At 40.6% G+C, this 1153433-nt stretch overlaps 1 protein-coding gene, 3 long non-coding RNA genes, 1 other non-coding gene and 1 pseudogene across 5 annotated transcripts; 3 read left to right on the plus strand and 3 right to left on the minus strand.

Annotated features, from left to right (window-relative positions):
* Positions 1–964: 964 nt before the first annotated feature.
* Positions 965–25880, plus strand: LOC141984675 (uncharacterized). Its single transcript, XR_012638779.1, has 3 exons — positions 965–1019; positions 3240–3337; positions 25484–25880. It is a non-coding gene; the product is annotated as an uncharacterized LOC141984675 (long non-coding RNA).
* Positions 25881–41157: 15277 nt separating this feature from the next.
* Positions 41158–102855, minus strand: LOC141984674 (uncharacterized). Its single transcript, XR_012638778.1, has 3 exons — positions 102745–102855; positions 100551–100696; positions 41158–41309 (listed from the first exon to the last, which is right to left on the minus strand). It is a non-coding gene; the product is annotated as an uncharacterized LOC141984674 (long non-coding RNA).
* A 52833-nt stretch (positions 102856–155688) lies between these two features.
* LOC141984481 (protein eyes shut homolog) lies at positions 155689–941054 on the minus strand. Its single transcript, XM_074947561.1, has 22 exons — positions 940930–941054; positions 749696–750569; positions 748466–748579; positions 648742–648935; positions 637569–637696; positions 632490–632604; positions 604429–604588; positions 571130–571234; positions 570666–570805; positions 561356–561522; positions 539129–539382; positions 520774–520878; positions 357518–357631; positions 345736–345858; positions 276123–276245; positions 260301–260414; positions 258917–259030; positions 258378–258491; positions 229847–230044; positions 225129–225250; positions 156433–156554; positions 155689–155743 (listed from the first exon to the last, which is right to left on the minus strand). Exons 2-22 carry the CDS (start codon positions 750447–750449, stop codon positions 155689–155691), a joined length of 3435 nt encoding a protein of 1144 aa, XP_074803662.1. The 5' UTR covers positions 750450–750569; positions 940930–941054.
* Positions 267756–269961, plus strand: LOC141984673 (uncharacterized). Its single transcript, XR_012638777.1, has 3 exons — positions 267756–267814; positions 268357–268458; positions 269672–269961. It is a non-coding gene; the product is annotated as an uncharacterized LOC141984673 (long non-coding RNA).
* Positions 312757–312829, minus strand: TRNAV-GAC (transfer RNA valine (anticodon GAC)). Its single transcript has one exon. It is a non-coding gene; the product is annotated as a tRNA-Val (tRNA).
* LOC141985615 (U6 spliceosomal RNA) lies at positions 898675–898739 on the plus strand (annotated as a pseudogene).
* Positions 941055–1153433: the final 212379 nt, after the last annotated feature.

Below are 1153433 nucleotides of genomic sequence, written 5' to 3' on the forward strand. Positions count from 1 at the left end.
ATCAAAAGGGGGCAACAATATCAATGTAAAAACCCACTTTGGGGGCATAGATTTTCTTGTATTTTTTTTCCTCAGAAGCACTAATGAAAGCTGCAATTCTATCAGATATGTTGAAGGCACTACAATTTGTCTCATTACAGATATCATTTGATTGTCCCGGACCTCAGCCAGATCCTGCTGGCATTGATCTAATATTAAAGTACAGACATGGGGGTAACCTCTCTAAAATGTTTTTTTCTGATGTTGTCTATTTCAAGTTGCCTTTTCTAGTTATAACAATACCCAAGCAAGTGAGGAACCATGTGAAATTGATCCAGTTTGAATGAACAAGGATAGCATAGGTACAAATTAGTAAAAGCTATTAAGAAATAGCACAAGTAAGGAAACTCTTACCCCCATCTACCCTAGTGTTTTTTGTTTTGTTTTTTAAAAACAACCGCCCCCCCTCCACAAGTGGTCTAGAACTTCTCCAGCTATAAAGAACAATTACTTCTCTACAATAACAGTGGTTCTTTGAGATGTCATCAGTGTGGATCCCTCTGTAGGTGCAGATGCACATCATGTGTGAGAGTTTGAACACTTTTCAAGAGCAGCATATGTGCATGCTCCTTGTGCCTCCTTATAGCACAGGAGCATAAAGGGCAGAGCAGCCACCACCCTCCCTTCATTCCCTCACAGTCTGGAGCCTGTGGTAGCTGACGATTCTGAAAGCAAGATGGGCTGTGGGAGCTACACTGACTACAATATCTCAAAGAACCACAGTTACTGTAAAGTAAATAATTCTTTTTTTGAGTCTGTGCCAGTGTGGATTCCATTGCAGATGAATGGCAAGCCGTATCTCTTCATAATTGTGGGTAGGAGGAGTATCAGCAGCATCAGTCACACATGAGTGGATTGCTCCACATGACAGCCTTGCAGATTTCAGAAACTGGCACATTTCAGAAACAGATGAAGGATGTAGCTTGGATTCTAATGGAATGAGCTTTAACTGTCAGTGGGAGAGGTACACCAACCAGCTGGTAAGCAGTCAGAAACAATGTGTTATTTTTTGAAAGTCTTTGCAATGCAATAGCCTGACCTTTGGAGCAGCCACCTATAGCCACAAAGATAAGATAGGTGATGGGTGGCTAGGGCTAGAGGGGGCTCAACCCTTCCTCAATCTCTTTTCTGAGTCACCCCACCACCTATGTGGCTGAACAGGTCAGCAGGTGGAGCTCCACCTCTGACAGTGACAGGGCTAGGATGGGAACAGGGTAGGTGTCCCAGGGGAGAGCCATACCTGTGTCCTTGATTCCTGCCAGGTGGAGCTTGATTCCTCAGTCTGGCAGGGGGACTAGCTTCTGGCTCCTAAGTGGTGGTTCCTGGGAAGGTTCACTGTGATGGGACAAGTGTCCTGGGGGAATGGGGAGATCCTGAGGCAAATGGGGGAAGGAGAGAAATGGGGAGTCCTGGGAGAAGGCAGGATCTGGAGGTGATGGGGAAGTTAAGTGGAGTCCCAGGAGAAGGTGGGATCCTAAGGCGATTGTGGAGGGAGAAGCGTCCTGAGGAAAGGGGGAGATCCTGAGGTCCCATGCCCTGTGGTGCCGGGCTAGGAAGGGGGAGTATCACGGGGAAGGGCACTACTTGTGCTTGGATATGTGCATCAAGTGATGCTGTGGTGGACTCCCCCAGATCTGTGAGCAGTGAGAGCCAATGGGCCAGAGCAGGGAGCCGGGCCCAGCCCTGACAGACAGCAATAGATAAGACAGAATAGATAGAGGGCCCAATTTACCACATTTCAGGTCACTAGGAAGTTCTCCTATACTTCAAGATAGTCATCACTTTCTCTGATCTCTTGTTCTGGTCCTTCATTCCCATTCCTTCAGTTTCTGGTCCAGTGTTTCTCCAATTTGGGCCATGTTCACTTGGATTCTCATGCATGTTCCCATTCCGTATGACTTACTTTTCTCCAATCAGCTTTTAACACATCACACATATGTCTTTTTATGTAACCCTTATATTATGCACACACAAACTTCAATTTACCCAGCATTCCCCCTCCCTTTATTTTTTTGCTGTTTATGTAGTTTTTATGTCATGTTGCTTTGTGGGATTCCCATAAAATGTTCCTAAAGGTTCCCATAAAATGATAAAATGCTTCTTGTTGTTACAGGTTGTTACAGGTTTGTGATTTTTTACCTCAAATCTTCCAGCATAACATGTTACCTTTGTTCTTTCAGCAATAACATAATTTTAGGCAGATCAGCTATTCTATGTAAAAGAAGAATTGGCCAAACCACATTAATGCCAGCAAGGCCTTGACCTAAATGTTATCTCATGTAAACTCATTCACTATCCATAATTGCAAATCACTAAAGTACAGCTATCAAAACTTTTAATTTTACCGTTAACAAGTCTTTATTTTATATTTTAACATCATATTCAGTGTGCTTATATCATCATACCACCTTCATCTATTTGAGGGAAAGGGACTTATGCATGAAAACTAGAGATGTGGTATGGAAGTGGTTTCAAATACTGAAGAATATCGGAATTAAGATATGTTTTGATATTTCAGTTCAAGGCCAAACTGTTACTGTGATTGTTGTTTGGATTAGATTGTACCTAATCTAGGTGAACTGTCTTTGTGAGATTTTACCCAAATTTAAAATAGTGGAACTCTTACCAGATCGATTACTTTTGTAAGATTTCCAACGTCTTCTGTCAAAATGTCATGCAAACATCTGTTCTTACAGGATTTCAAGTATATCCAAATTGGAAAAGTCCCATGCAGGTTTTGAAAAACTAAAGTGTAATAGAGAAGTTGATCTCCAGACTCCAAACTATGTATTCTTTGAAAGGATTTCAGATGTGAAAACACAGATTTGACTCATCTGTAACAATATCATTATATTATTTGTGATCATTGCATGGAAATTAAGATTATGGTGTTTATTATTATTTATTACAGTGGGTCTAGAGGACCCAGCCAAGGTCATGGCCCTGCTGTGCTAGGGACTGTACAGATGCATAATAAGAGAGAGTCCTGCCCCAAAGAGATTACAATCTAAATACACAAGGCAGACAAACATTGGCAGGGGTAACAGGGCATAGAGAGGTGAAGCAACTTGCCAAGGTTACACAGCAAGTTAGTGGCAGTTCTAGGATTAGCACCCAGGTCTTTCTGACTTCCAGTCTAATACCCCAGTCACTTGACCACATTGCCTCCTATGCTTATAACTACTTTTTGCACTTTCCAGTCTATGTGGATGTGTGGCTAAAGCACTGAAGTTGGAGACTTTTACCAGCAGTACTAGCAGGCAACATATGTCCCCTCGGTATCCTTGTCAACAGAGATGTGAGTATAAAGGGGAATGGTCACTGCATCCCTCCTTCATACCACCATCTAATGAATATCTGAAATACCAGGGAAGGTGGGAGGGTTGTGGAAGGTATATGTACACAACACACTTCGAAGAACAACAGCTGTTTTTTCTCCTTCAAGTGATTGAGCACACATATATTCCATTGTAGGGGACTCATCAGCACTTTCCTGGCATGTGGTGAGAATCATAGAATCATAGAATCATAGAATATCAGGGTTGGAAGGGACCCCAGAAGGTCATCTAGTCCAACCCCCTGCTCGAAGCAGGACCAATTCCCAGTTAAATCATCCCAGCCAGGGCTTTGTCAAGCCTGACCTTAAAAACCTCTAAGGAAGGAGATTCTACCACCTCCCTAGGTAACGCATTCCAGTGTTTCACCACCCTCTTAGTGAAAAAGTTTTTCCTAATATCCAATCTAAACCTCCCCCATTGCAACTTGAGACCATTACTCCTCGTTCTGTCATCTGCTACCATTGAGAACAGTCTAGAGCCATCCTCTTTGGAACCCCCTTTCAGGTAGTTGAAAGCAGCTATCAAATCCCCCCTCATTCTTCTCTTCTGCAGACTAAACAATCCCAGCTCCCTCAGCCTCTCTTCATAAGTCATGTGCTCTAGACCCCTAATCATTTTTGTTGCCCTTCGCTGGACTCTCTCCAATTTATCCACATCCTTCTTGTAGTGTGGGGCCCAAAACTGGACACAGTACTCCAGATGAGGCCTCACCAGTGTCGAATAGAGGGGAACGATCACATCCCTCGATCTGCTCGCTATGCCCCTACTTATACATCCCAAAATGCCATTGGCCTTCTTGGCAACAAGGGCACACTGTTGACTCATATCCAGCTTCTCGTCCACTGTCACCCCTAGGTCCTTTTCCGCAGAACTGCTGCCTAGCCATTCGGTCCCTAGTCTGTAGCGGTGCATTGGATTCTTCCATCCTAAGTGCAGGACCCTGCACTTATCCTTATTGAACCTCATCAGATTTCTTTTGGCCCAATCCTCCAATTTGTCTAGGTCCTTCTGTATCCTATCCCTCCCCTCCAGCGTATCTACCACTCCTCCCAGTTTAGTATCGTCTGCAAATTTGCTGAGAGTGCAATCCACACCATCCTCCAGATCATTTATGAAGATATTGAACAAAACCAGCCCCAGGACCGACCCCTGGGGCACTCCACTTGACACCGGCTGCCAACTAGACATGGAGCCATTTATCACTACCCGTTGAGCCCGACAATCTAGCCAGCTTTCTACCCACCTTATAGTGCATTCATCTAGCCCATACTTCCTTAACTTGCTGACAAGAATACTGTGGGAGACCGTGTCAAAAGCTTTGCTAAAGTCAAGAAACAATACATCCACTGCTTTCCCTTCATCCACAGAACCAGTAATCTCATCATAAAAGGCGATTAGATTAGTCAGGCATGACCTTCCCTTGGTGAATCCATGCTGACTGTTCCTGATCACTTTCCTCTCATGTAAGTGCTTCAGGATTGATTCTTTGAGGACCTGCTTCATGATTTTTCCAGGGACTGAGGTGAGGCTGACTGGCCTGTAGTTCCCAGGATCCTCCTTCTTCCCTTTTTTAAAGATTGGCACTACATTAGCCTTTTTCCAGTCATCCGGGACTTCCCCCGTTCGCCACGAGTTTTCAAAGATAATGGCCAAGGGCTCTGCAATCACAGCCGCCAATTCCTTCAGCACTCTCGGATGTAACTCGTCCAGCCCCATGGACTTGTGCACGTCCAGCTTTTCTAAATAGTCCCTAACCACCTCTATCTCCACAGAGGGCTGGCCATCTCTTCCCCATTCTGTGATGCCCAGCGCAGCAGTCTGGGAGCTGACCTTGTTAGTGAAAACAGAGGCAAAAAAAGCATTGAGTACATTAGCTTTTTCCACATCCTCTGTCACTAGGTTGCCTCCCTCATTCAGTAAGGGGCCCACACTTTCCTTGGCTTTCTTCTTGTTGCCAACATACCTGAAGAAACCCTTCTTCCTTTGACTTTGGGATTACTTAAAGAGAGATGGCAGCACTGATTTGTTGAAGCTCACATCTGCTTGGGAAGCTTGAGTAACTGTACAGTGTCTGGAGAAAGTATGTGCAGATGACTATGTTGCAGTTTTACAAATGTCCACTATAGAGGACTGATCGAAAAGGCTGATGAGCCTTGTGGAATGAGCCCTATTGGAATGGGCTGTTATCCTCGGAGGAGGAAAGACATTAGTCAGAAATGCAGCTGAACATTTGCTGAGCTGAAATAGGTTGCTCTTTAATCCTTTCAGCCCATGCTATAAAAGTCTAGAAGATGATCTGAAAGACTTAGTGTAATCCAGGTAACCTGGATTTGTGCTGGAAATGGCCCACCTTGATCATCATACACATTGTAAGGAGAGTGATCACTTTACATAAGCTATTACCAGCAGGAGAGTGGGGTGGGGGGAGAGAAAACCTTTTGTAGTGATAAACACCCATTTTTTTCATGATTTGTGTGTATAAAAACAAACATCTTCTGTATTTTCCACAGTATGCATCCGATGAAGTGAGCTGTAGCTCACGAAAGCTTATGCTCAAATAAATTGGTTAGTCTCTAAGGTGCCACAAGTACTCCTTTTCTTTTTGAGAATACAGACTAACACGGCTGCTACTCTGAAACCTAAAATTCTATAGTGTGTTTGAGACTTGAACTGTTTTCTCTTTGCTACTGGAGTGTAAACTCCCAAAGAACAGAGAATTTCACAAGAATCTTTTAAGGTGCACATGGCACTATCAATTTTTTGAGAAAACAGTTTGAAACCTTCAAAGGGGAGATTTTTTATTGTTTTTTTATGCTTTCTTGGGATGCCTGAGGCATGTAACCATGAAAAGCATCTCAACAAAATGGCTGTAGCCATAAAGCCTGAAATGGCTACTGTGTTCTGCAATAGCTGTGAAGTTGAGACACGTTTGATTTATAGTTCTAAATAATTTTGGTTCCTGAATACTTCAGACACTGCCTCTTTCCCTGCATGTCATAACAGAAGATCAGTTGAAGAGAAGTTCTCAGGATAATAGGCTTAAGTAGGAGGGAACTAGAAGGAGGGCATTTTTGGTGGGGGATCTTCAACTCTGGAACTTGCTTCTCTCATAAGCCTACCAACAGAGCCTGAATTTGCAGATCTTCAATTATTCTCTCAGGCTTTTTCTAAGAATTAGGGCCAAGTAGATGGTAGGAGAGCTCCAGTTTGAGTGGGTTTGGTAGCATTTTAAATTTGTGTGTGTGTATAATTTGTGTATATATATACATTGACTGCACATTGTACATGTGCCTAAGGCTCTGGATAGGAGCATTTCTAAATGAAACAAAACACACAATTAAATTTATTTAAATTAAAATGTTGTTCAAGAAAAACCTAATTTTCCCATTAGGAAGCAGCACTCAAGTGCTAGAGAGGGTACTTCCAGTACCCACAGATGTGACCCGGGGGTAGAATGGGTATATGGGGAAAAATTCCCTTCAGGCTTTTATAGGGATGTGAAGGGCCTCAGGGGTAGAAAAACAGAAACACTCCCGTAGTTTACAAGCTTCTTGTTAGCTTCCTTTTTATTAGCCCAATTATGCTTAACATGATACAATGCACCACTTATCCTAAAAGAATGAGGAGTACTTGTGGCACCTTAGATACTAACAAATTTATTTGAGCATAAGCTTTTGTGGGCTAAAGCCCACTTCATCAGATGCATGAAGTGGAAAATACAATAGGAAGATACATACGTACAGAGAACATGAAAAATTGATGTTGCCATACCAACTCTAATGAGACTCATCAATTAAGGTGGGCTATTATCAGCAGGAAAAAAAAAAAACTTTTGTAGTGATAATCAGGATGGCCCATTTCAAACAGTTGACAAGAAGGTGTGAGTAACAGTAGGGGGGAAATTAGCATGGCGAAATCGTTTTTAGTTTGTGTAATGACTCATCCACTCCCAGTCTTTATTCAAGCCTACTTTCAATGATGTCCAGTTTGCAAATTAATTCCAGTTCTGCACTTTCTCGTTGGAGTCTGTTTTTGAATTTTTTTTTGTTGAATAATTGTGACTTTTAGGTCTGTAATTGAGTGTCCAGATAGGATGAAGTGTTCTCCAACTGGTTTATGAATGTTATCATCTGATTTGTGTCCATTTATTCTTTTGCGTAGAGACTGTCTGGTTTGGCCAATGGCAGAGGGGCATTGCTGGCACATGATGGCATATATCACATTGGTAGATGTGCAGGTGAACGAGCCTCTGATAGTGTGGCTGATGTGATTAGGCCCTATGATGGTGTCCCTTGAATAGATATGTGGACAGAGTTGGCAATGGGCTTTGTTGCAAGGATTGGTTCCTGGGTTAGTGTTTTTGTTGTGTGGTGTGTGGTTGCTGGTGAGTATTTGCTTCAGGTTGGGGGGCTGTCTGTAGGCAAGGAATGGCCTGTCTCCTAAGATCTGTGAGAGTAAGGGATCGTCCTTCAGGATAGGTGGTAGATCCTTGATGATGCGCTGGAGAGGTTTTAGTTGGGGGCTGAAGGTGACAGCTAGTGGCATTCTGTTATTTTCTTTGTTGGGCCTGTCCTGCAGTAGGTGACTTCTGGGTACTCTTCTGGCTCTGTCAATTTGTTTCTTCACCACACAACAAAAACACTAACCCAGGAATTGCGGGACCATCCTGCCCGGCCCCGGAGCTCCAGCCGGGGAGGCTAGTCCCAGGCCCATCCTCGGCTGTCCCCTCTCCCCCGCAGCCTGAGCGCGCCATGCCACCAGCGCTTTGGCCCGCGGCTCTTGCCAGGCAGTGCGGCAGGCTCCGGCATGGTAAGGGGGCAGGGAGCAGGGGGTGGGTTGGATGGGTTGGGGGTTCGGGGGGGGGCAGTCAGGGAGCTGGGGGGGGAGTTGGATGGATCTGGGATTCTGGGGTGGGCCGTCAGGGGACGGGGAGCAGGGGGCAGTTGGATGGGATGGAGGTTTTCGGGGGGACGGTCAGGGGACAGGGAGCAGGGGGGGTTGGACAGGGCGTGGGAGTCCAGGAGGCCTGTCGGGGGTCAGGGGTTTGGATAGGGGTTGGGGAAGTCAGGGGACAGGGAGAAGGTGAGGTTGGATAGGGGGTGGGGTTCCGGGGGGCAGTTAGGGGCGGGGGTCCCAGGAGGGGTCAGTCAGGGGACAAGGAGCGGGGGGGTTGTATGGGTCAGGGATTCTGAGGGGGGCAATCAGGGTGCAAGAAGTGGGAGGGGGCAGATAAGGGGCGGATGCCAGGCCAGGCACAGCCTTCCCTACCCGTCCCTCCATACAGTTTTGAAACCCCGATGTGACCCTCAGGCCAAAAAGTTTCCCCACCCTGTGTGTCAAGTGACAGAAACATTCTAGTGCCTCCATGCTTTGGATCAGGCACTTAAAATTTGGCAGGAGGTTTTCTTTGGTGTCAGAGAAGTGCCTTTCACTGTTTTGTGAAAAACTACTCAAATTTGGCCAAGTTATGGACTCTTCAAAAATCTCAGTTGCATATGATCAGTAGAGACTTGTGGGAGTTAAATTCTCCTAAAATTGTCTGCACTGAGCATGCTCCATCTCCTCACAACTTCTATATGTCAGACTAGATTGCGTTCACACTATCATCAAAAAGCGACTGAGCATGCTCCAACCTCTGGTTGCAGGAACTGAGTAGGACTTTCCTGGCATTTGTTCCTCCCAGCTGCCAGAGACTGCTGTGGTCCTGGGCACAGGAACTGACAGCAGGAAACTTTCTCTCCTGTGCTCTCTATATTAGTGCCCAGGCAGCAGAGAGGAGAAGGAGCAAACACCTAATCTAAATGCAGAGTGTTAGAAATGGGAGGTGAGAGGGGGATCAGGAGCCAGAGAGTGGGAAAATGGCATGGGAAAGGGAAGGAGCAAGGTGAGAGGGGACTGGATAGGAATAGGTGGGGTCAGGAGCTGGAGTGAGAGTGATGATGATTTCTGCCTCATTCAGTGCACACAATAAATCATGTTTTAGGAATGACTCAGGGCTGTGTAATGAAAGGCCTCTAGGCTCCTGCCTTATTTGTTGCAGAAGTTGGAAATTCTGTAATGAATGAGGTAGAGGATTGCGGGAAGAGAAAGGATTGTTTCATGGTTGAGACAAGTGAATGTTGCCTTGAAGAAAAGGATTACATCCCTGCCTCTGCCATAGAGTTCCTGTGTGATGCTAGGCAAGTCAGTGAAACAAAACTTTTCATAGATGGCCACTAATTGTGTGCTCCGCATTGTCCAAGACACACAGAGAGAAAGACAAGATGCAAGAAATGTGGTTTAATTAGTCCTACAAACAAGCCAAATCAGGACTGTAGGCTAATTTCACAGCTGGGTGGGAGTCAGTCCAAGGGACTGTGGCGTCAGGAGTCAGCTGCATGGCTGGAGCAGGACAGGAACAGGACTGGAGCATGGTTGGAGTAGGGCTGGGCAAGGCTGAAGTGGGCTGGAACAAGGCTTGGGCAGGGCTGGAGCAGGAACAGGAACAGGATCAAGTGCAATCTGGAAGCCTACGGAGTCTGTAACACTGTGAGGTAGCAGGAGGGTTCCTGGTCAAGTAGTGCTGAGTCACTGCAGGCTCTGCTTACAGGATGAGTCACTGCAGGCTGTGTTGGAGGGGTGGGTCAGGGCAGCTATTGAGAGTCTGAGGATAGGCATATGCAAGCCCTTCCACATATAAAGGCCCCTCCCCCAGCCTAAGGGGAGGAGCTACTGGACCCAGGTCTCAAGTAAATACAGGGGACAACAAATGAAAAACAGGGATGGGAGTGAGGGTCACAGGGCAAAAGTGGGGAGCCTAAATGGAACTCCAAGCAGAGAACCCCACACAGTGCCCACTGCTTCTCAAAGGCATCCAGGGAGCCAGTGGATGCAACCCAGAAAAACTCTGCCTGGAGATATGACTTCAGCGAGGAGCGGAAATAGGCCCCATAGTCACAGAACACCTCCCTGTCCAGCTTTCCCCTCCTGATAGGGTGGATGGCCACCTTGGCCAGCACCAGGAGGAGGTTGACAAGGAGGTCTCATAACTTTGTGGGGTCACAGGTGAGATGTGCATATATCTAGAGGTGCAGGGACAATTATAGCCAAAACCTAAGGCGTAGGTTCTGGAGGAGCTGGAAAAGGGGCTGCAATCTGCACTCAATGTAAATGTGCGCCAGGGTCTCCCTCTCACCGCAAATGGGGCAGGTGTCAGGAGAAAGGATTAACCACACCATGCTCATGGTTCTGTGAAGGAGTCACCAACTAATATCCCCAGCGGGCCAGGGGATCAGAGTGGAAAGCAGACTGGCCCACCTGGGCTCCTCACCCTCTTGGTGTCAGAGCGGGACACGAGGGTGAGGAAGTGAAGGGTGTGGAGCCTATGTACCGCTGTTTCCTAGGTGTGGTTCAGAGACAGACTGACTTCAGATTATGCAGGTGACTCAGGTAGTGCGGAGGGGGTGCCTGGGGAAGCTCGCAAGGCAGGGGCCCGATGGTGAGGTCCCGAAGGCCTGGGGTGAGGGATGAGTGGGGAGCACTCTCCCACAAGACCCACTGGAGTAAAACCTGAGAGGTTGGTGGTAAGGCTGCCCTCCCTTCCTGGTGTATACACTGGGGGACACAAGGGGTGGAGAGCCCCAAGCACTGGCTGAGTTCCAGGCGATCCCCACAGTCCCTCCAGTTGTAGGGGTGAGTCATGGCTGCTGAGTGAGCAGACTGGGTCTGGCTGTTTGTTTACCTCACAACCAGAACCCTTATGGAATGAATACTCCCATGGGACCAGTGCCATGCCCACAGCAGACCAAACCCCTTCAGCTCTCTCCCCCGCCCCCAGATAAAACTCAGATACTATGCTAATTCCAGGGGTGGGAGTGGAAGCTAATTTCCTGCTGCTTTTCGCCACCAATCCAGACAAAGCTGACTTACTCCCTGGGTTCCCTGGGTGCCCAATGTGAGAAACCGGAGACAGTTGTGCAGAAGGCCTGAGCTCTGACAACTGAAGTTGTCTGGAGCTGTGCTTTGAACATACAAAGTGCATTAAAAATGCAGTATTCTGAAAAATCAGCCCCTAGGTGTCATTCCCAGCTATAAAATGGGGATAATGATGTCACCTAATCTCATGGGGATGGGAGAGGGGCTGTGAAGATTGCTTCATAAATATTAATGAATTTTTCAGACACTATGGCAGGAGCACCACAGAAATGCCAATGAGGAATTAATATTTTTGTATTCAGCAGGGGATTTGGATGGTGTGTTGGTTAAGGACCGGGACCACACATTAAATGAGAAAGATAAAAAGAAATACTGAATAATTGCTCCATCACTGAGTGAGGCTAGAGTCTTGTGGAAAAAATAGTATGTAAAGACTAACATAACACATCATTTTCAAAGGGGCTGAATTAAGGTCATTTGGATAACATTAATTCTGGCATTTCTTAACTTCTAAGCGCTTGACCTTGCACTCTTAGCATTCTTTTACTGTAGTTTTTTGGATGTTTATTCATGATGTGTGAGATAACTAGCCCTACAAGCAAGCTTTGTGACAGATTTATATTATAGCAGATAGAATGAAAAATTAAAGTGTTTGCCTTTTTTTCAACTTAAATGTAAGCTGTAAGCACAACAGACTCAGGAGATGTTCTAAATCTATGCACAAAACTGCCTATTTAGCTTGCCAGATGCTTCTACTTAATTCCCCCCCCCCCCAATCTTTCAAGGTTCTGTTACACCACCTGCTTACTCGCAATGATTAGGTGCTCCAGACACAGAATCTATACAGGCTGGTGATTAAGCTACATGAAATATAGAACAGAAAAACAAGGGTATTCACATAAATCACAAACAAAACATGTAACACTATTGTATAATTCCACATAGTGCATTTACTGCAAATATCATCCAAAACATCACCAACATGTTTCACTTATTTCTCCTTTTCTTTGCAGCCTCTGGGAAGCAGGGCTACCAGTTTGCTTACTTTAAATAGAAAGAACTCCTTAATGTCCATGGGCCTGGTTCACCACTGTATTATTCCAGTATTATGCAGGTTAAACTCCATTACTTTCAGTGTAGGGACACAGTGCTAAATCAAGCTGTGTCTTGGGAAGAATTTGAAAATATTTAGGTATGTGTTCGTTATTGAAAGAGTTTGTGGAAGTTCCTATTCACTTTAAGGTTCTCATTCTTGAGGTGATAATATTAATGAGTAACAAATGAAAGCTTTCATTCTCTATAAATATCAGGTATTGTGATATCAAGAAGTATGTATACATTCAAAGATAAATGTCTTACCATTCCTAGAGAAATATAACACTATAGAACTGAATGTGGTCTCTGCATTTATGAAGGAATCCTCTGAGTGGGTCACACATAGAATAGATATGTATTGTCAATACAACATTTGGTAAAAATATTTATTCTCAACATTGAAAAGGTATTTAAAATGTTATAAAATGAGAAATATTTAATAAATGTGGTAAATACCTGGAATATACTAAAATATATATCACAAAATCATAGAATTTATGTCCTGATCTAGCAAACCACTTAAGCACATAAGAGGAGTAAAATAACTATTGTATTTGATCATCCACTCTATTGCTCTCTGCATTCACTCCTCTAGATTTTTCTGCTGTAGGGCTAGCTTGACATACATAACCTGCCTCATTTCTTCATGGGTATGATTGGGAAGGTTAAGCTGTAGTCAGGGTGGCTAGCTAAGATCAGCAGGAACATCCTGATATTAATAAACAAGACTAAATGTAAAATAAAGTAGAGGTCAGATTATGCATGAATAGTGCATGGATAGAGAATGCTGTACAGGGATTGGTTCTTGCAATGTAGCCAAGCCAATCCCAAAATGTGTGATGCAATGTGTAGTAAATGCAATGTGATGCATACATGTATATAAATGAAGAGGTTTTCTGTGTAACTTTGGATGTGTGATACACCCTATACTTACCCCTTATGCTTGAATCTGATCAACTCACCATAACTTTGCTGTATGCCAAATAAAGATACCTGAGTGACAAAATCTGGAGTCGAACTGAGTTTTTGGGAAGCAGAATTAAAAGAAGTCTCAAGGGAATCTTTAAATCTGCCAAACTGTCCCAAGTGGCAAGTGCTTTCCTATTGCTAGCAGTGTCTGAGGCTGCCATTTACTGCAGCTCTCAGCTGGAAAATGCCAACTTTTTATTACAGCTCCATGTACCCCAAAAACACTCATAGAAACAATTATAATATTTATACCCCTTGCAACATTTTAAGAATGTCCCTTTGGCAGGATTAAGTCATCATACTATTTGTAAAGTGCTTTGTGATCTTTGAATGGAAGGTGCAACACAGAAGTGCTAAGTAGTTTTAATTGTAAAGCCTCTCTTTCATTACGCAATTTTTTTTTACTTCATACTATGTAGCTTTCTTAGGAAAAGTGCCTGATTCTCCTGTCTTACTAACATTGGTGTAAACCAGGAGTAAATTCATTAAGAAGTTGGAGTTTCACATAAGAAGTAAATGGTATAAACTGAGAGAAGAATCAGTTCTAGATAGCTCTCCTGACCCACCGCTGTGCAAAATGCCAGTGCTGGTGCAAGTCTCCTCAATTTCTATAGCAAACGGTGTTATCAGAGACACAGTCTGAAATACTACCTTTCCCTGCCTACATGCTGTTTTGGAAGGAAAATGGAACAGATTCACAGTCCTGTGTTAGGGACCAGAGATAACTCATATCTTACACAAATTTGACTGCTATAATGTTACTCAGGATGAAATTTTACATATTTGCATTGATGCAATAGGTAATCCAACTGTACAGATACAGTAATCTAACTGACAATAAGAACCATGATGTTCTTTCTCCTCCTTTTTGCACTGCCTGACTCCTTTTACAATGAGGCATGATGAGGCTGGAATGTAAAATGTTGTATAAATCTTTTATGCCATCCCATCAGGTAAAGCACAGATCAAATACTGCCCCTTGTCCTTCTGTGTTTCTGAACTGACTGAAAATTTCTGAATTCTGCTTCTCGACAATATGATGAAGCAAAAAATGCTCAAGCAGCCAAGAAAAGAATCTCATTATATGGATTTCCATCTATTTTGTGTGTGTGCTTGCTAGAAGCAGAATGCTGAGGAAGTTACATGCCGTGCTTTGGAGAGAATACAGCATTGATCAATTAAAGGCTACATTTTGCAGCAGAAGCACATTTAAGTATCATTCTTTTTCTCCTATATTACATTGCATTTCAATTCCTGCATGATGCTAAGGTGTTATATATTATATGCATTAATAACATATGACCAGGGAAGAGTATAAAAATATTGCTCGGGCATGTAGGAAAGATATCAGGAGGGCCAAATCGCACCTGGAGCTGCAGCTAGCAAGAGATGTCAAGAGTAACAAGAAGGGTTTCTTCAGGTATGTTGGCAACAAGAAGAAAGCCAAGGAAAGTGTGGGCCCCTTACTGAATGAGGGAGGCAACCTAGTGACAGAGGATGTGGAAAAAGCTAATGTACTCAATGCTTTTTTTGCCTCTGTTTTCACTAACAAGGTCAGCTCCCAGACTGCTGCGCTGGGCATCACAAAATGGGGAAGAGATGGCCAGCCCTCTGTGGAGATAGAGGTGCTTAGGGACTATTTAGAAAAGCTGGACGTGCACAAGTCCATGGGGCCGGACGAGTTGCATCCGAGAGTGCTGAAGGAATTGGCAGCTGTGATTGCAGAGCCCTTGGCCATTATCTTTGAAAACTCGTGGCGAACGGGGGAAGTCCCGGATGACTGGAAAAAGGCTAATGTAGTGCCAATCTTTAAAAAAGGGAAGAAGGAGGATCCTGGTACCTACAGGCCAGTCAGCCTCACCTCAGTCCCTGGAAAAATCATGGAGCAGGTCCTCAAAGAATCAATCCTGAAGCACTTACATGAGAGGAAAGTGATCAGGAACAGTCAGCATGGATTCACCAAGGGAAGGTCATGCCTGACTAATCTAATCGCCTTTTATGATAAGATTACTGGTTCTGTGGATGAAGGGAAAGCAGTGGATGTATTGTTTCTTGACTTTAGCAAAGCTTTTGACACGGTCTCCCACAGTATTCTTGTCAGCAAGTTAAGGAAGTATGGGCTGGATGAATGCACTATAAGGTGGGTAGAAAGCTGGCTAGATTGTCGGGCTCAACGGGTAGTGATCAATGGCTCCATGTCTAGATGGCAGCCGGTAGCAAGTGGAGTGCCCCAGGGGTTGGTCCTGGGGCCGGTTTTGTTCAATATCTTCATAAATGATCTGGAGGATGGTGTGGATTGCACTCTCAGCAAATTTGCGGATGATACTAAACTGGGAGGAGTGGTAGATACGCTGGAGGGGAGGGATAGGATACAGAAGGACCTAGACAAATTGGAGGATTGGGCCAAAAGAAATCTGATGAGGTTCAATAAGGATAAGTGCAGGGTCCTACACTTAGGATGGAAGAATCCAATGCACCGCTACAGACTAGGGACCGAATGGCTAGGCAGCAGTTCTGCGGAAAAGGACCTAGGGGTGACAGTGGACGAGAAGCTGGATATGAGTCAGCAGTGTGCCCTTGTTGCCAAGAAGGCCAATGGCATTTTGGGATGTATAAGTAGGGGCATAGCGAGCAGATTGAGGGACGTGATCGTTCCCCTCTATTCGACACTGGTGAGGCCTCATCTGGAGTACTGTGTCCAGTTTTGGGCCCCACACTACAAGAAGGATGTGGATAAATTGGAGAGAGTCCAGCGAAGGGCAACAAAAATGATTAGGGGTCTAGAGCACATGACTTATGAGGAGAGGCTGAGGGAGCTGGGATTGTTTCGTCTGCAGAAGAGAAGAATGAGGGGGGATTTGATAGCTGCTTTCAACTACCTGAAAGGGGGTTCCAAAGAGGATGGCTCTAGACTGTTCTCAATGGTAGCAGATGACAGAACGAGGAGTAATGGTCTCAAGTTGCAATGGGGGAGGTTTAGATTGGATATTAGGAAAAACTTTTTCACTAAGAAGGTGGTGAAACACTGGAATGCGTTACCTAGGGAGGTGGTAGAATCTCCTTCCTTAGAGGTTTTTAAGGTCAGGCTTGACAAAGCCCTGGCTGGGATGATTTAACTGGGAATTGGTCCTGCTTTGAGCTAGATGACCTTCTGGGGTCCCTTCCAACCCTAATATTCTATGATTCTATGATTCTATGATTCTTTCTAACTACCATTTAGTTCCTCCTCCCAGCACAGTAGACAGCTCAAGTAACTAATACAAAATCAATATTACATATAAAGATAATTGTTGCTCAATTTAGTAACAGCTCACTCTTTAGGGCTAATTAGTCAAATGCCTATCTTTTCCATCTGCTTCCATAATTATATGGGAACCTGATTCTATGGAACTCTATGGGATGTAATGGGTAGAATTCTACCTTCTTTCCCTCAGACCCTACTGACGGCCCTTTGCCAGAAGTGTGTGAAGTTGGTGAATCAGAGAATTTTGGGTGTAGGAAGGCAGGTAGCAGGGGACCAGATGCTTTCTGCAGCCTTATACCTCATTGATTCTGCAGTTTTCCATTTGGAAATCCAATGGAGAGTGATGCTTGAAAGAACATTAACTCACAACAGATCCCTTCCAGGGCTATGACTGCTAAGCTTCAGGAAAACTTGGGACCAGAAGGGCAACATTTAACATGAATCTAAGTTAGATATTTTTATTTTCTAACAAAAACAATCTTTAGAAATGTGTCTTAACTATCCCCAAATCCCCAGGCTAGTGAGGGCATCCATCTGAAGTATAATGTACTCAGTATTTTGGGTTCACAGGAGTTTCCAGTACACCCTTCCCTCCTGGGTTCACATGAATTCAAATCCTCTGAGGTCTGAGTTAAAATGAAGCCAACATCACAGATTCCACCATGTGAACTTACACCAGGTTGACAAAAAAATCCATAACACATGACATACCATCCCTATAATTTTATAAAGGAATCATTTTGAGCCGTTCGGATTCCTCGGATTACTATACTTTCTATCTACTGTCCTTCTGCAATATTAAATCAGTGCAATAGCAGTAACTATTGCCACTTTAGTTTGGACAGATGTTTGTTTTCATCCTGAACAGCTGAATTTAAATTTTGTTTTAAGTACACAATAAACAAACAAACAAATAAATGTTTAGCTTAGCTATGGAGTCTTTAACAATGCTTCCATGATAAAGGCAAGAAAATTGAAATTTGCAGCACTGTTTAATAAAAAAAATCACCCTTATTTATCATATAAAGCAAACAAACATAATGTAGTATATTAAAACAACACTACAATGTTATCAAACCTTGTATTCACAAGATGTGACCAATTACCACCTTGACTATTTTGCTTATATGTTGTACCCTGTTCCCCTTGTCTTAGAAGTGCCAAAATACTGTTGTTCTCATCGTACTTCTGCCCTGATGGAAAGGTGAGCTAACTGGAAACATCACAGGAGAGGATATTCTGCCAAGATTCCAAGCCCACCATTGTACACATGAGAGTTCTGAAGGCATAGCTGAACCAAACCTCTGAACATTTTGAGGCTCATCAAACACTAATAAAAATTGCTTACCTAAATAAAAAGACACCCACAACCACAGAACAAAAGAAAAAAAAAACAGATTGTAAACACAAAACAGCTAATTTAAAGTTAAATTAAACTCTTAAATAACACCAAAATACAAACAAACATAAAGGTTGAAACCCCTCTTTACTTCCAATTGTGTCAAAATTCATATTACAGGATTTCCAGTCATCTGAATCATACTGAGTTCAATTTTACTTTCAAACACTTGAATGCAACTTCCACTCTCTTTGTATATGTGCTAAAATATATGGAAATCACAGCGTTAATTAGATGATAAACTTCAACCTTAACTCTGAGTTTCAATGCCTTTGTGAGTTTAAGACAAACACTTAATGTTACTTTAACATAGTTTGTTATGGTTTAATTCAATGTAAATACATTATAAAGACAATAATTTGTTACACATGGTTAATAATCTCCTCAAAAGTGGCTATTGTTATTATTAACAAAAGTATTAATAGCATTAAGCTTTGCTTCAGCCATAAACCGAATACCAGATGTTGAACATCTTTAGATGTATGCCTTAGTATGGTTTTAGTGCTTCATTGCCACATAGGTTTATAATAATTTTTATCAGTCTTTTCTAAATTTCAATTAGTGTAATAGTCAAATCGGGCCTAGACTGTAAATAAAAGTCACTATATATACTAATTTTACTAGAGGAAATTTTAAAATATGTAAGATAAACAGCACAAACTGTGTGAAAGCATCTGTAGACAACTATAACCAGCAAATAGAATATAATTATTTAAGATGCCTCCCTTCCCCAGTTCAGGCTCTGATACTCATAAATATTTTTGAGCACATGAGTTTGCAGTTTGTTCATGTTATGAAAAATCTTCCACGCACCAATCACAGAAACATATTAAGGATTATTTTCTAGGTAAAGACATCATTTTAAATGGAAGCAATTTAAGAACAACAGTCCCTTGAGGATCTGTTTGTTTATTTTATGCTAAAATTTATTCTTAGAACGTCAATATATTTCACTACTTTCAGTTTCAATATTTTGAAATAATGTTTTCTTCTTGTGTTAAATATATTTCTAAAAGTTTTAGACATATGGTCTTACCAGCAAAACTAGTTCCATAATTTAAAACATTTGCATTCCAATATAGTCGTTAAAAATGTAATAAATCCAATATAGTTCATATAACACATGTAGTAAAATATCCCCAAATTCAAAACTTAACAAATGAATGTACAATAACTGCTGCAGTTATAAGTAAACATACTTACTGACCTGCAATGAAAAGTTCTTCCAGGGCCGTCAACACATATGCCACCATTGAAACAAAGGGTTGAGTTCAGTGCAGGTTCATTGCAAACGTCAATATCTACTTCACAAAATTCACCAGTGTATCCACTCATGCAAATGCACACAAATGCACTGACCAAATCTTGACAAGAACCTCCATTAATGCATGGAGCAGACTTGCATTCCTAAAGGAGATAAATGATAATACATTGATAATGGAACTTTAAAAGTACATCATGTATATCCACAGCAATTAAAACAAGAAAGGGGGTTTTGTTTAGTTGCTTATGGGCAGAACAATTAGATTTTGGTCAATTTGATTTTTATAGAGCTCTTGTAACCATATGTTTTCAACACACAGATATTAAAATAGATATGGTTCTATCAATCAATATAGGATGAATACAGCTTCATTTTATAGGTTTTCTAGACAGCCAGAAATGTGTGCTTCCTTTATTAAAATCTCAAAACATGCAGCTGCACCATAGATTTTGTAGTGCTTTCTCTCTCTTTATCTCAGTTCTTATATTAGTAATCATCACTTTAGCATCTGAAATTTCAGAATAAAAGATAAGCTAGATAGATAGATTAGATGAAATAAGGTAGGGTTTGCCCAGACACACATCATATTTCTGTGTTAAACCTGGGCTGAACATTGTCCAGACCATCTATGCTATAATTCCTATTATTAAACACTGCCTGAGAATAAGTGATAACTTCCAGAATTGCCATTAATTGTAAACCTTTACAAATTCAATGTGCAGTGAATTTTTAAAGAGTTCCAATAACAAATTCTTCTGACAAAGCTAATGTAAAATCCATCAAATTCATACCAGTGACAAATTAATATTTTGTCAAAATTATAGGAGAGTTGAATTAGTGTAATTGCCAATATAAAAGAGAATTTTGCCCTTGACCTCAGAAACCCAGTTCATGCCTACATCCAATATAGTTTGTTTTGTTGCTACCATCCAAGTAGTCTAGATAAAAGTATGCTTTTAAAAGTGAATTTATTTTCATATTAGTTTTAACTTCTCCAGAGGGTGAACAACTTAAGGATAACCAAGGGCACTTAGTACATTTCCTGCAGGTACTGCCATTACTTTTACAGAATGTAAACGCATATATCCACAGGGAGTTCTATGAAAACTACATGTTTTTCCATCAGCTCTCTAGCTGGTATATATAGAATGATGTATTAGAAAGCATTACATAAACTAATTGAATTATATATCCCGTAGGAAGATGGGGATAGTTTGTAGACTACCAAAAATTATGCATACAGAGTTTAGAAAGACTATTTTTAAAGCATCTCAGTGATAAATGAAAAATATGTTTCTCTTTTTGTTTTCTTTGTCTTCCCCTGGATCTTGCTAGTGCTTCTCACTATTTTTGTAGCTTTGATCATAATTCCTATAAAATTAATGAAGAAAAAACTCTACCTCAAATAATAAATAAAAAAAGAAAGCATAAAAAAATTTACCACAATAGATCAAAATTATAAATGCAACTAGGGATACGCAAGCCTCAAACAGGTGTACAGTGCTTAGGCTGACTATGAAGTTAATAGTCATGCCAAATTTCAAATAATGTTAAAACCTGTTTGTTTCATTAGGTATACTAAGAGTGCCCATAAAGGTGTACAGTACAATGGAAGACTTGTTCAGACCTGAGTCCAGGACTTGGCTATAGAGTGATAGAAAGAATGTTGGGGGCAAATGGAAAGTTCTGTGGAAGAAAGACTGCCATGTCAGATACTATATTTTTAAAATAAAATATTGAGTATATTTGGTGCTGGGCAACATCTCCTGCTGACATAACTACCCCCTGCTTATTGGGGGTGGTTGAATTATGCCAGCGGGAGAGCTGTCTCCCACTGACATAGAGCAGCTACACAGGAGACCTTACAGTGGTGCAACTACAGTGGTACAGCTGTGCTGCTGTAAGGTCTGTAATGCAGACATAGCCTTAGTCTCACAAGCAATCACAATTAAGTTAATAGGAGCACTTGTCTAAGTAAGGCGAGCAGAATTTATCACCATTGCTGAAACCAATAAGACTACTTGTCTGAGTAAAGTGAACAGGATTAGAATCGCTAAAATTTACAGTATTTTGTGTGCCTACACATAGAAGAAATCCCATTTTAAAATATTGACTCATAACCCATACTGCTTGATTCAATTTTTTTGCTGCCTGTAGACAAATGAGTGACTAAACACTACATAGAGTGGTTGCCATTAAAGTCCATGTTTATCAGCAGTGGAACATGGGGCTGTTCTCCTGTGCCTTGCACCTTCTGTTGTCACTTATAGGTTGCGCTAATGCAGACCATTTGTGGGAGAAGGGACTCTCCTGCACCAATGCTTTGGAACTAGGCATATCTAGCCTTATGAAAACATATGTTCATTGTGTAATAACCAAGTACACACATACCTTTCTCTGTTTAAATGTGGACACAATCTATTTTGTTGTTGGGTTTGGGTGGGGGGAGGGGTTGTCCCACACCCAGCTATACCATTTTACAAAGCCCTTTAAAGAGTTCTCCTTAGCCTGTGTTTATTTTTCTTTTAAGAAAGTAGCAGTCAATTTTTAAATTGAATTTGGATTTTACTGGGACTCCACATTCACTTTCTGATTTAAAACTGAGTTTGGGATACACTAAGCAATGATGATGTAGGGATCAAGAGGGAAACAGCCACAACAGCTATGCAGAAACAATTGTTGGTGCCAAAGTCCCAGATAATATGCAGGCATCCTCCTCTTGAGAAGAGAATCTGCCTTATTTCCACATTCCAAGAATCCAGAAAGAAGGGGCTCCCTCCATCCCCAGCTGCTAGAGAAGAACTATCATTGTCCAGCAGGAACACAAAGAATCAGCAGTTGCTGGCAGCCTGCCAGCTCTTATACTGAGGATATCTTAAAGAGAAGATTGCCATCTACCTCCAGCACACACAAAAAGGGTGTGGAGGACAGAGAAGGGGAAGAAAGTAAAAAAAAAATTGGAGTTACGTGGGGGTGGGGGAGTCAGTGCATGCATGAGTCGGCTCATCAGAGAGAAGTATCAGCAAGCACAGTGGTAGTGGTGAAAACTGGGGGGTTTACTACAGAGAAAGTTAGGTGAAGTCTTTGAGCTGCTTCTGAGGAGCTACTGCTATTAGCAGAGGTAATGGCTCTTCCATGTTCCTCTCCTTAACCTAGTATTAGCAGCAAATGTCTCAGAGTCCTACATCATTTGTGTTTGATGGGAGGAGAAGAAAGGGTGCAGGTGGAAGGGAGAAAAGTTACTGTTGCTGGTACACGCACACACACACCATGCTTATAACATCTTTACATCTAAAGCCCTGTTGGTTGATTTACAGAACAATTAGAGATATAGAATTTTCAAAAGCAAGGGGCAAAGGTCTCATTGAAATGCTTAGAATCTAGTTCTAGCTGTCATGTAACTAGAAAAGGTAGGAGGTTTGGGGTGAGGAAGGACATGGGTTACAGCAGTGAAGTCATGTGGTTACTCACTTGAGGCATGAACACATCTTGATTGCTCAATTTAAAGAGTTTTTTAAACTTTTTCTTTTAGTAGTAATTATAAAGGTAAATGACAGCAAGAACAGCTCCTTGGAGAAATATGTCCATTGTTAGTAGTGATACCACCTTAGTTTTGAATAAATAAACTCATTGGGTAATAATGAGAAAAAAATAACCAAGATGCAAGTCTGTATCTAAGTTACAAATGTTCCAGCAGACACAAATGAACTTGGCAAAGTAAACTGAAATCAATATTTTCCTCTGGAAAATGTACGATTTGCAAGATGACAGAATGTATTGGCACTTTGCAGGAACAGTGGCTCCTTTCTCTTTATTATTACAAGTCCCGTTTCCTTGACTACAGTAGAAGCAAACAATAGGAGTCAGTTCCTTTTTCAGAAATTGAAGCCTGCCCTCTCAGTGCACTCTGCCCAAAAGAAACACTGTCTCTTGGCTTCCTTCCAGGGTTTCAGTCACACAGCTTCTCCTGCTGTCTGCTCACTTTCTCACTTTTTTCTGGTTCTTTTCACATAACTGACACACACAGCTACAATCAAATCAATGCCCCAGTCCTTGCATTTGCAGCAGGGACATGACCTCCTCAATCAGTGGGGGCGCAGAATTCCTCTGGTGTCTATAATTAGAGTTGCCCATCTCTTTCCATTGTAAGACTTTGTTTTCAGTTCTTTAGATGACAAACGGAAACAGCTTAGGCTGAAATTTTCAATATGGAGTAAGAAAAGGAGTACTAGTGGCACCTTAGAGACTAACCAATTTATTTGAGCATAAGCTTTCGTGAGCTACAGCTCACTTCATCGGATGCATTTTCGTGAGCTACAGCTCACTTCATCGGATGCATCGAATGCATCCGATGAAGTGAGCTGTAGCTTACGAAAGCTTATGCTCAAATAAATTGGTTAGTCTCTAAGGTGCCATTAGTACTCCTTTTCTTTTTGCAAATACAGACTAACACGGCTGCTACTCCGAAACCTGTCAATATGGAGTGTTTCCTTAAGTTGATTTTTTTTTTTGAAAGTTTCAGCTAAAACATCAAGGTCTCTGCCATGTTTTGCCACGTTAAAAAAATATTAGAACCATTTTTGAGTTACCTTAGAGACTAACAAATTTATTAGAAGATAAGCTTTTGTGGGCTACAGCTCACTTCATCGGATGCATAGAATGGAACATATAGTAAGAAGATATATATATATATATATACACACACACACACATACAGAGAAGGTGGAAGTTGCCATACAAACTGTAAGAGGCTAATTAATTAAGATGAGCTATTATCAGCAGGAGAAAAAAAAACTTTTGTAGTGATAATCAAGATGGCCCATTTAGACAGTTGACAAGAAGGTGTGAGGATACTTAACATGGGGAAATAGATTCAATATGTGTAATGACCCAGCCACTCCCCAGGAGTTCTACTGCTATGAGTTACTCAATTACCTCAAATGGCAGAAGACTGTGTTGCAGATCTAAAGATCAGAATCCTGCTGAAGACCTATGTGTGGAGTCAGTATGGTTCTGCCTGATGGTTCTCCCTGCTCCCCCCCCCCCAAATAAATTGCAGGGAAAAAACAGTTAAAGAATTATAAGACTGCAAAGTCAAGCATTCATAAGTTAGGAAATAAATACCTAAAGTTGCTCATGGAACTTTAATTCAACCCCCTTGTAGCATTATGCTACAATCTTTAATGATCCCATACTATTCTTTCCACAGAATGCCTACATGAGTAATTCAGTATTTGTTTTTATCTTCCCAATTTAATCTGTAGCTCCAGGCCTTATTTACCTAAGTACACCAGCCAAACCCTACACTGAACACAAAATTATTAATGTTCAGACCAGATATCTCATTGACCTCAGCTGCAGTTGTGGGCACTCAGCACTTGTGCAAATCAGAGCTCGCAGGCACTCAGAAAATGAAAAACTCACAGTGTTAATGACCAATGGGAATTTTGTTTTAAGCACTTGTCCAGCATCCCTTAGGAACTCTGTGGCAGAAGCAAAGATAGAATCCAGTTCTCCAGGATGACATTCAACAACTGTGTTAAACATGAGACCCTGCTTTTGCTTCCTCCAAATTTATGCAACAAACTCTTTCCAATTTATGCAACAAACAAGGAAAGGGTGCCAGAGGCAACAGCCTCCTTCACTATACAGCCCTGATTAATTCCCAGAACACCATCCATTGTGCGCGCTGAATGAAGCAGTGATGCAGTGGAAAAAATAGCATGTGACTATATAACTCAAGACCATATCATGTACATGCACAAGTGGCAGGAATTAAGTTTGCACAAATAACCTTACCCAGACTTTTCTTAAATTTTGAGTGTTTGACTTTGTAGCCATTATGTCCTAAATCCTGCCTGTAGGTGATAAACAGGGTTGAGTTTAATTGTTCCTAAAACCAGTCCAAATTATTGAATCATATATACATATAGACTAAAAAAACTGATGACATTCCAGGAAATAGTTGAAATAAAAGGCTTCATAGCTTAATTACTTAAATATTTAGTGGCTTAATGCTGTAAAATGACTATTAAGACAAGTGAAAATTTAAAAAAAAACTGTGGTAGGCTGTGGGTGGCTGAAACATTTTTTTTAATGTTCTACAAACTACTTACATTATGGTGCTGTTTCTTTGAAATAGTATATCTGTTGAAAAGACCTAGCATTTGGTCAGTGTTTCTGCCAAATAAGTCTCTGGCTGTTGGTTGATTTCTTTGTAGGCATCTCAGCAAAAGTGAATTTTGAAGAGGGACTTGATGGAGAAGAGGGTAATGGACTTGCAGATCAATTCAGAGAATGGAAGAAAGCGTGCGGATATTTGTGGGAAAGGTGGGCAAGTGGTAGTCAATGTGGGCATCATCGATTTGCGGACGGAAGGATAGCAATGTGAAGAGCCTTGAATCTTGAACTTGATGGCATGGAAAAAGGAGAGCCAATGGAGGAATTCAAAGAAATGGTCAGTGCAACAGAAAAGGATGATGCTTTTAGTAACTCATTTTCAATGGTCTTGGGGTGGAGGCAATGTGGATGCCGGGAGGTCAGAGAGGAAGAGAATGGGTGGGGTTGAGAACTGGAAGAGAGTTTAACCATATGAAGAGAGAGAAGAGGTGATGTTTTACAATGTTACGGAAGAAAATATAGCAAGGCTTGGACACCCAATTTATGGGACGAGGTGACAGGGAGGGTGAGTTTGATTTAATTGGATATATAAATAAATACTTTGAAACTAATCAATTGGCTAATGTGTGTACACAGTGCTCTGAACATGTGAAACACTGTATAATTGCTAAGTAATATTATTTCATATTAACACCTTTTTTTATGTATGCTGAATTTAGTTTTCCAAGGTATCACATTTCACAGTACTACTTTGTAGGCACCAAAAAACGTAATGTTTTAATAGCACTTTTTAAAGGTTACATAAAGCAGCTACAGCTTGATGCATTAATAAGGGACATATTGTATGTTCTTTTTAATGCCTTGGAAAATACTGTACCATGGTTTAATTTCTCACAAGTGCAATAATCTGATGGAATGCTGAATGCTATTAAGAGACCAAAAGGCACAAGATTCCTTGCTAAGATTAAAAAAGGCACTTAGTTTAAACTATTTGATCCACTAAGTTATGAAGTTTTCAGCTCACAAGAGAATTTAAAGTGCACTTGTCATTTGGAATAAATCTCTGTAGCACAGCTGTCTTATATCAAACTAAAATACACATTAAGAGCATATAGAAATATACTGTTTTAAAAAATGAATGTTCCAGATGCCAATTTATATTTTATTTTTAAACAACTAAAATGGGAATTTATTTTTAATTTTCACTTGGTCCTGTCAGATTGTATAGCTAGTGGGGAAGGTAGAAACAGGTAAAAGTTTTGTGTAAAACCTTTCACAAACATTTTCACACATTAATTTTGTGTGGCTTTCAACATCTCAAAATGTTATTTTCTTCTAGGGGTGCAGAGATTTCTGAAATATTTTGCAGAATGGATTGTGAAATTTATTTCCATCTCAAAATTCAGTGATTTTTCCAATGTCACACCATTTTAAAGGCATCCCAAAATTACTACAGTAGACAACTTGTCAAATTTGGATTGTGGATTGAAGACAGGGAGGGAGAGAGCAATATAAAAAAGTCACTTACATACTTGTATAGTATAGACACTTGAATTGAGTGATTGTCTGACTGATCCACTCAATTAACATTCCATTAAATTAGACACCTTACATTTGATAAAATCATTCATTATGAACTTCTGAGCAAAACTAAAAACAAATTGGAACTTTGACTGTTGATCTTTCCCTCAGATATCCCAGATGTCATCATATTCTATGAGATTTTAAGCATTCAAATGCCCTTTTAAGGAACATTTCTCAAATCTGTTGCATGGATTCACCGGCCCTCCCTTAGACCACCTCATTTACTGCTTATACAGTGGAGAAGGAAGGTCCCATATTAAATGAGGAGCTGCCTGTGAAAGACTAGTGGCCTGTTAACTCCTCCAATGCTTTTTGTAGATGAACAGCTTTTTCTAGTGTTTTCAATGGTTGCCAAATGAGAACTACTTCCCCCCCTAAAATCTTGGATTATAACATGGCTGCCAGTTGTCATGCTTCTTGTGTGACACAAGGGCATCTGGCAACCCTGTAACAGCCCAGCTGAATACCCATGCATATATCTGGACTGCAGGGATAACTTGCTGTGACTCCATGTGGACACTACAGTCGCTGTCTCCCCTCCCGCTGTTCTCTAACTGAGTCTGAACAGGAAAGGAGCAGCTGGGAAGACAAGGTGGCAACAGCAGCAGCAAACAGAGACAGCCATCAGTTCTAGTAGGTGACAGTCTCTAGCTGCTCTCACCAAGCAAACTTCTATAAACAGTCCCCCAAACAACATCACTATGTCCCCACACACCCACCCCAGACATCCTCGCACTTGGGCACCTTTTAGTGCATATTCACCTCCTCAACCCCCTAGTGCCCACCCATCAACCCCAGAAACACGAGCATCTGCTAAATAATATAGTGCCCACCCCGCAGAGCTCTCAGACACCATCTAACATCCAGTTTCCCCATATTCAAATGCTTGGAGTAGTGTGTGTGTGTGATGGAAATCAATGACTCTATCCTCTGTGAGGAACATCATACATGGAGCTGCACAAAACTTGAGCAGCTATTCATTTATTTGTATTATGGTAGACCCAAAGGCCCAATCAGGACTGAGACCTCATTGTTCTAAGTGTGGTCAAACAGTGAGATGCATTCCCTGTCCCAGAGACCTTACCGTCTAATTTAAAGCAACAAAAAGGTGGATGTAAATACATATATTTCACAGCACATGGGGAAAGCAATGCCAATAAGTGGCCCTACTACTCACACTGCAGCAGAGATCTCGTTGCCATGGCTAGGTTATTTTCTGAGTGGGTCAGAAAGCACATAAAATATAGGTCACCTCCTCTGAGAAAAAAGAACGAGGAGTACTTGTGGCACCTTAGAGACTAACAAATTTATTTGAGCATAAGCTTTCATGGGCTATAGCCTACTTCATCAGATGCATGCACTGGAAAATACAGTAGGAAGATATATATATATATATATATATATATATATATATATATATATATATATATATATATATATATATATATAAGAGAACATAAAAAAATGGGGGTTGTCATACCAACTCTAACGAGAGTAATCGATTAAGGTGGGCTATTATCAGCAGGAGAAAAAAAAACTTTTGTAGTGATAATCAGGATGGACCATTTCAAACAGTTGACAAGAAAGTGTGAGTAACAGTAGGGGAAAAATTAGCATGGGGAAATAGTTTTTAATTTGTCTAATGACTCATCCACTCCTAGTCTTTATTCAAGCCTAATTTAATGATGTCCAGTTTGCAAATTAATTCCAGTTCTGCCATTTGCTCACTCTCCTGACTACATGACATAGGCTCAGCTAAGAAGGGACATGTGGTATACTGAAACCTGTACTGAAAGTGTAAGCTGACATTTTAAATGCTCAGATGGGTTTCCTAGTCCTTTAGAGGGCTGTGTGTGAGCTCTGGGCCAAGCAACAGTCAAATTTACAAACAGCCAGTTAAAAAAATGTATAGGTGGGATGAGTTGTGCCGCTCTGTTTTTAGTTCTTGTGTTAAGGTTCTGGATTTTAAGAAATAAAGTATTGTTACACCACAACCTTCCAGAATTTTTTGTGTATTTTACGTTTGTTTGTTTTTAAATCTAATTTCTTTGTGTATATGCCATGAACATAACAGGAGATAGAACCAATACCATATGACTTGTGACCAATCACAGCAAAAAGACTGAGCTTGAAATATGAAAATATGACTACATTTGTCACAAAATTCTCCATTCATCCAAATAACAAGAAATGTTTTATCATGAAATGTCCCAGGAAATTTTCTATTTTTATTAACACTGCTTCAATTTAGCAAATTCAAAAACAGGACATTTTCAACAGTGAGCTTCTGTTTTACTCTCATTTAAATAAAGGCAAGTCCAATATTGAAATTCTTATACATTTAATACACTAGAAGCAACAAAATATTTAGATTTCATATTGGATCTGTAGAGTTACAGTCTACTTATACTTGTGTATTTATAATGTGTTCCTAAAACTTTTTATACAAGCATTAGATAAGCCAAGTAGTTCTTTACAAACTGCACTTCAAGCATTAGCAGAGGATTTTATAATTCCAGACTATCAAGTCTAGAGTGTCTCCTGGAAGATGCCAGGAATAAATAAAATTATTATCATGGATCAGCTTAGTTGAATCTATTGTCTCCTAAATGTTTTATCTTCATTCTTGAAAACCTTTTTGTTCTTTAGAAAATTTTCCTCAGTGTTCCTAGTCTAAGAAAAAAATATACTGAGATATATGTGTTCACATTTTCTTTATTTAAACCATTTTCTGGATGAATCACTGTCACTGACTTTTCAGAGTAGAGAAGCTGGTTCTCCCTCCATACTTTTTTTGGCTTGTTTAAAGGAAAAAAAAATAAAACTGCTGCAGCTAATTTAGAGGAAGACAGACATATAGACCTGGTCTTGCAAATTAATCAATGTGGGCAGACTCCTACATCTGCCTGGAGGGAGCCCCACAGATTTTAATAGGGTTTTGTGCAGGCACTGTGGTCTTCCTGTATGGAACGACTTGCAGATTTAGGGCCTAATTCTTTAAAAAGAATCTAATAAGCACAGTGCTTGCAAACAGCATTAATAGCACTAATGAAGCCATGTCTTTGACAGACTTCTCTGTTAAAAAAAAATATATATATATATATATATATATTCAAAAGATAACCAATTCCATATTGATGTTATATATATATATTCTCTTCCTAATCTCTGCATTTTCATCCATATCAATATGGAATCTGGTTGTCTTTTGAATATGATTTTCATACAGTTGTCTACAGGTCATATAATCTCTCATTCTTCAAAATAGAAGGAAATCACTGACACCAGATGAGGTAAAATATTACCCAGGGGTCTTATGTATTAGCATTGGAAACAGCTGATAATCATATAGTTTTGCAATATAATGTCAAAAGCTGCACTTTGAGTTGAGTTGCAAAATAATTGGTTGCTCACTAAAGCTTTTTGCTCTTAAGGAAAGTTGGCTGGTAATTTTCCACCTAAATTTACAGCTTGTGTGAGACCAATTGTCATGCATTTTCAATATCAAGGTTGTACAACATATATCTTTTGTGTAATGTAAGAAATTGTTATTCACCCATCTAAGACTTTTGGCTGTACATCAAAATTCATGACTATTTTCTATGTGTATACGCATGTCAAAAAACTTTAAATAAATTCCAGAATTTAGGATGCTTATCTGATTTGAACTAAACCTTCAACTGTTTTGAGACTCAGACATCACTAAGCAGAAGCACAATATTAGGAGTCAAATAGCCTGGAATGGGGCAGATTTTCCATACTTTCTCATGACTCTAGTTTTAATCAATGGACCAAATCCTGGGATCCAACATAACTATGCTTAGTACAAGGCCTGGAATGGGGTGCAGAAAAGCAATTTTTCTGCTCCCCTAATCTCAGGGATGACTGCCTAAGAGATGTTCTAAATTATGCCACCTATATTCATCTCCTAGAAGTTGCTTCATCAATTAGAGATCACTGAGGCACAAAGGGATACCACTACATTCCCTTCTACCATCAGCCATGCCCCAGAATTATCCAGGAATACCCTGAACCCATGGGAAGATGCAACTACAATATTTTATGCCCCGACATTTTAATGGAAACTTCAACTGCCTTTTTAGATTAGTTCTGGCAAGAGATGTTAAGAGTAACAAGAAGGATTTCTTCAGGTATGTTAGCAACGAGAAAAAAGTCAAGGAAAGTGTGGGCCCCTTACTGAATGAGGGAGGCAACCTAGTGACAGAGGATGTGGAAAAAGCTAATGTACTCAATGCTTTTTTTGCCTCTGTTTTCACGAACAAGGTCAGCTCCCAGACTACTGCACTGGGCAGCACAGCATGGGGAGGAGGTGACCAGCCCTCTGTGGAGAAAGAAGTGGTTCGGGACCATTTAGAAAAGCTGGACGAGCACAAGTCCATGGGGCCGGATGCGTTGCATCCGAGAGTGCTAAAAGAGTTGGCGGATGTGATTGCAGAGCCATTGGCCATTATCTTTGAAAACTCATGGCGATCCGGGGAAGTCCTAGACGACTGGAAAAAGGCTAATGTAGTCTTTTAAAAAGGGAAGAAGGAGGATCCTGGGAGCTACAGGCCAGTCAGCCTCACCTCAGTCCCTGGAAAAATCATGGAGCAGGTCCTCAAGGAATCAATTCTGAAGCACTTAGAGGAGAGGAAAGTGATCAGGAACAGTCAGCATGGATTCGCCAAGGGGAAGTCATGCCTGACTAATCTAATGCCTTCTATGACGAGATAACTGGCTCTGTGGAAGAGGGGAAAGTGGTGGGCATGTTGTTCCTTGACTTTAGCAAAGCTTTTGACACGGTCTCCTACAGTATTCTTGTCAGCAAGTTAAAGAAGTATGGGCTGGAAGAATGGACGATAAGGTGGATAGAAAGTTGGCTAGATTGTTGGGCTCAACGGGTAGTGATCAATGGCTCCATGTCTAGTTGGCAGCCGGTATCAAGTGGAGTGCCCCAAGGGTCGATCCTGGGGCCGGTTTTGTTCAATATCTTCATAAATGATCTGGAGGATGGTGTGGATTGCACCCTCAGCAAGTTTGCAGATGACACTAAACTGGGAGGAGAGATAGATACGCTGGAGGGTAGGGATAGGATACAGAGGGCCCTAGACAAATTAGAGGATTGGGCCAAAAGAAATCTGATGAGGTTCAACAAGGACAAGTGCAGAGTCCTGCACTTAGGACAGAAGAATCCCATGCACCACTACAGACTAGGGACCGAATGGCTAGGCAGCAGTTCTGCAGAGAAGGACCTAGGTGTTACAGTGGAGGAGAAGCTGGATATGAGTCAACAGTGTGCCCTTGTTGCCAAGAAGGCCAATGGCATTTTGGGATGTGTATGTAGGGGCATTGCCAGCAGATCGAGGGACGTGATCGTTCCCCTCTATTCGACATTGGTGAGGCCTCATCTGGAGTACTGTGTCCAGTTTTGGGCCCCACACTACAAGAAGGATGTGGAAAAATTGGAAAGAGTCCAGCGGAGGGCAACAAAAATGATTAGGGGACTGGAACACATGACTTATGAGGAGAGGCTGAGGGAACTGAGGGATTGTTTAGTCTGAGGAAGAGAAGAATGAGGGGGGATTTGATAGCTGCTTTCAACTACCTGAAAGGGGGCTCCAAAGAGGATGGATCTAGACTGTTCTCAGTGGTAGCTGATGACAGATCAAGGAGTAATGGTCTCAAGTTGTAGTGAGGGAGGTTTAGGTTGGATATTAGGAAAAACTTTTTCATGAGGAGGGTGGTGAAACACTGGAATGCGTTACCTAGGGAGGTAGTGGAATCTCCTTCCTTAGATATTTTTAAGGTCAGGCTTGACAAAGCCCTGGCTGGGATGATTTAGTTGGGGATTGGTCCTGCTTTGAGCAGGGGGTTGGACTAGATGACCTCCTGAGGTCCCTTCCAACCCTGATATTCTATGATTCTATGATTCTTCATCCCTTTATGCCATTGGCCCAAAAGAGCAGGGAGCTAGGATCTGACCCTGTATGATGCACAATACCCTACTCGACAAATCAAAAGTGAAAGACCCAAACACAGAACAGCAATTGTTGCCCGAGAACTCTCAAGGTACAACATCAACATCATTGCTCTAAGCTAAACAAGATGTGCAGATGAAAGCCACTTGAGTGAAGAGGGCAGCGGTTACACTTTCTTCTAGAAAGTAAAACCAGCAAGTGACAGGTGAATACACAGTATTAGCTTTGGAATCAAGAATCTTCTAATCAACCGCATGACCGAGCTACCCATTAGTATTAACAAGCACCTTACGACCCTCCGCATCCAACTGGTTAATAAGTCATTTGCCACTATCATCAGTGCATATGCACCAACACCTGACGCTGAAGAAGAACAGAAATAATCCTTGTACACTGACCTTGATAAAATTTTGTCATCCATTCCAAAAACAGATATGACAATCTTCTCAGGGGACTTTAACTCAACAGTTGGTTGAGATTCTAAAGTATGGAGTAGCACCACTGGGAAGGAAGGAGTGGGCAAGACCAATTCCAATGGCATCCTTCTACTCAGCAAATGTGCAAAGCATGACCTTGTGATCACAAACACAATCTTCAGAGAAAGCAACAAGTACAATACAAATTGGCAACACCCTTGCTCAAAACAGTGGCATCTCCTAGACTATGTCATTGTAAGAACACAGGATCTAAGAGATGTCCAAATTTCCCATGTCATGAGAGGAGCTGACGATTGCTGGACTGACCACCGCCTGATGAGGTCAGTCATGTCCATCAGGATTGCACTGAAACATAGAAAGCAATCCAAATCACACAGATGGCAATACAACAGCCAAAGACTTCAATCCTTAGTGCACCAAGAGAACTTCCAACCACTCCTCAGTGAAAAACCGACCATATGCACACCTGAAAATGACAACACAAGTGTTGAAGAAGACTGGGAAGCCCTAAAAGAGACCATCCATGAGGCCTGAGAGGAATCCATTGCTTTGCTACCTGCCGCCATCAAGACTGGTTTGACAACAACAACATTGAGACTACAGCCAGTGGTGAGCTGGAGCCGGTTCGCACTGGTTCGCTAGAACCGGTTGTTAAATTTAGAAGCCCTTTTAGAACCAGTTGTTCCGCAAGAGACAACCTGTTCTAAAAGGGCTTCTAAATTTAACCGGCCAAAAGTGGTGCCTTAGGCACCAACTCCATGGGTGCTCCAGCCCTGGAGCACCCAAGGGGAAAATTTGGTGGGTGAAGAGCACCCACCAGCAGCTCCCTGCCCCAACCCCGGCCCCAGCTCACCTCTACTCCGCCTCCTCCCCTGAACGCACCACCCCGCTCTGCTTCTCCGCCCCCCCAGCTTCCCACGAATCAGGCCGCGGCTTCCAGGTCAGACCCAGGGAGGCGGAGGTGAGCTGGGGCGGGGGAGGGCGTGAGGAGGGCTGCCCGTGCCGCAGCAGGTAACTCGGGCCGCGGGGGGTGCAGCGGAACCGCTCCCCAGCTCACCTCCACCACCCTCGGCCTGAGCAGGAAGCTGCTGCCTACTTCTCAGCCCTCTTCGGCTTCCCGCACGAACAGCTGATTCACTGGAAGCCGGGGGATGGGGTAGAGAAGCAGAGCAGGGCGGTGCATTCAGGGGAGGAGGCGGAGTAGAGGTGAGGTGAGCTGGGGCCGGGCGCGGGGCCGCTCCAGCCCTGGAGCACCCAGGGAGTCGGCGCCTAAGGCGTCATCGAATCATAGAATATCAGGGTTGGAAGGGACCTCACGAGGTCATCTAGTCCCACCCCCTGCTCAAAGCAGGACCAATCCCCAACTGAATCATCCCAGCCAGGACTTTGTCAAACCTGACCTTAAAAACTTCTAAGGAAGGAGATTCCACCACTTCCCTAGGTAACACATTCCAGTGTTTCACCACCCTCCTAGTGAAAAAGTTTTTCCTAATATCCAACCTAAACCTCCCTCACTACAACTTGAGACCATTACTCCTCGTTCTGTCATCTGCTACCACTGAGAACAGTCTAGATCCATCCTCTTTGGAACCCCCTTTCAGGTAGTTGAAAGCAGCTATCAAATCCCCCCTCATTCTTCTCTTCCGCAGACTAAACAAACCCAGTTCCCTCAGCCTCTCCTCATAAGTCATGTGTTCCAGTCCCCTAATCATTTTTGTTGCCCTCCACTGGACATTTTCCAATTTTTGCACATCCTTCTTGTAGTGTGGGGCCCAAAACTGGACACAGTACTCCAGATGAGGCCTCACCAATGTTGAATAGAGGGGAATGATCACGTCCCTTAATCAGCTGGCAATGCCCCTACTTATACATCCCAAAATGCCATTGGCCTTCTTGGCAACAAGGGCACAGTGTTGACTTATATCCAGCTTCTCATCCACTGTAACCCCTAAGTCCTTTTCTGCAGAACTGCTGCCTAGCCATTCGGTCCCTAGTCTGTAGCGGTGCGTGGGATTCTTCCATCCTTAGTGCAGGACTCTGCACTTGTCCTTGATGTGCACTTTTGATGTGATCAGTGGGGGAGCAGCTGTTCCCCTTGCTCCCCCCCAGCTACTCTCCCCCATCCCTAGTAGCCAAAGGGACCTGCTGGATGCTTTCTGGGAGCTGCCCCAGGTAAGCATCTCCGGGACTCCCCACCTCACCCCCTGGCAGGTGCCTCTGGCTCTTAGGGGTGGGGTGGGCACCCACTACGGTGGCCCACGAGACCCTCCTGCCAGGCTCTGGGGGCAGTCAGGTGACAGGGGAGGGGGGTGGATGGGGCAAGGGTCCTGGGGGGGGGCATCAAGGAACACGGGGGGGGGGTTAGATGGGGCAGGAGTCCCGGGGAGTGGGGGTGGGCAACGACCCCCTCATGGGGTGAGGAGGGAACCCACTGTTAAGATTTTGTCAGTTGATCACTGATTACAGCCCTTGTGGACCAGAAGAAAAAAGCTTTCTGTGACTGGCAAAATCAACCAAAAGCAGAGCTCTTTCCATCAGCTCAAAGCTGAAGTTCAAAGGAGAATATCAGAAAACAGAAACAAATTGTGGGAGGTCAAAGCAAAAGAAATCCAAACATTCTCTGACAGACATGATATGCGGAGCTTTTTTTGTGAGACAAAGACCCTGTATGGACCAAGCTTATGTGGCCTCATACTGCTGAGATCCGAAGATGGTAGTACCATTCTTAAAGATAACGAATCCATCAAAAAGCTTTGAAGGAACACTACCAAAAGTTTCTAAATTGAGAATTGACTGTGACTGATGACACCATCAACTCCATCCTTCATTACCCAATCTGGGAAACTGTTGCCAACCCACCAACAGCTGAGGAGGTCTGCAAATCAATTAAACAAATGAAGAACAATAAAGCACCAGGTCCTGATGGCATACCAGCTGACGTACTGAAAGTCGGGGAGAAAAACTGACTAACAAGCTTCATTTGCTTCTCCTCAAAATCTGGCGCACCGAAGAAATCCCTGCTATCTTACATAATGCTAACATAATCACCATTTTCAAAAAGGGAGACAGGGCTGACTGTGGCAACTATCAAGGCATTGCTCTACTCTCCGTCACTGAGAAGTTTCTTACTAGAATCTTATTGATCCGGCTCCTCCCTCTTGCAGAGGAAGTACTTCCAGAGTCCCAGTGTGTCTTCAGATCATCATGAGGCACCACCAACATGATTTTTGCAGCCAGGCAGATCCAGGAAAAGAGTCAACAACAACACCAGGAGCTGTATATGTCCTTTATTGATCTGACCAAAGCCTTCGACTCTGTCAACCATGAGGCTCTGTGGAAAATAATGTAAAGTTTGGCTGCCCAGGCAAGTTTATTACCACTGTAAGACTCCTCCACAACCAGATGACTGCCTCCATCCTGGGAAGTGGCTCTAACTCTTAGCCCTTTGTCATCTGAACTGGCATAAAACAAGGCTGTGTACTGGCACTCAAACTTTTCTCCATTTTCTTAGCAGCTACGAAAACATTAACCCAAGACCGTCTACCACAGGGCATTGGTATCCAATAATGGACTGATGGCAACCTTTTCAACCTTTCTCATCTCCATGCCAGATCTAAAAAAATATTGGCAGCAATAATTGAACTCCAGTACACAGATGATTGTTCTGTAATTGCACACTGAAAGGAGCCCTTAATTGCCCTTAATTGCTCTGATGCTTACAAAATCCTAGGGCTAACTCTGAACATCGTCAAAACAAAAGTTCTCCCCCAGCCAGTTCCCGGTCAATCATCAGACCCAGCAAGGAAGATCTACATTGACAAAGAAGAACTGGAAAACGTAGAATACTTTGCTATCTTGGCAGCCATCTCTCACAGAGGGCAGACATAGATGTTGAGATTCAGCACAGAATCTGCTGCACCAGCCTTGCCTTTGGCAGACTGTCTCTCCGGGTATTCAACAATCACAACATAAAGCAGTGGTAATCCAAACTCTCCTCAACATTCCTGTGAGACTTGGGTGACCTATAGAAAACACCTGAAAAACCTGGAATGCAATGACCAGCATTTTCTTTCGAAGATCCTCAACATAAAGTGTAAGGATCATCTCTCTAATGTCAGTGTCCTCACAAAGGCCATCATCTTCAGTGCTGAGGCCCTGATTATCCACTACCAAGTGAGGTGGAGTGGGTACTGTGTGCGCATGCCTGATATATGCTTACAAAAACAACTGCTGTATGCCCAGCTACCAAAGGAGAAAGGAAATGGGGAGGCCAAGAGAAACACTTTAAAGACACCCTCAAGATAAACGTCAAGAGATATGGCATTGACACCACACTCTGGGATACAGCAGCCCAGGATAGGGATAACTGGCAAAGACTTGTCAGAGAGGGAACGTCCGCTTTTGAGGAAAATTGTCTTGCCCTGGTAACAGAAAACCACCAGAAAAGAAAGGAAACTGTTATGCAGCAATTGTGGCCCAATCCTGTCTTCCAACACCACCTGCAACGTCTGCCAATGAGCCTGTGGCTCAATGATCGGTCTCCTCAGTCACCAAAGGACCCATGAAAAACAAAACCCGTGAAAGAAATCATCCTCAACACCGAGAGATCGCCGATGATGATGATGATGATGAGTCAAAGAAGAATTACTATGCCTTTATAGAAAACAGCATTTAATGGTTGGTTGCTCTCTTCCTAGATGAAAGCATGTGTGTCTATATTTTAGATGTAATTGTAGCTATACATTGAGCAGATAGTACATCCTCTCTCTAACTTTGAAAGATACACAATATAATATTACGTAGGTAGGTAGGTAGGTAGGTAGGTAGGTAGGTAGATAGATAGATAGATAGATAGATAGATAGATAGATAGATAGATAGATAGATAGATAGATAGATAGATAGATAGATAGAATACAAAGTGTTATTGTTGCTGTGTTGATCCCAATCATCACAAAACCAGTGATATACCTGAGATGCATAAATGATATTTTCATCCTCTGGGGGGATGACCTAATCTTTCTCATAGATTTCCAACAACTTCAACAACCACCATCAACCCATTAAACTTTCTCTAGTACATTCCCACACTTGCATCCTCTTCCTGGATACTGCAATGAGCTTCAACAATGGAACCATACAGACATCTATATACAGGAAACCTGCAGAACACCACAACTACTTTTACATATCCAGTAACCACCCCAAACACACCAAGAAATCAGTTATCTACAGTCCGGCACTCAGATTACACAGAATATGCTCTGAGGAGAAACCCTGGTGTATAAACCTTAACACACTTAAAAGCTACTTCACCAAATTAAGACACTCCCCCAGAGAGGTTGATCGCATCATGGAATGGGCCACCCAAATACCCCAAGAGAACTTTTTTCAATGTGGCAATAAACACTCCTCCAAACACACACCTCTAATTGTCACCTTCCTCCCCAAACTGGAACCCATACTGTATATCATTAAACAATTACAACCCATAATTGATGGGGACCACATCCTGAACGAAATCTTTCCTGAACCCCCTCTTTTGGCCTTCAAACAACCTCTCTGCCTCTCCAAGCTCATCATCAGAAACAAGTTCCCCACAGACCAGGACAAACCAACTTGAAGTGACATCAGACCCTGCCAGAACAATAGATGCGAAACCTGTAGACATATCTTCACTGCTACAATGATCAATACACTCCACAACACATCTTTCAAGACCCATGCTTCGTACAAATACCCATGTGGTTTACCTCATTCAGTGCACTGAATGCCCCAGTCACAACTATGTGGGTGAAACCAGACAATCACTATGCTTTCAAATGAACTCACATAGAAAAATGATAAAAGACAAAAGCAGCATATCACCTGTGGGTGAACACTTTTCAAAGAACAATCACTCTATATCTGACCTCTCAGTTCTTGTTCTCAAAGGAAATCTGTACAACACTTTGAAAGATTTCAGAGTAACAGCCGTGTTAGTCTGTATTCGTAAAAAGAAAAAAGAAAAGGAGTACTTGTGGCACCTTAGAGACTAACCAGTTTATTTGAGCATGAGCTTTCGTGAGCTACAGCTCACTTCATCGGATGCATATGCATCCGATGAAGTGAGCTGTAGCTCACGAAAGCTCATGCTCAAATAAACTGGTTAGTCTCTAAGGTGCCACAAGTACTCCTTTTCTTTTTACTTTGAAAGATGAGTCTCGGAACTTAAATTCATAACTTTGCTAGACACTAAAAAACATGGACTGAATAGAAACACTGGCTTATTACAACAATGTATAACCCAGTAACCACTGCTCCACGTCCCCAGTTTCCTTTTTTCCCTCTCCCTTCCTTTTTCATCTATTACTGGAAGGGTAATAACTGGCCATTTCACCTTGAATGGTCCCTTGAAATATGTGTTAAATACTTATGCTAAACAATCTGTTCTGCTTTGTATTTAGCTGTGACACTCTGAGTATGTTTTGCAGACCTGAAGAACTCTGTGTAAACATGAAAGCTTTTTTGTCTCATCAACAGAAGTTGGTCCAGTGAAAAATATTACCTCACCCACCTTGATTCTAGTATACAAAGAAGTCAGGCAAGTTTGTTAGTGTAAGAGCAATAGGATGTAAATTTATAACCCAACTTTTATACCATAGATTTATAAAACTTCTTGGAAATTGCCATTTTAAATTTCTGGACTGTGCCTATCTTTAGCATAAGGAATTTAGGATATACTTCTTGTCCATAGGAGTCATATGTAATACAAAAATATTGCATTCCACTGTTCACAATTCAAAATGTAGTTATGTTTCAGTAAACCATGTCAGCTATCTCAGAGATTTAATCAGCAAATGCTATGCCAAACAGATGCATAACAGATTTTCAGGAAATTTAGATTTCATTCTTCTTTGGCCTTTCATATTTATCATAAACACTCCACTGCAAAAACCTTAATGCATTTTCTCAATACTATTTCTAATACAGTTTCATATTAGTAACAAGAAATAAACTTTTCAAAAATGGATTAAAACAATTCAATTTCTGTCTTGTGTTTTCAATAAGCAGAAATGTTTAAAAGTTACTGAAGTCAAATTGAGTTTCAAATAGTATGTTACCCTCTCCCCGCGTAATTAAAATTAAAGACTTACATTAACATTGATCTCACATTTTGAGCCAGTCCATCCTGTTTCACAGGAGCATTGATAACCAGCAACAAAGTCTATACATCTGAAACACAAAATACAATTGTAAAGATCATCATTCATAGTTCTAACTACAGCACCAACCATAACATTTTATTGTAGCCACATATTTACTAATCATGTGGGGATCTGCTCCAACTCCTACTGAATCAATAGGATTTTTTCTATTAACCTTAATGGGCTTTGGATGAGGTATATTATGCAGGCTGAAGGGATTTTTAAAGGGCAGACATGCTGCTAATAAAAGAAAGACTTTTCGTTTTAACCTGTTGGTATGTTACAATTGAAGAGTTGCTTTTAAGTGTATTAAAGTCTAATTAATCCACATTTATTGAAAATCGCTTATGCTAATGAACACAAATGGAAGAAGAACTGAGATAATATACCAGTATATTATATTATCTTAAACAGGCAACATTTGTCATCCTTAACTGTGCTTGTACTCCTACTTTATGGAAAGAACATAATTAAAAGTATCTTTATCAACCTTCCCTTGTCAGTAAATCTTAAATATTGCAAGTTAAGTACATTTTCTTGGAGATAATAATAGTAAAATAAAAATAGGCACCTTCCATGAAGACAAGGCTCTGGCAAACATTCGTTAACATCTGTCTCACAGTTTATTCCAATAAAGCCTCTCTTACAGTGACATTTATAGAAGTTTATATCATCAATGCAACTTCCATCATTGAGACAGGGTGCTGATATACATTCGTCTACATTTACTTCACATCTGTTGCCTGAGTAAAAACAGAACAGTGATGACTTTAACTTTCAACTGTAAACAACAACAACACTCCAAACCCAATCAAAATAATTAAGGTTTACTTGTTTATATTAGACATTCCAAATGTTATATTGTACATTTTCCAATGTTGTTCATGTACTACCTTATTGTATTCACATGTAGATTATTCCAATATGATATTCTTTATTGACGTGCAAGAAGAAGAAGTAGATTACAATATACTCCACAGGTAGCATCTGTAGTTTTGTTATGGCATAAAGTGACTTGGCTAGAAGGATAAATTGCAGACAGAGTGAATATGTTTAGAGGCACTGGGATGATCATGAGGACAATTTTATGGTTTATTGGGAAGAAGAATTGAATGTACCTGTTTGTATTTTTGGTGTCACTGGGCTGAATGGTAAAAGCAGTAGGTGCTGCAGGTTAACACAGGTGTGCTTGTGATATGAGGAGATCGAGGGATTAGTTGAGGAGAGTAAAAGAACTGTAATTGTAATATGAGATGTGGGTGATATGAGATCCCAATGTGAGTTATCAAAGCAAAGAGGTGCATATGTACCTTGAAGTTCCAGCTTGCATCATTTCAATACAGAATTGTGTAAGTTGTGTAAGTAGCAGGGCTCACACACCAGCAGGGGTCAAGGATCTACCAAATCCCAGATAACGTGTGGAGAAGGGAAAGGGTCTTAGACCACCCCAGAAGGGCAAGCCCCCCTTAGACCGTAGATCACATGAGCAGGAGCAGGAATGCGGGAGTTACATTCCCATAGATCCTGGCACACACACAGGAGAGGAATGTGGGGCTGATAGGAGCCCCTGTACCAAGCATTTTGAATGGTGCTGCTCCCACCAGGAGAACTAAAGTCATTGATTAATAACACTGTAATCTGATATTCCCCAAAGGACTAGGGGATGGCATGCACTCTGTTGGTGTAACTCTCGAGCATCTGAGACCAGGATGTGACGATCTCAGCCTTGGTTTGATCTCTATTGTGAGCAAAAAAATGTTGCCAGAACATGTGAACTTTAAAAATAGTTGTTTTTCTGTGGGGGCTCTATCTCATAAACCCCTTGTTCAAATGTCATAGAATCATAGAATATCAGGGTTAGAAGGGACCACAGGAGGTTATCTAATTCAACCCCTGCTCAAAGCAGGACCAAGCCCCATTTTTTTCCCCCGGATCCCTAAATGGCCCCCTCAAGGATTGAACTCACAACCCTGGGTTTAGCAGACCAATGTTCAAACCACTGAGCTGTCCCTCCCTCTGCCAGATGCTGGGCGGGGGGGTGGGGGTGGGAAAGAAGCCAGAAGAGTACCAGAAGTCATCTACTACAGGACAGGTCCAACAAAGAAAATAACAGAACGCCACTAGCCATCACCTTCAGCCCCCAACTAAAACCTCTCCAGTGCATCATCAACAATCTACAACCTATCCTGAAAAATGATCCCTCACTCTCACAGATCTTGGGAGACAGACCAGTCCTCGCTTACAGACAGCCCCACAACCTGAAGCAAATAATCTCCAGCAACCACACAACACAACAACAAAATCACTAACCCAGGAACCTATCCTTGCAACAAAGCCTGATGCCAACTCTGTCCACATATTTATTCAAAAAGTGACACCATCATAGGACCTAATCACATTAGCCATGCCATCAGGCGCTTGTTCACCTGCACATCTGGGGGGAGGGATAGTTCAGTGGTTTGAGCATTGGCCTGCTACACCTAGGGTTGTGAGTTCAATCCTTGAGGGGGCCATTTAGGGATCTGGGGCAAAAATTGGGGATTGGTCCTGCTTTGAGCAGGGGGCTGGACTAGATGATCTCCTGAGGTCCCTTCCAATCCTGATATTCTATGATTCTGTGATCTACCAATGTGATATGTGCCAGCAATGCCCTTCTGCCATGTACACTGGCCAAACCAGACAGTCTCTATGCAAAAGAATAAATGGACACAAATCTGACATCAAGAATCATAACTTCAAAAACCAGTAGGAGAACACTTTAACTTCTTTGGCCACTCCGTAAAAGACTTAAGGGTGGCAATTTTGTGACAGAAAAATTTCAAAAACAGACTCCAACGAGAAACCGCTGAGCTTGAATTAATATGCAAACTAGATACCATTAACTTGGGTTTGAATAGAGACTGGGAGTGGCTGGGTCATTACACATATTGAATCTATTTCCCCATGTTAAGTATCCTCACACCTTCTTGTCAACTGTCTAAATGGGCCATCTTGATTATCACTACAAAAGTTTTTTTCTCCTGCTGATAATAGCTCATCTTAATTAATTAGCCTCTTACAGTTTGTATGGCGACTTCCACCTTTTCTGTATGTGTGTGTGTGTGTGTGTATATATATATATCTTCTTACTATACGTTCCATTCTATGCATCCGATGAAGTGGGCTGTAGTCCACAAAAGCTTATGCTCTAATAAATTTGTTAGTCTCTAAGGTGCCACAAGTACTCCTGTTCTTTTTGCGGATACAGACTAACATGGCTGCTACTCTGAAACTTTTCTTTTTGCAGTTTTCTTGCAAATAAATCCTACTCATCTTCTAACAACTATCTCAACATACTTAATGAAATATTGATTAATTCAGCACCAGAATATACCTGGAGGTAGACAGTATTATCCCCATTTTACAGAATGTGGAAAATGAGGTGCAGAAAGAATTAGTAACTTACAAAAGGGACATAGAGGAAGACCACACCAGAAGTAAAAACCAAGACCTCTTGATTCTCAGTTTTGCGCTTTAGCCATAAGAACATTGTTCTCTTCTATGATGATGCCTCCACCCAAGTATCTCAATCAGATTATTGGATTTAAAATATTAATGACTGGCATATGTGCACAGGTGCTTGTGGATGAGAAGTTTCTAAATTAAAATCTTGTTTCCCATTGCAACACATACAAAATATTTGGGGCTGTGTGAAATGTTGGAACTGCCAGCAGAGAGGCCAAAGTACTTGTGCCAAGCACATTTGTGATTCCATGCAATCAGAGAATGGAAACAATACCCTGTGATTTATCTATTCAGATGATCCTATCTTCACTCTGCTCACTTTGCGTGTATGTGTCAGCTCTCTCCCCTAGGCTTTGTCTGTCTATGTACATTGCACCACCTTTAGGACAGGGATTCTCTTCCTCTATATTTGCAAAGCACCTAGCACATTTTGGATGCTGCTCAACATAACTAATAAATGATTGATATCTTCACCAGAAATAATATTAATAATCACAACTAAATAACATAGCTTGAAGACTGATGAATTGAACACTCACAAATAACTACACATGATCAACCCAGAGTTTAAAATATCCACATGATTAGAAATACTGAATAATTACTAATAATGGATACATTTGAGGATATTATTCTCTCAGCTTTCTGATTCAGACATAGGACATGGTCAATGCCTGAAGGAGCTTGCTATATAGTAAACAACATACTGTAAATGCTAAGCTGGACTTATGTAGGCTTATGTAAATGTGTTTGTATATATAAAAATCATACATAAAAGCTTCCACATCCAGGGCTGTAGGTGCCTTTGGCACATATTGCAAATTCAAACACTGATGCAAAGAAGAGTAAAATTAATTTCCCAAAGCCAGGAAAGAAATCAAGAATACAAAATCTCAGCCCTCAAGCCTGAAGCTTCAGCACACAAATCCCAGCACTCGATGCAATCCTGTCCTTCCTCCCTCAAACCTGGGAAAAACATAAGTTTTACAGTGTGACCTGAAGCTCACCAGATTTAAGATATTTCAGATCAAGGGGGAGGGGGGAAAAGTCCAAGTACAGGTCCAGTAACTGCCCACCTTGTATACAAGAAAGTACCAATTCAAGTGCAGCACTAATTGCAGCTGTGTCAATATCACGTAGCAAAAGAGGCAGTCTGCCAACTAGGTATGTCCCATGCTATTTAGGGCTTTATAGGTCAAAAAAGCATTAACTGCATTTTGAAACCAACAGCCATGGAAATCCTGGAACATTGGTGTCATCATCATAGATTGTTTCTCCAAAACCTCATGCAAGACCTGGTGTTGTCACATATGACATAGAATCATAGAATCATAGGACTAGAAGGGACATTGAGAGGTCTTCTAGTCCAGTTTCCTCCACTCAAGGCAGGACTAGACCATCCCTGGCAGGTATTTGTCCAACCTGCTCTACAATGACAGAGATTCCACAACCTCCTTAGGAAATTTATTCCACTGCTTAATCTCCCTGAGAGTTAGAAAGTTTTTCCTAATGTCCAACCTAAACTGCCCTTGCTGAAATTTAAGCTCATTGCTTCTTGTCGTACCCTCAGAGGTTAAAGAGATCAATTTTTCTCCCTCCACCTTACAATAACCTTTTATGTACTTGAAAACTGTTATCACTTGTCTCCACACGAAACAAACCCAATTTATCTCAATCTTCCCTCATAGGTCATGTTTTCTAGACCTTTAATCATTTCTGCTGCTCTTCTCTGTACATTCTCCAATTTGTCCACATCTTTCATACATTCATAGATATTAAGGTCAGAAGGGACCGTTATGATCACCTAGTCTGACCTCCTGCACAATGCAGGCCACAGAATCTCACCCACCCACTCCTGCGATAAACCTCTCACCTATGTCTGAGCTATTGAAGTCCTCAAATCGTGGTTTAAAGACTTCAAGGAGCAGAGAATCCTCCAGCAAATGACCCATGCCCCATGCTACAGAGGAAGGCGAAAAACCTCCAGGGCCTCTTCCAATCTGCCCGGGAGGAAAATTACTTCCTGACCCCAAATATGGTGATCAGCTGAACCCTGAGCATATGGGTAAGATTCACCAGCCAGATACCCAGGAAAGAATTCTCTGTAGTAACTCAGATCCCACACCATCTAACATCCCATCACAGGCCATTCCTGCAATATGGCACCAGAATTGGACACAATATTCCATTTGAGGCTTAATAAGTGTGGAGTAGAGTGGAACAATTACTCTGTGTCTTCCTTACAACACTCCTGCTAATACATCCCAGAATGCTGTTTGCTTTTTTTGCAACAGTGTTACACTGTTGATTCATATTTAGTTTGTGATATATTGTGACCCCCATATCCCTATCTTCATACTGCTTCCTAGGCAGTCATTTCTCATTTTGTATGTGCGCAACTGATTGTTCCTTCCTATGTGAAGTACTTTGCATTTGTCCTTACTGAATTTCATCCTATTTATCTCAGACCATTTCTCCAATTTGTCCAGACCATTTTGAATTTTAATCCTATCATCCAAAGCACGTGCAACTCCTGCTGGCTTGGTATTGTCTGCAAACTTTATAAGCGTACTCTCAATGCCATTATCTAAATCATTGATGAAGATACTGAACAGAAGCAGACCCAGAACTAATCCCTATGTTACCCCATTCCATATGCCCTTCCAGCCTGACTGTGAACCACTGATAACTACTCTCTGGGAACAGTTTTCCAACCACTTATACATCCACCTTATAATAGCTTTATTTAGGTTTGATTTCCCTAATTTGTTTATGAGAAGGTCATGTGGGAGAGTATCAAAAGCCTTACCAAAGTCAAGATATACCACATCTACCACTTCCCCCCATCCACAAGGCTTGTTACTTTAGGATGTCTAATAGTTCCTCCAAAGTACAGGATGTTGACTGGGGGCATTGTATCAGGCAATATGTTGAAGGGTTTGCCTAAGCTCTCCACATTCACATTTGGAGTCATGCATCAGCTTCCAGTTGTTCATATTGTCACTGCAGCTCAATTTAGAATATATCAGTATTTTTGTTTGAGGTCAGTGCCTGGAAGTAATTGTCTTGAAGAAACTGGGTTCTCCCAAATCATCAGCATTCCCTGAAACTTTTTACCTTGTAGCCTTCCACAGCGGTGTTTTGGGGTGAGAAATGTTCAGAGGCAAAGCTCTTTCTGGACCTCTGCCTCTTGATGGTGAAATGTGTCCATGCATAGAATCATAGAATCATAGAATATCAGGGTTGGAAGGGACCTCAGGAGGTCATCTAGTCCAACCCCCTGCTCAAAGCAGGACCAATCCCCAATTAAATCATCCCAGCCAGGGCTTTGTCAAGCCTGACCTTAAAAACTTCTAAGGAAGGAGATTCTACCACCTCCCTAGGTAACGCATTCCAGTGTTTCACCACCCTCCTAGTGAAAAAGTTTTTCCTAATATCCAACCTAAACCTCCCCCACTGCAACTTGAGACCATTACTCCTTGTCCTGTCATCTTCTACCACTGAGAATAGTCTAGAACCATCCTCTTTGGAACCACCTCTCAGGTAGTTGAAAGCAGCTATCAAATCCCCCCTCATTCTTCTCTTCTGCAGACTAAACAATCCCAGTTCCCTCAGCCTCTCCTCATAAGTCATGTGTTCCAGACCCCTAATCATTTTTGTTGCCCTTCGCTGGACTCTCTCCAATTTATCCACATCCTTCTTGTAGTGTGGGGCCCAAAACTGGACACAGTACTCCAGATGAGGCCTCACCAATGTCGAATAGAGGGGAACGATCACGTCCCTCGATCTGCTCGCTATGCCCCTACTTATACATCCCAAAATGCCATTGGCCTTCTTGGCAACAAGGGCACACTGCTGACTCATATCCAGCTTCTCGTCCACTGTAACCCCTAGGTCCTTTTCCGCAGAACTGCTGCCTTGCCATTCGGTCCCTAGTCTGTAGCTGTGCATTGGGTTCTTCCGTCCTAAGTGCAGGACCCTGCACTTATCCTTATTGAACCTCATCAGGTTTCTTTTGGCCCAATCCTCCAATTTGTCTAGGTCCCTCTGTATCCTATCTCTGCCCTCCAATGTATCTACCACTCCTCCCAGTTTAGTATCATCCGCAAATTTACTAAGAGTGCAATCCACACCATCCTCCAGATCATTTATGAAGATATTGAACAAAACCGGCCCCAGGACCGACCCCTGGGGCACTCCACTTGACACCGGCTGCCAACTAGACATGGAGCCATTGCAGTGGATGTCTTGTCTCTCCTTTTTTACTGAAGGCATCTTGCCTCACTGATGATGGTACAATCTCCCTAAGGCAGTATAGCAACAGTGTGGGAATTGGTTTCAAAGTCCCTTGATAATTCTAAAGGATTGATTGAGTTCAATATCAATTTTAATAGCCAGCAAGTTTAAAGCAAACAAAAGGAAGTATTTCTTCACACAACACACTGTCAACCTGTGGAACTCTTTGCCACAGGATGTTCTAAATGCCAAGATATAACAGGGTTAAAAAAGAACTAGATAAATACATATTGGCATTGGCTACTGTTGGAAGACAGGATACTGGACTATATGGACCTTTGGTCAGACCCAGTATGGACATTCTTATGTTCTTATGTTGTGTGTATGGCTTGAACATGACCATACTCAGGCACAATACTCCACAGTTGGGTAACACAGGGAGAAACTGTTTGCTCTAAAGGTTTTGGGGTCAGCTCCCCATTTTGAGTTGGCCAGTTGCTGGAGTACACAGTTACTGGAGTTCACGTTCTTTTTTCAGCTTCTTGATGTGCTTTTTGAATGTCAGTGTTCAACCTACCATGACCCAAAGGTACACTGGATGTTCATACTGCTCAAGTACTGTACCCTCCCACGATATCTGGAGTTTTCATTTGAAAGGTGCACACTTTTGTCTTGCTAGGATTGGCATTCAGGAACCATGTATAATAGTATTTTCTAAGTATGATCAGGGAGCCGGCTAGAGCTCAATGGTCACAACTAATTTCAGTTGGGTGGCAATACAAAGGTAATCTGCATAAATGAATCTTTGCATGTTGGGGAATTCTGATTGGTTATTTGTGTAGATATTAAACAGCCAGGGTGCTAACACTGAAGCTTGGGATAATCCAATCTGTTGAGTATGCCACTGATTTTCCTGACCATCGATCTCAACAAAGAAACATTGGTTCTGGAGCAGGGAAGAGATGACCTGGACCATCTTGCTCTTTCTCAGAATTCTTGCCAGTTTCAGGAGAAGTGCATGCTGATTTACAGTGTCATAAGCAGCCAACAGACCAACAAATACAGCCTCTGTAATTTTACATGTTTCAAAGGCATCTTTCATGCATTGAGATAGGTCTTCAATTTGGCCATAGTATAAACATCCTGGATGGAAATAATCTTGGTAATCAATTGGCTACCCTTCCACTACTGGTGCTATTATACCCATTATTGTTTGCTTACATAGCTTGTAGATTGAACAGAGTAAGGATTTTGGGTGGTAACTCTTGGTTGTCATGTTCCCATTGAAAAGCTCTGAGTAAATTTAATTTAAGGTGTATCCCCATGTAGACTCATGGTAATGAAGCCAATTTTTCTTCTAATATTTACTTCCAATCCCTTTTATTATTGTTTTATCATTCTAATCCTGCTGTTGGTAAAAATAATGGTGCTTGTAGAAAACCTATTTTTTGGTATTTGAATACTCAGTGAAGAATAGAACCAAACACTACATTTTCCTGATGTTCTCATCCCTCTGTACTACAAACTCTTCAACTCTGTGGAACTGAGATGTTTTAACTGATGTCATCATGCAAGAATAACTGAAACAATAACATAAATAGATATTTCATGAATACACTGTTAAACCAAAACTGAACAGAGGCACTGTTCTGCTACAGAGTACCTAAGTATCACAGAAACATTTTTCCTTACAAATCAAAAAGAAAATATATACAGTGCTTCAACATGAGGCTTTCATCTGCTGTTATTAAGAGTTGTTTCAAGGGCACTGACAAAGCAGGAGCACTGCACAGTGCTATACCTCAAGCCTGTACTTAGCTTGCATAAACTCCAAAGCCTCTCTCTTAATTCATTCTCTTTCTCATATCAAAATGGTGAAAATGTTTCTATAAGACCAAGTTTCTACTGGAGAGAACTTCAGAAGAAACGTTTTTGACTATCCCAGTACATGTAAATCAAGATTATGTAATTCTAAGCAAGTTTTGGTGAGTATATAATATTGTTCTCCCTTTACATAATTAGATGTAATGTAATTTGCCATGTTTGCATTCCTGATCTCTTCAGCACTGATGATAACCATTAGTACAAGCTCCCTCTTCAAGCCAATAAGCCTGTTCCCGCAAGAACTCTCATTAAAGTTTAAATGAAGTGTCTTAATTACGGGAAGTTTTAATGTACTGAATTGCATTCATGTACCCTTTACTGTTACATGAGGGTCTTGCTAAAATAACAGATATTGTGTTTTGTTTGGTTGGTTTTGCTTTGGGTTGCTTTTTTTCCTAGTCTTAGCTGAGGTAATGGAGTCTTTATGTGTAGGTCTGTGTTCTGAGGGTTTTGATTCAAATCTATTCATTTACTCTTACTAATGAAATATGCACATAAGCACTAATCATTATCATAAGCCAGTCCTGGCCTGCATTATCCTGCTATTTTAATACTCAAATATTTTGGAGAAGAAATGTTTAGTCATGGAAAATTCTCTGGTACTTTTTGTTACCTGAGCAACAAAACATCTGTTAGGAAATATTAAATTTCATTTAATTTATAATTGTATTAATTATTATTTAATTTATAAATACATAACGAAATTCATTTTTGCTTGTTGCCTGAATTTCAGATGTACTAAATACCCAAGGAACCTTCTGGAAATCTGAAAAATTGTCCCTTAGAACTTTAACTATATTCCAACTCACTACTGTGAGACTTGCTCCTAAACCAAGGTATTTTACAGACACATCCAGAGACAACCTGGTGATAGTGGGAGGAAGCACAATTTAAAAGTTCAGCTGCCCCCAGAACAGCTCGAGTCACACCCCTTCCCCAGGCAACCTCCCACCCCCACCTTAGTCTCCCCTCCCAGAAAGCAGCAGTTCGTCCCTGAAGCTCCCAGCTGTTGCTCCTGCCTCTCCCTGCAAGGCACAGCTCACCAGATCCGGCAGCGGCTTCACAGAAATGGGCCCAGCTGCACTATGTCACGAAGCTGGGCTGGCAAACAGTGGCAGAAATCGGGGGTGGGGGGAGGGGGGGCACATGACCCTGTGTGCCCCACTCGTGCATCACCTCTGCACATCTGTGTCAGTTTAAGGGAAATTGTGTGTGTAAGTGTGCAAATTATGTCTTCGGTATTTGAAAATGGCTGTGGTTTTTATTTTATTTTATTAATTAAAATGTTTAGTTTTATCAGACTCAAGTAATCTTAATACCATGCATTCCTGCTTCTATGGTTCATTTCTGCTGCTATCATCTCTCCAGATCACAATCCATCCACTTGATGAAACAGTGTTGACATTGGAGTACCTAGTGCTGCTTTCCTAATTTCTTCTTCGCCTAATAACAACACTTTCAAATTTTAGGTTAACAACCTACTATTTGCTGATTCCAATATTACATGCTGTAATTTCTTTTACCCTCAGCAATCCCTAAGGAGATATTGCTGACTTGCTGAATGGCTGTAAGAAGGCAGATTCAGAAGAACGTTTGAAGGGCAGATTAAGGGTTAAAGTGGTCTCTAAAAACTATTCCACATTCACATCTTTTACATTATTGTATACGCTTTCAAAAAGCAAAAGTTGTAGTTCTTCCTGATGATTAACATCTTGTAATTAAAAAGATTCTTCTATACTTTTCTGATCCACCCTTATGTCTGTTGCATCAATCCACTACTACAAAGATACAGAATTAATTTTTGCTTGAACAGCTCAGTACAAATGCAATGAAAATCCATTATTTTATTGTGGGAAAAGAGATTGTTTGATAAATTTATTATGCCATTAAATAATTACAAAAAATGTATTTTCTGAAGATCAAACCTATTGTGAAAAAGCATATTTCATATCTCTGCTTTCATCATCCTCCAGTTAAACCTAAAATAAAAAAGCTCACAACAATATACTAACACATAAATTTCTATAATGCAGAAATCACTGAAAAGTCTCCATTTAAACTATACTGATTGAGAAATAAATATGTATTCAGAGCCCCCGAATAGGAGAGAAATACTAAGAATATACATAGTGGAAAGGAACATTTTTTCATTTGGTCTGAATGAATTTGACCCACTATATTTAATATCCTCAACTGAGGAGAAAATTCCATTAGCACATTATAAAATAGTATCAATGAATGAATGAAAGAAAACTCTGTTGTAAATCTAATACAACATTTATGGAAAGGAAGGGAAGATATTTATATTTCTTACACTAAACTATAGAATAAAGTTGTTTTTGTTGACTAAGGAAAACAAAACTTCAGTAAAAGATATTTCCTCACCCACTTCATCTCTCTAGGGAAAACAAAATAAAATTGAATGTAGAAATTGAAATGCTAATTCAAGTCCCATATTAAGTCTATTTTAGTAGATATCTGTCTATTCTTATGCTAAGAAGTGTCTCTGTTTTTCTCAGTATTCCATCTTGCTCTCTGTCGTTTCTGAGAATATCCTTCTTTTGCAGAGGAACGAAAACAGAGGCAGAACTTTACTTTCTCTTGGACAACAAACAGGATTAAATATAGGGAGGAATTTAGATGGAAAAGATGAAAAATAGATCCCCAGAATATTTAAGATGAAGAAAAAGAATGTGTCACATCTGTTCTTAAAATCCAAGGTATTGGGTGTTTATATAATGTGGGAAAAAATCAAGTTATTTTTATACATATGGAAGCTTAAACCTTCTAGTACTTAAAACTCATATTGCCAGGGTGCGCCACAGAGGTTTAACAATAATGGTGATTGAAGATTATTTCATGACCAGCAGGCTGCAGATAATGCTGTCACATCATCTAACATATCCTGCAAATGCAATTGCCCCTGTAACTGATTAGGTCCCTTACTTAGGCACTTCTAAGCCTATAGTTACCAAATGAGATTATAACAACCACATTTTGTTTTAGATATTACAGATTTTCAGGAATCTACAGGTGAAATAAAGAGGGTGTCATACAAGTCCTTGAACAGCAGACCTTTCAACGTATCACTGAAGACAGGAACTCCTGGACTGACAGAGCAGAGTATGGTCTAGGCAGCTTGAACTGATTCTTTTCAAATTCTGTCACATCCTTCCCCTTTCTTTGATAACTGCTATTTCATTAGAGAGATTGAATGTTGCTAGAGCAAGTGTCCAAAGAGCCTGCTGTAGCTATCTGCACCTACCTTGATACATCACCTACCCTGAGGGCAGACATTACTTGTTTTGTAATTACTATTAATAGAAAAGGAGGTACGAAGTGCTAAGTGAACTGGACCATATTTTAATTAGTACATAAATAAAAGTCTCTACTGAAAACAAAACAAAACAGAAATAACCCTCCAACCTCCAAAACATTTAATTTGATATTAGGTGTTGCACTTCCCTAGCTAGTTGCCTCTTCAATTCATTGTTTCCTGGCACTTATGCTCTAGGGCAAGCATCCAATCAACTTGTGAACAGGCAATGAATGCTCCATCTAAACAGATGGGTAGAAAAGTAGAAAGGCAGGAACTGATGATCAGGGTACTGAGGATATGATTACTAGCTAAAAATGTCAAAACAGAATTCCCTGCTGAATTTCTACATTTATGTGCACCAAGTTTACAACTCTACAGTAATGCAGCTCTGAGCTAGGGTACCTTTTAAAAGTAAAAATAGGCCATCACAACCTTATGAATACAGATTTGGACCCTGCCAAACCATTGATTGAGCGATAGGTGAAGGTCAGAGAATAGCCTTACAGTAAAATCTCCATATTCTGCCTCTACACGGAAAGCCTTAGAAGTAGGAATTTGAAAATCAGGTTGTTGTATTCCTGCCACTCCTCCCAAGACAAAGATCCATGGGGAGAATAAGCCCAGTTTGAGATTTCTGTCCTGAGAAGAATTTGCTTGGTGTGAATTACTTGGTGTGAATACAGACGGTACTAATTATAATAATGACTATTACAAATAGGTAGGAAGGTGACAATGAATGTACATTACATATTCAAAAAAATGAAAGTAGAAAGAAAATTCTTTATACTGCCCTGCCTTGTGCAGAAAGTAACTTGTTAAATAGTAGGAGGTAGTTAAAATGTTTACCCATTAAAAGGACACTTATTTTCACATTTTTGACTAAAATAATTTAAATGTACATTTTTAAAATATCTGTATACATTTAATATACATATGCAAACAATATCTCGGGAATAACCTTTGGCTTCAGTGGATAAATCTGGTCCATTATAAATAAACCTTTTCGTTTAAATTATGTCCACAAACCAAGTGCACTAAATTTTCAATATGTCAGGTTTCAGCCATAAAAAGGTTGGTAAGCATTTATGATTGTAAAATATACAGTCTGTCATCCTCTGTCAATATACTTGTCAAATCATTTGAAACCTATCTTCTTTTGAATCCTTGTGAGTACCAATGTGGAAGTCTGTGACCTTTTAGTGAAAAATCAACTTGCTATATCATGAAAACCATAAGATGTCAATGTTTTGCAATTCTGTCTATCTAAGGGAGGCAGTGTGGTACCATGGATAGGGTATTTGATTGAAAGTATGCAGATCTGAGGCCACATACATAAAAGTACTTAGGTGTGCTAAAGCCTAGGTACCCTGCCACCTAGTGGAATCCTCATCCCAGAGTTAAGCACCCAGGCTTCCCATATAGTGCAATGGGAGAATTAGGCACCTAATGAAGGAATCTTCATAAGCTAGCAAGCTGAGTGGGGAGACTCCTAAGTCAGCCAGAAGCAAAATGCAAAGGAAAAGGATGGGGCTCACACCCAAATCCTCAAATGTTTTTAGGCCCCTAACTCCCATGGATCTGGGCTTTAATTGTCTGACAGAATTCTTTCATGAGATGAGAAAGAAAGTGTCCAATAGTCTGGTGGGTTGGGCACTTAGCTGGGATGTGGAAGACCCAAATTTAACTTCCTGCTGTGCCTGATTTGGAATAAGAACTTGATTCCACATCATAGGTGAGGGCCCTAGCCACCAGGCGATTGGATGGCCTGGGATGGGTTGCTCTCCGTTTCTCCTCTTGGAGCTGTAATATATATATATATATTTAAATTGTCATTGGATCAGGGACTTGAATCTGGTCTCCCACATCCCAGGTGAGTGCCCTACCCACTGGGCTGTAGAGTCAGCATCTCTTCAGACCCATGCAGAGAACATAGGAGTAATCAAATCCTGAATTGATAAAGGCATGGATCATGGGAGCATAGTATGTCTTCATTCAAAAGGAATCATCTACCCAAGCATAACTGGTAAAATTGTACTTGATACTTCTGGCATATAAACACCCAACAGCTTTTGAAGAGGTAATATAATCAGATTGCACACACAAGTCAGAAATGGTGGGCACACACCCTCAAATAAAGGTGAAGATACCATCCTTGCCATATCTTCTGGTTACTTTCCCCAACCTACCAGCATCATTTAATTCTTTCCCGGATTGAATGTCCACCAACAAACTCATCCACGACCCAGTTTCCCACAAACACTTGCTTTTGTGTCCTACAGCAGGGACAATAAGTGGAAAAGGGAGAGTAAAAATATGGAGTAGCAAGGATGCGAAGAGGATAAGGAGACAGTTAGTGGGAGGCATCCTTCTTCCCAATCCATTGAGTTAGAGACAGAATCTCTCCCCTCGAATCTAATTATTGGGAGGGGAAAACAGAAGAGACCTTCCCCCAGATGTCTTTCTCTTTAACCAACCACCACAACTGTGGATACCTCATTCATCCCTCTTTCCAGGGACATTTTGGCCTAACTCTCCTCCTCCAAAACCAAATTAGAGCTTGTCCCATCTTTCCCTCTCTCCTGCCCCCTGAGAAACTTCTTCTCAAGTCTCCCCGAAATGGGGATTACTTTATCCCTCTCTGCCTCCAAGGTTCTGTCTCTTCAACTCTCCCCTGCAAACTGGAGAATGCCCTATCTCTCCTCCCAACTCTCCCCAAGCCTTCTCACCAGTACAGAGCTTCTCATCTTTTGCCTTCCTTTCCCCAAGGCACACTTCTCATCTTTCATCTTGGCGAGGTTGTCAAATAATCAAGACAGCCCCTTACCAGAACTGAATTATATGTTCTCTCCAAGCGAATTAACTTCTACCCCACCAATTCTGCCACAAAGAATTCTTTCACAATGACACCACCCACAACTACCACATCCCCTCCAACATTCATAAAAAAGAATCATCTGACTGCACATCCCTCAGTGGATGAAGCTACACACTTGATTGTACTAGGGACTTCTGTGGCTGGGCAGCCTAGTGGCTAGATCATTGGTCTTACAGACTGTATGGCCAAAGAGGTGGTTGGGGGGACTCAGGCCCTCCCTCTCCACTGGGTCCCAGCCCAGAGTCCTGTGTAGATCAACTTCTAACTAGGGGAGATGGGCCTCCCTCCTGGGGGCAAAGGGTGTGTCAAGACTTGCTTCCCTGTCTCTTTAGTTTGGGGCATGGCCCCACTCATCCAATTGCTCTGTGGCTGGGGCTTATTTGCAGGTTCCCCTTTTCAGTGGGGCCCTTAATTGCCTCAAGCAGCTGCATTGGCTGGCAGTTTGCTGATCCGTCCCTTTGGGCAGGTGGACAGAGAGCTCCTGCTCCTCGCCAATGAGCCTCCAACTGAGCCAGGCTCCCTTCTTTTCTCCCCACTCCAGGCCTGGCATTGGCTGCAGGTATAATGGGGCGGAGCTAGCTGAACACAAAGGTTTTCTTTAACCCCTGCTGTGATGGAGAGCTGTTTCTCTGCTCCCTCAAACTGATCATTACATTGATTGTTTCAGAAAAAAAATGACTGTGAAATCCTTAACAAATATCACATCTGCCACAATCTCTCCATCACTAAGAAGACAGCAATACAATCCCTGAATTCCAGCTGCCAGACAGTGATCAAACTAGCAGACAAAGGGGATGCCATTGTAGTTTTCAGCCATGATGCCTATGTTAACAAGGCCAACAGACCACTCTCCGACACCACTACTATAAAGAACTCAAAGAAGATCCTACACTAATTCATATAGGAATTTAAAGATATCATCAAATCCTTCCCTATACAACTCCAAGAGAAATTCCACAACCTTATCCCCCATGAACCCACCTCAGGGACATTTACATGTTTCCCAAGATTCACAAACAAGGGAACCCAGGCAGACCAACCCATATTTGGCCATAGCACTCTTACAAAAGTTATAACAGGACTTATTGAAACCATTTTCAAACCATATAAAAGGCCAGCTTCCTCAAGCACAAAATTGATTTCCTCCAGAAACTCTGCAACATTAACAACCTCACTCAGAACAACATCCTTGCCACCATGATTGTCACTTCCCTTACACCAACAACCACAGCAATGGCAGCATCACTGTCTACCTCAAATATCTAGAAGGCAATGGACAACACTCAGATATCCACCCAAAACACAATGGCAAGCTCATCCATTTCATCTTCACCCATAACAATTTTACATTCAATATCACATTGTCCAACCATTGGGTAATAGGCTCCCCAATATGCCAACCTCTTCATGTAGATGTTTAGGCTTGGGCTGCAGCCTGAACTCTGGGACTCTCCATCATTCCAGGGGTCCCAGAGTTTGGGCTCCATCCCGAGCCCGAATGCCTATACAATGACTTTTCAGCCCTGTAGCCCAAGCCCTGCTAACCTGACCTGGGCTAGCCATAGGGTTTTTATCCCTGTGTAGATGTAGCCTCTCAGTACCTGTCCCACATCTGAAGAAGTGCTCTGTGTAAGCATGAACGCTTGTCTCTTTCACCAACAGAAGTTGGTCCATTAAAAGATATTGACACATTGGCTTTCTAATATCCTGGACCAATGCAACTACAACACTGCAAACATCAGATAATATTGTCGTACATCACTATATTATGGAGGTGGATTTCTTGTGTGTTTGTTTTTTTTTAACTTATGCATTTGTTTCAGTTTATAAAGTTTCAGTTAAAAAGTTAAAGCTTGACAGGTTTTCTTTTGACTTGGCATGACTCTTACTTTGTTATCACATTAACCACACTTTACTATCATTTTTATATTTTGAAGGTTTTTTTGTTTTGTTTCGCTGGTAGAATTTTCCTTGATAATCTTTGGTTTCTCCCTCTTCGTACTTATTTTTGGCATTTTAACGACATTTGTTACTCAGCTATTTCTGTGGCTATCTGTCATAGTGCTGAAGGTAAAGGTATTTTGATTTTCTAAACCTGAGCACATATTTTCTTTCTTTCTTTATACTGGACTTAATGCAATGTACTGAGTGGAAAATGATTTTTATTGTTAAGGCTCAAAACTGAGGAGGATGCTATTTTGTAGGCATTTTTAGTCAGTTGTGTTGTCAAGGGTTGGAAAAGAGATTTAGTGTGATGGGTTGGAGTCTTCAAAGATATTGGCAAATACAAGTGATTCACTGATGACAAATTGCTACTTTTTTTAGATTCAGAAAGAACACCAGAAGAGCCACAAGGTAGTTGTGGAATAATCACACCAGGGACACAATAATAGAAAAAAACCACCCTAAATTATATTTAAAGCAGTGACTTGGTTATGGTAAACAGAAGTAGTGGAGGGGAAAGAAAATAAATATAGTATATGAATTGTCATATGGTACTAAATCAGAATACTGGTACATTTAAGGCAACTGAAGATCCTATCTCTAGCAGAAAAGGACCAAGACTGGGTAGAAATTTTGCAAAGCACTCAGCATTAGTCTAACTCTGTTGCAACTGAAATCAATGGAAGATTTATGGCAGACATAAAGGGACACAAAGTTAGGACAGTAGTGAGCGCTTTTCAAAAATCTCATCATATAGAAGTCATTTGGCTAACACAGAAGAGTGTCTGGAAATAAAATAATTCCTTTATTATACGCATAGCCCTCCCATCTAATGAGGTAATTAGCTTATTGGTGGAGATAGCCAAGGACATTCAAGGCATTTAGAGAAAGTAAACTGATTTGACTGGTAAGAGGTTCATATCGTCTCTAATCTCACCTTGAAGGCATATCAAGAAGGTGTAGTCACTGAACATTCAGCAACATATGGTAACCACAAACATTGTGGAGTTCTTAAAATCAGGTTTCAGACTAGAACACTGCGTGGACACAACTTGGACAAATATGAAACCTCAGTACTTACATGGCTCAGTGATTCTATAGCATTTGAGACACCTAACAAAAGTGATGCTGATCAATTTATGACACTTGGCTAGAGTCGACCATGCAGAATTAATATTAGTGCAAATATTCCTCTCAAACAGAATAATACCACTAACATATGGAGCCCCAGAGTGAAGCTCTTGAAGGAAGAAGATAAGGTGACCACCATCCAGGGAACCCCCTACCAGATATAATAACATTTAGCCTGACAACACTCCAAGAATCAGTTTTTTGCAGAAGTCTTATTTTAGTAACTGATCACAAGAAATTACAACTAAGCAACAAAAATCCAAAACAAAGTATCCAAAAACCACAAGCAGCAAAGGCTGCTGACCTAGGAAGAGGCAAAGAGCAGACTCTGTTATTAAGTCCATTATGGAGAAATCTCAATTACTGTAGAGCTCAGTAACCATGCTAATGGGTATCATAGGAATGTCTAAAAAAGATTAGATTATATACAATGCTGATCTGAAAAATAACTTACAAAAGATAAGGAAAATACACATTTTAAGGAGTGTGCAAGATTACTTTTTAAAGCAGTTTGTTCAGTAACCCATGTGGAGTGAAGCCATTCTTAACCTAATTCTGGAAAAGGAGCCAAATCTGATCTTTCATTTCTTGTTACTGGGTTTTAGATTGGGGAGGACATAGTTTACAGTGATTATTAGAAATCTAATGATTCTCTAATTATTACGATGAAAGCTAGAAGAAACAATACAACAGTCTTTGGCATCAGGGAAGATGGGTAGACAAGATTGAGAAATGCTCCAAACAAACACTAAATATGGAATTATTTAGTATATCTGAAAATTTCTGCAAAAAAAGTGGTAAATATTTAAGAACAAAGAACAATGGAAAACACAATGGAAATCCATTCAGGTCTAAACAGAAAAGGGAAACATAGGGAAATATGAAGGGAAGTATGAAATAAAAGCCAATATAATTGCAAAGGAAGAGATTGAGAACTATAAATATAAGCAAGTACAAGTAAATATATAAATTCTGATAAACTAAAAGCATGATAATGTGAGAAGGAATATTGTAAGAAATATTGCAGAAACTATTTCACCTACAGGAAAAATATTAATATTTCTTAAATAGATTTACAAGAGGAAAAGGCAGAGGTTGAAATCTGACCCTTCTGAAATAAGGGATAACTTCCATTGATTTTCAGCGGGACAAATATTTCACTCAGAGAGACAAAAAGTATGGATTTTAATGGGACTAAAGTAGTTTGGGCAGGTAAAAATGTTAGGAGTATATATACATTTATTTTTCTGTTTAAGTTAAAGAAGAGGATGGAGAACTACCAAAATAATACATTACATTTTGTAAAATTTTAAAGGAATGTTTTGGGAAGCTTACAAAAATGGTTGTGAAAAAATACGAGCATTTGTAGCTAAAGTTTCAGGTCCAGGCAACATACTAATGTAGGCTTTAAAGGAAATGAAGTGGAAATTGGTGAAGTTTTCGCTGCAATTTTTATTAGCAGTTGTCTGATGGCAGTCCGTTTGATGACAAATGTTATTTAGTGATAAAGCTCCAACTGCAAGCAATTGTAGACCAGTTAACAGGATCTATAGAAAAAATATTACAATATGGCACTTAGTACTATGCCACTTTTTACCTTGAAAAGGTTAATTTGAATAGAGATAGGAAAGTTTGATTTATGATAAAGTAATCAGCTTTAGCTGACTTAAATGTTATATTACCAGAGCACAGAAAGAGAAATAATGAAATGGTTGAAATTATTAATATAATTTGTTACATGCTGACAGTAGGCTCAGCATAGTACAGAACAAAAAAGTCATAAATCACTCCCACATATATAATTTAAGCACATGCAATCTAAAGACATGTGGATAATGTAATAAGTTTCCATACCTAAAAGGCAAACAGACTGAATGGATAATGCAAGAAATTTAGGTATTTTCTCAACAACTAGAAAGGCAGTAGGATATTAGAGACATTGTGGAGCTGATCGTCAGCTCTTGTAAATTGAGATCAGTGGAGCTATGACAATTCACACAATTTAAAAGGATGGAGATTAGACAATTTCTACCTCCTTGATAAGTCTGAGCCCTTATAAGAATACAGAGGGCCAAATTCTGCTTTCATTAGCACTGTGACAGATCCATTGACTCCGGTGTTACTCAGTGAAGGCAACTGAGGAGATTTACCTTTCAAAAACTTGAATTCCATTCTTTGGTCATTCTCTCCTGCTAATAATCTGTTAAATTGGCATTGACAAGACTGCATTGATAGCAGAATTTGGCTGATAACATGGAACAATGCAACACAAAAAATTGATAAAAGAACATTTATTCTTGTGTCTAATGTCAAAATATTTGATGTCTTAAACATGATCATATATCTAGACTTCTTGTCAATATTTCTTACCGACCTTATCCTCCTGATAAATGTTTGAAAGTAGGGCAAATGATGTTTCTGAAAATTCTTTTTCTTGTCATCTTGAAATAAGGATTATCCATGTCTGTCATGTGTAACTTTGTCCATAGTAAAGTTAGAAAGACACATTGGATATAAAATTATAGAGGAATATAATGATATCACCCACTGGATATTAATGGTATTGTGAATATTAGGTGTGTATATAGCGGTCATATTTGTAGTTATTAGAAGCTACATTTACAAAGTCCTCATTTTTATTATCTAAGGCCTATATAAGAGAACTGAAGAGTAGAAGACAATGTACCGTTTTCTAAACTTAAATCTCCATACTCATCTACAGTGGGGGCCATTAAACTCTTGACATTTAATGTATGCTTTAGTCTAAGATAACACAACACATACTCTAAGTATAAGAAACACCATAAATAAATATTAAAGGGCAGTAAACATCAAGGGAGAAATCATGGCCTTACTTAAATCAGAGACAAAACTCCCACTGATTTCTTGTGGGGCCAGGATTTCATTCCAACATTTTAGTAATGGTACCCACTGTATTAGCTGAAAGAGGCTGTTTTGTGTTCTGCATTTTAGACAACCTAAAACTGGGGAAGTAGTGAACTTTGAGAAAGCTACATGACAACCCCTATAGGATGTAATTAAAAAAAACCACAGCCTTTTAATATGACCCCACTATAGAATTTAACAGAAATTCATCCCTGCTATAGAACAGATAAGATGATAAAAATACAGAAAACATGTGTATCTTAAATTCCATAGGTTTTTAGGGTAATTTTGCCAGAATCATTAAATTCTATGACATAATACATCTTGGTCATCACATACTAAAACTATTTGTTACAAATCTAAAATGATGTTGCCTCTATAAAAGTGGCTAAAATTAGTAACTGTCTGCAAAGAAATCATAGCCACATTCATTATGTGTATAGCACAACTTTTTTTTACCATAATTTTTAGTATTGCCTCACTGTGCATGATACAAGTAAATTAGCTGTAAAAAGAGGGTTTTTTACGCGTTGCATAAGGAACCAGGAATAATGAAGTTATTGAGCCTAATTTGCTATTGATTTCAACTCAGAAAGATTTATTATAGATTAATAACTAATACCAAAGATTTAGAATTTGTATGTCAGGGCATTCATAGATTTATTGAAAGGAATTATTTCACCTTTGTTACATACAATCAAATTAACCAGCTGCCAATCTTTCTGCTGACATTTGAACTGCTGGGATCTATTTTGAGGTAAATATATTTGTCTTGATTTATCACAAAACAGGTTCAGAGTTTTCAAATTTGAATGGAAACCTGAAGAAATAGTGATTGCTTTTCTAGACAAGATTGGACTGTGGAAACCTAGTAGTTATAATAAATACAGTTTAATTTGCTTGGGCTGAAAACTTTGAAGACATTAGCGATCAATGTCAAATTCTGCTCTTGGATATGCACACATGGCTTTCAAAGGCCACCTTTGCCCTTTAATCTGAACATGTCTGCATGAACCATGTGGCTAAAAAATTGTAAATTGTATTTTCTTTAGATGGTTGAACTCCAGGTCCGAGCATGATGGAATGAACCGTTAAGTACAAACAATGTTGCACCAAGGAACTGTTTCTTCACTTACTGATTATGATGATGATGCATATTGACGTAGCCCTGGAGACCCCAATAAATAATCTGGAATTATGATAGGTACTGTAAAAATGAGTGGAACAAAGTAAATCACTGTCCTAGAGACCGCACAGTCTAGGGTTATGAGGCAACATTTGGATCAACAGAGAAATGGAGTGTGGGAAGCGAAAAGGTAGCTGCAAAGCCAGAAACATTTGTATAAATAAGTTCTCTCAGTGGTTACAGTAGTTAATTCTGCTAAGGGGAGATTTACTGTAGGGAGGTAGCCACATAAATATCAATGGTACACGTATAATAGTAAACAATAAACAAATTGACTCAACTTTTATTTCAAGCACATAACCTTTAATATCAACTAGGGCTAGAGGTTTAACAACATTCCCAAAATATTGAAATAACTCTCAGAGACCTCATTTCTTTCCTGTTACAAAACTGAAATACCTCTTCCTCTATAAATCAATAACGTACAGTATAAGGAATGAAATGTATGCTAAGTCTAACTGAAAGATTACTACTTTTAACTTTTTCCCTGCTAGTTATTCCACAGAGGTGCTGATTACTATGTAATTAACATTTTTACGTTAACATTTTAACATTTTATTGTAAAACTAAATGCAAAAATAAAGTGAAAAAATAATAAAAATTAGGAAAAATATATAATACTAAGGTGAATGTATTCAAAGACTGAGGATCCTTTTTGATTAGTCTAAATATATATATTTGTTTTTTTTAAAATATTCATATTCTTTATGTACTTATATGACTTTACCATTGCCATACATGAGTCCCTCCATGGTATACTAATATTATGATTATTATTTCTTTTGTCTTCTTTAGTAGATATATTGTTGTTGGGCTTCAGTATTTATATTTAGATCTCTAGTATATGGTATTATTTGTACAGGAGAGATGTTAAAAAAGTTAACTTTTACCTGTAATTAACATATTATATCATTGAAGCCACAGTCTCTCTATACTTAGAATAGTAATGATCACATTTGTTAACAATATTATTCATTGTTTATATTACAGTATTCTACAGGCCCAATAATGGATCAGGTCCCCATTTTATTAAATGTTGTAGAAACATATAGTTGTTGCCCTAGAGTGGTTATCATTTAGGTTAATGGCAAAATGCAATGGGTGTATGAAACAAATGGGTGAAGGTAAAGGAAAGGGAGAAGATAACAAAAATATGAGCACATTTTTATACAAAACTACTTGGGAACACAACTTGCCTAATCATTATCAAAGCTTTTATGCTACTTGAAAAATCCACTGCATAAAACCCAAGCAAACAAACAAACAAAAAACTCAGTGCTTCCTGCTGATAGAACTGATGTGGTCACCAATATAAACTGGCAACTCAAATATAGCGGCCAATTTTAGTTTGGTCTTATGAAAACTATTTCCCCTCCTAATTTTGGCTCCATACTGAAATTGTGTGGTCTTCCAATACCACTTCCTACAGTAACCATGTTCTCAGGTTGCAGACATGAAAGTGGACAGGACAAACAGTTAAAAGTAATTGTTATGAGTGATGACCAAGCATATCCATTGGCAGGCAAGTATGTCTGTGGATTGGAATTTAGGTTTGGGGTCTTTGACGCTTTTAAACATTGTAACATAGCAGTTTCAGCATCAAATATGTAGCCACCAGAGTTTAGAACTGTAAAAACTGTGGCCACTGTAATTTAGAACAACCTTAAGCAGCCCCACGGTCGGGGAGTGAAAAGGTGGTGCTTCTGCTGAGAGCAGCTAAGCCAGACCAAGCCATTGTTCTCATACAAGTTGTCAAACTGTTTATGAAGTTGCTGAGCAAGGTTATTACCAAGATACAACATTTATAATAAAGATGTCAGCTCAGTCTATTCCTGTTTTAGTTAAAATATTGGTTGAAGAAATCATCTGGCTCAGTGAATCCTATTGATCATCGAGGACAGAAACTGTTTGCTGAGATGGCTTTAGCCACCCTACAAATGTCTCCAAGATGCCCCCATTGGCATGATGCCACAGATGTCATGCTTGACAGCAATGACATGAAAAACCACTTTCCAGTAATTGTTCCAACATTTAAAAAAAAAAAAAGTTGTAAAACAACCCAAGAGTTCAAACCTGTCCAAGTTGTATTCCAGTGAGCAAAAGCCTCCTGTGTAAAATGATGTTGTGGAACATTTTTCTCAAACAATACCTCCGGATAGTCATTGGTTTTGACTGACGATGAAAGAGATTTTTTATCCCTCACCAATTATATTAGTGAAGTGTGTATGTTGGCATCCAATGAGCTAATCATCAGATTCACTGTGTGCATAGCAACAGCTATTGTCAAAATGCTCATTAAGAATTGTTTTAATTGTATTTTGTGCATTATCTGTTAGGAAAAAAACACTGCATTATGTAACTTGGTATCAGAGCGCCAGATATCAAGTGTATTTATACCCAGCAGAATTTTGGAGAAATATCATAGAATCACAGAAGAATCACATTAGAATGTTATTATGACATTATATTGTATTGGTGCAATGTGCTCTAGCAATAAGGATGCTTAAACAAAGCTGCCTTGTCCACAGAATGTACAGCAGAGCTAATATAGTCTAACAGAGATTTCAGTCCCCTGTACCTTAGTAACTAGTGCAGCACAGAAATTCTTTTAAACGCATGTAATGGCACAAGAGGGTGCATTTGAAGACCTTTCAAAAGCTTCAACTGGTAGAAGCTATGGCTGCTCCCCGGTTAGCAGAACTAGTCATATGGTACATAAGACCTGTTCTCCGACAGTTGTGTTGGCTCCCTATAACATTTGCCTCCAGATACAAATCAAGGTGCTGACTGTGATCAACAAAGCCCTAAATAATTTGGATCCTCACTTCCTGAAGACTGGTTTCAGAGTAGCAGCCATGTTAGTCTGTATTCGCAAAAAGAAAAGGAGGACTTGTGGCATATTAGAGACTAACACATTTATTTGAGCATAAGCTTTCGTGAGCTACAGCTTCTGCTCACATAAATTTGTTAGTCTCTAAGGTGCCACAAGTCCTCCTTTTCTTTTATCTAAAGACTGCCTCTCATCTCATAGACTACTCCTGAAGTTGAGTTAATAGAGCCTAGATTTAAACATTTGATTGCCAGTTCCCAGATGTTCTCAGTGCCGTACCCTCACCTCTTGAATATGATTTCCAGCTGATCCAATAGAGCTAGAGTTTTTTAATCTGTAGGACCTCATTTTCTCCCAGCATGGATCTGAAAGGTTAGGTTTGTGGGGGAATAAGGTAGGATGTTGTCTGTTGAGTCTGTTTAGCTTGGGGACTGTCTTTTTTTTACTTTTGGTAATTATAGCTACTTTAATAAATATTGTATATGTGCCCAGGGACAGGTTTTGTAACTGGGCACACTTCAGAAATAAAATAAGTAACTGAAATCACAACACTTCACAATAACATTTCCGTGAGTAGCAGAATCAGAATAAAACTCCTCTCCTGTAGTGCGACTTAGTAGAAAAAACCTGTGGTGATAGTATTTTATACTTTGGTGGCAATACCGTTGGTGCCAACAAGGATAGACGTTGTCAGAGTGGTGGCAGCCTGGCGCTGCCGATGTCAGCAGCAGTTATAAAAGACAGGTTTAACACTGTAATCAAGCAGATCTGCTTAGTACAGGAGATCTGAGTTCTATTCTAGACTCTGCCAACAACTTTCTTTGAGACCTTGGGAAAAATCACTAATCCTTTCTGTGCCTTAGTTCCTCCCTTAACAAATAAACAGGGTACACACTCCATATCCATCTTTCCAAAGCATTTGGGCATCCACAGTGAAAGGCACTATATGCAACCTATTATGTGTAAAAGTATTTTTATGATAAGCAGTGTGAAACTTTGTTATGGGTTGAGTTCAAACCTTGTTGAGATTGATGGTATAAACTCACCCCTCAGTTAACATAATCTTAAAGATAAATTAATCATAGGTCCCTACCTAAGACAAAAGGTTTAAGTGAACCCATCCAGGAATTTTGGACTGTGTGGGTGGGAAGGGCTGTGCTGATTATTATTCTGGGTGAGAGAGTGTGTGTGTGTTTGTGTGAGTGTGTGTGTGTGTGTGTAAATAAGCAGAACACAGAGGACAAGAGAGTGACAAAGACTGTCTGAAGAAGCTGCTAAAAGCATGTAGTATGACCCTGGAAGACACCTAGGTAGAAGTTTTGGGGTAAGGGGTGCAGGCTGAAAAGAGCTGTAAGCAAAATAAGCTGTTTCCTGCTATTTGATTCTTTCTGTGTTCAGGGACTCTGTGCACTCTTTGTAAATAAACAAAAGTGCATCTAGAAAATACCTGCCTGTCCCCAATTTCTCCTCCTAACTTGAACAACCTACTAGACCTCTAATTTTGACTAGGTGCTCAGATAAAAAGGGGCAACAGTATTGTTATTAATTGTTGTTATAAAAAGGCAGTCCTACAGTTTATTGTTATTCTTAAATAGCACTTATCCATCGCCCTTCAGCAGATAGTCACTGCTGGTTCTGCTTCTTTCTTAGTGGTTATTATAAATTTTAAAAGCTCCAAATAGAAGTTGGTTGTGTTGTACTTTTGAAGTTAAATAGTAACAAACCAAAGAGAACATAGGTAAGCCACCTTAGAATAGATATACTAAAACACACATTCCAATTGTACAGTAATTTATGTGCAGAACAAACACTTGACATTTAGCTATTTCCCAAGTGTTTTGGCCCCTAAAGGCACACGCCTGTCACCGAAACCTAAATTATATTTGAGACAACAAAGGGTGTATGTCATCATCACGTTCCAAATCACTAATTCAATTTGTATACATAGCAACAGCCACTGTTCTAAAAGACTCATTATGAGCAGGCCTTACTACAATACATTTTGAGCAGTATCTCTACAAAAAATCATGCCAGTTATTAACTGTATCTCCCTGGTGGTTCTAGCCATTTGCATCTTGCAGTTAGCAAGGGATGTGAGTTCTACAAGTTTGCATCTTGCAGCTAGCAAGGTATGTAAGCATCTAGCAAGGGATGTGAAGGATAAGAAGAAGGATTTCTACAGGTATGTTAGCAACAAGAAGGTGGTCAGGGAAAGTGTGGGACCCTTACTGAATGGGGGAGGCAACCTAGTGACAGATGATGTGAAAAAGCTGAAGTACTTAATGTTTTTTTTTTGCCTCGGTCTTCACAGAAAAGGTCAGCTCCCAGACTGCTGCACTGGGCAGCAGAGTATGGGGAAGAGGTGAGCAGCCTTCAGTGGGGAAAGAACAGGTTAAGGACTATTTAGAAAAGATCGATATGCACAAGTCCATGGGCCCAGAGGCAACACGTCCGAGGGTGCTGAGGGAGTTGGCTGATATGATTGCAGAGCCATTGGCCATTATCTCTGAAAACTCGTGGTGATCAGGGGAGGTCCCAGATGATTGGAAAAAGGCAAATACAGTGCCAATCTTTAAGAAAGGGAAGAAAGTCCAGGGAACTACAGACTGGTCAGCCTCACCTCAGTCCCTGGAAAAATCATGGAGCAGGTCCTCAAGGAATCCATTTTGAAGCATGTGCAAGAGAGGAAGGTGATCAGGAACAGTCCACATGGATTGATCAAGGGCAAGTCATGCCTGATCACCCTGATTGCTTTCTTTGATGAGATACCTGGCTCTTTGGATATGGGGAAAGCGGTGGAAGTGATATACCTTGACTTTAGCAAAGCTTTTGTTACGGTCTCCCACAGTATTCTTGCCAGCAAGTTAAAAATGTATGGATTGCATGAATGACCATCAGGTGGATAGAAAGTTGGCTAGATTGTTGGGCTTTATGGGTAGTGATCAACGGCCCAATGATCAACAGCCAGTATCCAGCAGAGTTCCCCAGGGGTCTGTCCTGGGGGTGGGTTTTGTTGAACATCTTCATTAATGATCTGGATGATGGGATGGATTGCACCCTCAGCAAGTTTGGGGATGACACTAAGCTGTGAGGAGAGGTTAATACACTGGAGGGTAGGTATAGGGTCCAGAGTGACCTAGACTAATTGGAGGATTGGGCTAAAAGAATTCTGATGAGGTTCAACAAGGACAACTTAGGAAGGAAGAATCCCAGGCACCGCTACAGGCTGGGGACCTAAGTGTCAGTTAAAAAGGAAAAGGACCCAGGGATTACAATGGACGAGAAGCTGGATATGAGTCAACAGTGTGCCCTTATTGCCAAGAAGGTTAATGGCATACTGGGTTGCATTAGTAGGAGCATTGCCAGCAGATGGAGAGAAGTGATTATTCTCCTCAGCACTGGTGAGGCCACATCTGGAGTATTGCATCCAGTTTTGGGGCCCCCACTACAGAAAGGATGTGGACAAATTGGAGATAGTCCTGTGGTGGGCAACAAAAATGACTAGGTGACTGGGGCACATGACTTATGAGGAGAGGCTGAGGGAACTGGGCTTCTGTAGTCTGCAGAAGAGTGAGGGGGGATTCGATAGAAGCCTTCAACTACCTGAAGGGGAGTTCCAAAGAGGATGGAGCTAAGCTGTTCTCAGTGGTGGCAGATGACCGAACAAGGAGCAATGGTCTCAAGTTGCAGTGGAGGAGGTCTAGGTTGGATATTAGGAAACACTATTTCATTAGGAGGGTTTTAAAGCACTGGAATGGGTTATCTAGGGAAGTGGTATAATCTCCATCTTTAGATGTTTTTAAGGCCTGGCTTGACAAAGCCCTGGCTGGGATGATTGAGTTGGGGTTGGTCCTGCTTTGAACTGGGGGGGTTGGACTAGATGACCTCCTGAGGTCTCTTCCAAGCCTAATCTTCTATGAGTCTATGATCTACAAATGCTTCTCTGCAGACTTCAGATCATTCCAAATGGTCACTGCCTTTATGGGATACTTCAAAGCAAAAATTATCATGTGCTAAACCATCTTTTCCTGTTCCTGCAGCCATGGATATAATGCAAAATTTGGGCCAAAATTTTCAAAGTACCTAAATGACTTAGGCTCCTAAATTCCCATTTTCAAAAATGACTTAGGCATCTAAATATTAATTAGAACTGGGATTCCAAGATAGCTCTCCCTACATCCCAGGTGAATGTGTGAGCCACTGGGCTATACAGTCAATCTCTTTGGAACTAATGAATATTTAATTATTGTTACTAAATGGAAGAGCTTCAACAGGAGAGATTAAGAGATACTCACCTAATAGCCTGTAGATTTGCGTACTTGCATAGGAGATAGATGACCTAGTTTCAAGTCCCTGCTCAAAATCAGAGAGTGGGGATTTGAAAACAGATATCCCACATCCCAAGTGATTTTCTTGAGAAAAGAAAGAGAAGGATGGCCATGCAGTGTTCAGATTTCATAGGAATCTAAACGGTGCTCATGTTTTGGCTGAAAGTATATGCCTACTTTGTCTGCAAATAAATGAATCATTTTTTTCTGTTGGTCTCAGAATTTTCCTATTTCACATGGAATAACTAAGAGTTATCCAAAAAACTTCTCCGGTCATAAAACTTGTCTCCCTGATACATCCATCATCCCACTGCCCTTACATGGTGAGCCAGGCAATTATTTTTTATACTATATATAAAATAAATTTTGCATGAACATGAAAACTATTTCACATGAGGCATGTCCAAGACATTTGAACTCTATTTTACTAGACAAAGATTGTTCAGACAGTAAAACTTAGAATGGAGAAATGATTAACACTGGAATCAAGGAACAGACCTACGGGGAAAGTGTTCATCATCATACATTTTACTAATTACATATTCCTCTTAATATGTTATAATATGCAGTTGAAGAGAAAATAATATTAATGGTTTAATTTACATTTTATTTAATATCACACTCCCTGGGTTATCTATATATGGATTTTTTCCTGTCTTATACTTTTTTATAATAAATGGTGCATGTTCAGAATATGACATCACATTAATTGATTTGTTGTAATTGAGATGATGCTGTTCCATTATTTTTGTTTTTTATTTTCACTTTCATTTCAAATCATTGAATATATTTCATTAGTTCCAGTTCAGAGGAGCAAAATTATGTTACAATTAAATGGCAAAAAAACTTTGTTAATGCAGAAATAAGGTTGTCCAGAGATAGCTTATGCCCTTCTGGAACGTCAAGTTCAGCAAAAGTCAAACTTCAGAAAAACAGGAAATGCAGAGTTAAGGCAAATGAACATACAGTCTTAACTCTACCCACCCAAAGATCTGCCTGCACTGCAGCTGCGTGCATTGCATTAGGTGTAGCTGTATTGAATAGCAGAGGAATAAATTGGAGCATCATGGAAGAATTGTGATTGTGATATAAGCAGATATGGGTCTGAGTCATCCCATGTGTATTATCAAAGGAAACAGGTCCATATGTAACTTGAGTTCCAGTCCACATCATTTCAGTACAGAATTGTGTCAGCAGGAAGACACAAGGGTTTTCGTGCCATGGGTATTGTCAGTAATGAGGTGGGATATGAAAGCAATCTGTGGATTTAGTGATGGGTAGGGGAAAGTTTAGGTGGTATCCTGTGTGCAACTGTGAAGCGTTTATACAATTATATGAAGTGTTATACCAATAAAATAAAAACCAGCAGGATCTTATTAAAGGGAAAAAGGCAAAATATCACATTTACTGTGAATACAGAAAGAATCATAGTAAGCAGTTAGTTATAGCTATAACATTCCATTCAATTTCATATTTATTCACACATTCATTTATACACACACACACACACACACACAGAGGTTCTGCAAGGTTGTTATCATAGTTACCAGCCTTAGAGTTGCTCATGCCAAGCCACTGGCCAGGTGGCCTGGACATGAGGAGGGAGCAGGGCCTTATCAGATGCTCATCTGATGCTCCTGGAAGTTGGTTTGCAGAATCAGACCCCCCAAATTTCTCACTTTCTGGAGTCTATTTTTATAGGAATTTATTCCTAAGCCAGTCTGTGGGAATTGCTTCATCATGCTGTTGCTAAATCAATCTGTAGATAGCACTTTCCTGATGGCTCCGTGCTGCTAGATGTTATCTTGTTCTTTGGTTCTCCCATCCTTGAGGCTGTTGGGTGGATTCCAGTCTGCCCTCCGGGGGGTCCTCTGGTTATTTCCACTTGACGCCTTCTTCAGACGATGGACACTGGATTCTTAGGCTGGCACCTCCCTGATCATTCAGTTATTATCCACACCAAGCATCCATCCACATACATCCTCTATCTCTATTTTAATCACAATTGTTAATACAACAAAAGGGCGGGGAGTCTCTGGGTGCTGTTTCTGTTGTTAGAGTATTGCTTTGAGTCTCTCTCTCTCTGTGAATTGCTCTGAGAACAGACTCTGTCTTAGAATGTACTAACACAATTAGCAGCTTGCAAGTTTCACACAGAGAGGGAGAGAAACAGTATCAAAAACCAAGAGACCTCTTAATTAGTAATACCCTGGAATTTAAACTATGGGGAATCAAACTCATTTGTGATTTTAATACAGAACTTCTTTAATATGATCCAACAGAAGCGGTTGTTAAATTTTACAAGTGTGGTACCCTGTTGGGGGAGTAAGCTCAGTGTTTGAGAATAGACCAAGTGCAAGTAGTGTCCGTTCATTACAGTGAAACAGCAGTGTGCAATTAGCTGTATTATGGGTGTGGTGGGGCATCACTTGAAGAGTGCAGAGTTAGGGCTGTATATTTTACCCTGTATTTCCTAGTTTTCAGAAGTTTGAGTTGGGCTGAACTCAACATTCTGGGAGGGCAAGAGCTATAAACAGGTAACCTGAACTCTCTGTTAATGAAGTTTTCTGCCATTTAATTTCCCCAATTTTTAAATAAGAGGAGAAATGTTTGCAGGTAGTTGTTAGTGGTCATTTAAGCAGTTGTTTTCACCCAGGTTTGCAGCTGATATGATACTTTGGCTAAGTAATAATCAAAAGATCCAGCTTTTATACAGTGCTTTTCATCAGTAGATCTCAACGAGCTTTATATCATTATGTCCATTTTATAGATGACAAACTAAGAAGTGATGTGACTTGCACAAGGTTACCCCACAGGTCAATGGCAGAGCTAGGAATAATCTCAGTTCAGTGGTCTCTCCACTAGATTACACAGCTGCTACATGATTCAAGGGTGATGTATATTAAACTGAAAGAAAAGGAGTACTTGTGGCACCTTAGAGACTAATCAATTTATTTGAGCATAAGCTTTTGTGAGCTACAGCTCACTTCATCAGATGCATACTGTGGAAAGTGTAGAAGATCTTTTTATACACACAAAGCATGAAAAAATACCTCTCCCCACCACACTCTCCTGCTGGTAATAGCTTATCTAAAGTGATCACTCTCCTTACAATGTGTATGATAATCAAGTTGGGCCATTTCCAGCACAAATCCAGGTTTTCTCACCCCCCCCACACACACACAAACCCACTCTCCTGCTGATAATAGCTTATCTAAAGTGACCACTCTCCTTACAATGTGTATGATAATCAAGGTGGGCCATTTCCAGCACAAATCCAGGGTTTAACAAGAACGTCTGGGGGGGGGGTAGGAAAAAACAAGGGGAAATAGGTTACCTTGCATAATGACTTAGCCACTCCCAGTCTCTATTCAAGCCTAAGTTAATTGTATCCAATTTGCAAATGAATTCCAATTCAACAGTTTCTTGCTGGATTCTGGATTTGAAGTTTTTTTGCTGTAATATCGCAACTTTCATGTCTGTAATCGCGTGACCAGAGAGATTGAAGTGTTCTCCGACTGGTTTATGAATGTTATAATTCTTGACATCTGATTTGTGTCCATTTATTCTTTTATGTAGAGACTGTCCAGTTTGACCAATGTACATGGCAGAGGGGCATTGCTGGCACATGATGGCATATATCACATTGGTGGATGTGCAGGTGAACGAGCCTCTGATAGTGTGGCTGATGTTATTAGGCCCTGTGATGGTGTCCCCTGAAAAGATATGTGGGCACAGTTGGCAACGGGCTTTGTTGCAAGGATAGGTTCCTGGGTTAGTGGTTCTGTTGAGTGGTATGTGGTTGCTGGTGAGTATTTGCTTCAGGTTGGGGGGCTGTCTGTAGGCAAGGACTGGCCTGTCTCCCAAGATTTGTGAGAGTGTTGGGTCATCCTTCAGGATAGGTTGTAGATCCTTAATAATGCGTTGGAGGGGTTTTAGTTGGGAGCTTACCCATAACTATTTTACATTTGGGGACAATGTATACTGTAGGATTCATGCAGGGTTCATGCGCTTGGCAACATTCAGGGCACACCCGGAGTGTTGTGTAGGAGCTGTGCACACACAGCTCCTCTCAAGGGCATGAACCTTGGAATCTCGCCCAGATGACATGAACCGTGGGAAGCCTCCCAGGACTGGACTCAAGGCCCGAGAGGAAGGAATGCAGTAGACAGAAATTGGTAAATAAGAATGTTAAACAAAGCCAGTGTATTCCTTTTATCTGTTGGAGAATGTAATGCGCGGGGGGAGAGAAAGAATAAACGGGAAGGTGGAAAGCTGACAGGCAGAAGTCCGTTGGCAGACCAGCTCGCTTGCTTGCTTAAAGCTCTGTGCTGTCTTGTATTTGAACCGCCACAACTGGCGCCCAAACGTGGGGCCCTCGGCACTCACCTCGCCCGGCAAGGGTTTCAGACGTGTCACTCATCCACTTCGCGGATCCCGGTGAGTATTTTTCATTGTGGTAATTATGGAAAGCTCCCTCTCTGCTTTGCAAGTGCAACACCGTAATGAGCTACAGTATTTGCTGCATAAGGCTCAGCATGATTGCCCCACTCGAGAACTCACTCTCCTGCTACAGGAGGTGAGTGCCCAATGCCCGTGGTACCCTGAAGCCAGAACCCTTAAGCTGGCGGACTGGGAGCGATTGGGCCAGACATTGCACAAAGAGCCTCGGGCGCCCGTGCAGGCTTTACATGCCTGGCACCTCTGCCGCGACGCGATACAGCGTGTCACCTCGGACAGGCCCTCCCTTGCGGGGCTGGTGCTCTCACCGCTCCCGTCCGCTCCTGCAGCCATCCCCCCTCCTAGCGATGCGACACAGTGTGTCGCCTCGGAAAGGCTCTCTCCCGTGCCAACAGAGGGGCTGCCGATCCCGCCACCCCCGTCCGCTCCTGCAGCCATCCCTCCCCCTGCTTTGCCCCCAGTGCCTCTATTACCACCGCCTCCCTTGCCTTCCCCACCGGAGCCGTTGTATGATCACCATCCCCCCGTGGGGCCCCATGCTCCGGGGCCTCCCGGGGGGTCGTCCGCGTCTGCTCAGGGGCTTTCGCTGGTGCAACAAATGGTTCACGCAGCGAAGACTCGCTCAGATATTACAGCAGAGGAGCTGTCTGATCTGGTCTGTTTGTCCGGTGACCTGGCAGGATGATGGCCAGGGCAACCAGGTTGCAAACTGGGTCAGTTTGCCTTACTTGGTGATCCGGGAGGTAAAGAAAGCGATTTGCGAGTTCGGCCTGACTAGCACGTATGTACGTGGTCTCATTGAAGGGCTAGGTACTGGGTACACCCTGATCCCTGAAGACTGGAAGGCGCTGTTGCGCATGATGCTGACGCCCAGTCAGTATGTTAATTGGCTTAGTGAGTATAGGCAGATGGCGGAACGCCAAGCCCAGGTGTATAGAGAGCAAGGTATCATTTATGAGCAATTGGCAGGGGAGGGCCAGTTTGCTACCGTTCAGATGCAGTCTCAACTCCCTCAGGCCGTCTTCCCCATTATTTCCACCTGCGCCCAGCATGCTTTCCGGAAGGTCCCGGATTCGGGCAGGCCTACTAAAAGCTTTGCCAGTATCCATCAGGGTGCATCAGAGTCCTTTATGGATTTTACCAACAGATTGCAGGAGGCTATCCTCCGACAGGTGGATAGCCCTGCAGCAGCTCAGGAGATCCTGTTAAAAATGGCGGTTGAAAATGAGAACGAGGATTGCCACCGTGCTCTCCAGGCTGCACAAGCCTCTGGAATTCTAGAGCTGTCGGACATGCTGCGGGCGTGCCAAAACATCGGAACCCAAGCACATAAAGCTGGAGTTCTGGCTGCCACCCTGCGAAAAAGCGGAAAGGAGGAGAAGCGTTGTTACCGCTGTGGTAAGGAGGGTCACTTTCAGCGGGAGTGCCGCTCCTCGACGACGCCCGCTCGCCCCTCAAAGAAGTGCCCCAAGTGTCGGAAGGGCTATCACTGGGCTAATCAGTGTCGTAGCGGGTCGGGAAACCGCACGACGGGTCTCCCCCGAACCCAGGGCCAAACGGGGGTGTTTCCCACTCAGACAACTGTTCCTCTGCCTTAAAATCCATAGATTCCATGAGGGTGGCGACTGCTGGAAGTGCAGGGCTTGATTTGATTATGCAGGAGGACGCTGATTTTCAGTTGCCGGGGGAGGTTTGCGCCATACCTACACAGGTGACGGGACCTCTCCCTGACGGATTTGTGGGTCTGGTTCTCCCTCGCTCACACGCTGGGAAACAGGTTTTTTTTTTGTCATCCCAGGGGTCATTGACGCCGATTACAATGGCGTTATTAAGGTTCAGGTATGACCCATCTTCCGCAGTCGCTCCCGCGTGGACGGTCAATTGCGCAATTGATTTTAGTCCCCTATCAGGTGCCAGCCACAGAGGATCGAGCCCGGGGCGGATGCGGCTTTGGATCAACGCTGTCTTAGTTGCCGTCTCACAACACGTCCTCTCCACTTGTTGCTCTAACAATGTCGCTCCGCCCCTGGAAACCTCAGTTAACACTTCTCTTAAATAATGTTCCTTTTACAGGGCTGGTGGACACTGGAGCTGACGTTACGGTGATTCGTGATCCGGAGTGGCTGGTCAGTTGGCCAACAGTTCCTTCTAAAGAGTTGTGGGGGATCAGGGGTAGTAAACCCGGGCGCCAAAGTTTGTCTTGGGTCACGGTCTCTAAACCAGGAGGCCGTGCCCTTGCTACGATCCATCCTTTTGTGCTCCCTGTCCACCTCAATATTTGGGGCCGTGACTTACTTGTAAAGCTGGACACCACCCTTGATATTAATATATAATGGCCCAAAATCCTCCCTCACCCACCTTGCCATCCGCATTACCATTGGTATGGCAATCCTTAGAGCCCGTATGGATTGACCAGTGGCCCCTCCCCCTAGAAAAGCTGAAAGCGCTTCATTCATTTGTACAACAAAATTTGCATGCACAGCACTTGGAGAGCTTCACTAGTCCTTGGAACTAGCTGCTGTTATTTTGGCCTTTCAACTTTTTGCTGATTGTCCCTTTAATTTTATTGTGGACACGCATTATGTTTATCAGGTAATTGATCATTTACCCCTTGCCCTCATTACCCCTCAGGTCGATGCGGACCTTCTTCGCCTGTTTTTGTCCTTAAAGTATCTCATCACCACTTGTAATTTCCCTTATTTTGTTGCTCATATTTGCAGTCATACCCCTCTGCCTGGGCTACTCACTGAAGGCAATGCGCGCGCTGATCGCGCGTTACGTAGTCAGGTACATTCCCTCTTTTCTGACCCCATTGAAAGCCATTCCTTTTTTCATCAGTCTGCCTCTGTTTTGGCAGACAGTTTTACATTCCTGCTGATCATGCACGTTCTATTGTTTGTTCCTGCCCCCACTGCGCCACTGCTGTCCCTACCTTTTCTTATGCCGTTAACCCTAGAGGTACCGCAGCGAATCAGCTGTGGCAAATGGATGTCATTCACGTACCACAATTCCGCCCCTATTCGTTTTTACATGTTTCCATTTATACCTATTCGGGATTCCTCTGGGCGACCCCACAGCGTGGGGAAGCCACTCCCAAAGTTATTCACCATTGCTAGCCTGTTTTGCTGTTATGGGTCACCCGAGCTAGATAAAAACGGATAATGCCCCGGCCTATTGCTCCACAGCCCTCTCCACCTTTTGTGCCCAATGGGACGTCCGTCTCAAACATGGGATCCCTTATAATTCCACAGGCCAAGCTATTGTTGAACGTGCAAATCGCACGCTAAAAACCTTGCTTGACAAACAATTAAAACAAGGGGAGCTGTGTCTCCGAACCTTAGGAGACATTCAGCAACAATTGCATATCCTTTTGTTTACTTTAAATAATTTAACGCTGAACGCAGATCAGGGGCTGTCGAACCCCATACCGGAGTTTCAGCTGACCTTGAAGGAGAATGCAGTGCCTCCCGGGTCGCAATGGTGGGACGGAGACGGAGGAGACGTAGCGTCCCAAGCTAGCCCGTGACATGGGGAGCAGTAAAAGCATTGGTCGCCGTGGCTCAACGAAGACTGGCAGCAAACCAGCAGCCAGAGACTCCTGAGACTTTGTTTGTTTGTGGCAATTCTCGCCCAAATTACTGCTAATTCTGTATTGATTGTATGCCTTTTGTGCCTGCTATTTCCTGTAGGGGTTGGCTCGGGAGCGCTTCCTCCGTTACGAGCCCGAATGACATATAACCTATGGGAAAGATTGGCTTCAATAGCAAATGTTACCCACTTTTGTTTATTTGATTTTGTAGCAGCTGAAGAATTGTTAGGTATGTGCCTTATTCCAGTATGTCATCACCCTGAGGAAATTGGGAATGAGATGATGCTCGCTGCTTATGCGAACCTCTCTTCCCAGTACTCTAGCATGGCTAATTGGGGCCCGGCCAATTACACTTTACCTTTTTAAGCTTATTTTCTGCTGTTGCTGTGTGCAATGTATTTCCTTTTTGTTAAGGCTTTGTCGAGAACCGCCCTGGCAGGCTCCACGAGTTATGACCTTGTCTGTCCGGGAGTTAATTGGCTTGCAAAAGCAAATTGATGGCTACCATGAGATGGCCGAGCACAAATAAACAAAAAAGGAGGGGATGTAGGATTCATAGAGGGTTCATGCGCTTGGCAACATTCAGGGTACACCCGGAGTGTTGTGTAGGAGCTGTGCCCTGAATGTTGGAATCTCGCCCAGATGACATGAACCGTAGGAAGCCTCCCAGGACTGGGCTCAAGGCCCAAGAGCAAGGAATGCAGTAGATAGAAATTGATAAATAAGAATGTTAAACAAAACCAGTGTATTCCTTTTATCTGTTGGAGAATGTAATGCGCGGGGGGAGAGAAAGAATAAAGGGGAAGGTGGAAAGCTGACAGGCAGAAGTCTGTTGGCATACCAGCTCGCTTGCTTGCTTAAAGCTCTGTGCTGTCTTGTATTTGAACCGCCACAGTATACCTTCAGATCAGCGGCACTGCTATGGGTACCCGCATGGCCCCACAGTATGCCAACATTTTTATGGCTGACTTAGAACAACGCTTCCTCAGCTCTCGTCCCCTAACGTCCCTACTCTACTTGCGCTATATTGATGACATCTTCATCATCTGGACCCATGGAAAACAAGCCCTTGAGGAATTCCACCATGATTTCAACAATTTCCATCCCACCATCAACCTAGGCCTGGTCCAGTCCACACAAGAGATCCACTTCCTGGACACGACAGTGCTAATAAACGATGGTCACATAAACACCACCCTATACCGGAAACCTACTGACCGCTATTCCTACCTACATGCCTCCAGCTTTCACCCTGACCACACAACACGATCCATCGTCTACAGCCAAGCTCTGCGATACAACCGCATTTGCTCCAACCCCTCAGACAGAGACAAACACCTACAAGATCTCTATCAAGCATTCTTACAACTACAATACCTACCTGCGGAAGTGAAGAAACAGATTGATAGAGCCAGAAGAGTTTCCAGAAGTCACCTACTACAGGACAGGCCTAACAAAGAAAATAACAGAACGCCACTAGCTGTCACCTTCAGCCCCCAACTAAAACCCCTCCAATGCATTATTAAGGATCCACAACCTATCCTGAAGGATGACCCAACACTCTCACAAATCTTGGGAGAAAGGCCAGTCCTTGCCTACAGACAGCCCCCCAACCTGAAGCAAATACTCACCAGCAACCACATACCACACAACAGAACCACTAACCCAGGAACCTATCCTTGCAACAAAGCCCGTTGCCAACTGTGCCCACATATCTATTCAGGGGACACCATCACAGGGCCTAATAACATCAGCCACACTATCAGAGGCTCGTTCACCTGCACATCCACCAATGTGATATATGCCATCATGTGCCAGCAATGCCCCTCTGCCATGTACATTGGTCAGACTGGACAGTCTCTACGTAAAAGAATAAATGGACACAAATCAGATGTCAAGAATTATAACATTCATAAACCAGTCGGAGAACACTTCAATCTCTCTGGTCACGCGATTACAGACATGAAAGTTGCGATATTACAGCAAAAAAACTTCAAATCCAGACTCCAGCGAGAAACTGTTGAATTGGAATTCATTTGCAAATTGGATACAATTAACTTAGGCTTGAATAGAGACTGGGAGTGGCTAAGTCATTATGCAAGGTAACCTATTTCCCCTTGTTTTTTCCTACCTCCCCCCCCCAAGACGTTCTTGTTAAACCCTGGATTTGTGCTGGAAATGGCCCACCTTGATTATCATACACATTGTAAGGAGAGTGGTCACTTTAGATAAGCTATTACCAGCAGGAGAGTGGGTTTGTGTGTGTGTGGGGGGGGTGAGAAAACCTGGATTTGTGCTGGAAATGGCCCAACTTGATTATCATACACATTGTAAGGAGAGTGATCACTTTAGATAAGCTATTACCAGCAGGAGAGTGTGGTGGGGAGAGGTATTTTTTCATGCTTTGTGTGTATAAAAAGATCTTCTACACTTTCCACAGTATGCATCTGATGAAGTGAGCTGTAGCTCACAAAAGCTTATGCTCAAATAAATTGGTTAGTCTCTAAGGTGCCACAAGTACTCCTTTTCTTTTTGCGAATACAGACTAACATGGCTGTTACTCTGAAACGTATCTTAAACTATTCATGTTCTGGATTTCAGATGTTTCAATTTGTGTTACCTTAATTTCCACCACCCAGCTCAAATGAAGGGGCAAGGAAAGGAGCTCAGATATTTCAAGAAGAGTAGGATCTCCCAGAACACACAGAAGGCAGGGAGAGAGTCTCAGACCACAGCAGAAGAGTAGGTCTCTCAGCACACTCTGAAAAGGGGAGAATTCACAGCTGACAGCTCCCCAAGCCTATCCCTCAAACTTCCTTGATATCCCTCACATTTTCCAGCCACTCCCATCTTCTCCCTTCCTACTTATCCTTTTCATTGTGAACAGGAGACTGGCTGCTGGCCAGCTTGGAAAGTAAACAGTAAACTGCCAAACAGGTCCCCTGCTAGTTGTCAGGGACCCCTTCTGAAACAGGTGGAGGTATCCATCTGCCAAACCCATATGATGTCCCAAGAGGCAGCTGCCTGCTTGAAGCCTTTATCCAAATTGTTACAGAAAGGTTGCAGAGGCTCATCAATCCCTCTGACCATTATCCTATGCTACTCATTCATGTGGGAACTAATGAAACTGTCAGGTATTAAACTGAGCAGATCAGCAGTGAGTACAGGGCTCTCAGAACAAGGGTAAAGGAGTCAGAGGTTCTCATCATATTCCAAGCTAAGAGCAAGGGCCCAGACAGGGACACATGCATCCTGAAGATGAATGCCTAGCTGCACAGCTGGTATTGATGGGAGGGCTTTGGCTTCCTTGACCATGGGAGAAGGTGTTGCATTACACATCAAAAATATATATGCTTGTTCTGAGGTCCAAAAGACAGTGAGAGAGGTAGACCAGTTTAAAGTCTCTGGGAAAAGATTAAAGGGGAAAAATAGAGGTGACATCATGGCAAGGGTCTTCTACAGACCACTAAATCAGGAAGAGGAGGAGGAGAAGGTTGGTGAGGCTTTTCTAGAACAAATAAAAGAAATATCTAACATACAAGATGTGGTAGTTATGAGCAACTTTTAAGCACCCAGATGGTTGTTGGAAAAGTAATATGGCAAAACACAATACATCCTCAGAATGTATCAGGAACAACTTTTTGTTTCAGAAAGTGAGGAAGTAACCAGGGGGACAGCCATTTAAGACTTCATTCTGACCACCAGGGAGGAATGGGTTGTGAATCCGCAGGTAGAAGGCAATTTAGGTGAAAGTGATCATGAAATGATAGATTTCATGATTCTGAGGAAAGGAAGGAGCTGCAGAATAAGGACAATGGACTTCAAAAAATTAGACTTGAAGAAACTTAGAGAAACAGCTGGATCTCCTGAGCTTATACACACACTGGGAAAGGGAGCAGAACCCAGACACTACCAAATGGCTGGGAACTTCAGATCCCAGCTCACATTGGGGGAGAGTAAAGAGCGGTGCTTGGACCCCTCCAGATAGGAAAGCCCCTTCCAGAACCTGGCTAACATGAAGGGGTGGGGTGGGGAGAGAGGGTAAGGTCACATGCCTGATTGCACACACAGAAAAAGGAATATGGGTCTGACAGGCACCTCTGTCCCCATTATCCCCCAGTCAATTCCCGCCTACTCTTCCACCCCAATCATCTTCCCTTCCTAGAAAACATTTGCCTGTGTAGTTTATTTCCTTTGCAAAAAATAGTTTCTGCTGTACTCAGATTACATTTCCCTAAAATAAAAATCTCCCTTTGATAGAGGCAGATTGGAAAAATGCGCCTGCTTTTTTTTTTTTTTTTTAAACTACAGATTTATGCTATCGGCTGGATTTGAACCAATTCCCTGTGGAGGGGCTTAGATTCAGTGACTGCCATATAGCCCCAGAGAAATGGCCCTAAATCTGGACTACTAACAGAACCTCAGGGCCGCATGGGACATACCAAATTTCAAAGCAATCTGATCAACTGAATGGATTTTAGAGCACTTAGAATAGTTGATCTTTGAACAGAAAGCTGGTTTTATGATATACAATAGCTCTGCTACAGTTAAGGAGAAGAGCTCTAATTGGCTAGACTATGAAGTGGGATTAAATAATTTATTTAATATTCTACAGTAAGTGCTTGCTAGCAACAATACCACATCACACAATGGGCATTTAAGAATACAAACAAGAAATATGTTAAAAGAAAAAAAAACTGTTTGACAGAGACTGTGTACCTGTTCCAAACCACCCATCTTTCATTTTGGATTTCTTCTCAGAATAGCTGAAGTCACAAGAAAAAGGTCTGTGTGGGAATCAACATTTTCATCACAATAAATTCAAGAGACAGCTAAAGTAATTTGTGCTGTTTAAAGAGAATTAGAGGCTAAAATTAGAATTAGTGGTGAAAAAAACCAACACCACAAAGGTAAACTTGAAGTGCAGTTATTTTCTGTCTTATGGTTTTCTATAACGCTCATCATCATATTATCTAAGCACATTTCTTCTCTGAAAAGTGACTTGAAAAATGTTCTCTAGGGGTTCCATGTTTAATTCATCTCACTGAACTCAAATAAAATGTGCCCATTTTTCAAGAATGGATTATGTTTGATTGATGTTTGCTGGTTTGTTAACTACCTGCTCTGCAGCTTGGGATCTGTAGCTCAGGTCTGGCCTACGCACAGAAGATGCATCAGTTTAATTTAGTTTGGATTTTAAACAAATCTGGTGCAAAATCCTATATAGACACTCTTATTTTGGTTGATATTAAAACTGTGCCAAATTAACTTAAGGTAAATTGACATAAACCAAGATAATATAAGGCCTGTGTCTACACATATTTTTGTTCCAGTATAAATATTATAGCAAGGGTGAGATTTTTACCATAATAGTTACAATGGGACAAACCCTAAAGTGGATGCAGTTATACCAATATAAAGGTATGCTATACAATTATAGTGCACTGCCCTTTCTTTACAGGAGTGAGGTAGACTGGTATGAGCACTTTCATACTGGTACATCTGTGTACACTGTCTGGGGAGGTGCCACTTTTCCTATGCCATTGTAGTTAAAGCGGTACAACTGGTGTATATAGATTACAATGACCACACAGCCTTTTGCACTGTTTAATTATTTAACAAAATAATTTTAACTCTCACCATTAAACCTGTGCCTCTAGACAAGTTCTCAGGCTTAGTTTTCTCCTTCTCCTGCTTCATCACATCAGTAGTAATGACGTGGCAGGCCAAATATTGCTCTTATTTACACATGTTCAACCCATTGTCACAATTTATTATTATTTTATTATTACAGAATTCATTACTTGTATTGACATAGTGCTTAGGAGACCTAGTCATTGACCAGGAACACATTGCGTTAGGCACTGTACAAACACAGAACAAAAAGATGCTCCATGTCCCCAGGATCTTACAATAAAAATATAACAAAGAGACAACAGATGAATGTAGATGGACAGACAGGGAAGTACAAGTGAACAATGATATAATACTGGTCAGCATGAGAGACAGCGGTGTCAGCACACCAGCTGCCTAACCATGGTCAAGGGTTTGTAGGCATTGCAGCAAAGGAGAGTTTTAGGGAGGAATTTGAAGGAGAATAGTAAACTCACTTTCTGCATGTTTATGGAGTGTTCCCCCCCCCACACACACACACCAACATACACCCCATGTGAGGGGCAGCATGGGAGAAGGCACAAAGGTATACTTTTTTGAAAAGTATGAACTCACATTGGTCCAAGTCCACTAAACTACTTTTCTAGTGTAGACCTGACATGTCAGATCCCCGATTAGGTATACAGAGCTGGCAGTTAGAAGAAAAAAACACACCCTTCCTTGTAAATGGAGCATATTAGATATTGAACCAGTAAAATAATAAACATAGGGCAACACTGTCATTTTTAGAGACTCTTTTCAGAGAAAAAACACAAAGAAATTCTGAAAGGGCAGGTATGTCAGGTTTAAGTGTGTTGTCTTTTTGTTAAAATTCCTTCTTCTCTTTTATTGGTATTGCAATGTGAAAAACACTGTTCTCTTCTGCTAATAAACCCGAAAACAGACAAAGGCCTATCTTTAAGCTGTCCCCAGGAAGCCAAAGAGTTCACACTCTTATGAATATCTCTGAAGAGGCAGCTGGTGAAGTTTATCTATTGGTATTATATTATAATATTCAGAATGGTTAAAGGCAATTGTGATGGGGTATGTAAACCCCACACCAGCAGGGAAAGGGTCAAGGAGCTGCTTTGGGCTGGAGTAGCCCTATCCCACCCTGCTGTGCCTGCAAGTCATGCCAGGAATGGAGAAGATGTTTAAAAGGAGGAAGCTCCACTCAGTAATGGACAGCTCTGGGGAGGCAACCTAGTGACCGATGATGTGGAAAAAGCTGAAGTACTCAATGATTTCTTTGCTTCAGTCTTCACAGACAAAGTCAGCTGCCAGGCTGGGCAACACAGTCTGGGGAGGAGGTGAGCAGCCCTCAGTGAAGAAAGAACAGGTTAAGGACTATTTAGAAAAGCTGGACATGTACAAGTCCATGGGCTCAAAAGCAATGCATCCGAGGGTGCTGAGGCAGTTGGCTGATGTGATTGCAAAGCCATTGGCCATTATCTTTGAAAACTCGTAGCGATCGGGGAAGTCCTGGACGACTGGAAAAAGGCAAATATAGTGCCCATCTTTTTTTTAAAAAAAGGAGGAGATTCCGAGAAACTACAGACTGGTCAGCTTCATCTCAGTCTCTGGAAAAATCATGGAGCAGGTCTTCAAGGAATCCATTCTGAAGCACAGTATTCTTACCAGCAAGTTAAAAAAGTATGGATTGGATGAACGGACTACAAGGTGGATAGGAATCTGGCTAGTTCATTGGGATGAACTGGTAGTGATCAAAGGTTCGATGTCTAGTTGGCAGCCGGTATCAAGTGGCGTGGCCCAGGGGTAGTCCTGGGGCCGGTTTTGTTCAACGTCTTCATTAATAATCTGGATGATGGGATAGATTGCACCCTTAGCAAGTTTGCGGATGACACTAAACTGGGGGGAGAGGCAGATACACAGGAGGGTAGGGATAGGGTTCAGAGTGACCTAATTGGAGGATTGGGCCAAAAGAAATCTGGTGAGATTCAACAAGGACAAATGCAGAGTTCGGCACTTCGGACAGCAGAATATCATGCACCGCTACAGGCTGGGGACCGACTGGCTAAGTGGCACTTCTGCAGAAAAGGACCTGGGGATTACAGTGGACGAGAAGCTGGATATGAGTCAACACTGTGCCCTTGTTGCCAAGAAGGCTAGCGGCATATTGCATTAGTAGGAGCATTGCCAGCAGATGGAGGGAAGTGATTATTCCCCTCTGTTAGGCACTGGTGAGGCCACATCTGGAGTATTGTGTCCAGTTTTGGGTCCCTCACTACTGAAAGGATGTGGACAAATTGGAGAGAGTCCAGCAGAGGGTATTGAAAATGATTAGGGGGCTGGGGCACATGACTTATGAGGAGAGGCTGAGGGAACTGGGCTTCTTTAGTTTGCAGAAAATAAGAGTGAGGGGGGATTTGATAGCAGCCTTCAACTACCTGAAGGGGAGTTCCAAAGAGGATGGAGCTAAGCTGTTCTCAGTGGTGGCAGATGACCGAACAAGGAGCAATGGTCTCAAGTTGTAGTGGGGAGGTCTAGGTTGGATATTAGGAAAAAAACTATTTCACTAGGAGGGTGGTGAAGCACTTGAATGGGTTACCTAGGGAGATTGCTTTTTTTTTTCTTTGGCCGCTTTGTTTAATCTCTTTTGATTGTTTCACTGGGAACTCCAAAAAGGGGAGAAATAGTCAGAAGGCCAATACCAGAGGATTGACTGCATCACAGAATATAAGGGTTGGAAGAGACCTCAGGAGGTCATCTAGTCCAACCCCCTACTCAAAGCAGGACCAATCCCCAATTTTTGCCCCAGATTCCTAAATGGCCCCCTCAAGGATTGAGCTCACAACCCTGGGTTTAGCAGGCCAATGCTCAAACCACTGAGCTATCCCTCCCCCCCAAATGCTCCTGCTAGAAGGACTGGACTTGTGTGAGTTCACTATCCATGTAGTGTCCAAAGGGGGTGCTCCAATGGGAACAGATCTCTGGCAGTAACAATAACAGGAGCTACAATCCAGAAACTAGGAAAGAATCTAGAGGGACTTGGTGCATTCCCCACAGTTCTTATGCAAGTTGTTTTTTTTTTTTCTAGAGTGAAGATGTATTAAATTTACGAGTTGACTCATATCCATTATTTACCAGTTGTAATAGAATACAGGATTGCCAATCTGTTGCCCAATTACTTGCACCTATCTTCTGAATGCTTATCTAATATGAGACATATCATTATGGATAAGTTTCAAAAAAACTGAAAAGTCTTGTAATTCAGGCATAAATGTCTGTTACTGTACTTATAGGCCTTCACTTATTCATTTCAGTGAAAATGTCACACACAATAAATTAGGAAGACCAAAAACTGGTAACACTATAAGAAAGGCATAATGTTACTGTTAGCAAACCAAGCTCAAAACATCATGACAGCTGGCAATGTATAAAGGTTACAGGTTATCAAGAGTTATGTCTAATTGGGAACTAAAAAAATCCATCTTTTTTCATTTTAGTTACAAATGTATAACCTTGCCTACACTTCTGGAAACTTAATTGACCTGGAAACAATGAATCCACAATGTCAAAAATAACAGTCCAACCCCCCAAAATATTTCGTACGATTACAAATTAAGAAGACATTACATTGCCTATAGTCAAACAGGGATACAGCCATATTACACTTTTTCAAAATTACTACCTTTATATTGCCATTATTTTAGTGGAAATATTTCACTTGAATCTGTGGTCTATCAGAATCTGTATGTGGCAGGACAGCAAAACTAGCCTCCTAGATTATTATGATCATTATTAATTTTTTTAGCACCTAGAAATAGCAATCAAGGATGAGGGCTCCATTTTATTAAGCACTGCACAGTCATGTAACAAAAAGACAGCCCCAAAATGAATTCAGTTTTAAGTGGAGCTCTACTTTGAAAAGTGACTATGTAAGCATGGCACCTTCTTACTTAACAGATATTATCCTGGTGTGCATTCAGAGGTATATCTGCTTAGTTTAGTGGACATAATAAGTTTTACTGGTTTGTTTTGTTTGGGTTTTTTTGTTTGTTTGTTTCATTTTTATTTTTGTTTCTGTAGCATGTCAGGGACAAAACAGCTAAGAGAGAACGTGCTGCATTCCATTTCTCATTGTGTTTCATCAGCAGAACTCTTTCACAGTTTCTATGTGTTCCTCACATCCCAAATACATCATAATGTTTTAAAATCTTAAACCGATCTAAAAACTGCCAGGGCCTTTGGGCCCCAGGATAAACTTTTCTGAGAAGCATGATCTCCATTGCACAGGACAATTAAATAGATTAGCACATGCCCTGACTATCTTAACTGATCCTGCATTCCTGGATGATTTAGTTGGGGCTGGTCCTGCTTTGAGCAGGGGGTTGGACGAGAGGACCTCCTGAGGTCTCTTCCAAGTCTGATCTTCTGTGGTTCCTCATACACTCCAATCTCCTATACAGTTCAATGGGAACTTGAGAACGTAAGCTCATATTCTTGGTAAGAATGGTAAGAATTGGTAAGAATTCTTGGTAAGAATGGAATCTACAACCAAGGTGTTTTTGAACTCATGGCCAAATACTCATCTTGCTGACATCAGTGGGAGTTTGGTCACTGAGGTCAATGGGATCAGGATCCATCACTAAGTGACTACATATCTCATTTCTCTCGGGCTGATTAAACAGAAGACTAAAACTAGGGTGAGGGGGACACAATAGTAGAGTTACATACATTTGACTAAATTCCACACTCATTACAAAACCCTGGGTTTTGTCTGACCAGTGACTACACATTTTGGCTCACATAAGGCCTAACAAAGGAATTAAGCAAATAAAATATACATTTTTGTATAAATATTCCAGCTACTGCATCTTCTGTTGAGTCTTTTCAAAATCCAAAATCTTATCTATCTAGCTATCTATTTTCCATGTCTATAGTAAGAGAAAAGTGTTTAATAGCCCCTTGCTCAACACAAAAGATTTTCAGTGTGTATTTTTCCTTTTAAAAGTAGTTTTGCTTAAAACAAAACAACAACAACAACAAAAAACATCCTGAGCTAAATTGTGGACTGCCTTGCATTTGATCCCACATATGCTCAAAATACTGCTGTAAAAGCAGGATTATGTTATACTCAGATTGTGATCAGCCCAGTAGTCCCTGCTCAGTCATTATTGGGAAAGTTGAATACAATCAGGGATATGTACTAAAACATGCCTGTTCCATGCCCTGGAATGTTCCTCAGCAGTTCTTGTCTCACTAATACCAGTTTTACACTGGTGCAACTCCACTGACTTCTATGGAGTTCCTTCCGATTACCAGTGTAAGGAAGGTCAGAATTAGACCCCTGATGAGCCAAAAGCAGGGCAGAACATTTTCATCCCACGCTTCTTCTCTTGACTATCTCTTTTATCCCATGCATGTGGATGAAGGAAAGTCAAGAATTTGTTCCCATGACACTAGCAATGTCACAATTCTAAAAATGACAATATTTAACTGCCCCATCCCCCTTTCTAATAGCTGGGGTTCCCTTCTTTCATGCATCCATAAGTGATGGATGAATTCTAAAGTTGTGTGCGCAACTTTCCATTTGTGACTGCGCCAACACAGAATGGCAGTGCTAACTTCACTGGTATATGTTGGCCAGAAACAAACCTAATCCCCCTCACACTTTTCAGTATTTCTAACTTTTAAATTCTATTTCATTTTCTATGTTTTTCCCTCTCTGTTCACTGGCAAATTATTGAGAGCAGTCATCAAGGCTGAAGTTTTCGAAGTTGCGGCATGGATCTGGATGTCTAAATCCCATTATAATTAATGGGGTGTGCAAATTGCATAGAGAATTTTGAAAGTCTCAGCCCAAAAGTATACATGAATTTCCCATAGGCAGTGTACACCACCTAGTAAGTAACTCCAGTCCTTCCATTATAAAAAAAATAATACTGCTTTAAATGTATCATTATTTTTTGTCTTTTTTTTTTTTAAAGTAGAGAATGCTTTAAACTGTGCTTGAAACCTACATTCTTTCTTTTTCTGTCTATTTTCTCTCTCCAGTGATAGGCTGTCTTGTAACAGAAATAAGAAAAGCCTATTTAGCTGAATTTTAACATATGTTCTATTCCGTAAGTGTCAAGGTCAAATAGTGCTCTCATATCTGAACACATAATTCCCACTGTTTTCAGTGAGAATTACATGCAAATATCTGAGTGGATAATTTGACCTTGAATGTTCTTTGAGTTTGTTGCCTGGCTGTAATTAAGCCTTGGAGTATTTCTTCTGCTTCTAGATGACGTCTGGGATTATTTACCAGCAAGATTGCTATTCTATTTTTTAAAATTGAAATATATAAAGCATAGTATTCCTGCGCGTATTGCTTATACTGTGGTCAGTGACACTGAGCGAAGATACAGAAATGTTAGAGAACTATGCTGCAGTAGAAAACCTTTCTTTGGCAACCTGACGGCTGGAAAAGAGTCCAGATACTGGACACATAATCCACTTTAGTGGTATATCTGTTGATGGCTCAGATATCTTAAGTGAATGGACGCTAACATATGGATGTGAATAAAGCTTTGCAACATTTGCAAGGAGTTTTTGTGTGTGCCTTGCAGTTTCAACAATTTAAAGGAATTTGATTTGGTGTCAGCCCCTGTGACAGCTTAGTCAAATGCCAAAGCAAGTGTTGAAAGTCATCTAAAATTCAGAGATCATGGAAGAATAATAAGCAAAAAGGATCACTTATGGATGCATGTAATGGGAAAATAAAGACTGCAGTTTAGTCACTTGTTCAGTGATAGACACAAATTACATCAAGTGTGATCCAAGACAGGGAATAAAAATTACTGTGTTCTATGAAATGAAAAATATTACATTGCAGGGGTAATTAATAACAGAAAAGATATCACGGTTCTTTGATACATGATACACACTGCAGAGGTGGACCCAGGGATGATGAACCTGAATAGCAGATGCACATCAAACCAACTATCCAGTGCATTAAGTGATATCTTTTTTTTTTTTTTAAAGCCAGCATCTGCTCTACACAATAGCAAAGAAATGCAAGATGAAATATGTGAAGATTTCCTTTAAATTAGTTAAAGTATTCTGGATACATTAGGGAAAGATCTTGAAGAACTTTACTTACTGACATTTATATTTTTTCCTAGACTAAAAGATCTTGTTAATTTCCTGTGAAACAATAGATAGATATTACAATTCTGATGATCAAATGTAAGGCTTCTTTTATATGACCATGTTAAATAACACTATGGGATTTCTTCAATTCCAGTCCCCCAAGTTGGCTGTAAACTCAGGTGAAATTCAACTAACCCATTCCTGACTAGTTTTATTAACTTGATTATGAAACTAACAGCAACAATGAAGTGTCCATTTTGAGTACACACATTGTTAAATTCTTATACTCCTATGTGTATTTGGTTTTGAATCTCCTGATTCCCGCATATCTATTAACATATTATAGAAGACTAGAAAATTATTTTGAGAAAAAGTATGTCTGGAAAACCTTTACCAAACAGCACAATATTAACATATTACAGATTTAGAGAGGTGAATCCTATAGCACCTAATGGATGTACTGATGACGAGCCAGAAGGAAAATGTTTATCAGTTCCAGCTGCTGGTAACACAAGATGGATGAATCAGACAGACTCCTCTTAGAGACCAGAACAGAAATGAATGCAGTAGTTGTCACAAAATTACTTTGACAATAATACAAAATGATTTTGCATTCAATCACACAATCACATTGTTGCCTGTTTAGTGAGTAAGGGGCATATTTTTTACTTTATTTTTTTCACCAGATCCTTTCTTTATATTAATAACCGGTCAATGCTGACTTAATGCAGAGAGCAGATAAGTAGCCTTGTTGTGCAAAGATTGTAAACAATAAGAAAAAAGGTGAGAGCAGTTAATTAAACACAACTGCAGTATTCCAGCTTCACTGATTCTTATTCAAAGTGTACATTAACTTGACCACCAACATTTAAAATAGAATCAGCAATCAAATATAGCTGCCTCAGAAGCAGACCTGGGCATGCATCACAGGTAAAGCAACAAGCTAGCATCAGCCGAATAGCATCACTGCAACAGGTGTACTTTTAGTTCTTCATCTTCCCCTAGACTTCCGGTGTATACTGCTTCCCAAAAAGGAGAGTGCAAGCCAAAAATTCAAAGTCCGAATTTTTTTTTAAATAAAAAAATGTAATGCCAAAAAGGGAAGAAGCTGCAGAATGCTGTCTATTGCCCGTGAGGTGAGAAAAAGGTGGATGAGCAGTAGAATAGGGCACAGGGAAGCTAAACGAAGTGATCCAAAATGAGAGTTTATCATAGGTTGTCTAATCTACAACTCTACCTAATCTGCAAAAGAGGAGAAGTTACCTATTTTTTGCAGCTGTCTCCATCAGTTACCAAAATTCATAGCACTTAACAAGATCAGTTAGTATGTCAATTCACAACCAGTTTTAGTTTACCTACAGTGAATAAAAGTTTCTTGCACTTACCTAATCACTTATCTTTAAAGAAACTTGCCTCTGACATCAATCATCTGTCTTGATTATCTGTGATAATTAGGCAGGACCCACCAATTACTTTTGGGTTTAATTAACTTCTTCAATTTGCCTACAGAAGAGTGCCTACAGGAAGAAGGGCTCACTCTTACAGAATGCATGAAGTTCTCCATTGCAGAGATTCAATGTAGGTATTGTAACTGAAGTAATACACTTTTTTGTTACCTTCTTTTGTTTATTTTCAATGTAGAATAAATTATTAATTTTTAATAACTTTGAGCTTTCTTAACTGACTATGTCCTGGTGTCCCCCAGGGCATGGAAGAGAACATTTTTGTAAAGCATGGAGTTATATCCCTGAACTAAATAACAAGAAACAGTTATTAATAATTCAGCTCTTTTGGTCTGTTTTCTCCAGTCCAAAATGTTGGTATTTTTTTTAAAACAACAACAACACATGACTTGATGTTTAAGAATATATATTCACCCCTTTCTCACCCATGCTTTTTTCTAATCATCCCAGAAAGATCTTCATTTTACTGAAAAGACTTGGAATTAAATTTATAAAAGTATATTGGAAATGTAGTTTGCACAGGGATGGCCAAGTTCACCAAAAGATACCTGAGATCTGGAGGTAATATAATTTATTTGTGGATTTGGTTCAGTGTTAACGCTTTCTCCTATGCAAATGACTATAACCTTTAGCTTCCAATATTGAGCATTGCTTAATTAATGTGAAGCATGATATGTGCTGCAAATCAGTGTTAGAGAGATCAGAATCATAGGTGGTGCAGAAACATAGCAAAGATCAACATAAAAAGAAAATAAATCAACTCAACATGACACTATTCCTGACACTGAAATTGCTACAGGACGAGGACTGAAAAACTTTGATCCAGGTTAGTAAAGAACTGCCATTTTGGTTTCTTCATAATCCTTTATCTCCTTCTGCTACTTATGAAGGATATTGTCTCAACATTCATGCTTTTTCTAAAGTACTTCTCATTGTTATAAAACAGTTTCTGTCCTGAAATAAAATGACTTGTAATAAACTTGAGGAAAGTGTTAACACTTAGCCACTGTGAAATCATTATAATGTGACTGATAAGAAAAACACACTATAATTCACATTTGAAAACATTATGTGTCTGTCTTAAACTTGAAAAGTATGGAAATACACAGATAAGAATTATACTTTTGCTATCTAAGCACAACAGGATAATATGAAGGATTATGGTTAATATGGTTAATATGAAGGATGGCACCTCACTGTGACTTGATAGTGGAGGCTCAATCTTTAACAATAGATGTTGGGGATTTTTTTGTGTAGTTAAGCTAGATAATCATTTCAAAAAGTATTTTATTATTTTTCACGGGTAATCAACATTAAACTAAACAATGCTCAGACATTAATACAGTAGCAAGGGAGTAGCACTTCAGTAGCACTTCATCTGGGTTTTAGCCCACGAAAGCTTATGCCCAAATAAATCTGTTAGTCTCTAAGGTTCCACAAGTACTCCTTGGGTTTTTTTTGCTGATACAGACTAACACGGCTGCCTCTCTGAAACCTGTCATCCAGTGACTTGTATCTCTCCCACACATCTGGCTGATGTAATCACCAGGAGAAAGGACAATTTCATGAAGAAATAGGAAATGGACTTGTTGCCAGAGGATCAAACGGGGCTTCCATGAACATGGAGAGGACCACACTTAGGCCCCATGCTGTGGCAGGATCCTTAACTGGAGGAAAGCGTCTAGAGATACATTCAGGAACCTCTTCACCATTGGATGCAAAAAGAGAGGAGTGGTCAATCAATGAATGTGTGGCCAATATGGCTGCTAGGTGCTTCCATGGGAAGTATTAGGAGAGCATCATGCCTGGTTCTATTGGTACAGGTAACCTGGAATATCCTGGATGCTTGCCCAACCCAGGGAAAGGTGGCACCTGCTGGCCCCACTGGAGAATTTCATTTATTTTGAGAGGTAAGTGGCCTTTGTCAGTTCCTTCCTGATATTTATCAGAATCTTCTGCACCATCTTCAAGCATGATGTATTCAAGTCACTGGGGCTTGATGAACTACGTCATGGAATACTCAAGGAGCTGACTGAGAAGATATCTGAGCCACTAGTGACTATCTTCGAAAAGTCATTGAAGATGGGAGAGATTCCAGAAGACTGGAAAAGGACAAATATATTGCCAATATATACAAAGGGAAATAAGGACAACTCAAGAAATTACAGACTAATCATCTTAACTTCAGTACCCTGAAAGAGAATGGAACAAATTATTAAGAAATCAATTTGCAAACAGCTAGAGGATAAGGTGATAAGTAACAGTCAGCATGGATTTGTCAAAAACATATCATGTCAAATCAACCTAATATCTTTCTATGACAGGGTAATAAGCCTTAAGGATAGGGGAGAAGTGGCAGATTGGTATATCTTGACTTTAATAAGGCTTTTGATACTGTTTCACATGACCCTCTCATAGATACAGCCTAGATGGAGCTACCATAAAGTGGGTGCATAACTGGTTGGAAAATCATTCCCAGAGAGTAATCATCAGTGGTTCACAGTCAAGGTGGAAGGCCATATTGAGTGGGATCCCACAAGGTTCAGTTCTCGGTCTGGTTCTGTTCAATATCTTCATCAACAATTTGGATCATGGCATAGAGAGTACAGTTATAAAGTTTGCAGATGATACCAAGCTGGCAGGAGTTGAAAGTGCTTTGGAGGGTAGGATTAAAATTCAAAATGATCTGAAATTGAGAAATGGTCTGAACTAAATAGGATGAAATTCAGTAAGGACAAATACAAAGTACTCCAATTAGGAAAGAACAATCAGTTGGGTACATACAAAATTGGAAATGCCTGTCTAGGAAGGAGTAATGCAGAAAGGGATCTGGGGATCACAAGCTAAATATGAGTCAACAGTGTAACACTGTTGCAAATAAAGCAAACATCATTCTGAGATGTATTAGCAGGAGTGTTGTAAGCAAGACACGAAAAGTAATTCTTCCACTCTAGTCCACACTGATTAGACCTCAGCTGGAGTATTGTATCCAGTTCTGGGCACCACATTTCAGGAAACATGTGGACAAATTGGAGAAAGTCGAGAGAAGAGCAACAAAAATGAGTAAAGGTCTAGAAAACATGACCTATGAGAGAAGATTGGAAAAAAAAATTGGGTTTGTTCAGTCTGGAGAAGAGAAGCCTGAGGGGGGGCATGATGACAGCTTTCAAGTACATAAAAGATTGTTACAAGGAGGAGGGAGAAAAAATATTCTCCTTAACCTCTGAGGATAGGATAAGAAGCAATGGACTTAAACTGCAGCAAAGGTGATTTAGGTTGGACATTAGGAAAAATTTCTTGTCAGGGTGGTTACATACTGGAATAAATTGAGTAGTGACATTGTGGAATCTTCAGTATTGGAGATTTTTAAGAGCAGGTTAGACAAACAGCTTTCAGGGATGGTCTAGATAATTCTTAGTCTTGCCTTGAGCGCAGGGGACCGGACTAGAAGACCTCTCGAGGTCCTTCAAGTACTGCAATTCTCTGATTCTCTGTGCCTTGAGTACACCAGGGAGGCGGAGTACATGGAAAACTGAAGCATCCATGGAGCCTGCATACTCCATAGGTTAAAGTCCTATGGTACCAGAGGCCACAGAGGCTGGTACCAGTAGTCACAGTACCTATACAGGTCAGCATCAGAATCATTTGAGGCTGGGTTCTCTTCCCCCCACAGGGGTGAGTGGTGATCCTGGGATCTGGCTGCAGATATATGCAGGCTCTCCTCTGAGTCTGAGGATTACAGGTAGCACTCCTCAAGGAGTGGAGAACCCTCCCAGGTGTTGATAGAATTGAAGGTTTCAATCCTCGGGGTACTGAGATCTTTCTGTGGGTGACACTGGAGCCAGGAGTCTGCATGATGGCATTGGAGATGATGCTGGTACTTCCCTGGTTGCTTTCCTGGGTATGAGAGGGGAAGACTATAACCCCCAGGCCACTGAGGCTGGCTGACCCTGCATTCTTGTTTACTCTGTTGTCACCATTTCTTGAAGTGAAGCTGGTCCTGGTAGTGGTGAGTGCTTAGCTGATCTTAATCCGATTATGTCACTATGGCTGAAATGGTGTAAGGTGAGACTTGCGGCATGTCTGGGTCATCTTAGCTAGTCATGGCCCTGGTAGCTTTTGTTCCTCTTTGAAGCACTTTTGATATTGGATAGCCTCATAGTCTTATGAAGCTTAGGGACCAAGCCTTGGGAAGGCATTCTATTCATCTTCTCTCCTAAAGACTTCCACTTGGTTCCCAACTGGCCCCAGTGTTTTCTTGGGTCTGAGACAGACTTAGGGAGCACCTTGGACCACTTTTAAAGATATCTTTGATGCAGAGTTCGATGACCTCTGGTCTTCGAAAGACCTTGAGATCTGGATCCTGGAGTACAAGTCCAGAAACATGGACTGCTTTAAAAGGAAGGTCCTCAAGTAAGATTCCCTTGAATGTTGAGTCCGCTTTGAGAAGGATCAGCAGATCTTGCACCAGTCAGAATGTGTCCCTGGCCAAGGCAGAATTGACACCTCATGTGGCCATCATTGAAAGGCATGACGGACTTGCAAAAGGGGCAGTGACTTGTGATCTGCCATGTAAAACCAATCCCACTGGTGAATGGCAGTCCCAGACAGCCCCAGTGGAAGACTAAACCTAGCTAACATTGCCAACTAACTAACTAGAGAGGTAGGTTTCTCCATGCCATGGAGGGTAGAGGGGTATCTTCTCGCAATGCATACCCACTAGATGTACTATCACTCACCGTGGAATATGGTACAGACTATCACTCAAAGAACAATACTATTTTATCTGATAGTGTTTTACACTTACAATGCAGGCATTTTTAATAGGCCCAAACCTTCCCAAAACCCATTTATATGTATATTATCAGTCTCTGAAGAGGCTAATGGAAATGTATTTGATTTTTAATCAGCTAAATATATTTCCTATTTGTACTGTTATAGATTCAGGGCCTTTAAAATGCTGACATGTTGACTTTTTAAAGTGTCTTTTTCATTATCCAGAACTGTGAAGGTTGATGCTCTCACAAATAATATGTTTTCCTTTTTTATGAATTAGGTGACATAAAACCAATAAAAGTAGTGAAAGTAGGTATGCATCATCATATTTATATTATAGTTGCTAAAAATGGAAGTTTTAAAGATCTCAAACTGTCAATAAATTGCTTCCAATTCTGAACATTAGCCTACTGCATGGTGGAAAATGTGCTTTTCCCTCTGCTCATTGCCTGATAATAAATGTCTTTCTTGCAATATCAGTTTCTTCAGACAAATGAATGAGAACATTTTGTATTCACTCAATTGGTGAAGTGTTGCCCATAAAGTGTCACAAGCAATATGAAGTAGAAGTCAGTAACAACATCAACTCACATTAGAAATTAAAGTTTTCACTGGGAAACAACATAAATGTATCCATTAGGAAGGAACAATATGATGAACGTGCTGAAATGTAAATATTACTTTCTGCATGAAATAAATGCAATTAATATGAATAAAAGTAAGTGTGTGTTTGAAACTCCATGCTTGTGCTCAGCTGAAGGAAGAATGTGTGATACTATATATTTAGAAATTAGACTGCTCTATTTCCAATTTTGTCTGCAGTTATTTTTGAGCACCATACAGTGCAGGCAATAAAGATACGTCCTCTGGTTTGGTTTTCTCCAGAGGGAAATTTCTATTCTCAGCTGAGTTTGCAGGAATAATGTAAAACAATACATTGAATGATACAAATATGAAGCTGTCTCGCTTGGAGCTGGGTCAGAGATGTTGGCTTTTAGACTTTAAAAGACTTTTAGACTTTTGCCATCTCCAAAGGCAATGATGTTTTTTTTAGATGCCCTCTCTTCTAAAACTATTAAAAGTGAATTGATAATATGATACAAGACAGATCCACTAACAGACTGAGATAATTCTATACGGAAAGTTCATCACATTTTAGCCACTGTGAAAACTTGATTTTATATGTGAAGAACAAAAATTAATATCACAATATTGCACTTCAACACCCAGATCATCCTCTCAATCTTATGTATACTGGAAGCTACATATTATATAAGTCTATATTACACACAAATAATATATATATATATATATATAATTCAGTATATTTGGAAATAGTTTGCTTAATTTAAAAAAATACTACTATAAAATAGGTAATTAAAATGACCAGTGTGGTACTCTAAATATCCAAACTCCAGTATTATTTTATTGACTCAAATGCACAAAAAGCAATGTGTTTACAATAACTACAAACACCTGTTTTCTGACTATGCTTGTTCTTTTAAACAGCTCAGCAACTCTACCATTCAGGAACTGCTCAATTCCTAATTACACATACATATCGAAGATTAAAATAAAAGGCAGTATTTGTCAGGTCAAAAACTCATTTTTGTTCTCAGATCCTTTCACCCAAGTCAATATTCTACATCTTTTTTATATCTCAGGAAATGGGTTTCTTCTAGGAGAAAATTCTGATGAAAACCTTTTTTTTTTTTAATCAAACATTTTACGTGGAAAATTTTGACACAGGTGAACTATGGAAAACTGAAATATTTCAGTTTTGGGGTTTGGGGTTTTTTTGAAATATCAAATATCTATTTCTATAGAAATTAGAAAAGTTTCATGAATAATTTTGTTTTGCCAAAACCCAATTTTCTATCGAAAACCAGATTCAGCAACAACCTTTCAACCAGCCCTAACACAAATTGTACCTGTTCTTGGTGCTGGGGAAGGGTAACTCTCCACCAGCTATGTTATGTGGTGTCCATCTTAGCTTGGGTGGGGAAGAACCCTACCCATAATGTGAAACATATGCAGAAAATGGAGTAATTTAAAACAGCCAAAATATTAAGTTATACACACACAAATATACACATTTCTCCATGTTAAATGATACCAAAATAGTAAGCATCCACGCCGTTTCTGATGCTACATGCAGAACATGTGACTACCACAATGATTTTAGACATATTTCATTACAGCTCTACTTGTTAAATAATTGATCATTACTTCTATATAAATTCCAAATATCAATCCAAGATCAATAACTGAGGCAGTAATGCCAGCTATACAGGTCAGGGAAGTCAAAATCTCAATACTTTGACACTGTATATCCAAAGGAGAAATTCACTTTGTAGCATTTGAACATAAATCTTGATAATCGAAAATAAATCAGGATTTACTACTGAAAAAACCAGAGTCAAACTCTGATAAAAGTGACACTTTTTAATAAAACCGTATCTGAATCTACCTACAAAACTTACTCTGTATTTACGAGTGATTTCTCTTGGCTGAATTCACAAAATATTGATTTTCTTTTGCACTATATAACCTTCTTTCTAATGTGTTTCAGCTAAATATCTGGACTACTAAAGAACCCATACATCAAAATAATGTAAATAAAGACTTGAGGTACTTAGCAAGACTTGGATCAAAGGCCCTTTTGAGTTAACATTGATTTCTCCTCCAATACTCAGGTAATTTTCTGCACTCCTCCTTGACATAGTTGAGGCCATTGCTTATGCAATAGTTTTAAAATGCAGAACTCAGGGGGTAACATGTTTCTATGTGGCAGCAATTGATATTCAGGGGAGGGACTATACCTGTGAATCCAGGGGGACAGATACATTGGTAGCCTCCAGGCTTGTTGAAGCAGCTGCCTCCATGCAGACAAGGCAAAGTTTCACACTCATTTACATCCAATTCACAGAGAGGCCCATAGTACCAAGGTGCACAATTACAGAGGAACCTTGGGGAAAGGGGAAAAAATAAAAGATAAATCAATACAAACAAACAATATGATCTGTTAAAAAATTGTGAATCTTTCCAGATGTTTAGGGGCCGAGTTGTGATCCCTTCTCGCTGACCATGTAAAATAATTAACAGACTTCTCTCATTTCCATATCTCTGAAGTAAACAGAACAATTTACAGTTTTTAAATTAGTAGGGAAATTGTGTGCAATAAATGTAGCTGAAGCTAAGAGGAACAACATAATGGCTAGGTTTATTTTGTTGTGTGTCTTTTAATCATGCAGTGTCTTGGATCCAAACACCACATAAAGTTTGTTTCTTCTTTCTCATTTAAATGTTATTTTTACTGAAGGTTTATACCAGAAAAGTTCATTGTGTGAAGTCAGAGAATGCAGAGATATCACTGTAACAGTAGCTAAACATAAAATCATTGTACCTGACTGATATTTGTAATTTTACTCTACAGTAAATACAAATAAAGAAAAAGAAAAAGGACAAGTTGCACCAAAGCCAATTTCTCCTTCTCCCCCATGGCCCAGAAGTTACAAAAAAGTTGATTTAATGGATTATGCTTACACCCTCTTAACACAGGACCCTTGCTGTATGTTCCAGGAGAAGAATATCCACTCAAACTTTATCACCACCAGCTAAGCTCCCTGACAATATGACACATGTGAAAGATTTCTTCACAAACCCAAATATAGAAATCTTCAGTCCCTATACCCATTCCCTGCAATAGGCCCTAGTGTTGCAAAAAGAGTGAAGGAGAAAGGGAAGATTCCAGACACCAATACAAGGCCAAGTAAAATCTTGCCTAAATGTTACTAATTAAATGAGCTAACCAAATTAATCACTATCAATAATTTATTTGATAAATACGTTCACTTAGCCCATATCTGTTTGAAAATTATCTACACACAGCTTGTGATTTTTACCAATCTGTTCCATATCCACATTCATTCCATGAAGTAGTTTTTGTGAACAAACCTTAGGCTATTAATTTTGTGGGAATTGGTTGCTATGAGTATTCACTGTCTGTGATTTGGTATCTGGAGGATGGTGTGGACTGCAACCTCAGCAAGTTTGCTGATGACACTAAACTGGGAGGAGTGGTAGATATGCTGGAGGGTAGGGATAGGATAGAGAGGGCCTTAGACAAATTAGAGGATTGGGCCAAAAGAAATCTGATGAGGTTCAACAAGGACAAGTGCAGAGTCCTGCACTTAGGACGGAAGAATCCCATGCACTGCTATAGACTACGGACCAAACGGCTAGGCAGCAGTTCTGCAGAAAAGGACCTAGGGGTTACAGTGGATGAGAAGCTGGATATGAGTCAACAGTGTGCCCTTGTTGCCAAGAAGGCTGATAACATTTTGGGCTGTATAAGTAGGAGCATTTCCAGCAGATCGAGGGATGTGATCTTTCCCCTCTATTCAACACTGGTGAGGCCTCATCTGGAGTACTGTGTCCAGTTCTGGGCCCCACACTACAAGATGGATGTGGAAAAATTGGAAAGCGTCCAGAGGAGGGCAACAAAAATGATTAGGGGACTGGAGCACATGACTTATGAGGAGAGGCTGAGGGAAGTGGTATTGTTTAGTCTGCGGAAGAGAAGAATGAGGGGGGATTCGATAGCTGCTTTCAACTACCTGAAAGGGGGTTTCAAAGAGAATGGATCTAGACTGTTCTCAGTGGTAGCAGATGACAGAACAAGGAGTAATGGTCTCAAGTTGCAGTGGGGGAGGTTTAGGTTGGATATTAGGAAAAACTTGTTCATTAGGAGGGTGGTGAAGCATTGGAATGTGTTACCTAGGGGGGTGGTGGAATCTCCTTCCTTTGAGGTTTTTAAGATCAGGCTTGACAAAGCCCTGGCTGGGATGATTTAGTTGGCGATTGGTCCTGCTTTGAGCATGGGGTTGGACTAGATGACCTCCTGAGGTCCCTTCCAACCCTGATATTCTATGATTCTATGATTCTAAAGTCAACGGCTAGAGTTTACTTATAAGAAAGTTTGTGAATACTTTTCACTTAGCTCTAGTTACTAACCTGTTTATAAGATCAATGCAGGTTCCATTGTTTTTGCAGGGTCTCGATAAACATTCATTAATCTCCACTTCACATTGTGTCCCAGAAAAACCAGGTCTGCAGGAGCACCTGGCAAATAAGATGTCCACAGAATGCACAGAATGTTTCACTTTAATGTAAATATAAAATAAATAATGATGAAAAATATGATTTTTTTTTTCAATATGATGTTTGGATCACTATGATCATCAGAAAAAGAACTTTGTTATAATCTGGAGATAGTATAATGTTTATACAAACTGACTATAAAATGACAAACCAGATAATTAAAATATTAGAACAACAATACACATACAAAATACCAAAAGAATGGCAAATTGAATGATAACTTGGCCCTGCATTATAACTGATGGCTTTGTAGTTTGAACAGTTATCCTCACCTGTAACTGTTAACCTCATCTACACAGCGACCTTGGTTCTGACATGGATGGGAGATACACTCATTGCTGTCAATTTCACAGTAAGCACCTTCAAATCCTGAAATATAAATGATATGGGTATGGATCAGCAATCTCCACTACACAGTGTGAATGTCAGGATCAGTGATAACAAAGACCCAGGTGAAAGCCATCTTAATGGAACTTGTAACCCCCTAGCATTTCTTATCCCTCAGCTTTAACAGGCAGTGTTTCCCACAGAGAATACAACAAGTCTAATCATACTTTAACGCACAAGATAGACAGATTTAGATGCAAGAAATGAGTACCTTGCTAAATCTTTTGGGGAAATTAAGCCTGTTTTAAGGCTTTGAAAATGCTTTATCAGAAAGTGTGGGAATATCTCAAAAAGAAAAAAAAAACAGTTCTCTAATGCACACATTCTAATGTGCAAATGAATTTGCAGAGATCACATTTATTTAAAGCAGTCAACAGATGAGAAAAAAATGTTTAATTGGTTTCAACATTCAAATGCATCAAAGAAAGCAGGTTTCAGAGTAGCAGCCGTGTTAGTCTGTATCAGCAAAAAGAACAGGAGTACTTGTGGCACCTTAGAGACTAACAAATATATTAGAGCATAAGCTTTCGTGGGCTACAGCCCACTTCATCGGAGGCAGAGAATGGAACATATATATATATATATATATATATATATACAGATAAGTTGGAAGTTACCATACAAACGGTGAGAGGCTAATTAGTTAACATGAGCTATTATCAGCAGGAGAAAAAAACTTTTGAAGTGATAATCAAGATGGCCCATTTAGACCGTTGACAAGAAGGTGTGAGGATACTTAAGGAAATAGATTCAATATGTGTAATGACCCAGCCACTCCCAGTCTCTATTCAAACCCAAATTAATGGTACCTAGTTTGCATATTAATTCAAGCTAGCAGTTTCTCATTGGAGTCTGTTTTCTGTTGCAAAATTGCCACCCTTAAATCTTTTACTGAATGGCCAGAGCGGTTGAAGTGTTCTCCTACAGGTTTTTGAATGTTATGATTCCTGATGTCAGATTTGTGTCCATTTAATCTTTTGTGTAGAGACTGTCCGGTTTGGCCAATGTACATGGCAGAGGGGCATTGCTGGCCCATGATGGCATATATCACATTGGTAGATGTACAGGTCAACGAGCCCCTGATGGCGTGGCTAATGTGATTAGGTCCTATGATGGTGTCATTTGAATAAATATGTGGACAGAGTTGGCATCAGGCTTTGTTGCAAGGATAGGTTCTAGTGTTTTTGTTGTGTGGTTTCTGGAGAGTATTTGCTTCAGGCTGGGGGGCTGTCTGTAGGCAAGGACTGGCCTGTCTCCCAAGATCTGTGAGAGTGAGGGATCATTTTTCAGGACAGGTTGTAAATCTTTGATGATGCGCTGGAGAGATTTTAGTTGGGGGCTGAAGGTGATGGCTAGTGGCGTTCTGTTATTGTCTTTGTCAGGCCTGTCCTGAGGTAGATGATTTCTGGGTACTCTTCTGGCTCTGTCAATCTGTTTTTTCAATTCAGCAGGTGGGTATTGTAGTTTAAGAATGCTTGATAGAGATCTTGTAGGTGTTTGTCTCTGTCTGAGGGATTGGAGCAAATGCCAATGTGGTATATGTCATCATGTTCAAACCCTCCCACCCCCACTCCTGCTGGTAATAACTCATCTTAAGTGATCACTCTCCTTACAGTGTTCATGATAAACACCCATTTTTTCATGTTCTGTGTGTATACAAATCTCCTCACTGTATTTTCCACTGAATGCATCCGATGAAGTGAGCTGTAGCTCATGAAAGCTTATGCTCAAATAAATTGGTTAGTCTCTAAGGTGCCACAAGTACTCCTTTTCTTTTAGCCTCTTACAGTTTGTATGGCAACTTCCACCTTCTCTGTATGTATATATATCTTCTTACTATATGTTCCATTCTATGCATCCGATGAAGTGGGCTGCAGCCCACGAAAGCTTATGCTCTAATATATTTGTTAATCTCTCAGGTGCCACAAGTACTCCTGTTCTTTTTTCAAAGAAAGCAGTTCATTATGATTCTCATCTGCATAATAAGTCACCCATGTAAACACGTCATAATACATGACAATTCTTTTTCAAACTAATGAAAGAGGGGGAAAGGAAATATATACAGAATGATTCACCAGAAAGTTCAATTTACTGTAACATATACTACATCTTAAATTGTAGCATAAAATTACAATTTTGTTCAACACAAAACTGTGTTAAAATGATACAGATGGAGATATAAACTCATAAAGGCAGTCTTGATAATGACTAATGCTGAAGTGTTGCATCTATCGTAGCCATAATAGAACTTTCTGCAATTAGGGCCTGATCCAAAGCCCAAAGAAGCCAATGACACTCTTTCCATACTTAGTGGGGTTTTGGATCGGATTATTATGTAGCACCTCTCACACAAACAACTCAACACACTTCACAAATATTAACATTTTGCCCCTCTGACGAAGATATAGTAAGTTGCAGATTGTTAACTTGAGGCATAATGGATTAATTGACTTGACTAAGGGCACAGATTGAGTGAGTAGTGAAAGTATGAACCAAACTCAGTAGCCCTGACTAAAAGTCATCTGCTTTCACTTCTAGACAACAATTCAACTCTCAGGGGGTGTCATAACATCTACACTTCTGGACACTTTGCCTATCTTTAAACAGCAGGTACTCCATGGTTCAGGATGTGTCCCAGCTGGGCCTCATTTTACACACATCCCTCAGTACAGGAGTCCTTGCTTTGGCTGCTTCTTCAACTTCTCCCCACCAGCTGCAGTTTATTATAGAGATTCATACGCTGTATGTTACAAAACCTAGGCACAATGGATCTTTGTAATTCTCACTACAACTAAGACCCTGATAAAGCCTGCAGTCTGTCAACAGATATAAAGAAATCCTGTTTATAATATTGAATGGTTTTCTACAGGTTATCATGGTGCACAGAAATAACAAGTGGAAGTTAAGGATCTACAGTAGGCAACAGATGAAATAAAATAAAGTTAAGTTATGTATATGCTGATATATTCCTTTCATTTTGTATTTGGCATGCCCAGCACCTACAACAAAACTGACAAAATTTAAAAAAATATATTTAGCATACTATCTTTAACATAGAATCCTCGTTTGTGAGATTTCATCTCATAACCCTAAAATAATGTAGTAGTTTGTGTTTAATTAGCTTTAAATTTATTTTAGCATAAAACAGGTTTCAAGCAGCAGGAACCAACAAAAGTGAGTTGCTGACTAGAAATGGCCTTGTAATAAGATGGAGCAGAACTGTATTGAACAGATTTAGAAATAATTTGGGCCAATCAAGACAAGTGTGTGCCTGATAAAGATTGTCCTTTGTGCAGGTTTAATTGTATAACCACATATTTAATATTTGCTTTCTCCCCACAACCTCACGCTGTCATAGTGATAAGATTTTATTAACATGTTGCTCCCACACTAACATCATTGACATGTCGCTATGATATGAGATTCACATAACAACGGTGCTCCCATTTAATTAAATTTGTAATAGCTGCATCATTATACTGTTAATGCAGCTACATGTTGTGAGACTTGCACATGTGGAACACTTCAGTTGATATTGTAATGACTCCATTACGATGCTCAAACTATGCCATTATAGCGAAAGATTCACATCGTAACAGCACTGCCACACACATGACCACTGGCATTAGAATGACTCCAGAGCTGTTATGGTGTCTATAAAAATGCATTAGAGCACCATTATGATATCAGAAATGGAATTATAATAATTAAGAAAATAACCACTGACAACTCAGAGGTCTGTTGTTTTCAGAAACATGATGAAAGCTTTGTCTGAGACTATATTATATTTCAATATCAGTGTAAAAGTGAATATCTGTGATTTAAAAAAAAATAATTTAATGATAGAGGATTTCAAAGGACTTCCTAAAGATGACTAGGCAGTATTATCTGCCTTTTATAGGTGGAGAAACTCAAGTACTGAAAAGTTAAAGCCCTTGACCAAGGTCACATAAGTGAGCTAGTGACAGAGTCTGAATGGACTCCAGGTCAGCTGACTGTAGTTCCATGATCTAACCAGAAAAAAGAAAAGGAGTACTTGTGGCACCTTAGAGACTAACCAGTTTATTTGAGCATGAGCTTTCGTGAGCTACAGCTCACTTCATCGGATGCATAGCCCATTTTTGAGAGCTCATTCTTAATCTTTCCCTGTTTGCTGTAGAGGATGTTGATCAGGTGATTCCGCAGTTTCTTTGAGAGCGTGTGGCACAAGCTGTCAGCATAGTCTGTGTGGTATGTAGATTGTAATGGATTGCTATGCATCCGATGAAGTGAGCTGTAGCTCACGAAAGCTCATGCTCAAATAAACTGGTTAGTCTCTAAGGTGCCACAAGTACTCCTTTTCTTTTTTCTATTTACGAATACAGACTAACACGGCTGTTACTCTGAAACATGATCTAACCACTAGCTCACACTGCAGCCATTGTGGATTTCCTATTTGGTACAGTGTGACCTACTTTCCTCATCATAATTTTATGCCGTGCTACTTCTTGCAGCAGAAGACAGGTGTTTCTCTTTGTTTGTAACAGCGTTCTTTTGTTAATCCAACCTCTTGGCAGGTCTTAGACACTTCATAAAGCTGCTAATATCCTGTTGACTCCTTGTGGCAAAAGCAGTTCTGAATATAAAGAAGTTGGGAGAGGCTCTCTAGAGAGAGGAAACTAAAGAGCTATGAGGACAGCTCTAGGGCCATCAAAGATCAGAGAGGAAATTTATACTCAGAAATATTGGTTCTGAGTTTCAAATAAAGCCAGACGCCAGGAAGAGGAGTAATTTCAGAGATTAACTCAAATCTGCATGTTGTGTTAAGGATGGAGTAAGGATTTACCCATCCACAGTCTCTTTCAGGCCACAATAACTTTCTCATTCTCAGGAATTCTAAGGAGGCAGGGAAAAATGGAGAAGAGTGAAACACTCGCAATGTTCTTTTCCACTCCTCGCCTCAACCTTTTGATCATGACCACTCAGATCCTATCTGTACATGTATACTAGACCTTTAAATTACATGTTTATAGCAGGTGTCTTCCATCCTAAATGGTACTGAAATTAGTAATGAAGTTCATGAAAATGACATATTTATGAATTATTATATAAATAAGACTTGCTACTGATTTCACTAACTATGCAGTCTGCACCACCAATACTGAGTGGGTAGGCGAAGCAATATATTACCTGATGTATTTCACAATTCAAGGTTATAGAAAATGCATGGGGTTACTTCTTGTCATTTTTTTTCCAGAAGTCTGTGACACAGACTTCTCTTTAATAAAGGTAATATAGAAACAAATCTCTTAGTGTTTATTTCCTGCTTCTTCTGGTGAATGAACATTTGGTCTTGATCTAACTTTAGCTATCTAGGTACTTACATGAAATATGTGCTTAAGGATTTTGCTGAATTGCGGGCTAAGTGACTTTCTTAAGGTCACATAGGAAGAGCAATGACAGAGTTGGAAAATTAACCCATTTAAAAATCTCCTGTGTCCAAGTTCAATGCCTTAACCTCGAAGCCATCCATGCTCTTTTGACTTTATCCTATCAGACTATGAGCACTATCAGATTCCCTACATGATGCTGAAGGAGCTGTTGCCTGGAATGTTAGGGGGGTTTAGTACATACCAACTACTTCATTCACATGTGTGTGACATGTGCCATCAAAACTGCTTAAAGGAGTTGTGCTGCCAGAGCACAGGGACTAAAATCCCCATAACAATGCATTGCTTTTACACAAGTCCTATATAACAAACAACTTCACTAAAGTAGCATCAGAAATACTGAGAGTTATACAGATTTTTGGAATGATCTGGAACTGGCCCCAGATCCAAATACTCTTGAATTCTGGGGTGAAAGAAACCTGGATGAAGATCTGAATATTGTAGTTTGCACCCTTTTCTATTATTTCCCTGTAGTTTGCTAGTGAAAAAAGAAAGGTGAAAAGACTGAAAAGTGTGGCTTGCCTTCACAGTTCAATATTATTGTTCAATAGTGTGATTGGTTATATCAGGTAGCCAGCAGACACTGACAGTATGTCGTTCTTCAGGAGTTTTTCTTTTGATACATGATACCCCAATGACATTGAACAGCAACAGAAGAGGTGGCAGCTTGTCTTTTTATCTCAGGTTTGGTTGATGAATTGGAAGAACATGCAGAGCCTGTGAGACTGGGACCCATAGGACTGTCTGTGGCCAACTTTTTCTTTTGTGATTTTCCTTTATTCATTATGTTTGACATTTGTGAGACTGAGTTCTGTTACAGACTAGCAGCCTATGTCAATGGGCTAGGGAAATTAGACTGTGCTGAAAAGTAGTACATAGAAAAAGAAAGTACAAATGTATAACACTTGAAATAACTAAAAGATGTTACCACAACATGCTGAGGTAGATTGTATTTTTGGGATGCAGTCAAATATAAAGTATGTGGAATGCAACCAAAGTGAATTTTCTAAAATCAGTAAAATTATTTTATGTAATGGTTTCACTTGAATTTATGGTATTTCTACAGGTATCCTTTTTAGTTTGTGAGGATAGCTGGTATTTTAAACACTGGATTCAGCTGTAAAGGATATACATAAACAATGAAAATGGAGTGAGTTATCCAAACCTTGCTCCCTTCAGCCTTCCCCACCTGATGAAGATGTTCTGCAATCATTTCTATGCTAATTGAGGTTGAGAGTTGTACATATAACACTGCATTTAGGCTCAAATTCCACCACAACAATAGTCATCATAAAAGCAAATCAATGTAGAGTGCATACTGCACATACATTACTTTATTAATTATTCTACACAACATAGAAACACATAGGTTTCATTACAAAATGTCAGTGGGGCCACTGTATGATGAAATCCCAAGATGTCACTCAGCTGTTGAGTTCTCTCTCTGGAGTAAATAAATTCAGCCTTTAAACATCGGGGGAGAAGGTGATAAGATAAAAGACAATTTGGGGGGGTTTAACCTTATATATTATTTGACAGATATATATAAAATGAGAGAGAGAGAAACAAAGTCAACTTTGTTCCTGCTCTATTTTTTTAAGTACTTTAGCTGATTTCATAAATATCTATCTCCAGACTGGCAAATTTTATTGTAAATTTCAGATACCGTTTTAACTCAAGTCTAAAAAGTGGTGTTTACATTTAAAAGTAGAAGTTGAAAGTTACAGGCAGCTCTATTTTATTTTATTCCAGGTGTAATTTCCATGCATCTGTGCTACAATATATGTATAATTTATGAAGTCAGCACCGTACAAGTCTGAATCAGAGCTCATGATAATAAGACTTTTTTATTCACTCAAGACAAATGTTCTCTGAGAAAATTATGAAAATAGAGCAGCACAACATTATGCCCACACTTCTCTTATAATCAGGAGAGTTCAAATCCCATACTGCTTTCTCTTTAAAATACATCAGAACGTTATAATTAAAATACTGTATGTAAACTATTTCTCCTACGAGGAACATTAGATAGACACCAACAGCACTACCTGTGACCAAAACAATGCTTAATTTTATTGGAATATGCGCAAATAGGACATAGAAAGGAAATCACTGAATCTCAAAGGTAAAGGATACCCAGTTAATTTGCTTGCATGGTTCTTTTTTTGCTATTTTATGGTACCTTGAGTTCTTGTGTCTCATATACTACCATATTTGTGAGCATTTACTTTGAAGGATAATGTAATCCATTTGAATACTTTGTACAAATGTTTCAATACTCCAAACTAACAATTACAATCACAAATAACTATGGTCCTATGGGACATTTAAATTAGAACAAAGTATGGATACAGTGTTTTATCTCTAGTACCCTAGAAAATTTAAAAATTATTTAATAATTTTCTAAAGGAATGGGGAAAGGAATGGACACAACCTATCTGTTGTTTAAACTGAATTAACATATTTAAATATTAACATTATTATAAATTAATGTTATCAGTTGCAAAGGAATTTGCATTCTCTAAATAAGAATTTGTCCAATACATGTTACAAAATATATTATACTGCTAAACCTAATTTGTCTCTTGTGTTGTGAATATAATTCAGTCATTTAAATTACAAAACAGAATCATTTTTATTTTAGGCAAGCTACTTTGTAAAGTGGTACCAAGCCTGGAAGTATGCATCTTGCTGTAATGTATTGTTACCATAATGGTCTTTAGTGCTGCCTCTGGTGGTGCAAATCAGTGAAGCCTGGGATCCAAATTGTAAATCAACAGCACATGTAAATGATCAGATGCAGCTCTTCAGTACAATGCTTTAAAAAGTTTCTTTTCCACATTTCAAAGATGTGAGACATTACTTAGAGGTGACTTAAAATACACACACACACACACACACACACACACACCCACCCCTTGCTGTCTTTTATGAGGACAAACTGAACTATCCTTCTGAACTTAAACCAACCTTCTCAATTTCCAAATAAAAATATTTATCTGATCAATAGCAAAGAGCAAATGGCACGTGCTGTTACCCTTGTTGCAACAAGGGATGGCAGTCAGAACCCTGTTCAGAATATCCAGATCTGGTCTTCTCAGGAAATTATCATTGAAGAGGTGACTAACTATAGGAGACCCTTTCCTTTTGGATTTGACCAGATTTCTGATACAAAGATCAAACAAATGATATAACACACTTTAAGAAATCAATGGGTTTTCTTTATCAGTCCATGTTTTACGCAACTTTTGATATCTCATTAGGCAAAAAAGTGGCCTGTGAATAGAGCCCCTTAGCTACTATGCTATTATGACTAGATGATCATTTTTAACAAAATAATTTCATGCATATTTTTCCACTTTTGCCAAAAGCACAGAGAAGAGCATTTTTAAAATATGATTTTGTTTGCAACCTGGGGCTTCAAAACCTAAACTGGTCTTTGAGGGGAAAAAATAAACTCAGAAAAATGATCAGTTTGCTACTAGCACACTGCAACTTCAAACTTCAAAATTTGGTGGGAAAGAAGGGGCGTAAAAGATGGAGAACTACACGATATCATACTGATTCTTTTATTATATACCTAAGATGTTTTACAGAGCAGACAGTGAGGATGTAGCTTTAAAACATGATGAATAAGTTGATTATGAAATACTAATGCTCTTAGCAGAAACAAATAGAGTATTACAAATATATAAGGCAACATTTCTAATTCCCCTGGAGCTGTGGTCCCCAAATGTGGGGCGCGGCCCCCTAGGGGACATGGAGGAATATTTGAGGGGCACGCAGCAGGGCCTACCACCCAGCCCTGCTCTGGAGGGGGGCACAGACAGATTCCATTACTGGAAAGTGGGGATGTGACAGGAAAAGTTTGAGCACCACTGTCCAAGAGAGAGTTTCTGCTAAATTACCTCAGTTATGTAGTTTTATATATCATATTCAGCAGACTAAGTACTGCATTAGAGCTACCAGGTCTGGTAATATGTTCTGAATTGCTTGCAATTTGTATACACACAGACTGAAATATTTCTTCCTATTCACAGGATGGCTCAATCCTACTTCCTCTGGTAGTAGTTTTATCATTAATTTTAATGGTCCTGTTCCCATAATGTGCCAAACCAGATGTTACACACACATATACACATGGTTAACCCTGTTCCTACATCTGCTGATGCAAAATAGTGGATGCAGCCTCTCTAAACTTTATTTGGGCCATATCGATTTACACAGCAGAGGAATCCACTGGCTACACATCTGTTTGTGGAGAACATAGCCACTTTCCCTTCCGCGTTCCATTGCAGAGACCCATGGAGCTAACTTCCAGGAGACCCAGCAGAGCAGTGGATTTCTTCCTGTTTGGGGTCTCCACTGTTTTGCACATCAATGAAGAATTATTGAGCACCTCCACTGTTTGCAAGCACTTTGCTGAGTCCACTATGAGCCCTAATGTGGTAGGTGCACTTCCTAGAGAGATAGCAGAAGTATGATAAATGAAAGACCTGATGAAAAGCCAAAAGAGCTGTTGTCCTCAGGGAATTACATGTGTACACAGTAGCATACATGGAACTTTCTGTGAACAGTTTGGGGGAACCTGTCTATGTATAACTTACACATTTTCTTTGATATTATAACCTCTATGTATAACTCTAACTCTTAATTTGTAGTCCATCAGCAATGGACTGACAAGGACCCTGGCCATGTTTCACAGACCCTGTCTGGAAGAAGCTACAGAACAAACAGAAGTCATTAACATTTAATGACTGTACTCTGGCAAGACAATGGGCATGCTAAGGAGGGTTCCTGAGCAGAGACAGGAGTTGGAAGAGAGGAAAATCCCCAAAATGGGAACAAGAATCCAGGTGTTAGGAGTGACTTTTACAATCAAAGGTACTGAGAGCATGAAAACACACAAAGGGACATGCTTTCTGAGCAAGGGGAAACATTTTGATAGTCACACCAGCTGAAGCTGTAGTAACCTGTAGGAGTCAGAGAGGGGACCCCATGATCTGGAGACCTTGAATGGACACTGACAAATACCAGAGCAAGAGTGGTGAGGAAACTGAAGTAGGGAATGATATACAGGTGTTTCTTATTTTCCACCCATCTGTTTACATCTTGTGTTATCTAAAGTAAAGAGTTGTTAGTTTCAAAATCCTCCTGCAAAGTCTGTGTCTTATTTGTTGCAACTATCATGAGTCCCTGGAAGATTAAAGTAACAACTAGAGAACTAAGAAGGGTGGAACTCTGAGAAGGGTGTGGTTAAGCTACTGGGTTCTTTTGGAAGGTTCAGTTGTAGACTTGGGACCTGGACAGCTAGACTGCAGGGTCCCACTTCTGAAAAGGGTGCAGACAGAGACCATATGCCCAGGGAATATGCCTAGAAGCCTAAGTGCTTAGAGCCTACACAGACCAAAATTGAGCTAAAACTACATGGATGCAATATTGAGATCCAAACACAGCAGCCTGGTGAGTGTTCATCATGGGGGGGGGAAGCTTCATCAGGACTGTGACACTTGCCTATACCCCAGCAGTAATTTTATTGTCTTTCTGTTTGTTTGTTTTTTAGGCTGGGCAGAGTGACTCTCTCCTGCAAATCCTGCTTATGTGTGGCAACTGTCATGCCCAAGGCAAAGAGCAGACTCTCACTCTTGGATGTGTAAACGGGGATATTTGTTAGGATTAGAGAGGCTAGATTACCTCTGTATTTGGCACTGGTGCAACCATTACTGGAATACTGTGTCCAGTTCTTACGCTCACAATTCAAGAAGGAGGGTTATAAATTGGAGAGGGTTCAGAGAAGAGCCATGAGAATTATTAAAGGATTGGAAACCATGCCTTATAGTGATAGACTCAATGAGCTCTATCTTTTAGCTTAACCAAGAGATGCTTAAGGGGCGACTTGTATATATGTACCTACTTGGCGAACAAAACTGACAACGGGCTCTTCGGTCTCTGAGACAAAGGCATAACAAGATCCAATGGATGGAAATTGAAGCTAGACAAATTCAGGCAGGATATAAGGATATACATTTTTAACAGTGAGGGTTATTACACATTGGAACAACTTGTCAGGGGTTGTGGTGGAATCTCCATAACTGGCAATTTTTAAATCAAGGATGGATGTTTTATTTTCTATGAAATATGCTCTAGTTTAAGCAGGAATCAATTCAGGAAAGTCCTATGACCTGTGTTATAAAAGAAGGAAATCTACATAATCATAATGGTGCCTTCTGGCCTTATAATCACTAAGTCTTATACCAGGCTTTTGTTTCTGTGTCAGGTACTCAAACTGTAAAGTTCCATATCCACCATGCTTTCCATCCAAAAAATATACCCTTTGGGTTCCTGTGTGGAAAAATCATTGTTCCCTGGGGGTGGGCCAGTAGTTGAAAGTCCAGAACCATCTCAGTGATGGGCCCTCAGCAAGATGTGTCAGATGTCTTTCCTTGGCAGGGAAGCTCTCTGTAATGCAGTATAACAGACTGCCCTTGGGCAAATCTAAACTTATATGGCCACCTTACCAATATTTCAGGCCAAGTACAAATGAGACTCCACAATTTGATAGAGTCATATCCCACTCTATCAAATTCCATTTGAAAGCAATTTAATATTAGAAGAGCAGAAAATATTTCCAGCTGTGTATCTTTAATACTGGATTTTATGGTGCTTGTTAAAGCATACTTAAGGAATTATTATATTAATTTAAGCTGTGCCTTTTTGACAAAAATATTCCATTTCTTTTCCCCAAGCCTATGGTCCCGAAACCGACATAGGGATGCACATGAAATATTTTTTAGTGTGAAATTAATAACAGTTTCACATCCCATAGTTTGAGTATTTAATAAGATCACATATATATATATATATATATAAAAATAAATAAATAGTTTTTCATAAACAAAAATATACTTCATTCATATATGAATGTTAAGAAAAATATAATCAGTTCATTTTATAGATACAGCTATATATGTGTGTGTGTCTGCACACATCTATTTTATTCTAAGGGACATTTTTACTAACTTTAATAGAAGTTATATGCTTAAAATTAATGCAAGATGTTCCAACCACAAGACTTTTCTCAGCTATAAACATTAAGAAAAGATATAGAACTTTAATATCCATTATTCTTTATGAATCATTCCTGAAAGAAAAGCCTCAAGGTCAAAAACTTGTATCAAGCCATTTTCTACTGTCAGTGTGACATTCAATGTTAACCTTTCATTAAATGAGCAACTCACATACTTGCACAATTAATGAACCTCTTTTTGTTCAGCAGTCTATGGTAAGCCTTACCAGATGAGTAAAATATATATTAATACTTCTGAGCACTATATACACCCTTTGAACCTCAGAGATTCAATGCACATATTCACAATAAAGAGGATAATATTACTGTCACTGTGACATTGAAACCAAGGTATTTGGCATTTATATAAGTAGAGGCATTGACTTCAAAGTCCTGGGTAAATTCCAACTAAAGTAATTACATTCTGCATAGTTAAATTTCTACTGCAGTTTTAAGCATGCAGTGTATACCTCAATCCCTATACTAAACTATGCAGACACGTTTTGCACTGTTAAATTGATGCTATGTTCCATCCTACAGAATCTTATATTTCAGGACCTAGATTATGACTTTTAAGCCACATCCCAGAACATGAAAACATAAGAATGGCCATACAGGGTTAGAACAAAGGTTCATCCAGCCCAGTATCCTGTCTTCCGACAGTGGCTAATGCCAGGTGTCCCAGAGGGAATGAACAGAACAGGTAATCAAACGATCTATCCCCTGTCACCTGTTCCCAGCTTCTGGCAAAAAACCCATCAGAGCTGCTGATTGTGTATGAGGATTGGGGCTCAGTCTGCTCGATCCATTAGATTACTCTCCTGAGGTACCAGCCCTTTTCACACACTGGTGTAGAGGGAGACCAAGGCTATGTTCGGGACTCTTCCCAGTTCTCTCCACCCTCTTTCGAGCTGTAGTCCTTGGCATGGGAAGAAGCAAATGTAAGCAGCTCCTGTATGCCACAGACTTCCGATGGGGGCAGTTCTCTTGTGTGTTGGTAGGCAGGGACCACAAACAGACTGGCCCCAACTTTTGTACAATTAAAAATTTTCAGTCATGCTGCTTTGTTTATTTATGTTTATCTGCCTTGTCTATTTAGGCTGTCAGTTCTTCACAGCAAGGACCATGTCTACATCTATGTTTGTACAACACCAAACATAATATGCCTGGAATCCTGAGTGGAGACTCTAAGCATTAATGTGGTACAAATAACACATTTATTGTGTGGCAAGATGGCTGATTTTAGTCTGGTGGGTCCTGCGCTTTTCTTGGCGGGGAGCTAAGATATCACCCTTTGCTCCTTGCTCTGAGTCCCAGACCCTCTCAACCACTGTGGGTTTCTTACCCACATCCCCCTTAGGTGGGGTTACCCTCGGTCCTTAGATGCTGGAGGGAAGGGAGTCTCCCTGTCCTGCTGGGCAGGGTCTCCCTTAGTTCAATTCTCAGGTCTTCCAAATCTCTCAACACACATCCAAGCTCCAGTCCTTCCTCCTCCACCCCTGTCTGCCTGACGCAGGGGGTTTTATTAGGTTCCTAACAGGGCCTTAATTGACTGCAGGTGCTCCAATTAACCTGCAGCCATCATCCCTAGTCTACCACACCTTACTTAGCCTTGAGCTTATATATTTCCCCTCTAGCACTCTCCCACTACTCCCTGGCCCTCCTGTATCACAATTGTAATAAAGTAATAGTAGTCAAAATGACCACTTTACGATAAATCACAACCTACTTCACAGAAATGTTATGAGGCATAATTTGTTAAAGCTTTAAAAGTGCTTTACAATCTTTGGCTGGAAGGGTCTATATATTGCTGTTTTGCAAAATATGTATTTAAATTTACCATACAGTTGCCATTTGCTTTGTGATTCAACAGGATGCCTAATATCCGCTACTGACAATTAGAAATTATTTGTAAACCATCTCAAATCTTACCTTTTTCACAAATACACAATGGATTCTGATCAACTTGTGCTAAGCAGGTTGAGTTGTTTATACATGGATTGTAGGGTCGGTCACAGGGATTGTAGCGCTGCTGGCAAAAGTCACCAGTATAAAATGGTGGACAAATACATATAAACTGCCCCTGGATAGCAGACTCCTGACAGGTGGCTCCATTTAAGCATGGGTTAGAATCACATTCATTTATATCTTCAGTGCATTGTGGCCCTGCCCAGCCTGCTGTACATGTACATCTGGAAAAGAGGGGTTTGGGTTGGGGTAGAAATAGTGGTTAAGCTTATTCAGAACAATTAGTAACCCCAGTAGTAATGGCAAAACAAACTGAAGATAATAAAAAAAAATGTTTTATGGTTACAAAGAAGCGTATCTAAAGAACAACTAACATATAACCCAGTCCCCAATTCTCTCTGTCTCTACAATGAGAGAGAGAGAGAGAGAGAGAGAGAGAGAGAGAGAGAATGTGGATGAGGTAATATATGTTATTAGACCAATTTCTCTTGTGAAAAAAGACAAGCTTTCAAGCTACACAGAGCTCTCCTTTAGAGAGAGGAGCTATGCGTAGCGGAAGCTTGTCTCTTTACCAACAGAAGCTGGTCCAGTAAAAGATATAACCTCACCCTCCTTGTCTCTCTAATATCCTAGGACCAACATTAAAACAACACTGCAAACATCTCTCATCGTAGTCATTCTGTTTATGCTGCGGAAAAAAGTAAGTCAACCATTGGTCATGGAGATTTCTTGTATAAACTATTCCCCTTCAATCAAAATTAGTAAATAGCTGTTTGCTAAAACTTATGGAAGTGAAAAAAAAAGGAACATTTATTTACATTTAGCATTTGTTCCCCACATCTTGTCCACTAAGTATAACCTATAACAGATTCATATCCCCAGGATCCCTGGGACTTTAGATTTTTAGGACTTCCATGAAAGTTTCCAATTTAATAATTTTAATCATTATCCTTACAGTGTACCATCTGTGAGAGGTTAGCTATCTGCCAATCCACTGAAAGCCATTCCATAAAGGTGGGAGTTTTCAGTTGTTCTGGTGTATGTGTTACAAATATCCTTCCAATTGTCAGCAGAGCAGCCAATAGTTCATCATGTCCAGGGACACTGAAGAGATGTGAAAGGGCACCATGAACAGAATGCTTCAGCTCAAGCAGGATTAACTTTTAGTATCTGTTCAATAAAAGCATACATTTATTTCTGGTAATCCTGAAATTTCTCATGGGTCCATAAGGTGTAGAATAATGTACCTATATGTCAGCTCTCTCCCTCCAGCAAATATCTAATATTGGGAACACAGAGATTTGAGATGGAATGGAGTAAAATAGTTGAGTATTAAAATGTATACTGAACTTCCACTAGGGAGAGAAGAGAATTTTAATTTAATTTATTTACAATGAAGCATATTTTGACCCCAATCACCATATATGAATTATGTTTCTACTCTATTTTACCACTATGCAATGAATTTTAGTTTAACATGGAAGATAATATTCTTAATGGAGTGATAAATGCCCTATTATATGTGATACTGTGAAATAGTCAATAAAATGGCCCTGATTCTCAAGCGTCTTTACTTTTGTGTAGTAATTTACACCTGTGCTAAATACTAGCAAATCAGAACAGGAGTTTTATTCCTATGAAAAGTAGGTGTAACAGGAAAAAGGTTCATTAACATAAATGTAATTACACTGTAGAACTGATGTGATCAGAATTAGGCCCTGAGTCTGTAAGGTGCAATGCCCATTGAAGTTCATGTGAGTCTTTCTCCTGATTTCAGTAGGCACTGGATTGGACCCTCAGTGTTCTAGAGATTTTGGAGTGAAAATGAATTCTCCCTCTGACAGATTAAATTGGAAATCAATGAATAGCCTTTTTATGATCCATTGTATGGCAGATATTCTCTGGGACTTTGATCGGTTCTCGCACACCCTCTTCTCATGGAGAATTGATATACTTTTGCTTTGCTACAGTATGATAATGGCTTGGCTTCTTCTGTAAGTAAATTAGTGAGCAGTGGTGGATTTAACTTCTTTTTCTATGTGATCTTTAGAGATTTAAATATTGGGAAAGTCTGCTTTTAATAGAAAACCAAAAAATTTGAAACATGCATGACTTGTACAATCAAATACTGTGAAGCTTTTCAGAGCATGAAGAGTCCATCTCAAAGTTCTACATTAAGTATTACAGAATGGCCACAGCATTTTTTCCCATTTGTGCCTGTTTGGAGAAACAACACAATGAAGCAAAAACAACGAGGAGTCCTTTGTGGCATCTTAGAGACTAACAAATTTATTTGGGCATAAGCTTTCATGGGCTAGAACCCACTTCATCAGATGCATGGAGTGGAAAATACAAGAGCAGGTATAAATACATGAAAAGATGGAAGTTGCCTTACCAAGTGTGAGGTAAGTCTAACGAGACAATTCAATTAACAGTAGCATACCCAGGGAGGAAAAATAACTTTTATACCTGCTCCTGTATTTTCTACTCCATGCATCTGATGAAGTGGGTTCTAGCCCATGAAAGCTTATGCCCAAATAAATTTGTTGGTCTCTAAGGTGCTACAAGGACCCCTCGTTGTTTTTGCTGATACAGACTAACACGGCTACCACTCTGAAACCTAACACAATGAAGGAGAACTTGTTGATGACCCACAGCAAGTATAGTCTTTCATTTATTTGAAAGGCTATTTAAGTCTCAGACTCAAAACAGCCCCTATGTTTTGTTTTATATAGATTGCTGAACTTCATGCATAGACATGCCTTAACTATTTTTAAAATTACATACCCTTAATTATTAATAACAGAAAAAAAAATAAATCAGTTCTCAGTGAAACTGTCTTCCACCACCAAAATAAATAAAATAAAATAAAAATAAATTTACTTTATATTCCAAGCTTTTACGAAAATCATATGAATGGATTCCATTATTTCCCCACGCATTGTACCTGGAAGCACATTAACTCTTAATAGCAAAACACACCCCAATTTAATAAATAAATAAATAAATAAAATAAAATTATAAAAGTGCAAAAATAAAGCTATTTCATATCAAAACAGCTGACATAAATTAGACTGCCATTTTTATTCATAACATTTTAAGGACTACTTAAAACATACAGGTGAAAAGAGCTTTGCAATAATCACTTTTTGCAATCAAAAAATAGGTAAGGCTTCCTAGGAGATAGTGTACATGGTGTACTTTGTAGTGAAGGTTTGTTAAATAAGGCATAAAGAAAGAGACTGTCTATTGTATAAAGGGGTGCATGTAACTATTAATTCTGAATGTGATTTTGAGAATCTTGCTGTTATTGTTAGCAAATGAACATGTGGTACAATAAAAATGGGAAAAAAATCAACATGCAAAATATAAAGTAGGAGGATATAACAAACGTATAAGTAAAAAAATACAAAAGTGTCAGACTCAGAAAGGCTCATGTAGACATCACATACGTTTTAGCCACTCAAGTGCCCTCAGGGTCAGCAGTACGGAGTCTGGAAAGTCCTTCTGATAGACCAGCATGAGAAGACCAGCCATTCAGGTAGGGATGTGAGGTTCTCCACCATACCTCAACTACACAGAGGGCTGTTCCCAGGTCCACAAGTATGGTTATTTGTTTCACATGTCACCACCCCACATCTGAAATGGTTGAGATTGCACCACAGATAGCATGGCAGCTCAAAGCCAGGCAATCTTTCATTAAGCTGAATGACGCAGAAGGAGTTTCTTACAGAAGGAGCAGCTCATTCCCATTCTGCTTGCTACAACATGACAGCATCTTCTGTGGAGAAGGTCGGTAACATAGTCCAGATTGGTCTTCTGCTGGTGAGTCGGTGGCGAGGCACCTCCTATCTATCTTTGAAAACTGGCAAATCCCCTGAATTTTGACAAGGAGATTCTTTGTTGTAATATAATGCCTGAGGTTAGCAGGCAGGATATTACAAAGAACTGAGAGCCACTCAGTTTTTGTTGGTCTCATAGTCCCTGTTATTATTCTCATCATCTGAGTCAATTGCATATCAACTAGCTTTGCATGGGGAGAGTTTAATCACACAGAAGCACAGTATTCTCAAACTGATTAGCAGAGAACGAGCCCAAGCTGTGCAGTGTTTGTTCATTAGCTCCCCAAGCTCAGCCCACAGACTTATTTAAGAGGTAATTGCTACTCCTAATCTTCTGAGCTACCTTGGAGAGATGGTCCTTATAGGTAAGTGTGCAAACTATAGTACTTCTAGATATACTGGTTTGGGGCATGTGCCAGTAATTCTCCATTCAAGAAAATGTTAAGTTCTCATGAAGCATTAGCATGATTGAGATGAACGCATGACAATGTTGACTGATTCCCTGGGCTTAAGTCTCCACTTCTTGCAATAGCCACTGATGGCTGCCATATTTTGGTTCAGGTTGTCCTCAATCTTTCTGAAATCTCTGCCTCTTGACTCTAGACAGATGTCCTCTACATACTTGAATGGACTTGAGATTGTTGGAGGCAGATCATTAGTAAATATGTTGGGGGGAAAAAGTAGGGCAAGAACAGATCCCTAAGGGAGTCCATTTGCCTGGATCCTCAGTTATGCTCAGTTAATTTCTTAGCATTGCTTGGAATTGTCTGTTTCAAAGCATCATTTCTGTAGCCATAACAAACTATAGAGGTAACATCTTTGACATCTTGACCAGGAGGCCAGTGTGCCAGACAGTATCATATGCTGTTGCAATGTCAACAAACACAGCCCCAGTCTTTTTGTTCCATTGAGAACCATTTTCTATACGGGGGTAAGAGCAAGAACTTTGTCACAAGTACTCCTATTAGGCCTGAAACCTGACTGGTCATCAGTCAAGAGACTGTCTTACTAAGGGCACATATCTTTGCAGAATTAATTGCTTCAAAAGTTTGTCAGAGCAGCTCGCAAGTGATATCAGATGGTAGGTAGATAGAAGGGAATGATCTTTTCCTGGGTTTGGTATAGCTATCATCCTTATTCTTAGGGATCTTATTCTCTTGGATGATATACAAAAGGAAAATTGAGAGCCACTTCATGCTCTTCTTACCAAGATATAAACACATAGAATCATAGAATATCAGGGTTGGAAGGAACCTCAGGAGGTCATCTAGTCCAACCCCATGCTTGAAGCAGGACCAATCGCCAACTAAATCATCCCAGCCAGGGCTTTGTCAAGCCTGACCTTAAAAACCTCAAAGGAAGGAGATTCCACCACCTCCCTAGGTAACACATTCCAATGCTTCACCACCCTCCTAATGAAAAAGTTTTTCCTAATATCCAACCTAAACCTCCCCCACTGCAACTTGAGACCGTTACTCCTTGTTCTGACATCTGCTACCACTGAGAACAGTCTAGATCCATCCTCTTTGGAACCCCCATTCAGGTAGTTGAAAGCAGTTATCAAATCCCCCCTCATTCTTCTCTTCCGCAGACTAAACAATCCCACTTCCCTCAGCCTCTCCTCATAAGTCATGTGTTCCAGTCCCCTAATCATTTGTTGCCCTCTGCTGGACACTTTCCAATTTTTCCACATCCTTCTTCTAGTGTGGGGCCCAAAACTGGACACAGTACTCCAGATGAGGCCTCACCAGTGTTGAATAGAGGGGAAAGATCACGTCCCTCGATCTGCTGGAAATACTCCTACTTCTACAGCCCAAAATGTTATTAGCCTTCTTGGCAACAAGGGCACACTGTTGACTCATATCCAGCTTCTCCTCCACTGTAACCCCCAGGACCTTTTCTGCAGAACTGCTGCCGAGCCATTCGGTCCCTAGTCTGTAGCGGTGCATGGGATTCTTCCGTCCTAAGCGCAGGACTCTGCACTTGTTCTTGTTGAACCTCATCAGATTTCTTTTGGCCCAATCCTCTAATTTGTCTAGGGCCCTCTCTATCCTATCCCTACCCTCCAGCATATCTACCACTCCTCCCAGTTTAGTGTCATCTGCAAACTTGCTGAGGGTGCAATCCACAACATCCTCCAGAACACTAATGAAGATATTGAACAAAACCGGCCCGAGGACAGACCCTTGGGCCACTCTGCTTGATACCGGCTGCCAACCAGACATGGAGTCATTGATCACTACCCGTTGAGCCTGACGATCTAGCCAGCTTTCTATCCACCTTATAGTCCATTCATCCAGCCCATACTCCTTTAACTTGCTGGCAAGAATACCTTGGGAGACCATGTCAAAAGCTTTGCTAAAGTCAAGGAATAACACGTCCACTGCTTTCCCGTCATCCACAGTGCCAGTTATCTCATCATAGAAGGCATTAGATTAGTCAGGCATGACTTGCCCTTGGTGAATCCATGCTGACTGTTCCTGATCACTTTCCTCTCCTCTAAGTGCTTCAAAATTGATTCCTTGAGGATCGGCTCCATGATTTTTCCAGGAATTGAGGTGAGGCTAACTGGCCTGTAGTTCCCAGGATCCTCCTCCTTCCCTTTTTTAAAGATGGGCACTACATTAGCCTTTTTCCAGTCATCCGGGACCTCCCCGATCACCATGAGTTTTCAAAAATAATGGCCAATGGCTCTGCAATCACATCCTCCAACTCCTTTAGCACTCTCAGATGCAGCACATCCAGCCCCATGGACTTGTGCTCGTCCAGCATTTCTAAATAGTCCCAAACCACTTCTTTCTCCACAGAGGGCTGGTCTCCTCCTCCCCATGCTGTGCTGCCCAGTGCATTAGTCTGGGAGCTGAACTTGTTTGTGAAGACAGAGGCAAAAAAAATCATTGCATACGTTAGCTTTTCTCACATCCTCTGTCACTAGGTTGCCTCCCTCATTCAGTAAGGGGCCCACACTTTCCTTGACTTTCTTCTTCACATATTGGTAAAATCTTGTCAGAGCCATATACTTTTCCAGTTTTCTTGCAGCTCAGTGCTGTGTCCACTTCCTCAGTGAAGAAAGGCTGGAAGATATGTTTCTCACTCAGAGATAGGACCAGTCTGTATCAGCACATTACTTCTTTACTGACTTCTCAAAGGACCCAACCCTGTTGACTTTTGCTATATTAGTTAGTTTTGTGATGATGATGTTCAGGGACACTTCACACTGACATATAGGTGATGCTTTCTGTGCTGCTTGAAGCTTCCTTACGAGCTACCAGGTTTTCCTGCTAGACCTTGTCATGTGCATATTTGGTGACCCAGAGGGAGCAAACCACTTCATTGACAGCCACAATGCTCATTGCAAGGAACATTGGGAAGAAGTTTCATCAGACTCTTCACCTTGCTTACAAAGTTCTTCACATTCCTCATCTAAGAAGAGTATGTAAATATTTTGGTAGCCATGTGGGATAGATTTAGTGACTCTTTTTTGAAAGGTGATTTTGAGAAGTGACAGGTTTCAGAGTAACAGCCGTGTTAGTCTGTATTCGCAAAAAGAAAAGGAGTACTTGTGGCACCTTAGAGACTAACCAATTTATTTGAGCATAAGCTTTCGTGAGCTACAGCTCACTTCATCGGATGCATACTGTGGAAACTGCAGAAGACATAATATACACAGAGACCATGAAACAATACCTCCTCCCACCCCACTCTCCTGCTGGTAATAGCTTATCTAAAGTGATCACTCTCCTTACAATGTGTATGATAATCAAGTTGGGCCATTTCCAGCACAAATCCAGGTTTTCTTACCCTCCGCCCCCCCACACACCAGCAGGAGAGTGAGTTTGTTTGTGCAGATTTCTCTGCACCCCCTGAGGTATGGTGTCCACTGAAACCCACAGCATAGATGGTTGGATGTTGAAGTGTTGCTAGAGGTGGAACATCCCAGGCTTCATTTATAAACATTCACAACTTTAAACTTACTGGCTCTTTTGTTGTAACAGTGAGGTGAAATACTTGGTAGGGCACTTGCATCATCAATAACAGATTTTACACAAATGGCTCTGTTAGTACAATCTTCATGGATAATATGGCAATGTCAGTCAATTGGCAAAGAAAAAAATCTACATGTGTTTCTTGGAGACAGATAAGCTCCTTGTTGTAGTTAATATTGACAGGAGTGGCATAATAAGAAGACAGTTGGTCAACAACAATGTTCAACTTCTATTGAATGCAAGCTTCTCCTTGCTTTAGACCAGTCAGCCACTCCAAAAAATATTCCAGGCATTATTAGGATGCAAAAATTCACCATCACATATTTGGAATTACTGTGTGAGAGAGAAAGAGAGACAGAAAGTGTGTATTGCGGAGGAGATGAACTAGGTGACATTTCAGAATACTTTAAGACAAAGTAAGCGGTGAATGATAGAGTAAATGTTCCCTGACTCCTTCCTTCCTCCACCATCTTTATGTATGCTTTCATGTTGAGTTGACATTGACTGGTGGAAGAGGACAATATTGTGGACCAGCATTTACCTTCCTGCAGCAGGGGCATGACTACCATACCCCCACCTCTCCCATGAGAGACCTCTCCCACTACTGTGAGCTGATCTTGCGTGTACTTAATTTAGAAGTCTCCCAATCCCTCCACCAATACATATTGGTGCATGCATTGCTTTCCAGCTTCCTGGCCCCTTCTCTGAGCAGACATACCTTAACTTCTCCCCCATGGGAGAATTCCTCTGGTCAGGCTCTCCTTGACTTTTCTCATTTGCCTTCTCTCTCTCTCTCTCCCCCTTTCCTTCTCAAGTGCTTCCTTCCTGTGCTCTTTTTAAACCACTTGCCTGTTAATGGGCTAATTGGCTCATTAACTTTCTAACACTTGGTCTGGCCTAGTCATGCCTGATCATTAGGCCTTCTCTGAGGGAACTTAATTGGTGCTAATAGAGACCACAGTGTTGGCTCAAGCTCTATCTCTTGGCATTCTGTAACATACTCCCCTCCTTTCTAATGGAAGGGTGTTTCCTCCCTCTTACTCTCTCTTATTTACTGGAGGTTGTATTAGGGCAATGCCTCTGCTCACCCTCAGGGTGGTCATCTTGGGTGCTCCTATAGGGTCTGTCCATTCTTCACTCATAAAAATCACATCCTGTGGGTGGAGGTCACGCCCATAGTTCTGTCTTTTCCCACAGATCCTCACACCAAGGGCAGCCTGTTGAGTTATTCTGTGTCTGCTCTCTTTGTTTGGTGTTGGGATTTGCTCTTGCCCTTTTGCCTTCTGAATATCCTGCATCTCTGTTTTGCCCAGCCCTCCAAAGCATTCCAGGGATGTCTCCTCCTGACATTCTAGAGGTAAGGGCTCAACTAACATTTCAACCTCCAGGGATTAGCTTGTGTTACTTCCACCCCTTGATCCTGTATCTTTCTCTTCCTCCTCCTTGCTCTTGGTACCTTGGGGACTTCTCTGTCATCTCTTTCTCTATGGCTTGTAATTTCATATCTAGTTTTCTCCAGCCCCTCTGCAGCCTTTCTTTCCTAATGGAAAGGGCTAACAATCCATGCCCAGTACAAGGGGGTGGGGCAATCCCTCCACTATTCCTATGCATTTCCACATAAACTTCCCCTTGACTTCCAGGGGACCTCTGCCACAGTGCAGAATTTCTTGTTCCCATGTACACTTTCAGTTTGACCATAGTTCCAGGAAGTATCCAGTGGGGCTTCACTAGCTCCCACCTGATTAACAAATAGGCTGAATCAGTGTCCATTCGATCCCTCTGGTACATCCTCCCTACAACTAACGAGATGGTAAGAGCTTTCTTCCTTTTTCTTTTTTGACTGGAAGTCCCGACCCAGCCATGCTATTCCTGCATGGGCAATCTCTATTTATGTGTCCTTCGTGGACAGATTGAAAACCATGCTATGGCTCAAGTCCACTTCCCCACCCCAGTTCCTTCGGGCTCCTCCATCTTCCTCTCAATGCCCTTTCCATTTGGAGAGTCCCTGATCCCCCAGATCTAGTCCCTTAAACTGTCTGGCTGTAGCCAATGTGTCAGTTTCTGATCAAATACATGGGGATCTCGCAGTTCTAAATTTCTGGTGGTACTTCCCAAGGACAGGCTCACGCAGTCAAGGCTGGCTGTGTTAACCACATCAGTCTCTCACCTGCTCATCGAGATCCATATGCACAGCCTGTGCTTCCTTGGTTAAATACAGTGCCAGACAAAGGGCCCATATTGTTTTTGTCCCAAACAGCTCCTGCTGCCTCTCTCTTTAAGGTGATAAAAATGGATCAGGGTCATCTGCAGGTTCCATCTTACTGTCTATCCCATGTACTTCTATCCCCTGTACCTGATTTCCACCACAGGATTCACCAAACTGCAGCAGTTGATGTTGTTGTACCTGGGCTTTCTCCCTTATAAATTCCAGCAGGCTCTTTTGCTGCTCTGCCCACCAAACAAGCAAGGACTGTTTCTCTGCATGGTGGGATTATTCTGTATTTCTTCTTGTTGCTCCATCAGCCATTGCAGTGTTTCCTCCATTGCCTGGACTACCAACTATCTATACTAATTACTCAATCAGGTTCTCCATTTACATGGAGGCAGACAAGATCACAGATGTGATGGGGTGCTGCTAATGTACTCCCATTACTCCCACAAACACAGACTGCTCAGAGACCTTCTTGATTGCAAACATGGTGTGTGCTTTATTTACAGTGTGTCAATCCCTCCACCAATACATATCAGTGTATCCACACCTTTCCAGTGTTTTCCAGCTTTCCAGCCCCTTCTCCCATGGGGATGGGGTGTGTGTGAGATGTCTCTCCTAAGAGAGCTTCCCTTGTCAGGTTATCCTTGCCTTCTCTCATTTGCCTTTTTTCTGTCTGCCCCTTCATAGAATCATGGAATATCAGGGTTGGAAGGGACCTCAGAAGGTCATCTAGTTCAACCGCCTGCTCAAAGTAGCACCAATCCCCAACTAAATCCCCTTCCTTCTCAAGCATTTCCCTTCCTGTGCTCTTTATAAACCATGCACCTGTTAATGTACTAATTAGTTCATTAACTTCCTATCCCCAGTTTTGCCTAGTAATCAGGTGAACCCCTGAGCATTGTGCAATTCAGGGGGAACCTAATTTGTGCTAACAGTGACTAGAGTGTTGGCTCAAGCTACGTCACTCAGCACTGTCACACATCCATATGACCCTCGTGCCTCCATTTTCATGATGTAAACACTTTACAATGTGCGGATAGGAGCAGAGTGTCTTGGAGATTTAAACAAGGATTACAATTGGGGCCAGGGGTGGGGGGGCAATTCTATTTCCACTGTACCAATGGAACCACTTCCTTCAATGGGAGTAGCATTTTTCCACATTTTGCCTGCCTCAAAACTATCCAGTGGACTGGATAGTGCCTGGATATTTGAGTACTTCTCCAAGCTGTGACACTGACTCAGAGTTATTCAATCAGGGAAATGAAATTTGCACAGAGTACAGCAGATAAAATATGGACAGTGTTGCATGACTCAGTAAAATAATTAATAAAGCTTTGCTTGATTCACAGACTATACTTGTCACACAACTACTTTCCAGCATAATTTGTTTTATTCAGCCTTTCAGTTATGTTTTTCAGCCAAATATACTTAATTTTCTAGAAGAAAATAAAATACTTTACCCAGATTCAGTAGATTAATGTGTTGTGGTGTCCTTATTGATTTGAAAACTGTTGATGATCCCAACTACATAAATCATGCAAGGATAGCCTGACAAGACATTTCTAATCTGAAGATTTTTTTTTTAACTAACAAATACCGCATCAAATAGAATGAACAATAAAACTGGATAATGTTGTATAGGCCACAGATGTAGTTTACAAGTGGTCTGATGTAACAGTGTTAATACATTCTCATTTGGAATTTTGAGAAATTATCTGATTTTGAATTCTAACTCCATTTGCTATGTGTCTGTTTTTCCATGAAATCTGAATTCATATGGGTTCCATTAAAGGGCCTTGAGAAATCCTGATGACCACCCATCCATAACTAAAACACCCTCGAAATAAGAGTCTTTTTTGCTTTCTTAGGTTTTATTAAGAGATTGGGCCTAAATCCTCAGCTGTGGCCATTCCGTATTGGGTGCAGCTGAGGTGAGAAGGGACTGAGGCACAAAAAGGCACTGCATCTGCCTGGTCTCTGGTGACTTTTAAAGATGCCTTAGGGTTGCTGTAAACTATGTTGGCTCGCTCTGGCCCTAAGGGTACATTATGTCAGATGGGAATCAATGAAGTACAGCAACTGCCAGGCCTAGAGAAGAATAATGTAGGAACTGGTTCTATGTCAACCAGCAACTCTTTCACACCAGAAAAACAAGCTTGTTTTTTCATCTCCTTTGCACTGCCAGAAGTGTACAAAGGAGCAACATTGTAGGAGAGCATCTTCTCTAGATGCTCAAGTCTGCATTTTATATTATAAATAGCTGCAACAGTCATATCCAACAGCCATTCACTGGTTCGGTGTGGCAGAGTTTTTGTAACAACATCATCTTTCCATCTGTCACTACTGTCTGTTCATAATTCTAGAATGTTTCAGTGACTTTTTTTCAACTGGAAAAGCCTTAACAGTGAGTGCATCCCAAGTCAACTCAGCTAGTAGCAGTGGGAAAAGTTCTACCCAGGAAGGAGAATGCCAAGTCTTGACAAATACTGAAATGAAGCCAATTAGGACTGACCAAACCGAGCATTTCTGAATAAGCAATTTTGCTTTCAGTTTGTTTGACAGTAGATAAACAGAAGAAGTGGGACTGCTTAGCCTCGTGAATTCTGTGCCAAGTTTGCACAAACCAATCAATCAATCAACGTATTTGTCTTTGCCATAGTTACAGGTGTTTCTACAGAACAAAATGTTAAATGCAGAAGCATAAAAAGCCAGTGTCAAGTCTGTTTCTTGCTCGACATGCAAATGGAAAGAACTGAATATCTGAATTAAACTCTTAGCTATCTTATGCCCATCAATCACCTGCTTCTTTGTTTGGTAGGATCTTGATGGAAAATGGCATGACATTCAGTGAAGATTAAGTCAGCCTATTAGATTCACTGCGCACATAACAAACAAGGGTTTGTATTCTCCAGTGCACTCAACAAAGCCAAACAGCAGGTTGTAGCGCTGTAGAGTTATTAATTTTCCCCCTCTGCAAGTTAGAGCTGCTGCACTGTCTTAAGATAGACAAGAGAAGGTTTCTTTCCAGTGTATGCACATTTTCTGTGTACTTTAAATGCAGTTTGAAACATTAATGAGAATGGGATTGTTTGCATTTTTTGTAAATGGGAACCCCTTTCACAGGTATTAATTATTCAGGGACCCTCCCCATCACACACTAATAGAAACCACAAGACTCCAGAAAGTAAATTTCCATATCTCTCTCAGTCACACCCCTCTCAATCATCATATACTCCCTCTTTTCCTCCCTTAACCCCTGAATTCTCTATTCCCTAAAAGTCTGTCATCCATCTCTCCTCATGTGTCCCTCTGCCCTCTCCCCAGGTTCCTAGAAACTTTCACCCATAACAGTCCCCCTCATACCATTCCTCCCCACTAAGATCCTACATATCTCTGACATTGCCTCTGGGCCTCTCAAGCACCCAATCCTCCTTTGCCTCTCCCAGCTCACCCCTCAAGTGCCTCCAGTGTCTGCCTCTCCAGCTCCCTGCCTAGTGCCCCTCCACAAGTCCCCTTACTCTGTTTCCCCCTCTCAGTGTTGCACCCAAGACCCTCGTCTACCTGTTTTTCCTTTCCCTGGCCTGACACGAAGTATTATGCTGCAGTCTATGGGGAAAAAAAGTAGTAATGAGCATCTGGCCATTGCACATTGTGGAGATAAATAAGGAGTGCTCCCAGAGCTCTCCCTAGGTGAGAATGGCTGTACTCTGTCTCCAGTGCAGACCACGAATATAAAAGGTAACTTAAATTAAAGATGTAAGAAGAACATTTGAAACAGGAATTGATGATGTATTGGATAAAGAGAAGACTGGAGAGAAGAGTCCCGACAAGTGCTCAACAATTCCTAAGAACTGGAATATTTGGAACAGTCTGTGACAGAACACAGTCCAGGAAAGTAATGAATAATAGCTGTGTCCATCTAATGGCAAACATGAAATTACTTGATGATCTCAGTCCATTTAACAATAATACTTAGCCTTCATTTAGCACATTACATGGTCACAGTATTGTACATACATTAAAAAAATGAGTCTTCCCAGGACTCCTATATGGTAGTTAAGTATTATCCTCATGTTTATGAATGGTGAACATAAAGCAGCAGTGTAAGGTGACTTATGCAAGATCACAAAACAAGGTAGTGCAGAGCCGGGATCAGAATTAAAAGTGTTTTTCAACCATACTGTAGTTAGCGGCAGGACCTATAAAACCCCTACAAATAAACCTTTCATGACTACAGTTGTCCCTAATTTGCACCATTGTTTGTAATCTCAGGAAAGAAGTTAAAGATAATATAAACAAGGACACTGAACTATCCTCGCCTCTCCTCCAGATCAAGGTTGAGTCAGATTTGCAGGGAGTGTAAAAAAATGGTGTTAAAATGACCAATTATGTGACAAGCTAGTGAATAGTGAGAAAACGTCTGTCAATCTGACAGTTTCATGACCACAGAATTCACTTAGCCTAGATTTGAAAAGAAATGCCCAAGATCTGAAGGAAAAAAGAAATAATGAAGGCAAATGGTTAAAAAATTCATCCATAAGAAATGGTTTCCCAGTGGTTCTGATGATTCAACAGATTCTCTTATGCTTATAGATCAGTCATGAAGACTTTCCTGATCCTGTGTCTGACTGACCTAGACAGCTCACTTTGCAAACTGTGCTAAAGGGTATTGCAAGAAATTGTCAGTAAGTCTCTATAGCCACAGTTCATTCATGGCCTAAAGGCAAGAAGAAATGTTGACTGTGTTTTATAGCATAAGTTGATAAGTAAGGTAAGGACAGTTTTAGAACTAAAGTACCAAAGAAAAAGAATAGAACTAGAGATGTCATCAGCCATTATCAGCTATTAGCAGAAGGGTGGACAATTAGGGAAATTAGGAAAAATGAAACTGTTAGAAGTATTGATTTAAACAAATATACAGCCACAATTTGCAAATGCATAAAAACATAAGAACAGCCATAACGGGTCAGACCAAAGTTCCATCTAGTCCATTATCCTGTCTTCCAACAGTGGCCAGTGCCAGGTACTTCAGAGGGAATGAACAGAACAGGTAATCTAGTGATCCATCTCCAGTCACCCATTCCCAGCTCGTGGCAAACAGAGACTAAGGACACCATCCTTGCCCATCCTGGCTAATAGCCATTGATGGACCTATCCTCTATGAATTTATCTCATTCTTTTTTTTAAACCCTGTTATTGTCTTGGCCTTCACAACAGCCTCTTGCAAAGAGTTCCAACTACAATACCCACCTGCGGAAGTGAAGAAACAGATTGATAGAGCCAGAAGAGTTCCCAGAAGTCACCTACTACAGGACAGGCCTAACAAAGAAAATAACAGAACACCACTAGCCGTCACCTTCAGCCCCCAACTAAAACCCCTCCAACGCATTATTAAGGATCCACAACCTATCCCGAAGGATGACCCAACACTCTCACAAATCTTGGGAGACAGGCCAGTCCTTGCCTACAGACAGCCACCAATCCTGAAGCAAATACTCACCAGCAACCACATACCACACAACCCAACCACTAACCCAGGAACCTATCCTTGCAACAAAGCCCGTTGCCAACTGTGCCCACATATCTATTCAGGGGACACCATCACAGGGCCTAATAACATCAGCCACACTATCAGAGGCTCGTTCACCTGCACATCCACCAATGTGATATATGCCATCATGTGCCAGCAATGCCCCTCTGCCATGTACATTGGTCAAACTGGACAGTCTCTACATAAAAGAATAAATGGACACAAATCAGATGTCAAGAATTATAACATTCATAAACCAGTCGGAGAACACTTCAATCTCTCTGGTCACGCGATTACAGACATGAAAGTTGCGATATTACAACAAAAAATCTCCAAATCCAGACTCCAGCGAGAAACTGTTGAATTGGAATTCATTTGCAAATTGGATACAATTAACTTAGGATTGAATAGAGACTAGGAGTGGCTTAGTCATTATGCAAGGTAGCCTATTTCCCCTTGTTTTTTCCTACCCCCCCCCCAGACGTTCTTGTTAAACCCTGGATTTGTGCTGGAAATGGCCCACCTTGATTATCATACACATTGTAAGGAGAGTGGTCACTTTAGATAAGCTATTACCAGCAGGAGAGTGGGGTGGGAGGAGGTATTTTTTCATGCTCTTTGTGTGTATATAATAAGATCTTCTATACTTTCCACAGTATGCATCCGATGAAGTGAGCTGTAGCTCATGAAAGCATATGCTCAAATAAATTGGTTAGTCTCTAAGGTGCCACAAGTACTCCTTTTCTTTTTGCGAATACAGACTAACACGGCCGTTACTCTGAAACAGGTTGACTGTGTGTTGTGTGAAGAAATACTTCCTTTTTTTTGTTTTAAATGTGTTGCCTATTAATTTCATTTGGTGACTCCTAATTCTTGTATTATGAAAAGGAATAAATAGCACTTCCTTATTTTCTCCACACCAGTCAGGATTTTGTAGACCTTTATTATATTGCCCCTTAGTCGCCATTTTTCAAAGCTGAAAAATCCCAGTGTTATTAATCTCTCCTCAAATGGAAGCTATTCCAGACCCCCTAATAATAGGTTTTGCCCTTTTCTAAACCTTTTCCAATTCCAATATATCTTTTTTGAGAAGGCTGACCACATCTGTGTACGGTATTCAAGATGTGGGCATACCATGGATTTATATAGAGGCAACATGATATTTTCCGTCTTATTATCTATCCCTTTCTTAATGATTCCCAATATTCTGTTTGCTTTTTTGACAGCTGCTGCACACTGAGTGGATGTTTTCAGAAAACTATCCACAATGACTCCAAGATCTCCTTCTTGAGTGATAACAGCTAATTTAGACCCCATCATTTTATATGTATAAGTTGGGATTATGTTTTCCGTGTGCATTACTTTGGATTTATCAACATTGAATTTCATCTGCCATTTTGTTGCCCAGTCACCCAATTTTGTAATATTATTGATGTAGTTTGTTAGATTAGTGGTGCTATTGGTCCAGATGGGTGAAGTATAGTATCTACCATCCTTAGGTGCCTAAATATATTTTTGAAAATATGGCCCTGAAGCACTTTTGAAAATGTTACTGTATTTGAGGCTATGTTAAATAGCTCAGAACCTTTGAGGTATGGGAGTTCCCCCTGATACTAGAAGCATGGACTTGGGAAGTAAAATTTCCCAGGATAGATATCATTGGAGGAAAAGACCATTTCATTTGAATGAAAGGCAGTCAAGACTCTGGATTAAATTGCTAGACAATGGTAGTAACAGAAGTGTTATTTGAACTGCTGCTTATCCCAAGTGTAGTTTGGAAAATCTTCCCTTTGTGGACATACACAATCTGGGAACTATTAGATATTTCTTCAAGGCTGTAAAAGTCCTAAACAGCTGAGGAAGGACAGAAAAAAAATCTACAAAATCATGTTCCTATGTATTATTCAGTAGTTCCACTTCTCCTGTGGTAAAATCCCTTGGAACAGAACTGATTTAGGACTCAAACTTCATGTGTGTCATACTGATTTGAAGCTGATTAGGCCCCAGTATTGAATCTTTTCTTTGGACAGTCTTTTTCACAGTGGTTTTAGTCATCACCTGTCTGCTTGATCCTGCGCTTGAAGGAACTGGCTTGTCAACTAGTAGGATTCTGTTTCCTGAGGGTCTGATAGTACCTTTACAGATTGTTCCAAAGAGTGGAGTTTCAGCCTCACATTTCACGACATGTGTGTCTTCATGGAGAAGAATAAGCATACCAAGTATCTGCTTAAGCAGAAAATATGCCTACTGTGCTCATTCTCCAGGGGGAGTAGATCACCATAAGATGGAGTGAGCTTGAATCCCACACATTTTAAGTCTGTCATTTTGAGGAACCCTGTACAGGGATCCGTCAGATCTGACAAGTAAAATTTTATCCAGATGGTTGAAATCGGGTTGCAATGGTGGAAACAGAAGATCAATATTGGTTCTGAAGATTTTGAAGATTTCAAAGAAGTATAGAAAAAGCTAAGTAGCAGCAGGTTGGGTACACACCAGGCTCTGTCTTTCTGCTCTGGGTAGAAAGAGGGAATTGTGGGAGGGTTGTAAATTGCCCTGTACTTTATGCCCTTGTATGGAGCTCGAGGTGGCACAGGGCTTATGAGTGACCCTGAAGGACACTGCTAGTCAGAAAACCTCCAGTCTCACATGACTAAGTGAATGTACACCTATAGTGAGATACACACTGACATATATGTGAAATATCAGCAAATTCATGCAAATGTCTGTTTGTGGATAATTTGCAAATAGAAAAAAAGTGGGGGGGGCGCTAAATGTATTGGGTAAATTTTTCACTGGAGGTAGTTCACCCAAGTCTCAGTAAGACAACAAATCTAACCTACTAATTTCAGGGATTCATAGTATATGGATGTCAAGGTGACTTAGGCACTTAGGAGCCTTGATTACATTAACTTTCAATGGTAACTTTTTCAAAAAGTAACTTACATATGAAGGAGCCTAAGAGTCTTGTGCAGAAAACCTTGGCATCTTCTTAAATTTCATATACTATGACACTCTGAAATCTGAATATTGGCTTTGTTGTTAAGCCCTGTGTGTACTAACTAAAGTGAACAATTCAATGACAAAAAAACCTGACACTGATGCAGAGTTAAAGTTGCTTGCTGGTATGTTCATCCCCTTGGAAAATATTGAATGGAGCAAAACTCAAACTTCTGAAAAACCAGGAAATACAAGTTAAGGTTTCCCATGTAACCTTAACCCAGCTCTTTCAGCAATGCCATGATATGCCCCATACATACATATCTTTACTCTGCCAACCTCACAGTTGCTGAAATGTGCAAGCTCTTTGTCTCCTTTTACAACCTATTCACTCTCACCCACAGAATTCCACCTATTAAAAGTCAAAATGGAAAAAAGCTGGAGCTGCAGCGTGGTTGGGGTGCTGAGAGGTTGGAGTTCACTGGCAATGTTGGAAGTTGCAGGGGTGGCGTGCAGGGGGTTAGGTTATACTGGTGCAGCGGGGGGTGCAAAAGAATTAGAGTGAGCAGTCAGAGCTGGGGAGTATGGAGAGGTTCGGGTACACAGGCAGAACTGTGGGGTGCACAGGCTAGAGATACAGCAGCTTAGGGTGCACTGGCAGAGCCGGAGGAGGTGCTGTGCATGGAGCTCCCAACTTCTCTCACCTCCCTTAGCATCCATTCCCATTTACCCCCTTCCATTAACCTCTTCCCCTTGCTGCACCCTGAGCTCCTCTCTCTTCTATTACCCTATTCCTCTGCCCCCTAATATCTCTTTCCCCTCTCAGAAAGCATTCACATGTGTCAAGGTTCCACTCTGAACTCTAGGGTACAGATGTGGGGACCTGCATGAAAACCTCCTAAGCTTACTTTTACCAGCTTAGGTTAAAACTTCCCCAAGGTACAAATTAATTTTATCCTTTGTCCTTGGAATATCCACTGCCACAACCAAACTCTAACTGGGTTTACTGGGAAACGTAGTTTGGACACATCTCTTCCCCAAAATCCTCCCAACCCTTGCACCCCACTTCCTGGGAAAGGTTTCGTAAAAATCCTCACCAATTTGCATAGGTGACCACAGACCCAAACCCTTGGATCTGAGAACAATGAAAAAGCATTCAGTTTTCTTACAAGAAGACTTTTAATAGAAGTAGAAGTAAATAGAAATAAAGGAATCACCTCTGTAAAATCAGGACGGTAGATACCTTACAGGGTAATTAGATTCAAAACATAGAGAATCCCTCTAGGCAAAACCTTAAGTTACAAAAAAGACACACAGACAGGAATAGTCATTCTATTCAGCACAATTCTTTTCTCAGCCATTTAAAGAAATCATAATATAACACATACCTAGCTAGATTACTTACTAAAGTTCTAAGACTCCATTCCTGATCATTCCCCAGCAAAAGCAGCATATCGACAGACACAGACCCTTTGTTTCTCTCCTTCCTCCCAGCTTTTGAAAGTATCTTGTCTCCTCATTGGTCATTTTGGTCAGGTGCCAGCGAGGTCACCTTTAGCTTCTTAACCCTTTACAGGTGAGAGGATTTTTCCTCTGGCCAGGAGGGATTTTAAAGGGGTTTACCCTTCCCTTTATATTTATGACAACATGTCTTTTTTTCCTCACAAATACTTTGATTACATCGCCCCCAATATGAAATTATCATCCATGACTCGCAAATTGCACAACCTCCTGACACTCAGTTCAAAACTCCTTTTGTCTTAGGTGGGGGCTTGTCAACAACTTATCTTTAGTTAGGCTAATTGAAGGGTGAGTTCACAGCCATCAAGAGGTCTGTGATTCATCCTGTCATTAGTTCCTCTCCATTCAACAGTACAAGGCAGCAGGAGGACACCATTTTGGGAGGGCCTCTAACTCCAGAACCCCTTAGTCAAATGATACCAAGTTTGGATCAGTAATATTACCATACAGCATCATGAGGCACACAAAATTTTAAAGCAACCTGAATAACTCTTTGGTTTTAAGAGCACTTGCAAAATTAGAATTAAAAAAATATGAAATGTCAGGAATGGAAACCCTTTAGCCATTTCTCTATATTGGCACATGCACAGTGTAAAAAAAAATGTACATTTTTCTTAATAATTGTTCTCAGTTTGTATCCCCTCAAAGATTTAGTGGTGCCATCCAATACTTTGGGTAAACTCAACAGATTGAGAACATTTTGACCTGCATCACGTCAATAGTTTGATCTCTAGTTCAGGGTGGGGGGAGGGGAACTAAGGCAAAAACAAAAAACACTTTGTAGATTTTGTTTTTTTTAAAAAGGCTATTTTTTTCTAGGCTCATCTCTCTGGAACCTTGTGCTCAAATGACTCCAGGTTTGGGGCCCTAAATCTTCCCTGCATACTCCTGAGGTACACCAAGTTTTTAAGTATTCCAACTAAGTATGTTGATTTTAGAGAACTGAGAAAGATCCATATTTAAACAGATGTCCAGAGGCAACCTTAACTACAATGGAACTGGACAGCCTTCTCCAAGTTGATGGGAATAACTATTCTTAACTATAGATAAGAATCATTTAATGTCTGTGGGCCTAGGAAAAATGGTTTCATGTAAATAAGCACACCTGCTTATTCCTTCTAGCTTCAGGTATGTTCCAGAGTAGTATTATAACAAAAGTATAGGTTTCCTGAACATGCATAAAAATGAAACGTGCAAAATAATAAACAAATCTATAAGAGTATACCCTTGCATATTTCCAACTCTACTATTTTACGGAGGCATCTGTTTACAATTGCTTGATTTTTTTTTTCTCTGTTTGTTCTGATATCCTTTTGGTGTAATTTAAGCTGTACATTTAAAATGGATGCCTGCCATATGCTCAAGTTACAATAGCAATTTGTATTTTCTCATTCTGAGCAGATAGTTCTGAGCCACCCATTATCTATTTTCCAAGTTTCCTGAATTAGAAGTCAGAATAATCAACCCTTTTCACATTCTACGCTAATAATACAAGAGCCACATTAAAAAACAAACAAACAAAAAGAAAACTCTGTAAACACAAGTATACCCAACCTATGCGTTTTTTCCTCAAAACTGGAGATAAAAAAGATATTGGCCCCATGTGAGGGAAAAGGGATTTGATAGGTACCTAACTGGAGAGAAAGATAAAGAGACAGTATTCATGCTATTATAACAGTGTATAAATGCACCTCTTGCTTGCTTGATTTTATACAGAAATCTTCAGAGGGCTCATGTAATTTTCATTCCCTTCAAGTTTAATTGGTTCAAACCTTTCTGCATTGGCGCTTTCCTCGTTTTCTAGGATTTATTTTCTGTTCTCTATACAGTTCTGCTCCCATAATCCCCCACTCATTCATTCTACAATAGCAACAACCAAAAGACACAATTCTGTATACTCAATTATATGATACAGGGGGAAAAATGTTTTAGAAGCACAAATAGATAATATGATATTTGCTTGTTCTACTGTATATTTCTTCCTTCATCCTCCCCTTGAGGCATTGAGTTCAGGCAATCACATATTCAGTAAGACAGCAAGCTATATGTCAGCTTTAACTTTTAGCTCCAGTTCGGCTGCAATGCACACATTACTGTTTTAGGGGAGGAAACATATTTTTATGCTCTGAAAAGCTGCTTTTTGGTTTTAAGCATATTGGCAGAAATGTCATATGAACAAATTATTCAAACTCTTAAGGTGCATCAAAAGTTTGGGAGAGAAATCCAAAACTTAAAATGTATAAGACTGTGAAAGACTTTATGGCTCAGTGAAGTGATAATGTGATACAGAGCCTAGATCATTAATCTAAATGCAATTTAATCCTGATCTTGAGGCATGATCCTGAGAGAGACGTTGACTTATCTGCTTGTGTAAAACATTCAGGATTTGGCCCCAACCTGCTAGCGACTAAAAATCATTCATTTGATGGCTGGTGACTGATCTATTTGAAATGAACTAGTTGTCTCCTTCTAACTGGTAAGAATCTACATCACTAAAAGGAAACACCATTGTAAATGGCAGAAAGAATCAAGATTGAATGGGCACAGACACTGAACTATGCTAACCTAGCAACTGTCTCTTCAGATAAAGGATGAGGCACAACTGTGACAGAGGAATTGAGCTTTGTCACCCTGACACAGATCATATGACTGAGGTGAGGAAATACTGTGTGACTCCTCCATCTCCCCCTCATAGTAATCTTATTTTAGATACTAAGCGGAGTCTATAAATATACTAGAAATTATGAAAATAAATGGAAGATCATTTAAAACAAATCCTTCTGGGTGCTTCTTGTACTTGTTGTGTGCAATGTTACCTGTTATAAAGACTATTAGGAACAATATCTTAATGTGTTCAATGTTTTCTTTTCAATAGAATCTTAAAAATAATAAAAAAATCCCAAACCATCATTTTAGAAAAAGAACACAAGTACCATAAACATGAACAGGCCACAACTGTGCATTTTTATTACAAAATGCTGCTTACCAGCGATTCAAAGTCTATTGAACAAGTCCCTTGAGGGCACACTTTATTAAAAAAAACACAAAAAAACCCAAGACTATGTCTGTGTTTGCTTTTTGAGCCTGTTTTATACTTAGAGAAATAAGATAAAAAGACATTTATACATATTATAATTTCCAGGGTTGTGATTTTCTGTGATGGGTTCATTGGACCAATAAAAAAATGAAAAATTCCAAGCCTTGCACTTATTCATTGAAGTGGAAAGTTATTAGTGTAATAAAGGTGTCACTCTGAAGCGCTGGTAACAGATTGGACTTTATTTCCTGCCCCAGAGACTTAACCTGGGTCATGCTTTCAAAAGTCAATATTCAATTCATGTGAATGGATCAGTATCCAGAGACTGCACAGTTGAATGTTACATGACAGAAAAAGAGATTAGGAAGCCATGACTGAACTGGAAATTATACATACTGACATATATTGAATATACCCAAAAGAAGAATGAGATGTGCAGGTGAAGAAACAAAGCTTCTGGAAAAAATATGGACATAAAGAAAATTTAGGGAGAAAAACTTCCATTTGGTAATAACTGTCCAAGCCTACTTAGCTGATTTTGAATATTGATAATCCAAATATGGGACTTGGTAGAGAACATAGCATGTCATCAGGATATAATATGATTAGGTGATTCTAATAATTTTTATATAATAGATACTTATTTCTAGAGCATTATTCAAGCATTTGTTTTGACAATGGTTGGTGGCTTAATGTACACAACAAATCTTAACTGCGGGATCAGTCAAGATATGGACAAGTATCTCAGCTGTAGTTTTGAATTCTAGGATTTTCAACAAGAAAAGGAGTACTTGTGGCACCTTAGAGGCTAACAAATTTATTTGAGCATAAGCTTTCATGAGCTACAGCTCACTTCATCGGATGCATAAAGTGAGCTATAGCTCATGAAAGCTTATGCTCAAATAAATTTGTTAGTCTCTAAGGTGCCACAAGTACTCCTTTTTTTTTTTTTTTTTTTTTTTTTTGTTGCTGATACAGACTAACACGGCTGCTACTCTGAAACCAGGATTTTCAAAGGAGCCCAAAGGATTTACGTACCCAATCTCTTTAAAGGATAATGGGAGTTGGTCTTCTAACTCCTGAAGGTACCTTTGAAAATGCAAAGCTGAGGAAATAACTCACAAAACTCTTCAGAAAGAAAGGTAGAAGTTTTTCTCCTTCTCACATTCATACATAATATATAAGCCAGGGGTTCTCAAACTGGGGGTCAGGACCTTCAGGGGTTCATGAGGTTATTACTTGGGGGGTCACAAGCTGTCAGCCTCCACCCCAACCCCGCTTTGCCTCCAACATTTATAATGGTGTTAAATATATTTAAAAGTGTTTTTAATTTATAAGGGGGGGGAGGTCACATTCAAAGACTTGCAATGTGAAAAGGATCACCAGTAAAAAAGTTTGAGAACCACTGATATAAGCAGACTTTTGCACAAGCTGATCACTGATTCGGATCCACCTTTAATGAGGTTTACAAACCTTCAGCGTTAACTGAGTTTTTTAGGGCCTGAGGAAATTTTTCAAGTTTTATACAGGCAGGAAAGGGGAGTTAAAGCAGAAGAATGAGATATTTGACAGAAAAGTGCCACAACTATAGGTCATATAAACAGAAGGTAAAGAGCAACAGTAAGTACTTATAACACCAATTAACATCAGTATTTTACAATGTGCAACAAGATGTCTAACAAGCTATACAAATGTTAGAACCACAAGATGAAGCAGATTTCCCTGTTATAGTTCTCTTACAAACTACAATTCATCAAGCCACTCTGTGATAACCAACATTTTCAAAAATAGCTTTCTCCTCACAACTTGATATTTCAGTTAAAAACTAATTAACTAACTAAATAATAAAAAAAAAATCATTGGTATCCAAGAGTCAGTTATGTCTTCATCTGTCTTTGTTATCTACTAGATAGACAAGGTGGGTGAGGGAATATCTTTTAATGGACCAGCTTCTGTTAGTGACAGAGACAAGTTCTGAGGTGACACAGAGCTTCTCTTCAGGTCAGCTATGTGTCAGATTGAAAGCTTGTTTCTTTCACCAAAAAGATGTTGACCAATAAAAGATATCACCATATCCACCTTATCTCTTTAATATCCTGGGACCAACATGGCTACATCAAAACTTTGATACCTACTGTAATACAATCATACTTTCTACTCAGGCTGTCTTACTGAATTATTTCAATAAGCACACCTATGAAGATTTTATGACTGCCTGTTCTGGATATGGAAGGAGCAAACCTAATGGACATACATGAAAATACAAAAAGTGGTATTTAGAATCATAAAATATTAGGGTTGGAAGAGACCTCAGGAGGTCATCTAATCCAATCCCCTGCTAACACCAACTAAATCATCCCAGCCAGGGTTTTGTCAAGCCAGACCTTAAAAACCTCAAAGGAAGGAGATTCCACCACCTCGCTAGGTAATGCATTCCAGTGCTTCACCACCCTCCTAGTGAAATAGTGTTTCCTAATATTCAGCCTAGACCTCCCCCACTGCAACTTGAGACCATTGCTTCTTGGTCTGTCATCTGCCACCACTGAGAACAGCTTGGCTCCATCCTCTTTGGAACCCCCCTTCAGGTAGTTGAAGGCTGATATCAAATCCCCCCTCATTCTTCTCTTCTGCAGACTAAATAACCCCAGTTCCCTCAGCCTCTCCTCGTAAGTCATGTGCCCCAGCCCCCTAATCATTTTTGTTGGCCTCCACTGGACTCTCTCCAATTTGTCCACATCCCTTCTGTAGCGGGGGGACCAAAACTGGACACAGTATTCCAGGTGTGGCCTCACCAGTGCCGAATAGAGGGGAATAATCACTTCCCTTGATCTGCTGGCAATGCTCCTACTAATACAGCCCAATATGCTGTTGGTCTTCTTGGCAACAAGGGCACACTGCTGACTCATATCCAGCTTCTTGTCCACTGTAATCCCCAGGTCCTTTTCTGCAGAACTGTTGCTTAGCCAGTCGGTCCCCAGCCTGTAGCGGTGCATGGTTTTCTTCCTTCCTAAATGCAGGACTCTGCACTTGTCCTTGTTGAACTTCATCAGATTTCTTTTGGGCCAATCCTCCAATTTGTCTAGTTCACTCTGGATCCTACCCCTACCCTCCAGCATATCTACCTTTCCCCCCATTTTAGTGTCATCTGAGAACTTGCTGAGGGGGAATTAATCCCATCATCCAGATCATTAATAAAGATGTTGAACAAAACTGGCCCCAGGAACAATCCCTGAGGCACTCCGCTTGATACCGGCTGCCAGCTAGACATCGAGCTGTTGATCACTACCCGTTGACCCTGACAATCTAGCCAGCTTTCTATCCACCTTATAGTGGAAGAAAATATGATAATTTCAGATTTTGTACTTGCCTGTTTTCATACTCATGGGGGAAAAGCATTGTTTTACAGAGATCTCTAGTAGTTCATTATTTGGAATAGCAGATCAACTTTTCTATAATAGTTTTATTGATCTAACAAAATAGAACAATTTTAATCTCAGCTGAAAACAAGAAAACTATAAACTAAATTTCAATTAACTAGTAGTGAAGAAGATTGTTGATTTTTTAATCATGTACATTGATTTCACATTTATATATTCCAGAGAAACAATTTCTGAAGTACAGTAATATATGCAACTCCCATGTGTATATTTTTGAAAAGCACAGTTATGCTCTTCTATTTTTTTTTTCCAATTTTAGACTTTAACTGGAAAATCAAAAGTCCAATACTGGTACAATATGCCTCACAAAAAATATGTTCATTTTTTTCTTTATCACTTTTTTATAAAAAGCCTTTTTTCCACATCAGTATAAAGACAACCCTTCCTTATGCTAATAGTCTTGTGGAATTCTATTCTATATAGTTTTATATTCTGCCTTCATCTCCTTTGTATCTGAACGTCTTCTGCTAGTACATCAATTAATGAGAGAAAAATCTTGTCACATGGGTTAATTTTCTCTCTCATTCTCTACCCATGGAGGAAATTTGTTCTTTAGTATAATGTTTCATCTTGGTACTATTTTTCTTTAAGTAGGTGCATACTACGATGTGTTTATGTTAAAGAAGGCAAGGACAAAAAAAGTGTACCTTGCACTTGAAAAAGAAGTTGAAAAGGCTTGAGAGAGTCTTTAAATATTGTAGGAGTTCATTCCAAAGTTTCAGACAATCCATGGAGTAGAGTTGTCCATCAGACAATCCATGGAGTAGAGTTGTTTCATCCTAGGGTTTTATATGATCTTTTAAATATCCTGGGTGCAGACCATTGGATACCTGCAATATAAAAATCAGAGACCTTGAACTTGATTCTGTGGAAAGCCTGTGTACAAAGTGGAGGGCAGGTTTGATGTGATCACTGTAGCCCATAGTGCTAATAAGATTCCTAAGGGCTGAGGGCTTCAAGCCCAAATATTGCATTCCCTCAGGGTATTATAGCCCAGTCAGAATGTGAGAAAGGCATCTATCACTGAGGAGAGGTTGAGACAAAGACTGCTAGGCAACTGGAGATGGTCAAAAGCATTACTCCAGATGTGTCACGTGAGAGCTTAATGTCAGCATGGATTTCAGGAGGACTCCAAAACTATGGACTAAATTGACATACCGTGGATATGTAGCTTAAATCAAACCAACAGATGACACTGTGGCTCCAAACTCCTTAATTCATTTTTCTTTTCCCACCAGAATCATCTTCCTCTTGCTTAGGTTGAGCTTCAATCAGGTATTCTTCATCTGTGAGCTGATCTTATCCAAGGACCGAGACATCTTGAAGATAATAGTGTAGTCGTACATGGCAAAGGATAAGTGCAGCTGGATGTCATCTGCATACTACTGGAACATGACCATCAGTTCTCTCAGAGGTTTCATGTAGATGTGGAATAGGACCAGAAATAGAACTGATATTTGTGGAACTATTCAGGTGAGAGGTTTGTTGGTGGAGGGACATGTCCAAAGAGTAATGGCAAACTTCTCCTCCGCCACCAGACTGCTCACCTGTGGACTTTTCCCTGTAGTCCTCCCTGCAGACATCTATCACCAATCTCAAGTGGAACTGCAGTATCTCACAGTCAGCAGCATTAAATGTTGCAGAGAAGTCCAGAGAATAGATGTCTGTCCTCTATCAACAGAAAGAGATCATCCATCAGTGCCACTAAATCTGTTTCTGTCCCATATCCTGGCTTGAAAACAGATTGCAATGTTATACAATGGGACTACTTGAAAAATAAAGCAATAGTGTGAAGTAAGGGTAACAGAATCTGGCCGTAAGGAGAAGTGGTATATGATATAATGGTCTCTATCTGTCCACCCCATTTTAAGCTTATGGGTGCTAGGAATTGTCAGAAACATCAATAATAATGTGAAGATTTTGTTTATTTCTGTTGTAAATGTTTCATTTTTTTCTTTCATCTGATTGAGCAATAACTTCTTTGTCAGTAATTTAAGCAAAATAGGCTAGAATCTTTTTTAAGCTCAAAAAGGTATTTTGCTATAAATTAACTGAGATATCAGATTTCACTGTCATTCAAATTAACACAGTTCATTTGATATATGTAGAATAGCTAAAAGTTGCTTGGTTAAAGATGCATGCAACTTCTGAAACTGATTAAGTCTGTGCTGTTTTAAAAATGTAACATCTGCATTTTTATTAATAACCTTTTGTGAAAGGAAAAACAATATGTATTTTACAGTGAAGAGAACGGTGATCTACATCCTGTCCCTTTATGTGGAACTTCTTATTACCCATTCTCCATGGTTCAATAGGATATACTGTTAGTAGAAATTCCCATAATTCTATTCTAAATTTTGCTTCTTTGTGCATATCCTAGGCATTGTCCAAGCATGAAACATCTAATCTGTGGCAAACAATGATGGATGGTTTTCCATTAATTTATAATGAGCCATTTTTAAAGTGCCTGTTCTGTTTTTTGTTTTTTATTCTTTTCTCTCTCTCTCTCTCTCTCTCTCTCTCTCTCTTTTTATTGGGGGAGTTGTTTGTTTAAACTTCATGTTTTACTAGGATTTTCTGGAAAAAAGTCAATGTTCTTTAAGAAAAAAACTGTTAAATGAAGGGCAAAAGAACAAACAAAATTGATTCTATGATGATTCATCTGCAACAGACATGTATTATAAAAGGATTTGGATTAGAAATAAATAGATCACAAAGTCTCTCTTGCATACTTTTTCTACCATCCTCCCTTTTTTCACCCACCTTATTTCTCTGTCTATTCTAGTTTTAAATTTTAACCCATAGGAGGTCTAACTGAGACCAACAGGTCCAAATACTACTCAAAATTGCAACTGTGAAGAAGGGGCGGGGGACAGTACTTGATTTCAGCACAATTCAGATGCAATATCATCAAGAAATGCCCACTGAAATTCTAGCAGGTAGGAAATATACCTGATTACTTGTTTCAAATTGTTGTTCTTACTTTTAGATGCACATGTCAAAACAGGGAAGTGGTGACAATGAAAAGGGCATGTCCAACCAAAAGAAATCCTAGCCACATGTCTTCACTGACATAGGAGAGATGAGCTCTTTCCTCTGGCTCTTCTCTTCATCCACTCCCATAACCTACCATCTCATCATCAACTTCCAGATATTCTGCTCCCTTGCACATCTTCATCTGCTCTCTTTCTTCCGATACCTTTCCTTCTAACCTGCCTCTTGAAACATGATATCATATCTCCAACCTTGGGGGGAAAAAAACCTTTGTTGACCTAATCTGTTTCTCCAAACACCAATCCCAGACTCCCTTCATTCAATCACCTCAGTTCCTTGGGTAAGTAGTAAGGTAGTTGAGTCTAAGCTCTCATTTTCCTTTCTTATAGTTTTCTCTGACATATTGCAGTCCAGATTTTGTCCAGCAAGAGTCAACAACTCTTCTTTCCAACGTAAATCTATTTTATTCCCATTCTTTTAAATTATTCCTCTGGCTTTCATACAGCATATTCCTTCTTCTCCTCCCTGAGTTTCCATGACTCTGGATCTTTCCTATTCTTTTACACCTCAGATCGCTCAGTGCTTCTTTTTGATGATTAAATTTTTGACCCCTTGACCTTCTGTCTCTGTCCCAAAGTCCTCTCCTTTTCTCAGACTAAGATCTCTCTAGCTTGTGTCACCAGTTACAACTACTGCTTCAATGCTGATGGCTGACAGATCTCTCCTTTCATCCCAGCCTCCAAACCACTTTCCATTCACAAATCTTTACTTGTCTCCATCATTCCCACCTATATATTGCAACATGACCTTCAAATCACTGGGTCAGATGCTTGGCCCAGAGAAAGTAAGAGACACAAAGGGGGCATAAAACAAGTATAAAAGGGTATCTGGGGATTCACGTATAGTAGCAAAGCTTCAACTCACTCAATCAACTCCTCTCCCTGTAGGGAGCAGAATGGGATTGGGGTGACATTGCTATATGTTTCAGCAATCCTGGTTTGGAAGAACAGTGTCTAACGGATTGTTCCAGACCATGTAATTTAGAGCAGACTGGGATTATTCTAGCATACTTATGCTGATGCTCTCCGCTATCCAAGCTCTTAGGATCAGGAGAGATGAAAGGAGAGCTCATAACTAATTTTACTTCCTGTCCCCAACTCAGCTTTGCCAAGAGAAATTAAGATAATTATATTTATATTTATAATTATATTTAAGATTATACTTATCTTCTCATGGTGGCTGGAAATAATTTCTGAGGGAAGATTATACATTCGCATAGATACACCTCAAACCAAAAAGAAAAGGATCTATGATTCTATGATAATTGAAATAACGGTAATGTAAAGAACCAATAAGGAAGTGGCAGAAATCTGATTAGGTTAATTGTTAGTATTAATGTTAATTAGTGTTAGAATACATTATAAAAGGAGGTTTCAGAGTAGCAGCAGTGTTAGTGTGTATTCGCAAAAAGAAAAGGAGTACTTGTGGCACCTTAGAGACTAAGAAATTTATTTGAGCATAAGCTTTCGTGAGCTGTATGAAAGCTTATGCTCAAATAAATTGGTTAGTCTCTAAGGTGCCACAAGTACTCCTTTTCTTTTTGCAGATACAGACTAACATGGCTGCTACTCTGAAACCTCAAATCAAGTTGCTCTCAGAAGTTATCCCTATCAACCATGTATGTTGGCCATGTAAAAGAAAACTTTTCCAGTGTGAATAAGGTACCTTGACTTGCAAAAATGTCCACACCATGTCTTGTTTGTTTAATTGTTGTGTTTTACTAAATAACTATGTTTGTGTAAAGACGTCACAGTGCTTTCAGACAACTGTTGAGTGAATGACAAAATGTGCTCTAGAATCATCAAAATGTTAGTGACTGTTTAGTACACATCATTGAGATGGGAAGGGGAGATGCACTTCGCCTAGAGGAGCTGGTGGTACATACTGAAATATGACAGGTAGCAGAGCATGTATTTCCAGTGATATGCAAGAGGATGTGAAGTACTGCAAAATAAAAACAAAACAATGCTTCTTGTAGCCATGGTCTACACTGGGGGAGGGGGAAATCGATCTAAGTTATGCAACTTCAGCTACGTGAATAACGTAGCTGAAATCGACGTACTTAGATCAACTCACCGTGGTGTCTTCTCTGTGGTAAGTCGACTGCTGCCACTCTCCCATTGACTCTGCCTGCACCTCTCATGGTGCTGGAGTACAGGAGTTGACAGGAGAGCACTTGGGGATCGATTTATTGCGTCTAGACTACATGAGATAAATCGATCCCCGCTGGATCGATCGCTGCCCACCAATCTGGCGGATAGTGAAGACATACCCTTAGTGTAACTTTGGAAATCTCCTTCCCAACCACATAAGTGTTTTAAGACAGACCAAGAACAAAACTTGCACAGGACTGTGTACTAATATAAAAACAGGCAAACTTCACTAAATAAGCAGCAAATCAAAAGTAAAGGCCAGTCAGAGGCACAACAGCCAAATCATAAAATGGTCCCGGTGACAGCTCTGCAGCAGCCAGAGGAAGAGCTGGCCAAGGAGCACAAAAGAAGTGCCAGCAAAAAAGCCAGATGCTGTTGGCAAAAAAAGTGTTCCAGAGTTTGATTTCTGGGACCAGTAAGTGCCCTATAGATGCCTTTCTACAGCTAAAGCTGTGGACTGCTTGTGGGGAAGACAAAATGGGTAGAAGAAAGGCAAAAGTATAAAGCAATGCCAGTAGCAACAGAAGGCAGTCTGAACTCAGCATTCAAATTACATCCATACCCCAATTTATTTTTAAATACCATGATGCTATGAAAAATCCAGTTGTTTGAAAATAAGCATATCTTAGGCATGCAACTTATGACCATAAATATGTACTCTTAGAATAAGAGAAATGTATGGTGAATCTTTATAAAACACCCACCCACACCCATGTCATATATATAAAAAAATATAAGGAGGCAGCTAAGCATATGTTTAGCGAAGGAAATGATCTGAACAGTTCTTCCAGAAGAGGAGGAAAACCATTGTTTGCAAGCTTGTTGTGAAAACATTACAATTAAGGCCATAATAACATGACAGGACAAGAAGGTCTTACAGATTTTGTGAACTCTTATTTACTATCTCATCAGAAGAGAAGCTTCTGTTGATTTGAAATCATTGTCTATTAGTCTCAGGTTGTTTGTGAAAAAACTACAGGAGTTCAATATGGAAAGGGCAGAAAACTTTGTTTGACAGAGCTGTGACTGAAATGATGATGTGTTCATACTTTGAGAGGGAAAGTTCCTCCTATGTGGGTTCCAGGTACGGTTAGATTAATTAATAATTTCTCTTTCATGGTCCTGGTGAGTCAATTAATGATTTTATTGATCTTAGTTGTCTTTGATGTCTTACGCTTCGTTGGATCAGGCTGATATCTTTCAATAGTGTTGTAAGAGTGCCAACATATAATAAGGTTTTAAGCTATTCATGGTGCAACCTAGCAGTTGTAATAGTTGTAGTAATTATGTGTAGGGAGGAAGAAAAATGAAATTGTGAATATAATTGTATGTATAAGTGCCATGCACTCATGTTATTTTAACAGTTTCTCAACATTGATTAGAATTGGGAATGAAAAGTAGTAGTAACAATGCTAGTTTATTTGGATGATTATTTTTGTAATCCTAAGAATAAAGGGCATGATTCAACAAGGTACCTAAGCATGAGTGTGCCTTTAACCACATGAGGTGTCCAACTGAAGTAATGCATGTGCTTAAACAATATGTTGAATCAAGACTTTAAGAACTTGTAGGCAATTATTCCACCATTTTCTCCAAGGAAGTTTACAGATTTGGGGCCTAATTAGAAAGAAAACAGAGCCCAACAATTCTAATATTTTGCTAGGAGAACAATTATAGATCCTTAAATAAAATTTGTAAGGCTGTCAGCCATGTTTAAGAAAATTATATGAATAAATAACACTTAGCATGTATATAGCAAAACAGATTTAGTTTAGGCAGTATGCCTTTAGCAGATCTAGGGTAAAATTTTCAGAGAACCTATGGACCCTAAGACCCACTTTGAAAGGTGATTTAGGCACTTAGGTACCTAAATCACATTGAAAGTCAATGAGGCTCCTAATTCACTGAGGTAATTTCGAAAAATGTACCTGTAATGTATTAATGAAGATACATGTATACCTCTGCTCTCTGCTGCACAGAATGTCTGACCTGGCCAAGTGTGTATCATGAGCCCTAATGCTGCTGCAAACAAAGGGCTTCTGTAGACTAACCCACCAGATCGGTGGGCAGCGATCGATCCAGCGGGGGTCAATTTATCATGTCTAGTATAAATGTGATAAATCGACGGCTGAGCACTCTCCTGTTGACTCTGGTACTCCACCAGAATGAGAAGCGCAAGCGGAGTCGACAGGAGAGTGTCAACTGTTGACTTACCGCAGTGAAGACACGGTGGTAAGTAGATCTAAGTACGTCGACTTCAGCTATGCTATTCACGTAGCTGAAGTTGAGTATCTAAGATTGACCCCACACAGTAGTGTAGAGAAGCCCAAAGGATTTCATAATTTAGCCCAAGAGATAGGGACCAGTGATTTTGGCTACAGTTCCATTCCAGTTTACAACCATGAAGTTTGGGAAGGACTGCAGTACATTGAGGACCATGAAGTATGTATCTGTCACAAATTGGTACATGACTAATGGATTCAAACTCTGACGAAGGGCAAGTATTGTCCAACTTAAGATTAAATATCGACTGTGTACACGTACTACTTCCCTCTACTGGGCCCAGCACCAAAAATTGTTAAACTGTATTGGCCAGTGACCTGAGGGTGGCATAACAATATACACTTGAAAAGATGTAACAGTCCACAGAGCAGAGATCAGCTGAACACCTAAAGAGATGGCCAGTGTGTTGCATGTTCCTGGGAAATCCAGATTAGCTGGGTATTTGGATGGCAATTTACCAGTATTCACAGAAAATATTAGATGTCGTATTTTCACTCACATGGTTCCCTCTACTAAGCAGCATTAAGGGGAGCACATGGGGATTTGTCAGAAAAGGGACTGAGAGGGTGTCTGGAGGGAATAAATGACTATGTAGTACCATAGCTAACAATCCCACTACCGGAAGAGCAAACAACATCATGATATGGGAGTGCTTGGAACAGAAGAGAGGAACGGAGAGCTGTGAATATCCCTTTTATTGGGCAATCTCAAGGTTTCAGCTGTTGTTCTTTTGAAGCCCAGTCCCATGCCACTCCTTCCACACAGCTAGGTGAACCACCTCACCTAGGAGATGGAGCAGTACATTATTTTGCAACAACAGATGAAGACATTTGTCACACTAAGCACCCCTATATTTACACCCTACACACTATTGTAATAATCTTTGTACAAAATATGCCTTGTGGAGAACCATTTGAAAGCTAATAACTCATTGATCTTTAGTATTCTTGAATGATGTATGTATGTGATTGATATTAACAGTTATGAATATATACTGGAATTAATCATTAAAATGTGTCCAAGCCAGACATCTCAGGAGGAGCTGTTGAACAAGTCTATTCTAAACAAGGAAAAATGTGTTTTCCTCAATTTACATATAAGCAGTAAACAGACCCCTCAAGCTAACAAGGGGTGGAAGCAAACCCCACACTAACAAGTGGAAGAGAAGACAACATGGCATCTACACCCAGCAGGAGAGAGAAGCTTGGTCTGGGTTTTACTTTTCAAAGAAGAATCCATTTCAAAGGTTTATTGATCTATAAATACAGGGGCAAGGGGGTGTCCTCAACCTCAAGAGATAAGCAATTGATTCAACTGATTGTACACAATATTACTGTATTATGAGAGTGTACAGAGTGAGGACTTTTCAGAAAGCTAATGACATACTGGTGATTAATATAATTGTGAAACATATGTATGTACACTATGTAAGGAATTATGGATACTCATTGATATTAGGCTGTACAGTCTGCCCAGACAGGAGAGAATGTCACAGTTATCTGCCTGTCTACTATGTAAATTAAGCCTGGTAGAATCAGAAACAATGGAAGCTCCATTAACACAGAAATCACAGAGGGGGATGGGAAGTCCAAAGGAAGGGAAGAAGAAAATTAGGTAATCCTGCATCTGGAAACAAGTTCATTGAACTTTGGAAGATATAAGCAGGATAGAAGTCATTTTTGCATCCATCACTAGAAAGACACAAGAGGCCAGAGCTCTTGCAAGTTGAGAAAGATGGTTTCTTCAACCAAGGGAAGTCTCTGGAATTGAATATGGGTGAGAAACTTGCTTAGGTTGCAATCTTTCACCTAAGATGACAAGGGAAGCTATCACTCTGTTCTTTTGTGGAAGGACCTGATTGATAGAAAAATCAGTCAAGGTTGTGAAGAATGACTGGTGAGAGAAACCATCTGGACCAAAGCTTGTATCTTGGTAGATTAAGTTTTAGACTTCTAGAAACACACTTTTTTTTTTACTCTTAACTCTTTCTATCTTCATTTCTTATACTTGAATACTTGTATATTTTGTTAATAAAATGTATTTAACTTTTACCATAAATCAACTCAGCTCTGTGTTTAAAAACAAGGGTATATTTACCTCAAATTAAGTTAATAAACTGTGATGTGTTTGTGTGTCTTTTGAGGAACAAATCAACCATATTATTTCTCTGAACTGCCCAGGAGAGAGATGGGCATTGCAGAGCACATGGTTTTGGGAAAATTCAGGACTAGGCATGTGTTGAGATCACCCTGCAAATAGTAACCAAGGCTGGTGGAAGCCAGAGTGGGGCTGTAGACAGACTGTTGCAGTCTGAGCTGCTGACCCAGGGATGTCCAGCACAAAGACATTCATGTTGTGACCTGCATGCTGGTAGGTGGGTTGTGAGAGTCCCAGATTGGAAGCTACAACAGCAAAGCATCATGAGGCACCCAAGGTTACAGGACAGGCAGTGACAGAACTCCTGACTGGCCTGAATTGCACCCCAGAATGTGACAACATTTTCACTTTATTTTTCCCTATTAGAAAGTTTTTTTGTGGCCAGAGGAACCCAAAGGCCTTTATTAGGATATGATGTTATTTGGGTAGAATACTGTGAGGTATTCCAGAAAAGATGGTACAGTTGGAATCAGTGACAAATAGTATTTGCAATTTTCAAGGATCCATCTGGCTGTAAAAGCCTGGAAGCATAATTTAGAGTTTATGATCTACTGAGGATTAGAATGAAGGACTTAGTAGTAGAAACAACAAATAAATGTCAGGCTTTTTGAAATTATCCTTTGTCATCTACTGAAATTAGGGTGGGATGGAGTAAAAAACAAACAAACATTTTCCTTGGTCCATAAACTGAACAGCTTTTTTTGTATAGGAAATTAAAAATAACCCCAGAGGATTCAAGTTTATTAATTTAGTAAACTTCCTTATTTTAAAATGCTCAACTATTAATATGTATTTTATAAAAGTGTATGTGCTCGGGGAATTTGTAATCAAGTAGCTGATGAACTTTTGCACTGTCAGCAGCAATGACATGTCAATAGCAATGGAATCAGAAAAATGAGAGGCTTCACTCCAAGAATATTTGTGGATCATTTCATATTTACAGTGAAAGGCTTGGTACAAATCTTAATTATCCTAAGTATATAGAAAGATTATCAGAGAGGTTTTTAACAAAAGTGCAACCTTTCTTGGTGATGGTTTGAACTGCCGCCTCTCAGGTGAGTGCCCTACCCACTGAGCTATGAGAGATTCTAATGCAGGAAGTTCCTCAATCTCTCCTGCTGAACCTGATGCATTGTGGACACATAAAGAGTCATTGGTGCCAGCGAGAGAGCAAGAGAGGACACAGGCAAGAAAATGATGCTATAGCTTAGTGGTTAGAGCAGTCACGCAGGATCTAGTCCCCCTGCTCCAATGACTCTAATTATTTATCATCCTTCTACACACACACACACACACACACACACACACACACGGTGGTTTTCTGTGACCTCACCCGAGGGGTTAGATCCAGCAGACTTGTTCAGATGGTGCCTACAGGATGAGGCCCTGCATGCAATTTAGGCAGCCAAACACCCATCTTCCCCTGATTTATGAATCTCTCTGGCATTTAGGTGGGAGATAGATATCCAGATAACTAGAGGCATGCTCAGAGGCAAAAATATAGGTGGCTAGGAGACTTTTACTGCAATAACTTAGGCGGTGAGTTTAAGTGCCTACAGTTTTCAGCAGGAGTTTGTGCATTGTAGTGGTCCAACACTGGGATTTAGTTGCCTAATGCAGTGACTTAGGTGCCTATATCCTTTTGTACACCCACACCTATGTGTGTGAACTGTGATGTTTGTTTAATATTTTAAACTCCTTCTGTCTATCTTTCTATTTTATACTTATCTATTTTATGCAATGTGCCATGCACATTGTCAGTGTACAACAAATAATAAAATTGTACATCACAATTCTCTTATGTTGTATACTTTCCAGCATCCAAGGCTATATCTGTTTGAATTAACATCCAACTTTAGAAAGACCATGTTAGTATTGATATAATGAAAAATGAAGCCAACACTGGCTTTAGCAGTGAGTAACAAATACTGATCGCAAGTGACAACGGTTTAACAGTGCCAAGTGATGGATTTTACAAATGAAAGATATATTGGATTAGATTGAAATAAAGATTTGAAGCTGATTCATATTTTTTCTGTTAAAAAACAGTACGGTTCTCTTCATCAGATCCTGACCCTCTCTCTTATTTTGGCTGTAACTAATGGTCAGGCTAAAATATTACTTTGTCAACTTCATCCACAAGGTAGTAGCAGTGTTATAACCTCAGAGACCTGTCCATGTTACTTAGGATAAACGTGCCCCACCCCCACTGCCTCTATCCCCAAAACTTCTGCCACTAAGGGGCACATACGGTAGAAAGAGATTCCATATTTTCTTTGATGAGCTGCAGTTCCAGACTGGATTACCTGCTAAGGGTTTTCAATTGATTCATTTGTTTCACTTGCCATCTGCAATTAATTACTGCTGCTGATTTCAAATGAATACATCAGTACTTGTAGCACTGTATCCATAACAGAAGTTGTTGTTCATCTCTGTGCAGTAATTTGAAATTCACCAAGTACAGGTGTAAATGAATAACTGGGAGCATTAGTGTGTCATTGCAGAAAGTTAATCATTTAGGAAGGAAGATGGAGATGCTTACCTGTAGCTATTGAACAGATCTGTACAGGTGCCATTGTTTTTGCATGGCTCTGAGTTACATTCATTGGATTCATATTCACAAAATGTTCCTTCCCATCCAGGCAGGCAGATACACTGGTAGCTCTGTAATGGATTATAAAAATAAATAATCTCAATGTCAATTTTCATCTAGTTGAGTACATTTGTGATAGGAGTAATTGATGGCTGTTGTGCCTCCTTGGTCTTTGAACCAGTGCATTAGTCTGTTTCCTAGTTTTAAAGCTTCAGAGCATCAAAAACATAATGATGCTTTTGGCCCGATAGTAAGCTGAAAAAAGGATTACATAAAATATGTAAGCTATACTATTTAATAAATATATGTTGCTGTATCAGTCAGTATTACATTCTAAAACATATAAACATATGTAAGCAGGTGTGAGGAATGTAGATCTGTCAGACAGGCTCAACACCTTAAATGGTACATTAGCAATGTAATTGTGCAGCATGAGGAAAACAGTCAAAGTATATAGCCCAGACACTGGGTAATGACTAAAGAATGTATAAAGAAATTGACTAAAATGACTAAAGAAAATATAAGCCTTGCCAGCATTTTCATGTCCATATTAAAAATAATAATTAACATGAGGTATGAATACAGAATCTGTCACTGGTTGAACTGCATAAAATATTTAATCATTGTGCATATTCATCTCTAAATGATAGATGTCACAGGGCAGTTTCATTCACCTGCAAGGCAATTATACCGAAGCATAAACCACCCCACATTTCTGGTCATCATTTCAGTTATTTATTAATTGGAATCTGTATGCAAGGGGAAAGGTCCCATAAAAGTGAAAATCAAAATAAAGTATGTTTTTGTTGCCTACATTGTATATAAAGAAAAAAGCTTGAGAACATCTGTTGAATTGAATATTAATTTGAGATGGGCTGCAATGCAAGCACTTCTCTTCTCCAGTGTCTCAGCTCACTTGTTTTGTCAAGGTGATTGCTATCTTGCAAAATTTCCCTTCTTTCTACCAAAAGTTAGGAAACCCCTTCCAGGACAAAGATGGCTAGTGTGAATTATTTCAGTGCTTGCTAAACTGTGAGTTGGGTCTTGAGATGTATGAGATTAACTTTTGTATTTATAGTAAAAGGTTGTGTAATCTGCTCCTCCAGTTATAAAAATCTAAACTGAGCAATCACAAAGTGAAAACATTGGGTCAAAACTCTCAAAAATATGGGTTGGGCAACATTAATTTTTCATCTTCAAAGGATTGCCTGTTTCGTTGAAGCCATAAACACAAATCACAGATTGACAAAGAGGAGAGGGGAAACGGCTTAGAAGTAATAAAGTTTCTAACAACAAATCCATCAGAAAATAGTGACAGTTATTGGGTCGAATTCATACCTGCTGTAACTGCACTTAAAACATCACCAGGCATGAGCATGGCAATTGTCTTTTCATCAACTAAAACTTCAAATATTATCGTGTATATATTCTACTGCTATTAAGCAAGGCCAACCATAGATTTTGAGAAACACTTAGTGAAGTATTGTCTGCAGGGCCCATCCAACTCCCTCATGCACAGACCTTGAACAAGATGGGGCAGCAGACACATAACTGCAGAACAGCAGATTGAGAACTATGAAAGACGCTATGGCTGGTGAGTCCTGTGTATATGGTGAGGAGCCTTAAAATGTGGACCATAAGCCAAAGAGGTTGCATGGGACTAAGGCAACCATTGCTGTTATTAGTGTAGTAGCACAAGGAGTTTATTACAGATCCTAAGGAGAGGAGAGAAAACAAAAGAGATATATTCCCCCATATACTTTGTCCTTTGGCCTGTATCCATCTCCTGAATGTGTTGGGAAAGTTCTATTCCTGGTGGATAATCAGTAGTTATGAAAAATTAAGTTCCAGATTTTTTTAAAAAAAATGTATCTGATATTCAGGTTACTACGATTGTCCTCCTGAACTCTGTATTGATAATCAGATGTGAACCTGAATCCCTAAGAAGAGAGAGCAGACTTGGCAGAAATAGTGGATGTGAAGGCAGCATCAGCAAACAGATATAAATATAGAGAGACAAAAAGTTTGAGATGTTCTTTTTTTTTGTTTGGTTGGTTGGTTGGTTTTATTTTGTTTTGTTTACGGTAGGAAAAGATTGATGGGTCAAGAGAACTCTGTAGAGGAAGACAATTTTCAGGGGATTTTGCCACAGCAAAGGAAGAAGAAAATCTTTTTGGACAGCCTGCACTTTTATTTATCACATGTGTTAATGTTTTCCATTATGTATGTTCCCACATCCCACTGGCCATTTAAATATTTTAATGTTTTGGAGGTTGCTTTAGATTCCTTCCCATCTCTACATATTTATAAGTGCCATAATAACTGTTATGACTCAGAGAAAGATACTATGTTTTGAAAACACAAACTCAAAGGATGAAAAAATATTAGTCAAAAACACACCAAGAAATCTGTGCAAGGCTTTGGAACAGTTATTCTCAGTTCAGGTTTGCACATTCTCCAGGCATTAAAGACAGCAATATATTAACTTTGCAACCGACTCATCTAGGACAGGTTAAACAGATTGTCAGAAATAATATGTGGGAGCCAGCAACTGAGTTTAAGAATCAGTGGTTTATCTTTAAACATTACCAAAAACATATGTATCATTAATATCTATCAGCTGTTGGAAATTTCTCATTTGACATTTCACTTTTGACCATGGTAGGGTTGTAATGCAAAACACAAGAGAAAAATGTTTTTACCATAATATGACAACTCCTGCAAAAAACAGTTGACACTTTTGACAATTTTGGCTAATCTCTCTTTGCCTCAGTACCACATCTGAGGCACAGAGAAGTTACTGCCAATATTGCCCAGTGTTTCAACTAATTGTCTTGGCTTGATTTTTTAGAGTACTTCTCATTTTAACAGCACTTTTTTATGTACAAATAACACCTCCAATTTGACTTTTGTCACAGCAGGGTGTGCACAGCATGTCTACAAATTAGCCCTCAGGTGTGTCACATTAGGCATCTGTGAAAAAGTAACTTACCAGCCTTGTGGCAAGGAGTGACATTGAAGGGTTTCACTCTGTAGGCCTTGTCTGCTAGGGTCCCCTTTTGCCTGGTTACTTGACCCTCCAGTAGGTCAGCTTTGACCTCACCACTTTTGAGGTAAACCAGGGTTTTCACCCAGTAGTACCAGGCCCTCATGTAAGAGCTAAATTTTATAATTGTACCACAAGAATTGATGTAAACTCTGATTTCATTCTGCCAGCCACCCTTTTTGAATAACAGAAAGTAATAACCATCTGAGACTGGGATCCTGTTTCCCATATTCATTACAATTAGGACGTGTTATAAAGTTTAGTTAATCAGAGACATGATTTTCTAGTTTGTCTATGTTAATTAGATTGAAGGAATGTTGAAGGCCTGAGCCACAGTGTAAACTATTTTTGACTACAAGATTTAGTGAAGTTTAATTTGTGCCTTCTCTGTGAGAGACTGTGTGAATGAGGAATGCATGCATCATGTGTAGATAAGGTGTGAAGGCCAATGTTAACCAGATGGTCAAGAAAGGAGGGGCGAAGACGCCTAAGGAGACTTATCTACACCAGAGAACCATCAATGTGCATCCATGACTGAGGGAAGGCAAATTGATGACCCTGAGGTAAAGGCTGGCACCCCTAAAGACAAGTGATTAAATACAGGATGACCCTCTCGGAGGTGTTTTGGAATGTTTACATCAAAAGATACACCGATTAAGGAATAATCTGTCACAAACTGACACAGCAAATCTATAGACTTCAACAGAGAAAAAGAACTATAAGAACAGGGAGCTTTGCCATGGGATTTTGGGTTCGTCTTGCCACTACTCCAGGAACACCGGATCACAACCGACAAAGCCCGGCTCCCCTCTGCGACCAATCTGGCTGGCCACTAGATTGATCCAGACTCTGGACTGGTAACTATAAACATCGACTGGTGGGACTGTGTGTATGTGTGTGTGACTGAAAAGCATATGCTAACTGTTGTGTTTTCAATAAATGAGGCATATTTGCCTTCACTCCTATAAAAGATCCCATGTGCTTTGTATATCATAACACCCACATCTGCTTGATGGTCCTGGTCCAAGCCCAGTAGTCCTTCTGGCCTCAAGTCTCTGAAGAGTCACTGCAATGTAGGCCAAACAGCATCATTCAGAACTGGTACAGCCCAAAGGCAGTAGAATTTCTCTATTATCCTAAGACCCAGGGGTTTGGGTCTGTGATCACTTTGTAACCAATTGGTTAGGATATTATTCTCAAGCCTCCCCAGGAAAGGGGAGGAAGGGGTTGGGGGGGATATTTTAGGGAAACAGGAACTCCAAGTGGTCTTTTTCCTGAATCTTTGTCTAACTCACTTGGTGGTGGCAGTAGTACCCATCAAAGGACAAGGAAGGATTTGTGCCTTGGGGAAGTTTTTAACCTATGCTGGTAGAAATAAGCTTGGGGGTCTTTCCTGCGGGTTCCTACATCTGTACCCTAGAGTTCAGAGTGGGGAGGGAACCCTTACAATATCAATGCAGCAAAGTGACAGGATAAACTAAACAGAATTCTTCTACTTGCTCTTAAAAACAGAAAAAGCTAGCCTAGTGCCCTAGTGGTAGTGCTTTATACCACCAGGAAGGAGATTTGGGTTTGATTCCTGACACTGACAGAGGCTGGTAGTTCTTCCCTTGGAAAAGGAAATGAAAAGGCTGATGTTTTGATCAACATGAAACAACTGATTAAGGAATCTGTTGATATACTTCAAAGGAAAATCTTCTCTTGCTCAAGTAGAAGAATGGTGGCTGCAACCTAGCACTTCGATAGTTGAGTGGGTAGCTACAGTGTGAAAGAGAGAGACTTCAGGAAGGAATTCTACATGCTGGAGACCTTCCATTACCTTGCACCTTGTGTGGTCATTATACTTATGCAAAGTGAGTAAACTCCTACCATTCTTATTTGATAGTGATTTTTTGCCAGCTTTGCACAGGTAAATGACTGCACAAGATGCAGTGCAGGAGAGAATTAGGTCCATAATATAAAAATACTGTTAGTCATAGCCTTCTGGGACCTGGAGCTTCTCAGTTATTAATGGAAACATTGCCCCAAATTTCCAAACCTGAGTGCCTAATGATATGCAGACAAATCCTTATTTAGGCACTTAAGTAAGTGGCATGGCTCTCAGAGATGCTATATGCCTGCAGCTCGAATTGACTTTAATGGACTTCGAGAGCGCTTAGCATTTCTGAAAATCAGGCCACATATTTAAGTTCTTGGATATGTATTTAGAGGCTTATATTTTGTCATTCAGGTTTGAACATAGTCAAGAACATCTAACCTGAAACCAGAAGAAAGAGAGCCTTTCCCAAAATAGCACTTTAGGGGTAAAATTCTGGCTCTGAGGGGCCAGGATTTCACCCTAGGAACCTAACCAGAGTACACAGTATTGCCTAAAATAACAAAATTGGGTATTTACAACATGTGATAAATAAAGTGGTGGGGTACCTCCCTTTGATGGACACCCAGCCAGACAGTTAGCAGTAAAATCCCTCTTGGTAGCTGTTCTCTGCTTGCTTTACCTGTAAAGAGTTAACTAGCCCACAGGTAAAAGAAAAGGAGTGGACCCCTGACCAAAAGAGCCAATGGGAAGGCTAGAACTTTTTAAAATGGGAAGGAAACTTTCTCTTTGTCTGTTGACGGGGCAGCAATGCTATAAGCAGGGATGCTGTGTAAGGCTTGAACCAGGTATAAAATTTCATCTTCCATACCTAGAAGAAATTATTGGACAGGGCATGTTTAAAAAGACACCATTAGGTGTGTAGTGAATGAGGCACAAGACTTCAGAAAGAGAAATAATGGTTTTGTATCCATTTCTATATTTCTACCTCCTTTTATTTTTGAAGCTATATGCACAAAATAAATATAATGCACACTGCACCATGGTTAAGTTAAATGGAGTGATAACTGTGTATCTGCAAATCAGCACTTTTTAATGGTCTCAAAGGAACAAGATAATTGTCCTCTGCAGCAGGTGAAAAATAGCAAAATTATTTCACAGAGAGTATAGCCTTTAGTGTACAATATGCATAGCACAGTAGTTTTGCATTGCAATTATGAGAACAACAGCTTTGCTTAATGTAGGCAAATGACAATCTAATGTAGCAAGGATCAAACATTGACACCAGTTCTATCTCCCATATACATACCTAAAACCTCACGTGCACACTTGTGTATCTTCATCCAATTAACTATGTAGCTGGTAAGAACGTTTAATTTCTTACTATTAGCATATTTTTCCTCTTTGACAACATTAAAAAAAGAGTAATTCTTCATTTACAAACCTGTGTTACTGGAAAATGGCAGCTGAACATCTGGCAAACAGAAACTACAACACAAAAGATTCATCACGCACAACAAGAATCCGAATTATGAATACATTAAATCTTCACACCTATGCTTCTGAAGAGAGAGTTTAAAAACAACTCAATTACCATAATAATATGGATTCAAGTTCTGACTTCAGTTACACGTGTAGGCTCACTGATGTCAGTGGGTGTAAGTAAAGGCAAAATTTGACCCTATGATTAGAACCTAATATGTGCTGGTCAGAATATAGGTTTGATCCTTCCCCCACCCCCACAGACACAGACCGAAAATTTCAACGACACACTATATTTTTTGTTTGCTACAACAATTTACATAGAAAATTTTGACTTTTTGACAAAATATCAAAAAATGAAATATTTTGCCTGAAAACAGAAATATTTAAGCCAAAACCTGAAATATTTCAGTTGATAATCCTATATTCATGCCACAGATGCCTTATGCTCCCATTTTTCTCTATGGTTCAGGCTCCTGAGCCAGACTAGGTCTCTCATGAAGCACGCTCTTGGGGAAAGGAGAGGGCGTGCCCTAGGAGTCTCTGGATGTGGTACATACTGGGAGAGCCCAACCCTTAGAGTGGGAGAAGGTATCCAAACTACAACTTCAATGAGGCACCATTTTGAATTTAAATATTTTGATTTTTTTTTATGAGATAGAGACATTTTATGCAGAAATCACACGCTTTTTGTGGAAAAAAATCATTTTGTCAAAAACACAATTTTCCATTGAAAAATTTTTGATGGAACATTTTCAATCAGCACTAATAGCCATAATCTTATCCTGTGTATCTGAATATCTGTTGATAAGTCAGGGCTTCTGTCCAGCTGCCAAATGACTCATTGCTCCAGCCACAGTCTCTTTGAGCATTTTTATTATCCAACTTAAACAAAACAGGTCCACAGCTCACCCTTCACATCTCGGGCTCTCCCTGCTTCCCCTCTGGCAGTCTTGCTACTCCTGCTTCTTGCTACTGACTCACTCTCCCTCTACCATTTCCTTGTCACTGCTAATCCTCTTAGAATCATAGAATCATAGAATCATAGAATATCAGGGTTGGAAGGGACCTCAGGAGGTCATCTAGTCCAACCCCCTGCTCAAAGCAGGACCAATCCCCAATTAAATCATCCCAGCCAGGGCTTTGTCAAGCCTGACCTTAAAAACTTCTAAGGAAGGAGATTCTACCACCTCCCTAGGTAACGCATTCCAGTGTTTCACCACCCTCCTAGTGAAAAAGTTTTTCCTAATATCCAACCGAAATCTCCCCAACTGCAACTTGAGACCATTACTCCTTGTCCTGTCATCTTCTACCACTGAGAATAGTCTAGAACCATCCTCTTTGGAACCACCTCTCAGGTAGTTGAAAGCAGCTATCAAATCCCCCCTCATTCTTCTCTTCCGCAGACTAAACAATCCCAGTTCCCTCAGCCTCTCCTCATAAGTCATGTGTTCCAGACCCCTAATCATTTTTGTTGCCCTTCGCTGGACTCTCTCCAATTTATCCACATCCTTCTTGTAGTGTGGGGCCCAAAACTGGACACAGTACTCCAGATGAGGCCTCACCAATGTCGAATAGAGGGGAACGATCACGTCCCTCGATCTGCTCGCTATGCCCCTACTTATACATCCCAAAATGCCATTGGCCTTCTTGGCAACAAGGGCACACTGCTGGCTCATATCCAGCTTCTCGTCCACTGTAACCCCTAGGTCCTTTTCCGCAGAACTGCTGCCTAGCCATTCGGTCCCTAGTCTGTAGCTGTGCATTGGGTTCTTCCGTCCTAAGTGCAGGACCCTGCATTTATCCTTATTGAACCTCATCAGGTTTCTTTTGGCCCAATTCTCCAATTTGTCCAGGTCCCTCTGTATCCTATCTCTGCTCTCCAACGTATCTACCACTCCTCCCAGTTTAGTATCATCCGCAAATTTGCTAAGAGTGCAATCCACACCATCCTCCAGATCATTTATGAAGATATTGAACAAAACCAGCCCCAGGACCGACCCCTGGGGCACTCCACTTGACACCGGCTGCCAACTAGACATGGAGCCATTGATCACTACCCGTTGAGCCCGACAATCTAGCCAACTTTCTACCCACCTTATAGTACATTCATCCAGCCCATACTTCTTTAACTTGCTGACAAGAATACTGTGGGAGACTGTGTCAAAAGCTTTGCTAAAGTCAAGAAACAATACATCCACTGCTTTCCCTTCATCCACAGAATCAGTAATCTCATCATAGAAGGCGATTAGATTAGTCAGGCATGACCTTCCCTTGGTGAATCCATGCTGACTGTTCCTGATCACTTTACTCTCGTCTAAGTGCTTCAGGATTGATTCCTTGAGGACCTGCTCCATGATTTTTCCGGGGACTGAGGTGAGGCTGACCGGCCTGTAGTTCCCAGGATCCTCCTTCTTCCCTTTTTTAAAGATTGGCACTACATTAGCCTTTTTCCAGTCATCTGGGACTTCCCCTGTTCGCCACGAGTTTTCAAAGATAATGGCCAATGGCTCTGCAATCACATCCGCCAATTCCTTTAGCACTCTCGGATGCAACTCGTCCGGCCCCATGGACTTGTGCACATCCAGCTTTTCTAAATAGTCCCTAACCACCTCTTTCTCCACAGAGGGCTGGTCATCTACTCCCCATGTTGCGATGCCCAGCGCAGCAGTCTGGGAGCTGTCCTTGTTCGTGAAGACAGAGGCAAAAAAAGCATTGAGTACATTAGCTTTTTCCACATCCTCTGTCACTAGATTGCCTCCCTCATTCAGTAAGGGGCCCACACTTTCCTTGGCTTTCTTCTTGTTGCCAACATACCTGAAGAAACCCTTCTTGTTACTCTTGACATCTCTTGCTAGCTGCAGCTCCAGGTGCGATTTGGCCCTCCTGATTTCATTCCTACATGCCCGAGCAATATTTTTATACTCTTCCCTGGTCATATGTCCAACCTTCCACTTCTTGTAAGCTTCTTTTTTATGTTTAAGATCCGCTAGGATTTCACCATTAAGCCAAGCTGGTCGCCTGCCATATTTACTATTCTTTCGACTCATCGGGATGGTTTGTCCCTGTAACCTCAACAGGGATTCCTTGAAATACAGCCAGCTCTCCTGGACTCCTTTCCCCTTCATGTTAGTCCCCCAGGGGATCTTACCCATCTGCTCCCTGAGGGAGTCAAAGTCTGCTTTCCTGAAGTCCAGGGTCCGTATCCTGCTGCTTACCTTTCTTCCCTGTGTCAGGATCCTGAACTCGACCATCTCATGGTCACTGCCTCCCAGATTCCCATCCACTTTTGCTTCCCCCACTAATTCTTCCCTTCCAGCTTGTCCTCACTGAAACTCCCTCTGTCTCATGATAGCCAAGATGCAGTCCCATGCTCTCCATTAGTCCAACTGGGTGCACCTGGTCTGCCACAGAGTACCTGGACTTACTTCAGTTACATACTGGCATACTTCCTCCCACCCATTTTCAGAAAAGCCTGCCCCTTTCACAGGCCTTACCTGAGAGAGATCCATCCTTATTCTGGGACTACAGTCCAAACTGGACCCCTGTACACATCACCCAAACGTCTTCCATACCAAACCAAAATATTCCCACAGCATGTTATACAAGAACACACCATAAAAATTCACATGCATTAGAGAGGGTTCCCCAAGTTGCCCACAGTCTCTAAAGCCAGCCTTATGATCCATACCCTCAGTTGGGCACTACCCACATCACCTCGTTATCTTCTCTGACATTTACCAATGAGTTTTTCAGTCTGTAGCTGCTCCAGATCTCCTTGCAGTTGGCTCATCTCATAGAGCAGCTCACTCATCTCTTGGAGCTCTTTTTGTATGCTCTTGATCTGTGTTTCAAAACCTACTCTCTCATCCTCCAGGAGCTCAATCTTGCTGGCCTTTGACCCCTGACCTAAACTTGGAAGATTTATGCTTATGTTTAAACTATAGTCCGTGTTCTTAAAAAGATGCCATTATTAAAGCTGTTCTGCAATTAGGGAGGAACAAATGTACGGAAATAGTCTCAAACAGATTTGAAGCCCAATGAAGCTAAGCAATTAGAATAAGTGCTTGACTGAGGGTCAGACATTTTAGCAATATGTATATTGTAATATACACGTATCCTGAACATGAACACACTCAGCTTGCAATAACAGAATTTAGGGTGGGGTTGGTCTGTATAACTATGGAGGAAAACCTCATTTATGTATCAAAACCATTGTGAAACATATTGATGCAAATAGCTCATGACAACACTTGGAACCCTGATTATGATCCCCTGGAATAACAAACATGGGCAAGAGGCCAAGACCAAATCAAATATAGTTCTGGATATGTGGGGGTAGAAGGACAAAATGTTATAAAAGATGATGAGACCAACCTCTAGTTGAGTACACAAGGACGACAAGATGTGGAAAATTGAACACCATGCCCACTTACAGGATTGATCCACTTGCTGTTCCTAATGTCATCTCTTCTAATTCTGGGGATGTCAATAATGTTGACTATGCACAAGATAGTGGGGATTGTCTTAGTACACGTATCTGTCTTTTCTGCAGGTACTTTTATACTTGTATTCATTTGAAAAAGTCTTCATGTCTCTATGTGACTTACCAGTCTCACTTCTATCATTAATTTTATGTAAACAGCTCAAGTAAAGAACTTGTGATTAGTACTTGTGCATTTTGCACCCAAATTGATCAAAAGGCTACAGTCTGGAACTCTTGCTTTTCTTTTAGTCACTCTTTATGTTTCTGAATCAGCTGTCTGTCCTCTTCTCCTGCAGCATTCTCACCCTGCTATCTGTCTACTAAAGAGATTAGGCCCTTCACATCCACACACACTGATTCACATGGTAAACATTGATGGCCAGAACAGCACCATCCATTTTTTTCCTGCAGCCTCCATGCTTGTGCCCTTTTCATAGACACTGTTCCTCTGAGGCCCTGTCTGGATCATTGCTGCAAACTGATCAGCCTGAGGCCTTCCCGGTGTCCCTGCTATCTAGTATTTTGCCCCTATCAAGAGCTTCCAGGCTCTTACCCACCCCCCACCCCCCAGCAAGGTCCGTGGACCTAAGCCCAGAAGCATTCCTGACCTGAGTCAGACTGATTTCTGTGTGGATGGAAGCAGGCCTCAGACTTACATCTGAGTGAGAGTCCAGGTTTAGTGTAAGGTGTAGACATACCCTAAGAGGCTAGAACATGGGTGGGCAACCTGAGCCTGAGAAGGAGCCAGAATCTACCAATGTGCATTGCCAAAGAGCCACAGTAATACATCAGCAGCGCCCCCCCACCCGCCCATCAGCTCCCCACCCCCGCTTCCAGCACCTCCCACTCACCGGCAGGTCTGCCGATCAGTGCTTCCCCCTCCCCCCTTGCATCTCCTAATCAGCTGTTTTGTGGCATGCAGGAGGCTCTGGCAGGGGAGGAGGGAGGGCATGGCAGGCTCAAGGGAGGGGGTGGGAAGAGGTGAAGTGGGGGCAGGGTCTGTGGCAGAGCTGGGGTTGAGCAGTGAGCACCCCCCAGCACATTGGAAAGTTGGCACCTGTAGCTCCAGCCCCAAAGTCGGTGCCTATACAAGGAGCCACATATTAACTTCTGAAGAGCCGTACGTGGCTCCGGAGCCACAGGTTGGTCATCCCTGGGCAAGAACATGGACAAGGCTGAAAGGTAACTGCTAAGCCACAGGCAATGCTGACCCCAGATTGCCTTAGAGGGCTATCCAGCCTGTGACAGTACCATAGAAATGAGAGTCCAAGACAATATATTGTATATATTAAACAGTTGTCAATCTCACTGAGTTTCTAACATCAATTGTGTCACATTTTGTTCTTTCTGATGGCATTTTCTGTGGATCAAAACTTTAAAGATCTTCTTTTAAATGGGAATTGCTTTTAGCAGTGATCTAGATGAAAAAAAAAACTGATTCCATGAATGAAAAGGCCAGATTAAAATGCCAATTTTTCATTACTATGACAAGGTGAAGTCAGGTTTTAATAACACCACAGATAAATTTAGCAGCTTGTAAAAAGCATCAGGAAGCTTCTTCATCTTCAGCTATCCTAAAATCTTAATGTAAAGTTTTCTTCAGAAATCATGCTGTCAGGAAGAGCTGCATAGAAAGATGTTCTAGAAAACAGGATGAATAGCACTCTTACAGTATTAAATTATTTACCTATTCTCTGCTTTGATATAAAAACAATGGACTGGATTGTATTCTTGCTTGATACTTCATTTACTCTTAGGAAACGGTCTTTTCTTCAGTTGAGAACTGGCTAATTTCCAAAGATTTTTCAAGGGACCAAGAGGCCTCGGTGCCAGGGAGGAGGGAAGATTTCTTAAGTGAAGGATGGAGGAAATCCCAAATTAACCGGTCTCCTCCTCCATATCTTGGTCTGCATTCCTTCTGTGCCTCCCTCCCCTCAAATTCCTGAATCCTCATCTTTAGTTTGGCAATCAGACATAGGAACACACATCATGCCAGATGGTCTGGCTGGTAGAAAAGGAACACTTTTTGAAAGAACTGACATGGATCTGAGAACATGGATATTATAGCACTCAAATTAGTTAGAGAGGTATGAGAGTTTCTTTTAGATGAGAAATACATAGGAAGCAATAGTGGAAGATGTGGGACTCCAAAGGGTGAGGGATAGAGTAGGTACTGGATACTGAAGATGAGTTTAGCAGTGCAGAAAAGTCAAGATAAAGTCTAAATGAAAGAATTAAACTGTTCATTTCAAAATCACTTCTTTAAAATTCTTCAATTTTATCACTAAAATGTGTTGCTAAAATTTACGGTTGGAATGATTAGCTGCAAATATTCACGTCGCCCTAAAATTTAAAGTATCTTGTGGTTTTTCTTATTTGTGCTGCTCCAGTATGGGTCACAGAGCCTATGTATTTGGTGCACATCAAATAGAAGACACTAAGAATTCCACACAATTTTAGAAGTAAAATGACCTTTGTTCATCTCAATACCCATTTACAGAAGCCCAGATAATATTATGGATGTTCAAACACTCGTTTAATCCCAGTTCTTATTTATACATCTTTCCTCCAGCCAAGGTACATTGAAAATTCTAATGGTATGTTCCTTTCTCTTCTTCTAAATCTAGTATATATTTATGCACCAAAAATAATTATACATTCATTACATATTATATGTTAATTAATCATCAGAAATAAACTTTCATTTATTCAAACCTTCAGAAAGGTTGATAGGTGAAGCAGCGAACATTTTTAATAAGCCGATCTCTCCAGCCTCTAGATCATTTACTAGCTAAATTAGGAAGAAGCAGCACATTTAAAATCAGCTAATATAGCCAAAATTTGATCAATTTTAATTAGTTTAGTTTTGTTTTGCATGGGAACCTTTAGCTTCATCTGCATATATTAATTATGATTATTAAGCATATGCATAGGGCTCAATGATTTTTCTATTGCCCTTCCTCCCTCAAAACAAAACAAGATTTACATTTTCAAAAGCATCCACTTTGTGTGTGTGTCCAATCTAAAACACCTTGGATTTCAAATTCAGAGGTGTTGCATACCCACAACTCTAATTACAGTATATTTTGAGTTCTTGATACAATAATTTAAAGAATAATATTTTATTCGTATTATAATCATACCCAGAGATGTCAATCAAGACTGGGGACCCATTTAAGAACATGTTAGTACAGGGAAACCAATAATTAAATAAATACCCAATAGCCCCCTGAAATGGTTCACACTTAACATGATTGAGACATGTCAACCATGCAACATGACTACTAATACTATATGAATTCTGTGAAAAGAGCACTTCAGTTTTCTGGGTTCTCAGTGTAGAACATTTCATAAGCACTAAATCTGTTGAAAGAAAAAAATCTACAGAGGCAGCAATTTACGGCTCTTCGGACCGCAGTAGGTTTTTTTCTGGCACTGTTTGAGTGCGTTTTATTTAGAGAGATGTTGACAGTTGAAGGGGTGAAGTTTCTATTTGAAAATTCAAAATGGGATAATGTGCGTTATTCAGGAAATAATTTAGAGGAACATTTATTTCTCTAGAAAGTTGAGTATGCAAGACTTTATGGTATTTGATAAGATGAAAAAACAGTAATTAAAGGGAAATATAGCTTCAAAGTAATGACATTCAAAAGTCATAACAGTTTTACAACAATAAAGATCTTTAAGCTTGTGCTAAATAAGGGCATTAAAAAGACAACAGGAAACAGTTAAGAACAACCATAAAACACAGCTATGGAAGAAATGAAAATGTTTAAAACTTGCTATTCAAGTTTAGGAATGACATTTCTTTTGAAGCGCCACACTTTCTGGAATGAGCAGAATTTGGTTGGTGGATTTTGTTTAATCAGGAATACAATTCTGAATAAAATATTCAGACAAGTTTAACACAGATACATTGCTGATACAGACTAACACGGCTACCACTCTGAAACAGATACATTAGGTTTACTTTTATGTCCTATTAATCAACATTGCAGTTTGAAATCTGACATTCTAATTAATGATTGATTACTGTTGAGTTTTTGTCTCTGTTTCTTGAGCTTTAACATTTATTCTATTTATGCTCTTCTCCCCTTTTTTCTCCTAGATGGCTAGCCAGGAAACATGTCAACGATGTCAGCTTCAAGGTGACAGGTACTGAATAGCAAAGGAAAACTAAATGAAAAATAATGGCCTTAAGCTATGTGTGCAAAATAAACCAAATAACTAGTTGAAATACAAAGGACATTTTGAATATCAGCCTTTGATCAGTATATCTGGTTTGACCTTTAGCTCAGTTGTTCAATGAATAGTTAAAGGTCATAAACAAGTTTCAGTTAAGCAGGAATACACCCAAGAATTCAGTGCTCCCAGAAGCATGACTCAAGCTTTCAGTTTGTTCCCAGATCTCAGACAAGAGCTCTGTGATAATCTGGAAGAACATTCTAGGTACTGAAGTATCAAGCTTAGAACATCACTTCAAAATTCTTATGTCTGGCATTGCCACAATCAGATGTTTAACATGATGCAGGAAGAAGTAGCAAAAGTATTGTACATGTGACCCATTTCTCATACAACAGGAGGTAGCTTTGTACCTTCAACTAAGGCCTTGTCTACACTATGGGCTCTACAGCAGCAGAGGCTGAGTGCTGTAGCCAGGCCACTGTAATGCCTTAAGCTATGTGGGAAAAATAAACCAAATAACTAGTTGAAATACAAAGGACATTTTGCATATCAGCCTTTGATCATTGTAATGCTGCAACATAGATGCTTCCCCCAGCAACAGAAGGGTGTTTTTTTTCTCCCCAATCTATGTAGGTAATCCACCTCCCCAAATTATGGTAGTTGGGTTGACATATGCCTACACCAGGTCAGTTTAACAAATTGTTCCTGCCCCTGAGTTCCGTAACTACATCAGCCTAACTTAAGTGGAGATCAGACCTAAGACCTGAACCAAATCCAGCTTATGAGCTGTTCCTAATGCCATGTCTCTGCACTTCATCAATCAGTCTCCAAATAGAAACACTGCAAAAAATGTTGTTCTTGCCATATTACAGGCTCAGAGGAAGTATCAGGGATCTTATTAGACATCCAGTTCTGATGAGATTTTAGCCCAAAACAATCCTGAGAAGCATAAAAACTTTTCATATGTCAAAATAATATATGGCCTGTAAAACACCTATCACACACTTAATGTACTGAGGCCAATATTTTCAAACCGTGCCACCCAAAGTTAGGCACCTAATTTCATATTGAGGTACCTACATGAATGATATTCAAAGACAATAGAAATAGGGGTTGGGAGTGTTAAATATTAATACAGATACTAACCTTAGGCACTTAGGTTTGAAAATGTAACCAGTATATACTCAAGCTGAAGCAACTGCTTCCCATTTAGCTAAGTAGCTCAACTTTAAAAAATGGCTATACATTCATGATGACCACCATTATGCATGTCTTTAGAATAAGGTTTCATTTTATATCCCTACTTCCAACTTACGGCCCTTTCTGATGGCCTTTTTTGAACAGCAGCAGATGTACAGGGCCTTGCAAATCACTTTCCAGTGGAGGAAAAATCAGTAAGCAATCTGGGTAGATTCTAAGGGTAATTTATTTGATTTACATATATGAGCCCAGTCCTAGAACTGTGCTTTTTCAGGAATCTCAGCCCAGCTCCTATGACTGGTTCCCAAGGAACAATTGTACCTCAAGAATTGGTTCGAATCAGAGATTAAGGCAAACAAATTCTCTTGCTGCTCACACAGCTCTGAGTTACTACAGAGAATTCTTTCCCAGGTGTCTGGTTGGTGGGTCTTGCCCACATATTCAGAGTCTAACTGATCACCATATTTGGAGTCAAAAGGAATTTCCCCCAGGTCAGATAGGCAAAAAATCCGCATGGTCTCTGCCTTTCTTTTCAGCTTGCGTCACTTGCTGGTTTGAACTAGAGTAAACTAGAGTGTGTTAGTCTTTAAATCAAGAATTGAAGAATTTAGCCAGAGGTTATGGGCCTATTGCTGGAGCGGGTGGGTGAGTTTTTGTGGTCTGTGATGTGCAGGAGGTCAGACTAGATGATCATGATAATCCCCTCTGGACTTAAAGTTTATGAGTCTACAAACTCCTTCTACCCAGAACCTTGCATAACCAAAATTAACAACTTGCAGCATGTCTTCAAGATTTAACATTTGCTTCTCATACTAAGGAAAGGAATTTGGAAGACTATACGTAACAGTGCCACCTGGTGACATCTGACATTACAAGGTGATAAAATCTCATATTGGTTTTCTGAATGTAAAATGATTTTCATGGAGGCAAGAAGGAATTCACAACCACTGTGTATGGCATAACAATTGGCATTTTTGGCTGGGTCTGTTAAAAAGTGACAGAACCCTAATTCAGTCTTCTAAATAAAATTATTAATGAAAGTTGGCAAAAGTTGGAGACAAATACACTGGTACAAACTGGATTGTCTAACTCAAATTAACTGTGCTAAAAGGTCTTGAAGGCTCTGGGTAAAGTCACTAGTTAATGTGACAACAAGGTGAACAATTCTAGAAATATGAGGAACTGTTTATAGCTGAAATCACGAAAATGCATTTTGATTGGTTCATGTTAATAGGATGAGGCTGCCACCTCTTCTTGCACGTGGTTTATCTCGGGGGTCACTAAATGGGTACAGGAGAACACATGGGCACTAGAAGGAGCCAGCTTGACCATGATGGCATCCACCCTCACCATCTCTACAACCTCCAGGGTCCACCAAGACATTACTGGGTCTTCATCATCCAGATTGGATGTGAGAAAGGGAACGGATGACATTGTCACTCCAATTATGAATGACTAAATTCTGAGTCACACCCATGGGACACTAGGGTTCCTGCTGTCATCAGTTTCCTCATGTGTTAATTTCCTTCTCCACCTTATTCTCTCTCTTCTTTTCTTCTTAACCGAGAATAGAAGTTTGGTGGAGCTGGACAGACATCTTCAACTTTTTTAACACTGCTGTGAGTCTGTAACCAAAAAGGTAGCTAAAAGTAATCCCTTAAGCAGCCTGACATTGGTAGAAGCTTGCCAAGTCTCAGAATGGCTGATAAAACTATGTGTAATGCCCATGTTTCTCAAGCAGCAAGGCTGCAAGCAAACATCAGCATCAGAGACAGAAGCAGCAAATTCTACCTTTGCAGTTCTTTTCTCTCGCCATTTGTATGTGTTTGTCTCATTTTGTCAAAAAGGAACTAGGACTGAACTCCAGTAACACAAGCAAAAACAGCTTCAGACCATTAACTTTTTTCTCTCCCCACCCCCAGAAGGATAATTAATGTCTTAAAACACAACTAAGCAGGGGCTCCCCTAAAAAAATTCTGTGCAGCTAAAGTGAAAGAGAATATGAAATACTTCACAATAAAAGCTTTCTTTAATATTTGTTTCTAGTTTTGTTGTAAACATGTTGGCAAAAAAGAGGGGTTAGTAAATTACAGATTATTGTATTAAGCTATAAATCCAGCATCTTTATTAAGATCATGATTTTTAGTGTCTAGCAAAGTTATGAATTTAAGCTCCCATGCGTGGCTTTTGAAAGGGTTGTGCAAGTTTCCTTTAAGGATGAGGACTGAGAGGTCAGATATGGAGTGGTTGTGTTGTGAAAAGAGTTCACCCATAAGTGATATGGTGTTTTTCTCTTTTATCAATTTTCTGTGAAAGTTCATTCAAGGGCATAGTAGTGACTGTCTAGTTTCACACACAAGGTTGTTATTGGGCCGTTTATTAGGGTATCATCCCCAAAGGACAATCATCTATAACCTTCTGACCACTACATACAATTCTAAATATGCTGAACAACTCTGCAGAAGGTTTTCAGAAAAACTGAGGAACCATCTCTTGCACCTTAATACTCCAGAAGGGGGCCCTCTCAAACAAGAAATTATCATTAGTCCCACACACTGTATGGAAAAAAATAAATAAATCAGGAAACCTACCTACAGATCATACAATAAACCCAACACAACTATCAAACACCTGATGATAACCATCCAACACAAAAACAAAAAGTGGAACCAACTACAACAACTCCACGACCCACCAACACCACCTCCAGGAGAAATCATGTCACCAGGACTCACCACATGAACACTACACTATACCCCAATACCATTACTTTATCAAAATTACCCCTCAAAGGAGCTGAATTATCTGAACTAAGGAACTAAACTTCTTCCCCACCACAGAACCTGATAGCACATTAGCATGTAGAGGACCAGGATAATTCTTTCACTGACACTACCTCAAAGAATTGTCTGACAGCAATGGCAACATCACCACCAACTACCACATCTCCACCAACAGTCACAAGAAAACAAGAACCATCTGACTGGATGCACCACAGTGGACAAAGGCGTGCACTTAATCGTTACATTGATTGGTTCAGGAAAAAAATGTACTGTGAAATCCTTAAGCATCACATCCACCACAATCTCTCATCTCAGAAAGGACAACTATGCAGTCCCTGAAATCCAACTGCTTGAAAGTAAACAAACCTGAAGACAAAAGGGGGTGCCATTGTAGTTCTCACCCATGACGACTATGTTAACAAGGCCAACCAACAATTCTCTGACACCACCTACTATAAAGAACTCAAAGAGCACCCCAAACCACAGTTCACCCAGGAATTTAAGGATATCATCAAATATTTCCCCAAACAACTCTAGGAAAAACTCTGTGACCTCATTCCCCACAAACCCAACCCAGAGACCTTCTACATGTTTCCCACGATACACAAACAAAGGAACCTAGGTAGACATGATATCTGCCCATATCAGGACTCATAGAAGCCATTGTCAAACCACTCACCACTCAAAGGGCCAGCTTCCTCAAGGACACAATTGATTCCTCCACAAACTTTGCAATATTAATTCCCCCCACCTCAGAACACCACCTATGCCACCATTGATGTCACCTCCTTGTACACCAACATCCCACAAAATGACATAATTGCTGCCTGTCTCAAATATCTACAAGACATTGGACAGTTCTCGGATGTCCACTCCAAACACATCGCCAAACTCATCCATTTAATGGATAACCCATACCAATTTTACTTTCAACAACAAACACTTTGTCTGAGCCACGAGAACAGCCACAGGTACTAAGATGGCTCCCTAATATGCCAACCTCTTCAAGGACAACCTTGTGGAAGAATTTTTGGACAAATGCACCATAAAACGAATGATATACCTGAGATTTATAAATGGTATTTTCATTCTCTGAATGGACATTTTAAATTCCCTCATAGTTTTCCACCACAACTTCAACAGCCATCACCCATCCATCAAACTCTCTCTAGAAAACTCCCACACCAGCATCAACTTCCTGCACAGCATGATCAGACTCAACAATGAAACCCTACAAATAACTATATTCAAGAAATTCACAGATCACCACATTTACATTCACAGATCTAGTAAGTACCACAAAAAAACACTAAGAAATCTGTTATCTACAGCCAGGTACACATATACCACAGAATATGCTCCAAGGAGAAAGTCTGGGGTACACACCGTAACACACTTAAAACTGCCTTCACCAAAGAGAACCTGCTTCAGTATGGGGATGGGAACTCTTCTGACTGCATACTCCTAGTTGTCACCTAGCAACCCACAGTGACACCCATATGGGGTATCATTAAGCAATTACAACCCATACTAAATTTGGACCACATTCTGAAAGAAATATCTCCTGAACCACATCTTCTGTCCTTCAAACAATCCCCAACTTCACCAACTCCTCAGCAGAAACAAGCTCCGCAGAGACCAGGACACACCAGCAGAAAGTGGCTCCAAATCCTGCCATAACAAAAGATGCAAAATATGAAGACATCTCTCTACTGTTATGATAATCAGTACTCCCGCGCGCACACACACACACACACACACACACACACACACACACACACCTTTAAAGATCCATGGGTCCTACACATAACATGTGGTGTACCTCATCCAGTGCACTCAATGCCCCCAAAACAATATCTGGTTTTAGCCACATTAATCACTATACTCAAATTCATTCTCACAGAAAAATGATAAAAGACAAAAACACCACCTCACCTCTGGGTGAACACTATTCACAAAATGTACCACTCCATATATGACCTTTCAGTCCTTGTCTTCAAAGGAAACCTGCACAACACCTTCAAAAAGATAAGCCTGGGAGTTTAATTTCATAAGTTTGATAGACGCTAAAAATCATGGTCCTAATAAAGACCATGATTTATGGTTTATTACAATAATCTGTAGCCTACCAACTCCCATTTTTTGTCTTATGACTGGGAGGCATTAACGGGCCACTTCCCCTTGAATGGTGTTTTAGAATATGTGTTCACTACTTATGGTAAACAAACAATCTGTTCCAATTTGTATTTAGTTATGACATTCTGAGTACCTTTCCCAGAACATAAGAGTGTCTCTGTGCAGCTCAAAAGCTTGTTTCTTTCAACAAGATAAGTTGGTCCAATAAAAGATATTACCTCACCCAACTTGTCTTTTATTTAATACTTCACATTTCAAATACTTTAACTATTTTTCCTTCTTTGTATAGGTCTTTAATAAAAAGTTAGATTATTTTTAATGGCGGTTCATACAATGAAACCAGCAAAAACTTGACACGAAACCCTGGACCAATGCAGGATCAGTGCCTACGAAACTAATTCCCAAACTAATGGCTCAGATGAACTTTAAAAAAAAAATGTACTGAGTTATTTACTATTTGATTTTTCTCAAAGTATTTGTTTAAGTTTAAATACTAAACTAAAACACATTTCTCTCTTTAAAAAGCTGTTGTCTTTTTAAAAATAAATTTAGAATTCAGCTGTTATATGCCTGACATTGTTGCTACTTTCTGACTGGGGATTAGTCAGTGTGGTCGTTTGTTTTTAAGAAATATAAAATGCACTTGCCGATACTAGAGTACATGCAGAAATAATCTTTTTAATTAAAGCAAAGTTCAGCTTGAGGTGGTAAAAATGGTTATGTCCCAGTCTACCTACTTCTGAGCACTTTTTATTTATTTCTCTAGTGTAAAAGTATATCTTTAAAGTGGCCTGGAAAGTTTTTTGCTAAAACTCTTCCCAGGCTTCTTACATACTCAGGGCCGGATTAAGACCTTTAGAGGCCCTAAGCACTGAAAAGATTATGGTCCCCCACCTCCCCCCCATGTAATTCAAAATAAAAACCAGTACTATACCGTAAAATAAAATTTTATTTTTTGAAATGACACAAAATTTACATGCATGCTGAAATTAAAATAGCTTCTTTCTAGATTTTCTGATTGCAAAATTCTGGATTAGTTCATCAAAGCTGATTCGACGAAGCATGTCCACTTCCATACACAATAGGGAAAATGAATCAAGTCTGTCCTGACACATTGTTGTTCTCTGAGGGTTTTTTATTCTTTTCAGCTGAGAAAAAGAGGGTGCTGCAGAGCAGTAAGTAATCATTAGTGTTAGGAAAATATGTAGTGCGATCTCTACATTTGGAAATACACATTGTAATCTGTCTTTCAATATTGTGTCATGAAAATCAATGTGACTGAATTTCATTTTTCCTGTTTCATTCAACTTTGTGCGCATAACAGTGGGACTGCCGTACTTCTCCACAGATTCATGTTCAGGTCAACAGGGTATGAGTCAACTAGCTTTTGGGAACCTTGTGAATATTGCTCGTCAGATAAGTCTATATAGTTTAGAAAAGAAAATCTACTTGATACTTCTTTGCATACTTCACCTCTCCTCTTCATATGAGCTTCAAGTGTATCAATAATAGCGTAGTAAGTAGATACACAGAATTTGTCTCTAGGGTTCAATGCTGTTTCTGTTGCACTGCTATCATTTGCTTGTTTTTTTCCTGATTCGCTTGCGGGACTAGGCTTCTTTGTAGTTAGTATCAGGCAAGATATCTTTTGATATGTCTTCAAATCTTTCAAAATCATTCCTCAAAGTGTGTAGGTGGTCTGCTAATGATTGACAGAGGTCTGCATGTTTTCAAATCCAGTCAGAGAAAATTGTCTTTCTATAAATCATAGAATCATAGAACATAGAATCATAGAATATCAAGGTTGGAAAGGACCTCAGGAGGTCATCTAGTCCAACCCCCAGCTCAAAGTAGGACCAATGCGCAAATAAATCATCCCAGCCAGGGCTTTGTCAAGCCTGACCTTAAAAACCTCAAAGGAAGGAGATTCCACCACCTCCATAGGTAACCCAGTCCAGTGCTTCACTACCCTCCTAGGGAAAAAGTTTTTCCTAATATCCAACCTAAACCTCCCCCACCGCAACTTGAGACCATTACTTGAGACCAATCCCTGTTATGAAAATGACATGTTGAGTATGCTGCAAATTAGATTCTATTCTTCTATTGAGGTGTGCTCCTGATACTTATATACTAAGTCTCAATAACTTTTATTAACCATTTAGACTGAGTTTAGCCTTAGTACTGTAGAATAGGAGCTCTGTAGTTCTGCTGCCTCAGGAGGAGAGGAGAGTAACAATTCATTCTCTGCTCCCACCTTGCACCAGAGAAAAACAATTTACCACAACTTTGAAAAGGGTATAGTTTACTTCCCCACTCATCCAGCTCAGACAGTGGGTGCGTGTGGAGGAGGGATGTGCTGCTCAAGGTGGAATCAAGAAGAGATGGATGCTACTGTCAAAATTTAATTTTAAGAATTAGTGTGAGGGGGAGAAGAATTAAGTGTCAAGGTTGTACCACAAGACAAAGTTTGCCAGTTTCTATGAAGAAAAACAACCAAAATTTGAAGAAAAAAAGAAGTAACTGAAGGCAATTGGAGAATAGCTTAGGATACAGCTATAAATAGATTTTTTCTCTTATTAAATGATTGCTGATGAATTTTGCATGTGTAGCTAGAAAATGTCTCTACTTATGCATGCTGAAAGATGTAAAAGCATTTTTAAATGTAAGAATGGTTTCAAGTACTGTACCTGCTCTTGGCTTCATTTGAATAATGTGTGTATAATCCTATAAATGCTAATACAACTGAAAGAAACAAAGCACAGCTCTTCAGCATTCCATACACCGAGAAATCAGGAGATAATGGAGTGCACCAGAGCATCTTGCTGTTTTGATATTTTATTAAACATGCATATCATTAACAAGAATAAAGACTATTTGTTTACAGATGAATCCAAAAAAGCCAAAGTAAGCACTGTTCTGGATTATCTGCAGTCACTGTATTTGATGATAAACAAGAAGGCCTCAATTTTTTCAAAAGTGAATAGCATGGTGGTTGTATTTTTGAACATGAAAACCAGATTCAAGTTCAATAATCTGCTCATTTAAACAAAAAATAAAGATGGTAATATTTATCTAAACCGTCTCAAAATCGGAAACTTTCAGAATGAAAAAAGAAACATTACTGATAAACTACCATGAGAACTGTTAGTATGTTAATGAAATAACGTCAATAAATCATTTTGCCCTATACGTGTATCATGCATAATATTATCTACATACTTTAATGTTGAAACAAAGGAGGGAGGGAGGGGTATCTGCCATCTAAATGGTTGGAAAGCCAATAGTGGTGAGTTTCTAGCAATCCCAGTCATATACATTTGTATACAGAGAAAAACTGAGCAACTAGAAACTAAAATGTGAACTCCAAATATTCACCTCTACAGAGTGATCTTATAAAACAGTGGTGTACATTCAATTATAACCCTAATATTCTGCACTAACTGTAAGATCCTAAGAAACATTAACTGAAAATTTATCATTTAAAAAGCAAGGAAACAAACAACAAAATGGGCCTAAAATGATTGTGTATAGTTTTTCCTTAAAATAAATAAATAAATAAATCAGTCTATCTACCTAAAAAAAAAAAAATCAAATGTGTCCTCACCCTGGTATCTGAACAACAACAGATGCATCTTGTAGTCCTCCCATTCAAAAAGTTCCAACTGATTTCAACAGTTCTGAAAGAATTCCTTGTTTCTAACTTATAAAACTTAAGGCCAAGTTTAGAACAATGTACAACAACTCCTTGAAGCTAATGAAGTTTGTTTTCATTTGGTTTCTTTTCATAGGCCACAGAGAGTCTATGGATGAAGTGTGGTTTGTTTGTTTTTTTAAGTGGTAATACCATGCTAGCAATTTTATCTGGCTGATGGTCTCCTTCAAAATATCCTTATCTAGCTGGTCCCCTTCAAGCTACCCCTTCTCCAACTGCACAAGAGCAGCAGGGGCCCCATGAGTGGAGAGAAGATTCTGTTCTACCTATACAGGAGGGTCTTAAACTTAGACCACACACAGCTGGAGCCCACCCCAGAGTGGTGCTGATTAACTTACTGGTAAAGATAAAAAGACAAATGATGAAGATGAGAAACTCAGGGGGAGGGGAGGATGGACAGGAAAGGCAATGAGAGCTATGGGGATGGAGAGCAGGAGATCAACTCAGGGCAGGGGAAAGCCCCTTAGTGAGGGAGAAAGCTGACGGGGGACCAACCCGATGGAAAACATGCCTTTCAGTGATAAATACAAGGAGCTCAATCTATTCAACAAAGAGAAAGTTAAGGGGTGACAATTACAGTCTATAACTACCTACATGGGGAACAAATATTTAATAATAGACACTTCAATCTATCAAAGATAGGTATAACATAATCCAATTGGTTAATGTTGAAGCTACACATAAAAAATGTAAACCTCATTTCCAGTCTAACAGTGAGAGTAATTAACCATTGGAACCACTTACCTGCGGCATAGCAGATCCTCCATCTCTGACCATTTTTAAATCAAATTTGGATTTTTTTTTCTAAAAGCTATGCTCTATGAATTATTTTGTGGAAGTTCTATGGCCTGTGTTATACATGAGGTTAGGTTAGATGATCACAGAGGTTCCTTCTGTCCATGAAATCTATGAATCTATTAATAGTAATGTAGAAAGGCCAGCTGAGGGGATCAGTGAAGGTGGCAAGAGCAATGTTAAAGGGAAAAGTTTGGGAATAGAGTCCAGGTGATATGAAAAATGGGACAAAATGCATTAAAACTGATAAAGAAACATGCAAGAAAGAAATAATTCCTTCACTTTCAATTTATACAATTGGAAAGTGTAAATCTAAAGAAAGGAGGAAATCCTACAGTAGCGGGGAAGGGGTTCCTGCATGACTGTGACTAGAAAGAGAGGAGTAAAAACGTGTGTTGTTACTCCTGACAGGTGGTGGTTGTCAGCTGGTCACATGATTTCACTTTCCCTGATTCCACACCAATCCAAGGATTGGAATGGAGAAAACAAATGGTATACCTAGTCTATCCCCCACAAAACTGCATGTGATATGGCTATTCAGAAAAGTACGGTGAGCTATGTATTCGGATTCCATATGCATATATATGGGGTGGTGGTGGTGGTGGAAAGATGAGATTTTTATCAGTAAATGTAAGTTAGCATTGATTTCACCATACACACACCAACTAATGAAAACTTATTTCCATCAATAATATCAAAATTTACAGACAGCCAAAGTAAGAATAATGGTGCTTGAGAACTTAGGCACTGTTAAATAAGTATTGTCTGACACCCAATAATTTCCTACAACTGTGAAAATTTAAATTGATAAACATAAAATGCTTAAAGCACATGTTGTGCAACTGTGAAAATCTAAATTGATAAAAATTGAAAAACATGCTTTAAATATTGATAACAGCCAAAATTATAATAAAAATGAATTCTGCCAAGCCTATATATACACAAGTCTTGCCTTAGCCTATTTTCATTTGCTTATGTGGTAGTTCCACAAGTGCAAAATTTGCTGCTCAATACACTCCTTGCCACAGATTTGTGCTCATGAATTCAGTTTCCATTAAAGAAATAAATTTTAAAAAAATCCCAGTCCACATATTTACGAAGAAAACCTGGAAACATGATCAAGTGTAAAACAATTCTGTTTTGTCTTCCTAAGTCTAAATACACAGCATGAAACAGTAACTCAGAGAAAATTGCCTCATTCGTTTCCACAGATCTATTGGGGGGTGGGTAGGGATGAGTTGTGTCTGGATCATTGTGGCTAGGCAGATGCACAATTAGCATTCTATATCCAGAAGTTTCTGGAACTGGGTGTGGTAGTTTGGGTCATGTTCAATAGGTTCCCTGTTGCTGGACTCAGACTCCAGGAGGACAAGCAGTCAAGGCAGCTGCTTGGCAAAAGGCCACGTGCACTATGTGGGTTGGGAGAAACTGAGCCCAGAAGCAGAAAGCAGGATGTTTTCCGGAACTCTGAAACATTTTGCAGCAGATTAGTGATATTATCTGGGAGGCCCAGGCAGTGTTAATTATAGAAAGGGAAAATTGGGAGGGAAAAGTATTTTTTTAAAATTGTATACTTTAAATGTTTATTATAGCCAAACTGTTTTAGTTAAATTGTCTCAACTAGTATATGATTTACCAACTTTTATTTTATTTAAATGTGATAATGGGGAAAGAGACATTTATATTTTGATATTCTCAGTTTTGTATTTTCTTGTAACATGTTTTCTTCTGTTTAAATCTATACACTAACTGAATGGTTGGTTAATTAGTTAGCTGACTAGTTTACAGTGATTTCAGCAGAAGAGGAGGAAGAGTCTGCATGGATTCCAACTGAAGATTTCTACACGTAAGTGGAGGAAAGATATTGCTTTTGACTCAGCAGACTGTATAGATTTAGTGATCAAAGACTAACTAAGACTCAAGTGAACTCAACCTAAGCCTTTTGGGACCTCTGAGTTTCCTCTCACTGTGTTTCTATGGGGACTGACCTGTTTAGATTTAATTTGTTTTCTTTATTTATTTTTATGTAAATACAAATATGTATGTGGCTTATCAAGTAGCCATATCATGTTGTAAAAATAAGTTATTATTTATATTTCTTTATCATAAGATTTTATAAAGTTGGTACTTAAGGATTAAGTTTATTCATTTTGTTAATTTGGGACTTGAATGTGGGGAAATTGACTCTGTGCAATTGATGCTGAAAATTGTTAAAGACTGAATTCTGGGTCTCCAGGTATTTTTCTATGGGAGTTGGGCTTTTAGGCAGTGGACAAGGGCAATGAAGTAAACGCTAGCCCATCCAAAGGTTACATACACATAGTAATTGAGGCCTTGACTCAGTAAAGCACAAAAAAGAAGCCAATGAGACTATTCCCATGCTTGTAGTTAAGCACAAGCTTAAGTGTTTTTCTGAATCAAGAGCTTTAATGGTTAACACTGCTCATCATTTTAGCAGAAACATCCCACTAATCTATTTATACAAATTCCAAACTTCCTCCCATAATAATATGAAAAACAAACTTCCTCCCATAATAATATGAAAAGCAACTCACTTCTGCCTTGTCACTTCTGAGAATTGAGATAATATTGTCACCTTCTGCCAAGCAGCAGCAGATGCCAGAGATTTGCAGGTCTCTTTCCCAATGAAGGAGAAATCAGTGATGCAGATCCTGGTATTTTCTTATTAAAACTTATTTATAAATATACATCATGATTTGAATGGAAGTGGTCATAAACAGCATACAGACAATACCCTCTTTCGGGGATCTCAGTCCAAACATAAATGACAGATTCTCAGGAAGCAATTCTGTCTCATACATTGACTCTAGTTAGAGAGATTAATGCAGAAAGCAAAATCCCACGCCACAGCCCTGCACAGCTAGCCCACAAAATTAACAAGACAGTATTTCTTAAAAAAAAAAAAAATTCTGTTCACACACTAAGAAAAATAAACTTACAAGCGGAGATGGGCAAAATTTTTTGGACAAATAGTTCATTTGCCAAAAAAGTTTCATAGCAATCAAAACTATTCACAAATTGGACACAAATTTGCTGAATAGTTTTGACCAGGAAAAAAAAAGTGGACCAGGATCACCAAACTGGGGGCCAGAAGGAGGTGGTAGTACCTGTCCTTATAAATTCTAACTCAGTGGTTAGGGTACTCAGCTGTAGGGTGACCAGACAGAAAACGTGAAAAATTGGGACAGGGGGTGGGGGGGTAATAGGAGCCTGTATAAGAAAAAGACCCCCAGATTGGAACTGTCCCTTTAAAATCAGGATATCTGGTCACCCTACTCAGCTGGGATGAGGGAAGTTCACCCCCCACCCGTTCTGGAGCATGAATTTGAATGTAGGTCTTTCTCCTCCAAGGGACTGCCCTAACCACCAGACTATGGTTTATTCCAGGGTGGGGGGCTTTCAGTCTCTCCTGCTGAAGCCATTCAACTGTGTATAAAATACTTAAATAGTCACTGGACTGCAGAGAGAGAGAGAGACACACACACACTAACACCCGGTGCTTAGGGCATTCACCTGACAGGTGGGAGACCAAACTCTGTGAATGTGCTAATAAAATTTGCCCGTGACACAAAGCTGGGTGATATTGCCAATACGGAAGAGGATCGGGATATCATACAAGAATTGGATGACCTCAAAAACTGGAATAATAGAAATGTGATGAAATTTGATAAGTGCAAAGTTATGCACTTCGGGACTAACATCAAGAATTTTTGCTATAAGCTGGAGATGTATCAATTGGAAGCGACAGAGGAGGAGAAAGACCTGGGTATACTGGTTGATAAATGGATGACTATGAACTGCCAGTGTGATGTGTCTGTGAAAAAGGCTAATGCAGTCCTGTGATGCATCAGCTGAGGTGTTTCCAGTAAAAGAGGGAAAGTGTGAGTACCATTATAGAAGACGCTAGTGAGACTTCATCTGGAATACTGTGTGCACTTCTGGTTTCCTATGTTTAAGAAAGATTAATTCAAATTTGAACAGGTACCGAGAAGGGCTACTAGGATGATCAGAGGAATGGAGTTTTACATGGCACTCCATATGTTTATGGCAGTGGTTGCCAAACTTGTTCTGCTGCTTGTGAAGGGAAAGCCCCTGGCAGCCGGGCCGGTTTGTTTACCTGCCGCATCTGCAGATTCGGCCGATCGCGACTCCCAGTGGCTGCGGTTTGCTGCTCCAGGCCAATGGGAGCTCCTGGAAGCAGCGTGAGCTGAGGGATGTACTGGCCACCACTTCCACCAGCTCCCGTTGGCCTGGAGCAGCGAACTGTGGCTACTGGGAGCCGTGATCGGCCAAACCTGTGGACACGGCAGGTAAACAAACCGGCCCAGCCTGCCTGGGGCTTTCCCTGCATAAGTGGAGGAACAAGTTTGGGAACCACTGGTTTACGGAAATATGCTTATGAGTGTAAATATAATGTAACTGGAATATGCTTTATTCAAAAGTTCTCTTGTAAGGTATTATTATAAAGCTTATAATCTACTGAGTATTCATCCTATTTGTATAAATGTATCATTCTTGTATCTGAAGCTAGAAATATGAAGTATTAATCTGAGTCCTAACTATGCAAAGCATGGGCCACTAATGGTGGCTTGGAATCTTGATGGCTCCCATTAACCAGGACAATTGGTTGTAAATGGCTATGTTTACTTGTAAGCCTTCCTGTATATGCGTGTGTGTGTGTGTGTGTGTGTGTGCGCGCGCGCGCCAGCAGGTGGGTAATTGTGACAGATTTCTGTTACCAATCTGCCTGAGCATCAGGTGATCAGGCTGAGGCCACAGGATCGTTAAGGAAGGAGAAGACGGAGCACATCAAGTAACTGAGTTTTAAAGCTTTATTAATAAAATAATAAAATAACAGCGGAGAGCACTGGGGATTCCATTCCCCATGTCACCCAAAGGAAGGAAGAAAGTGTTAGTGCCCCAAGCCCTAACCCACTTTCATACTCACACCCTGTCAAGGTCCCCTCCCCACTCTGAACTCTAGGGTACAGATGTGGGGACCTGCATGAAAGACCCCCTAAGCTTATACTTACCAGCTTAGGTTAAACGCTGCCACCATCAAAGTGTTACACAAAGAACAGGGGAAGTGCCCACTTGGAAACGTATCCCCCCAAAAAATATCTCCCCAAGCACTACACCCCCTTTCCTGGGAAAGGCTTGATAAAAATCCTCACCAATTTGCATAGGTGTACACAAACCCAAACCCTTGGATCTTAAGAACAATGAAAAAAGCAATCCGGTTCTTAAAAGAAGAATTTTAAATAAAGAAAAAGTAAAAGAATCACCTCTGTAAAATCAGGATGGTAAATACCTTACAGGGTAATCAGATTCAAAACATAGAGAATCCCTCTAGGCAAAACCTTAAGTTACAAAAAGACACAGAAACAGGAATATACATTCCATTCAGCACAACATATTTTATCAGCCATTTAAACAAAACAGAATCTAACGCATATCTAACTAGATTGCTCACTGATTTTTTACAGGAGTTCTGACCTGCATTCCTTCTCTGGTCCCGGCAAGAACACCACAGAGACAGAGAGAACCTTTGTTTCTCCACCCCTCCAGCTTTGAAAGTATCTTGTCTCCTCATTGGTCATTTTGGTCAGGTGCCAGTGAGGTTATCTTAGCTTCTTAACCCTTTACAGGTGAAAGGGTTTTTCCTCTGGCCAGGAGGGATTTAAAGGTGTTTATCCTTCCCTATATATTTATGACACACCCACACTACCCGAGGTTGGCCAAGCCTGAGTGTAACGTAAGAAGAAGAGGCGGAGGGGTGGACGGGAGTTCTTGTCCCATGCATGCGTTGTCCAGGGTCCGCTGTTGATCTCCAATTTGCCTCAGCTCCCAAGAGGGTTTTTAAGTTCCTTGGGTCTCTTGGAGGCATCTCCCTCCTGGACCTTTTTTCCCCAAGCTCCGTATACCAATTCAATCGTATACCAAAGCCATCCATGGCTTTCTCAGCTTTCCCAAAACATACCAGCTTCAGGGCTGTGAGACGCTTATTTTTCTGTCGCTGACCTTGTCGTCTCACTCCCTTTCGCAGCCCCTGAAATTTTGTTCAGCAACTCTCCTTTCTCATGGCTGGTCGGAGGTGATGGCGGGGGGGGGGTGGACTCCTCCCCTTCTGTCTTGGCAGGTATCAGAGTGTGTGCAATGGCCTTGGGCTGGAGTCAGCGCCTTATCTTCAGGTTTAGCTGGAACATCAAGTTGACTCGTTCCTTTCTCCTTTCCTCACCCTTTCGCAGCCTGTAAAGAAACCTTTCATACCGTTAACCCATCCCAACATTCTTTCCAATACATACAACAGCATTAGCAATATATGAGGCTGGTGTTTACCCAGGGAATCTCCAGGGGGGAGAGGGGGAGCCATCTTGTGACATAATGAAGTCTCACAGAACATGTGAACATGTCACATTATACTGGAATCCATCTTAAACATGGTGCTTTTCCATTTAGAAGGAAGGGTGGGAACCCAGAGAGAGATAAAGAATTCCAGCCTTTGCCAAAGATATAAAAGGGGGTGGAATAGAACAAAGGGGGCTGCAGTCATGAGAAAACCTCTAGTTACCACCTGAGTTGGAACTAACAAGAACTGTACCGGGGAAAGGATTGGGCCCAGACTAAGAAGGCGTCTAGTCTGTGAAAGAAGCTTATTGGAACATCTCTGAGGGTGAGATTTACCTGTATTCAGTTTCTTAAATGCATTAGACTTAGATTTGCATGTTTTGTTTTATTTTGCTTGGTAACTTACTTTGTTCTGTCTGTTATTACTTGAAACCACTTAAATCCTACTTTTTATATTTAATAAAATCACTTTTGTTTATTAGTAAACCCAGAGTAAGTGATTAATACCTTGGGGAGCAAACAGCTGTGCATCTCTCTCTATTGGTGTTATAGAGGGCAGACAATTTATGAGTTTGCCCTGTGTAACCTTTATACAGAGTAAAATAGATTTATTTGGGTTTGGATTCCATTGGGAACTGGGTGTTCGGGTGCTGGAGATAAGTGACTTGCTGAAGCAATTTTTGGTTAAAGTCTGTAGCTTTGTGGGCATGGACCAGACCTGGGTCTGTGTTGCAGCAGACTAGTGTGTCTGGCTCAACAAGGCAGGGTCTGGAGTCCCAAGCTGGCAGAGGAAAACAGGCTCAGAAGTAATTCCAGCACATCAGGTGACAGTCCCAAGGGGGTCTCTGTGACCGAACCCATCACATGGAGAATCTATCATTCAAGAGGAGATGTAAGCAGCTTGGCTTGTCTAGTTTAACCAAATGAAAGCTTAGGGGAGATATGATTGTTCTTTATCAATACATCAGAAAGAGAGAGCAGTTATTTAAATTAAGAGCTAATGCTGGTGCAAGAACAAATGGATATAAACTGTCTCTCAATAACTTTAGGCTAGAAATTAAACAAAGGTTTCTAACCATCAAAGGAGTGAGGTCCTGGAACAACTTTTAAAGGGGAGCAGTGGGGTCAAAACACTCATTTGTTTCAAGACTGAACTTGATAAGTTTATGGAGGGGATGGTATAATGAGGTTGTCTACAATGGCATATGGCCCATTTCTGACTGCTTTTAGCTCCAATAAATATTTATACGAAGTGGAATCGCTTTACTGGGAGAGACTGAGAAACCTCTGCTTCAGAATACCCAATAGCCTGGTGATTAGGACACTCATCTGGGAAGATGATGACCTGTGTTCAAGCCCTTGCTCCTGAGCAGAGATTGAAAATTGGGTCTCCCCAGTGAGTGCTTTAACCCCAATGCTAAATGTTATAAAAGAGGTACGGCTTCCTCCTCCTCTTTTTTGGCAGTTGTGTGAAATCCAGCTATTTAAGGTCCAGAAAAAAAAAAACGTTTCAGGTCAAACATCATGTTTTGTTCAACCGGAAACAGACTTTTTCCATTCAGTTCACCACAAACAGCGCCCCCACCCCACCCCACCCCCAAATGGTGAGGAACAGCTAGTGAACCAACCCTGCCCCTCCAACAAAATAATTAATACCCCCCCAAAACAATTATTCAACCTTTTCTGCTTGTAACACTGTTTATATTACCTCCAGCAGGTTCACCCCTATTATAACTATATAGAGAGAAACAAAATTAATTTAATGGAATAATCAAGATGGATACATTCCTAACTGATCATTTTTCTGTAACCCTGTTCCACCTTTTCCCCTCTGTCTTTTGTGTGTTATGACTGAAGGTGCACTATAAACTTTTCAATGCAGAGACCATTGGACAGATTCTCTCCCGCACTGAAGCCTCTTTGTGCTATTCAAAGGAGCCAAAAAGTACATAAAGGGTCAGCTGAGAATTCTCCTGATGGGGGTAGCTCTCAGAAGGTGCAGAGCTGGTGTCCTCTCCCTCAACCAGCTCTAGGGGAGTGAACATCTTGGCTGAAGACAGGGAAGAAGAGGGGATGTGTCCACGGTGTGATGGGTTCTGGAAATAGTTGGTATAAGTTCCCTTGAGGACTACTGGCAACTGAACAGCTCACTTCATTGGATGCATTCACTGGATGAAGTGAGCTGTAGCTCACGAAAGCTTATGCTCAAATAAATTTGTTAGTCTCTAAGGTGCCACAAGTACCCCTTTTCTATTTTCAAAAGTGACTTTCAGGCAGACTTGGGCTCCAATGGTTTTTCCTTTCTTTCTCTCTCTCTCTCTCTCTCTTTTTAATGCCAAACACTGTGTTTAAGGATCTAAATTCAGTAAATTGTATTCTGCCTAAAACTTCAAGTATTGATGCTGATTTTACAGGGCCAAATCCAGAATGCTCTACTCAGTTTTCAGTCAGCTTTTACTCAGGCAAACAGAATGGGAATATAGTGAATGTAGAAAAGGGGCGTGATCAGCTGAGATAGAAGAGGGAGTGAGGGAGTATTTATTCTTGTCTTATTTACCTTTTCCTTTACTTACTGATGCATTGTGTGGATCTGTCGCTAGCTATGGGTGGGCCCATCATTGGCTCTATGCTTCTAGCAAGGAATCAATACCCTGTCATATATTACTCAGATGTTCTCTAAAAACTGGTGGGATTATCTCATAGGATCTAGGCTGAACAGTCTTCAAGGTGGGACTGTAGAAGCAGCCCACCTGGGGGAGAACAGCTTGGGATGGAATTATGAGTTTATTTGTAAGTAAAGCAAACCCCTATGACATGGGGTGAGTTTGACCCCAAATAGCAAATGCATGCTGTGTTTTGGAGCATGGTGGGAAAACCACCTTCTTATGCACCCAAAGTAAATAAATATTCTTAATTGCATTAATGAATGTAAAAACACTTTTGAATGATTCAAAAATGTAGGAAAATAAGAGCTCAGTGACATAACTTAAATTTGCTTTGCACAAATGTTATACATGAGGGGGCTGATTCAGCACTGCCTTGTACTCACTTATATCTGTTCAAAGTTGCCACAAAATGCTTCCATTTCAGAATCAAATAGGAATACAGCCACTTTACATAGATGTAAATGACTACACAAAGCACAAGAAGAATCAGGCCCCTCTGGTCCAATCTTGCAATTAAGAGGTTTATGGGAGTTTTAACATTAAACTTGTGTGGATAGAGGATCAGGTCCTAGCTTACAAATGGTGCAGGCAGATAGTTTTAGACTTTATGTCCATACTCTGCTTAGTTACTAAAACAGAAAATTGTTCAATGAATGGAACCTTTTAAAGTCAATTAGGTGCACTGTAGTGAGGCGGTACGGTGCCCCATCACCCTGCTGAGGGAAGAACATCCCCAGACACCAAAGTAGGTGGAGCCAGTGGATCCTGTGCCTGCCCCCCAGAGGTCAAGGTGCAGGACAGGAAGTAGAAAAGGCCAACCCCGGAGCTCAGTTGAGCGACAGCAGCTGAAGAGGCCAAACACCCGTGGCCTGGCTCCGGCTTGGGAGACCCCGGCAAGCCACGGCCGACCTGAGGACTGGCCAGACCGGTCAATGCCTGACGCTGACCAATGCCCAGAGGAGCTGCTGAGCCTACCGCTTGCCAGCTACTCAGAGGAGTGGCCAAATCCACCCCTCGCCAGTGACCCAGAGGAGCCCATGGCGCTGGAACCTTCAGAAGACACCACCCTGACCCAGGTACCCTACAAGGGGGAGTCCGGAAGTAGCCCAGGGGCAGCAGAGCCCTGTCTGGCTGCAGCAGTGCCAGAGCCAATGTCAGTGTGTTGCGGCCAGGATCCCCACTGACACAGCAGCGGGTCTTCGACTGCTGCTAGGGCCCCAGGCTGGGACGCAGTGTAGCGGGCGGGCCTGGGCTTATATCGAACTGCTTGCGGGACCCAGCCTGAAGGTCTGGGCCATAGACTGGGTATTCCCCAACCCAGCCGAGAGCGTAGTGAGGCGGTGTGCCCCACCACCCCGCTGAGGGATGAGCCCCGGCTGAGTTCCCTTACATGCATGCTTACAAAGGGCCCAATTTTTCTGAGTAGCACTTAGTCATGGGAGCAGTCACTTTGACATCTTTGAGATTTCTCCTGTAATTAAGTGGCACTCAGAATAACCCCTGCAGAACTGGGTCCAAAGAGAATAAAAAGGAGATCCGTTATTCTGCCTTGCTTTATTCATGCTTCCTAACATACCTGACAGGAACAGTGACCCAAGAGACAACTAAAGGTTAGTAGGTTTTGTTTGTTTGTTTAAGTGACCTTGGGCCAAGAATTCAGGACAGCTCATCTGAAACACCAGTTTGTGATCTCAGTATAGAAAGCAACTTGGATTTTTCTGACTGTCTCTTGTAAATCAGTCTGGATATTCAGATTATCTGATGGTGTGTGAATTCCCTAGATTTTTCTCCATATGTTCAGCTGGTTTTGTGCCCACTGACAAAAAGCATCGGCCCATTTAACTGAGTCAGATAGAAAATGCAAAATGACCAAACTTGCTTAACCGTCAACAACAGGGTATCAAATGCCCTTTCATACGAAAGAAACACACAATAAATGAGACATGTGCACGTACATTCTTCAGACAAATACCAATGATTGTGCTAAGCATAAAAGGAGGAGAGCACAGAAGGTAAATCAGATGGCTCTTATATACAATCTGTTTATGGAAGGAAGTAGATTTACAGAGCGGGGTGTAACCATAAGACACCAGATTCTGGAGATAACTGCTCGTGCTGCAATGGCAGACATCAAAGAGAGAGGGGTGTGTGAGAGAGATTCTTTAAGGATGACTGGTTACAGGGGTGCTGTCATGTAGTTTCACTGTGCGTCAAGCCTAACTTATATATCAGTGTCACTGTTGTTTCAATGCATATGCGGTTCAGTCAGTGATACAAAAGAGAGGCATAGTCAGGAATTGTTGCCAGTGCCCAGATTCTGAGTTCTGCAGGTACACACACACTTTTGGTTCTTAAACAGTAACCTGTCTTTATAGCAAGAACCTTGCTGTGCCAGCCTATGTTGTGTGTACACTTGTTTTTCTAAAATACATTTCTTGAACTATAAAATGGTGAAAAACAAGGACATCTAATTCAAGACCTGGTTGGGTTTCTAACAGGTTATCAATTAATGTATTATTTGACATTCAAACTAAAACAAAATCACAAATATACAAAAGAAAAAACACAAGTGTCAAGATACCAACATGCCTAAACTGATTAATATCAGGATGCTGTTACTGTAACCCATTTGTTCCCCTTTTTGGTGTGTACACTCACTTGCTGTATTATGGCAATGTCTACAAGCCCCTGTGGTTCATACTACAGGAGTGTGAATTGCAGGACACGCTAGCATGCTACACTGTCACTCCCTGTGTGGATGCTGCTAGCATGAATTTAAAAGTTACCTTGTTTACATTAACATAGCCCTTTTTAAATTGGACTAGGTACCTTTTAGTTCGCACCTGCAGCATCAACATGGGGGAGTTGCAGTGTAGCACGCTTGTGCGTGCTACAATTCACACCTTTGTGATCAGAACTGCAGGGCTATGGAGACAAGCCCTATGTCTAAAATTCAGATTGTAAGCTTTTGGGGCTAAGGGTCTTTCTTTTATGTGTTGTATAGAGGAGCTAATGCATTTTCAGGATCCGCAAAAATAAAATTATAATGATATAATATATATCATGCATAAACAAAGTGGATACATTGTTGACAGCTTTTCTTGTGTTAAAAATGGATAAATCAAACAATATTTCTAAATATTATTAGAGAAATATAAAGCAGAAAACTGGTTAAAATATTATAATTGTGGAAATTTTCTTAGGTTTTTTTAAACTTAATTTGTTTCAAAAGTTTATTTCAAAACCAGACCTGATTCTGTGCAAATATACAATCTAAAATTTGCACCCATGTTTCAAATACAGTTTATTTTTTGATCTAGTGTTATGTTTTATCAAACAAAGTACATTTTCTGTTTTACTCTCTTTCCACTTGTTGGTGGCTAGCCAGCTGGGATCATTGTCATTAGTAATGAATGAGTCCAAACCTGCATGTGAATTCTCATTGTAATGTATAGGAGCTACGTGTACAGAGTGCTTCCAACACTCCGTGCTGTAAATTCTGCATGTGTGCTGTCATAAATATAAAGGGAAGGGTAACCACCTTTCTGTATACAGTGCTATAAAATCCCTCCTGGCCAGAGGCAAAATCCTTTCACCTGTAAAGGGTTAAGAAGCGAAGATAATCTTGCTGGCACCTGACCCAAAATGACCAATGAGGGGACAAGATACTTTCAAATGTGGAGGGGGGGGGGAGGGTTCGTCTGTCTGTGTGATACCTTTGCCGGGAACAGATCAAGGATGCAAGCTCTCCAACTCTTGTAAAGTTAGCAAGTAATCTAGCTAGAAAATGCATTAGGTTTTCTTTGTTTTTTGGCTTGTAAATTCTCTGTGCTGGAGGAAATGTGTATTCCTGTTTTTGTGTCTTTTTGTAACTTAAGGTTTTGCCTAGAGGGATTCTCTATGTTTTGAATCTGACTGCTGTAAGATTATCTTCCATTCTGATCTTACAGAGTTGTTCTCTTATCTTTTTTGTTCTTCTAATAAAGTTCTGATTTTTAAGAATCTGGTTTTTTGGGGGGTCTTAAAAATCCAAGGGGGTTGTGCTCATCTTGTTTATTCTCAAGCCTCCCCAGGAAAGGGGGTGTAAGGGCTTGGGGGATCTTTTGGGGAAATAGGAACCCCAAGTGGTCCTTTCCCTGTTCTTTGTCTAAAACACTTGGTGGTGGCAGCGTTTTACCTAATCCAAAGGCAAAGACTTTGTGTCTTGGAGAAGTGTTAACCTACGCTGGTAGAAATAAGCTTGGGGATCTTTTATGCGGGTCCCCACATCTGTACCCTAGAGTTCAGAGTGGGGAAGAAACCTTGACATGTGCACATACAAAAGAGAGAGACAGAGAGAGAAAGAGAGAAGGCACAAAGAGTCTGGCTCTCTTGCTTTTCAGAAACAGAAGTGATGTCACCTAGGCAACATTCCCAGTTTCTGATTGCTGTGGACATATGTTCCTTAGTCATGCTTTAATACTTATTTCTACGCTATTAGGCAATGGGCTATATCTTGTCACCTGTTTGTTCCAGATTTTAAATCATGGTGTTAATTTTATTAGCTGTATTATTTATTAATAGTATTTAAAATAGGACTTACTAATATTATTGTCCTACAACAAAAATATTAGATAGATCTCCATCTCTTGTGTGGGAGCCTCAGTCTTGTACCTATACTTTCTGACTTCAGCTTTTCTAGCACACCACCATTCCTGTTGTGTTTTGGCAGCTTTCCCAGATGTCTGGGGCTTCCCACTTCCTAAACGGACAGCTTTCCCTAATTAAATTAATCCCCAATAGAATACCCCAATAATTTATAACCTTCTTCCTAGAATATCCCATGACTAAAAATCCCACAAAAAGCTTGGCTAATTTCTTATTGGAAATCTCTCTCTCTTTCCACCCCCTCCCCACCCCAGCCTGGCTTTCTGCATTCAAATTCCTGATGGCTCTGCTCCCAATGGACATACTTAACCATACAGGTTCTATCACCAGTTTCATCTCATTGCCAATCCCAAATTTAAGTGTCCAACAACTTTATCAGTGTTTCTACTCTCTACTTCACACTACCATCATCCCAAATATCCCTATTTTGGCCACTCATCCATTCCAGCTTCTCTCAGTGTTACCCTGAGTCAGTCAAACTAGAACTCCAAAATGACTCTGTCATGCAGGAATAACAAAAGGAAACTTTACACTGGTTGTTTCTTGTAACTCACTAAGTAGGATGTAACTTGGAGTAATATTACAGAGATAACATCTGATCCTGCAACCTCATTAAATTAAATTTGAGATGGTAACAAAATAGGAAGACACTGCCAAGGAAGATGGAAAAGAATTGTATTGGTTTCGTGAGCGTGCCTTTCTGCTCCTACACCTCATGTAGTCAGTATTTCTATTTCTTGTATAATTTGGGGTAGCTGACACAAACACAGAGGTCTTGTTTCTACAAGTGAAATATATAGTACCTGTTAATGATGACTCCAGCCAAACTCTTCAGTTCAAGGAAGGTCTTCTTTAAACTTTATATTTGAGAGAGAGCTTCAAAAGACACACAATCATTATGGAAACTGGGAAATAATTTTTGCTGATGTGGAGAACTATTGTGGCCCCTTTGTGACCTGAGCTGTTAGTCAAGCTTCGGGGCCCGGGGGATCTTCCAACTGGAAGTAGAAATTTATTGAGTCTAGTATTTTCTTTCATGCAACCTTGTTTCTTTACAAGCTGTGGACAAAAGTCCTGCTCCTCCTTCCACAGGAGGAACCACAAACAACAAGCACCGTTTCTCAGTTTACAGCCCCATGCTTCTTTATTTAACGGATCCAAAGGTATCTTTCTGGCTTTTTCCAGAGTCACACCACACTCACAGGCTAGTGGTTGGCTTTCTTGCTTTTTGCCTCTGCCTCTCCCTCTGTGTTCTTGTCTGTTCTCAGTTTGCGTGTGTTCTCTTACACATCCGCACACATTCACATCTGGTCACAATATTCAGCGGAACTCCCCTGCCCACCTGATGCTAATTTCTGGACAGATACTATTAGACTTTTCAGTGTGGTCACTTAAGTTTTTCTTACAACTATCATAAGTGAAGGGCACATTCACATACCAGTTTAAATGAGGTTTTAACTCAACCCATAACAAGGACATTTTGCCATTTTTTTTTGTATTGTAAAAGTACTTTTTGGTTTGGGTGTTTACATAAATCAATTTACTCAAAGGTTTTCCTTTCCTTGGGTCAGTTGCCGCAGAAGGTCCCTAAAAGTGGGGGGCCACTGACACCCGAACCATGGCCCTGCCCCCCTCTCCAAGGCCCCACTCCTATGATGTCCTTTCCCCTGAGGCACCGTTCCTGCACTGCCCCTTCCCCACAAGTGCCTGCCACTTGCTTGCTCCTCTCCATCCCTGCCCTCCCCCCGTTCCAGCATCCCTGCTTGTGGTAATAAATTATAAATCTAAAAAACAATACCAGAGCAGTCACACTCAAAACATTTCCTCTTAAATTAGCAGAATGTTTAAATTAAGAGAGATCCCAAATAGTACAAATTGTAACGGGTAATCACTGTACTTTTTACATCCTGGCTTAACTGTAATGTGGCCTAGGCAAACTTTGTCCAACCCCAGGTACTACAGACTCAGGAAAGACTTTGGCATTTGGGCTAGGTAAAGGTAGTGCACAATCTTCTCACCAAAATTGATAAAACAATCCTGAATCATTTCTCTGTGTAAAAGTGTTTGGAAAAACATGGTGTGCCTCTATGATTTGAATTAGATAAATGTCAGTAACATCATTGCCAACAAACACCAGCTGAATAGCTATTTCGAGTTATTTTATGCTATCCCCTGTCTTGGTAATACTGGCAGATGCAGAAAAGAGAAATAAGATCAGCATGAAGAGACAGCAGCAGCACGTATCAGGAGAGAAAATGAAGACTTCATTCTGAGCACACTGGGCAGCAAACACCGAGGACTTGATTTTTGATCTCCCACCAGTTTTAAATGTCAATGCAAACATTCCTAATTTAAACTGGTGTAACTGTGAGCAGAATCAGGACCAAACTCCAACAAACTCATGCCCATCCTCTCATATATTCTCTCTCCTTTCCCTGAATATCCTAACTCTGCCTTTCCCTCTCTCTTTTCTCATCTTTTTTTTGAGCTCATAGACCTCTCCTTCAGGTCTGGGAAAGGTACTCAAAACATCACAGCTAAGTACAAGTTGGAACAGATTGTTTAGTGTACGAGTTAACAGATATTTCAAGGGATCACTCAAGATGAAGTGGCCCATTAACCCAGCTCCAGGCATAGGGTGGGAAGGAAAAAAGGAAACCTGCACAACACCTTCAAAAGATGAGCCTGGGAGCTTAAATTAATAACTTTGCTAGACACTAAAGATCACTGGAGACACTGGATTATGGCTCATTACAACAATCTGTAACCCATTATAAAATATGCCCTCCCCCCCTTCCATCCTTTGCCCTTCTGTGACTGGAGAGGTGTTACTTTACCTTGAATGTCCCTTGAAATATCTGTTAACTCATATGCTATATGCAGTGTTGTTGTAGTCATGTTGGTCCCAGGATATTAGAGAGATATTATGCAAAACATTCTGTTCCACTTTGAATTTAGCTGTTTCATTCTCAGTACATTTCCCAGACCTGAAGAAGAGCTCTGTGTAATTCAAAAGCTTGTTTCTCTAACCAATAGATAATAGTCCAATAAAATATATTACCTCACCCTCCTTGTCATTCCAGTTACAGACTCCAAGCAGTTTTTTTTCTAATGTTAGTATACAAGAGATAAAGGATTCAGAGCTATTACTCACTACTTTCGAGTGTTCAATAGCATGCAAAGTGCCTCTCAAGTAAAACAAATAATTACACAATCCTTGCCCCAAAACAGATTTCCTCCTAAGGCCAGGTGCCTTTAATTGACTGCGCATGCAGGTGCATTCCTATACCCATGCACATTCAACTGCAGGAGATTGACTTAATAAGATATGACTAAATGAATGAGATATAATGTAAAAGGAGAAGCATAAGGTAACAATAATAGGAACCCAGTTACTCAGAAAGGTAACTTACTCAGGTGCAGATTCTGATATCCTTACCTATCCTGGGACTCAGGGACTGATGTGCATTTATTGTTAACTTGCAAGACAAAGTCAGGGCTGGCATAACCCAGAGCTGAGTGCTTGGGTGGCTGGCAGGCTGGTAGTGTTAGCTATCTGACATCTAGTCACCACATGCAACCCTTATGCTGCAGGCAATGGGTGACAAGGTGACTCACAGTCCTGGGTACCCCAAGAAGTGTCACAGCCACCCGGGAGATAGAAGCATAAATATGATCAATGAATGCACTGTTGTTAACAAAGTCCTTGACATAGGAAAAATAATATATAAAATGAATGGACTATCATATTTTTTAGAAGAAACTTAATGTCAACATGTAAATATGGCAAATACCTGTATCCACGGGAGACAGTAGTTTTGGGCTTTCATCAACATCAGATCTACCAACTATAATAAAATATCATGGCTGAATCTCTGCTGTGTAAAGTTAAAAGAGATGAACAGATTGAGGGACAAATTAAAATGGATGAGAAATTACACTGTACCCCAGGTTACTGTTTAAAATATATTACTCTGGTCATATTATGTTCTTCTCTTTATATTAGAACCAGAATAACTTTTAGGATGAGTTTGGGAATGGTACTAGTTAATCAGTTTTCACAGTGATTCCAAGGCTAGAAATACAGAACAGAAAGAGCAGGCGTTTTCCCTATTATTTATGAGTAATTTGATGTATATGATAATGCAATCCCACCAGAGGGTGGGGCTTTTAGGGTCCCATGTGATTTTTCTGTTATTTCCTCTGTTATTCTGTCATCTGGGAGATTTCCATGTGCATTTTATGCCATTTCTTTTTCCATTTATCCCACAGCTTGCTATAAAATAAAATATCATCACTGAAACTAATAAATCAGAAAAACACTATTTTGGATGTCAAAGAAAATATGTTCCAATGTTAGTCTTAAAAGCCCATGGAATCTTTTTCTTCAGTTTAGATGAGAGAAATAAATCCAGAGTACTGAGTGAGATAAAGGCACCTCTAGGTATTACTATTCAGCAACTCAGCACCACCATCTTCAGAACCAGACCTTAATAGAAATGAACGACATGAGATAAATTTCAAAAAGCTGTGAAATTTTTCAATAGTGTGTAGGAGTCACATGGCTAAAACTCTGAGCATTACTTCAAAAATCTAAGGGTGCATATGATGTAAGCAAGCTGTACAGAGTGGAAATCTATCATAAGGTTTGGCTTGTACTGCAGCAAGGCAAATCATACCAACTGCAAACCAATGAATTGGCATGGAGAATTCAGTCCCCTTTTCCTTAGCTACAACACCAAACAATTCTTTAGGAGTGAATTAAAAAGCAGAAATCATACACACCACATTATTGTATATTAAAGCTGTACTACATTTGCACAAGATTAAGTTACTGTGACATGATATGAAATCAGTGCTTTTTAAAAATATTTTTCCTCCTCTACTAGGAACATGAAATATACCCTCAACCATCTCTAAAAACCCTATCAGACTTTTGTGGGATGCCCAGAAAATCACCAAAGTCAGGCTCTTTCAGACCAAGGTGGGTAGCAAGTTCCAGTGCTCTCAAAAAGAATATCTTCCAAGCTGCCTCCCTTGCTTTTATAATCGGAGGGGATCCAGCTGAGGTGCTGGATCTGCTGACAAACTATTGCAGTATAGCACAGGAATATACTCTCCATCTCTCCAATAAATTCCAAACCCATCAAGGACTTTATAGATTATACTCTACACAGGCAGCCTTTGCAGTTCTCAGAGATGCCCTTCTCAATGAATGAACCTCAATACAAACAGTACATAATGTGGTGGTTTACCAGTCTTCTTGGTCAAATTTATTTCCATTTGTGTTCGTTCTTGTGATTTTTTTTTCTGAACCTAGTGAATGTGTTTCTTGGCCAAATTGTACCTCACAAGACCCTTTTTACACAGCTTCTGTAAAGGGAAACCATGCCTCACTGGTCTTGATCGTCGGCAAGGCAGAACCACGATTGAGACTTTCACAGATCTCTTCACAACCAATTCACAAGAACCTATTAAGGAAACTACGCAGTCATGGGATGAGGGGTAAAAACTATCATGGAACAGACATTGGTTAAAATAGAGAATGGGAAAAGGTTAAACAGTTTAATACATTTATTAGATGATTTGAAAAGGATGGTAAGAACGGTGAGGTGGCAAAATTTGCAGATGACATGTAGGCTAGTAAAATCTAGAGAAGATTGTGAGGGGCTTAAAGTTGGGCAAATGGGCAGCACCATGGAAAACAAAGGTCAATGTTGACAAATGCAAAGTGATACACATTTAAAGAAATACTTGTAACTTATTACTTACATAAATGAGATTTTTCTTCCCCCAAAAAATCCACCATGGTGACCAGGATGTAGGAGAGAAAGAGAACCTGGAGCACTGGGCCTCGTGCAAGACCTGAGGCCTGAACCATAGTCAGCAAAGTCAGGCCATGCCGTGAACCAAGGTCAGACCATGTATTAAAGCAGATACTTACAAGTTCGCTGTCTGATACATGAACTTGGCAAGGGTACTGCTAGTGTTGCTCAAACACAGACACTCCTAAGAAGCAACATATCCTGGGTATGTGTGTGAACACACTTCAAAAGTGGAAGTGGCCAAAACTGTGGCCACACCTAATCAGATGCCAGCAGGCCCTGACAAAAGGGCTAAGGGAGGAGCTGGGTCAGTCTCTCTCCAGCCTTGGAGTAGGAAGGGCCTAGCTGCCTGGGAACAGAGGGTACCTGATGCAGAGTGGTGCTGGGGAAAGGCAAGAAGATCTGGGGAGCTCCAGCCTGGCAACTCCCCAGTCTGAGGCCTTGTTTAAGGCCTAAAGAGGTACCGGGGCTGAAGAGGTATAGGCTGGGGCAGCTGGTCCTACTCCCTTGCCAGTGATGAGTAGCTATTACAGACTGCAGTCTGCCCCAGAGGACGGGGCCAGACAATGACTGGCAGTAGCCACTGAGGCAAGGTGGGTATAGAGGGTTGGGGGTTCCCCTGGGAGGGGAGACCCAGAGTGTAGGGGTACTGCTGGGGCAGAACCCAAGATAAGAGGGTACTGGGGTCCAGGAGGGACATGGGGGCCTGAGGCAGGAGAGACAATCTGAGTGCTGGAATTGAGCTAATTCCTGGATGACCAGCAGGAGGCTCTGTGGCAGTGAGTCCATGAAATGCTACAGGGAGGTAACAAGAAGATGTAATGAAACACATAAGATGGTACGTAAGTTGTTTGTCTCAGTCGATAAATGTTAGGGAACCTCCCCTTAATCCTTTGTGTGGCTGGGGGGACAGCAGAAATTCCCGCTGTTGAGCTGTTCCTTGCCACTGGGCACTCATATATTAGGGTATCTGTAGCTCCTATGGAATGCTAGTACTGTCCCTTGAGGGCAATTAACCTGGTCAAATACCTGTGTCACTGAAACATGCCTATGGTCTTTATGAGTAACATCAATGACTACTGAATTAGCAGGCTGCTCTCTCTACTAGTGCTGACAACAGTGGAGCTCCAAGCACAGAAGCACTGAGCAGCTGGAACAGCTCAAGCTGCCTGGAAGGCATTATGAAGGAAACGACATTCCAGCATTCAATACTTAACATGGGGATCTAGTGGAAATTATGACATCACACAGTTGCAGAGTAGATAATGGATTTTTAGTCAACTTCTCAAATTCTGATTTGCTAGCATTTAACTCCAGGGCTAATTAACATTTGGGAATGTTCAAGATTAAGCAACTTCATATTTTCAGATACAAGGTTTGATCTCACATCTCCTGAAACACCTGTCCTCAACCCAAACAAAAATAGACCATACTTAATTCCTGATATTTCTTTGGAGGTGGAGAAAACAGAGAAGACCAAGAGTTAAAAAAATATATATGCCTAATTATATATCATAAAACAGGAAAAAGGTAACTGCCAAGTTTCCTAAACATATATATATTAATCACCATTAAGGAAATTGTTTTAAGACTGAAAAAAAAAGTTAATCAGAAAAACAACAAATGCTTACAGTTGTACTTTCAATCACCAAATGATTTTCCTGGTCTTCAAATTTCAGCTAATTTAGAGATGTTAGTTTATGGAGCGTTTTGACAGATGTTTTTGCACATTTATAAAAATACCTCTAAAGTTATATGAACAAAGGTAAGGGGGAGGGATAGCTCAGTGGTTTGAACATTGGTCTGCTAAACCCAGGGTTGTGAGTTCAATCCTTGAGAGGTCAATTTAGGGATCGGGGCAAAAATTGGGGATTGGTCCTGCTTTGAGCAGGGGGTTGGACCAGATGACCTCCTGAGGTCCCTTCAAAGCCTGATATTCTATGTTTAAGTTCTCACATTTCCTCTAATGTTACAATTTTTCACTCATGGAAAAGGTCTCAAAGAGGAAAATCCTTTGATCAGATTTACAAAGGCCCTGAACATTCACAGCTTTCTACTGAACTCATTTGGAGTTGAGGATGATTTCTGAAGGGGAAAAAAAAGTCTGAAACTGTACCTCTGGGGAAAAAATCAGGTTGCTGTTTTTTATGCACCAGATTGCGTCTCATTATTGACCATAACTAAGAAACTTGCTCCATATGAACTCCTACTGAAGTTAATGGGGCTATTTGCGGAGTAAGGTACAACCAAATGTGAGTACAGTTATCACAGTCTAGCCCCCAGTTTGTAAATTTATTTCCCTCAAACACTTCTGCATGTTTTAAAGGCTGCATAATTTTTTGATGTTTTCTTGCTTTGTATTACTTTTCATCCTTTAGTACTGAACTCTATTTTAATTTGCTCTAAAGATAGCTTAGTTCCAGCAGCATAACCAGAACTGAAATCCTATTAAAAATGAAAAATAACTTGCTTATGTACAGTCATTTTTGTATTTTTCATCAACCCACCTCCTAAAGTATCTGCCTTCTAAATTAAAGTCAAACTTTTTCTTTATTTTAGTTACATTCCCAAGATTGGTGCAGCCCTGTACTGACAATGAGCAATAGATCTCAAGACATCATTTTTATTAAAAAAAAAAAAGACAGAACATATGAAAGGCACATCAAACAATTTAAGAAGGGGACAAAAGGTATTGATCAGGCTAATAGGGTTCTTAAACTTCAGAAAGAGAATAGTCAACTGCTTGCTTTCTTCCTTCAGGGTGCCATAACAGAAAACTCCCTGCTGGTCACAGTCCAGTTATTGGCACAGCTTGGGGGATGAGATCTGTGATTCATATTGTGAGAGAAGGATTATCAGAAGATTTGTTTTTGTTTGATGTTTGATTATTTTGTTAGTGTATAGCAGGGCCCCTAAAGTAAAAGGGAAAGCATCTAACCCTTAATGGGGTTCCTTGAAGGGTTTATAACATAGACATTCAGGATTGCTTAGAGATTAAAAAATGGCATCCAAGATCTCACACTATAGGAAAAATTCCATCTTTCACAAAATTGACTTCCACTTGGTTTGCCTCTTAAAAACAAAAATAAAAAACAATTTTGAGGGGAGATTTCAGAGTAGTAGCTGTGTTAGTCTGTATCCGCAAAAAGAAAAGGAGTACTTGTGGCACCTTAGAGACTAACAAATGTAATTGAGCATAAGCTTTCGTGAGCTACAGCTCACTTCATCGGATGCATGCAGTGGAAAATACAGTGGGGAGATTTATATACATAGAGAACATGAAACAATGGGTGTTACCCTACACACTGTAGCGAGAGTGATCAACACCCATTGTTTCATGTTCTCTATGTATATAAGGTGCCACAAGTCCTCCTTTTCTTTTTGAGGGGAGAGTTATGGAAGGAGAGAAGAGACTCAAGGATCAAGATTTTATAAAGAAGTATCGATATTTTGTACAAAAGGTGAAAAAGTTGGTACTCCATTGATAAGGATAATGGGGATAATGCTGGCACTGAGAACCATTGAAAAATCCATTATAAACATTTGTGAAATGTACTATTCTACAATATAGGAAAAGGACTAGCTGATTGGACCACAACAATGCATGATTTGGGAACAGTAGAACTATATATTACTTAAACACACACAATGTTAAAATAACATTATTAAAGGTGCAAAGTCAAGCACTCAAGTTAGGAATTTCCAGAATTATGGGGTCCTATATGTATTCTGATTCAGTGTTGCCCTCTAGAGCTGGTGCACTTAGAACAGTGGTTCTCAAACTAGGGCCGCTGCTTGTTCAGGGAAAGCCCCTGGCGGGCCAGGCCGGTCTGTTTATCTTCCGCATCCACAGGTTTGGCCGATCGCGGCTCCCACTGGCTGCGGTTTGCTGCTCCAGGCCAATAGGGCCTGCAGGAAGGGTGGCCAGCACACCTCTCGGCCCGTGCTGCTTTCCAGGGCCCCCGTTGGCCTAGAGTGGCAAACCGCGGCCAGTGGGAGCTGCGATCGGCCAAACCTGTGGATGCGGAAGGTAAACAGACCGGCCTGGCCCGCCATGAGCTTTCCCTGAACAAGCAGCGGCCCTAGTTTGAGAACCACTGTTCTAAGTGCACCAGCTCTAGAGGGCAACACTCTTTCAGAAGGTTTCACGAATATTTGCTGACAGCAGAGGAACAGGAAGACTCCAGAACCTTGGTTTCATTCCAGGTGTTGGAGGGGATTGTGCTCTAATGGACACAGACTTTTCCATTTGTTCCTCCCACTAGTGTCTTCCCCTTTTGCCCTATCCCCTCCAATCTGTCCCTGTCCCAGCCCTGATTCTTCACTCCAGTCCCATTATCCTTGCCTCACCAGCCCTCGTCTCCTCTTCAAGCTCCTCATCCCAGTTTCCTTAGCAAGGAATCCCAAAGGTTCATTGTCTTACTCCAATTCCTGCAGGGCTGCCAAGCTTTCCTTGTTTTGTTTCTTGCTTCTTTTCCATTCTGTTCCCTTAAGCAAACTTCCTGCTCCTGTAAGTCTGCTAATATACACTATCTTGTTATACCCTCCTCCTATGTTGCTACTGAAGCCTCTTCTCTTTGCCCCCAAGCGTCAACTCTCTATATTCCAATGTATAACAAATATTACTGCCTGCCTTACCACACCCTGATAGGGCCATTCACCTCACATGAGTGCGCGGCTGGCCGTGTCTGTACCTGTACTCTCTCAGCTTTCCTCTGCTTGTAGTGACCCCTGTTGATAAACTTCTCGAGGAGGTTTTCAGTGACTCAGCCCTCTGGATACAGTCTTCTGCCCTGCTTCAGCAGGGTCTTCTCTATCCCAGCCCTCTCTGTCTGGAGAGCTGTAAGTAGTCTCTTTGCCCTATTCTATCAGGGTCCTTTTCTTAGGCCTCTCTGCCTTGAGAGCCTGTAGCAGCCCTTACTTCCTCTTTTGTCAGGGCTCTCTTTTCCAGACCTCTGTCTGGAGAGCTTCTCTCTAGTTTTTGCCCTGATCTTCCTAGGTCTACTCCCCCAGGCCTCTCTTACCTGGAGAACTGCTTAGCAGTCCTTTCACCTCACCTTCTTCTCCTGGAGGATGGGGTCTCTTCATGCCAAGGCTTGTTCCTCCTTGCATGGAGAGCCTCTGCTTCGGTCTCAAGATCATAAACCATATGGAGTAAGTACTGTTTCTCCTCCTTGGTGAACTGGAGATCCACTACCAACTATTCTTTCTGGAACTTGAGATCATCCAATTCATTCTCTGCTGACTCCAGCCCCTCTGTCAATTTGTCATCCCTTAGGACAGGGCCATAAAACAGGCCTGCACTAAGTCTTTCCTGGTCCTCAGGTCCTGAGTCCCCCATGCTAACTCGTTCAGTGGATATTCCAGCCTGGGCTCCCACAGTAACCTGCTGAACTTGGAAGTCTGTCCAGGCTCCCATTGTACCCTGCTGAGCCCAGAACTCTGTCTGGGTCTCCACAGTACCCCACTGAGATCTTTCCCTCTTGACCTGGGCCAATTCCTCCTGCAGAGCCAAGCATTGTTTCCTCTGTCCCTCAGCTTCCCCTAAACCCAGGCCAAATCTTGTTCTACCCTGACTAGCTGGCTAATGATTTTCCCCTGAGACACGTTTACATCGTACAACTCCTGTTGGTACTTCCTAAACTGGTCCCCCAAGCCCTGGGTACAATCATGTTCTCTTGTCCTGGCTCCCAGTCCCTTTATCTTCTTGCTTAATCAGTCCTGGACCCTCCTGGTCCTGGGCCCCTGTCCTGGCCTCTCCTGCACAAAGTCTAAGAGACCCATCCAGTCTCTCCTTTAATTACCACAGGCTTACCTAAATCGGCGGCCTCCTTCCTTTGTCTTGTTTCTCTAAGAGGGCAATGCCTCTTAGAATGTCTGACCACACTGCCAGCATAACATATCGCACCTGCCCTTGCTTTCCCCATGGGCCAAGTATCTCTCGTGGGGGAGGGGAGGACTGCAGTTATTCTGGGCAACAGATTAGCAGAGTCACTCTTGCCTAGGTCCCCTTGTGACATGTCCATGTGCCCTGACACCTCATCAAGATTTGCCTTGGTGACTCCAGTAATTCCTTACCACACTCCTTCACTCTTCACCGGATGGGTCTGCTGAGTAATGCTACTGTTCACTGTTTCCAGTGTCTGTTCTGATGCTCCTACCCTCATAGGCATTTACACCATTAGACACTCTCCTTATCTTGCCCATTTTGGGGGCTCCTGCAATTATTTTGGCAGAGAGCCCATCTCCTGAAGGGACAGAATCTTTTTATGTGGCCCACCTCTCCGCAATAAAAGAAATTAAGGCTTGCCACTCTCTTGGGCGCTCACGGGACTTCTATGGCTCTTATTACCATTTATCCCACTGGTTCTGTCCTTTTCCCCCCTAGTTCACCAAGGGCAAGCCTTTCTTAAATGCCCCAACTGTCCCCCTCATAACATCTCCTTGGCTGGGACCCAGGCCTCCAGGCCACTAAACCCCACTGCATTATCAGATGTGGTGTCGCTCAACCATTTCTGTTTCCACTCCTGCTTTCTGGAGTTGATCTCTTGCCACTGCTGTTGTGGTGCAAACTGAGCCTCCTGCTGTTTCTGCTGGTTTTCCATGAGCTGCATCAGCAGGGCCTGGGTCTGCTGCTGCTGCTTCTGATGCTGTCCTGCCACCAACAGGCAAATCACCACCTCCATTGTCCCCTTCTTTTCAGGGGTCAGTCCGAAAAGATCCCACTTCTCATATCACTTGTAATGGGGCCACTCACCTCCTGTGAGCACCTCTGCCAGTCTGTTTCTGCACCTGCACATGCGCGCGCACACACACCCTACCTTTGCTCTGCTTGCAGTGACCCCTATTTATTGTTAAACCTCTTGAGCAGGTTTTCAGTGACTCCACCCTCTGGCTGAGTCTCCCACAGTCTGTAGGTATAAAAACAAAACAGGCCCCTTCCAGGGTACAAGTCCAACAGGGCCTCTCATGGTGCCCTCTGTAATGTCTCAGTCTGTATCGCTGTCTCCCAGCTCAAATCAGTCAGTCTAAAAGGGCCTATTACAGTATCCTGATTAGCTTCAGCTCCTCCTGGGCTAGCTTCTAAACTGTCCCTCAACCTCTCCTGGGCTAGCTTCCAGTGGTACCTGTTCTGTTACGGAGCAGTGCCCAAGGGGCCCTCCCTAGTGACTCATCATGTCTGTAGGGAGCCTTCCTAACTCAAGCTGAGTCACTAGTTCCCCCTTCTGGTGATTAACACAGTTCAATTAAACGCTGACCCTCTTTGGGGTGTTCTGCCTCCTTCTCTGGGCATGGTTAAGCTCCATTCTCTGGGCTTAGGCCACTCTGCCTGTGTGGGAGGGGAGTCTAGGCTCATCCAGTACTCCAGGTCCCAACCCATGGACCAGGTAAGTAGCAGCTTCCCCTTAACATCTTGCTGCTGAATTTCCCTGGGCCACTTCCCCTCTTAGACCCAGCACTTTCAGCTTCACCCTTACTTCAGGGCTGAAGTTTTGCTTCAGTCCTAGTCATCAGCCAGGAGCACCATGTTTAATCCCCTGGCTCCAGCCAGCAACTGATCTGCTCTGTGCAGCATCTCCTTTTATGAGTCTGCTAGGCTTTGATTGTCTGCTTCCCCACAGCCTCTCTAGGCAGTCTGGAGGATCCACCTCTACAGCTCCCTTGCTTGGGGTGGGGATCCAACAAGGGGCTTGATACATCATGTCATACATACACACACACACACACACTTCTATAGAAGTGCAAGCATATAATTTTATCCTCAGATAAATCCTGACATGAATGTGGAACCAATAGAGTTAAAACTCTCCATTAAAAGGTCAGAGTTCCAGCCCATTCCTCCAGCAACCTCTATTTCTCTGCCAGATCACTTTGCTCCTTTTTTCTCCCTTCACACAGTCTCCTTATTGTTTGTGCAAGAGCTATAGATCCTGCTTTCTGGAACTGCCGTTTTGAATCTCTCACATTGACCTGCCACCTGTTTGCAAGTCTGATTGGAAAGCATTTTATTGGCTTGTACATACATAACTTAATTTCTCTCCCTCTGTTTTAACTTTGTAGAAGTTTTATTTAACTCTGAAGTGTGTTGTGATTCAGTTTGTGATAGACAATATTTAGTTTTACAGGTTGTATTGTATTTAAAGATCACATGGGCTAAGGCCATGACATTTTAATTTATATCCAAATACTCTTCCTAGAATCGTATTAAAACAGATAACAAACACCAAACTTATTCCTTTTCTTCCATTCACATCTCTCAGCTCCAGCACTCACCGTCTTCTACATAGTGACTTCATGGTTCTTTCAGTTAGATGACTAAAGCATAGGAGTAATCATAAGCTAAACACTAATCAGATATACACACCTACACACACACACTATATATCGCACCTATTGACAATTAAGGTTATTTTATGTAATATTGCATATATACAATTTTGTACATTCAAATGTTGTCTTAACATGACTCATTAGAACAAATATAAAAAACGCATAACAGCTCAATTGTCAATAGGTGCAAAACTGAGCCCTGCATTTCTAAGGCAGTAGAAATGTCCTCTCTATGTACCTTTATTTTAGCTTTTATGGGGGGTGACATTTCTTGCCTCAGCTAGGTTTTCTTTGGGGGTTGGGGGGATGGAATATAGATCAGAGGTGGCAGCAGATGACAATTTTAGGGGAGCACTGTAATTTGTCCTTTCTGTGCAAAGTGACCAGTTACAATGATTATTAAAGTCTTCAGTGAATTCCAGCTTCTTTTTAGCATCCTTCTGAAATGTATACATGGCACTAAGCACCCAGTGCAGCAAGTTACTTAAGCACATACATAAATTTAAGCACATGACTAGCCCCCCCCTGAAGTCAGTGGTACAGCGCACATGCTTAAAGTTATATGTGTGCTTCAGTTCCTTGCTGAATTAGTACCTATATGATCTGCGACACTACATGGAGCCACTATTTTGCTATGGATCCTTCTTCTGGAAGAGATATTCAGTAATACTACCAAGAGAATTCTCACAGGTTAGCCGTATGCGCGACACCATCTTTGGCATGAATATTTCTAATATCCAGGTTTCTACGACTGGATGTCAGACCATCAACTCATTCATTTGAATTGAGGTGCCATTTCACACCTGATTAAAGTCATCAATGCCTAGATTAGAGTAGCACAGAATTCTGTCGTTCCTTCATTGGGACTTTGGCTTCCTAGAGCCCCATACAACTAATGGGGGTTTCTGGTAAGCTTTTAGTATGCCTGTAGGGTCTTTTTTTTTTTTTATGTTTTCTCTGTAATGCTTTTACCCTAAGACAAAAAAATGTATTTTGCTCTGAAGTTTGAATGCTAAATGGTATAAAACTGTTGCCCCTACAGAAAGGTTAACCACAAGTGCTGACCAGGGGCAGACAAACTTTTTGGCCTGAGGGCCACATCGGGTTTCCAAAATTGTATGGAGGGCCACTTAGGGGAGGCTGTTCCTCCCCAAACAGCCAGGCGTGACCCAGCCTCCTGCCCCCTCCCCCCAGGCCTCCTGCCCCATCCACCCCTCCTTGTCCCCTGACTACCCCCTCCACCCCATCCAACCCCTCCTCTCATTCCTGACTGCCCCCCCCAGGACCCCTGCCCACATTCAACCCCCCTGTTCCCCACCCATTGACCGCCCCGCCCCCCTCCACATTCCAGCCCCCTGACCACCACCCCAAATTCCCCTGCCCTCTATCCAACCCCTTCTGCCCCCTTACTGCGCTGCCGGAAGCACTGGTGGTTGGCAGTACTACAGCTGTGCCGTTCAGAGCACCAGGACAGGCAGCCACGCTGCCCGGCTGGAGCCAGCCACACTACTGCACAGCACAGAGCACTGGGTCACGCCGCGGCTCTGCAGCTGTGCTGCCCGGCAAGAGCCCTGCTGCCCAGAGCATTGCGCCAGCAGTGCAGTGAGCTGAGGCTGCGGGGGAAGGGGAACAGCAGGGGAGGGCCCGGGGGCTAGCTTACCAGGCCAGGAGCTAGGCAGGAGGGTCCCTTGGGCCATAGTTTACCCACCTCTGTGCTAGACCCTGGTCACACCTGCTGGGGAAAATGACAATGAGGTGGAGAGAGTGTGCAGGCCTAAACCCTTCCTGTGGAGGCAGAGAGAAGCAGGTCTCAGTGCAAGAGAGGTGATTGCCAGGTTAACCCTGAAACTATGGCAACTGTGAAGGGCAACAAAAGGCCTAGAACACAGCTAAAACCAAAGGCAAGAAATCTTTCTTGTCATTGCAAGGAATTGGCCAAGTGAGCTCTCATAACTAGTGCAGAGTCAGATTACTCAACTGTCTTATCCCATTACTGGGTCCTGAAAAGTTTATCAGCGTAATGAGATTGCACCATTATTTTGTCCGTCTATTTAGATTACAAGAGCTGCTAGCTCCTGTTGAGCTATCCTCCACTGAATGTACTTAATCTAGATTATTAAAACTAGTGGCTTCTAAAAGGCATTTTATTTCCGCCTTCCCCCAAAAACACACCTTGTTTTAAGAATGACCACATTTGACCTCCTGTTTATTGCCTTCCTTTTGAATCCTTTTCTTCCCTCTGCCCTTTTAAAAACTAAAAAAATGTGAACCCTTTCTCTCTCTCTCTGGTATTTTATTTATCGTATTTGAGTATTCAGTTGGAAGAAGAAGGGAACTCCTACTTAAATCAAAATGGTGATAATGAATAGGTGTGAATAGAGCATAAAATTGGAACGAAGGCACACTTAACATTTATTTTACTATTTGATTTTTCTGTATGGGACAGTACACAAACAGCTTCTAGAGACAGATTCTTCTTTATATCATTGTAAGTCTTAAAGGAATGGAAAGATGTGATGTAAATCCTATCTTACTGTACAAGTGACCAAAAATGAAATCAGAGCTTTTGTGAAGCAACTATTTAATTCTTAACCAACTCTTTATGCAAATATCCAGAAGAGTGGGGTGATATTTGCCCTATGTACTGCATTACTAGGCATAGTGAAGTGAATTAAGGATTTTGTCAGCCTTAGACAATGTTTTTAATTATCTTAATCAGTTTAAACCATAATTATTTTATCAAGGTTTTACTTAGGGATTAGCAAACCAATCATCTTTAATTGGAGCCCTAACCCTAAATAAATTGATTTTTCAAATAATGTAGTACACCCTATTGGAGCCCAAGCATCCTTGTTGTCTTTCTCTCTTTGAGGTTCCTAGATTACCTCCCAGTCTACTCCCACTTTATACCTTCTAATCCAGGGGTGGCCAACCTTTGGCTCCGGAGCCACATGCGGCTCTTCAGAAAATAATATGCAGTTCCTGCTAGGAGATGACTCTGGGGGTAAAAAATGGTGGGTGCTCAGCACCACCACCAGCCCCCCAAATCAGCACCACCTCCTCCTCCCTCCCCCATGCCTCCTGCCTACTGTGATCAGCTGTTTCGCAGTGTTCAGGAGGCTCTGATGGGGAAGGGTGAAGGAACGAGGATGCCATGTGCAGCCTCACCTCTCCCTCCCTGTGCCGTCCGCCCTCCACAATCAGCTGTTTTGCGACATGCAGGAGGCTTGGGGGTGGAGTGAGGACACAGCTTACTTGGGGGAGGGAAGAGGTGGGGCGGAGGTGGGGATGGGGAGTTGGGGAAAGGGGTTGAATGGGCTTGGGACAGAGCCAGGGTCCAGCACCCCCTGGCTGGCACCAGTGTCTCCTTGAATAAAAAACATGGGGACTAGCTGGTGTGGAAATTTTTAATCTTTTTCTTACGCTAACAATGGAAGGCAAGTGCAAACAGAAAAGAAAATTACACAGATGAAAATCCAGGCTTCCAACAGGAGTGGGAGAATAAGTACTTTGTTGAACGTAATGGTAAGGCCATGTGTCTTCTTTGCCAGACTTGTATCTCCCAGTTCAAACCTTCAAACTTGCAGTGTCATTTAGCTTCTAGCCATGCACATATGGATCAAGAGTTCCCACAAGTTTCTGAACTCTGCACTTTAAAACTGAAAACTTTGAACAAACAAACAGATGTAGAAGTGCAGTTCTTCACCAGATTTGCCAACCCATCACAGACTAACGTTAGCCTCCTATATGTGGCCTGGCACATAGCCCATGAGGAAAAAGCCCTACTTTGAAGGAGAGTTTATAAGAACATGCCTCACTGATATTTCAATCCTGTCACCAGAGAACGAGAATCTAAAGAAGAAAATTTCTTACCTGCAGCTTTCATGCCACACAATAGAATGCAGAATCTCTGACCTGAACAGTGACATCAAATGACAACTGCACTCACAACTTCAGCAGTGTGAGTATTTGACCATCGCTTTGGATGAGTCATGCCATGCCAGGATAAACCTTATCGGTATTTGTCCACACTGTATCTGACGACCGTCTTGTAAGGGAAGAACTCCTCATCCATGAGTTCTGTCCTTTAGTGATATGATATCGAGATCTAAAGGAGGCGTTGATGTTGGTAGTTGCAAAAAGGCACTTGCCTTTACAGAAGCTCACTACCATTGCAATGGACAAGGCTCTCTCCATGTGGGGATCTGCAAAGGGATTAGTAGGGCTTTGTAAGTCTGACGAGAGCTTTCCTGAATTTTGGACATTTCACTGTGGTGTTCATTGAGAGTAACCAGTATCTAAAAAATCTCAAATTTGATCACGTCATGAAACTTGTCTTGCACATTGTGAAATTAATTATCTCAAATGCACTCAATCACAGACAATTTCAAAATCTAATTGAAGAACTGGATGAAGACTACTCCCTTGCTGATTTGCCATTTCACTGTGCAGTTCAATAGCTCTCGAGAGGTAAAGTTATTTCCCATTTTTTTCGAGCTCCTTGAACCAGTAAAATTGTTTATGGAGGAGATGCACAAAATACACCCTGAGCTTACAGATCCTGGATGGTTCTAGACTTGGCACTTCTTGCAGACATGCTGCTGCATTTGGATAAACTAAATATGGATTTACAAGGAAAATTCCGGTTGCTGTCTGATCTAGTGCAATGCATATTTGTGTTCATGAACAAACTGCAGTTGTTTCACAGACAAATGCTTGAGGGAGAGCTGACACACTTTCTCTCAATGTCCTACTTCAAGCCAGATCAAAAGATGATGCAGCAGAACCCCTAAAACGGAGCACAATTAGGTATGCGAGCGAGATTAAAGATCTTAAGGGCAGCTTTGAGGAAAGATTCCAAGATTTGCAGAGAAAAGAACTCAAATCAGATTTCTGATTGACCCTTTTAGCGCTGAAGCAGATTGTCTGAAGCCCTTTTAGTCACTGACGAAGCAATGTCTCAGACGCAAATAATAGAACTTTTGGAGGATGACAGATTTGAAATCTGTTCAGAAGACAGAAGGGACCCTTAATTTCTGGAAACATGTACCAAAGGATAAATATCCCAACATCAGAGGTGCAGCCCTCAAATTAATCTCAATGTTTGCCTTGACCTAGCTCTATGCATCTGTTTTTTCTGGATACTCAGACGTGAAATCCAAGCACCAATCCGTTTTGACAGACGGACACGGAAGAGAACAGCTGCATGTGAGCACAACTGAACACAAACCAAACTTCAAGGGAATTGTTGAAAGCAAAGATTGCCAGAAGTCCCACTAAGTAAAAGGTTAAGTTGTTATTGTTAACTATACATTATCAACTTATATAATTGTGTGCGTGCACACACACACCCCTACACGTATATAATCGTTACATATTACTGTGTCAATGTACATTGGTAAATTCTGGCTCCTTCTCAGGCTCAGGTTGGCCACCTTTGTTCTAATCTGACCGACTTTAGCCCTCACACCCACTACATCCCAGGGCTGGGAATATTTTATCTAATTGTTCTCCTGGAAGGTACTGATGGCTTGAAGTTTATTATTAAAAGGCCTGGGGTGAACTAATTTTAAACTAGATCAGTGGTTCTCCAGCTTTTCCATTCTGTGGATTACTTCATAAAACAGTTTGTCATACACTCACATCTCCTTTCAACCTACAGTTTCTCCACTGCTTATTTCTGGGAGCTGACTCATAGGATATGAACCATAGTTTGGACTAGAAAACATTGACAACTGGAGAGAGAGGCTTTAAGCCTTATAACACAGGCCAATTTCCACCTTCTGCAAATTATTTTAGCTATTTGGCTATCACTTATTACTTTTGTAGTTACAGCTTTTAGCTGTACTTATGTTTATTATTCTATGTTGTTGCATATTAATAGATACCCAACCCAGAATGAAAAGGAGTACTTGTGGCACCTTAGAGACTGTACTCCTTTTCTTTTTGCGAATACAGACTAACACGGCTGCTACTCTGAAACCAACCCAGAATGTTTTTTCTAATGCTATGTCTCCCTTGTGATATACTAAATTTCTGTAGCGACACCTCTCTTTATTTCCCCAACAGGATCACACTCCTTCATATTTTAGATTAGTCTATTACCTTAAACTACTACAACTGAACTGTACAACACATTTGCACAGCCATTGAAAAACATTCATCTAATACTTTGTAAAACAAAGTCACACTATATATATAATTCCTAATCTTGCACAATTTGTACTAATTCTCCAATATCCCCTTTTTAGGAAACGTAACTGAGAATCTGGTGACAGACCAACTTCAGAAGCCTCTATCTTCCTCCAATATCCTAGATCCCTTATGGTCAAGCTTCAGAACTAGATGAAGCATGGCAAGTACAGCCATGATTATGGTGATAGGTGAGATCAGCCATCAAGTTAGAGATCATGCTAATACTGTTAGATCTACTGACAGTCTGATACTTATTTTGCATATGGGATTATGATAAATGAAGGGGGGGGCGTAGCTCCCTTTTATGGACAACCAGCCAGCCAGTTAGCTATAAAATCCTGTTAGTAGCTGTTCTCTACTTGCTTTACCTCTAAAGGGTTAACAGGTCCACAGGTAAAAGGAAGGAGTGGTCACCTGACCAAAAGAGCCAATGGGAAGACTAGAATTTAACATTGGGGAACAATTTTTTCCCTTTGTCTGTTCTGTTGTTCTCAGGAGAGGGGACAGAACAGGGACTGGCTGGGGCTATGCTGCAAGAGCTTTGAGCCAGGTATGGAAAACCATCAGGTCATACCTAGAACTAATCATCTGAACCCAAAATATGTAAGTAAATCAGGGAATGTCTAGGAAGATGCAATTAGGGTTATTTCTTTTATTTCTTATTGGCTTATGGACTCCTCTGTGCTAACCCCAGGTGCATTTGTTTTGCTTGTAACCTTTAAGGTGGACCTCAAGAAAAGCATTCTTGATGCTTAATTATTATATTTGCTCTTTTTTAAAATGTATTTTTGTTTGTTCGTTTTTAATAAAATTTACCTTTTTAAAGAACACTACTGGATTTGTGTGTCCTAAGAGGTTTGTGCACATGTTTAATTAGCTGGTGGCAACAGCTGATATCCTTTGTTTTATTAGAAATGTCTCCCACCCCACGCCCTGCATCCTGGGCTGGCCAAAAAATGTTATCTCAATAATATTATTTCATATGTGTTACAGCAGCACTTGGAGGTCTCAGTCCCTGCCACAAAGAGTTTTGGAACACAAGTATCCATGTTTTTGTCACCAAAAGATGAGATTCCAACTTGCTCTACTGTACGTGGAGCTGACCCTGACCACCACCTACAAACTTCAGCTGGCTCACAAAGAATGGCCTATGTCCTAATTCAGGGCAGACCAACATGAATGTACTATGAGAATATTCCACATTCAGTATTGACTGCCAATCTAATTCTGGGTTCAATTCAAGGTCCTGGTCATTCAGACCCTAAACGGGCTAGAATAAGCTAAACTGGGGATTAATTGTTTCAGTAGTCAGCTGAAACAATTTAGTTTATTAGGCATGCTTTAGCTGTTAGTTCTGAGGATGGACAATCTGTTGTTCATTCCTTGGGGACAAAGCTTTCTGAGTAGAAGGCAATATATTATGGAAATTACTTTTAGAGATCAATTCGATCCCAAACATTAAATCAACCAGACCTGACGGGGAAACTTTTGGGAGGTTTTCTGCTAACATTAAGGAACCATCCCCCAGATGGCTATTAACCTAGATTTGTTCGTTCTGGTACTCTGATTGCAGAAAGGAAGGCGAGAGTGTGGTTCCGTTTATGATAATTTAGTGTTTCAGTAGTTTATGTCCATCACTGCACTATACTGTGTCCTTATCATAACATGTATAAAATAGCTTCAGTGGGAGTAAAGAAGAAATTGGCAACTTGTAGGAGATGCTTTCTACCTCACATTGAGTTCAATAAGAATAAAGTTTAATGAACTTGTAGGCTCCATAATATCATATTTTTTCAAAGTATGCTAGCCATTTGTATCCCTTTCTGGACTATCAAATGAATGCTTATAATACATCTGAAACTTAAATGAAGTCAGTATAAATAAAGATTAAAGGAGAACAGAGAAAAGGCAGATCTAAGTATAGCATATGATAATCCAAAGTATTTCATAGCACCTTAAGGAACAAACAGTAAGGGCTAGATTAACAAAGAAATTTCAGTATGGTGATGCTTAGTGTCACCACACTTAACTTTTGAACCCCTAAAAAAAAAATCACTGGGAATCAGAAAGCCTGAGTACAGCATCTAGCTCCCTATTCAATGAATGGGGACAGACAGACACCACAGAGTAGGATTCACAGAAGCCAGCATGCTAGGAGGTTCCTCAGCTAACACAGCCAATGGGAGATGCCAAGCTCAAGTTGGCTGATATGTGGTAACTCCTGACACTCTCAGAGATAGACACCTAAATCCAGGCTGCAGGGAGGCATCTCCTGCTTAGGATTCTCAACTGCAAATCCTCTTGGTGTTATGTGCCTATGCCATTTCACCAAGAAGCAGTACCAACAGCAGGACCTCCCTCATAATTTTTAGCTCAGTGGTGAGGGTACTCACCTGGGATGTGGGAGATCCCCAGTGCAACTCTCCAGTCCATCTGGGGGCGGGGCGGGGGGGGGGAAGGATTTGAACTGAGCTCTGCCACCTCTCAAGTGAGTGCCCTAGCCACTGGGCAATGGGTTATTCTGATGTGTGGCTCCCTCCATCTTCTCCTGTTGAAGCTGTTCCAGTGTGGATAAATAATTTTTTTAAAAAAGTAATTGGAGCAGAGGTACTAGATCCTGGATCTCCCATGAGTGCTTTAAGCATCAAGCTAAAGAGCCTGGGGTCATGCATCGCACTGGGGCTTACATGTCTGGGCACTTTCCATGAGACTGCAGTGTGCAAGGTCAGAGGTCGAAACAGAGGTTCTTAGAGAACGTATACTACTAAAATTTAGGCAGTAAATGAGTTTAGGCATCTAGAGGTTACAGGGGCAGCTGGGAGAGGGCTTTGTGAATCCCAGTGGGGCCTCATTTGGGATTTAGGCACCTGAATCCTAATGTGCTGATTTTTTTTTTTGTCTTATCAGAGCCCACAACTGTAATTCTGCACTGAATTTATGCCCTCCATTTTTAGAAATCCTTATTGTGGAAAGCAAAGATGACAAACCTCAGATTTCTTATGTAAAATTATTCACATCCCTTATATCTAAACATCAACGGTGTCACAATATTCATTATTTAAACAAGTCGTTAGACATTTAGAAAAAAAGTTTCAGATTTATGGTTTTATCAAGTAAAAATAATACCTTGCCATTAAATTTATATTGTTTGTTTGTTTTCTTTAGTTAGGGAAGTGGTGGAGGGTTTTTTGTTTTGTTTTGTTTCTTTAATGTCAGGCTTCCTGAGAAATGATGAGCCTGCAGGGATTTTATTGATTTGCTAACTGTGTCACAGTCCATTTAAAACAAAATGACATGCGTTTGTGATAGAGGAGATGACAAATGTGTATGTATTGTAGGAGGAAAGCAAACTCAAGTGAGTGATGAAAACAAAAAAAAAAAACACAGAAGGCATGTGAAGAAAGCCAGTCTAAAATACAGCGTTATAAATGACAGTGAGTTACTATTTCTTTCTTAGTGGTTTTAGTTGTAAATGGGGGTCTCTAACAGGGCCAACAATATTTTCAGAGATTCCACAAAGGCAAAAGTTTCTTTGCTCATTAGGGGAAAGCTAGAACAGTGACTTAAGCTGTTCCCAGCAATTAAAAGACTCAGTCCTGAAAACAGCTACATCAATTCTCGTCAGAATTGATGCTCATTATTCTCGTCAAAGTGGCAGTAGCGTGGGAGGGGATTGTTTGGTACTTTGTGTGGTAGTGTTTGGTACATTTATTTATAAACAGACTGTTATTCAGTCCATTTATGATGAGACCCAATGTTATCTCATTTCTCAAAGGGTAATTGAAACTCTCCCATTTCAACTCCTGCTTTAATTTAAAAAAAAAAAATGAACATTCATATTTGATAGTCCCATACTAAAAAGCACACACATGTTTAGAAACAATGCATGCCACATCTACATCCACCACATGATATACTCACTAGTTTTGTACCGTTGTGGTGAATTTGAGGTTTGACTATGAAATAATGTTCTCTATTCTGGTCGCCTATGGAGTGATTTTAAGATGTCTTTGCTAAACTTTAATGCTCCTACCACAATGATAAGTGCCTCCTACAAGAGCCTTGTCACTCTGACACCACATGTCTTTCAGAGCGATTCATCATCATGCCTGCCATTATGGCTGAACAGAGTTGTCAAAAATAAAATACAATACAATAAAAAAGGCCAAAAGTGGATTTTATCTTTAAAAAAATTTTAAAAAATTGAACCCTTATGTTGCCCTGAAACCTTTAAAATACATTAGTGGCTGTAAAAGCAAATAAATTAGCAGAGATATTAGTATCCACAGACAGGTTTAAAAAAAAAAAAGAGAGAGAGAGGACGGGCTTAATTAGCAATTTGATTGAACTGAGTTAGCATGTTTGTGTGTTTTATTTATAAAATTGCAAGCAATCCATTTTGTCCATGGTGTCTATTTATGTTTGAGAACTGAATATGCTTATGAAGGATGTTGCATAGTAATCATTTTCTGTTTAATTTGGTAAAACTGCTATGGTTTTGTCTTAGAGTTTTATTTTCTGTTTGTGGGGGTGAGGGTGGGAGAGGACTACCTTCTTTTCCCCTTTCTTCTCACTAGGGATTTTAAGCAAAGAATTTTGGAGTGAGAGGAAAGTCAAAATACCAGGACATCTTATCATTTTCATGTTTGTGAAAAAATATAATGTTTTATGCTTATGAAACTTTGAAATACTTCCAGCCACAGGCACCAGCTTCCTCATTTCCCTGGGGGGGGGCTTGACCCCCACTCCACCCCTCTCCCCCAAGACCCCACCTCTATCCCGAGCACACCCTTGCCCTCGCTCTGCCCCTTCCCCACCAGCGCTTCCTGCATGTCGCTGAACAGCTGATCGCAGTGAGAAGAAGTTGCTGGAGGGGAGGAAAAGGAGCTGACTGGCGGAGTTCACTGGCAGGTGGTGCTGGGGAAAAGGAGGAGGAACTGATCCGCAGGGCTGCCAGTGGGTGCTGAGCACCCACTATTATTTTTCATGGGTGCTCCAGCCCCAGAGCACCCACGGAGACGGCACATATGCTTTCAGCTTTACCTGCATGTAGCGTTGCCAGTTTTGGTTGGATGGATTCCTGGAGGTTTCATCACATGGCATAACATTTAATTAAAGATTAATCTTTAATTCCTGTAGAGTCCAGGGCAATCCTGGAGGATTGGCAACCCGACTCACATGTGACAAAAAAATAGGAGGATTTACAAATCTGTTGAGGAGTTCCAGTTCAATCTTTACTTCAGTGGAAGCAGCAACATACAAGCTACAATAATTCTTTGCATTAATAGTCTTTAGAGACCTGTTCATCCAAGGATCTCAAAGCACTTTACAAATAAGTTATCTGGCACGCTCAAAACTTCTGTGTCAGACTGCTAAAAGGATATCAGTGTTACAGATGAGGGAACTGAGGCTTAGGAAGTTTAAGGTCCTGATGCTGCTTCTATTTAAGTAAACGGTAAAATTTCCATGGACTTCAGTGTCATCAAGATCAGGATCAGGCCCTATATGACTTGCCCAATGCCACACAGGAAATCTGTGGAAGATCCAAGAACAGAAGCCAAGATATCCATATGATCATTCTTACCTACAGAAAGAACTTCCTTCCTTCTGGTTTTTGGCTTTAACTTATATGGGCATCCATAGTGGCTGAGACCAATAGTCCATCTAGCCCAGTATCCCGTTTCTGACAGTGGCTAATTCCAGATGCTTACAGGGAATGAACAAAACAGGGAAATTTTGAGTGATCTATCCATTGTCATCCATTCCCAGCTTCTGGCAGTTGGAGGTATAGCAACATCCAGTGCATGGGGATGCATTCCTGACCATCCTGGTTAATAGCTATTGATGGACCTATACTCTGTGAACTTATCTAATTCTTTTCTGAACCCAGTTATACCTTTGGCCTTCAAAAATTCCTATGGCAATGAATTTTATAGGTGGACTGTGTGTTGCGTGAAGAAATACTTCATTTTGTTTTAAACATGCTGCCTATTAATTTCATTGGGTGACCTCTAGTTCTTGCATTGTGTGAAGGGATAAACAACACATCCCAATTCACAACATTCATGTTATTATAGACCTTTGTCATATCCCCCTTAATTGTCTCTTTTCTAAGCTGAACGGTCCCAGTCTTTTTAATCTCTCCTCAGATGGAACCTGTTCCATACTCTCTTAATAATTTTTGTTGCCCTTCTTTGTACATTTTCCAATATACTTTTTTTGAAATGGGGTGACCAGAACTGCATGCAGTATTCAAGATGTGGGAATAATATGGATTTATATAGTAGCATTTGAGACAGTCTGTACCCTCATGTTCATCCTTTTTACAAAACTATAATAGATCTTGTACAAGTATGACTTGTGAGGTAGCATTTGAAAAATCAGTTTGCTGATCATTACTATCTGGTAAAATGAGTGTAGCAACAGTGCATGTAAAGTTATAGGATTCTAAACTTGGAGCGTGTCTCAGCAATGTCATACACTAGAAAAGCAGGCACAGACCAGTTTCTCAAAGACAAAAAGGCAAACAAACACCTCAGCCAAATGTCAACAAAATAAAATGAACTATCACCTAGTTAAATGGTCATTCTTTGGAAAGAAGAAGAGTGTGAGCAAGAAATGTACATCTTGGCAATGGAACAGCTGGCAGTTCCCAAGTAAACAGACAGGCTGGCTGAACCCCATCTGGAGCGGATTCTCAAAGAGGAGGAAAAGATATAAAAATGAGAAACAGAAGCCCCAAATCACCTCACCTCTCTCCCCTCATCTCTACGCACGGCATCAACAATTCCCGTCGTTAATAAAATTGTTTTATTGTTTTATCTAAGCCAGTGTGTTTGGGCTGAAGTGTTTGGGAAACTTCATTTGGGATAACAGGGTTTGCACATATGATTTTCTATTAATGAAGTGACAGACTTTCTATGAGCTTGTATTGTCCACGAGGTTACTGGACAGTACAAGACATTTCTGGGGACAAGTCCGGGGCTGGGAATTTGCTGGTGTCGCTCTACAGAGTAATTCATGGGTGGCAGGCTGAAACACTCTTGCAGTATACCTGGGAGGTAATTTACATGCTGAAGGCTGTGTGAGCCAGCGAGGAGTGGTTGCTCTCACAGCAAAGAAGTGTAAAAGGCACCCCAGTTTGGAGAACTGAGGGGACACAGCTGTCCAACAATCCAGATTGTACCCTGGGTAATGTCACAACATTATGACATCCGTTTTATCATGTATCCCTTTTCTAATGGTTCCTAACATTCTTGTTAAATTTTGTGACTGTGGGTTCATATTGAGCAGATATTTTCAGAGAAGTATCTTCAACTCTCTCTTTCTTGAAGGGTAACACCTAATTTAGAACCCATCATTTTGTATGCATAGCTGGGATTATTTTTCCCCAACATATATTAATTTGTACTTATAGACACTGAATTCCATCTGTTCTTTTGTTGCCCAGTCACTGAGTTTAGCGAGATGCCTTTGTAACTCTTCACAGTCAGCTTTGGATTTAGCTATTTCCTTATTCATCTTCTTTTCTAGATTATTTATTAATATGTTGAACAGCACAGGTCCCAGTGCAGATACTTGATAGATGCCACTGCTCACCTCTCTCCATTGTGAAACAGACCATTTATTCCTACCATTTGTTTTAACCAGTTATTGAGCCATGAGACAACCTTCCCTCTTATCCCATGACTGTCAACTTTGCTCAAGAGGGTTTGGTGAGGGACCATGTTAAAGATTTATTAAAAGTTTAAGTACATTATATCCCCTTGTCCACATGCTTGCTGACACACTAAAGAATTCTAATAGAGTGGTGAGGCATGATTTCCCTTTCCAAAAGTCATGTTGACTAATGCCCAACATATTGTGTTCATCTGTGTGTCTGATGATTGTTCTTTAGTATAGTTTCAACCAATTTTCCTCTTACACTCAAAGTCAGGGTATGTCTACACTGTGGCTGCAGGTGAAATTTCCAGCTCCGGGAGACATGCATGCTATCACATTGATCAAGCTAATGAGCAAAAAGTAGCAGTGTAGCTGCAGGCAGTGACACAGGTTAGTCACCCTCCACCTGAGCACATGCTGAAACCCTAGTTAAGTACTCAAGCAGCTAGCTCATACTACCATCCACCCTGCTGTGGCTATACAGCTACTTTTAGTCAGCTAGCTCAATCAAAGCTGGACTGTGCAGGTCTTCCCAAACTGTAAATTCCCTCCAACTGCAGAGTAGACACACCTTCAGACTAAAGAAAAAAATTATATCCTTGGGTCACCACCAGAACTCTTAACTGACACCCACAATTTTCTGGAATGTGTTGTTTTTTAAACAAATAAAAACAAATCAAACAAAAATCTAGACACTTTGATAGCTTTCCCTCAAACACACTGGGGAAGACTTGAAGGAAGCTGATTGTTAATCTACTATCCAATTCTCCTCCCAGACACTTCTTTTAGTCAATGTGTTTATTGAGTGTTTTCTAAGAAATCAATTCACAAAAGCATTCTTGTATTCCTGAGAAGTGACCAGTTATTGTGAAATAAATGTTTTAAGACTCACAAATTGAGACAACTGATGGATCTGGTTAAATCAACACAAACAAACAACAAAATAACACCCCTCCAAATGCCACCAAACACTAAAAAGCTTGCTGAGTGAATATTATGACAATGAATATTTTTTTTAAAAAAAGGTATCTAAATTAAAAAGCAATAACGTAAGTTGAAAAAATTCCCATCACTTTGAACTGAACAACAAACCACCATGTTTGCTCAATAATTATTTTTAAATGAGGAAAAACACCTTTCTTCCCTGTCAATAACATCAAATAAAAACTGGAGACTAGAAAGCATAATTATAAAACCATTTTCCAGGTGCATGGATTAAATGAGGATTCATGTGCGCCATAGCAGAACTTCACGTTTTGATTTAAGATACATGAGCAAACATATCAATTATCATATACTGTATACTTACCAGATGCAGGTCCATGCATGTAGAATTGTGGTCACAAGCATTGATAATACAGTCATCAACGTCCTGGTCACATTTCAGTCCTGCATATCCAGGGTTGCACAAACAATAGAAGCCGTCAACAACTGCAAGGACAACAAAGAGTATTGTGATGCTAATTTAGAATTAAAGTGAAACATCATTGTAAAATTACTTAAGTAATGTTAAAACAGGGCTGAATAACGTTAGGGAGATACTTTTGACTGGCTTTACTCTGAATTGTACAGTATTAAATCACTTATGTCAAATCTTAAAACTTATCGCTGAAATATCTTGAAATAGTTTTTTATTCACACAGAAATCAGCTGACCTGTACCCTACAGTACTTTGCTTAAACAATTATTTATTTATTATTTCAAATGATTTATCTATGAACCATTGTCAGTTTGTGCAAAGGCTGTAAACACACCCAATTTACCGCTGAGAAATTTTCCACTGGAAACTTGTGGGTGAAGTACATAGGGTATTTTTGTTTCAATAATGGTTTTTAATAAATATGTGGACAGCAAACATCACTTTTGCAGTGATGTCTGCCTCATATTACACCATTATTTTCAAGGGAAACTTGCTCAAGATTCAGAGTAACAGCCGTGTTAGTTTGTATTCTCAAAAAAAAAAAAAAAAGGAGTACTTGTGGCACCTTAGAGACTAACCAATTTTTTAAATTTTTAAAATCAAGATTTTAAATTTGGCAGCTTAAGCTGGTTTCACTCATGATGTATTTCCATGTTTCATTGTAATCCTCACAAGCTAATGATCAGAATCCTTCCTTTTTCGTCATGAATGATATAAAGAGAGAAGTATCATCGGAGCATTACAGCTATTCAAGGGACCAGTGACAGCAGTAATTGCAGTTCTTACAGGGGTGGATTTATTACAACTTCACATAGGTCCCTGGATTCTTCATTATCCCTAAGATTTACCATGTAATCTATGCTGTCACTCTGTCTCTGTACATGTAACTTCCATTACTCTCATTAAATGCTTTGGGTCTTCCATGGCAACAGCATTTTTCATCTGTCAGGAGATGCTTAGCTTTCTCTGACTCCTAGATTTCTGCAGTCATGATTCTGTACATAGTGCAGTGGAACTGAGACCTCTGAGGAGTACAAGTCAAACCCACAGGCATCACAGACAGACAAGATTTCCACAAAAGAATTGGCAGTTGGTAGCATGGGATACTTTACTTCCATACCATTTCTCATCCTATTTATAAATATACAGTAAGTAAAACACAAATGCAAACATGCTCGGAGATAATATTTTATCTGTCACACTAACTTAAGTCAATTAGCTCATTCCCACATATAAATAAATGAGATCCATAAAACTTGTTAAAATTTATCATTGTTTTGTAAACTAAAAGAAGTGTTTTATGTGCTTAGACATTTGGGGCCAGATCCTCAGCAGGTATAAATTGCTCTGTTAAAGTACATGGAATTAAGTTGTTTTCTGCTAGTTGTGTATTTGTTTTAAAATGTCCACATTACAAAGGTTTAATTAAAATTTAGCATAAATGTGAACATTGCTCAGGTTCATGGTTACTTAAGCAGGACGCAAATTTTATATCTACACTATATAATCAAGAAAACGGAAATTTTACATAAATCTATGTTTGGATGTTAGAAATGTTGTCCAGTAAGAGGTTGTTACAGAAGGTGTATAAACTCAAGCTGTTATACTTCAGTATTGAAATATATCATGTTATTTATATCATGGTAGTAATCCCAATGAGCTAGGCACTACTCACAGGCAGAGGAGCAAACAGCATAGCTCAGAAATAGAGCAGGGTTTGTGCTCCCTCACTCTTGGTCCAATTCTCTGATATAACTGATTCTCTTGAATCTGGGTAGGCTGGATCGAGAACCAGAATCAAGGGAAGATGCAGGACAAAGCAGCTGTATGTAGCCACAGATCTGCATTCGTGTTTGTAGCAACAGGGCAAAATATGTACAATTTTATTAAATGTTCTAATTAAATACATATACAGGAATTACACCCAACAGCCCTTAACCGAGCACATTGCTTGTAGGCATTAAATCTGTCTTTGGGAGGGATTTGAAGGATGAGTGGAAGTGTCAAGGTGTCTCATATGATAGAGGCTAGCATGGAAACAGCGTGCTATTACTAATATTTAGAGTCTTTATTCATCTACAGGATAATTCCTTAGCTTGTAGAAAATCTTCATGCAGGAATCATGTCTCTGACACATCCACTTCTGAAACTACAAGTAGGCCATGTGGTTGTAATGCAGCCCATTGGGTCAACCTATGGGATGGAATAGCAGCTATAGACTCTCTACTAGGTTTTGCACCACTGGATCCCCGCTCCCGCAGCCACCCCTCAATGGCATGGTCTGTTCAGCACCAGCACAGAAAATCTCTCTTGGGTGTAGAGGATCCAAAGGTCCCAATAAATAGCAACTCACTAAGCACCACTTCTGAATACTTGAATGGTGCAGAGAGCTTTGTATAGGCCCTCTGCAACTGAGTGATTTTCATCCCAAAGGAGCAATCCTGTGAAATAAATGTAAAACCTCCCATTGACTTTAGTGGGAGAAGGACTGGGCCCGTATCAGTTTAGACAGGTTCAGGGCAATGGTGTAGAACACATGCACGCACTACTTTCTTCACTTGACAGATTCCAAATGACTCAACTGTAGGTTGAGTCTCTCTTGACAGAAACACTCTCCATTAACCTGGAGGCCTGTGCTTGGATAGAAGTGCTAAACGCCCCTGAAATGCTGCATACTCTCCAGTGGAAATGGGTTTGTTACAGTACTGCACATTTCTGTTTCTCATGGGAAAATGTTATTACTTTTTACCTCCTCCTAGTTTTTGTTTTTTAAATTTTGAAACAGTTACAAGCAATATTTTTCCCAGTCACCAGATCCAAGCAGGCCATGTCTCTCTCCCTAATGGAAGACTGCCCCTTTTCTCTGGCTTGGTTTTAACTCAGTTTCTTTCTTTTGTTTGTGCTTAATGGAGCGAACATACGATTTAGAGAACTCTCATTCACAATGTCTTCATCTCTTTCTGGAGAGAACTGGGAAGCTTAACAGTCCCTCTCGAAGCCACATAGCTTTTCTAACTCTGTGGTGGCAGATGACAGAATAAGGAACAATGGTCTCAAGTTGCAGTGTGGGCTGTCTAGACTAGATATTAGGAAACACTATTTCACTAGGAGGGTGGTGAAGCACTGGAATGGGTTACCTAGGGAGGTGGTGGAATCTCCATCCTTAGAGGTTTTTAAGGCCCAGCTTGACAAAGCCCTGGCTGGGATGATTTAATTGCTGTTGGTCCTGCTTTGAGCACGGGGTTGGACTAGATGGCCTCCTGAGTTCTCTTCCAATCCTAATCTTCTATGATTCTACTGCTTGCATTTCCTGTGCTTTACATTTTCCCTTTCTGTCTCTAAGCAGTTTCCAGACTGTGTGCCATTTAAAGAGATAGTAACTTCCCCAGAGCCAAGGCTTAGCCTGCTTATTCTTACAGCAATTAATGAAACATTAAAAACACTTTTAATAGTTTGTATTTATTTGTCCAGGGCATTACATAATCTTAGAACATGTCTTGATGAGGCAACATGGACGATAATTTGTTAATGCTACAGAACAGAGAGCTGTGGAACAAGCTTCTGGATTAAATCAGTTACATTCATTGCTGGAAAGTAGCAGCTGCTAACCCACTGAGGGCAGGGGGTTGATTTTAATTTCCATAGGCATTGCAGAGAGAGCTATAGTAAATTCAAGTTATGGGTAATAAGCTAAAGTATATATAAAAAAAGGGAATTTGAATCTGCATCTAGTGATTTCATGACAATATGTGGTTTAGTGAAACCTGAAGGAGGCAGTTTTTGTAATTCAGAATAGACCTAACATTATTATACATGTAGGCTAAGAATTGCAAAGCTGCCTAGAGGATTCAGATGAAGAGTTTACACTGAAATTGATGGTATCTGTACATGTAAATCTCTAAGGTAGATTCAAAAATTTCAACCTTAGCATAGTTCAGAAATGTACAAGGCAAAGTCACTTTTTTTTCCTTGCCTGTCAGTCCTGAAGGCAAAAGTGCAGTAATGCTCACCTAGAACCTTATAACAAGTAATGCAGAAGCATCAGATGCTAGTGCACTTAATCTGACAATGTAGACAGAGCACAAAACAGGACAGTAATTCATCAGCTTGCCTCCAATGACTAATGAAGAAATATAAAATATAGCTATCCAGAAGAGTGAGAGAGAGAGATTCTAGAAGGCTGTTACTGGTGAAGAGACACTACATTTTATATCAGTGTGATCATATTAAAATGAAGTATTCACAGATTTGTTAAAATTATTACACATGAAGTCTCATTGCTTTGTGTTCTTTTCAGAAATTTGAAAATTATCACTGTCAAATGCACTACACGAGATCCATTTGGCTAATTTAAACATTAGAAAAGACAACTCAAATCTCATTAAAATTTCTCATTAGCTGCAATTGTGACGCATGGAAACATAAACGTCTGTGCCAGGAGTTGAGGTATTTTGGCAAAAATAATCCTCCTGGCACACGCTCTGGAGCTCCAGACAGGCTAAATTTCAATAAATTATCTGCTGTTCTCTCCAGAGCCACTCAGTTGCTGCATCAGATTCAACAGTAGGAGTACTCCACATTAAAGTGTGTAACCAGGGTGAACTTACTGTCATAGCAATATCCGTGGAGGCAAGGGCTGGAGCTGCACTCATTGACATTGATCTCACAGCGTGGACCTGCAAAGCCCTTCATACACTGGCACTGGAATCCAAGGGGAAAAATGTCCAAATCCATCTCTTGTATGCACACAGCTCCATTCTCACAGGGATTGCTAACCTCACAAGGCCTAAACTCACAGTTAGAACCTGTGAAAGGAAAGAGGCAAAGCTGTCAGTGTCTAACTAATGAACCAATTCTAGCAGCTGCTGCCTATTGTGTGCTATATTTTCTTTAGATCCCTGGTTAATCTCCTTCACTTGGAGACTCTCAACTATACTTTCTATTTTTTTTTCTTTTAAATAATACATAATACATTTCTTTGCTTTACAATTTTACAACAGAAAAATAGATCTCATTTCCGATGTGTGTTTTATCTATACATTGACTATAACATTTTAAAGTCTAAGACTTTTTGGATTATATTTTATGATTCTTTTGTCTTTACCAGTGTCCCCTAAAATGCATTTCATAAAATGTACTGGTTTAATAGATATTTTATTAATGCATTTGATGCTTCCCTGCCTTTATTCCTGCTATTTTGTTGTCACAATCACCCGATGATTTTTTGTGGATTCATTCCAAATCTTCAGCATGAAAGAAATGCAAATAATTGTTTTGTTTTTAATTTGGAATAAATGGCGCATTTTAATTATGATACACAAAATACATATTTCTGAAATTAAATATTTTCATAATTAGCTTCAGTGGTTTATAGATCATGGCTTTATTGAGAATTAATGTTGACAATAGGGAGAAAAGTTAATACGGAAGTAGCTGAATCAGATATATACTTTCTAAATCTGAAAAGTTCAGACTATTTTTTTGTGTATGTGAATCCATTTTGCATACTCTTTTCCTTTTGTGATGAATGTAGTCTCTAAATGAATATTACAGTTGGTCAATTGCAGCTCATTATTCAGCTGCTTCTCACTTAATTGGTTTTACACAGGACCTGCAAGGGTTTCCTGAACTGGCTAGCTGGCAATATGGGAAAATCCATAAAGAATAATGGAGGAGTCAACCAGAGAGGTAGAATGGCACAATGGTTAGGGCACTAGCCTGGAATTCAAAGGACTGTGTTGAATTCCCTGCTCTGAACCTCTTTCCCTTACTTCTTACATGACCTCTAGCAACTCACTTAAGGCTAGGTTCACAGAGGAACTTTGGCTCCTAAATATGACTTTAGACTCTTAGATTTTAAGGTCAGAAGGGACCATCATAATCATCTAGAGTGACCTCCTGCACATTGTAGGCCACAGAACCTCACCCACCCCTGTAACAGACCCCTAATTTCTGGCTGAGTTACTCAAGTCCTCAAACAATGATTTAAAGACTTGGCATTACAGAAAATCCACCATTTATGCTAGTTTAAACTTGCAAGTGACCCATGCCCCATGATGCATAGGCAGGTGAAAATCAATGCCAACCTGACCTGGAGGGAAACTTCCTTCCCAGCCCTAAATATGGCCTCAATTAGGTGCCTAAATTTCAGATTAGGAGCCTCTGATGGCCACAACACTCCTGAGCAACTGCTATCTTATGCTATAGCTGCCTAAACTCACTTGCTACCTAAGCTTTTTCTTTTGCCTAGTGTTTATGTTTCTACCACACAGCATGCACACTGCTGCCTCACTCCAGGCATCCAGATGCCTAAGACCAAGTGCAATTCAAAATTGGGGGAAGACATGCATTCCTCCGCCTAACGTTCCTGCAAGGCCTAATGGGGTAGGCACAATCAGAGGCCACCTAGCTCTATATGAAGCAGATGAAGTGGAACCTAGATCTCCCACATCTGTGTACTACTCACAAGGCTTTAAAGTCATTCTCACTCTTTCTCTAGCCCCAAAACTATTTATTTATGCAACCAGATTGGAACAGCATGAACAGGAGAGATTGAGGAAGACCCACATCAGAATATCCCATAACCCAGTGGTTAGGAAACTCACCTGAGATGGGGCAGATCACTGTTCAAATCTTCTCCTCATCAAGCAGATGAGGGACTTGAACGAGCACTTTCCACATCCTGGGTGAGTACCCTAACCTCTGAGATAAAAGTTATGAAAAAGCCTTTGCACACCTGTGAATCCCAAGCAGACAGTGGCACCTAATTCTCTGAGAGGGGCGGAGTTTAGCACACACCCCTCTCCTCAGCATCTCTCATTGGTTAGCGTAGGCCGCTCTCCGCTCACCATACTGACTTTTGTGGAAATCATTCTGAAGCACCTATCTCTCTCCCCATTCACTATATGGAGAGATTAAATGCTGAACCCAGCCAGGCTTTGTGAATCCCACTCATTTTCTAGGCACATAACATTTAGGCATCATGATGCTGAGTGTCACAAAGCCTAAGTCCCTTTGTGCATTTAGCTTTTACTCTGTCTCTGTGCCTCAGTTCCTCATTGAAATTGGGGATGATGACAGGACTTCTTACCTCACATGGGTGCTGTGAGAATAAATATGTTAAAAAGATTTTGAGACACTGAGATATTATGGCATGCAGACCATACAAGTACCTACAACAGATAAAGTGGGAGACCTTGGATGGGCTGCCCACTTTGCTCCTTGCTGTTGTCTCTTCTGTAGTTACTACTGTATACCCCAATGAGCCACACACATACTATTTGTATAAGACATTTTTCTTCTCAAGCATCATGTGGGTAGTTCTGTAGCTTGCTTTGCACTAGCATTAGTATAACTTATAGTACTGGGAAAGCCAGGTTTGAGAGGTGGATAATTGTATTGTGAATTTTCTACTTCATTGGCAGACTCACAATTTCAGATAATTAGTAACAGAGCCTGCTAAAGAACCTATGAATATGCCATAAGTGATCTGGCACATGACAGGTTTAGGGACGGTAGAACTATCAGCAGTTTATAGCACTGGCCATTCATGCAGGGATTTTTTCATAGTTTTAATTTATTTCAATTTCCAGAAAACTGCAGGTCAGTTAAATGCTTGGCCCATTCTGGAAGAACACATTGAACATTTCATACTGCCCATATCCCTGTTGCTTCAGACCTGGCTCCAATGTCATTCTATTCCCAGACGGAGCTTGTTAGCGGCACCTGTGTATGTCCTTCATAGTTTTTACAAAGGGACTGCTCAGTGAAACAAAAATAACACTTTATTCACAGGACAGCAGGTTAAGGAACTTCCTGATTCATTCAACAGCAACATAAACTGAGTGGGGAAGAAACTCCCACTGACAAACAGGAGAGAAAAGGGTGAGCAAGGTTTTATACCCCAATACTCTCTGGATATCCCAGTTAACCCTAAGATGACCATTTTATTATAGTAGGCTTAAAAATTATGAAAGGTTGGAAACAATTCAGTGTAACCTCAGTAGCAAAGTGGGCATGGTTACACTTTCTGAGTCAAAGTGAATTCCAAGCTTTCAGACCTGATTCAAGCTTTTTGTGAGTAGAATTACTCTGGCTCTTGGTGGAAGAAGGCAATTCAATACACATTTATGACCCATGCTGCATATCAGCCCCAATCAACTGAAGCTCCACCTTTGATTTTATTGTCACACTGTGGTAATGCCCAACTATATTTGCATGCCCAGTCACAGTATTGGATATCTCTTAAATTGCTTTCAAAGACTGCTTTCTCAGTCTTCCATGGGACTTGGAAATCACAATTCTGAACTTTATTTAAAACAAACAAACACAAAAATTCTGACCACATTAGGTCTTTTCTACAGTGTTTTGGCACACATTATATCTGCACTTCCCCAATCCTTGGCTGACTATGTGTAGGTCTGGGTCCCCTAGTATAAATTAGCACAGCCTGGGTAAGTTATGCTAGCTGCCAGCAGCCCCAATCACCAAAATAGCAGCTGAGAATCACTGGAATACAGAGAAGCGCTGACCTAGATAGTTGTGCTAGCAGAAGGGAAAGATGATTGCACAGGAGACACTCTGCTACCTCTTTTGCACCACAGGACCTCCTACATTGGGTGATCTTCCCATGGCTAGTTACACTCCAATGCTAAATTCCATTGAGGTACCATGAGAAGCTAATCCAAAGATCTCACTAAACCACAAGAGTTTTCCACTTTTGGAAATAGATTGTAACATTGACTCCATGCACCATTTACACCCACACAGAATATAGCTAATATTAGGTATGTGGATGTTGCAATGAGCAAGGCTGTAAATGCGTCCTGATTGTTCTTCTGTGTAGCTGGAACAGCTACCGATGTCTACATAAACAGACTTGTCAGTCTTCCTACTGCCATCACTCTCTGTGTGTGGACATATACAGGAACACAGTAAAGGTCATACTAGAGTAGAGCTGTAGCCTATAAACTCCTATTATCTTTTTTTCAAGGACAGTCCTCATAGCAAACAATTATGGAATAACAAGCAAAATTTCTTCCTAACCCTGAGATATAAGTAGTTGATTTATGCCCTGAAGCATACTGATTTATATCCCTGATAAATATTTATCATATGTAATGTGATTGTGACTGTTCACTTTCGCTCTATGAATTTCTAATACATTTTAACATTCTTGTTCTCAATATCTTGTTGCAGTGAGTTCCACAGGCTAATTGTATGTTGTTTAAGAAAAGTATTCTCTTTCCTGATTTAAATTTGTTTCCTTTCAATTTGAGTTGATTTACTCTTATGACACAAGTAAAAGGTAAATCAGATGCTCTTACTTTATCTGTATATATCAATCACTATTTGCCTAGTTCTAACATGTCCTAACTTATTTGAATCCTCTCTAAATGAAACTATCCTAATCTTCCCATTCTCTCCTCAAAATGAATTTCTCTCTATACCTCTCATCATTTTCATTGCCTTTCTCATAACCATTTCCATATCTGTTCCATCTTCTCTGAAATAGGGGTGACCAAAATGAATGCAGAATTTATACCGAGTGTGTATCATCAATTTATATACTGGGCATGATATTTCAGTGTTATTTTCTATCTTATTCTTTATAAAGTCTAACATCTTCCTTGAAATTTTATCCACTGCTGCACAGGGAACAGATATTGTGATTGAGCTGCCAAGTTCTCCCTCATATTAAGAAATTATTAGACTAACCTAAGTTCAATTAACTTGTTAAATTCTTTCTAAGGAAATAACTTAGAAGAATCACAATGGGACATGAAGTTTGAAGATTTTTTTCAATTCCCCTGTGTTTTTCCTTTTTCAACCTTGTAAACTAGAAGAATCGCTGTCTCTGTGACATCTAAATTGCAGGAAACAATCAGATTTCTCTTTTATTTGGAAAACACAAAGCAATTAAAAAATGCAAGAATTGAAGCATTCCTGGTGGATCAAACCCTGGTTAAAAAGAAGCTGATGTACTCCCTCCTGAATGCTCTTTGTTAATTATTAACATAATTTTAATAGAAAAAATCCCCAAAACTCTGGGGACTATAGACTATAAAGATAGTGCTATTTTTATCCTATTTTTCTTCAGTGTTATGACATTTTGAGATGCAATCCAGACCAGAGAGGGGCTGTGAAACCATCTTCACTGCAACATGGGGTGTCTCACAAAGCTTTGCTACTGTGGCTTCCAACCTGGGCTCCTTACAAACAGCCAAACAGTATACAGGGAACATCCTCAGTGTCTGAGTATAGCCACAGGCCTGGTCCAGCAATTCTGACCCCAGCATCTTGTCAGCAAAGACAAGCAGCCTTTATTACTACATGTAGGGTGACCCCAACACACTCCTGGTCCTGGATTTTTCCCCAAAAACGTGTGGTCTGCACTGCTCAGTCCTCTCCTGGACAGATATTAAGTCCGTAGCTCCCCTAAGGAGATTAAGATCCAACAGCTTGCCACCTTAAATGGTGTTACCCAGCCAGTTCACATCACTGGATTAGTTTTGATTAAAAAATAAAACTGATGTATTTAACTACAAGACAGGTTTTCAGTGAGTACAAGTAATGACTCATTTAAGTCAGAAATGGTTACAACAAAAATAAAGATAAAACACTTCTTAAACTAGACTTGGTTCAAGATGAAGTCCCTTACCACACGTTCCAGTAACATTGCTAACCAAACTCTCAGGCCAGGATTTGCTCTCAAGGTCCAATGGCTGTTTTCTTTTGTTCTCTTAGGTTAAAGAGAGAGATGGAAAGGGAGAGAACTTGGCTTGTTATTGCCCCTCACTTCTATAGTCCAGTCACCCTTCGAAAAACAATTTTCCTGAGCATGATCCCCAGTGAAAGTTCTTTCCAGCTGAGATCAAGGACACATAGACTTCGGTGGAGGAAGGAGGCCTCATGCTGTTTCTCTTCACCTGTGAATGCTGAAATGCAAATTCTTTATCTTCTTTCTCCTCCTCTCACTGTCTAAGGACTCTGGTTACAACTTGCATGCAAATTGAGGCGCACATAACCCTCAGGTCTGCTTGACCAGTTCTACCTAATCGTGGCTACATGAGTTATGAACATGTTCCTTTATCATCATATGGGGCGGATTTCATAACTTTACATATAATGTTGCTACATACATTTCACCATGATATTATTGACCTATGAGTTATTAGTTTTCAAATGATATCTCACAAGGCATATTTTGCACTAACATTATAAAAATGGTGTGTAGGGTGTGACTGCAGGAGTGCATTTAGTCACAAGTGCATTTTGCCTTTGCCTTTTCTTTCTATACTATCAGTGTACTACAATTGTTTAAGGTTTATATGAAACAGAGGCTGAAAAACTTTGGTCTAGTTTCAACAGTGATCTTCAAAGGCCTGTGAATAAGAAAATACTTTGCCTACTCAAAATATCAGTTTATTTTACCTCATCGTCTGAAGAAGTCTCGCATATTCCCAAACAGAATTTTGGAGAATATTTCTAGGCATATTTTTAAGAGGAGTTAATGAATATCAACAAGTTCATGAAGTAAGGTATTGGCAGATATACTTGGGTACTACATTTTCAATTCCTTGTCTTCTCTTCACGTATATAAATATTCATAATACATGCAGACAGATCTATAATCTTTGTTTCACACGGTAGTGATAGCCAATGTGAATGAAAGCATGGATCCTTCAGTCAGAGTGGAATTGTCCTTGTTCTTGGCATCATATGTTCACTGGCATCAGGATCTCATGTAACTAATGAACTAGCTTTACAATGTGGCAGAAGAGTGGTTAAGCGAAAAGCTCTAGAGAGCAAAGCCTATTGTGAATGAAAAAGGGGGAAAAAAGACTAGATAATCTTGATAAATTGTTGCTTTAGTTATCAAATGAATACCCCCCCACCAACACACACTTTCTCATGTCTCCCCCCATTCCAGCTAGTTTCTGTGGTCTCAGGGATAATCATCATGCTGATTACAAGCACAGTTAGGTACCATGTGCAGTATATCAACCTGAACAGAACAGCACTGAACAGGAAGTAGCTGTGAAGGTCCCTTGTGGTTACAGACAGACTGGGCTGTAGGTAGCTGGAGAAAGGCCAGTAGATCAGGACAGAAATCCTCTCTTTCTCGCCTCTCAGCCACCCCTACCTGGGGTGAGTGTTAAGACAGAGGGCTGAAGCAGGGTCCATGTGAAAGGACAGGAGGCATGTTGTCATGAAAAACTGGCATGCAGGGGAGGGGAAAGCAATATAGTAGCCTTCTTTGCCCTGCCTAAGTCTATATCTTAATTATATCCCCCATTAGCTCTACTCACTGCCTTCACAGCTTCTTCTAAGTTGATGGAGGCCGAAAGGAAAAAAAAAAAAAAAAAAAAGGTATGACCAGCAGGCTTGTAGTACATATTTTTCTACTTGCAGCAAACATTCCTCAGAACAACAGTATGGTAAGTCAATAGTTACAACAGGATCCCTATCATCTGCATGACTTCTAGTTTTTGAAAACAGGTGGATGTTCAGAATTTAAATGTCTTCTTTAGACTCTTGTTCAGTGCTGCTACCCTGAAGAGTAAGAATAGACATCCAGAGAGGACGGGACTGACTATAGATTAGATAGATATACACTCACCTGCATAATATCTGGAGTCCAACAAAATTTCCATCTTTTTTCTTTTATCTCATTAAGCAGAGAAATAAGGGGCCTGATTCTCCACTGTTACACTAGTTTTGTGCCTATTCGAAACTTTTCTTGAGCCAGTGTACTCACATCATCCTAAAACTGGAGAATTAACCCAAAGATATAGAACTGCAGCTAACCTCTAAAGTTCTCTCACTCACCTTTTGTAGTATCTGAAATATTCAGTTGCTAATAGATTCCTAACTAAACACATCTTCAGCAAGTGTCTATCATTTCCCACTCTTCAATCATATACTTTCAGAAGTGCAACTTTTTCCCTGCAGTTTTCTGACTAGTGATTTTGAAACGTTTCTTGGCTAATCCTCAATCTTATTTTAACTTTGAAATTCTTGAATCTTTTAAAATGACCAATTGGGGACTGTATGGATCAGAAGAAGATTTGCATATGGTAAATGATGTTCCTCTTCAGAAAGAGATCAGCTGTTTCCCTATGTGATAGGATGGCAAGCAATAGGAGGCCTGTTAATGCTGGAAAATTGAAAATATTTCCTAGAAGTGGAAAAAAACTTGTATAAAACTAATATTGTACCTGTGGCTATGCATTCCATTATTATACCTCATCTGGATTCTAGTTACTCCCTGCTTTACTTTGGTGTTTGTACTGTATTGCATACAAATGAGAGGTTATCCAAAGGCCAAGCAACCATTAACTGAACATGCATGTGAAGAAAGGAGACATTTTGACATTACCACTATACTTCAGAATGTTAGTTAAATACTCAAAGTCCATTACCTAATGTTCTTTTGCTACTGAAATGCTAATGATTTTATTCATGTTCAAACTGGAGGGTTGGGAAAGCAATGAGACAGGAAAAAATTATATCCTCTCCCTTACATCCTACCCTTTCCTTTTCAACCAGCAAAGACGAGAATTAGGGTTATAGTCACTTATTGTTCCTGTCCCTCATTCCCTGGAATACAAGAAATCTATATTAAATGTAATGAAGGTCTAGAAAATAATGATTAATATAAAAATGAAGAGTTCCTGATTTTTTATTTTTTTCAATAAATATTAATATGCAAAGAATACTCTAGTTAAATAGGATTCGTAACGCTGTAGCCAGATTACAAATACAACTCTAGAAATATTTAAAAGAAAAAAGGAAAAAATAGCTGCAAAATGTGTAACGGTGAAGGAGTTAAGTTTTCTATAAGTCATGACTTAAAGTGGAATGTGTATAAAATCATGAAAATCAAAAGGAAAAAAAATATAAAATCCCATCTGTCAGTGTCTCAACAGGCAGTTGAAGTTACTGGTCACAGTTTCATAAAATGATTTCACTGCCACTACTGGTCTCTTTTAGTTGCATTTTTAATTTAATTTAAACAGATGTAGGTTAATAAAACAACACTACTTGGAGGTTGGCCACTAGCTTCTCTATTAAAATGTGTATTAAATGAAGAACACAGAATTAGTATGGCTGCTGCCCTCCCATACTTTTTTAAAGCTAGACACTTATGATGGACTATTTCTATGTTAAGCCAAACAGAATACTAATATATGCAAGGCACAAATGTAGTTGATTCATTTGAATTAATCTAATTACAAAAAAGCAGGAATATTCCTTAGATGTTTGGAATATCTATTGCGTTTCTAATTTATTAGATCTGGGGTTCCCAAACTTGGTTCATGGCTTGTTCAGGGTAAGCCCCTGGTGGGCCACAAGATGCTTTGTTTACCTGAGTGTCCGCAGGTATGGCCGCTCACAACTCCCGGTGGCTGCGGTTCACCATTCCTAGCCAATGGGAGCTGCAGGAAGCAGCGTGGGCCGGGCCACCGCTTCCCGCAGCTCCCATTGGCTGGTAACGGCAAACTGTGACCGCTGGGAGCAGCCGTACCTGTGGACACTCATGTAAACAAAGCGTCTCGTGGCCCACCAGGGGCTTACCCTGAACAAGCCATGAACCAAGTTTGGGAACCCCTGTATTAGATCCATGGTTACTGAAAGAGCAGGGTGACATGATAAGGCTTTAGCTGGAGTATTATGTCCACTTCTGGGCACCACATTTCAGGAAAGATGTGGAAAAATTGGAGAAAGTCCAGAGAGGAGCATCAAAAAGGATTAAAGGTCTAGAAAACATGACCTATGGGCAAAGATTGAAACATTTGGGTTTGTTTAGTCTGGAAAAGAGAAGACTGAGACATGACATAACAGTTTTCAAATACATAAAAGGTTGTACAAGGAGAAGGGTGACAAATTGTTCTTGTTAACCTCTGAGGATAGGACAAGAAGCAATGGGCTTAAATTGCAGCAAGGGAGGTTTAGGCTGGACATTAGGAAAAACTTCCTAACTGTCAGGGTGGTTAAGCACTGGAATAAATTACCTAGGGAGGTTGTGGAATCTCCATCATTGGAGATTTTTAAGAGCAGGTTCAACAAACACTTGTCAGGAATGGTCTAGATAATACTTATTCCTGCCATGAGTGCAGGGGACTGGACCAGATGACCTCTCGCGATCCTTTCCAGTCCTATGAATCTATGATTCTATGATAATTGAAATAACAGTAATGTAAAGAACCAATAAGGAAGTGGCAGAAATTTGATTAGGTTAATTGTTAGTATTAATGTTAATTAGTGTTAGAATACATTATAAAAGAAGGTTTCAGAGTAGCAGCTGTGTTAGTCTGTATTCGCAAAAAGAAAAGGAGTACTTGTGGCACCTTAGAAACTAACCAATTTATTTGAGCATAAGCTTTCGTGAGCTACAGCTCACTTCATCGGATGCATTGAGCTGTAGCTCACGAAAGCTTAGCTCAAATAAATTGGTTAGTCTCTAAGGTGCCACAAGTACTCCTTTTCTTATTATAAAAGGAGTAGTTTTGTTAAAACTGAGGACCTGATTTTTAATTAATTAGTAATGATTAATATCTAAAGGGTACTGTTAGCTTCCAGGATTATAAGTCTGTACTTCACCCTGTTGTCAGTGATACACTATTTTATCTTTGAGTGTAAGTATAGTTGTAGTATTGTGTAAGTAGTAATTGCATGCATGTTTGCTTAACTAATCATTTTTCTTTTGACTCAAATTTGTTTTTAATCATAGTGACACCTAGTGATCCTCTACTAAATAAATTTTCTTTACCTACCTGGAGGCTCGAACCTGAAAATTAAGGGCAAGTCTACACTACAAAATTAAATTATGTTGACGTACAGCCACCACAATAATTAAATTGTTTTTGCATGTCCACACTATTCCTTGTGTCAGCAGTGTGTGTCCTCACCAGGAACGCTTGCACCAATTTAACTGTTAGTGTGGGTCACTGTCCCAGCAACTGTCGATGAAAGCAACACAGTGTCTACACTGACTCTGCGTCGACCTAACTACTTCAACCTAAGCGCTATACCTCTTACAGACATGTAGTTATTAAGTCAGGGTAGTGGGTGAGTTACACCAGTGGGAGCTACATTTTAGTGTAGATGCTTACAGAGTTAGGTCGATGTAAACTGCTTTACATCACTGTAGTGTAAATCAGGCTTGAGTTGTGTTTTACTGAACCCTTATTTTTTATCAACTTAGTATTAATTGGGACTGTTTCAACATTAAGGTTACAAAAGGTCTGGATTCACGGTGTATAACTGGGATATCAAAGGGTAGGTAGATAATATTTATTAAAGGCCGTAACTTGACATAGGAGTAAAGGAAAGAACGGCAGTAAATCAAGATGGAAAGTGGAACAGACCCATGGTTAATTAATGCTAAACTATTTTAACTTCTTCTCTTCATTACCTCTTTGTATGTGGTTATTTTTTGTTGATGGAATGGATTGCGTGTATTCACTAAGGCTTTTTTTTAACCCAATGAGTAAGGCTACATTTTAGTCACGGGTATTTTTAGTAAAAGTCATGGACAGGTCACGGGCCATAAACAAAAAATCACGGTCCATGATTTGTCCATGACTTTTACTATATACCCTAAACTAACAACTTGGGTGGGGGGCAGGTGCTCGCAGGGGGAGGGGAGACAGTCTGGCGGTGCTGGGGGGCGGGTGGTTGGATGGGCTGGCAGGGGGTCCCTACCCAGCTCTGTGTGTCCCTGCCACTCCAAGGTGGCAGAGAGGACAGGGGGCTCCGTGCACGGCTCCTGCCACAAGCACTGGCTCTGCAGCTCCCATTGGCCGGGAACTGTCACCAATTGGAGCTGCAGTGGCAGGGCCTGAGGGTGTGGGCAGTATTCAGAGACCCCTGGCCCCTCTGTCTAGAAGGTGCTGCAGGGCCATGCCAGTGGGAGCCAATGAGCCTCCCACCCTTAGGTAAGCGCCCCCACATTCCCCCCAAGCCCATACTCCTAGCCATAAGCCCCCTCCCACACACCCAAATTGCTGCTGCTGGCCACTGCAGAAGTCACAGAGGTCATGGAAAGTCACGGAATCCATGACCTCCGGGACAGACTCACAGCCTTACTAATGAGAACTTTATAAATATCTAATAACGTATATAAAATAATGAAAAGACAAATCACATATTTCATTAGAGGAATTACTTTTTTGTGACAGCATATACCGTGCATGTAAATGATATGTCTTTCTACTAAGCAACACAAACATATATACATGAATAATGAACAACTTGTTTCAGGATTCTTAAATGTATCTTTCTTAGTTTAAGAATGACACACGTATTGCATATTAGTAATGCCATTTCACTAACAATCATACTATTTTACTCTTTCATACAATTTTTCTTATAATATCTTTGCAAGTACAATTCAATAAATGCCATGATCTAGTACCAGAAATAGGTAATTTCCTGTTGTGGAATCCTTTGATTTTCTAAGCCATTGCTAATTGACAGAAGTGTCAATTTTCAAACAGTGATATACAAAATAAATTATCTAAGATAAGGTGGGTTATTTATTTATTTATTTATTTTCACCTCCAGAGAATGCTGACATTGTTTTCATTATTTTTTCTCACTGGAAAGAAGTGACCTAGTTTTTCCTCCTTGTTTGAGAAATTTCAGTACAAACAAAAACAACAGCTTTCTGATGGCAACTAACGAAAAAATCAATTTAATTTATGAAAATGTTACCAGATAATTTGAAAACAGTATTCAAAGTCAACATTTCCCCAGTGGAACTGTGAATCAGGCACACAAATATATTTGAATTAAAACTTTCAATCTAATCATGACAATATGGTGGGGAAGTTGCAATAAGCTGCTTTTATTAACTGCTCTTGCCCAGCTCCAGGACAAAATGAAAATGCTCAGTTAAAATGAAAATTTTCCAAACAAATACTAAACATTCTTCTTTAAAAATAATGATAAAAAGGTACAGAGATCGTTACTACTTTTTGAGTGCACACACAACACATATATGCAGTATACATTCATCACTAATGCACTGTTTCTCTGCAGGCCATTTTGATTTCCTTGTGGGCTGGGAATGTGTTTTTGAAAATAAATATAATAATTATATAAACAATTTTCACATGTGGTGAACATCCATCAGTAGCCACTGATTGCAGATACATACTGCATTCCATTATTTTTTCTTGAAGTGAAACTGGAAGTTGTTTCTCCTGATAAATAAATAAATAAATAATATCACCACCTCTTGCTGCTCCTCCAAAACAGCCCTCCTTGACCTGGTACAGATTTTCTAAGTTCACAATAAGTCAGAAACCATGTTGACTTCAGCTGCTGGGTCTTCAGCAGTCTGCAAAATTAAGAAACTTATTTAGGTGTCTAAATATGGACTTTCAGGCTAGGCCCACAAAGGGACTTAGGTATCATAGCATTGCAATAGCTAACATTTAGGTGCTTTGCTACCCAATGCAATCCCCAAAACCAGACTTAGGCATCCAGGCTCCCTATGCAATTCATGGGAATAATTAGGCACATACGAAAGCAATTCACAGAAACCAGCAAGCTGACCAGAGAGCCACCTAAGCTAGCCGGTAGGAAATGCTGAAGGAAAGGGGGAGCCATATGTGCCACCCCCCAAAGGTAGTTAGCTGCCTGACTTCTGGGCTGTTAACCCTCTTCTGGAATTAGGCTCCTAATCCAGGTCAGCAATTTCTAATGAAAAAAAACAGCAGTATAATTAATAACCCAGTAGTTAGGACTACTTATATGGAATATGAAAGACCTGTTTTCAAATTACTGCTCTGCCTGATTTGGAGGAGCAACTGGAATTAGCTCCCCGGTGAGGGCCTTAACTACTGGACTACAGAATTACCCTCTTGCTTTCCCTCTCTGGCCCAATTAAAATTTAATTTTTAAATAATGTGGAACTATTTCAACAGGGGATATTGGGAGACACTCCCTCAATCGTAGAATATGGTATAGCCTGAGGGTTAGGGTGCTAGAAACCTCATACAAAGTCCCTGCTTCAGATCAGGCAGAGTGGGGATTCAAATCTGGCTTTCTCACATCCCAGGTGAGTGCTGTAACCACTGGGGATAACCTGGAACACAGATGCACCCCAGCCAGCCTCCAAAATTCTTGATCTGGTCCCCCCCACCGCCAGCTGTTTTTTGTGGAGGTTAGCCTTGCTTTGAGCAGGCCAAACAAATTGGCCGCCACAGGCTAGATAGGCAGGTTAACACCAAGACTGAGAATTTCATCAGGACTTAAGCATGAGCTAAGGTGAAGAGCTGTTTGGCAGCATCAGCACTTAGGCAATTTTGCATATGCCCACCAGCAGAAACGTAGGCGCTATGGGGCCTTCCCTGGCATCGGCACCTAGGAAGTTTATGTGCCAACAAAGCTGGGTGGCAGTTGAGCAGGGGTTTTGAAGATCTCAGTGGCACCTAAATATTGGACTGAGGCACCTAAAATGGCAGTTTAGCTTAGGTAACTGACATTAGCCTCTTATGCCCAAATCCACAAAGGTGCCGACTTAGGTGCCGAAATCTGGGGCTTAATCACCTAAATCCCAAATTTAGGCATTACTGCAATCCACAAAACCCCCACTCAAGATGCCACCTAACATTTAGGTTCCTAAATTCACACGCCACCTGAATTTTTACCTAAAATTTCTATAGGTGCCTAAATTTCTGTCTCAAGATATGCACCCTGCTGCCTCAGGCAGGAGCCCAGATACCTACCTCACATCTAAGCCTCAACACAATCCTCAAACCAGATAAAAGAGAAGGTGCCCCACCTAACTTGTCTGCAGGGCCCAATCCAGAGGGCATCACTCTCCATGCAAAATGGCCTGCAAGGAAGAGATATCTAAGGCTTTCCCTTTAGCCCAGTGCTAAGGAACTGAACTAGGAGGTAAGGGACCCTGGTTCAATTTCCCCCCTCTGCCAGATGAGCAGAAGGGATTTGAATGGGAGTCTTTAACATCCTGGGTGAGTTCCCTAATCATTGGCTAAAGGTTACGAGGCCAACTCCTCCTTTGGCCATTTTCTGTGGACGTAGATGGGTGCTTAAGCTATTCTTACGAAGTGTGGCATAGGCCGATTCCACTCCAGGAGAGATGGGCAGCTGATTCAGTGAGGAGGAAGAGCTTAGGATACACCACTCTGATAGCCATCTGCTATTGGCTTTCTTAGGCAGCTTCCCATCCAGCATACTAGCTCTTGTGGATCTCTCTCTCTCTCTCTCTCTCCCTATGCATTGTATAGAGTGCCTAACCTAGGGCTGGTGGATTCCAGTGATTTTCAAGGTGCCTGCAAGTGAGACATTACAACATTGAGAATACTGAGCATGGTAATACCTAAGTCCTGTTGTGTCTCCAGATCTTGCCCTATTATATTCCTTCACTTACTGTCAATATAGCATTTTCCTAAGTTCAGGTTGTACATCCTGATACTACGACTGTGTCTTTCTCTATGGTGAGAATGCAATTTGGATGCAATTAGAATATTAGAAGGGCTACTTCAAAAGAAATATAAATCTCTATAATCAAGATAGGGAAGAATGGTTCAGGAACTATTTCATAAGAAAAGTGGCAAACTTCAAACGGTCATTGATTTTTTTTTAAATCCTCCTCTTCCTTCCACATTTTGCCTTTGATATATATATACACACATCCAGTTTCAGTTCAAACAAAAATAATGAACTACAGTATGACTGTAAGAATGGCTTCTCACTTCTTATGAGATTAACAAAACTGTACTTCGGAGAGAATAGGGAGATGAGTTATCTTTATTTTTCAGAAGAAATGCAAATTATGCAGATTTTGTTGCACAAATGTATGAAATTGTCACAACTTTATAAACTGTCATAACACAACACCCTTACCTTGTTACTACGCATTACTGCCAGATAAATGTTCTTTCAGGTTTACTTTGAAATAACTGTCACCCCAGTACTGTTTTGGTTTGTATTCCCTTTGGTGAGTCTCAGGGCACAGATAGACTTTCTTTATTATCAATAAATGGCACTGTACTGAGATTATGTATAGTGACTAATCAGTAACTTTTGCATATTGTCAGTGTTAACTATTTTCCTCCTAAATGTTTTCTGTGTTAGTAGTTTATGATAATTTATTGCATTTTTTGTGATACAGTATTAGACATCTCTCTCTGTTCCTGTCGCTGTACTTCTAATAGTGCTAAAGGGCATCCACAAAGTTACAGTGAATCACCACAGTATTTTCCTGAATAAATGTAATCAAATGGAATTTGTGCAGAATGTTTCATTTCACAATGCCACTCAATAGAGAAATGTTAAATCTCTCGAGAGGTAGCCTCATAAACAGCTGAGAAATTTTAGCCACCTGAAGAAAAAATGCATCTATATTCCCCAAGGAGAGTTTCTTTTAGCTTCTTGAAACTAAATGACTGAAATTATTTTAATTTGACCATCTAAAAGAAATCTACATTGTCTTCTAATCAACATCTATGCAGTCCAATAGCCCTAAATAATAGGTTTTCATGAACACACCACGAGTGTCAAATTCTAGAACAGCACGTAAGCAGCATTCAATATTTAAGCTATGATTTAAAAAAAAAAAAACCACCAACCAACCAAACAAACAAAAAAACCCGTCTAAATATTAAAGCCCTAGGAATTATCTTTCATCACCTTTGTTAAATTTTCCAAAATGTCATTTTTCATGACCTTGAAAAAGGTTCGGTGCACCTCTAAGCTTTTCATCACTTCTATCAGCTAGATGATTAGTTCCATCTATTTCATGGCATAAATCCACAACTGGGGTGATTAAAGGCTAGTACATGTAAGTTAAAGCCTGAAGAACTGTAGAACTGGATTGAAGAAATAAATATCTGTAGATGCATGCATAAATTGGTTTCACTGGAAAACAAGTATTGCTCTCCCAATTTAAAAATATAACAAGGTCTTTCAGCCCATATTTACAGCCGATTAATGAGCAAGTGAAAAATTTTTGCAGAATGTGTGTTCTCATTTAAATTTCCATGGAAGAGTCAGTTTTGTAATTTTTCATAGACAATGCTATATAGTATGTATAGTACTTAAAAAAAAACACATCTAAGAGTACATTTGAGAAGCAGTACTTAGCATTTTTAAAACAGGAAATGTATTATAAATCAGTAAGGAAAACAAGACCATGCAACCATGCCAAATCTAATCATGAAAAAGTCACACATCACACACTTACAATGAGAAACAAAATAAAACAAAACAGAAGTCCAAATATTACCATTACATACCTGCATACATTTCTGAAAAAACAGAGATAAAACACAAGTTGAATCTATTACTTATGTGAAACAGTTTCTAAAAATAAAATTAAGTAACCAAGCCATACAAATAAGTTAACAATTATTGAGTAATGGAGATCTGTATCTACCTCTATGTTCCCACGTTTTGTATTGTCAACTCTAAAGCACAATTTATTGTAAAAATTGAAGAGTTTTATTACTCTCTCTCAAAGTTAGGGAAGAACATTTCTAAGGAAAACAAATAAGCTTTTCAGAAAGTTACCTGATTTTTATGTTTCTATTGAAATTAAAGAAAAAGGTTTCTTTTCCTGCTCTGGTTTTAATACAAAATCTTTGCTTATTACAAAAGCTTTGTTTATTACACCAGGGTTCAGCAAAAATGACATTCAAGTATATTAGAAAGACAAGGTGGGTGAGGTAGTATCTTTTATTGCACCAACTTTTGTTGCTGAGAGAGACAAGTTTTCAAGGCACACAAGAAAAGCTCTACATGGCTCAAAAGCTTGTCTCTCTCACCACAGATGTTGGTCCAATAAAAGATATTAGTTCTCCCATGTTGTCTCGCTAATATCCTGGGACCAACAGGGTTACAACTACACTACATTTAAATATATGAAAAATGAAGGTGATGGGCAGAGAGGGGGAAAGTCAGACTGATATGCCCAAGTGCTCATTTATATCATAGGCAGGCTGGCGGAGCAGCCTATTATTAAGGTTGCCTGACACCTCCCATTATTACACTCAGTTTTCAGTTGTTTATAATTTTGCCAAACTTTAACCATTTGGGCTGAAATGTCAGACATGCTGGGTGTCTGCTTACTTAAAGTTTCAGCCAAAAGGGTTGAACCATTTCCAAGAATAAGGTTAGGGAAAATGATGTTGTTTTACCATTTAATATAACAAATCTGGTGTCCCTTCCTTTGAACAGAACTAACATGCTTAGGAGGAGGGATTTGATATTTGTTAAGGGAATGGGCAGTGTATCAAGGATGGACCTTTTGCCATCCACATGAAAATCTTCACAAAGTTAGCCAGGGTACAAGCTTTTGAGAAAAATCACACTTTCAACATGCTCAGTACGTATCTTTGAGTTAGCAGCTAACTTCCCCAAAGAGTCCATCCTCATTTGACATACTTATCCCCTAATATATCCCACACAAGACCAGATAGTGCGTGTGCATTCACACTGAGCAGGCTCTAACCCCTCAGAGTTCCTAAGTGTGACAGGACTGTGTATGCACCATAGCTAAGAGTGACTGAGAAAGGTCCTTCTAGCCTAGGGCTATGAAGGTTCAGAAGAATTTCCCCAGTAATGGCTGGGGTGGGGTCAGGCATGGGAATTGAGTAGAGAACCTGTATGATCCTGGGCTCTCAATGACTCCATACTGTCAACCAGGTAGCATGGAGTTTGAAGTCATCTGATGTGAATGTAGAGGGGACAACAACTGGACAAAGGGGAGGAAAAGAGTAGATTTGGACCAGGAGTCTGGTAAGACTGGGAATGGAGATGGAGAGACAAACTGGGATGGCCTGGGCTAGGAGACTGGGACTGGGAGCTGGTGGGGGAATGGAGGATGTGTGTGGGGAGGTGGAAACCAGTTGTTTCAGGTGCAGGGAGAAAACTGGGACTGGCTGGTCAAAAAAGGAATGGGGACAAGGAGCCAAGGGGTGAAGAGACTGGGTCATGGAACAGGAGACAGGGCAGAGGATGGCTGAGACTGGATGAGGAGCTAAGAGAGGGAGACTAGGACTGAGAATCAGTGGAAGAGAGGGGATAGACAAATCAGACAAGGCTCTGGGTGGGGGTAATTGGAACAGACTGGACTAGTACACTGAGACTGGGTATGGGAAGGGGCAGAGATTTGGAAAGGGTAGGGAAATTGGGGCTCAGAGTATGATGGGGAGACTGACTGGCTGGGCAAAGAGACAGATCCAAATCTTAAGGAATGGAGAGTGGGATTGGGTAGACAAGGAAAATCAGACAGGGAGAAGGGAGTCGGGGTGGGGAAGAGACAAGGCTGGGGTCAGGTTTGAGGGCAGAAAGGGTAAAGCCTGGGGGAGGAAGAAGAATGGGCAGAAGAGTCTGTGCCACCAGAGCACACTCCTCTCCAGAGCCTGAAATGGAGTCCAAGATTCCTGAGTAAACAAATTAAAGTTATTTCAGATCAACTTGGGGAGTAGGTTCCAAAATTTAGGGCCTCTCTTAGAAACCATTTTGTAGTCAGCCCCCCTACCTTTTGTAATATGTTCACCAGCCAGAAAGGCATGGATCCACATTAACTTGAGCCAGGTACCTTTTAGAGTGCACCATCAGGGTCTACATGGGGCAGTGAGAGTACAAATGTTACAGCACATTATACCTCTGATGTGCTTTGCCATGCTGTATAGAAAAAAAAAAAACCCTTAAATGTAGCCTGTGAATGCTGAAAAACTAATTGGTCTATTATCTGTACTTAGTCTTCTGCCTTCATGAGCACTTATGAATTTTACATATCTATTTTCTAATTACTATTTCTCATACTAGAGTGTCCTATACTGAAAACTCCATTATTATTCTAGCTTTTCAACCAATGTAAGCTTTTTATTTTTTGCTGAGTTCTCTTTCTCATTTGTTTACTTTCTTGTGCAACATGTTTAATGGCCAATTACAATTTTTGGTTTAATCTTAATTGCAGCACATTTGGGGACATGTGTCATTAAGATGGTAACGAATAAACAGACATTTCCTCAGAATTGTATTTCAATTTCTCGCCACAATTATATATTTGATTAAAAGGGCATTCTTATTAGCAGTATATAGACCAAATAAAATACAGTGTATCTTTTTAATGAGTCACACAGTAAATCGGAACAAAGGACAATTTTTGCTCTAATACTGGAAAGCAAGAAAAAATAACTTTTGAAAAATAAATATTTTCTCTACAATTACCATAGACGTACTGAATAATGACATAGACAAATCTTGGCCAAATAGGAAAATACTGTACTTCCTTCCTCTGTTCTAAACTATATGGGATAAGGATGAGGAGGGGGAAATGATCAATCACTGGAGAGCCTTCCAACAGTTTGTTTGGGTCTCCATCCTCAGCCATGCCCACCATATTTTGGGTACAGGTGAGACTTCAGTCCATATATTCTTACTGATGCATCACTTTGCAAGGCAACCCCCAGTGCAGGGGTGGCCAACCTGAGCCTGAGAAGGAGACAGCATTTACCAAAGAGCCACAGTAATATGTCAGCAGCCCCGCATCAGCTCCCCGGCCCCCGCTCCTCCCACCCACCAGCAGCCCCGCCAATCAGTGCTTCCCCCTCCCTCCCCGCACCTACTGATCAGCTATTTCATGGCGTGCAGGAGGCTCTGGTGGGGAGGGGGAGGATCGAGGGCATGGCAGGCTCACGGGAGGGGGTGGAGTGGGGGCAGGGCCTGTGGCAGAGCCAGGGGTTGAGCAGTGAGCACCCCCCAGCACATTGGAAAGTTGGTGCCTGTAGCTCCAGCCCCGGAGTCGCTGCCTATACAAGGAGCTGCATATTAACTTCTGAGGAGCCGCACGTGGCTCCAGAGCCACAGGCTGGCCACTCCTGCCCCCGTACAAACATTGGATGCACATGCAGTCCTTTTATCCACCCCTTGTTAGCTACCCCAAATGAAGAAAAGTTGAAGTAAAGTCACGACTCCTCCTTTATCCTCTACACTGGCCAACTGAGCTGACTGGTTTCACAGAGATGAGTGATGGATGCCCTTAAAGCTGTAGCAGTGGGCATGCTCCCTCTGCATCCTGGGATACTCTGGGGGCATCAAAAATCACATTATAGGGGTGCAACATTGGAACATCTTGCAATAGTATGACTATTTCCCTTGTTTCATTGATACACCATGTCCAAATTAGATTATTAAATCCCCCAGGCAGGAACAAGTAAAGTTGCATTTATTTCTACAGAACTGTAGAAATAAGTGTTTTGGTGACATCAAGAGCCTCTCAGGGCTTCCTCAGAATATACAGAAAGTAATTATGATGGAGAAGGGTAATGGTCGAGGAGTTGCAGTGCCCCAGTGGCCGTACTTGGAGGCATTATGCCTTTGGGAGGGTGTGCATGGGAAGCACACCCCATACATAGCTGGGTAGATTTTTTTGGTCTATGCATGTGTGTGTATTTGCCAGTGGGATGCCTGGCTTCCACTTCCTTTTGGGGTGACTAATGTCCCATGGGATGGTAGCAGGCTGTTTTGATTGAAAGGACTGCAAATGTGGCTGGTCCGCGTCTTCCCCATCAACACTGGTGCACAGACCCAGACACAATCTGACTATCACAGATGGGCCTGCTCTTGTAGAACTAAGCTTGATACTGCAGGCACTCATTGCCTTAATTCCCATTTTAAAAAGGGGGAGCTGATTGCACTTGTAGTTGTGATCCTATAAGCCCCTCAATGCCCAGTGGCAGAGGGCCCACTATTCTGTAACTCATACCAGACTTGACACAGTCTCCACCTCAAATACACTGTTGCCATAATATGTATCCAAAAGGTGTCTTGTAAGGTATCATATGTAAACTCATAACACTCTAGTCCTGTCATTGTGTGATGTATGCACAGGATGTGTATAAGGCCTTATAATGTGTGCTGGAAATATATCCTTAAAGCATGTTTTGGAAGCAGTGTATAAATCAAGCATGCCCTAAACAAAGGAATGTAGATTTATCTGTCTGACTGGCTTGATTGCAGGCAGAGGACAATGAAAGTACTTTTATATAAACAAAGCAATCAAGCTAGCAAGTGGGGAACCAAAGAACTTAGTGAGCACACGGGGGGGGGGGGGGGGGGGGGGGGATGGGACGGGACAGAGTCTGCACTGGGATCCTTCCTGGCTTTTGAGGCAGAGACAATACACTCTGATAAAGACAAAGGGGCAAAAAGATATTCTTTAGGGGAAATAGAGAAAAATCTGATACCTGAACCTGATACTGTTGGCCTGAAGGGCAGGAGATGCTGCTCTTTTGCTACACGTGAAAAATGGTTTTAGGTAAAGATATAGCTTGCTAGAATTAAGTTGTAGTCATTTTTGTTTTACTTGTAATGATTCTCTGTTTCTGTTATCTTTGCTTAGTATCATTTACATTTCTATTCTTTGTTAATAAACTTATTTTTAGTTTTACTATAAACCAGGGATTGGCAACCTTTGGCACGTGGCCCATCAGGGAAATTCGCTGGTGGGCCAGGACAGTTTGTTTACCTGCAGCGTCCGCAGGTTCAGCCGATCGTAACTCCCACTGGCCATGGTTTGCCATGCCAGGCTAATGGGGGCTGCGGGAAGTGGTGCAGGCTGAGGCTGGAGACCCAAGCAGAGCTCCCGCTGACTGGGAGCAGCCTGAGCTAAGTGCCACAGGGCTGGAGCCCACACCCCAAACTGTCTGCCCCAGATCAGAACTTCCTCCCACACGCTAACTCCCTCTCACACCCCCTCCGCCCTCCCCCCACCTCTCTCTCCCCCTCCCCAACCCAACCCAACCCCGGGCTCCAGGTCAGAATCCCTTCCTTCACCCTAATGCCCTCCCAGAGCCCACACCCCAAGCCCCAGCCCTGATCCCCATCCCAGAGCCTGCACCCCATCCTGCACCCAACCTCCTTCCCCAGCCTGAGCCCCCTCCTGCACCCCAAGCCCCTCATCTCTGGGCCCACCCCAAAGCTCAGACCCGCAGGTGGAGGCTCCCCTCACACACCCCAACCTCCTGCCCCAGCCCAGTGAAAGTGAGTGAGGGTGAGGGAGAGTGAGCAACAGAGGGAGGGGGGATGGAGTGAGTGGGGGTTGGGGCCTCGGAGAAAGGACGGGGCAGAGGCCTAAAAGAAGGGGCGGGGCAAGGGTGTTCAGTTTTGTGTGATTAGAAAGTTGGCAACGCTAAGTGGAACAGCTTCAACAGAAGAGATTGAAGGTAACCAAGCTTGGTGGTTAGGCTGCTTAGCTCAGAGATCTGAGTTCAAGTACCTGCTCTAGAGTGGGGATTTGAAGCTGGGTCTCCCCCCATCCTACACAAATATCCTAATCACTGTGATAAACATTTGTAAGTAGGTGTTGAAACCAGGTTTTGTGCAGCAAGCCCTGAAAAAAAAAATCACAGCTTAAACTTGCTGAATCAAATAGTAAATAGGTTTGGGATGACCAAAATGAATTTTTTCTGTGAATAAACTATTTCTCTGAAAAATTTCACTGAGCTTTACATGCTACTACTATATTCAGGAACTACAGTTCCCATTTCTTGAAGAAGAATTTTGCATTTAATGAAATTTTAAACTACTATTTGTGAACTGAATTGAACTTTCTGAAAATTACCACTGCAAACTTAAACTGGCACGTGTTTGGCTTTTTGCCACTTTAGCTTTGTATGTAAGATTTCTGGATTGCCAGCAAGACTTTATTCAATAGTGACAAATTGCATGACTGAAAACTGATGTTTCTGAGGGCAAAGCCACTCATCTAATCCCACAGAGAATATAGGAGGCCAGGTAGTTGTGCCTTGCTTATCATTGAATTAGATTGTCTAGTCACCACCTGAAACAATGCCATAAGATTTATGATTTATCATACAGTAGTGTTTATCCCCAATTGAAAGAATGTGCATCCCTGAGGCACAATGCCTCATGATGCTCAAACAAGGACAATGCAGCTCTGACATCTGCATGACAACTATTTCTTCATGATGAGCAGAGCTGCAAGGTAGGAGAGAGGGAAATTAGGAAAGGGTGGTTTGGAAGAACGTCAGTGGATGCAGATGCACCTTTTAGTTAGAAGACACTTTGAAAGAGTTAATTCTAAGAAATTCAAGGGTGCTATCACACCTGCTACATAGGTTCTATGGGGTATTGAAGTAAGTGCCCACCAACATAATGTAGCCCCTACTGCACATTCAGAAAAAGACAATGTCTGATTGTGTGAAAGGTTTTATTTTATTACTTGGATCTTCAAATAAACCTGAAATGGTATATGCTGAAAAATCATTTTTTTGCTAAATGAGACATTTTTAGCCTGGGCCAACAAAGATCTACAGTGCATCAAATGTGGTAAGCTGAAGTTTGCAAAGGTATGTTGAGAAGCCACTGAGCATAAACAAATGAGTTGCTTTCCCTTTCCCCCCACCTCTCCCGTTGAAAATTAAAAGAGATGACACTTTTATAACAGAATAATGGTTAAGGTCACCTTATTTCTCTCTGTAAAGAGGATACACTCAATTGTGCATTTAAAACTCTTCTGCAGGAAAGGAACAGTGTGGTAACTACAAGACAAAATGTGACAAAGGGGACTCTAAAATTTACTAACTGTGACATTCCTAGTTCATGAGTGAATTTTTAGTTCAATTTAATAACACACGTCAGTGTTTCTCTACAACTTTGTCTTCACTGAAATGGTTAATATCCACAAGTGAGATGTGGCCGCAGAATGCGTCTCCCACCGGCTGTTCTCTTCTGAAACATTTAATACCAATTCTATAATAACAGTGATTCTATTACAGAAGTGCTACAATTGTAGAATCAATACCATAATAGAAGAGTTTATTATAATAACTCCTCTGTTAGGATATTGTAATGGAATCAACCTCATCTCCTCACTGATAGGCCTATTTATATATTTCAATAGATACACAAAAACATTCCTGTGCCTGGGTCCTTTCTTTCAGAAAAGTTCTCAGTAAATGGCATGCCATTGCCAATATCTGAATCACATTGACAAAGACAGTAGAATGGAATTGGTTCCCAGCAAAATGTTGCTATTAACTGGAAGTTGTTAATATCAAGGTTGCACCCACTCTGTTAGTCATTTTTTTCTCCTTCTACGGTCTGCACAATTGAACACATATTACTCAATTCATCTCTGTGGTGGAGCTGTGCTCTACATAGGGTCAAGCATGGGTTAAAGGTGGCCAGTTTAGTCCCAAAGATCCCAAGAGACCATTCCAGTATCTGGAATAGCCAAAACACAGTTCCGCATCAGATCGGGAGACCATCTTGGAGTATTCCCCTGGATATGAATCCACTGCTTTCTGGGTCCTTTTATGCTGGAGTTATTAGTGCAAAGGGGCTGCCAAGCATTGGTGAAGTAGGCCCATGTTAATTAAGGCACTTGGCTTTAAAGACAAAAGGATTCAAAAACAGTCCTATTACTGTTTTTATAAACTCTCTAAATTAAGACATGTGGAATACATTAAAAATACGTGAGGATGTAAAGGCACTAATTTGGGATTTCACAAATTTCCTGGTTTAAAGAAACTAGAAGCAGATATGCTTAAACACATACAAGAGGAAGGGAAAATGGAAAGAAGGAAGGTAAAGGTGGAGACAAAACATGTACTCTTTCCACTTTGCCTGCTTTCAAACCAGAAAGAAAAGCAAGGGATAAGTGGGAGAAAGAGAAACAAAACCTTTACTCTTTGGAATTCTCCTGGACAAGCTCATATCACAGGGAAACTGACAATAGGCAGAAGGGCATTAAGGAGAAAAGCCTGGATAAATAGGAATCTTATCCAAATTAATCAGATATGAATAAGCACGTGGCTTCATTTGGCTAGATACAGTTTGCATTGCAGCCATTTGACTGTGACATAATCATGTACTTAATTTGCTTTTACATTCCATCCAGTGGAAGGCTGTAGTTCTGTGCACATATAAACTAGCCAATACATGATAATATGTTTGTGTGTAATGTGCTTGGTGCATATCTTTAAAGTCAGATACTTTGCTTGCAGGATCAAGCCATTAGTATGCAACAAGGATTTATTCCAAACACTCTTGGGCAAATGACATCATTCATAACAGCATAATCTTGAGATACGTTTTGAATTGAATTTGAGAGGGGGAAAAAAAAGAAATCACATGTCAATTTAAAACTATTTAATAGATTAAAAATTTCAGCTTGCTATTGTTTCCTCTAATTATTTTGATTTAGTTTCTCTACTTTAAAAATATTTTTGCAAGGTGAATTACTTATATGTAAGCAGGGTCTGAATGAGCTCTCCCCTGACAGCAAGTAATGAGCTGGGGAGGGGAAAAGGCTTCAGGACCAGACTGTATTTGCATGAACATATCCACTCTGCCTAGGTGTCCAGCAGACAGATTTGTGTTGCCAAAGTGACCAATTTTGCTTGCTATTGGGTTACAAATCACTATAGAGATGCTAATAACTAAACTGTATATATTTAAGTTTATTAATCTAAATTTGAAAATAAGAACATAAGTACATAAGAATGGCCATACTGGGTCAGACCAAAGGTCCATTCAGCCCAGTATCCTGTCTACTGACAGTGGCCAATGCCAGGTGCCCCAGAGGGAGTGAACCTAACAGGTAATGATCTAGTGATCTCTCTCCTGCCATCCATCTCCACCGTCTAACAAACAGAGGCTAGGGACACCATTCCTTACCCATCCTGGCTAATAGCCATTAATGGACTTAACCTCCATGAATTTATCCAGTTCTCTTTTAAACCCTGGTATAGTCCTAGCCTTCACAACCTCCTCAGGCAAGGAGTTCCACAGGTTGATTGTGCACTGAGTGAAGAACTTCCTTTTATTTGTTTTAAACCTGCTACCCATTAATTTCATTTGGTGGCCCTTAGTTCTGATATTATGGGAACAAGTAAACAACTTTTCCTTATTCACTTTCTCCATACCACCCATGATTTTATATACCTCTATCATATCCCTCCTCAGTCTCCTCTTTTCCAAGATGGGAAATTTGGGTTATTTATGTGTTGTTTTACTTTCAAATCAACCTTTGCAATTTTGGATAATTTAAGCAGTATATCCATATAAAATCTGATCCACAGTGCGGTAATGATGTGTACTGCCAGCAAGCACCTGGATTGCCCACGCTGTGCTGGAAAAACTCTTCATCCTTCTAATCAGAACCAATTCTGAAATTATGGTGGACACAGATCATCAACCTCTATTCGTTTATCAGACTGAATCAAGTAGCATTATAAATTAAGATTGAATTCATAAATTAAAACTAAAAAGTGATAGCCTATATGCAGAGTTTTGACCATTAACTAAAATAATAAAACAAACCTTGAGGCTTGATTGTTTCTTATGAATTATTAATTTACTGCAGCCATCTTCCCCAAAGGGGGAAAAAACCCCACCAGCTTAACTAACAAAAGAAAATGGTCTTTTAATGATTATTCTAGAGACCTTAACAATGAGCCATTACATTAAACTGTAGAAGGAAAGAAACTTTAGATTTAATTCATAAATCATTGATAGTATATTTTAATTGATATTATTATTTAAATTAGATTTGTTCAGGAATAATGTACAATCTGCCATTACAATTTTTATCAATGAAAAATTAAAATTAAAAACACCAAGCAATTCTTCTGAAAAAGATCACCCCATTACAGTCTGAACATTAAATACATTTTCCTTAAAATTATCAACAGAAATAATCAAACAATTTGTGGATACCAAAATAACTATAAATTGCCATTCTGAATGTGCAAAAATAATTAGAAAATTACATGGGTAATCAAATTAGAGAAAAAAAAAATCAAATAGTGAAAACCAACTGAAGTTTTCCAAAACTACTCAATTGCCATTTACCCCTCATTTCCTCTCTGCACAGAATCTTAAAGTGATTTTATAGTATCCCTTCTGATTAATAACAAAATTATTTTAGTAGATGCGTAAACAATATTTATTTCACATTAGTTGCAGCCTAAGGGATAATTGGTTGGTCTCTTTAAAAGTTCTGTTTGAGAAAATGAAGGACTAATAACACTGTTAGAAGAGTGAAATGAGTTCAGACAAGTGACAGAAGTGCTTTCTAAAGTTAATTATGTTTGCTTTCCCCTCTCCCTCAGTATTCATTACCTTTAAATGGAGCCACACATTGGCAGAAGTAATTACCAGGTTGGTCAATGCAGGTGGCTCCATTCTTGCAGGGAAATGAGGCACACTCATCTAGATCTGTTTCACATCTTGCACCTTTGAAAAGATTTTGAGATTAGTAAGACAAACAGGTGTCAATTTATAGTTCTTCAATTTATACTTCAAAAATCTCAAATGACTTGTGATGAGAAGCAAGTCTAAATCAGGCAAATAAGGATTCCACATATATTAGTGTCACAGTCCATTTATTTTACCTCACCACAAGCCACAACAACTTCTTTCTGAATTACTAAACACTGACTAATCTTCCCTAGGTGTGGAAGCATTCAAGGCTTGTTTAGATGTGATCTAATTTATCTTGTACTGTTTAGTTTACAGATGAAGTCAGTGTTCCAGTTTGTTGGAATGCAAATGAAACATTAGGCTAGGGTAGATAAAAAGAAATGAGAAGGAAGCACCAGGAAATTAGTCAATAATATCTCAGGGGCTAGAAAGCTAGATACTTTATTGATGCCACTCACCAGCAAAGCCAGGTAGACAGATACATTCATATCCACTGATAAGGTTTTCACAGGTTGCATTGTGGAGACAGGGTGATGAGTGACATTCGTTTATGTTGATTTCACAGGTTGTGCCTATAGATGGATGGGAAAGTGTAGGGGAAGAGGAAATTTTATAGCATCAACATATTTCAATATAAATATGTATTCTATTGTATTTAAAATAGTTCACCTATTGAGAATTTTCTGTCAGAAATATTATACCTTGAGTCTAGGCCTCTAAAGCAATATTCTGATATTTTATTGTTTGAGTTATTTATTGATTTTTCCAATAAAGACCTAAAAACATAGTCTTCACTGTCACTGAATTGATTCTTATGACTTAAGGCAGGCAATTTCCTTACCAATTTATATCAATATATATAAAAAAATAGAAAGCAAATGGCATTGAAATATAATAGAATGCATTTGCTTTGACATGGAGGGAAATCTTCATTTCTGTTCTTGATAAGGCAGTAAGTAAAATCTCACAAAATGAAAGAAGAAATGTTATGTAGACAAAAAAAAAAGGTTATATCACAGTCTAGAATATAACTACTTAACTACCACATCACCGTAAGTAACTAAGGGGAACAGATATTGTGTGACTAATATTTGTGAAAGAAATTCATTTCTTGTAATTTAAGACACAATAACTGAAAAATGACAACTTGAAAAGCTTTGAAAGTTTAAAACTGTTCTAACAAATAACAGTACAAACTATACTTGTTTTGAAAACAAAACAAAAATCCCCCAAACCACTATCAATCAAAAAGTAAGATTTTGCCCTATATTTGAAATGTCTGTTACACTGGTATTTCAGAAAATCTAAACACCTGCGTCATTTCAAGAAGAATGAACCAAGAAAATGTATGCATTTTAAATTCCTAATGTGAAGTGAAAGAGCAGAATAACAGCAGATACTAATAAATATACTTGATTAATCAGTCTAAGTCCGTACACCACCATACTGCTGAAATCAATTGCATGTATGCACTGAAAATAAAGCTTTCTGTCCCAACAAAAGTGTATAGTATTAACCAGTTACATCCAGCCTGCCAGCAAATTCAAACATTGAAAGAAAACAATGCATATTGCATGGTAAATGTCATTGCTCCCAGCTGGTACATTTATAACAGCTAAGCTTCCAGCCAGAAGTAAGCACTCATTCATAGGATGCTAAGAAGGTACAGCACGGTAATGGTATTCAAGATGTATTCATGCAGAATTAAATATATTTAAAAATTCAGATGAAGCTAAAATGAATATGTAAAACTTATCACCTGAGTATTAACTTCTAAAAATGGTGTAATACCAACCCCTATTAACCTTCAAAAATCATAGTGTTCTACAAATTCTTTGTTACCTTGAAATCCATCACAACACAGGCAGCTGAAGGCATTGAGATGATCAACACAAGTGGCACCATTGTGACAGGGGTCACTTAGACACTCATCCACCTCAATCTCACAGTTATTACCTGGAAATAAGCAAAGGATTCACTTCATTAGAAATATGTCACTGTTGAGTCACCGGTGCAACCAGAAACAACAAAATCTAATAACCAAGGTTATGTACAGAGATGTTTTACCAATGAGTCTCCAATTGCTGGCAGGGAATTTCACTTTTTGCTTAAAGGCAGGAACCAGATATTTCTATGACACTGTCTAATAAGCAAATGATGACTTTGTTGGGGTTGTTAAAAGGATATATTGACTGAAGAAGATGATTTTTTTTTAGGGGTTTCAAATCTTTGGTTTCCCTGAAACAAACAACAAAAAAGATACTCTATATTTTGTTATATGCACTCAGAAGGTTTTCATTGGAATTTCTTAGGAAGTTCTCCATTATGGCCAAGAATGGTGTAGCATTTTTTTCCCTTATGAACTGATATTCAAGGGAGGTGTTAGATGTCCAGGAAAAAAATACCTCTATTGATACACTAGAATAGATGTGCATGTTTTATGTTCTTGTGTAAGCTCTGAAAGCACTCCTTTGCATATATATGAGGGATCAGATTGGTTAACATGGTTCCAAACCTCAGTCTTACTGAGCTCTAAGAGGTGAATATAAACTTTGCGACTCTTTATAAGAGGTTTCTTATTTTTTCCCAGACAATTATGAACCAGGATTGTTGTAGGTAAAACGGGGCAAAAGCAGTACAAGTATTTCCACAAAAATAGTGCAAACAGAAGAGACGACTCTGACTTTATGTTAGTGAAAGTTTAAAATAGTTGGATAAAATAAAACTTCAGCAGTAATTTAGAACTTGTCAACGTGGGGAAAAAGCCCACAGAAGCTGTTGCTACTGGCCACTCTACACTAACTCCCCACGCAGACACTCCTGCTGTGCGCGCATTAGCATAATACACTTTGGAAGTGTACTAAGCTAACACTGTCATAAATAGAAAGGGAAGGGTAAACCCCTTAAAAATCCCTCCTGGCCAGAGGAAATCTCCTCTCACCTGTAAAGGGTTAAGAAGCTAAAGGTAACCTCGCTGGCACCTGACCAAAATGACCAATGAGGAGACAAGATACTTTCAAAAGCTGGTAGGAGGGAGAGAAACAAAGGGTTTGTGTGTCTGTCTACATTTTGTCTTTGCCGGGGATAGACCAGGAATGAAGCCTTAGAACTTTTAGTAAGTAATCTAGCTAGGTATGTGTTAGATTATGATTTCTTTAAATGGCTGAGAAAAGAATTGTGCTGAATAGAATAACTATTTCTGTCTTTTTTGTATATCTTTTTTGTAACTTAAGGTTTTTGCCTAGAGGGGTTCTCTATGTTTTGAATCTAATTACCCTGTAAGGTATTTACCATCCTGATTTTACAGGGGGGATTTCTTATTTCTAATTCTATTTTTATTAAAAGTCTTCTTGTAAGAAAACTGAATGCTTTTTCATTGTTCTCAGATCCAGGGGTTTGGGTCTGTGGTCACCTATGCAAATTGGTGGGGCTTTTTATCCAACATTTCCCAGGAAAGGGAGGGTGCAAGTGTTGGGAGGATTGTTCATTGTTCTTAAGATCCAAGGGTCTGGGTCTGTAGTCACCTAGGCAAATTGGTGAGGCTTTTTACCAAACCTTGTCCAGGAAGTAGGGTGCAAGGTTTTTGGGAAGTATTTTGGGGGGAAAGACATGTCCAAACAGCTCTTCCCCAGTAACCAGTATTTGTTTGGTGGTGGTAGCGGCCAATCCAAGGACAAAAGGGTGGAATATTTTGTACCTTGGGGAAGTTTTGACCTAAGCTGGTAAAGATAAGCTTAGGAGGTTTTTCATTCAGGTCCCCACATCTGTACCCTAGAGTTCAGAGTGGGGGAGGAACCTTGACATGGTGGCAGAGTGGTGGGATTAACCTGAAATCATTTTGAGATCCAGTTGAGATTTTTTTGAACTAGAAATACAGATTTTAAAAAAAAAGGAAGTCCAGAAGCAGCTGAAACTGAAAGCAGCTTGTTTTTCTCTGCTTTGTGGCCAAGCAGAGACAAAAGGGGATTATCTTTGTGAATTGCAGGTTTTCTTTGCCTGGAGGCAGGGTACTTAACTCCTGCAGGGAAATTCACAGTCTTCCAACCCAGAGTTTTTTGTTTCCCTAAAAGTAAATAGAAGGAGGGGTGTTCTACCCATTTGCCTGGAGACAAAAGTGGCAGGGGTTTTTTTTTTTGATTTTGATTTTTTACAAGGAGCACAAGTTTAACAAGGAAACTTGTTTTTTCTTTGGGCTGGGTAAACAGGTTTCCAAGTAGTTGGAAGTTTTTGCTTTGATTTGGGCCCAGAGCAGAGACAAGGGAATTGTCTTTTTCTGTAGGCTGACAATCACTATCAGAGAATAGGTATTCTATTCCAGCACAGCAAAATTTTACAGCCAAGTTTTGTTGGTTTATTTCTAAACCTCGGGTGTAAAGTTAGTTAAAAACAGAGAGGTTAGAATGACAAAATCTGCGGCTAGACTACAGCTGGAATTAGCCAAATTTCAGGCTGAGGAAAAACAAAGGGAACATGAAAGACAGATAGAACTCATGCGGCTGGAGAAGGAGGTACAGGAGGCTGCCCACAAGAGGGAAATGGAGGCAAGGAAGCATGTGGAGGAGGAGAAGGAAAAAGAGAGGAAGCATGTGGAGGAGGTAGAGAAGATAAAGGCTCAGCAGAATATACCAACAAACCCTAGCAATCCTTCTCCAGGTACCACTTCTCATCCCAGAAAGTTCCCCACCTACAAGGCAGGTGATGATACTGAGGCCTTCTTAGAAAACTTCGAAAGGGCCTGCCTTGGGTACAGCATCTCTACCGACCAATACATGGTAGAGCTGAGGCCTCAGCTCAGTGGACCCTTAGCTGAGGTGGCGGCTGAAATGCCTAGAGAACACATGAATGAGTATGAACTGTTTAAATCCAAGGCGAGAGTCAGAATGGGGATAACACCCGAGCATTCTCGTCAGAGGTTCAGAGCCCTAAGGTGGAAACCAGACGTGTCATTTACCCGACATGCCTACCACATTGTGAAACATTGGGATGCCTGGATATCAGGAGCAAGTGTTGAATCTCCAATAGATGTGCCCTTCCTAATGCAAATGGAACAGTTCTTAGAGGGTGTTCCTGAGGAAATAGAAAGATACATCCTAGATGGGAAGCCCAAAACTGTAATCAAGGCAGGAGAGATTGGAGCCAGATGGGTGGAGGTGGCAGAGAAGAAAAAAACTGGTCACAGTTGGAGCGGAGACCAGAAGGGACAACCCCAGACCACACCCTATTACCGGGGGCCGCCCAAAGCCCCACCTACCTCCCAAAGAACCCTCCAGACCCCTTATCGTCCCACCACCCCGTTCTCCAGCAACCCTCCTCGCCCCAGTGACCCATCAGCTGGACGATGTTTTAAATGTAACGAGCTGGGGCATGTAAAGGCCAACTGCCCCAAGAACCCCAACAGATTACAGTTCATTGCACCGGAATCACACCAGAGGTCCACAGGCCCAGATACCTCCCAGATACTCTTGGAGCAGAGGGAAACTGTGAGTGTGGGCGGGAAGAAGGTCACCGCGCGGAGGGACACCGGAGCACAAGTGTCAGCTATCCATGCTTCCTTAGTGGACCCCAATTTAATCAACCCAGAGATCCAAGTGACGATTCAACCCTTCAAGTCCAACTCTTTCGATTTGCCTACAGCCAAGTTGCCTGTCCAGTACAAGGGCTGGTCCGGAACGTGGACTTTTGCAGTCTATGATGATTATCCCATCCCCATGCTGTTGGGGGAAGACTTGGCCAATCATGTGAAGCAGGCCAAGAGGGTGGGAACGGTCACCCGCAGCCAGGCTAAACAAGCCGTGAGGCCTAGCTCTGTTCCGAAAACTTCTATCAGGACCCGGTCAGAGGTGATGGACCCGGACCCCAGACCAATGTCTGCAAGAGCAGTAGTGGATCCAGTCCCAGAGACCCAGACGGAACCAGTCCCAGAACCGGAACCAGCCGAACAACCAACACCAGACCCATTGCCAGCACTGAATCCAGTACTTGCAACCTCAACACCAGAGGGCCCCACCGACCCTGAACTGGCAGCAGCCGATAACCCGACACAAGAGGCTCAGCCGGAGCCTGAACCCCAACATAGTGCACCAGCGGAGAGTGGTTCACAGTCAACAGAAACAGCTCCATCCCCTATATCGCTTCCAGAGGGACCAAGCCTAGGTCCACAATCCAATGAGGAACTGATGTCTCCAGCATCAAGGGAACAGTTCCAGACCGAACAGGAAGCAGATGAAAGCCTCCAGAGAGCTTGGACGGCGGCACGGAGCAACCCACCGCCTCTCAGCTCTTCTAATCGATCCAGGTTTGTTGTAGAAAGAGGACTTTTATACAAGGAAACTCTTTCTGGTGGACACCAGGAAGACTGGCATCCTCAGAGACAGTTGGTAGTTCCAACTAAATACCGGGCCAAGCTCTTGAGCTTAGCCCATGATCACCCTAGTGGCCATGCTGGGGTGAACAGGACCAAAGACCGTTTGGGGGGGTCATTCCACTGGGAGGGAATGGGCAAGGATGTTTCTACCTATGTCCAGTCTTGTGAGGTGTGCCAAAGAGTGGGAAAGCCCCAAGACCAGGTCAAAGACCCTCTCCAGCCACTCCCCATCATTGAAGTTCCATTTCAGTGAGCAGCTGTGGATATTCTGGGTCCTTTTCCGAAAAAGACACCCAGAGGAAAGCAGTACATACTGACTTTCATGGATTTTGCCACCCGATGGCCGGAAGCAGTAGCTCTAAGCAACACCAGGGCTAACAGTGTGTGCCAGGCACTAGCAGACATTTTTGCCAGGGTAGGTTGGCCCTCCGACATCCTCACAGATGCAGGGACTAATTTCCTGGCAGGAACTATGAAAAACCTTTGGGAAGCTCATGGGGTAAATCACTTGGTTGCCACTCCTTACCACCATCAAACAAATGGCATGGTGGAGAAGTTTAATGGAACTTTGGGGACCATGATACGTAAATTGGTAAATGAGCACTCCAATGATTGGGACCTAGTGTTGCAGCAGTTGCTCTTTGCCTACAGAGCTGTACCACACCCCAGTTTAGGGTTTTCCCCATTTGAACTTGTATATGGCCGTGAGGTTAAGGGGCCATTGCAGTTGGTGAAGCAGCAATGGGAGGGATTTACACCTTCACCAGGAACTAACATTCTGGACTTTGTAACCAACCTACAAAACACCCTCCGAACCTCTTTAGCCCTTGCTAAAGAAAACTTACAGGATGCTCAAAAAGAGCAAAAAGCCTGGTATGATAAACATGCCAGAGAGCGTTCCTTCAAAGTAGGGGACCAGGTCATGGTCTTAAAGGCGCTCCAGGCCCATAAAATGGAAGCATCGTGGGAAGGGCCGTTCACGGTCCAGGAGCACCTGGGAGCTGTTAATTATCTCATAGCATTCCCCACCTCCAACCGAAAGCCTAAGGTGTACCATATTAATTCTCTAAAGCCCTTTTATTCCAGAGATTTAAAGGTTTGTCAGTTTACAGCCCAGGGAGGAGACGACGCTGAGTGGCCTGAAGGTGTCTACTACGAAGGGAAATGTGCTGGTGGTGTGGAAGAGGTGAACCTCTCCATGACCCTTGGGCGTATGCAGCGACAGCAGATCCAGGAGCTGTGCACTAGCTACACGCCAACGTTCTCAGCCACCCCAGGACTGACTGAACGGGCATATCACTCCATTGACACAGGTAATGCTCGCCCAATTAGAGTCCAACCTTACCGGGTGTCTCCTCAAGCTAGAACTGCTATAGAACGGGAGATCCGGGGTATGTTACAGATGGGTGTAATCCGCCCCTCTGAAAGTGCATGGGCATCTCCAGTGGTTCTAGTTCCCAAACCAGATGGGGAAATACGTTTTTGCGTGGACTACCGTAAGCTAAATGCTGTAACTCGCCCAGACAACTATCCAATGCCACGCACAGATGAACTATTGGAGAAACTGGGACGGACCCAGTTCATCTCTACCTTGGACTTAACCAAGGGGTACTGGCAGGTACCGCTAGATGAATCTGCCAAGGAAAGGTCAGCCTTCACCACACATCTCGGGCTGTATGAATTTAATGTACTCCCTTTCGGGCTGCGAAATGCACCCGCCACCTTCCAAAGACTTGTAGATGGTCTCCTAGCGGGATTAGGAGAATATGCAGTCGCCTACCTTGACGATGTGGCCATATTTTCGGATTCCTGGGCAGACCACCTGGAACCTCTACAAAAAGTCCTTGAGCGCATAAGGGAGGCAGGACTAACTGTTAAGGCTAAGAAGTGTCAAATAGGCCTAAACAGAGTGACTTACCTTGGACACCAGGTGGGTCAAGGAACTATCAGCCCCCTACAGGCCAAAGTGGATGCTATCCAAAGGTGGCCTGTCCCAAAGTCAAAGAAACAGGTTCAATCCTTCTTAGGCTTGGCCGGTTATTACAGACGATTTGTACCGCACTACAGCCAAATCGCCGCCCCACTGACAGACCTAACCAAAAGAAACAGCCAAATGCTGTTCAGTGGACCGAAAAGTGTCAGAAGGCCTTTAACAAGCTAAAAGCGACCCTCATGTCTGACCCTGTACTAAGGGCCCCAGACTTTGACAAACCGTTCCTACTAACCACAGATGCGTCCGAGCGTGGTGTGGGAGCAGTTTTAATGCAGAAAGGACCTGATCAAGAATTCCACCCTGTAGTGTTCCTCAGCAAAAAACTGTCTGAGAGGGAAAGCAACTGGTCAATCACTGAAAAAGAATGTTACGCCATTGTCTACGCTCTGGAAAAGCTACGCCCATATGTTTGGGGACGGCGTTTCCACCTGCAAACCGACCATGCTGCACTGAAGTGGCTTCACACCGTCAAAGAAAATAACAAAAAACTTCTTCGGTGGAGTTTAGCTCTCCAAGATTTTGATTTCGACATCCAACACATCTCAGGAGCTTCTAACAAAGTGGCTGATGCACTCTCACGTGAAAGTTTCCCAGACTCAACTGGTTAAAATCGTCCTTGAGATGTGGAAAATATTGTTAGTCTTTATGTACTTGGTAGCATATTTAGAGATGCATGTGTCTTATTAACTCTGTTTTCCTAGAGCTCCAGGAAGAAATCCCAGCCAGTGTTTCACCCTAGCTGAGATTTGGGGGGCGTGTCATAAATAGAAAGGGAAGGGTAAACCCCTTTAAAATCCCTCCTGGCCAGAGGAAAAATCCTCTCACCTGTAAAGGGTTAAGAAGCTAAAGGTAACCTCACTGGCACCTGACCAAAATGACCAATGAGGAGACAAGATACTTTCAAAAGCTGGTAGGAGGGAGAGAAACAAAGGGTGTGTGTGTCTGTCTACATTTTGTCTTTGCCGGGGATAGACCAGGAATGAAGCCTTAGAACTTTTAGTAAGTAATCTAGCTAGGTATGTGTTAGATTATAATTTCTTTAAATGGCTGAGAAAAGAATTGTGCTGAATAGAATAACTATTTCTGTCTGTGTATCTTTTTTGTAACTTAAGGTTTTTGCCTAGAGGGGTTCTCTATGTTTTGAATCTAATTACCCTGTAAGGTATTTACCATCCTGATTTTACAGGGGGGATTTTAAAGGGGTTTACCCTTCCCTTTCTATTTATGACAACCACCTCAGGGCACTCTTATGCTATGTCTACACTAAGGGCAAGGCGTTATTCCCAGCTTGCATACACATAGTCACAGTAGCCTGATGAGGACTAGTGCGAGCATGTGTACATGAGCTGGAAATCACACCCCTAGCTCATAGTGTGGATGTAGCCTTAATATGCAGTAAGCGTGTCGAAGTGTGGGAGGTCATGCTGCGTAACTAGAGTGCACTACCAGCATGCAGTACCTACTCTAGGTTTCTTCTGCCATGCAGACGAGCCCTTAGTCCACAATAATATTAAATGGCTTTGGTATTTTACTTCAAATAGGGGTTTTAAAAGCCAGCTCCTAAGCAACCGGAGGAGCTAGCAAACAGGAGTTTTGCGAGGGAGTTCTCCAGGTGAAGGAGGAGCAACTATGTGACCCTTGGGGTGAGTTCGTTGTCTGTCTGTTTGTGTGCTTGCTGCTTGCAGTGTGCCTGCTTGATTGAAGTGTATAGATTGGTCTTTTTGGAGGGCCAAGTGCTGAGCCTAGCGGACTGCTAGGCAACGCTGAGAGCTTCCTAATAGGGCTCTGGCCTGCCATTCTTTGATCTCTAAACTTTTAACAAGGAGGCAGAGTTACTCAGGGAGAACAGTGTTTTAAAAAATAAACTCCTAAACGACCAGAGGAGCTAGTGAACAGGAGCAGCAAATGGGAGTTTTGAAAGAAAGTTTAAAGAGAGAGCCTGAGATCCAAATACATTCTTTACATTTAGGTCAAAGAAAACACACACACACACACACACACACACACACAACCAAAAAGCTTCAGAAGTAAACATGATGCAGGCAGATGTCCAGCAGCAGAGTTGGGGCTATACAGTTTATTGCACGGAATGCAGCATGTATGATTACCTGCCTTGGGGGCGTATGAGTGCAATCGGTGCAAGCAACTCATGGCCCTCAGAGACTGAATACGGGCTCTTGAGACCAGCATGGCTTAACTGGTAGAGCTAAGGGAGACAGAGAGGTTGTGACACTGTGTACCTGAGAGCAGCACCCCGGAACCCTCATATTAACCATGGTTAAGCCTAAGATTTTGTCACAGATTTTTTTAGTAAAAGTCACTGACAGATCATGGGCAATAATAAAAAATTAATTGAAGCCGTGACCTGTCCCTGACTTTTACTAAAAATATCCATGACAAAATGGGGAGCCTCGGCAGCTGCGGGTGCGGGGGAGAGGGGAGGGAGGGAGGGGACTGGGAGCTCCAGGGGCTCCCACATCCCTGTGGGCTTGGAGCTCCAGAGTCCCCCTCTGCTGGTGGCTCTGAGCTGCAGGGGTTCTCCCTGCCTCCTGCAGTAGCTGGGAGCTGTAGGGGTTACCCCTGCTGCCCATGGCGGCTGGGAGCTGTGAGGGTCTCCCCTGCCCCTGGTGGCATCTGGGAGCAACAGGGGTTTCCCCTGATGTTCGCTGTGGCCGGGAGCCACAGGGGTCTCCCCTGCCACCCACAGCACCCAGGAGTGGGGGAGATCCCTCGTGCCACCCCTGGTGGCGGGGAGCTGTTGTCACGCCCCGATGGCCCTCTCCCTCAAAGCATTGCAGGGTATTTTGGAAAGGGTCAAAGGTGTGAGTGAGTGTAGAATGGAGGATTTCTTTGCAGGTCACAAGAGGTCAGGGCGGAGGAAGACGGAAGACAGCAGAGAACGGGTTAACTCCATGCTCCTGCTACGCCTGAAGATAAGACGCTGACTCCAGCCAGCTCAAGGCCACAGCACACATCTGACTCTCGGCTGCCTGCCAAGAAAGAGGGGGGCCCAGAATCCACCGATCAGCCATAAGAAAGGGAGATTCATTTGAGCAGACCTGCAGAGCCAGCCCATACCAAGCGAGGGCAGCAAAGAAGAAAACAAGGTCTAAGACTGCAGAGATTGAAAACACCAGTGAGACGGCAAGAAGGGGAGACAAGCCTTGCATCCCTGGAGTCGGGGTGTTTTGAGAAAGCTGAAGACACCATGGAAAGCCGGTTTGGACTGGCACAGAGGGCGCCAGGAGAAGAGGTCCCCGAACGAAGCACCTCCACAAGGAGCCTGGGACTTTAAACCCTCCTGAGAGCTGGAGCAACTTGGAGATCACAGCGGATCCTTGGACGACCTGGGCCCAGGACAGCACTCCCATCCACCCTTCCCCCCTCTTCTTTTTACATTACACCCAGCTTGGCCAGCTTTGGGTTGGGCATATGTGAGTATGAAAGTGGGTTAGGGCTTGGGGCACTAATGCTTTCTTCCTTCCTTTGAGTGATATGGAAGCATTTCCACCACTCTCCGCTGTTATTTTATTATTTTATCAATAAAGCTTTAAAATTTAGACCGTTGGTGTGTTCCGTTATCTCCTCCCTTAATGATCCTGTGGCCTCAGACTGATCACCTGACGCTTCAGGCAGATTGGTAACAGAAATCTGTCACACTGTGGGTTGTCCACCTGCTGCCAGTGGGGGCCTGGAGCTGTGGGAGGCTCCTGCCATCGCCCCATGGTACCACACAAGGTTCTCCCTGGCTCCTTGCCTCCACAGGCGGCAGGGGACCCTGCAGCTCCTAACCAGCACTGGCTGAAGTCACGGAGGTCTTTGGAAGTCACGGATTCCAGAGTAGAGAGAGGTAAATAAGCAGGGTCCGCCAGGGATCTCTAGTGGGACCAGTCCTGTTCAACTTAGTCATAAATGATATGGAAACAGAGATAAACAATGATGTGGCCAAATTTGCAGATGATACAAAATTACTCAAGATAGTTAAGTCCAAAGCAGACTGCCAAGAGTTTCAAAGGGGTCTTAGAAAACTTGGTGACTGGGCAAGAACATTGCAGATGAAATTGAATGTTGATAAATGCAAAGTAATTCATTGTGGAAAACATAATCCCAAGTATACAGACAAAATGGTGGAGTCTGATACTATGTGTACACTGCACTTTCATTGGTAAAACTTTTGTCAGTTGGGATATAAAAAAACCACCTCCCTGACCGACAAAAGGTTTACCGACGAAAAGTTCCGATGTGGACAGCCCTTTGTAGGCAGTAGATGCTCTCTCGCCGATAAAGCTACCACCACTCATTGGGGGGGGGGGGGTTCATTTTGTCGCCAGGGAGCGCTCTCCTGTCGACAAAGAACTGCTACGCTGTGAACCTTACAGCAGCAGTACTGTAGCGGCACAGCTGTGCCACTGTAACTTACCACTGTAACTCTAATCTCACCACTCAAGAAAGATCTTGGAGTCATTCTGACAGTACCCACGCAATGTGCAGCAACAGCAGTCCAAAAAGCTAACAGAATATTAGGATCCATTAGGAAAGGGATAGATAATAAGACAGTAAATATCATAATGCCGCTGTATAAATCCACGGTATGCCCACAACTTGAATACTGCATGCAGTTCTGGTCACTCCACGTGATGCTGGCAAACCAGGTGCCAGCTCAGGTCAAAACTCCAAGCCAAATCATGTATGTGCTCGGATAGATCAAGCTGTTAAATGTATAAGTGTGTATCAGATGTTTAAACCTCAAGAAAATTAGTGGAATGTTGTATTATTTTCACTTATCTGTCCTGTGATGCAGCAGGAGAGTGATTGAGGGGAGGTATATAAACCCCAGGATGATCAGGCCCTTATTCTCTGTGGACTGAAGAAAGGTTACTACAGGTTAATTAGAGCACCTGTAGCCAATTATGTAGCTCATTACCCCCCCCCACTGAATGGGGGAGAAGGGAATGGAGAGCTGACTGTAGTTTGGGGGAGTACTGTTATTGACCAGAGGATCAGAGTAACAGAGGAAGGGAAACCCTGCCCAAGGAGATCAGAAGGACTTCCCTGGCACAGAAGATAGAGACACCCCTCCACTCTCCCTGCCAAAGGGAAAGAGGGTAAGAAGGGACTGGGACCCGGAGTAGGGGGCAGACCAGGTCCCTTCCCTACACCCCTTGTGTCCCCCACCAGGGCGCTGGCGGAGCTGTCAATGCTCAAGGATAGCGGCAAGGGGTGTCACTCTGACCCATCACACAAAGGAAAAGTACGGGACCTACCATAATAGCACTGACCATTTGCCACAGTCCCTGTTATAATGTAACGGCAAACATTTACATGGTGTATACCCATGTGATTAAATAACCCATCAAAGAAATCTTTTGAAATGCTAATGAAGGACTTACAGACTAACAGAAAATACTAACTTCAAAGCAAGAAGCCATTATCTGATGGTCAGAGGTCAAAAGGCCAAGTGTATTCCTCACTCATTGTCATCAAAGGAAAAGCTCACGTGGGTAAACACTGTCACCTTGTTTTCTGTATGAAGATACTATAAATATGGAATTCAAAGAAAAATCCTTTATGCTTGGACTGTTTGGATTCTGACAGGGTAGAATAACATAAGAATGGCCATAGTGGGTCAGACCAAAGGTCCATCTAGCCCAGTATCATGTCTTCCGACAGTGGCCAATGCCAGGTGCCCCAGAGGGAATGAACAGAACAGGTAATCATCAAATCATCATCCCCTGTCGCCCATTCCTAAGTTCTGGCAATGAGAAGATGGAGATCCCCAGAGTTATTCTGGGTAGCCCTGAGAGACTTTTGGGAAACTGGATGAATACTACATCTCTGTTACCATTTGGAATTACAGACTGACTCACCTGTACATATATTTTACCTGCTTTAACCTCTTAATAACTCTCATTTTGTCCAGTTTGTCTGAGTGGCAAGATAGGCTGGAGAGTCTAAAGGGCCTGTCTGTGACTCCATGGTAAGACTGATATAGTGATCCATGAGTTAACATTTTTTACTGACTTGGTGAAATCTAATTATATTACACACCACTAGTTTGCAGTGTCTGCCCTTATTTTCTGCCAATGTGACCTGAAGCAAGCACTCAAAGTTGTGAGCCACTCCAGACAGCATGAACCCCTTTTTTAAAAAAAGATATATATTAGAATTGGAAAAGGTACAGAGGAGAGCAACAAAAATGATTAGGGGCATGGAACAGCTTCCATGTGAGGAGAGATTAAAAAGACTGGGACTGTTCATCTTGGAAAAGAGATGACTATGTGGGGATATGTTAGTGGTCTATAAAATCATGATTGATGTGGAGAAAGTGAATAGGGAAGTGTTATTTACCCCTTTACAGAACACATTAACAAGGAATCACCCAATGAAATTAATAGGGAGCAGTTTTAAAACAAAGAAAAGGAAGTTTTTCTCCACACAATATACAGTCATCCTGGGGAACTTGTTGCCAAGGGATATTGCGAGGGCCAACATTATAACTAGGTTAAAATAAGTATTAGGCATGTTCATGGAGAATAGGTCCACCATTGGCTATTAGCCAATGTGGTCAGGGATGCAACTCCATGCTCTGGGTGTTCCTCAGCCTTTGACTACTAGATGCTTGGACAGGACAACAGAGGATGGATCATTTGATAATTGCCCTGTTCTGTTCATTCTCGGTGAAGCATCTAGCATTAGCCACGGTCAGAAGACACTGGGCTAGATGGACCACTGGTCTGACCCAGCATGGCTGTTCTCATGTTCTTATATATTATGAAAATAATAAACAAACCAGCTGTAATACTGAGGTTTGATGTTTGACTGCTGTACTAGAATAGTAATTTAAAAAAACAACAAACAAAAAATAAACAATGTATCAGTTATTAAAAGAACAGTTAGTCACCTACAGCAGCTGTGATTTTTCAAGATGTTCTGCACATGTGGCTTCCACTCTTGGTGTGCGTGTGCCCCACTCATACGAGAGAAGTTTCTCTAACCAGCTTAATCCACTGGGATAGCGCATGTGCCCTGCCTGCCTTGCTGCCCCCGCTCCTGAGAGCATAAAGAATGGAACCACCTCAGCTACTACTCAGTTCCTTCACTGCCCTGAATCTGAATCCAAGATTCTGAGCTGTGGAGAAGGAGGTTGGGTCACGGGATCCACATATACAGAACATCTTGAAGAGTCACAGTCACAGTGAGGTAAGTAACATGATTTCTTTCCATGTTTGCTGAGGGTAAGACAAAAAGAAATCAGTTTAGCATGCAGCAAAGGAGATTTAGGTTAGATATTAAGAAAAAACTTTCTAGCTATAAAGGTACATAAGTATTGGGACTGGCTACCTAGGAATGGTTTGCAATCCTCATCACTAAAGATTTTTAAGAACAGTCCATAAGAACTGATCACATATTTCAAGGCACAATTCAAGGTGATGTGGCCCGTTAACACCCCTCAAGTCACTGGAGTGGGGGGGGGAGGAAGAGGTGGGGGAATGCTATTGGGTTATATAGATTGTTGTTATAAGCCATAAATCCACTGGCTCTAATCAGTCCATGATTTTTAGTGTCTAGCAAAGTTATCAATTTAAGCTCCCAGGCTCATCTTTTAAAGTGTTGGGCAGGTGCCTTTGAGGATGCGGACTGATAGGTCAGATATAGAATGATCACATTCTAAGACAGGTATCTCTCCCCTTTCATTGTATAGGGAGCTGGGCAGCTAACTTGGCTTTGTGGACTTCAGTGTTGTTCCTATAATTCTCTAGCCACCAAAAAGTTCGGCACTGTGACGGTCCTAACAGTTGCAACACCTAAGTCCCTTCGTGGATCCCATCCATAATACCTAAACTGGTATTAAACATCAGTTATTGCAGTGGAATACTCTCTTGCAGTCTGTAGACTCTACAACTGGGTAGGCTTGCGTGCAAGTAAGCAGAGGCTGCTTTCACCTTTTTTTTACCCCTTTCAGAATGGAGAGGGGTAACTAGTGGTGTTCCCCAAGGGTCAGTCCTAGGACCAATCCCATTCGATTTATTCATAAATGATCTGGAGAAAGGGGTAAACAGTGAGGTGGCAAAGTTTGCAAATGACACTAAACTGCTCAAGATAGTTAAGACCAAAGCAGACTGTGAAGAACTTCAAAAAGATCTCACAAAACTAAGTGATTGGGCGACAAAATGGCAAATTAAATTTAATGTGGATGAAAGTAAAGTTCTGCACATTGGAAAAAATAACCCCAACTATACATACAATATGATGGGGTCTAATTTAGCTACAACTAATCAGGAGAAAGATCTTGGACTCATCGTGGATAGTTTTCTGAAGACGTCCATGCAGTGTGCAGCAGCAGTCAAACAAGCAAACGGGATGTTAGGAATCATTAAAAAAGGGATAGAGAATAAGACGGAGAATATCTTATTGCCCTTATATAAATCCATGGTATGCCCACATCTTGAATACTGCATACAGATGTGGTCCCCACTTCTCAAAAAAGATATACTGGCATTTTAGAAAAGGTTCAGAAAAGGGCAACTAAAATGATTAGGGGTCTGGACCAGGTCCCATATGAGGAGAAATTAAAGAGGCTAGGACTTTTCAGCTTGGAAAAGAGGAGACTAAAAAGGGATATGATAGAGGTATATAAAATCATGGGTGGTATGGAGAAAGTGAATAAGGAAAAGTTATTTACCTGTTCCCATAATATCAGAACTAGGGGCCACCAAATGAAATTAATGGGTAGCAGGTTTAAAACAAATAAAAGGAAGTTCTTCTTCACTCAGTGCACAGTCAACCTGTGGAACTCCTTGCCTGAGGAGGTCATGAAGGCTAGGACTATACCAGGGTTTAAAAGAGAACTGGATAAATTCATGAAGGTTAAGGTCATTAATGGCTATTAGCCAGGATGGGTAAGGGATGGTGTCCCTAGCCTCTGTTTGTCAGAGGGTGGAGATGGATGGCAGGAGAGAGATCACTAGATCATTACCTGTTAGGTTCACTCCCTCTGGGGCACCTGGCATTGGCCACTGTCGGTAGACAGGATACTGGGCTGGATGGATCTTTGGTCTGACCCAGTATGGCCATTCTTATGTTCACCTAATCAGACTCACACTGCTAAATTGTATGTTACTAGTCCTGAATTACCTTATTTTCTGTGGTTTAGGACTACTTAGTCTCTGCTCAAGAACAGATGGTAAGCCATGCACTCCAGCCAAGTCTTTGATGTACGGCTTCGAGGAGAAGTCATTTACTACTGTATATCAGTTTTCTTTCATATTAATGATTAGTTTTCAATTACTGTCAGGGCTGAACCTACCTATAAAACCAGGTGCACAGAAACAAAGATAGCCATCCAATTTATCTTTGCAAATGCTGAGCACTCCACAAGGTTGTGACAGGCAATCATCAATGTTTACTTCACAAAACTGACCAGTAAACCCTGTCAAAATAAAAAAGTGAACAAAAATTAAATTTAGAGCAAAATACAAGTAAAATTATTATCATTTTTTATCCAAGAAGACAAACATAAATGAGATATGGACCTGTTCCTGACATTTTGTTTTACGTGGCTTTCTAGTCATTACTTATGTCCTTTCAAATTCTATCTATGGTACGATAAAATACTTTGCCCTTTCAGCACTTCTCAGGCAAATTAATCCCAGGTACTTTTCAAATGTGTATAATGTAAAGCAGCATGCAAAAGCATGGCTACTTTTAATAATCACATAACTTCCACATATGCTAGGTGCTTTCAGTATCTTGTTAGCAAAGAGTGTTTGGAATCTCAGCTTCTCCAAGGGATTTTATAAAGATATTTGTTGGCGTACTGTGAAGGACAGGACTGATCCCTGCAGGACTCTGGACATAAAGGTTCTGGGGATAAGAAGCTGTCCATCACCTTTTTCTGTGTTTTGGGATTAATATAGATTTTTTTTTTAATGAAATGCCTTTGATTTTAAAAATCAGATAAATCTGGTGTTATTCATAAAACAGAGATTACAAGCTCTGCCAGTTTTGGCAGCGGATCTTTATTAGTGTCTTGAGCCAATCTATGCACACTTAGCCAGGGGCCCACATTATGAGGTGCCAAATGCCCTTAGCTCCTATTGGAGTCTCTGTGCAGAACTGGGTCCTAGCTGTACATGCCTGAACAATACATGTTTAATATGCATGTCTGCAAATTAAAAGATACTTTCTACTGGGTATGCTCAGAACACCATTTCCTTTGTTATGCCAAAATAAATTATTTTCAAACCAAGTCAAGATTTTACTTTAACAAATATATGATTATTAAAAAAAAATCAGCTGCAGATCATGTGTGTACAGCTGGGTTCATAAGCACATAAGAATGGCCCTACTGGGTCAGGCCAAAGGCCCATCTAGCCCAGTATCCTGTCTTCCAACAGTGGCCAGTGCCAGGTGCCCCAGAGGGAGTGAATCTAACAGGCAATCATCGAGTGATCCATCCCCTGTCGCTCTTTCCCAGCTTCTGGCAAACCTGTCAGATGCTAGATATCTATATCAAATTTCCAAATTCAGATATTTTCAGTATAGCTGTAAGGATAGGGAGTTATAGGCAGCAGATTTAAAACAAACAAAAGGAAGTATTTCTTCACACAATGCACAGTCTACTTGTGGAACTCCTTGCCAGAGGATGTTCTGAAGTCCAAGATGCAAACAGGGTTAAAAAAAAACAAAAACGAGTTAAGTTCATGAGGATAGGTCCATTAATGGTTATTAGCCAGGATGGGCAGAGATGGTGTCCCTAGCCTTTATTTGCCAGAAGCTGGGAATGAGCGACAGGGAATGGATCACTTGATGATTACCTGTTCTGTTCATTCCCGCTGAAGCACCTGCCATTGGCTACAGTCAGAAGACAGATACTGGGCTACATGGACCATTGGGCTGACCCAGTGTGGCCATTCTTATGTTCTTATAATACAAAGACTAGAACTCAGGCCTGCAGAGTCTGGAGCAGCCAATGGACTCACAGTGACACTGGGAGCCCATACGCAGCTACACCAAGGGAGCACTGTGAAGGATAGGCATCAAAGAAGTACTGTCCAAGGGATCCAGAGTGACAGTAGCCTGGCCAATCAGAGGGCTGCAACCACCTTATTTAACCCTGGAGGGTGCCTCAGACAATTGTCTGGACATCATCATCAACTTTGGGCCTGCTGTGACTCCAGACCTCTCCTGATCTCTGATCCCAACCTAATGCTGACTCTTGCCTTCTGACTCTAGCATGATACCACCTCTGATCTCCGGCCTCCAGCTCTGGCCTGACTCTGACCCAGATTCCCGCCTCCCGATTCTAGCCTGGTACTACCTCTGATTTCCCATCTGTGACCCTAGCCTGACTTTGACCACGACTCTTGCTTATTTTACTTAGTTCTACTGATTCCTCTGACCTCTGCTCACCATCTATCATCGCTGACTTGTGGACCCCAGCCCCACTGTGACCATTAGGCAAGACCGCCTACACCCCAACCCCTTACATGTTTAAAGAAGGGCAGCAAAATACACTTTACAGTGGGAACAATTTATGTATTTTCACTTCTCAGTGACTCAAAAAGGACTAAAAAGACTTTCACAAATTCTCCCCACATCCACACAATCACCTTCCACCAGAGACCTGAACAGCTGGATTTATAGTTATTTAACAATTATATCACAAGAGCAACTAAAGATCTTAAGCCAGGTCGGGCCCCATTGCCCTAGGTACTGTTGACTCATTCTCCTAACCTCAGTAAAAGCTTGGATCAAGATCTGAACTACACATCTTGAGTTTTTTTCAATTGTTAGAATAGAAACTGCTTTGCAGATTTTTACTAGACCATACATTACAGAAGACCATTAGAATGCGTCACTGAAATCCATCCACCTCCTACATGGAGATCACCAACGTGGTTCACAGCAGCAGGAAACAGAAGGGAAATTTTGGACATTCAAACAAACCTCACCTCTTATGAAGTGCCATGTGATGTTTCATGTCTAGACAGAGCACACAGGAGTTTATGCAATGCATTGGACATCAAAGAAGCACCCTGTAATCCCCATATTAATAATTTGTATATAGTTGTGATATTTCATGCAAAGCATGCCATGTAAGATATGATATGAAAGGTTATGATCTGCTGAAACTCATTTTTCTGTCAAAATATGTGTATTGTTATTGTGTATGCAGTTATGAGATTTTGCTACATGGTTGTTATTGAAATATGTTGTGAGTTTGGGGGATGCCCACTGCTAGCTCTCCAGTGACTAAAAGGATGGTGACCCATACCCAGGTGGGCATTAAATGACAATTGATCAACAGGGGAATTGTAAACAAGAGAGTTATAATTCTGAAAAAGACAATGGAGCAAGCACCACACAAAGAGGATTGATCAACTCTACGTCTCAGCAAGGCCCATCAGGACATGTCTGGGCCAGTAACTTCCCTGGGACATCAATTGAGGGTATAAAATAAGGACAGTGGCATCATGAGAACACCTTTCTCCTCCCCCACCTATGCTGAAGACAAGAACTCTGGGAAGACAAAAACTTTGAATTGAGGAGCTTGGTCCCAGGCTGAGAAGGAAATTCAACCTGTGTATTAAGAACTGTAACCTGCCAGTGACATATACTGGAGTAGAAAAGCTATTTGAATCAAATCTTGCTTAGTCTGATAAAGTTTAGAATTTAGACTGTAATTTTACTTTTAATTCCTTTGTAACCATCTTTGTCCCATATGCCGACAACTTACAATCACATAATCTATCTTTCTGTAGTGAATAAACTTATTTTTAGGGCTGTTAATTAATTGCAATAAACTAATGTGATTAAATAAAAAATAATTGTGATTAATCACAGTTTTAATCGCACTGTTAAACAATAGAATACCAATTGAAATTTATTAAATACTTTTGGATGTTTTTCTCCATTTTCAAATATATTGATTTCAAATACAACATAGAATACAAAGTGTACACTGCTCACTTTATATTATTTCATTACAAATATTTGCACTGTAAAAATGATAAAATAAATAGTATTTTTCAGTTCCTCATACAAGTACTGTAGTGCAATCTCTTTATCATGAAAAATGCAATTTACAAATGTAGATTTGTTTGTTACATAATTACACTCAAAAACAAATCAATGTAAAACTTTAGAGCCTACAAGTCCACTCAGTCCTACTTCTTGTTCAGCCAATCGCTAAGACAAACACTTGTTTTTACATTTACGGGAGATAATGTTGCCCACTTATTTACAATGTTATCGGAAAGTGGGAACAGGCATTAACATGGCACTTTTGTAGCCAACATTGCAAGGTATTTACGTGCCAGATATGCTAAACATTTGTATGCCCCTTCATTCTTCAGCCTCTATTCCAGAGGACATGCTTCCATGCTGATGACACTCGTTAAAAAAATAATGCGTTAATTAAATTTGTGACTGAACTCCTTTGGGGAGAGTTGTATGTCTTCTGCTCTGTTTTACCTGCATTCTGCCATATATTTCATGTTATAGTAGTCTCAGATGGTGACTCAGCACGTTGTTCATTTTAAGAACACTTTCACTGCAGATTTGACAAAATGCAAAGAAGGTACCAATGTGAGATTTCTAAAGGTATTTATAGCACTCGACCCAAGGTTTAAAAAACTGAAGTGCCTTCCAAAATCTAAGAGGGATGAGGTGTGGAGCATGCTTTCAGAAGTCTTAAAAGACCAACACTCTAATGCAGAAACTACAGAACCTGAACCACCAAAAAAGAAAATCAACTTTCTTCTGATGGCATCTGACTCAGATTATGAAAATGAACATGCGTCAGTTCGCACTGCTTTGGATTGTTATTGAGCAGAACCTGTCATCAGCCTGGACACATGTTCCCCGGAATGGTGAATGAAGCATAAAGAGAGAGATGAATCTTTAGCGCATCTGCCATGTAAATATCTTGTGATGCCAGCTGCAGCAGTACCATGTGAACACCTGTTTTCACTTTCAGGTGACATTGTGAACAAGAAGCAGGCAGCATTATCTCCTTCAAATGTAAAGAAACTTCTTTGTCTGAGTGATTGGCTGAACAAGAAATAGGACTGCGTGGACTTGTAGGCTCTAAAGTTTTACATTGTTTTATTTTTGAATGCAGTTATTTTTTGTACATAATTCTACATTTGTAAGATCAACTTTCATGATAAAGAAATTGCAGTACAGTACTTGTATTAGGTGAATTGAAAAATACTATTTCTTTTGGTTTTTACAGTGCAAATATTTGTAACAAAAATAAATATAAAGTGAGCACTGTACACTTTGTATTCTGTGTCGTAATTGAAATCAATGTATCTGAAAATGTAGAAAACATCCAAAATATTTAAATAAATGGTATTCTATTATAGTTTAACACTGCGATTAATTGTGCAATAATTGCTGTTAATTTTTTTAATTGCACGATTAATTGCAATTTTTTTTTAATTGTTTGACAACCCTACCTATTTTAATGTTTTATCTTAACCAAGTGAGTTTGTCTAAAGTGCTTGGGGAATCTTTTCAGATTACAAAGGGTGGTGCATGTCCACTATCCTTTGATGAAGAGATGCATGTCCACTATCCTTTGATGAAGAGACAAACTAATTAATGAGCTTGCAGTGTTCAAGAAAAGGTCTTGAGTACAGTAAGATGGTACATTTCCAGGGGGCAATGTTGGGGGCTGAGGGGATTTGCTGGTATTTCCCGCCATGTAGTTCATTAATGGCTTGGAGAGCATTCATGCATCTTAGCTGGGTGTGTCTCTGCATGCTGCTGGCTGAGGGGTAACAGCTCCTGAAGGACTTTGCTGCTTGGCACTATCAAAGCATTGAGAGAGGCACCCCAGGCTGGAGAGTTAAGGGTGCAAGGGTGCAAGTGGTCCCACAGTTCCAGGTTGTACCCTGTGGAACCCACACCTTAATTTTAAGGCCAACTCTTACTGAATATTATGTGCCAAATTTATATAAAAATAAACATTTGGGGCCAGATCTTATCCTAAGTTAACAGCATTTTGTGCCTTAAACAACCTTAAAGCTGGCCTAAAGATGCAACTGAGATTATCCTGGTCTGAGAGAATCCTCAGTTGGTACAAATATGGCATAGCTGACTTTATGTCAATAACTCCCAGCCCCAGAAGATAGGGTGCTTTTTGGGTTAATGGCTAAAGCATTTTGCAATTTAGGAATCCTCACTTGTATAACAGTCTCTAGAGGGGCAATTATAAGCAAGCTCACTAAACTGCACTAACTTACACTGGCAGCCATTTTGGTTTCTGGATCAGGGGACAGAAAGATATCTTAGGACTTAGGGCTACATTTACTTTCCCTCTGACCTGACACAGCTGGAAATTGCATCCTTAGTGATTACTAGGAGAATTTCATACTGAACATTAAACTGTTTGCTTCTGTAAGTAGATGTTACCATGATTGTTGAAGTATTCCCTAACATTCACATAAACAAAATTAATATGAGGATGGAATATCATAGTAACATTAATCAATAGAAAATATTTTATTGGTGATGACTGTATGTATTAATGACGATTTAAAAAAATCAGCTTATTATCTCAAAATCTTAAAATGCAGAGATCTTTGTTTAGCTAGTATAAAACTGAGACCTAAATACTTAAAAGAAAATACTGCCACATTTACACTACATGAAAAAACAGAGTAGAGTTTGGGACCACAAAACAAATGTCACACAGATAGATATTTGCAAAAAGTTTGTCAGCAAAACAGAATCAGCAGGAATGCTTAAGATTATATAAAGATGGTATAAAAATTCAATTAACAGCCACTTATATAATTCCCCCTATAACCCATCAATACATACTTGACCTTATAATTTATTTATTTTCCAGAGGTGTCCCATTTAAATTCTTCAGGTATTTTTTTTTTTGACAAGCCCAAATGCTTCATGGCAAAAGTGATTCTTATCCACCAGACTATGATACTTAAACTCCCCAGAGAGATCCTCACATTGTAATTCATTCTGACATGGTCCATCTACACAATGACTTACGGGAATTTCACAACACTGTCCCTTATATCCTAGCTTCAGAAGTATCTGACATCTATGTATTAGAGCTTCACAGTAAAGGCTATTGTCTGGGTCACAAGGATTAGACGTACATTCATTCGCTGCTACTAAACAGCTATCACCAATAAAAACTTAAAATAATGTTAAATAGTCACTATCAAAATTAGGACTAGAAAAACCTAAATAAAACTGAAGGTTCTGATAAATCCACAAGTTGGGGCTTGATCCAAACACTAATGAATTCCTCAGAACAAATCTGTATTATCACTGAAATCCTTGTACTTTAACTGGTGGCCATGTTCTTCCCAAGTGCTAAATCTACTCCCCTAAAAAAATAAAAACAATCCTGAAAGAGATTAAATATTTTTACAACCAAGGAGTATGGATCCCAGACCTGAATGCCCCAAAAATTCAGGTGCATTTGGATTTGGGGATGTCTATGATACCTTGGCAGTTGGTTAGCTGTTAACTTCTATATAAAACCACATAAATCACTATTGTAGCAATGTGTAGATACAAAAACAACAACAATGACCATCACCACCACCACCAGCCAAAACCATGTGAGCAGCAGCCTGCCTCAAATGAAGGGGAACTTAAGGGCAATTTTTCGGAGCAAGCGCATCCTTTCAGGAGACAGGCCACAAATGCCAATAGCACCACATGCATACTGTCAGGTGTCTGCAAGATTCTGCAACCCAGCTGACTCTTGCTGAGTGCATTGAGAAAGGCCAAAAATACTAACAGGAGCTATCTATTTAGGTTTTTACAATTTGCCCCTCAGTGTAGAATCCTAGATCATCGCTCAGTCCCTGTTATACAATGCTGCCTGTGGAAAGATGTTGGTGTTTGATCTTATTTAAATCTCCAACATAGAAGTCAAGGATTCCAAAGCTGGTGGTTGCTCTTGCTCCATCATGGCAACGGCTAAGATTCCTCCCCCCGCCCCCAGAACTGTTTTGCCAGAGTTTTTCAGAATAGTGAGGGAGACAGTATAGCATCCCTTGTGAGCACAAAGACTGGGGACATATACCTGAATTCTGAAATAGAGACCTGTGGTCAAACGACTGATTATATATCCATTAACTGATTACATATCCATTAACAGATTTTGGATCAGCCTTCACAGTTGCATCATTCTCCAGCAAACCACATTGCCCATATGTGGACTGGGTAAGCAACACGCTGCCAGGGATATTATAGGTGGCACAGTTAGCAACACCTATAGTTAAGTTGGGCAGACACTTTCTAAGACCCTATTTTCAGTTGCTTATAACTTTGCCAAACTTTGACCACTCAGACTGAAATCTCCAATGTTGGGTATCTGCCGCAGGCACAATTTTTTGGAAAGTTTGATCTAAAATGTTTCAGTGATTTCTGAGAATGAGATAAGGGGAAAATACATTGTTTTGGCTACGTTAAAAAAAAATCTTATAACCACTTCATTCAGAACTCCAGCACATCTATGCTTTGGAAAAGAGACTTGAAAAATGCATGATGCAAATGCAGGGGACCAAATTAAGTTCTTTATATCATTTCTTAACTTTTGAGTGCTTGAATTTGTAAACTTAATATTCTTATACCTTTTTTATGTAATATTAAATAAACTGCATGCTGTCACAGAAGAGTAGTTAAAGAACTTTTCTTTTCCATTGGGTTCATGTTCTCCCATAACAAGAAGAAGACAAGCATGAGGCCATTTACCTCAAGCACTCTCCTTCCTGGACATCCCAATTTGGTACAGAAAAAACATTCTCAATCAGGCCTGAAAGTCTGTGTCCATTTTATTTGGTTTTATGTTGCACAAAGAATTCCCCCAGGGTTTCAGTTAAAGCACAGATTTTGCTGCCACCAGATGAAGCAGGAGGTTGTGATGTAGTGGAAATCCACACTTCATCCAATAGGCCCATTCTACAGGCAGTAGCCACCCAGTTTTTCTATATGCACACACTACAAAACCCCAGCATGTATTTTGTACCATAATTCTGGTCACTAGTGGGTACTGTCTGTGTGACATTATGATAGCCTTGTATAATGGAAAAATGACTCATCTCACACAGCAGAGCATTTCTGGTGGAAATATTACTAGGGTAATTTCCTTCACTACAAATATTTCCTCGATTCCTTCAGTCTGGCTTCTGGCCCTTGCACTTCATTAAAATTGTTCTCATGAGTGTCTAAGGACCTCTTCCTAGCCAAAGATTAGAATCAGTACTCCATTCTCATCCATCATAATCTGCTGGCCGACATTGACACAGTTGACCATACTTGTCTTTTTGAAATCTAATCCTCCCCTGGATTTCATGAATTTGTCCTTTCCTGGTTCTCCTCCAACTTCTCTAACCACTCCTTCAATGTTTTGTTTGAAGAATATTTCTCATCCCCCCTGTAGCTTTCTGTGGGAGCTCAATCCTTGACCGTTCCTTTTTCTCCGTCTAGCTTGTCTCTGGGCAATCTCATTCTCAAATACAATCTCATCTGTCATCTCTGTGCTGATGACTCACAGGTCGACCTTTCTGTTTTGTACCTATCTCTTTCTGCCCAAGTTAAAATCTCCGTCTGACATCTCATCATAGATATTCAGCTGTTAATTTAAGTTCAACATGACCAAACTAAACTCTTAATCTTTTCCAGCCAAGCTCTTCCCATTCTCAGTCACCATGAACACCACCACCATACTCTCTGTCACTCAGACCCACAACTTGGGTGTATCTGTGACTCAGCCTTTCCAGAGATCTTCCAGATCATGTCTAAATCCTGCTGTTTATTCCTGTATCACATCTATATACCCATCCTTTCCTCACTGTCTATCAGATAAATCTCTTGTTCAGACCCTCAAAATCTCATATCTGAACAACTGTGTGTTTCTGCCTCTCTAGACTTGACAAACAATCTTATCCCACTTATGCCCATTCAAAATTCTGTCACAAAGATCATTTTCCAGGCTAGTCATTCACGCTTCTTACCTTTCTCTTTGCATTCTGACCACCGTCTCCACCTTCTCCACCACATTAAACATAAAACTAGCCTTTGTTTCCAAGGCACCTTCATGGTCTATACCCACAATATCTATCATGATCAATATGCCATTAACACATTAATTACCCATGTATGCTCCGCCAATGTCATCAGCTCTCACCGCTCATTTCTTACATTTTCAAACAAACACCCTTTACACCTTTTCCCCTGCCACAAACTCCTGCATCAGAGGAGCTTCCTGTAAAGATCTACAATGCCAGCTCATTGACTCCCTTTATCTCTCTCCATAAAACTCTCTACTGCCAACAATAAAAAAACCCATTATATTAAAAGAGGTTAGTCACACCCCCAAAACATTTTTTTCCCAGTGCTGTGACCACTAGTTATCATATTAACCAGTTTTGTCTCATTGTTACCTTGCAGTTTTTGTTTCCCACATACACCTATCTCTGGTTTTATACTTAGATTTTAAGCTTTTGGGGGAAGGTGCAATCTTTTTTGTAGTGTGTTTGTACAGTGCCTATCACAACGGGACCCCACACAGAGCTGGGGTCCCAAGGTGTTACCATGTTTCAAATAATAATAATTAATAGTAAGTGGGAATAAAGCTGATATTAAGAAGATCATTCTAATGATTTGTTCCTTGGGGAAGTTCAACAAAACATTCAACTTTATTTCTCACTCTTGCCACATTACCTTAGGGAATTTATAGTTCAATCCACTGCTCTCTCCATGGGCTAAGCTCCCATGAGGATTATATTTCTCATAATTTCCCTCTGACTGAGCTGTGTGGTTCATTAAAGGGAGATGTAATCTGGCTAGGAAGCCTATAGATCAGCCTATAGTGGAGAATGGAAGCATAAGGCTCCTGAATTACAACTCCCATAAGATAATGCATTACTATGGGGAAATTAAATTTAATATTGAACTGATGCAAAGCAGTTTAGGTCAGTTCAACAAACAGCAGGGAAACATTTTAATTTTGGAAATGTTTCGTTTCAACATTTGCGATCAACACAGAATGTTTTGACAAGTCTGGATGAAAACTTTTTTGAATTTCCAATTGATGAAAAATTTCCAAATATTAATTTTTAATCCCAATTTGGAAAGAAAACAAATGTTGAAATATCAGAATGAAACACCAGGTTGGAAATCCAAATTTTGCTCAGCTCTTAGCAACTAGATATGATAAATAGTAATTCCTACTCCACTCACATATTTTTGGTGTCAATAAATAAATTTAAGTTAAAAAAAATTGTTCACTCAGACCCCTAAAACTTTTTTTCTCCAGATGATGGTAGGTAATTTAGCTCCATATGTGATTTTCTTCAGCTGTACTGCCACATAGGAGAATTAAAGGGCAGCATGGTTCCAATTCATGCACCCATCCTGTCACAGGATCATACTCAAAGTACAGGTGGCTATGTGCTCTGTGAACTTGGATGTAAGTTAGGTAAGGTGTCTGACACCTTACAAACTATCAAGATAATGTAATTCAGCTGTCTCAACATAAGAATTATTTCCAAACAGATTTGAACTTGGTCACTATTCACTGCAAACTGTCAAGTCAATATCCTTGTGATCTCGTTCTCTTATTTCAACACCAAACTATATATGATAGCAAAATATAATTCCTGTTTTTTAGTTTTGTAGTCAAAACTACTAAATATTCTTTATTTTTCCGTAGAGTACAAAATATTCTCGTGTGTTAGAGAGACATATAAAAAGGGGGAAGAAAAAACCCTGCCCCATTTGCTCTAAGATTGGATGTAATCCAATGAGAAAGTGACAAATAAAAGGATATTTTGAAAGTATATAAGGATAAGGTAGGCAGTACAATGATGACAATAATATAAAGTTCACATGATGACTCAGTCTGGGCATGTATACATCTTGGTAAGTTTTAGTTTTTTAATCAATTAACTTGCTGTTTGTTGGCAAAATTGCAGAGAAAACTTTTAAGGAGGGATTTAAAAGAAGAGAGGACAGTAGATTGGTGATTGGGTTGGGGGCGGCAGTATAGCAACAGTTACCTCTTTAGTCAGGTGTGACAAAGTGGGGATTTCCCCTTGTTATGTTATGTGTGTCCTGCTGTTTTGCATGGATGCTGTGTGTGACTTTTGTGAAGGCTGCTCCAGCTCCCTGTATGGATGCTATGGCCGCCCCTTCGTAACCTGAGACCCAGGAGAGGAATGCGACCAGGTGACTCTGGGCTCCACTCCCACCAAGATGGACTTGGCTGAAAGTCACTGATTTCTGTGCTAACAAGTTCTGCCCTACGCTGTGTTCCTGTTGACTAATAAACCTTCTGTTTTACCAGCTGGCTGAGAGTCACTGCTGACTGTGGCATTGGGGTGCAGGGCCTTCTGGCTTCCCCATGAGTTCCACCCGGGCGGACTCTTTGCGGGAAGCACAAGGTGTGGAAGGGGATGCTGAGTGCTCTGAGGTCAGACCCAGGAAGGTTGAAGCTGTGTAAGCTTCTTGCCCTGGAGACAGTGTGCTCAGAGAGAGGAGGCATGATCCCCCAGAGTCCTGACTGGCTTCGTAGGGAGTACTTCCAGTTCATTGACCTGGTGACTCAGTGACATCAGGATAAACAATAGTTGTGCCAACAACATTTCTCCAAGAAGGCAAAATCCAGGACTTGTTTAATTTAGAAAACAGCCTAAAATTATGGAGTATATTTTTATGGGACAATAATTATAGTATCTAGATATGAGATTTAGGTACTATTGTTATGGACTTCCTAGAAATGCACAGAGAGATAGATGAGGTATGTGGAAAGAATGAAAGAGATTAAATAGTGTGCGACTTTTAACATTAGATATTATCAGCATTCTTTTTTAATTTTAAACCAATTATAACACCCCACCATTTGATGATTGATTGCAAGATAATGATTGCAAGATAATGATCAAAGCAAAAATGGCATTTTATAATAAATACATTCAATTAAAAAACATAATGGTTCTTTTTCAAAGCTGTGACCTGGACCGAGTGTATAAATTCTGCTTCTCTTGTTCTCCAGAATGTATCTTCATAACTGTGCCCTTGTGTCACTTTCTCTCTTCTTTTTTCCTACCTCCCATGCAGTGGTGCTTCGCTTCTACCCAGTGGGATCTAAGGACCCACACTGCTGTCTTCTCTGCCATTTCCTAACAACCTGACATGAATGACTGTTTCAATTGCCTTGGAATTTTTTGGACCTCAAGCAACAGTACTCAATCAGCAGATTTAATGCAACCATCCTTCTAAAAAGGTTTTCCTTTGACCGTTTTTCAAACCCAGTAGAAGGGACACAGGGCCTGATCCAGTATTGATGGAAGAAAGCAGTCTTTTCATCAGTTTCAGTGCGAAACAGATTGGGGCAAGAAAGAGAAAGAAGCAAGGAGGCTCTGTGCTATTTACCCCCTGAAAATGCAAACTCTAAGGGTCCACTCTAAGGGGGCACCAAAATAAGTTTTTATTCTGAATGTGTATGCTGACTTGCAGTGTGTCAAGTCATATCTTATCAGTTTATGATGTGATGCAGGAGAACAAGATCTACCACTTTGCAACACCTATGAAATTGCGCAGTCAAAAAAACCCTTGTGAAATAATAGCAGCTATCTATTTTAATCTTATCAGAAAGACTGTAAGGATGTCACTGTTTCTGGCTTCTTTCAGAAGGTCATGATGCAGAGGGAAGCATCACAACATAAGCCTAGTTTTGTACAATCAACAAGTAATTTTTTTCCTCCTTCTAGCTGTTATCTCCTTCACTAATTCATACACAGTAATTAAAAAAAAATACCTATATACAGAATATATAAATTAACAGCAGATACTATAAACTGTTTTTGATTGTTTCACCATATCCTTTTATGTTGCATCATATCAGAGCTCAGAGCAATATAACAATGAAACGTGTTGAGGATCTGAAAACTGGCAAAAAATTTCAGCTGATGAGAAAGCTGCATTGCGAAAAACACAGTTTTTCCCTGTAAAGGAGCAGTCTGTCTATGCTACTTTGATACTTTATAAAAGCAACAAGAGCAATAAATATTTGAGATGTTCTTGTCCAACTCCCCTCCCATGCAGAAAATTCCAGAAAAGGCATTAAATGCTAATGGTGATGTCTGATTTTTCGCGATTGTTGATCTTTACAATTAGTTTTATGGAAAAGAACCATATTTCTATGTCTTTGCTTAAAGATTAGAAATCAGGTAGAATCAGATTTAAAAAACAGTATTGCTAGTAGGTGTAAATGAAACAGCTGGCTTTAGCTGTTTGGTCAGGGGTAACTCCCAAATATGTGCAGGGGAGGGTGAGAAATCACAGGAATATATTAGTCACCTGGAAGGAAAAAAAGATATCTTATACTTCAAATGCTTCCACTATAGAGAGAAAACAAAACAATTCACATCTCAGCATCACCTAGGTCTGATTCTCTTGTAATTTGCATCTAAACAAGTCAGGGTAACTATTTAAAACAATGGAATTATACCAATATAAAAACAGAGGGAGATCAGAATCTGGGCCACACTTCTTCTAAAAGAAAGAGAAATCAGAAAATAGAAGTGGTTTTTCTCCTTCTTTTTCTTGACAGCTTTCCTTAAATTGATCAGTTGCTAAAAGTATGTTTACATTAAGATAGCAGGCCAGTTCATGCTTTGACTTACATATTTCAAAACATATAGCTGCATATGAAGAGTATATAACCTGTTTCATTTTTTTTTCTTGTTTGCAATGCTGATGCTGGCTATTTTAATGTTTTTAACAGATATAGGGAATTAGTAACATTTCTGAGTCTTGTCCATTTGATAGTTTTCTTTGTTGCTACATATATCAGAATTGCCTCATCTCTGCCTGTTTGAATCACATAATTACAGAGTTGTGTTTTCTGTACACAGAATTGCATTCACTATATGAAGCCCTTTTTCTGAAGAAAAAACACTTTCACAAACTCTTTCTTTTGTGCCCACTGAAAGTTTGTTTTCTCTAGGCAAGATTACTAAAGACAATCTAATAAAGGGAAAGAGCTCTTAGCTCATTTCGTTGGAAAAACAACAACTCCCTTTTCAACTAACACTCTCAAATAACACTATTTGAGAATAAAGAATACAATATACTTTTTTTTTGCGCATTACACAGGGTTACATTTATTTGGTTTACTACACATTAATTTCCAAATTCTTAATATTCTTTAGAATTAAAAGCTCTTGAGTTTCAAATTAACATTGATCACACATTGGGTATTGTTATTGATTTTGAGTAATAAATAAATAATAATAATGATACTTAATACTTACTATAGATATTGCTTTACATCTTCAAAGTATTACACAAACATTGATTAACTGTAGAATCTCTGAAGAACAATTGGCAGTCTCTCCCCATTTCATAGAGAAGATTTAGTGGCAAAAAGACAATGCTGAAGTTTGGCCTAGATACATTAAGACTTCATTATTTTTTACAAAATACGTGGCAGTACATAAAAACAGCCATACTGGATCAGCCCAGCAACCTGTCTTCTGACAGTGGCCAATACCAGGTGCCCCAAAGGGAATGAACAGAGCAGGAAATCATCAAGCGATCCATCCCGTCATCCATTTCCAGTTTCTGGCAAACAGAGACTAGGGACACCATCCATGCCCATTCTGGCTATTGGCCTTTGATGGACCTATCCTCCAGGAGTTTATCTAGTCTTTTTATTTTTTTTATAGGGTTTACATATAAATTATGAAATGTTATAATGTCTAAATACAATATTTCTTTAGGGGAGGGCAAGGTAGGTCTTATTTCATTTGGCTGTTTTTTAATGTAGTACAGATTGGGGATTTTGGACTAGAGAAAATCAGGCTTTTTTTTTCTCCCCCTGGGAAGGAGCCTAATTTGATGCACCCCACCCTACTTTAATGCAGCACTCACTTCTTCATGGGCTTATCAGGATTTTTCAGTGAAAGACATTCCTTGTAATCCTTTCATGTCTCAAAAATACTTGCAGCCTTTTAATGTTCCAGCTACAAGGTGAGAGAGCAGAACAGGATCTTACAGCTTGACACCCCATTATATAAAGATTCCACCATGTGATTCCCTCTTTCAGGAATGTATGTTAGTCTTACTGCAACATCAGATCACAAAGTTCATCTGTGATGAACTGGAGCTATGTCTGTACAATTTAAGAATTCTAACTGCAAGTTGTATTACGAAAACAGCTGTATCACGAATGCCTACCAATATGTAGACACACCATTACTGACAGGCCATCTATCAGGAATACACCAGGCAGATATAACAGAAGGTGCTTAAGACTCCACAACTCTATTCAGGTGCAAATATCTGGAACAGTGGGTGAACTGCATCCTTGGAAACCAGTTTAGATGCTCCTTGGATCCTTCCGAACAAACTGGGGCAGGTAGCAGCAGCTGAAATTTCCCACAAGTAGAACAAAAGAAGCAAATTGTCCAGGAGGGTCTTAAATAAAGAAACACACAGGAACACTGGACAGAGAGGAAAAGAAAGTATGGGGTGGGAGAGAGCAAGATCACAGAAGCTGCATAAGATGCTCCATGAGAAGAGAGACCAGCTAGCATGCAATAGCCTTCATGATGAGGGGACATTCTCCTTTTTTTCTGGATTCAGATGGCTCCCCAAGGACTCACAATGAAGGATGAGATAGAAATTAAGGGATTTTGTAGTTTCAGATTTTTATTGTTTTGTATGATCTGTACTATTCTGTGACTTATATGATTAAGTATAAAAGAACATAAATGTATTAGACTGTGCAAAGTATATGTGAGAAAGTGCACGCGTGCACGGGAGAGAGACTGCTTTGTTGCAAATGCTTGCCCCAAGAGAGTTATACAATAACCAGAAGCTTCACATCTTTCGGATGGAGCTCTGAAAGAAGGATGTGTGTTTAAGTAACTGGGTTATCTCAGGGGTTAGTGCTGGTCCTCAGGCAGGTGGTCTGAGGAACCCTATTTTCAAGAAGAGTTAACAGAGTCAGTGCCCAGGAAATGTGCCAGAGAGTCAAGGGAGGAAGCAGGGCCGCAACCTCCTGAGATGAAGGGGAGTTTGAAACACCCTGGGAATCCAGAGCAGCAGCAGCTTGGATTCCTCTTAGCAGTCCCAGTGGGTGGCTGGCAGGGAGCACTCACTAGGATTGATGACACCATCTAAAACAACCTTTTAAAACCACAGTATATAGGGGACTATAGGTGACAAATCCAATCTGTAGGCTTGACCAACAATGCCCATCACCATTCAGAATAAATTCCAAATTACCATGGGACGGCAATGGAATCCTAAGACATTTTTTCCCTCCACTGACTAGTAGAATGTTTGTTTAAATATATAAGAAAACTCAGGTTATTGGATTAAAATACAGAGAAGATTGCTAATGGTTGAGAGGAGCTTTACTGAGGCTTCTTGCACTGAACAGCAATAAGGGAATCTTCAGTACTTCTAGTTCTTTTGCTTTAAAAATATATAACCTCTAGATGAATAAAAAGCATTCAAGTAATAAACTCAGCACTCCTTACTAGGAAGTGGAATCTAACTTTTCTTCTTTCAGATTATGCTGATAAACAACTTCCTCTACAAGAGAGTTTATAATTTACCGATATATGTTTTCCTTCTTCTGAACTACATTAGGGAACCCATAATTGGGATGATGTGCTCATTACTTGTTTAATTGTTCCTTACCAGTTCCTTACCTTGCATAGAGGTGTTTATGACTTTTCCCAGCAGTACACAAGGTTGTGAGGTATCTCACTACCACCTGCTCTTAGTGTGAGAAAGCCTTTTCTGTGCCTACAAGGGGTCAAGCTCCCTAACTCCACCAGCCACAGGAACAAAAACACTGCCCTGTCAGCTCAGACTTTTCTGTCCCTCTTCAGGTAAGCAATAGGCACACTAAAAAACCTCAAGCACTCTGAGTGTCCCATGCTTGTTCCACTGGACACTCACGGAATCCACAGAGCCACTACTCCTAAAAGAATGCTACACACCAGCCAACTAGTTATACCTCAGGATCACCACTCCACTCAGCTCACAGAATCTAAATTTGTTTATAGTGAAAACAAGTAAAAAAATATTTAACAAAGAACAGAGATTTCAGAAGAAGCAAGTAGAATTAATGGAAATAAATGAAAAGAACGAGGAGTACTTGTGGCACCTTAGAGACTAACAAATTTATCTGAGCATAAGCTTTTGCTCAAAGGGCTAAAACCCAAGTGAAAGCTTATGCTCAAATAAATTTGTTAGTCTCTAAGGTGCCACAAGTACTCCTCGTTCTTTTTGCTGATACAGACTAACACGGCTACCACTCTGAAACCTGGAAATTATATATATATATATATATATATATATATAAAGTAAAATCATTACACACATTCTAGAACCTAAATTTAACAAGACATTCTCCTGTTTCATAAAGGATAACTTACCCAAAGTTTTTCTCCCACCATTAAACATTCAGACCTGCTGTGATTCCCCCATTCATGAGACAAGCCAGCTGACAGCTTCTTCCCTAGGTGAAGGATACCTGGCTCTACCTCTGCAGCCCCAGATATAGTTCAAATCATCTATTGTCTTCACTAGTAAACAGGGTAACCTCTTCTGCATGTTTCACCTGTATAGACTCTCTCTTGGAGACATTGCAATCTCTTGATTAGCATTTTCCTCAGACTGCAAATAGGCATTCATTGTGAATTACACATTACTCAATTTACATGTAGCTAGACATGCACATATTACTTAGTCCTGCCTTGAGTGCAGGGGACCTAAACTTGATGACCTATTGAGGTCCCTTCCAGTCCTACACTTCTGTGATTCTACAAGCATCCTCTGCCTGTAAGAACTTTATCAACTTCAGTGACCCATCCCAACTCACAGACCTAAAGAGCATAATTTTCAGTATACCCACACACACACCCCTCCTTACATACCATCCACACATATATTTCACAAGGATTCTGGTGATTAATGTGACAGGCTTTCAGTTGAGACCTTACATGACACCCTTTGATGAACTAGAAGACCAGACCCAGAAGACCTCTGTAACCCTGTGCACTCTTCTGCCAGTTGGCACTAAGAGGTACCTGTGCCACAGTGTTCTAGAGCCATACTGCTCCAGAGGGGGATCTGGGAGGGATTGTGCCTGAGGTGTTACTGGAAAAATCACTTCAGAATCCTTGAGCATGCCTTCATGGTTCTTGGCCAGCTCTGTATGCCAGGGCAGAAGAGAAGTAGAGACCTAGTCATGACCCCTCTATACTGCTCTGTCTTTGAGGTGGTTTGTGCTTCTGGAGTTATGGAGTAGAGACTGCAACTGTGTCTAGTCCCTCTGAAGAAATGAGGAAAGATTCCTTGCACTCTCCTAACTTCTTGTGTGTCCTTAAAATTATTCCTAAATGAAGAGGCAGGGTGCGCTAGTTAATTACTCATGAAATTAAGCAATTCTGAATTCTGATCCCAGCTCAGTCACTTATTTGCTGACTGCTGTTGGGCAAATCTCCTAATTTTTATCTGTCTCCATTTTTCTATCTGTTAAATCATGAAAATATATAACTACTTGACAGGAGGTTATGAAGATTAGCAGATTACTGTAAATGCTTTGAAGATATAAAGTGCTACAGAATGTAAATGACAACTGTATTATACTTCATTTAAAAATAATATTCTTGGACACTATTTATGTGATTAATCCAGTCATTGTTTGTTCTCTCTCTGCAGAGTCTTAGAATTAGATTGGAGTTGGTATACAAATTAATATAGTAAAATAACAATAAAAACAAATATGGACCTATATGTTTCTTGCCTTCCTGTCTTATTCCTATCCTTATTTTTGGTACTTGGGCTCTACTACAGGATTTTTGTAGCACCCAACACTATCTAAGTACTTCCAAAGTAAATGAACACTGCATGGTGAAGTCTATAGGAAACATAATAAATATAATATAATATAAAATATAATATAATATAATATTCCTGATCTGGTATGGAAGGCTTGCCATGTGTCCCCCCACTCATCTTATTTTCTTCTCCACTTACTCCATTGATCTGGTTATGGGAGGAAATCTTTATAAGAGGAGAGTTTTGCACTGTCCACTGAAAATGGTCAGACCACAGGTGAGGCTGGCCACTTCCAATTAGTTTGTTCCAACGTCAAATCCCTTCAACTCGGAACAATTTTCTCTGGCTCTATCCAGAACGTGGTGATTCATCCTTGGATTTGTGAGTTGCCAGTTCCAGATGTAGTGAAGCTATATTGGTGGTCGTATGGCTGCCCTTATCACCAAATCTAGAAGCAACACAGAATCTGTGTTCAGCCAAAACTCTATTGGCTATCATCAGTAGCACATTAAAAACCTTGGCAGTTTCTGTTTGCAACCCTTACGATAACTGCTCAGCATCAAATGCCAGAATCAAGTGTCCAACACAGTAGTCTTGGAAAAATCTGGTGTGAGGTATCGAAGCTCATTTGATTTGTGCCCATCTGAGATGGACGAGCCATCTAATTGTATGCTTGAGACCAGTCTATCAAAACAAATTCTATACTTCCAGTTAAGCTCTGGCAGACATAAGCATGGAGGGTAGTTGAAATGCTTCAAAGATTAACAACATCTGCACACGAGGAATATTTCTGACTCATTTTTCAAGCAACTGGCAACTCACCACATTGTATTGTGCAGAGCCTCAAGGGTGGGTGCCCATGACTTTGAGAAGAACGGTGTTGCACAGCTGGTAGCACAGCACCAGCTATGACAACAGCATGCAGCTCAATCAACACAACCAGGCAAAGGGCTCTGTCATCAGTGTGATAAATGTTATTCTTCCCAAATTGCTCTATGGAGCCATGTGAGCGCCCATTAGTAAAAACTGCGGTTTCTGATACCATCCTCAACATTGGGGTGACTCGTCATTGCAGTAGCAGTAGTAGTAGTATCATCTGAGTCCTGACCCATGGCTGGCCTTGAAGATCAGAACTGAAGCCTGGAAATGGCAAAGGAAGCAGAGCGGGAGCTACAGAGGGACTGAACCTTAGGAGTGAAGTGTTCATAGTAGAAATCCTGATGACACATTTTGCAAGAGTTAGACATCCACATTGCTTCCATCTGCAGCCCTGGAGATAGGAGTTACAGTAGTTCAGTTTGGTGGTGATGAATGCATGGACCATTGTGACCAAATCCTCATTTGCGATGAAGGAGTAACATTTCCTAGCAAGCTTGGTGTGCAAGAAAGCATTTTTCATCTCTTATAAGACAAGTTTTCTGGACTAATTGCCAAGAGAAAAAGGACCCTGAAACTTCACATTGTTTTTGTCAACGAAGGAGACACTTTGATGGAAAGAAAGATCAGCCACCCAGACAGTTCTTTAGTGTTTCCCATTTCCAAATAACATCATTTATGTCTTGCCAAGGCTGAGTCTGAGGTAGCTGTTCTTTATCTAGGTGTTTATCGCATCTGGGTACACAGACTACAATGTGTTGTGGTAATATCTATAGGAAAGAATATATACAGCTGTGTCTGTGGCATCTTACCACACTTCCAAGAGACCTTAGTTAGATGCTTAAGAGTATGGAAGATATGATAGATTGCTGTTGGACTCCAGCAGCAAGAATTTTGGAGTAAAAGCACCAGTTGCCCATTAACACTCTTTGGGTCTTGCTATAGAGGAGTGAATAGAGCTATTGTGGTACTTTGCCGTCTATTCCAACTATGTCTTGTAAATAGGTCAGAAGATCTTTTTTTCCTTTAGCATGTATGCAGGGTGTCAAAGTCTTTACTCTACTAAGAATCCTAGCTTCCTTTCATCCTTCGTCTGAGAGACCATATCAATAAATTCAAACGTTTTAGGGTAGAGAGGACTGAGACTGCTACACTACCTCTTCTTTTCTTCATTGTTTGTCTTTTTCTGAGATACTTTTTATTCTATCTTTGATTGATTAGTTTGTACTAATTGGCTTAACTAAAATAGGGTTGTTGTTGGTATTAAATCATGGATTTGGTGATGCAGGCAAGATTGGGTGTTTTGTCCAAATCAGAAAGGATAAGAAGTCACTCACCTCTACCATATACTCCACAAAGTGCTAGAACACTCTTGCATACTCCAGATTATAGTTCTCCAATCTGTATAAGATTGCATCTAGAGTTTTATGGTGTTCACTTACATTCTTGCCACTTATTAAAATGTCATCTATGCAGCAACGTACTCCTTGCAACCCACTAAAATAATCTGTTAGCCAAATCAAGAAGAGAGCTCTTTACTAGCAAAAAATTGATATTGTTTTGTGTTAGATTTACTGTCACTTTGAAATCTCCAAAAATGATTATGGTTCAATCATGCAGAATGCTAGAAAGATATGTAACAGAAATCAAATCACTTTTACACAGTTTCAAGATTCTATCATCTTAACATTTATTTTCACACACAAAATGTACCCTATCTGACATTTTTAAACTGATGTCCATATGAATAAGGAGACCTTCATTTTGTTTTAGGTGAGGTCAAATGTTATCAGTTGCTTATTTCTTAACATGCTAATTTCATCATATCTTCTTTACTAAGTGGTAACATGGGATGAATCCTAGATATTTAAATATGGCAGTGCACTATAGAGTTAATGGATCATGCAACTGGAAAATACAGAGCTGCCAAATGTAAGAATGAGCCAATGAGCAATTTGTGAGTGTTTGGGGGAATGAACTCCTCTAGGGGAAAGTATAAATCCACTGAATTGTGAAATATATCTATAAAGCTTTTAACAAGTCTTTAAAATAATAGGCTGATATTTAACAGGCTGAGGAGCCATTTCCACTGCATTCACTTACTGCCCCAACAATACTTCATATGCTGAGAGATAAATCAGTTCAAGATTGCTGGCCTCAGAATACAGAATGAAGACCACCTGTTTACTATTTAAAAAGAAAAAAAAAAGATTGAGATACCTAATCTTTCCAAAGTATATTACAAATAAAAAGTGAGTCCAAGATAGAAATGTAATTCATAGATTCATAGATATTTAGGTCAGAAGGGACCATTATAATCATCTAGTCTGACCTCCTGCACAACGCAGGCCACGGAATTTCACCCACCACGCCTACAAAAAAAACCTCACACCTATATCTGTGCTATTGAAGTCGTCAAATCATAGTTTAAAGACTTCAAGGAGCAGAGAATCCTCCAGCAAGTGACCCATGCCCCATGCTACAGAGGAAGGCGAAAAACCTCCAGGGCCTCTTCCAATCTGCCCTGGAGGAAAATTCCTTCCCGACCCCAAATATGGCGATCAGCTAAACCCTGAGCATATGGGCAAGACTGATCAGCCAGATACTACAGAAAATTCTTTCCTGGGTAACTCGGATCTCACCCCATCTAATAGCCCATCACAGGCCATTGGGCCTATTTATGAATATTTAATCACCAAAACCATGTTATCCCATCATACCATCTCCTCCATAAACTTATCGAGTTTAATCTTAAAGCCAGATAGATCTTTTGCCCCCACTGCTTCCCTTGGAAGGCTATTCCAAAACTTTATAGATCCAAAATCTAGGATATGTGATAGAGATGCTTACTGGTCCTGGGAATTTTTTATGGGACATCACAATGTTCTTCAACACTATTTTGAACCCTGCCCATGCTAACAGTAACTGAAGGTTGTAATTATTTGACTACTCTTTGAAATAAATGGTGATCTCAGGGTAGTTGCTAATAGAAAAATATCCATTTCACAAAAAAAATCTCACTGGACATTGGAGGACTGAACTGTCATTAAGAATGAACAACTGTTAATTCATGGAGGTGCCTTTACAAGTAAATGGCAAAGCACACTGTTGAAACAAAGTAGGAACCTAATACTTGTCTCTTTTGCTGTGACTAGAAGACTATTTTCCAGTGATGTGAATCACTCATCTTTCATAGCCACTACAAAGCTAAAGATATAAACACTGGAGGAAGTCCAAATAATAAACAAGAAAATAACTTAGTAAGGCTTTGATATCAAGCCTGGATTACACAGACAGCATTAGTGCCTGCTTCCTTAACCACTGGCTTCCTTTCTCCTACTGCATCTCTAGTAGCTGAAAGCCTCTGCTGTAACATGGGTGTAAATCGTAAAGTCACATGTGTAAAAAACAAAACAAAAAACAGGACAGGTCGCCACCTGCTGGGAGCAGCCAAAGGTGAGCGCCCCCCGAATCCGGCACCCCGAGCCCCCTTCCATACTCCAACCCCCTCCCCCAAGCCACCTCCAGCACCCAAACTCCCTCCCAAACTCTGCACTTTCTCCCACTCCCCAACCCCCAGCCCCAAACTCCCTCCCGCCACCCAAACTCTCTCCCTCTTAGTTAACTGGCATATTTCACTTACCAGCACCACCCGCATTCCCCCAACATGCTGGATAAAACAGCTTTTACTGTATGTGAAAAATGTGACAAGCTATATCTGTTTTTGTTTAAATTGGTCTTAGTGTAAATTCCTGCTTTCAATCAAGTAAGGGAACACCTGTTGCTGTGTTTGAGTCAGGATCCACTGACTATATCCCTATTAATGGAAGAATAAAAAACTTCATACAATGACACATCAGTGTGAAGTAGTGTAACAGATCCCAGTTGTCAGTGGGCAGAATCGAACCTAGAACCTATGGAGTTAAATGCATGAGCCCTCTACTGCATGAGCTGAAAACCATGTGACCCTTTGCTAAAGCTGTAGCAGACTCGCATATCTCTAGCAGGGCTCATAGCCACTAGACAGGGGACAGGGTGCCACACCAAGAAGGCATGGTTACAGTAGTATTCATACTATTTTGTTAGCATCAGAGTTCTATGTCCAGTTTTTAGTAGGACAGATTACAATTTTACAATTACAGCTCACTTTAAGTATGTAAAGAGCATATTCAAGCAGAAAGTATGGTTTGTGAAATATTATATCCAATCTATTTCTAATGTATTTGTGACGGGGTGGATCATCCCCGCACTGATATGGAGGGGGTTAATCCTTCCCTCCTAGCAGAGGAAGCCCCACCCCTGAGACTCTGCTGGGCATGCTCCACCTGGAAGTCAGGTATAAGCCTGCAGAGCTGTTCAGTCAGGGCTGACTGCTGAGGAGGAAGGACACTTGGCAGGGGCTCCAGCCTAGGAGCTGTTACATCCCTTACCTGTGAGAGCTGAAGAGTCAGAAACCTGGACCAGAGGCCTGCCGCTACCAGAACCCCAGGAAGTATCTGGTGCTAAGGAGCCTGGAGACCCTGATACCAAATGGACTACTGCTGCAGGAGAGCCAGTAGGAAGTGACCCGGTGAGGGTGAGAGTGTGGTACCTTCCACCCTTATGAGGTCAGTGTGTTTTGGTAGGATTCCTCACTGATCCCTTAGTGGGCTGCTCTGCTGCGGTCAGGGTCCTGGGTTGGGGCCTGGTGGAGTTGGGTGGGCCTGGGCCCCCCTACCAAGGGCTGCTACCCCCTTGTTATGGCCCCCAGTCACTAGGCCCCCTGTTTTGCCTTCAAAGGTGGCTGTATTGACTCTGGCTATTAGGCCATGCTATCCCAGTAGAGGAGGAGAATTAGGCAGACTCTGGCCATTGGGCCACACTGCCCTAGAGGCACATTGAATGAACTCTGGCAGCTAGACTGCATTACCCCACTTGGGAAGAGACAATAGACTGACCCTGGCCATTGGGCCACACTGTGCTGACTACTGGGGGGGGGGGTAGAAAATGGATGTAGGCATAGAGAGGTGGGGTTACCTCCGCCACCCTGACTTAAGGGGTCAACAAGGTACAAAGCCTGCCATAATATCCTAATTATGTCTAAAGGATGATACCTGCCCACTGGAGAACTAATCAGTTTATTTTATATGTCAAACGATATTGAGTGTTTACATGTAAAGGTAAAAGCGTGCATCATCTTATGAATGAATAGATACAAGTTATGCTTTGTGGAGTAAATTTCAAAAAAACATTTTAATGTTATTATAGGCTTATTGCTGTAGTTAAAAAAACTCTCAAGAGATACAGGAGACAATCACACAGATTCTCAAACTCAGTCTGTGATCAAAATGACTGGTTTAATATAGAACTCCCCTTTTTATATATATTTTAAAGACTGAAGCAGAGGACTGTAACATTATAATCCCCCCCAAATATAGTGCTTAAATTAAAAAGAAAGCACAATCACTCAATTATGGTTCTCTTTTTTTGTTGTTGTTTTGACATTTCCAGCTTTCATTTTTGTAAGCAGGAAATTCAGTGTAATTCCATATTGCCTGGATGACTGAAATAAGTATGTGAATAAAAGAACTTCATACACTTGGGGAGAATTATCTTAATACAGAATGAGAGAGAGTGTTCAAAAAGATAAATATAGACTACACAAAAACACAGAGTTTATTCAGACCATCCATCTCTCTATTATCAAATTTACCCTCATTCCCCTGATCCTAGACTATTACTATTTTAAACTGCCTTTATAGAGCTTTATGAATTTTAAAGTGTGCCATGAATTAGATTTATGAACCATACAGTACTATGCAGCTATAATAAATGCTGGGAGAACCTACTTTAACAGATGAACATTCCTGAAAGCAAACATTATGAAATTCTGTTAAAAAGAGGTTATCAGGAATAAACGAGTTGAAATATCTAGTTTTCCAAAGTAATGGAAAATTACTAATGGCACTTTGTAGAACTAAAACTTTAAATACATTGAGGTTAGTGTGCACATAGAGTACATAAATGTACTGTACAGATTAAAGAAAAAACAAATAGAAAAACATAATGAATACTATTAATATATTAGAGGGTTTATTTTTCCTCTCAAATACAGCTGTAATGAACATGTTTGTCAAGAATATCTGTTGCTTTGCAAATCAGTCTAGTAAAATTGGGTACTTTAAAAGAGCCAATTTCACAAAGCAGAAAACAATTATGAGCCAAATCAGCTGGGAGAAAGAATTTAAAGAGAATAATGTGAATGAAAATTGGGAACTGTTTAAAAACAATTTACTATCTGCTCAAAAAGCAACAATTCCACAATTGAGTAAAAAGGCTACACTGGTTAAAAAAAAACAACAACCTGGCTTGGAGGATGGATTGATGGATAGATATATAAAGCAAATGAAAAAAATGTGCAGTAGATTGAAATGAATATAAATTAGAAGCTAGGATTTGTAGAAATTAGTAAGGGAGTAAAATAACACAAGGAAAAATACATGGCCTAAAGAATTAAGGTCAATAAGAAGTACCTTTTAAAGTATATTAGGATCAGAAGCAATCCAAATTGTTGATCCATTACTAGACTGAAATGATAGAACTGTCAATAATAATGTGGAGCAGTCAGAAATATTGAATGAATATTTCTGTTCTGTATTTGGGAAAAAGCCAGATCTTCTCAGAGGATGGCGATGAAATTCTTTCCATTCCAATCATAACTCAGGAGGATACTAAACAGCTAATAAAGTTAGACATTTTTAAATCAGCAGGTTGTGATATTTAGCATTCAAACATTTTTAAAAAGCTGGCCAAGGAGCTTGCTAGACCGTTCATGTTGATTTTCAATAACTCTTGGAACAATAGGAGACTAGAAGAAAGCTAAATGTTTTTTTCAGTATTTGTAAAAGGTTAACAAGATGACTTGGGTAATTATATAGGCCTGCTATCCTGACATGGATCCCTGTCAATACGAGCTGATATGACGTAATATAGTTAATGCCAGTTGACATGGTTTTATAGATGACTTTTTTACAAGATTGTAAGTTTTGGTAGGTAAAGATAATAGCACTGATGTAATGCTAATATGGGGGGACAAGGAGTCCAGGAGAGTTGGCTGTATTTTAAAGAAACCTTATTGAGGACGCAGGAACAAACCATCCTGAAGTGCAGAAAGAATAGCAAATATGGCAGGCGACCTGCTTGGCTTAACAGTGAAATTTTCAGTGAGCTTAAACTCAAAAAGGAAGCTTACAAGAAGTGGAAATTTCTACAGTATAAAAATACTGCTACAGCATGCAGGGGTATAATCAGGAAGGCTAAGGCACAACTGGAGTTGCAGCTAGCAAGGGATGTGAAGAGTAACAAAAAGGATTTCTACAGGTATGTTAGCAACAAGAAGGTGGTCAAGGAAAGTGTGGGACCCTTACTGCATGGGGGAGGCAACATAGTGTCAGATGTGGAAAAAGCTGAAGTACTCAATGCTTTCTTGCCTCGGCCTTCACAGACAAGGGCAGCTCCCAGACTGCTGCACTGGGCAACCACAGCATGGGGAGTAGGTGAACAGCCCTCGGTGGTGAAAGAACAGATTAAGAACTATTTAGAAAAGCTGGACATGCACAAGTCCATCGGTCCACATCTAATGCATCAAAGGGTGCTGAGGGAGTTGGCTGATGTGATTGCAGAGCCATTGGCCATTATCTTTGAAAACTCATGGCAATTGGGTGAGGTCCCGGACGACTGGAAAAAGGCAAATATAGTGCCCACATTTAAAAAAGGGGGGGAAAAAAGAGAACGACAGGGAACTACAGACTGATCAGCTTCACTTCAGTCCCTGGCAAAATCATGGAACTTTAGCAAAGCTTCAGATACGGTCTCCCACAGTATTCTTGCCACCAAGTTAAAAAATTAGATTAGATTAGAGGAATGGACTATAAAGTGGACAGAAAGCTGGCTATATCGTTGTGCTCAATGGGTAGTTATCAACTCAGCTCGATGTCTAGTTGGCAGCCGGTATCAAGCAAAGTGCCCCAGGGGTTGGTCCTGGGGCTGGTTTTCTTCAACATCCTTATTAATGATCTGGATGACGGGATTAATTGCACCCTCAGCAGGTTCGCAGCTGACACTAAGCTGGGGGGAGAGGTAAATACGATGGAGGGTAGGGATAGGGTCCAGAGAGACCTAGACAAATCGGAGGATTGGGCCAAAAGAAATCTGATGAGGTTCAACAAGGACAAGTGCAAGGACAAGTGCAGAGTCCTGCACTTAGGAAGGAAGAATCCAATGCACTGCTATGGGGTGGGGACCGACTGGCTAAGCAGCAGTTCTGCAGAAAAGGACCTAGGGGTTACAGTGGACGAGAAGCTGGATATGAGTCAACAGTGTGCCTTTGTTGCCAATAAGGCCAATGGTATTTTGGGAGGTATAAGTAGGGGCATTGCCAGCAGATCGAGGGACGTGATCGTTCCCCTCTATTCAACATTGGTGAGGCCTCATCTGGAGTACTGTGTCCAGTTTTGGGCCCCACACTACAAGAAGGATGTGGAAAAATTGGAAAGAGTCCAGCGGAGGGCAACAAAAATGATTAGGGGACTGGAACACATGACTTATGAGGAGAGGCTGAGGGAACTGGGGATGTTTAGTCTTCAGAAGAAAAGAATGAGGGGGGATTTGATAGCTGCTTTCAACTACTGAAAGGGGGTTCCAAAGAGGATGGCTCTAGACTGTTCTCAGTGGTAGCAGATGACAGAACAAGGAGTAATGGTCTCAAGTTGCAGTGGGGGGAGATTTAGGTTGGATATTAGGAAAAACTTTTTCACTATGAGGGTGGTGAAACACTGGAATGCGTTACCTAGGGAAGTGGTAGAATCTCCTTCCTTAGAAGTTTTTAAGGTCAGGCTTGACAAAGCCCTGGCTGGGATGATTTAGTTGGGGATCGGTCCTGCTTTGAGCAGGGGGTTGGACTAGATGACCTCCTGAGGTCCCTTCCAACCCTGATATTCTATAATTCTATGATATTTATCAATCATCTGGAAGGAAAAAAAATGTTACTGATAAGTTTGAACATGATGCAAATATTGGGAGACTGGTAAATAATGAAGATGATATATCACTGATACAGAACAATCTGTATTCCTTGGTAAACTGTACAAAAGCCAGCACTGTGTGTTTCAGTATGGCCAAATGTAATGTTATGTCTAGGAACAAAGAATGCAGCCCATACTTATTATAACACTAACCTGGGAAGCAGTGACTCTGAAAAAGACTTGGGGGTCATGAGAATGGGGTAAACAACCACTGGAATGATTTACAAGGATTCTCCATCACATGACACTTTAAAATCCAGATTAGATTTTTTTTTCTAAAAGATATGCTAGTTCAAGCAAGAATGAATCCACAGAAGTCCTACACCCTGTGTTATACAGGCAGTCAGACTATATGATCACAATGGCCTTTTGTCACTGTGCCTCAGTGTGTTGCAGCTGAGAATACCAGATTCAGGACAAACTGGTGAGAAATAGGGCAGACTTACCCTGAAACTAGTGGTTATTCTATCGTAAGATACACCAACCCTATAACAGAAGTAAACTTCTGTCTCACCACCCTGGCTAACAAGAAGTCAACAATGCAGTTTCCTTAGGCATTCCAGGACTTATTTCACCACTCAGACACTAGACTTAATGATGAGGGTTTATTGAAAACCAATTTCATCAAAGTGTTCTTCTGATCTCAAAAGATTAGGCACATACCAAGGTCAATATATAACTCAGATTTTACCCAATAATCAATCAAAACTGTTGCCAATATTTTAGTAAGAGAAAAGAAACAATCATTGCAAAGTTTTTGGATCATGTTTGGAGCAGTGATGTTAGACTGCTAGATTGTACAGTCTCTGGTCACTTCCAAAAGATTGGAAAGTCCTCAGTTCATAGGCAATAAGCTCTGTTTAGTGTAAATCCATACTCCAGAGATTAGAGCAGGAAAGAGGCAAAATGGAGATGCTTCCAGGGTCCTTTATATTTCTCCCATGTATATGGGATGCTCTGTTATAGTTTGTGGAAAATTACAGGCACAAGATGGAGTCCAGGGTCACATGAGCAAATCACATGCCCTTACTTGCTTTGATTCACAAGAGTAGCCATTACCCATATTCTGGGTAATGCATCCACAAGAAGGCTCACCAGGTGGGGACAAGCTTCTTCTATGGCCCATTGAGAGAGTTAAGAGTTTAATGGGCCACCAACTTGAATGGAGGAAGTCGCCAAGGATTCTGAAAAGGCCATTGCTGCATTTGATAAGGTACTGGAGCTCAGGCCCACAGCAACCTGTTTCAATCGGCTACAGTAAGGATCATGGCACCGAGATCTTGTTCTGCACACTGAGGAATGGGAAGCTTGCAACCTTCTTACAATACTCTTTATAGTTTGTCAGCTCCTAGAATGCTGAAATGAGCCTCTTGGACCTCACAGATTGTCTGCAATAACAATGGACCCAGAGCCTCCAGACACCATTTTTCAGCCGTCTTAGAGTTCAGAGAAGGGACAGAATAAACTGGAAACACCTACAAACACCATTAGGGAGGCTTTTGATGGGATGATTTATACAGACAGTTAGCTTAGCCAATGGAGAGTCAAGGCTGCTCAGCACAAAGGGACAGCCTGACTCAAAGGCTAATGGACTAGTTTTAATTTCACTTTTGAGTTGTTTGAGTCTGGAGCGGAGGGAGAAGCAGAATAGCTTATGGAATCTCTGCTTATCTCCTAGTTCCCACAAAAGGAGACTCTGAACTGCTGTGGAATCTAGTGTGGTGTTCAAATACTTTCAGCCCTGCAGAGGCCAGCAACCAGGGAGGCAGAGAACCATCCCAGTGGTGGCTATCAAAAGCCAGCTGAGACTCCCAATATGACTCCACACCAAGGAGCCAGAAGTGAACCATGCCCCACCCAGGGTGGAGATTCGGTAAGGTGACCCTTTCCTTTTTTGTTCTAATGTGCCAATGTTCACAGCACTGTAAGAGTCATCTCAGGACTCATCCCCAAAATACCACCAGATTGGGAAAATGCCAGGTAGTAGCTGGGTGTTGGGAAAATTGTAATAGTTGGGAGGTGGAGAGCCACTGTCTCTTCCTTCATTAGCAGAGAGTCCAATAGAGACACAGACAGAAGGTCTCTGGTGTTGGCGCATGACTCTGGTTTTGATGAAGTGACATGCATCACCGAGGAAGTCAGTGCTGCCAAAGGTTCAATTAATAGAGTTGGTCTGAGGACTAACACATGAGGTGACAATCAACCGCTCATCATTGCTTGAAAGCAGTACCAGTCAGTGCTGCACTATAGCTGCTCTGATTGCTACCCAGCTTCCTTCTGTGAGAGTCTAATGCATAGGTGCTGACTCTGTGGGTACTCCAGGACTGAACCACCCACTGAAAACAGCTGCTGCATCCACTCCTCTATCAGCACCTCCCACTTCTCCCCAGCATCTCCTGCCCACCAGCAGCCCTGCTGATCAGTAGCTACCGTTTGCCCCCCAATGTTTCCCACCCACCACAGATCAGCTGTTCTGCTGAGTGTAGGTGGCACTGGAGGAGAGGGCGGCAGCGAGGGTGGGGTACACTGGGGGGAGGGGGTGGAATGGGGCTGGAAGAGGCAGAACGGGGGTGGAGTGGGAGCAGGAAGAGGTGGGGTGGGGTCTTGGGGGAAGGGGTGGTGTGGGGCAGGGCCTGAGGCAGGCCCCGAGCACATTAGAAAGTTGGCGCCTATGGTTTAATGTTGATTTAAGCTGTCAAAGAGGAAGACTGCTTTTCATCAGGTGTTAGATTTTTTTCTGGTGCTTACGTGATACCAAAGACGGAGAATGACCCTTCCTAAGTACTTTAAACAGTTGGAGTGGAGATTGCTTATGGGCATGGACGTATTACAGCCACAACAATGTTTGAAACCCAGGGACTTCAGCACTGCTGATTTTATAGACCTTTATAAAACCCTTAATTCACTTTTCCAAGCTGAAAAGCCCCAATTTTTTTTAATCTCTCCTCATATGGAACCCGTTCCTTAATCATTTTTGTTGCTCTTCTCTGTACTTTTTCCAATTCTAATATCTTTTCTGAGATTTGGTGAACAAAACTAACTGTACACTGTATTCAAGGGATGGGCATACCATGGATTTTTATGGTGGCATTATGATATTTTCCATCTTCTTATCTATCCCTTTCCTAATGGTTTCCTAACATTGTTAGCTTTTTTAACTGCCTGTGCACATTCAGCAGATGAGTTCAGAAATATTTACTACTCCAAAATCTTTCTTGAGTAGTAACAGCTAATTTAGATCCCATCATGTTGAATATATATAGTTGGGATAATGTTTTCCAAAGTGCATTACTTTGCATCAGCTTTTACAAAAGGGAACATGGCCTAGATAAAACACTAAACCAGCACTCAGAAGACCTGGGTTTTATTCCTGGCTCTGCCACTAGCCTGCAGGGTGACCTTGGGCAAGCACTTCACTACTCTGTGCCTCAATTTCCCCATCAGTAAAATGGTAATAATGATACTGACTTCCTTTGTGAAGCCCTTTGAGATCTACTGATGAAACAAGCTATATAAGGATTAGGTATTATTAATATGAGTTTTAGGTAAAATCTCAAAAGAATTTAATAATTTTATATATATAATCAGATGGCCTGTGATACAATTGCTCTAATTATGGTTCATAGATTTTAAAGATCACAAGGAACTGTTATGAATATTGAGTATGACTTGATTAACCCAGGCCCTAAAATTTCACACAAGGATTATTGCATCTAGTCCAATAACTTGTATTTTCACTATCATATTTTTCAATAGGACATCCAAATCTTGTTTTAAAGACTCGAAACAATTGATTTACCATGTTACTTGGTAATTCACTTTTGTGGTTAAATACCCTCATTGTTAAAATTGTCTTAAATTATTTTATTCTCCATGTAGGTACTTAAACATAGTAATCAAGTCATCTCTAGTCTTCTCTTTAATAATTAAATAGATTGAGATCCTTTAGTCTCTCATTGCAAGTCATGTTTTGTGGACTACAAATCATCCTTGTAGTTCTTCTTTCCATTATAGCACTTGTGGTGATTTCTTTACACTTTTTGAAACCATCAATGAAATTTTCCATGCTTTATTTCAGTACAAAAAGTAAGATTTTTATTGAAATTAAAAAGGAAAAACATGTAGCTATTTTAAAGCAGAAGGATAAATTAAGTTTTCGCCTTTTGAAAAAAAGCTTTGGCAAGCTTTTTATTTTAGTAGCTTCACAGTAGAAGAGCTGGTGGGAGAAAGCTATTATTTGAAATAGTCCTCAGCAAGGAGATGTGCCTTTGAATGTTCAGGAGAATTTTGGTTTTGAGTTATGGACTTTTGGAAGTCCATATCTGGACAGTCTGGACCATATTTGGAAGTCCATATCTGAACAGTCTATTTTTTTTTTACAGGGATTTTCCACTAAGCTTCTAAACTAACGAACTGACTTCTGCAAACTAATGGAAAGACTGCTGTTGATATCAGTGGGCTTTGGATCAGGCCCAAAGGGAATAATTAAATAAAGTTGTGCTGTGTACACATGCTTGTCAAATTTGCTTCAAAGTATAAAAAATTCCAAAGATGGGAGAAAAATGAGGCAAGGGCTCCGTATTTCAATCCCTATTGTTCATAAATCATTTTACATTAGCACCTAGAGTCCTTTTATTTAAGAATGCTTCTGCTTTATTTCAAAACCAGGCATGACTGATTATCTAACTTGAGAGATCACATCCTGCATATACAATTTATTTTCTCCCTTTATTTTGAGAATATGCTGCTACTTTATTGGAACCACACCTAAGAAACCATTAAAATGTATTTGTGTGAAATTTACATATTGTGTGTATTTGTTTTTCCTCCAAACTGCTGCTTTAAATTATTATCCTTTCATGCACATGACCTTAGTGTTTCGGACTGTTAAATCAGGCAGATTTTTTTGTACTCATAGCTGTATTTTGTGAGTGAACACAACAAAAATACTGTATAGCAAAATGAGGCATGACATTTTTGTTTATCCACCGTGAAAAACGTAATAAAATATAGCCATAAGCATTGCAATTTACAAGGTAAAATCAACCTGAAATGTCAAAATATAACAATTCAATCTTAATGGAGTGTCCACAGTGACACAAAAGCTGCTGACAAAATTGTGACATTCTAAATCCTGAAAAGCTAAAAGGCACTAGTACCAGGTTAAAAAAAAATATATAGTATACAGAAATACCTATACTGAAAAAAATGCACCACCAGCAATACTGAAATATCAATACAGCTAAAATGTCATAAAACAATGCATTTCAACTTTTTTTTTTCCATTTTCAAACCCCTAAAGTTTTGAAACCTAGTGCAGACCACTTTGGAAATCTTAGACATGGACTGCAGACCCCTCTGGATCCATGAACCAGAGGCTGAAAACCACTGTCATAAGAGCACTGGTCCATAGGAGAAACAATTTCTCTTTCTCACCATGGAGGTGGTCAGACACACAAGGATGAGCACTCAGACTTCAGTGGGATCTGGATTAGGATTACAGTCCCATTCCCCACTGTTTACCCACAGAAGAACCAGACACAAATGCAACTTTTTTTTAAAAAAAAGGTAAAGTTACTTACTAATTCCTTGAGTTATAAATTGCTCTATAGATACTTCATGCATTATAGAAACATAGGACTGAAAGGGACCTTGAGAGGTCATCTAGTCCAGTCCCCTGCCCTCATGACAGGACTAAGTATTATCTAGACCATTCCTGACAGCTCTTTGGAGATTAAGAGCAGATTAGACAATGATGGTGATTCCACAACCTTTCTCGCAATTTATTCCAGTGCTTAACTACCCTGACAGTTAGGATTTTTTTCCTAATGTCCAACCTAAGCTGCCCTTGCTGCAAGTTAAGTCCATTGCTTCTTGTCTTCTCCTCAGACGTTAAGGAGAACAATTTTTCTCTCTACTCCTTGTAACAACCTTTTTTGTATTTGAAAACTTATGTCCCCTCAGTCTTCTCTTCTTCAGACTAAACAAACCCAATTTTTTTCAATTTTCCCTCAGAGGTCATGTTTTCTAGACTTTTAATGATTTTTTTTTGTTCTCTGGATTTTCTCCAATTTGTCCATATATTTCCTAAAATGTGGCACGCAGAACTGGACACCGTACTCTATTTGAAGCTTAATCAGCGTGGAGTAGAGCAGAAAAATTACTTTTCATGTCTTGCTTACAACACTCCTGCTAATACATACCAGAATGATGTTTGCTTTTTTGCCACAGTGTTGTACTGTTGACTTATATTTAGCTTGTGATCCTTTTCACAGTACTTCAGATCCTTTTCACAGGACTCCTTCCTAGGCAGTCATTTCCCATTTTGTATGTGTGCAACTGATTGTTCCTTCTTTGCATTTGTCCTTATTGAATTTCATCCTATTTACTTCAGACCATTTCTCTAGTTTGTCGAGTTCATTTTGAATTTAATCCTAACCTCCAAAGCACTTGCAACTCCTCCCAGCTTAGTATCATCCACAGATTTTATAAGTGTACTCTCTATGCCATTATTGAAATAACTGATGAAGATATTGAACAGAACCAGACCCAGAACTGATCCCTGTGGGACCCCACTTGTTATGCCCTTACAGCTTGACTGAACTACTCATAGCTACTCTCTGGGAATGGTTTTCCAACCAGTTATGCACCCATGGTATAGTAGCTCCATCTAGGTTGTACTTCCCTAGTTTGTTTATGAGCAGGTCATGTGAGCCAGTATCAAAAGCCCTACTAATGTCAAGATATATCACATCTTCCATTTCCCCTGTAGTAGGGTGGGCACCAGCTCTTGCCCTGAAGGGCTGAAAAGCCGCGCTGGGGGCTAGAAGCTGGGCTGAGTGGGGAAGTAGCCACAGCTGGGCCATGCCCCAATCAGGGCCCAGCTGGCCCTTATAAAGGCTGGGAGCTCGATGCTCAGGGAGACTCTCTCTGGCTGGAGAGAGAATCATAGACTATCAGGGTTGGAAGGCACCTCAGGAGGTCATCTAGTCCAACCCCCTTGCTCAAAGCAGGACCAATCTCCAATTTTTACCCCAGATCACTAAATGGCCCCCTCAAGGATTGAACTCACACCCCTGGGTTTAGCAGGCCAATGCTCAAACTGCTGAGCTATCCCTCCCCTCCGAAAGGAGGTGAGATGCATGTTTCTGCCTGGTTACGAACCAGGGCCCTTCCGCGTGTCAGGCAAACGTGATAACCACTACACTACAGAAACCCAGGCCTGGCTGTGGGGGAACTCACCCGGGGGACCTAGAGTGAGGCAAGGCTGGGGAAAGGCCTCAGGAGCTGGAAAGCCCTAGGCCAGCAACTCCCCAGGCTGCAGGGCCTGGTCCAGGCCCATATAGGTATTGGGGTTGCAGAGGGGCAGCCTGAGGGTGGGTAAAGGCAGCCAGTCCAAACCCCTTGTTGCCTGTGATTGGCTTTTACACTGTAGTCCACCCCAGGGTGCAGGGCTAGATGGAGACAGGCCTGACTGAGGTGATGTGGGGATAGTGGGTGAGGGTTCCCCAGGGTGGGGACACCCAGGGATTGGGGGTACTGCCAGGGGGCAGCACACAAGGCAAGAGGACCAGATCCTGGGAGGGACTGGGGCCAGTGGTAAGGTGGATCACCAGCCTGCAGAGGGCGCTCTGGGCTGGAAATCTAGCTAATTCCCAAGGATGACCAGCAGGAGGAGCTGCCGGGTGAGTCTGAGTGCTTACAAGTGGTGGAGAATGCGGGCACGAGTGGTCTGCTCCTGAAGCAAGGGGCAGAACAAGGGGCTAAGTGGAATGTGCCACATCACAAGTGACAGAACTGCTGCTGGAGAAACAGGGGATGATGGATCCCACGTACATGGAGGTGTACTATGTGGAGGCCCCAGGTGTCATCCCTGGGTAGGCTCTGGGGGCATCAGCCCAGCAGAATGGGACGGAAAAGCTGCAGGGACTTCAGGGGACCCAACAGGGACTGTGGGAGATGTTGGGGGCCCTCCAAGAGCAGGTTTACCATCTGGTGAGGGAGCAGCAGGCCCTGCAGACACTCCTTGGACAGGAATTTGAAAGAGACAGTGGAGGGCGTGGGCCAGGAGGCCCATGGTAAGGGCTTGCTACGCCTGTGGTCAGACAGGACACCTAAGACTGGACTGTCCCTACAGGGCTGGAGGCAGGGTACCTCACCCCGAAATGGAACGACAGCCAATCCCTCAAGCAGCCTGCTGGGTGAGGGAACCCAGGTGGCTGTGGGCATGTTGGGCCTGCGGGCAAAGGGGACACCTAGAGTGGGAGTGCCCCACCCCAAGGAACATGGCCCTGGGCAACCCAGGGAGGGTTGGCCCGGCGAGGGACGAAGAAAAGATGCCAAGGCCCGGGGCAGCATGGAGGCGGGATGCCTGCTGGGCTGCCTGCACCTGGGCATATAAAAAGGCACTGCCCCATCAGGAGAACTGAGGAGAGGCCGGAGGAGGTGCCTGTGCGGCCGGAAGGGCCAAAACTGACAGAAGCAGCAACCGGGATGGAGGGATCCCTGTGGGAGCCGGGAACCCAGACTGTCACGGGGTTAGTCACCGAGGAGGAGACCCAGACCACGTGGGCCCAGTGGGAGGCTGGGACCCAGGTGGGGGGCAAGCGGGAAACCCTGGGGACTCAGACCCTGAGTGAGGGGGGACTGGAGGACCCAGATCTATGGGCACGGCTCAATGCCATGGAACGGGCCCACCAGAGGGCAGAGACACAGGTTAGGGAGATGTCCCGAGCCTGGCAGGCTGCAGAAAGAAAATGTGAGAGTCTGGAGGGGCGGCCCTGGAGGGCTAACTTTGGGGAGCGCAGACTGAGAGGCCCTTGTTCCCCCTGGAGTGGGGGTTTTGAGGGGTGTGTGTGTAGCGGGGTGGTCACCCGCTCTTGCCCTGAAAGGCTGAAAAGCAAGCCCTTGGAGAGGGCTGTGGGCTAGAAGCTGGGGTGAGTGGGGAAGTAGTCACAATTGGGCCATGCCCCAATCAAGGCCTAGCTGGCCCTTATAAAGGCTGGGAGCCAGAAGCTCAGGGAGACTCTCTCTGGCTGGAGAGAGAGACAGGCCTGGCTTTGGGGGAACTCACCCGGGAGACCTAGAGTGAGGCCAGGCTGGAGAAAGGCCTCAGGAGCTGGGAAGCCCTAGGCCAGCAACATCCCAGGCCCATATAGGTATTGGGGTTGCAGAGGGGCAGCCTGAGGGTAGATAAAGGCAGCCAATCCAAACCCCTTGTTGCCTGTGATGATTGGCTTTTATACTGCAGTCCACCCCAGGGTCTGGGGCTAGACTGTGACTGGCAGTAGCCACGACTGAGGCAACATGGGGATAGTGGGTGAGGGTTCCCCGGAGTAAGGAAACCCAGGGAGTGGGGGTACTACCAGGGGGGCAGCACCCAAGGCAAGGGCACCATGTCCTGGGAGGGACCGGGGGCCAATGGTAAAGCGAATCACCGGCCTGCAGAGGGCGTTCTGGGCTGGAAATCGAGCTAATTCCCAAGAACGACAAGCAGGAGGCAGCGCCGGGTGAGTCCGAACACTTAAACCCCCCATCCACAAGGCTCGTTACCTTGTCAAAGAAAGCTATCAGGTTGGTTTGCCATGATGTGTTCTTGACAAATCCATGCTGGCTGTTGTTTAGCACTTTATCTTCTAGGTGTTTGCAAATTGATTGCTTAATTTGCTCCATTGTCTTTGTGGGTACTGAAGGTAAGATGACTGGTCCGTAATTCCCCAAGTTGTCCTTATTTCCCCTTTTATACATGGCCACTACATTTGCCCTTTTCCAGTCCTCTGGAATCTCTCCCAGCTTCGATGACTTTTCAAAGATAATCACTAATGGCTCAATACCTCCTCACTCTGCTCCTTGAGTATTCTAGGATTTATTTCATCAGGCCCTAGTGACTTGAAGAAAAATATAACTGGTCTAAGTAAATTTTAATTTGTGTTTTTTTCCCTATTTTCGCTTCTGATCCTACCTCATTTTCACTCACATTCACTGTGTTAGACATCCAATCTCTACTAACCTTTCTGGTGAAAACTGAAACAAAGTCATTTAACACTTCTGCCATTTCCACATTTTCTGTTATTGCCTTCCCCCCTTACCTTATTGAGTAAAGGGTCTACCCTGTCCTTGGTCATCATCTTGCTTTCAATGTTTTCTTGTTTTCTTGGACTTAGATATTTGGATTTAGATCTGTTTTCAAAACTAAACTTTAATAACTTACACCCATCCCTATTTTTTCCTGTCATACATTGGAAGTTAGATATTTTACAGGTGTTTAAGCATATTAGATTAACACTATTATCATTATAAACCAAACTCATAATGTCATAAAAATGATAGCAAGTTAAATTTGAAAGGATCTATTGTCCATAAATTCATTAATATAGAAATAGAGGGTAATATCATTAATGCCAATCAATTCCCATGTCATCCATTCCCTTATCTTGCTTGAGATGGATGTCAAACTGACAGGCCAATAATTACCTAGGTCATCCCATTTACCCTTTCTAAATACTGGCACAACATTAGCTTTCTTCCAGTCTTCTAGAACATTCCTAGTGTTCCAAGATTTATTGAAATCAGCATTAAGTCCAGTGAGCTCCTCTCAGCCAGCTCTTTTAAAACTCTTGGATGCAAGTTATTGGACCAATTGATTTAAAAATGGTGCACTAAAGTAGCCACAGTTTAACATACTCCTGAGATGATGATGGAATGAAAACCATCATCATATGATATGACTACATCATCTGTTTTCTCTTCCAAATTCAGAATAGAAATATGTACTGAAGACTTCCACCTTTTCTGCATTTTTGATAGTTCTCCCAGTTCCATTTAATAATATACCAATAACATTCTTAGGATTCTTTTTGTTCCTAATATATTTAAAAACCTTTCTTATTGTTCTTAACTCTATTAGCCGTAGAATATTCTTTCTACACTATACTTCTCCTTTCAATTCTCTATCTGTTCTAACTTCTGATTTATATTCATTACTATCAACTTCCTCTTTGTTCCATTTCTTTTATTTTTATATATATGTGTGTGTGTGTGTGTGTGTGTGTGTGTGTGTGTGTGTGTGTGTGTTATATGTATAGACACACACACACACACACACACACACACACACACACACACATTATATTTTTGGTGCTTTCACATCCCCTCTAAACCAGGTTTTCTTAAAAACAACAACACAATATAGCCTTTTCCCCCTTGATTATGGCCTTTTTGGGCATCGGGTAAAATATTCTTGAACAATTCTCAATTATTCGTCATATTTTTCTGATTAAATTATTCTTCCCAGCTGATTTAACTCAGTTGTTTTCAGCTTTGTGAAATTGGCCCCGTTCTTGGATGACCAGGTTCAGGAAGTAATACCATCCCAGATTCAAGGAAGGAACTGGCCACCAAGGTACCAGAGATAGTGAAAAATCAGAGAGGAAGCTAGGTAGTTTGTAATGACCAGAAGCCAAGGACCATGTAGTGTTCTATACAGCTGGAGCCAGATGAGGCTGGGCAGGCTATTAGACTATTAGAATTGGTGAGGAACTTTCCAATGAAGAGTTTTGTTTTGTTTGGCAGGGGAGGGGTCTAAAAATACCAATTTGTATTACCAGTTCTGATGACCTTCTGAGAACGGGGGAGCCTGGCTTTTCAGGGCCCACAGCTCTGGGGCATCTCAATTGTGTAAACTGTTCCATGGGTGGGGACCCCAGGGATTTCAGGTTCCCTTCTGTGAGGCTAGGTTTGAAGTGAAACATTCAGAATATTATTTTTTCCACATCTTCTGGAAATTTTGAAAGAAAAAGTCTACTATTCCTTTTCTAAATGGATTTTTTTTTCAGAATTTTGGAAATTCTGAAAGAATTGGAAAGAATTTTTAACTTTTCACTAGCTGTGTTGACTACCTGAGAGAAGAGCACCAGAAGGAACACCACAGAGTTAAAAGTATCAAATCATGATATTTTCAGCTTACAAACGCTGAAGATATTTTCTATTGTTAATATAGCAAGGACAGTAGTCTGAGCAATAAGAAAGAGGAGTTGGAAATTCCGCCTGATGAGAAGAAATTTCATATAATTGGAATTACTGAAAACTGGTAGGATGATTCACATTAATTGAATGTTAAAATCACTGGTTATAACTATGGTAGGAAGGTAAGAATGAGTAAAGAGATGGGGGATGGTATCGGCAATGAAGTCACCATTACCTGTTTCAGAGTCTCGTAACTCAGAAATGCAGCATCTGGAATGCATATGGATCAATATGCTGACTAACAAAGCACAGTAGGGGATGATGACTGGGATCTGCTAACAGATGAAAAAAATTAAAATAAAGAACAGGATGAGCTACTCCATAAGCACCTGTTTGTAAGACAAAGCTTTTTTGTTATGGGGAATTTCATTTTGGAGATGCATGCTGGAGGCCTCATGCAGTCAGTAGGAAAACTTCACTTGAATTTCTAAAAATTATAGATAATTTCCTAACACAAGACATTATATTCTGCATGAGGTATCTTTTATTGGACCCTGTGACAGGGTGCTGTGCAAAGGGTTGCTGATTCAGCCCTCTGTCATGCCAGCTTCAATTTAGGGGAATAAATTAGAGCTGGTCCTAATTGGGGAAGCAGAGATAGCTGTCGCCTAATTAGCCTGGGGCTGTATAAAAGTCTCAGGGGAAGGAAGCCAAGGGGGGAGCAGAAAGAAAGGGAAAAGGTAGGGAGTGGAAGCAGGGAGGTAGCTCTCCCCTCCCTCCTGCCTGCAGATGGTAAAGGGCCAACTGTACATTGTTAAATGGTGATGGGAACAACCCTATGAATAAACTGAAGGGACTCAGAGTGACTTTGTGGACCTTGCAGAAGCAGGAACCGAGGGAGCTCCGTCACACTCTGCTGCAGACACCATGATAAAGAAAATTAATCAATCACTGTACTGGACGTTAATTATCTAAGTGCCAGTGATTACGATCTGGTAACATCAAATATAGGCAAACGGAGGACAGTGCCAACCACTAATATATTTATTTGATGCTTCAAAAGGTCTAATTTTCCAAAGATAAAGAAAATTATCAGCAAAGTTGACTGGGAAGAAAAGCTTAGACAGAAAAATGTACATAAAAAGTATGCAGTGGAATTTTTAAATGCCCCAAAATACCATGATTTCACAATTCAAAAAAAAGGACAACTTTGGCTGAAAGCCCACCCTGGTTCAGTGGCAAAGTGAAGGAAACAATTAAAAATAAAAATGCAGTGTATAACAAATGGGGGAGGGAAACAGATATTAATCAATGAAATTAGAAATTAAGTGTATTAAATTGATGAGGAGCAGAAGACCCCAGGGGAAAGTCCTTAAGACAATAAGGACAGATTTCATAGCAAATCTTAGCAATGGTATAGGCCCGTATTAGATGGAAATGGTAAAATTGTTAATAATGATGAAGACACAGAAGTTGTGAAGTCCAAAACTATAACTGGGTTCAAAAGAGAATTAGGTAAGTTCATGTAGGATAGGTCCATCAATGCCTATTAGCCAATATGGTCAGGGATGCAACCCCATGATCTGGGTGTCCCTAGCCTGTGTGTGCTAGAAGCTGAGAGTGGACAACAGGAGATGGATCAACTGATGATTGCCTGTTATGTGCATACTCTGAAGCACTTGGCATTGCCCACTGTCGGAAGATAGGATACTGGGCTAGATGGACCATTGGTCTGCCCAGTATGGCCATTCTTATTTCTTAAGTGTTCAATAAATATTTCTCTTCTGTGTTTGGAAAGATGCAGAATGATGTACTCATATCATAACTGTACGTTCAAGTACAGTAGAACCTGAGTTATGAACACCTCAGGAATGGAGGTTGTTCATAACTTTGAAACGTTCGTAACTATGAACAAAACATTATGGTGGTTATTTCAAAAGTTTACAACGGAACATTAACTTAATACAGTTTTGAAACTTTACTATACAAAACAAAAATGCTGCCTGTAACCAACTTAATTCAAATAAAGCACAGAAACAGCTTCCTTACCTTGTCAAATCTTTTTTTTTTTTAAACTTTCCCTTTATTTTTTTAGTAGTTTATATTTAACACAGTACTGTGTTATATTTGCTATTTTTGTGTCTGGTGCTGCCTGATTGCATACTTCCAGTTCCAAATGAAATGTGTGGTTGACAGGTCAGTTCAAAACTGGTGTTTAATAACTATGAGGTTCTACTGTACTTTTCAGTCTATTTGTAACTCAGGATGATCTTAGAATATTTTTTCTACAGAGACATTTTTAAATCAGCATAACTGGATAACTTGCACCAAATCTAAAAGAGCTGTTTTAGGAGACTTCTGGCTCAATGATGTTAATTTTTTTAAATCAATTTTAGAATATGTGGGAAATTCCAGAACACTGGTCGAGTAAAAATCTAGAACTTTCTGCAAATATAAGATCCAAGATAGTCAAATGGAATGGAGAGCTGTACAGGGCATAGATGGATGGAGCATAACACAAAAGGATCTCCAATTATCCAGGGAAGAAAAACAATCTTTCTTGGAGTTTCTATACTAAGAAGTATGGAAATAACGTTCTGCAAATGACAGACGGACAACAGAATGGTCTGCTGTTTCTTGTAGCCAGGACATGAAATGTGACTAAGATTGGACAGTCTTCTCATATCAGCACTAGTGACACTGCTTCACAAAATACCTCACAGATTGTAGGTGACTTCTGGGAGCTTGGAAGGCTGCTGAAGGAGAAGAATGTCCAAGTGAGCTTCTCTGAGATAATTTCCATCCGTGGAGTGAACGAAGAAAAACAACAGTAGATTCTGGAAGTGAAGTGTTAGCTAAGTAAATTTTATAAGGTACAGGGGTATGGTACATTGGAACATTGATCCATCTTCAATGGGAAGAGGGACCAGTACATTTTGAACTGCCTCCATTTCAGCAAAAGGGGAGTCAATCTTCTAGGGGACAGGCTGGCTAAATTACATAACGAACAACAAAAAGGGAGGGTGAAAAGAGGGAACAAATGTGAACACAATTAGCACAAAATCAATCAATGCACTGAGGGACATGAGAATAAATTACTTAATTGCCTATACACAATTTAGGAACCTGGGTAGTAAACAAGTAGAACTGGAATTGGTCATTCATTAACAAATTCAACTTAGTTAGCATTACTGTAATATGGTGAAAAGATTGGTAGGATTAGAATAATAAAATCAATAGAGAGGGAGAGAAAGACAGAAGGAATGAATATAAATCAGAATGGTAGAAAATTGATAGAGAGCAAAAGGACAAGGAGAAAAGTATGACCAGAATATTTAGGAAAAATAAAGAGTTTTAAGCGTATAAGGGGGTGGGGAGGAAGCAATCCTAAGAATAGTTCTGGTCCATTACTAGATGGAAATGGTAGAACTGTTAATAATGCAGAAAAGGCAGAAGTGTTCAATACATATTTTTGTTCGTTATTTGATGAAAAAAGCCAGATGAGTGTGTAGTCATATTGCATGACAAAATGCAGAGTTCCAGTAGTAACTCAGGAGGATTTTAAACTGCAGCTACAAAAGATAGACACTTTCCAATCAGGAGGTCCAGATAACTTGTATCCAAGTGTTTTAAAAGATCTGTCATAGGAGCTCTCTGGACTGTTCATGTTGATTTTCAAGAAGTCTTAAACACTGTGGAAGTTCCGGAGGACTTGGGGAAAGCCAATGTTGTGGCAATATTTAAAAAGTGTAAATAGGATGACCCTGATAACTATAAGCCTGTCAGCCTGATATCAATCCTAGACAAAATAATGGAACAGTTGATATGGGATTCAATTAAGAAGGAATAAAGGGAGGATAATTGCCAATCAACATGGGTTTATGGAAAACAGATCTTGTCTGTCTTGATTTTTATGACATTACAAATTTTGTTGATAAAGGTAAGAACATTGTTCTAATATATTTAGACTTGTCTACAGTCTTTGATTTTGTAACTCAATATTTTGATTAAAAATTAGAATGAAGTAAAATGGCACACATTAAATGGATTAAAAGCTGGCTAACTTATTAGCCTCAAAATGTAATTGTAAATGGGGAAACATCACTGAGCATGTGTGTTTCCAGTGGGGTCCCAAAGGGATAGGTTCTTGACCCTATGACAATTAACATTTTTATCAGTGATAGGAAGAAAACAAAATCATCACTGATAAAGTTTGCAGATGACACAAAAATGGGGAAGTGGTAAATACTGAAGAGAACAGTTCACTGACACCGGGTGATATGGATTGGTTGGTAAGCTATGTACAAATAGTATGACTTTTAATATGGCCAGTGCAAGTTCATACATCTAAGGGGAAAAATACAGGCCTTAATTCCAGGATGGTAAAATTATTCTGGGAAGCAGTGACTCTGAAAAAGAATTGGGGGTCATGCTAGATAATAAGTTGAACATGGACTCTCAGTACAATGCTCTGGCCCAAAGAACTAATGCAATCCTTGGATGTATAAATGGGAATATTGGGTAGGAGTAGAGCAGTTATATTGCCTCTCTCTTTGGCATTGGTAGGACTGCAACTGGAATTCTGTGTCCGGTTTTGATACTCGCAATTCAAGAAGAGTGTCGAGAAATTGGAAAGGTTCAGAAAAGAGTCAGAAGAATGATTAAAGGGCTGATAATCATGTCTTGTAATGGTTCTCAAGGAACTCAGTCTATTTAGCTTATCCAAGCCCTGGTCTACACTAGGACTTTAGGTCGAATTTAGCAGCATTAAATGGATGTAAACCTGCACCCGTCCACACGATGAAGCCCTTTATTTCGACTTAAAGGGCTCTTAAAATCAATTTCCGTACTCCACCCCTGACAAGTGGATTAGCGCTTAAATCGGCCTTGCCGGGTCGGATTTGGGGTACTGTGGACACAATTCGACGGTATTGGCCTCCGGAAGCTATCCCAGAGTGCTCCATTGTGACCGCTCTGGACAGCACTCTCAACTCAGATGCACTGGCCAGGTAGACAGGAAAAGAACCGCAAACTTTTGAATCTCATTTCCTGTTTGGCCAGCGGGGCAAGCTGCAGGTGACTATGCAGAGCTCATCAGCAGAGGTGACCATGATGGAGTCCCAGAATCGCAAAAGAGCTCCAACATGGACTGAACGGGAGGTACGGGATCTGATCGCTGTATGGGGAGAGGAATCCGTGCTATCAGAACTCCGTTCCAGTTTTCAAAATGCCAAAACCTTTGTCAAAATCTCCCAGGGCATGAAGGACAGAGGCCATAACAGGGATCCGAAGCAGTGCCAGGTGAAACTTAAGGAGCTGAGGCAAGCCTACCAGAAAACCAGAGAGGCAAATGGCCGCTCTGGGTCAGAGCCCCAAACATGCCGCTTCTATGATGAGCTGCATGCCATTTTAGGGGATTCAGCCACCTCTACCCCAGCCGTGCTGCTTGACTCCTTCAATGGAGATGGAGGCAACACGGAAGCAGGTTTTGGGGACGAAGAAGATGATGATGATGAGGCTGTAGATAGCTCACAGCAAGCAAGCGGAGAAACCAGTTTTCCCGACAGCCAGGAACTGTTTCTCACCCTGGACCTGGAGCCAGTACCCCCCGAACCCACCCAAGGCTGTCTCCTGGACCCGGCAGGCAGAGAAGGGACCTCCGGTGAGTGTACCTTTTAAAATACTATACATGGTTTAAAAGCAAGCATGTGAAAGGATTAATTTGCCCTGGCATTTGCGGCTCTCCTGGATGTACTCCCAAAGCCTTTCCAAAAGGTGTCTGGGGAGGGCAGCCTTATTGCATCCTCCATGGTAGGACACTTTACCACTCCAGGCCAGTAACACGTACTCGGGAATCATTGTACAACAAAGCATTGCAGTGTATGTTTGCTGGCGTTCAAACAACATCCGTTCTTTATCTCTCTGTGTTATCCTCAGGAGAGTGAGATATCATTCATGGTCACCTGGTTGAAATAGGGTGCTTTTCTTCAGGGGACACTCAGAGGAGCCCGTTCCTGCTGGGCTGTTTGCCTGTGGCTGAACAGAAATGTTCCCCGCTGTTAGCCACGGGGAGGGGGGAGGCAAAATGCGACCTTGTAACGAAAGCACATGTGCTATGTATGTAATGTTAACAGCAAGGTTTACCCTGAAAGAGTGTAGCCACTGTTTTATAAAATGTGTCTTTTTAAATACCGCTGTCCCTTTTTTTCTCTCCACCAGCTGCATGTGTTTCAATGATCACAGGATCTTCTCCTTCCCAGAGGCTAGTGAAGATTAGAAAGGAAAAAAAAACGCACTCATGATGAAATGTTCTCTGAGCTCATGCTGTCCTCCCACACTGACAGAGCACAGATGAATGCACGGAGGCAAATAATGTCAGAGTTCAGGAAAACACAAAATGACCGGGAAGAGAGGTGGCGGGCTGAAGAGAGTAAGTGGCGGGCTGAAGACAGGGCTGAAGCTCAAATGTGGTGGCAGCATGATGAGAGGAGGCAGGATTCAATGCTGAGGCTGCTGGAGGATCAAACCAGTATGCTCCAGTGTATGGTTGAGCTGCAGCAAAGGCAGCTGGAGCACAGACTGCCACTACAGCCCCTGTGTAAACAACCGCCCTCCTCCCCAAGTTCTATAGCCTCCACACCCAGACGCCCAAGAATGTGGTGGGGGGGCCACCGGCCAACCAGCCACTCCACCACAGAGGATTGCCCCAAGAAAAGAAGGCTGGTATTCACTAAATTTTAAAGTTGTAAACTTTTAAAGTGCTGTGCTTAAAGTGCTGTGTGGCATTTTCCTTCCCTCCTCCACCACCCCTCCTGGGCTACCTTGGTAGTCATCCCCCTATTTGTGTGATGAATGAATAAAGAATGCATGAATGTGAAGCAACAATGACTTTATTGCCTCTGCAAGCGGTGATCGAAGGGAGGAGGAGAGGGTGGTTAGCTTACAGGGAAGTAGAGTGAACCAAGGGGCGGGGGGTTTCATCAAGGAGAAACAAACAGAACTTTCACACCGTAGCCTGGCCAGTCATGAAAATGGTTTTCAAAGCTTCTCTGATGCATACCGCGCCCTCCTGTGCTCTTCTAACCGCCCTGGTGTCTGGCTGCGCGTAACCAGCAGCCAGGTGATTTGCCTCAACCTCCCACCCCACCATAAACGTCTCCCCCTTACTCTCACAGATATTGTGGAGCGCACAGCAAGCAGTAATAACAGTGGGAATATTGGTTTCACTGAGGTCTAAGTGAGTCAGTAAACTGCACCAGCGTGCCTTTAAACGTCCAAATGCACATTCTACCACCATTCTGCACTTGCTTAGCCTGTAGTTGAACAGCTCCTGACTACTGTCCAGGCTGCCTGTGTATGGCTTCATGAGCCATGGCATTAAGGGGTAGGCTGGGTCCCCAAGGATAACTATAGGCATTTCAACATCCCCAACAGTTATTTTCTGGTCTGGGAATAAAGTCCCTTCCTGCAGCTTTTGAAACAGACCAGAGTTCCTGAAGATGCGAGCGTCATGTACCTTTCCCGGCCATCCCACGTTGATGTTGGTGAAACATCCCTTGTGATCCACCAGAGCTTGCAGCACTATTGAAAAGTACCCCTTGCGGTTTATGTACTTGCCGGCTTGGTGCTCCGGTGCCAAGATAGGGATATGGGTTCCGTTTATGGCCCCACCACAGTTAGGGAATCCCATTGCAGCAAAGCCATCCACTATGACCTGCACATTTCCCAGGGTCACTACCCTTGATATCAGCAGATCTTTGATTGCGTGGGCTACTTGCATCACAGCAGCCCCCACAGTAGATTTGCCCACTCCAAATTGATTCCCAACTGACCGGTAGCTGTCTGGCGTTGCAAGCTTCCACAGGGCTATCGCCACTCACTTCTCAACTGTGAGGGCTGCTCTCATCTTGGTATTCATGCGCTTCAGGGCAGGGGAAAGCAAGTCACAAGTTCCATGAAAGTGCCCTTACGCATGCGAAAGTTTCACAGCCACTGGGAATCGTCCCAGACCTGCAACACTATGCGGTCCCACCAGTCTGTGCCTGTTTCCCGAGCCCAGAATCGGCGTTCCACAGCATGAACCTGCCCCATTAGCACCATGATGCATGCATTGGCAGGGCCCATGCTTTCAGAGAAATCTGTGTCCATGTCCTGATCACTCACATGACCGCGCTGATGTCGCCTCCTCGCCCGGTATCGCTCTGCCAGGTTCTGGTGCTGCATATACTGCTGGATAATGCGTGTGGTGTTTAATGTGCTCCTAATTGCCAAAGTGAACTGAGCAGCCTCCATGCTTGCCTTGGTATGGCGTCCGCACAGAAAAAGGGCGCGGAACGATTGTCTGCCATTGCTCTGACGGAGGGAGGGGCGACCGACGACATGGCTTACAGGGTTGGCTTCAGGGAGCTAAAATCAACAAAGGGGGTGGCTTTACATCAAGGAGTATTTCAGGCAGGACTTCACGGAGGGTTCCAATAAGAAATGGTGCATCTAAGTTATTGTTCTTATTGGAACAAGGAGGTTAGTCTGGCCTCTGATTGGTACATGGCTAGATTTACCTCGCTGCACCTTCTCTGTGAGTGACTGCAGTGTGACCTAGAGGAAAAAGTCCCCTAGACGGGGGGGGGGGAGCAAATGAGTACAAAACAAATCTGGTCTATTTCTTGTTTTGATCCACTCCATCTATCTTTTACATCTTTGGCTGGCGGCAGACGGTGCAGAAGGACTGCATGCCATCCACATCTCAGGGCTGCTCGGCAGAAGATGGTACAATACGACTGCTAGCCATCCTCATCCCTTGCCTGCCTGGCAGAAGATGATGCAATGGGACTGCTAGCAATCCATATCACCTGCCTGCTCACAATAAGATGGTTCAATAGGACTGACTGCAGGACTAAAGAGAATGACTTGATCAAGTCACTCCAAATTTAGTCCCTGCGCCCATATCTGCCCAGGCGTTCGTGATCGACTTCACACAGGCGACCAGGAGCACCTCGGACATGACGATGACGGCTACCAGTCCTATTGCACCGTCTGCTGCCACAAGGCAATGGGTTGCTGCTACTGTGTAGCAATGCAGTACCACGTCTGCCAGCACCCAGGAAACATATGGTGACAGTGAGCTGAGTGGGCTCCATGCTTGCCGTGGTATGGCGTCTGCACAGGTAACTCAGGAAAAAAGGCGCGAAATGATTGTCTGCCCTTGCTTTCATGGAGGGAGGGAGGGAACGGGGGCCTGACGATATGTACCCAGAACCACCCGCAACAATGTTTTAGCCCTATCAGGCATTGGGATCTCAACCCAGGATTCCAATGGGCAGCGGAGACTGCGGGAACTGTGGGATAGCTACCCGCAGTGCAACGCTCCGGAAGTCGACTCTAGCCTTGGTACTGTGGAAGCACTCCGCCGAGTTAATGCACTTAGAGCATTTTCTGTGGGGACACACACACTCGAATATATAAAACCGATTTCTAAAAAACCCGGCGTCTATAAATTCGACCTAATTTCATAGTGTAGACATACCCCAAGAGAAGATTAGGTGTGAACCCATCGCAGCCTATAAGTACCTACATGGGGAACAGAAATTTGATAATAGAGGGCTCTTCAGTCTAACAGATATGGTATAACAAGGTCCAATGACTGGAAATTGAAGCATGACAAATGTAAGCTAGAAATGGGGTGCAAATGGAATAGCTAACTATTGGAACAATTTACCAAAGGTTGTGGTGGATGGTTTTAAATGAAGATTGGATTATTCTTCCCTAAAAGATACGCTCTGGTTCAAGCAGCAATTAATTCATGGAAGTCCTATAGCCTGTGTTATGCAGGAGGTCAGACTAGGTGATTACAATGGTCCTTTCTGGCCTTGTACTCTATTAATCTAATCTGTGTCAAGTGACTGTTACATAGAAAATACATAAAAATTCTGCACCACTATCACAAAGGTAGTTGACACACTCATAGTCCATTAAGTCACCTGAAATAATTCACTAACATTTTCCCAATAGACTCGCAGCCAAAATCCAGAGCTTTTGTCTGTGCTTCAAAGTGGACATAACTTTAATAAGCATTTAAAAATTGTACATGCATTTAAAAAGCATTAAAAATATTTTAAATGCATTTAAAAAGCATTTTCAGGTTTCATTGCATTAGACTGCTAACTTGACACAATGAAACATCAGGAGGTCAGACTGGATGATCAGAATGGTCCCTCCTGGCCCTGGAATCTATGAATTGGAAACTCTGGTATAATGCAGTGTTAGTGACCTAACAAGCGGAAATGACTGAGGTTAAAAAAGCATCGCTGCCTCCTTATGTTTAAACCACTGCTTTCCAGTCAGAGGGTGTCTAATCGATACATAAAAAAATGTAGTGGGAGTTGTGGGGGGGAAGAGATGCTCCACCAGTTAATCATACTGCATAGATATGGTATATTTAGACTGGCAGATTGTATTCAAGTATATTATATTTGAACTTGTGAAAACTGACCTACAGCAGCAAGCCAAGCATAATAAAGAAAATTACATTGAAACATATCAATGTTGTGCATGTACAAGGTAATACAAATTGGGTAATTTTTTTGTGTCATTAGGCTGCAGAAAATAAGTTGATTTGATATTGTCAACTCTTCTCAGAGTTATCAATAGCTTCTTTACATTTCTTCACCACCCAGAAACCCGGTATGATATCTACCTGACATGCTCTCTATGTCCCTAGTTTGTCATAAGAAATTTGAAAAAACATCATTTCAATAAATACACGAGAAGAAAACAAAATCATTCCACATTTATGTAACACAGCCAGAAGGTTGCCATGCTTACAGATTTTGAAATACAGAATTCTCCAAAGATTCTGGTGTGAATACTAGTTATATTTTCATAAGATTTATACAAAAACTTCATTCATTAATATGCAATCTAGGATTCAAGCTACCTGTTCTGAAAGAAAATTTCTAAAAATAGAAGAAAGTGCCTACATAATAATTGTGCAGTGTATTGCATGAGTACTTGAACAATTTCCTTCTATTTATATACAAAGCAAATCTGAATCCTAAACAGTGTATGTATCTAACTACAAAAAATGAGTTATATTTCTCTGCTGAATATTAGTCTAGATTTTAAACCCACATACCACCTGACTCCTTACCAGGCAAGCAGCTACAGTAAAATTCACCAATCAAATCATGGCAATGGGCTCCATTTTTGCAGGGCTTGAAGGCACATTCATCAATGTCCATTGAACAGTTTTTGTCTGACAGAAAAGAAAACGAAACATGAAAACTATAAATCATGTTGGGTTGGGGAAAGCAGAAAAGCTACTTCATAGTCCAAGTGACAACTACATAATTTAACTTTTCCAGGTTGGGCACATTGTATTTTACTTCTGCTTGACAGCTTTAAAGCGAGGGATTTTCATAGATCATAGCTGATAGTTAAACAAATTAAATATTTTAAAAGGTGTGATGTACACAAGAAGAGTGAACTGTATTTGTAAATACATTGTGTGTGTATTATAGGGTCACATTTCCAGTAGTATGGTTACAGTTAGCATTATATGGCACATCCATTAAAAAGCCATTTTAAGAGATTTATTACCTTACCACCAGCAAACTTGCTTCTAAGACTAGCAAGAAATCTGCTGCTCAGATCACGACTGTCAAATATAAATGTATCTATCTTTCTTTCTAGTTTTCCCCTTTTCTGGAGGCTTAAAGGACTTACAATGGAGCCTAATTGTCAGATCTCAAAAAGTACTTGTCAGTGGGGAATCTCCATTGAATGGGCTGTTTCTAGTGGTGTTGTGCTGGAATTTCGTACTAGACAACAATAGTAATTCAACATTTTCATCAATGATCTGGAGATAAATATACAGTCACTGCTGGAAAAAATTGTGGATGATACAAAGTTTGGTGGAGTGCTAAATAATAATGAGAACAGGGAAGTCCTACAGAGTAATCTGTCTCACTTGGTAACCTAGGCTCATTCCAACAAAACATGATTTAATACAGCCAAATGCAAAGTTTTATATCTAGGAACAAGGAATGCAAGCCATACCTACAGAATGAGGGCTGGAAAGCAGTGACTTTGAAAAGAATGTAGGTGTCATAGTGCACAAGCAACTGAGCATGAGCTCCCAGAGCGATGCTGTGTCAAAAAGGGTTGATGTGATCCTCAGATGTATAAACGGGGAATAGCAAGTAGGAGAAGGAAAGTAAATTTTACCTCTGTGTAAGGCATTGGTGAGACTGACAGTGGAATATTATGTACAGTCCTAGCGCCCACATTTTTAAAATGATGTTGAAAAATTGGAAAGGGTACAGACAAGGGACACAAAAATGATTTGAGGGTTGGAGAAAATGCCCTACAGTGAGCAGATTCAAGAGCTCAATCTGTTTAGTTTATCAAAATGAATATTCAGAGGTTACTTGATCACAGTCCATAAAAATACCTTCATGGAGAGAAAGTACTGGGTACTAAGAGGGCTCTTTCATCTAGTGGAGAAAGTCATAGGACCCACCAATGGGTGAAAGGTGAAGCCAGAAACATTCAGATTAGAAATTATGTACAGATATGTAGCAGTGAGGGTGATTAGCCATTGGAACAAACTAATGGGATCAATACAGGGGTAACTGGGTAAAATGTAATGGCATGTGAAATGCAGGAGGGCAGATTAGATGATCTAATGGTCCCTTCTCACCTTAAACTCTGAGCCTCTGGGCTCCCACACCCCTTGCAGCATAGCTCAATAGGGTGGTATGCTGTCTTCGGCATCCTACCTGTGCTTGCAACCACCTCTTCCCTGAGGCTGTATAAGGTACAGGTGGAAGTTAATGATGATGTGAGGAGCATATTTATTGAACTGAAAATATTTTCTGAATTCCAGACCAATGCTAATTCAAGGGTGTTAACAGGTCTTTTGTAAGGAAGGTCATAAGATAGGAAGTTTGACTTCCTACCCTACTTCCAAATTCCAGTATGGAGTACTGAACTGTGCACTGTTGAAAATAATGTTAGAGGATATTATCCATTTAGATTATCAAAACTCTCATTGCACTTGGATACCACAGTCAGCAGAGTTGTAAGAAAGAAGAATGGGAGAGCGAAAAGGAATTGGTTTAGTCAGATTGGAAAACGGCAGGAGGGAGAATTTAAAAGGGGTGGGGGAAATGAGTGTAGGGAGCAAGAAATAAATATTTCAGGTAAATGCCAGTCTTTAAATGGTTAGCTGAAGGTTTAAATCTTGCATGCCATACAATATGCACCATGAGTTCTTACAGCTTTCCAAAGAGGATGGTGTTATGCCCTGAGAACATCTCTCCTGGCATGGAGTGACCAAAGAAGAGGCTGCCCCTAGGGAACTCATTTCAATTTTTAAATACAGAGCCCAGTACATACTGGGAAGTATCAAGTAGAACAATAGTCTCTGGCACAATCTGGCTATTTTGCATTACTCAGGAAATGCAGAATGAGCATATTCTGGTCATAAATGCCCAGTGGATAATTCCCCTTGCAGAAGGGAATTGTCTGTTGGGAGGGGCACCTGGTAAGGGAAGCTCCTGTCCAGGTGCCCCTCCCAGCCTTAATATAAGGTACATGTTGGAAGGAGGGGAGACATATGTTGTGGGGAGTAGGATGGATTAGGTTTCCCTGACACCAGGACCGCTCTCATGCCAATCATAATGGAAATTTGAGCCCTTGCAGGTTAGTTGATGCTAGAAAGATACTTATGCAAACCTATCCAATAAAGCTCATATAGTAGTTACTTCACTGTTGAAATTCATCATTATTATGTATTTTTCATATTACAATAGCACTGAGAAGCCCCAAAAGAGGTGAGGGCAGCAATGGACTAGGGCCTGTAAACACACTGTAACTTATTCAGGGCATGGACCGTCTCTTGCAATATAAATAAGACAAAGAGTGAAGAAAGGAAACGTGTTATTTTACAGATAGGGCATGGAAGTACAGGGAAGAAGGGCTTGTCTACATGGTCACTTAGTTCATGGTCAACCGGGATGTGAATGTGCAGAGCACTAGCTTGCCATGCCCTAACTGTGTGGAGCCTGCTACCCATACTGTGGAACTTTTAGTGAATGGTAACAGGTTCCCACACAGCCAGTTCATGCACATCAGGCAAGTGCATTGTAATTTGACACTCTGGTAACTGTAACATAGTCACTGACTGTAAGCAACCCCTAAGTGGCTTGCCAAGGTCACAAAGGAAAGATGCAGAAATTGAACCCAGATCTCCTAACTTCCTCTTCTATGCCTTAACCACAGATCAGCTTTCTTTCAAATGCTTCTATATCATTGCTTCAATTTCATAAAAATCTCCCAGCAACCTGCAACAAAATAAGTAGATTTTTCAATCCAAAAACAAGTCTCTTAATTGCTAAGGACAGTGTTCCAATTTACCTTAAAAAAAAAAAAAAACCAACAACAACCTCCAAGTAAACAAAAAAACCTTACAGTCATCCCCAGAAAGATATTAACTCAAATTCTAAATACATCATACCATTAAAACACCACAATTGACAAAACTAGAGTTATTTATTCTGTTCTAAATTAAAGAGGACAAACAGATATGAAAAAATCATCACCACATTTTCAGTACAGCAACCGCAAAATGACAGAACAATTCCCTTTTAAGCATATTTCATTCTTGGTTGAAGCATAAACATGCTTTTCCCCAGATGATTCCAACAGTTACACTTTACCTTCTAATTAAACAAATCATGCTTAATATGTGCAAATGAAATAGTCAGAATTATACTATTAGATTTCCTGAAAACAAGGCACTTTGGGAAAGTAGTATTGTTGAACCATAATTGATTTTCTTATTTTATGCAATTCAATGGGTTGTTTTGTGTAGTACTTAACTACAAATTAAAGAATAATTTCAGAATACAATGAAATCTGAGCAAGATTTTTTTTATAATCCAGTGGACATTCACTCAATGTCCCTACTTGATTTTTTCTTTGGTGAACGTGATATACAGATCACACATTAGCTATGGTGATAAAGATTTCTCCAGTAGTCCTGAAAAAGTATTGTGACTACAGAAGCCACTTACCACTAATTATGGTTTTCAAGAGCATTGCCTGCATATTCCCACTGATGGGAAATGGACCCTCATTCCACAAAGCTTGTGGAACTTTCTAGAAAATTGTCAGCACAGAAAAGCTACACCATCCCCAAAGCCAGCCAGTTGCACTTGCACTGGAGTAATCCTGAAAATAGACAGAGTATCCTGGTACTTGGAGCAAGACAAAAGTGCAGGTCCCCATAAGCAGAAGCCTTCTGCTTCCTCTCTTTCTGCTTCCTCTCTTTAGAGAACTTTGAAGCCTAATGGGGCCAAGATGAGAGGACAAGTCTTACTCAGCCTTTAAGGATGTCTGGAAACAACCAGGCTTCTCCCTATGGTGTCAAGGGTAAAGGCCCAGCACACAGAAGAACAATCTCTGACATTTCCCGCCTTGAGGCCCAAAAAAAAACTATGTGCATCTGACTCTGGAAAGATGTATGAGCACAAATACATTACTTAAAATCCAGTCTTTTTCTGTTAATCTTTGCGGTCTGGATTGGACATGATCAGCCTAGAATTAAAACTGTGCAATGATGTTGAAATACCTTAAAACTCACTGTAGTGGGGTGGTCACCCCACTCTGGCCCTGGAAGGGTTAAAAGCAGCCCTGGAGAGGGCTGCGGCTGGGTAAAAGGGATTAAGAACAGCTGGGGAAGCTGACTGAGTAGCTGATCACAGGTGTGGCTAGCTTAATTAGGGCTCATCTGGCCCTGATAAGAGGGCTGTGACCCAGAAGCTGAGGGAGTCTGACTCTAGCCCTGGAGTTGGAAGGGCTAGCTGCCTGGGAGCAAGGTACGCAGAGCCGTGCCGTGGAGCTCCAGCCTGGAAAACCCCCAGGCTGCAGGCATTGTTAAAGGCCTACAAAGGTACTGGGGCTGCAGAAGGGCAGCCCAGAGATAGGCAAAGGCAGCAGGTCCTAACTTCTTACCAATGATGAGTGGCCATTACAAATTGTAGTCTGCCCCAGTGAGCAGGGGCTAGGTGATGACTGGCAGTAGCCACTGAGGCAAGGTGGGTTTAGAGGGGAGACCCAGAGTGTGGGCACTGCTGGGGCAGAACCCTGAGGGAAAGGGGCACCGGGGTCCAGGAGGGACATGGGGCCTGCAGCAGGCAAGACACTGGCCTGTAGAGGGCGCTCCATATGCTGGAGAGCTAATTCCCAGGATGAGCAGCAGGAGGCGCTGCACCAGTGAGTCGTCGCCTCACTACAGTCACCTAAACTACCTAAAACCACAATAATTATTAACAAGCTACCTGAAATTTTTGGGGAACCCCCCACACAAAAACAAACAAGAAAAGCTCTTTGGACACCGGGGAAGACTCATGTACTTGTAGTTAGCCACAAAAGGGAAAAAGCGGAGGTAGTTGAGTACTGGATGGCTCTTTATAACCTTGGCCCCAGGTGTTCAGTCCTGCAAGGCTCAGTCGCTCAGTCACAATGGGCACTGCTTTTCTAGAAGGTTCCTCAAGCTCAATGGCATGGGGAGGGCAGTCTCATCCCAAAAGTGAAAATAAGCAGAGGCCACCACAAAGAAGAATATAAGAAAAGTCAGGAAGTTTATTAAGACAAGTATAGTATTAAATATAAAATCTGCACTTTGCGTGGAGATAAGAACCCTGATATTTAAATCAACGTAAGCTACTGAGGGTATGTTTTTGAGAGTACTGTCTCATAAGAGATTTACATGAGAGACTCACAAAGAATAAAATAAAGATTGTGAGATGCATACATTTGGTAACACAAAGGAATATATGCAGACCACAATATAAATGAGGAGGCTAAATTAAGCACCTTAATTACAACAAAATTCAGTGAAGTGCTACAGTGATTCGACGAAATCATGATAATTGCTTTTAACTGTGATGGTGCTGGTGGCTATAAAGGCTGGGCGAAATTAATAATAAATTCACTGAACATCAAATATTAGTGCTATTTGGATGCCAGTTAATTTAGGTCACCCATCCCTATAATTACCACTGACAGCAGTGACACTGATATTGTCATTAGCAGCTTGGAGCATATAACAAAAGCTCTCTAGCTTTCCTGGTTCACCACTGAACTTAAAGAGCAGAAAGGTTTTCCTTGGTCTCTGCATCCCTAGACTCAACAGTGGAAGAGAGACTCTAGCCCCAACCCACACTCTTCTTGAATCTAGCAGGGGTTCTCAAATTGGGGTGTGACCCCTCAGAGGGTAGCAAGTTTATTAAATGAGGGGTTGTGAGCTGTCAGGGTCTACCCCCAAACCCAGTTCACCTCCAGCATTTATAATAGTGTTAAATATAAAATGTATGTTTTAAAATTTATAAGGAGGGCGGTCACACTCAGAGGCTTGCTGTGTGAAAGGGGTCACCAATACAAAAGTTTGAGAACCACTGATCTAGAGCGTATATGTGAGGAAAACTGACATATTCGGGGTGACAATAGGCTTGTCTCATCCATCTTACCAGAGGCTCACTTTCTCCCTACTTACATTTGGCTGTTTTCTGGTTGTGGTGATGTAGAGATCTGATAGCCTTTGCCCTCCCCCCCCCCCAATAACTTTTGGAGCAGAAAACTGGATTTTCTCAAGATGTTTAGGCATATTGAGCTATTCCTCACATTTTTCTTGTTTAGGGAAGGGTAGCTGATAAGGCTAAGGAAGGGTAGCTGATAAGGCTCAATACCTACGTACTGAGGAGAGGGAGGAACAGGTGCATTGCTTCTTCCATTGGAACATTTGGGTGATGCACAGAAAGAAAGTCAGAGTTTAATAGATTTGGTGTGCCGTTATTTCTATGCACCATTCACTGCTGTATAAATTAACAGTACAGGGCTCATTTCTACTCATTTCTACCCTGAGACATACACATGCATTTTCAAAAATGCTTTTAAATGGTAAAGGCCTGGAAAGTTCAAATATAGATAATGAACAGATCACATAGTAACTGTGGTTCTTTAAGATGTTCTCCATGTATGGATCCCACTCCTAGTATGCATGTGCCCCAAGCACAGGACATCTGCATCTTTTAACCAGCAGTTCCTCATGTTACACCCTCCTGAGGGCATGAAGGGAAGACCACCCAACTGCAGCTCAGTTCCTTCATCACCCAGAGTCCTTATCAAAGAGCTGTGGGAAAGAGGATGGCTGGTGGGGTCCATATGTACAGAGTATCTTGAAGAATTACTGTAAGGTAAGTAACTTCTTTCTAGTCCAAGTATCTGTACATGGAGATCCTGCTCTTGGTGATTAGCCAGCAGTTAACTCCTCAAGGTGGGGGGAGTTAGGAGCTTATCTAAACAATTATTTCAGTAATGTCTGACTAAACTGAGTGTCAGATCAGAAAGCTCATGCAAGGGAGTAGTGGCTGGTGAATGTATGAATGGAGCTCTGCACAGCTGCTCTACAATTTTCAGCTAAGGCATGCAACCAAGGCCATCTGAGTTCTGGTAGAATGAGATTTAATATAGGACAGAAAAGTAATCTTGTTGATATTATAGGAGGTTCTAAGACAGTCTGAGATCCTGCACCCCAACCCCACCCCCCATGCCCCAACCCCCTGCTCCAGCCCTGAACTACCTCCTGTACCCCAAACACCTCATCCCTGGCCCCACCCCAGAGAACACACCCCAACCCCCTCCTGCACCCCAACCCCCTGCTTCAGCCTGGTGAAAGTGAGTGAGGGTGGGAGAGAGCAAGTGATGTAGGAAGAGGGTATGGAGGGGGACTAGGACTGCAGAGAAGGGGAAGGGCAGGAGTGGAACCTCAGGGGTACAAATTGATAAATAAAATAGCAGTTAGTCACCATGACCAGATGTATTCACCCAAGCAGTGGTGAATTAGCCCCAGAAAAAAATCCGCTGCTGGGCAGGCAGATGAATCCCCCAACCATGCTGCCCAGAAGCAGTGCCGGTGGCAGCAGGGGAAGCCCATCCCCTAACCCAATCCCTGTTAGGGGAAGCCCCCAACCCAGTGTCCCCTGACCCCATCCCCAGCAGAAGCCATGGGACAGCAGGGGAATCCCCAGCCCAGCACCCTCGACTCCACTCTTTGGCAGAGGCAATGGGGCAGCAGGGGAAGCCCCAGCACCCTGACCCCACTCTCTGGCAGAAGCACTGGTTGGGCGGGATGGGAGAAGTCCCAGTTCCCTAACCTTGGTTCCCCGCAGAAGTGCCAGGAGAAGCCTCCGGACTCCCACTGTGGCTCTGGGACTGGAGGCACTCCCTCTACCTGGCGCAGCCTCAGGGCTGGGGGAGCTCTCACTCCCTGCTGTGGCCCAATGCAATGGTGGGTTGACAGCTTCTCCAGTCTTGAGGCTGCAATGTGTGTGGGGGAAAGGATCAAACAGGCTGAAGGGCAGCACTGGGGGGGTGGGAATGGGTGGGACCGAGTGAGACCCTAGGTGGAACAGGGGCGTGGCCTGGGGATGAGGCAGAACAGGGTATGGCTATGGGCAGGGCCACAGGTGGAAGGGGTGGAGAGGGGCCCCCCAATTGCTCTGGCCCAGGTCCCCAGGAAACCTCTGCCTCTGCACCCAAGAGTTCTGAAGGAACTCAAATATGAAATTCAAGAACTACTAATTGTGGTATGTAACCTATTGCTTAAATCAGCCTCTGTCTGATGACTAAAGGATAGCTAATATAATACCATTTAAAAAAAAAAAGGCTCCAGAGGTGGTAATTGCAATTACAGGCCAGTAAGCCTAGCTTCACTACAAGGCAAATTGGTTGAAATGATAGTAAAGAGCAGAATTATCAGACACATAGATGAACACAGTATGTTGGGGAAGAACCAACGCGACTTTTGTAAAGGGAAATTATGCCTCACCAATCTCAAAGAATTCTTTGAGTGTGTCAACAAGCATGTGAACAAGGGTGATCCATGGGTTATAGTGTACCTGGACTTTCATTAAACCTTTAACAAGGTCCCTCACCAAAGGCTCTTAAGCCGTTTTAGACACAACAAATCCTGAATCTTTGCAGGGGGTTACACGAGATGACTCTTGTGGTCCCTTCTAACCCTATGATTCTAAGCAAAGCAGACAGTCATGGGATAAGAGGGAAGGTCCTCATGGATCAGTAACTGGTTAAAAGATAGGAAACAAAGGGAAGAAATAAATGGTCAGCATTCATAGTGGAAAGAGGTACATAGCGTGGTCCTCCAAGGATGTGTCTTGAGACCAGTGATGTTTATCATATTGATAAAGGATCTGGAAAAAGAGTTAAACAGTGAGGTGGCTAAATCTGCAGACAATACAAAATTACACAATATAGTTAAGTCCAAATATTACCATGAAGAGTTAAAAAAGGATCTCACAAAACCAGGTGACCAGGCAACAAAATGGCAGATGAAATTCTGTGTTGATAAATGCAAAGTAATGTCCATTTGAAAACATAATCCCAACTACAAATGAAAAATTATGGGGTCTAAAAATTAGCTGTTACCACTCAAAGATTTTGGAGTCATCCTGGATAGTTGTCTGAAATCATTTTCTCAATGTGCAGTGGCAGTCAAAAAACCTAATAGATAAAACAGAAAATACCATAATGCCACTATAAAAAGACTGGGACTGTTCATCTTGGCAAAGAGATAACCAAAGGGAATATGATAGAGGTCTATAAAATTATGAATTGTGTGGAGAAAGTGGGAGTATTATTTACTCCTTCACATTACATAAGAACCAAGGGTCACCCAATGAAATTAATAGGCAGCAGGTTTAAAGCAAACAAATGGAAGTACTGCTTCACACTGTGCACAGTCAACCTGTGGAACTTGCTGCCAGGGGATATTGTGAAGGCAAAAACTATAACTGAGTTCAAAAAAGAATTAGATAAGTCCATGGAGGATAGGTCAAACAGCTATTATTTAAGTTGTTCAGGGACAACACCATGCTCTGGGTGTTCTTAAATATATGACTGCCAGAAGCTGAGACTGGACAACAGGAGACAGATCACTCGATAATTGTCCTGTTGTGTTCATTCCCACTGAGGCATTAGACACTGGCTACTGTCAGAAGACAGGATACTGGGCTAGATGAACCACTGATCTGACCCAGCATGACCATTTTTATAGTCCCTACTCGCTGATCACTTAGAGCCATGTAGACTGCCTGAGCTTCCCCAGTCAAGTAGGGTGCTAGCTGTAGGTCCCAACCTGCACCCACAGCTACTCTTTCAAAGGTGACTAAAAATGCATTTGGGATAGTCCTCAGGGACTGCTTTAGAGAGGCCTATTGCCTGTACCTGGTTGCCATTCCCTGCTGCAGGACTCACCACACCCAGGCATAGCTGCTGTTTCTCATTGGCTTGCTCTCAAATAAAGTCCTGTAGGCTTTTCTGTTGCTCAGCTTGCCAGGCAAGCAAGGACTGTCTCTCCAGGTAGTGGCTCTCTGCTAGAAGACCTACAGGGTCTTATGAATCCCCTTCTCTTGTTTTAGGAGCCACTGCAATGTGTCCTCCATTGCCCAGACTGCTGAATCTTTGCACCAGCTCCCCAGTCAGGTTATCTGTGAGCACAGATAAGACAGAAACTGGGGACGCCCCCAGTTGCCACACAGTGTGACCCTCTGCTCCTGCGTTGCCACACAAATGGCTGACACCTCCAGCCTGTAACCATCACTGTGTATTTTGTGTTTTATCAACCATTACTTTCCTACAGTTCCAGGTAGCAATTCTATTTACAGTGTCATACAATCATAAGAGAAGGAAGAGCACCCAGAGATCTCCATTTATCCTGGTCTTCCTTCCTCTTTCCTCTCCTGTCCCTGCACTTCCCTCCTGTTCTGTGCTCCTTATCTGCCCTTGCAGTTAATGGACTGATTAGTCTGGTTTGGGGAGTGCTAAGGAGCTAATCTAGTAATTAGCCATTCCTTCCCTCAACCAGCCCTCTGTGGGAGAACTAACTGGATTTATAATGACCAAAGTGTTGGTTCAGCTGCTCATTCTCAGAACTGTGTCACAGATGAAAATCCAAGACTATTCTAATATACATTTTGGGTTACATGTCATAGTTACTCTGTACACATAAAAGACTACATGTGAAAGAGCCCAAATCTCTCTCACTCACTAAGCAGAAGTGGTTGCTACTAAACACACTGTTTTAATGAATAGGGGATATGACCAACACAATTATAAGGATTCAAAAAGCAGATGCAGGGCTACATGGATCTTTGGCCTGACCCAGCATGGCTGTTCTTATCCATCAACAAGATCAGCAGTAGGCTCAAATCAGGAGAAGGGGACATTTTTTCTTACAGATGGAGAAACGTGACAGCTTCTTTAGAAATCTGTGAAAAGTAGAGCGTGAAAATATTTTGGATTGGTGGGTGATAGTTCGGTGACAGTTCTCTGAGCCTAACTGACAGCATGGGGAAAGGAGTACTTGTGGCACCTTAGAGACTAACAAATTTATTTGACCATAAGCTTTCGTGAGCAACAGCTCACTTCATTGGATGCATGTGAGCTGTAGCTCATGAAAGCTTATGCTCAAATAAATTTGTTAGTCTCTAAGGTGCCACAAGTACTCCTTTTCTTTTTGCGGATACAGACTAGCATGACTGCTACTCTGAAACCTGACAGCATGGGGTGCTTTCAGAACTTGAGTCAAGAATTGCTTCTATGAGTGGGCTGCTATGAGAACTGATTTTCTGTGGTTAACTCTGAGGACGAGTAATTAAAAGAACTGAAGATCTAACTGCACATCCATAGAGACTTGGTGAGCTGACCTTCCCTGAATCAACCAGTCATCGAGGTAAGGATTACATGAAGAACTTTTTTCAGAGTAACAGCCGTGTTAGTCTGTATTCGCAAAAAGAAAAGGAATACTTGTGGCACCTTAGAGACTAACCAATTTATTTGAGCATGAGCTTTCGTGAGCTACAGCTCACTTGTCTTCTCTGATATACCACTACCACTAACAGACATGTCATAAATATCCTGGGGGCAGTAGAGAGGCCAAAAGGGAGCATTCTGAATTGATAGAGCTCTCCTGAAACCACAAAACCAAGATACTTCCTGTGAGCTGGGTATGTAGACACATGAAAGTAGGTGTTCTGTAATCTGAAGGTTCTGAAACAATCATGGGGTCTAGAGAAGATATAATAGAAACAAGAGGCACCATATGTAATCGGTTGCAACATGTGTATGTGTTAAGACACTTGAAAGATTGTGATTTGGAGACACACTCATCAAGTAGTTTTACATGGAGAATGTCACTAAGTTGAATTATTTTTCTTGGAACACCTCTACTGGTATTTCAAGGGTCTCTGTCATCCTCTTAAGGTCTTGCAATGCTTTGAAATCATTAGGGTTGCCAACTTTCTACTCCCACAAAACTGAATACTTGGGCTGTCAATTAATTGCAGTTAACGCACGTGATTAACTCAAAAAATTAATCACATTGCTGAAACTACAGAACCCGAACCACCAAAAAAAGATAAATCAATCAACCTTCTGCTGGTGGCAACCTTCTGACTCAGATAATGAAAATGAACGGGCATCATTCTGCACTGCTTTGGATTGTTATTGAGCAGAACCAGTCATCAGCATGGACACATGTCCCCTGGAATGGTGGTTGAAGTGTGAAGGGACATACAAATCTTTAGCACATCTGGCACATAAATATCTTGCAACGCCAGCTACAACAGTGTCATGTAAACACCTGTTCTCACTTTCAGATGACATTGTAAATAAGAAGGGGCAGCATTATCTCCTGCAAATGTAAACAAATTTGTTTGTCTGAGCGAATGGCTGAACAAGAAATAGGACTGAGTGGATTTGCAGGCTCTAAAGTTTTACATTTTGTTTTTGAATGCAGTTTTGTGTACAGAATTCTACATTTGTAAGTTCAACTTCACGATAAAGAGATTTCACTACAGTACTTGTAGTAGATGAATTGAAAAATACTCTATATTTATTTTTGATTACAAGTATTTGCCCTGTAAAAAGAAAAGTGAGCACTGTACTCTTCGAATTCTGTGTTGTAATTGAAATCAATATATTTGACAATGTAGAAATCATCCAAAAATATTTAAATAAATGATATTCTATTATTGTTTAATGGCGCAATTAGTCACAATTATTTTTTTTAATTACTTGACAGCTTTCCCCTCTGACCCTCCTCTGAGGCCCTGCCCCTGCCCTGCCCCTTCTCCAAGGCCTTCCCCCGCTGACTCCATCTCCCCCTCCCTCTGTTGCTCATTCTTCCCACCCTCAGTCACTCATTTTCACCAGACTGGGGTAAGAAGTTGGGGTGAGGGCTCTGGTGTGGGTCCAGGGATTATGGATTTGGGTGCAGAAGGGGGCTCCAGGCTGGGTCTGAGAGGTTTGGAGAGCAGGAGGGGGCTCTGGGCTGGGGCAGAGGGTTGAGGTGCGGGAGGTGTAAGGGCTCTGGCTGGGGGTGCAGCCTATTGGGTGGGTCTGGGGATGAGGGATTCGAAGGGCAGGAGGGGAATCAGGGCTGGGGCAGGGGCACGGGAGGGGTGTGGAGTGAAGGCTCCAAGCAGTGCTTGCCGCAAGCAGCTCCTGGAAGCAGCAACATGTCCCCCTTCTGGCTCCTACATGTAGGCACAGCCAGGCAGCTTTGTGCACTGACCCATCTGCAGGCACAGCCCCTGCAGCTCCCATTGGCCATGGTTCACAACCAATGGGAGCTGCAGAGCCGGCGCTTGGGGCTGGGGCAGCGTGCGGAGCCCTCTGGCTGCCCGTATGTGTTGGAGCCAGAGGGGAGACATGCTACTGCCTACTCACCTATCTGGGATCAGAAAACACTCCTTGTCCCAAAACACTGGCCCTTTAATGCTATGGGGTCTGGATGTTTCAGGAGTACTGTATAAGTAGTAAACCCCACCCAATCAAAACAAACCATCAGGGGAGAAATATGATAAAATAAACCTTTCTTGCTGTATTTCTGGCCCAGATTACTGGAAATTTTGTGAGAAAGTTTACTCAAGAGATTTCCATACAAATTTTTCTGACTCAAAAAGTTTTGACTCAAGATAAACTTTTAATAAGCAATTGATGTTTTGGGTGATTAAAGAATTAGTTTTTTTGAACCAAACTCTGAACCTTCTTCATGATGTAAAAGATAAAACAAGTTCACCACTTTGAGAAGAGTTTTGTATTTTATTGATAATCTATTTAGCTAGGCAGTAAACTCAGTGCCCAGTGAATAATGAAAAGCACAAATACTGATAATTTGGGAATAGTGTTCTGCAGCATAAGGATTATTCAAAACATCATAAAACTAAAGCTTTTTTCCCCAATTATTAAGTAGCCTTTTGTGAACATTTATATATTCTAAGTATTTAAGATAAAATTAGAAAAAAATAAGAAAGACAAAGATAATGAAAATTAAAGTCCACAGTGACTGGGCAAAACTGTAAATTAACAACATGTAGCTGTAACAATAATAATTTTGTGGCAGAAACCTAACACACTATAGATTCTTAACAGGGCATTTACAATTTAGTTCTTTTCTTCTTTCAGTTCTCCTACATAAATTAAATTTCCTAAATAAGTGGGGTGTGTCTGCTAGACTACAGAAGAGCTCTACAAAAATGCTTATGATATGATGCTTATGGTCTGATTCTTTTTTCTCCTTAGGCTGGAAAGACCTCATCAAGAGAATTAAAGAGTGACACAAACAGTCTTTAAGGGAAGTAATTTCCTGTTTGCACTCCAGAAATAACAGAATGGTATAGAGAACATGCCGAAGTGGTGGTCAGTGGGAAAGAATATGGATATCCTCTTACTCTAAGACACAGAAAATTCCATTTCCCTTCATATGTAAATAACAGCACTGCAAAGGAAATAGACTATTATGCCCATGGGCAATCTAGTTGTCTCACATTCCATTTCACACAAGTGAAGATTCCTTTGAAGGACTGGGGTGTAAATGGGAACTTAGATCTGATCTGAAGTAAAACATTTTTTAAAAATGCAATAGAAAAAAGTTCCATGATTAAAATGCAACATCTGAATATTTAAAATCTATATTTAAATTATTTTGATGATGGTGAACAGTCCTAGACTGACATATCTGGAAACAGAATTTCAAAGAACAGGTATGATATTGGAAATGGCATAGCAAGTGTCGACACCAATAGGCCCCTAGACCAGGGGTGGGCAAACTGTGCACTGCTGCCACCCCGGAGCCGCTCCAGGTAAGTGATGCCAAGCTGGAGCCTGCACCCCGCACCTCTCCTGCACCCCAATCCCCTGCCGCACCCCAGCCCTCTGCTGCACCCTGCACTCCCTCCTGCATCCCAAACCCCTGTCCTCAGCCCCCTCCTGCACTCCCCACCCCTCCCTGCACCACTGCCCTGAGCCTCCTCCTGCATTGTGCACCCCCCTCCTTACGCCAACCCCCTTCTCTGAGCCCCCTCACACACCCCGCACCCCTATTCTGCCCCAACCCCTTGCCCTGAGCCCCTTCCTGCACACCACACGCCCTCCCACACCCCGCACTCACTCCCGCACCCCAACCGCCTACCCCAATCCTACATTCATGGCCTTGCAAGCAATTTCCCCACCCCAATTTGGCCCGCAGGCCAAAAAGTTTGCCCACCCCTGCCCTAGACCACTCCTGCAGATGAGAGGGATAACACATGCTCATTCCAAACCTCTTGGGCTGAGGACTCTGCTGAAAGTCTGTTGACTGAACACTGTCAATTATGGTTGTGGGTTTTGTGATGTGGACACCACCTCGGCCCAGTGTAATGGAGCTGTGTTTCAAAGGAGCAAATTAGCCCAGTTCCTATTAATAGAGGCATTTCAGAGCTTAATGCTGATCGTGGTTATCTTATTGAAAAGTGATATTATTTCATTTGTGACATTAGCAATACTGCATAAAACTGCAATTATACCAGTGAGCAACTGTAAACTAGTTCATTCCTGCTGCAGCCACCATTGTCTTCACAGGTCTGAAAAAATTGTGTGTCATATTACACCCCTTTCATCCCACACACATTCTTCACCATTTAGTCCCAAAGGGTGAACCATGCAGAGCTGAAAGAACAGCAGCATTATCACCAGGCTGAAACCTTTTATTTTCACATAGCTGGCTCCTTTTTGCTAAGCGCAATAGCTAGCCCTATAGTTCTTATTCATCTCCTGGTCTCTCCTCTTTCTCCACATGTCCATCTCTTCTTTCAATTCCAGCAAGCAGCACTTCATAGGCATTAGGGTGTTTCTCTGTCTATCTATATACTTAAGTTGGTTCTTATACTATGCTCTTCACCATGGTAAGCAAGTACCTCCTCTCAGACTAGCCAGCACATGACAACCATCCAAGTGCAACCCACAGTCTTGGCTACTACTGTTTGTCCTCCCATTTTCCCTAGCTGTTACTGCTGTTCATCTACCTCTCCAAAACAGCAACTCAAAAATCAATATGTTCCAGACACTGACCTTGTGGCATATTAGTTATTATGCCCCTGCCAAGGCAGCTTTATTAGTTTTCCCATGAGTCCTCTAGAGGCTTCTGATGTGGAGCAGGAGTCATGGAACAGGCTGACCCCGATGCAAGGACTACTTTTCAGTTTTCTTAATCCTATTATATACTAAAATAAATTTGCACTTGCTAAGCTATTTATCATTAGGATTGTGTTGCACCCTCCTTGAAGTGAACAAAGTGTTCTCCTCCCTAGAATTGAATCTTATTCTTGTTTTTTTTCTCCAAATCACAAAAAAAGCATGGTAGTGATACAATCTTCAAAAGATAAACATTACTGTATATAGCTGTCATTGACTGACTGGCTAAACTTTGAAATGCTATTCTGCTACACATAACAGGCTAGATATTTTCTGAACATTTTCTGCCTACTAGAGATTTTATTTGTTTTTCTTTATGATTTGTTTTTGCACTTGCTTGCTATCTGTTGACACAACAGCATTCATATCCGCAGTCTCTGCTCATTTTATAAGAGGGAATTAGATAAATAATTTATAGGACAGGACACCGCACTGGGCTGAATCTAGTTTTATTAACACTAAATGAATAAAATGTAATCAAAAACTGAATTTATTTTTAATTTTAGAATAGTTAATAGAGAATTTAAATATTTATCATCTTATTTAGAGTTTAAAAAATCTTACCAGTGAAGCCTGGAGGACAAACACATGTGTAGTCTGCAACCAGGTCTAAACAAGTTGAATTGCTTCTACAGAAGCTGTAAGTGCACTCATCAAAGTTGATTTCACAGTTCAGACCTTCAAATCCTTAATTGGAAAAAAAAGCAGTTTATTATTAGTTTATACCTATGCCTTCTTTTCTAAGACACAATTATTGTAAATAAATCAATTCTTATCAAATTACTCCAAGAAAACCACAAATAATTCTCTTTTATGGCTTTACTGCAAGATCTTTCTAAAAGCCTTTTCTGTTCTGTCATTAGTACATTATCACTTTTGACCTTCAAGTGTACTTTTAAAGAACTACTGTTTGGAAGAACACACACAAACATAAGGATTTGGTATTCCCTTAAATCCACTTTTAGTTTTTGTTTTAGTAATACTCTGTGAAAAAAATGTATACATTTTAAGATCACTTGTGAAGGACAGTGGTTTGTATTGATTTTTTGGGACTGATTTGCTAACAGTTTAAAATCAATATTGATATAGTTTTTATTTATCTATTTATTTTATTTTCATTACTTAGGGTTAGAGTTAGGGTGTTCTACAAAAGTCTTCTTTCATATGCATTTCTAGTTGATATCTAGATTGTTTAGCAATCTAACTCCTACATCATCAAAGGCAGTAAGGTGTTGCAGTCCACCCTCCAATCTTCTAATTGTGTACTCCTCCACAACATTTGATCATCTTCATTGCTCTCCCACAGTCATACTGTGAAGATTAGGCTAAACCAAATTTCTGCATTGTGGCAGCTGCTGTGCCTCTCCTAGTCATCAGGAATGGTCAATGGGGAGAGACAGTGTGACCTAGAAGCCATTGGTGGTACACTAGTCTGCGTCATCAATTCTTGTCAAGTCTAACACACTATTTTCATGATAAATGCACAAAAGGTGGCATGTAAGATACCACTGAAAAACTAATAGCTCACTGATCATTAATATTCATCTGTGATGTATATGCAGGGTGTGTATAAAAAGTTATAGATATGTGCAGAATTATGTTCTTAAAATGTGTTTGACAAGTAATGCATAAGTATGGTCTGCCTTAGACAAAAGAATGTGTATTTGTTTGTCTGTCCAGCCTGCTCATCAGTCAGAGACAATGAAGGTCTATTTACATACAAGGTAAACAAAGCCATCAAGCTAGTAAGAGGGGGAGAAGACAATATGGCATCTAAAGCCTAGCAGTAAAGAGAAACTTTATATGGTCCATAAAGACAGAGTTTGAATCTCAAATGATAAGCAAATGAATCAATTGATTGTATAGAATATTACTGTATTATACAAATGTATCAAGTATGGTCTTTTATGAATGCTAATGGAACACCGCTGATTAACACATTCATTTTACCATGATATTAAGACTATATGAAAGAGTTATAAGTACTCACTGCTATTATGCTTTGAAGTCTGTGATCAAACAAAGGGAGAAAGGGATTTTCTCCCAGATAGAAGGAAATGCAGTTCACTACCTGTCTCCAATAAAATGAAGCAAAAACAATGGAATCACCATTTACATATGAATCAGCAGGAGATGGGAATTCCACAGGAAGGGAAGAATATCATGTGGTAATCCTGAGTCTAGGGATAAAACAGTGAGTTTGGGAATATATTAGGAAAGAGAAGATGACATCTTGGCATCCATCATTAGACAGAAAAAGGGAGCCAGAGTTCTTGCAAGTTGAGAAAGATGTATCCTTCAACCACGGGTGATTGAAGTCTCTGGAAAGGATGACTGGTGAGAAAACTATCTTGAACAAATATTGTAGCTTGTTAAGTTAATGCTATTTGTTTGTAACCATTTGGTCTTTATCCTTCTACTTGAACTCAGTTAAAACCTCCCTCTTTTTGCTTTACTTTTAATCTAAACCAGCTCAATGCAGGGTTTGAATTGAAGTGACTGTTAGCTTCAGTTAAAGTAATAAGCTGTGCTTTTGTCTCTTTAAAGGAACAAACATTATTAATTCTTTGAATGTTCCAGGAGAGGGCTGGACCCTTCAGGGCAGATGGTTTTCCGGAAATTTGGGGTGTGTTGGGGGTCACCCTGCAAGTAGTAATCAAGGCTGGGGGAGACCACAGTATGTCTGTGATGTAACAAGCATGAGTCAGAGTTGAGTCAGAGTTGAGTCAGAGTTGCTGAACCAAGCCTGTTCAGCACACACACACGCAATGCATGTTGTATTCTATCTGAGAGCATCCAGACAGTGAGCTACAACAGCAGAGGCACTTAGGGTAACAGGACAAGGGGTGACAATCTCTCACTAGTCTTGATTGCACCCCCAAATATGACAGACAGTCAAAAAGATGGACTTTACTCTTCTAGCTGGGAAGTCTGGCAGACCGTTAAAAGATTTTCTGGAGATTCTAATTCCAGCAAAAACGAGTTTCCAGTCACTGCAAATTCTATTGCATCCCAGGTAGGGGCTAATGGCTGTACACAGAACTTGGATAAATCTTTTTATCTGTGCAGTCAAAACTGAGGTTAGAGAGGTTCCAGGATCCTAATGTGGATTCAAACTTGATGGCTCCTTTTCCAGATAAAGCTTATGAAAAGAGGAAAGGCTCCAGGCCTGGATTATATCCACATAGAGTTCTACTTCACATGGGACCAAAAGCTGGCTGCTTTGTTTCCTCGTCTGATGTTTTGAGGACATCTGCATTGCAAAAGTCTAGCACAGAGCAAAGTTCATAGACATTCTGAAACCAGAAGAAATTGCTGGAAAATCCCAAGAGCTACCAACCCATCTCTCTCCTTTGTGTCACATACAAGCTTATGGAGAAATTGATTCTGATGAACAGCAATGAGGTTATCCAAACACAACTGCCCTTTGTTCAGTTTTGCTTCAGATGGGTATTATTAACTCACAATCAAGACATTTACCTAACACAAGACACTGAAGATGCCTTTGAGAAGGGGAATAAAATTGGTGCCATTATGGTGGATATATCAACTGCATCTGATACTATCTGGCATATAAAGTTTACTGCCAAATTCTTGTAGACTGCTCCCTGTAAGTCCATAGTGTGGTTTATTATTATATTAAGTTAATATTAATATTAGGTTAATATTATAATAAGTTGGAGATTCATCTTGCAAGCTGGACACAACTCCAGACATCTTAGTCATGGACTCCCAGAAGGATCTGTTCTAGCTCCTCCCCTTTTCAACTTATATTCTTATGACTATCAACAACTAAGGCTGATGAGTATGTATATACAGATGATATCCATCTTGCTGATGTGGGTAAAAATCTATATGAAAGTTATAGGCTCAGACTTTAGATGATCATGATGGTCCCTTCTGGGCTTAGTCTGCCCTTCTGCACATTGCAGGCCACAGAACCTCACCCACTCTTTCATTAGACCCATACTTCTGGCTCAATTACTTCAATCCTCAAATCATGATTTAATGACTTCAAGTTACAGAGAATCCATCATTTACTCTAGTTTAAACCTGCAAGTGACCCCATCCCATGCTTCAGAAGAAGGCAAAATGCCCCTAGGGTCTCTATCAGTATGACCTGGGGGGAAATTCCTTCCCGACCCCAAAGATCAATTAGACCCTGAGTATGTGGGCAAGACCCACCAACCAGATACCAGGAAATAATTCTTTGCAGTAACTCAGAGCCCTCTCCATTTCTGGTCACATCACCAGCTATTGGAGATATTTGCTGCTAGCAGTCACAGATTGGCTACTTGTCATTGTAGGCAGTCTCTCACACCATCCCCTCCATAAACTTATCTTGAAACCAATTAGGTTTCCCTCCTACCCCCACTGCTCCCCTTGGAAGGCTGTTCTAGAACTTCACTCCTCTGATGGTTAAAAACCTTTGTCTAATTTCAAGACAAAACTTGTTGATGGCCAGTTTATATCCATTTGTTCTTGTGTCCACATTGTGCTTAACTTAAATAACTCCTTTCCCTCTCTGGTATTTATCCCTCTGATGTATTTATAGAGAGAAATTGTATCTCCCCTCAGCCGTCTTTTGGTTAGGCTAAACAAGCCAAGCTCCGAGTCTCCTCTTATAAGGTAGGTTTTCCATTCCTCTGAGCAGCCCTTCTCTGCACCTGTTCCAATTTGGATTAATCTTTCTTAAACATGGGAGACTAGAACTGCACATTGTATTCCAGGTGAGGTCTCACCAGTGCCTTGTATAATAGAATCTGGGAGGCAGTGACCATGAGTTGGTTGAGTTCAGAATCCTGACGCAGGGAAGAAAGGTAAGCAGCAGGATACGGACCCTGGACTTCAGGAAAGCAGACTTCGACTCCCTCAGGGAGTGGATGGGTAGGATCCCCTGGGGGACTAACATGAAGGGGAAAGGAGTCCAGGAGAGCTGGCTGTATTTCAAGGAATCCCTGTTGAGGTTACAGGGACAAACTATCCCGATGAGTCGAAAGAATAGTAAATATGGCAGGCGACCAGCTTGGCTTAACGGTGAAATCCTAGCGGATCTTAAACATAAAAAAGAAGCTTACAAGAAGTGGAAGGTTGGACATATGACCAGGGAAGAGTATAAAAATATTGCTCGGGCATGTAGGAATGAAATCAGGAGGGCCAAATCGCACCTGGAACTGCAGCTAGCAAGAGATGTCAAGAGTAATAAGAAGGGTTTCTTCAGGTATGTTGGCACCAAGAAGAAAGCCAAGGAAAGTGTGGGCCCCTTACTGAATGAGGGAGGCAACCTAGTGACAGAGGATGTGGAAAAAGCTAATGTGCTCAATGCTTTTTTTGCCTCTGTCTTCACTAACAAGGACAGCTCCCAGACTGCTGCGCTGGGCATCGCAACATGGGGAGTAGATGGCCAGCCCTCTGTGGAGAAAGAGGTGGTTAGGGACTATTTAGAAAAGCTGGACGTGCACAAGTCCATGGGGCCGGACGAGTTGCATCCGAGAGTGCTAAAGGAATTGGCGGATGTGATTGCAGAGCCATTGGCCATTATCTTTGAAAACTCGTGGCGAACGGGGGAAGTCCCAGATGACTGGAAAAAGGCTAATGTAGTGCCAATCTTTAAAAAAGGGAAGAAGGAGGATCCTGGGAACTACAGGCCAGTCAGCCTCACCTCAGTCCCCGGAAAAATCATGGAGCAGGTCCTCAAGGAATCAATCCTGAAGCACTTAGACGAGAGGAAAGTGATCAGGAACAGTCAGCATGGATTCACCAAGGGAAGGTCATGCCTGACTAATCTAATAGCCTTCTATGATGAGATTACTGATTCTGTGGATGAAGGGAAAGCAGTGGATGTATTGTTTCTTGACTTTAGCAAAGCTTTTGACACTGTCTCCCACAGTATTCTTGTCAGCAAGTTAAGGAAGTATGGGCTGGATGAATGCACTATAAGGTGGGTAGAAAGTTGGCTAGATTGTCGGGCTCAACGGGTAGTGATCAATGGCTCCATGTCTAGTTGGCAGCCGGTGTCAAGTGGAGTGCCCCAGGGGTCGGTCCTGGGGCCGGTTTTGTTCAATATCTTCATAAATGATCTGGAGGATGGTGTGGATTGCACCCTCAGCAAATTTGCGGATGATACTAAACTGGGAGGAGTGGTAGATACGCTGGAGGGCAGGGATAGGATACAGAGGGACCTAGACAAATTGGAGGATTGGGCCAAAAGAAACCTGATGCGGTTCAATAAGGATAAGTGCAGGGTCCTGCACTTAGGACGGAAGAACCCAATGCACAGCTACAGACTAGGGACCGAATGGCTAGGCAGCAGTTCTGCGGAAAAGGACCTAGGGGTTACAGTGGACGAGAAGCTGGATATGAGTCAACAGTGTGCCCTTGTTGCCAAGAAGGCCAATGGCATTTTGGGATGTATAAGTAGGGTCATAGCGAGCAGATCGAGGGACGTGATCATTACCCTCTATTCGACATTGGTGAGGCCTCATCTGGAGTACTGTGTCCAGTTTTGGGCCCCACACTACAAGAAGGATGTGGATAAATTGGAGAGAGTCCAGCGAAGGGCAACAAAAATGATCAGGGGTCATTGACTTATGAGGAGAGGCTGAGGGAACTGGGATTGTTTAGTCTGCAGAAGAGAAGAATGAGGGGGGATTTGATAGCTGCTTTCAACTACCTGAGAGGTGGTTCCAGAGAGGATGGTTCTAGACTATTCTCAGTGGTAGAAGAGGACAGGACAAGGAGTAATGGTCTCAAGTTGCAGTGGGGGAGGTTTAGGTTGGATATTAGGAAAAAACTTTTTCACTAGGAGGGTGGTGAAACACTGGAATGCGTTACCTAGGTAGGTGGTAGAATCTCCTTCCTTGGAAGTTTTTAAGGTCAGGCTTGACAAAGCCTTGGCGGGGATGATTTGATTGGGGATTGGTCCTGCTTTGAGCAGGGGGTTGGACTAGATGACCTCCTGAGGTCCCTTCCAACCCTGATATTCTATGACTCTATGACTCTATTGTACTAACACTTTTCTGTCTCTACTGGAAATATGTCTTCATGCACCCTAGGACTGTATTAGTCTTTTTCACGGCCACATCACATTGGCGGCTCATAGTCATCCTGTGAATAACAAATACATCCATATCTTTCTCCTCCGCTAACTCTTCCAACTGATAAGTCCCCAGCTTATAGCAAAAATTCTTGGTGTTAGGCCCTAAGTGCATGACCTTGCACTTTTGCCTATTTAATTTAATCCCATTTCTATTACTCCAGTTTACAATATTGTCCAGATCTTCATCTTCTGGTCCTCCTTTGTATTAACGTTATCTCCCAACAGTGAGTCATCTGCAGATTTTATTAGCACACTTCCACTTTTTTTTACCAAAGTCAGTAATAAAAATGTTGAATAAGACTGGTCCCAAGACTTTTCCCAGAGGAACTCCACTAGTAACCTCCCTGGAGCCTGACAATTCATCTTTCAGTATGACCTGCTGTTGTTTCCCCTTTAACCAGTTCCTTATTCACCTTTCAATCCTTATATTAATCCTCATCTTCTCCAATTGAATTAATAATTTCCCATGTGGAACTGTATGAAATGACTTTGTGAAATCCAGGTAGATTAGATCTACTGCACTTTCTTTGTCTAGAAAATCAGTTATCTTCTCAAAAAAGGAGATAGGGCTGGTCTGGCATGATCTACCTTTTGTAAAACCATGTTGTATTTTATCCCAATTACAATTTACCTCTATATCTTTAACTACTTTCTCTTTCAAAATGTGTTCCAAGACCTTACATACAACTGAGGTCAAATTTACAGGTCTGTAGTTTTCTGGATCACTTTTCCACCCTTTCTTAATAATAGGAACTATAGTAACAATTCTCTAGTCATAAGGTACTACCCCCAGCCCTGCCCTGAGTTTACAGATTGATTAAAAATCCTTGCTATTGGACTTGTAATTGAGTGTGCCAGTTCCTTTTATATTCTTGAATGGAGATTACGTGGGCCTCCTGATTTAGTCCCATTAAGATGTTTGAGTTTGACTTCCACCTAGAATGTGGTAATTTCTACTTCCATTACCTTGTTTCTATTAGCCACCCTGCCACTACCCCTAAACTCTTCATTAGCCTTATTATAAACTGAGGCAACATATTTATTTAGGTGTTGGGACATGCCTAGATTATCTTCAATCTCCACCCTATCCTCAGTGTTTACCAGTCCCACTTTTCTTTCCTTGTTTTCTTTTTTTATTTATATGGCTATAGAACCTTTTACTCTTCATTTGAATTTCCTTTGCAAGATTCAACTCTGCTTGGCTATTGGCAGTTCTCACTTTACCTACACTTTCTCAGCTCTGAGAGGTAGCTTTTCTTGCTGATCCATCTCATCTTCCATTCCTGGTAAGCTTTCTGCTTTCTCTTAATCACTTATTTGAGATGCTTGCTCATCCAGCTTGGTCTGCAATCTTTCCCTACAATTCCATCCCCCCCCCACCGCAGCCCCCAGCCCGTGCTTGGGATGCAGGCTTCATATAGTTTAAGTCAAAGTTGCAAAAACTAATTCCAAGCCTCCTCCACATTCAGATCCTTGATTTCTTCAGTCCAGTCCACTTCCCTAACTAATTTCCTTATTTTTTTTTTTTTTTAAAGTTTGCACTTTTGACATCCAGGACTCTAATTGCAAATCTATTTTTTGTTTATACTTCCATTTAGTTTAAACTGAATTAGCTCACGATCACTCGAGGGTTGTCCTCACTGACCAATTTTTCCATGAGCTCCTCACTACAATACTAAATCTAAAATGAACCTCTTGTCAGTTCAGCAACTATTTGGTGAATAAATCTGTCAGCTATCACCTCCAGGAAAATCTGGGCTCTGCTACTATTAGTAGCACTTTTCCTTCAATCTGTATCTGGGAAGTTAATGTCTCCCATAATCACACAATTCCCAGTAGCATGTTATTTTATTAAAAACATCAAAGAGGTCTCTATCCATATCCAAATTGGATTCTGGGGGGTCTGTATCATACCACAAGCATTATCCCAAGGGAATATGTAGTAGCTTTCTTCCCCAAAGTGATTTTGACCCAAACAGATTCTGTTTTATCCATTTCATCACTTCTAAATTTCTTTACATTCTACCTCATCATTAATAATCACTCAGCAAGGACATTAATGCTCTAACCACATCAATAGAGACTTATATTTAGTGAGTCTAAAATGGCAACAACAACCATCTATTTGAATGGTCGCCTGGCTAGTCTGGCCAGGTGACCTGGCCCTTACAGTATGTGTTGAAAACTGGTCCACTTTCTTTCCAGCCATTTGCCACTTTTTTTTTTTAAACAGTCAACCTGGACTGCAGTTTAACATACCAATCCCGTCTGGAACACAAATAAAAAGATCATCTCTCGCACGTCCTTGCTATCGGGAGTCTCCTGGGGAGCAAAGGCAAATATTTTATGAACCTCAGTCCTGGTTCTGGTATTTATTACAGTGGAATATTTTGCAGAAGTATAATGCAGAAGTCAGCACACATATTTCATTTATTTGGAGCTGAATACAGCTACCCACATCATTAATGGTTGCCTTAGCCATCCATTAATATCTACAGAATGGAGACTATGAGCAACTAACTTTTAGAAAATTCTAACTACTAGGAGTATCAGAGATTTCTTAACATAAAATCTGCTGAAGAATCTCCACTCCAATATCTGACATTTTATATTCTTGTAAATGTATTCTAATGCATAGTCACGCTACAAAATGACTATCATTAGTGCTGTCACAGGCCATGGCTGCAAGAAGACCATGACAAATGCTAAGCTATCAGCACCTTCAGTGCATGGCATATTCTCATAATTTCTCAAACTGACCATGGAACCAATTTCCACTGATCCCTAAGTCATAAAGCTTGACAATTACCCTGAGTTCATTAATAATGTATACGGTAACTGTTCTCATTCACAATCAGAGTTTAATCAGACCCATGTATCACAGGTAACAAGTAAACTACAGCATGATCAGTATGAATGCCAAGATTTATTTTCCTAACTCAAATTATCTAAACTAGTCAAGCAGAATAAATAGTGAAATGATCTCATCTAACCTTGATTTTCAACTGATATCCAGTACCCATATTGGCTTTAAATTTAAAACTAACTAATGGTAGAGGTGACATTTTAATAAAATTATTTGCAACAATTTCATTTTATATTATGTTTTTCAAAAAGAAAAGGAGTACTTGTGGCACCTTAGAGACTAACCAATTTATTTGAGCATAAGCTTTCGTGAGCTACAGCTCACTTCACCGGATGCATACTGTGGAAAGTGTAGAAGATCTTTTTATACACACAAAGCATGAAAAAATGGGTGTTTACCACTACAAAAAGTTTTCTCTCCCCCCACCCCACTCTCCTGCTGGTAATAGCTTATCTAAAGTGATCACTCTCCTTACAATGTGTATGACAATCAAGTTGGGCCATTTCCAGCACAAATCCAGGGTTTAACAAGAACGTCTGGGTGGTGGTGGTGGGGGGGTAGTATTAATACTTGGTGGCATGGGCCCCTTGGTGAGGGCCTTACGTGCTAATTGCACTTCCTCCTCTCTCCACTGTGGAATATCAGAGCTAATTTTGATTTCATTAGGAGTCTAGTTACAGGCTGTTGAGCTCACTTTGGGCTAATGGTGCACCAGCACTGAGGCTCCCCTACTACAAGCTGAATTCACCAAAGAGCTGAACTGACTAAGAGCTGAAATCACTGAGCGTTGTGTTAAGTAGTGGGGGAGCCTGAAGATATATTGTGGAGAAGTTTGCGGGACGGCTGGAGTGCCTTGTGGACAGGCTGGTGGAGCAGTTCGTGGGATGCCGGGAGCTGCTTGTGGGCTGCGGAGCGGAGCGAAGCAGTTCGTGGGGCGGCTGGTGGAGTGGAGCGGAACAGAGCGAAGGCCTATGGAGCTGTGGGGCGGTCAGCTTCAGATCATGTAAGGTGCCTTTTACCCCCGCCCCCATCTCCACCCAGGTTGGGAGGTAAAGCTCTGCAGATAAACTTTTGAACTCTGGGGCTGCCCTGACCAGGGACAGAGACTTTTGGGTCATTGGACTTTTGGGACTTTGGGTGATTTGGTGTTGCTGGGCTCAAGAACCAAAGGGAAAGGGCATGCCCCAATTTGCTTGGGGTGGGATTTTCTCATGGGTTGTGTTATGAATCCTGTTGGTGGTGTTTCCCCAACATAATGCCACATTGTTTCTCTCTGTTATTAAAAGGCTTTTTGCTACACTCAGACTAGGTGCTTGCAAGAGGGGAAGTATTGCCTCTTGGAGGCGCCCAGCGGGGGTGGTATATATTTGTCCCAGGTCACTGGGTGGGGGCTCGAGCCGGTTTGCATTGTGTTATTGGAATGGATCCCCTAGATATTGAACCCGGACCTTGTTGCTGCCAACTCTGACGGGCAGAAGGGTTACATTTTTGCATTCACATTATAATGCTTGTACTGGTATACAATGTCTTTACAATTTACCAGAAATGTAATGAACAGCAAGCTTCAGCTCATACTTTGAACATATCATTTTTTTAGTGACAAAAAGTAAGCTGTGATAGATGTCCCAGTTATAAATAAACCAGACAACTTTATCTTTCCAAACTATAACACTTATCCTCCTCCTCCTTAGCCCCCCCCAAAGAAAAAAAAATCCTAGAATATTCCAAAAGGAAACCACTCATAAAAGTATATTAAAAAGACTCTCCAAATTCATTGAAAAAAAATACTGAATTTTAGTTCTGTGAACCTTCCTTGCAATCACACTTCTGTTCACATATAGTAGTTAACACTGAATAATGTTGTGTTTATATAGAAATAGACCAAAAAAAAAAGAAAAGAAAAAAATAGAACACCTTTTTCTGAAAGAACGAGAGAGCTTAAACACTTGGCACTGTAGCTCCATTCCAAAAAGAAGTATTATTTCTATTATAATTTTGTGTATGATACTCAGGTTTAAAGTGCATGGTTGTTTAGCTGTACCAGATATTTTCCTGATAAACTTGTTGATCGAGCTTTCTGTAAAGTTCACATGCTGTCCGTTTGTTTTCATTACCATCATTCTATCATTGTTAAAATCATGGTTATAGCATGAGACATAACACTTACAAATATACTATTTGTATCTTTTGTGTGAATATTTGATTTGTAGTTTGCTTTGATGGACATAGATGCAAATGAGACTTCAGAAATGAATAACATATCTTGACAGGGAAAAAATTCTAACAAATGCTTTGAAGACTATCAGGAAGACACCTCAATCCTCAGGCAATTTTTGAAAATTGTCACTTATAATAAAAATACATTATTTTGAACAACTTACCTTCAGGGCAAAAGCAATCATATCCATTGACATTATTCTGACAGACAGCACCATTCAAGCAGGGCCCCGAATCACATTCATTCACGTCTATGTCACAGTATTGGCCTGAAAAACCTGCATGAAGAATGGAAGGTTTTGATTTTCTCAGTTCTCGTGTATTCTTACATAAAGTTTTTATTTCAAATGTGTTTGCCTAATTAAAATGAAGAAACATTCAGTTGCAAATCCCCATTGCAGGAGGAGACTTGAGGCCAGAACGCTTGTGTTCAATTCTGGCTCTCCCACTGAAACATGGTATTACATTTGACAAGCTTCTTGGACAATATTTTAAAAACAAAACAAATGTTCACTGATTTTTGGGTGCTTTCAATTTATGGGCACCCATCATAAAACATGTCTGAACTCATTTCAGAGGTGCTGAACATCTAGATTTCCCAGGGACTTCAATCATCAGTGAAGGAGCGCAACACCTCAGAAAGGAGTCAACAGGTGTCTTAAGCTGCACATGTAAAAACTGAGGAACCACAACATAGTAGATTGTTTTGAATCTACTCTTCCATTTACCCAGCTGTAAAATATCATAATGCTTCTCTATTTAAAGCAATATTAGTTAAATAATTAATATCTGAAAAGCTTTCAGACTTAGTCAAATGAACATTGTTATACAAATCTAATAGTACATATTATTATTCATGTATTCAGTAATCCAGGAGAGTGAAATATTTTAGTACTGTACATATTTCAAGATTTTATTATTATTATTTCTGGAAACATATGAAGTTTGCACCTGAATTATTTTAGAGTGACAACATGGAAACCACAAATATTGCAACTTGGATGAGCTGGAAGAATGGAAGGCAAGTCAGAAGATATGCATTAAACAGCAGGTGCTGTATGAACCTGAGAAGAAGTAACACAGGATCCAATCCCATAAGGTACATAGTTCCCTCAGTTCCCACCAAAAGCAAAAATGAAGGCACGCAACACCTCAGAGGACCAGACTCTTAGTGCATCGTATTTTATTTGTATTCCAGTTGATGCAACAAGCTCCTACTGCTGACTCCAACCAACAAAGGAAGCTGATGCTTCAAACCTCTCAGTTCCACCACAGCAACATTAGCGTTTTCAAGTCAGTTGCACTAGTTTTACCGACGATAGAAATTTACCGCCCCCTTTTTTTGTTTGCTTGTTATTCTGTCACTTTGCTAGATGTATGTCAAGAACTCCCCATTGTTGGCTGCCTTTGGAACATACTACAATCTGGCTCTGAGTCTTGGAAGAATTAGATTCAAAGTATTGCATGCATGTAACTTAATTTTTAAGTGTGCAGATTACATTATTAATATTTATATTAGAATATTTTACAATATTTTTGTGTAGGTAGATTTATAAATATAACTACCATAAATTATATTAGTTCCATCATCTGGATATTTTAACTGGGGAAATCAAAAGATAGTGGAATCCATCTTCAAACTGGGTCTGACTTTAACAACATCTAAAATATAGTGATCCAGACCCTCAGCAGGTGTAAACTGGCACAGCTGATGTGCACTAGTGGCACGTCTGGTTTGGAATTTTTAATGTTGCTATAGTAGGTAGGAATTCAAAGGAGTACAATAGTCTCTATTCAAAAAAAATTGCATCAGTGTAGCCACTGACATTCGCACAACTACTGTCATTCTGTGGCAGAGCTACCACAAAATACAATTTAACCAGAACTCCTTTTCGATTTAGTTCTTATTTTAAAGCATTATATAATGGCAAGGGAGTGGATTAGTAATATTTGTGTGTACCGCAAGAGCCATAAAAAAATCAAGTGAATATATCAGCTGAGTTTTAAGATATCATTGAGATAACCCTAGAGATTATAAGTGAGCTTTCCTTTTTTATTAAAAAAGTAACATAATATTCCATGTCTTGTGTTAATAAAACAATGAAAAACAAGTCTGTCTATTTATAAAATAGAAGTGATCTCCCATGTGAAGCTTATATTTGGTTGTATTTTCCTGTTCAATCCCTTTCAACAGTCATTTGATTAATTATTTAAAGAGAAAATAACTTTTTTGTATTTATGTTTTCAGGATCACCAAATGTCATGAAATATTTAAACTTTGCAATAATCTTTTATTTGCATTTTATTCCATAACAGTTCACTAAGCCTCTCAGAAGGCACCCATTTATGTGAGCAAGGCAAGCCCAAATTGTGCTTCACTTGTAAAACAATTTAAAACAAAACAGATGTAAATCAAACCAAATAACATTTTTCCTGGTGGTTTAAAAGGCAAAACCTTTCCTATTTTCCCTTTGAATTTTTGCCACATTTTTGATTTTGCACCTGTCAAATCCTTTTTATCAGTCACACTGAACGCTCAAAAGCCTTTGGTATCATAATGAAACAATGCTCTGGAGCATATTTGTGGAAAACGAGCAAATTTGGTCTGGAATGAAGTGTTAGATTGGTTTTCCCTCAACAAGATAATAAAAAAAATTAAATATCAATATATGTCCTATAGGGGATATGTCATCATTTTCACGCAGAGAATAAATTTTAGTGATAAAATAGCATATTCCTTACCAAAAAACATTTTTCTGAGGTAAAAGTGCATCACCTGGGTGACAGGTCAATATTTTGAAAAAAATCTGTCAGGGCTTTTGTGTTCTTCTTTGGTTTATTATGATTATTGTTATGCTGATGTAACCCACACATCTCCAGAGTGTGGTGTTCTGTCCCCTCTAGTGGCACCAAGACCACTTAGAGATTATTGAGTCTGCTCTAGAGCCTTAGCTAAGAGCCAGTTGGCTTTTAGCTCATGCAGTAGAGGCTCATGGACTAAGCTCCAGAGAACCCAGGTTCGACCCCACCTGCCGTCGACCAGGATCTGTCGGTGTTACACTGGTTTGGAAGCTCTATATGTAAACACAGGGAGGTGAAAGAGCCCCAAACAAGTGATACAATAAAGGATTACATTTATTCCAAGATGGAGCCAGAAGGAAGCCTCCGTAAAGATAAGGTATCAACAAAAACACAGTTTTAAATAATGCCACCCACCCAAATCAATGGGTGGGGGAAACTGATGTGACAGGCAGTGAAATGGGACAGTCCCAGTGGCAAGGGCGGGAGATGTTCACCAAGGGATAATAGGAAGCTCTGCACTGGGAGTCTCTGGCACTCGCTGGCCATATGGGAAGAGGAGTGTTGATCAGCTAGCATTCCCCAGCTCCCAAGAGTTAGCCCAGGGTAGGGGCCATGTGAAGCATCTTTTGGCTCCCATTCTAGCAGCCCACCATACTCACCCAAACTATGAATGGGAACCTGGCCTGACAGATGCTGAGAGTTTAGCTGATCACCTGTTTAGGAGGGCAGGAAGGATTTTTTTTTCTCTCCCATGGGCCAATTGGCAGAGGACCAGAGAATTTTTTGCCTTCCTTGCAGCACCTGCAAGCCACAGTGAGTTAAAGTAGGAACGCGCTTAGTACCTAACTGAGTTACTGGGGTGGAGTTTATTCATCACAAATTGCAGCCAGTTTCCCGGGCAGTTAAGGGAATAAAATGAACAGTTCCTAGAGGTAAAAGACCTAGAATATTGGTTGGCCTTGGATTCATATGATAGGGTGAGACCTTGTGACCTTCATGGGCCGAGGTCTGACCTTGTGTCTCTCACAGGCCAACGTACCCTCCCTGCTGCACCCTCTGATCCCCTGGTGGGGATGAGGGGCAGCAGTACAGTGCTAGGACATACAGCTGAGTCCTGCGGGGGGAGGCTGAGGAGAGCCTCCCCCATGTTATCGGTTCTATGACAAGGAGCCCTGTAACACCTGCACTAGAACCAATTAAATGCCTGGTATAGGAGGAGGAGAAGGAGAGGGGAAGAGAGCTGGAGAGAGAGAGTGAGTGCGTGAGTGAATGCATGTATGGAGGAGAGGGTAATGTCCCTCCCTTGTGTTAAAGTTTAACAAAACTGGCAGCCTTCTGCTTAATTCCAGGCATACATCAGTCCTCATTTTGCCACTGTGTCCCCATCAATGAACTTGGTCGCTTTCATTTGACCCACTTGGACATAGTTCAGGACTGAGATGATTGGCAATGACGTACTGAGATTTTCATGTTGCAGAATTAGATTGACACTGATATCTGTTGTAGAAATACTCATGGAAGGGAAAAATAGGGCTCAGGTAACAGAGTTTCCTTTTGCTCTTCCTCGCATGGGTTTAGAGAGATGCAAAAGAGGCAGGGCGTGAGCATTCCAAGCAAGCAGATGCAAGAAATCTACAAAGATCTACAGTAATACAAAAAGAGGCAATGCTTTTTCATGTTGCACTTTGGGTTCTTGTACAAATTATTTTGCCTTTGGCTGCCCAAATGCACAACACCACTTTTCTCTCAGAAATAAATTTCTAATAGCACATCCTTTGTCTTGCCTAGAGATGTGAAGGTCTGGAAAAAAAAAAAAACAGCAAGCGTTTAGAAAAAATCCCTCCCTCCCATTTTTTTTTCCTGTTATGGAAAAATTGGAAATTTTGGGAGAAATTGAAAAAGAAATGTATGTTAAATATTTTCTCTCAGTATGACTGGTGAATGAATTTTAGAGTGATGTTTAAAATGATATCACTGCTGCACTTCAGTCCTTCAAAATGCTTTCTAATAACAAATAAGTATTTAAAAAGAAGCTACTTGATTAAAAAAAACAAAAACAAAAAACAAATAAAAAGGCATAGTATTAGGCTATCCCAATTCTTGTATATACCATACCTGGAGCTATCTGCCCCTGAGTAATATTATTAGAGCCCCCAATCAGTACAGGGCACTTTCATCTGTACTAGAGAACACAAGTGAGGACAACAGGGCCCCTTTCTTGTGGATTACTGTCTGCCTGCCCCAGGTGACTTCAGTCCACCTAGAAATAGAGTTTGCTAAGGAGACAACGTGAGCAGGAGAGGAGAACCAGCCTCAACCCTGAAGGTGTTGTCCTCCTGACTGGCCGTGGTGAGCCTCCCACTCATCCCAGAGATATCAACTCTTCTCAGGAGACTAGGATGTTCACACCCTTTTTCCTAAAAGGGAACAACAATCTGCTGCCTGACTGCTTGTCTAGAGTCATTGGGGCAGACAGGAAGATGCCAGTGCCTACAGGGACTCAGAAGACAGTCTTGTGGGGCTGAAATGGATCCTGCCTCCGAGTCCTGACACTGATATTCACAGAGGAACCAACCACACTTAGCATAGAGGTGCTCTTATTATTTTCAAACTGGTGTAATTGATCATCTTCTAACATATGGAAGAGTTCCCACACAAAGTCATTCAGACAAAATGATACCTGTGTTTTGTAAATACTGCCAAATGAAATACACATTCCAAAATCTACTAGGATGACCAAACACATCCTTGCATGTATGAAACATCCTGCAGACATTAAACAATACTTCCTGAGTTAAAATGAAGGTCAAGATAATGAGCATGAGGTAGATGACACTAACAGTGGGTGCATTTGCAAAACATTTGTGATCCTGCTGGTAATAGCTCATCTTAAGTGATCACTCTCCTTACAATGTGTATGATAAACAACCATTTTTTCATGGTCTGTGTGTATCTAAATCTCCTCACTGTATTTTCCACTTTATGCATCCAATGAAGTGAGCTGTAGCTCACGAAAGCTTATGCTCAAATAAATTGGTTAGTCTCTAAGGTGCCACAAGTACTCCCTTTCTTTTTACGGATACAGACTAACACAGCTGCTACTCTGAAACCTGTGAACCACTAGTGGTCACTGTAATAGAGTTTGAGAACTTCTGTGTGCCTCTGGAGGGCAGTATGTCATGGAGTGTAACTGCTTTAGGACTTCACACTCTGCTTCCGGCTCCTTCTAACTGTGCGGAGCCTTGACCTATAACAGCAACAGAAGAAGAGATTGAACACATTTCTGGGTATGAGGAGTGATTACACAGAGCTAGCATTCTCCCACTATCACTTTTACCTTCAAGGTTAGATTAGCAACTCTTGTTCTCCGTAATTTATTTATTAAAGAAGATGGGACAATTGGGCCCATTTTGATTTGTACAAGCTGATAATTCTGTGCCATAAAAAAGTGAAGTTTGCTAGTAGAGGATTAATTTTTTTCCTTCTATTTCTGTTTCATGTTCACAGACACATTTTGAGAGTTCTTAATCTTACAAAGTAATAAATTTGACAGTGATGTCCTTTCATATAAAAGCAGTACAGTATCTCATAACGCAAAATTGCATATTTAATGATTATTTCCTACTTCATTCTGCCCCATGATGATTGGTTTGGGATCAGTGTTGTAGTTGTGCATACAAAACCTTTACTAAGTCAATGGGAATATATGTGCAATGGATTGGAGGCTCAAACACTTATGTTTTGCATTTTACACATTATATGCATCTTAATATTTTGCATTAAAAGAAAATTAAAATTAAGTACTGAATGAGGTTGAAAACACAATCAACTTCATAGTATGATAGAGGAATTCTGTAGTCTTCAGCTTTGGAGTGAAAAACATAGTAGAAAAAATTAAGAATAATATCTGTTTTATTTGAACAGTCTAGTTTCTTATTGCAGTGATAGGTTAAACCAGTCTTTTGTCGCCTGAAGAAAAAAAAAGAATCACCATTTACAGAATGTCGTGGTTGAGAAATTAAACACTATGAAAATGAAATTCTGAGAGGCAGGGAAAATTACTGTTAACCCTTTACTATTAAATTATTCTAAACACATAAGAATTATCAAACATGTAGTTGCTCCCTAATTAGTGTAGAATTCCTTCTGTAATTTATTGAAAACTGGGTGCTTTGAAGAGCATACCATATTAACAGAGCAGTTAGCTATTTATCTTTTACAGGAACGATCACATCTTCCTAGTTTTGATGTCTAGTTCCACAACCAATTTGTCCCAGGCATCTGCTATCACAGTGCTGAAGTGCAAAAATTTGGTCTTAGAAATTGTTCCAAAACATCATCTTGACGTTACAGATATTGAAAAATTCAGAGATCAGACTTCTTCTCAATGGAAGTATGAGATCATTTTCACCAAGACAATTTACACTGGCTTCCTAAGTGGCAAATATGTTAAGGTTTTGTTATCTGTGTCTGATTGCTTTGCAGAACTGCTCCAAAGAATCTGATTGAGCTGTTATCTAGATAAATCTCATCTGCTTCAGGTTGTTGAAGGAATGTTCAAAAGGTTAGATTGTTAAAGACTGGTAGGAAAGCCTTCTAAGCCTTCTGTTTTATGGAATATGCTGACTCCTCATGAGCTGCTTAGAAAATCCCCACTTAGGAGAGGGGGAAAGAAGGGAAATACAATAATTTGGTTTCAGTGCACCTCCTCTTTCAAGTGTGTGTTATATTATGTTTACTGATGTTTAATATATATATTATTTCTCTTGGCTATTGTTCTGTTTTTTTTCATATTGCTGTTTTCCAGTAAATTACAGATGGGGTAACTCACTTCAACACAGTGTATTTGAAATTCAGAACAGAACTCAAATTTTTCCATTCACAGTGTTACAACCTGGAATTTTGTGAATTCTTATCTGCTGCTCACAGCAACTTCGAGCTTACCCACAGGTCTCCACTTTCTCTTGCTGTGTGTGGTTGCGGGGAAGGGAAGAATTTCCTGATCCCAGGGAGCAAAGGGCATTCTTCTGTGGGTAGGGGTGAGAGAATATCCTCTGCCGCGTCAGTTCACTTCATAGGCCCTTGTCAGAAAGGGGCCCAGAAAGATCGAAGTCACCAGCATTTCTGCCTCCTATGCTGAACAATCTTCATGCTTAACAATAATGGGCAGAAGAAGGGCACTGGTAGCTTACCCCTTTCTGTGAAATTCCTCACAACTCTGCAGCACTGTTCCTATGAAAAATGGGGAAGAAATTCCCCTTAGTGTACTAGGCTAATAAGAAACTTAACCTCATGGAAATCATACTTTGCTTTATAGAAAACCCTTCTTTTGGGACGGGACCCTCCTGAGCTAGGACTGAGGGTTCCTTAACAGCACAGATGTACTCTGGAGCATTTGTGCCCCATACCACTGGAAGACACAGCACAGTGGGAACAAGAGGAGTGTTTCTGTAGTCACATGGTTGCTTCATGTGGCATGGCCAGTCCACCTCCTGCAAAAGGCCCACTCTTTGGATTGGTGAGACTACTAAGGCTCTTTGCCAGCCCTTACAAAGAGAAAAGATGGGGAAGGAGGCAGCCTGTTCCCTCCAGAAAACTGTGGAGGGAGTGAAAGGGTCTCTCTATTACCCCAAAAGGTACCAGTGATAAAAGAGGGGTTAGAAGTACAAAATAAAATAAGATTCATGTTGGAAATTCAGTGTGCAGGCTAAGGGATTTATGGGAAAATCATTCAAAAACAAAGTCAATTACTAAGGAAAATAGTGGAGAATAAGTTACCCTGGAGTAAGCCATACAATTTAGTAGTGAAACAGGCCAATGCAAATTTAGGCTGCATACACAGAGGCATCCTGTCACAGACCAAGGGGTAATAGCATCTTTGGGTATGATTCTTCTGCCAACACACCTGGACTAATGCATTGAGTTCTGTTCAACTTATTACAGAACAAAAAGGTGAGTGAGGTAATAGAATAGGTTTTATGGGACAAACTTCTGTTGTTGAGAGAGACAAACTTTTGAGCTGGGACCAACATGGCCACAACAACTTATTACCAAAATTATATTTACAAATTACTCAGAATTCAGAGAACAGCAACAAAAGTGATCAAGAGTCTGAAGCATTTGATTTATGAGTACAAATGAAAAGCATGTCTTAAATGAAGGTTAAGGAGGTCAGGCTGGGGGCATAATATAGACAGTATTTGAACAGAGTGTGTCTAACTGGGGTTAAATAGAAAATATATACAGAATATATGGAAAAGATATTCAACACAGATTAATTACGCTTTTAAAATAATTTACAAAGGGATGAGGTAGAAATCCCATCATTTTATAGAAACCCCATATAAATTTAGACTCGACAAAACTTTAGGAAAGTTTCCATGGGAGGAAAGAATCCTGCATTATCAGGAAAATGGAATCAAAGACCTAAACAGGTCTTTTCCATCTTTAATTTTGATATTTCTGTGAATTTAAGGTGAATTAAATATGCTCATGCTTCTAATTCCTCCAGACACAGAAGTACATTACATTTGCATTTTCTATATTTGCAGTGTTCCTGAGCTGGCAGGCAGCAGTGAATCTTTGGCACAGGCCATTGCAATACTACAGCCACTCAGTTAACGAAGGTGAAGTCTTGCATTTATGAAAGTGTACTTTATACTGCAATGAAAAAATACTAGGAAGGAGTGAATTCTTTGCGAAAAGAAATTAATTTTGTTCAAGCCATAAAGATTAATTTTCATTCAGACAACTTGAATTTTACTTAAATATTTTACACCTTTTTCATTTTTTTGGTTTACTGTATATGCTAAAAAACTTGGGGACATATATTCAGATACTGTAAATTGGCATAGATCCATTGATGCCAATGGAGCCATGCCAGTTTATGCTAGCTGAAGCACTCAGTTTTTAAGGTTTGGACAGACTTGAATGTACAAAGCAATCAAACCCAAAAGAAATGCACTGCGATTCATCAGCCGAGAAGAGTTAAAATTAAAGCAATAAAAGGGCAATCATATATTGAATACAAGAGCCCTTCTCAGGGCCTTCCTATAATATAAAATTGCACTGGCATAACCTGAATCAGCATTTAAACAGATATAATGAAACTGGGGCAAAAGGTTGTCAGGACACTTGTTCTGGTAAAAGGCAGGCTGATGTCACTTTCTAATCAATTTACAGTCAGATAAAATAAAATGAAATAACAGCGTCCACACCTCCTTTCCATTGGTTTAATGACTTCTGGTAAAAATTTAATTTGGAGTTGTGCATAAGGCCTTATCTACACAAAGTTATACAAGTTCACTGGGGGGGGAAAAAAGAGAGTGATACCAGCAAAAAAATGCATAACTGCATCAACAGTAGGGCGTTTGCTGATATACGGATGTGTGTGGGATGTTTAAATCACATCCTTAAGCAACATTACTACACTGGCAAGAATTTTTAGTGTAGGCCTGGCCTTGTAACTAAATTACAAAAAGAGTAATGCTGCCAAAAATCAAAGAATTTGAAAAGATAGTACTTTAAAAGTCAAATATTCAGGATGTAGTGAAGGTTTCCACATTAAAACAGAGATTTAAAAATACTCCTCTAGCACTCTGATATGTTGTCATTTCTTTTTAGCCCCATGTTTCCTGACTCTCCTCTAGGGCCTCATTGTGCTCTCTACCCCAAAGCACCCATCACAAACCGTCACACTCCTCCCAGGCTCCTCTCCTTTATTTTCCTGACATGTCCCGAGTCTCTCCATCCTTTCCACATGAATCTCTGCTTCCCAAACTCCTCAGCTCCCCTACACCCTGAACTCTCTTCTCCAGTCTGTTTCCCCCAGCTCCTGTGAGCCAGTGTCCTCTGCACCACCACCTCTCCTCCTGCTGTGTCTCCCTTCCCACCTCCCTTCTGAGCCTGTGTCCCTCCCCTATACTTCAACCTCCTTCATGGCGAGCTACCCCGGTCAGGGGGCCAGTGACCTGGGCTACCCCCACCTTATACTCAGGCAGGAGAGAGTTGAGCCAACCCCAAAGGGTGACCCTTTCTGGCAGGAGATAGCAAATGTAAATAACTCCCTTCTGTTCCCAGCAGTACTTCCTTCATTGCTCTCTCCCCTTCAGGCAGAGATAAAGTTGAGTGAGTGGGAAGAAACAATATAGTTCCTCACATACTACTTCCCACCACCCGCCCTAAAATTACACGCATGCACGCTACCAGGAGAGACATACCAGACTCTGGAGCTCAGCAAGATTAGGGTAGGTAGAACTAGGGACCTCGAGGGTCATCTATGAAGAGGTAGTGGAGGATGGGAGTGGAAAAAGATTGCTTCGAGTAAATGATCTTCAGCCCTGATCCCTTTTTCTCACACTCAACTCCAGCTCCTGGTCACTACTCTTCTCCTCATTACCCTCTTCACAGGGAATAGTTTTTCTTTCTTGATCTCACTGATCTCTTACTCCTTAATTATGCTTTTGTTCAGTGGCTTCCTCTCCTGGTCTCAAAAGGTCTTTAGGAGCCTCTCCTTCAGTCCTTCAAACTTCCTAGATGCAGTTAGGAGACTAGACTGTAGCAGAAGCCCCCAGCCCTCTTTCCCATGCCAGCAGCTTTCAGGAGCCCCAATCATCAGGGTGCCCCTTCAAAACTGTTCTTAAAGATTGGCAACGATGGACGGTCCTCAGCACCAATATCGCAGCTCCACTTCAATAGCCGAAGGTGGAGACACACTATTTATGTCTCATCAGTCAAAGCTGAGGCATTTGCCAAAAAATCCACTTGACTTCCCACTCCAAGAAACCTCAGGCTAGTTCGGCATATCATGATCACCAGGAGTTATGTTTGAGCGGGGAAGGAGCAGGGGAAAATGTTTTGTGTCCCCCCCCCGCCCCCCCCCCCAAAAAAAAAAGTTAAAGCCCACTTTGTTTCGAAGTTCAATAATTTTATCTAGGAAGTGGTTTATGGATTGGGTCCTGGGTGCCTGGAAGATAGCTATTCAGTCACCACAAACCCCCAACAGACGACAATCCCTTTTATGTCAAGGGGCAGGGAGCAGGGCTTTTTCTCAAGTGCTGTCCACCCTGGAAATTCCCTGTAATCTTTCAAAGCATGCTGAAAAATCTGCTACACATTTCGGATCTTTTTAAGGTTGCAAGTTGACTAGGAAGGCTTTCTTTCAGGGATTTGTGGAGTCTGGAAATGTTCACTTATCACACAAAATTATATAAGTTTGTATTTATCAAAACTAATACAAAAGTAAGAGAAAAAAACTAGAGCATGATGAGAGAAACTAAATTTCAAGTAGCTAGTTATTTACAGAGTACTAAAACAATGAGCTCAAGCTGAATTCTGATGTGCATTATTTCTGGGCACATACTTAACCTGTTTATGCATGTACATGTTTTTCAGGCTTGCTTTAGGTGCTGATTTTTCAAAATTGAGCACAAACCATCTGTCTGCTTAAAGTGATAATATTCATTTCAACTCCTTCTAAAAGCAGGTAAAGCCAGGTGTCCTATGCAAAGCAGAATGATTACGGCTCCTAACTATATGCCTGTAATTTGTACATTTCAAAAAGCAAACGGAAAGCCAAAATTTCATTATGTATGTATGTAAGCTGGTTACCTAAAAAGTATGAATTTCTAGTGTCTGTAAATTATAAATTTAAAGTACTTTAATTTTAAATACTCATGTTTCTATGATAGCAAACATAAGAATTGTTTTATTGAAACTATTGTCTCTTTTTTCAAAGTTCATGAAAGCTCTCTAGGTATACACATATGCAGTTAGATTGTTAAATTCACAGAAGTAGTTGTGTACATCTACTTTCTGCAAAAAATCCCAGCTGTGTGCATTCGGATACCAGATTTGCTCCCACAAATCTGGATTTTGCTTGCAAAATTTGGAAATCTGACCTATATAATGAATGCTGCAATATCAATATAATGTGCACATGGAAAGCTGTCAGCGAACATGCATCTTCATCTTGTGGAGTCAGATGTGAAGATTGGCAGATTCTTATAAAACATTTATTCCTTAAGTGTCACAATAGCTTGTTTTTTGACCCAGAAATTCCTTAATGCATTATATACACACTCTTCTGAAACCCATTAAATCTCTGCAAAGAAGCTAACTAACAAAACAATTCAGTAAGAGCGAAAAAACAAACAATAACAAAAACAACAAAACCAAAACACCCTACCCAAGTAGAGTGTTCACTCTGAAAAGGGAGAAGCACCAGAGATTCCATGAAGTTAATTATCTAGCTACTGTAGTTGCATAGGCAAAGTATCTGATTGTCTTATTAGCTTTATGTTTTTATATTTACAATACCCCTGCAAAATGAGAGGCAACGTCACCTATGGGTTAGAGCACTGGACTGGGACTCAGGAGACCTAGGTTCTATTGCCAGCTTAGCCACTAACCTACCAATATTGCTGGGCAAAGTTAAATAGTTGAAACTTTCTTCAGGGAAAAATGCAGATTTGATAAACATTTTTTGAATGTGCTTTGGTTTAATCAAATTGTTCACATTTAAAACAAACAGAAAAGTAAAAAAAATTGTTTTGACATTTTTGACTGTGTGTTGTGTGAAGAAATAGTTCCTTTTGTTTGTTTTAAAACTGTCGCCTATTCATTTAATTTGGTGACCCCCCTAATTCTTGTGTTAGGAGGAGTAAATAATACTTCCTTATTTACTTTCTCCACACCAGTCACGATTTTATAGACCTCTATCATATCCCCCTTACTCATCTCTTTTCAAGCTGAAAAGTCCCAGTGTTATTAATCTCTCCTTAAATGGAAGCTGTTCCAGACCCCTAATAATTTTTGTTACCCTTTTCTGAATATTTTTTAATTCCAATATATCTTTTCTGAGATGGGGTGACCACCTCTGCATGCCGTATTCAAGGTGTGGGTGTACGATAGATTTATATAGAGGTAATATGATATTTTCTGTTTTATCTGTCCCTTTCTTAATGATTTCCAACATTCTGATAGTTTTTTTTCATGACTGCTGCACATTGACTGGATGGTTTCAGAGAACTGTCCACAATGACTTCAAGATCTCTTTCCTAAGTGGTAACAGCTAATTGTATATGTATAGTATATATACTATATGTATATAGTATATGTGTAGTTGGGATTATGGTTTTCTAATGTGCATTACTTTGCATTGATCAACATTGAATTTCATCTGCTAGTTTGTTGCCCAGTCACCCAGTTTGGTGAGACCCCTTTGTAACAGTTCACAGTCTGCTTTGAACTTAACTATCTGAGTAGTTTTGTATCATCTGCCAATTTTGCCACCTCACGGTTTACCCCTTTTTCCAGATCATTTATAAATATCTTGAATAATTCTAGGCCCAGAGAGACTAAGTGTTTTTCCCCAGGTCACACAGGAAGTCTGTGGCAGAGCAGTGACTTCAATCAAGGTCTTCCAATTCCTAGGTTAGTGCCTTAACCACTGAGACATCCTTCCGCTCCAGAAGCCACTTCTCTATTGCTGCTGGTTTTATGTGGAAGGTACATAGATACTGTTGTGATAGGTGGCAGTATACAATCCTAAAACAAGTAGCATATGATAAACAGGAACTGTTAAAGAATTCTTAAGCCCTAGATCCAGATCCAGAGGTCTTTAGTCAGTTTTCAGTCAGTACTAACTAAAACAGTCTCCTCTTGATATTAAGTAAGAGCTCCAGGAGCTAATTCTGGGACCCCAGAAATAAAACATTCCATTCATGAATGCTTTCTTTTTAAAATTCAGTATTCAAAACAATGAGAGTTTTTGATGGATGTTATGGTACAATATGCATTAGAAATGAAGTCAGTGCATCTATTTTCTTTATTTTCATTTCATATATGATTTTGTAAATTTTAACACACCACAGTGATAATCAAAGCTCTAGAAAAGAACCTTCACACTTCCTAGGAATAGTAGGCCCAACAATGTGTTCCCAGGATACAGAGAAAGGTTTAAAAATGAAATGTACTTGAATAAACTTTGAACTAATCAAGCTGAAACTGAACTCCTCTCACACCTAGTGAAGATCAAAAAGACCTTACTGCCAGCAGATTGTCTGGTTGTAGTTCATAGCTCGTACAGCACTGAGACAAACTGTTTTATCATCTAGTCTGGAAGTATTACAGGAAACAGAAGTCAAAAGTTCAATTTAGCCAATCTACAGCACAACAAAAAACATGACATTTTTAAAGCTGTTCTCTCTGTGCAAAACCCCATAAAGTTAACCCACTATGCTCACAGGCATACACTAACTGCGTAGATGAGGAAACAGTATAATGACAAATTGATTCTGATTATAAGAAAATAATTTGAGGCTGAAATCGGAGTTTCATTTACACTATGTTTTTTTCACATCATACTGGCAGTAGTGTAAAGGGCCCTCTCAATGGGTATAAATGTAATGTACATAGGCAGAACAGTGTAAAGTGCTTCGGTGTAAATGAGAACAAACACCTGTGTCTTTTTTGTTTGTTTTAATGTAGAGCAACAGTGATGAAACATAAGAAATTCAAAGTAGTAAGCATTCTAAAATTAACTCAGACATTGTGGAAAGATTATTTTAGGGTCTTGAGACAAAGGAGTATATGCTATATTCATATATAATTTGTCCTCAGCAGGCTAGAAATCATTTTGCAAAATTTATTTATATACTCTAAATTACTTTTGTTTGTACTCCAATATAGTCTCTATACTACAGAGACTATACTGGCATAGTTATGTCAGAGTATTTATGCCAGAATAACCCTGTGGTGTAGAAATAGCCTCACTAAAAAGGGAGGTGCAGTGGGGCAGCTGCCCCACTGCCGGAGAACAGGGGTTAAAAGCAGCCAAGCTAGGCTGACTGGGGAAGCAGCCACAGCTGGGGCCATGCCAATCAAGGCCCAGCTGGCCCTGATAAAAGGGTTGTGAGGCCAGGAAACAGAGTCTCACTCTAGTCCTGGAGTGGGAAGGGCTAGCAGTCTAGGAGCAGGGTACCTGAAGCGGCACAGCGCTGGGGAAGGACGAAGGGAGCTGGGGAGCTCCAGCCTGGTAAAACCCTAGGCTGCAGGCCTTGTTGAAGGCCTATGAAGGTACTGGGGCTGCAGAGGTGCAGCCTGGGAATAGGCAGAGGCAGCTGGTCCTAACCCCTTGCCAATGATGAGTGGCCATTACAGACTGCAGTCTGCCCCAGTGAGTGGGGGCTAGATGATGACTGGCAGTAGGCACTGAGGCAAGGTGGGCTTAGAGGGTTGGGGGTTCCTGTGGGAGCAGAAACCCAGAGCGTGGGGGTACTGCTGGGGCAGAACCCTGAGGTAAAGGGGCACGGGGACTGAGGCAGGTGAGACACCAGCCAGCAGAGGGTGCTCAGAGACTGAAGAGCTAATTCCCAAGATGACCAGCAGGAGGCGCTGCACCGGTGAGTCGTCGCATCGCTACAGGAGGATTTTTTCCCCAATCATTGATATCACCTCCCTAAATGAAGTTAGTAATTTTGACAGAAGAATCCTTTCATTAACAAGTTGTGTCTAAACTTGAAATTAGGTTGGCATATCTACATAAGTCAGTGGTGTCTTCCTCCCTCCCCCCCCCCCCCCGCAACCAATATAGTGATGTGCACCTAACTTTTGAGTGTAGACCAAGCAATAGAGCTTGTACATACTCTAGAGTGTCCTTTTCGGGTATATGTACACTGCAGTTAGTCACCTGTGGCTGGCCCATGCCAGCTGACTCAGGCTCATGGAGATCAGGCTAAGGAGCTTTTTAGAGTGTAGACATTCAGCCTTGAACTGCAGCCTGAGCTCTGGGATCTTCCCACCTTGCAAAGCTCGTGATCCTGAGTCAGCTAGCATGGGCAAGCGACAGGTGTCTAACTGTGGTGTAGACATACCCTTAGATACATGCAAGTGGGTTGGGCTTTCTGATTAATCAGCCTAACTTCAGAGTAGTGGTTTAGGCCCACAGTTTCAGAAGTGTCCACTAAAAGAAGGAAACCATAAGTAGAGGAAGCTTTGAAAAATGATGGCCATAATCATTAGTAATTCCAGTTTCTCTAACCAAGAAAAATACTTCTGGATTATTTATAGAGCTAAAATATATTATGTGAGCAATGTCACCTTTGGAAGAATAATAAATACAAAAACTGAGAATACCAACTAGCTCTTCTTTAGCACTTTTCATCAGCAGATCTCAAAGGCCCAGGTCAAAGATATTAAATGCATAAATACTTTGAAGGGTCTGGGCCAAAGTGCTTTAGAGATTCCTGCTGCTCTGCCCATAGACACTTGCGTCTAGGTGAGGAGGCTGTCTGGCAATACCACTTTCCCCATGACTGATTTCCCAGCATGCTCTCTGCTCCTCTTAATGCCTGGGAATGAAGAAGGGGAAGGGCGAGAAGTACTGTGATTGTAGGTGGGGTGAGTACTGAGCAGTGTACACATCAGGTAGAAGTGCATACCTCTCCCCTCCCAGTGTCAGAAATAGGAGGGGGGGCCTCCATACTGACCATGACTATCCTTCCATAAGAGGGATTTAAATATCCAGGGTCAGTCCCAGTCAAATTAGGACTATTAGCGATTATGTTTCAATGTAAAAGTCATGGCAGAAATATATTATGAAGGGTGCTGACATTGCTGTTGAACATATGGAAACTGGTTCAAGTCACGTTTAGTGGTGTGTTGTACAGTCACTAGAGTTGGGGCAGCAGGAGAGAGGCAGATTTTATTGATGCTTTTATTGTGCTCAGCATGCATTATTCACTCTGGGAGAGTTGAAAGGAAAAAATAATAGGTTTTATTTCTAGGAACTTTTTTCTGTCACAACTTTAAGGGAATTTGTCCTGTAGACAGAAAACAATTTAAATGCAAAGTAATTTGTATTTATCTTCATTTGTTTCTCCTGAAGTTGATTATTCATTTTCAGTATAACATTATATGCTTTGATCATGTTTATTCATTGCTGATCTGCATGCCAACAAATGACACCTCTTGCTCTAAAATCAATTAGCTATTTAAATGTAGTAGAACATATGGCAAAGAAAAGTCTTTTTGCTTTCTTCTTAAATCAAGTACAAAGAATGGATTTTTTAAAATGTAGCCACAATTCTAATATTTATACAGGATGTTAATACTGTATTAAAAATTTAGTAAAAGCATGCTTATAAAAAAGAAATAGGAAACGAAAACATAAATATGTTGAAGTGCTTGACATTTCTATACACGACTGGCAAGGGCTTAACATGAATAAATTTCCAAAACCAGCTTGGTTTAGTTTAATGTATAAGGATATGAGTATTTATTTTAAATACTAAACTAGAATATTGAATTATTGTGAAGTTAATTAGATATTGCTCTGAGATATATAATATCTGATTTAATTAGTTTATGGTAATACACTTTGAAAAATAAATACCTAGTTAATCTCTGTTTAATGATGTAAGGTGTATGATTATGAATTTAATACTTTAAATGAGGTGAATATGTATAAAACTGTATATTTTTAATGGTTAGCCATAAAATCAAGCAGCTCTAGTTCAAGAAAGTAATGTAGCTTAATAGCAAATATCGCAGGAGTAAGGGCAGATAAATGAAAAGAGGGAACTTTCACAATATTAAGGGAACACTAAGGCCAAAGTTTAGGCCAAAAGAGAGGTTCCCATTTTTAAAATAAAACCAGCACACACTAGTTAAATGAAAACTGGGTAGCACCCACACAGGACAAGAATAACCAAATAACTGAAACAGCTAAAAGAGTAGCTCCAAGTGGTTGGGGCAGCTATAATACACACAATAATGGAATAGCCCTTTACATTGGTGAGTTTATACAGTTAAACAATGTGGACATAGGAATAGTAGTTTACTACTGAGAGAAGATTAAAGAGCCATGGAAGATTCTGTTTTGCCAGCACAGCAATGTTGGTCATGGTTGCGGCTTGTAACCTACATAGCTGTGCTGGCAAAAGCTCTTATTGTAGACAGATTTATACTGGCAAAACTGCACTTTGGTATAGCTTAGGTTGGTCTACACTACAGATTTCTGCCAGTCTGGCTAGGTTTGACCAGAGGCATGAAGTGCTGACTAACATAGCTGTGTTGGCAGAAGTCTCTAGTATAGATTCAGCTGTACTGGCAAATTGTTTCATTCATGGGGGGTGGTTTTACTATAATAGTACGGTGAAGCTCTGTACCTTGGAAGACCCTGAACCCCCAATGTTCATCCTTATAATAGGATTGTGTGGTATCCAATGAAAAGTTTGTCATGTTGGATGTCTTCAGAAGGCTCATGATGCACTGAGCATTGCTATAGTAATGTTATAGGTTGTAATTTCATGGCAAGTCCTCCATGGCTTAAAACAAGCCCAAGCAAAAACTCTCCAGGAGCAGAGGCCCTGGCAAAACTCTCCAGCAGCAGAGGGGCAGTTCAGACCTCATCGGGGCATGTATGGGACAAGCCCAGCCCAGCGTCACAAGAACAAAGGACACTGGTCTAGGCAGCAACAAAGGATCTGTTGGACTCCTTAGTGAGTCACCCCCTTGTCAGTTTGGGACTATGGTGAGGTAATGCTCACCTGACTCTGAAGTGGGGCAGTGGCAAAGCCAAGAGGGAAGAAAGGACATGATAAAAGGGAGAGATGTTTGCCATGCTCTCTCTTCTACCTCCATCTACAGACAAAACCACTAAGCAACTGAAGTGCTGATCAAAGGGAAGAGCCCCCCTGAAGGGCAACCAGCCAGCCAGTGGTGGGAAACATCTAAGTTTGTAAGGGCACTGAAACTGTTAAGATCAGCTTAGAATGTGTTTTTTGCTTTTTTCATTTAACCAAATCTGATTACTTGTGCTTTGACTCATAATCACTTAAACCTATCCTTTGTAGTTAATCTGTTCTATCTGAAGCAGTGCATTTGGTTGGAGGAGTGTCAGACTCCCCTTGGGATAAAAAGCCTGGTACATATCAAATTCTGTTAAATTGACAAACTCATATAAGCTTGCAGCATCCAGCAGGCATAACTGGACACTGCAAGATAGAGGAGGTTCCTAGGATTGTCTGGGACTGAAGATATTAGCTGGTGTCATTCAGTCGCACAGTCCAAGCAGCGGCTGTCCAAAAGTGCTCACTCACATTGCTGAAAGCAGCTTACCTGCTAGAGACTGTGCATGAACAGCCCAGGAGTGGGGGTTCTCACAGCAGAGCAGGGTAAGGCTGGCTCCCAGAGTCGAGGATTGGAGTGACCTAGCAGATCACCAGTCCAGGGGAACATCAGATACAAAGTGAAACTTTGCCAGTGCAAACTGAGTCTACACAGTTGCCATTTGCTGGTAGCTATACCAAAAGCTTCCAAGGGTTGATTTGGCCTAACAAACTGTTGCAGTTCCCTTGTCAATGTAGTGTTTAAGTACAGTTGTTGGATGGAGGGAATCATCCTTTCCGTGGGTGAACGGTCCTGCATCAGTAAATAGAAGAAAAAACAAAGCACTTCCTATTTTCACCTTTTCCTTTTTCAAAAATGAAGAGTCTGAAACTAGTCACTGTGGAAAGTGTGACCGTTCTCTGAAAATGGTTCATTTCTGCCTACGGAAAATGTTGCTTCATCCCTCCCCACCCCACAAGTTGCTGGATTTTAGTAGCTGGAGAAGTGATATGCAGGATGTTATCCATGTGACCAATTTTTCAAAATTGTTAAGCATTTTGAAACCTTTGAATGACAATCCTGTTTACAAACCATCAGTTGCTGTTGTTACTGACATTTTAACCAAATATCCCCATAATGGATAAAGGTCATATAAACACATATATAGGGGTGTAGGTGTGGAGTGAAGAAGCCTCCCACAGAATTAGAATCATAGATTAGGGTTGGAAGAGACCTCAGGAGATCATCTAGTCCAATCCCCTGCTCAAAGCAGGACCAACTCCAACTAAATCATCCCAGCCAGGGCTTTGTCAAGCCAGGCCTTAAAAACCCTCTAAGGATGGAGATTCCAGCACCTCCCTAGGTAACCCATTCCAGTGCTTCACCACCCTCCTAGTGGAACAAGCTAGACCTCCCCCATTGCTTCTTGTTCTGTCATCTGCCACCACTGAAAACAGCCTGGCTCCATCCTCTTTGGAACCCTCCCTCCCCCCCCCCCCCTTCAGGTAGTGGAAGGCTATTAAATCCCTCCTCAATCTTCTCTTCTGCAGACTAAATAACCCCAGTTCCCTCAGCCTCTCCTCGTAAGTCATGTGCCCCAGCCCCCTAATCATTTTCTTTGCCCTCTATTGGACTGTCTCCAATTTGTCCACATCCCTTCTATAGTGGGTGTGGGGGGACCAAAACTGGACACAATACTCCAGGTGTGTCCTCACCAGTGCCAAATAGAGGAGAATAATGACTTCCCTTGGTCTGTTGGCAATGCTCCTACTAATGCAGCCCAATATGCCGTTGGCCACCTTGGCAACAAGGGCACACTGCAGACTCATCCAGTTTCTCCTCCACTGTAATCCCCAGGACCTTTTCTGCAGAACTGCTGCTTAACCAGTCAGTCCCCAGTCTGTAGCAGTACCTGGGATTGTTCCATCATAAGTGCAGGACTCTGAACCGTCCTTGTTGAACCTCTTCAGATTTCTTTTGGCCCAATCCTCCAATTTGTCTGTCACTCTGGACCCTATCCCTACCCTCCAGTGTATCTACCTCTCCCCCCAGCTTAGAATTCTCTGTGAACTTGCTGAGGGTGTGTCATGGTTCCTTCCCCACTCTGAACTCTAGGGTACAGATGTGGGGACCTGCACAAAAGACCCCCCTAAGCTTATTCTTACCAGGTTAGGTTAAAACTTCCCCAAGGCACAGACTTCTCTTGCCTTGGAACCAGCTTAGGTTAAAAACCTGATACGTTGCCACCACCAAGCGATTTAAACAAAGAACAGGGAAAGAGACCACTTGGGGATGTCTTTCCCCCAAAATATTCTCCCCAAGCCCTACACCCCCTTTCCTGGGGAAGGCTTGATGATATATCCTCACCAATTGGTACAGGTGAACACAGACCCAACACCTTGGATCTTAAGAACAATGAAAAATCAATCAGGTTCCTTAAAATAATTTTATTTAAAGAAAAGGTAAAATAAATCACCTCTGTAAAATCAGGACAAGGTAATCAGATTCAAAACAGAGCATCCCTCTAGGCAAAACCTTAAGTTACAAAAAAGACACAAACAGGAATACACATTCCCTTCAGCAAAGCGAATTTTACAATCCATTTTTTAAAAAAAATGGAAATCTAACATTTTCTAGCTAGATTACTTTACAGGAGTTGGAAGGCTTGCATCCTTGATCTGTTCCCAGCAAAGGTATCACACAAACAGACACAACCCTTTGTCCCCCCCACCCTCCAGATTTGAAAGAACCTTGTCCCCTCATTGGCCATTTTGGGTCAGGTGCCAGCGGGGTTACCTTAGCTTCTTAACCCTTTACAGGTGAAAGGATTTTGCCTCTGGCCAGGAGGGATTTTATAGCACTGTATACAGAAAGGTAGTTACCCTTCCCTTTATATTTATGACAGGGTGCAATTCATCCCATCATCCAGATCATTAATGAAGATGTTGAACAAAACCGAAACCTGGGACACTCCGCTTGATACTGGCTGCCAACTAGACATCCAGCTGTTGATCACTACCCACTGAGCCCAACAATCTAGCCAGCTTGCTATCCACTTTAGAGTCCATTCATCCAATCCATACTAGTTTTACTTGCTGGCAAGAATACTGTGGGAAACCATATCAAAAGCTTTGCTAAATTCAAGCTATGTCACACTCATTGCTTTCCCTGTTTCCACAGAGCCAATTACCTCATTATAGAAGGCGATCAGGTTAGTCAGGCATGACTTGCCCTTGGTGAATCCATGTTGACTGTTCCTGATCACCTTCCTCTCCTGCAACTGCTTCAAAATGGATTCCTTGAGGACCTGCTCCATGATTTTTGCCAGGGATTGAAGTGAGGCTGACTGGTCTGTATCATCTGGGCCTCCTCCGATCACCACGAATTTTCAAAGATAATGGCCAATGGCTCTGCAATCACATCAGCCAACTCCCTCGGCACCATTGGATGCATTAGATCTGGACTCATGGACTTGTACATGTCCAGCTTTTCTAAATAGTTCTTAATCCTGTTCTTTCATCATTGAGGGCTCCTCACCTCCTCCCCATACTGTGTTGCCTAGTGCAGCAGTCTGGGAGCTGCCTTCTCTGTGAAGACCGAGGCAAAAAAAGCATTGAGTACTTCTGCTTTTTCCATATCTGTCACTGTTTGTTAACATAGTGTTCGTATTCATATGGTCTTACTGGGTTGTTCACAGGTAATATTTGTTATTGGAATAAATTATTTCTTAAAATGATTTTTAATTTTATTAAAGGATATTTCAGTAGTAACTGGCCACACTGGATGAAGAGAGCTATTGCATATGTTAGATTGATGTCATCTGTGGCTGAATTAGTTATACTTCAAGAAGGATAAAACTTTTTAGATATTTTTCTAAAATAGAAGATAGTGGCTTTGTATTACCACAAGGAAAGGAGGTAAACAAATTCTGATTCTCACTTGCACTGTTGGCCTAACATTTATTTAGCAGAGAATGGCTGCAGTGTGGTATTCCACCTGATTAAATAGGTGGTGAAACAGAATTTACAAAACAAAATGCAGGTTCTTAGGGAAGAAACTGAAGAGCAAAAATATACATCTGAAACATTAACACAAATTAGCCTACTTCAGTTACTGTAAGGGGGGGGAAAATCAGTAACTGACATTTTGTTTTCTAGAGCAGCCTTGGAAAACATACTATTGCTTGTTACTGAGGACACAGTTTTGTCAGCAAGTATTTTTCTGCCTACTTATTTTGACAAACTAATTTTCTTAGTTACAAATTCTGAGAACTGACAGCTCTTCATCTAGCCTTTACCCTTACTATGTGTATGGGACTTCAGCTTCCATTATTAAAGCTGGTAATTTTTTTTTCCCCGCTTACCTTGGCAAGTGTCATCCAGAATAAACCAAAAGTAAATGTCAATTCATGTAACAGCACTAAACTACTTCTCTGTAGATTTGTTCAAGTGGGAAGTTACTTGTTTACAAGACTATCTTAAGACTATAAAGCTGCTTGAACTAATGAACTATTCATATAGGTGTGAAAACTCTACAAATATACATAGTCAGTTGAGTTATAATACAAATGTTCTACATTTCAAAGTGCAGTCATTAATTTCATCAGTGAATAAACATATATTTTTCAACACTTTATAATACAAACTAAAGAGACCACCAAGTAAAAATCTCACTTAACTGCTCTGACAGATGACAAGGAACAAATGAATATGCCAAATATTTGAGATCAGTACCTTAGGATTCAGTTAACTCAGGAAGTGATCAAACAATCATTTCCTTGCACAATATGTCCACTGTTTTAAAAAACACACAAGGCACATTCAGATGTCTCTCTTAACAGCACATGTCAGGGTTCCCTCACTACTCTGAACTCTAGGGTACAGACATGGGGACCTGCATGAAAGACCCCCTAGGCTTATTTCTACCAGCTTAGGTTAAAAACTCCCCAAGGCACAAGTTCTCTCTTGTACCTTGAATTAGGTAACGCTGCTGCTACCACCAAGTGATTTAGACAAACTCAGGGAAAGGACCACTTGGAGTTCTTATGGCCCCCACACCCACTTTCCTGGGGAGGCTTGAGAATAAACAAGATGAGCACAGACCAACCTTGGAGGTTTTTTTAGGACACTAAAAAAAACCCCAATCAGATTCTCAAAGAAACAGAACTTTATTAGAAAGGAAAAAAAAAGGTAAAAAGCACCTCTGTAAAATTAGAATGGAAGATAATCTTACAGGGCAATCAGATTCAGAAACAAAGGATTTCCCTCTGGGCCAAACTTTAAAGTTACAAAAAGAAAACCAGGAATACACCTTCCTCAGCACAGAGAAAATCACAAGCCAAAACAAAAATAAGCTAACACATTCCCTTGCTAGTCCTTACTAATTCTAATAGAGTTGGATTGCTTGCTTCCTTGATCTGTGTCCGGCAAGCACACACAACAGACAGACCAACCCTCCCCCGGATTTAAAAGTATCTTATCCCCTTATTGGTCCTTTTGGTCAGGTGCCAGCCAAATTACCCGAGCTTCTTAACCCTTTACAGGTAAAAGGATTTTGTGCCTCTGGCCAGGAGTGATTTTATAGCACTGTATACAGGAAGGTTGATACCCTTCCCTTTATATTTATGACAGTACATTATGCCGCTTTGGGGCAAATCTTTCTCTCTCTCTCCTGCTTTGTGGAAGTTCATTGATGTAGAAATAGCAAAGTTGCATTGTAAAGGTGGTAACAGAGGATTTGGGGAGGTGGTACTAGAGCCCACTATCTGCATGTTACAGAGCCAGCTCGTTGGGCATGTACAGGGAGCCCATATGTAGCTGAATTTGAGGTTTGGCCAGGAGAATAGTGAGAGCTGGTGTAGGTCAGATATGCAGTTTTGTAGGCCTGCCTGCAAGTGTACCCACAGACCAAAGGCACATGAGCAGCGGGGCTACTGTAACCTCACAATTATTTTAGCAGCCACAGGACATGTTCTGAGGGATGATTCCTTTCCCCATAAAATCCCTAGCTGCCAGGCCTGCATTTCAGGGAGTATTACTACTGATTTCAGTGAGGCCAGGATTTCACCCTTAGACTTTAGGGTATTTTAGGAGTAAATGTTCCGTATGAAAAAGCGAGACCTATTATATACTAAGGGGATACATTCATTCCTGATGTAATTCCATTGATTTCTATGACATTTACATCAGGTATGAATTTAGTCCAGAGAGTTTATCATGAATTTAATGTAAGTTGGGATCCAGAATTCAGAAGCCTTATAACAAATAGGTTTATAAAGAGGCAACACTTTCCAATTGATTTCTTATGGAGAAAACATAGGGATAGAAAAATATTATATTACAATCAAAGTCAGATTCAAAAGACATTTCAGTGATTCTAATCCTATTACTAAAACAGATTATATCAGAGTCTACTATACATAGGTTATGTAGTGAAAACACTACTTTATCTTGATACTGAGCTCTGCATGCCTCCAGCAATGACCTATGAGCTCCTCTGGTCATGGATCACATCTTTTTATATCTTGGCTCCAAAGCAAAATCATTATTTTTTATTTATTAAAAGCCTCCTTGAGAACAGAGGAATAAGAGTTTTGTCTGCAGAAGAGGTTAGATACTAATCCAAAGGAAGGAAACAATAGTCTGTAGCTCCAAACATATATTGACAAAGAGGAGGAAAATACTGGCACCATATTACATTTTTTAAAAGAGCTAGAGGAAATAGAACTCCTAGATTTCTTGTGCATTTTGGACCTATTTTATAAATAGTTGTCCAGCACATTTTTTGTTCATTTTTTGGTTTTCACATGCATGTTCGGTGCTTTAAAATGATCAGAGCTTAAACAGTCCTTTCTTGTCTGTCTTACAGGTTTCATGCTAAGTACAGCTGGTCATATACTGTGTGGCAAATTTACCTGTTTTTGTGTTGTGAATTGTCTGTTAAAATCTTACTTTTCCTTTTATCACATGAAACTTTTTTTTTTTTTGTTATAAAGGGTGAGATTCTGCTCCCTTTCCTCATAATGAGAAGAACCTTGCTCTGAGAGTAGACCTACTGGCTTCAATGGGCATACTTGTAGGGTAAGATGTTACTTTTCATCAGACTGTATCAAAGGGGTAGCCGTGTTTGCCGCTTTTACAGATCCAGACTAAGAGTTTTGGGGCACCTAATAGACTAACAGATGTATTGGAGCATAAGGTTTGGTGGGTGAATACCCACTTCGCCAAAAGCTTATGATCCAATACATCTGTTAGTCTATAAGGTTCCCCAGGACTCTTTGCCGAGTCTGATGAAGAACATCAGAATCTGGTTCCAAATCATTCTTGGTCTGTTATTGGTTGTGAGTAGTTGAGGATCTGTGTGTTAGCTTCGATTGGATACAAGGGGGGTGATATTTTATTGGACCAAATTCTGTTGGAGAAAGAGACCATCTTTAGCGCTCACGAAGAATACTTCTAAATCTGGACCCATGGAAAAGAAGCCCTGGGGGAATTCCACCATGATTTCAACAATTTCCATCCCACCATCAACCTCAGCCTAGACCAATCCACACAAGCAGTCCATTTCCTGGACAGTACTGTGCTAATAAGCGATGGTCACATAAACACAACCCTATACCGGAAACCTACTGACCGCTATACTTACCTACATGCCTCCATCCAGGACACACCACACAATCCATTGTCTACAGCCAAGCTATAAAATACAACTGCATTTGCTCCAATCCCTCAGAGAGAGACAAACACCTACAAGATCTCTATCAAGCAGTCTTAAAACTACAATACCCACCTGCTGAAGTGAAAAAAACAGATTGACAGAGCCAGAAGAGTACCCAGAAGTCACCTACTACAGGACAGGCCCAACAAAGAAAATAACAGAATGCCACTAGCCATCACCTTCAGCCCCCAACTAAAACCTCTCCAACGCATCACCAAGGATCTACAACTTATCCTGAAGGACGACCCATCACTCTCTCAGATCTTGGGAGACAGGCCAGTCCTTGCTTACAGACAGCCTCCCAACCTGAAGCAAATACTCAACAGCAACCACACACCACACAACAGAACCACTAATCATAGAATCATAGAATATCAGGGTTGGAAGGGACCTCAGGAGGTCATCTAGTCCAACCCCCTGCTCAAAGCAGGACCAATCCCCAATCAAATCATCCCAGCCAGGGCTTTGTCAAGCCTGACCTTAAAAACTTCTAAGGAAGGAGATTCTACCACCTCCCTAGGTAATGCATTCCAGTGTTTCACCACCCTCCTAGTGAAAAAGTTTTTCCTAATATCCAACCGAAATCTCCCCAACTGCAACTTGAGACCATTACTCCTTGTCTTGTCATCTTCTACCACTGAGAATAGTCTAGAACCATCCTCTTTGGAACCACCTCTCAGGTAGTTGAAAGCAGCTATCAAATCCCCCCTCATTCTTCTCTTCGGCAGACTAAACAATCCCAGTTCCCTCAGCCTCTCCTCATAAGTCATGTGTTCCAGACCCCTAATCATTTTTGTTGCCCTTCGCTGGACTCTCTCCAATTTATCCACATCCTTCTTGTAGTGTGGGGCCCAAAACTGGACACAGTTCTCCAGATGAGGCCTCACCAATGTCGAATAGAGGGGAACGATCACGTCCCTCGATCTGCTTGCTATGCCCCTACTTATACATCCCAAAATGCCATTGGCCTTCTTGGCAACAAGGGCACACTGCTGACTCATATCCAGCTTCTTGTCCACTGTAACCCCTAGGTCCTTTTCCGCAGAACTGCTGCCTAGCCATTCGGTCCCTAGTCTGTAGCTGTGCATTGGGTTCTTCCGTCCTAAGTGCAGGACCCTGCATTTATCCTTATTGAACCTCATCAGGTTTCTTTTGGCCCAATCCTCCAATTTGTCCAGGTCCCTCTGTATCCTATCTCTGCCCTCCAACGTATCTACCACTCCTCCCAGTTTAGTATCATCCGCAAATTTGCTAAGAGTGCAATCCACACCATCCTCCAGATCATTTATGAAGATATTGAACAAAACCGGCCCCAGGACCGACCCCTGGGGCACTCCACTTAACACCGGCTGCCAACTAGACATGGAGCCATTGATCACTACCCGTTGAGCCCGACAATCTAGCCAACTTTCTACCCACCTTATAGTACATTCATCCAGCCCATACTTCTTTAACTTGCTGACAAGAATACTGTGGGAGACAGTGTCAAAAGCTTTGCTAAAGTCAAGAAACAATACATCCACTGCTTTCCCTTCATCCACAGAATCAGTAATCTCATCATAGAAGGCGATTAGATTAGTCAGGCATGACCTTCCCTTGGTGAATCCATGCTGACTGTTCCTGATCACTTTCCTCTCGTCTAAGTGCTTCAGGATTGATTCCTTGAGGACCTGCTCCATGATTTTTCCGGGGACTGAGGTGAGGCTGACCGGCCTGTAGTTCCCAGGATCCTCCTCCTTCCCTTGTTTAAAGATTGGCACTACATTAGCCTTTTTCCAGTCATCCGGGACTTCACCCGTTCGCCACGAGTTTTCAAAGATAACGGCCAATGGCTCTGCAATCACATCCGCCAATTCCTTTAGCACTCTCGGATGCAACTCGTCCGGCCCCATGGACTTGTGCACGTCCAGCTTTTCTAAATAGTCCCTAACCACCTCTTTCTCCACAGAGGGCTGGCCATCTACTCCCCATGTTGCGATGCCCAGCGCAGCAGTCTGGGAGCTGTCCTTGTTAGTGAAGACAGAGGCAAAAAAAGCATTGAGCACATTAGCTTTTTCCACATCCTCTGTCACTAGGTTGCCTCCCTCATTCAGTAAGGGGCCCACACTTTCCTTGGCTTTCTTCTTGTTGCCAACATACCTGAAGAAACCCTTCTTGTTACTCTTGACATCTCTTGCTAGCTGCAGCTCCAGGTGCAATTTGGCCCTCCTGATTTCATTCCTACATGCCCGAGCAATATTTTTATACTCTTCCCTGGTCATATGTCCAACCTTCCACTTCTTGTAAGCTTCTTTTTTATGTTTAAGATCCGCTAGGATTTCACCGTTAAGCCAAGCTGGTCGCCTGCCATATTTACTATTCTTTCGACTCATCGGGATGGTTTGTCCCTGTAACCTCAACAGGGATTCCTTGAAATACAGCCAGCTCTCCTGGACTCCTTTCCCCTTCATGTTAGTCCCCCAGGGGATCTTACCCATCCGCTCCCTGAGGGAGTCAAAGTCTGCTTTCCTGAAGTCCAGGGTCCGTATCCTGCTGTTTACCTTTCTTCCCTGTGTCAGGATCCTGAACTCGACCATCTCATGGTCACTGCCTCCCAGATTCCCATCCACTTTTGCTTCCCCCACTAATTCTTCCCTGTTTATGAGCAGGAGGTCAAGAAAAGCCAGGAATCTATCCTTGCAACAAAGGAATCCAGGAACCTATCCTTGCAACAAAGCCCTTTGCCAACTGCGTCCACATATCTATTCAGGGGACACTATCATAGGCCCTAATCACATCAGCCACACTATCAGAGGCTCGTTCACCTGCACATCTACCAATGTGATACATGCCATCATATGCCAGCAATGCCCCTCTGCCATGTACATTGATCAAACTGGACAGTCTCTACGTAAAGAATAAATGGACACAAATCAGACGTCAAGAATTATAACATTCAAAAACCAGTTGGGGAACACTTCAATTTCTCTGGTCACTCGATTACAGACCTAAAAGTGGCAATTCTTCAACAAAAAAACTTCAGAAACAGACTCCAACAAGAGACTGCTGAATTGGAATTAATTTGCAAACTGGATACAATTAACTTAGGCTTGAATAGAGACTGGGAGTGGCTGTGTCATTACACAAAGTAAAACTATTTCCCCATGTTTATCCCCCCCCCACTCCCCATTGTTCCTCAGAAGTTCTTGTCAACTGTTGGAAATGGCCCACCTTGATTATCACTACAAAAGGTTTCCCCCTACCCCACTCTCCTGCTGGTAATAGCTCACCTTAAGTGATCACTCTGGTTGCAATGTGTATGGTAACACCCATTGTTTCATGTTCTCTGTGTATATAAATCTCCCCACTGTATTTTCCACTGAATGCATCCGATGAAGTGAGCTGTAGCTCATGAAAGCTTATGCGCAAATAAATTTGTTAGTCTCTACGGTGCCACAAGTACTCCTTTTCTTTTTGCGAATACAGACTAACACCGCTGCTACTCTGAAACCAGCCTTAATATAGTTTCAAAGAGTCCCATTGGGTAAACTGGTCTATTTTGCTACCCAGGCAAGCTTGCTTCTTCTGATAGAGGGTCCCTTACACCAAAAAAAAAATAAATAAAAATAATAATAATAATCAGGTTACTCCCCATCCCAAAGTACCAGTGACCTATCCCAAGTCAACTGATCCTTAGATCCTACACCAAAGACAATGCTTGTTGCTAACCTATAATTTTTCTTAGTTAACAAATCTTTAGTTAAAGAAATGAGTAATTTACAAAGTTAAAGCAGGTAAACATATATACACAAAGGAGTTAGTCTCAGGTTTCAAAAGGTGAAAAAAAGCTGCTGTAAGATGTAAGCTTTATATGTCCTCTAGGGTTAAGCAGCTGGGAATTCCTTGCTTTATGCCTAGAAATCTTGCCCTCTCAAAGTCCAGGCAGCAAAGAGATTTGTATTCCCTTCCCCCAGGGTTCAAGATGTTAGTACTTATTGGTAAATATTAACCTTTTGCCTTTACTTTCTGTATATTAGTTTCATTTATATATTAACTGAGTCAGGAATTCTGTGTGTTAAATACAGTCTAACTATCTTGGGAACCTCTACATCAATAGAGTTCCTGATTAGTCTGAGAAAATATGATTTCCCAGCCTAATCAGGAGCTCTACAGACATAAATGTTCCCAAGATTAACTACAGTCTAACATACAGAATTCCTGTATATTGCTTACATAAGCATACATAAATCTGGGAAACTGATAAGGGATAATTGTTACTGCAGACAGGAAAGAATAATTATGGGGGAAGAAAGACCCTACTGAAATATTCTCTTGTTAATCCTCTCAGCCGCAAATGAATAATCATGCCTTCACACGTAAATCAGGTAAACTGAGAATGTATAGAAATGACATCAAAATATGTATCTTTTAACAAAGAGGCTCTGTTTGAAAACCCGATATAATGAAACTGGCATGGGAACTTTTTGGGGGGAATGAAATCTACAGCGTTCCTCCAGATACAGTAAAGGATAGAGGGACAGTCTACTCTTGGTCTGCCAGCAAAGGATGGTAATGCATCTGTTTTTTTCCCTAGATAATGCTGTACTAATCTCTGATTGATAATCTTTGGCTATGTTAACACTTCCAAGTTTTGTCACCAAAAACTGCCTTTTGTCAACCAAACAGTGCATGCGTACACACTGCAATGCAGCTTTTGTCAGGAAAGATGCCTGGTTTTGGTGGCTAATTACATCCACCCCAACAACAGACTTACGTCTTTTTCCACTACATTTTTCTCGACATAGTGAAAGTCGAGACACCACGCTTGATTTTATCACTTTTATTGGCCTCCAGGAGGTGTCCCACAATGCCCATCATGACTGCTCTGGTCAGCAGGTTGAACTCCACTGTTCTGCAGCCAGATAAATGACCATCTGCCCCTCCACCTTGGAAGCCCTGGGAATTTTTGAAATTCCATTTCTTGCTGGCTTGGCATGGAGAAGTTTCATCACATCTTCCCAGGTGACCATGGCAGGTTATCGCACCAAATGTTCTCTCACTTGGACCACTGAAGAGCTGTTGGATCTGATCAGTATGTGGGGAGAGGAGACTGTGGAGTCCCAGCTGCACTTGAGCCATAGGAATTGGGATACCTACAGGCACATTTCTTGAGGCTTGTGTGAAAAGGGCTATGATCAGGACATGCTGCAGTGCAGAGTAAAGATAAAGGAGCCGAGAGCAGGAGTACCAGAAGGTGAGGGAGGCAAACCATTGTTCTGGTGCTTCACTTAAGACCTGCTGGTTCTATAAGGAGCTGGATGCTATCCTTGGTGGCAACCCCACCTCCATCACCAAGAGCCCCATGGTACTTCGGAGGGAATGGAGGCAGTGGAAAGAGGACCTAACCCAGAGGACAAAGTTATTGATGAAGAGGTGGAATTAGACAAGGATGTGTAGCTCCCAGCAGGGCAGGCATCCAGGAACTCTTCTCCACTCCAGAGGTGTCTGGCCAGTCTCACCAATCGCTCCCCAGGCAGCAAGCAGCAGGACATGAGACTCCTGGTAAGTGGCTGTCGCTTGTGTATTGCAGAGGTGGGTTCAGGGTATAGAAATGTGGGCGGCTGGCTGTGTTTCTGTGATCTGAACATTTCCCTGTGTAGCTAATGGTATGGCAGAACAGGGTGTTGATGCATGCTGAGATCTCACGGGAATCCTCCAGAGAGGTCTCCAAGAAAGCTTCCTGGAGGTATTCTGTAATCCTCTGCCAAAGGTTCCATGGCAGAGCAACTTCCCCCATTGTAGGAAACTTTCCCGCGCCATTTGGCAGTCTCTTGTGCAGGGACCAAAGTGGCACAGAGGAGAGCAGAATAGGGAGCAGGGCAGATGCCACAAGCATGGAGTAGATGTACCCCCCATTTCCCTGCTTACCCGTCGCAGTGAGATGTTGGTTAGAATAACCACCGTGGAGAAGTGCAGGAGAATTATAGAATTTTTCCCATAGAATGCTGCATCACAACCCTTGCAGAGTGTGATCTTTTTTCCCCATGTACAGTTATCCCCCCCCCCAACACTCACCATGCTTTGGCTGTTTGGAGATGTGTGCCTGGCTAGGGTCCATGACAAAGTGATTGCAACATTGCAATCAGTGTATTTAACTGAAATGTTACAATGCTGTGTGTGAATTTAACAATCCCTCTTCTGTGCATTGTCCCCCTATGCTTCACCAGATGAGCATTTCAACATCCCACCCCCACCCCTCCCATGGTCATCTTCTGGTTGGAAAGGAAGTACCTGCTTGCAGCTTTCTGTACAGGCCAGTGTTCCTGAAGATGCAACTTCCCAAACCACCCCACATTGATGTCAGTGAAATGCATTCAGTGATCCATAAGTGGCTGCAACTTCATGGAGAAGTATCCCTTCTTATTGGTGTACTCTGTCACAAGGTGGTCTGGTGCCAAAATTGGAATGTGTGCCCCATCTATTGCCCTTCCACAGTTAGGGAACCCCATTTCTCCAAAACCATCCACACTTTCAGGCACATTTCCCAGAGTCATGGTTCTTCATAGCAGAATACAATTTATTGCATTAATGCAGCCCCAATGGTTGACTTCCCCACTCCAAATTGATTCAGGGCCACGCAGTAGCAGTTTAGAGTCACCAGCTTCCACACAGCGATTGCCACATGCTTCTCTACGGAGAGGGCAGCTCTCATTCTGGTGTCCCTGCACCACAGTGCTGGTGCAAGCTCCACACACGGTTCCAGGAAGGTGACTTTCCACATCCAAAAGTTCTGTAGCCACTGCTCTTCATCCCATACCTGCACGAATATGTGATCCCACCATTCAGTGCTTGTTTTGCAAGCCCAAAAGCGACTGTCTACTCTGCGCAGCTGCTCTGTGAATGATAAAAGCAACCTATGTCACTCAGAATGTCAGGCGCCCAAGAGTAGTCTTCAGTTAAGAACTTGACAATTAACTGCACTGCCACCTGCAATGTCTTCATGACAGTTAAGAGAGCATAGGAGAGCAATGCAGGATCCATCCCTTTTCACAAAGATGCCAGCGTGCACAGCAGAGAATGGCCATTGCAAAAATGCCATGAAAGAGAGCCTGAAGCCCCTGGAGTGCTGGAACACAAAGCAATGCATCACAGGACATTTAGCCAAGTCCCAAAATGCTCCTTGACCTGCTCCACCTTCCCACAACACCTAGTGACAGAAGGTCTTGAACTGGACTGTGGGATGTGTACCCACAGGGCAATGCTCACACTGTCTATGATGGTGCCCCCAATGTGTACACAATCTGCCGACAGAGGGAACAAGCGTGAACATGTAATTCCGATTTTTATAATGTCACCTTTTGTCGACAAAAATTGGTAGTGTAGACATAGCCTTTGATTAAATAATATCAATGGAGCCTTTTATTTGACAATCTTCAGTTGTAATTAACTCAGGAATACAACAAAGCTGATGGGGATCAGTCCACATACACATCTCCTTTCCCTGGGTGTTGGGAGAAGCAATTAAAGTGTTTATCCTTTGACATTTCACAAGGGCTCATTTGGTTTCAATGGGCTTTCTTGTTGGGCAGGACCTTTTGGAGAAAGCCAGCATTTTACATTAATTAATGCTTCTTTCCTGTCTGGTAACTTACACAATTACAGATCTTTGCAATACAGAACACTCAATATAACCTTATAATATGGGGTGCAGCTGTTACAAGTAAGATTACTACATGGAACATCCTACAAGCATTTCATGAAGTCTAAACACCAAGAAACTTAAGATCTATTTTAATAATGCTAACACACAGGTAAGCCAGACTGGTTTCCAGCCATTTATTGGTCAGTGTTCAGTTCAGGCCTAGGCATGATCTGGCACCTGGGCAGCCAGCAAGACAATAATATATACTGAGAGTAATGAAAAAATTAATAGCATAATATAACAATTGTGTGTATATATTCAAATATCATAACACTAAAGATAACTGAGTTAGAAACAGCATGAATACCACATTTTAGTACTCAGTCAGGACAATTTTTTTTTTTTGAAGTAGTAAAATAAATGTGCATTGGAAACACAAAATTGTCAGGAAAAGATTAGGAATGGGGTCAGGGAGTTAAACTGAACTTGAACTGAGGGATATAATATAAATAGCAATCAAAGAGCAAATGCCCATATGATAAGCAACTAAAAAGTAAAGGCTAACAGAATTCAATAAGCACCTATAGGCTATTAAAATGAATAACTACAGCCCCAGTCCTGTATGGTGTATAAAGAGTGACGTGCCTGTGCAGAGACACCCTTCATGTATTCACTGCATGATAGAGAACTAAACGTATGTATAGATACATATTTCTTTTAAAATGGGACTAAACAAGATGTATGTCAATCATCCTGGCCACTTTGGCCCTCACCCGCAAACACTTATGCCTATGAGCAATGTCACTCATATAAGCTGGCTCCATTTACTTCAATGGAAGTATACACAGGCATAGAATTATTCCTGGATATAAATCCTTTTTTTGAACTGGGCCACTAGATTAGAAGTTCTTTATTGCAAGGACTTTGTCTTTCCATCTTTCTGTAATACTACTAGTGCACATTGGGCACCACAACAATACAAATAAATACAAACAGGCAAGGTTTCCAATAACAGCAGTAAGTCAGTATCAGTTATACAATATTTCTGATTCTTTCATTAGGCAGATCCACAGCCTACATTAACTCCAGGAGGTGAAGTTATATGAATAAAAAGTCGTCAAACACAACAGCAGCAAGTTTAGTAAAACAGCTCATTTCTTTACTCACTAATCATGTTAAAATACTCAACAGTAGGTAGTCATTTGTGCTAGATTGAAATTTTCCTTTGTATAGTATTAGTTTTGTATGCGTTTGCTTCTGCTATTGTGATATGCAAAGATTCTTGTTACACCTTTTTACTGAACTGCTTAGCATTTCTACACCTTTTAAATCTGTGAAAAGGAATTGTAGTAATATGCAGTATTAATATGAGCTGTTAGAAAATTGATCAACACAATTTTCATATTATATTATAGAACTACCATTGGTATCTGTCAGCTTCCTATTAGCAACATCCACAGGTATAAACATCTCTTTTAGAGGTATCAGAATTACAGTTTTTTGCTTGGCACAAAGTATTTGAATGACATAAATGATCATAGCACAAAATACTGAAGAAAAAATTGTATCGTATGTAGAACACATTTAAAAATGGGTGTCTTTTTTATTAATGAAACTAAACTGTACCCCTAGGTTTAAATCTACACCTATATAACTGTATATCTACAATCAATACAAGTAAATTGCATTTAGTATTCACAGGTTTTGAAAGTGGTATGGTATCATGTAATTGAAGACTATCAAAATGCATAATTCTGGCATTTCTTGACTTTTGAGTGCTTGACTTTACCACCTCAATAATGTTCTTTTAACGTAGCTTGTGTGTGTAATAAATATATAAAGGCAAAAAGAGATCAATAAAAAGCAACACTTATGGCTCTGGTGCTACATTAGATAGCATTGAGGAAGATTGCAGTTTCCATGCAGAGCCCCCCCGACTTCACTGGGTCTCTGTGTAGGTTCAGCACCCCACTTGCATGTATCCAGAAAAAGAAAACACTGTGACCCCGGAACCTTTTAGCGCCAACTGGAACGGTGGACAGAGTGAGGTGCATATGGGTTATAGCAATCTCCTGAGTCTGGTGAGTACATTCTAGTTTACTAAAGCATATCATGTGAAGTCTCAAATAGAAGCCAGTCCCCCACTGGTCATCAATATAATTGTGAAACACATACATATGTTATGCAAGCAGTTATGTTTGTGTATACTGAAAATATGTTCTTAAAGTCTATTTACTGATCACCAGAAAAGGTAAAAAAACAGGTTGTCTGTCAGATGGATAAACATCTCCTATCTGTTTACATGTAAACGGAGTATTGTCTCATTCACAATGGGTCTCCTATGGCCAGTTAGAACTGAATGCAAATGAAGGTTTGTGAGAACTTCAGAAAGAAACTTAACAGGAATAGAAAAACAATGGGAGGTGGAGGGGGGAGGAAGAGAGAACCTTTTCTGGAGGTACATATCAAAGGATTGTTCACTAAATTTGGGGGGGCAAAGATTATACCCTGGCACCTTTCATTGAGGAAGTAAAAGGACAGTGCTTTTGCTTAATGTAAAAAGAGGTCTCAACCTGTCTTGGTTGAAAATCTTGGAGAAAACTTTGGATGAGAAACTTCTTTAAACAGGAGGTTAACCTGTTAAGTTTAGTCTGGTCTCTAGAAAACATGTTGGGTATATCTAAAATAAAATCATATTTGTTCCCAATATTCTTCTCACGATCACTTGAGTCTGTATTCTTTGATAATAAATGTATCCCTTTTCACCTAAATATATCTCAGTGCTGTGGTATTAAGCAAAGTGTTGGTCCTGAGCTGAATCCTACAAGCTGTTGTTTGGAGAATGGCAGAACTGGTAATTCTGTGACTATTCTATGGATAAGGGACTGGACACTATAGTGAATGTGCCAAGGACATGAGGTTGGTGTGTGCCTATCACTACCTATACAGAGAGAGCAAGGCCTGCAAGGTAGTGCTTGTGCTGCCAGAGTCTGGTGGTTTCAGGGAGCTGATTCATAGCAGGCACAGAGAAGACTGCTTCATGTGAAGGACAGGTGGTAGTGAGGTGCCTCAAAACTCTGGATATTCCTGGGGATTGTCACAAACACTGCTTTTTTGACAAGACAGGTATACATCTGAAGCAAGTGAACAGGCTAATAGCCCAAATCAGAGCATTGGGGAGTAGTACAGAAGCACTGAGGGCCAGATTTGTTTTAAAGGCATTTGGGAACAATGGAACAGACTACCACAAGAGTAAACCTTGCTTGTGCAGGAGACACAGTTTTCCTAAGGGCCATCTAAGACTGTGGCACAAATTGCCATGGAATGAGCTGAGAACTTTTGCTGCCTTCGAAAGCTGCCTTTTTGAGAGCATGCCATTATTTCAGAGCATTTTATAAAGCCACATTAAAATTAAGAATGCGTGACTAGCATCTGTGTACCTCCCATTGAGAAAAGAATACAGATGCCAGCATAAAGAGTTCTGTTCCAGCTGAGCTGCTGAGCATACCTGTTGCTCTAGTCAGTGGAATGTTTACTGTTTAATTTATAGCTGTGAATCCTTCCTGAATTCCTCATATTCAGGGCCTACAGCTTCTGGCCAAGGAGTAACCTCTAAAGTTTACACAACTGTAAGTGAATAGAACACTTCTGTAGTTTAAATTCTTCCCTGGGGTAAGTATATTTGAAGAGAATAAGTTTACCACAGAAGAAGAATGTGGAACATGGTGTTTTATCCTATTTTGTAATAATTTATCAGAACTATTTTTGAATTTTTTTAAATAAAATCAAAACACAAGTACCAATGTCTAATTCACCCCAAAAGAAGCAGAATAAAATACAGATATCATAAATTTGACTTTTATGTCTGAAGTTCAAGACAAACTGATAACCAGATGGGAATTTTCACTTCCAAGGATTTTAAATTCCTATGCATTTAATTTTGATATGCTAGCTGCCCAGCAGAGGCACAAAAAGGATGCCTATTTTGAAGATAAACAGAGGATCTGAAACCTGGTTAACTGATTTTAAATAATTCAACAGAATATTAATATTTCACAACTCCATAGACTTAAGAGTTAGAACTCTATTTAAATTAGCTGCCATGATAAAGTTTTTAGGACATAAAAAAAGAAAAATAGAAGCATAAGTTTGGAAAATAAAAATCTACAGACCAGAACCAAAATCTGAATGACAAATAGTTTAGAACTAAGTATCTAGTATTTGAAATGGGCTCTGAATATTAATTTTGGTCCTTATTGATAATACCCTTATAAATTCTATTGTATGAAGAATTAATGCAGCCTTTCTGACCTTCAGATAATAATTTAGTGGCTCTGATTCACAGAGGTACTGAACACCCACATGAAGTCCATAGCAGCTGCAGATGGTCAGCATCCCTGAAATTTAGGCCTAAGGAGAAAATCCTTAAACATGGCTTGATCAGCATTGAAGATATCACTTGAACAGATTTAAATTTTTGTTAGCTGAGAGTGATGTTTTCCTTCTAATATTCATTGACAGCTTCTGTAAGGCCAGAAGAGACCTAGTGATTACCTAGTCTGACCTCATGTGTAACACAGGCCATAGAATATATCCAAAATAATTCCTAGAGCGTATCTTCTAGGAAAAAAAAATGCAATCTTGATTAAATATTGCCAGTAATGGAGAATCCATCACAACTTTGGTAAATTGTTCAAATGATTGATTATCCTCACCCTTAAAAATTTATAGGTTATTTCCAGTCTGAATTTCTTGCTTCAACTTACACCTTTTTCTGCTAGATTGAAGAGCCCATTATTAAATATGTGTTCCCTATGTAGGTACTTAGAGACTGCAATCAAGTGACCCCTTAACCCTCACTTTGTTAAGCTATAAATAGATTGCACTTCTTGAGTCTACCACTGTAAAGGCATGTTTTCGAACCCTTTAATCATTCTTGTGGCTCTTTTCTGAATCCTCTCCAATTTATCAATATCCTTTTTGAATTATGGGCACCAGAACTGGACACTATTCCAGAAGTGGTTGCACTAGTGCCAAACACAGACATAAAATAATCACTCTCTCTCCTCCTACTCAAGATTTCCGTTTGTGCATCCCAGAATTGCACTAGCCTTTTTGGCCACAGCATTGCACTGGGAGCTCATGTTCAGCCGATTATTCACCACAACCGCCATAACGTTTTCAGAGTCACAGCTTACTGTAAGTGTGGTCTGCATTCTTTGTTCCCAGATATATACATCCAGCCATATCAAAATGCACATTGTTTGCTTGTGCCAAGTTTACCAAGCGATCCAGATCGTTCTGAATTACTAACCTTTCCTTTTCATTATTTTCCACTTCCCCCAATTTGTGTGTCATTTTCCAAATTTCGTCAATGACAATTTTTATATTTCTGTTCAGGTCACTGATAAAAATGTTAAGTAGCATAGGGCCAAGAACAGATCCCTGCAGAAACCCCTGCAAACAGATCCACTCAATGACTGTTCCCTGTGCCATTATATTTTGAGACCTACCCATCAGTCAGGCTTTAATCCTTTTTTAATATATGCCATGTTAATTTTATATTGTTTTAGGTTTTTTAAATCAAAATATTGTCTAGCATCAAGTCAAATGCCTTACAGAAGTGTAATTATATTATGTCAACAACATTATCTTTACCAACCAAATACGTAATCTCATAAAAATATCAGGATCTATTGACAGGATCTATTTTCCTTTAACCCACATTGATTTGCTTTACTCACCTCCTTAATTTATTATTAATCGAGTCCTATATCAGCCACTCCATTATCTTGCCCCAGTATTGATGTTAGGCTGACAGGCCTATAATTATTTGGGTCATTCCATTTACCCCTTTTATAAAATAGAACAAAATGAGTTGTCTTACAGTCTCCTGGAACTTCCCCTCCAAAGTACTCCAAGACAAGGGGGGGGGGGTGTCACGGGGGAGCAAGCTCAACTAGCTCTTTTAAAACTCTTGGATGCAAGTTATCTAGACCTGCTGACTTTAGTAGCGTGTGTGATGTTATCTGATTAGAATATGACCATGCAAATCATTGTTGCTACCACTGTTATATAATTGCAACACATCTTATACAAAGTGTGATGCATGGCCAGAAAGGGTTAAGCATCCTGCAGGATGAATGGCCCAGATCCAAACTTTAAACACGTTAGAAAAGTATGTGAATGGTAATTAGGGCCATTCCATGGTAGATAGGCTAGAACTTTGAAATGCAAACCTATATTGTAAGAAATTAGAGGTGATACTAATTGTATGTGTACACTCATATCCTGTTAGAGGTTAACAATGTAGTCAAACAGTCCCTCGCTATACTGTATTCTGGTAATTCAGAGATCAAAAGGAAATATTAACATTTCAATGAACTGTAGATATAGTGATATCAATGTATTCATCTCCCTTTGAAATGTATAGCAAATTACCTATGAGTGGTGGAAAATAGGCAATTGCTTTATGTTAATCGCTGTAGCTAATTACCAGTGATGCTTAGGAAGTAGGTCTACTTCAGAGTCTCCATGATTGCCTTTTGTTCTCCTAAGGACTCTGAGCTGTCAAAAGAAGGCCTGGAACTGTATAAAAACCTTTGGTTCCTGATCCTTTTATCTCAGATCTGCCTGATGCTTCATGCAGGGGAAGCTTAAATCATAAGACTGAGATATCCAGTCCTATCTGGATTACCCTGAATATGCACATTGGACTATAACCTATGGACTAATTCTGAAAACTCTTTTTGCAAAAACAAAGCTCACCATCTCTATTATGAATCTGATCTCAGAGCTGTACTCATGTCTTTATGTATAGTAATCTTTTAACCAAAACTCTCTTTTTAAAAAAAAAAAAAGTTTAGTTAATAAGAATTGGCTGTAAGTGTGTATTTGAGTAAGATCTGGAATATTCATGAACCTGGGCGGTAATGTGCCTGATCCTTTGGGATTGGTAGAACTTTCTTATATGATTAAGATTTTCAGTAATCCTCATCATATTTGACTTGGGTGTCTGGAGGGAGGCCTGAGGCTGGGTTGCTTTAAGCTAACTGTGTTGTTGGCTTCTGGGTAACTAGAAAGGTATTACATAAGCTGTTTTGCACTGGTTTGATAAATCCAAGTATTGGAATAACCACCGCATTCTTTGCATTTCATCTTAATTGAGTAACCTCAGTGTGGCTCCCCTGGGATCCTGGTCAGAGCATCTGTTTAACATCCTCCAGAGATAGTAGTGAAATGGAAAGTGTGATACCAACATATGATGAAATTGCATCATATAGTTCCCCCCACAAAAAACAGAAATATCTATTTAACACCTCTACCTTTTCTTCATTATTATTGATAATTCTACCCTTTCTACCTAGTAATGGATTAATTATCATTGGCAAGATTCTTTTTGTTCCTTATTGTCCTTAACTCTGTTGTCCATAAATTTCTCCTTGTGTCCCTTGGCTTCCCTTTTCAATTTTCTACAGTTTATAACTTCTGATTTATATCCATTATTATTAATATATATTAATATATTAATATATATTATATATTATATTATATAATATATAATATATATTAATATATTAATATATATTATATATTATATTATATAATATATATTAATAATGGATATAATATATCCATTATTATTTATATATATAATATATATTATTAATAATGGATATAATAATAATTATATCCATTATTAATTTCTCCCTTCTGTCATTTGTTTTATATTAATGTGTGAAAACACACACACACACACTTTTTACAGCTGTCTTCACTTCCCCTCCACCATATGCTGTTTTTTTAATCAGCACATCCTTCTTCCCAAGTTGTGGGATTGTTGCTTTGTGGGCATCTAGGAAGGTGTTCTCCCATGATTCCCAATCATTCAAATGTTTTTTGATTAAATTCTTCCTTTTGGCTGAACTGGCTACTACTAACTGTTTTCAATCTTTTGGTCTATTAAAGCACCAAGTGTGTGTGGTGTGGTGTTGTGTTTTGTTTTGTTTTTTTACACTGGTCTGGACTCTATTCTCCTGGCACATTATAAATGTGATCAAGCCATGACGACTTGCACTTAAGCTACCTTTAATTTTTAGTTCTGTGATCAGTTCCTCTTTATCTGTTAAGACAAGGTCTAATAAAGAATTCCCCTGTGTTGGCTACAACACTTTTTGAGTTAGGAAAATGTCATCTGTAACATTTAGAAATTCCCAGGATGTTTTAGAACTGGCAGCTTATGTCACTCAAGTTGAAGTCCCCATTAATCACACAGGGTTACCCCTCCACAGCCCCCCTCCCCCCCACACATTGTAGATAGGTGAATAATGAAGAAGTCATCCAGTTCCCTAGTGTGATTTTGTAGTCTGTAACAGACACCGAATAGTACCCCCATCTTGTGTTTTATCTGTTAGGACATTAATCCATAAGCAATCAAGATTATTTTCTTCCAAGTTATCCATGACTTGGAAACAGGTAATACCATTTTTGACAGAGTGCTACTCCCCTTCCTCTTTTGCCCATCCTTCCTTAGTAGCTCATAACCATTGATTTTAACATTTCAATTTTGTGAGAACTATCTCACTGTGAAAGTCTAAACTTGAAGGCCTGCTCAGGATGACTAGAGAGATCTCAATAATGCTTTTTTTGGTCTTGTCTACACAAAATAAACTAGTACCCTTATTACTGCAATTTCACCCAACAGTGCAACTGCATTCCTGGTAGCAACATTATTCAACATGGGTATAAACAGGGGTCTGCTGCTTTTACCACCTTTACTGGCAGACACTGAAGTCAGTGGATACTGATCCCTGTTATGTGACAAGTTCATTAACTTTGGTCACCCTGATACAGATCATGTGACTGGAACAAAGTCATGAGAGCATCTCCTTAACAATATTGGTATGGTTTGGGAATTACATTTTGGGGTCATACCTTGAGGTCTAAAGTTCACTGAAGATGACCTCTAATTTTGTATGATGACTTACAAGCACAGGAGCTAATGCCTGCTGGGTAACAATGCAGTGGAAGTTATTTCATTTAATTCCATTCCACTTACCAGTGTGTTATATTTTCTTTCTTCATGGGGAAATAAGCAAATCTACATCATACACATGTTTTGTGGATTTTATTAAGCCTCTTTCAAATGCAGGAGGATTTCTATAATGCAAGATCTCAAAATCTTGTTTTATATTTTTTTAAATAAGGCCTTAAACTTTTTATTCTGACAGGTATTTACCAGCCTTATACTTTATGTTGCCATTGAAATTAAATAAGAGATTCATTAATTTCAAAGGACCATACTTAACATATTTCAGCTGTATTTGCTTTAATTCAGTTTGAATGGTGGTAAATCTAATTGTTTTGAGGAGCCAAAATGTATGTATTTTTAATCTTCAGGATACTTCCTATGTTGGGTCCAAAACTTTGGCATTTGTTCCCCTCTTGGTTCTGAGTCATTAACCTTAAAGGCCCATCTTTTTTTCCTGGATAACTTGGGGAAGAGGTTGAGGGGCTGTTATTACTACACTGGTTTGGGGGGGAGGGGGGCGGTAATTGCTAGCATGCGTGTATAAAAGAAGGGACTGTAGTCCATTACATTGTATCTTCATTATTATTAGTATTCCATTTGTACCTAGACATCTCAGTCCCATTATGCTATTCACTGAACAATCATAACTATCACTGTCCTGAGGAATTTACAATCTAAGTGTAAGATGAGCCAACAGCTTGATTAAAAAAAAAAAAAAGATGGGGAAGCACAAAGTAGTAATGTTATGATACTAATCAACATGATATGCAGCAGTCACAGTTGCCTAACCATTATCATTATTATAGATATGTTAAATCTAGAGGTGCTTATTTTTTGCATTTTATAAATAAAATAAATAAATCAGAAATCCTGAATTACTTTTATTTACCAGCCTATATATCTTGGTGATCATCATAGCAGACATAACATATCCGGTAAGTATTCAGATAGCCTCTTCTGGAATTCTATTTTGAGTCAAATGCTTGGTAAATATAAAAATAAGTTAACTCCCCAGAAATTGTGCCCATCCGAAGACAGCAGGTGAGTTAGATTTTAATGTGATAACTAAGAGGACAACTTTGGAAGACAGGATAATAAAATGGCACTGACAAATTGGAGAATTTTTCTGAAATCAACATGATGAAATTCAGTAAAGCACGGAGAAATCAAATGCACAAACACAAAATGGGGAATTACTGGCCTGGCAGCAGTACAGCAAAAAAGGATCTCAGGGCTATAGTGGATCACACTTTGAATATGAGCCAACAATGCAATGTAGTTGCAAAAGACTATCGTCATTTTGGGCTATATTAATAACAGTGTTATATCTAAGATAGGCAGTAATTGTCCTGCTTTACTGGTGAGGCCTCAGCTGGAATACTGTGTCCAGTTTTGGGCAGCACACTTTAGGAAAGATCTGGACTCCAATTTGTCCACAGGAGAAAAAAAAATATTCAGAGGTTTAGAAATCCTGACCTATGAGGAAATGTTAAAAAATCAAATCAAATCTGGGCATGTTAATTCTTGAGGAAAGACTGAGGAGGGACCTGACAATAATATTCAGATCTGTTAAGGGCTGTTATAAAGAGAATGATCAATTATACTCCATGTCCACTGAAGGTAGGATAAGAAGTAATGGGCTTAGTCTGCAGCAAAGAGATTTAGGTTAGATATTAGAGAAAACTTCTTAACAATAAAGAGTCCATCACTGGAATAGGTTTACAATAAGGGTTGTGGAAGCCCCCTCACTGGTGGGTTTTAAAAAAACAGGCTAGACAAACACCTGACAGGGATGGTCTCGGTATACTTAGTCCTGCCTCAGCATGCAGGGATAGGCTAGAAGACCTCTCTATGTCCCTCCCAACCCTACATTTCTATGCTTAGTCCCCCTTCTTGGATGAAATAACTAGTATGGCTTGAAGAGCAGTATTGGTCTATATGATAGCCAGACAGAGACCTAAACTGTAGCAAGTAAAGTGATATTGGCCTAGAACCACCAAAGGTTGCTTAGGTGTCTGCCATTTTAGGGATCAAAATTCAACAGTTAAGCACCACTGGGATCCTCAAAACCCCTGCCCTAATTCCTCCTAATCCTGTAGATGGCTTAAGTACCTTAATGCCCAAGTTTTCATAAATACTACATTAATTTCCTGAAGCCCAGAGGTCAGGGCATTCTGTTAGAAAATAGGTGACCCAGGTTCAAATCCCTGCTCTACCTGATTTGGAGCAGCATCTGCAAGCCTCTTTTCCCACCCGTGAGGTGAGTATGCTAATCGCTGGGGTATGGGGGGAGGGGCTCCTTTTTAAAAAATAAATATTAAATAAAAAAGGATTGGCCCTGAGGAGGGTTCATGGCTGAGACTCCCAAGTGGAGGAAAATGCCTCCCTCTGAGCTGTAATTAGGCATCACCTGTCTCTTTAACATTTTCTATTATCTGGCTTAGGCAGCTCCCTGCCCATCCTGATGGCTTCTTAGGATCCTAGTCTTAGGTGCCCAGCTCTCCATATGAATGGTTTAGGCAGCTAACTTGGGTCTGAGGATTCCATAGGATAGCAGGGCACCTAAACATTAGGCATTCCAAAACAGAGCATTGCTGTGTGTAAGTCCCTTTGTGGCTTTAGCCTATTGTGATTACTTCAAGAAGTGTAAACAAAGAGAAATGGCTAATCAGTATCAATTACTTTAGAAGCAACAGCATTACTAACTCATAAATATCAAAGTAATCTGCTTTTAGTGAACTACTGAGCATAGGTAAGACAGCAGTTATTTTTCACAATATTCAAGATGTACCATCTCTGTCTCTGGGAACAGAGAATTTTAACAGTGACATGACAGTTTCAGTGCAAGACCATGGAGACCAACTGCTTGCTATGCTGTTAGAAGGTGAGATTACCATGACAAAACGATTTCTCTACATGCCTGTAGGGAGCCCATTATGAGTATCTCACTGGCATTACAGCGTGAAATGATGATGGGAGAAAATTTTTCATTGAAATTCATATTGCATGACAGTGTTGTTCCAGTGTGAATTAATGATATATAACAATTGGGATGCAAGCCTAGGGAGGCTGTGTTATGATTAGAGCTCTGCCTAACTACAATATTTTGCTTCTCATAAAGTATAGACAATTTGATATAAGGTATAATTAAAATTACCTCAAATTAATATTTTTCCCTCTAGGAAATATACAAATTCTTTGGACGAGCTAATGTGAATGAGTTGTTTTGATCATTTGTTTGATTATTAGAGGTGGGAGACTGGGGGGTTGTTCATTTACCCCCAGCAGAAATTCATCCTTAAATAAAATTCTTTTCAAGGTAGAATGTGTGTTCATCATTTATAAAAACCTATATTCATTTTCACAAAAATATGAGGAAAGGCTTTGTATACACTTTACCAAATGGGGGGCTCTCACCCCTCCTCCCATTTAATTTTCTTACTTTCCATAGTCTATTAATATCCAGCATAGTAGAGCACACACAAATTTCCCAAGCACTTCTCTACTTGCTCTTTATGAACACTAATTTTATAGGGTCTTTGTTTCCTTACACTGATCAATATGGGTTTTATGAAAGAATCCAGTACCTCAACAATTTGAGTCAACATTAATTTTATTTCATTTATTTAGTAATAGACTTACATTTTCTTACTTCCTTATACATGTCCTCCTGTACCTGTTTTACTAATTAATTTTCTTCCATTTTATTTTGCCCTGAAAGCCTTAGCAGACTTAACATTCTTCTATGATTGTTAAACAAAAACCCCTTCCCCTCCCCCCACTTCTTTGAACAGTCCCTCATGCTGCCATATTGGCCTATTCTTATTTCTGCCATTTGTTTTTGAGAGGAACTGTAGCCTACACTGCATTACTTAGGGAACAATAAAAAAAAAAACCCACACAAGCCAAGGAACATGTCTGATCTATGTAAAGTGCTGAATACATGTTTGAAGTCTCCTACAGTAGGTAACTAACACATCTTTTGATGTGTTCTGAAGATTCACAAATAGTTAATCTCTTACATTGTTCTGTGGCTTCAAGTACCAGGGCTTGAGAGTTGGTTCAGGGATTTTTCACTCATTCTTCTGAATGTGTGCAACACATAGCTACATTTATTTCTCTTTTAAAAATGAATTTAGGGCTTGTGAAAAATGCTTGAACAGTCTTGGAACTGAGGCATACAGAACAGGTACAATGGCATCCCACGCGCACACCATAATGCCTGAACAATGTTCTGGAAGCACTCACTACTGAAAGTGAAGGTCTGCTCTTAGAATCTATGAAGGGACCACTTTGCTCATCTTGCCTGAGCTCCAGTATAACACAGTCCCGAATGAGTAGTTTTCATGCTCATTTAGTATTTGGCAATGATGCTGATAACATTGTCAATGAGGTCAGCAATTGAAATTGTGTTTGATGTGGACTTTCCATTCGGAAATGAACTGAGACCAGCAACTCTTTGTACAGAGTCCACTACATAACATGCTGATAAGAATGCCTTCTGATCCCTAATCTTTTGGGATAGATTTGAAGAGCTGAAGTGTTTCTTTAGTCCATTATTGTTCAGTATCTTCTTAGAACTCATTCTGAATTTTGATTTTAGTGTTTGGAATTTGGTTCTGGATTTTGGAATTTTAGGAGCAAGTGAAATCCATAGCAATTTCTTAACATACCCTAAGGAATGTTTCCAGACTGCATCTTATGCTGATCAATACAAATCTAGATACAGATTCCTATCAGAAGTCGAACATTATATGAGCATATATTTTGTGGGGGTTCCATTAGTTGTATAGAAATGCAATTACATTAACAGCAGACTTGGATTCAAATTTTTGTTTAGCAAGTAGATCGAAGGCTATTTTGAAGGATTTCATTTCTCAGTGGTAGCTGATGACAGAACAAGGAGTAATGGCCTCAAGTTGCAGTGGGGGAGGTTTAGGAAAAACTTTTTCACTAGGAGGGTGGTGAAACACTGGAATGCGTTACCTAGGGAGGTGGTGGAATTTCCTTCCTTAGGAATTTTTAAGGTCAGGCTTGACAAAGCCCTGGCTGGGATGATTTGATTGGGGATTGGTCTTGCTTTGAGCAGGGGGTTGGACTAGATGACCTCCTGAGGTCCCTTCCAACCCTGATATTCTATGATTCTATGATTTTAATAACAAGTTCAACAGTAAATTGAATGACAAGATTATTTCCTGCCTTTTGGAGTGAGACAGTGGGCATTTTGCTGGCATTGTGCCTACATACTAACTACAGTGGCCATTGCCCTTTTTTCATGAAAGCTTCACTGGTACACTTAAAGTGGAAGGGAGGATAAGTATAGGGATTGTGAATACAATATATAGTAGGTGCATCACAATTTTGTTGCAATTTGACCAGAAGAAGTTTGCTATTTGTAAGTTACAAAGTTAGCCGATGAGGCAGAGGGCTTGAGTGCAATTTATTAATAGGTGGATATTTAGGTACATGAGTCATAGTGTCTGTCAAGGTTCCTCCCCCACTCTGAACTCTAGGGTACAGATGTGGGGACCTGCATGAAAAACCTCCTAAGCTTATCTTTACCAGCTTAGGTCAAAACTTCCCCAAGGTACAAAATATTCCACCCTTTGTCCTTGGATTGGCCGCTACCACCACCAAACAAATACTGGTTACTGGGGAAGAGCTGTTTGGACACGTCTTTCCCCCCAAAATACTTCCCAAAACCTTGCACCCCACTTTCTGGACAAGGTTTGGTAAAAAGCCTCACCAACTTGCCTAGGTGACTACAGACCCAGACCCTTGGATCCTAAGAACAATGAACAATCCTCCCAACACTTGCACCCCCCCTTTCCTGGGAAATGTTGGATAAAAAGCCTCACCAATTTGCATAGGTGACCACAGACCCAAACCCTTGGATCTGAGAACAATGAAAAAGCATTCAGTTTTCTTACAAGAAGACTTTTAATAAAAATAGAAGTAAATAGAGATAAAGAAATCCCCCCTGTAAAATGAGGATGGTAGATACCTTACAGAGTAATTAGATTCAAAACATAGAGAACCCCTCTAGGCAAAACCTTAAGTTACAAAAAAGATACACAGACAGAAATAGTTATTCTATTCAGCACAATTCTTTTCTCAGCCATTTAAAGAAATCATAATCTAACACGTACCTAGCTAGATTACTTACTAAAAGTTCTAAGACTCCATTCCTGGTCTATCCCCGGCAAAGACAGAATATAGACAGACACACAGACCTTTTGTTTCTCTCCCTCCTCCCAGCTTTTGAAAGTATCTTGTCTCCTCATTGGTCATTTTGGTCAGGTGCCAGCGAGGTTACCTTTAGCTTCTTACCCTTTACAGGTGAGAGGAGATTTCCTCTGGCCAGGAGGGATTTTAAAGGGGTTTACCCTTCCCTTTATATTTATGACAGTGTCAGTTTCAACACCAGAGGAAGGTGCACATGTGGGAGGCTGCCAACACTTAATTATCTTGTGTGAGAGTTTCAAAGTCAAATAAGCGAGTTAAGTGCCCAACTCCCATTGATATTTAATGGATGCTGGGAACCTAACTCTCTTGTACCTTGGAAAATCCCTGCATTATAGCTAAATTGAAAAAGATTGGCACTCAGAGTGGTGTTGCATTCCCTCAAGTTTGAGATTTCATTTGTGCTGTGACAAGATATGTGCACAAAGTTAAAAACCAATATTAAAAGCCTTGAAAATGACAGGACCTACTGACGATGACACAGATAACATTTGTCATTGCACTGGAAGCTGCAGCCCATGGTTTCTGAAGTCTCTTTGATATAAGCCTGCCTGATTGTATCCTGTGGCTTTGGCAATGCTTATTAAGATGCATTTGACAATAAAAAAGAAAAAAAATGAAAATTTTAATTACCACCAGCAATGGACAGTGTCAATATAAGTATAGTAAGAAAACTAAAAATGTCCAGATGGTTTGAATTTTGCTTTAAGATTGACTTTTTTGGGGAGGCGGGGACAAAATTTTCTTTACCTATCTCAAGTTTACATCACTGTACATCTCTTACATACTTCAAGGTTAGACCGATCCATGCTAAGGTAAGCAAGTTTAATGAGTTGTAACCATGTGATGTGATGTGTTCCATACGATACCAAAATTATGGGATATATCCCTTGCATTTTCTTAGTCTTCTAGAATTTAGGAGCTTAGCTTGGGGAATGTACTTTGTAAGGACTTGATCCAAATCCATTGAAGTCAGTTGAAGAGCTCCCATTCAGTTCATTGGGGCTTTGAGTCAGATATTAAATCTAGATATTTAGTTTATTATATATTCTTAAATCTGCACTCAATGAGTGTGCGGTTCAAGTAAATTTAACTGGGTACATTTCAAATAACTATATCTCTGAAGTCAGGAACACCAAGGGGTCTTTTTGCATGGAACAAAAACGGGAGATTAGTAACTATATGACCAGCAGTGGACAGTGTCAATATAAGTACAGTGGTAAGAAAACTAAAAGTGTCCAGATGGTTTGATTTTTTCTGTAAGATTGACTTGGGGGGGGGGGGAAGGGGGGGGAGATGGGGAAGAGGACACAATTTCCTTTACCTATGTCAAATTTACATCACATGTATCTTACATGCTTTAACGTTAGACAGATCCATGCTGAGGTGAGCTTTTTCCAACAAAAGCTATATTTTTTCTCCTGAAGGCAAAGTTCACTTTCAGTCTATCAGTATCAATAGTATGTATGCAGAGACAAACAAGACTAAAGAAATAATGCTTTGCTAATGAGAATCATCTAAGCCTTGCAGAACTGATAAAAAGTCACTGACCTAGAATATAATTGTTGCTTTAAATTGCTCTTTGAAATTTTTGAATAGGTGTAATTTATTTACTTAGAAATTAGTAACAGATGCTCTCACCCACCATGCATATCCTTTCCATTCAACTATGATTTAATGGTTTCTTGTACAAAGCTACTCTAAGCCAATTAAACAAATCAATAGCCACAGTGGAGGGTAAATTGCCTTCTCTGCCGTCAAGAAGCATATATGCACCAGTTAAATAAAATAATGTCAATCTATTAAAATCTCAGCATATTTCATCCTCATCAAATGCTTCAGTCATAGGACATTTCAACAGCTAACTATAACTGCCCAGGGTCATTCTTCCAGGTTGTGTCAAAGCCCAGGGAGCACCAATGTAACAGTGTGTTTGCAACATGTTACAACTATAGATAAAGTACAGAGGAATAGATCCAAGGAGCTCACCAAAAAACACCACCACCACAACCACTCCGTTTTTGATTCAGTGTTACATTTTCTACACCTGCTTTTTATCAGGAAGGATAAATCTAATGACAAAGAATCAAAACTCAAAATTAAGATGAAGAAGGCACTGAAAGCCCATACATAAATTCAGAGTTGTGAACTTTTATACTATATTTCACAATAGAAGTCAAAACATTTACAGAACCACCAAATGAAACCAAACTGAAGAGACAAAACCAAATTTGTCCATCTAATCTAGGAAATATCCCTATCTTACAGCAATAATGTATTACTTTCTATTATACCACTAATAGAGATAATGTTAAACTATTAAAGTTAACTGTTTCTAAAATTTTCAGGACCATACAACTTGCACCCAAGAATACTGGAAGAATTTAAAATAGCTCCCTGAATGATTAGTTTTGGGGGGTTTTTTTGTTTGTTTTTTTGTTTTTTTTTTAAGCAAAAGTTGGGGAACACCAGAGGCCTAGACAAAAGCTAATGTTGTGCCAATATGTCAACAGCAAAAATGGCATGACCCTGGCAACTATAACCTGGTTAGCCTGACATCCATCCCAAGCAAAATTATGGAAAGGCTGATAAGGGATGCAATCAATAAAGAATTGAAGGATGGTTGCATAAATAATGTAAATCAACATGGTTTTCTAGAAAATAGGTCTTGTCAAACTATTTATAATGAGCTCACAAGTATTACTGATAAAGTTAACTGTGTTGACGTAATATACTTAAGACTTCTTTAAGGCATCTGACAGTACCACACTAAACATTCTGATTCAGATATTAGCATGATACAAAATCACTGCTGTCCATATTAAATGGACTAAAAACTGGTTAACTGATAACCAAACATTGTAAATGTGTAATCATCATTGAACAGGGGTATTTCCAGTGGGGTCTTGTATGGATCTGTTGTTGACCCAATGCTATTCAATATCATCAATGATCTAGGAGAAAACAAAACTCATGGCTGGTAAAATGTACAGATGATACAAATTGGTGGAGTGGTAAATAATAGGGACAGGACAGTTATTTAATCGAACTTGGATTGGTTGGTAAAGTGGGCACATTTAAATAAAAAGTGTTAATACAGCCAAATGCAAGCAACTAACAATGTAGGTCAGACTTACAAGATGAGACTGTCTTTGGGATAGCAGTGACACTGAAAAGGACTTAGGGGTCATGGTAGATAATTAATTTAACATGAGCTCCCAGTGTGATCCTGAGCTAAAAGGGTGAAGGTGATCCTTGGATGAATAAAGCAGGGAATATCAAGGAGGAGTAGGGAAGTGGTATTCCTAAGGCTGTGATTCTGTCATGGAGGTCCCAGAAATCATGGATTCCATGACTTTCTGCAACCTCTGTGACTTTTGCAGCTACAGTGGTTGGTATGGTTGATCCTAGGGCCACCAGAAAAGCTGGCACAGGGACCAGATGCTGGAGCGGCCCCGGGGAGTGCCCGAGCAGCAGCCCTGGGGGGTGCCTGGCCCCGTGGCTGCTCTGGGGAGTGCTTGAGCAGCCTTCCCTGAGGCCTCGGAGCAGGGATGGCTGGGGTCAGTCAACCCCAATGGCCAGTGCAGGGACTAGCCTTCAGTCCTGGGGTCCCCAAAGCAGCGGTGTCTTGGGGGCCCCCAGAGCAGCAGCACCCTGGCCCCAGGTGCCATTAAGTTTTAGTCAGGGGTATTTATATAGTAAAAGTCATTTACGGCCCATGACCTGTCCATTTGTGTTTATTGCCTGTGACCTGTCCATGACTTTTACTAAAAATACCCATGACTAAATCTGAGTCTTAGGTATTACCTATGTACATGGCATTAGTGAGACCATTGCTGGAAAGAATACAGTGTCCACATTTCAAAAGGATTTTGAAAAATTGGAAAGAGTTCAGAGAGGAACTACAAGAATGATTTCAGGATTGGAAAAAATGCCTTATGGTGACTAATTTAAGAAGCTTAGTCTATTTAGTTTACCCAAGGTCAAGAGGTCACTTGATCATGGTCTATAAGTATCTTCAAGGGGAAGCAATTTTTGATAGTAGATGCCTCTTTAATCTAGCAGAAAAAAAACATAATGGATCCAATATTTGTAAGCTGAAGCTAGACAAATTCAGAATTCAAAGAAGGTGCAAATTTTAACAGAGAAAGTAATTAACTATTGGGACAATTTGCCTAGGAATGTGACAGATTCCTTATCACTTGAAGTCTTTAAATCAAGATTAGAATCATTTCTAAAAGATATGCTCTATTTCAAAGAAGCTGTTTCAGAATTAGGGGATGAGGTCCTTTGGTCTGTGTTCTACAGGAGGTCAGAGTAGATGATCATAATGATCCCTTTTTGGCCTTAAAAGTCTATGAACTTAAGTCCATTCTGTTAACACCTAAAATTAGCCAAGAAAGACTGTAAGGCTTGCTGGGAGCAAGGCTCCCCTGAGGCTTTCCAGTTAAGATAAAAAAATGTCTAACAAAGAATGAAAAATTACTGTTGAGTAGCACTGAATATATTTTGACAGCTGTTTTTTAGATATATTTTTAACATTGGGCTCACTGAAAGATGTAAAATGGATGAAACTATCCAAGAAAGGGCATAAACAAAAACTAACCACCAGGTGTTGAGAGAGTTGGAAAGTTGTAGTGAAATAGGGAACCTTGGCAATAACTTAAGTTAAGGAAAAAATATGTACCGGAAAGAGGAAATAGATAGATAGCAGCTAGATAAATAGGACCTGAATGATGAAGAAGGCACTGAAAACTGAAAATAAAGGTAACAAGGGTATAATTGCCTCCAAATAATAGGAGTAGTAAAACTATCAACAGACTGGATGCAGACTGTCAAACTATAGGGAAATACACAGCAGTTAGTAATTGTATGCCTCTCTCTTACTAACTGATTCATAAATCTAATCAAAGCTGACTTATCCAAGGTCTGTTATTAAACAAATCTGAACTTGAGGGAACTTTCATCACTGAACATATAATAATAATTAAAACTTCTCTGAAGTATTCACTATTAATTGGGTATTGTTTACTTACAAATTATCATTGGTTATCAAGAAATGGCACCCAAACAGGGACCCAAACAGTAGGTGGTTATTGACTACTCTGGTAGGGTGGAGTCATGATCTACCTGCCAGAAGTAGTACCAAACAGTGTAGAGGACTGGAGTAAGACTGGGAAATTCAGGTGCAGAGCAAGTTACAGCACACCCCGGAGGGCAGGCCTTTCTGATCCTTTTTATCTATCTAGACATGTGCAGATCAGAACAGAATAAATTAAACAAAATGCTACTTTGGATAGATACTGTAAAGAATAATACCAGAATAACCCGCAAATAAAAAAAAGGGATAAAGCTATATTAATATGAAAGGAGAAAGTAAAACACTGCCCTGGTGAAACACCACAGCTAACAAGTAAATGCCACGTAATAATGTTAGTGGTTATAATAAATGAGCTCCTGAATTAATTGTAAAAAAAAATCATGTTGAAGACAGAGGGGGTTCAGTTTTGCTGGCTTCAGTCCAAGAACCTGACCTGTTGAGTCAGGTGTGCTTATTGTTTGTTTCAGAGGAAATAAAAAAGGTTGAAGAGACAGTTAAAAAGGAAGGCAGTTCAGTGTTTGGCATGTAAGGCTTTTGATCATAAGATTAAGGAAATGAAACACTCAAGACAGAAGAAGTAGGACACCAAGTTAAAATCAAAGCTCAATAATTCCAGTAGCTTAAATGTTCATAGTTTACAAACGATAAAAGGAAAGTAGAAGAAAGGTCAGAGGTATGCAGTAAAGAGAAGGAATAGGAGGAAGAGTACAGAAGCATCAGGAAATGAGGAATCAATTAATTATGACAAAACTGAGCACCCCATGAGTCAGACTAAGTGCAGGAAGGAACAGAAGATAGTTGGTTCATGCTTTAATAGGACAAGTCACAGCATTAAGTGAGAGCCAAGAAGTATAGAAAGTTAAGAGAATTAAATAAGCAACAGAAGGAAAATATATATGAACTAATGATAGATTCAAAGAGACTTTGGGCACTCATTAGAATGCAGCAGTGGTTCTCAAACTGTGGGTCAGGACCCCAAAGTGGGTCTCAACCCCATTTGAATGGGGACAACAAGGCTGGCATTAGACTTGCTGGGACCCAGGGTTGAAGCTGAAGCCCCACTGCCCAGGGCCTAAGCCAAAGCCCTAGGGCTTCAGCCCTGGGTGTCAGGACTCAGGTTACAGCCTCCTGCCATCTGGGGCTGAAGTCCTTAGGCTTCAACTTTGGCTCCCCCACCCAGGACTGTGTAGCTCAGGCTTTGGCTTTGCCCCCCCACCCCACAGAGGTCATATACTTATTTTTGTTGTCAGAAGGACAGGTTTCAGAGTAGCAGCCGTGTTAGTCTGTATTCGCAAAAAGAAAAGGAGTACTTGTGGCACCTTAGAGACTAACCAATTTATTTGAGCATAAGCTTTCATGAGCTACAGCATCCGATGAAATGAGCTGTATCTCACAAAAGCTTATGCTCAAATAAATTGATTAGTCTCTAAGGTGCCACTAGTACTCCTTTTCTTGTTGTCAGAAGGGGATCACAGTGCAATGCAGTTTGAGAACCCCAGGGGGGTTGGGGGGGGAAGAGAGAGAGAGAGACACACACACACACACATACTGCAGTGTGTGTGTGTGTGTGTGTGTGTGTTTCACCACTGCTCTATGAGGTAATTGTGTGTGGTTGTTGTGAGGGAGAAACCAAGGAGGAGAACCTAAAAGAAGAAACAACCAACATGAAATGAAAGAGCAAATCAATCTAATGATAGACTTAGACAAAAAACTCCTAAAGGAAAACTAATGTTAATCCGGGGTGTGGGAGGAGAAGCAGGGGAAAAGCAAATGGTAAAAAACTTTGACCAGGAACCAACAGTGATTTTTAAGAAGTGCCTTTTCGGGCCAGTCTGAGAGTGTAAAAAAGGAACAGACCAGCAAAATTGCTTTTAACCTAAAATTTGGTTTCATGAAAATTAAGATTTGTTATTTAGTAATTAAAGTTTACATTTAAATTAGATGCCCTTTGAGTACATCAGTGTTTTTACGGAGTTTATCATCCCTTTGAACAAATCTATGCCTGATTCAGATACCAAAATTAAATTAGTAAATGAAAATAGAATAAAACAAAACCCTGCCCACCACACTCCTGATCTGCAAAGTTTTGTGGGGAGAGAGTGGAAGTTGGAGGAAAAAGCAAAAGTAAAAACCTTAGGTAAATTGATGTATGTATCCTAGAGAGAGAATATTTGTTGATTGCTTATTGGTAATGTAAGGTATTATTTAAAGATCATTGGCTTAATATGTTAATAGATTACGTATGCATGAATATAAATTAAAATAGTTACTCCTCCCCCTCTTTTTCACAAAAACCCTTAGCTTTTTTAAACTTTTGCAAGTAACCTCACTTCCTTTACTTTTCTTAATGCTACCCGTAATAGGGTGACCAGATGTCCTGATTTTATAGGGACAGTCCCGCTATTTGGGGCTTTGTGTTATGTAGACGCCTATTACCTCCACCACCTGTCCCAATTTTTCACACTTGCTCTCTGGTCACCCTAACCCATAGCAATAGGAACAATGTACAGACTTTACATTTTTGCACTTACCCCTTTATTAGAATCACAGGATGTCCTGGGATCTAACATTATGGTTTGACATGGGTACATTGTACATTTAACTTACTGTCTTTTAAATGTAGTAACTGGTTATTCTTTGGCAAATAATTCGATAGAAGTACCTGATTCCCATGCTATTGTAGCAGTTAAAGCAACTACAATCTGTCAGCCCTTTATGAAACTCATAATTTTTTGAATATTGTGCAACCACTGGCTGAAGCAAGTGCTTTGGCTTGTATACACAGTGCAAACATGAATGGGGGGAAAGGGCAGGAGAAAGGGCAGTCACAGTTATTATTATCAGAGGCTAAGCCATATGTGGAAGTCAAACTCCTTATTACAGCAGGATGTCCTCCACCTCTGTATGTCAATCAATAATTTTTTTCAGTTTGGCCAATGAGAAAGCTGAATGCCTTGCGGCAATTCACTATAGATGATCAAAAACTGAACCAGCAAATGTGTGTGTGATCTCCTATAGTAGCCACCACACCCAATTTACTTTGATCATTTAACGTAGATCCTCAGTGTTTTCCACCCTAGATATAAGCAATGGTTTTGATCAATTCCTTTATATCTGTCAGTTTACATTGGTTTTAGTTTTGAATAGCAGCAATATATCTGGACCTGCCTCCTGTAGGACTTTTACAATTTCCGTTCCATTCTCCATGGATAAACGAAGTTGCTGGTATGTTCTAAACCTTCTGTTTGTTGTTTAGAGGTATGTGTTTGCATGCCCGTGTACATGGGCATATTTTTGTCTTCCTATATTCACTTTGGCTCCTGATTGAACTACTTGATTTACTTCAAAAAGCAGGATTAAAGTGTAATGCAGCTAAAGCACAGTTATTAATTCAAATCAGGTTTTTTTTTTTAGGTATCACCATGTTTAAAGATGGACAGGCTTCCAATACAAGTCTGCCTTACTGGTCATTGCTGCTATAGGGTAAATTGAGACAGTTATTTTAACTTTTTTAAATTTCTTTAACTTTTAAATTCTTGACTAATCTTAAAAACAGTTGCCAAGCAACAAGATGCAAACTTTACTTTTAATTTTAGCATAACTATTAAAACTTAGTCACTTATTATAATATAAATATTATCTTTTCTTGTTTCTATAAAATAGTAATATCATAAAAATAAATAGCCTCAAATTAGTTTTTAATCTAAAATAAATAAATGAAAGGGTAACAAGTGGCCTAATTGCTTTGTTTGGTTTCCCTCTAGTTTTTAAATGAATTCTAAGCTCTTAATGCTTGATTTTACAAATTCAAACAGAATAATTTTGAGACTATTTTTTCTCGATTAAAAATTGTTTTATAGGTTTGTTTTGTCACATGACTTTATTTAGGTTTTTATTTTGTTGAAGCAAAAATAAATTTTGTATGCCCAATTTTAAATTTTTTGTGGTACCATACTATTTCATTATAATAGGTGGGTCATAAACCATTACCAAATGATTGTAACATCTATTCCATTATTTTTCAAATGTCAGCTATAAATATGTATACACATATATTTCACCTCAATGAATATTTTAATTATAAACAAAGAAGGTCCCTCCCATTAATCCAAACTTTGTTCAAAGGAAGAAAAAACTAACGAAAAAGTTCAAAATGAATGCAAAATAATATTAGTAAGATAATAGCCTTTTCTTTTTAAAGGCTTGTTTGCACCTTTATTACATGCTAATAGTACAATTGTAAGTATGTTACAGACAAACTATTCAAAAATTGTACTGTACATAATGTTTGGTTACTTATGTTACCAATTGTTGACCACATGGTCAAACAATCCAAAACAGAAACAGCATACAGCTCAGTTACCTTCATGATAAGAGATTCTCCAACTCCTGAACTAGCTCCATCTGCTGCCAGAGAAGATTTGCTACCATCCCTGCTCCTTTAAGATGCCTCAGGCGTCAGAAAGAAAATGATAAACCTATGACTCAGAGGCTGGTAACCCATATTTCAGTCAGATGGAAAATTAAATATAAAGATGTTGCAATGCTCTGAGGTGAAACCCTGAGCAACAAGTGGTTTAACTGCTATCTTAATACCTGGGCAATTAATATATACCTTTGTGCATATACTTGATAAATTAATATAGATATAAAGAAGCAAAAGCTTGCCACCTGGGCAGGAAAATTATTTGCTCTGCCTATGGGAGTTGTGAGTTAATCACCATAGTTAAAACCATTGATGACACTGAGAAAAGCGGAGTGCTTGACATCCTTAAGTATGAGTAGCTTCTCAAATGGTATTTTCCCTGGTACATTTCTAGGGGTAAGGATGAAAAGGTTCATTAAATCATGTAAACAGATACATTTTTAGTACCGTTAGGAATTTGCAGTCAATGACACCTTATCCCAGCCAAGGCTCATGTCAACTTAAATGGCCATGTTGAGTCTTGGAATCACAGTGCGTGTCTTTCACAGTGCCTTTACTCATGCTAGACCCTTATATTGCTACTGCCAACAAATTGGCAGGTGTCCAGTCAGTAGGTTACCTTGAGAATGGCATCATTAAGGAATGTCTTGACTTGCCACAGTTAATGGAGTGTCAAAGACAGCCAGTCACAAAGCACCTCACACATAGCTTGTTATTCCATTCAGGGATATCAATGTGTGTACAAGTGCAATGTCTTTGATATCACAATTCCAGTACGTGGACATGCAGCCTTGGACCACTTCAATGAGACAGATGAGCTGTCTACCACCACCTTATGCCTAGTAAGACTAAGCAGCAAGAGTAACCGACAATGTGGAAGGAAAATACTGCCCTGTTACTAACTACAAAACCTATTGATATGAGAGCCTTACATGTAACGTCATACTCAAGCATGAATCATGGTGAGAAAAACGGCAATAACTCCAATTTTAGTTTTTAGTACCCACTATATAGTGAACAGCAAACCTGACCACCAGGAGGAATTAGAAGAATATATTTCCACCTTTGATGTACATATTTATACTCTTATTAGAGTGAAAGATACTCATTTCATACAAATAAGAAATAGTGTCAGAAAAGCCAAAGAAACTCTCCATCAGTTGCTGTGTGATGGAGATGTCAACACTCTATTCACACATACCTGAGTAGAAGTGACCTTCAAGGTTCTAATGGTTACAGGTTATCTGGATTGTCATTGCACTGTGTTGTAGTTTAAGATGTATGGTTAATCAACAAAAGGACAAAACAAGTGCTTAGTATGCTATTTTTCCTATGCTTTATGCCAATACTTATTATACAACAGCTGTTTAAAGTAATTATTGTTTAAAAATATAAACTGTATGCATATTTAAAAAGGGTGTTTCCATGAAATAATCTCATGGTAACAAAGCTGAGAGTCTGTTGACACCTAAAATGAGCTGAGAAAGATTTTAAGGCTTCCCTGGGAGCAAGACTTCCATGATGCTTTCCAGTTAAGATAAAGATATCTAACAAAGAATGGAAAATTACTGTCCAGTAACCCTGAATCTATTTTGACAGCTGTTTTTAAGATATATATTTTACCATGTACCTGCCACAAGATGTATAATGAATGAAACTATCCAAAAAAGGGCATAAACAATGATTAACCACCAAGTGTTGAAACAGCCGGAAAGTTGCAATAGAAAAGGGTATCTTGGAAATAATTTAAGATAAGGAGACTATACCAGAAAGAGGAAACAGATAAGGACAAGAATGATACACATTAAAGGTAATAAGGGTATAATTGCTCCTAACACATAGGGGAAGTAAGACCATAGCCAGGCTAGATGTGGACTGTAAAACTAGAGGAAAAGTCTTCCTCAGCTGTTGGTAACTGTATGCTTCTCTGCATATGTGCTATCTTACTAACTTATAAAAGCCAATTTATCCAAGACCAGTTGTTAAGCAAATCTGAACAAGGGAAAGTTACTTTTTGAATGTATAATCACAATTAAAATTCCTATTGATTGATTATTAATTGGTTATTAATTACTGACAAATTATTGATAACTGATTATTGATGATCAACAATTATGATACAAAGTGTATTTTCTGAAGGAGGAAGAATAGTTCAGGGACTATGGAGATATGCAGACACACTATCTGACTATATAATGGATATTTGGTGATGTTATGGGTCAAGGAAGGAGGCTGCAAGAACACTGAAGAGGGTACAGGAAGCCATTAAAGAGTGAGGTTGAAGGAAAAGGGGAAATGTTGGGAAGCCAGGAAGGAATGAACTGGAAAATGTCAAAGACAGTTCTCTTAGTCGCCTAAGCAACAACGCAAGCCACATAATTTATTTGGGGAAAATCAACTTTCCTCTGGATCATCAAATTGTTGAAACAACCTACAGCTAGTTTAAATGGAGCCCACTGTACAATTATAACCTAGAGGCTACAAAGTTGTGACATGTTGAGAAAGACTTATCATACCAGAGTTCATGCTGCATAAACTTTTATGTTTCAGTGTTCTATAGTGCTACAGATATATTATACCACTTCATACAGAGCTGAGCAGAATGAGAAAGCTTATAGTAATTGCCATTTTTTCTGAGCCAAAGCATGAAGTCTACATAAAACTCTGTTCTAATTCATCTTAATTCACATAAGGACTATGCAGAAGAAAACACTAATAAGATATGCCAACAGCTCTACTGAAAACATATTTTGCAATTTAAAGGAGAATAATAACACTGTAAAGCTTTTTTTGGATAATGTGACCTATCAATTAAATCAACTCTGACCTTGAAAAAATGAGAGTGCATTTGAGATTCCCAAGCGTTCAAATACAGTATCTATGTACCAGCTTTTCTCTGAAATAAAAATCAGCAAATACTCCAGTGACAATCTTTAAGGCCCTGATCCAAAAAAGCACTTAAGCAAGTGTGTAACTTTAAGCACATGAAGAATCACATTAATTTCCATGGATGTACCCACAAAATTAAAGTTACACAGGTGATGAAGTGCTGTGCTAAACTGACATGTCAAGAACTTTTGGGGGGGGTCAAATTTATCTTTATGCAGAGAGCCTGCACAAACCGTATGAACATAAGTCCCACCTGAGCACTATGGATGGCTTAAGTGGAACTTATGTGGTGTATTAGCTTTGAGCTGGCTCTCCACACAGGGGAAAATACGAAACTTTTCAGTTCATTCTCCAGATATAGACACCATCTCAGCTATGAAACAGCTATGGTGTCAAAGAACATGCTGGCTGTAGATATATGAATTAGAAATATAGCCAACTTTGCTTTTTCTCTCTCACACACACACACGTTACTTTTCAAAATGGAGCATTTCAAGCTGGATATATAATAGAATCTACACTTAATAAAACATTTTTTCCCTGTTTTAGCGACCATGCCCAATTCATTGTTACCTTTCATGCTAGTACAAAGTGGGTGCAAAAGGTTACCACCTGGGCAATATAGCATTTTACACCCTCCTTGCCAGGAAACCATGAGCTGGGCCCTAAATCCTGTGTGTTAAAGATATGTTATAAAGAAGAATAGAAAGCATAATAAAACTTAAACATCCATTTTTAGAAATATGATAAATTAGAATGCATCTGTTTAGCTCATGCAAATTATGACCACCTATCAGTAAATGACTAACACAGGGATCAGCAACCTTTGACATGTGGCCCGCCACGGTAAGCCCCTGGTGGGTGGGGCTGGTTTGTTTACCTGCTGCGTCCACAGGTTCAGCCGATCGTGGCTCCCACTGGCCACGGTTCGCCACTCCAGGCCAATGGGGGCTGAGGAAGTGGTGCGGGCCGAGGGATGTGCTGGCTGCCGCTTCCTGCAGCCCCCATTGGCCTGGAGCGGTGAACGGCAGCCAGCGGGAGCCGCGATTGGCTGAACCTGTGGACACAGCAGGTAAACTGACCCAGCCCTCCAGAGGTTTTCCCTGACGGGCCACGTGCCAAAGGTTGCCGATCCCTGGACTAACGTGCTTTATGAAAGAAGGCTTCCCTGTGCTGCTGCCAGAAAGTCTAAAATACTGACATTGGGCTTTTGTCCACCTGGATGCAATCTCAAGTGCTTCTCTCTATTTACTTACAAAATGCTCATTACAAGCATTATCATTCCATCCAATTGCAAAAGCTGTTCCATAAGGCAAGTTCATTTAAAATTAGGATAAGCTTCAAAATACAGTAATTAAATTGTGTTATTTTTATACCTATTATTACCACTAATTCACCACAAGACAATTAACTACATGACTGAATTACTCAGTACTGCCCCAATTTAGGCCCATATTTAATATACGTATATTTTTAGAATCCAGGCACATTAACTACAAAGATTGGCGTTATTCTGTAATTCCTTTGAAGATATACTCACTGATACACATACTGACTTCATACAGCGTTTCTCAAATGCTGCCAACATGGCCGCATGCAACCACCAGGGGGTTTCATGTGGCCAGAACAGCCTCCTGGGTGGTAATGGGGAGGGGCGAAAGCATCGGGCACAACACTGCAGAAGCACTACGAGTTCTCTACCTATGAAGGTGGGGTGGTGTCAAGGTTGATTCCCCACTCTAGCACTTCAAGTGCAGAAGGTGGGGGCCCGCAAGGATTCTAAAAATTAATACTGGCCACTCCAGGCTTGTATTAAACTCCCAAAGTTACAGCTTCTCTCTGACCTTGGATGGGTAAATGCTGCCACCACCCAAATGCAAAAACCCCCTGGAACCCAGGAAGGAGCACTTGGGAATTCCTTCCTGTGGGGTACCCATCAAGCCCTTTCACGCCCCCTCCCTCCAGGGAAGAGCTGAGAAAGAAAACAAAGGAAATTAGCTGTTGCCCCCAGCTAATTAAACAACGAGCACAAATCTCTTAGAACACCACAAAATCCAATCCTGTTCTTAAAAAAAAAAGTAAATGTTATTAAAATCAAAAAGAAAGAAAATACATCTGGAACTTAGGCATTTGCCAGATTTAAAAAAAAAAACAAACTTACAAAAATTAAACATCAAGAATAACCTTCCTGAGGTCCAGCTTAAGGGTTCCAAGCAAAACAAAAAAAGCTTTTGGGTTTAGCACAGTCATCCACAAGCCAATAAGAAATAAACAGAAATAAACCTAACTGCGTCTTCCTAGACATTTTCTGATTTATGAGGAGGTTTTAGGTATGATCTGATGATTCCATACCTGACAAACTAATTAGGAGTTTTGGTCAATGAGGGTTGTACAGTATTAATGTAGCTATTATTTTGTATCATATCTATGGGACAGTCAAATCCTTCCATTTCTAAATTATCTGAACACACTTGTGGCCATGTCTGCTGTCTTTTAAAAATATTTCATTTTTACAGAGTGCTCATTTATTAGTCTGATAAGGACATCAGTAAGACTTAGCGTAGTCGTATCTATGGGCAGAAGTTACCACTGATCCAGGCACTGGGCTAAAGAGCTCAAGTGAAGTTGGGTTAATAAAGAGCTCAGCAGAAATGCTTCACACATGATTGATAAACAATGCTATATAGACGTCAGTATTTCCTGATGAATGTGTTTTTAGTTTAGCTTAGAAAATGTGTTTTTTTAAGAATATTTTGATGACTGTACATTCACTGGTCTTTCCTAGAAATGGATTGTATGAAGAAAGTGATACAATACCTAAATATTAAAGATAATATTTATGGAAGTATGATCATTATAAGACCATTGCCTTCAAGAAACTGAAGCTGGCAATAAGATTAGTCCTAATTTCATGAGAAATCTAACTGATACTGCACCAACCCCATGACAATCACTATCTCACTTACAAAAGGGGATTCATTATTTGGTCTACCGTTTATTGACATGTACATGGTACAAATATGTGACCATACCCTGTAAGGACCTGAGCATCCTCAACTCCCAATGATACCTCAACAAGCACTGGACTGTCAGGTCCTTATGTGTTTTTAGGACTTAGTTTTACAACTGTCTCACAATAAAGTCAGTAAGGGTTTTGATTACATAATTACCTGATTTTGCAGCCATTAATTAACTTACCAGTGATTCACTACTTTTGTTTGCATTTTGTTTCTACACTGAGTCTGGTTATCCATGGGTGGAAAACATTAATTGAAGCAGAGTTTTATATTAGTACATCAGAAATGTAGCAAATAAATCAAACTAACTGAAAAAGCACTTTGCATCAGGCTCCAGTAAGAATACAGGAGACCAATCTATCCAAGAGAAACACGTCCACACGACAACATTTAAAAAAAAATCTATAAAATCCATATTTTGCTCCTTTAAGGGATGCTAATGATGGGATTCACAAGGGAGATGTAGGTGTTTAACTGCTATTTTAGGTGGCAAAGTCCAAAATATATATCCTCAAAACCCACCACTCAGTTGCTGACTAACCCTGTCAGCTCCCAAATTGCTAACGTGTCTAAATTTCTGCCAGTGGGCATACGCAGAGTTGCCTCAGTCCTGGCATTACTGAACAGCTTGAGCCTAACTCACACCTAAGCCCTGGTGGGATTTGCACACTAGGTACTCCTTCACCTATATAGCCTGCAGGGCCTGGTCCAGTAGATGTACTCAAAAGCCACCCTAGAATGGTTAGGGCCTCACCTGGAAGGTGACAAGTATCAGAGGGGTAGCCGTGTTAGTCTGTATCCACAAAAAACAATGAGGAGTCCGGTGGCACCTTGAAGACTAACATTTATTTGGGCATAAAGTTTTTGAGTAAAAACCCACTTCTTCAGATGCATGGAATGAAAATTACAGATACAGGCATAAAAAAACTGGCAAATAAAGAGAAGGGAGTTACCTTACAAGTGGAGAACCAGTGTTGACAAGGCCAATTCAGTCAGGGTGGATGTGGTCCACTCCCAATAATTGATGAGGAGGTGTCAATACCAAGAGAAGGAAAGTTGGTTTTGTAGTGAGCCAGCTACTCCCAGACCCTATTCAAGCCCAAATTAATGGTGATGAGTTTGCAAATGAATTGTAGCTCTGCAGCTTCTCTTTGAAGTCTGTTTTGGAAGTTTTTTTGGAAGGTGAGAGATCTGGTTCAAGTTCCTGCTCCACATCAGGCAGTGCTCCATTGGGTATAAGAGCAGTATCTCACACACCCTGTCAATTTTTCTTGCAAAAGGGCTGACCTCACTTAACTCCAAGAGAAGATTCATGGCTGTGAATCCCAAGTGGAGGAGGCACCTTTTGAGGGGTGGGGCTTAGCAGTTCCTCACTGAGCATGCTGGCTTCTGTGAATCCACTTTTAGGCACCTAAATCTCCTCATGTATTGTACCTGGAGCCTGGGCACCTAACTCAGGTTTTTGAATGCTGTCAAGGTTCCTTCCCCACTCTGAACTCTAGGGTACAGATGTGGGGACCTGCATGAAAACCTTCTAAGCTTACTTTTACCGGCTTAGGTTTAAAACTTCCCCAAGGTACAAACTATTTTACCTTTTGCCCTTGGACTTTTGCTACCACCACCAAACGTCTAACCGGGTTTATTATTAGGAAAGAGCCGTTTGGAAACGTCTTTCCCCCCAAAATCCTCCCAAATCTTACCCCCTTTTTTTCTGGGGAAGGTTTGATAAAAATCTTTAACAATTTGCATAGGTGACCACAGACCCAAACCCTTGGATCTTAAGGAAAAAAAAAACACAATCAGTTTCTTAAAAGAAGAATTTTAATAGAAGTAAAAAAGAATCACCTCTGTAAAATCAAGATGGTAAATACCTTACAGGGTAATTAGATTCAAAACATAGAGAATCCCTGTAGGCAAAACCTTAAGTTTCAAAAAACCACAAAAACAGGAATATCCATTCCATTCAGCACAACTTATTTCTCAGCCATTTAAAGAAATCATAATCTAACGCATATCTAGTTAGATTACTTACTAAGTTCTAAGACTCCAGTCCTGTTCTGTCCCCAGCAAAAGCATCACACAGACCGACCCAGACCCTTTGTTTCTCCCCCCCTCCAGCTTTGAAAGTATCTTGTCTCCTCATTGGTCGTCGTGGTCAGGTGCCAGCGAGGTTATCCTAGCTTCTTAACCCTTTAGAGGTGAAAGGGCTTTTCCTCTGGCCAGGAGGGATTTTAAAGCTGTTTACCCTTCCCTTTATATTTATGACAAATGCTACTTGGCATCATGGCACTAAAAATGGAGGTGTTGCTATGGGGGAGGGATAGCTCAGTGGTTTGAGCATTGGCCTGCTAAACCCAAGGTTGTGAGTTCAATCCTTGAGGAGGCCATTTAGGTATCTGGGACAAAAATTGGGGATTGGTCCTGCTTTAAGCAGGGGGTTGGACTAGATGACCTCCTGAGGTCCCTTCCAACCCTGATGTTCTATGAAAGCGCAAGTTCCTCTTGGTCTGAATTCAACAAATTATTGTCAAAGAGGAAGAACAGAGTGACTGCAGATTTGAGATATGTAGGCTGTCAGAAGTGCATTAAGCAAACTGCATAAAACCAGAGATGCCGTGAAGTCAGATTTGCATGTTATTGGTCTTGCTATAAAACAGAAGTTGCAATATACTAAATGTTTTTAGTATTCCCCTTTTTAAAATATGTATTGGTAATATTAATTATACAAACTGTATGATTAATTACATGTTCACTGCAATTATTTAGTAAATTAGGGGCTAGACAGTTTGGTGCCAAACAGTTAGGAATGCAGAGCTTTAATCAGTACAGAATCATAGCCAACTTTACTCTTCAAACCTGTGAAACAAACCTTTATTTTGAAATAATGTCACCTGCTGAAAATCAAGGATATTTTTCCTAGAGAAATTATATTCAAAGGACTTTTCCTCTTTCACACATATTTTGCTCTGTTTTACTGAACAATGAATTTCAATTTTCATCTAACATTATACAATGTGTCTCATTTTACTGTACTACTAGGGTATATTTTTCTTAGAAATAAGATTAGATTAAGTTTAAAAAATCAAACACACCTTTGGTTGTGGGAGATTCTTCAGTCTCCATCCTCACTGGACAGAGAGATCATTCCTGAGGCTGGCCATTGGGGATGCATGTGTAGCAAGGGATCCTCTGTGTTCCTAGACTGAGATGGAGGTGGAGGTATGAGAGTACCCCATGAATCTTTAAAGAAGGGAATGGAGAATACTTGTCCTCCCTGTGCCTAGAACTAGCTGACTTTAAGGAAGGGAGCTCTGGAAATATGCCTACCATTTAAATAATCCTTCTGGTCTGAAATTAAAATGGCTAATATTCTGTTAAAGCTAACTATTATTTCCCACCCCGTTATGCAATGGTACTGAATGGTACAGCAATAAGCAATCATGAATAGAAAGGTCCAAGTGGTTTTCCCTGGAACAGCATTTACTCTATGGGATCCTGCATGAGGAAAAAATCTCTGCTCAAGAGTATATAACGACTGGACTACGGACTACATTTTCTGCAATTCTTAAGGGGGAGGAGGGGAAAGGAGTTTGCAACATCATTAAGCCACCTGTTACAAAGATCTAGAATGACCAGATAGCAAGTGTGAAAAATTGGGACACTTATTTTGGGTGGTGGCCAGGGTGGGGAAAGTATAGTTGTGTATCTAAGACAAAGATCCTAGTACTGGGATTGTCCCAATAATATTGGGACATCTTGTCACCCTACAAAGAATGTCTATTAAAATATAAGCATCTCACTGGGCAAGATTGTTCCAGACATTGCTTGGAGACACAAGAAGCTGGTCCTGATCTTATTTTCCCTTATGTTAGTATAAATCAACTGTAACTTCACTGAAGTCAATGGATTAAATTAGGGAGAAATTGCTGTACATGAGACGAGACAAATATCAGTCTCACTATGTGCAATGTGTCTCTGTTGATAGCCTGTTTTTGTTTATTCATGAAGGATAAAGTTCCTCCGCTTTTCTGAGAGGTTAATGGAATTAATCACGAATAGTAACTATACCACACAGAGGACAACATCAGATGTGTGAAATTTTTGCAATGCAGTACATTTTTACTTTACATACTTTGACTTTTCTAAGACACATAATAGTCTTGTGTCTATAGTCTTATGTTTGGTATCAAGTGGAAATTAAATGGCTACATCATTTCCAGTTGACCATATTTTCCTTTAATCTGTCACATTCCTATTCTGTGCAGAATCATGGGACCAGGTCCTGAGGTGGAGAAGCAGGGATGGTGGAGAGTAACATGAGAGCACCTAAATCATAGCCATGCAACTGGAGGATTTCCCTTACACTGGAATGATCATCCTTGGGCCAGTTAAAATGTTTTAGGGCCAAATTACACTGGTGATGTGATGCAAAGCATCCACATTGCATTGGAGAATCTGGCCCTTGTGAATTGATTTTTAACCCTAATGCATCTTCTGACAATCATTAGCATATATTCTATATATATATATATATATATAGAATATATGCTATCAATAAACTACTTGCTATAGGGGCAAGGGGCGGGAACCAATATAACTTGTGTCCTGTTAATCAACAAGTTCACTGAACACATCAAACTCAGAGATACTAAAACTTGGGAGCCTTGTCTTTTTATTGGTTTTTTTTTCATTATACACCGGCAAGAGTAAGCCATTCATAATATTTATCAAACAAACATGCTGTGAAAAGCAGTTAAAGTTGCTAAGGGTCAGTAATGCCAACTCAGGAAATACAGAATAAAACCACATACCTACATACATCAACTCTCACAGATACAAAGACAAGACAGTTTTGTTGCAGCCCTTGTGGGTCTAGACAACAGCCATTCTTTCCTGTGTTCAAGGGAAAGTCTTTAAAAATAAATTGACTGAATTACTGAGTAGATAAGTAGAAACAAAAATATCCCTCCCCCTCACCAGTGGGGCAGAAGAAAAAATAACAGACAGCACTGAAGATACTGAGCAAGCTGCATATTCAGTGGTCAGAAAGAACTGAAGAGCAGTTGAGGACCATTTTATACCAACGGGACTTTGTTTGAGGGGAAAGGTAGCATAACTGGCCCACAACATATACTGCTCTCTAGATGATTTTGAGCTCAAGCCTAGGATGCATTTATCTCACAAATAGAAAATTGCAGAGGCACCTTGAAGAAATATCATCCTCATTCTATGTCTGGGTAAACTGAAACAAAGAGATGGAGGGTTTGTCTACACTGGGAAGTTTTGTCACCAAAATCATGATAGCATACACCCTGCAAAGGTCTCTCTTTTTTTTAGGAAAAAACCCTAGTTTTGGCAACAAAAACCTTCCACCCCTGCGAGAGACTTGTCTTTTCCCCTCCCTTTATTGTCGACAAACAGCCAGTGGAAACACCAGAGTTTTTTCAATTTTATTGGCCTCCAGAAAGTATCCCACAATTCCCCTGCTGCTGCTCTGGTCAGCGATTTGAACTCAGCAGCCCTGCAGCCAACCCGCCCCTCCCCTTTACAAGCCCCAGGACTTTTAAATCTCATTTCCTGTTTGCTAGCTTCCCAGAGGAGCTTCCCAGATGAGCATGGCTGGCTATCGCCCCAAATGCACTCCCACTTGGACCATCGCTGAGTTGTTGGATCTGATCAGTATATGGGGAGAGGAGCCTGTTCAGTCGCAGCTGCGAGTGACCCGTAGGAATCAGGACACACACGTGCAAATTTCTCGAGGCTTGTGTGAAAAGGGCTCTGATCAGGACACGCAGCAGTGCAGAGCAAAGATAAAGGAGCTGAGGCAGCTGTACCATAAGGCGCGGGAGGCGAACCATTGCTCCAGTGGTGCACCTAAGAACTGCTGCTTCTAAAAGGAGCTGAATGCTATCCTCGGTAGTGACCCCACCTCCATCGCTGATAGCCCCTTGGATACTTCACAGGCTGCTGAAAGAGGGAGTAACCCTGAGGCTGAAATTGTGGATGAAGAAGTCGAGCTAGAAGAGGCTGGGTCGCCTCGTGGGGCAGGGAGCCAGGAACTTTTCTCCACTCCAGAAGTGCTCAATGGGGAGAAGGAAGCAGATGAGACTCTGGGTAAGTTGCTGTGGCTTGTGTAGGGAATTGAAAAGTGGGAGGCAGGTACTGTGTAGCTAATCTGCATGGCCAAGCATGATGTTGATGGACATCGAGACTTGCAGGGAATCCTCCAGAGAGGCTCTGGAAAGTTTCAAAGAGATACTTGTTAATCCTCTGCTGCAGATTCCAAGGGATTGCAGCCTTGTTGGGTCCCCCATTGTACGAAACTGTACCATGCCATTTAGCAATCACTGGAGCTGGGACCAAAGCAGCACATAGCTGAGTTGCATATAGACCGGGGTGAAAGCCGCAAGCATTCAAAAGCTGAGCCCTGGTTTCCCTAGTCACCCTCATCAGCGAGTTGTCAGCCAGAAGATTGGCTGCCTGTGAAAAATTGTGGGATAATTTTAGAATGAATTCTCTGAAAAGCTCCCCTGCAAGCTGAGACCTTTTTTCTGTACGCACAACTGCCTTCCCGCCATTGCCAGAACGCACCATGATTGGGGTACTTATGGGGCTGTGTGCCTGCCTAGAGTCTCAGAGAGAAAGTGATTTCTACGAGCAAAATGCCCTTTTTACTAAAATGTTTCAGTCATTCGCTGGAATGTAACAATGCCTCTTCTGTTCAGCACAGACCTTGAGGAACACACCACACACCCCTGCCGACCGGCTGCGACAGATAAGAAAAAAATCTAGACAGATGTTCCGCGAGGTGCTGCAGCATGATGAGAGACAGACCAGGGCCCAGAAAGAGTGCTGGGAAGCCAAAAGGCAGGACAGAAAAGAGAATGCTGCTTTTGCTAGGCAAACGACAGAGGGGATGCTAAAAGTTATGGAGGATCAGACCGAGATGCTCAAGTCCCTGAAAGAGCTGCAGACTGAGCAGATCCATGGTCGATCACCTCTGGAGCAGATACACAGTTCTTTGCCAGCCCCACCCCCCTCTATGCCCACACATTCCTTTTCACTCCACAGTACTCCTGGGTTTCCCCATCACTCCACCCCCTCTCACAGCTTGCACAATGATAGCTGGAGCTACACACAGTTGTGAGGTTTTACACTTTTTAACAATAAATACAGACTAAGGTATTTAATGGTACAGCATTTTTATTCTGTGTTCTGCAAAAGTGTATAGCAATCAATTCACTCTCGGGTACAAGCTTCCAAAGCATTGTGTTGCACGGATCTTGGGGCCCAATATTGTACATGGATGCTTCCCTGTAGCTTCCCTGTTGCAACTCCAAAGCAGACATATGTTACTGCCCCTGATTGTCAAAGTGGTTCCTCAAAGCCTCTCTTATGTTAATAGCATCCCTCTGGGCTCCTCTGACAACCCTAGCATCTGGCTGTTCAAACTGTGCAGCCAAGCACTCTGCCGCAGTGCTCCACACCTGAGCAAACATTTCACCCTTAGATTCACACAGATTATGCAAAGTGCAGCACACAGCTATGACTATGGCAATATTATCCTCAGTAACGTCTAGCCTGATATTTAGACACTTCCAGTGAGCTTTCAAATGGTCAAAGGCACATTTGAATACCAGGTGGCACCTGCTCAGCTTGTTGTTAAAACGCTCCTTGCTGATGTCCAGGTGCCTTGTGTAAGATTTCATGAGCCAGGGCTGTAAAGGGTAAGTGGGATCTCCCAGGATTGCTGTGGGCATTTCCACATCCTGCACTGTGAACTTGTGGTCTGGAAAGAAAGTCCCCGCCTGCAGCTTTCTGTACAGGCCACTGTTCCTGAAGATGGGTGCATCATGCACCTTTCCAGACCAGCCTGCATTGAGGTCTATGAAATGCCCTATGGTGATCCACAAGCACCTGCAACACCATGGAGAAGTATCCCTTCCTATTGATGTATTCATAGTCAATGTGGTCTGGTGCTAAAATTGGAATGTGTGTGCCATCAATGGCCCCGACACAGTTAGAGAAACCCATCTCTGCAAAGCCATCCACTATGCCATGCACATTTCCCAGAGTCACGGTCCGATGCAGCAGGATGTGATTTATTGCCCTGCACACTTGGAGTAATACAGCTCCAGCAGTGGACTTTCCTACTCCAAATTGATTTGCGACTGACCAGTAGCAGTCTGGATTCACCAGCTTCCACACAGCGATTGCAACACGCTTCTCTACTGGAAGGGCAGCTCTCGATCTGGTGTCCTTGCGCCGCAGGTCGGAGGCCAGCTCAGCACATAGCTCCAGGAAGGTTGCTTTACGCATCCTAAAGTTCTATACCTACTGGTGGTCATCCCACACCAGCATGACAATACGATCCCACCAATCAGTGCTTGTTTCCCTAGCCCAAAAGCGACACTCTACCATATGCAGCTGCTCTGTGAATGCACAAAGCACCGATAAGTTGCTGTCGTCCATATCACACTCGAGTGCCTGCGATTCATCGTCTGCTAACTTTGTGAGTAACTCTACAAGTAACTGTGCTGCCATGCACAATGTCCTCACAACACCTAATAGCGCATAGGAGAGAAATGCGGGATCCATCCTCTCTCACTGCAGATACTGTTGTGCACTACAATAGAATGACAGTGGGAAAAATGGCGTGAGAGAAAGCCAGAGACCTTTGGAGGGGTAGGACATAAAGCAGTGCATGACGGTACATTTTGCACATCCCAGGATGCGCCATGCTCCGTTTCCACATTCCCACAACACCTAGCGATGGATGGTATCGGCAGGCACTGTGGGATACATACCCACAGTCCATTACTCTCGCTGTCGACAAAGGTGCCCCGAATGTGGACGTGATCTGTCGACAGAGGGAGCAAATGTAGACGTTTGGCGACTTTGCTTTTATCAATTTTCCCTTGTCGACATTAGTTTCATTGACAAAACTTCCCAGTGTAGACAAGCCCTAAGTGACTTGTCAGAACTTACAGAAGTCTGTACCAGAGCTTGTATTAGAACTCCGGATTTTCTCTTACTAAGTCATACATTTAGATGATGCTTTACTCAGGGTCATTGGAACATCTGGTTTATATAATACCTTAGTCTGAGCTCAGATGCTAAAGAGCTGTAGAAAACAAAGTGCTCGCTGTATGACTAATTCAAGGATCATGTCATTTAGAAACGTGAAGATGCACAACAAAACTTGATTTCTTATGGAGATTTCCTGAAAATCTCATTTCTGTGTATGAAATATCCATTAGCTAATAAACTAAACCTGCAAAGTGGTGTTACTAGGGACACTGATCTTAAGATCAAAATTTGGTCAAATATGAAGCATCCTGATTTTTGCTTCACAGTGAATAAAATACTCAATCAGCGTCACTCCGAAGGATAGCCATCTAGTATTCTAAACGTTCGGCATCTAATCTCTGTAAATTCTCTAACACAGATAAAGTCCTTACTTCTTAATTTATCACCAACTGACTTGGTATAATTTTCTGAATGGGATTTTGGGTGAAGTAAATTTTCAAGTGCCTCTGACAGCCATTATATTTCCTATTCTCGAGGTTCCCATCTCTTCCACATCTCACTGCCCTGAAACTCTCTCTGCACGGTGTTTAATTTTTGCAGTAAGGCAGACCCTAACAAAAGGAACAGAGAATTTTATTTTTACCTGCACTATATTTTAGAAAGTGGTGCTGGCCATCCAAATTGGTACTGAACTGCACTGGGTACAGCTAAAAGAAGAGTGACACTGTAGTGCCCAGCCAATGGCAGACAACTGGTTTGGTTTTTTTTAGGTGTTTGCATTGGTCTATATTAATGCCACTAAAAGTCATTGGGATTGGTCAGTGGGTACCACTGATAAATGACAACACTGGGTGGAAGTAAATCTTTTCTTGATCCACCACTGCCACTTGACAAATACTATGTGCTGTGCCAAGTTATATAAATCCTCTCATTCATATGGCTCTGTGAACATCTTCACTACTCGAGAATCCTCCTCTTGACTTAAGCTGCTTGTCTCACTCTCTAGGTTGTTACCAGCATATCATCCACTTATCTGACAGCTGCAAATTTGGTTTCAAGGAGATACAGCCAGAATGTTTTCTGTTCTTTCAGCTTGCTAAAAGGCCAGCAAATGTGAACTACTTTTCATTTAGTTACTGATTTTTATTGCATAGATGACCTGATATTAATGTAAATTTCTGCTGTGTCATTTGGGAAGAAGCAATTTATTAAGGACGGTGTTTTTTGTTTTTTTTGTCAGAGGTTCTGGATTCTTTGATTTTCATTCTGGATTTGTTTTTAAATAATGCATGTCTTTTGGTATTTCAGGAATTTTGCATTGGAGAGGATAAATGGGATAGAAACAGATGAACTAATTCTGCAGTGACTTCTTTGAGCTACCACATTAATCCCTAGACTGCATGGTATGCAGAGAGAGAACAGGAGACTAGCAACAATGCTGTAGTACCCAAAAGAAGGTGTAAACCAAGTTTAGCAATGTGTGTGTGTCAGGTTAACAGCTACTTTTCAATGCTGCAGTGACACAAAGCATCCAGAGATTACTGCTGAATCTGAAGCTTTATATTTTAAGTCAGAACTAAAATCTGAATCTAAAGTTAAGCAAACCTTCTGGAATCCTGTTAAAACAAAACAGAAAGCTATGCTTGTTTTATGATATTACCAATCTCACCACATTGATTTGTAATTTATTCTAAATCCCATCTCAGCCAGTTGTTTGGAAAAAAATATAGATTGAGATACTGTTTAAAATATAATCTTCACTTTCAAAGTGAAATAGGAGTAACTATACTGAAGATATATAGTTATAGTAGTTTCCCTTGCAAACTTTCACAGGGTAGGATTCTCAAAAGGGCTTAGCACTGGGCAAACTGCTCCCATTGGCTTCAGTACTAAGTTTCCTATTGACTTCAATGGGAGCAGTTATGCCAACACTGAGTGCTTTTAAACTTCAGGATTCTCGTTCTTTCTTCTGACTGGTGACTTCTATGTGATGTTCTTTAGGCCTAATATATTGTAAATCAGACATATATATTTTAAGTACCCAGAATTTCTGGTAATCATTTGTAAAAACCTGGGCTGGTAGATCCAATATTCAGACAGTATCTTATTTGATTACGAGTAAATAAACTCTATGGTCCAGTTTGCACAAAGAGAACCGTAACGGAAATTTGTCCAGACGCAGTGCTCCATCCATAAGGTTCTCTTTGCACGATCAGGGACATGTTTATAATTTTTTATGGTAAGAGTTTCTTGGAACTGTTAAGCTATGATGTTTTGCAGCTTGGGTCTTACAGAAAAGGCTCCATTTATCACTTCAGTGACCCCATTTTCTTTTTATTGGAATTAAAAATGTTCAAATTTCTCACCTACTTTGTTTGTGTTTCTAATAAAGAACAAACTGACCCTGTTTGTATTTTCTGCTGTAATTTTTGCTGATGAGAAGTGGGGAAGATAACTGATCCTGCTGGCTGCTGGATGTTTTGTTTTAATTGTTGGACTGCTCTGTTATTGGTAGGTCATCTTATTGTCCAAGGATGGATATATCAATTTTCCAAGGAAAACAGTTTAGGGACATTCTAATAAGGTTGCATGTTTGTAAAGCACAACGCAGACCAATGACAAGATAAATAATTAACAGCAGCACAACAACATTTCTTGATATGTATGCTCCTCTGGCGTACAACTTCGCTGGTTCAAAGCTAGGTTCTCAGTCCTTCAGTCTCTCTATATGTATTTTATTTAGCGGGTCCTGCCCCAGATCTATCTTATGAATATGTTTATTACCCTCTCTTTAAGAGACAGCTGAGGAACTGCAGCCCCATCTAATAGAAGCGTTCATGATTGGGAAAGTTATGAAACCAAAGGTGCGTACTTGTAGCCTCTGGGTCAGTAGCAATGCACAAAAGCTTAGCCGAATGCAAGAGTATATGACAGATGTCCAGAAGTCAGGCAGGTACTGCTCCTCTGAATATATATATGGCCTAACTGTAGCTAATCCTAATGACATAGTGTTTTTACTCGAATACAGGAAAAAAGATATCTGAAGCTATCTCAGAAATATACTGTGATCTTAAGTGATTTAATCAATTTAAGCTTGCCCCTCCCACAAAAGTCACATCCAGATTGAAATTTTGTACACCATGTTTCAAGATAACAAAATTTTAATTTTCATCCAAAATAAAAAGAGCATTTAACCCTCCACTGCAAAATTATGACCACAACTCTATAATGAAGGCCATGTTCACAGGACCCTTTTGAAGTTTTCTAAACAAAATGTATTATAAAGCTTCTCAACTGGAAAAGAAGCAACCTGCCTACAAGAAAGACCTTTTGCCTTTATTATCCATTGTATACCTCAGTTGGCTATTACCCAAATACACACACACAAAAAAGCTGCTTAATTATTATTATGATTGGAAAGAAAAAGCGCCAGAAGTAAGGCCACTATATGGAAGGCTGATAGTCTGCCTTTTACTCGTCTTGACATGAACATTCAATATTAATTCAATTTTCTAAATTTTATGCTGAATAAGATATGTAAATTGCCTGACTGAAATGAACTCAGACAAATCCTTATTTAAACGATATATCCCCTACATCTTCCATGGGTCCAGTTAGGATCATGCAGACTTACACAACTCTTTGTTGCTAAGAAAGCTTGTTGAATGCTTTTGGCCAGCCCTCTATAATATATATTGAAACTCACCTTTTTATGCAGCACAAATGGAATGTAATTCTCCACTGCCTGGAAACGTGCATGTTCATTTGCACCTGTGCAAAGCAAATCCTATTTGTTACCATTTACACCCATGCTGCAAAGGTTTAAATGACTATGCAAGACAGTAACGATTCAGGCCTATGATCTGTAATATCATACATTAATATGAGACACTTGCAATATAGACAGTGCATGAAACAGTGGAGTTAAACACTGAGTGTTGTTAGTTTTGAACACTTTTTCTGGTGAATGTTTCAGCCTTAACCATCGTCTGTTCAATAGACCCCATTTTCTTTAATAGTTTAATCTCTTTCAATTTCCTTGGCAAGCTGTGAATTATGTACGTCATTTAAAGAACAGATTGTTGCATTAAAAAGGAATGATATACATGCATACTTGAGCGTGTTTCAAAAATACCCATTATTAATCTAAAATTTCATAATGGTTCTTTCCCCAAGTAGTTATGTGCGGCCTACATTTATCTATCTGTGTAACTGCAACACTCACAGTGGATGAGATGTATGCCCTGCAGAGGGCCAGTAAAAAGCCTATATACCACCCAAGTCCAACTGAATTTGTATTCTGTGGGTTTCAGTGGGAAATTAGTGGTGTTTAGATCTTGTGCTCTGGTGAATTTTACCCAGAATGATTACACAGAATGATTACACAGAGGGATGTGAGTAGAAGCAACGGACTATCCTATCTATCTTAGACGAGGTAGACTAAATAAAAATAATAAAAATAACTAATAGCTAGAGAACAAAATGGGGTAAATTAGTGGACAGAAAAATAACCCACTTTCTAAAACCAAAACACATAATTTTAACATATTTTAACATATTGGAGTCTGGTATACAGTTGACAGTATACAAGCTAGAAGTCAGTACTCACTAGTTGTTTATTCCCCCCACAGCCTCCCACTCCAGAAGTGCAAAGAAATAACTTCCTTAGTAATCATGATCATTTTAACCTTGCCTTGCAGTGTAGAAATCAGAAATGATGAACTTTTTTCTCCTCTGGATAGGTCTATAAATTGGAAGCATACAGTATAAATAGAAACCATGCAAGATCTATCTTAAATCAATTATAGATGTTATCTCAGTGCCTGCTCTTCTCAGAACACTGATTTATCCAATGATCTTAACAACAAGGACCCAAAAACTGCCACAAAGAGACCCACAAGTGTTTGGCAGCCTTTTAATTAATAGACAATACATAAATTAAAATCCATATGGATAGAAAATATTTTTCTTTGTCCTTGAGAAAGTATATTTGATCAGGATAAAGAGTTGATCATAGATTGCTTTCATTTGCATAGAAAATCAATGACAATCCTTTATCTAGACACATGTCAAGAATAGCAGCAACTGCAATAATAAAATGGTATCTTCGGAATTAGTTCAAGGTCTACACTCTAACCACTATTGTATTAGCCTAAACATCTCTGCAGGTAATAAACCTACATTTAATTAGGCGGTCTTCTATTTTCTCTAACAGAACCAGCATCATGCAATCCTTGAGATGGTACTTTTAAAAAAAAGTTTATCTAATTTAAAATAAACCTGCACACTTAAATCACAGTAAAGCTGAATAAAATAATAGTGCCTTACACTGACATAATGCCATTCACTTGAGGGCCACTAAGGGCTTTGTGAACATAAGTTGTATCAGTATCACGATGCTGCTATGAAGTAGAGGGCCCTCATGCTCCAGGACTTCTGCTGGTTGCCTAGAGTGGTCAGGAAGGAATTTTTTCTCCAGTACACAATTGGGTAGGTGTAGTCTAAGTTTATTTATTTAGCCTTCCTCTGAAGCAGAGACTGGCCAGAGCAGGAGACAGGACAATAGATGCTTTGGACTAGAGCTCTGAGGTGGTACAGAGAATCCTTTTTCTATATGTTGGACTGATGTGTCTTGCTCACATGCTCAGGATTATAATAGGTTGCCAGATTTTGGGTTGGGCAGCATCTTCCCCATGTCAGATTGTCTGGAACCCTGGGGTGTTTTGTTTTTTTTTTTTTTTTTTTTGGTTGGTTGGGTTTTTTTGGCCTTCCTTGTGGGCATTGGTTCATATGTTTGGATCATCTGGGCATCTCTCACCTAACCAAATCCCTGCTATTGCAGAAGCCTTGAGTATTCATGGCACTTTGGACTCTCACAGTCTCTCCCTGTGACACACGATTTACTTTTCTGAAGATTGAAATACTTTAGTCTACTTAAAGATTTTGGGCTTAATATAAAGGAATCTGTCTTTAGATGATCTAACAGTCAGATTAGATAATCTAATGGCCCCTTCTTTCCTTAAACTCTAGACTCTTAGAGGTATTATTACCCACACTTTATTGATGAAGGAACTAAAGCCCAGAAACATTAAATTCAGCATCCAGTGCTCAACCTAAGTATCTTCTGGGCATTAGGATCTCGCTAAGGAAGGAAGACGAAGAATCCTTCTTACAGGCTAACTGGGTTGTTCCATGGAGGCTTCTTCAGTTAGATTGGTTAAATAGCCTCTGACACCTTAACATATACTCTCTAGCTGGTGGAAGGATTGGGGCATCTGCAAAGTATGCCTTGCCCCATGTCACAAATCATAGGACATGCTATGCCTTATACCTCTGTTCAGTCTCTCATGAGTGCAGCCTCCCCAGTGATAGGGCCCAAGCACCCCCAGGAATGAAGTGGGGGTCTTGTGATTTAGCTACTCCCAGATTGGGTTCCCAGGCTTCAGCATACCTGTTTCTTATGGTGGCTCTTTCAGCAGGGCCAATTTGGCCCAGTTCCCTGCAGGAGTCTTCCCTCTTCAGAGCCATACAACCAGAAGATGTATGCAGTAACAGTTCAGTCTTTCCAAAATAAAACATTATTTTCCCAACAGGAACACAACTTTTAGAGATATTGGTTAAAATAACAAAGGCAGCCTATAAAGATGACTCTTAGCTAACTTTCTAGCTTCTTGCTAATTTAAGCAGGCCCTACTTAGCTCAAGTAGCCTTCAGCTTTTGGTTGGGAGAGTACTCCATTTCTCACCTCTCACTCTCCTTCAGTTTCTCTCAGAGCCCATCTCCTGTTTGTCAGGGCTGGTTTTATAACAGAACCAAATGCCTTCTCACCTCCGTTTCTGCTTTCCTACCTCAAGGATCCCCCACCCCCTATCCCAAGCTGAATATATCCACCCAGAGTGGGCCAGAGACAGTACTTTACAGTCATTGTCACCTCTATGATTGGTGAAATATTGAGTAATCTAGTTAATTTAGATCATTATCCTTCTTCCTGGTTACAGAGCTCTGTGGGGAAGTTAACCCTCTGTGTCCACGTAGCCCACAATATAAAATTAGGTAGTTAATATGAGTGCACACAATATTCACAAAAATAATGATTTGATCTCCCGCATTCTGCACAGTCCATCTCCCACATTCTGCATGAGCAGTCACACAGGGAGCCCTTTTGGAGTTACATCCTGCTTTAGCAGTGGGGCACAGAGTTCTGTGTGATCCTCTCAAATCCTCCCCCTCTTTGTGCAGTGAAATTGTACTGCAAAGAGAACCCAGATGTCTCAGCCTTAACAACAATGCCTCCGCTGCACATTCACATTGCAGCTCTATGTCTACCTCACCATATTTATAGGGAAGTACTTTAAAGCTACATTTTCCCCCCATGGGTCTATAAAAATTATTATATCCCATCAAAGTAACACCTTAAGAGATGATTCACCACAATTTTCATGAAATAAAGCCACTTTGCTTGTAGAAAGTACAAGATGGGTAATAATTTTGTATGTTTGTTTTAAGCTTTTGGTGAATTAAGTGCTTGTGAAAGGTGCCAGAATGGCAGCTCTTGAGAGGAACAGATTAACAGTGTAACCTTGGGAAGTAGCCCAGTCTTTGGAAGGAGATTGGTTAGACACAGCTGCCAAATGGCACCTAACAGCAAAGCTCCACAAATGAACATTACCAGCCAACTGCCTGTAGGTAGGAGGCCAGAGTTAGGATTCTATTGAGGATAGGAAGAGTGCAATAATGTCACCTTCCCAAAATTTTAGCTCCTAATACCAGTACACTCTGTGACCTGAAGGAAGAGTACCAGAAATGTGTGCCTGACATGATTTTGGCCAGCCTTCTGCCTGCTATAATGTAGTAAGAGCCAAAATCAGAGTCACCACACATGTACAATGAAGCATATGTCTCACTTGTATTAGCATATATAAACCCATGGAACTGATAAGGGATAATTTTACAACAGATACTCATTCTTCCCTATGTGAAGAAAGACACAAAATATGTTATCCTGAAGAATTGTGAATCTTCTCAGTGTAACTAATTATGCCTTTACACATAAATCAGGTAAACTGACAATATATAGAAATGGCATCAGAACTTATGTTTCTTTTGGCAAAGAGGTTCTCTTTGTTTGAAACCCCTATATCATGACACTGGAATGGGAATTTAGTTGGGTAATGAACCTGCCACGCCCCTCCAGTTACAATGAAGACGACACACAGAGGTAGCTATTTACTATATCACCTAAAGGGAGTAATGTATCCTTTCTGTATAGTGATTTGCTAATCTCTGATTGATAATCTGATTAAATAATTGCAATTGAGCCAATTATTCAACAATCTTGAGTGGTCATTAACTCAACTATACAAATACTAACAACAATAACCTGAGCAAAGACATCAGGATTTGGCCTTATGTATTTGTATGGTTAAATGAGGGGTTCCCAAACTTGGTTCACGGCTTGTTCAGGGTTAGCTCCTGCCAGGCCATGAGATGCTTTGTTTACCTGAGCATCTGCAGGTAAGGCCACTTGCAGCTCCCAGTGGCTGCAGTTTGCCATTCCCGGCCAATGGCAGCTGTGGGAAGAGGTGGTCCAGCCTGTGCTGCTTCCCACAGCTTCCATTGGCCAGCAACGGCAAACTGCGGCCACTGGGAGCTGCAAGTGGCCGTAAACAAAATGACTCGTGGCCTGCCAGGAGCTTACCCTTAATAAGCTGTGAACCAAGTTTGGGAACCCCTGGCTTAAATGGAGAAAAGGGGGTGGGTGTGGGTGGGAGAAACTAGCTCTGGAAGGCCTAATTTACATAATTTTATTCATAGCTTCATAGAGTCCAAGGCCAGAATGGACCATTATGATGATCTACTCTGACTTCCACCAAAGTAATGGATATAATAATCCCTAAAATAATTCCCATGGTTTATATTTTAGATAAACATCCAAATTGTATTTAAAAATGGTCAGTGATGATGAATCCACTGTGACCCAAGGAGGACAGGGAGGATAGGCAGGGGAAAAAAGGGAGGAGGTGTTGCCTTCTGTATTAAAAATGTATACTTGGACTGAAGTTGAGATGGAAATAGGGGACAGTATTAAAGAGACAAGGTGGATGAGGTGATACCTTTTATTGGACCAACTTCAACTGCTGAGACACACAAGTTTCTGAGCTTAAACAGAGCTCTTCAGATCTAGGAAATGCACCTAGTGCACTAAATCCCCCAGTAACAACACAGTGAAATAGACAATCACTACACTCTTGAATGAACTCACACAGAAAAGAAATTATAAAAGACAAAAACACTGTTTTATAATTTGAGGTATACGTTTAAATTGAGACTCTATTATGGTGTCTTTAAAAAATGTCCATTCAGCTTGCACGGATTTTCCTTTTTTGTTGCTGTACCTTTTAATTTCTGTTTAACTAACCTCCTCATTTTTGTGTAGTTCCCATTTCTGACATTAAATGCTATCAGAACCAGTTCTACTGTGACAGTGTCTAAAGGTAAAATAGCAAATGATGACAACCATGATGATGTTACTTTTCGTCCAGGAGAACCTGGCTTTGTCAGACACTTTACTGACAAAGAACTGGAAGACAAGCAGGGTCTTCCATAAAGAATTATGCTGTTTCAACAGATGGAGTTTTATTAACCAGAGTATGAGAATACCCAATGAGAGACCCATGCTACTTGCTCTTTAAGACACATATTTAGCAGGAACCATTTAGTTTGTGATTCCCACAACTTTCAAATTAGTAAAATGCAATGTGTCCATACAGGGACCGGGGGGAGGCGGGGGGTGGAATCCCAAACTGAAACTAACCGTGCAACAAATGGACAAATCCGGGTTCACGCTCACTGATATAGATAACATAGTAGACACAGAAAAGTTGTTTGTTACTTAGCTGGGCAACACTATTCCAAACCAACTAGACTTCCTTTCTTTGCTGCAACAAAATATTCTGTATTACATATGCATTGCTAATGACCCTACCTGAGAGTCATCATAATACTACACAACTCTCCTGTGAGGAACTCCCATCAATGGGCATCACTCTCAGCAAAGATAATGAGAAAATAGCTTAAAGACTAGGGCTTCTGAAGTATTTAGTAATAGAAAGTTAGTTTGGACTTGGTCACTTCATGTGATAATGGGAAATGGTGATGATTCAGCATCAGCCATGGACATAAGCCTTACATCAACTGCCAGCCATTTAGCTGGGACATACAGTATTGAGAAATGGCAGAAAAAGTGATTCACAGAGAGGAAGAAGCCAGGAATAAGACACAGGGAAGCAGCATTCCAGAGGCTGGCACAAGAGCTGCAGTATAGGTTGCACAGTAGCCAGCCCAGACCCTCTATTTGGGGGTCAGCATATAGAGTATGTGTAGCTACACGCCACAGTGAAAAGCAAACAGTTCCCACACTGAAGCATGTAGTTACAAATGTCAGTGACAGGCTCTGGTAGGGAGGAGTCAGTGGGGAAAGGCTTCAGCAGTTCCCAGCTCTGGACCCTTTCCCCACTGCCTCCCCCTGCCAGAGCATTTCTCCGCTGCCAGTCTTTTCCTGCAATGGGAAAGGCTGTGGCGGAAAGGAGGCAGCAGGACACCACACTGCTATAAACAGCAGTGTAGACAGGGAGGCACTGCCTCGGCAAGTAGAGAACCGCATACCCACAGGTTTCAGGTGTCTTTACTCTTCTCACCTAAGCCGTGCCTTACTGTCTACGCTGCTATTTATACCTGTGTATTCCCATAAGATGTGTGTAGTGGGAATACACAGGTATAAATAGCAGTGTAGACAGTAATGTAGTGTAGCCATTCCCATAGTTGAGATTTCGGCTGGGAGTTGTAATTTTTCACTTCCCAGTGGCTAGGGCAACTGTATATGAGAATCCCAGATTTTTAAAGCAGTGTATTTAGACTAGCAACTTGTTAAAAGTCAGAGATAACTAATAAACACTAGCTTACTGTATTTTAAAGCCAGTATTACATTTTAATAAACTCAAATGTCTCTGTTTCATGAGAAGCGGAGGTTAATCATTAGGATCACTGGCATCCTGATAAAGGTTGAACACATAAATCATTTATTATTACATAAATTGGGTACATTTCTTAGTCAGAGATATAAAGCTGATTAAAGTACTCAAGAGGCAGCAATGTATTTACAGTTATAACTACAATCTTCATAAAGTCAGGGTTCAAAAAGTCTGCTGTACATAATAAGATGAAGAATTCTTATAGACACAGGTCACTTTTTGTTATTCATTTATCAGAGGTGTCCCTGAAAAGTTGATAATAAAAATGATTGTTCATATGTCTAATTTCAAGCAGGATTTTGCATCCTTTCTTTAAAGTAAATTTCACCATAACTGTTTGTACATTTCTAAATTATCTGTTAAAGTATATCTTCCTGTTTTCTCCTAGTACACAGTCTAGAACAAACCAAAAACATTTTCTAGAAATTACCATTTTGGGGGCGGGGGAGGGAAGAATAGCAATACATGTTATGCATCACTACTTCTAAAAACAGATTGAGTTTCTGAATTACGGACAGAATATAACACTTGAATAATTACAGTCAGGTATGGCCAAACTAGCACAGCTTCCTTAAGGGAAAAAATGTGCCTCCCTAAGATCCCATTCCTGCATGATGATCCATAGAGGTGATCTGCTGCTACAGCACAAAGCCCCATTGATTTGAAAAACAGAGGGAAATAAACATGGCCCTATGCTCAACATGAAGAAGGATTTTTTTAAAAGCAGTTGAAGAGGTCCTTCTCTAAGAAACTAGTAAAGAAAACAAATAACCATGATGAACAGAAAGTTTGCTTCCAAAAATTAAAACAGTAATTTGTGACTGGAAAATGGTATTACATGTTTCTGGTCTGCCTTTGACTTCCAGATCAAATTTATTCAGATAAGTAAAATGGCTGAAGTTAATGGGAATTATTGGGTGTGCACACTTTTGAAAAAAATTAACCAGATGCCCCATTGATTTTGGAGCCTAACTTTAGACACTTCTTTTTTAGATATTTTTTTCCAGAAAGCCCATCTACTGAGTATTGAGGGGCCATGTTTTCATAGTCGCTTTTCTGAGCAGAATAATACTTTAAACACTAGAAAGGAAAGAATTGTGAACTTCTGTTTCCCTCCTGGCCAGAGAAAAAACCCTTTCACCTGTAAAGGGTTAAGAAGCTAAGACAACCTCACAGGCACCTGACCAAAATGACCAATCAGGAGACAAGATACTTTCAAAGTTGGAGGTCGGGGGGGACAAAGGGTTCTCTCTCTGTGTTCTTTTGCCGGGACCAGAGCAGTAATGCAGGTCAGAATGCCTGTAAAGGGTTAATAAGCAATCTAGTTAGATATGCATTAGATTCTGTTTTGTTTAAATGGCTGAGAAAATAAGTTGTGCTGAATGGAATGTATATTCCTGTTTTTGTGTCTTTTTGTAACTTAAGGTTTAGCCTAGAGGGATTCTCTATGTTTTGAATCTGATCACCCTGTAAGGTATTTACCATCCTGATTTACAGAGGTGATTCTTTTACTTTTTCTTTAATTAAAATTCTTCTTTTAAGAATCTGATTGGTTTTTCATTGTTCTTAAGATCCAAGGGTTTGGGTCTGTGTTCACTTATGCAAATTTTTATCAAGCCTTCCCCAGGAAAGTGGGCGTAGGGCTTGGGGGGGATTTTGGGGGAAAGACGTTTCCAAGTGAGATCTTTCCCTGTTATATTTGTTAGACGCTTGGTGGTGGCAGCAAAAAAGTCCTTGGACAAAAGGTAAAATAGTTTGTACCTTGGGGAAGTTTTAACCAAAGCTGGTAAAAAATAAGCTTAGTGGGTTTTTCATGCAGGTCCCCACATCTGTACCCTAGAGTTCAGAGTGGGGAAAGAACCTTGACAGTTATAGTTTGTTTACGACACTATTGATTAGGGCTGTGCAAACTGTTGATAACTGAGAAATTCTAGACAGTACATTAATAGATTAAATTTGAAGTCGAAAAATATTGGTAAAAACAATCTACACTTCTGCATGCTGATGGCTTCTGAATTTACAGCATTCTCTGTGGGACAGTAATAAATAATAATAATTAACTTTGTACTTACATAGAACCTATCATTTGAGAATCTTAAGTGTGTTACATGATTAATTTGTTAAGCTTCACAATAGCCCTTTGAGAGAGATAAGTGCTTTATTATACAAATTTTATACAGGAGTAAACTAAGGCACACAATTATGAGAAACCATGGAAGCTTAATAACAATATCTGCCCAGTGTGTCAGCAATTAAAGAAAATGCAATGATGGGGTCCATTAAAAAGCAATAGAAACTAATACAAGAATAGGGGAAAGACTTCTTTTGAAAAATGGTACACCATCTAGACCACCATGTCCAGTTTAACCACTTAAATATAGCAGAGATTGAAAAGACCCTGAGAAAAGCATCAGAAGTTTGAGTAGCAGCAGGGTAACATGTTGAAAGACTATCAAATCTAATCTTGTTTAGCCTGGAGATTAGCAGCATTAGCAGGTATTCAAAATTATGAAGGTGAGTGAAAACTGATGAATTTCTCCTTTCTATCCTGTTTTATGATGACAAGAAGAAGGCATTGCTTAGTGAAATTAAAAGGCAGTAAGCTTAAAATAAGTAACATAAGCCTTTCTACCACAGCAAGAGGGAGGCTCAGAAGATTTTCACCCCCATCTACCAAACAACCCCCTTCTCTGACTCCACATACAGCCTGTAACAAGTCAAACAGTCAACCAAAAATACAAAAATCGAATGTGGAGTTTTTACCCCAGGAACGGAGAAGAACCAGAGATTATAAAGTCCACTAGGGATTTTGCTATTCATTTTACTTTGAAGGTGCTCAGTGACAATTATACTGACATATTATGATGGGTGCCCGTATGAAACCCACAGATGCATATCTAGAAAGACAGTAAGAGGACATATTACTTTAAACAGCATATAATCAATCTGTGTTATACAATGCCACAGGAAGTCATTGCATCAAAACTTGTAGCTAGGTAATTTCATCACTACTAACATTTTTTGATAAATCAACTACTTACAAGTGAATCAAATCTCATGATTTCACAAGCGATAAGTATAAGAAAGGCCAGTCTCCACCCCCCTCAACATTCCTACTGTGAAAACTTGTCTAGTTGTTGTATTGTTTTACCCTCCATTTATCTATTTCTTAAACATCTTTCAGTTTCTTGAAAACTTTATGAAAGTTCATATTTTCCACCACAGAAAAGAGATGTCAGTTAGCTTTTAAAATTTTCATAAACTGTAATGACAGCTCTCAGATGGTATGCCTCAAAGGGAAATTGATAAGTAGTTTTCATCATTGTAATTTGTTTCCCCTTGTTTTTGTCTCCAATGCTCTCAATGTTCAGAATATTAGTCCTGAAGAAAGAAAATAAAAATAAAAAAATCTTTCCATACTAATTGTGCCATTTTCCATTTGGCAAACATTCAACATCCATTTAGCAAACATTTGAGGGCTTCCTTCTGTTTACATTTTTCCTTGTGCATCAGTACTATAGAACAGAGATTCACATAGCACTGGTGATAATTTTAGTGCATTTGCAGAGATAGAGTAAAATTCATGATTCATAGACGAAGGTCAAAAAGGGACCTTATATCATCCAGTCTGACCACCCGTAGAAAACAGGCTATTGAATTTCAACCAGCTACTTCTATGTCAAGCCCAATAGTTAGTGTTTGACCAAAGCATACCTTCCAGAATCTAGTTTTGATCTGAAGACATCAAGAGACAGAGAATCTATTACTTCCCTTGGTACTTTATTCCAGTAGTGCAGTGTTTCCCAAGCTTGGGATGCCGCTTGTTCAGGGAAAGCCTCTGGAGAGCCGGGCCTGTTTGTTTACCTGCTACGTCCACAGGTTTGGCCGACTGTGGCTCCCCACTGGCCACAGTTCACTCCAGGCCAATGGGGGCTGCGGGAAGCGGCGGCCGGTACGTCCCTCAGCCCGCGCCACTTCCCGCAGCCCCCATTAGCCTGCAGCAGCGAACCGCAGCCGGTGGGAGCCGCGATTGGCCAAACCTGCGGATGTGGCAGGTAAACAAACCAGCCTGGCCCTCCAGGTGCTTTCCCTGAACAAGCAGCATCCCAAGTTTGGGAAACACTGCAGTAGTGTATGAACCTCACTGTTAAAAAGGTTTGCCTCATTTCTAAGTTGAGTTGCTGGCTGCAGGTTCCAGCCATTGGTTCTTATACCTTTCTCTGCTAGATTATACAGCCCCTTATTAACAGTATTTTCTCCTTTTGAAAGTACTTATGCACTTATCAAGTCATCTCTCCATTTTCGTTTTGATACATTAAACAGATGGAGCATTAAGTGTCTCACTTCAAGACATTTTATTCTAGCCCTCCGATAATTTGTGTAGCTCTTTTCTGAGCCCATTCCAATTTTTTGACATCACATTTTTTTTTAAATGAAGGCACCAGAACCGAATTCTAGTGTCAGTTTCACCAAGTCTCACCAATGCCATTTAGAGAAATAAAACCACCTTCTGCTCCTAAAAGCGGCAAAGAGTCCTGTGGCACCTTATAGACTAACAGACGTATTGGAACATGAGCTTTCGTGGGTGAATACCCCCTTTGTCGGATGCATGTAGTAGAAATTTCCAGAGGCAGGTATAAGTATGCAAGCAAGAATCAGGTTAGGGATAACTTGGTTTGTTCAATCAGGGAGGATGAGGCCCTTTTCTAGCAGTTGAGGTGTTCACTAACCTCGTTATCCCTAGCCTGATTCTTGCTTGCATATTTATACCTGCCTCTGGAAATCTCCACGACATGCATCCGACGAAGTGGGTATTCACCCATGAAAGCTCATGCTCCAATAGGTCTGTTAGTCTATAAGGTGCCACAGGACTCTTTGCCGCTTTTACAGATCTGGACTAACACGGCTACTCCTCTGAAGCTTCTGCTCCTAGTTATTACACTAAAAAAAGCACTTTTTACCACCTGATGTATATTAACACTAATCTTGGCTGAGGATTAGTTACAATGGGGCTCTATAATGTAGATGAACATTAATCATTTCCCAGAATAAAACAAAGTCTTTGACTTCAGCACTGGATCTCAATAGAGTTAATGGACATGGTTAATGTCCCATCCAAACTACAAAATGGAACCACGATGTCTGGTAGGCAGAGTCTTTAGCATAAGTTCTACCAAAAAGGGGGCTACTTTTTACTTGACTATGAGTGAGGTGTTTGCAAGGTGACTTATTGCTAGTTTATAAGCTTATTATTACAACATTTGAAAGCAACTCTTAGTGAAAAAGGGGCTTAAGCTTAAAAAGCCTTGTAGAGGCTCCCTCCCAAATTTGAGTGCAGGGCTGAAGTTTCAAAGATAGCTTCTTAAGTCCATAAAACAAAGCAGAGCACGTATGCCTGCATACGTGCCAAATTCTGCAACTGGAAAAATGGAAATTTGGTAGGAATGCAGCACCAACTCAAAGTGGCAAAAGACCATGCCAGAACATATGCAAAACTTGCAGATATATCCCCCAAACTACTACAATTATCGAACACCTTCCCCTAACACATGCCTATCACAACATGTGGTGTACCTCATCCAGTACATTAAATGGCCCAATAGCCACTATATGTGTGAAACCAGATGATCACTATGCTCTCGAATGAACTTGCATAGGAAAATGATAAAAGACAAAAATACCATGTAACCTGTGGGAGAACACTTTTCACAAGGCTATCACTCTAGATCTGTCTTTTCAGACTTCATCCTAAAAGGAAACCTGCACAACACCTTCAAAAGATGAGCCTAAATATCATGGACTGAAGAGAGACACTGGATTTATGGCTTATTACAACAATCTGTAACCCACTAATCCTCACCTTCACCCCAGCTTCCTCCCTATGATTGGAGGAAGACTTCATTTTGAATGGACCCTTGCAATATGGGTTGACTACTTCCGCTAAACAATCTGTTCCACCTTGTATTTGCCGTATTCCCAGAAGAACTCTATGTGGCTCGAAAGCCAGAAGTTGGTCAAAGAAGAGATATTACCTCACCCACCTTGTACGCTACTTCAGACAGACACATAGGTCCTGGTTAATCAAAGCCCTAAGGCCCTAGTTCAGCAAGATACTTAAGCATATGCCTCACTTTAAGCATGTTAGTATTCACACTCAAGTTAGTCAGGGTCTTAAGCACATGCATAACCATTAGTCTACATCAGACTTATCTGCTAAAGTTAAGTACAGTGCAATGCTTGGCTGAAAATGGATGGATCTAGACCTTGCTTACATACATATACGTTGCACTGATTTAGCTAAATTCAGATTAAATAAAGATAAATCAATATAGGTTTCAGAATAGCAGCCGTGTTAGTCTGTATTCGCAAAAAGAAAAGGAGTACTTGAGGCACCTTAGAGACTAAAATTTATTTGAGCATAAGCTTTCGTGAGCTACAGTGAGCTCACGAAGGCTTATGCTCAAATAAATTTGTTAGTCTCTAAGGTGCCACAAGTACTCCTTTTCTTTTTGCGAATCAATATAGGGCGCTCTTACACTGACTGCAGAAGATGCATAAAAAGGGTTGCACTAACGTCATCATTTTTAAACCATTTTTTAAACCAAATAGGTGTAGCTTCTGTGCACCAACAAGGGGTAAGTCACAAGCTTAAAGTTAATCATGTGTTTATATGCTTAGCTGTAGCTGAGGTCTTTCCTGGTTTCAGCCCAATGAGCTCACAGACTAATCCAATGACTGTTTCTGCTTGTATGAATTTTGTAGTATTATATTAATACCTTTATCCCTTTCATTTTATTTTGATTTACTCTCTATATATCACTATCATAAAATTGGAGAGCAAAACCGAGACAAAAATAATTATTTCATTCTTACAACCATATAGAAACTAAAATACAATTTGCTATAAGCTCAGGAACCTGGGCCAAAATTTGAAAAAAAACAGAAGACTGAAATTAGGCTCCTTAGTCAATATTTAGTCTATAAAATTAAATTAGATCAGTACTTCTGAAAATCCCACATTTAGACACCTACGTACGATTTAGGAGCCTAACTTTTTGAAAATGTTGGCCATATTACAGAGAAATTTGGTTCTTTGAATATTTCATTTAAAGTGACACAGATACATGAAGCTCTTGTATCTCTACTTATTGGATGAGATTGTTAGGATATAGATATTCAGGCCTGTCTGTAAAGGCCTCTACTCTAAGAATTTAGGGGTATTCTTATCACTTGGCTAGTTCTAGAAGTATAAAAGAAAGAATCAAAATCACTGTCTGCTGGTGTAAGGGCCTTCTCTTACTGCGACAGTCTGAGGCCCTGTGCTTAGGCTAAGGCCTTTGGCTAAGCAGCAGAGGCAGCCATAAGCTGGGAAGCGACCGGTCACATCCTCACATTCCAAACTAGTCACATTGAAAGAAGGTGCTATTGGGCTGTTAGGAATACAATCCTGTCCTGATAATTCCTATCACCTCCAGAGAAAGGGAAGTGCCTAGAAAATGTAAAAGGAAACAGCATCCTGTCTGGCAAGAACTCACTTATCAATACTGGGATGTGAAATCCTCACTTCTGTATTGTTTTGTCATTATAGTTCCCACTTTGCTATTGTTTGTCTGTATAATCTCTGTCTGGTTCTGTGATTGTTCCTGTCTGCTGTATAATTAATTTTGCTGGGTGTAAACTAATTAAGGTGGTGGGATATAATTGGTTACATAATCATGTTACAATATGTTAGGATTGGTTAGTTAAATTTCAGGAAAACGATTGGTTAAGGTATAGCTAAGCAGAACTGAAGTTTTACTATATAATCTATAGTCAATGAGGAAGTGAGGGGGCCTTGGTGGGAGGGGGTGGGTGTGTGTGAGGGAGAGATGGGAACAGGGTATGGGGGTGGAGAAATTGGAACCATGTTTTGCTAAAGGGGGAAATGGGAACAGGGAATGAGGGTAAGGAAATTGGAACCATGTTTTGCTAAAGGGGGAAATGGGAACAGGGAATGGGAGTAAGGAAACTGGAATCCTGTTTGGCTAAAGGGAGAAATGGGAACAGGGACACAGGTGTAAAGCTCTGTGGTGTCAGAGCTGGGAAGGAGGATACTAAGGAAGGAAACTGGAATCATGCTTGCTGGAAGTTCACCCCAATAAACATCGAATTGTTTGCACCTTTGGACTTCGGGTATTGTTGCTCTCTGTTCATGCGAGAAGAACCAGGGAAGTAAGTGGGTGAAGGAATAAGCCCCCTAACAGAGATGAACTCCGTTAAAGCAATGACACCAATAATTTTTAGGCTATCATTGTTAAAGAAGCAAAAAACATTTTTTTAAAAAAAACAGATCAAGTTTTTTTTTGAATGCTGGAGTGAGGGGGGAGATCAAGGTTAGCTTTGCAGAGACTTCAGGTATCTACTAGCAAGGGAGGTACGAGTATCTTAATGTTTGTGTAGATAAATCCTAAGTATATGTTATACTTTAAATATATTCAAGACTTTAATGCTAACAATTCCTCCTGAAATAGTAAGAATAAATGAGTACAAGTGAGAAGTAAACAAATGTGGCTTAGTAAAATGAATATAAGACCGGGAATCAGAAAATTCATGTGCAAAGCTCTCCTGAAAAATCAAACGCATTTTTTTCTGAGTTGTCAAGTTTGAAAATATTCAATTACATTCAACCATTCACTTGCCACCTTTTCCATTTTAACTAGCCTCTGTAATTTCTACTTTTGACTAGAGCTGTAAGTAAACAAATACTGTGAACAATGGTTCTTCTAGTCTAATTAGGAGGAAAAGGAAAGATTGAAAGAAATAGTTTTCCCATATGATTTCAACCATTATTTCTAGGTGGCCTAGGCTTGAATACATGTTGGATGCTTGTGTGAACTGACCTTTTTGGATTTACCAAATACTAATCAAAAAATATCATGCAAAAGGTAGGATACAAGCAAAGGTTCAAATCCTGAAGTCATTTCACTGGAAAAAAATTTCCATCGGAGTATTGCCTAAGTAAACACTGAATAGAGACAGGCATTTGATCCATGAAAGTCAGGACATTCAAAGTTAAAGTGATTGACATTTCATTCATAACACACTTTGTTTGCCTTCATTTATTTTTTGGAATGGAGAGAATTAAGGACAGAGTGGCACCTGCAGAGTTGAATTTCTTGGCTTTTGTCAGTTTATGTCACTGAAAGTAGTGTTTGATATTTATAGAACATATGTATAGAATGTTTATACTTGAAACTCAAGTTGTTGCACATGTCATTGTTAAAGACAAAATGCTTATATAGTTGATTTACAACAGCAGTCCTTTTCCCGATACTATACTTAGAGTCCAGTATGCTAATTTAGTGACTCATGTATAAAGGCTTGTCCTGTAAAGTCAATATATATGCTATTCATCTTCTAAAGCAAAAGCAATGGCTGTAGTCCACTGGTATATCCCAGCATTGATAATTTTTGTTATAAATAAATCTTGGCCTTACAAAGTATCCACACAATGATCAATAGCCAAAGAACATGCAATATGCCTAGTATAATATTTCAAGCAGTTTTACATTTTACTCAGAAAAATAAATAAGGGTTTGAACCTGCAAACCTTTATACATGTGTGTAACTGTACCCATGTGAAGGGTTTCATTGAACTGAATACTAGGCACTTCATTCATTAGCCATTGTTTGCAGGACAGTGTGCTAAGTGTGTTGGAGGGAGTGGGGAAAAAGGAAAGTATATGTACATATACTGGTTTATTTAACAAAACCAGTAGTGTTCCTTAGCTCCTTATTTTGTAGATCCTAAAGGTATCTGGGACAATTTTAACCTTCTATCACAATAGACTAGGGAATCAGGAGACCCCCGTTCCACCTCACACTGCTCCTGCTGCCATGGCTCTATTCTATTTTTAGCACACTAGGAGCTAGCTAGGAAGCTAGAAAACACGCCACAATCTCAAAGTCTAGGTACACTAAGTGTGTGAATAGTGCCTAGAACAAAGGCCTCCCACCTCAAGCTTAGCTGGGGCTCTAGACCCTACCATGGTGTTAAAATTGCACTTTCAATTTTAACTCTAAGAACGTTTCGTGTGAAAATTATAACTAATAAAATGAAAATACAATAGCTAGAAATGAAGATATATATCTTGCTACCTTTTTGGATTATATTGTTCTCTATCAAGTGGAACCACATAAAATAAATGTTTATAATCATTCTTCCACAGACACACACTGGCAGGATTTGTGCCCATTGATATTTGGTAATGCCAGTCCATCAGCTTTTTTCCTGCAAGTTATTAGATCAGTAAGTGGAAATCAAGCTCCCTCTGCCATGTTATTCCCATCTTTTCACGCTCTTGCTCCTGGAGCAATGTTAAATGACAGAGTTACATTTTTATTCAAAATTAAAGAATTCTTGTGAGCTTTTTTTTAACTACTTACTTGTCTGCCTGTGGCACAAGGAATGCAAGAATGATTGACAAGGGCTGTGCTGGTACATTATATTCATTATTAATTAAGTCATTCTCTACTGTAAATCACATAGGTCTGAGGGAATGAAACCAGTGTCTCCCTGTCTTGCATTACAGGGATACAGTAATCAGATGCAAGTCAGAGGCCTTCAACTCAACCTGCTGTCGAGACACTGAATGGTCCCTATTCTTGGAGACAATTTGTTCAGCCACTGATTTAGAGTAAGGAATACTGGAAAGCACTGTACCCTCTCATAATTCAGTATATGGTAACCTTCCCTTTGCTTGGAGCACTGTACTCTTACCATACTTTTGAACTCTCCTCATTTTAGGAATCTACTGATGGTCCTAAGGGTGATGTTAGAGCTCTGAAGAATTGCAGGGATTTCACAATGTGCTTGTGAATGCTCATATGAACATTTATGTGACTCTTGAGGGAAACCTGACCAGTTCTGGGAGGTAAGGGTTTGGATGGGGCAGGAGTCCCGGGGGGCAGGGGTCGGCAACGACCCCCTCATGGGGTGAGGAGGGAACCTGTTAAGATTTTGGCAGCTCACCACTGAGTCAACCATTAAATGCACAGGTGTAACATCAAAACATCTTGCAATACAGTTACATCAAGTCACTTTGTATTAAGAACTTAGGTTCTTAATGCTATACTGCCATTTTCAATTGCTTTGTGGGCACTTACAGATGAATTATTACTGAGCATTGGTACCAAACTCACAGGAAATTCACAAGATACACTCTACAGAGTCAGAAAGAGCAAGAGGAAATGGGAGAAAGAAGGTTTGAATGCTAACGCCTTTGGCCTTGTACTGTATTTTGCTCAGAACAGCAAATGTTTTAGTGTTTGCTGATATGCTGATAAGTACAGTGTACTCACAAGTCAAGGAACTGAGCAAAATACATGAGCATATAGATACAATCTTTTTTAACAGAGAACAAAATTTACTGTCTTATACAGACAGGTGCTCTATCTCTGCACAAAGAGACTGTGAAATTATAAATCATGCAATATGAATATCTGCAAATATAGAAGCATGGAATAAAAATTACCAAACACAGAGGCCAGCTCTAAGCAACATCAACTAGCAAATCATCCACCTAGGCTGCAGTGGCAAGGACGTCATTTCAAGCTACATTGAATACTGCATGCTATAATACAAGCTATTCTGAAAGATAATTAGATGCATAATTTCCTATACTGACTGCATGCAAAGCCTAATCAAACTAAATATGTCATTCTGCTGACACATTTTTGCTATCCTTAATGTCAATTTGCTGCAATTTTTTCCAACCCACTGTGTTGTTATATTTACTGAAAGAGAGTGCCAGAGAGCTCTGAGGTACGGTTTATGCAAATCTATATGTCGGAACAACAACTATGAACTTCATTTACAAAGGAGATTACATCACATTTAAAGGTAGTGGTTTTGGCAGACAGACACAAATTCAGGTTTGTAATACCACCACTTTTCTGTTCCACCTTTTAAAGTAACAAAGCTAGAAATTTAGCAAATTCCAAATGGTCAACCAGAATTTCAAAAGTTCCTTGTAATGGATCTTATAAAAGAGAAACATCCACAGTTTTCTGATATCTTAATAAAACATATCCAACAAATGCCCCACATTTTGATGATTCCTCACACAGAATTACCCTCCACAGTTCTCCAGTTCTCATTTCCCTGACATACAACCTTATAAACCTTGGGTTAGATCTCCAGCTGCTATAAACTGCCATAGTCCAATATTAGTCAGTGCCAATTTGCACCAACTGTAGATATGTTTTCTTGACTTCCACCACACAACCCTGTAAGAATTCCCTGTTCCCTTCTCTCTCTTCCGGACAAAACTTTGGAGAGGTGAGCCTGGGGCCTCGTCACTGGAGGGACAGAGAATGGAAGCCTCAGTGGAAGGGTTGCAGGAAGCGAACAAGATCGCCAGAGCCATGCTGGAAGGCATGAAGGGAAAAGGAGATGGCCACTTTGATCCCTCCCCCAGCAATGGATGGGAGATTATGTGATAGTTATAAGGAATTACATCACAATGAGAAAAATCACACACATACACACACGTTTAGGACTACAGATGGGGACTTTTTTTTTTTGGTAAAAATACAGATTGAGGTCAACTGAATCCCTTTGCATATTTAAGTCAAATTCAACAAATTGTTTCAATGTGAAAACTAAATAAAAAAACTCCAAATCCAAAAATTTTAGATTTGAAACATTTTTGTTTCTCAATTATCTTTAATTTTATTTTTAAAAACAACAAAAACCTAACATCAAAATAAAACATTTTCTCTGATCTAAAGTGATTTTTTGTTTTTGTAACTTCCAGCAAACCAAAAATTAGTGATTTGCATTTTTCTATTTATGACTCTATTGCCCCAACCTTTCTTAGGATAGTGAGAACACATATGGGTGGTCCCATCAATTTTATCTGTATAAGCATTACTGTATTCTCTCTACATTATGCAAAATATACATCACTAAATTAATCATCAATATTTCTAATTATCACGAACTATAATACATGGGGCATCTCCTAAATATGCAATACTGTTACAAATGTACTGTATGTCATTTATTTCTCTGTTCCTTTACCAGATTCTGTACAGTGCTTTTTCTCACGGTTTGCTAAGATTGCTCTTTAGAGCTAAGCATTTTGGGCTCAATGCTTCATTCATACACAAGAATTGTTAGATGACCCAATGGATGTCAAGTCTGTTTGGTGGGATTTTAATGAAACTTTTTGCATGAGTAAGTATTCACCAACAAAAGGGTTCACAATAGAGCCCTATATAACTTCTTTCTAGCTATGAATTTCAACTTCTATCTACAACTCATTTCAAATGTGTAATCACACACACACACACACACACAAAGAGTCAAGAGAAGAAATCTGATCATTCTTTTTCCCTTTTCCACAGAATTAGTGGACTATATAGAAAATGCTGCAAATACAATATATCTGTTAATTCAGAATAATTCACTAAACATGGTCTATTCCCAAACTGGCAATGTTTGTTGTTTCTTTCCACTTTACATCTTCGTTTTAGGCATTGCTTTTATGTGTCTCTCGTTGCAGCCATTCTCTGCACTAGAGGCAGATTACTTCCACTTCACCTGAGGTATCCTGTCATTTTTCTTCCTCATAATGTGTTAAACGACAATAATTTATCTGGTGCTTTTTTCCAATTTCTATTACCTACACTGTGTCTTAATTAAAACCGAGCAAATGACCAACCATTAAGTGTGCCTTCTTATCATAGTACATACAGAAGCAGAACAACTTTGTACTCATATTGTTCACTTACACCACTCCACAAAGGTTGGCTCAAAATAATCACCCTCCAGCGAGCCCCATGAGATTCTAATGCTATTATTTGATTTGAATCTAAAGAAAATTACTAATATATTCATGAAGACAGTTCATAAGATAGTTGTACTGCTCACAACAGCATTCAGCAATTACAAATTTATGCCAACTCATAGATGCTGATATTCAGTTTTGAAAGCAGTCTAAAAATAGTTGCATAATCACATATTAGTTTTGGGTGCACTGGGCCAGATCCTCAGCTGGTGCAAACTAGTTCATGTCACTTATCACCAGCTGAGGATCTGGCCTACTACGTCTTACTTTTTATTTTATATGCCTACAGCTAATAACTGAACTGTTATATAATTGATAAAATCCAGAACTGATAGAAATACATTGATAGTATAGCAATGAGAATTAATTTGTACTCCGTCTTTTCAGCATGCACAGTGTGCAGCACTAAATGAATTGTGGGCATTTCTAAGTATTATTGCCCCTCTGCAAAGTGATAGTGGATGTACGAGACTTCGGATTGGCTTCCCCTTCGAGGAGAAATCTGTGATGTGGTGTCTGGGTATATTATTATAACTTATTTTATTTACATGTATACACCTGTCCTGGAACAGAGGTGGGCAGAAGTGATCACTTTCAGAAATCTCAGCCCAAGCACCAATATTTACCTGCCAGTGGGCAACCCAGCATCAAGAATTGACACTAGTTATAAAGATTAATGCAGATAGCAAGCTCCCTTGGCATAGCTCTCCCAAAGAGCCTGTATCAGAAAACCAACAAATTGGCAAGCACTTCTTCAAAGATTGAATACAGTACTTGCATGCTAAGAAAAACCTTCTAATACTATGTGAAACAAAGCCACCCAATGATGCCATCTGAAACAATATAATAAACTGTCATATAGTAGACATATTCCAAATATGTTATTTATTTCTGGCATTGTTCCTTTACCTAGTGTTGTACAGAGGAAAAGATGGTCTGAGAGAATTATACAAGACTTATTCTTTAAAGTTAAACATTTTGGGCTCCATCTTGCAGGAGGCAACTAAAGTGGTTTAAAGAGAGACAATGGAGCACTCAGTTCCATACCATCTTGGCGCAATGTGCCACTTCTGCTCCTAGGAAAAATGTTGATTTTGCTGAGCAATGGCTACTGAGCATAACATTATCCTACAGTGGGTCGAGGCTCAGCATCATGACTGCGGGAATGCCAAGTCTCTCACCACCCTGTAATATGGTCCTTTGTGGGTGTTATGTGACATTGGTGCAGGTAATATCTATAACTCTAGCATTTATGTGACTCCTTCACCATAGTTTCTGAATGCCTCACAACCTTTAATGTATGTATCCTTCCGATTACGCTGTGATGTAGAGAAGTATCATTAGCAACCTTTTTACAAATGGGGAACTTGCTGGAGGACTCTCTGCTCCTTGAAGTCTTTAAACCATCATTTGAGGATTTCAATAACTCAGACATAGGTGAGAGGTTTTTTGCAGGAGTCGGTGGGTGAGATTCTGTGGCCTGTGTTGTGCAGGAGGTCGGACTAGATGATCATAATGGTCCCTTCTGACCTTAGTGTCTATGAAACTCTAGCACAGGAAGACTGGGGCTAGGATACTCAAAGGTATATAGATATCCAACTCCAGCTGAATTCAATGAGTGTTGGGTACCTGAATAGGATTTGGGCCTAAGTGACTTGCTCAGTGTCACATAAGGAATCAATGATGGAGCAGGGAATTGAATCCAGATCTCTCAAGTTCCATGCCAGCATCCTAAACACTGGACCATCCTTTCTCCACTCAGATCTTCACTTCCCTAATATACCATGCGGTTGCCTACTACATATAGGCCAACCATGTGTGCAGACAGGATTCCCAGATAGAGATCAGTGAAATTTTTCAGACAAAACTATTTTCACCAAAGGAAAAAACAGATTTGGAAAGATGGGTACATTTCAGTGAGGATGAAATTTAGAGAAATATACAAATACTGGGAGAATTAACACTCTGTAAAAGGATAAAATGGGAAAACTCAGCATAATGAACAGACCTAAAGAAAAGATTTCTAGTGATAGTGGATAACAAATTGGAGGAAAACTCATAATAAAGGAGCTGGGGGAGAGGAAAGCACACACACACACACACATTTTTTTCAGCAACACTAATGAATATCACCCATATGACCAAGAAAGTAATAGTGCCTTTATTTGTACTTTTGGTTCAGCCATACTTAAAATATAGTTTTTAGCAAGTCCAAAGAAGGACACTGAATCTTTAACTGAGAGGCTGTATTTGACAATAGTGCAACTGCTGCTGGCATATGGTATCCAGTTCTGGGGTCCGCAATTCAAGAAGGATGTAGATCAATTGGAGAGGGTTCAAAGAAGAGCCGCAAGAATGATTAGAGCATAGAAGACTTGTGTCTCCCCAGACTGTGGCAGCACAATGTAAAGGGGAGGACATGTAACCATCCCATGTGTCTCCTCTGCCCAGTGACACCCCCCGACCCTGCACCCATCCGAGGGCTGCCACAATCTCCTCACCCCACAAGAGTTACCTGTGCGGGGCTCTGTCCTTCTCCTGCAGCGCCTCCCCTTTGGCACGTGCAGCCCCTGTGCCTGGTAGACAGGCCCAGGAAGGAAGCATGATGGATCTGTTTCTCACGTGGTTGAAGCTGGCTGCTCCAGATCACTGCTCTGTGAAGTGCAGCAGCTGCTTGAGAGAAAGCCTGGCTGGGGAGCCAGCAGGCTGCCACCATCCAGGCCCGGCTGCCAGAGACAGGGGCTGAGTGAGCTGGAAACTTGCTGGGAGGAAGGGGGGACACCAGCTTCCTCAGCCCCTGTCCCTGGCAGCCGGGCCTGGGCAACCCACAACCTCCCCAGCCAGGCTCTCTCTCAGGTAGCCACTGCGTGGCAAAGAGCAGCGACCCTGAACAGCCACTGTAAAAAGTCGCTGTTCCCACCCTTCCGTTTCCTACCTCCACTAGCTGCCAGGGACGTGGGCTGAGTGCCTGAGAAGGACAGAGCCTCTTTCCCTCCCACCCACCCTCAGAAGACTAAGTAGAAATCTGGGAGGGCACTTGACCCTGCATGTCCCTCCCGCCCTGCATACACATCTCGTTTGGTTCAGAGGATTAGAAAACCTGCATCAAAATGATAGATTTAAGGAGCTCAATCTATTTAGTTTACCAAAGAGAAGGTAAAGGGATTACTTGATTACAGTCTATTCACATCTACATGGGAAACATATTTAATCGTGAGCTTTTCAATCTAGTGGAGAAAGGTATAACATGATCCAAAGGCAGAAAGTTGAAGTTAGACACATTCAGACTGGAAATAAGGCATACATTTTTACTTTGAAAATAATTAACTATTGGAACAATTTACCAAGGTTCATGATAGATTCTCCATCATCGGCACTTTTAAAATCAGGATTGGATGTTTTTCTAAAAGGTATGCTCTGGGAATTATTTTGGGAAAGTTCTACGGGCTGTATTATACAGAAGGTCAGACTAAATTATCACAACGGTCCCTTCCAGCATTGTAATCTATGAAATCTATTAAAGATTGTAAGGTATATAATTATTAAAAAGCTTAGGCCATGATTTTTTTAAAAAAAATGTGTACCATTTTAAGGTATCAAAATAAATGGACTGATTTTCTAAATCGCTGAGCAAAAAGGTGATCCTATTTATTTCAGGGGCCCCTTTAAAAAAAAATCTTAGAGTGAATAAATACCATATTTCATCCTAATGGTTTCTGTAAGCAGCATTTGTATCTATAGGGTGAAATCAAAATTGCCTAAATTGGTTAGAGAGACCCTATTCTCCTTACAGTTAATGAAGATTCTCTTTTAACTGAAGTGTTAAGCAGGGGTAGGCTAAAAAAAATGCTTTCATTTTGTGAAAAAAGTTAAGGTATCAAAATTTGCTTTGTTCTGATATGGAACAAAATCAAAACCTTTTGAAATTATTAAAAAAATAAAGAAATCCCTACCTGCCAATAGCCCAGTTGTTAGGGCGCCCAGTTGGGACAGGGAAGACCCAAGCTCTAGTCCCTACTTTGCTTGATTTAAATTTCTGCAAAATATTTAACTTTCAACAAAATGGCATTTTTGACAGTTGTGTTTTTATTTTCTTTTAAAAGAGCTCTACTGGTAAGGGTCTTTGATTTTAGAGTGAAGATCTGGGATTTATCCCTGCTGGTGCCATGCTATTCTGATTGATCATGGCATACAGAATAGCAAAAAAGCATAAGAACAGTGGATTTGTTACAGCAAAATAGATGGTTAAAATGAATCTCTCTCCTGCATACTAATCTACATCCATGTTATAATAATCAGGAAACCCAGATGATAAAAGGGATGGGAAAGACTCACTGGGTTATATTTCTTGTTCTTTCTACTTAAAAGGTTTATTCATATGATGTAATTTTAAACACATTTTAACTATTCATGTGTGAATATATACTGATATGGGATAAAACAAGCAATATGAAAGTTATTAGAAACCCCACTCACTCTTTTCTTACACCAAGCTTCTAACACCAGGCTTCTAAATACAGTATGTTTTTTACATTTATTTCCAACATACTATTAACAAAACAGAATTAAAGAGGGATGGATATGTTTGTAACTCCTTCCTGTATTGATTGTTTTCTTCTACATGGTTGTCCAATCATTGTGACAATGATTGTAGTAATTTATTATGGTTCTTTAAGTTAACTGAATGGAAAACATGTGTTTCCTGAATCCCATTTACTAAAGACAACTTAAAAAGGCATACAAGATTATAACAGATGCATCAGAAATTCCCTATTTGAGTAAAGGCAGAACAAATTAATATTGCTGAGATGAGTTCATGAATATTTACAGTCACCTTGAAATTGATTATGAACAAAATAGTCATTTGTGTGAAATTTATCAAAGCAGACAGGTGGAAAAAGATGATAAAGTGTATTTTTATGAATATGGGAATAAATTGCAGTGCTACCTGTTATTAGATACCACTTTCTTATTTTGACTAGAAGGCCCAGCTTTCATTCAGAATATACTTATAAACCTGGCAACAGAAAATGTCATATTGAAATGTGAAAGCCAACAGAAACTGTAAAAGAAATGTCTAAACCCCTGATATGCAGTTATGCTGACATACAGCAAAATAAATATGTTCTTAGTGCTGTGAAGTACAACTCAGTCAGTGTTTACTAGATGTAAATAATACATTGATAATGTATTTAAGTGCATATAGTGTATGGAAAAATCAGTGGTAAAGTGCAGTTAAGCACATTTTTAAGAGTTTATTCAGCTCAGAATGAAAACTCTGGAGAGGGGCTAAAATCCTTTATTGAAGAGACAGTAATATAATTAAAACTTCATAATGCCCCAGTATGTAGCTTCTAACAATTGTTTTCAAATTATTTAATCATTTGCATGGCTCTTCTCTGAACCATCTCCAATTTAGCAACATCGTTCTCAAATTGTCAGCACCAGAACCAGAAAAATATTCTAGCTGCTGCCCTGGAATGGAGGGGTGTGTTACCCCAGAACTTGATCAAGCTAATTGTAGCCATATTATGTGCATTCAGCCTCCATAAATTAAGAAAATAGAATACCACATAGTGAAGGGTTAATTTGAACAAGTAGAGCTTCTGGAGGCCAGGTCAAATGCTAGCTGCAGGTTTGCAGTTTCCTCTAATCAGAACAGGAGGTGGGGATAAATGAGTCAACAAATTGAGACTGAAAGAAAATAAGTGGATGGAGGCCTTGAGTTTGGGAGCCTGTGATGCAGAGACTTATTATGACTAAGATTGTTAGGAATGTTTTGTTGACAAGTAGTTCATTGAAGTTAGGATCGTTGATGACCCAGTAGGGGTTGCTATGAACTGTGTGCTTTGTAAGAATTAGTTATAACAAAACTAGATAATAGAGGGTACATTGGAGCAGGTCTCTCAGGATAGCTTCAGAGACTTTTTCGCAACACTATACTCCGTGGTGGGGAAGTGACCGGCCATTGCTGACCTGCTGCTAATTACTCAATACCATCTCAGATTCTAGGTAATTTGGAATGTTTTAAACCTATTGCTTATGTATCTGTGTGCTTAAATCTAATAAATTGTAGTTTTTGATCAGAGCATGCATACTTGCATCAATCTTTAAGCAGCCAGAAGTGATGTGTTCCCACTGATATATTCCTGACATCACCTGGAGTGAAACAGTTAAGTTACTGCTTTGGGTTCTGAAAGTCCTGGGTAACAGTGCCAAATACAGAAGTAAAATAACCTCTCTCCTCTTACTTGAGATTCCGCTGTTTATTCATACCAAGATCACACTAGCTTTTTTAGCCCCAGCTTCAGACTGGGAGCTCATGACCCCCAAATCTTTTTTCAGAGTCACTGTTCCCAGGATAGAGTCCCCCTATCCTATAAGTATTTTCCAAGATGTATCCATTTAAATGTAGCCATATTAAAATCCCTATTTTATGCTTGATCCCAGTTTACCAAATGACCCAGATCTCTCTAAATCAGTGACCTGTCTTCTTCATTATTTACCACTTCTCCATTTTTTATATTATCTGCAAACTTTGATGATTTCGTATTTTCTTACAGCTCACTGATCATGTTAACAGCGGCAGGCCGGGAACCAATCCCAGTGGAACTCCGTAGGAAAGACACCCTCTTGATAATGATTCCCCATCTAAAATTACATTCTGAGACCTACCACTTAGCCATTTTTTAATCCATTTAATGTATAGCATGTTAATTTTATATCATTCTAGTTTTTTAATCCAAATGTTGGGTGTTAACAAGACAAATCTTACAGAAGTCTAGTATGTCAAAACTATTACCTTCATGAACCAAACTCTTTTGGATGAGACTACAAGTATCAAGTTAGTTTGACAGGATCTATTTTCCATAAACCCATGTTTATTTACATTACATTACCCTCCTTAATTCTTCCTTAATCAAGTGCTCCATTAGCTTTCCTGGGATCAATGTACATTAGAAACAAATACTTGATGATGGGCTCTTCAACGTCACACAAAAAAATTTAACATGATCCAATGGGTGGAAGCTGAAGCTAGACAAATTCAGAGTGGAAACAAGGGGTACATTTTTGACAGTGAGGGTTAACAACCACCACTTCAATCATTGATAAATTGTTCTGGATTCTTCATCATTGCCTTTTTTAAAATCAAGTTTGGATTTTTTTTTCTAAAAGGTGTGCTCTAGGAATTATTTTGGGGAAGTTCTGTGGCCAGTTTTATACAAGAGGTCAGACTAGATGATCCAACACCAGAAGGGACTATTATGAAAATCTATGAACCGTGAACAATTTAATAAGGTATAAAGTGACCTGGTGAGTGAACTGGTGACCAAATTAACACCTAAATATATGGTGACAGACAATGTATGCTAAGTCTGGAAGTCCTTTTAAAAAGAGTGGTTAATTTACATAAGGTTGTGGTGGTTTGCACTGCCAAAAATCCACTCACCATTGTTAGACCACAGGAGGAATAAAAGCTACACTGGAAGATCAGCTACATGACAAGGAGGCACACAGGCATGCTGGCCTATTTTGGCTAGTGGTGAGAAACTGGATATATTTGTAACTCCTTCCTGTACTGATTGTTTTCTTCTACATGGTTGTACAGTCATGAGGAACTGGGGCTTCTTCACTGATCTGAGAGTCTTATATCTAGGCCTAGACATCCTCCACATCATCTGGGGGAAAACTCAGACTGAATTTGGCTAGAACTGCATACCTGTTTATGATGGCTGGTGTTGTTTAATAAGGTTACACATGTGCCCATTTCCAAGCAGCTTTCCATTCACCAATTACTAGTTTCCAAAATCAATGTGCATGAAACTCCTTGATCTGTTATGAATTACCAAGGCTCCATTCAGACCCATTGCCCCAACATTTATCCCTCCCAAACACACACATACAAGTAATATGTTAAGGTTGCTGGTGTTGCTGCAATATCAAAAATAAATAAATTAAAAAATAGAAGGGCTGGGAAGACTCATTACTTTTTGGATTTCAAGCTTTTTAGTTTCACAGCACACTATAGAAACAGGGCTAAAGATGAATAGAAAGATTCAATACACAGCAGGATGAGCACAGAGCTCATCTTTGCTCTCATATATATTTCTACCCATCATTTTAATGGAAAGTTAGCACAAAAGGAGACTGAGTAGCTATTCAAAATGCAAGTGAAATGAGGAGATACCTGCAGGTTTCCATTATCAGCAAGCACTTAGTCCCAAATTATTATTATTATTTTGGTAATTTGGCAAATCTTTGCTATAAGAATACACACTAAATTTCTTTTATGGTATTTTCAGTAGAAAACAGTTTCTCCAGCACAGTAGGTTATTATTTACTGATTCATGCAATGAGTTTAAACAATATCTTGAGGTCAGATATGATAATCAGCAGCTCAAGGACTGCTTACTGTTGTAATCATTTTTTGGTTTGTTTGTTTAAATGTATATATTGCAGGCGGTTGAAGGGAGAAGAACTATGTGTGGGTTTATTCTAAAGTTTTGGGCTGCTTCATCTAATGGTTTAACAAGATTTTTTATTGAATAGAAGAAGGAAATGTGAACATTTCTGAATGATTATTATAAGCAATTTTTTTGAATTCCTACACTGCAGCCAGGGGTGTGATTTGCAGCTTCTGCAGACATATCCATGTTAGGTTTAATCTAGCTAGCACGTTGAAAATAGGAATGAAGATGTGATGGAATGGGCTTCAGCACTGTGAGGAACACAATTGGGATATGAGTGGCCTAATGTTCAGAGCCATTGGGTTAGCCAGGCATGGAGATTACAGCAGAGATAAACTGGAGGCAAGTTTCAATACCACAGCACACCTGGGAACCTAGTCTAGAGCACAGCTGAGGGTCAGAACCAGGAATCAGAAGCTGAATGCCAGAACCAGTGGGTAAGCCAGAGATTTGGTCGGGAAGTGGAGCTAGCAGTCAGCGCCAGGGTGCTAAGGATGGAGAACAGTGGGGGCTAAAGCAGGTACAAGAGCTAGTGGAGCAGGAAACAGAAGCAGGCAGCATGATCAATCACAGTTGCAGGAATGGAAAGCATTGAGCAGCCAACTAGTAGTCAACTCCCCCCACCTCCATCATCCAGGAAGTGAAATCAGTCAGGCATCCCATGCAAGGATTAGCTGTGTACAGGGTGTTGCTAGGAGACTGCCCAATTGTAGCTGGCTCCCTAAAAAGCACAGGCTGCACAACCTCACCTGTCCCACCTAGGTACATACTTGGATTCCTTACCCATGAACCACTCCCCATTGCCATTTTTAGTGAGCTGCCTAGGTTGAAGCTAGCACAGGTACATCTCCACAAGCTGCCAATGACACCATTGGCTACAGTGTAGTGGGGAACAATGCCGAGTGGTTAAATCATGGGAATGGGAGAAAAGGGGCATTATATTTTAACTGGATAGGCAGAACAGTGGTTTCAAATTTTATATGGAAAAAGTTCAGAGATCCATACAGGAATGTCACAGATCTAGTTGACCGCCCTCTCCTGAACACTCAGATTGCTGTGAGAGGATCCAAATGCTGAATTTCATGTTATGTACAACTCCAAATCTAAATAGAGTCCAGGCACTGCCCTGTCTTGGGGTCTGTAGGCATACTTTTGGGATGCAGATCCTCTGTCTAGCAGCCTCTCATGAGACGTGCAGACTCATATCCAACTGCCTAGCCCCTGGGACCAGTACTGATCCCTCAGTCTCTCTCATATCCTATCCATATCCCTTTCCAGGATTCCAAACTTTTGGGCACTCGGGATTCACAGGTTAAATCTTCAGGGCACATGATAAGCATAGCACATATCTTACACACAAAGACTTTGCACAGGATTCTAAAAGACCACAGCTCTTTACTTATATAGAGCACAGTTCATTTAGAAAATAACGAACAACCTGTACCCCATACTCTCCACTCCAGCTTACCCTTGCCTTGAAAGTATGTCTGGGTTCTGGTAGACAGGGTTCCTATCTGCTTATCAGGCTCCTGAAGCAGATTCCTTCAGCAGGTGAAAGTGGCTGAAGAACTCCAGCAGGCGAGCTCCTGCCCTTTTATACCTTCCAGTCCCCTTTGTCAGATGACTCTCTAATCAGCTTCCTCAGGTGAGACCAGAACCTTAACAGGTGAATGTTGCCAGTCAACCTCTCCCCCAACAAGCCAATTCTCTTGGGTGGGTGCCCACCTATTTTCTAGGATGTTTGTATTTGTATAATGAGCCACCCAGACTTAACAACTCTCTATTGTCAGTCCTGAACCACTACTCTTTGGAATTTCAGTCCAACATGGAGGTAAAAGGACAAAAGAGAAGGCACATTGAAAATGGAATTTACAGTTTGCTACAGATACAAACAGAGAATTCTTAATCATGCACAGAGTTCATACATTGTACAGATTCCCCAAATCATCACAATGCACACACAAACTCATTTGCAGTCCCAGTGAAGAAAACTGGGCCCTTCAACTAAGTCACTTAGCTAAACTACTTAGCATGATTTTAAGTGAGCCCATAATTGCCTTTAAACTCTGAGACACTTGCAGAGTTTCCATATACCTCCTTATTTGAACTTTCAGGTCTCTTTAGCTAATTTTTGTCAGCACCTTAATTTTCATAATCTTTTTTATTGGTTATTTTTGAATTCATGGTCACTTGACACTGAACTAGCTGACAGCAAAGTCTAGCCCACTTTTTTTTTTGAAGAAATGTTCAAAACTGACCTTAATTGAATTAACATCAGCTGATTCAGAACAGAAACATTGGAGAGCAAAGTTCTTTTCTGCAGCTGCCAGTGTGACCTTTAGCAAATAAATGACAATATACTTACACTAATTTTATTACATTTAAAAAAATCCACAAAATTTGCATTCATGCATTTGGACAAATAATGTGTAGCTCTAATGTGATTTAAAATGCCTGTGTTATAAAGACCTTGAAAATGAAGGTTAATAATGGAAATGCTGACAGACACTTAAATATAGCAGCATTGCCACATGCCCCCTTGATACATAAAGGGAAGCTGAAATTCTTTTCAAAAGCTCCTAATTCTTTTCCAGGACAGTTCTCCTGTACTCATGGAAATGTAGCTCTATAAAGCAAAGAGACAGGACAGCCAAATAGACATTGCATCTTGACATTATTTCTCATCTTTTAAAAAATGCATCAAGAAAGGCAATTTGGTTCTTAAAAATAAACTTGCTTCACCTTCCACAATTGGCTCAGCCCCTTGTAAGATGCCACTATTACAGATATTTTTTTTTACTTAAACACAATATATTAGCACCATCATAAAGAAAGTATTTTACTTCAGAAGGCACCAAATCTGAATGACTCATATTTACTTACACAAAGGTTTCACTTCAAAGATAAATGACAGGGAGAGCTTTTTTATTCTTTTAGTTCCCTGTCAAGGTTTTCCATTATATAGCTATTCTATCTTTAAATATAATAGTAGAAACCTACTAACAAAAAATATCTTCCCTGAAGAGGTGTCAGGGTGAGTAAATGAATCTTGTATCAGACAGAATTAGAAAACAACTGTTTTCTATCTGTGGACTGCATGAAATCGTTGAGTTTCACAGTAACTGCAAAAGGCTTGCCCACTATGGGAATTTTTATCAGTGTCAGGGCCAGTTCAGAGAGCTCCACAAGGAACCAGGAGTTCATATGAGCCCTCTGAGAGACACACTTATACACATAGTCTAAATAATTAGCAGGAAACAGGGGAGTTTTGTTTTCTTTTTAGTTCAGGGCAAGATTTGTGCTAGCTGGTACAAGGAGTTGTAAAACACACTTCAGTGTGCTAGCTTCAATTTCTGTGGACCAGTGGCATACAGTAATCTTCATTCCGTGTTCCTACTGGTGAAGGAGACAGCTCTAAAGTTGCGTAAAGCACTTTTGGTGCTCTGATGTCAGGCATAACTGCTAGGATGCACTGAATCACCCTCCATCTTAAGGAAGCTCTAGCCCTGTGCAGGCTTCTAATCAAAGGGAAATTGTATCTACTTGGTACAACGACCTCCTTTTAGTGGACTTTCCAGTGCCAAAGTCGACCACTGGCAAAGGCCTCCCTGCATCGAATCTGGATGCAGATGTTTAAGATTAAGATGATTCTGACTGTAACACTGTGTCTAACCTTAAAGCTTGGAGGTGTTCTGTACCAGAGTTTCGGATCAGATTTTTTAAAGAGACAGGAACTAGACTCAACATGAGGATCTAGATTCTGAACTGCCCCAAATTCAAGGAAGTTTGGATTTGGGTAGGGATTGAGTCTTTCTCTAATTTGAGAAACACTTATTTCAAATGCCTTGCTGGATGACATATCAAATTGAAAGGTGTTGCTCCTTTCCCTCTTCTATAGTACTGTACTATGGGAAAAGAGCAACACCTGTCGTTGCCAACTGAGTGTTGCCAACTCTTATAATTTTATAGTGAATCTCACACTATTTACTGTTCTTCTTAAAGCTTCAGCTCCTGGAGTCACTTGATTATGTAGAAGACTCATAAGATTTCACCCTGAGGCAAGGCAAGAGGCCTATCTCTTGACAGGATACACTCAGAGTAACCAGAAAAGGAACTGAGTTGCAGCTAGCCCCATAGCCAGAACAATCCTGAAGGCTCAAAAACCAGAAGGCAACTAAAAAACCCCAAATTCATTATTATTAATTAATTATCATTATTATTTAAATTTCTCGATTTTTAAGCCACTTGTGATTTATTGGGGCCTAACTCAATTTTGAATGCTTGGGGTTTACAACACTGTGTACATCTAATGTGTTTACCTACATTTGGTACCATGATTTTTGTGCATGTTTAATTACAGTGAAAGGAAGTAAGAAAGGAAGAACACATAATATAGGTTGAAGCCAAAGTGAATTTATCTTAAAATGTGAAGAAATATGTGAGCATTACAGATATGAACAAGAGTAATAACCAAGTAATAACCTCAACTAAGAGTTATAAAGCTATAACTAAGGTTATAAAGCTTGACTTGAGCAAAGCTTTTGATACAGTCTCCCACAGTATTCTTGCCAGCAAGTTAAAAAAGTATGGATTGGATGAATGGACTATAAGGTGGATAGAAAGCTGGCTAGATCATCAGGCTCAATGGGTTGTGATCAATAGCTCCATGTCTAGTTGGCAGCCAGTGTCAATCGGAGTGCCCCAGGGGTCATTCCTGTGGCCAGTTTTGTTCAACATCTTCATTAATGATCTGGATGATGGGATGGATTACACGCTCAGCAAGTTTGTCCATTACTCTAAAATGGGGGAGAGGTAGATATGCTGGAGGGTAGGGATAGGGTCCAGAGTGACCTAGACAAATTAGAGGATTGGGCCAACAGAAATCTGATGAGGTTCAACAAGGACAAGTGCAGAGTGCTGCACTTATGATGGAAGAATCCCATGCACTGCTACAGACTGGGGACTGACTGGCTAAGCAGCAGTTCAGCAGAAAAGGACCTGAGGATTACAGTGGATGAGAAGCTGGATATGAGTCAACAGTGTGCCCTTGTTGTCAAGAAGGCTAACAGCATATTGGGCTGCATTAATAAGAGCATTGCCAGCAGGTCAAGGGAAGTGATTATTCCCTTCTATTCGGCACTGGTGAGGTCACATCTGGAGTATTGCATCCAGTTTTGGGCCCCCCACTTCAGAAAGAATGTGGACAAATTGGAGAGAGTCCAGTAGAGGCCAATGAAAATGATTAGGGGGCTGGTGCACATGACTTATAAGGAGAGGCTGAAGGAACTGGCCTTATTTAGTATGCAGAAGTGTAGAGGGAGGGAGTATTTGATAGCAGCCTTCAACTACCTTAAGTGAGAGGGGGGACAGTTCCAAAGAGGATGGAGTAAGCTGTTCTCAGTGGTGTCAGATGACAGAACAAGGAACAATGGTCTCAAGTTGCAGTGGGGGAGTTATAGGTTGGATATTAGGAAAAAAAACTATTTCACTAGAAGGGTGGTGAAGCACTGGGATGGGTTACCTAGGGAGGTGGTGGCATCTCCATCCTTAGGTTTTTAAGACCCGGCTTGACAAAGCCCTAACTGGGATGATTTAGTTGCTTTGAGCAGGGGGTTGAACTAGATGACCTCCTGAGGTCTATTCCAACCCTAATCTTCTATGATTCTAATATCAAGTATTTTAGCCTTAAAATATTCAGATTGCACTGCAGATTTCTTCTCCAAATATACATTTGAGACAAACAGAGAGATGACAAGATAATCCCCTAAATTTCTCCAGCAACCGTATGGTCTCTTCTAAAATAGTAGGAAACTAATCAGTCCCCATAAACATTCTTGCAGCACAAGGCACAACACTTTAATAGAAAAAAATGGGCATGTGTTGGCAAGGAATTCCACACAGTGAGTTAGTCTCCGCTGTTCCCACTTTGTTTGCCACCCAGCAGCTCTTCTTTCCTCGATTTTCCCACCACCATGCTCCGTAAGATGTACTGCATACCATAGGCAATTCTCATTTGTACAGAAAGAGTTCTTGAGCCACAACAGCCTTATCCAGAAGTGACTGTTGCAATACCAGCTTTTATTTAAAATCACACCCAAGGTTCCATATTGTGCTCTCATTCATCTGCTACTACCTCAGTGGCATTAAAAGGAGTTGTACGTGTAGAGCAAGAGTACATGTGGCTAAAATGCATTTTACACTCTCCTGAATACTTTAGATTAGTAAACCTCAATCCACGCAAATGTGAGTCTGATTCCTACACTGCTTCTACCTAGCTAGCTTTTCATTTATACCAGGCTCATCACCAGAGTACCTAAGCACTGTAGTTCACAGAAGCCCAATCATATCCAAGCACAAGTTCACTCCTCTGCTGCCCTAAATATCTTTGATGCATTGAAGAATATCGGCTATCCAGTGCTCATGTGGTTGGTGCCAAGAAGTATGCTCTCCTCACCCCATGTACGGTGGAGGTGTGGGAAAAGGAAATGATTTCCTATCAGAGACAGAAAAAGGAGCCACTTGGATCAACCTCATGCCCATCAAAGGGAGATGATTTACTGAGTAAGAAAAGGGAGACTGATGGAGTGGGAAAAAGGACGAAATGTATCCCTTGCAACCCCTAAGAGGAAGCACAAAACAGAAAGGGAGAAGATAAAGCTCCCTATCTCAGGCTACAGTTAAAAATCTCAAAGAATTAGAGCTTAATTTCCTCATCTGCTATAGATCTTCACCCAAATACAGCTTCCTGATGACTCTTTGACTACAACAAGAATTATATATGCACAATCTCTGCTGTGACAGCTGCATTCCTTGAGACTACCATGGCAATCTGCATGTGTACACATGTTCATACCCAGCTGTGGTAGCAGTAGTTCTGCTGATATCTCATCAACCAGTGTCCTGCTGCTTCTCCTGACCATACTTCCAAGTAAAAAGCTGGTAGAGAGAGAAGTTGGGAAGCCATAGCTGTGGGGCTAGAAAAAGAGCAGCTATGCTTTGCACATGCTGAAGATTCAAATCCTGATGGTGGCAGAGTTTAGCTCTTTTCCTTGTCCACCTCTAACCCCCCCCCCCCCCCCCCGCCACTATTTATTATTAATTTCACCTCTTTTTCCGGAGACCATAAAGATAGTTGGGGGTTTCTCCTCTGCAGACAACAAATGGAGAATAGAAGAAGAAATCTGGAAGGAGATGTGTGGGTGCGAATAAGAGAAACAGTGGGGGAGAGAAGTGGGAGCACATAGGCCGGCCTGATAGCCTCAGACCTATTACTTTCACAGACAGACTTTCACAGACATCCCCGTGTAAGCACAGGGGATGCTGTGGTGGCAGCATTGAGTGCTGAGGTCATGGTAGAAGTAGCAATAACAGCAGCAATCTGTCCGGTAAATGGTTGTAGAAAACAAATCTTGCACATGGAATAGATATTCTCCCAGAACCTATATCTTGTTTATTCAGATCAGTTATATCATTGTCTTCTACTTTTCCTCTGAATCAGGTATTTTTCCCCTATGTAGGTTCAGAATAACTACTGCACCTGCAAAGATATTTACTCTCTCCATGTGGAAAACATCTTGCATTCTCAGTATCAACCAAATGAGTTCCTCCTTAATTAGCCCCTTGCAAACTAGGGAAAAAATCCTGACAAAAAACTTAGTCATTTGATTTCTTATGGAATCCATTCCTGGGATAATACAGAGGTAAATATACCAGTTGTGTTAACTGTCATTTACTGGATATCTTTATTCACTCATATATGCCAGACATTCTTTCAGTCAGCTCATCAGTCCCCCAGTAGACTACACCCTGATGCAGAATGAATATTTTTCTCTTTGGTAACATTTATATTTATGTTTGTTTTTCCCTTCCTTTCAATTTATTTGTAACATCTAACTACTGCATAATATGTTTCTGTTTACTTCACTTGTTTTTTGAAAAATATCAATGAAAACGTTAAGTCAAATAATGATTTTCAAATATATTTCACAGTTTATTCATAGTGAGAAGTGGCTCTCACCTTTTGATTTTTCAGACTGTTGGGCTGAGAAACATGTTTGGATTTTTCCTTTAAATGTATGAATGATTTAGTTAAAAGTCTGAATTTCAATAACTGGCTTCTAAAAATACCTTCACTACCTTTTATCTTCTGTAAACAAAGAGAGACCTCTCTCAAAGAGAGAGTGAAACTGAACAGCTGGGATGAGAGTTTCATTATTCCTATTATGAGATGGAGTCTCACATTTTAAACTTAAATTTATTTTGACAGATTGTACATTTTGTGAAACATGATAACACAATACATATGATTGAATGAAAAAGCAAATTTGCAGATATATATAGTCAAGGTTATTTTGTGATTAGCATATTCAGATATTAAATTCTTCCTTTCCTTTCCCAGAAAAAAAACTAAATATAATACTTTAAAGGTCAAAGTATAACCCTCTTACTGTTACATACAAAGACTTCCCACAACAATAGATCATTTTTATTGTAAAGATAGCTGGAGACTGAGGTATACAGCAAATAATTGCTTCCTGCTTCCTACACCAGTAGTGTATCAGGATACTTAAAAAAAAATATAGTTAGATATTGGTCATATTGGCCAGTGACTAGGTCCATACATTCTAAGGAAACTATATTAGAGAACATATCCATGGCCACAACAAACAACTGAGTGCAATACCATCCAGTTTGCTATCAAGTTCTAGGGGGAAAAAAGTTGGGTCAGTTTCTGTACACTGTAAATCTAGAATAATGCTAATGGAGCAAGTTCACATTTATGCCAGTGTACCATAAATAAGAGTTTGGTCCACTGCATACTTATACATTAGGGGCATGAGTCACTCCAGCCTTTTATTGTGGTAATTCCTTTGCTTTTTTTTTTTTTTTTAAAGCAGCATGGTGAATAAGGCCCTAGATATTTGCTACTGCCAAACACGTTGTATCATCTGCCATGGATTACTGTATGCCATTTTTATATATACAGTGCCCCCCCCACCGCCCCAAGGGCTTCTGTGCTGTTACATAGACCTCTTTTAACCTTTCTTTATTTTTAGTTTATGAATTTTTTTGTGCAAAGCGTGAATGAAAGATTCAGGCCAAAAATTGGGTTACATTAAATAGAAGTTATCGGAATAAGTCTTAGCAAAAAAAAAAAAAACCAAAACAATACTGATTAGTTGGTACTCTGATATCATGGCTTAAGGTCTGAAAGGCTGCATTTTAGAGAGTGACCTAAAAACATTGGGGCCCACAGATGCTGCTGTACTCAGATAAAAGCCAATCTCAGTCCACCTCTACATGAGACATGACTTCTCAGAGGGGATTCAGGAAGTACTCAGACTGCAGGACTGGATATGAATAATGGATCATACTGCAGTTGGAGAGAGAAGGATCATAACCCAAAAGCAGTGCTAAATAGTATTCAATCCATACCGAACAATAGCATCCAGAAAAATAATCTCAAACCCTGCTAATAAAACGCTGTAGGGCAACTACTGTTCTGTGAAAAAATAGTAATGAAAAAGATTAATATTTTTGGTAAACATTCATGCCTTTTTTATCACAATTATGCACCAATTACCAGAATTTTTGTGAAATCCAAGAAATGTCTTGTGTTTATCCTGCTTCCATCCTGACATGACAAAAACTTGCTTGCTATTAATTTCAGAAGCATTATATCCAGTAATGTCATATCAAACATATCAAGTTAAATGCAAGGTACAACGTAGGTCGATGTGACTTAACAAATTTGAAAAGATGTAGCATGTCAGTTGTGTCAGAAGAGATATTTTATAATATATTCCTTTCAGATCAGATAACAGCACCCACAGTTGGCAGTGAATTCTGTGTTTCCATTTCAGGCCCAACAGCAAACCTTATTCATGAAGGAAGCACTTGTTTCCCCAATTAATCCTCTTGAAATCAATGGGACTACTTGCATGAATGAGCGTTTACAGTAATGGGGTTTTACAATGTAACTGTACTTAGGGTAAACTTTACATATTCCAAGCTGAGGGGTGCCCCCATTGCATTCTAAACAAATGTTATATAAAGTCAACAAACAATGTGCATTACTGTGAAACCAAGAGACTCAAATGCAGTCAACAATAAATTTAACATAGGAAAAGAAGGAAGGAAGGGAAACGGAGGAGAGAGAGAGAGAGAGAGAGAGAGAGAGAGTAATGTTGCTGATGAACACTGAGTTAAATTAGTAATAGCAAATAAAACATTGAAATGGAGGTAACTCAAATGTAATCCCAACCAAAACTCAGTGGGCATTACCCTAAAGTGCATTTACACCCCTTGGGCAGCGTAAAGGGACTTTACAGTAGTAAGTGTAATGTTAGTATTGCAAATACCGTCCAATAACTACAAAATGTATTGTAGATACAAGAGTTCAGGGACAGGCAATACAACACAGTAAAAAAGAAAGGGAAATAAGAAAAACCAGTAAAAGAAAAGAGCTCCTGTCATAAATATAAAGGAAAGGGTAACCACCTTTCTATATACAGTGCTATAAAATCCCTCCTGGCCAGAGGCAAAATCCTTTCACCTGTAAAGGGTTAAGAAGCTAAGGTAACCCCGCTGGCACCTGACCCAAAATGACCAATGAGGGGACAAGATTCTTTCAAATCTGGAGGGGATGGGAACAAAGGGTTTGGGCTGTCTGATGTTTTTGCCAGGAACAGATCAGGAATGCAAGCCTTACAACTCCTGTAAAGTCAGTAAGTAATCTAGCTAGAAACTGTGTTAGATTTTCTTTTGTTTAATGGCTTGTAAAATAAGCTGTGCTGGAGGGAATGTGTATTCCTGTTTTTGTGTCTTTTTGTAACTTATGGTTTTGCCTAGAGTGATTCTCTATGTTTTGAATCTGATTACCCTGTAAGGTATTTACCATCCTGATTTTACAGAGGTGATTCTTTTAACTTTTCTTTAATTAAAATTCTTCTTCTAAGAACCTGATTGATTTTTCATTGATCTTAAGATCCAAGGGTTTGGGTCTGTGTTCACCTGTACCAATTGGTGAGGATTATTATCAAGCCTTCCCAAGGAAAGGGGGTGTAGGGTTTGGGGGGATATTTTGGGGGAAGACGTCTCCAAATGGTCTCTTTCCCTGTTCTTTGTTTAACACGCCTGGTGGTAGCAGCACACTGTTCAAGGACAAGGCAAAGTTTGTACCTTGGGGAAGTTTTTAACCTAACCTGGTAAGAATAAGCTTAGGGGGTCTTTCATGCAGGTCCTCACATCTGTACCCGAGAGTTCAGAGTGGGGAAGGAACCTTGACAGCTCCCAAAACTCTTTACAAGATACAACCCTCGTAATAACTATTCTGACATTGGTTGTGTGTCCACTACACTGGCTGACTTCAGGATCAGACAGAGAAGTGTGTAAAGAGATCAAATACAAAACCAGCAGATTTCCATGATCAGATGCCATGCATTGTAGGGTACTGAAAGATATCAGGATAGTATGCTGACGGCTCAAAAATAACCAATTGGAACTTACTAAGATCAACTGAAGTTCTGAGGCTGATAATGTGCTAAGAAGAGATCTATGTAGAAAAAGAAGGAAGAAAGAAGGTTAACATAGGTACCAATGGCCATATCGATTTGATAGACTGATAGAGAACTGTAAGTCATGTGGTGACAAGCAAGTATATTTTTACTGAACAAGAGGTTAAAGAATTATGGGCAAGAGCCTGATCCTGGAAGGTGCTCAGCACCTAAAACTCCCATTAAAGTCATTGGGAATTGAAGGTGCTTAGCTCCTCATAACACCAGACTGCAGAATTTTAGATGAAATACTGATATCAAAGGGAACTGGCTCAGCAATCAGAACGATGTAAGAATCAGGCTTTTAAAGGTTACCAGCAAATGGGCTCGTGCCCTTTTTTTCTGCTTTATGGACAATTTTTAGCCAATCAACCAACCCACAACTTTCCCCCACTGCTTTGTTTTGACATTATAAATTCTGTTTCCATCTAAGCTGGAAAACTCTGATGACTGGGGGACTAGTGAGTTGCAGAACAGTCAAGAGAACAAAAGATACACAAAAGATACTTAGAGATACTGGGTTTTTTTAAGGTTTTAAGTACTTAAATGACTAATCAGCATTTCAGAGAAAGGGTACCTTTGTTATCCCCCTTTTACTAAGGCATTAGAACCTGTACTAAACATCTAAACATCACAACCTGTACTAAACATCTAAACCTTCTCTTCAGCAAAACCAATGAAAAATCCAACTTACCATTCCTGATACTACTAAAGTAAAACATATACAGTGAGAGGGTGATTGAATGGAAGGAGAGAGCTTTAAAACAAAACTCCTACAGGCCGTCTTTATAAATCACAATAAGTAAAAAAGAGGTAAACCCATTAAAATGCTTTTCTTTTCAGGTCACTTAAAATATAAATATATGGTAAGTAATAGAACTGTATCTGGTAAACCAGCCAACCAACCTGTAGCCAAGTATTAGTGTGGTATGTGATGGAATCAACCAGCCAACAAAAGGTCAGCAGAAGATTAAATGCATAATGGGAAATAAAACAACATAAGGATGAGGAATATCACTATATGTCTGAATACAAAACTACAAACACATACATAAAATAATCCTTATTTCACAGTAAAGGGAAAAATCCTTATTCTCTATACTGTTGACTCAGCATTTTAAGGGCTAAATTGTTGATTTTCCACAAATCTGGAGTAAGGGCAGCATGCAATTGTGTTGCACCAGGAGCAGACCAGGAATCAAATTGTGACTCAACAAATCAGCATAATCTAGTTGCCATTTCCACAGTTGCTCAAGTAAAGGGGAAACAATCTCTGACAGCCTTACATGATACTTCAATCCTCGCCACCTGCATCTGAAGGGCATTTGAGGCTGTTCTCCTTGTCATGCTTCTACCCATATTAGATAGAGAACATAAGGGCATAACGAGTTGCCTTGTGATCCCTTATTCCCATGTATGGGTGTACACCAAGAGTCACGTCTGGCTCTAGTCTGATTGTTATGACATTTTGTATACACATAGAATATTAAATGAATTCTATAGTCTTTACATTATCCTAGTTTCTTTACATTTTTTCAATATTATTGCAGACACTCATGTATCAGTATGCAATATATATGCTGTAAACTGGTCAGATTAGAACCTGTAAATTCCCATGTACAAAGACTTTATAACCTAGTACATTATCTGCCTTATACAGCATTTCTAAGGTGCAGAACTGAGTTCTAGGCCAGGTGGGGTTTTAGCTTTATTAAAAATGTTCATATCTTCTTTTCTCCTAGCAATCAATGTCAAATAGAGCACTAGATTTCAACATTTATCTTCATTATACCAAAATATTCTCCACCTAAAAAAAATATTTAAACAAATCTCTTTGAAGATGCAAATCATATATAATGGCTGGCAACTTCAAAATGTTCAGAAGTTCAATTCAATTTGACTTACTATTCAAAAGTATAACTTGTCTAATGTTTAATGTAATTTCTGTCTCATTAATAATGCTACAGTCAGAATTCTCACTCACTTCATTCTTCGTACATTATTCAAGTGTCACTCAAAACTCTGCCCACAACTTTGACACAGAAAAGCGATAAAGGCAGTACTTTTGTCTTTATCATTCATGAAGGCAGAGACTATACAAATCACTGGAAACTTCTCCTCAAATGAGTTATGGTTCCTCCTTTAGTTGTGAAATAAAACACCACTAAAGTAGCTCAACAGTTTTGAAATAAATGACTGATGACACAAACAGTCTATATTAATTTTAATATGTTATACATTGTCTTAGCAATTTAGTTCAGCATTTCTGTTTTAAAACTGAGTTTTAGATGGAGCATTAACCTTTATTGTTGGGAGATGAGTTGATATAATAAGGTCATAACTATGAAAACCATTCTATAATGGCTAGTGCATATGTGCATCATTCCCCTCAGTTGGATGGAATATATGACCTGCTCAATTAGGTGTGTGATCATATTATCCTTCTGTAGCTGGCCTATGCAGATACTAACAAAGATCTTCATTGTTTGTATTTCTGGAGCAGAGATCTGCACTTACTGCTGAGAATTACCAGTGGCACTGGTATAAGGCAAAGCTAACTCTATGCCATAGAGGCATAAGTGTGCACTATAACGTGAGAGGAAGGGGGGTATTGTGGTTAAGGTACTCAATTAGCATTCAGGAGCTATAGGTTCAACTCCCACCTTTACTACAAGCTTTCTATGTGGCTTTGGGCAAGACTCATAGCTTCTATGTGCATTAGTTCCCATCTTCAAAATAGGGATACATATACTTTCTTTATTCCAGGCTTGTCTATTTAGATTGTAAGATTTACAGGACAAGCACTATCCCTAAACATATGTTTGCACAGATCCTAGCACAACAGGGCCCTGATCTTTGGTGGGGCCTCTCAGCTTCGCTGTAACACAATAAATAATAACAACAATATCAGTCCCTCATTTATTAACATAAATATACAGAATTTTATCAGATACCCCAGCTCTTTCTGAATACTGTATTATGTGTATCATTTTTAAAGTTACATGTTTAATAAAAGGAAAAAATAGTATGTTGTTTAAATGTAGACACAGATACTTTTCTGAATCTTTACTGAGCTACACTAGTTAAGGGGAAGGCTCATAAGCTTGATTTTGATCTTATTAACATTGGTTTTACACAGCTGGGGTTCCATTGGCTTCAGTGGAATTATTAATTATTATTATTATTTATTTACACCTATGTAAAGGAATTGAAAACACACTCAGTTATTCACTTGGAGAGTCATGATAGTTTCTTACCTGCAAAGTATTTTGCTCTTTTGTTCATGTGAGGGTTAATAACGGTTGTGTTTGGATTTTCTGGTAACAGCAAATTCCTAAGTAGAGAACTCTGGGAATCAGAAGTCCTGGTTTTGGGAGGACAGCCCAGGATCCAGTTATACAGAACTTTGTTCATTCTTAGCATTCTAGCCTCCTTTTTTCTCCACACAATTAGCTACCTCTCCATCACACCACAGCCAGACAGTCTATTATTCTCCTTTTACCCAGCTAGACAGTTTGACACTTCTCACCCCCAGTCAAGTATTCTTGCTTCTTGTCCCTGGGAGGATAACATGTGGACGGCTGGAGAGGTAAGGTAACTGGCTGGATGAGATGGACGGGAGACAATAGCACAAGCAAGACATGAGATTTTTATAAGGAAATTTAACCCACCGGATAAAACTACCACCTAAATAATATAAAACAGTTGAAGAAGACATGTCCACTGTTTTATGTCAAAGGTTTTCTCTATGCTGAGAGGAAAAAATACAGCAGGAGCAGTGGATAAGCACATTGAATGAATTCAGGTCAGAAGCCTCCATGTAGTAGCAGCAGAGGATCACACCACTTATGACTTTTAAACTCAGTTGAATGCAGGACTATTGATATTTCTCAAGTCTATTTTTGCCCTAGAACATCCTCTCTCATTTCTATGAATTGTTCTGCCCCATCACTCAGTGCTATCAAGAAATACTATACTGGTCACAGTCACTTCTTTTATTCACTCCTCCACTGTGCCTCCTCCCCGCCCTTGCTACTAATCCTTAGAAGTTACTCAGCCACTGTTCTTCATGTCACCCCTTTCCCACCATGCTGTGCTTCCAGCATATCCATTCCTCAGCTCATACAGCTGGTCCTCCTCCTTCGCTTTTAACCCAATCCTAAAATTGCTGAATTGAAAATGCTGACCAAAAACATGTTCCCTCACTTCATCCCTCGTATTCAAAAATATTTTCTTGAACCATTACACTATGCCTGCTAGAATAACATTAGCTACCATATCAGTCTTAACCAGCTGTAAACCTAAGTGAACATTCCATTTTAAAATAAGATAAATTCAAATGTTATTGGAACCCAAAGACAAAATAAAACGTAACTCTTCTTATACTTCAGATTATTGTGCAAGAAATAGATACCAATAATCATTTGCAATTAGACTTAAATATAGCAACTTTCTGAAAAATGGCAGAGGATACACAGAAGCTAATCATAAGTGCTTTATTATAGTTTAGTCTTGTACTGAATCTTCATCAACTGTTGCCAATACCATCCCATCTTTCTTCCCGAATAATTCCAATAAATGGGACTCATTTATTTGTAGTAAGGCACAATTAAAAACAAAAACCAAACACCCCCCCCCCCCCAAAAAAAACCAAAAACAAAACAGCATGAAAATCCCAGATTGGGGGGGACGGGGACTGAAGGAGAACAAAGGAAAAACAAAAATCCTACTAGGCCCGACAAAACATTAGCTTTTATTTCCCACAACTCTTTATTTTGACTCCATGCCTTTATATATTTGTCTTCATAAATAGTTCTTACCTTCCTTGCACATGGCAGCCTACACTAATAAATGAGTCAGGCAGTTAAATAGACCAAAAGTTTTTTGATGTGCATCACACATTTTTTATTGCTAAGGCTATTCACATGAAAATGTGCTCTCCACAACTTTAATAGGTGGGTACTTGTCTGGTGGTTACCCAGATGGAGTGGGTAGGCGCTGGAAGAAGCTGGACTAGGTCTTGGGAGGGGGGCAATATCATTCCTGCTGAACGGAAGAAGGAGAAGGTTATTTATACACCATAAAGAAACGGAGTACTAGTGGCACCTTAGAGACTAACCAATTTATTTGAGCATAAGCTTTCGTGAGCTACAGCTCACTTCATCAGATGCATCCGATGAAGTGAGCTGTAGCTCATGAAAACTTGTGCTCAAATCAATTGGTTAGTCTCTAAGGTGCCACTAGTACTCCTTTTCTTTTTGCAAATACAGACTAACACGGCTGCTACTCTGAAACTTATACACTATAGAGTTCCAGAGAAGCCCTCTTTCATCTGAATTGGGCTGCCAGTACCTGCCTTCCCACCCACAGAATATATAAAGCACTGGGTCACTTCTTGACCTGCTGTGGACATCACTCAAATTGCCCTTTTTCTTTGCGGGCTGGGAAGGAATTTTTCCCTCACCACCAGGCTGGCTGAGGTGGGGTATTTTGTTTTGTTTTTTGCCTTTCCCGCAGAGGGTTTGGTGTCTGGTGGGGGTGGGAGCAGGGGCAGGGGCAGGGTTTGTGAGTGGGGAATAAAAGGGATTTAAAGGAAAACATCCCTTAAAGGAGTGGAGGAAGGGTGGTTCAGGGCTCCTAGGTCTGATACAATGGGAGCTGATACCTCTCCTTTTATAGACCCCTTAGCCCTCTTACGAGGGGAGCGTGGCGAGGTCCCAGCTGTAGCATGACTCTTACCAGGTTGGGGAATATGTGCAAATGACTAAAGAAAGTATGATGACCTGCACCATAAAATTTATTGCTGGGTACTCCCAGATATTTTAAGTGAATGAACTTGCAATCTAATTAAACCACACCCTTTGGCTCTTGTCTTTCCTCTTTTGTGACCAGACAATGGAATTTTCTACAAAGAGCAGAAAGTTCTCTACAGCACCTCCCTGGAAAGAAAGAGGCATTTCCAGGAAGCCAGTGGAGAGCCTAACCTCCTGACTTTCCTTAGTGAAAGCCAGTGCCAGGAGCCTGAAAAAGGATCTATCCAATACAGCTCTGACATCCATCACCATTCCCCATCTCTCCAGCACAGACCCAGTATCCCTTACCATGGAGAGGCTAGTCTCTTGACCTTCCAAAGTCAAAGCCAGTGCTGGGTGTTTGCAGAGGGCTGAGGGCTAGGAATCCCAGTGGGGGGGGTTAGCCAGCTATCCTTCCTGAGCTAGAGAGAGCTCAGGGCAGAGAAGGCTAAAGAGGGCTGAAGTCTGAGTACAGCAGATGGAGATACCTGCTAGCTCTCAGAGACAGAGATGTGAAGCCAGAGATAGCTGTGAAGGAGAGCTGGAGCACAGTAAGGGATACTGAGGCTGTGCTGGAGAGATGGGGCACAGTGATGGCTGACAGAGCTATATTTGCATTACTACCTGGATTATGGTGTTAGAACTTGTTATGTGAATAGGGCTTTCGTTTGTCATAAATTAACAAGAGCCATTTGCACTGGAAAAACTGCTTGGACTGTTTCTGGGGACTCAGAAGGAGGAAAACCGAGAAACTCATTTGTCATTCGGTGGCCTGCCACAGGACTCTGGGTGGGTCGCTCTATGACAATATGGTGTAGCCGCTGGCAGGAGGAGTCTGACACAAGGCATGGAGTCTGGATGGCAGGGCATGGAAGCTGCCTGCACTGCAGAAGATCAAGAGCTGAAAGGATGAGAAATGGGCCCCTTTTAGACTAAGGACTGGGTGGGGAGCTCGGGGACCCCTTTGTAATTTATACATGCTGATATGGATATTTTGTGTAAAATATGTTTGTGGAAAATAGTTTTGTTTGTTTCGGTGTGACAAAAGTTTGGGTGGGAGTCCAGGAACATTGTAAGGAATGTATTATATGTGTTGTAGTTTGGGGGTAAGAGTAGCCCCGGAAGGATCTCACAGGTCAGATTAAAAATAAAAAAGCAAAAACAAAAGCAAGCTCCCCCCTCCCAAACCCTGCCTCTCCCACAGGCAGGTTTTAAGGGGGCCAAATATTTCATATGGTAGCTGGCCCCAGTAAATGAAGTAGGTCCAGCTCCCTAGTGCCAGAACAAGTCCCTCCATTTGGCCAGTTAAAAGAGTGGGGCAGCACCTTGGAGCTATAAAGGACTGGGGCAGGAGGGAGAGACCTAGTGAATCAGAGCTGCATGAGGGAGAGTTAGGGTCAGGTGAGATTTGCCAGGGGAGTGGATGTGCCAGAAGGAAGCAGCCACTGAAGACAAGGAGAGCAGCAACGTTTGCTATCTGACTTCAAGCCTGAGCGCCAGGACCAGAGAAGGCTGAAGGAAGGAGGAGCAGCAGAGGGAGATGCCTGCTGGCTCTAAGCTATGGAGCTGGAGCTTAGGGCCCAAGAGGATTGATAGCAGGAAGCAGCCAAGGGACTCGCTTGCTGATGTCTCCACACTGGAAATCTGGACCTAGTGAGAGGACAGGCAGAGTGAGGTATGCTCCCCTGATTAAGATGATCTCCTAGCAGAGAGAATGTGGGGTTTCTTGGCACAGTGGGAACAGTGGGGTTTCACTCCAGCTGGTAGGGCTGGGGTGGCTGTCATGGCAGAGGGCAAAAGACGCCTGACAAGGAGCCTAGGTCTTGCAGAAGATACTGGAGTGTGGTATGGAAGGACTTCTCGCAGAGAGGCTGGTGGGTGTGCCCGCTGAGAAGAGCAAGATTTTAAGGATGATATACATTGGGTGAGGGAAAGACTATATTTGGGCCTTTTGTTAGCAATTCAGTGTACTAGTCTGGTCATGAATCAGGAATCTGGTCATGAATCAGCCTCAATCAGGAGTATTATTTAAGCAAGAGAGCCTGAAGTGGATTTCCTGGGGACTCTGAAAGGGGAAATTGAGGCAGTAATGCCTGTCTTGCCACAGCCTGCCAAAGGGGAGCACTATGACAGTCCCATTCAAAGATTATTTGTCATGGTTCAACTACTAATATGCCAAAGACACGATGCAGTATTTTACATCTATAAAAATTAAATGTAATTTTCTATCATCTCAGACTCTTAGAATTTAAAACTGTAGCCTCTTTTCAAATTGCTTTGGGCAAAAAGGGTCATTGTCAAGGATATACTTTTTTCTTGTGTTTATTTCAAAAATCTGTGCATTTTACATTTGTTATTTCCAAATGAACAATTTGTCACTATTCATAATTGTTAGCTGTTCTTTAAAAACTCCAAGTTAGCAGCCCAAAGCTAGGTTCAATATTAAAATTTAAAAATGTAAATAACCATGAATTGGGATAATGGTAAATAATGATAGGGACAGGGACCTGGATCCTTGGGTAAGGTGGGCTTATTTGAACAACATGCATTTTAATACAGCCAACTGCAAAATCTAGGAACAAAGAACATAGGTCTCTGTCATTTAAAAAATGGGAGATGGTATCCTAGAATGCAGTGACAATGAAAAGAACTCATGGAAGATAAGTTGAACATAAGCTCCTACTACAGTGAGGTTGCTTAAAAAGGTAAACATACGAGTAGGACAGTCCACACTTTAAATATGGGAATCTCTCATGAATGTAGAAGATGTCCAAATGGAAAGAGTCGGATATCTGAGTGGGAGGAAAGATTTTGCTACAAGTTAGTTTGAGATGTTATCAAAGGCTTGTTATATGTTGCGTTTACTCAACATGTCATCCCCCTTGTGGCCCTGTAGTGTTACCTGGCACTAAATCACTTATGTCTTATTTTGGCAATGAAATGGATTCCTAATAATCTGGATAATCAGGGATATCAGGTGCCCAACAGCAAGAAATCATGCATATATTTGATCTCTCAACGCCAATGGGACTACTTATATGATTAAAGATGTGCATGCATTTAAATGCTTAGCTGCATAAGGACCAGAGCACTCAGTATCTTGAAGGATCAAGCTCTTAATGACTTAAGATGCTAAGGATTTATTGCCAAACCAATGAAATACAAAGATAATTTTTGGCTTGATTCTTCTCTCATTTGCACCAGTGCAAATCCAGACTAGTTCCACTGATACCAAAAAAGTTATTCAAATTTGCACCAGTGTAGCTGAGATTAGAATGGACCTTAGTCTCCAGAAGAAAAATAAGCAAAAATAGCTGAATATGACTGTATTGCATTAGAGAGACGGGGGGGGGGGGGGGGCGAGGGGTGAGGTGATACCTTTTTATGGACCAAACTTCTGTTGGTGAGAGAGACAAACTTTTGCACTTACGTAGAGATGGTCTTCAGGTCTGGGAAAGATACTGAGTGTAATAGCTAAATACAAGATAATACAAGCATAAACTATCTGTTCCATCTTGTACTCAGACTCCTTTTGTTCTAACATTACTTTTAGCATTACATTGTCTGAGTATCTCATCCACACTTCACTGCCTAATCAAATTTAATTGGCTGTTAATGACTACTCTTTTGATGTTTTGAAATGCATTAATTCTTCCACAGAAATGGAATAATTAGAGGATATCTTTACTCTGACTAATAATTTTCATGGATTACATTACGTAATATATCACATTTATCACATGAGTAGGGCAGCAACAGCAGTTACCTGATCAATATACTTCCAGAAGTGACAACATCAGAGTTTAAGGTTATATTGAAAACATGAGGCGAAAACGTAAGGGGGGAAGGAGGATGCAATTTAAAAACAAACGAAAAAAACAATTCCTCAACTTCTGTTTGACAAACAAAAGCTCACACACAGTTTTAAGAGATAGAAAGCCATATGGGTTTAGCTGCAAAGCCCGCTAATTTTGAGATCAAATTTGCTCATTCCATGTGCGTCTCTCCTACTTTGCCTTTACCCACAGCTTCTTTTTTTCTCCTCTGCTCTCCTGCAGTCCAGCTGTCTCAGGAACTGACATGCCATGGATACTCTTACAATACATTGTACTAAAAACAGTACAAGAAGGGGGCAGAAAATCAGTTAACTGTAACATTTACAGTAAAAACTAAGGCCCCAAATCTGAGTTTTCCACCATCCCTACAATGGAGGATGGAGGTGGCAGGGATGTGGAAGGCAAAGGTGGGTTTAAGACATCTTCATGCCTTTGATGTTTTGACATAGCTGGAAGAGCTACACTACCTTGGCACACCAGGGTGAGTTCAGGATGGGAGGTCAGCTTCACCTCTGTTCAAGTCAAGCCATTTACTTTTTAATTACAGTGATTTAAATTAATCTGCTGCTGCTGCTAACAATTACTGTGCTTTAAAAGTTTGACTCTCAGTGGGGAAAAAAAGAAATAACATTATTTTCATAGGGTATTTTCTTTGTGGTTTCTTCAATTGTAATTTAATTGAACTGGGTGTGGCCAAAAGGAAACTGATGGCTGAAACTGAACATGTAGTGTTGTATCTCAAAAATTAAAAAGTAAAGTAATGCTTCTATAAACATGAAATACAATATTCATAAAGTGGATTTGGAAGACTGGTGATGTAATGGTTAAAATTAAGTACAGTTTTTCAAGGAGCTGATTGAAGATCTATAAGAATGAAATACAATACAAAATAAAGGATTATAAAGACAATATGGTATTCTTTGCTGATTTCAGTCTCCATTGATGTGGAATCCTATGTGATGTGATATGCAAAGACAAAGGTGAAATACATTAAAGTAATTACTTTCCACAAAGTGTTAGAGAATGTAACATGGCCAAATTTGGGATGATTCTGTAGCCTGGCAAAGCAAATAATTCCCATTCAAGCAAGTGCAGATAGACACCTTCAACCTCCATTGCCTTCACTGTAAGTCATACTGGTGTACCTGTGGGAAGAGTTGAGCCCTTAGGATTAAATTCACCCTTATGTAGAGCACCAATGCAAGGCCCTCTGCCTCACTTATAACCTCAGTTGTGTAGGGCATCACAGGCAGAGCTGCTGCATCTCAGCATCTTCTATGAACCATTGTGGATTCCCCACTGCCCTTAGGCTAGTCGGCAAGAAATGCTTGGAGCAGTCCTAGGGAGGTACATAGGATCTGTGCTTACATAGATCCAGTTGCTCAAAACCCCTGCAGTGGCCACTATTCCAGATCATAAACTAGAATAATTGGTGTACGATGACTGCTTTGGATCTCTGTGGCCTGATCACTACTAGAGAAATTATTTCCATGCCCCCATCCCCATTTAGTTCCCTATCTAAACCCAAATAATCACAAATCAGCCTACTCCTGTAGCTACTGCAGGGAGGTATCCAGGACCTGAACAGTTGCTCGGTAGGTAGCTATTTTCCCACTAGGTAGTACCGTATGTACTCGTTCATTAGCCCATTTGTTTAGCCGACCCGCCAAGATGGATAGGTAAAAATAGCAAAAACTGTATGACCCTTTCATAAGCCGACCCTATATTTCAGGTGTTGGCAAACTTTGTCTCCTGGCCTGTCAGGGTAAACCACTAGCAGGCCGAGATGTTTTTTTCCTGGAGCATTCACAGGCACGGAGCCTCTCAGCTTGCAGTGGCCATGGTTTACCGTTCCCAGCCAAAGGGAGATGTGGAAGTGGTGGCCAGTATGTTTCTTGGCCCGTGTCACTTCCCACAGCTCCCATTGGCTGGGAATGGCAAACCGCGGCCACTGGGAGCCGAGGGGCTCTGTGCCTGCGGACACTCCAGGTAATAAAATGTCCCGACCTGCCAGCGGTTTATCCTGACACGCCGGGAGCCAACGTTTGCTGACCCCACTATAAAAGTTGGAGTCACAAGAAACATTCAAAAGTTTTGCTAGAATTATTTTAATGTAATCTAACGAAAAACCTGTTGTTGTTATAATAATAACTGAACAAATATGTATTCACCTTCAAAATTACAGTCAATGTTTTAAGGATCCATTTACTGATTTTAAAGTCTCATATTGTTCTAAGGTACTTATTTAAAAAGTCTTAAAATCCTTCAACGTCCGAATCAATCTCCTATTCACCAAACAGTTCATTAAACTTGGCTTCAGTCACAGCTGCATCTGCTTTGTCATCGTAGATGTCGGCAGTGTCGTCTTCAGACTCTGATTCCTTCTCATCATCAGCCTCTGTTGTGTCATCATCAAATATGGCATCGTCTTCTGATCCATCGAGCACATTTCCAAAATTATTTTTCTATAATTTCCGAGGGAATGGACTCTCATGCGTCCTTGACCCACTGGGCGACCAGATTGATTTTGGGCTTCATAAGATTCCCTCCTTTTCTCAACTTTGCCATCCAAGAGCACATCCATTCAGACCACATTTTGTGTAGCCTGTCTTTAAAGGGTTTGTTCAGGCGGACATCAAGTGGTTGTAGAACAGAAGTTAAGCCTCTTGGTATTACAGCCAAAGTAGTTTTCATTTTTTTGGCCACAATTTCACCTCATCCGCCTTGTGTGCCCCGAACATGTCCCGAACGAGCATAGCAGGTTCTTGAAAAGTACTCCTGGTCTCTTATTCCACACTTTTTCCAGCCATTCAACAGTCCCACTTTCATCCATCCATCCCTTTTCGTGTGCACATACGATGACACCAGCAGGAAATTTCATGTTTTTAGGCAAGATTTTTCTTTTAAAAATAACAACAGGAGGGCGCTTTGATCCATTGGCCAAATATGATAAAATCACCATAAAATGGATTTTTTTCATGGCCCCCAATGGTTTTAATTAAAGCTGTTTTTTCACCAACACCAGTTACCATACTGTTGCTCGGGAGATTGAATGTCATCGATGTTTCGTATATATTTCCTATTTGTGACAGCTCAAATGCATATTCCTATCAATGTTTTATAATAAACCTTTAGAAGGATTTGATTTTTCTTCTTACAGATCTCTCGGCAGCTTTTGCACTATCTTTATTTGCTGACGAAGACAGAGACCATGACAGTTCATGAAGCGAGTACACCAACCCACTGATGCAACAAACATTGATGGCTTTACTGACTTGTATTTGTCGTCTTTTGACATTTGCAGACGAATTCCACTTCTAGTAACGACGTACCCAGTTTGTCGACATTCAACAACCCAATCATTGAGATCTTTCTCCAGCTCAGGAAATGAAGTGCATCTTGTCGGACATTTGTTCTTGCATCTTGGCATGTCTTTTAGTGTTTTATTTTTTTGCCATTCTCTTACTTGCTTCTCACTGATACAGAATTCACAAGTGGCAGCACAATAATTTTTTGCTTCTGCATATTCAACAACTTAAAGTTTGAATGCTGCCTGATAAGCAGACCGTTTTCTTTGGATTTCCCCATTGTTCATTTTAAATAACTAGTATGAAAATCTTAGAAAATAATAATTTAGTTATAGATTTTGTAGGACTTTATATAAGAATGTCACCTGCTTTATCATGGTCAAATTATTATTGTTCTTTGTCTATTTCAAAGCAGCCCTGTAGATTGGCATGTCTGTGGCGATAACAGGGTATTTAAATTATATTACAGATTATACTGATTCTGAACATTATATTTTCAGATTGGCTCAAGCCTTATGAGGTCCATTGGTAGAAATGCATGAAGAGATCAAATTACACAGTAGCAGAACTAACACCAGTGCCATAATACTATCATTCATTGTATTTTTCTGATTGGCTTGTAAGGTGTAGAATTTTGTGAAATGCATGGGTCAAATGTCATGCAGATCTGCAGCACTGCTCTTTTAGCATTCATTTCAAGCCAATCTAGTCCACTAAACAAAGCCTTTGCAACTTTAAACGGCTGCAGTATTGACATCAGTCAATTATTTTATGATCAATATAAGTATGCAATATAAAAATAATTATAATATAGTCCTGTAGTAGAACAATACTAGGAAAAGCAAATAGCTAGTACTAGGAAAATTGAACTTTAGAGAAGCATATGTTTTTAAGTGCTTTGTTTTGATGGACATGAACTGAGAAAAATTATATAATTGATATCCATACATTTTATTTATATTAATGCTTCTTTTATCTCAATTATAACATAAAAATATACAATTTAAGTAAAATAAAATGTTAGCAAATTTTTGAAGAAGCGAATCCAGAATTGACATTCCATCATCAGCGATCGACAACAGGGGTCAGCAAACTTTGGCTCCTGGCCGATCAGGGTAAGCCGCTGGCGGATTGGGGTATTTTGTTTACCTGGAGCTTCCGCAGGCATGGAGCCCCTCAGCTCCCAGTGGCCACAGTTTGCCGTTTCCAGCCAAAGGGAGCTGTGGAAAGCAGTGTGGGCCAAGGGACAAGCTGGCCGCCACTTCAATTCAATTCAATAATTCAATAGAGCTTAAAAGCATCAAATTTTGGTGTAGACCCATTGATAAACCAACCCCTGCTCTTTAATGCTTCACTTTTTTATCAAAATAATTCAGCTTATGAACAAGTATATAACCTGCTGACCTACCTTGGAAGACCTCATAGACAAGCTGTAACAAGCTTGAGAGATTGCAGTATGAAATCTGGGTCAAGCAGAGATGACAGATTTTTGCTACTGTTTGACTGTGAAAGAAGCACCTTTAGGATGCTAAACATAGAAGTCCTTAGGGCTTCTTTATCTTTTTGTGTTAAATCTCCACACAAAAGCAAAACCCTAGAAGGAGAAGAGACTTTTGTTATTAACCTTTGTGCACTGTCTCTCAGTTTTGGAAAAGCCTCGGCTCAGTTCCATATACTTTACATAGCTTTGATAGACTACTGTATCTGGTGCCTTTGATCCCAGTGAGAGTGGTGATATGAGTATTTTACCCCTTTGTTTCCTGTGGGGCAGAGCTCTGCAGTAGATGTGAGGCTGTGTGAGCAGAGGAAATGGAGGTATTTCAGAAAAATGAGATTTTGGGGATGAGGTGTGGTCAATGGGTAATGATGCAGGATGGGGTTTGGACTATGTGTTTCCTGCATGTTGTTCTTCTTAGTGTATGTGCAACATGCCTTGTGTGGCACTTGACCAGGATTCATAACCAAATTTGGTTCACTGGTTGGATTATTAGCTTCCCCAGCCCGGGACAGGTACTGATGGTGAGCGTGACTGATGGCAACCCTGTCTGGAGGAGCTACATCCATCTGATGTTTTAGAGTGATAAGGAAAGATGAAGCGAGTCAGATGGCTAATGTGATGAGGAAAGTGGGGGTGTATCACTGGGTTTGGGTCTCTATCTCTGCCCAGCTCTATGCCAGGTTGACATACATAAAGGAAAAAGACACTGGCTAAGTGTTTGGAATTTACTGTATATTGAGACGGTTATAAAAATTGAATTATAAATGAAAGAAATACTAATTTTGTAGCACAAAAGCAAAGGCTCAGTAATATTATTAAACATTATGGGAAAAGATTAGGCAGTGAGAAATAGCTGGAGTGTTAAATCTGATCTAAAACCCCTCAAATGTAAAAAAGCCAAATTAGAGAAGAAGCAATTCAGCCATATAAAGACTTGAGATCTATGTCAGAAAAGAGCCATTTAAACATCACATTTGATTACACAAAATTAGGCAAGTCTGAATCAAAAAATTTAACTTTTTTTTAATTTAGAGAACTAATAATAGTTAACCTATAATTTCATTGTTGGAAAAAAGTTAGTAGACATTTTAATAGGATTTGAACTCGCTACCACTGAGATACTGCATGGGACAAATACATTTGCCACTAGGTTACAAAACTTAGCAGTGAAATAAATTTAAAAGTATTAGTTTGGCCACCAGAGGGCTCTCTTATTCTTTCAATTGATGAAGGTGACTTTAAAAGCCCCAATTCAGCAGACCTTGCTCACTAGCTGAAATCAGTCGTAGTTTCTCATGAAGAAGAAGTGTTGAACCGGGCCCACATTGAGAATTACAAGGAAAAAACAATTAAAACTGAATATAAAGGCCAGAGAATCAAACTAAATCACGTTCATAGTTCAGAGCAGGATCTATTTGAGAGTGCAAATCAACCTATGTTCTTTTCTGCTTCTTGAGCAGGAAAAGTTGCTAAAGTAGCGTCTCTAAATGCAGAGTCCTGCATGTTTAAATGAGAAGGAAAATGAGATATTAAGTAGGATGCATTTGATGCAGAGTGAATAAGAGAGAGACAGTTTCAAGGAGAAAAAAAACAAACCTCCCCCTCCTCAGCTTGGCTGTATTAACCTAACTGTTATTGTCATGGCCAAGACCTGCATCTGTTTTGTACATGAAGCAGCCATTGAAGTTAACAGGTAGGGAGAAATGTATCCATCCCACACACTTAATGGGGAGCAGGATGGACTTTCCCCCATCCGCTAAGTAATCCCACAGGCAGTAACAGTGGCTACTTCTGCTTTGCATGTTACATAAGGTGTTTACTGGATCCATGTAGTCACAGATCTAATTATTCCTCCCCCAAAATGTTCCTATGCGTCAACCTACCTGTGGCTGCATGAAGCCCTCCTATGCCATTCCCACACTCTGTTTGGCTGCTCTACCTGCACCCCGTACACAGGATTTAAAGGATGTGAAGGGCCATGGGTCAGTGTCCCATATCACTGGTCATTATCATAATACATAATCAGGACCCTACCAAAATACTTTTTCTATCAGATGCCATATCTGGCCATGATAATATAACTTCCTGAGAAATCAGAGACAATATTTTGGATTAAAAACACATACTAAAATCAGAAGGGGGAAAAAGAATAAAAATTGAATACAAGTTCAAATGAAATCTCAGCTCAAATAAAGCCTGTGTGTCAAACATTACAGCTAGTGTCCTAAAATTCTACCTGGCCTGCATGAAGGAAGTCTTATTTATAAGAATTCAGCATTATTTTATTCAATTCATCCTACAGGACAGGAGAAATTTTAAAGCTCCAATACTGTACTAATATCTATATGCATGCAATTCAACCTTAAACAATTGTATTATATTTCTTTAATAAAATCAGAACAAGAGTTCTATTTCTTAGCTATAAAGTTTTGGACAACTAGGAACATACTGAAGTGTTTTGTCTGTACCACAGCAAAATTATTAGGACTGTGAAAAATCATGGAAATTTCTAGAGGCTGGTATTGAGAGGGCAGTACTCTTGACTCCACAGCAAGTTCTTTTCTGTATGAGCATTGTTATCTGTAGTTTCTTTTTTAGTAACTTGGTTTGAGTTAGAACTGTGACACACAGCAAACACATATGGACACACCACTTCATACTTTAAAAGGTCACTCTTCACAAAACACACAGAGATTAGCAGACAAAAACCTATCTTAAAATTGTACATTTACTTGCTAATGACTTTCTTAGTGAGTAAAACAAACAACCAAAATAAACAAACAAAAAACCCACCACCAAATACCCCAAAGCAAAGAAACAAGCCATTGCCCCATCACCCCCCCAAAAACATAAATCCTTCTTGATTAGTGCTTTCATGAACTCTTTCTTCCTACTGTGAACAAGATGATATGGTCATGTGCCTCCACCAATGACCTACATGAAGGCTATTCCCCTCAGTCCTAATAGTCCTAGAATCCTCTTATTATATCAGCAATGGAACAGAAAAAAAAGATTATAAAATCCTACAGCGGGAGAAAGTCAGAAAGCAGTAATAACAAGAGACTGTGCATGCCTAGCAAATTAGATATGACCTTGTAATGCAATATGACAGTAAAAAATTTAAAAAAAGGCAATGCATTTTTACAAAGGCATCGAGTCATGGAGCAGGGAGATAGAAAGATTACTATCTGCAGCTCTGATAATATCTCATTTGAATATGGCTTTCAATTGCATATAACTCAATTCCGGAAAAATGTAGTCAGATTGAAATGGACCCAGAGAAGAGCAACAGAAAGGAGTAAGAGGTTAGAAGCAATGACTTACGAGTAAAGACAAAGAGAACTGAAGATGTAGAGCTTGACTAAATGATAAGTAAAAAGGGCTGGGGGGAAGGAAAGAGTGGTTACATGATAACTACCTACAAGTACCGTACTTGAAGACTGTAAACACTAAGGGATAAGAGGAATTGTTCAGAGTGATACAGGAGGTAATGAAGATGTAAGCAATAAAAAACAAGGAAAAGGAAAATTTAGCCTGTATATGATGAAAAGCAGCATTATGGTCTGTTCTCATAGAGTGGAATATACTCTCATGGAAGTGGTGGAAACTCCATTGCATGAAACATTTAAAACTGGACTGGACAAAGCACTAGTAAGTAGAGGCATAACACTGCTTAAATTATGTTAAATTAGCAAGGCAAGGTTACGTCCCCAGGATTACATAATCTCTGATGGGCTCCAGTTGCCTCAAATCTGCAATGCAGAAATACCAGCCAACTAACATGGCATGTGTTTGTTGGTCTCCATAATGCCAGCTGGCACTGGCTGCAATCTGAGTTACAACTCTGAAGAGCTGGCTGGCCAGTTTCCCAGGGCCTGCTGGCACTGAGGGTTAGGCGAGCTGTGCTTTGGTTTCTTACCCTTGGAGGACAGCGAAGACACAGATGGCCAAATCCACAACTAACCAAATCCCAGTTTATCCAAAGTAGTGTGTAGAAAACAATCCTGCCTAGGCACAGTGACGGACCACAAGTCCAAGTGGATCTTTTCCATTTCCAGTTCCAGTTATGCTATTTGTTACACTTCAGTAATGACCACCCACAATGACAATCATTCAAAAAGTTGGTTGAAAGGGTATGTAAAAGCTATTTCCTCACACATCATCAATTTTTACTTCTGAAACACACAATCCACAGAGCTGTATTGTCATATACTGTCTAGTGTATAGAAATACAAAGAGACACCTGAATAAATCAGGGCACAACAACATGGGACCATCTAGGTAAACAGAAGGATCTTAGAATAAATCAACTTTTCAGTGGAGAGTAGTGATGGCCGCTCAGCAGAATAGTAACATGGTCAGTTATCCTTGATCAACTAAATAACTAGTAACTGAATTTTTAAACAACCTATAAACTTTTTTTTAAAATGGGTAGCAAAGAGGGAGAGTAAAGAACACATTTTGTTTTAGAAATTTTTCCATGGCATCACCTGTGCTCTGTAACCTAGATTTGTTTTTAAAATGTCTGGTTTTTTAGCAGCAGATTTATATGCATTTTTGAAAGATAGATATGGGTCAGATGACATTCCCAGATTAGAACTTTATGTTTAGACCAAGCAGAGAAACTACTGAATGAAATAGTTTAAAAACAGGAAAATGCAGTTTGGTGCTAGAGGAGACCAATAAGTATCTCAAATGTATCAATACATATTCAAGCCTTGTCATTCTTCTACAAAAGAAAGGTGGCAAAGGGGACCTGGATATAGCAAATCTATCATCCTCCTGTCAGAAATGTAAAAAGTACTGACCCAGACCTTTAGTAAGCAATTCACTGCGATGTTTGGATTTCAAACAACTGGGAAAACAATTGTTTTTTGTTCCAGATTCTTCACAGTAATATGATGAGTAGGGGTGGGTTGGGGGGGAGGGGAGGAGGGAAATGAAAATAAAGTGTTGACAAATCTAACAAAACAGAGTCCAGTAGAGTTGCCTCAGTGAATGTCATTATCTTCCATAAGAAAAAAAATGATTATGGGGTAATATTCCTTTCTTTTAATATTTTTTCTCTGTAACTTATTTTTCCATCAGATCACGGTTATTGGACTTTAAATAAAGTAAGGTTTTTCTTTAGTTCTGTGAGGCACAATGCATGGGGGCACAGAGCAATCTTCCCCACACAGATTTGCCAACAAACCTCTCAGTTCAGTAACTCAGGCAATAATGCTGCTATTCCAGCCCTGGGCCTCTCCTGAGAGTAGACTGCCAATCATGCTGAACTGTGCAAAAATTGCATGGTTGCTTTTGTGATGTGTTCTGTTACTGAACTTTTTAATGGGTCCTTATTACAGACTATTTCAGTTGCTGCTTGTGGGGATTGCAGTTCCCTGTTCTTATCTTCCTGCTATATATATCTGCTCTCATTATTTTCTTTCGTGGCTCACTTTATGTTGTAAAATCATATGTACACATTTTCCCTCTGCCTGTCTCAGATCTAGTTAGTGGATTAAATTTTGTTTTCACATTAGGGGGCATGGTGTGAAACAACAAACAGAGACAAGAGAAAATACAGAGGAGAAAGAAAAGGAGTACTTGTGGCACCTTAGAGAAAGCTTATGCTCAAATAAATTTGTTAGTCGCTAAGGTGCCACAAGTACTCCTTTTCTTTTTGCGGATACAGACTAACATGGCTGCTACTCTGGTACAGAGGAGAAAGTCATTCCAAAACACCTCTCCCAAGAGAGGATTCTGGAAGTGGAGGAAGATTAGGGTACTATTCTTGGACTCAGGAGCTCCTGTGAGCCATTACCATTACCAATTCTGCCACAATGCCCCATAACCATTTGCACAGTGTTTTTCTCTTACCAGGCATATATACACTGCCTAGAACAATAGGTCCCCACATCAGGTGGGTCTTTTAGAAATAAATAATAGAAATAATAAGGGGACACCTCCTTCTGAACTGTACCTGAGCTTCTAATGTGGATAAAAATGGAAGCATCCATTCGTTAAACATAAAATTAAATTGATGAGTAACACAGAAGTATGCAGCAGTGTTCCTCCAAACTCCAGGGGGGAGGTTGCCATGGAAACACCATGTTAGAACTCTTTAGTTGTAGCAATTTTATTTAGCTGATGTTTTGTTTTTATGTTGTTTTAATAAATTAATCTTCCACAAGCCAGCCATGGATTTTATTTTCAATTTTCCCCCAAAACAAGATGCTGAATTAAGAACTTTGTACATTCAAGGCACAGACAAGTGGCATGTTGAGGAAACCTACAAGCAGAGGTGAAAGTAAGCGGGTACGCCCCGGTACTGTGTACCGGCAAGAGCCGGTGCGCCGTACTCGGACCGGCTTTCCCAGACGGCAATTTAAAGCCCTGGGGTAGCAGCGCCGGGGCTCTGGTGGGGATTTAAAGGGTCCCGGAGCTCCAGCCCCCACTACTGCCCTAGGGCCCTTTAAATCCCCACCTGAGCCCTGCTGTCCGAGCCCTGGGGTAGCGGCGGCAGGGCTCTGGCAGAGATTCAAAGGGCCCCGGAGCTCCAGCCGCCGCTACCACCCTGGGCCTTTAAATCCCTGCTGGAGCCCTGCTGCCGAAGCCCTGGGGTAGTGGCGGCGGGGCTGTGGAGGGGATTTAAAGGGCCGAGGCAATAGCAGCTGCCGGAGCCCCGGCCCTTTAAATTCCCTCCACAGCCCAGAGCCCAGAGCCCCGGGGTAGCAATGGCAGCCAGGCTGGGAGCCCCCAGGGCTCCTCAGTGATTTAAAGGGCCCAGGGCTCCGCTGCGGTAGCGGCAGCTGGAGCCCTGGGCCCTTTAAATCGCCCCCAAGTCCTGTGCAGCTGGTAGCTCGGGGGTGATTTAAAGGGCCCCGGACTCCCAACTGCCACTACTGCAGCTGAAGCCTCGGGCCCTTTCAATCAAGATTTAAAGGAACCGGGGATTTAAGGCTCTGCCTCTTCCTGTTGAGGCCACCCGCCCTGCTCAGGACTCTGGCGTACCGGTAAGTCCTCTAACTTACTTTCACCCCTGCCTACAAGAAACTAAAACTTTCATTATACTCCTACACACTGTCATCTGAAAGATTAAAACTGAACCATGAGTAAAATAATAAGGCACTCTCTCTCAAAAAAGAGTACATGGCGTGTCTAGACAACATTTGCTATAGAGTGAACTAGCAAGAAAAAAAACATATACAATGCTACAGTTAAAATGCACAGATTATTTTATTCTAAGTGCTTGCAACACACACCTGAAATGAAAGGGTGAACTGAAAAAAACTCAGTCACAATAGTCAAAAGTCAGATTTGAAAATTAAATTGAAGTAAGACAAAAATAATGCTATGAGTCTGCACAGAAAGCAGATTACTTAATATGTAAAGGAATGTATCTGTTAGATCACACGGTAAGAAATAAAATTGGAAAAACAAATCTGCATGAGCACATCTGCAACAAAGAGAGGATTCCAGTAGCTAATATTCCTTACTGAAGAAATGAAGAAATAATTTAGTTACCTCTGGGAGAAGTTTGGAAAGGGAAACAATGAGAATTATGTCTTCAGATAACCGGCAGCAAAGGATATAACAAGAAACTAAAATAACAGAGTTGAAAAAAAGAAAAACAATCATGTTCCAGTGAGCAACACAAGTTGCCAAAATGATAAAAACAAGGTAGGCGAAGACTTCAGAAGGAAAGCTTAAGATTGGGCAGCACAAAGAAAGTAGAATGTACAGAGAGTGATAAGGCAGTGAAATATACAGCCCATGAGTTTATAGAAATATTTCTATTCAGAAGCATCCACATATTCATCAGAACTGGAGATTGTTTTCCAATGGAACATTTCCCCCACATTTGATGAATCAGCATTTTCAGTAGTGAAATATTTTGCATAAACATATTGATTTCAGCAAGTCTTCCAATGGAACACAAGCGGGATTTGAACCTTACCTGCCTTGTTTCCAGCCAGCTCACCTGCCTGGCTTCTTGGCAATCCACCTAAAAGAAAGCCCCTGGATCAGGAGCTGCGAGTCAGGAACCATGGAGCTGGGAGGTTAGCAGATCTGGAAGCCCTAAGCGCCTAAGACTACCAGACTCCCTGCCATGGACCTAGGAGTCTGGAAGTTTAGGAAGGCTTAGTCACATCTTATGGCCTAGTCTCTGGGCTCCACAACAAGTATTCTGAAAACCCTGGGGGTGCTCAGGGCTTCTAGGCTTACTACCACAGAGCCAAGATACTTGGCTCTTGGGCTCCCAGGTAGAATTTAATTACAAATTTTCTTAATTATTTCAGGTAATTTGAAATAATGTAGTATTATTATTAGGGCTGTTGATTAATCACAGTTAACTCATGCAATTAACTCGAAAAATTAATCGTGATTTAAAAAATTGATCATGATTAATCACAGTTTTAATCACACTAGATTATAAATAGAATACAAATTGAAATGTTTAAAATATTTGGAATGTTTTTCTACATTTTCATTTATATTGTATTCTGTGTTGTAATTAAAACCAAGGTGTATATTATTTTTATTACAAATATTTGCACTGTAAAAATGATAGACAAAAATATTATTTTTCAATTCACCTCGTATAAGTACTGTAGTGCAATCTCTTTATCGTGAAAGTGCAACTAACAAATATAGATTTTTTTTGTTACATAGCTGCATTCGTAAACAAAACAATGTAAAACTTCAGAGTCTACAAGTCCACACAGTCCTACTTCTTGTTCAGTCAGTTCCCAAACAAACAAGTTTGTTTACATTTACAGGAGATAATGTTGCCTTCTTTTTATTTACGTCACCAGAAAGCGAGAACAGGAATTTGAATGGCGCTTTTGTAACCAGCATTGCAAGGTGGTCATGTGCCAGATATGATAAACGTTTGTATGAACCTTCATGCTTCAGCCACCATTCCAGAGGACATGCTTCCATGTTGATGACAGTCGTTAGAAAAACAATGTGTTAATTAAATTTCTGACTGAACTCTTTGGAGGAGAACTGCATGTCTCCTGCTCTGTTTTACCCGCATTCTACCATATATTTCATGTTATAGCAGTCTCAGATGATGACCCAGCACATGTTGTTCATTTAAAGAACATTTTCACTGTAGATTTGACAAAACGCAAACAGATTTGACAAAACGCAAAGAAGGTACCAATGTGAAATTTCAAAAGATAGCTACAGCACACAACCAAAGGTTTAAGAATCTGAAGTGCCTTCCAAAATCTGAGAGGGACTAGGTGTGGAGCATGCTTTCAGAAGTCTTAAAAGAGCAACACTCCAATGTGGAAACTACAGAACCCGAACCACCAAAAAAGAAAATCAACTTTCTGCTGGTGGCATCTGACTTAAACAATAAAAAGGAACATGCATCGGTCCACGCTGCTTTGGATGCTTATCAAGCAGAGAGCGTCATCAGCATGGACGCATTTTCCCTGGAATGGTGGTTGAAGAATGAAGGGACATATGAATCTTTAGCGCATCTGGCATGTAAATATCTTGCGATGCTGGCTACAACAGTTCCATGAGAACGCTTGTTCTCTCTTTCAGGTGACATTGTAAACAAGAAGTGGGCAGCATTATCTCCTGAAAATGTAAACAAACTTGTTTGTCTGAGCGATTGGCTGAACAAGAAGTAGGACTGAGTGGACTTGTAGGCGCTGAAGTTTTACAATGTTTTGTTTTTGAGTACAGCTATGTAACAAAAAAAATCTACATTTGTAAGTTCAACTTTCATGATAAAGAGATTGCACTACAGTGCTTGTATTAGGTGAATTGAAAACTATTATTTCTTTTGGGGGTTTTTACAGTGCAAGTACTTGTAATCAAAATAAATATAAAGTGAGCATTGTATAGTTTTTATTATGTGTTGTAACAGAAATCAATATATTTGTAAATGTAGAAAACATCCAAAAATATTTAAATACATGGTATTTTATTATTGTTTAACAGTATGATTAATCGTGATTAATTTTTTTAATCACTTGACTGCCCTAATAATAATTATTATTATTATTAAAATTTACCTTCTGTGGAAAATTCCAAATTTTCTCCTTTTCATTCTGAATTAGGAGATTTTTTTTTCTATTTTTTTGGAATTTTATATGGAATGGTAATTTAAATTTTTGATTAAATTTATTCGGAACCAGAAGCAGTATGAGCAGAATAATATTTTTTTTTAAAAATGGGAGAGAGAAAAAGAGCCTTTCATTAATAAAAGTGGATGGTTATTTTGAAATACTCCTGTATTCCCACCCTACACACTATTGTAATCATCTTTTTTTCAAAACGTGCCTTGTGAGGTATATTTGAAAACTAATAATTCACTGATCATTAATATTCATGTGTGACATATGTATGGAGTTATGGATACATGATGACTAACATGTGATGCCCCAGTTACAGACAGGGGGATGAGCAGCCCACAGGAAACGAAAGACAGCATGATGTCATCCTGCTTCTTGAAACAAAGTCATTACACTTTGGAAGATCTAAGCAAAAGCAGAAGCTATCTTTAGCATCCAATACCAGATGGACACAATCGAACAGCGCTCTTGGAAGCTGAGAAAGCTCATTGGGTCCTTCAATGAAGAGGGGGTTGAAGTATCTCAAAACTGGAAATAGGTGGAAAACCATCTTGAACAAAACCTGTACCTTGCTAAATTATGTTTTAGACTTTTAGATATGTGTTTTTACTTTTGTTTGCTTGTAAGCCTTTCTAACTTTATTTCTTTTACTTGTTATCATCACTTATGCCCCATGGTTAATAAATTTGTTTTATTTTCACCATTATCCAATTCAGTGTTGTGTTTAAAAAGAAGGGTGTATTTACCCCAGTTAATAGGCTGTGATTTACTTTTGTGTCTTCAGAGGAACAAGCAAACATTGTTATTTTTCTGAACTGTCCAGGAGAGGGCTAGACATTACTTTGCTGGTTGTAAACAAAGGCTGGTGGAAGTCAGAATGGAGCTATAGACCAGCTGGTGAGGGCAGAGCTGCTGAACGAAGGTTGTCTAGCACACAGTCACTTCAGGGTGTGACTTTTACTTTTGTAGCCTGGCTGGGAGCATCCCAGGCAGGGAGGTACAGCAGCAAAGCATTGTGAGGCACTCATGATTACAGGTAAGAGGTGACACAACCCCTTACTGGTCTGGATTGCACTCCAAACCCCACAGCAATATAGATATTTTAATTGAAATCAGCTATTAGAAGTATTTAAAAATAGGAGCCAAATTCACCACCAGTGACTCCACTGATTTCATTGTAATTGCCCTTGATCATATTATTTTCAGTAGAATTTAGACATCCAAATCTCAGTGAATTTCAATGGAGTATGAGTGCCTCAAATACCTTATAGTCCTCTGAAACTCCCAGATATATTTTCCAAACTAAAGGCAATATATCTTTGATTATTAATTAAAAAAAAAACAACAACTATATTCTATAGCTTCATTTTCTGTGGTATTCATAAATGCCATTTGTCAAATGATGCTTATGATGCTTATGATTTTAGTGACTTTCTGAGCCTGTATATCTAGATAGATTTTTCTGCAATATACATAGAAAGTTTCCCATTAAATTAAAGGAATTGTGAGGCAAGTCCACAGGTGCAGGACAATATCCCTGCTTCCAGTTCCCTTGAGGTAGAACCAGATCTTGTCAGTCAAGAACAGCCATTCCCTGAAGACCGAGCCTGTTTGAGATACTTCCAAAGCTGCTTCATAGAGATAATTCCTTTACCCATTAATGAACAAGACATCGAACATTGCAAGAAATTCATATAAACACATTCCTACTGCAGAACAACTTCATATTCCATCCAGATACTGACAGTCTAATATGGTGCCACAAAAAAGTAGACGTGTAACACTACAAGCTTTCTCTCAGTATTGTAATACTTCCCCTCAAAACTAATACTGTGGTGTGGGTTGGATCTGTGAACTTTCCTGCTATAAGAAAAAGAAACTGCAACTCATCTGAAAAAGTTTCGCTTCTCTTCTGAAGAGAAGTCTGCCGATCCATGAGAATGGCATTTCCAAGAGCAGTGTGTATCCAGGAAGGCAATAAAAGTATTAATAACTACACACAGTGTAGAGGATCTTCATGTTCTATTTTCAGTGATTACCAGCTCAGCACAGAGCACGGAACCATCTTTGCCAAAGCTGGGAGTGATGAAGCCTGCATGTTAAATTTGTTAAAACTTAGTGAAGATGTGAACAGATGACCTGACCAGGTAGCCATTTTTCATAGCTCTTTGAATTTTGCATACAATTCTCCAGAACAGAAGGCTTCCATGGTGCTGAGTTAATGAGACTGAACATTTGAGGGCAAATGAAGGCATCTGACATTCTATGTTTCAGAAATGCACCATTTTAGCTATTAACTGCAGTCTTCATTTTCTTTTTTTCTCTTTTCTGGGTTGACAGTAAGGAATAAATAGAGCTAGAGATTTTCTGAATTGCTTAGCATTGCCCATATAAAGGTCTGGCTGTTAGAAGACCTCGAGTATGTCAGAGTTTCTCAGTTTACGTTTTGTATATGGGCAAAATAATGGAAGAGAGAATGAACTCGTGTTCCATAGGTCACAAAAAGTACACTTTAGGGATTAAGGTGGTGTTAGCTTTAGCACATCTATGAGAGGTGGAATATGTCTGCACTACTGATGAGATCCAAAGACTGTGCAAGGCTCCTTACTGAAGTTTTACAATCAGAAAGAGAGAAATATTTTAAAAAGAAAGTATAAGGACACTTCTAACAAGGGATCAAAGGAATGTTTAATCAGAGCATTTAGTACAAGATTCCATTCCCTCTAGGGAAAGCACTCTTTATTGGTTCAGGACTGACATGTGAAGCAGCTCTGAGTAATCTTATGTTCCCTGGATGAGATGAAATGGTGTATTCACTTGCTATCTTTAGCATGCTGGAAAAGGTTGCCACTTGCAAATGTACAGTCCAGAGTTTTAGGTGTACATTAAAATCTTGCTGTAAGAATTACAAAATATATGTTTTACCTTTGCTTTGACTATACAAATATTAATGTTTTTGTATTATACATAGACCAAACCTTTGAAAATGTCCTGTTGCTTTCTGGAGGCTAAAGCAGTGATTATGTATATGCCTGTAAACCTTGTTTAATGTCTCTCATAACAGAGAGTCTGATTCAATTTCTCTGGGCCAGAGTGCAGATCCTTCTTGTGAGGGAAGAAAAATGGAAGGGTTGTTGCCTTCTGAATTAGATCAAAGAACTATAGACGTCAGCCTCACTTCTACTATTTCGAGTGCACATGGATTTCCCTGAAGTGAATTGTGAACAAGAAATACAGTAATGTGTTTGCAATGGGAGGAGATATACAACTTTGACTATTACTCTTCACCTTGAATAAAATTTTAGTACTTTTCTTTGATCTTGTATGCAAAAAGTTCTATTGACAGGGTCCTGAGCCTCCACTCAAAGACTTTCAGACATAGATTCCATTCTTCCAGATTTATCCTTTGCTGGGGTAAGCAGACTTCTTTGATGTTTAGTTCCCTTTTTGTTTGAAAGAAGAGCAGTTTCTTTTTCTGTCCAGGAACATAAAATTTGGAACCCTGTAGCAGGGCTAAGGATCTGTTATATCAACAAGTAAAGAGGTATCTGATAAAACTTCAGCAGTAGATTCAGCATGTCTTAATTAATCAGGCTTGGAGAGTTAGTGTTATTATGAATACTCAATACTCATTTCAGCACTGATCCCAGGGAGGATGTGGATAGTGGGTTCTGTGCAGAGATGACTGAAAGTTGGAATTTGCATCTTGTAGGAAATTGATATTTTGACATTGTTTTCAACTTGAATTGGGACAAGAAGTCAAAATATTGACTTTTTCACAGAATGGAAAGTTAAAAAATAGACTGGGAAATGTTGAAATGAATATTTCGTGTTGACATTTTAGATTTAGATTTGATTGATGTTCTAGAATCAGAATGTTTCATTTTTGATTTGTTGAACCAAATTGAAAAGTTTTGGTTTGGTTCAATGTTATTGTGTCTGCCTAAGCTACTGTGGTGCCTCATGGGGGTTGCAGTTTGGAGCCCCCTTTGAGCTGGGCTCCCTGTCCAGGCTACATTTCCCATGATACACCATGGTGAGATGACAATCATGAAGTAATATAGCAGTACAGCCAGACAGAATAACGCATCACTTGAAAGAGTTCACTCTTAAGATGATCCCTAAATTGAGACTTTCAATTTACAAATGCTCCCTAAGACTATAGGGAGGAAGGGGTGGGAGAAGCCTTCCAGGGAGAAGCCATTTTTTCCTCATGAATCCCATAGAGATCGAGGCAGATTACATAAAGGGGAACCCAGAATTTCATGAAGAGTCAGGGAAAAATAGATAGAAGAAAATGATCGTCTGAGACACCTTTTACCTCCTGACTGTTCTTCCACATCTTCCCTCTCATCTCCACATATATAACAGCTTGTGGAAGCATGAGAGACAAGTAGGACATGGCAGGGTGAGCAGGGGCTAGATAGCCCCGAGTGGGGGCTGGCAGTCAGAAGAATGAGTGGGACCAGGAATTTTGTGCCCTTCTTTGACACTTTCTCTATTCCTCTCATTGTTTGTAAGGTGTTCCTGTCAGACAGGCCTGCCCAGACATGCCATGCTGAAAGCTGCTGCAGCCAGCTACCCCTGTATTAGATTATGTGCTTCCAGAAAGCTTGCTGTAAGGTCCCACTTCCTAAGCATCCAATAAGTTTAAATTTAGACATCAAAAGATCCCTTTTTTGTTTTGTATATTGTGTTGCTCTGAGCAAAATCAAACCCCTTTAACACTGCCTGCAGCTGCTGGATGCAGACTAAGTGGAATCTTCAGGGTTGAAGCTACTCCCATCCTGACTTGACTGACAGGTCTGATTCTGCCTCCAAGGGGCTGCAAGACCCTCTCGTCATGGAATCTGCAGACTTTCCCTGTGAAGAAGGATTAATAATACTGTTCTTAACTTTTAAACCTTAAAGTCAATTCTGTATTGATAACTTGCAATTTGTGTTTGGGGAAACAGCTCACATATGTCCACCCCAAGATAAGAACCCCCCCATATAGTGCATTGTGAGTGGTTATGCTAAATATTGCTTAAGAGTGATTTACATGTAATCTGAAATGTGTATTTCACCCAGATATTGTTTATTGTCCATACCTAATGGATTATGGTAAAAAGGAAAAGGCATACCAAGCTTGTTTTAGAAGGTGACATAATGGATAGTAGATGATAGCAGACAAATTTGTCTATTAGAAAAAAAGGTGGGGGAGTTATATAACAAAAAGAGAAAGGGAAAGCCTTCTTGAGCTGCACTCAGTCTTCTTGGGGTGAAACATATAACAGACAAAAGGCACAAGTGACTTTCCATTATTTATGTGATTAAGGTTGAGCCATATCAATCTTATAACTACCTTTTAGGGCCTGCTTAATGTAACTTTCCCTAGTGTCATTTTGCTGACTTTTTTAGGGTTTAATTAGAATGACCATTATATTTGTTATCATCAATTTCAATCTCTTTTTGTCAAATTACACATCCTTCATTTTTCTGTGTTTGCATTTTGTTATGCTTCTATTACATTGATTTTTTTATTCTATTGCATTGCACCCACAAAGGATTTTAGTGTGGGGCTTGATGCAAGATTGCTTCCAGGGAAAGGCTCATAAGAGAAAGATAATGGGGAAAACATACTAATCTGTTTGTGGAGTTTTGTCTAGATCATTTAATTGTAGATGGAGGTTGTCTCCCATTCTCCCACAGAATAGTCAGAGTTTTCTGTCCACAGGAAACATGTATCATAGGTCTAACCATCAGTAGATCAGTTTAATACTGTAAGAGTACCTGGTCCAGTGGACTAAGCCTAGGAAAAAGAAAATCTATACTCCTGATAATGCTGGTGTTAACTGGATTCAATCTTGTTATGGGTTGAGTTAAAACCTTGCTGAAACTCATGGGTGTATGTGCCCTTAATATAAAATTTCTCTGAGAGACAAGGGTCCCCACCTAAAATAAGTCAAAACTATCTGTTGTTTTTGGTTCCTCCTGCATTCAGAGAAACATGATATTGTACATTTCTTGTAAATAATCAAGATTGCATCAGAGATAATACCAGACTCCATCATCAATTTCTGCTCCCAACTGGAACATCCCCAGGGCTCCAAACTTTTCTAGCTGCTCAGGTCAAAAAGGAGTAACACTAATTCTTCCTTTGGGACTGTGTCTTTAGTAAAGTGACAACCATTCTGGCCAAGATTTTCAAAAGTGGCTAATCATTTGTGTGTACTTCAAGTTTTGGGTTCTGAGCGAGAAACATGTTAAAGGTGCCAGAGTATCAGGAAATATTGAGTATCCTACGACCTTTGAAAATCAAACCCCTTTAACACTTGTTGATTTTAGTTGAACACATGTTAATGAGGTCTGATTTTCAGAATGTGGGTAATTAACACTCTGAAGGTATCTCAAGCTCAGCAACCAAAAATTGATGCATGAAAAATCATTAGTCACTTTTGGGGGGTGGGGGGAGATCAAGCCTTTTCCCTATATTTCCCAGTCAGTGAAATGGGAATAATAGTTCTTACTTCCTGGAACAACACTCCCACATTGTGACTACCGAGTAATGTTTATAAAAAAAATAAACAATCTGTAAGTGCTTTAAACAAAACAAAAATATCCCACGCTAGAAATCACACAAAACCTTCCAATGACCAGGGTCTTAGCAGCCTCCAGAGCTTCAACTTTTAGTAGAGCTAGTTGGAAAATGTGTTTGTTTGTTTTTTCTACCAGACACCTTAAATGTTGACAATGGCACATGCATCGATGGATAGAATATATCATGAAGTGATTCAAATTTACAAGAGATAAAGACATTAACTAGTTAATCCCATTCCACTCAACAAAGTTATTCTTTGCATATTTATCATCTTGTAGTGTACCACATATTGTATTAGAGAAGTAAAATCCCACAAGTATGTTACTTAAACTATCAGAACATATCTGTAGTTATTAAGCTAGACTGAGACAATACTATAAAAGAACAAACCAACAAGAAAACAAAACCAAATCCTGAGAAGAAACAGATGATTTTCTGTTGTTATTTTTAGAAGTCCAGGCAGTAGCCATGTCACCTAGTCCAGAGACCTTTGAGTTGCACTTACATGATTTAAGGATCTGTAGGAATAGGGAGCCTTATTTTGTTTAGTGATAAAAGTGTCATTAAAAATGTATTGGCAAACAATGTAATTTCTAAGAAATACATCAGGTGGATTAGTGTATTTTTAATAAACTAGTCTTAAATCATTTGAAGGGTGAGGGATACCATTTGACAACAACAGATCTAGGCTATTTTTTAATTTATGAATACAAATGCAATAAATAGCATAACTAAAGCAGATCATATATGAAATTAATATGATCTGGATGGGCTGAATACCAGGGCTTCTCTAGATTAATTATAAAGGTAGGAGGGCCAGCTCTTCTCTTAGATATAACTATGTGCATGCATATTTGAGGACAGAACTGCATCCCTAGAGACAATTTTAGATGTAATTTTATGAGTAGAGAATAAGACTATGAAAAATAGGGCTGATGTATGAAAATACCAGAGGTGTCATGATTGAATGCCAGATTTCGAAAGCTTTTGTGAAATAACACATCCCCAAAGAACTGAAACTCAAAAACATTGAGAAATTAATGGAATACAGATTAATGCTCTAGCATTGCTATTGACTTTTTAGATACAAAATGAGAAAATAATATATACTGCCTAAGATGAGGGGCTTAAGGAGAGATTGTCACATCTCCCTAATTAAAAAAAAAGCAACCCTTGGAAGACTTTTTTTTATTTGCCTTCCTACTGTCAGTCCCTTTCATAACCAATTAGTCTTTCCATTGTTGCTATCCTCTGAAAAGTGAGGGATGCTGATTGGAAAACAGAAGTATTGGTGGGGCAGGAGAGGGTTCTTTACTCTCCAGTTCCCCTCCCAAAAGCATGAAAGTGATGAGGACTAAAGGGAGCAGGTAAGAGGAAGGGGTTTTTCATCTTCCCCCCTTTCTCTCAAGAAGAAAGGAGCAGCAAGGGATCAACTGTAGGAATCCCTTTCCTCCTTAAAGGTCTGAGGGAGGTGAACAACAATGCATCTAGCAAGAAGTGTTTCTTTTGTTCTCATTGCCAGAGGTCAATGGGGAGGGCAGCAATGGAGAGCATCAGAAGCAGAGAGGTGTTCTGCATTCTGCTCTCCCCATGATGGGTGCAAAATAAGGAACCCGTGGGAAGGGCTTCATTCTCTCTCAAGAGGAGAAGTAAAGGAACCAAATAGTATTATTTGGTCTCCTTCTGCAGAGTCCATTAGCAGCGTGTAGAAGCAGCTCAAGTTTCCTCAAGAGGTCATGGCCTCATCTAGGTCTTTGAAGATCACGACAAACAAACACCCTCTCTCACTTAAGAAGAGGAGACAACAATTGGCATTTCTAATGTCAAAACAAGCGAATGAACAAAAAAAGTGAGAATTAGCTCCCACTGTACCTAACACACTGAGAAGCCATTTTTATATATTATACACACACAGACAGTTGGCTTTGCAATTCACATTTAAAGTGGTTTTGTAAAGGTGTGCCAACATCAGCTGGTTTTGGTCTGAAATATCCACAATAGTGTCCTGAATGTAAACAGAGAGTTGTTTTATCATTGTCTATATATGACCATTTACTAATATAGACTTACCTGCAGTGTGCTAAACAAGTTTATATTAAGAAGATGGGGAAGTTGACTGGAACAAATAATAGCATGGGCCTACGGTTTGTGAACGTTGTCACTTGCTGATTGTATTTCATCATGTCATCCATTTAGACTGATGTTGAAACAAGCAAAAAAACTGAGAACAAACATTCATAACAGGGTACAAAAAATATATCATACAGTCCTTGGGTCCCTGCCCCCCACAGCTTTCAGTCTAAACACACAAAGGTAATATCATCCCTGTTTTACAGATGAGAAATAGAAGAACAAAGAGATTAGGTGATTTGTTCAAGGTCACAGTAGGAGTCTATGCGAGAGCCAAAAACTGAACTTGATCTCCTGAGTCACTCATGGTTCATTTTCTTAGCCATAAGATATCCTTCATCTATGGGCCAGAGTTGTTTAGGTAAGTGGTTCCCTTAACAATATTTTTTGTTTGCTAAAAATCTCCATTTGTTTCTATTTTCTTAATATAAGCTGTGACTTCACTGTCATGTTTGAACTGAGAATGTCACTTGCATTTGATAACAGCCAGAATAGAAGAGACATTCAGCATGCTTCTTTCAAGTACCAACTTTGTTAGGTATAAGATGCTGGTACAGTTATACTTACTGCTACTCTCAATTTACTCCTTTATATTTAACTTTCAGCAGCATGTCATTCTGCATGTATATCATCTACAGTGTAGTCTGTTAATGTCCATTCAAATATTTAAACACATGTCCTGATCATGGAATGATTACAGCAGCATGGAATGAAAAAAAAAACAACAACTAACTTTCTTGCAACTTTTACTGACTACTTTCTGAAGATGCAAAATTCAATGTACCTGATGATGTCTATCCCAGAATTGCTAATACCGTAAAATCATTCAAAGAATTATTCTTTCTTCATCATTGAAACTGGCCCTGCTGAGCCAAACTCTAAAAAACCCTCTCAATAAAAATAAATAGAACTATTTACTTATGGAAAATTCTGGAGAACAGAAAATAAATGTATTCAGTTTTTGTGCAGCAATATGTGTTTCTGAAAATTGTGCTTGCCTAAAGACAGAGTGGATAGAGACAATAGTAAGAATGAAGAAACATTTCATGTTTCCATGGCTTCTGCTGTTCCTGCTAGGGATGATTTATATAGTGTTTCTAATTATATTAATAAATTTAAATATTATGCAAATCCTGGGCTGTCAGTGTTTGATGCTACATTAAATGACTTGTTTTTGGCATCATAGTAAATAGGCTGTTGAATTTAATTTTCTATGGTCAGATTTAAGAGAAAATCTTTTATGAGACTGTGCAGGTAAGTGATTTGAGAGGCCAGGTTTCTTTTCACTTTGGATTTTCTTAGAATCACCTACATTTAAGAAAGGGAAATTCATTTGCTTAAACTTTGAAGAGGTCCACAGTCTGTTCCATTATATTGCCTATTTGTGAAAGATACACTGGGTTGTGTTGATTGCCAGTATTAAAATATGAGTTGACAAAGATTTCATTGTATGAACTGTAATTAATTTAGTTTGGACTAGTATTTTGGCTTTTAGGATATTAGACAATAATAAAATGTTGGAGGATTACAGGAATAAATTCTTTATCTGACAAAGTTAATTTAGCTTTTAACAGGGACTGGGTTAGGGTTGGCAGGTGTCCTGTTTTCAACTAGAACAGCCAGTTGATAAGGGACCCTGGTGGCTTTAGTCAGCATCGTCATTAAAAGTCCGGCTGGTGGTGCAGCAGAGCGAAGGTAGGCTCCCTGCCTACCTTGTCTCTGTGCAGCTCCCAGAAGCAGCAACATGTCCCTCCAGCTCATAGGTGCGGGGGAGGCCAGGGAGAATCTGTGTGCTGTCCCCACCCCAAATGCTGGCTCTGCAGCTCTCATTGGCTGGGAACCACGGCCAATGGGAACTGTGGGGGCACTGCTTGAAGGTGAGGGTAGCGCCCAGAGGTCCCTGGAAATCCCTGTGCCTAGGGGCAGGAGGGACATGCCAGCTGCTTCTGGGAACCGCCTGATGTAAGCGCTGCCCGGAGCCTGCACCCCGAACTCCCTTCCACACCCCAACTCTGAGCTCCCTCCCACACCCTGAACCCCTCATTTCTGACCCCACCCTGAAGCCCACATCCTCAGCTGGAGCCCTCACAACCTTCTGCACCCCAACCCCTGCTCCAGCCTGGTGAAGATGAGCAAGTGAGTGAGGGTGAGGGAGAGTGAGCGACATAGGGAGGGGGGAATGGAGTAGGCAAGGGTGGAGCATAGGAGAAGGGGCAGGGCAGAGCTTGGTTCTTTGGTTTTCTGTAATCAGAAAGATGGCAACCCTGCAATGGGTCAAATTTGATATACTTCACATCTTAAGGTAATCACCATGATTTCCCTTGGACATAGGTTGGAGCTGTCCCTACCTCCATGTTCCATTGACTTATCTGCATATTCACAGGGTATAAAATTAGGGCCAGTAAGTACCACAAATCTGGGTTTTCAGTTTTAGAGCCTTTAGAATTTTGCCTTAGAACTATCAGAGGCTCATTCACCTGCACATCTACCAATGTGATATATGCCATCATGTGCCAGCAATGCCCCTCTGCCATGTACATTGGCCAACTGGACAGTCTCTACATAAAAGAATAAATGGACACAAATCAGACGTCAAGAATTATAACATTCAAAAACCAGTCGGAGAACACTTCAGTCTCTTTGGTCACTTGATTGCAGACCTAAAAGTGGCAATTCTTCAACAAAAAAACTTCAAAAACAGACTCCAATGAGAGACTGCTGAATTGGAATTAATTTGCAAACTGGATACAATTAACTTAGGTTTGAATAAAGACTGGGAGTGGCTGTGTCATTACACAAAGTAAAACTATTTCCCCATGTTTATTTCCCCCCCCACCACCACCACCACCACTGTTCCTCACACGTTCTTGTCAACTGCTGGAAATGGCTAACCTTGATTATCACTACAAAAGGTGCCCCCCTCCACGCTCTCCTGCTGGTAATAGCTCACCTTACCTGATCACTCTTGTTACAGTGTGTATAGTAACACCCATTGTTTCATGTTCTCTGTGTATATAAATCTCCCCACTGTATTTTCCACTGCATGCATCCGATGAAGTGAGCTGTAGCTCACGAAAGCTTATGCTCAAATAAATTTGTTAGTCTCTAAGGTGCCCCAAGTCCTCCTTTTCTTTTTGCGAATACAGACTAACATGGCTGCTACTCTGAAACCTATTCAAAGGTTGCAACTCAGCTTTTATTCTGGTAGATTTTGTAAGTCTCATCAGTTATTAAATTTCATCTACATAAGAATGGCCATACTGGGTCACACCAAAGGTCCACCTAGCCCAGTATCCTGTCTTCCCGCAGTAGCCAATGCTAGGTACAACTGAGGGAATGAACAGAACAGGATGGGCAAGGATGGTGTCCCTAGTATCTGTTTGCCAGAAGCTGGGAATAGGCAACAGGGGATGGATCACTTGATGATTACTTGTTCTGTTCATTCCCTTGGGGGCACCTGGCACTGGCCACTTTTGGAAGACAGGATACTGGGCTAGATGGACCTTTGGTCTGACCTACTATGGCCTTTCTTATGTAGAACAGGTAATCATCAAGTGATACGTCGCCTGTCACCCATTCCCAGCTTCTGGCAAACAGAGGCTAGGGACGCCATCTGTGCCCATCCTGGCTAATAGCCATTGATTGACCTATCCTCCATGAATTTATCTGGTAGCATAAAAGAAAGTCTTACAGAGTCTGTGGTTGTGTCAATCTTGTTTGAATTAAAATATTGACATAAATCAACATATTTACTAACATACTATTAAGTATATGTTGAGGCAATGTTTATGAGAAAATTATGAATCTCTAGGACTTAAATTTTGGAGAAGTTTCTTAGGAAAAAAAAAAGAGAGAGAGAGAAACCTCCCCACCCCGAGCCCCACCCCCACCCCAGATAAGGCAGTGTTATGAACTTTACCAGAAGAAAAATACTATCGGTTTTCTGAAAATGAAAACAAGATCATTTCTCTTTTGTTTTGAAAATGTTTGGGTGTTTGTTGCATCTAAACATGGCTGAAGCTTGAAATTTAACATAAGTCTAGTGTCTTTGCTTGTTTGAGGAATATAATTTTTGAAAGAAAGTTTGGTTATTTGACAACATCATGTTGTACAAGTTCAGAACTCCTTATACATACATTTAAGAAAGATGCAATCTCCTATCTCTCAGCATGTTTGCAGTTCTTGATATTTGAAAGAACTCACACATTTATAGGCATGCACAATCATTCTTACACATACAAGAGCATCCACTGGCATTTGAAACTGGTTAAGTAGTGAGACCTAAAGATATTTATAAGTATCATTCAAGAGTGTACTAATCACTGGAAAATTTTAACCCAAGTGTGGAATGTACTCGACCCTTTTACTAGCTCACTAGCCCTCCCCAACAGTTCTACTTGTATGATTTTATAAGCAGGTTAGAGTTTATGTGGTAACAAACTTAAAAAATGACATTGGATATATATAGCTGCAGCTTCAGATGGGAGGATGGTCATAAATCCAGTTGGGTTTTTATGACACCTCAGCACGAATACCAGGAGGCTAGAGACTGAAACCAACATGTACCAAAGATGTCCAAAAGATATGTGTTTGGTTAGTAAAGCTGTATATATGTGGCCAATGGGGACTGGACCCTATTCCACTGGAGAATTACAGAGAGGAGCAGAGCTCTGCTGTGCTCAAGCCATGCTCTAACATGCCCTATGGTGCCACCTATGCCAATTAGGGGAAGGGAAACATCAGACGAGGTCTGATCCAGCACACTTGCACTAGCAGGGGGTCCCCTTCTGACAGGGGAGTTGTCTGCTGGACAGTTTTTAGTCACTTTGCAACTTTTGAATGTCAAAGAGGGGCTAGATCTGAATAAAAATTCAGCCCTTCATTCCCATGCTAGTGCTGAAACTCACTCATTTTGGAACAGTCAGACATGCCTAAACACCTAGCATTATGTACCACTTAGAGATGTTTAGACCTAGATGGGTATAGAATGGTACCCCTTCAGATTTGCTAGTATTTCACACACTGGCACATGGGTAAATATATACATGAAGCAAAAGACAGTGGAGAAGCAAGCCCTCTGTCTCCCCACCTTGTGTAACCTATAGATCAGTGGTTCCCAGACTTGTTCTGCCGCTTGTGCAGGGAAAGCCCCTAGTGGGCCGGGCCGGTTTGTTTACCTGCTGCATCCGCAGGTTCGGCCGATTGTGGCTCCCAGTGGCTGCAGTTAGCTGCTCCAGGCCAATGGGAGCTGCTGGAAGCCGCGTGGGCCTAGGGACGTACTGACCACTGCTCCCAGCAGCTCCCATTGGCCTGGAGCAGCGAACCCCCACCCCTAGAGTTCAGAGTGGGGAGGGAACCCTGAAAACATGTAATTAGTGTGGTGTGAAAATTTAGAGAAACTACTTAAAATGGAAAATGTTAGCAAATGTGTTCATGTGATGTTCTATTAAATATACACATTTCTATAGAATCTGTGCTGAATTTAGAAAAAAGTTCTCCTAACTTCTATTGAGAAGTAGATATCACTGATGCCAAAACCTCTGCTGCATATGTGATAGTGTGTAGGAGTTTGGTGATCATGGGGTCTGAATCCTTCACAATGTGGGATGAGCCTAGGACTATATTATAAGAAGCAGCTGCAGCAGCATTAGAGTAGCACCTGGAGGTCACCACTGAGATCAGGGCCCCATTGTGTTAAGCTCTGTACATACACATAAGAGACAGTCCCTGGGGCCATGATCCCCTCCAGGTTGTGGCCTGAATATCCCCTTAATAGTCAGTGTTGGTGGCATAAAACAATATTGCCTGCCCTGGGCACACCAATCATGCTTTTTGCTTCTGAAAAGTTAATGATTAAGTTATCACTTTGAATCATAGACAATACTCCAGGTGTAACAGAGGAAAAGCTTTAGCTACTTCAAAGCTTCCTTGCGTTCCCTCTGTTTCATCCACCTGTCGTCCCTCATTTAATACGTGCGGGCAATGAACCATTTGAACAATTTACCTACTGATGTGGTAGATTCTCTGTCACTTAGGCCTGGATGCAGAAGAGGAGTTAGGCATTGTGCCACTGAGCACCACAGTGCCTAACTTTTTGGTGCCTAACAAAATCAGTGAGATTAACAGAGCCTGAGTTAAGTGCCCAAGCTCCTATACAATGAATATGGAAACATAGGCACTTCAGACTGCAATTCATAAAAAACAGCATGCTAGGCAGGGACCGCGCACTCTCTGACCCATACATATGTATATGCAAGAGAGAGCGCATGTGAGAGAGAACACATACAAGCATGCAAATGATTCTATAGCCTGGTGATTACGGTACTTACCCAGGATGTGAGAGACACAGTCCAGTCTGCCTTCTTCAGTGACTAATTATTTATCTACAATGCAATAGCCTCAACAGGAGAGGCTGAGGAACACCTCAGAATATCCCATAGCCCAGTGGTTGGAGTACTCAGATAGCAGTTCCCTGTTCAAATTCCTCCTCCTGCTTAGGTGGATGGGGGGACTTTAATCAGCGGGTCTTACATATCTGAGGATACTCTAACCACTAGGCTAAAAGTTGTGAGTGAGGTGGTCCTCCACCACCAGCTATTTTGTGAGAATTTGTCTTTGGGGCCCAACCCAGTAGAAACCTACTGAGCATTCCACTGGATTGGCCCCCATACTCAATTTAGGTAGCCAAACCCCTACATTACTCCAGTTTGTGAATCACTCTGGGGTTTAGGTAGGAGATAGGCAGCAATGCACATGCCCTCAGGCAGAAACATAACTGCTAGGAAAGTGTTATTGGAAAAAACACATGCATACAAGGAGTTTAGTTATCTACGATGTTCAGCAGGCCTCACTGCAATGAGCAAAATGCCTAACAATGGGACTTAGATTCCTCACTCCTTTTGTGCATCCAAGTCTTAGTCTTTAAATCAATACCAGAAGTTTTTCTTAAACATATTCTATAGCTTAACCAGAAATGATGCAGAAATGCTTGAGTGATGTTCTATGGCCTATGTTACAGAGGAGTGCAGACTAGATCATAATGATCCCTTCTGGCATTTAAAAAAAAAAATCTATGCCTTGACTTAGACTGTAAGGTCTTCATAGCAGGGACCATTTCTTTGTTATGGGAGTGTGTAGCACCTAGCATAATTAGGGTCTGATCCCTGATTGAAGACTCTCTCTACACATTACCATAATAGCTAGACTACTACTACTACTAAAAAAGCAAACCCACTCTACACATATGATAGCCCACCCCTTAGATTGTGCATTTATATTGCAATAGTGTCCAGAGACCTCATTTTTGTACTGTACAGGAAGACATGGTCACCGTTCCAAAAGATCAGATGCAACAAACAAGCATAACAAACAAGGAGGTGAAAAGAAGAAGTGACCAGGGAATGGTTATAAACATTTATCAACCAAACTATTTAAAATTAAGGCAGTAATGCCCAAAAGATTACACAAAATAGAGCTGCAAGTTTTCATTAATATATTACTTTCTCAGGAGGCCACAGCTACATTAAATGAAAATACTTATAAAGGAAAATAAGGAAATGAAGTGCTAGCTGTGGGCCATCTAGTCAAACATTCAATTATTGACCCATATATTTTCATTTAAAGAAAAGCAGACTGTCTATAACCAAATTATTTATTCATCTTGTGTTGTTTTCCTTGGAAATATATATTACTAGTTCTGTTAAAAACAAGGCTGGGCTATTTATTTGCAACAACAACAAAAAAACCCAACGACTATTGTTCCTTTGATCAAGGAAACCTATTTACTGACAGAAAGCCAGTAAGATATTAATATTCAATTAAAGCATGGAGACAAGAAGCTAGGTTTTCATTTCTTATTCATGTGTTACCTGGAGTTAGTTCTTTCATATTTGGAAGTTATTCTCCTATTAGAATCAATGTAATAATATCTAAAATTTACATAGTGTCTTTTCCTTTTCAAAGCACTTTACAAACATTAACTCCACGTGCATTAACTCCCATCATAACACCTTTGTGAAAAGCAAATTTACCTATATTTTCTGATGGGGAAAAGGAAGTCAAATAGGAAACAATTTGCCCAATGCCATATGTTAGAACTGGGAGTAAAACTCTCTTGTTCCAGCCTCCAGTTGTGTATTCACATCACTAGACCACATTCTTCAAATCCAGTTTCCCATAACAACACTAAACATTTAAATGCAAATGGCAGTGCAGAAAAGGTATTAAGCATTTTCAGAAGTCAATGGTCATTTAAGAATATAAGAACAGCCTTACTAGATCAGAGCCATTGTCCCTCTAGCCCAGTATCTTGTCTTTAACAGTGGCCAGTGCCAGATGCTTTGGGGGGAACGGACAGAACAGGACAATTTTCAGTGATCCACCCCTATCGTCCAATCTCGCTTTCTGTAGTTGGAGGATTAGGGACACCCAGAGCATGGGGTTGCATTCCTGACTATCATGACTAATAGATATCGATGGACCTATCTTCTATGAACTTCCCTAATTCTTTTGTGAATCCAATTATACTTTTGGCCTCAACAACATCTCATGGCAACAAGTTCCACAGGGTGACTGGGTCATATGTAGTAGTACTTCCTTTTGTTTGTTTCAGAACTGCAGCCTTTTAATTTCACTGTGTGACACCCCCCCCCCCCAGAGTCTTGTGTTTTGTGAAGGGTTAAGTAACACTTTCCTATTCACTTTCACTACACCATTCATGATTTTATAGTCCTCTATCATATCCACCCTTATTCACCCAGTCCAGTTTCTAGTGAACAAGTTTCCATATCCCAAAATGATGTGCTCCAAGTACATTCTTGTTATCAATCACATCAGAAGTACAGTACCAAGTCCCAGATAGCTCTGGGAACTAAAACCACAATAAACAAAACCTAGCAAACTAGAAGTACTAGTATAGAGAATTATAGCAAACAAAAACCTGGCTTCAAAGTGTGTTACTATGGTTCTTTGGTATAAGAAATACTTATACATATTTAGAAAGAAAACAGGGCCACTCCTCCCCAGACATAGAACTGTGCAGAGGAGAAGCCCCTTCACTGCCACTCTGGGGCACTAGGAACCAGGTGGAGTCTCTCCTTCCTCTTTCTCACCACATGGACTTGGGAGAATGTTGTAAAGAGGAGCCAGACAGAGACTCCAGCTGAGGGGGCAGTAGAAGTCAAAGCAGGGACCTCTGGGCATTCAGAAAAAATTCTACAGCTTTCTCTGAACTTTATCCACTCTGTGCTAGCTGACTGTTTGCATCAACCCTTCCCTTCCCTCAGAGCCTCTTCACCTCAGCATTACTACCCTCTTCTTCCCTTGCCCTATCTCCCTCATCTTCCTCTCTTTCAGTGTCCCCTCTCCCTTCAATATCCCTCCTAACTAAACACCCCCTAAAAAAGACAAAAAATATCCACCACACAACTATCATCAACATATTGTTTGCTGCCATCACATTGCTCACTCTGCTACTCCTTTCCCCAGTCTGACTGTCTTGTCTGCATCAAGTCTTTGGCTCAAGTCCAAACTCAAGTCTTTCTACCCCTGGTCTCCAAAGTCTTTCTTTTTGGTGGTTGGTAGGAGAACCCTAGCCCTTCCTCTTCTCTGGGCTCCAGACCAAGGATCCTGTATTAAGCAGACCAGGTCTCTCCACTCAGGTCTGCTGCTTCCTCCCTGGGCTACTTCTTACCTTGTTCATCTGCAGACCTCCCCAACAGCCCCTTCTGGGGCTCACTGTGTACCTGCATTCATCTCAGGCTCCCCAAGGTCTTAAGCTTCACCCTTCCTTTACAGCTGTGGTCCACAGGAGTCTCCCAGAGGTTTCCAGTAAATACCAAACCAAAAAATAAAAACTGAAGCCAGTTCCACTCCCCGCTAGGGTTGAACTTTACCCCTTCATAAATCTTCCCCAGAATGCTGCTCCTTAGCTGAATACCACACCCCAAGGCTGATTCCCTGGAGGCTTGCCCCATCTTGAAGTCCACCACAGGATTCAACTCTTTTCCAATGGCCTTTTCCAATTCTTTTTTCTCCTCATTTCAAGCAAACCATGCTCACAGAGCAAAATCTCCTCTTTCCTGTGTCTCCTTTTAGCTAAATTTTCAGAGTCCTTTTCAAAGGAAACCTGACCCCTTTTCAGGTGGCCTTGCTAACTGACCTTCTTAACACCCCACCAACTATGTTAGTTCAGCTCTCAAACTCCTGTTAAACCTCCAGAATCAGTGTGGGGTTTACACAAAAGGGACAGACTCTTTTCTGTGTTTGAACAGCACCCAGCACACTATAGGTGCTACCATAATTTAAATATTTACTACTGCTAATTTGCTGAATCAAATATAGGAACCTTATATATATGAATGTCTTCCTGAATTGGGACTTATATTTCAAACAAACAAACAAACAAACAAAAAAAACAGAAAAAACAAAACAGTTTAAACTGGTGTTTAAAATCAGATAACTAAATTAGTAAACAAATGTATACAAATTGCCAAATGTGGGCATAGTTATGTAGAATTGCTGTCTTATCCTTAAATAATGTATTGTTTTGTTTTATTTTAAGGCTTAGAATGAAAGACTGACAGGCAATTTTTTATCTGAGCTAGATTATTGTTTATCAAAATTCTTCATGGTTTAATTTTAGACAAATGTTCCCAAAGAGCTTCCACATTTACTTTTCTAAATAATAGCAATGTGTCTTTCAAGAAGCAGACAAGATGCTCTTAGCTTACAATATTTGATAATATCTCAATAACAGCAGTACAACATACATGTGACTTTAGTCAGAGTAATGCAGAGTGATGTAAAACTTATAAATCCTTACCAAATGGGCAATTGCATTTGACACCATTCATTACATCTTCACAGGTTCCTCCATTTCTACAGGGCCTGTCCAGACATTCATCCATGCTCACAGAGCACGTTTCTCCTGAAATTGCAGATAAAGAAAATATGATAAATTATGCGGAACTATTAAAAACCAGGAAGAAAGTATTTGCAATGTAAAAGCACTATCAGAATACCGCAATTTAAATGTTGACCTCAGGGCATCCTTTGAAGGTGCACTTACTACTGTACGCATGGCCTGATGGATGAACTGTGTGCCATGCATCTTTCTGCTTCATTAGTTACAATGGGTCGATTTTGACAGGGATAGTTCAAAGTGTGGCACTCTTAGGGAAATAGAGAGTTTTACCTAGTGTATATATATATTTAAACCTAGAAACCCATTACAATTTTCCATTACAAAATTGTTGTGTTCAAAACATTTTTGTCAAATTGTCCAGCTCACTCTATTTCTTTTCACTCCTTGTTTCTATTGAAACAAGCTGGCAACATATATTTTGTTGCATATAAAAAAAACCAGAGGAACAATAACTTATAGACAATTATATATAACAGCTGTTTTCAAACTTTGGTCTACAGCGAGCTGATCAATCATATGATGGTGTATCCTCCTTCTTTCCTTCTAGCATGTACAAGGGAAGAGGAGGAGAAAGATGGCAGAGAAGCATGTGCAGTGGGACAATGGGAATAGGAACAGTACAGATAGGAGGTGGAAAGAAAATTAAAAGTGAAAGTAGACAGTATGATTAAATTAGGACTCATTACACAAAGAAGGATCCTGTGGTCTGTCAAGAATATGGACTGAAAGGGAAAAATACATACTTGGTACGTTCACAGCAATTTGGCCAAGATTCCCCCTTCCATGGGGAATTCTGATCAGAGGGTGGAAAACTCTGAACATCTCCTGAATTTTATCTGCATTCTTCTATTCGGGGAAATGTTTTGCCTTCCTTCTGCAACACACTCACACAAAGCCACATGAATCAAGAGATTCAACTTCCCGAAACTATAGATTTCAGGGGATCTTCTGGAAGTCAAGGACCATCTGCATGAAGGCCCTCTGCCTCCACATAAGCCCTGTGGCTCCCTGTACCCCCCAGTGGCAATCACTGCAGTGTGGCTTCACTGGAGCTTCCTGTTCGATTCCCCTCCCTCAGCTGACCAACCTCCTCACCCTCTCAAATAGGTTTCACAACCAAATGGATAATCTTCAGGAAATTCAATACAGTACAAGTATATTCCTTGAAGTGTTGTTGGAGATTAGAGGGTACTGTGTTTAGCTCTCCCAGCTCAACATCTTGCTTTCCCCACCTCTTCTGGCCCAGACTCCTTCCCATATATGGATCTGAGGCTATTGGAAGGCTCTCTGTAGAGTTTAAGCTATGCGGGAGGGAATGGGGCCACAGAGGCAACTATTATTCACTTCTGCACAGGCAGGTGGAGATTAGCATGTGGAAGGCCCCCTCTCTGAGTGACTCAGCTGGGCATGAGGCTGAGGTATAATAGCAAAAGTATGTGTAAGAAAAAAAAAAGATTGATCTTCCTTCCTTCCTCTCCCCTTCAGCTTTTAAACAGATGGTAAAATGAGACAAATGACACTAGGGAAAAATGGAATGAAAATAATAGAAACATGGAATCCTCATTTGCTGATGCCATCTGAGGTGTGACAGACTACGTTGTCAACTTTGCCTGTTAACTGGGCCTTTTTCTTCCCACATGTGATGAATTAGCACAAGTACCTTCTCAGACTGGATAGTATTTTGATCTTAAGACTCAAACATTTACCCTTTGTTGAGGTACCATTAACAACTGCTAAATTTCAAAGCCCTAAACTTGAGACACCCTTCAAAATGCATTCACAGGAAAATTTCTGAAGTCTCTTTGTAATGAGTCACAAACAGAAAATGGACTTTGAATGCAAAACCCATGTTTAAAGACGATAAGAAATGCTGACACTAAAGAATTATCATGTTTTCTCTAATTCCCCTGCCTTCTAATAGATTAAAGCGTAGAAGGAGATAATACACATATATTGACTTATAACTTTGAAATATAAAATGAAGGATTGCTAAATGATAAAATTAAAAGCTTTGTTAGCTATATTTTAACTATTTTTAAAAATGGATAATGAATGAGTACAAATGAGGTAATACTTAAGACCAGGCCTTGCTGGAATAGGGGTGACTTTTCCAGTTCTTTTACATAGAATTACGGATTTGTTTAAAATGTTACTACTGATGAAACAATACGTTGTGTTGTAAGATGTAAGTAAGAGATACACAACCATGTAATGATAAATAGAAACCCTTTTTCTTCCTGGGAAGACCCAGGACATGATCTAGAAACTGCAAAACCAGCAGGAAAAATGCAGAAGTTGGATAATTGAAGCTTGTGCATGCATAATGTACAGGTTACCTAAAACCCAGAGGTGGTTGTACTAAAAGCCAATTGGATAAAGATTAAGTAATCTGCACTGCAGAATTGTATAAAAGATCTATGCAAACACAGGCCCAAACTGTAAAAACACCAGACCAGAAACTGAAGAATGGGACTGAAAAATCAGACCAAGGGATCAGAGAAGGCACAACTATCATGGAAGATAGAAGGATTTCCCAGTACTGCAGAATGTCGTAACTTGGGCTCACTTATCAATTTTGCCTTGTCTATTATTATTTGTCTGACATAAATGTATATTTGGACACTATTAGTGACAACAATTCTGCCTGAAATTGTATAAATAAAAGAGAATATTAATTAAGTCTAAATTGGGTGGATTTGTGACTCAGTTTCCCAACTTACCCTCAGCAAGTTTCTTTGTGAGAACTATTTTCATCCACATCTCTTAATTTTCTTTCCTTTTTGGGAGAAGAGACTCAGCCTCTAAGGGCCAGATTTCAATTCAAAATGGAGACACGAAATATATTCCATAGGTCCATCAAGTGGCTGTTTTACCTTTTCTTTATTTCTTTTTAACGAGAAAACTTTTCCCTTGCTTCTTTATCTTCTCTGAATGCTTTCAGAGTTTCACTTGTTGTTCCTGGGACTCATGTTCCTCCATACACAAAGAGCACATTAATTGAAAGCATTAGATCAAGCGAACAATAAAACAAGAACAAACAAAGGTGAAGTCTTCACGAGTGGGCATTCAGTATGTGTAGTCTTTGTAACAGTCTGAGCACCAGATAGCTTCCAGTATCTCAAGACAGCGTTCTTAGAGAATTAAATGTATATTACACAGAAACAAAGCCATGGCAGTTTCATAGTTATATACACAACCAAGACAAACAGGTCATCAAGGCTGTCATTAGTGCTATGGGTAGGATAGTGGGAGATGAGAAGATAACAGAGATATAGGTCACAGCAGCATTGTGTAGGACCTTCAAAGAGGGTAGAGATATGGCCTGATCATCAGACGAGGAGCTTAATTTTAGTGGCCATGTTTTAATTGAATTGGAGAAGGTGACATGGCTACTGAGGAGGCCTGAGAGGAAGTCTGGAAATGGTCAGAGCACAGTGAGATAAACAGTGGGACTTCAGATATGTTTTAGAGAAGGAAATACAAAACCTGGCTGTGCAGAGAGGTGAGAGAGGAATAAAAATGACCCTCAGTTTGGAACTCTGGGTGATGGGGAGGGCAGTGATGCTGTCAACGATGACAAAGAATAGATGAAGACAATGTACTTTCTAGTTTCATGTAAAAACTCAATTAAATGCTTATTATAGTCTACAGCTAAAAGTAAATTCTCATCAAACCTAATTCAGAAAAAGCATTTTATCTTTGCTATCATAACCAATACAGACCATTTCATGTGAAGGCTTCATAACAGAGTGCACAGTCTATTTTTTTCTAAACATACACTAAGCTGTATTACAGTACTCCACAGACTTAGTATGGACGTTTACATCAGGAAACAAATTTCTAATAGTGTGCAGGACAGCTGTTTTTCAGCTTAAAACAATATAGGAATTGCCACACGTCAAACTGTTTTAAGTTATTTTGCTTTTGTATATCTATGACCAAACTAGATAGATGTGTGAATTCTGCTCTTCATTTAGAATAATAATAAGATGATAAAAATTTTGGTCTGATAATAATGGTGCTGATTTTATGCCTGGAGGCTGTTATTACAGCTAAATTGCTTCATTTGACAAAGAAGCAATTATATGCCACTCAGTCTCATCTGATTTATCAAACATTGAAAATACCTTTCTCATAACTGTTAAAAACATTTGAAAAAACCTCCAAGTGGTTTATAGTCTAAACTAGCAAATATTATTTGCATCACAAGTCATATTACGCTAACTAGAAATGGTTTGTATGTGTTTTAATTCTCTGGGTATCTTACAAATTTTGGTCAGCTACAATAAACACACACACACACACACACACACACACACACATATTTAGAGAACTGATAATTGGACCCAGCTTTTGTTTGGCATATACGAAACAGCAAACTGTGTATTTTATCCAGTTAGAGTGTCATTCCTTCACTCCTCAAAATCATTCTAGTTTCTTCCTTTTGATTTCCCTAGCCTTTCAAAGAAAAGTTTGCTATTTACAGTTGTGAGAAAGAGATGACAGATTTTATTTGAAAATGTTCACCACTTCACTTTTGATTATGAACCTCTGAAAAGGTAGGGATAATCTATTTTTTTATGTGGAATGTGAAATCAAGCAGAAAAACCCTTTTAGGTAAAACAAATATATATTCTTAGTGAAAATCAAAATGGTTGCCTTTTGTGTACTGTGGGCAGCTTGTAAATGTGTCTGGCTGGTGCATCTTGCCCATATGTTCAGTGTCTAACTGATCACCATATTTGGGGCTGGAAAGGGATTTTCTCCTACGTCAGATTGGCAGAGACCTGGGGGAGTTTTGCCTTCCTTTGCAGCATGGGGCATTGGTCACTTGCAGATTTAAACTACTGTAAATGGTGGATTCTCTGTAACTTGAAGTCTTTAAACCATGATTTGAGGAGGTCAGACTAGATGATTGTGATGATTCCTTCTGATCTTAAAGTCTATGAGTCTATAAGACCTTCTTTATGTGCTGTGACGGGAGAAGCACTGAGCGGCTGCTTCTGCTTCACACAGAGTAGCCCCGTAACTTCTTGCAAGCAGTTGGTAGGGTAACTTCAGTGCTCATGCTCTTGAAGTAAGAGACAACACATGGATGACAGGCTTTCCTGGCTGTTTCAGAGAAAGTACATCAAATATTGCCACTGTTTCTGAGAGAACAATAGTTCCTACTTATCCTCTGAACACACTCAGTCAGATAGGAAACCAGGAGACATACCATGTGACCATTTTATTTCCACCATGCAACCAATCCCAGCTCAAAAGACAACCTTGAAATATTCATGACCATCCAATTGCCATAAATGATTTGCCAAAAACAGTGACTCCAGGACAGAAGTTGTTAACAGAAATATCCATTACTTCACGCTTTAAATTTTAATGTTAATATACAGTTGAATCTATTAATTACACTATGGGTGCTTATTTTCAAAGACCCCATTTCCTAAGCAATTTTGCATTTGTGTTACTCAATTCAGAAGACTGTACAGTACGTTAAAAAACTCCACAACTAGCAATGGGCTTGTAGTGGGGTGGTCACCCTGCTCCAGTCAGGAAGGGGTTAAAAACAGCCCTGGGAAAGGGCTGCCCCGTGGAGCCAATCATGAGCGGGTTTGAGGCAGCCAATCAGGACCCGGCAGGGCCAGTATAAGAAGGGCTCCTGGGGAAAAGGAAGTGAGTCTTGCTCCAATAGTGGAGCAAGAAGGACCTAGTTGCTTGGTAAAGACAGGGGTACCTTGGACAGAGCACTACTAGGAAAGGGCAGGCTGAGCTGGGGAGCTCTGGCCTGGCAACATAAACTGGTTAGTCTCTAAGGTGCCACAAGTACTCCTTTTCTTTTTTCTATTTACGAATACAGACTAACACGGCTGTTACTCTGAAACCTCCCAGGCTAAGGCCTTTGTAGCAAAGGCCTGAGGAGGTAGTAGGGCTGCAGGGAAACAGCCAGGCCAAGAAAAGGCAGCAGGTCTAACCCCCTTGCCAGTGATGAGTGGCCATTTCAGACTGCAGTTTTCCCCTGAGAGAAGGGGCTAGATGATGACTGGCAGTAGCCACTGAAGCAAGGTTGCTATAGGGTGGTTGGGGCTCCTCTGTGGGACAGCACCCCAAGCTAAGGAGTAGCAGGGTCTGGGAGGGATGCGGGGCCTGAAGTGCTACAAGTGGTGGAGATTCACAGGAAACAGGTACTGGTAGGGAGACACCGGCCAGCAGGAGGTGCTCTGAGGCTGGAATCAAGCTAATTTCCAGATGACCAGCAGGAGGTGTCATGCCAGTAGTCAGAGCTCTGTTACAGGGCTGATCCCCCTTCAGCTAAAACACATATGAACTACAGTAGTGACTTTCTTCAAATGTACAGCAAATTAATTACAGCGGTTTAGTACAATTCTACCAGGCTAGCCAATTACACATGCTTATGTTTAAAAGCATCACTTTCCATAACAGCCACAAAGACAACTCAAGAGCTAGCTTGTTTGGCATGCAGGCCCACTCAAAGCTTGCAAGGATAAATAGACTAAGACTTAGGTTTTATATATATACTAACAGTATTTATACAAAATAATTTGGTATTATTTTGGTAAATTTGGCTGTTACTGATTTAACAGTTAAAAATAGTGCTATTTTAGCAAAAAGACAATTTTCAGGTTTTTTTAATAAATATTATTGACCAACTAATAGAAAAAATATTCCTTTTTACAAATATAGTGGATGGAAAATGTAAGTCCCCACGAAGTATTTTGTTGCTTCAGACATACTATGGAAGAGGTAAGATTCCTACTACAGAAGTCTTTATGCTTTCAGTAATGAGCATTATAACTGTGGGATTTTTCCTTCTGGTTGATAAGAGAATAACCTCACATTTTATCTGATGACTAAACTTAAATTCTGCAAAGTACCTCAAAGCTTATAATCTGTTTTGGGAGCAGTATACTGTGAATCTCATAGGATTCATTATTGTCAGATTAGACATTAATCAATACAATAAACAGAAGAAAAATAAACAGGAATTATTTGGGTAAATAAGACACATGTAGTTGGCTAGCATTTGAAGAGACTTCAAATAACATCCCTTTTTTAGTAGTAGCCACTATTTCCCACATCCCTCTCACAGACTAAAAAGGAAAGAAATGCCAGGATGTAATTTTGATCTTCTTCATGTATGTTTGTCATTTTTCTTGTGTTAAAGGGACAACAGGACATTAGATCTGATGGTGAAGTGGTAGAAGATTGGTAGATTGGGCACAAATAAAAATAAATTTATACTGCATCACAATATTTGCTAAATAGCACCCATTCTATACATTGACTTGGCTTCCTGGGTAATTTGGAGCTTTTCTTTCCCAGAACTGGTGGAGAACAAATATTTTGCAGAGTTGATATTCCATATATGTTATAATCTGAATGAGGCACTGCTGAAAAACAGGCTTCTTGAAGTCCAGCTGCAGATTAATAACAGTAGGACAATATATTTGAAAATAGTGCTTATGAGGCACCTACTGTATATGTAAATTTTCTTCAAAAATGTAAAAATACAGTGCAACCAACTAAGGTACTTAAGAATGAATAATTTAATTTTGACACCTTAGAAACTACATATGGAAAACAATTAGGTAAAATATTATCTATTTGCTCAACATACCTGCCTACTTTAGGGCAAACACATTCATGAGAAAGCAAAACTGACTTGTATGTATTGAATTAATATTGTGGACCCAATCCTTTCTCTGCTGAACTGAAGCTCCCTGTGACCAATAGTTCAAAGCTTCCTTATAATTTTCTCACACTCAGTTATTTCTTCCTGCTCAGTAAGATCTTCTCTACATGAGAAATTGTACCATTTTAACATAAACTGGCTTTAAAATCTATTTAGTTAAACTGGTACAAACCCTTGTGTGGACAATTAAGCCATTCTTGAACTGGAATATTTCAGTTCAGTTTGCACCAATTCATAGAATATCAGGGTTGGAAGGGACCTCAGGAGGTCATCTAGTCCAACTCCCTGCTCAAAGCAGGACCAATCCCCAACTAAATCATCCCAGCTAGGGCTTTGTCAAGCCTGACCTTAAAAACCTCAAAGGAAGGAGATTCCACCACCTCCCTAGGTAACTCATTCCAGTGCTTCACCACCCTCCTAGTGAAAGTTTTTCCTAGTATCCAACCTAAACCTCCCCCACTGCAACATGAGACCATTACTCCTTGTTCTGTCATCTGCTACTACTGAGAACAGTCTAGATCCATCCTCTTTGGAACCCCCTTTCAGGTAGTTGAAAGCAGCTATCAAATCCCCCCTCCTTCTTCTCTTCCGCAGACTAAACAGCCCCAGTTCCCTCACCCTCTCCTCATAAGTCATGTGTTCCAGTCCCCTAATCATTTTTGTTGCCCTCCGCTGTACACTTTCCAATTTTTTCACATCCTCCTTCTATTGTGGGGCCCAAAACTGGACACAGTACACCAGATGAGGCCTCACCAATGTCAAATAGAGGGGAACAATCACGTCCCTCGATCTGCAGGCAATGCCCCTACTTATACAGCCCAAAATGCCATTAGCCTTCTTGGCAACAAGGGCACACTGTTGACTCCTTATCGACTTGCTAAGTGCTTGTTTCTATGACAGGGGTCAGCAACCTTTGGCACGCAGCCCACCAGCATAAGCCCCCGGCGGGCCGGGCCAGTTTGTTTACCTGCCACATCCTCAGGTTTGGCTGATCGCATCTCCCATTGGCCACAGTTCACTGCTCCAGGCCAATGGGGGCTGAGGGAAATGGCGGCCAGCACATCCCTCAGCCAGAGCCGCTTCTCGCAGCCCCCATTAGCCTGGAGTGGCAAACCGTGGCCAGTGGGAGTCACGACCGGCCAAACCTGCGGATACAGCAGATAAACAAACTGGCCTGGCCCACCAGGGGGGTTATCCTGGTGTGCCGCGTGCCAAAGGTTGCTGATCCCTGTTCTATGATCAAGTTTCACCAGTTTATCATCAGGTGTCATTTTCAACCTGTTTGGACACTATTCTGTGAGACTTAAAAATATTTTTGATGTACTATTTATTATTTGAGTGAGTTAAAATCCTACATAAGCATGGTGCCCTGCAGCTTAAAATACTTGGATAGTTGATCCATGTATATGTAGTCTTGCAGCCTTAACCGCTGCAGTGTGACTTACATGAGATAACATTGAGCTCCTAAAATAGAAGGTACGTAAAGAAAAGTGTAAAAGTCAAATTTTAATGCTTGTAGGACTGTAACTTACTACATGTATTCTAGGAAAAGTTACCACTACCCAAAAGAAATGCCTAGTTTAAAGTGAAATGGCTATTGTAACTGGGGGGAAAAATAGCACCAGCTCTGAATTATATTTTTATCAAATGATAAACATTTTCATCAGTAAAGAGCTTTAAATGTGCCTATAGGCAGTCCTTTAATGAAAAAGTGAAAGTCAAAATCCTATCCAGGCCTCTGGCAAAAGAATTCTCAGAAATCAAAGGAAGTGAATGCTCAAAAGGTACTAGAAATCTTAGACTTGGCAAAACTTTTTCTTTAGTTAGTAGTTATGCAGTTACTATCACAACAGAGGTTTGTCTAATACATTCTATTAATCAGACAATCATAGAATTCCATAGACATATCCATTCATAGCTATAAAATTATAGACCTGAAAAATTCTCTATTCTATAATTCCAAATTTACTTATTATGAGCCAACTCCCATGGCATTCTGCCATGGCATTCTAGAATGACTGCCAGCTTTTCTAGAATTACTTTTGTACTTTTAAGTTTATTTGCATCAAAGAAAGTTTCTTGTTTTTAAAATGGCCCATGAGACTATTTTTTTTCTTCCAAATTTTCTTCTACTAATGGTTCCAAGGATATGCTGCTCATTTCCATCATAAAGGTGTAAATTTATTGAAAGAATATTAAAATATTTTGAACATATTTGATATTTAATTAAAGCACTGAAGTTTCATCTCATCACTAGGCGTAAGGTGCACTACTTGACTTTGCTTGCACTAAAATATTAAAGAGCACATCACACAATTTTCTCTCTCTCTCTCTGAAATATTTATATTTTTTCTGTATAGAGATATATTTGTGTGTGCAAAAGGACAAGATAAAGAAGTAAAAAGCACACTTAATAGATATTAATTATGTCACTTAATGAACCACTGGCAGGCACTCATAGAATGGTGATGGACGGAGTTTAAGTATCTAAATAGAATAGAATCAAAACTAAACCATGAGCCAAATTCCACTGAAGCCAATGGAAAGTCTCTTAGGCATCTACAAAAGTCACCCAACCCAAACTCTCCATCACCAATTATCTATAATATAGATATTTACATTTTATTATATGAAAAAGCAAAGATTTCTGTCCACAGGATGACAAAACATATGTATGTTTAAGTGTTTATTTCCAGAACACAAACACCTTAATTTCAAAATTGTCATCAACTTGCTGCTGCTAAAGAAGTCCATGGTGTAGATGCTGATAGATACCATTACAGTTTTTAAGGAGCATGACCTGCAACAGTAGGTGGTATTGTCTAGCTATACCAAAAGAAGGACAGGAGACATTTGGAATGGATGTAATCAGGCCACAACTTTATTATTAGATGTCTGGGATTACCAGGGGGATAAAAGTGTACAGTGCAGGCAAATTCTTGTTCATTCAAATAACTACCCGGGGCTTCCACCAGCCCCCTTCATTTTCCATCCAGGTCTCCAGCCAGCCCATGGCTTGAACCTTACTATCCACCCCCTGCCTCGCAGGAGGGTTAAAGTGGGCTATAAGAAAGGGGGGTGAGGTTGGCTCCCTGCCATACCAATCATAGGAGACTGAACCCCCAGCCCTGTTCCATTAGCTAGCACATCCTTTTCAAGTCCCTTACCAGACCATTTATCTGGTCACTGGATGCCTTCCATACAGAATACCTGCACTGGACATCTTCCCCACACTTAGAAAAGAAGTTGTGGCATACAGCCTAACCAATTTTCTCCTCACCATAATAGGTCCTCCCTGACACCTGCTGTGGGGAGGACAAAATCCTACTCCACCGAAGCTAATATGTTGGTGAGGGGAAAATTCCTTCCCAGCTCCCTTACAAAAGAGCGACTAGTACAATCCCCACAGCAGGTCCTAACCCAACCTGATATTCGGATCTCGATGGGAGGAAGTGTGGAGGCTGCCTTGATTGCTACGTAGAGAAAGGGCTTCCAACTCCCCTGATTGCCCTTTTAAAGCCTTCCATCCTTACATTCTGAGGGGGGTGAGTCAGAGCCACAAAGCTGACCACCATCCACTTTTTTGCAGCAGTTTCCGATCTCCTTCCTGTCCCCCACTCCACATCACCATAAAGCACTGCTACCTTCCTCCAGCAAGCCCAGATAATGTTCCATTCCGCTTGTGCTTCAGGTGCAGTCATTCTAGAAATGCTGACAGAAATATCTGATAAAATGTCATATAGACGTATTCTTTTCTAATACAAATATTCTTTTGCAATTAAAACTTCCATTTGTAGTACTTTAAAACTCTTTACGAAATCATTTCTCAGCAGGAATGAATCCAAGATGGTTGCTGGGATTTCATGGCTCCTGTGTGAACCTACCAAATCCTACACTCTCATACGGCTAAACAACATAATGGCCCCACAAAATCTTGTGCACAGTCCGTCACGGCCATAATTTTGGTTTTATTCCTCAAATCATTTGCGAGTTCCCAGGAAGCTTGTATTTTAAAGTGAATTTCGTATATGAGCCAGTGCATGTGGGTTTGTGTAAGGGGGAGAAAGACAGTGAGGTATTCTTTTTTTCATACGGATTGGGTTGGATAAAAACCTGTCCTTTCTAGTATTCTATTCAGGATATTTTCTGATGGTTTATAATGTTTAGTTATGATTGAACTTTAAAAACCTGTTCTACTTTGGAAAATGTCCCAGAATCATAAACCATCATGGACCATACCAAAATGGAATTGCTTTTGTTGCCAGGTTACTAATTAAATTCTTACAAACTGCCATTGGCTCATTTTAACCCTTCTACTATATATTTGGTATATTGTGTTAATAATTTATCATAATAAAATTGAACTAGCAATACTGTGCAATTTATTTTTACTTTAAATTTTCTCTCCTATGAATGTTATCCTGCAATGCTGTATTGGGCAGTGAAAAAGGAAAACTCTCTTACATCTTTTTCTATAAGCTGACCCACATATTATGGTGAAGTGTCACGTGGTGTTTAAGGTTCAACAGTGTAATACAAATGTACTAAGTTAGCTTGATGGTTTAGTACTACATTTGGGCCATGTATTTCTCTTTGCTTATGCTCAGTCACTTAACTGTTCCATCTTAATGATAAATTTTAGGCCAACCTGATGGCAAGCTTGTGTTTTGCTAGATATAAAGTTGACTTTTCTTGATGCCTGCTTCACATGTGCATTTCTACTGCTCCTGTTTTGTACTATGACATGCTCTGTGAAGCTTCGAGCAGGGGGTTGGACTAGATGACCTTCTGGGGTCCCTTCCAACCCTGATATTTTATGATTCTATGAAGTCTACTGTTCCAGATCTGGTCCTGGTCCAAGCTTGCAAAAACTGATAAATGAAATTCCAGGATCTAATCTGCAGCAGCAGCAAGAAATATTGAGGGGAAAATGTCTTACAATCTGCAAATGTAGCTCATCACAAAAAGCTGCTTCTTACCACAGAGCAGCAAGCTGGTGGAAAAAACAACAAACAGAAAAAATGTCTAGCTACAAACAGATTTTAAAAAATCACAACTTTTTAGAAATAGAAGTATGGAAAGCTTTGTAAAAGAATTTGATGAAGACATAGGGGCGAAATGAGGACAGACACATGCATGGAATTAAGTGGCAGGCTGCAACTTTTATTAAACTTTAGCCCAGAGGAGGGGCCCTACCCACACATCACCCATATTCTCCTATACCAGGCATTTAACTGGTTCCAGTGTCGGGGCTACAGGTCTCCTTACCATATAATCCACAACTTGTGGTTGGCTCTTCCCAGCTCCCTCCCCCTGCAAGGGGTACAGAGCTGCAGAAGGATAGAGATCTTGGTCTGCGAAGGTCACCCAGTCCCATGAGCCCAAGGGCCAGCACAAAATCCCAGGTCTTTTGCCCCTAAGAATTGTTCATTTTATCCCTTTAATAGCAATGGAAACCAGCTGCAAGTTTCAATGAATTTACAAACCTCAATTAGCTACAAAACACATTGCTACTTAACCTACTGTGGCTTGAAGGTGCTGCGAGGAAGGTAAATTCCTTGGTCCTCTGCGAATAGGAGAAAAAATTCCTTCCAGACCCCCTAAACAGGCTATTGGCTAGACAGCAGCATCTGTCAGGCTGGGTTCCCATTCCTAGTTTGTGGTGGATAGGGTGGGGCCGCTGAAATGTAGTGGAAAGAGGCTCCACATAGCCTCTGGTCCAGGTTAAATCCTGGGAGCGCTGGAATGCTAGACAATCAGTACCCATCCCCCTAGAGCTGGCCAGTGGATGCCAGAGACTCCTAGGTGCGGAGAAGATACCTCATGTCCCTCAAAGAATGCCCCATCTCTCACTGCTGGGACTGTCCCATAAGAATGACCATACTGGGTCATACTAGAGGTCCATCTAGCCCAGTATCCTGTCTTCTGACAGTGGACAATGCCAGGTGCCCCAGAGGGAATGAACAGGCTATCCTCAAGTGACCCATTCCCTGTTGCTCATTCCCAGCTTCTGGCAACAGAGCCTAGGGACACCATCCCTGCCCATCCTGGCTAATAGCCATTGATTGACCTGTTCTCCATGAACTTATCTAATTCTTTTTTGAACCCTGTTATAGTCTTGGCCTTCATAACATTCTGTGGCAAAGAGTTCCATAGGTTGACTGTGCACTGTGTGAAGAAATACTTCCTTTTATTTGTTATAAACCTGCTGCCTGTTAATTTCATTTGGTGCCCCCTAGTTCTTGTGTTATGAGAAGGAGTAAATAACACTTCCTTTACTTTCTCCACACCAGTCATGATTTTATACACCTCTATCATACTTCCCCCCTTAGTCATCTCTTTTCCAAGCTGAAAATCCCAGTCTTATTAATCTCTCCTCATACAGCAGCCATTCCATACCCCTAATCTTTTTTTTTTTTTGCCCTTTTTGAACTTTTTCCAATTCTAATATATCTCTTTTTGGGATTGGGCGACCAGATCTGCACACAGTATTCAAGATATGGACGTCCCCCTTCACGACTGGCCCCATCAAGTTCCCACACACATTGAGGTGGGTGAGTGACATTTTTATTAATTTTTATCTCTTATAATAAATAAAGCAAATCCATCATGTACAGCAGCCCTAATTCTGAGCTATGCCATCCTGAATTGCCAAATTAGCAATGAAAATATTTGTCTGCTATTAACATTGCATACTGATTAGATTCGTTTTCCCCACAATTCCCTTCTAACTATTGTATACATCATCTTGGGTTGTTTATCACAGTTACATCCAGAAGGCTGCATTTCTGGAAACAAATAAAAATATGAGATGCCCAGTCAGTTAGGAACATTTTCTGCTAAGTATGCTCTGTGAGCCATATTTCTAGGTATTATGTCAGATAAAATAAGTATCCTAGGTAGAAAGATAAGTTTCCTGGTGATATTCAGTGCCTTTCTGCTAAGTGATCAAACTAGAGCTTGATCCAAATTCCTTAGCAGGCAGAGAATGTCTTTCCATTGGCTGTAATGAGAACGGGATTGGGTCCCATAATATTTATAATCTTAAATGATTTTGGAATCTGGTTACTTGATATGGGAAAGGAGATGGTCTCTCACACTACCACAACTGCAATCAGTGGAGATGCTCAGATTGGAGTGCCCATGTTATAGTTAAACGTTTGTTAACTTTAAACACCTGAGTAATCTTACTGACTTCAGTGGGACTACTACACGCGCTAAAAGTTACTCTGATGCTTACATGTTTTTCTGTATCAGAGGTAGAGTACCTCACAGAATCAAGTCCTAAATGGAAAAAAGTATAATGTTGATGTAGTATTATAGATAATGTTGCCATTCTGCTCTTTATTTTTTTATCAATGTTTGTTGAGGGCAGAGCCCCACACTAACTTATAAATACTGCAGAATGTTGGTTTTAAGAAAGCTAGTCTTACAAATGACATATTATACAAACTATTTTTCCCAATGGGGAAAAAAAATCACAACGAAGAACGAATTGACATCCCTTCACATTATGATGACAACAGTACATTGGAAATAGCTTTGTAGTGGTTTGAAGGAAGAAGAACACAATGTAGTGATCATAATGCAATGTATGCACTATCCCTACTGTAACTGAAATATTCAATTTTACGAACTCCTCAATCCCCAATTATTTTATAAAATAGGGGTTCTACATTTTAAAGATGTTAAACACCTTTAGTATGGCTTGACCCAGGAAAGGGTGCTATAGGTTAGAATGGAGATGCTTTAGAAGAAACACCTCAGAAGTTGTCACACAAAACCATACCCTGGTTCACCTCATGAAGCCTGAATAGTTGGTAGGAGGAAAAGAATTGTTCCCCAAGACTGTCAGGATACAAAGAAAACATACAGCCACTCTATGTCTGTAGTACTGGCTGCAGCCCACTGCATAGGAGGCTTGGTCTGTAGATTTGCAAAGTTTATGGACCTGCAGATCACACTCCAGCTCATCACCAGTTCATAGAGGCAGCCATAAGTGCTGACTTTTGGTTTTGCCAGTGGGTGCCTTCCCCTGCCTGCCCACTGCTCGCTCCTCTCCGCCCCCTCCTCCGAGCACCTCTGCCAGTTTTGGAGGGAGGCTATTCATATTAGAGAAAAAAGGTGGGTGAGGTAATACCTTTTTTTGGACCAGCTTCTGTTGGTGAGAGAGACAAGCTTTTGAGCTTTCACAGAACTCTTCTTCAGGAAGAACTCTGTGAAAACTCCAAAGCTTGTCTCTTTCTAACCAACAAAAGTTGCTCCAGTAAAAGATATTATCTCACTCACCTTGTCTCTCTAATTTCCTGGGAACAACAGGGCTACAACAACACAGCATACAAAAAGGCAGGATTCACATGAACAGCACAGAGTGACCATCACACCAGGGCACTATTTTCAGGATTCATCTTAGCATAATGTCATCATTACACCAAGGAAGTAGCACTACCAGCACAATGAGATAAATATAGCCACGTGCGCATGCCAAAAACTCACAGCACAAGCACACTGGGATCCACACAGCAGGATAGTAGGGCCAGTTTAGCTCTCAGTTTAGTGGGGATTGAGTCCAAGGGTTCAGCTAAACACAAGGGCACCTCCAAATAGCTGTACTAACAGCAGGCTCTACACTGGCCCAATAGGAGGAGTTGCATGTCAGGGCACTAATTCCCATATTAGTATTAGCCCTGTAAGCCCCATATTCCTCATTTGTATATATTCTTTATATTTCATATAAAGTATGCCACGTAAGGTATCAGGGGAAAGGTTATGATTTGCTGAAACCCACTGTTCTATAGAAATATGTATATCATTAAAGTGTATAAAGTTATGAGATTGTGCTGTATGGTGTTAATGAAATATGCTGCAAATTTGGGAGTAGCCCAGAAGGCAACTCCCCAGAAACAAGGCACTTGACCAAATGGCTGGGTGGATGTTACACAACCATCACCAGCCATTGTGCAGCAAGTGAATGACAATTAGCAATTCAGTGACCATCACCAGAGAATTACTCAACCCTGGGACTCAGCAATGTCCCCTCTTCCCCCAACATGATGCTTGGACTTGTGTTTGCCAGAGCACATGGACTAAACATATAAAACAGGTTGTACCCCAGGGGTCATACACTAGCCCTTCCCTTGGGAGACTATTCCATCCACATCCCAAGGCAGAGATTTCAATGCTAGGAAGGTTTCCCCTGATAGCTTGAGTTTCCCTTCCCCACTGCCTCTTCCCTTCCACACGCCTAAGAGGCAGTCACCTAGATGGCAGGGAGAGACCAAGTGCACTGCATGGACATGGCCACTGTCTCCGAGAGGCAGGCATCTCTGCCTGGGCAGGGAGGGCAAGCAGGGCGGCATCACACCCCGCAGGAGATGCCCCCCCATGCCCGTCCCGGTCCAGCTGCCTGGCGGGGGCTGGTACTCTCAGTCTCTCTGTGCTGCGGGGGTCCAGGAGATGTTTTTGGATACACCTCTGACAGAGCCCCTTGCCAAATGCAGAGAGCTGGGCTCAAGCCAGTGCCCCCCCCCCATGCAGAGACGGCCACCCTGCCAGCAGCCAGGTGTCGGCTATCAGCACAGCCACCTGGGGCTGGGAGGAGGTTTCAGTCCCTCCCCAGCCACCCTCACCCCAAGACCCCCTTTGAAATACACTTATCAGCTGCTGCTGCTACTGCCTTTAGTTGGCTAAGAGGTTGAAGCAAGGTTGGGAGCTGCTCAGCTGCAGAGCCACAGAAAGCAGCCTGCTGCCCACAAGAAGCAGGTAGGAGAAGGAGGCGGGGCAGCACCGGTGGAGGTGGGGTTACTCAGACCCTGCCCCAGGAGCAGAGTCCCTGTCACTGAAAGGCTGGTAGCCAAAAAACAGCTAACCAGCTCTGCTGGAAAGATCTGTTTTGGCCAGGCTGATCAGCTCAACAGCTCAGAGCCAGAAACAGTTGATTGGCAGCGGCTCCCAGCTCCGCAAAAAACTGCGGCTCAGTCCCCCGACAGTGCCGCTGAACAGCTGGTGGGGCCCACGGGCGCTGTAAACACTTGACTGGTGCCAATGGGTGCTGAGCACCCACAAATTTTTCCCCGTGAGTGCTCCAGCCCCAGAGCCCCCAGGGAGTTGGCGCCCATGGAGGCAGCAACCATAGAGTGCTACTCAGCAGCTCACCGTGGGTGCAGAATCCTCATGCATGCATGGGCCCTCCATACCCTAGTACACACGACAGTGGGCTCAATGAATGTCTATTGCTTTTGGGGCCTTACACATACATGGGGGAGAGATTTTTTTCCCACAATCTGACCACTCCCCATTTTTCATTTTTATTAGTACCACAGTTAACCCAAAGAAGCTGACAGTGGGGATGTGGTGAGGAGTAGAGGGAAATTTAGAACAGCTAATCTAAGAAATTCTATAGGCATTCAAATAAAATTGATGTTGTTCCAAAATAGGAATATACACATGATTAAAAATAACAATGATCAGAATGTTACCGAGATAGAACTAGACAACCAAATGTTTCCAATCAAAGGTGAATATTTCTATTTTAAAACTTGCCTTTGAAGCCTGCGACACATTGACATGAGAAGTGGCCAATTAAATCCATACAGGTGGCCCCATTTTTGCAGGGTGAACTTGAACATTCATTAATCTCCACTTCACAGAAGGGTCCTTCATATCCAGGCATGCAGCGACAGCTATAATTATTCAAGTTGTCCTGGCAGAAGCCATGATTTGAGCACTGGTTTCCAATGCAGTAATCTATGTCAAGATCACAGAAGAAGCCAGTGTATCCCAGAGGACACATGCACCTGAAATGCATAAGGGAAAAGTAACAAAATTAGCTACTAATGCTTCTGTGCATCATAACTAGAGTAGGTAAATGATCTTTAATTTGATTAAGTGTGAGTCTTATGACTATGAAACATTCCATGAATGGATTGTGATTTTCTCAGATTTTTTTATTATTTGAGACTATTCACTGAATAATTCTGGTTCAGTAGTTTTCTTGCAATAGTTAATTGGAAGTATCTGGTAATCAAAATCATGGCTGTTTAAACTAGACACATAGGTCATGTAGTATGTTTCTATTCCCTGATTGGATTAATATAACATTGAGAGAGGCAAGGTGAGTGAGGTATTGTGGTTTATTGGACCAACTTATGTTGGTGAGAGAGAGAAACTTTTTTGAGCTACACAGAGCTGAAGAAGAAAAGCTCTGTATAGCTTGAAAACCTCTCTCTTTCATCGACAGAAGTTGGTCCAATAAAAGATAGTACCTCACTCACTTTTCCACTCTAACATCCAGGGACCAACACAGATACAATGCTACAATAACTTTTAGAGTCAGATTTGCAGTAATAATATTCACTATTACAAATTGAAAATTAATTTCCTACAAATATTAGGCAATAGTCATTTAAAATTTATTGTTTTGGCAAGTATTCCTGGCCATAAACTTACTTGCACAAGTATCTATGGAAAACAAACAGAAAAGTATTAAAAGTCAAAGCAAAATCACTTGAATTTGGATTCCCTTCCACCCCCCACCCAGGTGCTTTTCAAGTGTCCATTATAACACTCTGTTCTTTATTATCCAGATATATTCACAGAATGCTTGCATGCTGTATTGGAAATATGGTCCATGCTGTATTAGAAACAATAGTACAGACATCCGTTGGACTGTTCACTTGATCCTGCACATATAAAACTGTCAGGTTTCAGAGTAACAGCCGTGTTAGTCTGTGTTCGCAAAAAGAAAAGGAGTACTTGTGGCACCTTAGAGACTAACCAATTTATTTGAGCATAAGCTTTCGTGAGCTACAGCTCACTTCACTATTATAGTCATGTTTATCTTTGTGAGCTGTAATCCAATGACGTGCAGGTGAAATTAGAATAGGATTCTCTCTCTCTCCGTTTTCTGTTTACCCCTTGGGCAAACCCGCCCTCTTGGTGTGCAAGTGGCCCTAGTGAGGGTTCTTTGTACTATAGGGTCACTATAACTGCTGAGCCCTGGCTACATAGGCAACATTCCAAGGTAGGCAGGACCTGATTCCATCTGAACTGGAATCATATGGGATCTTTCTTTAATTCCCTCAACAGACTCAGGACTCTAGGGTTGTGAAAAAACCTTCATTCTTGCTCTTTATGCCCTCGGAAAGGAAATAATGTAGAGTGGGTGAGGGGTTCATGTTTTTGGAGGGGAAAGAGTGGGATGAGGGGGTAATATTTTTTGTTTATTTTCTTTTCCACCCCTGTCTTTTCATTTTTTGATTTTCTATTTTACTCAAAAGGATTTACATGACCATAACACAGAACTGAAAGGTTTTTGATACTAGAAACATAGACTCTAATTTCAGTCTGTGAATGAAAAGTTTAATTATTCTAACAAGTGAGGAGAATATCAAGATTCTTCTTGTGCTTATTAGACTTTTTAGAGGACAATACATAAAGCCTAAAAAGGAGAGGAGTTTAAAGGGAAGAGAGTTCCCTTTTTTCTTCCCATTTCCCCTCCTTCCCAGTGTATTTTTTTCAATAAAAATACAGGTCATATTGTGGAGGGGATGGATTGAGTAAAGGAGGGTGGCATGACTAGTGGAATCACAACCTTGGGTTGCAGGAGCAGCCATGAAGTAGCATTATTCATGTTCTTGTGGGGAATAGGGGGTGGAAACATATTTTTCACTTGTCATCTGCAAAGAGCCCCTGCACAAAGCTAGTTTATTTGGATTGTGCACAGGGAGGGAGGACTTGGGCCATAAGCCCTTAATTTGCTCAGTACAATATGTCAATTTCTAATTGTTTGCTTCTATACAAGTAAATATACCTGCTAATTTAAGTATCATTCACACATTTATAATACAGAAATTTCAATGACCTCACGCTGAATATGCATTCACTGAGCCCACAAAGGACACTTTTATGCCTATAAACTGGTTATTTGTGTAAATCCACACTTGTGCTCAGATTAGTACTTAGGTTGCAGTTACACAATTAGTTACACAGTTGACTGTTTTTCAGCCACAAACATGAGTTTTTGCAGGACCAGTTGGTGTGGGCATATTTTGTTGATGCAGCTATTGAACCAATCTTTGAAAAGTTGGCTCTTACTATTTAAAACATTTGCAATATAGTTAGAGTTCAAGAAATTCACACAAGATGCCAAACTCTCTGTGTTAACACTGAAAAGATGTATTATTTAACTTTTAGTCTTTTCACTCTAATTAAGGAGAAAGAGAAATACAAGAAAAAAGGGATTCACCTAATTTTAGTTAATCCTATCACTAAATTGTTTATTTTCCTATATATTTTCTGTTTTTGATTTTATTCTAATTTTATGATGCCCTAGATCAGTTATACAGGAAATAACTAAGAGAAATAACTACGATGCTGGTGGTTTCATTATTGTGTTTCTTTGGTCTATAATAAAACTCATGTTGTTATGAGTATCATATTTCAGTCTTCAAGGGTGTGCACAAATCCAGAAAAACTGAGGCTGGAATGAATATCCATGTCCTATATTTGTCCTAGAGTTATCATTATAACTGGATGCCTTCAGTTTAATGAAACAGATCCACTTCACCAGATAGCTCCAGCTATCATTTGCATGGATAGACTCTTCATTTTACAATATTTCCCAGAAAAAAGAGCTTAGCCTTGCCATTTCAATACAAAAAAAATTGCTTAGCCAGGCCGTTAAATACTGCTTTCTCAAATATACACTAGCTGCTAATTATTTTCTATGTGTAAAACATGATTAGAAAACAACATTATAAAGAATAGACTCTCCATACCACATGGAACAGAGTAGCTGAGATATATAGCTATTCATGCCCACAACTGTATTTAACATTTCCAATATAAAATCCACAATCTCATGGTATTGAAACAGCCTTTGTTCAATCAGCATTTGCTGTGTACATATAGTCATACAAACAGAAGTATTTCTAATGCTCTTGATATAAAATTGTGTTTCTTCAGTGAAATACAGGTCACCCTTTATTTTAAGGTGTCATTTATAGATTATAAAGGATTATAAAGGATTTTTAAATGATTAAGAGATGTTGGTTACTAAACAGATATAACTTTTTTAGCTTCCAAAAATTCAACAGGTCGCACTAGCCATAATTTATATCTATATCTATCATTTTCTAACGGTGTGCTTACAATCATCTATAACACATACTATTCATGTTTGTAACATACTTATAACATCTGTTAATCATTTATTAACCCTCTACAAAACTTTTATAAATGGAACTGTAAAATAAAGTGGGACAGAAATATTTTTGAAGTATCAAACAACAAATATTAAGTTTGGTTTGTAAAGTGCTGAATATATTATTATACTTCATCAAAAATTGGCTGCATTTTACTTTTTTACACAAAATTGATCTAGACTGTACAAGCTTTGGCCCAGAACTACAAAGGGATTTATGGTGTTTAAACCACAGATTTAGGTGCCCTATGTCCCAGTTTTAGACACCACTGTGATCCACACCCTTTCCCTAACCCTCCCACTCCCACCCCAGCTGCTAGCTATGCCTGTAGGCACTTAAACTAAATTGGCACTTAAACTTCAGCTGTAAAAGTTCCTTATACCTTTAAACTTCAGCCTCTGGGCACATATACTGCTGCATCACTCTAGACTAGCATGTTCTCAAATTGTGGGTCATGACCCCATTTTAATGGCGCCACCAGGGCTGGCGTTAGACTTGCTGGGGCCCAAGGGTTTCAGCCTGGGGCATGTGCAGGGCTCAGGCTTCAGTCCCCCGTCCTGGGGTTGTGCAGTAATTTTCGTTGTCAGAAGGAAGTCACAGTGTAATGAAGTTTGAGAACCCCTGCTCTAGGCATCCAGATGCATATCTCCTGCCTTAGCCCCCAGCGTAATCTACAGATTGGGGAAGATAGGCAAAGTAGTGTCTATACCACGGGGGGTGGGGCGGGGGGAGCGGGGAGAGGGTCAATTCAGTAGATATAAAATGTCTGGGAGTGGGGAATAGGCATACTCCCTCAATCTTTTAGTGCAGTTGTTGGGGTACTCACCCAGTATCTGGAAGACTCTGGATTAATTCTGTTTTCTGCCTGATGAGAAAAAAGGAACTTTAACAGGGGTTTTCCCCATCTGAGGGGAGGGTCTTAATCACTGCACTATGGACTATTCTGAGGTGAGTCTCTCTTGTAGAAGCTGTTCTGTTTTGGTTAAATAATTGAACAATGAAATATTAGTTAGGTCAGCAAAAGGGAGCTCTGTAGACCAGTGATTAGAACACTCCCCTAAGAGGTAGGGAACCCATCTTCAATATCCTCCTTCCCCTAATGAGAAAAAGGGATTTGAACTGGGTTCTGCCACAGCCTGGGTGATTACTCAAACCAAGGGGATAAAGCTTACAAAGGAGTCCTATTTCCCTTCTGGCCATTTTGTGTGGAGATTGGCAGGTGCCAAACTCATTCTCACCAGAAACAGCTTTGGCACCTAAACTACAGAAGAAGAGTTCCTGGCTGTGGATTGCAATAGAGATAGGCATCTCCCTGCATGGGCCGAGGGACGTACTGGCCGACGCTTTCAGCAACTCCCATTGGCCTGGAGCAGTGAACCGCGGCCACTGGGAGCCGCAATCGGCCAAAACTGCGGACGCGGCAGGTAAACAAACCGGCACGGCCTGCCAGGGGCTTTCCCTAAACAAGCGGCAGAACAAGTTTGGGAACCACTGTCCTAGGCACCTGAAAGTTAGGCACTGAAATGCTAAATATTGTGCCTACGTCCCTTTGTGTATCTGGGCCTTTGTTTCCATCCACTGAAATTTCTTTTAACTTAGTGCCAGGTCCATCTAATAGCTTGCTAAGAACTACTCTAGTTTCACTGAGTGTGGTCAGTTTTAATTGACATAGTGTACATGTCTTAGCTTGAATAAAATATAATATAAATCCTATATATATATAATATATAATATAAATATAAATATAAATATAAATTGTGGGATTTGGTGGCAATTAACTTATTGTATGTTTTGATAACATTAACATCCTTCTTAGATTGTGAACAATCCAAGATGTTTAAAGTATGTTATCATTTTATCCCAGATCACTCTTTTATAAAGCTTAAATAGTATTGTATGTTAAACACTGTTCTGATGTAGCTTTGACATACACCTGAACTTCAAAGAGCTCTTCCTATCTTTCTGTAAAAATGTTATATGCATCAACCATCTCTATGTAATTAAAAGGCTCTTATACATGTCCTAGAAAAAGTAATATTCTCATGTTAGCCTCTAATGAACATGACCTTGCATTCATATCCCAGGCCTCTATAACACCAACATACTGAAAATGCTATCAAAAACTTTGAGCAGGGTTGATCTGATATTTAAATTTGCTGCATGGCTAAAATGGGTCTCTACAACAAAATCAAATACAGCTATAAAGTGGGAAAAAAAATCTCTGGAACATTCATATTTCTGTAAAAACATGACAATTAGTGTACACTGCCCATTTCAGTTTTAAGTCAACATTTCTCTTGCCCTATCTCCTTTGACACCCCTTCTTCTCCTCATCAAATTCTCCAAAGCCAGGGCCTATTGACAGACTCATTGCATCAGTATTTCTGCTGATACCTGGGTTAACACTGGAGATGGGGAGGGAGGAGGCACTGTGAAAAAGCTTTGGTTGGGCATTGAGGTAGGAGTGGCTAATGCTTCGGTGAGCTTAAACACAAAAAGGAAGCTTACAAGAAGTGGAAACTTGGACAGATGACTAGGGAGGAGTATAAAAAATATTGCTCAAGTGTGTAGCGGTGTAATCAGGAAGGCCAAAGCACAATTGCAGTTGCAGCTAGCAAGGGATGTGAAGAGTCACACGAAAGGTTTCTACAGATATGTTAGCAATAAGCAGAAGGTCAGGGAAAGTGTGGGATTCTTACTGAATGGGGGAGGCAACCTAGTGACAGATGATGTGGAAAAAGCTGAAGTACTCAATGCTTTTTTTGCTTCGTTTTTCACGTACAAGGTCAGCTCCCAGATTGCTGCACTGGGCAGCACAGTATGGGAAGCAGGTGAGTAGCCCTCAGTGGTGGAAAAAACAGGTTGAGGATTATTTAGAAAAGCAGGACATGCACAAGTCCATGGGTCTGGAACTAACGCATCCAAGGGTGCTGAAGGAGTTTGCTGATGTGATTGCAGAGCCATTGGCCATTATCTCTGAAAACTCGTGGTGATCGGGGAGGTCCCGGATGATTGGAAAAAAGGCAAATATAGTGCCCATCTTTTAAAAAAAAGGGAAGAAGGAGAATTCGGGGAACTATAGACCAGTCGGCCTCACCTCAGTCCCTGGAAAAATCATGGAGTAGGTCCTCAAGGAATCCATTTTGAAGCACTTGGAGGAGAGGAAGGTGATCAGGAACAGTCAACATGGATTCACCAAGGAAAAGTCATGCCTGACTAACCTTATTGCCTTCTATGATGAGATAACTGGCTCTGTGGGTTTGGGGAAAGTGGTGGGTGTGATATATGTTGACTTTAGCAAAGCTTTTGATACGGTCTCCCACAGTATTCTTGCCAGCAAGTTAAAAAAGTATGGATTGAATGAATGGACTATAAGGTGGATAGAAAGCTGGCTCGATTATTGGGCTCAGTGGGTAGTGATCAACAGCCCAATGTCTACTTGGCAGCTGGTATCAAGCGGAGTGCCCCGGGGTCAGTACTGGGGATGGTTTTGTTCAACATCTTTATCAATGATCTGGATGATGGGATGAATTGCACACTCAGCAAGTTCACAGATGACACTAAGCTCGGGGGAGAGGTAGATTTGCTGGAGAGTAGGGATAGAGCCCAGAGTGACCTAGACAAATTGGAGGATTGAGCCAAAAGAAATCTGCTGAGGTTCAACAAGGACAAGTGCAGAGTCCTGCACTTAGGAAGGAAGAATCTCATGCACCGCTACAGGCTGGGGACCAACTGGATAAGCAGCAGTTCTGAAGAAAAGGACCTGAGGATTACAGTGGATGAGACACTGGATATGTGTCAGCAGTGTGCCCTTGTTGTCAAGAAAGCCAACAACATATTGGGCTGCATTACTAGGAGCATTGCTAGAAGATCAAGGTAAGTGATAATTCCCCTCTATTCCGCACTGGTGAGGCCACAGCTGGGGTATTGCATCCAGTTTTGGTCCCCCCACTACAGAAGGGATGTGGAGAAATTGGAGAGAGTCCAGCAGAGGTCAATAAAAATGATTAGGGGGCTGGGGCACAAGACTTACGAGGAGAGGCTGGGGGAACTGGGGTTATTTAGTCTGCAGAAGAGAAGAGTGAGGGGGGGAGTTTGATAGAAGCCTTCCCTGAAGGGGGATTCCAAAGAGGATGGAACTAGGCTGTTCCCAGTGGTGGCAGATGACAGAACAAGGAGCAATGGTCTCAAGTTGCAGTTGTGGAGGTCTGGTTGAATATTAGGAAACACTATTTCACTAGGAGGGTGGTGAAGCACTGGAATGGGTTACCTAGAGAGGTGGTAGAATCTCCATCCTTAGAGGTTTTTAAGGCCCATCTTGACAAAGCCCTGGCTGGGATGATTAAGTTGGGGCTGGTCCTGCTTTGAACAGGGGGTTGGAAGAGATGACCTCCCAAAGTCTCTTCCAACCCTATGATTCTAAGACTGGGCTAGATTCAGGACTGGTTAGCTCAGCAACAGTGCACACAGATCTCTCCCACAGTCAGGCCAATTTCTCTAGGAATACCTCCCATCTTCTCCAACAACCTAGTATCCATAGATTTCCCCTTCAAGGTCCAATGTGAATCTGAAAGGAGAAAACAGTGGAAGGAGGCTTGGAGGAAGTGCATTTGCCTGATCTGGCTACAGCACATAGTTAATCTTTATTGAATGGAAGCAGACTGTTCACAAATTGCTGTTGGCTGATGGCAGAAAGGTAACATTTTGCCTAGTACTTGAAATCAGAAGAAACTGAGTCTTCACCCCAACTTCCTGGTGGCAGCATTACACTCATGTTGTCTCTCTTAGCAGTCAGACACATTCTATACCAACTTATTCCCCGTGCAATCCCATTTAAATGTTAAGCAGATCAGCACTTTGCTGATTAATCAGGAGTACTTCATGACTGGAAACCTAGCTCCCACCCTACATTTCCTGGAGTCTATCATGATTGATTCTTTTGTCCCGTCTTGTACTGGTCTTGTCCTCTACATAAATGATCCTCCTAATGTCTGTTCTAATGTCTCAGTAGTAATGTATTCTGTTGATACCATCTTGTTATCACTTCAACCATGTCTAATGTCTATTCTAATGAAATGTTCATTGTGTCCAAGTGACTAATTATAATCTTACACTTAATCACAATAGCTTTTTGTTTTGTTTTGCTGAAAAATCATCTTCTAAAGCCCTGTATGACCTACAGAACCTACCACAATTAAGCACAGAACTTATATGTGGTTGTGATATCTAAACATTGTGACATGGGTCCATCTTGCTGATAAAAGCAAGACAAAACTGTATTACAACTATTGATTATAACTGTATTTTAACACAATAAACTATGGTAAAGATCTAAGAACTAATCATGGTAAGACCAGAAATTAGGGCATAATACGTAAATATAGATTTTGTAGCACAGATAGGGCCTCAGAATTCAGGTCACTTCCTTAATACTATGTTATCTAAAGCATGTCAAGCATTAGAGGACCATTTTCAAACTTGCTCAGAAGCTTTGTGACAAAATACCTTGGTAAGAAAGCTAATTTTTAACTGAACCAAGATCTTTTAAAATTGTCATGACTATTTATTTGACAAGAATTCTGTAGAATTAAAGTAACATTTTCAATAAGCATCAGATAATTTTATTACAACTTTAAACACAATTTGTGTTACTTTTGTTGTTCTAGCAATTCTACCCAAACTAATTCATGGAATTCTACATCAATAATGATAACTGATTGTTCACAAATTCCCTGTGAAGTTCCTTGTGATGATTTGGTTCCTGGGATGATGATGTATGACTTATGAATTTTGGCTGATAATATTAAGCAATTATGAAGTTGTTTCTAAGAAAATTGAGATCAATATCAATACAACAGGCATTCATGATATGGCAAAGGCCACAAAAGCTAACAGTGTTTTTCTGTCTTTTTCTCTGACCAACATTTAAACCTATTAAATAGGTTTGGAGCTATTTTTTACAGAGACCTTGGATTTAATTGGTTACTTGGCAAAGATCCAAAAGCATTCATTCAAGTTGAAAGTTCATTGATTTAAACATGCACACACAAATAACGATGAATTAAAACAAGCATTTATTATTGAAACTGTGATTGAGTGATTTTGCAAAACAAACATAGTCAAACCCTATCAGCGTCTCTTATTTTCATTAATAACCTTTCTTTGATTAAATGGAAAGGGTTAATTTTACTTTCAGTCCTGCTGTGCAAATTCATTTACTTATTCTGTTTTTGACAGACAGACACAAGGTAGAGGAGTAACAAGAAAGGAAAAAAAAATGGGTGAAATACGTTTTTTTGTTGATCTTTTCAGAGCACTGGACTACTGTTTAGTTATTAGTGGATGCTTTGCCTGGCAAGTTGATCATGATACTTGTTTTTTGGACCCTGGCTGACATCATGGTCAAGGACATCATCTGATTGTATACTTTATCCTTAGACAAGGCAGGCATGAATGAATACAGTATAGTTGATTTCAGAATTTGATGAAAAGCCAAAAGAATGAGAGATAGCATAGGGGCAGTTAGAAAGCAACAGAACAATGGAAGGAAAACAATACAGGATCTTACAGGCCTCTGTGATGTATGCACTTAATAATCCCCACTGATGGACTGAGGACTGGATGTCATGATAATGTGATGACTTTCAGCACCCACAAATGAAAACAATATTCCGTGAGCAAGGCCAGCCAGCCTTCCTGTCAGTAAGAAAGTCCCTTATTCTGGTGTGCTCCTTCTAACTTTAGTTCAAGGAAGCTGAAATGAATTGAGGTCAGTTGCAATGACGGCAAGTTGAGAGATGAGCTGGGGGAAAGATTATTCTTTTTTTTCCACCCAAAGTCTCTCTTTAAAAATCCCTAAAAGGAGTAAAAAAGGGTGGCATATTTTACCCTCATTATTTTGTCCACTGATTAAATACATCTCCATGAGGCCAAACATGGAATAGGTAACCTCGTTCCCCCATTGTTTTGTTTACCAAGTATGATCTCACCATAGTCCTTGACCTAGATGAGTAGGCCATTTTTGTTTGGACTAATTCAATTTTTCTCTCTGTTTTTCTTGCACCTGTTCATGACATTTATTCATTGAAAATAATGTGACCTATTTTCCATGGTTAATTCTTAGGCAGGCAAAAAGTCATAGGTTGCTATCTTATGAACTTTAACATCCTTTTTCACAGTTGTTTAGGGTAAATTTTAGGTCCAATAATTACAACATGCTGCTTTGTCTGTATGTATCCATCGTAGGTTGACAGGGATGTGTCATGTCTCTGCAGACCAGGGGCAATTGTGGGTCATTAGAACTCAGTGTGAGACACCTTGGGACAATGACTTTCTTGAAGCTAGGAGAAGATACTTTTTCCTCTTGTCTAAAGAGAGTGTGGAAGTGGAGACAATGGAGATTCACCAAGCAGAACAAAGAGACAGAGGTGACAAAGCAGATTACAAAAAGACTCCAAAAAACATACACAGCAAGTTTTGAGCATGAGAAGTGAAGACGATGAATTGCACAAGGTCAGAAGAGGTGAGTTGGAGGTAAAAAGACTCCATGTTTCAGAATCTAAGCCATGCACTGCAATGGGTCCCTGGAGAACCCTAGGCAACCCTGGCTCCAGCCCAAACAATGTGGAATGGTGAGGAAATTGAAGCAAGCAAATGCATGTAGGGTTTACTATTTTTGTATAGATGTGTATATTTCTAGTGCTATTAAAGATATAGCAATAGTATGTTAGAATCCCAAGCAAAGTGTGTTTGTATGTTACACCTACCATGTGCCCCCTGGAAGAGATAAATGAGAAGGTTCACACCTTCAGGTGGAGTTCTGGGAGAGGATGTGGTTAAGTTATAGGGGGCGGGAGTTGGAGAGATCAGTACTGAATATATGGGCTGGAACTCTCAGGAATGCATGATAGATAGAGGATCTACACCCCAAGAGTTTCCTGGGGACCCCAAGACAGGGGCATTGTCTGGGTTCTGTCCAGACTCTGGAGGCATAAAACACATGGGCTCTAGTGGCTGGTGAGTGACCCAGAAGATGTGGGGGGTGTTGATTGGACCTGTGACATTCCTTTAACTTGCTTACACATACAGTATGAATCTATGGAGAAGATCATGAAGAATATGCTGACAGAAAACATGGCTTCATCCGGTTATCATTGTGATGGTCGTATTAGATATGACCCTGACTATTGTACATTAAACTCTCCTTTACTGTGATTTCTCTACTCAAAATCTATGCCTTAAAATATTCTGGCAGCTTCATATACAATCATAAAATTGGGAGGGACCTCGAGAGGTCAACTAGTCCAGTCCCCTGCATAGTACAGTAGAACCATCTTAATGTAACTAGGACATCCCAGCAGGAAGCTTATTGTCTCAAGCTGGTCCTATCTAAAAGTACTTTGAATTAAATAAAATAGGATACTGAAAAAATAAATACAAGAACAAAAATGATATTCACTTTGATCTGTTCTTTATTAAAACTTCTAGGGCTTAGGGTTAGGGTTATCCTCTGCTGTGATAGAGCTGTACTAATTGCAGAACTGAAGGAAGGACGAGCAAAAGTGGCTTTAAGCAATCTTTACACTATTGCAAATGCCCAATCACTGGTGTAAGTTAGAGCAGCCTCTAAGCAGCACTAATACACGTCCACTATCTATGCCTCTAAGATGCTGTCTAGGTAGCCAGGGATCATAGGAGCACAAGAACACCCCTGTCACACAATATACACTGGGGAAGGGAGAGAAGGAGGAAGAGAGTACATTAGAGTCTCTATGATGGACTAAACCATCAAAAGGGAGTTTACGCAATGTGAAATGGTCAGAATGCAGCATAGGATATGCCTTGAATCTGGAAACTATTACAAGTATTTATATTAATATATAACATTTCATACCTTTTCAAAATTTAGTTAAGTACTACTTAACCCAGTGATTATGGTATTCAGTCTCACCACATACCACGCCTTATCAGAGGTGTGGTTGTCTTTCCTTTCTCTCTCTCTTTCGGTTTTCTTTTCCTCCTTTTAGTGTATTATTTTTCTTTAAAAATATTTTCCCTCCATTTCTTCTTTTTTTTTATATACCCCCCTCCCTTGGTGAGTCCCACATCTCTCTTTCACACCCTGGTAACTCAGCAGATCCATTCTTCTACCCATCAGAAGGCTATAGGCTGCTCAGGCATCCATTCATCCCATCCACTAAAAGCAATGAGAAAAGAGAAGTCTGGATTGGCTGGCTGATGGCTGAATCATATACATGTGAACCACTTCTACGGCCAGCTACATTAAGGGATCAGGGAGCTACCCTCCACTTCACTTACAGCAGTAGAAGTATGTTTGCTGTGTGGAGGAAGGTGTAAGGTTGATCTAGATCATGTAGCTTTCCTTACTATCACTATTTCTCTTCTATTCCCCTGTATCACCCCAAAAACAGTCCAGGCACCCTCTGTTCCTAGCTGGGAAACAGAAACTTTTTGTTCTGGTCAAATGCATTCTCAATATATGGAATTTATGCCAATTCTGTTATGATAAAACAGCAGCCATTGCTGTTCATCACTAGGCTAAATTAGTTCCTTGGGAGAAGTCCCTGTAAAACAGCCTTATCCCAATCAAGCATGTGTCAATTAAGTGGAATGTTCTGTACTTTTAAAGGCAAAAGATTAACATTTAATTAAGGGGACTACTCTATAAAATACTTTTAAAATTGTTTTACTTTTGTGTAATACTTAGAAGCATTTTTAACAAAGCAACAAGCTTTCTAAGGAACAATCTGTCACATAAATACTAGTCAATAAAAAAAATCACAAATGGTTAGAGGGGAATAGCAATGTGTTTTGAAAATCCTTTTTTGTATGAACCATGTGCTTGTGAAAGGTATCAGATTGACAACACTTCAGGCAAATGTTCTCTTTTTCCAAAGAACAGATTTAGAACAGACAACAACAGTGACAGCACTGCAGGCTGGTTCATTATGAAGAGAACCATGTAATAATTTTCATTGATCATGTGATTCTTCAGCACATCACATGGCTATCATCAGCCTCAGTATTAGATACCTAAAATAATGTATTTATGCAATTTTGAGGTTGAATCGTTTGTACTTGATGCGCACTTAGAACTGTGTCTGAGCCCACTATTACTAACATAACAAGCACAGGACTGTAGCTCTTGCAAAGCAGCCACTGTATTTTCTCTGGGCCTAATTTTGTCTCTAATAAAATCAATGAAAAATTTTCCCTTAACTGTAATAGGACTAGAATATTCCCCTCTTTGTATTAGGTGGTCAGGGTTTCTCATTTCTTACATTGTTTACAACATGCTCTAGTTATTCTAAAAGCCAGGCTGATTTTCCTGTCCTCGGCGAAGCAGAAAAAATATCTTTGTGAATGAGAATAAAAGATTGGACAGATCCCCCATTTAAAAAGGGAACAACAAAATTAAATGTTCATTGATATTGCAAATCTTGTCTTTCCCAAGGTTAGGTAACGTATATTGGCCATTTCGGGTACAGTCTGAGATTTCATTTTTTGTTGCAGTACTCTGAAAGGGTACATTAATAAGAAGAAAGCCAGACAAACAGACTATTTGGTTTGTTTCAGAGTTGAGGGTCTTGGACTGGCCATATTAGGTGTTCTCTGACACAGTTTTATCTACAATTACATGGATGGCAGAGTTATTTCCCATTAATTTAGGAAATGAAGAAAGGAAAAGAGAGAAGAAACATGTTTCATTTAACTGTCCTATACCAGGAAGGTGTATTTGTGCACTGATTTATTTGTGTTATATTTCAACAACAAGCTGAGAATGTGAGACTGTAATTTGCATTTTGGATGTGTGGAAATGTGGGAAAGAAAGAGCTGTACCAACTCACCAGCCTATTACCGTGAGGCAGCACTCTGTAACCAAGTAACAGTGTCAAGAAACTAAACCCACTATCAACGAGAAAAATTATAAAAGAGGACTGCACTTAGGGCATCCCACTACCTTGATTTCTCTACATTTGAGTGTGAGGGATACACTATTATCAATTATGCTGCTGTTGTTGCTCTGTCCAGTGTCAGAAGGTTGACCACATACATGACTGATACTGGGTTCCAGGGAGATCAGCGTTTACTCGATAACCTGCAGGTATTTTACAACTCCTGTCCAACTTGGCATTTCATTGTCTGCCCATCTCTACTTATTAGGCTCAAGCTGTGCAACTAATTCACCCCAAGAATAGACACCAGAGATAAATCCAAAGATTAAACCAGACATGAAAAACTGCTTGTTGCTTGTCTTTTTTTTAAAGTTTACTTGTCTTGGTTTCCCCTTTCTCTTGGTTAATAATGTCTTTTCAAGATATCTGGGAGATTTTTGTTGGTTTGCAAAGGATGATGGACAGTGGCAGAGAAAGAGCTGTGAGACCCAAAGTCTAAGGAAAAGGGAAAGACAAAGGCAAAATAAAACAAGAGCTGGCAAGATCCTGATTCAGCTCTCAAGTACACTGGTGTAAACCAGGACTAATTCCATGGAAATCATTGGACTTACAACAACATAAGACTGGTATTAATGAGCTCATAGGACCTGATCCAGCTCTACTGATATAATGGCAGCTTTGGCAGTGACTTCAGTGGGCACAAGGTTGAACTCATAAGCTTGGACAGTCAGCTACATTTATTGGTGCATTACACTTCATTGAAGATGGCTCTGTTATTAAGCCCTGCACCCCAGAAATTTTTCCCTTAGCATAAGTATCCTTCTTCACAGAGGCAGATCTAGCATATCTGACACTAACACATCCCCTACAGGAATCTCAGTGCAGGGGTACCTACTGAGATAAATAAGAGACAAATAAAAGTCAGAGATAAAAGTATATAAAATAATGAATGGTCTAGAGAACTTAGTTCTGGAGCTTCTGTTCTGTCTCATAACACGAGAACAAGTCAATGAAACTGATAGGTGGCAAATTCAAAACTGATAAAAGGAAATACTTTTTTCATGAAGCGTGCAATTAGACTGTGGAACTCACTGACATAGGAAGTTGTTTAGGCCAAGAACTTAGCAAGAGTCAAAAAGTGATTGGACATTTACATGGATAACATAATAATAACCAGGGTTTTCATAGTTAATGCTAACAAACATTTTGGAATGGGTGTTAAAGCTCATGATTCAGGAGTTAAGCCAATTTCTGACTATTAGAGATCAGTATAAGACCTACTATGGGGGAAGATTACTTCACATCTGTCTACTGTGGAGTTCTAACACCTTCCTTTGAAACATATGGTGTTGGCCACTGTCAGGTAGGATGCTGAACTAAACAGACCAGTATGACAGTTCCTATGCATGATTCCTGGTTCTTGGCACAGCCAATAGCAATCACTGCAGACAATGAGCAAGTTAGACATGTGCTGTAGCTACTCTAACCAGTGCTGGTAACTGAATCAGCCTCCAACAACTGATAGGGGAAGCACAAGAAACACTCAGGTTCAGCATTAGCACAGGATGAATTCCTCCCAGTGTATCTGTAGTGAGTTTTTAAAATTAAGTATTATTTATAATAATACTCTGAACAGATTAACTATGTTTGCTCAGTGTTAATTATTTCAAATACTAACTGAAATATGAACTGTACACACATTCATAAATGGATTAAAAGGTTATTTAGTTCCACTGTGGTTTCTGTAAGCACCTGTTGTCTCTGCAGAAATGATGTTATGTAAGTTACTACAGAAATACTCCTTAAGAAATTACAACATATATCCACGTACCTTCTAGAGCTACAGCAAAGTAGGGGAAAGTAGTCACCTCTTTCACTAGCAGTAGAAGCCTATTATTGTTACAGACGGGTATGCAGATCACAGAACTAGCATTTTAAACAGGGATGCCAGTTAGGTTCTACAGTTAAATTCTAGATGTACAATAGAATGAAAAAGTATGGAGGTGTGAAGCAAAAAATATAATCCAACTCCTTAAATTCCCCAGCTAGTTTTGAGCAAAAGACAGGATATACCAACAGTAGCTATGGGGTTTTTTGCTTCTCAAAACGTAACTAAAATATATTTACCATTTATAATCACGCTGGCATCACACAAATAGACTGTTTCATATTCCAAACCATTCTGTCGTCGTGCAATTTTAACTCGGTAAAGACTCTTTGTTAGTGAGATTAATTCAAAATTAAATTATACATACTCTATAAGAATTTACATGGAATATGTCAAGAATACTGGAAAATGAGCAGGATATTTAGGCTTTAGTATCAACCAAATCAGTTTTCTTTCTGAAATGCAGACCTCAAAACTATTTCTATAAAGTAGGATACGTTTTAAGCATAAAACTAGTTTATCATAACATTGTAATAAAATTGTAATCATAATAATACATCAGGGTACTAACAAGTGTAAATAATCTATTAGGTCCTGTTACAGCATTTTGATTCAAGCAGGGAGACTGCTGCACCTGGGTGGAGTCCCATTGGGCTGTTTCAGTGGGGCTCTATGCAGGGGTGAGAGCTCTCCATTATAAATCAGATTGTGGGATCAGGGCCATGGTTTATTTAATTAAAACTACAGTTAATTGATCATAATTATGTAAGTACAAGGTACTCTCCCTTACTGATTAGAGTGTAATTAAAGAGCTACTTTGCAACTCTAGTAACAATGTATAGTTCCCCCAAATTTATGTTCTTCTCCTAATCAGGATTAGAATGTCAGGAACATACATACCAAAGAAATCCAACACCTAAAATGAAATGGCTCCCTCTCAAGGCAGACTCCAAAACATTCCTCTCCTTGGAGGGATCTTTCACTTTGAGGAATAATTAAATAAATACCTATCCATAGGCCATGCTAAATCCGTCCTATACATTTCCCCCTCTGCAAAGGATATAATTGAATGATGTGTACGTATAGCTGAAAGGGATATCTCAAACATGTGTATATGTTACAGTTCCCTAGTGGCCCAGGCACTGAAGATGTTCTTTTTGCTCACTAGTTTTTGGGAACAAAAGATCAAGAGTTCTATTATTCCCTTTGGTGTGTATATGCAGTTGTATGATAATGCGGTCAATATGCATTTGACAATGGATTACTTCAATAGACATGCTGACTTCCAACAGATATAATAACTCATCCAAACTGAACTGGCACCCTTGGAAATGCAGCACTTTATTTTAATTAATAAGAGTTCGCATTGCCTCCAGAAGTCCTGATCTGGCACACCATCGTGTCAACAGAAGGCATGCAAAACTCCTGGGGAACATTGTTATGACCCTTTTGCCCCCAACCATATAGCAATGACCATGATTCCTGCTTCCATTAAAGTTGTAAAAGTCCCTCTCAGCTTCAGCCAGAACTGCTACATATGCTGAAGATCTTCACAAAGTGCCCAAAAGGAATAATAAAGGGCAAGGCCCTTATTTTCCTCTCTTTTACAATGATTGTATGCCTATGTGACTCCACTGTCTATAATAGAAGTACTCCTGATTTACACTCGTGCAACAGGGGAATTAGACTCAATATCTTTAAAATTAATCTTTATAAAACCTTAAAGAAACACTTAACAAAACCACTACCTAAGTAGAGCTTTTAACCTAAAAAAGGAGAAGTGCCAGAGACTTCCTACTGCTATAATTTTACATGGAAGGTGCTCAAATATTACAGTGATGGACAACAGCTTAAAACCCTGAGATACACAGCTCTCTCTGAAAACGGTCTGCTATTGAATTATGCCTTCATGGAAATAGGAGACTACAGTCCTATTGAATTGAATACACAGTTGACATTTTATCTGTGATGTGCACAGCTAGTTCTTTTGTACTCCTAACCCTTGAAGAGAAATAGATGAGGGGGAGGGGCTCTGATTGGGTGTTAGAGTACACTAGGCAGCTGGAAGATGTCCTGGTAATGTTCCACCAGAGAGGAGTTTGAATCATATTTGGAGCTGGGAAAAAGTTTTTCAGCTAATAGTAAATTTGCAGAAAAATGGATTTTTCAGGGTATCAAAACTTTGTGAATTCAGTGAATAGTTTCAGCCAACACACAGAGTGTTTTTTTTTAAATGTTCCAAATTGACATTGTTTGGAAATGTCATTTCAAACCAACAGCTGAAACTTTTTGTTCAACCCAAATTATTTTGGTTTGTTCTTTGTTTTGTCAGGAAAAAAACAAAACAAAAAAAAATCAGTTTTGGTTCAAGTTCAACCAACTTTTTCTTTAGCTATTCTGGTTCTGCCATCCCTGCTAGCTGTTTGGAAAAAGCTCAGGTCTGGCCAATAGCAGTTTGGGAGAGGGGACAGATAGAAGGGCATGACAAAGGTGCTTAGAGCTAGCCTGAGTGCTTTACAAGCTTTCTGATCCCACTGCAGTCCCAATATGACACATCATGCCAAAGATTAACAAGAATTTCATTTTTTTAAATTAGGAAAAATACATTTGATAAGATATTTTAAATTGAATGTCCATACATGAAATACACCATCTGGTATGATATTTCACATTTTGTGGAATTCTAGAGAATAATCAAGGTGCAAACTTAATGCATGAAGAACATAGTGGTAAGTAATCTTTGAAAATTAATATACTAGGTTTAAAATGGATCATAGTATGATTGTTAATTAGAGTTACACGTCTAACTCTCTATTCATCACATTGACAGTTTGTTGCTATCTGTTCTTAAAACTAGTTTATATCAAATAAGGCTCTTGACATATCCCTTATCAAAAATGATACCTCCTTTATGACTGACATTCAAATTGCAACAATCTATTTAAAAAGTTGTGTAACTCCAGTAGTTATACTCAGTAGTTCTTGTTCTAGTCTTTTAGTTTTAAAGTAGATTGGGAAAGCAAAATGACAAATTGCATTATTTTACCTACTGAGCACATGTACTCCTGAGAAATCCATTAATTTTTGAAAGAGAAATATTGCAGTCCTCATAAAGAATGCTTGGATTGCCACCTAGAATCAGAAATCCTTGTGCACATGGCAGGATTGTACTGTACTGTAATTTCCACGCACTGTTCCTGTAATCTGCCTCCACCTTGTTTTGGAGGACTATGTTAAATCAAGCTTTTGCCTCTCTGCTGAAGCAGTCAGTTAGTGTTGGGCTGATGGTTTTAGTGATGTGTGTACTTGTTCCACAGAAACTGGTTTGATCATCAACATCATTTGCCTTCTAACGACTGAGAAGTCAGCAAATGATAAGTATGTTCTTTTTTTGTTTTGACTCTGAACTGGATTTAAACCAGTAACCTAGATGCAAAACGCCTTGTAGCCCATTACTATTTTCCAAAGCCATCCAGTCCCGTGAGACTTGTTAGCACTGTTGTAGGACAAATGGCCAAGAGGCATATAATATCATTGTTTACTGTTCTACAGATCCACTTGTGACCATCTGTACCAGTGAATTCATCCCTTACACACTATTGTAATAATCTCTGTGCAAAGAATGTCTTTAAGGTATCATTTGAAAACTCATAATTTGCTGATCGTCATTGTCCTGGTAAAATATGTGTGGCAACTTTGTATGCAAAGTTATAAGATTCCACTGTATGGTGTTACTAAGACATGTTCCAAGTCTGGGGAGCAACCAAACCAGTTCCTCAGAGACAAAGGGCAAGCTGACACCTCACCCAGGTGTAAGCAAGGTCAAATGGGCCATCACCTGCTAAGTGGCTATTCTTTGGAAGGAAAAGGTACATGGCTGAAAATCTCCATCAGAGCAAAGAAACAGAATAGAGTTCCTGTCCAGGGAGACTGCCTGGTCCCCTGTTCCCAGCTGGAGAAGCTTCTCAAAGGAGAGAGAGGACTAGAAAAAGAAAGGATAGAAAACCCAAATTCTCTCTCTGCAAATGAAAGGGCTATCCAGAGCATTCACAACACCTGAGGAACAAAGAAATCAGTGTTGGACTGGGGGAGGGATCCTGACTGATAGAAGTTCAGCAAGTAGAACTTCTGAAATGTGGTTAGAGAGACTTTGCTTTGAATTTAGCCTAGTTTGTAAAGTTAGGCATTAGTTGCATTTTATCTTTATTTTTCTTGTAACCAAGTCTGACCTTTATGCCTCATTACTTGTGTTCACTCAGCATCTATCTCTTTGTAGTTAATAAACTTGTTGTATTGTTTTATCTAAATACATGTGTTTGAATTGAAGTGTTTGGGAAAATCCATTTGGGATAACAGGATCTGTGTATTTATATTAATGAAATAACAGACTTTATATGAACTTGTATTGTCCAGGAGAAGGCTGAACAGTACCAGACGCACATTTCTGGGGAAAAATCTGGGCCTGGGAATGCACTGGTGTCACCCTGTCACGTAATTCCAGAGTGGCTGACTGCAGCACTCTCACAATATAGCTGGGAGTGATTTACACGCTGAAGAATGTGTGTGAGCAGAACCAGAGTGGAAACTACAGCAGCAAAAGCAGTGTAAAAGGCACCTGAGGTAAGAGGTATGAGATGCAACAGCTGTTCATCAGTCTACATAGTACCCTGTGTATGTCACACTAAAATTGTGGAATATTTTACCTGCCAACTACATACAATCACACATTTACCCCCTTTAAAATTATTAAACAATTGAAGATGGTACAATGAATTGATATTAAAGTTAGTCGGAAAAAAATTGAAATTCCAAATTTTTTGAAAAAAAAACATTTTTGTGATTTTTTTGTGTGTGAAAAAAATTATCTTCCATTCTTCCCCCTCCCTCATGCTCCTCCCAAAGCCAGCTGTATTTGGTAGGGTATACTTATCTAATTTTGTATGGGTTGGGGGGCAGGTCAATTATTATTTAAGTTACATATTTTATTAGAGGCTTCTAGGACAGCAGTGCTAGAGAGCAAGCATATTTTTATTTCAGATGTTTTAATAGTTTCTATCATGAGCTTTAGAATATAAATTATAAAGCATATTAATTATATATGCTCACTGTAACTCGAGGTAGCATAAAAACCACAACTTAAAAAAATATTAATAGAGGTTATAGAGATTATTTTACACCTTTTCCTGACAGAAAAATAATTCAGTGCTCACAAGCGCAACTGCACAGTGCCTGTGCATAGAGTTATTTTCTCCCTAATTTCACTGAGCCTGGTTTTAAAATATGTGTAGTGTGTTTACAGCTTACCAAGGAAATTAGAACACATTGGACAGTTTTGTCTGAACATCCTCAAGTAAAGGCCACCAATAACTCAGTATTTCAATTATCCATTTAGTTACTTTTATTTATATTTTAATATGAAAAGCTACTGCATTTGTCACTTCATGGGCCTAAAGTTATGTACCATTTTGTAAGCGAAGATGAACCGTTTAGCTGGGAATGTATTTTAGTTCTTTTAGCCTCCTCTCAAGTAAAGATATGTATAGTTATGAGACAAGCCTGTGAAATATTTCAATCTGAACAGTATATTTTTTGAAGGTATGCACTTATTACAAGTTCGTGCCCATGACATTTTAAGATTTGAGGGAGGACAGGAATGCAATAGCAAATCACATTTTAATTTTAACAGGAGGGAATAATATTTCACCTTTGCCTTTAGCCTGCACAAACTTCTATGAATACACTTAAAGTGTCATGTTAGTACCTGTATTCATTGATTCCATCTTCACAAGTGGCTCCATGCTGGCACCAGTTCTCTTCACAGTCATTAATGTTCTCCAGGCACGTTCGCCCAGTCCATCCAGGAGCACAGACACATTGAGAACTCTTGTTGTCTTCATCAAGGAAGCAGCTACCTCCATTTGCACATGACTAAAAGTGAGAATTACACACATACAAGAAGAGGGTTTCATCTCTACGGGTTGTCCTTACCTAAGAAATTTGATTAAATAAACTGTTTTGGAAATAACTGGGAGTGTGACAGTTTTCTCTCATAATGTGGTCAAAGACAAATCTCAGTGAATTAAAATATAAAGTGCAATGAAGATAAACCAACATTTGAATCTATTGTTGTGTACAATGTTATGATACAGTGTAACTATACGGTTTGTTACAATTGGTTATAAACACACGTATTTTAGGTAAGATGACAAATAATAAAATAACCTATTCTGTTAAATGTCGAAAATAAAAGCATTGCAGCCTGTAGCATAGTTATAATTTAACTTAGAATAAAGCTCTAGTCAGCAGATGTGAACATTTTTGCTGGTTCGGTAATGATTAGCTAGAACAGTGGTTTTCAACCTTTTTTTCATTTGCAGACCCCTGAAAAATGTTGAACAAAAAGTTGGAAATCTTAGACATAGTCTGTGTACCCAGGCGTCCTCAGACCATAGCTTGGAAACCACTGAGCTAGAAGAAGCAAAAGGCTGTATGAGGAACAAAGGGCACACTTTAGAATATGAATATTTGTTATGTTCTAAAATATGGATATTAAAAAAAACCCTATGTGACTGAATGAGACAAGGACATCACATTTCATCTGTTTTTGGACTTAGAATTCTAATTGTTTTTTTTGGGGGGGGGGGGTTAAAATATACTTATCTTTGAAAGAAAAAAACAAAACAAAGTAGTAATATAATTTTCAGATAGCCATGACATTTCTTGCTATGGTAAACCCTCTTTAAAATGAAGTTGCTGGTTTCGTCGAGAAAATAAGCCACCAGTCACTATAGACATAATACTGAACAGTTTGTCAGGAAGACTAATTCTCTGGCCAGCCACTGAATGTTGAAAGATCTATAGGCAATTTGGGGAATTCCTACTTTAGCTGGTCATTACAATGTGAAGACTGACAAATGTAACATACTAACATACTTTTTGGGGGCATAGAAGGAGAAGCACTGACACAGATGAGTAAGACTTTTTGAACCAAAATCTGCTGTTACTTAAACCAGGGCAACTCCAATGAACCTTAAGAGCAGAAGTAGTTTCTTACATGCACCTTTCTACATTTCTCTTGTGCTTAGTTGTTGGATACTCTGCTCTGAGTGGCAAGTAAAACTTAGCAGATACAAATATATCACCTACAGTATTATTTAATGAAAATGCAGATTTGTGATGCTTAAAGGAAAATGTTTGTATGACTTGTGTATTCTGGATTTTCCAAGGGTTGTCAGGAAGAGGAATTAATATAATTCTATGACTAACCTTTAAAATTCTGCTAGTGTCTTCAATCTATCCTGTATATAGTTCTGAACCTGTTTTGATGCTTAGTAAATATTTTACAGGGTTGGCAAGGACTAGCACATTTTGCAATCTGCTGATTGTGAAAGATTAATAAATCTTGTTGGGGCAAAAATACTCTTTTTTTTTTCTTTAAACAAAAAGGTTCATTCATTTTCCAATGTATCAAAGATCACCTGAGCTCTAGGAAGGAAATGTATCCTCGTTTCTTGTCAGTGTTTAAGTTTTAAGGTCTCTTTTCAGCTTCCATGCAAACTTAGCCTTCATAAAAATAGGAAAAAACTACTTTTAAAAAATATGAAACTAAGGCTTTTCTCGCTAGTCTATTGACTTCTAAAGAAAATGGTGAGTTGGGCTCTGCCAATGATCTATGTAGCTCCCTAGTATCTCAGTTTGATTGAGTCTGAATCCATTTAAAATGTTATCAAGATTTGTAGCAATAAAAATTCTTGCCAGAAATTCGCTATATTAATTTGTCTTTGATTAAGTTTTAAACTGACCTTAAAATTGGATCTTTTTGCTATGCTATTAGTGTTAAATACTGGAATTATGCTGGGCTCATTTCTCAATGTGACTACTCTTGATGGAGGGAACTACTCAGCTTGAATAAAGTTGGTAGAATCAAGCCCTCTTTACAGTTATGGAAATATTTTTTCCCTTTTATATATAAATGTATATATCTTGCCCTTTTATTTTGTCTGGGTATTTCCTGAGGTTTTGCTAAATTTTCAAGGCTCTAAATGCTCTCTCCCACTCCCTTTGTTATTGGATCTCATATAAAATGTTTGCCTTGATTTCAAAGTTCATTATTGAATCATGCATCAGGAAATTATAAATAAAATGTTAAGAAAAGCAGAGTATGTTTGAATTTAGGAATAAAACAAAATATGAGGTCTTTATATCCCCAATATACCTATATGAGGCTAGTCTACCCACTGGTGTTTCTCTATATTTGATCAGAGATAACAGCAGCATTATGAGTATAGTATATATGTGTGCAAGCATGCTTCCTCACCAATTATAGAGTCCAAAACCTTAAGGCCAAAAGGTACTATTATGATCAGCTAGTCTGACCTCCTGCATATGTCAGGCCAGACATTTTCACTCAGTGATTCCTGCATCAAGCCTGTAAACTCTGTTTGAGATAAAGCAGACCTTTCAGAAATATCTAGTTTTATTTAAAGACTCCAAAAGATGGCAAGTCCATGATGTCCCTAGGTGAGTTGTTTCAGTGGTTATCTTGGAATGCAGTGACAATGAAAAGGAGTTAGGATCATTGCAAATTCCAACTGAACCTGAGCTCCCAGTGCGGTACTGTAGCTAAGGGGGCACAGTTAAAAATGTGCACGTTATTTCTAGTCCGAATTTGTGTAACTTCATCATCATTAGATTGTGTACTGCCTTTTTCTGTTCAAATTAAGATCTGACTACTATCAGAAATTTATTCCCCATTTAGGTACTTGCAGACCATGAGCAAGCCATCTCTTAACCCTTCTCTTGGATAAACTAAATCGATTGAGCTCTTTTAGTCTCTTACTATAAGGCAGGTTTCCCACATTTCAAATAATTCTTGTAGCTCTTTCCTGAACCCTTTCCACTTTGTCAAAATCCTTGCTGAAGTGTGGACTGGCCATAGAACTGGATACAGTATCCATGAATGGCTTTATCTAAAGGTAATAATACCACTTCCCTACTCCTGCTCTATCTCCCCTGCTCTTACAACCAAGGATCACATTTGTCCTCTTAGCTACAGCATTACCCTGGGAACTTATGTTCAGCTGGTACTTTCAATAACCCCTAAGTCCTATTTATTCTCACTGCATTCCAGGGCAATTACCCTCCAGTACATGTGACCTAAATTCTTTATTTCTAGATATATGACCTTGCATTTTACTGTATTAAATGTATATTGTTCAAATGAGCCTACCTTGACAACTGACAACCTCCCTTTAATGTTCATTTAACCATCACATGATCCATAAGCCCCTAGCCTACAAACACTTACTCACATGAGTAACTTCCTGTATGTGAGAGGCTCCACTAAGCTAGTATGGGTACACTGACCCACTTGTACTGTAACCTATTCTAGCAACCTGCTTCAATGTTCTAGATTAGATACAGCTTCAACAAGAATTCCGATGGCACCTTGAAGACTAACAGATTTATTTGGGCATAATCTTTCATGGGTAAAAAAAACCACTTCTTCATATGCATGGAGTGAAAATTACAGATACAGGCATAAATATATATTGGCACATGAAGAGAAGGGAGTTACCTTACAAGTGGAGAACTAATGTTGAAGGCCAATTCAGTCAGGGTGGATGTGATCCACCTCCCAATAATTGATGAGGAGCTGTCAATATCAAGAGAGGGAAAATTGCTTTTGTAGTGAGTCAGCCAATCCCAGTCCCTATTCAAACCCAAATTGATGGTGTTAAATTTGCAAATGAATTGTAGCTCTGCAGTTTCTCTCTGAAGTCTGTTTTTAAAGGTTTTTTTGTTGAAGAACGGCTATTTTAAAATCTGTTATTGAGTGTCCAGGAAGATTGAAGTGTTCTCCTACTGGCTTTTGTATGTTCCTCATTCTTCATTCTTTGGCAGTGAGTTCCAGAGTCTAGGCCCATCTGGGGGGTTGGGGGAATGGGATATGTTTTCTGCAGTTGCGTACCTCCCCATATCAGCTGACACTTTCATTGTTCCATTGGAACATACGTCTATGGTCTCCCTAGAGGGGAGTCAAGGCTTCGTGCCCTGTCAGCTCTTGCACCCTCAGAGGCAGTTTCAGAAGGGAGTCCAAGTCAATGCCAGTTACAGTGGTGTTTTTTGTGATGTGGCTGCCTGGTGACACTGGGAACTAGACTGGGCTTATTTCCCAAGGGTTATCATATGGCAATGTCTTTTGGTGACTACCAGCCTGGGCTGGATTCCAACCAGTTACCTAGAAGTGAAAGGCTCCAGATTCCATGACCAGTTCCCTGAGCCGCCTGTTCCTCTGGGTGTGGCTTTACTTTCCATAGGAACTAAGAAAAGAGGATTGAAGGGTGGGGGGAGGGGTTGTTAGGAAAGTTGTCCTTCAGTTAGATTTAAATCAGGACTGAGGTCACAACTGAAACTGAGTAAAGGGGTATGAATTGCAGAGTGCACATAAATGTTGCATTCTAATTGCTGGTATGAAATAAAAAGTGCATAGTTCGCATAAACATAGTCCTCTTTCAAACAGGACTACACGTTAACATAGTCTGTTTGAAAAAGGACTATGTTAATGGAAGCAAGCTACCTTTTAGTTCACACCATCAACACCCACACAGAGTAGTACAGTGAGACATTTTGGTGCACTATGAAATCCATACTCCCATAGCCTGCACTGCAGGGCAGTGCAGACAAGTCCTTATATCAGCAGTGGGCAACCTGCGGCCAGCACGCAGCCCATCAGGGTAATCTGCTGGCAGGCCGCAAGACAGTGTTTGCATTGACCGTCCCCAGGCACGGCTACCCACAGCTCCCAGTGGCCGTGGTTTGCCGTTCCCGGCCAATGGGATCTGCGGGAAGTAGCAGCCCACTGGCCACAGGTTGCCCACCACTGCCTTAGATTATTATACTCCAGTTTAGATAGAAACAGAAATAATTTTAGAAGGAATTTAAGCTAAATACAATTGTTAAGATACTATTCAAATCACAGAAAGACCTCTATACAAATGGTTTTCTAACCCTTTCATTTTGCAAATTAAAACTAAATTCTGATACTCTTACACTCAGTAGTACCTATAAGACTACTTGTGGAGTAAAATACTATTAAGTATAAGTAAGGGTATCAAAATCTGCCCTTGATAAGAGTGAGATCATTTGATGAGCCACCTTTCCTCATTCCCCCAATACCAGAATCTTCCCAAGGCTTGTATATCAAAAATAAAGTTTTTTTTTTAAATGCCTTGTTATGTGATAATGATAAAGAAATACAGGCAATTACTTTTCTCTAAAACTGAACAAGAACATTTCTTACAATAAAGAAACAGTGTGATTCCCTACGCAACTCTCTCTCTCTGTCTCTGCTTCACTGTCCAGTTTCTCCCAGGAAATTTCCCAGTCCACTTTGCCTGGCTTCCTGTTACTATTTTAATAAACAATATTGTCCCTTTTTATAGTAAACCCTAATCATATTATTGCAGATTATCTCATGCATTATCACTGCAAAGCCAATCTCATAGTTGCAGGCAGGGCGACCAAAAAATGCCATAGAGTGAAAATGATCAGTTAATTTGCCCTAGATGGCAAGTGACGATATTCTCTTCAGGACTCATGGGAGACATAATGGGTAGAAAGCAGGATTCTGTTTGTTTTTTTCTTCAAGAAATGAAACAAATGTTTACCTTTTTCCTGTCTTTTACCTCTGATCCCAGACAATGAAATAAATATCCATCCTCAAATTGAGAAATGGTCTTGGATTATAAACTCAATATATCATGACAATGTATAGAAATGTACAGAAAAGACCTTTTTTCCAGAAAGTTATAGTGGTTGCTGGCGGTGTCTAAAACTTATGCCTACAATGAAAACTGACTGAGCTACTACCTTTATTCAGAGATTTTCATCCTAAATTTGCAGAACTGCAGAAGTAAAATTCATTTGCAAATTTAACACCCTTAATTTGGGTTTGAATAGGGACTGGGAGTGGCTGGCTCATTACAAAAGCAGCTTTGCCTCTCCTGGAATTGACACCTCCTCATCAATTATTGGGAGTGGACTACATTCACCATGATTGAATTGGCCCTGTCAACACTGTTTCTCCACTTGTGAGGTAACTTCTCTTCATGTGTCAGGATATAATGCCTGCATCTGTAATTTTCACTTCATGCATCTGAAGAAGTGGTTGTTTACCCATGAAAGCTCATGCCCAAATAAAACTGTTAGTCTTTAAGGTGCCACCGGAATCCATGTTGTTTTTGTGGATACAGACTAACACAGCTACCCCCTGATACTTCATCCTAAAGTGTGTCTCAAACTACAATCCTGAAGTTTTAAAATTCCACCTGTTATTCAGAGGATATCTGTCCCCGCAAAGGTGGATTACGGAATCCCCATAAATGATAGTCAGGGCAGGTAGAATGTTAAGGCTCCATATCTGTACGAGTATTGTATAATAGCACTAAAATACCAACCTTCTCTGGGGTAGAATGGCCCAAGCTAAAATCCCACACAATTTGAAAATATAAATTGTTAATCTTTTATATCCACAACAGTCCTTGTAGCAGCCCAATGTACTATAGAAGATGAATACCATGTTTGAACATATTTAGACTTGAGGGTTTATAATTAGTTCATACTTTAAACAATAAAATGTAGTTCTACTTTGAAAAGTGGCTCCTAAATTGAAGAACAAAATCTACACCCATTGACCGTGTCTCATTGAAACCAGATCAAATTTGTTTTGCTTACATTGCAAGTATAGCTTTTTTCTAAATGTCAGACCTGCAAAGCCAAGCAGGAATCTAAAAGCCAAGCCATGCTATGTCTGGCTCATACATCACCAGTAATAAACATTCTGCCCACAGAAGAATTATTTATATGGGGGACAAGTCTGAGATAAATCAGAAAAGCCATTTTTTGAAAAATGGGTGGGTTTTAGTTTTTGAAAACCATTCTTTTTCCCCACTTATAACTCAAAAATGACAGGTTTCAGAGTAGCAGCCGTGTTAGTCTGTATCCGCAAAAAGAAAAGGAGGACTTGTGGCACCTCAAAATTTATTTGAGCATAAGCTAGTTGGTTTACCGCTATCCCTAGGGCCCCTTGGCTGGGACCCGGAGTAGAGGGCGGGCCCAGGTCCCTCCCTTTCCACTCCCCTCCTCTAGGAGACTAATGGGGCAGTTAATACCCCAGGTCAGGGGCAAGAAATGGTGCCCTGAAACCCCCCCCCCAAGAAGAGAAAGCGCGAGACCCATCATAATAGTGCCGGCAATTTGCCACTATATATATATACATATATATATATATATATATATAATTTCATTCATACCTACAAAAAGAAATAACGGCTTTAAATGTTTAAGAAATTATTTAATTTAATTCCTTAATGGAAATTGTAGTATCACTTACAATATTACTAACACTACACCAAAGACCGTTCAGAGTTTTTTAAGTCATTTTCATGAAGCAAATGATATTAATTTACCGATCTCTGCACTAGGGAGTTGAGCAAAAAGAAAATGTATCTCATACTTTCTTTTTATTTCTGTTTTCTTTCACCTTAGAGAAAACAGTAGTTTATCACATTATGACCAAATTAAATGCCTCATACAATATATATACAGTCCACATAAATTTATGACTGTCTCTGTAATGTTTGTATGAATAAATTAGATATGTCTTAAGGCTTTTAAGGAAATATTACAATAAAATGTTTTAGTAGCTCCCATCAGCATCCTTGGCACATCATCACTTCCCATCCTAACTAGCCATAATGATTATTGCATCATTATAGTGTTATGCAAGGTACAGTAAATTTGCACTCAGTATAGCACTTTAAATCATAAAAATGTTAAAATTTACCAGATGCTGAACAATTTAAATTTAAACCTTTAAGGCAGTAAGTATTTCTGTGTTATATTTCATATTCATTGGTGAATGTGGTACCCATGGACTTCAAGGTAAAATAAATGTTGATTGCTTCTTTGTAAATGCATTGCCTGCTTTGTACAGTATATTTTTGTGGTAAGTATATTTCAGTAAAATAATTGACTACATCAAATCTTTTTAAGCACAGGTTATCATGTCTGGGCAGCTGTTTGAAATGACTAGGACACAAACATTGTTTTTCAAATAAATATCATTATGAAAAATACAATAGAATTTTATTTCCTCCAATAAAATATCCTAAAAATTGAAAATAAGGGCCCAGGACTGCAGTCCTTTGTTATGTGAATAAATTTTAGTCACACAAATAGTTCTATTGAATGGACTACTCATATGAGTAAACAGTTTCAAGATCTCATCACATCTTTCTTTAGAAATGGGTTGAGTCGTTTTTAAAACAGAGTTTGTAATGGTATTGAAAATAGCCAAGTAAATATACAGTTGTCCTGCAGTACAGAAAGAAAAAAAAAGAGAAGAAATTCTGTCATAATTTACACCAATTCAATTGACTGCTGAGCCTTTAAAGTCAGATCAGTATATCTTGCAGGTATGTACATGGTCTTGAAGGTTTCTTTATATGGTCTAACTCAATGTGTAGCACTCTAGCCTCTGGACCAAATGATCCTGAATACAATTTCTACACATGGAATCAGTCTGACGGCTAATACTAGCACTGGAGTGCAGGGGCAACAGTAGAATGACCATTTGGATACCATGCTGAACTGAGGCTTCTTCCACACATTCATTGTCCAAACAGATGCATAGGATTCCATTGTACTTTTTGAATATGAATTGGGGATTACTCTCTTCCCCTGGGAAGCATTTCCTCACATAATAACAATGGATTCTAATACCTTAGGTGTTTGGGAGTGATTTCTGGGTTCATAATGGATAATATATTTGCCTGAACAGTCATTGCATTACTATTATATAACTCATTACTTCATAAAATATTTTGAGATACTCTGAATGTGAACCAAATTTAATTCAATCCTATATATGCAGGTTCTTAGTACTTACAATGAGAATTTCTATGTTTTTTTAATAAATTTATAATATTTTCAACTACAATTACTTGATTGTGGTTTTATAATATTTTATTTTCATAAAGTATTGGGGTGAACATATTACTTTATCTTACCTCTATATTTTCAATACATGGTAACAAACATGTATAATTAAGTCCATGAGGTCTGTCCACACACAGTTCCTCTGAGGTGCAGCTTATATTGTAGAATAAGCAGGCATCGATATCCAGTTCACATTTTTCACCTTCAAATCCTATACCATACAAAGAGAAAAGTTTTAATCACAGTTCATTCACATACATTGACATTGGGCCTAGCCATGACGCTAGTAGTTAACATAACTCTAGGAGTAATTGGACCATTTTATGTTTCGAAAAGGACACTTCAAACAAAGCATGAAAGGAGAGTCTGCAAAAAATTATGCATTGTATAACGATGTATTAAGTCAAGCTGTATGGCCACTTTTATATAAGGAAATGATTGAAAGAGAATTTAAATAGGTGAATTAAATTAAATTAAATTCTCTCATTTAATATTGGTGTTACTAAAGAAGTACAATTTATCTGGAATGACTTACCCATGAGGCAGGTACACTTAAAATGGCCTATGGAATCAATGCATGTTCCTCCGTGTTTACATGGATGGGAACCACACTCATCAATTTCCATCTCACAGAACGCTCCTGGGTAAAAATCCAAAAAGATTGTTTATTTCCCCCTAAAAAATGTTAGGGATGATGAGCAGATTCTTAATAAATAAAATATCAAACTGGGACAAATAGTTTACGGAATAAAATATTTAAGGTTTTAAACAGTCAAAAAAAACAGTGGAATATTGACCAGAACCTAAGGACTTAATCTTGTAAGGATCCAAGAGCCCTCACCTCCTATTGACTGGAAAAGTGCTCCATGCTTTACAGAGTAAGTCTCTGTGTTTGTACAGCACCTAGCTGTCCTAAGCTCTATGATCATACAAATAGTAAATAATAACAATGCTCTCCAGTCTCTCTGAAGCAGCTCTTAGGATCATTCCATTAGCTGATTAAGGCTTTATCAGCACTAAGAAGTAACAGCATTAGCAACTGCCACTTGGTAAAGCCACCTAGAGAAGAGAGAAGCACCCAAATCATGGAGTGCCAGGGTTCAGCTAACAACAGGACTGTCAGCTCTACCACAGTCAGGAAAAAGCCATAAAAGAATGTTACAATGTAAACACAGAAATTGTAACTCTGTGTAAATGGGGTTTCAAAATGTATTTTCCATATGTTATTTACCAGAAGTAAAATGAAGGGAAAACTTCACAAAAACTGGGGGGGAGGGGGAGGGGGAAATCCACCTGATAAGCATCACTGCAAAATATGCAACATTAAACTGCTTTCTGAAAACTCTAGTACTTCTCTCAGCTTTGCACCACTCTTCCTCGCTCCCCCGCCCCTTTAAAATTGTGCTGCACTTTTGCATCATCAGAAGCAGAGCAGATGATAAAAATGCAAAATCTTTGGCTTAAGTATGTGGGAAAAAAATCTAAGAATATTCTCCCAAACCCAGGCAAAAGTTTCAGTCATTCAGAGGATATCAGTAACCAAAGGGGTTATTATACTCTAACCTAATTTACTGAGAAATCAGATAGCAAACACCAATGATTTTCTTAAAGTGAGTTACCAAGTTAAAAACTATTCATGCAAAAAGTTCACAAACGAAATACTACCACAAAAAAATGCTGCTCTGTACTCAAATATAGTATATTTCTGGAGCTGATATTGTGTTAAAAAGTTGTATTTTCGTAATGGTGAAATTCAGCTCCATGCATAGGATCAACACATGTTCTAGATCCAGTTTAAAACCCAGTTGACATGGTCCTTTAGCTTTGTGCTGGCCTGCTTCATTGAGTTGAATCTGATCTTTAATTAATTTAATCTTAATGATAGAGCTGTTTGAAAAATAGGGTTTTATTTACAGGAAAATGTTAATGAAAGTGGCAGAAAATTGTCATTTTTTCCATGTAAAATTTCATCTTTAAAAAAAATGACAACTTTTATAGCCAAAAGTCCAATTTTTGTTTTTAGCTTTTTGACAAAAAGTTGATATTCCCAGAGAAAGCAGACTTTTTGTGAAAAAGAAAAATGCATACCCAAAACCTCATTTTTTTCCATCCAACACAGTTCAGACAGGAAAACTTCTACTAGTCCTACTTAAATATTCACATTTGTATGGAAGTGTACATGCCCACTGGACCACAGGGAATAATTTCTTTTTTATGTCTGAGTAAAATAATATTTTTCTATCATCTTCCAAATATGGAGAAGTATATTTTTGTACTTGGTGTGGTAAAATTTTGTTGCAAATTTGCAAGGCTGATATAAAGGGATTGGAGGAAAACATAAATATCTCAATGACAGAGATAAAACAGGAAGGCTATGCTTGATTATACTGTGAGATGTTGATTTTATTTTTTCCTTTAAGGCTTATTCTGTGAGGTAGGCAGTTATACGAAGGATAGAACAATCTACTCAAAAATGAGAGCCAGTGACCCAAAAGACATTCAGGGTCAAGTGTAATGTTAGACAAATTCCAAATCTGAAATGATATTTATAAAGTTAAATTGATGTAACATTCATGACATTCAAAACTGAAATTAAAATAAAATAAAATAGACACAATCATTTGATTTCACTCAAAAGCAAAGTAGTAAGAAGGGGTGAAGAAAGGGAGTAAGAAGAAAAGCTCAGAAATTCAACATGTTGTGAAAAAGAAAAGAAAAAAAATGTTCCATTTCAAACCCTGCAAAATGTAAAACAAATTTAAAATTTTAGTTTGTTTTTGTGGAATTGTTTTTTTAAATGTTCTGATCAGCTCTTTTTTATGACTATGTTGCTCTGTAGTGCTTGCCCTTTAGAGAACATAAGTTAACAATCTGTGAAATTGGCGGGGGAGGGTGTGGTAATTATCCGAGGTTCCATTTCAGCAAAGCATTTAAGAATGTGCTTAAGTCAATCCTTCTTCAGCAAAGCACTTAAGATCATTCTTAATGGACTGTTGAGTAAAGGCCTGAAGTTTTAGCTTTTATAGACTCCTGGGAGTGTGAGAAGGAATTAACCTATTAGGGCCCTGATCACTTTTAGATAGAAAAACCATACAAGCCCAATGTATTTCACTAACATGATATTTAGCGTAGGCTATAGCCAAGGGTGAAAGTAAGTCTAGAGACTTATCGGTACGGGGCTGGGCTGGGGCCAGCTCTGGCCCCCGGAAGGGGTGGGGCCTTGGGCAGAAGGGGTGGGTCTGGGGGAGGTCAGAGCCAGCCCCGGCCCACCCTGTACTGGGAAGTGCCTCCTTCCCCCTCCCCTGGGTAACAGTGGCAGCCGGGGGCTCTGGCGGCAGTTTAAAGGGCCCTGGGTGGTAACGGCTGGAGCCCCACTGCCGGAGCCTTGGGGTAGTGGCGGTGGGGCTGGGGTGGCAATTTAAAGGGCCCGGGGTGGTAACGGCTGGAGCCCTGGGCCCTTTAAATCATACCCGGAGCCCCGCCGCTGCTTCCCCAGGGCTCCGGCAGCAGGGTTCTGGGGACGGAGCTCCAGCCGCCACTACCGCCCCAGGCCCTTTAAATAGTCCCCTAGGGCAGTGGGGCTCTGGCAGCAATTTAAAGGGCCAGGGGCTCCAGCCACTGCTGGGAGCTGCAGGCCCTTTAAATTGTGCCTGGGGAAACTGATCTACCCTGGTACGGCACACCGGCTCTTTCCGGTACGCAGTACCGGGGCGTACCGGCTTACTTTCACCTTTGGCTATAGCTATACACATAGAGAGTACACAAAACAGTTACCAGCCTGCATCACACAAGGCAGCAAGCAGCAGGAAATGGCAAACAGGCAGACAAAAGCTGTCAAGCCACCAAAGAGTTTTCTCAGCTGCAGTACTACAATACTTGGACTTCTGTAACATCATTCATTTTAATTTATAAAACGAAAGCTATTTTGGCAAGTTCTGCTATAGCTTTCCCACTTCAAGATTTAGGATTTTGTTCTCTTGTTTTATAATAATCACATGTCACATCCCATTAGATTAAAATACATACACAAAGCCATTACTTTTCTGCCCATTTATGTCAAGAAGCTAACGGTAGTATTATTTATACTTTATCTCTTTCAAAGAAAATCAGCTCTCTGGAGAATGAAGTGGGCAGACAGTATGAAACTCGCTTTGAAACTGAAGCCAAAAGGTGAAAACATCATTGAACCCGATTGCTTCAGAATAAGACACACAGCTGGCTAACCAACATTATGAACCTCAAAAAACCTAGACAGCTGCACATAAACCGTTATTAATTCAGTTACGCTTTGCCCACGTCTCCATGTAATGTAGAACTTAGTTTCACTTTCAGCCATTTCTGTCTGTATCATATTAAGGGTTTAATTTAACCGTGAACAAAACAAGCTAGAGATGTGCTATATAGGCAATCCACTCCCACAGCCCACAAAATATTAATGAGCTGCTGAACACAGGCTGCTAGCTGTGGTGCTAACAAATGCAATTTGCTAGATGATATTCAGGTTAGCAGCCATGTGAGTAAAATCCTTCTATGAGAGCACTTCATCTTCAGTCTTTTGAAACAAATACTAAAAGTATTCACTTTTTCTGGAAATTGATTCCTTTGATCAATGTTTTGAAGGGGAAAAAAATATTATCTTGAAAACTCATCAGCTAGTGCGATTAATGAAAATGTGAGTGAAGACCAACAAGGTTTCCTCCCACCAATATAGTGGAATTCTTTTGCTTCCATCAGTGCCATAAGTTCCGGGTGTTCACTGTAAAAATCCTTTATTATTTGTGTGTTATATGCCCTGATGGAAGATAAATCAGTCACATAACCCTTCAGGGCAAATATTGCCCCTTTTCTGCATTTGTACAGCACCCTACATAATGGGGTCCTAATCCCAGTTGGGGCCTTTACCACAAAATATAACTCTTTACTGCTACTACTTCATTTTACAAATTGTGTAAGTAGTGATTGAGTTAAGTGGTCCACTATTCCATGTGCAGAATTTACCTCTGCGGCCACTAAACGTTGTATCATTGATATGAATAATGCCTTAGCCATGGAACAGGCATCCAGTAACCTTTTTTAAAAAAAACTTTTTTGAGGGTTGTCAAGGTTCCTCCCCCACTCTGAACTCTAGGGTACAGATGTGGGGACCTGAATGAAAAACCTCCTAAGCTTATCTTTACCAGCTTAGGTCAAAACTTCCCCAAGGTACAAAATATTCCACCCTTTTGTCCTTGGATTGGCCGCTACCACCACCAAACAAATACTGGTTACTGGGGAAGAGCTGTTTGGACACGTCTTTCCCCCCAAAATACTTCCCAAAAACCTTGCACCCTACTTCCTGGACAAGGTTTGGTAAAAAGCCTCACCAATTTGCCTAGGTGACTACAGACCCAGACCCTTGGATCTTAAGAACAATGAACAATCCTCCCAACACTTGCACCCTCCCTTTCCTGGGAAATGTTGGATAAAAAGCCTCACCAATTTGCATAGGTGACCACAGACCCAAACCCCTGGATCTGGGAACAATGAAAAAGCATTCAGTTTTCTTACAAGAAGACTTTTAATAAAAATAGAATTAGAAATAAGAAATCCCCCCTGTAAAATCAGGATGGTAAATACCTTACAGGGTAATTAGATTCAAAACATAGAGAACCCCTCTAGGCAAAAACCTTAAGTTACAAAAAAGATACACAGACAGAAATAGTTATTCTATTCAGCACAATTCTTTTCTCAGCCATTTAAAGAAATCATAATCTAACACATACCTAGCTAGATTACTTACTAAAAGTTCTAAGGCTTCATTCCTGGTCTATCCCCGGCAAAGACAAAATGTAGACAGACAGACATACCCTTTGTTTCTCTCCCTCCTACCAGCTTTTGAAAGTATCTTGTCTCCTCATTGGTCATTTTGGTCAGGTGCCAGCGAGGTTACCTTTAGCTTCTTAACCCTTTACAGGTGAGAGGAGATTTCCTCTGGCCCGGAGGGATTTTAAAGGGGTTTACCCTTCCCTTTCTATTTATGACAAGGGTAATTATACGTGTGTACACTAATCCATATTTGACCAAGACCACAGCTTGAAATAGGTTCTGATGGGTATTAAATTCTTTTAAAAACAATGCTATTTTTATGAAAAGTTTTTGATGGTCCCCAGTAGTCAGGATTTCCTTTTCCGATGCAATCCAAAATTCTCCATGTCACTGTATGGAGGCATTGCTTCATCACTGATTTGAAGAGAAGAAATCTACTGAATCACCAAGATCACTTCCTAAATTACCTGAAATTTTTTAGAGGTCTCCCATTCAAAGATCAATCAACCTAACTTTGCTTAACCTGCAAGGTTTAACAATCCAATAAGTAAACTAAAACTAAATGAACTCTTAATGATCAAAAAGAAAAGGAGGACTTGTGGCACCTTAGAGACTAACAAATTTATTTGAGCATAAGCTTTTGTGAGCTACAGCTCACTTCATTGGATGCATTCAGTGGAAAATACAGTGGGGAGATTTATATAAACAGAGAACATGAAACAATGGGTGTTACAACACACACTGTAACAAGAGTGATCACTTATGGTGAGCTATTACCAGCAGGAGAGCGGGGGGGGGGGAAACCTTTTGTAGTGACAATCAAGGTGGGCCATTTCCAGGAGTTGACAAGAATGTCTGAGGAACGGGGCGGGGGTGGGGGTGGGGGGGGGAAGAATAAACATGGGGAAATAGTTTTACTTTGTGTAGTGACCCATCCACTCCCAGTCTTTATTCAAGCCTAAGGTAATTGTATCCAGTTTACAAAATAATTCCAATTCAGCAGTCTCTCATTGGAGTCTGTTTTTGAAGTTTTTTTGTTGAAAAATTGCAACTTTTAGGTCTGTAATCGAGTGACCAAAGAGATTGAAGTGTTCTCCGACTGGTTTTTGAATGTTATAATTCTTGACATCTGATTTGTGTCCATTTATTCTTTTATGTAGAGACTGTCCAGTTTGGCCAATGTACATGGTAGAGGGGCATTGAGTTTCCGTTTGGTCGTTGTGATTGGAGATGGTTCCTATTTCCAACGAAGGCTATTCCTTTTGATATACAAGCAGATGATTAAAAGAGGGCAAGCTGTTTCCCTCAGAGATATTTTCCCAATGGAAGTTTATGTAGGCTGATCACAGGAACTCTTAAAGAAGAATATTATTGAATTATGAAATCTGTAAAGGTGGTAAGCAATTATTTTTCATATCAGAATGCTATCCTTCAGCAGCTGATTTGTGATTTAAAAAACTTTTTTTTTCTGTTTATGTCTCCTTTTTTTAATTAGTTGTTTCTTTAAAATGGTTTGCAAAACTCTTAGCACAGTTCCAGGATCTTGACTTTTTCTTTTATTTAATTTTAATATTGGCATGCTGTTTAAATTTGTATTCTTGATAAAATCTTATTTTTTCTCAATGGGAGGGATTCCAAGAGATAAACACAAGGAAAATGTAACACTAATGATTTGCTAATGATGGGATTATACTGATTAGGATCTAAATTAGAGGGATAAGATGTTATCTGTGCATACTAAAAAATTTACAGGAGATGCAGATGACTATTTGGGGGTTGGAAACGATTGGCTGCTAAATACTCCACAGTGAATAGCACACATATTACCTACTAGTTATGCAATGTAAGCACATCTAAACTTTAACACAATCACATTCTCATGCAAATAAACATTAGTATGTTAATTCCTAACCTATAACCACTTATTATCTTTTCCTCATCTAGAACTGGAGTCAAAGCCTATGAAAATCAATAGAAAAACTCATATTGACTGTAAAAAGAAAAGGAGTACTTGTGGCACCTTAGCGACTAACAAATTTATTTGAGCATAAGCTTTCGTGAGCTACAGCTCACTTCATCGGATGCATTCAGTGGAATATAGAGTGGGGATATTTATATACACAGAGAACATGGAACAATGGTTGTTACCATACACACTGTAATGAGAGTGATCACTTAAGGTGAGCTACTACCAGCAGGAGAGCGGGGGGGAGTGGGGGTGGGGGGGGAAACCTTTTGTAGTGATAATCAAAGTGGGCCATTTCCAGCAGTTGACAAGAACATGTGAGAAACAGTGGGGGGTGGAGGGGGGAATACACATGGGGAAATAGTTTTATTTTGTGTAATGACCCATCCACTCCCAGTCTCTATTCAAGCCTAAGTTAATTGTATCCAGTTTGCAAATTAATTCCAATTCAGCACTCTCTCGTTGGAGTCTGTTTTTGAAGTCTTTTTATTGAAGAATTGCCACTTTTAGGTCTGTAATGGAGTGACCAGAGAGACTGAAGTGTTCTCCAACTGGTTTTTGAATGTTATAATTCTTGACGTCTGATTTGTGTCCATTTATTCTTTTACATAGAGACTGTCCAGTTTGACCAATGTACATGGCAGAGGGGCATTGCTGGCACATGATGGCATATATCACATTGGTAGATGTGCAGGTGAATAAACCTCTGATAGTGTGGCTGGTGTGATTAGGCCCTATGATGGTGTCCCCCGAATAGATATGTGGACACAGTTGGCAACGGGCTTTGTTGCAAGGATAGATTCCTGGGTTAGTGGTTCTGTTGTGTGGTGTGTGGTTGCTGGTGAGTATTTGTTTCAGGTTGGGGGGCTGTCTGTAAGCAAGGACTGTCCTGTCTCCCAAGATCTGTGAGAGTGATGGGTCGTCCTTCAGGATAGGTTGTAGATCCCTGATGATGCGTTGGAGAGGTTTTAGTTGGGGGCTGAAGGTGATGGCTAGTGGCGTTCTGTTATTTTCTTTGTTGGGCCTGTCCTGTAGTAGGTGACTTCTGGGTACTCTTCTAGCTCTATCAATCTGTTTCTTCACTTCAGCAGGTGGGTATTATAGTTATAAGAATGCTTGATAGAGATCTTGTAGGTGTTTGACTCTGTCTGAGGGGTTGGAGCAAATGCGGTTGTATAGTAGAGCTTGGCTGTAGACCATGTATCGTGTGGTGTGGTCTGGATGAAAGCTGGAGGCATGTAGGTAGGAATAGCAGTCTGTAGTGGATTTTGTATCAGGCCTCAAATGCCTACAGTTACATGAATTATAAGGAGAAATACAATCCCAAGTACAATAAACACACAGAAATGTTTTTACCATTTCCCAGTTTAGAGTCAAATATATTATTCAAGAATTTGTAAAAGTCTTTTACTTGACCATTTCTTTAGCGACAAATTCTCTCATCTAAGTCACTTTGAGATGAGCCCTTTTAAATAATTTGTTGCCTGTTGTATTAGTCAAGAGTTACGATGCAGCTGAATGTTCTGGAAAGTCCGGTTTGGCTCCTGACACTATAATGAATTATCTGTCCTCCTTCTTGGATCTATCCATAACTTTGCTAGTGATCTGGTCTTACAGATTGAGCACTTGGCCAAATTAGTCAGCTCTCTCTCTCTCTCTCTCTCTCTCTCTCTCTCTTCAGCAGGTTCTTTTATTCTCTCCTCAATTGCTTTTTCCACAATACTGTTCATATGACTTTTATCAAACATTCTGTACCTGTCCATAAAAACCAAGATAGCAAACCACAGGCCAATTTCCTCATCATACTAAGACAATATGTCCTTCTCAAGGACAATAAATGCTATGTGAATCTGCCAAGGACCTGTAAACAACTTTTAAAGATATATACAGTTGATCTAGTTGGAAAATGGTAAATATTTTCCCCAAAAATATTCAAGAGAAATTAAAGTGTGTGGGTTTTTTGTTTTAGTTTGGTTTGGGTTTTTTTGCAAATTGTTATTGAAATTTTCCTTTTGCTTGCCTTTTTTCCAGTTTTTTGTCAAACCAGAAAATTTCAAATGAAAAAAAAATCACTAAGAAAAAGGTCATTTTTCATCATTGTCATAAAAAAAAAAGTTTTCCCAGGAAATTTGTGACTACCTCTAATATATAGTACTAAACCAGATATGAAAATACTTGCTTTGTGATTGACAAGGGTTAATAATTATAAACTTAGTTATATTTATTTGAGAATCTGGGTTAACCACGTTTATGTTGCAAACTTTAAAAAAAAATCTATGAAACAACTACAGAATAACAATTACTACTACAAGGCTTAGGCCTTGTTTGCAACTGGAACTGCACCCAGGTTCAGATCAGGTCAGATAGAATGTTTAAAGGAAAACTGTTTTCCAGCCAGAAGAGTGTCAAGAATCTGAACAGAGTTTGGGCACTGCAATGGTAGTCAGATGGTTTCTGCCCTAGGCAAGTTTGTTTTCTAGGCATGCTTAAAGACACTTTTTTCAGGGTCTTCAGAAGAAGCAAATCTCCACTGTCACTCTGTAAAAATCATGTTAAAAACAAACATTTGCCATTAACCTCTGAGTTCAGCAGGTAGTCAAGCTTTGGTCTACATAGAAATGCTGCAGACCTTTGTTTGAAAGAGTCATTCTTTAAAGAAAGGGCTATAAAATGTATGTGTGTGCACATGTGTATGCATGTGTTAGAATCAGAGTGGAAGAAGGAAGAATGAAGGACTTGGATTTTTCTTTAGGGAATGGGACCACCTAGAGAGACATTTTACAACTGTCAGAATGGCTGGTTAGCAAATGCGTGGGTGTGTCCATGCGTACAAATGTGTATGTGGAACAAGGAGGCAGGACGTAGTAGGTATCCATGCTGTAGCATACCAAAATATTAAAATAATTAAAAAAAAAACACTTGAAAGGTAAGAGAGGTCTGTGCTGACACATGATTGGTCTTATACCCACTTGTAGGACTAGTCTAGTATGAATGATAACTTGCAGTTAGAGAGCATAGCATATTCCCCTTTTTGATTGTCTCCTGCACTGTGATCTTGACTGTTGTTTTTCTGTTACGACATTTTACCCCACTTCTCAAGCCTTTTGGTTTGGTCACAGAAGACAAACTATTTTTCATTCAGGACTCACTTTTGCTGAGAACTGACAGAACAGAACTCCAATCCACTAAGGTTATGATAAATTAAGTGACTGGTCCTGGCACATCTCATTGCCAGGCTAACAGGATTTAGCATCATAGTACTGCATCTGGCTATCAAGATCAAAAATTTCAAACTTGTGTGCCTTAGGGTTGCCAATTTTGGTTGGATGTATTCCTGGAGATTTCATCACATGACATAAGCTTTAATTGAATGTTAATGTTTAGGGCTGTCAATTAATCGCAGTTAACTCACGCAGTTGACTAAAAAAAATTATTCACGATGAAAAAAAATCGCAATGAATCGCACTTTTAAACAATTGAATATCAATTGAAATGTATTAAATATTTTTGGATGTTTTTCTATATTTTCAAATATATTGATTTATATTACAACACAGAAGACAAAGTGTACAGTGCTCACTTTATAGTATTATTTTGATTACAAACATTTGCACTGTAAAAATGATAAACAAATAAATAGTATTTTTCAGTTCACCTCATACAAGTACTGTAGTACAATCTCTTTATAGTGAAAGTGTAACTTGCAAATCTGGATGGGCGGGGGGTTGTACATAATTCTATGCTTGTAAGTTCAAATTTCATGACAAGAGATTGCACTACAGTACTTTTATGAGGTGTATTGAAAAAATACTATTTCTTTTGTTTTTTACAGTGCAAATACTTGTAATAAAAAATAAAGTGAGCACTATACACTTTGTATTCTGTGTTGTAATTTAAATCAATATATTCAAAAATGTAGAAAACATCCAAAATATTTAAATAAATGATATTCTATTATTGTTTAACAGTGTGATTAATTGAACAATTAATTGCGATTAATTTTGTTAATATCTTGACAGCCCGCTTAATCTTTAATTCCTGGAGACTCCAGGACAATCCTGGAGGGTGAGGAACCCTAGTGTGCCTGTAGTTAAGCATCTAAACCCCATATATCAGTGCATAAAAAACAGGCCTGGTTTTCAATAGTGTTGAGTACTGACATCTGCTATTGATCTAACAGAGTTGCTTTGAAATTAACTCTCTTAAAACTGGGAGTTATTGGCTGACAGAGAGGGAGTGGAGAGGGGATGAGGAGAGTGGGGAGAGCAGCAGTAAGTCATACAAGGTAACACATGTAAGTGCATAAAAAGAGCAGTAAGGTATAAAAGAATGTACAGTGATAAAACCAAGTAGTTGGGAGAAGTTCATGGGGAGACTTGAATAACGCAAGCAAGTTCTAGGCCCTTATTCAGCAATGTATATAAACATATTCCTAATATATACCCACATTCTGGTGAAAAGGAAACTGGTTATTTCTCTTGGTGGATAGGGATTGTGATTGTTGTTTTTTTTTTTTATTATTTTTGTAGAGCTTAGATATGGACCAGGCATTTGAAGGAAAAATAAAAACTTGATGCTCTTTTATACTTCTTTTTCTGGAGGTCCTTAGTAAGCAGATGGGCTGACTTAGGAGAAATAAAATAGCAATAATACTAGTTATATTATTTTTTTAATGTCTTTTAACAAGTGCTTCGTTTCTTTTCTTTTTTTTAAATTTTTATGATTGTCATTTCTGTGATGGGTAATAATTTTGAAGATTTAATGTAAAGGTATATTTTTAGAAAAAAAGCAAAAGTGTTAAAAACGAAGTTTTACATTGCTGAATGTTAAGTTACTAATACAGTCTTTTACTGAAATAAAATCTTGCATAATCTTCTTATTAACAAGACAGCAGCTTAACTCAGGGCTGCTACCACATTAAGTTTTAACTAAGTCTGAAACTATCAGTACCAAGAGCTCTTGCAACATCAAACTTTTTCAGTATTTTTTTTCTGATTGTTTTGCTTTTGCAATTTTTTTCTCTTGTTTTGTTTTTAATGTTTTTTCCTTGTTTTTGCCATCTTTGGGAGTTGCAAATGGCTCACAGATCAAAAGTGGTTCCAAAAGAACATCCATTTTGTTGCTTCTTTTTAAAGAAAGCAATACACTTGGGTAAGAATGCCATCAGGGCTAAAAGAAAAGGAGTACTTGTGGCACCTTAGAGACTAACAAATTTATTTGAGCATAAGCTTTCATGAGCTACAGCTCACTTCATCGGATGCATTCAGTGGAAAATACAGCCAGGGCTAAAGTTTTTCTCCAAATCAGCAAGCTTAATCACAAATGCATAAAATTGTCACGGTTTGCATGAATGTACAACTTTAACTATGTAAGCGGCAAAAGAGAGCAGAAGTTTTTCCATCTTTGCATACTCTGGGAAGGCAGCCAAAGAAGTGATAAGAGCTGGTTTGTTCTTAAACATCACACGAACATATAACAGCAGCAGTTTTGAGTTTTGTTTTAGCTACAAATGAAGTGAGTTGTAAGTTCTTAAGCTTTGTTAACATTTTAAATGTTTAATTGTAATTTGTGTAATATGTAATCAAGTAAAATGTGTAAATCCCAGTTTTGGGATAAGAAATGTGCAAACTCAAAGACTTTAAGACCAGAAAGGACCATCATGATCATCTATTCTGACCTCTTGCACATTGCAGGGTACAGAACCTCACCTACCCACTCTTGCAATAGACCCCTAACCTCTGTCTCAGTTACTGAAGTCCTCAAATCATGATTTAAATACTTAAAGTTACAGAAAATCCACCATTTACTCCAGTTTAAACCTGTAAGTGAGCCTTTACCCATGCTGAACAAGAAGGCGAAAACCCCCAGGGTTACTGCCAATCTGACCCACGGAAAACTTCCTTCCCAATACCAAATATGGAAATCCAGTTAGACCCTGAGCATGTGGGCAAGACTCACCAGCAAAATCCCTGGCAAATAATTCTTTGTAGTAACTAGGAGCCCTCCCCATCTAGTGTCCCATCACTGGCCATTGGAGATATTTATTGCTAGTATATAACATAATATATTTAAACCAAGTACTTCCCACCACCCCTTTCCTTTATAAGCTTCAACTAAAATAAGATTTTTTGTTTGTAATTGTGATTGTGATTTTATGAACCAATGTCTAATCCCAGAATTGGTTCATAAAATGGAAGCATTATATTGTGATAATTGGGCTTATAAATTTACTTTAATTGTAAGCTCAATTGTAAAAAGTATATGGAAGTTCATAAAATGTCACAATAACATAAAATAACAAATGTCAATAAAAAGTAAGTTAAGTTGCTTCCAATAAGAATGTTATAAACAGGTGCAAGAGACGCAGAGAGACTAAATTAGTCCAAACAAATAAGACCTTGGATTGGTAGATGCTGCCACCACCCAAGTGCAGAACCCTTTTGAGAGCCCAGGAAGGTGCACTTGGGAATTCCTTCCTGTGGGGTACCCTCAAGCTCTTCCTCGCCCTCCCATGGGAAGAGTTGAGAAAGAAAACAAACAAAGGAAATCCGCTGTTGCCACCAGCTAAATAAACAACAGATGCACAAACCTCTTAAGACACAAAAATCCAATCCCATTCTTAAAAAGCGTAATTTTTATTTAAAAAAAAAAGTAAATACATCTGGGAACTCAGGTTATTGCTAGATTTAAAAAGAACAACTACAAGGGTTAAGCACCAAAAATAGGTTTCTTGAGGTCCAGCTTAAAGATTACAAGCAAAACAAAAGCACCTGGGGTTAGCACAGAGGAATCCACAAGCCATGTCCGCCTCTCCCCGGGAGAACAACAACAGATAGACAAAAGAGGAGTCTTGTTTCAATTTTAAAAAGTGCTAGCCTTCCCATTGCCTCTTTTGACCAGGTGCCCACTCACTTCCTTTTACCTATGCATAGCAGTGAGACTTTTTAACCCTTTACAGGTAGAGCAATTAGAGAACAGCTAATAAGAGGGATTTTATAGCTACTGGCTGGGTGGGTCTCCATAAAAGGGAGCTTCCCCCCGCCTTCATTTATCACATGCCCCATAAATCACAGACGGTGTTGGCCAGCCTGGTTCAGATCAGGTCCACACCAGCTGGGATTTCTTCCTGGAGGTTTAGGAAAACAGAGTTAATACGATACATGCACCTCTAATTTTACTACTAATTACATGAAGAACTAAACAGTATTTTCCACATTTTAAGGACTACAATGACTTAGAATACAGAGAAATTTTTACCAGCTGATTCTGGGAAACCTTCCCAGGAGAGTGCATCAGCCACTTTGTTAAAGGCTCCTGAAATGTGTTGTATTTCAAAATCAAAGTCTTGAAGAGCTAAATTCCACCAAAGAAGATTTTTTGTTAGTCTCTTTGACTGTGTGAAGCCACTTCAGTGCAATATGGTCAGTCTGCAGATGGAAACACCATCCCCAAATGTATTGGCACAGTTTCTCCAGAGCATACACAATGGCCTAACATTCTTTTTCCGAGACTGACTAATGGCTTTCCCTCTAAGAAAGTTTTTTTGCTGATAAACATGACAGGAAGGAATTGTTGATCTGGTCCTTCCTGTATTAGAACTGCTTCTACACCATGTTTGGACTCATTTGTGGTTATGACGAAAGGTTGGTCGAAGTCGTAACCACAGTACAGGGTCAGGCATAAGGGCCACCTTAAGCTGGTTAAAGGCTTCCTGACGCTTCTCAGACCACTGCATTTGGTTGTTTTTCCCTGGTTAGGTCTGTCAGTGGGGTGGCAATTTGGCTGTAGTGTGGTACAAATAATCTGTAATACCCAACAAAGCCCAAGAAGGATTGGACATGCTTCTTTAACTTAGGGACAGGCCAATTTTGGATAGCATTTACTTTAGCCTGTAGGGGGTTGATAGTTCCTTGACCCACCTGGTGTCCAAAGTACGTTATCCTGTTTAGGCCTGTTTGACATTGTTTTGGCCTTAAAGATTAATCCTGTCTCCCTTATGCGCTGCAAGACAGCTTAGAGGTGTTTCAGGTGTTCTGCCCATGAATCTTAGAATATGGCCACATCGTCAAGGTAGGCGACTGCAAATTCCCCAAATCCAGCCAGAAGGTTATCTAGCAGTCTATGGAAGGTGGCGGGTGGATTTTGCAGTCTGAAAGGGAGCACATTAAATTCATACAGCCCTACATGGATGATGAAGGCTGACCCTTCCTTGTCTGGGTCATCTAGCAGCACTTGCCAGTACCCCTTAGTTAAGTCTAAGGTGGGGATGAATTGCACACGTCCCAGATTCTCCAGTAGCTCATCTGTGCATGGCATTGGATAGTTCTCTGGGTGAGTTACAGAATTTAGCTTATGGTAGTCCATGCAAAAGCGGATTTCCCCATCTGGTTTGGGAACCAGAACCACTGGAGAGACCCATGCACTCTCAGAGGGGCGGTTTACACCCATCTGTAACATGCCCTTGATCTCCCTTTCTATTGCTGTTTTGATTTGAGGATCCATCCAGTTGGTTGGGCTCTAATTGGGTGAGCATCACCTGTCTCAATGGAGTGGTACATCCGTTCTGTCCATCCTGGGGTGTCTGAAAACACTGTCCAAAGCTAGTGCACAGTTCCTGGATTTGCTATCCCTGCTTATACCCAAGGGTCATGGAAAGGCTCACCTCTTCTACGCCACTGTTGCTTTTCCCTTCATAGTAGACTCCTTCAGGCCACTCAGCGTTATCTTTCTCCTGGGCTGTAAACTGGAGAACCTTGATTTCTCAGGAATAAAAGGGCTTTAGAGAATTAACATGGTATTAACAGGGTATACTTTAGGTTTTAGAGTCTGGTCTGGGAATGCTATGAGGTAATTTACAGATCCCAGGTGCTCTCAGACCATAAATGTCCCCTCCAATGACACTTCCATTTTATTGGGCTGGAGTGCTTTCAGGACCATGACTTGGCCACTACTCTGAAGGAACGCTCTCTGGCATGTTTATCATACCAGGCCTTTTGCTCTTGTTGAGCATCCTGTAGGTTTTCTCGAGCAAGGTCTAGAGAGTCTTTGAGGGTGTTTTTCAGGTTAGTTACAAAGTCCAAAATGTTAGCTTATGGAGAAGATGTAATCCCCTCCCATTGCTGCTTCACCAACTGTAATGACCCCTTTACTTCCTGGCCATAAATGAGTTCAAAGGGTGAAAACCCCAAACTGGGATGTGGTATAGCCCTGTGGGCAAAGAGCAACTACTGCAAGTCTAGGTCCTAATCACTGAAGTGTTCATTCACGATTTCACATGTCATGGCCCCAAAATCCCATTAAAGTTCTCCACTAGGCCATTCATTTGATGGTGGTAAAGGGTAGCAACCAAGTGGTTCACTCCATTAGCTTCCCAAAGACGTTTCATGGTCCCTGCCAGGAAGTTAGTTCCTGAATTTTAAGGATGTCGGAGAGCCAACCTACCCTGGCAAAAATGTCTGCCAATGCCTGGCTCACACTTTTAGCCCTGGTGTTGCTGAGAGCTACTGCTTCCGGCCATTGGGTGGCAAAATCCATGAAGGTCAGTGTTAGGATATAGATATTCAGGCCTGTCTGTAAAGGCCTATACTCAAAGAATTTAGGTGTATTCTTATCACTTAGCTAGTTATAGAGGTATAAAAGAATCAAAATCACTGTCTGCCAGTGTAAGGGCTTTCTCCCACTGTGACAGCCTGAGGCCCTGTTGTTAGGCTAAGGCCTTTGGCTAAGCATCAGAGGAAGCCATAAGTTGGGAAGCGAATGGTCACATCCTCACATTCCAAACTAGTCACATTGAAATAATGTGCTATTGGGCTGTTAGGAATACAGTCCTGTCCTGAGAGTGCCTATCACCTCCAGAGAAAGGGAAGAGCCTAGAGGATGTAAAAGGAAACTTAGTTTGATAGCATCCTGTCTGGCAAGAACTCACTTATCAATAGCTGGGATGTGAAATCCTCATTTCTGTGTAGTTCTATCATTGTAGTCCCCTTTTCCCTATTGTTTGTCTGTATAATCTCTGTGTGGTTCTGTGATTGTTTCTGTCTGCTGTATAATTAATTTTGCTGGTTGTAAATTGAGATGAAGCAGGAAAACATCCAGCGGAGGGCAACAAAAATGATTAGGGGGCTGGAACACATGACTTATGAGGAGAGGGTGAGGGAACTGGGATTGTTTAGTCTGCAGAAGAGAAAAATGAGGGGGGATTTGATAGCTGCTTTCAGCTACTTGAAAGGGGGTTCCAAAGAGGATGGATCTAGACTGTTCTCAGTGGTAGCAGATGACAGAACGAGGAGTAATGGTTTCAAGTTGCAGTGGGGGAGGTGTAGGTAGGATATTAGGAAAAACTTTTTCACTAGGAGGGTGGTAAAACACTGGAATTCATTACCTAGGGAGGTGGTGGAATCTCCTTCCTTAGAAGTTTTTAAGGTCAGGCTTGACAAAGCCCTGGCTCGGATGATTTAGTTGGGGATTGGTCCTGCTTTGAGCAGGGGCTTGGACTAGATGACCTCCTGAGGTCCCTTCCAACCCTGATATTCTATGATTCTATGAGAGCCCAGGAAGGCACACTTGGGAATTCCTTCCTGTGGGGTATCCGCAAGCCCTTTCACGCACACCATCCGGGGAAGAGCTGAGAGAGCCACCAGCTAATTAAACAACATGTGCACAAACCTCTTAAAACAAAAAAAAATCCAATTCTGTTCTTAAAGGTAAATTTTATTAGTAAAAAAAGAGAGAAAATACATCAGGGAACTCAGGCCATTGCTAGATTTTTAAAAGAGCAACTACAAGTATTACACACGAAGAATAACTTTCTTGAGGTCCAACTTTAAGGTTACAAGCAAAACAAAGCACCTGGGGTTAGCACAGAGGAATCCACAAGCCATAACAAAATAGAAGGGATAAACCTAATTGCATCTTCCTAGACATTTCCTGATCTACTTACATATCTGGAGTTTTAAATTAGTAGTTTCTAGGTAAGATGATGATGATTTTTTTCATACCTGGCCCAAGCTTCTTCCAGCATAGCTGCTTCCCTGTCCCCTCTCCCTGGGAGAACAACAACAGACAGACAAAAGGGGAGGGTTTTTTTATTTTAAAAAGTTCTAGCCTTCCCATTGGCTCTTTTGGCCAGATGCCCACTCACTTCCTTTTATTTATGCATAGCAGTGAGACTTTTTAACCCTCTACAGGTAGAACAATTAGAGAACAGCTACTAAGAGTGATTTTATAGCTATTGGCTGGCTGGGTGTCCATAAAAGGGAGCTACCCCTCCCCCATTTCACTTATCACAATGGTTATTGCCATTTTTTACACCATTTAAGAGATCATCAAGCAAGGGTGCGGGGGGGGGGGGTGGAGCTCCTTTTAAATCTCTCTCCTGCTAAAGGGAAATGGAATAAGACACATTGTTAACATGAAATCATTATTTAAAACTTTACATTGCTAATGTTTTCACTGTTTTTTCCTTCTTTACTGTGTCTGTAATAAAAAGTTTAAAGGATTTTTAATGGTGTGTTTGCCATGGTTCGAAGCAGGCTGAGGTCTCTGCATACCAAACCCTTAACCTTGTTTAATACTGTTTAATGTTGGGCAGCGACTGGGTTATGTAAACCCCTTTAACTCTTTCAACCTCTGTATTAATACAACACTTCTGCACAGGCATTCTCCTCCATCTTTCTCTCTGGCAAAGCTTCTTAGAGCAGCCCATGTGTAACTGTGAAGCGGAGGGGGAAAGTAAAGCTGGAGTTAACACTTGTGTATGGGGTAGGAGACAACTTTTTTGGAAAATTTTACCCACTAAGGGCTAGGTTCACATAAGGGATTTAATGCTGTGATGCTGAATGTTGCAGTGTGAACTCATAGGCTCCTAGTCATCCAGTCAAATTCACAGTCCTGAGTTAGATGTCCAGGCTCCCTATACAATTTATGGAGAGTGTTAGGCACCTAAGAATAAGATTCACAAAGGCTGGCATTCGAGCAGAGACCCACCTCAACAAGCCAGCTCTATCCCTCAAAGGGAGATAGGTGCCTATGTCATGATTGAGAGCTGTGAACCTTCTCCAGGAGTTAGGTGCCGAAACCAGATCAGCCCTTTAAAAAACAAAAACAACAACAACAACAAAAACCTGATAAAGAGGAGGTGTTGCCCTCTCTTATAATATTTAGCCCATTGGTCAGACAACTCACCCAAGATATGGGAGCTCTGAGTTTAATTCCCCCTACTGCCTGATGTAGCAATGAGATAGAAACTCATCTCCCAGGAGAGTGCCCTAGCCAATGGGCTGTTCCAGGGCAGGTCTCTCACAATGTCTCCTCTGGTAGTTGTTCCACTTTGTATAAACAATTGAATATGTACTAAGGCAGAGAGAAAGTACAAGCGACTCCATAACTGAGTGGTTAGGGTTGAAAGTTTTACCCAGTGCTCCCCGATCCTGTCATAGGAGTTATAACATTAAAATAAGTTAACATAGTTTTAAAAGAAAACTTTTTTAAAGAGCCAATCTACACCTACACATACAGATGCTATCTTACAGTATTGTCTCAGGGGGGGTTTATTATCATTTAGCTAGTTAGCTAAATAAGAAATGACTAGCAAGTCTTCCTACTTCCAAGTGTGATTTTTTTTTTTTTGGCCTTCCTATTAGAAGCAGTAAGTAATGGATATTTTAAATTTGACTCAGTCGTATGAAATTATGCAAATATGTTTAAAGGTTTGTACTGTCTGTTGCCTGTGGCCTTCAGTCCCTATACACAATTGCCTTCACTAACTACTGGTCATGTTCTGTATTTTAATTTTATAATGAATTATCTTTGACAGCTCATCAGTGCCAACACTTAACAGTATTTTGTTAATTGAAATTGGATTGGTATTTGCTTATACATGTTGGTTAATTCACTCCAAAAAATAAGTATATCTGTGTTGTAGCTATGTGTACTACTAATCATGTGGTTAAAAGGAAAGAATCAAAAAGGATAAAATTAGACACAGATGTTCTTTAGTTAATAGTTTAAACATATTCTCAGCCATGTCTTTTCTACTTTTGATTTCATCCTACAATTTATGTTTTCTTTTGCTGTGCAAGCCATTCTCCACAGTGACAGTTGGATACAATTTTATACATAATAATACACATAACTAACACAGATTATGACTCTAAAAAGAAACAGTCCATGTCAGCTCTTTCTCAAGTTGTGCACAGTAGACCAATTGTCCTTGAAGAAGCTTCCTCTAATTAAATACTATCTTGCCTTGTGAGTAGAGCAATCATATTGGCAGGAATTGATTGGGCGTGTTAGACACTTCATTTAGTTAGTAGAAAAATCCTTTAATTAAAATAATCTCACTGCTGTTAAAATTAATTGCATCCCATGCAAACTTGTTAGCTAGAATTTAAAGTTCAGCTTCAGTAATATTTTTTTCAGGAGGAAAAATATCTTTCAATATTAGGGAGATTCACTGATACCAAGCCCTGATTTATTTGCCGATTAGTTTATTAGGGAACTTTGTGTTTTCTCTGAAATCTTTTTTATTATTAATTATTGTTATTGCTATTTATTATTAGAATTGAGTGCCAACCAAATCCCCAGATCCAGAGATTCCAAATTCTGAGGAAGTGAAGACCCAGACTGGCTTCCAAACAGGACTATTTGTTATGCATGACACTAATATGTACATTGACTACAATAGGGTCTATGTTCCTAAAGCATTAAGGTGCTTTTGTAAATCCCACGTTTAAGTGCCTATATATGGATTTAAGAGCCCAACTTAGGTCCTCTTTGTGAAAATTTTGGCCAGTGGGACTACTCATTTTGCATAAAGTTAAGCTCCTGTATAAGTCTTCACAGGATTGGGGCCAGTAATAGCAAACATCTTCATTGACTCACTGTACAAGATCAAGGTATGAACTGGTCAAAGAACTTCCCTGGTATCATTATAGTTTCCCATATAGTAGGTATGTTGGATGAATTGCCACTGAAGTATGTGCTCCAGCATGTGATGCTTTCAACATTTAGAGCTCTGCTCTTTGAGGTGAAAGGAATAGCATTTTTAGCATTGTCGCCTTCAAAGTAGGCATCGTTGATAAACCCCACCTTCCTAGACTATGTAGCCACCTCAACAAATATGGAAAATAGAGGTAAAATATTCACCAGATAAGTGCTACCTGGAGGAATCCCCTCCATGAGGGTGGAGGGTCCCAGAGCCCAGGTTCCAGCATCTACATTGCAATTAAAGAGACCCATAGCCCAGGCCCTGCAAGCCTGAATCAGCTGACATGGGCCAGGAATGGCTGCTTAACTGCTGTGGAGACATACCCTTAGGCCCCCTTCTCTCCACAGGCAGAGAAGAACAAAGCAGCTTATTCTTCTACAAAGCCCCAGTTTTCCCTTTTTTGTAGAACTGATGGTGTAAGTCTTTCTTTTTACCTAGAAAAATTAAAAGGTGAATATCATGGAGTCCTTTGAACTAAAGGTACCAATGAACTGCAAATCCACATCCCCCCAGGATCACATCTTGAAGGAGATGTGGTAATGCCCTCATTCCACTTTGACTATTTTTAAAGTGTCAGAACAGAATGCATCCAGGGCAGAATACACCCAGGGAGATTTCTGTTTTTTCCACCCTTCACATTCTGAGGCAAATCCTCTTTATGGTTGTTTCTTATTCCTAAAACAAATACTGTGCTCTGGGATAGATTGAGTCTATGTGGAGTTGTGCTCCTTTGTGAAAAGGATCTCTTCAAGGTCTGTTCATGTTCTCCTTGTATACCATGGAATCATACCAGTTCTTATACAGCCAGATCATTCCACAGTACTTATTTGGACTAGGAGATAAAGACAAACAGTACAAAAATACAGAAAATGTTAAAAAAGCCTGGCACAATATAGAATTTAGAAAGAAGATAGACTCTTGAACACTAAACATATTGAGTTGATTTACAATGCAGTGCTGTACTTGTGGGAACTCCAGACAGTCTGTGACATACAGTAGGTTAAGTCCCTATTTTTTTCTTGGGTCTTCATTTCCACACAAAAAATTAATATGAAAAACCAAAGACTGTAAAACTGCTCTACCTGATATTTCAAAGTGAAACATGATACCACTATACAAATCTGTCTATTTAAAATGGAGCAAAGGGTTCCCACTGAGTTTGGATATTTTTGAATATGCTTACATTTCCTAGTATTTCAGACCTGTATTTGAAGCTCTGCATAGTGAGTATATTTGGCCTTTATGAATAAATTTCAAAGAAAAACTATCTGTGGTGAATAAATATACATTACATGGCATCCTTAAAGACACTGTAGTTTGCTTTAATGTTTATCACATTAATGGCTATGGATTTACAGGTTTCTGTTTATGTAATCTAATATAATGCAAAATTACACTGACATAAAAATCATAACACCATCACAGATATATAAGACAGAGTTTCATAACATCTAGGATTCATACTATTTCCTTACAAACGCCAACCCTTCTATCTCTATTTTCTTTCTTAACAAAAGGCCCAAACTCTGTAGATCTGTACTTGTCTAAAGGCAAAAATATCACTGTAATCAAAGATTGTAGAATCAGTTCCAATGATTGCAAAGGGAGTTTTGCCTGAGTTTGGACTGCAGCACTACTGAAAGTGCAGAGAGGGAGAGATGGGGGGGGGGAGAGTAAACTCAGTGGAGTTCCTGTCTTCATCATAATTTGGCTAATCCATCCTATCCCATTATCCCTAGTTATATTTGTACCATGCTGAACAATTTATTTCCTTCTTTGATAGTCAAGCCTTCCAAATCCTTGTAGATGGCTAGCATGACCTTGATAGTTTGTTGCTAAAACATATTCCACATAATGGGCCATACCCATCACTGGTGTGTGTGAGCCACTATATCTTCACTGAATTTAATAGGACTATACTGATTTACACCACTTGAGGATCTGGCCCAGGTAGTTGTCTTAAAGTTTTTTTCATGAGTCAGTCTTCCAAGCTGTCATAAATAGAAAAGGAAGGGTAACAACCAGTAATGAGGTGCCAAAATCTTAACAACGGGTTCCCTCCTCACCCCACGAGGGGGTCGTAGCCCACCCCCGCCCCCCAGGACTCTTGCCCCATCCAACCCCCCCACGTTCCTTGACGCCCCCCTGCCCAGGACCCTGCCCCATCCACCCCCCTCCCCTGTCCCCTGACTCCCACCAGAACTGGGCAGGAGGGTCTCGTGGGCCACAGTAGTGGGTGCCCACCCCACCCCTAAGCGCCAGAGGAACCTGCCGGGGGGTGAGATGGGGAGTCCCAGCGGTGCTTACATGGGCAGCTCCCAGGAAGCATCCGGCAGGTCCCTCTGGCTCCTAGGGGTGGGGAAGCGTAGCTGGGGGGGGAGCAGGGGGAGCAGCCACTCCCCCACTGATCACATCAAAAGTGGCGCCTTAGGCGCCGACTCCCTGGGTGCTCCGGGGCTGGAGTACCCACAGGGAAAATTGGTGGGTGCAGAGCCCCCACCGGCAGCTCCCCACCCCGGGCCCGGCCCCAGCTCACCTCTGCTCCGCCTCTGCCTCCTCCCCTGAACACACTGCCCCGCTCTGCTTCTCCGTGCCCCTTCCACCCGGCTTCCCATGAATCAGCTGTTCGGCGGGAAGCCGGGGAGGGCTGAGAAACAGGCCGCGGCTTCACACTCAGGCCAAGGGTGGTGGAGGTGAGCTGGGGTGGGGAGCGGTTCCCCTGAGCGTATCCCCCCCCCCGGGTTACCTGCTGCGGCGCAGGCGGCCCTCCTCTTGCCCCCCCACCCCACCCCAGCTCACCTCCGCCTCCCTGGGCCTGAGTGGGAAGCCGCTGCTTGCTCCTCAGCCTGCCCCGGCTTCCTGCGCAAACAGCTGATTCACAGGAAGCCAGGGGGACAGAGAAGCAGAGCGGGGCAGCACGTTCAGGGGAAGAGGCGGATGCGGAGTGGAGGTGAGGTGAACTGGGGCTGGAGGTGGGGCAGGGAGCTGCCAGTGGGTGCTCTGCACCCTCCAGGGCTGGAGCACCCATGGAGTCGGTGCCTGAGGCACCACTTTTGGCCGGTTAAATTTAGAAGCCCTTTTAGAACTGGTTGTCCCTCGCGGAACAACTGGTTCTAAAAGAGCTTCTAAATTTAACAACCGGTTCTAGCGAACCGGTGCGAACCGGCTCCAGCTCACCACTGGTAACAACCTTTATGTATGCAGTAACATCAAATCCCTCCTACTGACTTTCATGGATTTTGCCACCCGATGGCCAGAAGCAGGGCTAAAATTGTGTGCCAGGCATTAGCAGACATTTTTGCCAGGGTAGGTTGGCCCTCCGACATCCTTATGGATTTGGGAACTAATTTCCTGGCAGGAACCATGAAAAGCCTTTGGGAAGCTCACGGGGTGAATCACTGGGTTGCCAATCCTTACCACCATCAAACAAATGGCCTGGTGGAGAAGTTTAATGGAACTTTGGGGGGCCTTGATACGTAAATGAGCACTCCAATGATTAGGACCGGTTTAGGGTTTTCACCATTTGAACTTGTGTATGGCCGCGAGGTTAAGGGGCCATTACAGTTGATGAAGCAGCAATGGGAGGGGTTTACACCTTCTCCATAAACTAACATTCTGGACTTTGTAAACAACCTACAAAACACCCTCCAAACCTCTTTAACCCTTGCTAGAGAAAACCTAAAAGATTCTCAGGAAGAGCAAAAGGCCTGGTATGATAAACATGCCAGAGAGCGTTCTTTCAAAGTAGGGGACCAGGTCATGGTCTTGAAGGCACTCCAGGCCCATAAGATGGAAGCATCGTGGGAAGGGCCATTCATGGTCCAAGAGTGCCTGGGAGCGGTTAACTATCTCATAGCATCCCCTACCTCAAACCTAAAGTGTACCATGTTAATTCACTAAAGCTCTTTTATTCCAGAGAATTAAAGGTTTGTCCGCTTACAACCCAAAGAGGAGATGACGCTGAGTGGCCTGAAGGTGTCTACTATGAAGGGAAAAGTGATGGTGGCGTGGAAGAGGTGAACCGCTCAATCACCCTTGGATGTATGCCGCGACCGCAGATCAAGGAGCTGTGTACTAGCTACGCGCCAATGTTCTCAGCCACCCCAGGACTGACTGAACTGGCATACCACTCCATTGACATAGGTAATGCTCGCTCAGTTAGACCCCAACCTTACCGGGTGGCTCCTCAAGCCAAAACTGCTATAGAATGAAAGATCCAGGACATGCTAGAGAGGGGGGTAATCCACCCCTCTGGCAGTGCATGGGCATCTCCAGTGGTTCTAGTTCCCAAACCAGATGGGGAAATACGCTTTTGCATGGACTACCATAAGTTAAATGCTGTAACTTGCCCAGACAACTATCCAATGCCACGCACAGATGAGCTATTGGAGAAACTGGGATGTGCCCAGTTCATCTCTACCTTAGACTTAACCAAGGGGTACTGGCAAGTACCGCTAGATGAATCCGCCAACGAAAGGTCAGCCTTCATCCCCATGTCGGGCTGCATGAATTTAATGTGCTCCCTTTCAGGCTGCGAAATGCACTCACCACCTTCCAAAAACTTGTAGATGGTCTCCTAGCGGGATTGGGAGAATATGCAGTCACCTACCTTGATGATGTGGCTATCTTTTCTGATTCATGGGCAGAACAGCTGGAGCATCTACAAAAAGTCTTCGAGAGCATAAGGGAGGCAGAACTAACTGTCAAGGCTAAGAACTGTCAAATAGGCCTAAACAGAGTGACTTATCTTGGGCACCGGGTGGGTCAAGGAACTATCAACCCTCTACAGGCCAAAGTGAATGCTATCCAAAAGTGGCCTGTTCCAAAGTCAAAGAAACAGGTCCAATCCTTCTTAGGTTTGGCCGGATATTACAGGCGATTTGTACTGCCCTACAGCCAAATCGCTGCCCCACTGACAGACCTGACCAAAAAGAAACAGCCAAATGGAGTTCAGTGGACTGAAGAGTGTCAGGAGGCCTTTAACCAACTTAAAGTGATACTCATATCTGACCCTGTGCTAAGGGCCCCAGACTTTGACAAAGCTTTCCTAGTTATGACAAATGCGTCCAAGCATGTTGTGGGAGCAGTTTTAATGCAGGAAGGACTGGATCAAGAATTCCATCCTGTCATGTTTCTCAGCAAAAAACTGTCTGAGAGGGAAGGCCACTGGTCAATCACAGAAGAGGAATGTTATGCCATTGTGTACGCTCTGGAAAAGCTACGCCCATACGTTTAGGGACGGCATTTCCACCTGAAAACTGACCATGCTGCGCTGAAGTGGCTTCATACCGTAAAGGAAAATAACATGAAACTTCTTCGGTGGAGTTTAGCTCTCCAAGATTTTGATTTTGAAATACAACACATTTCAGGAGCTTCTAACAAAGTGGCTGTTGCACTCTCCCATGAAAGTTTCCCAGAACCAACTGGTTAAAAGCATCCTTGAAATGTGGGAAATATTGTCAGTAGTATATCTAAAGGTGCATGTGTCTTATTAACTCTATTTTCTCCTAGAGCTCCACGGAAAAAAAATCACAGCCAGTGTGGAACAGGCTGCCCAGCACCCAGGTGGGGGCATGTCTTAAATATAAAGGGAAGGGTAACAACCTTTATATATGCAGTAACATCAAATTCCTCCTGGCCAGAGGTACAGAATCACTTACCTATAAGAGGTTAATCAGTTCCATTAACCAAGTTGGCACCTGACCAGAAGGACTAATGGGGAAAGAAGATACTTTCAAATCTGGCGGGGGGAGTTTTTTGTTTGTGCTCTTTTGTTGTGTGCCCTCTCAGAGAGAGAGAGGGACCATGAAAAAAAAACATCTCCTAAAGTGATCCTGAAATGATACATCTAAAATTACAGAAATTGTAAGTAAGCAAGGAAATGCTCTAGAGTATCTTTTGTTTTAGCTTGCGAATTTTCCCTATGCTAAAAGGGAGGTTTATTCCTGTTTTGTAACTTTGAAATTGAGCTTAGAGGGGGATCATCTGTGTTTTAAATCTTTTTATTACCCTGTAAAATTACCTTCCATCCTGATTTTACAGAGGTGCTTCTTTTACTTTTTTTTTTACATTTTTACTATTTTTTTTTACAGAGGTGCTTCTTTTACTTTTTTTTTTATAATAAAGTTCTTCTTTTAAGAACCTGATTGGTTTTTAGTGTCCTATAAACCCAAGAGTCTGGTCTGTGCTCACGTTGGTAACCTATTGGTTGGTATATTATTCTCAAGCCTCCCCAGGAAAGGGGGTGAAGGGACTTGGGGAGATATTTGGGGGGCATAGGGCTCCAAGTGGCCCCTCCCTGAATGTTTGTTTAAATCACTTGGTGCTGGCAGCAACACCATCAAGGACAAGGAAAGTATTTTATGCCTTGGGGAAGTTTTTAACCTAAGCTGGTGGAATATAAGTTTAGGGGGTCTTTCATGCGGGTCCCCACATCTGTGCTCCAGAGTTCAGAGTGGCGAGGGAACCCTGACACAAGCCCTTTGTTTATTTTGTTGTCTTGTGTGAAAAAGTCTCCATTTTGTGAAATATTTATTCTCTTAAGGTTCTAAGACTCCATAAAGTATCCTGAATGTGGTTTCAGCGGTGCCATAATGCCTATGTGTATCCAGACCCAATTCATTCTGGCTTTCAGTATTGCACTGCAAAGTCATGTCTTGTAACAGCTATATCTTGCAAATCCTCCAAATTTTGCTGTCTACTCTCAGCTCTAGCTGTAACATGGCTGTTTTCTGAGAGTCTCCCTCACACTCTATTGTTCTGTTCTATTTTGTTTGCATGGATGTATTAGCTTGCTTTTTCTCTTCCCAAGGTGACTCATTTAAAAAAAAAAATTGTCCTGTTCATATATCTAGCCTTTTTAGACCTCCTTTGTATTGTACCTCTATCCTCAATAGTATTTGAAACATCTCCCAGGCTGGTATAATCTCTGAATGTGATTAATGTGTTGTTTAATCCTGCTTCCAGATCATTAATGAAGATGTTAAACAACATTGGAACTAGCATCGATCCTTGTGGCACCCCACTGGACATGTATCCCCAACTCAGTGCATTGCCATTTATCATTACCCGAGGTTAATGGTCCAACTCAGCCAGTTTTAAATTCATAGGTCTGTGCTCATAGCCAAGTAACTAGAACTGATTTGCCAGGGAAGGTTTTATGAAGACTGTTTAAAGTACTTTATGGAACTCAAGGGGTTAGATTCATCCCTGTCTTATGCTGGTATGTCCGTCCTCTTCTGCAGGTGTAACTCGGGGCACACACTTGGAAGCAGAAAGTCTGCTCAGAGGTTGCTGTAGCAGTAAAGGGGCCTGCAATTCTGTTTCAGTCTGGCATGGGTACCAAAGCCAACCAGCACAGACCCACAACTAATTGGCACAGGAAAAGGCATCCAGGGTATGTTCTGGTTAAATGCATCCTCTAGGTAACCTCAAAAAACTGTATATAATAGGACAAACCTTCCTTGGGTTTCAGTGCTCTCTTCTGGAACAGTAAGTGTATTGTGCATATTCCTGCGCTAGAAGAGGCTAATATAATATCTCTCTATGAGTGAAATGGTATTTTTAAACATTTTAACAGAATAAAATTTGTTTCAAGTGTGACATAATAATGAACTGCTTCCATCTATCATAGTTACTTACAGAGTCATCACCATCGTATCTAAGTGCCTCACAATGTTTTGATTAGCCAAGCAAAGTCAGGTCTAACACTGTGTCCAGCTTTCTATCACCTGAAATCCCCAAATTTAGCAAAAGCATCAATGGACAGGAAATTTTGCTTTTGGTGAAAACAGAGTGGAAAATGGGGAAACCTGGAGCCTTTTACATCTTGTTAGCAGAGCCACCAGCTTTAACCAAGTCTGTAATTGTCCATAGATCAAAGAACTGATTGATGGCAGCCATTAACACTTTCTGGCATAACAACATAACCATCACAGCTCTGCCCTTCCTCCAAATACTGTTTGAAAATGTTGACACCCTGAAGGACTTATCTCAGAGACAGAAAAAAAAAAGAATTAAGAATGATGGGAACATGGGCGGGTATGATAGGACCTGCCTTGGCTGCCAGACTCCCAGTTGCAGAGTTGGTGGGGGTGGAGGGGGAGTTTTTGCGATATTATGCACTGTGCAGGTTCCAGGATGGCTGAGGAGGTGGAATGTGCTATTCAGCTTCCCAGATTCATCGGTAATCTCCCTGGACTCCAGAGAGATTATTGAGGAACCCAGGAAGCTGAGTAGCAAATACTGCCACCTCAGCTGCCCCAGAATAGTATGCATTGGGCAAATCTATTCTTCATGAGAGTGAGAGTTTTACCCCAGGGCAGCTTGGGGTCTGGGGAGGTGAGGCATGTGGCAGCTGCGGCTGGCCCGGGCTTCTCCGGGCCAGGGGGGGGACACTCATGGGTCCTCCGGGTGGGGTGGGGGTGGGGCAGGGGATCTTGGGGCTCTGGCGGGGGGGGGCATGGGAGGAAGGGGCAGAGCTGCGGGGTAGGGGGGCTCCACCTGCCACCCATGGGTGGGAATCCCTGGCATGGGAAAAGGGGGGGCCCTTGCATGAAAGGAAGGGGTAGCACACAGAGCCCCTGGCATGTGGCAGAGAGGGGGCACAAAGAATCCCTGGTATGAGACAGCTGGTGGTGGGGGTTATAGTGAGTCCTTGAAATCCAGGGAGATGGGTAGTGTGGTGCACAGGGAGATTGTTGGGATGTGGAAAATGGAGGGATGCTCGCAGCCCCTGGTATGCACAATGTTTTTGGCCTACAGAAGCAACGGAGTGTGTATGTATACTCAAAACATCCCTTTGAGGTAGGGAAATGCAATTACCCCCACTATACAAATGGGAAACTGAGGCACAGATAGACTAGGTGACTTGCCCAAAGTCACACAGGAAGTGTGTGGCAGAGATGGAAACTCCCAAGACCTAGGTTAGGATCATCCTTCCTCCATGCTTCCACATATGTGCTTAAAATCTGTCCTCTAACATCTCTATATGCCACTCCAACCATGGCATAAAGCATGGCATGAAAGTTTCTTAAAAGAAGAGGAAAAACGCAAAAATGAATGATCTTCTCACAGGTTTTGAATTTTCCTTATGGTTTAGTGGCCCAAATTTTAAAAATTAGCTGCCATATTTAGGCAGCTAAATATGCAACATGTTTTTTTCAGGGGTCTTGAGCACATACAGCTCCCATTAAAGCACTTCAAAAAAAGGTTTTTTGTTTGTTTTTTGTTTGTTAAACAAAATAAACTTTGGCGAGTCAGATCATAATGTACAGGTGAATAAAGATCTTGACTAGACATAAGGTTTTTTGTGAATGACCTTTCATTTTCTTATATAAGGTCTCACTAGATCAGGCCAAAATTTGCAAACTTGGTTGCCAAATGTTAGACCTCTACCTCCAGTTTTAGGCAGCTAAATTGACCTGGTTTTCAGAAGGGCTGACTTCAATGGGAACTGTAGGTGAAATTAAAACACATTTAAATTGAACATCAATGATTTGAATAATTAACTGTTTAACTTAAAAAAAAAGGCACTCTTGAGCTAGGATTCTCTTGTTGATCTTATCCTAACAACAGAATGATGAAACTTCATCAGAATAAATGTCCTAAAAATAGGAAGTCTCATATTATAAAATAGTCCGCCTACATTTTTAGAATAAAAATCCTGCAATGCTCTCCTGGGCATGGTCTGAACTTGTTTCTTTTTGCTGGGTTAAGTACAGTTCATAAGGCTAATACTTCAAGGTTTTAAGCACCCTGCACTCCCAACTCGCCTTAATGGTAGTGAAGAGATTCTCTGGATCTTGCTGAAGTTGCTCGGCATATTGCAAAATTAGGCCCTGTGATGAAATAGGACCATAAGTGATTGCTTGACTTTTAAGATTGCATGCTAGACAAGGAAACAGGATCCGACAGTTTCAACACCCTTACCCACAAGGGAGAAACCATGATCATGCCAATGATTACAAGTCATTGACACTGAACAGGTCTGTTTTCCCAGACAATGAACAGGTCCTGTTGGATGTGCCATTCAACTGGGATAAAACAGTCTTAGGCTCCAGGATACCTCATACCCAAGATCTGAAACAATATAACTATTGAACATTATAGTAACTAAGTCCAGACGCCCACAAAGAAAGAGGAGCTTTCTTAAATCTCATTTTCTTGTGAGATAGGGGAACCAGAAACACACAGATGAAGATCTGAGCTTAGTAGGAGAATATAAATTGATTCTGTTCTGTACTGTTCCTATAAGTTAAGCGGAAAACTTACCTGTGGCGCTCTGCACCTGAAAGCAGGACCCTGGAAACCCCATATTCACTCCTGTCATATAATTATGAGATATTTCATACAAAGGATGCCATATCAGATATCTTATGAAAAGTCATCTGCTGAAACCCATTGTTCAGTCAAAATATGTATATCATTAGTGTATATGAAGTTATGAGATTTTGCTGTATGATTGTTACTGAAATATGTTGTAAGTTTGAGAGTCTCCACTGCTAGTTCTCCAGGGACAAAAAAGGAGGTATCCCACTCCTAGGAGAGTGTTAAATGACCATTAATCAGTGGGGAGTTGCAATCGAGGGATATACAATGCTGTAAAAGGGCTGCACATGCATCATACAATAGGGGATTGCACTACTCTTGTGACTCAGCAAAGCCCACCAGGACATATCTGGGCTAGTGTTTTCCAGGCATATGGACTGAGGATATAAAAAGAGAAAAACTGTTTGATCCAAATACTGCCTAGTTTAACAAGGTATAAGATTTAGACTATGCACTTACCTTTTATTTTCTTTGGTAACTATCTCTGACCTTTTGTGCCTACTTATAATCACTTAAAATTTATCTTTCTGTAGTTAATAATCTGTTTTATATTTTACCTAAAACAGTGTGGTTTGGTTGAAGTGCTTGGAAAATCTCAGCTCGGGTTACAAAGGCTAGTGCATGTCCTCTCCACATCGAGGGAGGGGCAGTCTGGATAATGAACTTACACTGGTTAAGCTTCTGAACAGGGCAAAACGGTACAGTTCTGGGGTACGAGGCTAGGGACTTGGAGATTTGCTGGTGTCTTTCTCTTTATGGTCCGTGAGAGGCTCAGGGAGCGTTCACACAATTTATCTGGACATTGGGCTCCACATGTTGTTGTGCTAAGTGATAACCGTGCCTGTAGGGGTTTGCTGCTTGTTACTAGCAAAGCATTGTGAGAGACAGCCTAGGCTGGAGAGTTAAGGGGACACAGCAGTACCCCAATTCCCGGTTGCACCCCGAGAACTCCATTATACTATCTAACTTATCTTATATTTAAACATCAGTTTAAATGAGATTATTTATGCATTAGACTGCTAGCTGTATCCACCCCCTGGAATGATGTCTTCCAACTTTTCAATAAAAATATTTTAAGAAGGAAGTTGGTCAATTTATTATTGGTCACTGGTTCCTAACAGGGGGACTCACAGGCTTCCAAAACCCAGTCAGACATGCAGAATGATGAGTGGCCAGTATATACTGGGTAGTGTAGCTGGATCCTGGTCTAAGAGTGGAAGAATCCTGAGATTCCACCTCGATACAAGTAAGGGTAAGAGGCAGAACAGGTCATTAGAGTATTCTAGGGTGAATAAAAGGGGAATTGGACTAAATTTATCTTGATTTTTTGAGTAAATGAAATTGCTAACTGGAAACTAAGACACAGATTTTGCACCCATTGCAGTGAATGGGAGTTTTGTCATATTACAACCTGAAATGGGTACTTCAGGGATTAAACAGATAATGACAAAAAAAATTAATATCATAATTTGTTTTGAGTGAAAGCCAATTTTTACCCCCTCATGCATACCTTTATTCTTTATGTTCTTATAAGAGGGCAGCTACTTTTAAAACTCATTTATCAAACTAGCATAAAATTATCTCTCTTTTAAGCTTTTCATTTCATTGACTTTAAAGATGTGAAATCCACAATTCTTATGCTCTGATTATAAGGAAAGGAACATTAAGTTTAACTATTATTTCTGATCAGTGCTATAATGTTTCATTAGAATGCAAATCTTTACATGCACTTTAAGCCCCTCCTTACCTGTGAAACCATGAAGACACAGGCATTGAAACTGTGGTTGCTCATTCGATTGGCTCATATCGATACAAGTAGCTCCATTGTAGCAATTGTCAGGGTAAATTAAACATGCATTTTCAACAGATTGGCAGAATTCCCCTGTCCATCCAGGAGCACAGAGACACTAGAAATAAGAAACAAAACAGTGAAAAAATTTGCAGATATTTTATCTAACATTATGCACCAAAGTAACAGCATAATGAAACATTGGGTGTTTGCACCCAGCTAAAGATATAACATACACATGCAGTTACAGATGGTACACACACCTGACTCAACATGAAGAACACATTTACTAACCTGGATGTTGGGAAAGTGAGTAAGTAAGGGTAAGGGGCAGGAGTATAAACATAGCTGGGACTAAATCAGTGGGGCTGAGGGAGTGCAGATAGGAGCTACCTTCAGAAGCAAAAAGGCTCAGCTACAGAAGATCACTTGGCTGTGGTTTATATATATAAAAATAAATCACTCTGGAGGATGGGAAAATACTTGCAGCTGGGGAAATATAATGGTGTTGGAGGGTGAAAGGCTATCTTTGCTGTGTTGAGAGAAACTAGGATTTTAGCGTAAAGGAGATATTAACAAGGATTTTAAAAAAAACTAAAGTAAGTTGTGTTTTGTAGATAAGATTTATGTCAAAATAACTCATATAGTGTCATCAGAAGTGATTTTTCTTTAATATTACATCCATTTCCCACCCTTCTTGTTAGTCTCAGTTTTATTTAACATCTTTCTTAATGATGTGGAGGTAGGGTTTAATACCACAATCAAATTCAGAGAATATTACAAACTAGGAGATATTGCAAACACTGATGAGGACTAAAGATACTACAGAAAGGGCTGAAAGAGGTAACATATATGACAGAAAAATATTGGTATATCTTTTGTCTTTTTATACTGTGCAATCTTTGAGGCAAGTGCTAAGTTTGGAAAGCACCTAGCACACTTTGGGTATCACCACGACCTAAAAAAATAAATTACATAAATAACAAAACACCCCACTCAGAGACACCATATTTTTAAAAGGATATTATTAAGGTCGCAAACTTAAGCACTCAGAAGTCAGGAAATGACAAAATAAGGGATGCATGTGCAACTTTAATTAAGCCCCTTTGTGCATCTCTATTGTGATACAGTTTGTAATTACATGATCACCTACTACTTTTTCCACAGCCCTCCTGCCTCATTCAGTGCTCACTAAAGAAGCAGCCAGGCAATATTTCTTTTTATATTCATATTTCACCGTGTGGCCACAGGCCTTGTTTACCACACACCTTTATTTACTGCACTGAAGATAAAATTATTAATTTCCTTAAGGTCTTTTCTATGGTGCTGTCACTGTAGAATCTGAGTGCTTCGCAAACATTGGAGAATGGAGCTGCCAAACATAAACAAGCGTCTACTGAGCATGTGTAAACTACCGTTTTTCTGAGATTTGTAATTGGGCCAAATTTAAGCAGGTTTTCCCAGGAATGGCAATAAACATATCCCTGACAGCAAGGTCATCCCTCTGCCATATTTCAAGTCCCTACTCCAAAGCATGCAGTAGTAGTAAGGATCTACATGGGTGAAGCAACATATTTTTCCCTAACCTTGATTGTAGTAATAGCTAAATTGTTTTTACTGAAACTTTCCTTAAAAATGCAGCCCGAGGTAGATACCCTGCATGGAAAATTTCAGCCTCAATAGTTAAAGTTTGACAAAGTTATGAGCTACTTAAAACAGGATCTTATAAAGGAAAGCGTTAGGTAGCCTTAACTACGCATACCACTACCTGTGCCACCCATAACAGAAAGTACAGGAAACTGTTAGAAAGTATAATTTACTCTATAGGTTAGTCTATTCCAGTGGTTCTCAACCTTTTCTCTGATGTGACACACCTTTACTTATTTTGAGGCACACTACCATATTGTCTCCAAATGAACTCACTCTCTTGGATCTAGACTGTTCTCAGTGGGAGCTAATGACAGAACGAGGAGTAATGGTCTCAAGTTGCAGTGGGGGAGGTTTAGGTTGGATATTAGGAAAAACCTTTTCACTAGGAGGGTGGTGAAACACTGGAATGCATTATCTAGGGAGGTGGTGAAATCTCCTCCCTTAGAAGTTTTTAAGGTCAGGCTTGACAAAGCTCTGGCTGGGATGATGTAGTTGGGGATTGGTCCTGCTTTGAGCGGGGGGTTAGACTAGATGACCTCCTGAGGTCCCTTCCAACCCTGATATTCTATGATTCTGTGATTCTTATCGCCTCAGTTTAAGCTGTTTACCCTCCCTGCCATTCACAGTCTGTACAATAAAGTTAATGATATTATAGTCTAACATCTTTAATTTTATTGTATAGACTGTGACAAATATTTTCAGCTGACTCACACCATTCACACCAACAAGATTCCAAATTAAAAAACAAACTGTTTTATTATATGATGAACAACAAATAATACAAAAATTGTACGAATCAAGAAACATCAGCTAATGATATTATTTTGCATCAAGACTTATGGAATTACCTTTTCATCTATGAGGCACTTCTTTTATATAGCTTTGGAAGTGAGCAACATCAAATGCCAAACTCCAAGTCAGACATCCAAACCTAGCACTATCTGACATGGAATGGAACGCAGACACGATGCCCTGAATTTGATGAATAGAGCAATGCTGCACACTGTGAATCGCAGTCTGTGATGAGTGACCACAAATTATAGAAAAATAAATAAATAAATAACAAAAAAGAAACGTTTAATAGGACATCAGAGCTTGTCTTGATGCGCACTGTTGTTTATTCCTGGGAGGAAATGTTGACAGTGCCACTCTGATATCTTGCTCCACTGACCTCAGACACTCTCTTTGCTTGTTCTTGGTGTAAGTCAGGCTTGAAAAACTTAACTCGCACAGGTATGTTGTTGAAAAGAGAAACAGAATGGAGATAGCATGGTCAGAGATTACAGGATATTCACCTCCCACTTTCAATCAGAAAGAGTCCAAAGGCATATCATTGAACTTTATTTTCAGAGTGTGGTCCATTCTTAATTTGGCAAGCTGGCCTTGAGCTGTTATTGTAACATTCTTAGCACTTTGCATTGCAGAGGAATGCCGAGGATCTCAGACCAAGTCAAAATCTTCTATATTAATTGAAGAAAAATATTAACTGAATTTTTCTTCCAGACTTTCCAAATGCTCAGAAATGGCATTGACCAAAATTCCACTACTAGGATATGGTGCATTTGCCAAGGGGCAATATCTGTATTGTTCCATATTGCTACTTTTTCAAATCAGAGGGCTAACTCAGACCTAAACCTATGCCATTTATCTTTGCTGGAGCGAAGATGCTCATTTCTACTTTGCATTTTCCTGTTCAGTTCATTGAAGTGGAAGAATATATGTCACGTAGGCAACGTTTGTGCCCCATGCCACAACAGTGATCAGTGTACACTGATTTCTCTAAGGTTAAGAACATTTTGACCTTCTCTCTCAACTCATACAAGCATAAGAGAACTTTTACATGGGAAATTCAGCATACTTCAGTATGCAAAAGTAAATTGTGGTGCTTTGCTCCCATTTCCTTACACAGCAAGGAGAAAAAATATGACTTTAAGGGTCACAATTTTATAAAGTTCACTATCTTTACCACTCCATCTAACAGTAAAGACAGTTCTTCCGGCAATGTTTTGGCAATAAAAGCTTCACAGTGCGGGAAACAGTGAGTCACCAACATGTCTGGGTTTTGTTTACTGACCCTGATTACAAAGGGTCAATGACCCGTTCATTTTGCCAGTCGAGGCTATCCAATCGGTGCAAACACTGATACAATTTTCCAGTAAGTTCTCCTTTCTCAGGGTAGGCTGTTGTCACACTGAATATTTCCTCTCCAGTCGTGTGACCTAGTATTTCTTTACAAAACAAAAAATTTCTTTGATACTATCTCTGTCAAATACTTTACATTAGCCCACATTGAGCATGGCCAATGATATCTGTCAATTCATCAAGCTGCAATGCAAATTTTCTGCTTGATTTTCTTTTTTCTCAGAGCACCATCTCAATATGACCTGATATGTCACCAGTGCGGCAACTTATTGTATTATCTGAAAGGGGAAGTTTTTCAATTTCCTTGACTGTATATGCACGTAATATTGCTCTCACAATTTATTTGCATGCTGGTAAAATTAATGTCTCTGTGATTGTATGTGGCTTTTTTACCTTGGCTACAAGCTCAGTGACCACATAACTTGCTTCCAGTGTTTTGTCAGAAACAAGTGCACAGTCTACCATCAATCATGCATGCTTTTAATTCTGATTCCTCAAACACTTTAAAAAATTATGTCCTTCTAGGCAAGAGATGAATGTTTGCTTGTCAGGTGTCGTTTTAATTTACCTAGCACCTTGGCATGGTTTGAAAGTTTCTCCCTGTACAAAAGACATTGTAGAAGAATGCAAGATGCTTCCTCTGTAGATGAAAGTCCATATTGCAGATAGCTCTCACAGAAGTGTTGGTTCATCACTTTCATATTCTTAGTTTCATGTTCAGCTTCATCACTGCAAGTAGATGTGGAACCGCCAAAATCTTTTTTCTTCAAATATTTCTCTATAATGTGACAAAGCTCTGTCCTTGACTCCGTGAGTCCCATGTTTCCTGGGGGATTTTGCTAGCCTCAGAGGCTCACTCTCAGCCTTCATGTAGCCCTTCTCTCTCTAGAGGCAAGGGTCACAGCCTACTGAGCCATTTTCACCATAAGCCACCGACGGAGATGAGGAGATGCTATTCTCCCTTGCACAGTCTCTGTTGTCTCCCAGTCAAAGTGATTAATCAGGGGGCAAAGCGGGGAGCCCAGGCCTGCCCTCTACTCCGGGCTCCAGCCAAGGGACCCTAATAGTATCAGCTATGGTAGCTGACTTTTTAGAAATAGGATGTGTACATTTCCCTGGGCTACTTCCCCACAGCAGCCCCTACTTCCTCAAGATCCACTTCACCCTTACCTCAGAGCCTCCTTCCTTGTGCCTGATATGGTGTGTACTGCTCAGTCTCTCCAACAGCGCAACTTCCTCCCACAGCTCCTGACATGCACCCCCCACCTGACTAACCAGGAGGTTTTAAACTAGTTTCAGCCAGGCCCTGATTGGCTTCAGGTGTCCCAATCAACCTAGCTGTCTCCACTGCTTTCTGGAAGGATCTTAATTGGCTCCCATTGTCTTGATTAACCTGGAGCAACTGTCATTTGGTTACCATAGTAACAGGGATTTGTTTAGCCTGGGGCTAACATACCTGTTTCTCACTACTTTCCCATAGCCACCTGGCCTTGCCCCATCACAATAAATTTGAAATTCAATGCTGTAACTTTTGAGATTTCTAAGTTTTGAAAAACACACTGACTACCACATGTCTCCCATAATGTTAAGTTCATAAGAGCGTAGTGTAATATTGTGTCTATCACAGGCCACTCTTAATTTTGTCTTATGAATATTCATGAACCAATCCAGATTGAGGCTAGTAGGGTTAAAATCAAAACAACCATGGTGGCTAACATTAGATCGCAATCTGTCTTTTATGCCAGAATTACCATTTTCAACTAACAAAGCTAAATATAAGAACTCTGGACAAAAGCATGCTCAATGGAGAAAGTGTCATGGACTTGAGAATAATATTTTGGGATGTAAAGCAATTAATAATTAATTGTTTCTTCTCATTCCAAAAATAGTCTTCCCAAGTGTGTATCACTTTCTCTACTGTTTTTAAATGCAATATAATTAATTATAATGGTGTTCCAGGTCTGGCTCATTCTGGCTTTTACCTCAAGTCAAATGTAACTATAAAACTTAGCCTTCTATTCAGTGTCTTTTTTGTGTGAGTCATCATCATCAAAGGCTCATTGCAGTACTTTGCATTCATCAGGGCACGTCATCTTTGTTTAGCTTTATCCCTCTTAACTGCTCTTTATGGAATGTAATGTGATGCATGCATAATCTTTGAAAGGGGCCTCCTCCCAGAGAGCAAAAGTACAGAATGTGATCTGGCTCTGACAGTAATTAAAATAAAATTTTGTTCTCATATGTGGTTTTTAAAAAAATTCCACAGCACACCTATTCACGCCTGACGGCACCCCGGTTGGCAAACACAGGTGTATTCCATTCAGTTGCATCACAGGAAAGTTTTCTTTAAATGATTTTTTTCCTACAAAAATTGGTATTTGGGGTAATATCTAGGAGCACTATTATCAGTAGTTTTACCCAAACAGCCAAAGAAGAATACAACCCCAAGTCTTCTTTTCCTAAACATACCACCAAATCCCATTTTTCAAGAAAGGTCTTTCTTTAAAGAAACTCACCTGGTCTCAGCCCAGTTTCCTTGGGCATGTCTCCATTCAACCAAAGCCATCATCACAGTGGAGGACAAAATGCCAAAGACTGAATCAACATGAAAGCAATGCTACCCTTTCATTCAGAAAAGTGGCTTCTTCAGTTCTGGCATGAGTAAAATTGTCAAGGCAGTGTATGGAAGCTTGAAACAGTGCTTCCATGCTGCATCTGTTTTGTCAATAAATACAGGACACCAGGTCCTAGGGCTCTCAAGCAAGCACCTTTCACCAGCAGTAAATTCACTTTTTACCCCCTTTTTTATTATAAAATTCTCTAACAGCAGCAGCATATTGGTGGGTCTACTGGAAAGCTGAGAAATACAGGGTTTTTTGTTTTTAATTGCCAGGAGTAAGTTGATCCACAAAGTGAAGGGACAAGCGTGTGTCTGTGTGTGTGTGTGCGGTGGTGCTGTGTGTGTGTCAAGGGGAGGGTAGGTAAAGATGGTACTGATACTTTCAAAGTGTACCAAAACAACATCTGAATAAAAAACAAACAAACAAAAAAACAGATATCAAGCAAGGTAACATCACTTTGGTACTATGTGTTTGGTTTTTTTTAAATTATGCTTTATGTTTCTTTCCACTCCCTGGTCCCACTTTTTTTTTTATTTATATATGTTTCTTTATTTTTTCTTATGCAACAAATGCAAGATCAGTTATGTCCCTATTCCTTTGCTCTTTCCTTTCTGAGTGTGTTCAACATAGAGTGTGAAGGGACTGATTTATGAGGAAAGATTTAAAGACCTCAGCATGTACTTTTTGGCTAAATGACAAGTAAAGAGGAAGGAATGTACTTTTTTAGATTGATTAAAGGCGGGTAGCTATGATCAACCGATAGAATTAAGAAAGAGGAAATCTAGGTTGAATATAAGAAAAAATTCTGTTTGAAATCCTTTAGTGTGTAAAATAATCTCCCAAGTGAAGTAGCAGAAGTCACATCAGTTGTCACTTTATAATTGTAATGGGGGGAAAAAACAGAAAAAAAATAGTATATTATAAGTAACAATCCTGAACTATTTTGTTACTTCAATAGGTCCTTACTTTCACTAATCTCTTCAGTTTTAATTATGATACCCTATGAGAAAAAGATTATGAATCTTATCTCTTCAAACCCTTTACTGTAGAAGAAAATTAAATTCAGGATAATTCTATAGCTGTCAATAAATTGTTCCATAACTGCATTGGCAAAAGATTTAATACGGTTGTTGAATCATCAGCTTAGAATAGATCATGGAATGTGAATGGACCTTCAACAATATATAGAAAGAAACTGGGTCAATCCTGACCTATTGTGTCATACCACAGGGAGAACTCTGCTCTTTTGAAGACTAGCACTAGATAGATGGTGAATACTGTGAGGCAAAAAGGGACAGGTAAAATAATTTGTTTCTACTCCCTTAAAGCTATAGAGGTTTGCTACACTGGAATCTAAAACTCCTGGGGCCAACTCTTCCTACAAAGGCAAACATTAATGTCCTTCCCACAAAAAAAAAAATGCATCAAGGAGGAAAATGAGGTTTACCCCCTGCTAGTCTAGTCCAGTCTAATATGCAGAAATTCCACCCCCCAACTGAAGATCAAGAGGATACATGCTCAGGTCATGCTGGCTTTAGAGTACTCTGTTTCTCCTCACAGTTCTTGGGCTTTGCTGGAAGAGCTTCCCCTGGACATTTCTGCCCTAGGGAACCTCTTCAATTGGCTTAAAAGGAGTTGGGTAAAAGCTTAATCCTAGTGTAATAGCTTTGGGGGGAGGCATAGCTCAGTAAAAAAATGGGGATTGGTCCCGCTTTGAGCAGGGAGTTGGACTAGATGACCTCTTGAGGTCCCTTCCAACCCTGATATTCTATGCTAAGCAGAGGTAATGCTTCTTCTGTGTGTTGGTGGCAGCAATAAGGGCTGGTTCATAATATCTAAGGGTCCCTTTTTAGAAAACATTGAGGTGGGCTTGGAGGTCTGGGAGGCCTAGTGATTAGAGTGCTTGGCTTTCACCCCCTGCTTGATCGAGGATCCTCAGTCTTTAAAGGTGGGTTTTGGGGTTAGCCCTCCCTCTCCACCAGCCCCCAGCCTCTCCTCTGGCTTCCAGCCCAGGGCCCTGTGTGCATCAACTCCTCAAAAAGGGAGCAGCCCTCCCAGCAGAGAATCTAAATCCACTGCCCTGGGCTACCTCCTACCAGTGTCTGTTCAATTTGGGGTGTGGCACCTCTAGTCCAATTCACTGGGTGGCATGCCTCATGTAGCACCCTCTCATGGATCTTGGGAGACATCCTGCCACAGTCCCAGGCTCCTTTGGGTGGGACAGCTGCAAGTTGGTAAGGCTGAAACCCATAATACTGCTGAGCTTCCCTCATTTGGTTACCTCAGGTGCCAGAGGCTCCTGTGTCTTGTCCACAGTCTCCCTTGGCTGGGTAGACAGTGCTTCTTCCCAGGGGGCTTTCTTGGCTGGCAAGCTAGTGATCCTCCTCTCAGGAGGATCCTCACCTCTTTGCCAATCAGCCCCAAAGTGAGCCAACTTCCCTCCTTTTCTCTCCTGTCCAGACCTGACATTGGCTGCAGGCACAGGCACTGACTTTCTCATTTCCCTGGGGAGGCCCAGTTATCTGAAGAAAGGTATACGGCAAGTCTGGAGGACCTTGACCTTATTGACCCAGGGTTGCACCATGCCTTTTCCTTGCTGAGGTGACATTTAACAGGATTTGCTTTCAGGTCAACCTCCTTGAGTGATTGTAACATGGCCATCATGTGTTTTAGGTGGTCCTGACAGTTTTGACTGTAGACCACACAGCAGCATACTTGCTATGGGGTTGGAAAATCCAGTCCATTAGACATTAAAAGGCATTGTCTGAAAGAGCCCACAGGGAGTGGAAAAAGCTGTCTTTTCCCTGGATTCTGGTGTGAGGGCAATCTGCCAATATCCCTTGTTCAGATCAAGAGTGGTGATGTACTCCACTTCTCCTAGATGGTCAAGTAGTTCATCAATGTGTGGCATCAGGTATACATAAATTTTTGACACTGCGTTCACCATTTGAAAATCAATACAAAACCTATCAGGTTTAGGGAACAGCATTACGGGGCTTTTCCAGTTGCTGAATGATTCTTCAATCACTCCCAGCTCTAGCATTGAATGGAGTACTTGCTTCATGAGTTCCCTCTACTTCTGGAGAAGGGGTTGAGGGTTTTATCTGACTTTAAGCCCCGATTCCATCTGGATGTTATAGGTTATTAAATGGATCCATCTAGGTTGGTTAGAAAATATTGATGAGAAGGCAGTGATTAATTGTTGACGCTGGGTTCTCTGTTCATGGGTGAGATTGTTTCCAATCTTGACCATTCCTGGCTTTGAGGCCTCAGCAGTGTGCAGGCCTAATTCAGGTTTCAGAGGGTAATGAGCTATCAGTAGGCTTTCTCAGGCTTTCCATGGTTTTAAAAGATTAACACGATAGATTTGCTGTACCTTTAGCTTGTCTGACTGTCAGAGTACATAATTCACCTGCTTCACTTGTTGCACCACCTCAGAGGGCCCCTGCCTGTGGGCTAGGAAGTTTGATTCCTAGCTGGGTAATAACAAGAGAACCTGATCACTGGAGGTGGAACTCCTGGAGGTGAGCCCTTTTATTCAAGTCTGCTTTCTCCATGTTCTGATCAGGTAGGAGGTTCTCCCAGGCAAATGATCCCAGGCCATCAAACTTCTCCCATAGGTCCAGGAAATATTATACTATGTTACTGGCTCAAGATGGTTGTTCTTCCCACATTTCTCGAACAAGATCTAAAATCCCTCATGGTTGCCTTCCATATAACAGCTCAAATGGTGAAAGCCAGTGGAGAATGGGGGTACTTCTCTCATGGCAAACAGGAGAGGAGGAAGTAACTGGTCCCAGTCTCAGACATCCATAAAGACAAACTTTTGGAGCACTATCTTTGGTGTTCTGTTGAACCGTTCCACTAAGCCATCTCTTTGATGGTGGTGGACAGATTTTCTGAGAGCCTTGATTTACAATAATCAGCAGTTACTTGATTTTCTGGGACATAAAGTTTGTTCACTGATCTCTTAATATCTCCCACAACACTCTGACCTATGCAAAGATTTTCAGAAGTTCAGCAACCACCACTCTGGCATTCATAGAACATAATGGTAACATTTCATGGTACCTGGTTGCATACTCTACTGTAACTAAAATGAACCGGTAGCCTGCGGTGCTCTTCTCCAGAGTCCAACTATATCCATTCCAATCCACTGGAAGGACGTGCCTAATAGCTGGAAGGGGAGTAAGGGAGCTAGCTCTGGTGTCCAAGAGGCTGTGAGCTGACACTTTGGGCATGAGGCACAGAAATCCTGAAGTCTTTGTAGATGCCAGGCCAAAAAAACAGGCCAGAATCCAGGCTAATATCTTCTCCTTCCTGACATGACCTTCAAAGGGTATGGCATGGATGAGTCGCATCACCTCCCTCCAGTAGGGTCAGAGTACCAGAAGCTCTTTTTAATTTCCTCAGGCTGCTTTTCTCATTGTGGTGCAGGTGGTCACACTGAATTTTCTAAGTGTGAGAACAATCCCACTTGACAGGGCCTGACAGTCTCAACATTTACAACCACCACTTTGGTGTATGTTCAGCTCAGTGTGTTGTGTGCCCTCTACAAAGTTGGAGAACTTGGTCAGAATATCTGACTCAGGTAATGGAGGGGCTTCCTTGTCAGGTTTGGATGGGGCCTGGTCTTGCTGGGTTGGCTCTGATGAGTGGGATGTCACCTCACGCAGATCAGGGATCTCCTCTACGCCTGCAAGGATTGCTGACTCAGAAAGACCCATGGCTGGAAGTAGAGAGGCCTACAGCTTAAAGGGAGTCCCACAAGCTTATTTAACAACTCCCCAAAGTAGTTCCATCTTGGCTGATAATGATGGGGTAGGAGAGCATTGGTGTAAGGCCAATCATTAGGGACTTTGTGTGCTCCCAGACTGTTGGAGTCACTTGAATGTGGGGATATGATTTTATGTCCCCATGCACATTGTAAGAGGATAGACTCCAGAATCAGATGTGGGTTAGGAATCACAGAGCTCCAGACAACGGTCTGGGCACAGGCTGAGTCAACAAGCCCCATCATTTCTATCTTATTCACTCAAACCGGGATGGGCGACTGTTCAGGGTTTCCTTCCTGAGTTCGTGGCCCAGGGGGTTCAGATCTTCCCAAATCTGCAGTCCATGTAGGGGCAATCTCTGGACCAGTGCCTGGGATGGCTATGTGTGAAACACTGGTCTTTGTCTTAGCTGTGGCAACTGCCCTCACCCAGGTATTCAAGCAGTCTCATCCCCATAGGGTCCCCTTAGTTCAGTCTCCAGTGATGTGCCTTTCATACCCTCTGGTGGGTCAGTGGTTTCTTGGACTGGGGCATAGGTCAATAACCCTGGACTTCTGAGCCAGGGTATCTCGGGGCTCCTCAATCACTAGACCCTCCAGTGTCCAGGTGAGGGGGCGGAGTTGTTCTAAGACCCTCAAGATCCTGGCTTCCATGGGTTGCTCCTTCCTTTGGTGGTGTGGGGCTCTTTGTCCCCAAGGGACCCTGGTGGGATGTCTTTATAGAGGTCCTGGTGGCCAGGTAATTTTCAATGAGCAGAACTGCATCAGCTATAGTCTCAGGGTGGGCCACAACACCCACTCCTTTCCTCCAGGAGGCAGCATCTGGGTGAACTGTTCAAGTAGAACCAGCTCAGCTACGTGAGCCCCTGTTTTTGTTTAGGGTTTGAACCATCTCCAGCATGTACCTCATAACTTCTTGGTGACCAGGTGGGGTCTTGCCTCCATCGGCTACCATCCCCCACAGAAGCATTGTGTTAAGAATGGTTGCCTTGACATCTTATATTCTTGGGCTGCATCAGGCTCTAAAGAGCAATATGCAGCTTTTGCTAGCCCAGTTAAGTTTGGGGCCATCACCATGGCCCATTAGTCTTGGCTACCTGCTCAAAGGTTTTGAGGAAGGCCTTGGATCATCTTCAGGCCCCATCTTGTTAAGCCCAATGGGGTGACAGTTACAGCTGGGGTAGGGTTCACTGGCTCCACTGGAATGGGTAGCTGTAGTATCATGACCACTTGCTGGACCAGCCGCTGGGCAGCTAGTTTGTGGATCAATTGCTGCTGCAGGCTGGCCATTTGCTGAAGCAGTTCTTGTTACTGCTGCTGATGGTGTGTTTTGTTCCATCTCCATTTAGTGGGGTGGGGTTCCGGTACTGGTGTTTGAAGGGTTTTCTCTCTTTTTTCCATTCCCTTATGCAGGGACTAGAGCGTCTACCCATCACTTGAAAGGTGGTAGGTCCCTGTTCAAATCCTATCTCCTTATAAGGCAGAGGGGAGAATTAAATCAGGGGTCTCCTGACTGAAGGCCCTAAGCATCAGGCTAAAGATTATAGGAGAGGTCCTCACGGTTTTGCTGTTTTGTGTGAAAGGAAGTAGTCTCTGAGCACATCTACTAAATTAGTCTTTATATATAACTGTCTGTACCCAGTTCATGAATCACACATGCAGGGGATATGTCCCTTGTATACAGCTCCAGCAGAAGTCACCTGTCCTTTAAGCAGATTTTATTAAAGGACACAAGGAAATTAAATAATCTTAATATTTTATAACCAAAACCAAAGCAAAACTAAGTGTGTACAGTACTTCTGTTGAGGGTTAAACATAATTAGCAAGAAGCAGCAGAATGTGCTGGGAGCTCACCTTGCAATTTTGAAAAAGGCAACTGCTAGAAGGAGTCACAAAATTTAGAAAGCACAGGAAGAATGTGTTTCTGATCCTACTGGTATTAATAAGCAGGCTACAGAGTGTTATTATAAGTTATGTACTTCAGAAATGTACAGTGCTGAGCAGGCTGGCTGAACTTTTATGGAATCTTTCCATGGCTATCCTCCTTATCTCAAGAGGACAGCTCCTTATTAGATAGGGGTGTCAGAAAAGAAAAGGTTTGGGGATTCATTGCATCCTGGAAAAGTGGTTCAAACTTGAGCCCAGGCATGCTGCTAAATTATTTTTATTAAAAAATAATTCAGACTCAGCTAGCCTTCTGATGATAAAACTTTTCATGAGACTGAGGAAAAGAACTTATTTCAGAACAGTCACTAGTTCGTTTGAGGTTGTCAGTTGCATATTGTATGAAATGTCTGCTTCAAATTGCAGAAAGGTGTGGGATATGAAGGAGAGATGAGGGGAAAGGACTCTTAATGCATCTACAGGGATCAATCAGCAAGCAGCATTTATCTCTGTTTACTTTTGGTGCTCAATGTATTTGAAGCAATAACATTAAACAGACTAAGCCTCCCCCACAGCACCCAGGAAGATTTGTGTGGTTGACACTGAGCAAAATCCTTTCAGTTAGAAAGTACAAAAATACAAGAGAGCGTTGAGCAGATGGCATTACTATACTGCTACAAAATTGCACATATGTGGGTCGAGATCCTCAGCTGTTAGTACATCAGCATAATGCTGCTGTGATTCAAATAATTTTGTTGATTTACATCAGCTGAAGATTTCCTCTGTGTTGTCGATCCTTACCTCCTACTCAGGGTTTGGCTTTATTTATACGTTAACACAATGATAAACAACAAAAACCTCAGCCCCAGCCTTCTCTCAGGTTTGGTGGTTCCTAGGGCTCGTAAATCTCAGACCTAGATTCCTCTGCCCTAAAGGTCACACCTCTACCTTTTACCTACCATGGGTATCTTTGAAATCAAATGAGTCACACTGGCATAAAAGAGGAAGAAGTCAGAGGAGAATCAGCCGCTGCTTTCTTCTCTAGTTTCTCATATGTTGTAAGAGTTTTTGTTTTCTCCTAACACTGAGGAATCAAAACTGGAATAGCAGCACAACCTTCCCTTTTTCTCTCCGATTCCTTTATGACAGTCATAATTTTATTCCTGTCCTATGCTGATGCCAGTTCAACTTGTGGTGACTGAAGGGAATTGAGTCCTCAGGAGATCTTATGCGGAATAGTGATCTACTGATGTTTGAGCTACTGAAATTAAAATATGGAATTTGAAATTGGAATCTTATTAGGTTTCTGCAATTCTAACACATTTTAGAGAGACATTTGGTGCTGGCTTCAGTGTATAAGCGAGCACTGCTTTAGGGATGGTGGTAGTTAAGTGATTCATTGTCTCATTAAAAAAATAGTGCTTTGCATAAGGGTTTTGTAGAGGCTCTCTGTGACTTCTCTTTTTAGCATCTTAGAAGTGTTTTGGGAACATGACTCAGCAGTTTCCATACTGGAAGAGGATTGGGAGAATAGTACAAAGGATAATAATAACTCACTATTCATCTTAAATTTTGCACAACTGTTTAATGTCATTCTTGTGGGTTAAGCTTATCACTGACCACTTATTTTAACTTGGATAACTGTGCAGAACTGTTGACTAGTCTGTGTTCAATAATGATTATGATTTTTTTTAAATAATAAGTTGTGTAGAAACAAATTTTGTACATAAAATGAGTGATCTGAACTCCAAGGATGGCCAGACATCCTCTCTTATCTCATTTAAATCAGTTTTAATGGCACACTTCTGCAGCATCATGTACAAAAAATGTGGATTTACATATCAGATTACATTTCAAATATACATATTTTCAAACCAGCTAGATGTAAATTTGTCTAAACTGAGTAGCTGCAGAATCATATTTCCGCAACCTTTGCCCTTTCCTCACCTTTCCATCTCTTGGTGCAAGTGTTCTTCCTCACTTGTCTGTCCAATCCATTATTTAGCCCCTAATCCTGCAATATCATCTGCATATACAGACCCATGGTTGTCAATGGGGCTAGGCCCAGGTGCAGATGCTCATCTCTCTGGAGCAGATGGAAGGATCTGGGCCTTAGATTGTAAGATCCTTGGCATAGGCATTGTTTTTCCTAAGCATTTCATGCTATCAAATTGATTAAATGAATAAGTATTACTACTGCTACTATTAATGATCCTTGTAATAACACTCTCCCAAGTACAGCTTTCCCATTCACCCTCTCATCTGTAGACTCTTATCCTTCCATCCTCCTGCTCTGTAACTTACCTTATGTTAAGTTTTTCACTGTCCTGTCTAACTACGTTTCCTGTACAGTGCTTTGCACATCCGTGGCACTATATAAACAATATTTCTTGGCTCTCATGTGTCCACCTTTCACTGTATTATTTATTGATTTGTGCTATTTTATTTGTGATACGTTTTGTGGTTTGTGGTTATTTTGTGTATTTGCTCACGTTGCTGATGTTAAGATGAAATGATCAGTATCATCTACTTATAAAGTTAAATTACATTTAAAAAAATGTATTATTGATTTAAAATTACTATGTTAGGCCTCACATTGTAGAGAATTTCACATATTTAATTTTGAAGTCAATGAGACCACTCACAATGCATAAACTTAAGCACATGCATAAGTCTTTGAGGGATTGGGCCTTATTAAATATTTTTATTTTTAAAAAGTAAGAGTATTTAATCATAAGAAAAATTCTACTGCTCATTAAGTTCTGTACTTCTTTGAGCAGTAGTCAACTAAGAACAGCAAGTGTTAAATGTACCCACTGTGCCTTCATGCGTCATTAACTTCAAAAGATCTTTATTTTAAAGGAGCAACACAAGGTGATTTAGGTATATCAGCAACTATGGGGGTTAACACAGCCATTAGGTGTTGAAGGGACATATCTATGGTCTTATGGGAAGTTTTAAAGTTCAGGTGAGTTTTTATGGAAGATTATTGATATGATGTGGTTGGAAGTGGACTAATTAACTCGTGTATGACTAGGTGCTAATGAATCTGGCTGTCTTGGAATTACTGCTGTTAGGCCAATCAGTTGGAGGGACAGATGCAGGGGAGATGGCAGTAGAATTAATGACAGTGACTAAGTGGCTTCACAGAGATGGAACTATATTTCTGGCACAGTCAATGGGGACAGAGCAGCAGGAGAGACTCTAGGATTGTTTAAAAAAGAGAGAGAGAGAATCATCTATTTTATGTGTCCTAGATCAGTATAAAAGTTGCATCTGAGAGTAGCAGATTTTGCACTGCCAATTTTTTGTAGCTCCTAGCTTAGCTGGTAGAGACATTACAAATATGCATAACAATTTTATCACTCTAACCAACTGCTTTAATGTATAATATGCCAAGCATATTAAACGTTTGTTTCCTTAAGGCTTTTTTAATCAGAAAACAATTTTTGATTGATATGGTGCAGAGGGCTGTTAAACAACTCTAGTGGCTTTTTTAAATTTTAAGAACCACATTTTTTAAATAAGGTAACGTTTTCTCTGAATTATACCTTCTTTTTATTCTGGATGTAGCATCCAGATTTTTTTTTCTTTCCTCTGCAATTGATAGAAAGGGGGTCAGTAAGAGTATGTACCGTGCCTTCTTAGTGGAATGAGATCTAAGCTGTGTGACTGATGTAACACAGTTCTGAAGATTATTGCTAATTCTGCCTTATCTTAGGGGTAGGAATTCAGCCAGACTTCTGGGAGACAACTACTATAAAAGACCTTTAAGATTAAGAGCAGAATTCTACACTTCCTGAGGGAACAACACATGGGGTGGAAAGGTGGAGCAGAGCCAGTAATGAGTCTGACAAAAAAGCCATCTTGTAAGGCAGGATGGCTCAGGATAAGCTAAAACTCTACGCTGCCTTGTGCTGTTTGCTGCTCCTCTGAGATGAACAGGCTGTAGCCCTCATTGAAGGGGTTGCTTCTGCCCCCTAAAGGAGAGGCTTCACCTGTTTAGGAATGTAGGGCAGAACATAGTCTATTTCATGGCACTTTCTCCGAGCATTCTCTTGAATGATAATAATTTGCCAGTGGTCAGAATATAAAAAGAAAATATAGGAGAATGGGGGGGGGGGCAAAGGGGGCAATTTCCCAGGGGCCCCGGTGATTTAAAAGGCACGGCCCTGTGGCCTCTGGGGAGGGGGTCTCTGCTAAGAACATAAGAACATAAGAATTCTGTGCGCTGCCCCCGCCCTGAACGCCGACTCCACAGCTCCCATTGGCCAGGAACTGTGGCTAATGGGAGCTGCGGGGGTTGTGCCTGTAGGCAGTGGTGTGCGGAGACTCCCGGGGCCCCCTGCCTAGGAGCCGCTGCCATAGGGGTGTGCTGATCACTTTCAGGAGCAGGCCGAGGTAAGCGCCAACCCCTTGCCCCCCTCCTGCACCTCAACCCCCTGCCCCAGCCTAGAGCCTGCACCCAAACTCCCTCCCAGAGCCTGCACCCCCTCCCACACCCAAACACCCTCCCAGAGCCCAACCCCCTCACGCCTCCCGCACTCGAACTCCCTCCCTGAGCCCACAAGCCACACCCCCTCCTGCACCCAAACTCCCTCCCAGAGCCCAACCCCTCACCCCTCCCGCACCCAAACTCCCTCCCAGAGCCCACAAGCTGCACCCCCTCCTGCACCCAAATTCCCTCCCAGAGCCTTACCCCTCACCCCCCCACCCTCTCCCACACCCCAACCTCCTGCCCCAGCCTTGTGAAAGTGAGTGAGGGTGGGGGACAGTGAGCACAGAGGGACTGGGGATGGAATGAGCAGGGGGTGGGGCCTCAGAGAAGAGGCAGGACAGGGGCATGGTCTCAGGGAAGGGGTGGGGTAGGGGCAGGGCAAAGGTCTTTGGGTTTGCGCAATTACACAGTTGGCAACCCTACCGAGCGGGCATGTGGAAGCCCTGGCCGTGCTGGAAGAGCGCAGCTTGTGTGTGCGTGGGGGCCCTTTGACTGTTCTGCCCTGGGGCCCGGAATTGCTGTCGGCGGGGCTGATCTTTTGTGACACTATTCCACATGTTAGTGTGTGCGGCTTCATTGCTTGTCAGATAATACAGACACTTTGGCAGCACAACATTATTGTTAGAGGAGCAACATTACACTAACATGACCTTTGCACTTGTTCTTTCTTTATTCTGAATTACTTTCCCCTCATCAACCTTTATCTTTCTTTTGTTATTAAAAATAATCATAGGTTCACTGAGGAAGTTTCTACATATACTGAGCGATTAGGAGAAACATCAGAAAGATATAGCTATAACACAGCTACATAGCCATACCACAGGGAAACATTGTAGCTACATACTTTTTCCATTACCTTTATTTTTGTCTTCTAAAGTGTCTGTTATAAGGGATCATGTCACTTGTAAGACTATATGCTGATATGCATTATTTAAGATGAAAAAATAAAGGAAAGGGCTTAGCCAGTGGGGAACAATCCTCTGAAAATTCAATGAAAGTTGTTCATGCCGATACATAATCGGACAGTTCCTAATTTGTTGCTGTACGTTTTGGTACCCGACGTTCTTCATAACCCATACTTCCCAGAGCTCAGTGAACCACCCTCATATCCACATACATTTTACATATTATTTATAGATGTTAAAAGTATTGCCTGTTTTCTCTTACCTCTCCTACTGGTCAACAGCAAAGTCTATCTCCAGCTGAGATGTATGAACACCATCCAGGAAGCAGCAGTGATTCCTGCTGTTCTTTATAAAGGCACAAGAACTTCCAGAAATGACAACTCAAATGCAATAAATTCCCACACCTCCTTTCAGATATAGTCTCTCAATGAAGAATTATTTCCTTGCTTCAATAACCAAGGATAGATGTAATTTCAAAATCAATGGCATAGTTTAAAGAGTACAGAGTGTTCTCTCTCTTCTGTAATGTTTTTAGCAGGTTTTTGGTAGTTCAAGGCAGCGCTGTTATTCAAGCAAGAGGAGTTTTTTCTTTTGTTAGCAAAAAAATCCTGGTATTCAAGTGTAATGTATCCAAATGGAAATGGACTGAACAACAGATATTGTTTTTCATTTCTTTCTTTATCATCACATTTTATGCCCATATAATTCAATTCCCTGATAAAAAGTTTCAATAATGTAATGGTATTACTTATTAATGTATTAATTATTATTATCATCAAATAATTATTAATTATTATTATTCCATCAATGAAGCATTGGTTTGCTGAGGGAGGGGAGGAGAACTAATAAAACAGTGCTGGGCACAAGATAACTTGATGCAGGATGATAGATAGCTATTCATGTGCAACATGGTGGTGCTAGAGGGAACATACTAGGAATGAGCTCTTGTTACACCTGGGAAAGTGGTAGTGAGCTCTCTCCCTGCATCCACTCATTTCACCAGAACACAGGGTGTAGCTGTGCTAGTTGCCTCTCCCATCTTCTGCTCACCTTGACCAGGTGACGAAATTATGGCTGCCCATGTCTGGGTGCAACTTCTAGTCCATCTAACACACCTATGCAAGGTCAGCCATCATTTGGCCATGAGGTTGTTGTCATGCTGCCTGGCGTGGTTCCTGAGTGTGAGTGCCAACTTCAGGGCAGAGTGTCAAGAAGCAGGGCAGGCACCCCAAACTGGTTGTATGTTCTATAATTAGATTTCACCAGTCCGGTATCTAGTGTGAACTCCTGAAGCACTATAACACTCTTATCATGGAGTCACAGACAGTCCCCTTGGGCAGTCCAGTCTATCTTGCCACTCAGGCCAGCTCACCTAGTGAAAGTTGGTTGCTATACACCAAAGATCACAATAGATTCAGGTTGCTTCCAGTCCTATAAGACAAGTCACTTATCCCAGGTCAATCACTATCTCAGATCTCACACCAAAGACAACCCTTGTAGTCAATCCTCTAGTAAACTAACTAAGGATTTATTAATTAGAAAAGAGAAATGAGAGTTATTTATAGGTTAAAGCTGGAAAACATATATACACAAATGAGTTACAGTCTATGGTTCCAAAAGGTGACAGAGTTGTAGTAATCGGTGAGCACTGAATGTCTTTTAGGGCTAACCCAGTTTGACACTGGCAATTTCTGCTTCTCTTTTGTAGCTTCCACCTTGTGAGAGTCCAAACAGCAAAGGTGAAATATTTTCATCTCAGCTATCTTTATTTCTTTCTTCCAGAATTCAACCTGATGGAACAAGCTCTTTTGCACATAGCCTATGCAGGGGCCATTAGTAAAGTCTTTCTATTTTGATGTCCCACAATGGTCCATTTAGTTTTTTTAGACCTTCCCAATGGGCAAGAGATAATATCTTTCATAGGGATTTAGCATTTTGCGGTAGGTAAAGTTTTTTCTTGTTTGGTGAGTTACATAGTTCAGAACAAACATTTTACAGCCACATAGCAAACATTTAAGTATTATCTTATAGCATGGGATACAGACATTAGTAGGATTAATATATGTAGCAACTTATAAGCATTTCATAAAATCTAAACACTAGACACATTGTTATAAGTCCAATACCCATCTTAACCTTACTAACGCACAGGTAAGCTGGACTGGTTTCCAGCAGTGAAATTGTCAGTGCTCAGCTGAGGCCTAAAGCCTTTTCAAGAGCTGGTACCTGGTCTGCCAGCGTCATAGTTGTAAATTCAACTTTAAGGAAACAGTTAAAAAAAGAATAACAAAACCCTGCCACTGGGAAGTATGGGCAGTTAAAGTGCTACAGATAACATAGGCCTGGTCTACACTGTCGGGGGGATCAATCTAAGATACACAACTTTAGCTACGAGAATAGCGTTGCTGAAGTCGACGTATCTTAGATCGACTTAGAGTCACTTACTTCACGTCCTCGTGGTGCGGGATTGATGGCCGCCACTCCCCCGTCGACTCCGCTTCTGCCTCTCGCTGTGGTGGAGTTCCGGAGTCGACGGCAGAGCAATCGGGGATCGATTTATCGTGTCTACACTAGACACGATAAATCGATCCCTGATAGATAGATAGATCACTACCCACCGATCTGCCGGGTAGTGTAGATGTGGCCTTAGTCTTCATATCGTCACTCACTCCATGCTCAAAATCATGTTAATTGTGTGACTGCATATCCTTATTTAGCTAAGAGGATATTTATTTTTTTGCAGATATGTGAAAGAAATCAGCAAGAAACAGATTAATTGTATTTTAACAGTGATGCAAATTGAATAATATTCTACTGTAGAGTTCTGCTGAAACTGATAAGGGATTGGTACCTTGAGAATTTGCCATTTAATAAGTATAGTATTTGGTAAAGGTAATCCCATTTTGGTGAGCAACTGATTAGGTAACAAGTGACCAAAATACCATAGTAATAAATGAAAATGTGTAAAAGAAGATAAGAAAAAAATGAAGAAATGTCAAGTTTCTTCAAAACTTCAGCAGCAATTAAACTGATCAGGGTGTAGGCAGTCCTAACATTGTAGATATCAAATAGTAGACAGAAATTCCTCAACAACAGATTCAGTGGCAATGACTGGCAAATCAATAGTAACTGGTAGAATTTAACACAGCAGGACTTTGTGAAAGTGAAAGATCTTTAAAGTTTATGTGCCATTTGTCCAATAGTTCATCTGTTCAACTGATCCACATTCCATCCAAATTTCTCAAACTGAGGAAATTTTGAAGCCTATGCTTTTTATTCTAGGAACTAGATGACAGAACAGATGCCTAATCCCTGATCCCGGTGTAAAGCACAAGTAAACAGTTTATACAGTGATTTTCTATGTCAGTCCAGGAGGATGTAATCCTTTTCCCATCTGACTGTGCAGCACCAGTGCAATTGTTCTATAATACAGACTGCAGCTCCTATTCCCCTCTCTGCAGGTAGTTTTGGCCAATTGATCCATAATAGAGGCAGACTTTGGTCACATTCAAGATAGCCTGGAGTTATACATCAGATTCAGAACAGTTGTGAAGCCTCCTGTGACCTGATTTTGCTATGCTGGCCTAGAGCCCCTGATTTCACCTGCTTCACACCATATTTCTATTACCTAAGGTTTTTGAAAATGCTAATGGCACAGTCAGTGGTGCATGGAACAAGCAGCTGTGCAGAACCCTGTGCAATGCCTTTAGCACTTGCTTGCTGAGATTACTTCAGCAGTTTTTGGCCACCCCCAATTAATTACTTTCAAAAATTCTGTTCCTGTGATTTTCCCTTTGAAAACTGATGGGCTCATGTGTGCCTAAATCTTATAAGAATGCAGGCGACTTGTTGATGTTTAAAATAATTTTTTGTCAAATTACATCCCATGCATTGCACTCTTCTTAATGTGTGTGTTAATATTAAACTGATTACTTTTTTTAGTATTTTACTTTGTCAGAGATAAGTCTAAAGCTATTAAGAACACTGCTTTCTGTGGTCTGCTTCTGATTCAGATATTTCACTGTAAGGAACTGTATTGTGGAAAATGAAATAGATTAGTAAGTTAACAGCTGTGTTTTCTGCCACCTCTTCACTTTTCTTCTGGTGCAAGATGACCAGTGTTGGGATGATGCTTAAAACAATTACTAAGCATCACCCAAACACTGGTTATCTTGCACCAGAAGAACACCAGTGAGCCACTCTAGTTCTCAAAGTACTGTGGAAACAGACTGATTGTTGTTCCTGCTAAAATCAATCTTCATCAGTGGTCTGCAAAAATCTTTGCTGAGAAGCTTTGCCCAGTTCATTCTCTCATACACTTTTCAGGGCTCAACTTATTAAATACTATTTTAGAGATGCAACAGATTTGCTGTTCCAAGGTTCATATCAAATATTTTGAGGTAGTGAATATTTCTGCACATAATCATTGCAGTGAAATTAAAGCTCTCTTCCACCCCCAAAATAGATAATAGCTTTTATCTTACTTTTAAGGCCTATGATATAGCAGTGATTCTCAGCCTTTTCCACACACAGTGACCCTGTGTTACAATAGAAAAAAGTTTCAGGATCCCTCTTACAGTCTAGCTATAAACAAAGGTAAGCTGTTTGTGATTTTCCTGGACCGGTTTGCAACCTTCATGGATGTTGTGTCCCCCTGGCTGAGAACTCGTGCCATATATAATGTCCATTAGAAAGAAAAATATATTATGGTAAGGCTGCACACTCAACCACAGCAGGCAGGTGATAAATGAATAGACAGGGAATAAGAATCACAGATTCATAGGTTTTTTTTAAAACCAGAAGGGATCATTATGACCATCCAGTCTGATCTTTTGCATACTATGCACATAACCTCACCCAGAAATTTCTGTATCAAACCTATACCTGCTGTTTCAGATAAAGCATATCTTCAAGAAAGATACCTAATCTTGATGTTTAATCTTCTTCAAGTGGTGAAGAAACCATCACAATCCTAGATTAATTAGGTCCCATAGTTAATTACTCTCACATATAATCTACGCTTTATTTCTAGCCTGAGTTTGTCTTGCTTCAGTTTCCAACCACTGTATCTTATTATGCCTTTTTCTGCTAGATCAAAAAGCCATCTCACACTATGAAATCTCTTCCCCTTGTAGCCTGTGATCAAGTCATCTCTTAAACTTCTTTTGGATAAACTAAAAAGATAGAGCTTCTTAAGTCTCTCATTATAAGACATGTTTTCCAGACCTTGAATCACTCCTGTTTTTCTTTTCTGAATTCTTTTGAGCTTTACATCCTTTATAACAGTAAATACCAGAACTGGACACAGTATTCCAGTAATGGTCTCACTGGTGCTGTATTTGCGGGTAATTCCACCTCCCTGCTGCTACTTGATATTCTTCTGCTTATATACCCAAGGATCATGTTTGCTCTCTAATCTACACATCACACTGGGAGCTCAAGTTCAATTGATTATCTACCATGACCTTAAAGTCCTTCTTATCATCAGTGACTAGCAAAAGATACGCTCTGACCTCGTAAGTGTGACTTATATTCTTTATTCCTAGATGTATGTCCTTTTTATTTGTCTGTATTGAAATGCATGTTCAAATTAGCCCACCTTACCAAGTAGTCCAGATCTATCTGCATAACTGACATGTCGCTGTGATTATTTACCGCTCCGTCCATTTTTGTGTCATCTACAAATTTTACCAGCAATGATTTTATATTTTCTTCCAGATAATTGATAAAAATATTGAATAGCACTGGGACAAAGGACAGATCCCTGAGGGACCCCACTGGAAATACCGACATAGAATGATGATTCCACATTTACAATTCCTATTTGATATCTTTTAATATGAGTTAACTAGTTTTTAATCCATGTAATACTGGCTACAACGATTTTGCACAGTGCTATTTTTTTCATGAATTTATTTGATTTTAAATTAGAACATCAAGTCAAATGCCCTACAAAAGTCAAAGCATATTAGCTCAAAACTTGAGCAGGCCAGAGAAAGGTAATTCTGTTGTCTGGAGGATTTCAATATTTTGAAATTTGATTTGGTTCTGATTTGGAATGAAAAGCAAACATTTCAAAATTCCCAAAATGGAAGGGAGTTCCAGCTCTGGAGCAGCCTGCTCAGTGGGTGTCCCTGGAGATGCGTTTTCTGAAAGCCCTGGGATCCCCAAATGTGAGGCAGTCTTGCATGTGGGATGCCAAAGAGGTGCACGGTTGAGCTGGCAAGAAATCAAGCAGGTTTTGAAAACTGCACAGCATGCAATTTTCTCTTGGAACATCATCAAACATGAACCAGTTCTGTGAAATGTTTCTAGTTCAACGAATCATCAAATTCCAACTGAAAACTGTTTCAACCGGATTTTTTTTTGGCCAGCCTGCCAACACAACCAAGCTCATCCAAAAGACAACAAACAAACAAAACCCCACTAAACCAACTTTGACATGCCCTATTTTTCGTAAAACTATGCTGACTGGCATTATTAAATTGCCATCCTTTAATTCTTTACTGATTGCATCCCACCTCAATAAGCAGAGCCTTAGCCTACATGGCAGCCATCAGAGCTGAGGTTGCCAGGAGGGGAAAGTCATTTACTCCTGGTGTAGACATGTAGCAAGTCCTGGAGAAGCATGGAGGAAATTGTGAGTTTCTTGGAGAGTCACAATTCCTTTCCTCATCTCCTCCTCAGGCAGTAGAGATAAATACTGCCCTTTACTTAATGTAATAGAGCAGTGTAAGTAAACAAATATAATCTTCAGAGAGATTTATTTTAAGATACATATAATTATCTTTTAAATATATACTGTAGATTGCATGTGTCACAAGGCCTCCATGCTTTTAAAATATATGTAAATGAGCACACTTCAAAATTATCTCTTACTATTATGAATATATTTTATAATATATTGTGTGTGGGTTACCCAATGAATAGATACCATCTGGAGAAGAAAGTGAAGCAAGGTTGAGAAAATCCATAAACAAAAGATTGTTGGACAGCATTCATAAATGACTATGGATAACAAAAAGAGAAAGCAACCCTGAAAGCTGGTATGTACAGCTGCTTACTTTTGATATAAAGATGCCACACCAGAGACTGATATTCAAAGGAAAGGACTAGGATTTTTAATCCTCAGTTGTGTGTGTTCATGTACCAATGTTTCAGCACAATATTCACACTTAACAGAAATGCCAGTAATTTGTGCCAAATTCTTTAATCCTCTTCTTCACACTTCCCTCACTTTGTCTTACCAGCATTATCTGTCAATCCCCAAGGCATGTCATATTGTTTTCCAGGCATGAACTTCGTCATTTCTCTCAAGCATTAAAGTTTAAACAAAGAATTTCAACCTTTTGTTTTTCCAGCTCATTTAGTTGTATCTGTTTTGAAAGTTTCATTATTTTCTCTTTCCATATACCCTGTGTTGTTATATTGGTCCTGAAAGCATATTTTCTAGGACTGTCATATAAAAACATGTACCTTTGGGCACATGTTTGCTTATATATGTTTTAAAAGGAAAGCTTTCTTTTTCTTTTTTTCTTGTCTCTTGATGTTTGCTTAGTATTCACTTTGATGTTTGCACTTCTACCATGAATAGTATTCACTTTGATGAGTTAAGCTACTTTTATATTCTAATCCTTATATTGTAATTTATTTTATTGCCAGATGTAAACGGACATGGGAAATAAACAGTTGAAAGGAGAGAAAAGCTGTGTTCCTGCCTTCCTTCTGTATGTAGATAAATTGATCAGTAGACAAAAAACAAACAAACAAAAACCTTTAAAGTCATTGCGCACTTTTTCTTCCTCTGTTTACTATAGCAGGAACAAGACTGGACCCCATATTTCTGTTTTGTTAATCTGTTATCATGATTCTCATTATAGGAAATGGAGATTTAGATATGTGATTCCCACTCACCTATTCTGTGCTTTGGGGCCATTTTAAATAGTGTGTACTCAATTAAGTTTTTTTTTTTAAAAGCTAAGAGTGACTTAGCTTGTCCGCTGTGTTTTTTCAAGTATGTGATTCATGTGAGAGAGGTGTGAACCCTTCAGAGCCCCTACCATTATGTTAATTGTATTAACTCACAGATTTTTTTACTACTGATGTTTAATAACATTTTAACCATAGTGTTGGCAGAGACTATCATGTTTTAAAACATGTTGGCTGGTTATGGTTAAGCTTAGCTAACATATTTTTAAACATGACTTATCCGTGTGTTCATTAAGCACTAAGGCCAAGATCCTCAAAGGTATTATCCTCCTAACTTCCACTCAAATCAATGGAAGTTAGGACCTTAAATATCTGAGGATTTGGGCATCAGTATTGTTCAACATCATGTTAGTTAAAACACTCCAACACAGTGGGGCCTAACCTTATTACGCAGAAGGGCCCATAAACCTAAGCACAACCTTGTGTGGGCCAAACAGATTTTCCACCTCAGGACTGACAGCCCAAGCCCCATCGCAGGCCTCATGAAAAGCTTTGGTGGGTCATGTACAGCCCATGGCCGGTAGGTTGGGGACCCTGGCACTAAAGCAATTTTTTAACCTGGCACAATTTCGTAGTGGAGACATGGCTCATGTCTTCGCAGGGACTTGGAATGGCTCCAGGATGTGCAAGCAGAGGGATTTTTTGAAGGATGGTTAGTGGAGAAAAAGGGTAGGTCTGAAACAGTTGAGATGGGGTGGGAAATGGGAGAGGAGATGAGTATTACTTGGAGTTTTAAAAATTTGCTTCCATCACCATGAACATCTGTACAAGGTGCCCAAGAAGAGACGGCCCATGCCTGCTGACTGCGGGGGGGGTCGGTGCCACTACAACTGTTTTTGGTAGACTATCATAGGGCTGCATCCCCTGAAGGTGATGTTGGGGAGAGGGGCATTACCACATTCCCTCCCCTGTTCCTCATATACAGCTTTATAACTTATATCACTTGCCCAATTTGAAAAAAATATATGGTTACTCTAATCTGCTCCAAATGAGGTTTCTCATGGTCCTATGGTAAAGTGTAATGAAAAAGTGCCTTAAAGCCACCTTTCTCTCCCCTCTCCTGAGCTATGCCTAACACTAGCTTGGTAAAATTGAAAATCTTATCAGTGTCAAGGCGCACAGAATTGTTGCTTTAATCTAAGTTATGTACAATCTCTTCACACTACAATTTAACTATTACACCACAACATTTATAATGAATGCTAATAATAACAAAGTTGTTCAACTAAGTGATTATTTCTAATTAAATGTGACTGTTATCTGTGTGGCTTTGCAACCCTAGATCACAAATATCTATATATATTTTTTACAATAAAAATAATGTCCAGTCCACTTACTTGATACAGCCCAAAACATAATCCCAGTAGAAAAGTGGTAAAAGAAAATCCATATTATTAAAGTTAATCCTTCTTCAATTATTTATTTAAATAAATAACAAACACATAAATATGTGTTTCTCCTCTCTCTAGAATAATAAATGCTTTTCAAGTTCTGGTTGGCTGAAGCTTTTATATTTTGAAGTACTGAATTAGTTTACCATATATTAAATTACTTACACTGAATCCTCCAATTATATTGAGACACAATCCTTCATTCAGACAGTTGATGCTGAGCAGCCTGCAGTAGTCAATTGCTTCCTCACAGTTCTTTCCAGTGAATCCTGGCAAGCAGCTGCAAATACACCAGTGTATTTTAGAAGACTCAGATTTTCAAATTAATTGCATTTAATTAGGTTCCAAAATTCAATTAAATATGTTCTTCCAGTAACTAAGCAGACCTTATGCGTTATTTAAAAAACAATATATAAAACATGTTTCCAAGCAACTAACAATCGGTTGTTTGATTCTGGATATTTTCACTTCTGCACAGAATTAAAAAAACCCATTCATTAAAAGAAATGCTTTTTTTTATATCAGAGCTTAATATATTCTGGGTACTTAGATATAAAATAAACCTTGAGCTATCTGATATTTAACAGTAAACTATATATACAAATTTGGAAGGCTTTTAGAATGGATGAGTCTATTACTGAATAGTGGGGAAAATGATGACAAATGAGATTTAGAACAGGGAACACAGTCATTACACACTGATGATTAGCAAACAATAGTCAATAATGAGAAACCTGAGTTTGAAGAAAATGTGGGGAGCCTCTGCAGAGGATAAAGGCATGACTGCTGTTGTATTTGTTTAATTCTAATTGTAGATTTTCTTTTAAAAAGGAAACTAGCATTCCGTTTGTCAGCTCAATGTTCTGCCAATGAAGGAATGGTTAGCTCTGTCATGGTATAGGAAGCTCTGTGAAGTTCTTCTGGCTCACCATCAGTGCTTGTCACTAGTAAGGTAAAGTTCTTTCCTTATCTTTTCTTTTCTGCCAGTTTTTTTTTAAAAGCCCTTCCATATTGAAAAAGGATGGGAGTTAAATTCATATTAAGTTAGCATTGTTCAAGAGAGACAGTCAAATATTGCAGAACCAGTAAATATTTAAGAATTGCATATCTGGCTCAAATGATCAGTGTACAATATATAAAAGCCAGGTTATCAAAACGTTCTTAAGTGGTGAGAGGGATATTCTTCCTTTGATGTATATGTAATTCCTGTCAAATCCACTCCTGCAAGCATTTATACACATGCTTAGCAGCAGCTCCTGGTGACAAAGTATGGCAGGGGTGGGAGGGAATATATGTGGGCAATGACAGAGTGGCTGAAATGAAGAATGCTCCTCCAATTCTGAGCTGCAAAGCAATCCATAGGAAGAAGTTAGGAAACTGCTCTGAGTTATACTGGGGGCTACTTTGCTCCCTGGTATAGCCCAGAATCTGGAAACAGTAAATATGCCATAGAGCCATCTTTGTCACCACTTCTCCTTGGCTGTGCCTCCTGACAGGTGGAGGACACAATCAGGCTCCTCCTAGTCCTCAAACTTAAAAAAAAAAAAAAAAAAAAAAGCGCCAGGCCTTACTTAGTAATACATTCAGTCTCTTTTAACTTATAGAATGTAACAGAGAAATATATCCTTCCTATAGAATTCTAAAACCAGCCTAGAGAATTTAATAGGAACACTCTGCTATACTGATTTCTATAAGCTGGTTTAAAAAATTCTGAGAGGCAGTTAATCTTTCTCTATTAAACTCAGTAGGATTTTCACATAAAAGGGCAGCCTGCCCAAATAAAGTCCTGCCCAAAACCTCCCCCTCACCTCAGAAAAACCTGACAATAATAAAACAAAAACATCACCATCAAAACAAACAGACCCTCCATATTACACATTACAGTATTTCAAACATCAAGATCTGGAACTCTGGCAAAGAAGTCTGTCCTTACCAGATTTCCCATCTAATGTTTGTGTCTACAAAGAGGTTTGTAAAATGGTTGGTGCATTCACTCCATTTGTTCAATAACATACTACATAGTTACTACTTACATTTCCTTCTAACTACAAGGAAAAAAGTAAATATCACTCTGTGGTAACTAGCCAAGGCTGAAGTCTAAATAACAACCAGTGAACTCTTTTCCCTTCCTTTTAATTGGTCAGCACTGAAAGGTATTAAATTTAAGGTTGAAGCAGATTGTCATGTGTACCTTTACCAGCAATTATTTTTTGTAACACAGATTTATTTTCAAAGAACAGTCCTATTATAGAACTTATTTTATTGATTTGCTTCCAATTATGATCCTAGATCAGGTGAGAGCTGCACAGCTTCCCTTGGTCAATTTAATTGGCCTAGAAGCTGCACAGCATCATTAGGTCAATATAATTGGCCTAGTTATTTTACAAAACTGCCATAGGTTAACTAATTAGACCTATTTTTAAAGCTGCCTTTTGCAATTTCTCTATTTGCCCAATTTACCTAGTGATGCAAGCTTTCAAACAGGCAAGCCAATAAGAGACAAAGGAAGTCTAAATAAACAGACAGCAAGAAAATTGGCCATAAAGTTGGAAAGATAGCAGTAATGAAACAAATTTCTCAAAACACTCTTTCCTATATTTGTGACTTTTTATTATCCTGGATAACATGGATAATAGAAGCAGATACAAAGTAAACAATCACAATCTATTGTGATGGATACCCTTGTTCACTGACTATTTGAATTCACTTTAAATTTTGACATTTAAGAAAAAATACTACTATTAGATTCTTAGTATAAAGTTCTATGTGATATAAAGACTGAAAGGATGGAATTAGGATACAAGGTAGTCATATATCATAGCTGAAGTGAAGAAAATTAAATTGAGCCTGTTTGGTTATATGTTTAGAATAGAAAACAGCTGCTTTCCAAGAGAAGAAGGGGTAAGTTGATAGAAGCTGAGAGTGTGATGGATAAAGGCAGAAAACAACTTGAGTGTGAGTAGAGCTAAATGAAGCACTGACAGCAAAAACCAGAAAACTGAAACAAAAGGGTCAAGTCTGCTATTAATTGTAATAGTGTATTTGTGTAAGACAAGTGGGTATCACATGTATTTTACTTGTTACACAAAGTAATAGTGTAATAGGTAGTAACAATATATTGAATGGTTTCAGAGTACCAGCCGTGTTAGTCTGTATTCGCAAAAAGAAAAGGAGTACTTGTGGCACCTTAGAGACTAACCAATTTATTTGAGCATAAGCTTTCGTGAGCTACAGCTCACTTCATCGGATGCGTACTGTATGCATCCGATGAAGTGAGCTGTAGCTCACGAAAGCTTATGCTCAAATAAATTGGTTAGTCTCTAAGGTGCCACAAGTACTCCTTTTCTTTTTGCGAATATATTGAATGAGAACACCTAGGATTCTGTAGTGTGACTAAACACAACCATAATCTAGAGTGTCTGACATTCATTACTAAGGATAGATGGAGTACTTAAGACAAAATGTAAACAAGCCCAAACCTTCACCCAAAACTTGAAGTGAACTGAATCCATATCTTCTTGCTTGAAATATGATTACTTTTCCTGTTTTAATATATTTCTATCGCTGTGACTACACAGCACTGTACCATAGAGAAATGTACCAAGCCGGTCTTGAAGAAATGACAGTCTAAAAGCATACAGCATAGACCAAACAGAGGCACACAGTAATCATAGCTAGAATCCTTCATAGAACGGATGGAGAGACAGAAGCTTTACTTGTTCCAAGAGTGGAGGGCACCATGAAAGAGGACATGAAACTGAGAGCAGGAACAAGATACAAAACATTAAGCAAAGGAAGACTTAGTGAGAGAGAGTTATTTGTCCCCCTTTGTTCTCAATCCACAAAGAATGTGAGGCTGTTATGGATTCCAGCTGCAGCTCTTTATCTCAGTCTGTGGAGATTCATGCTTCTAGATCTGGAGGTACCAGATGTAAGCTCGACTGTAATGGCCAAGATGGTGACTGTTATACCCATATAAGTGTACAAGTTCACTTGAGGGAGATTGTTTCAGCTGTTGGGCCTCTCTCATTGTTATTTTTCTTTGTCTATGTTACGCAGAATTGCTTTTTCATGTCACATGTTTTAATCTGATCATAACACACATAAGAAACCACAGAAACAATTATTTTAAACAGGCAATCTATATTTTGGTAATAATTCAGTTTTATAGTCATTTTTTTTTAAATGTAAGCTTCCAGCATCCATTCACACAGATTCAGAAACATGGGCATACTGTGTAAGGGATTGTATATGAAATAGTGATTTCTAAACAGCATCTTGATGCTAGCTGTTGGTGAACAAATGCGCACAGTGTGTGTCCCATTCACCACAACTTGCTAGCTCTTCCAAGAACTATGTATCAATTATGTGCTCTTTTCCTCTTTTGGAAAGTTATATTCAAGCTCCACAAATATATTTTAAACTTTTCAGCTGTGAATCTTTTCTGATGGACTAAAGCATTGTGTACTATACATCTTTTATGTGCATGCCCATTCTAAGTTCATTCATAGTATATTTTCAGGCTTTTATGTACCACAGCTTTTAATTCTCAGCTTTCATGAATACCCAAAATTTGTGAGGTTGTTTACTGCACTTGAATAATGCTCAGCAGAACCTACTTTAAGGCAGCCAGATAAAAGTCAAGCAAGTGTGAAGAGTACAAATTGTAATTCTTAATGGTGTGAGAAAATAGTCATAAAGCTATTTAAAATGCCTGGAATTATAGGTCCATATATCTGGGTCACTTCTGTCATTTGCAAATGGATGCTTTTTTTTATCATAGCCCTTTTTAAATAAAGCACTATTTTTAATATGCTGCTTAAAGGATCCATTTGAGAACTACTAACGTAAGTCTATGAATTAGGAATGAACATGCTCATCTTATCCTTTTGAAAGATAATATTATCATCATACACATTGAACACGAGTGGTATCTCTGAAATTGAATTGTCTCACTAGTCTCCAGTGTGTCAAGATTTATTTATTTTATCTTACTGAATTCATGATTAAACAATTTATAACTTCTTCCATGGCTTTAGATCTCTTTTAGGATTTTTTTCAGGCATTTCATTTTTAAATTGCTAAACCTCATATCATACAGCACCAAAAAACAAGGGGAAAGTTATAAATATGAAAATTTATAGTTTTCTTTGCCCTCTGTGACTCAGGATTTATTTCTGCAATCAGCTGCATATCATGAAGTGATCCAATGAAGTACTGAAATAAATTAATTTCTTATCTTACCGGCAATAATAGCTCTGCTGCTGATCTACACAAGTAGCGTTATTTAAGCAAGGTGATAACTCACACGGTCCCAACACACTATCGCAGAACTTGCCAGTGAACATTGGCAGACAGATACATGCCACATCCTATGGAAGTGAGAGAAATTAGAAAAAAATATTTGTCACATTCAAGGCAATTCAGAAATTCTTTTCTTCTTTTGCAGTTGAAGTCCCGACTAGATCTGAGCCCCACTATACGAAGCACTATACAAAGGCAGCATAAAAGTCAGTCCCAGCCTCAAGTAGTTTACAGTCATAATTTAAGAAAGGGGAAGCAGGCCTGTATGCTTCCAAACACAGATTACACCAGGAATGAGTTTCCTAACTGGAATTGTACCAGCTCTGAATTTGCCTGGCATTATGATTTCACTATTGGCTCCAGCAGAAGGAGAATTTTAGTTTGTATGGTTTTTCTTTTTCTAAATTTGCTCACGTGTGAAAGTTTCTGTCTACGGGTATAAGCTATACAAACAGTTATGGTGAACAACTCCAAAAAGAGCAGTAGATATTGTGACAGGGTTGGGCCAGAGAGCTACAGGAGAGATATATTAGCCCCAGGTTAAGTAGGTCCCTTTTCCCTGGGTAAGGTAACAGGGAAGGTTTTTTTTTTTTTTTTTTTTTTTTTTTTGAAACAGAAAAGAAATTTATTTGTAACAGTTACAGAAATTACAAGAAGATAAAGAAAAACTTAGCAACAAAACAACGCAATCAGAAGGTATAACACAACAGCTTTCAGGAGGGAGAGGTGTTCAGGCTAGCCCAGGCCCAGAGCGGGGGGGCTTCCTCGACACTCGTGGTCTTCCACCCTCCTGAGTTACCTGGTGGCCTAGAGCGGGGGGGCTTCCTCGACACTCGTGGTCTTCCACCCCCTCGAGTTACCTAGTGCCGCGCCCAGGGTCACCGACCCTCCCTCTCCTGAGAGTGCCCGACAAGATGGGCACGGCTGCGGGGTGGGTGGCTGGGAGGGAGGGGGGCACATCCATGTATTATAAGACCCCTCCTAAATAACAATAATGATGGTATTCACAGCAGCTAACGGCTGTGGCTGGCGTCTCTCGCTCTGTCCCTCAATCAGAGGGTCAGACGGAGGGAACCGGACGGGGTCACCGAGCAGAGAACCCCGGACAGCGCCCACCGTTCCTCGAAGGTGTCAAGGGAGTCGGTGGACGCCGCCCAGAGGAACTCCGCCCGGATGCGTGAATGTACTGAGGATCGGAAAACGGCCCTACAATCGCAGGACGCCTCATGAGCCAACCTCCGCTCTCTGGTCTTATAAATGGCTGTCTTAGCCAAGGCTAGGAGGAGGCTAACCAGGAGATCCCGCGACTTGGTGGGGCCACGGATGGGGAGTGTATAGATAAAGAGGTGAGGGGAAAAATGAAGCCAAAAGCGCAAAAGAATGTTTGTAAGGAGCCGAAAAAGAGGCTGCAATCTGGCACACTCTAAATAGACGTGCGCCAGGGTTTCCCTCACATTACAGAAGGGGCAAGTCTCCGGAACGGAGGTAAAACGTGTCAAAAACACGCCCGTGCTCACGGCCCCGTGAAGGAGCCGCCAACTGATGTCCCCGACGGGCCTCGGGACCAAGGTGGAGTACAGGCTGGCCCACCGAGGTTGCTCCCCCTCCAAGGGTGGTAGGAGATCTCGCCACTTTGTGTCGGGGCGGGACACCAGGGTGCGGGCGTGAAGGGTATGGAGCGTGAGTGTATATAAATATTGCCGTGGTGCAACTTGAAAACCGACCGGTTGCAATTCATGCAGCCGGCTTGCAGTGAAAGGATGAGGGGTGTGTTGGGATCGGCAGGGTAGGGGCCCGATGGAAAGGTCCGGTGGGCCTGGGGTAAGGGATGGGCGGGGTGCGCCCTCGCGCAAGGCTCGGCTGACATAAGCCCGAGCAGCGGGGGTCAAAGCGGCCTCCACCTCCTGAAGCACGCGCCGGGGGGTGCGAAGGCTGGAGAGCCCCATGCGTCGAGCGAGCGTCAGGGGATCCAGCCAGTCTCCCCGGTCGTAGTCCAGGAGGTCCCCGACCCTCGTAACTCCCGCCAGGACCAACCTCTGGCGCACCGTGCGGGACTCCGCCGCCTGCACACGAAGTTGGGGGTTGTGTAGCAGGGGCTCCGTGAGGAGATCTGCCCCCACGATGGCCGCCACAGACCTGGTGGTTGAAAACAGTTTCCAGGTCCGGAGGAGGTCCTGGTAGAAATCCGGCAGCCCGGAGAGGTCTCGCGGAAAACCTCTCGAACAAAGATAAAAGAGCTGCCGGTCATATCGGAGCCCATGGAAGCGGCGTAGGAAGGCGTGCGCCAATATGCTCCACGTCGAACTACCTGCACCATAAAGGAGCCTCTGCAGGGCCTGGAGGCGGAAAACGCGGACCTGAGTGTACAGACACTTCAGGCCCTGCCCTCCTTCCTTCAGGGGCAAATGAAGAACTCCAACAGGGGCCCAGTGCAATCCTGACCAAAAGAACTCCAGAATCAATCTCCGGAGGTGGGACAGGAAACCCGGGGCCGGGGCTAGGGTGTTGAGCCGGTACCAGAGCGTGGACAGGACTAGTTGGTTAAGCACCAGTGCTCTCCCCCGAAGGGAGAGACAGCGGAGTAGCCTCGTCCATTTCCTGATCCGCTCAATCACGCCGCCTTCCAAATTTTGCCAGTTCTCCGGCGGAGAAGGGTGCGTGGCAGAAAGGTAAACGCCGAGATAGAGCAGAGGGCCGGCACTCCACCGGATGGTCTGAAGCGCGGGTGGGAGGGAGCTTACCTGCCGCCAGCCCCCCACCGCCAAGCCAGAGCTCTTGACCCAGTTGACTCGGGCGGAGGAGGCTGCTGAATAGATGGCTTGGCATGCCTCCACTCGCGCCAAGTCGCCCGGGTCCTGGACCACGAGGAGGACGTCATCGGCGTACGCCGACAGGACCAGCCGCAGCTCCGGCTCCCGCAGCACCAACCCCGTCAACCTCCTGCGGAGGAGACAGAGGAAAGGCTCGATCGCCAGAGCGTACAGCTGGCCTGAGAGGGGGCACCCCTGCCGCACCCCTCGCCCGAAGCTGACCGGTTCGGTCAGGGTCCAGTTGAGCCTAACCAAACACTCCGCGGAGGCGTACAGCACCCGGAGAAAACTCACAAACTGAGGTCCGAATCCAAACGCCCGCAGGGTGCTCAGGAGGTACCCATGATCCACTCTATCGAACGCCTTCTCCTGATCGAGAGACAGGAGGGCGAACGACAGACCGTCTCTCCGCCCGAGTTCCAAAAGGTCTCGGACTAGAAAGAGGTTGTCAAAAATGCTGCGACCCGGGACAGTATAGGTCTGGTCTGGGTGGATCACGTCCGCCATCACGGACCCTAGCCGCAGCGAAATTGCTTTCGCTACGATTTTGTAATCCGTGCTAAGGAGTGAGAGGGGACACCAGTTTCGTAAGTCGCGGAGGTCCCCCTTCTTCGGCAGCAAGGCAAGCACCGCTCGCCTGCACGACAGAGGGAGGACCCCGCCCTGCAAAGACTCAGCCCAGACAGTGACTAGGTCTGGGCCGAGGATGTCCCAGAACGCGCGGTAAAACTCCACGGTCAGCCCGTCCATGCCCGGAGATTTATTGGTGGGCATGCGGCGGAGGGCTTCCGAGAACTCGGCCAGGGTGAGAGGCAGCTCTAGCCGGTCTCGGTCGCCCACGCTGACCGTGGGGAGTTCCTCCCAGAGCACCCCGCGAGCGCCAGGATCGGTCGGATCCGGGGAGAAAAGGCTTGCGTAGAAGTCACGGGCCCTCCCACACATCTCCTCCGGATCCGTGAGGGGGGTGCCGTCTTCCGCTAGAAGGCAGGTGACGTGTTTTTTGGCCCCCCTCGTTTTCTCCAAGGCATAGAAGAAGCGGGAGCCGCGATCCATCTCCCGAAGGAGGCGGATGCGGGACCGGACAAAGGCACCTCGGGCCCGGTGGTCCTCGAGGGCTCGAAGTTCCTCCCGCTTCTCCCGGCACGCTCCGCAGAGGGACGGGTCCCCGGGGCTGGCGGCCAGGCGCCTCTCCAGCTCTAAGACCTCCCGTTCCAACTGCTCTATCGTTGCATTTCTCCGTCGGCTGGCGCCCCGAGTGTAGTTGCGGCAGAAGAGCTTGGCGCGCACCTTCCCTAGATCCCACCAGCGCCGCACCGAGGGAAAGGCACGCCACTGCTCCCGCCAGGCCAGCCAAAACTCCCGGAAGGACATCACAAAGCTCTCGTCCTCCAGCAGGCTGTTATTAAAGTGCCAGTAGGCCGGCCCCGGTCCCTCCGCACGGAGGGAGACCGTGACGGTAACTAAATGATGGTCGGAAAAAGGGGCCGGCCGCACGGTGGAGGAGTGGGCCTGTGAAAGATGGAAACGGGATAGGTAAATACGGTCTAACCGAGAGCGGTGTGACCGATGGGCCTCCACCCGGACAAAGGTAAACGTGGAAGTGTCATCTGGGTGATGGTCACGCCAGACGTCCACTAGGGAGTGATAATCGACTATGTCTCGGAGAATGGTCGCGGCGGCCGGGCTCGGCTCGGCCCCCGAGCGGTCCCGCTCCTCGAGGGTAGTGTTAAAGTCCCCTCCCAGGATCAGGCACTCGTGCGAGTCTAGGGTGCCGAGAAAATCGGACACCTGCTGGTAGAATTGTGGCCGCTGTGAACTCACTTGCGGGGCATAGATATTAACAAGATTGACCACGAGCCCCTCCAGACGAACTCGGAGGTGCAACAAGTGGCCCGGTACGACCTCAGTGACCCCTAGCACCTCGGGCCGCAGGGCAGGGGAGAACAGGGTCGCCACTCCAGCTTGCCAGGTCGTGCAATGGCTGAAGTATACCCCGTCCCCCCACTCCAGCCGCCACCTATCCTCGGCGGTTGGGTCCGTGTGGGTCTCCTGCAGGAAAACCACAGAGTACCCCCCCTCCCGAAGGTAGGAGAGCACCTGGGACCTGCGGAGAGCCATCCTACAGCCCCTGGTATTCAGGGTTACAATAATAAGAGGTGTCATGCGGAGGGCTGGGGGGGTGGGGAATTCTCACTGGTGGGGGTGCTCATGGCCCCCGGCGGGTCGCGTAGCAACCCGTGTCCCATCCCATAAGTAAGTAGCTCTTTCCGGAAGCCGCGGGCCCGCTCGTAGGCCGCAGCACCGCGCCTCCCCTGCCCTCTGCCCTCCTTCATAAGGGCCCTTGCGGCCTGAACAAGTTGATCGAAGTCCCCCCATCGCTGGAGAGCCAGCTGTGCCCTATTGCGGGCACCACGGGTGTGCTCTAAGAACTGCCGTAGTGCATGCCGCAGCTCATGGGGGGATGGGGTTACGGTTTCCGGGGTACTCCCCGATGGGGTTCTTAATACAGCCTCGAGGTCCGCTAAGGCGGGTAGGCAGGGTGCGGACCGCCGACGGGGCGTCTGACAGGCTGGGGTTATTAAATCCATCTCGTGCCTTGGAGTGGAAGGGGATGGCAGGGGGAAAAGCGCAACTCCTAATGAGTCGCAACTAGAAAACGTAAAGACTGCTCCCTGGGGGGGGTCTGCAAAAGGCGGAAAAGAAATAACCCCAGGGGCGGCAGTAGCCTTGCAGGAGGAGGGAAATTGAACCGGGACAGGGGTGGGGACAGGGGCAGAGGTAAGGCCCTGGGCCTCAGGAGGCGAGCAGCAAAAAGAAGATGCCTCCTGAGCAGGGTCGGGGGTTAAGGGGCAAGGGAGGGGGCTCCGAGCAATGCTAGATGCTAGCTTCGGGGTGGTCGTGGCAGCCATGGCATCAGGTGGTAAACCACTTTCCGTGGGGTGCTCACCCGGAAAGGCAGTCAGGGGGAGAGAACATGGGGAAAGGGGGCCTGGGGTGAGATTGCCTAAAACGAGGCTGGCCGGCAGTAAATCATCCCCTCCCTGGGTGACCGGGGTCAAATCTAGGGCCTCAATCTCTGCATACACAGAGGAGAGGCCGACTCCTACTACCCTGGGGGCCTCTCCGCTAGGGCCCGCCTCAACGGTCACGTCGGGGTTCGTAGGGAGTTCAGGTGGTATCCGGTTAGAAGGGGCTTCCTCCGGGGCTTCGGAGGGGAGGGTCCCCCGCGGAGGGGGGAGTCCTCCCTCCAATGCCAGTCTATCTTCACCTCCCGACACCAGCGAATGGATCTCACTCGTGGCCGAAGCGGGAGGCTCAAGGTCAGTACCTCCCTTCCTGGTCTTCCGGGGGGCTTCCGCGTCAGATGGATGCAGCGGGGCTCGAGCCCTCCGCTTGCCTCGCTTCCCCTGGACTACAGTCCAGCCCTCCATAGCATCATCTGGGGGTTGAGTAGCAGGGGGCGGAGCGGGGCGCGGAGGCAAAGGTTCAGGGGTTCGGGAGGATAGCGGTGAGGCAGCAGGAGGGGCGGGGGGTTCTCCCTGGGGCGAGCCCTCTCCTGCACCTGGTAATAGCTGTGCCACACTCTCCTCCAGAGGCTCTGCCGAGGTGGTTACAGCAAGAGCGGGACTCCCGTGGTCGCCCGGGCGTTGTTGGAAAGATACCTCTTGGGCCCGGACGGGGGCAGCGTTGGATCGGGTGGGAGGAGGGGTGGTTTCAGGTGCCGGGTGGCCAGGGGTGTCGGCAACGACAGGGCCGATATCCTGCCGGGTCTCGGGGGTCTCAGGTGCCCCTCTCCCCCGGGCCAAAGGGCAGTCCCTACGGACATGCCCCGCCGAGCGGCAGAGGTAGCACCGGGCCTCTCCGGTGGAATAAAAGACCCTATAGCGGGCTCCCTGGTAGGGAACTAGGAAGGACCCCTCAAGCGCCTCTCCGTCACGCACCCCCGCCGGCAGTGAAATCTGCACTTGCCGGCGGAACGAGAGGACGTGACGGAGGGCGGGGTCCTTGCAGCCTAACGGGAGAGGGCTAATAGCAGAAACAAGTTTTCCCAGGGCAGAAAGAGCGGGTAACAGGGCAACATTAGGTAAAAAGGGAGGAACGGAGGTGAGGACGAGGCGAACGCCCAGATCTTCTAGCGGTTCTAGGGGGATAAACACCCCTCCTACCACTAGGCCCTTCTCCACCGCCTCCTGGGCGGCAGTCTCCGAAGCCAGAAAGAAAACGACCTTCCCATACATCTTGGAGGCCGCCACAATGGCCATGGGTCCTACCACCTTCGCCAACGCCTGCACGTATGCTTCCACGTGGGGCGAGGCGGGCACCAGGAGGCAACGGACACCGTGCTTCCTGGTCAGGGCGGGAAGAGGGCCCCGGGCGCTAGTGATGGTAGCGGAGGTAGTGGGTGGGCGAGATGAGGAGGCGGCAGGCGAGGGGGAGCCTGCCGCCGCCCGGGCATACGTCCTGGGGGCCGGGGGAGGGACGGTCGCAGAGCTGGTGGAGGGAACAGCTGGGAGGGGTGCCACGATCGATGATGAGGCCACAGTGGTGGGGGCGGCCTCTGCCATGGAGGGCCCAGCGGCTTTAGCGGGGCCCTTTCCTTTCGGCCCGCCCCGACCTTTCCGTCGAACTGGGGGGGGGTTCCTAGAATCTAATGGGGCAAGAACCAAAGCAGCAGTAGTAATTGCCCCGGTGCCTCCCACTGCCGAGGCCCCAGCGGGGGCGGGGGCAGGGGTTCTAACAATGGAGGCGGTGGGAAAATCTTGAGGGGTGGGCAGGGGGGTAGATGGGGAAGGGACAACCAATTTCATTGGAGGGGCCTTGCGTCTCTCCATCTCTGCCATTGTAAGCAGGGAGAGACAGGGAGACACCGGAAGAAGGGGGGGGGGCAAAAATCGGGGTCCGGTAGTAGGGGTAAACTATAGGATAAACAATCCGGGGGGTGGGGGTGGAGGGAGGACGACCCACCACAATTGTCCGAAGAGTCTCGTTTGGTTGGTTGTTATGTCCGGTCCGAAAGGCAAAGTCCAAAGCAAACAGCTGGATCCGAAGGCAGATGGCAGATCGCCAGCAGGGACGAGGCAGCGGGGGCCGTGATAGTCGTAGTAGTGGTGGGGGGGTTGGGGGCACCGGTGGATCTGGGGGTAGCTCCCTGCTACACCCCTGTGCCGCCACAGACGCAGCTGGAACGCAGTCAACTCCCCCCCCCGAGGGTATAATTCAAAGGAAATCCCTCAGTCTTACGGCTTCTCTCCACGATGATTCACGGCTGCTCGGGCGAGTTCTCCGGCCTCTGGCATCTGTTGCAGCTGTTGGCTCTGTCCCAAGGCTCTCGGCAGCTAGGAATGTTGTAATGATAAGAAAAAAGTCCAGGCAAAAAACAAAACGGCTGGGTCTGGGGGCGTCCACTCCCCTCTCTGGACAGCGGGTCGGCAGTCCTCCCCCCCTCCTCTGGGGGTTTCAATTAAGCAAAGAGCAAAGTCCAAAAGCAGGCGTCTGGGGGGGGGTGCTGGCAACCGGCCAGCACACTAACGCAGCTCAGAAAAGCGGGAGAAAACAAAACCAAAAAAACAAAGCGTCCGGCCCAAACGCGGGGGGGGAAACTAAGCAAAAGGAAAAGTGTGAAAAATCTGGGCCAGGGGGCTTCAGGAAAGAAAGGAAAGCAGATAGCTCAGGAGCGAGCAAAGAAACGATTCCGTCTCCTAACAGGGAAGGTTCCAGAAGAATCAGGACCCTTCTGGAGACAATTAAGACAGACAGGCTGATTAGAACACCTGCAGCCAATCAAGAAGCTGCTAGAATCAATTAAGGTAGGCTAATCAGGGCACCTGGGTTTAAAAAGGAGCTCACTTCAGTTCGTGGTGTGCATGTAAGGAACTGGGAGCAAGAGGTGCTAGGAGCTGAGAGTGAGAACCCATACTGTTGGAGGACTGAGTAGTACAAGCATTATCAGACACCAGGAGGAAGGACCTATGGTGAGGATAAAGAAGGTGCTGGGAGGAGGCCATGGGGAAGTAGCCCAGGGAGTTGTAGCTGTTGCTCAGCTGTTCCAGGGGGCACTCTAGACAGCTGCATTCCACAGGGTCCTGGGCTGGAGCCCGGAGTAGAGGGCCGGCCCAGTTTCCCCCAAAACCTCCCAACTCCTGGTCAGACACAGGAGGAGTTGACCTGGACTGTGGGTTCATGATAACGGCCAAACTGAGGGCTGCCATGAAGCTCCAAGGCGAGCATATCCGCCAATAAGCGCGAGACCCACCAAGGTAGAGGAGGAACTTTGTCACAATATCTAATTCACGAAAGGAAATTGCTTATACCTTTTTTTTCTTAAAGACTAACAGATTTATTTGGGCATAAGCTTTTGTGGGTAAAAACCCCACTTTATTTTACCCACAAAAGCTTATGCCCAAATAAATATGTTAGTCTTTAAGGTGCCACTGGACTCCTCGTTGTTTTTGTGGATACAGACTAACATGGCTGCCCCTCTGATACTTGACATTTTTTTCTCTCTCTCATCATGAACCAAGTACAGTGGGTTTGAAAGACAGCTGTCAATTAATGTAATCTACTATTTACCCAGTAGGGAGAAAAAGACATTTTATAGTAAACTATGTATTGATATTGACATTCTGACCTTTATATTTCTAATAGGGTATTATTTACATTTGTTTTGATTTTGGTTTCTTCCAGGGGAGTAGGCAGTGTTTGCAAAATTGTTTCTTCACAGTCAGTTCTAGGAGCATCAGCACAGAGCTTTATTCTGATCTTAATCTTTTGCGGACGATACCAAGCTGGGACGGATACTTGCAAGTGCTTTGGAGGATAGGATTAAAATTCAAAATGATCTGGACAAACTGGAGAAATGGTCTGAAGTAAATGGGATTAAATTCAAGAGGACAAATGCAATGTACTCCATTTAGGAAGGAACAATCAGTTGCACACATACAACATGGGAAATGACTGCCTAGGAAAGAGTATTGTGGTAAGGGATCAGATTAGGCCTCAACTGGAGTATTGTGTCCAGTTCTGGGCACCACATTTCAGAAAGGATGTGGACAAAATGGAGAGAGTCCAGAGAAGAGTAACAAAAAATGGTTAAAGGTCTAGAAAACATGACCTATGAGGGAAGATTGAAAAAAAAAAGGTTTTGTTTAGTCTGGAAAAGAGAAGACTGGGGCGGGGGGGGGGGGGGATGATAACAGTTTTCAACTACATAAAAGGTTGTTACAAGGAGGTTGGGAAACAAATGTTATTCTTAACCTCTGAGGACAGGACAATACGCAATGGGCTTAAATTTCAGCAAGGGAGGTTTAGGTTGGACATTAGGAAAATATTCCTGTCAGGTTGATTAAGTACTGGAATAAATTGCCTAGGGAGGTTCTGGAATCTCCATCATTGGAGATTTTTAAGAGCAGGTTAGACAAACATCTGTCAGGAGTGTCTAGATAATACTTAGTCCTGCCATGAGTGCAGGGGACTGGACTAGATGATCTCTCGAGGTCCCTTCCAGTCCTATGATTCTATGATTCTGTGCATATGAACATATCATTATATACACATATAAAATAAACTACTGCATTGCACCTCATAAATAATTGATTGTACAGAATACACAAGTATGTGCTTATACATTTCATATAAGACTCAAACCCTAAAAGTACAGGATATTTAGACAAATAGGTATGAGATATTTATTCAGCTACATATGTATATGTGTGTGTGTGTGTGTGTGTACCACAGACATTCAATATACAATTACAGTGATTAACAAACTCTAACACTTTTCTTTGCATATCTTGACTCCTAAATTATTGTTAATCTTCACATGAGTACACTAATGAGAGAACAAGAACATAGAGATTTGAGATAATGCCAATCAAGATATGCTCTTATTATCAAATATTTTCCTGCTCTTCCTAAATTTACACTACAGTTTGAAAGACAGCTTTTAAAAAAGAATTACAAACAAAACCAAAAATCAACAACACCACACTCACAAAGAAAACAATATGAAATGTAGCATGTTTTATATAGACATTTTTTGTTTTTCAGGGATTAAAATGAAATTAAACTATTTTGTTTATTCCTTAACTAAACTCTAAACAAGTGATAGGAAACATAGGAAAAGTACAAGTGATGGGGTTCTTTTTTAACTAGGAATGTTTCTGTTTTATAAGCACCATATACATAGAAAATATTTTATGAATTATTCTTATACAGTATGAAAAATGTATTTAAACAGTCATATTATTAGAGTTTAAATGTTTTGACTTTATGGACTAGTGTATTTGTATGACATTTAGACTTACATTTGGCATATCAACACATGTAGCTCCATTCTGACATGGCCTTGAAGAACATTCATTGACATCTTTTTCACAGTCATGGCCAAGAAATCCAGCCAGACATTCACAGACATATTCATGCTCATTATTCTGGCATATCCCCCCATTCAGGCATGGTTGAGAAGTACAAGGCTCAAGGGGCTCCTCACAAAATGCACCTAAATGAAACAAGAAAAAAGTTAGACAGTGGGTGTACTGAGATCATTGCCCGTCCAAGATTCCAAGGCCAGATCCTTGGATCATTGTAATCATCTAATCTGACTTCCTCTACAATACAGGCCATAAAACTTCCCAAAAATAATTATCAGAGCATATCTTTTGGAAAAACAATTGTCAGTGGTAGAGAAATTGTTCCAATGGTTAATTACTCTCACCGTTCAAAATATACTTCTTATTTCCAGTCTGAATTTGTCTAGCTTCAACTCCCAGCTATTGGATCGTATTATACCTTTCTCTGCTAGATTTAAACCCCTGTTATTAAGTATTTGTTCCCCAAGTAGATACTTACACATTGTAATGAAGTCACCCTTGGCCTTTTCTTTGTTAAATTAAATACATTGAGCTCCCTCAGTCTATTACTATGAGCCATGCATTCTAAAAGTAATCATTCTTCATGGCGGTTCTCTTAACCTTCTCCAATTTATCAATATTCTTCTTGAATTATGGACACCGGAACTGGACAGAGTATTCAAGAAGCAGTTATACCAGTGCCAAATACATGTTAAAATAACCACTCGAACCTTACTCGAGAGTCCCCTGTTTATGCATTTCTCATCGCCTTAGCTCTTTGGGACACAGTTTCACACTGGGAGCTCCCGGTCAGCTGACTCTCCACCACGACTCCCACATCTTTTACAGAGTCGTTCCCTCCCAGGCTAGAGTCTCCCATCCCATAAGTATGGCCTACATTTTTTGTTCCTAGATGTACGCCTACTGTTTGTTCCCAGTCCACCAAGTGATCGAGATTGCTCTGAATCAGCGACCTGACCTCTTCATTATTTATCACTCCCCTGATTTTTCTGTCATCTGCAAACTTTATCAGTGATGATTTTATGTTTTCTTCCAGGTCACTGATAAAATGATAAATAGTGTAGGGCCAAGAACCAATTGCTGATGGACCTCACTGGAAACTCACCTGTTCCATGATGAACCCCCATCATGTGATTCACAACCATCTGCTTGTTATCTTATGCTCCCACTGTCTGTAGCATTCGCTGAAACACTTACTAACATACACATAATAGTCATCAAATGTGTGTATGTGATGCAACGAAACCTACAAGGAGCAACCTAATATCCCACTTGATTTATATTACATAGAAAACAGCTGCCAGAACAAATATTTTGCAGTAAAATTGAGGTTGCAGATATAGGGCTAAACGCTCACCTACGCTCTTTGGCTTCACTGGAACTATTTGTTTCAGTAAGGTGAAAACACTGGGCCATTTGCTTTAGGAAATACTATTTTTTCCCTCTAGCATAAGAGAATGCCCAGTGAAACCCTGGTTGAAAATGTTCTATTCCTCATCACCATAGTAACTGAGCATGTTATACTTTATTATACTGTACCCTAGAAGCACTCAAAGATGACTTACTTTTGGAAACAGATAGAGGCTACATCTCAATGCTTATCATAATGAATTTCCCTTCAGCTTTAGACAGAGCTGACAACAGGGTGCTTTTGATCAACATACATGCCATAACTGAAGTAGGCAGCACAGCACTACCATGTCTTCAATCATTCCTCCCAAAGGGAACCCAAAGAGTAGAGCTCCACTACCCAGAATAACTGAACTCTTGAGCTGCTCCTACTCCTGTCCCAAACCATGCTCCCTCTCTCAGGGGCTGCATGTGGGCCAGTGCATGTTTTTATATGCCGACCCTACTCAGCCACTGTCCCAAGAAAATTCTCCTCTTGGTCATTGCATCCCCTTAACAGATACTATGGCCAATCTCCTCAAATGTATTTAGGCTTGTAACTTCAACTGATATCAGTGATTGTTAGGAGCCCAAATACCTTTGAGCATTTGGGCCTGTATGCCTCCAGAGAGGGGAAGACTGTTTGGTCAATAATTTTTTTTCTTGTCAACAAATTTTTTGTCAGAGTGTGAGCTGGACCTGTAAGAAGGGTTGAGGTGCTAGCTCTCAACTGTAACTGGTTTCATCCCAGATCACACAAAGACTGTAGGCTGGGAGAAAAACCTGCTGAGAAAGGGTATGTAGTATGTGGAAGACAGATACTGTTCTCCAGATTAAGGAGGCACTGGGAGAGAGAAGTTGCTTATTGGGGAGACTCTCTTCTGACAAAGGTCTGTGTAAGGTGGTGCCCTGTTGAAAAGGATCCAGAGAAATGGCTGAGCCTGAGAGTAGCTGAGCTGCAGATTCCTGGGAAAGGACCAAGAAGAAGGTCTAGGAAGAGACAGGTAAATATAGGAAGTTCCCAAGGGAGAAGTAGCATAGGGCAGTTTCCGGTAAACTGGTGCTTCAAGTTTTAGGGTCCCAGGGCTGGTAGAAGAATACAGACACCCCTACTGCATCACCAGTGGTGGCGTGGAAATTCCTGCTACCAGCGGGGATGAATAAGGAAGGAAGATGTGGCCTGGGAATGTCAAAGGACTGGAAGAGTCCCCCTTCACTCCTTTGCGGCAAGCGGAGAAGACCACACATACAATACTTACCCTGGGAAGAGGAGGCAAAGAATGGTGTCTTCTTTTTTGTTACCCTGGAAAGGAAAGTGGTTTTTATTTGGTCAGAGGGTCAGTCATCTAACTGGCTCAAGGGAGACCATCTTAAGTGAGGAAACTGAGACAGCAGCTGCACCCACAGGCTGTGAGGTGAGGCATACTTTCACACCATCATAGCTCTATCCATTCTGCTTGTTGAGTCAAATAAGAGTTGGGGACAAGTACCAGAACCTTACAGGAATAACTCAGTACTGCAGAGCATCAGTCATTTAATGACTGAACTTGTCACTTGGTTCAGTATTCTGCTATGTTACAATTTCCTGTATTCAACATCTTCTGTGAAAAAAGAAGGACTGGTGCTTTTTCACCTGAACACTCATATATGATGGCAAGTTTGAAAAATCAGATCAATAAAGGGGATTTTGGTGAGAGGTCGGAGACAATGCCTTGAGTCCTTTATTCTATCACTTCCAGAACTTGAACTCTGAGCCATCTGTTTTCTAAAGAAGATTGAGAGGTGACTAGCAGGTACTAAATTAACAGGTACTAAAAGGATCTTTAATCTAGTGGAGAAAAGCATAACAAAATCCAGTGACTGAAAGCTGAAGCCAAACTCCAATTCAAATTGGAAATAATGAACAAAATATGTAACAGTGAAGGTGATTAATCCCTGGAACAAACTACCAAGGGAAGTGGGGATTATCCATCTTTTGGGGACTTCAGATCAAGTCTAGATGCCTTTCTGGAAGACATGCTTTAGTCAAACAGAAATTATTGGGTTCAGTACAGGGTGGCTGGGTGAAATGTAATGGTCTAAGACAGAGATCGGCAACCTTTGGCACGCGGCCCATCAGGGAAATCTGCTGGCATGCTGGGACAGTTTGTTTACCTGCAGCATCTGCAGGTTCGGCTGATAGCAGCTCCCACTGGCCGCGGTTCGCTATTCCAGGCCAATGCAGGCTGCGGGAACTGGCGCGGACTGAGGGACTGCTTCCGACAGCCAGTGGGAGCTGCGATTGGTTGAACCTGTGGATGCTGCAGGTAAACAAATTGTCCCGGCCTGCCAGCGGATTTTCCTGATGGGCCGCGTGCCAAAGGTTGCCGGTCCCTGGTCTAAGAGGTCATTGTAGATGATCCAATGATCCCCTGTGACCTTAGACTATATGGATCTATTTTGACATATAGCATGAACCATATCCTTCTACAGGATGTGCACAATATAGGTGTTCTAAAGATAATCATCTTCACAAATATTCATCAAAGGAGATTTATTAGCAACATTTTGGGGTCATTACAATATACCAGGTTGCACCAATTTACACATTAGTAAAAAATAAGAAACCTGGGGGAGGAAGGACATCCTCCTGAACCTCATTCATAAGTATGAACCTTTGACATTCACCATCAAAACCTTCTGGACACCTTCCCAGATGCAAACTAAACTATTGTGCATGGCACTGGTAAAGGGAATAGAAAATGTGGATGCTATTTAACTGTTGAAAGGGGGGAAATGTTGAAGAATAAATAAGCATAAACTCAAGCCAAGAAAGATGAACTGAAGGGAGGAGAATTTTCTTATGCAACATGTAATTTTACTGTGAAATGAAACATTGATACAATCTGCAAGTACAGCAGGAAAATATTTTTAAAAACTCAGACAATCCAAGGCTTAAATAGAAAGGGCAATAGCTAGGTACCAATAGCTGGATAGATTTGCTTCATGATCTTTTTCTATGCATAGATATTAATGGAATGTTAAATGCCCAAACCTCAAAGGTGCTGAGCACAAGCTACTCCCAGTGAATTCAACAGAAAGTGTACGTGGCAGAGGTGAAAGTAAGACGGTAAGCCCTGGTACAGCATACCAGCAAGAGCTGGTGCACCGTAGTGGGGCAGCCCGGCTTCCCCAGGGGGCAATTTAAAGGGCCTGGGGCTCCCAGCAGTAAAGCTGCTGGAGCCCTGGGGTAGCTGCTGCAGGGCTCCGGCTGCTATTTAAAGGGCCTGGGGCTCCCCTGCTTCTACCACCCGGGCCCTTTAAATAGCCACTGGAGCCCCGCTGCCGCTACTCCAGGGCTCGGGCGGCTATTTAAATGACTGGAGCAGTAGAAGCAGGGGAGCCGCGGGCCCTTTAAATAGCCCCCAGAGCCCTGGGGTAGCGGGAGCTCCAGGGGCTATTTAAAGGGCCAGGGCTCCAGCTGCCTCTGCCGCCCTGGTCCTTTAAATAGCCGCTGGAGCCCCGCCGCTTCCCCAGGGCTCCGGCGGCTATTTAAAGGGCCACGGCGGTAGAAGAGTGGAGCCCCGGGCCCTTTAAATTGCCTCAAGAGCCCCGCTGCTGGAGCCTTGGGGTAGCGGCTGCAGGGCTCCAGCAGCTATTTAAAGGGCCAGGGCGGTAGAAGAGGGGAGCCCCAGGCCCTTTAAATAGTCCCCGGAGCCCTGGGCTACTGCTGCTACCCCATGAGGGGGCACTTACCTTACAGGGTGGGCTGTGGCTGACTCTGACCCCCTCAACCCCACCCCTTCTGCCCTAGGCCCCGCCCCTTCCGGGGGCCAGAGCTGGCCCCAGAGTACCGGTAAGTCATTCGACTTACTTTCACCCCTGGTAGGTGGTCTGGGCTTCTCAAGACGGGCCCCACATTTCTATTGAAGGGAGGCATTGATGATTGTAATGAAGTTTCTTTAGTGTTAGATGTTGTGTAATTAGCCACCCAAAGCAATGATCGGTCTTTCAAAAATTCTTTGGGCAGCCAGTGTAACAACAAAAACCATAGTCCACTGGTAGATGATTTGAGTTAATAAACTCTAATGTGTACACAGAATACTAAGTGACTTTAGTGTATAGAGAGGATAATAAAAGTAATTACAGAGAATACCAATGGCTGGGTTCAGTTAAATCTTGTTTAAATTATTTCAATCAACTAAAATCACAGTGTCTTAAAAAGAAAACATCAGTGGGGGAAAAAAGAAAAAAAGATCTTCCTGCAGAGCAAAGAGAAACTTCACAAACATTACTTTGAGTAACTGAAACTTATTTCCCAGCATCTTCTGGTTGTATACATGTTTGTGGAGGAAAAAATAAAAATGAACACAGTTGTTTGTGTTTAACTGACTCCCTGCTAGTCTCCATCAGTTTTACTACCAAACTCTAATGATATTCCACTGTCAATGGACATACCTGATACATCCAGAAGCACATTGGGCAGCACACAGTAGGTTACGATCACACCATATAGTGTCCTATATAAATACAGTTACTAAACAAAACAAAGCCATTTTTATTTTTAATAGAAATCACAGCAGGGATTCTATTTATACAACCAATTCTGCTCTCCAATTGAGATGCATATTCCTCAAAAAAAAAAAAAGAAAAAAAGAAAAGTGAAAGCTCATTCTAACCTTCTATGCTTTAATATGATTTCAGTCCATTTATTTTGTCTATCCTCAAATAAAATGTTAAGATTTCTGAAGCATTTATGGATAAAATAATGTACTTTAGGAAACTGCATATGTTACATCTCATATGAATTTACTTAATCTATATTTTTTTAAGAAAGAAGCAAATGTATTGCAGCATAAGCGTCCCAAAGGCACTACCAAGGAAGAGCTTGCTTTTAATTTAAATGAAATAACTGGTAGCTAGGAGCTGTGCTCAAGGACCAAAAATATACAATAGGCAGTAAACAGGATGAAGTCTCGAAATGAAGGACAGTATGTGAATTAACTGTTCAGATACTTTTAATACTTTCATAATTTCAGTTTCACTAGTCTCTCAAACTACAAAAACATATATCACGTCATCACTAATTTTCAGCAGTTCCTCTAATAATTTTACATTCATAGCTGTTTTAAAACTAATTCCAAAATGTGGTTTCTTTACTCTGAGAAAGATCAAGTTTCAGTTAATTAAGTAAAAATATTTTTGTAATTAAACTAATCCCTAATTGCATAGCTCAATTAACAATTCAGTGCTGATAGCCTAATCCAGTTCACTCCTATCTGTTTTTGTTTTCATGAGTTTAATTTGATGCTCTCCTAATTACCCAGGATAAATATTTGTTTCTGAATTAAATGAGTTAAGCCATGTTCTAGCGTCTCCAAAAAATAAACAAAAACCATCACAAATCCACTGTTGTCTGAATCCATTTTTGAACATAAATGGTTATTGGATGATCAAAACCATATATGAGTTCCATATATAAAGACTGAAAATCAGTCATACTGGCATAATTCCAGTGTAGTTATCAATGGATAAAATTTGGTCCTATGGAAATATAACACTTAATATAACATTGAATGCATGGAAAAATCTTTGCAGTCATGATTTTGTGCTACACACATTTGAAGAAAGTACCATTTGTATTATTAAATGCTTAATTTAGAGATGGATAAACTTTTTGGCATTTTAAAAAAAGACTGAAAAATTGTCAGCAGTCAAAATTGTTCATATTTTGTGCAAATTTCCATATCATTATTAATATTTTTATTGAAATTTTTATTTGGATTTTTCATTTACTAAAAAGCATTTCATTTACTAAAAACCAATACTCTCATAAAATTACATTAATCATAACCAGCTCCTATTTCTCTATTTAGATATTGAAACATAAAAATCCCCCCACTGTTTCACTAAAAGCCTCACCTTCGGGGAATATGAATACATTATTAACAACTTTAAAATTTTCTACTCTGAGACTGTGAAGTATCACTTTTTTCTGATTTGGTATTTCCACAAAGTTTGAATCAAAATGAAATCTCTCTATGATGATGTGAGCCTGAGCCTTAAAAGAGAGGGAATTCAAATCTAGACTATGACACAAAAGATTACAATGTTTTGCAGTATTAGACTAAACAGGCAGTGCCAGAGCTCGGTATGATTTATACAAAGCTCCAATCAGCAGACTTGAACCTAAAATCTCCAGAACCAAATGAATGAAGAAAAAGTTACCTATTAATCAAAAGGAAGTCTCTTGATAAAAGTATAGTTATACTGGAAATACTTGAGAATACTAGAAAACTTTTTTGTATTATTCTAATCCAGAGGTGGGCAAACTATGGCCCGCGGGACCCTTCTACCCGGTCCCTGAGCTCCTGGCCTGGGAGGCTCATCCCCAGCACTTCCCCCGCTGTCCCCCCTCTCCCGCAGCCTCAGCGTGCCGCACCACTGGCACAATCCTCTGGGTGGCTGGGCAGCGCAGTTGCAGAGCCCCGGTCTGGCCAGCGCGGTTGTAGCACCTCCAGACACTGGTGCTCCAGGTAGCGTGGTAAGGGGGCAGAGGGGGGGTTGTATAGAGGGCAGGGGAGTTGGGGGTGATGGTCGGGGGAGGGGGCGTGATAGGGGTCGGGGCGGTCAGAGGGCAGGGAACAGGGGGGTTGGATAGTGCAGGGGTCCCGGGGGGGGGGCAGTCAGGAAGGAGAGGTGGGGTTGGATGGGGCAGCAGGGGGCAGTCAGGGGCAGGGGTTCCAGGGGCGGTCAGGGGACAGGGAGCAGGGGGTGGTAGATGTGGTAGGAGTCCAGGGGGGTCATCGGGGGATGGGGGGGTTGGATGGGGCAGGAGTCCCGGGGGATCTGTCAGGGGGTGAGAAGCCGGGGGGTCGGCTAGGAGATGGGGGCCGGGCCACACCTGACTGTTTGGGGAGACACAGCCTCCCCTAACTGGCCCTCCATACAATTTTGGAAACCCAATGTGGCCCTCAGGCCAAAAAGTTTGCCGCCCGTGTTCTAATCCTTCCTAAACTCTCAGAGCTCTCATAAAGACTAGAATAACCAAAGTAAATAGAGTGGATCAGATGCTGACCCTGCCTTTGCCCCAGCATGTCACTATGAGAGCCTTTGTGCACAGTAAGGATTTCAAAAACCCAGGCTAGCATTTAGTTGGTGCAGCAGCAGTGCCAGGCTGGTAAAAGCTACCCAGTGCTAACTCTTCCCACTGCCCTCTGCAGAGAGGTATGTGGATGGTGGGTCTGGTGGCAGGAGAGAGCATGGCCATAATGCTCCATCCAGCAATTACTGTGGACTGCGGAACTGCCTATAGGGATACTGGCATAAGATGGAGCTGCCCCAGGAGTAGCTGTAACATATTGGGGCTGTTCTAGCCACGAGTTCAGGCAAAATGTGGGTTTAAAGCAATCTTTGTCTCTCTTCTTCCTGGGCTGGACCTTTTAGACATGGACTTCATCCCTCAGGAGGCTCAGCACAGAATCTACTAATTTTTACTTATTAATATGGAATATTACGAGCAACATCCACAATTAATACTACACTGAAATTATATAATTCCACTTCTAGACATCTAGTCAATTGGGAATTTTGTTACAACAGACTGTAATTAACCTTGTTGACTTTTCAATCAAGATGTCTTTTGTACCGCTATTCCTTTCTTCTAAAGGAACAACTTCTCTAGATGGTACTAGTATTGCTTCCAACTATTTATCAAATGTCATCAGCTTCCCTCTCCTCAAATAATATGTGTATATCAAATGGTCCAAATATAATTCTTGCTAGTCTTCTGAAGGATACATCTCACCACTTTTGGATGTACTATCTCTGGAGTTCAAGGATTAGCAATGTGCCTGCTTCATTTAATGTCTTTACAATGATATAGCTGGAATAGTAAACCTCATATTAAATTCTTACATCATATTAAATTGGAGGGAATTGCAAACACTAGTACGGACAAAGCTCATTGGAACCAAGACAGGTTGGAAAGATGATCAAGAAACATCAAAATGAGATTCTTAGTGGAAAAAAATGCAAGTTATTGAATTATGTCTGGGGAAAATAATCAAATCCATGTATTCAATAGATGGGAGATACTTGGAAAGCTGAATTAAAAAACAAAACCAACCAACAAACAACAACAAAAAAGAAATTCTCAAAACACCTAGGAATGAGAAGCAGCAAGATAGACAGTTTTTCATACATTCCCAAACATCATGAGCTTGAATCAGAGAGGAGACAGTCCATCTCTTTAGGACCAGTACTAGACCAAACGGTGCCCCAGTTGAAGAGAATCTTCGGCAACCCCACCACATTTGTTGAATTTTGGAATACCTTATTTTTATTGCATTTGTAGCCCATTTCACGACTTTGATGCATGATTTGCATGCATGAATTATCCCTGTCATATATGATGATAAATGTGCATGCTTGAATCTGTAAAACTGAATTTATTAATGCCATATATAAGCAAATGAAAAAATTCATTTCCTCTAAGCTTATAGAAACTTTTTAATGTCAAGAATAACTGAAATGTATTAACCTCATTCTATTTTCCCTTTTGTCACTAACAACAAAAACAGCAGCCCAAGCCTAGCTCCTGGCTTCCCTGCTCCTAAATCTGACCATGCATCCCTATGCAGCACTTCTGAGATCACAGCACGAATTCTTCACACAATTACTGGCACCTCTTATTGAATATTAGGGAAGATTAAAGAAAGTGAAGTACCAGAATATGATAGCCCTTCTCTGTGCAGAGCCATCCCATCCCAGGATGAGGATGGGGAGGGACTGAGCCTCAAGGAACCACAATGCTTCCCAGAGCTTCTCAGTGCATAGGAAGGAGGTGTTCATACAGTGCAAAAAGGGAAACTGGGAAGTGAATATCAGGGGGCACTAAAAACAAGGGCTATTATAGTCATTCAAGAAAAAAAGTTTCCTGGGAGAAGCGATAGAAACTTTCTTTTGATGTATTCAAAACTCTCTTGAACAAAGCATTCAAGAATAAACCATGTTGGGGGGGGGGGGTGGGGGCGGCAATTTGCACTGGCAGAGAGACAGACAAGATGACCTAATAGATCTTTTACACTCTCATTTTTATGATTGCTGACACAGAGATACTGAGGCATCATGGGAATTAACAGTATAATTAATTTGTTAATAAATAACATCTTCAGAATCACTTAAGGAGAGTAGAAATAAAGGAAGAAAAAGAGTTGGGTTTAGACTCAATCTTTTCTGCCCTATTGTCCAAAGGGTTAGGGCCAGCTAGAAGGGGAAAAATAACTAGACATAGGGTCAGATTCTGCCCTGTTAACACCCAGGGAAACTCAATATTAGAACTGAGTGAATGACTGAGATTTTGGTTCACTGGGAGTTCAAAAAAGATTAATTAAATTAAAAAAATGGTTTGGATTAAAGAAAAAAAAAACGTTTCATTCCACCCAAAATGGATTTTTAAGGGCTAGATTTATAAAAGAGCCAGAGGATTAGAAGGAGAAAGAGAAGGTAGCAGGACCACTCTCCTGAACTGTGGAAGACCCAAATTCAAATCCCTTCTTATCAGGCAAAGGGGGAAATTGAAGCTGGGTCTCCCTCATCCCTGCGGAGTATCTGAATCAATAGGATAAAAATCATCCAGAGAGCACCACCATGTCACCCTCCTCCTCTTTTGAGAATGACATCTAAATCTCAATAAATAAAATAATAATAACAACATTAGTAATGGCCTGAAACAATTCAGTAAATCTGACACAAATTCACAAATAGTTTTGGGTCACTGGAAACTGAAGTTTTCAAGTAGTCACTTGAATAATTTCATCCTGCTTTTCTCAATATACCCAAAGACTAGAATGTGCATGAGGACAGAGCAAGTCCCATAATGTCTAGGATTCTAACAGGCAAGAATGTACATAAGACCTCTGTGGATACTCAAAAATCCACAAAAATCTCAGAGTAATCTGCTCACTTAACGTGCTGAACCCTCCTACTATTTCTCTGTGAGCTAGGCAAGCACACTTCCCCAGGAGAATGAGGTGGAGATGCCGCTGGAGCTTAGTAGCTAAGATCACCTCCTTGTTGAGGTAGCAGTAGCTCTTTTTTTGGATGGGGACTTTTCTGTGGCTTCTACTTCTTTTTATGGACTCACTTATTCATGTGGTTTCTTGATCTGCTGCCTTTTTACTAAAGAACAGGAAAGGTTTAGAAATTTCTTCCATATGAAAGGAAAAATTGAAAACAAGGGTAGGTTAATTGCCAGTAGGTATGTCTGGGAATAAACCATCCCTACTCTTGCTTTTTAACAACCATTTTTAGTAGAAACTGAGGCAGCATTTATTCTCTCAGAAATAGGGATACTTTGAACCTTATGACAGGTTTCAGAGTAGCAGCCGTGTTAGTCGGTATTCGCAAAAAAAAAAAGGAGTACTTGTGGCACCTTAGAGACTAACCAATTTAGTTAGTCTCTAAGGTGCCACAAGTACTCCTTTTCTTTTTGAACCTTATGTAGAGCACGGACCAAATACTTTTTAACCTTTTCCTGTAATGAGAAGTTAAACCTTGTAATATGATACTTGTAATTATTCATTTAGACTGACACATAAAAGGTAGACTGGATTTTCTTTATTAGGGCACCAATACCCTTCATTGATCTCCCAGGGGGAGCATAGTAGGCAGCTGCATGGTCTGAAGAAAATCCTACATATTTAAATAATATTACTGAAACAGCCAAATGGACAGTGGGGAATTGTTTTTAAACTTGTTTTTAAATTACTTAAAAGCTGTAACTGACATAGGTATCAGATTTGGTGTTGATTCTAGAGCTGAGAATCTAAAACACAGTGATAAAAAGTTACAGGGTAAAATTAGTTTATGAATAGGACATAAGGTCAAAAATAATTTGTATTTCTGTTAAATCAAATAGTTAAAAATTAACTATTTAATTACCTCTCTCTGTATGTGTAGATTATATACACACAGATTTATATTTTGTCAGACAGGTCAATGGTATAACACTCAGTTTCATTATTCACCACATATGCCAACTACATGAGGGTCAAAAAGTAAATCTATCAGGCTCTCGGTTCTAGGTTGTCAGGCCTGGTGATTGGAGCAATAGTTGAAGGCAGATGTAGGGTCAGGGGCTGATCGAGGGCAGCACTGAAACTGGGGTTTGGGGATAAACTGTGGGTTAGATCTGGAGTCAGAATCCGTAGACAAGCCAAATTGGGATCATAGTCAGGAAGCAGGCCGAAGGTTGAAGATGGGTTGGAGTCAATCCAAAGGTTTGGGTGTCAAGAGGCTGGAACAGGTCAGGAACAGGGCCAGGAACAGGGCTGGAGCAGGGTCAGAATAGAACATGGACAAAGCTGAGGCAGGCTGGAACAAGGCTTGGGCAAGGCTGGGCAGGAACAGGACAGGATCTGTCTAGGGGGTCTGCAACACCGTGAGGTAGCAGGTGAATTCCTAGCCAAGTGGTGCTGTTTCATAGACTAACTTACAGCTCTGGTGGTGAGGGGGAAATACGTGTGCCTTGGGATCATGTGACTTGGGCCCTGCACAATGATAGGCTGCTACAGCATCCATGGGAGATGGATCACTGCAGGCTCTACTGGAAGGGTGACTCATTGTAGTTGAGTGGTTTTGCTTCACAACTTGATGCATTACTAGAAGGTGCTGAGACATTACAGTGATGAAGGTGGAATAAGATATATGGAATAGAATATAACTGAACACAATAAACTTTCAAAAACCCATTACGTTTGTACAAAGTGTGATACTAATGTAATGACAACGTAAGTTCAGAGTTTCATTTCTATTCAAAGCTTCCTTATGAGAAACATTTCATCAGCATTTTAGGTACCAGTTTAAATAATAGTTCCCAATACTGCAGCGATAAGTTGGGGACCCTCTAGTTAAGAATTATACAAATATTTGGCAGATAAAGAAAGGAGCAGAACTCCCATCCAAAATGTGTGTTAACAAAGAAAGTAATTGTGTCTCTTCTTTACCATTTCTCTTCTAGAAATATTATTATTCACTACAGAGATCTCATATCCTCAAATAGAACATGGACAAAGAGAAACAATAAAAATAAAACCTTCTGATAGAGTGAATTGCAAACCTTCATCCTAAAATTAACAATTAATGGAGATGACCTAGAACAAGGAGAAAATCAAGCCCCCTAAGTCTCCTACTGATACAATAAGCATCTCCAAAAATATAAACAGAGCATGATTCAAAATTGTATAAAAACTTCACACAAACACCTCTAAAAAGGAAGAATTGGAATAAACAAACTGATTCCTCTCACTGCCAGAGAATGATATTTTAAAATCAGTTTACTTGTAAACAAGCCAAAAAAGAAATAACAAAAACAAAACTATATTTAGTTACTAACTGCTTAGATTCTGGATGGTACATTATAAGGGGGGAAATATAAATCTGTAGGCCTCAGCTACTTGGAGAAGTTACGTAAGTGTTCCCCCTTCCTGAGATTGAAAAGCAGCTTGTGTCTACACATAATTGATTGTAGGGGAGGCAGCAATCAGTATAGCTTTCCTCAAATTTCTGTCAGGCTAAAGTAATGAGGGAGGATGAAGCTGTGCAGATTCAGTCAATGATGTGCCAATGTGGATGAATGTACTGGCCCAATCACATCAATTCAGTTCACAGAGCTGACTGCTCCCTCAGTGGTTGAAATTCTCTAATTTGCCAGCTGACAGTATCTGCTTTGTCCCTCATCTATGTGCCCCACTCAAAAAAGCCCTCTTACACCCCACCCAGCTCTGCAGCTACTTGGGTGGTGATCTATCTGAGGGTATGATTACACAGCGAAGAAAAACCTGTGTCTGGCCCATGACAGCTGAATCCAGCTCATGGGGCTCAGACTGCGGGGCTCTTTCATTGCTATGCAGACTTCCGGACTTGGGATGGAGCCCAGGATCTAGGATCCTGTAGGGTGGGAGGGTCCCAGAGCTTGTGGTCCAGCCTAAGGCTGGAAGTCTACACAGCAATTAAAGAGCCCCACTGCCTGAACCCCACAAGCCTGAATCAGCTGGCATGGGCCAGACATAGGCTTTTCTTTGTTGTGTCGAAATACCCTGAGACTGCAGTGTGTGTCCCTCAGTAGTACTCTCACTCTCCCCTGTCATGCATCCTCCTATATGCTGCTCCCTTGCCTCTCCAGGAATGCCCCCACTCTTCTCCACCCATGCAGCAGGAAATGCATGCCTACACAGGTGTGCAGGAACTGATGATCTGTCAGAACCAGTGTAAGGCAGCCCGAATGTAGACACAAAGCCACCAATAGAATGAGTCAAATGAGTGCTCTAATGTACATTAAGTCTTAGAATCTTAAAATTTCTTTGACAGGGTAACAAGCCTTGTGGATAGAGGGCAAGCAGTAGTTGTGGTATATCTTGACTTTAGTAAGGCATGTGATACTATATCATAAAGACACTACGGAAATATAGCCTAGATCAGTGCTGGGCAACCTGTGGCCCATGAGGGTAATCCACTGGTGGGCTGCCAGACAGTTTGTTTACATTTTCACGGCCGCCCGCAGCTCTCAGTGGCCATGGATTGCCGTTCCTGGCCAAAGGGAGTTGCGGGAAGTGGCAGCCAGCACATCCACGCTGCTTCCCGCAGCTCCCATTGTCTGAGAACGGCGAACTGAAGCCACTGGGAGCTGCAGGCAGCCGTGAAAATGTAAACAAACTGTCTGGCGGCCTGCCAGCAGATTACCCTGATGGGCTGCAGTTTGTCCACCACTGGCCTAGATGGTGCTACTATAAAGTGGATGCATAATTGGTTGGAAAACCATTCCCAGAGAGTAGTTATCAGTGGTTCACAGTCAAGCTGGAAGGGTATATCGAATGGGGTCCCACAGGGACTGCTTCTGGGTCAGGTTCTGTTCAATACCCTCATCAATGATTTAGATAATGGCATAGAGAGTACACTGATAAAGTTTGTGGATGAGAACAAGCTGGGAGGGATTACAAGTGCTGTGGAGAATATGATTCAAATTCAAAATGATCTGGACATACTGGAGAAATGATCTGAAGTAAAAAGGATGAGATTCAATAAGGATAAATGCAAAGTACTCTACTTAAGAAGGAACAATCAGCTGCACACATACAAAATGGGAAATGGCTGCCTAGGAAAGTGTACTGCAGAAAGGTATCTGGGGGTCATAGTGGTCAGAGGCTAAATATGAGTGAACAGTGTAACACCACTGCAAAAAAAGTGAACATCATTCTGGGATATATTAGCAAGAATGATGTAAGCAAGATATGATAAGTAATTCTTCCATTCTGCTGTGTGCTGATAACGCCTCAGCTGGAGTACTGTGCCCAGTTCTGTGCACCGTATTTCAGGAAAGATGTGGACAAACTGGAGAAAGTCTGGAGGAGAGCAACAAAAATGATTAAAGGTCTAGAAAACAAGACCTATGAAGGAAGATAGAAAAAATTGGGTTTGTTTAGCCTGGAGAAGAGAAGACTGAAGGGGGACACAATAACAGTTTTCAAGTACATAATAGGTTATTACAAGGAGGAAAGTGGAAAATTGCTTTCCTTAGCCTCTGAGGATAGGACAAGAAGCAATGAACTTAAATTGCAGCAAGGGAGGTTTAGGTTAGACATTAGGAAACACTTCCTAACTGTCAGAGTGGTTAAGCACTGGAACAAATTACCTAGGGAACCTCCATTATTGGACGTTTTATTTAATGAACAGGTTAGACAAACACCTGTCAGGAATGGTCTAGTTATTATATAGTCCTGCCTTGAGTGCAGGGGACTAGACTAGATGACCTATTGAGGTCCCTTCCAGTACTACACTTCTATAAAAATGGAAAATCTACACTAAAAAGACCTGTGAGAAACTCAGGAGTATATTGGGGAGTATATATGTCTTTAGAAACAAAGGGGGCAAACCATGTGTTCCATTCTAAGTCCATAACAATGGGGCAGACAAAAAAAGGTGGGATTTACAATAATGATGGGGATGTCTGCTAAGAACAGAGTAAAAAGTGTAAATGAAACCTTGCTCCAAATAAATACAACTACCTACTCAGATCAAACAGCCAGTTAGTTCCACACCTAAAATGCCCTGCTGGATTATAAACATGGAAACAGACCTCTCCAAATTTCATAGGAGATGTTAACCTTTCCAACGTAATTTGCAGTCTATTATCAGCCCAGATAAACTTTGTAAAATCTTTGACATCTTTAACAAACAAATTTAGCAGCAATGTTTTACATTTGTACAAAAGATAGGGAAAGAGTGCCATTTTAACAGGATGCAGATCATACTGGGTAAAATTTTCAGCACCTAAGTGACTTAGGAGCCTACATTTCATTTTTGAAAGTGACTTAGGCTCTTTAAGAGCTTAAGTTCAATTCACTTCCAATGACACTCCAACTCCTATGTGCCAAATCATTTTTGAAAATGGGACTTAGACCAAGTCACTTATGTGCTTTTGAAAATTTTACCCAAGGCTTTTGTGCCAAAGGGCTTACAATCTATTAGACAATAATTCATTCTGAGCGTGTTCTCGCCCCTAAAATATTCTCTATATCTCAAGTGTTTTAGGGCTTGTCTACATTTGAAATACTACAGCAGTGCAGCTGTGCCGCTGCAGCTGTGCTGCTATAGCACTTCAATGAAGACACTACCTGTGCCGATGGGAGGTGTTCTCTCATCGGCCTAAGTAATCCTTGTCCTCAAGAGGTGGTAGGTAGGTCGATGGAAGAATTCTTCCATTGACCTAGCACTGTATCCCTCTAATTTAGGTCTATTTAACTACACCTCTCAGGAATGTGGACTTTTCATACCCCTGAGCGACGCAGTTAAACTGACTTAATTTTCTAGTTTAGAACAGGTCTTAATCAAGTGATTTCAAATCTAAGTTTAATTTAGTCTGCTCTCTGGTCCCATGTAGTATACAATTAAGTATGCATGAACATATTACAATATCTCTCTCCAAAACAGATCAACTCTGAAACATGTTCAGAGTTAATAATGAAGAATAACTCCCATATCTACTCTATTCATCCTGGGTGTGCCAAAGTCAGACAATTATTAAACACAGACACACACATAGAGAGCAAGAAAGAATAGGCACAAGACAAAAGAAATTCCCCCTTCTCCCAGATGAAGAAGCCACCAAATATTAGCTAATAGAAAGTCATTACAAATATAATCAATAAACTTGCTATCCTTAGTTTTTTCCACTAGCTCAAGATTTATGGGCTATAAAGCCTCACATTAAATTAAACTCCCCATTTACCAGAAAAGTACGTATTAGAAATGGAAGCAATAACAATGAAAACCTGATTAAGACTTTGAGGTCCAAGAGTAGTTACTGTATTAGTAAGACAAGTTGAGTGAGTTAATATCTTTTATTGGACCAGCTTCTGTTGGTGAGGGACATATTAATGGCAGATATATCTTAAAAATATTAAATAGTAGAAATTTAGGGTAGAAAAGTGCAACCGTGGAAAGGACACAGGGAGAGAAAGGACAATGAGAAGAGGGAGAGTGGGAAGATGAAAAGGAGAAGGAAAAAAGTGGCGAAGAGGGTAGGGAAATATTGAAAATGGACAGAGGAACAGGATGATGAGAGAGAGAGAGAGAGAGAGAGAGAGAGGAGGAGGAAGCAAATGAAAATGGAAAGGAGAGAAAGGAATTTCCCATATTTAAATTATTCCAATTTAGTTTGTTTGTTTATACACACATGCACATTCCATCTTCTCCTCACGATAGGTGTATTTTGTTTTGTTAATGTAACACACTGCATAAGTCCACTCACACTAGTATAAATCAGAAGTGGCTCCCTAAAAAACAATGGAATTACACTGGTGAAAGTGAGAAGAAAATCAGGTCCAAGAAATTCAGCAGCTATCTTCCCCTGAAAGGAACCAAGCAAAGACCTAAGGTCCAGATACTGAAAATCCCATAAAGTGCCTATTAGCATCTTTAGGCACCTAAGTAACTCTAAAAATATGGCCCTAACTGAAATGTACCCCGTTCCAGTAATATACACCTCAAGTGTTCAAAAATCATGAGCCAGGCCCCCAAAATGAAGAGATTGGCTTAAAAATCAAGATTTTTTTGGAGGGATTTGAGGGTTCTTTTTATTTTACTTTTTTTTTGGTCAGCTTTTTAGGAGTTGCATTCTCAAGCTCTTTCTGCAACCAGGAGGGCTAGACATTTATTATTTTTATCATGACAGCTGAGATTCTCTAGGAAACCACATGACTCCATGAGTTTAGGCTTTAAATAAAACAACACAAGAGTCATGACAAAAATCAGGAGAGTTGGCAAATATTACTTGCTTTCTGAGAAATACAATCCTCTAGTCACACCTGCCTTTGTATAAGCTCAAGACAAGTGATTAACCTTGCAACCTGCCATGGAGAACATCAAACTGAGACTATATCGGAGCAAAGGTGGGAGTGAATTCAAAGGTCAAAGGGGCTTCAGGAGCATGCTTTGCTGGTAGCTCTCTCTCTGTTAAATTAAACCAAGAGAGCTCAGCTTGAGCTTCTGTTCTGTCTGCAATTGCAACAGTATTGTGTGAGAAGAGAGACTGCCTCTAAGTTAGGGAGGTTCCAAGCCATTTACCACTTTAAGTCAAAACTAATATAATAAACTGCACCTGCAACCAAATATAGATCATGGACCACCTAGTATAATGTACTAGTGTATTAGTGTACACACACTAATGTACACACTTGACAAGCAGGTTGCCACATTCTTCATCAGCTTCAATTTTTGAGTGAATTTAATGTGTAACCCCAAAGGAAGCACTATGCAGTAGTCTCATTTAATTGCCTGATTAGCCCTTTTAGTTCTAATGTACTATTATTGTACTCTGACAAGCACTGATGAAACATACAGCATCTTCGTCAGGCTCCAGACCCAGAAGAATTGCCATGTGACCCTAGTAGAAATACTACTTACACCACAGCCTTAGTAAAGGGAGATAAGGCTGTTCAGAAGAGTCCAAAACCAGTGAACAGTAGTCTTCACATGTGGGATTTGATAATTCAAGTGAATCAACAGAACAAAACTCTTTTTAAGGCCAGAATATAACCAGATCCGGAAGACTGAAGACAGTGACTCATCTGACTCCTTAATTTGTTGAGAATATTAATTCTTGTTAAAGACTTTTTATATAGAAAAGGAAGGAGATGTTAGAATGTGTGTATAGTTTCTTTAAAATGGTAGCAGGAGGGGGTTAAATAAATAATAAACATTATTTATTCCGATTAAAATAAGGAATAAAGAATTAAAATAAAGTTCTTTTTTTCAGTGTTAGAAGAAAGAAAGATTCTTTTATTATTTTCATGGCAGAAATCCCCAACCTAAATGGCAAAGTCCTTATACTAGAGTGAAACAAAGGATTTTACAGCGATACGAATGCCTATTAAATTATTTAGTCATGTGCCCTGACTGCTGCTTTGAGAGAGTACTGTAGATCTTCCTGCAAAATAGATCCCTAAGAGACATCCATTTGAAATTCATCCAGCAGATCCAGGGTCGAGAGAAAGACTTAAATCACAAGAAAAATGTACATTCTATGTTAAAGCATGTACATGTACCACAGTTTTCTAATATTAAAATAGCATAAATTCAAGGGGGGAGGAAACGGTCAAAGGAGTGGATAACTAAAAGCCAATGAGCTGGAAATGGATAACTTTCCCATCCCTGTTGTTTGACTCAATTTTAGATGAGGAAAAGACTGCAATTATCTATGCAATGTAATTTCTACAAGACAAGCTTTAGCTTTTCTGTTTGATAATTTACTGAATTTTTATGCCCCAGAAAACGAGCAGCAGACAATTCTGGAGAGTGTTGGCTATCGCCATGAATCTTTCCCCACACAGATTTGCCAGTTCACCTTAATCCTACCATTCAGCAGCCCCAGCCATTCTAATTGTGAGAATGTTCTAGAACAAAGATTGCTAATCCATGCCATATTGTGTAATAGTTTGTGATGTGGGAAACAGTGAGTAGCACAAGACTAATAGAATCATGACATCCAGTAACCTAAATTTATTCCTGGTCTTCTGGCTTGGGAATTAAAGTTAGTGGACAACATTCATCTTTTCAAAGATGATTTAGTGTAAAAACAAGTGTTAAAATATCTAAATCAAAATTAAATTATGTTAATTAAGATATCTCTGTCAATGAGATATCTTAATTAGAAATGCAAAAATAGAGGGCAGTTTACTGTTTATGGCAACACAAAGGATTAACACTGAGGAGCTGACAATGACTGCACCACAACTAAGGTGGGGGAGAGTTTGTCTGGGGTCACCCAGGAGGGACAGCTCTGCTTTGTGGGGGTGGGGAAGGAGGTCAGAAACTGCTGTAAAAAAGGTGCTCTGTGGTCAGCTTTGCAGCAATGACTTAACACTCTCCCCCACCTCCACCTCCACCCCCATCCCAGGAATGTGAGATCAAAAGGGCAAAAAGGTACAAAACCTGGGTGGGGCAAGTCTCTTTGTTCCACGCAGCCAGGAAGCCAGCAAACAGGATCCTGAAGCAGCATGGCTCCAGGAGCAGGGAGAAGGGTGAGCTGGAGAAAAAGGAGGGCTGTTACCCTGCAGACCCAGACCCAGACCCAGAGGCAGGAAAGGGCAGGCAGAGGCAAATTACAAGTAGGACACAAGAGGTGTGATTGAGCAAGTCCAGCTGCTGCTCAGCATCTACGGCAGTCATGGGACAGCAGGGTTCAGGCTTACTCAGGAAGGGGAGAGTGGAAAGAAGGGGAATTAGCATCCGCCTGCCCCAGGTACTCCCACCCATAGGCAGGCTGGAAGCTGCAGTGGGGGAGGGTGAATTGGCAAGGGAAGCTCCTCAGCTTCTGAAACAATCGAAGTGCATTGGGGTGGGGAGACAAGGGAATTTAACTGTTTCATGTACCAGCCGTGCTGCAGGTGAATGTATGGGCTATCAGGCTGAAATTCTTTCTGGCTGTGAGCAGGTTGCTGCTCAGGTGTCTGTACTTTGCTGGAAAGGGGACAAGCAGAAACAGTAACTGCAGCACAGGGCAGTCCCAATGGAGCCCAAGGGCTGGCAGGGGACCCAAGGGAGACAGTATTGCAGCAGGAGCAGGGGGTACTCACAAGTATGGGGGCTGCTAATGCCCAAAGTGGTGTGTTTAATAACCCAGGGCAGCCTCATGGACTAAGGGAGGCAAATGACCAAAGGAAAGCATCCACGCATTCAAGTGGGCAAGCTATGTGGATTAATGGGGTAGTCAGCAAAGCTGTACAGCAAATGGTCAGTGACGTTGTTTCTGAGGTTTGCTCCACAGCGTTACAGTGCTTCAGAGGGTACAAGGTCACCTAGAATCAGGATGTTTCCTTCCACCTAACACAAGGGGTGGCAGTAATGCTGATCCTAAAGGTGTGAATGTAATCTAAACCACAGAGAGGTTTGGGCAATGGGTGGCAGAGGTGGTATCCGGCCTTCCAGCCTGGCAAGGGGTGGCAGTTGCAGGGGCCACAATGAGGTTCAGGGACCGTGCTCAACCAGTCCCTCACCTGAGGGGGACAGGAGTGAGCCTACTGGGGTAGTAAATACTCCAGGTCCAGGACTGGGAGGTCCAGAAGCCTGGGCAGACCCACCTAGGGGTGACACCTTCTGTGGGGGCACTGATGGTATTACACAGCTGCTGCAAGCTAATCTGCATTCACTGCAGCAGCATCAGACAGCTAGGTGTGAGGGGTCTGTACAAGGTGACAGGGTAGGCCCAGCATGGGCTCAAGTTTGGGCAGCAGGACAGGGGGAGGCCCCCGGCCAGGGTAGCGAAGCCCGTGTTGGGAATGAAGCCCCTGGGCACATGGGGACTCATCGGCCATCGGGGACTGTAACCTCATGGGACAGAGTACAGACTCCCGGGGGGTCTATGGGGGAGCAGGGCTCTATGGAACTCCCTCCATGCAGTCCTGAGTATGCCAGGATGGCTGACCCGATGGGAGTTCACCTACTCAATATAACTAAAGATAAAATTGTGAATCATAGAATCATAGAATCATAGAATATCAGGGTTGGAAGGGACCCCAGAAGGTCATCTAGTCCAACCCCCTGCTCGAAGCAGGACCAATTCCCAGTTAAATCATCCCAGCCAGGGCTTTGTCAAGCCTGACCTTAAAAACCTCTAAGGAAGGAGATTCTACCACCTCCCTAGGTAACGCATTCCAGTGTTTCACCACCCTCTTAGTGAAAAAGTTTTTCCTAATATCCAATCTAAACCTCCCCCATTGCAACTTGAGACCATTACTCCTCGTTCTGTCATCTGCTACCATTGAGAACAGTCTAGAGCCATCCTCTTTGGAACCCCCTTTCAGGTAGTTGAAAGCAGCTATCAAATCCCCCCTCATTCTTCTCTTCTGCAGACTAAACAATCCCAGCTCCCTCAGCCTCTCCTCATAAGTCATGTGCTCTAGACCCCTAATCATTTTTGTTGCCCTTCGCTGGACTCTCTCCAATTTATCCACATCCTTCTTGTAGTGTGGGGCCCAAAACTGGACACAGTACTCCAGATGAGGCCTCACCAGTGTCGAATAGAGGGGAACGATCACATCCCTCGATCTGCTCGCTATGCCCCTACTTATACATCCCAAAATGCCATTGGCCTTCTTGGCAACAAGGGCACACTGTTGACTCATATCCAGCTTCTCGTCCACTGTCACCCCTAGGTCCTTTTCCGCAGAACTGCTGCCTAGCCATTCGGTCCCTAGTCTGTAGCGGTGCATTGGATTCTTCCATCCTAAGTGCAGGACCCTGCACTTATCCTTATTGAACCTCATCAGATTTCTTTTGGCCCAATCCTCCAATTTGTCTAGGTCCTTCTGTATCCTATCCCTCCCCTCCAGCGTATCTACCACTCCTCCCAGTTTAGTATCATCTGCAAATTTGCTGAGAGTGCAATCCACACCATCCTCCAGATCATTTATGAAGATATTGAACAAAACCGGCCCCAGGACCGTCCCCTGGGGCACTCCACTTGACACCGGCTGCCAACTAGACATGGAGCCATTTATCACTACCCGTTGAGCCCGACAATCTAGCCAGCTTTCTACCCACCTTATAGTGCATTCATCTAGCCCATACTTCCTTAACTTGCTGACAAGAATACTGTGGGAGACCGTGTCAAAAGCTTTGCTAAAGTCAAGAAACAATACATCCACTGCTTTCCCTTCATCCACAGAATCAGTAATCTCATCATAAAAGGCGATTAGATTAGTCAGGCATGACCTTCCCTTGGTGAATCCATGCTGACTGTTCCTGATCACTTTCCTCTCATGTAAGTGCTTCAGGATTGATTCTTTGAGGACCTGCTCCATGATTTTTCCAGGGACTGAGGTGAGGCTGACTGGCCTGTAGTTCCCAGGATCCTCCTTCTTCCCTTTTTTAAAGATTGGCACTACATTAGCCTTTTTCCAGTCATCCGGGACTTCCCCCGTTCGCCACGAGTTTTCAAAGATAATGGCCAAGGGCTCTGCAATCACAGCCGCCAATTCCTTCAGCACTCTCGGATGTAACTCGTCCGGCCCCATGGACTTGTGCACGTCCAGCTTTTCTAAATAGTCCCTAACCACCTCTATCTCCACAGAGGGCTGGCCATCTCTTCCCCATTCTGTGATGCCCAGCGCAGCAGTCTGGGAGCTGACCTTGTTAGTGAAAACAGAGGCAAAAAAAGCATTGAGTACATTAGCTTTTTCCACATCCTCTGTCACTAGGTTGCCTCCCTCATTCAGTAAGGGGCCCACACTTTCCTTGGCTTTCTTCTTGTTGCCAACATACCTGAAGAAACCCTTCTTGTTACTCTTGACATCTCTTGCTAGCTGCAGCTCCAGGTGCGATTTGGCCCTCCTTATATCTTTCCTACATGCCCGAGCAATATTTTTATACTCTTCCCTGGTCATATGTCCAACCTTCCACTTCTTGTAAGCTTCTTTTTTATGTTTAAGATCCGCTAGGATTTCACCATTAAGCCAAGCTGGTCGCTTGCCATGTTTACTATTCTTTCGACTCATCGGGATGGTTTGTCCCTGTAACCTCAACAGGGATTCCTTGAAATACAGCCAGCTCTCCTGGACTCCCTTCCCCTTCATGTTAGTCCCCCAGGGGATCCTACCCATCCGTTCCCTGAGGGAGTCGAAGTCTGCTTTCCTGAAGTCCAGGGTCCGTATCCTGCTGCTTACCTTTCTTCCCTGCGTCAGGATCCTGAACTCAACCAACTCATGGTCACTGCCTCCCAGATTCCCATCCACTTTTGCTTCCCCCACTAATTCTACCCGGTTTGTGAGCAGCAGGTCAAGAAAAGCGCCCCCCCTAGTTGGCTCCCCTAGCACTTGCGCCAGGAAATTGTCCCCTACGCTTTCCAAAAACTTCCTGGATTGTCTATGCACCGCTGTATTGCCCTCCCAGCAGATATCAGGAAAATTAAAGTCACCCATGAGAATCAGGGCATGCGATCTAGTAGCTTCCGTGAGTTGCCGGAAGAAAGCCTCATCCACCTCATCCCCCTGGTCCGGTGGTCTATAGCAGACTCCCACCACTACATCACTCTTGTTGCACACACTTCTAAACTTAATCCAGAGACACTCAGGTTTTTCCACAGTTTCGTACCGGAGCTCTGAGCAGTCATACTGCTCCCTTACATACAGTGCTACTCCCCCACCTTTTCTGCCCTGCCTGTCCTTCCTGAACAGTTTATAACCATCCATGACTGTACTCCAGTCATGTGAGTTATCCCACCAAGTCTCTGTTATTCCAATCACGTCATAGTTCCTTGACATCACCAGGACCTCCAGTTCTCCCTGCTTGTTTCCAAGGCTTTGTGCATTTGTATATAAGCACTTGAGATAACCTGTTGATCACCCCTCATTCCCAGTATGAGGCAGGAGCCCTCCCCTCACAGACATTCCTGCCTGTGCTTCCTCCCGGTATCCCGCTTTCCCACTTACCTCAGGGCTTTGGTCTCCTTCCCCCGGTGAACCTAGTTTAAAGCCCTCCTCACTAGGTTAGCCAGCCTGCTGGCAAAGATGCCAGGTGAGAGGTGAATATGTGGATATATTATCCCTATTGCACAGGGAGGTGTTGACAGACAGTAAACATGGGCAAGGCAAGCAAAACAGCGAGCTGGCCAAGGGTGCCTAGAACATGGGAAAATTGGGAGGCTGCCTTCCTCATCTATACGGGTGTGACAGTACAGGCCTCCCCAGAGAGGAGCCCTGCCGTGGTTAAATATATGGATATAATTAGGCGGGCACACAATATGTTTGGGGCATGTCCTGGTTTAATTATGATTAGCAGTCTCGATTAAGGGCAGCAACACAAACTGGGATAAGGTGGGACATACCTCATCACATACTGTGGTTGGAGTGGATGACACCGACTGCGCCAGGAGTTCACATGGACAGTGGTTTGTTCATACTGCAGCAAGCTCGGGAGGGGCACAAGGTGCATAATAATATTTGCTGGGCATTTAATGATGGTTGCTTTTGCAACACTTGTAGATACAGGCATGTTTGCAAGACATGTTTTGGGACCCATTCAGCCCGTCCTTGCCAGAGCGGGAAGGGAAGATCAGAGGGAGGAAACAGGAATGAGGGTGGCGCAAGTGTCAACCGCAGGTTTGGCGTGGGTGGAACAGGGTGTGTGACACAGACCACAAGCTGGGGAGGGGGACGAGTTGGGGGTGGTGCAATAGGCACAGGCTCCAGTGCCAGTTAGACCAGATGTGTTAAGGGTTCTCCTATGAGATTACCAGCCTAACAGGGCAGATGGGGCATATTTGTGGGAGGGGTTTACAGCAGGATTTCGGATCTCTTTTGTGGGAAATAGAATTCATTTGATGTCAAAAAGTTTAAAGTCAGTAGCTGGGATGGGACAAATTGTTCAAAAAAAGAGTGCACAAGAATTAAAGGAGGGCAGGATAGCTGGCCCATTTAATCAATTACCTATAGCAGATTTGAGAGTTCCCCCCTGGGGTTGGTCCCCAAGAAGACCTCAGGGACATACCGATTAATTCATCACCTGTCATACCCGCAAGGTGGCTCTGTTAATGATGGGATAGACCTGGCACTATGTTCCATATGCTGTTCCTCCATTGATGAAGCAGTTTGTATCGTTAGGGCATGTGGCCCTTGGGCGCTAATGGCTAAATATGATATCAAGTCTGCTTTCCCACTACTGCCGGTGCACCCATTGGACTTTGACCTGTTGGGTTTCTGTTTTGAGGGGGAATTGTTAGTCTCTAAACAAATTTATTTGAGCATAAGCTTTCGTTTAAGCTTATGCTCAAATAAATTTGTTAGTCTCTAAGGTGCCACAAGTACTCCTTTTCTTTTTGCAAATCTATTTTGGGGCACCTGAACTTTGCTTGCAGGGTTGTTACCCCGGGGTGGGTGTTTTGTGCCCGGCTGGCAGCAGCAATGGCCGGCATAGCCAGGCCACACGATTACATATGAGTCACTAGAGAGATGAAGGAAGACTTGAGGGTGTGGGAAAGTTTTCTGCGTTGATTTAATGGGGTATCATTGTGGAGGGAGGAACGGTTATTACAAGGGGAGTTAAAATCCACTCACATGCAGCAGGGGGCACAGGTTTTGGGGTGTTTTATCAAGGAAAATGGTGTGCACAACAATGACCCATCACCTGGACACAAAATGGGGTTGTGCATGCCATGACCTTCTTGGAATTTTTCCCCATTTTAGTTGTGGTGGTGATTTGGGGATCAGAGCTGGCTAATAAAAGGGTGTGCTTCTGATGTGACAAGATGGCAGTGGTACAGATTATCAATTGCCAAACTTCCAGATTGCACAAGGTTATGAAGTTGGTAAGGGCGTTTGTTCTACAATGCTTAACCTTCAACATCTGTTTATCTTCCAAGCACGTGCCGGGCATGAATAATGGCATAGCAGATGCTTTGTCTCATTTCAGGTTTGACAGATTTAGTGAGCTTGCACCAAGGGCTAGCAGTGAACCCAAGCAGATGCCACTGGCTCTCTGGAACATGATGTGGTCGGCGGAATGGAGATTTTTCGCTCCAGGCTTACAGGTTGTTTATTTTGTTTTGTTTTAAGAAGTCTTGTCAATTCAAGGATCCAGAGAATGGGTCACCTATACAGCCCTCCATGGAGGGCGGTTGTTACAGTACCGGGTCAAGGACAATGCAGCTGCTGGTGCCCCTTGACGATCACACATGGGACAATGGGTTCTTTCTCCCCAGTAGGGCTGCTAGGCAAGAGGCCATCTGGAGATGTCTAGAAACCCGGTGGTGTTGGGGGGAGGCAGCCAAGCAAATTGCTGGTGCCTCCTTGTGGCAGATGTTCAGTGCAGGTACTCCATAGAGAAGGCAGCCAGTGACCAGATAAATGGTCTGGTAAAGGACTTAGAAGGAGGTGTTGGATAAAGGAACAGAACAGGGGAGGGGTATGGGGAGTCCTCTGATTGGTATGGCAGAGAGCCAAACCCCTCCCTCTACCCCAGTCTCATAGCCCACCTTAACCCTCTTACAAGGGTGGTGGATGGTCCAAGCTGTGGGTTGGCTGAGGGACCTAGATGGAAACAAAGTGGGGCTGGTGGAAGCCCCGGAGAACTGCTTTGAATAAGCACGGATTTGCCTGTACTGTACACTTTATTTGCCAGGTAGTCCCAGACATCTATATAACAAACTTGCAGCCTGATTAAAATCCATAACTAGTGTCTCCTGTCCTTCTTGCGGTGTACCCAGATACACAGTAGACTATCAACAACTTTTGTAAAAGAAGCAGCATTTTGGTGCTCACTGGATGCATTAAAACTCTTCAGGACTCTGCCATCACCTAAGGTCTCCAAGGACATTGACTTTTCAGAAACTCATGGGTAGAAGAAAACATCACACTTCACATACTCTATCTTTGGAAATACATGGGGAAGATTACTGATAACCACTCCTTCCTGTAGCTGATGGCATAGTTTAATAATAGCTATCCCCAAACCAAATAATCTGTGCGTTTAAAGATGGTATCATATGTGTTCCATGAAATGAGGAGGAATGGGTGATAGGGTAAGAGATTACTCCAGCCAATAGGCCAGTGCAGTGGCTGCAGGGCTACTCTGTTTCTCTCCAATAAATGGTGAGGGATGGTTAACCCCTGAAAGGGAGCTGAGCTGCCGGGGCAATGAGAGAGGGCACAGCAGGACAGAACCATTATGGAGGCACAAGACCTCTGTGCAATGGTTCAAGGATCCCAGGAGAACTACTACATTTAGAGGCAAGCCCCACATCCTATTCTGAGTGTTAGGGGAAGCAAGGCATGCCCCTAAATGGGGCAACAGGGAGGAATTCTTCAGGAGGTCATAGTGAAGATTTCCTTCTCCAGAGGGAAGGGGTTTAGATTACCCCCGTGCTGTTTTTCTCCATAGAAGGGGTTGATCATGGTCCATGATAATTATGATGATTTCCAAGGTAGGAAATTATCCAGGTAATAATTGCAGTTAATCAATTAGTAATACCAGTTTTTCAAGGAAAAAACATCTAGGGTCCAGTCCTGCATTCCTCTTCCACACAGGAATGGGATTTTTGAGTGCATGAAGAATGCAGGACTGGGGCTTTAGAGAATAAAAGAACCATGAGTGATAAGCAGTGTGTTTACAAAGAACAGATGCATGTTTATGATAGCAGTGGAATTACATATCACACCACAGAAGGGTGAGGTGGTAATAGTCCCCCTCTCTACTTCTCTTTATGACCAAATGTGGAAGCCTGAAAAGATGCTGACAAATCAGAGGGAAGTCACAGAAGAGCAACAAATATGATAAGAGGTCAAGGTGATTCAGAAAAAGCCCAAACCCTTCATTTTGAAGGCACTTTTATGGGTCAACAAGGCAACCTCATAGATAAATTTTAAATCTCAGTGGCAGAGCATCCCTGAGAGAGGAGGCTGTGTTTTCCTTCACTTTATTTGGTTGGTTTGTGGATGAGCTTCTTATGACAATATGCCCCTGGATATTTAATGAATACTTGAAGGTTTGCCACAAGAATGGATGCAGGTTAATCAGAGAATATATTCTTAGCAAAGATTTATCTTCCAAGACTTCACTTTACATCTAGCTTGGAACGCTAATTGATAAAAATAACCTTTTTCAGTTTGTTGGTTTTATTTCCAAGGTGGTAAACCATGTTTCTGAAATGACTGATTACAGTTTGTGGAAAATCTAATCCAATGATGCCCTGATCTCAGGAGAAGACATCCTTCAAATATGATGTATACCTACTTACAGCTTTAAAGATTTCATGCACATATATGCAAGATAATAAATTGCAAGAGGCTATGGTTGCTCAGTACAACTTTTTTATTTTTCCTTATATTCTTTTTCATTTGTAGTCTCCTCATTATTCTCCAGCTCCATTTATTCAAATGATCCAAGTTCACTTTGATTGGTATTATGTCTTAACCATTTAAAATCATATAACTTTATATTTGCTAATTAAGCTCAGAAACATTTATGTTTCTCAACAACATAAATCCAATGCATTATCAAAGTTTTCTAAATAGATTGAACAGAGCTAATATCTTTGTAAAATATGTTTTGCCATAATTAACAGGTTATCATTAGCCTTTCTGCAAAATAAACTTGTGCTTTGTCCAGTTCATAGCTCTATATATCACAAATATACTGAGTGGTTTCTACATTAAAAGAGGACAACTGTTGTTTTTAACAATAGCAAGTTCTAGATACTTTATTCTGCATCAAACTTGGAGCTGGTGACATCAGTAGCGATATTTTGCTTAATAGTTTAATTCACTAAAATCACTCAGCATTTATTACTGAATTTGAAAAAAAGTCTAACCATCAACCAGTCACAATTAATATGTAAATCCACAGGATTTTTTTGAATGATTTCCAGTGTTTATATTTCTGTGATTAATTAAGCATATACTAATGGCATAGTATTGTGTACTGCTGTGCTAACACTTAATACAATGCCAATAATAACTAAGTAGTTTTCAAGACACACTGTATTAAGTCAGTTTTGAGGTCTGAAAATGAATTCTATACCTAAGCCTACCTAACCTCCAGTCCTTCATACTTTTAGTTAATGATGAGTACTATAATACTATTGTGTTTATGTAATTCTGAGTTGTTTGTCTTGCACAGAGATTTTATTCAGTCATACATATTAAACATCTAAAAAAGCTGTCCTGATAAATGATTTAATATGGAGCAAAATACTGCTTTCTTTGCTCACATTGACTTCAGGTCAGGCGTGGTCAGAGGAGTCCATGAGAGTGTACCACCACTGGAACTGGACTACCAGAGAATAAGGGGTCTACTGAGGAACAAAAGTGGAGAAATGTGGAGAAACAGGGATATTATGTGTACTGTTGTAGCCTCTCACTGATCCCCCAGAATTTTCTGATTTAGGACAAACCACACAACTCATTCCATGTGGGAGGTCTAAACCTCACTATCAATGTTAAATACTTACATAGCCACCATTACTATAATATCAGAGTGACATACAATCTTTGATGATTTTACCCTCACAAAACCCCTATGAGGTAGGAGAGGATGGGAAACTGAGGCAAAGAAACTCACTTCTGTAGTGGATCTGGGAATTAAATCCAGATTTCCTGAATCCCGGGCTAGTACCCTAACCAGTCTTGCTCCATTCACTCCATCAGCAAGTTGAATGGGGAAAATTTCTATGAGAAATCTTCACATGGACGAAATCTCTCAAATGGGATTTACTGTGGGAGGAGGTAATCCAGCCCATCATAATGACATCTGGAGGAGATAGTCACAGTATCCCCCCCAACCATATAAAACATTCAAATTTGGAACTCAGACTATGGGTTTCCATGGTTTTGAGTGAATTATGCTTTAGTTTTTTTTTAATCTTTAATCTTTAGTTTTTAAAATCTTAAGCCAAAGTGGAACCAATAGTAGGTGTGTATATATGTGTGATTGTTGGGGATAAACTAATAAAGATATAAACTAAAGCAAAGAGTTACATGCCACTGTGCAAAACTGCTAAATTTTGCACATCTCTAATTATGTGGTACCAAGAAATACCCATTGTTACATGTTACACTGTAGATATCATATGTGCCATTCCTTATATACTTATACTGAAGAATAAGTAAAAAACTATTTGTGCATCAGTTCTAGTATTCTGCCTCCCTCAGCGACTAATACCTTATGTTTCCCTCAGACAGACTGGTCCAATGAATAACAAAATGTTGCCAATGATTTTATCATGAATCTCACAATATTTGCTGTTCTTTCTCAAAGCCCCAGCTCCCAGATTCATGTGATTATGTGAAAATCTCACCTTCAATTTACAAAAAAATAAATTGCTAGAGACACCCTCCCTCCTAGATACTAGCTACCAAATATGGATATTCAAGTTATCTACTTATGAAAAATCAGTAACCAATCTCTCTACTTTACTCTTGGAGTTAAAAAGAACATTTTAAACATAATAAAAATGAAAAATATACAAGGATGTGAAACAGAGTAAAATGCTGATGACAATATAAAATTGATAACGGTTCACAAATACTTTGTAATTATAGCTGCCTCTTTGATAAAACAACTGCCCGAGTTTCATAAATCAAAACAAAATGCAATTTTAATTAATTGAAGGGAAAAAGCTCTTCTGGTCTATTGAATACACAATGCCATTAATCAAAGACCATTCCACTCGAGCTTTACATTTTTGTCTTTTTTAAGTCATTGATTTTTGGAAATTACACTTCAAATGTAGAACAGTAGATAAACAACTGATTGAGGAAGTCAGGCACCACAGAGAAGTGCTGTGATTTTTTGATGGTTGGATGAGTGTAGTTAAATGTAGGCTTTTAACTCCCAAAAGGCAAGATTCCTGAGGGTATAGGTTTGTGGTATCCAAATGACTAGGTGGCACTGTGGAAGTGGTGCCATCTAGCAATCCTGTCACATTTATTATTAAGTTAGACGTTTTACCCAACTGCTGATATCAAGGATGACCAGGGTGATGATGTGCTGGGAAAGCGGAGTGGGATACAATAAGGTATAAAGAACTCTCCACGCATTCTGGAGAAGTTTTATTACATAAGAACACAAGAATGGCCATACTGGGGAAGACCAAAGGTCCAACTAGCCCAGTATCCTGTCTTCCAACAGTGGCCAATGCCAATCAGAGGGAATGAACAGAACAGGTAATCATCAAGTGATCCATCCCCTGTCACCCATTCCCATGTTCTGGCAAACAGAGGCTAGGGACACCTAATTACCTCTTTATTAAACTCCAACTGATAATTTTTTAACCATTCTGGAATGGACACTGGTTCTTATGGACATTACCTCATCCAGAAGACTTGTTTACAGAATAAAAGGTAATCCTGAAAATGTCCATGATATATTGGATATGTTCTTAAATCACATTTAGCCAAAACAAACTATATAATTTTCACCAAAACCTTCCTCCAGCCTCCAGTAGTATGTTTAACCTACTTCCCTCTTACTCTTGATTTTACCTTCTTTTTTTCTTCATGTTTGTTTGTCAGTTAAAAAAACTAGCAATGCCATGCTAGAGCACTAACCTCCAACAACTGGGACAGACACTCAGGGACATAATCCAACACAGTTTTATTCCATGCGGTTCCTTAACATCGTTTTGTATCCCTAATCTCTAGCCCCACTATAATTGGTAATATAGTGGGGCTAGAGATTAGGGATACAAAACGATCCCTTGGAACTTCCTTGGAACTTCCTTTCTTTCTTTCTTTCTTTCTTTCTTGTTTAGATTTTCCTTGTCTTTCAACTCCTGATATTTTAACTCAGACAACATATGGAGTTCTAGCACTGTGTGTTATGATTCACCTATTGAACTCCCAACCATTCACCTATATATGTTTGGTATGGCCATCATTGCAATTCCCATTAACTCTGGTCCAGAACGTTAGGCCCACTAATTTCATTCATAGTGTAACTGGCATTTCATGAGCAGCTATCAGTAGCATGCATATGGGTATTGTAATGATAGCACCACGTGCAATTTATCGTGCAGTGCTTGTATTAAATCTAATAAGTTCTGATTTTTATGCTGACCCAAAAGTTGGACAGCCAGAGTTGATAACTCATCTGATTAAGACTCTGTATACCATCTTGCCACTTCCTGAGCTGAATTTCTCCTTCCAGATGCCTCGTCCACTTCTGGCATAACAGGAAGATGCAGCATGTGGCTACTTCCACACAGAGCGCTGATGAAGGGTTTATATACCTTGTCACAACATATAACAATACATTTGTTTAAATATCTACATTCTGTTGTTTAGGGTGAATACATTTCTTTGGATGGGTAAGTAGAATATTAGTTTTTTTTTTATTAGCATCCTCCTCCACATGGTAAAAACTGGGCTAGTAGATTTTGTGTGTGTCTAACAAATTTTATGGCAGTTTCCAAGGCTGAATTAAAATAAAAGCAGTCCTATAATAATTTTATCTTGTTTTCACAAATTATAACTAGGTTATTTTGCATATATTATCTTAAGGCATAAAAATAACATTATATGTTGTGAATTCAGTCAAAATACTACATATTCAAAATGGATCAGAATGATAGTTGCTGTGACAATCAGAAAATCTGAATTCCAGTTTTGTGGTTTAAGCCTTATGATGTCAAATAGAACTGATCACTTGAGTGTAGTTATTGAAGCATAAGTGTTGGAAGGTTTGGTGTGTTGTAATGATATTTAAACCTCTATACTACATGAATGTAGGACAGGGTGTTTTGCACAGAGGAGGGTAGAAATGGGGTTTTGCTATTAATTTTCTTGTAAGATCAGAAACACATAATCAGTACATTTTGATCAGAGATGTGAATTTATGAATTGTCTGTAATCCATTTCCTTTTAGACTACAGCCATTTATTTTCTTTCTTGAAGTACAATTAAAGGATTACATTACACTGGGGAGCAGGAATGGGTCTGTTGTTGATCACTTCCAATTTTATGCATGTGCTGAAAGAGGCGAAGGATGCATAGCTCCTATACAAGTGCCCAGAAGAACCCAATAGGAAGAATATTTTAGAACAGGCTCAGGAGGAGTTATTTCTGCTCCTATTGAAGTCAATGACAAAACTCCCGTTTTGGACCTAGATCACTGTCCTAATTGCTTGAAGTTTTCATTAAGAGTAGGGAATTATGAGAGTCTCAGACACCCATGGAAAAGAAGCTAATCAAATCACAACACAGGAGAGGAAGGTTTACGTGTAGGAGATGGCGGGTAATCCCATCCGATTCAGGCAGACGATGGAAGCCAGGAGTGCATAAATGTGATTACGGATGGGTGTGACATCTGCAGCCTTTTAGCTACATGTTAGTGTTGTACCAGCCTTTACTGCCTTAAAAAGAGCTTGTGTAAATAAACTGTAGTCCACCATGGGTGTATTTTATGGATTTAGAGGAAGAAAAACTTTTGCAATCCTACAGAGCCTATGAATATTAAATTTTGATATTAACTCACTGATTTGATTAAACTATTTTCCCAGTTTTATGAGAAAAAAAAGAATAAATGCAGAATTCAGTGAGATACATGACCTGATTCAGATAGTAAGGGATTTTTGCCCTTCCTCACTGGGAACCCTCTGAAAATCCAGGGGACTGATTATTTTACACACTGGTGTAACTGTAGCTGTGTCAGCTTGGCTACAGGCAAGATTTCTGGAGAAAAGCAAATCAATCATTGACTAAGAGAACTGCTAGCCAGGAAAAAAGCCCCGAAACACAACTTTATATGGCAGGGGGTTTTGTTTTTGTTTTGTTTTTTTGCTGACAAGGTAGAAGTCTTTGGATATGAACTGAGCAACACTGCAATTTTCAGTCCAGTTCTGCTTAAACCACTGAAGAAGTCAGCTGACAGTACATTTTGGGCCATAGTATAAATTAGAAATTGTCTTTGAAGAAGAGCAGAGGAAGATAAGAGATCAGAGGAGGAAAATTATGAACTGTGTAAACTAACAAAAAGGAAGCTGAATGTCTTGATGAGGACCCTATGTTTTAGTGCACTTTTTCATTAAGCTTTGTTCTTTAATTGTGTATTGTAGGTATAGTCAGTAATAAAAGTCTGTAAAGAAGGGATATAAGGCAGAATTACTAATATACTTTCAGTTTAAAATTTATTTAAAAGTAGTTTAACCATTGTTTATATGGATTAATATACACATTAATATGTTAAGCAATTGCATAGGATACTCACTTGTAAAGTGATCGGGAGATATTAATATAAAGTTAAGATTTAAATATATTACCCCAAGTTTGATTCTGTGTAATGTATTCTGCTAAATCCTGAAAACACAATTAAGCTTTGGCCTGTATTTCAGCAAAGTTAGGATGAAGTGAACCAGGCAAAATGCCTCAATTGGCCCTCAGAATCAGTATGTACTATGCCTTTTAAAAAGGTCCAGTTTGTGCGCCCCTTCCTTCCAACCTGCAGATGACATCAAGTGTATGGAGTGGATAGGCACCATTGGCGCATCTCCAGCCTATCTGGTGGAGTCCTGTTTGGGTTGTACAGCACTAGCAGGTCTCACCCTTTTATGAAAAGCACTGGCTTTTGTGGCATGTGTTTAGGGTGAGGGATTCTTATGCCTGAGTAAGAATGGCAGAATCAGGGTCCTAAAAATAATGCTGTCTTTGGCTATTTTCAGTCAGGCTTCAGACCCTTAACTATTATGAGATCTTTCAATGCTATTGATCACGGTAGCCTGTTAGATCATTAGAGAACGTGGCTCTGCTCTTATGAGGCTTAAAGCTTACTTCAGCCATTAATCTATTATTTTTTCCACTCACAAGAACATTATTTCCAATAAAGGCGAGTCACTTTTACTGGGATATTCCTCAGTTTTTATCCTCAGTCTAAAGTTATTTAATATTAATGTATTCCTTTGCTTTTGAACCATTACAGAATATGCGTCTGTTGTGTTTCCCTAGGTAATTTTTCTTCAGCAACAGAAAGCATGGTTGTTTCAGAAATCAATGCATACAGATTTAAAAATATTTTAAATTACTTTCTTAAGACACTGAAATGCTTATTTTTATCCTAAAACTTTGCTGAATCCTGTGTCCTTGGTTTTGGTTTTAATGGTATAGGTATAATGGTATAGGATGATAGTGTTTTTAAGAATAGCCCTTGATTGTGGAATGCTCTGGCCCCCACTCTGTTCCATCAAAGCCTAGGTTTTCTGACTCTATTGGCCACACTACAAGGCTCATCTTGCTTTCCATGAAAGGGAATGGAAAGGCACTTTGACAGACTAGGGTTTGAGATGAGCTGAAGGAGAGCACTTCATTTATGGGGTGGGAATTTTCTTCTGAGTTTTTTTTGTTTGTTTTTGTTGCCCTGATTCAGCAAAGCACTTGAACACAACATTTTTCATACTTAAATCCCATTGATCTCAACGAGACATAAGCACATGCTTACACACTTTGGTGAATCAGGTTCTTTTTGAATACTACTCTCATGAAATATTTATATTTTTACAGTGAATGACTCTATTGATGCCGGGAATTTGTGACTTATGAGATTTAAAAATCAAAATGAAATGCGAAATGATTTTCATGTGCATGAAAAAAAAAAACTCTGTTGCTTTTCTTTTAAGTCTTTTAGGCTAAATACATTTTGCTCCTTGCTGTGCATCATTCTTGTGCAATTCATTGCCTTTTTTTTTTCCAGTAATACTGAGTCACCAAAGGGGTTTAATTTTAGATTGAAACCCTTTCTATTCAGCCTGGCTTTTGCTTTAGTGTTTGTTCAGCCTCCTGCTTCTCTTAATTTACTTCCATATTGCATAGTACTGAGATATACCTTGTATGAATATTTCTATATAAATTTTGATGCTTTTGATGTTGAATCAATTAACCTTATATACTCTTATTATGTTCTGATCTTTGTGCATTCTGCTTATAGATACAAAAAGGATGTTTACTTTTTTTTTTTTAATTTTCCTAAAATAAGTAGTATTTTAAAAAAATATGGAAACAATTTGAGGTGTCAAAAAAGCCTATTAGGAAAATTCATATTCGGCTTCCCTTATGCAGTGTTTCTTGAAATAACCAAGACATGTGGAATATGGCAAAGTATTTATGTTTCCTCTTCCTTCGAGACTTATTAGTCTGAACATTTAGCAATGATTCTTGTGCCTAGCTATAATATAGTATAATATATACTAGACATGAACAATGCAGTTAAGTGTGCACTGGTATCTTGTTGATGAAAAAGTAATTGATTTAAATAGGGCCAGAATTTCACCCTCAGTATTTAATTTAATTTAAGGTAATTCCATTGATATCTTTTCAAATAATGCAAATGCCAGACAGAATTTTGTCAGCATCACTCTCTATTAAAATGAAATTCTCCAGCAGGTCGTAGAACTTACTGTTCTGAACCATCACCGATAGAAAAGAAAAGGAAGGCAGAAGTCACTGTCTTCTGACAATGCAAACATAATGACTGAAATATACTGTTAGTTTAAATACACTGTCAAGAACTAGGTTCAATGTGCAGTGGGCGACAGTTGCTCTTATTTGAGCTTTCTTCTTTTCATCCCAATCACTGTCTTCAGGTGGTGTTGGAAATTTGATGGGAAAACTCAAGTATAATGGAGATATGTCAACTTCTTTTTTTTTCTCTTTGTAATGCCATCTTCACTTGTAACACCTTCCAGAAGGAATGCCACAGGTATGTCAATGAGACAGTGTCCAAAAGCTGTCACATCGCATATTTATACCTTCATCTCTAATTTTCACTCCATGCATCCGATAAAGTGGGTACTAGCCCACGAAAGCTTATGCCCGAATAAATCTGTTAGTCTTTAAGGTGCCACCGGACGCCTTGTTGTTTTTATACACTAGAGTTACTATTAAGTATCTCAGGAGCTTTGTAATTCTGCACTAAAATTTTCATTTCAACTAAACTTAGTCCACTGGTTCTCAGAGCTAAAGCAAGTTTTACAAAACCCAAAAATCTCATATGATTCTAAGCTTGAGGAGTGGCCCCCCAAATCCAAATTTAACACATTGGAAGGCTTTTTAAACTTCACATTCCTTCTGATATTAAAAGGTAAAGTATCCATAAGCTATACAAAACGTTAAATGCAAGATACATATTTACTTTGATCTTTTCCCTGTGTACTGAAGACCTCATGTTGAATTCTCTTGTAATGTAAACTTGTAACTTAGGTATAGGAAATGATAAATGGCTCAGTAATCAATGTCTGAAAATCAGTTACTACAAAGTCGAGAATGCACTTGGAGATTGTATCTAGTGCGGAGGACTCTCCATGCCCTTTATCTAGGCTGTGGGAGTGGGAAAGGAAAACTGATTGTCTTCCTAGATGTGAAGCCCCCTGGCACACAGCAGCCATTCTACAGTAGTTGCTGCTCCACCATCCCACCTCTATAATGTAGGTATAGTTTGAACTGCAATTCCAAGATGAGTAATTGCCAGTTTTAGGGATCATTAAATATTGTTTTCCTCTGGGCAAGGCTGACAATGTGTCTGGTAAGTTAGCAACCATTGTCCAGTGTAGGAAAGACGCTCAAAGGCACTAGCTCCCAGAGAAAAACCTGAGATCTGGGAGCTAGCTCCTTTGAGTCTCTCACCTGGTGAATCTTATTAGCCTTGAAGAAGGGGACACCTCAAATCATCACACCCTTATTGCCTCTGATGGAGGGATTTCAAACAGATTCAGAGATAATCTAAATTCTAGGGGTTAGCCAGAAGGAGGCCAACCTTGAATCTTGGTTATTTAGCAGGAAGCCATTGGATCCAAGTAAATGCCTGATACTTGTTTGGGGAGGCAAAGGGGTTAGACCTTCTTATTAAAGTTAATAATGTGGTTCACTTCCACTTAAAAATCCATCCCTGTGCCTGTGTTTCATTCTCCTGAATGTCCTGATCAATCACCCTGCCACCTCTCTCTTAAACGGAAAATACTTTTAACTCAAGTATCTCAGCTGATCTCCAAGGTCACAATAGCATTCAAAATAAGAGGCTGCCTCTAAGGTATCCAGAAGAGCTAAACCATTTAGAGTTTTGAAAGTTCAAAACAACAACCTGAAGTAAAACATGTAAACAAACCAGAAGCCCAAGCAGATCATGGTTGAAATCAGTAGTGAATCTGACCTGCTGCTTTTGGATAAAACATAGTACCAGCCACCTGTGTTCAGCATAGATTTCACTGGCACTTTTCACAAGAGCATGGATGTTTACTTTGGTGTATTGCCCAACTTATAATAAGTGTAACCACATCAATAGTCTAAATTACATCACCTTGTCAGCTGGACCCCCCAAACTCATGGATCAAGCCAGTTTGCAGAAAAGGCTGATGGCAAATGCTGATCAGCTGAGTGATCATGGTCAACATGCCAATGGATCTGTGAAGTCATTATCCAAGGTAACCTATTTCCCCTTGTTCCCCCCCCCCCCCCCCGTTCCTCAGACATTCTTGTTAAACCCTGGATTTGTGCTGGAAATGGCCCACCTTGATTATCATACATATTGTAAAGAAAGTGATCACTTTAGATAAGCTATTACCAGCAGGAGAGTGGGGTGGGGGGAGAGAAAACCTTTTGTAGTGATAAACACCCATTTTTTCATGGTTTGTGTGTATAAAAACATCTTCTGTATTTTCCACAGTATGCATCCGATGAAGTGAGCTGTAGCTCACGAAAGCTTATGCTCAAATAAATTGGTTAGTCTCTAAGGTGCAACAAGTATTCCTTTTCTTTTTGCAAATACAGACTAACACGGCTGTTACTCTGATTGCAGAAACAGGCAGCTGTGTGCCAAGTTACAAATATACCAAAATCTCAATTTCTGTTTGGGTCCATTCAGATGAAAGGCAATAGATCAAATGAAGCATAAGATTATGAATATAAGAACCAATAATTTGTCAACTTCCCTCAGCAACACGAAAATGAAAAACTGAGACAGTACAGTATTTCACACTACTTTCAGTAACATTTGACTATATTCACCAAAGCCTGAATCAGCTACATTTTTAAATGAAGCATTGCAACAGTCATCAACACATAACATTTCCAGACATAATAAACTGAATTAGTTTCATTCAAATTTTGACTAATAGGAAATTACAATATTTTCAATTAGCTTTTATTAACACATTACCTCCAATCAGATTGACATACTTTTGAAATAGCTGATTGTATACTAAAACCATTTATAAAAGTGAAAGCTTGACTGTTATGAAAAAGGAAAAAAAAGTTTTGCTTTCAAATGGCACTATCCTATATTTTCATGACTTTGATTCATTACTGTGAAGACACAGTTAAAGTCAAGATAGTGCTGAAAGGTGTACTAGCTGTTAACTTCAGAGTGATTAATGGCAAGACAAGATATCAGGTATCTGAGAGTTGAGAACCCATTAACTTAGGAGAAAGCTGAAAAAGCCAGAGGGAAAGAATAAGTCACACTAACAAAAGGAGATGGAGAAGCAATGCATTTCTCTTGATTGTAGTTTGATATGCTCCTGTAGCTATGCTTAGCTGTCAAAAGGAATTTCAAATTACAGCTCATGTACTCTATGGCTTTACATTCTAACAAACTACTACAAGCTGACCAGTAAGTAATTACAACTTAAATACGAAAAAATAAAAGATGCCTGTATCAAACTCACATTAAATGATTGTCTTCAGATATAAAAAAATAAAGGCATCATTTCTTCTCTGTTTAACAAAACAAACAAATAAACAAACAAACAAACAAAAAAACCCTTTAAAAAGGTAAATTAAAGTTATCCAGGCTAACAAAATTACATATGTATACCATAAAAATAAGTCAGTATGCTGTGTGTCCAGAATACACTGTGTTTACTTTTATAAAAATCTAAAATGTTTTTCATAGATTATAAAGCCAGGGACCACTGTAATCATCTAGTCTGATATCCTGCATAACACAGGCCGTACACCTTCCATGAAATAATCCCTCTCAGTTCAGTCCCCTCAGTGCATTGCCAGTACAGAATGTTAAAATCTATTTTCTGGTATTATGTAGAGATTTTCCTACCCACAGAAGAAGAGAAAGTAGGAACCTGTTTCACATTAAAGAACACAATTACCATCTATGTAGTAAAAAAACATAATAATCTATAATAAACACACAATTTTTTCTGTGTGTGTTTCCAACTCATCTGATTTACATCCTGGAGACTATCTGGTTTAGTTACGTGACAGCAATTTACAGACCATTTAACAGAACATCTAAATTATCCTCATCTAAAAATCACACTATGCATTTTACTGTGATGAGTACACACTTTGCTGCATTGCAAACGTAACTGCAATTTTGGCTTCATTCTGCTTCCTTTGAGAGTTTCCTCACAGACACAATTATACAAATTCAGCCCTGGATTCAGATTCTGATCTCCTTTATATCAGTGTAAATCTGTCACAACTCCAGTAACAGGATCTCTGTTTGAAAGTTAATATGGGTTAGGGGAACTGCTTTGATACAACATTTGGTGGATTGAAGTGATGCAAGGGACAGTGCTCCCTCCTCTGAGTAAGCCTAGAGATGGTCAGCACAGATCTAAATGTGAGCATTGCTGACTGGGGAGGTAGAATAACTAGAATGGCCAAGGGTGAAGTTCAGTGGAAACCATATAACTGAATTGATTTATACAGGTAAAATGTGTGTACAAAAAAATAAAGCCAAACTTCACTATTTGACATAAAAAGAAAAGGAGTTCTTGTGGCACCTTAGAGACTAACCAATTTATTTGAGCATAAGCTTTCGTGAGCTACGGTTCCGATGAAGTGAGCTGTAGCTCACGAAAGCTTATGCTCAGATAAATTGGTTAGTCTCTAAGGTGCCACAAGAACTCCTTTTCTTTTTGCGAATACAGACTAACACGGCTGTTACTCTGAAACCTGTAACTATTTGACATAATATCAGCTAAAGATGCTCCCAGTTATCAGTTGTCTTCATCACTTCCTGTTACTTAGGAAAAGCCCAGGAAAACATAACTTCTAGTGTGCCCTGATTATCATCACGGTCAGTCTGAAAAGTAATTTCAATATATTACACACACGTATAGGCTGTATAGGGCCAAGGATTTTAGCCACAGTGACAATTTCAACTCAGTTTCTTACTGAAAAAGCGTAATGTGACCTATGTTATGAAATCTCCTAATTAAGGCATTTAATTAAAAATGAAAATGGCAACAGCCACTATGGTGGGAGGTTAACACTACTTACATTCAAAGCCATCAGTTATAGAAAAAAATCAAGCCCAGAGTGCCCACCTTTTGGAACTTCTTTGGAATAGGAATCTGTAACTTCAAAAACATATAAAATGCAACTCCTTCTATCTTCCTCATTTTTGCTCATTCTCTCCTTTAATTCTTTTCCTTGTTCCACTCACCCCATCTTTACTCGCTTTCTCCCCCTCTCTTCTCTTTCCTGTTTTTTCTACCTTCTCCTAGATGTTCATGATCATAATACCTGTTAATTGAACATTAACAAGTTTAGCACTATGGCCATTTTCTGCATGTTTTTGATTCCTATTGTAAAAAGGCATTTTTTACAAAAGTTTCTGTGGGCATTGCTAAATGTTAGAGTGAATATTAAAAAACGACCAAGTGTGAAAATTTGCTAACTTTTTCACATTATAATGTGTAAGGTAACTCTCTCAAGAGTTTATGTATGTTTACTGTAACTGTCCATTTTCTTTTGCAGGATAAATTTGATAGCACCTAAGTTACTAGGGCTTTATCCCATCTGTACATTTGTTGCTTTTTTTCTGCATCTTATACACATCTCTCTGAGCAAATGCATATTATTCCTTCACTGTCATTTATTTAGGTAGCCTAACTTATCAAAATGTAAATTTCTAAATATTCAGACATCTTTTCACTCTACTTCATTCCTAGGAAAACCTAAACAGGTATTTCCTTACCAAGTTAAAAACAAAACAAAAAAAAACCCCAAACCTGAATTCTGAATACTGATCACTTCAACTCCTTGTAAATAAATGATCAAGAATTACTGAATTTAACACAAAATAACATACATAGGAGAAAAATTTCAATTTTGGTGGACAATTTGTGAACAGAGAAAGATGTGAAATTAATTGAATAACTTACTCGCTGCAAATTATTCATCCAGCTCTAGTTACCACACTAATACAAATTTAGGGAGAAATTGTGGTATTCTGACCTACCATTGCAGTGAATTTAGGAAAATGCTGACATTTTAAAGGATGGCCCTGCTAGTATGTCAATTCACTCATTGTTCAGAAGCCTCTGAGGTACCAGTGCTGTGTTTGGACAGTTAAGGAGAAAGTATTTATCTTAACACTTAACCTGGAAGAACAAAAAACATAGCCAAAGGGTTGAGGTTGTAAATGACATTGAGAAATTCCTTTCATAGACCTTTTTTATTTTTTTATAAAAAATGGCACATTCTTTCTATTTTTAATCATAAAGATTTTAATTTAATGTAATGAACTGTCTGGCACATTTTTTAAATTATATCTAAACTCTAATGTAGATTCTATATTCTATAGCTGGCCATATCGTTATAATTCTATCATTCTAATTTTCAGAGTCTACAAACTCTGAGGAGAGGGAAAAAAAACTTCACCTCCCGTTTTTATATTTGTGGGTTTGTGGAAGGCACATTAGGGTTGTCTTCTAGCTGTAAAGTTTAGCTTCTTAATGTGAAATTACACAGTGTTGGCTCCCTGATTCACAAATTCATTTCAGAAGAAGACATTCAGCTCTTCTAGCATTATGGATAGAATTTGGGTTATCAGTGAAGTGTACTACCATTGAGAATCTGATCCCTGCTTCTTCAATATGAGTGAAATTCATCCCTGTGAATATGTCTTGCACAAGACCTATGCCCTGCTTAAATTTCACGTAATTTTGAGGGCTTATGTGGGAGTTAAATGGCTCATATGCCTTTGTGGGTCCTCTATATAGGAGTGAATTCCATCCAGTATTAACATTATTGTACCATAAGGATGTTTCTGAGAATTTCAAAAGTTTCAATGGAATATATGAGCACACAAACTTCTGTCTTTGTGCAGCATCTTAAAAGAATATATGAAGGCTTTTTCATTTTTTGAATAAAGATGCTTTCAGAACTACTCAGATATTTGCTTAATTATTAGAAAATATGAAAGAGAATATGTAAGTGAATAAGTTATTGGTTGTTAAGTGTTGATCAAATGGTACCTGCTAGGCAATCTTTGCTAAAATTAATTGAGCACAGTGTACACCACTGGTTTTAAAAGCCAATGGTAGTGGTAAAGTATTGCAAATTAGTATACTTAATGAGTTCTTCACACCTGTAGTAACTAGATTCCTTTTGTGCAGATGCTTGCAAGTTGAGCGGTGTCTTTACATTCTGTTTCTACCTACAGCAAAATTACAGAACATTATGCAGATATTCTCTATTTACTATGGGCTACATTGTGGCGAGATCTTATGTGGTCTCTCAGAGCAGTAAACAGCCCTTCAGTTCTTTAGGGGCATATTAGTCTGACCTATGGTGTGGCTCTGAGCATACAGGGCACAGGGGAAGCAAAGACTATGGGTGGGATTCACAAACATACTTTGGCATCTAATCCTATTTTTAGGTTCCACTAAGATTCACAAAACTCCCGTCTGTCTGTGGCCTAACCCTGGTGCTTAAACTGACTTGGTGCCTAAGGTTTTGCAGTAAAAGGGTTCCTAGATGCCTAACTTTCTGCCTCTGGACATGTACACTGCTGCCTCACTGTAGGCACCCAGAAACCTATTTCCCACCTACATTCCAGAGCGATTCATGTACCAGGAAAAGATAGGCAGGTTCCTCTGCCTAATTTGTTTGTGGGATCTGATCCAGTAGGTGTGCTGTAGGTGTGCACAGAGGCTACCTAACTCCACACAAGATGGGAGGGAGGTACTTTCCTCAAAGCTATTAGCCCAGTGGATAAGGCCTAGGATGTGGTAAACTCCCCATTCAAATCCCCATTCCAACTGATGAGAAGGGATTTTAACAAGGATCTGCCATCTCTCAGGAGAGTGCCCTCCCTTAATGTCCTCTTTTGCACTCTGGATAAATAAACAAATATTAATTGGACCAAAGAGAAAGTGAGAATGACTCTGTAGCCTGGTGAGTAGGGAATTCACCTGGAGAGTGGGAGACCCAGAATCTGGTTCTCCTTCTCCAATGACTATTTGTATATCTATCCACAGTGGAACAGCTTCAACAGGAGAGACTGAGGGACACCAACGTCAGACATATAGCCCAGTGGTTCGTACACTCACTTGAGAGGTGGCAGATGCCTCTTCAAATCCCTTTGTCTCATCAGTTGGAGTAGGGAGTTGAACTGGGGATCTCCCACTCCCCAGGTGAGTACCCTCACCACTGGGCTAAAAATATTATGGATGTCCTTCCCTCACCGGCCCAGGATTCTTCTAAGAAATGCACCAGGTGCCTAATTTCAAGAAAGGGGCTCACAGCTGAAAATTGAAAGCAAAGATAGGTGCCTCCCTTCAGTCTGCATTTGGACATCCATCTTGGTGACATAGGTTGGGTTTAGGACACACCCATCTCATCTGGATCGCCCATTGGCTAGTTTAGGTGGTTCCCCACTACTGGATTTTGTGGATCTCAGTCTAAGGCACCTATGTCTGACAATTAATTGTATAGGGAGCCTTGGAGCCTAAATCAGGCTGTGTGGATAAAGTGGTGTTCTGTGATTTTCTATGAACCTAAAAGTTAGGTGTTGCAATATTCAAAGTCCCAGAGCCTAAGTCCCTTTGTAAATTTACCTGATGTGCTCAGTCTTTCCATCAGGAGCAAGTGAGTGGCTGGGCAAGGAGGACTGGGGAATGGGTAGAGCCATGAGGCTCCACTTCCCTCTAAAGGCTGGTCAGCAGAACCAACTGGGCATAAGGAAGAGTATGGGGTGCCTGGAAAAGGGAAGTAAACAAATAATTAACTCCCAAGAGCAAAAAGGAAGCATGCAAACATTGCCTCAAGAAGGCACAAGTCCTTTCTGGGCCTCCCTGAGACTCCTCGTGGTCTGGGGAACCCCCTACACAAGCTGAGCCTAAAGTCTAAATCTTGTACTATGTTCGTGAACCAAAACAAAAAACAAAAAACAAAAACAAACCAAAAAAACCCACAACAACAACAACATAGAATCAGTCTGGAAGGGAAACTGGGAGGTCATCAAGTCCAGCCCCCTGAGCTATGACAGGACCAAGTAAACCTAGACCATTCATAACAGGTGTTTATCCACTCTGTTTTTAAAAACCTCCAGTGATGGGGTTTCTAGAACCTCTCTTGGAAGCCTATTCCAGAGTTTAACTAGTCTAACTTCTAGTTAGAAAGTTTTCCCTAGTATCTAATCTAAATGGAGAATAATGGATCACAGCCCTCTTTATAACAGCCCTTAATGTATTTGAAGACTGTTATCAGGTCCCCCGCTCCAGTCTTCTTTTCTCAAAATATCATTAGGTAATTATTATTAATATAACTCTACACAAATCTATATTCACAAGGTTTTCTTAAGATTATTAGTAGATAAAAGTTAGCAGGTTGGCATACATATATTTATATTCCAATAGAATTAGGCAGGAATCTCTTTACTTTCCTGTAAACATTGTTTGATAGTACAAACGTATCATTATACTGATACCATCCAATAGTCCATTCAAGCTACGTGACATAACATGTGATGCATTAACGCATGTAAACCCATGCTCAGAGTACTCTGGTGCTCAAAGTTAAACACATCTTAGTGGTTTCTCGTACCAGCGCCATAATGTCCTGTGGCTCTGATATGGCCTTTTTAAAACACAATTATTTTGACTGTAAATGTACATGTACCTGTGGAAACTCTGTGTGACTTGAAATTAATTATTGGGGCATACATCTTTTGTAAATGATCATTAAAATACGAATGAACAAAATTACCTATTATCCCCAATGAGAGAGTGAATTTGCCACATGAGAATTACAAAATTAAAAATATTGTTAAAAAGAACTATACTTGGCTCTTGAACACTAATGGCAGATGTATCCATTTTTTTTTAGATCTTCTTCCTATGGTTTGTGTCTATTAACAAAAAGTGAATTTCTGTCATCCTTTCTCCTACTGATTTCAATGAGATTACTAACAGAATGAGCTACTATTCATCTTCTCCTTTGAAAATTACTAGATTATTGGAATTGGATCTTTTGAATAAGAAATGGAATTTTATAATCTCTTAGCATTTTGTTATTTTGAAGTTTCATATATTTCTGAATATTGTATTAGGTGGCAATTTTAAATTTGGATGGGCAGTTTTAGTTGGGTGGGATTACAGTGTTTGAAAAAGAATTAAAGGGCAGTGAAGAACTGGCTGAATGCCTTGTGGCAGTTTTCTCCTGTGGACCTACTGTTATGTTGATCATGCTGCTGAATGTTAATGGCAAAGATTACATTGGCCCCTCTGACTGAAGTTAAGTGCCTCTCATTTGTCAGTTGAGTTTGTAATTTGGGCATCTTGCTTGACTCCTAGCTGCAGTTTAATGATCATATAGCTGAAGTGACCAGGATTCTATTGTCTATCTGCATATGACAATGAAGTTGTGACCCCTTTCTTTCTTAGATACGATCTCTCATAATGTCGTCACTTAACAATTAGGCTTTTGCAGTGCACTGTACATGATTCTATACCTTAAGTCAGCTCAGAAAGTGATTGGTGAAGAAAATGGCAGCCAGCTTGTTGAGGTTGTATCTCGCTATAACATGACACCATTGCTCTGGAACATGCATTGACAACCTTTTTGTTTCTAGGTAGAATTTAAGGCACTGATGTTGATCTAAAAGACTTGGAACCTGCCTCTCTTCCTATATGGGACTGCCACAGTTCAGATGAGCAGACACACTCAACTAGTCCAAAATAGGTCAATTTTCTTGAGCTTTAAGTCTCACTGTGACGCCCATCTACTTGATCAGACATTTGGAGTTGTCTGAGGTTTAGCATATTTAGTTGGGAACATGGACTTTTTCTGGAGCATTAGAGTGTTACAGAAGTTGCTGGGGGCAGGAATTTTGGTTGTGTGAACTAGCTTTTTGTCTGTGGATAAAGGTGTTGGTACTGCTGTTTTTGTTTTAAATGATCATATTGTTAATTAGCTATTAAAGGTGTCTAGAGCATCAGAAGGATTTTCTTTGTATACATATTTATATGCTGAAATCAAGTGAACATAATTTATACTTATTTATAATTTGAGACTGGCTGACAGTTACTTACCCTGTTCCAGATCGGTTCTCTAAGCCTAGCATACTGTGTCAAGATAACCCAGGGCAGACTTTTTGTGGGGATGAAACAAAAAAATACATCACATACTCAGGATGTTAAGGAAACATCCACTTCATTACTATTTGCACTATTTCTATGCTCTTTGCCCAACAATATTGCAGAGAGTAGATGGTTTCAGGACAAGGCCTTAGGAAAAGATACCTAAGCTCATCACAGCACATGGATACAACACAGATTCTTCCTTGTCAGAAGAGCTTAATTCAGGCAAAGGTTTTCTGGGGCTCAGCCCTAGCACCTCTTCTGTTATGGCATCCTCTGTGTGCAGTGTGTGCAAGATGATGTTGATGGGGGTGAAGCACATAGCTCTGCAAAATGGCGTCCTCTGTGTAGTGCACTCTACTTGAGCCCTGGTACCTCTTTCTTTACAAATTAAGCATTGCTTATGAGTAAATGTCAATAACTATATTTGCATGTTGACTCTCCATTGTTATTACATTTCTCTCTTTTTTTGAGTAAGTATTTTCAATTATTTTGTACTTCTTTATTGAAAGTTTACCTAGCACTTTGCGCATTCTTAGTTTTCTTTACTGCAGTTATGGAAAATGTTTGTTGTTTTCTGCCTTCAGTATCTCTCTCTCTCAATCATTATGGATTCAACCTCCACATTTCCCTTTAAAAAATAGGATCTATTCTAAGCTCTTCAAATTAGGACTGTGGGTCATATTCAGCGATATATTAACAGGAGTGCATTATTAGTTACAGAATGTAACTGATACTACTTTTGTGGCACAAATATTTTAAAGTGTAACCACTGAACTACATGTATATTTGATATAGCCTTTCAAACAGCGGTACTTTTTAATAACTACACCTGAGTGTGTTCCTTGGTTGCAATGGTTATTTCTCATCTGTTTGCAATATTAACAAAAATGGGGATTAGACATTTCCTTTGTCTGAGAAGCTGCAACAAAATTATTTTTAAAGTATATGAACAGTTTGTCTCAATGCTACATGCTCATTTTTATGCATTGTGAGGCTCTACATAATATTTGTTTACTGCAGCATAGGCCTTCAGCCAACTATTTGTTTTACATCTTTTACTGGGATTGCACTCATTGGTTCACTTTCTGTTTCTATGACTTGCATATTATAATATCAAAGTCAATTACATAGATATAATCACACTGTAGGTAAACAGTGTGGTCTAGGGGCAAGACAATAGAGTGGGATTCAGGAGACATGAACTCTATTTCTGACTTGCTGTGTGACATTGGGAAAGTCACTTAACACAGGTGCCTCTGTTTCCTCTCCCATCTTTTCTCTGCCTTGTCTGTTTAAATTGTAAGCTGTTTGGGGCAGGGATTGTCTCTCATTATATGTTTTCACAATGGTTAGTACAATAAGGCCTTCCTCAACTGGAGCCTCTAAGTGCGGTGGGACTACAAGTAAATAATACAATAAATAATCATTGATATGTTATTTTCTTTGCTTGATGACAATTATTCTCTCTCACACACCTTTATGCTGCTTGCTTAAGTCATTATTGTCACACCAGCCTCAGGCAGTTAATCTAAATATACTGCTGTTGTACTCTTGCTCTGAAAACATGTATTTGATTTCACATGAGTGCTCTTTCTAATAACTTGTTTCTGCTTTTATGTCTCTAATTTAATGTTGTCTTTTGTTCAGCGTGAGAGTGCCTTTATTGTCAGTTTTAGTATACCTTACTCACAATATTTGTCCTCTTTCTAGAATGTGTATTATTCTTAGCATTTATTTTCTCAGAATTTGTTGGATTTCAGTATGTCTTCTTTACATACATTTTTTATTCCCATGTGTTTACTTTTTTTTTTTATTACAGAGAGTATCTGTCTTCTCTGTGACTCAATAATTGTAACTTATAATCAACCTGCAGTTGATCTAGCAGCATAGGAAGAACTAGAGAGCAGCATTATAACTGTATATTTTAATAAATGTGTATTTTCATTCATATTCAACCAATAAACAGCTGCAATGTAGACTTTTCCTACACAAGTCCACAGCTACAGCTAAGTACTAATAATAGTAGTCTACCACTAGTGAGCTGTATTTTGCAGTTCTTTCATCTCTATCTTTTATACTGATGCCCATCATGCTGGTGTATGAGCACCTTCCATATAACATCAGTAGCAATAGTGAAGTCCATAGAGGACTTAATGGAGTCTCTGGCATGTCTTCTTTTTCAGAGTCAAATGTCTGTTTAGAGTAGGTTTTTGTTGTTGTTTGGTGTTTACAGGCAGATGGGGATGCCAGGGGGTTTCATCTTTCTGCCTCCCTGGGCTCCCTTGACTCCATGCTCAACTGGTACTCTTCACACTACATGGATGGATTATTTAGTGTATACCTCCAGAGTATGTCCTTGGTTTCTCATGCCTGTTTGCTCACTCACCTCCACACAATTTATCTCTCAGCGATTTGATATTTTCTCATGTCGTCAGCTATCATCTCTCAATTAATTCCCAAAAAGAAAAGGAGTACTTGTGGCACCTTAGAGACTAACAAACTTATTTGAGCATAAGCTTTCGTGAGCTACAGCTCACTTCATCGGACCTCTCCTTCCTCTGACCCACCCCCTTCAGTTCAGTATCAGTATCTCATCTGCCTCCATCTCCAATTCATGTCTTCCTGAATGTCCCCCTCACAACAAACAGATCATGGTAAAAAGAGAATTTCTCATCTTTTTCTGCCCACCCGTATTTTCCATCAGAATGGAAAACTCCAGTATTTTTTCTGTGTTATCTTTGACAGTGTCAACTTCCCCTCTTTACCAAATCCTGACATTTCTTCTTGTACAGCATTTCCTTTAAAAAGTATTGTAGGTGGAATATTATAAACCTCCTTAGCTGCATATACTGTCATTAACAAAGGGGACTTTATGTGCCTTTGTGATTGCCCTGCTGTTGAGTGAGGCATAGTTACCCTTGTCACATTTCACATATTCTTACTCAGACATGTATGTTTCTTGAAAACATTATTCAAGTGGTGTCCTTCTTGGTTCTCTAGGTTAGCTATAATTTTAGTATAGAAAAATTGTTGACATATACCTTTTAGAATTGTGCAGTTTACTAATGCATATTAATCTCTGGCATTCTTTGTAACAATACATATATAAGAAAACAGAGAACAAAGCTGGAAGATTCTAATGACTACAAGTCCCAACCATCTCTCACTTCCCACTGATTGCTTGTCTACATGTCAGTACATCCCTTGCTTTTATGTCAAAAATCTATAAATAAAATATTGTAGGTAAAATTCCAGTCATTTCAAATTAAATGTAATCTATCTGGATACTTATATGTCTATTATGATTGTAGTATTTGAGTGTTTCACAAACATTATTGACTATCCTCAGTACACTTCCATTATCTCCAGTGTACAGACAGAGAACTTGAACACCAAGGCCCCATACCAGTCTGATATGGCAGAATTTTACATCTGATTTGTAAATGACTATACAAGCTGCAGAGCAACAACAAATTGGTTCCAGAGAGATTAAATGGACTTGCCTAAGGTCACAGAGGGCTCCTTGGGCAGAGCTGAGAATTAAGACCCATAGCCCCAGTCCAGTAGCCCAAGGCCGTCTTTCAATCATAATTTAAATGAAAAGTAAAATATTTTTTCTCATTGCAGCAAGAAGATTCTGAAAGCTTCCATTAGTTTATACTCAGGGAGATCGGCTTCTGTAGCCAGACAGCCAGCCCCCCCCCCCCCCCCCCTCAGACCAGCATTGCTGGGAACACACGGGAGCCAAAACAGGGCACTTAACATAAATTCCAGCACAGCCTTTGAAGCTGTGAGAAGCACAGGTGTGCTGCTACAATGTGCCTCTGGGAACATATACAAGGATTAGGCTCACAGCAGACAGAGAATCTGTGACAGACATGGCTCTTAGCTCCTACTAAATAGCGTGATGCACACACCCAAACATCCTAGGTGGGAAAATATTTACCCTAATAAAAGGAATGTCCAGTAGTCGAAACTTATAGTTTCTCTCCCTTGCAAATGTAAACTACTCTTGCGAGAGCTGGCGTCACCCAGACAGACCAGCCCCAATTTGACATAAGAAAGGAGAAAGAGAATAAAGGAGTACAGAGGTATAAGTATGGGACCTACAGCACCATGATTTTTGAGTGCTTTTCACTATCTATCTGCTGGTCAGATAAGTGACAGCCTCCCAAGGCTTCTGCAGCTAAGAGGGTCCCTAAGCCTTGTCCCTTATTCGTCTTTCCGCGGAATTGAGTGACCGATCCTGGCTTGGCACCACTGGAATCGAGAGATGCAAGGAGGGTAAGAAGCACCCACACCTGATCTCCTATCTTTAGTGTACACATATTTTGAAATAGAGCTCTATACTTTGTTTTCTTTCTTTGGGATTGTAGCTTCAGTTTTGTAACTTGTTTGTGTGTGTAACATCTCTACATTTAAATAAGTAGGCACTAGCAATTTTGTAACCACATGATTAGTTTAATAAATTTTGGTAACCATTTGTGCATAAGCCTGACTTGTTTCTCTGGTTTACTGTAAAGCAGCCAACACAATTAAAGAACCTCAGCCATTTTGGCTATAAAGCCTGGCCATTAGGTGAGAGTACTAAGAGCCTAGCGTTGAGTTGTGCCGCCTCCACGGGGCAAACTCTTGGGGCGCCTGTCAGTCAATCCTGACTGCCCACTGCGAAGGAGCTCTGAGCTCTAGCAGTTAAAGTCACGGGTGTGGAGAGGCTCTTAGTACTGCCATTGGGGCATCTGTCAGTCAGTGTTGACTGCCCGCTGCGAAGGAGCTCTGAGCTCTAGCAGTTAAAGTCACGGGTGGTTAGGACCTTGGGGCATCCGTCAGCCTAGCCCAGGCTGCCCGCCGCGAAGGGACAGTGCGTCCTAGCAGTTAAAGTCACGGATGGTATAAAACGGGCATAGCTGGCACCTCACCAAACATCCTTGGCCATCGGCTAACAGCTTCTCACTAGGAACTAGAACTGAAATGAAGTTTTTACATAAAAATGACATTTCTGTAAGCCTTGCCGAATATCAATAGTTACAGCTCTGTTTCCAATCCATGTCTGATAAAGGAGGAATTATTCTATTTAATAGTGAAATAAAATGTGTAATAATTAAACAGTACCATTTATCTGAGTGTAAATCTACTTCCACACTACAGCAAGGAAAAAATGTGATTTCAGGAGGCAGACCACAGCAGAGGGAACTTTGGGTATTTGTGAGCAAGTACAAACACTTTCTACTGTACTGTTAGCTGATTAGACAGACAGACAGATAGATGTTGGGCAAAGCATACAACATTAATTGGTATTATGTACACAGTATTAATATGGCATATATTATATTAAATATGGATGTTAGATAGTCATGTTAACTAAATTGTATCCACAATCCTGTTGATTTCTGTTCACCTATGTCAATATATATCCTTTGCAAAGCTAGCAAATACAAAACCTATCAAAGATAAGATACACCAATTGTATATTCTGGTAAGATAGGGAGTGACCTGATGATCCAACTGATTTGGAATGTTGTGTCTGAAACAAAAGTTAAGGAGGATACACCATCATACCAGAAAAGCAAGATAAAAGGCTGATTGGTGAATTTTTGTGTTGGGTAATATATAAAGTGCTTTCTAACTTGTAAACAACTGTCTTGTAAATACAAGTGATTTGGGGGGGCATATTTTGGAAGCACACCTGCTATGTGGGGTGAACATTCTTCAAGATAAAATTTGCTGCCTGAAAGTAGGTGTTATGTATGTTTCCTGTTTGTATTGCAGTGTTTTGTCTTTTGGCAATAAATTAGCTAAGCATCATTGTTTGGTCTCTTGAACATTTTTAATATTGAATCACAAGTGTAGTCAATCAATCAGTTAACATTTTGGTCAATAGTACCTAGTAGGAGTACTCAAATATTTGGAAGTTTTATCACAGGGTTAAGTATACTGTCTGGAGTTTAAATACAACTAGTTTTAACAGTTAAAAAAAGTGATTATTTGAACTGCGAAGAATATATGTGTCATTGTGTTGACATGTCACATCTTGCTGTTAGTTGTGTAAACTTATATAGAGCTAAAAATGGACACTAGGCAAGTACCTTCAAAATCCAATATAGAATTTACTAATTTTATACCTGAAAAGGAAGCCCTGAGTTTTTAGATAAATCAAGTGCTTAATCATTTCTATCCAATGCAGTCCTTGTCACAATTATCCATTATTTGTCACTTTAAGGTACATTGCTGTAATGTTCTCTATGTGAGACTATGCCTTGGGACTGTTTGAAACTGAAGACAGTGAAGAATGCTGCAGTCCACTTAGTAAGTGGACTTGCACATTAGGAGCACATGAGACCAATGCCCCGAGATCAGAATTAGCTTTCAGTAAGCTCCACAATGGAATTCAAGGTACTCAGTTTAATCTATAAAGATCTTAATGGTTTAGGATCTGGTTACCTGAGGGACTGTCCTCCCCCCTTTGATAAATAACCACAGCTGAGATCAGCAGAGGTGCTCAGTCTGGAGTTCCCCTCACAATGTAAATGAGACAAAAAGAAAAGGAGTACTTGTGGCACCTTAGAGACTAACCAATTTATTTGAGCATGAGCTTTCGTGAGCTACAGCTCACTTCATCGGATGCATACTGTGGAAAGTATAGAAGATCTGTTTATACACACAAAGCATGAAAAAATGGGTGTTTACCACTACAAAAGGTTTTCTCTCCCCCCACCCTGCTCTCCTGCTGGTAATAGCTTATCTAAAGTGATCACTCTCCTTACAATGTGTATGATAATCAAGTTGGGCCATTTCCAGCACAAATCCAGGTTTTCTCCCCACCCCCCCACCCCCAACACACACACAAACCCACTCTCCTGTTGGTAATAGCTTATCTAAAGTGATGACTCTCCTTACAATGTGTATGATAATCAAGGTGGGCCATTTCCAGCACAAATCCAGGGTTTAACAAGAACGTCTGAGGAACGGGGGGGGGGGGGGGGCTGGGGGGGTGGTAGGAAAAAACAAGGGGAAATAGGTTACCTTGCATAATGACTTAGCCACTCCCAGTCTCTACTCAAGCCTAAGTTAACTGTATCCAATTTGCAAATGAATTCCAATTCAGCAGTCTCTCGCTGGAGTCTGGATTTGAAGTTTTTCTGTTGTAATATCGCAACTTTCATGTCTGTAATCGCGTGACCAGAGAGATTGAAGTGTTCTCCGACTGGTTTATGAATGTTATAATTCTTGACATCTGATTTGTGTCCATTTATTCTTTTACGTAGAGACTGTCCAGTTTGACCAATGTATATGGCAGAGGGGCATTGCTGGCACATGATGGCATATATCACATTGGTAGATGTGCAGGTGAACAAGCCTCTGATAGTGTGGCTGATGTTATTAGGCCCTGTGATGGTGTCCCCTGAATAGATATGTGGGCACAGTTGGCAACGGGCTTTGTTGCAAGGATAGGTTCCTGGGTTAGTGGTTCTGTTGTGTGGTATGTGGTTGCTGGTGAATATTTGCTTCAGGTTGGGGGGCTGTCTGTAGGCAAGGACTGGCCTGTCTCCCAAGATTTGTGAGAGTGTTGGGTCATCCTTCAGGATAGGTTGTAGATCCTTGATAATGTGTTGGAGGGGTTTTAGTTGCGGGCTGAAGGTGACGGCTAGTGGCGTTCTGTTATTTTCTTTGTTAGGCCTGTCCTGTAGTAGGTGACTTCTGGGAACTCTTCTGGCTCTATCAATCTGTTTCTTCACTTCTGCAGGTGGGTATTATAGTTGTAAGAATGCTTGATAGAGATCTTGTAGGTGTTTGTCTCTGTCTGAGGGGTTGGAGCAAATGCGGCTGTATCTCAGAGCTTGGCTGTAGACAATGGATCATGTGGTGTGGTCAGGGTGAAAGCTGGAGGCATGTCGGTAGGAATAGCGGTCAGTAGGTTTCCGGTATAGGGTGGTGTTTATGTGACCATCGTTTATTAGCACTGTAGTGTCCAGGAAGTGGATCTCTTGTGTGGACTGGACCAGGCTGAGGTTGATGGTGGGACGGAAATTGTTGAAATCATGGTGGAATTCCTCAAGGGCTTCTTTTCTATGGGTCCAGATGATGAAGATGTCATCAATATAGCGCAAGTAGAGTAGGGGCGTTAGGGGACGAGAGCTGAGGAAGCGTTGTTCTAAGTCAGCCATAAAAATATTGGCATACTGTGGGGCCATGCGGGTACCCATAGCAGTGCCGCTCATTTGAAGGTATACATTGTCCCCAAATGTAAAATAGTTATGGGTAAGGACAAAGTCACAAAGTTCAGCCACCAGGTTAGCCGTGACATTATCGGGGATAGTATTCTTGACGGCTTGTGGTCCCTCTTTGTGTGGAATGTTGGTGTAGGGGGCTTCTACATCCATAGTGGCCAGGATGGTGTTATCAGGAAGATCACCGATGGATTGTAGTTTCCTCAGGAAGTCAGTGGTGTCTCGAAGGTAGCTGGGAGTGCTAGTAGCGTAGGGCCTGAGGAGGGAGTCTACATAGCCAGACAATCCTGCTGTCAGGGTGCCAATGCCTGAGATGATGGGGCGCCTAGGATTTCCAGGTTTATGGATCTTGGGTAGTAGATAGAATATCCCAGGTCGGGGTTCCAGGGGTGTGTCTGTGAGGATTTGATCTTGTGCTTTTTCAGGGAGTTTCTTGAGCAAATGCTGTAGTTTTTTTTGGTAACTCTCAGTGGGATCAGAGGGTAATGGCTTGTAGAAAGTGGTGTTGGAGAGCTGCCGAGCAACCTCTTGTTCATATTCTGACCTATTCATGATGACAACAGCACCTCCTTTGTCAGCCTTTTTGATTATGATCTCAGGCATTGGCACCCTGACAGTAGGATTGTCTGGCTATGTAGACTTTCTCCTCAGGCCCTACGCTACGAGCACTCCCAGCTACCTTCGAGACACCACCGACTTCCTGAGGAAACTACAATCCATCGGTAATCTTCCTGATAACACCATCCTGGCCACTATGGATGTATTGTTCTTGTAACTCTCTTCTTTCCAATCCTTTCTAATTTTTGAACATCTTCTTTGAAGTTTGAACACTAGAATTGGATACAATATTCCAGTAATGCTCTCACTAATGAAGTGCACTCAGGTAATAGCACCTCCCCACTCCTCCTTGATATTGCCCTGTGTATGCATTGAAGGATCGTATTTAGTCTCCTAGCTAGAGCATCGCAGTGGCAGCTCATGACACCAACTCCTTTGCAGGAGAGATGCTACATTACACGAAATAGTCCTCCAGCTTGAAAGTGTGACCTACATTCTTTTTCACAGATGTCTGACCTTGCATTTGACGGTATTAAAACACATGTTGCTCAAATGAGCCCACCTTAGCAAGTGATCTATATCAGTCTGTATAAATCATTATTTGCCATGCCACCTTTTATTGTGTCATCTGGAAATTTTAACAACAATGATTTTATATTTTCTTCCATCATTGATAAAAATATTAAATATTACTAGGACAAAAACCTCCCGGTGGGACACCCGCAGAAACAATCCAATAGGATGACAATTTCCCATTTTCAATCATGTTTTGAGATCAGTTAACCAGTTTTTATCTATTAGTATGGTTTACATCAATTTTGTATAGTTCTGTTTTTTAATCTCACAGAAGGCTAAGTCTATTATGTCAACAAATTTACCTTTGTCATCCAAACTTGAAATCACATCCAAAATAATATCAAGTTTGCTCAACAAGCCTAATTTCAACAAAGTCATGTTGATTGCATTTAACTATGCTAACAGCCTTTAATTTTTTACTGACTGTGTCCCATATCAGCATTTCCATATTTTTGCCTGGGATTGATGTCAGGCTAATGAGCCTATAGTAACCTGGGACATCCCAATTACACTTTTTAAACGGTGGCAGAACATTCGGGTTTTTTTGCAGTCTCTAGAACTTCTCTAGTGTTCCAAGATTTGTTAAAAACCAATATTAAACACCATTTCAAACTTCCCAAGCTGAGGATCTGGCCCTTCATGTTCAAAAGTCCAGTAAATATGTTCTGTGTACTACTAGCATGGAGTGACTATTTGCTATTATAGGTCCTGATCCAAAGCCCACTGACACCAGTTAAGAGCCACACTGACTACAGTGAACTTTGGATAAAAATGTTCACTCATAAGAAATATTTAGTTATCAAAAGTATATCTTTACTGCTAGTTCTATACACCCTTAGAAATGTCCGAGATAGTGTACACTTCATCAGCCTGTGTTCCTTGTAATTTAACTGAACAGAACTAGTTGCAGTTGACTAATGGTGGGAAAAAAACACATACAATTATGCAGCTCAATTTAAACACATCATCAGTTTCAAACAAAACAGCCCTTTCAGCATCCTGGGTATGTTTTCATGAGAGAAAAGAAAAGAAAAAAAAATATTGATAATAATGAGATGAAAAAGAAGAGACAAGAACAAAGGCATGTGGCTTTTTGATTATTCAAAGCACAAAATGATGAATGTGTCTGACCTTATTAAGTGTATTAAATCCTTTTAATCCCCTTTGTAAAAGAAAACAAATTTTACAGCTGACTGCATCTGATCCAGAACAATTCACAAGTCAAACACCAAGCTAAAAAAATAACAGAGTAGCCACATAAAGTGATATGATTTATGGAAACAGATATATTAGGAAGAGGTTTGTTCTTTGAGAGCCCAATACCACACCAAATGCCACCCACCACCATCAATGGGTGGGGGAACTTGATGGGGCTAGCGGTAAAAGGGGAACAGTCCCAGTGGTGGGCAGCCAGAATGGTAGCCAGATCTCAGTTGGGCTTCAGGACTGCAGCTGTTTGCATCCAAAAGAGGCATGCAATAGAAGCAGCTCATGCCACTTCTGAACTCACTGAAAGGCAAGGGCTTGGAGCAGACACAGCCCATGGAGACAAGGCTAGAAAGTAAGTAAATAAGAGGGTCACCAAGATATTTCTGGAGAAAGCGGGTTCAGTGACACAGAATAGGGACATCCATTACACTCAGCCAGTTTTCATGGATGATGGTGTACATCTCTCAGATGAAGGTGCTGACATATGGCTGCAGAATGTGCAGGAATGATTCGTGCAGGTGTTGTGATATCAGGTGGCATGGTTGAGTGACCTAGTCACTGTAACCCCATGAGGCTGGTTTCCAGTGTGGTTAAGAAAATAAAATAAACAGTTCCCAGAGGTATCAGACCTTGGATTTTGGTGTTGGACCTTGGGCTCATGTGATAGGGTGAGACCCTGTAGTCTTTGCAGGCCAAGCTCAGACCTTGTGGCCCTCACAGGCTGAGGTCCCCACCCTGCTATCTTGGGAGGGTACTAGGACTCAGAGAGCTGAGTCCATGTGGTTAGACTGAGGAAAGCCTACCCCATGTCATGGGCTATATGGTAAGGAGCCCTGTAACCCCTGCACTGGAACCAATTAGATGTCTAGTATAGGAGAGCATGAGTGGGTAGTGCCCCTTCTCTGTGTTAAAGTTCAATAAAAGTTTCAGCCTCTGCTTAATTCCGTGCACATGTCTTTTCTCATTTTGCTGCTGTATCCACATCACTTGGAAATCAGTGAAAACACACCCATTGACTTCAGTGGACATTAGAGCAGATCCTAAATGGTTGATTTTATACAAGACTTAAGGCATAAATGATCTGAATTCTGACATTAGTGAGATGAGACTAATTTCAACATGTTTTAAAAGCAGAGCTTTGGGTAGTGGCATAGAAGCCAGGAGCAGGGATGAAGTTTGGCTTCATGGACCAAAATTAATTTTCTCTCCTCCATACATAACCCATGCTTCTGTCACGGTTCCTTTTAAGCAGTAATAGTCAGTTTTACTTTGTTTTTTTAGAAGAGTGAAACAGTTGTCCACTGACTCCAGCTAGTCTGGGACTCGCAGGTAATCGAAGAAAAAAGTTCACGAACCCTTGGAGCATGCTCAGTAGGGCATCTCCAAAAGCAGAGGCCAAGGCCACTCCCAAGTATAAAGAGAAAAAAGGTGCCAAACTCTTCAGTTAGTTCAGTCAGACCCAGAGGGAGAGAGTCATACCAGAGGGGAGGTGAAGGTCTCTGTTCTGAGGGCTGATGCTCACAACCCTGCTTTTACTAACTGCAGTTACATGTTGGTGCCATACTTAGTTAGGGATTCTCTGTTAGGAATTGTTTTTTGTAAGATGTTTGAGAATATTATATTATGTGTGTTTGTGATATATATTTAATGTGGGAGTGTGTGTATGGGGTGGGGGGGGGGGGGAAGTTCCTGCTCAAAACTCTCCAGATAATTCAGCTAGACCCAGAGGGAGACAGCTATACCAGAGGGGAGGTGAAGATCTCTGCCCTGTAGCCTGCTACTCAGAGACCTGCTTTTACTAGCTGTAACAAGAAAATAACCACAAGGAGAATGATACCAGCCTATTCAAAGAACTGGATGCTTGCTGCTTGTGTAGCTCAGGACAGTGTGTGATAATAATGCCAAATAAGTGGTGCATATTTTAAATACATAGGACATGTGGCCTGTGTACCTTGAGGTCCTGATGAAACCTGTATGTCTGATACTATTTTTTTGTTAAAAGAAAAGGAGTAATTCTGGCACGTTAGAGACTAACAAATTTATTAGCGCATAAGCTTTCACTTCATCGGATGCATACAGTGGAAAATATAGTGGGGAGATTTTATATACACAGAGAACATGAAACAATGGGTGTTACCATACAGACTGTAACAAGAGTGATGAGGAAAGGTGAGCTATTACCAGCAGGAGAGTGGGGGGGGGGCTTTTGTAGTGATAATCAAGGTGGGCCATTTCCAGCAGTTGACAAGAACAGTAGGAGGGGAAACAAACAAGGGGAAATAGTTTTACTTTGTGTAATGACACAGCCACTCCCAGTCTTTACTCAAGCCTAAGTTAATTGTAGCCAGTTTGCAAACTAATTCCAATTCAGCAGTCTCTCGTTGGAGTCTGTTTTTGAAGATTTTTGTTGAAGAATTGCCACTTTTAGGTCTGTAATCGAGTGACCAAAGAGACTGAAGTGTTCTCCGACTGGTTTTTGAATGTTATAATTCTTGATGTCTGATTTGTGTCCATTTATTCTTTTATGTAGAGACTGTCCAGTTTGTCCAATGTACATGGCAGAGGGGCATTGTTGGCACATGATGGCATATATCACATTGGTAGATGTGCAGGTGAACGAGCCTCTGATAGTGTGGCTGATGTGATTAGGCCCTATGATGGTGTCCCCTGAATAGATATGTGGACACAGTGGACACAGTCTCTACGTAAAGGAATAAATGGACACAAATCTGACATCAAGAATTATAACATTCAAAAATGTTACAGATACAGACTAACATGGCTGCTACTCTGAAACCTATTTTTTTGTTGTTTGCATAATATTTGCTGTGTTGATGTTATGATAAGATTGTGTTTAGTTTTATAGGGCATCTTACTTAGCCCTCAAATTGTCCTCTTATAAACAAAGTGTTTTTAGTCTGAGTGTCTTTACTACATTGCGGTGTCTTTATTCCAGACTGGAGTCTTATCTCACAGAATTTGTTAATTGCTGGTTTTCCCAAATTCATTCTATTGTTCACCTCCTTTACACCCCCAATAAAGTTCCCTTTGTTGTAACCCCTGGAGTCAGTGCAAACAAGAGGGGATTCATTGTCCATCAAAGGCACCTAGTGTGATGTATGTAGCTTACGAGATTTCTGGGTATGGGCTTGAGCTGGCGTTAGTGAAGTCTTTATGGAAACTCCTAGAAAACTGAACCTAGCCCTTTTTGCTATAGATAACACCTACTAGGTGGGTTACACTTCTATTTACATACAGATATCTAAGGGAATGAAAGTACAGAAGTACAGAAAAAGTAAATTACAGTTTGATGGGATTCTGGTACAATTAGTTTGATGTGAAATACAGTTTGATGTATTTACCAGAATCACATCAGACTGTAATTTACTTTTTCTATACATCCTTTCCCTTGTATCACCAAAACATAAACAGAAGTGCCAATATAGCATTCTTCAGTCACTCAGCTTTGCAAGAACTTTTAAATTTATGTTTGGATCCCAGTGAGGAGCTGCCTGTTTCTAGAGAGTTCGTTTGGGCTACTTGAAAGATATATTTAGAAGAGCTTCAAACTGCCCCCAATACACTTCTTACAAGTGTACTTTGCTATTGTGCAGCAAAGACCCTAACCACTATAGCAATATGCTTGTCAATGGTAGCATTTTAGACCATTACTATAAAATGTAGTTTTGTTTTGTTTTTAATAAGCATGATATGACAAGAAAACTGAGTTTTAAGCTTTCATTCAAACCAATCTTATAGAAGTTAGTAATATGATCTATTGACTGAAATGAATGGCAAAAATAATTACAGGCTTATAGTAAGTGCATGCAATAGCTTAAAAACAATCTCAAAAAGCTATTGATGATCCAGCTGAAGAAGAAGGTTTAACAGAGATTCTCTCAACCATATCATAAGGCATAAAATATTAACACTTGGGTGTAAAAGGAGGCATCAAAGAAACAGCCTATGGCCCTGATCCAGCAAAGCACTTAAGGCGGTGTAACTGGGACTTGCTTGTGCTTAAAGTTATGCATGTTCATTATTCACCAGATCATGACATACAGCTCCAGTCTTTTTCAAAAGTATCTGTAACCTTCAGCCAGTAATCAATGGATTCTGAGACTCACAGCCCAAACTACAGTATTGTTATATTAAAATAATGAATTAAAATTTTGATATCAAGGAACAGGAAACCTCTTTTGGCATTGGTTAAAGAAAATGTGATAATTTTGCAGAAATAGAGGGAACAATTTTCACATCTTAAAGGTTACATTTTTATGCAGGAGATGAGCAAAATCTTTCATTAGAAAAAATGCTTGACAAGATTTGTCCATTTCCCCCCCAAACAAGGTTTGGTTTTTTTTGTTTGTTTGGAATTTTGTATTTTGGGTTTCATTTGTTGTTTTGTTTTTTCTTCTGACAGCTTGATTGGTTCACTTAGTCAACTAGTGGGATTTTTCAAAATGATAACAACTTTGATAAATATTTGCATGGGAAAAATGTGTAAAATAAAAATAGATTAATTTAAAAAACAGGGAACAAACTTTGAAATGTTCACAGAATGTGCTTTCATTTTTTAACCATTTCCATTATGCAACCTTCAGTGAAGAAGAACATCCTCATTATTTTATAAAAGGGAAAAGCAGAAGAGAATCCACAGGACAGTTGCTAAGGCCACAGGGTGAAATTCTGACCCCATTGAAATCAATAAGGTTTTGTCATTGATTTGTGTGAGGCCAAGATTTCACCCAGAATCTTTTTTCTCCTTCCAAATGCGGGCCATCGGAAAGGCTGCAGTGATTTTCAGTCCCCTTCCATTGCGGACTAAATAGGGTCCTTTCTTTCCCATTCTGAGAAGGGACAGGACTGCAGTTTTGTGGGACCTTTCTCCCCTCTCAAGGGGCATGTTTCTGGTAAGAGTTTTTTCTTCTTGCCTCACTGGGTTAGGAAGAGGGGAAACCTGGGCTATAGTTCATCCTGGTCTGTCAAAACTGTGCTTAGGAGATTTAGAAGATAAACAAGGAGCAAATGAAAGGATTATATACGATACTTCCCAGGGCCACCCGGGGAGGGGGAGGGGGGAATGGGGCAATTTGCCCCGGGCCCCGCAGACAGGGCAGGGGCAATTTTGGCGGCAATTCGGCAGCAGGTCTTTCAGTCCCTCTCTTCCTCGGCGACGGCATTTGGGCAGCAGCTGAGTCGCTCCGGTTCAGTCTTCTGTGGCAATTCGGCGGCGGGTCCTTCTGTCCTCTTCTTTCTTTGGCAGCACGACTTGGGTTTTTCTTTTTTTTTTCTTCACCGCTTGGGGCGGCAAAACTAACTTTTTTTTATGGAAGGGGCCCCCAAATTTGCTTTGCTCCAGGCCCCCTGAATCCTCTGGGAGGCACTGCTACTTCCTTTCTCTTTTAGTGCAGATAGTGGTAGCAAAGCTACCTGCAGGGGATCAAGACTTCAGAAAAAAAAATGTTAATGATTACTCACTGCGCATCTAGGGCTTTGTGTGAAGTGATTCTCTGATAGGTAACAAACTTCTTATTTTATATGGGGACACTTCAACAAGTAGCAGAAAAAATGAGAGGAGATTGCTAGAAGTATTGAAAACATAAAACCCCAAAATGATCAGCGTGTCTGTTATCAGGCAATCATTCACTGGTCCAAGGTTTGAGGAATAATCTGGAGAATTCCTCACAGAAGAACAAAATTATAGAAATGTAGAGCTAGAAGGGACCCCACGAGGTCAACTAGTCCATCCCTCTGCACTGAGGCAGGACCAAGTATGTCTTTACCAACCCTGACAGGTGTTTCTCTAACTTATTATGAAAAAGCTCCAATGATAGGAACTCCACAGCTACCCTCGGAAGCTTATTCAAGTGCTTAACTATCCTTATAGTTAGAAAGATTTTCCTAATATCTAACCTAAATTTACCTTGATGCAGATTTAGCCCATTACCTCTAGCCCTACCTTCAATGGACACGGAGAACAATTAATCAGAGTCCTCTTTATAACAGCCTGTAATCTATAACAACATATTTGAAGTTTAGCAGGTTTCCCCTCGACCTCCCCTGCACCCCAATTCTAAACATGACCACTTTTGTTTTGTTGGGTATTTTAATCCTTTCCTCATGGGACAGGTTTTCTAAACCTTTTATCACATGTGTTACTCTCATCTGGAACCTTTCCAATTTGGCCACATGTTTCTTAAAGCATGGCACCCAGAACTGGACACACTACTCCAGCTGAGGCCTCACCAATCCTAAGTAGAGCAGGACCCTTACCTCCCTTGTATTATATATAACACTCCTGTTAATAAACTCCAGAATGATATTAGCCTTAATTGCAACTGCACAGTGTTGGCTCATCTTCAATTTGTGATCCAATATAACCCCCAAATCCTTTCCACATGTCTTTATTGAATTTCATCTTGTTAAATTCAAACCAAGTTCTCCAATTTGTCAAGGTAATTTTGAACTCTAATCCTGTCCTTCAAAGTGCTTGCAACCCCTCCCAGCTTGTTGTCATCTGTAAATTTTATACACATACTGTCCCCGCCATTATCCATGTCAAAATAATTTTTAAAAAAATAATCAAAATACTGACTGGTACTGAACCATGGATAGATGTCAACCTTGAGTGGGCCTGACTGTTATAAAAAGCCAATCAGCTGCGAACCAGCTGAGCAGCGAACAGCAGAGAGGCTAACAGAGGGAGTTTGCCTGGGAGTTCGCCTGGGGAGAGCGCACTGAGGCTTACATCTTGCTGGCTTCTCTGAGTAGTTACTACAACTCCTGAGGAAGCTCATAGAAGGAAGGTAATATGGATGGGGAGTGTTCAGCTCTTGTGACCTGCACTGGATGTGCCATGTTTGTCTTTCTTCCACAGGACAGAAGCAACTTTGTCTGTACAAACTGCAAGCTGGTTTCCATATTGGAAGAGAAGGTTCAAGGCCTAGAGAAACAAGTATCAACCCTGCATTGCATAAGAGAAACTGAAGATTTCCTGGAGAGATGTCAGGATATGCTTCTACGGACACAATGTTCTGAAGATTCAGAGCAGGCTGCGCAGCGGGGACAGGAGGACGGTGAAGAAATTTGGCAGCATGTGACCTCAAGAAGAAGAAAGGGGAGCGTCCATGTACCAGCAACGCAGATACAGGTAAGCAGCCGTTTTCATGTTCTCTCCACAGGTACTAATGCGGAGAGTGGACTAGATGATACATCTGAGGGAAGGGAACAGAAGGAGAACCGCCGATTGGAAGGCACGAGATGCACTGTCCTAGGGATGGGGGTTCCACGACCACCGCTCCCAAGAGGAGGAGGCGGGTGGTGGTGGTCGGGGACTCTCTCCTCAGGGGGACTGAGTCATCTATCTGCCACCCCGACCGGGAAAACCGAGAAGCCTGCTGCTTGCCAGGAGCTAGGATTCACGATGTGATGGAAAGACTGCCGAGACTCATCAAGCACTCAGATTGCTACCCCTTCCTGCTTCTCCACGTGGGCACCAATGGTACTGCCAGAATGACCTTGAGCGGCTCACTGCAGACTACGTGGCTCTGGGAAGAAGGAAAAAGGAGTTTGAGACGCAAGTGTTCTCGTCCATCCTCCCCGTGGAGGGAAAAGGCCTGGATAGAGACAGTCGAATCGTGGAAGTCAATGAATGGCTACTCAGCTGGTGTCGGAGAGAAGGCTTTGGATTCTTTGACCATGGGATGGTGTTCCAAGAAGGAGGAGTGCTAGGCAGAGACGGGCTCCATCTAACAAAGAGCGGGAAGAGCATCTTCGCAAGCAGGCTGGCTAACCTAGTGAGGACGGCTTTAAACTAGGTTCACCGGGGGAAGGAGACCAAAGCCCTGAGGTAAGTGGGGAAATGGGATACAGGGAGGAAGCACGAACAGGAGCGCACAAGAGGGGAGGGATCCTGCCTCATACTGAGAAAGCGGGACGATCAGCGGGTTATCTTAAGTGCCTATACACAAATGCAAGAAGCCTGGGAAACAAGCAGGGAGACCTGGAAGTCCTGGCACAGTTAAGGAATTATGATGTGATTGGAATAATAGAGACTTGGTGGGACAACTCACATGACTGGAGTACTGTCATGGATGGATATAAACTGTTCAGGAAGGACAGGCAGGGCAGAAAATGTGGGGGAGTTGCATTGTATGTAAGAGAGCAGTATGACTGCTCAGAGCTCCGGAATGAAACTGCAGAAAAACCTGAGAGTCTCTGGATTAAGTTTAGAAGCGTGAGCAACAAGGGTGATGTTGTGGTGGGAGTCTGCTATAGACCACCGGACCCGGGGGATGAGGTGGACGAGGCTTTCTTCCAGCAACTAACGGAAGTTACTAGATCACAGGCCCTGGTTCTCATGGGAGATTTCAATCACCCTGATATCTGCTGGGAGAGCAATACAGCAGTGCACAGACAATCCAGGAAGTTTTTGGAAAGTATAGGGGACAATTTCCTGGTCCAAGTGCAGGAGGAACCAACTAGGGGCAGAGCTCTTCTTGACCTGCTGCTCACAAACTGGGAAGAATTAGTAGGGGAAGCAAAAGTGGATGGGAACCTGGGAGGCAGTGACCATGAGATGGTCAAGTTCAGGATCCTGACAGAGGGAAGAAAGGAGAGCAGCAGAATACAGACCCTGAACTTCAGAAAAGCAGACTTTGACAACGTCAGGGAACTGATGGGCAGGATCCCCTGGGAGAATAACATGAGGGGGAAAGGAGTCCAGGAGAGCTGGCTGTATTTTAAAGAATCCTTATTGAGGTTACAGGGACAAACCATCCCGATGTGTAGAAAGAATAGTAAATATGGCAGGCGACCAGCTTGGCTTAACAATGAAATCGTTGCTGATCTTAAACACAGAAAAGAAGCTTACAAGTAGTGGAAGATTGGACAAATGACCAGGGAAGAGTATAAAAATATTGCTTGGGCATGCAGGAGTGAAATCAGGAGGGCCAAATCACACCTGGAGTTGCAGCTAGCAAGAGATGTTAAGAGTAACAAGAAGGGTTTTTCAGGTATGTTAGCAACAAGAAGAAAGTCAAGGAATGTGTGGGCCCCTTACTGAATGAGGGAGGCAACCTAGTGACAGAGGATGTGGAAAAAGCTAAAGTACTCAATGCTTTTTTTGCCTCTGTCTTCACGAACAAGGTCAGCTCCCAGACTACTGCACTGGGCAGCACAGCATGGGGAGGAGGTGACCAGCCCTCTGTGGAGAAAGAAGTGGTTCGGGACTATTTAGAAAAGCTGGACGAGCACAAGTCCATGGGGCCGGATGCGATGCATCCGAGAGTGCTAAAGGAGTTGGCGGATGTGATTGCAGAGCCCTTGGCCATTATCTTTGAAAACTCATGGCGATCAGGCAAAGTCCCGGACAACTGGAAAAAGGCTAATGTAGTGCCCATCTTTAAGAAAGAGAAGAAGGAGGATCCTGGGAACTACAGGCCAGTCAGCCTCACCTCAGTCCCTGGAAAAATCATGGAGCAGGTCCTCAAGGAATCAATTCTGAAGCACTTAGAGGAGAGGAAAGTGATCAGGAACAGTCAGCATGGGTTCACCAAGGGCAAGTCATGCCTGACTAATCTAATTGCCTTCTGTGACGAGATAACTGGCTCTGTGGATGAGGGGAAAGCAGTGGACGTGTTGTTCCTTGACTTTAGCAAAGCTTTTGACACAGTCTCCCACAGTATTCTTGCCAGCAAGTTAAAGAAGTATGGGCTGGATGAATAGACTGTAAGGTGGATAGAAAGCTGGCTAGATTGTCGGGCTCAATGGGTAGTGATCAATGGCTCCATGTCTAGTAGGCAGCCGGTATCAAGTGGAATGCCCCAAGGGTCAGTCCTTGGGCCGGTTTTGTTCAATATCTTCATTAATGATCTGGAGGATGGTGTGGATTGCACCCTCAGCAAGTTTGCAGATGACACTAAACTGGGAGGAGTGGTAGATACGCTGGAGGGTAGGGATAGGATACAGAGGGCCCTAGACAAATTAGAGGATTGGGCCAAAAGAAATCTGATGAGGTTCAACAGGGACAAGTGCAGAGTCCTGCACTTAGGATGGAAGAATCCCATGCACCACTACAGACTAGGGACTGAATGGCTAGGCAGCAGTTCTGCAGAAAAGGACCTAGGGGTTACAGTGGATGAGAAGCTGGATATGAGTCAACAGTGTGCCGTTGTTGCCAAGAAGGCCAGTGGCATTTTGGGATGTATAAATAGGGGCATTGCCAGCAGATTGAGGGATGTGATCATTCCCCTCTATTCGACATTGGTGAGGCCTCATCTGGAGTACTGTGTCCAGTTTTGGGCCCCACACTACAAGAAGGATGTGGAAAAAATGGAAGGAGTCCAGTGGAGGGCAACAAAAATGATTAGGGGACTGGAACACATGACTTATGAGGGGAGGCTGAGGGAACTGGGATTGTTTAGTCTGCGGAAGAGAAGAATGAGGGGGGATTGGATAGCTGCTTTCAACTACCTGAAAGGGGGTTCCAAAGAGGATGGATCTAGACTGTTCTCAGTGGTAGCAGATGACAGAACGAGGAGTAATGGTCTCAAGCTGCAGTGGGAGAGGTTTAGTTTGGATATTAGGAAAAACTTTGTCACTAAGAGGGTGGTGAAACACTGAAATGCGTTATCTAGGGAGGTGATGGAATCTCCTTCCTTAGACATTTTTAAGGTCAGGCTTGACAAAGCCCTGGCTGGGATGATTTAGTTGGGGATTGGTCCTGTTTTGAGCAGAAGGTTGGACTAGATGACCTCCTAAGGTCCCTTCCAACCCTGATATTCTATGATTCTATGTCCTTCAGGACCAGAGTAGATATGTCCTCCAGTTTGACAGTGAACTCTTTGAGTACAGTCTTTCAATCACCCAGTTTAGAAGTATTTTCATTTAGACCACATATCCCTAATTTGCTTATGACACTTACGTGTGTCTGTCAAAAGCCTCACTAAAATCAAGATTATCATGTTTCCAGTTTACTGGGCCAGTAAACTTGTCTAAGAAGGAAATGAGGTTGATTTGGCATGATTTGTTCTTGACATGTCGGTTATTATCTATTGCCCACTAATTCCTGGTTAGTCAGGAATTCAAAACTACATTTATTTAATGTATTTCCCAAACACCATTAACCAATTTCATTTCATATTATATAGTAAAATGTATGTATGTATTAGGAAGTTTAGATAAATATTTATACAAATAAGAGAGAAAGAATAGACACTTTATGTCAGTAGGACTACTGAGAACAGCACTGGGACTACTGAAAACAGCACTGATTGAAATTCAGTGGATTTAAGAACTGACTTATTTAATAAAACTTCTATACTTTTACTAGGGGGACTATTTGTCTTCAGATTAAAGAACAGAAAAATAGGCCTATCAGTTGTTCTTTCATCAGTCAGGGAGTCAGGATTGAGGAGTTTTGTAACACCTTATTGAAGGTCAATTTATATAGACATGGCTGTCAGGTACCATAAAGTGATATATCTCACGTTTCAAACATTTAAAGAAATATTGGGATTTGGTATACCTTCTGTATAAGAAAACTGATTTCTGATATTTATGACTTTATAATTTTATTTATTTTTAAATAAAAATGATGTTTTCTATCCTCCATCCTAAATCAAATTTCTCTTATTTTGGAAAATAATGATAAATTTTACTGAATGCATTGCAGTGAAATTCAACCAAATTAACATATGGACCCAGCTGTAAATTATTTGATATTGTAAAGTAATAACTACTTTGCATTTCCATAGGTATGCAAGAATGTATACTGTACTCATCACAACGCTATCTGGTTGCTTTCCATTGTAGAATTTGAGGATTCATCCAAGGATCACCAGTTGTTTTAGAAATACTAATTATTGCAATACTCCTGTAAGGTAATATGTCAAATTAAAGTCAAAGTTCCCCTGAGCCAATGGCTCATCAGACTGACATGGTTAAAGCACATCAATTTCATAGCCAGTGGTACACAAGGTAATGATATGGGCATCATCACATCCATCCACCTTTGACTGCCCCGAACAGATGGATCAGGTACCCATCTTGCATCTGGTTGAACAAGAGGTGGCCTTTCAATGTGAGATTGAGCAAGACTCAGACCCACAACCTTCAGGACTGTATTTAAGTGCCTTACCCACTCAGACACCGTACCTTGATAAGGTAGTATGGGGTATGGATATATAGAAATCATTGCATATACCCCTGAAATCAAGCCAACTCTGGGGTTGACAACAGCATCTGCCTACCATCACATATCATAACTAAACAAGAATTTAGGACAGGATATTGAGAATAATGTGGAACATAGGAATGACTACACTATAACAGAGCTGTAGTCCATGTATTCCTGTCTCCAGTCTCCAATGATAGATGCTTTAGAGGAAGGTGCAAGAAACCCCACAGTAGACAGATGTGGGGCCGTCTGTCTCTTATCAAAGTCTCATTCTAATCCCTAGCAGTGAGATATTGGTTTGAAGCCTAAAACTTGAGGTTTTGTCTCCTTCCAATACTCTCTCTTGTTAACAGTAACTATTATAACTCTGGTTTCAGAGTAACAGCCGTGTTAGTCTGTATTCGCAAAAAGAAAAGGAGGACTTGTGGCACCTTAGAGACTAACCATGAGCTCATGCTCAAATAAATTGGTTAGTCTCTAAGGTGCCACAAGTCCTCCTTTTCTTATTATAACTCTGGATACTCTTATTAGCCATATAAAATGACCAATCACTCATTGCAGATTGCTAAATTCTAGGCCTTATTTGTAGAACTGAAAGTTTGGTGGAATTTACACATCCTCTATGGAGGTGAAATACAAACTGGAATTTTGGTAACAGACTAGGGTGTCCACCGGATAACCAAAAGTGGCCAGAGACTCAATCTAATGTAATATCTGAAACCTTCAGCCTCCAACAGAAAAGTGCTTTCCACCACCATGTATTTGGCATCAATCTTACTTTTTTTTTTTTTTAAGTTTGTACTCCAGGTGACTCCATTGGGACTAGAGTTGGTTGACATTTTTTTTTATTATTTTTAACGGGTTGGGTTTTTTTCAACTGGAATTGGCCTTTTTATGAAAAACATTGTTTTGCAGAAATGTCATTTTTTTAAAAATGTCTACAACTTTTTTGTATCAAACATAAGAATTGTTTTTGTAATTTTTCAATTTAAAAAATCCGCATTTTGACAAAATTCACATATTTTCCAGTAATTGTTGTTCTTCGAGATGTGGAATGGACATGTGCAACACTTTGGGTGTTAGTGCACTATTGCAATGAAGTCAGAAAACCTTTTTCCCAGAGTGGTAACCATCAGTCAGGGGATGCATGGATACTCCTCACGCTTGTGCTCCTAGCCAGCAGTTTAAAGGGGAGGAGCCACCCAGTGTTCCCTCTAATTTTTCCCACATATGCAGATTGAATTTTGTTATGTGCACCAATATGGAGGTGATGTGTGACACATTACCTTCATATTGGCACACGTAACAAAATTCATGTGGTGTGGGTGGGTCCAAGGTGTTTGGAGTGTGGGAGGGGGCTCAAGGGTGGGGCAGAGGGTTGGAGTGGAGGGCTGTGAGGGCTCCACGGGGCTGGGGTTGAGGGGCTCAGGGTTGGGGCAGAGGGTTGGTGAGCAGGGTGTGAGGGCTCCAGCTTGGGGTGTGGGCTCTGTGGTAGGGCTGGGGATGAGGGGCTTGGGGTGCAGGAGGATGCTCCGGGGCTACGGCAAAGAGAGAGGACTCCCCCCAGCTCTTGATCCCCGCAGCAGCACCTGGGCTGTGGAGGGGGGAGGCACCTCTCCCCACCACAGAAGCACTGGGGCTGGGGCCACAGGATAGGTGCCCCTCCCCCAGCCTTGGCAAGTCCGGGTTGGGGCTGGGTTCGGGCTGCCTCTCCCCCAGCCCCCGGGCTGGGGCTGGGTTCAGGCTGGTGGAGGGAACCCTCTCCCCAGGCTACGGCAGACTGGGGGCTGGGCTAGGTTGGGGCGCCTCTCCCCAAGCCACGGCAGGTCCCAACCTGGCGGGTTTCCTGAAGGCCTGCACAGCGCTAAATAGGTTGTTGTGTGGCCATGCAGCTTACAGGGAACTTAGGAGCCACTCTGACTCCGTCCTCAGTTCCTTCATCCCAGATGCCAGTTCACACTGAGACGCTGATACGGTGGGTAAGGAGGGTAGGTCATGGAATGGATATGTGCAATAAACACACCTCAAAAAGAAGAACAATTAATGAACAGGTACATAGCTAGCTTTTCTCCTTGATTGCTTGCACAGGTCTCAGAATTCAAGGCCAGAAGGGGCTATCATGATCATCTGCACATTTCAGGCCACAAAAGCTCACTTACCCATGACTATACTAGGCCCATAACCTCTAGCTCAGTTAATCAAGTCTTCAGATCTTCATTTAAAGTCTTCAAGTTACAAAAAATCCACTATTTACTCTAGTTCAAACCAGCAAGTGACCTGTGCACGAGTCTTCAGGTCTATTGCACTTTACGTGATTCATAAGCACTACCAGAAAGAGAAGGGGGAATCAGAGATTACCTAAAGGACTCTCCCAAAAGTTGCCATAATCTCTAGAAGCCTGAGAGATACTAAGTAATGAGCATGTGAATAAAAGATCAAGTAAGTGGCAGCTCTAAAAATGTCACTGATATAAGCATGACCTAGAAAAGCAGCTGAAGGCACCTAAGCCCTTGTAGAATGTGTTAATGTTCTTTGAGGTAAAGAAACATTAACAAAGTCATAGCACAAAAAATGCAGGAGGACATCCTCTGAGTTGTAATAGGCTTCCCTTTCATCTTTTCAGTAAAGGACATGAATAAATGAGGTGACGTTCTAAACTGCTTAGTCCTGTCCAAACAAAACACTAATAGTGTGCAAATGTCCAAAGTATGGAGTTTTTCCTTTATCTTTGTTATAGTGTGTTTTCAGGGATAAAAAAAAAACAAATAAACAAACCATAAGTAGTATATAGTCTGATCCTTATGAAAATCCAAAATCACTTTAGTAAGTAATTTGGAGTGAGGATGAGTCTATCTTTGTTCTTGTAAAAGACCATATAAAGGGGAATCAGCCAACAAGGCCTGACATTCTGCAACTCTCCTAGCTAAACTAAGAGCTATGAAAAATGCTACTTTCATCAAGAGATGAGAAAATCAATACTTAGACATAGGCTTAAAAGGGGTTCCCATCAGTCCAGAGAGACTCAAATTCAGATCTGAAGATGGAGTTGGATCTTTAGTAGGTGGGAAAAGTCTGTCCAAATTTTTCAAGAATCTCATAGTCTTAGGGTTGGAGAAAATAGATCTCCGATCTATAACAGAGTGGAATGCAGAGGTAGAAGCCAGATTAACCCTCAGGAAACTGTCTGCAAGAACTTTCTCTTTCAGATAAAGCAGCTAATTCAGAATAAAACTGAATGGGAGCTTGTGAAGGAGAGGTATTTTTCTGCTGGGACCGAAGACAGAATCTCTTCCATTTCATGGAAAGGAACCAAAAAAACCCTATATTTTTATGTATTTATTGAGGTTTCACAGGTCTAAAATAGGTATGAGTCCTCCTTTAGACATTGGAATGAGAAAATGGTGGGAATAGAATCCCTTCCCCCACACTGAATAGGCACGTCTTCTGTAACTCTCAGCTGCAATAGAGACTGAACTTTTTGAATCAGTACAGTCTTGTGTGAGTGGTCCCTGAAAAGGGACAAGGAAGGGGGAACAGAAGTGAATTGCAAAGTATATCCCAATTCCACGGTGCTTAGAACCCACCAGTCTGATGTAACATGGATCCAAGCCCTTATGAAGTGGGATAACTTGCTGAAGGGAGGGGAAATAACAGCAGTTTGCTGCTATGAACCAAGAAGTCAAACAGGCTGTTTTGAAGTGGAAGGGCACTTGGAGTTAGCAGGAGGTGGTCTCTTCTTTTCCAGCCTGTGGAATAATACTGGCCATATCAGTCAGCCTCAATGGATAAAATTGATCTCTCTCCTGGACCTGAGGACAAACAATTTTCTTTTAAGAGCAGGCGTATAAATGCCTAAAGACTGCAGGAACAAGGTGGATGAAGTAATATCTTTTATTGGACCAAATTCTATTGGTGAAAGAGACAGACTTTTGATCTACACCTCATTTTCTAATATCCTGTGAACAATGCAGCTTCAACAACATTGCAAACAATAAAGACTTCGGGGTCACCCTGTAATCTTGAAGGGAGTGCAGAGCTTCATCTGTCTTTCCCAAAATCAAATGTGGACTATCAATGGGCAAGTCCTCCATTGTTTGTCAGACTTCAAGAGGTATGCCTGATGCCTGCAGCCAAGGGGCCTGATGCAGAGTGATTGCTGTTGCCATCACTTGAACCTCTGAGTGTGCCTCATCCAATGCAGCCAGCAAAGAGGAATGTTCAATTAGGTGGCCTTCATTTATAAAAGCTTTGAATACCACTTTCACCTCACCCAGTAGTTTGCCTTGAAACTTAGATATTGCATCCCATTTGGAATAGTTATTGAGCTCAGTGGTTCTCAAAGCCGGTCCACCGCTTGTTCAGGGAAAGCCCCCTGGCGGGCCGGGCCAGTTTGTTTACCTGCCGTGTCCGCAGGTTCAGCCGATCGCGGCTCCCATTGGCCGCCGTTCGCCAGGCCAATGGGAGCTGTGGGAAGGGCAGCCAGCACATCCCTCGGCCCGCACCGCTTTCTGCAGCCCCCATTGGCCTGGAGCAGTGAACTGCGGCCAGTGGGAGCTGCAATCGGCCAAACCTGCGGACGTGGCAGGTAAACAAACCGGCCCGGGCTGCCAGGGGGCTTTCCCTGAACAAGCAGCAGACTGGATTTGAGAATCACTGATCTAGCTAACAGACCCTGCCGGTTCACAATTCTAAATTGTAAGATTGAAGACAAATAAATCTCTCTCCCTAACCAAGTCCAGGGTTTTTTGTTTTTTTCCTTCTTCTTCTTCTTCTTCTTCTTCTTCTTCTTCTTCTTCTTCTTCTTCTTCTTCTTCTTCTTCTTCTTCTTCTTCTATCTTTTGGGAATAGATTTAACTTGCTCCTCCCTCACTTTCTCACTCACAGCCACCATTACCAGGGAACCTGAGGATGGATGTGAATATAAATACTTGTGTCTTGAGAAGGTACCTGATACCCCTCTCTCTGTCTCTCTCTCTTTTTCTTTGCACCCACTGCTATAAGAACAAAGGGGGTCTACTAAACTATTTTGGTAGGCTCCAAAATTGCCTCATTAATAGGTAGAGCCACCCTAACAGGCCCTGTTTTGGACCAGTACAATATGTGTCCCTAGGGAGATAGCAATCATCATCAGTTCCTGTAGGTTTTGTAGTAATTTGTAACCAGAGATGATGACTCTGACACTGTAGCCTCACCAGGGCTGAGGAGGAGGTGTTGAGAAGAGGCACTAAAGTGTCTATCGGCTCTAGTGGCTGATGAACCTCTATAGCAAGGGGGTCAAAAGTTGGAGGAAAAACCTTCACAGATTCCTGGGTACAGTGTCAGTACCAAGAACAGTACCATGAGGACAATGGCATCTTGATGTAGATCCTGTAACACGGTGACTGTGATTAGAAGCCTTGGAATTGGGAGACACTCCCCATGGGTTCCAGAAAGAGCAGTGCTGTACCTAATATGTAACTGGAGCCCAACAGTCTCTATCTGTTCCTGTAAGGCTCACGGTACTGAGATCCTGATTTCAATCAGTAGGAAACCAGCTCTGAGTCAGAAGAGTCATAGTATTTGTATGCTAAGGCAGTGTGGTATCGGTTGGAGAAACCAACAATCAGGATTAATACTGACAAGAAGTAGAAGGTATCATCAGGAGCATACAAGGTTTTCATGTAGAAGGCACTGTGTGTTTTGTCTGGTGAACTGAATCAGTAGTACCAGACAGTACCAACAAGGTCAGTTGCCAATAGTACCTTATGAGTGGGAGCCAATACTTCCATGACTGGAATTGGTAGAAGCCACTACCAATCTCCTTCTGCATCTGTGAGTCCAGTACCAATAAGCACAGAAGGCCTCTGGCAGCCACATACACCTCAGGCAATGTTGATACCAATAAAGCAGTATGTATCAGAGAAGAAGCTGACACTTCTGAAGGTTCATTCAATGGAGTCAGTCTCGACTGTAGTTGTGTAGTTGATGACTCAATGTTGCTAGAATGTGGAACTGGAGAGCACCGCATTGAAACGGCTCGAACTTCAGTACTCAACTTCTTGTGAGAGTCCCTAATACTCAAAAAAGAAGGTCAGGTGCTGGACTTCTTTTGGTACTCAAGCAACACTGGGGATGGAGAACTCTCTATTTTCACTGGTTCCCTTTGATGTAGGGAGCCACTAGGTCTGGCACTTTGCTCCAGGAAAGACTCAAATCTGAATCCCCCCCACACTGAGTGGGCTGGGTACCAATGGGGGCACAAAGGTGTCTATATCAGGATATGTTGAAGCTGAACTTCCCTTAGTTTCTCAGTTCAAGTTTTAAACAATGTACAAATGGGTCACTTTTGCCTGATGTGTTCCTCTCCCAGACACTTGAAGCAGCTGGAATATGGTTTACTGACTGGCATTGATTTATTTCAAACAGAACCACTTGAAGCCTTAGGACTTCAGCTTGCCCGGGTACTGAGCCAAAAGCTCAAAGAAAAATGAACGTAAAATATGTCCAACCAAAATCTAAAGTACCGTTATCTAAAGAACCACTAGAAGTATTCTAACTATTACAAAAAACATTCAGAAAAAGTTTTCTAAAAGGAAATATGAGAAGTGTGAGATGCTCGCACACACTGCAACTGCTGAGTGGTCATAAGGAACTGGGTGGCGGGGTCAGGGCAGCTCCAACCCTTTATACTTTCATGAGTAGGCAGAGCGCACATGAGCCACCCCAATATTTACTGCTATAGAAAAAGTTATCTGGCTCCAGTTCACTGGCACTCAAACACATCAAATGGAATGGACATGTGCAAGCACTTGAAGAACTACCAATTTCAATAATCATTTTCATAATTATTTCAATAAAAATGTCCATAAGTGTAGTTAAAAAGAAAAATAGGTATGTTTCAAACCTAATTAAACTGATACAACTTTGAAATTTATAAATTTCACAACTTTTTTTAAAAATAAGAGATTTAAGTATTACTATTAACATGTGTTAAGTGAGTGCCACCTGTTCAATTGCCAGCAGAGCTTCATCCAACTCATAAGCAATTTTTGCAAGTTTCCCATCCAAGTGCTGGCCTACGCTATCCTTATCTACCTTGTGATATTCGATAGGATCATAGCCCAAGGTACAATGAGTTAGGTCATACTTGGAGACTGTTCTTGTTCCCATTTAAGTCAATAGGATCAGAATCAGACTTAACTTGTAGGTTTGTTCTGTTTATCCTAAAAGGATCTTCCTCCAGAAGTCCCCATACAACCCTCCTCCCGACCACCACCACCATCACCCTGTAGCTTACTAGCCCTCTCCAGTAATTGATTTACTGATCTGCCAGCAGGTAACAAAATATCTCCTTGCCATAGATTCTCTTCCACTAGTGGCCTGGAAGAAATGTTCTTTCTTCCAATCTGGAATCTCCACCAAATTAACGTCTTGTAATGCATCCACTTCCTGAAATAACGTTGAGACCATGACAGGTAAAAAGGTTTCTGGTATATGGTTCCCCCAGACCAAAAATGCATCTCCTCCTGAGCAGTCCAATGTGAAGAGATCAGATCAAGGCATACCAAGGTGATAAAAGTTGCAACTTGTGGCCTTGCTGTGTCACATAACATTAAAGGGGATAAACTTTTCTTTCTTTCTCTGGATAAAAAAGCTCTTTACATTTGCAGGTCCTTCAACCTCTGTTAGAGTGAGGTACCCACTTATGCCCTGTGGGGAGAGGACCCTGAATCATCTAGGGAAAAGAAAAAGAAGCAGGATCAATCTGCTACCGGACATGCAGAAGGGTTTTGGCCATAGTTCTAACTAGTACCTAGAAGTGCAGAGACTACTGATGAAGCAGGACAGAGAGAAGAAGGCAAGAGACTGGGAGAGGGAATAAGACTGGTGTTGGAATACTTTGAGCATGACAAGGTGATGTGGAAGCAGAAGCAGAGACAGAAGCAGAGGGAACTGTTTGAGCAGTTTCTTAGTCTGATGGCTATCAGGCAGCATACCATCAACCAGAACTTGTAGCAGCACCAACTGCCAGCAACCCAAGTACAGACATCTCCACATCCTTCAGCCAATGCAGCTACAGAGAACTCTGCTGGGTTGGGCAGGAAGGGGAATGAATCTATGCATCCTTAGAATAGTTGCATTCTATTCACGCTATTTCCATGAAACAGGGGAGGAGAACAGGTACAGTGGCAACATACAATATCTAGATATGTTTCATTCAGTGGTGTTCTTATTGCTTTTGTTTGCACACTGTAATTATCACTTTTTAACATTCACAGCCTCTATGTCTGGAATAGGCAAAATATGTCCAGCTCATCAGATCTTTTAATCTGGCCCTTGAGCTCCCGCTGGGGAGCGGGGTCGGGGCTTGCCCTGCTCTGCACGTACCATGGCTCCGCATGACTCCCAGAAGCAGTGGCATGTCCCCCCTCCGGTTCCTACATGTAGGGGCAGCCAGGGGGCTCTGTATGCTGCCCCAAGTGCTGCCCCCACAGCTCCCATTGCCTGGTAACTGCAGCCAATGGGAGTTGCAGGGCAGCACCTGCAGACAGGGCAGCACACAGAGCTGCCTCTGCATAGGAGCCGGAGGAAGGACATGCTGCTGCTTCCGGGAGCTGCAGGGGTGGCGCCTGCAGAAGGGGCAGTACGCAGAGCCGCCTGGCCATGCTTCTGTGTAGGAGCTGGAAGGGGGACATGCTGCTTCAGGTAAGCACCATCTGAAGCCTGCACCCCTGACCTCCTCTCATGCCCCAACCCCCTGCCCCAGCCCTGATCCCCCTCCCACCCTCCAAATCCCTTGGTCCCATCCTGGAGTACTCTCCTGCACCCTAAACTCCCTAGCCTCAAGCCAGAACCTGCACCCCCATCTGGAGTCCTCCCCCCGCATAGAAACCCCCTGTTCCAGCCCGGATCCCCCTCCCGCACCCTGAATTCCTCATTTTTGGCCCCACACCACAGCCCACACCCCTAGCTGGAGTCCTTACCCCCTCCCGTACTCCAGCCCCCAATTTTGTGAGCATTCATGGCCCGCCATACAATTTCCATACCCAGATGTGGCCCTCAAGCCAAAATATTTCCCCACCCTTGCTCTGTGTAGTGGTAGCTGGGTTGCCTGTGTTTGTTTGTAATGAATTATTTGTTTTCACAAGCCATCATCTAAGTGTTTAGGAAACAAAGAAGAGGCAGAAAGTTTAAAATCAAAGCTTTTAATAAAGCCTCATAATAACAAGAGATAAAGTGATATGTATATAGAGGCAAACATTACTGCACATCACATTTCCCCATCCAAATAAAGTAGGTGGGCACACAGGACAACCTATAATTCCCTTGCTTTCCTGGACCCAGCCCCAATTATCAGAGGTCCACTTTCTGGTTTTGTGCTCTGGGCCTGTAAACCAACACTCTCCTGAACCCACTCCTGGTGAAAGCTCTCCCCATTATCCTTACATATGTTGTGCAGTGCACAGCTTGCTCCAATAACACAAACTGTCATCCAAAAAGATTTGTGGGGAGCAGATTCTTGCCTTCAGTCAGCCAAATAATATTCTAAAACACTATCATCTGCAGTTACTCAGCATGTAATTAGACCTTCCTCTGCCAGGTACTCTTACAACAGGGTAGGAGTCAGGGCAGTAAAGAGTAGGATGGGCCCCCTAAAATACAAGGGGGAACAGAAAACCTAGTGATATCCCTAGTACTGGAAGGGAATAAAGTACTTTCCTGTCCAAATAGATAAGCATCACATCTCCTGAGAAACCCAGCACCATACACCCTACTAGTACTTCCACTTTTGATATTCATTAACTTCCCTCTGTGGTTTGAATAACAAGTGAGTAGCATCCATTCTGTCTGACATGTTCATGTGCATCTTGTGGGAAGCGGACAAAGGGCCACTGATAGCCCTTTCATTTCAAAAAAGCTATATTCTGAATGCCAGCTATAATCTCTGGGACATTAACAAGATAAACCACAGCAATAATTGCCTCACAAGCCTCCATCTCCACTTGACTTGCTAACACTAACATGGTTAGCCATTGATCTGTAAAGAGGAATCTGTAAAGCAGGAGTCTACTTCTGATCTGGTATAGCCTCCCTCATCTGTGTATCCTGGCAAGTGCCACACAGAGCTCTATGATGGTGTGCTTCCTTTAGGAAGTTCTGGAGCCACTGCTAGTCATCCTGCACTTGCTGGAATGGAGGTTGTAGACTGAAGTGAGGAGTGTGCAAAGCCAGAATTGCTTTAGTTTACTGTTTTTGGTGGGTTAAAACCACCTTGGGATACCACAAAAATTATAACAATACAGAAGAAGCACATGACAATAATAATTTGACCTTCCTGTATGACTTCAAGAACAAATGTACCTTACAAAGTGCAAGACGGAATAAGGGGTACAATTGTGACTTTGCCTTTGTCACTTCTGAAAGTCCAGGCAACTTCAGAAGGGAGGTCATGCAAGTGATTTTAAGATCACAGCATAGACCAGAGCAAGTGACAACAAATGCTGAAGTTCAACCCAGGAAAAGAAAGGACTCTCGGATATTCAACTTTAGAAAAGCTGACTGGGAAGGCTTTACTTCTAAACAGCAAAAGTTTTGAGAGATAGTAAGATGGTGCAGATCATTTTGTTCATGCTCAAGAATTGACTTTTTTGGCTATGGTGAATGGTCAGAAAAGTAGATAGCATACTCAGCAGAACGGATTGCCTAAAGGTTCTGTACTATCAACCTTGTTATTTGACGTATATTCATATGACAGTTGGAATTCCCCAATGTGAAAAGATTCATTTATTCAGATAATCTTGCATTGCCACCCAGTCAAAAAGACTTGAGGACATTGAGTGCATTCCAACTGGTTCCGCAGCTGTACTTGGAAAATACTATTGCACATGGTTCCCAAATGCCAATCTGAATGCACAAGTGTGTGCCTTCCACATGAAACATTATCAGACAAAGTGAAAATTCCAGATATCAAGGGATGGTACAATCCTTGAGCCCTATGAACACCCAGCGTACTTTGAATTCACATTAGACCGAATGCTGACATTGAAAGAGCACTTGTACATGCACACACTGAAAAAGAAACTGAATGCCAGAAATTGTGTACTCCAGAAACTGGCCAACAACAACAATGGCAACAAAATGGGGAGCTGATCCCTAAACATGCCAAGCAACCAATCTCACCTTGTGTTATTCAACTGTGGAGTACTGTGCCCTGGTATGGTCACTCTTGAGCCATGCACACAAAATTGATACGAATAATCAGTCCTGTAGGATCACCAGAGTGACTTTGAAACCAGTTCCCACATTGTTGATATATTGCTTTGTGCTGGTTGCACCACCATCAGTGAAGCAGGATGCCTTCATTTAAATAAAGAGAAAAACCGGTGCATGATCCAAGACATCCACTGCATGAGCACATTCCACCACTCAAGAGATGGAAGTCCAGGAGCTTTGCCTCTGAAAATTCTTTATTCCAAAATATCACTGTAGAAGACTACAGAGTAACAAAATGGCAGAAAATCTCATTGATCTTTGGGAACCTGGTCCCTTCAGAACTCCCTCCAGTCACTGACCTCAAACAAAAAACAAAAATATACTCTAAATCAAGCAACAGCTGGGGTGCAAAGATTGGAGACAATATGGCCAAGTGGAAGCTGGGGAACAACCCCCAGATGTAAATGTGGAGAGTGTAGATAAACACTTGAAAACTACCTGATTCAGTGTCCTCCGTCAACATCCTGTAATCCCAAGGAACTATTCAAGATAAGTGACGAAATAGGGTCTTGATTGAAGTTTTGGAGCAACAAGCTATGATATGGTGGGCTAAGAAATGTTACGGGTCTGGGAAGGACAAACAAGTTCTCCCACAATACACTGCAAAACAATTCATAGCGTGACACAGCTTGACACTGCACAAGGAGTCATGGGATATGCCCCCGAAATCTTACTGCCTAATCCAGGTCACTGCAGTGCAATGACACAAATATGACCCGAGTGTAACTTAGTAGTATAGAGGCTCATAGCCAGGCTTGGCTAAACAGGGGCTCCCATATTTGGGTGTCCAGACCTGGATAAATTCTGCAGTGAAGACATACCCTAAAAGTATTTACTTTGTTCATATGGACCCCATTCCTCCAGTCTTCACTTAGGCAAACCTCCAACAGACCATAAATTCATGGTGGTGGTCTATTCCTGTTCATATTATGTAAAGCTTCCAAATGTCACTCTGGTAGTGACATGAACAGAATTTTTTAAAATATTTTGGTTCATATTGAAAGAAAAATGATGATTTAATTATTTCATCTTATAAGAAACAGCTCCTCAACCATAAACAGCAAAGTAATATATGTATATCTTCATGTGTTGCCCATAGGGGTAAGACAACCTTTTATATCAGAGGTTTCTTTACATGGTTTTTTGGTCAACATTTCATTTAAATATAGTTATATATAAGCAATATTCAAATTTATTAAAATTGCCTGCATCTTCTGAGAGTCATGACATGACTTCACACACTAGTTAATGACATTACTTTTCATTGATACTAATATCTGACATTTTCCTTAGCTAATAGTTCAAAAAGAAAATATTTTTTCTAAAACACAGCAGTTTGCAGCCTCAACTGTCACTGCAATGCTATACATGTCAAGTGATATGTCTGCCTTCCATACTGAGTCTAATTTCTAAGCTGGAGAATAGCCGAGGAAATAAGCAACCTGTATTTAAGGGCAAACCATATATATAGAAATGTAGTGAAAATTATCTTGCCTAATTCTGGATAGTTTTGTTTTTGTTTTGTTTTCATATGATGTCATTTACCACTTGGAAGTCTGAAATGAGATGTTAAAATCAATAATCTTAAACTTGCTTTCAGTTAAAATGTATTTGATTCAACTTTGGATAATTTTGTACAACCATGTGTATGGCATAAGAATACTTTAAGTTAAAAAAAAATCTAATTCCTCACTACGACAGTTTGTAGAAGATAAAACCAGGTTACAGATTATGTTTTCTTTTCTAGGATGACAGTCCTAAAAAAAGCTATTAAATATGCATAGTTTCTATATAATTAAAAAATTCAAATAATTACTTCACCCACAGTTGCAGTAATGATATGGTATCAGAATGCTTATATTTAGAATGCTGACAGGAAAAGGCATTTGACATCAAGGTGGATGTTATAAAGACTGTTTCTCGTGACTAATGTTGCTCACAGTTTGAACGAAAGCTTTTCTTCAATTAGTGGTTTAGGTTTTTTAATGTAGCAATCATGAAAGGTGTCAGTCTGACACCAGGAGAGACTGAAGTCCTTTCGTTATCAGGAGTTGTGGTCGCACCAGTACAAGCTTTTGCACAATACTCTGCTAATGTGTCTCTCTTCTGACATGTAGGATCATGTCTGGGGTTTACTGGTTGTTCAGCATGCCCATTTAAGACTTACCCTTTCTGCTAAGCGCGACAGTTAATGACAACCGAAATAGTATTCTTTGGAGCTGAGAACGTTTTTCCACTGGGAACTAACTAAGACCATATAGCAGCTGTCAGAGGTTAATGGCTTGCCGTCACACAACTTACCTTGGACTGATTCAATTGGTGAGCTAGAAGTATATATGAAAGTTCTTTATAAATGATTAAGATGCAGCACTGTATATCAGAAAGTGATACACAGTAGAGAGGATGTGTTACATAAATATAACAAATTAGATTTTTATAACTGCAGGTCCTGTTGTAGAAGATTATCATTCATTTTCAACCAGAGAGGAATATTTTTTTAGTAAAACCAAAATTATTGGTTTTAAACAGCCCTCAGTGTACTTTCTAGAAATGTGCTTGTAAAATTCAAGGCAACTTCTTCTTTTTTTTTTTTTAAGCCCACTCAAAGCTCACCAAAAAAACCTTCCAAATCAGATACCTAACTTAAAATATTAATCTTTCAGTAATATACATCTATTGACTTCGTAACTAATAAATATAGCCATCTATAATCTTAATTGAACACTTCAAGCAATTAAATATTACTGTGTATCTGTTAGAGACCAACACTAAACTGAAATAAGATGTTTTAAAGACCTGCTCTGCCACAAGATGGAGTTGGATGGTTGCACCTTTCAACATCTATGGAGTTATTACAGATTTATACAATCCTATTGCATGAAAATAAGTTTGACCAGCAGAAACCAGAGGTTTTATTAATTATTATTATTACTGGAAGGGAGAGGTGAATCTTGTTCCAGCATGTATAGATGTAATCAGAGTCACGATGAGCTCCACCCTGATATCTGGTGGTGAGGTGTGGCAAGTTGTGGAAAAGAACTTCAGGGGCTGATCTCATTTGCATAGGCACACCCACCCTGCCTAGAATGAGGCCATAGCTGCCCAAATGGTCACTTTGGCTGCTGTGGGATCCCCAGTGTCTCTGTTATTGGGGCAGGAAGAATAAATTGTTATTACCCTGATTATGGGAGTCAAGGATAGTGGAACTGCACTTGGCCTTTTGTTATGATGGAGGGACTCACCATCAACTAAGTAGCACTCGCTAGGCAAGGGACATGGGTTCCAAAACTCTGTGAATTGAGAGAGGTTGGGGACAGGTATTAATACTTGGTGGCATGGGCTCCCTGGTGAGGGCCTTACATGCTAATTGCACTTCCTCCTCTCTCCAATGTGGAATATCAGAGCTAATTTTGATTCCATTAGGAGTCTAGTTACAGGCTGCTGAGCTGAATTCTCTTTGGGCTAATGGTGCACCAGCACTGAGGCTCCCCTACTACAAGCTGAAATCACAAAAGAGCTAAACTTACTAAGAGCTGAAATCACTGAGTGTTGTGTTAAGTAGTGGGGAAGCCTGAAGATATATGGTGGAGCAGTTTGTGGGACGGCGAGCAGAGTGGCTGGCAGATCATTGCAGTTTGCGGGACGGCGAGCGGAGCGGCTGGTGGAGCAGAGCAGTTGGTTGGATGCCTAGAGCAGCCCATGGGGTGGCTGGCAGAGCGGAGCCCCATGGAGAGGTGGGGCCATCAGCTTTGGACCGCATAAGGTGCCCCTTAACTCCCCCTCCCAATTTCCACCCAGGTTGGGAGGTAAAACTCTGCAGGTAAACTTTTGAACTCTGGGGCTGACCAGGGACAGAGACTTTTGGGTCATTGGACTTTTGGGACTTTGGGTGATTTTGGGTTGCTGGACTCAAGAACTAAAGGGAAAGGACATGCCCCAATTTGCATGGGGTGGGTTTTTTGCTCATGGGTTGTGTTATGAATCCTGTTGGTGGTGTTTCCCCAACATAATACCACATTGATTCTCTCTGTTATTAAAAGGCTTTTTGCTACACTCAGACTATGTGCTTGCGAGAGGGGAAGTATTGCCTCTTGGAGGCGCCCAGCGAGGGTGGTATATATTTGTCCCAGGTCACTGGGTGGGGGCTCGAGCCAGTTTTGCATTGTGTTATTGGAATGGAACCCCTAGATACTGAACCCGGCCCTTGTTGCTGCCAACTCTGACAGGCATATGGGTTACATTTATTTAGTATAAGACACTAACAAAAGTGTGACATGAACCTTAATGGTAAACTAGAACGTATATGGACTTTTGATTACAATTGCCTGGGTTAACCTACTCTGTTCTTATTTTAAAAAATGAAATTTAACATCTATGTTTGTGATCTTGACTCCGATTTCTTAAATGTTGTACAGTCTACATTGCTGAGGGAAATATAATGGGATCAGACACTGATTTGGAGAAACTATGGGTAATAGGCCACAACTGGATTGAGAATGTAACAAAGTAAGAGATAATGGCAACATGTCCTAACTGTGGTTGAAGCTGGAGGAAAATAGTTACAGCAGCTCTATGCAGTGACTAACTTCTCCAGTATTTTGGTATTCAGATAAAGATTGAGTGCCTGAACTTTATGAGGCCTAAATAGGCCTGTCTGATACCGATATCCAGGGGGACCTGCATAATCTCAAATTCTACACTTTGAATTATGAGAGAAAATGCAATTATGAGAGAAAATGTCCAAACCCTCAATGTAGGCTAGTGTCACAAACACAACCTTAAATGGAATGAAAACATGTTAATGATCCACCTGGGGGAAAAGGCATCCCTTTACTTTCCATCTCTGTCAAACTACTTCCCCCCTCACACATCCTCAGCCACAAGCATAACCCTTGCTACCATGATATACCACTTGATTTTGAACTGACCGGCATTTATGTTCTTATGGACCATGATTCAGCAAAACACTTTATCATAAATATAAAGGGAAGGGTAAACCCCTTTAAAATCCCTCCTGGCCAGAGGAAAACTCCTCTCACCTGTAAAGGGTTAAGAAGCTAAAGGTAACCTCGCTGGCACCTGACCAAAATGACCAATGAGGAGACAAGATACTTTCAAAAGCTGGGAGGAGGGAGAAAAACAAAGGGTCTGTGTCTGTCTGTGTGATGCTTTTGCCGGGGCAGAACAGGAATGGTGTCCTAGAACTTAGTAAGTAATCTAGCTAGGTATGTGTTAGATTATGATTTCTTTAAATGGCTGAGAAAATAGCTGTGCTGAATAGAATGAATATTCCGGTCTGTGTGTCTTTTTTGTAACTTAAGGTTTTGCCTAGAGGGATTCTCTATGTTTTGAATCTAATTACCCTGTAAGGTATCTACCATCCTGATTTTACAGGGGGGATTCCTTTTTACTTCTATTAAAAGTCTTCTTATAAGAAAACGGAATGCTTTTTCATTGTTCTAAGATCCAAGGGTTTGGGTCTGTGATCGCCTATGCAAATTGGTGAGGATTTTTACCAAACCTTCCCCAGGAAGTGGAGTGCAAGGGTTGGGAGGATTTTGGGGGGAAAGAAGTGTCCAAACTACGTTTTCTCAGGAACCCAGATAAAGTTTGGTGGTGGCAGTGGAAGTCCAAGGGCAAAGGGTAAAATAGTTTGTACCCTGGGGAAGTTTTAACCTAAGCTGGTAAAAGTAAGCTTAGGAGGTTTTCATGCAGGTCCCCACATCTGTACCCTAGAGTTCAGAGTGGGGAAGGAACCTTGACATATTTACACACACAGCAACTCATAGCCAGGTTCAGGAGATTGCTTCCCCTCTCCTCCTGTAGGCAGAAATATGACTCTTAGCAATTCCTTTCTATCTTTTAAAGTCACAGCTCCATTATGTCCATGGGTGTTTGTCCCTCAGGGAAAAACATGTTAAATCTATCTGCATCCAATAACCTTCATTGTCGGGGAGGGAGTGGAAAAAGAACAAGGTAACATTTTCATATTGGTGGACAACTCAGAGGTATCCAAGCTCTGCTCTGCTCTGCTCTGCTCGGAAGGGATAGCTCAGTGGTTTGAGCATTGGCCTGCTAAACCCAGGGTTGCAAATTCAATCCTTGAGGGGGCCATTTAGGCATCTAGGGCAAAAATTGGGGACTAGTCCTGCTTTGAGCAGGGGTTGGACTAGATGGTCTCCTGAGGTCCCTTCCAACCCTGGTATTCTATGAATGAAGAACTACTACTTGACCTTTTGAATTTCACCCACCACTAGTTTCAATTCAAGTATATCTTACTATATTGCACACTTTAATCAGTAGCTTAAGCGTGGATATATTTTTGCTAAATAAAGCCTGAGATAATACTAGAAGGATCCTGCCTGAGAGTAAAGTAAAAACTAAAATGTGCATAAAACACATTTAGGGTCAGATTTTGAAAAAACAATGTATGTGCAAAATGTTGGGTACACTTGTATGCTAAGGCCTGACCCAACAAGGCATATAAACTCATGCTTAAATTTAAGTCTGTGAGCAGTCCCATTCACTTTAATGGGATTATTCCCAGGCTTAAAGTTAAGCATATGCTAACTTCACTAAGAATGATTTGAAGGACACTGTTTATGGGTTAGCATTGCTTCCAGAAGTTTGTTGTGCCCATTTCATTCATCCTGTACTTTTTAATATGAAAACTGGGGGGGGGGGGAATGTAAAGACTTTTCAGTAGAAATTAGTTATATTTTTAAGTAGTGTTTAGTCATTCCTAGGCAGTCAGCACATGATTTTAGAATCACCAAGGGTGACAAAGAATGGAGAAATTATGGTCACATTTATAAAGAGCATTACAGCAATCAGTGAAACATCTGCCACTGAGTGATATCTATTTCAACCCCCTGCAGGAGGGAAATGATGTATCTAAGAATCACATGAAAGCAAAATGCTGCATATATAAGAATTTTAGAACGTCTGTGCAGAAAAGTCTAAAGGCTAGCCTAACTTAAAAATACCTGCATAAATGTAGAGTTATATACTCATTTCCAGTTTCACTAATTTCAAAATATATCAGTTTACAAATTCTGTACACAGTGTATAAAGTACATTTTCAGATCCGAGTTCAACTATTTAAAACACATTTATGTTCTCTGTTACACATGCCATTTGGATTTCTTTTTCATTTACTTAAAATTCAGCCCTTCAAATGGAGACATATTTGAGATAATAATAGAACACAGAGCCTTTTATCTTCAGATTTCCTCGTCATACATAGCCCAGGTTGGCAAGCAACAGAAAAATAATGACCATTTGATTATTCTTTGGAAGGCTATGTAAAAACAGCTGGTGGTCCTATTCCAGAAATGAAGCAATGTTCCACATCTGGGCTGGTAAAATTATTTATTGTGAATGTTTTCAGATATATTTAGCCTTTTTATCAAAGTATTCATTGAACAATGTATGTGGATAAGTTTCTATCTCTGGGATGATCATTTTGACTATTTGTTCTTCAGTATGCAAAGACAATCATTTCCCTTTCGTATATTTCAAGTTAGTATTTTGAATAAGCCAATCTTGTAATGATGGAAATAAAGGAAAATTCAACAAAATGCAGGACTGTCCTTAGTTTAAGTAGTTTCTCTTTGAAGTCTGGTCCTGAAGTTTTTTAGCTACTGAGCTTCAGTTCATTTGCAAATTTGACACCATCAGCTCAGGATTAAACAAAGACTGTGAATGGCTAGCGAACTACAAAAGCAGTTTCCCCTCCCTTGGTGTTCACACCTCAACTGCTAGAAGGGGGCCTCATCCTCCCTGATTGAACTAACCTTATTATCCATAGCCTGATTCTTGCTTGCATATTTATACCTGCCTCTGGAAATCTCCACTACCTGCATCCAACAAAGTGGGTATTCACCCACGAAAGCTTATGCTCCAATATGTCTGTTAATCTATAAGGTGCCACAGGACTCTTTGCCGCTTTTACAGATCCAGACTAACATGGCTACCCCTCTGAAGCCAGATCGCAAGAGTAAAATATCAGGACACACAGGGGGATGGGGGGTAGGGGGGAAGGAGCAACAGGTGTGCAGCCCCAGCCGGAGACATGGGGGAGGGGGACACACAGCCCTAGGAAGCTGTGAGGCGTGTGTAAGACCCCTGCTGCAGCCCTACGAGGAGTTCATGGGCTCAGCTCCAGCCCCCAGAAGAAGCCCCAGAAGAAGTCAGGGGTGGATGATCCCAGTTCCAGCCCCGGCCACATTGCTAGCTCAGCCCAGCTGACAGTCACCTCACCTCCCAGCAGAGCTAGTTAGTGCGACCAGGGGAGGGGGCTGGGCATGGGGAAGTGAGTGTCTGGGAAGTCTGTGGTGGGGTGCTGGGCTGTGAGGGGGTAGAGGGCGCTGGGCAGTAGCAGAGGTTTGTGTGTTTTGGGATGCTAGGCAGTGGGAGGCCTGTTGGGGGGCGCTGGGCAGTGGGGAAGATCTGTGGGTGTCGGGGCACTGGGCATTAGGGGTCTATGTGGGGCACTATGTAGTTGTGGTGGTGGGGCTGTGGGGAAGGGCACTAGGTAGTGGGGGATGGGAAGATCTATGTGTGTTGGGGAACTAAGGAGTGGTGGGTTCTGTGTGGGGTGCTGGACAGTTGTGGTGGGGCTGTGGGCAGGTGGGGGCACTGAGCAGGGGTGATGGTGTGCAGGGCACTGTGCATTTGTGGTGGAAGGGTTGTTGGGGGGGGCACAGGGCATAGCGGGTCAGGGGGGCACCGGGTCGGGGAGCTGTGTGGTGTAGCATGGGCCTGCGCCCAATAGGAACGGGGATGCTGGCAGCACAGGGCCAGGCGTACCAGTGTGCATCTGACCATGCCATACATGCCCCATTGCCCCGGCCGTACCCCCGCCCACCGCTCGTCTCCTGACTTGATGGCTGGAGCAAGGGGAGGAAGTGCGGGGGTGGGATCCCAGCAGCGCTTACCTGAGGTGGCTCCCGGGAAGTGACCATGAGGTCCCTCTGTGTTCTAGGCCAGGGGTGTCCGGAGGTGTTTCCATGTGCTGCGCCTGCCACTAGCACCAGCTCTCATTGGCCGGAATCATGCCAATGGGAACTGCGGGAGCAGGGCTGGCGGGTATGGGCAGAGCTGCCTGGCCACCCCGAGCCTAGGAGCCAGAGGGACCTGCCTTGGGCGGGGGTGGGGTCCCGGCAGCGCTTACCTGTGGTGGCTGTGGAGAAGCGGCTGGTAGGTCACTCTGGCTCCTAGGGTCAGGGGTGGCCAGGGGCCTCTGTGCACTTCCCACACTCACAGGCCCCACCCCACAGTTCCCATTGGTCGCAATGGAGCTGGTGCTGGTCACAGCTTGCAGAGACACACCCCCCCCCCCGGGCTGCCCCTGTGCCTAGGGGCCACAGGGTCCTGCCAACCGCTTCCTGGGAGCTGCGTGGAGGTTATGGCTAACTGGGAGGTGAGCCCCCCCTTGTGCTTCAAAGTGTACATAGGAGTTGTATTAATTTAGATGGAATGGGCCCAAAAGTGTCAAAAGGTGTTAACATGACCCTGTCACTATCCAACATTAAAAAATGTTAAACAAGGTTTATGGTTTCATATACAGAGACCTCAGCCTGCTTGATACCACAGTAAACACCTTATTAAACTTTTAAACCTTTTATTAAAACATAAAGAAAAGAAGAGGGAAGACTAAAGCATTTGAAATGTAAAGTACTAAGTAAGGCTTTCATTTTAACATCCCTTCTTTGCTTTCCTGTTAGCTGGAGAGAGATTTTAGAAGGAAGCTTCCCCCACTCCCTTTCCCCCCCATGCGTCTTATAAATTCTAATCACTGTCCTTTTTAGGGAAAGAGATGAAATTAGTTGAAAATGACTGAAGCAGTTACTGCTGTTATTAAAGTCTAATCCCTTTTCCTAGAAGACAAAGCAAGACAAACACACAAATGGGGACAGGAAAGAATAGCAAAGATAGAAAAGGCACCTTCTGACTCTGGTGTTGACTCCCTTGCAACTTCACTTCTGGAAAAACAAAGGCATAGCACAAGCTCCTATATGCCACCTGAGACCTTGCAAATTTGTACCAGCACTGAGCTGTTTAGGGCACTTCTTTCAGCTTCCTCTTTCTGGTAACAGGCTCACAACAGTGTTGCAAATTATACAGTCTTGACTGGCTGAGCCAGACTCTTACTAGACAGAGGGCTAAAGGAAAAGGATAGGAAAGAGGAAATAAAATTGGAACGGAAAAGGACACACTGGTGAGTGCACATGTGCACGCACGCATGCATGAGAAAGTTTCACATCCCAGGTGGTGTTCAAGATTTAGCTGGAACTGGCACTGTCATCTGGGTCACTCTCTCTGGCCTGAGCAGGACATCTCCCAAAGTCTCAGTGTTGTCACATTAGATGCCGGGGTCCCAGGCAATGGTGGGGGTTCAGCCATGATGTAAAGCTTGCTCCTTCCCCCTCTTTAAGTTAAGTCAGCATTATTCCCCAAAAAATTTCTTTGAGGGCCCTAAAAGGGAGTGATAGCCTGTTCCCTCACTGTTTTGTTCACCAGTTAGGCCTAATCTCTAGCACACCAATTTTGGCCTATCAGTTTACGGTTCCACATATCTCGTTTATCAAACATGATCTTAATACAATCCTTGAATTATATCAGTAGGTCTTTTCGTTTGGAATAATTCAGTGTGTCTCCGTTGGGCATCTTTTCCCATCACCATTTATTGTTATAGGTTATTGTGACATTTTATAAACTTTTTCACAGTTGATCTCACCCTTATGGTAAATCTATAGGCCCTGTTATCACAATAGATTGTACCGGGGAGGGACTCTGCCTCCTCTTGGCCAGGCAGGGGGTGGGAGTAGGGGGAGCTAATTAGCTCTCACCACTGCTACCAATTTTAAGCCTTCCCAGATGTCCAGGAGCAATCTTGCTACCCTGCATTCCCTCCCTCTAGTTGAGGTACACTGAACTGTGTTTCCAGGATATTGTGGGTCTAACTGATTGCCTGGTTTAGGATCAGGAAAGATTTTCTTCCATTTAGCCAAATTGGCATGGATACAGAGTTTTCCATCTTCCATGAAGCATTGTGAAGGCCAGCTTAGGTTAAAAAGTGTAAGAATAGAACATTACTGATAGGAGATAACCTAGGAATATTTGTCACAAGTTGTGGATGATTTTCAGTGTGGCTAAAGAGTGAATGGTTCAGCTCCCAGAAATAAGTGAGATCCAGGATATGGCTAGTAGAGATTCTGCCGGTAAAGACAAGAGGCGACCTAAAGTCTTCACAGACTGATGTTCCCCCTCGTACCCTCTACCCCCACCATCCCTCCCGTGGGGTAAGGTGAGGGGATTCAGAAGTGGGCCCAGCCCTGGGGGGGTCTACTGTGTGTTATTGGTTACAAGATAGCATCTGTAACCCTACACTGGACTCAATAAAATGTCTGGTATGTAAGGTTAGGAGGTGTATAGCACTACTTCTTAAGTTAAAGTTGTGTCCTGTGTCCACCCAGGTTTGCCTGGAGAACTCTGTCATTCACTTGCCTCATTTGTAAAACAGAAATAGAAATATCTACCTGACAGAAGGATCATGAGTCTTAATTAAAGTTTTTAAAGCACTTTGAAGTTTTTTGATAAAAGCACTATTTGGTCTAAGTACAAAATATTTTATTACTGATAATGTAATTTTTGGTGAATTTAGCTTTGTTTCCCCCATTAGAAAATCAGCTTATTAAAAACACTAATTTGAAATGAAACCAATAGAAAATGTTTTTTTCTTTCTATATTGACAAACTGAAGGCTGACTACAATAACAATCTAGCAGGCGGAAAATCATCCCTGTACAGGAATATTCCAGAAAGATTTTAACTTGAAAAATCTGAGTTATAACAAAGTTTTTGATGCCTCAAATATAGCAGTTGCTACTGGTGAGTAGATGAGAGTGACACAGGCCCAACCATGTGCAATAAACTGTTAGGATGAAGATAGGATCTGTGTACATTACTCTGTATTCTAAGTGCCATGCAGGTGGCTGAATGTTGCTGATTTATCAATGAATAGCAAAGAATATAAAAAAAAAATAACCTAGTTCATTCTGCTATTTGAAAAGCTATTAGCAAACTAGTTCATTTTATTTTATTTAAACAACTTAAAATGAACAGTGGTCCCAACTTCAGCCCCAATGTTTCTAGCAGCCTTTATTATTTTTCTAGTTTATTTAAATCAAAATAAAAGTTTGAAGGGCAAGAGAAAAATTATTTCTGCAATGAATTCAATGTAGATTGAAAGGTATGATGAACTTTTATTTCCGGCTCTTTATTTGGCTAGGGCAGTGCCAGTATCGGCAATAATCATGCTTTGCAGAACTTCAGGGAAGACCAGGAAAAAACATCTGCTGAATTCAGCCCTTTTGGGCATTCCTCTGGCTGGAGTTTCATCAACTAAACTGTTCACTTTATCACACCTCAAGTATACATCCCAACAGAATCATAAACAATACTCTCAATCTGCACAGCAACCATAAATGTTTTTGTACAGCCACCTATTTCAAAGTTTAGTTTAGAGCTGTCATTCTTAATCCTCCTTTTATAATGGGACAATTTCAATGTTTGGATTTTGAGCTAATTATTTCATTCTTCTCTTTTTTGGTAACTTTCCCCAACTTCTCTAACAGTTTGCAGAATTCAGTTTGTTAAAGGGTTATTAGTTGACATATTGGATTTGTGAGTCAGCACAACATATAATTTACTCCTCCAAGGTCTTGATTTAAATTAGGTTATGCCGAGGTTACTGGACCTTGTCCTGATATGATAACTTAATAAGACGAAAATTAGTTCAGGTTAGCCAACTCTGATATATAGCACACTGGGTAGCTCAGTGATCCTGAATCCAAAGCTATTTTATTCAGTAATGACTGTTTTGTAAAATACAAAAAACATATCTTTCTTATATTGTTCCAGTAGTAATTATGTGTTATAAAGTACTAGAGACATACACTTTATCACTACTGAAAGCAATAGATTAATCAATGTCAATTTTCTATTAATGAAGACAGAATTAATTATATGATGCAGGAAGATCATTACAACTCTTAGGTACTTTTTAAAAGATAGGTTACTGAATGCAGATGTTAAATTGCTGTGCCAAAATAAGAAATATAAGAAAAGTAAAATCTATTGAACCAGATGCTCAGCTTGAGTTACTTGGTGTAACTCCATTGATTTATGTTAGCTGAAGACTTGGCCCATAATGTTTCCTACTTTTTATGACAAATAATCATTGTTGGCATCAGATAACTCCCTCAAAGTTGTAATAAAATATATTGAAAAATTGTGTTAAGAGCAAACCTATAGGGAAATATTTTCTATTAGTTAGAGCAGATTACAAGGAACCATGATTCCCAGTATCTATTCCTGACTCTGAACCACACATGAAGGGTATGATGTTATAATCTTGTAGTAGTTAGGTAGTCTGGTTATAGTATCTGGTTCACATGTGGTGGGCAGATAAATTGTTTACTTGGGAATGCAGTGTGCGTGTGTGGCTCCCTGTGATCCAGATGGAGTAAGGGGTGGGGGGCTGATCTAGAGGAGGAGGGTGAGAAGTCATACTGGGGAGGTTGGTGTTGGAAACTTAGCTGTGAATTTCCTGCTTTTAAAAGGCAAATTATTTACAAACTTCTCTTTCAACAATTTTATAAAATACTTTGAGATAACCGAATAAAAGCATCATCATCATCTCCTCCTCCTCCCAGTGTCAAGGTTGGGTAGGGCTGAATAAAAGGCATGATAGAGGTACAAATTCTTATATTGAAAGTGCTGGTGACAACCTGCACTGCTTAAAGTTTACAGTGCTTGATACAGGCATGACCAGCAAACAGACACAGACAAAGTAATATGGTTAACCAACAGCCACATCATTAATATAAACACCACCTGAAACTAACAAAAATCTATAGTCCCATGCAATATACAACCTTCCCTATGGACCAATTACTAAAGTGAATACGGCCACCTTAGCACTGCCCCTAGAGATGTCCAAAAATGTTTGGCAATGCCTTCTCCTTGTCCAAAGAAGTGAGAACCTCTCACAGAAGCTCCTCTCTTCATCTTTAAAATTGAAGTACCATCCTACCTTAACATTGCCCAACTTTGTCCCCTAGTTCTGAACGTCAGTGTTGGCCCCTGCCAACTAAGCTACTGTACCGATCACTGCCAACAAGCTACAACATCACCACATGAGATGTCACAGTGGTTTTGGTGAGGCACACAACCAAAAAAGAAAAACAAAACAAAAAGCCTCCTAAAAAGCCAACAAGACCACTTAACCAGGCCAATCTACAGTCTGGGAAAATTCCTTCCTGATCCCAAACTGGTTATCAGCTAATTCAAACTACAAAGGACAGAAGGTCATGCATCAAACCAATGACACCCAATAAACTAAGGAGCTGGGATGCTGCAAGCCCTGGCAAAAATGGCCTAAAGGCTTTTGATAACATGGTCTCCCACTCTACAGGAGACAGGCAGCTCCAGTCATGGCCCCATTATGGCCTTTATATAGACCAGTCAGACTATCAGGGGAGGCTGAAGAGATCCATCCCACTCCTCAATAGTACGTGGAGACTCCAGGAGACTCAAATGCTCAAGGTATAGAACTCGACTCCTTAGCTGCTACTTCTTCTCTTCTCTCCCACATCATTCTGCCCTCCTTAGAGAAAAAAAAGCCCCAAGAACATCCAAATCAATGCTCAGCCCAACAGAGAAGGACCTGAAATGGATGTTTATCTTCTGACAGTCCCACCAAACACCCATCCTGGTAAGCCAGATGGACGTTGCCTTTCTACAGGTATTGAAGATACAAAATATTTCCTACAACCTGAGGTTGAATCAAGCTTAAATCCTTTATATTTTCTTATCACAATATCAGATTCTCTTTATCATAAGTATTCTGTGCTACAAATACTGAGGATCCCAGTTACAGCTGAGTGATATTTTCATTGTTAACAAATTATCCATCAAAGGTAATCTTTTTAATTTTAATTTTTGTTTGTGAACCACAGGTAAGCCAATCCTGCAAATGTATTAGAAATTCATATACATTCAATTAATAGTTAGAGAACAAATTTCAGCCAATAGTTTTGGGGGAGGAGGGGAATTACTGACTCTACTTACTATTAATTATTTGGTGTCTGTTAATGGCCACAAATGCACCCTAAATGGCTAGCTAATATCTTGTAACTAGGAGAATATTGAATGGTTGAATGAACAACAAACAATCCATTTGTGATTTGAGTTTTCAGATTAAAAAAACAACATTCAATATAATTCAAGAAGCTTCTGGTACACACAAACATTTTCAGGAATAATCTGGCCTGGGTAATTGCCTAAATACTTGCAAACACTGAATCCTATGACCCTAAACTGGAAGCACAGTTTAGGTTAAAAGGTGTAAGAATCGGCATTAGGAGATACATATAGGAATGTTTAGTTTTCATGGCAAGTTGTGGCCAGTGAGGATAAAGGCTAAAAGAGACAGCTCCCACACATAAATGAGACCTGTGATATGGCTTGTAGAGAAGGGGTGATCTGACATCTTTGCAGACTGAAGTCCCCCTTGTTATCCTCTACCCCACTTGCTGTGGCAACAAGGTTCAGAAATAAGCGGAGCCCTATGGGTCAGATTGAAGAGAATCTACTCCAAGTTATTGATTATATGGTAAGAACCCTTGAACCTTGCACTGGACCAAAGCAAACATCTGCCGTGTTTGTGTGGGTGAGTAGATAGTGTCCCTCCCCCCCGTTAAGTTAATAAAGTTACAGCTTGCTGCTTAAATTCATCTCCATATCTGTCTTTTACTCACCTGAATACCCTGTTCACTTGCATATCCCAATCAAATTACTAATTGCCCTGTTCTTGCCATTTGCGGATGTCAGGGGTTTTTTTCCTATAAAAGCTGATGCCCCACGCATAGTGACACTTTTGGAAGTGATACCATCCTTTGAAGCTAGTTCATTTTCGGTTTATGGTTATATATATGGGGTCATTCTGATAAGATTGCTCTTTTTGCTATTACTGATGTTATTATTCTGGCACAAGTACAGTGTCTTCTGTAAAATATAAAACACTCATTCTGTCAAGTTGGCCGTAGACATTGTTTTGGTCAATATAACAATGACATGGTTTTAGATGTACTCTTTGTACTTCTTTCATGGAAGTATCATAACTACCTGATTTCAGGTTCTAGATTCTAGGCTATAAAGCCAGCATGACCCTACCAATTGGGAGCGAGTGATTGTCTATTATCTTCAGGCTCAACACTACCGGATCATCAGACTGCTGATTTCTAGAAGTATTTTTCTTCTTATTTCACTCCCACATGCAGTTAAAATACACTGAACCTGGTAAAATAGAAGCCATGGACAGTCTAAACTAGGGGCAATGTTCCTTCTAATTTTTGACAGGCCGTGTGCGCAAAAAATTTCTTCTGTGCAAACTTTTCTGCTTCTGTGCAAATTTTTGTGTGTGCGGTGTTTCACTGTGTGTGGGGGGGGGTTAGGATCTGTGTGTGTGTGCACATGCGCACAGCTTAGAGGGAACAGTGCTTAGGGGTTCTGAATATTGGGGCCATGAGCAGGTGGTAGGTAGCTGGCAACACCCTGCCATTTGCATATTACCAAAATGGAAGGGGAGACCCATATATATATATATAGGAAGGGGATCCAAGTATGGAAAGGATTGAGAGCCACTGCCCTTACATTTGTTTATTTTCACCTTTTGCCGTAAGTAGTCTCATTGTGAGTTCACACGAGAAATACATGTTTCAGTTATGATTAAAATTAACTTTTCCTCACAGATCTCAACTTGGAAACTGCACAACAACAGCTCAGTCTGTTTCGTGTAAATTTCTGCTTTACAATTATCATTATAGCATAGAAAATAAAATGAATTTCTTACCTGTAAAGTCTTTGTCACATTCACAAAGAAAAGTATTTGGAGTAACATTGCTGCAGTTGCCATTCAGACAGGTATGGGGCTGGCACTGTCCAATTATTTCTGAACAGTTTTTACCTAGTGAAATCATAGTACAATAGTTAGATAGCTTTTTATGACGAGTCAATTATATACTCAAATTTCAACACACACACACACACACACACACACACACACACACACACACACACACACACACACACACACACACACCTATGTGAATAGAATATTAAGCTTGCAAATTTCAGCCCAAATAGTTTGTCTCACAAAAAGTTATAAGCAACTGAAAACAGTTTTAATGGGAAGTGTTGAGCAACTTTAATTATATGCATTTCTATCAGACCCAAAAATATTAAGATACAGACATATGACTGATTCACAGCTATTGTCGAACCTTTAATTTAGTATACATTATTTGTTTCTTAGTTATTTGAACATAGCTTATATTTACTTCCTAGAAACTTCAAATCCTAGAAACTGCTCAAATGTGGAATCAGTTTTTGCATTAATTTTGCTTAACATGCAACTCACTGGAAATTACTGCACCAATCATAAATTGCTTGTACTTTACAGTATATGGGTCTAAATACCATATAATTATGCTTGTCGTTTGAATTGTTGCTATGATATTATTCACACTTGAGCAAATATTCTGTTAGTTAGCATTATGGGAGACATTTTCCTTCACTTACACCTGTGTAAGCACACCTGTAATATCTGATTTTTAATCTTTGTACTCTTCCTTTCCATATAGTTATTTAATATTAGAACTATACTGGCAATATAAATTGATGGCAGTAGCTGAATCCTGTCCAGTCCAGTCTAGAACAGTTAAGCATATTTAACAATATGTTCAAATAATGCTTGAATGAATTCCCACTGAAGTCATTAGGACTAAGCAATTGGCAGCCCTACATTTCAGCAGAGTTCAAATCAGCACCTTCCACAAAAAAACAGGCACAATAAGTACTGCAAAATCTGGTCCTAAATTATTGCACAAATTTAGCATATAAAGAAAGCGTTAACCAAGTGTACTGTAATTGTGTCAATAGGCCATCAGAAGCACACTCACAAAAGATATCTATTTACTGCATTTACGTTTTTACATTTGTTTCAAGAGTTTGTTTAAAGTTTACAAAAGAACATTATATTATATTATCTATCTATTTGCAGGGACGGGGGAAAGGATATTACCTGCAAATTGTGTGGGACAGGCACATTCATAGGAATCCCCAATAGTTCCTTCTCTTGTGTTAATACAGGAGGCATTGTTGTGGCAGGGTTTACTGGAGCATGCATCAAACTCCTCGCAGAATCTTCCAGAATACTGTTGAGAACAGTGGCAGTTATATGCCTCTTCCCATACATGGCTTAAGCATCTGCCATGCCTGGAGCAAAAGGGTTCATTTGAAGACTGTTGGCAAAATTGCTGCTTCACTGTTACATTGAGCCGAAGGCCCAGGTTGCATAACGGTGGTCCTTTGGTCTGAACTTCTGCAAAATAATGAGTTCCAACTCCAAGCCACCGAGGGTCAACTTGGTGCATCCCTCTTAACCTGCAACCAAAAATCAACTGATCTTGAAGAAAGCCTTCTGGGGGGCACCTAATAAATTCTTCCATGGAAACATTCCCCAAATTCATCCCATGTGACTGAAAAGATGCTTCCGAAGATATGAACAGACTATCCCCCAACTGAAGCTGAAAGGGACATATTTGAGGGACATTCAAAGCCTCCTGTTCTAGGATGTTCCTTTCAATATTGGTATTTATATTCCAGCAATCTGTGTAGAAGTTCGAGCAGATGTTGTTCATTAGAGTCCATTTCATGATGTGCTGCTTTGGTTGTGCGCGCCATTCCACACTCATTTGCCTCTCACATATTATCTGTCCATTTGCAGTGTAGGTTTGAAGATACACTATTACAAGAATGATTGATTTTATAGTCATTGTTTAGGCTAGTGAATTTGAGTTCTGTCTCAATTGCATAGGTACTGAAGACAATTTTAGAATAAGTGTCCCTTATTCACTGGGATCTGTCTGCATTTTCTTGTTTGTTGTAAAAATTGCCTTTAGGAATACAAAATAGAGAAAGAATATAATGTCTGTTTTCAGAGAAAGTACAGTAAAATATCACTGTAGCCAGAAAGCATTTGATACATTCAATACTAGTGATAAATATATCCACAATGGGACAGAGTTTGATCTTAATTACAGACATATAAAGCTGGAATAAATCCCCTCAAGCAATCAGAATTACACTATCACAATCACAGTCTGACTCTGTCCCTTTCTCTATTACAGCTGAAGATCTGGGACCTCTTTATATATAAGGTGGGGAAAAACTTTGTTATCTCCACTTTAACATGAGAAACGGAGGCACAAAGAGATTAAACGACTTGCCCAAGGTAATGCACAAATTCTGTGGCAAAACTGGGATCAAGGGCCAATCTGCACTTTAACCATAAAACAGTTCTTTTCTAATAATTAATACAAAAATTTAGGATAAATTTCCTAGATTTCAAAGATTAATATTCCAAAGTTTTGTAGGTCTGGATTACAGCCTCAGTTCATCAGTGCACATGAGGAGGTACTTCACTCTTAGCACGTCTCTCCCTTTTCAGCAAGGCCATTAAGCAGGTCCCAAACTTTCAGCAAGTACTTAAGTCTAATTGAAGTAAAAGGAACTTAAATACGGGCTTAAGTGTTTTGCTGAACTGAGGCCTAAACTACTAGATCCACATAGCCCCAAAGCAGGATTTAAATGATGCAGTGGGTCTTGTTCCAGCCCTTCACAACCAGATCCACTTCATCCTGAGAGAATGAGAGTTGTTACAGTAAAGAAAAAAAAGTTATGGGTTTATTCTTGTTGGAGTTCTACTTAAAGCTGTGGAAACCCAGAAAAATTATGTGTAGCACCTTTAAAAATTGCCAGCAGCTTTTAGTATGTGTTAACAGTTTAATTTTCATTTTAAAAAGTAAAACATTTTTTTCTTCTGGTGCTATAATACTTTTATATCCCCAGTAATTTTCCTTTAGGCTCTGAAATAGTTGCCGTTCAGTGAAAATTTATGATAAACTAGAGGCCATGTTTTACAATAAAAGTAATTTAATAAAAAGAAACAATAACATTTCCATGTTGGTATTTGTGTTCATTGCTTTTTTATATTTTTACTGCATGTAGAATGACAAACAGATTCTCACACTTCTGTTAGAATATTTCTCACTGTATAAAGTATTCCATCTAAAACACCATGTTAAAGGAATATTAAAGTCAAGCACTCAAAATTCAGGAAATGTCAGAAGTAAGGTTCCTGTGCCATCATAATTTAACCACCTCATGCATTGTTTCATGATACAATCTTTAATTATATGATCACTTTTTCCCCCCACACAGGACTCTTGCTTCAGTACACAAGATGGACTTGCTCTGGGGATGAATCAGGGTTGTGTAATGAAGGAAAGTAGTCTGTAGGATTCCTTCCTCAAAAGCTAGGTGTATAGTTGAATACACCTAATCTTTGGGATTCCTTGTCCAAATCTTAGTCTCCAGAATATCCAGTCTTCCTCCTCAGGCTCTTTATCCCAGGCTGTCTCTCAGACTCCTTGTCCATCCAGTCCCATATCTCCCAGCCACCAGGCTCTTTATCTGATGTTTCAGAGTAACAGCCGTGTTAGCCTGTATTCGCAAAAAGAAAAGGAGTACTTGTGGCACCTTAGAGACTAACCAATTTATTTGAGCATAAGCTTTCGTGAGCTACAGCTCAAGCTTATGCTCAAATAAATTGGTTAGTCTCTAAGGTGCCACAAGTACTCCTTTTCTATCTGATGTTGGCATCTCGGTCACAAACCCAACTTCCCTCATTGGCTTCCAGACTCAGTCTCTTTGCTCATCCAATCTTAGTCCCCCCACATCTATCTCCCAGTCTCACCTCCCACCCCCTTGCCAACTCACAGACTCAATCTACTGCCTCAGATCTCTCTACAGTCCCGCCTCCACGTTTGCTCTTTTCTCCTCTGCATTCAAGACAGACTGCCTCTTCCACGCTGATTGGAAACTAGCAGTGGGATCACAGGGATTTTTTGTTTTACTCTCATTTCTAGTGTCCAGCACCACAGTGTCCAGCAGCAGCCAAATCAGCAATGGTAAGGAAAATCTGTCTAGTCCCTGCATCCTCAGGTTGGAACATGCAAAATACACACAGAATCTTCAGAAAATATAAATGCCAAACTACAGCAAGTCTGTCTTGACCATGTGTGAACTGTGATTTTCCAAATGTTTATGATTTGACCAGATTATTTTGTGTTTTCCCCTACAGAATGGCAAAAGGTACATCCCTGGTATTATGTTTTGGAACAAGGACTTCTCATTTGGCAGGTAAGCCTCCTGCCAAATGTGAAGCCCTTGTTCCAAAACATGAAGGTACGAGAGCTTCTCAATGACATGGTTTTAAGATTTTTCTCCCCCAGAGTGGCAAAAGCAGCATATTTCCCCGTCATCTCTTTCTTGGAAGTGGCTGAAATTTTATTTCTGAAATTTTCAAATAAATAATTCAGCCCTGGTATACATCTAGCATAGAAAAGTTGAGCTTGAACAGTTAAAGTTTGGGAATGTTATAAGAAACTGAAAAAACTTGGCCTTATAATTGGAATTATCAAGGCAACAATAACTACCAGCTACATCTATAATATTTCTCTGAGAATAACTTATTTCAAACATCAAAACGGAATTATAATCTATTAAGTTTTCTCTTCTGAAAGAAAAAAAAAACTCTGCCACTGTTTGCAACAGTGCCTTTCTCAAGGCCACATAAAAGATGAGGGTTCCTGCTGCTGGGTCTGTGACCCACTTAAGTAAAACTGTTTGTTATTGTAAGGTTAAGATAATCCAAAACTTGGAGGATAGGAGGTACAGATGGAGCTCAACACCAAAGTATGAGATCTCAGTGAAAGCCAATGGGAAACTGAGAACGTGAGACATCAGATCATGTTTAACAAATCTGTAAGAAGAAGAGTAGGCATGTGGAATATATGGACTTTGAACAGTACCAGAAAACTACATGAGAAATAAAAAAAGAAACCCTCAAACCACACATTTAAACATACATGGCATCAGTGAGACAAGATGGGCAGGGAGTGGGAAGTGGTGCCTCTCAGAAAGAGGAACACACAAAAAAAGTATACATATTATGCTGGAAAACATCACAGTAAAGACCTTGATGGCTTGGCGGCCAGTGAACAACAACAGCCAGGCTGCAAACAAGATATGTCAAGTGTACAAGAATCCAAGTGTATGTACCAACAAATGGAGCAGGTGACAGTATAAAGGATATTCTACAAGTAGGTGCAGCAAGTATTGGATGACTTGCCTAACTTTGACATCAAGCTGATGATAGGCAATTTCAGTGCACAAATTGGAAACCACTGTACTGCCTGGAAAGGAGATATGGGCACAGCAGCAGAAGGCATCTGAACCGATAATGGTGAATGGCTCTGGACTCTGTGGCACAAACACCCTAAAAATAGGACACAGTCTCTTCCAGCATAAGAGGACCCACAATGTCATGTGGAGATCACCAGACAATGTGACTGTCAACTGGATAGACCATGTTGGCATATCTAAAAGATGGACATCCTCTTTGAAGGATATCAGAGTCAGCAGAGGAGCAGATCTTGGCTCAGATCATTATCTTTTAGTGGCCATGTCACAACTTAAACTCAAAAGATGGTGAAAAAGTGTTATAGAAATACAGAAGTTCAAGGACACAGAAACAGATCAGATTCTAGACTGCACTTCGCAACTGTTCTGTCCAGAGAGTCAAAAGGGAAGAAGACAGTACTGAAGATAGCAGAGGAGGCAGTGGGCCATGAAAGAGGGCAGAAGATGCATAGATTACATCTGGAACATGGACAGGGACTGATGAGCAGAAAGCTCTGAAGGCAAAAAAGGAACAGTGCAAGAACGGCAGAAATTTTAGAGATGGATGCAAGATACAGAGAAAAGGATAAAGAAAAAATGCAGGCAGAAGAGAAATGTGTGGGTTGTGGAGAAGGCTGCAAAAGCAGCAGCACAGAGGACTTCAGGAAACTCTACAGAATAGTGAAAGACCTCTCAGCAAGAACCAGATCATCATAGATTATGCCCATCAGGGACTCTAATGTGCAGATGTTGAAAACTCTTGAGGAACAAGCCAGATGATCGAAAGAACATGGCCATTCCATATCAATCTGCCATAAGCTGATGATTACGCACAGATTCAAGAAAAATGTCAATGACAAGTTAGAAATAGTAGAGGGACCAATAATACCTTATGAAATTAAAGAAGCCATCAAAGTCTTTATACAGGTGAAAGCTCCTGAGCTTCACGGAATTCAAGCAGAGATAGTAAGGTGGGAAGCAAAATTCTCATTGAGCAGCTAATGAAACTAAAAATATGAGTGAAAGAAGAGGTGCCACAAGACTGGAAAGATGGTATCATAGTGGCATTGACAAAAAGGGTGATCTGATTGGTTACTATTATGTTGAATGGAATGAAGAGGCAGTGGATGAAATACTGTGAGAAGAACAGGCTGGGTTCCATACAGATAGCTCATGTTGTGAACAGATACTCACTCTTTAACAGATCATCAAAAAAAAAGCTACTGCTTGGCAAAACTCAATCTTAATTAACTTTTATTGACTTTAAAGTGTTTGATAATGTCCACAGACAAGTACTGTGGAATATTGCTAGAAGCTATGGGATAGCAGACAAGCTGATTAACATGAGCAGTTTATATGATGGAAGTAGATGCCCAATAAGATCAGAGACAGAACTAGGTGAGCAGTTAGATATTGTGACTGGAGAAGAAGTATGTGCTCACCATTCCTCTGTGCATTGCCATATCTGGGTGATGAAGTGGGCAACAAAAGGCACTGTGGAGCATGTAAAGGGGGTTAGTGAAGACAAGTTGCCCAACCTTGACTTTGCCAACAACATTGCTTTACTAAACATGGCACCAAATGGAATGATCACCCAAACAGAGAGACCAGGAAACATCAAAAAACTGGATTGAAAGTTAAAGCAGAGAAAACCAGTGTTATGTAGGTAGGAAACTGGACAACAGATGTAAAGGTCTGCGTGGACAGTAAAAAAATCAAACCAGTAGAGGAGTCCTGCTTTTTAGAGAGAGTGATGTCATTTGAAGTTGGCTGAAATAAAGATACTCAGCTACACATACTAAAGATACTCGGATACACACACCCCTTTTGAAGGGATGAACAACATCTGAGCAAACAGAGGTCTCCACACCAAACTACAGGTTACATTATACCATGTAATTGAATTGAGCATGCTACTGTTTGTAGCAGAGACTTAGGCACTGTCATCTTCCAGCACAAAGGGATTGGAGACTGCCTATCACAAGTGGGTGAGGATGATATTATCAGCAATCATAATCAATGGAGAAACTTGACTGCCTCATGTGTCAGTGACACAGGAAGAACTAAGATCCAAGGATTCTGAATAAAGTATGTTTAATAAGAACTTTTACATTGACATGTGCAATATGATTGTGTTTACAACAAATAGCTAAAAGTAATGAAAGAAAATCATAGTTACCACAAGAGAACAGATTAGTGCCCTGTTTAGTCCAGCATCCTGTAACTGATAGCAGCCAAAATTGGCTGCTTCTCAGAAAGTAAAGTTTAAAAGCACCCTATTGAACCTAATTGTGCAATAAGATTCCACGGGGAGAAATTCCTTCTGGAATTCCTGTTGGTGAACAGTGTATTTCCTGGATCATATAATTGTACCCCAGCAAGTATTAATATAAACATTACTGATGGGAAGGACTTCCTTCTAGCCATTACAAATATTCTGCCTTTCAATTTCATTGAGTATCCTATTGTGCCCGGATGTGGGAAAGATTATTCTTACATAGGAGTGTGCCAATGACCTTCCCTATCTTGGGTATTATGTCATGACTCTGCAGTATCTTCTCACCTTTGGTTGCTAATTGAGGAAGCACACAGTCTAGTGGGTTGGGCACAGAAACACATGCAAGCCAAAAGAAATATGCTGCAGGAATTTAAAAGTACTCCTGATACTGTGCAAATCCAAAGTGATGGCATGACAGACAATAAAGTCTTAAAAATTATATTTATAGTTTGTGGACTTTTAATCAATATAAGATAAAAAATAATTGTTATATCTTTAATTAAAATAGAACATCAGAAGCTGACCTAGAGCAAGAGTTTGAGACAGGAGGCCATTCAACAGTTCTATCATTTCTAAGTATTACTAGAATGGAGGCTAAGTAATATACTTGTTTTACCATTAAAAAATGTCTATTGCTTGGGCCCATTCCTTTATTTTGTCTAGTCTTCTGTTCATATTTTGGTAGTGGTATGTAGACCACTTTGAGGGCACTGTGATAGTCATAGATGGTAAAGTCCCATAATCCTCCCTCCCCAGGGCCTCAGTGTTCCATTTTAGGACCAAGGGGCCCCTGAGTTTTTTGTACTTGTCTCCTGCACTTAGTGGCCAAGTGAATAAATTAATAGATAACTCCTATGAACTCTAGGGCATTGCAATAAACTATGGACCAACAGATTTTAAGGATACCAAACATTTATCCCAGGAAAAGAGGAGGATAAATAAAGGAGGGCAAGAGCCAGGAACAAAGAGAAGGCAGGGGAATCAGGGAAAACAAAGAAATGAATGACTCACAAATCACACAGAGGTAATTAAATTTTCCCACTTGAGTACTCAGAAGCCCACAACTATGTAGTGACAGAAAGAACAGCAACAAAGCTCCACACAGACTTCAATAATTGGTGGATTTAGAGCTTGAAGAAGAGGTGTGGTGCCCTTTGCTAAGGAGCCAATCTCTCTTTTCTGGGTCCTAGCAGTCTCAAGCCCTGGCAGTCCCCTGATTCCTGGTGCGGGGGGGAAGTCTGGGCGGGGCATTGTCTGGCAGTGAATCCTCACAGGCACACCAGAGCATTGTGGCTCAGGCTCTTCTTTGAAGAGTGGGTTCTGCCTCAAGTATTCTGTCAGGAAAAGACAAAATGGCACTTCCCCTTTGGCTACAGGGAGCAACTCTGGGGCTGCTACTACTCTGGCTGTTGTAACCCGACTACCTGCAACCAGTTCTTTCCTAACAAATGCTATCTGAAACCAGGCTTGCTCACATGTGCAGTGGTTTCAGCCATGTGCAGGTTCTCTGGAGCCTGTAGGTGGTTGCCTGGCTTGTTCATCAGGCTCCTACTCCAGTCCCCTTAGGGTATGTCTACACCACAATTAAAAATCCACGGCTGGCCAGTGCCAGCTGACTCAGGTTCATGGGGCTTAGGCTAAGGGGCTCTTTAACTTCAGTGTAGCCATTTGGGCTCAGGCTGCAGCCCGAGCTCTGGGACCATCCCAGCTCACAAGGTCCTTTGTGCCAGGCTCTGGCACAAATGTCCACACTGCAATTAAACAGCCCTTAGCCTGAGCCAGCTGGAATGGCCCAACGTCAGGGTTTTTAATTGCAGTGCAGACATACCTTTAGGCTGTGTGTGTCCTTTCAAGGACAGGGAAGGCAGACAATCTCTCTTTCACTTCCAGTCTTTGTACTTGTGCTGGTGTCTTGGGGGACAAGGGGGTGCGAATCTACTTTGTTCAATCCTGTAGACTGGCAAGGGGCACACGTAGATCTGCAAGAAACTACAGTCACCTGCTTCAAAATTCCCATGATCGTTTCCATTTTGAAATCACTCCATAACCTTTTGAACCACAAGATACTATCAGGGGCTTGCTTCTCTTTCAGAATTGTGCCAGAGCATTCACTAATGTCATTAGAAATTATTATAGCAATTTTGCTTTTTGGAGCTGATAGGACTTTCCATCCAGGATCCCCAAAACTACCACCACTGACCATTTCACTTTCATTAGCTCTATTATGAGGATTAAAATCCTTGACCAACATTCCTGTATTTTGACACATTCCACACTCACCAACCCATCTTTACAGATTTTCTTTATAATGAAACCGTCAGGTACTACCAAAAGAGTAATTTATAAAAGCTAACTTTATTGTTCCACTTTTGGAAAACAAAGTTTCCCCATCCTAACTAAAGGGCAAGTTCTTATCCTTACATATATCACTTCCTTTATTCATGTAATCTCGTCTGTCTCCCTGTGACAATGACTGCCTAACCACAAACACACACTATTTCTCTTTCACCTCTTGTGCACTTACTCTTCCATTACAAAGCATAACAAAATATACCATAGATAAACAGCACAAAGAGATTTCCACACAACTTTCTTGCCTCTCGCCAACACATTCTCCAAACACTCTCCCCCTTAATTTTTTACTCCAAAATATATATATTGTCTTAGTTACTGGTCCCATTTCCTCATCAACCCAGCAAATTGTCACCCAAGTGTCAGTAATCCACTCAAGAAACTGGTTAATTGATTTCAATGAATCCTGCAGTCTTTCCAACGCTTCGGGAACCTCAGTGACCAGGGTGCTACAGGTAACATGCTGTCACACTCCCTTATACAATATGCATAATTCTGAGGTTTCATTACCACTTACAAAGCATGTTTGTGCAGTGGTATTTACAATTCGTAAAACTGCTGAGCCATTAAGTAAATAAGTAATCAGTAATCTTTCAAAAGATGTTTCTTTCTTTATTTCCCTTTGCACAGTACAGTGATCATATTCATGCATATGCCTACATGAAAAATTGCTGTGGGAGTATTTAAACTCTTGACATGGGGAAAGAGCTAATTTGTAAAAGCAACAGGGAAAATAGAGGAAGGTAAAGTTCAAGGAAAACATAAGCAGGAAGGGCATAAACTAGTTCATTAGTGATGCCCCCAGAGGGGAAGATGTGCTACTGGGTCCATATGCTGGACCAAGGAAAGTTTTCTGGGAAAGCCCAGCCAACAATCTCTTCCCTGCTCTCAGAAAAGCTGTTTCCCCCCAGGGTTCCCAGTGCAGCCTCTGCTGCTGCAGCAGGGGCGTTGCAGGTCCAAACCTGGATTAGAATGTTCATGTTCAGGTATTCTGGCATGCTGCAGAAGAGAAATGGCAGTTTTCAGAGTTTATCTTTCAGCCAAATCTAAACAGAATTTCACAGGACAAAGAAAAGGCACTTATCTGGCTCCAAGGTTTTCTTCCTCCCTAATTACAAAGGCCTGCTTCAAACTATGGAGGTGTTATAAGAATAATTTATAATGACAATTGGTAGGCAACTCAAACATAAGTGTCACTTTTTATTATTTTTTAGTCTTCAAAAGATCTGATAGGCAGCAATGTTGCAACCATGCAAAGTAAATGTAATACGTTACCTTTCTGATTTGTTAGTATTTTACAAGCCATTTGCACTTACTTTGCACAAGGTGTAATTAATTATTCAAGGTACAAGGCAGTGGACAATCTGTTCCAAGCTCTTGTAGAGGTTGTAGCATATTCACAAGACAATGTGATGATGAACATGGATGATGATAAAGGGCACTGCTATTCTTTGAGGCTTTAATGGAGTGGTTGCTTCTGATACATTTCTTTAAGCAGTTTGCCTTATTAATAATGTCAGAGGTGGGGTGGGGGACGACAATATATTTAACTTGGGCAGAGATCAGAGCTCTGTTTACCACACCATACTAACTTTGCTTTCAATGTTTAACGTCAAAAATAGATTATTTACTTATTTCAGTACATCCAATACAAAATTCTTAAAGTCAATATCTAATTCTGAACATCTTTAAAAGATTTCCATGCAATGAAAAACAACATGGGAAGCTCAAAAACTACAAGAAGCGTCTAAATATAAATGAGAACACTAAGGAAGAAGAAAGCTTTACATTAATTACATTTCACGCACTATGTTGGGATATATATGTGGGTCCCAAAACCATCCAAGTGTTATTCTTATAGCCAACCACTGAGTCTGCTGCTGAGTTTGCTCAGTGGAGATTACTTTTCTGACATTTCTATGATAATATATTTCCACTGTGGTCCAAAGGTTATCACTTGTGTTACTGATTTCATTATTCCATTCAGAAACACATTGTATTATTAAACAATACTCAGCAATGCACCTTAGATTTGCCTTCTGTTTCTTGTTTTGCTTTTTCTGTCATGTTGAACATCCAAGTGTTGTAAACACAGTTTGCTGTACTTCATGCAAATAAGTTGTGATTTGTGAATAAGACACTGTACCTTTCATACTCCTAAGAAAATAATTTTGCATGTGTATTTTTCTCTCATCTCACCTACATTACAAAGGTATACGGATTACATTTCAGCCTATACATTTGAATTTAGGCTAAAAATGGCACCCGGCAATAATATTCTCTCTTTTCTTTTCCTTTGGTGATGTATAAGAACTATGTGAAGATAATTTAATGCCTGCTTATTTCTTACTGACTGTCCTGTAGTATTTTTACCTGTACAGATTTCAAGCAGTATATAAAGATTTCTCTTGTAGCCAGGAGAAATGTTTTTGATAGAAGTTAGAATAATCAAAACTGAGTTTTGATCATAGCAATTCTAACAAGTTAATTATATTATAAATGTTCATAGTAATAGACGATCCAACATAGCCTACCACAAAACTAATCAGATATTCATTCAAAGTCTAAGCCTACTGGAGTCTATGGGAATATTTTCATTGACTTCAGTGGGCTTTGAATCAGGTCCTCAATGAATTACAGAGAAAAATAAATCCAAAAGAAAAGAATGATGAAATGTAACATACCTCTTGGCACTGTATTACAGAGACAGTCAGTTATTGAGTGCTGGCAGCAAATTCTCATTTGAATATGTTGTTATAGCATAAAAATTCCAGATAAAAACCTATTTGTTTATGAATAGAGAGGTAAGAGTTTGTAATAAATCCCAACTCCTCACCTAATCATCACAAAGTTTGTTTCAAAGATACCACTAAAACTCATTTTTTGTTTTTTGTTGATTAAATATTTTATCTCCTCTTTGTTAAAGGTAAAAGTATATAGTATTTTAAATGTTAGTTACAATTTGTCAGGGAAAAATACCAGTTGTACTAGGATCAATGGTTTTAATTTCTATTTTTAGAAGTTTCAATTTTTGTCTATTAACTGCATTTTCCCATACATCTCAGTAATTATTAAAACTAATAAACTCTAAAAAATATTTTAATCTGTTTCAAAAAGTCTGACCATCTCTTACAAACAAATGATATGACAAACCACTCTTTCTCCTGAGCCTTCTTGCCTCAATAATTTCCAGATGCTAGAAAGAGAAAAACATTTTTTCTCTGGGTAAAGAGGTTTCAAATTTCACTTTTGAATTATTTTTCCTCTAGAAGAGATGGAAGATCCTGATTTACCCTGTGGCTATATGTAAGCATGTGAGTAGTCATATGGAAATCCTTTAGATTGAAATCAGAGATTACTTACATAGCTAAATTTAGGCATGTGTTTAAGCATCTTGTTGATTCGGTGTCCAAAGACTGTCTTTCAGGCCCCTCCTTTAAAACTAATAGCTGGAATTTGGAGACCTGGTATTTCATTTATTTCTATCTCAAACCGTTGATGTATACTTCTTGATTACTGTATTGGAGAGTCTATTTTTCAGGTCAGTTTTAATCTGACCTTGTCCTTTAAAGAGGTCTCTATGATCCCTCTCAATTTCTTCCTCAGATATTTGTAGTTGTTAAATCTGAGGTAAAATACCATCCAGTTTTTGATCTATTGTTTGAATTAACTTAGACATTATATTTAACAGGTTTCAGAGCAGCAGCCGTGTTAGTCTGTATTCGCAAAAAGAAAAGGAGTACTTGTGGCACCTTAGAGACTAACAAATTTATTTGAGCATAAGCTTTCGTGAGCTACAGCTCACTTCATCGGTCTTCCAGTCACTTCAGCTGTAGTGACTTCACAAAAGCTTATGCTCAAATAAATTCGTTAGTCTCTAAGGCGCCACAAGTACTCCTTCATTATATTTAACGTAACCCTTCCCAATCAGAGCTAAATAAACTAAGCCCAACAGCTAGACTAAACCTACATGATAGGGGGGTTATGATCTCCAAGAGCAAAGGCCTCTTTGCTAAATCCAGTCACTACATGTATAATAAATTAGTTTAGTTGCCTAGTCAGTGGTAGTTCTAACATGATTTCTTCTTTCTTGACACCATATTAGTCAACAAAGTGTTTTGTTTTTTTGAATTAACATGAAATATAATGTAATTTTGATATTAAAAATTGAAAAGCATTTCCTTATCACAAATATGGTAGAGGATGAAAAGTATAATGGCTTGGATGTACTAGCATATAGCCTAAAATCGAACAGTGAACAAACTAATAATTAGAAGCCATGGTAACTATTACAATGTAATAGTATTTAGTATAAATTATAAGACATTTCAGGCCCACATTGTGGGCAATTATATTATATTTTCAGAAGTGCTGAGGCATAAGACCAAAGGCCCAATGGCTTTAACCACCCAGAAAATGTAATAATTGCCTGGAATATATTGTCTGGAGTGTCTTATTGCTATTTTGAAATGCAATTTATGTACAATAGTAGAGCACTCACATCCATGCATTTATAAGAACAAATTCCATTGGTATTTGAATCAGAATGCTATTTCATAATATATATTAAATTCACTTTATTTTAATAATCCTCTAGCTGTAATTATTAGAAAGAAATAAAACACATAATCAAGACCAGGGGTTCCAAAACTTGGTTTGCGGCTTGTTCAGGGTAAGCCTTTGGCAGGCCGCAAGATGTTTTGTTTACCTGAGCATCTGCAGGTACGGCTGCTCACAGCTCCCAGTGGCCAGGACACCATCATAGGGCCTAATCACATCAGCCACACTAACAGAGGCTTGTTCACCTGCGCATCTACCAATGTGATATATGCCATCATGTGCCAGCAATGCCCCTCTGCCATGTACATTGGCCAAACTGGACAGTCTCTACATAAAAGAATAAATGGATACAAATCAGACGTCAAGAATTGTAACATTCAAAAACCAGTCAGAGAACACTTCAATCTCTTTGGTCACTTGATTACAGACCTAAAAGTGGCAATTCTTCAATAAAAAAACTTCAAAAACAGACTCCAATGAGAGACTGCTGAATTGGAATTAGTTTGCAAACTGGCTACAATTAACTTAGGCTTGAATAAAGACTGGGAGTGGATGTGTCATTACACAAAGTAAAACTATTTCTCCTTGTTTATTTCCCCTCCTACTGTTCTTGTCAACTGCTGGAAATGGCCCAGCTTGATTATCACTACAAAAGGTTTCACTCACACACACACACACCCCGCTCTCCTGCTGGTAATAGCTCACCTTTCCTGGTCACTCTTGTTACAGTCTGTATGGTAACACCCATTGTTTCATGTTCTCTGTGTCTATAAAATCTCCCCACTATATTTTCCACTGAATGCATCTGATGAAGTAAGCTGTAGCTCACGAAAGCTTATGCTCTAATAAATTTGTTAGTCTCTAAGGTGCCACAAGTACTCCTTTTCTTTAGCAGCAACACTGCTGCTACTCTGAAACCTGTCATTATGAAAAAATGAACAGATATGACTACATTAATCTGCTCTAAATAGAAACCTGGGGACCTTTAAACATTGAACTGTCTAGCTAAGTAAGATCTTGACAAAATGGACATGAAGGCAAGGAAAATATGAACTTTACATAGCGCATCCATTTTCACCCTTCACATCCATAGCACTCTTTGATGATATAAAAGTTTTGAGAGAGGGGGCCAAAATATCCCTCACCATCACCAGAAACAGAATTGTTATGTGAAAGAAATAGTAATCCTCTGGTCCTCTATTAGTTCAATTGCTGTCATGTCTTCAATGTTTAAATTTGCAATACCACTATGTGTGTGATAGATCACATATATTAGGCTGGATAGGTTTTTAGATGCATAGCAAGATGAAGGTTTTAACCTGAAAAACTTCCATACTAAATTATGTCCTCATTTCTTGCATAATTAGTGGCTGTCAGGAAAGACGTGTGCAACACTGCACCTTCCTACATTTGTAGGACTATCTAATATAGATGCAGTAGGAGATGAAATGCTATGCTTCTTAGGTGATTGATATGACACCAGATCTCATTGATGCTATCCATTTGAATCAAGGCTATATATAGGGAAGGTTGATTTCTGAAAGCCCAATGTGCTAATACGAATGCCCACTTCAGTCCCCACATCCAAGCATAGACATATGATGGGATACTGCAAATGAAATAGGAGAAATGTAGGTATTGTTTTAAGAAAAAAATGCCTTCATACTGCCAATTTATGTGGGAAACACTGACAGTGTGAGACAAACTCACAGCGAAACCAGGGCTGTTCAAACCAGGGCTGGTTCGGTGAGTCCCTAGATGCCTTCAAGGAGCAGTGGGCACTGTCTGGGACTCCCTGCTCATTGTCCCCCTCTGGCTCCCTGCTTTTAACCCTGTGACCCTCAATCCCATCCCTGTTTTATCATTAGTTGTCCCCCATATTTATTCAAGACCTGGATGCAGTAGATCCTCCCCTTAGGCTGGGGGGTGGGGCCTTTAGATATGGGCAGCGTGTGTGCCCAACGAACCCGGGAACTCAATAGGTGCTGCGGTCAGTTAGCACTCAACAGAGCCTGCAGTGACTCAGCTCTCAGACATGCAGCAGCAACCTATCACTGAACACAGCCTGGGTCAGGTGACCCTCATGCTCAGGTATATCCACAGCCCCAGGAGAGCTGCAGATCAGTCTGAGCAACAGTACTACCCAGCCAGGAACCCTCCTGCTGCCCTGCAGTGCACCAAACTCGAGAGACTTCCAGCCTGCTCCCGCCCCAGCTTTGCCTGAGCCCTGTCCCAGTACTGTCCTTGCCCTGCACTATCCTCACTCAAGCCTTGTCACTGACCCACTCCACCCTTGCTTCTGCCTCCTGATTCCTCTCCCCCTGACCCCCCAAATACTTGGACTCTGACTATCCAGTTTCTACCTTTGTTGTGTATTTGGACTGTGGCTTTAGTATCAGCTTGCCTTGTCTTTGGACTCTGACCACCTGGCTTTGACCTCTGGCCTGCACCTGGACTCTGGCTATGATTCTGATTTGTCTACAGATTCTGATCTTGGTTTTGACCCTGCTCCATCTCTGGATTTCAATTCCAGGACTGCCCTGGATCCAGTCCCAACTCTATGCCTAGCTGTGACCCACACTCCAAACGCTAGCCCTGATTATTGGAGGCAGTGCCTGACAGATCTAGTTGTGAAAAATGCTGAGATGTAGAGTTATAATAAGAGAACACCATGATCTGATTCCACTGAACTGGAATGGCGTGGAGGCATTATTTGTCAAACAAACACTGCTGGGGCCAACATATCCCAATATCTGTACAATGGTTGCTGCTAATAACTGCTTTCCACCAAACCTTTCTTTTGTAGCCCATCTGACATGAATCAATGTAGATTATGAGATGTTCAAAATAATCTGTATCTACATGTAGGATTTAATGGCTTGTCTTTGCAGAATTCCAAGGAGGGCATCTAACGCATTAGAGGAAGATATTTAAGCTGAACTGTGCCCAGCATGGTTCATATGCACCTACATCTTCAAACATAAAAGTATAACAATAGTCTTACAGAGTCCAAGGAACATTTTTGTTCAGTAACAAAACATGGCTAACTAGATAAAGAATTAAATTCTACCACAGACAAATACCATAGGAGTACTAACCTATGCATAGAAACAAGGTTTCTTGATAAAATTGCCAAGTGGTCAGGTTAAAGATATATTTCCTTTAATCCTCTTGCCAGCAAAAAGTATTATGGCCTACATTAAGGTGTTTGAGATTTAATATTGACCCCTTGAAATGGCCCAAACTGTGAGATTAATTGTTGGATTTCTTTTAACAGTGCAAGAACACTGGTATATCATTTCAAAGGTGCTGATCTTGAATGAAAAAGTTGGATATGATTAATGAATTAGCTAAAATTGATCCATTCTATTTAATTATCTCCTTTTTAAAAAGTAACATACACATTGTATCTCTGAAACTAAGCTCTAAATTTCTTCCCAATGGAGTTCACTATGGAGATGAAGGGAAGGAACATTCAGGACATTTTAGAAGTTTGGGACAGGCACCATTGTTTTGTTGTTTTTGTTCAGCACCTAGCACAATAGAATCCTGGTCATTGAGTAGGGCTCATAGGTGTTATGACAATACCATTAATACATAAAAAAGTTAATAAAATAGTATGTTCTAGTGCTAGAATAGGCTAACTTTTCTAAAGCACAAAAATGTTTTTAGTTGGGCTAAAAAGAAAAATACAAACAGGTAGAAAAGCAACCTAACATTTCCTGGGACGTTTTGTCCTCAACACCTTACAGAATTCAGGGCAGACTGGAAAAAACCCTTCTAATCCTGACTAATATCTCAAGAAATCAGAATTGTGTGACTGTTTCAGTACTAGCTTTCAGAAGGGGCTCATCAGCCATTAATAGTTAAATGAAACTGATGTTTTGAGTCACTAGGGGGTTGATATGTCAAAAAACAAGTAGGGATAATCTGTAAGGTGCACTGCTAAATACACTGGTACATTGATAGCAAACAGGTTCTTCACTCCAGACTTGTTGGGATTCTGAGCATATTAAGCTTCCACAACATTTGTGGGTAGAGAGTTTGAGACAGATGTGGGAGCCCGTGGCCATTTTACCTTATTTTGCATCATGTAAGATGAGGATCGCTTTGAACATTTAGTCTAATTATTCTTCCAGATATAATGAATCATCAATCGCATGGCTATTCCCTGCCACCTATCCCACCAGTAGCTTTAACAATATTAGATTCATTGAATGGGGTGAACATGTCTATCCAATAGATATGTGGTTCCCCATCCATGGCCACAACCTTATCAGGCTACCTGAAGTGGCCCTGTTTGCGGCGGTGCTAGTACCTTGTCATCCCCTTAGGTCAGGGGGGCGGGAGGTAGCACAGCCTCTCTACACCCAAGGCCATGTTCTAAACCCTTCTGTAGTTTGTACAGGGTGGCCCAATGGCCTGAGTCCATCTGCTTCCCCTTGCCCATGGGGGTAGCACGGCCTAGCGGCCAGGGTCCATACAATGTGCCCCTAGGTCAGTGCAGCCCAATGGCCAGAGTCCACCTAATTCCCCTCCCCTAGTAGGGTAAGGCAGCCTAGTGGCTGGAGTCCATACAATGTGCCCTAAGGGCAGTGCAGCCCAGTGGTAACCCCATGTGGGCAAATATCTGCAAGAGCTTGTTGGCAATAACTGGGGCCATGGCTGTCTGTAATGGCACTGCTTCAGGGTACTGTGTCGCATAGTCGACCACGACCAGGATGTATCTATGTCCCAAGCTGCTTTTTCTAGGGGTCCCACCAGGTTGATGCCAATCCGCCAATCCCCGGTAAAGGCACCTGCTGGGGGGAGTGGGGGAGCTTGGTATCCCCTTCGGACTGGACTTTTGGCACTCGGGACAAGAGACACAGTAATCCCGGACCTCTTGATATGTGCCTGGCCAGAAGAATCGTTGGGCCACCCTTAGTAGGGTCTTTTATCTCCCCAAATGTCCCGTCCAGGGGACTGCATGGGACAGATGGAGTAATCCTCTTCGGAACCTCTGCGGGACCAACAATTGGCGCAACTCGTCTCCGGCTCCTGGACCGATAAAGCAAGTCCTTATGGATCTCAAAATGAGGGCCTTGCGGCCGGTGTTGCAGAGGATGGGCCTCTCCGACACAGCTTGCCATCTGCTCCCAGGCTCGGCTAAGTCTGGGGTCCGCTCTCTGTTCGTCCTGGAAATCTCCATCAATATCCAGCGCTCCTGGCTCTTCTCCTGTCGGACTGTCGGATGGGGCTTGTCTTTCCTCAGCTACTTTGGAATCTCCTGATGTCCCCTCCAAGGGGTCCTGTGGCCCTATTTGGCCTAACAATCCGTGTTTCCAGGGGTGAACTCTCCCCTTCTTCCCGTACTGTCCACTCCACCCCTGTATAAGGTTGACGAAACCCAGCCAGTCACACCCCAGAACCACGGGGTAGGCTAGCCTAGGGGCCACCCCAACTAGGCACCGCCCTTCCTGTTGGGCTGCCTCCAGTCGCACCCAGACGGTGAGGTAAGATTTCACATCCCCATGTATACGTTGCAGCTGTATTGGTGCCCTGGAGGGGCAGGAGTGCTCTACCAGTCCAGCGCTGATGACAATCTGGCTACACCCTAAATCCACCAATGCCACGGTTGGAGTTCCCTCCACTCTCACCGGGATCACGATCTCCGCAGGCCCGTCCCTCTGGGTTCGTCGGTCCACCACCAGGATCTGCCTGTAATTGCAGTCCATGTAGGGGCATTCTCTCCTGAAGTATCCTGTTTGTCTGCACTGGTAGCACTGGTCCCAGCTCCCCTTCATGGGTAGGATGGTTTATAGTAGGCCCGGTCCTTCCGGTGATTCCTCCTGGGTCTGGGGCAGGCACGCCCCTGAGGGGCCCCATGTCCTGAGGATCGTTGGGGACCCCATCTGTCCGGCGTATGATCGGGGGCTTCCCCCTCCTGTCTTATGCAACCCTCCATCTGTGGACTGGGTCCCCCTTTCTGAGCTCCTTGTTTTGGGACCCACTCGCTCCTCCTGCTTGGTTGTCTTTGGCAAGGGCCATGGCCTCCGCAACTGTCTTCGGGTGGTGCCTCTGCACCGACTCCTTCCCCCCGGTGGGCAGGATCCAAAGGAATTGCTCCAGGGCCACAGCCTTGGCCACTTGGCAGCTGGTCCGGCATTCTGGCTCTAGCCACCTCCAAAAGAGGTTACAGACCCGCTCCACACTGCTCGTGGTCTGGCCCCTGGCGGATATTTCTCTGTAAGTCTCTGCCAGTACGTCTCCAGGTTGATGCCAGTCTGGTCTAGGATAGCGGACTTAACCTTCTCGTAGTGCAGTGCCTCCTGTGGGTCAAGCTTGTGATAAGTGGTCTGAGCTGGCCCTGTTAAGTATGGGGCTAGAATCGTGGCCCAGAGTTTGGGGGGACACTGAGTGGCAGTAGCTACCAGCTCAAAAGTCACCAAGAAGGCCTCGGGGTCATCCCCGGGCCTCATCTTTGTAACATGCACCGGTAGTCCACCAAGGCTATCCCCAGGCCCCCCCTCCGGCTGGGGTGTGAGAAGGACTTGGTGCCATCCTCCACAAGGTTGCCAACTGTTGGGAGAGTTGGTCCTGATTTATTCGCTGCTGGGCAGCCAATTCCCAAGTCAGCTTGTTGCTGCGCCTCTTGCAGTTGCTGCTGGGTAGCCAGCTGTTGTAGCAACTGCGCCTGCTGTTGCTGTTGTTGTCCAGCTTGTTGCTGCTGGTTTCCCAGTAGCCATTTCAGGAACTTCTCCGTCTCCATCCTGTAAGTGTGGGTCCTTCTATCAGGCCCTTGTTGGCGCCTGCGTTCTCCACCACGTGTGGCGGTGCTAGTACCTCATCGGCCCCTTAGGTCAGGGGGGCGGGAGGTAGCACAGCCTCTCTACACCCAAGTCCATGTTCTAAACCCTTCTGTAGTTCGCACAGGGTGGCCCAATGGCCTGAGTCCATCTGCTTCCCTTACTGTAGAGTCTGTTTGAAATCAGGTTAAGGAAGTAAGCAAAATTGCTCCTGGAAACAATCTGAGTGATCAAGTCGATCTCTGGAAGCTGACCACTTTCAGGAGGAAGTAACTGTGATCCAAAGCCCACTGAAATTAACGGGAGTCTTTCAAGCTCCAAAAGTAGTTTGAATACTCAGATATATCTTCTCAGTCCTGTTGCTGCCGCCATACTAAAAACAGGCAACATAACCACATTCTGAAGACTCACAGCACCAGTGGCTACTTACTTTTAAAGTATCTGAGGAATCCAGAGACATGGAGGTAGATCTTAAAACAGTGAAAATTGTTATAGTTCCATTTGTTTCAATGGAGATAACACAAATTATGCCAGCAGAATATCTGTCCCAACTGACTTTCCAGAATGGGCTGTCGTAGAAGGCTGTATGGTAAATTCAGGTCTGTCAAAGGAACTACCAAGAACCTATCTATTTCCTCTTTATAAATGGTTTATAAATGATAAAGAGATGTTATAAGCAGGTTACAGACATTAGTACTAGGTGTTATAGATGCACATCAATAGGAAGTGATACAGATGATTATAAGCAATCTGCTGGAGTCTATTAAATTAGTTAACTATTGTGAACATTTATAATAATCATTAACTGTTCACACTATGTTTATATGGAACCTTAGTTTAAAGTATACTCATTTTTCTTATGACATTTCTTTCTTCTCCATTGTAAGTCTAATAATTGCTTAGATTTGCTTTATGCCTATAATCCAAAAATGTCATGTAATATTGGTAATCAGAAATACTTTAATATAATAGTAACTGCACTAAAGGGATTTAGTCCATGAACGGTAATTAATTGGAATTCATACTGGTTTTATTTTACACTTGCCTGTTAAGTGCACATTGTGTATTATTTTAAGTTTTGCCAAGCTGAGTAAAGCCCACCTTTAATGTAGCAAAGGAACCAACTATTGATGGTGTATCGATATAGCCATAAATATTTCACAGCATATATTGATGTAAGAATCACATTTGCTTCATTGTAGGTCTGGGTTCTACAGCCTTTGCATTCTAGTTATTTTTCTCTTTATTATACTCTATTATGAATTGCTATTTCCTTTCCTTCTTTCGTGCTTCTGTATTTTCTGCAAGTCTTTGTTGCATGGATTCCCAGGCCAAATGTTGTCATCCATCGTTCCCCTGTGACTGACTGTCACCAGTGAATCATGTTACCTAAAACACTACCACCAGTGTCAGACAGGTACTATGGTTTCTCCTAAAATTCTTTAGAAATGTATTCTAGCAAAGTCCTTGCTTTCCCCTCACCCTCTTCTATTAATAGGTAATTTTCCATTTGGCACATTTTGCTTCTAAAAAGCTGGCTTTTGTATTCTCATCACACAGCTCTTGAAAGCCTCTTTTAATTTCCTTTCTTTATTTTTCTCCTCCTCCCCCCCCCATATATAGCTTTTAATAGCCTTTGTGAATGTGGTTTCTCAGAGATATATTAGTTGTTGCACTCTCCCTATCCCTTTGTAGGTTTTGCCTTATGCGTGCATCTTTCTGACTTTGTTCTGTGGATATATTGTGTCATCACAAAAGGATACATTTAAAACATGTTAAAGGTCTGACTATAAACTCACAAAACCAAGAAGTTTCAGAATTAAAGCTGAAACTCTGGCCTGATATATGCCCTCATAAAGTAAATCCAATCCTACCAGTAATCCTCCTAATTCCTTTCCCCCGATCATATTGCATTTCAACTGAAAAATGATTATAATCCTTTAAGCACAAAAGAAAAGCACATTAATTGAAATTCTTTCAAATTCACATTGAAGCTATCCAGATAGCCATCCAGAAAAGATGATGGGGACTACCTAATCCTGTCCCATAGTGTCCACTCTCGTCAAGTCTCATTGCATGACTTGAAATATATAGTAATTATGATCAGCAAATAAATATCCACTGGCTTATGAATTGCATGGAGATGAACAGACTCATGGAAGAAATAAATCAAGGTACTCCAAGACATAATTTTGGTAAGACTGTGATTAATAAGCCAAGACATTCTGTGGTTTATCTGTAGGATTGGTCAAAAAAGGATTTTCTTGAGATTTTGAAAACATTTCATTTTTATATACATGGGGGGGGGGAGTGAAACCAAAAAATGAAAAATGTTCATTAAAATATTTGATTTTTCAGTTTTCAGAATTTTTTTTTAATTTTTTTTTTAGTTCTGCTGGAAAAAAAAAAGAACAGACTCCAGCTGGTAGGAGCAGCAGCAAAATCAGGAATTGCTGCAGTGGGAGAGGGAGTGAAATGGCCCAGCTATGGCTACCCCTCCCTCTTCCACATCCCAGGGATGCAATAGAGATCCACACACACACTTCGGGGGCATCAGGACACAGGTGCTTCCACCCTTCCTCCCACTATGTGACCCTGGGGGAGAACTACAGAGAGGAGCCAGCCAGAGTTCCCAGCAGGAGGGGTCAGAAGCAATGAAAGCAGACTTTGGACATTAGGAGAACTTCCATTTTGGATGGGACTTTCTCTGCTCTGCATTCATTGTTTGTTTGCTCCAATCCTCCCCTCCATCACAGTCTCTTCACCTCAGCTTCACCTAACACCTGCCCTCATTACTCGCTTGTCCTCTTCCCCTCATCTCTTTCCCTTCACTTTTATTTCCATTAATCTGATTTCCTCCCAACCAACTCCCCACATAATGTTGTTCATTATGTGTGTGTGTTATACCCCTTCTCTCACCCTACATCTGTCTTCTGTATTTAGTTTGTAAGATATTTAGGGCAGGGACAATCTACTACTCTGTGTTTGTGCAGCGCCTATGAGGCCCCAGTTCTTGGTTGGGCCTTAGTTAATACCATAATAAACACGATTAATAATAAAGAAGAAGAAGAAAGGAGGGGGGGACTGAAAACCAAATGAAATAATTTTATATGACACTGAATGATTCATACAGAAAATTTTGTTTCCATTTCTTTATTAGCCAAAATGTTATAAAAAAAAAAAAAACCCCAAACATTTTCCTTGACAATTTCTGTAATTTTGAAAAGCTCTTTTTCATAGCAGGCACACATATCTCTTCAACTAACTGTAGCTATTTGGATGCAGAGATCTAGTATTGTTTTGTCTACTGACCAGCTAAGGTGCCACAAGGACTCCTCGTTGTTTTTATTGATACAGACTAACACGGCTACCATTCTGAAACCAGTTTCAGGACTGGAGACTTATTATGTAGTTTTACAGATTTAGGTCCTGATCATGTTGCATGTGTATAATTTTACTTAGGTGATTAGTCCCATTGTAGACAGGATTGGGCCTTCAGTTCTATCTTTGTATCTTTCCAAATTAGCATGCTAACATACCTCTCCGTCTCAATAAGGGGAGGTTTAGTTGGACCAGCTGGGGTGATGGCTAAGTCCTGTGAGAGCTCATTCCTAGACATGCTACAACTGAACCACTCCTTCTGCCTCAAAGCTCACATGGGGGAAATGTTGAGGGAGCTTGGATTTATTGACAAACCTAAAATAATAACTTTAAAAATTGTGTTTAATATTCTCAACATGACCCTTTTGTATCCAGCCATTCAAATAGCAGGGGCCACACTCTTAAAGCGGCCTTAAAGACAGTTCTGCATTAAATAATTTCAGGGCATTTGCACTATGGAAATTAAGGGTCTCCCACCTTCACTAAGATTTGACACCCCTCCCCCCCCCACACACACACCATGAAGGAGGTGTGACTGGGATAACCTGAGCAGTGCTGCAAGGCCATTGTAGCTTTGCTCCAGCATCTGCCAACTCTGTGTGGCATGAAGAGAAGCCATTCAGTAAAGCACCATTGCCCTATTCATACCCTACCCACAGACCCCATCCTTGCCACATACACCCCACTATCCCTCACTTATTCTGGCAGCCCTCCCCCCCCCTCCACACATCCCAGCAGCCCTGATACACATCCCACTCACTGCAGTCCCTAACATCTCAGCCCCCCTGGTCATAGTTCCCAGCATACCTCCCCCTGCTCACTCCCAATATCCCAGCCCCCAACTATCCCCCACAACCTCCCAATATGCCGTATTCACCCCATAGCCCACTAACAATTTGCCCCAGTCCCTCATCCACACAGGGCCTTCTAGGCCACTCACTGCACGTGCACACACACACACATACACACACACACACACACACACCCCGCAGCTCAGTGCTCTGCTAATGTCCTAGGCAAAGGCAGATCCTCTCAATACTGCAGCCCAATAATTCCACGCGCTCACATCACCTGCCATGCACTCATATGTTGCTTGCCAAACCTGTGTGGCGTTGCAACCCTGTGTATCTGGTTGCAATGCCAATCACTCAGATTTGGCCTGTCAACCCCCTGTAATCATGTCGGGCCAACCAGGCCAAATTTGAATGAGAGACATTACAACTTGGCACGCAGGGTTGCAGCACTACTCAGGTTTGACCCATTGCAACATTACCAGTTTGGCCTGTTGTAAATTCAGTGATCAGGGACTCCCTGGGGATGGGGGTCTATGCAAATTCATTAAGTGCACATTGGTTAATGAAGGCCTGCTTAATGCCAAGTGCATTCTCACTCACTGGAGAAATAAGAAAAGTGTGGTAAATGTGTTAGGTACTAAAGAATTCGTGACTGATGTTGTAAGGCAGAGATTGGCAACCTTTGGAACGAGGGGAAATCTGCTGGTGGCCCAGGACAGTTTGTTTACCTGCAGCATCCACAGGTTTGGCCGATCGCAGTTCCCACTGGCCGCGGTTCGCCATTCCAGGCCAATGGGGGCTGCGGGAACTAATAAGTACTAACCATTATCAACCACTTCCCAAGAGTGTTCCCTCTAATTTTTTCCCACTCATGCACAAAATTCATGTGCATGGGGGGGGGGGGCGAGGGGTTCAGAGTCTGGGAGACTCAGGGCTGGGACAGAGGGTTGGAGTGCGGGGACGTGAGGGCTCTGGCTGGGGGTGTGGGCTCTGGGGTGGGGCCAGGGATGAGTGGTTTGGGGTGCAGGCTGCCCTGGGGCTATGGCAGGGAGAGAGGACTCCCCCCAGCTTTGTCTCCCACAGCAGCACCTGGGATCTCCCCGGGACTGGGGCCATGGGATAGGTGCCTCTCCCCTGGCCACGGTAGGACTGGGGTGGGGCTGGGTTGGGGCCGGGGGGGGGGCATCTGTACCCCAGCTACGGCAGGGCCAGGGCGGGGCTGGGGTCAGTGGGGAGAGGCATCTCTCCTCGCCACAGCCTGAGGGACTGTATAGTGCTTAACAGGTTGTGCATCTTAGAAGGAATTTAGCATCCCAACCCTGATAGTCCCCAGACAATTTGTATGGTGAGATTGAGTGCTGAGATGAGAGTTGCAGTGCTGTGAATTTAAGAATATAAGAACAGCCATACTGGGTCAGTTCAAAGGTCCATCAAGACCAGTATCCTGTCCTCTCACAGTGGCGAATGGCAGGTGCCCCAAAGGGAATGAACAGACAGGTTATCATAAAGTGATCCAGGCCCTGTCACTGAATCCCAGCTTCCAGCAAACAGAGGCTAGACACCATTCCTGCCCATCCTGGCTAATAGCCATGGATGGACCTATCCTTTATGAATCTATCTAGCTCCCTTTTGAACCCTGTTATAGAATTGGCCTTTACAACACCCTCTGGCAAGGAGTTCAGAGGTTGAAAGTGCGTTGCGTGAAAAAAATACTTTCTTGTGTTTGTTTTAAACCTGCTACCTATTAATTTCATTTGGTGGCCTCTTGTTCTTGTATTATGAGAAGGAGTAAATAACACTTCCTTATTTACTTTTTCTATATCACTCATGATTTTATAGACCTCTATCATATCCCCCTTTAATTACCTCTTTTCCAAGCTGAAAAGTCCCAGTCTTATTAATCTCTCCTCATACAGAACCCATTCTATACCCCTAAACAGGTTTGTTGCTCTTTTCTGAACCTTTTCCAATTCCAATATATCTTTTTTGAGATGGGGTGATCACATCTGCACGCAATATTGAAGGTGTGGGTGACCATGAATTTATATAGAGGCAATATGATATTTTCTGTCTTATTATCTATCCCTTTCTTGATGAGTCCCAACATTCTGTTCACTTTTTTGACTGCTGTTGCACATTGGGTGGATGATTTCAGAGAACTACCCACAATGTCTCCAAGATCTCTTTCTTGAGTGGTAACAGCTAATGTAGACCCTATCATTGTATATGTATAGTTAGGATTATGTTTTCCAATGTGCATTACTTTGCATTTATCAACATTAAATTTCATCTGCCATTTTGTTGCTCAGTCATCCAGTTTTGTGAGATCCTTTTGTAGCTCTTCACAGTCTGCCTGGGACTTAACTATCTTGAGTAGTTTTGTATCATCTGCAAATTTTGCCACCTCATTGTTTACCCCTTTTTCCAGATTGTTTATGAATATGTTAAATGGGACTGGGCCAGTACAGATCCCTGGGGACACCACTATTTACCTCTCTCCGTTCTGAAAACTGACCATTTATTCCTACCCTTTGTTTCCTATCTTTTAACCAGTTACCAATCCATGAAAGAACCTTCCCTCTTATCCCATGACTGCTTATTTTGCTTAAGAGCCTTTGGTGAGCCAGCTTAAACCAAAGGAGCCCCTTTACTGTGGCTTTGCCCCTGGATCTTCTCTTGGATCCTATCAGTCTCACTGACTACTTGCCCTGGAGTCCTGTGGAAGTGTCAGCTGGTTCTGGAGAGGCAGTGTTGGGTTGTATCTCTGCCACCCTAGATGCTGGTCTCCACAGGGCTGGAACTTCCTGATCCATGCAACTTTCCTTCAGAAGTTCAACGACTCCTTTTGTGGGGAGGAGGCATTAATGAGAGACTCCATGAGCTGCTCTGTTTCTCTCTCTTGCAGGTCCCAAGCTCAAAGCTCCAAGCTGAACTAAAACTAGTCTCTTTGTCTCTGAGTCAGGCTATCCTCTCCCATTGACCGGTGGCTGAGCTTCCCTGGCTCATCATTGACCCAGGAAACTGCTTGTATAGATCACCTCATCCAGAAGCCTCCCTGTTGGCCTCAGCAAAAGTTTCTAGACCTCACCCCTGACTCCAAGCATGGGGGAAATAGTGTCAGAGGGCTTTGGAAGCCATTGCAGTTGCAGTCCTTTGAGTAGGGTCCCTAGAGCAGAGGTCCCCAAACTGTGGGGCGCACCCCCATAGGAGGGGCACGAAGGAACATTTGGGAGGGTGCGGCGGGGCCCGGGCCATCTCCCATGAGGAGCAGGGAGGGAGTGCCACCCAGCCCCACTCCACTCCAAGCTCTTCTCTGGCCCCAGCCCCAGCTTCTGGTCCCATGCCTGGCCCCACCCCCATTCTCAGCCTCTGGGCATGGCTCTGTTCCTGGCTCTGGCCTCAGTCCTAGCCCGAAACCTGCCCTCAACGTCGGCCCCCTTACCCCTGTCTGTGTGTCCCCCCTGGAGTTGCAGCCCCACTACAGCCCTGGGTCTGGGGGATGGGGGATGGACAGGGATAAGGCGGGGGGAGTGGGACCCTGAAAAGTATGGGGACCACTGCCCTAGAGGCTCAGGCTGGCACTCCAGGAGCTGGCAAACTGCAAGTGGGGGTTACACTTGCAAGACTGTATTTGTGCTCAGTACATGGCTAGAACATTGGTTGAGCTGTTGACTGTATACTGATGTGGTTCTGTGTTAATTAATAAATTATTGATTGGTTAAGAGTAACCAAGTGTCCAGATTTGAGAAATAGTGTCCAAGATAAAAGTTGACCTGAAACAAACTATATTTGTCATCTAACATTCCCTGGATTCAATACACATTAGATTCTATTATAATGTTAGCTATAACACTTATCAAATTGGCAAATGTAAGTTGTTAGATTTCAGCTTTAAAAACCTCATGGCTACCTCAGCAAATTTATAAAACTACACCCCCTTTCACGCTTATACGTGGTACGCAGTCTTAGGTGATTCAGAAGTGAGTTGAGCCCTAGGGGTTAGGCTGAAGGAGGTGTACTCTAATTTATTGGTTATATGATGCATGGCTAGTAACCCCACACTAACTCCAATTAAATGGCTGATATGTGAGAGCAGATGTGTACATAGAGCTTCTCCCCCCGGTTAAATTAACAAATTGTGGCTGACAGCTTCAATCCATCCCTATGTCTTTCATTCACCTGCATGTCGTCATCAAAGAACTGTTGGCTCTCTTAGAGTATAATGTTTAGTGAGTTTAATATTTGGGGTTAGTATAAATATATTGTTTAATTATGTTAAAATATATTAACACTAGGGCTGGAAGCAAAACAAGCTTTTCATTTTATGAAAAAAAAATCAAGGTTTTGACATTTGATTTCCTTCTGCATAGGAACAAAAAAAAATAGCCTTTTCCATTTTTTTCCATGAACAAAAACTGAGAGAAGCTAATTTCCCCATAGTTAGGACACTCACCTGGGATGTAGGAGACCCACATTCAAGCCCTTGCTCTGCTTGACTCAGAGCAGTGACTTGAACCCACATCCCAGTGATCACCCTAACCATTGGGCTACTGGCTAATCAAGAGTGGAATGGACTGACTCACTCACCAAGCAGAAAGCTCATCCGACACTTAGGAAACCCTCTGAATGAAAGTTTAATCAAATTCTCTGAAAAGTTTTAGTTTCTGCAAATCAGTATTTTTCCACAAAACAAAACAAAACTTTCATGGAAAAATTCCTGACCAGCTATAATTCATACCCTTTACCTGACAATATCCTCTAAAATAAGCAACAGATTATTCACTTTAAATTTCTCATATATGAGTCTTAAAACTGACATTCAAATCATAACATTTTGTTTTGATCACAACTTGCTTTGATAAGCACGTAACAGTATATGACAGTGTACAGTATACTGTAGCTCACTATTCTGTAGTGATCTAATTATATTTAAATGTTACTGAGGCAGTCTTTCTTTAAAAAATATATATATATATATGGAAATTATCTGCTTTCTTGGGGAATATACATTGATGTAGACATAAAAACAATGAGACACAGAAACCATAGTGTGGTTACATGTAGAAGCTGTAACATTATTTAAAACAATTACTCTAAACTACCCCAAGGTTGTTCCAGTGTGGATCTCAACTGGCACTAATGGCTCTGGTATACTATAAACCATAGGACAACTGTGAAGGCCAAGCCAACTCTACACCCACAGGCCACCCAAGGCATCCTGACTGAAAGACAGAGTCCCAGCGTTCTCCTTTCCTTGCTGGAGATAGCAAAACTAAGATGAGGGAAGTCACAAGCTGGGTGAGATAGGCAAACCTTCTCATGAAATGTTCTGCTCAATATCTAGGCAGCCTGCTGTGTTAAAGGGACATCAGTGGAAAACTTTTTACCCCCCTCCTACCATACTGGTACCTGACAACGTTGTGACAATGAAACCTAAACCCCCAAACCAAACCTCCTTGGTGTCAGAGGGAAGATGAAAAAATCCCACACAACAGTTTGCCAATTTTGCTACATGAGAAAAATCCCTTCCAATTCCCCAAACTGGAGATCAGCTCAGCTTCCGGCATCATTAGAGACCCAGGGACTAGATCAAGGGTGGTAAGAGTGAAACACAGAGCCCAAAATTGCTATCTCCTATCTAGACAGCAAATCGTATCAATCCCCTTTGCCCTCCACCAAAGAGGAGCCAAATATCTGGCCCAAACACCACTTCAACTGCCCAATGGCAGCAGTAGGTGGTGGGAATGGCCCTCGAGGCTGGCCCTGGATCACAGGGAATGAAGGGGAAGGGGAAGGAGAGAATAAGCAGCACCTGTATGCTGAAAGCAAAGGGGACAGAGAAAAGAAAGGAGACAGGGTATGTGGAACACCATCTCATCTGATTCCTGTTGAAATCTCTACCCCTATGTCTCAAAATGTATCTCCACTGATCCCGCTCCCATCACAGCCACACTGTAGATTGTGGGGTGAACATTTGTTTGAAAATCTTGTATTCTGCTGAAAATAGTTTTGATGGAAAATGTTGGACCTGATCGACTTTTTAATAGCATTCACTGTATTAATGAATGAAACTTCTCAACGTCATTCTGAAATATTAACCTCATTTTATAGATTAGAAAATAGAGGCATATAGAATTAAAATGATGTTCTCAAGGTGATATGGAAAATAGTAGGAGAGCTGGAAATAGAACCCAGGACTCCTAGCTCCAATTCCAGGCCTGTACCGCAAGACACTCCTTCTTCCACTTTCAAACAGTTATATCTGTCACCATAATATCAGACACATCTGACAGGAGCAATTAACTTAAATGGGACTATTTATGTGAGTGACTTGCTCGCTACTGAAAGAAATTCAGTTTGGCTCATATGGATAAAATTTGCACAAGCCTCTTACAACTGTAAGTTCATATTGTTTTCTTTCTTCATATTAGGCTGCCATAGGCAGACTCCTGCTACAAATCTTTGATCCATATATGTATCATATGATATGTCTGATATTGTCCAGAATAATCAAACTATGACCTTTGCTGCACATCCAATTTTGGGAATGAGGGAAAGGGAGCTCATCTGTACCCTGCACTCACTGCTCATATCACAGGTAGCAGCGTGGGAGGGTGTTGTGTCTTTTGCTCTTTAAACAACAAAAACAGAAGGAAGCCACAGGGCACAGCTGGGTTCCAAATAACCATGTTCAGTCACAAACATCCAAGACCTAGCTACATGCATATTGATGCTCTGATGGACAGCTTCTAAAACAGGGCACAGTGAACACCACTAGAAGGCTCACAAATTATTTAATGGAATACTTCCTGATTCCTGTACACTACACAGAGGAGAGCATCATCCACAAACCTGCTACTCTATTTCCATACAGATAGGTAAGAAGTGGACAGGAAAGAGCAGGAAGTCACCACAGCCTTGGCTCAGCCCACTCCCTCCACACTACAACCAACACAGTTTTGCTGAGGCTGAGCAGGAAGTAATCCGTGTGAGGTATAGGGCTAGCTTCCTACTTCCATCAGACCAAGGGGAAGCTTGAAGTCACAGTTTGATTCCTGGTCTTCTCCTGGTGCAAGGCAACTATGCTCTGTCCCTTGCTTAGGGCTTGTAATAAAGCCACAATTTAGCCTGTAAGCTACAATCCTGCTATTTAGAGACAAATATTTTCCAGATAATGCTATTCCCCTTTTAGAAGACAGCCACAGATCTTTCAGCTAAATAGTAATGGTGATTCTGTTATTTCTTTTGAACCCCCAAATCAGTAACCTTTAATGTAAAGAAAAATGTTTTAAAATAGTCCAGATATGTTGCAAACTACTGATCAAACACTGGTTATGTGTTTCTGAAATGCAGGTCTTCAAATGCCTACTACAGTCTACACATAATAAGATAGGCTAACATATCTTTGTAAACATCAAAGTGGATAATTTGGTAGGAGTTCTGCATAGAACATAAGAGCGATCCACCATTTTTTTGCTATAAGTACTATTTTAATTCCCAAGTGTGGCATACGGACTTGTATAGGTAAGGCACTGTGAATACATTATACTCCTTCTCTACAAACAAAGCTTTTGAACTCATGGTGAAGTTAGATGGTATGTTGCATTTTAAAGGATTCAATACTCAAGCCAGTGAGTTTAAACTAAACCTTGTACACATTTCAAAACCAAGTGACCATGCCACCTGTCATCATTTGGGCTTATTTTACAGGTGTTATATTAATACATTTTTACACCAGGCAGACTGCTTTCTTAATTCAGCTTTTTGTTATTGACTTTTTCTTATTATCACATACTCTCAGATGTGAATTGCCACACATATGCTGTAGCTTTTGTATTCCCAGGAGAAGGCTCAAATTTTGTCAAAAGTGATATAAGCAATGCAAATTTATTGAGTAAATCTAGCATATGTTTGCAGCTCTTTGCAACAAATGCATAAAATCCTCAAGTTTGGAATATTAAATTATAATTAATAGAAAGTCTAATAAGGCAATAGGAAAAAGGAAAGAAAACTAAATTAATGCAAATCTGTTCCTAGCTGCCCAAGTAACTAAAAAACCTGAGAATTATAACAATTTACCATTATGTATAAAACATAGCTGTCGTTAGGCTGTTCACATCTGTTCAGTTAATTAACAATAGTCATTCCATCACAACAGGCCAGAATACTTTAACTCACAGAAGTCCTTTCATTATCTTTTTTGTAATATGGATGAAATAATCAAACTTTAATTTGCAGAGTTGTTGTAGCCATGTTGGTCCCAGGATATGAGAAGAGAGAAAGCGGGTGAGGTGATATTTTTTATTGGACCGACATCTGTTGGTGGAAGGCCAGGTTCCTAAAGTTGAGTCAATCCAGTAACAGTAGAACTCAGAGTTAAGAACACCTCAGAAATGGCAGTTGTTCATCACGCTCTGAAATGTTTGTAACTCTGAACAAAACATGACGGTCATTCTTTCAAAAGTTCACAACTGAACATTGACTCAATACAACTTTGAAACTTTACTATGAAGAAGCAGCATGTTGCTTTTAACCATCTTAATTTAAATGAAACACGTACAGAATAGTTTCCTGACCATGTCAAATATTTTTTTAAGCTTTTCCCTTTATTTTTTTTAGTAGTTTACATTTAACACAGCATTGTACTATATTTGATTTATTTTTTATTTTAATTTTTTGGTCTCTGCTGCTGTCTGATTGGATACTTACGGTTCCAAATGAGGTGTGTGGTTAACCAGCCAGTTCAGAACTCTGGTGTTCATAACTCTGAGGTTCTACTGTATACTGCTCAGGGTATGAAAAATCCACAGACCTGAGTGACATGATAAAGCCAACTTAACTCCCAGTGCAGACAGTTATGATGAATTTTTAGGTATGCTAGTTTAAAGAGAGCTAGGCCTCGTGGATAGGGAAGGCCTCCATGCTGAAGCCACCTGAGAGTACTTTAGCACATTTCTAGTATCCTTTTGATTACTTACAGTTAATTGAGATCTAAAAACAACTCAGTGCATTTATTTCTGTTATAGAGTCAAAGTAAATTAAAGAGGCTCTTCACCAAATGTTCTGATGCGCCTGAGTCATAGATTTTTTGTCCTTCACTAATGTACAGTTGATAAAAGCCCACAGACTAAGGCTGTAGAAAATAAAAGGAATCTGAAGGCTGCAAATGCAAGCATTCAACTTTGTTGCATACCCAAAACAAAACACAAGACTCATCTCAAGGATAAATTTAGTTAGGAAACATGCATATTGTGTACTTCAAATGGTGCCTGATTCTGGTTTCAGCTACTCACATTTAGCTTTGGAAGTTATAGCCACAGTCTAAGTATGCTGATCTCATAGCTACAGAATGCCTCAAAATATTTTCTGCTGTATATATAAAGAAGAAATGGGTTTTCAACTGGATGAAAAAAAATCTAAACATTATTTTATGGAGGGTAAATAAACATGATTTAAACAATAAAAGTGTATCTTTTAAGCTGATCTATATGGGGGTGGGGGGGAGATTCAAAAGTGCAAAACTTTGTTCTGCTACTGAAATGTAAGAAGAAATAAATTTCCCCAAACTGGAGGTCTGGGACAGCTTACATGCTGCTTCAAAGCTACTGTATGGACAGCACTGCAAAATCTTTTCTATATCAGGGAGGAATGGCAAGTTTCATGTTCATGCCAATACCATTCCTGCACTGTAGGATGTTGAATGCAGAGGCAACAGTATGTCAGCCAGGTTCTGCTGCATCATATGATCTGTGAAGATTTACCAACAAAACAAAAGAGTGACTATATAGCAGCTCTCTCGCCTACCACCCCAAAAGAGAAGGCTAATTAATTTCACTAGCAGATTGCTATGAAGGCAAAGCCTAATCATTAGGACAAGGCTGTCCCTAGAAATGTCTTGTCAATTCATGCTGGGATCATGGGCCAGAAGAGGGTGGTGGCAAATATGTGTGTACTGAGTGAGCCTTCTATGCCCAAGAAGAGTCTTTTAACTCCCACCCTCAAACACTCATAGAAGGGTGGACGTGATTGGCAGGGTCTCCATTCCATGGATTTATAAATGGCAAATCAGGCTGCAGAGATTATCAGACAATCCTGCCCAACCCCATCAATGATGCAAAGAAACTGCAGGGACTGGGAGAGATGTGGCACACAATCCCACTATGGTGGCCAGGATTACAGAGGTGTCTATCCCTGACAGTCTGGCTAAATCCCTTCCCATCCCCACCCCCATGAGCTGGAGCAGCTGGGGCTAGCATTAGTCCTAAATATCTATTTCACATCTAACCTACCAAGGTTTGTTTTCTAGTCTTTCATGGAATCATAGAATTTCAGAAAATTAGGGTTGGAAGAGAACTCAGGAGGTCATCTAGTCCAACCCCCTGCTCAAAGCAGGACCAACACCAACTAAATCATCCCCGCCAGTGCTTTGTCAAGCTGGGCCTTTAAAACCTCTAAGGATGGAGATTCCACCACCTCCCTAGGTAACCCAATCCAGTGCTTCACCACCCTCCTAGTGAAATAGTGTTTCTAAATGTCCAACCTAGACCTCCCCGACTGCAACTTGAGACCATTGCTCCTTGTGTCATCTACCACCACTGAGAACAGCCAAGCTCCATCCTCTTTGGAACCCTCCTTCAGGTAGTTGAAGGCTGCTATCGAATCCCCCATCACTCTTCTCTTCTGCAGACTAAACACGCCCAGTTCCCTCAGCCTCTCCTCATAAGTCATGTGCCCCAGCCCCCGATCATTTCTGTTGCCCTCCACTGGACTCTCTACAATTTGTCCATATCCTTTCTGTAGTGGGGGACCCAAAACTGGGTACAATACCTCACCAGTGCCGAATAGAGGGGAATAATCACTTCCTTCTATCTGCTGGCAATGCTCCTACTAATGCAGCTCAATATGCTGTTAGCCTTCTTGGCAATAAGGGCACACTGCTAACTCATATCCAGCTTCTCATCCACTGTAATGCCCAGGTCCTTTTCTGCAGAACTGCTGCTTAGCCAGTCAGTCCCCAGCCTGTAGTGGTGTATGGGATTCTTCCGTCCTAAATGCAGGACTCTGCACCTGTCCTTGTTGAACCTCATCAGATTTATTTTGGCCCAGTCCCTTCAGTTTGTCTAGGTCACTCTGGACCATTGTTGGACCATTGCACCTTTCACCGTTGTTGGGTTGGATTTCCATATTTAAAGGGGTATTTTTGTGAAAGTCACTATTTTGCAGCTTTCTGAAAAGTTGTGTGTTCTTAAAGATGTGCACATCATGCACCTTCCTTGATCAGCCCACACTTATGTTGGTAAAGCATCCCTGGTGATCCATCAGCACTTGCATAACCATAGAAATATATTCCTGTCAGTTGGTGTATTCTGTTAAAAAGTTGTTTGGTGCCAAAATAGGGATATGTGTTCTGTCTATCACCCCACCACAGTTCCGGAACCCCATTTCTATAAAACCATTCACTATGTCCTGTTCATCAAACAGAGCCACAATCCCAAATAGCAAGAGGCAAGAGGCCTTGCACACTTGAATGACAAAACCCCCGTGGTGGATTTCCTGACTCCAAAATCAGTACAGACTGACCAGTAGCAATCTGCTGTTGCAATTTTCCACAGTGTAGTCACCACTTGCTTCTCAGTGGTAAGTGCAGCTCTCATTTTGTTGTCCCTGCAGTGGAGGGCTGGTGCAAGTTCAACACACAGACCCAGAGATGTGCCCTTCCACATCCAAAAGTTCTGTAACCGCTGCTTGTCATCCCAAACCTGCATGCCAATGCAATCCCACCAGTCAGTGCTTATGTCTCAGGCCCAGATCCAGCACACCACCATCTTCAGCTGCTCCTTTAATACCACCAACAACTTTGAATTGTTTCTTTCTATGTCCTACAGCAATCTAGCCTCCAAGGAATTGTCATGTTCCCTGCAGCTCCTCCTGCAACTCCGCTAATACTGCAGGATCATGTACCCTGTACTTGCAATGCTCATGACAACAGTGCACAGCTGTGCAGGTTCCATGCTTATATCACAGATGGAAGACAGCAAGGAGTGATGCAAGGGTTTGTGGGATTTTGAAGTCATGAAAATTGTGGGATGCAGGTAAAATGATATGAACACTGAATTATGGGAAGCTGACTGCATGCTCCCAGTCACCCCTGAGTGACTCGTTTCTGCCCCATCAGACACTGCAAGAATTTCCCAAAAGATCCTGTATGACATGGTGGCGACTTGCACAGTGGGAAATATTCACATGGTTCACTGCAGTCTGCATAGATACAAGCACTCCTGGTGAGGGTTCACACAGCTAACATAAGAAGCCAAGCATGCACATGCACAAGCAATGTAATAAACTGATGTAATTTTGTAGTGTAGGCATGGCCCTAATGTTTTCTCAGAAAAAAAGGAAGTTGTGGATTCCTCAGAATGAATCTGTTACCCAATTTTCAAATTACTATTCGTCATTTATGGTAGAACCCATGACATGGTAGGCACATTCTAGACATTCAGGGGATGGCTTCTGTCCTGAGGAGCTCACTTCTAAAAGACATTGAGACAGAGATTAAGGGAAAGGACAAAAAACAGGGATTCAAAAAAAAATACAAGTGTACTAGATTCATTTCACGCACCACTGAAAAAGTGGGTCTTCAAGAGGGACTGAAGTGTGAACAGGTTAGGGGTTGTCAAGGTTCCTCCCCCACTCTGAACTCTAGGGTACAGATGTGGGGACCTGCATGAAAACCTCCTAAGCTTACTTTCACCAGCTTAGGTTAAAACTTCCCGAAGGTACAAATTAATTTTATCCTTTGTCCCTGGATCTCCACTGCCACCACCAAACTCTAACTGGGTTTACTGGGAAACGTAGTTTGGACACGTCTTCCCCCCAAAATCCTCCCAACCCTTGCATCCCACTTCCTGGGAAAGGTTTGGTAAAAATCCTCACCAATTTGCATAGGTGACCACAGACCCAAACCCTTGGATCTGAGAACAATGAAAAAGCATTCAGTTTTCTTACAAGAAGACTTTTAATAGAAGTAAAGAAATCCCCTCTGTAAAATCAGGCTGGTAGATACCTTACAGGGTAATTAGATTCAAAACATAGAGAATCCCTCTAGGCAAAACCTTAAGTTACAAAAAAGACACACAGACCGGAATAGTCATTCTATTCAGCACAGTTCCTTTCTCAGCCATTTAAAGAAATCATAATCTAACACATAGATTACTTACTAAAAGTTCTAAGACTCCATTCCTATTCTATCCCCGGCAAAAGCAGCATACAGACAGACAAAGACCCTTTGTTTCTCTCCCTCCTCCCAGCTTTTGAAAGTATCTTGTCTCCTCATTGGTCATTTTGGTCAGGTGCCAGCGAGATTACCTTTAGCTTCTTAACCCTTTACAGGTGAGAGGATTTTTCCTCTGGCCAGGAGGGATTTTAAAGGGGTTTACCCTTCCCTTTATATTTATGACAGGGGTCTTGCATATGGGCCCAGGGACCTAATACCATGCATAAGGAGCCACACGAATGAAGGCACAGTGCTCATTACATGATTACAGCAGAACCTGAGAATTATGAACCCCTTGGGAATGGAGGTTGTTTGTAACTCTGAAATGTCTGTATCTCTGAACAAAATGCTATGGTTGTTCTTTCAAAAGTTTACAACTGAACATTGACTTAATACAGCTTTGAAACTTTACTATGCAGAAGAAAACTGCTCCTTTCCCTTTATTTTTTAGTAGTTTATGTTTAACACAACACTATACTGTATTTGGTTGGTTGGTTGGTTGTGTTTTGTTGTTGTTGTTGTTGTCTCTGCTGCTTAATTGTGTACTTCCAGTTCCAAATGAGATGTCTGGTTGACTGGTCAGTTTGTATCTCTGATGTCCGTAACTCTGATTTATACTTTTATTAGTGCCAAATGTAAGGTATTATGAAGAGTATTTTCCTACTTAGAAAAAGAAATATTGGGAAAAGAGATTTGAAAAGTATAGGTTTTTTTTTCTCTTTTCCAAAAGTCTTATTTAGTATGGATGTCTTATTTAGTTTGAATGAAGTCAAAAACTGCATTGCATCTCTGCTCATTTTATTATTGAAGTAGAAATGTGCAATTGCTTTACAAAGTTTTAAGCATCTGAACAAGTGAATACTGTTTATCTGATCAGTTAACACTTTTCTACATTACTTTTATTTTCACTTAAAATTTGATAGGGAAAATCTCAAAACCTAAAAAGAGAGAATACTGTTTGATAAGCATTTGGCAGTAATTAAAACTTAAATTATCCATTTGAAAACAGGCCAATAGTTCAAATATACTGCGTTGAAGAATGAGGTGAAAATTTTAGTTAGCCATTTTTGAAATCTTCAAACAGTTCTGATTCACTGTGGTTGGATCTGTGTACTAAGGCTTGGAAATTTAATCTTAAATCCTTATATTAACTTATACGCAGTTAGACAGGTAGGCATAATTAGATTCCATATGCATAGAAATAGTAGATACTAAAATTCAGGGATTGTCAAACTTCTTCATAGTGTGATCCACATTTTAATGGACATTTTTGTATGGACTACCTCTCGTTTTCACAGTTGATTGGACTGCCTCCCCCTTAAATTCATGATGTATATTTGTGTGGCAATTACTGCAATTTCTGACATGGAAAATATTATGAAGTTTTTAATATATTTTACCTGCCTTTCATTAAATTTAGCTGGCAGTTAAGGATAGGAAGCCATTACTCTGTGACCAGCCAGCTCACTACACACCAACAGCAAACGGTCCATGGATCCCAGTTTGGGAACTTCTGCAGTAATATCCTGAGATAGCATCTGCCTCCTCACAGCTACCTATTTCCTTCCTAGAACTTTTCTCCTTCTTTGAGTCATGATAAAATAGATCCATTTATAATGATAGTCATTTTTTTCTCTTTGTGCTCCCTTTCTTAGCTGCACATTCCCATCTCTATGTGTAATTAATAACATTTGCTTTACAATGTGCTGTTTTCTCTTTCCATCTTCTTCTCCAGCAATAGCTTCCCACCAGTGATTTCTCAAGTCACCAAAAGATTGAATGAAAATAATCCAGCCAATGCAGTGCTTCTTCTAATTCCAATAAAATACTTTATTTTACTTGACTGATTAAAAAGCTGACTACTTAAGAGCTCCCAGTGATGACATCAGAAGTGTCATTCTTCCTTACCTGACCATAATAACATATAAGAAGGAGCAAAGCAAGTTGGACATGAAACAAATGTGCACAGGAAGGAATAAACTCTCATTTAACATGTGAGCTTATACTGGCTTTATTTGCTAACATTCAGCTGTATTAATGGAGCCCCCAAAGTTAAGAGTTATTACTATTTAAGAATTGCTCAGGCATCAAGGCTGCTTAGAAAAGGTAGGACAGAGGGCAAGATTAAAAACTCAAGGTCTATTGGCAACATTTCTTCAGACAGTCTGAGGAAACTTTGAGTCTTTACAGCCTTTAACAAGAGTGGTGCAGCTGAATAAATTTCCTTTATCATCTGTCTATGAATGAATGAATTAATAAATAATAATAAATTAATATCAAAGAGTAAGATATATATGATGTTATCAAGCTTCCTTCCCCACTCTGAACTCTAGGGTACAGATGTGGGGACCTGCATGAAAGACCCCCTAAGCTTATTCTTACCAGCTTAGGTTAAAAACTTCCCCAAGGCACAGATTTCTCTCTTCCTTGGGAACCAGCTTAGGTTAAAAACCTGATACGCTGCCACCACCAAGTGATTTAAACAAAGAGCAAGGAAAGAGCCCACTTGGATACATCTTCCCCCAAAATATCCCCTCAAGCCCAACACCCCCTTTCCTGGGGAAGGCTTGATAAGAATCCTCACCAATTTGTACAGGTGAACACAGACCCAACCCCTTGCATCTTAAGAACAATGAAAAATCAATCAGGTTCTTAAAAGAATAATTTTATTTAAAGAAAAGGTAAAAGAATCACCTCTGTAAAATCAGGATGTTAAATACTTTATAGGATAATCAGATTCAAAACACAGAGAATCCCTCTAGGCAAAACCTTAAGTTACAAAAAGACACAAAAACAGGAATACACATTCCCTCCAGCACAGCGAATTTCACAAGCCAAAAAAAAAAACCCAAAAGAAAATCTAACGCATTTTCTAGCTAGATTACTTACTAACTTTACAGGAGTTGGAAGGCTTGCATCCTTGATCTGTTCCCGGCAAAGGTATCACACAGACAGACAGACAGACAAAAGCCTTCCCCCCCCCCAGATTTGAAAGTATCTTGTTCCCTCATTGGTCATTCTGGGTCAAGTGCCAGTGAGGTTACCTTAGCTTCTTAACCCTTTACAGGTGAAAGGATTTTGCCTCTGGCCAGGAGGGATTTTACAGCACTGTATACAGAAAGGTGGTTACCCTTCCCTTTATATTTATGACAGATGTTGCTATATACAATAATGAAAAAGGGAACTTGATGGAGTCTGCTATTATGATTAAATGAAATTATTTGTATAAAGGGGAAGTCAACTAAAAGTGATATCGCTTTGGTCAAAATAGTGTAAACTTTAATGCCAGGGTTTACCTCCTGGGTAATTCTGTTAGGGAAAGATTTTTTTTTTAAAGTCACAAAGTGAAGAATTCAGGCTAATATTTGCAATCAAGTTTGCTTAAGCTATCAAGCTAGTGACAAACAGCTGTACTGAAAGAGACAGTAAATCAAAGAAACTGAACTCAATAAGTGTGTTTATAAGGACACTTGGCCATAGAGTAGAATTATCAGAAATCTGTTTAGTTAATAATGCACAGACTCAGCTCAGTCACACATATCAAGTTCCCATGACCGTTGTTAAGACAAAGAGACTAGAAATGGTAGAGTTATACAGCTGTTCTAGCCTGCTGGAAAACAATAGTTCTTCAAGTGACTTTGTATTACATAATGAATTGTTAAAACAAGTTTAGAGAGTATTAGACAATATGGAAGGACTTTGTATAAACTCTATAAACTTTAAACTGGACATTTCAGAAGCCAGCAGAGTGTTGCTGGAAAAACTGCAACTTGAACAAGCATTACTGCAAAGTTGACCAAGAGATGCACTACTGAGTGGCCAGTAGAAAGTGACTTAGGGAGGTAAGTTGTTGACTGAAGCAAGCCAGCCAGTGTTCAGGATATGCCCCCAAAAGTCCTTTGAAGTTCCTCATACTCCCCAGAGATTGCATTATTCATGTCTCTTAGAGAAGTTACATACAATTCAACAATATATAAACAATTGAATTTTTAATACAGTGAACCCAAAATGTATTAAACTTAATTCAATGAGGTTGGTCAATTATATTGTCCTATCTATCACACCCAGGCCCTCCTTTCCCACTGGGTTCCAGCATAGATACCCTGTGCTAAGCAGCTAAGACCCACTTCTTGAGACTGCTGCTTCCCTGAACCACTTCCTATCTCCATTTGGCTCCAATGGGTCACTTTATCTAGTGATCCAAATCCTACTATCCAGTCCCAGCTTCTAATAGTCAGAGGTTTAGGGACACCCACAGCATAGGGTTGCATCTGTGACATTGGGTGGACCTCTCCTCTATTAACTTATGTACTTCTTTTTTTAACCCAGTTATACTCTTGACCTTCTCACGTCCCCTGGTAATGAGTTCCACCAGCTGACTGTGAATTGTGTGAAGAAGTATACTTCCATATATTTGTTTTAAACCTACTGCCTATTAATTTCATTAGGTGACCCCTGGTTTGAACGTTATGTGAAGCGGTAAATAACATTTCCTTATTCACTTTCACCACACATTTCATGATTATATAGCCCTCTATCATATCCCTCCTCAGTCGTTTCTTTTCCAAGCAGCACGTCCCAGTCTTTTTAATCTCTCCGCATATGGAAGCTATTCCATACATCTAATCACTTTTGTTGCCCTTTTCTGTACTCTTTCCAATTCTTTCTTTCTATCTAATCTATCTATCAGATGGGATGACCAGAACTGCATGCAGTTCCAGCTGTGGGTGTACCATGGCATTATATAGTGACCTTGTGATATTTTCTGTCTTATTATCTATCCTTTTCTGAGAGTTCCTAGCATTCTGTTGGGTTTTTTGGCTGCCACGGAAAACTGGAAAAAAAAATCAGAGAATGATCTATGATGTCTTCACGATTTCTTTCTTAAATGGTGACAGCTAATTTAGAGCCCACCATTTTGTATGTATAGTTGGGATTATGTTTTCCCATGTGCAGTATGAAAAGGAGTACTTGTGGCACCTTAGAGACTAACAAATTTATTTGAGCATAAGCTTTCGTGAGCTACAGCTCACTTCATCGGATGCATTCAGTGGAAAATACAGTGGGGAGATCCACTGAATGCATCCGATGAAGTGAGCTGTAGCTCACGAAAGCTTATGCTCTAATAAATTTGTTAGTCTCTAAGGTGCCACAAGTACTCCTTTTCTTTTTGCGAATACAGACTAACACGGCTGCTACTCTGAAACCTGTCATGTGCAGTATGTTTTATTTATGAACACTGAATTTCATCTGCCACTTTGTTGCCCAGTCACCCGCTTTAGTGAGATCCCTTTGTAACTCTTCACAGTCTGCTTTGTACTTGAGTATCTTGAGTAATTTTATATCATCTACACACTTTGCCATATCACTGTTTACCCTTTTCTCCAAGTATCAGGGGATAGCCATGTTAGTCTGTATCCAGAAAAACAACAAGGAGACCCTGGACTCCTTGTCCTTTTTTCCAAATCACTTATGAATATATTGAACAGCACTGGTCCCAGTACAGATCCTTGGGGGACCCTGCTATTTATCTGTTTCCACTGTGAAAACTGACCATTTATTTCTATCCTTTGTTTTCTATCATTTAACTGGTTATTGATCCATAAGAAGACCTTCCCTCTTATCCCAGGACTTCTTAGTTTGCTTTAGAGCCATTGGTGAGGGACCTTGTCAAGTCTTTCTGAAAGTCCAAGTATACAATATCCATTGGATCACCCTTTTCCACATGTTTATTGACCCCCTCAAAGAATTCTAATAGATTGGTGAGATGTGATTTCCCCTTACAAAAGATGTGTTGGCTGTTTCTCAACATATCACGTTCATCCATGTGTTTGATAATTCTGTCATTTACTATAGTTTTAACCAATTTGCCTAGTACTGAAATTAGCCTTATTGACCTATAGTTACCAGGATTGCTTCTGGAGCCTTTTTTCAAAATTGATATCACATTAGCAATCTGCAAGTCATCTGGTACAGAGGCCGATTTAAGTGATAGGTTATATGCCACAGTTCGTAGTTCTGTAACTTCGCTTTTGAATTCTTTCAGAACCCTTGGGTGAATACCATCTGGTATTTTTACTGGTGACTTATTGCTGTTTAATTTATGAATTTGTTTCAAAACTTCCTCTGTGGACGCCTCAATCTGGGATAGTTCCTCAGATTTATCACCTATAAAGAATAGCTCAGTTGCGTGAACCTCCGTCATATTCTCTGCAGTGAAGCTCAATGCAAATCATTCATTAATGTTCTCCGCAACAGACATGTCTTCCTCGAGTGCTCCTGTAGCACCTTGATTGTCCAGTGGCCTCACTCATTGTTTGGCAGGCTTCTTTCGTCCTTTTTTTTTTTGGCTTTGTCTCTGAAGTGCCCAGGTCCTTGAACTGTTATATTCAAGTTTTCAGCTGATGAAGAGTCTTCCTCAGACTCCCTGTCTACATCCTTCTGTCTAGTATGCAAGCCCTTACCCCAGCTGTTGACAATCCACCAAAAAGCGGCTAAGGAGGTAGCTACTTTCTGGCCTAATCCCTATGGCTATGTCTACATGGCAGTTGGGAGCATGCTTCCCAGCTAGGGTAGACAGTCATGTTAGCTCTGCTTCAGCTAGCATGCTAAAATAGTAACATAACTGGGGGTAGCACTGGCATGGCTCTAGCTAGCCACCTGAGTACATAGCCAGTGGGTCCAGGTGGGTTTGTACTCAGGTATGTAGGGGAAGCTTTCTCTCATTCCATCTCTCTCTATGAAATATTTATTGACCTGGTGGGATTGGTAGACTTTTATTTATGATGAACAAGATTTTCAGTACTCCTCATCATATTTGACTTGGCTGTCTGGGTGGGTGCCCAAGGTTGCTTTAAGGGAACTGAGTTTTGGCTTCTGGGTAACCAGTAAGGTATTGTGGAAGTTGTTTTGTTACTGGCTTGGTAACCTAAGTATTAGAATAACCACCAGTTTGGGGGATCGTCTGCCCCATTCTTTGCAGTTTGCGCTGATTGAGCAGTCTCAGTGTGGCCCCCCTGGGACACCGGTCACAACACCCCATCACAATCACAGAGAAAGCTTTTTATTAGTTATTATTAATCATTAATGTTCTGGTACCAACAAACACTTTCCTCAGTTTTAGGATCTCATTTCACTAGGAGCTGTACAAACATGTAGAAGGGCATAGCCCTGAAGAGTTAATAATCTCAAAATATAAAAAAAAATATGGAGATAAAGGTTGAGAGAAAGAGATGCAACCTAAATGATGGAGGTAGTAATTGGAATGTCTTGTTAGTTACACAAGGTTCTCTTGGTTTTGTTTTCCCTTTTTTTTTTTTTGTTGGTAATTTTCAATACATATTTGAATTAAAAATGTTCCATGTAGTTAAGCCCTCTGAACATTGTCTCTTTGTGGTTCTTATTGCTAAGTTGCCTTTTTATCAGATCACAATGGCACAGTATTTATTTTAATATATACACATACATATTAGATTAGACTACCTCAGAAGTGCTGGGCAGTATATACTGCACCAAAGCAACAGTCTAAGTGCTAAATGGGATGTGAAAGAATATATCAGCATTTTCATTACACTCTCCTAGTTGCAGGAGTTTATAACATGGACATAAACATTTGCTCCAGGCTGTTTCCTTCTTTGTATGTGTGAGTGAATTTAGTGCTCATAAAAATAAGGTCTTAATAGTACTGGCATGAGCTATGCAATTGCAAGTGTACTGAAAGTTCAGGAAAAACCTATGAGGATACATCCACACTGCTCTGACACTGCATAAAAGTCCTAACCCATAAAACACTTGTGATTCAAATCCTGGGCTTCTTGTGTGAAAAATAACAGTTATAACCAGACAGCATGATGATTTTGTAATGTAAATTCCTGTTGCCATAAAACTAAGCTGAGACTATGAACCTAGTTTTAATTTGTGCAATAAAGGGGGCTATATCAGAAGATTATATAATTCTACAACTAGAATTGGTAACAAAATTCCCTATGGAACAAAAATTCCACTGGAAAAAATGTTTTGTGGAAACTGAAACTTCATGTAGAAATCTGTTGATACTAACATTTTTTTTTAAAAGTCCAATCTTGTGATAAGATTAAAACATTGTGTTTTAACATTTTCAGAATGCAACATTTCAGTTTTTTATTTCAAGATTATTTTTCATTTAGAAATTGATTTTATTTTATATTATAATTTAAAAAATAAAAATGCCAAGAATGAAACAAAACATTCTAATTGACCCCAAATTACTTTTAAACTGAAATTTTCAATTTTTTGTTCCAATTCACAATAAAACAAATTTCAAAATTGTTGAATTTCCCTTAAAATGGAAACTCTGGTTCCTGCAGAGCTGTAAATACAACCTTTAAAGCATACTATGCCAAAAACAGTATAGTTAAACTAATCTAGTAACAAGTATTAGTAACATTTTATAAGGATAGTGTTTCTAAGAATCATAGAATCATAGAATATCAGGGTTGGAAAGGACCTTAGGAGGTCATCTAGTCCAAACCCCTGCTCAAAGCAGGACCAATCCCCAATTAAATCATCCCAGCCAGGGCTTTGTCAAGCCTGACCTTAAAAACTTCTAAGGGAAGGAGATTCTACCACCTCCCTAGGTAACGCATTCCAGTGTTTCACCACCCTCCTAGTGAAAAAGTTTTTCCTAATATCCAACCTAAACCTCCCCCACTGCAACTTGAGACTATTACTCCTTGTCCTGTCATCTTTTACCACTGAGAATAGTCTAGAACCATCCTCTTTGGAACCACCTCTCAGGTAGTTGAAAGCAGCTATCAAATCCCCCCTCATTCTTCTCTTCTGCAGACTAAACAATCCAAGTTCCCTCAGCCTCTCCTCGTAAGTCATGTGTTCCAGACCCCTAATCATGTTTGTTTATAGAATAGCCTATATTTGAACTGTAAGAGTTTCAACTATAACACTCTGTTTGTACTCACAGCTAACTTTCCAAATATTTTCAGTTTAGCATGAATTTTTCCTTCATTAGTCTTACCCAGTAATGCTTTTTTTTAACTACATTTTTGAGTTTATGAGAATAAAAGACAAAAAGAAAACCAAAAATCCTTTCCTCGCTGTGAAAAATTGTCACACCCTTTTCTATACAGATAGCTCAAACAGCTGGTCACTTGGAATGTTAATAATGTTCATTTGGGTGTATGTCCATGAGCACATTTTAAAAAAGGTATTGCTTGAATAATAATGTGACAACAGATTGGAACAATATGTAAGATTATTAGGCATCACATTTCTTCAGCAGAGCCTAAAGACACCGCCCCCTTTGATACTTCAATCTGGTTATTTCGCGCTCTTGCCTGACTGGCACAGTGGTTGCAGCTAAGACAGTTTTCCTAGGAGAAACTGTGTCATGAAAAGAAATAGCATCCTCCCTATCAAAAAGAAACAAACAAACTAACAGAAAAACTCATTGCCTTGTGAGGAACAAGGAAAGGTTGCCGGCATGAAAAATGTAAAACTTACTGTTTTATGATATTTCCATAGTCTTTGCTGCATTCTGTGGTATTCTACCTATGCTAAGATGTAGTTTAAAAATATTACATTTCTTTCAGCTGCCAGTACACAACTGACTCAATGTAAACAGATGTACACCTTCCCACTTAACTCTGTATATAGAAAAAAAAATAAAGCTGCCTTCAGTCAAACATTAGTAGAAGTATCGTGAACTCACCCTTTCCCATGCCCAATCTCCTCAATAAAGTCTGAACCACAAAGCATGACTGGGGCCATTTCAGTGTTAACATTATTCAGCATCTGCAGTTTGTTGCATTTGATTTAAGGCTATTACATTCTTTTAAAAAGGTGTGAATGTAAATTTAAGGCTACACAGTTAAAAATACAAGACAGTAAATGCAAAATGTACACACTATAAAATAACAGCATCTCAGCCAAATTGCATGTCCTGAATATTGTCTTCTGTGCATGTAGGAGCAAACAGAAATAAATAGTATTGAATAAAACATTTAGCAAGGGAAGCAGACATTTTTCTATCAACTGTACAAAGTATTTCTTTGACATTGCATTATTGCAGATTTAAGATTATATTTTGTTTGTTTGCCTTTACAAGATCAAGGTGCTTTTAGGAACATTTTTTTAAAAATAAAGTCAGAGGCTTTTAGTATTTGTAAAAGATGTCAGGATAGGCAGCCTTCAAGTATAAAGTTCAGTTCTGTATTCATTCATAGAATGGAGAGAGCATGGGATTATCTTCAAACCAAGGAGTCAGCTATACTTACTCTGTGCCAGCTGAAGCCTCTTCTGTACTTTCTGGGGAGATCTGCTAACTTTGTAAGCGTATTTCACTAGTCCAGTTAGTATAAAGAGGCCAGAGAAGGTGATAATTGGAGTGACTACCTCTGCTTTGAAGAACATACAATCTAACTATGAAATCATTTTGTATGTGGTTTCTTGTTTTAATTAAATGTCTTTATAAATAGCTGACATACTAAACTTTAAATAGCATGGACTCAGCAGTCGCAGTACACTTTTAATGCAATCATGATTAAGACTGGACTTTCAGTTGTCATGGGAGTCTTATATTCCATTTATGTCATTTTAAAGATACCCATGACTTTTGACAGCTTGTGATTTTTGGTTTGTGAATGGATGTGATTGCAAGCACATTGAGAACACTGGGACTTGCACATTTAAACCTTGAGCTGAACTGAAGGCTAACAGACAGCAGGATCTCAATGAGGAGACTATGGTATACAAAGTTTAAGAGTGGTGCAACTTTAGTAACAGCTTCATTTCCTCAAAGCATTCTCACCAATTTAAAAACAAATCAAAACAACAACAACAACACAGATTTGGGTGTACAGGTAGTTTGGTTACTATAACAACATGCTCATGATTTGATATTTACCAACACTCCTCTATGATTTTGTCACATGTATTTACACAGATATTTTCAACAGATCTTAATGTGATGATTCCCTTTTTTATCACCTTCAGCAGAAATTCAAAATAATTCTGAATAATGTAAAGATGCCTATATCAGATTGTTCCTCTCCCACACCAATATTCAAATTTTACATGAATTCCAATGGGATAAAAAAACTGACCCCCTAATCTTTAATAGTAAAAACCACTCTATTCTCATGAAGCTTGAGCATTCAGGATCTATGTCAGAGGAATACAGAGAATTTGAAGAGGTTAAATGTATAGCACCAACACAGGGCCAGTTGGGCTGCAACCCCTACCCTTCCAAAATGATTATTCTAACCCCTCCACGGCAGTTGAATGGGATACTGTCACCAGTGAGTCTAAGTGAAGGCTGATCTGTGGCTCCTCTTGTCCAAGCGCCATTGTAACTTTCAATGCAGGGACAATGAGGAGGCCTTTCTGATAAATTATAAGGCTGCATAGCTATTCTCTTCTTAGGTCCTCAATGCAAACATTGTATGGGACTTAAGTGGTGTTGAGGGCCTTATATGGGCACTCTACACTGTTGTTCAATTTCAGCCTAAGTATAGATATTGTTCCATGATATATAAATATGAAAAGGGATTCATTTTATGCGTCAATTTTTTTCTGTAAGGTAATGCAGCCAATACTATATGAAGGAAACAGATATGGTATATTTTTGATTCTGTTATATTACAAAGAAATTTCAAACACATGCAAGGTAAGTAATAAACATGGAGAAAAAGGCTGACACCAGGATACTAAACTAAAATGCCTGCCAGGGAACTTACTTATATCTCCATCACAGGTCCTTTTATTATGGTAAACATGCATTTCTAACCCTGAAATTTGTGGTCTATTTATTGTTCCTGATTTGCTACATCGCAATATAGAAGTGGCACAGAAAGATCTACAGAGTTATAATTCCAATTATTGTCTAGAGCAGTGTTTCCCAAACTTGGGACACCGCTTGTTCAGGGAAATCCCCTGGCGGGCTGGGCCGGTTTGTTTACCTGCCGCGTCTGCAGGTTCGGCCTATCGTGGCTCCCACTGTCTGTGCTTTGCTGTGCCCGGCCAATGTGGGCTGCAGGAAGCAGTGGCCAGTACGTCCATCGGCCTGCGCCACTTCCTGCAGCCCCCATTGGCCTGCAGTGGTGAACCGTGGCCAGTGGGAGCTGTGATTAGCCGAACCTGCGAATGCGGCAGGTAAATAAACCGGCCTAGCCTGCCAGGGGCTTTCCGTGAACAAGCGGCGTCCCAAGTTTGGGAAACACTGGTCTAGAACATCCTGATACAGGTTTTGGAGAACGATGTAAATTACATGTACATGAAATGTATGTACATGAAATAATGTTAAAGAAATTAATATTACAATTATAAAGGAATTTTTGCAGTTTTGTTTTTGTGTTTGCTGATACACACTTCAGATTTTGATGAGACCATTTATAAATCAGAAAATTGGTTTGTGTGTTTTATCTGTAAAATTCTTGTTCTGTGCAGGTAGCTCGGTACAGCAGAGTCAAGAGGGAACTGTTAGCTTTGCAGTAAATAATGGCCGAGTGCATAAATACCTCTCCAAACATGAGAAGCTAACAAGTAAAAACCCAAGGCCCCAAAAACAGACCAGTAAAATATGTAACTGTTGTAACTATAAGAACAACTGGATGGAGACAATGGGAGGAAGAGCAGGGAATAGATATGTTGGGAACCAGAGAGACAAAAGTAAGTTTCAGCAGGATGAGTATAGATGTATTAATTTAGGTTAGTGTGTAATAGTTACTGTGGTACCTTGGAACTGGACCTGCTGCTTGCTGTCTGCATGACAAGAACCAGGGAAGTGGGAGGGTAAAGGGAAAGCCCGCTAACATATGCATGAGAATATTTTAATTATGGGGTTAGAATGGAATGTATATACATAAGGACACAGATAAGGCGACTTGGTAAACTGAATCTGTGCAAAGTTACAGAACAGGGGTAAAATATAGATGACTGACAATATGAAAGTGGAGAATACATGGCAGAGACCAGAGATTTGAAAAGAGACACTCCATCCCCAAGGAAGGTAACTTGATCATTTACTTTTCTGGCCTTGTGTTCTTTTGCGTGTATATGTATGTTATAGGTGTTGATAGCATTGTCCTAAAACATACATAACAAAGGGTAAAAAAACTGTTTAAGCTTAATTGGAATGGATCCCATTTCTGACCTAACAGAGTATACAATAAAATAAAATATTAATAATAATAAATAATCTGATCTGTAATTGGTAAATAACAAATAAACAAATTGAGTCCTAATTTTATAATAATCTGATCTTTGAGTATTAAATCCACTTAATTATTTCTCACTGTGGGTCTGAGATTTTGATTTCTGCTCTTAACTTACTGTGAGTCTGAAATCGAGATTCTGGCTTATTATTGTGTATTCAGCATTCTGTCTCCATGAAAAAATCCTATTCATAAGAATGAGGCACCAAATGGGAAACAGAGTGTAGAATATGCAAGTGAGTCACAGTGCAGATAAAAGATCCACAGGACCAAATTCTGCTCTCAATTACAGTTGTGCACCCACGCTGAACCAGTGAAGGGATTGAGGCAGTGTAGCATAGCAGAACCTGCTTCATACTGCACTTCTAAGAGCAGTTATTTGTCTTTAATTTTCTGACATAAAGAAAACCAAATGCAAGAAAATATAGTCTGAGTGATATTCTGAAAGCTATTTTTTCACTGATTCTCTAATCTGATTTTTTTTAAATAATGTAATAGTTAAAAATAAGAAAGTTTAAATAGATCTAAATCCTTCTTTCAACTTTGTTTATTTGTTTTTGTTTTGTAAAAATGAGTTTACTTACAATTTCCAAGAAACTGTCACACACAGACTGTTTCAGTTAGCAGATTGTCACAATGAATACTATAGGCAATCCAGTGAAATTGACACTGCTCCAAAATTAAAGTAGTTAAAAAATAATAATAATCACCTCTTTCTATTATATAGTGTCCTCAGAGTTAATTATATCAAAGTAGCACCTTTGTCTCAGAGAGAAGAGAAGCTCCATCATATCTTAAATGAAGTAATAAGCAAAAATCTTTTGCATTTTAAAAATCCTCCCTAGGCAACTGATTGGACTAACTGTTCTCACAGTGAGACCAGTACAGACCAGGTTATAGTTGTGAAGAAAAGGCTTTAATGTCATATTTATATGAATACTTTAATTTATAAAGTATCTCAAATGCAAAGTAACACCTAGCACTATCTAGGTATAATATGTGTGAGACATTTGTGTAGTGACACCTGGGCATTTCCTACTTTATTTGTGTGTGTACATATTCTTCACCAAATTAAGTTTAAATTAATATCATTAAAATTAAATGTGATTAAATTTGTTAATGCAAAATTAAGTTTGAGAAAGTGCCATCTGGACATGGTCAACTCCTCAGTAAAAATGGAATTGTCCATTTCAAAGATGAAGCCCATGTGTGCAGAAGTGAGGGCCTTCTTGTGGGGCTGGCCCAAGGCTGTGAACTTCATTTCTGCAATATTTATCACCAGCTACATAGTCAGAATGAAAATTTCTCTTCTTCAGCCTTGCTTTCACAAAAAGCAACACATAACATGCCAGTTATTTTATGCATATAAAACACACACACACACACACTTATAAGGGGGAAATTAGGCAGACTCAGCCTTTAAGACTCATTATGTAATTTTATTTAAGACCAGGGAGAAATTGGTGAACAGTCTTTTATGAAAATGCATGCAAATCTTTTGGCTACTTAACATTTTGGTGATTTTCTAGCCCCTGAAATTTTGAGTTTTCACAATGTTACATGAACCTGAGTCTTTGATAGTGAAATACCCCAAAGCTCAAAAAGGAACATTTTCAGTGGAAACCTGCAATTGTGGATTTTCAAGGAGGTGATGGGGATGAGGTGGCACCTCCTTCATAGAATTATAGACTATCAGGGTTGGAAGGAACCTCAGGAGGTCATCTAGTCCAACCTCCTGCTCAAAGCAGGACCAATCCTCAACTAAATCATCCCAGCCAGGGCATTCTACTAGGTCACATAACCTTTCCAGAGGTTATGTGACCTAGTAGAATGAGCACAAGACTAGGAACTCAGTTAGGTAGCTGACCGCCGTTAACACTTTGTGTATGGATTCAGGCACCATAGTCCTGTAAAGTATGTAGACATCATTATCTTTTTTAAGAAACTAGGACTTAAAGAGGGTAAGTGATTTGTTCTGGATCACAGAACAAGTCAGTTTTCCCCATGTCCATAAAAAAAGAACTCCCACATCTAACTTTAGAGCATTACCCAGCTGTCACAGTGATATAGTGGATCAGTAATAGGACTGGAAGTCAGGAGACTGGGGTTCTTTTCCTTATTTTGATACTGACTTACCTTCTCTAGACCTTGGGTGACTCATTTAAACTTTCTTACGTCTTCTCTACACTAGAAAGGGTTTGCCAGTATAGCTGTATCTAGACAACTATAACTGCAGGCCTTCCCAATGCAGACACAGTTTCCACTGGAAAAAGTGTTCTTTTACCAGTAGAGCTTATACCAGTTCCCCACATGAAATAAGCTTTACTAGCAAAAGACATTTTTTGCTAGCATAAGTGTGTCTACACGATGGCTCATATTAACATATCTGTGCCAATTTAAAGTAAACAAATCAATCAATCAATCAATCATGCCTCCTACTGTCCAGACCTGAGCCTCCATTTCCCCTGTGAATGTGGTTAATGATAATTATTAGAGAAAAAATATGTAAATATATATATATAGAAATTAAAAATTCCAGTCATATCTAGGTAAATAAATAACTTTCTAATTATTTATATTTTCTGGTTTAAAATTTAAAGTTCACATTCCTTTTATATTTTGAGTGAAAATTTCATAAAATTGAGGCACTTTTGTAAAAGTTTTCACATACATATAGAACTTGGCATTTGATTAAATAAACATTTTGCGATTAATGTTTCACACAACTCTAGTAGTTTACTTTGCTTTTTTGAAGATGTAGCATGTGAACAAATACATTTTGATGCTAATTTTGAAGATACTTCAGAAGGAAAATGAGATAGTCAGAGAAGATATTTTATAGTTTAGATTATCTACTTTAGGTTTTGTCTGTAACTTCGTTTTTTCTTAAAACTGAGTCAGGTCTTTTTTTTTTTTTCCCCTTTCTTTTTTTGCTGCTACCATCATCCAGCATGTATAGACTTAAAGCAGGAAAATTTTGGTGTCAAAATGTAGATCAAAAATACAGTTTTGCGTCCATGAAAGGATACTATTGACAATTATTGATGATAGCTAGTTTGTTTCATGAAAATGAAAGTTTGGATCTCTGTATAAAACAAAAAAGGCCCCAGCAAGTTTGCATAGAATTAATTCCACTTTCATGTTCTGCTGACATCAAAATTATTCATTTCCTTATGAGGTAAATCATTTCATTCCATGTCTTATCCTAGCATGCTAGAGCAAATACAATTTGTAGCTGATAATCAGTTTGTCAGCATGTCAACTCTATTCTAATAGCAAAAGCAATAAATAAGCCATAAATCCAGTGTCTTTTAAGACCACGATAAAGACACTGGATATATGGCAAATTATAATAATCTCTAACCCACTAAACCCCTTTTTTGTCCTGTGAAAACAGGGATGTTAACAGGCACTTTAGAATATGTGCTAACTACTTATGCTAAACTATCTGTTCAATCTTGTGACACTCTGAGTACCTTTCCCAGACCTGAAGAAGAGCTCTTTGAAGAGTAGTTTGAAAGCTTTTCTCTCTCATCAACAGAAATTAGTCAAACAAATGATATTACTTCATCCCCCTTGTCTTTCTAAAAGTTTGTATTTCAGTTGTACTCAGGGCTTAAATTCAGCAAGAGCTGTCTGAAGCAGGGCTCTGGTAAATATTCTCATAACCGCAGGGCAGAAGTCCTGAGCCCTGGAGGGGCTGAAGCCCAGAGCCCTGAATGGGGTTGGGGGTGGATGGGGAGGACTCCGAGAAATACTTTATGAGAATCTGAACCCTGATTATACTGTGTTTCAACTACCTACCTGGTGTTATTTGTGCTGTGGTAGTACCCAGGAATCTCAGTCAAGGATCAGGGTTCCATTGTGCTAGGAACCGTATGGACAAATAACAGAAAATACAGTCATTCTTCTAGAGAATGTAAGTGCCAGACTGGACATGACAGGTGAACAAAACAAATCAACTCGATTGGGTGTGAACATGGGCCATCTCTGTAAACACCAGTCTGGAGAGTCAACTCACTCACTTTCTCTTTGCCCCAATGACTATTTCATTATATAATACACAGCGGAAAAGTTTCAACAGGAGAGAGTAAGAAATCACTACTCCAGACTATGCTATAGCCTAGCAGTTAGGGCACTCTCTTGCAATGCAAGAAGACCAAGTTCATGTTTGTGCTCCGTATCAGGCAGAGGGGGAAATTGAACCTACCACTCCCACATCTCTGGTAAGTGCCTTAACCCACTAGGCTAATATTTATAGGAAAGTCACCATTACAATCCCCACCAGTTTTTGAGTCTATCCCTTTTAAAAACACCCAGAAACAAAATGTTTGGGGTTGAATTATAATAATTATTACCTGAAATTGACTTTTTTGCTTCCCTGGGTTTTTTTCAGAATTTTCTAATTCAGTTCAAGCCAAACTGAATTTTTTCCCCAATTTTTCAAAACTGCCAATTAACTGGAAAAACCAGTTTTTCTTGTTGGGAGCACGTTATATATCCTACCTAAAGCAATAGGCATATTGATCATTGTGGACAATCCTAACATCATATTGCTTTGCCTCATTATTAGCTCCCAAAAACCTAGCCTGAGTCTGCTGTCACTGAGAATGGTTCAGTCAAGTCAATAGTTATGCAGGTGTAAAACTGGTGTGAGAGTTTCTCCCCTGGGCTCTAGGGAAATCCCTCCATGTGCACTTAAAAGCAGAATGCACCAGCAAAGATCTGTCCAAACCATTCTTATTATTTATTACTATTATTTACATTACTGTAGCACCTAGGATCCTAGTCACAGACCAGGACCCCATTGTGCTATGCACTAGAACCTTGGCGGAGGGGGATATAGAGTGTAAGTACTCTACACACCACCATAAGGAGAGTGCAGTATAGAGATACCCAGAATCTAAAGTCTTTGGGATGTCAAATACTATGTATGCAGAATTTGTTAGTGCGCTAAGGTGATTAGTTGAAAAGGAACAGTACCACTTACTACTCCACTACAAGAAGGTTTCACCCACTAAACATGTGCTTTTAGTGTCTCCATGGCGACGCTGCGTGGATCTGATGAAGTGAGCTGTAGCTCACGAAAGCTTATGCTCAAATAAATGTGTTAGTCTCTAAGGTGCCACAAGTACTCCTTTTCTTTTTGCGGATACAGACTAACACGGCTGCTACTCTGAAACATAGTGATAATGATTAGTGAACAGGTGCATGAGTTCCCAGGAAAGTGATGAAACCTACTCTGCTCCACACTGGGTGAACTAAGTGGGGAAGGAGAATGTCTCTCTGTATCTTTCTCCCATCCTTCCAACACAAAACAAGATCTTGCCTTTGCCATCATTCTGCACTTCATGTCTCTTGCCATATGCTGCTCAAATCACCTAAATTATTATCCAGCTTTGAATTTGTTTTCATTGTACCTATTTGCTTGGCTTCTAATTATAGTATTATCTGCAGCCTTGGAGACCTTTCCATTATATTCTTCTGAATTCTGCCCAGATTTGCACCCTATGAAACCAAGTTAAATTTAGTTGGATTTGGCACATGGGCCTCAAAAAGAGAGAAAGCTAGCAATGCCTCCTGAGAGGAAGAAAAGTCCAATTGTTAATGTGTTGGTCTAGCACTTGGGAGATGTGTTCAAATCCCTACTATGCCACAGGCTTCCTGTGAGACCTTAAGAGACTTCAACTCTCTCTGCCTCAGTTTCAGTGTAAAATTGGGATAATAGTAACTACCTCAGATGGGTGTTGTGATGATAAATATATTACAAATTGTGAGGTGCTCAGTTACTCTGGTAACAGATGCATAAAGTACCTAACATAGATAAAAACAACTCCACAATAGCACATGGTCCACTTCAATAGTGCACTTTAAAAAAATACTGTAAATATGAGAAGTTATAATGCTTTTTAGTATGGCTAACTTAAAATTTTAGGTTTTATTTTTATAATTTTACCACCATCTTCTTTCCTAGGAGTTATTACCTTTAAATGCTGTTTTTCTCTTAAATTTGTATTTACCTGCAATGATTAATGTCTAACCTTTAGCGCTTTTGATTTTACTGTAATCAAATTTTGATTATAATCTCTTCAACAACTGTACCTTTAATGCTTCTGTAGTGGGGTGGTCACCCACTCCAGCCCTGACAGGGTTGAAGCCAGGTCTGGGAGAGGGCTAGGGTCTGAGAGAGAAGCCCAGGCTGAACGGGAAGCAGCCACAGTTGGGTCACGCCCCAATCAGGGCACAGCTGGGCCCTATAAAAGGCTGTGAGCCAGGAGCTCAGGCAGTCTCTCTCTGGCTGTAGAGAGGGAAGGGCTTGGCTGCCTGAGGACTGAGCAAGTGACCTGAGTAGAGCAGCGCTGGGGGAAGATAAAAGGAGCTGGGGAGCTCCTTCCTGGAAACCCCACAGGCTGCAGGGCCTTGTGCGGGGCCTAAATAGGTTCTGGGGCTGTGAAGGTGCAGCCCAGGGCTAGGTAGAGGCAGTAGGTCTTACCCCCCCCTTGCCTATGATGACTGGCTCTTATACTGCAGTCTGCCCCAAGGAGTGGAGGCTAGATGCTGACTGGCAGTAGCTGCTGAGGCAAGGTGGGATTAGGGGGCTGGAGGTTCCCTGGGGAGGGGAGACCCTGAGAGTGAGGGGATACTGCTGGGGCAGAACCCCCAGATAAAGAGCCACCGGGGTCTGGGAGGAACATGGGGGCCAGCAATGGTGGGACACTGGCAGAGGGTGCTCTGGAGCTGGTAAAAAGAGCTATTTCCTGGACTGCCAGCAGGGGGCACTGCTGGGTGAGTCTTGTGCTGTTACAGCTTCCCATACACTATTTAGTTTCAACCAATTTTCTCATTTCTGCTCATTTTGCTTTCCTTCAAAGACTGATTGTCTAAAATCTTACACTAAAATACTTGTTTTTCATATTAAACTGAATTTTTCACAGAAAAATATCTTATTAGAATCATAGAATATCAGGGTTGGAAGGGACCTCAGGAGGCCATCTAGTCCAACCCCCTGCTTTTTAGCTTGAAGTTAAAAACAAAACTCTGCTTAGGAAGAATAAAATGTACCTTTTTTTCAAATTAATTGACCTCATAAAATTATAGTTTTTAATAGGAGTCAATTTAAAAAGCAAGTGAAAGACCAGATTGTGTCTTCAGATGCATACACTGCTCTCTTCCATTGAAATCAACAGCCATATTCAACTGAAGTCAACAGGGTTGCTTAGAGTTTAACCAAAGGCAGGATTCAGAAGAGGAAAATGAAAAGATCTCCAAAACACAGATTATATTGATAAGAGCAATTAAAACACATTCTAAGGCATTTGGATAATTGGAGTGATCTGGCAAAAGATGGCAAGTGATGCTCTCTTCAGAGAGGTGGGAAGGCTGAAACTCTTGCTTTTCACTACATGAATATGCTGTGGGGTAAAGGTGCAGAAAGCCTTTTTTCCTGGCCCACCCAGTAAACCAACCATGGTGTGGGGCAGGGTCTCCTTCTGCTATTCTCGTAAGTGTTAGAAGGGGAAGAGACTGGCTCATGCACCACAATATAGTATTTAGTAGGGGGTTCTCAGGGCATAATGGCTGCTGCTTTGTAATGAACCCTAAAGAGAACTTTTCAGAGTAGCAGCCGTGTTAGTCTGTATCCGCAAAAAGAAAAGGAGTACTTGTGGCACCTTAGAGACTAACAAATTTATTTGAGCATAAGCTTTCGTGAGCTACAGCTCACTTCATTGGATGCATGCAGTAGAAAATCTTCATGTCTGGTAGGGTGACCAGATGTCCCGATATTGAACAGTTTGTCCCGCATCCTGACTGAAGTATGGTTAGGAAGCCATTTGTCCTGATATTTTGTTTCGGGCACATTTTTTCCCCCTCTTAGGGGGAGGTGACAGGCGGGGGAGCGCTTTTTCAATTGTTACACTCCCCCGGCACATTCGGGTCTTCAGTGGCATTTGGGCGGCGGGTACTTCTTTCTTTTCCGGCAAGATTTATTTCCCGCCGCCGAACACGCCAGATGAGTGTAACAATTGAAAAGGCGCTCCCCCTGCGGCGGTCCTGATATTTTGTATTTAGCATATGGTCACCCTATCTTCTGGCAACCTCGATGTGGGACTGAGCCCATTGCCATGCCTCAGGAGCTAAACCCCAGTTATCTGACTAAACATTCTGAGAGAAAAATTCTGTTAAGAGAAAACAGAACTTGGTGCAAGCAAGCATGCACAAAGTAGTCTCCATGTTGCTGATGAAACAGCTTCTGTATAGTACCACCAAAGACAGAAAGCATAGTTGAAGCGTACAACTAATGGTGATATGATGCCAGAATAAAATGTAATAAAATGACAATAATAGTGGCAAAAAAGGCCCAAATCCTTCTGGACTTACTCGTGTGTAATTCCACTGCTTTCAGTGAGCAGCATTGGCCTCTAACAAAGTAAATAACTCAAACAAAGGCTTTAATAATAATAATGCAGTTATGGTTCCCAGTCCACTAAAGTCATCATCTTTCCCCTTATGAAAAAAAAATACTTTAATTTAAAAACAAAAAATGTGAAGTTTCACAGCAGTTAATAAGTTAGTGGCTGCCATGAGTAGTCTGCCTTGCTGCTGCTGAGCTAATACATCACCACAGTAACTAATGACAGCTTCCAGATGAAGCATCATGATATAAAGCATCAGCTGAACATTTGAAAGAGGCATTTAGATAAAAGCACAGAGCCCCTACAATAGTTTAGATGAATTGTAAAGTTTTCAGCTAGCTATTTTTTCTTCATACTGTTTAATTGTGCTCATTAATAGCCATGGGTATAATATTCTCTTGGCACCCTCTATGATATGCTTGATGATTCTCGCTCTTAAAATGTACAGTGTATTTTGGTTTTCCAAACATGCTAGCTAGTAAATGCAGATAAAAGAGATAAATAAATAATTCACATTGAAATTATATGATTAATTAGCTTAATGGAATGAAGAGAAGAAGAACATTATAACAGAAGAAAATATGTAAATTTGTTTATTCTCCTAATCTTTGAAATTTGCAAAATTTCCCTTTGGTAACACTAAAATATAAATTGTGATGTGGACATAACTGCATGAAGTACAGTCAGAAGACTTTAATTTTGCAGGGACTTTATGTTAATTGGCTTAGTAAGATGGCCAAAGCAATTAAAACAGCAGTGGGTGGTTTGAAGATGATGCAGATCATTGATGCCCATCAAGTTTAATAAAATGACAACCATATTTTGCCTGAATGGATCCTGAATGAATCACCCACACAGGAGAACTATTTTAGAGTATCCACCATCAAATATGCTTCGTGATAATTGTATCACTAAGTGTTAAATATTGCATCCATCCTTTGCTCTAGTACTAGTTCATAAATTCATGTTCAGAACTTTCACTTAGAAACAAATTTTTAAAGAGATTTCTGAAACCATTAGGCCAAAATCCGAAGGCGGCCCAGAAAAAAAAAGGGAAGAAAAATGGTTGTTCCATTTACTAAACCAGAAATAAAACTGAAATGTAAATTACAATTCACTGTAATTATCAGAAACGTTATTTAAAATTGGGTTGCACCGTCAATATAGATTAATTATCAAAAAAAATCTCATTTTACCACAATTGTTCAATATCTCTGACTACATTCAGATAATCAAAGTTGAATAGAAGATATAATAATAATAATACAATGCAATAAAACACCTAAACTATTTTCAAAATATTTAACAAGTTTCTTTACTGACATCCACTTTTCATATCACAAAAAATAGATGAACGAATGCTTGCTTCTAAACCCCAGTCTTACAATATCTGTAGAACAATAATTATTAGTTATTCATCAAATAACAATGGCTACTAATATTCAGATTAGTACACAAAGTGTATTTTCATGGTTAAATACCCTTGGAGTATAGCATCAGTTGAAAGGCATTAATATTATTATACCAAGACAATATAAATGCAACTGCAAAACCAAAAGAAACAATGGCCATCACATATAAAGATTTATATGCTCAAATAGACAAATAAAAATGTGATATACTAAATAGTCAGTAATTAATTAATTAATTGATTAGGTTAGGAAGAAGCTGCCCTGTGGACAGATTATTCCTAAATTGTCAACTATGTGGTTTATTGAATCTTCCTTTGAAGCGTCTGACACTAACCATCATCAGAAATAAGATACCAAACTAGATGGACCACTGCCTTCTCAGATTCTGGATGGTTGTTACATAGTAATAAGAAGCCCTTGCTATCCCCATTCCATAATGCAGCTGCACAGGCCCGCTATCTGCTGCTGCGAGTAGTTTTATTTTTAACCTCTGACATAATAAGGCTTTACTACTATATGGTAGTAGACTCAACCATTCAAAAAAAAAATAGAACAAATATCACGGGGCTTCTGTGGTCAGTTGCAACAAACCAAACTTGTTCATAAGAAGAAAAAAAACCATATGTTTGTCAGGGAAACATTTTCAGGCATTCCAATACCACCTTTTTTTTTTCTGGAGAAAGTTTTGCTGAACACATTTTCCAAATTTCATAAAATGATTCCCACTTTGGGAATGTTTCACAAACTTGAAAGTAGTTGTTACAATGCAAAACCTTATAGTTGCAAATATTTCACCAAACTGCATTTTACCTATGACTAAGCAATAAAATTTGCAGTCAAGGAAATGCCTTTAAAGTTTCTTGGAAGAAAGAAAGTAGGATTAGAAAAAAAAGGAGGAGAACAATAGATTAAATCCAACATCTGAAGCTATGATTAATGTTCCAGATAACTCATAAAACAAAAAAAATGACTTTACCGACAGAAACCCTGAGAAAATATAAGACATGTATCTCCCATTACCTTCAATGGAAAGCATACTGCTTAAAATCCACATGCAATACTTTGAAAATTTACTCAAAAGAATCAAATAAGATATCAAAGCAAATTTATTAACACCTCTGAATGAAACCACGCTACCTCTAGCTATATCAGATGACAGAACCTTCTTAAACCACTGAGAGAACTTGTCAGCAATTTCTGTCTCTACAGTTTATATCAAATAAACATGTGTAAAGAAATTCAAACAAAAGCTCTGTATGAAGACTTCAAAGAACTAAACAAAACAAAGATTTTCTATTCAATGTTTGAGAAATGAAAGATCAGCTTCTATAATCTGACGTTTTATAGTATGATTTAATACTTTTCTAAAGTCTAGATTTATGACCATTATCATGCAAAGAAAGATTTGAAAATAAAGATGGCTTTAAATAAAAATCTTTCACCAAAAAAAGTTCAAGACCAAAAAATTGTACTGTATTTTTTTTTTCAGTAGCCTGGAGTGATTTTGCTCTTGGGCATTTTTTCACTTCCCCAATTCAGCCCTGAATCAAACTCAAGGACCAGATACTGTAAATTAAATCCACTAATTTTGTGTAAGGTAGAAAATTAATGGTGCCATGCCAATTTGTATTTGACGCTCAATGTCTAAAAACAAACTAACAATCCGAGTAAGTGAGAAAACGTAGATGAAAGTAGAGCCCTAGTGAAATTAGTGGCAAAACTCCAACTGACTTCAATAGGGTCAGGATTTGTATTGTTTTTCTTTATCTAAACAGAGTAAAGAGACAGTGGGTGTAGTGAGATGTACCTACCCCAAGGCTATTAAGTGTGAAAACTGCCCATGCCCTGCAGACCTAAAGTGGGTTACCCTCTTTTTTTAACCTTTGTCTTTTCTGCCCAAGAATTAAAAATACATTGAACACTTATTTGTCAAAAAATATGCACAAACACTATATACATTATGTCCTTTGTGCGTGCCGCCATGCCATAACATTGCATACCTACCCAGTTCATAGATGAGCACCCCCTCCTGTATGAGTACAGCCATGGGAACTGCCAGCTTACTAAAAATGACAACAAAATCCCAGAACACAGTCGGAGTTGAAAGGTAAGAGGAATATTGATATTCTGGAGACATAGTGGAAGTGGGGGAATTTGTAAGGTGCTGATCAGATTGGAATATATAGGTAAGCTTTCTTTAAGTCTACAGAAAGGAAAGGGAACCCCTCTGAAATGAATACATTTCCTGATACACTTCTGTCTGAAAAATCTCTACTGCTCCTATTTGCTTCAGATGTTTGATAGTTGCTTTTGTGTTCACTCTCTTCTATGGGTATCATCATTCCCGCCCCCACCCCCAAATATACTTCAATTCCCTCTTGCCCATGCAGAAACTCTGCTTGACTTTATTGAAGGTGTAGGTGCAGCAATTTTGAAAGTACATGGCACTGACCCAGGAGTTTTTGAGAAGGGTTGCATAGTTCAGTTATGTCGACCATTAACAAAGCTTTTAATGTATCCATGTCAACGGATTCTGCTCCTTTGCACTCAAAGCATTTTAGCTAGCTTTCTCTTTTATAAGGGCCAGGACTCCCAAAGCAATCTTTTACCTGCAGCAATAAATAAAGTAGCAGAAAAGCTGACCCAACCTGTTTACTGTCAAAGCAGTGTTTTTGACCTAATGAAAAAGGAATGACTTTGAAATTCTGTCTGAACTGGGTAATATCATAGGTATTGTAAATGTGTGTAACCTGGATTGAATAGAACCTGTTTTGTCATAGAGAAAATGTGTGGATATTTTTTGTTCTTAAATATAAACACAAATAGCAAATTGTCATATAGACATGAGAAATGAGTAGATACGATTTCATAATCGGCTCAAACCACTAACTAAGTTCATTTCTGAGAAGAAAAATATACATAAGTTGAAAAGGAAAATTCTAATTTAATAGCAACAAATTAATTAATAGGCCTTAAAATTGGAGATAATTTAAAATGCATTTTCAATACAACAGTGCAAGACTTTTAAAGGTTCTTTTATTAAAATGTGTCATATGGAAGCAACCATACCTCAGTCAGGATTGTGACTCTATCATTCTAGGCACTGTCCAAACACGTATTAAGAGATTGTCTGTTCTTCAGGCAAGTGACTATCTAAGACCCCAAGTCTGCAATCTGATCCACGAGGGCAGAATCATATTACTTCATGGAATCCCACTGAAATGACTGGGGTTTCACCTGGATGCTGAGCCCTGAGTGAACAAGTCAGGTTACAGGATCAGGTTCTAATTTAAGATGTGATGCAAAAGGTGGGTGTAGTAAACTATTGCAGGAGGTGGGGAAGGAGGACAAGGGTAACAGTGATAGGGACACACAAATGTGAAGGAAAATTAATAATTTGTGCATAGACTACATGAGATCCAGTTACAAGATTTCAAGTCATTTTACATTCAAAATACATAAATAAAATAGTGAGCAGCAGTGTTGTCAACCCCAAGCAATCAAAAAATCATGATTCGTGACCCCAAAAGCATGAGATTTAAGAAAAACAAATGTTGATATTTTTATTTTTCTTCTAGCGTTAAAACATTTAGGGTTCACATGTTCAAGCTTTCCTCTGTAAATACGTGTACTAAAACTGTAAATTAAATATGAAAGTTGAAATTCTCTTGAAATAGCCTCTTTCCAGAAGCTTAGGGTTTTTAAGGAAAAAAGTCATGAGATTGCAAAAAATTCCAATAGCTAGCAATGCTGGATCAGCATTGCCTCGTTTTACAGTTTAACACATTTTCTTCACCCTTATCTTAGACGCTGCACACATGCTACTTAACATTGAGAAGGATGCTATAATATGCACATTTTCTGTGTATAAGCCTATGCCATCTGAACATTTTCATGCATAAATGTGCACTTGCTCATTTTCTGAAATGTTATCCCATAATGTAGCACAATAAATATTTCAGACTGGTCTGTTGATGTATGCTGCCACCATGCAGGAAAGCCTAGCATGCTGCTTCTTTCTGATGAGTCCGTCCTGAGTAGGCAAGAGCTTGGCGTGACTTACACACCCTGACATTAGACAGAGCTGTGTCTCATGGAGTGAAGGTTGCATGTGGTGTTACATCACATCCAGCCACTCACAGCTTCTGGATGGAAAAATACAATGAAAAAAGTTTTCTCTCAATTCAAGCAAGTGTTCAATACCACCTCTTTAGCTGATTAAGAAGCAATATTTATGAGCTATGGAGGGATTTCCCCCCCACCGCCCAGGTCTTGATAACAGAATGGAGGTTGAGACTTGGAGGGAGAGAGAGAGAGAGAGAATGGGGGATGTAGAAAGGCTATTTGGGCAAAGAAAAGATGGACCTGCAGAGAGCCAACAGGAAGAAGACAGATACACAAGATTTATTTTTCTGTTACGATATGGAGGATGTAATATACATTAGTTACTATTGTAGCTATCTATAAATACACATTTTATTTAGAATATTTAAAAATATATATTAATGCTACCTGGTGACAGTGTTTATATATAGCATTTTTAGTAGTGTCTGTAGTTCATCAATAGCTATATTAGGATGGAGATTATGGAATTTCAAACTGGTTATCGGAACATACAAGTGTTCACATTTCTAAAATGAATAATTTAGCTGCAGCTATTCAGTGATCTGAATGATCTCACATTTTAGAGAGACTGTTCAGCCAAGCAAATATGAGCTAGTCATTAACTCATATTTAACTGCCCAATTAGAAAAGTCTTACCAATTTTAATTCCCAAATTAAGCCAGGCCACTATGGATATCATGGAAAATAAAGGCACCTTCATTAGTATTGTATTTTTTTTTAATTTGTTTTTTTAGATAAATACAGTTATGTTATGTTCTGGAAGTGAAATAAAAACACAGTTGGATTAGAATTGCAATGTTTTAAAAAAATAAGGCAAAGATACAATAAAACATTAACATACTACATTGTGTATTACTTATTCATGATCAGGTTAATATTCAAAGAACCTGGCTAAAGATTCTAGCTTGCTAGCTGGGGAGCCCTTCTCCTCTGAGTATGCTAGAAAAGGTGACCACATTTCTAAATACCTGTTGTCTTTTTTGGTACTTCTCTTGTGTATATACTTGGCATGAAAGCTTTTCCATTACAAGGACAGGTCACATTTTACTATACCACAATTCCATAGGAGGAGGGATGGCACATTTCCAATAATGTGAAATACAAAGTCTAGCTGCTAACAATAAAAAAGGAATTAATTTGCCATTTGGTTTAAAATGCAGATTTTTTATAGAAGCATTAATTAAGCATGTCAGGGGATATCTGGAAAGCTGGCATTTTGTCATAAAATGAATCTCTTTAATAATTCCCTCCAATGTGCAAATATGTTACCCTTTCCCCACAACCTCTCCAACATAGTTCCTCCCTAGTGGCAAAAACATGATGGATCTTAACTAGAGTCAAATGACATCTGTACAGTAATTTGGAATTGCAATTGTCAGTTGAATGGTTTGTCTGGAAAATCTACTTCTGGATTTAAGCTTTCTAATAGCAAATAAATGCTATCACAGTTTTGCTTCTCTAAATCAGCAGTAATATTTGAGCAAGTTAATGATTTTGGCGGTGTATTTAAAGCACTCATACTAATGGTTTTATTTTCAAAATCCTATTTTGTACACAAAGGTAGTCATGCATGTTTAAAGTCATATACCAGAAAACTGGAAGCTTTCTTTTTCAGGAAAAGAAGGATTGAAAAACAGATGAGAAAAAGAAGGAGAAAGTGTGTGAAAAGTTCAAAAGAGGGGGAGCGAGACGGAAAAGACCAAATAATATCACAATGAGATTCAAGACAGAAGGGGCTAAACTTGAGTACATATTTTTATGTACAGTATATTTTCTTGCAGAAAAAAATTGTTACTGGCAACTGAAAAATTTTGCCCATAGTCTTGCAATTGTGAATCATGATTCACACTGTGGGATTTCCAAAGACTAAAAAAGCTTTCTTTTTGTTCTCAGCCAATAGAAACTGGATTTTTCTTAGTCGTTTAAATATATTTTCAAAAGATTGTTTCATTTTTTTATGAAAGCTGAAATTCTTATGTAATCACGTGACTCCAGGAATTTGGACTTTAAGAAAAACTCCAAATATCACCAGATGGAGTAGGCAATACTAATTTGGCAGTTAAATAGGATAACATCAGCAATGTGAATTCCATATTGTAAAATAGTTTTCAGAAAAAAATCATTCACTTGATTTACTACTGTTGCAGTTTAAATTCTGAACTTTCTTGTGGAGATCAGAATGATGCCTTCTGCTATGATCTTATCAGATTTCATGAACTAAATAAGGGTTGGTTTGGAGCAGCAGTTGGATCAGAGACAAGCAAAATTTGAATGAGAATGATTCCACTGGGAGGTGTGGAAAGTGGTATCAATTCAATAAGTGGCATTCTGCTTTCTGGGTCACTACTAAAACAATATTATACAATGTTACATGTTGGCATTAAAGTGCACTGCTGCTGAGTGGGTAATCTTTTGGGTAAGAAATAAAACAGATCCTGACAATTTGTAGCACTTTTTGTATATGCAACCTCAGATACTATGGCCAAATTCTAACTCAGGCCATCTAAGAGCTAAGTCTTTGATGAAGGTGACAAAATCTGGAATCTGACAAAGGTGATTTAGGACTTGCTAAAGATTTTGTCTAAGAAGATCTTCTTAGGATATAGATATTCAGGCCTGTCTGTAAAGGCCTCTACTCTAAGAATTTAGGTGTATTCTTATCACTTGGCTAGTTACAGAGGTATAAAAGAAAGAATCAAAATCACTGTCTGCCAGTGTAAGAGCATTCTCTTACTGTGACAGCCTGAGGCCCTGCTCTTAGTCTAAGGCCTTTGGCTAAGCAGCAGAGGCAGCCATAAGCTGGGAAGCAAATGGTCACATCCTCACATTCCAACCTTGTCACATTGAAATAAGGTGCTATTGGGCTGTTAGGAATACAATCCTGTCCTGATAATGCCTATTGCCTCCAGAGAAAGGGAAGTGCCTAGAAGATGTAAAAGGAAACTTAGTTTGATAGCATCCTGTCTGGCAAGAACTCACCTATCAAAAGCTGGGATGTGAAATCCTCATTTCTGTGTTTGTTCTATCACTGTAGTCCCCATTTCCCTATTGTTTGTCTGCATAATCTCTGTCTGGTTCTGTGATTGTTTCTGCTGTATAATTAATTTTGCTGGGTGTAAACTAATTAAGGTGGTGGGATATAATTGGTTACATGCTCATGTTACAATATGTTAGGATGGGTTAGTTAAATTTCAGGAAAATGATTGGTTAAGGTATAGCTAAGCAGAACTCAAGTTTTACTATATATTCTGCAGTCAATCAGGAAGTGTGTGTGTGGGGAAGTGAGAACAGGCAATGGGGGTGGGGAAATTGGAATCATGTTTTGCTAAGGGGGGGAATGGGAACAGGGACACAGGTAAGGCTCTGTGGTGTCAGAGCTGGGAAGGGGGACACTAAGGAAGAAAACTGGAATCATGCTTGCTGGAAGTTCACCCCAATAAACATCAAATTGTTTGCACCTTTGGACTTCGGATAGTGTTGCTCTTTGTTCATGCGAGAAGGACCAGGGAAGTAAGTGGGTGAAGGAATAAGCCCCCTAATAAGGAATAAGCCCCTCTAATTTTCTCTGTGAAGGATTTTTTTATCCTCCTTCCACCATCTCAAAAGTTAGTCCATATTGGTGTCATTTAGAACTTGAGGACTGCTGGCAAAAATGAACCCAGAGGAATCCAGAGAAAAATCTAGCCCTGGATAATTGGATTTGTATCAGTGAGCATTCCTCTTAATTTGTTGAAAAAGGGGAAATCACAAGGCCCTCATGGCTCCAGGGTTGAACAGGAGGGAAGAGGTTTTCTTCATCGAGTTTGGGGATCCATCTCTAAGAGAGGGCACATCATCTTACTCTGCAGTACTTCAAATGTTTGTGACTTCTGAGTCAAAACTAATTTTTATGTACAGAAAGTCAACTAATGGAAACGAAGAATCATACGGTCTCCCCTTGAGGTAGGAGTTTCTGTGAATGCTGCCATTGGAAGGTGGTTCTTGCACATTAATCTCATAGAGTCTCCCTGCACACACTGCTTTTAATCCGTCAGGTATCCTCCCTATGTCTTTTCTGGAGTTGGGTACCAGAGTTGAAGTTCTCATTCTATGGCCCAGCATAGAGAATGTTGGCAAATTTATATTTTTTACACATCAAGGGCCCAATCCTTCATAGGTGCTCTGGTGCATCTCTACAGAACCCCAATAAAGCCAATAGCACTCCACATAGGTGCTGCAGCCCCCCTTTGTACTACCCATTGCAGGATCAGGTTCTAATGTGGTTTCTCCAAGTCTTTCTACTCCAGAGTGCAACAGTGTGCTCTTGTTGCCAGGAAGGCTAACTGCATTTTGGGCTGTATAAGTAGGAGCATTGCCAGCAGATCAAGGGACGTGATCGTTCCCCTCTATTCAGCATTGGTGAGGCCTCATCTGGAGTACTGTATCCAGTTTTGGGCCCCACACTAAAGGATGTGAAAGAGTCCAGCGGAGGGAAACAAAAATGATTAGGGGATGGAGCACATGACTTATGAGGAGAGGCTGAGGGAACTATGATTATTTAGTCTGCATAAGAGAAGAATGAGGGGGGATTTGATAACTGCTTTCAACTACCTAAAAGGGGGTTCCAAAGAGGATGGATCTACACTGTTCTCAGTGGTAGCAGATGACAGAACAAGGAGTAATGGCCTCATGTTTGCAGAGAAAAAAATGACAATGTGACCCAAATGCACCTTAAAGGCTCAAAAAGCAAAAGGAAAATGAAAAGAACCCAATGTGTATTATTACCTTTTTCAAAATGTCATTTTTAAATTGACTGATTTTGAAGCAAATGTCATGATTTTCCAGGTCCTGACTCATGATTTTTGAACTCTTCTGGTTTGTAATACTGCTCACATTTAGTAGTACTTTTATCATATAAATAGTCCCATTGAAACTAATGGGAATACTCCCAGAATAAACTACTATGCAACATGAGTAAGGGTGGCAAAACCTGGCCCAAACAGAGCAGCATTAGCCAGTCACTCTCCTTCATATTTTTGCCTGACTACATGCACTGGTTGGAGGATTCATCTCTCCTCTCTGGGCTTTTACAGAGGCTCTTGGAGAAGCCTAATTGGCAGGCAAAATTACCCTTTTAAAATTGTATTCAAATTGTCAATCTCTCATTCATGCAAAAGTCTTTGTTCTATTGCAATCTAGCTCTTTTTAATGAAGATTATTGCAGCAGAATTTTGAAAGGTGAGACAGATAAACATGCCTGCTACAATATTGACTTGTGGTTTTTACTTTAAATAATAAATAAAATAATAATAATAATAATAATAATAATAATAATAATAATAAAAAGAATTAGACACCCTCTGGACCACCATAGTACTTTATATTCTAATAATTGTCTACACCACAAAAGTCAATATTGAGAAGATCAAAGGAAAGGAGTGACAGTCTAATTTTCACTCACACTAGTAGGTCACAACATTCACCTCATCCTGATTTTAGAAAAGATGCACAGAAAATATCTTTGTCTCCATAACAGAATTGAATGTGATTAATTTCACCACCTACTGTGCTAAAAATCTCTACTATCTTTCCTTTGTTTTGCCCAGTGCCTGCTTTAGGTGAGTTGTCTTGAATTACTGATTCTACAAAAACTATTTCTAGATCAAAAAAATATATTTTCTATGGCCATCTGACTGACCTAGCTTTTGCCTTTTATTATTTTAGGATGTCTTTTATTCCTTACCTCCCTTTTTCTTTGAATCGGACATAATAGTTATCTTCTTTGCATACCTCTTCATGTGGTTCAATTTTTGTTTCCAGTTTGGAAGAATACCTTATAATGTGACTGTATTTTAAATATCATTGGTATAATCTCAATATGCATGTTGTGTGTAGATAATTATGGGAGAGAATTTAAATGATCAGAATATTTTATACAATTTTCTCAATGTTTATTCAGAATCAGTTCAGCCCTTTTGAGACCATTTGTCCTCTCAGGAGGGTTTTAACTTCCCATGATATAAAAATCTTGGTACAAAGAGGTTGCCGTTGTGAGATTATCAATATAAATTACAATTTATGGAGATAAAAAAATCAACGGCAAAATAGTTTTAACCAATCAGATTCTGGGAAGTTTTTGGTTAATTCAATGACTATGCTGTCTCCCAGTGCCTGAAGGCACTAAGCCAGAGGAGCACTTGGCATTTTGAGGCTGCCCTATGCCAAGCGACTCCAGGTGCAAGTTAGAGCAGCTTAAAACTGCCAATAGCTCAGGACCGGCTCTAGGCACCAGCAAAGCAAGCGCGTGCTTGGGGCAGCACATTTCCGGGGCGGCCATCTTTTTTTTTTCTTTTCCTTTTTTTCCCTAGCCCCGCTCAGTCAACCAGTGAGCCCCTGCATGGGGTGAGGCAGCGGGCTCAGCATGGGGGTCCCGGCCTGTGGGTGGTCCCTGCCCTGGGCACCTGCCACCGGGAGAGCAGGGCAATGCGGCTCCTCCCCCCCCCGCCCGCCCCTGCCACATGTGTCACAAGCGGCAGAGGAGCCGGAGCCGAGCTGAGCGGAGCCGGGGATCTGGGCAGGACCCGCAGCCAGTAAGGGATCCGCTGCCCTGGGCGGCTTGGTGCTGGGTGGGCACCCTGGTCCTCCCCCTTCCCCGTGGCTGACCCGCCCCCCAGCCATTCTGTTGGTTACTGTCACCTCTGCGCCGGTGGGGCTGGGTCTGAAGTCAGGCTGGGGGCCCACAGGCGGGATGTACAGCCCCGAGCACCTCACTCCAAACACTGCTATAGCATTATGCATTCTTTTAACATTACCAGGATCAGTGGCTTCTGGTGAGCGCAGTTTCTCAAAACTGAAATGACTAAATTATTTGAGGTCCACCATGTCTCAAAATCGTTTGTCAGGACTCACATTAATTTCAATTGAAAATACCATTGCAAAAAATTTAGATTTCACTGAATTATTAAAAGACTATGCAAGTATAAAAACTAGAAAAATTCAGTTCATATAAATTCTTTTAGTTTATGAGAAACTGGGTGCACCGGAAGATCCGAACATTTTTCATTTCAGTGTATAGTTGAGCCCAAATTGTTTGTAATTATGATTTTGTTAAAATTAAATTGTTTTATTTCACTAACTACAAATTCTGTTCATTTTTTTTTTAAATTTTAAACAGTAAAAAAAAACAAACAAAAAAATTTGTGAAGTGCAAACGTGTAAAAGCCAATAAAAAAGGGGGGGGGGGGGGCGGCCAAAATTTTTTTTGCTTGGGGCACAAAAAACCTAGAGCCGGCTCTGCAATAGCTTCAAAGGATCGTTACACTACCTGGCAATTTCTGAGAAACAGCCAACCCCTATCCACACAACCTTCCCTCTGGAGGACCCCTGTGCCTTCTTCAGGAGTGGGGGCTGACATGCAACTGCTACATTGTCTCTAATTTCACAATGATTCCTTTGTGCAGGGAAGATTCTGATGGGGTGCTAGATCCATTAGGTTTATGGGATAACAGAGACTTGGTGGGATAACTCACATGACTGGAGTACTGTCATGGATGGTTATAAACTGTTCAGGAAGGACAGGCAGGGCAGAAAAGGTGGGGGAGTAGCACTGTATGTAAGGGAGCAGTATGACTGCTCAGAGCTCCGGTACGAAACTGCAGAAAAACCTGAGTGTCTCTGGATTAAGTTTAGAAGTGTGAGCAACAAGAGTGATGTAGTGGTGGGAGTCTGCTATAGACCACCGGACCAGGGGGATGAGGTGGATGAGGCTTTCTTCCGGCAACTCGCAGAAGCTACTAGATCGCACGCCCTGGTTCTCATGGGTGACTTTAATTTTCCTGATATTTGCTGGGAGAGCAATACAGCAGTGCATAGACAATCCAGGAAGTTTTTGGAAAGCGTAGGGGACAATTTCCTGGTGCAAGTGCTAGACGAGCCAACTGGGGGGGGGGGGAGCTTTTCTTGACCTGCTGCTCACAAACAGGGAAGAATTAGTGGGGGAAGCAAAAGTGGACGGGAATCTGGGAGGCAGTGACCATGAGTTGGTTGAGTTCAGGATCCTGACACAGGGAAGAAAGGTAAGCAGCAGGATACGGACCCTGGACTTCAGGAAAGCAGACTTCGACTCCCTCAGGGAGCGGATTGGTAGGATCCCCTGGGGGACTAACATGAAGGGGAAAGGAGTCCAGGAGAGCTGGCTGTATTTCAAGGAATCCCTGTTGAGGTTACAGGGACAAACCATCCCGATGAGTCGAAAGAATAGTAAATATGGCAGGCAACCAGCTTGGCTTAACAGTGAAATCCTAGCGGATCTTAAACATAAAAAAGAAGCTTACAAGAAGTGGAAGGTTGGACATATGACCAGGGAAGAGTATAAAAATATTGCTCGGGCATGTAGGAATGAAATCAGGAGGGCCAAATCGCACCTGGAGCTGCAGCTAGCAAGAGATGTCAAGAGTAACAGGAAGGGTTTCTTCAGGTATGTTGGCAACAAGAAGAAAGCCAAGGAAAGTGTGGGCCCCTTACTGAATGAGGGAGGCAACCTAGTGACAGAGGATGTGGAAAAAGCTAATGTACTCAATGCTTTTTTTGCCTCTGTCTTCACTAACAAGGACAGCTCCCAGACTGCTGCTCTGGGCATCACAACATGGGGAGTAGATGGCCAGCCCTCTGTGGAGAAAGAGGTGGTTAGGGACTATTTAGAACAGCTGGACGTGCACAAGTCCATGGGGCCGGACGAGTTGCATCCGAGAGTGCTAAAGGAATTGGCGGATGTGATTGCAGAGCCATTGGCCATTATCTTTGAAAACTCGTGGCGAACGGGGGAAGTCCCAGATGACTGGAAAAAGGCTAATGTAGTGCCAATCTTTAAAAAAGAGAAGAAGGAGGATCCTGGGAACTACAGGCCAGTCAGCCTCACCTCAGTCCCCGGCAAAATCATGGAGCAGGTCCTCAAGGAATCAATCCTGAAGCACTTACACGAGAGGAAAGTGATCAGGAACAGTCAGCATGGATTCACCAAGGGTAGGTCATGCCTGACTAATCTAATCGCCTTCTATGATGAGATTACTGGTTCTGTGGATGAAGGGAAAGCAGTGGATGTATTGTTTCTTGACTTTAGCAAAGCTTTTGACACGGTCTCCCACAGTATTCTTGTCAGCAAGTTAAAGAAGTATGGGTTGGATGAATGCACTATAAGGTGGGTAGAAAGTTGGCTAGATTGTCGGGCTCAACGGGTAGTGATCAATGGCTCCATGTCTAGTTGGCAGCCGGTGTCAAGTGGAGTGCCCCAAGGGTCGGTCCTGGGGCCGGTTTTGTTCAATATCTTCATAAATGATCTGGAGGATGGTGTGGATTGCACTCTCAGCAAATTTGCTGATGATACTAAACTGGGAGGAGTGGTAGATACGCTGGAGGGCAGGGATAGGATACAGAGGGACCTAGACAAATTGGAGGATTGGGCCAAAAGAAATCTGATGAGGTTCAATAAGGATAAGTGCAGGGTCCTGCACTTAGGACGGAAGAACCCAATGCACAGCTACAGACTAGGGACCGAATGGCTAGGCAGCAGTTCTGCAGAAAAGGACCTTGGGGTGACAGTGGACGAGAAGCTGGATATGAGTCAGCAGTGTGCCCTTGTTGCCAAGAAGGCCAATGGCATTTTGGGATGTATAAGTAGGGGCATAGCCAGCAGATCGAGGGACGTGATCGTTCCCCTCTATTTGACATTGGTGAGGCCTCATCTGGAGTACTGTGTCCAGTTTTGGGCCCCACACTACAAGAAGGATGTGGATAAATTGGAGAGAGTTCAGCGAAGGGCAACAAAAATGATTAGGGCTCTGGAACACATGACTTATGAGGAGAGGCTGAGGGAACTGGGATTGTTTAGTCTGCAGAAGAGAAGAATGAGGGGGGATTTGATAGCTGCTTTCAACTACCTGAGAGGTGGTTCCAGAGAGGATGGTTCTAGACTATTCTCAGGGGTAGCTGATGACAGAACAAGGAGTAATGGTCTCAAGTTGCAGTGGGGGAGGTTTAGGTTGGATATTAGGAAAAACTTTTTCACTAGGAGGGTGGTGAAACACTGGAATGTGTTACCTAGGGAGGTGGTAGAATCTCCTTCCTTAGATGTTTTTACGGTCTGGCTTGACAAAGCCCTGGCTGGGATGATTTGATTGGGGATTGGTCCTGCTTTGAGCAGGGGGTTGGACTAGATGACCTCCTGAGGTCCCTTCCAACCCTGATATTCTATGATTCTATGATTCTATGATACTTTTCACCTGTTGAGTAGCACAAAGCAGGAGGAGCACAGCCTGGGATAGGATCAATATTTTAAACATGTACCACTGAGTTTTTGCAATTTAAATAATTCTTCTATTTCAGTAAAATCAGATCTTTTTCTCTTGAGCATAAACAGTGAGCTGATAACTGAGACAAGGATGCTTTATTGTGCTGACCATTATTTATTTATTTATTTATTATTCTCTCCTCTAGGAACAGGATATGATCCGTAAACATGATACATTGATACAAAGAGACTTGCATAGTGGTTGGTAGCATGCACCTTGGGCTAGAATCTCATCACATCCTAGATTAAGACGATCTGGGATTCGTTAGTATTTGGATGGTGCAGAATTGGCATGAATGTCTCATTCAATGGCACCCTTCATTCTGACTTACTGTTAAATGAATACCCCAGTATAGTGCTTGAGAGCACAAGAGATACCTGGGGTACTCTCTTCTGGGTGAGATGTAGGATCCCTGTTTTCGATTATTAGACTGTAAACCTCTTGGGGAAAGGACTGCCTTTTTGTTCTGTTTGTACAGCACATACCACAAGTCTGGCTCCACGACTATGTCTACTAGACACTATGGTAATACAAATAAAATAAATAAATTAGAGCTGTGCAAAAACCTACATAACCAATGTTTTGCTTCATGGATTGTGCTTGTTTTCTTGGGTTTGAACTCATAAAACTTGCATGAAAACGGAAAACTATTTTTCAAAATGGTTCAATGAAATATTTTTCATTATCTGGATGTTTGTGAAAATTCAAATGCTACTTTCTGGCAACTCACATTTGTCATGTTTGAAAAATCCACCCGAAAAGGAAATGACAGAGAAAGTACTGGATCACAAAAGTCATGGAGGGAATATATTTAAGGAAATATGGAGGTTCTATATTCTATTTCTTCTGACTGGACTTTGTACTCAAATTATGTAGTAGACAAATGTCTCTATTTTATTGATGGGGAAATCAAGGCTAAGACTTACTTTCCCAAGGTCAGACAAAAAGTGTGTTCCAAAATCATGTTAAAAACTATGGGCTGTCTCCTGCCCTATACTAAGTGTTCTTTATGCTATTCTGATGGTGCAAAGCAGACAATGCTGCTATAAGGATACATGGATATTCCCAAAAATAGGGAATCCCCAGTTGGATCCAACTTCTAACATAGAACTATTCACTTCCCTTAGATCACACTGGTGCATTTCTAGCTACTCATTCTTGCATAAGTCTTAAAGGGACAAGGTCTCTTCTTATACCATTAGGGGTGATTTTTTGATTCATTTGCATGATGGTCTAGATAATGTGGTTTTATACCCTCATCAGCAGTGTAGCCCATATATCACACCAGCACATCTCTAAAGCTCATTTCTCTAAATGTTTCAGAGGTGTCCAAGACTTCTCAAAAGGCTTGAATTATACAAAATTAATGTACCAGAAAACTTCTGAATTCAGTAGGGTCTTTTACACTATTTTTGTGTAGCAAAAAAATTATATCATGTTTCCAAATATCAATTTTACTAACCAATATTTTGCACAATTTTGTTTAAAAGATAGATAATTTATACTCTCCCATCATCCTGTAGGTCAGCAGTTCTCAAACTGGGGGTTCGGACCCCTCAGGGGGTCGCAAGGTTATTACATGGGGGGGGTCATGAGCTGTCAGTCTTCAACCCAAGCCCTGCTTTGCCTCCAGCATTTACAATGGTGTTAAATATATTAAAAAGTGTTTTTAATTTATAAGGGGGGTCACACTCAGAGGCTTGCTATGTGAAAGGGGTCACCAGTACAAAAGTTTGAGAGCCATGGCTGTAGGTGGAGTAGGCATTTCATTACTTGAGTTTATAATTGAACACTAAGGCCTGAATGCTCATTTACACTAAGACCGGTTGTCTCAGTTGGGCCTACACATTTACCCTAATTGTTAGTTCAATTATAAGAAGGGTGTGTAAGCTCACAATGAACTATAGCAACAAATGTTGATGAGAAACAGTATGAAAGGCAGACAGAGTGAATTAGTCCAATGAAAAGCCTATTGATAAACATCAAGGATTGTGTTAAGATCATGCTTGGTACACAAGAAAAGTGTGGAACCAGAAATTAGTGACCCAAAATCTGTGTGTCAGAAACTAGGCCCAACTGGTGGACAAAATAATGAGGGGGTGGGGTATTTTGCCCACCACTCCCCATTTGAGTCCTTAAAGAAAGAGTATGTGCGGTGAAAAATTGGCTACTGGAGTGAGCATCATCATCATGACTGCCACCCCACAATCTTGTGACCCAGGCCTTTGTCTTCCTGATCCTGAGAGATGTCCTGACCAGACCAGGCCAGAGAGAGGTACCCAGATAACACTGCCACCTCTGCTGGCTCTGGCTAAATCCTATTCACCACCTGGGATGAAAAAGGATTTGACTTTAACAACAGCTCCAGCCCATCTCAACTAACTTCTCTTTTCCCCGGAAGGACAGTTATTACCATCTGAAAAACTGTCCAAATACCATTTTTTCCCCTTCTCCTTCTAAAAGCTCTGTCCAACTAACAGGAAGAGGAAAAGGATATTGTTAAAATGAAAGCCTTACATAACACTTTATGTAAACATTTGTCAAATGTTTTAACTTTTTTCTTCTTTTCTTTCTTTAATAAAAGGTTAACATGATTTTAATGGTGTGTTTGGCATGGTATTAAGCAGGCTGAGGCCTCTGCATACCAAACTGCAAAGGTTGTTTAGCACTGTTTAATGATGGACTGGTTTATGTTAATTCCATTGGGCCATATTATCCATTTAAATTAATATAACAGACATATTTATAATTATACCCAATTTAAGGCCTTTTTACAGTACCAGAGTGATGTAAAGGGGCCTTACTGTAAATCAATCGAGCCCTCAAATGATACAAACTATCAGGCACATCGTTTTTTGTGGCGAATATAGTAGGAAATTTTATTCTAAGTTTAGATTGTTTTGTTATTTTTAAAATGTCATAGGTAATTTTTCATGTGACCAAGGTATGGTATGTAAAATTCCGTTAGATTATGACAGCGATTTGAATTCTACCTTTATGAAAATAATATTAAATATTGATATTTTAGTATTTTATATCAGAATAGTTCTCCTCTATGTTTTGAAACCACCTCAGTAATATATTTGTGAGTTCCCATGATAAAAAATAAAATAAGACAATAAAAGAAGAACAATATATATATGACTCCTGTCCATAAGAATGGCTATACTGGGTCAGACCAATGGTCCATCTAGCTAAGTGTCCTGTCTCTGACTTTGGCAAGTGCCAGATGCTTCTGGCTGTTGGATGTTTAGGGACATCCAGAGCATGGGGTTGTGTCCCTGACAGTCTTGGCCAATAACCATTGATGGGCCTAGCCTCCATGAATTTATCTAATTCTTTTTTGAAGCCAGTTATACTTTTGGCCTTTACAATATTCCCTCCCAAATTCCCACAACAAGTTCTACAAGGTGACTGAATTGTGTCAGGAAATACTTCCTTCTGTTGGTTTCAAATCTGCTACCTACCAATTTCATTGAAAGACCCACAGTTTTTGTGTTATGTGAAAGGGTAAATAAAACTTCCCTACTCACTTTCTATGTTCATGATTTAATGACCTCTATCATATCCCCCCCTCAGTCGTCTCTTTTCTAAATTGAACAGTCCCAGTCTTTTTAATCTCTCCTTGTATGGAAGCTGTTCTATCCCCCTATAATAATTTTCTCTGCCCTTCTTTTCCAATTCTAATATATTGTTTTTAAGAGGGGGTGACCAGAACTGCACACACTAGTGTAGGTGTGGGTGGATTTAGATTGCAGCATTATGATATGTTCTGTTGTATTAACTATCCCTTTCCTAATGCTTCCTAGTATTCTGTTAGCCTTTTTGACTGCTGCTGCAGATTGAGCAGATGTTTAAGAGAACTATCCAGGATGACTCCAAGATCTCTTTCTGGAATAGTAACAGCTAATTTAGACAGCATCATTTTGTCTGTATAGTTGGGATTTTTTTTTTCAATGTGTACTTCTTGGTGCTTATCAGCATTAACTTTCATCACAGTCATCTTTGGACCAAACTATCTTGAGTAATCTTGTATCATCTGCAATTTTTGCCATCTCACTTTGACTAACATATGGATGTTGTGTTTTCCCCACACAAAAAAAGCAATGTGAACTTTCAGTCTAGATTACTTATTTTAAACTAAGGGATGACAAAAGAAAGAAAAAATATAAAACCTCTGCTGTAGAAAAAGTATCCCTCTCTCCCTGTAATGCCCTCCAATGGGAAATTCCTGACAGTGCTGCCCTTTTAAAGATGCAGTGCAAGGAAAACAGATTTAAAGCTACATATACTTTACAATGTGGCTCTTATTTTGATACTGATGAGTTACAGCCCCAAAATAAGAAACTTTTGTAGTGTTGTGTTGGAGCCAGAACATTTTAATGCAAATCACTTTAGTTAAACTCTTCAGATCACAAAATCTATCAGCAGCAACTCCTGACTGATGATGTGGCTCCAAAAGGTACCATATTATAGATAGATGCTGCAGACAACCAATACAATAAATACATAAATCACAGACACACCCAATGAAGCTGAAACTAGATATCTGATCTCTTAGCTCCGAAATCCACAGGTTTTTAGCCCTTGGGCTTAATAAGATTTCCCTTAGCTGTCAGTGAAAGTAGAGCTGTGTGAATAACTGATTTTTCAGTTCACTAGCAGTTGCAAAACAAATCGATCTTTCCTGTTGAAATTATTCCACTTTTTGTACAATACGTACATAATTTTTGGAGTAGGGACTGGAAACCAGGTGTCCTCCTTCCCAGGTGAGTGCCCTAAACAATAGGCAATTGATTACAAGGAGGGGCATCGACCACCATTTTGTGAATGGCACCTATCACCCCATGTGAATCTAGTCCCCAAAATCAAAATGTTTTGTTTCAGAAATATCAAAATGGTTCATTTTGAACTATTTTGACATGTCTGTGTTTTTTCTTCAATAGAAACAATTTGACAAAATTGACACAAATTTGCAAAATGTTTTGATTGATTCAAAGCTGCATTTTCCAATTAAAAAGTTTTCCGCTTCAGAATTTTACCCAGCTCTAAGTGGTAGTGATCCCTTTTTCTCTGTAAGTCAGCCACTATGGAGCAACATTATACACGTACACAAACTTAAAACACTCTATATTATTTCTCTGTTCTTTTATTTAGACAGTTAGAGCAAGTGTTTTACTACCTTTTACTTAAAATGGGGATGGTAATGGAATTAAGAAGAGGTGACCGGTGAAGGGAGTAGAGACCAGGAAAATAAGCTGTCAGAACACATTTGTAAGATAAGACATCACTATCAGTGATTGCAGTACTAAAGCTAAGGTTAATAAAACACCAATTAAGTTCTGCAGTAATGTCATCAGGTCAGTTAATAAAATACTCTGGAAGAGTTAAACCCGAGCATGAACCTGGTCAAGTAGATTCTGATCCTTGAATAAAATAGTTCACTATGTCATGCACGTTCTTCGATTACAGTAAAGACCAAATCCCAGTGTGTCAGTCCTATGCTAATTGCACTTCTGGTCATTCTCAGGTTTTTTAAAAAAAAAAAAGATTCTTCTCAGCCTACAGTTTGGATTAACCCTTAACGTGACCAGCTCAATAAATTCCATACTAACCCACAGGTAATGAGCACAAGTATTCTAACAAGAATATCTTTAGAATATCTTTATTCTAACAAGTAAGATAATTCATTATCCAAAATATCTGTTGAAAAATTCACAGTACTTGAGACTCCTAATAAGAGTAACATATCAGTGAATGCTTAATGCATTGTAGTGTGGACCTAAAGCAAAATGATCTCAATTTCAGTTTGCTTGTATGGGTGTTTATGCTTTTAAACAATTGTTTCTGTCTTGCCTCAAAAAGCTCAAGAACTAGAGCTTTAGGAACTAGAACATATCTGGATTCTCTCCCCTTTCCTATTTTATTTAGACTAACTTAATTTAGTCTATAATAGGCATCACTTTATAGCAAATTACATGTTAATGGTCCAGATCTTTGCAGGAGGGATCACGGTAGTTATATTGTAGAAGACACTGACCATACTCCTTGAAACTCTGTTAGTTCATCTAGTCCAGGGATCGGCAACCTTTGGCCCATGGCTCACCAAGGAAATCCGCTGGCGGTCGGGGATGGTTTGTTTACCTGCAGCGTCCGCAGGTTTGGCCGATTGCAGCTCCCACTGGACACAGTTCACCATGCCAGGCCACTCAGGGCTGTGGGAAGCGGCAGCCAGCACGTCCCTCTGCCCATGCTGCTTCCCACAGCCGCCATTGGCCTAGCATGGCGAACAGTGGGAGCTGTGATCAGCCAAACCTGCGAACGCTGCAGGTAAACAAACCATCCCAGCCTGCCAGCAGATTTCTCTGGCAGGCTGAGTGCCAAACGTTGCAGATCCCTGATCTAATCATACTTTCTGACCAGAAGGAATTTCCTTTTTTGAGAAGTTAGGAGTGGTGAGAGCAGAAAAACTCAGGATGGCAGAGAGGAATCTTCATCTGATGCTGCCCTAAACCTGTACTATAGGTGTCTATTGCCAGATCTTCAATAGGTATATTGTAGGACTTTTGATAAATGACTTTGGGACAGATTCTAATGCTCTTATTTATGGTTTATTTTACCCCACAAATAGCTGCACAGAAGTCAAGGGTAGAACTTGTGGTGCAGGATGCTACTCAGTGTGAGTAGAAGTACCCAAATCTGGCTTGTAGGGTCAATTTTTCAAAAGTGGCTGCTAATTTTAGATACTTGATGTTTTAGAGTTCAACTTGTCATAGCTACACTACTCTAAGGCTATGTCTACACTGCACATCACTGGTGGTGGCCTATAGGGTACAAGTGGCTACATATTGCAGTGAAAAGTAAGCTGAATCCACACTGGTGTATAGCTACACACATCAGTGAAAGGCTCTGGCAGGGGAAAGGCTCCGACAGCTCCCTGTTGCCAGAACCTTCCCCCACTGTGTCCCATCTACCAGAGCCTTTCCCCACTGCCTGAGTCTTTCTCTGTGGTGGGGAAAGACTCCAGCAGCACCCTGTAGCAGGGAAAAGCTCTGGCAGTGGAAGGCAGTGGGATGCTACACAGCTAAAAATAGCAATGTAGATGGAGGAGTTTGGGTGCTTAAGCAGTGCCTCACCATCTACATCACTAATTTTACTCATACTATGGGTGCATGCAATGTATATATTCTACATGCTGCTGTAAGGGTTATTCAGTGTAGACCAGGGGTTCCCAAACTTGGTTTGTGGCTTGTTCAGGGTAAGCCCCTGGCGCGCCGCAAGATGCTTTGTTTACCTGAGCATCCACAGGTACAGCTTCCCACAGCTGGCTGGGAACGGCGAAACGCGGGCCCTGGGAGCATCTTGCGGCCCACCAGGGGCTTACCCTGAACAAGCCACGAATCAAGTTTGGGAACCCCTAATGTAGATATACCAAGATACAATGGGGACTTTGACCTTGCCACACAGTGTCCCCAGCACATGTTGGGTGCAGCAAAAAGCAAACCAAAACAAGTCCTATATTTCTATGCTGAAAACGCAAAATTACATATTTTATCATTATTGTGTTAACATGACAAGGGAATGAAATACCTGGAATATCAAATCAGAACACAATGACTTCAGAAGAGAAAGTACATAAGTTTGCATTTCAAATATGAAATCATACTTTTTTCTTTAAGAATGATGTGCAGTAGGTCAAACTGTACTTAGAAAATACATTTTATACAGACACATATATATACACACACACACACAAAGTGGTTTTACTAGAATTCTGTGTAGTATTAAAGAATTTTAAAACCCCACAATCATATTTTAAAAACTGGCCATAAAGGAGCATATGCGTATTCTATAGTATGTAAGCAAGCAATGCAGCAAGAACAGGAGTAAAAGTAAAACTGTTTTATCATGAAAAACCTTAAAATCACCAAGTCATCAGTAAAAGTTATTATATTTAAAAGAAATATATTAACAGCTTCTGGTACTGAAATACCAGGCACAAAGTGATGTCATCTAGTGCCATAAGCTGGTAACTGTCAATTTACCTATAAAATAGGCACCTTTGTTTTAATATGAGGTTGCCTACATTATTCTTATGATGTAATAGAACTAATGAGATAACCAGAGCTGTGCAGGTGCTCGTGTAATACCGACAGACACTGGTCGTCGGCGGGCAGGATCAAACCTGGGGCCTCTGGAGCTTAGTGCATGAGCCTCTACCACGTGAACTAAAAGCCAATTGTCTGTTAGCTAAGGCTGTAGAGCAGACTCAATCTCTCTGTCTAAGTGATCTTGGTGCCACTAGATGGGACAGAACACCACACGGAGGAGGTGTGTGGGTTACACTCGCTAAACCCATTAACTTACTAAATTACAGAGAAAAGTTTGTTCTTTATATATGTATAGTGAGTTTCCTGATTTTGGAGTAGGAAGAGGGGGCTCTCTGGGCCAAGTGCCCTGGTGGCTTTGCTGTTGGGTTCTTGGTCTGGGGAGGACACAATCTAGCTTACTCCCTTCAGCTGCTGCTGCATCCCTGACAACAGCCAAACCTTCCTTCCTTGTGGCTCAAACTCTCTCTCTGGAAAGGCGGTGGAGGAGCTATTTGCCTTACTGTGCTGGGAGCCTCCGTTGATAGATCTAGGTGCTTGAAGGCCCATTGACCATAGCTGCATCAGCTTGGATAGCAACCAGTCTCTGTCCTTCCCAGGGCTCAAGCTATGGCAGACCCTCCTTTTCTTCCCTTTCCAGATAGCTTTCTGTTGCTCTAAGCATATAAATTATATACTTTTCAAAAGGCTTTTCTTTTTCATAATACTTTAGATACTGTTGGACAGGTTAAAAGTTGTGATGGGCCATATTAAATACAGCAGATGGATACAAAGTATTTTGCTCTGTAACATTTACCATTTATTTCACAAATGAGGAAATTTTGCTACTGTCCACCAAGTGTACAGGTGAGGTTTGGCTGTGCTATTTACCGTAGAGTTCCTGTTCTGTAAGTAGATGGCTTCAACCTCCAGGATATAAATCCAGAGCACAAAGGAACCGATTCTGTAGCCTTCACTCATGCTGAAAAAGAACTTGTTCATACAAATAATCCCAATGAATTCAGTAAGCACTGAATTCAGGCTTTTTAATGTAAGGAAAAATAAGACACTTCTGTATACACTCTAAACAACAGCCCATGCCTATTAACCTTGGAATCTGACTAAGGACCTGATTCAGCTGCTATTGCAAGCCATGGAAATCTTTCCTTTGACTTTAATGAGAATTCACTATGGCCCTAAAAAGACTTCAAGCTTTTGGTACTGTCCCTTCTACAGAACACTTACAGGAATATGGCTTATTTATTCCTTTTAGAGAATGCACATAAAATATAGGGGGAACTGAAAAATAGAGAGCACCTGAGAAGCCTTTGGTCAAAGTTATTGTACTTGTGGGACACTCTTTTGTATGTGATATGTTGCTTCTTCTTAAAAAGTTGGCAAAGTGTATGCAGAAAGATGAAAAGGAGAAAAGTAGGTGTTTTGGGAAATTCCTTACACATCACTAGATGAGGAATAGCAGTCTATTCATCATGAACCCCTTTTATGCATCTGATATAGATCTAACAAAGGGAAATTGTAACAGATACATTTTCACTGTTGGAGATCACACAATAATTCTGTTGCAGTTTCAAAAGTTAACTATCAGTATGCCTGGGAGAAAGACAGAAATGAGAATCAGAAGTTCTGGGTTGTATTCACAGCTCTGATGGCGACTGTGTGATATTGGACAAGTCACTTAACTTGCTTATGCCTCAGTTTATCAATCTGCAAAATGGGGATAATAAATTTTTCTTATATCACAGGCCTACTGTGAAGCTTAATTAATGTTTGTGTGAAAGTTGGAAAAATACTAAATTATTCATAAAAATCATATTTTACTGCTAGAAGTTTATACAATGCTTCTTGTGTCAAAGGATTTACAATCTAAGGGCCCGATTCTGCAAACCCTTACTCATGGAAGTAATCCTTAGGTGTGTAGTCCCATTGACTATTCACACAGGTAAAGGACATTTATATTAAGGGTTTACAGCTCTGTCTCTACGGGCTTATCTATGCACAAAAATTGTACTGCTTTAAGTAAACCCATGTAGTTAAATTGGTACAAGCCAGCTCCCAAATGTGGGAGTTATAAAGGTTCATATCGTGGTACAGCTTACTTGCACAACTTTACACCAAAATAATGGCACCCACACTGGGGTTGTACTGATATAACTATTTTGATAGCAAATCACTTCTTTTAAAAAAATAGTTCAATTAGTACAGAAGCTGTGTTTAAACGAGGCCTAAGTAGACAAGAATGATCTGGAAGTAAATATAAATTACGACTGATAAAAGCTTCAGAGGACAGAGTGGCAGAATGGCAAATAATAATACAGACAGGGCAGTCCTAGAGAGAGATCTGGATCACTTGGTAAGATGGACTTGTTGAAACAAAATGCATTTGATTACAATCAGCTTCAGAATTATAGGTCTAGGAACAAGGAATGCAGACCATACCAACAGGAAGGGAGACAATATCATGGAAACAAGTTATTCCAAAAAGGATTTTGGATTCACACTGGACAAACAACTCAATATGGACTCCCATGGGAATGCTTTTGCAAAAAAGGCTAATGTGATCTTTGGGTGTATAAGCAGGAGAGTAGCAGTAGGGAGATGGTTTTATCTAGGTATATGGCATTTGTGAGACCGATACTGGAATACGGTGTACATTTATAAAAGAATGTTGAAAAATTGAAGAGGGAGCAGAAAAGAGCCATAAAAATGGTTAGAGGGGTATAGAAAATACAAGTAATTGGGTTCGATATAGTGATAGCTGGGTGAAATTCAATGGCCTGTGATACACAGAAAGACAGAGTAAATAATCTAATGGTCACTTCTTCCCTTAAATTCTATCTATAAAAAGAACAGAACATAGCAGAGAATTTTGGAAAAAACTTTTGTAGTTAGCTAATTGATGGGGAATGTATGGTAGGGATAATTCCAGGTTTTAAGGAAGAAACTGAAGAGTTAGAGAACAAAATATACCAGATTTTCCTTAAATTAGCCTTAATGGCCATTCGTCACTCAACATGAATGTATTCTAGTATTAAAGATCTCATACACACTCCATTTTAGGTAATGTATAAGGGACATAAAAGAAGAGGAATGGGAAATGGATAAAAGAGACCCATTAATTATAGTACTGAAAAAGTTAGCGATTTTAATGTAGCTTTATAAAGGGTACCTAGAAAAAACAGGGCTGAGTGTAACGAGGGGGTGGGGCATCCCTCAGAGATTGACGGAGAGGAACCCCCAACTGCCCTGGGGGGGCGGAACCAGGACACCCACGCCCACCTCACCAGAAGCACGGGGGTGGGGGGACAGGAAGTATAAAAGGCAGGCCTTGCAGTTCAGGTGGGCTGAAGCTGCCAGAAGAGTCATCTGCCTCCTGCTGGGGCCTGAGGAGAATCCCTGCCAGAGATGCCATCCCACCAGGGCGCGGAGGAGCTGCTGGAACTGCCACTGGCTAGCTACCCTGGGGAGACAGAGGACATCAACGGAACTGAGGTACAGAATAAAGAGGTCATAGGAAGTAGCCCAGGGACAGTAGAGTATAGTCTGTTTGGGTTGTTGCCTCACTCCAGGTCAGCATGTTTCAGGTGGATCCCCGCTGATCCAGTGGTGGAACTCTTCACCACTGTTTGGGACCTGGTGCAGTAGGGTGGGTTTGGGTCCCCCTGCCCACTGCTGCCAACCCCACCCCTGGGGTTGCAGCCTCTCCTCCTTAGGCCAAGAGGCCTGCATTTGTCTGCCATCTGACAAAGCTAGGACATCAGACAGTTGTACTCCACTCTAAGAGCCTGAGCTTCTAGACAGTTTGGGGCTCTGCCCTGCCCGAGGGCCTGAACTTCTAGACTGTTTATTGCACCACCCTGCCTAAGAGCCCGAGCCCCTAGACTCTGTTGCTTTGCCCTGCCTGTGGTCAGGGCCCTGGACTGTCTGCCACTTGGGTCTGTTTAAAGGGTCAGGGCCTTAAAGACTGCTAATACCCCAGCAATCTTTTCCTAGAGAGGGACCTGAGAGCAAGGGGATATGGCCTCCTTCTCAGATCGATGGGGAGGGATGGCCACACACTCCTACACTGGGCAACATACAAAATCTTAAATGACATAAATAAAATTATTATGACGGCTGAAACTGCCAAGAATATTTGGGTGCCAATAACATTTTTGAAAAATCAAAGTATTTGATGACTTTACGAAACAGTTAATTTGGATTGACCCACTGAGTCAGATGAAAGGTACTTCACAACGCAATTAAATGGTGGTGGTAGAAACAATTGAAGGATTGAAATTACCTGGCATTCTTAGTAGTCTGCACGTTCTATTATTCTTAGCAAATAATAACTCTTTCTTAGAAAGAGAACTGACTAGAATATGCAAAGAATTGTAGCGGTTTTTGGTATTTGATCAAAGTAAAATATAACACCAAATATACAGAGGAGAAATTTGTTTCACTGTATCAAAAGAGGAAAGAATATGATTAAACTGAAAAGGCAATGTGAAGGGTAAAATACGACTCAAAAAAAAAAAGATCAAGTCCCTCCCTTCACTGAAATATTCGACCCTATTTGTCAGACAAGTTACTTTGAACTATATATAATATATTAAGGTATTAATATTTCAACAAATGTCCATTAAAACGTCTCCTAATGAGCCTTGTGGCTGTAAGATAATGTGACACTATAGAATCATGTCAGTTTCTATATGAATTATTGCTGTGCATTGCCACAATATCTTCAAAAGAAGAGTGTTAAATGATTTAAAAATGTAACTCCAGGAAATTGTGTTAACTACAGTTCATGTAAATAGGAATTGGATAGGCTATCAGCAGTAAAAAAAAAAAAAAAGTTTAAAGCATTATCACTAAGTCACATTGTAGGGTGCTATATTGCTTTTCTTTCCAGGGAAACAAAGCTCTTTAAAGATTGTGAGGGTCCTCAAATACTATGACAGGTTTCAGAGTAGCAGCCGTGTTAGTCTGTATTCGCAAAAAGAAAAGGAGTACTTGTGGCACCTTAGAGACTAACCAATTTATTTGAGCATAAGCTTTCATGAGCTACAGCTCACTTCATCGGATGCATTACTATGCAAATACTATGGTGATGTAGGGCACATAAGTGTGCTTAATAGATATATACTTTTTAATGTATTTATCCTCACAATACCACTGTGAGGTAGGAAAGTGCTATTAATCTCTTTTTACAGATTGGGAAACAAGGCATAGAGGGGATAGATGACTTATTGAAGTCTGTGGTAAAGCAGGGAGTTGAACCCAATCTCCCAAATCCCAGGTTTATGCTTCTACTGGACCATTTCCCCTCTGTTTACAATGTAGAATTGAGCTCATGTATTTCACTAGATTATAGCCGCCTTTGGAGTGGAACGTAGTAGCCAGTGCTGCAATGCACATATGATATTAGTCACCTTCAAGTACTGTAATCTAATGTGACATAATTAGAGACCTACTAAGAACTAGAACTATTTGCAACTTGTTTCTGTTCAAAGAAAGTGATATTCAATAACTTTTCTGTTTATCATCATTTTACTTTCAGGTAATGAACACCAGACAAACTCATATAAATTGTAGAGGGCTTAATTACTAATATTGGAAGGTCCAAGTTTGGTTCATTTTTACAGTTAACTCTCTGAACAACCAACTAAAGTGTCTGAAAACCCTGTTGATGATTAATTGAGTAGAATAGGCCAATATGTTATCTAATTAAGTGCACAAGTAACACTGTTTGCTGAGCTGAAATAAGAGGAAGTACAAAAGTTAATGCTCCTAAAGCAACTTTAAATCAGCTGTGCTGTAAATATGCTGTCATAAAGTCATTTCAGTATGTGATTTAGTGTATTTCTGTTTGATATTTATACAGCATACAAAAATATAAACATTTTCAGCATAACAAAGTTAACTTCTCTTTTGGAACATTAACTCTATATTGTAATCATACAGACATGCTTATAATTAAAAAAAAAATTAAAGAGAAATTTCATGGCAAAAAGAGAGATTTCCAGGTACAGTGTTTTTTATTAAAACCTGCAGAATATATGAAATAATACATGTTTTAGGGAACATCAACATTTATTGTCTCTTTAGTTAGAATTAACTGACATAGTCCCTCCACCAATACTTATCTCTTGGGTCAGTATTCTATGAAGTCAATGTGAAAAGAAATCAATGACTATTATCTACTAGTTGACCAATAATTTTTATGGGGAGGAACCCCCAACTGCCCTGGGGGGGCGGAACCAGGACACCCACGCCCACCTCACCAGAAGCACAGGGGTGGGAGGATAGGAAGTATATAAGGCATAATACAGTACTAAACAGTCCATTGCACCTTGTATTTAGTTGTGACTTTCCCAGACTTGAAGAAGAGTTCTGTGTAGCGTGAAAACTCATCTTTTTCACCAACAGAAATTGGTGCAATAAAAGATTCTACCTCACCAAACTTGTCCCTCTAACTTCCTGTAACCAACTGCGCTATAACAACACTGCAAATCACAACTCCCCAACCATTTGAAAGAATAAATGGTCTTGCACTGTGCAATACCCATACCCTTTTAGGGCCCATTCTTTCCCTGTTGCTCTGTAGCCCACTATCACAAAGACTGGAGCATCCAAGCCATCCAAAGCAGATTCTAGCCCCAGTAGTCTGTCTACAGAACGAAGTAGCATTGTTCACCCTTTTCAGCAACCTGGTAGGACAGACTGCAAAGACAATCTGAACCCATATATCCATTATTGAAACAACATACATAATCCCCCTCCTGGCTCCATAATATTTTCTTCACTGCAAGATATCAGTTGCTCATCAAAATCACTCCAAACTGAGAAACCTACTATCTCTCTCCCTCTCCCTTTCTTGAGAAGAATACTGCAATCTAATCTCAGTCCCCTGTCCTCCAGCTAAGAATGAGACTATGTTAGTTCAACACCATGGCAAAGCTTGCACCACTGATCTCTGTGGTATGTATTCATATTCACTGGGTATTAATAGAGATTTTAATTCCCATTATATTAATCCAGCATAGTTTATGAGCACTCCTTTGATTTAAAATGTATTTTACATAGCCATATGCTTAAAATTATTGAGTTTTGGTATTTAGTTTAATAAACCACACACTGTGAATTTAAAGGAGAACAGCATTTAAAACAAAAACACAGCTAATAAGAAGGGTGCTGAAAATGAAGCTTCTGTTAAATTGGATAACAATATACGACAATTAAGATATTGATTTTTAGAAACATCTCATTAAACTGCATGTTATTCAATGTTATGCTACAGGTCTGAGTGGTGGAGGATACTGTAGCATAACATTGAATAACATGCAGTTTAATGAGATGTTTCTAAAAATCAATATCTTAATTGTAGTATATTGTGCTACTTTGAAACCTTTTTTAAGAGAGACAGTCCTAATGAGAATAGTCTCTCAAGTCTGTTGAATAGGAGTTTACACCTTGCAGGCCTGATAAGCCAAGGATGTGGTCTGAGAGGTGGAGGACGCTGTAGCATAACATTGAATAACATGCAGTTTAATGAGATGTTTCTAAAAATCAATATCTTAATTGTAGCAAATTGTTATCCAATTTAACAGAAGCTTCATTTTCAGCACCTTTCTTATTTCTTGTCCAATATATTTGAACATAATGATACTCTAATATTCTCCAACTACACTAACAAGCGAACTACACTAAGAAGCTTCTATTATCTGCTGCATGATTTAACTTTCTTCTGCTCACTAATAAGTAGCGATTGTGATATGCATTCTATCACTATAGTAACCAGGAACTACTGGCACTTTAAATTGTAGTATTCCTTTCACATTTCACTGTAATACAACATTCCTTTCATAGAACTCATGAGCTTCTGATGTTCACTGGTACTACTGGGGTGAATAGAAATTTGTAGAAGAATTGTAGGCTCAGTATGTGGTAGGATCAACAGTGTATACATTAATATTTGGAGGAAATAAAAGAATGGTTTATAGTAGTGAGGAATAGAGAACAACACAGAACAAAAGGTGCTCGTTGAATGGCAAGCAACTCAGCACACAATTTGGATGTGAGTGTTCTAGTGTATTTTATTTTTTCAAATATTTTAAAGCCACTCACCAGGTGATATCTAGGCTTTCTTTACGTCCCTTAACAAAACCAAGGCTTTCAAGAATGGGAAGCAGTTATTCCACAATCATCTGCAGTGACCATTTCAGTTTCCTTGATGAGACGTGAGCTGTATGATAGTATTCAGAAGTTTAATTTTATGGGGAATCCAGCAGTTGCCATTATTGGAAAGTCTCAAATACGAAACATCTCTTTGATGTTACATGGAAATTAGCCAGGAGGTAACAGACTATTTTCAGAGATGCAATCTTCATGAAGATTAATCTTCCTGAGACACTTCAGACTACACTTTAGGGGTATGTAGCTAATTCTATTTTTAGGTAAAAGGAAATTAGCTAGATACCCCTAAGTCAAGGTGAAATTTAGAGTAGGAGATAGCACCTCAGATAGATGCCATGCATATGGTTTAGGACTTTGTAGATAGATACCAGCACTTGGAATCAAAGCAGCAGTTAGCAGAGAACATGGAGTTCAGACATTATATATTATCATCATTCTATCCTATCTAAACATTGAGCAGTTGCATTCTGCACTACCTGGATGTTAAAAACAGCCTTCAGAGTTTGTCACAGAAGAGCATGTTGCAGTACTCCAGTCTTAAAGGCATTGAAAGTGCTTCATCAAGCACGAGGCAACTATTTTGGACCTCTAAAACCACAATTGTACAACCAAGAAACAGGACAACTTTGGCTAAAAGTCAGTCAAATGGAAGGTCATACATCTAAGGGAAAATAATGCAGCTCATACCAACAGAATGGGTAATTATATCAGTGACTCTGAAAAGGATCTAGGGGTCACAGTGGACAAATAATTCAACATGAGATTCCAGTATGGTGTTGTGAAAAGAGGGTTAATACAATGTTTGGATTTGTAAACAGGGGAGTAGTTAGAGTAGGGAGATATTATCTTTGTTTCTGGCATTGATGAGACCAATACTAAAATACTGTGTACATTTCTGGTATTCACATTTTTAAAATGAAGTTGAGAAACTGGAGAGTGTAGGATCCCCACCTCCCTCAAATGGCTTGAAGGCTGGAGAAAACTTCTTACCATGAGAGACAAGTGCAATCTGTTTACCTTATCAAAAAGAAGACTGAGAGGTGATTTGATTACAGTGAATAGGTATCTTCAAGGGGAGAAAATATGAGGTAATAAAAGGCTCTTTAATCTACAAGAAAAAATATTACATTCTCAAATTCCCTAAATAATGTTTGACACATACAAGAAACAGTAAAGTACTTATGAAAATCACATTTACTGTTTTAATTCAATTTTCCAACATTTCACGTGTGTGTACCTCTCTCTCTGTCAAAATAAAATGTGGAACACAACAAAAAAGAAATGACACAAAAAGTGGAGGAAAACATATAATAATACAGTGAAATATTAAACACTGTCACAGCATTTTATATTACTGTTTTCTTCAGACAAAGATCTGAAGCTAAGTTTCATTGTCAAGCAGTTTAGACACAAGTTAAAAACAACAATTAATAGATGGCTTAAGTGATGATATCATATATGTATATATTCCCAAAGGGCTCAAAAGCATTTTATAAATTATGGGACTCTCCTACCTACATTTAGAAGCATCACTTCAGTCACCTCTGAGATGAAATTGCAGCTGTTTATTAGCAGCTGACTACTACCCCATGCTACTCATCCATGTGGACACTAATGACACTGCGAGGTATGACCCTCAGCAGATCAGAAGTGACTACAGGGCTCTGGGAGTAAGGGTGAGGGAGTTGGGAGCACAGGCGGTGTTCTCTTCAGTCCTTCCAGTCTAGGGTAGGGGCCTTGGCAGAGCCAGATGCATCGTGGAGGTGAATGCCTGGCTGCGAGGATGGTGTCGCCAGGAGGGCTTCAGCTTCCTTGACCACGAGATGCTGTTCCAGGAAGAAGGACTGCTAAACAGAGATGGGGTCCACCTATCAAGGAAGGGGAAGAGCGTATTTGGCTACAGACTGGCTAACCTAGTGAGGAGGGCTTTAAACTAGGTTCAACGGGAGCAGGTGACCAAAGCCCACACGTAAGTCAAAAACATGGAGACCTGGGAGAAGGCTCCGAATCTGGTGAGAGCATGGGCTGTTATAGCAGAGATAAGGGAGAGACAAGACAGAACTGGGGGTGGGGAATCAAATCAGTACCTTAGATGTCTGTATACTAATGCGAGAAGTATGGGGAATAAGCAGGAAGAACTCAAAATGCTAGTAAATAAATACAACTATGACATAGTTGGCATCACGGAGACTTGTTGGGATAATACGCATGACTGGAATATCAGAAGGATACAGCTTGCTCAGGAAGGACAGGCAGGGAAAAAAGGGAGGAGATGTTGCCTTATATAGTAAAAATGTACATACTTGAACTAAGGTTGAGATAGAAATAAGAGACAGACAATCTCTGGGTAAGGATACAAGGGGTAAAAACAAGTGTGATGCCATGGTAGGGGTCTACTACAGACCACCAAACCAGGAAGAAGAGGTGGATGAAGCTTTTTTTAAACAACTAACAAAATCATCCAAATCACAGGACTTGGTGGTGATGGGGGACTTCAACTACCCAGACATCTGTTGGGAAAATAACACAGCAGGGCACAGATTATCCAACAAGTTCTAGGAATTTGATTTTGACAAATAGGGAGGAACTGGTTGAGAATTTGAAAGTGGAAGGCATCTTGGGTGAAAGTGATCATGAAATGGTAGAGTTCATGATTTTAAGGAATGGTAGGAGGGAGAACAGCACAATAAAGACAATGGATTTCAAGAAGGCAGACTTTAGCAAACTCGGGGAGTTGGTAGGTAAAATCCCATGGGAAGCAAGTCTAAGGGGAAAGACAATTGAAGACAGTTGGCAGTTTTTCAAAGAGACATTTTTAAGGGCACAAGAGCAAACTATCCCACTATGTAGGAAAGATAGGAAGTATGGCAAGAGACCACCCGGGCTTACGCAGGAGATCTTCAATGATATAAAACTAAAAAAAGTCCTACAAAAAGTGGAAACTCAGTCAAAGGATGAATATAAACAAATAACACAAGTATGCAGGAACAAAATTAGAAAAGCCAAGGCACAAAATGAGGTCAAACTAGTTAGGGACATAAAAGGAAACAAGAACACATTCTACAAGTACATTAGAAGCAAGAGGAAGACCAAGACAGAGCAGGCCGGTTACTTAATGAGGGGGGAAAGACAATAACAGAAAATGTGGACATGTCAGAGGTCTTTAATCACTTCTTTGTTTTGGTTTTCACCAAGAAGGTTGGTGGCGATTGGACATCTAACATAGTGAATGCCAGTGAAAATGAGGTAGGATCTGAGTTTAAAATAGGGAAAGAACAAGTCAAAAATTACTTAGACAAGTTAGATGTCTTCAAATCACCAAGGCCTGATGAAATGCATCCTAGAATACTCAAGGAGCTGACTGACTGGATATCTGAGCCATTAGCAATTATCTTTGAAAAGTCATGGAAGACCGGAGACATTCCAGAAGACTGGAAAAGGGCAATTATAGTGCCCATCTATAAAAAGGGAAATAAGGACAACCTGGGGAATTACAGACCAGTCAGCTTAACTTCTGTACCCGGAAAGATAATGCAGCACATAATTCAGCAATCAATTTGCAAACACCTAGAAGATAATAAGGTGATAAATAAGAGTCAGCATAGATTTGTCAAGAAAAAAAATGTGTCAAACCAACCTGAGATTTCCTTGACAGGGTAACAAGCCTTGTAAATAAGGGGGAAGTGTTATAGACTGATTTTAGTAAGGCTTTTGATACTGTCTTGCATGACCTTCTCATAAACAAAATAGGGAAATACAACCTAGATGGAGCTACTATAAGGAGGGTGCATAACTGGTTGGAAAATCTATGATTATACAACAGTCAAGGACAAGAAATGAAGAATACTGAATCTGTCTGAAAATGTTGGTGTGTCAGAAAATGTCAATTTTAAATAAGGAACACGTCTCCTGATTTTGAGTCATTTTATATCATCAGAATGGTTTACTGGCTTAAAATCAATCCACTAAAAAGATTTCAAAGTCTTCCTACTACACCTGTGTGTAGGTTTTGTCAATAGACAATAAAGTCAGAATAAATGGTATTGGATTATAGAAGGCACACACCTATGATTAGTGGATAGCCATATAATACAGTGTCTGCTGCTTCTTATGACACACAACTCCCACCGCTGTTTCTCCAGATGCTGCCCTACTGAGATTTTAAGGCAGGTATGAGACAAATGGGGACACCCACATATGAAAAGTGTCTGACGATATACTATATTATGATTTTGTATTGCATAAAACCTCATGCTTCCTAGATCAGAAAATGGAAGGAGGCCACTTGAACTTATTTTCTGAGTAAAGAAAAAAGCTATAGGAGGAGACCCGTCAGATCATGTCATTGAGCAATACGATGCAATGGTGATTGTTTCTATTTTGGCAGTATTGTTTTCTACTTCAAATCATTCATACATGTGGGCTACATATTATGGTGTTAGGGTCACGGTCAAGAGGGTTCATGGAAGAATCAGTACTGAATTAGTTAATTAATAGGTGTGCTGGTGGTGGTGAAGGTAGTGATCACACTAGTCTCAAAATGTCTCTCTGATCTGTAGGATCACTTAGATTTTTATCATGATCAAATCCAGTTGGTAAGTGGAAATAAACTGTGGAAGGATGAATTCTGTTCCTTGCGATTTTTAAAAAAAGATATAGTGCACCACAACTATTACAGGGATAGACAAAACATGTACCACCTAATTATATAGCCTTTTGTTTTGTGTTATGGGAATACCATTATGCAACATATTAATTATTACAGGGTGCCAGTGCCTTTGACTTTTGTGTGTCTCTGGAGACCCAAGTACAAATCCTCATTAGCTCACAAATGAAAGTATATTTGTTGATTTTGTTCTATTCCCTATGTGTCCATATCATTAACACACTGTGTCTCACTGCATAATTGGTTTGGAGAATGAGATCTGAAATAATGAACACGACAGCATATACTTGCCTAGCTATCTATCCAAAATAAAGTAAAGAAGCACTAGAACCACATTGTTTGTACAGGTCATGATTAAAATTTTTGGCAGAGGTATGAACCTTAAACTGCACCTTTTTATCTATCGACATAGTACAAATCACTATGGTATTTGAGTGTCTTACAAAATTTATAGTACAGGTGTCACTTTCTTTGTACTAATGCTTTCCCTTCTCTATGTGAAAAGGAAAGAGCATTATTTTTTTATGGTATTTTATTTATTCCTCTATGGAAAGTGAATTTACATTTTGTCTGAGGGTGGTATGGCATATGGTCATCCTTCTAGAATGAGTTTTCACTGGTGATTGAAAGTCAGAGTTGTGGAACTGTGAGCCAGGAATTTGAGTTTGAATCCCATCTCTGATAATATTAGACTTGTAGTAGGACCTTGGGAAAGCCACTTAACCTGTTTCAGATTCTCCAGCTAGGAGTCCCTGGGTTTTAAAGTCCCTTTTATACTGCAGGAATAGCGGCGAGTTATATGGGTCCATGGTGCCTGTGCTCCAGCACTATTCAGGAACGTGGGCTCGGCTCAATGTTTGGGCTTATATTTTCAGAGCCATCTTGTCCATAGGACGGACCGGGGCAACCGTCCTGGGAATCACGCTTTGGGATCGCTTTCAGGTCGCTTGCTGCTGCTGGCGCCAGGCCCTCCGCTAAGCTCCCAGGCCTCCATGGACCCCATGTCTCCCTGAAGCCCGGGGCGGTTGCCCTGGTCCGTCCTATGGACAGGATGGCTCTGCTTGGACCCTTTCTGGGCACCACCAAAAATTATGCAAACTTGGCACTCATGGGACCAGCAGAAAAGGAAATTAACTAGGGCTGAGGATCTGGCTCAGTCTTTCTAAACAGGAAAGTTCAATAAGTTATCAAACCAAAGAGATATCTTTCAAAAACTGGAAATCCAACATTAATTCATCCAATAGGAAGGTACAGAAGCTATGGCAGGTAAAAAGTTAAATGCAAATTAGGAGCACTCAGAAGGAATTTTAAAAGTAAATAGCCAAGGTCATAAGAACAAATAAGACTTTTTAAACATATCAGGAACATGAAACCTATAACAGAAATAGGTCTGCTGTATTATCTGGGAGTAAAGGAATCAATTAAGGAAGATAGGGGCACTATAACAGAAATAGATCTGTGTATTATCTGGGAGTAAAGGAATCAGTTAAGGAACATAGAGGCACTGTAGCAAAAGTAGGTGATTTTCTGGATGACCCTTCATCACAGAGAATGTTGGGGAGGTGCCTTCCATGGAGCTACCCTTTAAGAGGAGATGCTGTCTGAGACTGAGATATGAAAATACGAAGTGCTAGAAGAGATTGTTAAACTGAAGAGCAAGAGGTGACTAGGATGGTATATATCCATGAGTTCTGAAGGAATTTAAGAATGAAACAGGAGTGCTAGCACAAAAATAAAATCATTCACTAAAATCAGCTACTACACCAGACAACGAACTAATAACAATTGTTCCACAATAAGGACAACTATAGAAAACACACTCTAATGGTCCTTACTTCAGCACCAGAAAACTGGTTAAAACAATTGCAATCAGAATTATAAAATGACCATGATATGATAGGGACAAATTAACACAGTTCTGTAAAGTAATATTGTGACTCTCTAATCTTCTAAAATTCTTTGAGCATATAAGAATTTGAGGGGAAAAAAGAGAAGCAACAGCTAATAATTAATTTGAACCTTAAAATCAGTCCCGCACTTGATTCTAAAAGGACAAAATCCTGGGTCTGAACAGAGCTGGAAGACAACATCCTCTGAAGTCAATGGAGGTCCGCATGGGAGAAGGTGTTTGCCCAAATACAGTGAATTGCAGGATCAATTGTACTCTCAATATAATGGAGTGAAAGATCAAGTATTGTCCTGGAACTGAAATTTGTTTACAGAAAGAAAAAGTATAGGAATACATAATTAAATACTCTATATGGCAAAGGGTTAATGGTGAGGTCCTTTGAGAGCTTAAAGCCATTTGGACATTCAAGAATTTATATGATGGATGCAGTCAGACTCTGGGTTTATTTAGTTGCTTCTACCTAGAGTATGTATATGGACCCAATCACATGGGCCACTTATATGTATGTAAGTGTCTCACAATCTTTAATGTATTTATCCTCACAACACTCCTGTGAGGTAGGGCAGTACATAGGAACATAGGACGTAGGACTGAAAGGGAACTACTGGGAAAACAACTCCAGTTCCTTACTATCACAGACAACCCTGTCATATAATCTGTTCATAAATTAATCAAACACCATTGTAAACCCAGTTAGGCTGTTTGACCCTATTAATCATATTGGAAGGCTATTGCAGAATTTCACTCTGATGGTCAGAAACCTTCTTCCAATTTCCAGTGTATTCAAATTAAATTTATACCCATGTTTTCCTTCTGCTAACATTCTTCACCCACTCTGGTGTTCCCCCCAACCCCAATGTGCTTAGAGAGCAATCATATCCCCTCTCAGCCTAACAAACCCAAGCTCTTTTACTGTGCTTTCATACGATAGGCTCTCCTTTTCACTGAACATCTTAGTAGCACTTCTCTGCACCTTTTCCAGTTTGAATTAATCTTTCTTGAACACGAGTGACCAGAATTGCACATCACATGAGGTTTTCCTAGTGCCTTGTAGAATGACATTAATACTTCCCTATCTCTACTGGAAATAGTTCACCTCATACATCCTAGGGTCACATTTGCCTTTTATTATTATTTATTTTTTTGTAAACAGCCAGACTGTATTGGAGGCTCACAGTCATCCTCTGATTGACTAATATACCCAAGTGTTTCCCCTTTGTCATTGCAAAGTGATAAGCACCTAGCTTCTTGCAGACATTCTTGTTATTACTCCCTAAGTGAATGACCTTGCACGTTGTACTATTAAATGTCATCCCATATATATTTCTCCAGTCCATTGGTCATCCAATTCTTCCTGTATACTAGTCTGATCCTCCTCTGTATTGACAATGCCTCCCAACTTTGTGTCACTGGGAAATTTCATTTGTGTACTCCTACTTTTTGTTCAAAGATCATTAACAAAAATATTAAATAAGATCAGTCCCAAGACTGATGTTTTAGGAATTCTGCCAGTGACGGGCCACCAGCCCAATAGTCCCCCTTTCTGCATAACCCATTGTCTCCCCTTTAGCTAGGTTCTTACAATTCCTGTCATTAATCCCCATCTTCTCCAGTTTAATAATTTCCCAGATGATACCATGTCAAAAGCTTTACTGAACTCCAGATAGACTGCATTTCCATTGTCTTAAAAAGCATTTATCAAAAAATATTAGATTAGTGTGGCACAATCTACCTTTAATAAAACCATTTGCATTTTATCCCATTTTCCATTTACCTCCCTTCTTCAGTTATTCTTTCCTTCAAAATGTCCTCACAATCCTTGCATTCTATTGAGGTCAGACTAACCTCTGGTCTGTGACTGGCTGGTCTGTCACATTTTTACCCTTTCTTAAATATAGGTATTACTTTTACTATTCTCCAGTCCTGTGGTAAACTATTATTACCCACAGTTGACAGATGGGCTACCAAGGCCCAGGCCCAAGTTTTTAAGGATATTTAGGAGAATAATTCCCACTGATTGTAATGAGAGTTAGGTGCCTAAATACCTTTAACAATCTGGCCCAAAGAGACTAGATGACTTGCCAAAGTTTGCACAGGATGTCTGTGGCAGAACAGGAAATTAAACCTGTCTCTTTCAAGTATTAGGCTAGTGCCCTAACCACTGGGGGACATTCTTTTTTACATTACTTTCTTGCTTCTGTGTCAGAGAGGCTATAGGTTTGGGGAAGATTTTTCAGAGACACAAGTTCCCGTTTTCCCTTCATGTCTTGCTAATAATCAGTATACTGTATAAAATACAGCAGTTCCAGTGCAAATACTTGAGCATATGATCTTAGCATTTGCTTTCCATGTTCATTCATGTGAATACAATTATCACTCAACTGTTTGTATGGCTGACTCAAATATATTTTAAAATCTGAAGGAAGACTTATGGAAAGTTGTTTGCAATATTCATGCAGTTCAACTGATTAGTGAGAAATGTAATTTTACATTGATTAGTCTACTAAATAAACAAAATGAAAGCAAAACTTTGAATTAATGATTTAGGACTATCACATAGCTTTAGAATCAAGAAATAATTATAGCTTCCCAACAAAAAACAAAATCAAAAGCTAAATTTCCATTTCTTTAATTCAAGCATGCCCCGATTTCTAGCTAAAGTACCAGGAAATCTCATAAAAGTACCAAAGTGACTGGATGACTGGAAAAGAGGAAATATTTGAATGCATACCTGAGTACCTAACTGTGCATGCAATTGCACCATGGGCCATTAAAACTTGAGGAATTACATATGCAAATTAATATAAGATTTAAAAAAAAAATGAAAAATGTATTTCTTGTTAATCTTCATACTGATAAAACTCTCTTGCCTAACATATAATTCTATGCTCATTTACGCATTAAGCCATCAATATAACCATAGCATATGTCTAACTTTAAGCATATAAATAATCCCATTGAAATCATTGGTATGATTTACAAGTTTAAAGTAAGACAGGGGCTTGATGAAGGCAGTACCATACTGTATCAGGGCATCTCTTACTATTTGCAAAGATTCCTAATTTACTAGTTTAAATTGTTCATATGATGTTATTGCAATGCAATTACTTCACCATTTTGTGTACTCATATTTTATTTTCAATATTGTTTCACATGCAAGTGATTGCTGAATCATATCAGAACCAGTCTTTTATACTCCAAACCAACACAGATGCAAAACAATGGGACCAGAAAATATTGCCCACTACAGAAAGGACAGGTAATAGTTAATGTGTCACACAAAATAAGGTATCCAAAATAAGTCCGGAGTGATTTAGAAAGTCATTTATATGTTACAAAGGGAAAGAGAGGAACAAAGTTATACAAGTAAAAACATATCCACCTGGGACCGTGCATATAGTCTTTAGAGCTGGTTGAAATTTCATCCCCCTCCTCCCCATTTTTATTTCTCAACATTCAAAAATCTTGTAAAAAAAATGAAATTCTGAACATTTTGACAGGTTTCAGAGTATCAGTCGTGTTAGTCTGTATCCGCAAAAAGAAAAGGAGTACTTGTGGCACCTTAGAGACTAACAAATTTGTTAGTCTCTAAGGTGCCACAAGTACTCCTTTTCTTTTTGAACATTTTGACTGGTCCATACACGAGTGTAAATGGTGGATTCTCTGTCACCTGAAGTCTTTAAATCATGATTTGAAGACTTCTGTAGCTCAGCCAGAGGTTATGGGCCAATTACAGGAGTGGGTGAGTGAGGTTCTGTGGCCTTCAATATGCAGGAGGTCAGACTAGATTATTGTGATGGTTCCTTCTGACCTTAAAGTCTATGACTCTATCTGCGTAGAAAGGCTAGCTTGAAATATTTTATAGAAAGCGGCTGGTGCTCAAAGTATCTTTTATCTTGTAAAGAGGCAGAACACACAAGTACAACAGAGAAATTAGGGTGTTCAGCTTCTCCACAATGGGGAAAGCAGCACACTGGAGTAGAGGAGATCAGAAGTATTAGCTTCTGAGGCTGCCCCTGTAAGAATAACAGAGCGGTTAGCAGGCTGACAATCCTCCCCATCTAAGATGTTCGGAGAGAAAACAATGAGAGAGCAGAAGGACTATAATACTCAGACCAACTGAGAGGGAGATTTCATTACTGAGTTATTATTACTTCAGTAGCTCTATGCCTTGCCTATTTAAATTGTTTTCTCTTTGAGACAGGGATGCTCTTACTCTGTATCTGAACAGCGCTTAAAACAGTGAGGCCTTGTTTGGGAACTGTAGGTGTTACTGTGTTTCAAATAATTGTAATGGTAGTAATAAAAGCCCAGCTTTCTTTCTCTAATTTTGATCAGATTCAGGTGAAATATCTGAAATTCATTCCCACCCCCACCCCCACACCAGACAAATGTGTTTGTTTATGGCTTGCTCCCTGACAATTTGTGTGTTTAACTTACCATGGTTATAAGTGTGATTTAGAAACCCAGCTACATAGGTAAATTCCTCACAGGTAAGTGGCATGAACACATAGGCACAAACCTATTTGAAAATTTGGTCCTAATTTTGAATCCAATTTTGCAACTGGTAATGTGCATATGTGCATATTGTGTCTCCTGTGGTTTCAATACTCTCTCCACATATACCTAGGCAGTGTGGAGGAGAATAATGAAGTAACTTGAAGAGTGAAGAGAAGAGGGGAATAGGGTCAAAAAAGGGGGCAGACTGGGGAAAAATGTGCCAAATCCATGTGTGTGGCTACGCTGTTTGTAACTACTTGTACACACTCCTTCAGAATTTGGAATAGAACCCAAGATTCCTAATCCCCAACATGCTTCCACTGTCTATCAAATATTTTTGAAACCCTCTAGCAAAGTGTGTGTCTCATTAGCCTTTAGTATTGGTCCAAGAGAGGATAGCATGTTATTAATTACTGCATTAGCTCAACGAGTATAGGTCTGTGTTCTGGCTCTAAAGGTTCTAACCCTGCTGATGGTTCATCCGGGGGTGTCATATAATGTAGTCTTAAATTGCAGGGGACTGGAGTTGATAACCCAGAGGGTCTTTTTTGGTCCTATGTCAGGTATCACATGATGAAATTTCTGCTTTTTCAGTTTCCTTGCTTTAAAAAAAAAACCCAAGGCAATTCCATAACAAAAAAAGATAATAGAAGAATGTCAAAGCTGCAAACTCAAGCACTCAAAAGCTAGGAAATGTCAAAAATAAGGTTGCCTGTGAAACCTTAATTCACCTCCTTTCTGCATATGCACTATGATAGTCTTTCATTACATGATCACATAATTATGTTTCTTTAAACATTAATTTTATGTTATACACATACACACACATTTTGTTCCCATTATTTGCTTGTCACAATAATATAACTAGTATAATGCAAGTGTACCAAAACTTTTCTTCAATAACTGACTCAGAGCAAGAAATTTATAAACATTAATATCAACAAATTCCATCCCTTTATGTTAGGTATGGTCCAAAGCTACAGCTCTTTGGATCAATCATTATTACTGCATTCATCACTGATAAATACAATTATTTATTTAAATATGTGAACAAGGAAATAAACAGCCTCACTAATTTGCATGCATGAGTCGGTAAAAGAGCTTAGGAATTAAGGGACTCCTCCATTGATTCGCAATGCATATCACTGTTTTGTATGAAAACAAGTTGATTATTTAACATAAGCAAAGAAACAACAACAAAAAAGACAAGATGCTCTAACATATTTGCAGAATGAGAATAATTGAATTAAGTTGAGAATTTAAAGAAAAAATAAATACTAATTCAAATGGAAAACAAAACAAAACTATGTACACAGCTTCTAGCAAACATCTGTATTATTATCCTCATTTTTTTTTATCTGAGGCACATCTGCATAGCAGATATTTTATGGTTGTTCCACATTGGGTAAGCCACTCAAAATGTGATAGGTGCTGTACAAACATGTAGGAAGAAACATCCTTGCCCCCAAAAGCTTACAGTATAAAAGTGAAATTAAAAAAGAGTTGAAGAATGGGGGAAGGCGGTGTGATTTACAAATAAATATCCAAACCACAGTGAAATCCATCAGAATCTTTCCATTAACTAAAATGGGGGGCTAATCAGCTGTAGAGTTCCCAATATAATGATAAACATGTGTCTTGTTTGTTCCATGTTTTGTTTTGTGTTTTTGTTGTTATCTCAACTTTTTTATTTTAATTCAGTTGTGAAGAAATGAGTGTTCGAGAGTGAGCTGAATAAGGTGAGTGCAAAAAACATGACAAGATAAAGCTATTATAGTGCATAGAAATTGGATAGTATCCCTTTAAATAGTGTGTGAGTCCTCTAGTGACCCTCACTACCTTCTATATTTAGGTATTTATATATTTCTATATATAGAGGCCCCCCACCAGAACACTGCCATATATATGTTTACTAAACACCCGCACCCTTCTGTATTTCTGTGATTCCTTCATATTATGTATGTTGTGGCAAGAGCAAAAGATGAAACATATCTCTGTAGACAGATCTAGATCCACCCTGTAAAATATATAGTTGCTTAAAACAAAGTTTTTATATATAAGTTTTTATAAGGGTGCGTGTGTATATATACATAGTGACAAAGTTCCTCCTCTGCCTTGGTGGGTCCTGCACTTATTGGCGGATTTGCTCACCTCAGAGATTCGTGGCAGCCCTCTGTTTGGCCACTTTTGCTAGTGGCTCAAACCTGCCATTCACTCAGCTAATCTCATCACTGACCAGCATGGGGAAAAGGAAGGAGAACAATCCCCGCAGTCTCTGCTGATCCACTTAGTGGGTTGGGGGACAGGCCAGGGACCTTCCTCTTTGGTGGGACCCACAGTCCAGATCAACTCCTCTTATACCCAATAGGGGGAAGAAGGATGGGGGGAACCCAGGCCCGCCCTCTATTCCGGGTTCCAGCCCAGGGCCCTGTGGATCACAGCTGTCTACAGTGTTTCATGTAACACCTGTGTGACAGCTACAATTCCCTGGGCTATTTCCCCATGGCCTCCTCCCAACACCTTCTTTATTCTCACCAGAGGACCTTCCTCCTGATGCCAGATAGCGTTTATACTACTCAGACCTCCAGCAGCATGCCCTCTCAGTCTCAGCTTCTTGCACGCCCCACACTGACTGAAGTGAGGTCCTTTTTAAACCAGGTGCCCTGATTAGTCTGCCTGTCTTAATTGATTCTAGCAAGTTTCTGATTGTTCTGGAACCTCCCCTGTTACCTTACCTAGGGAAAAGGGACCTGCTTAATCTGGGGCTAATATATCTGCCTTCTATCACTCTCCTGTAGCCATCTGGCCCGACCCTGTCACACTATATAGTTATAGATATAGATAGATAGATAGATAGATAGATAGATAGATAGATAGATAGATAGATAGATAGATAGATAGATAGATAGATTTGTTTCAGTCTGCAAAATCCAGGAGAAAATTAATCGCCACTGTTAATAGCTGGATCCATTTTATGAGGAGCTGGAGAAAATTTCATCACAATGGCAATCAAACTTTTCTGAGGACAGATGAGAAAGTTACAGCTTGTTGGCAAAGCAGCCAGTAACTAATTCATTTATGACAAGAACATTGTAGCCTCAGTGAGCTGTAAGGAAATGATAGAATAATGGGTTGGTGTCAGGCCTAAGGAAATTTGGAATTTTTAATATACACAGATGCTTAGTAATTTGTTACAAGATGGTTCGGGTGAGTCACCTCTTGAAACTTTTCCCTCCTCTCTCAAGAGTGCAAAACAATATTTTAGCACTAGATTCTACACAGTTTAAGGTAAAAAGAACACAACTTGCCTAAAGATTTTAAGTACTTTGGCTGCCTGTGTTTGCACATTGGGCTAGATCCCTGGGGATAATACGATTGCTTAGCACTGGCATATTTTGGCTGAAGGGGGAATCACCCTATTGTAAGGATAAGCCTGCAGTGGCTTTCATTTCAACTCAGTAACACCTGATAATCATTACAAGCTGTACAAATGTTGTCAAAATGTTAAAAAAAAATGCCTGCCCACTTCCCTAGGCTTCTATCAGAAGTAGGTACACTCTGACCAGCCTGGGGATTGATCCCCTGTGTCCATATATATGATAGTGGAGCTCCTGGCTGCCAGAGTAGCTTGGAAATGTTTGGGGCATGGTTAGTGAAAAAGGGGCTTGGTCAGGATGCCCCTATGCTTGCTGATCCAGGGTTACGTTTTTGGCCCTTTGTGGCTATTGCAGACTGGTATAAGTTAGAGCTGCCTTTAAACTGGTTCAACTCAGAACAGGGTAGAAGTGCAGAGAGCAAGACCAGGATAATGGTAGTGCAAGTGAAATCTATTATCTTTGCATATTGCCCCATGACACATGCTGTGAGCATTATGCAAGTACCCAAGGATCTGGCCTTTATTCTTAAACATAAGAAAAAGTATATGGCTAATACAACAAGTAGTTGGTTGCCTAATATATAGGGCCCAATTTCAGTAGAGTTCAAAGGGGCAGCAGCACAATGCATGTGTTGAAAACGTCCAGTGAAGATCGATTCTTGAGGGAAAGAAATATTATCATATAGTTATAAATTAATTGTGACATATAGTAAGTCAGACATACAGTAAGTCGGGAATATTTACCCACAATAACCACACCACAGTATCTGAAATACTAAAGGGTCCCCTATATTTTAAACACCTGGTAACAGTCGTAGATCACTGCAGGTACAGAACATTATTCAAAGACTCTGGAAATACCATGCCTCCCCTATCCATTAATTAAACATAATGATAATGTTTAATTTCCAAGTATTATTCATTGTGTAACACAGTAATAGACATTGACATGTTTTAACTTGTCTAATATTTATTAATCTTTGTATTCATTTTATGTATTTATTCTATTTGTATTCCTGTATAGGCATCTCTCCAATATTTGCAATGTTTGAAGTATGGTTCGTCCTTCTCCTCTTTTCAGAATCTTTAGTCAACTTCAGGATTCTCATAAAAAAATTTAGTGGCCTCAGAGGGCAGCCACCAACTCTGTTGGTGGCAGCTCTGACAATTTTTCCTAAAATAATTAACTTTAGGGAAAAAACCCAAATAAATGTGCACATGTACATGTCCAAATCATTGTAATTTATTTATGTAGGGTGTTTTTTCCCCAAACTCAATAATAAAAATAATGTACAGTTGCCTCTATTCTTTTTTGAACCTAAACAGAAAAGAAACACAAATAAGGTGCTTTGCATGTTCTTGTATTTTGTTGTTGTTTCCTTTACTTTTTGGTTGCTTTTCTTTAGACTTGCTAGCTAGTAAGTCTGGTGCTGTGAAAAGTGATATCTGTAAATTTGTTAATACTACTTTTCACAGAAGCAGACTTGTTAACTAGATGGGAGACAGTGAAAAATTAGATTAACAAATATACCAATACTGTATCACTTTTCACAGCAGATTTACTCATCCCAAGCAAGCTCAGGGACAAATTAAGCCCTCGATGGGGAGTTGGTTAGAGAGGCAGTGGGAGTCAGGGGCAATGGAGGTGGGCAGTTGAGGGTCTGGAGAAGGCAGTAGGCACCAGCGGTATGGGAGAATGGTGAGCCTGGGATCGGAGTCCAAACCCCTGCAGCCCAGAACTGGAGCCTGCCACCATGCAGCTGAATCCCAGTGCCGGAGGATGCAGCAGGGGTTAGGAGTGATGGGAGGCAGGGGTGATCCCATGGCCAGAGCCCAAAGCCCCACGGGTGGATCTTGGGGTCCTGTTGCCAGATCCTGGGACCCCCAAGGCATGGGTCCAGGGACCGATCCCATCACCACGTGGCCAGAACCTGGGGATGGAGGAGGCAGTGAGGGCCAGGGGTGATGTGGCTCGGGCTGGGGGCCAGAGCCCACTGCAGTGTAGAGGGAGCCCAAAGCCCCACAGCCAAAGCCTGCCACCCACCACCCTGAGGCTGAAGCCGGAAGCCAGAGCCCCACCACCCCTGGGAAGGTGGGAAATTCACACCGGCTGCCTGCTCCTCTGGCGTTTGTGTCTTCAGAGGGGTTGAGGGCCCAACGCCTTTTGGTGGCCCTGGTGGAGGGGCCGCTGCTCCACCCCACCCCCTGCCAATCATTGCCCAGGAGGCTGTGGCTGAAAAAAAGGTCCCTGGTTGCTGCATGCGGCCATGGAGGCCACATTTGAGAAACACTAACCTGGGGTCTGATCCAAAGATTATTGAAGTCCACAGAGAACACTTTCTGTTGACTTTGATAGGCTTTGGATCAGGACCTTGTATGATGGAAGAGGAAAAAATACCAAATGACCTCATTGACCAATCATACCCTGAAAACAATTAATAGAGATTATTCAAAATAGGCTCAGATTGTATTTGCACAAACAGTTCAAACTATTATGAACAAATACATTAACAACAATCAATATTAGTTCATGAAAAATTGCATTCAGAAAGAAGGAGATCAGAATTTGGCCCTTAAAGAATAATCTGACAAATTCCTTTTTTTTTTTTAAATAGCCAGCATTTAATAGGTACCAATCCTTCAGGATGGCAGAGGTGACATAAATAGCTATCAGAAGGTGGTAATTACAAGGAACTAGCTTTGTATTCAAGATGGAAATTTACAGTGATCCTTATTTATTAATGTATGTAAGCAGTAACAATTATTTGATGCAATCTTATAATAGCAAGCATGGGCAAAATCCTAGCCCCATTGAGGTCAATGGAATTTTGCTATTGATTTCAGTGAGGGCAGGATTTCACTGTATCTGAGAAAATCAAGCAAATATGCCCAACTTTATTCTGTTTCTGTAAGCCCAGTTTTATTCTGGGAGAGCATAAAAAAATAGAGGCAATGTATTATAAAAATGAGTATTAGAATTTTGAAGTTCATTCAGGCAGCCTACAGGATATGTAAGTAAATAATTCAGAATCATTTTGGAAACATACTACACTAAAAAGGGCAGACGATTCACATGTTTGCCGGTGTAATATAAACTACCTCATTAAGAATATGGTTTATAGAATAATTTATATTCTGTGTGACAAATGTCTACAATAATTGTGGTAAGCACATTAATATTAATTAAATAGTATAATAAGTACATAAACATAGACTGACTAAAAAGAGCTATGACAAATTCATAATTACCCTCAATGAGGTCTAACATACACACTAAGTCTGGAAAATATTTTTAAAAATATTATAAATGCATGCAAATTATGCCTCAGATGGGAATCACCAAGAGCACTATGAGAGAATCCAATTGAAAAGAATGTCTGGGATCTTCAGTTGGGCCTATGGGAGTTGGGCACCCCACTTACAGCAAAGTGATTGGGAATGAGAGGCCTAGCTCTCTGAGGCGCCTTTAAAAATTCCAGTGTAAATATTCACACAGGGCTTGTCTACGGGCAGAAGTTCATGTGCAGCTGGGTAGTGGGAGAATTTATATTCTTCACGAACTCCCCATGGGAAGACTTTTAGTGTGCACTAAAAGTGCCTTAACTGAATACACTTTAAAGTGTACTAAGCTAAACTGCTCCAGGACAAGGCCTGGTCTACACTACACAGTTAGGTCAATGTCAAGCAGCTTACGTGAACTTAATTATGTCAATGTCTACACTACAAGCCTTGTCCCGCCGACGTAAGTGCCCTACTACACCGACATAACAACTACCCCTCCACATTGGCTGTTGGCTGTCAGATTCATGCTGGAGCTGTGAACTTGACAAGAAAGCCGGACAACTAAAGCCCAGCTCCCCCTGGCTCTCTGCTACCAGCTGGGGTGCGCCTGCCCGGCTCTCCGCTCTGTGCCTGGCTACACATGCTCTGCTCTCAGCTACCTGCTCAGATAGCTGAGAAGCCAGGCAGCTGGCTCCTGCTCCCAGCTGGGCTCCTGGAGGGCTCCCAGACCCCCACACTGCCCCTCTTCAGTTGGTGGTAGTGCTCCTGATGAGGATGCATACCACTGAGAGAAGGAGGGAAGGTGCACATCTGCCACTACAGTAATTACCTACCTAATATAGGTCTTAAGACTGAATTTTGTAGTGTAGACGTGCCCTGTCTGTGGAGTAAGAGTGCCCACATGGGAATTTAGTACAGAATAGCTAGTGTGCATGAATTTTCACCCTAAATTACTGCACATTAACTTATCTGTAGATAAGCCCGCAATACCTTACTTCAATACATTCCACAATGTATACTTAAAATGGGTAATATTTATTGTGTATTATAATTTCATATAATTTTTCCCTTTTGTATTGACCAGTTTTAAATCCATCAGGATTTTTTTTTTCATTTAGAATAGAGGAATGGTTAAAATGTATTGTCTGTACATACTGACTCAATTTGTTTAAGCAAACACTTTTGGGACAATTGTTAAACCTATGCAATTGGAGAAAGCATACATAAAACATAGAAGAGTAAACCATAAAACATTTCATTTTAGAATTGTCTTCTTATTTCTCATTTCAAATTGCTTAATATGCTGGAGGAAAATAACTGAAATCTAAATAGGTTATTATGATTACTTCCAAATAATATATCTTGTAAAACAAATTGTCAGTATAAAGCATATTGACAATACATCTTGAGTATGTATTGTCAATATGCTTTATACTGCACATTGGTTTTTCTATCTTGTTTGAGCTTGTAAGTTAGGTAGAGTGGCTGTCTTATCCAGAGAAAGTGCCATTCCTTAAGAGAAAGTGATAGTTAATTAGGCAGCTACATCTCCTGGATAAGTCTCAAGAAAGGTGAACCACATGTCTCTGGCTCCTGTTTTAGCCTTAGCAACACAAATGTAGACTTCCTTAGCTGGCAGCTTCTGATACTAATCAGATGTTAGCTCTACAGATGGCATAGCATTATCCATAATGCTATTTGCACTGACATTTTGCTTTGCAAATTTTACTCTCTGGAGGAAACTAACTTGGCTTCTATATAAAGAATAAACTGTATGGGTAAAATATATAATGCCACATAATTATCACTATTTTATTTATTAAGAGGAAAATCCTTTTAGCCAAGATGGTCACAGATGCATTGCCATTCTTTGGATGTCCCTAAGCCACTGACTGCCAGATGTTGGGACTGGACCCTGGACTTCGGAAAAACTGACTTTGACTCCCTCAGGGCACTGATGGGCAGGATTCCCTTGGAGGCTGATATGAGGGGGCAAAGACTCCAGGAGAGCTGGCTGTATTTTAAAGAATCCTTATTGAGGTTACAGGGACAAACCATATCAATGTGTAGAAAGAATAGTAAATATGGCAGGTGACCAGCTTGGCTTAACAAATAAATCTTCGGTGAGCTTAAACACAAAAAGGAAGCTTACAAAAAGTGAAAACTTGGACAGATGACTAGGGAGGAGTATAAAAATATTGCTCAGAAATGCAGGGGTGTAATCAGGAAGGCCAAAGCACAAGTGGAGTTGCAGATAGAAAGGGATGTGAAGGAAGAAGGGTTTCTACAGGTATGTTAGCAACAAGAAGAAGGTCAGGGAAAGTGTGGGACCTTTACTGAATGGGAGAGGCAACATAGTGACAGATGATGTGGAAAAAAAATGAAGTATGCAATGCATTTTTTGCCTCAGTCTTCACAGACAAGGTCAGCTCCCAGACTGCTGCACTGGGCAGCACAGTATGAGGAGAAGGTGAGCAGTCTTCAGTGGTGAAAGAACAGGTTAAAGCCTATTTAGAAAATCTGGACATGCACAAGTCCCTGGGTCCAGATCTAATGTATCTGAGAATGCTGAGGGAGTTGTCTGATGTGATTGTAGAGCTATTGGCTATTATCTTTGAAAAACTATGGTGATCAGGGGAGGTCCAAGAAAATTGGAAAAAGGCAAATATAGTGCTCATCTTTAAAAATGGTAAGAAGGAGAACCAAGGGAACTACAGACCAGCTAGCCTCACCTCAGTTTCTGGAAAAATGATGGAGCAGGTCCTCAAAGAATCCATTTTGAAGCACTTGGAGGGGAGGAAAATGATGAGGAACAGTCAACATGATTCCCAAGGGCCTGACCAACCTGATTGCCTTCTATGATGAGATAACTGGCTCTGTGGATATGGGGAAAGCGGTGGACATGATATATCTTGAATTTAGCAAAGCTTTTGATATGGTCTCCCACAGTATTCTTGCCAGCAAGTTAAAAAAGTATGGATTGGATGAATGGACTATAAGGTGGATAGAAATTTAGCTAGATCGTCGGGCTCAATGGGTAGTGATCAATGGCTCGATGTCTAGTTGGCATCCAGTATCAAGCGGAATGCCCCAGAGGTCTGTCCTGGGGCTGATTTTGTTCAACATCTGCATTAATGATCTGGATGATGGGATGGATTGCATCCTCAGCAAGTTCGCAGATGGCACTTAACTTTGGAGAGAAGCAGATAAACTGGAATGTAGGGATAGGGTCCAGAGTGACCTAGACAAATTGGAGGATTGGACCAAAATAAATCTGATGACGTTCAAAAAAGACAAGTGCAAAGTCCTGCACTTAGGGAGGAAGAATGCCATTTACAGCTACAGGCTGGGGACCGACTGGCTAAGCGGCAGTTCTGCAGAAAAGGACCTGGGGAATTACTGTGAATGAGAAGCTGGATATGAGTCATCAGTGTGCCCTTGTTGCCAAAAAGGCTAACGGCATATTAGGCTGCATTAGTAGGAGCGTTGCCAGCAGATCGAGGGAAGTGATTATTCCCCTCTATTTGGCACTGGTGAAGCCACATCTAGAGTATTGCATCCATTGTTGGGCCCCCCCCCACTACAGAAAAGATGTAGACAAATTGGTGAGAGTTCAGCGGAGGACAACGAAAAAGATTAGGGGGCTGGGGTACATGACTTATGAGGAAAGTCTGAGGGAAGTGAGCTTATTTAGTCTGCCGGAGGGAAGGGTGAGGGGGTATTTGATAGCAGCCTTCAACTACCTGAAGGGGGGGTCCACAGAGAATGGAGTTTGGCTGTTCTCAGTGGTGGCAGATGACAGAACAAGAAGCAATGGTCTCAAGTTGCAGTGTGGGAGGTCTAGGTTGGATACTAGGAAAAACTATTTCAGTAGGAGGGTGGTGAAGCACTGGAATGGGTTACCTAGAAAGGTGGTGGAATCTCCATCCTTAGAAGTTTTTAGGGCCCAGCTTGACAAAGCCCTGGCTGGGATGATTTAGCTGGGGTTGGTCCTGCTTTGAGCAGGGGGTTGATGACCTCCTGAGGTCTCTTCCAACCCTAATCTTTTATGATTCTATGACAACAGGGAATGGATCACTCATTAATTGCCCTACTCTGTTCATTCTGAAGCTGCTGGCATTGACCACTGTCAGAAGACGGACCATTGATCTCACTCAGTATGGCCATTATTATGTTCTTATCCTGTCTCCTGTTTTGCAGGTGGAAAGACTGATGTGAGATGTGACATCTAAAAACAATTGAAAATCTGCTGTGTGATGGATGCTGCTGGCTACAATAAACATAACTGTTTCACTGTTACCTTGAACCCCATACTGTTTCTTGGTACATACTGGATGGTAAACTTTTTGGCACAATGATCATCTTTCTGTTGTTTGTGTATACAGGGTCTAGCACAATTGGGCCTTGATCTTGTCCATGAACTGCTACAACAGTGCAAATACATAAATAACTCTGTTATTCCTAAGGGATCTTAACCAAGAGGCCTACTTCAGCGGCAGCTCCCTGTGCATCAGAGTGCAGAAGGAATTTGCATCAGGATGGAAAAGCCTGGGAGGTTCTGTGATGATTACGACTGGCCAAAACTTGGGTGCAGAGTTCGTTGTGCAAGACATTTTTTTTTCATTTTGCTCCATCTGGAGCTCCAGGGGCTGGCAGGCTCCCTACTGGAGCTGCAGACCTTGCCGGTTTTTCTGCAAAACTCTTGTTGAATCTGTAATACATTTCACTAAACATTTTGCTTCAGCAAATTGGCATTTTCCAACAATACTGTGTTTCATCAGAAAATTTCCAACAAACTCTGGTGAGGGTTCACCTCATCTAGGACTCCTCTGACTCAGGAGAAGGAAATCCAAGTCCATGAAGCTAATCAACCCGTTACTCTAGGCTGAGTGGCAGTCAAAAATGGCTCCACTGCAGGACCATGTTTGGAAGAAGGAATCATCCCTCATTCCTCCCATGAAACTTTCCAGTAGCAACTGAGTTACTTGTATCAGGGACAGGAATAGTTAATACTTTGGGTCCAGAAGTAAAGTAATTGTATTTGTGATCTGACTGCATTCAAGGATATTTTTTACACATATAAAAAGTGATTCTGCATTAAGCTGGATTTTAACACTCAAAATCCTTTAACAAGGCTTTGACAAAAATGTGCAGTGATATATATAAGCTGTCTTGTAAAGGACCAGTCCTGCAAGATTATGATTGCCATTAACTTCCATTCACTTCAGTGCTTGAAATTCAACCCTCTGTAAAATCCTTATACAAAATTTCAATCCTGCAGTCACAGAACACAAAAAATGCTCATCGACTTTGTTGGAAGCCTCACTCTCACAATGGCTGCAGGATGTTTTGTGCATTTTTTATCTGAAAGGTAAAGGTGCAATCAAAGTGTTAGAAAGCACTGAAATCATTATATTGTTCATAAAAGAGAATACTATCCCATGCCAATGAAAAATTACTGGACATTTCAGAATCTTTATTATTCTCCTTAAAAATAAACAATCACCTGCAATACTTACAATAATTAGACATATAATAAATGGTGTAGTAAAAATGAATAAATCTAACTGTGATATATGGCTAATACTACTGTTTTCTGCTGTATAGGAGTTTGAGAATTTTACCTCTTCTTTTTAACTAGTATGTACTTCTGGCAGATAGATAGATAGATAGATAGATAGATAGATAGATAGATAGATAGATAGATAGATAGATAGATTACATTCTTTTTATGATTATTACATTGACAAAGTATTAGTAAAACCTTCTCATATTTATATGTTTCCTTTTAAAATACTTGAATCTTTCTCATTTTTCTAGTGGAGGCATCAAGCAGAACTGCATAGGTGGTTATTTGGATTAATTACATCCCACTAGTAATGATTTGGGGCTCTGCTCTTGCACTAATTTCAGTGCAAATGGACCTGTCTTCTCCTACAGCACTCACTGCAGGTTAGAGTGCTGAATGGGTTAAGTGAGATTCTGGAAACCAGTTATCTGGAAGTGGGCGTCCTTCGGTTTATAATGTCATGCTACTGACTAATGCAATGAGCAAAGGTAGTCTTTGGATTCTTGCTGTCTGAAGCCAATGCAAAGCAATGTTTTAAATGAAATGGAATCATGGGTTGCATTTATTATTGTTTGAAATGATAAATAAGATGTTATTTTTCTGAAAATAGGATTGCCACTAATATATTTCATATGGCAAAAATATGCATTAAGGAATCTTGCGTGATTATAACATTGTGCCATTCAAGTGTGTCAAAATTGTTGAACAGTTTGCTGCAAACTTCCTGAACAGTTTTATTGTGTCTCTCCTCTAATTAAATTTTCTTACTTATCAAACTCCCATTTCCACAAGGAAACATTTATCACATTAATAGTGCACTAAAAGGCAAAGGTAAGACCCATTATTGTGCTGCAGCTTAGCATTTCCCCATATTCTTTTTTAGCAAACATTACTAATGATTTTTTATATTATTGCTCCTGCTGTGTTGTAATCAGTGTGAATGACTTGCTTATCTCCCTTATCCCAAAATATAAATAAAATAAAATAAGATGGCAGGATGTGGATACTTGAATATCTTAAGGTAAAGGTACAGCAATATATACGGCAGGTCTATTCTAGAGGCATTACATCAGCACAGCTGCACTGATGCAGCTGCGCTGCTGCAGTGCATCTGGTGAAGACGCTCTATGCTAATGGGAGCGTGCTCTCCCATTGGCACAGTTACTCCACCTCCAAGGGAGGAAGAACCTATGCCAGAGGTGGGCAAACTATGGCCAGCGAGCCACATCCGGCCCGCGGGACTGTCCTGCCCAGCCCTTCAGCTCCTGGCCAGGGAGGCTAGCCCCCGGCCCTTCCGCTGCTGTCCCCCCTTTCCCGCAGCTATGCCGCTGGGCGGGCAGCGTGGCATGCACCCGCCCAGCTCCCAGGCTTTCCAATAAGCCAGTCCTGCTGCTCTGAGTGGCCTGGTAAGGGGGCAGGCAGCAGGGCGGGGGCGGGGGGTTATATAAGGGGTCCCGGGGGGCAGTCAGGGGACAGGGAGCAATTGGATGGGGTGGAGGTTCTGGGAGGGAGGCGGTCAGGGGACAGGAAGCAGTGGGGCTGGGATAGGTGTGGGAGTCCCAGGGGGCCTGTCAGGGGGTGGGGGTATGGAAAGGGGTGGGGCAGTCAGGGGACAGGGAGCGGAGGGGTTGGGTAGGGGATGGGGTCCCTGGGGGACCTTTCGGGGGCGGGGGTGTGGATAGGGGTCAGGGCAGTCTGGGGACAGGGAGCAGGGGGAGGTTGGATAAGGGGCAGAGAATCCCAGGGGGAAGTCCTGGGACAGGGAGCCAGAGGGGCTGGATAGGCATGGGAGTCCCAGGGGCCTGTCAGGGGGCGGGGGTGTGGACAGAGGTCGGGGCAGTCTGGGGACAGGGAGTATGAGGTTGGATAGGGGGTGGGATTCCGGGGGGCAGTTAGGGGTTGAGGGAGCGGTCAGGGGACAAGGTTGGATGGGTCAGGGATTCTAAGGAGGACATTCAGGGGGCGAGAATTGGGAGGGGGAGGATAAGGAGCTGGGCCAGGCTGTTTGGGGAGGCACAGCCTTCCCTACCCAGCCCTCCATACAATTTTGCAACCCGGATGCGGCCCTTGGGCCAAAAAGTTTGCCACCCTGACCTATGCCATCTGAAGAGTGTCTTCTGCTGACATAGTGCCAGTGTGGACAGTGCTTAGATCGCTGTAACTTATGTCACTTAGGGTGGTGTCTTTTTCATACCCCTGAATGACGTAAATTAGATCGACTTAAACGGTAGTGTAGACCTGCCTGTAGAGATCCTTTCACTTTGAGGTTCACAACTCTAATTTATGGTGAGATGGGGGTGAGCAAAAGTTGTTTAGCCCTGATGGCTGTTCATTAGTCTGTGAACTGGCTTTGGTAAGTTTGAATTGGGCTGAAAATATAACATTTTGAATTGGACTGACATTTTCCATGCTGGGTGTCTGCCTCAGGTTGAATTAGCCTGGAAAATCTCAGCCCAAATGGGACACTTGCTTCCGAGAATGAGATTAGGGAAATTATGTCAGTAAAGACAAGTGCAAAGTACTACATGTAGGAAGGAAAAATCAAATGCATAAATACAAAGTGGGGAGTAACTGGCAATGCAGTAAGTAGTACTCTGAAAATTATCTGGGGGCTATAATGGATCACAAATTGAATATGAGCCAACAATGTGATGCAGTTGCAAAGAAGGTTAATATAATTCTGGGGTGTATTAACAGAAGTGTCATATGTTAGAGATGGGAGATAATTGTTCTCCTCAGTACTGGTGAGGTCTCAGCTGGAGTATTGTGTCTAGTTTTGGGTGCCACACTTTATGAAAGATGTAGACAAATTAGAAAATGTCTAGAGGAGAGCAGCTAAAACGGTGGGCAACCTGCAGCCCGTCAGGGTAATCCGCTGGTGGGCCATGAGACAGTTTGTTTACACTGACCATCCACAGGCACGGCCACCCACAGCTCCCAGTGGCTGCGGTTTGGCATTTTTGCCCAATGGGAGTTGTCTTGCGGCCCGTCAGTGGATTATCCTGACAGGCTGCATGGGGCCTGCAAGCCGCAGATTGCCCACCGCTGAGCTAAAATGATAAAAGTTTTAGATAACCTAACCTATGAGGAAAGGTTATAAAACTGGGAATGTTTAGACTTGAGAAAAGAACACTGAGGAGGGACCTGATAACAGTCTTCAAATCTGTTAAAGGCTGTTATAAAGAGGATGGTGATCAATTATTCTCCTTGTCCACTGAAGATAGGACAAGGAGTAATCAGCTTAATCTACAGCAAGAAAGATTTAGGTTAGATATTAGGAAAAATCTTTCCAACTGTAAGGATAGATAAACACTGGACTAGGTTACCAAGGGAGATTGTGAAATTTCTGTCACTGGAAGTTTTTAAGAAAAAGTTAGGTAAATACCCACTCTAGGTAACTTGGTCCTGCCTCAGTACAGTGGGATAGATTAAAGCAATGATACTCAGACCTCAGTTGTTCAGGAACCAAATTAGCAATCAACATTACCCAAAAGAGCTACAGTAATGTGAATTCATTGCTTCATTTACTATCGTACTACATATTCATATTTAATCAGCATGACAGGGGAAATATGTAGTTTACATATATTATTCTCACAGCAAAATGACTGACCAAGTATTATTATTTTATCAACTACAATTGGTTAAGAACATAGTACAATCACCCTGATTGATTAATAATTTAGATTGGTTAATAATTAAATCACGTAGTGTTTTAATATCATGTGCTGCAAAGAGCCTCAGGAGACATATTAAAGAGTCACTTGCGGCTCATGAAACTCCGTCTGAGTATCACTGGATTAAACAATTTCATGAGGTCCCTTTCAGCCCTATATTTTTATGATTCTATGATGTTTTGCCCATGTTAAAAAATTCTGGCAACCTTTTGTTTGAAAAGTTCTAGCATCACCATGTTTTCGAGTAAGAACTTCAATTTATAAATTACTGATATGCCCTTTGCTGTCTTCATAAAAATCCACCTAAATGTAATGATGAAAATAAACCTTGCAAGTTCCACTGTTGTGAGTTTATTTCTTGTTCATCTAACTCTGTCCCCCCCCTTCTTCCCCTCCCCCATAATCTTACACCAGAAAGGAGAGCACAGGATTAAAATTCAAAACAATCTTGACAAATTGAAGCATTGGTCTCAATTCAATATTTAAAAGCCTTTGAAAAATTGCAGTTCCCATATGCTTATTAGAGACTTCTAAGATTATAACAGCAAACATTTCCCAAATATTCAGTTCACCCTGGGCATGATACAGCTATTTATGGGTTTCTGTGTGTTTCAAGCTTGGTCTGAGCACCTGAACTGAGAGCAGGGAGACTTTCCTGTGCTCTCAAGGATCACCCTGCTGAGGCCAAGAAATGTGGAGGAAGAAGCTTCCAGATTCAAATGCAGAGGGGATAACATCTGGATAAGAAGGGAGGGGGGAAGGGAGAAGAAGGAGAAGTAATTTGGGCCAAGGAGCAAGGGACTGAGCACCTTGTGATCTGATGAGGAGCTTGGGAGGGAGATTGGGTTGGGAGACAGGATGAATAGGGAACATGGGCTGGGGAGGGCAGGGGAAAGTGAGGGGAACTGAAGGCCGGGGAGGGGAGAGAGATAGGTCAGATGAATAACCAGGAGTGGGAGAATTGGGACTGGCTGGGTAAGGAGTGTGTGGCTGGGATTGTGTGGGCCACTCTTGGATGCAAATTCCAGAGGAGTGAGATAGGGCATACTGGGTAAAGAGACTAGCACTGAGGTGACAAACTGAGGAGTGGAGATTGGGACTGGCTAGGTGAGAAGAATCAGACTGGGATGAGGAGCCAACAATGGGAAAGAGACAGGATTGAGGGAAGTACAAGGGGATGGGGCAGAAGGGGTCAGACTTGGGTGATATAATGGTGTTAAGCTAAGTACCAGCCCTGGCCAAGGTCTAGACATCAGTTGAGAACTGACAAACCCACAGCTGGAAGCCAGGCCAATTCACTGTGCATTAGTATAGATCAAAGTGATTACTAAATGTATAAGAGTGGACCTGGTGTTTAAACTCCTGAAAACGAATGGGATGTTACATGCATGGTTTTCATACTCATCTGTATCCTGCTATAATATAATAGAAAACATTCATATGATATATACTCAAGAGGCCTTGTGTAATGCAAATGAAGAACTTTAGCAGAAAAGTGCTAATTCTTGCACATTTGAAAGCAAGTGATCATTTGATCATGGATCAAAGACTCTAAATGCATTCCTCTCTCTTTGCCATCAAAGAAAGAGCCCATATTGGTAATGACCCTGTCAGATTGTTTTCTGCGAGAAAGAAAAGGAGTACTTGTGGCACCTTAGAGACTAACCAATTTATTTGAGCATAAGCTTTCGTGAGCTACAGATCACTTCATCAGATGCATACTGTGGAAAGTGTAGAAGATCTTTTTATACACACAAAGCATGAAAAAATACCTCCCCCTACCCCACTCTCCCATTGTGGCTACACTTTCCACAGTATAAAAAGATCTTCTACACTTTCCACAGTATGCATCCGATGAAGTGAGCTGTAGCTCACGAAAGCTTATGCTCAAATAAATTGGTTAGTTTCTAAGGTGCCACAAGTACTCCTTTTCTTTTTGCGAATACAGACTAACACGGCTGTTACTCTGAAACCTGTCATTCTGCGAGAAGAATGGACACAAGGAAAAATTCCTCATCTATGGACTGTTTGGATTCTAACAGGGCAGAATAACTGAACAAGAGGACAAAGATCCACAGAGTTACTCACTAGGATAGTCTGAGGCCTTGTGCTTAGGCTTAGGCTAAGCAGCAGGGGCAGCCATAAGCTGGGAAGCGTACGGTCACATCCTCACATTCCAAACCAGTCACATTGAAATAAGGTGGTATTGGGCTGTTAGGAAGACAATCCTGTCCTGATAGTGCCTATCACCACCAGATAAAGAAACAGATCTTAAGGTGGTTAAAGGTTAGTTTAATAGCACCCTGTCTGGCAAGAAATCACTTATCAATGGTTGTGGTTGTGAAACCCTCATTTCTGTATTGTTTTATCTTTATGGCTCCCATTTTTCTATTGTTAATCTGTCTGGTTCTCCAATTATTTCTGTCTGCTGTATAATTACTTTTGCTAGGTGTAAGTTAATTAGGGTAGGGGGATATAATTGGTTAGAGAATTATGCTGCAATATGTTAGGACTGGTTAGTTAAATTTCAGTAAAATGATTGGTTATAGTATAGCTGAGAATATTCCTATATAAACTCGGGTCAAACAGGAAGGGACATTTGAATCATGTTTGCTAAGGGGAGGGAAATGGGAACGGGGAATGGGGAACAGGGACAAAGGAAAGGCTCTGCGGCATCAGAGCTGGAAGGGGAGGCGGGGTAAACGCTCTGCAGCATCAGAGCTGGGAATGGAACACTGGGGAACAGACTCCATCGGCAGACAGAGATAAATCTGACTGGTGTGAAGGGCTTCAAAATATGTTTGCTTGGAAACTAATCCCAATAAACATTGCATTGTTTGCACTTCAGACTTCTGGTCTTCTGCTTTCTGTCTACATGACAAGAACCAGGTGAGAGGATGAAGGGAAAGCCCTCTAAGACCAGAACTAAGGTTGCCTGTACAACCTTAATTGATCCACTTGCACATTGCATTATGATACAATCTTTATTTGCCTGGTCACATACTATTTTTTTTCCACTGGAACCCCCCTCACTCAGTGCAGAGTGGATGGTACTCACTTAATGATTGATTATTCAATACATTGTTTTATCCTTATTTTTTGTTGGGTGGCTCCAGGCCTTTTTAACTAAACACTATTCAAACCCTGTTCTGAACACAGAACTGTTGCATTACTCATGGACTTTTCTGTGGCACTCCAAGAAACACAAAATGTCAGGGTTACCTGCTAGTGAATATGGGCCCCATTCATTCACGATTGGGACAGTGACATATGTGTCCCAACTGGAATAGGTCCACTGGGAATAGAGGTGAGCAGTCATTGGCATTCAAATGTGTACAAGATGTATGGGAAGCCCCCAACTGAGAATCGGAGTCCAATGATGTGAACGTACCAAATTTGCTGTTTATCTAATTTTAAGGGGCAAGGGGTCAGGAGAGTCTGTGTTTGGATCTGTGGGCACAGTATTGAACATTGGCACACAGGTGGGCAGCCAGTTCCCTTAGAAGTTCACAGGCAAGGCAATTCTGAGTTGGCAAGGCAGGAGGGTGCTTACTCTGGGACAAGCTGATGACACTCTTACACTATTTGGCAGCCAGGAAGCAACTACTTGAAATGATTATTGTACACCTTGGTGAAAAAGATTTGGGATTTTGTAAAGGGGTTGTCTTAATCATCAGGCCAAACCAGGGGGTGACTTTAAATTGGTTTGAAATTCTGCAGAAGAGGGTATGGTGGAGAGCCACTAGGCCTCCACATGTTGACAAGGCCAGAAGATATGTGAATCAGGAAGTGGTTAAATTTCTACATGAACAAAAAGGATTGGTGATTATCCATCAAAACATATATTTGGTACCCAAGTTATGCAGGGAGCAGATATACTTGACCATGGAGCAGGTACAGTTTTGGCTGATATTCGGGCAGGAATTGTCAACTGTCTGGGAACCCACGTAGGAGTGAGGAGGAGGTGGCCAAGCTAATTGATGGTGCCTTCTTGTGGCAAGTGTCCAACACAGGTGATCGTTCAGCAGAAAGTCCAGATCCCTCATCAACTAGAACTGGAAGTGGACTTAGGGGGAAGGCATCCCCTAACAAACCTGGAAAATGGGACTGAAGCATCTAATGTCTGGTACAGCAAAAAGGCAACTCCCTTTCCCCAGGACCTCACCCTCATAATGAGGAGAGGGTGGTGCTGCCCCAGCAACAGGCTAGGGCCAGCTGTGGAGAGGTGAAGGGCTGATGGCAGTCCTCCACCAGATGTAAACAACTCAGGAAGGAATCATAATTTGCCCTGTACAAATTGTTGCCAGATAGTTTCCAGATGAGTTAAATTAATAAAGTTGGGCCTAATTAAACCCCATCCCTTTATTCATATGTTTCTTACTGCATGTCCAGGACAATGTGGTATTCTTTCTATTGCTTTGGTTATTAATTGTGACAATCATTTGGAGAATGAGCACTGATGTGTGTTTACACAAAAACATAAAGTTTTATGAAGGAGAACAGCTTTTCGAATACTTCATTTTACAATAGAATATATCTGTGTTTTGTCAAGCTGTGTGCTCATTCTTGTAGTGTAACTACGAAATCCATCCATTCATCTTTCAAGATATAAAATATCATACAATAGGTAGGGCCAAACTTTCAATGAGTTTGATGGATGATGAACTATGAGAATAGTGATAAGTAGACAGTCTCTACTTTGGTAGAACAGATGTATATGATCAATGACTAGCTATCATAAAACAATGTTAAAAGCTAACCAGCTCTATTTTGATCTAAGGCAGTGTCCACCAGCCACTTTTCAGTACTGAAACTGTCAAGAATTGTTGAAAGGAATATTAAAGTATCAGAAATATGTGCCTATTTCCACTAATACTGTGGTCACATTCCAGTGTGCAATCCAGACCAGTGACAGTGAGGGATTATATCAGTGCCTGCCCCACAACATGAGTGACTCACAATGCTTTGCTCTTGTAGCTCCCAAGCGGCCCATTCACAAACAGCTAACCACTATTCAGGTTACACCCTTTATTTCTGTGTATAGCTACATCCCTGGTCCAGCAACTCTGACCCCAGCAGCATCACACCAGACACACTTTGGCTTTCAGCAGCCCTGGTTACTATCTGCAGGTTGATCCCAACACACTCCCAGTCCTGAATTTTCCCCAAAATGTGTGTTCTGCACTGCCCAGCCCGCTCCTGTACAGTTCACATTTTAGAGGTCTGTTGCCCCTGTAAGGGCAATATACAATAGTTTGCTACTTTAATGGGAGTTATTAAAAAGTTCAGTTTAAACATAACACTGGATTTGTTTTGATTAAAAAATAAAACAAGTTTATTTAACTACAAAAAGATAGATTTTAAGTGAATATAAGAATCAGGTATTAAAATAAAAAATGGTTACAAGAGAAATGAAGATAAAACACCTTCTAGTAACTAAAACTTAACAAACTAGAATTGATTTCAGGTAAAACCCTCACCACATGTTCCCATAGTCACAATTGCATAGATACCCATTTAAATCCATGGTTTATAAACATTCATTGATACTGTACTGCTTAATAAAGACCTAAATTCATCTGTTTAATTACATATTCAACTTTCAGCTCTTCATTAACTTTTTTCTTTCGCACTGTAGCTATCACTCATTTTCTACTACATGGTCACCAGCTAACCTGGACTGTCTCCTCTTTTTTACCTTAAACTTCTTGGCAAATCTCCATAAATTAACTTTGGTCATTTCTTCCACCCTCTTGATGAAATAACTGATTTAGTGAATGTTGAGATAAGTTTTTATCTTTTAATGTACTGGACAAAAGTACCAGGATCTTCTCAAATTGTGTAAGTGTGAGAATAATAAAATCTTATTCTAGAGAGAAAAGCCCAATATTTGGTTACTGCTAGAAAAAAGATGAATATACAAAGACGTACTGCATTATAATAAAGCACCAATAGATTTCAGAAACCTTGATTATCTTTGCTAAATTGACATAATGACAAAAGTTATCTAACAGTCATTTCAAGTCTGTCTAGATAATTGCCCTGTTTGTCAGATCACATTAGCAAAAATCACCAAGATAGTCAATGGTAAGGGCTCACACCCAGTGTCAACCTCTGGGTTTATTAGTTTTCTGTTCTGGAATGAAAGTGAGACATGCTGGAAAGCATAAGCTAACTGTGAGGAAAAACAAGAACCTGTGGTATTCCATAGCTTTCCAAATGGCACCACTTTCCCATAGACAGCATTTAACTTTCTCTCAGGCTTAGTTTGATCTTCATTTTCATAGCAAAAACTATTATTTTTCTCAGATTCTGTCAGTCTTTGATCTTGTCTACACTGAGAGAAGTGCAGAAGCAGAGCTGCATTTAAAAGAAATAGCTGTATTTTAAAGAAGCCTCATTGAGGGCGCAGGAACAAACCATCCCAAAGAGCAGAGAGAATAGCAAATATAGCAGGTGACCAGCTTGGCTTAACAGTGAAATCTTCGGTGAGCTTAAACTCAAAAAAGAAGCTTACAAGAAGCAGAAATTTGGACAGATGACTAGGGAGGAGTATAAAAATATTTCTAGAGCATGCAGGGATAATCAGGAAGGCCAAAGCACAATTGGAGTTGCAGCTAGCAAGGGATATGAAGGGTAACAAGAAGGGTTTCTACTGGTATGTTAGCAACAAGAAGAAGGTCAGGGAAAGTGTGGGACCCTTACTGAATGGGGGAGGCAACATAGTGATAGATGATGGGAAAAGTACATTGAAGTACTCAGTGCTTTTTTTGCCTCACACTTCACAGACAAGGTCAGCTCCCAGACTGCTGCACTGGGCAACACAGTATGGGGAGGAGGTGAGCTCTCAGGGGTGAAAGAACAGGTTAAGGACTATTTAGAAAAGCTGGACGTGCACAAGTCCATGGGTCCAGATCTAATGTATCCAAGGATGCTGAGGGAGTTGACTGATGTGATTGCAGAGCTATTGGCCATTATCTTTGAAAATTTGTGGCGATCAAGGAAGGTCTCGGACAATTGGGAAAAGGCAAATATTGTGCCTATATTTTAAAAAGGGAAGAAAGAGAACCCGGGGAACTACAGACAGGTCAGCCTCACTTCAGTCCTTGGCAAAATCATGGAGCAGGTCCTCAAAGAATCCATTTTGAAGCACTTGGAGGAGAGGAAGGTGATCAGGAACAGTCAACATGGATTCACCAAGGGCAAGTCATGCCTGACCAACCTGATTTCCTCTATGATGAGATAACTAGCTCTGTGGATATGGGGAAAGCAGTGGATGTGATATACCTAGACTTTGATATGGTCTCCCACAGTATTCTTGCCAGCAAGTTAAAAAAAGTATGGATTGGATGAATGGACTATAAGGTAGATAGAAAGATGGCTAGATTGTTGGGCTTAATGGGTAGTGATCAATGGCTCGATGTCTAGCTGGTAGCCGGTATCAAGTGGAGTGCCCCAGGGGTCGGTCCTGCAGCCGGTTTAGGTCAACATCTTTATCAATGATCTCGATGATGGGATTAATTGCACCCTCAGCAAGTTATCAGATGACACTAAGCTGGGAGGAGAGGTAGATATTCTGGAGGGTAGGAATAGGGTCCAGAGTGACCTAGACAAATTGGAGGGTTGGGCCAAAAGAAATCTGATGAGGTACAGCAAGGACAAGTGCAGAGTCCTGTATTTAGGAAGGAAGAATCCCATGCACCACTAGAGGCTGGGGACTAACTGGCTGAGGCAGCAGTCCTGCAGAAAAGGACCTGGGGATTACAGTGGATGAGAAGCTGGATATGAGTCTGCAGTGTGCCCTCGTTGCCAAGAAGGCCAACGGCATATTGGGCTGTATTCATAAGAGCATTGCCAGCAGATCGAGGGAAGTGATTATTCCCCTCTATTCGGCACTGGTGAGGCCACACCTGGAGTATTGCATCCAGTTTTGGTCCCCCAACTTCAGAAGGGATGTGGACAAATTGGAGAGAGTCCAGTGGAGGGCAACAAAAATGATTAGGGGGCTGGAGCACATGACTTATGATGAGAGGCTGAGGGAACTGGGCTTGTGTTGTCTGAAGAAGAGAAGAGTGAGGAGGGATTTGATAGCAGCCTTCAATTACCTGAAGGGGGGTTCCAAAGAGGATGGAGCTAGGCTGTTCTCAGTGGTGGCAGATGACAGAACAAGAAGCAGTGGTCTCAAGTTGTAGTGGGGGAGATCTAGGTTGGATATTAGGAAACATTATTTGACTAGGAGGGTGGTTAAGTACTGGAATGGGTTACCTACGAAGGTAGTGGAATCTCCATCCTTAGAGGTTTTTAAGGCCCGGCTTGACAAAGCCTTGGCTGGGCTGATTTAATGGCGTTGGTCCTGCTTTGAGCAGGGGGTTGGACTAGATGACCTCCTGAAGTCCCTTCCAACTCTGATATTCTATGATTCTATGTTTCTACTGCTGTAGTTGTTAGTGAAGACACTGCCTACACTGATGGGAGAGCTCCTCCCATCAGCATAGGTACTCCACCTTTCCGAAAGGTGTTAGCTGTGTTTCTGGGAGAAGCCCTCCTGTCAACATAATGCTGTCTATACCAGGGGTCGGGTTGATTAACTATTTCTCCCAGGTGTATAGATTTTCCATACTCCTGAGTGATGTATTTATTCCGACATAAGTTTGTAGTGCAGTCCAGGCCATGCTGTAAGTTTTCTTGTTTAGTCGGCTCTTATTTTGGATCTTCATAGAAGCTACTATAAGTGAATGTTTTTTTACCCCTTCATTTTGTCACTCTCAAAGTAGGGAAGGATTTTGGTTCTAGGCTTCCAAGCTACAATCAGGAGGCCAAGCCATGGCCTTGCCCCTTTTCTTGTAGGCCATTTGAGCTGGTCCTACCCAGGGGAGCTTATGCTGCATCCATAAAGAAAGTAAGGCAGATTCTACCCCAGCGGGTGCTCTGTCAGACATGCCAAAGGAAATTCAGCTGACACACTTCCTCTCTGCTCCTATCCATCCTTGTATGTCAGCACATCTGAATGAATACACATTAAAACATTACACCCCGTATCTACAACCATTCATGATATGTTGTGTGATCATATAACTACATGTTTCATAATGCATATGCACAAAGGAGTAGAGCTAAGATTGTATGTGCAATGACCAGATTGCCATTTCTTGACCTTTGAGTAATGAAAATGAAAATATTTAATATTCTCTTAATTGCAATTCTATTCTATTCTATTCTTTTCCTTGTTTAACAAGTTCAGCTTACTGCTGATGAGCAATTCATTCAGTTTGGAAGAATCACTGATTGTATATGGGACTGAATACTTATATAGTAGCCTAGTTTGGATGTAGACAAGATATACAAGATTTAAAAATTAACCTTGTTGCCATAAGCTTTGGTCACTGAAGGTTGCGGGAATCTATTATATCATCATTAATCTGTGTCTTCTCTGTTAAACTCAATATCGATTCCTGAAATCATAGAGCTTTCTGAACCACCATGGGAATGGCTAATGGATTCTTGAAGTGAAAGAGTAGCTTGTTTTAATAAAAAAAGTGAAGCGGGTTAAACCTCTTGCTACAAATAAAGTTCTCCAATTTACAAACTGCTTTTGAGACTATTATTTACAAAATCAATCATTACACAGTTAAGACTTAAGTCTCTGACACTGATTTAGCTGGGCATTTTTATGTATAAAACATCTATGGAGGTAGACATATATAGAATGTATATGTGTATATTAATACCAACAATAATGGAGCGAACTTAATATAAAAGTCATTAAACTACAAATTGCTTCTAGCTTGTTTTTCATGAAACAGATTCAGTTTGGAGGTGTAAATAGAGGAAAAAAAAGATGTCTAGGTAAGAGAATACAGTGGAGAGCTATTTAGACGCTCATAATTCTTAGACTTCATTAGGGATCAATCTTCAAAAACAAAGAAAAACTTTGTTAGATAAATCATAATGCTACTATTCTTATATTCTGTGAATACATTTCATGTTAACTTTCTCAGTGAAAGTGACCCTTCTCCAGTCAACTGGTGAAGAGTTGTTAGAGCATTATGTCTGGCTCTCACACCTTTCTACCATAAAGTGTATATCTGAATCTCACTAATGGAGATATTTGTGGAACAACAGCTTTTACAGCAACATTAGTTGTAATGAAGTTGGCAAAAAGTGAGCATTTGCTTTCATGCAAAAGTAGGAAAGAGGTTCTTTCCCGGACATCTTGTGGAAGTGTTCATCATACTTATATAGAATACCTATTTTAATCTGCATAAAATATCTGAAACTATATTGGGTTCTCAGGTAGATGAGGACATTAAGAAAAACTTCAGAAAACTATCACATTATCTCCTAGCCTGTATCTCTTATCCACTGGAGAGTTTTAGAGAAAATATCCATGCAAATACATACTATACAATAATACATGTATTTCTGGTGAAAGATTTGCAAAACTACAGATATTTTAGACTAAATGAAATTTATAACTAAGGGTATGTATATACTGTAATAAAACACCTGTGGCTGGCCCAAGTCAGCTGACTCAGGTTTGTGGGGCTCAGGCTGAGAGGCTATAGCATTGCATTGTAGATATTCAGGCTTGGGTTGGAGCCCAGTCTCTCAGACCTCCCACCTCGCAGGGTCTTAGGCTGGACTCTAGTCTGAGCCTGAACTTCTACATGGCAATTTAATAGCCCTGAAGTACAAGCCCCTGTAAGCCCAAGTCAGCTGAACCGGACCCGCCATGGATGTTTCACTGCAGTGTAGACATACTGTAAGTGTCAAGTTTGAGAAGATTTTGTTTACTATTCAGGACAAAGAAGAGTTAGTTTCAGCTTTGAAACCTCATAAAATGAGTGTCAAACCTACAGTTAGGTGAATTTGGTTAATTAAAAGTAAATGCAATGTATCTGTTAGAAGATAAGAATAGCCATGCTGCATCAGACCCAATGATCCATATAGTCCAGTAGCCTGTTTTCCTTCAGTGACCAATGCCAGGTGCTTCAGAGGGAACGAAGAGAAAAAGCAATCATTAAGTGACTCATCCTGTCTTCCACTCCCAGCTTCTGGCAGTCACAGGATAGGGACATTGTAGCTCACAGGATTATTTTGCTAGCTATTATATCCTACTAACCCAGCCAGCAGTATCAATTAATATGTTTCTTTTTCTGAAATTAATCCATTTTATTCTTATATTTTATCTGTATTAATTCCTTGGAATTTAGGATGTGTTGAGGCATGTGTTTCCTAATAATAAGTTTTGCTGAAATGCTGGAATGCAAGAAGCTTACCGGCCTGTAAGATCTGCTATATAGCAAAAAGTATAATCAGTTATAAATATGTCAGTATAAAAGTTGGCAACCTTTGGCACAGATAAGAATGGTCCCTGAACTTTGGGGAACCAAAGGGAGGAACTATCGACATCACATCATATGTTTATCCGGCTTCTACAACCAGTTGGTAACCGCAGGGGGTAATCAAGAGAGGTTGGCAGTTTTGGAATGAGATAATCCTTATTAATATATTTAGAAAGTAAGTGTCATAATCCACTAACCTATAGGAGAAGGGTACCCATAAATTTCTTAGGGTACAGAAATAAGATTTGGGTATAGTAGGTTGGGCCTGAATTACATAGATCAGGATCCTATGAAATACCTTGTAAGTTCAGTTTGGTTAGTTCAGTTAGTGGAGTTCGGTTCTGCTAAGTTCAGCTTTTCTAAGTTCTAAGCTCTATCTATCTATTCTATCTTCTATCACCCTATCAGCTCAGCTTGTGCAGTATAGTATAACTATTCAACATTCCTAACCATTGGGGAAGCCAGCACCATCACGTAATCAGGCATGCCAGGAGTGAGGCTAGTCCTTCACCTCCTATTACTGGGTCCTCAAGGAAGGGTGTGAGTATGTTAGGTTAAGGTATTTATAATAGAAATGGTACCACCAGGAGTTTTGGAATTCTTTTACTGTTTTGCAGTTATAAGTTTCACTGCAGTTCTTATTTTTATGTTAATTTCAATAAAGATTTTATCAACTTGGTATTGTCCTCAGTGTACTTGTTCTTGCCAAGCACCCCAAGAATCCTCTTAAACTCTGTAGTCTGAATTGGGTAAGAACCTATAAATCTTCTGTCCGGATGTGATCAGTGACGAGCCATAATAACTAACGCATCAAATTCAGGTCAACAACACCCAGAGCATGGAGTTGTGTCTCTGACCAACTTGCTAATAGTTGTTGAAGGACCTATCCTCCATGAACTTTTCCAATTCTTTTTTGAACTCTGCTGTAGTTTTGGAGTTCACAATGTCCCCTGGCAACAAGTTCCAAAGGTTGACTATGTATTGTGTGAAAAAAGTACCTCCTTTTGTTTGTTTTAAAGTTGACTATTAATTTCATTGCATGACCCCTGGTCTTGTGTTATGTGAAGAAGTAAATAACACTTCCTTATTCATTTTCTCCACACCATTAATGATTTTATAGCCCTCTGTCATTTCTCCCTTAGTCGTATCTTTTCCAAGCTGAAAAGTCCCAGTCTTTTTAATTTCTCTTCACACAGAAGCTGTTGTATACCCCTAATCCTATTTGTTGCCCTTCTCTGTACCTTTTCCAATTCCAATATATCTTTTTAGAGATGGGATAACTAGAACTGCATTCAGTATTCAAGACGTGGGCATACCATGGATTTAAATTATGACATTATGATACTTTCTGTCTTATTATCTATCAGTTTCCTGATGGTTCCTAATGTTCTGTTAGCTTTTTTGACTGCCGCTACACATTGAATGGATGTTTTCAGAGGACTATCCACAATGACTCCAAGATCTTTTTTTGAGTGGTAACAGCTAATTTAGATCCTATCATTTTGTACATGTAGTTAGGATTATGTTTTCCAGTGTGCATTACTTTGCATTTATCAACACTGAATTTCATCTGCCATTTTGTTGCCTAGTCACCCAGGTTGATGAGAGCCCTCTGTAACTCTTCACAGTCAGCTTTGGACTTAACTATCCTGAGTAATTGCAATTCTATTCTATTCTATTAACTATCCTGAGTAAATGCAATTCTATTCTATTCTTATTGTAATGTTGTATTGTGGGCAAATATTGCCACCTCACAGTTTATCTGTTTCCAGATCATTTATGAGTACATAACACAGCACTTGTCCCACTACTGATCCCTGGAGGACACCATCTTTTACCTCTCTACATTCTGGAAAACTGAGCATTTATCCTTATGCTTTGTTTCCTGACTTTTAACCAGTGACTGATCCATGAAAGGATCTTCTCTCTTATCCCATGACTGTCAACTTCACTTAAGAGCCTTTGATCAGGGACATTGTCAAAGGTTTTCTGAAAATCCAACTACACTATAGCATTGGATCAGTCATGATGCATGATTTCCCTTTATAACAGCTGTATTGACTCTTTCCCAAATTGCATTTTCTATTTCAATTAATTATCTCACTATATGTATTTAGTTAGTTATTGCACAGTGCTGCCATGGAAAAAAAAGAATAATTGACTTGCAATGGCCTTCAAGAAAGTAAAACATCACACATTTATTTGGGCTTCTACTGGTCTTATCCTTGAGTAGTGTCGGTGTACCATGGAAGCATCCATCATATTCAGTATCCAGGCAGAAAGATATAGTTATATTGCTCTAGAGAATTTTGCCTTGAAGATGCTCAGAAGGGAACATATTCTTTATAGGCAATCAGTGAGATAATGGAAGAGATATAAATATGCAGATAAAATGTACTCTGAATTGCTGTTGTGTGTGTGCAGTCCAATTCCCAATGATGTCTCCTTAAGCAACCATCAAAATAGGTGCCAAATGGAATTAAATTGTCAGTCTTCACAGAGAAGCAAAGAGTTGAATGGGCATGGATACTAAACAACTCTTGTAACTTCTAGAAGTGGTTCTTTTATCTCAGAGTTGAGGGAAATTATAGGCAAAGTGTGAGGGATGCATTCATGCCTGTTCATGCTGTACTTGATTTGTGGCTAAATAAAGAACTACAGCATCTTTAATCTGGCACTTTCCCTAAGCTCTTATCTCACTTTAGAGGATTTTTAGTAATAGTTTAATGTTCAGCTGTAGTTAACAAGCAGTTAAGTATATTGTGAAAAGTCATCAAGTGGTTTGGCAGAAAAATTGATGGATTTTTTTTTTTTTTAAAAAGAGCACACTTCCCTAGTGTCTAGCCACTGGCAAGTTACTCATTTCCTCTGCATGTGCTAATGTACCCACCTGAAAGTTCTTATTAATTACTCCAAAAGATTCAGATATTTCATGTATTTTCTATGTTATTTTTTTTAAAGTGTTACCATTCAATTATAGGCTTGTCAGTCTGACACTGATTCTGGGCAAGATAATGAAGCAGCTAATACGAGATTTGATTAATAAAGAATTAAAGGGCCATAATATAATTAACATGAATCAATGTGTGTTTACAAAAAAATAGATCCTGTCTAATCAAATGGATATGTTTTTTCTGGTGAGATTACAAGTTTGGTTGATAAAGATAATATTGTTGATGTGATATACTTAGATTTCTTTAGGGCATTTGACTTTGTACGACATGATATTTTCACAAAAAAACTTAGAAAGATATAAAATTAACATGGCACACATTAAATTGATTCAAAGCTGGCTAACTGATAGGTCTCAGAATATAACTGTAAACAGGGAAACATCATCAAGCTGGTGTGTTTCTAGTGGGATTCCTCAGGATTCAGTTCTTCTCTCTACATTAATTTAACATTTTTTGTTAATGACATGGAAGAAAAATTACAATTAAAAATTAAAATTAAAATTAATGTTAATTAAACATTTTTAAAAAATTAAATGACACAAAAATTAGAAGAATGATAAATAATGAAGAAGACAGGTTACCAATACAAAGCAATCTGGATTGCTTGGTAAACTGAGCAGAAGGAAACAATGTGTATTTTAATATGGCTGAATATAAATGTATACATCTAGGAACAAAGAATTTAGGCCATCTTTACAGGATGGGAGACTACCCTGGGAAGCAGTGACTCTGAAAATGATTTGAGGATCATGGTGGATAATCAGCTGAACATATATTCCCAGTCTGAAGCTGCAGCAAAAGGGCTAATGTGATCCTTGGATGCATAAACAGGGGTATCTAGAGCAGTAGAAAAGTTATTTTACTTCTGTATTTGGACTGATGCGATTGCTGCTGTGTCCAGTTCTGACAATTGAAATTGAAGAAGGATATTGATAAACTGCAGAGGGTTCAGAGAAGAGCCACAAAAATGATTAAAGGACTAGAAAACCTGCCTTATAGTGAGACTCAAGGAGCTCAATATATTGATCTTAACAAATAGAAGGTTAAGGGATGACTTGATTAGTGTATAAGTACAAGGGAACAAATATTTAATAGTGGGCTCTTCAGTCTAGCAGATAAAGATAAAACATGGTCCAGTGGCTGGAAGTAGACAAATTCAGACTGGAAATTTTTTTTATAGTCATTAACCACTGGAACAACTTATCAAGGGTTGAGGTGGATTCTCTATCATAGAAAAATTTTAAATTATGATTGGATTTTTTTTTCTAAAAGATCTACTCTGGGAATTATTTTGGGGAAGTTCTATGGCCTATGTCATACAGGTCTTATAGGAGGTCAGACTATATTATCACAACGGTTCCTTCTGGCCTTGGAGCCTATGACTATGAATGTATGAATTTAAACTGTCCTCGACAAAAACTGACAAACTCCTTAAAAATGGTCTTAACTCTAGCTTCTCATTTTCTATTAGTGCAGTAGTACTTCCCAGGTGATTCTGCACCTGGGTTTCAAAATCAAGAGAGGGGGTGGAATCTTCACTCCAGGAGGTGGAATCTTCACTCTTTCTCCAAAAACATCTGTCAAATCTTATTGCATTATATACCACTCTGGGACACTCTGTTCACACTTAGCATTTTTTTTTCAAACACCAACACTTTGCCTTTTAAATTCCAAGTGAAGGAAGAAAATCTGACTTCTGAAAAAGTAAAATTTTGAGAAGGTAAAGTTCACAAATTGCTGTCTGTTTTACCATTGGGTATTTTCCGACAAGGAACACAGATGGAACAGTCATGCTAGATTATTGTCAATACTACACCAGTTTAAGTTCACTCCATAGTGGGAATAGGGTCAAAGCATTATTCTGGTCTAAATGCAAGAAAAATCATTGGGAGTAGTAGCACTGTTTGCCATTAGAAACCCAGACTACAAAACAATTTTACTTGGAGTGAAGTACTTACTCCCCTAGGGCCTTTCAAAACTGTCCCTCCTTTAGTACATCTCTCAAAGGGAAAGAGAGGACCTGGAGTATAGATCAAGCTGAGCGTACTCACCACCATTGACATGTCCAGACAGGCCCCCAAAATGTTACAGTTTATGGATTAATTAGCTGTGATTACATCATGCCTTCAACAACTAATGCTAAAACTTTAGGGTTGAACTGGGTTTTGCTTTTGTTTTAGGGTTTTGCTGATTTCAGGTAAAAAGTCAGAGGGTCACATTTTCCTTAGCCATGACCTGATGCTTTGCAAAAAAGGCAAATACCACTTTCAGCAGATGTATTAACAAGAATGTTGTACATAAGGCACAGGAGGTCATTGTTATTCTCTATTTTGCACTGGTGAGGCCTTAGTTGGAGAACTGTGTCCAGTTTTGGGCAGCACAGCAAGAAGGATCTGAACAAATTAGCTAAAGTCCAGAGGAGAGCAACAAAAATGATAAGAGGTTTGGAAAAGAGAGGAAAGGCTGAAAGAAATGGGCACATTTAGTCCAGAGAAGTGTGAAAAAGCAGGGACATACAGTTTTCATATATGTAAAAGGATGTTATAAAGGGGATGGTGAACAATTGTTCTCCATGTCCATAGTCCACCAAAGACAGGACAAGAAGTAACAGGCTTCATTGGCAGCAAGGGAAATTTAGGCTAATGTTAGGACAGCATTCTAGCTATAAGAATCGTTAAGCACTGGAACTGGTTAATAAGGCAGGTTGTGGAAGCCCTGTCATTGGAGGTTTCTAAGGACGGATTATACGAAACATCAGTCAGGAATGGTCTAGGTCAGTGGTTCTCAACCTATTTACCATTGTGGGATGCATCCAATACTACCTGTGCAGCCCTGAGGATGTTTGTGGCTCTGTGCTGATTGGGCCACAAGTGGCCGTGGGCCGCAGGTTGAGAGCCGCTAGTCTGGGTATACTTGGTCCTGCCTGAGTGCAGGGGGATGGACTAGATGATCTCTGGAAGTCTTACCAGGAGTACATTTATATGATTCTATGTAGGTTTTAAATTGCCTACCCCAGCCCTTGTGTGGCCCACAGAATTCCAGTCTCTGTGCTCTGGGGACCACAAGGACTGCTCCCTTTGGAGCATGCACTTTCTCAAAAAGGATAGGAAGAAGCAGAGCCATACCACTTTCTGCTCTATGCAGGTGACTGGACACTTGCAGTTAGAAGAAGCTGTATTTAACAAAGGTATGCACCAACAGTCACCCAGCCTGTATGTGTCCCAGACCTCCAGAAGCCATTCTGACCTGATGAGGCAGGATGCCTCTCTGTGTTCCTACTGGAGCTGAGTAACTCAGCCATGTTCCTGAAGCAGAACTGCACATAATGTGCACAACATAACTCAAAGTGATGAATGAGGAATTAATAGAACACTAATTTCTTCAGGTACACGAGTAACTAGGTAAAAGCAATCAGGCAGCACCCCCCAGCCTACCTAATTTGAGTATATAAAGACTGGCAAAGAACATGGTGATTTTTTTTTCCTTTTTAAACATTTCCTGCATTAGCCTATTGGAACGGAAGAGGATGTATCAAGGAAGATAAAGATATAAATCTATTTTTTTCCTTTAGGGAGTGTTTTCTAGTGAGATCACAATAAAGATCCTTTTGGAGAAATGAACAAGGTATTATACTTCAATTTATTCTATTAAGGAAGTATTACTTAGGTTGCATAGTCGAACACTTGAAAGTTAGAAAACATATCAATTAAGGTTGTCTGTACAGGCTGCCAAAATTTTGCTGACAATGGAAGCAAAATGGAAGGGGAATGACAATTTTCAAAAGTTTACAAGTCAGCTGACCCTGAACTGAATTTCATGGGAGAAAGAAAATTCACTTTTCCAACCTAACGGCTTTTCCCCCAACAAATTTCAAAGGCCTGTTGCTAAAAATGGAGGTGTCAGATCTCAAAAAGATGGAAAAACTCTTTTACAATGAAAAGCATAATAAAATCTACCTATTGCGATCTCTACCAGCTCTCACCATATTTTGTTTTCAGAAGGAAAGGGAGAAATAATGTTGTTGAATAAAAAAAATCCCCTTCTTGACTCTTTGTATGGAAAAGCAAGGTTATAATGACTGAGCACTGAGGTTGAGACAAACAGCATCTGATCAGCATTGCTGATCTATCAGCAATAGTAGTCTCAAGTTAAAAGGAACAACATTCTTCATGAAAGCTAGTATGTGGCAGATGTTGCTTCACTCAATCATTTGAGAAATATGTACACATTCTAATAACTTTGTCATATTTTACTGAAACAAAACCTACAAGCCATCACACATTTTTCATGAGTCTATTTTTCAAATTTGCTTTTTAGTGTACAACATAAATGCATAATTTCTTTTTTATTATCTTGTAACTCAGTCCTATGCCTTTCATTTTTCTATTTTGATGATCTCTTAGTATTTCTATTTGCATAAATCCACTGTGTTGTCCTAATTCATATCCAGTTATTCAGTTAAATATGTATTTTTAGCAAAGAATAAATGTATAACATCAAGTTCTGATATTCAGAGTAGTGAATAACCCTTGATTCACCTGAAGTAAATGGGAAGGCAGGTGCTCAGTCCGTCTGAAATTCAGACTCTATATATTATTTTGTAAGCATTTTCATATATTCTTTTTCTAGTTCATGGGAACTACTCTTCTAGGGAGCCAGTAGTGAGGTTTGTGTGACATCTGTACAAGGACTTTGTTCTTGAACACTTCCATGAGGAAATCCTGGAAAAAATTACTCCCAATATCCGGTCAGGAAGGTTTGCCCCTCTTCCCCCTGTGGAAAAATGGAAGACCCCAGAGCAATCTATAAACAGGGTCTGCAAACTTCTGCAGGTCTGGCTCCTTTCCCCCAACTTCCTGCCAGCATGGCTCTATTGGAATAGATCTAGTAAGGACTGCCTGAATGCCTGGTGGGATGCTGAGGGAAAGGGGAAACATGGAAGCCTGGGAGGCAGGTATCGTAGGCCAGGGGAGACTAAGTCTCCTCTAACCCATATCGTGGCCCCACCCAGCGCTCCGCCCCAAGGCCCCACTCATACACTCCCTCTCCCCCTCCCCTGAAGCTGGGGGGGGGGTGGCTCAGCGCCAGCCGACACCCTGGAGCTCAGGACTCAAGCCGGCTGGTGGCCTGGGGGTCGGGCAGGGGCCTAGGCCAACTGGCTGCCTGGGGGTCAGGATGGCCTGGGGTTGGGATGGCCAGCATGGCTGGGTAGGGATGGCCAGTGTCTTGGGGTGCCTGGGGTGGGTGGGCGAGGCTCATCTGGCTGCAGGGGGCTCAGGGCTGCAGGTGTAGGGTGCTAGTCTTGGGGCTCTGGTGTGCAGGGGGCCTTGCTTCGGGTGGAAGGGGGGAGGCTGGGGGCTAGCCTCCCCAAAGTGGGGGTTTACCTGCTACGCATGCATGCATGCAAGAGTTAATATTATCTGGGGTAATAACTGTTTTAAATATTTTATCTCTGGCTGATCTAGTAATGCATGAAAACATCAACCCCAACCTTTGCTCCACCTGCATTCCCAAAGTTTTGCCATCCACCAGTCAGCCTCTTCCTTAAACACCTCCACGTGCTATTCTCCAATGTTGCCCCTTACGTATAGAGGAAAAGCTGGTAAAAATCTGATTGGCCTTCTTAGCCAGTGTGGATGTGGAGTGTGTGGAATGGTGCTGCGAGGGTGAACAACACCCTTGGGCTACACTGTAAAACCAGTCAGTCAATGAGCCTGCTCAGCTGGGAGGGCACTTCATACTGGATAATCCAGGTGTTTACAACAGACTTCTGGGTTGGCTGACTGAGGCATAGGTCAGTTAGTGAAAGAGCCATGCCAGGTAGAAGGGACCTCTTTTTTTCCACCTTGAGTATCTTTGCTTCTAGCGACAAGAGATAGATAGAATCTATGTGAACAGCAGGCTCCCATTACTGTTTGGATTACAGCACAGCATTGACCTCTGGGCTCATGAACAGGCAGGAGTGTATCTCCATGGGGCACTGATGGGCTTCTCTCAGAGCAATCATTCAGTAAGTTGGACATCCTGTGGGACGAGCAGTGGGGATAGCACCCTGCCCTGAATTTCCTTCTCATCCATCATGGAAGCAGCAATGTCAGTTGTAGACAAGGACATGGGAAATGTGACTGGATAGCCCTGAAGGTCTTGTCTCCTTTTAGCTTGGAGATGTAGTCAGAGTTGCTGTCACTATGCAGATTTTGGAGAGGTGCTCATGAACCAGTGGCAGTGGCAGTTGATTGGGCTCGGAAGCAGATCAACAGGATAATGAGATTGTTCGCTAGTGTGGTTGCAGAACAAATGCTGATGCAAGAGAGACTGTCATAAAACTCCCTTAAACTTTTTTTGTCAAGGTTGCATGCACCTATTCGATGCTAGAGTGGATGATTTCACTGGGATATTATGACTTTGATTCAGAAATAATTATGGGCTCTCCAGAGAGGAAATGTCAATTAAGTTTTAGTCTAGAGACATCTCTGGCAGCAGTGTGTCAGAGTCGTTATTGGAAGTGGTTGTCTCAAACCTTCAAATGAGAGGTTTGGGAAGAATACCTTCTCCCTGTGGATCAGGAATCAACACACTTTTCTTAGAAAACAATTGGATTCACACAGAAGCTCTGAGCCATCTTGTGAGGCTTAGAACTTTCCCAGGCAGTAGACTATTTAGGGTTCTAGGACAGTGTAGGCCTTTGGCAATGCTGACTCTTATAAGGCCTTGGTTCTAAGTGGGCAAGTTGAGCCATGGGAGTGTGATGCTCTTAATTTCAGGCGCACTGATGACATGTGAGCATCCATGCTCTTCCTCCTTTTCCTTTGCTGGAAAATAATCCTGCCATGGATTTAATGAGGTTGCAGCCTGTTGGTCAAAATTCCTGATGTCTGTGTTCATCCTCTTTGCTCCTGCCATTCACAATCCTAACAGTCATTACCTTATCCTCCTTCAGCTCCCTCCTTAAAACTCATCTCTACTGTGATGTTTGCAAAGCCTAGCTTACTGATCATGGTTAGACTGGTGATAAGCTGTGACTATTCTTCTTTCCTTTTCCAGATTCTACCCTCATTAAAAAAGCCTTCAGTACACCAGTACATTCAACTTACAAAGTTGCAACAATTTTTCTTCACATTTATTTGATTGAATGTTGTATCCCCATCCTCTGCCCTTTGTCTTGTTGTGTTGTTAGACTATAGTCCTTTCAGGGCAGGGACTGTTCCTTTTCTGTGCCTGAAGACTGTTCAGAACAATGGGGCCCTAATCTTGATTGAAACTTTTGGTTCCTACCATAATATAAATATTTAATAGTAATAATCATAGATTGGGCTGGGTTGGGAGGGAGACGTGGTCAGCCTTTAACCCATCCTGATACCGCCTTCCCCCTGCATGGACACTGAGTGCACAGAAAGCTCTCCGCAAAATCTAGGGAGAGAGGGTATGGTGTGTAGATGCTCCTGAGCCTCACCATTCCCTGAGGATGAAAGGAGGGAAGGGCAGAATCTAGGCTGTTCTCAGGAATATGACTATCTGAATGTTTAAACCTTGTAGGTATAGATATTTGTAACTTAGGTAGTTCTCCTAACTCAAAAGAAATTTTTCTTCATTAATGTGTTAGTTGCAAACAAGAACACACATGATTTCATATTTTACATATAGAGTAATCATAACATACTCATATTAAAGAAGGTACAAGACCTTTGTGACCAACGTGTTTGCAACATATGTTCATATAAAATTTGAACTGAAGAGTGAATATCTATAAAAGTTAACAACTTAAATAATTTAGCTTATTTTCCTTTCACTTACATACAAGGATTAACTATGTATGAAATACAATGTGGCAAAATACATGGTCCAAAAATGTAGAGATAATATTTGAAAAAGCTATACGTGGATTTCTTTAAATATCATAAGATTAAAGATATTAGTGTTAAATTCTCTATTGCCACATATTAAAAGGAGAATATCATGCAATAAATGAAGTATGAAACATTTTCTGGGATATTAATATATTAGCCATCAAGCAGGTAGAAAACACTACCCTTTAGGTCAAATAGGATACTTAAGCATTTAGCAAAAAATTGAGTACATTGCTTGCAAGAAAATTGTAAAGCTATAAAATGATTCAGTTCAGTGATTCCAGTATGGTTTAATGATAATGAATCTTTTGTATCACCCACCTTGGGAATATCTAACATTACTGAGTCCTACTACTTTTAATGACTTTTTGGTAAGGAAGAAGGATGTGAAAACACACATGTGCATATTAGTTAATGCAAGACAAGAATTATTCATATTTAATTTAATCAGCTCAGTAAAGAATAAAATTGCAGGAACATTGAATGTTTCAAACACAATTTTGTATATAGTCAGGCTAAGAATGAATGTCTCCCAGTTTAATAGATTCCTTCTATTTATATATGTAATATATATTTAGTTATTAAGAGTGTTAACAATGTTGTAAAAATAGGAGTAAATAATATCACTGAATCTTAATGTGCTTTTTCTTTTCTTTTATTTTCTTTTCTCAATTTTTTGTGAGGTGAGTAGTTTCAGTGTACCTGGCCTATTATTTCACATACTTTTAACACTAAAGTTTTTTTTTTTTTAAATGACTGATAAAACATGCTAGAAAAAAAAAGTAGCAGAGGACTGCAAAAGGACTCCAGGCTCTCAGGAGAAGATGGAGGAAAAACTGAAGGATAGTGAGTGCAGAACAGATATGCCCACATCCAAACCCCACTATTATCACTGACAACTAGCATAAGTCCCTAGCCTCTGTTTGTCAGAAGCTGGGAATGGGCAACAGGGGATAGATAACTTGATGATTACCTGAAAGGCACCTTAGAGACTAAAAAATTTATCTGAGCATAAGCTTTCATGGGCTAAAACCCACTTCATCAGATGCATGCAGTGGAAAATACAGTAGGAAGATATATATATATACACACACAGAGAACATGAAAAAATGGGAGTTGCCATACCCACTATAAAGAGAGTGATCAGTTAAGGTGGGCTATTATCAGCAGGAGAAAAAAAACCTTTTGTAGTGATTCACAGGATGGCCCATTTCCAACAGTTGACAAGGTGTGAGTAACAGTAGGGGGGGAAATAAGCATGGGGAAATAGTTTTACTTTGTGTAATAACCAATCCACTCCCAGTCTTACCTATTCTGTTAATTCCATCTGAAGCACCTGGCATTGGCCACTGTCTGAAGATAGGATCCTGGCCTAGATGGACCTTTGGTCTGACCCAGTATGGCAGTTCTTATGTAAATATGTAATGTTGTGGCTGCGTCGGTCCCATGATGTTAGAAGCACGAGGTGGGTGAGATAATTTCTTTTATTGGACCAACTTCTGTTGGTGAGAGAGACAAGTTTTGAGATTACACAGAGCTCTTCTTCAGGTCACCTTTTAACCTGAGTTCAAGCTCTGTGTAAACTCAAAAGATTGTCTCTCTCATCAACAGAAGTTGGTCCAATAAAAGACATTACTTCGCTCGCATTCTCTAAAGCAGTGTAATTTTTTTTAATATATAACCATGTTGTATATAAATCTTGTATGGGGCTGAAGCTAGCAGTAGAGTCATCATAAGATTTTTATTTTTTATTTTTATATAGAGCAAATTACTTCCAATCCTTCCTCCACCCAAATAAAAATGCAAATTTGGAACATTTGGCTAATAATGGTATTTCCTTGCATACACAGCTACAAATTAACTTCTTGTGTTCTTCACAGTGTAAAGCTTTTTGTAACTTTTAAAAACAAATAAACTTGGTTCAATAGATGTGAGGTTTACCCTGGGCAAATCACTTTCACTCCTATGTTTTCCCCATCAATAAAATGGATATAATGATACTTCCTTCCTTTGTAAAGTACTTTGAGATCTATGAATGAAAATACTCTACAAGAAATTAGAAATTATTATCATTAGAGACATATCTCAAAATATTCAGAGGTTTGCTCCAGATCTGGTTACTTATCCATATCCTTCCCTCCTCCCCCAAATATTCTGCTTGAATTGTCACTCAATAATGCTCTTTCATGATTTTTTAAAATATATTGTGTGCTCTTGTCTGTGCTTGAAATACTGCAGCAAGAGCATCTCTAGTGACAGTTTGATACTTCTTCTATTGTTTGCAGCTCCAACCAAGAAGCATACAACTGCATACTATAAAAATGAATGACTCACTTGTTCTAGACCTCAGAAAATACTCTGACTCATTCTGAGGTTTGGGGAAAAGGTTTGAATCAATTCCTAATTTAGCTCAAGTGACTAGTACACATATCCTAAATTAGGCTTCAAGCCTGCAAACATGTATGCTTGTGAGACACTTTACATATGTTAATTGAATGAAACGATTCACATGTGTAAAGCTACTCATTAGCATAAATGCCTGCAATATTGGATTTAGTGTCATTTATATGATGATGCATACTTTATAGTATTAGGAAAAGTGATACTATGCAGAAAGTGACAGATTTTTATACCTTTAGAATCTGTTAAGAAAAACACTGTCAAACTGAAAAACACTGTCAAACTGTTTCCAAGTTTATGACAAGACCTCCTGTTTATTGAGCTCCTCATTAGGCAGGTGACTCATAGAATCATAGAATATCAGGGTTGGAAGGGACCTCAGGAGGTCATCTAATCCAACCCCTGCTCAAAGCAGGACCAATCCCCAACTAAATCGTCCCAGCGAGGGCTTTGTTAAGCCTGACCTTAAAAATATCTAAGGAAGGAGATTCCACCACCTCCCTAGGTAACGCATTCCAGTGTTTCACCACCCTCCTAGTGAAAAAGTTTTTCCTAATATCCAACCTAAACCTCCCCCACTGCAACTTGAGACCATTACTCCTTGTTCTGTCATCAGCTACCACTGAGAACAGTCTAGATCTATCCTCTTTGGAACCCCCTTTCAGGTAGTTGAAAGCAGCTATCAAATCCCCCCTCATTCTTCTCTTCAGCAGACTAAACAATCCCAGTTCCCTCAGCCTCTCCTCATAAGTCATGTGTTCCAGTCAGTTAATCATTTTTGTTGCCCTCCGCTGGATGTTTTCCAATTTTTCCACATCCTTCTTGTAGTGTGGGCCCAAAACTGGACACAGTACTCCAGATGAGGCCTCACCAATGTTGAATAGAGGGGAACGATCACGTCCCTCGATCTGCTGGCAATGCCCCTATGTATACATCCCAAAATGCCATTGGCCTTCTTGGCAACAAGGGCACACTGTTGATTCATATCCAGCTTCTCGTCCACTGTAACCCCTAGGTCCTTTTCTGCAGAACTGCTGCCGAGCCATTCGGTCCCTAGTCTGTAGCGGTGCATGGGATTCTTCCGTCCTAAGTGCAGGACTCTGCACTTGTCCCTGTCGAACCTCATCAGATTTCTTTTGGCCCAATCCTCCAATTTGTCTAGGGCCCTCTGTATCCTATCCCTACCCTCCAGCGTATCTACCTCTCCTCCCAGTTTAGTGTCATCTGCAAACTTGCTGAGGGTGCAATCCACACCATCCTCCAGATCATTTATGAAGATATTGAACAAAACTGGCCCCAGGACTGACCCTTGGGGCACTCCAGTTGATACCGGCTGCCAACTAGACATGGAGCCATTGATCACTACCCGTTGAGCCTGACAATCTAGCCAACTTTCTATCCACATTATAGTCCATTCATCCAGCCCATACTTCTTTAACTTGCTGGCAAGAATACTGTGGGAGACCATGTCAAAAGCTTTGCTAAAGTCAAGGAACAACACGTCCACCGCTTTCCCCTCATCCACAGAGCCAGTTATCTTGTCATAGAAGGCAATTAGATTAGTCAGGCATGACTTGCCCTTGGTGAATCCGTGCTGACTCTTCCTGATCACTTTCCTCTCCTCTAAGTGCTTCAGAATTGATTCCTTGAGGACCTGCTCCATGATTTTTCCAGGGACTGAGGTGAGGCTGACTGGCCTGTAGTTCCCTGGATCCTCCTTCTTCCCTTTTTTAAAGATGGGCACTACATAGCCTTTTTCCAGTCGTCCGGGACTTCCCCAGATCGCCATGAGTTTTCAAAGATAATGGCCAATGGCTCTGCAATCACATCCGCCAACTCCTTTAGCACTCTCGGATGCAGCGCATCCGGCCCCATGGACTCGTGCTCGTCCAGCTTTTCTAAATAGTCCCGAACCACTTCTTTCTCCACAGAGGGCTGGTCACCTCCTCTCCATGCTGTGCTGCCCAGTGCAGTAGTCTGGGAGCTGACCTTCCAGACTCCTTCCAGAGCTGACAAGATTGTAGGCTTGTTTATCGGTTAGCAAGGATAGCTATTAGATAAAATGCACACACATCCTGTATGAGTGAGATTCTGCATCTAAGTTTCTCAAACATGAAAATGTCAACTGCCTTTCATTCATATGATGATTTTGTATAAACTGAAATAAATTCAACAATTGCCACTAAAATTCAGCATTTAGCTTTAGTTACCACAAATTCATATGTAGATACTGATAAACAAGAGTTTGACCCTGAAAAGTGCTAAGCACACGTCACTACTCAGCAGTTTACAGGAATTTCATCCATATGCTTTATTTTTAGAATAGAATTTAACCAATATTTCAGATAACTGGTACTGTAGAACAGGGCTGACTTTTCAGTGGCAACTGCTTTCCCAACTGTTCTGTGACCATTTTATTGAACTAGAGTACTAATTAATCAATGATTCATCACTTGATTTTTACCATGATTCAATAAGAAAAGTGTGTTCTTGATACACTGTCAACAAAAACACAAAGCAGACTGCTATCATTTGCAAATAGAAATATATCTTCTTACTAAATGTTGCATCCGATGAAGTGGGCTGTAGCCCACGAAAGCTTATGCTCAAATAAATTTGTTAGTCTCTAAGGTGCCACAAGTATTCCTGTTCTAAAGTCTCTGACCATTAAAGATGACTGGGAATTTCACATAAAACATTCTCCATTGTGCTACATCAAGTTAGTAGAATATTTGTGAAATGTCTAATGTTTAGATTATTGATCTACTCATTTCTTCAGAGTGCTTTTGCTAGAATTAATAAAATGCAAATATCATTGGCAATATACAGTAATTCCATTTACAAACTAAACTGGACAATGTGGAATACCTAATTTAAATTGTACATTTCCAATTTGCATATTCCACGTGTGTTATTGTGAGTTGCGCCTTTCTGACTGGTCCCTTGATTCCTGATTGTTAATGTCTCTTTGTTACTGTCACTTCTCACTCAGATGTATTTTCTGTAACCATTTTATTTAATCTGTTTTTTTGTCCTCTTTCATCTTGTTTTTTCCCCTACTATTAACTCCTTGAATACTATTACTGTGCAGTTGCAAAGATGTACAGTTAGCAGAAATTATTTTTTTTCACAAGAGGCCAATAATTTGGAATATTTCAAACAATAATTTGGTAACCCATTGTTTGGGTAGGTCCTTAAGAAAAGAAGATCATTTTGTCTCTTTCAGAGAATAGGTAAAATGGCAATTCATCAGCAACAGATATTCAACACATATGAAAATGCACCCACCCTTGCAGCCTCAGAAGTGGGGAGATTTTGTCAAAGCAAAGAAAACAGAACAACTGTTCCCCCCTTCTTTGTTTACCTTCCCTCCTCATGGAACTAAAGAGAGAAGCTCTGTGTTTGACTGGTTGGACAGACAGGTGCAGCATAAGACGATGGGCTCCCATGCACTCAAATGGAGGAGTTTATAAACCCTTCCCCTTGCCCAGGACACTATTCTGCATTGGGAAGAAAAGTTCTCTCCTTGGGGTTAGAGTGGGACAAGGTTTTGGGGCCTTGCTATGGAAAACATGCAAACAAGGTTAATGATGCAGAGGGTTTGTGTGGGAAGCTGATAGCAGGCATCCTCCAGGTGATGTAGATTTCAGTAGGAAGGATGATCTACACTGGACCAGTTATTGCCAGATAGTTCCCAGATGTGTCATTTCATAAAGATGTGGCCTAGTTCAATCACTTTCCCGCTGTCTTGACATTCTTCCTGTTGTGTCTGGGACAATACAACCATTTCTTTGGGTGCCTAACTTTATGTACCCAAGTTTGAATATTTTGGCTAGTGTCATAAATTATGCTCAAAGGGTATATTCAGTCCTTATACATCTCAAAATCTGACTAGACAGTTATGTTTGTCATGCTAAAGGCCTTATTCTGCAAATATCCTACAGATTTCAAGCAGAGTATGGTTAAGTAAGGAAGTGGACTGAGCCATTTAAAAATTCTAGCAGCGGACAGTTTCTTACAACATGCTACATTTTGCCAGATCTTAAGAAATTTTAATCTGGGTTTTACAATGATTATTTTTAGTTCACTGAACCTCTAAACAACTCTGGCTGATTTCAAAGCAAATGGTGAAAATCTGCATATTGTAGGATTCTATTATTTTTCGGTGATCACAAATTGTTCCATGTAAACTATCAAGGTACTTTTAATTTGTTTTGAAGTTAAATCCATATGAACATGACAGTTGTTCTACTGTTAATGGATCCAGTCCAAACCTTTGGAAGTATGTCTGAATCTATAAATATTAATAAAGGACAACATTAAATTGATTTTTTTGAATTATGCTTGTTATTAATCGAGTGACCTGCCTGAAACCTTAAGTGTTTGTGCCCTGAACCTATTAATTGTTTTAGATTAAGAGAACCAGGAGGTAAAAAAAAAAAAAAAATCTGTAGTTGGCTAAAGGCAACAGCACTGCAGCATGCATGGGGGGGCAGGGAAGACATTGTCTGAAGCTAGCTCCTTTCACTAAATTAGATGTCAGTAGATTTTTTACATTTCTTTTTTTCATGTGTAAGAAAAACTTTTCAATTAACATTATAAATACAGTATATTTAACAAATGAAGTTAACACAGATCAGCACTGTCTCATTTTAAAAGAAAAGGAGTACTAGTGGCACCTTAGAGACTAACCAATTTATTTGAGCATAAATACATAATAAATAAATTGGTTAGTCTCTAAGGTGCCACAAGTACTCCTTTTCTTTTTGCGAATACAGACTAACACGGCTGCTACTCTGAAACCTGTCATTTTAAAAGGTAGTTCATGGGGTAGAAATGGAACCGCTCTGTTACACAAAAGCAGTTCAGCTGTTAGAGGTGACAATCCCGTTTCCCCACCTTAGAGTGCAGAGGGTTTCTGAAGGCAGCAAGCCAGTTCCACTGAGCAGCCTGAGCCCATAGTGGGTTGTGAACCCAGTCAGGTACAGCACAATTGTGCAAAAGCCACAGACAGGGCCACTGTAGGGCCACAAACCCAATGGTCCACTGTCTCGGGGGATGGCAGTGTTAAAGATTCTCTTTCCTCCTACTACATTCCTTCATGAGCAGCACTAGCACCATTCCTTGGCCACTGGATCCTGACCAGCACCTGTGCTATCTGATATGGGGGAGGAGGGGCACAATGCACGGATACATTATTTGTATTGCAATAGGCCCATAAGCCTCAGTCATTGTGCTATGGTCTGTTCTAACACACAACAGAAACTATCCCTGCTACAGGTAGCTTACAATCTAAATAGAAGACTGAGACAATAGGTGGATATAGACAGACAGATGGGGAAGCCCGAGGAAACAAAGCAATATTCAGTATGATAAACAGTAGTCGCTGCTAACTAACTGTTGTCAATTTTTGTTTGTATTCAACACAGGAGAGGAGCATTTGAACGGTGCATTTGAACAAAGACAATGGTGTGGCTTTGCAGATGTTTATGGGGAGCTATTCTCAAGCCTAACGGCCACCTTGAAAGAAACCAAAAAGGTACTTGTTTGAAAGTTTAACAAGTGGCCTTGAAGATTGGTATCATTGCTAATCAGAGGCAGGAATAGATAGCTGGACAGTATATGAAAGATGAGAGATTGGGTGGGGATATCATGAAGAACTTTGAAAGTGAAAATTAGTATCTTATGTTTGATGCAATAAAGAATGTGGATTCCCCATGAGTTAGCAAGGTTGTGTCATGTCTCTGCCAAGACAGAGATAAGAGTGAGTGATGAATATGCAACCGTTGTCTGTTCAAAGTCAAATATCTTGCTCAGTACAATGGATTTGCTCTAGATAGGAGAAGACACTTCCTCCTCTTGTCTGAAGTGAGAGGGTGTTTGGAAGTAACGGAAAGTTACCAGGAAGAGAACAAAAGAAGCAGGTGACCCCAGCAGGAGTCTATAAAGAAACTCACAGAGGGATATATAGGTGTGTGAGAGAGACATTTTGCATCAGCTTAAGATAAGGGAGACTATTGAAAGGGCAGGGTAAGCCAGAGGGTGGAGAAGATTAGCATGACCCCCGCGCAAGGATGACACGCAAATTCGTGAAGCATTCCAAATACCAACAATCCCCCAAAGACTCCCAAGGGAAAGGTGAGCTAATGACGGACTTTGTATTCAGGATGTTTTGTATGATCCATAGTCTCCTGTGCTTTTGTCTGTTAAGTAAAAAATATAAAGCTGACAGATTGAACAAAATGTGTGTGTGTGTATTGACTCTTTCACAAGTACTGTTTGCCCTTGAGGGAGTTAAACTGTAACCAAAAGCTTCACACCTTTGGGGTGGAGCTCTGGGAGAGGGGTGTGTTCAAGTGCTGGGGATTCTTAAGGGTGAGCACTGTGTCCAGAGGGGCAAGGTGTCTGGACAACAGGTTCTAACATTCAGAAGAGGGGTTCCAGATAGAAGGTTGTGCCCTGAGTGTGTGCCTAGGGACCCTGAGTTTGGGGCAGTGGCTGGACTCTGTTCAGACTCCTGGAGCTTAAACTCCTCCTGGAAATCCAGAGCACAGAGCTACACTTGTAGCACAGTAAGTCAGACTGGTCACATGGTTTTTGACTGAGATGCTCCACAGTGTGAGAGCAGGAGTGGGGAAGTGGGGCTGAGCCAGGGCTGACTCCTACAGGGGCATGCACATGAATAAAAATGTGAGGCTTTTGGAGGGGCACATTCTGTGACCCTGCCACAGCCCCAATGCCAGGGGAGTTCGCTCTGCCCACTGCAGCCCCAGGGCTGGAGGAGCTTCCTCTCCCTGCCCTGGCCCTGAGGCCAGAGGAGTTCTGTGCCCCCACAGGTTATTGAAGGGGGCTGTGTCCCTGCTTGCCCCCATTTGTGCACTCCCTTGTACCCCTTCAATGGGAGAGTGGACAAAAGGGTGAAAGGTGGGGGAGGAGATTGAAACTTGGAGAGAATCAAAACTATATCAGTGCAAGAAAGGGAAGAGAAGGCAGGGAGGAAAGGGTTGAGAACATTCTACTTATTACTCAAGATTGTGTCTGTTTTAGGCTAGGATAGTAATATCTGAAATAGGTGGGCTTCATTGTATCTGGACTTGCAGAGAGGCATTTAACTCCTATAAGGGTCTAATTAGTTGGGTCAGACAGGGTAACTCAGTGCTTGGTGAAGAAGGGGAATATGGATCCATAGCCATCTATTGACAGGAATAATTAACTGGAAAAGTTGTTTGTCAGTTTTGCATTTTACAGTTCATCATTTCAGTAGATACAGCTGGTGTGTTTGGCCTTTAATGACACCACTGGTATCAAAGTGATGATCATCACATCTGGTTGCTTTTCCCACTAGAGTTATTTAATGGTTTTACTTTTAAAAATACTAATTTCCAAAAATTAGCACCAAGGACTTTTGTTTACTTCCAGAAATTTGGGATCCTAGTTTTCCTATAAATAGGAACTCAATCTTATTCAATGGAATTCACCTGCAGGACAAACTGAATTAAGCAAGTGTTAATACACATGCAAAATCTACAAATTATATTTGTCCTTTCAAGTGATGACTAAAACTCACTGCAGTTATTTTAGTCATCCAAATGTTTAACTATCCACAGCTGTCCACAACTGAACTCTTCTGGTTCAGCCGGTTACTCAAACAAGTCTGTTTACATTTGCAGGAGATAATGCTGCCTGCTTCTTGTTTACAATGTCACCTGAAAGTGAGAACAGGCGTTTGCATGGCACTGTTGTAGCCGGCGTCGCATGATATTTACGTGCCAGATGCGCTAAAGATTCATATGTCCCTTCATGCTTCAACCACCATTCCAGAGGACATGTGTCCGTGCTGATGACGGGTTCTGCTTGATAATGATCCAAAAAAGTGCAGATCGACACACGTTCATTTTAATCATCTGAGTCAGATGCCACCAGCAGAAGACTGATTTTATTTTTTGGTGATTCAGATTCTGTAGTTTATGCATCAGAGTGTTGCTTTTTAAGATTTCTGAAAGCATGCTCTGCACCTCATCCCTCTCAGATTCTAAAACCTTGGGTCAAATGCTGTAGCTATCTTTTGAAATCTCAGATTGTACCGTCTTTGCATTTTGTCAAATTTGCAGTGAAAGTGTTCTTAAAATGAACAACATGTGCTAGATCGTCATCCGATACTGATATAATATGAAAAACATGGCAGAATGCTGGTAAAATAGGGTAGGAGACATACTATTCTCCCCCAAGGAGTTCAGTTAAAAATAATTAATGCATTAATTTTTTAATGTGTGTCATCATCATGGAAGCATGTCCTCTGAAATGGTGGCCAGAGCCATGAAGGGGCATACGACTCTTTAGCATATCTGGAACGCAAATACCTTGCAATGACAGCTACAAAAGTGCCATGTGAATGCCTGTTCTCAATTTCAGGGGACATTGTAAATAAGAAGCAGGCAGCATTATCTTCCATATATTTAAACAAACTTGTTTGTCTTAACAATTGGCTGAATAAGAAGTAGGATTGAGTGGACTTGTAGGCTCTAAAATTTTACATTGTTTTGTTTCTGAGTGCAGTTATGTAACAAAAATCTACATTTGTAAGTTGCACTTTCATGATAAAGGAATTGCATTACGGTACTCGTATGAGGCGAATTTAAAAAATACTATTTCTTTTGTTTATCACTTTTACAGTGCAAATATTTTTAATAAAGTAATAATATAAAGTCAGCACTGTACACTTTGTATTCTGTGTTGTAATTGAAATCACTATATTTGAAAAATGTAGAAAAACATCCAAAATATTTAATAAATTTCAATTGGTATTCTTTTAACAGTGCTATTAAAACTGTGAGTAATCATGATTAATTTTTTGAGTTAATTGCATGAATTAACTGTAATTGACAGCCCTAGTTATTATACAACATGACCACGTTTCCTGCATTTCAAATCCCATTTTAAAAGAAGCAATAACACAAGTCTGAACACAAAGAAAGGTTTTTCATGTTAGATCAAGGACAACTGTGGGAATGTTACTTCTCACATATATGGGTCCAGTATATTTACAAAACCAAGTTGTCCTTGGTAGATGCCACCATATTTTCCATCACCAATCCCTTTAAGTAATGATACCATTATGCAACTGACTATTAAAAATTCTTGACACTGAAGTGGGTTTCACTTTGGTAACCAGTCACCACTAGAAGGCCACGTATAATTTTATCATAGCACTATAGTACTTAAAAAGATACTGCAGTATGAGGAACAGTAATGTAACTTGATTAAGTTGTCTGTTACCATTCATGAGGTCACACTTTTTTTTCCTAATAGATTAGATTTTTAAACATTTTTTTTTTGCCATTGTTAGGAATGGCACACTTCGCTGTATACAGTGTTTTGTGTTCCCTTGTGGCAGAATTTGATTTGAATCAATGGTGTGTGTAGCTTATTACTAAAAATAGAAGTTAACCCTTGTATGCCTATGCTTGACTTCAATGGGTCCAAAATGTGTGCAGAATCAGATGCAGAACTCCTATACTGTGTAGTACCTGTATTCCCTGTTTCTAATACTGGGGAAAGACTATAGGCTAGCCTCAGATTGCAAAGTAATGACAAATCATTTGTCAAGTAACTATCTGATTTACAGGCTGATTTGAAAAGGCAGGATTCAAAAAAAGCCTGGTAGCAAAGATTTTGGAATTTCAAGAGAACAGTAATGAGAAGGTCCTAAAACAAGGAAGGTCCAGGAAGATGGAGAAGGGCAACAGGGAAAGTGGTTTGTTAATCGAACTATGGAATATTTTAAGTGAAGAAACAAGAAGGAAAGGGTGAACAATGGTAGCAATGCAGTCAAGCTGCAACACATTTTATGTTGAATATGAAAGTGCACTTCTTGTTTAGTACTCAGATTGCTGAATCTAGTACTTATACACTAGAGTAAGGAGGAGACAGTGTGGTCTTTATGGAGTAAATTCAGCTAATCTGAGGACTAGATTTTGCTTGACCCTGTAAGAGTGCATCAAGAATTCTCTCTGCTTTGTGCTATAGCACAGGGTCCTTCCACTCCAAGAATACAAGCATTAGGAGATGATACTGGAAGCTTCCGCTGTGTATGCTTCCTGCAGTCCCACTTGGAGACACTGTGCCTTCCTTAAACACAGTGTTTCTATGAGAAGCTGCTTTTTCACAAGCCGGGGCATTAGACTGTGGCTGCTACAGTCTAATCATATTAAGGAACAGCATGACAGGCTCCATACCGATGATATGTAGGAAAAAATGCTGTGTGATCATGGTGGATGTCAATTTGGGTGACATATGCTGAGACCTCATGCTGCCAGTACTAAAAGCATCCTTGGAATGTCTAAATATTATAGATGACAATTTCCTAACTCAAACAATGTTGTATCCAGCACAGGGGAATTCTATATTAGTCCTTGTCTTGACAGATAAATAGGAACTGATCACAGAACTAAAATTTAATGGCAGTTTAGGTTCAAGTGATCATGTCCTGATCACATTTATAATGCGCAAAAAGTCCCAATCACTGTATATATATACACACACACACAGCACTTTAAAAGGTCCATTATCACGAAACTGAAAATAATTCAGATAAATCAGCTGGAAGGAAGAATATAATTAGAAAAAAAAAGGATTATAATTGCAATTGTTTAAGAAAATATTATTGGATGTCTAAAAAGCTGCAATCCCACTATTGAGAAAGAGGGCTATGTTATTATTTTTAAATAGACCTAGGTTAGAGAAAAAGTGAAGACAATGCTTTATATCTACACACACACACAAAATAAAACAAATGGGGAAAGAAAGTGGAAGTTGATAGTAATGAATATAAATGAGAAACTAGGTTTGATGTTACACCCCATAATGCTTTATGGAAATATGCTTATGAATGTATATATGACATAACTGGAATATGTTTTATGCTACATATGCCATGTAACATATCTCTGTAAAAGTTATGATCTATTGAATATATTCATCCTATTTGTATGCATGTATCATTTTTGTATTTGAAGTTATGAATATTGGCTGTGTACTTGTTCAATTTTAAGTAGCCTTAGTAAGGCATTTGGTCAGCTTCTTAAGAAAGGAATTTGCAAGTTAAGTGCCCCAATCAAGAAACACTTAATGGACAATAGAACCTTGGAAGACTCCAATCCACATAAGAAGTCTATGTGGGGACATTCAAGGTAACATATGAATAATGGCTGCAACCTGTAAAGTTCTGGGTCATGCATGTACATGTGACTCGCCCATGTGACTCCAAAACTCCAGCTTGCAGCTAGATTCTGCAGAGGAGAGAGAAGGGGGTCTCCACCCACAAGAGAAAGTGTATTTAAGCCCTTGGGAGACCCCTCCATTTGGTCTTCAGCTGGCTCAAGAGGTAGCCTCTCCACCACTAAAGGATACCTGAAAGAAACTGGAACAAAGGACAGTAAGCACAGGGGTGTGAGTGATTGCTGGATCCAGACTAGAAGGAGCCTAGTCTGTAAAAGAAGCTTACTGGAACATCTCTGAGAGTGAGATTTCATCTGTAACCATTTTCTTACTGTACTAGGCTTAGACTTGCATGTTTTATTTTATTTTGCTTGGTAATTCACTTTGTTCTGTCTGTTATTACTTGGAACCACTTAAATCCTACTTTTTGTATTAAATAAAATCACGTTTTACTTATTAATTAACCCAGAGTATGTATTGGGAGGGGCAAACACATGTGCATACCTCTCTATCAGTGTTATAGAGGGTGAACAATTTATGAATAAAATGGATTTATTTGGAGTTTGGACCCCATTGGGAGCTGGAACCTGAGTGTTGGAGACAGGAACACTTCTTAAGCTGTTTTCAGTTAAGCCTGCAGTTTGTGGGGGACGTGGTTCAGACCTGGGTCTGTGTTTGTAGCAGGCTTGTGTGTCTGGCACAACCAGGCAAGGTTCTGAACTCCCAAGTTGACAGGGAAGACAGCCTTAGAGGTAATCTCAGCACATGGGTTGGCAGTCCCAAGGGGGTTTCTGTGATCTAACCTGTCACACTAGGATATGTAGAAAATTGATAAGAGAAGCGAAGGGACACAAGGAGAAATCTGTGGCTTGCATAAGGACAATAACAAGGAGTTTAAAAGTATATTAGAAACAATAATAATCCTAAGAATGGTATTGATCCAATGTAATGATGTAAATGATAAAATTATCAATAATGCCAAAAGGCAGAAATGGTCAATAAATTATACTGTTCTATTTTTCCCAACTACAGTTCATGTGAATTTCCAGTGTGGGACTCTGGCCAAAAGGGATAATATGACCCTTGGGTGCATAAACTGGGGATCTTTAGTAGGAGTAAGAGGTTATTTTACCTCTGCATTCGGCACTGGTGTGACTGCTGTTGGAATACTGTGTCCAGTTTTGGTGTCCACAGTAGACATGCCAAACCTGTGAAAAAACGCAGAAATTGGGCTTGGTTTTGGCTTAATTGGCTTGTGAGTTGCTTGTTGGCTAGTTTTTGGCTTGTAGATTGTTGCTTGTTTGGCTTGTAGCTTGTTGCTTATTGTAGCTTTTTGTTTCTTCGGTTTTTTTGACTGGCTCCTGGCAAGCAGGGGCAAAGTGGGGAGAGATTCAGGGCCACCACAGTCCCAGACTGCATGCCAAGGGGATCTAGTTACATAGAGTGTTGGGGTTTTTAGGGATTGGCTTATTTTGGCTTTCTTTTGAAATGGGATTATCTTGATTTTTGGCTTATTGTGAAATTCGGGGTGCTTGTTTACCGCATGAAAGTTGGCAATTGTGTTTAAGTTTAAGAAGGACGTGGATACATTGAAAATAGTTTAGAGACGAGCCATGGGATTGATTAAAGGATTAGAAAACATGCCTTACAGTGACAGACTCAAGGAACCTAATCTATTTAGCTTAACACAGAGATAGTTAAGGGGTGACTTGATTACAGTCTAAATAGCTACATGGGGAGCAAATATTTGATAATGGACTCTTCAGTCGAGCAGACAAAGATAAAACATGATCCAATGGCTGGAAGTTGAAATTAGGTGATTCAGAATAGAAATAGGGTTTATATTTTTAACAGTGATAGTTATTAAACCATTGGAACAACTTACCAAAGGTCATGGTGGATTCTCCACCAATGGCAACTATTTTTTTAAATCAAGATTGAATATCTTTCTAACAGATAATCTCTACCAAGCTCCAAACTTTAAATTTTTGTTTGGCACAGAGAGTGTTTTACAGGGATCCACTGGATTGGTTATATTCATAATAGTTCAGTAAAAGGTGGCATATGACTTCCGAGAGCCAGTTGCCCCCGGTAATCATAATAACTGTGAAATGTATGTACAGATAATATTTAAGGAGCTATATATTTATATTGAAAAATATGTTCTTAATGTATGAGAGTTAAGGCAGATCACCTGAAGGTGACATATCTCGGAAGTGTCCTTTTCAGAAAGCAGGTAGCAAATGCTTCTCTCCATTTGGTCATGTGTGTATTGTCCATTGTATGTCTTACAATGGATGCTTATTTATATACTAACCTAAATACCACATGTAACACTGACATCTTCAAGAGAAAAAAAAATCTTCAGAAGTGTGTAGTTGATGACCCAAAATCAAAATATTAGTCTGAGTATCAAATAATGCAAGGAAACACACAGCATCTTCCACTGAGAAAGCAAGGGACAGTGTGACTTGTCTCATGAACTGACTATCACAGCCAAGCCTGGCTGTAAAACACTGGAAGGACTTTGGGTGAGCAATGCTCTATAAGACATAGAAAGTCTCAAGTTAAATAACTCTGGGTTCTAGAATGCATGTTATAATTTTTATTTTACACATAACTATCTGTTTCCAATACTTCTGCTTGCTATTACTATAATCGCTATGCTTTGTTAAATAAACTTATGTTTGTTTTCACTATAAACATGTTTAAGTTCTGTGTGTTAAAAGGAGCCAGTGATCTAAGGTGTATCTGGTAAAGTGGGGTCTATTGTTCCTTTGGGAGCAATCTGTGAATCTGTGAATACTGTGAGGGTCCAATGGAACAGGAACTGGACACTCCAAGGACAGGCTTGGAGGGCACAGAGGTTGCTGTGTGCCTATTGCTAATCTTTAAAGAGATAGCAGGGCCAGCCTAGGACTAGAGGGGAGTGCTTGTGTTGCCTCTGGCTGGTGGAGTTGGGGAGCTGGCCCCCAGCAGGCACAGACAAGGTTTCCTCATACTGAGGGCAGGTAATAACAAGGTGCTTCACAACCCTGGGTACCCCCTGGGAAGCATCACAGCATCACAAAATACATAATACCCAGGCATAAACATGTAAAGGAAAAACAAAGTTCAGCCTTTGTCTTTGATTGCTTTTCTTGATGTAGACATAGAAACAATGAATCACAGACATATTATCATTAACTTTGGAGGCCACAATGTTATTAAGATCTATCACCTACCTCAAACTACCTGAAAACTACCCAGCAATTTGTTCCAGTATGGATCTCAAGTGGTATCAATGTTCACAGTGGACTATAAACCAGAGGATGGGTGTGAAGGCCATGCTCCCATTCTGCACTGTAAGAACTGCCAAGAGCCCAGACTGGAAGCCAGAGTTCAGACCAGCTTTCCACCTCTACATTAGAGATAGGAAAGACAAGATGAGGGGGACCCACTTTCTGCAGGAAACAGAAGCAAACCCCTTCACTGTGCAATGCTGGGCTCAGGAACTATGCACAGGCAGCCCATTGGGTTACAGAGTCCTCAGTGGGAGGCTTTCTAACCGACCAACCATACTGGAACCTGTCATATTTGCAGCAGTTGCAACCTAAACCAGACCTCCTGTGTACCAGGTGGATGGTGAAAAAAAAACACACAGTTTGCTAATTTTGCATTGTGAGGAAAATCCCTTCCAAAGCCCAAAACTGATGATCAGGCTAGGTCCCTGGCATCACGACAACTAGATTAAGGCTGGGAAGAATAGGGCTGAAAAAGGGAATCCACAATGGCTACCCTGTCTAAACAGAAACTGTATCAATCCCCTTAACATGACACCACTGCAAGGGGAGCCAATCACCTGGCTCCAGTACTACTCCCTCCCCATCTAACGGCAGCAGCAGCTGTGAGTGGGACAGGTGCTGGAGCCCCGGCCTCAAATGCAGCATCTGACTTTCTCCCTCTCCTTCCCCACTGTGGGGAAGGAAGAGGGAAGAAGGAATCCCCACACAGTGAAAGGGGGTTAGGAGAGAAGGGATGTAAAGGAAATGAGAAGGGACATGTGGAACACTGCCTCAGCTACTCCCAGTTAAGATATCTCGCCAGCCTCAGTGCTAGCTCCAGAAAGTGTCTCCACTGATCTTGGACCCATCAAAGTTGCACCTTGTCTAATAGGATGAACATTTGGTGTTCTCTTTAAAGTTTTATTCTCATTTTAAGAAAGTAGACTTGCTTGCATTGTAGCCTTCACATATGGTAAAATGTGTACAAAAATCATCATGTAAAGGAAAGACAGACAAAACTGTATAGTCAGTTATAGTGCTGCAAGGGTAAATCATTTGTAGGGGCTAATGTTATTTTATGCATACACATACTAAGTTACCAGCTGTCATAATGGCATTATGCAGCACAACCCAATTATTAATACATTTTCCACCACCATTAACTAAAATTCAGGGCTTTTCTAGCTTTTAAAAAGCAGGAACACAGCCAAAAATTTGAAGCCTGAAGTCTGACCTACTTTAAAAACTATTATAATCTGTTGGGAACACACTTCAAATTCTAAATATTTTTTGTTCTTAAGAAATTTCATATTCATTCTTCAGCTGTTTGAAGGAGATTTTCTGTGTTACACACATGCTGTTTTTAGATTTTGTACTTAGGGAATAATGGATAGCTTTTTATTATTAATAATATCAGGGAAATATGTCCAAAGAAGTTGTAATTTTATATTACTTTCAGATCTATTCATTCTTTTTAAAAAAAATCCCAACTAATACCATTTTTAAAGTAATGATTAAAAACTCATCAGTATGAGTTTCTGGTTCTACTTCCATTATAACCAGGAACTTCTGGCACAGTTTCCAGTGGCTGCAAGTCTGGGCCTTAGGTGTCCAAAACACAAGTTGGCAGCATTAATTCATAATCCTGCAATTGTTTTGCTCATGCAGAGCAACCAACCAGCCAGCAGAAGCAGCTCAATTAACTAATAAAACCTTGTCCCTTAACTCCGTGGGGATCAATGAAAACACAGGAAGTTACCTTTGTCAAACAAGGAAACACTGTGGGTTGCTAAATGGTGATGGATTGATGGAATGTATGTGAAAGGTCAGAACTAGTGAGGAAAGAGATATTACATGTAAACTTTAAGAGTTTTAGACACAATAAAGAATGATCAAAGTTTAAACATAAATACTTGACAGTTCCCTTTACACAGTAGGTGTCTTAATGTAACCTTTTGCCTATTGAATACTACATAGGGGACTTATTCATTGTGATAATGACTGGTTCTGCTTTCTCAGACTTGAATCTTCTTATTAGAATATACTTCAGAGGTCAGTGAGTTTTAGGGCTCCAAAATGCAAGGAAAGCTTATACTGTTCAACAAATGAAACACTACATTATATTTCCGTTTATTTCTAAAATATATATTTAATCTCTATATCTTAATAAATAATACTGCAATATATACTTACATAGCAACAAAGGCTTTATGAGGACTTATAAGGTTTATTGCATATTGGATAAAAATACTAATAATATTGTACAATGAATTTTATATTTTCCTCATGTTACTTATCTAAACTGAGAGACAAAAATATTTGTTTTCCTAGTTTTCCACATTTCAAGACAAACCTGAAATTCTTTCTCACAAGCCTAGAATGGACTATAAATAAAGGGTCATGAAAACTTGGCCCGTCTTAAGTGAAGACCTTTTAAATGCAGAAAAAGCCTCCCAACTCCTTTTTTAAAAAAGAGCGATCTCACAACTATTTAGTACACAGCATAGAACCTGATTCATGGCCTGTTGAAGTGAAAGGAGTTCTTCAATTGAGTTCAGTGAGCAATGGATCAGACCCATAGTACTTAGCAACCATTAACTTCAATGGCACTAAGCCTGGGTGGGAAGACTATCTGGTATTGTTTGCAGAGTGAGTCTTTATTCTGGAGCCACTGAAACCCTGTTGAGTTATGGGCCTTGGAGATAGTAGATATGACGTCCAATAATGTTCTAATGACTGTATGTCTAAGAAGGTTGTTTTGCACCTGAAGTTCTCTTCCATGTGTAAACAAGAAAATAAACCTGAGGATATTGACTGAACATCCAACCAACAGAAGGACCAGAGACCTGGCTGTTCTGCAGAAGACTGGACTTGTTCATTTAGTGTAAGATTATATTATACTTATTCTGAGATAATTAATTTAAAATAATGAAAAAATGTATCTCTGGCAGCAATTAGTGGACAGCTATAGGATTTAAAAGATAGCTATTTGGACCATATTTTAACTCCTCAAAAATTTATTTTTATACTATTTAAATATAGGAATCAAGCCAGTATCAGTGAGATAGAGCAGAAAGTAGCTACAATGTCATAGGGCCAGATTCTCATACCCCTTACTCTACAAGCCATCCCACTGAAAAGACAATGAAAACTATTGAACTTCTGGTCTGAGAACAGTACTATTCAACACTAATAAGGGTATCAGAATATAATCCATAGTCAGGAAAAAGGATTCTATTGCTAATGGATGCTTGGTAGCTGCTAACTAGTGAGGAGTGGAAGCTAAGGCTAAAAACTATAAAAAGTGATAAAACATAAGCAGATGTCTTGAAAACGAGTTTATTCCCCATTAATTGGATTTCAGATCCACCAGGGCCCATACATATGACGTGAAGATTAACTGGCTCTTTAGGGAGTACCAAGGGAGTGAATATCCCAAAAGTAGATTTGTGCAAGTGATATTTCCTTTTATTAAATTGTTTGAGTGCAAAGTAAACAACTGAAATTTGCTTCAGATGCTAAAAGGAATCCCACATCGCAATAAGGAAGTTACTGTATGGAATTCCAGAGGCATAGCAATATGATGCCAGAAATAAAAAAAAGTGCAGTATGATGCCCAGAAACCAGAAAGACAATAGAAAGAAGGCAACATCTAGAAGGGCATCTATGGGTAACAGGGGTAAAATGCATTGCACGCACTCAGGGTGGAGCAGTATGTGCATTACCGGAAAGTTATACCTACAGGGAAATGAAATATGCATGCTATGTATTTAACTGCTACCAAGATTCAAATATCATTCTCATCATGTTGTCAGAGAGTTCAAGCTATTAGCTGTACATTGCTGGTGGACAACTCAGAAGACTATCCTGAGCTGCCTTTTGTTAACAGACTCCTAGACTTTAAGGCCAGGGGGAACCATCATGATTGTCTAGTCTGACCTCGTACACACTGCAGGCCACAGAACCTCACCCAGCCTTTCCTGTAATAGGCCCATAACCTCTGACTAAGCTTTGGAAGTCCTGAAATCTTGATTTAAAGACTTCAAGTTACAGAGACCCCCCATTAACTCTACTTCAAACCAGCATGTGACTCATACCCCATGCTGAAGAAGAAAGAGAAAAACCTCTAGGACCTCTGCCAATCTGATTTGGGGAAAAGTTCCTTCCTGATCCCAAATATGACAATCACTTAGACCCTGATCATGTGGGCAAGATCCACAAGCCAGACCCCTGGGAAAGAATTCGCTGTATCCAGACAATAATTTTAAACAGTGACTATGTTGAAATAAGAGAAAAGGTTAATATGGAAACCTTTGTAAATTTTCCTTCACAATTTTTTCAACTCATCTGGAAAGAAACAAAGAAAAGACCTTGTGGCACCTGCTAATGCACTGTTTCCATAATGACAGGTTTCAGAGTAGCAGCCGTGTTAGTCTGTATCCGCAAAAAGAAAAGGATGACTTGTGGCACCTTAGAGACTAACCAATTTATTTGAGCATAAGCTTTCTTGAGCTACAGCTCACTTCATCGGATGCATTCAGTGGAAAATACAGTGGGGAGATTTATATACACAGAGAACATGAAACAATGGGTGTTACCATAAACACTGTAACAAGAGTGATCAGGTAAGGTGAGCTATTACCAGCAGGAGAGCGGATGGGAAAAACCTTTTGTAGTGACAATCAAGGTGGGCCATTTCCTAGCAGCTGACAAGAACATGTAAGGAACAGCGGGGGGGGGGGGGGAGGGGGAATAAACATGGGGAAATAGTTTTACATTGTGTAATAACCCATCCACTCCCAGTCTCTATTCAAGCCTAAGTTAATTGTATCCAGTTTGCAAATTAATTCCAATTCAGCAGTCTCTCGTTGGAGTCTGTTTTTGAAGGTTTTTTTGGTTGAAGAATTGCTACTTTTAGGTCTGTAATCGAGTGACCAAAGAGATTGAAGTGTTCTCCGACTGGTTTTTGAATGTTATAATTCTTGACGTCTGATTTGTGTCCATTTATTCTTTTATGTAGAGACTGTCCAGTTTGGCCAATGTACATGGCAGAGGGGCATTGCTGGCACATGATGGCATATATCACATTGGTAGATGTGCAAGTGAACGAGCCTCTGATAGTGTGGCTGATGTGATTAGGCCCTGATGGTGTCCCCTGAATAGATATGTGGACACAGTTGGCAACAGGCTTTGTTGCAAGGATTGGTTCCTGGGTTAGTGGTTCTGTTGTGTGGTGTGTGGTTGCTGGTGAGTATTGGCTTCAGGTTGGGGGACTGTCCGTAAGCAAGGACTGGCCGTCCAAGCTGAAGCAAATACTCACCAGCAACCACACAACAGAACCACTAACCCAAGAACCTATCCTTGCAACAAAGCCCGTTGCCAATTGTGCCCACATATCTATTCAGGGGACACCATCATAGGGCCTAATCACATCAGCCACACTATCAGAGGCTCGTTCGCCTGCACATCTACCAGTGTGATATATGCCATCATGTGCCAGCAATGCCCCTCTGCCATGTACATTGGCCAAACTGGACAGTCTCTACATAAAAGAATAAATGGACACAAATCAGACGTCAAGAATTGTAACATTCAAAAACCAGTCGGAAAACACTTCAATCTCTTTGGTCACTCGATTACAGACCTAAAAGTAGCAATTCTTCAACAACAAAAACCTTCAAAAACAGACTCCAACGAGAGACTGCTGAATTGGAATTAATTTGCAAACTGGATACAATTAACTTAGGCTTGAATAGAGACTGGGAGTGGATGGGTCATTACACAAAGTAAAACTATTTCCCCATATTTACCCCCCCACACACACACACACTGTTCCTCACATGTTCTTGTCAACTGCTGGAAATGGCCCACCTTGATTGTAACTACAAAAGGTTTCCCCCCACCCCAGCCCCTGCTCTCCTGCTGGTAATAGCTCACCTTACCTGATCACTCTTGTTACAGTGTGTATGGTAACACCCATTGTTTCATGTTCTCTGTGTATATAAATCTCCCCAATGTATTTTCCACTGAATGCATCCGATGAAGTAAGCTATAGCTCACGAAAGCTCATGCTCAAATAAATTTGTTAGTCTCTAAGGTGCCACAAGTCCTCCTTTTTTTTTTGTTTCCATAATGACTCTCTCTCAACGTATTTAGCACAGAACATAAATGGCTATACATTTCACAGAGTTTAGGACTGCACTGATTTGAATTAGAAAGAATTGGATTCAAAGGGTAGATCATATTCAATATTTGTAATGGTTCTCAGAATACCCAGGACTGCGGGTCACCTTGTTACCCTACCTCCTGCCGCCTCCAGTAAAAGAAAGATTTCCTTGTGCTTAACTTGTTGTCAGCTCCCCAACATCTCCAGCCTATTAGCCACTCAAACAAACTTATTTGACTTGTGCTAGCCCTTACTTTGCCTTTCAGGTGAACAGTAAATGCACCCCAGTCCCTGAGCTCCTTCCAAGCTTTCCTCTATAGTGTGCCACTCCTTCTCCAGTGAACAGGCACAGACATACCAGATCTGCTGTTTCCAAAGTAAGAGTGCATACACCAGCTTATATGATTCAATTGAGGATCAGAGTCTTGTTTAATACCACAGCACTGAGAAAACAACTATAAGTTTATTAACCAAAATTCAAGATTTAAGAGACAGTGAGTAAGGATAATAGAAAACAGGTTACATACAAAACAAAATTAAACACACTTTCTAGAGACTAAATTTAACAGGTTAACCTCTTGTCCAATACATTTATCTCACCCAAAGTCTTTTGGCTACCAAGGCAGCCAGACATCCTGATTTCATGAATATAAGGTGCAGAATAAAGGGATGTCTTCTTGCCTTCTCCTTATATGCCCAAAGTTCATTGTCCCCAGAGTCAGGATCACCCTCTGTGGTTTATTGTCTAGTATGCTGTCTCCCTGAAGATTTCACATCCTCCTCCACCCATTAACTTTGTATGCAAATGATTCTCTTTGTATTAACTTCACAATGCTTAATTTACATGCCAAGAGACAGATAAATAAACATCCTTTCTCTGACAGAAAACTCTTTTGTCAACCTCACACTGATAGAGACTTTAAAGCTTATTTTCAGCGTACATACATAATTCCTTGCATAGTATCTGTATAGGCAATTCCCAACAATATTCATGAGCAGTGTGACCCTGGCTTTCATTTAAGATATCACATGGCAATTTCACAATGTGGATACCAGGATCAGGATATTCTTATAACCCCTTACCAGTTGGTATCGAGGGCTTTATGAGTCACAGTACTTTACTACCCATTCACCAGATGGATCAGGTAATACAAGTGGGTTTCTGAACCATGTATCAGAAGAAAAACCCTATTGAAATAGTAAAGGTCTGATTTAGGTGATCCATCTCATCTGATTTCTACTGTCAACATAATTTAAGGAAGTATTCCTAGGTACTCAACATATTTAAGGATAGCTTGAGTATACATTTTTGGATAATCCTAAGTAGTCACAGTGTGCTATATCCATCCTGCTCCATATTTGTTATATGGAATTTTGTTGTGCTGCTTCCTGGGTTTTTTTGTTTGTTTGTTTGAAACTCTGCCATAGATATCACAAATTAAATGCCTCATATATTCTACAAAACAGAGTAGCAGCATTTACTATCTAACCTTTTTCATCTTCTTTGCTTTGATTGGCAGACCATTCTTATACTTCTCTGTTAAAGTTTCAGTAACCACCAGGAAAAGAAAGGTGGAATGGCCAAACAATAAAAACCCATAACATTTAACATTTTGAAGTCTCCAGTTCTGTGAAAGGATTATAGACTTTTGTGTACTCTATCGGTCACTGCAATTTTGGTGTCCTGTTTTCGTGATAAAAATTAACAAGAATAGAAGATGGCAAGGCATGAATCTTTTCTTGTGACAAAAATTGCCATGACAATACAAAATAGCACAATATTAATCCATTCTCAAGAAAATGACAGTAATGAAAATGAGAAATGGCACTAGCTAAATCCATTCTCATTACAGTGCTATGACTGCAATCTTGTAGCCCTCATATGGCATGGTGACTGAAGGGATCTGTTACTTTAGCCACAGTTTTTAATATCTTTGGTGTGCATCTCCTTGTCATTATGCCCCATTTCATTCCACAGCCATGCACTCGTATGAAAAAAGTTTTCTGATCAGCTCAGGTAAGTAGATTTGACAACATAAAATGTATTCATGGTCCCTGTACAGACATTCAGAGCTGATCCATAGGGCTCTGAAAATTTCATGTCCATGGATTCCTCAATTGTTTGGTGGCTATTGGACTGATCTGTAAATTCAGGACATTCCTTGAGCTGCACAGAAGTGATATAAAAATTCAGGAGCATAATACAAAAGCTATAAATGTGATGTCCAAATATTTCATTCGCCACATCGGAAATGGTTGCATTACCCAAATAAACTAACTCTGCGTTTTTCTGGATTCCAAATGGGCTGGGATACTCAATCACTTATGCATATTTTTTTACAGTATCTGGAAAGGCTTTGCTAGTACAGACTCATCTCTAGTTTCTACAATTTACACTGGCTACATTGATCAAACTGAAATAAATTGTTGTAAGTCTGATTGTTTCTTACAGGAAAATAGTCTACAGAATTTTTCTTATTATATGTGGAAGGAGTACCTTCTCACTAATATAACGATTAGACAAGGTCATTTTGCTATGCATTAGACTTAGTAAGAATTAAAGTCACTGAAGTACTAGGCACAGTACAAGTTTGCTCCATCACCGTCTGAGGCCTCTTGAGTCAACCCTTGTGATGGTGACAGGCCAGATGCCAGTACATGCCAGAGTCTTAGGACAATTCACTTGTGTCTGAGTATCAAAGAAATGTTAAGTGTACTAATGTGTTAATTTAGTTCAAAGGAAATGTGAAGTAAATTGTCTTATCTGTAACTAAGGCTACGATTATGTCCTGGAGGTCATGGAAGTCATGGAATTTGTGACTTTCAGAGACATCCGTGACATTTTCTGTTTCAGCCCAGGGGCTGCAGCTGGAGCTGTCAGCCAACAGGGGTCCCAGAGCTTTCAGCTGCTGCAGCTGTGGGGGAGATGGGAGGGCGGGCGGGGGGGAAAGGACATAGCTTCCAGCTGACAGCCCCTTGGCTCTGAGCCATGGTGGGAGGTGGGGGGATGCTGCGGCTCTTAGCAGCCTGGCCCAGAGCTCCCAGCTACTGCGGGCAGCCCCTGGAGCTGCCAGCCGCAGTGGGCAGTCCAAGAACTCTAGTCGCCACAGGCAGCGAGGGGCCCCCAGAGCTCCCAGCTGCAGCGGGCAACCCCCAGAGCGCCTCGCCACCAGCCCTAGAGCTCCGAGCCTCCACACCGCTCCCAGCCTCTTTGAGTGGCAGCAGCGTGGGTGCTGGACCCCCCAGTCCCCATTTTGTCACAATTATTTTTAGTAAAAGTCATGGACAGGTCATGGATTTCCATGAATTTTTGTTTATTGCCTGTGACCTGTCCATGACTTTTACTAAAAATAACCATAACAAAATCTTAGTCTTATCTATAACTTGTTGATTGCTATCACGTTACTTTATGTATACCCTGTAATCAGATAACTGTAGATCAAAGAATGTTTTAGTGCTAAACTGAGAAATTGTTTGATGTGTAAACTGCATGAAAACTAATGAAATGTTACTTGTATTGTTTTTACTTATCTATCCCTATTGTAATGTAATGGCAGGCAATTACATTATGTACATCACTGTAACTAAACTACTTGTGAATGCAAAGGAAGTGGAATGTAAACTTCAAAGCAATGGTCACTGTGATCAACAATGAAAATTCACAGACTCAGTCTGCAAAACCCACGGAATTTGTCTTCCATAAACAGGATCTATAAATACTGGTTTAAGAGAATCATCCTGCATCTCTGAACTTTTTGGACATTCACAGGGAAGCATTCCAGATGCAAGACAGAGTTGCCCAAAGTTTATTTTGGGTAACCCTGAGAGACTTATGGAAAACTAGCAGATTGCTATCTCTCTGCTATCAGTTTGGACTTACAAACTTTGACCCACCTGTTAATGTATTTTACCTGCTTTACCCTCTCAGTAACTCTCATTTCTTTTCTTAGCCAATAAACCTCTAGTTAGTTTACTAGAGAAATTGGCTGCCAGCATTGTCTTTAGTGTGAAATCGAGAGTATCCATTGATTTCAGATAAGTGACTGACCCTTTGAGTTTGGGAATAACAATCATAGAATCAAAGAAGATTAGGGTTAGAGGAGACCTTAGGAGGCCATCCAGTCCAATCCGTTGCTCAGAGCAGGAACACCACCAACTAAATCATCCCAGCAAGGCTTTTTCAAGGATGGAGATTCCATCACCTGTAAGGATAGAGATTCCACCACCTCCCTAGGTACCCATTCCAGTGCTTCACCACCCTCCTAGTGAAATAGTTGTTCCTAACATCCAACCTAGACCTTCCCCATTGCAACTTGAGACCATTGCTCCTTGTTCTGTCATCTGCCACCACTGAGAACAGCCTAGCTCCATCCTCTTTGGAACCTTCCTTCAGGTAGTTGAAGGCTGCTATCAAATCCCCCCCTCACTCTTCTCTTCTGCAGACTAAATATGCCCAGTTCTCTCAGCCTCTTCTCATAAGTCATGTGCCCCAGCCCCCTAATCATTTTCATTGCCCTCCGTTGGACACTCCCCAATTTGTCCACATCCTTTCTCTAGTGTGGGGCACAAAATGCGATGTGATATTTGGTATAGTGACCAGTAGCACAAAACCTAGTTTTTCTGGGTTGCAAGAGTGGGTGGAGAGCCCAAGGGGATTTTTGTGACACCATGGTAAGACTCGTATAGTGATCCAGGAGTTCCTATTTGTTACTGGCTTGATGAAATCTAATTATAGAACATACCACCTGTTTGGGGTATCTACCCTGTTTTCTGACAATCTGACCTGAGATTGGAACTCACAGTTGCGAGCCATTGCAGACAGCACGACAACCCCCACATGCAAGGAAAGAGGGGCTTAAGCCACAGAGTCTATTGCACAGATAGGAAGACAGCACCCCAAAGACAGAAAGCACTTGCTTGAGGGGGTAGAGCATGGTATCCCCAAAGACACACTGCTCTACAGATTGGGGAACCAACAGCACCATGGAGCCTACTTCCCTGTTCACACCTTTTCCCAAGACCCACAAGGTTTCCTCAAAATTGTCAACTCTTGCAATTTTATAACTAGTCTCACAATATTGGCTGTTTTTATTGAAGCCCAAATTGCTGGAATGAAGAAATTGAAAGAGACTCTCAGCTTTCATTAAAAAAAAATAAATTCTAGCCCTGATGCCGTTTCAGAGAGCAGCTTGAAAACATTAAGTGAGTGTAACTACAAGCTGAGAAACCATAAGTGAAATAAGAACCCCAAATGTATTATTACTATTTTTAATCTAATGATTTTTAGGACCTAACTAAGCATGTGAAGTTGGCCATATGGCTCGCTGTTCCTGAAATCCTTCTGCTTGGGTGGCAGGAAGAACCCCAAAAGGAGATGTGGTGGGCCTATCATTACTGGCCAAGGGCAGTGAAGCCCTACACTCAGCTTCATGCCATTTCTCTGTCTGTGTGAGTAACATGATTACTTTTGAACACCACCATTTTCAGGGACTGTTCCAAGCACCAATGGTCAGTATCTTACTTGTGTGAAAACTGGAAAAATGTCTGATTTGGAGGAAAACCAGACCTACAGACTGCCTCATGGTGCAAGCAGAAGAATCTCTTTGTACCCTCTTCTGCTGCTTATATACATTAGGGGCAGCAGCTTAGCTTGCTCATGTAGAGATTTTCTATAGCCTATACTCTACCAGAAAGAAGAGAGCCTTACAGGGATGGTTTGTAAGGGGAGAAGCAGGTATGGTGGAGATAGTAGAAGCAGTGGGGATGGAGAAGCAATAGTGATGCAGAGATGCAGTGGTGGGGGAAGCATGGGTATGGGGGCCTGGAAGCGGGGTTCTCGAGTTGGGGCTAAGCAGCAGGGACATGGAGAGATGGTGCAGTTGTGATGAGGGAAGCAGGAACCCAGAGGAAAGAGATGGGAGTGTTGTTGATGAGGGAAGCAGGGAACTAGAGGGGAGAATTGGATGTGTGTGTGGAAGCAGGGGCCGGGAATGGGGATTGGGAGTGAAAACAGGGATGCAGACTTGGGGAGGAACTCTTTATAATGAACCCTCTGCCAGCTCAATCTCCACAAATATTGACTCTGGAAGAAGGGCTCTGTGTGCAGGTGCACATGTATGCACGCGACTGTGTTCTGGTGTGAACTTCTCGGGTCAGATGCTGAGGGGTGGGAGCCAGGGTTAACAAGAAACTGGAGGCTAAAAGACAGAGAAGCTCTGAATGCAGGGCCTAAGGTATCCATCACCCCCCATGACATTGCCCTCCTGATCTCCATTACCACTCCCCATGACACTTCCTGCTCATTGCAGGCAAATGGATCTTTATGACACCCCCCTACTGCTGCCTGCCCATATCACAGACAGCAGCTTTAAATGCTGCTCTCTTGCACTGGGTGTAAGGCTCATTCAACAGAAGCAAAGTGTGTAGCTCTCTACTTATTTATTATTTGCATTACCATAGTACCTAGGTGCCCTAGTCACGGACCAGGGCCCCACTGGGCAAGGTGCTGTACAAACACAGAACAAAAAGACCTATGGTTCCCTTTCCACAGCCATTGAGTAGCTGTATCAGAGAGACCTGGATAGTTGAGGGGCAGGTAATCCAGGGCCTGATTTCCATCCTCCCTTTTCCACCTAGCAGAATTGAGTCCCACAGATCTTAAGGACAGCTCTGCCCCCAGAGAAGGGCCCCGGTGTTACAGGAAATCTAGTCTGTGTGAGAAACAATGCCAGATAATTGAGAGCTGGAGGTGACTAACAAGCCACCCCTGTGCATATTAATTGCAAGTTGTTGGAAGTAGCAATTCAGCACCTCACCTTCATGCTTGCACAAGAAGCCTCATCACTGACTTCTTGCTATGCAGCAATGTACATGGGCTCAGGAAACCACAGCTATTAGGTAAAGTTTAAGGTTAGATGTCAGAGGAGGTGGGCAGAGAATACCCTCTGTCTCCCTTGGCAGGATTTTGGAGCAGAGTCCCAGCTGTGACTTGCCAAGTACCCTCCTCTGTCCTCCTCACCTATCACGTGAATTACTGAACTGTCGACATTATAAAGAGTTTTAAGTTTGGGGGAAGAGGCATTTAATTTATGACAAGTATCTCCTACAATAAAAGAAGGCTGTGTTTGTTTAAAAGACCTGAAGAAAATGCCATCAGAATGATGAGCTGGGGCCCCCTGATAGGCAAGAAGACCATGAGCCTGCCTAAATTCAGTGAGGAGCTGGGTGTCAGTAGTCACTGATAACTAGCTCCCTTCTCTATGGCCTGTTCACTGAAGATAAACCAATATAACAATGGTCTTCAGACCTCCTCTGCCTGGGCCCACTGAAAGAATGAAGTAAGGAAGGAGGGAGGCCTCAGTTTGGTCCATGACAAGTGAAGAAAGAGGTTTTAGGCTTTCTAGCCCATCCAAAGAGTAAACTCCAGGCTGAGGTGTTCTCTGTTTCACTGGTCCACCCAAACAGAGACAAAGCACCCATTGTGCTTACCTAAGCTGGAGTGATTGCTCTGTATTATGGGAAGGAGGTGGCACCTGGTCCATTAATTTCTTGAGGAGCACATTTTTTCATGAGGCAGTCTGCTTCTTGAAGACTAAATAAGGAGATCATTGTGATGTCATCACACGAACTTGAGCCAGGGACAGTAGGCACAGATATACTTGCCAGCTGGTTAATCCTGCCCTAGGTTGGAGTGATTTTTCCACTCATTCCAGTCAGGATCTATTAGCTTCTTTTAGCAACTTTTAAAGCTTTCCCCTCACAAACAATTCACTGCTGTTTTCTCCCCTAGTTCCTGATGGTAGTCTTTAAATATTGATGTCATTGCTAAACACCTAGTACTTTTTTGGTGGACCAGAATCTCTTAATAGAAGTGCTTATTGACACATTACTTTGTCATAGCAGGAAACCAATGAACTACAGAGTAGGTCACTGGATTATGCTACTTCTGGCATTCACAGAAATGCCTGGGGGTTTTAAGGAATTGTGTACTGCAATTTCTGCACACTGTACAACTAAAAAGATAGATACCTTGGTTAACTGTAGGCAGCTGGACCACACAGATTATTGTCTAATATTAAAAGAAAATTAATTTTATGCATATTTCCTTAATATTTATATAAGAACCAAACACTGGACTAGAATTTACAAAAACCTTTAAAAACTGTGAAAAATGATTATTTTTCTTATTTCATGTACATGTGTATGGCCTACACTTTCATTATCCCATCTGATCAGAAGAGTCTGCTTGAAGAGAACAATATTATTGAATGTTGTACTAAAGAAGTGCCAGTTTAAAATGTTCCATCACAATGTACCCCCACCAAATAAATAAATAAATAAAAGCTTTTCAGCAAAATGGAATTTGTTGCAAAAAATCAAAACAAAACAAAAAAGATTATTTTTGTTGAAAATTTTAGATTTTATTTCTTTATTTGATGAATCTCTCTCACTTTCCGATCCCGCCCCTAAAAAAATTAATCCAAAATGTCAATAAAAATAGTTTTAATCAAAAAGTTTTTATAGAGGAAAAAGAAATTCTCATTTCCTGATCATCTCTTTGAGGTCACAAGCAGCTTTTAAGCCTGTTTTCCTTCCCTTCCCATTCATCACCTAAATTGGTTCACAAGACTGCATTTTCCAGAAGGTAACAAATATAAAATTTTTGCCATTTCCTATTCTTATATTTGTCACAACTATGCATTAATGTGAAACTTTGATCTTCTATAATTCACAGAAATGCTCAGAAAACAACAAGAGTCAATATACTATGATCTTTTTCTTATTCTGAGTGCTGGTTGGCTAACCAATCTAACCCTTCTTTTGCAAGTTTAGGGCAGCTGTAGCTATGACACAAAACAAAATATTGAAAAGCAGAAGCAATGCAGAATCCTCTCTTATTTCACGACTTATGAGGCATATAATTCGGATACGTTCTCACAACAAAGAATTTAATGAGAATAAAGCCTGGCTCATTAATCTTCTAGTTTAAGAAAGACTGTAGTCAGAATATGAAATTTTAGAAACCTTAACCGATGTTCACTGCAATTTTAAATTAATCTCAGAGTCTTTCCCTCTCTTATATGCTTTATTCTACACCTAAGGCATAATTTCCTTGGGATTTGAAATCTTAATAATGTTCCTAACTGAACCATTATCTTCAAAGAAGCACTATAGATTTTCCACAAAAGAGAACTGTAACTCTGAAAGTATAAAGGAAAAGAAAAGAAGATCAAGAGGCTTGACCTGGGTGTTTTAAGCACCACACCAGTTCAATGCTTCATGTTTCACATCCTTCAAATAAATTATCCACTTTTTCAAAGAAAAATTACTTCAATTGCAATTGAAATGTAATTTTTATATTCAACTGGCACTTCATATATCTGGCAAGACCATCAAATCCAGTTCAACTGAAATAAGAGACTATGGATGAATTTGGAATTTTTCCTCGGTTTCTTGAAGTACCAAGAATAAATATCTGTTTTTGCTTTTGCTTGTCTTCTCTCACCCACCGATCCTTTTATGCTGTGATTACCATCCTATCCCCAATGCACTCCCAAAAGAGGAATAAAAACAGAACAGGCCTTTAAACATAGAGTCTGAGAATTTCAAGACAGAGACAAAGGGGCGTGTTTTCTGAAAGAGAAGGAACTGTTGGATTCCACAAGCCACAGCTGAAGGAATCTGGTTGCAAAAGTCATAGAGGTGACTGAATGATTCAGATGAGAAGCCTGAGCTAGAGGCATAATGCCGAGGAGAGGAGACTTGGAATTCTGAAAAGACACTAACCAAAACCCAAATAACACTCAAGAGTTGTGAAGAAACTGAGGCAAGAGATAGCATACAAGTATTTTATTGTTTTGCCCAGATCTGTGTATCTCTTGTACTATCTATGAGTAAACCATGATTTGGTTTAAAAATCTCTCAGCATAGTCTTTCCATTTGGTTCAACTATCATATGTCCCTGAAGAGGTAAACTATATTCCAGAGTACACCTGAGGACTGGACTCTGGGAAAGGTATGCATAAGCTACTGCGGAGTCTTGAAGGGTTCAACGCTGGTCTTGCAGCCTAGATCAGCTTGAGCACAGCGTCCCACTTCTGAGAAGGGGTATCAGACAGACAGTCTATGCCCAGAGAGAGAGCCAAGTGGCCAAAGAAAGGGTGGGTATCTGGGGCCTACCCAGATCTAGGGGATCTTAAAAGCACACAGATCCAGAATATGAGTCCAAACACAAAAGCCTGGTAAGTGTCCAAAGGTGGGGGGAGGGGCAGGAGAGGAGATAGACCAGGTCTATCAAAATGCTCTACTAGTGGACACAGGTACATGAATTGGTCAAGGCATGACATGCTCCCAAATATCTCCAGTTCCTATACAATCACCTCAGTGCATTCAGGTCAATATCCAAACTAGCACATAAATGAATGCTTCCCCCAGCAAGAGCTATCCAAAGAGCTCATTCCTGATGCATAGATGCCCACCCCTCCTTTCTAGTATTAGACCTCCCCACCCTTCCTTTTCTATAGTCACAGCACTGTAGGCCTGGTTCAACCTGAGTAATTAAACATGGGTGAGACCTCATTTCTTGGAAGATAGGATTAGAAAGGAAATAAATCAGCAGGCTTAAAATAGAATGTTTGTGCTAAGATAAGTATATGGGTCAGTAAACTAAAAGACAAAATGTTCGAGCTAGCTAAGATGGGCGGGGGACATAGAATCATAGAATATCAGGGTTGGAAGGGACCCCAGAAGGTCATCTAGTCCAACCCCCTGCTCGAAGCAGGACCAATTCCCAGTTAAATCATCCCAGCCAGGGCTTTGTCAAGCCTGACCTTAAAAACCTCTAAGGAAGGAGATTCTACCACCTCCCTAGGTAACGCATTCCAGTGTTTCACCACCCTCTTAGTGAAAAAGTTTTTCCTAATATCCAATCTAAACCTCCCCCATTGCAACTTGAGACCATTACTCCTCGTTCTGTCATCTGCTACCATTGAGAACAGTCTAGAGCCATCCTCTTTGGAACCCCCTTTCAGGTAGTTGAAAGCAGCTATCAAATCCCCCCTCATTCTTCTCTTCCGCAGACTAAACAATCCCAGCTCCCTCAGCCTCTCTTCATAAGTCATGTGCTCTAGACCCCTAATCATTTTTGTTGCCCTTCGCTGGACTCTCTCCAATTTATCCACATCCTTCTTGTAGTGTGGGGCCCAAAACTGGACACAGTACTCCAGATGAGGCCTCACCAGTGTCGAATAGAGGGGAACGATCACATCCCTCGATCTGCTCGCTATGCCCCTACTTATACATCCCAAAATGCCATTGGCCTTCTTGGCAACAAGGGCACACTGTTGACTCATATCCAGCTTCTTGTCCACTGTCACCCCTAGGTCCTTTTCCGCAGAACTGCTGCCTAGCCATTCGGTCCCTAGTCTGTAGCGGTGCATTGGATTCTTCCATCCTAAGTGCAGGACCCTGCACTTATCCTTATTGAACCTCATCAGATTTCTTTTGGCCCAATCCTCCAATTTGTCTAGGTCCTTCTGTATCCTATCCCTCCCCTCCAGCGTATCTACCACTCCTCCCAGTTTAGTATCATCTGCAAATTTGCTGAGAGTGCAATCCACACCATCCTCCAGATCATTTATGAAGATATTGAACAAAACCGGCCCCAGGACCGACCCCTGGGGCACTCCACTTGACACCGGCTGCCAACTAGACATGGAGCCATTGATCACTACCCGTTGAGCCCGACAATCTAGCCAGATTTCTACCCACCTTATAGTGCATTCATCTAGCCCATACTTCCTTAACTTGCTGACAAGAATACTGTGGGAGACCGTGTCAAAAGCTTTGCTAAAGTCAAGAAACAATACATCCACTGCTTTCCCTTCATCCACAGAACCAGTAATCTCATCATAAAAGGCGATTAGATTAGTCAGGCATGACCTTCCCTTGGTGAATCCATGCTGACTGTTCTTGATCACTTTCCTCTCATGTAAGTGCTTCAGGATTGATTCTTTGAGGACCTGCTCCATGATTTTTCCAGGGACCGAGGTGAGGCTGACTGGCCTGTAGTTCCCAGGATCCTCCTTCTTCCCTTTTTTAAAGATTGGCACTACATTAGCCTTTTTCCAGTCATCCGGGACTTCCCCCGTTCGCCACGAGTATTCAAAGATAATGGCCAAGGGCTCTGCAATCACAGCCGTCAATTCCTTCAGCACTCTCGGATGTAACTCGTCCGGCCCCATGGACTTGTGCACGTCCAGCTTTTCTAAATAGTCCCTAACCACCTCTATCTCCACAGAGGGCTGGCCATCTTTTCCCCATTCTGTGCTGCCCAGCGCAGCAGTCTGGGAGCTGACCTTGTTAGTGAAAACAGAGGCAAAAAAAGCATTGAGTACATTAGCTTTTTCCACATCCTCTGTCACTAGGTTGCCTCCCTCATTCAGTAAGGGGCCCACACTTTCCTTGGCTTTCTTCTTGTTGCCAACATACCTGAAGAAACCCTTCTTGTTACTCTTGACATCTCTTGCTAGCTGCAGCTCCAGGTGCGATTTGGCCCTCCTGATATCTTTCCTACATGCCCGAGCAATATTTTTATACTCTTCCCTGGTCATATGTCCAACCTTCCACTTCTTGTAAGCTTCTTTTTTATGTTTAAGATCCGCTAGGATTTCACCATTAAGCCAAGCTGGTCGCTTGCCATGTTTACTATTCTTTCGACTCATCGGGATGGTTTGTCCCTGTAACCTCAACAGGGATTCCTTGAAATACAGCCAGCTCTCCTGGACTCCCTTCCCCTTCATGTTAGTCCCCCAGGGGATCCTGGCCATCTGTTCCCTGAGGGAGTCGAAGTCTGCTTTCCTGAAGTCCAGGGTCCGTATCCTGCTGCTTACCTTTCTTCCCTGCGTCAGGATCCTGAACTCAACCAACTCATGGTCACTGCCTCCCAGATTCCCATCCACTTTTGCTTCTCCCACTAATTCTACCCGGTTTGTGAGCAGCAGGTCAAGAAAAGCGCCCCCCCTAGTTGGCTCCCCTAGCACTTGCGCCAGGAAATTGTCCCCTACGCTTTCCAAAAACTTCCTGGATTGTCTATGCACCGCTGTATTGCTCTCCCAGCAGATATCAGGAAAATTAAAGTCACCCATGAGAATCAGGGCATGTGATCTAGTAGCTTCCGTGAGTTGCCGGAAGAACTGAGACACTGAGAAAACCATTTACTAAGAACAAAATAACAATGGACAAGAGAAGTCAGGAGCATAAAGATGATATAAAGAGTAAAGTTGAACATGGGCAACACATGGACAGACCATGCTGTACTGAAATTGGTTCCTGCAAAGTAACCAAGCCAATCCCAAAACATGTAATACAATGTATAATAAATGTAATATCATGTATAATATATATAAAGGAAGGGAGCTTCTGTGTAACTTTGAATGTGTAGTATGTCCTGTACTCACCCCCTACACTTGAGCATAATCAACTTGTGTAGTTTGTTTGTATGCCAAAAGAGAAACCTCAGTGACAAGTTCATAGTTGAGCTGTGTTCTTGGAAACAGAGTAAATAAGCTCCTCGAGGCTACTGAGTGGATAGTCTCAGAAGCCACCCCAACATACTCTTGAGTGGATAGGGTCTCAAAGGCTAACCCCCCCAAGCACTATCATCACTGAACCACAGAGTGCTTCATCTTCAGCAAGAGGAAAGGCAGAGTTCTTCTGTAACTACTAGTGCCAATAATCCTTGTACCCAGCATAGGTTGTCTAAAAAGAATATGAAATGACTGCCATTTTGCTCATGATCAGGAATTGGAATTGGGACGTCCAGAGTTAAATCACAAAGCTCAACAGCTTGAGCTAAACGATTAAGTTCCCTATCTCTTACCTGTAGCAGATTTATCTCCTGTGTGGATTAGACACATAGGAAGATGTGCAACACACTGAAAAGTGGGTTAAAAATACAGAACAAAACTATAGGTTTTATGTTGGGAATACAGCCAATAACCAATTCCCCAACACCAGCACCCACTGTTCTGTAACTGTGCCTTTATATTTCTGGCAGCATAAAGTGGCCTTAGTGCAATGAGAATGCAGAGCTTGGTATTCATTAAATGTAGTTCCCTGTTTTGATTAAGAGTTTATTTAATTTTAAAAATTTCCAATGTGCAGTCTTAAAATATCACTCTGCAGCTGGCTTCATGTATAGGGACTTCAGGATGGCACTACTGTTTGCTGCTTCAGACATCTGTCCTGCTGTGATTCAATACCTAATGACATTGATTTGCTCTTGACTGGAGGCTAAGAATGCACAATGTTCCACTGTACATTATCACTTTGTGGGTGGTGGTGGGGAGTAGAGAGTCAAAAGTGTTATCTGCAGCCTTTCAATATTGTATATTTTGATAGGCTGAGATTGATCAGCCTGTCTGCTGATAAAATAGTAGAAATGTCAGTACTAAAATAATCAAAAACATGACTAAAATGCTACTAAGGTTACAATAGTTTAGAACCCAGTTATACTGCATAAATTACTCTAGCCAATTAAACACTGAATCTCATTCTTATGACAATGATTATAATGAGAAAGGGAAATTGTAGAGCATGAATCTTTTCTTGTAACAAAGATTATAGCTAGGATTTAACAGGGTACAAAATTAAACCTATTCTCCTAATCTTGATATTGTCATCCGCTGTCCTTTTCAAATGCCATAAGAGAGGTGACTGCTTGGACACTATCAGTCACAAAAATTGAAAACGGATCTACACTTCCTTCAGCATAGTGAATCATCATGCAGAGATTGTACTGTAAGTGATAAAGGCTGCTACTTATGCAAATTAATTAATGGGCAAGGAAAAAAAGTCAGCCCTTTAATTTAGTAAAGCAAGGAAGGGAGTAGAGATGAAAAGTAGAGCTTGGCAAAACCGAGAGACTTGGCAAAATCCTTCCCTTTTATATTTAGATGAAAATAATTTATGTAATAGGATCAAAAGGTAGATGTTCCCTTTGCCTCAGCCTCCGAATCCTAAGTTGTTTGTTTTTGCTCTTTAACAGTTGCTGTGTGCCACACTCTTCTCTGTTGCATCATAGCAAGGTGATACCTTAAACCTAACCACAGTCTTCACTATCCAAAGTTGAAAGTCCTGTTCTTTTGACATTTATAAGTTCAGCAATTACTGCAGCAAGCAACACAAATCAATCTGCAAATTAAGGAAACAGTAGAATTTACTAAATGAAGTCTAGTGACTAATCTCTGAATAATACACCATGGTATTATATCAGTCTGGAAAGCAAAACTTCAGCAAATCAAAGACATTAATTGGCATATCAAATGTCCTTTATGTTGCAGTCACAGGCTTTTAAATTGTGTAATATTGGGAAATGAGCATTATTATTAGCTAGATTTCTCACGTTGGTTTTTTATCGTTTGGAGACCATTAAAACTGATGGGTTAAGTTTACAAAATACTCTGGTCCAGATTCACCACTGTTTTACTTCTGTTTTATGCCAGAGTAATGCCACTGAAATCTATGGAATTTTACCAGTACAACACTGATGTAACAAAATGATAAATCAGACCCTTTAAGTCAATGATATGATAAATCATAAATACTCCCACTCTAGAGAGGAAGGATGATCCACTGTTAAGGTGCTAACCTGAGACTTGGGAGACACCAGGTCAATGCTCTGCTCTACCATACACTTCCCGTGTGACCCTGTGTTTCTCTGGGCCTCCAGACCCAATATGTAAAATGGGGATAATAGTACCTCCGTACCTCACTGGGAAGATTGTGAGGCATTCAGATTTATGGACCCTATTACCATTGTAAGCACTATAGATAGATAGAAGGCTACAGAAATTTTAAAATTGCAATTTGAAGATAAAATATAAATAACTTATAATGTAAGATTATTCAACATAAGTGAAGAATAGACACTATACTTTTTTAAATTATTTAAGAGCTGGACTCAGAAGCATTAGTTATCTCCATGAGTAACCTTTAAGCTTCTAAAGTGAAAAACATTATTATTGTCCTGTGCATCTAGTCCTAAAATCTGTGAATAATTCACTAGTGTGCCAAGGTCATAATGCCCCAGCACTTTTCCATCTCCATATCATAAATCACCATTTAATTTTCACTGCACAGACCCAACCTGCATAGATGCAAAACCTGAAATTATGAGTGAAAATAATTTATTTCTTAGGTGACAAGTGGGGAAAATATGGACACATTGTTACAGAAAGTGATTCATCCATGTGGTTGCATAACGATAAAGACATACATAAACATTTTAATGATGAGATGTCCTAAGAGTGCCTCTTTTTATGTTTACATGAGTATAAATAACTACCGGTTTTCAGCAATATATCATTTATGTATAAAAGAACAAGCATGTATTGTTAACTCACATATAACAGTCAGAAATGTCATATGTGAGTTACTATTGCATGATTTGCAAAATGCCAGGAGTTTAGTTTGTGCCATTAGGTCTTTACATAAAGTGAACATAGAGAGTTATTCTTGTAACACTTGATAGGAAAGAGAGAGAGAAATGCTAATGAGATGAGTAATCCCTCCCACAAGTGTCTGGTTTTTCACTCAGTCATGACATTATTTAAAATTACAAAATTAAAAAACAAACAAAACACTTGAAATTAATTTGATATATACAGAGGGTCAAAACCTGAAGTTGTTAGGCAGAGCTGGCCTTGGTGGCAGGCAATCAGCGTGGTTCCCCAGAGTGCCAACTTCCAGAGGCACCATATCAACATCTGGTGGCAGGGGAGGGGGGACCACATCAAGGTTTGTTAGTTTGTTTGCTCGGCCATTTCGGGTGCGGCAAAAACGTTTTCCATCGAGTGACAGAACACCTATGGCTGGCCCTGTCATTGAGCAGTGAAGAAAAGTCTTGCATTCAGGAGAAACATTTTCACACAAAGTGAATGAGAACTTTCCATCTTAGCAGGACATTTTCAAAGGCACAAATAGCAGTTAGGTACTTAACACTCACTGACTGTTGGGCCCTCCCTGAGAACATGGTATTGCTTAGAACACTGCTGACTGGGACTCATGACACAAAGTCAATGAAGAGGGATATTTTCAAAGGTACACGTGTCAGGAAGGTTGCTACTCCTTCTCTCTTTCACTTTCCCCTCCTTCTCCAGCATTTTCTCACATGAACTTGCTCCTCCTCAGTACTTCTTCATCCTGGTTTCTCCTGGATATTAGCGCACATTAAGTCTTTAGGCTTCTCTTCCTCAATGGACTGGTCACCTCTCAATTTTAGTGGACTAGAACTCCTGCTCAGATTTCATACTCGCTAAATTGCATAAGGAAATGAGCAGCTACAGAGCAAGTCAGTGTCTGTGAGACCAGTGGAGGTGTCATTTTGCTGTGGTGGCAGATCACTGCTGCATTCCTCTGGTCCACTCCCAGAGGAAGGCAGCAGGCCAGGGGAAGGCAGCGATATGTTTCCAGCTTTTTTCCCCCCTCAACATTTGTTGTTGAAAGGCAAGATATATTAACCACCTGGAACTCTGTATTCAAGAATTGAGTTCCTGGAGGCAGGGTATGAAAGCATTTTCTATCAAGAGTGACTGTCTATGCTGTGTGTGAGGAAAGAGAAGGTTTTGCTAGTCTGAATGGGAAGAAACTGACCAGAGTGGAAAAAAGGCATTTGTTCAAGAACCCTGAGTATTTTGTAGTACACAGATTTGGGGCAGCTCTGAAGCTTTGGTGGATCTGGACCTGTTTTAATTATAATACAACCTTAATGTTTGGAAATCCTATCCACTTCAAATTGCTGTCACATCACATATCAATATGATGTAGTAAGACACATTTAGCAAAATGGACAAGATGACTTAATTGGATTTTTCCATTTTTAACATGACTATCCATGGAGTAAAGGTCTTTGCTGTTTTTCAGGTACTGGTGGGGAAATATATATATATATATATAAATACATAAATTTATATATATATATATATATATATATATATATATATATAAATACTGGACAGTAAAAAGAGAGTAGACGATAGAACTGTCACAGCTTGGAAGAGGTATTTGGTGTTTTCTATCCAAAATTCTGATTTTTTCATATAATTATTTAAAACGAAGGAATTAGGAGGAGATTCCTCTACCTCCACATGATAGCTGCTGCATTATAGATTCAAACACTTTTCTCTACTTTCTCAGGGCCAATTCTGATTGTGTTGCTGTTATACCAATAAAATAAAAACCAGCAGGATCTTATTAAAGGGGAAGAGCCAAAATACCACATTTATTGTGAATACAGAAAGAATCATAGTAAGCAGTTAGTTATAGCTATAACATTCCATTCAATCTCATATTTATTTACACATTCATTCATGCACACACACACACACACACACACACACACACACAGGTTCTGCAAGGTTGTTATCATAGTTACCAGCCTTAGAGTTGTTCATGCCAAGCCACTGGCCAGGTGGCCTGGACATAAGGAGGGAGCAGGGCCTTGTCAGATGCACATCTGATGCTCCTGGAAGTTGATTTGCAGAATCAAACCCCAAAGTTCTCACTTTCTAGAGTCTATTTTTATAGGAATTTCTTCCTATGCCAGTCTATGGGAATTGCTTCATCATGCTGTTGCTGAATCAATCAGCAGATAGCACATTCCTGATGGCTCCGTGCTGCCAGATGTTATCTTGTTCTTTGGTCCTCCCATTCTTAAGGCTGTTGGGTGGATTCCAGTCTGCCCTCCGGGGGTCCTCTGGTTATTTCCACTTGACGCCTTCTTCAGACGATGGACACTGCATTCTTAGGCTGGTACCTCCCTGATCATTCAGTTATTATCCACACCAAGCATCCATCCACATACATCCTCTATCTCTATTTTAATCACAATAGTTAACAAAGCAAGATGAATACAACAAAAGGGTGGGGAGTCTCTGGGTACTGTTTCTATTGTTCCCCCACAGTTTGGACTAAGGGGGAAGTGAATAGCAGTGTGCACGAAATTGCTGTGCTGTAATTCGTCTGTGTAGACTCTGCAGGCACAAACTTAAAGATCCCAAGTTCACACTAATGTAGTCCTATTTATATCTACGGCACACCAGCTTGCCATGCACTAAGTGGCTGTGTGGATTCTGCTACTCTACAGTAAAGCCTTCTGTCATGAGCTTTGACATAGTGGCAAGCTGGTGCACTGTAGATTTACACCCTAGCTTGCTGCACGCTAAGTCTCCAGGTAGACATGCCCTAAGTGTGAGAATATTGTTTCTATCAGCCAGCTATGGGTATAAAAGGCAGATCTGAATATCATCATATTGACTTTATTTTCTTAACAATCTACGTCAACAGTATAAGCAAAAGAGCACTCAAATTACAGTCTTTAATCTCTCCATAATGTGTTAGCCTACTTTTATATTTTATAGGAAAAAAGTAATAATTCTGAAGAGAAAAAAGCAATTCAATTCAGAATAAATCTAACTGCCAACATCTCTTTATAAGAAATGGTAAATAACCATTAATTCTGATGAGAATGCTAACATTACAGTACAGTGGCTTAATCAAAAGTACGTGTTCTGTTTACAATGCATTTTCGTTATGGTGTTCTTGAAGTATGAACCAATTCTGCTGTTCTTATTCAGAGACCTTACTATGCACGTGGTCTTACTAGTTTCAATGGAACTATTTCTGGAGTAAGAATCATAGAATCATAGAATATCAGGGTTGGAAGGGACCCCAGAAGGTCATCTAGTCCAACCCCCTGCTCGAAGCAGGACCAATTCCCAGTTAAATCATCCCAGCCAGGGCTTTGTCAAGCCTGACCTTAAAAACCTCTAAGGAAGGAGATTCTACCACCTCCCTAGGTAACGCATTCCAGTGTTTCACTACCCTCTTAGTGAAAAAGTTTTTCCTAATATCCAATCTAAACCTCCCCCATTGCAACTTGAGACCATTACTCCTCGTTCTGTCATCTGCTACCATTGAGAACAGTCTAGAGCCATCCTCTTTGGAACCCCCTTACAGGTAGTTGAAAGCAGCTATCAAATCCCCCCTCATTCTTCTCTTCTGCAGACTAAACAATCCCAGCTCCCTCAGCCTCTCCTCATAAGTCATGTGCTCTAGACCCCTAATCATTTTTGTTGCCCTTCGCTGGACTCTCTCCAATTTTTCCACATCCTTCTTGTAGTGTGGGGCCCAAAACTGGACACAGTACTCCAGATGAGGCCTCACCAGTGTCGAATAAAGGGGAACGATCACGTCCCTCGATCTGCTCGCTATGCCCCTACTTATACATCCCAAAATGCCATTGGCCTTCTTGGCAACAAGGGCACACTGCTGACTCATATCCAGCTTCTCGTCCACTGTCACCCCTAGGTCCTTTTCCGCAGAACTGCTGCCTAGCCATTCGGTCCCTAGTCTGCAGCAGTGCATTGGATTCTTCCATCCTAAGTGTAGGACCCTGCACTTATCCTTATTGAACCTCATCAGATTTCTTTTGGCCCAATCCTCCAATTTGTCTAGGTCCTTTGTATCCTATCCCTCCCCTCCAGCATATCTACCACTCCTCCCAGTTTAGTATCATCCGCAAATTTGCTGAGAGTGCAATCCACACCATCCTCCAGATCATTTATGAAGATATTGAACAAAACCGGCCCCAGGACTGACCCCTGGGGCACTCCACTTGACACCGGCTGCCAACTAGACATGGAGCCATTGATCACTACCCGTTGAGTCGAAGAGACTACCGTACGTTCTCATCTTGAATAAAGGGAGCAGAATTGGGCTCTATACTAGGAACATTTTATTTAACTCGTGTCAGGGTTCCCTCTCCACTGTGAACTCTAGGGTACAGACATGGGGACCCTCATGAGAGACCCCCTAAGCTTATTTCCACCAGCTTAGGTTAAAAACTCCCCAAGGCACAAATTCTCCCTTGTACCTTGGATTAGGTAACGCTGCCACCACCAAGTGATTTAGACAAACTCAGGGAAAGGACCACTTGGAGTTCCTATTGCCCCCTAATATCCCTCTAAGCCCTCACACCCCCTTCCCTGGGGAGGCTTGAGAATAAACAAGATGAGCACAGGCCAACCTTGGGGTTTTTTTAGGACACTAAAAAAAAAACCCAATCAGATTCTAAAAGAAACATAACTTAATGATAAAGAAAAATGGTAAAAGAAGCACCTCTGTAAAATTAGAATAGAAGATAATCTTACAGGGCAATCAGATTCAAAAACACAGAGGATTTCCGTCTGGGCCAAACTTTAAAGTTACAAAAAAAAAAACCCCAGGAATACACCTTCCTCTCAGCATGGAGAAAATCACAAGCCAAAAGAAAAATAAGCTAACACATTCCCTTACTAGTACTGACTAATTCTAATGGAGTTGGACTGCATGCTTCCTTGATCTGTGTCCTGCAAGCACACAGAACAGACAGACAAAAACCTCCCCCTCCCCCAGATTTGAAAGTATCTTGTCCCCTTATTGGTCCTTTTGGTCAGGTGCCAGCCAAGTTACCTGAGCTTCTTAACCCTTTACAGTCAAAAGGATTTTCTGCCTCTGGCCAGGAGGGATTTTATAGCACTGTATACAAGAAGGTTGTTACCCTTCCCTTTATATTTATGACAACTCATATGCTCAGTATGGAGAGGCTATAAAGTTATTTAAGAGTGCTGGATTTTATTACTGATATTCTGATGCAATAAATGATCACATGTAATACTGGTGACTTTTATGTATTACTTTATTTGACTTTTGCCAAATACAGATGACATTTATTCAATATTTGGACAATACTATCCCAAGGCATTCAGTACACACATAAAATGAGATGACTTTGGTTTTCTGGCCAGCATTTTTTCCCTTGTGAAATGCCACCACAATGCAGATATACATATATATATAAAATAAGCCTTTTGCTGGTATAAAATAGCTGTAAAGTTTGACTTGGACATTTAGGATCTGATCCAGCAAAGCACCTAAGCATGTGAATAGTCCTCTTGACTACTCATATACTTAAAAGTTAAGCATGTGCTTAAATGCTTTATTGGTTTGATACCATACAGTACAAGCAGTTTAGAGGAGGGGTGGGCAAACTTTCTGGCTCGAGGGCCACATCAGGGTTGCAAAACAGTATGGAGGGCCGGGTAGGGAAGGCTGTGCCTCCACAAACAGCCTGGCCACCGCCTCCTATCCTCCCCCTCCCACTTCCCACCCCCTGACTGCCATCCTCAGAACCCCTGACCCATCCAACCCCCCCGCTCCTTGTCCCATGACCGCCCCCTCCCATGACCCCCTGCCCCTAACCGCCCCCCCGGGACCCTCGGCCCCTATCCAACCCCCCCTCCCCCCCGTCCCCTGACCCCTATCCACACTGCCACCCCCTGACAGGCCCCCTGGAAACCCTGACCCATCCAATCTCCCCCCACTTCTTGTCCCCTGACTGCCCCCTCCTGGGACTCCCATTCCTAACTGCCTCCCAGGACCCCACCACCTATCCAACCCCCCTTCTCCCTGTCCCCCCCTCCCAGGATCCCCCAACCCCCTATCCAACCCCCCGTGCTCCCTGTCTCCTGACTGCCTCCCCGAACCTCTGCTGCATCCAACTGTCCCCTGACTGTCCCCCGGTACCTCCTGCCCCTTATCTACCCCCTGTCCCCTTACCATGCCTCTCAGAGCAGCAGGACAGGCTTATTGCAAAGCCTGGGAGGTGGGCGGGTGCAAGCCATGTTGCCTACGTGGCAGCAAGGGAGGGAGGACAGCGGGGAAGGGGCCAGGGGCTAGTCTCCCTGGCCGGGAGCTCAGGGGCCGGGCAGAATGGTCCCGCGGGCTGGATGTGGCCCGCGGGCTGTAGTTTGCCCACCTCTGGTTTAGAGGAATGCTTATCTTATATAAAATGAGTCCTCTCCAATTTTTCAACATCCGTTTTAAAATGAGGACACCAGAACTGGAAACAGTATTCTTGTATAGGTCTTACCAATGCTGTAGATAGAGGGAAAATCCTTATTTCAATGTTAGTTAATTTAAAATTGATTTTAGAAGGGGTTTTAAGATGAAAATATTACAGGATTTTTAAAGTAAATATACTTGTTTTAGAAACTCCATTTTTTGAAGTCTATCAAGTTTGATATGTCATTTAGATGATGAATCACAGTCATTTATTTTGACATGGAGTTAATAACAAGTGCTTTCAAAGACATACTATAGAGTTAATAACATGAAAAGTTATTAAAATGGAAACTGTTATAATATTTTGATAATATTTACTGTGGTGTCATGTTTATATGCCTGACAAGATGATTTTGCCGATCACAGAAGCGTAACCATGACAGATTGAGACAATAAAATTATTGAGAGATTTTTTAAATTCAAAGCACTTTACAAACAGTGAATTAATGAATACCCACAATGCCTTGGTCAGATAGGTAGTTAAGTATTAATCCCATTTTGCAGACTGAAAAAAACAAGGCAAAGAGGCTAAGGGCTAAAATCTAGTTGGCTCCGACATAGTGCACAGTTTCAGGAAGGTATTAAGGAGTCTTATTCCCTCCTGGTGAGGCTGCTGAGGGGCGAATCAGAATTACAGCCACTGCACTGTGGGGCACTCAGGGCTGCTATTGAGGTATTCTCCAGGGGAGGCATGTCAGAACAGACAGGGTGAGAGGGACAGCCATCTCCAAATGCAGCAGATCATATTAGTTGTACAGAGGGGAGTAAGCTGCAGCCTATAAAGTGGGTGTAGTAGCTTCTGCATTCCCCGCACACCAGAAGTTTGGGGAGGCATTCTACCTTTAAGGCAAAATGGCTCTGGCTCTCCTCTGGGATATTGTGGCACCATACAGAACCTCAGTTCATGGCTGTGACTGAACAGCCACAATCTAGTGCTAAGGGAGTTGTCCAAACCAACAAACAGATTCAGGGACAGATCCAAGACTGGAATTAAGAATATAATCCTTGGCTTCCTATCCTGTGCTCAGGCAACTAATCCATTTTGTAAGGAGTACAAATGTTAATGCTTTTCACACTGTATACGTTCTGATCAAATAATCCCAATATCCCGAACAATGTCAGTTAGTCTCATCGATTTTTCCCATGAAAGGAAATCTGTTAGTGGTGAACACACACACACACACACACACACAAATCAAATCTATACAGCATTGCACATATACTAAATTCCATGTACTTTTTGTCAAAATCATTTATCATCTTGTTTTCCTGGAAATGTCTAATGAAACAGTGAGGTGGCTTATCTAAATGAAAGGGTAAGGGCCTGATCCTGTCAGCACTTACTCGTTTGAGCAACTCTACTTTTGTGAGTAGTGCCACTGCAATCACATTACTCACATACATGTTTGAATGACCTAAAGCTGTGGCAGCTATTCCCTTCAAGAAGGAGATTTCTGAAGTCATAACTAGGTTTGGGGGTCATACAAAGTTGGAAAACCAAGAAGAGAAAAAAACTACATGCTTAATAGCACTTTGAAAATTTAAAGGCTGCCAAGATATTTTACAGCCAGCATCAATGAATACAGTTTATAGAAAAATGAATCTTTGTCTTTTTTGATTTAACAAATAATTATTATGATTTATAATTGCTGCAATAATTGGACTGATCCAGAAAATCAATGTTCAAAGGATATTTATAGCTATTAACAGCATCTTCATCATGTACCTTGAAAATCTTTATTAACCTTAAATATCTTTCACACTTTAATGTGAAATTCATGTTAAATGCATCTTAAGATCAAGGTGACTTTTACAACAAGTTTTGTCTAAGGCATGCATTACAATATACACATGGTCGTCAGTGCTTTGAGTGACAGACTGCAATCTAATCTTGCATTCCATTTGCAGAGGCAGTTTCACAATGGCTCTGACATTGATCATCTGCTCATTTGATCTGTTAACCTTATCAGACTGATTGTAAAGAAAAATGATTGAATACTTTCAATGGAGTATAGAAGAATCTGCCAGTATACATTTTACTTCTTTTTATCATAAGCATCTCTTTCAATCAGTTTTTTTAGACTGGAAAATCCAATTAAGTTAATATTTTTATGAATTTTGTTTAGGTGAGCAAGTTTCAATAATGTGGAGCTCTAGAACTGATATGGCTATTTGCCAGGATGGGCAGGAATGGTGTCCCTAGCCTCTGTTTGCCAGAAGCTGGGATTGGGTGACAGGGCATGGATCACTTGATGATAATCTGTCTGTTCATTCCCTTTGGGGCACCTGCCGTTGGCCACTGTCAGAGGACAGGATACTGGGCTTGATGGACCTTTGGTCTGACCCACTAATGGCCGTTCTTATGATTGGTGAAAGGAGAATGGATCATGAACCACCAAATTTAGGATATGGCATCAGTAACTAACATATATCATTGCAGACATGAAATCATCATATCCCTGCATCTATCACAGTCAGTGTCTGTCAGCCTGTTAACTGTATAATAAATCTTATCCCTCTGGCCACATTTTATGGACAAAATCTATTTTCAAAACCCCAAAATAAAGTCACCATGTAAGAATCAGAATTAATTTCTGAGACAGAAATTGTTTGGATGTATATTCATGAAAGGCCTAGGTAAATGAGTTTGGTGGTCTCAGCTGAGTTCCCAGCAGATGTATGCCCATATTACAAAGCCCACCAGCACAAATGGAATGAATTTTCAGCCTTAGCTGAAAGGCCAAAGACTCAATGAGCCCTCCTCACCATATTATCTGAGCACCTCACTGTCACTGATAGATTTTATCTTCATAACACTCATGTGAAGTAGGGAAGTACTACCCCATTTTACAGATGGAAAACTGATGCACACAGTAGATTAAATGGCTGTAGTCACAGAAGTGTTGAACACAGGTGTCCTTTGTCTAAGTCCAGTGCCTTATCCACTAGACCATCCTCCCTCCCTCCCTCTATTGATATCTGTAGGTCAGGCCTGAAGCACATTAGTGGGACAATTTGGGGAATCTCCAAATAAACTGTTTCCTTTCATTAATTTCTTTTTGTATGAATTGCTAATTTGCCCACTCCCTGTCCATCTGCTTATGGGGAGAAATACCAGGTATGCAACCTCTACTCCCTCTGCGTCCTCTATGTGCATGAACCTGTGCAGGGGGTGTATGTCTGACTCCCTTACTCCACTGCACAGGTATGTTAGAGCCAGATAGGGTTTGACATCTGTTGTGTAATGTACTAAGCTCCATGTACGTCTTCCCCCGTGTGTTTCCCCAGCCCAATATTTATCTCTCTCCATATTTATTATTTAAATATATGATTTCTGGAAATGTTATCCTGTATTAAAATATTATCTTTAAAAGATTTATAAATATCCATTAATAAATATGATCATAAATGACAGAATTATCTACTTAATACTGTGTTGTCCTCTGAAGAGAGTCTCACACCAAGAGATGTAACTTTAAAAAGGCCCTGTGACATGGTTTTGATAATCCTCTCTGATTACTTAGAAAAGAGGTTTAACATGTAATTAAATGGACATACTGTCTGTGTCAAGTTCCTTAGAGGCTTCATCCTAATTACCAGTAGCAACAAACAAATCATTCAAAAATATAATTAGAAGTTACAGTAGTTACTAACCATAGCTTTTACAGTTAATTAAAAATATAATACACAGTGCACATAATTTCTAGTGAGAAATGATTAAATGCAACTAGAAGACTCCTTATGGAACTGCAAAAAAGGCTAAAGATACTGGCTATGGGAAAGGCCATCCTAATGATTGCTACAGTATCTCTGTCTGCTTCTCAGTTGTACCCTATTCTCCTAAGAAAATGGAAAGGTGTATTTTGACAAAGAAGGAAAACATGTTTTATGATATGAAAATGGTATTTTATTCTTCCCTCCCTCTTGCATTACTTAACTTTCCAGTAAATAAACAAAATATGAAGGGCAAGTGGGGGAACCAATGTACAAAGGCATAAAGATAGTCTCATGGCTTCTTAAACCATGCAGTTATCCCATCCCCTAACTACAACTGTTCTATTTCAGTGCATATAATTACTTTCATAAGTAGCATTGATCAGAATTGCTCAGTGAAAAGAATGCTGTATTCAATCATATTTATGAAGAATTCATTCAAAAAGAACAAATTCCACTTTATGATCTTTTTCTGTAGCAAAATTCTATTTTTTAAAATAGATTTAGAAATACTACTTTTGAGTGCCACTATATATAAAACCACATGGTGATTCTGCTTATTTATAATGACATCATTTACTTGGCATCATATACTTTCAGACAAATATGACTATTTCTGTGATCACTAATACTCAAACCATTTTTCACTGAATATTGCTTACTTATTATTTGTCTGTTGTCAGCCTGGAAAGAGACAACAGTTTGCAAACACTGACCTTTGAGGTTACAGGTAAAATCTTGGAAATATCTATCCTGTAACAAATTAGAATAAAATACAACTAAGCTTGCTATTTTTTTTTTAAATGCAACACTAAAAGCCCTGCAACCTGTTTCACTGCAGGTAAACTTGTTAGAACATGTGCAGGCTAACATAAGGCCTAGCCTTTATCTATCTAATCTGCGATGAATACAACAGGTCACCATCTGGCATTCATGTATATCCATAAGTAAAAGACACCTCTATACTTCAATTATTTCAAACTTTAGCTGTAACTTACCATTTTGTTTCCGGATATAGAGGGTATCAGACTTAATTTCGTCTTGTCTTTCCAGGGTTCATGACAAATTAACTGTTTTTGTTCTGAATTTCAGATGCAGACAGTGAGACAGGGAGAGCTCCTCTGTTGCTAGGGGAACCTGACGCTGGGGGTTTAGTGACAACATCAGATGGTATTATACTGGAGAGACTCAGTATGAGAGACAAGGGAACCTGCAGATGAGAAATAAGAATTAATTCAAACTATTAAAAATCAATTGTAGCATGCTCAAAAGTAGAAGAGGAATAGATACAGAATCCTTTATTTCCCCAAGATAATATTATTGTAAATAGTTACAAGAAACATATTTATGGTAGAGAAACCTATGTAAGTGAAACAAGAGATGTGGGGACAAATAACTAATCTTCCAAGGGCTTTATTGATTATGTAAAGTTTATAAAATTAGCATTCACTATTGTGTTCATTTTGCCTGGAAGACACCTCTCAACTCTTACTTTTTCAAAACACTAACAATTTTTAAGTGGCTAACATAAAGAAACGTAATTATTGTACCTCTTCATGTTTAAGTACGTTAGCTCTGGTTACAAATGAACTCAAACTGAGAAGTTTGGATCCATATCCCATTCTGGATTTCCCAATGCTTGGAATGTTCAGATCCAGGGTTTTGTTTCAGATCCACATGTCTGTAGTTTTTTTTATTTTCTAATATGAATTTAATAATCATCTTGTATTTACCATATAATAGTGCTGAACATAGCAGGTAAGAACTGAAGTCTGAAAACTACAATCAGTAGAGAGAAGGGAGAATAGAGTGGGATTGTATACCGGAGAACGAGAAAATGCAGAACATGCATACACATATCTGGTTTCAGTAAAGAAACCAGAAAGTGATCACTTTACTCATCATCCAAAGTTTTCTTCCTTTCTCTAGATTACAGTTGACCCGTTGATCACTGATTTCACTATTGTGTTATAGATAGACAAATGTGCTCCTTGAAGTCTTTAAACCACGATTTGAGGACTTCAATAGCTCAGACATAGGTGAGAGGTTTTTTGCAGAAGTGGGTGGGTGAGATTCTGTGGCCTGCGTTGTGCAGGAGGTCGGACTAGATAATCATAATGGTCCCTTCTGACCTTAATATCTATGAATCTTTTAATCTAAGTGTTAACTGAAAATGAAAGAGTGGTATATAAGGGAAAGCCTGACATGTTTTTTGTCACTCAAGTTGGAGTTCTACAATACTCAATTAATAGGGGAGTTTACAGGAATATACAGTAATACCATTTTAATTTTAGTATATAGCCTTTCATCCCAAAGGGTTTTACAACTACGTCACATAAATCATCACTGAAACTCAGCTACTTCTAAGGTACACTGCTCTACAATGGGAGGACGGAAAATGCTGGCCAGGTTCTAAGCGGCAAACCCTCATTCTCATGAAAAATTCTATGGGGAATATACTTTCCAGACAAAGCATGGAACTGTTATAAGAACATAAGAATGGTCATATTGGGTCAGACAATGGTCCACCTAGCCCAGTATCCTGTCTTCCAACACTGGCCAGTTCCAGAAGCTTCAGAGCAAATGAACAGAACAGGGCAATTACTGAGTAATACATCCCCTGCCTCTCAGTCCTAGCTTCTGGCAGTTAGAGGGTTAGGGACATCCAGAGCATGGGGTTGTGTCCCTGACCATCTTGGCTAACAGGCATTGATGGACCTATCCTCCATGAGTTTTCCCTAATTCTCTTTTGAACCCGTTGTACTTTTGGCCTTCACAACATCTCCTGGCAACAAGTGCCAGAGGCTGACTGTGTATTTTGTGAAGAAGTACTTTCTTATCTTAGTTTTACACCTGCTATCTATTAATTTCATCAGGTGACCACAGGTTCTTGTGTTATGTGAAAGGGTATATAACACTTTTTTATTCACATTCTCCCAACTATTCATGATTTTATAGACCTCTATCATATCCCACCTTAGTCATCTCTTTTCTAGTCCCAGTCTTTTTAATCTCTCCTGATATGGAAGCTATTCCATTCCCCTAATCATTTTAAATGTTTTAATTAAAAGACCCCTGTGATGTTTTAAGGATCACCCAGATGAGTAAGGGGTTCTGTCAGCACCTGCCCTGTAACCTTGAGAGCCTTTGTGCTGTGCAGTTATGGTTCAGACCCGTGACACCAGCATCTAGCTCACAAGCCTAAGGTCTCACCCTGGTTCTCACCAGCCCAGTTACTCTTTGCAGGGTGACACCAACAGCCCTTCCTGTCCCAATTCTCCCCAAATACGTCGTCCCCAAATCTTTAACTACCAGACATCTTGATTTTTCCCCATTTGGTTCATCACCCCCAAAGGTGTGAGAGCAGACCCTCAGTTGCCAGCTTATTTTGGCAAACACACGCCACACAGTTTGCACACCAGAGTCCTGTTTGTGGTAAAATAAACGAACAAATGAAAAAAAGTTTTTTTTAATAGAAAAAGCATAGATTCAAATATGAAATAATAAGAGAAGGCAAACATACACAAGTTACATAGAACATAAATATAAAGATGCAAACTCAGGCTTCATGCTTTCATGTTTGATAAAATCCCCTCTTTGTAATAAGACTTATCTATTGCCTTAAAACTGTTACCCAGTATACCCCCTGGCCAGAGGAGGGACTCAGTGTTCATGGATACCTCTCACCTCACGGCTGTTCCCCAAGTTCTGGTTAAAAACCCACAGTCCCAAGGCTGCTATTAGACGGCTTTTTCCTTCCCCACTCTTTGACCATGGAGACTAATGGTTAGTCAGAGCGGGGAAACACCTTCCTGACTTGGGAGATGGGATGTTCTTTTCTGTTTTGAGTTGTCTCAATATCTTTTCATTAACTCTAATGGTCCATCATTGTCTTTTCCTGTGTTTGACAATGGAAAATTACTTGAAGTTGGCTTTGTGCAAACAACTGGCTTGGAAACTGCCCCTACCTGCTTCATTGCTCACCACCTTGCTGTGAGGTGGAGCTCAAGTTTGCAGCACATATTATGAGCACCGTTTTCCATGTACACTGAAATGCATACATTCATAACCACGGTATGTATGTATATATATATATATATATATATATATATATATATATATATATATATATATATATATATATATATATATATATATATATATATCAGAATGACCAACAAATTCAGAACATTACAAGCCTTCCTAAAAGACCCCATTCAATATATATTTTATAATACAATAACATTGTATGCAATCTGTTCATTTAACTGTACATTTTGGGTCTTTAAACCCTCTGTTCTCCTACTGGAGTGTCCAGGCCCTGATTGTCAGAACCCCAAAGTAATTGATTTCTCTGTCTTTGAAGGTTAAATACTGGGATTTAGGCCTGTGGACCTAGTGTGTATACGTATTGTAAAACTGAAAATAAAACCATCAATGGACCTCTCCAACAACACTGATGGGAATCTGATTGAATACTGATTCCCAGTAATGAACCTCCCCAATCCTTTATGAAACACAAAATACTGGGTGAAGGTCAGCTGAAGATATACCTTATGATCTATGAGTATTCACATTTTGAGATCTTAAGGGACATTTTAGAAAGCTTTCCTGAAGCAGTATGTCCTGGACAATCCACCACTCAATAAAATATGGCTAAAAAGAGCATTCTCACAGTATGTCAACAGAAAATATTGCAGATATATTCTGCCTTTCTAATTCAGTGAACTGCAGAATTGCTGAGGCTTGAATAGGTTCATGGAGCATATCTTAAGCAGTAAAATGGAAGTTGAATTTGAAACACTGTTTGGGAAGCCCTTTTGAATAAGGGGGAAATGTCAGCACAGGCTATCTAGTAAAGCAGCTAATGTGGCTTTGCTCATGAGGTCAATATAGGAATGAATAAAGGAATTTGATGTCCTGTCACCAAATTCCAAGTCTACCTTTTCAAATGCAGTTCGTTAACTCTATTACTAGACTAGATAACCCTTGTGGTCCCTTTTAACCCTATGAGTCTATGATAGAAAACCGTCTGAACATTTTGATACGTAAGTATACAAGGATGCATCTGGATGCAGAGAAAGCTTATGTTTTCTACGGTGTAAATGTGCACATTGAAATACAAATTGGATCCTGTGCTGCAGATGGGAGTCAGGGGAGGACTAGACAAAAAAACTTATCAGAGATAACATTCCAAGAATTTTCTGCTAGCATGTAATGCTATGTATTTTCTCCAGATTAGTGCAAAATATATCTATTTTGTTGGAACTCTTCCTTTTAGAATAGAGCATGGGAGGAAGTTTATCAGACAATGAAAATGACATTGATGATTTTGATGTTTTCTATTGAACTTGTTTTTGAATGAAATCTTGTAGTAAAAGTATAGTCTTGTAAAACTGTAGTATCAAATCTTGCTTATTTTTTCTATGAAATGTGTGTGAGTTATATCACTTCTGAATCATGCAGAGATCTAACATTTAATGTAGGACCCTATGACAAGCATAGGACCAGAGTGTGATTTCCTTACTTCTACTCAGTAGCTCCTTCCTCCTTAAGTAGCCCCAATAAAATTAATGGGACTACTTGAGGAATAAGGTGCTACTACTCAGTGCGAGTAAGGGTTTCATGATATTCTCGCTAATGAGTGAAGGGTTGACTGGAAACAACTTCTTCACATAAATGAGCTCATTTATGAGCTCCAAATATTTCTCTATATTTTAAGAACTCATTTTTTCACAATGATACTGAAACTATTTTCTAATATTCATGGCATTGCAAATGAAATATACATAAAAAAATCTAAATTTGGATGCACACATGCATAGGCACAAACATAAATATACATCCTTTGGAAACAAAGATTTTGGGTTAAATCACTCTGCTCTGAAATTGTACTTGTACTTTTGTTCCATTACTATGAAGTACCATTGTGAGAAGGAGGAAAAGGCTCTGAGGTGATCTGTGCACACAATCTGAACAGTACGAAGCTGGCTTGGTTAAAATAGCCAACCTAATAATACTCCCAAAGTAATAAATAACACCACCACAAAATGTACTGCTTCCATACAGAATGAAGTGAATCACATGTAAAATACCTCAATCATATCTTATATTACTATAAAGCCTATACTTTTAATAGTGAGGGTAATTAATCATCGGAACAATTTACCAAAGATTGTGGTGAATTCTCCATCACTGGCAATTCTTAAATTAAGATCAGATTATTATTTTCTAAAAGATATGCACTAGGAATTATTTTGGGGAAAATTCTGTGGCCTGTGTTATATAAGAGGTCAGACTAGATGATCACAGTCGTCCCTTCTGACCTTGGGATCTAGGATTCTATGATATGAAGGAAGAGGTCAACATTGGTTGCTCAATTTTCCATGAAACATAGCATCCCCTGCACCACAGGGTCCTCATCAACAACACCCTGCTAGGGAATTGGTTCACTACCACATGAACAGCCTTCCAAGGTGTCAAGGTTCCTTCCTAACTCTGAACTCTAGGGTACAAATGTGGGGACTTGCATGAAAAACCCCCTAAGCTTATTTTTACCAGCTTAGGTTAAAACTTCCCCAAGGTACAAACTATTTTACCTTTTGCCCTTGGACTTTATTGCTGCCACCACCAAGTGTTAACAAATATATAACAGGGAAAGAGCCCGCTTGGAAATGTCTTTCCCCCCAAAATCCTCCCAAACCCTACACCCCCTTTCCTGGGGAAGGCTTGATAAAAATCCTCACCAATTTGCATCGGTGAACACAGACCCAACCCCTTGAATCTTAAGAACAATGAAAAAGCAATCAGGTTCTTAAAAGAAGAATTTTAATTGAAGAAAAAGTAAAAGAATCACCTCTGTAAAATCAGGATGGTAAATACCTTACAGGGTAATCAGATTCAAAACATAGAGAATCTCTCTAGGCAAAACCTTAAGTTACAAAAAGACACAAAAACAGGAATATACATTCCATTCAGCACAGCTTATTTTATCAGCCATTTAAACAAAACAGAATCTAATGCATATCTAGCTAGATTACTTACTAAATTCTAAGACTCCATTCCTTTTCTGTTCCTGGTAAAAACATCACACAGACAGAGAGAACCTTTGTTTCTCTCCCCTCCCCCCTCCAGCTTTGAAAGTATCTTGTCTCCTCATTGGTCATTTTGGTCAGGTGCCAGCGAGGTTATCCTAGCTTCTTAACCCTTTACAGGTGAAAGGGTTTTTCCCTCTGGCCAGGAGGGATTTAAAGGTGTTTACCCTTCCCTTTATATTTATGACACAAGGAAAGAGTGATTGTATTCTGTGGAGGTTTCTGGTCAAACCCAAGCCTTCTTAATTCATGATTTTCAAGGGAACCAGGCTAAGATGTCATAGCCACTGCTAGTACCAAAGCAAAGTGTGTATTAATAGAAGTGTATCAAGACAGATCAGCAGTTCTCAATCAGTGGGTTTGACCCCTATTTTATTGGGGTCGCCAAGCCTGGCATTACATTTGCTGGGGCCCAGGGCCAAAGCCCGAGCCCCACTGCCCAGGGCTGAAGCCGAAGCCGAAGCCGAAGCCCTAGGGCTTCACTGCTGGGTGGCAGGGCTCAGGTTACAGGCCCCCAACCCCCGTCTGGGGCTGAAGCCCTTGGGCTTAAGCTTTGGCTCTCCCAACCAGGAGGGAGCAGCTCAGGCTTTTGGTTTGGCTCCCCCTCCTGGGTTCATGTAGTATTTTTTGTTGTCAAAAGGGGGTCACAGTGCAATGAAGTTTGAAAACCCTTCACATAGATGATGTTTAGTCATGCTCATCAGGTTGAATGGGCCAAGACTGTGCCCAATAATGCAGATACCGCAGGGACTGAATGTGGAGAGGAAACAGTAATCAGATGAAAAGTAGAAACAATAATGAGATTAATGTGATATTCTGGCAATTTAACTCTATTTTTGGCCTGCTTGCTTCAGTTCCATGGGCACTGTGCCATGTGGCAGATGGTGATAATTAATGGCTTATTTCTAATACTGAACCTCAGGAACACAGCAGGTGCTACCTCCAGTACAAAAGCCATTTATTCTGTTATTTCCTTCAGCAAGAATTTGAAAAGCCTGACTAGAACATAGGAAATGCCTTACTGGATCAGACTGCTAGTCCATTTTCTTTCTCTTACTGTGGCTAATACCAGGTGCATCAGAGGAACGTGCAAGGAACCACACAGGAAATAACCAATCTATAAGGAAAGTTTCTTCCTTATCCCTGTCAATTAATGGTTATGCATTGAAGGATAAGGATTTTCCTTCCTGCCCTGCCTTTTCCGTAACTATTGAAACTGTGGATATTCCTAATATAAGTATAAATAGTTTTTGTTTTGTTTTGTTTAATTCTAATAAGCTCTGGGCCGCAATGCTAACTAGTGGCAATGAGTTCTATAGGTTAAGTATGTGTTGTGTAAAATGTTATTTTGTTTCATCAACTTTAAATGTGCTGTAGTGTTCTTTATCGAATCTTTTAATTTCCCAAGCAGCAATGAATGTTCAAGTAATTGATATATATTTTTGCCTACTCTCATAGTGACACAGTGCTCTAATTTGGGGGGAAATATCATTCAATCCTCTCTCTGATCGGATAAGCAACAATTAGTTGGAAGCCAGAACCTTCCAGCTATGTTCATTTGCAAAATCTTGCTAAGCATGTTTTATTCATCTCCCTTTTTGGATGGTTCACACAGGATACAAGTCACCAGCTCCAGGAGTTATGCCATTATCTCATTCTTTTGGCTCCAAGTTCAATTACTAATGACAAGCCCTGACACGCATTTGTTACACCAGTTCATAACCAGTCCAAAAGTTCTCCTCTGCCCTTCAGCTCTACAGTCTGCACATTTGAGACTTAAAATAGATTTTTCCTACCATTTTTCATCTCACTTATTTTTTCCAGAGACATGCTAGACTATACAGGAAATTAAATTTAAGTAATTTATTTTTAACCTTAACCAACATAAAAATGTTAAATAATGACTAACAATAAGAGCTTAGAACTCTGCTTTACCAGACCTTAAAAGCTGGCAAGATTTCAGGAAAACATTATTGGATGAGGGATGGGAACACCTATCAGGACTGCATACAAAATTACATTTTGGTAATAACTTACAGCAGTTGCAGATCTTTAACTATTCAGATATTACTTCAACTTATCATTACACCTGGGTATTAAATACACCCCATGACTATACACCAAGCATCCTCTTTTTTCTATTACACATTAGCACATCCACAACTCAGATCTCAGACAATTTATGCATCATAATGGATAGCATATTTAAACTTTTATTTCCCAAGAATCTGAAGACCCAGTCATTTGGTATCAACGGGGCACTGATCAGCATAGAAAAAATGTTTATATTAAACTTAGTGAAAACAAAATTATTTTTTATTATTGATGTCTACAAATGTGTGTTTCTAAAATATAAACCTGGATTTCACTCATTAAAAAAAAACATACACTTTTGAAGTAGATGACCTTCTGAGCAATAATTGACAAGCAAATATTTGAAAGGCAAACAGATACCTAAAATGGACTGTCTCATGAAACAGTAAATAGACTTATCTTCCATTTTCATACTACTCTTCCTTATACTCTACAAATCCTGAATCATAAATGTACAAGCAATTGTGTTTGCTGTTTGTAAAAAATAGTGAAAAAAATAATATAGGGACCTTTCCCCCCCAAAGGAACGGGAGTTCCCCCACAACACCAAAGCCCCTCATATGCAAATAGTAAGACTGGCAATGTCTGGTCAGTTTACAAATCCCACAACCTTTTCTGTGGCAGAATAACATGTTGTACCTGATGCACTTCTGAGCTGGGAAAGCCCTGGAACCTGAATGATTTTAAAAAGCTACTAGCAAGAATCAGCAGAGCAAGTGTCAGACCACAGAGGGTATGTCTCCACTCCAGTAAAACACCTGTGGATGGCCTGTGTCAGCTGATACAGGCTAGCAAGGCTTAGGCTGTGGGGCAATAAAATTTCAGTGGAGACATTCAGGCTTGGATTGGATCTTTGACTCTAAGACCCTCCCCTCACAGTGTCCCAAAGCCCAGGCTACAGCACTTTTATAGCCCCACCCAGGAGCCTGAGTCAGCTAACATGGGTGTTTTATGGCAATGTAGACATACCCCCGAACTACAGCACTCTCACTACTATACACCAGGGGTTCTCAAACTGAGGGTCAGGACCCCTCAGGGGCTCGCAAGGTTATTATATGGGGGCTCATGAGCTGTCAGCCTCCACCACAAACCCTGCTTTGCCTCCAGCATTTATAATGGTTTTAAATATATCAAAAAGTGTTTTTAATTTATTAGAGGGGGTCACACTCAGAGGCTTGCTGCATGAAAGGGGTCGCCAGTACAAAAGTTTGAGAACCACTGCATATACCCTAAATTACAAATGTAAACAGATATGTAAGGTTCAGAGACCGGGAGCTGAGGTTAAGGGGAACGAGGGAAGCTGACTAGCTTGGAATTTCATGTTGTTTCAGTGTTTGTTATAAATATAATAACTGAATTGTTAGAAAGGTATAAATGCACGAAGCAGAAAACACCAGTCACTCTCCATATACGGACATTTGTGGGACGTGTGTATCTTTTTCTCCTTTCAAGAACAACACTTTTTTTTTTTTTGCTTTAATGAATTCAAGGTAATAATTACTCTGAGAGAAGACAGTGTAGTGGGGCAAAAGGGATGTTTAAAAGTCCTCTACTTTTAAGAGGATTTTTGAGCTCAAAAGAATGATTTCTGGGGAAAAAGTAAATACTTAAAGGGGACTGATTAGACCAGGGGTGGCCAACCTGTGGCTCCGGAGCCACATGCGGCTCTTCAGAAGTTAATATGCGGCTCCTTGTATAGGCACCAACTCCGGGGCTGGAGCTACAGATGCCAACTATCCAATGTGCCAGTGGGTGCTCACTGCTCAACCCCTGGCTCTGCCACAGGCCCTGCCCCCACTCCACCCTGAGCCTGCTGTGCCCTCGCTCCTACTGCATACCAGAAACCTCCTGCATACCAGAAACAGCTGAAGCCGAGGGAAAGGGAGGCGCTGATTGGTGGAACTGCTGGTGGTGGGAGGCACTGGGAGCAGGGGGGCACCTGATGGGGGGGCTGCTGATGTATTACTGTGGCTCTTTGGCAATGTATATTGGTAAGTTCTGAGACTCAGGTTGGCCACCCCTGAATTAGACGTTACATAATGAGACTCAGAAAGAAGTGGTGAACTACATATTGCTAAAAAGTATCTTATTTTGTTACAAGTTGAGCATTACTTTGCTTATATGTCAGGCTAGGTGCTGAAAAATTGTAACTTACCCAGAATACCTTTGTGATTACAAACCCTTTGTAACAACACAGTTGGAAGCTGGGGGTTGTTATACCTGAAATGCTAGTGTGAACCCTGACCTGTGCTTGTGGTTTTCTGGGAAACGTAGTTCAATTGCTGGGAAGCCATTTTGTAATAGGTATTTTTGTGCTTCCACAAAGTGAAGAATGTAGATTTTAGAATAGTTTTGCATGAAAGTATTTTGATGTGTTGTCTGGTTAGATGCAGCTCGTGTGAGTTTGTTTATTTTGGTCTGTTTTATTTGTTTTGTTTAATATATTTGGTGCTTTTTCGAGTTTTTAAAAAATAAAGATTACAAACACCTTTCCTTGTTCTTTATAGGGAAAGGATAGATAGAACAGTGATATGGACCTTACTGTTGGCTGTGGGAGACATGGCTTCAATCCCTAGCCTACACTTTCTCTGTAACTTGAGCCAAGTCACTGTTCATGAGTTAAGTGGGAACAATATACACCTCAAAGGGCTTTTGTGAGGATAAATGCATTAGAAGATTTTTGAGGTGCTTCAGATACCATGTAAGTACCCAAAGTAGATATATTGACTTCTTATTTTCGGGGTTCATTGGGGAAATAGACCTCGAAGGGAGAGGGAAATTAGGTAAAGTTTGCTATACAAGGCTTTCTTCATAACTGTGAACAATATAAAAATGACAAAGCCTGTTAACTGAACTAAACAATGCTGAGGACAATCAGTCAAGGGTATTACTGAATTTTATTCAACTTTGTATTAGGACTGTCAATTAATCACAGTAACTCATGTGATTAACTCAAAAAAATTAATCATGATTAATCACAATTTTAAGCACACAGTTAAACAGTAAGAGAATACCAACTGAAATTTATTAAATATTTTTAGATGTTTTTCTACATTTTCAAATATATTGATTTCAGTTACAACTCAGAACACAAAGTGTACAGTGCTCACCTTATATTATTTTTATTACAAATATTTGCCATCTCTTTACTGTGAAAGTGCAACTTAAAAATATAGATTGTTTTTGTTACATAACTGCACTCAAAAAACTAAACAATATAAAACTTCAGAGCCTACAAGTCCACTCAATTCTATTTCTTGTATAGCCAATTGCTAAGACAAACACATTTGTTTATATTTATGGGCGATAATGCTGCCTGCTCCTTATTTACAGTGCCACCTGAAAGTGAGAACAGGCATTTGTATTGCACTTTTGTAGCTGGTGTTGCAAGGTATTTCCATGCCAGATATTCTAAACATTCATATACCCCTTCATGCTTTGAACACCATTCCAAAGGACATGCTTCCTGCTGATGACACTCACTAAAAAAATAATGCATTAATTAAATTTGTGACTGAACTCCTCAGAGGAGAATGTTATGTCTCCTTCTCTGTGTTTTACCTGCATTCTGCCATATATTTCATGTTATAGCAGTCTCGGATGATGACCCAGCACACATTGTTCTTTTAAGAACACTTTTACTACAGATTTGACAAAATGCAAAGAAAGTACCAATGTGAGAATTCTAAAGATAGCTAGAGCACTTGACCCAAGATTAACAATCTGAAGTGCCTTCCAAAATCTGAGAGGGGCAAGGTTTGGAGCATGCTTTCAGAAACCTTAAAAGAGCAACACTCCAATGTGGAAACTATGGAATGTAAGTCACCAAAAATGAAAATCAACCTTTTGCTGGTGGCATCTGACTCAGATGATGAAAATGAACATGCATCAATCAGCACTGCTTTTGATTGTTATCAAGTAGAACCCATCTTCAGTATGGATGTATGTCCTCTGGAATGGTGGTTGAAGCATGAAGGGACATATGAATCTTTAGCACGCCTGGCATGTAATTATTTTGTGATGCCGGCTACAACAGTGCTATGAGAATGCCTGTTCTCACTTTCAGGTGACATTGTAAACAAGCATTATCTTTTGCAAATGTAAACAAACTTGTTTGTCTGAGCGATTGGCTGAACAAGAAGTAGGACTGAGTGGACTTGTAGACTCTACAGTTTTACATCAGTTTATTTTTGAATGCAGTTATTTTTGTGCATAATTCTGCATTTGTAAGTCCATCTTTCATGATAAAGAGATTGCATTACAGTACTTGAATCAGGTGAATTTAAATACTATTTTTTTTCTTTTTTACAGTGCAGATATTTGTAATAAAAAACAAATATAAAGTGAGCACTGTGCACTTTGTATTCAGTGTTGTAATTGAAATCAATATATTTGAAAATGTAGAAAACATCCAAAAACATTTAAATAAATGGTATTCTATTATTGCTTAACAGTGCAATTAATCATGTGATTAATCGGGATTACATTTTTTAATCGCTTGTCAGCCCTCCTTTGTATAATTAATTTTAATACAAATATTTTATGGGTCCCAATTAATTGATGCTCCTCATTTCATTTATTCCAACTTCTGTGCAAAAAGGAGCAATAAAGTTATTTGTATGTAACTGCCCTGATGTAGCAGAAGCCCTGGCAGGGGCTGAGTCAGCAGTAGAGCTGGGCAAAATTTTTTAGCTGAAACATTCTTTAGCAAAAAATGCAGATTCAGCAACATAAAAATATTAATGAATTTGTGTATTTTTCCCAAATAAGAAAAAAAGATTTTAAAAAATCATGACAAATAAAAGTTTAATTTTGATATTTTTGAAAGTAAACATTTAAAGTTTTCATTTCAATTTTATTTAAAAATGTTATTTATTAACTTAAAATGTTAAAAAAAAATGCTAGAAAGCAAAAGAGCTTCAACTTTATTTTTTCTGGAGTTACTAGCAAACTGAGCAAGCCATTATTTGCCCAGCTCTTGTCAGTATAGCTAGCTCTACATGATCCTTATGCTTAGGAATGTGTAGGATGCACTCTTACGGGAAAGGAATAATTGTCAGGTATGTTCATACGTAGATTCATAGATATTAAGGTCAGAAGGGACCATCATGATCATCTAGTCTGACCTCCTGCACCACGCAGGCCACAGAATCTCACCCACCCACTCCTGCGAAAAACCTCTCACCTATGTCTGAGCTTTTGAAGTCCTCAAATCGTGGTTTAAAGACTTCAAGGAGCAGAGACTCCTCCAGCAAGTGACCCATGCCCCATTCTACAGAGGAAGGCGAAAAACCTCCAGGGCCTCTTCCAATCTGCCCTGGAGGAAAATTCCTTCCCGACCCCAGATTTGGTGATCAGCTAAACCCTGAGCATATGGGGAAGATTCACCAGCCAGATACCCAGGAAAGAATTTTCTGTAGTAACTCAGATCCCACCCCATCTAACATCCCATCACAGGCCATTGGGCCTATTTACCATGAATATTTAAGGATCAGTTAATTACGAAAATCATGTTATCCCATCATACCATCTCTTCCATAAACTTATCGAGTTTAATTTTAAAGCCAGGTAGGTTTTTTGCCCCCACTGCTTCCCTTGGAAGGCTATTCCAGAACTTCACTCCTCTGATGGTTAGAAACCTTCATCTAATTTCAAGTCTAAACTGTCCATTGACCAGTTTATATCCATTTGTTCTTGTGTCCACATTGGTACTGAGCTTAAATAATTCCTCTCCCTCTCCAGTATTTATCTCTCTGATATATTTATAGAGAGCAATCATATCTCCCCTCAACCTTCTTTCAGTTAGGCTAAACAAGCCAAGCTCCTTGAGTCTCCTTTCATAAGACAGGTTTTCCATTCCTTGGATCATCCTAGCAGCCCTTCTCTGTACCTGTTCCAGTTTGAATTCATCCTTCTTAAACATGGGAGACCAGAACTGCACACAGTATTCCAGGTGAGGTCTCACCAGTGCCTTGTATAACAGCTAGCCTCAGATGTTTCAATGGCCCAATAGGATCAGGCTACCAGATGTAAATCTGCATAATGCTCAGGCCATCAGATGTAAACTTGGGTAGTCCTCAGGCTTTTCTAACTGCACTGGGGCTGAACCAGCATCTCACAGCCCCAGCGACATTTGCCTCCCTTTGTACCAAGCTCAGCTCCTGTGCAGGGATGAATTCAGACTATTATATCCGTTGTCATAGTCATTTGAAACTAATAAAATAGTAGAAAAATTAATGTTATTTCATAAGTGGCTTCTTTATCACCTTGCTCTTTTTCTAGTGCTACCCTTTAAAATAAAACCATATAGTATCAGCTGGTTACAATGATGTGCTGTGTGTCACGCCTTAAGAGGCAGGAGAAAAGTATTTTGATGTCTTTTTTGGTTAGTGAGTTTATGACCTTTAGAGGAGTGGGAGGGGAAAGAACAATCCTAGACTACAGATCTTTGACAGATTTGAAGAGAAGCTTCAAAAGTTATATTGCTTGGGTGAAAGAACAGCTTGTGAAATAACATAAATGTGAAATGTGACAACGAGCATTTTATGAGCGCTATTTTAGCCATGTATTGTCAAGTTATATATGTCTGAATAACAAGCAGAAAGTCTGTAAAACAGTCTCTTGTGTTAGGTTAGCATCAGAGTACTTAACTCAAGTAACTCTCATATCCAGAAGATTATTTTCTCTTTTCAGATTGAAGCTATCTGAACTTCTGGTTTGGATTCCCGCTGTGAGGTGACTTGAGTGACTGTCATTAATGCTTCAAACCTGAACAGTTCCATGTTGTTATGGAAGGCACTGTCAATTGCTATCACATTTTATTTTATTGTATTTTATTTTATCACTGAAAACTTTAACACTGACTTGGGCTACTCACCAAGTTTGGTGAAATAAAATAAAAGGTCAGAAATTCAAGACACATTTAAAGTCCTAAAACTAAAAGATCTATTTCATGCACTGTTACAGATGGTTACAGTATTTAATTTAGCTCTTAACAGAGAGAAGCATATTTTCCCTTAAGGATATTTATTTTATTAGCTGATATGAAGACATAGACTATAATATTGGACTCTAGGGACTTTTTTATAAGGTTATCTTCCAATTTGTTATTGGAGCATTACTAATAAAGTAGTACAAAAACTTTTATATATGTTCTTTGTCACTTAATCAGTTGTATAAAATAAATTGTTTTTTAATTTTACAAAAGTACCACTTCTTCCTTTACTTAAATTTCTGCTGTAGAAAAGCAATTTTAAAAATCATCAAGGCTGTAATTTTAAAAATTCAGATTCATAAGATATTCTCTCATGTCGTTGTTTTAATTCTCCTACGTTTAGTCTTAGGATTCTGTAAAGGAACATAACACAGCATGGGGCTTATTATCTCATTTAACTTGACTTGCTTTTAAATCCCTATTTGGTTGTATCACATCTCTTCTGCTTTCACATCAGATCCTGCAAGCAAAGACCCCCTTGATGTGTCCAAGTAGGTCCCATTAACGTTCCCTTTAATGAACATACACAAATACTGTTGAATAGAGTCTAAACCTTTTTTTTCTCTCATTAGAATGTAAACTTTTTTTTTATTCAAAAATAAAGCTAGCTCACACTGAAGTATGGATTTGACAGGTAGCATGCTCCAGTGAAAAGGGCAGTAACATAGCATTCAGGAGAAGTAGATTCTTCCCGCAGCCCTCTGTGTTAGGTACTAGAGGTCACTTCCTCTCTGTTTCCGCTCTCACTTTTTGTCTGTTTTATCAATTTGGATTGTAAGCTCTTTGGGGCAGGGACTTTTCTTTACTGTATGTTTGTATAGTGCTTAGCACATGTCGTTCCGTGAATAATTGATTTTTCAGTTCACTTGACATTCCAAAAAGTTGGGGAGGGGGAAATAAATTGAACCAAACTGAATCTGAAAATTCTAAAACAATTTAGTGAATTAAAATGGCAACAAAACTTTCACATCAAGTCAAACAAAATGTTTTGTTCAACATTAAATAAAATACTTTGCTTTGTTTCTGGCACTTTTAAAGATGTAAGCAAAGGAAATGAAGGGCTAAATTCACAAAACTCACAGTGAAGGAGGAACCAGCTTCCTTGTAAACTTTGGCCCAGTGGTTTGGGTACTCACCCGATATGTGAGAGATCCAGGCTCAATTATCTCCTCTACCTGATGTGGAGAAAAAGGATTGAGTTAGAAAGCCTAGCCTAGCCACTGGGGAGGAAGGTAGGTATTCTGGGGAGGAAGGTAAGTCTCTCAGTCTTACCAGATGAAGCTGTTCCCCTTTGTAGCAAATACTTTAATACTCATTGAGAGAAAACTAAGTATGAAAAAGACTCTATAACTCACTGGTTAGGGTACTTGTCTGCAACAGTCGAGATCCAAATTCCTGTTTCTGTTCTGTTAAATAGCTCCAACAAGTGAGACCGAAAGAGCCCTGTGCTTCACTATTCCAAATCCCAGTTGCTATAGCACTTGTAATCTGGAATATCCTCTGTTTTCACTAACAAGGTCAGCTCCCAGACTGCTGCGCTGGGCATCACAAAATGGGGAAGAGATGGCCAGCCCTCTGTGGAGATAGAGGTGGTTAGGGACTATTTAGAAAAGCTGGACGTGCACAAGTCCATGGGGCCGGACGAGTTGCATCCGAGAGTGCTGAAGGAATTGGCAGCTGTGATTGCAGAGCCCTTGGCCATTATCTTTGAAAACTCGTGGCGAACGGGGGAAGTCCCGGATGACTGGAAAAAGGCTAATGTAGTGCCAATCTTTAAAAAAGGGAAGAAGGAGGATCCTGGGAACTACAGGCCAGTCAGCCTCACCTCAGTCCCTGGAAAAATCATGGAGCAGGTCCTCAAAGAATCAATCCTGAAGCACTTACATGAGAGGAAAGTGATCAGGAACAGTCAGCATGGATTCACCAAGGGAAGGTCATGCCTGACTAATCTAATCGCCTTTTATGATGAGATTACTGGTTCTGTGGATGAAGGGAAAGCAGTGGATGTATTGTTTCCTGACTTTAGCAAAGCTTTTGACACGGTCTCCCACAGTATTCTTGTCAGCAAGTTAAGGAAGTATGGGCTGGATGAATGCACTATAAGGTGGGTAGAAAGCTGGCTAGATTGTCGGGCTCAACGGGTAGTGATCAATGGCTCCATGTCTAGTTGGCAGCCGGTGTCAAGTGGAGTGCCCCAGGGGTCGGTCCTGGGGCCGGTTTTGTTCAATATCTTCATAAATGATCTGGAGGATGGTGTGGATTGCACTCTCAGCAAATTTGCGGATGATACTAAACTGGGAGGAGTGGTAGATACGCTGGAGGGGAGGGATAGGATACAGAAGGACCTAGACAAATTGGAGGATTGGGCCAAAAGAAATCTGATGAGGTTCAATAAGGATAAGTGCAGGGTCCTACACTGAGGATGGAAGAATCCAATGCACCGCTACAGACTAGGGACCGAATGGCTAGGCAGCAGTTCTGCGGAAAAGGACCTAGGGGTGACAGTGGACGAGAAGCTGGATATGAGTCAGTAGTGTGCCCTTGTTGCCAAGAAGGCCAATGGCATTTTGGGATGTATAAGTAGGGGCATAGAGAGCAGATCGAGGGACGTGATCGTTCCCCTCTATTCGACACTGGTGAGGCCTCATCTGGAGTACTGTGTCCAGTTTTGGGCCCCACACTACAAGAAGGATGTGGAAAAATTGGAGAGAGTCCAGCGAAGGGCAACAAAAATGATTAGGGGTCTAGAGCACATGACTTATGAGGAGAGGCTGAGGGAGCTGGGATTGTTTAGTCTGCAGAAGAGAAGAATGAGGGGGGATTTGATAGCTGCTTTCAACTACCTGAAAGGGGGTTCCAAAGAGGATGGCTCTAGACTGTTCTCAATGGTAGCAGATGACAGAACGAGGAGTAATGGTCTCAAGTTGCAATGGGGGAGGTTTAGATTGGATATTAGGAAAAACTTTTTCACTAAGAGGGTGGTGAAACACTGGAATGCGTTACCTAGGGAGGTGGTAGAATCTCCTTCCTTAGAGGTTTTTAAGGTCAGGCTTGACAAAGCCCTGGCTGGGATGATTTAACTGGGAATTGGTCCTGCTTCGAGCAGGGGGTTGGACTAGATGACCTTCTGGGGTCCCTTCCAACCCTGATATTCTATGATTCTATGATTCTAATATCCAAATTTAAATCCTTTCTTATCAGTCAGAGGAGGGACTTGAACGTGGCTCTCCCACTGTGTAACTTAGTGCTCTAATCACTTGGCTAACAGTTAGAAGGGAGTGAATGCTGTATCCTCCACCAGGCATCTTGTGACTAGCAAAGTCCCCCAAAAATGTATTGACCAAGACTATTTGGTGAATTCATTTCAAATTTGAGAATAGGTTTGGACTGACTAAAACTGCATTGTTCAGCAAATAAACTATTTGACCATTTTCATCCATCTCTACTAACACTCTAGGGCCCTGATCTTAGTTGGGGAATCATGGCACTACAATGCAAATTCAATACAAGTAAATAATCGTAAGAATAACACAAAATAATTATAAACAATGAGAGACTATACCAATATTTAACACCTGAGAAACTGGCATTTTGTTAGTGGAGATAAATGCAGTTCAAAAGGCTAAGGGCTTGTCTACACTGCAGTCACTACAACAGCACAGCTACACCACTGCAGTTGTTCCACTGTAGCATCATAGTGTAGACATTTGCAACAGGGAGCGTTTTTTCTGTCACTGTAGTTAATCCCCCTTCCATCGACCTAGTTTCCACTTCTTGAGGGAAGAATTCTCTCAGGGGTGTGCTAAGTCAACCCAAGTTTTAGGTGTAGACTAAGCCTAAGATCAGAGAGTATCTAAATAAGCAGTCTTAGAGCTGTTACAACTATTGAAAACCTTCCCAGAGGGAATTCATCTTCATCCTCATATCTACAATTAAAGAGGGATATGAATATTTGATGCCCTGGGATCTTGAGCATCACAGTTTCCTTGGATACTTTTGGAGCAGTCAGATAAGTAGATATTGTTTTGAGACTCTAGAGGCCCTTCAGATTCTCCCGTCTTGAAGTTCTGTAACAATAAGGGTCCAAAAACAGCATCCAAGAGGGTCTTTTTCCTATGAATAGTGTATCGTCCCTGGTGTAGCAAAACATGGGAATTTCAGAAAGTCTCTGTATGCCTTGTAGTGACAAAAACAATTTTGGGGAGGCCAGAGAAATCTAGGGATGGTTGATCCTGTTAACCAGTATAATACAAAGTATTATATACACAATCAAGAAGAGACCTTACTGGAGCAATGTATTCCCTCTGAGATCCATTTAAGAGTTTTGTGTTTGTATATGTTCCTGTAATCTGTTCTAAATTTTGCCAAACTTTTCCACTGATGACACTATACACCTGTCAAGACTGAATCCCCACTCTGTCACTTCGAGTGCAGAACGTGGGGGCCCGCAAGGATTCTAAAAATTAATACTTGCCAATCCAGGCTTGTATTAAACTCCCAAGGTTACAGCTTTTCTCTGACCTTGGCTTGGTAAACACTGCCACCACCCAAATGCAAAAAAAACCCTTGGACCCAGGAAGTAGGACGTGGGTATTTCTCCCTGTTGGGTACTCTCAAGCCCTTTCACCCCCCACTCACCCTGGGGAAGAGCTGAGGGAAAAAAAAACAAAGGAAATTAGCTGTTGCCACCAGCTAATCAAACCGCATATGCACAAACCTGTTAGGACACCAAAAATCCAATCCTGTTCTTTAAAAAGGTAAATTTTATTAAAAACAAAAAGGAAGAAAATACGCCTGGAACTTAGACTTTTGCTAGATTTTAAAAAAGCAATTCCCAAAAATTAAGCACCCAAAATAGCTTTCTTGGGGGTTCAGCTTAAAGGTTACAAGCAAAGAAAAGCATCTGGGGTTAGCACAGAGGAGTCCACAAGTCTTAAAAAATAAACAGAAATAAACCTAATCACATCTTCCTAAACATTCCTAATTTACTTCATATTTGGGCTGTTAAAAGTAGTTCTAGATATGATCTGATGATTTTTATATCTGGTTCAAACTTTACAGAGCATTCCTGCTGCCCTGTCTCTTCAGCGCTGAGAGAACAACCCCTGACAAAGGGAAAATTTCTTTCCCAATTTTAAAAAGTTCTAGCCTTCCCATTGGCTCTTTTGGTCAGGTGCCCACTTTTTTTTTTTTTTTACCTGGGGGACTACAGGTAAACCAAGTAGAGAACAGCTACTAAGAGGTATTTTACAGCTAACTGGCTGGCTGGGTGTCCATCAAAGGGAGCTACCCCCCCCGGCCCCCACACACACACTTTATTTATCACAACACCTCTATACAATTTTGCATATATTGGTAATAGAGTTGGCTGGTAGCTAACAACATAGCAGTTATGCTTGAAATTTCTGTCTTCACTCACTTATAACTTCTTGAAAAAAATATTTTTAAAGCTGAAATACAGCTCAAAAGTCAATTTGGGGGACAGTTTGAGAAAAATCACTTGCACTGTATTATAGCTATCTGAGCAGGGGAAAAAGAAAATACCTTTTCTGCTTAAAAAAAAAATGTAAGATGTATAGCTCAAAAATTGCTTTGCTTATAAAATTTAAATTTAACTTTTGAAATCGACATAGAAGGAGTTTGAAAATTGTTTTAAATCAGATCATAAAGAATTAACTTCACAGTTTAATAAGATTTAAGGTACCTAACTGTACATTGAACTAAAGTGCAAATATACAGTGCGGCATTGTAATACTTGTTTATTGCACAATTAAATATATCATGTTTAGGTAGGAGTTCGATGAATTTACTCTGACACTCACTTTCCATGACCCATATTCACTTAATACAACAATAAAACCTACAGAGCTTTACAATCTGACATATAGGACTGGTCATATATCTCAGAAATAATGGTCACAGACACTCGTTTGAATTCCAGCAAGCTGTTTGGTTCTCCCTGCTGTTTGCTATTCATGAATGGGTTTTGTTCACAAATGTTTCAGGAACTGCTGTTCTACACAGGCCTGATGAAATGTACATTGCAGCCAATGGGGATGTGGGATCAGACCCAATATTCTCAGGCAAACAAGGGCATTTGAGTATGAAAAAGAGTATTTGCTATTTGTTATTATTTGCCATTCATTTTTCATTGTTCTCTTATTTAAAAAATTCAGTCATCCAATTAATTGGAAGAAACAATATGGGATTTAAGTGACCAATTACACAGAGTGATTGTCAAAGCCAAGAGTTTCTGATCAACCATGGGTTGAAATGTGTTTACATAAGCTATTCATTGATTACTTATAACAGATACATTGGTCCGGACATGCAGAGTCCAGTGTGGGATTAAATGGCACTCTCCTGCCCCCCAGAAGTTGACCCTCCCCCTGCCATTCTGAACAAATCTCCTCCCTGCTGGAAAGTAGAGGGACATTTACAGAAATCAGGGTCTGCCTGTAAACAATCTGAAAAACTGAAAAGGAGAAAAGTGATTAATAATCATTTATTGTTCAGAAGTAACATTTGCAATACGGGTTTTTCAAATAAATTCTCCATAAGAACAATGATATCTCAGTTGTCACAGTAACATACTTAAAAGAACTTTAACCTTTAACAATGTTCCTTTTTTCAGGCTTCTTTTAAAATCATAATCCACCAACACAGATTTTGTGGTAGTTCTGATTAATGCACGTCTTGGCTGTGCTGGAGGCTTTCGGTCACACATCCAAGGTCTGCATCAATCAGTGCCAGTCTCACTGTTTGTCATGTCCTGTTATTTATTTGACAATGATTTTTTAAATGCGAACATATATGCTTTATTTGGAAAAAAAAGCCATTGTTTAAAATTCCACCTAGCTCCATATTTAGCACAGATTTTTGTTTTGAGGAGAATTAAGAGTTTTATTAATTAGCACAAATTTACTTACAGACTTTATGCAAATATATAGTGATTATTCTGTTATGGCCTTTCTGTCTCCTGTGAGGCAAAGGTGTCTCACATAGTTAGACATAGCTATGATCACAAAAGCAAGCCACTTACATTAATTTTCTGAGATAAAATTAGTAACCACCCACCGATTGCTTTACCAATGTACCTAGCACAGTCAAGGAGGGAAGGAGACAGAAGGAGAGACATCACTATCTCTAAATGAAGTATAAATTGAATGTTCACTTATGGAATCCATAAATAGGACACTTTGCTATGTGGGTGAAGTTGGGGGCGGGGGAGAGAGAGAGAGAGAGAGAATGGGGATATATTGTGCAGTATGTATTCATATGTATCAGATAAAGCCTCCTCTTCTAAGGATTTGAATAACCATTACAGCAATACTATTGCCAAGACACTAGTATGGTCCTGTAGTAGTCCAGGAGTTAACTGAGTTGACCTTAATTTTACACCCTTGTGAATTTTGCTCCCCCCCACCCCCCATTTTTAAATACAAAAGACAGTTTTGTGATTTTCTCAGGTTTCATCCTTGACACACAAGTCTGCATTCATTGTCCACTGAAAAATCCCAGGGAAGCCACAGTGATAGTGTTCTATGAATGAGGAAGAACAGTTCTTTGGTGTTCTTAGATCACAGTTTAGTAACACTCATAAGGTTTAACAAAGGACTGAGTCACATCAAGGTTGAAGACTGTGAAGTTTGAGTTTCTATGGTATCAGTAGAAATTTAGGCTCCTTTCTGATATTGTTCATTGGACAGCCACATAGGAAAGTTCTGAACTATTATATAGCTGCCTGTAATGGATTGTTAACATATAATATAAAAAGGAAATTATAAACTTGTGTATTAGGTTTTCTTAGTATGCTGTTAAAACTTGTGTCTTAACAGAATACTATTACATTGTAGTTTCTCAGCGGCTGTCTTGGAGTGAAATTCACTACAATGCAGATGGCTAGCACAAGAATGATACACCATTTAAATTCCATTTAGATTCCCAACATAGAGTTTAAATGGAATTAAATGATACATAAATCTTGTGTTGGCACTCTTTGGAAAGGGGGAAGTTGTACCCTCTGAAAGTAAGGGCATTTATTTAGTGAAAAATTGATTTTTGGGGGTGTCAACTTTAGCTGGGACCAGAGAGAGGACCCCACACTCAGATGGGTGTATGAGCAGCTGGCCGTGGCCAATGGAGAGGTAACCAACCCGCAACAAGTGAATCAGTGGCCACCGTTTGAGCAAACCAATGACTGCCTCTATCGTAGTGACTGGGATCCTGAACCCAAGAAACCCAGACCCAGCTGGTGGTGCCCCAGTGTCGCTGGTGTGACATCTTGAAAGTGTCCCACGACTTCCCTGCTGCAGGCCACCTGGGGCATGAGAAGATCCTATCCTGAGTCCTGATTCTCTCTTTTTTTTGCCTGGGATGCATCAGGACATTAAAAAGTATTGTAACTTGTGCCCCAAATTCCAGCTGGTGGCCCGATGGGGGGTGGGATCAGTGATTAGGGTTCCCTTTGAGCGGGTTGCCATGGACCTTTTGGGACCCCTCCCAAAGAGTGCCACCAGGTTCTACTACATCCTAGTCATCTTGGACTATACCACCCAGTTCCCAGAGGCTATTCTGCTGCAGAGCATCATGGTGCCCAATGCATAATGGAAGAGCTCCTGAAGGTTTTTGCCCTGGTAGGCTTATCCCAGGAAATTCTCACCAACCAGGGTGCCAGCTTCACCTCATGGCTACTCCACTAAGTGTGTGGGCTCCTGGGGGTCAAAAAGTTATGCACTTTTGTCTACCGCTCCCAGACCGATGGACAGGTCAAGCGTTTCAATTGGACCTTGAAGGAAATGCTGCACAAGTTCTCCCTTGGGACAGCTGCGCTGGTGAGACCAACTGATCCCACCCCTGCTCTTGGCCATCTGGGAGGTGCCCCCATCCTCCACAAAGTTCTATCAATTCAAGCTACTCTACGGGCACCGCTCTCGGGGAATGCTCAACCTGATGTATGAGATCTGGGAGCACTCACTGTTGCCAGCCCAGGGACTCATGCATTGTGTCTTCCATCTCCAGGAGCACCTGACCCATGCTAGGGGGTGCAGTCCCAGACCTTTGAACCTGGTGACCAGGTCCTGCTCCTGCTACCCTCCAATGAGTCCAAGCTCCTGGGCCACTGGTAGGGGCCATATGAAGTAATATAGTGGCTGGGGCCCATAGCATGTGAAATTCAACAGCTGGACTGACAGAAGAAAAGGCAGCGATACCTGAAGCCATGATGAGAATGGGAGGGCCTAATGATTACCCCATACTCTCCTGAGCCAGACCTTGGGCCCCAGGTCCCAGTGGTGGCTGGCCCCAATGAACCACAACTCAGGGATACCTTCACCGAGGAATAATGGAAGCAGACTTCAAGCCAGTTGAAGGGCTACCCTAAGACCTTCACCAGCCTACCTGGCCAGACCACCCTGGGCCACCATGCCATCCTGACTGACCCTGAGGTGGTACTCCGTGAAAACATGTGGCCCCTCCTGTGGCAAATGTGGGAGGTCATTGAGAAGGAGGTACAGGTGATGCTGGAACTGGTTGTTATAGCAAGGTCACAAAGTGAATGGCACATTCCTGTTGTTTGTTGGTGCCAAAACCCAATAAGACCCTGTGCTTTTGCATTGACTTCCAGAGGTTCAACACTATCTCTAAATTTGATGAACATGCAATGCCCTGGAGAGATAAATTACTCAGTCACCTGGGGAGACTCACTTCATCACCACCTTTGACTTCATGAAGGTCCTCCTCAACCCAAATCCTCCTCAACCCAAGCTTGAGAGAGAGGACCTTATTCACCATGCCAACCGGGCTCTACCAGTTTACCTGGATGCTCTTTAGTGTCCATGTGGCCCCTGCAACTTTCCAGAGGCTGATGGATCACCTTCTCCAGCCCTATGGTTTCACACACCTCAATGACATGGGGATATACAGTAGAGCTAGGAAGACCATCTCAACCAGCTGGCGGCCATCCTATGGGTCCTGCGGATCATGGACCTAATCATCAACTCAAATAAATGTCAGATTGGGTGGCAGGAAACAACCTACCTTGGATACCCGTTGTGCCGAGAACAGGCACACCCTCTCACCGGAAAGGTCCAGGCCTTGCAGGACTGTTCACCACTCAAAGTGGTGACTAGTGTGCCAGTCCTTGGGGGTGGCCAGTTACTACCATTGATTCATTGCCCAGTTAACCTCCACTGTGGCCCCCCTAACTGAGTTTCTAACCACAGACAGCCCACAGGATGCCCACAGCATGGACCACTGAGTGTGAGGAGGCCTTCCAGACCCTCAAGACTTGCCTGTGTCAGGAACCAACGCTTTACAGCCCTGACTTCACCTGCAAATTCATCGTCCAGCCTTGGATGTGGGATTTGGGGCTGTCATCTCCCAAGAGCTCAATGGGGAAGAGCACTCTATCCTGTATATCAGCCGGAAACTGTTTCCCTGCGTGTTGAATTATTTGGTCATCGAAAAGAAGGCCCTTGCAGTTAAGTGGGTTATGGATGCTCTCTAGTATTATCTTTTGGGCAACCCCTTTTGCTCCTGTCCTACTACACTCACCTGAAATGGCTAAACAAGATAAGGAAACCAATGCCAGATTGATGCACTGGTACCACACCCTTCAGCTATACGTGTTTACTGTCCAACACCAAGCCGAGAAGGACAACATGAATGCAGACTTTCTATCACACCTGGGATACAGTGAGTTAGCCAGCCCATGGGACCAGGAACTGGACTTGAGGGAGTGGGGTGTAGTGAGGTAGAGTGGCCTCCCTCCAAGACTGACAGAGAGGAATCACTCTCCACCGTCTGGTGTGTGGAGCCAGGCTGGACCCACCCCTCACTCCAGAAGTGGAGGGGCGGAACAGGAAGTATAAGAGGAGGAGCCTCCAGCTTAGTTGAGCCAGCACCAGGGAAGGAGATGGATGCCTCTGCCTTGCTCCTGGCACCTGTGCCAACCCCTACTCCTGGAGGAGGACCACGAGGGAAGGTAACTGCTGGGGCTGTTGAGTACTGCAAGGAGCTGCTGGGACTGCTGGCTGCTGAGAACCCCGAGGAGACTGAGGACCTGTGAGAAATAGAGCCCAACAGACTGGTATGGGTAGGAAGTAGCCCCTGGAAACAAGACAGTCTGTTTGTGTTGCTGAAACCACAGCCAGCAGGGCTCTAGACTCTGTACTGGCACATATAATTGGTTATCAGCCACTACGTGGCGAAGCGAGGTGGTGTGGCGAGGTAGTGTGGCCTCCCTGTGAGACTGATAGGGAGGAACCACTTGAAGCCATTACAATACCGTATAGGCTTCAGTCTATCCATATTGGTTCCATTGTAGTGGGATTGTTTCTTCCTTATTCACCGGAGATGATGATATTATTGAGATGATGACGATTATTTCACTAGGAGGGTGGTGAAGCACTGGAATGGGTTACCTAGGCAGGTGGTGGAATCTCTATCCTTTGAGGTTTTTAACGCCCAGCTTGACAAAGCCCTGGCTGCGATGATTTAGTTGGTGATGGTCCTGCTTTGAGCAGGAGATTGGACTAGATGACCTCCTGAGGTCTCTTCCAACCCTAATATTCTATGATTGTATGATATAGCTCAGTATTATTTATGTGCACTATTTCCTAGATATGTGAGTATCTCATTGATAGGTCATTATCAGAACTTATTGTTTACATGTGATATTTTAATATAATTGTGTATATCAATCTAAAACCTACATTTGGGCCGTATAAGTAGGGGCATTGCCAGCAGATCAAGGGACATGATCATTCCCCTCTATTCGGCATTGGTGACACCTCATCTGGAGCACTGTGTCCAGTTTTGGGCCCCACACTACAAGAAGGATGTGGAAAAATTGGAAAGAGTCCAGAGGAGGGCAATAAAAATGATTGGGGGCTGGAGCACATGATTTATGAGGAGAGGCTGAGGGAACTGGGATTATTTAGTCTGCAGAAAAGAAGAATGAGGAGGGATTGGACAGCTGCCTTCAACTACCTGAAAGAAGTTCCAAAGAGGATGGATCTAGACTGTTCTCAGTGGTACCACATGATAGAATAAGGAGTAATGATTTCAAGTTGCAGTGGGGGAGGTTTAGGTTGGATATTAGGAAAAACATTTTCACTAGGAGGGTGGTGAAGTACTGGAATGGACTACCTAGAGAGGTGGTGGAATCTCCTTCCGTAGAAGTTTTTAAGGTCAGGCTTGACAAAACCCTGGCAGGGATGATTTAGTTGGGGATTAGGTCCTGCTTGAAGCAGGGGGTTAGACTATATGACCTCCTGAGGTCCCTTCCAACACTGATATCCTATGATTCTATGATTCTATTTCAAATGAAAATGTATGTATTATCTAAAAAGGAGTCAAAAGACTGAGAAGGGAAAACTGATATATTTGGAGAATGCAGATAGTTCAAATTCCATGTTTCAGAATGATTATTTCATGATGGATAATATTTTCCCTGTGAAATACATTATTTCCTTCTTTAACAAATGTACTTCATTACACAGAGTATGTAATTCTGTGTGTAACTGTTTCATAACATGAATTATGTTTCTAATGATGCCTCATATCCTTCCTTTAACAATATTAAATCAAATGCTGTTCATCTGTCTCTGTTTTCTCACATATGTAATAATAAATGGAAGTAAACACATTTTCATCCATCAGAGGAGCTAAAATATTCTCTTTATAACTGAAATGTATGCTGATAAAGCAGCAAATACACTGGTAATTCTTCAACATAGCAAGATTCAACAGAACAACCCTTCCTAGTTTCTTCCCAGATACAAAAATAAGAGCCAGAGCATTAAATTCTCTCACTGTATGCATAAACATAGTGAAGATTTATAAAGTGCTTTGAGATGTATTGATGAAAAACACAATATAAGAGCTGGGTGTAATATTATTAATACATAATAATTAATTAAACAATGACTACAATGTTTTTTACCACTTCCTACAGCAACCTAGTAATTTTATTTCTGGTCCATTGTTCACATCATACTGAACATATTAAGGACCATTCCAGATTTTTCAATAAGAGCTAGTGAAATTTAATTCTTTAGAACAGGGGCAAACAAAACAGTCTGACTCCTATTTCAGGCATCTACAAAAGAGTTTCTCTCAATAGGAAAATCTTTTATTGAAGATGAATTAAAAGTATCCGTCTCAGTCTTCGGGGTATTTTATTTTTTAAATAGGAAACCAAAGGCATTTTAGAGCATTATTATTTATAGAATGAACTATTATCAGATGATATTAAAAGTTACCATATAGCTGAGATTGGCTTTCATGAATTGTCACCCTTGTCAGAAAAACAGAAGTATGAAAATTGTATACAACTGATTTAAACACAATGGTTGAATAAAAGAAAACAATAACTTCAAACTGCAACAATGACTTGTGAATTCTGAAAACGGAAGTTAGGCTCCTAGACACTTATATGTCTAAATTCCATTCACTTTCAATGCCATTTAGGTTCCAAAGTGCCTAAATAACTTTTGAAAATGAGGTTTAGGATCCTAAGTTGCTTGCATTGTTTTGAAAATTGATGCTATATGTTCAGCCGAACAAGAAGAATCAATTCACCACATCAGCTGGGGCACTTAGGGCCCAAACATTACAGGTATTTTGATGCCTAAACATATAGATAGGTGCCCAGTTGGATTTTCAAAAGCATCTATGCTCCTGACTCCCATTCAAAGGGAATTAGGTGTGCTTTAGAAAATCCCACTAGTCACTTAACTACATCTTTAGGCACCTACCTACCTTTAAAAACCTGGCCCTCATATCCTTGTGAAAATTCTACCCATAGTGTTTAGAATCCAGAAACTTACTCCAGTTCTCTCCTATTCTTGCTAATATGGGTCCATGTAATTGCACTGGTCATTGTCTGCAACTGGCAGTAACTTTTTGCGTATGATTTTCATTGATAGCTCAGGATGCCTGATTCCCATCAATTTTAAAGGGATTGGGCTTCCAAATCCCATTAGCCAGCATTGAAAACTCAGCCTTCATGTTTTTCATAATGATAATAATAAATGGGGCAGAGCCATGCTCAAATCCAAGAGTGATCCCTTCAGAACAAGACATTCCCTTAATATTCACATTTGTATTTTGAGCATTCTTCATAATTAAAAGTTGAGTCCTGCATTTCTTACTTGGGCAAACTTCCATTGAACTTAATTCTTGGAAACAGCCACGGCAAACTAAGTAAAATTAAAAAAAATATGTAAAATGCAACTCAAGTTTCCTAATCATGAGAATACTAGGAGGGTTGATGACTTCTTAAAGAAAGCCTTCAGTGGATCAACAAAATTTACCTACTAATTATAAACAAAAGGCCTGATTCTCTGCTCCTTTACATTAAAGTAAATCAGGAGGATCTAAAGATATACCAGTGTAAAAGTGGTGTGAGAACAGAATCCAGCCCACAGACCTTTCAAAAATACCCATCAATAACTTTAGATCAGATATAAAACCATGATCCTGTGCTGACTTCTTGAAGACATTACGTATCTAATGGGACTTTTTCATAACAATAGGGGTATTAACCCCAGTGTGCTAGACAAATTCCAATACAAGTAATTACACTGTGTCAACATAAATCCCCCTGTATTTCATTTCAGAAGTCTATTTCCTTCTCTTCTACTAAATTGTTATGGGCTTTTTGCTGTATAGTGTTAAACAACTGCTGAATTTCACCTAAAAAGATGGCTGCATTTCAAAGATGTGTAAAGTAAGTTATCTCTATACAATATAGTGCATAATTCATACATCAGTTTGGAATGCACTTTGGAATCCTTTGGGATGAAAGGCATTATATAGATGTAAGTTATTGTTCTGCATTATTATGTCCCTGTGGAAGAAAACTGTTCACAAAACACAAGAATAGCAACAAGAATGTAACTGAAATACACTGAACTAAACTTTGAAAGTTCCTACTCTAATCTCCAGGAAAACACTCTGCCTGTTTTATGTATGCTGAGACACTCTTCATAACTTCTGTGCAGAGTTAGCAAAACTAATGTTAATTGGTTCTGTCCCTTTTTAGGGATACTGCATGTCAGCTACTCAAGAAGAAAATCGGTATGTGTATAATTGTGATTAATTAGTTAATGTTTGCACAGTGCTTTGAAGTTGTAAAGCACTATATAAATGCTAAGTATTATTACTATGGGAAATAATCTACACCTACAGATAAGAAGTACTTAGCTATATGACCGGCAGTCATAAATTCCTGACAGTGATTAATAGAAGGCTGTGTAATAACTTGAAATAATGGTGCATGAACATTAATATTTGTATGATTTATGAAAATATTTCCTATATGCATTTTGGTATGTCAGTCTTCAAAGCTGGATCAAATTTCATTCCTAAAAGGTACTACAAAATTGTATAGATTAATGCTAACATCCTATATGGAAACAAGTGACAAAGACTTACCACATAATACCACCTGGTGGGATAAAGCAGACTAATGTGTAGAACTGAGCAGAAATTTTCCAGCAGATCATTTGGAAAATGCTGGTTCATCTAAACTGATACATTCTGTGGAACTATGTCAATTTTGACAAATTCCTATAGATACCAGACAGCTTTCCAATGGAACCCTGCCTGCCAGGCTAGTTTCTGTAAGAAAAACCTGGTTTTCTGTCAGCTTGCCCACCCACCTCCTCAGCAGCCTGCCCTTCTGGTACCCCTAGGGTCCTGGCTCCTCAGCAGCCCGGTCTCCTAAGCTCCTCTATGGGCCACGAGGCAGGCCATGCTGGAGCCAGAATTCCCAGGATTCCAAGCTGGCCAACATCTCCCAAGCAGGCTCTTCTAGAGCCAGGGCTTCCAGGGCCCCAGCTCTTCAGCAGCCTAGAAGCTTCGTCTCCCAGAATCCCTGAGCTGTCCAGTCCCCAGGCTCCCCAGCTGATGGGCCTCCGGGTTGTCTGGGGAGCCTCAGAAACATTTCAAGAAGGTTGAACCAGAATGGCACCTTGACTATTCTGAAGTGAAATTTTGGAATTCAAGTTCTGGGAGAAGATTTAAAACTTCATTTTTCTGTTCGATTTTTTAATGTGTTTTCTTGTTTTGTTTGTTTTGTTTAATTTCAGAAATTCCCAACAGAACAGGAATTCCAGTTCTACTAATACGGTTAAAGTAGCCACAGAGATTATTTAGACGTTATTTTAATTCTAGGAATTCTCCTTAACCAGGCAATCTGATCAATCACTACAAAACAAAATTTTCACAGACATGAGTTTTGAACTGCTGTTAGGCCTTGTTCATACTCCCTTGTTAGTCACTGTTTGTGAACATTCCTAAAAATGTGTTATTGTTTGCACAAATATTATTTAGAGTTTGCACTAATATTTGTATACATAACCCAGGGTATTTGTGTGCTAATAAGTATATTTGTTATTTAATATGTACTGTTCTTTATTTTCCTGTTTAAAAATTCTGGAGCACCTTCAGGGAACAGAAACAATATCATGTGACTTAAGCTACCACACACTACAAATAATGAACGGTGAAGAGCTCTTGAATGTTTTAATGAACATTTACGATGCGTTTGGGAAAAAAAATACAGGCTTGTGTTTCAGATGGTTTATTAACTGACAGAAAGGTTCAATTCTCTGGGTAATTTGATTGCAATGAATAGTTCAATCAGCTCTAAGAACCAGACATTTTCACCTAGGTCTCTGGCCCTTGCATGTGTGAATGGGGTCTCTATTTACCAATTCTCTCTTCTTCCATTGCCATGCACCATTTCATTCTGTACATTAATTGAATTGGTGGGGAGAAGGCTGCTTTAATTCACTTTTTGCCTCCTAAATTCACAGCAAAGCCCTAGCCTAAGCTAGAGAAGCTTTAGGCTCTTTACAGGGAGTCCAGTGGTGTTGGAATAAGTTTTATAGTGCGGGTGCTGAAAGCCACTGAACAAAATCGTAAGCCCTGTATATGATGGAAACCACTTCAAGCCAGAGGGTGCTTCCCCACCACCAGTACCCCTAGTTCCTGCACACCTGAGGGAATCTGTCAGTCAAGACTAGCTAAAGTGTAGTGGGCTCTGTCCATGCCCGTTACATCCCCGTATAGCTCCTATGCTTGGGGCTGGGAGGGAGGCTGGAATAGTCTCATCCTAGGAGCTGTACAGTGACTGAGAAACCCCTTTCCCAGGTGAGTCTTTCCACCCACTGTAGAACTAAAATTCATTTGCAAATTTAATACCATTAATTTGGGCTTGAAGGGGGACTGGGAGTGGCTGGCTCACTACAAAAGCAACTTTTCTTCTCCTGGAATTGACACCTCCTCATCAATTATTGGGAGTGGACTACATCCACCCTGATTGATTGGTCCTGTCAACACTGGTTCTCCACTTGTAAGGTAACTCCCTTCTCTTCATGTGCCAGTATAATAATGCCTGCATCTGTAATTTTCACTCCATGCATCTGAAGAAGTGAGTTTTTACCCACGAAAGTTTATGCCCAAATAAATCTGTTAGTCTTTAAGGTGCCACCAGACTCCTTGTTGTTTTTCTAATTAGCAAAGGCACTACCTACTGAGCCAGGACCTCTGGGAATGTTATTATAGCATGGCTCCCTGGTGTACTTTTGTACATACCACATGTAACCTTTATGAAGAAATAGCAATTATTTTGTTTGAACGCTTTCCCCAAGTTAGGCTAGCTTATGATCTTTGAAACCACAGCTTCATTGGGGCAAAGCTGAAGTGTGCACAGGGGCACTAACAAAGGCAGAATGCATCTAGGAATACTAGAGAAATGCGATCAGGAGCACCAATGACTTTACAGCCTTTAAAGGGAAATAGCATACCTGCCCTCTACATTGGCTGCAGAGTTCAAACAGGTGCAAAAGAGAAGTGGTGCCCTGGACAATCCCCTTTAAGGACTGGAGCACCTCTGAGATCTTACCTCTAATTCTCACAACCCTTATGCTCAGGAAACATAAGCATTTATATTCTGACTACCATCAGGTGCACAAGGAAAGGGAAAGGAGTCCTTGTTCCTTCATCTTCTTTTTCACATCTGTGTAAGCACAGCCTCAGGTTGGACTGTTATTATTAGCATTATGAGTGAGAAGATCTTGATCCTATTATTAACATGAGACAAACCATCTTTGTGCACTCTGGTATAATTAAATAGTCTATTGTCATAACACAGCACTTCCCTGTAAGGAAAAAAAATAAAATGATAAATAGTTCCTCATGCCTTCATTTAAATTTCTTACTTTTTCTTCTGCTATATTGAACTAGACCAAAAGAACAAGAACCCAAACAATTAGCACAGCTGTCCCTTTAAGTACACTCAAATTTCAAGACATCTATATTTCACAGGATTATTTGTGCTCAGCTTCAGAAGTTTCATAATGAAAGTTAGTTTTCAGAAACAACTGTAGGAGATTTACCTCCTGGAGAGATGTTCTTAAGTTCACCTATGAAGAAATATTGTATGGACAGCAGCTAATTAAATGTAAGTGCCACATTTTGGTAATAATTTGTTATTTATGTTGAAATTTAATAGTTTTTTCTATGTTATATGACACTGTGACCCTTGCAAGTGTATTGCTGTAGAAAAAAAAATTAAATAGTATGAGTAAAAAGGATTTTCAGTCATCAACATAGAAGACAACATAGGGTATTATGGGCTAATTATTTTGGCAAGTATAAGCTTAGTGAAGGAAAAGGTGTACAAAATATATTTCATATATAGAGTGAAATTTTCAAAGTCTTATTATATGTTCAAATCAAATCCAGTTTTCACCCAAATGCTGAGAGGTGAATTTGAGGGATTTGTTAGGCTTCTCTTTAAAAAGGCTACTTCCCTGCCAAATTTGAACTTTCTCTCCAGACTTTTAGACATAAGAAGTGCTTATAAAAATAACTGATTTCCCTTCCACCACTTTCTACCCTTTGAAAAATGGTTCATACAGTCCATAAAAATTCACCTTTATACTGTGAGCAAGGGCCAGTTCCTCAGCTAATGTAAACTGCTGTCAATCCATGGACTTCCATGGAGCTATGCTGATTTACATCAGCTGAGGAGCTGGTAAACCTGAAGCTTTCAGAAAGTTATGAATAAGTTAAACAAAGGGCTCTCCCTTAATTTAACCTTAACAATGGGATTCACTACCACTCCTGTGAACATAAGAGGAACATAAATAACAGTGACGTACTTTTTTGGACTACATTACCTTTATAACTGTTTATGTGCTCAGACAGGTTCTATATTTTCAATCTTTAAACCATTTGATTATATAATCTTTAAAAGTCCTGCACATTACTATCTCATTTTCTTGGTTGTTGTGTATATATTTTTTATTCTGGCTGCTGTAAAAATGTGTTTTATTCACTTGATAAACCATACACTTGAAAATCTGAGTAGATAAATATGAGAAATAAAGTCAGTAGCAGATCAAAGTACTTGTTTAAAATAATTGTTGGTGTGTTTATTTTAGCAGTGGAAGACATTTATCATTTGCAGTATTCTTCTTTCATATGTACTTGAGATAAATGGACCAAAATTAAATTTCCTTTAGTTTAAACATTTAGGAAACCGACTTCTGTTACTTCCCTGATTTCTGTTACTCATGAATTAGGTTTATTAATAGTTTAATAACTACATTTTAATATAATGGGAAAAATAATTTGCTATCGTTTATTTTTTATTTATACCAAATTTTTCATGCTCTGTATGTTGTTATGTGAAAAGATCAATGTACGATCTGTCTTTAGAAAGAAAGGAAGAGGTATATTTTGTAGATATACCTACTTGCTCAGTACATGTTAAAATATAATTATAAATATTAAATTTAATGGTGGGTTGTCAGATTGGGACTTACAAAAATCAATTAATGTATTTCTGAACAAAACAAGCTCAAAGCCCTTGGGCTTGTTAAGAATGCTACCATTTACTAAACTAAATATGAGACTGGCATTTAAAACTGTAAAGCTCTGATCACTCTTTTTACAAAGAGAAAGTGATACAGTGACAGAAGGTCTGGTAGCTTCCCCAGGGAATTACTGTATTACAGGCACAAATACACTAATGAATCATTATGACAGCATTCTAAAACAATAACAGACTGAAAGTTTAGGTGACAAACATTTGTTACAGATTTGAAAGCTTCATAACTACAAAAAAATGGCCGCAGCATCTATACATAGAATATGGTAGCACTGAATATATATCTTGTGGCAGATCTGTTGACTTTTCAGTCATTTGTAAAGTGTGCTAAACCCAAGGGAAAAAAAACCTTCAAGCAAAACTAAAACAGATTCAAATGATTTCAGACAGAGTCTTTTAGTCATTCTGCTCAGGTGCCATTTATTAGATCTCTGAAGCAACCAGTTCAGGATTTCGGGTGTCTACCCTAAATAGCTTTTGTTTTCTGCTGGCCACAACACACACAAATTAGTATACCATGGAATAAACAACTATGAATGGACTGGCTGCCTCCTGAGTGCCCCCTCATGGCATGAAATCTCTCTGCAGGGGTCTTGCCTCAGTTTCCCTTTTCCTGCATCTCAGAGCCCCTTAAATCAAACTAACAAACCACTCTTCTCAGGTTCAAGCATACTCCTTCTTGTGGTGAGAGTTGGTGCCAAAAAAGCATCTCCTTCAACTTCTGAGATGAGAGTAGCCATAAGAAAAAGAAACAAAAACAAAAGCCACAGACATGAAAATGAGAAAACTTATATTTTCAAGTTCATTAAAAGAGTAAGATTTGAAGCCAAAGTATCCTAATACTTCTGAAAGTCAGGCAGATAGTGATCATTAGAAAGAGAATGGTGCCAGTTGCTTTGGCTGGGCCCAGCAGGACCCATGATTCAAAATGTTATAATAAATGAACAAACTGTTTTTTCTTGATCAAACCAGTTTTGTGTGTATAAAATAGCTTTCAATCTAAAAGGGCTCATATTTTAAACATTTACATGCATTTTAAAATTGCTGTCCTCAGTTACTGACCCGCTGAACTGATCTAATAAAACATCCTTTGCAATTCTTAGAACTAAGAGGGGAAGGGTGTCCATCTTATTGCTATTCTGGTGATGGAATCAGTTTCAATCAGAAACACATGGCCAATCCATCTCCAACGCCTCCTGGAAACGATAATGCTCATATCTTGTTGGCTGCACTGTGTGAATAGGTCTTGTTTTGAGATTGTTCTGGGCAAAAAGATATGGAGAATTTTTATGAGGCAGGTTGTATGGAATGAAGACAGTTTGGACATGTCATATTTTGTCATTCCCCAGCATTCTGCACTATAAAGTGGAAGTACACAACTCTGATAAATCCTGAGTTTAGTTTTGGTGTTGTACTTTGATGATTTCCAGACAGTATTTAAGCTCCTGACGGTGTTCCTGACTTTATTGATTCTGTTCTGGATACCTTGGCTTGTTCCACTTGTTGATGGTGCTGCCCAAGAATGTGAATGTTTCTACATTGGTGAGAACATGATCCTCTATCTGTATTGCTGATGGTGAGGCAATATTAAGCATCATGATATCTATCTTATTGCGGTTGATTTTCAGTCTGATTTGCTGGCTGAATGTGTTGAGTTGGGTTGTTTTTTCTTGTATAGGGTGTTGGGTATGATAGGAGAGTGAGATCATCTGCGAAGTCCCGGTCTTCAAGGGATGAGAAGGATGTCCATCTGATGCCTCTTGGCATGCCTTCTGTTGTACGCTGCATTACCCAGCCAATGGCAATGTGAAGAGGATTGCAGATATGACACTCCTGACATACTCCCGTTTTGACTTCAAAAGTGAGCTCACTGTGATCAACACTGCATGCAAAGTTGGAACAGAAGCTTTTAATGGTGTTGATTATATGGAGAGGAATTCTATATACTTGTAGAATGCACCATAGGCTTATCCTGTGAATACTGTCAAAGGCCTTCTCAAAGTCAATGAAGTTTATGTAGAGTTGCCATTGTCATTCTGATCATTGTTCTATTATATTTTGTATAGTGAAAATCTGGTCTATGTATCCACGTCCTTTCCGAAAACTGGCTTGCTCTTTTCTGAGAATGCTATCAACTGCCTCTGATATATGCTGGACTATGATCTTACACAATATCTTGCTTGGCACAGATAAAAGTCTGATACCACACCAGTTATTAGAATCACTGAAAGCTCCTGTCTTTGTCTGTTCCTTGTCATGCTGGGACAGCTTGAGTGAGCTAACGATCCCCAGAGTTTGTTCCAGTGGAGGCTTTTTGCTCCTGTCAGGTTCAACCATGCCAAATTGATCTGTGGGGGTGGGGCCAGACAAAAACAGACACCCTGGTCCTCCAGGTATGGGATTAGGCAACGGGTTAACAACTCTGTCCAATAAATAACAAAATATGTTACGAAAACAGTGGCAGAGAAATCGACCATTGCTGTGTATGATGGCCTTCAGGAGTCAATGACCCATATGACTGCCAGTGGTGAATGCTAAAAGGAAGCCACTGGCATGAAGACTAAAGTGCTCAACACCAAGATAGAAATAAGGTAGCAACACAAGAAAAATGTGCCCCCCTTTCCTATCAGAAAGAGAGACAGAGAACATTGCAAATACCCAGAATCAGTTTCTGACAATACAGACAAATTCACCTTTTAAAAAACTGACAAAGCATCACTTCATTAAATTGATCAATTTGTATACATGATACAAAGACAAATAACTAGGAAGGGTACACAAGCTAGGAAGATAATATAAATTAAGGAAGCCCTGTTTTTATGTTGAGACCTGAGGTATCCATTTTCATATCTGGTGTACTGAAATTATAAGCATTTATTTTTTTTCCTCTCTTATGTAACTGTTATGGCTTTTCCTTTTTATTATAATCAACATGGCTAAAAAAATTTCCTTTCATTGCTGCTTTAAACACATCTCATACTGAGCCTGATTATGCAGTTTTTACTCAAGCAAAATTCCCATTGAAGCCAACTGAAGCACCAGATTTATTCTTTTAGTAGCTTTTATTCTGTCTGATTGCTCAGGGCTAAATGTAGTAGTTTCCATTACTTCTAAAACACAGCCAAAATGTCCATTTTAAGTGGAACCCTTTGAGCTTTTTGGATGGTAGAAACTGAGCTTAAAAGACAATAAAAGACCAGGGGCATATGAATGTATGAGTATCCCTGGGCTTACTGATGTCTGAAATAAAAAGCATGGCTGAACTTTGCCATAAAAGGTAGTATTTAAATACTCCTTTTCCAGGTAATTTTTTTCAGGTGATTAAGCAGAACATATTTTCAGTGCAGACAGGAATGTTGCTACTAATGACCATTGAATGTATAAGCAATTAACACTTTTAATGATAAACTTAAAGAGCCATGTAAGCAACCTTTACTCCACTGAAGGCATATTCACAGCATTTACATCCAATCAGAATTTGTCCCAAGAATTTTCATCCATAAGAAACTGCTGCTGCTGCTTTTTTCTGCTCATATGATAGCTGGTATAACTCCCCACTCTGAGAACAGTGAGCAGTGTGTGAGGTAAATTTTAAGATATGAGACTACAGAGTCAAAAGGAATTCTCAATATATCAATCCCCATGGCACCAAAGCAGCTCTTAAAAGCCACTGTTCTTGTGATGAGGTGGTGATAGAATAAAAGATCAGGGATGGTATAACTTTATTGCTAATTTTTTTTAAACAAAGACCTACCTATTTTGTGTCTCCCAAAGGACTTAAATTCCTTTTGGTTGGAAGACTGATACATCTAAAAAGAAAAAGGAGATGAGGGAATATAATCCAGTACTCAGAAAGGAAAAAGATATAATTTTATTTGTATCCCAGGTAGCATGATCAAATAATGTATGTTGAGTATCTAATTGTAGTGAGGTAGCTGCCCCACTCCAAGAGAGCTGGGCTTAAAAGCAGCCCTTGGAGAGGGCTGTGGCTGGGACCCAATTAGAAAAGGGGTTAAGAGCAGCCACAGCTGTGGCCTGATTGGGTGGGGCCACAGCTGGCCCTGATGTAAGGGCTAAGGGAGGCACTAGGTCAGTCTCACTCCAGCCTTGGAGTGGGAAGGACCTAGCTGTGTGGGAGCACAGGGTACCTAGAGCAGGGCGAGCACGAGCACGAGCACGAGCACGAGCTGGGGAGCTCCAGCCCGGCAACTCCCCAGGCTGAGGCCTGGTTAAGGCCTAAGGAGGTACTGGGGCTGCAGAGGCGCAGCCCAGAGATAGAAAGGCAGCAGGTCCAAGCCCCTTGCCAATGATGAGTGGCAATCAGACTGCAGTTTGCCCCAGGGAAAGGGGGCTAGATGATGACTGGCAGTAGCCACTGAGGCAAGGTGAGCTTAGGGGTTGGGGGTCCCCCTGGGAAGGGAGATCCAGAGTGTGGGGGTACTGTGGTAGGCAGAACCCCAAGGGAAGGGGGCACCGGGGTCCAGGAGGGATGTGGGCCTGAGGCAGCAGAGACACTGGCCAGCAGGGGGTGCTCCAAGTGCTGGAATGGAGCTAATTCCCAGATGACCAGCAGGAAGAGCTGTGGCAGTGATTCAGCGATCTGCCACACTAGTCAATTTTTACTTCAGTTAATGGGTGAATCAATGAGCACAGAACATCAATAAAAGAATGAAATCATAAAATAAGCTTGTAATCAGAAAAGTGACTGTGAAAATGGCATTGTGAGGTTCCCTATTTATTCCCTCCCAATGGTTTTCCTATCATATTTACTTTCATATGAAGTTTCTAACTGCTAACTCTGCAAAATCAATCTACAATCTCAGCTTTTTTCATTCACCCTCTTGCATTAACTGTATAAAATCTGCAGTCTAATTGATGATGAGCTAAAAACAGAACCTAACTTGCTCTTGCACAGCTTTTTTTTAATTCAGAAGTGTTAACACTAGTAAAAATATGTCTTGTCAATAACTTACTCTGACTACATTGCTACAGACTGGCTAATGCGCATGCACATCCTATTGTATTTGTTGTTCTGTCACCCACACTCCCCACCCCGGCCTGTCGTTTGTCTCATCCGCCTCTTATGACTTGTCATTTAGACTGTAAGCAGCTTAGGATAAGGACTGTCATTATAGCAGAGCTCTGCTATAGTTAAAATGAAGATGAGCTTTCTCTTTAATGCTCGACTGTTTTAAGTGTTCTAAAATCCACCCTATTACTCTGGTTTCTTTAAAATATGATGTACCTTGTGGAGCAATGGGGTTCGTTACTGATCCAAATTTGAGGCCTTTTGACCTCAGGATTCCTGAGCTATAACTTTTCTTAAAGTTGACATGTTTTGGCAATAATTTTTTGTACACTGATAGAGATCAAACTAAGGGTAAAATCATTGCACTCAGTTGTTTGTTACAGAGAAGAAGGAAAAAAAATAGTCCCATCCAGCCTTGAGGCAGTATGCATGAGTATGAACAAATTGGAACAAGTTACTGCTTGAACCAGTTTTGGGTCTGGGTGTTTTTGAGTCAAATATTTTGCACAGCTCTAATGGTAAACATATTTCAAAAAAAGAAAAGGAGTACTTGTGGAACCTTAGAGACTAACCAATTTATTTGAGCATAAGCTTTCGTGAGCTACAGCTCACTTCATCGGATGCATACTGTGGAAAGTGTAGAAGATCTTTTTATACACACAAAGCATGAAAAAATACCTCCCCCCACCCCACTCTCCTGCTGGTAATAGTTTATCTAAAGTGATCACTCTCCTTACAATGTGTATGATAATCAAGGTGGGCCATTGCCAGCACAAATCCAGGGTTTAACAAGAACGTCTGGGGGGGGGGTAGGAAAAAACAAGGGGAAATAGGTTACCTTGCATAATGACTTAGCCAGTCCCAGTCTCTATTCAAGCCTAAGTTAATTGTATCCAATTTGCAAATGAATTCCAATTCAACAGTTTATCGCTGGAGTCTGGATTTGAAGTTTTTTTGTTGTAATATCGCAACTTTCATGTCTGTAATCGCGTGACCAGAGAGATTGAAGTGTTCTCTGACTGGTTTCTGAATGTTATAATTCTTGACATCTGATTTGTGTCCATTTATTCTTTTACGTAGAGACTGTCCAGTTTGACCAATGTACATGGCAGAGGGGCATTGCTGACACATGATGGCATATATCACATTGGTGGATGTGCAGGTGAACAAGCCTCTGATAGTGTGGCTGATGTTATTAGGCCCTGTGATGGTGTCCCCTGAATAGATATGTGGGCACAGTTGGCAACGGGCTTTGTTGCAAGGATAGGTTCCTGGGTTAGTGGTTCTGTTGTGTGGTATGTGGTTGCTGGTGAGTATTTGCTTCAGGCTGGGGGGCTGTCTGTAGGCAAGGACTGGCCTGTCTCCCAAGATTTGTGAGAGTGTTGGGTCATCCTTCAGGATAGGTTGTAGATCCTTAATAATGCGTTGGAGGGGTTTTAGTTGGGGGCTGAAGGTGACGGCTAGTGGCGTTCTGTTATTTTCTTTGTTAGGCCTGTCCTGTAGTAGGTGACTTCTGGGAACTCTTCTGGCTCTATCAATCTGTTTCTTCACTTCCACAGGTAGGTATTGTAATTGTAAGAATGCTTGATAGAGATCTTGTAGGTGTTTGTCTCTGTCTGAGGGGTTGGAGCAAATGTGGTAGTATCGCAGAGCTTGGCTGTAGACGATGGATCGTGTGGTGTGGTCAGGGTGAAAGCTGGAGGCATGTAGGTAGGAATAGCGGTCAGTAGGTTTCCGGTATAGGGTGGTGTTGATGTGACCATCGTTTATTAGCACTGTAGTGTCCAGGAAGTGGATCTCTTGTGTGGACTGGACCAGGCTGAGGTTGATGGTGGGATGGAAATTGTTGAAATCATGGTGGAATTCCTCAAGGGCTTCTTTTCCATGGGTCCAGATGATGAAGATGTCATCAATATAGCGCAAGTAGAGTAGGGGCGTTGGGGGACGAGAGCTGAGGAAGCGTTGTTCTAAGTCAGCCATAAAAATGTTGGCATACTGTGGGGCCATGCCACCTTGGGCCCACCTTGATTATCATACACATTGTAAGGAGAGTGGTCACTTTAGATAAGCTATTACCAGCAGGAGGTTGGGGTGGGGGAGGTATTTTTTCATGCTTTGTGTGTATAAAAAGATCTTCTACACTTTCCACAGTATGCATCCGATGAAGTGAGCTGTAGCTCACGAAAGCTTATGCTCAAATAAATTGGTTAGTCTCTAAGGTGCCACAAGTACTCCTTTTCTTTTTGCGAACACAGACTAACACGGCTGTTACTCTGAAATATTTCAAAAATAAATTGATATACTTTCAATCTGATGTAGGAATTGTGTGTGTGTGTGTGTGTGTGTGTGTGTAGCACTGATAAGAGGTATGTGCATTTGTGGAGTTACACAAATGATGAAGTTCAAGGTTTTTAAACTCAAACTATTTTTGACTATCTTTGCGTTAAGTCCATGCACCTGTAATTTAAAACTGTTTCAAGAACAGTTCAATTAAAAAAGGAATGTTTCTGTAGCTAAAGAGAAGTCTGTGCTATGCATTAGAGTTAGATGAGTGTTCGATAGTCAAACTTCCTCTTTGATGTTCTGTAATACACATTTTGGGACATTCAGTATGAAAACATGACTTTAAGGTCATAGCAATTGAACAGCAGATTCAATTACTCTCCTCACAAATGCATTCTAAAACTCCCACCTACTAAGCTAACTAAGGGTTATTCAAGTCATTTGTTCATGCCTATACATTAACATTAAAATACTGCATTATGATTATTTTAATGTAACTTTCATCACAAGTGATATATATTAATCATAAAAAGTCTAAGTATCAAAATAAGATGGATTTAAAATATTTCTTGATATTCAGGTTATGATTTACAAGATGATGACCCTATGTCCCCAAAGTATATTTTGTATAATTTACTTCATAATGGTATTAATTGATAACAGGCACATATAAATATACTACAGTGTATTGTTTATTTGTAGTTGCAAAATTCTTTGAAAAATACTAAAGGAATAAATCCTTGACAAATGCCTTCAAGAATATATTTGAATTGTATACTGTATAGAAAATGAAAAGACTTCCCCAGCTCATGAATGGAAGAATTCCTTCCTATTCAGAGTCTTTATATTCTCTGGGAAATAAAATGCAAGATCCAGAAATGTCACTTCATTCAAATAACTTTCCATTACAAAAGAAACAAAATTTGAACAGGATTAGTTACTATACTGTAGAATCCTGTATAATAGAAGTAGCTTTTTTATTTAGTTAAAAATAAAATTCTGAGAAAAATATTGCTTCAACAGATGTTGTTAGTTGAAATCCACTGTGATGGGGTATCTGCCCCACACTAGCCAATAAGGGTTAATAAAACCCTAGGAAGGCTGTGCAACAGGCAGCCAGTTAGAGAGGACCCAGGAAGGCTGTGCAGGAGACAGCGAATTGGAGAGGGCTACAAGGAACAGCCAATCAGAGCAGGTCAGTCACTCCCTGTAGTTCCACGAAGGAGGACTGGCTGCCTTGCAGGCAGAGGGCAGCTAGCACCTTGGACAGAACAGTGCTAGGCAGGATCAGGGGAACGAAAGGGAGTGCTGACTTGCTGGGGCCCTGAGAAAAGGGCAGAGAAGGTGCTGGGGCTATGGGAAAGTGGCCCAGAAAATAGACTTTGGGGTTGGAGGGGATGCAGCCCATGGCTACCATCTACGGGGTCCCTGGGAAAGGACCCAGAGTAGTGGGTGGGCCTGGGTCCCTCCTTTCCCCCCCTCATCCCCCAAATGCCACCAAGGAAGTGGCTGAACAGTAGACTGCTGTTCCCCTGGAAGGGGGGAGAACAGTGTGTGACACAGAGGTATGTCTTGAAGAGGGCGCTATGTTTGTTGGGACAGCTTGCATCCTGGAGCAGAAGTGATGGCGGCAACATATCACCAGACAAGGGTGCACGGTCAGACTAAGCTGATTCCCAAGTCAGCCAGCAGGAGGCACCCCAGTGATGAGTCAAACCCCATCACACGTGGTAGAGAATGTAGGTATTTGGTTGCCCCTGAGAGAAGGGGACTGAGTGAGACACTCAGATACTGATGACAGCTGCCCTTGATAGAAGGGGAGTGTGAAAGACTATTTAAGAGATGCTTAAGGGTAAAGGGACTATGGGCCTGCCATGTACAGAGGCCTTTTTGGCAGAAGGCAAGTGTACCTTGCCAGGTGGGACTTCAGAGTTGCCACTTCCACTGAAGGGGGTTTAAGAGCAACCAAGGGGGAGTCAGGCTCTAATGAGGCGGATCCTGGAGAACCAGCAGCAATGGTATGATGGGATAACATGATTTTGGTAATTAATTGATCTTTAAATATTCATGGTAATGGCCTGTGATGGGAAGATAGATGGGGTGGGATCTGAGTTACTACAGAAAATTCTTTCCTGGATATCTGGCTGGTGAGTCTTCCCCATATGCTCAGGTTTAGCTGATCGCCAAATCTGGGGTCTGGAAGGAATTTTCCTCCAGGGCAGATTGGAAGAGGCCCTGGAGATTTTTCGCCTTCCTCTGTAGCATGGGGTACGGGTCACTTGCTTGAGGATTCTCTGCTCCTTGAAGTCTTTAAACCACGATTTGAGGACTTCAGTAGCTCAGACATAGGTGAGAGGTTTTCGGCAGGAGTGGGTGGGTGAGATTCTGTGGCCTGCATTGTGCAGGAGGTCAGACTAGATGATCATAATGGTCCCTTCTGACCTTAGTATCTATGAATAGTGGGAGGCCCAGAGACACTTGCAGAAATGCCTGAGGCAACTAGCAGATGAACGGTGTTATCTGTTCAAGACCCTCTAGGAGATGATCATGGGCCAGAGGGCTTGGGGAAAGAAGCCAGGTCCAAGGGTCAGGCCAGAAGCCTGAGCAGGGCAATATTATGACTATGGGCAGGGGGGACATTTCAAGAGAGGGTGCCCCTATCAGGAAAGAGAAGAAGTCTATCCCCAAGGGAAAGAGAGGTCCCCAACCTGGGAAGAGATCAGGAAATGGGGATGCTTGTTTCACCTGTGTGGAACCAGGACATGTGAAGAGGCATGCCCGCACAGACAGAACAGGCATGCCCCCAGGGAAGGACAGCATCCTGTCGAGGGATGAGAAAGGGGACCCAAGCCAGGAGAATGGCAAGGGAAACAGAAACAGGTGCCAGAAACCCAGAGGGAGTGCGCCAAAATGGTGGAGAAGGTCAAAGGGGCCAAGCAGGAGAGAAAGGAGAAACGGGAGAGAAAGAAGCGTCCCTTAGACATCCAGCTGAGAGATGTGGGGACTTATATGGAGACCAATCCAAGGGAGCTGGGGACTCAGACCCTGGGAGAAGGGATACTGGGAGAGCCAGCAGAGAAAGGGCCAGGGCTATGGGAGAGGCTGAAAGCCACTGAGCTGGTCTTATGAATAGCGCAAGATGGCACAGAGGCACAGACAGGGAAAAATAGGAATACCAGGGAAGAGAATTATAACTTGCTTCTCCTAGTGGAGAACCTGAGACAGGAGAGGGACACCCTGAAAGCACAGCTGTGGGGGAAGCAGGGGAAGTCACCCTCCCCCTTCCCACAGGCAGTTGGTCTTAAAGGGGAGGGTGTGTGATGGGGTGTCTGCCCCACACTAGCCTATAAAGAGTTAATAGAACCCTAGGGAGGCTGTGCTGGAGCCAGCCAATTGGAGAGGGCTACGAGGAGCAGCCAATCAGGGCTGAGCAGGCCCACATAAGAAGAGCAGGGCAGTCACTCCCTGAAGCTCAGAGAGGGAGTAGGACTGGCTGCCTCATGATTTGAAATTTTTTTGGAAAAAATCTTGAAATTATTAGATGGTTCTATTCTGAGATTTTCAGAATGAGAAGTGTCATCTTCCAGTGTGAAACACTTTGTTTTGAAATTTAAGTACATTTATACTAAAGCATAAAAAGATCAAAATCACAAAGAAAAGTTTTTTGAAATTGTGTTTTGAAATTGATCTGATGCATTTTTTTCAGATTGTAATTTGAAACTGACCGTTATTCAAGATGTGGGGCGGGGGGAAGAATTAAAATCCTACAAACTCTCATGGAATTGGAAAACTGTTTCCTGACCAACTCCGTCTTAGTCCCATGTCAAACATGCTAGAAAATGTATTCCAAAATTTGGAAAATGTTATTTTATCATTCACAAAACAAAAATAATCAAAACTAAAACATACAGCATTTTGAAACTTAAATTGAGTGCTTATGCAAAATAATCTTAATTTATCAAAGCTCTTTTTTCATGAGGAGGATTTACAGTAGAACCTCAGAGATACAAACACCAGAATTACGAACTGACCGGTCAACCACACTACTCGCTCGGAACTGGAAGAATGCAATCAGGCAGCAGCAGAGACAAAAAAAAAAAAAGAAGCAAATACAGTGCAGTACTGTGTTAAACATAAACTACTAAAAATAAAGGGAAAGTTTTAAAAGATTTGACAAGGTAAGGAGATTGTTCTGTTCTTATTTCATGGGTGAAAGCAGCATTTTTCTTCTGCATAGAAAAGTTGCAAAGTTGTATTAAGTTAATGTTCAGTTGTAAACTTTTCAAAGAACAACCATAACATTTTGTTCAGAGTAATGAACATTTCAGAGTTATGACCAACCTCCATTCCTGAGGTGTTTGTAGCTCTGAGGTTCTACGGTAGATTAGTTCTGTTGAATTTAAAGTTAACTGCTGTTGATCATGGTTACTTTTCTTGTTTTTGACAGAACAGAAACAAAAGAGAGAGAGAAAAGGTAGAAAGTAAAAGTGAGAGAAATGCAGGTTTTTGTTGATATTCTTAGGATATAAGGCAGTCATGGATGAACAGTGTAGGCGGGCAGTTTGGCCTTGACAGCTGTTGCTTTGGACACTGGTTTGCTTCTCTGCTCTGGGACATCATTGGGCTGGTCTAATCAGAACAGTCTCCTTCACCATTACTTCTAAGGCAGTGGTTCTCAGACTTTGGTATTAGTAACCCCTTTCACACAGAAAACCCATGAATGTGACACCCCCCCCACTTAAAAATTAAAAACACTTTTTTATATATGTTTAACACTCTTACATACTGGAGGCGAAGAGGATTTAGGGGCGGAGGCTGACAGCTCAAGACCCCCCCATGTAATACCCTTGAGACCCCCTGAGGGGTCACGACCCCCGTTCTAAGGTTTGGCTGAGCTGGAAGGGCCATCCCATGTCACAATGTTAGTGCTATGTGTTGCAGCTGGTTTCAGGATAAGGTGAAAACCTGAAAGTTAAATATAGGCTAGGAAGAAGATAGTGAGGGAGAGAAAGAAGCACACATGGGAAGGAAACACAGAGTCATATCTCAATGAAGTCCTCGTTGGCCAGTCAGTATGGTCACAAATGAAATACAGACTCTTTGGAGTAAAGCAGAACCTTGTTAGATCTTTACCCAGGGAATCTAGTAGGAATCTGTTCTATTTTGCTCCCCAACCTATCTCTTTTTAAGGACCCCAAGAGAGTAGTGCTGGATAGAATATGCCATTCCCTATTATTTTGTCCACCAAGTATACCTAATTTCGCAACACCAGTTTTGGTCCATTATTTTCCAGTTCCAATCTTTTCTTGTTTACAAATCACAATCCCACACAGTCCTTGGATTATATGAGAAACCCCTTTTCATTTATATTGATCCAGTCTTTCTATTTCTTTTCATACACTTCCATCAGCATTCGTTGTTCTAATGAAATGTAACATTTTCTGAATTGTCATGCACTTTCCATCAATCGAGCTCACAATTGGAATAGGCCTGCTAGGCCCCAATTACTACAACCGTTCCTGAAGGCTAAGTTGTATACATTAACTTCAATGGCGTTGCATATGGCAGAAGTGAAGTCAAAATTTGACCAGCTGTTTTTAGGTCCCAACTTTAGGTTAATAAATAGAAACTTTTGTGTAGATAGGTTAATAAATAGAAACATGGCTTCCTAGGAAGCCATCTGAAGATTATCCCACTACACATAATCCTCATGCTTGCTAGAGCTTGTTTCAATACTTCCATATTTGTGAGCTGTTGGGTCCAGGATATTACTACTACTATTCATTATAGGGCTAGATTATAACTTTATAGTTTGTCCTAAGTAGAAGTTGTTCAGTAATGTACCATCCCAGGAAATAGTGGGAATAAGTATCATTCTTCCAGATAAAGAAAATGAGAGAATGTGTGTTTGTGTTAACTTCTTTATTCTTCACTTTTGAACACTGAATAATGGTTTGTTTGTGGTATACAAATTAATTATGTATGAGCTGTAGCACTGAAACATATGAATCATTTTATTTAATTGCTACTACAGTAAATGCAATTTCTATATACATTTCACTTTTTTGATATGTGGTAACAAAATGTGATGTGATAAATTGGGAGTGTTGTGATATGTTGAATAGGGAGTGCAAAATCCTAAATATCATGTATGCACAGTAAGTATAGAGTCATAGACATTTAGGACTGTAAGGGACCTCAGAAGTCACCAAGTCCAGTCCCCTGTGTTATGGTAGGACCAAGTAAACCTAGATCATTTCTCATGGGTGTTTTCCCAACCTGTTTTTAAAACTTCCAATGATGGAGATTCCACAACCTTCCTTGAAAGCCTATTCCAGACCTTAGCTACCCTTATAGTTAGGGTTTTTCCCCAACATTTAATGTAAATCTCCCTTGCTGAAGACTGAGCCCATCACTTTTTGTCCTACCTTCAGTGGACATGGACAACAATTGATCACCATCCTTTTTGTAACAGCCATTAACATATGTAAAGACTTATCAGGTTTTCCACCCCCAACCTTTTCTCAAGACTAAACATACCTTTTTTTTTTTTTAGCCTCATAGGTTAGGTTTTCTAACCTTTTTAAACTTTTTTTGCTCTTGTTTGGACTCCTCCACATCTTTCCTAAAGTGTGGTATCCAGAACTGTACATGGTACTCCAGGTGAGGCTTCACCAGTGACAAGAAGAACAGGATAATTACCACCTGTGTCCTACCTACACCCCTGAATCATATTAGCTTCTCCTTTTTTTTCCTTTTGCAGATGCATCACATTATTGATTCATATTCAATTTGTGATCCACTATAACCCCCAGATCCTTTTCAGCAGTATTATCATCTAGCCAGTTACTCCCCAATGTGTAGCTGTGCGTTTGATTTTTCTTTCCTAAGGGAAGTACTTTGCACTTGTCTTATTGAAATTCATCTAATTGATTTCAGACCAACTCTCCAATTTGTCAAAGTCTTTTTGAATTCTAATCCTGTTCTCCAAAACTTCCATCAACACACCCCAGTTTTGTGTCATCCACAAATTTTATATTTTTCCACTTCATTATCCAAGTCATTAATGAAAATATTGAACAGTGCCGGACCCAGGAATGACCTCAGTGGGACATCAGTATAGACACCCTCCCACTTTGACAGCACACCATTAATAACTACTCTTTGAGTGCAATCTTTCAACCAATTGTGCACCCACCTTATGGTAATTTCATCTAGACCACATTTCTCTAATTTGCTTATGAGAACTCCATGCAGGACTGTGTCAAAAGCCTAATAAAATAATGAATAGAACATGTATTGCTTTCCGCTTATCTATTAGGTCAGTAACTCTGCCAAAGAAGGAAATTAGGTTGGTTTGGCATGATTTATTCCTGACAAATACATGCTGGCTCTTTCTTACAACCATATTATCCTCCAGGTGCTTACACATGGATTAATAATTGTTTCCAGTGTCTTTCCAGATTTCAAAGTTAGGCTGATTGATCTATAATTCCCTGGAATTTCTTAGTACATTCCTGTAAAAGGGGGAACAATGTTTGCCCTTCTCCAGTGTTCTGGGACCTCATCCCCTCTCCAGAAATTCTCAAAGATAATTGTTAATGTTTCCAAGATTGCTTCAGCTAGTTCCTTATGTACCTTAAGATGACTTTCATCAGTCCCTGCCAACTTGAATATATCTGTCTTTTCTAAATATTCTTTAACCTGCTCTTTTCCTATTTTGGCTTTCATTCCTTCCCCCTTGTTTTTAATATATATTGTGCTGAGTATCTGAATCACATATATATGCAGCTGGGCCAATACCCTGTCTTAAACCCCATTAGCTTTAGTTGAGGTTGCTCACGCCACAATTTGGCAGCATTCTTTAATTAGGTGCCCTGGAGTGTGTAAACTGTAATCCACAGTAAGTGGTGATGCAATTTTAAATAGCTCTGATTATAAGCTATGCCTCAAATCAGTGGATGTAGCTAGCTAGTAAGACTGATGAAGAAGGTGGACCACTCAAAGATTAGAGGAACTTTACAAAGAGGAAGGATGATCTAGTGATTAGGACAGTAATAGAGCAGTTTGGAGGATGGAGGTTACGTTTCATGAAGGTTTTTGAAATTCCAAAATATGGCTTTGCATCAGAGTTGGTGTCCACTACTGGTTTTGTTCATATCACCTGCCTTCTATTCTTACCCTGGAGATTTAGTGGGCTATTGACTAGGAGCACAAAGTCCTTCTCAGGTCCTTTACAATGGTTGGCTATTTTCTTAACTCTGAAATACTTTCTGGCACTATCAGTGTGCATGACCTAGGATGTCACATGGTGAACATCAACAAGGGCCATGATTGGACAGGCACTAAGTGGAGTGGTGACCTAACCTAGACTGTACCTTTTGTTTTACTGTTTGTTTTGTTTGTAATTCCATTTCTCATGTTGGCATGACCGTGTATCTAAGGGTAGGGGATACAAACTTAATATAGATCTCTCACATGGCTACTTTTTTGCACCCTCAATAGATAAGGAACAGTAACTTTTAAGACAAATGAACATACCAATGCTCAGAACCTCCCCTGAAATAATCAAGCAACAGCCATCGCTGGACCCAGGATGCTGGATGAACAGATTTGAACTGGGATGGCAACTAAAACAATGGAAAAAAAGCCTATTTGAAAAAAAATGGTACCAAAAAAACCCCATTCTAAATTTGCAGGGAATAAAGGGCAAGTAAAATGTGTGAAACATAGTTGAGAAAAAATGGAAAACACGAAACAGAATGGGAGGAACAACAAAACCAATGATATAGTTGCTAGGGCAAGAATAAAGTGGTTTCTGAAGCAGGCAAAGAAACAAAAATAATTAAATAAATTTAGAAGAATTGTAAAATAGGCCACATTAATATGTAACCCAGTGGTGTTTTAAAGTATTATTAGGTAAGAAGAGAAAGCAGATAAAGAAATAATCATTGAAACTAAGGTGAGATGGTGGTTTAAAAGAACATAGATCCAAATTAATAACCACCACATAATATATTCATAGAAAAAAAACAATGTGGACTCGATTAAAAAGAAGTGTTAATGTTTGTTTAATTAAACTTTTGTGGCATTGTAATTTGGAATGAGGGTTGAAATAGATAATCTTAATTTCCCAAGGGACTGAGATGATCAGAGTCAAACCAAACATGCAAGTTTCAAATAATTTTAACATCTTATTATTAAGTACTGAAAAAGAGAACCAGACAGATTTTTCTGCAGGGTTTCTGCTACAATATTAAAAAAAAACACAATTGGAAAGAGTCCAGCGGAGGGCAACAAAAATGATTAGGGGGCTGGAACACATGACTTATGAGGAGAGGCTGAGGGAACTGGAATTGTTTAGTCTGCGGAAGAAAAGAATGAGGGGGGATTTGATAGCTGCTTTCAACTACCTGAAAGGGGGTTCCAAAGAGGATGGATCTAGACTGTTCTCTGTGGTAGCAGATGACAGGACAAGGAGTAATGGTCTCAAGTTGCAGTGGGGGAGGTTTAGGTTGGATATTAAGAAAAACTTTTTCACTAGGAAGGTGGTGAAACACTGGAATGTGTTTCCTAGGGAGGTGGTGGAATCTCCTTCCTTAGAAGTTTTTAAGGTCATGCTTGACAAAGCCCTGGCTGGGATGATTTAGTTGGGGATTGGTCCTGCTTTGAGCAGGGGGTTGGACTAGAGACTTCCTGAGGTCCCTTCCAACCCTGATATTCTATGATTAAGCGCTAACAAACCCTGAAGTGTTTTAAGCAGAACTCTTACACATTCTAAGCAGTTCTTCAAAGACTAAACCTTTGCTGTCCTGAAATCTCTGAGAAAGGATCCCCATAATGAACTAGACAGTTTTCCAGGGAGACCCTTACAAAAATAAAATAAGAAATAAAATATAATAAAATTAGAGTAGTTTAAAGATAATCTTCTTAACATGAAAATCTTCAAATTGAAAATTAAATCCATCAGCAAGGAGGTCATCAAAAATTTCTTCCACTTATTGAATCTTTGAGTAGGTAGAATTTCCTTCACCCACTCACACTTTTAGTGATAAAAAAAATTCTTCAAGGTAATGAGGTGAAAATAGTTTCCCTAAGGTATGAGAAACTTTTCCCAATGACAATATTCTTTTCATGGTATGACTTTTCAGAGAAATATGGGGGTTGTATTGAGAATCACCCCATATTTATTTATTTTTCAATTGATAAAAGTGCACCACTACCAATATCTCTAGATGCATGTTCAAATCTACTCAATGTGGAATGTAACATGACTGAATCTAAGCAAATCAGGCTCCCCATGGACAACCACAAGCTAAAACACACCTTACTCTATGTATAGGTACAAAAAAGCCTAAGTAAACAGATGCACTTTACGTTCTGCCCTAAGGGCTAAGAAACAAACAAAATTAGCACTTTTCATCACTGGAACTCAAGATTTGTTTTCAGAGACAGATAAGGATTAGAACTGGTCAGAAATTTTTTGATAGGATAGTTTTCCATTGGAAAATGCTGAATCTTCCTGGCAGCTCACCTTCCTCCATGGCAGCCTGCTTGGTGGGCTGCTACCTAGCAGAGCTGGAAGAATGGCAGCTGTAGCTTAAGCCAAGGATTTCAGGGGTTCTAAAATGCCCCACCCCCCAGAAGTCCCAAGATCCCTGGCTTGAGCTGGGGGCTTAAGGGGTGTCAATCTCCCAGATGCATGGCGGGGACCCTGGCAGCAGGGATGCTGGGCTTCCAGGAAACTTAGGAATCCTCATCAATTTTGTTTCAAGAAGTCTAAATTAAATGGCATTTCCATTTTTAAATGAAACTTCAAAATTCCTATTCTACTGGAAATATTGAGGCTTTATTGTAATGCAGCACAGCTTTAAAAAAATATTTCAGAATTTCCTGTGCAACGGGAATGTAAGGTTCCAACCAGTCCTACTAAGGATCATTGTCCCTGTTTTATAGGTGGGGGGGGCTCACGAAAGTTGTAGCTCATGAAAGCTTATGCTCAAATAAATTGGTTAGTCTCTAAGGTGCCACAAGTACTCCTTTTCTCGTAGCTACATTGCTATTTTTGTGTGCTAGGTAGTGCTCGGTAGTGTGCACCTGTCTATCTAGACTGGGAAGCATGCTCTCAGCTACAGTGTAGATATAATGTACGAAGGAATTCTACTTTTGATGAACTGCTCCAAAAATTATAGACAAGCATATTTAACTACAAAGTGCTTTGTTTGATAAAAATATACGATAGCAGGCAGCTCTCTCTGGATCTGGTTAAGTTATCAGTGTCCTATATAATGTCCAGGAAAACACCACTTATCAGACTAAAAAGAAATTATAAAATCCAGCCCTTGTGATTTCATGTTTATTTTTTTTCAAATAAGTGATTTTATAACCCCAAATCTTATGTATTTCATGTTGTTATATTAATATGTGCAATATTAATTTATAATAGTAACTTTTTTCTCCCAAAGTACACTAGGTCCAATTGTCTTAGAGTTTAAACATTTAACATGGAACTGAAAACTTGGGCCAGATTCAGTGGGGTAAGCTAAATGTGGGGCATAAGTAAAGTAGTGTGATGCCACTGAGCAGGGATTCAGTGTGGGTGTCTGTGTAACTTACACATTTCTGGAAAAGATTCCAAGTTCAGTTACACTGTGGTAAATCAGGAATAACTCCACTGACGTCAATGGAGCTGCACTGGAGAAAAAGAGCTAACATTTACATTTTAGGAACAAAGGGCCTCATTCAGGCTTCAATTACCCAGCTTTTCATTTGTGTAAGCTAAATGACTCCGATAAAAGGCAGTATAATTGAGAAAAAATCAAGCCCAAAACATTATTATGAACTGCCCACTATTGAATGATCTCTTCAGATATGTCACAGGCCCTGTACTTCCAATAGCTAACCGTGCTCTTCTTTACCTCAGTGCTAGGGGCCTGAATTGCTGGAGCAGAAGGTTCTGTGTTCTAGTCTTGCTACTTCTGCAGAGTTCCAAATAGCATTGATGAGAAATGTCACATTTCTTTAAACATGAAAACAAATGAATACATTCTCAGGTTCTTCTCTACTCCCCACTGCACCTGCTTGCACCTCTGGTAAGAATGGGTCTATCACCAAATATAATTATCCTTTGTTTCAAATTCCAAATGTTGGTAAGTGTCTCTGAAAGAGAAGTGAAATGAATTAGTGTTCCTCACTGGAACTTGTTTTAATACCAGAGTGCCACTACAGTGAGAATGGAGGGTATGGATTTTACTGCAGGCTGGTTTTAGTAAGATACCACACTAATTTATCCAAAGATTGATTGAGAACAACAGCCATGCTCCTGTTCCATATGTTTTTATTACTTCCACATTGAATAGAGTACAAAATTCTGCATTTGGGGGTCAAACCTCTTCAGACTTTTTTCCAGATTTCTGTTAATCCAGTGGCCCAGTTCTACAACTCCCAAGGAAGCCAAAAGAGAGAAGCACATGCCTATTAGAAAGGAAAATCCATTATCTAATACTGTCATTCATACCTGGATAAAAGGAAAGAAAAACACCTGCAAAAATATAGATTTTTTTGAATAAAAACGTGGCTTGTGAGGTATCACTTGAAAATTAAAATCATTGATCATTAACATTCTTTCATTATAATATGTATGTGGTGTGTATTAAGAGTTAGGGATATATTTTGTAATTATTACTAAAGTGTGTTTAAGCCAGGCATGTCAAGAGAGGAGTTAACAGGTCTGTTGTAGACAAAGGAAGCACATACTTGCTTCTCTGGCCATCCAACTCATCAGGCAGAGACAAAAACGGTAAACAAAACTAACTAACTAACAAATAAGGGGAGGAGACAGCTTCCAGCAGGGAAGCGAAAATTTATCTGAGCTCTAAAGAGAGGGCGGGCTCAACCTCATGTGTTAAGCAATTGAATCAACTATAGTATTAGTATACAATACTAATAATTGCAGAAATGTGTAGAGTAAGGTCTTTTCTGAAAGCTAATGACACACTGACAATTAATAATGTTGTGAAATGTATGTATAGTATTAGCACTACATGAGGAAATACGGATGCTTAATAATTTTATGCTTTAAAGTCTGGCCAACAGGTTTCCACCCAGACAAAAGAGAAGGCAGATATCTACTTGTCTATACTGAGATTAAGCATGGTGAAATCAAAACAACTGAAGCTTCATTTGCACACAAGGGGATGAGAGACCTACAGGAAGGGGAAAAAAGCAGAATGATGCCATCCTGACTTTTGAAACAAAGTCCTCATACTTTGGAAGATATAAGCAAAGACAGAAGCCATCTTTGGATCCATCACTAGACAGGCAAGAGGCCGGAACTCTTGGAAACTGAGAAAGATGGGGGTCTTTCAACCAAGGGGTGGGTGGGTTGAAGTGTGTGGACATGAAGCAAAAGTGAGCAACCTGCTTAGGCAAAGATCTTTCACATAGGAAGACAAGGGACCCCTGCTTAATGTACTTCTGTGGATGGTCCTGACTGAGGGAAAGTCAGCCATGGCTGGGAAGAAGGAAGATTGGTGAGTGATAAAAGAAAAGGAGGACTTGTGGCACCTTAGAGACTAATAAATTTATTTGAGCATAAGCTTCCGTGAGCTACAGCTCACTTCATCGGATGCATTCAGAGAAACTATCTTGAACAAAGCCTGTAACTTGCTAGAATAAGTTTTAAACTTTTAGACACATTTTTTTTCACTTGTATTAGGTTGTAACCCTTCTACCTTTCTTCCTATTACTTGGCATCACTTACCCTATATTCTGTTGTTAATAAATTTGCTTTATTTTTACTATAAACCAACACAAATTTGTGTTTAAAGGGAAAGGTATATATGCCCCAGTTAAGTTAATGATCTGTGATGTGATTGTGTGTCTTTAGAACAAAAAAAGAAACCTCATTCTTTCTCTGAGCTGTCCGGGAGAGGGCTGGAAAATACAGAGCACATGGTCTGGGGAACATTTGGGACTGGAATGTGTTGGAGTCCAGGCTCTAGGATCCTGTGAGGGGGGAAGAGTCCTAGGGCCTGTGCTCCAGTCCAAGCCCAGAAGTTTACACTGCAATGAAACAACCCTGCATCCCGAGTCCCACGAGCCCACGTCAGCTGGTATGGCCCAGCTGTGGGTGTTTCATTGTAGTGTAGCTATACTCTTAAAGTTCAAAAGGTGAAGAGATGGGAAATATTCCTGTATCTTTATTTCACTTCCTTCATCCAGCTTCCATGTGGACAGGATGAGCTTCCTTGCACATAGCATTTCCAAGGTGGCATATGGCCATTAACCAATCCTTTGTATTACAATGTTCCTTGATGACCCATCTGATTTGATAGTCCTGCTGGATGGGCAGGGGGAAAGAGGGTGATTCCCATGCCTGGGTTCAGAAGTTCAGAGCAAACATTCTCAAACTTATAAAGCAAAACTTACATATTTTCTTATAGCATGGAATACCAACACTACAAGTAAAGGAGTACTTGTGGCATCTTAGAGACTAACCAATTTATTTGAGCATAAGCTTTCGTGAGCTACAGCAGCTCACGAAAGCTTATGCTCAAATAAATTGGTTAGTCTCTAAGGTGCCACAAGTACTCCTTTTCTTTTTGCGAATACAGACTAACACGGCTGTTAATCTGAAACACTACAAGTGATATTAATGCATGCATCAAATTACAAGCATTTCATAGAGTCTAAACACTAAAAACATTCTTATCAGACTAATACCTATTTTGAGCAGGTGAACTGATCTGCTCTCCAGCTGTGAGTTTGAGAGTTCTTAGCTAATGCATGCAACCTGGGCAAGAGCTGGCACCTGGCCTGCCAGCGTCACACCATTATATGCAGGTATGTATGCAGAACAGATAGCTTCACCCCACATATAGCATGTTGGCAGGATTTGTGTAGGGCAGTGGCTTTCAGCCTTTCGAGACTACTGTATCCCTTTCAGGAGTCTGATTTGTCTTGCGTACCCCCAAGTTTCACCTCACTTACAAACGACTTGCCTATAAAATCAGATATAAAAATATAAAAGTGTCACAGTACACTATTATTGAAACAAATGCTTACTTTCTCATTTTTACCATATAATTATAAAATAAATTAATTGCAATATAAATCTTGTACTTGCATTTCAGTATATAGTACATAGAGCAGTATAAATAAGTCATTGTCTGCATGAAATTTTAGTTTGTACTGATTTCACTAGTGCTTTTATGTAGCCTGTTGCAAAACTAGGCACATCTAGATGAGTTGATGTACCTCCTGGAAGACCTCTGCATACTCCCAGGGGTACGTGTACCCCTGGTTGAGAACCACTGGTATAGGGTATGGCTCCCACAGTGCTCAACCTTGCATCAGACACCAAATCATGGATCATTAATGTGGACTCCACTGCCTACAGACTAGGCAGTCTGGCAAAGCAATGAGGATCAGATCTCTTGGGCTAAGTGAAAGTGTGGGAGCAACATTGACAGCAGCAGTGCTATGGTCCAGAGACTGCAATAAATAAAATATAAATAATTTTGATCATAAAACTGTAATAAAATTAACCTTAGTCTGCCACAAAGCCAAGCTCTGAAGCAATGCTTGATTAAGGCTATAAAGTGGCATGTTTTGTTCATAAATTTGGGATGAGTTGTAAAGCGTGCACTCCAGTAGATACTAAGCAATTAGCCATAAATGCTTTTGAAGGGAATTATTTTGGATAAAGAAATGTCCCAATATTATAACAAAATAATAACAACAACAATAATAATTAATAAATAAAAAAGAAGGATGGGGGAGAATCCACACTCAGAATAAATATAGGAACAAATAATGATCTGAACAAAAGAACAAACTAAGAAGAAGTAACAAGTTCCCCATAATCTTCTCTGGAAAAATAAAAAGTCAATAGACAAGGTTATTTAAAGCAGAATCCTCATGATGCTGATAATCATATCCTTCTATCACTCTAAACCACTTATTTTCTCAGTGGTATATAGCCCCATCTTGCCTTTGAATCAATAGCGCAGAGGGAAGCTAAAGAATGAGGAAAAGAGTCATTCAGGAACCTAACTTAAGAAAAACTCACATGCAGTACTGGAAAAGTAATCCACCAGTCAATTACACACATAGAAAAGAAGAATACAGACATCATGGACATTGTACAAATAAGCCACAAATACCCCAGCTATTCTTTTATTTTATGCAAGATTTTGTAGCTGCACAATTACGGCTCTTTTTTTTTTTTAAGTTATTTAAAGATATTTTTTCTTTAATAAAACGAAGCACCTAGCCCACAGTACAAGCCTCTTTCTTTTTGGTACTCTTGCAATTTTTTTCATGTATGATCAACTAGTAAACTCTGGGATCCACAAAATATATTGTAAAAGCAAATCTGAGTGCAGCAATTGCTTATCTGATTACCTGTCCCACCTTTCCTAGGTTCTTTTAATTTTGACTGCTTAAATAATCAAATGATTTGAGAGTTTAATTTAGCTTTATAGAGTTGTATTAAATAATCTTAAGAACAACAGAAACGAATAGTATAGGACATAAGAAGACAAAAATAGTATTGGACTCTGATTTAGCTAACAAACCAGAGAATTAGCCAATATACCTATTTAGGTTTTCAGAATCAAATCACACAACCACAGTAGAAAACAACACATACTCAATCACGATTCTGGGAAGGGTGACTTTGTTTAGGTTTTTGATTAATATTTTGTCTATACTTACGGTGCTGTGTGGAGCATAGGCAATATGTGTAGCTACATGCCACAGTGAAAGCAGGCTGTGTCCACACTGGTCACTGCAGTGTGTAACTACACACAACAGTGAAAGGTTCCAACAGAGATGGGGCAAAAAGGAAAGGCTCTGGCAGACTGGAGCTGTTGGAGACTTTATCCACTGCCTCCCCTCCCCAGAGCTTTTCCCCACTGCTGGAGCCTTTCACTGTGGCGGGAAAAGGTTCTGGGCAGCTCCATGCTGCCAGTGCCTTTCACTGCAGGAAGGGAAGTGTCTGGCTGGGGGGAGGAAATGGGGGGAAATCTCTGGCATCTCCCCCTGCCAAAGCCTTTCTCTGCTGCTAGAGCCTTTTACTGCAGTGGGGAAAGGTTCCACCAGTGGGAAGGTGGGGGGACATTAAGCTAGCAAAAATAGCAGTGTAGATCTTTGAGGCACTTCTTGGGTGATAGACATCTGTGTAGGGTACATACACTAGGGTGTGGGTATTTAGTGCACTCTGCTCTGCTTACCAAAGCCGTGCCTCACCATCTACACTGCTATTTATACCAGCATTAGCTGGGCACTCAGTGTCTGTACTCTACATGCCACTGTAAGTGGAGATGTACCATAAGAGTCCCTGAGAATAGGGCCTCACTTGTGCCATTAGTTTCTCAACTCTATTGTTGATAACACAACAGAAAAAAAAAACAATTGAAAGCTAGAATACAGAACAATTTAGTCATTTACTTACATGCCAGTTCACCAAGATCTCCTTCCTAATGGATCTATAGTAGTCAACAATTTTTACTTATTTGCAAATGAATGATATTAGTCTCAAAATCTGATTAACACTCCTAAATACTTAAAATAAACTCCTACATTTATGACATATGGTGTAGACTGAGACCAGTTCAAGAAGTTTGCACAGTTGATTTAAATCTTGTCTGGATACAGCTAAAACTTGGAAACAACATGAAACCACTAACTACGGCAGATACATATACAGTGCCCTAAAGTCTTAGTTAACAACAATAATTATTCAGTTTCAAAACTACTTCACAACAATCTTGATTGGATCTTTTTACAAAACAAGGAAACACACACACACACACACACACACACACACACACACTTGCTCTGTGACAATCTTTAAAGCAGATACACAAACCTATAGACTTCCTTACTAACAAGATACGCAGTTTCAGGAAGTGCTACTTATCACCGATCTTCGCTCAGCTACCAGCTTTCAGCTTAGTTATTCTTCAAAGCAATAGTTGACACAACAAACACAGGTGGAGTGAAGGACACACACAACAATACCCATAATTTTTTTGCACCATGAAAAGGTTAAGCTGAATTGATGGAAAAGAGAAAGATAATAGAAAGAAAATAGAAAATTGATGTCACCAGGAGGACTCCCACATGACTTCACCCTTCCAGGTGTTTTGGCGGTGCTTAATTTGTAATGAAGAGGTGCCGGAGCTCATCCCCAGCACAAACTAAGCCCTGGCTGGGTGGCTGGAGAGTGGCAGCGTCTGGCAGGATGCCCAGGTCTGAAGGCAGCGCTGCCACCAGCAGCAGCACAGAAGTAAGGGTAGCAAGCTATGGTATTCCAATCCACAAAACTGCAAAGCAAGTCTGAGTGTTTCCACCATAGACATACTGTGACTTAGGTGAAATTTGCAAAAAGCAGTAACGTTGGGGCACCATATGAAATTTACTGTTACAACATATTATGAACAACTGTACTTGGGACTGACTGGTGGGGCCTCTTCAGTGCCCTGCTCCCCCACAACCCCCTCCCCAGGAACCTCAACTCTGTCCCATGAAGTTATATTTCTTAATGACCAGTGAGGCAAAATGTGCTCCAGGTCTTCAACCCACCATGGACTCCCATGCCTGTGCAGCGGGGCTGCCCCACCTGCCCATATCCTGCCTCCCAAACTTGAGCCCATGCCGGGCCTATGCTGTCACTCCTTCCAGACCCCTCACCCTTAGATGCCCGAAGTTGTTGCAGCAACTGCAAATTAGCTTGAAGCAGCTGGGTAATACCATGAGTGGCCCCACCAGAGGTGCACCCCCCAGATGGGTCTGTTCTGGCTTCTGAGATTCCCGCTCCTAGACTCTGCCTATTTATTATTCCGCCAGGACCGGTCCCGGCCCCACCAAATAAATTCACAGAGGGACAGTTTGAGCCCAGACACGCCACCTCACTGAGGTCCTTGCAACAGCCATCTGTTGCCACACTGCAAGGTAGGATATCACCTGTGCCAACCGTCCCGCTGAAACCTTTGTCTGTTGCAGATCACACTCACCCCTGGAATCAGCGTCACCCCCATCTCTTGTGTTCAGTGGAGAAGAACCTCCTGGTTCTGGGTGATCCAGTACATTTTGGAAGCCCTGCAATGCTGTTGAAACAACCTCAGAAACAACTTCACTGACCACTTGCTGCAAGCACTGCTGATTGTCCCACTTGCAAACACAGTCTGCCCATCTGCATGTGTGGTTGCTTCCCCTCAAGCATCCCCATGCTTCAGTCCATGAGGCTGCCTTGGATGATCTAACACACCACCCTGGTCTTCACCAACCCCCATCCTGGTAACAGCCCCTTGCCTCTGCAGCTATGATCCTAGCCTTGGGTCCCCCTCTAGCCCTTGAACTCCATTCGGACTGCCCTGTGCAGCGTTTGCTGCTCTCCCTCCCAGTGAAGGTACATTCCCCGCAGCCCTAACCTGCTGACATCAGGAAAAAAGTGAAACCCCATCCCCCTACTCACAGTAGGCCTGCCTTGTGAGAGAGTTAAGCTCCCTTTCTTCTTCCCCGCCCCAATACCCAACAACTGTATCAGATGCTGAGAAATTTCACTTGCTAACATTATAGAAGAGGACCCAAAGTTGGGCTTATAATAGAAGCTGTTGTAACCCTAACTATGGAGATGCCCTGTCATTCCTGAATTTGATACAGCTACTTCCATAGGCCTTGTGCCTGTTTACTCCAGGTTGCATTAGCTGAACTTGGTTCAGTGTCTTTATCAGGCTCTTTATAGTGCCCTGCAAAATGAAATGTTATTTACAGACCTCTCTTCCCTCCCCCACACACTTTCATCATGACTTAGAATTCTCTGTTGTCAAAGGATGGGGTGGGGTTATCCACAGACACAGAACAGCCAACTACATAATTCTATCCACTAAAGCAGCTAACTAAGGGATGCATCAGAAGGAGCATTTCCAGTATAAAAAGGAATCCACAACACATAAACATTACACCCACCTCCACAATTAAGCAGGAGACTGTTCAGAATCCCTTCTCATTTCATCCTTGCCTCATAGCATAAACATGAACTCTTCAGAGATGTCTCAATAATTTGTTACTCTGTTTCTCACCTACATACTTTATTTCTGAACTCTTTTTGACTTCCCAATGACACAGTTTGTTTAATCGCTTCCTGTCTATATCAAACATACTAACCAGGCTTTTCAATTATTTCATAATTTCCAGCCCAGTAAAACAGCTTCATATTTCATGAATATCAAGTCCACATCAGTCCAAAGAAATGATGGTCCAAATGGTCTTTACAAGTTCTTTGGAAAGCATGCAATCCAAAAATCCATGAACAGATGTTGAAGAAACCAAAAACATTGTAATTAAGAGTACAACATATCATTTCTTTCTGTATTTAAAAAAAAAATCTTTGCATCACTTCCATTGCAATACTAGACATCTAGAGTTCAGATATTACGGACATAACTGCACAAAAGTAATTACTGGTGTAAACCTCAATGGCTTATAGTGGGCCAAAATCACCCCTAATGTATATATTGTCCTGGCTCTTGAACAGTCAAGAAGGATTTACAATTCTGCATGTTTGTTCCTCCCTGGGGCATAGCAATGGCTTATATCATATTTTACTTTTCCAGTCACACTTCTCAAACACCATCTCACCCACACTCATGTGTTTGCCACCCCTCATTGTTTAAATTGAGGCCTAAGTGGTATTTCTCATATGAGTATGAGGTGGAGGAAAAGGTCCTTAGAGCATAAACTCCTCTGGAGAGGGACATTTTATTCCATCTATATAAATGCCACAATCCCCTGTCATGCTCTATAAATATTGTACTATAATAATAACAACACAGACACTAGGTGAATTCCAAAAGAGGGAGGAAAATCTTCCTACCCTAATTTTTGGAGTCCCATGGGTCCCTTCCACCACATCACTGTGCATATGCTAACAGAGCAATAGGCGTGAGTCTTCATTTTAACTAATTCAGTTTTCATGAAATGGGAGTTAACAGGCCATAAGAAGTATGCAGGCTCTTTGATAAGTAAAAATACTTTAATTTTCACCTACTTTTGAATCTGGTGTGGCACTGTGTCTGACCCATAAAATCGTGTTTACTGAAAAATGCTTTAAGTTCCTATGTATACTGTGTGAAATGGAAACTTTTCTTTCCTATTCCCATCTTAGAGAAAAAGCATTTGTTGGGGGAATGCTCTAGTTCTTTTATCCTATACACTGGATTATTTATATTAACGTTATATATTTAATTACCTACTAATAGAAATAAACGTGCTGTTCATTTTACAGAATTATTAATCTGGAATGAAGTGATATTGTTTTTTTATCCATAAACACAGAGAACCTCTTTTTCACCATGTTCAGTTCCAGAAATTACCATTAATTTGTTGAAAGTGTTCTTTCATGGGTATCTGGATTATAAACTAAACCATAATATCTATTTCCAAAGACATAACATTCTAATGTGAATTTTACTAGACACAAAACCCACTGCTTTTAGATCTGTCATGTATCAAAATGGTGAACAATATGACTGTGTAAGATCCTCTCTTTCTCTCTCTCTCATAAATAATCAGTAAAAGGCAAGCCAACAAAGCATATTTCTCAGCCTGTTCTTGATGTAGAGAAGAGAGGAATAATAATAATTACAGAAGATTAGAAGAAATAAATGAAGTTCTAGACACTTCTGACCTACTCTCCTTAAAAGAGGGAGGAAAGAAAACGCAAGTCTTTGTGTATCTCAGTAATATGAATGTATATAATAAATAATAATAATAAAACCAAACTCTTATATAACATTTTAGGCATTCAGACACTATGGTGTGAGCATGATATAAATAGCTAGGTTTTGGCAGGTAAAGAATTATCCAAAATATATAATTATGATGATAAAGCTTTTAGGGTGGGATTTTCAAAAACACTCCCTCTGCAATGGCCTAACTATGCTGCTACTGAAGTCAGTGATACAAAACTCACATTGAGTTCAATAGGAACAGAGATAGGCCAGCAATGAGGTCTTTTAAAAATCCCTCCCTTCATTTTTAAACCTCAACCATAGAAATGTAGGACCAGAAGGAATCTCATTCGGTCATCTAGTCTAGTCCCTTGCACTGAAGGCCAGCTCTTCTTTTGGAATACTGTCACAATGGGGGCACCAAAATATGCACTAAACTAAATGTGTATTGGGCAGTCATGCTCACAATGCTTCTATGTTGTTGTGAGACACGGGCAAAGTATTGCCACCATATCAGGACACTTGATCAGTTCCATATGTGCTGTCTTTAGTCTGTTTGCAAGGTCAAATGATGGGACAAGATCCCCAATATTTGAAATTTTTAATCATTGTTGGATGTCTAGCATGAAAGCATGCTCATAAAATCTCAGTTGCATTAGTCTGGGCATTTCTTGCATATGGCCAATTTGGGAATACTCAAGGCTATATTTTATGGTTATTTAAAGCAAAGCACCCATTCTCAGGTGGTTAGTACAAATGATATAAAGACACACTGATTTTAAACTTGAAAGCATGTCACGTTGACCCCACCCACTGGGAAGCAACAGCCCATGACAAAGCAGCTGGGCAGCAGTTTGGTCATGTCCCTATTAACCACTTTGAAGTGAGGTGAATTAACATCTTGTATGAAAAACGTGGACAGCACAAAGCAAGGATGTAATACCTTGCAATGATCATGGACAATCTTGTCGGTCCTACATGTATCCGTACTTCTGGTTCTCATATTGGTCTGAACTTGCATATGCCTGTTCACCTAAAGTGTTTGCTGAATTGTTGTATGTAGATATCAACGTTAGACCCAGTCATTGTCATATTGACTGATGATGACTGATATAATCTGTTTGTCCATCATTGCTTATACTACAGTGTTAGACAATGCTGAGATACCAGAAGATAATTCACATGCTTAACAGTAGGTTGTTTCATTGGCTTAAATGGGACTAAACACATGCTTAAGTGCTTTGCTGAACCAGTGCCAGAGGGCTCAGTACCTTGTAGGGTCAAGCCATAAGGCTCTGACTTCAGTTATACTATGCAGATGCTTAAAGTTAAGTATTTGATTAACTGCTTTGCTAAATTGGGGTCTTATATTGATATAACTGAGATCAGAGTCAGTCCCCATACCATTAAAAAGTACTGTCACTTGTAAGAAGGAGCACCTCCAAAAGGACATCCAGTTATGTTTAGAGTGCCTGGGCTGGAAGGCAGAGGATATTTTGAAGGAAATTAGCTGAATGGGCCAAATAATTAAATTCTGGCCTGTCTTTAGAGAATATCAGTTCTACATATGCAATTATTAAGTAGATAAATGCAAGACTGTTGTCAATGCAGGGGAAATTTAAAAGCATAAATATTAAATACCTTTAAAACATTTTCACTAATATATTTTACCGAAATCTGTAAACATATAAATAATAGATTTTACAAAACCTTTCATTAAATCATAATTTGACCTATTGTATGTGACTTAAAATAAATTTAAATGCCATCGACTAAGAACCGAATTCTGCTATCCTTATTCATGTTGAGTTTGGACATATAGAGCTGTGTGAAGTGGGAGGAGAAAAAAAAATCTAAGGGCCTTATTGTAAACATTCTGTTACAAAATGGCAAAATAACATTCAACCACATGTTTTTCAATGTGCCTTATAAATATACTCTAAAAATAATTACCATCTCTCTCATTCAGCCTATTACAGTCAGTAAGGTGTGGTACCATGGGGAACCATGACATGACAATTTTGAATTGACTTGCCACAGCTTTTAAAGGATTTGTTTAACAATAGTAATAAGTAGATGAAAAACTGAAATGGCACGGCAAGTGATACTTGCTAATGGCAGTAAATAAACAGAATATTGATGGTGGGAGTTGAGACAACTGGCATGTCTCTTTCCAAGACAAGCAGCTTTATGTTATATTTTTGAATGTATAGATAGAGCCTTACCATATGGAGAATAAACCTGTGCAGACCTGTTTTTTTGTTTTTGTTTTTTTACACATGGACAACCACAAGGAACTATCACTATTACCTAGGTGCTGGTGTGTCAAAAAAATATTAGATATGCTGAAAGCGACTGAATGCCACTGAAAACAGTTTTGTTTTATAATTAAACCTCAGTTCTATTTGCTTTCCTACTAAAATTCAGAGCATTGTGAATTCTTTACTTTCACTTGATTTATGTAAGGTCAATGGAAATCAAAATTCCACCTCCCGCAGCTCCCATTGGCCAGGAACAGTGAACTGCGGCCACTGGGAGCTGCGAGCGGCCGTACCTGCGGACGCTCAGGTAAACAAAGCATCTCACGACCCTGAATAAGCCGCAAACCAAGTTTGGGAACCCCTGATCTAGTCTGAATCTCCCACATAACATAGGTCAGACTAGATTATCATAGTGGTCTCTTTTGGATATATAATCCATGAAAGGGCATGTAAATACGTCGCCTCTGCCTCAAAGAACATGCCTTAAAACACTTGGAAGGATTACTGTATATGGTAGGTGCATATCTTGGTGCCTCTGCTACTCACGTACATGTGCTTCCTTTCCTTTAAATGATGTCTCATAGGCTTTGAGGCAGAGCTGAGTTTTATGGGGAGCTTTGAAGACATAGAGGAAAATGATCTGGAGAATAAATTTTTGAGAGGACATTGTGTAAAGGGGCAGCATGCAGGAAAGTATAAAACTTCTGTGAGAGGAACAGAGAAAGGAAATATCAATGTTATTGATGGATTGCAGGGGGTGGAAAAAACATGGAAGGAGACCAAGTAAGAGATGTATTTTGGGACTTCACACCACAGGACCTTGAAATCAAAAGCAAAAAAAAAAAAAAAAAGATTTTGATGCAAAGTATAATAAGGAGCCAGTGAATTGACTCAAAATTTGACTGGGTGGAGTGGAGGGCTGTCATGATCAAATCAACAACAAGAAAGGTGATGTTGGCAACACCAAAGATAATCTGGAAGGGTCAAGATTAGCAACAGTACCTGAGAGAAAGAAAGAATAGCAGTCAAGAAAAGAGATGATTAGATCTATTCACCTTCCTTGCACCAGACATTAGAAATTTTATCACAATTCATACTCTATTGTAAACACTAGCAGAGCTCCCTGGAGTTCAGAATAACTTAAATCTTGAATACTCTGTCTCCTTCTCTGGGACCCATTTAATGCATAAAACATGGCAGAATCCCTCCTGAAAATCAGCTTCCATTCAACTTGTTTTCATCTCATTTTCTATGTTTTTCTAAACTATATAGTAAGATTCCTGGTTGTCACTGTCTGTGTGTCACTCTGAAACCTAGAATGTCTGTGTCTGTGTGAAGTGACAGAAATAACTACAAGCACAGTTGAGAGTTCCTTTTGTTTAGAATATCACCAGGTTCAATCATCACTGGGATTTGCAGTTTGCTATGGTCCAGTTTAAGTTCTCAGCTATTTTTGGCTCCACTCCTTTTTATTAAACAATAAAGACATTATGAATTATATCCATACGATAGTATAGTCTTTCACCTACTATATACTTAATATTTTGGTTCAGGGATTTTTTTTTTATTCTGTAAAGTGTCATGCAAAATTATTGTGTTATATAAATGTAAAATAACAAATAACATACAATAAAGATATTCACAACAGAGGAAACACTATCCAATGTCATTTGTCAATGGCAAAACTCTCATTGACTTCATTGGGACCAGGACTTCACCATACCATTTAAACTTTCCACTGTAACCACCTTCTGGTTGAGCCAATAAAATATGAAGTCATTGGGCAGTTATACTTTGATATTTCTTACAGATATATACTGTATGGAAGGTGCAGGCAATGAGGTCAGAATTAAGATTGTTTGGAGTACCTTGCCTCTGCATTCCCCCGATACTTTGGTTTCTTCCTAAATTGTACATCATTCTATAGATATCCTCCTTTAAGCTCTTAATGACTATTTACAACTTTGACTCCAGCTTCTCAATAACTTAGTGGTTTATGAAAATATTTCTTAAATAAGCATGTGACATTATGTCATGTCATGTATAATCCTTATTCATCCTGTTTCTGGAAAATTCTTCTAGTCAGAGAAAAACGTGCAATGACCCTGACTTGCAATGACAATTTTTTAAAGGAACATCATCCTATTTCAAACCTAGTTTTACTATCTTTTAAAAAAAATCCTCATACACTTTAAAATAAATGCCTATTAGGAGTCCATTTTGTTCAGCAAGCACTGCTTTTTACTCTTATATTTTTTCTAGTGAGATTAAAATTGAAGTGAATGTTTTTGTTTACTTTCTTGAATATGCAACAACATAGTCAATGATATCAGCACAGTTCAATAATAGTGTTTCTCTATTACTGGCTGCTATAAAGCCAGTAAAGGAAGTGGAGTGGCATTCTATTTTGTGGGCCTATCATGGACATTTTTAGCTTTTCAACCAAAACCTGACTTGTAATAAATACCACTATTATTATTTGTAGTAATAAAATAGCACCTACAGACCCTAATCAAGATTGAGATTTCAATGTGCTAGGCACTTTGTGAACACCTACTGAGAGAGCCTCTGCCTAGAAATGTTTACAATCTAAATAGCTAATGGGTGAAAGGGAACAGAAAAGTGCCTTGCTCAAGGTTGCACAGTAAGTCAATCAGAACAAGTCTCTTGAGCCCGAGTCCTTTGTCTCTCTTCAAGACCACTTTGCCTCCTCACACTATGGAGAATTTTCAATTTAGATGCCAGTTCTTAACATATTACAAAATTTGTAAAGTATCACAGGACAAAAGGTATGTCCATGAATATCACTTTGCAGGTTTTCTTGGAAGTAAAATAATCAATGATAAATTGTTCTGAATTTCTATTCAAGAGGGTGTATATACACCCAGGAGGCTTCAGGAACCTTCCTGTATACATACAGTAAAAACAAAGCCACTCTTCCCATGGTATTTGCAGATTTTAAGGGCATTTTATTAAGTCTTTCTTTCCAGATCATCTATTTGTGGATACTATGGGATATTTCTAAGTTCTCTTTGTCCCAATCCCCCATGATACAGCATCATAACTCATTACATGGAGCTGAAACTTTAACAAGTTACGATATCTTTGCAGATTCCCACTTGGGAGAATAGCAGCTTAACCAAGATCCTTTGAAGTCATAAGTCTTTCTTATGATTTCAGTTGATTTTGGACCAGGCCCTTAATCTCCTTTAATGGAAGGCCTTCAGGACACCAAGCAAGTCACTATTGCTCGACAATAGTGATATTTTGAGCTACTGTACTCCCGAACAACCATTATATCTATATTGCTATATGTGTACAGCCATTTTTGCTGTAGATAGGAGAGTCAAAGCTATGTGATCACCTTTCCATAAATGTTTAGTTCTTTGGAACACTGGCCAGGTGTTGGGATTCAGAACTAGGATGGAGACCACAGCCTCTGTGCAAGTTTACCTGGCGTCTTTCCAATGCGCTGGATCTGCAGGGTTTGAGAGTTAGACCCACATCTCTTTCAATTCCTTGGTTTAACATTATTCCCCCTTGATCTTAACAACACCTTTTCTCTGCATGGTCTCCTCTCCTTCTCTTGCTGAAGCTTGACTTATATCTTCCTTTTCAACTGATCCCACCACTTCTGTCTTTTCCACTAGATCTAGATGAAAAATTTCAAGTTTCAAACATTTTGACAAAAAAGAGAAACATTTTCAAGAAACATTTTCCCACCTTTTCAACCTCTCTATTTTTCTCTCTCACCCACCCATCTCATCTGACAAACGCACATTCTACATTCACCTGTTCCTGTTCAACCTTGTCATTGCCTGAGATGATATCTGACCCAACCCTGGCCCTCTTCCTTCTTCTCATTTTTTATACCCCACATTTATGCACATCATCATCTCTGATCCTCTAGACCATCCCTTTGCAGCCTCACCTCCATCTCCAGTTCCCTTCTCCCAGATGCTGACTCCATCTCAGTGAAGATTATTGACATCAACAGCATCTTAATTTCCCCATCTCCTGCCCTCAGAAACACATGGGGTCCCTCTGGTGATACTGACTCTGCAACGCTAATCTCACATGGGACTCATTCTCTCATACCCATCACCTGGGTTGTCCACAAATGTCATGGTAGAGCTGCTAGCTTCACTGATTTCAGTGGGGTTATGCCAATGTATACCCACTAGGGACCTAATTCTAAACATGTGGTGGTTGGCATATCACTAGTTTTATCCAGTGAAGATGTACATTACATGTACCTATCAAGCTCTATGACTTTTAAGAATGTTTGTATAACATTCCTTATTTACATTTTCTTTAGAACACTGAAAGAAAAAAATATTTTGTAAAGCAAAACTGAAACTGAGTGCACAGGGAACCAGAATACATTATGTGCTATGCACATTACAAATACTATAAGCAATTTGTACTTAGTTGTTTTATAACCTATCCATTTAATTCTCACAGTTTGCAACAGACTAGAAATTACAATCATGACTGTCCTTTCAAAGGGATTTCTCTGTTTTAAAAATATATATTTTTCTTCATAAATTATAAGTTGAGTGATCTTTTGAATTGTGTTTGAAAATCTGAAATCTCCAAATGCCTCTTAGGAATAATGCATGAATGCACAACAAAATCTGCATTAGCTTCAGTTTGCAGTATCATCTGCTGAAAGATGTGACCACCCTGCAACATTTTCAGGACATCAAGAGAATTTACAAGGACAGAATAATATCAAGCTGTCATGATGATTGAGGAAAACTGGATGAATTCCCCATTGCTGTACACCTTAAATTAGCTCAGGACCAAACAAAAATATTAAACTTGAACAGCATGCTCTGCATCAATATTTCTGCTAGCCATTTAGGCTGAAGCCTTTAATACTGCCACTAGTGCATTCATTTTCCCACCAGTTTATACTGTCAAGAAAGTACTTTCCATTTCACTTTCCTGGAATACAAACCAAACCAAATGTAAAGTAAAATAGATTACTGCTGGGCTTTTAATGGTGAAGGTTATTGATATTGTGATTAATTTTCATTTATTAACTACTTCACTTAATCCATAGAACAATAGATTTTAAAAACTAATTACATTCATGATATACAGTGTGAAATTGGATGAATATTTCCTACTTTACTGTAAGAAGGTATCTTCAGAAGTTGTGCCAGCACAATGGCTCTATAATGAGAAATGCACCAATGGACACTTTGTTTTTGTAAATTTAGAGAGATTACAAAACACAATAAATTATATGAAAATGGTAAAATAGTCTCACAAGGAGGAGACATATTGATGCAATTAATATTTCCTATGGTATTTAATATAATTTCAATGTTGTATTTACAATTAAAGCATATCTTTATGTTGATTCTGATTTATTCCACTGTAGTACCAGCAATTTCATACATTATTAACTATTTATGATATACATACAACACAATACATATTTATGACATGTATTACACACACAAACAAGGAATATATGTTCAACTTATACTTAACTAATGAACATTAGGATTGGGTAATCATTCTCCAGAGCACATTATGAATATATAAATAATTACATGTATATAGGACTTTAAATGTTAACAAAATAGTTTCTAGAAGACAGCAGTTGATAACAAAAAACACCAGAGTCGTCTGCAGTTACAGATGAGAAGCCAGGAACTGAAAGGGGAAAAAAATGTATAGAGTAAGTGTCCTTGTGCCTCTGATATGAGTATTTAATGACCCTAAAAATATTGACACTAAAATGTCCCAGTTTTTTTTTTCTTTTTTCTTTTTTTAAAATACGGGTCATCTCATTTCAGTCAGGGCTGAAACACATTGTGGGGGAAACAAGGGCAAGATTATTTTAGTGAGAATCTAGAGAGGACTTTGTTTTTACAGGACAGTCAGCTTGACACCTTTAAATGAGCACTAAACTAGATTGAATTAAATTAAAGGGATAGGAGGAACAAGATTGTATCTCATGCAGAGTTTTACATCCTTCATGCTAACAATACTTTCCCTCCCCCAACCAAAATCCTACAGCTCAGGCTAGAAGAACTGCAGTCTCCCCTATTAAAAATGTTAACTAGACTTTCTACTGGATCAAAACTAAACCAGTATGATATGGTCATTTTCCTTTCTCATTTGTCCAGAAGGTTTCAGGGGTGATCGTCTTGTTTAATGATACAAAGTGACATTTAATAGTGAATTTAGTTACATCAGTATCTATTTAGCAATGAAGCTGAATTCCTTAAGTAGATTCACTTCTTAAATTTAATCCAGAGGACAATGATTTTCAGTAAAGGTGTTGGCTTTCCATTTTTTTTCTGTTTGGGCACCTGCCACAGAAGCCCTCTTTTCCCTTTATTATTTGTCTTTGTACCTTTAAAAGCTTTTGTTTTTGTCCAGATACTTTTCTTGTCAGGTGCACTTGTTAGAGACCCACGCCAATAACCTTGATTGCATGTTGCTGTAGATTATTTAACTATTTCTGTTTAGGTCCTAATTTGGGAATAATGGTTAAGACTGGGCCAAGTTCACTCATGGTGTAGCTACATAGAATTCAATGCAAATGTCTGAATATTCTGATTAAGCATAACTGTCTTCTTACACACTAGGTCAGTAGCCTGTGTTCAGTCTGATTTGTGAAGCCCTTTTCATACAATAGACCACAAAATCAAAAGCAGTTTTCTTCACTTTAAAGTATTTTATTGCCTGTTACTTCTTTTGTTAAGTTCACCTGGTTTAAATCTTAGCTATAGTAAACGGTCCCCAGGGGTGCAGAGGCACTGCCACAACAGATACCAGAAATTTGGCCAGGTAATTGGGAGATGCACTGATTCACTGCTTCCCTGCTACAACCTCCATTAGTGGGGACCATACAAAGCCCTGGCAGTAAAGCTAAGACCCCAGTCCTGCAACTGATTGAGGCAGAACTGCTGCACCTAGGGGGAGATCCATTGACTTCATCTGTGCTTTGTACTGATTCAGGGGCCAACTGCATACAGTTAGTTGCACATGTGGGGCCTCAAGATGCCCTCCTTCAGTGGAACACTTGAGTGAAGTTCCTTCAGTTGTAGTGGCCCTCACTTCCCCAGCAAGGATGAACCAAGAGATCTTGAATGATCTCAATGAGCATGTACTCCAATCCTTCTCATGTACAACTGTAAAATGTGTGTCCTCGAAATTTGTGTCAGGCATTCCAAGGTTATTAGATAAGCACCTCTTTCTGTGTTTATATACATCAAAATCAGTGTGTTTACCATTCTGAATCTTTTTACAATGACTGAATTTGCATACTCAACTTCATGGATTGGTAAGAGACAAGACTTAGACTGGATAATGCTAAAAGGTCAAAATCACCCAAATTTACCTCTTATTTTCTTCTCGTTCTTCACTATTACTATTAATTCAGTGACTCTTAGGGCTTGGCTTCACCACCAGGGAGATCGGTGTTGCTGCAGTCAAAGACCCACTTAATCCATGACAGATAGCTCTCCAGTCAACTCCAGTACTCTAGCTCCCTGAGAAGATTAAGATAAGCTCACTGGAGAGCATCTCTGGTTGACACAGCACAGTGAAGATACCCAGGTAAATCGACCTAAGCTATTATTCATGTACTTGGAGTAGCATAACTTAGGTTGACTTACCCAGATAGTGAAGACAAGCCCTTAGAAACAACACTGAAAAACACCCACTTGCCTCACAGACTTAGGCATGTTGTTCTATGTTTGACAATTATTTTTGATCTTATGAGGTAAATTTTTCTGTTATTAGTACTAAGTTTTCCGGTAGGATAATAACCAATTATTCAATCATTTTATGATAGTATATGATATAAAATCTCACCAGACATTATAATATAAAGCGGAGTAGTTATTTTACAATCCTTACTGACAAAGGAATGGAAACACAGACAGCACCTACAGTATGCACTGGACAAACACTTGGTTGACAGAATGAAAATTCCTTATATCTAGCCCTGCATCAGGGATGTATGAAGGATAAATTAAATCTAAAGTGCTCCGTGCAGCTTTTGTTATTAACTTCATTTGTTATATTGGAAAGATTGTTTGGATTGCGTCTCACAAAAAAGAATTGGTCTTCCAACAAAAAAATAATCAAGAAGGTATCTAAATGTAGCATCAAATATTAGGTTTCAGAGTAGCAGCCATGTTAGTCTGTATCCGCAAAAAGAAAAGGAGTACTTGTGGCACCTTAGAGACTAACAAATTTATTTGAGTATAAGCTTTCGTGAGCTACAGCTCACTTCATCGGATGCATTCAGTGGAAAATACAGCGGGGAGATTTATATACACAGAGAACATGAAACAATGGGTGTTACCATACACACTGTAACCAGAGTGATCAGGTAAGGTGAGCTATTACCAGCAGAACAGCAGTTGACAAGAACGTCTGAGGAACAGTAGTTCATACTGTCCTTATGATCTGGTGTGCTTATGCAACAGCACCCTCTTTGGTCAAACAGACTATTGCACATATTTCTCGATCTCGGGGGGCAGTGAGTCCACTTCTCTTGCATTTTGGACTATGAAGAATGTTCATTGCAGTCCCACCGCAGTGTGTGTGTTTTCCCCTTTATACTTGGCAGGGTACTCAGCGGGTCTGGAAACCCCTTTGGTTCTTAAATCTCTGAAGGATTGGTAGGGGAACCCAGGCCCACCCACTCCACTCCACTGGGTTCCAGTTCAGGGCCCTTAAGCCAGGCAAGCAAAATCAGGCCTCAACAACACCCTTACAGTACTCCGATCTCCTTCCTACTTCCCTTGGTTTCTGTAGGCTTCTCAAGCCAGTAGATCCCGTCGTCCCCTCTCTGGGTGCTGTCTCTGGGCAGCTTCTCTGGGCAGATTGTTGGGCAGGCATTTCCTTTTTCAGCCTACTTGCTCCTCTGGCAGCCACCTCACCCCTCTGCTTCTCAGCTTTTTTCTTCCCAGCTGCTGTGAGGCTGCCAATCAGCATTGGCCTGCAATTCCCACATTAACTCCTAGGTTGCAAGGCCAGCATGACATATATACACCCCATGACAGTCCTTCTGGTTTTACAACTAAATTAACCCTTACTTTTTAACCTGTCAGACTGCTGTTTGGCTCTGATCAGGGCAGTAACTGTGTTTAGGTGATGAACTTGTTTCTATTGTCCTCTTTCTCCCTGTCATTCTGCATAACTTCATCTCTGCAGAAAGTTTTTGGCTCGTATTCCAGAGTCCGTATCTCTGAGTCCTTTAACCTTAAGCTTTCCAAACACATCTTGTATGAAGCTCATCTCTGGTGCACTTCACTTCTTTGAACATCTCTCAGCTCAGAGAGTGGAACCATTTACAGGTGGAGAAGGTGAGGCAGAGCTGCCATCCTGCTGCTGAGTCTCTGCTTTTGCTGACAGCACCATCCTGTCAAAGAACAGAGGATTTGTTTTTCTTGCCTGTGAATAATTTTGCTTTTAGCCCAGAGAGATAGCTGGTGATTTAGATCAGCGGTGGCAGGACTGACAAGAGCCACAGATGCACACAACTAGCCCAGGGGAAAAAAAGAACATCTATATTGATGTTATGTTTGTGTATATTGTAAGTTATGGGTCAAATTTAATTATAAAATCATTATAGTTCTCTCAGTCTTCAGTGTACCTAATAGTCTTATGTGCGTTGTTAGACTGATTGCAATCTCAATTCACATGCAGCTCTATGTAGATAATGAAGAAAAACGTAGCTGCAGAAGCCTCAGATTAATAAAATAAACTTCTTCTGAAACTGGATTCAAATGACTTCCACCATTGCCAGGAAATATGGCGTCTGAATAGTAAGGAACTCATTTTTTCACTATGGGTAGTCTGGCATCCCATGTTCTAATGACCCTATCCTTTCCTAAACCAATTCCTTCCATCTAGGTTTAGAAGAATCTTTATTTTTCCCGAGTAGAAGTGCTGAAACGTGCGTTGTCCATTTGACTTGCACAGCCTCTCTGGGGACTTGGTCCACTCTTTATAAAGGTAAATATATCTTTCCTATGTGAGTGTTATAATAGCCGGAGCAGAAGTTAAGGCCTATGCTACAGTAACTTTCAGTTGTTTTTCAAATGCTTCTGCACTGAGCGAGAGTTTATTTCAGATATAAAATAGATAAAACTGTTTGATAGCACTTGTTCTATTTCCTTAGTGACATAAAACCTCCATTTCATGAATGAAACTCTAGGTCTTTCCAAACAGTAAACTCACTGAAAAATGGATTGAAGAGGTCTACAATGATATCCTCAAGCCTTAAAGGAGACCAAAAGTTACCCATAGAAATACAGAGGAAACTAACCAAACAATTACTAAAGGGACAACAAAAAGGTACATTTTTTCTATACTTTAAATAGGAGGGACAGAGGAAGAATATATTAAAAAATATTTTTCCTTATAATGGCAGCATTAAAAAACCCACTACACTCAAAAATTATATTGAAAAGCAAGATATAAAACAGATAGAAATAAAGATAATGAACTTTATTCTTATGATACTATTCTGGGACCAATATGTTTCACTACCAATCCCCCAAACAGATATGATTATCAATTCTGTCTCCAGATTCATATGGAACAGGAATAGATGTCAAAATATAAGCCATGAGCGGCCTGTTATAGTGGGGTGGGCATTGCATTGGCTGTAAAGAAATATGGGATCTATACTTGGCTCTGCTACTGAGTGGTCTTTGGGAAGTCACTTCACCATTCTGTACCGCAGTTTCCCATGCAACACACTCTGTCTTGTATACATTGTAAAAATGCTTTGGGGGCAGGAACAGTCTCACCATGTGTTTATACAATGCGTCCCTGCCTTTTGTCAGGGCTTCTAGGCACCATTGCAGTGTTAATAATCAGTGGTCTATTGGAGGAGCAGTCTTGTCCAATATATAGGTATATTACTGTACAACTCAAATCAAATGTGTTTTATTGCATCTGAGATAACATTACATGATTGTGTATTGAAATGAATGGAACATAATTAACATCACTGAATGAAGATTTACCACTTGGTCAATTGTGAAACATGGTGAAACAAACTAATAAACAAAAAACAACAACAAAGAAAGCTAAACAATACTGATTGATTCAAGGACTGGGAAGAGCAGAGCACTTTATATTTAGTGCAATTTTTAATTTGTTATTTGATGTCCAGCTATTGTATGATAGGTGAATTAGAACTACTTAGGACGACATTAGAAAAAAAATAACATATCTAATATCACATATTTTTGAAGTTCCGGTGAGCTGAAGATAAAGGAAAATTGGAAGCTATGTGGGTTATTTCAGAGCAAACTACCATCCATAGTGTCCTAGACATGCTAAATAGTGCTAAAGATTTTCAGAGCTCCTTTTTCGGTGCTGCCTCTTGGCCACTCACTGGACTGCTGTAAGGAAATGCAACTGCTGGGTGCAAGGCTGTTTTAAGCTTCCCTGGGTCTGAGCAGTCTGCCGAGCTGTTTCTTCCCTTGGAATGCTGGTACATTTTCTTAGCACTGACCCTCAGTCTATTACCCTTCACAGTAATGGAGCCTCATGGCTCACCTGTTTTAGGCTACCAAGATACCCCACTAGCTTAAACACACCATCTCCCAGAACTCCATCAGAAGGTGTGAGCCTTCTGGTTTACCTCATTAACACAGGTGTAAATGCTTAACATACACAGACACTTTAATCAGAAACCTAACACTATTGCTTTTTCACTTAACCGGTAAAGCACAAGAGAGTACAGATCATATAGAAAACAATACACATCCTAAATGCAATGTCCCTTAATAGCTCCCCCTCCTCCTAGGAGTTCTTGAGGGACCATCCATGTTCAGACAGGGTCCATAGCCTCATTAGGCTACTATAAGTTGAGCTGTTTCTCCCTCCTCTTGAGCTGGAGAAAAATGGCCCCAAAGAAAAGCAACCCCTGCCCTTTTATAACTTCTCCAACCCGCAACAGATGACATTCTATTGAGCCTCCTCAGGTGATCAGAGATTCCTGCCAGGTGACATCATTGCCGCAATTTCCCTCATTGCCACAATTTCTCTTGGTTAAGAGCTACTCTGTTGTTTAGAGCTATTCTTTTTTTTTTTTTTTTTTTTAAAGGGAAAGCACTTTAAGTCATGACCTTTTTTTGTTATTCTTTTGTGACCAGCCTTTGGGATTTCAATCCAAAATTGAGAAAGGCAGCCAAAGAGCAGGCAAGGGGACTGTTCATTTACAATGGAATTTGCAGCTTTGTAAAGCTACACACAGAGACTTCATAAATTATACAGATAGATTCCCAAATCATCGCAACCATGTATGGGGAAAACAACCAATGAAAGCAGCACTGACAATGTGAAATTAGGGATTTAGTCTTGCAACGCTTGGTCAGAAAAGTAGTTCCACTGAGTACATCTTTGTAAACACTCTCCCAGGTAAGAAAGTGTGGTAACAACTGTCTAAACACACTTAGACTCCAAGTCTGTAATTGATTACCTGTGGGTGGAACCTTGCAGGCTCTTAGAGCCCCACTGAAGTCATGCAGGTGCAGACATCTACTGTGTGGAGCTAATTCCAGGATTGGGGCCTTACTAGGTTCATGGCACTTGGCCATAAACTGGATTGTATTTTGGAAGCTTGCTGTGGTGTTTAACTCTTTCTTATTCAATGATTTAGAGGTGTTTGAAAAATGTGAAAAAATTATAAAATATTGCTCCCCTTTTCTATTGAAATTCAAAATTGCAATGAAAATTTGTATTGAAAAACTGAATTTTAGAAATTTTAGAATATTTAAAATTTATCATTTTCATAAATTTTCAACTCTTTAATGGAACTCTTTTTAGTAATAATAATAGTTCATAATAATAGTATTTAATGGGCCAGACTCTACTGAATTCAGTTTGTGGTGATTGCAGCAGAATAAATGGGTGTTAAGAAGATGGTGAGAGCTCCCTGATTCTCTATCTTTGCCCTGATTCTGGAATAGATTAAAGAAGTCTAAAGGCTGCTCTAACTTGCATCAGACGGCAACAGTTCTCAAGAAGCTGTCTGCCAGCCAGGGATAACCAGAAGTCATCGTGCCCCTTTTCTGTCCCAACAGGCCCCGTGCTGAATTGCTTTGACACATAATAAGGATTCCTACATAGCAGAGGAATCTCCAGCTGGGGAGTTATAGTCAGTCTCTACCTCCTTTGCACCACCTGAGGGGTACAACAGGCCAGAGAATCTGGTCCAATATTTGTATAGTCCCTTCTACTGGAATACATCAAAGTGCTTTACAGTTACGAATTTACCTTCACAACTCTTTTAGAGGCATTTTTGTAAAGGAACAGCGCACAAAATGTTTACACACAGGACAGTCTGTGAACTTTCTGCTTTATTTAACTGCATCACAATAGAGTGGGGGCCAATCTTGGGTGTAATAAACAGGGCCAACAAATTTACCAAAATTGTGAGCTCAATTGTAAAAAGTATATGAACGCTGATAAAATGTCACAATAATCTATAATAAAAACTGTCATTGGGAACAGGTGTTTTACTACCTGTTAGTAAATATTAACACTTTTAGTTCTTTCTTTCTTTATATTTGATTATGTCTGTATTCTCAAGCTCCTGGTCCTTGACCAATAAGTAATACTATTCAGGAATTGTATCCATTATGCTGTATAAGAATTCTTGGGCACCTTCATGTCTATAAAACTCCAGATATTTTAGGAAACCATCTTCTTAACATATTATCTACCTATCTATCTATCTATCGATCTATCTATTGATCGATCGATAGATAGATATGTTTTAATCACTGTCAAGCGATTAAAAAAAGTAATCACGATTAAGCGCACAATGAATCGTGCTGTTAAACAATAATAGAATACCATTTATTTAATTATTTGTGGATGTTTTCTACATTTTCAAATATGTTGATTTCAGAATACAAAGTGTAAAGTGCTCACTTTATATTTACTTTTTAGTACAAATATTTGCACTGTAAAAAACAACTAAATACTATTTTTCAATTCACCTAATACAAGAACTGTAGTGCTATTTCTGTATCATGAAAGTTGAACTTACAAATGTAGAATTATGTACAAAAAATAACTGCATTCAAAAATAAAACAATGTAAAACTTTAGAGCCTACAAGTCCACTCAGTCCTACTTCTTGTTCAGCCAATCACTCAGACAAACAAGTTTGATTACAATTTGCAGGATATAATGCTACTCGCTTCTTGGTTACAATGTCACCTGAAAGTGAGAACAGCCGTTCACATGGCACTGCTGTAGCTGGCATCACAAGATATTTACATGCCAGATGTGCTAATAATTCATATGTCCCTTCATGCTTCAACCACCATTCCAGAGAACATGCATCTACAGTGATAACTGGTTCTGCTCAATAATGATCTAAAGCAGAGCAGACTGATGTATGTTCATTTTCATTATCTGAGTCAGATGCCATCAGCAGAAGGTTGATTTACTTTTTTGGTGGTTTGGGTTCTGTCGTTTCTGCATTAGACTGTTGCTCTTTTAACGCTTCTGAAAGCATGTTCCACACCTCGTCCCTCTGATATTTTGGAAGGCACTTCAGATTCTTAAACCTTGGGTCGAGTGATGTAGCGATTTTTAGAAATCTCACATTGGTACCTTCATTGCATTTTGTCAAATCTGCTGTGAAAGTGTTCTTAAAATGAACATGTGCTGGGTTATCATCCGAGACTGCTATAACATGAAATGTGGGTAGAACAGAACAGAAGACATACAGTTGTCCCCCAAAGAGTTCAGTCATGAATTTAATTAATGCATTAATTTTTTTTTTAACAGCATCATCAGCATGGAAACATGTCCTCTGTAATAGTGGTCAAGCATGAAGAGGCATGCAAATGTTTAGCATATCTGGTATGTAAATAATTTGCAACACCAGATACAAAAATGCCATATGAACGCCTTTCAGGTGACATTGTGAATAAGAACCAGGCAACGGTATCTCCCATAAATGTAAACAAACTTGTCTGTCTTAGCAATTGGCTGAAAAAGAAGTAGAGCTGAGTAGACTTGTAGGCTCTAAAGTTTTACATTGTTTTGGTTTTGAGTGCAGTTATGTAACAAAAAAAATCTACATTTGTAAGTTACACTTTCACCATAAGGAGATTGCACTACAGTACTTGCATGAGGTGAACTAAAAAATACTATTTCTTTTGTGTATAATTTTTACAGTGCAAATATTTGTAATCAAAAATAATAATATATAGTGAGAACTGTACACTTTATATTCTGTGTTGTAATAGATATGAATATATTTGAAAATGCAGAAAAACATCCAAAATCTTTAATAAATTTCAATTGGTATTCTATTGTTTAACAGTGTGATTAATTGTGATTAATTTTTTTGAGTTAATTGCGTGAGTTTACTGAGGCCTCTTGGTCTGACAACAAAAAGTGGTAATGTATGTATTGCTTTCTGTATTCTGTATAGTGCTGTACTAATCTCTGATTGATAATCTTAGATACAATCATTCCAACTGAGCCTGTTATTTGACAATCTAGAGTCATTAACTCAGACGAAACTGAGTCATTAACTCACGCAACAGGTGCAAGAAAATTAGACAGAACAATTCGTTTCGTTTACACCATAAACTCCACATTGATATAATCTAAGGATTGTTGAAATTATGCTTATTAAAAACAGATGATGTGGAGCCAGAAGTTAATGAACCAAAAGTGGATATTAGGCCTAACTGACACAATAAACAGTTTGTTATTTGTGGCTCAGTATCAGGATTTAGGTGGCTTTGCATTTGCCCATGACGGAAATTTAGACAGCATCTGAGCAGTGGTTTTGAGAAGGTCAGTGGTACCTAAATGTTGGATTTAGGCAACTAAAGGGGTGGTTAAATACCTAAGAATATGTCTACACTACAGCTGGAAGTGAGCCTGCAAGGTTGAAAGACTTGCACTTGCGGGGCTTGAGTTTGTGCCCTAAAAATAGCATTGTGGATGTTGTAGCTTGGGCTGTCAATCCAACCCAGTCTCCTAGGCTTGAGACCCTGAGCTGCAACGTCCACACTGCTATTTTTTGTGTGCTAGCTCAAGCCCTTCTTCCTAGGCTGAGGGACTTGCTCCCAGCCGCATAGGCATACCCTCAATGCCTTTGTTCATCTAGCCCTAACCAAGGCCATAGAGTAAGTACTTGGCAGAGCAATTAATGGAACCCAGGGCTCCTAATTCTAATCTTTGTCCTTCCTCTGCCACAAAATAATCCTTCTTTTCCTAGATGTTACCTGGTTTCACATTGAAGTCATGGAAAAGAGTGATATCTATCCCCAGGTTTGGTCAAAGACTGAGAAATCTTAGTGAACCTCTGTAGTGAATGTGGGCTGAAATTTGAGGTATCAGTCTGCACTGATGCCTGAATTCAAGTAAATTTCATGTTGTTTCATATATTTAATTCTCCCTAGAGTACCAATACACTGTGGATACTGACATTTCAAATAAACCTTAAGAACATGAATAATAATTTGACATGTCAGTGTGATCTGACTGCAATAGCTCTCAGTCCATCAGATCAACAATTTACAAACTAGAAGAACCCAATTCCATTTTTGGAAATCTAAAGGTGCAGGGATCTTTGACATGACTCAGTATTTCTCTTTTGAGGAAAAAAAAAATAAAATCTCTGTCAGAGCTGATAATATCTGGAAAAGAAGAACAGTTCCAGTAGATATTGAAGAACAGTAGAAATTGTGAGTTCCGGTAAATGTAACAAGCATACAATACAAAGTAAAATACAGAGCATTGCTTGTCTCAGTGATATTGGGTCTGTGTACAAAGATAATGAAGGACATCTTTGAGGACACTGTTGTGTACAGGATTCACTGTGAGAAACTCTGCTCCCTATGTCTGTGCAGCTCTCATTGAAGTGAATGTAACTGTTACTGTGTATATAAAGGCAGAATTTATCTCTCAGTATCATAGAATCATAGAATCATAGAATATCAGGGTTGGAAGGGACCTCAGGAGGTCATCTAGTCCAACCCCCTGCTCAAAGCAGGACCAATCCCCAATTAAATCATCCCAGCCAGGGCTTTGTCAAGCCTGACCTTAAAAACTTCTAAGGAAGGAGATTCCACCACCTCCCTAGGTAACGCATTCCAGTGTTTCACCACCCTCCTAGTGAAAAAGTTTTTCCTAATATCCAATCTAAACCTCCCCCACTGCAACTTGAGACCATTACTCCTTGTCCTGTCATCTTCTACCACTGAGAATAGTCTAGAACCATCCTCTTTGGAACCACCTCTCAGGTAGTTGAAAGCAGCTATCAAATCCCCCCTCATTCTTCTCTTCTGCAGACTAAACAATCCCAGTTCCCTCAGCCTCTCCTCATAAGTCATGTGTTCCAGACCCCTAATCATTTTTGTTGCCCTTCGCTGGACTCTCTCCAATTTATCCACATCCTTCTTGTAGTGTGGGGCCCAAAACTGGACACAGTACTCCAGATGAGGCCTCACCAATGTTGAATAGAGGGGAACGATCACGTCCCTCGATCTGCTCGCTATGCCCCTACTTATACATCCCAAAATGCCATTGGCCTTCTTGGCAACAAGGGCACACTGCTGACTCATATCCAGCTTCTCGTCCACTGTAACCCCTAGGTCCTTTTCCGCAGAACGGCTGCCTAGCCATTCGGTCCCTAGTCTGTAGCTGTGCATTGGGTTCTTCTGTCCTAAGTGCAGGACCCTGCATTTATCCTTATTGAACCTCATCAGGTTTCTTTTGGCCCAATCCTCCAATTTGTCCAGGTCCCTCTGTATCCTATCTCTGCCCTCCAACGTATCTACCACTCCTCCCAGTTTAGTATCATCCGCAAATTTGCTAAGAGTGCAATCCACACCATCCTCCAGATCATTTATGAAGATATTGAACAAAACCGGCCCCAGGACCGACCCCTGGGGCACTCCACTTGACACCGGCTGCCAACTAGACATGGAGCCATTGATCACTACCCGTTGAGCCCGACAATCTAGCCAACTTTCTACCCACCTTATAGTACATTCATCCAGCCCACACTTCTTTAACTTGCTGACAAGAATACTGTGGGAGACGGTGTCAAAAGCTTTGCTAAAGTCAAGAAACAATACATCCACTGCTTTCCCTTCATCCACAGAATCAGTAATCTCATCATAGAAGGCGATTAGATTAGTCAGGCATGACCTTCCCTTGGTGAATCCATGCTGACTGTTCCTGATCACTTTCCTCTCGTCTAAGTGCTTCAGGATTGATTCCTTGAGGACCTGCTCCATGATTTTTCCGGGGACTGAGGTGAGGCTGACCGGCCTGTAGTGCCCAACAGTCCCATTGTTCTGCCTGACCACTTCATTTAGAGGCCTAAATTGGTCTAAATTGGTGTAACAAAATAAAGCTCGCTAGTGGCGTTCAATATGCATGAAAATGACAGCCAGAAAGTGAACTAAATAATTCAGCGGAAGTAACAGTGAGTTTGACTATGTGTATAAACTTTTTGTAGAAATGAGCTAAAAGCAACACCTCAAGTATTGTCATTTGCCTTGCCACCAGCAGCTATTTCTATAAAACCCAGAATAAGAAAAGTAGCCTACAGGCCAAATGTTTCCACAGAGAATAAAAATTCAATTATTTCCTGACGTTGAAAGACTTCACTTGAACATTCTATCCAATTTAACTGCACTAACAACAAACACAACTGCCTTAACTTAGAAGAGAGAGCACTGGGACTAAAAGGAAGCAATACTAAGTAACCCTATTATTTGATCTTTCCCCAGCTGTGAACAGGGTCTGCTGGTTGAATATTGGGGGGAAGGAATTGAGTAATTGAAGCTACCTATATACAAATAATTGTAGAAAATCCTAAAATAACTCCATATCTTCCAATAGTTGGGACAGATATGGAATCAACATAATTGCTTGAGTTGTGTCTGTCCAGCACTATTCTGCCAGGACATGGAAATGAGACTTATTGAACATAGGACACTTCCTAAAATGGAAACAGGGAGAAGAGTTTTGATCCTTTGTGACAGAATTGATGTTCTCTAATTCATATTTTAGGTTGCCTGAATTAGCACAGAAAGGGCTTAGATGAAATATATAAACAGACAAATATATAGATGCAAAATTAATGTAGATGAAAATTGTGTGTCCTATATAAATTCACTGTATTGAAATTCCAATTTATTTTCTATTAGCATTCTTGTGAAGAAGCAGTGTGACAGTTACATACAAAACAGGATATCTCTTTCTGTGAATTTGGGTGTGGATGGGGCTTCTGGATCTCAAAAGTGGTAATGAGGAACTTACCTAATTCAAAAACTGTCTGTATCTTCTACTAACTTAACATCCACAAAAAGATGACACGCTTGCTTTTCTGCAGCAGGCATTGTTACCTCATCAAACTGCTAAGTCACAGTGTATTGTGTTTCTAAATATTTGTAGTTTGTTTGGTAATGTGCAAATCACTCAACTTATTACTAATTGTTATGTACCAAGCAAGCTTTATGCCCCTAGGATCCAAAGGAAGGATGATCAGGTGACTTGACTGCCTGCCTTTATGCTTCATAATAGAAAGTTCCTGCTTTTTGATGTTATGGTTCATCAAAGTTAGACAGAGAAAGGACCATTTCATTAAATCCATTTCCCTGCCGTTTCCTGGAGTTTAGAAGTCTATGTGATAAAACCATACATAAAAACAGTGATGTCAATTGGAGCTTCCCATAGAGTTAAAGCAGCAGCACACCAGAAATAACTGCTGAAATATAAGTCATCTGAAAATCCCTATAAAGTTTACTAACATTTGACAGAACTCTCAAGTATTACAAACAGTTTCTGTGAGGGGTGGGGGGTTATTCAAATGAACCTTATAAACATACAGAGACATTCTATCACTAAAAATAAACGTGAAGAGCCAGGTTTGCAAAAGAGTTCTGGTGCCATTTAGGCACCTGAACAAAGTGGCCAGATTTCAAAAACGATTAGCACCCCACAGGCCCCACTGAGACCAATTTAGGCCTCTAAATGAAGTGGTCAGGCAGAACAATGGGACTGTTGGGCAATCAACACTTGCCACTTCATTTAGGTGCCTATAAAGGAGCTAAACTCTTTGGAAAATCAGGTTATAAATATTCTATGAATCCTACCTCCAAAAACCCCAACAGTCTCCTCTCCCCCCACTACCCCACCTCACCATCCCCCAGAGTGTACAAAACTAACCAAACATTGAAAGTGCCTCTTAATATAGTTAAGCTTAAAGGTCTGGAAGATGAGCTGAGTCCTGAACCAGTTAGCAATCTGTACACTATAAAAGGAAAAGTCAGTAGGGATGGAACAGAAAAGAGGAAAGAGAAAACCCAAGCCACATAATGAGCTTCCAATGTGACTTCAAGAAGTGGTCTCAATAGCAAAGTAATTTCCTATATTAGTTTTGAATTTTGAGTGTCTGTGCTTTCTTTAATAAAAAATGAAGCATTATGGTAATTGCTTTAGCGTTTTTCCTAAAATACTACAAAATGTGTTTCTTTAATAAAAGAGATCTGAAATAATATTTCACTAGGGAAAAATTTAATAAAGCTCCAGATTGCATGTTGAAAACCTTCCTCTGCTTTTTGTCTAAACATAGGCAGTTTCCATAAAACACAAGATGCCAAATCCTGCTCACATTTGCATTGAAATTTACGCAGTTACTCTGGATTAGCACCTGTGTAACTGAGATCAGAATCTGGCCTTACAGGTTCTAATTAAGTCTGTGGAATACAGACCACTTAATTTTATTTATATTATTTATAAGTAATCAAGGGAAAATATGCTTTGTGATATGTTGGCTGAAGGAATATCAGTTGTCCTGGTTGGCACAACTTCCATAAATTCATAAACATTGTGATCTGTTTTCATCTAATAAATAAGTCTTATAACAACTCTCAATATATGTGGATCTCTCTGTGCCACAGTGTCCCATGTATACAATGGAGATAATACCTACTTATCTAACAGGGTTGTTTTGAAGATAAATTGTTTTAAGGATACCCCAGTGAGGAATGTAATCAAAAAGCCCATTAGGGTATAAAAAATTCTTTACTGGGTGCAATAGTTGAATGGTGTGCGGTAAGCAGGGCAGGGACCACTCATTGAATGAAGAAATATTGAATTTCTACCTGAGCACTGTCCATCCTGTGTACTAAGATGCCAATCCTACATACACATATGCATGTGAAATCCAAGTTAATCATGTGCAAAAGTGTTTCAGGATCTGTGCCTAAATGAGGCAGGGGTCCAGTAGCAAAAAGCATGTAATTAAAGTCTTTATCAACATTCATAACAAACATGCCAAAATAAGGTTGCATAGGCAACTGTAAAACACCTGGCATTTCCTAGCTCTTGCTTACTTGAATTCCCAACTTTAACAATATTATTTTAGCATTTTTTATGTCTCACATTTTTTTAAAAATGCACTCGTAATTGTTTGGAAATTTTAAACTGTATATATGTATATATGTTTCTATTCCCCCCCCCCCTTTTAAGAGCATTCACAGTGATTTTTTATTGTAACATTGCCCATATCTGGCTAGGTTACTGACTTTTTTTTTTTTCTTTAACTAAAAGAAAGCACAGAATCATTTGTTTTGGAAAACAAGCATAGAAGGAATTGTGATGACTACAAAGACAAAAATAAAAAGATTGTTTTGACAGTACCTTAAATTTTATATTGCTGTATTTTTAAAATGCTTACATAAATTAGCATTCACATTGTCTATTTAAAAATATCTACAACATGTTTTATTCTATTTTGTGAAGATAAATAAAAGACATATATTTAACTGTGAATAAGGGACCCAATACTGCTCCATATAGGAGATTTTCAGTTTACACTATAAGGCCTGAACAAAGGACCACTGACAATGTGTTTCTTTCCATTGTCTTCAGTAAGTTTCCAGCCAGAGGTAAATTCATGGCAACAGTAGGATTAGAATGCTGACATTGATATTAAAAAATTATGGGCCCAACCACTGCAGCTAAAGGGTAACCTCAATTTGATGTAATCAGTACAGGATCCACAGCAGAAACCTGAGTAGTTAAGGTTCTATTTATTAGCAGAAATTACTCACTAGGCAGTCCACGACAATCCTTTTTCATGTATTCTATCTGGAATCAACAGGTCTGCTACAATTTATTGCCTTTGGAGATGCGCGACAAGTTTCAATATAGAATACCTGCTGACACATTTTCTTATTATTATTATTCTAGCCTCAGTCCCATCTATATGGGCTCATTCCTTTGAGTCCTTCTTCTCCCTTCCATTCTTTCTTGAAGCAGTTCCTCAGAAAACTCTGCAGCTAATCAAATCCCTTCTCTTACTCTCCACTTCTAAATGCAACACTTTGTTTTCTATATGTTCTTCTGGTCTTCTTTTCACACATCCAAACCATTTAATCCTGGATTCCCTTAGTTTTTATATAATTGGTACCACCTTAAAAGATCCCCTAATTAGTTCATTTGGAACATGGTGCACTCTCTCACATCTATAGTACCTAATACAAACTTGGTACTAAAATAATATTTATTAAAATAATTTTACATGTTATGTTGTACTTGTCACAAAGAAGGATCTCAAAAAGTTTTGTAAACCCACAGAAACATGGAAATGCAGCCTCCCTTGGGTAGAGAGCAGCAACCGGTACACTGTAGAGCAAGGAAAAGTAAGGACACAGAGACAAACCTCGCCCTTAACTGATAGATTAAATACCTGACACAGTTTCTATGTGAATAACATTTTCTGTGATAGCATATGGCAAAATATTTGAACATAATGAGTATATCTAATATTTAAACTTCTCCTTACATGGTGTATGTTATTTATGAGCTAAAACCCTAAATGTTTCTTTGCTATTACAGACCAAGAAACATCCTAACTAAAAATCCAACCAGTCACAAATGTTATGTATTTTCTTTTATTGGGATACTGCATGCCTGTGAAAATTTTAAAATTGTAATAGTGCAATTTAAGTGCCATGGTTCAAAATAAATTTCAAATGGATCTCTATTTGCTTCAAATTACAATCAAACTGAGCTAAACTAAGCTAAACTAGTAACTTTCAAAATATGCTCTTTTCTTCCCATTATGGTTTTGCCCCAAAATTAACATTTTTGGGAAAGCTTCATCACTTTGTACGAGCTGTTGCAAATCTATCAGAGGAAAAGTCCACTGGAATTTTCATGGTCTTCCAGCTCTCCATCTATTTTCATACATATTTAATGCATGTTGAATGTAAAGCTAGACTGACAGAGCAAACCACCAGAACTGGGCAAAGATTTTGGCTGATACAATTGTAAGTGTTGCAATCCCACCAAGGAATATCTAAAATACCGAATCCGATAAAAGTGTCAAATTTAGCTTAGTTTTGCTCATATTCAGAACTATGCAATAGTTTTATGACCATTTGGGATTGCCACTATCATTTCATTACTTTGATGATGCACCAGCTCATTAGGGATAGAAGTATACTTAAGCACCAGCTTAACCACATGACTAGTCCCATTCAAATCAATGGAACTACTCACATACTTAAAGTTAAGCATGCACGTAAGTGTTTTGCTGGATTTCAGCCTGCTTAGGCCTGCTTAGGGGCTCAAAGCAGACTCCACGCAAGTTAAGCCAGTTCCCCGAGGATTCCCCCCAGCCTAAGGGAATCCTTCGCTCGTACAGGTATGGTATGATGTCTCCTACTTCACCCCTCTTCCAGGCCCCTTGTGGACTTTTCACTAGCATTCTGCATGAATAGCCAAGGGAAGGGAGTGGGGAAAGGGTGTGCGGGGAGGGCAGCGAGTTATGTCCACCTGAATTTCAGTTTGGAATTATCCATTATGGCTATTAGCAGCCAGCCTAACTGAGAAGTTCTGATATTTAGAAATTGAGTGGAAGAAAGAAACAAAAAGAGGGTAAAAGGAAAAAAAATCTTTTTTTCATCTAAGGAATGTGCATTTCTCACCCAAATCCCACCCATCATATTATCTTGTAACATTGTAATCGATAAACATAATTTCCTTGAAAATGTGACTGCATTTTCTAAAGGACAGATAATGACACCAGGCTATTATATAATATGGTTTAAAAGTCAAGAAGGGTGGTAGAAGTGTTATTGTAACTTCTCTTCCTATTATACCCATATTTCTTTAAGAAATGCAGTCACACTTGTAGTGAAATGATGCTTATTAATTAAAACATTGTAAGATTTGAAGCCTATGACTTGCAATTCAAACTTTCATATACTGTTATTGAATCTACTAAAATGAAGTACAAACTGCCTATACTGTGATAGCATTTTATTTGTCCATTGCAGAGACTGCAGCGATTGTTAAAGACAGTGAAACTAATGAATAATTTAACGGTAGATATTTCTGGAATGTATAAGTATAGCCAAAATTGTCCATTATAATTTTCTCTGTCTATGTGGAGGTAATTTACAGATTGCAAAGTGACTGTAAAACCAACAATGAAAATAGCATGTATTGAAATATATATTTTTTGCATTTGAATTTAGTAATTTGGCAAATCTTGCTGTTTACTCAATGAGAAGATTGGCTGATTGGGGTAAATGTCTATCATACTAACATACAATTACATGTGTTCATTCGTATGAAGTGTTTTGATTGGGATATGGGTGAGTACAAAGACAAAGAATATATTCTACCTTGATGAGAATTATAAAAGCAGACTAACTTATTACAATGCACATCATGACATTTACATAATATTTGATTCCTGTGATATTGTCAGAGGAAGGAGCTATCTCTTTGGGAACTTGATCTGTTGTATCTCTATGTTAAATGTCTTTCATTTTTGCTATTTAGGATGTTTGAGAATACATAAACAGACTTCTGGTAAAAATGATGTTGATATATTTAAAAGACTATCATATTCTGCAATGCAATTTCTATCATCTGTAGCTTTGGATGGTCAAATTTCTGAGCCATTTAATTGTTAGTATCTGTTAGTAAATATTAACTCTTTCTGTTCTTTCTGTATATTTGATTCATTTATATATTAACTATTTTAATTAACTAATCTTTATCTTCAACAAAGAGTCTGAATTCTAAGGCAGAGAACACTGGTACTTCACTATAAGTAACCCTATTCAGGAATTTTATTCATTATACTTAATTTTAAACAATCTTGGATGCTTTCATGTCTATACAGCTCCAGCTATTCTTGGAAACCACCTAATTAATGCTTTATACATTAATTGCAAAGTACAATAATTATACATATATAATGGTCTCATAAGCACATATAGACTTGGGAAACTATGAAGGATATATTGTTGTTGCAACAGATGTCTTCTGTTGGGAAAGAATGGTTGTGGGGTAAGAAGAACCCACTGAGAGATATTATCTTGAAGAGCGTTAGTCCTCTCAACTGTAAATAACCATGCCTTCACACGTAAATCAGGTAAACTGAGAATGTTTAGAAATGACATCACAACATATGTTTCTTTGGCAAAGAGGTCTCCTTTGTTTCAAAACCGTATATAATGATACTATTATGGGAACTTAGTTGGGGGAATGAAAACTGTGAATCCTTCCAGATACAGTGAAGGAGAGAGACAGAACCAACTCTTGATCTGACAACAAAGGATGGTAATGTATCTATTTCTTTCTGTATTCTGTAGAGTACTGTATTAATCTCTGATTGGTAATCTTTGATTAAATAATTCTAATTGAGCCTGTTATTCGACAATCTCACATCATTAACTCAGACACGCAACAAAGTCCTGACCAAGTTCTAAGTCTGAAGAGAATAATGTATGACATACCCTCCTTGAAAACTGGTATCCTAATAACTACAAGGACAGAATCCAAAAGTGACAGTATAAGTAACAGAAAGTAGGAGTTGCTTCCATTTGATATAAATGTCACTAAGTACCTGGAATTTGACAGAGGTATGTATGTATGAATATGTTTGAGCAACACTATCAAATTTCACAAGTATTTCTTCTACAAAAAGATGCCAAATGTCTATTTTGAAAAGTGAACCAAAACCCATTGTCCCATTCATTAAAAGTAATCTGATGTTGAGATTTCCATGTAGCATGACTCAACAGTTTTCATAGCATTTAGGGATACCATTAGATTCAGCCATTTCTCTCCATACTCAGATGTTTTTTTCTCTCTTCTTTTAATTATCATCAATCCATCAAAATCACCTATGATTGGCAGTTTAATGATCTATTCTACATCCTTTGCTAATATTTTCATATAACATTCATACCACCAGAGTATTATGATTGATTAAGTGCCAGTTATTATTATTATTGTTGTTGTTATTGTTATTATTTTATTATATTTGTATTACAGCAACATCTAAGGAGTCCATTCAAACCCTGGGACCCTCCTGAGCAGTGCATTGTACAAACATCACCCAAAGAGCTTACTATTTAAATAAACAGGATAAACAACTATTGCGAAAAGGAATGCAACCTACAAGCGGAGCGAGCTGTGTGCGATGACTGGCAAACTTGTCAGTTCTATGTGGTGTTTTACTTTGTGGTGTTTTGACTTGTGGTGGGTTTCTCTGTGTATATAAATATATACATAACGCATGCGCATTTTTAATCGGCTATGGGACAAATGTGGGGTGAGGAGGAAAGGTAGGAGGCATATTTGGAAGAGAACTAAGGACCCCAACCAAGCCACTGCTAAGGACACCACCTGGGGATGACAAGAGGGAACCTGCAATGGAGTATGCTCACCAGCTGAAGGAGTGGATGGACCTGACCTAACACTTTACATGGCAGCATATGCAGGAGGAGTCAAAGCACCAGAGAAAATAGCAGCATGCGTGGGGAACACACTTTACTAAAGGAGCTAAGGTGTGCATGTACTCTTCCAAGAGAAAGAGGGGAAGGGCCCCAAAGTTAACTCGAGCTGGAAAGGTCCTTGCACTGTACTAGGGAGACTCTCACATGTGATACATTGGGTGGAGCCAAATCACCTAAGAAAAAGAGGGATATTAGACTAATGCTCTTACAACATTGACTCAACAGGGGGCTGGACATAGAACTGCAGGGGGTCCCCCTACATATGAGAACACTGACAAAGAGGGGACTGCTGCCAGCTTTAGTCATTGGGTCTCAAAGGAATCCACTATTGTTCCTGAAATAATGCTGTCAGTTCCTTCAGCCAATGGACACCCAATGAGCATTCCCAATCCTCAAGCCTACTCTTAAGAATTCACAGGCCACCTAAGGATTGTCTGTATATTACGCATTCTAAGAGAACAGAGAGAGGGAAGCCCTCCCCCTAGACATGAACTACTACCTCTGTTTGTAGGAGAATAAGACACCACATTTGAGAATGAATGTATCTGAGTGAAGGCCAGTATAATGGGGCTTTCCTTACCTCTAGCTGTGTTGTAGGTGGGTGTGGACTGAGAAAACAATTCCTTTGGGGGTAGAACTACTTGTTGGCTATGTGCGGGCTCTAGCCACATTGAAACTTTTTGGACTTTTCTGACGTGGTTTTGCCTTGTTTCTTCTAATATCCCTGGTAATACATTTATTTAGTAGTAGTAATTTGTACTGTGGTAGTACATAGAAGTCCCAGTCGGAGATCAGGACCTCATTGTGCCAGGCATTGTACAGTCATTAAATAAAAAGACAGCATATGCCCCATAGTGCTAACCTGCTAAACATGTGATGAGACATAACAAATTGAGATAAACAAACAAACATTGAGCTTTATTTTCATCAAATTGTACACAATGGGTAAATCCTGCACTCAGTAACACTGTATACAGACCCCAGACAGTTTGGGCCACATTGCAGTTTTAATACACTTTGTTTTCATAGAATCATAGAATCATAGAATATCAGGGTTGGAAGGGACCTCAGGAGGTCATCTAGTCCAACCCCCTGCTCAAAGCAGGACCAATCCCCAATTTTTGCCCCCGATCCCTAAATGGCCCCCTCAAGGATTGAACTCACAAGCCTGGGGTTAGCACAACCCTGGGTTTTATAGTAATGTGTTATAAATAGTACTGTGTATAGAAAAGCCAGGGTCTATGTCTGCAAACTTTACTCATGATGAGTGGCACTCACTCTCAAGAGAAGTTCCATTAAAATGCATGGAGAAGCCTTGATGAGCTACAGTTGAAAAATATGATCCTAAATATTAATTTTAAAAGTGTACAACCAAGTGTATAACAAACTTTCTTGGCATTGCTCAGTGACCCTTACTAAACTGTCAATTGTACTTTTGCAGGTGGAGAAGAGTGGGAAGTTCAAATCTATAAACTTCTGTCTCACAGGGCAGTAACGTCTCTCCCATATGTCTAGGAGTCAGCAGCTTTCATGTCCTTTGTACAACTATTTTAAGTCAGACAAGCCCATACCTAGAGAGTCACCGCTGACCAAATCTAAGGGTGATAAAATAAGAGGTCTTTTAATTTTTTCTATCGCCACCAAATTTAATAATTGATCTTGCAAGGTGCTAAAAACCTCCCATACGTTGGTGAGCACACTCAACTTTCAGTGAAGGTTAATGAAAGTTGATCGTGCTCTGTCTCTTTCAGGTCCACGCTTTACTGGGCTAAACGTGTGAGTGTCAGAGGAAGAGGAGGCAAAAATGATGGTTCACAATTAATTCAATTTGATTAACATTTAGATGCCTTACATTTTAAGGCATTATAGACCAACGCATTATTGTTGTTGTTTTCAGTAGTGATGTTGTAGCCCACCTTTTAAGGCCACCTTTATTTAATAGGTACATGATCCAAAGTGAAGAATTTTAGTGTTACATTTTTTTTAAAAAGCTGAAAAATGTAAAATGATTCTGTCTTTGTTCTCTGAGCATCTTACAGTAAAACCGCTAAGTGAATGGGAAGTGTGGGCTGGGATTAAAGAGTTCAGATTCCTAAATTATTGGATTACTATATTTAGTATGGTACCCTGCCTGTTCAGCTGTCTTGTTGCTTTCATAATGTCAGTCTTTTTCAATTGGTTCCCACTCTGTACCAGCAAACAAAACTTTTTTTTCTGAAAATAAACTTTTCAAAATCCATTGTAAAGTTTTTAAAAGATGTTTTGAAAGTTGTGCTTGGAGCATCCTAACAGAATGACTAAGATATGCTTTCTGGTATCCAAAGTTCATTTGAGTTAATCGAAAAAACAAGAATGAAGGATTTAATGTAGATCCTATTGACTAGCAGTTATTTAATATGGTACACAGTCATGCTGACAAATGTTGTGTTGAATGTCTGGTTTTCGTAGTTTACACAGAAAACCAATATCACCATACTCTGGTCTTTAAAATGACTTTGCACTATAAGTTTTGATTAGTAGTAAAAACATTCCTAACCCTTCTGCTCTCTCATAATAGGAATTAGGAGTGGTATTGCATTTTTGTCCTTTATGGCTAGTGGATATCCTGCAGTTCCTACTCATGTGAGTAGTTCCAGCTACTTAAAAGAGGCTATTATTACTATAAGATCCTCACAAGTTTTGCTTTAAAGCTTTCTCTGAGTAGTAAAATCTCACCTTTAGGACTAGAAACTCTGAGTTTCTCCTTATGGAGTTTACTTCTATATTATTCCCTCAGGGGACAGGAAATGCCTCTTTATGAACTAGCAGAGGATGTGACTCTGAAAACCCATAGATCCCAACCCAATCAATGCAAATCTCATAGGTCACCCTCTGCTGGATACTATCTGGAGGCTTTGTATTCTGTGGTTGTTCCTGCAGCCATGCTCCCCCACTTCTTAAGTTTGGTTAAAGTGCCGTGGCTGCTCACTCAGGACTTTTTTCGTCGATTGGTGCACCCAGAGCTACCCTCCTCAGTGGGATTCCACAAAATGGAGAGGGAGCAAGCTGAAGTTAATGATTCAATCCTTAGTAACTTTTACGAGGGATCAGGTGGAGAATAATATGCAAAGAACACCAATTCCTTCTGAATTCACCCAGCCCCAAATAAGCTTGTGCAACTTCTAAAGGGGAGACCTGAATCTGACAGAGAGGTGGAACTTACTCTTTTACCAATATGGGGTGGGGAACAACCACTTTTTCCCCCTCTCTGCCCTTGGAGAAGATTTGGTCCTTTTAAATTTAGCATCTTAGCCCACAATTTGAATCTTTTGGAAGCCTCAGATTTCTTCACTTATTTCATTTTGTGATTTAATGTTGATGACAGTCACTGACAACTTTACAAGCATCTCTGTCAGCATCTCTGACCCCATTATACAAACATTTTGGTGCATGCCCCTTGTTTGCTGGACCTTTTTCAAAGCCCAGGGAGATGGCAAGGCTTGCAGAGCTGTTTGTGAGTGTCATTTGCATGAAGCAACAACACTGAGCTATTTTTGATATGAAGAGATGCTGAGCTGCCTCCCCAAAAAAACTTTTAAGGAAGAAGGTATTGTGACATTCTGTACCCCAAAGCAACAACCCTTGCTCCCCCATATTAACTGTGGTGATATGATTATGATTTGCTTTGTACAAAGTATGCCTTAAGAGGTATCATTTTAACGTTTTTGATCTGTTGATCAAATATCCTGTTGGATTGTATGTGCTATCATTGTATGTGAAGTTATGAAGTTTTGCTATGTGTATGTTACTGAAACATGTTGTAAAGTTGGAAACACCCAGACCCACAAACAGCCACAAACAGCCACTCAAGTTTGTCCTTGTGGTTCTCCTTCGTGACAGGGGGCAGCAGGGCCAAAACTGAGTGAGTGTCACTGCACATGTGCAGTAATGCACATTGGAAAACATAATCCCAACTATACATACAAAATGATGGGATCTAAATTAGCTGTTACCACTCAAAAAGGGATCTCGGAGTCATTGTGGATAGTTCCCTGAAAACATCAATTCAATGTGCATCAGCAGTCAAAAAAGCTAACAGAATGCTAAGAACCATTAGAAAAGGGATAGATAATAAGACAGAAAATATCATAATGTCACTATATAAACCTATGGTATGTCCACACCTTGAATATTGTTTGTAGTTTTGGTGGTCCCATCTCAAACAGGATATATAAGAATTAGAATAGGTACAGAGAAAGGCAACAAAAAGTAGTGGGATGGAACAGCTTCCATATGAGCAGAGATTAAAAAGACTTGGACTTTTCTGCTTGGAAAAGAGATGACTGCTGCTGTGGGCCTGGCTCCTGCATCAGAGCTATTTGCAGGAGGTGCCTGGCCTCACCCTGCCTCCTGCAGCCCATGCCTCCTCTGCTCTGCCCACAGGACTCAGTCATGGCAGCCTCAAGTCCTGCTACAAGTACAGGGAGGTGTGCTGACTACCTGCATAGGGAAACCATCCAGTAAAAGGGATGATTGGGAGTCTTGTGGGGCAGAGACAGGGGGGTTTTGCCTAGGTCCCAATGATGGTTCTCAGTACGTGACTCTGTTGTGTTTTCTTGCTCAGCACAGAAATTTTATTACGAAGAAGCTTTAGGCCACAACCTCCAGTGGCACCATGCGTTGTGAGTGCTATGTAAAAAATAACTGTGGGTGCCCCATATTGTGTTCTATGGACTTGGGCAGTTCTGCTTGATTTAGACTACAGACTCCCTCACCCCACTGAAGACAAGGAAGCCTAGAATTGCTGTAGCCTGTGCAAATTGCAGACTGACATTGCAGAGATTGAAGGGGAATTCAAGGGGTATCACTTATTTCCCAACTTTAAGGAGCTGGAACACCCTGCAGAGGGTTTGAACAACATTGCACAGAGAATGAGAAAGGTAAATCCTCCAAGAGAAAAGCCACCATGTGCACATGTAAATAATTATATTTTTGCATTTCAACTTGTGATAGTAACTCTGGGGAAACCCCCGCTCTCCAGAAAGTGTTGTCTGTAAATGAGAGTTGTTCCTGACAATTTTTATAATTGTTTCAAAGTTATAAGTAAACTGTTATGTATGTGTGTCTATAGAGATACTGAGGGATAGAGTCATAAAAGGACGTAGGCACCTAACTGCCACTTTAGACACCTAAAACCCAGAATCAGCTCTTTTGGATTCACAAAACTCTGACTCAGCAATCAGTGAGCCCTATAGGTGCCTAACCTTGCACAGCACCTAAATTTTTGAAATAAAAGTCCCCTAGCCTAGGCACTTATGTTTCTGCCCCAGAGCTTGCACAGTGCCACCCCACACCAGGCATCCGAACACCTAAGCCTGAAAATGATGCATGGAATGGACAAGTATGGCTGTTCTTTTGCCTAAATCATTTGTGGGGCCCACTCTGGTGGTGAGGTCTGAGCTCACCTACTGGCTTAGGTCCCTATAGGACGGCTTACACAAAACTAGGGGGAGAGAGAAAAAAGGAGGACGCTCTCACTCATCACAAGTGGGTGCTCTAATCACTGGGCTATGACATATTTTGATGTGGCTGGTTTCCTCCATCTCCTTTGTTGAAGCTGTTTCACTGTGGATAAATAATGAGCAAGCGAGAGAGAGACTAAACATAAGAATGTTTTCTGCCCTGGTGGTTAGAGCATTCACCCAGGATGTGGAAAACCTAGGGTCCAGTTCCCTTGTACTAATGATTTTTTAACAAATTATTTAGCCACAGTGGAACAACTTCAACAGAAGAGACTGAGGGTACCCCACATCAGACTATCCCATAGCCCAATGGTTAGAGCACTCATCTCAGAGGTGGCAGGACTCTGTTCAAATCCTTTCTCCTTCTCCCCCTCAGCTGGGAAGGGGGGGTCTTGAACCAGGGATCTCCCACATCCTAGGTAAGTATCCACACCACTGGGCTAAAAGTTATGAGGAAAATTCACCTATCACCCCAGCTACTTCTCAAAATGGTGCGGGCACCTAATGCCAAAAGAGGGTTTGTAGCTGAGATGCCCCAGCAGAAATAGGGGCTTCCCTACAGCCAGGACTCAAGTGCCTATCTCTGCAAGAGGAGTTGGACTTAGCACACATACCTCCGTTTGGCATCTCTCGTTATCTAGCTTATGCAGGGAGCTTATGCAATGGCTCAATATCTAGTTGGCAGCCGGTATCAAGCGGAGAGCCCCAGGGGTTCTTCCGGGGGCTGGTTTTGTTCAACATCTTTATCAGTGATCTGGATGATGGGATTAATTGCACCCTCAGCAAGTTCGCAGATGACACTAAGCTGGGGGGAGAGGTAAATACGCTGGAAGGTAGGGATAGGGTCCAGAGTGACCTAGACAAATTGGAGGATTGAGCCAAAATAAATATGATGAGATTCCACAAGGAAAAGTTCAGAGTTCTGCACTTAGGACAGAAGAATCCCATGCACCGCTACAGGCTGGGGACCAACTGGCTAAGCGGCAGTTCTGCAGAAAAGGACCTGGGGATTATAGTAGACGAGAAGCTGGATATGAGTCAGCAGTGTGCCCTCGTTGCCAAGCAGGCCAACAGCATATTGGGCTGTATTAGTATTGCCAGCAGATCAAGGGAAGTGATTATTCCCCTCTATTTGGCACTGGTGAGGCCAGACCTGGAGTAATACATCCAGTTTTTGTCCCCCCACTACAGAAGGGATGTGGACAAATTAGAAAGAATCCAGCGGAGGGCAACGAAAAAGATTAGGGGGCTAGGGGACATGATTTATGAGGAGAGGCTGAGGGAACTCGGCTTATTTAGTCTGCAGAAGAGAAGAGTGAGGGGGGATTTGATAGCAGCCTTCAACTACCTGAAAGGGGGTTCCGAAGAGGATGGAGCTCAGCTGTTCTCAGTGGTGGCAGATGACAGATCAAGGAGCAATGGTCTCAAGTTGCACTGTGGGAGGTCTAAGTTGGATATTAGGAAACACTATTTCACTAGGAGGGTGGTGAAGCACTGGCATGGGTATGCTGAGCCCACTACATGCATCCGATGAAGTGAGCTGTAGCTCACGAAAGCTTATGCTCAAATAAATTTGTTAGTCTCTAAGGTGCCACTAGTACTCCTTTTCTTTTTTGCGGATACAGACTAACATGGCTGCTACTCTGAAACCTCTTAAAGGCTATAACAGATTCTTCTCTCTTTGTCCCTCCTCCTCCTCACGAGGGGAGCAGTACAGGATTGTGTCCCAAAGTGGTGGTTCTGGTGCACAGCTAATGCTGGTGTGGGGCAGTTTATGCTGTGCTCCCTATTTAGGGTTTAGTTATAATCTAGCACAAAATGATTGTATATAGTTTTGAGGCTTTTCTGAGAGGCCATTGACTGTGGTGGTAGGAGGTCAATACCTCAAGTTTGGAAGTTATGTATACAGTTATCTTGTAAATATGACTCAATCCAAGGAAAGAATAAGCTATCCATCATATCATGCCATGCAAGCTGGAATCCACTAAAGATATTTTTGACCCTAGTATATGACTAATATCCCCTACAGGGAAGAAAATGTTGAGTGTTTTTGGAGTAATAGGGTGTGGAATCTCATAATAATATCCAATATATACATTTGTGGACATATTTTCCTTTTGGTATACCATCTTCATGAAAGTGATAGGTATGCATCAAGAAAAGGGTATTCTATATATAGCAAATACTCTCCTGTTTAGAAGTTTTAAAACTGCCAGATCTGAGATGAACATCTCTATCTGAGATCATAAACTGAATAACGCAATCAGACTATAAATAAGACTTACACTCTTACCCAGTTTTATTAAGCTACAGATGTTGAAAAAGTTCCCCATTTCAGCTAACAATTCACTTACTAACTGCAATAGAAGAAAAATAAAATTTATTGTATTATTGATTTTGGTTTTTATGCAGCTGAATCTTCCATAATTTATAAAATGAATAGCAGCCACACAAACACCAAACAATGGCTTTCTAAGAAAACTTACAAGCAATAGCAATCAATATGAAAAGTGCACTTGCTGAATGATGTGTAGTTGTCATTGAGATACTTAAGCTGATTGAATTACTATTAAAAAAGTAGAAAATTTTACAGGCATTTGAGAATCTTTAAGGACTCTTAATGGACTCTCTAAAGTCAAATTGGACCCCCAATGAAACACAATAAAATGAACAGAAATATTTCCATGCATTTTAGTGGGATTTATTTTTTTTTCCTTGTCAGGGTTGGCTTTAAACATAATTCTCCAGTATATTCAGCTTGATGCTAGGTCCCAGGAACATGAAAATGAAATTAACTTTAAATAGACTGTATCGACAGGAATATTGGGTAAGGATTTTAAACTTCATAATATTTATAATAAAACTGAAGTAAGCAGACCCATTATGACAATCCACCCCATATACAAAATTCTCATATCTTCTAAAAAGCATCAGAATGTGCTCTGGCAAACCTTTGGAAAAGAAAGGAGCTCCTCAATACTATTTTGTGGTCTAGAAGTATACTGGATGTTAATCAAGGAAAACCTCATGGTTGATAGGAGGATAGCTTTTTTTTTTAGAGTTCTTGCTACCATTTCTGGAGCATAAAAAGTAACTGACACAGAAACATAGACTTTTTGTTTTCCTGAAAAAAAGGTGTTTTGGTATTTTGCCTCTGTTCTGGTAATACATGGAACTAATATAAATAATGAATGTTAACGTTCCATTCCTGTAGCAAGCTCATGCCCTAAAATCAATGTTTTACTTAGAAAAGAAACAATATTTGTTTCCTTACTGATGTCAAAGCCTGCAAATATAAATAAAATATGTATTTTTAATAAGCAGACTATGTATAAAAGTTAAATTGATTAGTGTTTTCATCATGCACACCAAGTGAAAAGCAAAATATAAATGGACAACATAAAATCAATAAGACCAACTGGAGCCCATGAAATTACACCAGGAATTAATATAGTCCATTTTGTTTTATAGGAACCTTAATCGCTTTTTTGTATTAATCAACCCAGAGTAAGTGATTAATACTGGGGGGCAGGGACCGCTGTCCATATCTCTCTATCAGTGTTATAAAGGGCGGGCAATTTATGAGTTTACCCTGTATAAGTTTATATAGAGTAAACTAGATTTATTTGGGGTTTGGATCCCATTGGGAACTGGGTGTCTGGGTGCTGGAGACAAGTGACTTGCTGAGCAGTTTTTGGTTAAAGTCTGCAGCCTTGGGGGCATGGACCAGACCTGGGTCTTTGTTGCAGCAGACTAATGTGTTTGGCTCAACAAGGCAGGGTTCTTGCAGTGGAAAATCATGGAATCTCAGGGTAGGAAGGGACCTCAGGAGGTCATCTAGTCCAACCTCCTGCTCAAAGCAGGACCAATTCCCAATTTTTGCCCCAGATCCCTAAATGGCCCCCTCAAGGATTGAATTCACAGCCCTGGGTTTAGCAGGCCAATGCTCAAACCACTGAGCTATCCCTCCTCCCCAAGAGAACTTGGAGATGCTGGGGAGGAGGGATAATTGGGCTCAGAGGTAATTCATGGTAAAATGGGCTCAGAGGTAATTCAAGCATGTCTGGTGACCATCTCAAGGGCGTCTCTGTGATCGAACCCATTACACTAGTGTCAGCCATTAGAGGAAGACCTAATCACACACAGTAGGTCACTTCATTATATCAGTTTAAAGGCACAAGTTAAAGCTCAGTGAAAAAAATATTTCCCTCAAATAAAAAGAATTACGTGTTCATGAGTATGCAGTGTTGTCGTAGCTGTGTCTGTCATAGGGGATAGGATATTGGAGAGACAAGGTGTATGAGGTAATATCTTTAATTTGACCAACTTCTGTTGGTGAGAGAGACAAGCTATTGAGCTTAAATAGAACTCTTATTCAGGCCTGGGAAATGTACAGAGTGTCACAGATAAATATAAGGTGGAACAGACACTGTTACACTGTGATACAGATATCTGTTCCAGCTTGTACATATCTTTGACACTCTGTGTACGTTTTCCAGATCAGAAGAAGAGCTCTGTGTAAACCTGAAACCTTGTCTCTCTCACCCAGAGAAGTCGCTACAAGAAGAGATATTACCTCACACACCTCTGTCTCTCTGTTCAAAAATACTCTTTTTTCAGTGTCTATCTTCTGTCATCTAGGAAATTCTTCATGAAAGCCTAATATTATCTGCGTGCCACTCCACTAGTAGTTCTGACCATGCACTTCCAGCAGTGTGACTCTGACTCTCTGGCCCCATACATGCACTTGCATGCACTGCAATAACCTTTACAATATGAACATTACTGGAGAAGCTGATAATATCTCTTTATTGACAGAAATCCACACAGTGGTTCAGCAAAGATATGTTCTAATGGCAATGTATACAATATTTATTTACAAAGCACAGTAGGTACAGGTACCATGTGAAATTCCAAACATTTATCCTCATCTAACTCACAGTGTAGCAATTGCCATAGTAGAAGAAAAAAGGTCTGATAGATACGTACAATTCTTACCACACACCGTTTAAACACATAGGTTAAAAAAGAACACTGCATTCACAGAAATAAGCTTCCATTTCTAAGCCTTGTATAGAAAAGAAAAATAATTCTACAAATATTTTTTTCAAACATTTTCTCTGTTTCTTTTCCATATTTCAAATTTTGCCTTGTTATTAAGCACTGATATGTTTCTTCCCTAAGACCCTTTCCTAAGTCCACAGGGACAGCTTGTCCTGTCCGACCCTGATGGACAATCTGCTTTAGTCTATTATCCTGTACATGAGAATATGCCCATACACAATATAACTTGGACATCTCTTCCCATTCTGTTTTAAGCAAATTCAGTGATTTAAAGATTTATCTCAATAGCTGATAACCCAAACCTGCGGATTCCAAGAAGGTTATAAAATGGAAATTTACATGTACTGAAAATACTGAATGAATAATGACAGTGGATAGAAGAAAAAATAAAAGGAGTACTTGTGTCACCTTAGAGACTAACCAGTTTATTTGAGCATGAGCTTTCGTGAGCTACAGCTCACTTCATCGGATGCATAGCATATCGTGGAAACTGCAGAAGACATTATATACACACAGAGACCATGAAACAAAACTTCCTCCCACCCCACTCTCCTGCTGGTAACAGCTTATCTAAAGTGATCATCAAGTAGGGCCATTTCCAGCACAAATCCAGGTTTTCTCACCCTTCCCCCCCCCCCCCACACACACACATACAAACTCACTCTCCTGCTGGTAATAGCCCATCCCTCTTTGAAACCTCTCTTTATAATGCGCATGATAATCAAGGTGGGTCATTTCCAGCACTAATCCAGGTTTTCTCACCCCCCCACACACCCCCCTCCAAAAACCACACACACAAACTCACTCTCCTGCTGGCAATAGCTCATCTTACAATGTGCACAGCAATAATCCAAGTTTAACCAGAACGTCTTGGGGGGGGGTTGTAGGAAAAAAACAAGGGGAGATAGGCTACCTTGCATAATGACTTAGCCACTCCCAGTCTCTATTCAAGCCCAAATTAATAGTATCCAATTTGCAAATGAATTCCAATTCAGCAGTTTCTCGCTGGAGTCTGGATTTGAAGTTTTTTTGCTTTAAGATAGCGACAGAAGATTACATATTAAACTTTAGGGCCCATATATGGATGAAGATCTTTGAAGATTAGATTATGAAAGAGCTATATTTTTAGAATATAAATTAGACCCCCAGGCTGCTGCTGCCATCAAAATGTTGGTGAGCATACAGTATGTGGTCCATAGAGGTATGGTAGTATTAATAATGCTAATCTTAGACATCTCTGTAAAGCTTTTTAAGCTTTCAATCTCCACTGACTTTCAATACAAAAGCCATTTTCATCACTATTTTAATTTACAGCCATGCCAAATAATATCTACATATTAAATCCTCTATGTGTATATACAGAGAGAGAGAGACAGAGACAGACAGACAAAGTTTGTTTCTGACAAATGCATTTAATACTGTTCATTACTAAGACACCAAAAAAGCCAGATGATTGTATCTTTGTATTCCTCTTAGCTGTTTGCTAATAACAACACCAATAGACCTCCTTAATGTTAGGGCATATATTTTCTAAGCATGACATTCATACTAGGATTGTGCTATTGAGTCAATATGCTGTTACAAGACAAGTACCAACAATGATTCTTTAGTGAATTTTATTTGAAAGGTTAAATTCATCAATATAAACTTTACAAAACATTGATTTCTCTCCCTTTCTATTGTAACATAAATCAAACTAATGTCATCTTTTCATTCCTTTGTGAAAACTGTTGTTCAGTAGCAATGATGAAATGTAGTTCTTTTAAAAGGCAACAAATTAACCTTACGCGGAACACATAACTGCATTTTTTTGATTACTATTTAAAAACCATACATGTCTGTCAAATAGAAGTTGTAAGTGGTGAACTGTATTTGACTTTTGAAAGGTGAAATACTAAAACATTTACTATTGAAATATGAAATACAACTTTCTAATTAATATATTTTATTAATTTAATATGGTCAGCTTTTAATATTTATAAATTACTCAACATATTGATTAAATACAATTACCTTAAGCCATGTCTCCCAAATGTTCTATTTCAATGCGTTCATGCAAGGTCGTTTCCCTAATTTTTAAGTATAATAAATTCAAAGTCAAGTTTAATTTTTGAACTTTTCCCCTAATAACAGATTTTATTAGCTTTTTAATACAGATGGTTTCTACATGATATGAAGAAAGAAGTCAGGGTAGTTCTAAAAGAAAACTCTTGAAATTTTTCTCAGTAATTGGCATAATAAATTTTGAAATATTGTCTAATTTAGAAACATCTTTGGAAAAAGGGTTCTACAAGAAGATTTCTTCCTGCAGGTTGCACTGTCCATAGCACAAAATATTGTTTCCCATAGAGTCGTAGCTCTTATAATTTATTTATAGAAAGAAACACAGGTGTAGTTGGAGTTCAATGAATTGGTAGCATTGTGAGATCTTGCTTTAGTGAGGCAAACTGGTGCAATATTTCCTGTTTCTGTACTTGTATGTGTGTTCCCTTGGTCATGTTATTTTAGCAGTAAAGAAAGGTCTTAATCAGAATGAAAACCTACTAGGATTCCATAAAGATGTAGGCCTTATTGTATTAATTTCAACGGAATAAATGGTCCCAAAGAATCAAAGGTGTTAACATAACCCTGTCACTGTCTAAACTAGGTATGGGGTATATATAGAGAGAGACCTCAGACTACTTAGTACCATGGCAACCACATGTGATGGGGCATACAAACCCCTCATTGGGCTGGAAGGGGTTAAAGGACCGTACTGTACCCAGGTATCCCTGTGCTGGTAACCTGCAGAGCATGCTCCCACTGGAGAAGGGGTTGAAAAGGGAGCAACCCAGCTCAGAAAGGGGAAGGCTTGGGAGGAGGACAGACTTATCGTCAAAGCTCCTGACAAGGGTGCTGGAGAAGCCTCCATGAAAGCAGTGAGATTATATGCTGACATTGGTTGGGGCTGATGATTTGGTTACCTTTTCTTTTTCTTTTCACCTTATGTAGAACTGAAAACTGGGAGAGAAAAGCAACAGTAGGAAATGACCCAAGGAGGGTAACTCAGAGGGCACTTTTGGGGGCCAAATACTGTTGACCCTTCTAGGACCCTGGGTTGGTGGAGTGGGTGGGCCTGGGCTCCCCTGCCATTGCCCTCACTGTGGGAGGGACTTGAGCCACTGGTCCTCATCACTGCACCTTTGAGCAAAAGAGGATCAGGACTGTAAGGTTCGCCCACTGAGGAGGGTGGGGCATTAGGTACACTAACCACTAGGCAACCTAACCTACCAAGGAGTCTATTACACCACACTATTAAAGAGATCTTTAATCTTTTTATTAAACATACAGCTAAGGGATCTGAAATATAAAGTATTAAATAAGACTTTCAATTTAACAATATCACATTTAGCTGGAGACAGTTTTTAGAATGAACCTGCCTCCCTTTGACAGTTTTTCAGATGGCTTTAAAGGTGGTAATATTTGTCCTTTATGAGGAAAAGAGAAGCTAGTGGAGATGGGCTGGAGTCCATTTGTTGTTAAATTCTGATCCCGTTTCTTAGAAGACAAGGGAAACAGAGGGTAGAGAAAAGAACAGCAAGCACAGAAAATGCAACTTTTGATTATGGTGCTGATTCTCAATTGCAGCCTCGCTTCTGGAAAAACACAGATATAGAACATAGTTTGATTAGCCTCTCTGAGACCTGGAAATTGTCTACCAGTATTGGGTCTATTTAGGGTATTGATTTTAGCTGCCTCTTTGGTCACAGGCTTACAGAAGTGTTACAAATATACAGTCTTGGCTGCTGAGAAAGATTCTTATTCTCTTCTTAAAGAGAAGTCAAAAGGATAGGGACAGGAAAGGGAATAAATAAGGTGGGGAAGTAAAAGGACACACAAGAAGGAGGGATGACATCAGGACCCAAAGGCTCACATCTGAGGTGGTGTTTGTGATTTAGCTGAAACTAAGGCCTAGTCTACACTACAAAGTTAGGTGGACACAAGGCAGCATATGTCGATGTAATTATGCCAATGTCTACACTACAGCCTTGCTCCCGCTGATGTAAGTGCCCTACTACACCAACATAATTACTTCACCTCCATGAGAGGCGTAGGGCTTATGTTGGTGTAGCTAGGGCGAGACAGTGTCTGAGTAGACACTGCATTCTCACATCAGCTGTTGGCTGTCTTGTCAATTTTATGGCTCCAGCAGGGCTGACAAGAAAATTGGCTCCTGGCTCCCCAGCTGGGCTACTGCCATGTCTCCGCACCAAGCTGGCTGCCCCCCAGGATCCCCACTCCCCACGGGGAGCTCTGCTGCCCGCCCAGGCTCCTGGCTCTCCACTCCCCACCAGGAGCACGACAACTGACTGAACGCAGCTCTCCCCTCCGGAAGCAAGAAGCCCCAGGCAGCTTCCCCCCTGCTCCTGGCTGAAAGTGGAAGGTGAGAAGCCCTGGGCAGCTGAAGCAAGAAGCCTAGCAGGGAGCTGCACAAATCTGAGACCCCGGGCTCTCAGCTCCTCACCCCACTGCCCCTCTTCAGTCAGTGGAAGCGCTCCTGGTGAGGACACGCACCACTCACAGAATGAGGGTAGCATGGACATCAGGCACTGCTACAATTACTGCAGTGTCTGTAAGTCGACCTAACATTAGTCGACTTAAAATTATAGTGTAGACATGCTCTAAATGCCATCTGGGTCTCTCTTTCTGGCCTGATCTGGTCAGGACAATGAAGACCTAACAGCATTACCAGAGATCGCAGGGTCCCAGAAGTTGGCATCCATGTTGCATGGCAGCTAGCTCCTTTTGCTTCACCCATCTCCCAGTCAGCAGCTGTTGTCCAGCAACCTGATTTCACTTTCCCCTCCCCAAAGTTTTTTTTTTTTTCTCTCTCTTAAGGCCCCTAGAGGGAGCAACGGGGCGAACAGTCCATCCCTTCATCATTTTGGTCATAAATTAGGCCTAATTTCTGACACCCAATTTTGATTCATTGATTTCTGGTCCAGCACTTCTCTTGTTTATTAGGCATGATCTTAACACCGTCTGAATGATATCAAAAGTCCTTTTTGTTTGTACTAATTCAGCCCATCTCTCTTTTGCACCCCTTCCCATCAACATTTATTGTTAGAGGTTAAGGTGACATTTTATGAACTTTCACTCATTTTTCACAGTTGAGCTCACAATTAGGGTAAATTTGTAGGCCCAGTTGCTGCAACAGCCCAGACACTCAGCTCACGCTGTGTGGGGAAACTTGGGATGGGGGATGGGAAGAGGTTTTAAGCCATTTTTACTGTCACCTGATCCTCAGTGAACTGCATTCCAGACTGGTCTTCCAGCATAAGTCATAGCAGCCTTAAAGCTGCTCTGAATAATGCTGGCTTGTAATAGTCTCAAGGGCCAACATGACAGCCAGTGATCATCAAGATGCATGGTGTTGTGTACTTTTTGTACACTGTAGGTGCAGAGATTCTCCTAGCAGATTCTTCCCTATCGGATATCGACTGATTACAGAGTTTACTTCTCAAGGAGATACCCATCAGACCTGTTGACTATAAGACCTTTTAATGCTGTATCAGGGGTATGACTAAGGTTAGTGTAAATAAGGTGTCTTACAGTGCCAGTGCCACCTAGTGGCTGAACAGTATAATACAGTTCAGCGTTCCATTTCACAGGGAAACCCTGCTCATGGCCTAGGACCACAACCTCAAATGTGGCCACAGAGTCAGGAGTTGATGTACGAGCCAACACCTCTGTCGTGTGCCACTAGAATAAGCTATTACATTGGGGAAACAAAATTTCCAATTTCTGGTTCAAAATGACTTTTTATTTTGAAATGTAAATGGTTATAGTAAACATGTATAAAACAAATTTTAAAAGGTCAGAATCAAAATATTTTGTTTTGATAATTCTGAAATGGTTTGTTTTGATTGACTCGACCCAACTTTTTTTGGATATTTTGGTTTGTGAAAATTTTCAAGATTAGGACTTTTTGATCTGATTACGGATGGGAAGGTCTTTCAAAATCTCCAAATCTCATGGGATTTCAAGATATTCAGGACACATTGTGAAGCCTGCCTGTTTTCCCAGATAGAGGCTGTCGAATTGGGTTTTAGAATTGACAGTTGGGAAAATATCTTACTGTTGTGTAATGTCATTGGAAATATTTTTGCTATATTTTAAATTTTGTATATGTGCCAATTTTTCACTCGAATAATTACTTATTTTTACCATATCAGTAATATTACACCTTACAAGTACTAATAAAAAGAATAATCCCTGTATTTATCTGTGAATTTGATTTTTGTTGTAGTTGATCTGCCCCTTCCTAATATTCATGTTGTATAATTGTGTACCCATTGTATATGAAAAGAAATAAAATAAATGATGCCAGAAATCAGTCCAACCATGCAGGTAGCATTTTTTAAAGAACACATCACTGCATTTTATACTTAGTATTGCTTTTTATACTTTGCCTATTCTTTCTAATTGTGGTCACTCCATAGGTGCTGTGGGTGCTCCCGTACCCCTGGCTTGGAGTGGTTTCCATCATATACAGGGTTACAGTTTGCTTCAATGGCACCCCCAATACTTAAATTGTTCCAGCACCTGGGTCACTCAGAGTATTTTTCATAGTGATTTTGTATACTATTTAAAAGTCATAATTCACAGAAAATGCGTGTCAATATAATGTTACATTAAATCCAGATTAAGAATTTAAACCTGAAAGGTACTGAGCAGAGTTGATTGAAAAATGGCACTTGTTTTTATATGATTTAAAAAAAATAACCAACATTTTCAGAGGAAAAAAAATAATTCAAAAACCTAAATTGAAACTGAAAATTGTTTGTTTGTTTGTTTGTTTGTGTTTTTAAATCTTAAATGTTCACAGGATGGGAAAACCATTCCCCACCCACCTCTATTCATAACTAGGGATCTACTAATTTTGCAGTCATGAAAACAGTGTCATGGAGCATGAAATCAGGTTCCCCCCATGAAATTGGCCTCCCCCATGATCTCTGGCTGCCCAGCTTTGAAGGCAGAGTGGAGAGCGGTGGCCCAGGCACTCAGTTCTGAATGCAGCGCCGCCGCCAGCAGCAGCAGAGAAGTAAACGTGGCAATACTGTGACCCCCTCGTTGGTTTGCAACTCCCTTTTTGTTTGGGGCCCCCAGTTTCAGAAATGTGCACAGAAATCACACATTTTTTGTGGGTTGTTCACAGCAGACATGGCAAATTTTATGTATGTTTAACACATCTGCGAAATTTGCTATCTATGCCGTGACCAGAGGCATATTAAGGTATAAGGTAACTAAGCTACATCTTAGGACCTCACAATACGAGGGGCCTCTAAAAAAGAAAAAAACTGAATCCATTTCAAATGTTATCAAAATCGGTTAATAACTAAATGAGATATGGGAAAACAAGATTATCTCTAAATATAGACATTTTTGTTCAAATATGGCAAAAATATACACATCTGGCTACACAAATTCCCTTACCCTATCCTTACCCTTCACTAATTGTTCGTTATTGACAGGCAGGGGGCCGGGGCTGAGAAAAAATGATAATTGCACTTGTAAAATTAGTATTTCTACGAGTAAGTCTGCTGTCAGTCTCCTAAGGCAGTGTTTTGTTGGCCAGCTGTTACTGGTAAAATTCTGACTGTGCCTTCATAGATTATTTAAACAAATAAAGAATCTCACTGCAGATAAAAATCGGGAAAACTATGAGGTCAGAGACGGCAGTGTCGTAAAGCAATCCTGCCAAACTCATACTCCTATGTTAGTGTGTTCTTTCTTCTTTTGATCTGTACATATGTCCAATTGTGGATTTTAGTGTGCATGCTGCTTTCTGCTACAGAAGCTATCCATGCTTCACATGACTGAATTTGCAGGTGATCGTCTTATGGACCTGGGTCTTGTGGATCTTAAGAAGGATAAATTTGTGTTGGCTTCCCTCCGTCAGTTTCAGGAACCTTCACAGTAAATATCAGAGAGTGCTGACAAAAGGATGAATAGAGGGTTTTGAGAGAAGTGAAGCAGCAATTACTTATTTTTTCATCTCTTTTTTCAGCGACATAACTGTGGAGTCATTTTCAAACAAACATTCTTGTTACTAAATATTAACGCATACGATTTTTGTATGTTACACAAAATAAAGAGGCATATAAAAGAATTGCGAGTCCATGTGTATATTTAGTGCCCTACATATATTTAAACTAACAAGTTCTCTGACCTTCATTTGAACCTAATGGGTAGAGGGGAAATTAACTCAATAATGGAATGTATGTAGTCTTTTAATCCTGCTTTTTAAACTGACTTTACTAATAGAGTCCAGGTGTCGAGGGAAAATATCTCCTCAAACTACTAAAAGTGTCTGCAGAAGTATAAACAAAACTGGGTGACGAATAAGGAATACTTGTGATGGCAGATGTTTTCTGGAATGGATTGGGTGGTTGATAAAGGATAATTGTTAGTACAGATGCAGGCTGCTCGGGATGAAACAGTAAAAGTGACCAGATTAGAATTCCATTTACCTTATTGATTATGTAACCTAAAGATATCAAAAAGAAATTCCATCAATAATTAAGTTTAATGAAAATGTCAAAACAGGACACATGGTGAAAATAATTGTGGGAAAGTATTTTTCCCTCCAAAAAAGGAATTTCTTTTTCTCATATCCTCTACAAAAACAGAGGTTTTAGGAATTACGTGGGGAGTGCAAAAACTGCTGGCATCCCACCAGTTACAGGAGAAAGAGATATAGATGCCAGCTCTTTACATTAGATCAAGAGTGGTAATGTATCAATTCTTTCTGTATTCTGTACAGTGCTGTACTCATCTCTGATTGATAATCTTTGATTAAACAAGTTCACTTGAGCCTGTTATCTGACAGTTTTGAATCATTATTAAATTCAAACACACAACATCCCCCCCCAAAGAATATCCATTTAAAGAAAGGTGAATAATTTGCATTTAAGCTGCTTCATATGTTCTAAGGCTTTGTGAAAATGTGGTGAACTAATAAATTCTCACCCAGAAAATAAGATTAATTATGACGGTATTTTTAATTATATATTTTGTACCTGTATTTCTATGCAGTCCCGGTGGTCCATTGGAAGTTCATTAACTTCAGAGCAGGGACACACAACTGAAAAGTGGTTGATAAACAAGACTGCTAGCCCAGTTTTACCATTTACTTTGAGCCTTCAGTAACAGTTGCTACAAAACAAAACTTCATTAAACAACTGTGTACTTCACTTCAACCTATAGTATATATACAATGCTCATTCATCTTAGTGAGCGTTTGACAGTGGTGCACCATTTGGTGGGATCTTGCCAATAAATGGCCATCATCTTTGAAAAACCTCAGTTTGAGGAAGAAAAAAAACATTCAACAGTGACATGCTGAATAAGAACCCAATTGAAAGCCCATTGAAATTAATGTGAGTCTCAAGAACAGCCCTAGCTATTTTAGTGGTGAGAGTGAAAAATATTTTCAGTACCCTCCTCCCATCCACCCCCTTTTGTTGCAAAAGGCCAACAAAATGAAGAAAACAAACACAAACAAAACGCTCACACCACAGGTGTCCAACCAGGGTTCGGGGAGCACAGCAGTTTGACGCCCTCTGGAAATTGTCGCCCTGTTTGCCGGCCCCAAGAACCAGCCGTGAAGAGCCAGCACATCCCTTGGCCTGAACCACTTCCTGCAGCCCCCATTGGCCTGGAATGGTGAACCATGGCCAGTGGGAGCTGCGATCGGCCAAACCTCCGGATGTGGCAGGTAAACAAACTGGCCTGGGCCGCCAGGGGGCTTACCCTGGCGGGCCACATGCCAAAGGTTGCTGATCCTTGACTTAGCTGGTCATTGTTTTTGGTATGTGTTTATGTTGGGTGTGGGGTAGAATCAGGGATGGTGGGGAAGAGAAGCAGACAGTGCAGGAAGCTGCACACAGCTTGAACAAGATAGGTATGGTACAGGTTAAAAGAGTTTCTTTCCTTACAGCCTCAAGTCTATCTCCTGTTGTTTGTTTCCGTGAACACGGGATGAACCAGAATTTTGTACATTCTTTGTAAATAAACACGATTGCATCAAAGAAATACCTGACTCCATCATCAATTTCTCCTCCCAGCTGGAACAACCTACAATTCTGTAGACTTTTGGCCAGCTACTCAGGTCAAAAGGGGTAACAGTAGGTATTTATTTTTAAAGCTGTGATTTGTAGTTCTCCATTATTATTTGCAATATTTTTACAGCTATGATAGTACAGCTTGTGGCAATGAATTACTATAATCCATTTTGGACAATTTAATATTGGAATGTCCACTTAAAGAGCACTTTCAAATGCTGTTAAATAGAACTATATATAATATATATAAAATAAATCTGTTTTTGAATGTATTGGGAAAAAATTGCTACTGAGTATCTGATCAGATGAGTTTAAATGATCTTTTATCAAATTTTACAATCTACGAATAATGGCAAGTACAGTTTTACCTTCATTTTTAATTTAGAATTAATATAATTCCTTTTATCTTGGAAATGACTCATTCAAGGCTTTAAAGAAAACTGCTTTTTGAGATTGTAACAGGTAAATTTCCCCCATAATTAACTGAACAAAAAATTATAAATTAAGCCTCTAAAATTAGCATATAATAATTTGCTTTCATTGAAATAAATCTATAATTTTGCATTTCTTGCCTGAAGTCCAGATTTTTCCAAACCATATGGTTTGCACACGTATAAAAAGCACAAAGTTTGGAAACAACTTGAAACTTTTTTAAAAAAAGTATTTAACATTCAATGTCCTGGTTATTTGTAGGAAAAAAGATACAGTAACCATAGGTAATATATTAATATTTTAAGTCTGCCATGCAAAAATGTAGGACTGCTTGATGTGTGTAAAGACTGTCAATATGGTGCTTTTTGTTTCAGTTTTCCTGGCAGGGGGTCCTGGTATGTGAAGTGATGAGCACACTGAATATTGGGAGTAGTCTATTGGCGTTCAGGGCAATTTGTGGTGCCCGTATGTCACGATCCTCTTGCTTGCTGATTTCAGTAGTAGTACTTCCATGAATAAGGGCTGCCAGATCAGGCCATGGTTTCTACATACCCTTCCCTGTACTTACTCTTGTCATAAGTGGTTAAATATATCTGATATGATTAATTAAGAATTGCTGATTTAAGAAGTTACATGATGGCTTTTCAGTAGTGAATAAAAATCAGTGAAGAATAAATGCCTTTTGTCAATTCTTATTAATTCAGTTTATGCCCCAGTGCCCAGAATGCCCAGGTAGTGTAGGCAATGCCACCATACTTTTACAGAAATGACCCAGTACAATCTTGTTCCTCATTGCATTGAGGGATAAGAAGGTGTGAGGAAGTTCTCTTAGAGGGAGAATGCAAAAAGTGCACCTCTTACAGGCAAAGATGAAAAAAAAAGGGAAATATGGGAATTGTCATTCTGCATCAGACCAGTGGTCCATCTAGACCACTATCTTTTCTCTGACAGTGGCGATTACCAGATACTTCATAGGAAGATGTTAAGTATGGGATAATATGCCCTCCACATTACATCGCCTTCTAAACTGTAATAACCAGAGATTATTTTAAGCCTTGAAACATGAGTATTAACATCTCTTCCAAAACTTGTTACCACATTATAACTTTGGATATTATTATTGTTCATGTAAATTTCCGATCCTTTTTAAACTTGCTAAGATTTTAGCCACAATGACATCCTGTGGTAGTGAGTTACACAGTCTAGTTACATTGTCTGGAAAATGTATATTTATATTTGCCACCTTTTAAAGTCATTGACAGTCCCCTTGTCCATCTGTTATGAGATGGGTTAAACATGATCTTCCAATCTACCTTCTCCACTTAGACTCGTAGGACTGGAAGGGATCTCGAGAGGTCATGTAGTCCTTTCCCCTGAATTCATGGCGGACTAAGTATTATCTAGACCTTCTCTGACAGGTGTTTGTCTAACCTGCTTTTTAAAATCTCCAATAATGGAGATTCCACAACCTCCCTAAGCAATTTATTCTAGTTGTTAACCACCTTGACAGTTAGGAAGTTTTTTCTAATGTCCAACCTAAACCACCCTTGCTGCAATTTAAGTCCATTGCTTCTTGTCCTATCTTCAGAGGTTAAGGAGAACAATTTTTCTCCCTCCTCCTTGTAACAACCTTTTATGTAACATCATTCATTATTTTATATACTTATATCATGTTACTTATAAATATCCTTTCAACGGTAAACAATCAGTCTTCATAGGAGAGTTTTTCCAGATCTATAATCATTCTTGTCACCCTACGCTGAACCCCTCCAATTTTGCAATTTCCTTTTTGAGATGGGCTGACCAGCACTGTGCACGGTATTCTAGATGAGGCCCTACCACTGATTTATGCAAAAGACAGTATCACATTTTCTGTATTAGTTTCTACTCCATTCCTTATGCAACCTAACATCTTTGTTCTTTGACCATAGCTGCATTTTGAGCTGAGTTCTTCATTGAGCTGTCTACAGCTACACTAAGGTCCCTTTGCTGAGTTGACAGTTAATTTAGAACCCTGTAAGGTATATGAGTAGATTCATTTTTTGGCTCCAATGTGCATTACCAATGATTGATGGGTTAAAAATTGCCTATGTTAATTCCTTCCTCTGCATTTTCCATTGGGACTTATCTTTGTGTGTCTTGAACATAAACTCTCTGAGTTATAGGCCATCTATATCTTGTGCACATTGCTGGTGACTGGCCTCCCGCCCCCTCAAGACAATTCTAAACATGTAGTTGTAGACTAGAAAACACCAGCATTTGGAGGCTGCTAGTACTATGTCAGAATGGTGAGTTTTTACTATAGCTCAGAGTATAATGTGTTCAGGTATTTATAGAGTATGAGGATGGACTAATAAAAGAAAAAGAAGAGCCTGAGATAAGGAAATGAGTACCCTACAACCGCTTAAGCCCAAAGTGTCTACTTGATCCCCCACTCAAAGTCTGAATGTACTATAATATCAGCTTTTCTGAGAAGGAATGTGACATTAACAGGCATATATCAGAAAACACAGTTTCATTCTAATCTCAATTACTCCACTTAAGACTTACACTAGTATAAAACCTGTGTGAGATCAGAATCAGACTCTTTGTGTTGAAGTAGTTCACTAAATTCCTATTCAATGCACAAATAAATCTTGAGCACTACATGCTAAAAGAGACTATCTCTTGAGTTCCAGCAACTCCAGTCCCTATATACAATTGCAAAAAAGGAGTTCCCAGAACCTGTCTTTGAAATCACCAATCTATTCTATCACAGTTGCTGTTATCTGTGTTGGTGATTTGTTCTCTAAAAAAGCCACTACACTGATGACTATAAGGCTTGGGGGTATGAGATGAACACATCTGATGTTTTCCATCAGACCATGTCTCACTTAGGCTATGTCTAAACTGGGATGCATACTTTGTTACTTGACCTTCTATGTGCTTATGCATATTCCTATACACATGAAGAGTGTTCACATAGACTGTGCTGGACACAGGTATAATGCTGTGTATGTGCCTGTACCCACATCCACACCGCTACTGTTATGCTATGTTAGCACTATCATTTTAGGGGCAGTATCCCAGGATTCTGTGCCGCACAGAGAGACACTCTTGGAACCAATTTGCTGTATGTTCTGGTACTGTTCCCAACCTTCACGTATTTCCTGATGCCAATTCCTGCTCACCACTCACTCCTGTGAAACTGGGTGGAAGACATGGAGCAATGAGATAATTATGTCGTACTGCACCAGTACCTTATTGTAGGACATCAGTGCGTATGTGAACCAAAACGGTTACTATTCATTCATTCTGCAAGATTTAATGGACCACAGAGGCAGATGCACGAACACAATGTGGGAAACCTGGAAAAGTTCATAACACCAGGCTACTGAAGTGATCAGGATTGTATTTGTAGGGGGAAGAAGAAACTTTATTCCCCCAAAATGATTTTGTTCTGTATGGTGTGTCTGTGTCATCTGTTATTTGGGGGACCTTGAATACCCGCTCCTAACCTGGTTCATGAAGCCATATTCTGACATGCATATCCCTGGCAAAAGGGAATTCAAGTAGAAATTCAGCATCTACAGAATGGTCATGGAGTACACGTTTGGTAGACGGAAAGGTCATTGGCACTAATCACCTGCCTGCATGCTAATGTGACTATCACCATTCAAATAATTGTGGCTTGCTGAGGACTCCATATGTTTGTGAGGTCAAGGGGAGTGTTTCTGTCATGAGTGGACACAGGAGAAGTCTGGTTTGAAAACTCTGTCAAGGCAGTCGCAGCCCACCCTTGGGCACACTGGTCCTGATTCCCAGCAGGGGGTGGGGGTCAAACGTGCGTGTTTTATGTACTCAGTGTTTGTTTTATTTACTCAGTAAATAAAATAAACACGCAAACTAAGCTGAATACACTAAAGAAACTGGCTACAAATAGTAATTTCTCACCCTAAATGTTGTTTTAAGGAGATTGCAGAATTTCTTTGTGGACAGACAGCTCTTGCTTGCAGCTTAAAACACCAGTTATATCCTTCACGGGCCAGACACCATTCCCAGCCTGGGTTCAATACTTGCCCCTTTGCTTTTGTCATTGTTTCTTAGATGTCTCCAGCAGGTATCTTGGATGGGGATTCAATCAAGAATGAAACAAGAGTAACTCACTCCCCAGCCTTAAATAGGATTTGCATCCTATTTCTTTCCCAGTTTTACCCCCGCCCCCTCTTAGTGGTAAAACACTAGAAGTCCAAGATGGTGCCCACTACCAGGTGACATGATCCTGCAGTGTCAAAGCAGCATCCCAGGAAGCTTCTCAGGAAGGTGGGAGATTAGTATCTACAAAGTCCTGTTGTCCTTCCTCATGGCCCATTGACTAACCAGTCAGATTGATTGCATTTTGTCTGGTGGGCGTTCCCCAGGTGCAAACACAGTTGTAATTGTTACATAGTCAATATTCCCACCCTCATATACAGAAATGATACATGTATAGAAATAGGATAATCACTGTCAGTACATCATAACTTTCCAATGATATCTCACATGACCCATCTTGCATAAAATACATCATAATTATGCCATATTCATATCAAAAGCATATTTCTATGAAGAATATGGGGCCCAGTGTTACAGTGGGGGTGAATCCATTCTTTTTTAACCCATTCTCAGCAATGCCAACTGCACTTAATGGCTGTTATGAAGCACTAATCCCAGGGTTGAAACTGGTCAAGGTTTGGAAGTAGAGGGGAAGGAGAAGGTGTTATGGAATCACTGTGCAATAGTGGATGGCGATATTGTTATCTGAATTTTATTTCATTTTTCTGCATGTGAACCAAGCCAAAAAGATGTCTCTCTACACATTTTTGTGTTGTGAAGTCTGCTGCTTCTAGAGGGTTGTGAGACAGACAGAAAAGTATTTGCAGACTGTTATGCCATTCCAATCCATTGCTGTGAATTATGGCCTAATCCCAAGCCTGTAAACATCTTACTTTCATCATACTTAGGAAGGAGGGTGTAACTCATGTGCACCTTGGTGCCAACTGGCAGAGGAGACTGTGGATGCATGGGGTCTTACAGGAACCCCCCACGCCCGGATTTGATATATCCATAATAGTTCACCGAAGGGCAGTTTGTGAGTTCTCTATTGAGAGCCAGTAGCCCACTGGTAATCATAATCATTGCAAAATGTATGTAAGGATAATATTTCAGGCATTATTTATCAACACTAAAAATATGTTTCTAAATTCTTAGAGTTAAGACAGTCAGCAGGAGGAGACTTACCTCCTGCCTGAAAATAATGTTTCTGAGGTAACAGACATCTGTGTCCCAGTATGGTGATTGTGTATTGTATGTGTCACAATGTATGACTATTTGCATACTAAGTGTGGAATGAAAGACTGCAAAACCTACGTAAGAGAAAATTCACAGGATGAAACAAACATCTTATAAATAAAGACAAATGATTGTTTTGCTATAACCTGGGATCCAAGGAAACATATGGAATCCTTCACCTAGGAGGCAATTAACAGTGTGTTTGTCTCATGAAAGCAGGGTTACAGCAAACTGCCTGTAAAGGACTGCAAGGATTTTGGGTGAGCAATAATCTACCAAACATGAAAATATCTTATTAATTACATATAGCCTGTAGAATATGTTTTATGCTTTTATCTTATATGTACCATTTGTTTTCAATACTTCCACTTGCTGCTACTTGAGTATGCTATGTTAAATAAATTTATACTTGATTTCACTATAAGCATATTTAAGTGCTCTGTGCCAAGCATAACAGTTATCTGAGGAAGAATTGGTAAATTGGGGTTTACTGTTTCTTTGGAAGCAGCAAATCTGTGAATATAGTGAGACTACAGTGGACCAAGAGCTGGACCCTCCAGGGAGACACGTGGAGGGTTTAAGGGTTAGCGTGCAACTATCAGTAATCTGTAGAGTAGCAGGCCTGTGGAGTGGGGCCTGCAAGGCCTAGATAGAAGTGCTTGTGTTGTCTATGGCTGGTGGAGTTGGGGAACTCATCCAAGACAATCACACACAAGGCATCCTTATGCTAAGGGAAGGTGGTGTAGGAGAAAATTTTTGATAGCCCAGAGCTATCAAAGCTAATTTTTGATAGCCCAGTAACATGTGTGAACTACTGCCCACAGCTGGAATACTAATTATTATGTTTATTGTTGAAAGCAGCTAAAAGGAGGCCTTTCTGAAGCCTTAGCCCAACTAGCAGACCAGCAGGGGAAGGTCAAGTGAGTAACCTCAAGGAGTAAAATGATCCTATGCCCTCCTGACTTGAGTTGTTTTTCTGAAGCATGCAGTTTTGCAAGATGGAAAATCTGGCAATAGTTAACAATTGCTATACAGCTGGTTAGCTGATGGAAAATCCCCTGCCCGACACGCTCGAAAACTACAGTCTGGAAATCTCCACCCTTAACTTAGCTTCTTCTCAGCAGGGTGTTGGTTTTTTTTGTTTTCGGGGGGGGGGGGGGTTGTATGAACAAGCTATGTAATACTAACAAATTGGATATAAAAAGAGGAAGAAATCTGAGGTCGGTGGACACTGGACACCTCTCAAGTTCCCCTGCAGATGGAAGGCTGGACACTGGACATTTGCAATTATCCACTTGAGACCCGGGGGTAATTTGGGGTGCTCTACTAGCCTGTTGCAGACCTGTGTAAGTCTATGGGGGGGGGGAAGGGAATGCTCCCATTCTCTATATCGTGTCTCCTGCTTCATGAATTTGTTAATTAATGTCTCTTTCTGCTGAAGAGACTGATCCCCCTGTGCCTCAAAAAACACAAACAGCTCCTGGTTCCTACTTTCCATGCCAATGATCAGGTCCTCCATGGTCCTTCTCCATCTGCCTCTGGTGTCTCCGGGATGCTGTTCCTGCCCTCCTGGTGAACAGTTTCACTCTTGGGAGCCAAAGGAGCTGTCAATTCAAAGACAGGGGTAGCATTATATATAATATATGGCTTTTCAGCATTCCAGATTATCTTTAGTTCTTGGACAACTTTAGCAGCCCATGAAGAGATAGCAGAGGCTACTAATGGTAAGATACATGTACTATTAAAAAAAAAAAAATCATAGCATTTCAAAGGGTGGTGGTGGCAGTTCCTTCCAGGGCCTTTGATACCAGTTTGCATTTTCTTTCTTAAAGTCTGACCAACACTTGAAGAACAAAGCAGTTTTTTAGAATGGAAAACAGAGGTAGTTTTCCAGTCCTGTGGAGGAGATCTGGCAATCTATGCCAGAGAGAAGTTTCTGCTAAGTCACCCTGTCATAAATATAAAGGGAAGGGTAAACCCCTTTAAAATCCCTCCTGGCCAGAGGAAAACTCCTCTCACCTGTAAAGGGTTAAGAAGCTAAAGGTAACCTCGCTGGCACCTGACCAAAATGACCAATGAGGAGACAAGATACTTTCAAAAGCTGGGAGGAGGGAGAGAAACAAAGGGTCTGTGTCTGTCTTTATGCTGCCTTTGCTGGGGATAGACCAGGAATGGAGTCTTAGAACTTTTAGTAAGTAATCTAGCTAAGTACGTGTTAGATTATGATTTCTTTAAATGGCTGAGAAAAGAATTGTGCTGAATAGAATAACTATTTCTGTCTGTGTATCTTTTTTGTAACTTAAGGTTTTGCCTAGAGGGATTCTCTATGTTTTGAATCTAATTACCCTGTAAGGTATCCACTATCCTGATTTTACAGAGGGGATTTCTTTACTTCTATTTACTCCTATTTCTATTAAAAGTCTTCTTGTAAGAAAACTGAATGCTTTTTCATTGTTCTCAGATCCAAGGGTTTGGGTCTGTGGTCACCTATGCAAATTGGTGAGGCTTTTTATCCAACATTTCCCAGGAAAGGGGGGGTGCAAGTGTTGGGAGGATTGTTCATTGTTCTTAAGATCCAAGGGTCTGGGTCTGTAGTCACCTAGGCAAATTGGTGAGGCTTTTTACCAAACCTTGTCCAGGAAGTGAGGTGCAAGGTTTTGGGAAGTATTTGGGGGGAAAGACGTGTCCAACCAGCTCTTCCACAGTAACCAGTATTTATTTGTGTGGTGGTAGCGGCCAATCCAAGGACAAAGGGTGGAATATTTTGTACCTTGGGGAACTTTTTGACCTAAGCTGGTAAAGATAAGCTTAGGAGGTTTTCATGCAGGTCCCCACATCTGTACCCTAGTGTTCAGAGTGGGGGAGGAACCTTGACACACCCTCTACATACTGCTGAATGGAAGGGTGTGGTCAGCTAGGAAGCTGGACTATGCAGTTTTCCACTGCTTCAAGACCCAGATGGAGTTTCTGCTATACCAGAAATTTGCTGAAATATGCTTACAGGACTGCAAAGCAATCTGACTGCAAATTGACTATATACTCAGTGAGCAAACAGATTTTCTGTGCAAAGGGAGATGCAAACTATGAAAAATGACCAGTCCTGTACTGGGATCCCTTGATAGCACCTGGACCAGCTTGTTAGAAAAGGAGCAGGTACAACGAGCCCACCTGGAGTGACTATTGGTAGTCATTTGTCCTCCAGTACAGCACTCTCAAGTGTTTGATGAGTTCCTATTTCTGGGCTGGGGTCATGTGGTATGTTCCTGATACATGTGTATGTTCATGCCGCTCCAGGAGAAGTCAGGGGGATGGTGTACAACAACAACACACTAATCAGAACCTGAATATGGTCAGCGGGCCAAGTGGTTGCTCTCGGAGCTGGATCCATAGCCAGCTGTATTGATCTGTAAAGAGTGAAGAGGAAAGCTCTTCTACTGTGTTCAGTGCAGCTCACTACTATCAGTAAAAATGTGGGGCCAGAGACCTTTATAGCTTGGGTAAGGGTCAGGCAGAAAAGGTCTCTGTGCATTCTGTGAATGAGGGGAAAGACTATTAAGATTCGAGACTGGTACACAGCCCTTATCCCCATCCACACTGTACGCTGTCATGGTACAGGGCTGTGCCACAGCCTGAGACAGGTACTTACCCACACTCCTCAGGCATGCTAACTTACTCCCCCTCTACTCACCTTCAGATGTGTGCTTCTGGGTTTAGATGTGGACACTAGGGGTGGTTATGGCACAGCCATGCAGACGGACATATGTAGTCAGTAGCGTGGATGTAGCCTTAGACCCCTTTCAAACTTCAAATATTTACCTGAAAAATGATTGTGGACTGAAGCAAGTAAAGCAAACACTTGAAACAAACATTTTCCTGAATAACTTTCAGATATACACAGTGCAGTGGTCATCTTCATGTGTAATACCTATAAATAATTATTTAATTTTCTCCTGTGGTTTTTTCCTCACCATTTACTCATCCATACAACATTATCACACAGCTTTTAGCAGCTGAAACCTAATACAACTAGTGCTCCTAATGAAAGATTGGTGAATAACTGAATCACTTGGCAAACTGGTCACAAGCAAATGGTCTGTGTTTTAATACAGCTAAATGTAAATGTATATATCTAGGAATAAAAATGTAGAACATACTTACAGTAGGGGCGCTCTATTCTGGGAAGCCGTGACTCTGGAAAAGATTTGGGGGTCAGATCAGCCCAATGTGAGTTTCCGTTGTGATGCTTTGGCCAAAAAGCTAATGTGATGCATAAGCAAGGGAAACTCAAGTAGGAACAGAGAGGTTTTTTACCTCTGTATTTGTCACTGATGTGACTACTGCTAGAATACTGGATCCAGCTGTGGTGTGCAAGAAGGATGTTTAAAAATTGGAGAGAGTTCAGAAAAGAGTCACAAGAATGAATAAAGGATTAGAAAACATACCTGATAGTGACAGACCCAAGGAGTTCACTCTATTTAGCTTGACAAAGAGAAGGATAAAGAATGACTTGATAACAGTGTGTAAGTGCCTGCAGGGGGAAACAAATACTTAATAATTTCAGGTTTCAGAGTAACAGCCGTGTTAGTCTGTATTCGCAAAAAGAAAAGGAGTACTTGTGGCACCTTAGAGACTAACTATGCTCAAATAAATTGGTTAGTCTCTAAGGTGCCACAAGTACTCCTTTTCTTTTTAGTTAATAATTACACTCTTCAATTTAGCAAAAAATAACCTGATCCAATGTCTCGAAGCTGAAGATAGACAAATTCAAGCTGGAAATAAGGTGTATTTTTTGAATAATGAGTTTAATTAATCATTGGAACAATTTACCAAGGATTGTGGTGGATTCTTCATCACTGGCAACTTTTTAAAACCAAGACTGGATGTTTTTTCTAAAAGATATGTTCGAGGAATTATTCTGGGGATGTTCCATGGCCTGTTGTTATACAAGTCACGCTAGATGATGAAACTGGTTCCTTCCAGTCTTTGAATAAATGAAAAACTGATTTTTGTTTTTTTGTTTTTTGTTTTGGGGTTTTTGGTTTGTTTTTTTTTTTGATTCACTGGCAATTTAGAAAAGTTGGAAAAAAAAGCATTTCAAATTGAACTTAAAATGAAAATGTTCAGCAAATCAAAAAAAATAAAAAGCAAACAAACCACCAACCAAAAAACCCTTATGAAATGAAATATTTCATTTTGATGTTGAGCAATTTAATGCTTTTGAATCCTTTGAAATATATTAAAGGAAACTTTGGAACAAAAAGTCATGTCAAACTGAAAAATCAAAGTTTCATTGTGGAAAATATATCAAAGTGAACTTTTTTTACATCAACAACTTTGCAAAACTGACATGAATTTACAAAAATGTTTCTGTGGTGTATCTGCAATTTTTCATGGAAAAAAAAATAAGTCCAAAAATTTTTGCTCAGGTCTACTCGCATCACCTTCTTCCCCTGCAGAGCTACATGCTGAATTCTGATAAGTAATCACTTTCTGCATTCACATATGAGAGACTAATAGTCTTATGCACCATGGATCACAAGTATTAATAGCAACATACTCACTCTGCCTAATAACAAAAGTATCACTAATTTATTCCCACATGGCTGGCAATTGTAATTAACATAAATGGAAATTTCCTCTGCTTTAAATGTCATCTGAAGGGGGGCTTAGGGGAGTATAGTCATCTATTACACTAAGAACATGGGAGCTATAAGCACATATTTGATGCTGGAAAAGTTGTTCATTGTTAATTAGTGTCTCATGAAAGCAATTAGAATATCTGTTGGGGGAAAAATGTACAAAAGATGTGTTTTGTTTCTTTTTTCATGTATTTATTCGTTGCAGTACATGAGTACACAAGTGCACTGTGTAGCACTTTAGAAAGAAAAATATAATGGGGGAAAGAAATGTGAAACATATTTTATTCATTTATCTATTTATTTAGGTGTAAATAACAATAAACAACCAACTCCTTCAAAAAGCTCCAAGTTCCCTAATGATTTCAACAACAATTTCTTCATTTGAAAAAGATAATTAACCAACAGCAAAAATTGTTTACAAATAATGAATTAACACTGCCAGGCTATAAATCGAAGCAGCAAAATGGATCCCTTTAGTGCCTTCCCCCTAGAACATATCCTCAGTCTTCCCCTGAAACCCTGCCAAATAAATGGCTTTTGCAGCTGTCATACTGTCTCAAATGGTTCATGACTGTGGGTGCCAACATCAGGGCAGACTGTCAAGAAGCAGGGCAGAGACCCCAAATGGGTTATTGTTCTATAATTAGATTTCACCAACCCAGTAACAAATGTGAACTCCTAAAGCATTGTAACAGTCTTACAATGGAGTCACAGACAGTCCCATGAAGCAGTCCAACCTATTTTGCCACCCAGGAAAGCTAGACTCAGTGATAGTGGGCTGCTGCTATGCACCAAAAATCACAAAATATTCAGGTTCCTTCCTGTCCCAAGTTACTTACCCTAGGTCAATTTGCACCTTAATCTCAAACCAAAGATAACACTTGTAGCCAGTTCTGTAATAAGCTAACTAGAGATTTATTAAATAGGAAGAAGAAATGAGAGAGTTTATACAAGGTTAAAGCAGACAAACATATATACACAAATGAGGTACAGTCTATGGTTTTAAAAGGTGACAGAGCTGCACTACTCTTTCAACTCTGAATGTCTTTTAGCGTTAACCCAGGTTGACCATGGGGATCTCTGCTTCTATTTTATAGCTCCAGCATTGTGAGAATCCAAACCGCAAATGAGATGAAAAAATTTCGTGTCAGATATTTTTATTTTCTTCTTCCAGAATTTAAACTGATGGGATGAGCCTCTTCATGATGTGAGTTGACAATTAATAAAGTCATTGTATTGTGATGTCCCACAATGTCCCATTTAGTTTTGATAGCTCTTCTTGAAGAGCAGGAGACAATCCTCCCCCCACCCCCGCCCCGCCCCCGCCTGGGTTCACAGTTTCAGAGCAAATATTTTTTACGGTTATAAAGCAAAATGTAAACATTACCTTATAGCATGGGATAAAGATATGTGAGATTAATGCATGCAGGAACTTACAAGCATTTCAGGAAGTCTAAACACATTATTACAAGTTCAATACCTATATTAACCATACTAGCAGATGAAATAGACTGGATTCCAGCAATGAATTTGTCATTGCTCGGCTGAGGCCTAAACCCTTGGCAAGACCGGCACCTGGTCTGCCAGCGTCACAGCAGCATGCCAAGGTGTCTTGTGTAAGTTGTCATTATTCCACTGCCTTTAATGAAGCTATGACAATTTACACAAGCTGAGTGTTTATTTAGTTAAAAGGAGGAAAGTAATGGGAAAGACACAAAGCTAACATGGCATGTAACTGCCATTAATTTGTATACATTGCTTGAATGTAGTATATCTTTCCCCACACCCTTTGTCAGTTTTGTGTCTTTTAAGGCCCTGATACTACAAGTTACAGTGTACAGGTGCATTGCCAGTGCCATGCAGAACCCCACTGATGATGGTGGAGCTCTGCAGGATTGATGTGTTAGACTGAAAACTCTTCAGGGCAGGAACTACTGTTCTGATTCTCCATTATCCTGCACTCCATGGAGTCACTTACACCTATCAGATGGCACATAGAGCGATGAAAAATACTACCACTCTGATTTGATAGTGCTTTACATTCACTTTTTACTGGTATATGTGACTCCCCAAGGTGCAGGACAATGAAGAACAAAGACTTATACCTTCCTATATGTATCCTATAGCAATGCATCCTTATTCCTGAATGGGGCTTTTTTGTGCTAGTATAACATATATACTCCTACTATTATTAAAAAATAACCATTTGCCAGTAAGTACTACACAGTCATGACAGTTATTTCCAGTTCTAAATATCTCATATGCACTGTTTAATAATTTTTGAGAAATGCTGACATTTAATGGGAACCTCTATAAAAATGTAAGGCATATCAGTAATACTTAGTGAAAGTGGAAAACTCTTGCATCTCTAGTGTACAAAGTGAAAGGATATAGTGCATAAAGTAATAGAAAACCAAATCTGTAAACAAACATATAAACAAACCAGGGGATAAAAAATATTTGTAAGAACCTTTTGGGAGAGTTGTAGAGATAAACAAACACAGTGGCTGCTTGACAGAGAATTACAACAGATACTGTCCAGGGAAAACATGGCGTTACAGAAGTCAGATCTCAATGGTCCGAATGCCTTAGCTCATTCCCAGTACCTTCTTATCAATAACATTGATTTCAGAGGATATATCTTTAGATGCATATACAAATAGTGGCAAGATAAGGCTCTTAAGATTTCATTTTGGATTTCTACAGGGTCTTACCACTCAATAAATTATAATAATATCAAGGGATGTTCACAGGGAAGCACAAAAAAGTTTTCCTTGTTTTAGTAAGCTCACAATGTTGGTAGAGCACCCCTAATCCAAAACAATTAGTTGCACCTTTAATAGCCCCAACATTATTTTCTTTTCTGCCTTTCACAAGTAAAGCAGAAAATAATGCCTTTCAATAAATAAATGAAAAATAAACAAGAGAAGGTGCTGTTCATAATTAATAATCAAATTGATATGAGTAGAAACAAACCCTGAGATTTCACACATCAGAAACCTCTTTAATTTTTAGACATCCAATTAATGAATGCCATATTTGAAACCCATTCTAGTTCTACTTCACTGAATTACTTTTACCCACACATTGCATGAGTGAATGAGGCATAAAGAATACTAATCAGCTGGACTATCCACATTTAATGAGTCATCAGTCAACAGCAATTTTCTGCTGGGCTTGTGTCAATGCCATTTCTAAATGAAATAGGAGGTAAGTGGTTTCTCACCACAATGGCAATATTTTCAAAAAGGGAAGGCTGGCTTACAGCTGTAACCAATGCACTCTTTTATACTTATCTGAAAAAACAAGTGGCTGGACTTTACAAAAATGAGACAAGCCATTTACAATGCACACTTTACTTCTCTACAGAGGAGAAAGGACAGTAAACTATCTAAACTCCTATATGCCACAACAGTGGTACCCTTAACAAACCCAACAATATTGTTAATCTATCCAACCACACACTTAGCCTGATGGAAGAGTCTGTCCTATCTTGGGAACTCTCTTTCTGCCCCACCACCCCTACTTTCGCCATCTCCAACTCAAGGAATATTTTCAACACACCACTGAACAGCACACTGACCCATAGGAACCTGCCTACCAACACTAGAAGAATAATTCTGCATGGACTCCTCCTGACGGTCAAAATGACAGACTGGACTTCTACATAGAGTGCTTCTGCAGATGTGCACAGGCTGAAACTGTGAACAAACAGCATCACTTGCCCCATAATCTCAACTGTACAGAACGCAATGCCATCCACAGCCTCAGTAACAACTCTGGCATTATAATCAAAGGGGCTAACAAAGGAGGTGCTGTAGTCAAAATGAACAGGTCAGATTATGAACAGAAGGCTGCCAGGCAACTCTCCGACACCACATTCTACAGGCCACTATCCTCCGATCCCACTGAGGAGTACCAAAAGAAGCACAGGAGCCTGGATGCCCCATCATCTCAGGCATTGGCACTCTTACAGTAGGATTATCTGGCTATTTGGACTCCCTCCTCAGATCCTATGCTACCAGCACTCCTAGCTATCTTCGAGACACCACTGACTTCCTCAGGAGACTACGATACATTGGTAATCTTTCTCAAAATACCATCTTGGCCACCATGGATGTAGAAGCTCTTTACATCAATATTCCACATGAGGATGGACTACAAGCTGTCAGGAACAGCATCCCTGATGAGGCCATATCACACCTGGTGGCTGAACTTTGTGACTTTATCCTCACCCACAACCATTTCAGATTTGGGGACAACTTATGCCTTCAAGTCAGCGGCACTGCTATGGGTACCCGCATGGCCCCACAGTATGCCAACATTTTTATGGCTGACTTAGAACAATGCTTCCTCAGCTCTTGTCTCCTACCACCCCTCCTCTACTTGTGCTACATTGATGACATCTGCATCATCTGGACCCATGGGAAGGAGACCCTTGAAGAATTCCACCAGGATTTCAACAATTTCCACCCCACAATCAACCTCAGCCTGGAACAGTCCACACGAGAGATCCAATTCCTGGAAACTACAGTACAAATAAATGATGGTCACATAAACACCCCCTATACCGGAAACCTACTGACCGCTATACTTACCTACATGCCTCCAGCTTCCAACCAGGATACATCACGCAGACCATTGTCTACAGCCGAGCCCTAAGATACAAACACATTTGCTCCAGTCCCTCAGACAGAGACAAACACCTACAAGATCTTTATCAAGCATTCTTAAAACTACAATACCCACCTGGGGAAGTGAGGAAACAGATTGACAGAGTGAGATGGGTACCCAGAAGTCACCTAATACAGGACAGGCCCAATAAGGAAAATAACAAAACACCACTGGCCATCACGTACAGCCCCCAGCCAGAACCTCTCCAGCTCATCAGTGATCTACAACCTATCCTGGCCCTGGTCTACACTAGGACTTTAGGTCGAATTTAGCAGCTTTAAGTCGATGTAAACTCGCACCCGTCCACACGATGAAGCCCTTTATTTCGACTTAAAGGGCTCTTAAAATCGATTTCCTTACTCCACCCCTGACAAGTGGATTAGCGCTTAAATCGGTCTTGCTGGGTCGAATTTGGGGTACTGTGGACACAATTTGACGGTATTGGCCTCCGGGAGCTATCCCAGAGTGCTCCATTGTGACCGCTCTGGACAGCACTCTCAACTCAGATGCACTGGCCAGGTAGACAGGAAAAGAACTGCAAACTTTTGAATCTCATTTCCTGTTTGGCCAGCGTGGCAAGCTGCAGGTAACCATACAGAGCTCATCAGCAGAGGTGACCATGATGGAGTCCCAGAATCGCAAAAGAGCTCCAGCATGGACTGAACGGGAGGTACAGGATCTGATCGCTGTATGGGGAGAGGAATCCGTGCTATCAGAACTCCGTTCCAGTTTTCGAAATGCCAAAACCTTTGTCAAAATCTCCCAGGGCATGAAGGACAGAGGCCATAACAGGGATCCGAAGCAGTGCCGCGTGAAACTTAAGGAGCTGAGGCAAGCCTACCAGAAAACCAGAGGGGCGAACGGCCGCTCCGGGTCAGAGCCCCAAACATGCCGCTTCTATGATGAGCTGCATGCCATTTTAGGGGGTTCAGCCACCACTACCCCAGCCGTGTTGTTTGACTCCTTCAATGGAGACGGAGGCAACACGGAAGCAGGTTTTTGGGGACGAAGAAGATGATGATGATGATGATGAGGTTGTAGATAGCTCACAGCAAGCAAGCGGAGAAACCGGTTTTCCTGACAGCCAGGAACTGTTTCTCACCCTGGACCTGGAGCCAGTACCCCCCGAACCCACCCAAGGCTGTCTCCTGGACCCGGCAGGCGGAGAAGGGACCTCCGGTAAGTGTACCTTTTAAAATACTATACATGGTTTAAAAGCAAGCATGTGAAAGGATTAATTTGCCCTGGCATTCGCGGCTCTCCTGGATGTACTCCCAAAGCGTTTGCAAAAGGTTTCTGGGGAGGGCAGCCTTATTGCGTCTTTCATGGTAGGACACTTTACCACTCCAGCCCAGTAACACGTACTCGGGAATCATTGTACAACAAAGCATTGCAGTGTATGTTTGCTGGCGTTCAAACAACATCCGTTCTTTATCTCTCTGTGTTATCCTCAGGAGAGTGAGATATCATTTATGGTCTCCTGGTTGAAATAGGGTGTTTTTCTTCAGGGGACATTCAGAGGAGCCCGTTCCTGCTGAGCTGTTTGCCTGCGGCTGAACAGAAATGTTCCCCGCTGTTAGACACGGGGAGGGGGGAGGGTTGAGGGGGTAGCCACGCGGTGGGGGGAGGCAAAATGCGACCTTGTAACGAAAGCACATGTGCTATGTGTGTAATGTTAACAGCAAGGTTTACCCTGAAAGACTGTAGCCACTGTTTTATAAAATGTGTCTTTTTAAATACCGCTGTCCCTTTTTTTTTCTCCACCAGCTGCATGTGTTTCAATGATCACAGGATCTTCTCCTTCCCACAGGCTAGTGAAGATTAGGAAAAAAAATGCACTCGTCATGAAATGTTCTCTGAGCTCATGCTGTCCTCCCACACTGACAGAGCACAGACGAATGCGTGGAGGCAAATAATGTCAGAGTGCAGGAAAGCACAAAATGACCGGGAGGAGAGGTGGTGGGCTGAAGAGAGTAAGTGGCGGGTGGAAGACAGGGCTGAAGCTCAAATGTGGTGGCAGCGTGATGAAAGGAGGCAGGATTCAATGCTGAGGCTGCTGGAGGACCAAACCAGTATGCTCCAGTGTATGGTTGAGCTGCAGCAAAGGCAGCTGGAGCACAGACTGCCACTACAGCCCCTGTGTAACCAACCGCCCTCCTCCCCAAGTTCCATAGCCTCCACACCCAGACGCCCAAGAACGCGGTGAGGGGGCCACCGGTGAACCAGCCACTCCACCACAGAGGATTGCCCCCAAAAAAGAAGGCTGGCATTCAATAAATTTTAAAGTTGTAAACTTTTAAAGTGCTGTGTGGCATTTTCCTTCCCTCCTCCACCACCCCTCCTGGGCTACCTTGGTAGTCATCCCCCTATTTGTGTGATGAATGAATAAAGAATGCATGAATGTGAAGCAACAATGACTTTATTGCCTCTGCAAGCAATGATTAAAGGGAGGAGGGGAGGGTGGTTAGCTTGCAGGAAAGTAGAGTGAACCAAGGGGCGGGGGGTTTCATCAAGGAGAAACAAACAGAACTTTCACACCGTAGCCTGGCCAGTCATGAAACTGGTTTTCAAAGCTTCTCTGATGTGTACCACGCCCTCCTGTGCTCTTCTAACCGCCCTGGTGTCTGGCTGCGCCTAACCAGCAGCCAGGCAATTTGCCTCAACCTCCCACCCCGCCATAAACATCTCCCCCTTACTCTCACAGATATTGTGGAGCACACAGCAAGCAGTAATAACAGTGGGAATATTGGTTTTTCTGAGGTCTAAGCGAGTCAGTAAACTGCACCAGCGCGCCTTTAAACGTCCAAATGCACATTCTGCCACCATTCTGCACTTGCTCAGCCTGTAGTTGAACAGCTCCTGACTACTGTCCAGGCTTCCTGTGTACGGCTTCATGAGCCATGGCATTAAGGGGTAGGCTGAGTCCCCAAGGATACATATAGGCATTTCAGCGTCCCCAACAGTTATTTTCTGGTCTGGGAATAAAGTCCCTTCCTGCAGCTTTTGAAACAGACCAGAGTTCCTGAAGATGCGAGCGTCATGTACCTTTCCCGGCCATCCCACATTGATGTTGGTAAAACGTCCCTTGCGATCCACCAGAGCTTGCAGCACTATTGAAAAGTACCCCTTGCGGTTTATGTACTCGCCGGCTTGGTGCTCCGGTGCCAAGATAGGGATATGGGTTCCATCTATGGCCCCACCACAGTTAGGGAATCCCATTGCAGCAAAGCCATCCACTATGACCTGCACATTTCCCAGGGTCACTACCCTTGATATCAGCAGATCTTTGATTGCGTGGGCTACTTGCATCACAGCAGCCCCAACAGTAGATTTGCCCACTCCAAATTGATTCCCGACTGACCGGTAGCTGTCTGGCGTTCCACAGGGCTATCGCCACTCGCTTCTCAACTGTGAGGGCTGCTCTCATCTTGGTATTCATGCGCTTCAGGGCAGGGGAAAGCAAGTCACAAAGTTCCATGAAAGTGCCCTTACGCATGCGAAAGTTTCGCAGCCACTGGGAATCGTCCCAGACCTGCAACACTATGCGGTCCCACCAGTCTGTGCTTGTTTCCCGGGCCCAGAATCGGCATTCCACAGCATGAACCTGCCCCATTAGCACCATGATGCCCACATTGGCAGGGCCCATGCTTTGAGAGAAGTCTGTGTCCATGTCCTCATCACTCACCGCGCTGACGTCGCCTACTCGCCCGGTATCGCTCTGTCAGGTTCTGGTGCTGCATATACTGCTGGATAATGCGTGTGGTGTTTAATGTGCTCCTAATTGCCAAAGTGAGCTGAGCCACCTCCATGCTTGCCTTGGTATGGCGTCCGAAAAAAAAAAAGGCGCGGAACGATTGTCTGCCATTGCTCTGACGGAGGGAGGGACGACTGACGACATGGCTTACAGGATTGGCTTCAGGGAGCTAAAATCAACAAAGGGGGTGGCTTTATATCAAGGAGTATTTCAGGCAGGACTTCACGGAGGGTTCCAATAAGAAATGGTGCACCTAAGTTATTGTTCTTATTGGAACAAGGAGGTTAGTCTGGCCTCTGATTGATACATGGCTAGATTTACCTCGCTGCACCTTTTCTGTGAGTGACTGCAGTGTGATCTAGAGGAATGAGTCCCCTAGATGGCGGGGGGGGGGAAGCAAATGAGTACAAAACAAATCTGGTCTATTTCTTGTTTTGATCCACTCCATCTATCTCTTACATCTTTGGCTGGCAGCAGACGGTGCAGAAGGACTGCATGCCATCCACATCTCATGGCTGCCCGGAGAAGATGATGCAATAGGACTGCTAGCAATCCGTATCGCCTGCCTGCTCACCATAAGATGGTTCAATAGGACTGACTGCAGGACTAAAGAGAATGACCTGGTCAAGTCACTCCAAATTTAGTCCCTGCGCCCATGTCTGCCCAGGCGCTCCTGGCTGACGTGGCCAGGAGCACATCGGACATGATGATGACGGCTACCAGTCGTACTGTACCATCTGCTGCCACAAGGCAAGGGGTTGATGCTGCTGTGTAGCAATGCAGTACCATGTCTGCCAGCACCCAGGAGACATAGGGTGACGGTTACCTGAGCGGGCTCCATGCTTGCCGTGGGATGGCGTCTGCACAGGAAACTCAGGAAAAAAGGCGCGAAACGATTGTCTGCCCTTGCTTTCACAGAGGGAGGGAGGGAACGGGGGCCTGACGATATGTACCCAGAACCACCCGCGACAATGTTTTAGCCCCATCAGGCATTGGGATCTCACCCCAGAATTCCAATGGGCAGCAGAGACTGCGGGAACTGTGGGATAGCTACCCACAGTGCAACACTCCGGAAGTCGACGCTTGCCTCGGTACTGTGGAAGCACTCCGCCGAGTTAATGCACTTAATGCACTTAGAGCATTTTCTGTGGGGACACACACACTCGAATATATAAAACTGATTTCTAAAAAAACGACTTCTATAAATTCGACCTTATTCCATAGTGTAGACATACCCCTGGAAAATGATCGCTCACTCTCACAGACCTTAGAAGGCAGACCAGTCCTTGCTTACAGACAGCCCCCCAACCTGAAGCAAATACTCACCAGCAACTACACACAACACCACAGAAACACTAACCCAGGAACCAATCCCTGTAACAAACCCTATTGCCTTCTCTGTCCCCATATCTACTCTAATGACACCATCATAGGACCCAACCACATCAGCCACACCACCAGGGGCTCATTCACCTGTACATCTACTAATGTGATATATGCCATCATGTGCCAGCAATGCCCCTCTGCCATGTACATTGGCCAAACCACACAGTCTCTACGTAAAAGAATAAATGGACACAAATCAGACATCAGGAATGGTAACATACAAAAGCCAGTAGGAGAACACTTCAATCTCCCTGGACAGTCTATAACAGATTTAAAAGTAGCCATTCTTCAACAACCCCCCCCCAAAAACAGACTTCAAAGAGAAACTGCAGAGCTACAATTCATTTGCAAATTTAACATCATTAATTTGGGCTTGAATAGGGGCTGGGAGTGGCTGGCTCACTGCAAAAGCAATTTTCCCACTCTTGGTATTGACACCTCCTCATCAGTTATTGGGAGTGGACCACATCCACCCTGACTGAATTGGCCCTGTCAGCACTGGTTCTCCAATAGTAAGGTAACTCCCTTTTCTTCGTGTGTCAGTATATTTATGCCTGCATCTATAATTTTCACTCCATGCATCTGAAGAAGTGGGTTTTTTACCCAAAGAAGCTTAAAGACTAGTATAGTGGTATAGTTCATATTTGTTCCTGGCTTGGTGAAATCTAATTATAGAACACATCACAAGTTTGGGATGTCTGCCCTGGTTTGTGACAGTCTGCTCTGAGGTGGGCACTCACAGTCTTGAGCCACTCCAGTCAATGTGTCAAATCCAAACTCATGTGTAGTATTTAGTGATATTTCCATAACATATTATTCATTATGAATATGCCCCACATTTGCAAAGGAGCCCATCTGCATGTTCTGAGCATATATTTTGTCCATTATTAATCCTAAGAATTATTAGAAGGAGAGCTCATCATATAACATTCACAAATAATACATTTGGTAATTTGTTCCCTGTCATCAGTGAGTAAATGGTTTTAAATACATTTTCCCCCATTAGTTGTCAAGTTCCAGCTAGAAGATTCTTGATTTGCCAAGGGCATTTTGCTGATTCTTTGTGACAAAGGGCTTTCAGAGTTCCTTGAAAAGCATATTCTGGGAGAATATATTCCTAGCCATTTTAAAGTTCTTTTGCATAGAGTTGAGATCTGCTTTCAGTTGCTTGCTTAATTTAAAATTAGTAAAGGAATATAAAATTTGATGCAAGACTTTAGAGTTATGATACCACATAATTAGCTGCAAAATTAATACTGTTCTTCAAAGGAAAAAAGGAACAGAGCTATATTCAGAATGCAGTACAGCTGATTCATTTCCAATTTGACTAATACATTTAACAGTTGTTCATAAGGATTTCATCTGATTACTTCACAGTGAGAATTTACTTATTGTAAGGTCATAACAATATGATTTTGTGTAAACTTGTCAACAAAACTGCTTGTGTGTCATGGTTTATGTCAAATTAAAATTCTCTTTTTTCCCCCATTACCATGCATGGCTTGATACCATGAAAACATTATATAAATTTGAGTAATCATTTTACAATTTGTATTTTTTTCAATGTTGTTAACAAACTGTTTAAAATTACTTACTACTTTTTTATCATAATTAGGGCTCTACCAAATTCAGGGTTCGCTTTGGTCAATTTCATGGTCATAGGATTTTAAAAATCATAAATTTCATTATTTCAGCTATTTAAATCTGAAATTTCATGGTGTTGTAATTGTAGAGGTCCTGACCCAAAAAGGAGCTGTAGGGTGGTCTCAAGGTTATTGTACAGTGGGTTGTGGTACTGCTACCCTTGGCGTCAGCACTGCATTCAGAGCTGGGCAGCTGGAGAGCGGCAGCTGCTGGCCAGGAGCCCAGCTCTGAAGGCAGAGCCACCGCCAGCAGCAGCACAGAAATAAAGATGGCCTGGTACGGCATTGCCACTCTTACTTCTGCGCTGCTGCTTATTTAGCTTGACCCTTAGCACAAGCAACAGCAACTCTCCGGCCACCCAGCTCTGAATGCAGTGCAGAAGTAAGGGTGGCAATACCAGGATCCCCCTAAAATAACCTTGCAACCTCCCTACAACTCCCTTTTGGGTCAGGACCCCCAATTTAAGAAACACTGGTCTCCTCTGTGAAATCTGTATAGTATAGGGTAAAAGCACACAAAAAAAAACAGATTTCACTGCGGGGGAGGGGAGGGGGAGGCAAGATTTCACAGTCCGGGATGTAGTTTTCATGAACATGAATTTGGTAGGGCCCTAATCATAATATTGAAATGTTAACATACTATGATCAGCACACCAAAGTATCACATTTTAGTTTATTTTGTAGTTACATTAATTCATCTTAGATAGTTCTATGCATCCATAGACCTCAAACTACTTTACAGAGGCGGGTAAGTACCATAATTTACAATTACAGGTGTGGAAACTGATGCACAGCCAGGCAACATGACTTGCCGAAGGTCACAGAAGAGGACAGTGGCAGAGCCAGGACTAGAATCCAGGTCTTTTGACCCTTAGTATAGTGCCCTGTATATTTGAAGACACAGCTTCCTGTGGTTAGATAATGCACTTACATCTGAGATGCCATGCAGGGACTAAAGCTGGCCTATCAGCATATGCCTACATTCAGCTAGAATGTATGATCCCAGCACAGGTAGACTCGTGCTTGCTCAGCTCAAACTAGTGTGCTAAAATAGCAGTGTGGCTATTGCAGCACTGGCAGGGGCAAGGGCTCACTAATTGAATCCTAGCCCACCTGAGTCCAAGCTTTCGTGGCTAGCCTGTGCTGCAGTGTCCCTGCGGCTATTTTTAGCATGTTAGCGTGAATCTGTCTATCCACCCCAAGAATCACACCTCCCAACTGCAGGGTGGAAATAACCAGAATGTCCATAACGGTTTAGACTATTCATAGATGTGTCATTCAGAAGTCTGTCAGTAGTGATAGTGAAATCAGGAAAAAACTATTCCCAAGCTACTATTTAAATCAAGTGAGGGAACATGTCAACTCCTTCCTCTCAGTTACTGCAAGTTTCTAACTCAATTTGAGCTTCACTTACTGAAGACCTATATAGTTGAGAAAATTGCAACCTTCTACATGTCTTGCATCACTCAGCTTGCAGTCAGCTATTTAGATTAATGTGTATGCTTTTGTGCCATTTCTGCTGTTGCTGATAGTTGATATCCTCAGTGAATTTTATAAAACTTGCTGTGTTTCCTTACTTCTCTGAGAGAAAAAAAATCTTGTGTTTCTTCTCTGTAATGTAATATTTCCATCTGTCAGTTAAGGAAAGGCATTTTTTTGAGCTTCATACCCAAAGTAAAATGTTGCTGAGTGAGCAGCTGCAGCTAGAAATGAACTATAATGAGCTTTTGCTGGAAATCCAAGACATTTCCATCTGAGACAGTCCTTTTAAAATTCCCTATCTTGATTCTTAATCTACTTCATATGTATGCTTATGTGCACAAACCTACATGATAGCTTCTAAATAATTCCTTCTCCCCTCAGAACTGGTTGTGGTATTCCTTTGATTTTCAAGAATTATAAAATAGGCCAAATCCTGCTTTTACGTACACCAGTTCAAATCCACAATAATTCTACAGAATTAAGTGGAGTTACTCAAGATTTAAACTAATGTAAATGGAACAGGATGTGGCCCAATATAATCTATAGTGTAAACCAATGATGTAATTGTAATATTAAGGCCTTGATCCTACAACTGGTTGGTTTGCTGGTTGGCAAATTTGATTTATGTGGGTAATAGTAATCAGTCCATGTGGAACATCTTGTAGGCTCAAGGACTATTGTCACTTATAAGCAGGAGTTGATCTCTGGGTCACTTTGGGTGTGATCCTGCAAGGTGCCCAGCCATCTTTCAAAAGGCTCACCATCTTCAATTGCCATTGAGTTCTGATAGTTTGTGACACTTAGCATCATGCAGGACTGTGACTTTTGAGAATGGATTTGGCTTTTAGAAACAAAATAATAGGAAATGTACAGGTTGTCTTAGTAACATTAACTTACTCACATTACACTGACTATGTATACTAAGGTACACAATTAATGACCTAGTTAGTAATAAAAGTAAAAAGAACATCAAAATAATCACACTTTCATGGGGCCCTTTTGCAAAGATCTCCAAGCACTTTTCAAACATTAAATAAGCATCAACAACTTGTGAGGCAAGTGACTTTCATTAATTTTATTTTAGAGATGGGAAAAATAAAGCACCAAAGATGGACAACTTTGCCTAAAGTCAGGAGATGAGTTGAGGGCAGAATTGGAAATAGATCCCAGGACTTGCCCCTCAGTACCATGCTGTAATACCAGGCAATGTTCTTTTATTAGACAAGTAATAAGTAAGCAATGACAAATTCCAAAGTATGTGTTTAGCAGCCAACCTATTCACATCATGAGTCCAGACATTCAATCCAGAAAGACAAACAAAGTGCCCCAGCTGATTGCAGTTGTCATAATGGTAGATTAGGGTAAAGAGTGACTTGGTCCAAACTTTGATAGGGCTTTATAGATGAAAATTAACATCTTGAATTGCACCTTGCAGTGAATTAGAAACCAGCACAGTTTATGGAGAACAAGTGCAATATACTCCCTAAGGCACTTCTTAGTAAGTAAATAGCAGAATTACATGAGATGCAGCTTCCAAATAGCCTTCAAAGGCAGCTTCATATGAAGTGTGTTGTCACCTCAAGATTGGGTTATTGCCAGCATGTGGATAATGGATGGGAGGTTAGCATTAGAAAGAGATATTCCTTGCAATGAGAAATATTCTGTTTCCAAGTGGAAACAGCCCAGATTCACTTGGCTGTCACCAGGCTATATGAGATATCAAATAGTTCAGCTGGTAGGTTTCTTTTTCCTGATGCTGCAGTTCATGAAAAGCTGTGTTTCCTGTGCCATGACTTTAGCATGGGTTTGTTTTAAGTACTCTATGCCACAAACGAGCTCAGAACAAAACTGCCTCTCTCATTCACTTCCTTCTTATAGATTTAGAAATGCATTTTAAAATATGATGAATACCCATTGTTCCCAGTCCCATTCTGAATATTGGGCTGCAGGTATTGACTTCTTTGACAATTAGGCCATATGTGCATAACTTATGTAAAGTCGCAAAGTAATTCTTTTTCTATGCCATGCTTCTTTTCCTCATGCTTTATATTTGTCTCTATGCTGGTATTCAGAAATAACCATTTTGGAGGCATTAATTGCAGCAAGAATCTGAGATAATCTACCGTACTAAGTAGGAATATTGTCCTTCATACCCCTACTTCTGAATCAAAGTTCCTAATTTTGCAATGGTATAATCCAGTCCAAGCATCCATTGTCTATGCTAGGGTTTCATGAGGAATAAAGGAGCGTAGAATTTGACTCATTGTGTTTGTTCCAAACTACAGAAGAGTAGTACCACACTGTCTAGACTCCTACTTCTTTCCTACATGTAACTAGCTTGCTCAGAAAAGAATTCCACATTAGTATTATGGCTTCATGATATCTGAACTCATTCTTCACAGTTTTACTCAAAGTATTTAAGTTTATAAGGAGAACACAGAGTTGTTTTAATATCAAACCATTCACACTTTTAGAATGGCAAAGCAAGTTAAGCTTATCTCCCAGAACAACATTAAGCTGTCCGGTGGTAAAATGTTAATTTAAAACAATTCACACGAAAGGTTATCCTGCCTAATCACTAACAGTGATGCAAAGATTAACTGAAACTTGCAATAACTTCAGGCATCTGTGGGTGATGGGTCTAGCCTGGGTTACTGGGGAGGCCCAGCATGGGCACAAGTTTGGGAGTCAGGAGACAGGCAGGTGGGGCACCCCATGCGTCTGGCGGCAGTGGTGTGGTGGATACCCCTGGGCACCTGTCGTTAAGACAGATAACCTTATCAGCCTGGAATAGAGCTGGGGGGGAGGGTCCTGGGGGAAGAACAGGGCACCGAGGAGGCCCTGTCAGTCAGTCCCAAGTATGGTTATGCTGGGGTGGGTGACCCGATGGGAGTTCACCTGCTCAGTACAACTAAGGATAAAATTCTGAGAAGGAAATACGTGGACATATTATCCCTCTTTTACAGGGAGGTGTTGACAGAAAGTAAGCTGGGACAGAACACACAGAATAAGGAAAAAGAACGAGGCACCTTAGAGACTAACAAATTTATTTGGGGATAAGCTTTCGTGGGCTAAAACCTATTTCATTGGATGCATGCAATGGAAAATACAGTAGGAAGATAGATAGATATATATATATACACAGAGAACATGAAAAAATGGGGGTTGCCATACCAACCCTAATGAGACTAATCAATTAAGGTGGGCTATTATCAGCAGGAAAAAAAATTGTAGTGATAATCAGGATGGCCCATTTCAAACAGTTGACAAGAAGGTGTGAGTAACAGCAGTGGAAAATTAGGGTTTCCTATGGTATTACCCTAATAAAGCACATGTGGCATATTTGGGGTGGGGGTTAACTTTGGGATTTTGGATCCCCTTTTCAGGGAGTAGCACCCATGTAAGGTAAAAAAAAGGTTAATTAGTCTATTGCCTATAGGGAACCTAAGTTTCCCCCCTTCACCCCACAGCACTCCAAGGGAATATCGAGTAATAATCACCTTTCACACCCATTAGGTGGCTCTGTTCACACTACAATGGACCAGGTGGCCTGGCAAAACATTTGGAGGTATCCCAGGCGGAAGATGAGACAGAGGGCCCTTCCACTACATTAGCATACCTGGGTATCGAATGAACACAAGGGCGGGCATATTACAGCGCCCTCCCTATATAAGTATTTCTGGTATGACAACATGGCAGGTCAAACTTCCACCTCACACAGGGTTATGAAGTTAGTGAGAGAATTTGTGTCACGGTGTTTGAGCCTTAACATCTCTTTTCCTTCCTAGCATGTGCCTACGGTTGGATGATGGCATAGCAGATGCCCTATCTCCTTTGCAGTTCTACATAGTGCAGGGACCTGCACCAGGAGCTAACAACTAACTCAAGTAAATGCCGCTGGTGCTATGGAGTTGTGGCATATGAGGATCTGGGAGGCTGGTCACCTATAAGGCCCATCAGGAAGGGGAGGGTGTTGCAATACATGGTATTGGCAATCCAGCTGTGGGAGTCCTTGAGGATGCTTGTGTAGTGCAAAGGGAAACCAAGTTCATTGTGGGGAAGCGGGGTTCAGCAATCATACTTGGGGGGTAACATGTTCTTGGGCTGCTATATAAAAGGCCATTGGAAGATGTCTGGGACCCCAACTAGGTGAGGGGGGGTGGGGAGGCAGCCAAGCTAATTGCTGACACCTCCTGTGGCAGATGTCCAGTACAGGTATGACACAGGGAAGGCATCCAGTGACCAGATAAATGTCCTGGTAAAGGACTTAAAAGGAGGTGCTGGTTAAAGGAATGGAAGGGGGGGTGGGGGAGCTCCTCTGGTTGGAATGGCAGGGAGCCAGCCCCCCTTTCTTATAGTCCACCTTACCCCTCCTATGTGGATGGTGAGGTCCCGGCAATGGATTTGCTGGAGGGACCTGGGTGGAAAAAAGAGGGAGAGTTGGTGGAAGCCCCCACCCAGGGTAATTACAGAATAAACAGGGTTTACCTGCACTCTACATGTTTATTTGCTGGATAGTCCTAGACATCTAATAATAAAGTTGTGGCCTGATTAAATCCATATCAAGTGTCTCCTGTCCTTCTTTCAGTATAGCTGGACTATTGCTCCTTGTATATGTCTCAACTCCTACTCCCTAATCCTTGCTTTGTTTCAGTTGTGGGTGCCCTATCATTTTTCAACATTATATTTATATTTATATCTATATTCCATCTATATCTATTTTTCCATCTATATCTATATACAGATATACATATATCTATATCTATATATTTGACCTCCCAACTCTAGATCGTCTTCAGATTTGCATATGCTTCAAGCACACCTTTTAGAGCACAATTTTGCACTTACACAGGCAAAACTCCCAGTAAGATCAATCCATGTATAAAGTGAATGGGATTGGACCTTCATTTCTTTTCAAATTACCATCATCCTATTTGCCTACATTCTCTTTATAGCAATGAATCCTTAAATTATTTTTGTCTTACTTGTCTTCCTGTGTACCTTTTGTAATTCTTCTGCATTTTTGTTTTACAATGTCAAAAATTATTCCTTCTCTGGATATGTCTATACGGAAATCAGAGCTGTGATTGTGGCTATGTAAATATACCTGACCTAGCTTCCCCAGTGGCTAGCCTGTGGTACTCATACTAGCTAGATAGTAAATTAAAGCTAGCTTGGGGATGTCTACATGTGCTGCAGTGACACTTTCAGTTGCCATGTAGACATACTGTCAGGGATTTAGTCTTATTGTCCCCTTCCTAGTAGCATAATTGCCTGTTTAGGTCTATATTCTCTCTCTCTCTAATACAACCAAGAGTTCTGCTTATTTTGCTACTTTGTCATTTTGAACTTTTCAAAAATATTAATTAATGTGATTAAACATAATCTGCCCTTTACAAAACCGTGCCATCAGTTGATCATTTTGTACCTATCCAAGTGTATTATTATTTGATCCTTCATCTAGAATCTTTTCCTGTTCAGAGGTTAGATGTACAGGTATTTCCCCTGCTCCATCAAATACTTTCCTTGAATGTTTTTAAATAAGAATACCGGGGTACTGGTACTATATTTGATTCTCCTCTGTTGCCTTTTACTACTCCTATTTGTTTGGTTGTTTGGGGCAGAAGGGTTGTTTTTTTGGTGGGGAGGATGGTTGTTTTGTTAGTTGTGTTTTTTTTTTCAAAAATAAAAAAGAAAAGGAGTACTTGTGGCACCTTAGAGACTAACCAGTTTATTTGAGCATGAGCTTTCGTGAGCTACAGCTCACTTCATCGGATGCATAGCATATCGTGGAAACTGCAGAAGACATTATATACACACAGAGACCATGAAACAAAACTTCCTCCCACCCCACTCTCCTGCTGGTAACAGCTTATCTAAAGTGATCATCAAGGAGGGCCATTTCCAGCACAAATCCAGCTTTTCTCACCCTTCCCCCCCCCACAGACACACATACAAACTCACTCTCCTGCTGGTAATAGCCCATCCCTCTTTGAAACCTCTCTTTATAATGCGCATGATAATCAAGGTGGGTCATTTCCAGCACTAATCCAGGTTTTCTCACCCCCCCCCTCCCCACACACACCCCCCTCCAAAAACCACACACACAAACTCACTCTCCTGCTGGCAATAGCTCATCTTACAATGTGCACAGCAATAATCCAAGTTTAACCAGAACGTCTTGGGGGGGGGGTTTGTAGGGAAAAAACAAGGGGAGATAGGCTACCTTGCATAATGACTTAGCCACTCCCAGTCTCTATTCAAGCCCAAATTAATAGTATCCAATTTGCAAATGAATTCCAATTCAGCAGTTTCTCGCTGGAGTCTGGATTTGAAGTTTTTTTGCTTTAAGATAGCGACCCTCATGTCTGTGATTGCGTGACCAGAGAGATTGAAGTGTTCTCCGACTGGTTTATGAATGTTATAATTCTTAACATCTGATTTGTGTCCATTTATTCTTTTACGTAGAGACTGTCCAGTTTGACCAATGTACATGGCAGAGGGGCATTGCTGGCACATGATGGCATATATCACATTGGTGGATGTGCAGGTGAACGAGCCTCTGATAGTGTGGCTGATGTTGTTAGGCCCTGTGATGGTGTCCCCTGAATAGATATGTTGGCACAGTTGGCAACGGGCTTTGTTGCAAGGATAGGTTCCTGGGTTAGTGGTTCTGTTGTGTGGTATGTGGTTGTTGGTGAGTATTCGCTTCAGGTTGGGGGGCTGTCTGTAGGCAAGGACTGGCCTTTCTCCCAAGATTTGTGAGAGTGTTGGGTCATCCTTCAGGATAGGTTGTAGATCCTTAATAATGCGTTGGAGGGGTTTTAGTTGGGGGCTGAAGGTGACGGCTAGTGGCGTTCTGTTATTTTCTTTGTTAGGCCTGTCCTGTAGTAGGTGACTTCTGGGAACTCTTCTGGCTCTATCAATCTGTTTCTTCACTTCCGCAGGTGGGTATTGTAGTTGTAAGAATGCTTGATAGAGATCTTGTAGGTGTTTGTCTCTGTCTGAGGGGTTGGAGCAAATGCGGTTGTATCGCAGAGCTTGGCTGTAGACGATGGATCATGTGGTGTGGTCAGGGTGAAAGCTGGAGGCATGTAGGTAGGAATAGCGGTCAGTAGGTTTCCGGTATAGGGTGGTGTTGATGTGACCATCGTTTATTAGCACTGTAGTGTCCAGGAAGTGGATCTCTTGTGTGGACTGGACCAGGCTGAGGTTGATGGTGGGATGGAAATTGTTGAAATCATGGTGGAATTCCTCAAGGGCTTCTTTTCCATGGGTCCAGATGATGAAGATGTCATCAATATAGTGCAAGTAAAGTAGGGGCGTTAGGGGACGAGAGCTGAGGAAGCGTTGTTCTAAATCATCCATAAAAATGTTGGCATACTGTGGGGCCATGCGGGTACCCATAGCAGTGCCGCTGATCTGAAGGTATACATTGTCCCCAAATGTAAAATAGTTACGGGTAAGGACAAAGTCACAAAGTTCAGCCACCAGGTTAGCCATGACATTATCGGGGATAGTGTTCTTGATGGCTTGTAGTCCATCTTTGTGTGGAATGTTGGTGTAGAGGGCTTCTACATCCATAGTGGCCAGGATGGTGTTATCAGGAAGATCACCAATGGATTGTAGTTTCCTCAGGAAGTCAGTGGTGTCTCGAAGGTAGCTGGGAGTGCTGGTAGCGTAGGGCCTGAGGAGTGAGTCTACATAGCCGGACAATCCTGCTGTCAGGGTGCCAATGCCTGAGATGATGGGGCGCCCAGGATTTCCAGGTTTATGGATCTTGGGTAGTAGATAGAATATCCCAGGTCGGGGTTCCAGGGGTGTGTCTGTGCGGATTTGATCTTGTGCTTTTTCAGGAAGTTTCTTGAGCAAATGCTGTAGATGCTTTTGGTAACTCTCAGTGGGATCAGAGGGTAATGGCTTGTAGAAAGTGGTGTTGGAGAGCTGCCGAGCAGCCTCTTGTTCATATTCCGACCTATTCATGATGACAACAGCACCTCCTTTGTCAGCCTTTTTGATTATGATGTCAGAGTTGTTTCTGAGGCTGTGGATGGCATTGTGTTCTGCATGGCTGAGGTTATGGGGCAAGTGATGCTGCTTTTCCACAATTTCAGCCCGTGCACGTTTTGGAGGGGGGTGTGTGTGGGGAGGGGGGGGGTGAGAAAACCTGGATTAGTGCTGGAAATGACCCACCTTGATTATCATGCGCATTATAAAGAGAGCTTTCAAAGAGGGATGGGCTATTACCAGCAGGAGAGTGAGTTTGTATGTGTGTCTGTGGGGGGGGGGGGGAAGGGTGGCCCTCCTTGATGATCACTTTAGATAAGCTGTTACCAGCAGGAGAGTGGGGTGGGAGGAAGTTTTGTTTCATGGTCTCTGTGTGTATATAATGTCTTCTGCAGTTTCCACGATATGCTATGCATCCGATGAAGTGAGCTGTAGCTCACGAAAGCTCATGCTCAAATAAACTGGTTAGTCTCTAAGGTGCCACAAGTACTCCTTTTCTTTTTTCTTTTTACGAATACAGACTAACACGGCTGTTACTCTGAAACTTTTTCAAAAATGTTTGTTCTTGTGTCACATATAAAACTATGGTATATAAGTCACCTTGTCTTAGATATTTATCTGTTTCTTGATTCTCTCTTTTTTTTTTTTCTTTTTATCTTATTTACTGTGACTATTAGCTTCAGCAATATTTTGTGTTCTGACCTCAGGAAAAAAAATCTTTACTTCTTGTGTTTATTTTTCTTACACTTCCCAGTTAAGACTGAGGCAAATAAGTGGTTGAATTTTCCTGCAATATCTCCATCATCAAATTTCACCCACCATTTCTCAATGAGCCTGCAATTTCTGTCTCCTGCGTATTGTTTCTTACATCATACCTAACTGTATAGTTTGCCTTTACTGCTTTTTGTAATTTACCTTTGAAAATTTTTAATGTTTTCCCCTAAATCCTTCCCACTGACTGCAGTTTTGCTGAAGTTATTCAGTTATTCAGTCTTTTTTCCTCCAAATTCTACTTGGTAAACCTTATTATGTTTGTATTTACAATTCAGAAACTCATCCTACTTCTCTTTTCTAACCTGATAAGCTTATGATCACTCCTTAGTCTTATTTCGCCCTTTCATGCATGTTTTTTGTGCTCTATTATACTGTCCAACAATAAATATGAGAAGAAGGAAATACTATTTGTTTAAGTTAATTTAATCTTTTCAGATGAACATTTTGCATTTCATTGCGGCTGAAAAGTCAGAATGGGCTAAATCTTCAAAAGTCCAGGAGGTATATTACTGCATACGCTCAACTGTCCTGTGTGATCTCAGTTCCTGAAAATCATGCAGAATCATCTGCAGCCCACTTTGTTGCTGTGATGGGAAGAAATAAGGGTGTTCTCCTGTTATCCTTGACTAATAGTACAGTAGTAACTAAGCTTTCTTGTCCGGTACAGAATCAGGTGACATGACACCACATTCAGATTACATGCAAGAAAGATTCATTCCTTCAGTTTTATGAAATTTCATTGGGTACACAGTGGCATTCTGCAGGGGTGGATGAATCCAATATATTTGTCAAATGCCACAAATATCAGTGGCAAGCAATGAACTGAATATTTTCAATTGTTTCTCTGAAAATACCCAGGCATTTTTATAACTGTATATTCATTTAATCAATCTCTTAGTCTGAGCAGTAGTATTATTAGGGCAAGCAGTGATAGGAAAGCCCAGATCAGTCCTTCTAGCTCTTGGTGGGTGGCTGCTGGGTATTGTTGCTCCTCCTGTCTGTAATGGGATAAGAAGAGAAGATCCTAGCTGTAGATCTTCACAGTGATCCCTTCTCCAAGCCTCAGGTGGCAAGAGAACACAAACCCTTTTAACCCTGGTGTTCCCTTTCCTCCAACCATAGTGGAAGATGTGTGCAAAAAGGAATGATTATCCCTCTATATAAGTGTCTTCTTTCAGTGCTCAGCCCTTCTCCCTAGTTGCTTGATATTTAAGGGCAACATATTTACTGAATACAATGTCACCAAGATAGGAATATTATCTGTCAGATTACTGAGATCATAAACACATCTCTCTTAATCAGACTTTCACTAGGCCAGATCTACAGAACATGCCATGTTTCAAAGACAAGGGAACGAAAATACATGTTGCCAGGGTTTACCTATATATCCTGAAATCGCAGACTGGGTGAGTGATAGCATCATCAATAAAAGGAATAGGACTTTGCCTGCTTCAGAAACTTGGCATTCAACGGGATAATAAAGTAGCAGCAGCAGTGGTGATAGAAGAAATTGTTATAAATTGCTGAAAAATACTAGAAAATACTGCTACGACACAGTGATTTGGCTGACATGAATAGGACCATAAGTAAAGATGACAGATAAGACCCACTGTGAAATCTTCAGACTGATTCTTTACTCAGAAAAAAGACAATGGCTGTTTCAACTCTAACAGTGGAAAAAACCCATAGCATAGTCCTACAGTTCATCTTGGATGTGCATGCCATGAATGCTTAAGGAAAGAGACAGCAGAATTGGTTCTATTAGAAAATTAGCAGAATAACTGTTCACAAAAGGGACAAAGCATTAATTTCCAAGGATTAGTACACTTTCTTGAATAACATTTCAATAGCATTTGTTTTCATCAGCGAGGCATTTGTGCATGTTTCTGACACTATGATATCAGAGTGTGGGAGTGTTGTCTAGTAGTTAATGAAGGAGACTGGGAGTCAAAACTCAGTTGTTTCATACACAGTTCTACCACTGCTTCCCTTAACTTTGCCTGAAGTTGAAGAAGTCAGTCAGGTCCAGAGTTTTAAAGGTATTCATGCATTGCTCCTCTGAAGATAAAGGCCAAAGTCACTTCTGAGCAGTCTGATTTTCAAAAGTGATGTTGGATATGTCTATCCTGAAAATTAAGGTATGATTGTAGCAAGGGTTGGCATCGCTACACCAGTTTTAGTTTAGCTAGCCCAGGTAAAAATAGTAGCCAAGATGTGGTGGCACGGGCTTCTGCACAGGCCAACCACTCCAGTACAAGCCCGCCAGCACCCTGGGTACATTCTTAGGTTTCTGTCCTTCACTGAAGTCTGCTACTGTGTCTCCGCTGCTATTATTACCCATGATATCTAGATTAAAGCTAGTGCAGGTATTTTTACCGGCGCTACAATCATACCAAATATTCAGTGTAGTCCTACTCTTTGATGCTTAGGAGTAAATCTGTGCAATAATTGAGTTTCTAGTTAACTGGACAAACCAAATAACTGAAAAAAATGTTTTGAGTCAATCTGAAACAATTATTTCAATATTTCAACTAACTGATTTTTAAAAAAAATGCTTCACATCAATCTAAATGTTTTCGTCAACACAAATTGTTTTATTTGGTTTGAGATTTTGTACCTTCTTAAAAAATAAAAGTAGTTTCAAATAAAAAAAATCTAAATGTTTTCTTTTGACCTTCTCAAAACAAAATATTTCATTTTTTTGTTTATTTATTTTTTTACTGAAACAATTTGGTGAATTTAACAGAAACTCCTGAAATGTTTTGTTCAACCCAGCTTTGTATTTTCTTAATGAAAAAAGTTTCATCTGAAAAATGTTGCCCAGCTCTACTTAGCAGCCTGGTTTAGCATACGTTTAAGATTTGTACTGGCATAACTATGTCAGTCAGTGGTGTGAAAAAAAACCACACACTTTACCAACATAGCTATGCTAAAAAAACTCCATGTATAGGTTCAGTGTACGCTGACAGAAGGAGTTTTTCTGATGGTGTAGCAATACTATCTCCCTGAATGACGTTAGCTATGCCGACAGGCGCATACTTCTGTTGGCATAGCTAACATTCGGAGGGATAGAGTTCCCGTACCAACATAAAAGCTCCTTCTTTCAGTGTACACTTCATCTACACTATTATGACATAGCTATGCTGGCATAGGCTCTGTAGAGTGAACATAAACTAAATCCCATTGATTTTCTGGGCTGACCTACATGAGAAAATTCGGTTGACCCAGCTATGTTGCTCAGGGGTGTGAAAAATCCACACCTTGAGTGGCATAGTAAAGCTGACCTAAGTCCCCATGGAGGAAGCACTAGGTCAATGGAAGAAGTCTTCTGTCAACCTGGCTACCACCTCTTAGGGAGGTGGATTAACCCTCCCATCGGTGTAGGTAATGTCTGCACTGAAGACCTACAGCAGCACAGCTGCAGCACTGGAGCTGTGCCACCGTAGTGTCTGAAGTGTGGACAAACACTCAGTAAGGGCAGGTCTACACTGGGAACATCTCTCATGGATATAAAAAATCTATACGCCTAAGATGGAGATATCCCTACTTTACCTGCTCTTGATAGTGCTGGGTTGATGGAAGAATCATTCCATTGACTTAGCTATCACCTCTCTGGGAGGAGGGTTACATATGCCAATAGGAGAATCCTTCCCATTGGTATACTGAAGTTTTTGACTTAGTTACTAAGTTACTGACTCTACACTGAAGTTTTTAATACAATAACTTCTGTGCTACTAACTAAATCACTATATATAGCTCCAGTGTTGTTATGCAGAGTGGCTGCTTTCATTCCAGCTAGGGTGGAATGGAATAATTCCACTGGAATAACCCATGTTAACTTGCAGTGAAGGCAATCCCTAAGGCCTGGCCTACACTGCAACGTTAGGTTGATGTAAGTCACCTTGTGCATGTGTCTATACTCAAATTTTTCTCAGGCTGACATAGGCACTTCATTACAGCAACACAAAAAAATCACCTCCCCAAATGGTGTAAATACATAAAAACATAAGAATACCCATACCGGGTCAGACAAATGGCACATGTAGCTCAGTATCCTGTTTTCTGACAGTAGCTAGTGCCAGATGCTTCAGAGGGAATGAACAGAATAGGGGCAATTATCAAGTGATCCATCTCCTGTCATCCAGTTCCAGCTTCCGACAGTCAGAGGCTTAGGGACATCCAGAGGGTGGGGTTGTGTTCCTGGCCACCTTGGCTAATAGACATTGATGGACCTATCTTCCAGGAACTTATCTAATTCTTTTTTTTAAATCCAGTTATACTTTAGCCTTCACAATATCCCCTGGCAATGAGTACCACAGGTTGACTGTGCATCGTGGGAAGAAGTATGTCCTTTTGTTCATTTTAAGCTTGTTGCCTGTTAATTTCATTGGGTGACCCCTGATTCTTGTGTTACACAAAGGGGAAAAAGAAAAGTAGTACTTGTGGCACCTTAGAGACTAACCAATTTATTTGAGCATGAGCTTTCGTGAGCTACAGCTCACTTCATCGGATGCATACTGTGGAAACTGCAGAAGACATTATATACACAGAGACCATGAAACAATACCTCCTCCCACCCCACTCTCCTGCTGGTAATAGCTTATCTAAAGTGATCATCAAGTTGGGCCATTTCCAGCACAAATCCAGGTTTTCTCACCCTCCGCCCCCCCCACTCAAACTCACTCTCCTGCTGGTAATAGCCCATCCAAAGTGACCACTCTCTTCACAATGTGTATGATAATCAAGGTGGGCCATTTCCTGCACAAATCCAGGTTCTCTCACCCCCTCACCCCCCTCCAAAAACCACACACACAAACTCACTCTCCTGCTGGTAATAGCCTATCCAAAGTGACCACTCTCCTTACAACGTGCATGAAAATCAAGGTGGGCCATTTCCAGCACAAAAACAGGTTTTCTCACCCCCCCCCTTTTTCCAAAAACACCACACACACACACAAACTCACTCTCCTGCTGGTAATAGCTTATCCAAAGTGACCACTCTCCCTACAATGTGCATGATAATCAAGGTGGGCCATTTCCAGCACAAATCCAGGTTTTCTCACCCCCCCACCCCCCATACACACACAAACTCACTCTCGTGAAGTATTACCAGCAGGAAAGTGAGTTTGTGTGTGTGTGTTTTTTGGAAAAGGGGCGGGGGGTGAGAAAACCTGTATTTGTGCTGGAAATGGCCCACCTTGATTTTCATGCACGTTGTAAGGAGAGTGGTCACTTTGGATAGGCTATTACCAGCAGGAGAGTGAGTTTGTGTGTGTGGTTTTTGGAGAGGGGTGAGGGGGTGAGAGAACCTGGATTTGTGCAGGAAATGGCCCACCTTGATTATCATACACATTGTGAAGAGAGTGGTCACTTTGGATGGGCTATTACCAGCAGGAGAGTGAGTTTGTGTGTGGGGGGGGCGGAGGGTGAGAAAACCTGGATTTGTGCTGGAAATGGCCCAACTTGATGATCACTTTAGATAAGCTATTACCAGCAGGAGAGTGGGGTGGGAGGAGGTATTGTTTCATGGTCTCTGTGTATATAATGTCTTCTGCAGTTTCCACAGTATGCATCCGATGAAGTGAGCTGTAGCTCACGAAAGCTCATGCTCAAATAAATTGGTTAGTCTCTAAGGTGCCACAAGTACTCCTTTTCTTTTTGCGAATACAGACTAACACGGCTGTTACTCTGAAACAAAGGGGAAAATAACACCACCCTATTCGTTTTCTCCACACCATTCACGATTTTATAGACCACTATCTTATCTTACCCTTAGTTATCTCTTTTCTAAGATGAACAGCCCCAGTCTTTTTAATCTTTTCTCATACAGAAGCTTTTCCATACCGCTAACTATTTTTGTTGCCCTTCTCTGTACATTTTCCGATTCTAATGCATTTTTTTTTGGCAATTCTAAAATGTCTTTATGTGGTGACCAGAAACTACACATAGTATTCAAGGTGTGGATGTACCATGGATTTATATACTGGCATTTTGATATTCTCTAATATTGTATTGTAGAACTATGGTCAACCTACTGAGGTCAATGAAGTGCAAGTGTAGACACTGCATTACCTGTGTGGACCCTAACAGTCCTCCAGCGGTTCTCCCTCAATGCCCCAGTCCCTGCAACAGGGCCCATTCTGGTCACAATTTAAACTCCATTGCTCAGGGGTCAAAGAAACCACAAGCCACCTTCCCCTTTCAACCTCCCGCAACCCCTGCCTTTTCCTGATTGCCTACCTTGGCAAGCACACCTAGCAGCTCACCTTTGTGAGCAACTGCCCAACTGACCATTGCAGCTCCACTCACATAGAGGTACTAGATGAATTCCTGCCTGAAGTAGACAGGAAGTAATGGATCTCCTAGTTTAGTGAGGAGAAAAGGCTGTGTAAGCGCGGCTATGACCCAGCCATAGAAATTTGGACATTTAGTAGACAATTGAAAGGGGGATGCAGGCAAAGGGGCACAACAGGGATCAGCACCAATGCCACATGAAAATGAGGGAACTTCACCAGGGTTACTACAAGGCCAGGAAGCTCAACAATAGATCTTGGTTTGTGCCTCAGGTCTGCCTCTTTTACAATGAGCTGTATGCCATGCTTGGTGGAGACCCCACCAGCACCTCACAGACAACAGTAAATACCTCAGAGGAGCCCAAGACAGAGACTCATGCCCTGAACAGGGAGGAGGAGTGGGGGAAGAGATGTAGTGGGAGACTCCTGCCATGAGTCCAGGACCTGTTTGAGACTCCGGCACAATTTAAATAGTCCCATCAAGAAGGCATGGGTCATCCTGATGAAGGGGATGGGTATTCGGGTAAGTGTGTGCATACATATTTCATTACAATGTTTACATGTAAACATGATGCCTAGCCCATATCGAAGTTAGCAAGACACATCATTTTACTTGTAAAAGAAGAAGTAGAGGTACAACAAACGGAGATACAATTGGCATCTGCTATTCATTACCCAGTTGGTTTGGGAGTGGGGGTACACAGAGAATTTTGTTCATGTGAATAAGAATATCTTTTTTATCCTCCTAAGAGATCTCAATAAAATTTTCATGCAGATGCTCTGCCATCCTCTCCCAAGAGTTACTAGGAATGGCTGCCTTATTTTTCCCTTTGTGGAAGGACGCTTTCCCATGCCACCTTGTGATGAGTTTGGCTGGCACCATTGCAAAAGACTGGCAGCATATGGGCCCAGGTAGCTTCAGGATGCCAGCAACCCATAAGAGTGACCCTTAAGAGTGAGAGATCAGCCAATCAGCTAAAAATCACCACCACCTGTAGAAAATAGTGACAATATTCAGTGACAATTCCCCATATTCTTACCCATGGAATAGGGTCCAAAATGTATAAATTCATGCAACAGAAAATCCTTCACCCCCTTGTCTACAGTGGGCCATATTTATCAAGGCTGGGGATGGAGTGTGATGCTGTACTGAGACATTCCAAAGCTGCATGCATCCGATGAGGTGAGCTGTAGTTCACAAAAGCTTATGCTCAAATAAATTTGTTAGTCTCTAAGGTGCCACAAGTCCTCCTTTTCTTAGTGTGGATACAGACTAACAGGGCTGCTACTCTGAAACCTGTCCAAAGCTGAAGTGTCTATAAGCATTTCTTATTGAAAGAGTTCATGGGAATAAGGGAGGGACGTTTTGAAACTTATCTTTCCCTTTTAAATGTAAATTCAATGGTACATCAGGATGTTTTTATCAGCAGCTTTTGGCATGGTGGCATTGACGGGTACTCCCTGCACGACAACAGAATACTTGATACTGATGAGAAGGAAAATGAAGAGGACTTGGTAGGACATGTTCTGAAAGATCCTGCAAGCCACTGCTGCATCAGACCGTGGACAACATGGCTGACAACATGCAGAAAGATCACAAGAAAAAGGCCCAGGCGTCCCAGCAGGACAAGGAGCAGTAAATGCACCAGGACATAAACCCAAACACTGCAGACCCTGGTTGACCTACAGGTCCAAAAATCCTGGACTCTCCACCCTTTTCAGTCTTTGGAGAACTCCATGGTCACTTCTCTCTCCACCCCACGGCATATCACAGGGTGCATCATTACCACTACCACTCCATGCTCAGGGACAGCAAGGAAAACCAAAGCTTCACACATTCTGACCTAGGGAATGATGGATGATGTATATATAGCCACAATGGACTAAGTCTGTTTTCTCATGTGGACATAAATGTTTACTTCCTTTAGAATTTTAAATGTTTGTCCTGTTAAATTATGTTAAAATTGTATAACATTGTGTATGGGTATTTGGGGGGAGGGGTTGGCACACACATTTTCTGGAAAAAGAAAAGGAGGACTAGTGGCACCTTAGAGACTAACCAATTTATTTCAGCATAAGCTTTCATGAGCTACAGCTCACTTCATCGGATGCATTCGGATGCTGTAGCTCACGAAAGCTTATGCTCAAATAAATTGGTTAGTCTCTAAGGTGCCACTAGTCCTCCTTTTCTTTTTGCGGATACAGACTAACACGGCTGCTACTCTGAAACCTGACATTTTCTGGAATGTTTTTTTTTCCACTCAAAGTCCTACTTTTGGAGAATCAAATGATTATTATTAGTTCACAACAAATATTTCAGAATGCATAGCGGTAGTCAAACCAAGCGGTTTGCCCCACCCAGGACTGTGGATATGAACTGAAATGTCTAGTCTGTACTGAAGTCCTTTCTACCATGGCTCCAGTGCTAGCAGCTGGATTAAAGCTACCTTGGATGAAGTGAGCTGTAGCTCACGAAAGCTCATGCTCAAATAAACTGGTTAGTCTCTAAGGTGCCACAAGTACTTCTTTTCTTTTTTCTGTCTACTTGAGCTGTAATCACACCTGTGATTGCTGTATAGAAGCTCTTAGAAGCCCAGTAGATCAGCGAACATTAAGGTTGCCCCATCCTTCAGGACTGTGCAACCTGCGCCTCTATTTTTGCAATACCATGCATCCTAATGGGTTCCCAAAGGGAGCACTTCTGAGAGCAGAGGAACTGCTATTGTTATTACCATGGTATCCCAAACTGTATTGGCTCATGTATCACCTTCTTTAAAAAGAATATTGTAATCTGAATTGGTGGAACATCAAGCTCACTTCCTTCCAGGGGTACACGTACCACAGTCTGGGAACCTTTCTACATGGTTTGTAACCTTTCTCCCACCCTGTGTGCCTACACAAGGCCCAGCCACAATCAGCTTCTTACTAGGTAAGAAATATAGGCATGACCTGATTCTACTTTCAGGTCATATAAAGGAAGGGGTGATTTTTTTTTAACAATATGACATTTAAATCATTTCCATTAGCATTTATAACAATCTATTTCTAAATTCATATGGTAATGTCAGCAACAGAATATACAATAGGAGTGTCAGAATCATCTTCAGAATATAAATGAACCCCAGATGTAAGAATTCACTCACCAAATGATAGCATATGCCAACAGACAAATTAAATTGTATTGTACAGATAAATGTTTTCATTTTCTGTGTTTGAGATCAGTTAACTTTTAAAAACTTAGCCTAAGAAAATACAATAGCTTTAGGGGACAAATAACAATAGTCAGTAAAGTAACTGCACTACTATATGATCATACCAAAGAGTATTTTAGAGAATATTTCAGGAGGAAAAAGTCCAGCCTAAAGCTGTTGGTTATGTTCCACTGGAAAGCAGTGGTCCTATCACAAACAATAATTATTGTCATTTTTCTTCACATAGAATACCAGTGCCACTAGGGCTTTAAGAGTGAGACATGTCAACCACAATTGATTTAACGGGAACAATACCAATAAAGGGCATTACATCCACATCACTTCTGCAATTGACAGTCTCCAGAGGAAATAGACAGGTATAAGTTGATATATATTTCAACCTGCTTTCTCCAGGAGTTCTTAAACTTTCTAAGTGACAATATCAATGGCTGTGGGGAAATATTCTGCATTTCAAACATTCACATACAGTTATAAAAAGGTCTTTGAGGGATATTGCTTCTAATTTAATAGACAGCAAGTATGAAAAGTACAGCTGCACTAAACTGTTTGCCTAAGATTCAAATTTCAGCAAACAAACCTTGCCAATTTACACACACACACACACACCCCTAAACCCAATGAAATTCAAATTGATAATTTTGGATTAAATAGAATCCAAGATATTTTTTCTACTTCTTCTCCATCAGATCTCCTGCTTTCCTGTCAGATTTATATTAGGTTTTCAGCAACACTGTTAGTCTTTTTAATTATTATTGATTGACCGATTTCATTGGAATCCTAGGCTTCACAACTACAACTGGAGAAGCAGCATAGACAATCAAAAGGTGGAGAAAGGTATACTCAGGTCAAACTAAATTATGAGAATCTCTGTACAAAATGGTGTAATGCATATAGAGATGATGATAACATTCATAGCTTTTGGTGGTCCATGATAATTGTGCTTAGTAGAGTGAAATGTTATTTGGTGGGTGAAGGCATTTTGATTCAGATGCTAATCTCTGTGGAGAAAATAAAAAGAAGCCATATATACAAGACTATATCCTCGGCTTCTATCTCAAACTCCCCCAAAATATCACATACATGTCAGTGATCACCCTCCATTCAGTAGATATTGTGACTTAGACAGCTGATAGAAAATAACATGAGTTATTTGTTTACTATAAAATTATTATTAATATACTAAGTAATAACATCAAGTGATTAAACATGATGGCTGTAGTGACAGGTGGGAGGGAAACTGTCAGGAAGCTGATTTGGGCTCCTCAATTCCCAGAGCAGATCTTCTCCGTTTTCAGGCCTGGTAAAAGTAAGAGCAGTCCCCACACTGCTCTAACTTATACTTGTTGGCTAAGGATTGTGGCTGAGATCCACAAAGGGACTTAGTGTTACCCAGGGTTCTTTCAACCCAAAGCTCTTGGTAACTTTTACTCTGTGTGAGGTGGCGTCAGGAAATAAATCGGGGAGACATGGCTGTCCGACCAACAGACGGCTGGCACAAACAGGACAACACAAGAGTTAAAGCTAAACACTTAAACACTTAAAGCTAAACTTTACTTAGTCTCAAGCACTTACATACATCTGCAACAGGTTAGTAAAACACCCCCAACCCTTGATAATTACCAAAGCTGAGTGTGGCTCTCGAATGACACAGCGGCAGGCTTCAGGTGGCCAAATCTTCCGTCTGCCGGTGGGCACTGCAAGATGTATCCAGAGGGAGAGTCCAAAAAGAGTCCCACTACCTCAAACTTTTCCCCCTTATTTATACATTAGAAATAGAACGACATGGCCCTTAGAGAAAACTTGTTAAGTAAGCAGTTTCAGTGGTCAAGCAGGTCAAGCAAAAGGTTCCTTCTGATTATTGATTAACCAGGTGTGGGTTTTTCCAGAGTTTGCAGCCTTGAGGCCCCAATAGACATTCCTGGGGCATACCCTGCTCTTCTAAAATGCATGTATCAGCCACTTCAACACAATTTGTATCAGGAAGGATGCAGGGTCAAGCTTCCCTCTCTGTGGCACCCAAAGACCCCCCTCCCCTCCAGCCTTGGTTAAACTGAGACTGCTGAATGGCCAATATACAGCCTGCTGACTTGGCTGCTTTTAGCAATAAGCCATAGTGGTTTCAGGCACTTTACTGGTTTGCCAAAGTCTCCCCGTATATTAGGTGTTGGGACACTGAGCCTTATAGCACATAACTTTTAAGCACTTAAGAAATCACAGGAAATAAAAATGCTTTCCACAAAGCCTGAGTTTGGCACTAGACTCCCTTTGACAACAAAGTGCGGGGAGAGATAGGCAACTTAGAATGGGATCCACAAAAGCCAGTTGGGTCCTTTCTAGGTAATCCAGGTGACACCTAAGCTAGTCAGTGGGAGGTGCAAATGAGAAGAGTGTGTACTAAGCTCAGCCCCTCTTGTGCAGATAGGCCCCTAAATCCAAACTACAGGGAGGTGCCCTATCTCTGCTTTCATTCCACTGCCAGGGACCCCTCTCCTGCAGCCACTTGCTTAGGCATCCAAGTCATTCCTTGTGAGAATGACTTAGGTGCTTGCCTCATTCCACAGAAAACTGCCAGAGGAAGTACTGGTCTCCATCTTGTAATATTTAGCCCTGTGATTACATCACTCAGCCAAGATGTGGGAGACCCAGGTTCAGGTCCCCCCTCCCCCCGGCACATAAGGTGGGGAAATGATTTATTCAAGATCTTCTACCTCTGAGGAACATGCTCTAAGCGCTGAGCTATGGGATATTCTGATATAGGGCTCCCTCAAGTTCTCCCTTTGAAGCTGTTCTACTGTGTATAAATAATGGAGTAGTCATTAGAACTGAGAAACTGGACCCTAGGTCTCCCCTGTGAGTGCCATAATCACTGGACTAGGGATTCTCATTTACATTCTCTTTCTGTGACCAAATGACTCTTTAATTATGTGAATCAAAATGGAACAGCTGAAACAGGGAAACCTGAGAAGGTAGGCAGGCCCCCAAGTCATTCTTGAAAGAATATCTTAGGTGCCTGACTCAAGGAGAGGGTTCCTGACTGTGGACTGCAAGCAGAAATAGGTGCCTAACTGCATGAGGGGGAGTGTTTAGGGCACTCTCATCTCATCAGCACCCCCCATTGGTTAATTTGGGCAGCTTCCCTCCTAGCATGCTGCTTTAATGCATCCCTTTCTCAGGAGCCTCTTTCTTTCCATGCATTGTAAAGGGAGCCTAACCCATGGTTTGTGGATTCCAGTGATTTTCATGGAGCCCAAAAGTCAACACCAAGGTCCCTTTGTAGATCTGTACCATTGCTCTTTTCTATTCAAAAAGATTTCACTGGGTTGTGCTGGGCAGCTACTTCTCTTTACTAAAGGCCTTTACTGGGAAGTACCACAAAGCTCTGTCTTATCACCACTCTTATTCAGTGTGTATAGGAAGAGGCTGCTGGGGGAGCCTATGTGATGCTATGGGCAGAGGTCAGTTCTAGAGGCAGGTGAGCAGGGCTGTCAACTTCCAGTGTTTTTCTCTCTGCTGCTGATAGGCTGGCTGTTTTTGTTTTGTTTTGTTTTTTTGGTGAGGGGGGGCATGTTACGTTTAGTTCCTGGAGGGGTGAGGGGTTGGGGGAAATACCAAAAATGTTTTCTAGCAGAAAAATGGCTAGGGCTGTCCCTGGCTGTGGTTTGTAGTGCCACCAATAGGCTGATGATACCCAACTCAAGAACAGTTCATTAAATGCTATAGTGCTGTCTCCACACTTAATTTCATTAAAGCGTTGACAGAACTGATATGGTTTTGAGGGGAAGGACCTTGATGCACTACCATAAATTGTGATTAGGACTGGTCCAAAAGTTTCCAACAAAACTGTTTTTTCATTAAAAGTGTCTGCATTCTGTGCAAAATTTTGATTTTCCAGTACAAAATGAACACCCTATAACTGAAATAATGTTCATAACTGAAATATTATGGCTAAAACGAGGATATATTTCTATTCAGATGAGGTGGAAAAGTGCCTCGTGGAAGTTGTATTGTAATTACCCTATGTATTTCATCTGCCAGGATGCACTACAGTCAGGAACCCTCCCATCATGCACTTTTGCGATAAATTGGGCCTACACATTTACCCAAATTGCAACCTCAACTGTAAAAAGTGAGTAAACATTTATAAAAGGTCATAATATGTATAGCAACAAACACTGGTGGAAAAAGGTATGAAAGGGAGACAGAAAGACTGAATTAGTCCCCATAAAAAAGCCTTCTGATATAACTTAAGGCCTATGTTAAAATGATGGTTGGTAAGTAAGAAAAGTATCGAATCAGAAATCAGTTAAACAAAGCTGGTGTGTCCAAAACTAGGCTGTCCTGGGTTTCACTCCCTGCAGGGGTGGGCATCTCCTCCTGGTCACTCTGGGGATTAGCTTTTCCATGTATTGCACCCTGCTTTGGTGGTCTTCCGCCCATCCTGTCTCACCCTGTGGCCTCTCTTGGTCCAGGAGTTGCAGCTTCCTTTTCATGATTTAGCCCTCCAGCCAGGTCACTATCCATGTTTTCCCCTTCTGGGGTATCAGTGTGTTTCCTCACCAGCAATCCTAGGCAGTCTTCCCATTCACTACCTCATAGTCCCACTCCCTCAGTGGCTGGCAAGCAAACCTGGGCCTGCCTTCTTCTCTGGATTCCAGCTCAGGGACCCTCTCACAAGCAGTCAAGGTCTGTATCTTCCAGGAACTTACTGCCTTTCCCTGACCCTGTCTGCCCCTCTCTGGCTTTGCCAGTCTCCTAACTGCCCACTCCCAGTGGGCTACTTATCCCTGTAGCCTCCACACACTCTTCCCTTTTCTCAGGAAGTGACTGCAGACTTTCCCAGCAGCCCCCTCTGCTGCCAATTTTTTGTCTTTATAGTTTCTGCCCAGCTCGTGCCTCCTGAGCGGGGCTCCCTCACTCAGTCATAGGATTACATGGCCACCTCATTCCCCTCAGCTGTGTCCTTTTGCTTTCTCAGCCTTCTCAGCCTGCATTAACCATTTCAGGACAAGTGTGAGGTGAACAACCCATCATATAAGCCTACCTGGTAAACAAAATAATGGCAGAAGTGTTCCACCTATCACACCCTTTTGGAGTATTTAAAGAAAGACAATTTGTGGGGAAAAATGGCTATTGCAGAGAGCTTCACCACCATAGCTGCCACCCCCACCATCTCCTGGGACCCTGGGCCTTCATCAGCCTGATCCTAAGAGATGTCCTGACCAGACCTGGCCAAAGAGAGTGACCCATATGACATTGCCACCTCTACCTGCTCTGACTGAATCCCAAAGACCACCCGGGATGTGAAACTTTGTCCCCCCAAAATGTGTCCATATCCTTTCTTAACTTATTTTTTTCTCTTTCCTATCTCTCTCCTTTTTCTTTCTGTGTAATAAGAGTCTGGTTTAATCAGCCAAGACAGTATATTTTGTAATCCTTTTGTAAGCCTGTGGCCAGAAAGAGGCAGCTAAAAGCAATGCCTTAAACATCCCAATTTACAAGCTTGCTAGTTCTCAGAGTAGGTGATAAGACTGTGCTTTGCCAATGTTTTTTCCAGCAGTGAGGTTGCAATTGAAAGTAAACGCCAGAGACAGAAACTGCATTTTCTACCTTTGCTTTTATTTTAGCTTTTCTCTTGGAAATGGGATCAGACTTTAACAAGAGCAACAACAGCTCCAGCCCATTTCAACTAAATTCTTCTCTTTTCTCCCAAAAGGACAGTTATTATCATCTTTGATACCATCTAAGAGACTGTCAAAAAGGTTGTTTTGTTGTTGTTGTTATTGTTTTTTACCCTCTAAAGACTTTCTCCAGCTCAAAGGAAAAGACATGGTATATTGTTAAAAAGAAACTTTACTATTTACATTTCCAATGCTTTACACTTTCCCCTTCACACATCTCCCCCACCTTTTTTTGTATCTTTAACATACAGTTACAAAGGATTTTTAAGAGTGTGTGCGCCAGGGTACGAAGCAGTCTGACATCTCTGTATACTAAATCCCAAATCTTGTTTAAAACTGTTTAATGTTGGACAGTGATTGTATTATTTATACTCTTTGGCCCATTTGTTCCATCTAAACTAATAAATCAGGATTGCCTTCCCTCACCAAGAGGAGAGACTGTGATGCATCATGGGAGATGTATTCTGACCAGGGAGCATTGCCTCTAGAGAAGAATGAGAGCATGAGGCACCTGGATTACAACTTTTATGAGGCAACGTAGTAACATTTCTCAAAATATTTTCATTTTAGGACAAAAGCTTTCTTTCTTTCTTTCTTTCTTTCTTTCTTTCTTTCTTTCTTTCTTTCTTTCTTCTCCAGAAAGTCAAAATTTTCTGTGGAAAATCTCCACAGCCAATTTTGGTGAAAGTATTTTTTTCTAAATTTTCATCAAAAATTTTGAATGAAAAAAGCTTGTTCCCAGCCTTCTTTAATTGTGACCACGTAGCCTCCCAGGAGGCATATGTTCACATGTGGCCAAGGTAACTGGAGTTTATTACTACACACTGATTGTGGTAGGAGAAATGTTCAGAAATGCATTCTTTCATCTTTTGCTGGCCAGGAACCTCTGTCCTTAACCTCAAATACAGAGATAGCCACAGTGATCGAGGCTGTGGTGACATCAAGAATGCATTGTTGGAGTGTGCACTGATGAAAGTACTTTATACAGCAGTATTCTACAATGGCTACCAGTCCCATTATGGGACCATTTCAATGTTCTGTTCCTTTTTTATAAATGATATAGGCTTGGTTACCTCAGAGACTGCTTAGCTGATTTCACCTCACTACAGCAGCTTAACTCAGTGGAAATGCTACACCTTACAGAACCCAGGCTCATACTAGATGGAGGATTGTCATCTGTGGAATTCTTTGTTGCCATAGATCAGGCTCAGCCTGACTTTCAAAACTTTCCAGCACATTGCAAGACTCCCCCCTTTTTTTTTATGTGCATGTACTTTTATTGTTCAAGGATACACATGACTTTAGATGACATTTGCATAATTCAATTGTATCAGTTACAAACATATTTTGCAGCGGTAGTATCACAACCATCAACTATTATCTTTATAGTGTTATCAGTGACATTAAAAAATGGTTACTTGCACACCTGGTGAAGGTATTTCTGTTATACCTATTAAATAACAGGACCCAATACTGTTCCCACTGAAACCACATATATAATCTACATATAACATCTACAACCTTATCTAAATCTGTGGCAAGTCCACACCTTAAATACTGCATGCATTTCTGGTCACCCCATCTCAAACAAGGTATATTAGAATTTGAAAAAGTACAGAGAAGGGAAATGAAAATGATTAGGGGTGTGGAACCTCTAAATGAGGAGAGATTAAAAACGCTGGGGCTGTTCATCTTAGAAAAGAGATGACTCAGAGGGGGATTTGATAGCGGTCTATAAAATCATAAATGGTGTGGAGAAAGTGAATAGGGAAGTGTTTACTCATTCACATAACACAAGAATTAGGGTCACTGGATGAAATTAAGAGGTGGCAGGTTTAAAACAAACAAAAACAAATATTTCTTCACACAATGCTCCATCAATTCCTGGAGCTTGTTGGCCATGGCATGGTGTGAAGGCCAAAAGTATAACTGGATTCAAAAAAGAACTAGATAAATTCATGGACAATAAGTCCATCAATGACTATTAGCCAAGAGGGTCAAGGATGTAATTCCATGCTCCTAAACCTCCAACTGCCAGAAGCTGGGACTGGACAACAGGTTTGCATCACTCAAAAGTGCCCTGTTCTGTTTATTCTCTCTGAAGCATCTGGCACTGGCCATTACTGGAAGACAGGATACTGGGCTAGATGGACCATTGGTCTGACCCAGTATGGCTATTCTTATGTTCTTATGTAAAGTAAATATATATTCTGACCCAGATGTGTCCCTGTCGTAAATATAAAGGGAAGGGTAAACACCTTTAAATCCCTCCTGGCCAGAGGAAAAACCCTTTCACCTGTAAAGGGTTAAGAAGCTAAAGATAACCTCGCTGGCACCTGACCAAAATGACCAATTAGGACACAAGATACTTTCAAAGCTGGAGGGGAGGGTGGGAAACAAAGGGTTCTCTCTGTCTGTGTGATGCTTTTGCCTGGACCAGAGGAGGAATGCAGGTCAGAACTCCTGTAAAGGGTTAAAAAGCAATCTAGTTAGATATGCGTTAGATTCTGTTTTGTTTAAATGTCTGATAAAATCAGTTGTGCTGAATGGAATGTATATTCCTGTTTTTGTGTCTTTTTGTAACTTAAGGTTTTGCCTAGAGGGATTCTCTATGTTTTGAATCTGATTACCCTGTAAGGTATTTACCATCCTGATTTTACAGAGGTGATTCTTTTACCTTTTCTTTAATTAAAATTCTTCTTTTAAGAACCTGATTGCTTTTTCCTTGTTCTTAAGATCCAAGGGTTTGGGTCTGTGTTCACCTATGCAAATTGGTGAGGATTTTTATCAAGCCTTCCCCAGGAACGGGGGTGTAGGGCTTGGGGGGATTTTTGGGGGTAAAGATGTTTCCAAGTGGGCTCTTTCCCGGTTATATTTTGTTAGACGCTTGGTGGTGGCAGCAATAAAGTCCAGGGACAAAAGGTAAAATAGTTTGTACCTTGGGGAAGTTTTAAGCTAAGCTGGTAAAAATAAGTTTAGGGGGTTTTCCATGCAGGTCCCCACATCTGTACCCTAGAGTTCAAAGGGGAAAGGAACCTTGACAATCCCAGATCACAAACCTAACATTATATGAGGTTCAAAAAGTTAGGGTTGCTGTACAAATATTTTTTCTATTCCATGCTTCCTAGCTTCCTTGTGCTAAAAGGAACAGTTAATCACAAAGGTACAATAATAAATAGAACAAGTCATTGTAAAAATGCCAGATCTAAGGAAATCCACTCTAATACTTTTCTAGTCTCAGACATGTGAAACTGAAGATCATATGTCATGTTAGTGGCATATAAATTGTTGAAAAGCGAGGACAAAGTGTTGTTAAATATCTCTTACAGCCATTAGCATTTACTCTTTGAGCGGATGGCATTATGTATGTTTGAAATGTTTATTCATCATCCTCACAGAATTTGAAAGGCAAAACCTTAGCCAATAGAGGACTAGCTTTCAGAAGAAATTAGTAAGAATGATTTTCATCTTTCTGAAACATTAAAAACCACTGAAGCAGTAAACAGTAGGTTATCGCTTATATTAAATATACATGAAAAGCTCCGAAGCATTTTATATGTTTTGAAGACTGAAGTATGTTATCCAGGGCCACTAAGGTAGAAAATGTAAATGAGCTGGAGGTTCTAGAGAAAGGTTTCAAATATTTTGTTTGCTTCTTAATTTATTTCAAAGAAAAAGTTAACCAGAAAAATAAAAGCAAAAAGAGCTAAAATAATTTAAATTTGCTATTTCAATCTAATAAAAGAAGGTAACCAAAATGTCAAACTGACAAAAATATATCAATCAAATATGGTGGTATAAGGAGCACCTGCACTTTTTAAAAAATATTTTGAGAGCCATAAAAGCCTGAACAAATTCAAAAAAACATAAAACAAAAATATTAGATCTCATAAATTTGTGGGGGGTTTTACAACTCAAATGACATTTACTGAAGAATACTCTGGCTTTAAGTTGTGTGACCTTTTACTTTATTTTCTTTTTGCATACAATAGCAAGCTCAGTGATTTATCCAGTCACTGAGTATTCACAACTAATAACTGTGTTCACTATGCAATGAGCATAAAATTGTGTCACTAAATATTTTTTTCAACCTCTAAGTATTAAAATGGCAATTTTGGCTGATAAAAAATATCCTGCCAAGCTTTTAGACAACTGCTGTTAAGTACCTAATTACACTATGATTGATATATTAATATATCTAAGATTTAATTACAATGGTGTATTTTTTATCTTACTGTCTTTAATTATAAATTCATCTCATTTTTATATGTGAGCAGGTGTAACCAGTGGTGAGCTGGAGCCGGTTCGCACTGGCTCGCTAGAACCTGTTGTTAAATTTAGAAGCCCTTTTAGAACCGGTTGTCCCGCGAGGGAGAGGTACCCCACCTCACCCCCCAGCAGTTCCCTCTGGCTCTGAGGGGTGAGGTGGGCACCCACTACAGTGGCCCACGAGACCCTCCTGCCCAGTTCTGGGGGCAGTCAGGGGACAGGGTAGGGGGGTGGATGGAGTCCCCAGGGGGTGGGGGTGGGCCACGACCCCCTCATGGAGTGAGGAGGGAACCAGTTGTTAAGATTTTGGCAGTTTATCACTGGGTGTAACACTTCATTTCACTGGAAAGAAGCTGTGAACAAAGCATGTAATTTTTAGATTCCTCCTAAACTTACAAGTAATTCTAATCCCTAGAAGAGGAGTATTCTTACTTTTTTGACAAACATAAACAAATTGCTAGCATACTGTATATTAGTGATGAATGCTCCTCATCCTTTAAATAAATGCTTCCATCATAACTACATGCATTTTCCACCTGACATAAATCAACACTTCCCTGGAATACATAACGGAATGATACATTGCAGTAAACAATCATAACAATTAGATGGGATAACAAGAGTAACTGAAGATATCATGAGTCTATTTTCCTCAAGGACTTTATTCCATTTTTGTATTTGCTATATGCAATGGAAGAGTTGTTGCAGTCATTTACTAAGTCATCTGAACACACACACACACTTCAATAAGAAAGAGACCATGACAAGGCATGTGTAGATGACATGGTCCTTGCTACCATCAGTTTACTTCTCTACAATAAGACAGACATGGAGGAACCCAAATACAAGTGACGAGAAAGGAAGGTATCTTGTTGTTTTCAGTTTTTAACAGGTTCTCTGTTGCCTGCTTTAATGCCAGATGTCACAGAGGAGTGGAAAGCTACAAAACCAAAATATGTCTATGGTATTTATTTAAGGTAGGAAGGACAAAAATCAAAGATCATAAATTGCTCTGATTCTGATAAGCTTAATATTATTATTAAAATTCAGCCTTGTGCAGAAGGCCAACACAAGAACTATGAACAACTTAATTGTCACTTAAGTCCTCAAAACAGGGTTTAAATGGATTTTAAATGGTGCTTAGCACTTGGTCTACCTTTCTAAACATGGATGAGTTTCACACAATGTGAAGAATATAGAGGAAACAGAAGAATAAGGCAGTCAATCAGAATCTTCATTCTTCAACTCTGACTCCTTTCATTATTTTTAGAATCAATGTGGTGTGTGTCAGTCTATAGTTACTGCCATTTCTAGTCAATAGTTAATGTTTGCCCTTCCAGTCCCTTTTGAAAAAAGCAGCCATTTTAGATTCACTAAGTAGGGGAATGCAAAATATGCTTGTCACTGATAGGAATTATTAATCTACCTTCTGCTGTTAATTTTGACAAATAGCATTTTCTGAGATAGTAATTGTAATTATATTGATCTGTCCTTAATGGTGTTTGCATTAGATAATGCTGATGGTATGAGCTCTGAGCAGACTTTGCACATAATCAAGGGATGCTTTAACTTGTGCATATCTTCTCAAAAAACTTCAGTTTTTTGGAGAGAGGGGAAAACTCTGTACCATTCATAGAAAAATAGCTGGGTTGGAAGGAGATCTTGCATTAGTCCTATATAACCTTAAAATTCTCACAATTGGTAGATATGGCAAAAACCATACATTGGTCTTGTCACAGAAATATTGATTGGTTCTTCAACTTTTTTCCATGAAAACAACAGGAAGTAGGTCTCCACGTGGGGCGAGGCAGGCAGCAGGAGGCATCGGACTCCGTGCTTCCTTGTCATGGTGGGAAAGGGGCCCCGGCTGCTATTGATGGTGGCAGAGGCGGTGGGCGGGAGAGATGACGAGGCGGCAGGCGGGGGGGCTGCCGCCGCCTGGGCATATGTCCTGGGGGCTGAGGGAGGGACATCCGCAGAGCTGGTGGAGGGGGCAGCGGGGGAGGACGCCATGGTTGGTGGCAGGGCTGCAGCAGTGGGGGTGGCCCCTGCCACGGAGGGCCTGGTGGTTTTAGCGGGGCCCTTCCCCTTCTTCTTGCCCTGGCCTTTCCCGCCGGTTTGGGGGGCTTCCCTAGAGTCTGGGGAGGCGATGGGCATGGCAGCGGTGGAGGTCACCCCAGTGCCCTCCATTGTCAATGCCCCAGCAGGGGTGGTGGCAGGTGATTGACAGGAGTTGGGGTCAGGTAGAAAGGGACAAGCTGTGGGGTGGACAGTTCAGGGTGGGGGGGCACATGAACCACCATACGCTTGTCCAGAGAGTCCTGTTCGGTTGGCTGGTGCTTCTGGCCCACACGGTGGAATCAGGGCGAGCAGCTAAGTCCAGAGGCAGATGTTAGACAGCCAGCAAAGATGGTGGAGGAGGCAGTTGTGAAGATGGTAGCGTGGGGGCTGGGAGGACACAGATGCATCAGGGGGCAGCTCCGTGCCACACCCCCTGTGTCCCTACAAACATAGTCAAGGCCTCCCCCCACACGAGAGCACAGTTCAAAAGTTATTCAGTCTTAAGGCCCCCTCCATGGCGATTTGTAGATTCCCCGGGCAGTGTTCCTCTGGTGGACGGCTTTTTCCCATTCTTTTCCGGGCTTTCTTTGCAGCTGTAGCATTCCAGGGATGCCGGAGCAGATGATAAGAGTCTCTCTCGGCCGGATACGGGTCCACAAACAAACAGCAAGCGGCTGGGTCTGGGGGCTGGGTCCTTCCACTCCCCCCCTCCGGGGAGCGGGTCAGCAGGCCCCCCATCTCTCAGGGGGTTTCAGCTGGAGCAGTAGCAGCATCCAAGGGTGGGCGGGGGTGGGGGGAGAGGGGCTGACAGCCAGCCGGCAGCCGACTGGCACTCAAGCAACAGCAAAAACACAAAAAAATAGGGGGAAGAAGAGGGGAGAGCGTCTGGCCCGGTCGGGGGGGAAGCTGAAAGCAGAGGCAAAAAGTAAGGAAAGCCCAGGCCAGAGGGCAGCAGGAGAGCATTAGAAGGGAGCCTTATTCCATGTAGAGGGAAGAAAGTTTACTATAGATTAGTTAAAGCACCTGAAGCCAATTAAAGCACCTGAAGCCAGTCACATGATAAAAACTCCCTGCTTCAATTGGATAAGAGGAGGAGTTGAAGCAGAGTGGATTGGTGTTGGAGCAGAGAGCAGTTTGGAGGGAAGCAGAGGAGAGTTTGGAGAAGTGCTGCAGTGGGCTAAGAAGACCAAGACCCTAGGTAAAGGGACACCTGGTTTGTGCAGAGGGAGGGCAGGAAGCCCCACAAGCTGAAGGGCAGGAGAGGGAAGTAGCCCAGGGGAAGGAACCGCTAGTTCTAGTGGTTTACTGCTATCCCTAGGGCCCCTGGGCTGGGACCCGGAGTAGAGGGTGGGCCCGGGTCCCTCCCTGTCCACTCCCGTCCTCTAGGACACTAGTGGGGCAGTTAATACCCCAGTTCAGGGGCAAGAAACGGTGCCCTGAACTGCCCCCCACCCCAAAGAAGAGAAAGCGCGAGACTCATCATAGTAGTGCTGTCAATTTGCCACACTACATAGATCAGAAAATTCAGAAACTGGTGAGACAATGTTGACTTTCTGATGTACACATGATGATGTTACAAAAATACAGAAGAGACATCACTCTGAGGATTACAGAGTCAGCCACATAGGGAAGTATTTGGTCTTCTACGCCCTGTACTCTGGGGATGGGCAAGCAGAGTACAGGGATATGGAATTTCTGCTGGGTGCTTCCTTATATCATGAGCTCTCTGTCCTGTCATCCATGTGGCAATGATTCTGTCATGAATTGATGGCACTGCAATATTTGAACTCAAGCTGGTGATGTTCAGATTTGGCTTGGTAAACACCATTATGTCTGATTCACACAGACAATAAGTTCATGGTTTCCCCCACCCCTCTTACACTCCAAGACATTCTCCTAGTCCTATCCAGTACTTTGCCAGGTCATCTAGAAAATACCAGCATTCTAGCTGGCCTTGGGAACAGGATGGTAGCCAGGACCCTGGGCGCAAGGCCAGGAACAGAGCCCCGTGCAAAACCTGGGGGTGCTGCAGCAACCCACATACCACTAGTTCCCACAACTATGCATTCTAGCAGTTGATGTTTTTTTAATCCAGTTGAGCTGTGGGGATATTTAAGAGCAGAGCATTAAGAAAAGAAAAGGAAAAACAAAGCAAAGAAAAGAAACATCCTTTCCAATAATAAACAGTTGAAACTGTAAACGTTTTAAAGATAATAAGAGTATTGTATTGTTTCAAAAGATTGAGGTGTGGAGGTGTGTGTGTTTTGGGAAGTTGACCCCAATTCAATAAATTCAAAATGAAGCCTAAAGAAAGATTGACCTTATAACACTGTGGCTCCTCTAGAAACATTGTAGTCCATGTATCATCATATGCTGCTTAAAAGAAGCATCTCTCAAGGACTGATTAGAAATGTAAAATGTAAATTGTATAAATATACCTAAACATATTTTTGCAACATTATTAAAGGATGCCTGTCCTTTCATCATAACTGCCAGTTTAAAGAGCTTCCTTTAAAGCTAAGTGTTATAAACTGCAATGTGTGAAAATCCTCTTCAAGAGTAAAACAGATTATAAAAGTAAAGCATGAAGATACTTCATACCATATCCTAAATCCAATGCTTTCCCATCAGACGCCAATTGTCTTGACAAGCAGAGAGATAAAGAAATCTCCATCAAAACTTTAGGTTGAAGAGAAGGGTTTACATGATTGTAAAGAAACTGTAAAATATATATTTTGCATTAACAATTCATGCATTCGAATTGTGACTTTTTATGCTGACAAATGCTCTGCAGCTTTATTTGACTTGGACTAAGTCTAGCAATTTTCAAAAATATGTTTTAGAGGGAGGATGATATAGCACAGCTGAGAATTTTGGTTAAAAGACATAGTATGATTCCTCCCTGGCATTCAGGTATTAAACATGAATTATAGCAGGTGATTATCCCTGTCACCTTGCCTGAGGCACTGATGTTCAGATTTTTACAGAGCTATCAAAAACCTGCTGTGTCAGAGATTAGCATGATTTCAAGTTGTTATAAAGTACACAAGGGTAATGTCTTGCATGAAAGTATACTTGGAAGAACATTAGAAACATAGAAAACATACTATAGTGTGAAAGAGCGTATTTAGATGGAAGCTGTGGGTGAAAATACAAGCATGTTTGTATTTTCAGTTTCAATAAGTGGGTTGAGAGAAGGGGTGATAAGAAAACCAAAAAATAAGATTTGCATCTCAAATCTGAATATATTTGCTTTTGTTTGCATGAGGAAAGGCATTAAAAGTGTGAGGAACAGTTTTAACTTAGTAGGAGTATTTCAAGGGTAGTGCTGGCCTAATTAGGCTTTGAATTGTATTTAAGTAGATGTACTCTGTTCTCATATTTAAATACCCTTTATTTCATAGGTTTTTCTGTGTTCTATAAAATAGTCAGCAATATCGTCTTTTCTTTTAGCCAAACTAAAATGAGTATTCATCTCATGTGGAACTATTGCTGACTGAGATAGCTGTACAAAATAGACCTCTTGCTACAATTGAATCATAGTAAGGGGAAAGTACCTCCTTCTGTGTGCTGGGATGCATTATAAGTAGAGAAAAATGAGTAAATAAAGATATTTCTGCATCTACAGTACTTATATGGTCCCCATTACCTGAGTACCTCATAATCTTTAATGTAGTTTTATCCTAACCCTAGTGAGGTAGGACAGTACTATTGTTATCCCCATTTTACAGATGGGGAACTGAGGCACAGATACACTAAGTGAAATGCCCCAGGTCATCCAGGAAGTCTGTGGTGGTACAGGGATCTGAACTTATGTTTTCATATTTCAGGCAAGCAGCCTAACAACTGGACCAGCAGTTCACTCTGAGGGCAAGTCAACATTTAAACCACTTCAGCAGCACAGCTGCAGTTGCACTACTGTAGCTCTTCAGTGTAGATACTGCATACGTGGATGGGAAGGGTTCTCCCATTGGCATAGGTAATCCATCTTCCTGAAAGGCAGGTTGATGGAAGAATTCTTCTTTCAACCTAGTGATGTCTACCAGGGGGTTAGGTCAGCAAAGCTCTACCTCATAGGTGTGGATTTTTCTGAGATACAGAGCTCTGATTATACAGTTCCCAGTGTAGATCAGCCCTAATTGAATGACTGTCCACAGGGATGCACCCAAACACAATCAGTTCAGGATCAACATTTGAGAGAGCAGCTGGATCTAGTTTTATATGGAATATTATTTTGCTCAATTGAGTTGGTGTAATAGGGGTTTTTAGTCCGTCTCTGGGCTGTGAGGGCTCTTACAGTTATAAAAGCCTCATTTTGAAAGCTCACAGAGAGATCTGGCTGTTTGGGGATTTGTCAAGAGGAATTTGTCTTGGGACTACCCAAGAAGCATCTTTTCTTGTGTAAGTGTCTGTCTAGAGGCATTTTTCCCCTTGCTATAGGATCTTTATAAGCAATAATAATTTTGGTGAGTTTAAACGGATATCCTATTTTGTTAGGAGTTATGACTTTAAAACAAGGAAACAAACATTTAATCACAGAATAGTCATAGCCTTGGGAACAGTTTAATTTATTCCTTGCCAGAAGCTCCCCACACAAGCTCTGACTTAAAATATGCCTTCCGTTGCTGCTGCCTCAACTATCTTGATGCTTTAATGATACTTCACAGGGAGCCATAAGAACTGTCTGCCTCTGGGCTCAAGATGTCATTGTTGTCTCCTCCTCTGCTGTATCATCTCCTGCAGCCATAAATATTATCACTGAAAATCTGTAGAAAGCTTTTTCTTGGCTCCTGCCTTATCTGCCATCTCAGTATTTGTCGACCCACAAATAATGAGGCACAGCTCATCAGAGCTAGTTTATCTGGGCTCTGTCTCCCATTATTGCTTCCCTTTTTTACATCTATATGATTCTTAAAGGTCAGAATGTTCAAAAGAGCTCAACACCCACAACCAAGGCAGGTTTTTAGAAGAGCTCATCATGTTAGATGCAGAGGTCTTTTGAAAATGTGTCCATAAGTGTCAGAATAGAACCTGTTGTGTGCTTGGCACTTTTGAATAATTGCCATATTTCAGTGCCTAAATTGGAAGTGAGCTTTTCAGAAAACCTCACCCTGATTGTGGATGATGAGCGAGTGAAAAATCTGGCCTTATATGGACAAAATGGTGCTTGAGCAGTAACTCATCGATCCTCCTTGTAGCTCTGTGAGATAGGTAGGCAGTGTTGTTGTAACCATGTTGGTCCCAGGATATTAGGGTGACAAGGTGGGTAAGGTAATATCTTTTATTGGACAAATTTCTGTTGGTGTGAGAGAGAATCAAGCTTACCCAGGACTCTTCTTCAGGTCACTTTTTCAAGTAGGGAAGTAAATATTTACATCCTCATTTTACAGACAGGTAAACTAAGGCAAGAGAGTCAGGAATAGCACGCAGGACTTTCAGACTTCTACTCTGAAGTACTCAGTCCTCAAGATTACTGTCTTACCGTAGTCTGGCTCTTGTCCAGTAAGGCCGAGATGGGCAACACTAAGTGTTTTGGGTCAGCATATTTCCACTTCGGGGAATATGCATTATGTGACTCCAGTTGCTTTATCAGTGGAAAGATAGAGACATTCTTAGATGGAACTGTGGCGCTCTTTGGATCACTGGAGATATAGATAACTAATCAGCTGTTTTTGCTGGAGGTGCTGCTGATCTTGGTGCATGTTTTCAGGAATTGTGGGTTAAATAGCACTGGGTGCAATCCTGGCTCCAATGAAGTCAGTTGAAAAACTTCCATTGAGTTCAATGGAGGCAGGATTTATTTTTGTGGGTGCTGATTTTATGGAGAATTTGGGAGAAATAGCTGGTTGTGTGGAAGAAAGAAGGGCTCCAAAATTTACAGATAAATACCAATCACAGAGAGAAAGCAGGAGAAAGGGGCACTGGATCATGCCCCCCCCTTTTTTTGTCTTCTCTGTACCCCAAATGGTCTGCCCCTTGGTTCTTAGCCCAAGTTAAAGAATCCTGAGCAACAGCTGTCCTTTTTCTGTACAGAACTCTCTCCTCCACAAAAGATGTCACACCACCCTCTGTGGCACAATGTTCTCTGCACTACTTGTGTTGCCTGAGTAGCAGAAAGGAAGCAGAGATTGGCTGCAACCCACATGATCCCTGCATGGGTGAGTCCCTAATGGGTGTTGACCAAAGCCAATGTCTATGCCTCCCTTCCTGCAGCCGGGTTTGCAGGGAGAATGGAGCTGTTAATAACTGTTGCAGATTAAAGCAGTCCCCAAATTGCTGTGGCTAGGAGGAGAACCAGAGAACCTTATCCCCCCCTTCCGCCAGTTTCTTTTGTGTTCAGCAAAATCTGACCCTTTTAAATTTAAGCGCATTTATTTGGCAAGGGGGAAAGTTCAGGAAACTTGCTAAAGGCAGGCCTTGTCACTCCATACAACAAGTCCAATGGCCTATATATTATTAGCAATGTTTATGACCCTTGTGAGTTAGGAGCAAATTATTCCCATCTTACCACCAACTGTACACAACGTTTTTTCTAACAGAAGAGAACCTAATGTACAGCTTAAATATTAGAGGAATGTTCTTGTTTTCTTTATTCTGTCTGCACCTGGTGAATGCGGGTTGTTATGCTGAAATGTAAATTTACACAAACATGATAATTTATATTTGTTGTTCAGAGTAATTTTGGTACTTGACATCATTGTATTTGCAGTTTGGCATAACCCCGTAAGTGCAGAATGAAATGGAATATTTTGCACCTGTTTTCTTAATTAATGCAAATTGTAATAGGTTGTTAAAATTCAATATCTCAAGGCTGGCTTGCGTGACTGGTTCCTCCTCTTTTGTGTGAGTTTACAGAAGTGCTTGCCAACATTTCTTTACTTTTTCCTCCTTGCTGATGTTACAGCAAAATAAATAGAAATCACACTGGACACATTTTTGGCAAATACCATATAATTTCAAGCACCTATACAAATAATTGGATAAATGCAGTTAGTACTTGCCGTGTTCTGTTTTAAAACTTAGAGTCATTAAAATCTAGAATGTACCTGTAAATGAGGCAATTTATGTCTACTTGTAATAAACCCACATGTAACTCTTTGTAATCATTTAGTTAAGTTTGTATGTAAATACAACAATAACATAATTTGTGTGAGTGTGTAGTCCCTTACTGTTTGCCAGAGATTTAGACATAAATGCACTTATATTTGAATAATTCACATGGTGAGCTTCTTTTCTTATTTTATAGTGTGATATGAATGAATACAGTTCTGGAGGTTAATACAGAAATGCATGTCTTCCTGTCATAGTCAATAGCTGCACAGATGATTACAGGGATTTTTTAAATAAAAACTTCTGAAGAGGAATAATTAAAAATAATATTAGCAATATGATAATTCTTAGGTATTGTGGCCTTTGTGTGAATAGTTTATATGGTGAAGAAATGGTGCCTCACTAGTTTTAGAATCATAGAATATCAGGGTTGGCAGGGAGTGCCCCAAGTGTCAGTCCTGGGGCCGGTTTTGTTCAATATCTCCATTAATGATCTGGAGAATGGCGTGGACTTCACCCTCAGAAAGTTTGCAGATGACACTAAACTGGGAGGCGTGGTAGATATGCTGGAGGGTAGGGATAGGATAAAGAGGGACCTAGACAAATTAGAGGATTGGGCCAAAAGAAATCTGATGAGGTTCAACAAGGACAAGTGCAGAATCCTGCACTTAGGAAGGAAGAATGCCATGCGCTGCTACAGACTAGGGACCAAGTGGCTCGGCAGCAGTTCTGCAGAAAAGGACTTAGGGGATACAGTGGACGAGAAGCTGGATATGAGTCAACAGTGTGCCCTTGTTGCCAAGAAGGTTAACGGCATTTTGGGCTCTATTAGTAGGAGCACTGGCAGCAGATCATGGTACATGATCATTCCCCTCTATTGGGCATAGGTGAGGCCTCATCTGGAGTACTGTGTCCAGTTTTGGGCCCCACACTACAAGAAGGATATGGAAAAATTGGAAAGAGTCCAGCGCAGGGCAACAAAACGGATTAGGGGGATAGAGCACGTGACTTATGAGGAGAGGTTGAGGGAACTGGGATTATTTAGTCTGCAGAAGAGAAGAATGAGGGGGGATTTGATAGCTGCTTTCAACTACCTGAAAGGGGGTTCCAAAGAGCATGGATCTAGACTGTTCTCAGTGGTACCAGATGATAGAACAAGGAGTAATGGTCTCAAGTTGGAGTGGGGAAGGCTTAGGTTGGATATTAGGAAAAACTTTTTCACTAGGAGGGTTGTGAAGCACCGGAATGGTTTACCTAGGGAAGTGGCGGAATCTCCTTCCTTAGATGTTTTTAAGGTCAGCTCTTGACAAAGCCCTGGCTGGGATGATTTAGTGGGGATTGGTCCTGCTTTGAGCAGGGGGTTAGACTAGATGACCTCCTGACGTCCCTTCCAATCCTGATATTCTATGATTCTATGATTCTATGAAATATAAAGATCCAAAATTTCAGATACTTATTCAAATATATCCTAACTTTAAGAAGCCCTGTCACTAACAGAGTGACTCCTTTACTGTTATCCTCTTAGCTTTGAAAATATCATCTCTTCTGGGCTCAAACAGATTCTAAATTCAAACTGAGGGAAATGGTCTTTGCAAGGTAGATTTTTGAGGTAAACTAGGAATGATAAAGAATGTTTATGGACTGATACCTTTAAAAAATATAGTAGTATAATTACTACTTTGTAATTATACATTAACCGAGGGGAAAAAAAAAACCCTCTAACATTATTTGCCTCCTTGTGGGACTAACCATTTTCAATGCATCTTCAACCTTTACATTCATAAACAGACAATTGCAATGTACTTAGCAATGAATACAAAAGCCCTGAAGAAGTTCTTGCCGTTCCAGAATGGAGTGGCCCTCTTACCCAGCAACATAGGACTACTAATACTATTTATTTAGTTCTAAACAATTGGTGGATCAAATTCAAGGTCCTAGTCTTAATCTTTGAATTCATGGATTGCTTTCTCAGAGAACACCTTTCCCTGTGAGTGGTACCATGCCAATGGCTGTGTTGACAAGAAGATTGAAACCTGCAGGAGTAAGTGACTGAATTTTCTCTGTAGCTGAGCATTGTCAACAGAACAATCTACTAGAAGAAATCATTTTCAGGTACATGTGAAACCCATCTCTCTGCCATAGTCTTCACTGAGTGATCACTGACAGATAACTGAGTTTTGTATATCTTACCAGATCTCTTCATTAACGTTAGTTGGCTGTGGATCTCGAAAGCAACTTAATACCTCAATCTCAGTTAAGGATATTACTCATTCTATGAATGTCCTCTTTTCCACTTTTAGTTTTAAGCTTTAATTCCCACTCCAATTATGTGATCATTGCAGCTCAGATTCTCCTCTACCATTTTGTATATAATCATGCCTTTGTACTACCTAATAATACTACCTATATGTTCAGATATTAGAGCAGGTTTCAAATATTTCATTGACATTTTTCCACAGAAAATGTTGTTCCAACAAACGGGAAATTTTCAGGTTTTCATCAAGGACCTTAATACTAACTACTTCAGTTCTGAAATGGGAGTTTCTTTTGGTTTGGTTAGGGTCTGGGGGGCGGGGGGCAGGGAGGGGGCATGAAGTTGATGTTTTCATAGCAACCTGAAAAACAGTAAAAAAAAATTTGCTGCAAAAATGAAACATTGTTTTTGTTTAGATTTTTTGTGAGAAAAAAATACTCAATCACCTCTACTAGGTATTTATATAGTACCAAGCTTATTACTTCTATTCCAGGTGCAGACTCTCAAAGGTATTTTGGGCTCGCATTAGGTACCTAAATACTCTTGAGGATCTGGACTTAAGTGTCTTAAAAAAGTGCCTCTGATTTCAATGTGTGCTGGAACAGGTCATTTAAAAGTCCAAAGGGAAATGACCCTAGCTCAGAGTTAGAGTGTGCACAGACATAAATAAATAACACTAAATAGGATAAGTGAGGGGAGGAAAAGGGAAGAAGACAAAATATACCCTTTTAAAAGAATTTAAAAATTGAGAGAGAAAGCTAAAGCAGTAAATTATCAAAGGAAATAAATGTACATTGTATGAAATTCTGCTCCACAGAAAAGGAGGCCATGGCACAGAGGGACATGAGTGGGTAATTAGTGAGAAAAGGAATTGAGATCACTGAGAGTCTGATTGAAATGTTTGCCTCAGAATTCATGAAAGAGTCTGAAATCAAACAACACAGAGAGAGATACAGTTTTCAGAGGGAAAATGGAAAATCTTTTAAAAATTATTGCCTTATATCAGGTAGAAAATTAGTGATATTCAAAGAATTATGACACTAGGACCAGATCAATTACAACCTGGCATTGTGGAAAAGTAATAAAGGAAACAGGAAAGTATGTAGTTGAAAATTTTGATAGTTCACTATAGATAGAGAAGTACTAGAGGACCTGAAGATAGCTAATTTATTTCCCATATTTAAGTAATGATCAAAGTAATATCTATGAAACTACACACCAGGGAGTCACACTCCAGCTGTGGGAAGACAATGAAGACAGTGGTATTAGACAACTTTCAGGAATAGGTAATATTGTAAAGGAGACACAACCTGAATGCGCGAAAAGAGAATCATGCTGCACCAAATGACATGAGCTCTCTGAGTACTTTACTGAACTAGTACAAAAAGGTGCAGGAGGGAACGTAATTGTCCTGGCTTTCAGAAGAGATTTTTATACTGTACTACCACAAAGATATAGCTATAAAGTCTGCACAGGTAGTTTATGGTTGAGAGATTTTTAGATAAGTAGAGAATCAGAGGGCAGCACTAGCTAAAGTCAGAGAGCTTAAGATGATGAGAGCTATATCTACTTCTTAGGTTTGTAAGACCAAACTTTTATGGACTATGCGGTCTTTTCAGGGCTTTGAGATATTTTCATAATGATCTATGTCCTTGTTTTACGTACAGATAGTACATTATAAACTTCTCAGGACAATTTGCTTGCTAGCTGTGCATATCTATTAGCTTGTGAACACATTGCTGGAAACGATTTTGCAGAGAGAGAACATAAGTGATTTTCACTCATACTTTCTTTTTTTAGTTCTGAAAGTGAATTGCTTTTCCTCATAACATTCCTCCCTAATACAGAATCTAAAATGAAGGGGAGGTGGGACAGTGCAGACTTTCAATTTTAGCTTCCAGACTGTGAGGAACAGATTAAGGTGCTTCTCTGACAAATGTGAGCTTTAATGCTTCTTCAAGGGGAAGGTTCCCTTCTTGATTCATAGGAGCTTAATATAAGACTATCCTGTGGGGAAAACAGTTTCCAAGTGGAAGAGTAGAATGCTTTATGAGCCCCGATTCTTGGCAAGGATAAAAATTATGGCAGTATATGAAGGGAAAAATGGTACAAATATAGATGCAAAATAAATAAGCCTTTCCCAAAGTAAAAGGTCCAGAAAGCTCAAGGACTATGGTATATTTTATCAGAATACGTGAAAATAGCAATATAAAAATCATACCATTGCTGTTTTGTTTTGTTTTTGTTTCTTTAAATGCATTGAGTTGTATTATTCTTATTAAAGTATCATTGGTCATCTTACATGTTCCAGCATTTTGATGTGTGTGGAAAAATTAGGTAGAACAAGTTATAGTTAGCAAGCATTTCAGAAGCATTTGGATATTCAGTAAAATTTAGCACACACACTACTCTCCCTTCCCCTCCTTCTGGTACGTTTGATATGTTGGTGTGTCGGGGTATATTGAATCACATATTATATAGTATCATCTTTTCTATGGATACTCCTACCCCACCGTCCCATGGGATCCTGGAAGCCAGCCAGAATCCCTGGTGGTTCAGCTTTGATGGCATTGCACTTGCAGTGAGCCAGGGATTCATCACAGGGCCAGCCAAGGATCCTGGGAGATCCATCAGATTTCACAGAGTAGGACAGGCACTCCACTTCTCCAACAGGGCAATCTCTGTGAAGAGGTCCGTGTCAAGATTTCCTTCCTCTGTTTATTTCTGCAGGAAGGAATAATCTGGGCCCTGATGTTTTAGTTTATTTAATCTCCTTCATGTCCTAAATATCAAAGAAACCACTTTTAAAAAGTGTTTATAGGTACATACAGGCCTTGTCTTCACTGTGCAGTTCACCTAAGTGATCAGCATTTGGGTATGACCACTTGCATGGCCTAACTGAGATGAGAGCAGCCACACTGTTAAATCATACCTGAGCTACTACATCTTCACGTGAGGCATGAAGACTTCTGGGAATATATGCCATGGTTCTTAATGCAGCGCTAACCTGAGTCACTCTTAATTTTTTCTCAGTATGTTGTGGGAGAACTTGTCCCTCCTCTCTGACAACATGGACAGAAGTGGCCTTAGCCCACCAACTCAAGAAAGAAAATCAATCCTGGCTTGAAATGCTTCAGACTTCTGTCCATGCCCTTCATTCCAACTGCTGACATGTCACAAATCCATCTCAGAAAGACCTGGACTAAATTTTGGCATTAATGAAACTCTTTTCAGGAAGTTAAAGCCATACAGGGCATGAGACACAATGGAGGACATTTTGGCAGTGATTTGTCACTATGAGAATGTGGCATCATGTTTTGGTAAGGAGATCATATGAGCTGCATGCACAGATGGAGGAGTGAAGAGGGCTTAGAATTTTTAATGACTGGCAAATCTCCCTATGCTGACCAAAACTCTGCAGTAGAACTAGCATAGAGTCATGAGATTATGTCATCATGCAGACCTGTGATGATCATCAGTGGGGCCAGCACTTCTGCATGAAGCAGTCCATCTTTCTGGAACTGTGTGAAGAATTTACCCTGACCCCTTAGAATTGGGAAAAGCCGATCAGAGGGGCCAGACCTGTCCAAAAGAAGTTTACCATTGCCACCTGGAAGCTGGGCACCCCAAACTTCTACCAGTCAGTGATTAACAAGTTTGGCATTGGCAAGTCAGCTATTGGTTCTGTGCTGATAGAATTTTTCAAGGCAATTTTAACTTTGGTTCACCTCTACGCAGTGAAGATTGATAATGAAATAATAATGAGCAGTCCAGTGGCACCTTAAAGACTAACAGATTTACATGGGCATAAGCTTTCTTTGATAAAAAAAAAAAATTCTTCAGATTCATGGAGTGAAAATTACATACTAACATGGCTGCTACTCTGAAACCAGGGATAAATATACTTGCACATGAAGAGGAGGGAGTTACCTTACAAGTGGAGAACCAGTCCTGACAAGGCCAATTCAGTCAGGGTGGATGGGTCCACTCCCAATAATTGAGGAGGTGTCAATACCAAGAGAGGGAAAATTGCTTCTGTAGTAAGCCAGCCACTCCCAGTCCCTATTCAAGCCCAAATTAATGGCGTTACGTTTGCAAATGAATTGTAGCTCTGCAGTTTCTCTTTGAAGTCTGTTTGTGAAGCTTTTCTGTTGAAGAATGGCTACTTTAAAATCTGTTATTGAATGTCCAGGGAGATTAAAGTGTTCTCCTACTGGCTTTTGTATGTTATCATTCCTGATCTCTGATTTGTGTCCATTTATTCTTTTATGTAGAGACCGTCCAGTTTGGCCAATGTACATGGCAGAGGGGCATTGCTGGCACATGATAGCATATATCACATTAGGAGATGTTCAGGTAAATGAGCCCCTGATGGTGTGGCTGATGTGGTTGGGTCCTCTGATGTTTTCATTCTTATGGATTTTCTGTGAACCCTTTCCAATTCATCAACATCCTTCTTGAATTGTAGGCACCAGAGCCAGAATCAGTATTCCAACAGTGATAACACCAGTACAAAACATATAGGTAAAATACTATCTCTTCTCCTTCTTGAGATTCCCTTCATAGAATCATAGAATATCAGGGTTGGAAGGGACCCCAGAAGGTCATCTAGTCCAACCCCCTGCTCGAAGCAGGACCAATTCCCAGTTAAATCATCCCAGCCAGGGCTTTGTCAAGCCTGACCTTAAAAACCTCTAAGGAAGGAGATTCTACCACCTCCCTAGGTAACGCATTCCAGTGTTTCACCACCCTCTTAGTGAAAAAGTTTTTCCTAATATCCAATCTAAACCTCCCCCATTGCAACTTGAGACCATTACTCCTCGTTCTGTCATCTGCTACCATTGAGAACAGTCTAGAGCCATCCTCTTTGGAACCCCCTTTCAGGTAGTTGAAAGCAGCTATCAAATCCCCCCTCATTCTTCTCTTCTGCAGACTAAACAATCCCAGCTCCCTCAGCCTCTCCTCATAAGTCATGTGCTCTAGACCCCTAATCATTTTTGTTGCCCTTCGCTGGACTCTCTCCAATTTATCCACATCCTTCTTGTAGTGTGGGGCCCAAAACTGGACACAGTACTCCAGATGAGGCCTCACCAGTGTCGAATAGAGGGGAACGATCACATCCCTCGATCTGCTGGCTATGCCCCTACTTATACATCCCAAAATGCCATTGGCCTTCTTGGCAACAAGGGCACACTGTTGACTCATATCCAGCTTCTCGTCCACTGTCACCCCTAGGTCCTTTTCCGCAGAACTGCTGCCTAGCCATTCGGTCCCTAGTCTGTAGCGGTGCATTGGATTCTTCCATCCTAAGTGCAGGACCCTGCACTTATCCTTATTGAACCTCATCAGATTTCTTTTGGCCCAATCCTCCAATTTGTCTAGGTCCTTCTGTATCCTATCCCTCCCCTCCAGCGTATCTACCACTCCTCCCAGTTTAGTATCATCTGCAAATTTGCTGAGAGTGCAATCCACACCATCCTCCAGATCATTTATGAAGATATTGAACAAAACCGGCCCCAGGACCGACCCCTGGGGCACTCCACTTGACACCGGCTGCCAACTAGACATGGAGCCATTTATCACTACCCGTTGAGCCCGACAATCTAGCCAGCTTTCTACCCACCTTATAGTGCATTCATCCAGCCCATACTTCTTTAACTTGCTGACAAGAATACTATGGGAGACCGTGTCAAAAGCTTTGCTAAAGTCAAGAAACAATACATCCACTGCTTTCCCTTCATCCACAGAACCAGTAATCTCATCATAAAAGGTGATTAGATTAGTCAGGCATGACCTTCCCTTGGTGAATCCATGCTGACTGTTCCTGATCACTTTCCTCTCATGTAAGTGCTTCAGGATTGATTCTTTGAGGACCTGCTCCATGATTTTTCCAGGGACTGAGGTGAGGCTGACTGGCCTGTAGTTCCCAGGATCCTCCTTCTTCCCTTTTTTAAAGATTGGCACTACATTAGCCTTTTTCCAGTCATCCGGGACTTCCCCTGTTCGCCACGAGTTTTCAAAGATAATGGCCAAGGGCTCTGCAATCACAGCCGCCAATTCCTTCAGCACTCTCGGATGTAACTCGTCCGGCCCCATGGACTTGTGCACGTCCAGCTTTTCTAAATAGTCCCTAACCACCTCTATCTCCACAGAGGGCTGGCCATCTCTTCCCCATTCTGTGATGCCCAGCGCAGCAGTCTGGGAGCTGACCTTGTTAGTGAAAACAGAGGCAAAAAAAGCATTGAGTACATTAGCTTTTTCCACATCCTCTGTCACTAGGTTGCCTCCCTCATTCAGTAAGGGGCCCACACTTTCCTTGGCTTTCTTCTTGTTGCCAACATACCTGAAGAAACCCTTCTTGTTACTCTTGACATCTCTTGCTAGCTGCAGCTCCAGGTGCGATTTGGCCCTCCTTATATCTTTCCTACATGCCCGAGCAATATTTTTATACTCTTCCCTGGTCATATGTCCAACCTTCCACTTCTTGTAAGCTTCTTTTTTATGTTTAAGATCCGCTAGGATTTCACCATTAAGCCAAGCTGGTCGCTTGCCATGTTTACTATTCTTTCGACTCATCGGGATGGTTTGTCCCTGTAACCTCAACAGGGATTCCTTGAAATACAGCCAGCTCTCCTGGACTCCCTTCCCCTTCATGATAGTCCCCCAGGGGATCCTGGCCATCTGTTCCCTGAGGGAGTCGAAGTCTGCTTTTCTGAAGTCCAGGGTCCGTATCCTGCTGCTTACCTTTCTTCCCTGCGTCAGGATCCTGAACTCAACCAACTCATGGTCACTGCCTCCCAGATTCCTTGTTTATGTCTCCCAGGATTGCATTAGTTCTTTTGGCCACAGCATCACATTGGGAACTCATTTTTCAGCTGATTATCCACCATGACCACCTAATCCTTTTGGAGTCCCTCATTCTGAAATATGGCCTACATTCTTTGTTCCTAGATATATATATTTACATTTAACCACATTGTTTGCTTGCACCCAGTTTACCAAGCAACCCAGATTGCCATGTATCAGTGACCTTTCCTCTTCATTACTTAGACCTTCCCAATTTTTGGGTCATCTGCAAACTTTATCAGTGATGATCTTAAGTTTTCCAGATCATTAATAAGAATGTTACATACCAAGAGCCAGTTCCTGCAGGACCCCACTGGAAAAACACCCACTCAATGACAATTCCCCATTTATAATTACATTGAGACCTATCAGTCAGACAGTTTTTAATCCATTTAATGTGTGCCATGTTAATTTCATATTCTAGTTTTTTAATCAAAATGTCATGCAGTAACAACTCTGGGTCCAGGAGACCAAAGGAAATGAATGGTTTATCCCTCCTATATGTGGTTTGGAGGGGAAAAACAGGAGAAGAGGGAATGAGATAATGTGAGTATGACATTAAAGCACTGAATCAATTTTTGTTAATTGGAAAGAGTAAAAGTACATTTTTGCCACTGAGGCACGGAAGGCATACTATTTTTTACATCATTTAGATATTATTAGCCAGCATCTTTTAAAGCTATTTTATCTCCATTTAATATAAATTAAATGCTGAAATAAGGAAACATAGACTGATAGTAAAGGATCATATCTATATACTATAGGCAGTACAAGAAAACTGTTAAGAGACTTCAAACAAATGTCTTTACATGATTTATATCTTTATATTCTCACCCAGTGTAGAATCATTAGTTTACACACGGCAGGTAACAAATAGAAATTTTGAGGACTATTGAACATTTTGTGTTTTCACAGTGGCTCAGCACAAAAAGTTATTTAGCACATGTGTTTCTATAATTGAGATGCATTGGGGAAAATTCAGTGTTCAATGGCCCCTAAAATTCAAATTTCCTCCTGTGTGGTTAGTACACTGGGCTGCAATATAACACATGTAGGGATAGTGGCTAGCTGAAGATTGCAAAAAGATTTTATATCTTTGCCTCTTTCTTTAGGTTCCCTGCTTCAATTCTGCAAGGATTAATGGAATCAAATATCTTAAAGTGGAAAAAAAAAAAAAGACGTTTCATATCCTCCTTCAACATTACAGTCTCAGCATGTACTCTTCCTCCTCTCCTCCCGGAACTAATGGGGAAACTTATATTCATGATACACTCTTTCTCCCAGAAGCAACAATGCAAGAACTATTGATTTTCTAGTTCAGCAGTAACTTTCATAGCAAGAGAGGGGAGACTGAAGAACAATGAAGAATTACATAGCAGGGGGGTTGCAGGGAGGGAACATCATTTACATCTCCGCATATCGCTTCTGTGCAGCGCATGAAGATCCCCTTTTTGGCTCCTTGCTCAAGCACCAGGAGCACTTGGCCCAGTGAGTGTATGAGGGCATAAAGTATCTACATCCTCAGGGTTTGACCCTTAAGTATTTTGTGCAGTCTTTCCTCCTTTCCCCCACTGGGAGCCCACATTAAGATTATAAAGATTATATTAAAAATGTGGCAATATAAATTTAGTCTTTGATACAATTACATGCAGAAAGATAATTTAGTAATGGAGATACATAGTAGGTATTTGGGATTATTTGCTCTTAGAAAATGTACTCTGATTTGTTAACCAAAATATATAATATACATATTTTGGAAATACCAAGAATACATTTCATTCTGCATTCTATGCTAGCATCTTATTTCTGGCATTGAACAATTAGTATGTTTGATATATTCTATCTGTGCCCTGTCATTTTATTTCTTACTATAAATCAGACTAGAAAATTAACAAAGGATTGTGTAGCCCATGCAACCTCCTGGCACATGAGGTAATTTGATGAGGTGCTTCAAACCACCCATAGATGCAGGGCTGTTCCTTAAAAGGGTGACCTAATCTTTGGGAAGTTTTTCCTCTTGGCTTTAGTGGGAGCAGGACTGGACCCGAAAGCTTTATCTTGCCAGGCACTCAGCACCTTGCAGTACAGTATAATTAATCATGCTTAATCACAATTCTGCTTAAATTGCTTAAAACACATGCTTAAAACACAATCACAATCACAAACATGTTAAACAATAATAGAATACCATTTATTTAAATAGTTTGGGATATTTTCTACATTTTCAAATACATTGATTACAATTACAACATAGAATACAAAGTGTACAGTGCTCACTTTATATATATTTTTATTACAAATATTTGCACTGTGAAAATCAAAAGTAATAGTATTTTTCAATTCACTTTATACATGTACTCTAGTGCAATCTCTTTATCATGAAAGTTGAACTTACAAACGTAGAATTATGTACAAAAATAACTGCATTCAAAAATAAAACAATGTAAAACTTTAGAACCTACAAGTCCACTCAGTCCTACTTCTTGTTCAGCCAATCGCTCAGACAAACAAGTTTGTTTACATTTGCAGAAGATAATGCTGCCAGCTTCTTGTTTACAATATCACCTGTAAGTGAGAACAGGCATTCAGATGGCATTGTTGTAGCCAGCATCACAAGATATTTATGTCCCAGATGCACTAAAGATCCATATGTCCCTTCATGCTTCAACCATCATTCCAGAGGACGTGTCCATGCTGATAAAGGATTCTGCTCGATAACCATCCAAAGCAGTGTGAACTGATGCATGTTCATTTTCATAATCTGAGACAGATGCCACCAGCAGAAGGCTGATTTTCTTTTGGTGGTTCGGGTTCTGTAGTTTCCACATCGGAGAGTAGCTCTTTTAGGATTTCTGAAAGCATGCTCTACACGCACCTCGTCCCTCTCAGATTTTGGAAGGCACTTCAGATTCTTAAACCTTGGGTCGAGTACTGTAGCTACCTTTAGAAATCTCACATTGGTACCTTGTTTGCATTTTGTCAAATCTGCAGCGAAAGTGTTCTTAAAACAAACAACATGCGCTGGGTCATCATCCGAGAGTGCTATAACATGAAATCTATGACAGAATGCAGGTAAAACAGAGTAGGAGACATAAAATTCTCCCCCAAGGAGTTCAGCCACAAATGTAATTAATGCATTATTTTTAACAAGCATCATCAGCATGAAAGCATGTCCTCTGGAATGGTGGCTGAAGCATGAAGGGACATATGAATGTTTAGCATATCTGGCACATAAATACCTTGCAATGGCAGCTACAAAAGTTCCATGCTAACGTCTGTTCTCACTTTCAGGTGACATTGTAAATAAGTGGGCAGCATTATATCCCATAAATGTAAACAAACTTGTTTGTCTTAGCGATTGGCTGAACAAGAAGTAGGATTGAGTGGACTTGTAGGCTCTAAAGTTTTTTAATTTTTTTGGTTTTGAGTTTAGTTATGTAACAAAAATATCCACATTTGTAAGTTTCACTTTCACCATAAAGAGATTGCACTATAGTACTCTTATTAGGTGAAATGAAAAATACTATTTCTTTTGTTTGCCATTTTTACAGTGAAAATATTTATAATAAAAAATTACACTATAAAGTGAACATACTCTACTTTGTATACTGTGTTGTAATTGAAAGTAATATTTTTGAAAATATAGAAAAGCATACAAATATATTTCATTTCAATTGGTATTCTATTGTTTAACAGGGTGATTAAAACTCCGATTAATTGTGATTAATTTTTTAACCTGATTAAATTTTTTTAGTTAATCGCATGACTTAACTGTGATTAATCAACAGCCCTTATATATATATGGTTAAGTTTTTTCACAATTGAAGGAGAATCCAAGATGACTTGCCATTAGGTGATGATAACCTAGGGACTTGAGCTACTGATGAAATGACAAGAAAATGACCAATATGGTAATTATTTACGTTTGCTTTCAGGCCAGATACAAAATCCAGGGTACCATATTATCAGTCCACAGTATATTGCAAAAAATACCAAAGAAAGCACCGCAGTCTGTCAAAGATATTGATTGTTATATTTTCTTGAATCCTGCATCAAGACTTGTACTCTTGAAAGCCTTGTTCTGTTTGTTAAGCTTTGCTCATAAGCTACTGTTCCTTAAAATAATGTGACCTTAGACCCACATTGAAAACTTTGTGCAAAATTCCCATTGGTTTCAGTGAGAATTCATTGTGCAGAATGAGGCTTGACTATAGCTCACAAACATGTCAGGAAGTAGTTAGCTGGAGCTTCTGAGAAAAATGTTTGCAAATGAGATAATTAGTGTAGGATGTATATAGAAACTGAATAATGGTGATGACTGAATACAAGAATGAATATTTATCAAAATTATTCGATGCAAAACATGACAATGAACCCAAGTAATATTATTCATATACCTCTATGAATAATTTGGGTTCTGACAGTCAAGAGAAGGAAGCAAATTTTGTCAAGTAAAAGGCCAGCGTAGATTACATATCACTTTGAGCAAGGAGACAAGGGACCCACTTGTGTCTCAGAGTCTGCAGGTCTGTTCCTGGAGCCATTCAATATACTCTGGGTTGTGGTAACTCCATGCTCTAGGTCCGTGTGACTTGTCACCTAAATTACATTTTATTGTTTGTATTCTCTGCTAAGAATGGCTTAAACAGGATTTTACTGAATGACTGTTGTTGCTTCTGATCTTCAGCTCTTGTGACCAAACTAGATGGTGGAAGTGAGTGTCAAGAAATGGAAAGTAAGTATCATAGAGGTAGAAGAAAGATCTTAATAACTCAAATCAAGAGGATCAAATAATTTCCATCCCAAAATAATGAAAGAACTGATACATGAGACTGCTAGTCTGGTAGAAGGACTTTTAATAAATCTATTTGGGACTAGTACCATATGACTGGAAAGTAGCTAATGTTGTATCTGTCTTTAAGGAGGAGGGGGGAAGAGTGATCCAGACAATTACAGACCTGTTAGTTTGACCTCAGAATATGCAAGCCTTTAGAACAAATTGTGAATGAAAGAATAATTAAATTCATAGACATTAATGGTAAAGGTAATGTAATGCAACATACGTTTACCAGAGGTAGATCATACCTGATTAACCTGATTTCTTTCTGAGAAAATTACTGATTTCTGGGCAGCTTCTCAGTAGGTAGCTAAAGGATTTTGCTCCCTGTGGCTCCTCAGCCTCTCTGGCAGGTAGCCCACCCTTTTCTTCAGCTCTTTTATGCCAACAGCAGTTGTGAGGCCACCAATCGGCCCCAGCTGAATAGGCAGTCGGGCTCTCTATTGACGCTGTAGCAGCTGAGAAAGCCTGGGGTCTATATGCCCAATGGCAATGACACATAGTGAATAGCAAACATTTTTATTCACATAGACATAGTTTCATATAAATAATAGAAAACAGAGTCAAGAAAATAAGTCATTTAATGGGAAAGTGAATATGAAGGGGTATGAATACAGATTAAAGGAACTGAGAGTTTTGTACCTTGTTTGCATGTATAATGTCTTTTTATTCATATACATTCAATGAAGAGTTTATACAAAACACATTTGAGCCTATGGGTTTTTGCACTTTGGTTGTTCACTATTTCTGGTGTATGATTTGTTATCTGAGTCACATACTATGATTCCTGTTCACTGAAACAGTTTTAGAAGAGAACAGCAAACAGTGAATTCCCTTTTTTTGCATGGAAACATGAGCATTCACACTAAAAACAGCTATTTATGTTGAGACAAATACTGGAATACTGTGTCTAGTTCTATTGTTCATACTTGAAAAAGGGATGATGAGTAACTGGGAAAGGTTCAGAAAAGAGCTACATGAGTGATTCAAGGTCTGTACAACCTGCCTGGAAGTAGAAAGCTAAAGAAATTCAGTATATTGCTATTCATAGATTGTAAAGCCAAAATTGATCATTGTGGTCATATATATCCCTTCTCCCTAGACATGGGAAGAAGATATCTGAGAATAGTGGGATCTGTAATCTAGTAGACAAAGAAATAAAAGGATCAAATGGCTGGAAGATGAAATGAAACAAAATTCAGAATGAAAATAAACAACTATTATACCATGAGTGTAGCTAACTATTGGAACAGTTTACCTGGGGATGTGATGAATGCTCCATCACTTGAAGTCTTTAAATTATATCTTTCTAAAATATATTTTGTAGCTCAACATGAATGTATGGTCTTTATGAAGGTACCATGTGGCAAAATTCTATCACTTGTGTATGCAGGATGCCAGACTAGATGATCCTAGTGGTCTCTTCTGATCTTAAAATCTAATCTATTTCTGAAACAATAATGCAACAGGAACTCATTTCCCCAAATGTTTGAAAGCAATTATGAGCAAGAGGTTCAAATATGACTGAAGTGAACAGCTGTCCAAAAGTTAGATAAATATTTTTGAATGTTTTTTTGTTTTTTTTACATTTACCTACATCAAATTATTACCTTTTCTTTAGAGTTGGACAAAAAATACTATAAACATGGTTTCTGTGTGCAGAAGGAAGGGGGGGAGGTAACCAAAATTTTCCAAAACATTCTCTAGAGCTAGATGGAAAAAAAGGTGAACAGAAACACAACTCAAAGAGGGCAAATGTCACTCTTGATGCAACTGCATATTACTGTCTCTCAAACAAAAGGAACACACTCTCTGTAGAACCATTTTACTGAAGTAAGTCAATTTCACTGAGTTTTTTGCAAACATTGCAAGCAAGTACAATTTTGCCATTATCTTTATGTGCATACTCCAGGATGGTAATTGAGGGTCACATAGTGTTCTTTTAGCTTACTTTAGCTTCTTCCCTCTTGCTTTCATTCCCTGGAGTTCACTCTGTCCTACTTTTCTTATTAATTATTTGAATTTACTTGCCTAGTCTTCACTTCCTAATGTAATTGGAGAAATTGTTTATTCCTGTTCATTCTCTCTACAGTACATGTCTGAATCATGTTAATCTCACCTTTCTTATTTTGATGCCTATTATATTATCTTCCAGAATAATTTCTTTGAAGCTTTCAGAGTAACAGCCGTGTTAGTCTGTATTCGCAAAAAGAAAAGGAGTACTTGTGGCACCTTAGAGACTAACCAATTTATTTGCGCATAAGCTTTCGTGAGCTACAGCTCACTTCATCGGATGCATACTGTGGAAACTGCAGAAGACATTATATACACAGAGACCATGAAACAATACCTCCTCCCACAACAATACCAGCAGGAGAGTGGGGTGGGAGGAGGTATTGTTTCATGGTCTGTGTATATAATGTCTTCTGCAGTTTCCACAGTATGCATCCGATGAAGTGAGCTGTAGCTCACGAAAGCTTATGCGCAAATAAATTGGTTAGTCTCTAAGGTGCCACAAGTACTCCTTTTCTTTTCTTTGAAGCTGTAACATTTCACCCCAATTACGGTACTGAGTAATATTCTCTCAAAACTGATTGGTCTCCTGCTTCTATTTTTGTTACTGCTGATATAGTATCAAATGGGGATCACTGACATTTCATGTTGTCACACATTTATAACAGTATTAAGAGAGGCAAAGAGTCCTGTGGCACCTTATAGACTAACAGATGTATTGGAGCATAAGCTTTCGTGGGTGAATGCCCACTTCATGCATCCAACGAAGTGGGTATTCACCCATGAAAGCTTATGCTCCAATATGTCTCTTAGACTATAAGGTGCCACAGAACTCTTTGCCGCTTTTACAGATCCAGACTAACATGGCTACCCTTCTGAGTATTAATAGAGCCTTCCTCCAGTCGTCTGGTACAGTATGATCTTCTTCTATCACAGTGGTTGTGCTAGCAGTCCTGCTGTTGTCATCCCTCCTCCTTCTTGGACTTGTGTGAATAAATTGGTATTTCCACTACTATTGTCTTTTAAAAAAACCTTTAAATGATCTCTGTAGGATGTGATATGTAGCATGTATATTTTAGGTGTTGGGACACGTGAAAAAATGCCTTCTTGTTTGTCAAGGAAAGAGAACAGCCAGGTGAACTACTGGGTCAGCAGTCAAATCAGATAAACAACTGAGTTAGCAAACTTATCTTAGTGTTAGGCAGAAATAATTATTGTTTAAACACTATATAATACAATTATACATTGTAATAATATACTTAAGGCAAGCCCCTGAATGTTTGTACTTGCATGTAACCCTGTGGACTGATCGCTCACTGAAGTTGCAAAAAAAATGACATACTTCTTCTGCTGAAGAGTCTTTCTGTGAACCTGTGCATTTTGAATAGTGGGGAAAAGAACTGATCAACAATCTCCTTCATCTTCAGGCCTTTATTTCAGCACTTGTAACTGTAGGCTGAATTCTGGATGGCATATCACTTAAAACAAAGGGCATTTGTAAAGGCAAGGTGCTTAAAATGAGGAAGTAATTTATTAACAGTTTATTTAAAGTTTACAGTTAAAAGTGTATTGATGTGATGTCTTTGGCACTATAGAAGACACAGATATCAAGACAGTCCCTGCTATGCAGAGCTTCAAATCTCTGAGTTGTCTGTGTAACATTAATTTTGCCTCTTAATTAATTTGGAAACTGAGGCAGGGAATGCCCGTATTGCCACACTCAGCCAGCAGAGGGTGCTACAGGATAGTCATTACCTGTGACCGACCCCAGCTTCACTTGTTGCAGAAACTGGAAGGTGTGTAGCAAATTAGGCTGAGGATTGCAGGAAGAGAAAGATTGTCTCAGTATTAAGATAGCTGAACTCTACCTTGAAGAGTTGGAGTCTGTCTAAATCTGAGGAGAGAAAAGTAATTCTATTTCATGGGGGATTCTGATATTTTGAAATTTGGTTTGCCCTGATTTGGACTGAAAACCAAAAAATCAAAATTCTCCACAAAACAGGACTATCTCTGCATGACTTTAGATATAATCCTGTTCTCCACAGTACACAATTAGTCTTAAGGAAAGCTGTGGATCTCTGTTTAGTAAGCTACTATTTAGTGAAGGTGGCACAGTTTGTTCCTAAATTATTGTAATTAGTTAGGGCTTTAATATACTGTCTTATCCAAAGTCTGTTTCATTTGCTAAGATAGATTTCTCATTTGTTTAATACTAACATGTTTGTTTCATTTCCTCAATTATATGGTAAGATTAAGTAATAGTTTATCAGCCATAACTCAGACATTTGTAGGTTGTATCTAAGTTGATTATTCACATTTTTTTGCCAAACTCTTCTCCTTCAATTTATGTTCTTTGAGTGCTTGTTCATATCAATTCCAATCAGGTGTGCGCACACCATGTGCACAGTTAGGGTTACCAGATAGCAACTGTGAAAAAACGGGACGGGGGTGGAGGGTAATAGGTACCTACATAAGAAAAACTCCCAAAAAAGGGGACTGTCCCTTTAAAAACGTGATATCTGGTCACCCTATGCACAGTTGTTAGAGAGTTTTTTTTCCTAGCAGCTCCCATTGGGTCGGCTGTGGAGTCCCCTGGAATGGAGCCTTCATGGCGCTCAATATATGACCCTGCTGACCCGATCCCCCTTCAGTTCCTTCTTACCGCCCATGATGGTCATTGGAACTGTGACCGCTTGCTCTGCAAGTGTCTTCCTTAGCGTTCTCTCCCTAGTTAGTGTAGTTTTAATTATTGTTAGTCATATTTCTTCAGTGTACATAGTAGATAGTTGTATAGTGCAAATAGTAAGGTTTGGGAGCAGGGTTTCTCCCCAATCCCTTACTCCTCCTTGGGCTTTGGGGCACACCGCAAGCCCAAGGCTTTAAACCCTGTGGAACCTGCGGAACCTATTACTGGAGCAGACAGACTCCAAGCTGCACAGCTTGAATGACTAATGGGCGACCATGAAGTCTTTGGGAATGCATACTCCAGCAACCCAATGCAAGCACTTCAAGCCCCAGCTGCAGCAGTACTGCCCATATCCCCCTCAGCTGAGGCAGAACTTCTGTAGGTGAAGGGGCAAGAATGGAAGGCATAAACCTTCCAACCCCCCTTCTGGACAAGGCCAGGGACCATCCAAACCTTCATTGAGCTCTAAGCAGGCCTTTTGAAGCCATGCCCAGGGATGGTGCACCCACCACGACACTGGCTCCTTCCCCTTTCTTCATGAATCATCTCTTCCTCGTCTACCATGCTTAGTAGAACATCGGACCACTGGGTTCTTTGCATGGTAGAAGTGGGATATTCTCTCCAATTCTGCTCCTCCCTTTCCTCCCACCCCCCTTCCCCATCCCTATTCAGAGACCCTTCTCATGAGCATCTCCTTATCCAGGAGGTGCAGGCGCTCCTTGCCATAGGAGCAATGAAGGAGGTTCCTCAGGAGCGAATGGCAAGGGATTGTACTCCTGCTATTTCCTAATTCCCAAGGCAAAGGGGGGTCTCTAGACCTGTGAGGACTCAATGAGTTCATAGTGAAGTTGAAGTTCACCATTCGGTCTATCTGCGGCCCCCTGAGTTTTCACCAAGTGCACGTTGGTCATAGCAGCCTTCCTCCAGAGGAGGCAGGTGCCGGTAAACCCTTACCTCGATGACTGGCTGCTGTGGGGGCGCTCCAGGGAGCAGGTGGAGTCTCAAGTCCATTTAGTCAGAACCACTTTTGAGATACTGGGCCTCCACCTCAATGTAAACAAGTCAACCTTGTCACTGACCCAAAGAATAGAGTTCATTGGGGCAGTGCTGAACTCAGTACAGGCAAGGGCTTCTTTGCCAGAGACCCAGTTCCAAGTCATAACAGGAATTATTCAAGACCTCAGACCAGTGGTGGGCAAACTGTGATCCGCGGGCCGCATGTGGCCCATCAGGGTAATCTAATTGCCGGCTGCGAGACATTTTGCTGATGTTGACCATCCTCAGGCACAGCCCCCCACAGTTCCCAGTAGCTGCGGTTCGCCATTCCCAGTCAATAAGAGCTGCACGTAGCGGCGACCAGCACATCCCTGCGGCCAGCACTTCCCTGCAGCCCGGTGAGCACACACCTGATTGGAATCGATGTGAACAACACATCTCAAAGAACAACAGTTATGAGAAGGTGAGTAACCATTTACTTAGAACAGCGCTTCCTCAGCTCTCATCCCCTAACACCTCTACTCTACTTGCGCTACATTGATGACATTTTCATCCTCTGGACCCATGGGAAGGAGGCCCTTGAGGAATTCCAGCAGGATTTCAACAATTTCCACCCCACCATCAGCCTCAGCCTGGACCAGTTCACACAAGAGATCCACTTCTTAGACACTACAGTGCTAATAAGCGATAGTCACATAAACACCACCCTATACTGGAAACCTACTGACCACTATACTTACCTAAAAAAAAAAAAAAAGAAAAAAGAAAAGGAGTACTTGTGGCACCTTAGAGACTAACCAGTTTATCTGAGCATGAGCTTTCGTGAGCTACAGCTCACTTCATCGGATGCATAGCATATCGTGGAAACTGCAGAAGACATTATATACACACAGAGACCATGAAACAAAACTTCCTCCCACCCCACTCTCCTGCTGGTAACAGCTTATCTAAAGTGATCATCAAGGAGGGCCATTTCCAGCACAAATCCAGCTTTTCTCACCCTTCCCCCCCCCCCACAGACACACATACAAACTCACTCTCCTGCTGGTAATAGCCCATCCCTCTTTGAAACCTCTCTTTATAATACACATGATAATCAAGGTGGGTCATTTCCAGCACTAATCCAGGTGTTCTCACCCCCCCACACACACCCCTCCAAAAACCACACACACAAACTCACTCTCCTGCTGGCAATAGCTCATCTTACAATGTGCACAGCAATAATCCAAGTTTAACCAGAACGTCTTGGGGGGGGTTTGTAGGAAAAAAACAAGGGGAGATAGGCTACCTTGCATAATGACTTAGCCACTCCCAGTCTCTATTCAAGCCCAAATTAATAGTATCCAATTTGCAAATGAATTCCAATTCAGCAGTTTCTCGCTGGAGTCTGGATTTGAAGTTTTTTTGCTTTAAGATAGCGACCCTCATGTCTGTGATTGCGTGACCAGAGAGATTGAAGTGTTCTCCGACTGGTTTATGAATGTTATAATTCTTAACATCTGATTTGTGTCCATTTATTCTTTTATGTAGAGACTGTCCAGTTTGACCAATGTACATGGCAGAGGGGCATTGCTGGCACATGATGGCATATATCACATTGGTGGATGTGCAGGTGAACGAGCCTCTGATAGTGTGGCTGATGTTGTTAGGCCCTGTGATGGTGTCCCCTGAATAGATATGTGGGCACAGTTGGCAACGGGGCTGAATAGATATGTGGATATGTGTCCCCTGAATAGATATGTGGGCTTTGGTGCAAGGATAGGTTCCTGGGTTAGTGGTTCTGTTGTGTGGTATGTGGTTGTTGGTGAGTATTCGCTTCAGGTTGGGGGGCTGTCTGTAGGCAAGGACTGGCCTTTCTCCCAAGATTTGTGAGAGTGTTGGGTCATCCTTCAGGATAGGTTGTAGATCCTTAATAATGCGTTGGAGGGGTTTTAGTTGGGGGCTGAAGGTGACGGCTAGTGGCGTTCTGTTATTTTCTTTGTTAGGCCTGTCCTGTAGTAGGTGACTTCTGGGAACTCTTCTGGCTCTATCAATCTGTTTCTTCACTTCCGCAGGTGGGTATTATAGTTGTAAGAATGCTTGATAGAGATCTTGTAGGTGTTTGTCTCTGTCTGAGGGGTTGGAGCAAATGCGGTTGTATCGCAGAGCTTGGCTGTAGACGATGGATCGTGTGGTGTGGTCAGGGTGAAAGCTGGAGGCATGTAGGTAGGAATAGCGGTCAGTAGGTTTCCGGTATAGGGTGGTGTTGATGTGACCATCGTTTATTAGCACTGTAGTGTCCAGGAAGTGGATCTCTTGTGTGGACTGGACCAGGCTGAGGTTGATGGTGGGATGGAAATTGTTGAAATCATGGTGGAATTCCTCAAGGGCTTCTTTTCCATGGGTCCAGATGATGATGATGTCATCAATATAGCGCAAGTAAAGTAGGGGCGTTAGGGGACGAGAGCTGAGGAAGCGTTGTTCTAAATCAGCCATAAAAATGTTGGCATACTGTGGGGCCATGCGGGTACCCATAGCAGTGCCGCTGATCTGAAGGTATACATTGTCCCCAAATGTAAAATAGTTATGGGTAAGGACAAAGTCACAAAGTTCAGCCACCAGGTTAGCCGTGACATTATCGGGGATAGTGTTCTTGATGGCTTGTAGTCCATCTTTGTGTGGAATGTTGGTGTAGAGGGCTTCTACATCCATAGTGGCCAGGATGGTGTTATCAGGAAGATCACCAGTGGATTGTAGTTTCCTCAGGAAGTCAGTGGTGTCTCGAAGGTAGCTGGGAGTGCTGGTAGCGTAGGGCCTGAGGAGTGAGTCTACATAGCCGGACAATCCTGCTGTCAGGGTGCCAATGCCTGAGATGATGGGGCGCCCAGGATTTCCAGGTTTATGGATCTTGGGTAGTAGATAGAATATCCCTGGTCGGGGTTCCAGGGGTGTGTCTGTGCGGATTTGATCTTGTGCTTTTTCAGGAAGTTTCTTGAGCAAATGCTGTAGATGCTTTTGGTAACTCTCAGTGGGATCAGAGGGTAATGGCTTGTAGAAAGTGGTGTTGGAGAGCTGCCGAGCAGCCTCTTGTTCATATTCCAACCTATTCATGATGACAACAGCACCTCCTTTGTCAGCCTTTTTGATTATGATGTCAGAGTTGTTTCTGAGGCTGTGGATGGCATTGTGTTCTGCACGGCTGAGGTTATGGGGCAAGTGATGCTGCTTTTCCACAATTTCAGCCCGTGCAGCTCTCGTCCCCTAACGCCCCTACTTTACTTGCGCTATATTGATGACATCTTCATGGGAACCACAGCCTGAATGGAGCTCCAAAAGGCCACCCTGTAAACACTTAAAATGTTGCTATATACTTCTTTCCCACCTCATTTCAACAGATCTATTCCTTTAACCATTTTTTGGTCAAAATAATAATGGATCAGACCATTGCAGTAGATAATTTCTTTTTTTTAATTAATAGTGTTTCATAGTGCTTACAAGAAATGTCAGATTCAGATAAATGAATATGGAATCCTATGTTTATTCACAGATCAGATACAGCATGGTCCATATTTCTATGATTTTTCTACATTCTCTGATTATACTTTGTTATGATCAAATGACAACCGCAACACCTCTAGAGGTGGTGGTGGGGTGATGTTTTTAAGACCTCTACATCTTTGGATGTCAAGAAAGATGCCAGTTTGTTTTGGTGGTCTTACTGAGGGTAACACTTTTTAGAGCTACTGTAAATAGATAAAAACCACTAACTCATTTCATATATATATAGTAACACAACAGCTGTCTGATGGTAATGGCTTTCAGTCACTATCAACATGGACTGAATTCAAACCAGCAACCTAGAAGTAAAAATCTCTGTATTCCATTGTAAATCAGGGAGTTCATTATAGTAAAGCAAGATCATACAGGAAGACAATGGCAGACTCAAGAATAGAACCTGCTCTAACTATTAGACCACACTAATTAGCATGGGAGAGGGGGCGAGAGAAGCAACACTTAACCTGATTTTAATCAGCGGAAGAAAACAACAAGTTTATTTCATAGTGACCCAAATCTAGTACAATTTGGAACACTATTTGGGTTTATTAGTAAAGAATATTACAAAATCAACTTTGAGAAATTAAACGTCCATTGAAAATTGAATCAATAAGGGGAGTAGCTCTTTCCCCTGCTAAGAAATAACAAACAAACCTTAGGATGCTGATAAGAACTATCTTCTTATCCCTCCTTCCATGTTTAGAAATATTGAATTCCAATTTTACAACAACTGGAACAATGTGCTGGTGTGAACAAGACTGAGGCATAATTTATGAGTTAAACTTTTTTTGCCAAAAATTTAGATTTAGGTCAACCGAAACATTTCTTGAATTTAGGTCAATTTTGGTGAATTATTTTGGTTAAAGAAAAATAATTTGGAAGTGTTGAAATGGTTCATTTCAACATTTCTTAAATGCAGTGTTTAAAGCTTTTGGGCTACAGTTACAATGGGATGTAGATACTATTTATAAAGCAGTCTTACACCAGATAGACCTGTGGTTAGGGAACTCAATTAAGATATGGGAGATCTAGGGTAAAGCAGGGACTGAATCCACACCTTACATATCCAAGATAGCCTTCAACTACCTGCAGTGGGGTTGGGGTCCAAGAGGATGGAGCTAGGCCATTCTCAGTAGTGGCGGATGACAGAACAAGGAGCAACATGGGAGGTCTTGTTTGGATATTAGGAAAAACTATTTCACTGGGAGAGTGGTGAAGTACTATGATGGATTACCTAGGGAAGTGGTGGACGCTCCATCCTTAAAAAGAACAGGAGTACTTGTGGCACCTTACAGACAAACAAATTTATTTGAGCTTAAGCTTTCGTGGGCTACAGCCCACTTCATCGGATGCATGCAGTGGAAAATCCAGTAGGACAATTTTATATACACAGAGAACATGAAACAATGGGTGTTACCATGCACACTATAATGAGAGTGGTCAGTTAAGGTGAGCTATTACCAGCAGGAGAGCGGGGGTGGGGGGGACCTTTTGTAGTGATAATCAAGGTGGGCCATTTCCAGCAGTTGACAAGAATGTCTGAGGAACAGTGTGTGTGTGTGTGGGGGGGGGGGGGGAATAAACATGGGGAAATAGTTTTACTTTATGTAATGACACATCCACTCCCAGTCTTTATTCAAGCTTAAGTTATTGGTGTCCTGTTTGCAAATTAATTCAATTCAGCAGTCTCTCATTGGAGTCTGTTTTTGAAGTTTTTTTGTTGTAATAATGTGACTTTTAGGTCTGTGATTGAGTGACCAGAGAGATTGAAGTGTTCTCCTACTGGTTTATGAATGTTATAATTCTTGACGTCTGATTTGTGTCCATTTATTCTTTTACGTAGAGACTGTCTGGTTTGGCCAATGTACATGGTAGAGGGGCATTGCTGACACATGATGGCATATATCACATTGGTCGATGTGCAGGTGAATGAGCCTCTGATAGTGTGGCTGATGTGATTAGGCCCTATGATGGTGTCCCCTGAATAGATATGTGAACACAGCTGGCAACGAGCTTTGTTGCAAGGATAGGTTCCTGGGTTAGTGTTTTTGTTGTGTGGTGTGTGGTTGCTGGTGATTATTTGCTTCAGGTTGGGGGGGCGTCTGTAAGCAAGGACTGGCCTGTCTCCCAAGATCTGTGAGAGTTGTAGATCTGCAACCTATCCTGAAGGACGACCCATAGATTCTATGATTCTAAGATGACTGCCCTCTAACCAGCAGGGACACTCAATCTCTCCTATTAAAGATATTCCACTTTGTATGATTACAGCTTGGCTGTGAGGCCACTGAATGGGGAGGCACCTGGAGTCCAATCCATACTCTGATTATTTTTTATACAAAGCAGAACAGGTTCAAGAGATTAAGCAAAACACACTCCTGAACTGCCAGGCGATTAAAGCACTCAACTGGAATATTAAAGATCTGTATTCAAGTCCTTGCTATACAAAGGCGATTTCAATCTGGGTCTCCACCATCCCAGGTGAGTGCCCTAACTACTGGACTATTGGATATAGGGGGCCTTTCCACCTCAGTTTTCTGAATGGCACCTAAGTCCCTTTGTGAATCTAGCCTTCCTTGGTTTTGCTTTTAATACATAAACAGCTCGAAGATGCCCAAAATCTAAACTAAAGCTTATGTTTCATTCAACCTTAAATGAAACAGTAAAAGTTAAGAAAAATGTTGGTTTTGTGGCAGTGCTTTAAAGTCAGCAGTACGGGCTGCTACTGGCGGCTACCTTTTACCAGTGCGCCGTACCGGCCCATACCCCCTTACTTTCACCCCTGCATTTATTTATATATGAATGTATTTCTTTGTTTTTTTTTTTTTCATTTATTTCTAGTAAGACTTTTAGGAGAATTACAAAGACTTAAAGAATACACGTTGGTATTGAACTATATCAATCAAATCTTTAAAACTGGCTCCAAAATAATGTATTTCCTCATCTGCTCATTACAACTTCCTCACCTTTGGGAAATCCTGAGCGAGTAGTTGAGCTTTGCATTGTACCCTGGTGGGTCAAGGAGTGCAGTTTGAATTTTAGATTATTTACATTTATTACTTGGATTATGGTAGAATTCAATGGAGTAGGTACTTTCTTAACTTATAACAAGATTCACTCCTTGCCCAAAGGATCTCACAGACAAAGAAGACAAGACAAGCAACAGAGCATGGGAAAAGGGGGAAAAATTATAAAATCAAATTGGCATACATATTTATACCATTAAATATAAATTTATATTTAATGTCCCTCTAGGCACTCTATCTAGCTGATTTTAGTTGGCAAGTACTTATCAGCCTCAAGGTAAAAGTGGTATTTGAGAAGGGATTTGGAGGAAAGGGTAGCATCTTTATGGCCTAGATTATGCATAAGGAACAGCATAGAAGAGACACAGGCAATTAAGCAGTCAAGGACGACATCATTAGTAGAGCAGGAAGCAGTGTGATGCAACAAGAGGCAAGAGTGGGTAAACAGGGAGAGACAGAGATGTGAGTGATCTTGAAAGTGAGGACATAAAACTTAAGACCTGAAGCAAAGCCAATAGCCCCTCACTGAGAATGAGCCAATTAAGGTCACTGCCTGTATCTTTCCCTCTGTGTGTGTATATGTGTGTTGATGACTAGGTAGGAGTGAGTGTGTAGAGGGGGAAATATATTGAATTAAAATTACTAGACAAAAGATCTAGTCTAAATGGATGATTTAGTTGGTGTTGGTCTTGCTTTGAGCAGGGGATTGGACTAGATGACCTCCTGAGGTCTCTTCCAACCCTAATATTCTATAATTCTATGATTCTATGCTATTAAGCACTTAGAACAGAGATCCCCAAATTTTTACCTGGTGCCCCTCCCTTACCTCTATCCATGCCCCACACCCACACACCTCACACAGAGCCAGGAGCAGGATTGTGGCTCTGGGAAGGGGGGATGCAGACAGGGGTAAAGAGTCAAAGCTGGGACCGCAGCTTGGGGTGGAGGTGGAAGTGGACCCGGGGCTGAGGCCGAGGCCTGCAGCCACAGCTGGACATGGAGCCCTGGGCATGTGGCCAGCAGCTGGGATCCTGGGTGTGGGGCTGACAGCCAGGACCCTGGGCGCTGGGGTGGCAGCCAGGACTCCGGGCATAGGGCCAGCAGCTGGGGCCAGGGCCAGGAGCAGAGCTGGATGGCACTCCCTCCTTGCCCCCTGTGGGAGCTGGTATGGGCTGCAACCTCTCCTCCTCCCCCCCATGTTATTCCACACACCCCTATAGGGGAGCGTCCCTCAGATTGAAGACCTCTGACTTAGAAGCAAACCTCTTTGAGGTGTGCAAAAATATTCTTATCACCAGAAAATCCTGCTGAAAATCACAGATTTATAAAAAACTGGACATTTTCCATTTTCATCTTCAACTTGTTGCAAAAAAGGCAAGTGTCAAGAGACAGAAACTTCATTTATGAGCAAAATTAATAAAAGTTTTGTTAATCTTTCATAGAGTTGTTCAAGTTGCTTTGAAAATTTCATGGGTGTCTTATTACTACTGCCTACCCAAGTTCCTACATGCACAAAGGTCTTAAAAAGAAGAAAAAAAAGCCATACTGTCATGTAATGTAGAGTTTTGCCTAGTCAAATTATGTAGCAAGTGCTTTCATCTGACACGGCATACACTTTTAAAAAATATTTCTCTGTTGCAATGAGTATGATTACAAAGAGTTCTGCTACGTCTAGCAGGATTTTGAATTTACAGGTCCAATTCTGCTAACACGTATGTGAGTAACTTGATGTGTGTGGGCAGTCTTACTGAATTCCATGGAACGCTAAAATGTTCAGATTGTGTTAGCAGAACTGGGACCACAGAGAAAGGAACAGTTATTTTATACCATCGTAATTAGCCATTCGTTTCAGCTGTTTAAAAAATTTTGCTTTTATTTCTCCATTTGTAAACCAGCTTTTCATTGGTGGTCTATTGTGAAACAAAGCTTCTGAAATCCATCTATGTACTATTGACACAGATTCTGATTTCTATTGTCTTGTGATACATATCACTTCACCAGAAAAAATAAATTTATTTTTAATAAAGTAATATTCTTTAGGCAATATTTTGATTGCGATGGAAAGGTGGCTTATTACTTCTCATTATTGCACCTTTGGTTTATATATCCATTTTCCATATTTTTTTCTATTGTTCACTCTCCTAGTCCTCTCTACCATTCTTGCTTTTTCACCTTTTTCTGGAAATGCCTTATTTCCCTGTCCTGTTGTCCTATGCCTCCTTCTCCAATGTATAGTTTCACAACAAAATTAACAATTAGAATAGGTCGGAAAAACTTTCGTGGAACATTTTTTCATTAGAATTTGTTGACCTGTCAAAATTGAAATGTTCCATGAGACTGTGTCAATTTTGATGAAAATCCACCAGAAAACAAGCAGATTCCTGTTGGAAACCTGCCTGGCTTCCTGCCAGCTCACCTTCCTAACTGATTGGTAGCCTACCTGGGGGCTGCTGAGGAACCCAGGCTACCAGATCATTAGCAGCCTTCCTGGGAGGGGATGATGAAGAGCTAGGAAGCCCTGGGAATCCCAACTCCCAGGCTAGCAACTCCTCACAGCTGGCTCCCAGGAGTTCCAAAATCCCTAGCTCCAGTGTAACTTTAGGCAGGTTGTCTCAGAGACAAGGCTCCCAGTAGAAACCGGAAGAGAATGGTCATTTCAATTTGCAGTGAATTTAATTATTTTTGTTTTCATTCCAAATTAGAATACCACCAAATTTTTAAATCTCAGAATCCTCTGTGAAATTGTTATCTGTCCAGCTCTCTTACTCATAGCCTCTAATTTTAAGCCTTTGACATTATCTGCTTTTATAGTATAATCACCAAACTACTATTTTTGTCTAATTATATTATGTACACACATTGATTCCCAGACAAGAACTTACAGGTTGTGAGTGTCTTCTTAATAGCACAATGACAGACATGTTTAAAGCCACTATAAGGAAAAAGCAGACTGCCCTGGTGAAGCAGATGGTTTTAAATTTCCCTCTAGGTATTTGAAAATACCTGCACAACATTAATGGAAAGATTTTAAAGTACAGGACGGCTTTTAAAGCTTAATTTTTCTCCCCAAATTAAATCCAGTATGATCCCCTACATTTTGTTAACTTGACTTTCAGTGGGTTGTTTGGATCAACATACAAAAACATAAGACGTACACTCCAGAAAATGTTTAAATGTAATAAGCCAATGCAACAAATTGCCAAATAATCTCCTATAAGATAAATTAGCCTTTTCTACAAAAGTCAGTTGAAATAGCTGATTATAAGTGTCACTGGCACATCTTAACATTTTCTTTCCTTGTCCTCTGAGCATGTAAGCTATTTTTTGTTAAGGCATTTTTAAAAAAAAAAAAGTTCTCAGGAAAAAAAATGTAAGGAAGGAGAAATTTTTTTCTCTCCAATATACATGATGGATCATATGATTCAGTATTTTGTTCTCCCTCTTCACTGCAAGGATTACTCTTTAACAGCAGTAAAGTCACTTGTCATATCATTTGATTAAATATAACTGTATCTTATAGGACACAACACAATTTAACCTCCAGGAGAAATCTGCACATGGATGAAGAACAGAAATTTGGAGCTGAGATTCTCAGGGCACTTCTGAAAGGCAAAAGTTTCCTTCAAACTGGAGGGCTATACTCAGTTCTCATTACACCAATGCAATCCCCAGTGAAGTAACACTTGATTAATTTCTTTTGTCTTCTGAATGTAATTATTGAGATAGTATGTGCAGAAAGGAGCTTCCTTTTCTTCTTACATTTTGTGGTGGGAGAGGTATAAAGAAGGGCGTAGAAGAAGGAATTCCTTTCAAAGCTTTTTCCTCCTCCCAAAATCTGTAGTTTGAAGTTTCTTTACTATTACAGCAAACTGGTTTAGAAAGATTTGCTTGCTAGTGAACTGTAGGCTAAAAGTTCTATAATGAAATCCTGTCCCCATTGAAGTTGATGGTAAAACTCCCATTAACTTCAAAAGCAACATGATTTCACCATCTTTATCGTTAAGTTCAGGCTGCCTGATTGTCTTCATTGTAATTGCATGGGTGTAACTGACAAGAATTTTGTCCAGTACATTTTGGGCTTTGAATGTTTGCAGGGCTTTTTATTGGAGGACAAAGCAAATCTTTAACATAAATGTTTCTTAATTACATTTGTCCTTTGAAAATCCACCTCCAGAGTGTGCAGTGAAGTGAAGGATGGAATGTCAAGAAGAAATACTTTTTTTTTTATTAATCTGACCTAGTCTTTCCCAGAAATTTATCTGTGTCATATCTAGCACACCAGGAGATTCAGTGAAACAGCTGAAAGCGCATCCTGAACTAAGAAATCAGAAGAGCTACTGACAGAAAGAAAGAAATAAAGCTTTGCATTCTCTTTGCAGCTAAGTGTGTCTGGGGGAAAAAAAAACAACCACTTTTTTCCATATTTACAAATGGGATAGTTAGCTCCAGTTAAATTCAGAGAAGCAAAGATGTTCAGAGCTAACAAACATTACAGTTTTGTTTAAAACAAACATTAAGTTTTGTTTTGTTTAAAAATGGATTGTTAAAATTTGAATGTGTTATTATTTTCCATTAAGGTTACCTCTATGGTGTGTACATTAAATAAAACAGCAGTAAACCTACACTAGGTGCAAGTAATAAACAAAGATCTACTTTTAAAAAAAGGAGTACTTGTGGCACCTTAGAGACTAACAAATTTAGTCTCTAAGGTGCCACAAGTACTCCTTTTCTTTTTGCGGATACAGACTAACACGGCTTCTACTCTGAAAGATCTACTTAGGTATCTACTACGTATTTCTCAATATGAGGTGAAATCAGACCTCATTTTAGCCAGACTCCAGTTACTCATAGCAAAGATACCAGTGGCTCTCCATATTCATGCAACTCACTGTTGATGTTAACTGCTTAAAAATAATATGCTTAAAAGTAAGGTTAACATAATTTGGTCCCAGTAAGACAGAACTGTAGGGAAGACCTCAGTCACTCTCGTTGCTTCATTTTCTGCTGCAGCAACAAACCTAGCCCTAAGCTCTCCATCAATGATTCATTATTTATCATTATAGAAGAAAAAATGTATATGACAGCCTAACTTCATACTTAGAAGAGATGTCTAACTTAGGACCTGGTGCAAGATTCAGGTGTGGTTCCTAAATTGGTTATGGGGATGCTGTTGCTGTGGATCAAAAAATGAATAATTTGTAACAAATAATTTGCTAAATGTTGCCTCTTTTTCTATTTGTGTATTCACGGATAGCTGATCACAATATTTGTGGATTTGTTTATTTGAAATAATTAACAGAAAATGTTCTTGATGATCTTTAGTATTCCTGGGAATAATTTATTGCATGCCTTCAAGATCTGAAATTTGAATAATGTATGTTAGTTTTGATTAAACACATTTATCTTATGCTGGTTTGATCCCTGACAGGGTGACTACAAGCAGCTCAGGAATAAGAGTGGCAGCATGTGATGTTGACAGGGGAAGGGGTACATGTTGGTGAGAGAGATTTTACAGAGATTACCACCCTGGCCCTTCTATAAATTCAAGTCTTCCCTGTTGCTGCCTTTTCCTCATTAAAATCCTTCCTGAGGACTCACTTCTCCTGTGATGCCCTCAAAACTTATTTTATATTGATGAAAATATAAAATTTGGGTTTCCCAAAGCACCTTGTCCTCTCTGTACCTGTTGTTTAGATTGCTATTTGTTGGGGGGAAGGGACTGTTTGTGCTTTTGTGTGTTGTACAGCACAAGGCCCATTGTTGGTGCTTAACAAAAAATGAAAAACAACAAATATAAATAATTAAATACACTGCTCTGAAATTCAGGGTTTATGTGTACCTTAGAGCCACAGAGCTACACACTAAAATAACATTTTTGTTCAAAATTAGGAAATACTTTCAAGTCCCAAATGACAGTTTATAACAAATATAGTTTTCTTTAATAGTGTTTTTCCCCCTTTTTTCTCTCTTGATTATATGTTGTTTCTTTATATGCTTTATACTTTAGCTGGCTGCTGTCATATGAAAAGCGGAAGGAACACAACTGAAACATTGTGCAGAGTTCTGATTCATTCCTATCATCATATTTCTTGTAATCTCTGTATTTATTTTTGATTAGTATCATCAGAATCACAGATGTTTGTGTGTATGCGCACTTTGTCTGAATACAATAAACATCCCACTACTAGCGGAGGAAAGCAATCTTTGTATTAGGTAGCATTTCAAATGGGCAGAGTCATTTATTTGCAAACTGCCATATGTTTTTTTCACACACATAGTAAAAACAGAAAGGAAAAATATTAATAATGATTTAACTTAGTATTTAAAATGAAAGAAAAAATGCAATCTATATCTTTGACAAATACCATCTTGTTCCATTCATAGCCATTCAGAATGCTGCTGCAAAGTTCATGGAGCTGACTTGTTTTAACCACATCACCCTCCTCTTTGCATCCCACTGCTCAATCCCCCTTTTCCCACATCAATCACAAACCACTTTTCATCATTTTAAGGCTCTTCATGGATGGCCATCTTTTGGTTATGATTGTACGGCACCTAGCACTGTGGGGCTAGGGCCTCTAGACGCTACTAAAAAACAAATAATAATATTCTAAGCAAAGTGAGATCCCTCATCCTGCACTCTATAAGAAGCCAAAACTCCCATTACAGGACTGGACCCTTAATGTATTCATAGCTGTGTAATAATCAACAATGTGTTTCTGGGTCAGATTTGTGCTTCTTCTGAGGCCAGGAATGAGCTTTTCAGGAGCCAGGTTGTGGTTGGGGTGTTTACAAACAGTGCCTTCCTCTGTAGCATGGTTTGCATAAGGGTCAGCTGCAACTGAAGTCTCTGTGCTCCCTGCCAGATCCTCAAAGGGATGAGGTCATTCATAACTCCACCCACACCCACTGCACTCACCTATAGAGACTGCCATATACACACAGGTAGCTATTAGGAAGTTCATTCTAACAGATGGTGCAGCATACTCACTCCCTGTGCACACCAGGGAGCTCCCCAGTACCTGTGCAAGCTCCTTCTAGGTGGTGGGTCTCTATTCTAAAGGGATGTTATTCTAAGGTCACTGTGTTCGGATTGGTTTCAGAGTAGCAGCCGTGTTAGTCTGTATCCGCAAAAAGAAAAAGGAGGACTTGTGGCACCTTAGAGACTAACAAATTTATTTGAGCATAAGCTTTCGTGAGCTACAGCTCACTTCATCGGATGCATTCAGTGATTGTGAGCTGTGTGGATCATGAGCCCAATCCTGTATCCCTTACTCATGTGAACAATCTGTATGCAAGCAGTCACATTGAACTCAGTGGGAACATTTGTGTGAATAAGAATGGCTTATATGTGAAAGGGTTGAAGTCTTCTTCTGTAATGGAAAAAGTTGCAGATCCAGACCAAATTAATGCAACAACTGAGTTTGAACTTCAATTTTCTTCCATCTTAGCCTTACTGTGCTATTCTAATTTATTTTTTGTTAAGCAAAACCTCACTTTTGATGTCAGCAAAAATTGGAAAACAGCATAGGGAGAACCAATAAATGTTCACATTTTGCTAGGTTTGCTATATATACACAACACTTGCCTCTCAGATCCAGCACTTGATTATTTACTGTCCATACCTCTTCATTACTGCAGTCCCAATGGGTGATACATGTTGTATTTGTTTTAAATAACAAATGTGTCACTCCTGCTAAAAATTCAATACTAATTACTTAATTACTTGATTGCAGCATTTGGCAGGAGAAAAACAGCAGAGAGTTGTGTTTTCCCCTGTTTTTAAATAATTATTTTAAACCAAAATTATTTATTAAAACTAACATTCCTTTACTAGACAGTTTGTAGACTTCAAGAACATTTTTATCCATGATAAATAAAGTAATTAGGCAATTAGTAATTAATTTGTCATTCCTCTAATTAATTTTTACAGCTGAGTAAATAACAGCAGAAAGTATTTTTGGAGGAACATTTATTAATCTGAATAAAGGTATTTTCATGCTACCACAGGAAGGAGAGTGTACCTCTTCATCAAAGTACTTATCACATAATTAATGTTAAGTTTAACTTTCAGCAGTGACTTAAGTCACATCAAATAAATTGGGAGTTAAGCACATATTTACATGGTTTCCTGAATCAGTGCTGATGTGCTCACCTGGCCAACTTGTACATAGACTGGATTTGAGCATTTGTGAGAGAGAATGAATGTTGTCCTTTTCCCTTCAGCCCTCTGCCTGTTGTTTTGCCTTTTAGGCACTGGCCTTTTATAGGAATCAACTAACTAGGTAACTTTAATTTAGTTTTCTGCTCCCCTACTTTTCTCCAGCTCTCTTTTGCCTTGTCCATGCACCTTCCCATCCCAAGGACAGTATAACATGAGCGGTTCCTACATGAATGAATCTTTAGATCTCTCTGATTCTTACACAGGGTGCACAAGGGAGGGAGGGCTATTGGCCCTCACTGTATGATTGCATAAAAGGTCATGTAGAACCTGGCACTTTGTCAGCAATATTTAAGAAACATTATGTGAGTCTCCTTAGCTTCTTTAATCAGCTTCTAGGGTGAAATCCTGGCTCCTATGAAGTTAATGAGAACTTTGCAATTGACTTCAATGGAGACAGAATGTCATGCCTGGGTCAATAATTTACAATCACTTAGAGTGAGATATGTGTGTGACAGGAAAGTTTGTGTGTGACTGAGAAAAGTTTGGGATCACTTGTGTAGTTTACCTCACAAAGAGGTATATCAAAGTGGTAGAGTGCAATTCCAAATTACTGGTACTATGGAGAACTGCTGTACTCTACATAATATATGTTTAACTGGTATTTTCTTCACAGCGTATTCCTAAATTATGTCAGAATATCCATATTGGACCTGAACTTGTCTTGACTACAAAAGTTCCTTCCTTCATTATTGCTTTTAATGGTATCTTTCCATGTTTGGATGTCAGCTTGTCCATCTCACCTATGCCAAGAAATGGAAGCATTTTACCCCATCCTCAGAAATCTTCACTGGCTTTTTGTCTATTTGTGAAAACAATTAAAAATCACCTTCCTGATCTTCAGGTTCCTCCAAGAGCTTGTCCCATCTTATCATGGTGATGGGCACAGTATAAAAACCGACTTACAATAGATGTGACTAGACCCCGCTTATTTCTTCTCTTCCAGTTCTCCATCCCACCATATGTGCTTTGGGAATAGCAAACTGTTTTACACTTCCTTCTTTTCTACCTTAACCAATGTATCTTAACCAAAAAAGTGAGACTCCTGGAATGCCTCACTACCCAGCTTCATCTTTCCTTTTAATGCATCTAAAACCAGATTCCTATAGACGCTCCTTGTTTGATATGGCTATGTTCTTCAGAATAAAGCCTCATTTCACTTCACTGGAGTTAACGGGTGCATTTTAAACAATTCAGAATAAATTAATATGCTAATATTAGTGTCACTCAGTTGAATTTACTGTTGTGTTTGCTTTAGTATATAGTTAGCGAAATCAGTACCACAAATGTGCCTCAGTATAACCTAGCAAATTAATCTGATCAGCATTGCCTATGTTGCTCTCTGTTTATAAAACTTTTCAGGCTCCCTTGGTGGCCTTCTAATGTTTCTTTTTATCATGGTGCTGTTGGTATAAGTATTTGAAGTGCTTTGAATTCTGAATGAGCAGATGTTAGTTCTACAGAAGTTATGTTATCCTCCTTGGTGGTTGGGCACATAAGTTCTGAGGGGAGGGATTGTTCAATAAATAATTAACAAGAAGCATTCCTAGGTAGATGAGAGACAGACTCTATTTAAAGTGATTTTGTCACAGTGGTTGATCTGTCTAACTCCAGGGTTATTTCATCTCAAGCTTGTTTCAGTTCTGCTTCAATTAGCATTTTAGTCCCCAGTGGTGCACTGCTGATTAATTAGTTATTGTTCAGTAACTTCATCTCCTGGCCCTGACTTCAGCCACTCAGTAAGCAGTCTAAGATGTATTGATCAGCCTCCAGTTTTATAATATAGAAACATGTTCTTATTTATGTTTTTTTAAAGATCTATTGGTCTTTCTTAAAGAACCAGTTAACTATAATATTGACTTTGGCCCTGATTCAGCAAAGTGCCTCATATTAAACAGCTGCATTTGACTTCATTGAAGTTATTCATGTGCTTAAAGTTAGACATATGCTTAAGTATATTGTTAAATCAGCAGCTTTGTCCTGTAGAATCATGCTGTCTAGTTGTTGAAATATCTGGAACATTAGAAATATAGAAATACATGAATTGGATAAGACAAAATGTCCATCTGTTCAGGTATTCTATGTTCAACAGTGGCTACACACTTCAGAGGAAGATATCAGAAACTCTGAAATAGATGATTATGGAATAACCTGCTCATGGGATAAAATTATTTTTAATCCTATTACCCAGGGTTTTCTGAACCCAAACTTGTGGTAACTTAAATCTTTCTCTCCATGCAATGTCAGGAAGAAATCAAGGGGGACACAGCTCCCCCATCTGATAAATGATTAATACAAACCAGAGTGCTTTTACCTAAAACAACTTTTATTGGGTCTCAAGCACACACGCGTGCACACACACACATATATACACACACACACACATGCTATAGCAATAGGTTCAGAGCACCCCAAATATTACAGTTACCTAAAGTCTGTAATGGTTTGAAGTGATCAACAGCAGGACTTTCATGGACCCGCCTTCCATCCAAGTGCTGGGGAGTTTAGTCAGGTCCTTGCCCAAAGAAAAGCTCCAAA

The sequence above is a fragment of the Natator depressus genome, chromosome 3 (assembly GCF_965152275.1).
Source record: "Natator depressus isolate rNatDep1 chromosome 3, rNatDep2.hap1, whole genome shotgun sequence".
Lineage (NCBI taxonomy): Eukaryota > Metazoa > Chordata > Testudines > Cheloniidae > Natator > Natator depressus.

Excerpts from the sequence above, each read along its gene's own strand:
- LOC141984481 (XM_074947561.1), bottom strand. The coding sequence starts at position 750,449 with ATGACTATAAAATCAATCATTCTTGTAATAGTGTATCTTCAAACCTAC. Across the intron at positions 570,806-571,129 it reads TAAGTGTACCTGCCTCATGG|GATTTGAAGGTGAAAAATGT; the intron begins GTAAGTCATTCC and ends TGTATGGTATAG. Across the intron at positions 230,045-258,377 it reads ATGTGTGGCTCCATTTAAAG|GTTCTAACTGTGAGTTTAGG; the intron begins GTAATGAATACT and ends TTCCTTTCACAG.